The sequence below is a fragment of the Dendrobates tinctorius genome, unplaced genomic scaffold (genome assembly GCF_039654945.1).
Source record: "Dendrobates tinctorius isolate UK_male_01 unplaced genomic scaffold, ASM3965494v1 ptg000503c, whole genome shotgun sequence".
In the NCBI taxonomy this organism is placed as follows: Eukaryota; Metazoa; Chordata; class Amphibia; order Anura; family Dendrobatidae; genus Dendrobates; species Dendrobates tinctorius.
In genome coordinates, this window is record NW_027362162.1 from 14,233 (window position 1) to 1,065,197 (window position 1,050,965).

General features: G+C 44.7%; 2 long non-coding RNA genes and 1 pseudogene across 2 annotated transcripts; all 3 read left to right on the forward strand.

The window, feature by feature from the left end:
* Positions 1-8,188: 8,188 nt before the first annotated feature.
* LOC141078109 (uncharacterized) lies at positions 8,189-39,531 on the forward strand. The gene is made up of 3 exons (XR_012227655.1): positions 8,189-8,257; positions 8,385-8,447; positions 38,943-39,531. It is a non-coding gene; the product is annotated as an uncharacterized lncRNA (long non-coding RNA).
* Positions 39,532-186,505: 146,974 nt separating this feature from the next.
* On the forward strand, positions 186,506-952,934 carry LOC141078106 (uncharacterized; annotated as a pseudogene).
* On the forward strand, positions 914,508-916,171 carry LOC141078107 (uncharacterized). Its single transcript, XR_012227654.1, has 3 exons — positions 914,508-914,564; positions 914,648-914,726; positions 914,835-916,171. It is a non-coding gene; the product is annotated as an uncharacterized lncRNA (long non-coding RNA).
* Positions 952,935-1,050,965: the final 98,031 nt, after the last annotated feature.

Consider the following 1,050,965-nt stretch of genomic DNA (forward strand, 5'->3'; position numbering starts at 1 on the left):
GTGCAGTGAGATGGAAGATGGGGACGACAAGGAATCCAGAGAAGTACAGGGATTCCCTAGCGAGGAGACTTATTTGATTGTTTTCAATGTTGGGACAGCAATTTTTGGGGAGCACTATACTCTGGAGAATGATAGATGGGGCCCACCATACACTGGAACATTCCAAAGGTGTACATCAGACACTGGAGCAGCATTTACAGGGCCCATTATACACTAGAGCATTAGAAATGGGGCCCATTATGTTTGGAGCATTATTTGGGCCCATAAGACAGTGGAGCTTCATCCATGGGGACCAACATATACTGTAGCATTATGTGGAGCTCATCATATACTGTTTCAAACATTATATGGGACCAATGATTCTGTATGGAGAAATAGATGGGCCTCATCATGAGATGTAAAAAGTGAGGTATTTTTCATTGTACTATACTGCTATTTCTCTGCCGTATCGGAGCATGATGAGTTGTGGTATGTGTTAAAGGGGCGCTCTTTCGCCCAGGGCACATGAAAACCTGCAGCCAGCCCTCCCCCCCCACAACTTTAGCCAAATAACCCCCATTTTTCAGTGCGTAACTTGTATTATGAAGTTAATTAAGGTTGACAAGCTTAAGTAAGAAGAATTGATGCTTTTGGCATTCAAATGGGCACTGTAGGTGTGTTTCCTGTCCTCCTCTCACTGCCGACTTTTATTCCCCATTGACTTACATTGGGTTTCGTGTTTCGGGACGACCCCGACTTTTCCCTATAATCGGACGATCTTGCTCGACCCGACTTTTAGAAAAGTCGGGTTTCACGAAACGAAACGCGACCCTAAAAAATCAAAAGTCGCTCAACTCTACTAATGACATAGAATCGTCAAGACCAGAGGAAACAGGAAATCCCACCATAGTATCTTTTAAAGTCTCAGACAAACCCTTCCGAAAGAGAGCTGCCAATGCATTCCATGTAGTAAGGACCGCCCACCTTCAGAATTTCTGACAGTATAACTCTGCAGGATCCTGACCCTGGTTCAATGCCAATAGGGCTCTCTCAGCTTGATCAATAGCATTAGGTTCATTATATAACAACTCCAAGGCTTGAAAAAATGCATCCACATTAGTCAAAACAGGATCTTCAGGTGTCAAAGAAAACGCCCAATCCTGGGGATCGCCGCACAGCAAGGGGATGGTAATTTAACCTGCTGCGCAGAGCTCCCCGATGAGTTAGGCTTCAAGGCAAGAAATAATTTACAATTCTTAAAATTCAAAAATTTAGACCGATCCCCAGAAAACACATCAGGAGCAGGGATCCTTGGTTCAACAGCATGTGAATGAGTGAGAAAGGCGGAAATTCCCCGCACTTCAGCAGCGAGCTGCTCCACATGATCAGACAATTGCTTAATCTCCATCAAGGAGAAAAAGAAAAAAAAAAAGAATCCTCCTACGGCCCCAGGAAAAAAAAGAAAATATACATACAAAAAAAAAATTCTGACACTTTTTTTTTTTTTTTATTTACAATTCTCTCCTGCTTTTGAGTACCCTAGAATCTGCGGTATGGCTGGTGATTCTGTTATGAATGGGTCACCGAGGAGGAAAAAAACAAAAAGCAAGCTAAGCCCAGAAAACCAGAGAGGTTGGCAACTAGCAGTAGCCATGGAGCTTGCCTACGGAGGTCCTAGACGCCTCGTCACGGCCGGAGAACTAAATAAGCATAAAGGAAGAAAGGGGAAATCTAAACTACCCCAAAGCAATAGACAGCCCCCAACATGTATTGTCTGTGAAACAAGATGAAAACACAGACACAGATAGAAAGATAGGCTGAGCAAACCATGGGGCCCTCACTAACTAGAAAGGACAGGAAAGAAAAGCTGCTGTCTGCAATCACGCAAAAAACCCTGCCAAAAAAAATGTCCAACACGTCTGATAGAAAAAGGCCCTGAAGTCGCTAGACTTCAAATCACTATATCAGCACTCAGGTATATTCTGAAGACAGAGCAAAAGAGATCAACTGATCAGAGACAAAATGGGGATTCAGCCCAGTCCCAGCCAGGGCTGGCTGAACACAAAAACTAAGTAAACCAGACAAAATCTCATATGAACAATAGCAGAGAAAACTTAGCTTTAGGAAGGCAGGAACCAAACTGGAAACCAGAAGCCACAGTCAGGAAAAATCGCCAGCAAGAAACTAGGGAGTCGGCTGCCTTAAATCCAATCAGAAACTCCTGATGTCCAATCGCAGTCCTCTTCCTCAGGTGGCCAGTCTCTGCCATTTAGATCAGCTTCATTACCTCCCTTCACCAACAGAGGGAGTCCTGATAGAGAACTCACTACTCCTCTGTCACAGCCAGCTCCATAACCCTCACCAGAAGCCAGAGGCAAACCCGAAAATGAGCTCACAGCAGATTCCCTCCGGTCCATCATAGCATCCATGGAGTAGGGAGAATACCTTGCCTCCATAGACATACAAGACGCATATCTCCACATAACATTTGCTCCCGCCCATCAAAGGTTTCTCAGGTTCGCGGTCAACCAAGACCACTACCAGTTTGTCGCTCTCCCGTTCGGACTCACCACAGCTTCAAGAACGTTTACCAAGGTCATGGCAGCCACCATGGATTTTCTACACTCCAGAGGCATTCTAGTCGTTCCGTATCTAGACGACCTTCTCATCAAGTGTTCCACCTTCAAGGACTGCGAGGTCAGTGTCTCAATCACAATCGACACACTAAGTCGTCTGGGATGGTTAGTCAATTTACAAGAATCATCGACTACCCCGAGTCAGACTTTAACCTTCCTGGGAATGCTATTCGACACCTCCAGGGGTCTTGTGGTCCTTCCCAAGGACAAGACACTGGCCCTCCGTCTAGGAGTGCGCACACTCCTCCGCAAACCTCCCCGATCTCTCCGGTTTGCCATGAGAGTCCTCGGCAGGATGGCAGCAGCAATGGAGGCAGTGCCATTTGCCCAGTTTCACCTCAGTCCTCTTCAACTAGCCATCCTCAGGTCTTGGGACAAGAACCCCTTCTCCCTCGACAGGGAGTTCCGGTTGACATCGTCAACCAGGAGGTCCGTACATTGGTGGCTCAAGCCAACTTCGCTTACAAGAGGAAAACCCTTTCTTTCAGGTCAGTGGAAGGTCCTGACCACCGATGCAAGCCTGACAGGTTGGGGTGCGGTGCACCTACATCACAGGGCACAAGGCAAGTGGTCACCAATGGAAGCGACCTTGCCCATCAATATCCTGGAAATTCGGGCCATCTTCCTGGCACTGAGAACCTTTCATCACCTGCTGGCGGCCTCTCACATACGGAAACAGTCGGACAATGCCACGGCGGTGGCATATGTGAATCACCAAGGCGGGACCTGTAGTGTCCAGGCGATGAGAGAAGTAACACATATTCTCCACTGGGCGGAAGACACCAGGTCGGTACTCTCGGCGGTCCACATTCCAGGGGTGGAAAACTGGGAAGCAGAATTCCTCAGCAGGCAAGGAATCGACTCGGGGGAGTGGTCTCTCCACCCCGAAATTTTTTACCAGATCTGTCAACGCTCGGGAACCCCGGATGTGGACCTAATGGCATCCCATCTCAATGCCAAGGTCTCCAATTTCATGGCCAGGACACACGACCCGCGGTCGCTCGGAGCGGATGCCCTGGTTCAGGACTGGACCCATTTCCAGCTCCTGTACATCTTTCCACTCTCCTCCTGATCTCCAGAGTAGTGAGGAAGATCAAACAAGAGGGAGTTCCAACCATCCTGATCGCGCCGGACTGGCCCAGACGTACATTGTACGCCGACATCGTTCATCTTACAGCAGACGCCCCCTGGCGTCTCCCCGATCGTCACGACCTTCTGTCACAAGGTCCGTTCTACCATCAGAATTTAGGGGCTCTCAATTTGACGGCATGGCCCTTGAAACCCGGATTCTAACCCAGGCAGGGTTCACACCGGATGTCATTGCGACCATGATTAGGGCAAGGAAGCCAGCTTCTGCCAAGATTTATTATTGTACCTGGAGAACTTTCTTTTCCTGGTGCGAATCTCATGGACAGGTCCCACTCCCTTATTCTCCCGAAGGTACTAGGTTTCCTTCAGTCGGGCCTAGACGCCAAGCTATCCCTAGGCTCGCTTAAGGGTCAGGTGTCAGCGCTTTCAGTCCTTTTTCAAAGGCGCATTGCTACCAAACCGCAAGTAAGAACTTTTCTCCAGGGAGTTTCCCGATTGGTTCCTCCCTGCAGGCGTCCACTGGAAACGTGGGACCTCAACCTGGTCCTGACAGCATTGCAGGCACCACCCTTCGAACCCCTTAAAGAAGTTCCACTCTGTATTCTGTCACAGAAAGTGGTTTTCCTAGTGGCAATCACCTCGCTACGCAGGGTGTCGGAATTGTCAGCACTTTCCTGCAGACGGCCTTTCCTAGCTTTTCACCAGGACAAGGTGGTCCTCCGTACTGTACCATCCTTCCTTCCGAAGGTTGTGTCCACCTTTCACCTCAATGAGGAAATCTCACTGCCATCCCTTTGTCCGGTTCCGGCTCATAGAGTGCAGAAGGCTCTGCATACGCTTGACCTCATCAGAGCATTGCGGATTTATATGTCCAGGACTGCCCCCTTCCGGAAGTCTGATTCCCTCTTCATTCTTCCGGAAGGCGGTCGCAAGGGCCTGCCGGCCTCCAAGGCTACCCTTGCCAGGTGGATCAAGTCCACCATACATGAGGCTTACCGACTCAACAGTTCCTCTCTTCCGGCCGGTATCACGCCCCACTCTACTCGGGAAGTAGGGGCCTCCTGGGCCATTCGGCACCAGGTTTCGGCACAACAAGTGTGCAAGGCGGCCACTTGAACTAACCTACACACATTTACAAAACACTACAGTGTTCATACCCAGTCCTCAGCGGACGCGAGCCTGGGTAGACTGGTTCTGCAGGCGGCAGTGCCCCAAGTTTAGGGTCCTGCTAGCACAATATTCGTCCATTGCTTCCCACCCAGGGACTGCTTTGGGACGTCCCATGGTTCTGTGTCCCCCAATGAGGCGACAGAGTAAAGGAGATTTTTGTGTACTCACCATAAAGCCTCTTTCTCTTAGCCCCTAATTGGGGGACACAGTTCCCACCCTGTTGCCCTTAATTGGCGGCTGTTACGGTTGGGTTCTCATATTGTTCTTTGAGCTTGTACATAGTAGCCTTCTTACAGGCATGGTTATGTTTCTTCTGTTATGTTCCTCCTAATGCTTTTGCACAATACTGGAGAAGGCGGACGCCATCCAGGGGTGTATTCTGCAGAGGAGGAGCCATAGCTAACCTTTTTCAGATTATGCATAGTGTCGCCTCCTAGCGGACAGCAGCATAACACCCATGATTCTGTGTCCCCCAATTAGAGGCTAAGAGAAAGAGATTTTAAGGTGAGTACACAAAAATCTCCTTTTTACACTTCGCTGATCTGTCACATCACAGATCGCTGTGACAGATCAGCGATCTGTCACAGGTAGTGCTGCAGGCTTCCTCATGCCGGTGCTTTGCAGGCATGAGGAAGCCACCTCCCTGCAGGCCCCCAAAGGTCCCCACCGCCATTTTGGATTCGGGGACCTGCAGGGAAGGAGGCCCCCGCAACAGCGCTGCACATTGCTCTGCTACGGGGGTCTCAGGAAGCACGGAGGGAGCCCCCTCCCTGCCGATGATTCCCTAAACCCACGGTACACTGCGATCGTGTTTGATCGCAGTGTGCCAGGGATTAACATGTCAGGACGGTCCGTGACCGCCCCTGACATAGTGCCGGGTGTCAGCTGTGATAATCAGCTGACACCTGGCCGCGATCAGCGGCGCTCACTATGTGAGCGCCGCTGATCGCTATGACGTACTATCCCGTCCATGAGCATAGGGGCCCAGGTCCCATGGGCGGGATAGTACGTCAGATGGCAAAAGGGGTTAAATGGCATCTGTCTGTAGGAAAAACCCTCCTAAGCCGTCTATATGGGCATGTAGGTCATAAAAAGTTGGACAAAATGATACCCCAATATCTGCGATCTGATGTCTTATTCCAGAGAATTCAACATTCTATTCAATATGTAGATGAGCTGTTAAGATCTATGTGCTGGATGTAGATCTCCCTGAGAATCTGCCTCCACACATTATTTTACATGAAAGGAGCGTTACCAGTGTGAGACATGTAATGACTGGCAGTCTGCTCTCCTGATATACATGTCTCACACTGGTAACACTGCCTTTCATTTAACATAAGCTCTGTAGTTAGATCAGGGAGATCTACGTCCGGCCCATAGATCTTAACAGCTCATTTACATATTCTAGAGAAATCCATGCTTTTCTTAATAAGGCATCAGATCGCAGACATCATGATATCATTTTACACAACTTTATATGACCTACATGTCCATACAGATGGCTTAGGCCTGTTTCACACATCCGTTTTTTCACACTTTGGCGGACGTCAAAAAACGGATGTGTGAAACAGGCCTTAGGAGGGGTTGATCCTACTGATGTAGTCTTTAAAAAGAATACCTAAGCTATTTTTTATTTTTTTTTTTTATTTTGTCCAGAATGGAAAGTTATGAAACTTTCCAAATATCTTCATTAAGGAATTTGTTTTTATTGCTGTTTAACAAAACAAAAAAAAACACCTGTAAATGGCGGCTTTTCCTCAGTCTCTCTGCCTGCCTTCAGCTACATTGCTATCAGAACGTATTCCTTTGGAGTACAGATGATGGCAGTGATGAGTATTGCCTGACTCCTGAGTGTTCTGCTTATCAGAACGATCTCCTGCAGCAGCCTCAGGGACTGAACATATTTTTCGAGTACACCGATATCACTTGGTTAGCATCCGAGCATTCTAGGATATCACCTTATCCAAGCACGTTCGCTCATCACTAGTGCTGTCCCATCACTGCCATCATCTGTACTCCAAATGCGTGCACTCTGATATTAATGCAAATAGACTGGGCAAAATCCGGGGTTTAGAAGCAACTTGCATGTTTTTTTTTTTTTTTTTACTGGAATGAAGACAAATCCCATAATAAAATAATTTGCAAGGTTTTATAATTTTTTTGTTTTCTCCCCCAATGTGGACCTGTGCACTAGCACGTACACTAGTATTGGTCTATGTGCAGTCTGTTGCACAAACGAATCAAACATACATTTGTCTGAATTTAGGCTCGGGGTAAGTTCAGGCAATTATTTTTACAGTCTGTGTGCAGCCAGTATTATCCCATTATTATCTAAGGTCTGCATAATATAAAAACCTCCACCAAGAATGATGATGCATTTTAAAACCTTGACCAAGAACTTAGGCTACGTTCCCACGATGAGTTTTGGGTGAGTTTTTTTTAAATTTTTTTTATACAATGCTTCTTTTTGAAAAGAAGGCGCGTAATCTATTTTACTTAAAGGGAATCTGTCACCTCGTTTTTCCGCTATAAGCTGCGGCCACTGCCTTTCGGGGCTTATCTACAACATTCTATAATGCTGTAGATAAGCCCCTGATCTAACCTGGAAGATAAGGAAAACAAGTTTTATTATACTCACCCGGGGGCGGTCCAGTCCGATCCGATGGGTATCGCAGGTCCGGCGCCTTCCATCTTCTAGAGATGATGTCATCATCCTCCTTGCTTTGTGTCTTGGCTCCTGCGCAGGCGTACTGATCTGCCTTGTTGAGGGCAGATCAAAGTACTGCAGTGCGCAGGCACCGGGAAAGGTCAGAGAGGCTCAGCGCCTGCGCACTGCAGGAATATGCTCTGCCCTCAACAGGGCAGATCAGTATGCCTGCGCAGGAGCCGTGACACGAAACAAGGAGGATGATGACATTCACTGCATGAAGATGGAAGGCGCCGGACCTGCGACACCCATCGGATCGGACCAGACCGGTCCGCCCCCGGGTGAGTATAATAAAAGTTGTTTTCCTTATCTTCCAGGTTAGATCAGGGGCTTATCTACAGCATTATAGAATGTTGTAGATAATCCCCAAAAGGAAGTGGCCGCAGCTTATAGCGGAAAAATGAGGTGACAGGTTCCCTTTAATGGGTGCAGAAATAGCGCAGAAAATCTGCAATATCAAAAGCTCATCGTGGGAACGCGGCCTAACAGGTGTTTGCACGGACTTCTGTGAACACTTTCTTGGGTGCGTTTAGGAGAGTACACTTGCTCTGCTTCATTCTTGGATATATAATTACTAATTTTATTGTATTTTATTTTTTTTCAGCTCATTTTCATCATGTCATTGAACAGCTGAGGTTTCGGCAAGGTACCGTCCTGAGCATATTTCTGTCTGCTGGTATGTAATGTTCCATTTTCAGACTATGAGTAGAATTTTATTTTTATCATTTTGTCTTGTTTTTTTTTTTTTTGGTTTTTTTCTTTGCTTAATTTGCACAATTGAGGCCATTTTATTTTTCTTGTAGCTTTTCAGTTTTCATACACTGCAGTGTTTGGAGCATACACCGCTTTTATCTTCATAAGAACAGGTGAGAACGTGTGGCGTTTAGTCCTGATACAGACTTTGTTTCATTGCCATTTTTTTAAATATTATCCCACAAGTAGTAATGGATTAAAACAAAACAAACAAACAAATAGAAATGTAAAAACTTTCAGTTATACTTTTCTTTTAAGCTATGTTCACATAAGGTCAGGAAAAACCAAGATGGAAACTCTTGATTTGTCAGACATGCGCCACCGTATCAGCGCTGTTGACAGTAAGGTTATGAAATTAAAAACTTGCCGCGAGTTAGTTCATTTTATTTTTTATTTTTTTTTTTTTTCTCCTGTTTTTTTTCCTGGGGAACATGTTTTAAAATATTTGCATTTTGGGAAGAATTTCAGCAGTGTTAGTAAAGATTTTAGGCACAGAATCCATGTTTACTTCCTGACAATGTGAACATGCTCCTAGGCTTCTCATAACTTCTTAGAAAACTGCTCCATAGCGCAAAGTGTGAACTGAGCCTTTGAAAAAAAAAAGTGTTTTTTGTTTTCTTATTTCTTATTGTAGTTTAATGTTAATTTGAGATTTATCATGCCATGGCTCGTGTGTGGTTGTTGTGTGTTGTTTTTTTTTTTTTGTAAGCTGGGGAAAATGACTGATACACTTTGCATGATATATTTGAGTGATGGGCAATAGTCTTTGTCCACTTTCACCCGGGAGCATGACATGAAGACCACATCTAATAATTGTCATTCGGTCACTTTGCAGCTTGGAAAACGAGGCCGGAGTGGGTCACACCGTGGCTTTGGCCATGACACAGGTCATGTAGCTAAAGATCACTTTGTGCCACTTCTACATCCCCGCATAATGTGAATGTAATGGAGGTTGTATTGCAAACCGCAAGGTGCTGTGACCTTGACAAGCAAATCACAAAAATTCAGACCGTTGGATTTGTTTTTGTGTCTTTGTATTCTCACTGCAATGCAATCACATTCACTTGTATTACTCTGCAAAGTCGTAGCAGCATATTGCGATCTTTGGGCTTGCAACCAACATTGCAGCCAAAGCTGCTGCATAGCCATACCCCAATGGTATATGCACACAGTGGTGTTTTTTGAACAGAAATTGAGCAGAAACTCCCCAAATCCTTTTAACCCCTTTAACCTCCTAGGTGGTTTGCATGTTCATGACCGGGCCAATTTTTACAATTCTGACCACTGTCCCTTTATGAGGTAATAACTCTGGAACGCTTCCATGGATCCCAGTGATTCTGACTTTGTTTTCTCGTGACATATTGTACTTAATGTTAGTGGTAACATTCATTCATATAACTTGCGTTTATTTGTGGAAAAAAAAAAACGGAAGTTTGGGGAAAACTTTGAAAATTTCGCAATTTTCAAAGTTTGCATTTTCATGTCTTTAAAACAGTGAAATATGTCACACAAAATAGCTAATAAATAACATTTCCCACATGTTTACTTTACATCAGCACAATTTTGGAACCAAAATTTTTTTTTTTTATAGGAAGTTATAAGGGTTAAAAGTTGACCAGCGATTTCTCATTTTTACAACACTATTTTCTTTTACAGACCACATCACATTTGAAGTCACTTTGAGGGGTCTATATGATAGAAAATACCCAAAAGTGACATCATTCTAAAAAGTGCACCCCTGAAGGTGCTCAAAACCACATTCAAGAAGTTTATTAACCCTTCAGGTGCTTCACGGGAATTTTTGGAATGATTAAAAAAAATGAACATTTAACTTTTTTTTCACAAAAAATTTACTTCTGATCCAATTTGTTTTATTTTTACCAAGGGTAACAGGAGAAATTGGACCCCAAAAGTTGTTGTGCAATTTGTCCTGAGTACGCTGATACACCATATATGCATGTAAACCACTGTTTGGGCGCACGGCAGAGCTCAGAAGGGAAGGAGCGCCTTTGACTTTTTCAACGCAAAATTGGCTGATATTGAGATCGGACGCCATGTCACGTTTGGACGGCCCCTGATGTGCCTAAACCGTGGAACCCCCCCCAATTCTGACTCCAACTCTGACCCCAACACACACCTAATCCCAACCCTAACTTTAGCCCCAACCCTAACCCTAATGGGAAAATGGAAATAAATACACTGTTCAAAAAAATAAAGGGAACACTAAAATACCACATCCTAGACATCACTGAATGAAATATTCCAGTTGCAAATCTTTATTCATTACATAGTCGAATGCGTTGAGAACAATAAATCATAAAAATGATCAATGTAAATCCAAATTAATATCCCATGGAGGTCTGAATTTGGAATGCTGATCAAAATCAAAGTGGAAAATCAAATTACAGATTGATCCAACTTCAGTGGAAATGCCTCAAGACAAGGAAAAGATGCTTAGTATTGTGTGTGGCCTCCACGTCCCTCTCAGTATTGTGTGTGGCCTCCATGTACCTGTATGACCTCCCTACAATGCCTGGGCATGGTCCTGATGAGGCGGCAGATGTTCTCTTGAGGGATCTCCTCCCAGACCTGGCCTAAAGCATCCGCCAACTCCTGGACAGTCTGTGGTGCATTGTGACCTTGGTGGATGGAGTGAAACATGATGTTCCAGATGTGCTCAAGATGTGCTCAATCGGATTCAGGTCTGGGGAATGGGCGGGCCAGTCCATAGCTTCAATGCCTTCATCTTGCAGGAACTGCTGACACACTCCAGCCACATGAGGTCTGGCATTGTCCTGCATTAGGAGGAACCCAGGGCCAACCGCACCAGCATATGGTCTCACAAAGGGTCTGAGGATTTTATCTCGGTACCTAATGGCAGTCAGGCTACCTCTGGCGAGCACATGGAAGGCTGTGCGGCCCTCCAAAGAAATGCTACCCCACACCATTACTGACCCACTGCCAAACCGGTCATGCTGAAGAATGTTGCAGGCAGCAGATCGCTCTCCATGGCATCTCCAGACTGTCACATCTGTCACATGTGCTCAGTGTGAACCTGCTTTCATCTGTGAAGAGAACAGGGCGCCAGTGGCGAATTTGCCAATCCTGGTGTTCTGTTATAAATGCCAAGCGTCCTGCACGGTGTTGGTCTGTGAGCACAAGCCCCATCTGTGGATGTCAGGCACTCAGACCATCCTCATGGAGTCGGTTTCTTACCGTTTGTGCAGAGACATGCACATTTGTGGCCTGCTGGAGGTCATTTTGCAGGGCTCTGGCAGTGCTCCTCCTGTTCCTCCTTGCACAAAGGCGGAGGTAGCGGTCCTGCTGCTGGGTTGTTGCCCTCCTACAGCCCCTTCCACGTCTCCTGGTGTACTAGCCTGTCTCCTGGTAGCGCCTCCAGCCTCTGGACACTACGCTCACAGACACAGCAAACCTTCTTGCCACAGCTCGCATTGATGTGCCATCCTGGATGAGCTGCACTACCTGAGCCACTTGTGTGGGTTGTAGAATCCGTCTCATGCTACCACGAGTGTGAAAGCACAACCAACATTCATGAGTGACCGAAACATCAGCCAGAAAGCATTGGTACTGAGATGTGGTCTGAGGTCCCCACCTGCAGAACCACTCCTTTATTGAGGGTGTCTTGATAATTGACAATAATTTCCATCTGTTGTCTATTCCATTTGCACAGCAGCATGTGAAATTGATTGTCAATCAGTGTTGCTTCCTAAGTGGACAGTTTGATTTCACAGAAGTTTGATTTACTTGGAGTTATATTCTGTTGTTTAAGTGTTGCCTTTATTTTTTTTGAGCAGTGTACATTTTTTTATTTTATTTTTCTCTAACTAATGGGGTGGTAAAGGGGGGTTTGATTTACTATTTATGGTGGGTTTTTATGTTTGGCATCTGTCACGCTAAAAGACGCTTTTTATTGCAAAAAATTAGTTTTTGCATCACCACATTTTGAGAGCTATAATTTTTCCATATTTTGCTCAGTCATGTGAGGTCTTATTTTTTTGCGGGACGAGTTGACATTTTTATTGGTATCATGTTCGGGCACGTGACATCTTTTGATCGCTTTTTATTCAGATTTTAGGGGCGCAGAATGAACAAAAACCAGCAATTCATGAATTTCTTGGGGGGGTGTTTATACCGTTCCGCGTGTGGAAAAATTGATAAAGCGGTTTTACTCTTTGGGTCAGTACGATTACAGCGATACCTCATTTATATCATTTTTTAATGTTTTGGTGCTTTTATATAACAAAAACTTTTATATAAAAAATAATAATTTTTGCATCGCTTTATTCTGCGAGCTATAACTTTTTTTTATTTTTTCCCTGATGGCGGCTTGTTTTTTGCGGGACAAGATGACGTTTTCAGCGGTACCATGTTTATTTATATCCGTCGTTTTGATCGAGTGTTATTCCACTTTTTGTTCGGCGGTATGATGATAAAGCATTGGTTTTTTGGGCTTTTTTTTTTTTTAAATGGTTTTCACTAATGGGGTTAACTAGTGGTACATTATAGGTTGGGTCGTTACGGACGTGGGGATACCAATTATGTGTACTTATATGGTTAAGAGTTTTTTTGTATTCAAATACTGATTTATTGTTAAATAAATATATTTTTTTTTTTAAATATTTTTACTATTATTTTAAAAGATTTTTTTTATTTAATTCTGACTTTTACACTTTGTCCCACTATGGGACACTTATTTTGTTCAGGCTGCTCGCTTATCTGCATGCTATAGAAGCTGTCAGCACTGCAGCTTCTGCGCACTGACAACAGAGACTTCCTGACATGCGCTGTGCATGACTGGAAGTCTCTCAGGCCTGGAGACCTGGATGTCATCATGACGTCATCGGGTCTTCATGTCAGCTATTGGGACCCCGCAACATGCCGTGGGGTCTCCGATCCAAAGGCAGAGGTGCTGTCACAGCTGACAGCCCCTCTGCCTGCTCCTGAAACACTGCGATCATGTTTGATCACAGTGTGCCGGGGGTAAAAGTGCAGGGAGCGGTCCGTGACACCTGACACCTGGCTCCCACAGCTGATACCTGGCACTATCAGTAGCGCTCCCCCCCGTGAGCGCGGCTGATCAATGATGACGTACTATCCCGGGAATAGTACGTCATCTGGCAGAAAGGGGTTAAAAAAGAAAAAAAAATTGGAGGTTGTGCTCATTTTCTGAAAACTTTGCAAAAATACTGTCTGCACATAGCTTTAAGATGCATGTGAATTGTGAGTTGCCTATAGTCAGGCTGCAATTTAGTGGTGTGTTTTTATTTTGTTTGTTTTTTTCAGGCAATTCACAGCTTTAAAATATTATATATATTACTGTCAAATTTAATCTCTCTTTTCTAAAAGACAGGAGTTATCACTTTCAGTCAAAAGATTTTAGTCTTGATTAACGTTGGGAAGTTTTCCAGGGGTCAGACTTGGGTTCTCTTTTAAAATCCATGGCCCAGATGAAAATGGCCAAATGCAGTGCTTGTTTGTTTCCAGAATAGTCTTTGTAACTTTCCGGGCAACTGTACATATAAATCATAGAGGGTTTTAACCCCTTACATCAGACGTACTATTATGCCAATGTCAGTATCACCAGCTTTGATGAGGGCTCCGGCGGTGAGCCCACCTCAAAGACGGGACATGTCAGCTGTTTTAAACAGCTGACATGTTCTCGTAATAGCTGTAGGTGGAATTGCGATCCGCCCGCAGCTATTAACTAGTTAAATGCTGCTGTCACACTGACAGCGGCATTTAACAAGCGCATCCGGCCGGAAATACGCACACTGGATGACCTGCGTCACGTGATGGCGGGTCACCGATGTGTCGGCATAACAACCAAAAGTCTCCTTGAGACCTCTATGGTTGTTGATGCTGGATTACTGTGAGCACCACCATGTGGTCGGCGCTGATAGCAATGCAGTAAATCTGCTACCTATAGGCGATCTGATCATCACTTCTATGTAGCAGAGCCGATCAAGTTGTGGCAGCTTCTAGCCTCCCATGGAGACTATTGAAGCATGCCAATAGTTAAAGAAAAATGTTTTTAAAAATATGGAAAAAAATGCAAAATATATAAAAGTTCAATTCACCCCCCCTTTCGCCCCATTCAAAATAAAACTAAAATCAAACCTACAGATATTTGATATCGCCGCGTTTAGAATCGCACGATCTATCAATAAATAAAGGATTAACCTGATCGCTAAATGGCGTAGCGAGAAAAAAATCAAGCCGCAAGTATTAAGGTTTTTTGGTCGCTGCGACATTGCATTAAAACGCAATAACAAGCGATCAAAAGTTTGTATCTGCACCAAAATGGTATAATTAAAAACGTCAGCTCGGCGCGCAAAAAAAAAAGCCCTCGCTTGACCCGAGATCACGAACAATGGAGATGCTACGGGTCTCGGAAAATGGCGCAATTTTTATTTATTTTTTTAGCAAACTTTGGAATTTTTTTTAACCCATTAGGCCTGTTTCACATTTCAGTTTTTTTGACGTCAGTCAAAATCCGCCAGGTTGTGAAAAAACGGATCTGTCTCTATTGTGGTACAAACAGATGCCACCGGATCCATTTTTGGACTGATCCGCTTTAGCAGCTAGAGACTGAAATTTAAAGTCTGGGAATGAGAGAGAGAGAATATTTTGGGTTAAATTTCCGGCAAGGAAATTCTTCCGGGCATGCTCAATGTAAAAAAAACAAAACAAAAAAAAAGCATATCCGTTGCCAGATTCCGTCAAATAACGGTTGGCAACGGATCCGCCGCCCTATCCGCTGTTTTAACGCAGACAAAAAAAGTTTCATTGTCTGTCCACTCAAGACAGCGGACGTCAAAAATATGGCGGATCCGTCAAAAAACGGATCCAACGGATGACCATCCGTCAAAATCCGCCGCTAGTGCAAGTCAATGGGAAAAAAACGGATCTGTCAAAAAAAATGGCGGATCCTTTTTCAAAACGGCGGATCTTGACTGACGTCAAACAACTGAAGTGTGAAAGAGGCCTTAGATAAAAAATAACCTAGACATGTTTGGTATATATGAAATCATAATGACTTGAAGAATCCTAATGGTAGGTTAGATTTGCAAACAATCAACAAACAAAAGTGGCTACCTGAAAGAGTATACACACCAGAAATTCAAAAACACATACAAATACCATAATTCAATAAATATAAAATAAATCATTACGAAAATTCATGCCATTCGGGAATTTTGTATCACGTTTTAAAATTCAAAAAGCTTCCCCTTATATTCAGCAATTTTTGCCTGTCACCTCCCCGTTCAGGGTTATTAACCCTTTCTAAAGCATAAAATGCAAATGAGCTAATATCGCCCTGGTGTGTTCTGACAAAATGTTTTACCGCTCCAGAATAAGCTGCGTTTTTTAATTCAATGTTCCTTAAATGTTCTGCTATCCTTTTCGTTATTTTTTGCATGGTGCAACCAATATATTGAATTATGATTCTCCAGGTCATTACAAATTCATAGACAGCAAACATGTCTAGGTCCTCATTAACCCTCAGACACTTTCAGACTCACTACACTCATCACTATCCCCAATCTCCTCTTCTTCCTGTCCTAATCTGGCTGTTCATCACTACAATGACACTCTTAGAAGCACCCTTGACCAAGTAGCTCCCCTCACCCTCAGAACCTCCAAGCACAGAGTAAAACAGCCCTGGCTCACATTGCAAACTAAACTTCTCCAGCGATGCTCTAGGAGTGCTGAACTCCTATGGAGAAAAACCCGCACACCAGAAGACTTCATCCACTTCAAATTTATGTTAAGAGCCTATAACGCTGCCCTTCACCTCGCCAAACAGACCTACTTCACCACCCTGATCTCACTAGCCAACAACCTCAAGAAACTTTTTGACACTTTTCACTCCCTCCTCAGGCCAAAAGCACAAGCTCCTGTCACAGACATTTGTGCTGATGACCTGGCCTCCCACTTTACAGAAAAAATAGATAATATTCGTCAGGAAATCTGCTCCCAACCACCAAGTGATGTGACTCCCATCCCTTCCTGCATCTCCCCTGGCTCACTTTCCACATTTGATCCCATCACAGAAGAAGAAGTCTCCAGACTCCTCTCTTCTTCTCGTCCGACTACATGCACTACTGATCCCATTCCTTCACATCTCCTCCAGTCTCTCTCCAGTCGTCACAACCCACCTAACTACAATCTTTAATATCTCCCTCTCCTCGGACATTTTCCCATCCTCCTTCAAACACGCCATTGTTACTCCATTACTAAAGAAACCCGCTCTCGACCCATCCTGCACAAACTACAGACCAGTCTCCAATCTCCCCTTCATCTCTAAACTTTTGGAGCGCCTTGTCTACTCCCGCCTTACCCGTTACCTCTCCACTCTCTCCCTTCTAGACCCTTCACAGTCTGGCTTCCATCCCCTACATTCGAATGAAACTGCACTCATCAAAGTGACCAATGACCTTCTGACAGCAAAACGTAATGGTAACCACTCTCTGCTCATTCTTCTTGACCTATCTGCAGCTTTCGATACTGTTGACCACCATCTCCTACTCTCTAGGCTCCAGTCACTAGGCATTAAGGACACTGTTCTCTCCTGGTTCTCTTCCTATATCTCTGACCGCTCCTTCAGTGTTTTGTTCTCTGGCTCCACTTCATCTCCTCTTCCTCTTGCTGTCAGGGTGCCTCAGGGCTCAGTCCTTGGCCCCCTTCTCTTCTCTCTCTACACAGCCCCAATTGGACAGACCATCAGCAGATTTGGCTTTCAGTACCATCTTTATGCTGATGACACACAACTATACACGTCATTCCCCGACCTTACCCCCTCTGTACTACAGAACGCCAGTGACTGTCTGTCCGCAGTCTCCAATATCATGTCCACTCTCTATTTGAAACTCAATCTCTCCAAAACTGAACTACTTCTGCTTCCGCCGTCTACTAACCTCCCTAAATCTGACATTTCCCTCTCCGTGAGTGGCACCACAATAACACCCCGGCAGCAGGCGCGCTGTCTGGGTGTTATGTTTGACACCAATCTCTCCTTCACATCCCATATACAATCTCTTGCCCGCTCTTGCCGCTTACACCTAAAGAACATCTCTAGAATCTGCCCTTTTCTCACCATGGAAACGACAAAAACCCTCACTGTAGCATTGATCCACTCCCGGCTGGATTACTGCAACGCTCTATTAATTGGCCTCCCCGTCACTCAACTATCCCCTCTCCAGTCCATACTTTATGCAGCAGCCAGGGTTGTCCATCTGGATAATCGGTACTCGGACGTGTCCGCTCTTCGTCAGTCATTACACTGGCTGCCCATTCATTATAGGATCCAATTTAAACTACTTGTTCTCACCCACAAAGCTCTCCACGGTGCGGCACCCCCTACATCTCCTCCCTCATCTCTGTCTATCGGCCTAGCCGATCGCTGCGCTCTGCAAACGACTTTCGACTAACCTCTGCACTAATCCGTACCTCCCACTCACGACTCTAAGACTTCTCCCGTGCTGCTCCTATCCTCTGGAATACTCTACCCCAAGAAAGTAGGACTAAACAATTTGCACAGTTTTACGCGCTCCCTCAAAACACATTTGTTCAGAGCGGCTTATCACGTTCACTAATCAAAGTCATTCTATGTGTAAGGGTGCGTGTGTAGCCCATTCACTATCTCCATCCATCCTTCACTCCCTCTAGATGGCTGGACCATCATTGTAAATACACCATTGTAAATACACACCTGTACTCTGTATCTCCCTCACCTCATTGTAGATTGTAAGCTCTCACGAGCAGGGTCATCTTATTTTGTCTTATTTTGCTTTAATTATTGTATTGTTAACCTTGTTACTTATGACTTGTGTTTTAAAACTGTTAAACTGTAAAGCGCTGCGGAATATGTTGGCGCTATATAAATAAAGATTATTATAATTATTATGTAAGTGGTGAAAAAAAATTCCAAAGTTTCTAATAAAAATTGCGCCATCTTCCGAAACCCCTAGCGTCTCCATTTTTCGTGATCTGGGGTTGGGTGAGGGTTTATTTTTTGCGTGCCAAGAAGTTGTTTTTAATCATACAACTTATGTGCAGATAGACTCTTTTGATCGTCTGTTATTGCATTTTAATGCAATGTCGCAGCGACCAAAAAAGCGTAATTCTGGCGTTTTGATTTTTTTCCTCGCTACGCCGTTTAGCAGTCAGGTTAATTCTTTTTTTTATCGATAGATCGTGCGATTCTGAACGCGGCGATACCAAATATGTGTAATTTTTTTTTAAATGGGGAGAACGGGGTGTGATTTAAACTTTTATATATTTTTTTATTTTTTTCATATTTTTAAAAACTTTTTAAAATTTTTTTAGCATGCTTCACGGGAGGCAAGAAGCATCCACAACTCGATCGGCTCTGCTACATATAGAAGATAAGCAGATTGCCTCTATGTAGCAGAAATACTGCATTGCTATGAGCGCCGACTACCGGTTGATGCTCATAGCAATCAGGCAGCAAGAATCAGAGAGGTCTCTATGAGATCTCTGTTTGTTATGCCAACGCATTGCTGACCCCCGATCATGTGACGCACAGTGAATATTAAAAATGTAGAGTAGGACCCCCCACATGAGACTGCCTTGGCGGGGTGGCTCGATTTATTGATCAATATTTTGCTAAATGTCTCATTTTGAATACAGTTAGATGCTAATATGTGCATATGCACCTCATGTTATGCGTTCTGACCACCGGCAGCGCTGGCTTCTCTCTTTTTTTGGTATATGTGTATGTGTATACGGTGTATGTGTGTGTATACGGTATATGTATATATGTGTGTATGTATACAGTATGTGTATGTATATGGTGTGTGTTTTCTCCACACATACCACTTAGAAATAAAACTAAAAAGTTCTATCTTCGTCTCATCAGACCAGAGAAACTTATTTCTCATAGTCTGGGAGTCCTTCATGTGTTTTTTTTTGTTTTTTTTTTAGCAAACTCTATGCAGACTTTCATATGTCTTGCACTGAGGAGAGGCTTCCATCAGGCCATTCTGCCATAAAGGCAGGGGCGGACCTACCGCCTGTGCAGCCATTCATTGCAGGGCCCCAAGGGGACAGGGGGCCCCTCCAGCCTCCAGCACCGCATGGCTAATTATTCAATGCAAATTAGCCATGTGGAGCGCGAGCACTGCAGAGCCAGTAAGGAGAGGAGAGCAGCCCTGAGGGCTAAGGTGAGATCATCAGCCAGCAAGTGCGGACACTGTGACTGGAGAGTGGAGTGGACAGTGTGGATCCTCTTGGTCTGGGACTCTGGCCTGCCCTGCCTGCTCCAGGTAAGAGTACCAGAGCTGAGCAGAACTGAAGGACTGGGACCGAGGAGGCAGGCATGAATTTGGGGGGCTCCTGGGGTGGGGGAGAACTGAAGCATGGCAGGCATGATTTTAGGGGGCTCCGTCCTGGGGGAGAACTGAAGCATGATGGCCTGGCTGCGCATGAATGGGGGGGCCCCTGGCCTGGGGAAAATCATGGCCTTGGCTGCTCACGAATGGTGGGGCCCCTGGGGAGAAGCATGGCTGCTCATGAATGGGGGGGCCCCTGGTGGAGATGCTTGGCTGCTCATGAATGGGGGGCCCAATAGTGTGGTATTATCACCCCCATCATTCCTGCTTTGCACAATAGTGACGTATAATCATCACAGCCATCATTGCTGCTTTGCACAATAGTGCGGTATAATCATCACACCCATCATTGCTGCTTTGCACAATAGTGTGGTATAATCACCCCATCATTGCTGGTTTGCACAATAGTGCCGTATAATCATCACCCTGGTCATTGCTGGTTTGTACAATAGTGTGGTGTAATCATGACCACCATCATTGCTGCATGGCACAATAGTGCAGTAAAATCATCACACCCATCATTGCTGCTTTGCACAATAGTGTGTTATAATCATGACCCCCATCATTGCTGCATGGCACAATAGTGCAGTATTATCATCACCCCCATCATTGCTGCTTTGCACAATAGTGCGGTATAATCATGACCCCCATCATTACTGCATGGCACTATAGTGCGGTCTAATCATCACCCCCATCATTGCTGCTTTGCACAATAGCGCGTTATAATAATCACCCTCATCATTGCTGCTTTGCACAATAGTGCGGTATAATCATAACAGCCATCATTGCTGCTTTGCACAATAGTGCCGTATAATCATCACCCTGGTCATTGCTGGTTTGTACAATAGTGCGGTATAATCACAGCCATCATTGCTGCTTTGCACAATAGTGCGGTATAATCACAGCCATCATTGCTGCTTTGCACAATAGTGCGGTATAATCATGACCCCCATCATTACTGCATGGCACTATAGTGCGGTCTAATCATCACCCCCATCATTGCTGCTTTGCACAATAGCGCGTTATAATAATCACCCTCATCATTGCTGCTTTGCACAATAGTGCGGTATAATCATCACAGCCATCATTGCTGCTTTGCACAATAGTGCAGTATAATCATCACCCCCAGCTTTGCCACCTGGCACTACAGTGCCATGTAATCAAGACTCCCATCATTGCTGCATGGCACAATAGTGCGGTATAATCATCACCCCCATTATTGCTGCTTTGCACAATAGTGCGGTATAATCAGCACCCCCATCATTGCTGCTTTGCACAATAGTGAAGTACAATCATCACCCCCATCATTGCTGCTTTGCACAATTGCGCGGTCTAATCATCACCCCCAGCATTGCCACCTGGCATTATAGTGCTGTATTATCATCACCCCAAGCATTGCCGCCTGGTACTATAGTTCTGTATTATCATAACCCCTAGTATTGCCACCTGGCACTACAGTGCCATATTATCATCACCCCAAGCATTGCCGCCTGGCACTATAGTGCCGTATTATCATCACCCCCAGCATTGCCGCCTAGCACTACAGTGCCGTATTATCATTACCCCCAGCATTGGTGCCTGGCACTATAGTGCCGTATTATCATCACCCCCAGCATTGGTGCCTGGCACTATAGTGCCGTATTATCACCCCCAGCATTGCCGCCTGGCACTACAGTGCCATATTATCATCACCCCAAGCATTGCCGCCTGGCACTATAGTGCCGTATTATCATTACCCCCAGCATTGGTGCCTGGCACTATAGTGCCGTATTATCATCACCCCTAGCATTGCCACCTGGCACTACAGTGCCGTATTATCATCACCCCCAGCATTGGTGCCTGGCACTATAGTGCCGTATTATCATCACCCCTAGCATTGCCACCTGGCACTACAGTGCCGTATTATCATTACCCCCAGCATTGGTGCCTGGCACTATAGTGCCGTATTATCATCACCCCCAGCATTGCCACCTGGCACTACAGTGCCGTATTATCATCACCCCAAGCATTGGTGCCTGGCACTACAGTGCCGTATTATCATTACCCCCAGCATTGCCGCCTAGCACTATAGTGCCGTATAATCATCACCCCCAGCATTGCCACCTGGCACTACAGTGCCGTGCAATCATCACCCCCAGCATTGCCACCTGGCACTATAGTGCCATATTATCATCACCCCAAGCATTGCTGCCTGGCACTATAGTGCCATGCAATCATCACCCCAGCATTGCCATAGCCGCAAAGAACCAACATAGGCAGACCCACACACCAGCATTCAGCTTTAGGAGCTTTCAGAGGGGAGGATGCGATGCCACGTCAATAATAGAGGAACTGACGATTCCAACGCTGACAATGCAATGTAGGAATGAGGCGGAGGGATTTCCGGGAGGCGGAGAGCCGCAGATAACCACTGCGCATGCCCGAGAATCCCAGACCCGCAGTGTGAATAAATCATAAACGACTGCGGGGCGGGATCTCAGGCCCACGCGATATGAAGGCCGGGATGTTATCTGACAGCACGGGCACGTCAGGAAGCGCTGACTGTGCATGCCCACTAAACTACAGTACAGCGCAAGCGCTAGCATTTCAAAAGAAAACGGAGGAGGAGGCGCCAAATACGAAATCAGTGATGAATGCGAGGTGTCTGTCAGAGGGGAAAGACCTGCCCCCCTGTCAAAATTCAGGTATTTTTGAACAATTATATAAACGATTATTTCAGCGGTGTAATGGAAGCTAAGTAACAGAGACACCTTGACAGAATGCAGCATTAGTGCTGCACAAGGTGGCTCTTTTACTTAAAAACGCCTGCGTGGGGGTCACAGGTTCCCTTTAAAGCTATGCTGAACTTTATATATTAACTGGAGGCTGTGCTAGGCTGTATTATATATTACCTGGAGTCTGTGCTGGGCGCTGTATATATTACCTGAAGGCTGTTGCTGTACTGTATATATTAACTGGAGTCTGTGCTGGGCTGTATATATTAACTGGAGGCTGTGCTGGGCTGTATATATTACCTGGAGGCTGTCCTGGGCCGTATATATTACCTGGAGGCTGTGCTGGACTGTATATATTACCTGGAGGCTGTGGTGGGCTGTATATATTACCTGAAGGCTGTGCTGGGCTGTATATATTAACAACTAGAGGCAATGCTTGGCTAGTGGGCTATATATGTTATTTGGAGGCTGTGCTGGCCTGGACATTGTGCATGTCACATGTGTGTTTTTAATCCAGTTTTTTTTCGTGCTTATGCATGATTTGAGACTCCCCACCCCTCTCTTGTGTGACATGCACATAAGGAGTTGTCTTGCACCAAGTGCCCATACCAGAAAGCTCCTGTCTTAATCCTGCTCATCTAGACACTGTTCATATGTTCAGGTTTTAAATACATTAGATAGGAACTGCTTCAATTCGGGTTACCTTGACGTTGGTGAAGCAGCTTGGTATACATTTTTTTGCAAAAACACGTGTCGACTAAATACCCTGTGTTTGTTATTACCTTTTATCAGCACTTGCAGATTACTGTTATATGTCTAATTGCAAGGTATTTTTGCACATTTGTCATTCTGTGCTTTTTGTTTGTATTACCTGAAGGCTGTTGCTGCACTGTATATATTAACTAGAGTCTGTGCTGGGCTGTATATATTAACTGGAGTCAGTGCTGGGCTGTATATATTAACTGGAGGCTGTGCTGGGCTGTATATATTAACTGGAGGCTGTGATGGGCTGTATATATTACCTGGAGGCTGTGGTGGGCTGTATATATTACCTGAAGGCTGTGGTGGGCTATATATATTACCTGAAGGCTGTGCTGGGCTGTATATATTGCCTGAAGGCTGTGGTGGGCTGTATATATTAACTGGAGGCTGTGCTGGGCTGTATATATTACCTGAATGCTGTGCTGGGCTGTATATATTACCTGAAGGCTGTGCTGGGCTGTACATATTACCTGAAGGCTGTGCTGGGCTGTACATATTACCTGAAGGCTGTGCTGGGCTGTATATATTACCTGAAGGCTGTGCTGGGCTGTATATATTAACAACTAGAGGCAATGCTTGGCTAGTGGGCTATATATGTTATTTGGAGGCTGTGCTGGCCTGTATATATAATTTTGAGGCTGCAACTTGCAAATCTAATATATAAAGCTCAAAGTGTGTATGTATGTATGTATGTATGTATGTATGTGTGTGTATGTATGTGTGTATGTCCAGGATAAGCATCCGCACCGTCGCAGCTACAGCCACAAAATTTGGCACAGTCGCACGTCTGGACCACGAGAGCGTCCTAAGCTATGCTGTGAGGCGAAATTTTAACCCCGCGCGTTCCAATTCACCAAACAATTTTGCCTCTATCTACATACTGGGGGAAAAAGTGTGTGCGTATCAAGCCCTGCCCCTCATTATCTCATAATGGTTGCCATGGCGACGCTGATGTCATCATAGGTTGCAAGCCCCGCCGCTCATTATGATGTCATAATGGTTGACCATGGGATGGAGGATGTGTGATGGGTATATGGGCATGGGACTATGGGATGGAGGATGTGTGATGGGTATATGGGCACTGGACTATGGGATGGAGGATGTATGACAGGTATATGGGCACGGGACTATGGGATGGAGGATATGCATGATGGGTATATATGGGCACGGGACTATGGGATGGAGGATGTGTATGATGGATGTATGGGCACTCTACTATGGGATGGAGAATATGTATGATGGGTATATGGGCACGGGACTATGGGATGGAGGATATGTATGATGGGTATATGGGCACGGGACTATGGGATGGAGGATATGTATGATGGGTATATGGGCACGGGACTGTGGGATGGAGGATAATTATAATTTGTTGTAACTAACCACAGTTAGTTACTATGCCCGGGCAGCGCCGGGCTCTTCAGCTAGTAATAAATACAGCCCAGCAGCACCCTACAGATATTATATCCAGCCCTGCATAGCATCAATATCAGATATACAGTACATTTACGGTGGGAAAATCCGCAACAAAAATTGACATGGTGTAGATTTTCCCGCTCTAAAAAACGCAGCATATCCGCTGTTTATTTTAGTGGCACCATGTAACGCGGATCTAGCACAACTGCACTTGCCGCGGCCGGCCGCAAGCCCGATAGAGAATGAATGTGGCTTGCCGGATTGGTGGCAGAGGTGCAGAAGTCTGCCGCATCTGCTGCTAGTGTCGAAAAACGCCAGTGTGAAAGAATCCTTAAGGGCAAAAAGAAAAACCATATCAAGTCGGATGCAGTTTTCGCCTGATCTCATTGGATACAAAAAACTCGCCTATGTGAAGGCACCCTAACTTACTTTCCAGCCACAAACACTAGAGAGTCGTTCCAATGTCAGGTAGAGGGTCACAAACCTATTTGTCCCTATAGGGCCCTATATCTCTCTCCTACCTGACAGCGGAGGTTGGCACCCTCTTGATATGCAAATGGCGCCCCCGCTCCTCGGCGGCTCTCCCTAATCACCCTGTTGACTCCTATCTAAATGACATCAGCTTGGAGTACAACAGATGGCCGGGGACAAAAATATAATAGATAATAACCCCATGCTACAAACCACCAAGACAAAAATATAAGGAATAGTAACTGGAAAAAACTCTAATTTTTGGCAGATTTGTAAACATTTGCTTTGGGAGGAAAAGGGGTCTAAGTAACCCTATTTAGGTGTCTCCCTGCCTGACAGCGGAGCTTTTACACCCTACGTTACTCTGGTGCCCCCGCTCCACGTGGGCTGACCCTTACTGACCCCTACACTTCTCACCCAGAAAGAGGAAAGAGGGTGTCAGAACATATGGCCAAGGGAGACAGGGGTAATAACTTAGAATTATCCCTGAAAAAATCCCCCCCAAAGACAAAAAATGTTTTAATAATAATAATAAAAAAAAAATGTATCTGCAAACTGATGTATACAGTGTACGGGATAATAGTGCATTAGCAAAGGCAGTTGCAAGTAAAGGGGGTAAGATATCAATCAGAACAGATACACAATCATTTAAATGTTCTTAAGCAGCATTAATGTACATTTCTCACATCACAAAACGCTGCTATTGCCTCTAATCCCCAACAACACATTTTTCATATTGCATCATGCCCAAAACAATGAGCCATTGATCGCTCAGGCTCAAAATTGCACTGTCCCCAAAAAAAAAAAAATCAGCAAATTAACAAATATGTAAGAACTTAGCTCATGGCCACTGAAAAATCACCTCAATATATATAGTAGGCGGGGTGATAGTACTTTGACAAAGGCAGTTTCAAATAACGGGGGTAAGGTATCAATCAAAACAGATATACAACCATCTGAGTATTCTTAAACAGCATTAATAAACATTTCTCAAATCACCAACCGCTGCTATTACCTCTAATCCCCCATAACAGCATTTTTTCATATTGCTTCATGCCCAAAAACAATAAGCCATTGATCACCCGGCTCAAATTGCACTATCCCCAAGTATTAAATCAACAAAATTGACAAATATGTAAGAACTTAGCTCATGGCCAATGATAAATCGCCTCGACGCGTTTCCCTCCCGTAAAAGGAGTTCATCAGGAGGCCCATGATGTATTATGAATTATTTACCACTACATAATGGCGGCGTCAGATAGGAAGTAAATGAAAGGAGGTATTTTTGGGACCTAAAATCATGGCGCAGATGAACTATATGAAGTGGAGACATATAAGGATCATAAGTACTATGACCCCATTTTCCTCTATCACTTTGACTAGGTTGTAAGGTCACTATAAATGACCAGTGGTCACCACATACCCATTGATACCTGCAACCAGGCATGACATCTGATGCTCGGAGGGAGCATTCATAATACATCATGGGCCTCCTGATGAACTCCTTTTACGGGAGGGAAACGCGTCGAGGCGATTTTTCATTGGCCATGAGCTAAGTTCTTACATATTTGTCAATTTTGTTGATTTAATACTTGGGGATAGTGCAATTTGAGCCGGGTGATCAATGGCTTATTGTTTTTGGGCATGAAGCAATATGAAAATATGCTGTTATGGGGGATTAGAGGTAATAGCAGCGGTTGGTGATTTGAGAAATGTTTATTAATGCTGTTTAAGAATACTCAGATGGTTGTATATCTGTTTTGATTGATACCTTACCCCCGTTATTTGAAACTGCCTTTGTCAAAGTACTATCACCCCGCCTACTATATATATTGAGGTGATTTTTCAGTGGCCATGAGCTAAGTTCTTACATATTTGTTAATTTGCTGATTTTTTTTTTTTTTGGGACAGTGCAATTTTGAGCCTGAGCGATCAATGGCTCATTGTTTTGGGCATGATGCAATATGAAAAATGTGTTGTTGGGGATTAGAGGCAATAGCAGTGTTTTGTGATGTGAGAAATGTACATTAATGCTGCTTAAGAACATTTAAATGATTGTGTATCTGTTCTGATTGATATCTTACCCCCTTTACTTGCAACTGCCTTTGCTAATGCACTATTATCCCGTACACTGTATACATCAGTTTGCAGATACATTTTTTTTTTTATTATTATTAAAACATTTTTTGTCTTTGGGGGGGATTTTTTCAGGGATAATTCTAAGTTATTACCCCTGTCTCCCTTGGCCATATGTTCTGACACCCTCTTTCCTCTTTCTGGGTGAGAAGTGTAGGGGTCAGTAAGGGTCAGCCCACATGGAGCGGGGGCACCAGAGTAACGTAGGGTGTAAAAGCTCCGCTGTCAGGCAGGGAGACACCTAAATAGGGTTACTTAGACCCCTTTTCCTCCCAAAGCAAATGTTTACAAATCTGCCAAAAATTAGAGTTTTTTCCAGTTACTATTCCTTATATTTTTGTCTTGGTGGTTTGTAGCATGGGGTTATTATCTATTATATTTTTGTCCCCAGCCATCTGTTGTACTCCAAGCTGATGTCATTTAGATAGGAGTCAACAGGGTGATTAGGGAGAGCCGCCGAGGAGCGGGGGCGCCATTTGCATATCAAGAGGGTGCCAACCTCCGCTGTCAGGTAGGAGAGAGATATAGGGCCCTATAGGGACAAATAGGTTTGTGACCCTCTACCTGACATTGGAACGACTCTCTAGTGTTTGTGGCTGGATTTTGAAAATCAGCAATAAGCCTATTTTTTTTTGCCTGTTTTTTAAAGTTTTGAAAACTTTTTAATGATTGGTTAATAAAGTATCTTTTAAGGATTGATTTTTTTTGTATATGAGCCGTTGAATAATTAATCCAGAATTATATTTATTAAGAATTTTTGTCACCCTAACTTACTTGTTGCATATTTAATGAAAAATTAAACAACTTTACTATTTAGATTTGATAGTTGCGTTCTAAATAAATATTACAATGTATATGTTTACATAACTTTGTTGCCCTATGAAGGGCACGGGGGGGGCAGAAAAATTTCTTGCACAGAGGCCCACTACAGTCTGTGTCCGCCCCTGCCCGACTGGTGAAGGGCTGCAGTGATAGTTGACTGTGGAACTTTTTCCCATCTCCCTACTGCATCTGTGAAGCTCAGCCATAGTGATCTTGGGGTTCTCTTTACCTCTCTCACCAAGGCTCTTCTCCCACAATTGCTCAGATTGGCTGGACGGCCAGGTCTAGGAAGACTTCTGGTGGTCACAAACTTCTTCCATTTAAGGATTATGGAGGCCACTGTGCTCTTAGGAGCCTTGAGTACTGCAGAAATTCTTTTGTAACCTTGGCCAGATCTGTGCCTTGCCACAATTCTGTCTTTGAGCTCCTTGGCCAGTTCCTTTGACCTCATGATTTTCATTTGGTCAGACATGCACTGTGAGGTCTTATATAGACAGGTGTGCGTCTTTACAAATCAAGTCCTCTCAGTTTAATTAAACACAGCTGGACTCCAATGAAGGAGTAGAACCATCTCAAGGAGGATCACAAAGAGATGGACAGCATGTGACTTAAATATGAGTGTCTGAGCAAAGGGTCTGAATACTTATGACCATGTGATTTCAGTTTTTCTTTCTTCATAAATTTGCAAAAATTCCTACATTTGTTTTGTTCAGTGAAGATGGGTACAGATTGTGCATTAATGAGAAAAAAAATGACCTTTTTAATTTACCAAATGTTCGCAATGAACCAAAGAGAGACAAATTTAAAGGGGTCTAAATACTTTCCGTACCAACTGTAGACTAAGTTAATTGAACCCATAAATGCAGTAACATTAATAAAATGTACGGAGTTCAAGGTCAGTGTCGAGTTAGGTTATGTGCATACATCTTTTCCAGGAGGCTAACCCATTGAATTTTTTGAAGAGGAAGGTGATTCCAAAAATGCTGTTTTTTTCCTGAAGCATCTTTTTTTAGAGTTTTTTTTTTTAGCATCCCGATGCCATCCATTTACATGGACTGATCTGAGAAGCTGTTATAAAGACTGATGAAACTCAGTTCATTTTTCTTGCACGTGAAAATAAAATGGACATATGAATGAACCCTAAGGAAAAGAAAAACTTCTCTAAAGAAAGCGTTTCCTATTAAAGTGGTTGTTTGGGATTTTAACATTGTTGGCCCATTTCTAGGATAGGACATAAATGTATGACCCATTTGGGTGTGACACCTGGCACCCCGTTGATCAGCTTTTCCAGGTATTGGCCTGCAACTGCTCATATGCTGAGCAGCACAGCAACGTCTACAGAATAGTGGCCGTGGATGGAAACTGCACATCCACCCTCTGTTGATTTGAATAGGGCACTGATGTGCAGTACCCGGACTTGGCCACTCTGCAATCGACTGCGCTGTGCTGTGCAGCTGCGCAACTGGGCTGACAGCGGGAACAACTGATCCACGGGGGTGCAGAGTGTCGCACCCCCATCGATCAGACATTGATGACCTATTCTAAGGATAAGTCAATGTTAAAGTCCCAGACAACCCCTTTAAATGAATGAATTCACCTCTGCTATAACTGTAGCTTATGTACTAGAAAAGAGAACACCCTTTTGTTCGGACACACAGAACCTTGTGCTGCTTAAGTTGATGAAGAAAGCGGTGATGATGGGTTCATGATATAGTGCCTGACTAGACAAAGCCGCTTTACAAGACTTGATAATGAATGCAGACACTGACTATTTCTATCGTTAATAATACTGGGCGCAGGTTGTGCTCTTCTTGCTCATTGCTGAGATAACAGATGGGCCCGTCCATTCACGTCTCTTCCCACCACATTTTGGCAACCAATGAAAGCATTGATCATCCCCGGGACAATTGTTGGCTATGAGTCATCTCTATAAGCTCAGCATTTATTTATTAAGTGCTTGGATAATAATTGAAACAAAACAAGAGAAACTTTCTTTTATTAGAGTTTTGATTTATCTGGTGAAAACTGGTGGCATTGCAAAATGAACAAAACGAACTGCCTAATACTGGATAGATGTACGAACAGAGCATCACAAATAGGAAAGTGAATCAGTGTCATGTGGAAAGGGTAGGAGTAGCTCAGAATTAGGGCTCATTCCCACTTGCAATGAAATCGGACAAATGCAAATCTGATTAAAAATAAGATGCGTCAATTCTGGCACTTAGCCTCGCACTTCTCACATGCCCTGCAGCGGTGGCAAGTGTGGTGGTAGTTGGGGGGGTTGATGTCACCTTTGTATTGTCAGGTGACACCAAACCCGGAGGTTAGTAATGGAGAGGCGTCAATAAGACTCCCCTATTACTAAGCCCATTGTATGAAAACACACACACCCAGAATAAAGTCCTTTAATTGAAAGAAAGACACCGATTCCTTTAATACATCTGTGTATCTATCTATTCTATGTGTATTTACTGTATGTAATCCATCTATTCTACGATGTTGGCTCCTGCTGTGATTTTACACTTCATGGCTGCTGAATTGCCGGCTTTTATTCTATCTAATATATCACACACTCAGGAACAGGCACCGTATTCTGCTTTAACAGTGTAACTTTACGTGATAACAAACAATCCATGGCAATTTCAGTACAGCACAAGTTCATGTTTTCAGCCTGAGCTTTCCCTCTCAATGCTGGCTCCTCTAGCCTGTGAGATGCTCTTTCTGGCTCTGCAATCCCCATATTCCTGCACCCACTTTCCCGTACTGGTTCCCACTATGGCTCCCCTTCACTGGGAGATGAAAACGGTTCCTCTTTCCTGATTCGAGCCATAGGCCCGTATTCTTTATGGGACATCATTGTACCAAGTGGCGGCTGACAGCATTCTTCTTTCCTAAGCGTTCTGTGCCTTTCTGTACTGTGTGGCCCTCTGGCCTATTCTGCCTTCTCCTGAACCACTCTCCAACACTTTCTTAACTTTACACTAATTGTGGTCACTAAATCCTGTAAGGATAGATGCGCTACAATCCCTCCCCCATTATGTAGCAATGTCCCCCATTGTGGCTGCATCCTGGTTTATGAAACACCCCTTTAAGCCGCCTCCATGGAAAGGGTGTCCCGTAGTTCTCACCTCAATAAGGAAAACAGCCTCCAACCGAATCTGGCTGGGAGCTGTAGTGGGATGCAGGAGAGTCGTCTTCTGTTAATGGTTGACTTGGGAAACCCTTGTCCACACTCCATACACACTCATAGGAGATGAGGTTGGAACACTTAGCCATTTATTCCCCTCTATAAATAAATCTGTTAATGTTGTCAAGTAACAGCAAAATAAATAGTATTACACAATATACAAATACAGACACAAGATGGGGTTGGCAGTAAACTTGAATGTTAGGGATGGCGCTTCCCCTTTAAATCACATGCACAATAGCATCACTTAAACTACAAATGACTGCACCAATGGAAACACCACATTCTAATGTTGGTGCCCAGTTGCCACAGATGTTGGCACGCTTGCAGAAACAGTTGGTGCACTCAATACAATAAACAAAATTCCCTACATGGCTTGCCCTATTATAATTCCTCATGCATTGAACCACAAATCCCAGCAATGCTCCATTATAGCTAGCTTTAATACACTTCCCAACAGTGGATTCACAAGTCCTTGTAGTAGCTACTCCGTAATGTAGCAGTTCGGCCATCACACAAGCTTCCAGCCTATGAGTTCAGCTGTGTCATCATACTGACTATTAACTTCATTCAAGGTGTCAAAGATAAGAATACTCATTAATAGTTGGAATAATATTCAATTATTTATTTTTCAATTTCCTATCAGTATGTATTTGGAGTGTGGGAGGAAACCGGAGAACCCGGAGGAAACCCACGCGAACACGGGGAGAACACACAAACTCCTTGCAGTTTTCTTTGGTTGGGTTTGAACCCTAGCGCTGCAAAGCAACAGTGCTAACCACTGAGCCACCGTGTTGCCCAATAGTCTTCAATGTGGCTCTAATTATGATAGGCCTCATGACGAAGACATAAATTAATATAGAAGTCACTTCATCTGTGAACTCTTCTCAGCACAAAAAGTCTGGTAAATGTCGAGAACAGATTCCAAGCCCGGAATCTGCTTCTTTATGCAGCAGGAAACTCACATTATTCCGTGAGTATGTCTGACTGCGGAAAGTCCTATAAGTGATTATGTCCATAAGTGAGTACAGAGACCAAGCCCGGAATCTGCTTCTTTATGCAGCAGGAAACTCACATTATTCCGTGAGTATGTCTGACTGCGAAAAGTCCTATAAGTGATATGTTCATAAGTGAGTACAGAGCCCGAGCCCGGAATCTGCCTCTTTATGCAGCAGGAAACTCACATTATTCCGTGAGTATGTCTGACTGCGAAAAGTCCTATAAGTGATATGTCCATAAGAGTACAGAGACCGAGCCCGGAATCTGCCTCTTTATGCAGCAGGAAACTAGCATTATTCCGTGAGTACGTCTGACTGCGGAAAGTCCTATAAGTGACATGTCCATAAGTGAGTACAGAGCCCGAGCCCGGAATCTGTCTCTTTTTTTCTGACATGTTTTCGTCTTGTAGAAGAGTCGTCACATCTGGCTGGATTCTTTATTCATTGACGGATCACACTCAGGCCTCTCTCTGGAATAGTGATCTGCAGAAATAACAAATATGACTGAAGATGAAACAACTGGATATCATATATAAGTGGCATGCAATGTACTCCTGGTTACTGAATTATTGCCTTGCAAGAAAAGATTTAAGATAATTGATAGTTGCTCATTCTTGGGTTAGGACTATACCCTCTATTCATATAGAGATGGCTGTCAACAAACTTCAGAATGGAGATTAATTACTTTTTGGTGATTTTAACATTGATTCAAATGGTTACTTAGACTCGACTGCTCAGACAGGGTAACTATCCCAAATATTAGACTAATGGCTAAATAAAGAAGAACTACAAGATGTATGTCGGTGTCTAAACATCTCTTCAAGGCAGATCACACACTACTCCGAATCATTACTAGAATGAAATTTGGTTCTCACAATTATATTCTCTTTATCAAAAATGTAAAAAATGGCTACTGGTCAAAAGACACAATCTGACCATTCCCATCTTATCGTACCTTTAAGTTTTCCTCAGGTCCAGCCATAGAAAATTCCAATTTAAGGAGATGCAACTATTATCGCCTTCAGGAGACAATCTATAAAGAAAAAATAGAATCAGGATTATAAAATGATTTTATAAAATAATACAGAAGGCTTATCTATATATACAGTAGAGCATTAAACCTGACGTATTCTACCAGTACATGCGCTTCTCTCCATGAGACACACTATGACATTGTGTTACGGTGGTACTTTACTCCAGTGCAACTCCACAGAGTATTTCCTTCCCAATTTCCTCTATGCTCGAGAGACTGTGGGAAAATGGGGTAAACTTTACCCATATTTTGGATTTGTCCATTTTTAAAGGAATTGTGGAAAGAAACTTCGAACTTATTCCCATGAATTTCTAAATCCAATATTACTCCATAGTTAGTAGTATTACAGCAAGTTGTAGAAGACATTCCACCCGAATTTCAACATATCTCTTGTTACATCTTTTTGGTGATTAAACATTTAATTACAACAAAATTAAAGCAAATAATTCATCAATATCAGACGTAATGGAAGGCGCATCAACACACAATATTAGAAGTTCAACTTTGTACTTGGGTTTTAAAAAAACTTTTTTTACCTATATTGAGTTGGATGAATGTCATGATGTAAATGTGTTTTTTTTTTTTAACACATGCTAAATCCACAACTTAAAAACTAAAGGAGGTATATTACCAAAATATACCAGATATGTACCAAATTAAATGTTTGTAAATATTATGTGCAAAATGCAACATTATAATAGTCGGTTTATTCCTAATAATAATGAGCAGCCTTGACTTTACTTTCTATCCTGTAACTTCGCGTTGTTACCCCATTCTTCCCTTTTTATCGCTCCCCAGTTTATAGTCCTTGTTAACATTATTGTAAAATTTGAAAATGTTAAATAAACAATTGAACAAGATGACCGGACATTTAACTATTTTTTTCACCTGTGCCGTCATTCTCCTGAAACTATCATTGCTCGTCATTTTATTCCTGGGGTTCTCAATTCTCCCTTTATGTAAATCTAGTTTTTATTTTTTTTTAAGTGGGTATGACTTTCAAAATGTTTCTCTTTTTGAGAAATATCTTGATGATCATGCCTAGTTGGCTAAAATGCTTGATAAATATACAGGAAGACATATATCAGGAATGGGGAGATACGAGAGCCACAAACAACGCCAGAAAAAGAGCGGAATTTACACCAGGCTAAAATATCTGCATATTTAGTTATGGAGCTTTGTTACTCTCATGTTATGGAGCTTTGTTATGGAGATAGAGGTATTATACAGATGCTGGGGATTACAGTTACTGATTATGGAGCTAATGCTAATCCAAATTAATTCTGCAAGAGATATGAGTGGGTAATGAACATATTTCTGTATGTACCTTCAGACTCTGTCTCTGCCGTCTTGCGGTCTTTTTCAATAAAGTGGGCACATGCCAAGAAGAATCCTCCTCCAATAGCCACGGCAACGGGACAAAACATGAGGGCGTACTGTAAACGATGGAACCTCCATATAGCCGTGTCTGGATTAAGACTTTTGAAGGTGTTGGATATCTGAAAATATGACAAAATAAATAGTTATGTATGGTTAATGAAAGTAAAAAAAAAACATAATTGACTGGACACAGTTACACTGACAGCAGTCAATGGATAACAATGAAATCTGGTGATCATAGAACTAAAAGGTGCCTCACTGCAGATAGTGGAGGAGCTTCCATCCTCCAAACCATGAACAGCACTGGTACCAGTTTCCACAGCCCCATCACTACACATTGTCTAGAGACAGAATAGCACAATCTCAAACACAGATATCATAATCAGAATTCGGGATTTAAACAACCCGAATAAATATGGGCATCAACCCTGTGGAGCTCCCAAACAACATTCAAACACCAAAACATGGTGCAAATACACCACCAAAGGACAAAGGAATTTTTTAAATAGAATAAAATGTTATATTCTTTAATAGCATAATAAATAAAAAAGACAATGAATTAATAGTGTACCTAAACAGAGCTATCCGAATATGGCCACAGATGCCAAAATGTAAAACATGATGCTACAAACAAGACAAAAGGCTACTTTCACACTTGCGTTTTTTTGTGCTTCGCTGCGTGCGCAGTGCAAATGCGCATAAAAAATGCGTCATGCGTTTTTAATGCGTTTTCTTGTTTTTTGTGCAAGGTTTTTACAAAAAAGGCATGCGTTTATAAAAGCAGATGTGCGCATAATCATGCGCACGTCAGCGCTCCCATAGACTTTGATGTGTTTTTGGGTGAATTCCGTGCGCATGCGTTTTTTTGAGACAGGTCGGACGCACCAAAAATGCAACAGGTTGCATTTTGTGCGCCTGGGTGCACACTACGAAAAAATGCATGAGCATACAAATGCATACAAATGCATGGCAATGCGCATCCATGTTAAATATAGGAAAAACACATGCGCATATATGCGCAAAAACGCAGCGCAAAAAAAGTGTGAAATCAGCCAAATCAAGGGAAAAGGTAATACATTATTATTGACAGTATCCCCAATCAGAATATTAGTTCAAAATAAAGTGCCAGAGCATATTCTCCAAAGATATAGGGATGACCAAATCCTAAATGCATATAGGTAATACTACAATAGCATGGAGATTTCTCCTAGTTCTCTGGTCAGTGACCTATCACATAGAACTCACCACCTAGTAAGCTAAGGGGCCATAAATACTATAAATAGTTCTTACCCATATTGATGTCCATCTGTAGCCACAGGCCCCGACGTGCATTTCGCAATGGCTTCCTCGGCGGGCTGGGAAGGCCCCCCGAGGATCCCTATATCTTTGGAGAATATGCACTGGCACTTTATTTTGAACTGATATTCTGATTAGGGATACTGTTGATAATTATGTGTTACCTTTTCCCAAGATTTTGTCTCGTTTGTAGCATCATGTTTTACATCTTGGCATCTGTGGCCATATTCAGAGACCTCTGTTTATATACACTATTAATTCATTGATTGTCTTTTTTATTTATTATGCTATTAAAGAATATAACATTGTATTGTCTAGAGACAGGACTGATGTGACTTCCTCCTTCAGCAGATGATCTATGACAACTCCAGGACATCTTGTCTTTGGAGTTCTCCTGCCGTGCACACAAGGTAAGAATAGTTTGCTGGTGCATAGCTTCCATATATTGTCCTGCTGGTTAATGTATGTGTATGGATACTACTTGTATGTTCTGAATGTCTGCTGTCTGCAGAGGTAGAATTCGCAGAATAAATGATCATTAGGCCATGAACATTCATTTGCAGGACACAACGTTCCTAAAAGCGATTGTTCATTTTGCTAAATGTGACCACCTAATAAATTATCTAATTACTTAAAGTGGTTATGTAAAGAAAAGATCAATAATACACATGAAAATAAGCAACTTTGCAACAGATCTTATCTTGGACTTCAGAAAGGCGGATATTAATAGACACAGAAATAGGGTAGGAGAGGTCCAATGGTTGGATGTTCTAGAGGACAAATGTCCAAGAAGGATGGGAGATTTTGCTAAATTAAATTCTCACTGCACAATCTGTAACAATTCCGAAAAGAAGGAAGAATTGGAAGTATTTAAAGAGACCAAGATGGATGACCACAGAACTTAAACACTCGCTAAAAGGGAAAAAAATAAATATATATCAAATGGAAAGATGGGGCATATCTTAAGAATAATGTATTGCTGTTTGCAGGGAATGCAGGGCAAGCGTTAGAAGAGCTAAAGCCAGTAATGAAATTAAGCTTGCAAGGTGAGGACAAAAGCAGTAACAAAGGATTTTGGGGGTATGTGAAAAGCAAAAGAAAAGTCAAAAGACAGGATTTTTACAAAATGAAAAGAGTCAAGTGGTCAAAATTGATGTTGAGAAGGCCAAACTTTTAAATTCATATTTTGCCCCTGTGTTCTCTAAGAGAGCAAATGTAACATCAAATGATCATTGGTGTGCTATCGAAGGAATAAATTGATTCACACTATCCATAAACAGAAATATCGTGAGAGAACACTTAGACAATTTACATTAATTTTAATTTCCTGGTCCAGATGAATTACATCCTATGATTCTAAAAGATGTAGCAAAAGAAATTGCAGAGCCACTAGGAAAAAACCTGGAAGAACAGGAAAAGTCCCGTAAGATTAGAGAAGGGCAAATGTCCCTATGTGCAAACAAGGAAAGACATTAGAACCAGGAAATTACAGGCCAGTGAGCCTTACTTCTATACCAGGAAAGATCTTTGAACAAATTATTAAACAGCATGTATGTAAGTACTTGGATAAGATTACAAGTAACTAACAAGAGCCAGCATGGATTTGTAGCAAACAAGTCATGCCAGACTAATCTAATTTCCTTCTATGATGGAATCTCTAACTGGGTGGATCAGGGAAATGCGGTAGATATTGTATATTTTGACTTCAACAAAGCGTTTGATAAAGTATCTCATACAATTCTTATTGAAAAAATGACCAGGTATGGGATTGACAAGGCTACGGTTAGGTGGATTCATAAATGGCTCAATGATCGTTCTCAAAGAGTGGTAATAAATAACTATTTATTACCACTCTTTGAGTACGATTAGTAGCACATCCAATTGGAAGAGTGCTTCAAGTGGGGTACTACAAGGCTCTTTCCTGGCCACAGTGTTGTGCAACATTTTTATAAATGATCTAGATAAGGGAACTGAAGGTAAACTGATCAAATTTGCAGACAATGAAAAGCTAGGAATGAAGAGCTAACGATAGAGAAGATAGAGAAAGGACTCAGAAGGATCTAGATAAACTTGAATAATGGGCAGTGACTAATAGAATTATATTTAACATGGAGAAATGCAAGAATCTACATGTGGGCAAGAAAAACTAAAATTCCAATTACGGAATGGGAGGAATAGAACTAAGCAACAGTTTGTTTGAAAAAGACGGTATACTAGTAGATCACAGACTGCACATGAGATAACAGTGTGATACAGCAGCAGCAAAAAAAGGCAAATGCAGTTCTAGGATGTATTAAGAAAAGCAGAAAAGAGTCTAGATCACGTGAAGTAATTATCCCCCTCTACTCCTCTTTGGTCATACCTCATATGGAATACTGTGTCTAGTTCTGGGCACCACATTTTACAAAAGACATCGAAAAACTGGAGAAAGTTCAGAGAAGAGGTACCAGGATGGTGAGCGGACTGCAAAGTATGTTCTACGAGGAACGGTTAAAGGATCTGGGAATGTTTAGCTTGCAAAAAAAGCTAAGAGGAGACTTAATAGCTGTCTACAAATATCTGAAGGGCTGTCACAGTGTAGAGGGATCACCCTTATTCTCATTTGCACATGGAAACATGAGAAACAATGGAATGAAACTGAAAGGGAGAAGATACAGATTAGATAATAGCAAAATGTTTTTGAAAATGAGGGTAACCAATGAGTGAAACAGGCTACCACGAGAGGTGGGAGTTCTCCTTCAATGGAAGTCTTCAAACAGAGGCTTGCCAGACATCTGAGATGGTTTAGTGAATCCTGCATTGAGCAGGAGGTTGGACACGATGACCCTGGAGGTCCCTGCCAACTTTAACATTCTATGTTTCTAGGATGTTCAAATGGAAAAAGATGTATGAATGTAGCTTTAAAGTGATGTGAAAATATGTAAAAGTTATTTACCAGCCTGATGACATAGGAGCTTCCGACAGTCCCCAGCTCGGACGCTATCATAAATATGGCTTGTGCTGTTGATCGTCTTGCAGGAGATACTACATACTGAAACAAGAGAATATTCTGAGTGAGCAGAAGTAAGTCACGGGACGCAGCAAGACAAGAGAACATTGGCAAAGTGAACATATGTGAAACAGAAGTAAAGAGCACAGTCAGCCAGGATTGAAAAAAAAGCCCAGAAGCCCGTTATGTACTGAGATTTTATTAAAGAAGTTTTTAATCTTCTTGGGCCAAGTCTATTTTGGAGTTTAGTTGGGAATTATCCAACAAATGCTTGGATACAGCCAGGATTAAGGGGCCTTGATGGGTGAAACAGAACATACAGGCTGACTACATAAATATAATTTTAGCTTTGCTAAGTTTAGCGCTTTTCTCCACTCACCTGGCGAATATCAGCCGAAACGGAGCAGTTCAGATTCAGACACATGATTCCGATGGACATAAACACCTGCAGAGATAAGGAACAATACATATACACATTATAGAATGTAGTAGATAAGCCCCGAAAGGCAGTGGCCGCAGCTTGTAGCGGAAAAGCGAGGTGACCGGTTCCCTTTAATCCATTCATCCCCAGTTTCCATACATTCCTAGACAGCCCCCGCCATAGTCTATGATTTCTACCGCTCATTACATCCGTCCTATTTCCGAGACTCAGTAAGGTTATAAAGCAATCTACACATCAGGTACTTACATATGTGGCCACGATACTGATGTTTCCCATAAATAGAGCCACGGCCAAGAAAACGATGCAGCCGAGCAGGCCCGAAGCACAAACCATCGGGTCGGCACGAGGGTTCTTCCTATATATCTTGGCTATCTTCGCACCTGTTACAACTCCCAAGATGCCAGAGATGCATGAAATTAACCCAAAGATCAGACTGCAAAGGAAAGTGGTAAAGAGATTAGTGAAGGAGCTCGAATGAATGAAATATAAATAATTTGATACAATAATCATTTAAAATATAATTTTTTTTTAAAGAGAAAACTGGGGTAGAGGGAATATTAAATTCCCAACAGTGATTGTCAAATCAAAGTTTGGTAAACTTGTACCTGTGATAGTCACCGCCGACTTCAGTCTGATTTTGTGCGCTCTCTTGTATGATGTCCCGGGCACGGTGCAGGAAGATAAGACCGTAGGAGCTGATGGCACCGGCAGCAAACTTTACAGCCGTCATGCCAAGAGTGCAAAACATAAAGCTTGGGCTGCAGAAAGGGGAAAGGGGAAAAAAACATGTAAATAATGTAGAAGTCACGGGGTAGATCAGTGACATCAATCAGTGCACAGAAAATACCTACTTTTTAATGAGATTTTTTACATCATAAATCCATGCTCTGAAGCTCAGCGGTTTGCTGTTATTTCCCTCTGCAGCTCTTCTGGTCGGCTCTTTTACAATCACACTCATGAACAGGAGTCCTATCATGCCCAGAACAGGGGAGAACTGTGTAGATGAAGGAGACATCACATATTACAAATACAGAGGTGTCATCAGAAGAAAAGACTAAAGGGAATTAAAGGGAATCTATCGCCAGGTGTTTTCTGCAAATATGTGAGCAACATAATATAGGGACAGAGACCCCTAATCCAGCGATATGTCACTTGTTGCTCTGCTTGGTGTAGTTTTGATAAAATCTCTGTTTTTTCTGATGCAGATCTTGCAGAGCTTCTGAATGCTGAGCCCATTATAACCCCGCCCACACCAGCTTTTTCTGTGTACAATGTATATAGGCATAAAGCTACCAATCAGTGGGGGAAGGGGTTACACAGAGCAGGAGGACTATGTGGCATGAGACAACTAGTCCCCTCCTCATAATTTCCTGCTGATAAAACAGTGATTTTTTTTTTCTAAACAACTATAAAGAGCAGTAAGTGACACATCGCAGGAATCAGGTCCTCTGCCCCTACAGAGGCCTTGCTCTCAGATTAAATGATAAAAATATACTGGCAGATTCCCTTTAAAACCATATAGGAGTTATAATTAAGATTCACAGTTTGTCCACAAGATCCCTCAGACCTATTACTTACCAGAAAGGCTATTCGCCAGTCGCCAGAGAATGCCCTTGTAACTTCAGAGCCAATGATGTAACCAAGACCACTGTAATAAACAAAAACAAAGTTGTCATCATTTCTGCACACACAAACATATAAATGTGCGAGTGTCTTTCTCCGGCTCCTCCTTTCTGATTAAGGATTCCTCATTACTTGCGGGGGGGGTTGTAAGATGCCATCCATATGTCTTGTACATGCATGCATCTGCAGAGCACAATCTGGGCGGCCGGAGAAAGTCCACAACAAGTCCGCCTTGTCGGAATTCCTCTAATCAATAAATAGGTCCACACTCACCGGCCAATAAATCCTGCCACGTAATAGCAGGAAAGTGCGCGGCTGCGCCGGTCTCCCACATACAGGTCGGCAATGATTGAGGGAGCAGTAATTCTAAAGCTTGCCTGTGCTGCTCCCAGCAGTCCAGTGGTCAACAGAAAAACTGGAAAATACTGTGAAAACACAAAAAGATATTCAGTGACTATTCAAGAAACGTTTCTTAGACATCTAAAGAAATACCATAATAGAAAGATTTGTAACTTTCCCTAATTTTGAGCCGCTCCTGCTTGTGGTTACAAATACTAATGCAAAATACTGATCTAGATACAAACAGGTGAGAGGCTTTACAGCTCCTGCAGACGTCTGTGGATCATGGTCCGATCACTGACTACAATGCACAGACCGCGTGATGGTGATGATCGGGTCGGAAGACCCGCGGCCTGTCCGTGCATTGCGCTCCATGATGGCATCGAGATCCACAGATGCTTCCTGACATCAGAGGCGCGTGACCGGAAGCCATCTTCTGAGCTTCCGGCCATGACTTAGGTGTTCCGTTCTCCAGCTTCAATGGTGCAGTGCGCATGGCCGTCAGTTCAAACTATGGCTCAAGGTCATGGGCAGTGCACGTCTGAAGCCAGGTAGCGTACACCCAGCTGCAGAGGTGCAGTGACGATGCCGAAATGTGCAGCGCGCGTGTGCGGGATGTGCAGGAGCTGGCGATGACAAAAGCTCCGGAAAATTATGTTATCACTCCCACAGGGGCGTGATAACATGAAAAGGGCTGACTAGTCTGGGGCAACTAACGACCCAACAACTAGTCAGCGCCTCCATTAGCACAGGAAATGGGGACAATATGAAGGCTTTATTAACCTCATTTTTACAGATAAATATTCTACAGGGCTGGTGAGGCAGGAATTTACTCCTAGATAAGTGAGTGCTGCTGGTTGGAGGGCGTGGAGGACCTGACAGGTTCAATTTATGCTCAGTTTACCTCATTGGGAACGAAGATCCTGCCGATACTTATGGCTGCCCAGACGGCCATGCATGTACACGCAATGCGTTTCCTGCTCCAGCGGTCTCCCAGGTATCCAAAGACTAGACCAAACACCACATTGCAGACTGTGAATGCTAGAATGGGAAGGGAAAAAACAGGTCAAGAAAAACATTTCTATATTATTGCAATTTTTAAATTTGAGGATTATTTAGACTGTTGCACTTAAACACTTCTCCCGTCCTCGTCACTTTAGAATAAGATTTTATATTGAAATTTTACCTAATTTTAGAAAGCTGGATCCATTGTCATCCATTTTAAAGGCGGCTTTCAGGTAAGGCATCGCTCCTGCCAGAACAAAAAGAGGAACACAAGTGATTATTGTAATCAGAGAAGTGCAGGAAGAGACGTCACAGCAACTAACGAGCCTTCTCGTTGGCCATGAAGATTTCTTTCCTTTTATGTTGCAGTTAGGGGCTTTCTACACCCTGCCCCACCGACATAACCCACTGTGCCCCTACCTACCTACAACAATGAAGAAAGCCATGGTGTTAACTATATTGATGCAGGATAGAATGACTACAGTGCTGATGGAACGTTTGCTGGAAACTCCCGTCCGCTCGTGCAGGTCCTGTGTTTCTCCGTTTTCATCCTTCTCTTTACAGTCAATGTCTATTTTCACATCATCAGCTAAAATTGGCACTTTGGTGAGATCACTGAGAGATGTCATGTTCACAGAGCCCTGCAAACACTGGAGAAAAACACAGAAGATGGTACAAATATTACATTAGTCTCAGTCTGTGGTGCTCAGTGATAATGCAGTGTATGGTATAATAAGCAAAGAATAATAAGTTAAAGTCCCGTAGGGGAACTAAAAAATAAGGTAAGAATCAATAATTCTAGAGGGAAATCTATATCTGTCCCTCTATAATCAATTGCAGGTTGTGTCTCCCCCTGGGAAAGACTTCTGTAACTCTTTAGGCTAAGTTCAGACTTACCTTTCTCTCTCTCCAACGGAAGGCGCTGATAATAATAAATAATTAAGGCTTTCTATAACAAGTTTTGCAACACACAAATTGTGACTGCAACGCACAATAGAAAGTGACTGGGGTCAGGCCGTCGCCCATAGGGATACACAGGGACCGCCAATTGTGACATCATCAGCCTGTCACATAGGGTTCTAAGTCATTGTGATGTCATCATGCAGTCCATAGGTATACGCAGGGACCGCCAATTGTGACATCATAAGACTGTCACTGGGGGTTCTAAGCCATTGTGATGTCATCATATGCAACATTCCTAACTGGAGGTATTTGCTAATATTTTTACACCTACTGCATATTGAGATAGGATCGTGGAGATGGGAATACCCCTTTTATATAATAAAAGAGGAAACTATGCAATTAAACGCCATCTCTTATTACATAGCATCCTCTAGTTATATATATGGCATTGTCCCTAATTATATAGCATCCTCTAGTTATATATGGCGCCGTCCCTTATTATGTAGCATCCTCTCTAGCTATGTATGGCGCCGTCTATTATGTAGCATCTTCTCTAGCTATGTATGACACTGTCCCTTATTATATAGTGTTCTCTGTAATGTTCAGTGCTATCCCATTATTACTTAGTATCATGACTTATTATAAATAGCACCGTCCTTTACATAGCGTATTCTCATTATTTTTGTTAGTCTCAGCGCCTTCTCTCTAGCACATAGTCCTCTCTTATTAGATATAAAATGACTGCTGATGGGGCAGCATCTGACTAGAAGACCAGTCCATCAGCTCCTCCATCAGAATAGAAGCTTTCCCATGCTCCATCACCCATCACTGCATTACATTATCTAACAAGCGAGGACGGTATATAATAAAACAGAAAATAACAAAGATAACAAGAGAATTTGACATGTAAAGTACAAGAACTTTGTTGTAAAAAAAGGAGGGAGGCCCAGACATATTTCTTGAACAGGGGTCCCAAGCTGTCAGTGTTCACCCCTGGGTACAATCATGTATATATATGTATATACACATATACTCTCATACTGACCTATATGTATACAAACGTACTTTCACAACTATAGCGGCACAAACATACTGTATATACTCGTGTATAAGCCGAGATTTTCAGCACTTTTTTTGTGCTTTTCAGCGTGTTTTCACACCCCTCTTGGCTTATACATGAGTCATTGCTGGTGGGGGAGGGGGTATGGGGGAGCAGAAGACATCATACTCACCCTCCTGGCCTCATCGCTGCATATCAGTCCCTGCATCTCAGTCCGGGCTCCAGCATCTCTCTTCCTGTCTTCCTTCCAGTGCTGAGTGGTAACTTGGTACCGCTCATTAAAGTAATGAATATGCACGTGTCTCCACTCCCATAGGTGTGAAGCGCATATTTATTTCTTTAATGAGCATTACCACGTGACTACTCAGCATCAGAAGACAGGAAGAGAGATGCCGGCGCCTGGGCGGAGATGCAGGGACTGAGATGTAGCAGTGTCTGGATGGTGAATAGGACTGGGGGGAGTGTGAGCCATGCAATATTCACCTGTCCCCATCAGGGAATATTTTAATATGGAGCATCTTATGGGGCCATCATTAACCTTTGTGCAGCATTATATGGGGAATATTTTAATATGGAGCATTTTATGGGGCCATCATTAACCATTGTGTAGCATTATATGGGGCATATTTTGATATGGAGCATCTTATGGGGCCATCATTAACTATTGTGCATGATTATATGGGGCATATTTTTCTATGGAGCATCTTATGGGGCCATCATTAACCTTTGTGCAGCATTACATGGGGCATATTTTTGTATGGAGCATCTTATGGGGCCCATCATGAACTTTATGGAGCATTATATGGGGCGTATTTTGTATGGAGCATCTTATGGGGCCATCATGAACTGTATTGCGCATTATATGGGGTGTGTTTTGTATGGAGCATCTTATGGGGCCATCATGAACTGTATGGAGCATTATATGGGATTCCTGTTTAAATATGGATATTTAAAAACATTTAACCTACCGATGTCTCAATTAATTTCACTATTATTGGTATCTATTTTTATTTATGAAATTTACCAGTAGCTTCTGCATTTCCCACCCTAGGCTTACACTCGAGTCAATAAGTTTTTTGTGACAAAATTAGGGGCCTCGGCTTATACTCGAGTATATACGGTACTAAAATAAGATAATAGCTTTATCAGTGGTGAAGCACTACAAATCCCTTATCTATCTATCTATCTTTCTTTCTATCTATCTATCTATCTATCTATCTATCATTAATGTATCAATCCATAAGGAGGAACATTAATTTCAATATATACTGCAATACTGTGTTATTGTAGTATATAGTATAAACAATCAAACAATTATAGGTTTACATCCCCTAGTGGGACTAAAAACATAAGGTAAAAATCAACAAAAAGGTGAAGAAAAAAAAAAACAAATAATAAAACATAAAAATTTAAATCATCTCCTGTTCCTAATTAAAACATAAAGAGATAAAAACATACATATTTTGCATGAATGTGTCCACAAAAGCAAGCATTTTTTTTTCAAAAGTAAAATGAATGGTGTTCTTCAAAACAACAACTCATCTCGCAAAAAAACAAGCTTTCACCTGACTGTGAGATCAGAGAAATGAAGAAGAGGAAATATTGACCTTTTCCTGAAACAGTTAATGCCGATTACAAGAATGTGTCTCTCCTGTTATTGGCGATGATTCTATAGGGAAATCTATATCTGTCCCTCTATAATTATCTGAAGGTCGTGTCTCCCCCTGGGAAAGACTCCCATAACTCATTAGATTAAGTTCAAACTTACCTTTCTCTCTCTTCTCTCTCTTCCTTCTCCTCTCTCTCTTCTCTCTCTTCTTCTCCTCCTCTCTCTTCTCCTCCTCTCTCCTCCTCCTCTCTCCTCTCTTCTCCTCCTCTCTAGCGCTGATAATAAATATCGCTTGATAATAATAAATATCGCTTTCTATATCAGACTTTGCAACACACAACTCGTGACTGCAACGCACAATAGAAAATAACTGGGATCAGACCGTCGCACATAGTTTTACACTGGGGTCAATTGTGACATCATCAGTGTGTCTCAGAGGGTTCTATTGTGTGATGTCATCAGCGTGGCACCGAGTGTTCTAAGTCATTGTGAATCAGCGAGTCACAGAGAGTTCTGTTGTGATGTCATCATGCAGTGCATGTGCAGTACATACAATCATGGCCAAACATTTTAGCATCCTTGAAATTGTTCCAGAAAATGAAGTATTTCTCCCGGAATATTATAGCCATTACACATGTTTCGTTATACACACGTTTATTTCCTTTGTGTGTATTGGAACAACATAAAAAAAATCAGAGAAAAAAAAACAAATTGGACATAATTTCATACAAAACCCCCAAAATGGGCTGGACAAAATTGTTGGCGCCCTCAAATTAATATTTGGTTGCACACCTTTCGGAGTAAATAACTGCAACCATCCACAAGCTTCTTACATCTCTCAACTGGAATTTTAGCATTAAACCAGGAGGATTTGTGGTTATCATCCACGCTGCTGTACAAATAACGGTCCAGACGCGTAGAAGCTGAAGAATGGCGTTTTACTCTCTCAACACGTTTCGAAGTCTACAGGACTCCTTCATCAGGAGCTGCTATAATCCTACAATATGACCTCATACTGTTAAAATAGATTCCACATTCAAATCTGGCGCCAAAGGGAATCACATGTCCAGCAGTGTCAAAGCTCATGACTCTGACACTTAGCACAGCACATGACAGTTCAGGTTGCAACATTCAACACAATAAAAAGGAATAAAATAGATTCTAGAGATTTATAGATTTATTTAAAAGAAAAAATAAAAAGAAATAAGAACGAAAAGGAGCAACTGCAGGCAAGAAATTGCTCCAAAAAATTACGTATGGACCGAGTTTTGCAGACCCATCTAATGAATGAGCCACAACTCGAGATCGGAAAACTAGTTAAAATTAATAATTGATGATTTTGAATAAAAAATTAGTGATTTGAAATAAAAAAATGTATTTAAAAGGTTGAGATTACCACCATCAGGAATAATGGAGCAGAAGAAAAGGTCACAAAAGGAAAGAGCAAAGAGGACAGGAGATCAATCCCCAGCAGCGCACCAGGCAAAAACAACAACTAAAAAACAGTCCGCACCTCACACATTACACCAGGAACCCCTTGTTCAAATGTTTACAATATCATTATTTACAAGCAATTCATTTAGAAGAACCATTTACATTGAAAGTCGTAGTTTGAAGTGGTACTAACAATGGTAGATCCATTGTATCAGATCAGTATATGAACATGATATAATATCATTGACAAATCCATATAAAATCATTTACAATCTCTTATAGAAGTCACAGATGCATACACAGCACTGATTAAAAGAAATAATAAATATTATTCGTTACAAGGGATGAGAATTGTTATAAAAAAAACCCTCTGTAATTTCATTTAGACCATGCGGTTTTATGGTATTAAGTTTGTATATCCAGTATATTTCTTTCCTATGTAATTTCTGTACTCTATTAGGGGTATCTCTGGGGATATGATCAGTTGGTTTTGAGTCGCCCTCGCTTCACCCAGGGCAGTGGGGTACTCGGTACCGGGCCGGTGTCAGGGTGATGATGTGTCACAGCAGCGGTGACCCGGTCCATGACTCAGGGCCTCAATATCAATGGCGGTGGTGTTTGGTTGTAATGTAAAGTTCGTGACGCCACCTGTGGTGTTCGGCAAATATGATGTTAGGCCGACGCTGCATGCAGATCCTCTGGGACTGATGGTGTGTGCAGCATAGATGGTAAAGCTCTCCACAGGCAGAGCTGTAGACCCAAGGCAGTGTATATGCTGTAATGGCGGGGAGACGAAGATGGTGTAGGTACAGGTACTCAGGTGTAGCGGTGCGGAATAACTGGAGGACACCAGGGCGTGCGGTTCCAAAGCTTTACTCACTGTTTGCAGTTCACACACATGCCAGCCTCCGCGCTGTGTTCTCCAGGTCAGGGTTCAAGCCAACCTCCAGGCAAGATAGGTTCTCCTCTCCAGCACTCCGCCAACGTGTACCTGACTGAACGACTCTTCCAAGGCGCCTTTAGGGGCGAAGCACTCCAGTACTTAGTGACCCTGGAATGCCTCTCTCTAGGTGTTCCTAGTCTCTACTTGTATGACAGACAGCTGTAGCCTGCTTCGGGGGACTCTCACTCCAGAGTCCCGGCTCACTAATAAGGTGCTGTTGTGTCCCAAGCCTATGATGGGAGTAAGGCGTTAGCGGCTCACTACTCCACCGGTGTCTGCTGCTGGACATAAAAGATCCAATCAACCTCGGGGACTGGGCCCCGGCCTTTGCGCTCTGCACTGGAAGGGTTCTTTCTCTTACTCAACCCGCTTCCCACCGTCCTTCTCTTCTCCTTCGTTCCGATCTGTTCTGTCTCTCTTCTGGAAGGTTAGGTCATCAATCTTATCAGTCTCTTTCTATGTCTTTCCCGTGCCAGCAGCCCAGATCACTGGGACCTGCTGCAGCACGTCCCTCAGACATCCATCTTCTCTCTCACTCTCCTCCAACCCACTAACTAACTACTTAACTCTTGACCTCACTCTTTCCACTCTCTTGTATCATCTTGCTCCATCCACCTCCCAGCACATCTCGTGTTACGAAGCAGGGTTCCACGAGGGGTGCTCTGCTAACCCCCCAGTCTGAAGCTGTTAGGTGGCCCCACTGAACTATCCTGTGTGTGGAATGCAGGTGTGGAGTCTGGAAAGGAGTTCCCACCCTACCTGGATGGTGGGGCACTACACCTTAGGAGAAGGTGCAGTACCTCTGTGGCGACTGAAGCCTCAGGGGCGCCAAATACCCCCCGTTAAACACAGCACGTCTGCGGGCTGCAAGACATAAAATTAACAGTACAGGAACACACAAAAAATTTTAAATGCCAATTAAAAAAATCTATCTAATCTTCCCAACATAAGAGGCACATCTCTTAAACGTTACAAACAGACTAACTTCCTATCTCAATATCAAAAAATTTTACTTAAGTGCAATTCTTAATTCAAAGTGCTATACTCAACACATTTTCTTTATTACATTTCTTTCTATTATTCTTCCTTCAGTTACTCTCTTTTCACTGGACGCAAGACACTGACCATCTACTCTTGGCCTGTCACCTGTCGCGTTCAATTCTCATATTCTTTATTCAAGTTTCACATTCTATCTCAAAACTTTCCTAATTCTCTGTATCAAATATTCAGTAAAAGACATTTACTTTTCATAAGACACAACATTATCAAGTACTTTATCATAAAACATTCTAAATTCTTGTAAGGTGCTGAACACTGCTCCCAGCTGGGATTCTTGCAGTGTCCGTTGAGGTAGACATCATTCTTCGAAGAGTGTCCATTCAAAAACATAATCTTCACAAAGTGTCTATATATAAAGGGTATCTTCGCAAAGACTTCCATATGTAAAACCAAGAGAGAGCACCCAAAGGGGTGCAAACTATTTACAATAAAAGTTTTGGACCAATCAGCGTCTATGATCTCCACAGTTCAATTTCAAAAATAACGCTGCCAATTAAAAACTAGGCAACATGATGCAAAAAGTAGAAAAAGGCACAACCGGTGCAACTGACCCTCCTGGGTAACGAGATTTGTATATTTTTCTTTCTTTTCTTTACTGGTGATCCCCTCCTGGGTTTCTGGAACAGGTACTGGAACCAAGGTAATCATTAGCCATTTTTAAGTAGGCTTCCTCCCACGGTGTCAAGCCAGAGATCCTCTGAGGTTGCCGGGTTGGAGTCAACTTTGTAGTATCTGCAGACCTGGTAGCAGGTACCTGGGTGGTTTGGATGGCTGTTGTACGTGGAGGGGCATTGACGGGTTCCGATGGCAGGTACCTCTCAACAAATTCTGCTGGGATTCGGCGTACATTCAGGGCGTACCATCCCCTGAGCTCCTCATGGCGGGTAAACGTCACATACTTCCCAAGCTGCAGGTTCCTGTCGGGGTGTCCCTTCTGCAGGTGGGGTTCGACGTCCCTCCTGTTGAAAAATAAATCACTTATCCTCTTGGGGTCGGCAATGAATTCAAACCCCCGTTCTTGATTGACATTGAGGACCTGCCCCATCCAGCAGCTTCCTGGGAACTGTAACGTCCAGCACGGGCCCTCTCCTTCCTCCTCAAATCGGGGCCTACTACAGCCAGTCTCCGCTGTTCCCTCTCCCGATACTCAGCTGCCAGCTTCTTGATAGTAGCTCGGCGATGGGCCTCACTCTCTTCTGCCTCCTCCCGGGATCTACCGCTGCCGGTTGGAACCTGCGGTACCACTGTTGAGGGTTCCGGTGTCTCCCCCGGGGACTGGCTTCCCGGTCCCACACCAGGTCTAGCACAACCTGACCAGCCGCTGCAGCTACGGGGCAACCCCGGGCCTTCCCGGGTGAAGGGGCGTCAGATGTACCTGAGGCCTCCCGGCGGTGCGGTCCGGGTGTTGGTGGTGGTGTAGCCGGTGGCGGCTCCGGATCCGCGGGGGCCTCAGTCAGGACCTGCGCAGCCGCAACAGGTCCGGGCGGGAGCACCATCTCAGCTCCCGGGCCCTCCGGTGACTTCTTCGGGCGAGCGGCACTCAGCTGCACAGACAGCGTGAAAACCAACGCTGCCGGAGGACAGTCTAGTGCAGCGGTGGCAGGTACCGGTGGAGAGGGTGCCGCCGGTGTAGGCTCCTCCGGGGCGTGCTGCCATCTCAGCTTCTCCAGAGCTTCTCTCTTCAGCTGCAGATTTGTGGTCAATGCTATTATGTCATCTTGCAATCGCTGGCATATTGCTCCGGACTCAGGGTTGGAGCCTTCAGCCATGGCGTCGGGGGTTTGCGCTTCCCCACACTCCGCAGGCCTCCTTCCCTTGCTTCCCAAGATGGCGTTCTGGCGTTCTCCTTGCTCCGCCCTTCTGCTCGCCTCTGGCTTCCTCTGCCCATCCTTCTGGGGGCGGCGTCTTCTTCCAGCGCCTCCATACCAAGCCAGTATACGAACCCCTCAGGGGGTGGGCCATACATCTGTCACATAGTAATTCAGGCGGGGAAGGCCCAATACTCTTCGCGGTCTTTTCTCAGGACCTCCCATCTCCTCACGCCCTTCTTCTCCGCGCCAGCGGCCATCTTTAGGACTCATATCACAGTCTATCAAATTTGGTCTTCTGCACATTTTCAAAAGTCAAAGTTCAACAAGCCACAGGCACACAGAACCCAATAGTGTCAGGTCTCATCATCCTGTTTGTGACGCCAAAAATTGAGTTGCCCTCGCTTCACCCAGGGCAGTGGAGTACTTGGTACCGGGCCGGTGTCAGGGGGATGATGTGTCACAGCAGCGGTGACCCGGTCCCTGGCCCTGAGCCTCAATATCAATGGCGGTGGTGATTGGTTGTAATGTAAAGTTCGTGACGCCACCTGTGGTGTTCGGCAAATATGATGTTAGGCCGACGCTGCATGCAGATCCTCTGGGACTGATGGTGTGTGCAGCATAGATGGTAAAGCTCCCCACAGGTGGAGCTGTAGTCCCAGGGCAGTGTATATGCTGTAATGGCGGGGAGGCGTAGATGGTGTAGGTACAGGTACTCAGGTGTAGCGGTGCGGAATAACTGGAGGACACCAGGGCGTGCGGTTCCAAAGCTTTACTCACTGTTTGCAGTTCACACACATGCCAGCCTCCGCGCTGTGTTCTCCAGGTCAGGGCTCCAGCCAACCTCCAGGCAAGATAGGTTCTCCTCTCCAGCACTCCGCCAACGTGTGCCTGACTGAACGACTCCTCCAAAGCGCCTTTAGAGGCGAAGCACTCCAGTACTTAGTTACCCTGGAATGCCTCTCTCTAGGTGTTCCTAGTCTCTACTTGTATGACAGACAGCTGTAGCCTGCTTCGGGGGACTCTCGCTCCAGAGTCCCGGCTCACTGATGAGGTGCTGTTGTGTCCCAAGTCTATGATGGGAGTAAGGCGTTAGCATCTCACTACTCCACCGGTGTCTGTTGCTGGACATAAAAAATCCAATCAACCTCGGGGACCGGGCCCCGGCCTTTGCACTCTGGACTGGAAGGATTCTTTCTCTTACTCAACCCGCTTCCCACCGTCCTTCTCTTCTCCTTCGTTTCGATCTGTTCTGTCTCTCTTCTGGAAGGTTAGGTCATCAATCTTATCAGTCTCTTTCTATGTCTTTCCCGTGCCAGCAGCCCAGATCACTGCTGCAGCACGTCCCTCAGACATCCATCTTCTCTCTCTCTCTCTCCTCCAACCCACTAACTAACTACTTAACTCTTGACCTCACTCTTCCCACTCTCTTGTATCATCTTGCTCCACCCGCCTCCCAGCACATCTCGTGTTACGAAGCAGGGTTCCACAAGGGGTGCTCTGCTAACCCCCCAGCCTGAAGCTGTTAGGTGGCCCCACTGAACTGGAGTCTGGAAAGGAGTTCCCACCCTACCTGGATGGTGGGGCACTACACCTTAGGAGAAGGTGCAGTACCTCTGTGGCGACTGAAGCCTCAGGGGTGCCACAGATTTATTTTTAATTCTTTAAAATCTTTATTGTGCACAATAGTGAAATGCCTAGATCGTCCATATAATAAAAGAACCCTCCCTGCGTGATGCCCCTCTAGGTTGCTGTCACTACTGACAGTGGCATCAGTGGTTACATGCCCACAATTGGTCCTAGCCCCGATCGTGGGCATTGCTGCAGGGTGTCAGCTGTCACATACAGCTGACACCTGCACCCGATCACCGGAGTCCTCAGCGTGAGGCCGTGCGATCAGTGCGCCATACTAGTACTGCTGCTTGCAGGAAGGGGTTAAACAAGGCATAGGACCTTATGATACTGTATATTCTTGATCTTTAATAGGTTTTCTATTTTGACGATATCATGTCGTTATGCTCTGTGTTTTCACAGTAACCGTCTCAGAACAGATGGATTACCGCAAACAACGAAAAAACGCGGCTTACACGATTGGACAAGGTCTTTAGTGAGGGATCGGGTAGTTTTTTTATACTTGAAATCCAGGGAAACTACTGATTTAACTAATAAATACAAGGAATTACTCAACAAACGCACCCACCTATGGTGGAGAAAAGCATTCCTAGCGAGATATATTTAACCCCTTCCCTACATTTGCCGTACTAGTACTGCAAACCGCAGTACTAGTACGGAGCTGCTATTTACGGTCACCATGCTGCATTGTGCGGTGACCAGGTTAAGATGGCTGCTGTCACTGACAGCAAACATCCCTGCACCTCACCCTGGGGGTCTGTACCGTCCCCCCATATTGGCGACTGCTGTAATTGGCTGGTCAGTTCTGACCAGAGAATCACAGCAATGTGACAAAGTTAGTAAAGAAAAAAAAAAAAAGTGGCATGCTGTGATCGGTGTTGTGTGACACAACAAAAATCCCAGTGGTCACAATGGGTGGGTTGATTGCGATGTTACCTCACCTGATTAACCACTTTGGCATTGATTGGCCAGAAACTGTTATTCAGCCAAACAGCACCAAAAAGGTTAATCTAAAATCACCGCCCTGCACTCCATCTTTGTCTCAGATTTGGCATGCAGAGCGGGTGTATAGCATTTTTGCCTGTTTTAGCTTGAAATAAATCCCTGCAAATCTGGAATAAGAGTGTGCGGAGAACGTCATGCTCCTTTATGGCTCCCATACAGGCTCGGACTGGCCCATAGGGTAACAGGGGAATCCCCCATGTGCAAATCTATTCCCCCAACCTTACTGTATGGGCAGTATTGGTGGTCATAATTCACTTTATTCTCTCTGTACAGAAAAAAGCAGCATCTCATTTATTAACCAAACTACCCAGTTTATTATATAGAGACATGGGTAAATATGTGAACCAGGGCCTTGTAATATTTGTATACAGGTGAAAAGTGGGCCCCCATAGTCAATGTTACTGGTGGCCCCTTGGCACCCCAGTCCAACACTGCTCCCATACACATTAGATAGCTGTCGGCTGACAGATCTTTGGGCAGGAGCGTTCTCAACTGACGATGTGAGAGCCGCTGTCACCCTCCTCCTCTGGCAAAGGCTTATCCCAAGGAAAATAAAAGATTTGGCAATGAAATCCAAGGATAATTGTAGGATAATTAGGTAGGACACATATACATTTATTCTATTATATCAGTTCCACCTTCTGCAGACTGCACAGAAGAGTATCATTGGATGACTGATTGGTAATTGCCCATAGATGTGGCAGACTAACCTATGGTGTAACCAGAATCCGATGAGTCTTGGTAAAAAATTTGTACCTGGGGTCCCCTTCATGTTGGTCAGATGTAGCACTAACATATTCCGCAGCGCTTTACAGTTTGCACACATCATCATATATGTTCCCCATTCTGGTATATATGTCCCCCATCCTGGTATATATGTCCCCCATTGTGTTATATATGTCCCCCACCCTGTTCTATATGTCCCCCATCCTGGGCCCCATCATATTATCTATGTCCCCCATCAAGGCACATATATCCCCCATCCTGGTATATATGTCCCCCATCCTGGGACCCATCGTGTTATATAAGTCCCACATCCTGGTATATATATCCCCAGCATCCCCATCCTGTTATGCACACATGGTCAAAATTTTTGGTACCCCTCATTTAATGACAGAAAAACCCACAATTGTGACAGAAATAACTTGAATCTGACAAAAGTAATAATAAATAAAAAAATCTATGAAAATAAATAAATGAAAGTCAGACATTGCTTTTCATCCATGCTTCAACAGAATTTTAAAAAAAATTAAACTCATGGAATAGGCCTGGACAGAAATGATGGTACCACTGAAAATAATGTGACAAAAGGGACATGTTAAATCAAAGCGTGTCCACTAATTAGCATCACAGGTGTCTACAGTCTTGGAATCAGTGAGCGGCCTGTATAGAGGCTACAGATACTCACTGTGCTGTTTGGTGACACGGTATGTATCACTCTCAACATGGACCAGAGGAAGCGAAGGAAAGAGTTGTCTCAGGAGATCAGAAAGAAAATTATAGACAAACATGTTAAAGGTAAAAGTTATAAGACCATCTCCGAGCAGCTTTATGTTCCTGTGACTACAGCTGCACATATTATTCAGAAATTTAAGCTCCATGGGACTGTAGCCAACCTCTCTGGATGTGGCCGCAGGAGGAAAATTGATTGGAAATCAAAGAGATGGATAATACGAATGGTAACAAAAGAGCCCAGAAAAACTTCTAAACAGATTAAAGGTGAACTTCAATCTCAAGGAACATCATTGCCAGATTTCACCATCCATCGTTGTATGAGCCAAAGTGGACTTCATGGAACAAAAATCATAAAAATGCCAGACTGGAATTTGCCAAACTACATGTTGACAAGCCACAAAGCTTCTGGGAGAATGTCCTATGGACAGATGAGACAAAATGGAACTTTTGGCAAGGCACATCAATTCTATGTTCACAGACTGAAAAATGAAGCATATCAAGAAAAGAACACTGTCCCTACTGTGAAACATGGAGGAGGCTCTATTATGTTCTGGGTCTGCTTTGCTGCATCTGGCACAAGGTGTCTAGAATCTGTGCAGGGTACAATGAAATCTCAAGACTATCAAGGGATTCTAGAGAGAAATCTGCTGCCCAGTGTCAGAAAGCTTGATCTCAGTCGCAGGTCATGGGTCTTGCAACAGGATAAAGATCCAAAGCGCATAGCTAAAAACACCAAAGAAAGGCTAAGAGGAAAACATTGGACTATTCTGAAGTGGCCATATATGAGCCCTGACCTAAATCCTATTGAGCATCTTTGGAAAGAGCTGAAATATGCCATCTGGAAAAGGCAGCCTTCACACACGAGATAACTGGAGCAGTTTGCTCTTGAGGAGTGGCACAAAATACCTGTCGAGAGGTGCAGAAGTCTCATCGACAGTTACAGGCACCTTTTGATTGCAGTGATTGCCTAAAAAGGTTGTGCAACAAAATATTAAGCTAAGGGCACCATCAATTCTGTCCGGGCCTATTTCATAAGGTTTTTTTTAATATTTTTTAATTCTGTGGAAGCATGGTTGAAAAGCAATGTCTGACTTTCATTTTCATAGATTCATTATTTATTATGACTTTTGTCAGAGTCAAGTTATTTCTGTGGAAGACTAATTGGATATGGACCCTTAATACCGTCCAGCCGCATGGCCTCAATGATTACAATACTTTTGCACCCTTTTCTCTGACCACCATATCTACTATTTTTTATCCTTTATGTCTAACATGTATTTTACTATTTTATTTTGTGGTTTTAGTGTCCTTTTTATGTTATTAGTTATTTATTTATCTCTTACAGGTTTTCTACATGTACATGTATATACAGTGCCTTGCGAAAGTATTCGTCCCCCTGGAACTTTTCAACCTTTTCCCACATATCATGCTTCAAACATAAAGATACCAAATGTAAATTTTTGGTGAAAAATCAACAACAAGTGGGACACAATTGTGAAGCTGAACGAAATTTATTGGTTTTTTAAAATTTATGTGGAAATTCAAAAACTGAAAAGTGGGGCTTGCAATATTATTCGGCCCCTTTAACTTAATACTTTGTTGTGCCACCTTTTGCTGCAATTATAGCTGCAAGTCGCTTGGGGTATGTCTCTATCAGTTTTGTACATCGAGAGACTGAAATTCTTGCCCATTCTTCCTTGGCAAACAGCTCGAGCTCAGTGAGGTTGGATGGAGATCGTTTGTGAACAGCAGTTTTCAGCTCTTTCCACAGATTCTCGATTCGATTCAGATCTGGAATTTGACTTGGCCATTCTAACACCTAGATACATTTATTTGTGAACCATTCCATTGTAGATTTTGCTTTATGTTTGGGATCATTGTCTAGTTGGAAGACAAATCTCCGTCCCAGTCTCAGGTGTTTTGCAGACTCCAACAGGTTTTCTTCAAGAATGGTCCTGTATTTGGCTCCATCCATCTTCCCATCAATTTTAACCATCTTCTCTGTCCCTGCTGAAGTAAAGTAGGCCCAAACCATGATGCTGCTACCACCATGTTTGACAGTGGGTTGGTGTGTTCAGGGTGATGAGCTGTGTTGCCTTTACGCCAAACATATCGTTTGTCATTGTTGCCAAAAAGTTCAATTTTGGTTTCATCTGACCAGAGCACCTTCTTCCACATGTTTGGTATGTCTCCCAGGTGGCTTGTTGCAAATTTTAACCCTCCGTCAGGAACAATATTCGCACTAACTCGTAATGGAACAATGTGCCTGTCAAGCACAGGCTAGAAAAATGCCTAGAATATCTAATTTTCTCAATTTCAGTGATCAAAAAAGTGATCAGAGACCTTCATAGGGATGTAATAAAAGAGACTACACATTATCAGGTGCAAAACAAACCCATTTACTCAACATAAAAGTAATAACTTTGATATACACAAATTTCAAAACTCCCACCAAATAGCCCCCAATGATATCAAGTAACGGTTATTAAAAAGAGAAAAGTTTGGCACAAAAACATTTTCTAGGCACCTAGAATAATATTACACACAGAATTAATCTGAATTAGATCCTGAAGGTTCCCCAGAAAAAACACATTTGCAAAGCAAAGAGCAAGAATTGCAATACATTTTTGCATGTGTCAGGCAGATTGCATGATGACATTTGAGACATTCATAATTAGAAAGCCTTCTGTTCCCGCTTTCCATGGTGCAGGTGGTGCATCTCCTTCTTTTGGGAGGTAGTACAGGTGTTGGATTTTCAGTATCAATATCTGGGCGGAATCTTTTGAGCCTAACTTGAAGGCCAGAGGGGATACCGATGGTTTTCATACTTCTCCTGCGTAGCTCTCCAAGCATTAGTTCATGGGCCAATTTTTTCAGGTACAATCGTCTGCGGAGTGGTTCAAGCTGGTTTTCAAGGTAAATGATTTGTGAATTTATACCACCCAAATTTAGCATAGCGAAAAATATGACCATTGGCCAGCGCTTGGTGTTTCTGCTGACGCTGAAAGTTGAGCACATCTGATCAGCTGTATCAACACCCCCTTTGGTTTCATTATAAAATGTAATAATCTCTGGTTTTTGTTGTGCTTCAGATTTAGGATCGATGGCATCATCATTATGAAGCGTTGAGAGAAGAAGTACATTTTTTTTTTCGCGTAGTACATAGGAAACTAAAACCTTTCCATCATGGAATGCAAACATACTGCTGTACTGTTTTCTCCCTGTCACAGTAACAAGCTATGGCGGCAATTCTTTTTTATTTTTTCTTACAGTTCCGACATATGAAAGCTTCTGCGTTTTTAGATAATCAATAAGATCACAATTTGAAAACCAATTATCAGCAGTTATATTGCGACCTGATCCAAATAAGGGCTCAGACATTCTTTTCACAACATCAGTGGGTTTGTTGCTGACACAGTAAGGACCATCTGGCTGTTTTCCAGCATAAATTTCAATGTTGCATGTGTAGGTCTTACTGGCATCAACAAGGGCATACATTTTTATTCCGTATTTGCTAGGTTTTGATGGTATGTATTGACGAAATGCGCATCTGCCGCGAAAACCAGGGAGCATTTCGTCAATTGTGACATTTGCCCCAGGGCGATAGTTTATCTTACAGTTTTCCACAAATTTTTGGAATACATCGCGAATTGGAGCAAGCCGGTCATATGTTTTACGTTCGGTTCGGGTAGTTCTGTCATCAAACCGAACGAATAAGAATCTTGAATCTTTTTAGAGACATAACAAGGCTAAATTTTTCAATTCCATCACTTTCTATACCCCAAAGTTCCTCCAAACTTTGCCGATTTGCCCTATAAGCTCCTGCAAGGTATAATAATCCCAAAAATGCACGCAGTTCGATTTCATCCGTGGGCTTCAGGATTCTGTCACAGATGAACTTGTGCTTTATACTGTCTATATATTGATTAGTGTATATGACAATAGAGTCCAGAATGTCATCTGTGAAAAAAGTATTCCAGCATTCAGCTGCATTTTTTTGCATTACGTGCTGTTCCCATAACTGCAGGAAGGTGAGTGATAATGTTATGAGGTTCCATACGTTTTTTTATGGGTGGATTCTTGTTCCATTTGATTTTTTTATCTTTTCCCATATAATAAGATTCTATATCTTCTTCCTCCTCATCACTGTCACCATCTTGCTCTGTTTCAGAATTTAGTTCACAGACTTCCACCTCATCATGAGAATCAATCTCACTTTCTTCAAAATCCTCATTCATTGTGGGGTCTGCATCATCATCATCATCATCATCTAACAGCATGTTTCCCACTTCCTCAACCTGATGGGGTTTTGAAAGATCATACATTTTCTTCTCCATTTCAGAAGATAATACGTTGGTATACACGTAATGTGGATCCTCTTCTTTTTTAGTCATTGCACTGCACTTTATTTATAAATCACATTATTATGATAGTATGGCAGCACCATAATAATGTACAATTGATTTTTTTATTTGTGCACTGCACTTTATATTACTGCTTACATTATTAGGCTAGCATGGCAGTATTATATCTTTGCAATGTTTTATTTTGATTTCTATACGGCTTCCTCTTTATTATTATCCCATATCCTAGTGTGCGTCCTTGTCTGAGTTTTTATTATTATATATTATTCTTTTACCCAGCTGTTACCATTCACTATTACTTGTGTACAGTAAAGATTACTTTTATATCATTACATTGGGATGTTTATTGGTCGGTTTTTCCTTTCTTCCCCCCTTTTTTATCATATTTTAGTACCAACTGTCCCTTGCTCCTAATTTAGTCTGGTCTGCTTGGTCATATAATTTATATTACTGATTCATTATGATTTATTATAATTAATTGATTTATGACCTAGTTACACTACTGTTCAAAAGTTTGGGGTCACCCAGACAATTTTGTGTTTTCCATGAAAACTCATACTTTTATTAATCAAATGAGTTGCCAAATTAATTTAAAATCTAGTCCAGACATTTCCAAGGTTCGAAAAAGAGATTTTTATTTGAAATAATAATTTTCTCCTTTAAACTTTGCTTTCATCAAAGAATGCTCCCTTTGCAGCAATTCCAGCATTGCAGACCTTTGGCATTCTAGCAGTTAATTTGCTGAGGTAATCAGGAGAAATTTCAGCCCATGCTTCCAGATGCCCCTCCCACAAGTTGGTTTGGCTTGATGGGCACTTTTTACGTACCATACGGTCAAGCTGCTTCCAAAACAGCTCAATGGGGTTGAGATCTGGTGACTGCGCTGGCCACTCCATTACAAATAGAATACCAGCTGCCTGCTTCTTCCCTAAATAGTTCTTGCATAATTTGGAGGTGTGCTTTTTGTCATTGTCCTGTTGTAGGATGAAATTGGCTCCAATCAAGCGCTGTCCACAGGGTATGGCATGGCGTTGCAAAATGGAGTGATAGCCTTCCTTATTCAAAGTCCCATTTACCTTGTACAAATCTCCCACTTTACCAGCACCAAAGCAACCCCAGACCATCACATTACCTCCACCATGCTTGACAGATGGCATCAGGCACTCTTCCAGCGTCTTTCCAGTTGTTCTGTGTCTCACAAATGTTCTTCTGTGTGATCCAAACACCACAAACTTGGATTCGTCTGTCCATAACACTTTTTTCCAATCCTCTGTCCAATGTCTGTGTTCTTTTACCCATATTAATCTTTTCCTTTTATTATCCAGTCTCAGATATGGCTTTTTCTTTGCCACTCTGCCCTGAAGGCCAGCAGGCCGGAGTCGTCTCTTCACTGTAGACGGTGACACTGGCGTTTTGCGTGTACTATTTAATGAAGCTGCCAGTTGAGGACCTGTGAGGCGTCGATTTCTCCAACTATAAACTCTAATGCACTTGCCTTGTTGCTCAGTTGTGTCCCACTTCTCTTTCTACTCTGGTTAGAGTCTATTTGTGCTCTTCTCTGAAGGGAGTAGTACATACCATTGTAGGAAATTTTCAGTTTCTTGGCAATTTCTCGCATGGAATAGCCTTCATTTCTAAGAACAAGAATAGGCTGTCGAGTTTCACATGAAAGTTGTTTTTTTCTGGCCATTTTGAGAGTATAATGGAACTAACAAATGTAATGCTCCACATTCTCAACTAGCTCAAAGGAAGGTCAAGTTTATAGCTTCTCTAATCAGCCAAGCTGTTTTCAGCTGTGCTAACATTCTTGCACAAGGATTTTCAAGGGTTTTCTAACTATCCATTAGCCTTCTTACACAGTTAGCAAACAAAAAGTACCATAAGAACACTGGAGTGATGGTTGTTGGAAATTGGCCTCTATACACCTATGAAGACGTTTGCAGCTAGAATAGACATTTACCACATTAACAATGTACAGAGTGTATTTTTTAATCATTTAATGTTAACTTCATTGGAAAAACCTTTAGTGTCGCAGATCCTGTTCTGGGAACTTTCCCTGCAGTTTCGGACCCCGGGCCCTCCTGTAGTCTGGGTGAGTGACCCTGTTCAGCCACGGCAGTCCGCCAGTGCTGACAGGATCCTGATAGGTATAGGTCTATACAGAAGAGAGAGTATTATTATGTGTATCATTATCATTTTAGCTAGTACTTAATAAAGTGATTTTTTAATAAAAGTTTTGTTTCTTAGTAAGTTAGTTGTATAGAGGCCCATTTCCAACAACCATCACTCCAGAGTTCTTTTGGTACTTTGTATTTGCTAACGGTGTAAGAAGGCTAATGGATGGTTAGAATACCCTTGAAAACCCTTGTGCAAGTGTGTTAGCACAGCTGAAAACAGTTTGGCTGATTAGAGAAGCTATAAACCTGACCTTCCTTTGAGCTAGTTGAGATTCTAGAGCATTACATTTGTTGGTCTAGTTGAGATTCTAGAGCATCACATTTGTTGGTTCCATTAAACTCTCAAAATGGTCAGAAAAAAAGAACTTTAATTTGAAACGTGACAGTCTATTCTTGCTGTTAGAAATTAAGGCTATTCCATGCGAGAAATTGCAAAAGAAACTGAAGATTTCCTACAGCGGTGTGTACCACTCCCTTCAGAGGAGAGCACAAACAGGCTCTAACCAGAGTAGAAAGAGAAGTGGGAGGCCCCGCTGCACAACTGAGCAACAAGACACTTACATTAGAGTCTGTAGTTTGAGAAATCGACGCCTCACAGGTCCTCAAGTGGCAGCTTCATTAAATAGTACACACAAAACGCCAGTGTCAACGTCTACAGCGAAGAGGCGACTCCGGGATGCTGGCCTTCAGGGCAGAGTGGCAAAGAAAAAGCCATATTTGAGACTGGCTAATAAAAGGAAAAGATTAATATTGACAAAAGAACACAAACACTTGACAGAGGAAGATTGGAAAAAAGTGTTATGGACAGACGAATCTAAGTTTGAGGTGTTTGGATCACACAGAAGAACATTTGTGAGGCGTAGAACAACTGAAAAGATGCTGGAAGAGTGCCTGACACCATCTGTCAAGCATGGTGGAGGTAATGTGATGGTCTGGGGTTGCTTTAGTGCTAGTAAAGTGGGAGATTTGTACAAGGTAAATGGGATTTTGAATAAGGAAGGCTATCACTCCATTTTGCAATGCCATGGCATACCCTGTGGACAGCGCTTGATTGGAGCCAATTTCATCCTACAACAGGACAATGACCCAAAGCACACCTCCAAATTATGCAAGAACTATTTAGGGAAGACGCAGGCAGCTGGTATTCTATCTGTAATGGAGTGACCAGCGCAGTCACCAGATCTCAACCTGTTATGAATAGGTCACCGAGGAGGATAGCCGGGGAATAAGCTATGCAACCGGAAAACCAGAAAGGTTGGTAACTAAGTGGATTGCAGACCCCTAAAACTAACAACACAACTAGAATTAGCCATGGGACGTACCTACGATGCCCTAGACGCCTTGGCACAGCCAAAGAGTTAACTAAGCCTAAAGGAAGAAAGGGGTAAGCAAAACTGCCCTGGAGTAGAACCCCAAAGGAATAGATAGCCCCCAAACATATATTGCCGGTGAGACAAGATGTGGCACATACACAGGCAGAAAATAGAGTAAGCAAATGATGGGGCCCAAACTGTGTAGATAGAACAGGACAGGAAAGATACTGTCTGCAATCACGCAAAAAACCCTAAGAAAAATCCAACATGTCTGATATGCAAAAGCACTGAGGCCACACGACCTCTCCCCTAGTAGATCAGCATTCTGGTGTGAACAGGAAGCAAAGCAAAAGATACTGATATAACAGGGGACTAGTAATACTGAACAGACTGACATAAGCTGTGGCATATGGAATGGAGTCCAGCACTGGTCCCAGCAGGGAACAATGCTGAACCCACACAGAAAAGCAGAAAGCAGAGAAAGGCAAAAACTGGATCAAATGCAAAAAGATTCCAGCAAACAAATAACTTATCTCAACGATGCAGGACCAAGCAGGGGGCAAGCGGACTTCAAAATGCATAGGAAGAAAACCAAATCACCAGCAACAACTGAGGGAAGCTTGCTGACTTAAATCTTCCCAGGCTATAACACCTGACCTCCAATCATCCTCTTTAGGTGATTGACTAGTGTCAACCTGACCAGCTCCATTGCTCACAGCAACCACCAGTGGGAGAAATTTCTCCAGATTTGCTCAGCAAATTAACTGCTAGAATGCCAAAGGTCTGCAATGCTGGAATTGCTGCAAAGGGAGCATTCTTTGACGAAAGCAAAGTTTGAAGGAGAAAATTATTATTTCAAATAAAAATCTTTTTTCCAAACCTTGTCAATGTCTGGACTAGATTTTAACTTCATTTTGGCAACTCATTTGATTAATAAAAGTATGAGTTTTCATGGAAAGCACAAAATTGTCTGGGTGACCCCAAACTTCTGAATGGTAGTGTATATAGTGAAATTTGTTAGACATTTCAGAAACTTTAGGGGATATCAACGGGTTTGGTATATTTTTAACATATTTTTATATTTTATATTTTTTACATTTTATTGTTTAATTTTTTTTGCTTTTTCAACATTATTGCTTTGCAAGTATTTTTTTGTTTATATACCTACCTATATCCCACTTTTTCTTTTTTATTTGAGGGAGGTAGTGTTTTATCTGTTGCGATTGTTTGCAAAAAAAAATTTTTGCGCAAGAGTTGGGATATTTTGGAGTAATTTTGCTGTCATTTGGTTCTTAAACGTGTGTGTGTGCGAGTCTTGGACATGTCTTATAAATCTAGGGCAGTGTGCCATCTTGTGCAATTCTGACAGTACTTATTGTACATGTATGACACTTGGGGTGGGGGATATGACCATTGTTAATAATGACCATTTTCGGTCCACTTTGATTGGAAATCTTTCATCTTCGTCAAAAAAAAAGTCTTTATAAAAAGTAGAACTTGTTTGGTGGCTTCCATTGGTGGAAGTCTTAGGCTGGGGTCACACTAACCGACGCAAAATACGGTCCGTAGTTTACAGGCATAATACGGATGAATGACCCCTAAATAGTGCTCTGTATGTCATCCGTAAGCAAGGTGTGGTCGCGTATTTTGCGCATGTAAGCATCCGTATGTAATCCGTATGTAATCCGTATGCTGAGATTTTCTCGCCGGCTTGCAAAATGGACATATAATGGAGCCCTATGACAGGTTTTATAACACAAATGAAAGAATAGATATAGACACATAGAATATATATATATATACATGTCATTGAGACACATATATATATTGTAAAAAAATGTGTGGGCTCCCGCTGTAATTTGTCAATGCGGGAGCCCACACATTTTTTTAACAATTAATTAACCCCTTAAATTAACACCTACACCTCCCAAATTTTAAACATCAACCCTCATCTAATTACTAATGAAAGACGTACAAAAAAAACATGAAATGAAATGGTTTACTGTATGTAAACCATGTGTCATTTCATGTCGGGTTGGGGAATGATTTGACAAAAGCCAGCAATTGAATTAGGCCTCTTTCACACATCAGGTTTTCGCCGTCAGGCGCGATCCGGCGCTTTTGACAAAAACCGGATCCGGCGAAATGCAATGCCGGATCCGGTTTCCCCCCCATTGACTTGCATTTGCGCCGGATCGCGCCGGATGGCCATGTGTTTCATCCGGTTTTCGCCGGATCCGGCATTGTGTCTCAATCCGGCGTCTGGAAAAAACGGCTACTGTAACGTTTTTTGTCTCCGGCGAAAAAGCCGGACACGCCGGATATGGCGCGTCCGGCTTTTTCACACAATGAAAGCCTATGAGCGCCGCAATGCGCCGGATCCGGTATTTTTGGTCTGAGCATGCTCAGTAGCTCTGCCCACAAGACACATATATAAAAGCAAGACAGTGGGACCCTCAGCCACACCCAACATGGCACCCAAGACAGCAACCAGGCGCAGGACAAGGCAGGAGACATCTGCAGCAGCACCATCAGCACCACCACCACCCCAAATGGAGCAGCATGCTGAACAACGGGAGGGGAGTCCAGCAGCAGATGAGAGATGGTAATTATCAAATCCCCCATTCCTCCAAACTAGGGCCATGGAATATCAAGATATTCATTGCCCCTTTGTTTCTCTTTATTCAACAGCCGCCCAAGAGATGCAGCAGCAGCAGCAGCACTGGAAGCACTGGCAGCAGCAGTACCACCACCCACAGGCATGGAGTCTGGCCAGCAGGAAGACAGCACATCTTCTTCTGGGAGCCCTCCCTCGCATCGTCAGCGTTTGATGGTAAGTTTTTATTTCCAAAATCCATCATCTCTGTAATATATGTCTATTCATTGCCTTTTATTTCAAAACAGGAATCACAAGATGAAGAGGAGCTCCCAGAAGAAGAAGGAAGGGGTGGACAGACACCTGGAGTGGGCTCACAATTGGTAAGTTTTTGGCATCAAACACAGAAACACAACATCACACTACACACAACACATAGAAAACAATGTTCTGCAGACCACACACAGCAAACAAATGCCTACATCCAAAGACATAACATTTTTTGTTTTCTTCTCTAGTCTTCCCAATCTGGTGCTCGGCCAAGAGGTCCTCGCAGTGCCTCCCAGGGTCGTCGGCGACAGCAACGCGGCGGTCACCAGCGTGTAAGTATAAATATTTTTGCTTTGCTTTTTTGCACTTTTTATTTCATTTCTTTTGTGGAGGCTAATTATGTTATTTTTGTCTTTTTCTTTAACAGCCTTCACAGCGTGCTCCCGACTCTGACAGTGAGGATGGAGGAATCATAGAATCATAGAATCATAGAATCATAGAATCGTAGAGTTGGAAGGGACCTCCTGGGCCATCTGGTCCAACCCCCTGCTCAAAGCAGGATTCGCTAAATCATCCCAGTCAGATGTCTGTCCAGCCTCTGTTTGAAGACTTCCATTGAAGGAGAACTCACCACTTCTCGTGGCAGCCTGTTCCACTCATTGATCACTCTAACTGTCAAAAAGTTTTTTCTAATATCTAATCTGTGTCTCTTCCCATTCAGTTTCATCCCATTGCTTCTAGTCTTTCCTTGTGCAAATGAGAATAAAGTTGATCCTTCTACAATGTGACAGCCCTTTAGATATTTGTAGACAGCTATTAAGTCTCCTCTCAGTCTTCTCTTTTGCAAACTAAACATTCCCAAATCCTGCAACCTTTCCTCATAAGACAGGGTTTGCAGACCGGTCACCATTCTGGTCGCTCTTTTCTGAACTTGCTCCAGTTTGTTGATGTCTTTTTTAAAATGTGGTGCCCAAAACTGGACACAATATTCCAGATGAGGTCTGACCAAAGAGTAGAGGGAAATAATGACTTCACGTGATCTAGACTGTATGCTTCTGTTAATACATCCTAGAATTGCATTTGCCTTTTTTGCTGCTGCACCACACTGTTGACTCATATTCAGTCTGTGATCTATTAGTATACCCAAGTCTTTTTCACATGTGCTGTCACTTAGCCCTATTCCTCCCATTCTATATATGCTTTTTTCATTTTTATTGCCCAGATGTAGTACTTTGCATTTCTCCCTGTTAAAAACCATTCTGTTAGTTGCTGCCCACTTCTCCAGTTTATTTAAATCTTTTTGAATCCTCTCTCTCTCTTCTCTAGTATTAGCTATCCCTCCTAGCTTTGTGTCATCAGCAAATTTAATCAGTTTACCCTCAATTCCTTCATCTAAATCATTGATAAAGATGTTGAACAATACAGGGCCCAGGACAGAGCCCTGTGGTACCCCACTTGAGACATTCTTCCAACTGGATGTGCAGCCATTTACGACCACTCTTTGGGTCCGATCACTAAGCCAGTTATGAATCCACCTAACAGTTGCCTTGTCCATTCCATACTTAGTCATTTTTTCAATAAGGATTGTATGAGAGACTTTGTCAAATGCTTTGCTGAAGTCAAGATATACTATATCTACAGCATTTCCTTGATCCACCCAATCAGTGATACCGTCATAGAAGGAAATTAAGTTAGTCTGACATGACTTATTAGTTAGAAACCCATGCTGACTCTGTTTAATCACTTCATTCTTATCCAGGTATTGACATACATGTTGTTTAATAATTTGTTCAAAGATCTTTCCTGGTATAGAAGTCAGACTCACCGGCCTATAGTTGCCTGGGTCCACCTTCTTCCCCTTTTTGAAGATAGGAACAACATTTGCTCTTCTCCAGTCTTCTGGCACTTCTCCTGTTCTCCAAGAATTTTCAAAGATTATGGAGAGGGGTTCAAAAATTTCTTCTGCTATCTCCTTCAGTACTCTGGGGTGTAATTCATCTGGACCTGGAGACTTGAATTCATTTAGGTTAGCTAAGTGTTTCCTCACTATCTTTCTGTTTATAGATATCCTGGATTCTTCTATTCCCTTAATAGGACAGTGAATAACAGTTGATGTTGCATTTCCTTTCTGAGAGAAAACAGATGCAAAATAGGAATTTAAAAGTTCAGCCTTCTCAACATCCTGTCTTACCATTTCATCATTTTCATCCTGTAAAAATCCTATAGCATCTTTGACTTTTCTTTTACTTTTGACATATCCCCAAAATCCTTTATTATTGCTTTTGACATCTCTTGCAAGCGTCAGTTCATTTTCAGCTTTAGCTAATCTGATTTGTGCCCTGCAGGTTCTGCAGACAGCATTATATTCTTCTTTAGATATGCCTCCCTCTTTCCATTTTATAAACATTTTTTTCTTCCTTTTTAGCATGTGCTTAAGTTCTGTGTTCATCCATCCTGGTTTCCTTAAATGCTTCCTATTCTTCCCTCTTTTCGGAATTGTTAACAACTGTGCTTTGAGAATTTCATTTTTCAAGATTTCCCATCCTTCCTGGACATTTTTGTCTTTAAGGATATCCAGCCATTGGATCCCTCCAATTCTCTTTCTGAATCCCTTAAAATCTGCCTTTCTGAAATCTAACCTTGACGTCTGAGTCTTCACAGGTCTTCCACCTCTAGTTATCCAAAATTCTAAAATAGCATGGTCGCTACCTCCTAGGGTCCCAGCCACTTTTACCTCCTCAACCATTTCCTCCCTGTTTATAAGGATTAGATCCAAGGTAGCAGTTCCCCTTGTTTTCTCCCTTACCTTTTGGAAGATAAAGTTGTCAGCAAGAGAGGATAAGAATTTCCTTGACCTGTTAGTTTTGCCTGAGAGAGATTCCCAACAAATGTCTGGATAGTTGAAATCTCCCATGACAACTATGTCATATTTTTTGGAGAACTTGGCCATCTGATGCATAAAGAGTTCATCTATATCTTCGGCTTGCACAGGCGGCCTGTAGTAAATGCCTACAATGGTGTCCTTTCCATTGTTCTGTCCTTGTATTCTTACCCAAACAGTTTCCACAGAACTCCCAGTCTCTGAAGCTTCAATCTCTGTGCAGATATACGCGTTTCGAACATACAATGCGACACCCCCTCCTCGTTTATCAAGTCTGTTTCTTGCAAATAAGTTGTATCCTTCTAGTCTTGTATTCCAATCATGTGTATTGTCCCACCAAGTTTCAGTGATTCCAATTACATCATATTTCTTTTCCTGTGTTACTAGTTCCAATTCTCCTTGTTTGTTGCCCATGCTTTGTGCATTAGTATAGAAACATTTTAGTTTGTGATTGGTTTCTCTTTCTCCAATATTTTTATTAATTAGATTCTTTCGTCTTTGTTCTTCCTTTCCACTTCTAATAGCAGAGTTCTCAATAGCATTTGTCAGGTGTATGGCTTTTTCTGGTCTTTTGCTTCCCTTCCCATGTTGTTCTAGTTTAAAGCTCTCCTTACAAGTGTAGCAAGGCGACTTCCAAATACATGCTTTCCAGTCTTCGTAAGGTGCACCCCATCTCTAGCAAGTAGTCCATCGTATAAGTAGTTCACTCCGTGATCCAGAAATCCAAATCGTTGCTGACGGCACCATCGACGTAGCCAGTTGTTCACCTGCAGAATCTTATTCCACCTCCTTGTTCCATGGCCATCCACTGGGAGGATGGAAGAGAAGACCACCTGCGCTCCCAGTTCTTTCACTTTCTTGCCTAAGTCTTCAAAGTCTCTGCAGATGGTTTCCAGGTCGTTTCTTGCGGTGTCATTTGTCCCCACATGTAGTAGCAGGAATGGGTAGTCATCTGTAGGTCTGAAGAGTCCTGATATCCTGTCAGACACATCTTTAATTTTTGCACCTGGAAGACAGCACATTTCTCTTGTAGTTATATCCGGTCTGCAGATAGCGGCCTCTGTTCCTCTCAGCAGGGAATCCCCCATGACCACCACTCTCCGTTTCTTCTTCACAACATTTTTCTTTCTCCATCCAGGAGGACTCTGAGGGCGTACAAGCTTGCTGTTTGTTGGCAAAGTCTTATCCTGATGTATTTCTTCATCATTTTCCTGCGTGAGAGCCTGGTACTGGTTTCTGAGCAGTATGGGTGCTGACTGCCTCCTGATCCTCCTGCTTCTCTGGGTCACATGTCTCCATTCCTCTGTTTCTTCAGGTGCACTTCGAATTTCTTCTCTTTCTGTAACATGAAGAGATAATTCTGCTCTGTCCAAGAACTCTTCACCTTCCTTAATGATCTTCAACGTAGCTAACCTCTCTTCGAGATTTTGCAACTTTTCCTCCAACAGGGACACAAGCTTGCATTTGTGGCATGTGAAGTTTGGCTTTTCCACTGGTAAATCTGTGAACATGTAGCAAGAAATGCAGCTCACCAAATGGCTCCTGGCCTCTTCCATCTTGAGATTTCTTAAAAACGATGAAAGATGAGCCAAATTTTGCGCGCCGATAGGCGCGCGGTTTTTCCGATTTCCTCTTTTCAGCTGCAACGGCCAAAACCCAGTGATCGTTGAGCTCGCGGAGACTCTTCACTTATCCCAGAAGGCACTGGGAATATGCAAATGATCTCCTCAAGACTCTTCCCCTGGTTTTCCGATTTCCTCTTTTCAGCTGCAACGGCCAAAACCCAGTGATCGTTGAGCTCGCGGAGACTCTTCACTTATCCCAGAAGGCACTGGGAATATGCAAATGATCTCCTCAAGACTCTTCCCCTGGTTTTCCGATTTCCTCTTTTCAGCTGCAACGGCCAAAACCCAGTGATCGTTGAGCTCGCGGAGACTCTTCACTTATCCCAGAAGGCACTGGGAATATGCAAATGATCTCCTCAAGACTCTTCCCCTGGTTTTCCGATTTCCTCTTTTCAGCTGCAACGGCCAAAACCCAGTGATCGTTGAGCTCGCGGAGACTCTTCACTTACCCCAGAAGGCACTGGGAATATGCAAATGATCTCCTCAAGACTCTTCCCCTGGTTTGGACCACCTCATCGATCTCGTCAGAGAAAGGGAGCCGCTCTGGAATATGGCTGACCGCCGCCACGCTGACCTGATTGTTACCCGGCGACTCTGGGAGGAAATCTGTTCGCTCCTTGTGGACCGCTGGGAGGACCTCGATGCTCGGGCCCAGATTAAAGAGCGTAAGTATATACAGTACCAGTTGCTTGATGTAAACCAGTGTTTCCCGAACAACAGTCCTCGTGGTCCCCACGGATCATGTGTTCAGGATTTCTATTTACTATGGAAATCCTGAAAACATGACCCCTGGGGACCATGAGGACTGGAGTTTGGGAAACACTGATGTTGTATACTAACCACTCCTTTCTCATTTCAGGGGACAGAAGTGTGAAGCGGTGGCGGTCTGTGAGGGATCGTTTCAAGAAGGAGTTCAATAAAGAGATGCGGGCCCCGAGTGGATCTGGAGGACGCAGGAGCAAGTACAAGTACGCACAAGCCCTGTCGTTCCTCCGGGATACAATGGTCACCAGAAGGTAAATATTACACACCACATGTGAAAAAAAATGTTAGATGTAACTTTTTTTTTTCAGCCAGGGCCATACCATGTCACTATTTTAATTGTTTTTTTTTCTCTTTATTCCACAGCACGGTGAGCAGCACTCGGGAGCCTGCACGATTGGACCCTTCTGAGGCGATCCCTGAGGAGACCGGCACCGAGGGACACTTCGACCGCCCCGGTACATCTGCACCTTCCCAGCCTTCCCACACATTCGACCCATCTGTTCCATCCACCAGCACAGGAGCATCGTGGCCGCCTACATTACATGAAGCTGCTGGTGAGGAGATCGATTTCCCTTTACCCCACCCTTCTGCCCCTGCCACCTCTAGTACACCTGCGGGTACTGGGCGGCAGCGGCAGAGGGGTCAGAAAAAGACTTATGCGCCAGCGTTCTTGCATCTGAATGCATCTTTCCAGAACTGTCTAAAAGTCTTGTCAGAGCAAATCTCCGCAGGCTTTCAGCAGATCAACTCCAGCATTCTGGAGGTGAAGACACTTCTGCAAACCATGCATTCAGAAGCAAGATCTTCGCCAAACCACACCTTTTTCAGGTCTGTTGTGGAGCGCATGGAAACGCTATCTACTACACAGCAGATGCATGTAATGCATTCATGCCACGGTGCTCTCCAGCACGTTACCTCCCAACCTCCTCCTCCCACCACAGTAGTTCCTCCACCTGCACCCCCTCCAGCCACTTTCCATCCTCCCCCTCCTATTACATCTGCACCCCCTCCAGCCACTTTCCATCCTCCCCCTCCTATTACATACCATCCACCTCCCCAGTACCAGCAACCTCCCCAGTACCAGCAACCTCCCCAGTACCAGCAACCTCCCCAGTACCAGCAACCTCCCCAGTACCAGACATCTCCCCACTTCCAGCAACCTGCCCCGTACCAAACTCCTTCCCCGTACCAAACTCCTTCCCCATACAACTTGCCATCAACATCATCTGCTCCTACAGTCCCTGCCCAACCCTCCACTCCACCGGCCACCACATCTTCTGCCTCCCACATGTCCACCCATTCTGTTGCTTTTTCCACACCATCACCTCTAACTGTTCCTTCCCCACCACGATCCCAATCCTCTCTCCACACTCCCAGTGTTGAAGTGTCCCGCAGCCCTTCCAGCAGTATTTCCACCCCACACTACACAGATTTATGATGTGTTTTGTAATAAAAATGCCCAGTTGGTTTCAAACCTTTATTAAAAAAGTTTTTTTAACTTTAAAAACAGTTTACAAAAAAAAAATATTTTAAATAAAAGTTAAATTATTGTTTACACTGGTTGTCTGTCATTTCTTTCTGCGGCGAAATATGTTTAAAAAAAAAGGTTAAATACAGGGTATTTAAAAGGTAAAAAGGTATTCAAAACCAGGTATATAACTGTGGGTAAATTTTAGCTTTTTGCCACAGTTGTGTTCCTGGTTGTGTTTGAAGCAAAGTATTTCACCTAAAAAGTTGTGTTTATTATTGGTGATTTCCTAACAATGTACACAACTTTTGTTAAAAGATGAAATACTTTGCATAAAACACAACCAGGTACACACCTGTGGCCTAAAGCTAAAAATAGAGACCATGACAAGATAGCCAACTTTGGTTGGCAAAGGTATATACTGTTGGTACAGAAGGTACACAAGTTTGGTTAAGGGCACAAATCTTTCACAGTCTGTCATCCTGCCAGTGTACTCTGCCTTGAGGTGACATAAAGTATAGTGCAAAATTGTCCCTCATTACTGGAACCGTCACAGAACTTCTAGTGGTAATGTCATGGTAATCTTGCAAGGTGGTTTCTTCAGAGGTGTCCTCAATGGAAATGGGTTCCTTGCAGATAACAAAATTGTGGAGTACCACGCAAGCTTTGATCACCTCGTCCACAGTTTCTGTCTTGAGGTTGATCGCAGTCAATAGGACCCGCCATTTGACTGTCAGAATACCAAAGGTACATTCTACCATTCTTCTTGCTCTTGTGAGGCAGTAATTAAAAATGCGTTTTGTTCTTGTCAATCCTCTGCTAGAGTACGGTTTCAAAAGGTGTTCTGACAGCTGGAAGGCTTCATCCCCTACACAGACAAATGGCATAGGTGGACCAGATGTTTGCGGCAGCGGTCTAGGGGGTGGGAACTGGAAGGTGTTTCCATACAGTTTACGCCCCATGGCAGACAGTTTGAAAACTTGAGAGTCATTGGAGCGGCCATAGGCCCCAATATCAACAGCAATAAATTTGTATTCCGCGTCAGCGATGGCCATGAGGACAATTGAATAATATTTCTTGTAATTGAAATATTCCGATCCCGATCCGGCTGGCTTTACAATGCGGATATGTTTCCCGTCCACAGCGCCCAAGCAGTTGGGAAACTGACATATCTGTTGAAACTTTTCTGAAATTTCAATCCACCTCTCTGTTGGGGGCTCTGGTAAAAACTCTTCAGCTAAGGAGTCCCACAGTGCACGGCATGTGTACTTCACTATTCCAGATATGGTGGAAATCCCGAGTCTGTACTGGAAATGCAGTGACGAAAGGGATTCTCCAGTTGCAAGAAATCTGTGGGGAATTAAAAAACATTCAATTAGTTTAAAATCACAGCATTACATACCAAAACTCAGCTATAACACTTGGAGATACAAACTACCACCAACAAGATTGCAGTGAAAGTGTGCTCTGATGCGAGCACATCCAATAAATGTGGCTTACCTTAAAGTCACCATCAGACGCTCTGCGGGTGAAACAGAGAAGCGGCAATAGGTGTCCGCTTTTCTTATGAGGTGTGCAATGCGCTCCACCAAGTAATCAAAATTCTCCATTTTCATCCGAACATATCCAAAAAATGTATCCGGGTTTCGTCGAAGGTCCATGCAGAGTGTAGAATAGACCCCACGCGTCATTCTCTTGGCTGTGATGGGGTGGATCCACAAATGTCGTCTACGATGCCTGATGCGCTGCTGTCTCGCTCTCTCCTTCTCCAGAACAATCACCCTCAAACGATTCGCCTCCGCTGTAAAATCCGCCAAATTCTTCAAAATATTTCCAATGACAACATCCATCTTCGCCAGTAACTTGCTCTTCTCTCCAACCTGCACTTTCTCCTCTACAACCTGTCAAAGAAGGGCTGTAGGAACACGCTATATATAGTTTTCCAGTAGCCAATCCCGTTCGGAAGGCCACAAGGGGTGTTTTTAAAAACCGGATCCGGCGTAATCCGTCGAAAAACGGATAGAAAAACGGATGAACCGGATGAGATGGATCCGGTTTTGTCTGTCAAGAACAAGACGGATCCGGCAGAAAACCGGATCCGTCACATCCGGTTTTACAAAACATTTGCCGGATCCGGCGTTCTGGCACGACGCCGGATCGCGCCTGACGCCGAAAACCTGATGTGTGAAAGTAGCCTTAGCGGCTATTCTGCTATGAAGAACTGTGTGAAATATAAATATATATATGTGTCTCAATGACATGTGTGTATATGTATATATGTATTCTATGTGTCTAGATCTATTCTTTCGTTTCTTTATTAAACCTGTCAGTGTGAGTTTACTGTATAGCGCACTGAATTGGCGGTTTTCTAAAGGACACTGGGTGCGTATTTCTCGCAAGTCACATGTGTGGTCCATGTGTAATGCGTATTTTTAGCGCACCCATAGACTTGCATTGGCGTACTTCGGGCGTAGTACGCTGACAGTCGCAGCATGCTGCGATTGGCACGGACCGTAGAATACAGACGAGAAATATACGGCTGATGGGAGCTGCCCCATAGAGAATCATTGGTCCGTGTGTAATGCGTGCTTTTAACGTCTTTCACTCGTCCGTATTCCTCTCTAGTGTGACCTTAATCTCTTTTCCTACAGTGGTGGCCTCTGGTAACCTGAGCTGGCCTTGATGCCTCTGAGATACAACCTGCAGGCGGCTAAACAGATTCTGGTCTTGTTTTCTTCACCTTCTGCACATTTAGTTACTTTTTTTCTGGTCCCCCCCCAAAAATACCTTAGGGATAGGCAAGCTCTTCTTCTGAAGACCCATAGGATATTTTAGGAATTATTTTCTAAGTCTTTTTGTTTGGGTGTGCCAGGAAAAAAATACAACTTTGTCAAAACACAAAAAATTACCGTAATACATTAAAAACTAATTTTTTGTATTTTTTTGCAATATTTGTATTTTTTCCCCCTGTTACACCTATATAAAAATTGTTACCTAGGGTCATAGATTTTATTTATTTATTTATTTATTTATATATTATTTTTCTGGCTTGAGGATCAGGGAAAAAAATTGACATTGGGTTTTTAACTATATCAAAATTACTTAAACATTCTCAATTGATTTAATTTTTTCTCTTTCCATGCTTGAGGAAGGGGCTAGGACAAGGGGGGGGGGGGGCTAAACAGCAATATGTCAAACCTTGTAATATTTCTGCCTAGAAAAAAAATATTGGTAATAATGAAGAAAACAAATCTGACCAATGAATTAAAGGCAGCAATTTTTTTTTTTTGACGAGAAAAATCAACATAAAGAAATACCTCCATGTGACCAAACATTTGTGGGCACCATACACATGGACCAGGATCAGACACGTTCCTTTGTGTTGCATACCAGGATTCATTGCCTGTTACAAATCTCCACCTCAATAGGGGATTATACCCCCTACAATGTCTAAGTGGAAATGGTCGTTGTTTGCTCTGCTTTATGGATCTATTGTTCTTAATCTTTGCTAATCCCAAGGTCACTGATCCTAAAAAACTCCATTTACTGGAGGAATAGTCAATCGCTATGAACATGCAAAGCTGCAGGAATAGCTGATTTATTTACTAGGACCTGTCTCTTGCCATAAATGTATTTATTTTTTTCCTGATGTAAATGCTGCTGTTCTCCTGAATCCGGTATTGTTTTACTTTCGTTCCTACGCCTCTCCGTTCCTGAGAAACGGCCATTTCTTTTCTGTATAAAAATCTAGTCTTGTTAGACAAGTGGGAGTGGTCCTCCAACTCTTCTGTGTGTGTTCTTGAGGAGCACTCCTGGTTGGCTAAAAAACCCTAGATTTTTATACAGGGAAGAGGGAGCCGTATTTCCGGAATGGAGAGGAGTAGGAACAAAAGAGAAACATCGCCCGATTCAGGAGAACAGTGGCGTTTACAACATATAAAAATAATATTAATATTTCTAGTTTAATTCGCCCAACATAAATAAAATCTTTTTTGGAAATGAAGATCTACACAATAGAGAGGCAATTATAGGGTACATATTTTTCTGGACTTTTTCATTCTTTTAGGGAACACTACACTCAGCTTGACATCTGATCACTGGGAAGGATATCCCAGAGAAGGGGATGATGACCTGATTCATGTTTTGTGACCTTCTGCTTCATTAATGCTCTCTCTCTAAAGGGACACTGGTCATCCTAACCTGCCCTTCACGCCGGGTCACCTGTCAGATTTTAGGGGAAGTTGACTTGTCATTCTCCGATTATCAGAACCTGACCCTGAATGTAAGTTAGTACTCTTCAGTGCAATCCAACCATGACTTTCTCATTGGAGTGGCACTGGCGGTCTTCTCCAGCATCCTCATTGGGAGCAGTGTCATCCTGAAAAAGAAAGGTCTTCTTCATCTGTAAGAGCAAGGACAGACGCGTGCAGGTGTGGAAAATGGGGAGCTCCAGTCTATGTGGACTTGGGTTGGATAGACGAGAGGGAAATGTGACCATCCACAGGATAGGGTTAGTGGGGGACTGATCACTAGTTCTCGAAATATGTGGGGGTCCCTTGTGAAAATGGAGAGGTAGCTCACAAGTGTCACCTCTACTCCAGTCACGACTATGGGTGTGTGTCATCTGTGAAGTTGATTATTCATTTTGTCTAGGTGCTGGTGGACACGGATACCTGAAAGACTGGTTGTGGTGGTCTGGACTTCTTACAAGTAAGTTTAAAGGGGAAAACACACTTTTTTACATCCTAACTGCAACAGTTACGCCCTTTTCTAAATCACTTCACTAAATGATTTGTCCTTTTGCTTCTATAAAGTCTTTAAGGCCATGTGCACACACTGAGTATTTGGTGAGTTTTTTACCCCAGTATTTGTAAGCCAAAACCAGAAGTGGAACAGTCAGAGGAAAAGCATAATAGAAGTATTTGCACCACTTCTGCATTTTTCACCCACTCCTGGTTTTGGCTTACAAATACTGGGGTAAAAAACTCAAAAGTTACAAATCCGCCAGCGCTCTGGGTTCTGATAGCTCTCTCTGCTCCCTTCTCTCTGTGTTAAAAATAGCAGCAGGGAGGAGGTTGTACATGGATTTCTAGTGTGGCAAGGGAATAAAGCATGTGGTGTGAATTCTCTTGATCTGACTTCTGAGTCGGGGCTCCCTCTGGTGGCTATTACGGGTAGTGGAGCTGGCCAGGTTGACAGAAGTCTGCCACCTGATGACGATGATTGGAAATCAGGGGTTACTGACTGGGAGGATATAATTGAGCAGGCTTTCCTCAGTTGCTGCTGGTGATTGGTTCTTCCTGTGCATTTTGAAGATTGCTGTCTCCTGCCTGATCCTGCATTTTTCAGTTAAATGGAATCTGTCACCCCTTTTCTGAGATATCATATAATGATATCATTCACTTGTGTGTCACATAAGGATTCTCTTAGTACTTTTGCTTCCCCCTGACCCCGCACCTTTCATGCATAAATACCTTTTTTATATCAGTTCAGATGTATGTAAACTGCCACGGTCCGGTCCAATGGGCGGGGCTTATTCAACTGCTCCCCCCTCCCTGTCTTGCTCTACACAAGAAGAAATGCGTAGAGCAAGACAGGGAGGGGGAGAGCAGCTGAATAAGCCCTGCCCAGCGGACAGGACAGCAGCAGTTTACATACATCTGAACCGATATAAAAAAGGTATTTATGCATGAAAGGTGAAGGGTCAGGGGGAAGCAAAAGTACTAAGAGAATCCTTATGTGACACACAATTGAAAGATATCATTATATGATATCTCAAAAAAGGGTGACAGATTCCCTTTAAGTTGTTCATTTGCTAATCCGCCCCATATGTTACAGCTTGTGTCAGTTTGTTCAGTCCCCTGTTATATTAGTCTCTTTTGCTTTGCTGCCAGTTCATACTAGAATGCTGATATAGTAAGGGAGAGGTCGTGAGACCTCAGTGTTGTTTGTACATCAGACGTGTTGGATTTTTTAGGGTTTTTGCGTGATTGCAGACAGTGTCTTTCCTTTCTTATCCTATCTAGACAGTTTGGGCCCCATCATTTGCTCAGTCTACTTTCTTCCTGTGTTTGTGCCTCATCTTGTCTCACCAGCAATATATGTTTGGGGGCTATCTATTTCTTTGGGGTCCTACTCCGGGGCAGTTTTGTTTTCACTTTTCTTGCTTTAAGCTTAGTTAGTTCTCCGGCTGTGCTGAGGCGTCTAGGGCATTGTAGGTACGCCCCACAGCTGCTGTTAGTTGTGTTGTTAGGATTTGGGGTCTGCAATCCTCTAAGTTACCAACCTTTCTGGTTTCCTGGTGGCCTAGCTTATTCCTGCCATCCTCATCGGTGACCTATTCATAACAATGTGGTGTCTCAAGGATGGCAAAAAAAAAATAGGAAGAGGAAAGCATCAAGAATAAATCAATGCAGGTTAGAACCTGTGCTGCTATATCAACCTGGATACACCCATATACCTCTTTGTATACTTTTTTCCTGCCATGTAAACGGTATTCATAGTATTTCATTGATTGACATTGTAACACCCCATTTTTAAGTCATGTCTATACCCGCTCTGTTTTGATCTGCTTACAACATCTTGGAGAACTAACCTCAGATCTTATGTGGATGTCACTTTTGTAAATCCTTGTCTCTTCATGTAATCCCAGACATATGAATGATGTTGTGATGGGGTCTATGTGGAGGTCATTGTCATTATTTTGAGGACTCCTTGTTCTTCTCTACTTTGAAGAATGTTCTTAATGCCTTTGGGGTCGATGTACTGCTTTAGAATAAATTTGAAGTCAGACGTCTCCTTGATGGTATTATATGATGGATCAACGTCTGTATTCCTTAGCATTAATTACACCAAGAAATGGCAATCTTGAGGACTGTAGTTGCAGTCAGCAGCCAAGGAAACTTAGTGCAGCAGATGAAAGACACATGATGATTACTTCCCTTCGGGAGGTGTCCAGCAGTGCCATCAGTTTAGAATGGGACCCAGCTAAGCCCATCTACTGTTGAGAGAAGTATGGCCTTGAGTTGGAAGCATCATGGCCAAAAAACATCTGTAACATGGAAATGAGGCACGTGACTCTACTGTCCACGTAAACATAGGAACTAGGATGCAGAAAACTGGCAGCAGGTGATCTGGACTGAGGAGTCAAAATGTGAAATATTTGGCTGTAACAGAAGATTGTTTACTAAAGGGCTGGAGAGCGGTACACAGTGACTGCAGGAACAGTGAAGCATTGTGGAGGTTTCTACAAGTTTGGGATGCATTTCGGCAAAGGACCAATGGTGTCCTCATGGCAGAGTAATGCATCCAGATACTTATCCATAATGTAATACCATCAGGAGGCATCTGATCATCTCCAAATTTATTCTTCAACAGGACGACCCCAAACATACTGCCAATGTCACAAAGAGCCTGAGTCCTAGAAGTGATTATATGAGAACCACAGAGCCCTAATCTCAACAACATCCAGACTGCCTGGAATTACATGTAGAGACAGAACATCTGTTGTTACTTCTCTCAGATGTTTGGGAAAACTTCTCTTCCAAATTACTTCCCTCCCACTCTCCTTATACCTGACTAGATGGTGGCCCGATTCTAACGCATCGGGTATTCTAGAATATGTATGTAGTTTATTTATGAAGATTTAAAGGGAATCTGCCACCCTTTTTTTAGAATATGTCCTGCCGGCACCGCCATCAGGGGCTTATCTACAGCATTCTGTAATGCTGTAGATAAGCCCCCGATGTAACCTGAAAGATAAGAAGAGTTAGATTATACTCACCCCGGCGTCCGGTCCGGTCCGATGGGCATTGCTGTCCGGTCAGGCGCCTCCCATCTTCATACGATGCCGTCCTCTTCTTTTGTTCCTGTCGTGGCTCCGGCACAGGTGCACTGCTCTGTTGAGGGCAGAGCAAAATACTGCTGTGCTCAGTGCTGGACCTCTCTGACCTTTCCTGGTCTCATAAGAGGAAGATAGAACTTTTTGGTTATAATTTTAAGCAGTATGTGTGAAGAAAACCAGGCACTGCTCATCAGCTGCCCAATACAATCCCAACAGTGAAATATGGTGGTGGCAGCATCATGCTGTGGGGGTGTTTTTCAGCTGCAGGGACAGGATGACTGGTTGTAACTGAAGGAAACATGAATGCGGCCAAGTACAGAGATATCCTGGATGAAAACCTCTCCCAGAGTGCTCTGGACCTCAGACGTGGCCGAATGTTCATCTTCCAACAAGACGATGACCCTAAGCACACAGCTAAAATAAAAAAGGAGTGGCTTCAGAACAAATCTGTGACCATTCTTGACTGGCCCAGCTAGAGCCCTGACCTAAACCCAATTGAGAATCTCTGGAGAGACCTGAAAATGGCTGTTCCCCCACTTTTACCATCCAACCTGACAGAACTGGAGTGGATCTGCAAGGAAGAATGGCAGAGGATCCCCAAATCTAGGTGTGAAAAACTTGTTGCATCATTCCCAAGAAGACTCATGGCTATACTAGCTCAAAAGGGTGCTTCTACTCAATACTGAGCAAAGGGTTTGAATGCTTATGACCATGTGATATTATAGTTTGTTTTTTTAATAAATTTGCAAAAATGTCTACATTTCTGCTTTTTTCAGTCATGATGGGGTGCAGAGTGTACATTAATGAGAAAAAAAAAGAACTTTTTTGAATTTACCAAATGGCTGCACTGAAACAAAGAGTGAAGAATTTAAAGGGGTCTGAATACTTTCCGTACCCACTGTATTTATAAGAGTTGTGGAGCTGATGGTCTGCTCCCTGACACTCTAAAGGGTTAAATATATTTGATATTCATGTATGTTATAAAAAGGTAGCATTCACTGGGGCTGCAGTTACCTTAGGCAGGGGTAGCTGTAATAGCTGGCCTAGTTTGGGAGGGGGAACTGAGAGTCAGTGTGAGGATCACAAAGTTTGATGCAGCTGAGGGACAGTAGTGTGAAGTGGCAGCAGCAGTCTCATGAACTGGGCTGCTAGGGACAACATGGGCCTAATACTCTTGGTTGCCAAGAATGCCCTTCCATGTGATTCCGTCTACCGGCTTGGGGAACCTCGAGATGGACGTCAGGGCCTTTGGGCGCACTCAGCTTGTGAAGCTACAGTGAAAGATGGACTCAGACTACATGGGGCGGAAGGTACTGCAATCTGGATGCACTGCTAGTGGTGGAAAAGACTTCCTAGTGCTAGAGAATATAGCAAGAGGAACACTCTACCTATGTAGGAGGATGGACCGGGATAGGGCGGCTCCTTGCTTGCCTGGTCTGGAACTATCGGGGCTGTCACCAGTGTTACCAGGGGGAAGGATTTTCTGAAGAACTTTCTGACCATCGCAGACCTGTGAACCTGACTGAAGGGGGTAGGGTGGACATAAAAGGAGTGGAGCGCGTGAAAATAGGGCTGTTGGCGGGAAGACAGTGCACATACAAGGAGAAGGTTCACTCTGCCTTCGCTGCTCTACATCAGCCAGCAGGCCTACTCTGAAGCCTGTCCGCCCCAGCGCACGCAACCCGTGCACACCCAGAGCTGAGCATCTCGCAGACTCCTGTACCAGAAAACCCTGACTGGTCAGCACCCCTGACAATAACTGACAATCTACGCCGTTCCGACCATGTAGCACACGCTCATTCGGAAGGCCATGCTGTCGCCTCTACCCCGGGACTTTGTGTCACACATGCCGTGAACTCCAACCTCTGGTACAACACCGTGTTGCTGGACCGGGAGTTCACATCTGGAAAACGCAGGATACACCGTTTCGGTACAGAGACAGTGCTACAACTTCATCCGGTCTGCTTCAGAGATGTCTCGCGTCACCTGCGCCGCCATCGTGAGATCTTTCAACCTTGCCCGTCCAGGAGCTACAGACTGATAAGTTGAATCGTCTTTGTACTATCTGTTGTTAGCGTTGCATCTCCACCGTTTTTCTTCTTGCATTTGTATAATATCATTTTTCTGCAATCTCCCTGCGTGGAGTATTCGCTGATTAGATTTCTCTGCATAAAGTACCCGTTAACTCTTGCTTTGCCTCCTGCTCGTCACTGCATCCCGTCTTCCTGCTAGAATCTTACACCTATACCAAGAATTAGGGTGAAAGTTGTGTCCGGTACCTGTGGGAAAGACAACAACCCATTGGGCCTTATCCTGTAAGCTTGTTTGTAAAGTCTGCCATTCATTAAGTAAAAGTTGGACTGTTTTTACAAATCTTGTGTCCACTGAATTGATTGCTGCTGAGGTTCCAGAAGAGGAAAACTTTAAGCCAATGGAGGCCTGTAGGCTCAAAGTAAGTGTGATGCACCCCACACACAGCAGCCCACTGGGACGAGGACAAGTGTTATCTGTAGAGTGCCAGAGCCAGAGGAGCCACAGCTCGCCAGCACTACCTCGCATGGGCACTTTAGATATTCACTGTGGGACTTTAACTTATCATTATTTGCTTATTATACTACAGTTGTGCTCAAAAGTTTACATACCCCGGCAGAATTTTTGCTTTCTTAGCCTTTTTCCAGGAGGCTTCTTACGTGCAAGCTGCCTTTAAAATGGATGACAGTAGATCTGACCTTATAAACTTAGGTAAAATTTCAACATAAAATCCTATTCTATAGGTCACTTGTGAGAATGACAATTATTCCAGGCTGGAATCTCGTGACATCATAAGGCTTCACTTTGGTAGCATTCATACGATGGCCGCCTTCAAATTATTATAGTTACCAAAAATGCAAAAAGTGATGAGGACGAGAGAAGGGTTTAATGCAACAGTTTAAATAATAATAATAATTATAATCCCCATATTTAGAGATATATAATTTTTCCATATTTCAGCCCACAGAGTTATGTGACAGCTTGTTTTTTTGCGGACTAGTTGACGTTTTTATTGGTACCATTTTTAGTCACATGACTTTTTTGATCGCTTTCTATTCCGATTTTTGTAGAGGCAGAATGAACAAAAACCATCAATTCAGGAACTGACCCCCCCCATTTAGGGTGTGGTAAAATTGATAAGACAGCCATATTCTTCAGGTCAGAACGATTACAGCAATACCCCATTTATATATTTTTTTATGTTTTGGCGATTTTACACAATAAAATTTTTTATAGAAAAGAAAAAATTGTTTTTTATTCTGAGAGCTATAACTTTTTTTATTTTTCTGCTGATGTAGCTGTTTTTTGTGGGATAAGATCACGTTTTCATTTATATTTGTGTTTTTTTCATTGATATTTATTCCAGTTTTTCCAAGCGGTATGATGATAACGCATAATTTTCAAATTTTTTATTTTTTTTATTTTTAAGGCGTTCACTCAAGAGGTTAACTAGTGTGAGCTTTTATAGATCGGGTTCTTCTGGACGCAACGATACCAAATGTAAACTTTTTTATTTCATTTTTTACATAAAAATGTGTATTTGTTAGTGTAATTTTATTATTTTGTATTTTTTCATTTAATTTTCCTTTTTTAACTGTTTTCTTACTTTTTTACTTAGTCCCTTTATGGGACTTTCACTTTTTACTTTGATTGCCGGGATAACACATGGCAGTACACCAGCATTGCAGTGCATTACACCTATACTGAAAGCTTCTGACTCCAAGCTGTGAGTGTGGTGGGTCGCCCTCCCAGGGCTGTGGGGTACTCGGTACCGGGCCGGTGTCAGCGGGATGTGTCACAGCAGCAGTGACCCGGTCCGTGGCCCTGGGCGCCCAAGTAATAGGGGAGATTGAATGGTGGAATGTAGTTGGTTAAATTAATAGTTCGTGACGCCACCTGTGGTGTTGGGCAAGTGAGATGTTAAGCCGACGATGCATGCAGATCCTCTGGGACTGATGGTATGGTGCAGCGAAGATGTAAAAGCTCCCCACAGGTGAAGCTGTAGTCCCAGGGCAGTGTAAATGTGGTTGGCACGGGCATATAGCAGTGCCGGAAGGGTAGGAAGAAGACAAAGACACAACAGGGTGCAATTTCTGTACCTTTACTTGATAAATGCAGTCCAGGGTCCTGATTACAGATGGTACCGGAGCAGGCTAGCCTGGAAGCAGCTCAGGGATTCTCTCTCAGCAGATGGGCTGTGCAGTCTCCTTCCTAGCGCTTATTTGAGTGAAGTACTCCTAGTACTGAGTTACACTGAAGTTCCTCCTAATTCTCTTCTACTAGCACTCCTCGTATGGCAGACAGCTGTAGCCGCATTCCTCTCTTGGCTTACTCCGTGCTGTTGTGCCTCCGAGTCTTAGATGGGGTAGGGCATTTACAGCCTCCTACTCCTCTGGGTTCTGTTGCAGGACCATTAGTGTTATGATTGAGTCACCGTAGGAGGCAAAAGCAGAAATACAAGCTAAGTCCAGAAAACCAGAGAAGTTGGCAACTATCAGATTGCAGACCCCTGAACCTATCAACACAACTAGCAGTAGCCGTGGGGGGTTCCTACGATGCCCTAGACCCCTCGATCACAGCCGGAGAAATACATAGGTTTAAAGAAAGAAAGGGGAAATCTAAACTGCCCCAGAGCAGACCCCAAAGCAATAGGCAGCCCCCAACATATAATGACGGTGAAGCAAGATGAAAATACTAACACAGACAGAAAGATAGACTGAGCAAAGACGGGGCCCCAAAACTACCTAGATAGGAAAGGAAAGGAAGGCTGCTGTCTGCAATCTGCCAAAACCCTATCAAAAGACAAAAGCCAACCAGCTGATATGAAAAAGACCCTGAAGCAGCTAGGCTTCAAAAACTGAATCAGCACTCAGGTATTTTCAGAAGACAGAGCTAAATGAATTCAGCACACCCCAGCAGGGAATGGCAGAAATCCAGAAAAACAAAGCCAAAACAAAGTCAATGCACAAAAGCAAAAGGCCGAGCAGCAAACTTAGCTTTGGAGGAGCAGGAAGTCAGACTGGTCTCCAAGGATCCCACAGAGAAATCACCCGCAGGGCAGAAGGGCGTCGGCAGCATTATATCCAGTCCGTAACTCCACTCAGCCTGTCACAATCATCAGCCTCAGGTGTTTGACAATCAGGCTCACTACCTTCTTTTACCAGAAGAGGGAGTTCCTCGGGCCTCAGTAATGAAGGGGAAAATGAACTCACAACACATTAGTATCCGTACAACCGTGGAGACCAGGCTCCAGTTCATGCGCTCTCACTGGAGATGAGCCTTTCCTCTCCGCTCGATCTCCACGCTTCCTCCTCACGTCTGCACACTTCACCCTCCTCACACTAACTGACCACTCCTTTCTCTTGGCCCTCAGAGAGCACTCCTCCCCTCAATTCCGCTTCAAAGTCCCCCCTGCTGGCCTGGAGTGGAACTGTGTTGCATCTATAGGTTAACTGCGAGAGAGACCCTTCACTGCTTCCAAGCCTGGCATTACCCTCCCTGGAGGAAGGCAAAGCCACTGTGATGGCCATACTCTTGGGGGCGCCACATTCCCCCCTAGTGCAGTCAGCACTCCTGGGCTGAACAAAAGGTGTAAAACATATAAACAGTTAAACAAGGTGAACAGTTATAATTGTACAAGATTTAAAAAAAAAAAAAAAAGTTACAAAAACCAAGAGCTCCAAAAATAGTCTATGATGATAAGCCCAGCATCAATGTCCATGGTCCATTCCTGGGCAAATGGTGAACTAATTACAAAGAAAGTTTTTGACCACACACAGTCCTGTGGTTCAGTGTCCATAAAACAAGGTAAAAACTGGAAAATTCAGAGGAAACTCTTACAGATTACCTGTAGGCACAAAACTTGAAAACAGTTACATATACAGTGGGGCAAAAAAGTATTTAGTCAGTCAGCAATAGTGCAAGTTCCACCACTTAAAAAGATGAGAGGCGTCTGTAATTTACATCATAGGTAGACCTCAACTATGGGAGACAAACTGAGAAAAAAAAATCCAGAAAATCACATTGTCTGTTTTTTTTTCATTTTATTTGCATATTATGGTGGAAAATAAGTATTTGGTCAGAAACAAAATTTCATCTCAATACTTTGTGATATATCCTTTGTTGGCAATGACAGAGGTCAAACGTTTTCTGTAAGTCTTCACAAGGTTGCCACACACTGTTGTTGGTATGTTGGCCCATTCCTCCATGCAGATCTCCTCTAGAGCAGTGATGTTTTTGGCTTTTCGCTTGGCAACACGGACTTTCAACTCCCTCCAAAGGTTTTCTATAGGGTTGAGATGTGGAGACTGGCTAGGCCACTCCAGGACCTTGAAATGCTTCTTACGAAGCCACTCCTTCGTTGCCCTGGCGGTGTGCTTTGGATCATTGTCATGTTGAAAGACCCAGCCACGTTTCATCTTCAATGCCCTTGCTGATAGAAGGAGGTTTGCCCTCAAAATCTCACGATACATGGCCCCATTCATTCTTTCATGTACCCGGATCAGTCGTCCTGGCCCCTTTGCAGAGAAACAGCCCCAAAGCATGATGTTTCCACCACCATGCTTTACAGTAGGTATGGTGTTTGATGGATGCAACTCAGTATTCTTTTTCCTCCAAACACGACAAGTTGTGTTTCTACCAAACAGTTCCAGTTTGGTTTCATCAGACCATAGGACATTCTCCCAAAACTCCTCTGGATCATCCAAATGCTCTCTAGCAAACTTCAGACGGGCCCGGACATGTACAGGCTTAAGCAGTGGGACACGTCTGGCACTGCAGGATCTGAGTCCATGGTGGCGTAGTGTGTTACTTATGGTAGGCCTTGTTACATTGGTCCCAGCTCTCTGCAGTTCATTCACTAGGTCCCCCCGCGTGGTTCTGGGATTTTTGCTCACCGTTCTTGTGATCAATCTGACCCCACGGGGTGGGATTTTGCGTGGAGCACCAGATCGAGGGAGATTATCAGTGGTCTTGTATGTCTTCCATTTTCTAATTATTGCTCCCACAGTTGATTTCTTCACTCCAAGCTGGTTGGCTATTGCAGATTCAGTCTTCCCAGCCTGGTGCAGGGCTACAATTTTGTTTCTGGTGTCCTTTGACAGCTCTTTGGTGTTCACCATAGTGGAGTTTGGAGTCAGACTGTTTGAGGGTGTGCACAGGTGTCTTTTTATACTGATAACAAGTTTAAACAGGTGCCATTACTACAGGTAATGAGTGGAGGAAAGAGGAGACTCTTAAAGAAGAAGTTACAGGTCTGTGAGAGCCAGAAATCTTGATTGCTTGTTTCTGACCAAATACTTATTTTCCACCATAATATGCAAATAAAATGAAAAAAAAACAGACAATGTGATTTTCTGGATTTTTTTTTCTCAGTTTGTCTCCCATAGTTGAGGTCTACCTATGATGTAAATTACAGACGCCTCTCATCTTTTTAAGTGGTGGAACTTGCACTATTGCTGACTGACTAAATACTTTTTTGCCCCACTGTATATACAATTTCAACATTTACTTATCTATACATGATATCTGATGGGTGGTAATCTTTATTTTTTTTATAAATATAATCTTTATGTTTTATATAGCGCTAACATATTCCGCAGCGCTTTACAGTATGCACACTTACCTTGTATACCTTGTGTAGTACGGGTAGGCCTGCGTAACACTGGTGTCACTGGGAATCCTACTGGTTGTCTGGTGCTAACTACTGGTGTAGTGTGTAATGTACTGGATACACTACTGGTGGTTCTGCATGGCACAGGAATACTAGATTGTCTGCGAACTCTTAAGGCCCTTTTACATTTAGCGATGCACCAGCGATCCAACCAGCGATCCGACCCGGTCAGGATCGCTGGTGCATCGCTAAATGATCGCTAGTGAGCTTTCATACAGAAAGATCTCAGAGCAATGCAGCAGCGACGCAGCGCACGATACTTACCATTCACACACAGCGATCCAGACGTCCTCCCGCCCGCCTCCACGCGTCGCTGGACGTCACAGCAGGAAGCCCAGCAGGAAGCGTCCGACGAGAAATGGAGCCGGACATTCTCGCGCGATCAGCGATGGACAGCGGGGGAGCCGGTCGGAGGTAAGTATCACACATAGCGATATCGCTAGCGATATCACTATAACGTCACAAAACCAGTGACGTTTCAGCAATATTGCTAGCGATATTGCTTAGTGTAAAACCCCCTTTAGACTCACCATGGGTATAACAGATTCACCACTGGCAGGGCGAGGGTTCTCTGGCTCCACTGCTGGGGTGGCATCTGCTGCCTGATTTTCCTGATCTTCAGGATTTTCTGGAGTCACGTCTTCCTGTTCTATAAATTGGGGAAAGTCAACACTGTCACCTCTATAGCATCATTTACTTTAGTCCAATTTGCAGGGAATTCTCCAAGTATTGTGCTTACCTTCTCTTCTTCTTCTATGGGTTTGGATGTTATCTTGTTCTTCCATTCTTTCTTTTAACACGTCAGGACTAGAGTTGAGCGATACCAGCCGATACTTGAAAATATCGGATCGGAATGGATCGGCCGATCTTAAAAAAAAGTATCGGTATCGCCGATTCCGATACCGGGAACCAATGCAAGTCAATGGGGCCAAAATATCGGAATTAAAAAAAACCCTTTCTTTCCTTGTAGGTTAATTCTACATGAAGAAAAACAACTAAGAATAATGTAGAATGTATTGTGGGAGGTGGAGGAGACATTAAAGCCATAGAGGTTTAGCCCAATCAAATGGAATAGCAGGAATTAAACTTTTTTTTTAAAGATGTTAGGAGTTACAAAGATATTGACTATGTTAGCCTCATTTATATTTTGCCAGACATGTATGTCTTCTTCTTCTTCTTTCTTCTTTCTTCTTCTTCTTCTTCTACTTCCTTTTTTTACATTCTTCTTCTTCTTCTTCTACTTCCTTTTTTTACATTCTTCTTCTTCTTCTTCTACTTCCTTTTTTTACATTCTTCTTCTTCTTCTTCTACTTCCTTTTTTTACATTCTTCTTCTTCTTCTTCTACTTCCTTTTTTTACATTCTTCTTCTTATTCCTTTTTTTACATTCTTCTTCTTCTTCTACTTCCTTTTTTTACATTCTTCTTCTTCTTCTTCTTCTTCTTCTTCCTTTTCTTACATTCTTCATATTCTTCTTATTCAACAATTATTATTCTACATATTCAGCTTCTTCATCTTCTTCCTATTCTTCTTCATCATATTCTTGTTTGTGTCAGGCATTCCTGTAGTTGTTATCTAGAAAAGTTAGAAGTTTACACCTTCCGTTCTGCCTGTCACAAAAGATTTACAACAGGATTTGTCCGCGTTCAGTTTGGCCTGCAGCAGCAGGCCTTTTCCAGGGGCACCACGAGGAGGAACGGACTCACCCCCATACACTGCTTAGTCTTCTTCTGCTTATAAATAAGATAATATCATTTGCTCAGAGTATTAGTCTTATGCTTAATGTTCTTCTGCTTTGTTTTTTTTATGCTTCTTTGTCTTCTCTCTCTTGTTGTTCTGCATCTTGGTGGTTGTCTTCCTGTTCTTTGTCCTCTTGAACCAGCTGACGGTACTGGCACCCGGAGGGGCAGCAGAAGGAACAAGAGCCAATGGCACTACCGAGGACCAGCTGACGGTGCTGGAACCCGGTTACTAAGCAGGAGGTACCTGTGCTACAAAGCACTACCAAGGACCAGCAGACGTTGCCGGAACTCGGATACCGAGATGGAGGCACCTAGGCCAAAGGCTCTGACGAGAACCCGCTGACGGTGCTGGAACCCGGAGGGGTAGCATAAGCTGCAAGAGCAAATGGAAATAGCGAGGACCAGCTGACAGTGCTGGCACCCGGAGGGGCAGCAGAAGGAATAAGAGCCAATGGCACAACCGAGGACCAGCTGACGGTGCTGGAACCCGGTTACTAAGCAGGAGGTACCTGTGCTACAAAGCACTACCAAGGACCAGCAGACGTTGCCGGAACTCGGATACCGAGATGGAGGCACCTAGGCCAAAGGCTCTGACGAGAACCAGCTGACGGTGCTGGAACCCGGAGGGGTAGCATAAGCTGCAAGAGCAAATGGAAATAGCGAGGACCAGCTGACAGTGCTGGCACCCGGAGGGGCAGCAGAAGGAATAAGAGCCAATGGCACAACCGAGGACCAGCTGACGGTGCTGGAACCCGGTTACTAAGCAGGAGGTACCTGTGCTACAAAGCACTACCAAGGACCAGCAGACGTTGCCGGAACTCGGATACCGAGATGGAGGCACCTAGGCCAAAGGCTCTGATGAGAACCAGCTGACGGTGCTGGAACCCGGAGGGGTATCAGAAGTTACCCCTGAAAAGCAAAGTTGGCATGCCGCAAGCTGGCCGCAGTTACCGAATCACACAGTCCTACAGGGGGTGCTTGTCCTACTGGCACTATGGAACAAACCTTTCTTACCAGAACCCGCAGTCCACATAGGAAGCACCTAAACTGCTGGCACCCTAGCCTCGGCTAACCCAACCGCAACACGACATGGCAACTTGGGGTGGCAAACTGACATTGACACTTCCCGGAAACAGCAGGCAGGGCTGGAACCAAGCTGGGCAGGAGGGAGTACCCGTGCCAAAGTCAGTTATGAGCAGCAACTGGCGATGTTGGAGCCCAGGACAAGCACTTAGCAGGCTGAGGCCTGATGTGCTGTCAATTGGGAGGCAGCAGGACAGATTGCCATCAAAACAGCAGGGGAACAGCTGACGTTACTGAACCCCACAAACACAGGAGCTAGTGTTTTACTCTGTGAAGACGGCACTTCCGAGCAACAACTGGCTGTGTTGAAGCCCAGGGACAAGCACGGAGCAGGCTGAGGCTGCATTGAAGAAATTTTAAGATCAGTTGTAGACTACTAATTTGAACCAAGCTCCACTTAGGCCTGTGGCTTCACTGATTTTCGTATTTCCCCTGTCCTCCAACCCCGCCAGTTACAGCTCCGAAGTGGCGTCTGCACAATCCACACTTGTTCCTGTGTTACAGGTGTTCAGTCCGGTCAGTTAATCCCCTGATGTGTGTCCGGCAATGTCGCCTGCTCTGTCATGTGGACAGAGCAGGCGACATTGCCGGACACACATCAGGGGATTAACTGACCGGACTGAACACCTGTAACACAGGAACAAGTGTGGATTGTGCAGACGCCACTTCGGAGCTGTAACTGGCAGGGTTGGAGGACAGGGGAAATACGAGAGACAGTGGAGCCACAGGCCTAATTGGAGCACGGTTAAAAATCAGTAGTGGTACGACTGTGTAGGCAGAAGGAGACTTTGCCATCCACACAGCAGGGGATCAGCTGACATTACTGAACCCCACTGAGACACGGGAGCAAGTATCTCTTTCCGTGTGGACGGCACTTCCGAACTACAACTGGCTGTGTTGAAGCCCAGGAAATAGGAGGGTGTAGGCAGAGGCCTACTGTATTTTGAATGAGGTGACAGCAGGAGAGACTGCCATCCACACAGCAGGGGATCAGCTGACATTACTGAACCCCACTGAGACACGGGAGCAAGTATCTCTTTCCGTGTGGACGGCACTTCCGAACTACAACTGGCTGTGTTGAAGCCCAGGAAATAGGAGGGTGTAGGCAGAGGCCTACTGTATTTTGAATGAGGTGACAGCAGGAGAGACTGCCATCCACACAGCAGGGGATCAGCTGACGTTACTGAACCCCACTGAGACACGGGAGCAAGTATCTCTTTCCGTGTGGACGGCACTTCCGAACTACAACTGGCTGTGTTGAAGCCCAGGAAATAGGAGGGTGTAGGCAGAGGCCTACTGTATTTTGAATGAGTTTACAGCAGGAAAGACTGCCATCCACACAGCAGGGGATCAGCTGACGTTACTGAACCCCACTGAGACACGGGAGCAAGTATCTCTTTCCGTGTGGACGGCACTTCCGAACTACAACTGGCTGTGTTGAAGCCCAGGAAATAGGAGGGTGTAGGCAGAGGCCTACTGTATTTTGAATGAGGTGACAGCAGGAGAGACTGCCATCCACACAGCAGGGGATCAGCTGACGTTACTGAACCCCACTGAGACACGGGAGCAAGTATCTCTTTCCGTGTGGACGGCACTTCCGAACTACAACTGGCTGTGTTGAAGCCCAGGAAATAGGAGGGTGTAGGCAGAGGCCTACTGTATTTTGAATGAGGTGACAGCAGGAGAGACTGCCATCCACACAGCAGGGGATCAGCTGACGTTACTGAACCCCACTGAGACACGGGAGCAAGTATCTCTTTCCGTGTGGACGGCACTTCCGAACTACAACTGGCTGTGTTGAAGCCCAGGAAATAGGAGGGTGTAGGCAGAGGCCTACTGTATTTTGAATGAGGTGACAGCAGGAGAGACTGCCATCCACACAGCAGGGGATCAGCTGACGTTACTGAACCCCACTGAGACACGGGAGCAAGTATCTCTTTCCGTGTGGACGGCACTTCCGAACTACAACTGGCTGTGTTGAAGCCCAGGAAATAGGAGGGTGTAGGCAGAGGCCTACTGTATTTTGAATGAGGTGACAGCAGGAGAGACTGCCATCCACACAGCAGGGGATCAGCTGACATTACTGAACCCCACTGAGACACGGGAGCAAGTATCTCTTTCCGTGTGGACGGCACTTCCGAACTACAACTGGCTGTGTTGAAGCCCAGGAAATAGGAGGGTGTAGGCAGAGGCCTACTGTATTTTGAATGAGGTGACAGCAGGAGAGACTGCCATCCACACAGCAGGGGATCAGCTGACATTACTGAACCCCACTGAGACACGGGCGCAAGTATCTCTTTCCGTGTGGACGGCACTTCCGAACTACAACTGGCTGTGTTGAAGCCCAGGAAATAGGAGGGTGTAGGCAGAGGCCTACTGTATTTTGAATGAGGTGACAGCAGGAGAGACTGCCATCCACACAGCAGGGGATCAGCTGACATTACTGAACCCCACTGAGACACGGGAGCAAGTATCTCTTTCCGTGTGGACGGCACTTCCGAACTACAACTGGCTGTGTTGAAGCCCAGGAAATAGGAGGGTGTAGGCAGAGGCCTACTGTATTTTGAATGAGGTGACAGCAGGAGAGACTGCCATCCACACAGCAGGGGATCAGCTGACATTACTGAACCCCACTGAGACACGGGAGCAAGTATCTCTTTCCGTGTGGACGGCACTTCCGAACTACAACTGGCTGTGTTGAAGCCCAGGAAATAGGAGGGTGTAGGCAGAGGCCTACTGTATTTTGAATGAGGTGACAGCAGGAGAGACTGCCATCCACACAGCAGGGGATCAGCTGACGTTACTGAACCCCACTGAGACACGGGAGCAAGTATCTCTTTCCGTGTGGACGGCACTTCCGAACTACAACTGGCTGTGTTGAAGCCCAGGAAATAGGAGGGTGTAGGCAGAGGCCTACTGTATTTTGAATGAGGTGACAGCAGGAGAGACTGCCATCCACACAGCAGGGGATCAGCTGACATTACTGAACCCCACTGAGACACGGGAGCAAGTATCTCTTTCCGTGTGGACGGCACTTCCGAACTACAACTGGCTGTGTTGAAGCCCAGGAAATAGGAGGGTGTAGGCAGAGGCCTACTGTATTTTGAATGAGTTTACAGCAGGAGAGACTGCCATCCACACAGCAGGGGATCAGCTGACGTTACTGAACCCCACTGAGACACGGGAGCAAGTATCTCTTTCCGTGTGGACGGCACTTCCGAACTACAACTGGCTGTGTTGAAGCCCAGGAAATAGGAGGGTGTAGGCAGAGGCCTACTGTATTTTGAATGAGGTGACAGCAGGAGAGACTGCCATCCACACAGCAGGGGATCAGCTGACGTTACTGAACCCCACTGAGACACGGGAGCAAGTATCTCTTTCCGTGTGGACGGCACTTCCGAACTACAACTGGCTGTGTTGAAGCCCAGGAAATAGGAGGGTGTAGGCAGAGGCCTACTGTATTTTGAATGAGGTGACAGCAGGAGAGACTGCCATCCACACAGCAGGGGATCAGCTGACATTACTGAACCCCACTGAGACACGGGAGCAAGTATCTCTTTCCGTGTGAACGGCACTTCCGAACTACAACTGGCTGTGTTGAAGCCCAGGAAATAGGAGGGTGTAGGCAGAGGCCTACTGTATTTTGAATGAGGTGACAGCAGGAGAGACTGCCATCCACACAGCAGGGGATCAGCTGACGTTACTGAACCCCACTGAGACACGGGAGCAAGTATCTCTTTCCGTGTGGACGGCACTTCCGAACTACAACTGGCTGTGTTGAAGCCCAGGAAATAGGAGGGTGTAGGCAGAGGCCTACTGTATTTTGAATGAGTTTACAGCAGGAGAGACTGCCATCCACACAGCAGGGGATCAGCTGACGTTACTGAACCCCACTGAGACACGGGAGCAAGTATCTCTTTCCGTGTGGACGGCACTTCCGAACTACAACTGGCTGTGTTGAAGCCCAGGAAATAGGAGGGTGTAGGCAGAGGCCTACTGTATTTTGAATGAGGTGACAGCAGGAGAGACTGCCATCCACACAGCAGGGGATCAGCTGACGTTACTGAACCCCACTGAGACACGGGAGCAAGTATCTCTTTCCGTGTGGACGGCACTTCCGAACTACAACTGGCTGTGTTGAAGCCCAGGAAATAGGAGGGTATAGGCAGAGGCCTACTGTATTTTGAATGAGGTGACAGCAGAAGAGACTGCCATCCACACAGCAGGGGATCAGCTGACATTACTGAACCCCACTGAGACACGGGAGCAAGTATCTCTTTCCGTGTGGACGGCACTTCCGAACTACAACTGGCTGTGTTGAAGCCCAGGAAATAGGAGGGTGTAGGCAGAGGCCTACTGTCTTTGTAATGCGGAGACAGCAGGAGAGACTGCCATCTCCACAGCAGGGGATCAGCTGGCAATGATGAACCCCACTAACACTTGAACGAATGTGTTTGGCTCTGTGGAGACGACACTTCTGAACACCAACTTACGCTGTTGGAGCCCAGGATTAGGCGAGGAGCAGGCTGTGGCCTACTGGATTTTGGCAGGTGAAGGCAGCAGGAGACTTGCCATCTCCACAGCAGGGGAACAGCTGGCAGTGCTGAACCCCACTAACACTCTAACGAAGGTGTTTGGCTTTGTGGAGACGACACTTCTGAACACCAACTGACGCTGTTGGAGCCCAGGATTAGGCGAGGAGCAGGCTGGGGCCTACTGGATTTTGGCAGGTGAAGGCAGCAGGAGACTTGCCATCTCCACAGCAGGGGAACAGCTGGCAGTGCTGAACCCCACTAACACTCTAACGAATGTGTTTGGCTCTGTGGAGACGACACTTCTGAACACCAACTGACGCTGTTGGAGCCCAGGATTAGGCGAGGAGCAGGCTGTGGCCTACTGGATTATGGCAGGTGAAGGCAGCAGGAGACTTGCCATCTCCACAGCAGGGGAACAGCTGGCAGTGCTGAACCCCACTAACACTCTAACGAATGTGTTTGGCTCTGTGGAGACGACACTTCTGAACACCAACTGACGCTGTTGGAGCCCAGGATTAGGCGAGGAGCAGGCTGGGGCCTACTGGATTTTGGCAGGTGAAGGCAGCAGGAGACTTGCCATCTCCACAGCAGGGGAACAGCTGGCAGTGCTGAACCCCACTAACACTCTAACGAAGGTGTTTGGCTCTGTGGAGACGACACTTCTGAACACCAACTGACGCTGTTGGAGCCCAGGATTAGGCGAGGAGCAGGCTGGGGCCTACTGGATTTTGGCAGGTGAAGGCAGCAGGAGACTTGCCATCTCCACAGCAGGGGAACAGCTGGCAGTGCTGAACCCCACTAACACTCTAACGAAGGTGTTTGGCTCTGTGGAGACGACACTTCTGAACACCAACTGACGCTGTTGGAGCCCAGGATTAGGCGAGGAGCAGGCTGGGGCCTACTGGATTTTGGCAGGTGAAGGCAGCAGGAGACTTGCCATCTCCACAGCAGGGGAACAGCTGGCAGTGCTGAACCCCACTAACACTCTAACGAAGGTGTTTGGCTCTGTGGAGACGACACTTCTGAACACCAACTGACGCTGTTGGAGCCCAGGATTAGGCGAGGAGCAGGCTGGGGCCTACTGGATTTTGGCAGGTGAAGGCAGCAGGAGACTTGCCATCTCCACAGCAGGGGAACAGCTGGCAGTGCTGAACCCCACTAACACTCTAACGAATGTGTTTGGCTCTGTGGAGACGACACTTCTGAACACCAACTGACGCTGTTGGAGCCCAGGATTAGGCGAGGAGCAGGCTGTGGCCTACTGGATTTTGGCAGGTGAAGGCAGCAGGAGACTTGCCATCTCCACAGCAGGGGAACAGCTGGCAGTGCTGAACCCCACTAACACTCTAACGAATGTGTTTGGCTCTGTGGAGACGACACTTCTGAACACCAACTGAAGCTGTTGGAGCCCAGGATTACGCATGCCGCATGCAGAGGCCAATGGGCAGCGGTTTTTATGGAGGTTGTGGACTACTACTGATTCTAACCATGCTCCACTTAGGCCTCTGGCTCCACTGTCTCTACTATTTACCCTGGCCTCCAACCCCGCCAGCTACATCTCTGAAGTGGCGTCAGCACAATCTACACTTGTTCCTGTGTTACTGGTGCTCAGTCCCGTCAGTTGATCCCCTGATGTTTGTCCGGCAAGTTCGCCAGCTCTGTCCTCATTCCCACTACTGGTTATGGGAATGTGGACAGAGCAGAAGACCTTGCCGGACACACATCAGGGGATAAACTGATGGGACTGAGCCACAGGAACACAGGAACAAGTGTAGATTGTGCTGACGCCACTTCAGAGATGTAGATGGCGGGGTTGGAGGTCAGGGGAAATAGTAGAGACAGTGGAGCCAGAGACCTAAGTTGGGCACGGTTAAAAATCAGTAGTGGTTTGAATGTTGATGGAGCTGGTGACTTTGCCGTCCACACAGCAGGGGATCAGCTGGCATTACTGAACCCCACTAACACAGGAGCTAGTGTGTTTCTCTGTGCAGACGACACATCTGAGCGACAACTGGCTGTGTTGAAGCAAAGGGATTATAGTTCAGGTGGTAGAAAAATGAACACACCAGCAGACCTGGATACAGTTGCCAACCACTAATTTAGTCTGTAAGAGGAATGGCAAAGTCTTTGGAGATCCAGGCCTTGTTCATTTTCAGAAAAGTCAGCCGGTCAACATTATCGGAAGATAGTCGCGTGCGACGGTCTGTTAGTACACCACCTGCGGCACTAAAGACACGTTCCGATAATACACTGGCAGCAGGGCAAGCCAGCACCTCCAATGCATACTGGCTAAGCTCTGGCCATGTATCCAGCTTAGAGACCCAAAACTTGAAGGGGGAAGAGCCATCTGGGAGTACAGCGACAGGGCAAGACATGTAGTCTGACACCATCTGACGGAAGCGTTGCCTCCTGCTGACTCGAGGCGTCGCTGATGGTGTAGACAATTGTGGTGGACACACAAAACTTTGCCACATTTGGGCCATAGTGGTCTTGCCTTGTGCTGCGGCGCTGCCTCTGCTCCCTCTTTGTGCAGAGTTTCCTCCACTGCCTCGACGCACAGAGCTGCTTTGTAAAGCACTAGCAACAATGCTGTCGGGTGGAATGGAAAACATTATGGACTGCACCAGTGACTCTTCGTACTCCCGCATTTTACGCTCCCGGTTCAACGTTGGTATGAGCCTTTGTACGCTGTCCCGGTAGCGAGGATCTAGGAGGGTGTACACCCAATAATCAGCTGAGACGAGAATGTGGGCGATGCGGCGGTCGTTTCTCAGGCACTGCAGCATGAAATCAACCATGTGCTGCAGACTCCCAACTGCCAAAGAACCGCTGTCCCCTGTTTGAGGCGTGACCTCGGCCTGCTCTGCATCACCCCACCCTCGCTGTACATACTGAGTAGAGGTTTGTGTACCTCCCTCCTCTGGAGAGATGTCTTCCTCCTCCATCGACTCCTCCTCATCCTCCTCACAAAGTGTCCCCTGCCTAGGCCTTTGTGAGGAAACACGTAGCGCAGACTGTCCAGAAGCAGATGGCATTTGGGACTCCTCATCCTCCACCTCTTCTGAAACCTCATCCCTTAGTGCTTGCAGTGTTTGTTGAAGCAGGCAGATAAGGGGGACAGTCATGCTGACTAGTGCATCATCTGCACTCGCCATCCGCGTGGATTCATCGAAGGCACGCAAAACGAGGCAGATGTCCTTCATAGAGGCCCACTCAATGGCGCTGAAGTGTGAACGGCGCACAGTGCGACTTGTTTGCGCCTGATGCAGCTGGTACTCCATGACTGCTGCCTGCTGCTCACACAACCGCTCCAACATATGTAACGTTGAATTCCACCGGGTGGGTAGGTCACATATGATGCGATGTTCCGGAAGGCCAAATCGTCGCTGCAGAGCAGCGAGGTGCGATCTTGCCGTGCTGGAACGTCGCAAGTGAGCGCACTCTATGCGGACCTTGTGCAACAGTGCAGCAAGATCCGGATAGTCCCTCAGAAAGCTCTGCACGACCAAGTTAAGAACATGTGCCAGACATGGGATGTGTGTGAGGTTGCCTAGGCCAAGAGCTGCCACCAGATTTCGGCCATTGTCACACACTACCAAGCCCGGCTGGAGATTCGCTGGCCCAAACCACACATCGCTCTCCAGCTTGATAGCATTCCAGAGCTCCTGCGCTGTGTGGCTTCGATTCCCCAAAGAAATTAATTTGAGTACAGCCTGTTGACGTTTGGCCACGGCTGTGCTCATATCGGTCGTAACAGGCTCCTGCTCTGCTGTTTCTGAGGAACTTGAGTAGGAGGAGGAGTCTATGTGTACAGACTGGAGTCCTGCAATCCGTGGCGTTGGAAGAACACGTACAGCGCCACTCTCCAGATCCGTACCCGGCTCCACAACATTGACCCAGTGGGCAGTGAGGGAAAGGTATCGTCCCTGTCCATGGTTACTGGTCCACGCATCGGTGGTCAGGTGGACCTTGCTACTAACGGCGTTTAGTAGCGCATGTTTTATTTTGCCCTCAACATGTTTCTGCAGGGCAGGGACGGCTCGCCTGCTGAAATAAAAGCGGCTGGGCACGTTGTATTGGGGGACTGCCAATGCCATTAAGTCCCGGAAGGTGTCAGTGTCCACCAGCCTGAATGACAGCATTTCAACTGCCAGAAGTTTGGCAATGCCAGCATTCAGAGACTGTGCTCGGGGATGGTTTGCCGAGTAAGGGCGCCTTTTATCCCATGCCTGTGCTACCGATGGCTGTGATGGATGGGAACGTGCTGCTATGGGTGTAATCTGACAGGGTCTCCGGACAACAGTGGCAGAGGTTCTTCCTTGGCGATCCTGTGAGGAAGCCGAACTAGCAGTGTGTGAGCTGGAGGAAGAGGGCCCAACACGAACTGAAGAGGTGGTAGGTGGTGCTGTACGTTGGCCTACGTCTTCAGGGTGTCTCTGCAACTCCAACTCGTGCTTGGTGCGCACATGTTTCCACATATTTGTGGTATTGAGGTTGCTGACATTTCTCCCTCTTTTGACTCTCTGATGACACAGCTTGCATTTGACAAAGCAAATGTTATCTGCAACTGTGTCAAAAAAGGACCACGCACTGCAACTCTTGTGAGCGCCCGGTTTGCCTTTGGAAGGAGGAATGCTCCTAACGGGTGCCGAAGTGGAGGGTACAGGCAACCAAGTCTTCCCCCTCCCTCTGCCTCCTGTTTTGGCCGGTAGGGGAATCTCTTCCTCCGAGCTGCTCCCACCACCTTCCTGTTGCTCACGCCATGATGGGTCAAGGACCTCATCATCTTCCCTCCCCTCTTCAAACAGCTGCTTCTCCGGGGTTGTCTCGCCAGCACCGTACGCACCAGAAAGTGGCAACTGAGTCTCGTCATCATCTGATGCGTACTGAGGTGTGCTGACCATAGGCACTGGCCCACTCGCCTCTTCAGATTCAGAGGGACAAAGAAGTTGCGCATCACTGCATACTCCCTCTTCTTCACATTCAGGAATGCTGCTTGGCTGGCCCCCTCTTTCCAAGCCAACAGATTCCGAGAACAGAAGTAGAGACTGTGATGGCTCCTGTCCATGTCTCTCTGACTGCCTGGGCACTTTGGCAGGTGGCGAAGAGACAGATGGTTGCTCTTCGGTGCTCTGACCCTGAGAGGATGCGGAAGTAATTGAAGTCGATGCGTTAGCTGCCATCCATCCGACAACGGCTTCAATTTGTTCCTCCCGCAGCAGTGGGGTACGTTGAGGTCCTACAAAGCTGCGCATAAAGGACTGTTGCCTGCTAAAACTGGGGGATGCTGATCCACTGGTGCCCGCAGCAGGCCCAGAATCCCCACGTCCTCTACCTGTAGAATCCCCACGTCCTCTCCCTGCAGAATCCCCGCGTCCTCTCCCTGCTGAAACTCCACGCCCACGCCCACGCCCACGCGCCTTACTCCCTGCCTTCTTCATCTTGCAAGACTGCTTAAGATAGGCAAAAAAGTACAAAGGGGGGCCTTAGTGTGCTTATTCCTGAACAGCTGGTTACAGGTACAAGAAACACTAATTTTATGAAGTGTGTGTGTGTGTGGACTAGACTTTAATAGGAGCTGATGTGGCCTACACAAGTTCAAAATGTAGTGTTTGGTGAACTTTTTTTGTGGTTTCTTTGTTGGAAACAAACTCAAAGTATGTGAACAAAGAATTGAAACTGATAGTATCACCAACTTTTTGGAGCTATTACAATGCAGGCAGGTAACCTACAATGCAAAAGATGAGGCTCCAAAAAAATTGGGTAATACTAATCTGGCTGCGCCGGCAGGGCACAAGCCAGAAAAAAAGGCTCCTCTATCTACTCCTATATAGTGTTTGCAACCAACCAATGTTGATGGATACGGATGGATGCACACTAATAGGAGAAGAAAAAATGAGCTGCACTCAAAGACAAATATGTGTGAGGCAGTGACGCACGTTGAGCGTCCTACAACCAGACGTAGCTGCAGGACACTCTACTCAGCGTGAGCTGCACTCACACACAGTCAGAGGCCTCTCAGACAGCCGTCAACAGTGCAGCTAAGTGGGCACTGGCACTGACAGGCTGCAGAAAGGCTCCGCTGTGTACTCCTTTATAGTGTTTGCAACCACCGTAGATGGAGACGGATGGATGCACACTAATAGAAGAAAAAATGAGCTGCACTCAAATAAAAATATGTGTGAGGCACTGACGCACGCTGAGCGTCCTACAGCCAGACGTAGCTGCAGGACACACTACTCAGCGTGAGCTGCACTCACACACAGTCAGAGACCTCTCAGACAGCCGTGAACAGTGCAGCAAAGTGGACACTAGCACTGAAAGGCTGCAGAAAGGCTCTGCTGTCTACTACTAGTGTTTGCAACCAACGTATATGGATACGGATGGAAGCACACTAGATTGAAATTATGTAAAAAATGCAGCTCAAAAAATAAAAGATGTATGAGGCAGCAGTGATCACACTGGGTGGCCTACAGCCTGACGTGGCTGCAGGACCCACTCCACAGCGTGAGCTGCACTCACACAGCCCTTGCAGACAGCTGTGAACACTGCTGCTAGGGCAAAGAAGGCTACAGTGGTGGTTTATGTAGCCTGGGTAAAGCACTAGATGTTTGGTGGAATCGCTATTTCTAACTGTCCCTCACAGTCTTCTACAGCAGCCTGTCCCTAACTGAATTCACAGCAGAGTGACCAGAAATGGCGGCTGCGGTGGCTTTTATAGTGCATCATGACATCATTTCGGCAGCCAATCACAGCCATGCCAATAGTTAACATGCCTACATGCCTAACAGGATGTGCCCACACTTCGGAGGATTCCCATTGGCTTAATCAAAGCAAGCAGGCTCATAGCATGATGGGAACTTCCTATTCCGATTCCGATTCCGGAATCCGATATGACAAAAGTATAGGAACTAAGTATCGGAATTCCGATACCGCTAATATCGGCCGATACCCGATACTTGCGGTATCGGAATGCTCAACACTAGTCAGGACATAATTTCAAATGATCCCTTGATCTGGCTGCTGAGGTTTCTCCTCCATCTTTGCTAATAAGACACACCTTGGTATTGTCAAAGTTTGAGGGTAGAATGGTGTAAGGCTCAGCTTCCCATTGGTCATCCAATTTATGCAATCTTCTTTTCCACTTGATAACTTGCTCTCCTGGTGACAAGGGAACCGCAGGTGCATGCTGATTGTAGTTCCTTTCTTGTTTTTGTCTTGCCTGGGCTAAACTCTCCTCCACACACTCCTGTACTCTTCTGTACTGTTGTTGTCTTCCTATATCCCAGTCAGCATCTGGTGACGTTACTTCAGGCGTAAGGACTCCAATGTCCAAATCAATAGGCAGTTTACCAGGTCTTGCTCTCATTAGGTAGGCTGGGGTACAGTTGGTGGAATTCACCGGAATATGGTTGTAGAGGTCTACCAGATCTGGCAACTTTTCTGGCCACAGATTTCTCTCCTCCAAAGGCAATGTCTTCAGTAGGTCAATCACTACCTGGTTCATCTTCTCGCACATGCCATTGGTCTGTGGATGATAAGGGGTTGTCCTGATCTTCTTGCAACCATACAAGTTACAGAATTCCTGGAACACTTCTGCCTCGAAAGCCGGACCTTCATCAGTAAGTACTCTCTCAGGATATCCATGTGGTCTGCAAAAGTGCTGTTGGAAGGCTCTGGCTGCTGTCCTGGCTGTTTGATCTTTGACAGGCACAACTACCAGGAATCTTGAGTAGTGGTCCACGATGGTAAGAGCATAGATGTAGCTTGACCGGCTTGGAACCAGCTTCACATGGTCCAGGGCTACCAACTCAAGTGGTTGTTTGGTGATGATTGGCTGTAGAGGAGCTCTCTGGCTGTTTCGATCCTTTCTGTGCAAGTTACATTGTCCACACTCTCGGCACCACTTTTCAATGGCTTTTCTCATACCAGCCCAGTAGAATCTCTCCTGGAGCAATGCTTCCAACTTCTTCCATCCGAAGTGTCCAGCTCCATTGTGGTATGCTTCCAAGACCATTGATGCCTCTCTTTTTGGGACTACCACCTGCCAGACCAGCTCATGAGTGCGGGCATTGATACTCCTCCGACACAGCTTTCCTTCATAGATGAACAGCCGACCTCTTTCCTTCCACAACTGCTGGGTTTCTTTAGGAGCGTTCGACTCTGGGCATGAGTCAGCTTGTGACAGTAGCTCCTTCACCAGGCGGACCGCGGGGTCATTATCCTGAGTTTCTGTCCAGTCATGATGGGGCAATGGATTTAGGGTGACCTCTTTCAAGCCAGACCTTCTGTTTCTCACTCCCTGGGCACGTTGGGCCGCAAGGGGTCGGTGGAAGGGAGGCAACTCTATTTCTTAAAGTGCCTCAGGGTCTTCTCCTGCATCTGGCAGATTAGGCATTCTGGACAGGGCATCAGCATTGGCATCCTTGTGCCCTGTCCGGTACTTGATGGTAAACTCATAGTTAGACAGCCAAGCCATCCATCGCTGCTCCAGTGCACCTAGTTTTGCAGTGTCCAAGTGAGTCAACGGGTTGTTGTCCGTAAAAATGGTAAACTTGGCTGAAGCTAGGTAATGCTTGAATCTTTCAGTCACAGCCCAGACTATGGCGAGGAACTCCAGCTTGAAGGAACTGTAGTTATCTGGGTTCCTTTCAGTGGGACGAAGCTTCCTGCTGGCGTAGGAGATCACTGTTTCTTTGCCATTCTGTACCTGTGACAATACTGCTCCAAGTCCCACATTGCTGGCATCAGTATACAACACAAAGGGTTTGTCATAATCTGGGTAGGCCAGAACTTCATCTTCTGTGAGAGCCATCTTCAGTCTGGTGAAGGATCTCTCCAACTCCTCAGTCCATTCAAAGGTGGAACTTTTCTGTTTGGCCTTCTTGGACTGCCCCACCAGAAGATTTTGCATAGGGGTGGCTATCTCCGTGAAGCCTTTGACGAACCTTCAGTAGTAGCCTACCAACCCGAGGAATTGGCATACTTCATGGAGGTTGCTGGGCTTTGGCCAGTCCCGGATGACTGTGACTTTGTCAGGATCTGATGCCACACCTTCTGTACTCACTACATGACCGAGGTACTGTACCTTGGGCTTCAGGAGGTGGCATTTGGAAGGCTTCACCTTCAGGCCAAAGTTGGACAAGGCTTCAAACACCTCAGCCTGGTGATTTTGTGAGATTGTGTTCATTTGGGAAGGAAGCCTGGGTGAACATGGAGCTGAATAGGAGTCCTGCGCAGTCAGCCAGAGGGGACGAGTGGCAGCTAATGGTGTCTGCAAGAAAGGCTGGCATGGCCTGGTGGAGTCGCAGTTTATGGTGTCATCAGGAAGTGCGTGCATGGCTTGGTGGAGTGACGACTATGGAGAGAGTCGCACTCGGCATGCTCAACTTGGTTGCTGAGAGCTGGACTCAAGCATGCTTAAATTCTTGGCAGAGGCTGACTCATCTTTGGGACTCTGTTACTGGACTGCTGCAATTGGTGGTGGAGTCTGCTCCAAGGCTGCACTATGGTGAAAGATCCAAGATGGTGATGGATCGAGGTGGAGGAGAAGACGCACGCAGGTGGTGGGGCTCTGTTGCAGGAGCGTAAGCACAGAGCATAAAGATAAGTGGTGTCCCCCTGTATTGTCTTCTTTCCTCATGTGTGTTGTTAGTGCAGTGGTGGGATTAGTCTCCGCACCGACCAATTCCCTAGTGAGGGTTTAGGGTCAGGGCGAGCAAGGGTTTTGAGGTACGCGTGCGGCGCCCGGTGCGGAACTGGCATAGGGAATGTTAGGAGTGCAGGGACACAGGCTCAGGGGAGCGCAGGAGGTCTCCACTCCCCTATTCCCTATTGCAGGGCCCACCATTGTTAATGTTACCCAGGTCCCCCTTATTATTTAAATTCGCCTTACTGGAGGCGGGGTTTCCAGAATGTATGCATAACGTATAATTCCAAATTCGCCAGGTGGAGGCGGCGTATCCATCTGCACATTTTATTATTTAAATTCGCCCCACTGGAGGCGGTGTATCCAGGGTCACGTTGTCGTATGGGTTTGCCTTGCTGTACCCGCTGCGTCCAGAGACACGTGACCGTGACATTATCACCAGCCCAGATTTTTTTCTGGTGAGCTTTGGCCATGTGGAGACCTGTTGGTAATTGCTGCTGGGCCTCACTGAGGTGAGTGGGGAGCGGTATGGTGTAGTAGAGCCGCTGCAGCAGCAGTTATCAGGGTCTGGGGCCTCTGCTCAGGTAACCAGAAAATCAAAAATGGCGGCTGCGGTCTGGCTAAAGGCCCCTAGAGTCGCTGCTGGGGAGCGGGACTTGTTCATACAGGCGGACGTACCCAGACAGGTGGGTGGAGTTGGTGATCCCCATGGTGCTGCCTGGTATTCCCCGAGGTGAAGGGGTACGTCCCTGTAGTGAGCATATTGGTGTATAGTCTGCGGGGCTCATGCCAAATCTTCAATGCCGCCCCTCCTGGTCGTGTGGAGGCGACCAGCGAGTGTATATTTGCCTCCATATTTCTGTGGCTCTGGTACTAAAGCCCCCTAGAGTCGCTGCTGGGGAGCGGTACTGGTTCATGCAGGTGGGAGGAATTGTGCCCCATGGAGCTGCCTGGTATTCCCCGAGGTGAAGGGGTACGCCCCAGTGGTGAGCTCACTGGTGTATAGTCCGCGGGGCTCATGCCGAATCTTCAATGCCGCCCCTCCTGGTCGTGTGGAGGCGACCAGCGAGTGTATATTTTTTCCTCCATATTCCTGCGGCTCTGGTACTAAAGCCCCCTAGAGTCGCTGCTGGGGAGCGGGACTGGTTCATGCATGCGGGCGCAACCAGGCAGGTGGGAGGAATGGTGCCCCACGGAGCTGCCTGGTATTCCCCGAGGTGAAGGGGTATGCCCCTGTGGTGAGCTGACTGGTGTGATAGTCCGCGGGGTTTACGCCAAATCTTCAATACCATCGAAGAAGCCGCCCTCCTGGTCGTTTGGAGGCGACCAGCGAGTGTATATTTCCTCCATTTCCCGGTCCCCTTCTCCTCCTGGTGTGTGCAGCAGGTGTGCTGCGGGGGAGTATGGACAAATCTTAACCCTCGCCATTAACGAACCCTGGGAGGCGCAGACCTCATGGTGAAAGGGTTGGAGGGTGGTGTCCCTTGGTGAATAGCGGGGGTGTGAGTGTGATGACACAGGGGGACGCCTCTGTAGTCGAGTCCAGAAAGAGTTTACCAAAATATGACAAACGAATGTGTGCAATAAACATTCAGGTCCGGACCTGTGTGTGAACGAGCATGTATGGGTGGCCAACAAAAAACATCTTGTGGAAATGTGTTGTGGAGTCTGATCAGCTCTTAGCAAACATACACATACATAAACTCATTCCTCAGGTCGGCGCTGTGGAGATGAGTGGTGCCTCCAAAACGAACATTATTGCCAATTCCAGCGGTGCGTTTGTCATAAACCTGAAGTGTCAGGTAATGGTGGGGTGAACTCAGGATCTGGGCGTCCCCGCTGTAGGTGTTTCCCTAATGAGGAGTGGTCTTGAGGGTCCAGAGGCCCCTTATTAAGGAGGGGGTACTGTCATGATCCACTTTTGGATCTGACAGTTTAAATGGACAAAGTGAACTTTTTTCCTTTGGGTAGGTGCCAAAGTGACCGTGATTGCCCCCGGTGGCCATTAGCATTACTACACGTGGTGTTTCATTCTAAGTTGCCCGGTGGTGGGGAATGGTATCGCACCTTAGCTTTAGTTTTAAAGCACAATTATAAATCAGGTGTGACACCCTATAAAGGTGTGCTAGGTGTGTGCAATCACTGCTGGTGATTTTGTGAGATTGTGTTCATTTGGGAAGGAAGCCTGGGTGAACATGGAGCTGAATAGGAGTCCTGCGCAGTCAGCCAGAGGGTACGAGTGGCAGCTAATGGTGTCTGCAAGAAAGGCTGGCATTGCCTGGTGGAGTCGCAGTTTATGGTGTCAGCAGGAAGTGCGTGCATGGCTTGGTGGAGTGACGACTATGGAGAGAGTCGCACTCGGCATGCTCAACTTGGTTGCTGATATTTGAATTCAAGCATGCTTAAATTCTTGGCAGAGGCTGACTCATCTTTGGGACTCTGTTACTGGACTGCTGCAATTGGTGGTGGACTCTGCTCCAAGGCTGCACTATGGTGAAAGATCCAAGATGGTGATGGATCGAGGTGGAGGAGAAGACGCACGCAGGTGGTGGGGCTCTGTTGCAGGAGCGTAAGCACAGAGCATAAAGATAAGTGGTGTCCCCCTGTATTGTCTTCTTTCCTCATGTGTGTTGTTAGTGCAGTGGTGGGATTAGTCTACGCACCGACCAATTCCCTAGTGAGGGTTTAGGGTCAGGGCGAGCAAGGGTTTTGAGTAGAGTTGAGCGAAACGGGTCGAAAAATTTCAAAAGTCGCCGACTTTTGGCAAAGTCGGGTTTCATGAAACGAAACCCGACCCTAGGATGAAGTCGGCCACGAGGTCGGCGACTTACTCGCCAAAGTCGCGTTTCAAAAGTTTGTTTTGCGCTCTTTTTCAGCCAATCAGGATCCACGGACACTGTGGGCAACGTGATGACATAGGCAGGGGTCACCACCATCTTTCAGAAGGGCATGCAAGTGATTGGCTTGCTTTGGTGGGCGTCACAGGGGTTATAAAAGGGCGTGCACGCCGAACGCCATCTTATTTCTGCCGATCTTAGCATAGGGAGAGGTTGCTGATTCTGTAGGGAGAGAGTTAGGCAGGGAAGAAGAAAAAAAAACTGCTTCTGCTGCTAGCGATTTTGCCTGTGCAACACACCAGTCACTGTGTGTGCAGTGCAAGGGGAGGCTATATTGTGGTGGATCAGCGGTGTTGGTTGTTAGGCTGCCTTCTAAGGCTTCCTGACAGCTGCATTGCTGTTTCCCCACTGCTCTGCAAACTGCTTTTTTAAAAGCAATCCCAATTTTTTTTTTTTTGTCCTGCTGAGGTACTGAGCGTGCATTTTTTCACACCATACAGCGGTGTACGCTCCTCACACAGTACCGTGTAACGGCTGTTATCACAGCCACAGTGAAGCTATCTGTGTGTCACTGTGGAAGGATAAGTGGAGGACTTGTTCCGTTCTTACAGACCTACACTCTAGGGAGATTCCTATTCTGCCCAATTCTACATACATCTTGTAGTTTGTGATACACTAGCCAATTTCTGCCTGTGACATAGCGCTCTGATATTCAGTGGGCCTCACACAATCCAAAAGTGTCCAGTGTCCACAAGTGTCTGCAGAAATTCAAAATCTCCCTTATCCTGTAGTCACTTTTTTCACACCTGTGCCATCGAGCCTGTGACATAGCGCTCTGATATTCAGTGGGCCTCACACAATCCAAAAGTGTCCAGTGTCCACAAGTGTCTGCAGAAATTCAAAATCTCCCTTATCCTGTAGTCACTTTTTTCACACCTGTGCCATCGAGCCTGTGACATAGCACTCTGATATTCAGTGGGCCTCACACAATCCAAAAGTGTCCAGTGTCCACAAGTGTCTGCAGAAATTCAAAATCTCCCTTATCCTGTAGTCACTTTTTTCACACCTGTGCCATCGAGCCTGTGACATAGCGCTCTGATATTCAGTGGGCCTCACACAATCCAAGTGTCCAGTGTCCACTAGTGTCTGCAGAAATTCAAAATCTCCCTTATCCTGTAGTCACTTTTTTCACACCTGTTGCATCGAGCCTGTGACATAGCGCTCTGATATTCAGTGGGCCTTACACAATCCAAGTGTCCAGTGTCCACAAGTGTCTGCAGAAATTCAAAATCTCCCTTATCCTGTAGTCACTTTTTTCACACCTGTGCCATCGAGCCTGTGACATAGCGCTCTGATATTCAGTGGGCCTCACACAATCCAAGTGTCCAGTGTCCACAAGTGTCTGCAGAAATTCAAAATCTCCCTTATCCTGTAGTCACTTTTTTCACACCTGTTGCATCGAGCCTGTGACATAGTGCTATGACATTCAGTGGGCCTCACACAATCCAAGTGTCCAGTGTCCACAAGTGTCTGCAGAAATTCAAAATCTCCCTTAGCCTGTAGTCACTTTTTTCACACCTGTGCCATCGAGCCTGTGACATAGCGCTCTGATATTCAGTGGGCCTCACACAATCCAAAAGTGTCCAGTGTCCACTAGTGTGTGCAGAAAATCTAAATCTCCCCTGTCCTATAGACACCTTGTACCTTGTTTTACATTACTATATAGTTTGTTGGATTTTGTCTACATTTCTACCAAAAATGAGGAAGGCTGGTGGAAGAGGCCGTGGAATTGGGCGGGGGTTGGCAGCTGGTAATGATGGTGTTGGTGGTGGATCTGATGGTAGTGGCAAAAGCAAAATAGGACCGAATGCAGGAGGTGTTGCGCCTGCGTCATCGTCTGGCTCCATAAGGCTTTGAAGGCTTAGTTTTCTAGGAGTTGGCAAACCGCTTTTAAAGCCAGAGCATCAGGAAAAAGTTTTGTCTTGCATTGCTGACTCAGCCTCCAGCTCTATCGCCTCTTCTTCTGAAGTTGTAAAAAGTAAAAGCACTGAGTCGTCATTGGAGGCTCATGTTCATGAACCACACCTTTCCTTGTGTCCTTCGCCCCAACCAAGATTGAAGGATGACGCAGGCCATACTACTGATTACTCCATGGAGCTGTTTTCACATACCATGCCTGGATTATCAAGTGAAATGGTGAATTACCCAGGCCAAGATGAATCTGACATGGAGTGCACTGATGCACAGCCGCTGATAGATGATTCTGCTGGTACATTCACTCAGAGCACTACATTGTCCTCGCAGTGTACAGAGCCAGATTCTGACCCTGATGAGACTCAGGTGCCCCTTCCCGCACACTATACCACCATACACGGTGACACAGAGGAAGGTGCACATGACATTGAAGAGGAGGTGATGGATGACCCAGTTGTTGACCCAGATTGACATCCATTGGGGGAAGAGGGTGCTGCTTCCAATAGCTCAGATGAGGAGCATCCACAGCAGACATCGACATCGAAACAGCTGTTATCTGGCAGGCCCGGAGCACTCCAAAGACAGGTTCCAAAAATCAAAAGAGTTGCTGGACAGCTTGTCCAGAGGGTCAAAAGATCACAGCGTGCTAGGCCGCAAAATGTCTGCCAGTAGTAGGAAGTAAGAAGAGTGCAGTGTGGCACTTTTTTGAACAAAATCCTCATGATCAGGCCAAGGTTATCTGTAAGAAGTGCGCAAAGACCTTTAGCCGAGGGAAAAATCTGAAAAATTTGAATACCAGTTGCATGCATAGACATTTGACCAGCATCCACTTGCAAGCATGGACACAACACCAAACCTCAAGTGCCACATGTGCAACTGATCACAAAGAAGGTAGTCAGCAATGCTACATTGTTGCCCCCACTGTTAGCCCACCCGTTAGCACAGCAGCAAATGTTGAGGTGTCGTTGCAAGGCCACAGCAGTCAGGGAATCTCACTGTTATATCAACGAAATACTGAATCTAGGCCATCAGAAAGAACACCAACTCCATCACCATCATCAACCCTCTCTCAGTACGCCCTGTCCACTGCTACTTCCACCATATGCAGCTCTCAAGTCCAGCTCACCCTCCCAGACACTATGAGTAGGTCAATAAAGTACTCAGTCTCTCATCCGCGTACACTGGGTTTGAACGCCCACATTGCCAAACTAATCTCGTTTGAGATGATGCCCTATCGGTTGGTGGAAAGCACAGCTTTCCGCGAACTCATGGCCTATGCAGTACCACGCTATGAGCTACCCAGTCACCACTTCTTCTCTCGCAAAGCCATCCCAGCCCTCCACCATCATGTAAATGACCGCATTGTCCATGCACTCAAGCAGTCAGTGAGTGGAAAGGTGAACCTCACAACTGATGCATGGTCCAGTCGGCATGGCCAGGGCCGTTACGTGTCCATCACTGCGCACTGGGTTAATGTGGTGGATGCAGGGTCCACAGGGGACAGCGGTGGTGGGACAGTGCTGCCTAGCCCACGGTATAGGAAACAGTTGGCTGTAGGCGTTCGACCCTCCTCCTCCTCCTCCTCCTCCAGAAGCGAAAGCTCGTCCACAGAGCGCAGTCGTACGAGCACTCCATCTGCAGCTGCCACTGTTGCACACGAGGTGTCCCCCTATCGAGCAGCTAGTGGAAAGCGTCAGCAGGCTGTGTTGCAGATGATGTGTTTGGGCGACAGACACACCGCCGAGGTGCTGGCCGAGTACTTGAAGCGACAAACTGAGTCATGGCTGGGTAGTGTACATCTTGAAGCAGACAAGGTAGTTAGTGATAACGGCCGTAATTTTGTGGCAGCCATAGCCCTTTCAAAACTCAGCCACATACAGTGGGGAAAAAAAGTATTTAGTCAGTCAGCAATAGTGCAAGTTCCACCACTTAAAAAGATGAGAGGCGTCTGTAATTTACATCATAGGTAGACCTCAACTATGGGAGACAAACTGAGAAAAAAAAATCCAGAAAATCACATTGTCTGTTTTTTTTTCATTTTATTTGCATATTATGGTGGAAAATAAGTATTTGGTCAGAAACAAAATTTCATCTCAATACTTTGTGATATATCCTTTGTTGGCCATGACAGAGGTCAAACGTTTTCTGTAAGTCTTCACAAGGTTGCCACACACTGTTGTTGGTATGTTGGCCCATTCCTCCATGCAGATTTCCTCTAGAGCAGTGATGTTTTTGGCTTTTCGCTTGGCAACACGGACTTTCAACTCCCTCCAAAGGTTTTCTATAGGGTTGAGATCTGGAGACTGGCTAGGCCACTCCAGGACCTTCAAATGCTTCTTACGAAGCCACTCCTTCGTTGCCCTGGCGGTGTGCTTTGGATCATTGTCATGTTGAAAGACCCAGCCACGTTTCATCTTCAATGCCCTTGCTGATGGAAGGAGGTTTGCACTCAAAATCTCAAGATACATGGCCCCATTCATTCTTTCATGTACCCGGATCAGTCGTCCTGGCCCCTTTGCAGAGAAACAGCCCCAAAGCATGATGTTTCCACCACCATGCTTTACAGTAGGTATGGTGTTTGATGGATGCAACTCAGTATTCTTTTTCCTCCAAACACGACAAGTTGTGTTTCTACCAAACAGGTCCAGTTTGGTTTCATCAGACCATAGGACATTCTCCCAAAACTCCTCTGGATCATCCAAATGCTCTCTAGCAAACTTCAGACGGGCCCGGACATGTACAGGCTTAAGCAGTGGGACACGTCTGGCACTGCAGGATCTGAGTCCATGGTGGCGTAGTGTGTTACTTATGGTAGGCCTTGTTACATTGGTCCCAGCTCTCTGCAGTTCATTCACTAGGTCCCCCCGCGTGGTTCTGGGATTTTTGCTCACCGTTCTTGTGATCATTCTGACCCCACGGGGTGGGATTTTGCGTGGAGCACCAGATCGAGGGAGATTATCAGTGGTCTTGTATGTCTTCCATTTTCTAATTATTGCTCCCACAGTTGATTTCTTCACTGGAAGCTGGTTGGCTATTGCAGATTCAGTCTTCCCAGCCTGGTGCAGGGCTACAATTTTGTTTCTGGTGTCCTTTGACAGCTCTTTGGTCTTCACCATAGTGGAGTTTGGAGTCAGACTGTTTGAGGGTGTGCACAGGTGTCTTTTTATACTGATAACAAGTTTAAACAGGTGCCATTACTACAGGTAATGAGTGGAGGAAAGAGGAGACTCTTAAAGAAGAAGTTACAGGTCTGTGAGAGCCAGAAATCTTGATTGCTTGTTTCTGACCAAATACTTATTTTCCACCATAATATGCAAATAAAATGAAAAAAAAACAGACAATGTGATTTTCTGGATTTTTTTTTCTCAGTTTGTCTCCCATAGTTGAGGTCTACCTATGATGTAAATTACAGACGCCTCTCATCTTTTTAAGTGGTGGAACTTGCACTATTGCTGACTGACTAAATCCTTTTTTTCCCCACTGTACCTTGCTTGGCTCACACCTTGAACCTGGTGGTGCAGTGCTTCCTCAAAAATTATCCGGAGTTAACAGCCCTGCTCCAGAAGGTGCGAAGACTGTGCGCGCACATCCGCCGGTCGCCTGTACACTCCGTTCGTATGCAGAAGCTGCAGCGATTGCTCCACCTTCCCAACCACCGCCTCATTATCGACATTGCAACAAGGTGGAACTCCACCCTGCACATGGTGGAGCGGCTGTGCGAGCAGAGGCAGGCCATAATGCATTTGTGGGAGGATACACGGCCAGGCACTTTGAGAGCAGACATGGAGTTGACAGGTGTGAGTGGTCGAAGCTGAAAGACCTCTGTAAAGTCCTTCAGTGTTTTGAGGAATGCACACGGCTGGTAAGCGCAGATGACGCCATCCTAAGCATGAGCATCCCACTTATGCGTCTGCTCATGCAAACTTTGACGCACCTTAAGGAGCAGGCGTCTGCAGCCAATGTTGACGAGGAGGAAGAGGTGGAGGGAATCCTTGATGACATTCAGCCATTGTCTGCTCAGGGACCTCTCCTGGACGAGTTGGAGGAAGAAGAGGAGGAGGAGGATGATGATGGGGATGATTACTTAGGGGAGGAGGATGCATCTCGTGGGGCAAGTGAAAATGTTGGCGTGGCAAGGTCTGGTACAGGGTTTGTGCGTGACTGGAGGGATGTGGATTTGCCAGAAAGTGCTCCTCCAACCAGCACTCGCAGTGCATCATTGACACCGGGAACATTGGCCCACATGTCAGATTATGCCTTGCGGATCCTAAAAAGGGACCCCCGCATTGCCAAAATGATGAACGATGACGACTACTGGTTGGCCAGCATCCTGGATCCACGCTATAAAGGCAAATTACAAAACATCATGCCACAGGAGAACCTTGACCTAATATTGGCTAATAAACAAGCAACTCTGGTAAATCGGTTGCTTGAGGCATTCCCAGCACACAGCAGCGGTGATGGTTCTCACACGAGTCGTATGGGCCGGGGGCAGCTTGGCAGAGGTGTTCATGGTGCACACAGCAGAAGTGGCGTTGGAGACAGGGGTTTCATGACAATGTTGTGGACTGATTTTTCAAGTACCGCTCACACAACTGGTAATACAGCATCGATGGAAAGTGACAGGAGACAGCAGTTGTCAACTATGGTTACAAACTACTTTTCCTCCCATATCGATGTTCTCCCACACAGGTCATTCCCCTTTGACTATTGGGCCGATAAACTGGACACCTGGCCTGAATTGGCACAATATGCCTTACAGGAGCTCGCTTGCCCAGCTGCAAGTGTGCTATAGGAAAGAGTCTTCAGTGCAGCTGGATCAATCCTGACAGAAAAAAGGACCCGTCTGTCAACCCAAAATGTGGATGATCTAACCTTCATTAAAATGAACCATGCATGGGTTTCCAAGGATTTTGTCCCACCTTCCCCTGATGACACATAGGGTGACAGAAAAATGGCTTGCTTTGGTCCACCTCTTCCTGGGACTTGACCTATTTCGCCTTTTGCATCAGCTGAATGTCCAACATCAACATATGCCACTTTCTAAAACTCCCTAACTGTGCTGCCTCCCCCCCCATGGCCGGGGTCACCACCTAGCGCATGACACCGTGCGAGTGCCGTTGCCCTGGACAGGTGGGTAGGCCGACTCTTGGGCGCGGGCACTGGCACAGGGTCCCTCATAGTGCAATCAAGTGTCTCTGATGGTGGTGGTGCACACCCGCCGTCAGACACACCGCCGTACTATGAGGGGCCCAGTGCCAGTACCGACGCCCATGAGTGGGCCCCCCTTGCTTGGGCAGGGGCCCAGCATTTGCAATCTTTACCTCTCCCTGCTCCTCCGCTGTGTAGTCTGGGCCGTCAAATCCATACTGTGCCTGACACCGTCTGAGCCTGCCTCCTGATGTATAGACATATATTTTGAATGTGTACGCTATCCATACATGTTATCCGGGGATACGGTACCCTTTCTCACCTTTGTGCAATCACGTGCAAGCCATACTGGGCCTAACACCATCTGAGCCTGCCTCCTGATGTATAGACATATCTTTTGAATGTGTACGCTATCCATACATGTTATCCGGGGATACGGTACCCTTTCTCACCTTTGTGCAATCACGTGCAAGCCATACTGGGCCTAACACCGTCTGAGCCTGCCTCCTGATGTATAGACATATCTTTTGAATGTGTACGCTATCCATGCATGTTATCCGGGGATACGGTACCCTTTCTCACCTTTGTGCAATCACGTGCAAGCCATACTGGGCCTAACACCGTCTGAGTCTGCCTCCTGATGTATAGACATATCTTTTGAATGTGTACGCTATCCATACATGTTATCCGGGGATACGGTACCCTTTCTCACCTTTGTGCAATCCATACTGGGCCTGACACCGTCTGAGCCTGCCTCCTGATGTATAGACAGATATTTTGAATGTGTACGCTATCCATACATGTTATCCGGGGATACGGTACCCTTTCTCACCTTTGTGCAATCACGTGTAATCCATACTGGGCGTGAGAACGGCTGGCGAGCTGTTAAGCAAGCTACAGCACCTGTGGTTTGCACACGTAAGTTTTTCATTTTTTCAGGAGTGACGGTTAGGCCTAATTCCGGAACTGCGGTTGACCTGCACTTACTGGGAAATTATCGTTCGCGGGTAATAATTGTGATCAGTGATCCCCATCACTAACGTTGTTCAGCGGGTTATCTGCACCTGTAAGCGACAAATGCTGGCCTTTTCAGTGTAGCGCACATGCAGCCACGGACATGTAAGGGCATGACACACCAGTTATTGGCCAATCTCATGTGCCAGAGCCTCACGTGTCCCTCTAGTAAGCCGGACTCGGACCGCGGGGCATGACGGAGTCTCGTTCGTTAACGGAATTAAGCTTGCAATGTGTGCATCTGTTCTGTAGCTGGCATGGTTGAGGTTTCCCAGGTGGAGTCGAATTTAACCGTAGGCTCCACTCCTGGTGGTGCCCTTCTGGACATTCCTTTAAGGTTCAGCTTTGCAACCATACTGCCCACGTAAAACAAACACTTTGCCTTCATGAACGCTGTTTGGAGGGTCATGACTCGTGGGAATAACGCCGCCCAATCAGTTAACCTGCTAGAGAGATCCTTCGTTGCTCCCAAGCATGACATCACACTCCCTAGGAGGAAGGTAATGCCACTGTGGCGACCGTACTCCTGGGGGCGACACAAGTGCACTGATGCCCAGCCACTGCTCGATGAATCTGCTGGTACATTGACCCAGACCACTACATTCCCCTCGCACGCTACACGGCCTGAATCTGACCCTGATGAAACTCAGGTTACCCTTCCCATATACAGTTCCATCTTACACGGTGACAAAGAGGAAGCTGCAGATGAAAGTGCAGGTTCAGCCCACCCGCCATCAGACACACCACCGTACAAACAGGGGCCCTGTGCCAGTGCCGTCGCCAACGAGTGGGTCCCCCCTGCTTGCTCAGGATCACAGCACTTGCAAGGTTGAAATACTGTGCAGTGAGATGGAAGATGGGGACGACGAGGAGTCCAGACTAGTACAGGGATTCCCTAGCGAGGAGACTTATTTGATTGTTTTCAATGTTGGGACAGCAATTTTTGGGGAGCACTATACTCCGGAGAATGATAGATGGGGCCCACCATACACTGGAACATTCCAAAGGTGGACATCAGACACTGGAGCAGCATTTACAGGGCCCATTATACACTAGAGCATTAGAAATGGGGCCCATTATGTTTGGAGCATTATTTGGGCCCATAAGACAGTGGAGCTTCATCCATGGGGACCAACATATACTGTAGCATTATGTGGAGCTCATCATATACTGTTTCAAACATTATATGGGACCAATGATTCTGTATGGAGAAATAGATGGGCCTCGTCATGAGATGTAAAAAGTGAAGTATTTTTCATTGTACTATACCGCTATTTCTCTGCCGTATCAGAGCATGATGAGTTGTGGTATGTGTTAAAGGGGCGCTCTTTCGCCCAGGGCACATGAAAACCTGGAGCCAGCCATACCCCCCCACAACTTTAGCCAAATAACCCCCATTTTTCAGTGCTTAACTTGTATTATGAAGTTAATTAAGGTTGACAAGCTTAAGTAAGAAGAATTGATGCTTTTGGCATTCAAATGAGCACTGTAGGTGTGTTTCCTGTCCTCCTCTCACTGCCGACTTTTATTCCCCATTGACTTACATTGGGTTTCGTGTTTCGGGACGACCCCGACTTTTCCCTATAATCGGCCGATCTTGCTCGACCCGACTTTTGGAAAAGTCGGGTTTCACGAAACGAAACTCGACCCTAAAAAAACAAAAGTCGCTCAACTCTAGTTTTGAGGTACGCGTGCGGCGCCCGATGCGGAACTGGCATAGGGAATGTTAGGAGTGCAGGGACACTGGCTCAGGGGAGCGCAGGAGGTCTCCACTTCCCTATTCCCTATTGCAGGGCCCACCATTGTTAATGTTACCCAGGTCCCCCCTTATTATTTAAATTCGCCTTACTGGAGGCGGGGTTTCCAGAATGTATGCATAACGTGTAATTCCAAATTCGCCTGGTGGAGGCGGCGTATGTATCTGCACGTTTTATTATTTAAATTCGCCCCACTGGAGGCGGTGTATCCAGGGTCACGTTGTCGTATGGGTTCGCCTTGCGGTACCCGCTGCGTCCAGAGACACGTGACCGTGACATCAACTACCCCTCTGGCTGTCAGGACAGTGGGCCTGCTATCAGAGTATACTGGCTCTACCAATGCCTGGTAATCCTTTCCTCTGAGACCTATAGCTGCCCGACACCAAATCAACATTTCACATCTGGGGGGTATTGCAATGGGGAAAGCATCACTCACTCTGATGCTCCCAATTTCTCCGCCAGAGAGTTCTACCTGTTGTCTTTGCATCAGGGCCTTGATCTCCTTCTGCAGGACTCGTTGTTCACTGGAACCAGCAGTCTCAGCCACCTGTTGCAACAAGACAATAACCTCGGAAAGACAATTTTCAATTACATTTGTACTAAGAGTCATCATGGGATTACATTCACGTTGATCAATATCCACAACTATCAGACCTTGAGATTTTATCTCCACCCTCCCCACTTTAACAGTAATTTCAACCTCTCCAAAACTGAACTTCTTCTGCTCCCGCCGTCTACTAACCTCCCTAAATCTGACATTTCCCTCTCCGTGGGTGGTACCACAATAACACCCCGGCAGCAGGCGCACTGTCTGGGTGTTATGTTTGACACCAATCTCTCCTTCACATCCCATATACAATCCCTTGCCCGCTCTTGCCGCTTACACCTAAAGAACATCTCTAGAATCCGCCCTTTTCTCACTATGGAAACAACAAAAACCCTCACTGTTGCATTGATCCACTCTCGCCTGGATTACTGCAACGCTCTATTAATTGGCCTCCCCGTCACTCGACTATCCCCTCTCCAGTCCATACTTAATGCAGCGGCCAGGATCGTCCATCTGGGTAATCGGTACTCGGACGCGTCCGCTCTTCGCCAGTCCTTACATTGGCTGCCCATTCATTATAGGATCCAATTCAAAGTACTTGTTCTCACCCACAAAACTCTCCACAGTGCGGCACCCCCTTACATCTCTTCTCTCATTTCTGTCTATCGGCCTAGCCGATCGCTGCGCTCTGCAAACGACTTTCGACTAACCTCTGCACTAATCCGTACCTCCCACTCCCGACTCCAAGACTTCTCCCGTGCTGCTCCTATCCTCTGGAATGCTCTACCCCAAGAAATCAGGACTATCCACAATTTGCATAGTTTTAGGCACTCCCTCAAAACACACCTGTTCAGAGCGGCCTATCACATTCACTAATCAAAGTCATTCTCTGTGTAAGTGTGCGTGTGTAGCCCATTCACTATCTCCATCCATCCTTCACTCCCTCAAGATGGCTGGACCTTCATTGTAAATACACCATTGTAAATACACACCTGTACTCTGTATCTCCCTCACCTCATTGTAGATTGTAAGCTCTCACGAGCAGGGTCGTCTTATTTCGTCTTATTTTGCTTTAATTATTGTATTGTTAGCTTTGTTACTTATGACTTGTGTTTTGAAACTGTTAAACTGTAAAGCGCTGCGGAATATGTTGGCGCTATATAAATAAAGATTATTATTATTATTATTATTATTATTATTAATTTCTTTACATCCCACTTGTGGTAAAGACTGACCATTACTGGCAACTACTGTTAGTTCATCAGTTGGGCCACGGGTGAGTTCAGAGTCAGCCCAATACCGCTTGTAGAGGATATAGGGCATAGTGGTCACCTGGGAGCCAGTGTCCAGCAAAGCGTTCATGGGGATGCCGTCAATCACAACTGGAAGGATCGGTCTCCCTCCAACATACTTGGCTCACCAGTTCCTTGGGCCTTGTGATCCTACTCCTGGGGGTTGGCCCTCTGCCCCAGGGGTTGCTTGTTTAAAGGACAGAATCTTGCAAGATGACCTGCCTTGTAGCAGCGACGACAGATAGGACGTCCGTCCTGGTCATAGCGATCGTTGTTCCTCCCTCGTAGTGGCGGGGTTCTCCTCTTCCGGAGCCACGGGACATCCTCTGGACTGGAGGCAAGCTGGATCTTCTCCTTGGAGGACACTTGCAGGGCCTGCACAGTTTTAGTAAGTGCAGCCATTCCTTTGGTCAACTCCTGGACTTGAAGACGCAGCTCTTCAGTTGGACCTTTATCCAGAGTCTGTGCATCAGCCTCCACAGGGATGGAAGGGAAAGATGTTGCTTCCTGGTGGTAGGTGATCGCTGGGCGCCTCTGGGGCGCTGGACGGCTGTCAGTCGGCTCCTGCAGTACCTGAATAGCCCTGTCCTTGAAATCAGCAAAGTCCAGATCAGGGTTTTGCAGGGTTATGATGCGCAACTGTCCTCTGTGGGTACTGGATAGGAGTCCTTCAATGAACTGCTCCTTTAACAGTTTATCTTTCTCCTTCACACTGTCAGGATCAACTTGCTTAACTGCTCGCAGCGCCTCCTGCAGGTTAAGAGCATAGTCCCTTATACTGTCCTGCACTTTCTGTTTACATACAAAGAACCTCATCTTGATTTCAGCTGCAGAGCGGGTGTCAAAGGTGCTTCTCAGCTTGGCTAGAATCTTTTCTTTTTAACAGTCTCTTTGTCGGTGTCCTGCCAGGGTTTCACTTCTCTCTGTGCTGCACCTGTTAGCTGCCCAATAAGGATGTTCACCTTCTGGCTTTCCGATAGAGGATACACCTCAAACAAACTGCACAGTCTCTCTTTAAATTCACTCAGGGTATGTGACTCAACCGAGTACTGCGGTAGCCAGGCCGCTCCCAGAAGGTAGGGCATAGACAGTGGCATAATGGGGACCGCTGCGGCGGGCGCTACTCCTTGCGGCGCTATGGGGTTGGCGGCGGCGTCCGCCGCTGCTTTGCTGCGTGGCACAGACATCCTCTTCCCCCCTTAGTTAATGTTAGCCAGGGCCGGGGGTTGAGTGAACTTACCGGCGGCCGCTTCACAGGCCCGATGCTCCAGGCTGTAGGCCTCAGCTCCTCCCACTTCTTGCGCGCTGTCCTCTCTTCCCGCACGGCACTTCACTTCTTCGCGCTCTGCGGCAGGCTCCACCCACAAAGGCCCGCCTCTTTTGTTTCCCGCGCGCGCCAAGCAGTGCGGCAATGGCGGCAATTGGCGCCAACACAGTCTTTTCACAAACACAGTGTATGGCACATAGGACCCGGGGGTACCGGGCTCCATAATCCTGTTCGTGATGCCAAGTTTGGGTCCCCATCCCAGGGCTGTGGGTACTGGGTACCGGGCCGGTGTCAGCGGGATGTGTCACAGCAGCAGTGACCCGGTCCGTGGCCCTGGGCGCCCAAGTAATAGGGGAGATTGAATGGTGGAATGTAGTTGGTTAAATGAATAGTTCGTGACACCACCTGTGGTGTTCGGCAAGTGAGATGTTAAGCCGACGCAGCATGCAGATCCTCTGGGACTGATGGTATGGTGCAGCGAAGATGTAAAAGCTCTCCACAGGTGAAGCTGTAGTCCCAGGGCAGTGTAAATGTGGTTGGCACAGGGATGTAGCAGTGCCGGAAGGGTAGGAAGCAGACCTTTACTTGATAAATGCAGTCCAGGGTCCTGATTACAGATGGTACCGGAGCAGGCTAGCCTGGAAGCAGCTCAGGGATTCTCTCTCAGCAGATGGGCTGTGCAGTCTCCTTCCCTAGTGCTTATTTGAGTGAAGTACTCCTAGTACTGAGTTACACTGAAGTTCCTCCTAATTCTCTTCTACTAGCACTCCTCTAATGGCAGACAGCTGTGGCCGCTATTCCTCTCTTGGCTCACTCCGTGCTGTTGTGCCTCCGAGTCTCAGATGAGGGTAGGGCATGTACAGCCTTCTACTCCTCTGGTGTCTGTTGAAGGACCATTAGTACCATACAACCATGGAGACCAGGCTCCAGTTCATGCGCTCTCACTGGAGATGAGCCTTTCCTCTCCGCTCGATCTCCGCGCTTCCTCCTCACGTCTGCACTCTTCACCCTCCTCACACTAACTGACCACTCCTTCCTCTTGGCCCTCAGAGAGCACTCCTCCCCTCAATTCCGGTTCAGAGTCCCCCCTGCTGGCCTGGAGTGGAACTGTGTTGCATGTATAGGTTAACTGCGAGAGAGACCCTTCACTGCTTCCAAGCATCGCATTACCCTCCCTGGAGGAAGGCAAGGCCACTGTGGCGGCCATAGTCCTGGGGGCGCCACAGTGGTCTTAGAAGCATTCTGCAGCTTGGTGTCCCGGCGGTCATCAGTATCACCCCTAATCACCATGACAACGATCAAGGCCCTATGATGACGTTGCGGGGGCACCAATCTGAAGGCAGAGGGAGCTCCCATCACTCTGCTTTCCTCCTGAATGTTGCGATCACACTTGATTGCAGCATTTAGGGGGTTTGGAGCCAGGGGCGGCCACTGGCAGCGCTGAGCCGCTGCACTGATCGGGCAGGAGGTGTTGATATTTCATGCTGTGATCGGTCAGTCAGAACTGACACCCAGCCATGAAGGGCCTATGTCCATCACTGGACGTTAAAGGGTTGAGGAAAAGGTCTTTGGCCTTTTAAGCAATATAAGTAATGTTTTATAAGATGCAGAAAATGCAGCCAGGAGTCCAGCAGCCTGTAGGATGAGCTGGAGGGGCTGTGTCAGGTGAGGGGGCTCCCTCTCAGGTAGGACGGGGGAGCTGTCAGGAGTAGAGTTGAGCGACTTTTGCTTTTTTAGGGTCGCGTTTCGTTTCGTGAAACCCAACTTTTCCAAAAGTCGGGTCGAGCAAGATCGTCCGATTATAGGGAAAAGTCGGGGTCGTCCCGAAACACGAAACCCAATGTAAGTCAATGGGGAATAAAAGTCAGCAGTGAGAGGAGGACAGGAAACACACCTACAGTGCCCATTTGAATGCCAAAAGCATCAATTCTTCTTTCTTAAGCTTGTCAACCTTAATTAACTTCATAATACAAGTTACGCACTGAAAAATGGGGGTTATTTGGCTACAAACTGTGGGGGGGGAGGGCTGGCTCCAGGTTTTCATGTGCCCTGGGCGAAAGAGCACCCCTTTAACACATACCACAACTCATCATGCTCCGATATGGCAGAGAAATAGCGGTATAGTACAATGAAAAATACCTCACTTTTTACATCTCATGACGAGGCCCATCTATTTCTCCATACAAAATCATTGGTCCCATATAATGTTTGAAACAGTATATGATGAGCTCCATATAATGCTACAGTATATGTTGGTCCCCATGGATGAAGCTCCACTGTCTTATGGGCCCAAATAATGCTCCAAACATAATGGGCCCCATTTCTAATGCTCTAGTGTATAATGGGCCCTGTAAATGCTGCTCCAGTGTCTGATGTCCACCTTTGGAATGTTCCAGTGTATGGTGGGCCCCATCTATCATTCTCCAGAGTATAGTGCTCCCCAAAAATTGCTGTCCCAACATAGAAAACAATCAAATAAGTCTCCTCGCTAGGGAATCCCTGTACTTGTCTGGACAGGTGCTGTAGCTTGCTTAACAGCTCGCCAGCCGTTCTCACGCCCAGTATGGATTGCACGTGATTGCACAAAGGTTAGAAAGGGTACCGTATCCCTGGATAACATGTATGGATAGCGTACACATTCAAAATATATGTCTATACAGCATGAGGCAGGCTCAGACGGTGTTAGGCCCAGTATGGATTGCACGTGATTGCACAAAGGTTAGAAGGGGTACCGTATCCCCGAATAACATGTATGGATAGCGTACACATTCAAAATATATGTCTATACAGCATGAGGCAGGCTCAGACGGTGTTAGGCCCAGTATGGATTGCACGTCATTGCACAAAGGTTAGAAGGGGTACCGTATCCCCGGATAACATGTATGGATAGCGTACACATTCAAAATATATGTCTATACAGCATGAGGCAGGCTCAGACGGTGTTAGGCCCAGTATGGATTGCACGTCATTGCACAAAGGTTAGAAAGGGTACCGTATCCCCGGATAACATGTATGGATAGCGTACACATTCAAAATATATGTCTATACAGCATGAGGCAGGCTCAGACGGTGTTAGGCCCAGTATGGATTGCACGTCATTGCACAAAGGTTAGAAAGGGTACCGTATCCCCGGATAACATGTATGGATAGCGTACACATTCAAAATATATGTCTATACAGCATGAGGCAGGCTCAGACGGTGTTAGGCCCAGTATGGATTGCACGTCATTGCACAAAGGTTAGAAGGGGTACCGTATCCCCGGATAACATGTATGGATAGCGTACACATTCAAAATATATGTCTATACAGCATGAGTCAGGCTCAGACGGTGTTAGGCCCAGTATGGATTGCACGTAATTGCACAAAGGTTAGAAAGGGTACCGTATCCCTGGATAACATGTATGGATAGCGTACACATTCAAAATATATGTCTATACAGCATGAGGCAGGCTCAGACGGTGTTAGGCCCAGTATGGATTGCACGTCATTGCACAAAGGTTAGAAAGGGTACCGTATCCCTGGATAACATGTATGGATAGCGTACACATTCAAAATATATATCTATACAGCATGAGGCAGGCTCAGACGGTGTTAGGCCCAGTATGGATTGCACGTCATTGCACAAAGTTTAGAAGGGGTAACGTATCCCCGGATAACATGTATGGATAGCGTACACATTCAAAATATATGTCTATACATCAGGAGGCAGGCTCAGACGGTGTCAGGCACAGTATGGATTTGACGGCCCAGATTACATAGCGGAGGAGCAGGGAGAGGTAGAGATTGCAAATGCTGGGGCCCTGGCCAAGCAAGGGGGGCCCACTCGTGGGCGTCGGTACTGGCACTGGGCCCCTCATAGTACAGCGGTGTGTCTGACGGCGGGTGTGCACCACCACCGTCAGAGACACTTGATTGCACTATGAGGGACCCTGTGCCAGTGCCCGCGCCCAAGAGTCGGCCTACCCACCTGTCCAGGGCAACGGCACTCGCACGGTGTCGTGCGTTAGGTGGTGACCCTGGCCATGGGGGGGGAGGCAGCACAGTTTGGGAGTTTTAGAAAGTGGCATATGTTGATGTTGGACATTCAACTGATGCAAAAGGCGAAATAGGTGAAGTACCAGGAAGAGGTGGACCAAAGCAAGCCATTTTTCTGTCACCCTATGTGTCATCAGGGGAAGGTGGGACAAAATCCTTGGAAACCCATGCGTGGTTCATTTTAATGAAGGTTAGATCATCCACATTTTGGGTTGACAGACGGGTCCTTTTTTCTGTCAGGATTGATCCAGCTGCACTGAAGACTCTTTCCGATAGCACACTTGCAGCTGGGCAAGTGAGCTCCTGTAAGGCATATTGGGCCAATTCAGGCCAGGTGTCCAGTTTAGCGGCCCAATAGTCAAAGGGGAATGACCTGTGTGGGAGAACATCGATATGGGAGGAAAAGTAGTTTGTAACCATAGTTGACAACTGCTGTCTCCTGTCACTTTCCATCGATGCAGTATTACCAGTTGTGTGAGCGGTATTTGAAAAATCAGTCCACAACATTGTCATGAAACCCCTGTCTCCAACGCCACTTTTGCTGTGTGCACCATGAACACCTCTGCCAAGCTGCCCCCGGCCCGTACGGCTCGTGTGAGAACCATCACCGCTGCTGTGTGCTGGGAATGCCTCAAGCAACCGATTTACCAGAGTTGCTTGTTTATTAGCCAATATTAGGTCAAGGTTCTCCTGTGGCATGATGTTTTGTAATTTGCCTTTATAGCGTGGATCCAGGATGCTGGCCAACCAGTAGTCGTCATCGTTCATCATTTTGGCAATGCGGGGGTCCCTTTTTAGGATCCGCAAGGCATAATCTGACATGTGGGCCAATGTTCCCGGTGTCAATGATGCACTGCGAGTGCTGGGTGGAGGAGCACTTTCTGGCAAATCCACATCCCTCCAGTCACGCACAAACCCTGTACCAGACCTTGCCACGCCAACATTTTCACTTGCCCCACGAGATGCATCCTCCTCCCCTAAGTAATCATCCCCATCATCCTCCTCCTCCTCCTCCTCTTCTTCCTCCACCTCGTCCAGGAGAGGTCCCTGAGCAGACAATGGCTGAAAGTCATCAAGGATTCCCTCCTCCTCTTCCTCCTCATCAACATTGGCTGCAGACGCCTGCTCCTTAAGGTGCGTCAAAGTTTGCATGAGCAGACGCATAAGTGGGATGCTCATGCTTAGGATGGCGTCGTCTGCGCTTACCAGCCGTGTGCATTCCTCAAAACACTGAAGGACTTTACAAAGGTCTTTCAGCTTCGACCACTGCACGCCTGTCAACTCCATGTCTGCTCTCAAAGTGCCTGGCCGTGTATCCTCCCACAAATGCATTATGGCCTGCCTCTGCTCGCACAGTCGCTCCACCATGTGCAGGGTGGAGTTCCACCTTGTTGCAATGTCAATAATGAGGCGGTGGTTGGGAAGGTGGAGCAATCGCTGCAGCTTCTGCATACGAACGGAGTGTACAGGCGACCGGCGGATGTGCGCGCACAGTCTTCGCACCTTCTGGAGCAGGGCTGTTAACTCCGGATAATTTTTGAGGAAGCACTGCACCACCAGGTTCAAGGTGTGAGCCAAGCAAGGTATGTGGCTGAGTTTTGAAAGGGCTATGGCTGCCACAAAATTACGGCCGTTATCACTAACTACCTTGCCTGCCTCAAGATGTACACTGCCCAGCCATGACTCAGTTTGTCGCTTCAAGTACTCGGCCAGCACCTCGGCGGTGTGTCTGTCGCCCAAACACATCATCTGCAACACAGCCTGCTGACGCTTTCCACTAGCTGCTCGATAGGGGGACACATCGTGTGCAACAGTGGCAGCTGCAGATGGAGTGCTCGTACGACTGCGCTCTGTGGACGAGCTGTCGCTTCTGGAGGAGGAGGAGGAGGGTCGAACGCCTACAGCCAACTGTTTCCTATACCGTGGGCTAGGCAGCACTGTCCCACCACCGCTGTCCCCTGTGGACCCTGCATCCACCACATTAACCCAGTGCGCAGTGATGGACACGTAACGGCCCTGGCCATGCCGACTGGACCATGCATCAGTTGTGAGGTGCACCTTTCCGCTCACTGACTGCTTGAGTGCATGGACAATGCGGTCTTTCACATGATGGTGGAGGGCTGGGATGGCTTTGCGAGAGAAGAAGTGGCGACTGGGTAGGTCATAGCGTGGTACTGCATAGGCCATGAGTTCGCGGAAAGCTGTGCTTTCCACCAACCGAAAGGGCATCATCTCAAACGAGATTAGTTTGGCAATGTGGGCGTTCAAACCCAGTGTACGCGGATGAGAGACTGAGTACTTTCTTGACCTACTCATAGTGTCTGGGAGGGTGAGCTGGACTTGAGAGCTGCATATGGTGGAAGTAACGGTGGACAGGGCGGACTGAGAGAGGGTTGATGATGGTGATGGAGTTGGTGTTCTTTCTGATGGCCTAGAATCAGTCTTTCGTTGATATAACAGTGGGATTCCCTGACTGCTGTGGCCTTGCAACGACACCTCAACATTTGCTGCTGTGCTAACCGGTGTGCTTACAGTGGGGGAAACAATGTAGCGTTGCTGACTACCTTCGTTGTGATCAGTTGCACATGTGGCACTTGAGGTTTGGTGTTGTGTCCACGCTTGCAAGTGCATGCTGGTTGAATGTCTAAGCATGCAACTGGTATTCAAATTTTTCAGATTTTTCCCTCGGATAAAGGTCTTTGCGCACTTCTTACAGATAACCTTGGCCTGATCATGAGGATTTTGTTCAAAAAAGTGCCACACTGCACTCTTCCTACTTTGGCAGACATTTTGCGGCCTAGCACGCTGTGATCTTTTGACCCTCTGGACAAGCTGTCCAGCAACTCTTTTGATGTTTGGAACCTGTCTTTGGAGTGCTCCGGGCCTGCCAGATAACAGCTGTTGCGATGTCGATGTCTGCTGTGGATGCTCCTCATCTGAGCTATTGGAAGCAGCACCCTCTTCCCCCAATGGATGCCAATCTGGGTCAACAACTGGGTCATCCATCACCTCCTCTTCTATGTCATGTGCACCTTTCTCTGTGTCACCATGTATGGTGGTATAGTGTGCGGGAAGGGGCACCTGAGTCTCATCAGGGTCAAAATCTGGCTCTGTACACTGCGAGGACAATGTAGTGCTCTGAGTGAATGTACCAGCAGAATCATCCATCAGCGGCTGTGCATCAGTGCACTCCATGTCAGATTCATCTTGGCCTGGGTAATTCACCATTTGACTTGATAATCCAGGCATGGTATGTGAAAACAGCTCCATGGAGTAATCAGTAGTATGGCCTGCGTCATCCTTCAATCTTGGTTGGGGTGAAGGACACAAGGAAAGGTGTGGTTCATGAACATGAGCCTCCAATGACGACTCAGTGCTTTTACTTTTTACAACTGAAGAAGAGGAGGCGATAGAGCTGGAGGCTGAGTCAGCAATGTAAGACAAAACTTTTTCCTGATGCTCTGCCTTTAAAAGCGGTTTGCCAACTCCTAGAAAACTAAGCGTTCGAGGCCTTATGTAGACAGACGATGACGCAGGGTCAGCACCTCCTGCATTTGGTCCTATTTTGCTCTTGCCACTACCATCAGATCCACCACCAACACCATCATTACCAGCTGCCAACCCCCGCCCAATTCCACGGCCTCTTCCACCAGCCTTCCTCATTTTTGGTAGAAATGTAGACAAAATCCAACAAACTATATAGTAATGTAAAACAAGGTACAAGGTCTCTATAGGACAGGGGAGTTTTAGAATTTCTGCACACACTTGTGGACAGTGGACACTTGTGGATTGTGTGCGGCCCACTGATATCTGAGCGCTATGTGACACGCTCGATGGCACAGCTGCCTGTGACCAAAGTGACGAGAGGATAATGGAGATTTTGAATCTCTGCGTACACTTGTGGACAGTGGACACTTGTGGATTGTGTGCGGCCCACTGATATCTGAGCGCTATGTGACACGCTCGATGGCACAGCTGCCTGTGACCAAAGCGACGAGAGGATAATGGAGATTTTGAATCTCTGCGTACACGTGTGGACAGTGGACACTTGTGGATTGTGTGCGGCCCACTGATATCTGAGCGCTATGTGACACGCTCGATGGCACAGCTGCCTGTGACCAAAGTGACGAGAGGATAATGGAGATTTTGAATCTCTGCGTACACTTGTGGACAGTGGACACTTGTGGATTGTGTGCGGCCCACTGATATCTGAGCGCTATGTGACATGCTCGATGGCACAGCTGCCTGTGACCAAAGTGACGAGAGGATAATGGAGATTTTGAATCTCTGCGTACACTTTTGGACAGTGGACACTTGTGGATTGTGTGCGGCCCACTGATATCTGAGCGCTATGTGACACGCTCGATGGCACAGCTGCCTGTGACCAAAGTGACGAGAGGATAATGGAGATTTTGAATCTCTGCGTACACTTTTGGACAGTGGACACTTGTGGATTGTGTGCGGCCCACTGATATCTGAGCGTTATGTGACACGCTCGATGGCACAGCTGCCTGTGACCAAAGTGACGAGAGGATAATGGAGATTTTGAATCTCTGCGTACACTTTTGGACACTGGACACTTGTGGATTGTGTGTGGCCCACTGATATCTGAGCGCTATGTGACACGCTCGATGGCACAGCTGCCTGTGACCAAAGTGACGAGAGGATAAGGGAGATTGGATTGCTTTTAAAAAAGCAGTTTGCGGAGCAGTGGGTAAACAGCAATGCCAGCGTGTCAGGAAGCCTTAGAAGGCAGCCCAACAACCAACACCACTGATACACCACAATATAGCCTCCCCTTGCACTGCACACACAGTGACTTGTGTGTTGTGCAGGCCAAATCGCTAGCAGCAGAAGCAGTTTTTTTGTCTTCTTCCCTGCCTAACGCTCTCCCTACAGAATCAGCAGCAACCTCTCCCTATACTAAGATCGGCAGAAGTAAGATGGCGGTCGGCGTGCACGCCCTTTTATACCCCCTGTGACGCCCACCAAAGCAAGCCAATCACTTGCATGCCCTTCTGAAAGATGGTGGTGACCCGTGCCTATGTCATCACGTTGCCCACAGTGTCCGTGGATCCTGATTGGCTGAAAAAGAGCGCAAAACAAACTTTTGAAACGCGACTTTGGCGCGTAAGTCGCCGACCTCGTGGCCGACCTCATCCTAGGGTCGGGTTTCGTTTCATGAAACCCGACTTTGCCAAAAGTCGGCGACTTTTGAATTTTTTCGACTCGTTTCGCTCAACTCTAGTCAGGAGTGATATCTACACAGGCAGTGCAGGTCTCAGCCTGTGACAGAGCGGAGTCTGCTCAGGTACAAAATGGAGCTGAGGGGAATTACCCCGCTGTGGGTCATAATTGTTTTCTAGTTCAGGCTGAGAGATTTCACACAGGACAGGATCCGATCTCAGAACTGACAAGTTCTCTTTCAGCAGCAGGAGCGGCCTCTCTGCACTGTTACACTGGGAACATGGAGCGAGGAACACAAGATGTCCATTTTTATTTGAACAGGGACAAGTGACATTGGCAGCCAATCACAGAAGACCTTGTGTCATGGCGTTGTGGATGGTTTCTGTGTCCTGATTGGCTGCCGGAATCTACACACGTTATTACAGAAAAAAAAATGAAAAAAACAAAACAAAACAAAACACTGCTTCTCTGACCTAGACAGATGCTCTCCCTCCCCTCACAAAACATGTCCTCCGCTCATCATCCAGCACCACTGTCCTAGACAAAATCAAGACAAAAGCACTAGTGGAAACGCGATCATTTACGATCTGTGACTGAATTTTGACGACTTTGAGCAAAAATGCTCGGGAAACCGAACACGAATCCGGATGTGCTATAGTCATGCCGGATTGGAGATTGGCGAACGTTTTCTTAGCAAGTTCCCTCATCTCTAATGGTGACTAGAGTTGAGCGAAACGGGTCGAAAAAATTCAAAAGTCGCCGACTTTTGGCAAAGTCGGGTTTCATGAAACGAAACCCGACCCTAGGATGAGGTCGGCCACGAGGTCGGCGACTTACGCGCCAAAGTCGCGTTTCAAAAGTTTGTTTTGCGCTCTTTTTCAGCCAATCAGGATCCACGGACACTGTGGGCAACGTGATGACATAGGCACGGGTCACCACCATCTTTCAGAAGGGTATGCAAGTGATTGGCTTGCTTTGGTGGGCGTCACAGGGGGTATAAAAGGGCGTGCACGCCGACCGCCATCTTACTTCTGCCGATCTTAGTATAGGGAGAGGTTGCTGCTGATTCTGTAGGGAGAGCGTTAGGCAGGGAAGAAGACAAAAAAATTGCTTCTGCTGCTAGCGATTTGGCCTGCACAACACACAAGTCACTGTGTGTGCAGTGCAAGGGGAGGCTATATTGTGGTGTATCAGTGGTGTTGGTTGTTGGGCTGCCTTTTAAGGCTTCCTGACACGCTGGCATTGCTGTTTACCCACTGCTCCGCAAACTGCTTTTTTAAAAGCAATCCAATCTCCCTTATCCTCTCGTCACTTTGGTCACAGGCAGCTGTGCCATCGAGCGTGTCACATAGCGCTCAGATATCAGTGGGCCGCACACAATCCACAAGTGTCCACTGTCCACAAGTGTACGCAGAGATTCAAAATCTCCATTATCCTCTCGTCACTTTGGTCACAGGCAGCTGTGCCATCGAGCGTGTCACATAGCGCTCAGAAATCAGTGGGCCGCACACAATCCACAAGTGTCCAGTGTCCAAAAGTGTACGCAGAGATTCAAAATTTCCATTATCCTCTCGTCACTTTGGTCACAGGCAGCTGTGCCATCGAGTGTGTCACATAGCGCTCAGATAACAGTGGGCCGCACACAATCCACAAGTGTCCACTGTCCACAAGTGTACGCAGAGATTCAAAATCTCCATTATCCTCTCGTCACTTTGGTCACAGGCAGCTGTGCCATCGAGCGTGTCACATAGCGCTCAGATATCAGTGGGCCGCACACAATCCACAAGTGTCCAGTGTCCAAAAGTGTACGCAGAGATTCAAAATCTCCATTATCCTCTCGTCACTTTGGTCACAGGCAGCTGTGCCATCGAGCGTGTCACATAGCGCTCAGATATCAGTGGGCCGCACACAATCCACAAGTGTCCAGTGTCCAAAAGTGTACGCAGAGATTCAAAATCTCCATTATCCTCTCGTCACTTTGGTCACAGGCAGCTGTGCCATCGAGCGTGTCACATAGCGCTCAGATATCAGTGGGCCGCACACAATCCACAAGTGTCCAGTGTCCAAAAGTGTACGCAGAGATTCAAAATCTCCATTATCCTCTCGTCACTTTGGTCACAGGCAGCTGTGCCATCGAGCGTGTCACATAGCGCTCAGATATCAGTGGGCCGCACACAATCCACAAGTGTCCACTGTCCACAAGTGTACGCAGAGATTCAAAATCTCCATTATCCTCTCGCCACTTTGGTCACAGGCAGCTGTGCCATCGAGCGTGTCACATAGCGCTCAGATATCAGTGGGCCGCACACAATCCACAAGTGTCCACTGTCCACAAGTGTACGCAGAGATTCAAAATCTCCATTATCCTTTCGTCACTTTGGTCACAGGCAGCTGTGCCATCGAGCGTGTCACATAGCGCTCAGATATCAGTGGGCCGCACACAATCCACAAGTGTCCAGTGTCCAAAAGTGTACGCAGAGATTCAAAATCTCCATTATCCTCTCGTCACTTTGGTCACAGGCAGCTGTGCCATCGAGCGTGTCACATAGCGCTCAGATATCAGTGGGCCGCACACAATCCATAAGTGTCCACTGTCCACAAGTGTACGCAGAGATTCAAAATCTCCATTATCCTCTCGTCACTTTGGTCACAGGCAGCTGTGCCATCGAGCGTGTCACATAGCGCTCAGATATCAGTGGGCCGCACACAATCCACAAGTGTCCAGTGTCCAAAAGTGTACGCAGAGATTCAAAATCTCCATTATCCTCTCGTCACTTTGGTCACAGGCAGCTGTGCCATCGAGCGTGTCACATAGCGCTCAGATATCAGTGGGCCGCACACAATCCACAAGTGTCCAGTGTCCAAAAGTGTACGCAGAGATTCAAAATCTCCATTATCCTCTCGTCACTTTGGTCACAGGCAGCTGTGCCATCGAGCGTGTCACATAGCGCTCAGATATCAGTGGGCAGCACACAATCCACAAGTGTCCAGTGTCCAAAAGTGTACGCAGAGATTCAAAATCTCCATTATCCTCTCGTCACTTTGGTCACAGGCAGCTGTGCCATCGAGCGTGTCACATAGCGCTCAGATATCAGTGGGCCGCACACAATCCACAAGTGTCCACTGTCCACAAGTGTACGCAGAGATTCAAAATCTCCATTATCCTCTCGTCACTTTGGTCACAGGCAGCTGTGCCATCGAGCGTGTCACATAGCGCTCAGATATCAGTGGGCCGCACACAATCCACAAGTGTCCACTGTCCACAAGTGTACGCAGAGATTCAAAATCTCCATTATCCTCTCGTCACTTTGGTCACAGGCAGCTGTGCCATCGAGCGTGTCACATAGCGCTCAGATATCAGTGGGCCGCACACAATCCACAAGTGTCCAGTGTCCAAAAGTGTACGCAGAGATTCAAAATCTCCATTATCCTCTCGTCACTTTGGTCACAGGCAGCTGTGCCATCGAGCGTGTCACATAGCGCTCAGATATCAGTGGGCCGCACACAATCCACAAGTGTCCACTGTCCACAAGTGTACGCAGAGATTCAAAATCTCCATTATCCTCTCGTCACTTTGGTCACAGGCAGCTGTGCCATCGAGCGTGTCACATAGCGCTCAGATATCAGTGGGCCGCACACAATCCACAAGTGTCCAGTGTCCAAAAGTGTACGCAGAGATTCAAAATCTCCATTATCCTCTCGTCACTGGTCACAGGCAGCTGTGCCATCGAGCGTGTCACATAGCGCTCAGATATCAGTGGGCCGCACACAATCCACAAGTGTCCACTGTCCACAAGTGTACGCAGAGATTCAAAATCTCCATTATCCTCTCGTCACTTTGGTCACAGGCAGCTGTGCCATCGAGCGTGTCACATAGCGCTCAGATATCAGTGGGCCGCACACAATCCACAAGTGTCCACTGTCCACAAGTGTACGCAGAGATTCAAAATCTCCATTATCCTCTCGTCACTTTGGTCACAGGCAGCTGTGCCATCGAGCGTGTCACATAGCGCTCAGATATCAGTGGGCCGCACACAATCCACAAGTGTCCACTGTCCACAAGTGTACGCAGAGATTCAAAATCTCCATTATCCTCTCGTCACTTTGGTCACAGGCAGCTGTGCCATCGAGCGTGTCACATAGCGCTCAGATATCAGTGGGCCGCACACAATCCACAAGTGTCCAGTGTCCAAAAGTGTACGCAGAGATTCAAAATCTCCATTATCCTCTCGTCACTTTGGTCACAGGCAGCTGTGCCATCGAGCGTGTCACATAGCGCTCAGATATCAGTGGGCCGCACACAATCCACAAGTGTCCACTGTCCACAAGTGTACGCAGAGATTCAAAATCTCCATTATCCTCTCGTCACTTTGGTCACAGGCAGCTGTGCCATCGAGCGTGTCACATAGCGCTCAGATATCAGTGGGCCGCACACAATCCACAAGTGTCCACTGTCCACAAGTGTACGCAGAGATTCAAAATCTCCATTATCCTCTCGTCACTTTGGTCACAGGCAGCTGTGCCATCGAGCGTGTCACATAGCGCTCAGATATCAGTGGGCCGCACACAATCCACAAGTGTCCACTGCCCACAAGTGTACGCAGAGATTCAAAATCTCCATTATCCTCTCGTCACTTTGGTCACAGGCAGCTGTGCCATCGAGGGTGTCACATAGCGCTCAGATATCAGTGGGCAGCACAACAATCCACAAGTGTCCACTGTCCACAAGTGTACGCAGAGATTCAAAATCTCCATTATCCTCTCGTCACTTTGGTCACAGGCAGCTGTGCCATCGAGCGTGTCACATAGCGCTCAGATATCAGTGGGCCGCACACAATCCACAAGTGTCCACTGTCCACAAGTGTACGCAGAGATTCAAAATCTCCATTATCCTCTCGTCACTTTGGTCACAGGCAGCTGTGCCATCGAACGTGTCACATAGCGCTCAGATATCAGTGGGCCGCACACAATCCACAAGTGTCCACTGTCCACAAGTGTACGCAGAGATTCAAAATCTCCATTATCCTCTCGTCACTTTGGTCACAGGCAGCTGTGCCATCGAGCGTGTCACATAGCGCTCAGATATCAGTGGGCCGCACACAATCCACAAGTGTCCACTGTCCAAAAGTGTGTGCAGAAATTCTAAAACTCCCCTGTCCTATAGACACCTTGTACCTTGTTTTACATTACTATATAGTTTGTTGGATTTTGTCTACATTTCTACCAAAAATGAGGAAGGCTGGTGGAAGAGGCCGTGGAATTGGGCGGGGGTTGGCAGCTGGTAATGATGGTGTTGGTGGTGGATCTGATGGTAGTGGCAAGAGCAAAATAGGACCGAATGCAGGAGGTGCTGACCCTGCGTCATCGTCTGGCTACATAAGGCCTCGAACGCTTAGTTTTCTAGGAGTTGGCAAACCGCTTTTAAAGGCAGAGCATCAGGAAAAAGTTTTGTCTTACATTGCTGACTCAGCCTCCAGCTCTATCGCCTCCTCTTCTTCATTTGTAAAAAGTAAAAGCACTGAGTCGTCATTGGAGGCTCATGTTCATGAACCACACCTTTCCTTGTGTCCTTCACCCCAACCAAGATTGAAGGATGACGCAGGCCATACTACTGATTACTCCATGGAGCTGTTTTCACATACCATGCCTGGATTATCAAGTCAAATGGTGAATTACCCAGGCCAAGATGAATCTGACATGGAGTGCACTGATGCACAGCCGCTGATGGATGATTCTGCTGGTACATTCACTCAGAGCACTACATTGTCCTCGCAGTGTACAGAGCCAGATTTTGACCCTGATAAGACTCAGGTGCCCCTTCCCGCACACTATACCACCATACACGGTGACACAGAGAAAGGTGCACATGACATAGAAGAGGAGGTGATGGATGACCCAGTTGTTGACCCAGATTGGCATCCATTGGGGGAAGAGGGTGCTGCTTCCAATAGCTCAGATGAGGAGCATCCACAGCAGACATCGACATCGCAACAGCTGTTATCTGGCAGGCCCGGAGCACTCCAAAGACAGGTTCCAAACATCAAAAGAGTTGCTGGACAGCTTGTCCAGAGGGTCAAAAGATCACAGCGTGCTAGGCCGCAAAATGTCTGCCAAAGTAGGAAGAGTGCAGTGTGGCACTTTTTTGAACAAAATCCTCATGATCAGGCCAAGGTTATCTGTAAGAAGTGCGCAAAGACCTTTAGCCGAGGGAAAAATCTGAAAAATTTGAATACCAGTTGCATGCTTAGACATTTAACCAGCATGCACTTGCAAGCGTGGACACAACACCAAACCTCAAGTGCCACATGTGCAACTGATCACAACGAAGGTAGTCAGCAACGCTACATTGTTTCCCCCACTGTAAGCACACCGGTTAGCACAGCAGCAAATGTTGAGGTGTCGTTGCAAGGCCACAGCAGTCAGGGAATCCCACTGTTATATCAACGAAAGACTGATTCTAGGCCATCAGAAAGAACACCAACTCCATCACCATCATCAACCCTCTCTCAGTCTGCCCTGTCCACCGCTACTTCCACCATATGCAGCTCTCAAGTCCAGCTCACCCTCCCAGACACTATGAGTAGGTCAAGAAAGTACTCAGTCTCTCATACGCGTACACTGGGTTTGAACGCCCACATTGCCCAACTAATCTCGTTTGAGATGATGCCCTTTCGGTTGGTGGAAAGCACAGCTTTCCGCGAACTCATGGCCTATGCAGTACCACGCTATGACCTACCCAGTCGCCACTTCTCTCGCAAAGCCATCCCAGCCCTCCACCATCATGTGAAAGACCGCATTGTCCATGCACTCAAGCAGTCAGTGAGCGGAAAGGTGCACCTCACAACTGATGCATGGTCCAGTCGGCATGGCCAGGGCCGTTACGTGTCCATCACTGCGCACTGGGTTAATGTGGTGGATGCAGGGTCCACAGGGGACAGCGGTGGTGGGACAGTGCTGCCTAGCCCATGGTATAGGAAACAGTTGGCTGTAGGCGTTCGACCCTCCTCCTCCTCCTCCAGAAGCGACAGCTCGTCCACAGAGCGCAGTCGTACGAGCACTCCATCTGCAGCTGCCACTGTTGCACACGATGTGTCCCCCTATCGAGCAGCTAGTGGAAAGCGTCAGCAGGCTGTGTTGCAGATGATGTGTTTGGGCGACAGACACACCGCCGAGGTGCTGGCCGAGTACTTGAAGCGACAAACTGAGTCATGGCTGGGCAGTGTACATCTTGAGGCAGGCAAGGTAGTTAGTGATAACGGCCGTAATTTTGTGGCAGCCATAGCCCTTTCAAAACTCAGCCACATACCTTGCTTGGCTCACACCTTGAACCTGGTGGTGCAGTGCTTCCTCAAAAATTATCCGGAGTTAACAGCCCTGCTCCAGAAGGTGCGAAGACTGTGCGCGCACATCCGCCGGTCGCCTGTACACTCCGTTCGTATGCAGAAGCTGCAGCGATTGCTCCACCTTCCCAACCACCGCCTCATTATCGACATTGCAACAAGGTGGAACTCCACCCTGCACATGGTGGAGCGGCTGTGCGAGCAGAGGCAGGCCATAATGCATTTGTGGGAGGATACACGGCCAGGCACTTTGAGAGCAGACATGGAGTTGACAGGCGTGCAGTGGTCGAAGCTGAAAGACCTTTGTAAAGTCCTTCAGTGTTTTGAGGAATGCACACGGCTGGTAAGCGCAGACGACGCCATCCTAAGCATGAGCATCCCACTTATGCGTCTGCTCATGCAAACTTTGACGCACCTTAAGGAGCAGGCGTCTGCAGCCAATGTTGATGAGGAGGAAGAGGAGGAGGGAATCCTTGATGACATTCAGCCATTGTCTGCTCAGGGACCTCTCCTGGACGAGGTGGAGGAAGAAGAGGAGGAGGAGGATGATGGGGATGATTACTTAGGGGAGGAGGATGCATCTCGTGGGGCAAGTGAAAATGTTGGCGTGGCAAGGTCTGGTACAGGGTTTGTGCGTGACTGGAGGGATGTGGATTTGCCTGAAAGTGCTCCTCCACCCAGCACTCGCAATGCATCATTGACACCGGGAACATTGGCCCACATGTCAGATTATGCCTTGCGGATCCTAAAAAGGGACCCCCGCATTGCCAAAATGATGAACGATGACGACTACTGGTTGGCCAGCATCCTGGATCCACGCTATAAAGGCAAATTACAAAACATCATGCCACAGGAGAACCTTGACCTAATATTGGCTAATAAACAAGCAACTCTGGTAAATCGGTTGCTTGAGGCATTCCCAGCACACAGCAGCGGTGATGGTTCTCACACGAGCCGTACGGGCCGGGGGCAGCTTGGCAGAGGTGTTCGTGGTGCACACAGCAGAAGTGGCGTTGGAGACAGGGGTTTCATGACAATGTTGTGGACTGATTTTTCAAATACCGCTCACACAACTGGTAATACTGCATCGATGGAAAGTGACAGGAGACAGCAGTTGTCAACTATGGTTACAAACTACTTTTCCTCCCATATCGATGTTCTCCCACACAGGTCATTCCCCTTTGACTATTGGGCCGCTAAACTGGACACCTGGCCTGAATTGGCCCAATATGCCTCACAGGAGCTCGCTTGCCCAGCTGCAAGTGTGCTATCGGAAAGAGTCTTCAGTGCAGCTGGATCAATCCTGACAGAAAAAAGGACCCGTCTGTCAACCCAAAATGTGGATGATCTAACCTTCATTAAAATGAACCATGCATGGGTTTCCAAGGATTTTGTCCCACCTTCCCCTGATGACACATAGGGTGACAGAAAAATGGCTTGCTTTCGTCCACCTCTTCCTGGTACTTCACCTATTTCGCCTTTTGCATCAGTTGAATGTCCAACATGAACATATGCCACTTTCTAAAACTCCCTAACTGTGCTGCCTCCCCCCCCATGGCCGGGGTCACCACCTAGCGCACGACACCGTGCGAGTGCCGTTGCCCTGGACAGGTGGGTAGACCGACTCTTGGGCGCGGGCACTGGCACAGGGTCCCTCATAGTGCAATCAAGTGTCTCTGTCGGTGGTGGTGCACACCCGCCGTCAGACACACCGCTGTACTATGAGGGGCCCAGTGCCAGTACCGACGCCCACGAGTGGGCCCCCCTTGCTTGGCCAGGGCCCCAGCATTTGCAATCTTTACCTCTCCCTGCTCCTCCGCTGTGTAATCTGGGCCGTCAAATCCATACTGTGCCTGACACCGTCTGAGCCTGCCTCTTGAGACATATATTTTGAATGTGTACGCTATCCATACATGTTATCCGGGGATACGGTACTCTTTCTAACCTTTGTGCAATGACGTGCAATCCATACTGGGCCTAACACTGTCTGAGCCTGCCTCATGCTGTATAGACATATATTTTGAATGTGTACGCTATCCATACATGTTATCCGGGGATACGGTACCCCTTCTAACCTTTGTGCAATGACGTGCAATCCATACTGGGCCTAACACCGTCTGAGCCTGCCTCATGCTGTATAGACATATATTTTGAATGTGTACACTATCCATACATGTTATCCGGGGATACAGTACCCCTTCTAACCTTTGTGCAATGACGTGCAATCCATACTGGGCCTAACACCGTCTGAGCCTGCCTCATGCTGTATAGACATATATTTTGAATGTGTACGCTATCCATACATGTTATCTGGGGATACGGTACCCCTTCTAACCTTTGTGCAATGACGTGCAATCCATACTGGGCCTAACACCGTCTGAGCCTGCCTCATGCTGTATAGACATATATTTTGAATGTGTACGCTATCCATACATGTTATCCAGGGATACGGTACCCCTTCTAACCTTTGTGCAATGACGTGCAATCCATACTGGGCCTAACACCGTCTGAGCCTGCCTCATGCTGTATAGACATATATTTTGAATGTGTACGCTATCCATACTTGTTATCCAGGGATACGGTACCCTTTCTAACCTTTGTGCAATCACGTGCAATCCATACTGGGCCTAACACCGTCTGAGCCTGCCTCATGCTGTATAGACATATATTTTGAATGTGTACGCTATCCATACATGTTATCCGGGGATACGGTACCCCTTCTAACCTTTGTGCAATGACGTGCAATCCATACTGGGCCTAACACCGTCTGAGCCTGCCTCATGCTGTATAGACATATATTTTGAATGTGTACGCTATCCATACATGTTATCCGGGGATACGGTACCCCTTCTAACCTTTGTGCAATGACGTGCAATCCATACTGGGCCTAACACCGTCTGAGCCTGCCTCATGCTGTATAGACATATATTTTGAATGTGTACGCTATCCATACATGTTATCCAGGGATATGGTACCCTTTCTAACCTTTGTGCAATGACGTGCAATCCATACTGGGCCTAACACCGTCTGAGCCTGCCTCATGCTGTATAGACATATATTTTGAATGTGTACGCTATCCATACATGTTATCCAGGGATACGGTACCCTTTCTAACCTTTGTGCAATGACGTGCAATCCATACTGGGCCTAACACCGTCTGAGCCTGCCTCATGCTGTATAGACATATATTTTGAATGTGTACGCTATCCATACATGTTATCCGGGGATACGGTACCCCTTCTAACCTTTGTGCAATGACGTGCAATCCATACTGGGCCTAACACCGTCTGAGCCTGCCTCATGCTGTATAGACATATATTTTGAATGTGTACGCTATTCATACATGTTATCCGGGGATACGGTACCCCTTCTAACATTTGTGCAATGACGTGCAATCCATACTGGGCCTAACACCGTCTGAGCCTGCCTCATGCTGTATAGACATATATTTTGAATGTGTACACTATCCATACATGTTATCCGGGGATACGGTACCCCTTCTAACCTTTGTGCAATGACGTGCAATCCATACTGGGCCTAACACCGTCTGAGCCTGCCTCATGCTGTATAGACATATATTTTGAATGTGTACGCTATCCATACATGTTATCCGGGGATACGGTACCCCTTCTAACCTTTGTGCAATGACGTGCAATCCATACTGGGCCTAACACCGTCTGAGCCTGCCTCATGCTGTATAGACATATATTTTGAATGTGTACGCTATCCATACATGTTATCCAGGGATACGGTACCCTTTCTAACCTTTGTGCAATGACGTGCAATCCATACTGGGCCTAACACCGTCTGAGCCTGCCTCATGCTGTATAGACATATATTTTGAATGTGTACGCTATCCATACATGTTATCCGGGGATACGGTACCCCTTCTAACCTTTGTGCAATGACGTGCAATCCATACTGGGCCTAACACCGTCTGAGCCTGCCTCATGCTGTATAGACATCTATTTTGAATGTGTACGCTATCCATACATGTTATCCAGGGATACGGTACCCTTTCTAACCTTTGTGCAATCACGTGCAATCCATACTGGGCGTGAGAACGGCTGGCGAGCTGTTAAGCAAGCTACAGCACCTGTCCAGACAAGTACAGGGATTCCCAAGCGAGGAGACTTATTTGATTGTTTTCTATGTTGGGACAGCAATTTTTGGGGAGCACTATACTCTGGAGAATGATAGATGGGGCCCACCATACACTGGAACATTCCAAAGGTGGACATCAGACACTGGAGCAGCATTTACAGGGCCCATTATACACTAGAGCAGTAGAAATGGGGCCCATTATGTTTGGAGCATTATTTGGGCCCATAAGACAGTGGAGCTTCATCCATGGGGACCAACATATACTGTAGCATTATGTGGAGCTCATCATATACTGTTTCAAACATTATATGGGACCAATGATTTTGTATGGAGAAATAGATGGGCCTCGTCATGAGATGTAAAAAGTGAGGTATTTTTCAATGTACTATACCACTATTTCTCTGCCGTATCGGAGCATGATGAGTTGTGGTATGTGTTAAAGGGGCGCTCTTTCGCCCAGGGCACATGAAAACCTGCAGCCAGCCCTCCCCCCCCACAAATTTAGCCAAATAACCCCCATTTTTCAGTGCGTAACTTGTATTATGAAGTTAATTAAGGTTGACAAGCTTAAGTAAGAAGAATTGATGCTTTTGGCATTCAAATGGGCACTGTAGGTGTGTTTCCTGTCCTCCTCTCACTGCCGACTTTTATTCCCCATTGACTTACATTGGGTTTCGTGTTTCGGGACGACCCCGACTTTTCCCTATAATCGGACGATCTTGCTCGACCCGACTTTTGGAAAAGTCGGGTTTCACGAAACGAAACGCGACCCTAAAAAAGCAAAAGTCGCTCAACTCTAATGGTGACGCATAAAAAAGTTATAATGAAATACAAATAAACTCTAGACACAGTATTTGGTATTGCTGCGCTTGTAACAATCCCAAACGAAAAAATCAGTGTGCTCTTTATCCTGCTCAGTGATCACGATAAAAAAAACAAAGCCAGAATTGTTGTTAATAATCTCATTGCATCAAAAAAATTAATAAAAAGTGATAACAAAGTCACCTGTACTTCAAATATTATTAATCAAAGCTACATCTTCTACTGCAATAAACAAGCTCCCATACATTCCCACTGACAAAAGAAATAAAAAAAGTTCTGGCTCTATATAACAATAAAAAATATATTTTTATATATTTTTTTTAAATATGGGATTTTAATGTGCAAAAGTAATAAATCATAAAAAAGACGTCATTAATATCACAGCGTCCACAGCAATCTGAACCATAATTTTATCATATTATTTATCCCACCTGGTGAAAGCTGGAAGATAAAAAATAAAAACCACTGTTATAATTATGTTGTTTTTTGTTGTTGAACCCCTTCACCACCTTGGGTTTTTCTGAATTTGAGTGACCGTTTTTTGCTCCCCTTTTCCCAGAGCCATCATTTTTTGTTTTTCTGTCAATTTGGCCATGTGCGGGTTCTTTGCAGGACCAGTTGCACTTTTGAACAACACCATTAGTTTTGCCATGTATTGTACTGGAAACCAAGAAAATATATTCAAAAGGTGGTGAAATTGCAAAAAATTCCACAATTGTTTTTTGTTTTGCTATTTTACCATGTTCACTAAATGCTAAAACTGACCTGCTGCTAAGATTCTCCAGGTCATTACGAGCTCGTAAATATCAAACGTGTCTCGGTTCTTTATTTAGACGGTTAAAAAAAAAAATCCAAAGTTTCTTTAAAAAAGTCAACATTTTCTGAGACGTATAGTGTCTCCATTTTCTATGGTCTCCGGTTGGGTGAGGGCTTATTTTTTTCTCACCAAGCTGATCTTTTTATTGATACCATTTTGGTATAGATACATTCTTTTGATTGCCCGTTATTGCATTTTAATCTAATGTTGCGGCAACTATAAAAACTAAGTTCTGGCATTTTGGCTTTTTTCTTGCTACGCCTTTTACCGATCAGATTAATTATTTTTATATATTGATAGATCGGGCGATTCTGAACGCGGGGATACCAGATATGTGTATTTTTTTATTGTTTTATTTTGAATGGGGCAAATGGAGGGTGATTTGAACTTTACATATATATATATATATATATATATACATTTACATTTTTAAAACTTTTTTCTTTTTACTTGCTTTTACTTGCTTCAGTAGTCTCCATGGGAGACTAGAAGCTGCGATCTTCCGATCGCTTGTGTTACACAAATCAGGTCTTCAGCACTGCTCCATATAGCTAAAATGCTCACTTGCTATGAGCACCGACACGTGCGCCGATGGGCGGGATTACTGACACGCTTCCGCGAGCGTGTTACATGCTGCTGTCAGAGATTGACAGTGGCATTTAACATGTTAATAGCCAAGGGTTGATCACAATTCCACCCACTGCTGTTAGAGGCACATGTCAGCTGTTGAAATCAGCTGTCATGTGCCGGAAAATTTGCGGGCTCATCGCTGGATCTCGCAGCAAACAGGGGGAGCACACCTTAGACATATCTATACGTCTAAGGTGGTAAAGGGGTTAATATTGTTATAAAACTAATAGAAATAGCAAAATATTCTTCAAAATTAAAGCAATTTAGCTATATCTTGTCTTACAAAAAACAAGTTCTTACATAGCTATGAAAAAAGAATATGTTGACACATAAAAAGAAATCATTTGGTTAAAAGACAAAAGCAGAGTTTAATTTAAAAAAATTCAATTTAACCCCTTCACAACCAAGGGTGGTTTGCACGTTAACTCCTGGGCCAATTTTTACAATTCTGACCACTGTCCTTTTATGACGCCATAACTCTGGAACGCTTCCATGGATCCCGGTGATTCTGACAATGTTTTCTTGTGACATATTGTACTTCATGTTAGTGGTAAAATTTCATTCATATAACTTGCGTTTATTTGTGAAAAAAATGGAAATTTGGCAAAAATGTTGAAAATTTTGCAATTTTCTAACTTTGAATTTTTATGCACTTAAATCACAGAGATATGGCACACAAAAAACTTAATAAGTAACATTTCCCACATGTTTACTTTACATCAGCACAATTTTGAAACCAAAATTTTTTTTTGTTAGGAAGTTATAAGGGTTAAAAGTTGACCAGCGATTTCTCATTTTTGCAACACCATTTTATTTTTACGGACTACATCACATTTGAAGTCACTTTGAAGGGTCTATATGATAGAAAATACCCAAAAGGGACACCATTCTAAAAACTGCACCCCTTAAGGTGCTCAAAACCACATTCAAGGAGTTTATTAACCCTTCAGGTGCTTCACAGGAATTTTTTGAATATTTAAAAAAAAAATGAACATTTAACTTTTTTTCACAAAAAAAAATAAATCAGGTTCAATTTTTTTATTTTACCAAGGGTAACAGGAGAAATTGGACTGCAAAAATTATTGTGCAATTTGTCCTGAGTACGCTGATACCTGATATGTGGGGCGGAACCACTCTTTCGGCGCATGGCAGAGCTCAGAAGGGAAGGAGCGCCGTTTGACTTTTACAATGCAAAATTGGCTGGAATTCAGGTCGGACGTCATGTCACGTTTGGAGAGCCCCTGATGTACCTAAACAGTGGAAACCCCCCACAAGTGACCCGATTTTGGAAACTAGACCCCCCAAGGAACTTATTTAGATATGTGGTGAGAACTTTGAACCCACAAGGGCTTCACATAAGTTTATAACATACAGCGGTACAATTAAAAAATCATATTTTTTCCACAAAATGATCTTTTCACCCCCAATTTTTATTTTCCCAAGGGTAACAGGACCCTAAGTTATTGTGCAATTTGTCCTGAGTACACTGATACCCCATGTGTGGGTGTAAACGACTATTTGGGCGCATGGCAGAGCTCGGAAGGGAAGCAGCGCCATTTGAAATTTTTGGCTGGAATTGAGATCGGACACCATGTCGCGTTTGGAAAGCCCCTGATGTACCAAAACAGTGGAATCCCCCCACAAATGACACCATTTTGGAAACTAGAACCCCCAAGGAACTTATCTAGATGTGTGGTGAGAACTTTGAACCCCCAAGTGTTTCACAGAAGTTTATAACGCCCAGGCGTGAAAATAAAAAAATCATATTTTTTTCCACAAAAATGATATTTTTGCCCCCAATTTTTTATTTTCCTAATGGCAACAGGAGAAATAGGACCCCAAAAGTTGTTTTGCAAATTGTCCTGAGTAGGCTGATACCCCATATGAGGGGGTAAACCACTGTTTGGGTGCATGGCAGAGCTTGGAAGGGAAGGAGCACCATTTGACTTTTTCAACGCAGAATTGGCTGGAATTGAGATCAGACGCCATGTTGCGTTTGGAGAGCACCTGATGTGCCCAAACAGTGGAAACCCCCAATTCTAACTCCAACCCTAACCCCAACACACCCCTAGCCCTAACACTAAACCTAGCCCTAACCCTAGCCCTAATGGGAAAATGGAAATAAATACATTTTTTAAATTTTATTATTTTTCCCTAACTAAGGGGGTGATAACGGGGGGTTTGATTTACTATTTATGGCGGTTTTTATATTTGGCAGCTGTCGCACGCTAAAAGACGCTTTTTATTGTAAAAATAGTTTTTGCATCACCACATATTGAGAGCTATAATTTTTCCATATTTTAACCCACCGAGTCATGTGAGGTCTTATTTTTTGCAGGACGAGTTGACATTTTTATTGGTACCATATTCGGGCACGTGACATTTTTTGATCGCCTTTTATTTTGTTTTTTGGGAAGCAGAATTTACAAAAACCAGAGTTTCATGAATTTCTTTTGGGTGGTGCGTTTACGTCGTTCCGTGTGCGATAAAATTGATAAAGCGGTTTTCTTCTTCGGGTCAGTACGGTTACAGCGATACCTCATTTAGGTCGTTTTTTTATGTTTTGGCGCTTTTATGCAATGAAAACAATTTTATATAAAAAATAATTATTTTTGCATCGCTTTATTCTGCGAGCTATAACTTTTTTATTTTTTCTCTTATGATGCTGTATGATGGCTCGTTTTTTGCGGGACAAGATGATGTTTTCAGCTGTACCATGGATATTTATATGTGTCTTTTGCATCGCACGTTATTGCATTGTTCGGCGGTATGATTATAAATCATTATTTTTTGCTTCGTTTTTTATTTTTTAAGGGGTTCACTTAAGGGGTTAACTAATGGAACAGTTTTATAGGGCGGGTCATTACGGACACGGCGATACCAAATATGTGTACTTTTATTGTTTGTTGTTTTTTTTATTTCCAAAAAATGAATTTATTGGGGAATATTTTTTTTTTTTATTTATTTAGCGATTTTTTTTTTTAAAATTATTTTTACACTTTTTTTTTTTTTTTACTTTATTACAATGTCCCAGGGGGGACATAACTGTCATGTGACAGATCGCTGATCTGTCACATCACAGATCGCTGTGACAGATCAGCGATCTGTCACAGGCACTGCTGCAGGCTTCCTCATGCCTGCGCTCTGCGGGCAGTGAGGAAGCCAGCTTCCTGCAGGCCCCCGGAGGTCCCCGCCGCCATATTGGATCCAGGGACCTGCAGGAAAGGAGCCCCCCGCAGCAGCGCTGCACATTGCGCTGCCGTGGGGGGCTCAGGGAAGCACGGAGGGAGCCCCCTCCCTGCCGATGCTTCCCTTTAACACCCGGTACACCGCAATCGTGTTTGATCGCGGTGTACAAGGGGTTAACGTGTCGGGGGCGGTCCGTGACCGCCCCTGACACATTGTGCCGGGTGTCAGCTATGATAATTAGCTGATACCCGGCGGCGATAAGCGGCGCTCACCACATGGGCGCCGCTTATCGCTATGACGTAATATTCCGTCCATGGTAATTAGGGCCCAGGGCACATGGACGGAATATTACATCCAATGAAGGAAAGGGGTTAAAGAACGAACACATTTGATTTCATCGCGTCTGTAACGACACAATCAATCTACAAATGAGCATTCTATGTATCCCACCGAAAGAACACAACAAAAAAAACAGACATGCTGTTTTGGGGTCACAGTGCTTAATTTTTTTTTCCTAAAAATCAATAAAAGTCATAGAAACCTCAAAATCATAAGAATAAAATCTACAGCTTAGAAAAAAATTGACCAGACTATTCGAACAAAATAGATCAAGTGTGAACAGGGGCAAGTTTCTATGACTGCTTAATATGCAAACATAAGGACCAGCCACCTCTGAAAGCACTAAGATTTATGCAAACATCGAATCTGCCTGACTGAAATGAAGTGGTTTTGTTGTGAAGTGGAAGTATCTACTAGGAACATCCGCTCTTCCACAAAGAGGTAGACCATGCAAGATCACAGAGTGGAGTTGTTGACGGCTGACTTTGTCTTTAGGATAAGCCATAAATATTAATCATTGATGGTCTCACTTTCAGAACACCTTCGGTTCAGCTGTTTGGAGACACTAAACCTCCCGTGTGAGCGTCACAGCTTCTTCCATCTTTAGATGTATGTCTTGTTTCATTCTCCTCAAAACAGCTGATCCCTAGGGTTGTCGATAGTCGGACCCCACCAGGTAAAGATGTAATCTAAGTGTTGCCTGTTCCTGTAGGCAATATATCATCAGCCAAATCACAATTATCCATAGTTTTAATACACTTGAGCTGGATTCACATTCCTTGATTCTGCATTTCAGAACTGCATTCACTAAGGGGCTTTGCTTCCTCTCAGACAGAGCTTAAACTGTAGTGGACAACCCCTTTACAGTTTTCACATGTACTGGAGACACTAATACATGTAGATCCATTCAAGTGAATGGGTCTGTGCACATGTCAGTGTGTTTCCACGGAGCGTGTGTCCATGGGCAAAATATGCTGAAAAGTCCGGTTTTTTTTAACAGCAGCACAGGCCGCAAAACGTCCAGCATACTGATGATGTGGCGCCCCTGAGGGTTCAGTCGCCACAGAGGTACTGCACCTCCTCCTGAGGTGTAGTGCCCCACTATCCAGGTAAGGTGGAGTCACCTGACCACACTCCAACACCTGCATCCCACACAACATAGTAGTGTAGCAAAGCACCCTTTGGTGGCTCCCTGCTTGGAACATGAAGCGTGCTGGGAGGTGGGTGGAGTTTAGTTTGCACTAAAAGAGCGGGAAGAGGATAGGATTTAGTCAGTTAGTCACAGGAGTCTGACGAGGTCAGTCTGTGAAAGGAGATCCCCTGAGTGGGATGGATGAAGGAAGTGCTGCAGCCGACCTCAGTGATCTGGGTCCGCTGGCACAAGAAAGGAACATCGATAGAAAGCCTGACTCTCCATAAGAAAGAAAGGATTGATACGGAATGTGAGGAGAATAAGAGAACAAGGACCAGGGTTAGAGGAGAACCCTTCCCAAGTTCTAAGCGCAAGGCCGGGGTCCGGTCCCCGATGTTGTATGGATACTAATGGTCCTGCAGCAGACACTCGAGGAATAGAAGTAGTGACCACTTCATTCCCACACCAGACTTGGGGGCACAACAGCAACGTGTGTGAGCCGGGACTAGGTAGAAGGAGTCCCCGAAGCAGGCTACAGCTGTCTGCCATACAGGTAGAATTCTTAGGAACATCTGACAGGAGGAACTCCAGTATAACTCAGTACTGTATGTACTTCACTAAAAGGCGCTAAGAGGGAGACGTTCAGAAAAGGCACATGTCATGATCTGAAGTGATCTGACAGTTTTAAATCACTGGGTGAACTTTTTTTACTTTGGAAAGTTCCAAGGTGTCTTGACTGTCCCCGGTGGTGGTTTTGATATTGCACTTTAGGTTTTGTGCACTTAATCATGTATCAGGTGTTACACCCTATAAAGGTGTGCTAGAGGTGTGCAATCACTGCCTGTGATATTGTGAGTTTGTGTTCACTCTGTTTTTGGAGAGCCTGGAGGAAGGATGGAGCTGGTGAGGAGTCCTGCGCAGCTTAGCCAGGGGGGATGTGTTTCAGCTATGGTGTCTGGACGAAGGGCTGGCATGGCGTAGTGGAGTCGCAGTGATGGTGTCAGCGGGAAGTGTCTGCATGGGCTGGTGGAGTGGCGACTATGGAGAGTGGCACTCACCATGTGGGACTTGGCCGCTGAGCTGGACTCAAGCATGCTCGACTTCGTGTCAGCAGCTGAACTCATCCTTGGGACTCTGGTTCTAAGCAGCTGCAACTGGTGTTGGACTCTGCTCCAAGGCTGCACTAAGGTGAAGGGTCCTGTTATGGTGATGGATCCAGGTGGAGGAGAAGATGCACTCAGGTGGAGGGCTCTGTTGCTAGGAGCGCACGCAACAGAGCAAAGCTAAGTGGTGTTTCCCCTGTATTGTCTCTTTCCTCATGTGTGTTATTAGTGCAGTGGTGGGATTAGTTTCCACACCGACCTATTCCCTAGTGAGGGTTTAGGGTCAGGGCGAGCTAGGGCGTTGAGGTACGCGTGCGGCGCCCGGTGCGAAACCGGCATAGGGAACGTTAGGAGTGCAGGGACACTGGCTCAGGGGAGTACAGGAGGTCTCCAATTCCCTTTTCCCTATTGCAGGGCCGACCATTGTTAAAGTTACCCAGGTTCCCCCCTTTATTATTTAAATGCGCCTTACTGGAGGCGGTATTTCCAGATATTGTATGTATAACGTGTAATACCTAAATTCGCCAGGTGGAGGCGGCGTATCCACCTGCACGTTTTTATTATTTAAATGCGCCCCACTGGAGGCGGTGTATCCAGGGTCACGTGTGTTATGGGTTCGCCTTGCGGCATCATCTGCGTCCTGACACACGTGATCATGACAGCACATATGTTGGAGGAGTGTTGGAAAGGAGTACTTCATCTTGCCTGGAAGTTGGCTGATCTCCTGACCCAGAGGACACGGCACAGAGGCGGGCACCTGTACCACAACAGACTGTGAGCAAAGCTTTGGAACTACATGCCCTGGTGTCCTCCACTTATTCCTGTGCCAACTTGCTCGACACTGCTCCATCCCTCCTGCGCCCAACACTACACCATCTAAGTGTCACTTCACCTACACTGCCCTGGGACTACAGCCCTGCCTGTGGAGGGCTATAACATCATTGCTGCACCACACCATCTGTCCCAGAGGATCTGTCTGCAGCGTTGGCTTAACATCTTCCTTGCCGAACACCACAGGTGGCGTCACGAATCACTTATAAACTTTCACCACCATAAGCACACTGAAACTCCCCCTTTTGCAATGGAGCCCCAGGGCCATGGACCGGGTCACTGCTGCCGTGACAACTCCCGTTGAGAAGATCAACCGGCCCGGTAACGAGTACCCCATGGCCCTGGCGAGTGAGGGCGCTCCAATTACACATGGATGACTTCTGTGTGTCATCAGTGTGACACATACCGGCTCCTGGGAAGCAGCGGTACTGATAGTGCTGTGCCCTGGTGCCGAGTGCTGAAGACAGCTCACATCATTCTCCCCGACTCTGCCAGTGATCAGCATGAGCAGGGGAGAATGTTGAGTGTTATATTCAACTGATAACTGTGAGAGCAGGTGTAAGGGGGTGAAGAGGAAAAAGAGCCAGAAGTAGTTTACCTCTCCTGCTCCGTGTCCGGAACCACATAGCTGGGCAGCAGGGTTGCCAGGGAGAAGACTTGCTGATCTGGACTGACTGCACCATGTGACTCTAAGGGGCAGTGGGGGAAGAGAAGGGGCGGTGGACGGGAAGCAGAGCAGGCTAAGGGCGCAAAAGCAGAGTGCGCCAGAGACACAGGAGCACGCATCATGTACAGAGCAGGCTACAGGAGAGAGAGAACTCCCCGTCAGATGACTGGGACTGAAGGATGGGTGATAGAAAGAGCTGTCTGTGAGTATGTGGACTCGGTAGCCGCTGTGACCGGAGGAGGCTTTCTCCCCGACAGTGCAAAGACAGTGATCCGAGCGCGCAGCCCCGATGCTCGCGGTGACAGGCCAGAGCCCCGGAGCGTGACAGAGAGACTTTGCAGTGTACGCAGCATCGTTCCTGTGGAGAAACTGTTAGTGTCTCACACAGAAACTTAGAGCAGGGGAGACTCAGTTCCACAGCGTCTCCCTGCTTTAACCCTGCAGTTCCCATTTCCACACAGAGGAGAGACTACAGAGACTTCAAGCGCCGCTGTTGGCGGTGCCAATGTGGGAGAAAGATACTCTGCAATCAAGCTTTCATCGGACTGATAGGTTACAAGAATTCCTGTTTAACTATTTCAACTCTGCTAAAATGGATGCCTATGGGCGACGGATCTGTCGCCGTCTGTCACATGGCGGATCCAGTGACGGATTCCGTTTTTTTAAACTGAGCATGCCCAAAAGAATTTCCATTCCTTAAATTTAACCCCAAAATTCATTCTGGCACAGATTCTCATTTTCTCTCTCCAGAGTTCTGTTCCTTTAAATTTCACACATTGACTGCTGCAACAGATCCGTAAAAAAAACCGGATCCAGTGCATCAGCTTTTTGCAATCTGCACTGGATCCATTTTTTTCACACTTTGACGGCTTTTGACTGAAGCAAAAAGACTGAAGTGTGAAACAGGCCTAATGCTAAAACCAGTGACCTTAAGTAGACTGGTGAACATAAGAAAAGCCTGCTAGCAATAGGTATCTGGATGTAATGTGAGCTTTTTTTTTTGAATGAAGGTGTCTATTAGGCAGGTGATCTGGTATCAGGGGTAAATGCTGTGGGAAATAGGGTAGTAATGAAAAGGGTGAAGTCCTGAATATGTCATATTACAGTATAGATAGGCACTTACCTGGACACAGTGGGGCAGTTTTATGCAGAGGGAGGAATAATCAGCGCGTCTGTGTAGGCAAGAAACTTGCAATAGGGATAGCACTGTAAGTGAAATAAAGGGTAGCTGAAGTCAATCAAGTTGCAGGAGTACGGCTAGAAAGCCTTGTCTCCTGTAGTTACCTTGGTGCCCCGGTCCGTGATGCAGGGATACCGCCGTTCAGGGAGGACGCTGTGTGGCTACAGTGCTTCCGGGTTTAAATGCCGACTCGGAGTGCGTTACCACTGAGTCATAGCTGTCACATAATCGCTGATGTGTTGGACGCGCATGCGCAGTGGACATTAACGTTGTAGAGATAGTGTCATGGTTTGAACAGGGTTCTTGCCCTGCACTCACAGGGTTAAGTGTTCGTGGCCTCTTTCTGGATCTGGAAGGGGTATTTATACTCACTCTTTACTAGGGGTCTCTGTCAGCTATACTGTTGTTCTGGTGTGTCTGACCCCTGGTGTGCGTGTATTCTGCGTTGCTTGTTTGATTCCCGTGTATGACCCGGCCTGTTCCCTCACTCTGTACTCCATCTCCTGCTTTGGTACTATTGTCTTCTCCGGTTCTGACCTCCTGGCTTGGCTATCGTTACTCCATTACAGTTTGTCCCTATTGTACCGTCTATTGCCCGTTCTGGTTTTCTGACCTTTTGCTACGTCCTGACTATCCATTCTGTCTAACCCTTTGGTACTGTATTGCTATCTTGTGCTTTGACCCTGGCTTCATCTGGTTTCTGTCTATGTCTATGCCCCTTGGTAACATTGTCCTGTAGTTACCTTTCTAGGTGTTTCCCTGCAGCTCCTAGATCTGTGGAGCTTAGGCCACGCCCCCAGCAGTCATGTGCTTCAGGTCCTGATACTCTGAAGCACGCGTCGTCACCGCTGCTGCCCTGCTCCACAGGTATCTTTGAGCACTGTTTTTGTACTCAGGACACCCGCACTGGCTCAGTGAGCAAGTGCAGTGCGGGGCTCCTGACATTATAGCTGACCATTTCAGTTTTTTTTTCCTCTGAAGAAAAAAAAAAAAGAAAAAAAAGTGTTATCCTCATGGATCCCATACAAGCTTTGGCTGATCAGGTCAAGTACCTGACCCAAATGTTCCACAAACTTAATGTGGAACAGCGCATGATGGCCAAGACCCAGCAACAGTTGGTGGATACTGTGCAGGGGGCTGTCGCTGCAGGGGCTCCTAGTGCTGGGGATAGAGATGTGTCATTGGCATTCCCCGAATCTCCGGTCAAATTGCCTGACCTTTTCTCAGAGGATAAAAAGGAGTTCAGGTCTTTCAGAGAAGGATGCAAGCTTTTTTTTTTCTCTGAGGTCCTGCTCCTCTGGGGATGAGTTCCAGAGGGTGGGGGTCATCATTTCCCTACTTCGGGGGGCTCCACAGGCATGGGCTTTCTCTCTCTCTTCCTCTGCTCCTGAACGTATGTCTGTGAATTTGTTCTTTGAGGCTCTGGGGCACATTTATGATGAGCCTGATAGAGTGCGTCTGGCAGAGGATATGGTGATGAGTGTGACACAGGGGAGGCACTCTGCTGAATGGTTCTGCTCTGAGTTCAGACGCTGGGCAGCGGAGGTGTCCTGGGATGATGCTGCCCTCCGGGGTTTGTTCTGTAGAGGCCTGTCTGAACGTTTGAAAGATGCCCTAGCCCTTCAACCTCCACTGGATTCTTTGGAGGACGCTATGATCCAGGCTGTTCGCATGGACCGTAGGCTGCGGGCAAGAGGGGTCATGCTGCAGGAGACCCCTTTATTCTCCAATCTGAGAGACTCTGCATCTAGTCCTGAGCCCATGGAGGTTGGTGCCACGTCATTGGAGGAAAAAGAGAGGAGACACCGAAGAAACAACCAATTGTGCTTTTACTGTGGATCCGCTGGACATTGGAGAAGGAACTGTCCTTCTTGCCCTTCTTCAGTGAAGCCATCAGGAAAACGACTGAGTCTGGGTAACAATCGAGGAGGTTGCCCAGACTCCCAGGTACCCTTTTCCTCACTTACTAAAATTCTGCTTCCGGTGGAACTGGAACTTACAGGCGGTCCGGTTGGGACTACCGCCTTTGTTAATTGTGGTTCTTCTATTAATCTGATCGATGCCAAAGTTGTGACTTTTCATAAGATAGGGACAGTCAGGTTAAAAGATCCTGTTAAAATCGTGGCAATTGATTCTTCTATCACCCAGGAGGGAATTTGTTTCATGACTGATACCTTTTCTCTGAAAGTGGGTTCCACTCACGTGGAAAAATTAAGGAGTTTTGTTATAAATAATCTGCCGGCTGGACTGGTACTGGGTATTGTTATGAGTTCATTTTCTCCTTCACCTCCGATGTCTGAGGAACTCCCTCTGCTGGTGAAAGGAGGTGGTGAAAGTGATCTGGATGGGAGGAACCTATCATCAGATCAGATAGTGTGATTGGACATCCGGATTTTCTGAGTGGATATAAGTCAGCCGACGCCCTGCTGGGCTGCTGGTGATCCTTTCTGCTCTGAGCTCTGGTGTCCAGTTCAGTTTGTCTACTAAAAGCTAAGTGTTGCTCTGTTATTTTTCCTTGAGATTTTGTCTGCTTACTTAGTGTTTGTTTTCAGCCTGCTCTGATTGGGACGGGCTGAACTCCATTTTTGTCACTGATCAGTAGATCTCTTTGCTCTGTCTTCAGAATATCCTGAGTGCTGATATAGTGATTTTGAAGTCTAGTGACTTCAGGGACTTATTCTTATCAGACGTGTTGGACATTGTTGATTGGGTTTTTCGCGGATTGCAGCCAGCATCTTTTCTGTCCTATCTAGTTAGATGGGCCCCGTCGTTTGCTCAGCCTGTCTTTCTGTCTGTGTTTGTGTTTTCATCTGTTTTCACTGACAATACATGTTGGAGGCTGTCTATTGCTTTGGGGTCTGCTCTGGGGCAGTTTAGATTTCCCCTTTCTTTCTTTAGGCCTATATAGTCCTCCGGCTGTGAACGAGGGGTCTAGGGCATCGTAGGAACCCCCCACGGCTACTGTTAGTTGTGGTGAATAGGATTAGGGGTCTGCAATCCGCTAGTTACCAACCTCTCTGGTTTTCTGGACTTAGCCTTTGTTTTTGTTATTTCCTCCTCCGGTGACTCAATCATAACAGGGTATGCCTTGGCTTCAACGTCACAATCCTACTATTGACTGGGTCACGGGGGAGATTATTCAGTCGAGTTGTATGGCTAACGGTCTATGTTGTAACTTGACAACTCTTGTCACCCCAGTAAAATCTGTGTCAGTGTCTTATGTCGATCTGGAAGGTATTCCGGAGTACCTGAAAGATTTTGAAGACGTATTTTCTGAAAGTGAGCCTTAGGTGCTACCATCACATAGATCCTTTGATTGTGCCATTAATATAGTCCCTGGAGCCAAGTTGCCAAGGCTCGCCTGTTCAATTTGTCCGGGCCCGAACGTCTAGCCATGAAGGAGTACATTACCGAGAGTCTCTGCAAAGGGCATATTAGGCCTTCTGTTTCACCTGTAGCAGCGGGCTTCTTTTTTGTTAAGAAAAAAAGATGGTGGTTTGCGGCCGTGCCTGGACTTTCGGGAATTAAACAAAATTACTGTGAAAAATACATACCCTCTCCCCCTAATTCCTGATCTATGTAACCAACTCACAGGGGCCAAGTGGTTCTCTAAACTGGATTTACGTGGGGCATATAACCTTATAAGAGTCCAGGAAGGGGACGAATGGAAAACAGCATTCCTGACAACTGAAGGGCTGTTCAAAAACTTGGTTATGCCCTTTGGTCTCACCAACGCTCCTGCTGTTTTTCAGAATTTTATTAATGCAATTTTCTCTGATTTAATTGGTCATTTTGTGGTTATCTATTTGGATGACATTCTGGTGTACTCAGTGGACAGTCAATCTAACTTGCACCATTTGCGGATGGTTCTCATGAGACTGAGGGAGAATCATTTGTATGCCAAGTTGAAAAAATGCTCATTTTTCATGCAAGAAGTATCCTTTCTGGGGTTGATTGTGGCAGGGGGGGGGTTCCGCATGTATCCTAAGAAGGTCCAGGCTGTTACGGAGTGGGTGCTGCCTCATGACTTGAAAGGGTTGCAGCGATTTTTGGGCTTTGCCAACTTTTATAGAAAATTTATTAAGGGCTTCTCGCAGGTGGTAAAGCCTCTAACGGACCTCACTCTCAAGGGAGCTGATGTAAAAAATTGGTCTGTAGCTGCAAAAAATTCTTTCATGACATAAAAAAGTGCTTTTCTTCAGCCCCTGTATTGGTACAACCCGACCGGTCAAGACCTTTTGTCGTGGAGGTTGACGCCTCGGGAGTAGGGGTGGGGGCAGTTTTGTCTCAGGGCCCTCCTACCCTTACTAATCTGAGGCCTTGCGCCTTTTTCTCTAAAAAAAATTTTCCGCTGCCGAGAGAAATTACAATGTCGGCAATAGAGAGTTGTTGGCGGTAAAATTGGCTTTTGAAGAATGGAGGCATTTCCTGCAGGGGGCTGTTCATCCCATTACAGTCATCAGTGATCACAAAAATTTGGCCTATATCGAGTCTGCCAAAAGATTGACCCCCAGACAGGCTCGGTGGGCGCTTTTTTTTTTTTTCTCGATTTCAGTTTACCATCACATTCCGCCCGGAATCTAAAAACATCAAGGCTGATGCCTTATCCCGAAGCTTTGATTCGGTGTCCCCTCCAGAATCTCCCTCCTCCATTCTTCAGCCAGGAGTAGTGGTGGCCGAAATCTCATCTGAGTTACAGAGAGGGATTTTGGAGGCCCAGGCTCGGGCTCCTGGTGGTAAACCCCCGGGTAAATTGTTTGTACCGGAACGTTTCCGTCTCGGACTTATGCAGAAATTTCACGATTCTGTGTTGAGTGCTCATCCTGGGATTGCAGCTACCCGGGGGGCAATTGCGAGGGATTTCTGGTGGCCCTCTATGGTAACAGATATTAAAAAGTTTGTGACTGCATGTGGGGTGTGCGCTCGTTCTAAAAGTTCTCGTGTCCAACCGGCCGGGGAATTGGTGCCTTTGCTAATTCCGGATAGACCATGGACACATTTGTCCATGGATTTTATCACAAATCTTCCTCCTTCCAGGGGCAACTCGGTGATATGGGTGGTGGTGGATAGGTTTTCAAAACAAGCCCACTTTGTACCTCTCCCCGCGTTACCATCTGCTGAAACTCTGGCCCGCTTATTTATGCAGCATATAATTAGGTTGCATGGAGTGCCTATGAATGTGGTGTCAGACAGAGGGGTACAGTTTGTAGCCAGGTTCTGGAGGGCTTTTTGCAAGAAGCTGGGGATTTCGCTGTCCTTCTCCTCTGCCTACCACCCAGAGTCTAAAGGACAGACGGAGCGCACGAACCAATCGTTGGAGCAGATTCTGAGATGCTTGGCCTCTTCCAGGCAGGAGGACTGGTGTGAGGTATTGCCCATGGCAGAGTTTGCATTCAACGGTCGTGTGAGTCAATCTACTGGGAAGTCTCCCTTTCAGGTCAACTATGGGTTTAACCCACATTTTGGAGAGTTTTCCTGCATGGATTCAGGTTGTCCTGGAGCTGAGGGTGCGACACAACGTCTTAGAATTCTTTGGAGGGAGGTTCAGAGGAATATTTTCAAGGCCCAGGAACTCGAGAAGCGGTTTGCTGACAGGTCTGACAGGAGGAGGGGGCCAGGTCCAGCATTTCCATTTATAAAGCTGGGCCCCAAGTTTATTGGCCCATACAAAGTTGTGGAGGTTGTTAACCCAGTAGCCTACCGACAGTAGCTGTCCACCTCCTTTAAAATTTCTGATGTCTTCCACAGTTCCCTGTTAAAGCCTGTGGGGACGGTGAGAGAGGATCCCTCATCAAATGCTCCACCAGTGCTGGTAGAGGGGCAGCTGGAGTATGAAGTAGGGTGCATTGTTGACTCCCGGTGGGTGCCCCGGAGACTCCAGTATCTGATACACTGGAAGGGGTACTCTCTGGAGGATTGGTCATGGGTTCCGGCCAGTTCGGTGCATGCCGATCGTCTGGTCCAATGGCCCCCCGTTAAGAGGGGGGTACTGTCATGGTTTGAGCAGGGTTCTTGCCCTGCCCTCACAGGGTTAAGTGTTCGTGGCCTCTTTCTGGATCTGGGAGGGGTATTTATACTCACTCTTTACCAGGGTTCTCTGTCAGCTATACTGTTGTTCTGGTGTGTCTGACCCCTGGTATGCGTGTATTCTGCGTTGCTTGTTTGATTCCCATGTATGACCCAGCCTGTTCCCTCACTCTGTACTCTGTCTCTTGCTTTGGTACTATTGTCTTCTCCAGTTCTGACCTCCTGGCTTGGCTATCGTTACTCAGTTACAGTTCGTCCCTATTGTACCGTCTATTGCCCGTTCTGGTTTTCTGACCTTTTGCTACGTCCTGACTATCCATTCTGTCTAACCCTTTGGTACTGTATTGCTATCTTGTGCTTTGACCCTGGCTTCATCTGGTTTCTGTCTATGTCTATGCCCCTTGGTAACATTTTCCTGTAGTTACCTTTCTAGGTGTTTCCCTGCAGCTCCTAGATCTGTGGAGCTTAGGCCACACCCCCAGCAGTCATGTGCTTCAGGTCCTGATACTCTGAAGCACGCATCGTCACCGCTGCTGCCCTGCTCCACAGGTATCTTTGAGCACTGTTTTTGTACTCAGGACACCCGCACTGGCTCAGTGAGCAAGTGCAGTGCGGGGCTTCTGACAGATAGTAACTGTAATACTAGTAGGGATTTACACAGAGTGACACAATGCCGTTAAGGCAGGGGATGGCCATATGCATAACACATAATATAACACATAATGGACGGGGTGAGGTTAGGGCTTAGTGTACACTACACGTTGCTGCGGTTCCCTGCACTGGTCTCCAGGTCACACACGCTACATGTATATCAGCTCCAGTCCCTCCCACTCACGACCCTCACACTAGTGATGTGTCATTCGTGAACGATCTGAGACGAAGAGCCGGCTCCTTGATGTGAAGGACGGGAGCCGCTCACCACTGGGAACAGAGCCAATTTTTTTTTTCCCTGCTGTTTGCTTAGCTTCTTCCCGCCTGACTAGGGGCTGAGAGGAGCTGAGGAGGAGACTTCCAGCAGCGTTTAAAAGTGGGGAAGGCTTGACTTGCTATGCATCCTTTCTTAAAGGGACCGCAGATATTAGCTGGTACACAGAAACCAATAAAGAAATGGCACTTCCACAATACCAATACACCTATAAACAAACGGAAGCAAATGCCAAGTAAATTTAAAAAGAAAATAGTCTTTATTTAACACTTATTTACACACAATTTTAAAAGAATTTTTGCTTTTAGTGGGTGAACACAAAATGGACCTGCAAGCACAGGGGTAGTTATACCCAAATAATGAGCAACAAATCAAATTTCCTTATAGGAGTAATATATATAGAGCATAAAAGAAGGAAAATCCACAAAAGAAATTTTTAATCCTTTTGAAGCACAACTATTAGTACAATTGGTGCTTATAAGTTTCAACGTATGCAAAAAGGTATTCATAAGATTCTCAGTAATATTGAGTCCAAATATAGTTAGACTGATTGCTCATTAAAGTCAAAATAATATAAAGCTTTTAAATCATATAGCAATCCTTTTAAAGATAAGTTGGCCCACAATGCTTAGTAATAGTCTAAGAAGACAAAAATGTTCGTATTAACTTTTCAATACTGAGAACTAGAATTCTCAATCAAACTCAATTTAAGTACAACTATTGCATAAAACCAGGGGAAGAGTCTTAAAGAGATCATTTGCATATTCCCAGTGCCTTCTGGGATAAGTGAAGAGTCTCCGCGAGCTCAACGATCACTGGGTTTTGGCCATTGCAGCTGAAAAGAGGAAATCGGAAAACCGCGCGCCGATCGACACGCGAATTTTGGCTCATCTTTCACCGTTTTTAAGAAATCTCAATATGGAAGAGGCCAGGAGCCATTTGGTGAGCTGCATTTCTTGCTACATGTTCACAGATTTACCAGTGGAAAAGCCAAACTTCACATGCCACAAATGCAAGCTTGTGTCCCTGTTGGAGGAAAAGTTGCAAAATCTCGAAGAGAGGTTAGCTACGTTGAAGATCATTAAGGAAGGTGAAGAGTTCTTAGACAGAGCAGAATTATCTCTTCATGTTACAGAAAGAGAAGAAATTCGAAGTGCACCTGAAGAAACAGAGGAATGGAGACATGTGACCCAGAGAAGCAGGAGGATCAGGAGGCAGTCAGCACCCATACTGCTCAGGAACCAGTACCAGGCTCTCACGCAGGATATCGATGAAGAAATACATCAGGATAAGACTTTACCCACAAACAGCAACCTTGTACGCCTTCAGAGTCCTCCTGGATGGAGAAAGAAAAATGTTGTGAAGAAGAAACGGAGAGTGGTGGTCATGGGGGATTCCCTGTTGAGAGGAACAGAGGCCGCTATCTGCAGACCGGATATAACTTCAAGAGAAATGTGCTGTCTTCCAGGTGCAAAAATTAAAGATGTGTCTGACAGGATATCAGGACTCTTCAGACCTACAGATGACTACCCATTCCTGCTACTACATGTGGGGACAAATGACACCGCAAGAAACGACCTGGAAACCATCTGCAGAGACTTTGAAGACTTAGGCAAGAAAGTGAAAGAACTGGGAGCGCAGGTGGTCTTCTCTTCCATCCTCCCAGTGGATGGCCATGGAACAAGGAGGTGGAATAAGATTCTGCAGGTGAACAACTGGCTACGTCGATGGTGCCGTCAGCAACGATTTGGATTTATGGATCACAAGTGAATTACCTTTACGATGGACTACTTGCTAGAGATGGGGTGCACCTTACGAAGACTGGAAAGCATGTATTTGGAAGTCGCCTTGCTACACTTGTAAGGAGAGCTTTAAACTAGAACAACATGGGAAGGGAAGCAAAAGACCAGAAAAAGCCATACACCTGACAAATGCTATTGAGAACTCTGCTATTAGAAGTGGAAAGGAAGAACAAAGACAAAAGAATCTAATTAATAAAAATATTGGAGAAAGAGAAACCAATCACAAACTAAAATGTTTCTATACTAATACACAAAGCATGGGCAACAAACAAGGAGAATTGGAACTACTAACACAGGAAAAGAAATATGATGTCAGTGGAATCACTGAAACTTGGTGGGACAATACACATGATTGGAATACAAGACTAGAAGGATACAACTTATTTGCAAGAAACAGACTTGATAAACGAGGAGGAGGTGTCGCATTGTATGTTAGAAACGCGTATTTCTGCACAGAGATTGAAGCCTCAGAGACTGGGAGTTCTGTGGAAACTGTTTGGGTAAGAATACAAGGACAGAACAATGGAAAGGACACCATTGTAGGCATTTACTACAGGCCGCCTGTGCAAGCTGAAGATATGGATGAACTCTTTATTCATCAAATGGCCAAGTTCTCCAAAAAATATGACATAGTTGTCATGGGAGATTTCAACTATCCAGACATTTGTTGGGAATCTCTCTCAGGCAAAACTAACAGGTCAAGGAAATTCTTATCCTCTCTTGCTGACAACTTTATCTTCCAAAAGGTAGGGGAGAAAACAAGGGGAACTGCTACCTTGGATCTAATCCTTATAAACAGGGAGGAAATGGTTGAGGAGGTAAAAGTGGCTGGGACCCTAGGAGGTAGCGACCATGCTATTTTAGAATTTTGGATAACTAGAGGAGGAAGACCTGTGAAGACTCAGACATCAAGGTTAGATTTCAGAAAGGCAGATTTTAAGGGATTCAGAAAGAGAATTGGAGGGATCCAATGGCTGGATATCCTTAAAGACAAAAATGTCCAGGAAGGATGGGAAATCTTGAAAAATGAAATTCTCAAAGCACAATTGTTAACAATTCCGAAAAGAGGGAAGAATAGGAAGCATTTAAGGAAGCCAGGATGGATAAACACAGAACTTAAGCACATGCTAAAAAGGAAGAAAAAAATGTTTATAAAATGGAAAGAGGGAGACATATCTAAAGAAGAATATAATGCTGTCTGCAGAACCTGCAGGGCACAAATCAGATTATCTAAAGCTGACAATGAATTGAGGCTTGCAAGAGATGTCAAAAGCAATAATAAAGGATTTTGGGGATATGTCAAAAGTAAAAGAAAAGTCAGAGATGCTATAGGATTTTTACAGGATGAAAATGATGAAATGGTAAGACAGGATGTTGAGAAGGCCGAACTTTTAAATTCCTATTTTGCATCTGTTTTCTCTCAGAAAGGAAATGTAACATCAACTGTTCTTCACTGTCCTATTAAGGGAATAGAAGAATCCAGGATATCTATAAACAGAAAGATAGTGAGGAAACACTTAGCTAACCTAAATGAATTCAAGTCTCCAGGTCCAGATGAATTACACCCCAGAGTACTGAAGGAGATAGCAGAAGAAATTTTTGAACCCCTCTCCATAATCTTTGAAAATTCTTGGAGAACAGGAGATGTCCCAGAAGACTGGAGAAGAGCAAATGTTGTTCCTATCTTCAAAAAGGGGAAGAAGGTGGACCCGGGCAACTATAGGCTGGTGAGTCTGACTTCTATACCAGGAAAGATCTTTGAACAAATTATTAAACAACATGTATGTCAGTACCTGGATAAGAATGAAGTGATTAAACAGAGTGAGCATGGGTTTGTAACTAATAAGTCATGTCAGACTAACTTAATTTCCTTCTATGACGGAATCACTGATTGGGTGGATCAAGGAAATGCTGTAGATATAGTATATCTTGACTTCAGCAAAGCATTTGACAAAGTATCTCATACAATCCTTATTGAAAAAATGACTAAGTATGGAATGGACAAGGCAACTGTTAGGTGGATTCATAACTGGATTAGTGATCGGACCCAAAGAGTGGTCGTAAATGGCTGCACATCCAGTTGGAAGAATGTCTCAAGTGGGGTACCCACAGGGCTCTGTCCTGGGCCCTGTATTGTTCAACATCTTTATCAACGATTTAGATGAAGGAATTGAGGGTAAACTGATTAAATTTGCTGATGACACAAAGCTAGGAGGGATAGCTAATACTAGAGAAGGTAGAGAGAGGATTCAAAAAGATATAAATAAACTGGAGAAGTGGGCAGCAACTAACAGAATGGTTTTTAACAGGGAAAAATGCAAAGTACTACATCTGGGCAATAAAAATGAAAAAAGCATATACAGAATGGGAGGAATAGGGCTAAGCGACAGCACATGTGAAAAAGACTTGGGTACACTAATAGATCACAGACTGAATATGAGTCAACAGTGTGATGCAGCAGCAAAAAAGGCAAATGCAATTCTAGGATGTATTAACAGAAGCATACAGTCTAGATCACGTGAAGTCATTATTTCCCTCTACTCCTCTTTGGTCAGACCTCATCTGGAATATTGTGTCCAGTTTTGGGCACCACATTTTAAAAAAGACATCAACAAACTGGAGCAAGTTCAGAAAAGAGCGACCAGAATGGTGACCGGTCTGCAAACGCTGTCTTATGAGGAAAGGTTGCAGGATTTGGGAATGTTTAGTTTGCAAAAGAGAAGACTGAGAGGAGACTTAATAGCTGTCTACAAATATCTAAAGGGCTGTCACATTGTAGAAGGATCAACTTTATTCTCATTTGCACAAGGAAAGACTAGAAGCAATGGGATGAAACTGAATGGGAGGAGACACAGATTAGATATTAGAAAAAACTTTTTGACAGAGTGATTAATGAGTGGAACAAGCTGCCAAGAGAAGTGGTGAGTTCTCCTTCAATGGAAGTCTTCAAACAGAGGCTGGACAGACATCTGACTGGGATGATTTAGTGAATCCTGCTTTGAGCAGGGGGTTGGACCAGATGGCCCAGGAGGTCCCTTCCAACTCTACAATTCTATGATAAATTAGTACAAAAAAACAAACTGCTTCTCACAAAAATAATACATATTGGTATTTTATATCTCCACATACAGTGCCTTGCGAAAGTATTCGGCCCCCTGGAACTTTTCAACCTTTTCCCACATACCATGCTTCAAACATAAAGATACCAAATGTAAATTTTTGGTGAAGAATCAACAACTAATGGGACACAATTGTGAAGTTGAACGAAATTTATTGGTTATTTTACATTTTTGTGGAAACACAAAAACTGAAAAGTGGGGCGTGCAATATTATTCGGCCTCTTTACTTTCAGTGCAGTAAACTCACTCCAGAAGTTCATTGTGGATCTCTGAATGATCCAATGTTGTCCTAACTGACTAATGATGATAAATTGTTGTGAATACACTTTCTGGTCTACCTCTGGTTGCTGGTGGAGCTGGTTGTATTGACAGAGGAGTCGTGAGTTCTCTTTCCGGGCTCCCTCTGGTGGGTCCAGGAGGTAATGAAGCTGATCTAATTAGCGGAGGCCTGACACCTGATAATGAGGACGATGATTGGACATCTGGAGTCTCTGACTGGATTTAAGCCAGCCGACTCCCTCTATCCCTGCTGGTGATTTTTCCTGCCTCCTGAGGTCTTCGTTTCCAGTTCAGTCCCTGCATTCTCAAGCTAAGTGTTCTTTGCTATTGTTCACATTTGATTTGGTTTTGTCTGTTCAGTTTTTTGTGGTCAGCCAGCCCTGGCTGGGGCTGTGCTGAATTTCCATCCTTATGTTACTGTTTGTGCCAGTTTGCTTTTTGTCCCTTATTAGATTGGCCTGTTTTTGCTCTGTCTTCAGAATATGCCAGAGTGCTGATATAGTGGGTGAAGTCTAGTGGTTTTTTTTGCTATCAGAAGTGTTGGACATTTTTGCAGGGGTTTTTTGGCGTGATTGCAGACAGTATCTTTCCTTTCCTGTCCTTTCTAGTTAGTGTGGGCCCCATCGTTTGCTCAGCCTGTTTTCCTGCCTGTGTTTGTGTTTTCATCTTGTCTCACCGACAATATATGTTTGGGGGCTATCTATTCCTTTGGGGTCTGCTTTGGGGCAGTTTAGTTTTCCCCTTTTCTTGCTTTAGGCTTATTTAGTCCTCCAGCTGTGTCGAGGCATCTAGAATCATCGTAGGTACGCTCCACGGCTACTGCTAGTTGTGTGGATAGGATCAGGGGTGTTATGAGCTCATTTTCTGCTCCACCAGCTGGGAGTTCTCCTTCCGTTCTCCCTCTGGTGGTGACGGGAGGTAGTGAGGTTGGTTTAATTGGTAATGGTCTGCCACCTGACGAGGAGGTTAGTGATTGGATGTCTGGAGTATCAGACTGGATATAAGACTACCGACGCCCTATCCTGTTGCTGGTGATTCAGTCTGCTTCTCAGGTCTTGGACTTCAGCTCTGCTCCAGTCTTCTCAAGTTAAGTTTGTTTTTGCTAATGTTCACACTTGCTCTTTGGTCTACTCAGTTTTTGTGTGGTCAGCCAGCCCTGCTGGGCTGTGCTGAATTTCCACTCTTATTTATCTGTATTTGCCAATTTGCCTTTTTGTTCTTTATTAGATTGGCCTCTTTTTTGCTCTGTCTCAGAATATTTCAGAGTGCTAATATAGTGGGAGAAGTCTAGTGACTTCAGGGTTAATTTTGTTATCAGAAGTGTTGGACATTATTTTGGGTAGGGTTTTTTGGCAGATTGCAGACAGTATCTTTCCTTTCCTGTCCTTTCTAGTTAGTCGGACCCCATCGTTTGCTCAGCCTATTTTTCTACCTTTGTTTGTGTTTTCATCTTGCTTCACCGTCAATACATGTGGGGGGCTGTCTTTCCTTTGGGGTCTGCTCTGGGGCAGTTAGTTTTCCTCTTTTCTTACTTTAGGCTTATTTAGCTCTCTGGTTGTGACGAAGCGTCTAGGAACATCGTAGGTACGCTCCACGACTGCTGCTAGTTGTGTGTTAAGATCAGGGATCTGCAATCTGCATAGTTACCAACCTCTCTGGTTTTCTGAGACTTTGCTTGTGTTGCTTTTTTTTCTCCTCGGTGACCCATTCATAACAGAATCACCAGCCATACCGCAGATTCTAGGTTACTCAAAAGCAGGAGGAAATTGTTTAAAAAAAGAAAAAAAAGAGAGAAAAAAAAAGTGTCGGAATTTTTTTTTTATATATATTTTTAACTCTTTTTCTCTGGATTTTTTTTTTTTTCTCTCCTAATGGAGATTAAGCAACTGTCTGATCGTGTGGAGCAACTTGCTGCTGAAGTACAGGGAATTTCTACCTACCTCATTCAGTCACATGTTGCTGAACCCAAGATTCCTACTCCTGATGTGTTTTCTGGGGACCGGTCTAAATTTCTGAATTTTAAGAATAATTGTAAATTATTTCTTGCCTTGAAGCCTAACTCATCGGGGAGCTCTGTGCAGCAGGTTAAAATTGTCATCCCCTTGCTGCGCGACGATCCCCAGGATTGGGCTTTTTCTCTGACACCTGAAAATCCTATTCTGACTAATGTGGATGCATTTTTTCTGGCCTTGGGGTTGTTATATGATGAACCTAATGCCATTGATCAAGCTGAGAGAACCCTGTTGGCATTAAACCAGGGTCAGGATCCTGCAGAGTTATACTGTCAAAAATTCCGAAAGTGGGCGGTCCTTACTACATGGAATGATAGTGCACTGGCAGCTCTCTTTCGGAAAGGTTTATCAGAGACCGTAAAAGATGTTATGGTGGGATTTCCTGTTCCCTCTGGTCTGGATGGCTCTATGTCATTAGCCATTCAAGTTGATCGGCGTTTACTTGAACGTAAAACTACACAGGAGGCGCCGCCACCTTCTGAACAAATGTCTGAACCTATGCAATGTGATGGGGTGTTGTCTAGGGCGCAACGTCAGGAGTTTAGAAGGCGTAATAAGCTGTGTTTTTTCTGTGGAGACGCCTCTCATACTATTTCTGTCTGCCCTAAACGAGAGAAACGTTTTGCACACACATTTGCTGTGGGCAGTGTACAACCTAAGTTCTTTTGGCAATTACTTTGATCTGCTCCTTGTCTACGTTTTCCACTAAGGCTTTCGTGGATTCAGGAGCAGCTCCAAATCTGATGGATTTGGACTTTGCTAAAAGTTGTGGTTTGTCCTTGACGCCTCTGCTGACGCCTATTCCTTTGAGGGGTATTGATGCCACTCCTTTGGCAGAGAATAAACCTCAGTTTTGGACCCAGGTGATAATGCGAGTTGCCCCAGACCACCAAGAAAATTGTAAATTTTTGGTGCTGCATAATTTGCATGATACTATTGTTCTGGGTTTCCCCTGGTTGCAAACTCATAACCCAGCTTTGGATTGGAAATCTGTGTCTGTGGGGAGTTGGGGTTGTCAGTATGTTCTTAGGGACGCTCCTGTTTTCTCCACCTCTCCCCAGTCTCATGATATTCCTGATTATCTGGCTGATTTCTCTGATGTATTTAGTGAGAGTAAGTCTGCGTCTTTGCCTCCTCATAGGAGTTATGACTGTGCAATTGAGTTGATGCCTGGGTGTAAATTTCCCAAGGGTCGGCTTTTCAACTTATCTGTACCTGAACATGATGCTATGCGATCCTATATTAAGGAGTCGTTGGAGAAGGGTCATATTAGACCATCCTCGTCACCTTTAGGTGCTGTTTTTTTTTTTGTGGCCAAGAAAGATGGTTCATTAACCCCTTCACCCCCAAGGGTGGTTTGCACGTTCATGACCGGGCTAATTTTTACAATTCTGACCACTGTCCCTTTATGAGGTCATAACTCTGGAACGCTTCCATGGATCCTGGTGATTCTGACATTGTTTTCTCGTGACATATTGTACTTCATGATAGTGGTAAAATTTCATTCAAATAACTTGCGTTTATTTGTGAAAAAAATGGAAAATTGGCGAAAATCTTGAATATTTTGCAATTTTCCAACTTTGAATTTTTATGCCCTTAAATCACAGAGGTATGGCTCACAAAAAACTTGATAAGTAACATTTCCCACATGTTTACTCTAGATCAGCACAATTTTGGAACCAAAATTTTTTTTTGTTAGGAAGTTATACGGGTTAAAAATTGACCAGCGATTTCTCATTTTTCAAACACCATTTTATTTGTAGGGACCACATCACATTTGAAGCCACTTTGAGGGGTCTATATGATAGAAAATACCCAAAAGTGACACCATTCTAAAAACTGCACCCCTTAAGGTGCTCAAAACCACATTCAAAAAGTTTATTAACCCTTTAGGTGCATCACATGAATTTTTTGAATATTTAAAATAAAAATGAACATCTAACTTTTTTTCACAAAAAAAATACTTCAGGTTCAATTTTTTTTATTTTACCAAGGGTAACAGGAGAAATTGGACTGCAAAAGTTATTGTGCAATTTGTCCTGAGTACGCTGATACCTGATATGTGGGGGGGAACCACTGTTTCGGCGCATGGCACAGCTCAGAAGGGAAGGAGCGCCGTTTGACTTTTTCAATGCAAAATTGGCTGGAATTCAGATCGGACGCCATGTCACGTTTGGAGAGCCCCTGATGTGCCTAAACAGTGGAAACCCCCCCACAAGTGACCCCATTTTGGAAACTAGACCCCCCCAAGGAACTTATCTAGATATGTGGTGAGAACTTTGAACCCACAAGGGCTTCACAGAAGTTTATAACGTACAGCGGTACAATTAAAAAATCATATTTTTTCCACAAAAATGATCTTTTCACCCCCAATTTTTATTTTCCCAACGGTAACAGGACCATAAAAGTTATTGTGCAATTTGTCCTGAGTACGTTGATACCCCACATGTGGGGGTAAACTACTATTTGGGCGCATGGCAGAGCTCGGAAGGGAAGCAGCGCCATTTGACGTTTTTGGCTGGAATTGAGATCGGACACCATGTCACGATTGGAAAACCCCTAATGTACCAAAACAGTGGAAACCCCCCACAAATGACACCATTTTGGAAACTAGACCCCCTAAGGAACTTATCTAGATATGTGGTGAGAACTTTGAACCCACAAGGGCTTCACAGAAGTTTATAATGTACAGCGGTACAATTAAAAAATCATATTTTTCCCTCAAAAATGATATTTTCACCCCCAATTTTTATTTTCCCAAGGGTAACAGGACCCTAAAAGTTATTGTGCAATTTGTCCTGAGTACGCTGATACCCCACATGTGGGGGTAAACCACTATTTGGGCGCATGGCAGAGCTCGGAAGGGAAACAGCGCCATTTGACGTTTTTGGCTGGAATTGAGATCGGACACCATGTCGCGATTGGAAAACCCCTGATGTACCAAAACAGTAGAAACCCCCCACAAATGACACCATTTTGGAAACTAGACCCCCCAAGGAACTTATCTAGATGTGTGGTGAGCACTTTGACCCCTCCAGTGCTTCACAGAAGTTTATAACGCCCGGGCGTGAAAATAAAAAAATTGTATTTTTTTCCACAAACATGATCTTTTAGTCACCAATTTTTTTATTTTGCCAAGGGTAACAGGAGAAATTGGACCCCAAAAGTTGTTTTCCGATTTGTCCTGAGTACGCTGACACCCCATATGTGGGAGAAAACTACTGTATGGGCACACGTCGGGGCTCGAAAGGGAAGTAGTGACGTCTTGGAATGCAGACTTTGATGGAATGGTCTGCGGGTGTCATGTTGCCTTTGGAGAACCCCTAATGTACCTAAACAGTGGAAACACCCCACAAATGACACCATTTTGGAAACTAGACCCCCTAAGGAACTTATCTAGATGTGTGGTGAGCACTTTGAACCCCCAAGGGCTTCACAGAAGTTTATAATGCCCGGGCATGAAAATAAAAAAATCATATTTTTTCCACAAACATGATCAATTAGTCCCCAATTTTTTTATTTTCCCAAGGGTAACAAGAGAAATTGGACCCTAAAAGTTGTTGTCCAATTTGTCCTTAGTACACTGATGCTCCATATGTGGGAGAAAACTATTGTATGGGCACACGTCGGGGCTCGGAAGGGAAGTAGTGACGTTTTGGAATGCAGACTTTGATGGAATGGTCTGCGTGTGTCATGTGCGTTTGGAGAGCCCCTGATGTACCTAAACTATTGATACTCCCCACAAGTGTCCCCATTTTGGACACTAGACCCCCCACGGAACTTATCTAGATGTGTGGTGAGCACTTTGAACCCCCAAGTGCTTCACAGAAGTTTATAACGCCCGGACGTGAAAATAAAAAAATCATTTTTTTTCCCACAAAAATGATATTTTTGCCCTCAATTTTTTATTTTCCTAAGGCCTCTTTCACACTTCAGTTTTTTACAATCAGTCACAATCCACCAGGTTTTGAAAAAAAACGGATCCTCAATTTTCTTTTGAGGATCCTTTTTTTTTCCCATTGACTTCCATTACTGGAGGATTGTGACGGATTGCCGTCCGTTGCATCCGTTTTTTTGCGGATCCGCCAAAAGTTCCTGTCCGTTACCATCCTCAAAGATTTCAAAACGGAGCTTGCAACGCTTTTTTTCTGTGGCGGATCCTCCAGACACTCATTTAACCCAAAATTCTTTCTGGGTGCCGGACAAAAAAAAAAATTCTCTCTCTCTCCTTTTCCAGGCTGCGATTCCTTTAAAATTGTTCATTTGTCGGATCCGTCAAAAAAACGGACGGGTGCCATCCGTTGTCATCAGTACTAAAACGGATCTGCCATCCGTCCTTTTGGCGGATTATGACTGATGCAAAAAACTGAAGTGTGAAAGAGGCCTAAGGGTAACAGGAGAAATTGGACCCCAAAAGTTGTTTTGCAATTTGTCCTGAGGAGGCTGATACCCTACATGTGGGGGTAAAACACTGTTTTGGCGTATGGAAGAGCTTGGAAGGGAAGGAGCACCATTTGACTTTTTCAACTCAGAATTGGCTGGAATTGAGATCAGACGCCATGTTGCATTTGGAGAGCACCTGATGTGCCCAAACAGTGGAAACCCCCAATTCTAACTCCAGTCATAACCCCAACACACCCCTAGCCCTAACCCTAGCCCTAACCCTAGCCCTAACCCTAGCCTAACCCTAACCCTAGCCCTAATGGGAAAATGGAAATAAATACATTTTCTTTTAATTTTATTTTTCCCTAACTAAGGGGGTGATAACGGGGGGTTTGATTTACTGTTTATGGCGGGTTTTTATTTTTGGCAGCTGTCACACGCTAAAAGACGCTTTTTATTGTAAAAATAGTTTTTGCATCACCACATATTGAGAACTATAATTTTTCCGTATTTTGACCCAAAGAGTCATGTGAGGTCTTATTCTTTGCGGGACGAGTTGATGTTTTTATTGGTACCATTTTTGGGCACGTGACATTTTTTGATCGCTTTTTATTCCGATTTTTGGAATGCAGAATGAACAAAAACCAGCGTTTCATGAATTTCTTTTGGAGGGGTGCGTTTACACCGTTCCGCGTGCGGTAAAATTGATAAAGCGGTTTTATTCTTCGGGTCAGTACGGTTACAGCGATACCTCATTTAGGTCGCTTTTTTATGTTTTATCGGTTTTATGCAATGAAAACTATTTTATATAAAAAATAATTATTTTTGCATCGCTTCATTCTGCGAGCTATAACTTTATTTTTTCGCTGATGATGCTATATGGCAGCTCGTTTTTTGCGGGACAAGATGATGTTTTCAGGGGTACCATGGATATTTATATGCGTCTTTTTGATCGCGCGTTATTGCACTTTGTTTGGCGGTATGATAATAAATCATTACTTTTTGCTTCGTTTTTTATTTTAATTTTTTAAGGGGTTTGCTAAAGGGGTTAACTAATGGGACAGTTTTATAGGGCAGGTCGGTACGGACGTGGCGATACCTAATATGTGTACTTTTATTGTTTGGGGTTTTTTTATTTCCAAAAAATGGATTTATTGGGGAAATTTTTTTTTTTTTTTTTAAATTATTTTAACACTTTTTTTTTTTTTTACTTTATTAGGTTGTCCCAGGTGGGACATCACTGTCCTGTGACAGATCGCTGATCTGTCACATCACAGATCACTGTGACAGATCAGCAATCTGTCACAGGCAGTACACAGGCCTCCTCCTTGCCTGCGCTTTGCAGGTACTGAGGAAGCCAGCTCCCTGCAGGCCCCCGAAGGTCCCCGTCTCCATCTTGGATTCGGGGGCCTGCAGGGAAGGAGCCCCCCGCAGCAGCGCTGCACATTGCGCTGCCGTGAGGGGTTCAGGGAAGCACGGAGGGAGCCCCCTCCCTGCGATGCTTCCCTTTAACCCCCGGTACACCGCGATCATGTTTGATCGCGGTGTGCAAGGGGTTAACGTGTCGGGGGCGGTCTGTGACCGCCCCTGACACATTGTGCCGGGTGTCAGCTGTGATAATCAGCTGACACCTGGCCGCGATCAGCGGCGCTCACCACGTGGGCGCCGCTGATCGCGCAGACGTACTATCCCGTCCATGGGCATAGGGGCCCGGGCCCCATGGACGGGATAGTACGTCGGATGTCAGGAAGGGGTTAAGACCGTGTATTGATTATCGTTCCCTTAACAAGATGACTGTTAAATATCAGTACCCGTTACCTCTGATGTCTGATTTATTCTCCAGAGTTAAGAGTGTCTGCTGGTTTACTAAGCTTGACCTCAGGGGGGCGTATAATCTTATTCGCATCAAGCACGGGGATGAATGGAAGACGGCGTTTAATACTCCGGAGGGACATTTTGAGTACCTGGTGATGCCTTTTGGGCTCTCTAATGCCCCTTCTGTCTTCCAGTCCTTTATGAATGATATTTTTCGAGACTTTGTAGATAAGTTTTTGATCATCTATCTGGATGATATTTTGATCTTTTCTAGTGATTGGGATTCCCATGTGGAACATGTCCGGACTGTGTTCCGGATTTTAAGGGAGAATTCCCTGTTTGTTAAGGGATCGAAACGCCTCTTTGGTGTACAGAGGATTTCATTTTTGGGATTTATCTTGTCTCCATCGACTATTGAAATGGACCCGGCCAAGGTACAGGCCATTTATGATTGGGTTCAGCCTACTTCTTTGAAGGCTCTCCAGAAGTTTTTGGGTTTTGCTAATTTCTATCATAAAATTTATAGGTAATTTTTCTAGTATTGTCAAACCACTGACTGATCTGACCAAGAAGGGAGCTGATGTGCTGAATTGGTCTCCTGAGGCTGTCTCAGCATTTCAGGAGCTTAAGCGGAGATTTACTTCAGCTCCAGTTCTACGGCAACCTGATGTCTCACTTCCATTTCAAGTGGAGGTAGATGCTTCTGAGATTGGTGCAGGAGCTGTTTTGTCCCAAAAAGACCCTGTGACTTCTAAGATGAATCCCTGTGCCTTCTTTTCTCGAAAGTTCTCCCCATCTGAACGCAACTATGACGTGGGGAATCGGGAATTGTTGACCATGAAATAGGCATTTGAGGAGTGGAGACATTGGCTGGAGGGAGCTAGACATCAATTTGTGGTCCTCACCGATCACAAGAACCTGATTTATCTGGAGTCGGCTAAACGCTTGAATCCTAGACAGGCTAGATGGGCCTTGTTTTTCACGTGTTTTAATTCTGTGGTCTCTTTTCTTCTGGGCACTAAGAATGTTAAGGCAGACGCCCTTTCTAGGAGTTTCTTTGCTGATTCTCTTAATGTGACTGAGCCTACTACTATCCTAGGTGAGGGGGTAGTTCTTTCTGCCATTTCACCCGATTTAAGACGTGCCCTGGAGGAATTTCAGGAGGATAAACCGGAGCGTTGCCCTATGGGAAGATTGTATGTTCCTGACCAGTGGAGAAAGAGAGTGATGTCTGAAGTCCATTGCTCCGCATTGGCTGGTCATCCAGGTATTTTTGGCACCACAGATTTGGTGAGTCGGTCGTTTTGGTGGCCTGCCTTATCTCGTGATGTCAGGAATTTTGTACAGTCCTGTGGGACTTGTTCTCGGTCTAATCCCTGTTCTCGTTCTAGTGGGTTGCTGATGCCCCTCCCGGTGCCCAAGAGGCCATGGACCCATATCTCAATGGATTTTATTTTTGATCTTCCTGTCTCTCAGAGAATGACTGTTATCTGGGTGATCTGTGATAGATTCACGAAGATGGTCCATCTTGTACCACTCACAAAGTTGCCATCTTCCGCTGAGTTGGTACCCTTGTTTTTACAACAGGTGGTTCGGTTACACGGGATTCCTGAGAACATTGTGTCCGATAGAGGGGTGCAGTTTGTTTCCAGATTTTGGAAAGCCTTTTGTTCCAATCTGGGAATTCAGTTATCCTTCTCCTCCGTGTTTCATCCCCAGACCAATGGGCAGACTGAGAGAACAAACCAGACCCTGGAGTCTTATTTAAGATGTTTTATATCTGCTGATCAAGATGATTGGGTCTCATTTTTGTCCTTGGCCGAATTTGCGCTGAACAATAGAGCTAGTTCTGCCACTTTGATGTCACCCTTTTTCTGTAATTTTGGGTTTCATCCTCGATTCTCTTCAGGACAAGTGGAATCTTCGTCCTGCCCAGGTGTGGACACTGTGGTTGTGAGAATGCAGCAGATATGGGACCAAGTGGTGGATAAGTTGTCACTCTCTCAGGAAAAGGCCCAGCGTTTTTCCAACCATCATAGGACCATTGGTCCCCGGTTTAAAGTGGGTGATATGGTTTGGTTGTCGTCTAAGAATATTTCTATGAGGGTTGCATCTCCAAAATTTAAGCCAAGATTTATTGGACCTTATAAGATTTTGGAGATTCTTAATCCTGTTTCTTTTCGATTGGCTCTTCCAGTTACGTTCAAAATCCATAACGTATTTCACAAATCACTGTTGAAGCGGTTTTTTGAGCTAGTATTTCCTGTGGCGGCACCTCCTGACCCTGTTTTGGTTAAAGGCAATGTGAAATATGAGGTAGAGAAAATATTGGATTCTCGTTTGGTCAGACGGAGACTCCAGTATTTGGTCAAATGGAAGGGTTATGGCCAGGAGGATAATTCTTGGGTCTCTGCCTCGGATATTCATGCCAATAAATTGGTTCGTGCTTTTCACCGGGCCCATCCTGATCGGCCTGGTGGCGTGGATGAGGGTTCGGTGACCCCTCCTCAAGGGGGGGTACTGTTATGAGCTCATTTTCTGCTCCACCAGCTGGGAGTTCTCCTTCCGTTCTCTCTCTGGTGGTGATGGGAGGTAGAGAGGTTGGTTTAATTGCTAATGGTCTGCCACCTGACGAGGAGGATAGTGATTGGATGTCTGGAGTATCAGACTGGATATAAGACAGCCGACGCCCTATCCTGTTGCTGGTGATTCAGTCTGCTTCTCAGGTCTTGGACTTCAGCTCTGCTCCAGTCTTCTCAAGTTAAGTTTGTTTTTGCTAATGCTCACACTTGCTCTTTGGTCTACTCAGTTTTTGTGTGGTCAGCCAGCCCTGCTGGGCTGTGCTGAATTTCCACTCTTATTTATCTGTATTTGCCAATTTGCCTTTTTGTCCTTTATTAGATTGGCCTTTTTGCTCTGTCTCAGAATATTTCAGAGTGCTTATATAGTGGGAGAAGTCTAGTGACTTCAGGGTTAATTTTGTTATCGGAAGTGTTGGACATTATTTTGGGTAGGGTTTTTTGGCAGATTGCAGACAGTATCTTTCCTTTCCTGTCCTTTCTAGCTAGTTGGGCCCCATCGTTTGCTCAGCCTATTTTTCTGCCTTTGTTTGTGTTTTCATCTTGCTTCACCGTCAATACATGTGGGGGGCTGTCTTTCCTTTGGGGTCTGCTCTGGGGCAGTTAGTTTTCCTCTTTTCTTACTTTAGGCTTATTTAGCTCTCTGGTTGTGACGAAGCGTCTAGGAACATCGTAGATACGCTCCACGACTGCTGCTAGTTGTGTGTTAAGATCAGGGATCTGCAATCTGCATAGTTACCAACCTCTCTGGTTTTCTGAGACTTTGCTTGTGTTGCTTTTTTTCTCCTCGGGGACACATTCATAACACAGGGGTCTGCAATCCGCTTAGTTACCAACCTCTTTGGTTTTCTGTAGCTTAGCTTGGTCTTGTTTTCCTCCTCGGTGACCCAATCATAACATAAATATAATCCACCTATATGTAATCAAGTCTCCGTATAAATGCACCTGCTCTGTGATAGTCTCAGGGTTCTGTTTGAAGCACAGAGAGCATCATGAAGACCAAGGAACACAACAGGCAGGTCCGTGATACTGTTGTGGAGAAGTTTAAAGCTGGATTTGGATACAAAATGATTTCCAAAACTTTAAACATCGCAAGGAGCACTGTGCAAGCGATCATATTGAAATCAAAGAAGTATCATACCACTGCAAATCTACCAAGACCCAGCCATCCCTCTATACTTTCATCTCAAACAAGGAGAAGACTGATCAGAGATGCAGCCAAGAGGCCCATGATGACTCTGGATTAACTGCAGAGATCTACAGCTGAGGTGGGACAGTCTGTCCATAGGACAACAATCAGTCGCACACTGCACAAATCTAGCCTTTATGGAAGAATGGCAAGAAGAAAGCCATTTCTCAAAGATTTCCATAAAAAGTGTTTAAAGTTTGCAACAAGCCACCTGGGAGACACACCAAACATGTGGAAGAAGGCGCTCTGGTCAGATGAAACCAAAATTGAACTTTTTGGCAACAATGCCAACCGATATGTTTAGCGTAAAGGCATCACAGCTCATCACCCTGAACACACCATCCCCACTGTCAAACATGGTGGCGGCAGCATCATGGTTTCGGGCTGCTTTTCTTCAGCAGAGACAAAGAAGATGGTTAAAATTGATGAGAAGATGGATGGAACCAAATACAGGACCATTCTTGAAGAAAACCTGTTGGAGTCTGCAAAAGACCTGAGACAGGGACAGAGATTTGTCTTCCAACAAGACAATGATTCCAAACATAAAGCTAAATCTACAATGGAATGGTTCACAAATAAATGTATCCAGGTGCTAGAATGGCCAGTCAAAGTCCAGACCTGAATCCAATCGAGAATCTGTGGAAAGAGCTGAAAACTGCTGTTCACAAATGATCTCCATCCAACCTCTCTGAGCTCGAGCTGTTTGCCAAGGAAGAATGGGCAAGAATTTCAGTCTCTCGATGTACAAAACTGATAGAGACATACCCCAAGCGACTTGCAGCTGTAATCGCAGCAAAAAGCGCAACAAAGTACTTTATTAAGTTAAAGGGGCCAAATAATATTGCACACCCCACTTTTCAGTTTTTGAATTTCCACAAAAATTTAAAATAACCAATAAATTTCGTTCAACTTCACAATTGTGTCCCACTTGTTATTGATTCTTCACCAAAAATTTACATTTGGTATCCTTATATTTGAAGCATGATATGTGGGAAAAGGTTGAAAATTTCCAGGGGGCCAAATACTTTCGCAAGGCACTGTAGTTAAGACATAATTATCAGTGCTCATTAATTCTGAATGCAATTACTGGCAATTAATTAATGCCTAGAGTAAATCCCATAACATCAATGGAGTATATAGTGTTTAAAGTGCAAGAGCGCTACTAGATTATTCAGCAATTAAATACATAGGTGACAGAGAGGTTGAAAGTGCTTAAATTTGAAAGGTATACATGACCTGGTTGCACAAGGCGGCAACAGTCATCACATAATATCATGTAATTGTTACGGGCTGGTGGAACGCACCAAATAATAAAGGTGGTAAAAGGTGCGTTCGCAGCCCGGGGTCCACCGTGCAGAGATGGAAGCCTGCTGCTCAGTAATGGCGGAGACTATACGGCAAATAATAAATGAACACATGCGGGTTAGCGTCACCCGGTGTGTACAGGAGCGAGTTGTGTTGATACATGGAACCGTGGTGCTGCACAATGTAAATGCAGAAGCCTGTTAAACTCACAGGTGTTAGGAGTCAGATTCCAGCCATTGCTAGGCAGGAATCTAGACCCTCACATGCTGCGGTCTCCTGCTCTGTGTTTAATGCAAAGGAGATTGCAGAGGAGATTGCAGAGGAGATTGCTTTACAGCAACTCTCCCCGGAGGCCAAGTCCTTCATCCCTTCTTCTGAGCATGCTCGTGGGATAACCTCCCATTGGAGCTCAGGAGTCAGGTGCTCAGGTCCTGCTCCTGATTCCCTTGGTTCATCCCAGGGCTCTGGAAATTTCCGGAAGGTACCGTTCACTATAAAAAGTGCGCATGGCTGTTCCGCCATGCGCTAGTAGTTCGGACTTGCTGCTGTGTGTATGGTGATGGATGCTTGGACTGGTGACTGACTTATTAAGAAACCCCTTCCCTCTGATTATACGATTGTGTGAGTGTTTGGGTTCAGCCAGTAGCAGCGCTTGCGCCAGCGCGCTTACTCTCCATCTACCTCAGCAGCTAGCGTCCTGCGTCGCGCTTGCGATATAGCGGTGCCATCTCTGCGGCACAGGTTTTGCCGTGCTGCGCTTGCAGTCTTGTCGGGCGTTCGCAGTTGCGTTGTCACGCACCTTATTTTATGGTAGGTCTAGAAGGAGTAGTCCTGTTGTTTAAGGCTACTTCTGTGACTTTTAATACCGTGTGTTCATCGCTGATAGTCTGTGACCTTGAACAGACTCAGCGTTTAATTTATGCCTGCAGCTCTGTGAATTTAACCAAGCTTGCTTTGGTGCACTGGGTAAAGTTAAACCCTTGTGCACATTACTGCCGTAGTGTTTTGCCTCTCTTAGCAGCGGTTTTTCCATCCACCGCACAGTGGACCCCGAGTGGCGAAGGCACTTTATTTACTTTTTATTTAGTGTCTTCCGCCACTCATAACATAATACTAGCGCCAGAGTCTGGCTAGAGATGGCAGACCAGCAGCAATTAGTGCAGTATGTGTGTCAGCTCGAGGCTCACTTGGTTACCCTTGAGAGGGCTCTCGCAGCTGCGCAGGCCACGGATGCTGCTGTTCAAGCACTCACAGATGCGGTAGGGCGTATGTCCATGTCCGCCCTTGCGCCGACAGTTACCTGCCTCCCGTTGCCCGAAAAATACTGTGGGGATGGCGCCTCCTGCAGTGGTTTCATCAGCCAGTGCTCAATACACCTGGAGCTGCTGGCTGCGCAATTCCCTACAGAACGGGCCCAGGTGGCTTTCATTATCTCGCTACTGTCGGGCAAGGTGTTGGAGTGGGCTACGCCACTGTGGGAGCGCGGGGACCCCGAGATTCGGACTGCTGCTCACTTGCTTACTGCCATCAGGCAAGTTTTTCTTGGTCCACGGGTCACCCATGATACCTCTCTCCAATTGCTCGCCTTGTCTCAGGGATCACTCTCAGCTAGTCAATACGCCGTCCGTTTTCGGACACTGGCGTCCGAGTTGGAGTGGTCTGACAAGGCGTTGATCCCCGTTTTTTGGAGAGGATTAGCGGAGCACGTTAAGAATGCTCTCTCCACTAGAGAGATCCCTACCACGTTGGAGGAGCTAATCTCCTTCTCCTCCTGTATCAACCTCCATTTTTCGGAGCGTGGTATGGAGCGTGCTCACGCCAAACGGAGAGGTACTCCGGCTCCTAACTTTTTTGAGCCTCTAGACCTGCCCGAGCCAGAAGTTCTACCTCCCGAGCCCCTGGAGGTGTCTCGTGCCATATCAGAGACACGCCCGACTCAAAAGTCCATATGCGGTTGTCACCATCTACCCGCTGCTTCCCAGGAAGACAGCGCCCCGCAATGGTCTGACTGTGAGTCGGTCGGCGAGACTTTTGTCCCTCCTTGCCAGCGGCCTAAAATTCTCGCGTGGGCACACGCTTCCAATGCGGATGGCCACTGTGGCTATATGTGGCGCCCCTGAGGCTAAGTCGCCAGAGAGGTACTGCACCCTCTCCTAAGGTGTAGTGCCCCACCATCCAGGTAAGGTGGGAACTCCTTGCCACACTCCAACACCTGCATCCCACACACAGGATAGTTCAGCAGGACCACATTGCAGCTTTAGCCTCAGGGTGTAGCAGAGCACCTTTCGTGGAACCCTGCTTCGAAACACGAGATGTGCTGGGAGGTGGGTGGAGTTAGTATAAAAGAAGGGGAAAGAGAGGATCTAGGGGGGAGTCTGGAGTCAGTCTGACAGGAGTCAGTCTGGGGTGAGTCCCAGAGGAGAGGAGAGAAAGAGATCACTCAGATAGGAGTGAGGATCCCTGGAAGAAGGGATGGAGGAAGGAGTGCTGCAGCTGCCTCAGTGACCTGAGCCAGCTGGCACGGGAAAGGAAGGAGAAGGAAAGACGTAGAACTGTAACCTGCATTTCCATAAGAGAGAGAAAGACAAGTACGGAACGAAGAGGAGAGAGAACAGAGAGGAGGAGTGGGTTGGATAGGAACCCTGCCTATAGGTTCTCAGCGCAAGGCCGGGGACCGGTCCCCGAGGTTGTATGGACACTTATGGTTCTGCAGCAGACACCGGTGGAGTAGTTGGCTGTAAATGCATTACTCCCATTCAAGACTTGGGACAAAACAGCAAACTAATAGAGAGCCGGGATTCAGGAGAAGGGAGTCCCCGAAGCAGGCTACAGCGTCTGTCATACAAGTGAGAGTTGTTAGGAACATATGATAGGAGGAACTTCAGAGAACCACGGTACTGGAGCTCTTCACACTACAAGGCGCAATAGAGGAGTCGTTCAGGAAGGTACATGTTGGCGGGGGTGCTGGCAGGGAGAGTCCTATCTCGTCTGGAGGTTGACTGGGCCTCTGCCCCAGAGGACACGGTACTGAAGCAGGCACCTGTGTGCACTACGAACTGTGAGTAAAGCTTTGAAACTGCAAGCTCTGGTGTTCTCCATTCATTCCTGCTTCAGCACCGCTACATCTGGGTATCCGCATCTACACCATCCTGTGCCTCTCTTCATCCATTGCACCTACACTGCCCTGGGACTACAGCTCCACCTGTGGGGAGCTACACCATCTTTGCTGCATCACACCATCAGTCCAGTGGATCTGCAAGCAGCGTTGGCTTACCATCTTACTTGCCAAACACCAAGGGTGGCGTCACAAACTATTATTACATTAAACCATAAAAACAACCACCATTGATATATTGGGCGCCCAGGGCCACCGACCGGGTCACCGCCACCACTGTGACACGACCCCCTGACACCGGCCCGGTACCGAGTACCCCACAGCCCTGGGTGAAGCCAGCGAGGGCGACCCATATATGCAGACCACGAAGTCCCTGGCCGGTTCATATTGGTGGCCGCACAGGGCTCGGGATGTGAAGAGGTTCATTCGGGCATGCACCTGTTGTGCTCGGGTTAATCTACCCAGGCGGGGTGTGCTGACGGCCCTCGACACACGGCAGCGTGTCCTTGAAACGCCTGCTCCCATTGTCTCTCGGGTGTCCCTCCTCAAACCCGGTGATCTCGCCTCCGCTAATGCCTGTTGTGTACCTCGGTTTACTGTTTCACCTATCGGGACATCAGGTTCCCCTTTTGGTGAGTCTGAGGTCTGTGCCAGTTGGGCACAGGCGGGCGGATCGGAGGGTTCAGGGAGGGGGGGGCCCTAGGAGGGGGGGTAATGTTAGGAGTCAGATTCCGGCCATTGCTAGGCAGGAATCTAGACCCTCACATGCTGCGGTCTCCTGCTCTGTGTTTAATGCAAAGGAGATTGCAGAGGAGATTGCTTTACAGCAACTCTCCCCAGAGGCTGTCCTTCGTCCCTTCTTCTGAGCATGCTCGTGGGATAACCTCCCATTGGAGTTCAGGAGTCAGGTGCTCAGGTCCTGCTCCTGATTCCATTGGTTCATCCCAGGGCTCTGGAAATTTCCGGAAGGTACCGTTCACTATAAAAAGTGCGCATGGCTGTTCCGCCATGCGCTAGTAGTTCGTACTTGCTGCTGTGTGTATGGTGATGGATGCTTGGACTGGTGACTGACTTATTAAGAAACCCCTTCCCTCTGATAATACGATTGTGTGAGCGTTTGGGTTCAGCCAGTAGCAGCGCTTGCGCCAGCGTGCTTACTCTCCATCTATCTCAGCAGCTAGCGTCCTGCGTCGCGCTTGCGATATAGCGGTGCCATCTCTGCGGCACAGGTTTTGCCGTGCTGCGCTTGCAGTCTTGTCGGGCGTTCGCAGTTGCGACGTCACGCACCTTATTTTACGGTAGGTCTAGAAGGAGTAGTCCTGTTTAAGGCTACTTCTGTGACTTCTAATACCGTGTGTTCATCGCTGATAGTCTGTGACCTTGAACAAACTCAGCGTTTAATTTATGCCTGCAGCTCTGTGAATTTGGTGCACTGGGTACAGTTAGGCTGTGTGCACATGATGCGGATATGCAGCGGATTTTTCTGCACAGAAACGCTGCATATCCGCATTGTGATGTACAGTAGCCTTAAAATCAATTAAAAAAAAAAACCGCTGTGCAGACGCTGCAGATTATTCCGCGCGGTTTTCCTGCGGTACAAAATCCGCAGCATGTTACTTCTTTTGTGCGGTTTTCCACCTCCCCTGTCTCCAAATCCACAGGGGGGAATCCACAGTGGAAAACCGCACAAAAACCGCAGGAAAAATGGAAGAAATCCGCAGGAAAAATGCAGGTCATTTGTCTTGCGGATTTCTTCCATTCTGCATGGAAAAATCCACAGGGCTCAAAAGTCCATCTGCACTCAGCCTTAAACCCTTGTGCACATTACCGCCGTAGTGTTCTGCCTCTCTTAGCAGCGTTTTTTCCATCCACCGCACGGTGGACTCCGAGTGGCGAAGGCACTTTATTTATTTTTTATTTAGTGTCTTCCGCCACTCCTAACAACAGGGCTCGGCCGGATGAGCGCTAGTATACAGACACAGGACTCCACCCCAAGGACATGGGGTTAGAGTCCCTCTAGTCCACTAGCGCTCGGCGCCGCTGCAGCAGAGCCAGCAAGAGAGAAACAAAGAAGTACCGCACTAGTGTGCACTGCACCGCTCTGGCGGAAGCCACTAACCTCCCAGACTAAAGAGGAATGCGGTAGACCTGTGCATGGTGCTGCGCTGGTGGATGCAGCCACTAGGTGCCTTGTGCTGGATGGCACAATATGCGCTGAGAGAGGTGCTGTGACTAGGAAGCACTGTGGCACTACGCTTAGCCACTACAAGGCGCTGACTTACACTAAGATAACCCTACATCATGCATATCAAAGGGAAGGGGTTTCATAATAAGTCATTCACCAGCTCCATGCATCCATCATCACACACACAAGTTTTAACAACTGTCTATACTAGCGCATGGTCAGGCGGCCATGCGAACCTTTTATAGCAGCGTCCTTCCGGGACCTTCCTGATGGTCCAATCCAAGCTGGAGAAGGACCTGAGCATGTGACCTCTGATCTCAAATGAGAGATCTTCCCATGGGCATGCTCAGTGTACCGAAAGGAGGACTTAGTCCCTGGAGTAGCTTGCTGCTGACCAGCATGCGTTGCTATAGCTGGACCTGATGTGGCAGAAGCAAGAAAACCCACAGTGCTAGTCTGAGCAGAGCGCCGGGACTAACGAGTCTGCTGAGCAGCCTCCTCTGCAGCCGGAGAGGAATGGGAGACCGCCGAAGGCAAGGCTTGGGATTCCTGCTGTGCAGCGACAGGAACCTGACACCTAACAGTAATAATGGTATAAACACCAGTGACACTGAGAAATCTTCACTGGTCAGAGCGCACCCATAAGAAGTCAGGGAGTACACATAATACCAGAGCGCCCTCATAAGCAGTCAGGGTGTACACATAATACCAGAGCGCCCCCCATAAGCAGTCAGGGAGTACATGAGTCGCCCTCGCTTCACCCAGGGCTGTGGGGTACTCGGGACCGGGCAGGTGTCAGGGGGATGATGTGTCACAGCAGCGGTGACCCGGTCTGTGGCCCTGGGCCTCAATATCAATGGCGGTGGTGTTTGGTTGTAATGTAAAGTTTGTGACGCCACCTGTGGTGTTCGGCAAATATGATGTTAGGCCGATGCTGCATGCAGATCCGCTGGGACTGATGGTGTGTGCAGCATAGATGGTAAAGCTCCCCACAGGCGGAGCTGTAGACCCAAGGCAGTGTATATGCTGTAATGGCGGGGAGGCGTAGATGGTGTAGGTACAGGTACTCAGGTGTAGCGGTGTGGAATAACTGGAGGACACCAGGGCGTGCGGTTCCAAAGCTTTACTCACTGTTTGCAGTTCACACACATGCCAGCCTCCGCGCTGTGTTCTCCAGGTCAGGGCTCCAGGCAAAATAGGTTCTCCTCTCCAGCACTCCGCCAACGTGTACCTGACTGAACGACTCCTCCAAGGCGAAGCACTCCAGTACTTAGTTACCCTGGAATGCCTCTCTCTAGGTGTTCCTAGTCTCTACTTGTATGACAGACAGCTGTAGCCTGCTTCGGGGAACTCTCGCTCCAGAGTCCCGGCTCACTAATAAGGTGCTGTTGTGTCCCAAGTCTATGATGGGAGTAAGGTGTTAGTGGCTCACTACTCCACCGGTGTCTGTTGCTGGACATAAAAGATCCGATCAACCTCGGGGACCGGGCCCCGGCCTTTGCGCTCTGGACTGGAAGGGTTCTTTCTCTTACTCAACCCGCTTCCCACTGTCCTATTCTCCTTCGTTCCGATCTGTTCTGTCTCTCTTCTGGAAGGTTAGGTTATCAGTCTCTTTCTATGTCTTTCCCGTGCCAGCAGCCCAGATCACTGGGACCTGCTGCAGCACATCCCTCAGACATCCATCTTCTCTTCGTCTCTCTCTCTCCATCTATCTTCCCCTTGACCTCACTCTTCCCACTCTCTTGTATCATCTTGCTTCACCCGCCTCCCAGCACATCTCGTGTTACGAAGCAGGGTTCCACGAGGGGTGCTCTGCTAACCCCCCAGCCTGAAGCTGTTAGGTGGCCCCACTGAACTATCCCGTGTGTGGAATGCAGGTGTGGAGTGTGGTCAGGAGTTCCCACCTTACCTGGATGGTGGGGCACTACACCTTAGGAGAAGGTGCAGTACCTCTGTGGCGACTGAAGCCTCAGGGGCGCCACATACACATAATAGCAGAGCGCCTCCACATGCAGTCAGGGAGTACACATAATACCAGAGCGCCCCCACAAGCAGTCAGGGAGTACACATAATACCAGAGCGCCCCCATAAGCAGTCAGGGAGTACACATAATACCAGAGCACCCCCACAAGCAGTCAGGGAGTACACATAATACCAGAGAGCCCCCACAAGCAGTCAGGGAGTACACATAATACCAGAGCGCCCCCACAAACAGTCAGGGAGTACACATAATACCAGAGCGCCCCCATAAGCAGTCAGGGAGTGCACATAATACCAGAGCGCCCCCCCAAGCAGTCAGGGAGTACACATAATACCAGAGCGCCCCCACAAGCAGTCAGGGAGTACACATAATACCAGAGCGCCCCCACAAGCAGTCAGGGAGTACACATACACTGCACTAATGTAGAATCCACACTACAAATATCAGACATTAGGGAATAACACAAGTCACAATACAGACAGAGGTCCGTCACCGCCTCTGCCGTCTGCCCCGCCGGAGGTCCGTCACCGCCTCTGCCGTCTGCCCCGCCAGAGGTCCGGCACCGCCTCTGCCGTCTGCCCCGCCGGAGGTCCGGCACCGCCTCTGCCGTCTGCCCCGCCGGAGGTCCGTCACCTCCTCTGCCGTCTTTCCTGCCGGAGCGCCTCCTCTGCCGTCTTCCCTGCCGCAGCGCCTCCTCTGCCGTCTTCCCTGCCGCAGCGCCTCCTCTGCCGTCTGCCCTGCCGCAGCGCCTCTTCTGCCGTCTGCCCTGCCGGAGCGCCTCCTCTGCCGTCTGCCCTGCCGGAGCGCCTCCTCTGCCGTCTGCCCCGCCGGTGCGCCTCCTCTGCCGTCTGCCCCGCCGGAGCGCCTCCTCTGCCGTCTGCCCCGCCGGAGCGCCTCCTCTGCTGCCTTTCCCCGCCCGAGCGCCTCCTCTGCCGCCTTTCCCCGCCGGAGCGCCTCCTCTGCCGCCTTTCCCCGCCGGAGCGCCTCCTCTGCCGCCTTTCCCCGCCGGAGCGCCTCCTCTGCCGCCTTTCCCCGCCGGAACGCCTCCTCTGCCGCCTGTCCCCGCCGGAGCGCCTCCTCTGCTGCCTTTCCCCCCCGGAACGCCTGCCAGTAACACTTCTCTTGTCTGTCATGCTGCAGCGCGCCGTCACCCCCTTGACGGTCTATTCTGCTCAAGTGCAGAAGTATAAAGATTGCAGACACTGTATGTTTGCAGCAACAGCCTTTTGTCTGTGATATTTCATCTTCCTACAGGGTTTTTTCTTCTTTTGCAACTATTTTGGGTTTTTTTTTTTTTTTTTTTTTGCCCCTTCCAAGAAATTGCTCCACTTTCTCCTACATTAGAAACTCAGCGTGTGCAATTCTGTGTTCTCTCTAGACAGAGGCAGCCATACTTTCTCTCATGGGTTTCCGCTTAGACGGGATCTTCACAGCAACCTTGTTACCGCTGCTCCTTACCATGGTAAGACGGGACGTCACGGCACTGGCAGCCTCACGCTTCATTTTCATGTTGCATTTATCACCTTTTCTTGTCTTCAAATGCAGATTTTGTTCCTTGGCCCTCTGGTCCAGCTGTCTCTGGATTGCCCGTGGGGTTTTCTTGATGGCTTGAAAGTTGCTTTTGGTAAGTATTTCTCTCTGAGTGCGACCATGGCACTAATGTAGGGACACTCTGTATGGCACTTTCATCCTGGGTCTTTTTTTTTTCTTGTCCTTGCTTGCAACCTGCAGATCCCTGTTTCTGGATGCTCTGTTTCACTGACATGCGATATGGCTTCGTAACCAGGTGATTGTGCCTCTTACAGAGGAGTTGGTCTTTAGAGCCTGCATGTTGCCCATGTTGGTACCATGTACTAGTCCAGGCACAGCTATTTTTACGTGTCCACTATTTTTTGGCATTGGTAAGTATAGAATTATATAAATGTAGTTCCATTTACATATCTTTTCTGTTGCAAATTTTCAGATTTGTCCCACAACACACACGTTACATTGATTAACCCCTTACCCCCAAGGGTGGTTTGCACGTTCATGACCGGGCCCTTTATGAGGTAATAACTCTGAAACGCTTCCATGGATCCCGGTGATTCTGACATTGTTTTCTCATGACATATTGTACTTCATGTTAGTGGTAAAATTTCATTCAAATAACTTGCATTTATTTGTGAAAAAAACGGAAATTTGGCGAAAATTTTGAAAATTTCGCAGTTTTCCAACTCTGAATTTTTATGCCCTTAAATCACAGAGGTATGGCACACAAAAAACTTAATAAGTAACATTTCCCACATGTTTACATCAGCACAATTTTGGAACCAAAATTTTTTTTTTTTGTTAGGAGGTCATAAGGGTTAAAAGTTGACCAGCGATTTCTCATTTTTCCAGCACCATTTTATTTTTACGGACCACATCACATTTGAAATCACTTTGAGGGGTCTATATCAGGGGTCCCCAACCGCCGGTCCGCAGCCCAGCACCGGGCCGCTGCAGTGCCCTTGCCAGTCCGCGGACACAAGGGGAGCCAGGGGCGGTCAGTGGCGTAGCGGGGGCTGGGGCTGCGCGCAGCAGTTCTTAGCGGCGTGTGTAGCGGCGGCCAGGGAGCGATCCAAGCAGCTCCGCTGCCTGCAAGAGGGAATAGCAGGAGCGGAGCTGCAAGGACCCGTCCACTGCGTCCAGCTTCCTGCCCGCCGCCCGCGCTTCCTGTCTGACTGACAAAGAGAGGAGCGCGCCGCTGCTGTGTCAGAGCGAGGAAGCGCGGGCGGCGGGCAGGTGAGAGGAGAGATGTGGTGTCTGTGTGTATGTATAATGTGTGTGTGTGTATGTATGTCTGTCTGTGTGTGTACATGTATGTCTGTGTGTGTGTGTTTGTCTGTGTTTGTGTAGCCTGGCCCTGCAGGAGATGGGGACATGAGGAGAAGACCTTGATGGGGAGAGAAGGCCATGAGGGGGTAATGGGAGAAGGCCATGATGGGAGTGATGGAGAGACGGCAGTGATGGGGTGAAGGCAATGATGGAGAGACGGCAGTGATGGGGTGAAGGCAATGATGGGGAGAAGGGAGTGATGGGGTGGTGGCAATGATGGGGAAAAGGGAGTGATGGGGTGAAGGCAATGATGGGGAGAAGGGGTGATGGGAAGAAGGGGTGATGGGGTGAAGGCAATGATGTGGAGAAGGGATTGATGGGGTGAAGGCAATGATGCGGAGAAGGGAGTGATGGGGTGAAGGCAATGATGGGGAGAAGGGGGTGATGGGGTGGTGGCAATGATGGGGAGAAGGGAGTGATGGGGTGGTGGCAATGATGGGGAGAAGGGAGTGATGGGGTGAAGGCAATGATGGGGAGAAGGGGGTGATGGGGTGAAGGCAATGATGGGGAGAAGGGAGTGATGGGGTGAAGGTAATGATGGGGAGAAGGGAGTGATGGGGTGAAGGCAATGATGGGGAGAAGGGGGTGATGGGGTGAAGGCAATGATGGGGAGAAGGGAGTGATGGGGTGGTGGCAATGATGGGGAGAAGGGAGTGATGGGGTGAAGGCAATGATGGGGGTGATGGAGCACTCATTCAAAACCTATGGTGAGTTGAGTCACATTATAAATGTTATTTAATTATAAGTATGCACTGCTACACTACAACCGTGTCCATAGCCCCGCCCCCTTATGACCAAAGCCCCGCCCCTGCCACACCTCCATCCCCGCCCTGCCGGGCCATGGAAGAATGGTCTTGCTTGAAACCGGTCCCTGGTGCAAAAAAGGTTGGGGACCACTGGTCTATATGATAGAAAATACCCAAAAGTGACACCATTCTGAAAACTGCACCCCTTAAGGTGCTCAAAACAACATTCAAGAAGTTTATTAACCCTTCAGGTGCTTCACAGGAATTTTTTGAATGTTTAAAAAAAAAAAAATGAACATTTAACTTTTTTCACAAAAAAATTACTTCAGGTCCAATTTTTTTTTTATTTTACCAAGGGTAACAGGAGAAATTGGACTGCAAAAGTTATTGTGCAATTTGTCCTGAGTACGCTGATACCTGATATGTGAGGGAAATCACTGTTTCGGCGCATGGCAGAGCTCAGAAGGGAAGGAGCGCCATTTGACTTTTTCAATGCAAAATTGGCTGGAATTCAGATGGGATGCCATGTCACGTTTGGAGAGCCCCTGATGTTCCTAAACAGTGGAAACCCCCCACAAGTGACCCCATTTTGGAAACTAGACCCCTTAAGGAACTTATCTAGATGTGTGGTGAGCACTTTGAACCACCAAGGGCTTCACAGAAGTTAATAACGCCCGGGCGTGAAAATCATATTTTTTTCCACAAAAATGATGTTTGCCCCCAATTTTTTATTTTCCTAAGGGTAACAGGAGAAATTGGACCCCAAAAGTTGTTTTGCAATTTGTCCTGAGTATGCTGATACCCCATATGTGGGGATAATTTTATTATTTTTCCCTAACTAACGGGGTGATAACGGGGGGTTTGATTTACTATTTATGGCGGTTTTTATGTTTGGCAGCTGTCATATGCTAAATAAAAGACGCTTTTTATTGTAAAAATAGTTTTTGCATCACCACATTTTGAGAGCAATAATTTTTCCATATTTGACCCACCGAGTCATGTGAGGTCTTATTTTTTGAGGGACGAGTTGACATTTTTTATTGGTACCATTTTCGGGCATGTGACATTTTTTGATCGCTTTTTATTCTGTTTTTTTGGACTCAGAATGAACAAAAACCAGCATTTCATGAATTTCTTTTGGGGGGTGCGTTTACACTGTTCCGCGTGTGGTAATATTGATAAAGCGGTTTTATTCTTCGGGTCAGTACGGTTACGGCGATACCTCATTTAGGTCTTTTTTTATGTTTTGGCGCTTTTATGCAATAAAAACAATTTTATATAAAAAATAATTATTTTTGCATCGCTTTATTCTGCAAGCTATAACTTTTTTATTTTTTCGCTGATGATGCTGTGTGGCAGCTCGTTTTTTGCGGGACAAGATGACGTTTTCAGTGATGCCATGGTTTTTATATCAGTCTTTTTGATCGCGCGTTATTGCACTTTTTGTTCGGCGGTATGATAATAAAGCGTTATTTTTTTGCTTTGATTTTTTAATTTTTATTTTTTAAGGGGTTTCGCTAAAGAGGTTAACAAATGGGACAGTTTTATAGGGCGGGTCGTTATGGACGCGGCAATACTAAATATGTGTACTTTTATTGTTTTGGGGTTTTTTTTTATTTCTAAAAAATGAATTTAATAGGGTTTTTTTTTTTTATAAATTTACTCTGTCGCCTCATTGGGGGACACAGAACCATGGGTGTTATGCTGCTGTCCACTAGGAGGCGACACTATGCATAATCTGAACAAGATTAACTATGGCTCCTCCTCTGCAGTATACACCCCTGGACGGCGTCCGCCTTCTCCAGTTTTTGCTTAGTGTCGCAAGGAGGCACACCTTTTTTCCGTTTTTCTTTTTCGTCCGGATACAGATTTTTAGGGGTGCTCAGTTGAAGTGGAGATGGCTATTCCCCATGTCGCTCCTTCCACAGTCCCTCGGGTACTGGTCCGAAGTTGAGACCCCTCTCCTTCCCCAACCCCTTTGGGGTCTGGGTTGAGGTCGAGGCGAGGATGAAGACCCCCTGACGGTGACAGACGCACCCTCCCTAATGCCCCTCAGGGGGCATTAGGTTGAGACACCTCAGGTAGAGTCGGTGAATAGGTAGCAGTCTGCACCAGGGACCCCAGACCAGCTGTGGGATCCTGCTGGGGCCGGGGGAGGGTGCAGGCAGACATGGAACAGCAGAGACAGGGCTCCCTGCGCCCCATCTCTGCAGCAGCAGCGGCCTCATAGCGCCTCACAGGGACCCCTAATCAGGAACCGCTACCCCTGCTGCCCCCACCGCGAGCCAGTCGCCCATTCCGGGGGGGTCTGGTGCAGATCCGACCCCCTCCCGGACTACCGCGCCGCCCTGGAGCCCTTCTGGGCATCAGATCTCTACTTGAGACCGCGGCTTCGGCCTAGCTGAAGCCGCCGCCTTTTCTCCGCCCGCCCCCGGATGACTAAAATGATACTCTATAGTGTCAGAGGAGGGGTGGATCGAGGCAGAAAGGGCGCGTTTTTACATAGCCCAGCACGCCCTTTTCAGCTCTCCGCCCCAGCTCTCCGCCCCCTCCTTTCTCTCCTCAGCGTCCCGGTGGCCATTTTTTGGCTGCAGGCCATATCCCACAACGGACGCATGCAGCAAGTAGGAGAACCACAGCAGTCTCCGGGGGGCACAGAACTGTAAATTGGCGCTGGACCTAGGCGCACACTGGTGGGGTAAGATCACAGCTGGGTTCTCTTTACTCAGCTGTGAATCCATATTACCTATACGGCTCTCTGTGAGTTCCTCTGCGTAGCCACCCCTGTAGCATCCCTGAGAGCCATCGTCTGTGCACTATGCCAGGCTCAAGAAAGAGAACCAGGCAGGACTGTTTCTATGCATTCTGCACAGCCTGCAAAACCACTCTCCCCAGTGGCAGCACGTAGCCACACTGCCGGGATTGCATCCAGAACTCTGGGTCAGAACCCCAGGGAGTCCCTACCAATGCTTCAGTATCAGATACCATGCCGGAATGGGCTACTCAGATGTCACAGCCTATGACAGTCCATAGATAACTTAACCGCTACATTGCTGCAAGCTCTGCAGGGTTGTGGCTCTGCTGTGAACGTTACCCAGCAAACGGACAACTTGTCTCAGGAACATGCTGTTTCCGACTCTCACAGACGTAAACGGACCCACAGGTCGCGATCACCTGCGTCGTCCTATAGCACATGGTCAGCCCCCCCAGGGAGAGGCACCGTCATTCCAGGTCACCTAGGCAGTCCCCTATCAGTGACAGACAATGCAGTTCTCCACAGAGATCCCCTACCACAGAGGACCTCCGCCCCACATCGCCCACCAGGGAACGTCTTAGCGATACACAGGATTCGGAAGGCATCTGTGACTCCGACTCAGACAACGAAACGGAGAGGTCTGTGGTACCTTGTCCCCCTAGCAATACAGCGCTAGTTGAGGACATAATTTCTGCCATCCATCAGGTGCTGGAAATTTCAGATCCAGCCTCGGAAGCCCCAGGACATAAGATTTGCTTTGAAAGTGTTCTGAAACCGCCTAAGGTCTTCCTTAATCACCATGAGTTTCAAATGATACTTACTAAGCAGTTTTCGCAGCCCGAGAAAAAATTTGCCAATTGCAAATATCTGGAAGTGAAGTAACCCTTCTCTCAGAAGGACACCAAAGTGTGGACAGATCCCCCCCCCACGGTATCTAGACTAGCAGCACAGACCATACTCTCACTGCCAGATGGCTCAACCCTCAGGGACGCAGCAGACCGCCAAGTAGAACGCACGGCTTGTTCCATTTTCGAAGTGGCAGGGGCCTCCCTAGCCCCTGCGTTTGCTTCAGTTTGGGCGGCCAAGGCCATCCTGGCTTGGGCCAAAAAACTTCAGGAGGGGCTTCAAGCTTCAAGTCCCGGGCTCTCGGACCCAGCGGTTCAAATAGCAGTAGTAGCAGTCTACATGCTTCATGCAGCCCTAGACTCAGCAAGAGGTCTAGCGGGGATAGCGGCAAACGCCATTACGATTCGGCGTATCCTCTGGCTGCTGGAATGGAAAGCGGATGCGGCCTCAGAGAAGTCCCTCACCCATCTTCCGTACCTCAGTGGAAGGCTTTTCGGCGAAAAGTTGGACACAATGATATCCAATGCCACTGGGGGTAAGAGTACTTCTCTGCCTCAACTGAAACCTAAACGCACGTTTAAACGGCGAAACCAAACAAGATTCCGATCTTTTCGGAATTCTTTGGTCTGGTCCGTCTCACGCCCAGCGCAAAATTGTAACCGCTCTCCATGCAGGGACAACTCACGGACGGCGCCGAGACCGGACAGTATTTGGCAGTCAAAAGCAGGCCAAGCGAAACCCAAGGGAGGAAAACCTCAGAACTTCGCTTCATCATGACTCACGAACTCCGGAAGACATCCCACCAGTAGGCGGGCGACTTCTACTCTTTCAGCAAGTCTGGCTGCCTACTACAGAAGACAGGTGGGTCAGGGAAATAGTGTCTTCCGGATACAAGATAGAGTTCACTTCCACTCCACCAAACCGGTTCTTCCTCTCTACTCCACCAACACCACCAGACTAGGCCCGTGCCTTTCACCAAGTGGTCTCCTCTCTCCTTCAAGCATGAGTCGTAGTACCAGTACCCGCGAACGAAAGATTCCGAGGGTTCTACTCCAATCTATTTGTAGTTCCCAAGAAAAGAGGCAGTGTCAGGCCAATACTAGACCTAAAACAGCTCAACAAATATGTACGGGTCCGTCATTTTCGCATGGAGTCCTGTTTTGAATGAGTCACCGAGGAGGAAAAAACAAAAAGCAAGCTAAGCCCAGAAAACTGGAGAGGTTGGTAACTAGCGGATTGCAGACCCCTGATCCTATCCACAACAACTAGCAGTAGCCGTGGAGTGTGACTACGGAGGTCCTAGACGCCTCGTCACGGCCGGAGAACTAAATAAGCCTAAAGGAAGAAAGGGGAAATCTAAACTGCCCCAGAGCAGACCCCAAAGCAGTAGACAGCCCCCAACATGTATTGTCGGTGAAACAAGAAGAAAACACAGACACAGATAGAAAGATAGGCTGAGCAAACGATGGGGCCCTCACTAACTAGAAAGGACAGGAAAGAAAAGCTGCTGTCTGCAATCACGCAAAAACCCTGCCAAAAAAAATGTCCAACACGTCTGATAGAAAAAGGCCCTGAAGTCGCTAGACTTCAAATCACTATATCAGCACTCAGGTATATTCTGAAGACAGAGCAAAAGAGATCAGCTGATCAGAGACAAAATGCGGATTCAGCCCAATCCCAGCCAGGGCTGGCTGAACACAAAAACTAAGTAAACCAAACAAAAACTCATATGAACAATAGCAGAGAAAACTTAGCTTTCAGAAGGCAGGAACCAAACTGGAAGCCAGAAGCCACAGTCAGGAAAAATCACCAGCAAGAAACTAGGGAGTTGGCTGCCTTAAATCCAATCAGAAACTCCTGATGTCCAATCGCAGTCCTCTTCCTCAGGTGGCCGGTCTCTGCCATTTAGATCAGCTTCATTACCTCCCTTCACCAACAGAGGGAGTCCAGATAGAGAACTCACTACTCCTCTGTCAGCACAGCCAGCTCCATAACCCTCACCAGAAGCCAGAGGCAAACCCGAAAATGAGCTCACAACAGCACCTGCCCCCTTGAGGAGGGGTCACCGAACCCTCATCCACGCCACCGGGCCGATCAGGATGGGCCCGATGAAAAGCACAAACCAATCTATCGGCATGAATATCAGAGGCAGAGACCCAAGAATTGTCCTCCTGGCCATAACCCTTCCACTTGACCAAATACTGGAGTCTCTGTCTAGCCAGACGAGAATCCAGTATTTTCTCTACCTCATATTCCACATTACCTTCAACCAATACAGGGTCAGGAGGTGCAGCCATAGAATCATAGAATCATAGAATCGTAGAGTTGGAAGGGACCTCCTGGGCCATCTGGTCCAACCCCCTGCTCAAAGCAGGATTCGCTAAATCATCCCAGTCAGATGTCTGTCCAGCCTCTGTTTGAAGACTTCCATTGAAGGAGAACTCACCACTTCTCGTGGCAGCCTGTTCCACTCATTGATCACTCTAACTGTCAAAAAGTTTTTTCTAATATCTAATCTGTGTCTCCTCCCATTCAGTTTCATCCCATTGCTTCTAGTCTTTCCTTGTGCAAATGAGAATAAAGTTGAGCCTTCTACAATGTGACAGCCCTTTAGATATGTAGTATAGAAACTACTGGCTCAACATATCCCTTCAACAGCGACTTATGAAACACGTTATGGATCTTAAACGTAACAGGAAGAGCCAATCGAAAAGAAACCGGATTAAGAATCTCCAAAATCTTGTAAGGTCCAATAAATCTTGGCATGAACTTTGGAGAAGCCACCTTCATAGAGATATTCTTTGACAACCAAACCATATAACCCACTTTAAACCGGTGACCAATGGTCCTATGCCGGTTAGAAAACCGCTGGGCCTTTTCCTGGGAGAGAAACAACTTATCCACTACTTGGTCCTAAATCTGCTGCATTCTCTGTACCACAGTGTCAACACCTGGGCAGGCTGAAGATTCCACTTGCCCTGAAGAAAATCGAGGATGAAACCCAAAGTTACAGAAAAAGGGCGACATCAAGGTGGCAGAACTAGCTCTATTATTTAAAGCGAATTCGGCCAAGGGCAAAAATGAAACCCAATCATCCTGATCAGATATAAAACATCTCAAATAGGACTCCAAAGTCTGGTTTGTTCTCTCCGTCTGCCCATTGGTCTGAGGGTGAAACGCAGAGGAGAAGGACAACTGAATTCCCAGCTTGGAACAAAAGTCTTTCCAGAATCTGGAAACAAACTGAACTCCTCTGTCCGATACAATGTTCTGAGGAATCCCATTCAACCGAACCACCTGTTGTAAAAACAAGGGTACCAACTCTGAGGAAGATGGCAACTTTGGTAGTGGTACAAGATGGACCATCTTAGAGAATCTATCACAAATCACCCAGATAAGTCATTCTCTGAGAGACAGGAAGATCAGAAATAAAATCCATTGAAATATGGGTCCATGGCCTCTTAGGCACCGGCAAGGGCATCAACAACCCACTAGAGCGAGAACAGGGTTTAGACCGGGAACAAGTTCCACAGGACTGCACAAAATTCCTGACATCACGAGAAGGCGGGCCACCAAAAAGACCGACTCACCAAATCTCTGGTGCCAAAAATACCTGGATGACCAGCCAATGCGGAGCAATGAACTTCAGACATCACTCTCTTCCTCCACTGGTCAGGAACATACAATTTTCCCATAGGACAACGCTCAGGTTTGTCCTCCTGGAATTCTTCCAGAGCACGTCTCAAATCGGGCGAGATGGCAGAAAGAACTACCCCCTCACCTAGGATGGTAGTAGGCTTGGTCACAATAGGAGAATCAGCAAAGAAACTCGTAGAAAGGGCGTCTGCCTTAACATTCTTAGTGCCTGGAAGAAAGGAGACCACAAAATCAAAACGTGTAAAAAACAAGGCCCACCTAGCCTGTGTAGGATTCAAGCGTTTGGCCGACTCAAGGTAAATCAAATTCTTGTGGTCAGTGAGGACCACAACTTGATGTCTAGCTCCCTCCAACCAATGTCTCCACTCCTCAAATGCCCATTTCATGGCTAACAATTCCCGATTCCCCACATCATAGTTGCGTTCAGATGGGGAGAACTTTCGGGAAAAGAAGGCACAGGGATTCATTTTAGACGTCACCGGATCTTTTTGGGACAAAACAGCTCCTGCACCAATCTCTGAAGCATCTACCTCCACCTGAAAAGGAAGTGAGACATCAGGTTGCCGCAAAACCGGAGCAGAAGTGAACCTCCGCTTTAGCTCCTGAAAGGCCGAAACAGCCTCTGAAGACCAATTCAGCACATCAGCACCCTTCTTAGTTAAATCAGTCAGTGGTTTAGCAATACCAGAAAAATTGGCTATAAATTTACGATAAAAATTAGCAAAACCCTAAAACTTCTGGAGAGCCTTCAAAGAAGTGGGCTGCAGCCAATCATAAATGGCCTGTACCTTGGCCGGGTCCATTTCAATAGTTGACGGAGACAAAATAAATCCCAAAAATGAAATCCTCTGTACACCAAAAAGGCACTTCGATACCTTAACATACAAGGAATTCTCCCTCAAAATCCGGAACACAGTCCGAACATGTTCCACATGAGAATCCCAATCCCTGGAAAAGATCAAAATATCATCCAGATAGATGATCAAAAACTTATCCACAAAGTCCTGGAAAATATAATTCATGAAGGATTAGAAGACAGAAGGGGCATTAGTGAGCTCAAAAGGCATCACCAGGTACTCAAAATGTCTCTCCGGAGTATTAAACGCCCTCTTCCATTCATCCCCATGCTTGATGCGAATAAGATTATACGCCCCCCTGAGGTCAAGCTTAGTAAACCAGCAAGCACCTTTGACTCTGGAGAAGAAATCAGGGGTAACGGATACTCAAATTTAACCGTAATTTTGTTGAGGGAACGATAGCCAATACAAGGCCTTAATGAACCATCTTTCTTGGCCACGAAAAAAAAAACAGCACCTAAGGGCGAAGAGGATGGTCTAATATGACCCTTCTCCAACGACTCCTTAATATGAGATCGCATAGCCTCGTGTTCGGATATAGATACATTGAAAAGTCGACCCTTGGGAAATTTACACCCAGGTCTCAACTCAATTGCACAGTCATAACTCCTATGAGGAGGCAAAGACGCAGACTTGCTCTCACTAAATACATCATAAAAATCAGCCAAATAGTCAGGAACATCATGCGACTGGGGAGAGGTGGAGAAAACAGGAGTGTCGCCAAGAGCACACCGACAACCCCAACTCACCACAGACACAGATTTCCAATCCAAAACTGGATTATGGATTTGCAACCAGGGAAAACCCAGAACAATGGTATCATATAAACTATGCAACACCAAAAATCTGCCATTTTCTTCGTGGTCTGGGGCGACCCGCATTATCACCTGGGTCCAAAACTGAGGTTTATTCTTCGCCAAAGGAGTAGCATCAATACCCCTCAAAGGAATAGGTGTCCGCAGAGGTGTCATAGGAAAACCACAACGTTTAGCAAAATCCAAGTCCATTAGATTCAAGGCCGCTCCTGAATCCACAAAAGCCTTCGCGGAAAATGTGGATAAGGAGCAGATCAGAGTAATTGCCAAAAGAAACTTAGGTTGTACACCACCCACAGCAAATGTGTGTGCAAAACGTTTCTCTCGTTTAGGGCAGACAGAAATAACATGAGAGGCATCTCCACAGAAAAAACACAGCTTATTACGCCTTCTAAACTCCTGACGTTGCGCCCTAGACAAAACTCCATCACATTGCATAGGTTCAGACATTTGTTTAAAATGTGGCAGCGCCTCCCGTGTAGTCTTGCGTTCACGTAAACGCCGATCAACTTGAATGGCTAATGACTAGAGTTGAGCGAAACAGGTCGAAAAATTTCAAAAGTCGCCGACTTTTGGCAAAGTCGGGTTTCATGAAACGAAACCCGACCCTAGGATGAGGTCGGCCACGAGGTCGGCGACTTACGCGCCAAAGTCGCGTTTCAAAAGTTTGTTTTGCGCTCTTTTACAGCCAATCAGGATCCACGGACACTGTGGGCAACGTGGTGACATAGGCAGGGGTCCCCAAAATCTTTCAGAAGGGCATGCAAGTGATTGGCTTGCTTTGGTGGGCGTCACAGGGGGTATAAAAGGGTGTGCACGCCGACCGCCATCTTACTTCTGCCGATCTCAGTATAGGGAGAGGTTGCTGCTGATTCTGTAGGGAGAGCGTTAGGCAGGGAAGAAGACAAAAAAACTGCTTCTGCTGCTAGCAATTTGGCCTGCACAACACACAAGTCACTGTGTGTGCAGTGCAAGGGGAGGCTATATTGTGGTGTATCAGTGGTGTTGGTTGTTGGGCTGCCTTTTAAGGCTTCCTGACAGGCTGGCATTGCTGTTTACCCACTGCTCCGCAAACTGCTTTTTTAAAAGCAATCCAATCTCCCTTATCCTGTAGTCACTTTGGTCACAGCTGTGCCATCGAGCCTGTCACATAGCGCTCAGATATTCATTGGGCCTCACACAATCCACAAGTGTCCAGTGTCCAAAAGTGTGCGCAGAGATTCAAAATCTCCCTTATCCTCTCGTCACTTTGGTCACAGCTGTGCCATCGAGCCTGTCACATAGTGCTCAGATATTCATTGGGCCTCACACAATCCACAAGTGTCCAGTGTCCAAAAGTGTGCGCAGAGATTCAAAATCTCCCTTATCCTCTCGTCACTTTGGTCACAGCTATGCCATCGAGCCTGTCACATAGCGCTCAGATATTCATTGGGCCTCACACAATCCACAAGTGTCCAGTGTCCAAAAGTGTGCGCAGAGATTCAAAATCTCCCTTATCCTCTCGTCACTTTGGTCACAGCTGTGCCATCGAGCCTGTCACATAGCGCTCAGATATTCATTGGGCCTCACACAATCCACAAGTGTCCAGTGTCCAAAAGTGTGCGCAGAGATTCAAAATCTCCCTTATCCTCTCGTCACTTTGGTCACAGCTGTGCCATCGAGCCTGTCACATAGCGCTCAGATATTCATTGGGCCTCACACAATCCACAAGTGTCCAGTGTCCAAAAGTGTGCGCAGAGATTCAAAATCTCCCTTATCCTCTCGTCACTTTGGTCACAGCTGTGCCATCGAGCCTGTCACATAGCGCTCAGATATTCATTGGGCCTCACACAATCCACAAGTGTCCAGTGTCCAAAAGTGTGTGCAGAGATTCAAAATCTCCCTTATCCTTTCGTCACTTTGGTCACAGCTGTGCCATCGAGCCTGTCACATAGCGCTCAGATATTCATTGGGCCTCACACAATCCACAAGTGTCCAGTGTCCAAAAGTGTGCGCAGAGATTCAAAATCTCCCTTATCCTCTCGTCACTTTGTTCACAGCTGTGCCATCGAGCCTGTCACATAGCGCTCAGATATTCATTGGGCCTCACACAATCCACAAGTGTCCAGTGTCCAAAAGTGTGCGCAGAGATTCAAAATCTCCCTTATCCTCTCGTCACTTTGGTCACAGCTGTGCCATCGAGCCTGTCACATAGCGCTCAGATATTCATTGGGCCTCACACAATCCACAAGTGTCCAGTGTCCAAAAGTGTGCGCAGAGATTCAAAATCTCCCTTATCCTCTCGTCACTTTGGTCACAGCTGTGCCATTGAGCCTGTCACATAGCGCTCAGATATTCATTGGGCCTCACACAATCCACAAGTGTCCAGTGTCCAAAAGTGTGCGCAGAGATTCAAAATCTCCCTTATCCTCTCGTCACTTTGGTCACAGCTGTGCCATCGAGCCTGTCACATAGCGCTCAGATATTCATTGGGCCTCACACAATCCACAAGTGTCCAGTGTCCAAAAGTGTGTGCAGAGATTCAAAATCTCCCTTATCCTCTCGTCACTTTGTTCACAGCTGTGCCATCGAGCCTGTCACATAGCGCTCAGATATTCATTGGGCCTCACACAATCCACAAGTGTCCAAAAGTGTGCGCAGAGATTCAAAATCTCCCTTATCCTCTCGTCACTTTGGTCACAGCTGTGCCATCGAGCCTGTCACATAGCGCTCAGATATTCATTGGGCCTCACACAATCCACAAGTGTCCAGTGTCCAAAAGTGTGCGCAGAGATTCAAAATCTCCCTTATCCTCTCGTCACTTTGGTCACAGCTGTGCCATTGAGCCTGTCACATAGCGCTCAGATATTCATTGGGCCTCACACAATCCACAAGTGTCCAGTGTCCAAAAGTGTGCGCCGAGATTCAAAATCTCCCTTATCCTTTCGTCACTTTGGTCACAGCTGTGCCATCGAGCCTGTCACATAGCGCTCAGATATTCATTGGGCCTCACACAATCCACAAGTGTCCAGTGTCCAAAAGTGTGTGCAGAGATTCAAAATCACCCTTATCCTCTCGTCACTTTGGTCACAGCTGTGCCATCGAGCCTGTCACATAGCGCTCAGATATTCATTGGGCCTCACACAATCCACAAGTGTCCAGTGTCCAAAAGTGTGCGCAGAGATTCAAAATCTCCCTTATCCTCTCGTCACTTTGGTCACAGCTGTGCCATCGAGCCTGTCACATAGCGCTCAGATATTCATTGGGCCTCACACAATCCACAAGTGTCCAGTGTCCAAAAGTGTGTGCAGAGATTCAAAATCTCCCTTATCCTCTCGTCACTTTGGTCACAGCTGTGCCATCGAGCCTGTCACATAGCGCTCAGATATTCATTGGGCCTCACACAATCCACAAGTGTCCAGTGTCCAAAAGTGTGTGCAGAGATTCAAAATCTCCCTTATCCTCTCGTCACTTTGGTCACAGCTGTGCCATCGAGCCTGTCACATAGCGCTCAGATATTCATTGGGCCTCACACAATCCACAAGTGTCCAGTGTCCAAAAGTGTGTGCAGAGATTCAAAATCTCCCTTATCCTCTCGTCACTTTGGTCACAGCTGTGCCATCGAGCCTGTCACATAGCGCTCAGATATTCATTGGGCCTCACACAATCCACAAGTGTCCAGTGTCCACAAGTGTCTGCAGAAATTCAAAATCTCCCCTGTCCTATAGACACCTTGTACCTTGTTTTACATTACTACATAGTTTGTTGGATTTTGTCTACATTTCTACCAAAAATGAGGAAGGCTGGTGGAAGAGGCCGTGGAATTGGGCGGGGGTTGGCAGCTGGTAATGATGGTGTTGGTGGTGGATCTGATGGTAGTGGCAAGAGCAAAATAGGACCGAATGCAGGAGGTGTTGAGCCTGCATCATCGTCTGGCTACATAAGGCCTCGAACGCTTAGTTTTCTAGGAGTTGGCAAACCGCTTTTAAAGCCAGAGCATCAGGAAAAAGTTTGGTCTTACATTGCTGACTCAGCCTCCAGCTCTATCGCCTCCTCTTCTTCAGTTGTAAAAAGTAAAAGCACTGAGTCGTCATTGGAGGCTCATGTTCATGAACCACACCTTTCCTTGTGTCCTTCACCCCAACCAAGATTGAAGGATGACGCAGGCCATACTACTGATTACTCCATGGAGCTGTTTTCACATACCATGCCTGGATTATCAAGTCAAATGGTGAATTACCCAGGCCAAGATGAATCTGACATGGAGTGCACTGATGCACAGCCGCTGATGGATGATTCTGCTGGTACATTCACTCAGAGCACTACATTGTCCTCGCAGTGTACAGAGCCAGATTCTGACCCTGATGAGACTCAGGTGCCCCTTCCCGCACACTATACCACCATACACGGTGACACAGAGGAAGGTGCACATGACATAGAAGAGGAGGTGATGGATGACCCAGTTGTTGACCCAGATTGGCATCCATTGGGGGAAGAGGGTGCTGCTTCCAATAGCTCAGATGAGGAGCATCCACAGCAGACATCGACATCGCAACAGCTGTTATCTGGCAGGCCCATAGCACTCCAAAGACAGGTTCCAAACATAAAAAGAGTTGCTAGACAGCTTGTCCAGAGGGTCAAAAGATCACAGCGTGCTAGGCCGCAAAATGCCAAAGTAGGAAGAGTGCAGTGTGGCACTTTTTTGAACAAAATCCTCATGATCAGGCCAAGGTTATCTGTAAGAAGTGCGCAAAGACCTTTAGCCGAGGGAAAAATCTGAAAAATTTGAATACCAGTTGCATGCTTAGACATTTAACCAGCATGCACTTGCAAGCGTGGACACAACACCAAACCTCAAGTGCCACATGTGCAACTGATCACAACGAAGGTAGTCAGCAACGCTACATTGTTTCCCCCACTGTAAGCCCACCGGTTAGCACAGCAGCAAATGTTGAGGTGTCGTTGCAAGGCCACAGCAGTCAGGGAATCCCACTGTTATATCAACGAAAGACTGATTCTAGGCCATCAGAAAGAACACCAACTCCATCACCATCATCAACCCTCTCTCAGTCCTCCCTGTCCACCGCTACTTCCACCATATGCAGCTCTCAAGTCCAGCTCACCCTCACAGACACTATGAGTAGGTCAAGAAAGTACTCAGTCTCTCATCCGCGTACACTGGGTTTGAACGCCCACATTGCCAAACTAATCTCGTTTGAGATGATGCCCTTTCGGTTGGTGGAAAGCACAGCTTTCTGCGAACTCATGGCCTATGCAGTACCACGCTATGACCTACCCAGTCGCCACTTCTTCTCTCGCAAAGCCATCCCAGCCCTCCACCATCATGTGAAAGACCGCATTGTCCATGCACTCAAGCAGTCAGTGAGAGGAAAGGTGCACCTCACAACTGATGCATGGTCCAGTCGGCATGGCCAGGGCCGTTACGTGTCCATCACTGCGCACTGGGTTAATGTGGTGGATGCAGGGTCCACAGGGGACAGCGGTGGTGGGACAGTGCTGCCTAGCCCACGGTATAGGAAACAGTTGGCTGTAGGCGTTCGACCCTCCTCCTCCTCCTCCAGAAGCGAAAGCTCGTCCACAGAGCGCATTCATACGAGCACTCCATCTGCAGCTGCCACTGTTGCACACGATGTGTCCCCCTATCGAGCAGCTAGTGGAAAGCGTCAGCAGGCTGTGTTGCAGATGATGTGTTTGGGCGACAGACACACCGCCGAGGTGCTGGCCGAGTACTTGAAGCGACAAACTGAGTCATGGCTGGGCAGTGTACATCTTGAGGCAGGCAAGGTAGTTAGTGATAACGGCCGTAATTTTGTGGCAGCCATAGCCCTTTCAAAACTCAGCCACATACCTTGCTTGGCTCACACCTTGAACCTGGTGGTGCAGTGCTTCCTCAAAAATTATCCGGAGTTAACAGCCCTGCTCCAGAAGGTGCGAAGACTGTGCGCGCACATCCGCCGGTCGCCTGTACACTCCGTTCGTATGCAGAAGTTGAAGCGATTGCTCCACCTTCCCAACCACCGCCTCATTATCGACATTGCAACAAGGTGCAACTCCACCCTGCACATGGTGGAGCGGCTGTGCGAGCAGAGGCAGGCCATAATGCATTTGTGGGAGGATACACGGCCAGGCACTTTGAGAGCAGACATGGAGTTGACAGGTGTGCAGTGGTCGAAGCTGAAAGACCTCTGTAAAGTCCTTCAGTGTTTTGAGGAATGCACACGGCTGGTAAGCGCAGACGACGCCATCCTAAGCATGAGCATCCCACTTATGCGTCTGCTCATGCAAACTTTGACGCACCTTAAGGAGCAGGCGTCTGCAGCCAATGTTGATGAGGAGGAAGAGGAGGAGGGAATCCTTAATGACATTCAGCCATTGTCTGCTCAGGGACCTCTCCTGGACGAGGTGGAGGAAGAAGAGGAGGAGGAGGATGATGATGGAGATGATTACTTAGGGGAGGAGGATGCATCTCGTGGGGCAAGTGAAAATGTTGGCATGGCAAGGTCTGGTACAGGGTTTGTGCATGACTGGAGGGATGTGGATTTGCCAGAAAGTGCTCCTCCACCCAGCACTCGCAGTGCATCATTGACACCAGGAACATTGGCCCACATGTCAGATTATGCCTTGCAGATCCTAAAAAGGGACCCCCGCATTGCCAAAATGATGAACGATGACGACTACTGGTTGGCCAGCATCCTGGATCCACGCTATAAAGGCAAATTACAAAACATCATGCCACAGGAGAACCTTGACCTAATATTGGCTAATAAACAAGCAACTCTGGTAAATCGGTTGCTTGAGGCATTCCCAGCACACAGCAGCGGTGATGGTTCTCACACGAGCCGTACGGGCCAGGGGCAGCTTGGCAGAGGTGTTCGTGGTGCACACAGCAGAAGTGGCGTTGGAGACAGGGGTTTCATGACAATGTTGTGGACTGATTTTTCAAATACCGCTCACACAACTGGTAATACTGCATTGATGGAAAGTGACAGGAGACAGCAGTTGTCAACTATGGTTACAAACTACTTTTCCTCCCATATCGATGTTCTCCCACACAGGTCATTCCCCTTTGACTATTGGGCCGCTAAACTGGACACCTGGCCTGAATTGGCCCAATATGCCTTACAGGAGCTCGCTTGCCCAGCTGCAAGTGTGCTATCGGAAAGAGTCTTCAGTGCAGCTGGATCAATCCTGACAGAAAAAAGGACCCGTCTGTCAACCCAAAATGTGGATGATCTAACTTTCATTAAAATGAACCATGCATGGGTTTCCAAGGATTTTGTCCCACCTTCCCCTGATGACACATAGGGTGACAGAAAAATGGCTTGCTTTGGTCCACCTCTTCCTGGGACTTCACCTATTTCGCCTTTTGCATCAGCTGAATGTCCAACATCAACATATGCCACTTTCTAAAACTCCCTAACTGTGCTGCCTCCACCCCCATGGCCGGGGTCACCACCTAGCGCACGACACCGTGCGAGTGCCGTTGCCCTGGACAGGTGGGTAGGCCGACTCTTGGGCGCGGGCACTGGCACAGGGTCCCTCATAGTGCAATCAAGTGTCTCTGACGGTGGTGGTGCACACCCGCCGTCAGACACACCGCTGTACTATGAGGGGCCCAGTGCCAGTACCGACGCCCACGAGTGGGCCCCCCTTGCTTGGGCAGGGCCCCAGCAGTTGCAATCTTTACCTCTCCCTGCTCCTCCGCTGTGTAATCTGGGCTGTCAAATCCATACTCTGCCTGACACCGTCTGAGCCTGCCTCCTGAGACATATATTTTGAATGTGTACGCTATCCATACATGTTATCTGGGGATACGGTACCCTTTCTAACCTTTGTGCAATCACGTGCAATCCATACTGGGCCTAACACCGTCTGAGCCTGCCTCCTGAGACATATATTTTGAATGTGTACGCTATCCATACATGTTATCCGGGGATACGGTACCCTTTCTAACCTTTGTGCAATCACGTGCAATCCATACTGGGCCTAACACCGTCTGAGCCTGCCTCCTGAGACATATATTTTGAATGTGTACGCTATCCATACATGTTATCCGGGGATACGTTACCCTTTCTAACCTTTGTGCAATCACGTGCAATCCATACTGGGCCTGACACCGTCTGAGCCTGCCTCCTGAGACATATATTTTGAATGTGTACGCTATCCATACATGTTATCCGGGGATACGGTACCCTTTCTAACCTTTGTGCAATCACGTGCAATCCATACTGGGCCTGACACCGTCTGAGCCTGCCTCCTGATGTATAGACATATATTTTGAATGTGTACGCTATCCATACATGTTATCTGGGGATACGGTACCCTTTCTAACCTTTGTGCAATCACGTGCAATCCATACTGGGCCTAACACCGTCTGAGCCTGCCTCCTGAGACATATATTTTGAATGTGTACGCTATCCATACATGTTATCCGGGGATACGGTACCCTTTCTAACCTTTGTGCAATCACGTGCAATCCATACTGGGCCTGACACCGTCTGAGCCTGCCTCCTGAGACATATATTTTGAATGTGTACGCTATCCATACATGTTATCCGGGGATACGGTACCCTTTCTAACCTTTGTGCAATCACGTGCAATCCATACTGGGCCTGACACCGTCTGAGCCTGCCTCCTGAGACATATATTTTGAATGTGTACGCTATCCATACATGTTATCCGGGGATACGGTACCCTTTCTAACCTTTGTGCAATCACGTGCAATCCATACTGGGCCTAACACCGTCTGAGCCTGCCTCCTGAGACATATATTTTGAATGTGTACGCTATCCATACATGTTATCCGGGGATACGGTACCCTTTCTAACCTTTGTGCAATCACGTGCAATCCATACTGGGCCTGACACCGTCTGAGCCTGCCTCCTGAGACATATATTTTGAATGTGTACGCTATCCATACATGTTATCCGGGGATACGGTACCCTTTCTAACCTTTGTGCAATCACGTGCAATCCATACTGGGCCTAACACCGTCTGAGCCTGCCTCCTGAGACATATATTTTGAATGTGTACGCTATCCATACATGTTATCCGGGGATACGGTACACTTTCTAACCTTTGTGCAATCACGTGCAATCCATACTGGGCCTGACACCGTCTGAGCCTGCCTCCTGAGACATATATTTTGAATGTGTACGCTATCCATACATGTTATCCGGGGATACGGTACCCTTTCTAACCTTTGTGCAATCACGTGCAATCCATACTGGGCCTAACACCGTCTGAGCCTGCCTCCTGATGTATAGACATATATTTTGAATTTGTACGCTATCCATACATGTTATCCGGGGATACGGTACCCTTTCTAACCTTTGTGCAATCACGTGTAATCCATACTGGGCCTAACACCGTCTGAGCCTGCCTCCTGATGTATAGACATATATTTTGAATGTGTACGCTATCCATACATGTTATCTGGGGATACGGTACCCTTTCTCACCTTTGTTCAATCACGTGTAATCCATACTGGGCGTGAGAACGGCTGGCGAGCTGTTAAGCAAGCTACAGCACCTGTGGTTTGCACACGTAAGTTTTTAATTTTTTCAGGAATGACGGTTAGGCCTAATTCCGGAACTGCGGTTGACCTGCACTTACTGGGAAATCATCGTTCGCGGGTAATAATTGTAATCAGTGATCCCCATCACTAACGTTGTTCAGCGGGTTATCTGCACCCGTAAGCGACAAACGCTGGCCTTTTCAGTGTAGCGCACATGCAGCCACGGACATGTAAGGGCATGACACACCAGTTATTGGCCAATCTCATGTGCCAGAGCCTCACGTGTCCCTCTAGTAAGCCGGACTCGGACCGCGGGGCATGACGGAGTCTCGTTCGTTAACGGAATTAAGCTTGCAATGTATGCATCTGTTCTGTATCTGGCATGGTTGAGGTTTCCCAGGTGGAGTCGAATTTAACCGTAGGCTCCACTCCTGGTGGTGCCCTTCTGGACATTCCTTTAAGGTTCAGCTTTACAACCATACTGCCCACGTAAAACAAACACTTTGCCTTCATGAACGCTGTTTGGAGGGTCATGACTCGTGGGAATAATGCCGCCCAATCAGTTAACCTGCTAGAGAGATCCTTCGTTGCTCCCAAGCATGACATCACACTCCCTAGGAAGAAGGTAATGCCACTGTGGCGACCGTACTCCTGGGGGCGACACAAGTGCACTGATGCCCAGCCACTGCTCGATGAATCTGCTGGTACATTGACCCAGACCACTACATTCCCCTCGCATGCTACATGACCTGAATCTGACCCTGATGAAACTCAGGTTACCCTTCCCATATACAGTTCCATCTTACACGGTGACAAAGAGGAAGCTGCAGATGAAAGTGCAGGTTCGGCCCACCCGCCATCAGACACACCACCGTACTATCATGGGCCCTGTGCCAGTGCCGTCGCCAATGAGTGGACCCCCCCTGCTTGCCCAGGATCACAGCACTTGCAAAGTTGAAATACTGTGCAGTGAGATGGAAGATGGGGACGACGAGGAATCCAGAGAAGTACAGGGATTCCCTAGCGAGGAGACTTATTTGATTGTTTTCAATGTTGGGACAGCAATTTTTGGGGAGCACTATACTCTGGAGAATGATAGATGGGGCCCACCATACACTGGAACATTCCAAAGGTGTACATCAGACACTGGAGCAGCATTTACAGGGCCCATTATACACTAGAGCATTAGAAATGGGGCCCATTATGTTTGGAGCATTATTTGGGCCCATAAGACAGTGGAGCTTCATCCATGATGACCAACATATACTGTACCATTATGTGGAGCTCATCATATACTGTTTCAAACATTATATGGGACCAATGATTCTGTATGGAGAAATAGATGGGCCTCGTCATGAGATGTAAAAAGTGAGGTATTTTTCATTGTACTATACTGCTATTTCTCTGCCGTATCGGAGCATGATGAGTTGTGGTATGTGTTAAAGGGGCGCTCTTTCGCCCAGGGCACATGAAAACCTGCAGCCAGCCCTCCCCCCCCACAACTTTAGCCAAATAACCCCCATTTTTCAGTGCGTAACTTGTATTATGAAGTTAATTAAGGTTGACAAGCTTAAGTAAGAAGAATTGATGCTTTTGGCATTCAAATGGGCACTGTAGGTGTGTTTCCTGTCCTCCTCTCACTGCCGACTTTTATTCCCCATTGACTTACATTGGGTTTCGTGTTTCGGGACGACCCCGACTTTTCCCTATAATCGGACGATCTTGCTCGATCCGACTTTTAGAAAAGTCGGGTTTCACGAAACGAAACGCGACCCTAAAAAATCAAAAGTCGCTCAACTCTACTAATGACATAGAATCGTCAAGACCAGAGGAAACAGGAAATCCCACCATAGTATCTTTTAAAGTCTCAGACAAACCCTTCCGAAAGAGAGCTGCCAATGCATTCCATGTAGTAAGGACCGCCCACCTTCAGAATTTCTGACAGTATAACTCTGCAGGATCCTGACCCTGGTTCAATGCCAATAGGGCTCTCTCAGCTTGATCAATAGCATTAGGTTCATTATATAACAACTCCAAGGCTTGAAAAAATGCATCCACATTAGTCAAAACAGGATCTTCAGGTGTCAAAGAAAACACCCAATCCTGGGGATCGCCGCGCAGCAAGGGGATGGTAATTTAACCTGCTGCGCAGAGCTCCCCGATGAGTTAGGCTTCAAGGCAAGAAATAATTTACAATTCTTAAAATTCAAAAATTTAGACCGATCCCCAGAAAACACATCAGGAGCAGGGATCCTTGGTTCAACAGCATGTGAATGAGTGAGAAAGGCGGAAATTCCCTGCACTTCAGCAGCGAGCTGCTCCACATGATCAGACAATTGCTTAATCTCCATCAAGGAGAAAAAGAAAAAAAAAAAGAATCCTCCTACGGCCCCAGGAAAAAAAAAGAAAATATACATACAAAAAAAAAATTCTGACACTTTTTTTTTTTTTTTTACAATTCTCTCCTGCTTTTGAGTACCCTAGAATCTGCGGTATGGCTGGTGATTCTGTTATGAATGGGTCACCGAGGAGGAAAAAAACAAAAAGCAAGCTAAGCCCAGAAAACCAGAGAGGTTGGCAACTAGCAGTAGCCATGGAGCTTGCCTACGGAGGTCCTAGACGCCTCGTCACGGCCGGAGAACTAAATAAGCATAAAGGAAGAAAGGGGAAATCTAAACTACCCCAAAGCAATAGACAGCCCCCAACATGTATTGTCTGTGAAACAAGATGAAAACACAGACACAGATAGAAAGATAGGCTGAGCAAACGATGGGGCCCTCACTAACTAGAAAGGACAGGAAAGAAAAGCTGCTGTCTGCAATCACGCAAAAAACCCTGCCAAAAAAAATGTCCAACACGTCTGATAGAAAAAGGCCCTGAAGTCGCTAGACTTCAAATCACTATATCAGCACTCAGGTATATTCTGAAGACAGAGCAAAAGAGATCAACTGATCAGAGACAAAATGGGGATTCAGCCCAGTCCCAGCCAGGGCTGGCTGAACACAAAAACTAAGTAAACCAGACAAAATCTCATATGAACAATAGCAGAGAAAACTTAGCTTTAGGAAGGCAGGAACCAAACTGGAAACCAGAAGCCACAGTCAGGAAAAATCGCCAGCAAGAAACTAGGGAGTCGGCTGCCTTAAATCCAATCAGAAACTCCTGATGTCCAATCGCAGTCCTCTTCCTCAGGTGGCCGGTCTCTGCCATTTAGATCAGCTTCATTACCTCCCTTTACCAACAGAGGGAGTCCTGATAGAGAACTCACTACTCCTCTGTCACAGCCAGCTCCATAACCCTCACCAGAAGCCAGAGGCAAACCCGAAAATGAGCTCACAGCAGAGTCCCTCCAGTCCATCATAGCATCCATGGAGTAGGGAGAATATCTTGCCTCCATAGACATACAAGACGCATATCTCCACATAACATTTGCTCCCGCCCATCAAAGGTTTTTCAGGTTCGCGGTCAACCAAGACCACTACCAGTTTGTCGCTCTCCCGTTCGGACTCGCCACAGCTCCAAGAACGTTTACCAAGGTCATGGCAACCACCATGGATGTTCTACACTCCAGAGGCATTCTAGTCGTTCCGTATCTAGACGACCTTCTCATCAAGTGTTCCACCTTCAAGGACTGCGAGGTCAGTGTCTCAATCACAATCGACACACTAAGTCGTCTGGGATGGTTAGTCAATTTACAAGAATCATCGACTACCCCGAGTCAGACTTTAACCTTCCTGGGAATGCTATTCGACACCTCCAGGGGTCTTGTGGTCCTTCCCAAGGACAAGACACTGGCCCTCCGTCTAGGAGTGCGCACACTCCTCCGCAAACCTCCCCGATCTCTCCGGTTTGCCATGAGAGTCCTCGGCAGGATGGCAGCAGCAATGGAGGCAGTGCCATTTGCCCAGTTTCACCTCAGTCCTCTTCAACTAGCCATCCTCAGGTCTTGGGACAAGAACCCCTTCTCCCTCGACAGGGAGTTCCGGTTGACATCGTCAGCCAGGAGGTCCGTACATTGGTGGCTCAAGCCAACTTCGCTTACAAGAGGAAAACCCTTTCTTTCAGGTCAGTGGAAGGTCCTGACCACCGATGCAAGCCTGACAGGTTGGGGTGCGGTGCACCTACATCACAGGGCACAAGGCAAGTGGTCACCAATGGAAGCGACCTTGCCCATCAATATCCTGGAAATTCGGGCCATCTTCCTGGCACTGAGAACCTTTCATCACCTGCTGGCGGCCTCTCACATACGGAAACAGTCGGACAATGCCACGGCGGTGGCATATGTGAATCACCAAGGCGGGACCTGTAGTGTCCAGGCGATGAGAGAAGTAACACATATTCTCCACTGGGCGGAAGACATCAGGTCGGTACTCTCGGCGGTCCACATTCCAGGGGTGGAAAACTGGGAAGCAGACTTCCTCAGCAGGCAAGGAATCGACTCGGGGGAGTGGTCTCTCCACCCCGAAATTTTTTACCAGATCTGTCAACGCTGGGGAACCCCGGATGTGGACCTAATGGCATCCCATTTCAATGCCAAGGTCTCCAATTTCATGGCCAGGACACACGACCCGCGGTTGCTCGGAGCGGATGCCCTGGTTCAGGACTGGACCCATTTCCAGCTCCTGTACATCTTTCCACTCTCCTCCTGATCTCCAGAGTAGTGAGGAAGATCAAACAAGAGGGAGTTCCAACCATCCTGATCGCGCCGGACTGGCCCAGACGTACATTGTACGCCGACATCGTTCATCTTACAGCAGACGCCCCCTGGCGTCTCCCCGATCGTCACGACCTTCTGTCACAAGGTCCGTTCTACCATCAGAATTTAGGGGCTCTCAATTTGACGGCATGGCCCTTGAAACCCGGATTCTAACCCAGGCAGGGTTCACACCGGATGTCATTGCGACCATGATTAGGGCAAGGAAGCCAGCTTCCGCCAAGATTTATTATTGTACCTGGAGAACTTTCTTTTCCTGGTGCGAATCTCATGGACAGGTCCCACTCCCTTATTCTCCCGAAGGTACTAGGTTTCCTTCAGTCGGGCCTAGACGCCAAGCTATCCCTAGGCTCGCTTAAGGGTCAGGTGTCAGCGCTTTCAGTCCTTTTTCAAAGGCGCATTGCTACCAAACCGCAAGTAAGAACTTTTCTCCAGGGAGTTTCCCGATTGGTTCCTCCCTGCAGGCGTCCACTGGAAACGTGGGACCTCAACCTGGTCCTGACAGCATTGCAGGCACCACCCTTCGAACCCCTTAAAGAAGTTCTACTCTGTATTCTGTCACAGAAAGTGGTTTTCCTAGTGGCAATCACCTCGCTACGCAGGGTGTCAGAATTGTCAGCACTTTCCTGCAGACGGCCTTTCCTAGCTTTTCACCAGGACAAGGTGGTCCTCCGTACTGTACCATCCTTCCTTCCGAAGGTTGTGTCCACCTTTCACCTCAATGAGGAAATCTCACTGCCATCCCTTTGTCCGGTTCCGGCTCATAGAGTGCAGAAGGCTCTGCATACGCTTGACCTCATCAGAGCATTGCGGATTTACATGTCCAGGACTGCCCCCTTCCGGAAGTCTGATTCCCTCTTCATTCTTCCGGAAGGCGGTCGCAAGGGCCTGCCGGCCTCCAAGGCTACCCTTGCCAGGTGGATCAAGTCCACCATACATGAGGCTTACCGACTCAACAGTTCCTCTCTTCCGGCCGGTATCATGCCACACTCTACTCGGGAAGTAGGGGCCTCCTGGGCCATTCGGCACCAGGTTTCGGCACAACAAGTGTGCAAGGCGGCCACTTGAACTAACCTACACACATTTACAAAACACTACAGTGTTCATACCCAGTCCTCAGCGGACGCGAGCCTGGGTAGACTGGTTCTGCAGGCGGCAGTGCCCCAAGTTTAGGGTCCTGCTAGCACAATATTCGTCCATTGCTTCCCACCCAGGGACTGCTTTGGGACGTCCCATGGTTCTGTGTCCCCCAATGAGGCGACAGAGTAAAGGAGATTTTTGTGTACTCACCATAAAGCCTCTTTCTCTTAGCCCCTAATTGGGGGACACAGTTCCCACCCTGTTGCCCTTAATTGGCGGCTGTTATGGTTGGGTTCTCATATTGTTCTTTGAGCTTGTACATAGTAGCCTTCTTACAGGCATGGTTATGTTTCTTCTGTTATGTTCCTCCTAATGCTTTTGCACAATACTGGAGAAGGCGGACGCCATCCAGGGGTGTATTCTGCAGAGGAGGAGCCATAGCTAACCTTTTTCAGATTATGCATAGTGTCGCCTCCTAGCGGACAGCAGCATAACACCCATGATTCTGTGTCCCCCAATTAGAGGCTAAGAGAAAGAGATTTTAAGGTGAGTACACAAAAATCTCCTTTTTACACTTCGCTGATCTGTCACATCACAGATCGCTGTGACAGATCAGCGATCTGTCACAGGTAGTGCTGCAGGCTTCCTCATGCCGGTGCTTTGCAGGCATGAGGAAGCCGCCTCCCTGCAGGCCCCCAAAGGTCCCCACCGCCATTTTGGATTCGGGGACCTGCAGGGAAGGAGGCCCCCGCAACAGCGCTGCACATTGCTCTGCTACGGGGGTCTCAGGAAGCACGGAGGGAGCCCCCTCCCTGCCGATGCTTCCCTAAACCCACGGTACACTGCGATCGTGTTTGATCGCAGTGTGCCAGGGATTAACATGTCAGGGCGGTCCGTGACCGCCCCTGACATAGTGCCGGGTGTCAGCTGTGATAATCAGCTGACACCTGGCCGCGATCAGCGGCGCTCACCATGTGAGCGCCGCTGATCGCGATGACGTACTATCCCGTCCATGAGCATAGGGGCCCAAGTCCCATGGACGGGATAGTACGTCAGATGGCAAAAGGGGTTAAATGGCATCTGTCTGTAGGAAAAACCCTCCTAAGCCGTCTATATGGGCATGTAGGTCATAAAAAGTTGGACAAAATGATACCCCAATATCTGCGATCTGATGTCTTATTCCAGAGAATTCAACATTCTATTCAATATGTAGATGAGCTGTTAAGATCTATGTGCTGGATGTAGATCTCCCTGAGAATCTGCCTCCACACATTATTTTACATGAAAGGAGCGTTACCAGTGTGAGACATGTAATGACTGGCAGTCTGCTCTCCTGATATACATGTCTCACACTGGTAACACTGCCTTTCATTTAACATAAGCTCTGTAGTTAGATCAGGGAGATCTACGTCCGGCCCATAGATCTTAACAGCTCATTTACATATTCTAGAGAAATCCATGCTTTTCTTAATAAGGCATCAGATCGCAGACATCATGATATCATTTTACACAACTTTATATGACCTACATGTCCATACAGATGGCTTAGGCCTGTTTCACACATCCGTTTTTTCACACTTTGGTGGACGTCAAAAAACGGATGTGTGAAACAGGCCTTAGGAGGGGTTGATCCTACTGATGTAGTATTTAAAAAGAATACCTAAGCTATTTTTTTTTTTTTTTTTTTTTTTTATTTTGTCCAGAATGGAAAGTTATGAAACTTTCCAAATATCTTCATTAAGGAATTTGTTTTTATTGCTGTTTAACAAAACAAAAAAAAACACCTGTAAATGGCGGCTTTTCCTCAGTCTCTCTGCCTGCCTTCAGCTACATTGCTATCAGAACGTATTCCTTTGGAGTACAGATGATGGCAGTGATGAGTATTGCCTGACTCCTGAGTGTTCTGCTTATCAGAACGATCTCCTGCAGCAGCCTCAGGGACTGAACATATTTTTCGAGTACACCGATATCACTTGGTTAGCATCCGAGCATTCTAGGATATCACCTTATCCAAGCACGTTCGCTCATCACTAGTGCTGTCCCATCACTGCCATCATCTGTACTCCAAATGCGTGCACTCTGATATTAATGCAAATAGACTGGGCAAAATCCGGGGTTTAGAAGCAACTTGCATGTTTTTTTTTTTTTTTTTTACTGGAATGAAGACAAATCCCCTAATAAAATAATTTGCAAGGTTTTATAATTTTTTTTGTTTTCTCCCCCAATGTGGACCTGTGCACTAGCACGTACACTAGTATTGGTCTATGTGCAGTCTGTTGCACAAACGAATCAAACATACATTTGTCTGAATTTAGGCTCGGGGTAAGTTCAGGCAATTATTTTTACAGTCTGTGTGCAGCCAGTATTATCCCATTATTATCTAAGGTCTGCATAATATAAAAACCTCCACCAAGAATGATGATGCATTTTAAAACCTTGACCAAGAACTTAGGCTACGTTCCCACGATGAGTTTTGGGTGAGTTTTTTTTTAATTTTTTTTATACAATGCTTCTTTTTGAAAAGAAGGCGCGTAATCTATTTTACCTAAAGGGAATCTGTCACCTCGTTTTTCCGCTATAAGCTGCGGCCACTGCCTTTCGGGGCTTATCTACAACATTCTATAATGCTGTAGATAAGCCCCTGATCTAACCTGGAAGATAAGGAAAACAAGTTTTATTATACTCACCCGGGGGCGGTCCAGTCCGATCCGATGGGTATCGCAGGTCCGGCGCCTTCCATCTTCTAGAGATGATGTCATCATCCTCCTTGCTTTGTGTCTTGGCTCCTGCGCAGGCGTACTGATCTGCCTTGTTGAGGGCAGATCAAAGTACTGCAGTGCGCAGGCACCGGGAAAGGTCAGAGAGGCTCAGCGCCTGCGCACTGCAGGAATATGCTCTGCCCTCAACAGGGCAGATCAGTATGCCTGCGCAGGAGCCGTGACACGAAACAAGGAGGATGATGACATTCACTGCATGAAGATGGAAGGCGCCGGACCTGCGACACCCATCGGATCGGACCAGACCGGTCCGCCCCCGGGTGAGTATAATAAAAGTTGTTTTCCTTATCTTCCAGGTTAGATCAGGGGCTTATCTACAGCATTATAGAATGTTGTAGATAATCCCCAAAAGGAAGTGGCCGCAGCTTATAGCGGAAAAACGAGGTGACAGGTTCCCTTTAATGGGTGCAGAAATAGCGCAGAAAATCTGCAATATCAAAAGCTCATCGTGGGAACGCGGCCTAACAGGTGTTTGCACGGACTTCTGTGAACACTTTCTTGGGTGCGTTTAGGAGAGTACACTTGCTCTGCTTCATTCTTGGATATATAATTACTAATTTTATTGTATTTTATTTTTTTTCAGCTCATTTTCATCATGTCATTGAACAGCTGAGGTTTCGGCAAGGTACCGTCCTGAGCATATTTCTGTCTGCTGGTATGTAATGTTCCATTTTCAGACTATGAATAGAATTTTATTTTTATCATTTTGTCTTGTTGTTTTTTTTTTGTTTTTTTTCTTTGCTTAATTTGCACAATTGAGGCCATTTTATTTTTCTTGTAGCTTTTCAGTTTTCATACACTGCAGTGTTTGGAGCATACACCGCTTTTATCTTCATAAGAACAGGTGAGAACGTGTGGCGTTTAGTCCTGATACAGACATTGTTTCATTGCCATTTTTTTAAATATTATCCCACAAGTAGTAATGGATTAAAACAAAACAAACAAACAAATAGAAATGTAAAAACTTTCAGTTATACTTTTCTTTTAAGCTATGTTCACATAAGGTCAGGAAAAACCAAGATGGAAACTCTTGATTTGTCAGACATGCGCCACCGTATCAGCGCTGTTGACAGTAAGGTTATGAAATTAAAAACTTGCCGCGAGTTAGTTCATTTTATTTTTTTAATTTTTTTTTTTTTCTCCTGTTTTTTTTCCTGGGGAACATGTTTTAAAATATTTGCATTTTGGGAAGAATTTCAGCAGTGTTAGTAAAGATTTTAGGCACAGAGTCCATGTTTACTTCCTGACAATGTGAACATGCTCCTAGGCTTCTCATAACTTCTTAGAAAACTGCTCCATAGCGCAAAGTGTGAACTGAGCCTTTGAAAAAAAAAAAGTGTTTTTTGTTTTCTTATTTCTTATTGTAGTTTAATGTTAATTTGAGATTTATCATGCCATGGCTCGTGTGTGGTTGTTGTGTGTTGTTTTTTTTTTTTTGTAAGCTGGGGAAAATGACTGATACACTTTGCATGATATATTTGAGTGATGGGCAATAGTCTTTGTCCACTTTCACCCGGGAGCATGACATGAAGACCACATCTAATAATAGTCATTCGGTCACTTTGCAGCTTGGAAAACGAGGCCGGAGTGGGTCACACCGTGGCTTTGGCCATGACACAGGTCATGTAGCTAAAGATCACTTTGTGCCACTTCTACATCCCCGCATAATGTGAATGTAATGGAGGTTGTATTGCAAACCGCAAGGTGCTGTGACCTTGACAAGCAAATCACAAAAATTCAGACCGTTGGATTTGTTTTTGTGTCTTTGTACTCTCACTGCAATGCAATCACATTCACTTGTATTACTCTGCAAAGTCGTAGCAGCATATTGCGATCTTTGGGCTTGCAACCAACATTGCAGCCAAAGCTGCTGCATAGCCATACCCCAATGGTATATGCACACAGTGGTGTTTTTTGAACAGAAATTGAGCAGAAACTCCCCAAATCCTTTTAACCCCTTTAACCTCCTAGGTGGTTTGCATGTTCATGACCGGGCCAATTTTTACAATTCTGACCACTGTCCCTTTATGAGGTAATAACTCTGGAACGCTTCCATGGATCCCAGTGATTCTGACTTTGTTTTCTCGTGACATATTGTACTTAATGTTAGTGGTAACATTCATTCATATAACTTGCGTTTATTTGTGGAAAAAAAAAAACGGAAGTTTGGGGAAAACTTTGAAAATTTCGCAATTTTCAAAGTTTGCATTTTCATGTCTTTAAAACAGTGAAATATGTCACACAAAATAGCTAATAAATAACATTTCCCACATGTTTACTTTACATCAGCACAATTTTGGAACCAAAAATTTTTTTTTTTATAGGAAGTTATAAGGGTTAAAAGTTGACCAGCGATTTCTCATTTTTACAACACTATTTTCTTTTACAGACCACATCACATTTGAAGTCACTTTGAGGGGTCTATATGATAGAAAATACCCAAAAGTGACATCATTCTAAAAAGTGCACCCCTGAAGGTGCTCAAAACCACATTCAAGAAGTTTATTAACCCTTCAGGTGCTTCACGGGAATTTTTGGAATGATTAAAAAAAATGAACATTTAACTTTTTTTTCACAAAAAATTTACTTCTGATCCAATTTGTTTTATTTTTACCAAGGGTAACAGGAGAAATTGGACCCCAAAAGTTGTTGTGCAATTTGTCCTGAGTACGCTGATACACCATATATGCATGTAAACCACTGTTTGGGCGCACGGCAGAGCTCAGAAGGGAAGGAGCGCCTTTGACTTTTTCAACGCAAAATTGGCTGATATTGAGATCGGACGCCATGTCACGTTTGGACGGCCCCTGATGTGCCTAAACCGTGGAACCCCCCCCAATTCTGACTCCAACTCTGACCCCAACACACCCCTAATCCCAACCCTAACTTTAGCCCCAACCCTAACCCTAATGGGAAAATGGAAATAAATACACTGTTCAAAAAAATAAAGGGAACACTAAAATACCACATCCTAGACATCACTGAATGAAATATTCCAGTTGCAAATCTTTATTCATTACATAGTCGAATGCGTTGAGAACAATAAATCATAAAAATGATCAATGTAAATCCAAATTAATATCCCATGGAGGTCTGAATTTGGAATGCTAATCAAAATCAAAGTGGAAAATCAAATTACAGATTGATCCAACTTCAGTGGAAATGCCTCAAGACAAGGAAAAGATGCTTAGTATTGTGTGTGGCCTCCACGTCCCTCTCAGTATTGTGTGTGGCCTCCATGTACCTGTATGACCTCCCTACAATGCCTGGGCATGATCCTGATGAGGCGGCAGATGTTCTCTTGAGGGATCTCCTCCCAGACCTGGCCTAAAGCATCCGCCAACTCCTGGACAGTCTGTGGTGCATTGTGACCTTGGTGGATGGAGTGAAACATGATGTTCCAGATGTGCTCAAGATGTGCTCAATCGGATTCAGGTCTGGGGAATGGGCGGGCCAGTCCATAGCTTCAATGCCTTCATCTTGCAGGAACTGCTGACACACTCCAGCCACATGAGGTCTGGCATTGTCCTGCATTAGGAGGAACCCAGGGCCAACCGCACCAGCATATGGTCTCACAAAGGGTCTGAGGATTTTATCTCGGTACCTAATGGCAGTCAGGCTACCTCTGGCGAGCACATGGAAGGCTGTGCAGCCCTCCAAAGAAATGCTACCCCACACCATTACTGACCCACTGCCAAACCGGTCATGCTGAAGAATGTTGCAGGCAGCAGATCGCTCTCCATGGCATCTCCAGACTGTCACATCTGTCACATGTGCTCAGTGTGAACCTGCTTTCATCTGTGAAGAGAACAGGGCGCCAGTGGCGAATTTGCCAATCCTGGTGTTCTGTTATAAATGCCAAGCGTCCTGCACGGTGTTGGTCTGTGAGCACAAGCCCCATCTGTGGACGTCAGGCACTCAGACCATCCTCATGGAGTCGGTTTCTTACCGTTTGTGCAGAGACATGCACATTTGTGGCCTGCTGGAGGTCATTTTGCAGGGCTCTGGCAGTGCTCCTCCTGTTCCTCCTTGCACAAAGGCGGAGGTAGCGGTCCTGCTGCTGGGTTGTTGCCCTCCTACAGCCCCTTCCACGTCTCCTGGTGTACTAGCCTGTCTCCTGGTAGCGCCTCCAGCCTCTGGACACTACGCTCACAGACACAGCAAACCTTCTTGCCACAGCTCGCATTGATGTGCCATCCTGGATGAGCTGCACTACCTGAGCCACTTGTGTGGGTTGTAGAATCCGTCTCATGCTACCACGAGTGTGAAAGCACAACCAACATTCATGAGTGACCGAAACATCAGCCAGAAAGCATTGGTACTGAGATGTGGTCTGAGGTCCCCACCTGCAGAACCACTCCTTTATTGAGGGTGTCTTGATAATTGACAATAATTTCCATCTGTTGTCTATTCCATTTGCACAGCAGCATGTGAAATTGATTGTCAATCAGTGTTGCTTCCTAAGTGGACAGTTTGATTTCACAGAAGTTTGATTTACTTGGAGTTATATTCTGTTGTTTAAGTGTTGCCTTTATTTTTTTTGAGCAGTGTACATTTTTTTATTTTATTTTTCTCTAACTAATGGGGTGGTAAAGGGGGGTTTGATTTACTATTTATGGCGGGTTTTTATGTTTGGCATCTGTCACGCTAAAAGACGCTTTTTATTGCAAAAAATTAGTTTTTGCATCACCACATTTTGAGAGCTATAATTTTTCCATATTTTGCTCAGTCATGTGAGGTCTTATTTTTTTGCGGGACGAGTTGACATTTTTATTGGTATCATGTTCGGGCACGTGACATCTTTTGATCGCTTTTTATTCAGATTTTAGGGGCGCAGAATGAACAAAAACCAGCAATTCATGAATTTCTTGGGGGGGGGGTGTTTATACCGTTCCGCGTGTGGAAAAATTGATAAAGCGGTTTTACTCTTTGGGTCAGTACGATTACAGCGATACCTCATTTATATCATTTTTTAATGTTTTGGTGCTTTTATATAACAAAAACTTTTATATAAAAAATAATAATTTTTGCATCGCTTTATTCTGCGAGCTATAACTTTTTTTTATTTTTTCCCTGATGGCGGCTTGTTTTTTGCGGGACAAGATGACGTTTTCAGCGGTACCATGTTTATTTATATCCGTCGTTTTGATCGAGTGTTATTCCACTTTTTGTTCGGCGGTATGATGATAAAGCATTGGTTTTTTGGGCTTTTTTTTTTTTTAAATGGTTTTCACTAATGGGGTTAACTAGTGGTACATTATAGGTTGGGTCGTTACGGACGTGGGGATACCAATTATGTGTACTTATATGGTTAAGAGTTTTTTTGTATTCAAATACTGATTTATTGTTAAATAAATATATATTTTTTTTTAAATATTTTTACTATTATTTTAAAAGATTTTTTTTATTTAATTCTGACTTTTACACTTTGTCCCACTATGGGACACTTATTTTGTTCAGGCTGCTCGCTTATCTGCATGCTATAGAAGCTGTCAGCACTGCAGCTTCTGCGCACTGACAACAGAGACTTCCTGACATGCGCTGTGCATGACTGGAAGTCTCTCAGGCCTGGAGACCTGGATGTCATCATGACGTCATCGGGTCTTCATGTCAGCTATTGGGACCCCGCAACATGCCGTGGGGTCTCCGATCCAAAGGCAGAGGTGCTGTCACAGCTGACAGCCCCTCTGCCTGCTCCTGAAATACTGCGATCATGTTTGATCACAGTGTGCCGGGGGTAAAAGTGCAGGGAGCGGTCCGTGACACCTGACACCTGGCTCCCACAGCTGATACCTGGCACTATCAGTAGCGCTCCCCCCCGTGAGCGCGGCTGATCAATGATGACGTACTATCCCGGGAATAGTACGTCATCTGGCAGAAAGGGGTTAAAAAAGAAAAAAAAATTGGAGGTTGTGCTCATTTTCTGAAAACTTTGCAAAAATACTGTCTGCACATAGCTTTAAGATGCATGTGAATTGTGAGTTGCCTATAGTCAGGCTGCAATTTAGTGGTGTGTTTTTATTTTGTTTGTTTTTTTCAGGCAATTCACAGCTTTAAAATATTATATATATTACTGTCAAATTTAATCTCTCTTTTCTAAAAGACAGGAGTTATCACTTTCAGTCAAAAGATTTTAGTCTTGATTAACGTTGGGAAGTTTTCCAGGGGTCAGACTTGGGTTCTCTTTTAAAATCCATGGCCCAGATGAAAATGGCCAAATGCAGTGCTTGTTTGTTTCCAGAATAGTCTTTGTAACTTTCCGGGCAACTGTACATATAAATCATAGAGGGTTTTAACCCCTTACATCAGACGTACTATTATGCCAATGTCAGTATCACCAGCTTTGATGAGGGCTCCGGCGGTGAGCCCACCTCAAAGACGGGACATGTCAGCTGTTTTAAACAGCTGACATGTTCTCGTAATAGCTGTAGGTGGAATTGCGATCCGCCCGCAGCTATTAACTAGTTAAATGCTGCTGTCACACTGACAGCGGCATTTAACAAGCGCATCCGGCCGGAAATACGCACACTGGATGACCTGCGTCACGTGATGGCGGGTCACCGATGTGTCGGCATAACAACCAAAAGTCTCCTTGAGACCTCTATGGTTGTTGATGCTGGATTACTGTGAGCACCACCATGTGGTCGGCGCTGATAGCAATGCAGTAAATCTGCTACCTATAGGCGATCTGAGCATCACTTCTATGTAGCAGAGCCGATCAAGTTGTGGCAGCTTCTAGCCTCCCATGGAGACTATTGAAGCATGCCAATAGTTAAAGAAAAATGTTTTTAAAAATATGGAAAAAAATGCAAAATATATAAAAGTTCAATTCACCCCCCCTTTCGCCCCATTCAAAATAAAACTAAAATCAAACCTACAGATATTTGATATCGCCGCGTTTAGAATCGCACGATCTATCAATAAATAAAGGATTAACCTGATCGCTAAATGGCGTAGCGAGAAAAAAATCAAGCCGCAAGTATTAAGGTTTTTTGGTCGCTGCGACATTGCATTAAAACGCAATAACAAGCGATCAAAAGTTTGTATCTGCACCAAAATGGTATAATTAAAAACGTCAGCTCGGCGCGCAAAAAAAAAAGCCCTCGCTTGACCCGAGATCACGAACAATGGAGATGCTACGGGTCTCGGAAAATGGCGCAATTTTTATTTATTTTTTTAGCAAACTTTGGAATTTTTTTTAACCCATTAGGCCTGTTTCACATTTCAGTTTTTTTGACGTCAGTCAAAATCCGCCAGGTTGTGAAAAAACGGATCTGTCTCTATTGTGGTACAAACAGATGCCACCGGATCCATTTTTGGACTGATCCGCTTTAGCAGCTAGAGACTGAAATTTAAAGTCTGGGAATGAGAGAGAGAGAATATTTTGGGTTAAATTTCCGGCAAGGAAATTCTTCCGGGCATGCTCAATGTAAAAAAAACAAAACAAAAAAAAAGCATATCCGTTGCCAGATTCCGTCAAATAACGGTTGGCAACGGATCCGCCGCCCTATCCGCTGTTTTAACGCAGACAAAAAAAGTTTCATTGTCTGTCCACTCAAGACAGCGGACGTCAAAAATATGGCGGATCCGTCAAAAAACGGATCCAACGGATGACCATCCGTCAAAATCCGCCGCTAGTGCAAGTCAATGGGAAAAAAACGGATCTGTCAAAAAAAATGGCGGATCCTTTTTCAAAACGGCGGATCTTGACTGACGTCAAACAACTGAAGTGTGAAAGAGGCCTTAGATAAAAAATAACCTAGACATGTTTGGTATATATGAAATCATAATGACTTGAAGAATCCTAATGGCAGGTTAGATTTGCAAACAATCAACAAACAAAAGTGGCTACCTGAAAGAGTATACACACCAGAAATTCAAAAACACATACAAATACCATAATTCAATAAATATAAAATAAATCATTACGAAAATTCATGCCATTCGGGAATTTTGTATCACGTTTTAAAATTCAAAAAGCTTCCCCTTATATTCAGCAATTTTTGCCTGTCACCTCCCCGTTCAGGGTTATTAACCCTTTCTAAAGCATAAAATGCAAATGAGCTAATATCGCCCTGGTGTGTTCTGACAAAATGTTTTACGGCTCCAGAATAAGCTGCGTTTTTTAATTCAATGTTCCTTAAATGTTCTGCTATCCTTTTCGTTATTTTTTGCATGGTGCAACCAATATATTGAATTATGATTCTCCAGGTCATTACAAATTCATAGACAGCAAACATGTCTAGGTCCTCATTAACCCTCAGACACTTTCAGACTCACTACACTCATCACTATCCCCAATCTCCTCTTCTTCCTGTCCTAATCTGGCTGTTCATCACTACAATGACACTCTTAGAAGCACCCTTGACCAAGTAGCTCCCCTCACCCTCAGAACCTCCAAGCACAGAGTAAAACAGCCCTGGCTCACATTGCAAACTAAACTTCTCCAGCGATGCTCTAGGAGTGCTGAACTCCTATGGAGAAAAACCCGCACACCAGAAGACTTCATCCACTTCAAATTTATGTTAAGAGCCTATAACGCTGCCCTTCACCTCGCCAAACAGACCTACTTCACCACCCTGATCTCACTAGCCAACAACCTCAAGAAACTTTTTGACACTTTTCACTCCCTCCTCAGGCCAAAAGCACAAGCTCCTGTCACAGACATTTGTGCTGATGACCTGGCCTCCCACTTTACAGAAAAAATAGATAATATTCGTCAGGAAATCTGCTCCCAACCACCAAGTGATGTGACTCCCATCCCTTCCTGCATCTCCCCTGGCTCACTTTCCACATTTGATCCCATCACAGAAGAAGAAGTCTCCAGACTCCTCTCTTCTTCTCGTCCGACTACATGCACTACTGATCCCATTCCTTCACATCTCCTCCAGTCTCTCTCCAGTCGTCACAACCCACCTAACTACAATCTTTAATATCTCCCTCTCCTCGGACATTTTCCCATCCTCCTTCAAACACGCCATTGTTACTCCATTACTAAAGAAACCCGCTCTCGACCCATCCTGCACAAACTACAGACCAGTCTCCAATCTCCCCTTCATCTCTAAACTTTTGGAGCGCCTTGTCTACTCCCGCCTTACCCGTTACCTCTCCACTCTCTCCCTTCTAGACCCTTCACAGTCTGGCTTCCGTCCCCTACATTCGAATGAAACTGCACTCATCAAAGTGACCAATGACCTTCTGACAGCAAAACGTAATGGTAACCACTCTCTGCTCATTCTTCTTGACCTATCTGCAGCTTTCGATACTGTTGACCACCATCTCCTACTCTCTAGGCTCCAGTCACTAGGCATTAAGGACACTGTTCTCTCCTGGTTCTCTTCCTATATCTCTGACCGCTCCTTCAGTGTTTTGTTCTCTGGCTCCACTTCATCTCCTCTTCCTCTTGCTGTCAGGGTGCCTCAGGGCTCAGTCCTTGGCCCCCTTCTCTTCTCTCTCTACACAGCCCCAATTGGACAGACCATCAGCAGATTTGGCTTTCAGTACCATCTTTATGCTGATGACACACAACTATACACGTCATTCCCCGACCTTACCCCCTCTGTACTACAGAACGCCAGTGACTGTCTGTCCGCAGTCTCCAATATCATGTCCACTCTCTATTTGAAACTCAATCTCTCCAAAACTGAACTACTTCTGCTTCCGCCGTCTACTAACCTCCCTAAATCTGACATTTCCCTCTCCGTGAGTGGCACCACAATAACACCCCGGCAGCAGGCGCGCTGTCTGGGTGTTATGTTTGACACCAATCTCTCCTTCACATCCCATATACAATCTCTTGCCCGCTCTTGCCGCTTACACCTAAAGAACATCTCTAGAATCTGCCCTTTTCTCACCATGGAAACGACAAAAACCCTCACTGTAGCATTGATCCACTCCCGGCTGGATTACTGCAACGCTCTATTAATTGGCCTCCCCGTCACTCAACTATCCCCTCTCCAGTCCATACTTAATGCAGCAGCCAGGGTTGTCCATCTGGATAATCGGTACTCGGACGTGTCCGCTCTTCGTCAGTCATTACACTGGCTGCCCATTCATTATAGGATCCAATTTAAACTACTTGTTCTCACCCACAAAGCTCTCCACGGTGCGGCACCCCCTACATCTCCTCCCTCATCTCTGTCTATCGGCCTAGCCGATCGCTGCGCTCTGCAAACGACTTTCGACTAACCTCTGCACTAATCCGTACCTCCCACTCACGACTCTAAGACTTCTCCCGTGCTGCTCCTATCCTCTGGAATACTCTACCCCAAGAAAGTAGGACTAAACAATTTGCACAGTTTTACGCGCTCCCTCAAAACACATTTGTTCAGAGCGGCTTATCACGTTCACTAATCAAAGTCATTCTATGTGTAAGGGTGCGTGTGTAGCCCATTCACTATCTCCATCCATCCTTCACTCCCTCTAGATGGCTGGACCATCATTGTAAATACACCATTGTAAATACACACCTGTACTCTGTATCTCCCTCACCTCATTGTAGATTGTAAGCTCTCACGAGCAGGGTCATCTTATTTTGTCTTATTTTGCTTTAATTATTGTATTGTTAACCTTGTTACTTATGACTTGTGTTTTAAAACTGTTAAACTGTAAAGCGCTGCGGAATATGTTGGCGCTATATAAATAAAGATTATTATAATTATTATGTAAGTGGTGAAAAAAAATTCCAAAGTTTCTAATAAAAATTGCGCCATCTTCCGAAACCCCTAGCGTCTCCATTTTTCGTGATCTGGGGTTGGGTGAGGGTTTATTTTTTGCGTGCCAAGAAGTTGTTTTTAATCATACAACTTATGTGCAGATAGACTCTTTTGATCGTCTGTTATTGCATTTTAATGCAATGTCGCAGCGACCAAAAAAGCGTAATTCTGGCGTTTTGATTTTTTTCCTCGCTACGCCGTTTAGCAGTCAGGTTAATTCTTTTTTTTATCGATAGATCATGCGATTCTGAACGCGGCGATACCAAATATGTGTAATTTTTTTTTAAATGGGGAGAACGGGGTGTGATTTAAACTTTTATATATTTTTTTATTTTTTTCATATTTTTAAAAACTTTTTAAAAATTTTTTAGCATGCTTCACGGGAGGCAAGAAGCATCCACAACTCGATCGGCTCTGCTACATATAGAAGATAAGCAGATTGCCTCTATGTAGCAGAAATACTGCATTGCTATGAGCGCCGACTACCGGTTGATGCTCATAGCAATCAGGCAGCAAGAATCAGAGAGGTCTCTATGAGATCTCTGGTTGTTATGCCAACGCATTGCTGACCCCCGATCATGTGACGCACAGTGAATATTAAAAATGTAGAGTAGGACCCCCCACATGAGACTGCCTTGGCGGGGTGGCTCGATTTATTGATCAATATTTTGCTAAATGTCTCATTTTGAATACAGTTAGATGCTAATATGTGCATATGCACCTCATGTTATGCGTTCTGACCACCGGCAGCGCTGGCTTCTCTCTTTTTTTGGTATATGTGTATGTGTATACGGTGTATGTGTGTGTATACGGTATATGTATATATGTGTGTATGTATACAGTATGTGTATGTATATGGTGTGTGTTTTCTCCACACATACCACTTAGAAATAAAACTAAAAAGTTCTATCTTCGTCTCATCAGACCAGAGAAACTTATTTCTCATAGTCTGGGAGTCCTTCATGTGTTTTTTTTTTTTTTTTTTTTTTTAGCAAACTCTATGCAGACTTTCATATGTCTTGCACTGAGGAGAGGCTTCCATCAGGCCATTCTGCCATAAAGGCAGGGGCGGACCTACCGCCTGTGCAGCCGTTCATTGCAGGGCCCCAAGGGGACAGGGGGCCCCTCCAGCCTCCAGCACCGCATGGCTAATTATTCAATGCAAATTAGCCATGTGGAGCGCGAGCACTGCAGAGCCAGTAAGGAGAGGAGAGCAGCCCTGAGGGCTAAGGTGAGATCATCAGCCAGCAAGTGCGGACACTGTGACTGGAGAGTGGAGTGGACAGTGTGGATCCTCTTGGTCTGGGACTCTGGCCTGCCCTGCCTGCTCCAGGTAAGAGTACCAGAGCTGAGCAGAACTGAAGGACTGGGACCGAGGAGGCAGGCATGAATTTGGGGGGCTCCTGGGGTGGGGGAGAACTGAAGCATGGCAGGCATGATTTTAGGGGGCTCCGTCCTGGGGGAGAACTGAAGCATGATGGCCTGGCTGCGCATGAATGGGGGGGCCCCTGGCCTGGGGAAAATCATGGCCTTGGCTGCTCACGAATGGTGGGGCCCCTGGGGAGAAGCATGGCTGCTCATGAATGGGGGGGCCCCTGGTGGAGATGCTTGGCTGCTCATGAATGGGGGGCCCAATAGTGTGGTATTATCACCCCCATCATTCCTGCTTTGCACAATAGTGACGTATAATCATCACAGCCATCATTGCTGCTTTGCACAATAGTGCGGTATAATCATCACACCCATCATTGCTGCTTTGCACAATAGTGTGGTATAATCACCCCATCATTGCTGGTTTGCACAATAGTGCCGTATAATCATCACCCTGGTCATTGCTGGTTTGTACAATAGTGTGGTGTAATCATGACCACCATCATTGCTGCATGGCACAATAGTGCAGTAAAATCATCACACCCATCATTGCTGCTTTGCACAATAGTGTGTTATAATCATGACCCCCATCATTGCTGCATGGCACAATAGTGCAGTATTATCATCACCCCCATCATTGCTGCTTTGCACAATAGTGCGGTATAATCATGACCCCCATCATTACTGCATGGCACTATAGTGCGGTCTAATCATCACCCCCATCATTGCTGCTTTGCACAATAGCGCGTTATAATAATCACCCTCATCATTGCTGCTTTGCACAATAGTGCGGTATAATCATCACAGCCATCATTGCTGCTTTGCACAATAGTGCCGTATAATCATCACCCTGGTCATTGCTGGTTTGTACAATAGTGTGGTGTAATCATGACCACCATCATTGCTGCATGGCACAATAGTGCAGTAAAATCATCACACCCATCATTGCTGCTTTGCACAATAGTGCGGTATAATCACAGCCATCATTGCTGCTTTGCACAATAGTGCGGTATAATCATGACCCCCATCATTACTGCATGGCACTATAGTGCGGTCTAATCATCACCCCCATCATTGCTGCTTTGCACAATAGCGCGTTATAATAATCACCCTCATCATTGCTGCTTTGCACAATAGTGCGGTATAATCATCACAGCCATCATTGCTGCTTTGCACAATAGTGCAGTATAATCATCACCCCCAGCTTTGCCACCTGGCACTACAGTGCCATGTAATCAAGACTCCCATCATTGCTGCATGGCACAATAGTGCGGTATAATCATCACCCCCATTATTGCTGCTTTGCACAATAGTGCGGTATAATCAGCACCCCCATCATTGCTGCTTTGCACAATAGTGAAGTACAATCATCACCCCCATCATTGCTGCTTTGCACAATTGCGCGGTCTAATCATCACCCCCAGCATTGCCACCTGGCATTATAGTGCTGTATTATCATCACCCCAAGCATTGCCGCCTGGTACTATAGTTCCGTATTATCATAACCCCTAGTATTGCCACCTGGCACTACAGTGCCATATTATCATCACCCCAAGCATTGCCGCCTGGCACTATAGTGCCGTATTATCATCACCCCCAGCATTGCCGCCTAGCACTACAGTGCCGTATTATCATTACCCCCAGCATTGGTGCCTGGCACTATAGTGCCGTATTATCATCACCCCCAGCATTGGTGCCTGGCACTATAGTGCCGTATTATCACCCCCAGCATTGCCGCCTGGCACTACAGTGCCATATTATCATCACCCCAAGCATTGCCGCCTGGCACTATAGTGCCGTATTATCATTACCCCCAGCATTGGTGCCTGGCACTATAGTGCCGTATTATCATCACCCCTAGCATTGCCACCTGGCACTACAGTGCCGTATTATCATCACCCCCAGCATTGGTGCCTGGCACTATAGTGCCGTATTATCATCACCCCTAGCATTGCCACCTGGCACTACAGTGCCGTATTATCATTACCCCCAGCATTGGTGCCTGGCACTATAGTGCCGTATTATCATCACCCCCAGCATTGCCACCTGGCACTACAGTGCCGTATTATCATCACCCCAAGCATTGGTGCCTGGCACTACAGTGCCGTATTATCATTACCCCCAGCATTGCCGCCTAGCACTATAGTGCCGTATAATCATCACCCCCAGCATTGCCACCTGGCACTACAGTGCCGTGCAATCATCACCCCCAGCATTGCCACCTGGCACTATAGTGCCATATTATCATCACCCCAAGCATTGCTGCCTGGCACTATAGTGCCATGCAATCATCACCCCAGCATTGCCATAGCCGCAAAGAACCAACATAGGCAGACCCACACACCAGCATTCAGCTTTAGGAGCTTTCAGAGGGGAGGATGCGATGCCACGTCAATAATAGAGGAACTGACGATTCCAACGCTGACAATGCAATGTAGGAATGAGGCGGAGGGATTTCCGGGAGGCGGAGAGCCGCAGATAACCACTGCGCATGCCCGAGAATCCCAGACCCGCAGTGTGAATAAATCATAAACGACTGCGGGGCGGGATCTCAGGCCCACGCGATATGAAGGCCGGGATGTTATCTGACAGCACGGGCACGTCAGGAAGCGCTGACTGTGCATGCCCACTAAACTACAGTACAGCGCAAGCGCTAGCATTTCAAAAGAAAACGGAGGAGGAGGCGCCAAATACGAAATCAGTGATGAATGCGAGGTGTCTGTCAGAGGGGAAAGACCTGCCCCCCTGTCAAAATTCAGGTATTTTTGAACAATTATATAAACGATTATTTCAGCGGTGTAATGGAAGCTAAGTAACAGAGACACCTTGACAGAATGCAGCATTAGTGCTGCACAAGGTGGCTCTTTTACTTAAAAACGCCTGCGTGGGGGTCACAGGTTCCCTTTAAAGCTATGCTGAACTTTATATATTAACTGGAGGCTGTGCTAGGCTGTATTATATATTACCTGGAGTCTGTGCTGGGCGCTGTATATATTACCTGAAGGCTGTTGCTGTACTGTATATATTAACTGGAGTCTGTGCTGGGCTGTATATATTAACTGGAGGCTGTGCTGGGCTGTATATATTACCTGGAGGCTGTCCTGGGCCGTATATATTACCTGGAGGCTGTGCTGGACTGTATATATTACCTGGAGGCTGTGGTGGGCTGTATATATTACCTGAAGGCTGTGCTGGGCTGTATATATTAACAACTAGAGGCAATGCTTGGCTAGTGGGCTATATATGTTATTTGGAGGCTGTGCTGGCCTGGACATTGTGCATGTCACATGTGTGTTTTTAATCCAGTTTTTTTTCGTGCTTATGCATGATTTGAGACTCCCCACCCCTCTCTTGTGTGACATGCACATAAGGAGTTGTCTTGCACCAAGTGCCCATACCAGAAAGCTCTTGTCTTAATCCTGCTCATCTAGACACTGTTCATATGTTCAGGTTTTAAATACATTAGATAGGAACTGCTTCAATTCGGGTTACCTTGACGTTGGTGAAGCAGCTTGGTATACATTTTTTTGCAAAAACACGTGTCGACTAAATACCCTGTGTTTGTTATTACCTTTTATCAGCACTTGCAGATTACTGTTATATGTCTAATTGCAAGGTATTTTTGCACATTTGTCATTCTGTGCTTTTTGTTTGTATTACCTGAAGGCTGTTGCTGTACTGTATATATTAACTAGAGTCTGTGCTGGGCTGTATATATTAACTGGAGTCAGTGCTGGGCTGTATATATTAACTGGAGGCTGTGCTGGGCTGTATATATTAACTGGAGGCTGTGATGGGCTGTATATATTACCTGGAGGCTGTGGTGGGCTGTATATATTACCTGAAGGCTGTGGTGGGCTATATATATTACCTGAAGGCTGTGCTGGGCTGTATATATTGCCTGAAGGCTGTGGTGGGCTGTATATATTAACTGGAGGCTGTGCTGGGCTGTATATATTACCTGAATGCTGTGCTGGGCTGTATATATTACCTGAAGGCTGTGCTGGGCTGTACATATTACCTGAAGGCTGTGCTGGGCTGTACATATTACCTGAAGGCTGTGCTGGGCTGTATATATTACCTGAAGGCTGTGCTGGGCTGTATATATTAACAACTAGAGGCAATGCTTGGCTAGTGGGCTATATACAGTATGTTATTTGGAGGCTGTGCTGGCCTGTATATATAATTTTGAGGCTGCAACTTGCAAATCTAATATATAAAGCTCAAAGTGTGTATGTATGTATGTATGTATGTATGTATGTGTGTGTATGTATGTGTGTATGTCCAGGATAAGCATCCGCACCGTCGCAGCTACAACCACAAAATTTGGCACAGTCGCACGTCTGGACCACGAGAGCGTCCTAAGCTATGCTGTGAGGCGAAATTTTAACCCGCGTTCCAATTCACCAAACAATTTTGCCTCTATCTACATACTGGGGGAAAAAGTGTGTGCGTATCAAGCCCTGCCCCTCATTATCTCATAATGGTTGCCATGGCGACGCTGATGTCATCATAGGTTGCAAGCCCCGCCGCTCATTATGATGTCATAATGGTTGACCATGGGATGGAGGATGTGTGATGGGTATATGGGCATGGGACTATGGGATGGAGGATGTGTGATGGGTATATGGGCACTGGACTATGGGATGGAGGATGTATGACAGGTATATGGGCACGGGACTATGGGATGGAGGATATGCATGATGGGTATATATGGGCACGGGACTATGGGATGGAGGATGTGTATGATGGATGTATGGGCACTCTACTATGGGATGGAGAATATGTATGATGGGTATATGGGCACGGGACTATGGGATGGAGGATATGTATGATGGGTATATGGGCACGGGACTATGGGATGGAGGATATGTATGATGGGTATATGGGCACGGGACTGTGGGATGGAGGATAATTATAATTTGTTGTAACTAACCACAGTTAGTTACTATGCCCGGGCAGCGCCGGGCTCTTCAGCTAGTAATAAATACAGCCCAGCAGCACCCTACAGATATTATATCCAGCCCTGCATAGCATCAATATCAGATATACAGTACATTTACGGTGGGAAAATCCGCAACAAAAATTGACATGGTGTAGATTTTCCCGCTCTAAAAAACGCAGCATATCCGCTGTTTATTTTAGTGGCACCATGTAACGCGGATCTAGCACAACTGCACTTGCCGCGGCCGGCCGCAAGCCCGATAGAGAATGAATGTGGCTTGCCGGATTGGTGGCAGAGGTGCAGAAGTCTGCCGCATCTGCTGCTAGTGTCGAAAAACGCCAGTGTGAAAGAATCCTTAAGGGCAAAAAGAAAAACCATATCAAGTCGGATGCAGTTTTCGCCTGATCTCATTGGATACAAAAAACTCGCCTATGTGAAGGCACCCTAACTTACTTTCCAGCCACAAACACTAGAGAGTCGTTCCAATGTCAGGTAGAGGGTCACAAACCTATTTGTCCCTATAGGGCCCTATATCTCTCTCCTACCTGACAGCGGAGGTTGGCACCCTCTTGATATGCAAATGGCGCCCCCGCTCCTCGGCGGCTCTCCCTAATCACCCTGTTGACTCCTATCTAAATGACATCAGCTTGGAGTACAACAGATGGCCGGGGACAAAAATATAATAGATAATAACCCCATGCTACAAACCACCAAGACAAAAATATAAGGAATAGTAACTGGAAAAAACTCTAATTTTTGGCAGATTTGTAAACATTTGCTTTGGGAGGAAAAGGGGTCTAAGTAACCCTATTTAGGTGTCTCCCTGCCTGACAGCGGAGCTTTTACACCCTACGTTACTCTGGTGCCCCCGCTCCACGTGGGCTGACCCTTACTGACCCCTACACTTCTCACCCAGAAAGAGGAAAGAGGGTGTCAGAACATATGGCCAAGGGAGACAGGGGTAATAACTTAGAATTATCCCTGAAAAAATCCCCCCCAAAGACAAAAAATGTTTTAATAATAATAATAAAAAAAAAATGTATCTGCAAACTGATGTATACAGTGTACGGGATAATAGTGCATTAGCAAAGGCAGTTGCAAGTAAAGGGGGTAAGATATCAATCAGAACAGATACACAATCATTTAAATGTTCTTAAGCAGCATTAATGTACATTTCTCACATCACAAAACGCTGCTATTGCCTCTAATCCCCAACAACACATTTTTCATATTGCATCATGCCCAAAACAATGAGCCATTGATCGCTCAGGCTCAAAATTGCACTGTCCCAAAAAAAAAAAAAATCAGCAAATTAACAAATATGTAAGAACTTAGCTCATGGCCACTGAAAAATCACCTCAATATATATAGTAGGCGGGGTGATAGTACTTTGACAAAGGCAGTTTCAAATAACGGGGGTAAGGTATCAATCAAAACAGATATACAACCATCTGAGTATTCTTAAACAGCATTAATAAACATTTCTCAAATCACCAACCGCTGCTATTACCTCTAATCCCCCATAACAGCATATTTTCATATTGCTTCATGCCCAAAAACAATAAGCCATTGATCACCCGGCTCAAATTGCACTATCCCCAAGTATTAAATCAACAAAATTGACAAATATGTAAGAACTTAGCTCATGGCCAATGATAAATCGCCTCGACGCGTTTCCCTCCCGTAAAAGGAGTTCATCAGGAGGCCCATGATGTATTATGAATTATTTACCACTACATAATGGCGGCGTCAGATAGGAAGTAAATGAAAGGAGGTATTTTTGGGACCTAAAATCATGGCGCAGATGAACTATATGAAGTGGAGACATATAAGGATCATAAGTACTATGACCCCATTTTCCTCTATCACTTTGACTAGGTTGTAAGGTCACTATAAATGACCAGTGGTCACCACATACCCATTGATACCTGCAACCAGGCATGACATCTGATGCTCGGAGGGAGCATTCATAATACATCATGGGCCTCCTGATGAACTCCTTTTACGGGAGGGAAACGCGTCGAGGCGATTTTTCATTGGCCATGAGCTAAGTTCTTACATATTTGTCAATTTTGTTGATTTAATACTTGGGGATAGTGCAATTTGAGCCGGGTGATCAATGGCTTATTGTTTTTGGGCATGAAGCAATATGAAAATATGCTGTTATGGGGGATTAGAGGTAATAGCAGCGGTTGGTGATTTGAGAAATGTTTATTAATGCTGTTTAAGAATACTCAGATGGTTGTATATCTGTTTTGATTGATACCTTACCCCCGTTATTTGAAACTGCCTTTGTCAAAGTACTATCACCCCGCCTACTATATATATTGAGGTGATTTTTCAGTGGCCATGAGCTAAGTTCTTACATATTTGTTAATTTGCTGATTTTTTTTTTTTTTTTTTTGGGACAGTGCAATTTTGAGCCTGAGCGATCAATGGCTCATTGTTTTGGGCATGATGCAATATGAAAAATGTGTTGTTGGGGATTAGAGGCAATAGCAGCGTTTTGTGATGTGAGAAATGTACATTAATGCTGCTTAAGAACATTTAAATTATTGTGTATCTGTTCTGATTGATATCTTACCCCCTTTACTTGCAACTGCCTTTGCTAATGCACTATTATCCCGTACACTGTATACATCAGTTTGCAGATACATTTTTTTTTTTATTATTATTAAAACATTTTTTGTCTTTGGGGGGGATTTTTTCAGGGATAATTCTAAGTTATTACCCCTGTCTCCCTTGGCCATATGTTCTGACACCCTCTTTCCTCTTTCTGGGTGAGAAGTGTAGGGGTCAGTAAGGGTCAGCCCACATGGAGCGGGGGCACCAGAGTAACGTAGGGTGTAAAAGCTCCGCTGTCAGGCAGGGAGACACCTAAATAGGGTTACTTAGACCCCTTTTCCTCCCAAAGCAAATGTTTACAAATCTGCCAAAAATTAGAGTTTTTTCCAGTTACTATTCCTTATATTTTTGTCTTGGTGGTTTGTAGCATGGGGTTATTATCTATTATATTTTTGTCCCCGGCCATCTGTTGTACTCCAAGCTGATGTCATTTAGATAGGAGTCAACAGGGTGATTAGGGAGAGCCGCCGAGGAGCGGGGGCGCCATTTGCATATCAAGAGGGTGCCAACCTCCGCTGTCAGGTAGGAGAGAGATATAGGGCCCTATAGGGACAAATAGGTTTGTGACCCTCTACCTGACATTGGAACGACTCTCTAGTGTTTGTGGCTGGATTTTGAAAATCAGCAATAAGCCTATTTTTTTTTGCCTGTTTTTTAAAGTTTTGAAAACTTTTTAATGATTGGTTAATAAAGTATCTTTTAAGGATTGATTTTTTTTGTATATGAGCCGTTGAATAATTAATCCAGAATTATATTTATTAAGAATTTTTGTCACCCTAACTTACTTGTTGCATATTTAATGAAAAATTAAACAACTTTACTATTTAGATTTGATAGTTGCGTTCTAAATAAATATTACAATGTATATGTTTACATAACTTTGTTGCCCTATGAAGGGCACGGGGGGGGCCAGAAAAATTTCTTGCACAGAGGCCCACTACAGTCTGTGTCCGCCCCTGCCCGACTGGTGAAGGGCTGCAGTGATAGTTGACTGTGGAACTTTTTCCCATCTCCCTACTGCATCTGTGGAGCTCAGCCATAGTGATCTTGGGGTTCTCTTTACCTCTCTCACCAAGGCTCTTCTCCCACAATTGCTCAGATTGGCTGGACGGCCAGGTCTAGGAAGACTTCTGGTGGTCACAAACTTCTTCCATTTAAGGATTATGGAGGCCACTGTGCTCTTAGGAGCCTTGAGTACTGCAGAAATTCTTTTGTAACCTTGGCCAGATCTGTGCCTTGCCACAATTCTGTCTTTGAGCTCCTTGGCCAGTTCCTTTGACCTCATGATTTTCATTTGGTCAGACATGCACTGTGAGGTCTTATATAGACAGGTGTGCGTCTTTACAAATCAAGTCCTCTCAGTTTAATTAAACACAGCTGGACTCCAATGAAGGAGTAGAACCATCTCAAGGAGGATCACAAAGAGATGGACAGCATGTGACTTAAATATGAGTGTCTGAGCAAAGGGTCTGAATACTTATGACCATGTGATTTCAGTTTTTCTTTCTTCATAAATTTGCAAAAATTCCTACATTTGTTTTGTTCAGTGAAGATGGGTACAGATTGTGCATTAATGAGAAAAAAAATGACCTTTTTAATTTACCAAATGTTCGCAATGAACCAAAGAGAGACAAATTTAAAGGGGTCTAAATACTTTCCGTACCAACTGTAGACTAAGTTAATTGAACCCATAAATGCAGTAACATTAATAAAATGTACGGAGTTCAAGGTCAGTGTCGAGTTAGGTTATGTGCATACATCTTTTCCAGGAGGCTAACCCATTGAATTTTTTGAAGAGGAAGGTGATTCCAAAAATGCTGTTTTTTTCCTGAAGCATCTTTTTTTAGAGTTTTTTTTTTTAGCATCCCGATGCCATCCATTTACATGGACTGATCTGAGAAGCTGTTATAAAGACTGATGAAACTCAGTTCATATTTCTTGCACGTGAAAATAAAATGGACATATGAATGAACCCTAAGGAAAAGAAAAACTTCTCTAAAGAAAGCGTTTCCTATTAAAGTGGTTGTTTGGGATTTTAACATTGTTGGCCCATTTCTAGGATAGGACATAAATGTATGACCCATTTGGGTGTGACACCTGGCACCCCGTTGATCAGCTTTTCCAGGTATTGGCCTGCAACTGCTCATATGCTGAGCAGCACAGCAACGTCTACAGAATAGTGGCCGTGGATGGAAACTGCACATCCACCCTCTGTTGATTTGAATAGGGCACTGATGTGCAGTACCCGGACTTGGCCACTCTGCAATCGACTGCGCTGTGCTGTGCAGCTGCGCAACTGGGCTGACAGCGGGAACAACTGATCCACGGGGGTGCAGAGTGTCGCACCCCCATCGATCAGACATTGATGACCTATTCTAAGGATAAGTCAATGTTAAAGTCCCAGACAACCCCTTTAAATGAATGAATTCACCTCTGCTATAGCTGTAGCTTATGTACTAGAAAAGAGAACACCCTTTTGTTCGGACACACAGAACCTTGTGCTGCTTAAGTTGATGAAGAAAGCGGTGATGATGGGTTCATGATATAGTGCCTGACTAGACAAAGCCGCTTTACAAGACTTGATAATGAATGCAGACACTGACTATTTCTATCGTTAATAATACTGGGCGCAGGTTGTGCTCTTCTTGCTCATTGCTGAGATAACAGATGGGCCCGTCCATTCACGTCTCTTCCCACCACATTTTGGCAACCAATGAAAGCATTGATCATCCCCGGGACAATTGTTGGCTATGAGTCATCTCTATAAGCTCAGCATTTATTTATTAAGTGCTTGGATAATAATTGAAACAAAACAAGAGAAACTTTCTTTTATTAGAGTTTTGATTTATCTGGTGAAAACTGGTGGCATTGCAAAATGAACAAAACGAACTGCCTAATACTGGATAGATGTAGGAACAGAGCATCACAAATAGGAAAGTGAATCAGTGTCATGTGGAAAGGGTAGGAGTAGCTCAGAATTAGGGCTCATTCCCACTTGCAATGAAATCGGACAAATGCAAATCTGATTAAAAATAAGATGCGTCAATTCTGGCACTTAGCCTCGCACTTCTCACATGCCCTGCAGCGGTGGCAAGTGTGGTGGTAGTTGGGGGGGTTGATGTCACCTTTGTATTGTCAGGTGACACCAAACCCGGAGGTTAGTAATGGAGAGGCGTCAATAAGACTCCCCTATTACTAAGCCCATTGTATGAAAACACACACACCCAGAATAAAGTCCTTTAATTGAAAGAAAGACACCGATTCCTTTAATACATCTGTGTATCTATCTATTCTATGTGTATTTACTGTATGTAATCCATCTATTCTACGATGTCGGCTCCTGCTGTGATTTTACACTTCATGGCTGCTGAATTGCCGGCTTTTATTCTATCTAATATATCACACACTCAGGAACAGGCACCGTATTCTGCTTTAACAGTGTAACTTTACGTGATAACAAACAATCCATGGCAATTTCAGTACAGCACAAGTTCATGTTTTCAGCCTGAGCTTTCCCTCTCAATGCTGGCTCCTCTAGCCTGTGAGATGCTCTTTCTGGCTCTGCAATCCCCATATTCCTGCACCCACTTTCCCGTACTGGTTCCCACTATGGCTCCCCTTCACTGGGAGATGAAAACGGTTCCTCTTTCCTGATTCGAGCCATAGGCCCGTATTCTTTATGGGACATCATTGTACCAAGTGGCGGCTGACAGCATTCTTCTTTCCTAAGCGTTCTGTGCCTTTCTGTACTGTGTGGCCCTCTGGCCTATTCTGCCTTCTCCTGAACCACTCTCCAACACTTTCTTAACTTTACACTAATTGTGGTCACTAAATCCTGTAAGGATAGATGCGCTACAATCCCTCCCCCATTATGTAGCAATGTCCCCCATTGTGGGTGCATCCTGGTTTATGAAACACCCCTTTAAGCCGCCTCCATGGAAAGGGTGTCCCGTAGTTCTCACCTCAATAAGGAAAACAGCCTCCAACCGAATCTGGCTGGGAGCTGTAGTGGGATGCAGGAGAGTCGTCTTCTGTTAATGGTTGACTTGGGAAACCCTTGTCCACACTCCATACACACTCATAGGAGATGAGGTTGGAACACTTAGCCATTTATTCCCCTCTATAAATAAATCTGTTAATGTTGTCAAGTAACAGCAAAATAAATAGTATTACACAATATACAAATACAGACACAAGATGGGGTTGGCAGTAAACTTGAATGTTAGGGATGGCGCTTCCCCTTTAAATCACATGCACAATAGCATCACTTAAACTACAAATGACTGCACCAATGGAAACACCACATTCTAATGTTGGTGCCCAGTTGCCACAGATGTTGGCACGCTTGCAGAAACAGTTGGTGCACTCAATACAATAAACAAAATTCCCTACATGGCTTGCCCTATTATAATTCCTCATGCATTGAACCACAAATCCCAGCAATGCTCCATTATAGCTAGCTTTAATACACTTCCCAACAGTGGATTCACAAGTCCTTGTAGTAGCTACTCCGTAATGTAGCAGTTCGGCCATCACACAAGCTTCCAGCCTATGAGTTCAGCTGTGTCATCATACTGACTATTAACTTCATTCAAGGTGTCAAAGATAAGAATACTCATTAATAGTTGGAATAATATTCAATTATTTATTTTTCAATTTCCTATCAGTATGTATTTGGAGTGTGGGAGGAAACCGGAGAACCCGGAGGAAACCCACGCGAACACGGGGAGAACACACAAACTCCTTGCAGTTTTCTTTGGTTGGGTTTGAACCCTAGCGCTGCAAAGCAACAGTGCTAACCACTGAGCCACCGTGTTGCCCAATAGTCTTCAATGTGGCTCTAATTATGATAGGCCTCATGACGAAGACATAAATTAATATAGAAGTCACTTCATCTGTGAACTCTTCTCAGCACAAAAAGTCTGGTAAATGTCGAGAACAGATTCCAAGCCCGGAATCTGCTTCTTTATGCAGCAGGAAACTCACATTATTCCGTGAGTATGTCTGACTGCGGAAAGTCCTATAAGTGATTATGTCCATAAGTGAGTACAGAGACCGAGCCCGGAATCTGCTTCTTTATGCAGCAGGAAACTCACATTATTCCGTGAGTATGTCTGACTGCGAAAAGTCCTATAAGTGATATGTTCATAAGTGAGTACAGAGCCCGAGCCCGGAATCTGCCTCTTTATGCAGCAGGAAACTCACATTATTCCGTGAGTATGTCTGACTGCGAAAAGTCCTATAAGTGATATGTCCATAAGAGTACAGAGACCGAGCCCGGAATCTGCCTCTTTATGCAGCAGGAAACTAGCATTATTCCGTGAGTACGTCTGACTGCGGAAAGTCCTATAAGTGACATGTCCATAAGTGAGTACAGAGCCCGAGCCCGGAATCTGTCTCTTTTTTTCTGACATGTTTTCGTCTTGTAGAAGAGTCGTCACATCTGGCTGGATTCTTTATTCATTGACGGATCACACTCAGGCCTCTCTCTGGAATAGTGATCTGCAGAAATAACAAATATGACTGAAGATGAAACAACTGGATATCATATATAAGTGGCATGCAATGTACTCCTGGTTACTGAATTATTGCCTTGCAAGAAAAGATTTAAGATAATTGATAGTTGCTCATTCTTGGGTTAGGACTATACCCTCTATTCATATAGAGATGGCTGTCAACAAACTTCAGAATGGAGATTAATTACTTTTTGGTGATTTTAACATTGATTCAAATGGTTACTTAGACTCGACTGCTCAGACAGGGTAACTATCCCAAATATTAGACTAATGGCTAAATAAAGAAGAACTACAAGATGTATGTCGGTGTCTAAACATCTCTTCAAGGCAGATCACACACTACTCCGAATCATTACTAGAATGAAATTTGGTTCTCACAATTATATTCTCTTTATCAAAAATGTAAAAAATGGCTACTGGTCAAAAGACACAATCTGACCATTCCCATCTTATCGTACCTTTAAGTTTTCCTCAGGTCCAGCCATAAAAAATTCCAATTTAAGGAGATGCAACTATTATCGCCTTCAGGAGACAATCTATAAAGAAAAAATAGAATCAGGATTATAAAATGATTTTATAAAATAATACAGAAGGCTTATCTATATATACAGTAGAGCATTAAACCTGACGTATTCTACCAGTACATGCGCTTCTCTCCATGAGACACACTATGACATTGTGTTACGGTGGTACTTTACTCCAGTGCAACTCCACAGAGTATTTCCTTCCCAATTTCCTCTATGCTCGAGAGACTGTGGGAAAATGGGGTAAACTTTACCCATATTTTGGATTTGTCCATTTTTAAAGGAATTGTGGAAAGAAACTTCGAACTTATTCCCATGAATTTCTAAATCCAATATTACTCCATAGTTAGTAGTATTACAGCAAGTTGTAGAAGACATTCCACCCGAATTTCAACATATCTCTTGTTACATCTTTTTGGTGATTAAACATTTAATTACAACAAAATTAAAGCAAATAATTCATCAATATCAGACGTAATGGAAGGCGCATCAACACACAATATTAGAAGTTCAACTTTGTACTTGGGTTTTAAAAAAACTTTTTTTACCTATATTGAGTTGGATGAATGTCATGATGTAAATGTGTTTTTTTTTTTTAACACATGCTAAATCCACAACTTAAAAACTAAAGGAGGTGTATTACCAAAATATACCAGATATGTACCAAATTAAATGTTTGTAAATATTATGTGCAAAATGCAACATTATAATAGTCGGTTTATTCCTAATAATAATGAGCAGCCTTGACTTTACTTTCTATCCTGTAACTTCGCGTTGTTACCCCATTCTTCCCTTTTTATCGCTCCCCAGTTTATAGTCCTTGTTAACATTATTGTAAAATTTGAAAATGTTAAATAAACAATTGAACAAGATGACCGGACATTTAACTTTTTTTCACCTGTGCCGTCATTCTCCTGAAACTATCATTGCTCGTCATTTTATTCCTGGGGTTCTCAATTCTCCCTTTATGTAAATCTAGTTTTTATTTTTTTTTAAGTGGGTATGACTTTCAAAATGTTTCTCTTTTTGAGAAATATCTTGATGATCATGCCTAGTTGGCTAAAATGCTTGATAAATATACAGGAAGACATATATCAGGAATGGGGAGATACGAGAGCCACAAACAACGCCAGAAAAAGAGCGGAATTTACACCAGGCTAAAATATCTGCATATTTAGTTATGGAGCTTTGTTACTCTCATGTTATGGAGCTTTGTTATGGAGATAGAGGTATTATACAGATGCTGGGGATTACAGTTACTGATTATGGAGCTAATGCTAATCCAAATTAATTCTGCAAGAGATATGAGTGGGTAATGAACATATTTCTGTATGTACCTTCAGACTCTGTCTCTGCCGTCTTGCGGTCTTTTTCAATAAAGTGGGCACATGCCAAGAAGAATCCTCCTCCAATAGCCACGGCAACGGGACAAAACATGAGGGCGTACTGTAAACGGTGGAACCTCCATATAGCCGTGTCTGGATTAAGACTTTTGAAGGTGTTGGATATCTGAAAATATGACAAAATAAATAGTTATGTATGGTTAATGAAAGTAAAAAAAAAACATAATTGACTGGACACAGTTACACTGACAGCAGTCAATGGATAACAATGAAATCTGGTGATCATAGAACTAAAAGGTGCCTCACTGCAGATAGTGGAGGAGCTTCCATCCTCCAAACCATGAACAGCACCGGTACCAGTTTCCACAGCCCCATCACTACACATTGTCTAGAGACAGAATAGCACAATCTCAAACACAGATATCATAATCAGAATTCGGGATTTAAACAACCCGAATAAATATGGGTATCAACCCTGTGGAGCTCCCAAACAACATTCAAACACCAAAACATGGTGCAAATACACCACCAAAGGACAAAGGAATTTTTTAAATAGAATAAAATGTTATATTCTTTAATAGCATAATAAATAAAAAAGACAATGAATTAATAGTGTACCTAAACAGAGCTATCCGAATATGGCCACAGATGCCAAAATGTAAAACATGATGCTACAAACAAGACAAAAGGCTACTTTCACACTTGCGTTTTTTTGTGCTTCGCTGCGTGCGCAGTGCAAATGCGCATAAAAAATGCGTCATGCGTTTTTAATGCGTTTTCTTGTTTTTTGTGCAAGGTTTTTACAAAAAACGCATGCATTTATAAAAGCAGATGTGCGCATAATCATGCGCACGTCAGCGCTCCCATAGACTTTGATGTGTTTTTGGGTGAATTCCGTGCGCATGCGTTTTTTTGAGACAGGTCGGACGCACCAAAAATGCAACAGGTTGCATTTTGTGCGCCTGGGTGCACACTACGAAAAAATGCATGAGCATACAAATGCATACAAACGCATGGCAATGCGCATCCATGTTAAATATAGGAAAAACACATGCGCATATATGCGCAAAAACGCAGCGCAAAAAAAGTGTGAAATCAGCCAAATCAAGGGAAAAGGTAATACATTATTATTGACAGTATCCCCAATCAGAATATTAGTTCAAAATAAAGTGCCAGAGCATATTCTCCAAAGATATAGGGATGACCAAATCCTAAATGCATATAGGTAATACTACAATAGCATGGAGATTTCTCCTAGTTCTCTGGTCAGTGACCTATCACATAGAACTCACCACCTAGTAAGCTAAGGGGCCATAAATACTATAAATAGTTCTTACCCATATTGATGTCCATCTGTAGCCACAGGCCCCGACGTGCATTTCGCAATGGCTTCCTCGGCGGGCTGGGAAGGCCCCCCGAGGATCCCTATTTCTTTGGAGAATATGCACTGGCACTTTATTTTGAACTGATATTCTGATTAGGGATACTGTTGATAATTATGTGTTACCTTTTCCCAAGATTTTGTCTCGTTTGTAGCATCATGTTTTACATCTTGGCATCTGTGGCCATATTCAGAGACCTCTGTTTATATACACTATTAATTCATTGATTGTCTTTTTTATTTATTATGCTATTAAAGAATATAACATTGTATTGTCTAGAGACAGGACTGATGTGACTTCCTCCTTCAGCAGATGATCTATGACAACTCCAGGACATCTTGTCTTTGGAGTTCTCCTGCCATGCACACAAGGTAAGAATAGTTTGCTGGTGCATAGCTTCCATATATTGTCCTGCTGGTTAATGTATGTGTATGGATACTACTTGTATGTTCTGAATGTCTGCTGTCTGCAGAGGTAGAATTCGCAGAATAAATGATCATTAGGCCATGAACATTCATTTGCAGGACACAACGTTCCTAAAAGCGATTGTTCATTTTGCTAAATGTGACCACCTAATAAATTATCTAATTACTTAAAGTGGTTATGTAAAGAAAAGATCAATAATACACATGAAAATAAGCAACTTTGCAACAGATCTTATCTTGGACTTCAGAAAGGCGGATATTAATAGACACAGAAATAGGGTAGGAGAGGTCCAATGGTTGGATGTTCTAGAGGACAAATGTCCAAGAAGGATGGGAGATTTTGCTAAATTAAATTCTCACTGCACAATCTGTAACAATTCCGAAAAGAAGGAAGAATTGGAAGTATTTAAAGAGACCAAGATGGATGACCACAGAACTTAAACACTCGCTAAAAGGGAAAAAAATAAATATATATCAAATGGAAAGATGGGGCATATCTTAAGAATAATGTATTGCTGTTTGCAGGGAATGCAGGGCAAGCGTTAGAAGAGCTAAAGCCAGTAATGAAATTAAGCTTGCAAGGTGAGGACAAAAGCAGTAACAAAGGATTTTGGGGGTATGTGAAAAGCAAAAGAAAAGTCAAAAGACAGGATTTTTACAAAATGAAAAGAGTCAAGTGGTCAAAATTGATGTTGAGAAGGCCAAACTTTTAAATTCATATTTTGCCCCTGTGTTCTCTAAGAGAGCAAATGTAACATCAAATGATCATTGGTGTGCTATCGAAGGAATAAATTGATTCACACTATCCATAAACAGAAATATCGTGAGAGAACACTTAGACAATTTACATTAATTTTAATTTCCTGGTCCAGATGAATTACATCCTATGATTCTAAAAGATGTAGCAAAAGAAATTGCAGAGCCACTAGGAAAAAACCTGGAAGAACAGGAAAAGTCCCGTAAGATTAGAGAAGGGCAAATGTCCCTATGTGCAAACAAGGAAAGACGTTAGAACCAGGAAATTACAGGCCAGTGAGCCTTACTTCTATACCAGGAAAGATCTTTGAACAAATTATTAAACAGCATGTATGTAAGTACTTGGATAAGATTACAAGTAACTAACAAGAGCCAGCATGGATTTGTAGCAAACAAGTCATGCCAGACTAATCTAATTTCCTTCTATGATGGAATCTCTAACTGGGTGGATCAGGGAAATGCGGTAGATATTGTATATTTTGACTTCAACAAAGCGTTTGATAAAGTATCTCATACAATCCTTATTGAAAAAATGACCAGGTATGGGATTGACAAGGCTACGGTTAGGTGGATTCATAAATGGCTCAATGATCGTTCTCAAAGAGTGGTAATAAATAACTATTTATTACCACTCTTTGAGTACGATTAGTAGCACATCCAATTGGAAGAGTGCTTCAAGTGGGGTACTACAAGGCTCTTTCCTGGCCACAGTGTTGTGCAACATTTTTATAAATGATCTAGATAAGGGAACTGAAGGTAAACTGATCAAATTTGCAGACAATGAAAAGCTAGGAATGAAGAGCTAACGATAGAGAAGATAGAGAAAGGACTCAGAAGGATCTAGATAAACTTGAATAATGGGCAGTGACTAATAGAATTATATTTAACATGGAGAAATGCAAGAATCTACATGTGGGCAAGAAAAACTAAAATTCCAATTACGGAATGGGAGGAATAGAACTAAGCAACAGTTTGTTTGAAAAAGACGGTATACTAGTAGATCACAGACTGCACATGAGATAACAGTGTGATACAGCAGCAGCAAAAAAAGGCAAATGCAGTTCTAGGATGTATTAAGAAAAGCAGAAAAGAGTCTAGATCACGTGAAGTAATTATCCCCCTCTACTCCTCTTTGGTCATACCTCATATGGAATACTGTGTCTAGTTCTGGGCACCACATTTTACAAAAGACATCGAAAAACTGGAGAAAGTTCAGAGAAGAGGTACCAGGATGGTGAGCGGACTGCAAAGTATGTTCTACGAGGAACGGTTAAAGGATCTGGGAATGTTTAGCTTGCAAAAAAAGCTAAGAGAAGACTTAATAGCTGTCTACAAATATCTGAAGGGCTGTCACAGTGTAGAGGGATCACCCTTATTCTCATTTGCACATGGAAACATGAGAAACAATGGAATGAAACTGAAAGGGAGAAGATACAGATTAGATAATAGCAAAATGTTTTTGAAAATGAGGGTAACCAATGAGTGAAACAGGCTACCACGAGAGGTGGGAGTTCTCCTTCAATGGAAGTCTTCAAACAGAGGCTTGCCAGACATCTGAGATGGTTTAGTGAATCCTGCATTGAGCAGGAGGTTGGACACGATGACCCTGGAGGTCCCTGCCAACTTTAACATTCTATGTTTCTAGGATGTTCAAATGGAAAAAGATGTATGAATGTAGCTTTAAAGTGATGTGAAAATATGTAAAAGTTATTTACCAGCCTGATGACATAGGAGCTTCCGACAGTCCCCAGCTCGGACACTATCATAAATATGGCTTGTGCTGTTGATCGTCTTGCAGGAGATACTACATACTGAAACAAGAGAATATTCTGAGTGAGCAGAAGTAAGTCACGGGATGCAGCAAGACAAGAGAACATTGGCAAAGTGAACATATGTGAAACAGAAGTAAAGAGCACAGTCAGCCAGGATTGAAAAAAAAGCCCAGAAGCCCGTTATGTACTGAGATTTTATTAAAGAAGTTTTTAATCTTCTTGGGCCAAGTCTATTTTGGAGTTTAGTTGGGAATTATCCAACAAATGCTTGGATACAGCCAGGATTAAGGGGCCTTGATGGGTGAAACAGAACATACAGGCTGACTACATAAATATAATTTTAGCTTTGCTAAGTTTAGCGCTTTTCTCCACTCACCTGGCGAATATCAGCCGAAACGGAGCAGTTCAGATTCAGACACATGATTCCGATGGACATAAACACCTGCAGAGATAAGGAACAATACATATACACATTATAGAATGTAGTAGATAAGCCCCGAAAGGCAGTGGCCGCAGCTTGTAGCGGAAAAGCGAGGTGACCGGTTCCCTTTAATCCATTCATCCCCAGTTTCCATACATTCCTAGACAGCCCCCGCCATAGTCTATGATTTCTACCGCTCATTACATCCGTCCTATTTCCGAGACCCAGTAAGGTTATAAAGCAATCTACACATCAGGTACTTACATATGTGGCCACGATACTGATGTTTCCCATAAATAGAGCCACGGCCAAGAAAACGATGCAGCCGAGCAGGCCCGAAGCACAAACCATCGGGTCGGCACGAGGGTTCTTCCTATATATCTTGGCTATCTTCGCACCTGTTACAACTCCCAAGATGCCAGAGATGCATGAAATTAACCCAAAGATCAGACTGCAAAGGAAAGTGGTAAAGAGATTAGTGAAGGAGCTCGAATGAATGAAATATAAATAATTTGATACAATAATCATTTAAAATATAATTTTTTTTTAAAGAGAAAACTGGGGTAGAGGGAATATTAAATTCCCAACAGTGATTGTCAAATCAAAGTTTGGTAAACTTGTACCTGTGATAGTCACCGCCGACTTCAGTCTGATTTTGTGCGCTCTCTTGTATGATGTCCCGGGCACGGTGCAGGAAGATAAGACCGTAGGAGCTGATGGCACCGGCAGCAAACTTTACAGCCGTCATGCCAAGAGTGCAAAACATAAAGCTTGGGCTGCAGAAAGGGGAAAGGGGAAAAAAACATGTAAATAATGTAGAAGTCACGGGGTAGATCAGTGACATCAATCAGTGCACAGAAAATACCTACTTTTTAATGAGATTTTTTACATCATAAATCCATGCTCTGAAGCTCAGCGGTTTGCTGTTATTTCCCTCTGCAGCTCTTCTGGTCGGCTCTTTTACAATCACACTCATGAACAGGAGTCCTATCATGCCCAGAACAGGGGAGAGCTGTGTAGATGAAGGAGACATCACATATTACAAATACAGAGGTGTCATCAGAAGAAAAGACTAAAGGGAATTAAAGGGCATCTATCGCCAGGTGTTTTCTGCAAATATGTGAGCAACATAATATAGGGACAGAGACCCCTAATCCAGCGATATGTCACTTGTTGCTCTGCTTGGTGTAGTTTTGATAAAATCTCTGTTTTTTCTGATGCAGATCTTGCAGAGCTTCTGAATGCTGAGCCCATTATAACCCCGCCCACACCAGCTTTTTCTGTGTACAATGTATATAGGCATAAAGCTACCAATCAGTGGGGGAAGGGGTTACACAGAGCAGGAGGACTATGTGGCATGAGACAACTAGTCCCCTCCTCATAATTTCCTGCTGATAAAACAGTGATTTTTTTTTTCTAAACAACTATAAAGAGCAGTAAGTGACACATCGCAGGAATCAGGTCCTCTGCCCCTACAGAGGCCTTGCTCTCAGATTAAATGATAAAAATATACTGGCAGATTCCCTTTAAAACCATATAGGAGTTATAATTAAGATTCACAGTTTGTCCACAAGATCCCTCAGACCTATTACTTACCAGAAAGGCTATTCGCCAGTCGCCAGAGAATGCCCTTGTAACTTCAGAGCCAATGATGTAACCAAGACCACTGTAATAAACAAAAACAAAGTTGTCATCATTTCTGCACACACAAACATATAAATGTGCGAGTGTCTTTCTCCGGCTCCTCCTTTCTGATTAAGGATTCCTCATTACTTGCGGGGGGGGTTGTAAGATGCCATCCATATGTCTTGTACATGCATGCATCTGCAGAGCACAATCTGGGCGGCCGGAGAAAGTCCACAACAAGTCCGCCTTGTCGGAATTCCTCTAATCAATAAATAGGTCCACACTCACCGGCCAATAAATCCTGCCACGTAATAGCAGGAAAGTGCGCGGCTGCGCCGGTCTCCCACATACAGGTCGGCAATGATTGAGGGAGCAGTAATTCTAAAGCTTGCCTGTGCTGCTCCCAGCAGTCCAGTGGTCAACAGAAAAACTGGAAAATACTGTGAAAACACAAAAAGATATTCAGTGACTATTCAAGAAACGTTTCTTAGACATCTAAAGAAATACCATAATAGAAAGATTTGTAACTTTCCCTAATTTTGAGCCACTCCTGCTTGTGGTTACAAATACTAATGCAAAATACTGATCTAGATACAAACAGGTGAGAGGCTTTACAGCTCCTGCAGACGTCTGTGGATCATGGTCCGATCACTGACTACAATGCACAGACCGCGTGATGGTGATGATCGGGTCGGAAGACCCGCGGCCTGTCCGTGCATTGCGCTCCATGATGGCATCGAGATCCACAGATGCTTCCTGGCATCAGAGGCGCGTGACCGGAAGCCATCTTCTGAGCTTCCGGCCATGACTTAGGTGTTCCGTTCTCCAGCTTCAATGGTGCAGTGCGCATGGCCGTCAGTTCAAACTATGGCTCAAGGTCATGGGCAGTGCACGTCTGAAGCCAGGTAGCGTACACCCAGCTGCAGAGGTGCAGTGACGATGCCGAAATGTGCAGCGCGCGTGTGCGGGATGTGCAGGAGCTGGCGATGACAAAAGCTCCGGAAAATTATGTTATCACTCCCACAGGGGCGTGATAACATGAAAAGGGCTGACTAGTCTGGGGCAACTAACGACCCAACAACTAGTCAGTGCCTCCATTAGCACAGGAAATGGGGACAATATGAAGGCTTTATTAACCTCATTTTTACAGATAAATATTCTACAGGGCTGGTGAGGCAGGAATTTACTCCTAGATAAGTGAGTGCTGCTGGTTGGAGGGCGTGGAAGACCTGACAGGTTCAATTCATGTTCAGTTTACCTCATTGGGAACGAAGATCCTGCCGATACTTATGGCTGCCCAGACGGCCATGCATGTACACGCAATGCGTTTCCTGCTCCAGCGGTCTCCCAGGTATCCAAAGACTAGACCAAACACCACATTGCTGACTGTGAATGCTAGAATGGGAAGGGAAAAAACAGGTCAAGAAAAACATTTCTATATTATTGCAATTTTTAAATTTGAGGATTATTTAGACTGTTGCACTTAAACACTTCTCCCGTCCTCGTCACTTTAGAATAAGATTTTATATTGAAATTTTACCTAATTTTAGAAAGCTGGATCTATTGTCATCCATTTTAAAGGCGGCTTTCAGGTAAGGCATCGCTCCTGCCAGAACAAAAAGAGGAACACAAGTGATTATTGTAATCAGAGAAGTGCAGGAAGAGACGTCACAGCAACTAACGAGCCTTCTCGTTGGCCATGAAGATTTCTTTCCTTTTATGTTGCAGTTAGGGGCTTTCTACACCCTGCCCCACCGACATAACCCACTGTGCCCCTACCTACCTACAACAATGAAGAAAGCCATGGTGTTAACTATATTGATGCAGGATAGAATGACTACAGTGCTGATGGAACGTTTGCTGGAAACTCCCGTCCGCTCGTGCAGGTCCTGTGTTTCTCCGTTTTCATCCTTCTCTTTACAGTCAATGTCTATTTTCACATCATCAGCTAAAATTGGCACTTTGGTGAGATCACTGAGAGATGTCATGTTCACAGAGCCCTGCAAACACTGGAGAAAAACACAGAAGATGGTACAAATATTACATTAGTCTCAGTCTGTGGTGCTCAGTGATAATGCAGTGTATGGTATAATAAGCAAAGAATAATAAGTTAAAGTCCCGTAGGGGAACTAAAAAATAAGGTAAGAATCAATAATTCTAGAGGGAAATCTATATCTGTCCCTCTATAATCAATTGCAGGTTGTGTCTCCCCCTGGGAAAGACTTCTGTAACTCTTTAGGCTAAGTTCAGACTTACCTTTCTCTCTCTCCAACGGAAGGCGCTGATAATAATAAATAATTAAGGCTTTCTATAACCAGTTTTGCAACACACAAATTGTGACTGCAACGCACAATAGAAAGTGACTGGGGTCAGGCCGTCGCCCATAGGGATACACAGGGACCGCCAATTGTGACATCATCAGCCTGTCACATAGGGTTCTAAGTCATTGTGATGTCATCATGCAGTCCATAGGTATACGTAGGGACCGCCAATTGTGACATCATAAGACTGTCACTGGGGGTTCTAAGCCATTGTGATGTCATCATATGCAACATTCCTAACTGGAGGTATTTGCTAATATTTTTACACCTACTGCATATTGAGATAGGATCGTGGAGATGGGAATACCCCTTTTATATAATAAAAGAGGAAACTATGCAATTAAACGCCATCTCTTATTACATAGCATCCTCTAGTTATATATATGGCATTGTCCCTAATTATATAGCATCCTCTAGTTATATATGGCGCCGTCCCTTATTATGTAGCATCCTCTCTAGCTATGTATGGCGCCGTCTATTATGTAGCATCTTCTCTAGCTATGTATGACACTGTCCCTTTTTATATAGTGTTCTCTGTAATGTTCAGTGCTATCCCATTATTACTTAGTATCATGACTTATTATAAATAGCACCGTCCTTTACATAGCGTATTCTCATTATTTTTGTTAGTCTCAGCGCCTTCTCTCTAGCACATAGTCCTCTCTTATTAGATATAAAATCACTGCTGATGGGGCAGCATCTGACTAGAAGACCAGTCCATCAGCTCCTCCATCAGAATAGAAGCTTTCCCATGCTCCATCACCCATCACTGCATTACATTATCTAACAAGCGAGGACGGTATATAATAAAACAGAAAATAACAAAGATAACAGGAGAATTTGACATGTAAAGTACAAGAACTTTGTTGTAAAAAAAGGAGGGAGGCCCAGACATATTTCTTGAACAGGGGTCCCAAGCTGTCAGTGTTCACCCCTGGGTACAATCATGTATATATATGTATATACACATATACTCTCATACTGACCTATATGTATACAAACGTACTTTCACAACTATAGCGGCACAAACATACTGTATATACTCGTGTATAAGCCGAGATTTTCAGCACTTTTTTTGTGCTTTTCAGCGTGTTTTCACACCCCTCTTGGCTTATACATGAGTCATTGCTGGTGGGGGAGGGGGTATGGGGGAGCAGAAGACATCATACTCACCCTCCTGGCCTCATCGCTGCATATCAGTCCCTGCATCTCAGTCCGGGCTCCAGCATCTCTCTTCCTGTCTTCCTTCCAGTGCTGAGTGGTAACTTGGTACCGCTCATTAAAGTAATGAATATGCACGTGTCTCCACTCCCATAGGTGTGAAGCGCATATTTATTTCTTTAATGAGCATTACCACGTGACTACTCAGCATCAGAAGACAGGAAGAGAGATGCCGGCGCCTGGGCGGAGATGCAGGGACTGAGATGTAGCAGTGTCTGGATGGTGAATAGGACTGGGGGGAGTGTGAGCCATGCAATATTCACCTGTCCCCATCAGGGAATATTTTAATATGGAGCATCTTATGGGGCCATCATTAACCTTTGTGCAGCATTATATGGGGAATATTTTAATATGGAGCATTTTATGGGGCCATCATTAACCATTGTGTAGCATTATATGGGGCATATTTTGATATGGAGCATCTTATGGGGCCATCATTAACTATTGTGAATGATTATATGGGGCATATTTTTCTATGGAGCATCTTATGGGGCCATCATTAACCTTTGTGCAGCATTACATGGGGCATATTTTTGTATGGAGCATCTTATGGGGCCCATCATGAACTTTATGGAGCATTATATGGGGCGTATTTTGTATGGAGCATCTTATGGGGCCATCATGAACTGTATTGCGCATTATATGGGGTGTGTTTTGTATGGAGCATCTTATGGGGCCATCATGAACTGTATGGAGCATTATATGGGACTCCTGTTTAAATATGGATATTTAAAAACATTTAACCTACCGATGTCTCAATTAATTTCACTATTATTGGTATCTATTTTTATTTATGAAATTTACCAGTAGCTTCTGCATTTCCCACCCTAGGCTTACACTCGAGTCAATAAGTTTTTTGTGACAAAATTAGGGGCCTCGGCTTATACTCGAGTATATACGGTACTAAAATAAGATAATAGCTTTATCAGTGGTGAAGCACTACAAATCCCTTATCTATCTATCTATCTATCATTAATGTATCAATCCATAAGGAGGAACATTAATTTCAATATATACTGCAATACTGTGTTATTGTAGTATATAGTATAAACAATCAAACAATTATAGGTTTACATCCCCTAGTGGGACTAAAAACATAAGGTAAAAATCAACAAAAAGGTGAAGAAAAAAAAAAACAAATAATAAAACATAAAAATTTAAATCATCTCCTGTTCCGAATTAAAACATAAAGAGATAAAAACATACATATTTTGCATGAATGTGTCCACAAAAGCAAGCATTTTTTTTTCAAAAGTAAAATGAATGGTGTTCTTCAAAACAACAACTCATCTCGCAAAAAAACAAGCTTTCACCTGACTGTGAGATCAGAGAAATGAAGAAGAGGAAATATTGACCTTTTCCTGAAACAGTTAATGCCGATTACAAGAATGTGTCTCTCCTGTTATTGGCGATGATTCTATAGGGAAATCTATATCTGTCCCTCTATAATTATCTGAAGGTCGTGTCTCCCCCTGGGAAAGACTCCCATAACTCATTAGATTAAGTTCAAACTTACCTTTCTCTCTCTTCTCTCTCTTCCTTCTCCTCTCTCTCTTCTCTCTCTTCTTCTCCTCCTCTCTCTTCTCCTCCTCTCTCCTCCTCCTCTCTCCTCTCTTCTCCTCCTCTCTAGCGCTGATAATAAATATCGCTTGATAATAATAAATATCGCTTTCTATATCAGACTTTGCAACACACAACTCGTGACTGCAACGCACAATAGAAAATAACTGGGATCAGACCGTCGCACATAGTTTTACACTGGGGTCAATTGTGACATCATCAGTGTGTCTCAGAGGGTTCTATTGTGTGATGTCATCAGCGTGGCACCGAGTGTTCTAAGTCATTGTGAATCAGCGAGTCACAGAGAGTTCTGTTGTGATGTCATCATGCAGTGCATGTGCAGTACATACAATCATGGCCAAACATTTTAGCATCCTTGAAATTGTTCCAGAAAATGAAGTATTTCTCCCGGAATATTATAGCCATTACACATGTTTCGTTATACACACGTTTATTTCCTTTGTGTGTATTGGAACAACATAAAAAAAATCAGAGAAAAAAAAACAAATTGGACATAATTTCATACAAAACCCCCAAAATGGGCTGGACAAAATTGTTGGCGCCCTCAAATTAATATTTGGTTGCACACCTTTCGGAGTAAATAACTGCAACCATCCACAAGCTTCTTACATCTCTCAACTGGAATTTTAGCATTAAACCAGGAGGATTTGTGGTTATCATCCGCGCTGCTGTACAAATAACGGTCCAGACGCGTAGAAGCTGAAGAATGGCGTTTTACTCTCTCAACACGTTTCGAAGTCTACAGGACTCCTTCATCAGGAGCTGCTATAATCCTACAATATGACCTCATACTGTTAAAATAGATTCCACATTCAAATCTGGCGCCAAAGGGAATCACATGTCCAGCAGTGTCAAAGCTCATGACTCTGACACTTAGCACAGCACATGACAGTTCAGGTTGTAACATTCAACACAATAAAAAGGAATAAAATAGATTCTAGAGATTTATAGATTTATTTAAAAGAAAAAATAAAAAGAAATAAGAACGAAAAGGAGCAACTGCAGGCAAGAACTTGCTCCAAAAAATTACGTATGGACCGAGTTTTGCAGACCCATCTAATGAATGAGCCACAACTCGAGATCGGAAAACTAGTTAAAATTAATAATTGATGATTTTGAATAAAAAATTAGTGATTTGAAATAAAAAAATGTATTTAAAAGGTTGAGATTACCACCATCAGGAATAATGGAGCAGAAGAAAAGGTCACAAAGGGAAAGAGCAAAGAGGACAGGAGATCAATCCCCAGCAGCGCACCAGGCAAAAACAACAACTAAAAAACAGTCCGCACCTCACACATTACACCAGGAACCCCTTGTTCAAATGTTTACAATATCATTATTTACAAGCAATTCATTTAGAAGAACCATTTACATTGAAAGTTGTAGTTTGAAGTGGTACTAACAATGGTAGATCCATTGTATCAGATCAGTATATGAACATGATATAATATCATTGACAAATAGTGTTGAGCATTCCGATACCGCAAGTATCGGGTATCGGCCGATACTTGCTGTATCGGAATTCCGATACCGACTTCCGATATTTTTTCAATATCGGAATTCGGCATCGGAATCGGAAGTTCAGTTGATTGACGGCCTGACGTCATCATGATGCGCGGTGTGTGCGCATCATGATGCGCCGTCATTTCGGGCCTTCCGGGGGTCTCTGCCGGCCTGCCGGGGGGCTGTGCCGGCCTGCCGGGGGGCTGTGTGGACTGCCCGGGGTCTGTACCGGCCTGCCGGGGGGCTGTGCCGGCCTGCCGGTGGTCTGTGCACCCTGTGGGGGTCTGTACCGGCCTGCCGGGGGGCTGTGCCGGCCTGCCGGGGGGCTGTGCTGATGTCCGGGGGTCTGTGCAAGCATCGTCCGATGGGACTACAAGTCCCATCGGGCGATGCCTGCTACCATGACAGTGATTGACACATTAGCCAATGATGGGACAGTAGTAGTCCCATCATCCGGCTAATGTGTTAAATGTTAAAAAAAAAAAAAAAAAAAAAAAATACTACATGCATGCTACATACATACTACATACATACTACATACATGCTACATACATACTGCATGCTACATACATACTACATACATACTACATACATACTACATACATACTACATATATACTACATACATACTACATACATGCTACATACATACTGCATGCTACATACATACTACATACATACATACTACATACATACTACATACATGCTACATACTGCATGCTACATACATACTACATACATACTACATGCATGCTACATACATACTACATATATACTACATACATACTACATACATGCTACATACATACATACTACATACATACTACATGCATACTACATATATACTACATACATGCTGCATGCTACATATATACTACATGCTACATACATACTACATGCATGCTACATACTACATGCATGCTACATACATACTACATATATACTACATGCATGCTACATACATACTACATACTACATATATACTACATACATACTACATATATACTACATACATACTGCATGCTACATACATGCTACATACATACTACATACATACTACATACATACTACATGCATGCTACATGCATGCTACATGCATGCTACATACATACTACATGCATGCTACATACATACCACATACATACTACATGCTACATACATACCACATATATACTACATACATACAATACATTCATACAATACATACATAGACATACAGTACATATAACATAGAGTAACATACTTACCAATACTTGTCACATTGTTCCCCGAAGCCATTGTCTATTCCGGGATAAATATTAACATAACAAACCACAAAAATACTCACCCACGATCCGAAGCAGTCCACGAGTGTGTCCCACGACGATCTTGGGTAGAGAACTGCAGCATCAGATGATGCTGCCGTTCTCTACGGGCTGCAGGAATCCATTGCTGTGTGGGAATTTCCCACACAGCAATGGCATAAAGTGAGACTAGGGACTTTTTTTTTTTTAAGTGGCGGAGGAATACAGTGCGGAAGGATACCTACCTTCCGTCATTGGATTCCTGCAGCCCGTAGAGAACGGCAGCATCATCTGATGCTGCAGTTCTCTACCCAAGATCGTCGTGGGACACACTCGTGGACTGCTTCGGATCGTGGGTGAGTATTTTTGTGGTTTGTTATGTTAATATTTATCCCGGAATAGACAATGGCTTCGGGGAACAATGTGACAAGTATTGGTAAGTATGTTACTCTATGTTATATGTACTGTATGTCTATGTATGTATTGTATGAATGTATTGTATGTATGTAGTATATATGTGGTATGTATGTAGCATGTAGTATGTATGTGGTATGTATGTAGCATGCATGTAGTATGTATGTAGCATGCATGTAGTATGTATGTAGTATGTATGTAGTATATATGTAGTATGTAGTATGAATGTAGTATATATGTAGTATGTATGTAGCATGTAGTATGTAGCATGCATGTAGTATATATGTAGTATGTATGTAGTATGTATGTAGCATGCATGTAGTATATATGTAGTATGTAGCATGTAGTATGTATGTAGCATGCATGTAGTATGTAGCATGTAGTATGTATGTAGCATGCATGTAGTATATATGTAGTATGTATGTAGTATGTATGTAGCATGCATGTAGTATGTATGTAGCATGTAGTATGTAGCATGCATGTAGTATATATGTAGTATGTAGCATGTAGTATGTATGTAGCATGCATGTAGTATATATGTGTTATGTATGTAGCATGTAGCATGCATGTAGTATGTATGTAGTATATATGTGGTATGTATGTAGCATGCAGTATGTATGTAGCATGCATGTAGTATATATGTAGTATGTATGTTGCATGTAGTATTTATGTAGTATGAATGTAGCATGTATGTAGTATGTATGTAGTATGCATGTTGTATGTATGTAGCATGTAATTTTTTTTTTTTTTTTTTTTTACATTTAACACATTAGCCGGATGATGGGACTACTACTGTCCCATCATTGGCTAATGTGTCAATCACTGTCATGGTAGCAGGCATCGCCCGATGGGACTTGTAGTCCCATCGGACGATGCCTGCACAGACCCCCGGAGCCTGCACAGACCACCGGCAGGCCGGCACAGCCCCCCGGCAGGCCGGCACAGCCCCCCGGAGCCTGCACAGCCCCCCGGCAGGCCGGCACAGCCCCCCGGCAGGCCGGCACAGCCCCCCGGAGCCTGCACAGACCACCGGCAGGCCGGCACAGACCACCGGAGCCTGCACAGACCCCCTGGCAGGCCGGCACAGCCCCCCGAAAGGCCCGTACAGACCCCAGAGAGGCTGTACAAGGGCAGGAAAGGGTTTTTCTTATTCCGATACCGGAAGTCCCATAGACTTGAATGGGACTTCCGGTATCGGAATCGGCGATACCGATACTTTTTTTAAAGATCGGCCGATACCATCCGATACGATACTTTGAAGTATCGGACGGTATCGCTCAACTCTATTGACAAATCCATATAAAATCATTTACAATCTCTTATAGAAGTCACAGATGCATACACAGCACTGATTAAAAGAAATAATAAATATTATTCGTTACAAGGGATGAGAATTGTTATAAAAAAACCCTCTGTAATTTCATTTAGACCATGCGGTTTTATGGTATTAAGTTTGTATATCCAGTATATTTCTTTCCTATGTAATTTCTGTACTCTATTAGGGGTATCTCTGGGGATATGATCAGTTGGTTTTGAGTCGCCCTCGCTTCACCCAGGGCAGTGGGGTACTCGGTACCGGGCCGGTGTCAGGGGGATGATGTGTCACAGCAGCGGTGACCCGGTCCATGACTCAGGGCCTCAATATCAATGGCGGTGGTGTTTGGTTGTAATGTAAAGTTCGTGACGCCACCTGTGGTGTTCGGCAAATATGATGTTAGGCCGACGCTGCATGCAGATCCTCTGGGACTGATGGTGTGTGCAGCATAGATGGTAAAGCTCTCCACAGGCAGAGCTGTAGACCCAAGGCAGTGTATATGCTGTAATGGCGGGGAGACGAAGATGGTGTAGGTACAGGTACTCAGGTGTAGCGGTGCGGAATAACTGGAGGACACCAGGGCGTGCGGTTCCAAAGCTTTACTCACTGTTTGCAGTTCACACACATGCCAGCCTCCGCGCTGTGTTCTCCAGGTCAGGGTTCAAGCCAACCTCCAGGCAAGATAGGTTCTCCTCTCCAGCACTCCGCCAACGTGTACCTGACTGAACGACTCTTCCAAGGCGCCTTTAGGGGCGAAGCACTCCAGTACTTAGTGACCCTGGAATGCCTCTCTCTAGGTGTTCCTAGTCTCTACTTGTATGACAGACAGCTGTAGCCTGCTTCGGGGGACTCTCGCTCCAGAGTCCCGGCTCACTAATAAGGTGCTGTTGTGTCCCAAGCCTATGATGGGAGTAAGGCGTTAGCGGCTCACTACTCCACCGGTGTCTGCTGCTGGACATAAAAGATCCAATCAACCTCGGGGACTGGGCCCCGGCCTTTGCGCTCTGGACTGGAAGGGTTCTTTCTCTTACTCAACCCGCTTCCCACCGTCCTTCTCTTCTCCTTCGTTCCGATCTGTTCTGTCTCTCTTCTGGAAGGTTAGGTCATCAATCTTATCAGTCTCTTTCTATGTCTTTCCCGTGCCAGCAGCCCAGATCACTGGGACCTGCTGCAGCACGTCCCTCAGACATCCATCTTCTCTCTCACTCTCCTCCAACCCACTAACTAACTACTTAACTCTTGACCTCACTCTTTCCACTCTCTTGTATCATCTTGCTCCATCCGCCTCCCAGCACATCTCGTGTTACGAAGCAGGGTTCCACGAGGGGTGCTCTGCTAACCCCCCAGCCTGAAGCTGTTAGGTGGCCCCACTGAACTATCCTGTGTGTGGAATGCAGGTGTGGAGTCTGGAAAGGAGTTCCCACCCTACCTGGATGGTGGGGCACTACACCTTAGGAGAAGGTGCAGTACCTCTGTGGCGACTGAAGCCTCAGGGGCGCCAAATACCCCCCGTTAAACACAGCACGTCTGCGGGCTGCAAGACATAAAATTAACAGTACAGGAACACACAAAAATTTTTAAATGCCAATTAAGAAAACCTATCTAATCTTCCTAACATAAGAGGCACATCTCTTAAACGTTATAAACAGACTAACTTCCTATCTCAATATCAAAAATTTTTACTTAAGTGCAATTCTTAATTCAAAGTGCTATACTCAACACATTTTCTTTATTACATTTCTTTCTATTATTCTTCCTTCAGTTACTCTCTTTTCACTGGACGCAAGACACTGACCATCTACTCTTGGCCTATCACCTGTCGCGTTCAATTCTCATATTCTTTATTCAAGTTTCACATTCTATCTCAAAACTTTCCTAATTCTCTGTATCAAATATTCAGTAAAAGACATTTACTTTTCATAAGACACAACATTATCAAGTACTTTATCATAAAACATTCTAAATTCTTGTAAAGTGCTGAACACTGCTCCCAGCCAGGATTCTTGCAGTGTCCGTTGAGGTAGACATCATTCTTCGAAGAGTGTCCATTCAAAAACATAATCTTCACAAAGTGTCTATATATAAAGGGTATCTTCGCAAAGACTTCCATATGTAAAACCAAGAGAGAGCACCCAAAGGGGTGCAAACTATTTACAATAAAAGTTTTGGACCAATCAGCGTCTATGATCTCCACAGTTCAATTTCAAAAATAACGCTGCCAATTAAAAACTAGGCAACATGATGCAAAAAGTAGAAAAAGGCACAACCGGTCCAACTGACCCTCCTGGGTAACGAGATTTGTATATTTTTCTTTCTTTTCTTTACTGGTGATCCCCTCCTGGGTTTCTGGAACAGGTACTGGAACCAAGGTAATCATTAGCCATTTTTAAGTAGGCTTCCTCCCACGGTATCAAGCCAGAGATCCTCTGAGGTTGCCGGGTTGGAGTCAACTTTGTAGTATCTGCAGACCTGGTAGCAGGTACCTGGGTGGTTTGGATGGCTGTTGTACGTGGAGGGGCATTGACGGGTTCCGATGGCAGGTACCTCTCAACAAATTCAGCTGGGATTCGGCGTACATTCAGGGCGTACCATCCCCTGAGCTCCTCATGGCGGGTAAACGTCACATACTTCCCAAGCTGCAGGTTCCTGTCGGGGTGTCCCTTCTGCAGGTGGGGTTCGACGTCCCTCCTGTTGAAAAATAAATCACTTATCCTCTTGGGGTCGGCAATGAATTCAAACCCCCGTTCTTGATTGACATTGAGGACCTGCCCCATCCAGCAGCGTCCTGGGAACTGTAACGTCCAGTACGGGCCCTCTCCTTCCTCCTCAAATCGGGGCCTACTACAGCCAGTCTCCGCTGTTCCCTCTCCCGATACTCAGCTGCTAGCTTCTTGATAGTAGCTCGGCGATGGGCCTCACTCTCTTCTGCCTCCTCCCGGGATCTACCGCTGCCGGTTGGAACCTGCGGTACCACCGTTGAGGGTTCCGGTGTCTCCCCCTGGGGACTGGCTTCCCGGTCCCACACCAGGTCTAGCACAACCTGACCAGCCGCTGCAGCTACGGGGCAACCCCGGGCCTTCCCGGGTGAAGGGGCGTCAGATGTACCTGAGGCCTCCCGGCGGTGCGGTCCAGGTGTTGGTGGTGGTGTAGCCGGTGGCGGCTCCGGATCCGCGGGGGCCTCAGTCAGGACCTGCGCAGCCGCAACAGGTCCGGGCGGGAGCACCATCTCAGCTCCCGGGCCCTCCGGTGACTTCTTCGGGCGAGCGGCACTCAGCTGCACAGACAGCGTGGAAGTGAAAACCAACGCTGCCGGAGGACAGTCTAGTGCAGCGGTGGCAGGTACCGGTGGAGAGGGTGCCGCCGGTGTAGGCTCCTCCGGGGCGTGCTGCCATCTCAGCTTCTCCAGAGCTTCTCTCTTCAGCTGCAGATTTGTGGTCAATGCTATTATGTCATCTTGCAATCGCTGGCATATTGCTCCGGACTCAGGGTTGGAGCCTTCAGCCATGGCGTCGGGGGTTTGCACTTCCCCACACTCCGCAGGCCTCCTTCCCTTGCTTCCCAAGATGGCGTTCTGGCGTTCTCCTTGCTCCGCCCTTCTGCTCGCCTCTGGCTTCCTCTGCCCATCCTTCTGGGGGCGGCGTCTTCTTCCAGCGCCTCCATACCAAGCCAGTATACGAACCCCTCAGGGGGTGGGCCATACATCTGTCACATAGTAATTCAGGCGGGGAAGGCACAATACTCTTTGCGGTCTTTTCTCAGGACCTCCCATCTCCTCACGCCCTTCTTCTCCGTGCCAGCGGCCATCTTTAGGACTCATATCACAGTCTATCAAATTTGGTCTTCTGCACATTTTCAAAAGTCAAAGTTCAACAAGCCACAGGCACACAGAACCCGATAGTGTCGGGTCTCGTCATCCTGTTTGTGACGCCAAAAATTGAGTCGCCCTCGCTTCACCCAGGGCAGTGGAGTACTTGGTACCGGGCCGGTGTCAGGGGGATGATGTGTCACAGCAGCGGTGACCCGGTCCCTGGCCCTGAGCCTCAATATCAATGGCGGTGGTGATTGGTTGTAATGTAAAGTTCGTGACGCCACCTGTGGTGTTCGGCAAATATGATGTTAGGCCGACGCTGCATGCAGATCCTCTGGGACTGATGGTGTGTGCAGCATAGATGGTAAAGCTCCCCACAGGTGGAGCTGTAGTCCCAGGGCAGTGTATATGCTGTAATGGCGGGGAGGCGTAGATGGTGTAGGTACAGGTACTCACGTGTAGCGGTGCGGAATAACTGGAGGACACCAGGGCGTGCGGTTCCAAAGCTTTACTCACTGTTTGCAGTTCACATACATGCCAGCCTCCGCGCTGTGTTCTCCAGGTCAGGGCTCCAGCCAACCTCCAGGCAAGATAGGTTCTCCTCTCCAGCACTCCGCCAACGTGTACCTGACTGAACGACTCCTCCAAAGCGCCTTTAGAGGCGAAGCACTCCAGTACTTAGTTACCCTGGAATGCCTCTCTCTAGGTGTTCCTAGTCTCTACTTGTATGACAGACAGCTGTAGCCTGCTTCGGGGGACTCTCGCTCCAGAGTCCCGGCTCACTGATGAGGTGCTGTTGTGTCCCAAGTCTATGATGGGAGTAAGGCGTTAGCGTCTCACTACTCCACCGGTGTCTGTTGCTGGACATAAAAAATCCGATCAACCTCGGGGACCGGGCCCCGGCCTTTGCGCTCTGGACTGGAAGGATTCTTTCTCTTACTCAACCCGCTTCCCACCGTCCTTCTCTTCTCCTTCGTTTCGATCTGTTCTGTCTCTCTTCTGGAAGGTTAGGTCATCAATCTTATCAGTCTCTTTCTATGTCTTTCCCGTGCCAGCAGCCCAGATCACTGGGACCTGCTGCAGCACGTCCCTCAGACATCCATCTTCTCTCTCTCTCTCCTCCAACCCACTAACTAACTACTTAACTCTTGACCTCACTCTTCCCACTCTCTTGTATCATCTTGCTCCACCCGCCTCCCAGCACATCTCGTGTTACGAAGCAGGGTTCCACAAGGGGTGCTCTGCTAACCCCCCAGCCTGAAGCTGTTAGGTGGCCCCACTGAACTGGAGTCTGGAAAGGAGTTCCCACCCTACCTGGATGGTGGGGCACTACACCTTAGGAGAAGGTGCAGTACCTCTGTGGCGACTGAAGCCTCAGGGGTGCCACAGATTTATTTTTAATTCTTTAAAATCTTTATTGTGCACAATAGTGAAATGCCTAGATCGTCCATATAATAAAAGAACCCTCCCTGCGTGATGCCCCTCTAGGTTGCTGTCACTACTGACAGTGGCATCAGTGGTTACATGCCCACAATTGGTCCTAGCACCGATCGTGGGCATTGCTGCAGGGTGTCAGCTGTCACATACAGCTGACACCTGCACCCGATCACCGGAGTCCTCAGCGTGAGGCCGTGCGATCAGTGCGCCATACTAGTACTGCTGCTTGCAGGAAGGGGTTAAACAAGGCATAGGACCTTATGATACTGTATATTCTTGATCTTTAATAGGTTTTCTATTTTGACGATATCATGTCGTTATGCTCTGTGTTTTCACAGTAACCGTCTCAGAACAGATGGATTACCACAAACAACGAAAAAGCGCGGCTTACACGATTGGACAAGGTCTTTAGTGAGGGATCGGGTAGTTTTTTTATACTTGAAATCCAGGGAAACTACTGATTTAACTAATAAATACAAGGAATTACTCAACAAATGCACCCACCTATGGTGGAGAAAAGCATTCCTAGCGAGATATATTTAACCCCTTCCCTACATTTGCCGTACTAGTACTGCAAACCGCAGTACTAGTACGGAGCTGCTATTTACGGTCACCATGCTGCATCGTGTGGTGACCAGGTTAAGATGGCTGCTGTCACTGACAGCAAACATCCCTGCACCTCACCCTGGGGGTCTGTACCGTCCCCCCATATTGGCGACTGCTGTGATTGGCTGGTCAGTTCTGACCAGTGAATCACAGCAATGTGACAAAGTTAGTAAAGAAAAAAAAAAAAAAAGTGGCATGCTGTGATCGGTGTTGTGTGACACAACAAAAATCCCAGTGGTCATAATGGGTGGGTTGATTGCGATGTTACCTCACCTGATTAACCCCTTTGGCATTGATTGGCCAGAAACTGTTATTCAGCCAAACAGCACCAAAAAGGTTAATCTAAAATGGTGATCACCGCCCTGCACTCCATCTTTGTCTCAGATTTGGCATGCAGAGCGGGTGTATAGCATTTTTGCCTGTTTTAGCTTGAAATAAATCCCTGCAAATCTGGAATAAGAGTGTGCGGAGAACGTCATGCTCCTTTATGGCTCCCATACAGGCTCGGACTGGCCCATAGGGTAACAGGGGAATCCCCCATGTGCAAATCTATTCCCCCAACCTTACTGTATGGGCAGTATTGGTGGTCATAATTCACTTTATTCTCTCTGTACAGAAAAAAGCAGCATCTCATTTATTAACCAAACTACCCAGTTTATTATATAGAGACATGGGTAAATATGTGAACCAGGGCCTTGTAATATTTGTATACAGGTGAAAAGTGGGCCCCCATAGTCAATGTTACTGGTGGCCCCTTGGCACCCCAGTCCAACACTGCTCCCATACACATTAGATAGCTGTCGGCTGACAGATCTTTGGGCAGGAGCGTTCTCAACTGACGATGTGAGAGCCGCTGTCACCCTCCTCCTCTGGCAAAGGCTTATCCCAAGGAAAATAAAAGATTTGGCAATGAAATCCAAGGATAATTGTAGGATGATTAGGTAGGACACATATACATTTATTCTATTATATCAGTTCCACCTTCTGCAGACTGCACAGAAGAGTATCATTGGATGACTGATTGGTAATTGCCCATAGATGTGGCAGACTAACCTATGGTGTAACCAGAATCTGATGAGTCTTGGTAAAAAATTTGTACCTGGGGTCCCCTTCATGTTGGTCAGATGTATTAGCCCTTGTAGCTTACTAAATCCTATAAGAACATACGTGTTACCACCCCTCTCTCATTATGTAGTAATGTCCCCCATTTTGAGTCCATCCTGATATATATGTCCCCCATCCTGGGATATATGTCCATTTTTTTGCATATGTCCCACATCTTGGCATATACTGCATGTCTCCCATCCTGGGCCCCATCCTGGTATATATGTCTCCCATCCTGGGCCCCATCATGTTATATATGCCCCCCATCCTGGTATATATGTCTCCCATACTGGGCCCCATCCTGGTATATATGTCTCCCATCCTGGTATATATGTCTCCCATCCTAATATATATGTTATAAATAAAATAAATAATCTTTATTTTTATATAGCACTAACATATTCCGCAGCGCTTTACAGTTTGCACACATCATCATATATGTTCCCCATTCTGGTATATATGTCCCCCATCCTGGTATATATGTCCCCCATTGTGTTATATATGTCCCCCACCCTGTTCTATATGTCCCCCATCCTGGGCCCCATCATATTATCTATGTCCCCCATCAAGGCACATATATCCCCCATCCTGGTATATATGTCCCCCATCCTGGGACCCATCGTGTTATATAAGTCCCACATCCTGGTATATATATCCCCCATCCTGTTATGCACACATGGTCAAAATTTTTGGTACCCCTCATTTAATGACAGAAAAACCCAGAATTGTGACAGAAATAACTTGAATCTGACAAAAGTAATAATAAATAAAAAAATCTATGAAAATAAATAAATGAAAGTCAGACATTGCTTTTCAGCCATGCTTCAACAGAATTTTAAAAAAAATTAAACTCATGGAATAGGCCTGGACAGAAATGATGGTACCCCTGAAAATAATGTGACAAAAGGGACATGTTAAATCAAAGCGTGTCCACTAATTAGCATCACAGGTGTCTACAGTCTTGGAATCAGTGAGCGGCCTGTATAGAGGCTACAGATACTCACTGTGCTGTTTGGTGACACGGTATGTATCACTCTCAACATGGACCAGAGGAAGCGAAGGAAAGAGTTGTCTCAGGAGATCAGAAAGAAAATTATAGACAAACATGTTAAAGGTAAAAGTTATAAGACCATCTCCGAGCAGCTTTATGTTCCTGTGACTACAGCTGCACATATTATTCAGAAATTTAAGCTCCATGGGACTGTAGCCAACCTCTCTGGATGTGGCCGCAGGAGGAAAATTGATTGGAAATCAAAGAGATGGATAATACGAATGGTAACAAAAGAGCCCAGAAAAACTTCTAAACAGATTAAAGGTGAACTTCAATCTCAAGGAACATCAGTGCCAGATTTCACCATCCATCGTTGTATGAGCCAAAGTGGACTTCATGGAACAAAAATCATAAAAATGCCAGACTGGAATTTGCCAAACTACATGTTGACAAGCCACAAAGCTTCTGGGAGAATGTCCTATGGACAGATGAGACAAAATGGAACTTTTGGCAAGGCACATCAATTCTATGTTCACAGACTGAAAAATGAAGCATATCAAGAAAAGAACACTGTCCCTACTGTGAAACATGGAGGAGGCTCTATTATGTTCTGGGTCTGCTTTGCTGCATCTGGCACAAGGTGTCTAGAATCTGTGCAGGGTACAATGAAATCTCAAGACTATCAAGGGATTCTAGAGAGAAATCTGCTGCCCAGTGTCAGAAAGCTTGATCTCAGTCGCAGGTCATGGGTCTTGCAACAGGATAAAGATCCAAAGCGCATAGCTAAAAACACCAAAGAAAGGCTAAGAGGAAAACATTGGACTATTCTGAAGTGGCCATATATGAGCCCTGACCTAAATCCTATTGAGCATCTTTGGAAAGAGCTGAAATATGCCATCTGGAAAAGGCAGCCTTCACACCCGAGATAACTGAAGCAGTTTGCTCTTGAGGAGTGGCACAAAATACCTGTCGAGAGGTGCAGAAGTCTCATCGACAGTTACAGGCACCTTTTGATTGCAGTGATTGCCTAAAAAGGTTGTGCAACAAAATATTAAGCTAAGGGCACCATCAATTCTGTCCAGGCCTATTTCATAAGGTTTTTTTTAATATTTTTTAATTCTGTGGAAGCATGGTTGAAAAGCAATGTCTGACTTTCATTTTCATAGATTCATTATTTATTATGACTTTTGTCAGAGTCAAGTTATTTCTGTGGAAGACTAATTGGATATGGACCCTTAATACCGTCCAGCCGCATGGCCTCAATGATTACAATACTTTTGCACCCTTTTCTCTGACCACCATATCTACTATTTTTTATCCTTTATGTCTAACATGTATTTTACTATTTTATTTTGTGGTTTTAGTGTCCTTTTTATGTTATTAGTTATTTATTTATCTCTTACAGGTTTTCTACATGTACATGTATATACAGTGCCTTGCGAAAGTATTCGTCCCCCTGGAACTTTTCAACCTTTTCCCACATATCATGCTTCAAACATAAAGATACCAAATGTAAATTTTTGGTGAAAAATCAACAACAAGTGGGACACAATTGTGAAGCTGAACGAAATTTATTGGTTTTTTAAAATTTATGTGGAAATTCAAAAACTGAAAAGTGGGGCTTGCAATATTATTCGGCCCCTTTAACTTAATACTTTGTTGTGCCACCTTTTGCTGCAATTATAGCTGCAAGTCGCTTGGGGTATGTCTCTATCAGTTTTGTACATCGAGAGACTGAAATTCTTGCCCATTCTTCCTTGGCAAACAGCTCGAGCTCAGTGAGGTTGGATGGAGATCGTTTGTGAACAGCAGTTTTCAGCTCTTTCCACAGATTCTCGATTCGATTCAGATCTGGAATTTGACTTGGCCATTCTAACACCTAGATACTTTTATTTGTGAACCATTCCATTGTAGATTTTGCTTTATGTTTGGGATCATTGTCTAGTTGGAAGACAAATCTCCGTCCCAGTCTCAGGTGTTTTGCAGACTCCAACAGGTTTTCTTCAAGAATGGTACTGTATTTGGCTCCATCCATCTTCCCATCAATTTTAACCATCTTCTCTGTCCCTGCTGAAGTAAAGTAGGCCCAAACCATGATGCTGCTACCACCATGTTTGACAGTGGGTTGGTGTGTTCAGGGTGATGAGCTGTGTTGCCTTTACGCCAAACATCGTTTGTCATTGTTGCCAAAAAGTTCAATTTTGGTTTCATCTGACCAGAGCACCTTCTTCCACATGTTTGGTGTGTCTCCCAGGTGGCTTGTTGCAAATTTTAACCCTCCGTCAGGAACAATATTCGCACTAACTCGTAATGGAACAATGTGCCTGTCAAGCACAGGCTAGAAAAATGCCTAGAATATCTAATTTTCTCAATTTCAGTGATCAAAAAAGTGATCAGAGACCTTCATAGGGATGTAATAAAAGAGACTACACATTATCAGGTGCAAAACAAACCCATTTACTCAACATAAAAGTAATAACTTTGATATACACAAATTTCAAAACTCCCACCAAATAGCCCCCAATGATATCAAGTAACTGTTATTAAAAAGAGAAAAGTTTGGCACAAAAACATTTTCTAGGCACCTAGAATAATATTACACACAGAATTAATCTGAATTAGATCCTGAAGGTTCCCCAGAAAAAACACATTTGCAAAGCAAAGAGCAAGAATTGCAATACATTTTTGCATGTGTCAGGCAGATTGCATGATGACATTTGAGACATTCATAATTAGAAAGCCTTCTGTTCCCGCTTTCCATGGTGCAGGTGGTGCATCTCCTTCTTTTGGGAGGTAGTACAGGTGTTGGATTTTCAGTATCAATATCTGGGCGGAATCTTTTGAGCCTAACTTGAAGGCCAGAGGGGATACCGATGGTTTTCATACTTCTCCTGCGTAGCTCTCCAAGCATTAGTTCATGGGCCAATTGTTTCAGGTACAATCGTCTGCGGAGTGGTTCAAGCTGGTTTTCAAGGTAAATGATTTGTGAATTTATACCACCCAAATTTAGCATAGCGAAAAATATGACCATTGGCCAGCGCTTGGTGTTTCTGCTGACGCTGAAAGTTGAGCACATCTGATCAGCTGTATCAACACCCCCTTTGGTTTCATTATAAAATGTAATAATCTCTGGTTTTTGTTGTGCTTCAGATTTAGGATCGATGGCATCATCATTATGAAGCGTTGAGAGAAGAAGTACATTTTTTTTCGCGTGGTACATAGGAAACTAAAACCTTTCCATCATGGAATGCAAACATACTGCTGTACTGTTTTCTCCCTGTCACAGTAACAAGCTATGGCGGCAATTCTTTTTTATTTTTTCTTACAGTTCCGACATATGAAAGCTTCTGCGTTTTTAGATAATCAGTAAGATCACAATTTGAAAACCAATTATCAGCAGTTATATTGCGACCTGATCCAAATAAGGGCTCAGACATTCTTTTCACAACATCAGTGGGTTTGTTGCTGACACAGTAAGGACCATCTGGCTGTTTTCCAGCATAAATTTCAATGTTGCATGTGTAGGTCTTACTGGCATCAACAAGGGCATACATTTTTATTCCGTATTTGCTAGGTTTTGATGGTATGTATTGACGAAATGCGCATCTGCCACGAAAACCAGGGAGCATTTCGTCAATTGTGACATTTGCCCCAGGGCGATAGTTTATCTTACAGTTTTCCACAAATTTTTGGAATACATCGCGAATTGGAGCAAGCCGGTCATATGTTTTACGTTCGGTTCGGGTAGTTCTGTCATCAAACCGAACGAATAAGAATCTTGAATCTTTTTAGAGACATAACAAGGCTAAATTTTTCAATTCCATCACTTTCTATACCCCAAAGTTCCTCCAAACTTTGCCGATTTGCCCTATAAGCTCCTGCAAGGTATAATAATCCCAAAAATGCACGCAGTTCGATTTCATCCGTGGGCTTCAGGATTCTGTCACAGATGAACTTGTGCTTTATACTGTCTATATATTGATTAGTGTATATGACAATAGAGTCCAGAATGTCATCTGTGAAAAAAGTATTCCAGCATTCAGCTGCATTTTTTTGCATTACGTGCTGTTCCCATAACTGCAGGAAGGTGAGTGATAATGTTATGAGGTTCCATACGTTTTTTTATGGGTGGATTCTTGTTCCATTTGATTTTTTTATCTTTTCCCATATAATAAGATTCTATATCTTCTTCCTCCTCATCACTGTCACCATCTTGCTCTGTTTCAGAATTTAGTTCACAGACTTCCACCTCATCATGAGAATCAATCTCACTTTCTTCAAAATCCTCATTCATTGTGGGGTCTGCATCATCATCATCATCATCATCTAACAGCATGTTTCCCACTTCCTCAACCTGATGGGGTTTTGAAAGATCATACATTTTCTTCTCCATTTCAGAAGATAATACGTTGGTATACACGTAATGTGGATCCTCTTCTTTTTTAGTCATTGCACTGCACTTTATTTATAAATCACATTATTATGATAGTATGGCAGCACCATAATAATGTACAATTGATTTTTTTTATTTGTGCACTGCACTTTATATTACTGCTTACATTATTAGGCTAGCATGGCAGTATTATATCTTTGCAATGTTTTATTTTGATTTCTATACGGCTTCCTCTTTATTATTATCCCATATCCTAGTGTGCGTCCTTGTCTGAGTTTTTATTATTATATATTATTCTTTTACCCAGCTGTTACCATTCACTATTACTTGTGTACAGTAAAGATTACTTTTATATCATTACATTGGGATGTTTATTGGTCGGTTTTTCCTTTCTTCCCCCCTTTTTTATCATATTTTAGTACCAACTGTCCCTTGCTCCTAATTTAGTCTGGTCTGCTTGGTCATATAATTTATATTACTGATTCATTATGATTTATTATAATTAATTGATTTATGACCTAGTTACACTACTGTTCAAAAGTTTGGGGTCACCCAGACAGTTTTGTGCTTTCCATGAAAACTCATACTTTTATTAATCAAATGAGTTGCCAAATTAATTTAAAATCTAGTCCAGACATTTCCAAGGTTCGAAAAAGAGATTTTTATTTGAAATAATAATTTTCTCCTTCAAACTTTGCTTTCATCAAAGAATGCTCCCTTTGCAGCAATTCCAGCATTGCAGACCTTTGGGATTCTAGCAGTTAATTTGCTGAGGTAATCAGGAGAAATTTCAGCCCATGCTTCCAGATGCCCCTCCCACAAGTTGGTTTGGCTTGATGGGCACTTTTTACGTACCATACGGTCAAGCTGCTTCCAAAACAGCTCAATGGGGTTGAGATCTGGTGACTGCGCTGGCCACTCCATTACAGATAGAATACCAGCTGCCTGCTTCTTCCCTAAATAGTTCTTGCATAATTTGGAGGCGTGCTTTGGGTCATTGTCCTGTTGTAGGATGAAATTGGCTCCAATCAAGCGCTGTCCACAGGGTATGGCATGGCGTTGCAAAATGGAGTGATAGCCTTCCTTATTCAAAGTCCCATTTACCTTGTACAAATCTCCCACTTTACCAGCACCAAAGCAACCCCAGACCATAACATTACCTCCACCATGCTTGACAGATGGCATCAGGCACTCTTCCAGCGTCTTTTCAGTTGTTCTGTGTCTCACAAATGTTCTTCTGTGTGATCCAAACACCACAAACTTGGATTCGTCTGTCCATAACACTTTTTTCCAGTCCTCTGTCCAATGTCTGTGTTCTTTTACCCATATTAATCTTTTCCTTTTATTATCCAGTCTCAGATATGGCTTTTTCTTTGCCACTCTGCCCTGAAGGCCAGCAGGCCGGAGTCGTCTCTTCACTGTAGACGGTGACACTGGCGTTTTGCGTGTACTATTTAATGAAGCTGCCAGTTGAGGACCTGTGAGGCGTCGATTTCTCCAACTATAAACTCTAATTCACTTGCCTTGTTGCTCAGTTGTGTCCCACTTCTCTTTCTACTCTGGTTAGAGTCTATTTGTGCTCTTCTCTGAAGGGAGTAGTACATACCATTGTAGGAAATTTTCAGTTTCTTGGCAATTTCTCGCATGGAATAGCCTTCATTTCTAAGAACAAGAATAGGCTGTCGAGTTTCACATGAAAGTTCTTTATTTCTGGCCATTTTGAGAGTATAATGGAACTAACAAATGTAATGCTCCACATTCTCAACTAGCTCAAAGGAAGGTCAAGTTTATAGTTTCTCTAATCAGCCAAGCTGTTTTCAGCTGTGCTAACATTCTTGCACAAGGATTTTCAAGGGTTTTCTTACTATCCATTAGCCTTCTTACACAGTTAGCAAACAAAAAGTACCATAAGAACACTGGAGTGATGGTTGTTGGAAATTGGCCTCTATACACCTATGAAGACGTTTGCAGCTAGAATAGACATTTACCACATTAACAATGTACAGAGTGTATTTTTTAATCATTTAATGTTAGCTTCATTGGAAAAACCTGTGCTTTTCTTTCAAAAATAAGGAAATCTATACGTGACCCTAAACTTTTGAACGGTAGTTTATAAACTCTCTGTTTCCCTTGCTACTCACCCATATACCCATCATACATAGCCGCCATCCCTTAGTCCTGTGCCCATATACCCATCATACATATCCTCCATCCTATAGTCCCGTGCCTATATACCTATCATACATATCATCCATCCCACAGTCCAGTGCCCTTATACAACAAAATCTGCATGTAACAAGTGGGGATTTTGATGAAGAACATTGGAAATGCTGCAGGTAGCTGGGGATAATCAGCAGAAAATCCACATCATATCCACTATTTATACTAGATATATACAAGGTTCTTGAACTTATTCAAGCATAGATCATCGTAGGACACTCATTATTAACCTCTCAATGACTGAAGCTTTTTCGATTTTGCGTTTTCGTTTTTCGCTCCGCTTCTTCCCAGAGCCATAACTCTTTTATTTTTCTGTCAATATGGCCATGAGAGGGCTTATTTTTTGTGGGATGGGTTGTACTTTTGAAATACATCATTGGTTTTAGCATGTCGCGTACTCAAAAATGGGAAAAAAATTCCAAGTGCGGTGAGATTGAAAAAGAAAGTGCAATTTCACACATGTTTTTTGTTTGGCTTTTTTGCTAGGTTCCCTAAATGCTAAAATTGACCCTGCCATTATGATTCTCCAGGTCATTATGAGTTCATAGACACCAAACATGTCTATGTTCTTTTTTTATCTAAGTGATGAATAAAATTCCAAAGCTTGCTAAAAGAAAGAAAAAACAAATTGCGCCATTTTCCGATACCCGTAGTGTCTCAATTTTTGATGATCTGGGGTTGGGGCTTATTTTTATGCTTGCTGAGCTGACATTTTTAACCCCTTAGTGAAGGAGCCAATTTGCAGCTTAATGACCAGGCCAATTTTTATAATTCTGACCACTGTCACTTTATGAAGTTATAACTCTGGAACACTTTAGCGGATCCCGCTGATTCTGAGAATGTTTTTTTCGTGACATATTGTACTTCATGTTAGTGGTAAAATTTCTTCGATATGACTTGTGTTTATTTATGAAAAAAATGGAAATATGGCGAAAGTTTAAAAAACCATTTTCAAACTTTTAATTTTTATGCCCTTAAATCAGAGAGATGTGCTTTACAGAAGTTTATAACATAGAGCCGTGAAAATAAAAAAATCATATTTTTTTCCACAAAAATGATCTTTTCGCACCCAAATTTTTATTTTTACAAGGCTAACAGGAGAAATTAGACAACCAAAGTTGTTGTGCAATTTGTCATGAGTAGGCCGATACCCCATATGTAGAGGTAAACTACTGTTTAGGCGCATGGCAGGGCTTGGAATGGAAGGAGCGCCGTTTGACTTTTTCAATGCAGAATTGGCTGGAATTGAGATCGGATGCCATGTCACATTTGGAGAGCCCTGTGTGAGCAATTTAAGAGGAGGAGGCTTATACCAGATCCTGATTACCAACTCACCTCACTAATCAGGAGAGAGGAGCCAGGTATTAACTAACTTTGAACTTGTGTCCTGGCCTAGAACGACATCGCAGCGCCAGCCGACCACAACTGCGCCAGCTGTGAATGCAAAGTGCAGCTGATCCTCAGTATCGTGTGTATGATTAGTGCAAACTCTGTGCTACTTATTATCCTTATTATATACACTACCGTTCAAAAGTTTAGGGCCAATTAGAAATGTCCTTATTTTTTGAAAGAAAAGCAGTTTTTTTTCCAATAAAGCTAACATTAAATGATTCAGAAATACACTCTACAGTATACATTGTTAATGTGGTAAATGACTATTCTAGCTGCAAACGTCTGGTTTGTAATGAAATATCTTCATAGCTGTATTTTTTGCCATTGATGAGGCTTTTTCTAGTGTTAGCACCTCTGTAGTATCCATCTTGAGTGGAGGTGTTTTCTCCGACTAGTTATTTATGCTGGTAATTACAACTGGCTGGATATTTTTTAATGATAAGATTTTTTCTGTTTTGCTAGTATTATCAGCTCGCTATTGTGAGGTATTGTCATGATCTGCTTAGTTCATGGGATTAGGTAGTTCAGAGGTTAATCTGGACGGCCTCACTCTGAGATTCTGGGAGGCTTTTTATAGCCTCATTGTGGGCTCATTCCTCATTGCTTATACTCAGATCCTTGGCTGAGTGTTTGTGACCCTGGTGTGCTTTGTGACTGTGATACTTTATGCTTGTTTGGTTTTGATCTGGTCTTGTCCCTGTTACGAGTTCTGCCTGTTCCCTTTGTACTGCGTTGCTATCTCTGTGTATGACTCATTGCTTACGTTCTGACTATTCTCTGCTTGCCCCTCTGGTACTATGCCGCCCTCTCTGTGTATGACCCCCAGCTTGTCTGACCTGAGTTTCCCTAATCTTTACTCCAGGATTCCTGTAATAGAATCCTACAGTCATCTACTGCAACAGGACGCTAAGCCACGCCCCCTGTGGTCACATGATCGTAGGTCCTTGTACTCTTTACTACCTTTAGTGTCGCAGATCCTGTTCTGGGAACTTTCCCTGCAGTTTCGGACCCCGGGCCCTCCTGTAGTCTGGGTGAGTGACCCTGTTCAGCCACGGCAGTCCGCCAGCGCTGACAGGATCCTGATAGGTATAGGTCTATACAGAAGAGAGAGTATTATTATGTGTATCATTATCATTTTAGCTGGTACTTAATAAAGTGATTTTTTAATAAAAGTTTTGTTTCTTAGTAAGTTAGTTGTATAGAGGCCCATTTCCAACAACCATCACTCCAGAGTTCTTATGGTACTTTGTATTTGCTAACGGTGTAAGAAGGCTAATGGATGGTTAGAATACCCTTGAAAACCCTTGTGCAAGTGTGTTAGCACAGCTGAAAACAGTTTGGCTGATTAGAGAAGCTATAAACCTGACCTTCCTTTCAGCTAGTTGAGATTCTAGAGCATTACATTTGTTGGTCTAGTTGAGATTCTAGAGCATCACATTTGTTGGTTCCATGAAACTCTCAAAATGGTCAGAAAAAAAGAACTTTAATTTGAAACGTGACAGTCTATTCTTGCTCTTAGAAATTAAGGCTATTCCATGCGAGAAATTGCAAAAGAAACTGAAGATTTCCTACAGCGGTGTGTACCACTCCCTTCAGAGGAGAGCACAAACAGGCTCTAACCAGAGTAGAAAGAGAAGTGGGAGGCCCCGCTGCACAACTGAGCAACAAGACACTTACATTAGAGTCTGTAGTTTGAGAAATCGACGCCTCACAGGTCCTCAAGTGGCAGCTTCATTAAATAGTACACACAAAACGCCAGTGTCAACGTCTACAGCGAAGAGGCGACTCTGGGATGCTGGCCTTCAGGGCAGAGTGGCAAAGAAAAAGCCATATTTGAGACTGGCTAATAAAAGGAAAAGATTAATATTGACAAAAGAACACAAACACTTGACAGAGGAAGATTGGAAAAAAGTGTTATGGACAGACGAATCTAAGTTTGAGGTGTTTGGATCACACAGAAGAACATTTTGAGGCGTAGAACAACTGAAAAGATGCTGGAAGAGTGCCTGACACCATCTGTCAAGCATGGTGGAGGTAATGTGATGGTCTGGGGTTGCTTTAGTGCTAGTAAAGTGGGAGATTTGTACAAGGTAAATGGGATTTTGAATAAGGAAGGCTATCACTCCATTTTGCAATGCCATGGCATACCCTGTGGACAGCGCTTGATTGGAGCCAATTTCATCCTACAACAGGACAATGACCCAAAGCACACCTCCAAATTATGCAAGAACTATTTAGGGAAGACGCAGGCAGCTGGTATTCTATCTGTAATGGAGTGACCAGCGCAGTCACCAGATCTCAACCTGTTATGAATAGGTCACCGAGGAGGATAGCCGGGGAATAAGCTATGCAACCGGAAAACCAGAAAGGTTGGTAACTAAGTGGATTGCAGACCCCTAAAACTAACAACACAACTAGAATTAGCCATGGGACGTACCTACGATGCCCTAGACGCCTTGGCACAGCCAAAGAGTTAACTAAGCCTAAAGGAAGAAAGGGGTAAGCAAAACTGCCCTGGAGTAGAACCCCAAAGGAATAGATAGCCCCCAAACATATATTGCCGGTGAGACAAGATGAGGCACATACACAGGCAGAAAATAGAGTAAGCAAATGATGGGGCCCAAACTGTGTAGATAGAACAGGACAGGAAAGATACTGTCTGCAATCACGCAAAAAACCCTAAGAAAAATCCAACATGTCTGATATGCAAAAGTACTGAGGCCACACGACCTCTCCCCTAGTAGATCAGCATTCTGGTGTGAACAGGAAGCAAAGCAAAAGATACTGATATAACAGGGGACTAGTAATACTGAACAGACTGACATAAGCTGTGGCATATGGAACGGAGTCCAGCACTGGTCCCAGCAGGGAACAATGCTGAACCCACACAGAAAAGCAGAAAGCAGAGAAAGGCAAAAACTGGATCAAATGCAAAAAGATTCCAGCAAACAAATAACTTATCTCAACGATGCAGGACCAAGCAGGGGGCAAGCGGACTTCAAAATGCACAGGAAGAAAACCAAATCACCAGCAACAACTGAGGGAAGCTTGCTGACTTAAATCTTCCCAGTCTATAACACCTGACCTCCAATCATCCTCTTTAGGTGATTGACTAGTGTCAACCTGACCAGCTCCATTACTCGCAGCAACCACCAGTGGGAGAAATTTCTCCAGATTTGCTCAGCAAATTAACTGCTAGAATGCCAAAGGTCTGCAATGCTGGAATTGCTGCAAAGGGAGCATTCTTTGACGAAAGCAAAGTTTGAAGGAGAAAATTATTATTTCAAATAAAAATCTTTTTTCCAAACCTTGTCAATGTCTGGACTAGATTTTAACTTCATTTTGGCAACTCATTTGATTAATAAAAGTATGAGTTTTCATGGAAAGCACAAAATTGTCTGGGTGACCCCAAACTTCTGAATGGTAGTGTATATAGTGAAATTTGTTAGACATTTCAGAAACTTTAGGGGATATCAACGGGTTTGGTATATTTTTAACTCATTTTTATATTTTATATTTTTTAGATTTTATTGTTTAATTTTTTTTGCTTTTTCAACATTATTGCTTTGCAAGTATTTTTTTGTTTATATACCTACCTATATCCCACTTTTTCTTTTTTATTTGAGGGAGGTAGTGTTTTATCTGTTGCGATTGTTTGCAAAAAAAAATTTTTGCGCAAGAGTTGGGATATTTTGGAGTAATTTTGCTGTCATTTGGTTCTTAAACGTGTGTGTGTGCGAGTCTTGGACATGTCTTATAAATCTAGGGCAGTGTGCCATCTTGTGCAATTCTGACAGTACTTATTGTACATGTATGACACTTGGGGTGGGGGATATGACCATTGTTAATAATGACCATTTTCGGTCCACTTTGATTGGAAATCTTTCATCTTCGTCAAAAAAAAAGTCTTTATAAAAAGTAGAACTTGTTTGGTGGCTTCCATTGGTGGAAGTCTTAGGCTGGGGTCACACTAACCGACGCAAAATACGGTCCGTAGTTTACAGGCATAATACGGATGAATGACCCCTAAATAGTGCTCTGTATGTCATCCGTAAGCAAGGTGTGGTCGCGTATTTTGCGCATGTAAGCATCCGTATGTAATCCGTATGTAATCCGTATGCTGAGATTTTCTCGCCGGCTTGCAAAATGGACATATAATGGAGCCCTATGACAGGTTTTATAACACAAATGAAAGAATAGATATAGACACATAGAATATATATATATATATACATGTCATTGAGACACATATATATATTGTAAAAAAATGTGTGGGCTCCCGCTGTAATTTGTCAATGCGGGAGCCCACACATTTTTTTAACAATTAATTAACCCCTTAAATTAACACCTACACCTCCCAAATTTTAAACATCAACCCTCATCTAATTACTAATGAAAGACGTACAAAAAAAACATGAAATGAAATGGTTTACTGTATGTAAACCATGTGTCATTTCATGTCGGGTTGGGGAATGATTTGACAAAAGCCAGCAATTGAATTAGGCCTCTTTCACACATCAGGTTTTCGCCGTCAGGCGCGATCCGGCGCTTTTGACAAAAACCGGATCCGGCGAAATGCAATGCCGGATCCGGTTTCCCCCCCATTGACTTGCATTTGCGCCGGATCGCGCCGGATGGCCATGTGTTTCATCCGGTTTTCGCCGGATCCGGCATTGTGTCTCAATCCGGCGTCTGGAAAAAACGGCTACTGTAACGTTTTTTGTCTCCGGCGAAAAAGCCGGACACGCCGGATCCGGCGCGTCCGGCTTTTTCACACAATGAAAGCCTATGAGCGCCGCAATGCGCCGGATCCGGTATTTTTGGTCTGAGCATGCTCAGTAGCTCTGCCCACAAGACACATATATAAAAGCAAGACAGTGGGACCCTCAGCCACACCCAACATGGCACCCAAGACAGCAACCAGGCGCAGGACAAGGCAGGAGACATCTGCAGCAGCACCATCAGCACCACCACCACCCCAAATGGAGCAGCATGCTGAACAACGGGAGGGGAGTCCAGCAGCAGATGAGAGACGGTAATTATCAAATCCCCCATTCCTCCAAACTAGGGCCATGGAATATCAAGATATTCATTGCCCCTTTGTTTCTCTTTATTCAACAGCCGCCCAAGAGATGCAGCAGCAGCAGCAGCACTGGAAGCACTGGCAGCAGCAGTACCACCACCCACAGGCATGGAGTCTGGCCAGCAGGAAGACAGCACATCTTCTTCTGGGAGCCCTCCCTCGCATCGTCAGCGTTTGACGGGAAGTTTTTATTTCCAAAATCCATCATCTCTGTAATATATGTCTATTCATTGCCTTTTATTTCAAAACAGGAATCACAAGATGAAGAGGAGCTCCCAGAAGAAGAAGGAAGGGGTGGACAGACACCTGGAATGGGCTCACAATTGGTAAGTTTTTGGCATCAAACGCAGAAACACAACATCACACTACACACAACACATAGAAAACAATGTTCTGCAGACCACACACAGCAAACAAATGCCTACATCCAAAGACATAACATTTTTTGTTTTCTTCTCTAGTCTTCCCAATCTGGTGCTCGGCCAAGAGGTCCTCGCAGTGCCTCCCAGGGTCGTCGGCGACAGCAACGCGGCGGTCACCAGCGTGTAAGTATAAATATTTTTGCTTTGCTTTTTTGCACTTTTTATTTCATTTCTTTTGTGGAGGCTAATTATGTTATTTTTGTCTTTTTCTTTAACAGCCTTCACAGCGTGCTCCCGACTCTGACAGTGAGGATGGAGGAATCGATGTGGACCACCTCATCGATCTCGTCAGAGAAAGGGAGCCGCTCTGGAATATGGCTGACCGCCGCCACGCTGACCTGATTGTTACCCGGCGACTCTGGGAGGAAATCTGTTCGCTCCTTGTGGACCGCTGGGAGGACCTCGATGCTCGGGCCCAGATTAAAGAGCGTAAGTATATACAGTACCGGTTGCTTGATGTAAACCAGTGTTTCCCGAACAACAGTCCTCGTGGTCCCCACGGATCATGTGTTCAGGATTTCTATTTACTATGGAAATCCTGAAAACATGACCCCTGGGGACCATGAGGACTGGAGTTTGGGAAACACTGATGTTGTATACTAACCACTCCTTTCTCATTTCAGGGGACAGAAGTGTGAAGCGGTGGCGGTCTGTGAGGGATCGTTTCAAGAAGGAGTTCAATAAAGAGATGCGGGCCCCGAGTGGATCTGGAGGACGCAGGAGCAAGTACAAGTACGCACAAGCCCTGTCGTTCCTCCGGGATACAATGGTCACCAGAAGGTAAATATTACACACCACATGTGAAAAAAAATGTTAGATGTAACTTTTTTTTTTCAGCCAGGGCCATACCATGTCACTATTTTAATTGTTTTTTTTTCTCTTTATTCCACAGCACGGTGAGCAGCACTCGGGAGCCTGCACGATTGGACCCTTCTGAGGCGATCCCTGAGGAGACCGGCACCGAGGGACACTTCGACCGCCCCGGTACATCTGCACCTTCCCAGCCTTCCCACACATTCGACCCATCTGTCCCATCCACCAGCACAGGAGCATCGTGGCCGCCTACATTACATGAAGCTGCTGGTGAGGAGATCAATTTCCCTTTACCCCACCCTTCTGCCCCTGCCACCTCTAGTACACCTGCGGGTACTGGGCGGCAGCGGCAGAGGGGTCAGAAAAAGACTTATGCGCCAGAGTTCTTGCATCTGAATGCATCTTTCCAGAACTGTCTAAAAGTCTTGTCAGAGCAAATCTCCGCAGGCTTTCAGCAGATCAACTCCAGCATTCTGGAGGTGAAGACACTTCTGCAAACCATGCATTCAGAAGCAAGATCTTCGCCAAACCACACCTTTTTCAGGTCTGTTGTGGAGCGCATGGAAACGCTATCTACTACACAGCAGATGCATGTAATGCATTCATGCCACGGTGCTCTCCAGCACGTTACCTCCCAACCTCCTCCTCCCACCACAGTAGTTCCTCCACCTGCACCCCCTCCAGCCACTTTCCATCCTCCCCCTCCTATTACATCTGCACCCCCTCCAGCCACTTTCCATCCTCCCCCTCCTATTACATACCATCCACCTCCCCAGTACCAGCAACCTCCCCAGTACCAGCAACCTCCCCAGTACCAGCAACCTCCCCAGTACCAGCAACCTCCCCAGTACCAGACATCTCCCCACTTCCAGCAACCTGCCCCGTACCAAACTCCTTCCCCGTACCAAACTCCTTCCCCATACAACTTGCCATCAACATCATCTGCTCCTACAGTCCCTGCCCAACCCTCCACTCCACCGGCCACCACATCTTCTGCCTCCCACATGTCCACCCATTCTGTTGCTTTTTCCACACCATCACCTCTAACTGTTCCTTCCCCACCACGATCCCAATCCTCTCTCCACACTCCCAGTGTTGAAGTGTCCCGCAGCCCTTCCAGCAGTATTTCCACCCCACACTACACAGATTTATGATGTGTTTTGTAATAAAAATGCCCAGTTGGTTTCAAACCTTTATTAAAAAAGTTTTTTTAACTTTAAAAACAGTTTGCAAAAAAAAAATATTTTAAATAAAAGTTAAATTATTGTTTACACTGGTTGTCTGTCATTTCTTTCTGCGGCGAAATATGTTTAAAAAAAAAGGTTAAATACAGGGTATTTAAAAGGTAAAAAGGTATTCAAAACCAGGTATATAACTGTGGGTAAATTTTAGCTTTTTGCCACAGTTGTGTTCCTGGTTGTGTTTGAAGCAAAGTATTTCACCTAAAAAGTTGTGTTTATTGTTGGTGATTTCCTAACAATGTACACAACTTTTGTTAAAAGGTGAAATACTTTGCATAAAACACAACCAGGTACACACCTGTGGCCTAAAGCTAAAAATAGAGACCATGACAAGATAGCCAACTTTGGTTGGCAAAGGTATATACTGTTGGTACAGAAGGTACACAAATTTGGTTAAGGGCACAAATCTTTCACAGTCTGTCATCCTGCCAGTGTACTCTGCCTTGAGGTGACATAAAGTATAGTGCAAAATTGTCCCTCATTACTGAAACCGTCACAGAACTTCTAGTGGTAATGTCATGGTAATCTTGCAAGGTGGTTTCTTCAGAGGTGTCCTCAATGGAAATGGGTTCCTTGCAGATAACAAAATTGTGGAGTACCACGCAAGCTTTGATCACCTCGTCCACAGTTTCTGTCTTGAGGTTGATCGCAGTCAATAGGACCCGCCATTTGGCTGTCAGAATACCAAAGGTACATTCTACCATTCTTCTTGCTCTTATGAGGCGGTAATTAAAAATGCGTTTTGTTCTTGTCAATCCTCTGCTAGAGTACGGTTTCAAAAGGTGTTCTGACAGCTGGAAGGCTTCATCCCCTACACAGACAAATGGCATAGGTGGACCAGATGTTTGCGGCAGCGGTCTAGGGGGTGGGAACTGGAAGGTGTTTCCATACAGTTTACGCCCCATGGCAGACAGTTTGAAAACTTGAGAGTCATTGGAGCGGCCATAGGCCCCAATATCAACAGCAATAAATTTGTATTCCGCGTCAGCGATGGCCATGAGGACAATTGAAAAATATTTCTTGTAATTGAAATATTCCGATCCCGATCCGGCTGGCTTTACAATGCGGATATGTTTTCCGTCCACAGCGCCCAAGCAGTTGGGAAACTGACATATCTGTTGAAACTTTTCTGAAATTTCAATCCACCTCTCTGTTGGGGGCTCTGGTAAAAACTCTTCAGCTAAGGAGTCCCACAGTGCACGGCATGTGTACTTCACTATTCCAGATATGGTGGAAATCCCGAGTCTGTACTGGAAATGCAGTGACGAAAGGGATTCTCCAGTTGCAAGAAATCTGTGGGGAATTAAAAAACATTCAATTAGTTTAAAATCACAGCATTACATACCAAAACTCAGCTATAACACTTGGAGATACAAACTACCACCAACAAGATTGCAGTGAAAGTGTGCTCTGATGCGAGCACATCCAATAAATGTGGCTTACCTTAAAGTCACCATCAGACGCTCTGCGGGTGAAACAGAGAAGCGGCAATAGGTGTCCGCTTTTCTTATGAGGTGTGCAATGCGCTCCACCAAGTAATCAAAATTCTCCATTTTCATCCGAACATATCCAAAAAATGTATCCGGGTTTCGTCGAAGGTCCATGCAGAGTGTAGAATAGACCCCACGCGTCATTCTCTTGGCTGTGATGGGGTGGATCCACAAACGTCGTCTACGATGCCTGATGCGCTGCTGTCTCGCTCTCTCCTTCTCCAGAACAATCACCCTCAAACGATTCGCCTCCGCTGTAAAATCCGCCAAATTCTTCAAAATATTTCCAATGACAACATCCATCTTCGCCAGTAACTTGCTCTTCTCTCCAACCTGCACTTTCTCCTCTACAACCTGTCAAAGAAGGGCTGTAGGAACACGCTATATATAGTTTTCCAGTAGCCAATCCCGTTCGGAAGGCCACAAGGGGTGTTTTTAAAAACCGGATCCGGCGTAATCCGTCGAAAAACGGATAGAAAAACGGATGAACCGGATGAGACGGATCCGGTTTTGTCTGTCAAGAACAAGACGGATCCGGCAGAAAACCGGATCCGTCACATCCGGTTTTACAAAACATTTGCCGGATCCGGCGTTCCGGCACGACGCCGGATCGCGCCTGACGCCGAAAACCTGATGTGTGAAAGTAGCCTTAGCGGCTATTCTGCTATGAAGAACTCTGTGAAATATAAATATATATATGTGTCTCAATGACATGTGTGTATATGTATATATGTATTCTATGTGTCTAGATCTATTCTTTCGTTTCTTTATTAAACCTGTCAGTGTGAGTTTACTGTATAGCGCACTGAATTGGCGGTTTTCTAAAGGACACTGGGTGCGTATTTCTCGCAAGTCACATGTGTGGTCCATGTGTAATGCATATTTTTAGCGCACCCATAGACTTGCATTGGCGTACTTCGGGCGTAGTACGCTGACAGTCGCAGCATGCTGCGATTGGCACGGACCGTAGAATACAGACGAGAAATATACGGCTGATGGGAGCTGCCCCATAGAGAATCATTGGTCCGTGTGTAATGCGTGCTTTTAACGTCTTTCACTCGTCCGTATTCCTCTCTAGTGTGACCTTAATCTCTTTTCCTACAGTGGTGGCCTCTGGTAACCTGAGCTGGCCTTGATGCCTCTGAGATACAACCTGCAGGCGGCTAAACAGATTCTGGTCTTGTTTTCTTCACCTTCTGCACATTTAGTTACTTTTTTTCTGGTCCCCCCCCAAAAATACCTTAGGGATAGGCAAGCTCTTCTTCTGAAGACCCATAGGATATTTTAGGAATTATTTTCTAAGTCTTTTTGTTTGGGTGTGCCAGGAAAAAAATACAACTTTGTCAAAACACAAAAAATTACCGTAATACATTAAAAACTAATTTTTTGTATTTTTTGCAATATTTGTATTTTTTCCCCCTGTTACACCTATATAAAAATTGTTACCTAGGGTCATAGATTTTATTTATTTATTTATTTATTTATATATTATTTTTCTGGCTTGAGGATCAGGGAAAAAAATTGACATTGGGTTTTTAACTATATCAAAATTACTTAAACATTCTCAATTGATTTAATTTTTTCTCTTTCCATGCTTGAGGAAGGGGCTAGGACAAGGGGGGGGGGGGCTAAACAGCAATATGTCAAACCTTGTAATATTTCTGCCTAGAAAAAAAATATTGGTAATAATGAAGAAAACAAATCTGACCAATGAATTAAAGGCAGCAATTTTTTTTTTTTGACGAGAAAAATCAACATAAAGAAATACCTCCATGTGACCAAACATTTGTGGGCACCATACACATGGACCAGGATCAGACACGTTCCTTTGTGTTGCATACCAGGATTCATTGCCTGTTACAAATCTCCACCTCAATAGGGGATTATACCCCCTACAATGTCTAAGTGGAAATGGTCGTTGTTTGCTCTGCTTTATGGATCTATTGTTCTTAATCTTTGCTAATCCCAAGGTCACTGATCCTAAAAAACTCCATTTACTGGAGGAATAGTCAATCGCTATGAACATGCAAAGCTGCAGGAATAGCTGATTTATTTACTAGGACCTGTCTCTTGCCATAAATGTATTTATTTTTTTCCTGATGTAAATGCTGCTGTTCTCCTGAATCCGGTATTGTTTTACTTTCGTTCCTACGCCTCTCCGTTCCTGAGAAACGGCCATTTCTTTTCTGTATAAAAATCTAGTCTTGTTAGACAAGTGGGAGTGGTCCTCCAACTCTTCTGTGTGTGTTCTTGAGGAGCACTCCTGGTTGGCTAAAAAACCCTAGATTTTTATACAGGGAAGAGGGAGCCGTATTTCCGGAATGGAGAGGAGTAGGAACAAAAGAGAAACATTGCCCGATTCAGGAGAACAGTGGCGTTTACAACATATAAAAATAATATTAATATTTCTAGTTTAATTCGCCCAACATAAATAAAATCTTTTTTGGAAATGAAGATCTACACAATAGAGAGGCAATTATAGGGTACATATTTTTCTGGACTTTTTCATTCTTTTAGGGAACACTACACTCAGCTTGACATCTGATCACTGGGAAGGATATCCCAGAGAAGGGGATGATGACCTGATTCATGTTTTGTGACCTTCTGCTTCATTAATGCTCTCTCTCTAAAGGGACACTGGTCATCCTAACCTGCCCTTCACGCCGGGTCACCTGTCAGATTTTAGGGGAAGTTGACTTGTCATTCTCCGATTATCAGAACCTGACCCTGAATGTAAGTTAGTACTCTTCAGTGCAATCCAACCATGACTTTCTCATTGGAGTGGCACTGGCGGTCTTCTCCAGCATCCTCATTGGGAGCAGTGTCATCCTGAAAAAGAAAGGTCTTCTTCATCTGTAAGAGCAAGGACAGACGCGTGCAGGTGTGGAAAATGGGGAGCTCCAGTCTATGTGGACTTGGGTTGGATAGACGAGAGGGAAATGTGACCATCCACAGGATAGGGTTAGTGGGGGACTGATCACTAGTTCTCGAAATATGTGGGGGTCCCTTGTGAAAATGGAGAGGTAGCTCACAAGTGTCACCTCTACTCCAGTCACGACTATGGGTGTGTGTCATCTGTGAAGTTGATTATTCATTTTGTCTAGGTGCTGGTGGACACGGATACCTGAAAGACTGGTTGTGGTGGTCTGGACTTCTTACAAGTAAGTTTAAAGGGGAAAACACACTTTTTTACATCCTAACTGCAACAGTTACGCCCTTTTCTAAATCACTTCACTAAATGATTTGTCCTTTTGCTTCTATAAAGTCTTTAAGGCCATGTGCACACACTGAGTATTTGGTGAGTTTTTTACCCCAGTATTTGTAAGCCAAAACCAGAAGTGGAACAGTCAGAGGAAAAGCATAATAGAAGTATTTGCACCACTTCTGCATTTTTCACCCACTCCTGGTTTTGGCTTACAAATACTGGGGTAAAAAACTCAAAAGTTACAAATCCGCCAGCGCTCTGGGTTCTGATAGCTCTCTCTGCTCCCTTCTCTCTGTGTTAAAAATAGCAGCAGGGAGGAGGTTGTACATGGATTTCTAGTGTGGCAAGGGAATAAAGCATGTGGTGTGAATTCTCTTGATCTGACTTCTGAGTCGGGGCTCCCTCTGGTGGCTATTACGGGTAGTGGAGCTGGCCAGGTTGACAGAAGTCTGCCACCTGATGACGATGATTGGAAATCAGGGGTTACTGACTGGGAGGATATAATTGAGCAGGCTTTCCTCAGTTGCTGCTGGTGATTGGTTCTTCCTGTGCATTTTGAAGATTGCTGTCTCCTGCCTGATCCTGCATTTTTCAGTTAAATGGAATCTGTCACCCCTTTTCTGAGATATCATATAATGATATCATTCACTTGTGTGTCACATAAGGATTCTCTTAGTACTTTTGCTTCTCCCTGACCCCGCACCTTTCATGCATAAATACCTTTTTTATATCAGTTCAGATGTATGTAAACTGCCACGGTCCGGTCCAATGGGCAGGGCTTATTCAACTGCTCCCCCTCCCTGTCTTGCTCTACACAAGAAGAAATGCGTAGAGCAAGACAGGGAGGGGGAGAGCAGCTGAATAAGCCCTGCCCAGCGGACAGGACAGCGGCAGTTTACATACATCTGAACTGATATAAAAAAGGTATATGCATGAAAGGTGCAGGGTCAGGGGGAAGCAAAAGTACTAAGAGAATCCTTATGTGACACACAATTGAAAGATATCATTATATGATATCTCAAAAAAGGGTGACAGATTCCCTTTAAGTTGTTCATTTGCTAATCCGCCCCATATGTTACAGCTTGTGTCAGTTTGTTCTGTCCCCTGTTATATTAGTCTCTTTTGCTTTGCTGCCAGTTCATACTAGAATGCTGATATAGTAAGGGAGAGGTCGTGAGACCTCAGTGTTGTTTGTACATCAGACGTGTTGGATTTTTTAGGGTTTTTGCGTGATTGCAGACAGTGTCTTTCCTTTCTTATCCTATCTAGACAGTTTGGGCCCCATCATTTGCTCAGTCTACTTTCTTCCTGTGTTTGTGCCTCATCTTGTCTCACCAGCAATATATGTTTGGGGGCTATCTATTTCTTTGGGGTCCTACTCCGGGGCAGTTTTGTTTTCACTTTTCTTGCTTTAAGCTTAGTTAGTTCTCCGGCTGTGCTGAGGCGTCTAGGGCATTGTAGGTACGCCCCACAGCTGCTGTTAGTTGTGTTGTTAGGATTTGGGGTCTGCAATCCTCTAAGTTACCAACCTTTCTGGTTTCCTGGTGGCCTAGCTTATTCCTGCCATCCTCATCGGTGACCTATTCATAACAATGTGGTGTCTCAAGGATGGCAAAAAAAAAATAGGAAGAGGAAAGCATCAAGAATAAATCAATGCAGGTTAGAACCTGTGTTGCTATATCAACCTGGATACACCCATATACCTCTTTGTATACTTTTTTCCTGCCATGTAAACGGTATTCATAGTATTTCATTGATTGACATTGTAACACCCCATTTTTAAGTCATGTCTATACCCGCTCTGTTTTGATCTGCTTACAACATAGAACTAACCTCAGATCTTCTGTGGATGTCACTTTTGTAAATCCTTGTCTCTTCATGTAATCCCAGACATATGAATGATGTTGTGATGGGGTCTATGTGGAGGTCATTGTCATTATTTTGAGGACTCCTTGTTCTTCTCTACTTTGAAGAATGTTCTTAATGCCTTTGGGGTCGATGTACTGCTTTAGAATAAATTTGAAGTCAGACGTCTCCTTGATGGTATTATATGATGGATCAACGTCTGTATTCCTTAGCATTAATTACACCAAGAAATGGCAATCTTGAGGACTGTAGTTGCAGTCAGCAGCCAAGGAAACTTAGTGCAGCAGATGAAAGACACATGATGATTACTTCCCTTCGGGAGGTGTCCAGCAGTGCCATCAGTTTAGAATGGGACACAGTTAAGCCCATCTACTGTTGAGAGAAGTATGGCCTTGAGTTGGAAGCATCATGGCCAAAAAACATCTGTAACATGGAAATGAGGCACGTGACTCTACTGTCCACGTAAACATAGGAACTAGGATGCAGAAAACTGGCAGCAGGTGATCTGGACTGAGGAGTCAAAATGTGAAATATTTGGCTGTAACAGAAGATTGTTTACTAAAGGGCTGGAGAGCGGTACACAGTGACTGCAGGAACAGTGAAGCATTGTGGAGGTTTCTACAAGTTTGGGATGCATTTCGGCAAAGGAATTGAGAATTTGGTCAGGACCAATGGTGTCCTCATGGCAGAGTAATGCATCCAGATACTTATCCATAATGTAATACCATCAGGAGGCATCTGATCATCTCCAAATTTATTCTTCAACAGGACGACCCCAAACATACTGCCAATGTCACAAAGAGCCTGAGTCCTAGAAGTGATTATATGAGAACCACAGAGCCCTAATCTCAACATCATCCAGACTGCCTGGAATTACATGTAGAGACAGAACATCTGTTGTTACTTCTCTCAGATGTTTGGGAAAACTCTTCCAAATTACTTCCCTCCCACTCTCCTTATACCTGACTAGATGGTGGCCCGATTCTAACGCATCGGGTATTCTAGAATATGTATGTAGTTTATTTATGAAGATTTAAAGGGAATCTGCCACCCTTTTTTTAGAATATGTCCTGCCGGCACCGCCATCAGGGGCTTATCTACAGCATTCTGTAATGCTGTAGATAAGCCCCCGATGTAACCTGAAAGATAAGAAAAGAAGAGTTAGATTATACTCACCCCGGCGTCCGGTCCGGTCCGATGGGCATTGCTGTCCGGTCAGGCGCCTCCCATCTTCATACGATGCCGTCCTCTTCTTTTGTTCCTGTCGTGGCTCCGGCACAGGTGCACTGCTCTGTTGAGGGCAGAGCAAAATACTGCTGTGCTCAGTGCTGGACCTCTCTGACCTTTCCTGGTCTCATAAGAGGAAGATAGAACTTTTTGGTTATAATTTTAAGCAGTATGTGTGAAGAAAACCAGGCACTGCTCATCAGCTGCCCAATAAAATCCCAACAGTGAAATATGGTGGTGGCAGCATCATGCTGTGGGGGTGTTTTTCAGCTGCAGGGACAGGATGACTGGTTGTAACTGAAGGAAACATGAATGCGGCCAAGTACAGAGATATCCTGGATGAAAACCTCTCCCAGAGTGCTCTGGACCTCAGACGTGGCCGAATGTTCATCTTCCAACAAGACGATGACCCTAAGCACACAGCTAAAATAAAAAAGGAGTGGCTTCAGAACAAATCTGTGACCATTCTTGACTGGCCCAGCTAGAGCCCTGACCTAAACCCAATTGAGAATCTCTGGAGAGACCTGAAAATGGCTGTTCCCCCACTTTTACCATCCAACCTGACAGAACTGGAGTGGATCTGCAAGGAAGAATGGCAGAGGATCCCCAAATCTAGGTGTGAAAAACTTGTTGCATCATTCCCAAGAAGACTCATGGCTATACTAGCTCAAAAGGGTGCTTCTACTCAATACTGAGCAAAGGGTTTGAATGCTTATGACCATGTGATATTATAGTTTTTTTTTTAATAAATTTGCAAAAATGTCTACATTTCTGCTTTTTTCAGTCACGATGGGGTGCAGAGTGTACATTAATGAGAAAAAAAAATAACTTTTTTGAATTTACCAAATGGCTGCACTGAAACAAAGAGTGAAGAATTTAAAGGGGTCTGAATACTTTCCGTACCCACTGTATTTATAGGAGTTGTGGAGCTGATGGTATGCTCCCTGACACTCTAAAGGGTTAAATATATTTGATATTCATGTATGTTATAAAAAGGTAGCATTCACTGGGGCTGCAGTTACCTTAGGCAGGGGTAGCTGTAATGGCTGGCCTAGTTTGGGAGGGGGAACTGAGAGTCAGTGTGAGGATCACAAAGTTTGAGGCAGCTGAGGGACAGTAGTGTGAAGTGGCAGCAGCAGTCTCATGAACTGGGCTGCTAGGGACAACATGGGCCTAATACTCTTGGTTGCCAAGAATGCCCTTCCATGTGATTCCGTCTACCGGCTTGGGGAACCTCGAGATGGACGTCAGGGCCTTTGGGCGCACTCAGCTTGTGAAGCTACAGTGAAAGATGGACTCAGACTACATGGGGCGGAAGGTACTGCAATCTGGATGCACTGCTAGTGGTGGAAAAGACTTCCTAGTGCTAGAGAATATAGCAAGAGGAACACTCTACCTATGTAGGAGGATGGACCGGGATAGGGCGGCTCCTTGCTTGCCTGGTCTGGAACTATCGGGGCTGTTACCAGGGGTAAGGATTTTCTGAAGAACTTTCTGACCATCGCAGACCTGTGCACCTGACTGAAGGGGGTGGGGTGGACATAAAAGGAGTGGAGCGCGTGAAAATAGGGCTGTTGGCGGGAAGACAGTGCACACACAAGGAGAAGGTTCACTCTGCCTTCGCTGCTCTACATCAGCCAGCAGGCCTACTCTGAAGCCTGTCCGCCCCAGCGCACGCAACCCGTGCACACCCAGAGCTGAGCATCTCGCAGACTCCTGTACCAGAGAACCCTGACTGGTCAGCACCCCTGACAATAACTGACAATCTACGCCGTTCCGACCATGTAGCACACGCTCATTCGGAAGGCCCTGCTGTCGCCTCTACCCCGGGACTTTGTGTCACACATGCCGTGAACTCCAACCTCTCGTACAACACCGTGTTGCTGGACCGGGAGTTCACATCTGGAAAACGCAGGATACACCGTTTCGGTACAGAGACAGTGCTACAACTTCATCCGGTCTGCTTCAGAGATGTCTCGCGTCACCTGCGCCGCCATCGTGAGATCTTTCAACCTTGCCCGTCCAGGAGCTACAGACTGATAAGTTGAATCGTCTTTGTACTATCTGTTGTTAGCGTTGCATCTCCACCGTTTTTCTTCTTGCATTTGTATAATATCATTTTTCTGCAATCTCCCTGCGTGGAGTATTCGCTGATTAGATTTCTCTGCATAAAGTACCCGTTAACTCTTGCTTTGCCTCCTGCTCGTCACTGCATCCCGTGTTCCTGCTAGAATCTTACACCTATACCAAGAATTAGGGTGAAAGTTGTGTCCGGTACCTGTGGGAAAGACGACAACCCATTGGGCCTTATCCTGTAAGCTTGTTTGTAAAGTCTGCCATTCATTAAGTAAAAGTTGGACTGTTTTTACAAATCTTGTGTCCACTGAATTGATTGCTGCTGAGGTTCCAGAAGAGGAAAACTTTAAGCCAATGGAGGCCTGTAGGCTCAAAGTAAGTGTGATGCACCCCACACACAGCAGCCCACTGGGATGAGGACAAATGTTATCTGTAGAGTGCCAGAGCCAGAGGAGCCACAGCTCGCCAGGACTACCTCGCATGGGCACTTTAGATATTCACTGTGGGACTTTAACTTATCATTATTTGCTTATTATACTACAGTTGTGCTCAAAAGTTTACATACCCCGGCAGAATTTTTGCTTTCTTAGCCTTTTTCCAGGAGGCTTCTTACGTGCAAGCTGCCTTTAAAATGGATGACAGTAGATCTGGCCTTATAAACTTAGGTAAAATTTCAACATAAAATCCTATTCTATAGGTCACTTGTGAGAATGACAATTATTCCAGGCTGGAATCTCGTGACATCATAAGGCTTCACTTTGGTAGCATTCATACGATGGCCGCCTTCAAATTATTATAGTTACCAAAAATGCAAAAAGTGATGAGGACGAGAGAAGGGTTTAATGCAACAGTTTAAATAATAATAATAATTATAATCCCCATATTTAGAGATATATAATTTTTCCATATTTCAGCCCACAGAGTTATGTGACAGCTTGTTTTTTTGCGGACTAGTTGACGTTTTTATTGGTACCATTTTTAGTCACATGACTTTTTTGATCGCTTTCTATTCCGATTTTTGTAGAGGCAGAATGAACAAAAACCATCAATTCAGGAACTGACCCCCCCCCATTTAGGGTGTGGTAAAATTGATAAGACAGCCATATTCTTCAGGTCAGAACGATTACAGCAATACCCCATTTATATATTTTTTTATGTTTTGGCGATTTTACACAATAAAATTTTTTATAGAAAAGAAAAAATTGTTTTTTATTCTGAGAGCTATAACTTTTTTTATTTTTCTGCTGATGTAGCTGTTTTTTGTGGGATAAGATCACGTTTTCATTTATATTTGTGTTTTTTTCATTGATATTTATTCCAGTTTTTCCAAGCGGTATGATGATAACGCATAATTTTCAAATTTTTTATTTTTTTTATTTTTAAGGCGTTCACTCAAGAGGTTAACTAGTGTGAGCTTTTATAGATCGGGTTCTTCTGGACGCAACGATACCAAATGTAAACTTTTTTATTTCATTTTTTACATAAAAATGTGTATTTGTTAGTGTAATTTTATTATTTTGTATTTTTTCATTTAATTTTCCTTTTTTAACTGTTTTCTTACTTTTTTACTTAGTCCCTTTATGGGACTTTCACTTTTTACTTTGATTGCCGGGATAACACATGGCAGTACACCAGCATTGCAGTGCATTACACCTATACTGAAAGCTTCTGACTCCAAGCTGTGAGTGTGGTGGGTCGCCCTCCCAGGGCTGTGGGGTACTCGGTACCGGGCCGGTGTCAGCGGGATGTGTCACAGCAGCAGTGACCCGGTCCGTGGCCCTGGGCGCCCAAGTAATAGGGGAGATTGAATGGTGGAATGTAGTTGGTTAAATTAATAGTTCGTGACGCCACCTGTGGTGTTGGGCAAGTGAGATGTTAAGCCGACGATGCATGCAGATCCTCTGGGACTGATGGTATGGTGCAGCGAAGATGTAAAAGCTCCCCACAGGTGAAGCTGTAGTCCCAGGGCAGTGTAAATGTGGTTGGCACGGGCATATAGCAGTGCCGGAAGGGTAGGAAGAAGACAAAGACACAACAGGGTGCAATTTCTGTACCTTTACTTGATAAATGCAGTCCAGGGTCCTGATTACAGATGGTACCGGAGCAGGCTAGCCTGGAAGCAGCTCAGGGATTCTCTCTCAGCAGATGGGCTGTGCAGTCTCCTTCCTAGCGCTTATTTGAGTGAAGTACTCCTAGTACTGAGTTACACTGAAGTTCCTCCTAATTCTCTTCTACTAGCACTCCTCGTATGGCAGACAGCTGTAGCCGCATTCCTCTCTTGGCTCACTCCGTGCTGTTGTGCCTCCGAGTCTTAGATGGGGTAGGGCATTTACAGCCTCCTACTCCTCTGGGTTCTGTTGCAGGACCATTAGTGTTATGATTGAGTCACCGTAGGAGGCAAAAGCAGAAATACAAGCTAAGTCCAGAAAACCAGAGAAGTTGGCAACTATCAGATTGCAGACCCCTGAACCTATCAACACAACTAGCAGTAGCCGTGGGGGGTTCCTACGATGCCCTAGACCCCTCGATCACAGCCGGAGAAATACATAGGTTTAAAGAAAGAAAGGGGAAATCTAAACTGCCCCAGAGCAGACCCCAAAGCAATAGGCAGCCCCCAACATATAATGACGGTGAAGCAAGATGAAAATACTAACACAGACAGAAAGATAGACTGAGCAAAGACGGGGCCCCAAAACTACCTAGATAGGAAAGGAAAGGAAGGCTGCTGTCTGCAATCTGCCAAAACCCTATCAAAGACAAAAGCCAACCAGCTGATATGAAAAGGACCCTGAAGCAGCTAGGCTTCAAAAACTGAATCAGCACTCAGGTATTTTCAGAAGACAGAGCTAAATGAATTCAGCACACCCCAGCAGGGAATGGCAGAAATCCAGAAAAACAAAGCCAAAACAAAGTCAATGCACAAAAGCAAAAGGCCGAGCAGCAAACTTAGCTTTGGAGGAGTAGGAAGTCAGACTGGTCTCCAAGGATCCCACAGAGAAATCACCCGCAGGGCAGAAGGGCGTCGGCAGCATTATATCCAGTCCGTAACTCCACTCAGCCTGTCACAATCATCAGCCTCAGGTGTTTGACAATCAGGCTCACTACCTTTCTTTACCAGAAGAGGGAGTTCCTCGGGCCTCAGTAATGAAGGGGAAAATGAACTCACAACAGTACCTCCCCCTTGAGGAGGGGTCACCGAACCCTCAACTATGCCACCAGGGCGATCAGGGTGAGCCCGATGAAAGGCACGCACCAATCGTTTGGCATGAATATCAGAGGCGGAGACCCATTAATTATCCTCCTGACCATAACCCTTCCACTTAACCAAATACTGGAGTCTCCGTCTAGCCAGACGGGAATCCAGTACTTTCTCTACCTCATACTCTATGTTACCTTCAACCAATACAGGGTCTGGAGGTGCCACCCCCGGAACAACAGGTTCAACAAACCTCTTCAACAAAGATTTATGGAACACATTATGGATTTTAAATGTGACAGGAAGAGCCAAACGAAAAGAGACCGGATTAATAATCTCCACAATCTTGTAAGGTCCAATAAATCTAGGCTTAAACTTAGGAGAAGCCACCTTTATAGCAATATTTTTTGATGATAACCACACCATATCACCAACCTTAAACTGGGGACCAATGGTCCTATGTCGGTTGGAAAACCGCTGGGCCTTCTCCTGGGAGAGAGATAACTTATCCACCACTTGGTCCCAGATCTGGTGCATTCTCTCCACCACAGTGTCAACACCTGGGCAGGCAGAGGGCTCCACCTGCCCCGAAGAAAATCGAGGATGAAACCCAAAGTTACAAAAAAAAGGTGACATCAAAGTGGCAGAACTAGCTCTATTATTCAAAGCAAATTCGGCCAAGGGCAAAAATGAAACCCAATCATCCTGATCAGCAGAAATAAAACATCTCAAATATGACTCCAAGGTCTGGTTTGTTCTCTCTGTCTGCCCATTGGTCTGAGGGTGAAAAGCAGAGGAGAAGGACAACTGAATTCCCAGCCTGGAACAGAAAGTTCTCCAAAATCTAGACACAAACTGCACTTCTCTGTCAGATACAATGTTCTCAGGAATCCCGTGCAAACGAACCACCTGTTGTAAAAACAGGGACACCAACTCAGAGGAAGACGGCAACTTAGGGAGTGGTACAAGATGAACCATCTTAGAGAGCCTATCACAAATCACCCAAATAACAGTCATCCTCTGAGAGACAGGCATATCAGAGATGAAATCCATTGAAATATGGGTCCATGGCCTCTTGGGGACAGGCAAAGGCATCAACAACCCACTAGAGCGAGAACACGATTTAGACCGGGAGCACGTCCCACAGGACTGCACAAAATTCCTGACATCACGAGACAAGGAGGGCCACCAAAAAAACCGACTCACCAGATCTCTAGTACCAAAAATACCTGGATGACCAGCCAAAGCAGAGCAATGAACTTCAGACATCACTCTCTTCTTCCACTGGTCAGGAACATACAACTTTCCACTGGGACAACGCTCAGGTTTGTCCTCCTGGAACTCTTCCAGAGCACGTCTCAAATCGGGCGAGATGGCAGAAAGAACTACCCCTTCGCCTAAGATGGTAGCAGGCTTGGTCACCACTGGAGAATCAGCAAGGAAGCTCCTAGAGAGGGCGTCTACCTTGACATTCTTTGTTCCAGGAAGAAAAGAAACCACAAAATCAAAACGTGTAAAAAACAAGGTCCACCTAGCCTGTCTAGGGTTCAAGCGCTTAGCCGACTCTAGGTAAATCAAATTCTTGTGGTCAGTGAGGACCACGACTTGATGCTTAGCTCCCTCCAACCAATGTCTCCACTCCTCAAATGCCCATTTCATGGCCAACAGTTCCCTATTCCCCACATCATAGTTACGTTCAGATGGAGAGAACTTTCGGGAAAAGAAAGCACAGGGATTCATTTTAGATGTTACAGGATCCTTTTGGGACAAAATAACTCCTGCACAATCTCAGAAGCATCCACCTCTACCTGGAATGGAAGTGAGACATCAGGTTGCCGCAAAACCGGGGCAGAGGTGAATCTTCGCTTCAACTCCTGAAAGGAAGAAACAGCCTCCGGAGACCAATTTAACACATCAGCACCCTTCTTAGTCAGATCAGTCAATGGCTTGGCAATACTAGAAAATTTTGCTATAAATTTCCGATAAAAATTAGCAAAACCCAAAAACTTCTGGAGTGCCTTCAAAGAAGTGGGCTGAACCCAATCGTGAATGGCCTGTACCTTGGCCGGGTCCATTTCAATAGTTGACGGGGACAAAATAAATCCCAAAAAAGAAATCCTCTGTACTCCAAAAAGGCATTTAGATCCCTTGACATACAGGGAATTCTCCCTCAAGATCCGGAACACAGTCCGAATATGTTCCACATGAGAATCCCAATCCTTGGAGAAGATCAAAATATTATCCAGATAGATAATCAAAAATTTATCGACAAAATCTCGGAAAATATCGTTCATGAAGCACTGGAAGACAGAAGGGGCATTAGTGAGCCCAAAAGGCATCACCAGGTACTCAAAATGTCCCTCCGGAGTATTAAACGCCGTCTTCCATTCATCCCCATGCTTAATGCGAATAAGATTATACACCCCCTGAGGTCAAGCTTGGTAAACCAGCAAGCACCTTTAACTCTGGAGAATAGATCAGAAATCAGGGGTAACGGATACTGATATTTAACAGTAATTTTGTTGAGGGCACGATAATCAATACAAGGTCTTAATGATCCATCCTTTTTGGCTACAAAAAAAAAACCGGCAACCAAGGGTGACGAGGATGGTCTAATATGACCCTTCTCCAACGCCTCCTTAATATAGGATCGCATAGCCTCGTGCTCGGGTACAGATAAATTGAAGAGCCGACCCTTGGGAAATTTACACCCCGGGCTCAGTTCAATTGCACAGTCATAACTCCTATGAGGAGGCAGAGACGCAGACTCATTCTCACTAAATACATCATAAAAGTCCGCCAAATAATCAGGAACATCATGCGACTAAGGAGAGGTGGAAAACACCGGTGCCTCACTAAAGGCACACCGACAACCCCAACTCACCACAGACACAGATTTCCAATCCAAAACTGGATTATGAATCTGTAACCAGGGAAACCCCAGAACAACAGTATCATGCAGATTATGCAATACCAGAAATCTGCAATTTTCTTGATGGTCTGGGGCGACCCGCATTACCACCTGGGTCCAAAACTGGGGTTTATTTTTAGTCAAAGGAGTAGCATCAATTCCCCTCAAAGGGATAGGCGTCTGCAGAGGTGTCATCGGAAATCCACAACGTTTAGCAAAATCCAAGTCCATTAGGTTTAGGGCTGCTCCCGAATCCACAAACGCCTTGGCGGAAAATGTGGACAGGGAGCAGATCAGAGTAATAGCCAGAAGAAACTTAGGTTGAACACCCCCAACAGAAAACGTGTGTGCAAAGCGTTTCTCTCGTTTGGGACAGACAGAAATAATATGCGAGGCATCTCCACAGAAAAAACACAACTTATTACGCCTTCTGAACTCCTGACGCTGCTCTCTGGAAAAAACTCTATCACATTGCATAGGTTCAGACATTTGTTCAACAGGTGGCAACACCTCTCGTGCAGCTTTGCGTTGGCGCAAACGCCGATCAACCTGAATGGCTAATGACATAGAATCGTCAAGATCAGAGGGAACAGGAAATCCCACCATAGTATCTTTTACGGCTTCTGACAACCCCTTCCGAAAGAGAGCAGCCAAGGCATTATCATTCCAGGTAGTAAGTACTGCCCACTTTCGGAATTTTTGACAGTACAATTCTGCAGAATCACGACCCTGGCTCAATGCCAGCAGGGTCTTTTCAGCCTGATCAATGGCATTAGGTTCGTCATACAACAACCCCAAAGCTTGAAAGAATGCGTTCACATTAGTCAGAATAGGATCATCTGGTTTCAAAGAAAACACCCAATCCTGGGGATCGCCACGCAGCAAAGAGATGACAATTTTAACCTGCTGCTGACGAGTTAGGCTTCAAGGCAAAAAATAATTTACAATTATTTTTGAAATTCAAAAATTTAGACCGATCCCCAAAAAATACATCAGGTGTAGGAATCTTTGGTTCAGCAGCATGTGAATGAGCAAGGTAGGCGGAAATTCCCCGCACTTCCGCAGCGAGCTGCTCCACACGATCAGACAATTGCTTTATCTCCATTGAGAGAAAAAAAAAAATTCCCCCTACGGCCTCAGAGATATAGAGGAAAAAATATACACTTTTTTTTTTTTTTTTACAATTCTTTCCTGCTATTGAGTACCCTAGAATCTGCGGTATCGCTGGTGATTCTGTTATGAATGAGTCACCGTAGGAGGCAAAAGCAGAAATACAAGCTAAGTCCAGAAAACCAGAGAAGTTGGCAACTATCAGATTGCAGACCCCTGAACCTATCAACACAACTAGCAGTAGCCGTGGGGGGTTCCTACGATGCCCTAGACCCCTCGATCACAGCCGGAGAAATACATAGGCCTAAAGAAAGAAAGGGGAAATCTAAACTGCCCCAGAGCAGACCCCAAAGCAATAGGCAGCCCCCAACATATAATGACGGTGAAGCAAGATGAAAATACTAACAAAGACAGAAAGACTGAGCAAAGACAGGGCCCCAAAACTACCTAGATAGGAAAGGAAAGGAAGGCTGCTGTCTGCAATCTGCCAAAACCCTATCAAAGACAAAAGCCAACCAGCTGATATGAAAAAGACCCTGAAGCAGCTAGGCTTCAAAAACTGAATCAGCACTCAGGTATTTTCAGAAGACAGAGCTAAATGAATTCAGCACACCCCAGCAGGGAATGGCAGAAATCCAGAAACACAAAGCAAAAACAAAGTCAATGCATAAAAGCAAAAGGCCGAGCAGCAAACTTAGCTTTGGAGGAGCAGGAATTCAGACTGGTCTCCAAGGATCCCACAGAGAAATCACCCGCAGGGCAGAAGGGCGTCGGCAGCATTATATCCAGTCCGTAACTCCACTCAGCCAGTCACAATCATCAGCCTCAGGTGTTTGACAATCAGGCTCACTACCTTCTTTTACCAGAAGAGGGAGTTCCTCGGGCCTCAGTAATGAAGGGGAAAATGAACTCACAACACATTAGTATCCGTACAACCGTGGAGACCAGGCTCCAGTTCATGCTCTCTCACTGGAGATGAGCCTTTCCTCTCCGCTCGATCTCCGCGCTTCCTCCTCACGTCTGCACACTTCACCCTCCTCACACTAACTGACCACTCCTTTCTCTTGGCCCTCAGAGAGCACTCCTACCCTCAATTCCGCTTCAAAGTCCCCCCTGCTGGCCTGGAGTGGAACTGTGTTGCATGTATAGGTTAACTGCGAGAGAGACCCTTCACTGCTTCCAAGCCTGGCATTACCCTCCCTGGAGGAAGGCAAAGCCACTGTGACGGCCATACTCTTGGGGGCGCCACATTCCCCCCTAGTGCAGTCAGCACTCCTGGGCTGAACAAAAGGTGTAAAACATATAAACAGTTAAACAAGGTGAACAGTTATAATTGTACAAGATTTAAAAAAAAAAAAAAAAAGTTACAAAAACCAAGAGCTCCAAAAATAGTCTATGATGATAAGCCCAGCATCAATGTCCATGGTCCATTCCTGGGCAAATGGTGAACTAATTACAAAGAAAGTTTTTGACCACACACAGTCCTGTGGTTCAGTGTCCATAAAACAAGGTAAAAACTGGAAAATTCAGAGGAAACTCTTACAGATTACCTGTAGGCACAAAACTTGAAAACAGTTACATATACAGTGGGGCAAAAAAGTATTTAGTCAGTCAGCAATAGTGCAAGTTCCACCACTTAAAAAGATGAGAGGCGACTGTAATTTACATCATAGGTAGACCTCAACTATGGGAGACAAACTGAGAAAAAAAAAATCCAGAAAATCACATTGTCTGTTTTTTTTTCATTTTATTTGCATATTATGGTGGAAAATAAGTATTTGGTCAGAAACAAAATTTCATCTCAATACTTTGTGATATATCCTTTGTTGGCAATGACAGAGGTCAAACGTTTTCTGTAAGTCTTCACAAGGTTGCCACACACTGTTGTTGGTATGTTGGCCCATTCCTCCATGCAGATCTCCTCTAGAGCAGTGATGTTTTTGGCTTTTCGCTTGGCAACACGGACTTTCAACTCCCTCCAAAGGTTTTCTATAGGGTTGAGATGTGGAGACTGGCTAGGCCACTCCAGGACCTTGAAATGCTTCTTACGAAGCCACTCCTTCATTGCCCTGGCGGTGTGCTTTGGATCATTGTCATGTTGAAAGACCCAGCCACGTTTCATCTTCAATGCCCTTGCTGATAGAAGGAGGTTTGCCCTCAAAATCTCACGATACATGGCCCCATTCATTCTTTCATGTACCCGGATCAGTCGTCCTGGCCCCTTTGCAGAGAAACAGCCCCAAAGCATGATGTTTCCACCACCATGCTTTACAATAGGTATGGTGTTTGATGGATGCAACTCAGTATTCTTTTTCCTCCAAACACGACAAGTTGTGTTTCTACCAAACAGTTCCAGTTTGGTTTCATTAGACCATAGGACATTCTCCCAAAACTCCTCTGGATCATCCAAATGCTCTCTAGCAAACTTCAGACGGGCCCGGACATGTACAGGCTTAAGCAGTGGGACACGTCTGGCACTGCAGGATCTGAGTCCATGGTGGCGTAGTGTGTTACTTATGGTAGGCCTTGTTACATTGGTCCCAGCTCTCTGCAGTTCATTCACTAGGTCCCCCCGCGTGGTTCTGGGATTTTTGCTCACCGTTCTTGTGATCATTCTGACCCCACGGGGTGGGATTTTGCGTGGAGCACCAGATCGAGGGAGATTATCAGTGGTCTTGTATGTCTTCCATTTTCTAATTATTGCTCCCACAGTTGATTTCTTCACTCCAAGCTGGTTGGCTATTGCAGATTCAGTCTTCCCAGCCTGGTGCAGGGCTACAATTTTGTTTCTGGTGTCCTTTGACAGCTCTTTGGTGTTCACCATAGTGGAGTTTGGAGTCAGACTGTTTGAGGGTGTGCACAGGTGTCTTTTTATACTGATAACAAGTTTAAACAGGTGCCATTACTACAGGTAATGAGTGGAGGAAAGAGGAGACTCTTAAAGAAGAAGTTACAGGTCTGTGAGAGCCAGAAATCTTGATTGCTTGTTTCTGACCAAATACTTATTTTCCACCATAATATGCAAATAAAATGAAAAAAAAACAGACAATGTGATTTTCTGGATTTTTTTTCTCAGTTTGTCTCCCATAGTTGAGGTCTACCTATGATGTAAATTACAGACGCCTCTCATCTTTTTAAGTGGTGGAACTTGCACTATTGCTGACTGACTAAATACTTTTTTGCCCCACTGTATATACAATTTCAACATTTACTTATCTATACATGATATCTGATGGGTGGTAATCTTTATTTTTTTTATAAATATAATCTTTATGTTTTATATAGCGCTAACATATTCCGCAGCGCTTTACAGTATGCACACTTACCTTGTATACCTTGTGTAGTACGGGTAGACCTGCGTGACACTGGTGTCACTGGGAATCCTACTGGTTGTCTGGTGCTAACTACTGGTGTAGTGTGTAATGTACTGGATACACTACTGGTGGTTCTGCATGGCACAGGAATACTAGATTGTCTGCGAACTCTTAAGGCCCTTTTACATTTAGCGATGCACCAGCGATCCAACCAGCGATCCGACCCGGTCAGGATCGCTGGTGCATCGCTAAATGATCGCTAGTGAGCTTTCATACAGAAAGATCTCACAGCGATGCAGCAGCGACGCAGCGCACGATACTTACCATTCACACACAGCGATCCAGACGTCCTCCCGCCCGCCTCCACGCGTCGCTGGACGTCACAGCAGGAAGCCCAGCAGGAAGCGTCCGACGAGAAATGGAGCCGGACATTCTCGCGCGATCAGCGATGGACAGCGGGGGAGCCGGTCGGAGGTAAGTATCACACATAGCGATATCGCTAGCGATATCACTATAACGTCACAAAACCAGTGACGTTTTAGCGATATTGCTAGCGATATTGCTTAGTGTAAAACCCCCTTTAGACTCACCATGGGTATAACAGATTCACCACTGGCAGGGCGAGGGTTCTCTGGCTCCACTGCTGGGGTGGCATCTGCTGCCTGATTTTCCTGATCTTCAGGATTTTCTGGAGTCACGTCTTCCTGTTCTATAAATTGGGGAAAGTCAACACTGTCACCTCTATAGCATCATTTACTTTAGTCCAATTTGCAGGGAATTCTCCAAGTATTGTGCTTACCTTCTCTTCTTCTTCTATGGGTTTGGATGTTATCTTGTTCTTCCATTCTTTCTTTTAACACGTCAGGACATAATTTCAAATGATCCCTTGATCTGGCTGCTGAGGTTTCTCCTCCATCTTTGCTAATAAGACACACCTTGGTATTGTCAAAGTTTGAGGGTAGAATGGTGTAAGGCTCAGCTTCCCATTGGTCATCCAATTTATGCAATCTTCTTTTCCACTTGATAACTTGCTCTCCTGGTGACAAGGGAACCGCAGGTGCATGCTGATTGTAGTTCCTTTCTTGTTTTTGTCTTGCCTGGGCTAAACTCTTCTCCACACACTCCTGTACTCTTCTGTACTGTTGTTGTCTTCCTATATCCCAGTCAGCATCTGGTGACGTTACTTCAGGCGTAAGGACTCCAATGTACAAATCAATAGGCAGTTTACCAGGTCTTGCTCTCATTAGGTAGGCTGGGGTACAGTTGGTGGAATTCACCGGAATATGGTTGTAGAGGTCTACCAGATCTGGCAACTTTTCTGGCCACAGATTTCTCTCCTCCAAAGGCAATGTCTTCAGTAGGTCAATCACTACCTGGTTCATCTTCTCGCACATGCCATTGGTCTGTGGATGATAAGGGGTTGTCCTGATCTTCTTGCAACCATACAAGTTACAGAATTCCTGGAACACTTCTGCCTCGAAAGCCGGACCTTCATCAGTAAGTACTCTCTCAGGATATCCATGTGGTCTGCAAAAGTGCTGTTGGAAGGCTCTGGCTGCTGTCCTGGCTGTTTGATCTTTGACAGGCACAACTACCAGGAATCTTGAGTAGTGGTCCACGATGGTAAGAGCATAGATGTAGCTTGACCGGCTTGGAACCAGCTTCACATGGTCCAGGGCTACCAACTCAAGTGGCTGTTTGGTGATGATTGGCTGTAGAGGAGCTCTCTGGCTGTTTCGATCCTTTCTGTGCAAGTTACATTGTCCACACTCTCGGCACCACTTTTCAATGGCTTTTCTCATACCAGCCCAGTAGAATCTCTCCCGGAGCAATGCTTCCAACTTCTTCCATCCGAAGTGTCCAGCTCCATTGTGGTATGCTTCCAAGACCATTGATGCCTCTCTCTTTGGGACTACCACCTGCCAGACCAGCTCATGAGTGCGGGCATTGATACTCCTCCGACACAGCTTTCCTTCATAGATGAACAGCCGACCTCTTTCCTTCCACAACTGCTGGGTTTCTTTAGGAACATTCGACTCTGGGCATGAGTCAGCTTGTGACAGTAGCTCCTTCACCAGGCGGACCGCGGGGTCATTATCCTGAGTTTCTGTCCAGTCATGATGGGGCAATGGATTTAGGGTGACCTCTTTCAAGCCAGACCTTCTGTTTCTCACTCCCTGTGCACGTTGGGCCGCAAGGGGTCGGTGGAAGGGAGGCAACTCTATTTCTTAAAGTGCCTCAGGGTCTTCTCCTGCATCTGGCAGATTAGGCATTCTGGACAGGGCATCAGCATTGGCATCCTTGTGCCCTGTCCGGTACTTGATGGTAAACTCATAGTTAGACAGCCAAGCCATCCATCGCTGCTCCAGTGCACCTAGTTTTGCAGTGTCCAAGTGAGTCAACGGGTTGTTGTCCGCAAAAATGGTAAACTTGGCTGAAGCTAGGTAATGCTTGAATCTTTCAGTCACAGCCCAGACTTTGGCGAGGAACTCCAGCTTGAAGGAACTGTAGTTATCTGGGTTCCTTTCAGTGGGACGAAGCTTCCTGCTGGCGTAGGAGATCACTGTTTCTTTGCCATTCTGTACCTGTGACAATACTGCTCCAAGTCCCACATTGCTGGCATCAGTATACAACACAAAGGGTTTGTCATAATCTGGGTAGGCCAGAACTTCATCTTCTGTGAGAGCCATCTTCAGTCTGGTGAAGGATCTCTCCAACTCCTCAGTCCATTCAAAGGTGGAACTTTTCTGTTTGGCCTTCTTGGACTGCCCCACCAGAAGATTTTGCATAGGGGTGGCTATCTCCGTGAAGCCTTTGACGAACCTTCAGTAGTAGCCTACCAACCCGAGGAATTGGCATACTTCATGGAGGTTGCTGGGCTTTGGCCAGTCCCGGATGACTGTGACTTTGTCAGGATCTGATGCCACACCTTCTGTACTCACTACATGACCGAGGTACTGTACCTTGGGCTTCAGGAGGTGGCATTTGGAAGGCTTCACCTTCAGGCCAAAGTTGGACAAGGCTTCAAACACCTCAGCCAGGTGCTCCAGATGGTCTTCATAAGTCTTGGAGAAAACAATGACATCATCAAGGTACAACAGGACTGTCTCAAAGTTCATGTGTCCCAGGCAGCACTCCATCAGCCATTGAAATGTTCCTGGGGCAGTGCAGAGCCTGAATGGCATATAGTTGAACTAAGAGAGACCCATTGGGGTGGTAAATGCTGTTTTCTCCTTGTCTGCCTCTGCCACGGGAACCTGCCAATACCCACTAGTGAGATCTAAGGTGGAAAAGTAGTTAGCAGTTTTAAGTGCAGCTAATGACTCTTCAATTCTGGGTAATGGGTAGGGATCTTTATGTGTAATGCTGTTAATTTTTCTGTAATCAACACACATTCTCATGGTACCATCCTTTTTCTTTACAAAAACTATTGGGGCTGCCCAGGGGCTACAACTGTCTCTGATGACCCCAGCTTCCTTCATCTCTCTCAACATACCTTTAGCACATTGGTATTGTGTGGGGGGCATAGGCCGGTACCTTTCTTTAATGGGTGGATGATTTCCAGTGGGGATATGGTGTTGAACCCCTTTTGCCTTCCCAAAATCTAGAGGGTGTTTACTAAATACCCGCTCATATTCCTGGGTCACCCTGTAAACCCCATTTATCTGGTATGAAGGTGTAGAGTCAGTCCCCACCTGCAGTTGCTGGCACCACTCCTCCAGCTGCTTTACAGAGCCGTTGTCCTCCACCTGGTTGGATGAGACCAAGGGCTCTGCTGCCTGCATTGCATTATTACTGATAGTGAGCAGCTTAGCAACTGTGGCATACTGAGGTATTGTGGCCTCCTCCTCCCCGCAATTCAAAAGGCGTACAGGTACTCTCCCCTTTTGTACATCAACTGTCATGATCCACTTTTGGATCTGACAGTTTAAATGGACAAAGTGAACTTTTTTTCCTTTGGGTAGGTGCAAAGTGACCGTGATTGCCCCCGGTGGCCATTAGAATTACTACACGTGGTGTTTCATTCTAAGTTGCCCGGTGGTGGAGAATGGTATCGCACCTTAGCTTTAGTTTTAAAGCACAATTATAAATCAGGTGTGACACCCTATAAAGGTGTGCTAGGTGTGTGCAATCACTGCTGGTGATATTGTGTTCATTTGGGAAGGAAGCCTGGGTGAACATGGAGCTGAATAGGAGTCCTGCGCAGTCAGCCAGAGGGTACGAGTGGCAGCTAATGGTGTCTGCAAGAAAGGCTGGCATGGCCTGGTGGAGTCGCAGTTTATGGTGTCAGCAGGAAGTGCGTGCATGGCTTGGTGGAGTGACGACTATGGAGAGAGTCGCACTCGGCATGCTCAACTTGGTTGCTGATAGTTGAATTCAAGCATGCTTAAATTCTTGGCAGAGGCTGACTCATCTTTGGGACTCTGTTACTGGACTGCTGCAATTGGTGGTGGACTCTGCTCCAAGGCTGCACTATGGTGAAAGATCCAAGATGGTGATGGACCGAGGTGGAGGAGAAGACGCACGCAGGTGGTGGGGCTCTGTTGCAGGAGCGTAAGCACAGAGCATAAAGATAAGTGGTGTCCCCTGTATTGTCTTCTTTCCTCATGTGTGTTGTTAGTGCAGTGGTGGGATTAGTCTACGCACCGACCAATTCCCTAGTGAGGGTTTAGGGTCAGGGCGAGCAAAGGTTTTGAGTAGAGTTGAGCGAAACGGGTCGAAAAATTTCAAAAGTCGCCGACCTTTGGCAAAGTCGGGTTTCATGAAACGAAACCCGACCCTAGGATGAGGTCGGCCACGAGGTCGGCGACTTACTCGCCAAAGTCGCGTTTCAAAAGTTTGTTTTGCGCTCTTTTTCAGCCAATCAGGATCCACGGACACTGTGGGCAACGTGATGACATAGGCAGGGGTCACCACCATCTTTCAGAAGGGCATGCAAGTGATTGGCTTGCTTTGGTGGGCGTCACAGGGGTTATAAAAGGGCGTGCACGCCGAACGCCATCTTACTTCTGCCGATCTTAGCATAGGGAGAGGTTGCTGATTCTGTAGGGAGAGAGTTAGGCAGGGAAGAAGAAAAAAAAACTGCTTCTGCTGCTAGCGATTTTGCCTGTGCAACCCACCAGTCACTGTGTGTGCAGTGCAAGGGGAGGCTATATTGTGGTGGATCAGCGGTGTTGGTTGTTAGGCTGCCTTCTAAGGCTTCCTGACAGCTGCATTGCTGTTTCCCCACTGCTCTGCAAACTGCTTTTTTAAAAGCAATCCCAATTTTTTTTTTTTGTCCTGCTGAGGTACTGAGCGTGCATTTTTTCACACCATACAGCGGTGTACGCTCCTCACACAGTACCGTGTAACGGCTGTTATCACAGCCACAGTGAAGCTATCTGTGTGTCACTGTGGAAGGATAAGTGGAGGACTTGTTCCGTTCTTACAGACCTACACTCTAGGGAGATTCCTATTCTGCCCAATTCTACATACATCTTGTAGTTTGTGATACACTAGCCAATTTCTGCCTGTGACATAGCGCTCTGATATTCAGTGGGCCTCACACAATCCAAAAGTGTCCAGTGTCCACAAGTGTCTGCAGAAATTCAAAATCTCCCTTATCCTGTAGTCACTTTTTTCACACCTGTGTCATCGAGCCTGTGACATAGCGCTCTGATATTCAGTGGGCCTCACACAATCCAAAAGTGTCCAGTGTCCACAAGTGTCTGCAGAAATTCAAAATCTCCCTTATCCTGTAGTCACTTTTTTCACACCTGTGCCATCGAGCCTGTGACATAGCGCTCTGATATTCAGTGGGCCTCACACAATCCAAAAGTGTCCAGTGTCCACAAGTGTCTGCAGAAATTCAAAATCTCCCTTATCCTGTAGTCACTTTTTTCACACCTGTGCCATCGAGCCTGTGACATAGCGCTCTGATATTCAGTGGGCCTCACACAATCCAAGTGTCCAGTGTCCACTAGTGTCTGCAGAAATTCAAAATCTCCCTTATCCTGTAGTCACTTTTTTCACACCTGTTGCATCGAGCCTGTGACATAGCGCTCTGATATTCAGTGGGCCTCACACAATCCAAGTGTCCAGTGTCCACTAGTGTCTGCAGAAATTCAAAATCTCCCTTATCCTGTAGTCACTTTTTTCACATTTGTTGCATCGAGCCTGTGACATAGTGCTATGATATTCAGTGGGCCTCACACAATCCAAGTGTCCAGTGTCCACAAGTGTCTGCAGAAATTCAAAATCTCCCTTAGCCTGTAGTCACTTTTTTCACACCTGTGCCATCGAGCCTGTGACATAGCGCTCTGATATTCAGTGGGCCTCACACAATCCAAAAGTGTCCAGTGTCCACTAGTGTGTGCAGAAAATCTAAATCTCCCCTGTCCTATAGACACCTTGTACCTTGTTTTACATTACTATATAGTTTGTTGGATTTTGTCTACATTTCTACCAAAAATGAGGAAGGCTGGTGGAAGAGGCCGTGGAATTGGGCGGGGGTTGGCAGCTGGTAATGATGGTGTTGGTGGTGGATCTGATGGTAGTGGCAAAAGCAAAATAGGACCGAATGCAGGAGGTGTTGCGCCTGCGTCATCGTCTGGCTCCATAAGGCTTTGAAGGCTTAGTTTTCTAGGAGTTGGCAAACCGCTTTTAAAGCCAGAGCATCAGGAAAAAGTTTTGTCTTACATTGCTGACTCAGCCTCCAGCTCTATCGCCTCTTCTTCTGAAGTTGTAAAAAGTAAAAGCACTGAGTCGTCATTGGAGGCTCATGTTCATGAACCACACCTTTCCTTGTGTCCTTCGCCCCAACCAAGATTGAAGGATGACGCAGGCCATACTACTGATTACTCCATGGAGCTGTTTTCACATACCATGCCTGGATTATCAAGTGAAATGGTGAATTACCCAGGCCAAGATGAATCTGACATGGAGTGCACTGATGCACAGCCGCTGATAGATGATTCTGCTGGTACAATCACTCAGAGCACTACATTGTCCTCGCAGTGTACAGAGCCAGATTCTGACCCTGATGAGACTCAGGTGCCCCTTCCCGCACACTATACCACCATACACGGTGACACAGAGGAAGGTGCACATGACATTGAAGAGGAGGTGATGGATGACCCAGTTGTTGACCCAGATTGACATCCATTGGGGGAAGAGGGTGCTGCTTCCAATAGCTCAGATGAGGAGCATCCACAGCAGACATCGACATCGCAACAGCTGTTATCTGGCAGGCCCGGAGCACTCCAAAGACAGGTTCCAAAAATCAAAAGAGTTGCTGGACAGCTTGTCCAGAGGGTCAAAAGATCACAGCGTGCTAGGCCGCAAAATGTCTGCCAGTAGTAGGAAGTAGGAAGAGTGCAGTGTGGCACTTTTTTGAACAAAATCCTCATGATCAGGCCAAGGTTATCTGTAAGAAGTGCGCAAAGACCTTTAGCCGAGGGAAAAATCTGAAAAATTTGAATACCAGTTGCATGCTTAGACATTTGACCAGCATCCACTTGCAAGCATGGACACAACACCAAACCTCAAGTGCCACATGTGCAACTGATCACAAAGAAGGTAGTCAGCAACGCTACATTGTTTCCCCCACTGTTAGCCCACCCGTTAGCACAGCAGCAAATGTTGAGGTGTCGTTGCAAGGCCACAGCAGTCAGGGAATCTCACTGTTATATCAACGAAATACTGAATCTAGGCCATCAGAAAGAACACCAACTCCATCACCATCATCAACCCTCTCTCAGTCCGCCCTGTCCACCATTACTTCCACCATATGCAGCTCTCAAGTCCAGCTCACCCTCCCAGACACTATGAGTAGGTCAATAAAGTACTCAGTCTCTCATCCGCGTACACTGGGTTTGAAAGCCCACATTGCCAAACTAATCTCGTTTGAGATGATGCCCTATCGGTTGGTGGAAAGCGCAGCTTTCCGCGAACTCATGGCCTATGCAGTACCACGCTATGAGCTACCCAGTCGCCACTTCTTCTCTCGCAAAGCCATCCCAGCCCTCCACCATCATGTAAAAGACCGCATTGCCCATGCACTCAAGCAGTCAGTGAGTGGAAAGGTGCACCTCACAACTGATGCATGGTCCAGTCGGCATGGCCAGGGCCATTACGTGTCCATCACTGCGCACTGGGTTAATGTGGTGGATGCAGGGTCCACAGGGGACAGCGGTGGTGGGACAGTGCTGCCTAGCCCACGGTATAGGAAACAGTTGGCTGTAGGCGTTCGACCCTCCTCCTCCTCCTCCTCCAGAAGCGAAAGCTCGTCCACAGAGCGCAGTCGTACGAGCACTCCATCTGCAGCTGCCACTGTTGCACACGAGGTGTCCCCCTATCGAGCAGCTAGTGGAAAGCGTCAGCAGGCTGTGTTGCAGATGATGTGTTTGGGCGACAGACACACCGCCGAGGTGCTGGCCGAGTACTTGAAGCGACAAACTGAGTCATGGCTGGGTAGTGTACATCTTGAAGCAGGCAAGGTAGTTAGTGATAACGGCCGTAATTTTGTGGCAGCCATAGCCCTTTCAAAACTCAGCCACATACAGTGGGGAAAAAAAGTATTTAGTCAGTCAGCAATAGTGCAAGTTCCACCACTTAAAAAGATGAGAGGCGTCTGTAATTTACATCATAGGTAGACCTCAACTATGGGAGACAAACTGAGAAAAAAAAATCCAGAAAATCACATTGTCTGTTTTTTTTTCATTTTATTTGCATATTATGGTGGAAAATAAGTATTTGGTCAGAAACAAAATTTCATCTCAATACTTTGTGATATATCCTTTGTTGGCAATGACAGAGGTCAAACGTTTTCTGTAAGTCTTCACAAGGTTGCCACACACTGTTGTTGGTATGTTGGCCCATTCCTCCATGCAGATTTCCTCTAGAGCAGTGATGTTTTTGGCTTTTCGCTTGGCAACACGGACTTTCAACTCCCTCCAAAGGTTTTCTATAGGGTTGAGATGTGGAGACTGGCTAGGCCACTCCAGGACCTTGAAATGCTTCTTACGAAGCCACTCCTTCGTTGCCCTGGCGGTGTGCTTTGGATCATTGTCATGTTGAAAGACCCAGCCACGTTTCATCTTCAATGCCCTTGCTGATGGAAGGAGGTTTGCACGCAAAATCTCACGATACATGGCCCCATTCATTCTTTCATGTACCCGGATCAATCGTCCTGGCCCCTTTGCAGAGAAACAGCCCCAAAGCATGATGTTTCCACCACCATGCTTTACAGTAGGTATGGTGTTTGATGGATGCAACTCAGTATTCTTTTTCCTCCAAACACGACAAGTTGTGTTTCTACCAAACAGTTCCAGTTTGGTTTCATCAGACCATAGGACATTCTCCCAAAACTCCTCTGGATCATCCAAATGCTCTCTAGCAAACGTCAGACGGGCCCGGACATGTACAGGCTTAAGCAGTGGGACACGTCTGGCACTGCAGGATCTGAGTCCATGGTGGCGTAGTGTGTTACTTATGGTAGGCCTTGTTACATTGGTCCCAGCTCTCTGCAGTTCATTCACTAGGTCCCCCTGCGTGGTTCTGGGACTTTTGCTCACCGTTCTTGTGATCATTCTGACCCCACGGGGTGGGATTTTGCGTGGAGCACCAGATCGAGGGAGATTATCAGTGGTCTTGTATGTCTTCCATTTTCTAATTATTGCTCCCACAGTTGATTTCTTCACTGGAAGCTGGTTGGCTATTGCAGATTCAGTCTTCCCAGCCTGGTGCAGGGCTACAATTTTGTTTCTGGTGTCCTTTGACAGCTCTTTGGTCTTCACCATAGTGGAGTTTGGAGTCAGACTGTTTGAGGGTGTGCACAGGTGTCTTTTTATACTGATAACAAGTTTAAACAGGTGCCATTACTACAGGTAATGAGTGGAGGAAAGAGGAGACTCTTAAAGAAGAAGTTACAGGTCTGTGAGAGCCAGAAATCTTGATTGCTTGTTTCTGACCAAATACTTATTTTCCACCATAATATGCAAATAAAATGAAAAAAAAACAGACAATGTGATTTTCTGGATTTTTTTTTCTCAGTTTGTCTCCCATAGTTGAGGTCTACCTATGATGTAAATTACAGACGCCTCTCATCTTTTTAAGTGGTGGAACTTGCACTATTGCTGACTGACTAAATCCTTTTTTTCCCCACTGTACCTTGCTTGGCTCACACCTTGAACCTGGTGGTGCAGTGCTTCCTCAAAAATTATCCGGAGTTAACAGCCCTGCTCCAGAAGGTGCGAAGACTGTGCGCGCACATCCGCCGGTCGCCTGTACACTCCGTTTGTATGCAGAAGCTGCAGCGATTGCTCCACCTTCCCAACCACCGCCTCATTATCGACATTGCAACAAGGTGGAACTCCACCCTGCACATGGTGGAGCGGCTGTGCGAGCAGAGGCAGGCCATAATGCATTTGTGGGAGGATACACGGCCAGGCACTTTGAGAGCAGACATGGAGTTGACAGGTGTGAGTGGTCGAAGCTGAAAGACCTCTGTAAAGTCCTTCAGTGTTTTGAGGAATGCACACGGCTGGTAAGCGCAGATGACGCCATCCTAAGCATGAGCATCCCACTTATGCGTCTGCTCATGCAAACTTTGACGCACCTTAAGGAGCAGGCGTCTGCAGCCAATGTTGACGAGGAGGAAGAGGTGGAGGGAATCCTTGATGACATTCAGCCATTGTCTCCTCAGGGACCTCTCCTGGACGAGTTGGAGGAAGAAGAGGAGGAGGAGGATGATGATGGGGATGATTACTTAGGGGAGGAGGATGCATCTCGTGGGGCAAGTGAAAATGTTGGCGTGGCAAGGTCTGGTACAGGGTTTGTGCGTGACTGGAGGGATGTGGATTTGCCAGAAAGTGCTCCTCCAACCAGCACTCGCAGTGCATCATTGACACCGGGAACATTGGCCCACATGTCAGATTATGCCTTGCGGATCCTAAAAAGGGACCCCCGCATTGCCAAAATGATGAACGATGACGACTACTGGTTGGCCAGCATCCTGGATCCACGCTATAAAGGCAAATTACAAAACATCATGCCACAGGAGAACCTTGACCTAATATTGGCTAATAAACAAGCAACTCTGGTAAATCGGTTGCTTGAGGCATTCCCAGCACACAGCAGCAGTGATGGTTCTCACACGAGCCGTACGGGCCGGGGGCAGCTTGGCAGAGGTGTTCATGGTGCACACAGCAGAAGTGGCGTTGGAGACAGGGGTTTCATGACAATGTTGTGGACTGATTTTTCAAGTACCGCTCACACAACTGGTAATACAGCATCGATGGAAAGTGACAGGAGACAGCAGTTGTCAACTATGGTTACAAACTACTTTTCCTCCCATATCGATGTTCTCCCACACAGGTCATTCCCCTTTGACTATTGGGCCGCTAAACTGGACACCTGGCCTGAATTGGCCCAATATGCCTTACAGGAGCTCGCTTGCCCAGCTGCAAGTGTGCTATCGGAAAGAGTCTTCAGTGCAGCTGGATCAATCCTGACAGAAAAAAGGACCCGTCTGTCAACCCAAAATGTGGATGATCTAACCTTCATTAAAATGAACCATGCATGGGTTTCCAAGGATTTTGTCCCACCTTCCCCTGATGACACATAGGGTGACAGAAAAATGGCTTGCTTTGGTCCACCTCTTCCTGGGACTTCACCTATTTCGCCTTTTGCATCAGCTGAATGTCCAACATCAACATATGCCACTTTCTAAAACTCCCTAACTGTGCTGCCTCCCCCCCCATGGCCGGGGTCACCACCTAGCGCACGACACCGTGCGAGTGCCGTTGCCCTGGACAGGTGGGTAGGCCGACTCTTGGGCGCGGGCACTGGCACAGGGTCCCTCATAGTGCAATCAAGTGTCTCTGACGGTGGTGGTGCACACCCGCCGTCAGACACACCGCTGTACTATGAGGGGCCCAGTGCCAGTACCGACGCCCACGAGTGGGCCCCCCTTGCTTGGGCAGGACCCCAGCAGTTGCAATCTTTACCTCTCCCTGCTCCTCCGCTGTGTAATCTGGGCCGTCAAATCCATACTGTGCCTGACACCGTCTGAGCCTGCCTCCTGAGACATATATTTTGAATGTGTACGCTATCCATACATGTTATCTGGGGATACGGTACCCTTTCTAACCTTTGTGCAATCACGTGCAATCCATACTGGGCCTAACACCGTCTGAGCCTGCCTCCTGAGACATATATTTTGAATGTGTACGCTATCCATACATGTTATCCGGGGAAATGGTACCCTTTCTAACCTTTGTGCAATCATGTGCAATCCATACTGGGCCTAACACCGTCTGAGCCTGCCTCCTGAGACATATATTTTGAATGTGTACGCTATCCATACATGTTATCCGGGGATACGTTACCCTTTCTAACCTTTGTGCAATCACGTGCAATCCATACTGGGCCTGACACCGTCTGAGCCTGCCTCCTGAGACATATATTTTGAATGTGTACGCTATCCATACATGTTATCCGGGGATACGGTACCCTTTCTAACCTTTGTGCAATCACGTGCAATCCATACTGGGCCTGACACCGTCTGAGCCTGCCTCCTGATGTATAGACATATATTTTGAATGTGTACGCTATCCATACATGTTATCCGGGGATACGGTACCCTTTCTAACCTTTGTGCAATCACGTGCAATCCATACTGGGCCTGACACTGTCTGAGCCTGCCTCCTGAGACATATATTTTGAATGTGTACGCTATCCATACATGTTATCCGGGGATTCGGTACCCTTTCTAACCTTTGTGCAATCACGTGCAATCCATACTGGGCCTAACACCGTCTGAGCCTGCCTCCTGAGACATATATTTTGAATGTGTACGCTATCCATACATGTTATCCAGGGATACGGTACCCTTTCTAACCTTTGTGCAATCACGTGCAATCCATACTGGGCCTGACACCGTCTGAGCCTGCCTCCTGAGACATATATTTTGAATGTGTACGCTATCCATACATGTTATCCGGGGATATGGTACCCTTTCTAACCTTTGTGCAATCACGTGCAATCCATACTGGGCCTGACACCGTCTGAGCCTGCCTCCTGATGTATAGACATATATTTTGAATGTGTACGCTATCCATACATGTTATCTGGGGATACGGTACCCTTTCTAACCTTTGTGCAATCACGTGCAATCCATACTGGGCCTAACACCGTCTGAGCCTGCCTCCTGAGACATATATTTTGAATGTGTACGCTATCCATACATGTTATCCGGGGATACGGTACCCTTTCTAACCTTTGTGCAATCACGTGCAATCCATACTGGGCCTGACACCGTCTGAGCCTGCCTCCTGAGACATATATTTTGAATGTGTACGCTATCCATACATGTTATCCGGGGATACGGTACCCTTTCTAACCTTTGTGCAATCACGTGCAATCCATACTGGGCCTAACACCGTCTGAGCCTGCCTCCTGATGTATAGACATATATTTTGAATGTGTACGCTATCCATACATGTTATCTGGGGATACGGTACCCTTTCTCACCTTTGTGCAATCACGTGTAATCCATACTGGGCGTGAGAACGGCTGGCGAGCTGTTAAGCAAGCTACAGCACCTGTGGTTTGCACACGTAAGTTTTTAATTTTTTCAGGAATGACGGTTAGGCCTAATTCCGGAACTGCGGTTGACCTGCACTTACTGGGAAATCATCGTTCGCGGGTAATAATTGTAATCAGTGATCCCCATCACTAACGTTGTTCAGCGGGTTTTCTGCACCCGTAAGCGACAAACGCTGGCCTTTTCAGTGTAGCGCACATGCAGCCACGGACATGTAAGGGCATGACACACCAGTTATTGGCCAATCTCATGTGCCAGAGCCTCACGTGTCCCTCTAGTAAGCCGGACTCGGACCGCGGGGCATGACGGAGTCTCGTTTGTTAACAGAATTAAGCTTGCAATGTGTGCATCTGTTCTGTAGCTGGCATGGTTGAGGTTTCCCAGGTGGAGTCGAATTTAACCGTAGGCTCCACTCCTGGTGGTGCCCTTCTGGACATTCCTTTAAGGTTCAGCTTTACAACCATACTGCCCACGTAAAACAAACACTTTGCCTTCATGAACGCTGTTTGGAGGGTCATGACTCGTGGGAATAATGCCGCCCAATCAGTTAACCTGCTAGAGAGATCCTTCGTTGCTCCCAAGCATGACATCACACTCCCTAGGAAGAAGGTAATGCCACTGTGGCGACCGTACTCCTGGGGGCGACACAAGTGCACTGATGCCCAGCCACTGCTCGATGAATCTGCTGGTACATTGACCCAGACCACTACATTCCCCTCGCATGCTACATGACCTGAATCTGACCCTGATGAAACTCAGGTTACCCTTCCCATATACAGTTCCATCTTACACGGTGACAAAGAGGAAGCTGCAGATGAAAGTGCAGGTTCGGCCCACCCGCCATCAGACACACCACCGTACTATCATGGGCCCTGTGCCAGTGCCGTCGCCAACGAGTGGGCCCCCCCTGCTTGCCCAGGATCACAGCACTTGCAAAGTTGAAATACTGTGCAGTGAGATGGAAGATGGGGACGACAAGGAATCCAGAGAAGTACAGGGATTCCCTAGCGAGGAGACTTATTTGATTGTTTTCAATGTTGGGACAGCAATTTTTGGGGAGCACTATACTCTGGAGAATGATAGATGGGGCCCACCATACACTGGAACATTCCAAAGGTGTACATCAGACACTGGAGCAGCATTTACAGGGCCCATTATACACTAGAGCATTAGAAATGGGGCCCATTATGTTTGGAGCATTATTTGGGCCCATAAGACAGTGGAGCTTCATCCATGGGGACCAACATATACTGTAGCATTATGTGGAGCTCATCATATACTGTTTCAAACATTATATGGGACCAATGATTCTGTATGGAGAAATAGATGGGCCTCATCATGAGATGTAAAAAGTGAGGTATTTTTCATTGTACTATACTGCTATTTCTCTGCCGTATCGGAGCATGATGAGTTGTGGTATGTGTTAAAGGGGCGCTCTTTCGCCCAGGGCACATGAAAACCTGCAGCCAGCCCTCCCCCCCACAACTTTAGCCAAATAACCCCCATTTTTCAGTGCGTAACTTGTATTATGAAGTTAATTAAGGTTGACAAGCTTAAGTAAGAAGAATTGATGCTTTTGGCATTCAAATGGGCACTGTAGGTGTGTTTCCTGTCCTCCTCTCACTGCCGACTTTTATTCCCCATTGACTTACATTGGGTTTCGTGTTTCGGGACGACCCCGACTTTTCCCTATAATCGGACGATCTTGCTCGACCCGACTTTTAGAAAAGTCGGGTTTCACGAAACGAAACGCGACCCTAAAAAATCAAAAGTCGCTCAACTCTACTAATGACATAGAATCGTCAAGACCAGAGGAAACAGGAAATCCCACCATAGTATCTTTTAAAGTCTCAGACAAACCCTTCCGAAAGAGAGCTGCCAATGCATTCCATGTAGTAAGGACCGCCCACCTTCAGAATTTCTGACAGTATAACTCTGCAGGATCCTGACCCTGGTTCAATGCCAATAGGGCTCTCTCAGCTTGATCAATAGCATTAGGTGCATTATATAACAACTCCAAGGCTTGAAAAAATGCATCCACATTAGTCAAAACAGGATCTTCAGGTGTCAAAGAAAACGCCCAATCCTGGGGATCGCCGCGCAGCAAGGGGATGGTAATTTAACCTGCTGCGCAGAGCTCCCCGATGAGTTAGGCTTCAAGGCAAGAAATAATTTACAATTCTTAAAATTCAAAAATTTAGACCGATCCCCAGAAAACACATCAGGAGCAGGGATCCTTGGTTCAACAGCATGTGAATGAGTGAGAAAGGCGGAAATTCCCCGCACTTCAGCAGCGAGCTGCTCCACATGATCAGACAATTGCTTAATCTCCATCAAGGAGAAAAAGAAAAAAAAAAAGAATCCTCCTACGGCCCCAGGAAAAAAAAGAAAATATACATACAAAAAAAAAATTCTGACACTTTTTTTTTTTTTATTTACAATTCTCTCCTGCTTTTGAGTACCCTAGAATCTGCGGTATGGCTGGTGATTCTGTTATGAATGGGTCACCGAGGAGGAAAAAAACAAAAAGCAAGCTAAGCCCAGAAAACCAGAGAGGTTGGCAACTAGCAGTAGCCATGGAGCTTGCCTACGGAGGTCCTAGACGCCTCGTCACGGCCGGAGAACTAAATAAGCATAAAGGAAGAAAGGGGAAATCTAAACTACCCCAAAGCAATAGACAGCCCCCAACATGTATTGTCTGTGAAACAAGATGAAAACACAGACACAGATAGAAAGATAGGCTGAGCAAACCATGGGGCCCTCACTAACTAGAAAGGACAGGAAAGAAAAGCTGCTGTCTGCAATCACGCAAAAAACCCTGCCAAAAAAAATGTCCAACACGTCTGATAGAAAAAGGCCCTGAAGTCGCTAGACTTCAAATCACTATATCAGCACTCAGGTATATTCTGAAGACAGAGCAAAAGAGATCAACTGATCAGAGACAAAATGGGGATTCAGCCCAGTCCCAGCCAGGGCTGGCTGAACACAAAAACTAAGTAAACCAGACAAAATCTCATATGAACAATAGCAGAGAAAACTTAGCTTTAGGAAGGCAGGAACCAAACTGGAAACCAGAAGCCACAGTCAGGAAAAATCGCCAGCAAGAAACTAGGGAGTCGGCTGCCTTAAATCCAATCAGAAACTCCTGATGTCCAATCGCAGTCCTCTTCCTCAGGTGGCCAGTCTCTGCCATTTAGATCAGCTTCATTACCTCCCTTCACCAACAGAGGGAGTCCTGATAGAGAACTCACTACTCCTCTGTCACAGCCAGCTCCATAACCCTCACCAGAAGCCAGAGGCAAACCCGAAAATGAGCTCACAGCAGATTCCCTCCGGTCCATCATAGCATCCATGGAGTAGGGAGAATACCTTGCCTCCATAGACATACAAGACGCATATCTCCACATAACATTTGCTCCCGCCCATCAAAGGTTTCTCAGGTTCGCGGTCAACCAAGACCACTACCAGTTTGTCGCTCTCCCGTTCGGACTCACCACAGCTTCAAGAACGTTTACCAAGGTCATGGCAGCCACCATGGATTTTCTACACTCCAGAGGCATTCTAGTCGTTCCGTATCTAGACGACCTTCTCATCAAGTGTTCCACCTTCAAGGACTGCGAGGTCAGTGTCTCAATCACAATCGACACACTAAGTCGTCTGGGATGGTTAGTCAATTTACAAGAATCATCGACTACCCCGAGTCAGACTTTAACCTTCCTGGGAATGCTATTCGACACCTCCAGGGGTCTTGTGGTCCTTCCCAAGGACAAGACACTGGCCCTCCGTCTAGGAGTGCGCACACTCCTCCGCAAACCTCCCCGATCTCTCCGGTTTGCCATGAGAGTCCTCGGCAGGATGGCAGCAGCAATGGAGGCAGTGCCATTTGCCCAGTTTCACCTCAGTCCTCTTCAACTAGCCATCCTCAGGTCTTGGGACAAGAACCCCTTCTCCCTCGACAGGGAGTTCCGGTTGACATCGTCAACCAGGAGGTCCGTACATTGGTGGCTCAAGCCAACTTCGCTTACAAGAGGAAAACCCTTTCTTTCAGGTCAGTGGAAGGTCCTGACCACCGATGCAAGCCTGACAGGTTGGGGTGCGGTGCACCTACATCACAGGGCACAAGGCAAGTGGTCACCAATGGAAGCGACCTTGCCCATCAATATCCTGGAAATTCGGGCCATCTTCCTGGCACTGAGAACCTTTCATCACCTGCTGGCGGCCTCTCACATACGGAAACAGTCGGACAATGCCACGGCGGTGGCATATGTGAATCACCAAGGCGGGACCTGTAGTGTCCAGGCGATGAGAGAAGTAACACATATTCTCCACTGGGCGGAAGACACCAGGTCGGTACTCTCGGCGGTCCACATTCCAGGGGTGGAAAACTGGGAAGCAGAATTCCTCAGCAGGCAAGGAATCGACTCGGGGGAGTGGTCTCTCCACCCCGAAATTTTTTACCAGATCTGTCAACGCTGGGGAACCCCGGATGTGGACCTAATGGCATCCCATCTCAATGCCAAGGTCTCCAATTTCATGGCCAGGACACACGACCCGCGGTCGCTCGGAGCGGATGCCCTGGTTCAGGACTGGACCCATTTCCAGCTCCTGTACATCTTTCCACTCTCCTCCTGATCTCCAGAGTAGTGAGGAAGATCAAACAAGAGGGAGTTCCAACCATCCTGATCGCGCCGGACTGGCCCAGACGTACATTGTACGCCGACATCGTTCATCTTACAGCAGACGCCCCCTGGCGTCTCCCCGATCGTCACGACCTTCTGTCACAAGGTCCGTTCTACCATCAGAATTTAGGGGCTCTCAATTTGACGGCATGGCCCTTGAAACCCGGATTCTAACCCAGGCAGGGTTCACACCGGATGTCATTGCGACCATGATTAGGGCAAGGAAGCCAGCTTCTGCCAAGATTTATTATTGTACCTGGAGAACTTTCTTTTCCTGGTGCGAATCTCATGGACAGGTCCCACTCCCTTATTCTCCCGAAGGTACTAGGTTTCCTTCAGTCGGGCCTAGATGCCAAGCTATCCCTAGGCTCGCTTAAGGGTCAGGTGTCAGCGCTTTCAGTCCTTTTTCAAAGGCGCATTGCTACCAAACCGCAAGTAAGAACTTTTCTCCAGGGAGTTTCCCGATTGGTTCCTCCCTGCAGGCGTCCACTGGAAACGTGGGACCTCAACCTGGTCCTGACAGCATTGCAGGCACCACCCTTCGAACCCCTTAAAGAAGTTCCACTCTGTATTCTGTCACAGAAAGTGGTTTTCCTAGTGGCAATCACCTCGCTACGCAGGGTGTCGGAATTGTCAGCACTTTCCTGCAGACGGCCTTTCCTAGCTTTTCACCAGGACAAGGTGGTCCTCCGTACTGTACCATCCTTCCTTCCGAAGGTTGTGTCCACCTTTCACCTCAATGAGGAAATCTCACTGCCATCCCTTTGTCCGGTTCCGGCTCATAGAGTGCAGAAGGCTCTGCATACGCTTGACCTCATCAGAGCATTGCGGATTTATATGTCCAGGACTGCCCCCTTCCGGAAGTCTGATTCCCTCTTCATTCTTCCGGAAGGCGGTCGCAAGGGCCTGCCGGCCTCCAAGGCTACCCTTGCCAGGTGGATCAAGTCCACCATACATGAGGCTTACCGACTCAACAGTTCCTCTCTTCCGGCCGGTATCACGCCCCACTCTACTCGGGAAGTAGGGGCCTCCTGGGCCATTCGGCACCAGGTTTCGGCACAACAAGTGTGCAAGGCGGCCACTTGAACTAACCTACACACATTTACAAAACACTACAGTGTTCATACCCAGTCCTCAGCGGACGCGAGCCTGGGTAGACTGGTTCTGCAGGCGGCAGTGCCCCAAGTTTAGGGTCCTGCTAGCACAATATTCGTCCATTGCTTCCCACCCAGGGACTGCTTTGGGACGTCCCATGGTTCTGTGTCCCCCAATGAGGCGACAGAGTAAAGGAGATTTTTGTGTACTCACCATAAAGCCTCTTTCTCTTAGCCCCTAATTGGGGGACACAGTTCCCACCCTGTTGCCCTTAATTGGCGGCTGTTACGGTTGGGTTCTCATATTGTTCTTTGAGCTTGTACATAGTAGCCTTCTTACAGGCATGGTTATGTTTCTTCTGTTATGTTCCTCCTAATGCTTTTGCACAATACTGGAGAAGGCGGACGCCATCCAGGGGTGTATTCTGCAGAGGAGGAGCCATAGCTAACCTTTTTCAGATTATGCATAGTGTCGCCTCCTAGCGGACAGCAGCATAACACCCATGATTCTGTGTCCCCCAATTAGAGGCTAAGAGAAAGAGATTTTAAGGTGAGTACACAAAAATCTCCTTTTTACACTTCGCTGATCTGTCACATCACAGATCGCTGTGACAGATCAGCGATCTGTCACAGGTAGTGCTGCAGGCTTCCTCATGCCGGTGCTTTGCAGGCATGAGGAAGCCACCTCCCTGCAGGCCCCCAAAGGTCCCCACCGCCATTTTGGATTCGGGGACCTGCAGGGAAGGAGGCCCCCGCAACAGCGCTGCACATTGCTCTGCTACGGGGGTCTCAGGAAGCACGGAGGGAGCCCCCTCCCTGCCGATGATTCCCTAAACCCACGGTACACTGCGATCGTGTTTGATCGCAGTGTGCCAGGGATTAACATGTCAGGACGGTCCGTGACCGCCCCTGACATAGTGCCGGGTGTCAGCTGTGATAATCAGCTGACACCTGGCCGCGATCAGCGGCGCTCACCATGTGAGCGCCGCTGATCGCTATGACGTACTATCCCGTCCATGAGCATAGGGGCCCAGGTCCCATGGGCGGGATAGTACGTCAGATGGCAAAAGGGGTTAAATGGCATCTGTCTGTAGGAAAAACCCTCCTAAGCCGTCTATATGGGCATGTAGGTCATAAAAAGTTGGACAAAATGATACCCCAATATCTGCGATCTGATGTCTTATTCCAGAGAATTCAACATTCTATTCAATATGTAGATGAGCTGTTAAGATCTATGTGCTGGATGTAGATCTCCCTGAGAATCTGCCTCCACACATTATTTTACATGAAAGGAGCGTTACCAGTGTGAGACATGTAATGACTGGCAGTCTGCTCTCCTGATATACATGTCTCACACTGGTAACACTGCCTTTCATTTAACATAAGCTCTGTAGTTAGATCAGGGAGATCTACGTCCGGCCCATAGATCTTAACAGCTCATTTACATATTCTAGAGAAATCCATGCTTTTCTTAATAAGGCATCAGATCGCAGACATCATGATATCATTTTACACAACTTTATATGACCTACATGTCCATACAGATGGCTTAGGCCTGTTTCACACATCCGTTTTTTCACACTTTGGCGGACGTCAAAAAACGGATGTGTGAAACAGGCCTTAGGAGGGGTTGATCCTACTGATGTAGTCTTTAAAAAGAATACCTAAGCTATTTTTTATTTATTTTTTTTATTTTGTCCAGAATGGAAAGTTATGAAACTTTCCAAATATCTTCATTAAGGAATTTGTTTTTATTGCTGTTTAACAAAACAAAAAAAACACCTGTAAATGGCGGCTTTTCCTCAGTCTCTCTGCCTGCCTTCAGCTACATTGCTATCAGAACGTATTCCTTTGGAGTACAGATGATGGCAGTGATGAGTATTGCCTGACTCCTGAGTGTTCTGCTTATCAGAACGATCTCCTGCAGCAGCCTCAGGGACTGAACATATTTTTCGAGTACACCGATATCACTTGGTTAGCATCCGAGCATTCTGGGATATCACCTTATCCAAGCACGTTCGCTCATCACTAGTGCTGTCCCATCACTGCCATCATCTGTACTCCAAATGCGTGCACTCTGATATTAATGCAAATAGACTGGGCAAAATCCGGGGTTTAGAAGCAACTTGCATGTTTTTTTTTTTTTTTTACTGGAATGAAGACAAATCCCATAATAAAATAATTTGCAAGGTTTTATAATTTTTTTTGTTTTCTCCCCCAATGTGGACCTGTGCACTAGCACGTACACTAGTATTGGTCTATGTGCAGTCTGTTGCACAAACGAATCAAACATACATTTGTCTGAATTTAGGCTCGGGGTAAGTTCAGGCAATTATTTTTACAGTCTGTGTGCAGCCAGTATTATCCCATTATTATCTAAGGTCTGCATAATATAAAAACCTCCACCGAGAATGATGATGCATTTTAAAACCTTGACCAAGAACTTAGGCTACGTTCCCACGATGAGTTTTGGGTGAGTTTTTTTAAAATTTTTTTTATACAATGCTTCTTTTTGAAAAGAAGGCGCGTAATCTATTTTACTTAAAGGGAATCTGTCACCTCGTTTTTCCGCTATAAGCTGCGGCCACTGCCTTTCGGGGCTTATCTACAACATTCTATAATGCTGTAGATAAGCCCCTGATCTAACCTGGAAGATAAGGAAAACAAGTTTTATTATACTCACCCGGGGGCGGTCCAGTCCGATCCGATGGGTATCGCAGGTCCGGCGCCTTCCATCTTCTAGAGATGATGTCATCATCCTCCTTGCTTTGTGTCTTGGCTCCTGCGCAGGCGTACTGATCTGCCTTGTTGAGGGCAGATCAAAGTACTGCAGTGCGCAGGCACCGGGAAAGGTCAGAGAGGCTCAGCGCCTGCGCACTGCAGGAATATGCTCTGCCCTCAACAGGGCAGATCAGTATGCCTGCGCAGGAGCCGTGACACGAAACAAGGAGGATGATGACATTCACTGCATGAAGATGGAAGGCGCCGGACCTGCGACACCCATCGGATCGGACCAGACCGGTCCGCCCCCGGGTGAGTATAATAAAAGTTGTTTTCCTTATCTTCCAGGTTAGATCAGGGGCTTATCTACAGCATTATAGAATGTTGTAGATAATCCCCAAAAGGAAGTGGCCGCAGCTTATAGCGGAAAAATGAGGTGACAGGTTCCCTTTAATGGGTGCAGAAATAGCGCAGAAAATCTGCAATATCAAAAGCTCATCGTGGGAACGCGGCCTAACAGGTGTTTGCACGGACTTCTGTGAACACTTTCTTGGGTGCGTTTAGGAGAGTACACTTGCTCTGCTTCATTCTTGGATATATAATTACTAATTTTATTGTATTTTATTTTTTTTCAGCTCATTTTCATCATGTCATTGAACAGCTGAGGTTTCGGCAAGGTACCGTCCTGAGCATATTTCTGTCTGCTGGTATGTAATGTTCCATTTTCAGACTATGAATAGAATTTTATTTTTATCATTTTGTCTTGTTTTTTTTTTTTTTGGTTTTTTTCTTTGCTTAATTTGCACAATTGAGGCCATTTTATTTTTCTTGTAGCTTTTCAGTTTTCATACACTGCAGTGTTTGGAGCATACACCGCTTTTATCTTCATAAGAACAGGTGAGAACGTGTGGCGTTTAGTCCTGATACAGACTTTGTTTCATTGCCATTTTTTTAAATATTATCCCACAAGTAGTAATGGATTAAAACAAAACAAACAAACAAATAGAAATGTAAAAACTTTCAGTTATACTTTTCTTTTAAGCTATGTTCACATAAGGTCAGGAAAAACCAAGATGGAAACTCTTGATTTGTCAGACATGCGCCACCGTATCAGCGCTGTTGACAGTAAGGTTATGAAATTAAAAACTTGCCGCGAGTTAGTTCATTTTATTTATTTTTTTTTTTTTTTTTCTCCTGTTTTTTTTCCTGGGGAACATGTTTTAAAATATTTGCATTTTGGGAAGAATTTCAGCAGTGTTAGTAAAGATTTTAGGCACAGAATCCATGTTTACTTCCTGACAATGTGAACATGCTCCTAGGCTTCTCATAACTTCTTAGAAAACTGCTCCATAGCGCAAAGTGTGAACTGAGCCTTTGAAAAAAAAAAGTGTTTTTTGTTTTCTTATTTCTTATTGTAGTTTAATGTTAATTTGAGATTTATCATGCCATGGCTCGTGTGTGGTTGTTGTGTGTTGTTTTTTTTTTTTTTATAAGCTGGGGAAAATGACTGATACACTTTGCATGATATATTTGAGTGATGGGCAATAGTCTTTGTCCACTTTCACCCGGGAGCATGACATGAAGACCACATCTAATAATTGTCATTCGGTCACTTTGCAGCTTGGAAAACGAGGCCGGAGTGGGTCACACCGTGGCTTTGGCCATGACACAGGTCATGTAGCTAAAGATCACTTTGTGCCACTTCTACATCCCCGCATAATGTGAATGTAATGGAGGTTGTATTGCAAACCGCAAGGTGCTGTGACCTTGACAAGCAAATCACAAAAATTCAGACCGTTGGATTTGTTTTTGTGTCTTTGTATTCTCACTGCAATGCAATCACATTCACTTGTATTACTCTGCAAAGTCGTAGCAGCATATTGCGATCTTTGGGCTTGCAACCAACATTGCAGCCAAAGCTGCTGCATAGCCATACCCCAATGGTATATGCACACAGTGGTGTTTTTTGAACAGAAATTGAGCAGAAACTCCCCAAATCCTTTTAACCCCTTTAACCTCCTAGGTGGTTTGCATGTTCATGACCGGGCCAATTTTTACAATTCTGACCACTGTCCCTTTATGAGGTAATAACTCTGGAACGCTTCCATGGATCCCAGTGATTCTGACTTTGTTTTCTCGTGACATATTGTACTTCATGTTAGTGGTAACATTCATTCATATAACTTGCGTTTATTTGTGGAAAAAAAAAAACGGAAGTTTGGGGAAAACTTTGAAAATTTCGCAATTTTCAAAGTTTGCATTTTCATGTCTTTAAAACAGTGAAATATGTCACACAAAATAGCTAATAAATAACATTTCCCACATGTTTACTTTACATCAGCACAATTTTGGAACCAAAATTTTTTTTTTTATAGGAAGTTATAAGGGTTAAAAGTTGACCAGCGATTTCTCATTTTTACAACACTATTTTCTTTTACAGACCACATCACATTTGAAGTCACTTTGAGGGGTCTATATGATAGAAAATACCCAAAAGTGACATCATTCTAAAAAGTGCACCCCTGAAGGTGCTCAAAGCCACATTCAAGAAGTTTATTAACCCTTCAGGTGCTTCACGGGAATTTTTGGAATGATTAAAAAAAATGAACATTTAACTTTTTTTTCACAAAAAATTTACTTCTGATCCAATTTGTTTTATTTTTACCAAGGGTAACAGGAGAAATTGGACCCCAAAAGTTGTTGTGCAATTTGTCCTGAGTACGCTGATACACCATATATGCATGTAAACCACTGTTTGGGCGCACGGCAGAGCTCAGAAGGGAAGGAGCGCCTTTGACTTTTTCAACGCAAAATTGGCTGATATTGAGATCGGACGCCATGTCACGTTTGGACGGCCCCTGATGTGCCTAAACCGTGGAACCCCCCCAATTCTGACTCCAACTCTGACCCCAACACACCCCTAATCCCAACCCTAACTTTAGCCCCAACCCTAACCCTAATGGGAAAATGGAAATAAATACACTGTTCAAAAAAATAAAGGGAACACTAAAATACCACATCCTAGACATCACTGAATGAAATATTCCAGTTGCAAATCTTTATTCATTACATAGTCGAATGCGTTGAGAACAATAAATCATAAAAATGATCAATGTAAATCCAAATTAATATCCCATGGAGGTCTGAATTTGGAATGCTAATCAAAATCAAAGTGGAAAATCAAATTACAGATTGATCCAACTTCAGTGGAAATGCCTCAAGACAAGGAAAAGATGCTTAGTATTGTGTGTGGCCTCCACGTCCCTCTCAGTATTGTGTGTGGCCTCCATGTACCTGTATGACCTCCCTACAATGCCTGGGCATGGTCCTGATGAGGCGGCAGATGTTCTCTTGAGGGATCTCCTCCCAGACCTGGCCTAAAGCATCCGCCAACTCCTGGACAGTCTGTGGTGCATTGTGACCTTGGTGGATGGAGTGAAACATGATGTTCCAGATGTGCTCAAGATGTGCTCAATCGGATTCAGGTCTGGGGAATGGGCGGGCCAGTCCATAGCTTCAATGCCTTCATCTTGCAGGAACTGCTGACACACTCCAGCCACATGAGGTCTGGCATTGTCCTGCATTAGGAGGAACCCAGGGCCAACCGCACCAGCATATGGTCTCACAAAGCGTCTGAGGATTTTATCTCGGTACCTAATGGCAGTCAGGCTACCTCTGGCGAGCACATGGAAGGCTGTGCGGCCCTCCAAAGAAATGCTACCCCACACCATTACTGACCCACTGCCAAACCGGTCATGCTGAAGAATGTTGCAGGCAGCAGATCGCTCTCCATGGCATCTCCAGACTGTCACATCTGTCACATGTGCTCAGTGTGAACCTGCTTTCATCTGTGAAGAGAACAGGGCGCCAGTGGCGAATTTGCCAATCCTGGTGTTCTGTTATAAATGCCAAGCGTCCTGCACGGTGTTGGTCTGTGAGCACAAGCCCCATCTGTGGACGTCAGGCACTCAGACCATCCTCATGGAGTCGGTTTCTTACCGTTTGTGCAGAGACATGCACATTTGTGGCCTGCTGGAGGTCATTTTGCAGGGCTCTGGCAGTGCTCCTCCTGTTCCTCCTTGCACAAAGGCGGAGGTAGCGGTCCTGCTGCTGGGTTGTTGCCCTCCTACAGCCCCTTCCACGTCTCCTGGTGTACTAGCCTGTCTCCTGGTAGCGCCTCCAGCCTCTGGACACTACGCTCACAGACACAGCAAACCTTCTTGCCACAGCTCGCATTGATGTGCCATCCTGGATGAGCTGCACTACCTGAGCCACTTGTGTGGGTTGTAGAATCCGTCTCATGCTACCACGAGTGTGAAAGCACAACCAACATTCATGAGTGACCGAAACATCAGCCAGAAAGCATTGGTACTGAGATGTGGTCTGAGGTCCCCACCTGCAGAACCACTCCTTTATTGAGGGTGTCTTGATAATTGACAATAATTTCCATCTGTTGTCTATTCCATTTGCACAGCAGCATGTGAAATTGATTGTCAATCAGTGTTGCTTCCTAAGTGGACAGTTTGATTTCACAGAAGTTTGATTTACTTGGAGTTATATTCTGTTGTTTAAGTGTTGCCTTTATTTTTTTTGAGCAGTGTACATTTTTTTATTTTATTTTTCTCTAACTAATGGGGTGGTAAAGGGGGGTTTGATTTACTATTTATGGCGGGTTTTTATGTTTGGCATCTGTCACGCTAAAAGACGCTTTTTATTGCAAAAAATTAGTTTTTGCATCACCACATTTTGAGAGCTATAATTTTTCCATATTTTGCTCAGTCATGTGAGGTCTTATTTTTTTGCGGGACGAGTTGACATTTTTATTGGTATCATGTTCGGGCACGTGACATCTTTTGATCGCTTTTTATTCAGATTTTAGGGGAGCAGAATGAACAAAAACCAGCAATTCATGAATTTCTTGGGGGGGGGGTGTTTATACCGTTCCGCGTGTGGAAAAATTGATAAAGCGGTTTTACTCTTTGGGTCAGTACGATTACAGCGATACCTCATTTATATCATTTTTTAATGTTTTGGTGCTTTTATATAACAAAAACTTTTATATAAAAAATAATAATTTTTGCATCGCTTTATTCTGCGAGCTATAACTTTTTTTTATTTTTTCCCTGATGGCGGCTTGTTTTTTGCGGGACAAGATGACGTTTTCAGCGGTACCATGTTTATTTATATCCGTCGTTTTGATCGAGTGTTATTCCACTTTTTGTTCGGCGGTATGATGATAAAGCATTGGTTTTTTGGGCTTTTTTTTTTTAAATGGTTTTCACTAATGGGGTTAACTAGTGGTACATTATAGGTTGGGTCGTTACGGACGTGGGGATACCAATTATGTGTACTTATATGGTTAAGAGTTTTTTTGTATTCAAATACTGATTTATTGTTAAATAAATATATATTTTTTTTTAAATATTTTTACTATTATTTTAAAAGATTTTTTTTATTTAATTCTGACTTTTACACTTTGTCCCACTATGGGACACTTATTTTGTTCAGGCTGCTCGCTTATCTGCATGCTATAGAAGCTGTCAGCACTGCAGCTTCTGCGCACTGACAACAGAGACTTCCTGACATGCGCTGTGCATGACTGGAAGTCTCTCAGGCCTGGAGACCTGGATGTCATCATGACGTCATCGGGTCTTCATGTCAGCTATTGGGACCCCGCAACATGCCGTGGGGTCTCCGATCCAAAGGCAGAGGTGCTGTCACAGCTGACAGCCCCTCTGCCTGCTCCTGAAACACTGCGATCATGTTTGATCACAGTGTGCCGGGGGTAAAAGTGCAGGGAGCGGTCCGTGACACCTGACACCTGGCTCCCACAGCTGATACCTGGCACTATCAGTAGCGCTCCCCCCCGTGAGCGCGGCTGATCAATGATGACGTACTATCCCGGGAATAGTACGTCATCTGGCAGAAAGGGGTTAAAAAAGAAAAAAAAATTGGAGGTTGTGCTCATTTTCTGAAAACTTTGCAAAAATACTGTCTGCACATAGCTTTAAGATGCATGTGAATTGTGAGTTGCCTATAGTCAGGCTGCAATTTAGTGGTGTGTTTTTATTTTGTTTGTTTTTTTCAGGCAATTCACAGCTTTAAAATATTATATATATTACTGTCAAATTTAATCTCTCTTTTCTAAAAGACAGGAGTTATCACTTTCAGTCAAAAGATTTTAGTCTTGATTAACGTTGGGAAGTTTTCCAGGGGTCAGACTTGGGTTCTCTTTTAAAATCCATGGCCCAGATGAAAATGGCCAAATGCAGTGCTTGTTTGTTTCCAGAATAGTCTTTGTAACTTTCCGGGCAACTGTACATATAAATCATAGAGGGTTTTAACCCCTTACATCAGACGTACTATTATGCCAATGTCAGTATCACCAGCTTTGATGAGGGCTCCGGCGGTGAGCCCACCTCAAAGACGGGACATGTCAGCTGTTTTAAACAGCTGACATGTTCTCGTAATAGCTGTAGGTGGAATTGCAATCCGCCCGCAGCTATTAACTAGTTAAATGCTGCTGTCACACTGACAGCGGCATTTAACAAGCGCATCCGGCCGGAAATACGCACACTGGATGACCTGCGTCACGTGATGGCGGGTCACCGATGTGTCGGCATAACAACCAAAAGTCTCCTTGAGACCTCTATGGTTGTTGATGCTGAATTACTGTGAGCACCACCATGTGGTCGGCGCTGATAGCAATGCAGTAAATCTGCTACCTATAGGCGATCTGAGCATCACTTCTATGTAGCAGAGCCGATCAAGTTGTGGCAGCTTCTAGCCTCCCATGGAGACTATTGAAGCATGCCAATAGTTAAAGAAAAATGTTTTTAAAAATATGGAAAAAAATGCAAAATATATAAAAGTTCAATTCACCCCCCCTTTCGCCCCATTCAAAATAAAACTAAAATCAAACCTACAGATATTTGATATCGCCGCGTTTAGAATCGCACGATCTATCAATAAATAAAGGATTAACCTGATCGCTAAATGGCGTAGCGAGAAAAAAATCAAGCCGCAAGTATTAAGGTTTTTTGGTCGCTGCGACATTGCATTAAAACGCAATAACAAGCGATCAAAAGTTTGTATCTGCACCAAAATGGTATAATTAAAAACGTCAGCTCGGCGCGCAAAAAAAAAAGCCCTCGCTTGACCCGAGATCACGAACAATGGAGATGCTACGGGTCTCGGAAAATGGCGCAATTTTTATTTATTTTTTTAGCAAACTTTGGAATTTTTTTTAACCCATTAGGCCTGTTTCACATTTCAGTTTTTTTGACGTCAGTCAAAATCCGCCAGGTTGTGAAAAAACGGATCTGTCTCTATTGTGGTACAAACAGATGCCACCGGATCCATTTTTGGACTGATCCGCTTTAGCAGCTAGAGACTGAAATTTAAAGTCTGGGAATGAGAGAGAGAGAATATTTTGGGTTAAATTTCCGGCAAGGAAATTCTTCCGGGCATGCTCAATGTAAAAAAAACAAAACAAAAAAAAAGCATATCCGTTGCCAGATTCCGTCAAATAACGGTTGGCAACGGATCCGCCGCCCTATCCGCTGTTTTAACGCAGACAAAAAAAGTTTCATTGTCTGTCCACTCAAGACAGCGGACGTCAAAAATATGGCGGATCCGTCAAAAAACGGATCCAACGGATGACCATCCGTCAAAATCCGCCGCTAGTGCAAGTCAATGGGAAAAAAACGGATCTGTCAAAAAAAATGGCGGATCCTTTTTCAAAACGGCGGATCTTGACTGACGTCAAACAACTGAAGTGTGAAAGAGGCCTTAGATAAAAAATAACCTAGACATGTTTGGTATATATGAAATCATAATGACTTGAAGAATCCTAATGGCAGGTTAGATTTGCAAACAATCAACAAACAAAAGTGGCTACCTGAAAGAGTATACACACCAGAAATTCAAAAACACATACAAATACCATAATTCAATAAATATAAAATAAATCATTACGAAAATTCATGCCATTCGGGAATTTTGTATCACGTTTTAAAATTCAAAAAGCTTCCCCTTATATTCAGCAATTTTTGCCTGTCACCTCCCCGTTCAGGGTTATTAACCCTTTCTAAAGCATAAAATGCAAATGAGCTAATATCGCCCTGGTGTGTTCTGACAAAATGTTTTACCGCTCCAGAATAAGCTGCGTTTTTTAATTCAATGTTCCTTAAATGTTCTGCTATCCTTTTCGTTATTTTTTGCATGGTGCAACCAATATATTGAATTATGATTCTCCAGGTCATTACAAATTCATAGACAGCAAACATGTCTAGGTCCTCATTAACCCTCAGACACTTTCAGACTCACTACACTCATCACTATCCCCAATCTCCTCTTCTTCCTGTCCTAATCTGGCTGTTCATCACTACAATGACACTCTTAGAAGCACCCTTGACCAAGTTGCTCCCCTCACCCTCAGAACCTCCAAGCACAGAGTAAAACAGCCCTGGCTCACATTGCAAACTAAACTTCTCCAGCGATGCTCTAGGAGTGCTGAACTCCTATGGAGAAAAACCCGCACACCAGAAGACTTCATCCACTTCAAATTTATGTTAAGAGCCTATAACGCTGCCCTTCACCTCGCCAAACAGACCTACTTCACCACCCTGATCTCACTAGCCAACAACCTCAAGAATCTTTTTGACACTTTTCACTCCCTCCTCAGGCCAAAAGCACAAGCTCCTGTCACAGACATTTGTGCTGATGACCTGGCCTCCCACTTTACAGAAAAAATCGATAATATTCGTCAGGAAATCTGCTCCCAACCACCAAGTGATGTGACTCCCATCCCTTCCTGCATCTCCCCTGGCTCACTTTCCACATTTGATCCCATCACAGAAGAAGAAGTCTCCAGACTCCTCTCTTCTTCTCGTCCGACTACATGCACTACTGATCCCATTCCTTCACATCTCCTCCAGTCTCTCTCCAGTCGTCACAACCCACCTAACTACAATCTTTAATATCTCCCTCTCCTCGGACATTTTCCCATCCTCCTTCAAACACGCCATTGTTACTCCATTACTAAAGAAACCCGCTCTCGACCCATCCTGCACAAACTACAGACCAGTCTCCAATCTCCCCTTCATCTCTAAACTTTTGGAGCGCCTTGTCTACTCCCGCCTTACCCGTTACCTCTCCACTCTCTCCCTTCTAGACCCTTCACAGTCTGGCTTCCGTCCCCTACATTCGAATGAAACTGCACTCATCAAAGTGACCAATGACCTTCTGACAGCAAAACGTAATGGTAACCACTCTCTGCTCATTCTTCTTGACCTATCTGCAGCTTTCGATACTGTTGACCACCATCTCCTACTCTCTAGGCTCCAGTCACTAGGCATTAAGGACACTGTTCTCTCCTGGTTCTCTTCCTATATCTCTGACCGCTCCTTCAGTGTTTTGTTCTCTGGCTCCACTTCATCTCCTCTTCCTCTTGCTGTCAGGGTGCCTCAGGGCTCAGTCCTTGGCCCCCTTCTCTTCTCTCTCTACACAGCCCCAATTGGACAGACCATCAGCAGATTTGGCTTTCAGTACCATCTTTATGCTGATGACACACAACTATACACGTCATTCCCCGACCTTACCCCCTCTGTACTACAGAACGCCAGTGACTGTCTGTCCGCAGTCTCCAATATCATGTCCACTCTCTATTTGAAACTCAATCTCTCCAAAACTGAACTACTTCTGCTTCCGCCGTCTACTAACCTCCCTAAATCTGACATTTCCCTCTCCGTGAGTGGCACCACAATAACACCCCGGCAGCAGGCGCGCTGTCTGGGTGTTATGTTTGACACCAATCTCTCCTTCACATCCCATATACAATCTCTTGCCCGCTCTTGCCGCTTACACCTAAAGAACATCTCTAGAATCTGCCCTTTTCTCACCATGGAAACGACAAAAACCCTCACTGTAGCATTGATCCACTCCCGGCTGGATTACTGCAACGCTCTATTAATTGGCCTCCCCGTCACTCAACTATCCCCTCTCCAGTCCATACTTAATGCAGCAGCCAGGGTTGTCCATCTGGATAATCGGTACTCGGACGTGTCCGCTCTTCGTCAGTCATTACACTGGCTGCCCATTCATTATAGGATCCAATTTAAACTACTTGTTCTCACCCACAAAGCTCTCCACGGTGCGGCACCCCCTACATCTCCTCCCTCATCTCTGTCTATCGGCCTAGCCGATCGCTGCGCTCTGCAAACGACTTTCGACTAACCTCTGCACTAATCCGTACCTCCCACTCACGACTCTAAGACTTCTCCCGTGCTGCTCCTATCCTCTGGAATACTCTACCCCAAGAAAGTAGGACTAAACAATTTGCACAGTTTTACGCGCTCCCTCAAAACACATTTGTTCAGAGCGGCTTATCACGTTCACTAATCAAAGTCATTCTATGTGTAAGGGTGCGTGTGTAGCCCATTCACTATCTCCATCCATCCTTCACTCCCTCTAGATGGCTGGACCATCATTGTAAATACACCATTGTAAATACACACCTGTACTCTGTATCTCCCTCACCTCATTGTAGATTGTAAGCTCTCACGAGCAGGGTCATCTTATTTTGTCTTATTTTGCTTTAATTATTGTATTGTTAACCTTGTTACTTATGACTTGTGTTTTAAAACTGTTAAACTGTAAAGCGCTGCGGAATATGTTGGCGCTATATAAATAAAGATTATTATAATTATTATGTAAGTGGTGAAAAAAAATTCCAAAGTTTCTAATAAAAATTGCGCCATCTTCCGAAACCCCTAGCGTCTCCATTTTTCATGATCTGGGGTTGGGTGAGGGTTTATTTTTTGCGTGCCAAGAAGTTGTTTTTAATCATACAACTTATGTGCAGATAGACTCTTTTGATCGTCTGTTATTGCATTTTAATGCAATGTCGCAGCGACCAAAAAAGCGTAATTCTGGCGTTTTGATTTTTTTCCTCGCTACGCCGTTTAGCAGTCAGGTTAATTCTTTTTTTTATCGATAGATCGTGCGATTCTGAACGCGGCGATACCAAATATGTGTAATTTTTTTTTAAATGGGGAGAACGGGGTGTGATTTAAACTTTTATATATTTTTTTATTTTTTTCATATTTTTAAAAACTTTTTAAAATTTTTTTAGCATGCTTCACGGGAGGCAAGAAGCATCCACAACTCGATCGGCTCTGCTACATATAGAAGATAAGCAGATTGCCTCTATGTAGCAGAAATACTGCATTGCTATGAGCGCCGACTACCGGTTGATGCTCATAGCAATCAGGCAGCAAGAATCAGAGAGGTCTCTATGAGATCTCTGGTTGTTATGCCAACGCATTGCTGACCCCCGATCATGTGACGCACAGTGAATATTAAAAATGTAGAGTAGGACCCCCCACATGAGACTGCCTTGGCGGGGTGGCTCGATTTATTGATCAATATTTTGCTAAATGTCTCATTTTGAATACAGTTAGATGCTAATATGTGCATATGCACCTCATGTTATGCGTTCTGACCACCGGCAGCGCTGGCTTCTCTCTTTTTTTGGTATATGTGTATGTGTATACGGTGTATGTGTGTGTATACGGTATATGTATATATGTGTGTATGTATACAGTATGTGTATGTATATGGTGTGTGTTTTCTCCACACATACCACTTAGCAATAAAACTAAAAAGTTCTATCTTCGTCTCATCAGACCAGAGAAACTTATTTCTCATAGTCTGGGAGTCCTTCATGTGTTTTTTTTTTTTTTTTTTTTTAGCAAACTCTATGCAGACTTTCATATGTCTTGCACTGAGGAGAGGCTTCCATCAGGCCATTCTGCCATAAAGGCAGGGTCGGACCTACCGCCTGTGCAGCCGTTCATTGCAGGGCCCCAAGGGGACAGGGGGCCCCTCCAGCCTCCAGCACCGCATGGCTAATTATTCAATGCAAATTAGCCATGTGGAGCGCGAGCACTGCAGAGCCAGTAAGGAGAGGAGAGCAGCCCTGAGGGCTAAGGTGAGATCATCAGCCAGCAAGTGCGGACACTGTGACTGGAGAGTGGAGTGGACAGTGTGGATCCTCTTGGTCTGGGACTCTGGCCTGCCCTGCCTGCTCCAGGTAAGAGTACCAGAGCTGAGCAGAACTGAAGGACTGGGACCGAGGAGGCAGGCATGAATTTGGGGGGCTCCTGGGGTGGGGGAGAACTGAAGCATGGCAGGCATGATTTTAGGGGGCTCCGTCCTGGGGGAGAACTGAAGCATGATGGCCTGGCTGCGCATGAATGGGGGGGCCCCTGGCCTGGGGAAAATCATGGCCTTGGCTGCTCACGAATGGTGGGGCCCCTGGGGAGAAGCATGGCTGCTCATGAATGGGGGGGCCCCTGGTGGAGATGCTTGGCTGCTCATGAATGGGGGGCCCAATAGTGTGGTATTATCACCCCCATCATTCCTGCTTTGCACAATAGTGACGTATAATCATCACAGCCATCATTGCTGCTTTGCACAATAGTGCGGTATAATCATCACACCCATCATTGCTGCTTTGCACAATAGTGTGGTATAATCACGCCATCATTGCTGGTTTGCACAATAGTGCCGTATAATCATCACCCTGGTCATTGCTGGTTTGTACAATAGTGTGGTGTAATCATGACCACCATCATTGCTGCATGGCACAATAGTGCAGTAAAATCATCACACCCATCATTGCTGCTTTGCACAATAGTGTGTTATAATCATGACCCCCATCATTGCTGCATGGCACAATAGTGCAGTATTATCATCACCCCCATCATTGCTGCTTTGCACAATAGTGCGGTATAATCATGACCCCCATCATTACTGCATGGCACTATAGTGCGGTCTAATCATCACCCCCATCATTGCTGCTTTGCACAATAGCGCGTTATAATAATCACCCTCATCATTGCTGCTTTGCACAATAGTGCGGTATAATCATCACAGCCATCATTGCTGCTTTGCACAATAGTGCCGTATAATCATCACCCTGGTCATTGCTGGTTTGTACAATAGTGTGGTGTAATCATGACCACCATCATTGCTGCATGGCACAATAGTGCAGTAAAATCATCACACCCATCATTGCTGCTTTGCACAATAGTGCGGTATAATCACAGCCATCATTGCTGCTTTGCACAATAGTGCGGTATAATCATGACCCCCATCATTACTGCATGGCACTATAGTGCGGTCTAATCATCACCCCCATCATTGCTGCTTTGCACAATAGCGCGTTATAATAATCACCCTCATCATTGCTGCTTTGCACAATAGTGCGGTATAATCATCACAGCCATCATTGCTGCTTTGCACAATAGTGCAGTATAATCATCACCCCCAGCTTTGCCACCTGGCATTACAGTGCCATGTAATCAAGACTCCCATCATTGCTGCATGGCACAATAGTGCGGTATAATCATCACCCCCATTATTGCTGCTTTGCACAATAGTGCGGTATAATCAGCACCCCCATCATTGCTGCTTTGCACAATAGTGAAGTACAATCATCACCCCCATCATTGCTGCTTTGCACAATTGCGCGGTCTAATCATCACCCCCAGCATTGCCACCTGGCATTATAGTGCTGTATTATCATCACCCCAAGCATTGCCGCCTGGTACTATAGTTCCGTATTATCATAACCCCTAGTATTGCCACCTGGCACTACAGTGCCATATTATCATCACCCCAAGCATTGCCGCCTGGCACTATAGTGCCGTATTATCATCACCCCCAGCATTGCCGCCTAGCACTACAGTGCCGTATTATCATTACCCCCAGCATTGGTGCCTGGCACTATAGTGCCGTATTATCATCACCCCCAGCATTGGTGCCTGGCACTATAGTGCCGTATTATCACCCCCAGCATTGCCGCCTGGCACTACAGTGCCATATTATCATCACCCCAAGCATTGCCGCCTGGCACTATAGTGCCGTATTATCATTACCCCCAGCATTGGTGCCTGGCACTATAGTGCCGTATTATCATCACCCCTAGCATTGCCACCTGGCACTACAGTGCCGTATTATCATCACCCCCAGCATTGGTGCCTGGCACTATAGTGCCGTATTATCATCACCCCTAGCATTGCCACCTGGCACTACAGTGCCGTATTATCATTACCCCCAGCATTGGTGCCTGGCACTATAGTGCCGTATTATCATCACCCCCAGCATTGCCACCTGGCACTACAGTGCCGTATTATCATCACCCCAAGCATTGGTGCCTGGCACTACAGTGCCGTATTATCATTAACCCCAGCATTGCCGCCTAGCACTATAGTGCCGTATAATCATCACCCCCAGCATTGCCACCTGGCACTACAGTGCCGTGCAATCATCACCCCCAGCATTGCCACCTGGCACTATAGTGCCATATTATCATCACCCCAAGCATTGCTGCCTGGCACTATAGTGCCATGCAATCATCACCCCAGCATTGCCATAGCCGCAAAGAACCAACATAGGCAGACCCACACACCAGCATTCAGCTTTAGGAGCTTTCAGAGGGGAGGATGCGATGCCACGTCAATAATAGAGGAACTGACGATTCCAACGCTGACAATGCAATGTAGGAATGAGGCGGAGGGATTTCCGGGAGGCGGAGAGCCGCAGATAACCACTGCGCATGCCCGAGAATCCCAGACCCGCAGTGTGAATAAATCATAAACGACTGCGGGGCGGGATCTCAGGCCCACGCGATATGAAGGCCGGGATGTTATCTGACAGCACGGGCACGTCAGGAAGCGCTGACTGTGCATGCCCACTAAACTACAGTACAGCGCAAGAGCTAGCATTTCAAAAGAAAACGGAGGAGGAGGCGCCAAATACGAAATCAGTGATGAATGCGAGGTGTCTGTCAGAGGGGAAAGACCTGCCCCCCTGTCAAAATTCAGGTATTTTTGAACAATTATATAAACGATTATTTCAGCGGTGTAATGGAAGCTAAGTAACAGAGACACCTTGACAGAATGCAGCATTAGTGCTGCACAAGGTGGCTCTTTTACTTAAAAACGCCTGCGTGGGGGTCACAGGTTCCCTTTAAAGCTATGCTGAACTTTATATATTAACTGGAGGCTGTGCTAGGCTGTATTATATATTACCTGGAGTCTGTGCTGGGCGCTGTATATATTACCTGAAGGCTGTTGCTGTACTGTATATATTAACTGGAGTCTGTGCTGGGCTGTATATATTAACTGGAGGCTGTGCTGGGCTGTATATATTACCTGGAGGCTGTCCTGGGCCGTATATATTACCTGGAGGCTGTGCTGGACTGTATATATTACCTGGAGGCTGTGGTGGGCTGTATATATTACCTGAAGGCTGTGCTGGGCTGTATATATTAACAACTAGAGGCAATGCTTGGCTAGTGGGCTATATATGTTATTTGGAGGCTGTGCTGGCCTGGACATTGTGCATGTCACATGTGTGTTTTTAATCCAGTTTTTTTTCGTGCTTATGCATGATTTGAGACTCCCCACCCCTCTCTTGTGTGACATGCACATAAGGAGTTGTCTTGCACCAAGTGCCCATACCAGAAAGCTCCTGTCTTAATCCTGCTCATCTAGACACTGTTCATATGTTCAGGTTTTAAATACATTAGATAGGAACTGCTTCAATTCGGGTTACCTTGACGTTGGTGAAGCAGCTTGGTATACATTTTTTTGCAAAAACACGTGTCGACTAAATACCCTGTGTTTGTTATTACCTTTTATCAGCACTTGCAGATTACTGTTATATGTCTAATTGCAAGGTATTTTTGCACATTTGTCATTCTGTGCTTTTTGTTTGTATTACCTGAAGGCTGTTGCTGTACTGTATATATTAACTAGAGTCTGTGCTGGGCTGTATATATTAACTGGAGTCAGTGCTGGGCTGTATATATTAACTGGAGGCTGTGCTGGGCTGTATATATTAACTGGAGGCTGTGATGGGCTGTATATATTACCTGGAGGCTGTGGTGGGCTGTATATATTACCTGAAGGCTGTGGTGGGCTATATATATTACCTGAAGGCTGTGCTGGGCTGTATATATTGCCTGAAGGCTGTGGTGGGCTGTATATATTAACTGGAGGCTGTGCTGGGCTGTATATATTACCTGAATGCTGTGCTGGGCTGTATATATTACCTGAAGGCTGTGCTGGGCTGTACATATTACCTGAAGGCTGTGCTGGGCTGTACATATTACCTGAAGGCTGTGCTGGGCTGTATATATTACCTGAAGGCTGTGCTGGGCTGTATATATTAACAACTAGAGGCAATGCTTGGCTAGTGGGCTATATATGTTATTTGGAGGCTGTGCTGGCCTGTATATATAATTTTGAGGCTGCAACTTGCAAATCTAATATATAAAGCTCAAAGTGTGTATGTATGTATGTATGTATGTATGTATGTGTGTGTATGTATGTGTGTATGTCCAGGATAAGCATCCGCACCGTCGCAGCTACAGCCACAAAATTTGGCACAGTCGCACGTCTGGACCACGAGAGCGTCCTAAGCTATGCTGTGAGGCGAAATTTTAACCCCGCGCGTTCCAATTCACCAAACAATTTTGCCTCTATCTACATACTGGGGGAAAAAGTGTGTGCGTATCAAGCCCTGCCCCTCATTATCTCATAATGGTTGCCATGGCGACGCTGATGTCATCATAGGTTGCAAGCCCCGCCGCTCATTATGATGTCATAATGGTTGACCATGGGATGGAGGATGTGTGATGGGTATATGGGCATGGGACTATGGGATGGAGGATGTGTGATGGGTATATGGGCACTGGACTATGGGATGGAGGATGTATGACAGGTATATGGGCACGGGACTATGGGATGGAGGATATGCATGATGGGTATATATGGGCACGGGACTATGGGATGGAGGATGTGTATGATGGATGTATGGGCACTCTACTATGGGATGGAGAATATGTATGATGGGTATATGGGCACGGGACTATGGGATGGAGGATATGTATGATGGGTATATGGGCACGGGACTATGGGATGGAGGATATGTATGATGGGTATATGGGCACGGGACTGTGGGATGGAGGATAATTATAATTTGTTGTAACTAACCACAGTTAGTTACTATGCCCGGGCAGCGCCGGGCTCTTCAGCTAGTAATAAATACAGCCCAGCAGCACCCTACAGATATTATATCCAGCCCTGCATAGCATCAATATCAGATATACAGTACATTTACGGTGGGAAAATCCGCAACAAAAATTGACATGGTGTAGATTTTCCCGCTCTAAAAAACGCAGCATATCCGCTGTTTATTTTAGTGGCACCATGTAACGCGGATCTAGCACAACTGCACTTGCCGCGGCCGGCCGCAAGCCCGATAGAGAATGAATGTGGCTTGCCGGATTGGTGGCAGAGGTGCAGAAGTCTGCCGCATCTGCTGCTAGTGTCGAAAAACGCCAGTGTGAAAGAATCCTTAAGGGCAAAAAGAAAAACCATATCAAGTCGGATGCAGTTTTCGCCTGATCTCATTGGATACAAAAAACTCGCCTATGTGAAGGCACCCTAACTTACTTTCCAGCCACAAACACTAGAGAGTCGTTCCAATGTCAGGTAGAGGGTCACAAACCTATTTGTCCCTATAGGGCCCTATATCTCTCTCCTACCTGACAGCGGAGGTTGGCACCCTCTTGATATGCAAATGGCGCCCCCGCTCCTCGGCGGCTCTCCCTAATCACCCTGTTGACTCCTATCTAAATGACATCAGCTTGGAGTACAACAGATGGCCGGGGACAAAAATATAATAGATAATAACCCCATGCTACAAACCACCAAGACAAAAATATAAGGAATAGTAACTGGAAAAAACTCTAATTTTTGGCAGATTTGTAAACATTTGCTTTGGGAGGAAAAGGGGTCTAAGTAACCCTATTTAGGTGTCTCCCTGCCTGACAGCGGAGCTTTTACACCCTACGTTACTCTGGTGCCCCCGCTCCACGTGGGCTGACCCTTACTGACCCCTACACTTCTCACCCAGAAAGAGGAAAGAGGGTGTCAGAACATATGGCCAAGGGAGACAGGGGTAATAACTTAGAATTATCCCTGAAAAAATCCCCCCCAAAGACAAAAAATGTTTTAATAATAATAATAAAAAAAAATGTATCTGCAAACTGATGTATACAGTGTACGGGATAATAGTGCATTAGCAAAGGCAGTTGCAAGTAAAGGGGGTAAGATATCAATCAGAACAGATACACAATCATTTAAATGTTCTTAAGCAGCATTAATGTACATTTCTCACATCACAAAACGCTGCTATTGCCTCTAATCCCCAACAACACATTTTTCATATTGCATCATGCCCAAAACAATGAGCCATTGATCGCTCAGGCTCAAAATTGCACTGTCCCAAAAAAAAAAAAAATCAGCAAATTAACAAATATGTAAGAACTTAGCTCATGGCCACTGAAAAATCACCTCAATATATATAGTAGGCGGGGTGATAGTACTTTGACAAAGGCAGTTTCAAATAACGGGGGTAAGGTATCAATCAAAACAGATATACAACCATCTGAGTATTCTTAAACAGCATTAATAAACATTTCTCAAATCACCAACCGCTGCTATTACCTCTAATCCCCCATAACAGTATTTTTTCATATTGCTTCATGCCCAAAAACAATAAGCCATTGATCACCCGGCTCAAATTGCACTATCCCCAAGTATTAAATCAACAAAATTGACAAATATGTAAGAACTTAGCTCATGGCCAATGATAAATCGCCTCGACGCGTTTCCCTCCCGTAAAAGGAGTTCATCAGGAGGCCCATGATGTATTATGAATTATTTACCACTACATAATGGCGGCGTCAGGTAGGAAGTAAATGAAAGGAGGTATTTTTGGGACCTAAAATCATGGCGCAGATGAACTATATGAAGTGGAGACATATAAGGATCATAAGTACTATGACCCCATTTTCCTCTATCACTTTGACTAGGTTGTAAGGTCACTATAAATGACCAGTGGTCACCACATACCCATTGATACCTGCAACCAGGCATGACATCTGATGCTCGGAGGGAGCATTCATAATACATCATGGGCCTCCTGATGAACTCCTTTTACGGGAGGGAAACGCGTCGAGGCGATTTTTCATTGGCCATGAGCTAAGTTCTTACATATTTGTCAATTTTGTTGATTTAATACTTGGGGATAGTGCAATTTGAGCCGGGTGATCAATGGCTTATTGTTTTTGGGCATGAAGCAATATGAAAATATGCTGTTATGGGGGATTAGAGGTAATAGCAGCGGTTGGTGATTTGAGAAATGTTTATTAATGCTGTTTAAGAATACTCAGATGGTTGTATATCTGTTTTGATTGATACCTTACCCCCGTTATTTGAAACTGCCTTTGTCAAAGTACTATCACCCCGCCTACTATATATATTGAGGTGATTTTTCAGTGGCCATGAGCTAAGTTCTTACATATTTGTTAATTTGCTGATTTTTTTTTTTTTTTTTTTTTGGGACAGTGCAATTTTGAGCCTGAGCGATCAATGGCTCATTGTTTTGGGCATGATGCAATATGAAAAATGTGTTGTTGGGGATTAGAGGCAATAGCAGCGTTTTGTGATGTGAGAAATGTACATTAATGCTGCTTAAGAACATTTAAATGATTGTGTATCTGTTCTGATTGATATCTTACCCCCTTTACTTGCAACTGCCTTTGCTAATGCACTATTATCCCGTACACTGTATACATCAGTTTGCAGATACATTTTTTTTTTATTATTATTAAAACATTTTTTGTCTTTGGGGGGGATTTTTTCAGGGATAATTCTAAGTTATTACCCCTGTCTCCCTTGGCCATATGTTCTGACACCCTCTTTCCTCTTTCTGGGTGAGAAGTGTAGGGGTCAGTAAGGGTCAGCCCACGTGGAGCGGGGGCACCAGAGTAACGTAGGGTGTAAAAGCTCCGCTGTCAGGCAGGGAGACACCTAAATAGGGTTACTTAGACCCCTTTTCCTCCCAAAGCAAATGTTTACAAATCTGCCAAAAATTAGAGTTTTTTCCAGTTACTATTCCTTATATTTTTGTCTTGGTGGTTTGTAGCATGGGGTTATTATCTATTATATTTTTGTCCCCGGCCATCTGTTGTACTCCAAGCTGATGTCATTTAGATAGGAGTCAACAGGGTGATTAGGGAGAGCCGCCGAGGAGCGGGGGCGCCATTTGCATATCAAGAGGGTGCCAACCTCCGCTGTCAGGTAGGAGAGAGATATAGGGCCCTATAGGGACAAATAGGTTTGTGACCCTCTACCTGACATTGGAACGACTCTCTAGTGTTTGTGGCTGGATTTTGAAAATCAGCAATAAGCCTATTTTTTTTTGCCTGTTTTTTAAAGTTTTGAAAACTTTTTAATGATTGGTTAATAAAGTATCTTTTAAGGATTGATTTTTTTTGTATATGAGCCGTTGAATAATTAATCCAGAATTATATTTATTAAGAATTTTTGTCACCCTAACTTACTTGTTGCATATTTAATGAAAAATTAAACAACTTTACTATTTAGATTTGATAGTTGCGTTCTAAATAAATATTACAATGTATATGTTTACATAACTTTGTTGCCCTATGAAGGGCACGGGGGGGGCCAGAAAAATTTCTTGCACAGAGGCCCACTACAGTCTGTGTCCGCCCCTGCCCGACTGGTGAAGGGCTGCAGTGATAGTTGACTGTGGAACTTTTTCCCATCTCCCTACTGCATCTGTGAAGCTCAGCCATAGTGATCTTGGGGTTCTCTTTACCTCTCTCACCAAGGCTCTTCTCCCACAATTGCTCAGATTGGCTGGACGGCCAGGTCTAGGAAGACTTCTGGTGGTCACAAACTTCTTCCATTTAAGGATTATGGAGGCCACTGTGCTCTTAGGAGCCTTGAGTACTGCAGAAATTCTTTTGTAACCTTGGCCAGATCTGTGCCTTGCCACAATTCTGTCTTTGAGCTCCTTGGCCAGTTCCTTTGACCTCATGATTTTCATTTGGTCAGACATGCACTGTGAGGTCTTATATAGACAGGTGTGCGTCTTTACAAATCAAGTCCTCTCAGTTTAATTAAACACAGCTGGACTCCAATGAAGGAGTAGAACCATCTCAAGGAGGATCACAAAGAGATGGACAGCATGTGACTTAAATATGAGTGTCTGAGCAAAGGGTCTGAATACTTATGACCATGTGATTTCAGTTTTTCTTTCTTCATAAATTTGCAAAAATTCCTACATTTGTTTTGTTCAGTGAAGATGGGTACAGATTGTGCATTAATGAGAAAAAAAATGACCTTTTTAATTTACCAAATGTTCGCAATGAACCAAAGAGAGACAAATTTAAAGGGGTCTAAATACTTTCCGTACCAACTGTAGACTAAGTTAATTGAACCCATAAATGCAGTAACATTAATAAAATGTACGGAGTTCAAGGTCAGTGTCGAGTTAGGTTATGTGCATACATCTTTTCCAGGAGGCTAACCCATTGAATTTTTTGAAGAGGAAGGTGATTCCAAAAATGCTGTTTTTTTCCTGAAGCATCTTTTTTTAGAGTTTTTTTTTTTAGCATCCCGATGCCATCCATTTACATGGACTGATCTGAGAAGCTGTTATAAAGACTGATGAAACTCAGTTCATTTTTCTTGCACGTGAAAATAAAATGGACATATGAATGAACCCTAAGGAAAAGAAAAACTTCTCTAAAGAAAGCGTTTCCTATTAAAGTGGTTGTTTGGGATTTTAACATTGTTGGCCCATTTCTAGGATAGGACATAAATGTATGACCCATTTGGGTGTGACACCTGGCACCCCGTTGATCAGCTTTTCCAGGTATTGGCCTGCAACTGCTCATATGCTGAGCAGCACAGCAACGTCTACAGAATAGTGGCCGTGGATGGAAACTGCACATCCACCCTCTGTTGATTTGAATAGGGCACTGATGTGCAGTACCCGGACTTGGCCACTCTGCAATCGACTGCGCTGTGCTGTGCAGCTGCGCAACTGGGCTGACAGCGGGAACAACTGATCCACGGGGGTGCAGAGTGTCGCACCCCCATCGATCAGACATTGATGACCTATTCTAAGGATAAGTCAATGTTAAAGTCCCAGACAACCCCTTTAAATGAATGAATTCACCTCTGCTATAACTGTAGCTTATGTACTAGAAAAGAGAACACCCTTTTGTTCGGACACACAGAACCTTGTGCTGCTTAAGTTGATGAAGAAAGCGGTGATGATGGGTTCATGATATAGTGCCTGACTAGACAAAGCCGCTTTACAAGACTTGATAATGAATGCAGACACTGACTATTTCTATCGTTAATAATACTGGGCGCAGGTTGTGCTCTTCTTGCTCATTGCTGAGATAACAGATGGGCCCGTCCATTCACGTCTCTTCCCACCACATTTTGGCAACCAATGAAAGCATTGATCATCCCCGGGACAATTGTTGGCTATGAGTCATCTCTATAAGCTCAGCATTTATTTATTAAGTGCTTGGATAATAATTGAAACAAAACAAGAGAAACTTTCTTTTATTAGAGTTTTGATTTATCTGGTGAAAACTGGTGGCATTGCAAAATGAACAAAACGAACTGCCTAATACTGGATAGATGTACGAACAGAGCATCACAAATAGGAAAGTGAATCAGTGTCATGTGGAAAGGGTAGGAGTAGCTCAGAATTAGGGCTCATTCCCACTTGCAATGAAATCGGACAAATGCAAATCTGATTAAAAATAAGATGCGTCAATTCTGGCACTTAGCCTCGCACTTCTCACATGCCCTGCAGCGGTGGCAAGTGTGGTGGTAGTTGGGGGGGTTGATGTCACCTTTGTATTGTCAGGTGACACCAAACCCGGAGGTTAGTAATGGAGAGGCGTCAATAAGACTCCCCTATTACTAAGCCCATTGTATGAAAACACACACACCCAGAATAAAGTCCTTTAATTGAAAGAAAGACACCGATTCCTTTAATACATCTGTGTATCTATCTATTCTATGTGTATTTACTGTATGTAATCCATCTATTCTACGATGTCGGCTCCTGCTGTGATTTTACACTTCATGGCTGCTGAATTGCCGGCTTTTATTCTATCTAATATATCACACACTCAGGAACAGGCACCGTATTCTGCTTTAACAGTGTAACTTTACGTGATAACAAACAATCCATGGCAATTTCAGTACAGCACAAGTTCATGTTTTCAGCCTGAGCTTTCCCTCTCAATGCTGGCTCCTCTAGCCTGTGAGATGCTCTTTCTGGCTCTGCAATCCCCATATTCCTGCACCCACTTTCCCGTACTGGTTCCCACTATGGCTCCCCTTCACTGGGAGATGAAAACGGTTCCTCTTTCCTGATTCGAGCCATAGGCCCGTATTCTTTATGGGACATCATTGTACCAAGTGGCGGCTGACAGCATTCTTCTTTCCTAAGCGTTCTGTGCCTTTCTGTACTGTGTGGCCCTCTGGCCTATTCTGCCTTCTCCTGAACCACTCTCCAACACTTTCTTAACTTTACACTAATTGTGGTCACTAAATCCTGTAAGGATAGATGCGCTACAATCCCTCCCCCATTATGTAGCAATGTCCCCCATTGTGGCTGCATCCTGGTTTATGAAACACCCCTTTAAGCCGCCTCCATGGAAAGGGTGTCCCGTAGTTCTCACCTCAATAAGGAAAACAGCCTCCAACCGAATCTGGCTGGGAGCTGTAGTGGGATGCAGGAGAGTCGTCTTCTGTTAATGGTTGACTTGGGAAACCCTTGTCCACACTCCATACACACTCATAAGAGATGAGGTTGGAACACTTAGCCATTTATTCCCCTCTATAAATAAATCTGTTAATGTTGTCAAGTAACAGCAAAATAAAAATAGTATTACACAATATACAAATACAGACACAAGATGGGGTTGGCAGTAAACTTGAATGTTAGGGATGGCGCTTCCCCTTTAAATCACATGCACAATAGCATCACTTAAACTACAAATGACTGCACCAATGGAAACACCACATTCTAATGTTGGTGCCCAGTTGCCACAGATGTTGGCACGCTTGCAGAAACAGTTGGTGCACTCAATACAATAAACAAAATTCCCTACATGGCTTGCCCTATTATAATTCCTCATGCATTGAACCACAAATCCCAGCAATGCTCCATTATAGCTAGCTTTAATACACTTCCCAACAGTGGATTCACAAGTCCTTGTAGTAGCTACTCCGTAATGTAGCAGTTCGGCCATCACACAAGCTTCCAGCCTATGAGTTCAGCTGTGTCATCATACTGACTATTAACTTCATTCAAGGTGTCAAAGATAAGAATACTCATTAATAGTTGGAATAATATTCAATTATTTATTTTTCAATTTCCTATCAGTATGTATTTGGAGTGTGGGAGGAAACCGGAGAACCCGGAGGAAACCCACGCGAACACGGGGAGAACACACAAACTCCTTGCAGTTTTCTTTGGTTGGGTTTGAACCCTAGCGCTGCAAAGCAACAGTGCTAACCACTGAGCCACCGTGTTGCCCAATAGTCTTCAATGTGGCTCTAATTATGATAGGCCTCATGACGAAGACATAAATTAATATAGAAGTCACTTCATCTGTGAACTCTTCTCAGCACAAAAAGTCTGGTAAATGTCGAGAACAGATTCCAAGCCCGGAATCTGCTTCTTTATGCAGCAGGAAACTCACATTATTCCGTGAGTATGTCTGACTGCGAAAAGTCCTATAAGTGATATGTTCATAAGTGAGTACAGAGCCCGAGCCCGGAATCTGCCTCTTTATGCAGCAGGAAACTCACATTATTCCGTGAGTATGTCTGACTGCGAAAAGTCCTATAAGTGATATGTCCATAAGAGTACAGAGACCGAGCCCGGAATCTGCCTCTTTATGCAGCAGGAAACTAGCATTATTCCGTGAGTACGTCTGACTGCGGAAAGTCCTATAAGTGACATGTCCATAAGTGAGTACAGAGCCCGAGCCCGGAATCTGTCTCTTTTTTTCTGACATGTTTTCGTCTTGTAGAAGAGTCGTCACATCTGGCTGGATTCTTTATTCATTGACGGATCACACTCAGGCCTCTCTCTGGAATAGTGATCTGCAGAAATAACAAATATGACTGAAGATGAAACAACTGGATATCATATATAAGTGGCATGCAATGTACTCCTGGTTACTGAATTATTGCCTTGCAAGAAAAGATTTAAGATAATTGATAGTTGCTCATTCTTGGGTTAGGACTATACCCTCTATTCATATAGAGATGGCTGTCAACAAACTTCAGAATGGAGATTAATTACTTTTTGGTGATTTTAACATTGATTCAAATGGTTACTTAGACTCGACTGCTCAGACAGGGTAACTATCCCAAATATTAGACTAATGGCTAAATAAAGAAGAACTACAAGATGTATGTCGGTGTCTAAACATCTCTTCAAGGCAGATCACACACTACTCCGAATCATTACTAGAATGAAATTTGGTTCTCACAATTATATTCTCTTTATCAAAAATGTAAAAAATGGCTACTGGTCAAAAGACACAATCTGACCATTCCCATCTTATCGTACCTTTAAGTTTTCCTCAGGTCCAGCCATAAAAAATTCCAATTTAAGGAGATGCAACTATTATCGCCTTCAGGAGACAATCTATAAAGAAAAAATAGAATCAGGATTATAAAATGATTTTATAAAATAATACAGAAGGCTTATCTATATATACAGTAGAGCATTAAACCTGACGTATTCTACCAGTACATGCGCTTCTCTCCATGAGACACACTATGACATTGTGTTACGGTGGTACTTTACTCCAGTGCAACTCCACAGAGTATTTCCTTCCCAATTTCCTCTATGCTCGAGAGACTGTGGGAAAATGGGGTAAACTTTACCCATATTTTGGATTTGTCCATTTTTAAAGGAATTGTGGAAAGAAACTTCGAACTTATTCCCATGAATTTCTAAATCCAATATTACTCCATAGTTAGTAGTATTACAGCAAGTTGTAGAAGACATTCCACCCGAATTTCAACATATCTCTTGTTACATCTTTTTGGTGATTAAACATTTAATTACAACAAAATTAAAGCAAATAATTCATCAATATCAGACGTAATGGAAGGCGCATCAACACACAATATTAGAAGTTCAACTTTGTACTTGGGTTTTAAAAAAACTTTTTTTACCTATATTGAGTTGGATGAATGTCATGATGTAAATGTGTTTTTTTTTTTTAACACATGCTAAATCCACAACTTAAAAACTAAAGGAGGTGTATTACCAAAATATACCAGATATGTACCAAATTAAATGTTTGTAAATATTATGTGCAAAATGCAACATTATAATAGTCGGTTTATTCCTAATAATAATGAGCAGCCTTGACTTTACTTTCTATCCTGTAACTTCGCGTTGTTACCCCATTCTTCCCTTTTTATCGCTCCCCAGTTTATAGTCCTTGTTAACATTATTGTAAAATTTGAAAATGTTAAATAAACAATTGAACAAGATGACCGGACATTTAACTATTTTTTTCACCTGTGCCGTCATTCTCCTGAAACTATCATTGCTCGTCATTTTATTCCTGGGGTTCTCAATTCTCCCTTTATGTAAATCTAGTTTTTATTTTTTTTTAAGTGGGTATGACTTTCAAAATGTTTCTCTTTTTGAGAAATATCTTGATGATCATGCCTAGTTGGCTAAAATGCTTGATAAATATACAGGAAGACATATATCAGGAATGGGGAGATACGAGAGCCACAAACGCCAGAAAAAGAGCGGAATTTACACCAGGCTAAAATATCTGCATATTTAGTTATGGAGCTTTGTTACTCTCATGTTATGGAGCTTTGTTATGGAGATAGAGGTATTATACAGATGCTGGGGATTACAGTTACTGATTATGGAGCTAATGCTAATCCAAATTAATTCTGCAAGAGATATGAGTGGGTAATGAACATATTTCTGTATGTACCTTCAGACTCTGTCTCTGCCGTCTTGCGGTCTTTTTCAATAAAGTGGGCACATGCCAAGAAGAATCCTCCTCCAATAGCCACGGCAACGGGACAAAACATGAGGGCGTACTGTAAACGGTGGAACCTCCATATAGCCGTGTCTGGATTAAGACTTTTGAAGGTGTTGGATATCTGAAAATATGACAAAATAAATAGTTATGTATGGTTAATGAAAGTAAAAAAAAAACATAATTGACTGGACACAGTTACACTGACAGCAGTCAATGGATAACAATGAAATCTGGTGATCATAGAACTAAAAGGTGCCTCACTGCAGATAGTGGAGGAGCTTCCATCCTCCAAACCATGAACAGCACCGGTACCAGTTTCCACAGCCCCATCACTACACATTGTCTAGAGACAGAATAGCACAGTCTCAAACACAGATATCATAATCAGAATTCGGGATTTAAACAACCCGAATAAATATGGGTATCAACCCTGTGGAGCTCCCAAACAACATTCAAACACCAAAACATGGTGCAAATACACCACCAAAGGACAAAGGAATTTTTTAAATAGAATAAAATGTTATATTCTTTAATAGCATAATAAATAAAAAAGACAATGAATTAATAGTGTACCTAAACAGAGCTATCCGAATATGGCCACAGATGCCAAAATGTAAAACATGATGCTACAAACAAGACAAAAGGCTACTTTCACACTTGCGTTTTTTTGTGCTTCGCTGCGTGCGCAGTGCAAATGCGCATAAAAAATGCGTCATGCGTTTTTAATGCGTTTTCTTGTTTTTTGTGCAAGGTTTTTACAAAAAACGCATGCGTTTATAAAAGCAGATGTGCGCATAATCATGCGCACGTCAGCGCTCCCATAGACTTTGATGTGTTTTTGGGTGAATTCCGTGCGCATGCGTTTTTTTGAGACAGGTCGGACGCACCAAAAATGCAACAGGTTGCATTTTGTGCGCCTGGGTGCACACTACGAAAAAATGCATGAGCATACAAATGCATACAAACGCATGGCAATGCGCATCCATGTTAAATATAGGAAAAACACATGCGCATATATGCGCAAAAACGCAGCGCAAAAAAAGTGTGAAATCAGCCAAATCAAGGGAAAAGGTAATACATTATTATTGACAGTATCCCCAATCAGAATATTAGTTCAAAATAAAGTGCCAGAGCATATTCTCCAAAGATATAGGGATGACCAAATCCTAAATGCATATAGGTAATACTACAATAGCATGGAGATTTCTCCTAGTTCTCTGGTCAGTGACCTATCACATAGAACTCACCACCTAGTAAGCTAAGGGGCCATAAATACTATAAATAGTTCTTACCCATATTGATGTCCATCTGTAGCCACAGGCCCCGACGTGCATTTCGCAATGGCTTCCTCGGCGGGCTGGGAAGGCCCCCCGAGGATCCCTATTTCTTTGGAGAATATGCACTGGCACTTTATTTTGAACTGATATTCTGATTAGGGATACTGTTGATAATTATGTGTTACCTTTTCCCAAGATTTTGTCTCGTTTGTAGCATCATGTTTTACATCTTGGCATCTGTGGCCATATTCAGAGACCTCTGTTTATATACACTATTAATTCATTGATTGTCTTTTTTATTTATTATGCTATTAAAGAATATAACATTGTATTGTCTAGAGACAGGACTGATGTGACTTCCTCCTTCAGCAGATGATCTATGACAACTCCAGGACATCTTGTCTTTGGAGTTCTCCTGCCGTGCACACAAGGTAAGAATAGTTTGCTGGTGCATAGCTTCCATATATTGTCCTGCTGGTTAATGTATGTGTATGGATACTACTTGTATGTTCTGAATGTCTGCTGTCTGCAGAGGTAGAATTCGCAGAATAAATGATCATTAGGCCATGAACATTCATTTGCAGGACACAACGTTCCTAAAAGCGATTGTTCATTTTGCTAAATGTGACCACCTAATAAATTATCTAATTACTTAAAGTGGTTATGTAAAGAAAAGATCAATAATACACATGAAAATAAGCAACTTTGCAACAGATCTTATCTTGGACTTCAGAAAGGCGGATATTAATAGACACAGAAATAGGGTAGGAGAGGTCCAATGGTTGGATGTTCTAGAGGACAAATGTCCAAGAAGGATGGGAGATTTTGCTAAATTAAATTCTCACTGCACAATCTGTAACAATTCCGAAAAGAAGGAAGAATTGGAAGTATTTAAAGAGACCAAGATGGATGACCACAGAACTTAAACACTCGCTAAAAGGGAAAAAAATAAATATATATCAAATGGAAAGATGGGGCATATCTTAAGAATAATGTATTGCTGTTTGCAGGGAATGCAGGGCAAGCGTTAGAAGAGCTAAAGCCAGTAATGAAATTAAGCTTGCAAGGTGAGGACAAAAGCAGTAACAAAGGATTTTGGGGGTATGTGAAAAGCAAAAGAAAAGTCAAAAGACAGGATTTTTACAAAATGAAAAGAGTCAAGTGGTCAAAATTGATGTTGAGAAGGCCAAACTTTTAAATTCATATTTTGCCCCTGTGTTCTCTAAGAGAGCAAATGTAACATCAAATGATCATTGGTGTGCTATCGAAGGAATAAATTGATTCACACTATCCATAAACAGAAATATCGTGAGAGAACACTTAGACAATTTACATTAATTTTAATTTCCTGGTCCAGATGAATTACATCCTATGATTCTAAAAGATGTAGCAAAAGAAATTGCAGAGCCACTAGGAAAAAACCTGGAAGAACAGGAAAAGTCCCGTAAGATTAGAGAAGGGCAAATGTCCCTATGTGCAAACAAGGAAAGACGTTAGAACCAGGAAATTACAGGCCAGTGAGCCTTACTTCTATACCAGGAAAGATCTTTGAACAAATTATTAAACAGCATGTATGTAAGTACTTGGATAAGATTACAAGTAACTAACAAGAGCCAGCATGGATTTGTAGCAAACAAGTCATGCCAGACTAATCTAATTTCCTTCTATGATGGAATCTCTAACTGGGTGGATCAGGGAAATGCGGTAGATATTGTATATTTTGACTTCAACAAAGCGTTTGATAAAGTATCTCATACAATCCTTATTGAAAAAATGACCAGGTATGGGATTGACAAGGCTACGGTTAGGTGGATTCATAAATGGCTCAATGATCGTTCTCAAAGAGTGGTAATAAATAACTATTTATTACCACTCTTTGAGTACGATTAGTAGCACATCCAATTGGAAGAGTGCTTCAAGTGGGGTACTACAAGGCTCTTTCCTGGCCACAGTGTTGTGCAACATTTTTATAAATGATCTAGATAAGGGAACTGAAGGTAAACTGATCAAATTTGCAGACAATGAAAAGCTAGGAATGAAGAGCTAACGATAGAGAAGATAGAGAAAGGACTCAGAAGGATCTAGATAAACTTGAATAATGGGCAGTGACTAATAGAATTATATTTAACATGGAGAAATGCAAGAATCTACATGTGGGCAAGAAAAACTAAAATTCCAATTACGGAATGGGAGGAATAGAACTAAGCAACAGTTTGTTTGAAAAAGACGGTATACTAGTAGATCACAGACTGCACATGAGATAACAGTGTGATACAGCAGCAGCAAAAAAAGGCAAATGCAGTTCTAGGATGTATTAAGAAAAGCAGAAAAGAGTCTAGATCACGTGAAGTAATTATCCCCCTCTACTCCTCTTTGGTCATACCTCATATGGAATACTGTGTCTAGTTCTGGGCACCACATTTTACAAAAGACATCGAAAAACTGGAGAAAGTTCAGAGAAGAGGTACCAGGATGGTGAGCGGACTGCAAAGTATGTTCTACGAGGAACGGTTAAAGGATCTGGGAATGTTTAGCTTGCAAAAAAAGCTAAGAGGAGACTTAATAGCTGTCTACAAATATCTGAAGGGCTGTCACAGTGTAGAGGGATCACCCTTATTCTCATTTGCACATGGAAACATGAGAAACAATGGAATGAAACTGAAAGGGAGAAGATACAGATTAGATAATAGCAAAATGTTTTTGAAAATGAGGGTAACCAATGAGTGAAACAGGCTACCACGAGAGGTGGGAGTTCTCCTTCAATGGAAGTCTTCAAACAGAGGCTTGCCAGACATCTGAGATGGTTTAGTGAATCCTGCATTGAGCAGGAGGTTGGACACGATGACCCTGGAGGTCCCTGCCAACTTTAACATTCTATGTTTCTAGGATGTTCAAATGGAAAAAGATGTATGAATGTAGCTTTAAAGTGATGTGAAAATATGTAAAAGTTATTTACCAGCCTGATGACATAGGAGCTTCCGACAGTCCCCAGCTCGGACGCTATCATAAATATGGCTTGTGCTGTTGATCGTCTTGCAGGAGATACTACATACTGAAACAAGAGAATATTCTGAGTGAGCAGAAGTAAGTCACGGGACGCAGCAAGACAAGAGAACATTGGCAAAGTGAACATATGTGAAACAGAAGTAAAGAGCACAGTCAGCCAGGATTGAAAAAAAAGCCCAGAAGCCCGTTATGTACTGAGATTTTATTAAAGAAGTTTTTAATCTTCTTGGGCCAAGTCTATTTTGGAGTTTAGTTGGGAATTATCCAACAAATGCTTGGATACAGCCAGGATTAAGGGGCCTTGATGGGTGAAACAGAACATACAGGCTGACTACATAAATATAATTTTAGCTTTGCTAAGTTTAGCGCTTTTCTCCACTCACCTGGCGAATATCAGCCGAAACGGAGCAGTTCAGATTCAGACACATGATTCCGATGGACATAAACACCTGCAGAGATAAGGAACAATACATATACACATTATAGAATGTAGTAGATAAGCCCCGAAAGGCAGTGGCCGCAGCTTGTAGCGGAAAAGCGAGGTGACCGGTTCCCTTTAATCCATTCATCCCCAGTTTCCATACATTCCTAGACAGCCCCCGCCATAGTCTATGATTTCTACCGCTCATTACATCCGTCCTATTTCCGAGACCCAGTAAGGTTATAAAGCAATCTACACATCAGGTACTTACATATGTGGCCACGATACTGATGTTTCCCATAAATAGAGCCACGGCCAAGAAAACGATGCAGCCGAGCAGGCCCGAAGCACAAACCATCGGGTCGGCACGAGGGTTCTTCCTATATATCTTGGCTATCTTCGCACCTGTTACAACTCCCAAGATGCCAGAGATGCATGAAATTAACCCAAAGATCAGACTGCAAAGGAAAGTGGTAAAGAGATTAGTGAAGGAGCTCGAATGAATGAAATATAAATAATTTGATACAATAATCATTTAAAATATAATTTTTTTTTAAAGAGAAAACTGGGGTAGAGGGAATATTAAATTCCCAACAGTGATTGTCAAATCAAAGTTTGGTAAACTTGTACCTGTGATAGTCACCGCCGACTTCAGTCTGATTTTGTGCGCTCTCTTGTTTGATGTCCCGGGCACGGTGCAGGAAGATAAGACCGTAGGAGCTGATGGCACCGGCAGCAAACTTTACAGCCGTCATGCCAAGAGTGCAAAACATAAAGCTTGGGCTGCAGAAAGGGGAAAGGGGAAAAAAACATGTAAATAATGTAGAAGTCACGGGGTAGATCAGTGACATCAATCAGTGCACAGAAAATACCTACTTTTTAATGAGATTTTTTACATCATAAATCCATGCTCTGAAGCTCAGCGGTTTGCTGTTATTTCCCTCTGCAGCTCTTCTGGTCGGCTCTTTTACAATCACACTCATGAACAGGAGTCCTATCATGCCCAGAACAGGGGAGAGCTGTGTAGATGAAGGAGACATCACATATTACAAATACAGAGGTGTCATCAGAAGAAAAGACTAAAGGGAATTAAAGGGAATCTATCGCCAGGTGTTTTCTGCAAATATGTGAGCAACATAATATAGGGACAGAGACCCCTAATCCAGCGATATGTCACTTGTTGCTCTGCTTGGTGTAGTTTTGATAAAATCTCTGTTTTTTCTGATGCAGATCTTGCAGAGCTTCTGAATGCTGAGCCCATTATAACCCCGCCCACACCAGCTTTTTCTGTGTACAATGTATATAGGCATAAAGCTACCAATCAGTGGGGGAAGGGGTTACACAGAGCAGGAGGACTATGTGGCATGAGACAACTAGTCCCCGCCTCATAATTTCCTGCTGATAAAACAGTGATTTTTTTTTTCTAAACAACTATAAAGAGCAGTAAGTGACACATCGCAGGAATCAGGTCCTCTGCCCCTACAGAAGCCTTGCTCTCAGATTAAATGATAAAAATATACTGGCAGATTCCCTTTAAAACCATATAGGAGTTATAATTAAGATTCACAGTTTGTCCACAAGATCCCTCAGACCTATTACTTACCAGAAAGGCTATTCGCCAGTCGCCAGAGAATGCCCTTGTAACTTCAGAGCCAATGATGTAACCAAGACCACTGTAATAAACAAAAACAAAGTTGTCATCATTTCTGCACACACAAACATATAAATGTGCGAGTGTCTTTCTCCGGCTCCTCCTTTCTGATTAAGGATTCCTCATTACTTGCGGGGGGGTTGTAAGATGCCATCCATATGTCTTGTACATGCATGCATCTGCAGAGCACAATCTGGGCGGCCGGAGAAAGTCCACAACAAGTCCGCCTTGTCGGAATTCCTCTAATCAATAAATAGGTCCACACTCACCGGCCAATAAATCCTGCCACGTAATAGCAGGAAAGTGCGCGGCTGCGCCGGTCTCCCACATACAGGTCGGCAATGATTGAGGGAGCAGTAATTCTAAAGCTTGCCTGTGCTGCTCCCAGCAGTCCAGTGGTCAACAGAAAAACTGGAAAATACTGTGAAAACACAAAAAGATATTCAGTGACTATTCAAAAAACGTTTCTTAGACATCTAAAGAAATACCATAATAGAAAGATTTGTAACTTTCCCTAATTTTGAGCCGCTCCTGCTTGTGGTTACAAATACTAATGCAAAATACTGATCTAGATACAAACAGGTGAGAGGCTTTACAGCTCCTGCAGACGTCTGTGGATCATGGTCCGATCACTGACTACAATGCACAGACCGCGTGATGGTGATGATCGGGTCGGAAGACCCGCGGCCTGTCCGTGCATTGCGCTCCATGATGGCATCGAGATCCACAGATGCTTCCTGGCATCAGAGGCGCGTGACCGGAAGCCATCTTCTGAGCTTCCGGCCATGACTTAGGTGTTCCGTTCTCCAGCTTCAATGGTGCAGTGCGCATGGCCGTCAGTTCAAACTATGGCTCAAGGTCATGGGCAGTGCACGTCTGAAGCCAGGTAGCGTACACCCAGCTGCAGAGGTGCAGTGACGATGCCGAAATGTGCAGCGCGCGTGTGCGGGATGTGCAGGAGCTGGCGATGACAAAAGCTCCGGAAAATTATGTTATCACTCCCACAGGGGCGTGATAACATGAAAAGGGCTGACTAGTCTGGGGCAACTAACGACCCAACACCTAGTCAGCGCCTCCATTAGCACAGGAAATGGGGACAATATGAAGGCTTTATTAACCTCATTTTTACAGATAAATATTCTACAGGGCTGGTGAGGCAGGAATTTACTCCTAGATAAGTGAGTGCTGCTGGTTGGAGGGCGTGGAAGACCTGACAGGTTCAATTCATGTTCAGTTTACCTCATTGGGAACGAAGATCCTGCCGATACTTATGGCTGCCCAGACGGCCATGCATGTACACGCAATGCGTTTCCTGCTCCAGCGGTCTCCCAGGTATCCAAAGACTAGACCAAACACCACATTGCTGACTGTGAATGCTAGAATGGGAAGGGAAAAAACAGGTCAAGAAAAACATTTCTATATTATTGCAATTTTTAAATTTGAGGATTATTTAGACTGTTGCACTTAAACACTTCTCCCGTCCTCGTCACTTTAGAATAAGATTTTATATTGAAATTTTACCTAATTTTAGAAAGCTGGATCCATTGTCATCCATTTTAAAGGCGGCTTTCAGGTAAGGCATCGCTCCTGCCAGAACAAAAAGAGGAACACAAGTGATTATTGTAATCAGAGAAGTGCAGGAAGAGACGTCACAGCAACTAACGAGCCTTCTCGTTGGCCATGAAGATTTCTTTCCTTTTATGTTGCAGTTAGGGGCTTTCTACACCCTGCCCCACCGACATAACCCGCTGTACCCCTACCTACCTACAACAATGAAGAAAGCCATGGTGTTAACTATATTGATGCAGGATAGAATGACTACAGTGCTGATGGAACGTTTGCTGGAAACTCCCGTCCGCTCGTGCAGGTCCTGTGTTTCTCCGTTTTCATCCTTCTCTTTACAGTCAATGTCTATTTTCACATCATCAGCTAAAATTGGCACTTTGGTGAGATCACTGAGAGATGTCATGTTCACAGAGCCCTGCAAACACTGGAGAAAAACACAGAAGATGGTACAAATATTACATTAGTCTCAGTCTGTGGTGCTCAGTGATAATGCAGTGTATGGTATAATAAGCAAAGAATAATAAGTTAAAGTCCCGTAGGGGAACTAAAAAATAAGGTAAGAATCAATAATTCTAGAGGGAAATCTATATCTGGCCCTCTATAATCTATTGCAGGTTGTGTTTCCCCCTGGGAAAGACTTCTGTAACTCTTTAGGCTAAGTTCAGACTTACCTTTCTCTCTCTCCAACGGAAGGCGCTGATAATAATAAATAATTAAGGCTTTCTATAACAAGTTTTGCAACACACAAATTGTGACTGCAACGCACAATAGAAAGTGACTGGGGTCAGGCCGTCGCCCATAGGGATACACAGGGACCGCCAATTGTGACATCATCAGCCTGTCACATAGGGTTCTAAGTCATTGTGATGTCATCATGCAGTCCATAGGTATACGCAGGGACCGCCAATTGTGACATCATAAGACTGTCACTGGGGGTTCTAAGCCATTGTGATGTCATCATATGCAACATTCCTAACTGGAGGTATTTGCTAATATTTTTACACCTACTGCATATTGAGATAGGATCGTGGAGATGGGAATACCCCTTTTATATAATAAAAGAGGAAACTATGCAATTAAACGCCATCTCTTATTACATAGCATCCTCTAGTTATATATATGGCATTGTCCCTAATTATATAGCATCCTCTAGTTATATATGGCGCCGTCCCTTATTATGTAGCATCCTCTCTAGCTATGTATGGCGCCGTCTATTATGTAGCATCTTCTCTAGCTATGTATGACACTGTCCCTTATTATATAGTGTTCTCTGTAATGTTCATTGCTATCCCATTATTACTTAGTATCATGACTTATTATAAATAGCACCGTCCTTTACATAGCGTATTCTCATTATTTTTGTTAGTCTCAGCGCCTTCTCTCTAGCACATAGTCCTCTCTTATTAGATATAAAATGACTGCTGATGGGGCAGCATCTGACTAGAAGACCAGTCCATCAGCTCCTCCATCAGAATAGAAGCTTTCCCATGCTCCATCATCCATCACTGCATTACATTATCTAACAAGCGAGGACGGTATATAATAAAACAGAAAATAACAAAGATAACAGGAGAATTTGACATGTAAAGTACAAGAACTTTGTTGTAAAAAAAGGAGGGAGGCCCAGACATATTTCTTGAACAGGGGTCCCAAGCTGTCAGTGTTCACCCCTGGGTACAATCATGTATATATATGTATATACACATATACTCTCATACTGACCTATATGTATACAAACGTACTTTCACAACTATAGCGGCACAAACATACTGTATATACTCGTGTATAAGCCGAGATTTTCAGCACTTTTTTTGTGCTTTTCAGCGTGTTTTCACACCCCTCTTGGCTTATACATGAGTCATTGCTGGTGGGGGAGGGGGTATGGGGGAGCAGAAGACATCATACTCACCCTCCTGGCCTCATCGCTGCATATCAGTCCCTGCATCTCAGTCCGGGCTCCAGCATCTCTCTTCCTGTCTTCCTTCCAGTGCTGAGTGGTAACTTGGTACCGCTCATTAAAGTAATGAATATGCACGTGTCTCCACTCCCATAGGTGTGAAGCGCATATTTATTTCTTTAATGAGCATTACCACGTGACTACTCAGCATCAGAAGACAGGAAGAGAGATGCCGGCGCCTGGGCGGAGATGCAGGGACTGAGATGTAGCAGTGTCTGGATGGTGAATAGGACTGGGGGGAGTGTGAGCCATGCAATATTCACCTGTCCCCATCAGGGAATATTTTAATATGGAGCATCTTATGGGGCCATCATTAACCTTTGTGCAGCATTATATGGGGAATATTTTAATATGGAGCATTTTATGGGGCCATCATTAACCATTGTGTAGCATTATATGGGGCATATTTTGATATGGAGCATCTTATGGGGCCATCATTAACTATTGTGCATGATTATATGGGGCATATTTTTCTATGGAGCATCTTATGGGGCCATCATTAACCTTTGTGCAGCATTACATGGGGCATATTTTTGTATGGAGCATCTTATGGGGCCCATCATGAACTTTATGGAGCATTATATGGGGCGTATTTTGTATGGAGCATCTTATGGGGCCATCATGAACTGTATTGCGCATTATATGGGGTGTGTTTTGTATGGAGCATCTTATGGGGCCATCATGAACTGTATGGAGCATTATATGGGACTCCTGTTTAAATATGGATATTTAAAAACATTTAACCTACCGATGTCTCAATTAATTTCACTATTATTGGTATCTATTTTTATTTATGAAATTTACCAGTAGCTTCTGCATTTCCCACCCTAGGCTTACACTCGAGTCAATAAGTTTTTTGTGACAAAATTAGGGGCCTCGGCTTATACTCGAGTATATACGGTACTAAAATAAGATAATAGCTTTATCAGTGGTGAAGCACTACAAATCCCTTATCTATCTATCTATCTATCTATCTATCTATCATTAATGTATCAATCCATAAGGAGGAACATTAATTTCAATATATACTGCAATACTGTGTTATTGTAGTATATAGTATAAACAATCAAACAATTATAGGTTTACATCCCCTAGTGGGACTAAAAACATAAGGTAAAAATCAACAAAAAGGTGAAGAAAAAAAAAAACAAATAATAAAACATAAAAATTTAAATCATCTCCTGTTCCGAATTAAAACATAAAGAGATAAAAACATACATATTTTGCATGAATGTGTCCACAAAAGCAAGCATTTTTTTTTCAAAAGTAAAATGAATGGTGTTCTTCAAAACAACAACTCATCTCGCAAAAAAACAAGCTTTCACCTGACTGTGAGATCAGAGAAATGAAGAAGAGGAAATATTGACCTTTTCCTGAAACAGTTAATGCCGATTACAAGAATGTGTCTCTCCTGTTATTGGCGATGATTCTATAGGGAAATCTATATCTGTCCCTCTATAATTATCTGAAGGTCGTGTCTCCCCCTGGGAAAGACTCCCATAACTCATTAGATTAAGTTCAAACTTACCTTTCTCTCTCTTCTCTCTCTTCCTTCTCCTCTCTCTCTTCTCTCTCTTCTTCTCCTCCTCTCTCTTCTCCTCCTCTCTCCTCCTCCTCTCTCCTCTCTTCTCCTCCTCTCTAGCGCTGATAATAAATATCGCTTGATAATAATAAATATCGCTTTCTATATCAGACTTTGCAACACACAACTCGTGACTGCAACGCACAATAGAAAATAACTGGGATCAGACCGTCGCACATAGTTTTACACTGGGGTCAATTGTGACATCATCAGTGTGTCTCAGAGGGTTCTATTGTGTGATGTCATCAGCGTGGCACCGAGTGTTCTAAGTCATTGTGAATCAGCGAGTCACAGAGAGTTCTGTTGTGATGTCATCATGCAGTGCATGTGCAGTACATACAATCATGGCCAAACATTTTAGCATCCTTGAAATTGTTCCAGAAAATGAAGTATTTCTCCCGGAATATTATAGCCATTACACATGTTTCGTTATACACACGTTTATTTCCTTTGTGTGTATTGGAACAACATAAAAAAAATCAGAGAAAAAAAAACAAATTGGACATAATTTCATACAAAACCCCCAAAATGGGCTGGACAAAATTGTTGGCGCCCTCAAATTAATATTTGGTTGCACACCTTTCGGAGTAAATAACTGCAACCATCCACAAGCTTCTTACATCTCTCAACTGGAATTTTAGCATTAAACCAGGAGGATTTGTGGTTATCATCCGCGCTGCTGTACAAATAACGGTCCAGACGAGTAGAAGCTGAAGAATGGCGTTTTACTCTCTCAACACGTTTCGAAGTCTACAGGACTCCTTCATCAGGAGCTGCTATAATCCTACAATATGACCTCATACTGTTAAAATAGATTCCACATTCAAATCTGGCGCCAAAGGGAATCACATGTCCAGCAGTGTCAAAGCTCATGACTCTGACACTTAGCACAGCACATGACAGTTCAGGTTGTAACATTTAACACAATAAAAAGGAATAAAATAGATTCTAGAGATTTATAGATGTATTTAAAAGAAAAAATAAAAAGAAATAAGAACGAAAAGGAGCAACTGCAGGCAAGAACTTGCTCCAAAAAATTACGTATGGACCGAGTTTTGCAGACCCATCTAATGAATGAGCCACAACTCGAGATCGGAAAACTAGTTAAAATTAATAATTGATGATTTTGAATAAAAAATTAGTGATTTGAAATAAAAAAATGTATTTAAAAGGTTGAGATTACCACCATCAGGAATAATGGAGCAGAAGAAAAGGTCACAAAAGGAAAGAGCAAAGAGGACAGGAGATCAATCCCCAGCAGCGCACCAGGCAAAAACAACAACTAAAAAACAGTCCGCACCTCACACATTACACCAGGAACCCCTTGTTCAAATGTTTACAATATCATTATTTACAAGCAATTCATTTAGAAGAACCATTTACATTGAAGTCGTAGTTTGAAGTGGTACTAACAATGGTAGATCCATTGTATCAGATCAGTATATGAACATGATATAATATCATTGACAAATCCATATAAAATCATTTACAATCTCTTATAGAAGTCACAGATGCATACACAGCACTGATTAAAAGAAATAATAAATATTATTCGTTACAAGGGATGAGAATTGTTATAAAAAAACCCTCTGTAATTTCATTTAGACCATGCGGTTTTATGGTATTAAGTTTGTATATCCAGTATATTTCTTTCCTATGTAATTTCTGTACTCTATTAGGGGTATCTCTGGGGATATGATCAGTTGGTTTTGAGTCGCCCTCGCTTCACCCAGGGCAGTGGGGTACTCGGTACCGGGCCGGTGTCAGGGGGATGATGTGTCACAGCAGCGGTGACCCGGTCCATGACTCAGGGCCTCAATATCAATGGCGGTGGTGTTTGGTTGTAATGTAAAGTTCGTGACGCCACCTGTGGTGTTCGGCAAATATGATGTTAGGCCGACGCTGCATGCAGATCCTCTGGGACTGATGGTGTGTGCAGCATAGATGGTAAAGCTCTCCACAGGCAGAGCTGTAGACCCAAGGCAGTGTATATGCTGTAATGGCGGGGAGACGAAGATGGTGTAGGTACAGGTACTCAGGTGTAGCGGTGCGGAATAACTGGAGGACACCAGGGCGTGCGGTTCCAAAGCTTTACTCACTGTTTGCAGTTCACACACATGCCAGCCTCCGCGCTGTGTTCTCCAGGTCAGGGTTCAAGCCAACCTCCAGGCAAGATAGGTTCTCCTCTCCAGCACTCCGCCAACGTGTACCTGACTGAACGACTCTTCCAAGGCGCCTTTAGGGGCGAAGCACTCCAGTACTTAGTGACCCTGGAATGCCTCTCTCTAGGTGTTCCTAGTCTCTACTTGTATGACAGACAGCTGTAGCCTGCTTCGGGGGACTCTCGCTCCAGAGTCCCGGCTCACTAATAAGGTGCTGTTGTGTCCCAAGCCTATGATGGGAGTAAGGCGTTAGCGGCTCACTACTCCACCGGTGTCTGCTGCTGGACATAAAAGATCCAATCAACCTCGGGGACTGGGCCCCGGCCTTTGCGCTCTGGACTGGAAGGGTTCTTTCTCTTACTCAACCCGCTTCCCACCGTCCTTCTCTTCTCCTTCGTTCCGATCTGTTCTGTCTCTCTTCTGGAAGGTTAGGTCATCAATCTTATCAGTCTCTTTCTATGTCTTTCCCGTGCCAGCAGCCCAGATCACTGGGACCTGCTGCAGCACGTCCCTCAGACATCCATCTTCTCTCTCACTCTCCTCCAACCCACTAACTAACTACTTAACTCTTGACCTCACTCTTTCCACTCTCTTGTATCATCTTGCTCCATCCGCCTCCCAGCACATCTCGTGTTACGAAGCAGGGTTCCACGAGGGGTGCTCTGCTAACCCCCCAGCCTGAAGCTGTTAGGTGGCCCCACTGAACTATCCTGTGTGTGGAATGCAGGTGTGGAGTCTGGAAAGGAGTTCCCACCCTACCTGGATGGTGGGGCACTACACCTTAGGAGAAGGTGCAGTACCTCTGTGGCGACTGAAGCCTCAGGGGCACCAAATACCCCCCGTTAAACACAGCACGTCTGCGGGCTGCAAGACATAAAATTAACAGTACAGGAACACACAAAAAATTTTAAATGCCAATTAAGAAAACCTATCTAATCTTCCTAACATAAGAGGCACATCTCTTAAACGTTATAAACAGACTAACTTCCTATCTCAATATCAAAAATTTTTACTTAAGTGCAATTCTTAATTCAAAGTGCTATACTCAACACATTTTCTTTATTACATTTCTTTCTATTATTCTTCCTTCAGTTACTCTCTTTTCACTGGACGCAAGACACTGACCATCTACTCTTGGCCTATCACCTGTCGCGTTCAATTCTCATATTCTTTATTCAAGTTTCACATTCTATCTCAAAACTTTCCTAATTCTCTGTATCAAATATTCAGTAAAAGACATTTACTTTTCATAAGACACAACATTATCAAGTACTTTATCATAAAACATTCTAAATTCTTGTAAAGTGCTGAACACTGCTCCCAGCCAGGATTCTTGCAGTGTCCGTTGAGGTAGACATCATTCTTCGAAGAGTGTCCATTCAAAAACATAATCTTCACAAAGTGTCTATATATAAAGGGTATCTTCGCAAAGACTTCCATATGTAAAACCAAGAGAGAGCACCCAAAGGGGTGCAAACTATTTACAATAAAAGTTTTGGACCAATCAGCGTCTATGATCTCCACAGTTCAATTTCAAAAATAATGCTGCCAATTAAAAACTAGGCAACATGATGCAAAAAGTAGAAAAAGGCACAACCGGTCCAACTGACCCTCCTGGGTAACGAGATTTGTATATTTTTCTTTCTTTTCTTTACTGGTGATCCCCTCCTGGGTTTCTGGAACAGGTACTGGAACCAAGGTAATCATTAGCCATTTTTAAGTAGGCTTCCTCCCACGGTGTCAAGCCAGAGATCCTCTGAGGTTGCCGGGTTGGAGTCAACTTTGTAGTATCTGCAGACCTGGTAGCAGGTACCTGGGTGGTTTGGATGGCTGTTGTACGTGGAGGGGCATTGACGGGTTCCGATGGCAGGTACCTCTCAACAAATTCAGCTGGGATTCGGCGTACATTCAGGGCGTACCATCCCCTGAGCTCCTCATGGCGGGTAAACGTCACATACTTCCCAAGCTGCAGGTTCCTGTCGGGGTGTCCCTTCTGCAGGTGGGGTTCGACGTCCCTCCTGTTGAAAAATAAATCACTTATCCTCTTGGGGTCGGCAATGAATTCAAACCCCCGTTCTTGATTGACATTGAGGACCTGCCCCATCCAGCAGCGTCCTGGGAACTGTAACGTCCAGTACGGGCCCTCTCCTTCCTCCTCAAATCGGGGCCTACTACAGCCAGTCTCCGCTGTTCCCTCTCCCGATACTCAGCTGCTAGCTTCTTGATAGTAGCTCGGCGATGGGCCTCACTCTCTTCTGCCTCCTCCCGGGATCTACCGCTGCCGGTTGGAACCTGCGGTACCACCGTTGAGGGTTCCGGTGTCTCCCCCTGGGGACTGGCTTCCCGGTCCCACACCAGGTCTAGCACAACCTGACCAGCCGCTGCAGCTACGGGGCAACCCCGGGCCTTCCCGGGTGAAGGGGCGTCAGATGTACCTGAGGCCTCCCGGCGGTGCGGTCCAGGTGTTGGTGGTGGTGTAGCCGGTGGCGGCTCCGGATCCGCGGGGGCCTCAGTCAGGACCTGCGCAGCCGCAACAGGTCCGGGCGGGAGCACCATCTCAGCTCCCGGGCCCTCCGGTGACTTCTTCGGGCGAGCGGCACTCAGCTGCACAGACAGCGTGGAAGTGAAAACCAACGCTGCCGGAGGACAGTCTAGTGCAGCGGTGGCAGGTACCGGTGGAGAGGGTGCCGCCGGTGTAGGCTCCTCCGGGGCGTGCTGCCATCTCAGCTTCTCCAGAGCTTCTCTCTTCAGCTGCAGATTTGTGGTCAATGCTATTATGTCATCTTGCAATCGCTGGCATATTGCTCCGGACTCAGGGTTGGAGCCTTCAGCCATGGCGTCGGGGGTTTGCACTTCCCCACACTCCGCAGGCCTCCTTCCCTTGCTTCCCAAGATGGCGTTCTGGCGTTCTCCTTGCTCCGCCCTTCTGCTCGCCTCTGGCTTCCTCTGCCCATCCTTCTGGGGGCGGCGTCTTCTTCCAGCGCCTCCATACCAAGCCAGTATACGAACCCCTCAGGGGGTGGGCCATACATCTGTCACATAGTAATTCAGGCGGGGAAGGCACAATACTCTTCGCGGTCTTTTCTCAGGACCTCCCATCTCCTCACGCCCTTCTTCTCCGCGCCAGCGGCCATCTTTAGGACTCATATCACAGTCTATCAAATTTGGTCTTCTGCACATTTTCAAAAGTCAAAGTTCAACAAGCCACAGGCACACAGAACCCGATAGTGTCGGGTCTCGTCATCCTGTTTGTGACGCCAAAAATTGAGTCGCCCTCGCTTCACCCAGGGCAGTGGAGTACTTGGTACCGGGCCGGTGTCAGGGGGATGATGTGTCACAGCAGCGGTGACCCGGTCCCTGGCCCTGAGCCTCAATATCAATGGCGGTGGTGATTGGTTGTAATGTAAAGTTCGTGACGCCACCTGTGGTGTTCGGCAAATATGATGTTAGGCCGACGCTGCATGCAGATCCTCTGGGACTGATGGTGTGTGCAGCATAGATGGTAAAGCTCCCCACAGGTGGAGCTGTAGTCCCAGGGCAGTGTATATGCTGTAATGGCGGGGAGGCGTAGATGGTGTAGGTACAGGTACTCACGTGTAGCGGTGCGGAATAACTGGAGGACACCAGGGCGTGCGGTTCCAAAGCTTTACTCACTGTTTGCAGTTCACATACATGCCAGCCTCCGCGCTGTGTTCTCCAGGTCAGGGCTCCAGCCAACCTCCAGGCAAGATAGGTTCTCCTCTCCAGCACTCCGCCAACGTGTACCTGACTGAACGACTCCTCCAAAGCGCCTTTAGAGGCGAAGCACTCCAGTACTTAGTTACCCTGGAATGCCTCTCTCTAGGTGTTCCTAGTCTCTACTTGTATGACAGACAGCTGTAGCCTGCTTCGGGGGACTCTCGCTCCAGAGTCCCGGCTCACTGATGAGGTGCTGTTGTGTCCCAAGTCTATGATGGGAGTAAGGCGTTAGCATCTCACTACTCCACCGGTGTCTGTTGCTGGACATAAAAAATCCGATCAACCTCAGGGACCGGGCCCCGGCCTTTGCGCTCTGGACTGGAAGGATTCTTTCTCTTACTCAACCCGCTTCCCACCGTCCTTCTCTTCTCCTTCGTTTCGATCTGTTCTGTCTCTCTTCTGGAAGGTTAGGTCATCAATCTTATCAGTCTCTTTCTATGTCTTTCCCGTGCCAGCAGCCCAGATCACTGGGACCTGCTGCAGCACGTCCCTCAGACATCCATCTTCTCTCTCTCTCTCCTCCAACCCACTAACTAACTACTTAACTCTTGACCTCACTCTTCCCACTCTCTTGTATCATCTTGCTCCATCCGCCTCCCAGCACATCTCGTGTTACGAAGCAGGGTTCCACAAGGGGTGCTCTGCTAACCCCCCAGCCTGAAGCTGTTAGGTGGCCCCACTGAACTGGAGTCTGGAAAGGAGTTCCCACCCTACCTGGATGGTGGGGCACTACACCTTAGGAGAAGGTGCAGTACCTCTGTGGCGACTGAAGCCTCAGGGGTGCCACAGATTTATTTTTAATTCTTTAAAATCTTTATTGTGCACAATAGTGAAATGCCTAGATCGTCCATATAATAAAAGAACCCTCCCTGCGTGATGCCCCTCTAGGTTGCTGTCACTACTGACAGTGGCATCAGTGGTTACATGCCCACAATTGGTCCTAGCACCGATCGTGGGCATTGCTGCAGGGTGTCAGCTGTCACATACAGCTGACACCTGCACCCGATCACCGGAGTCCTCAGAGTGAGGCCGTGCGATCAGTGCGCCATACTAGTACTGCTGCTTGCAGGAAGGGGTTAAACAAGGCATAGGACCTTATGATACTGTATATTCTTGATCTTTAATAGGTTTTCTATTTTGACGATATCATGTCGTTATGCTCTGTGTTTTCACAGTAACCGTCTCAGAACAGATGGATTACCGCAAACAACGAAAAAGCGCGGCTTACACGATTGGACAAGGTCTTTAGTGAGGGATCGGGTAGTTTTTTTATACTTGAAATCCAGGGAAACTACTGATTTAACTAATAAATACAAGGAATTACTCAACAAATGCACCCACCTATGGTGGAGAAAAGCATTCCTAGCGAGATATATTTAACCCCTTCCCTACATTTGCCGTACTAGTACTGCAAACCGCAGTACTAGTACGGAGCTGCTATTTACGGTCACCATGCTGCATCGTGTGGTGACCAGGTTAAGATGGCTGCTGTCACTGACAGCAAACATCCCTGCACCTCACCCTGGGGGTCTGTACCGTCCCCCCATATTGGCGACTGCTGTGATTGGCTGGTCAGTTCTGACCAGAGAATCACAGCAATGTGACAAAGTTAGTAAAGAAAAAAAAAAAAAAAGTGGCATGCTGTGATCGGTGTTGTGTGACACAACAAAAATCCCAGTGGTCATAATGGGTGGGTTGATTGCGATGTTACCTCACCTGATTAACCCCTTTGGCATTGATTGGCCAGAAACTGTTATTCAGCCAAACAGCACCAAAAAGGTTAATCTAAAATGGTGATCACCGCCCTGCACTCCATCTTTGTCTCAGATTTGGCATGCAGAGCGGGTGTATAGCATTTTTGCCTGTTTTAGCTTGAAATAAATCCCTGCAAATCTGGAATAAGAGTGTGCGGAGAACGTCATGCTCCTTTATGGCTCCCATACAGGCTCGGACTGGCCCATAGGGTAACAGGGGAATCCCCCATGTGCAAATCTATTCCCCCAACCTTACTGTATGGGCAGTATTGGTGGTCATAATTCACTTTATTCTCTCTGTACAGAAAAAAGCAGCATCTCATTTATTAACCAAACTACCCAGTTTATTATATAGAGACATGGGTAAATATGTGAACCAGGGCCTTGTAATATTTGTATACAGGTGAAAAGTGGGCCCCCATAGTCAATGTTACTGGTGGCCCCTTGGCACCCCAGTCCAACACTGCTCCCATACACATTAGATAGCTGTCGGCTGACAGATCTTTGGGCAGGAGCGTTCTCAACTGACGATGTGAGAGCCGCTGTCACCCTCCTCCTCTGGCAAAGGCTTATCCCAAGGAAAATAAAAGATTTGGCAATGAAATCCAAGGATAATTGTAGGATAATTAGGTAGGACACATATACATTTATTCTATTATATCAGTTCCACCTTCTGCAGACTGCACAGAAGAGTATCATTGGATGACTGATTGGTAATTGCCCATAGATGTGGCAGACTAACCTATGGTGTAACCAGAATCCGATGAGTCTTGGTAAAAAATTTGTACCTGGGGTCCCCTTCATGTTGGTCAGATGTATTAGCCCTTGTAGCTTACTAAATCCTATAAGAACATACGTGTTACCACCCCTCTCTCATTATGTAGTAATGTCCCCCATTTTGAGTCCATCCTGATATATATGTCCCCCATCCTGGGATATATGTCCATTTTTTTGCATATGTCCCACATCTTGGCATATACTGCATGTCTCCCATCCTGGGCCCCATCCTGGTATATATGTCTCCCATCCTGGGCCCCATCATGTTATATATGCCCCCCATCCTGGTATATATGTCTCCCATACTGGGCCCCATCCTGGTATATATGTCTCCCATCCTGGTATATATGTCTCCCATCCTAATATATATGTTATAAATAAAATAAATAATCTTTATTTTTATATAGCACTAACATATTCCGCAGCGCTTTACAGTTTGCACACATCATCATATATGTTCCCCATTCTGGTATATATGTCCCCCATCCTGGTATATATGTCCCCCATTGTGTTATATATGTCCCCCACCCTGTTCTATATGTCCCCCATCCTGGGCCCCATCATATTATCTATGTCCCCCATCAAGGCACATATATCCCCCATCCTGGTATATATGTCCCCCATCCTGGGACCCATCGTGTTATATAAGTCCCACATCCTGGTATATATATCCCCCATCCTGTTATGCACACATGGTCAAAATTTTTGGTACCCCTCATTTAATGACAGAAAAACCCAGAATTGTGACAGAAATAACTTGAATCTGACAAAAGTAATAATAAATAAAAAAATCTATGAAAATAAATAAATGAAAGTCAGACATTGCTTTTCAGCCATGCTTCAACAGAATTTTAAAAAAAATTAAACTCATGGAATAGGCCTGGACAGAAATGATGGTACCCCTGAAAATAATGTGACAAAAGGGACATGTTAAATCAAAGCGTGTCCACTAATTAGCATCACAGGTGTCTACAGTCTTGGAATCAGTGAGCGGCCTGTATAGAGGCTACAGATACTCACTGTGCTGTTTGGTGACACGGTATGTATCACTCTCAACATGGACCAGAGGAAGCGAAGGAAAGAGTTGTCTCAGGAGATCAGAAAGAAAATTATAGACAAACATGTTAAAGGTAAAAGTTATAAGACCATCTCCGAGCAGCTTTATCTTCCTGTGACTACAGCTGCACATATTATTCAGAAATTTAAGCTCCATGGGACTGTAGCCAACCTCTCTGGATGTGGCCGCAGGAGGAAAATTGATTGGAAATCAAAGAGATGGATAATACGAATGGTAACAAAAGAGCCCAGAAAAACTTCTAAACAGATTAAAGGTGAACTTCAATCTCAAGGAACATCAGTGCCAGATTTCACCATCCATCGTTGTATGAGCCAAAGTGGACTTCATGGAACAAAAATCATAAAAATGCCAGACTGGAATTTGCCAAACTACATGTTGACAAGCCACAAAGCTTCTGGGAGAATGTCCTATGGACAGATGAGACAAAATGGAACTTTTGGCAAGGCACATCAATTCTATGTTCACAGACTGAAAAATGAAGCATATCAAGAAAAGAACACTGTCCCTACTGTGAAACATGGAGGAGGCTCTATTATGTTCTGGGTCTGCTTTGCTGCATCTGGCACAAGGTGTCTAGAATCTGTGCAGGGTACAATGAAATCTCAAGACTATCAAGGGATTCTAGAGAGAAATCTGCTGCCCAGTGTCAGAAAGCTTGATCTCAGTCGCAGGTCATGGGTCTTGCAACAGGATAAAGATCCAAAGCGCATAGCTAAAAACACCAAAGAAAGGCTAAGAGGAAAACATTGGACTATTCTGAAGTGGCCATATATGAGCCCTGACCTAAATCCTATTGAGCATCTTTGGAAAGAGCTGAAATATGCCATCTGGAAAAGGCAGCCTTCACACACGAGATAACTGAAGCAGTTTGCTCTTGAGGAGTGGCACAAAATACCTGTCGAGAGGTGCAGAAGTCTCATCGACAGTTACAGGCACCTTTTGATTGCAGTGATTGCCTAAAAAGGTTGTGCAACAAAATATTAAGCTAAGGGCACCATCAATTCTGTCCAGGCCTATTTCATAAGGTTTTTTTTAATATTTTTTAATTCTGTGGAAGCATGGTTGAAAAGCAATGTCTGACTTTCATTTTCATAGATTCATTATTTATTATGACTTTTGTCAGAGTCAAGTTATTTCTGTGGAAGACTAATTGGATATGGACCCTTAATACCGTCCAGCCGCATGGCCTCAATGATTACAATACTTTTGCACCCTTTTCTCTGACCACCATATCTACTATTTTTTATCCTTTATGTCTAACATGTATTTTACTATTTTATTTTGTGGTTTTAGTGTCCTTTTTATGTTATTAGTTATTTATTTATCTCTTACAGGTTTTCTACATGTACATGTATATACAGTGCCTTGCGAAAGTATTCGTCCCCCTGGAACTTTTCAACCTTTTCCCACATATCATGCTTCAAACATAAAGATACCAAATGTAAATTTTTGGTGAAAAATCAACAACAAGTGGGACACAATTGTGAAGCTGAACGAAATTTATTGTTTTTTTAAAATTTATGTGGAAATTCAAAAACTGAAAAGTGGGGCTTGCAATATTATTCGGCCCCTTTAACTTAATACTTTGTTGTGCCACCTTTTGCTGCAATTATAGCTGCAAGTCGCTTGGGGTATGTCTCTATCAGTTTTGTACATCGAGAGACTGAAATTCTTGCCCATTCTTCCTTGGCAAACAGCTCGAGCTCAGTGAGGTTGGATGGAGATCGTTTGTGAACAGCAGTTTTCAGCTCTTTCCACAGATTCTCGATTCGATTCAGATCTGGAATTTGACTTGGCCATTCTAACACCTAGATACTTTTATTTGTGAACCATTCCATTGTAGATTTTGCTTTATGTTTGGGATCATTGTCTAGTTGGAAGACAAATCTCCGTCCCAGTCTCAGGTGTTTTGCAGACTCCAACAGGTTTTCTTCAAGAATGGTACTGTATTTGGCTCCATCCATCTTCCCATCAATTTTAACCATCTTCTCTGTCCCTGCTGAAGTAAAGTAGGCCCAAACCATGATGCTGCTACCACCATGTTTGACAGTGGGTTGGTGTGTTCAGGGTGATGAGCTGTGTTGCCTTTACGCCAAACATCGTTTGTCATTGTTGCCAAAAAGTTCAATTTTGGTTTCATCTGACCAGAGCACCTTCTTCCACATGTTTGGTGTGTCTCCCAGGTGGCTTGTTGCAAATTTTAACCCTCCGTCAGGAACAATATTCGCACTAACTCGTAATGGAACAATGTGCCTGTCAAGCACAGGCTAGAAAAATGCCTAGAATATCTAATTTTCTCAATTTCAGTGATCAAAAAAGTGATCAGAGACCTTCATAGGGATGTAATAAAAGAGACTACACATTATCAGGTGCAAAACAAACCCATTTACTCAACATAAAAGTAATAACTTTGATATACACAAATTTCAAAACTCCCACCAAATAGCCCCCAATGATATCAAGTAACTGTTATTAAAAAGAGAAAAGTTTGGCACAAAAACATTTTCTAGGCACCTAGAATAATATTACACACAGAATTAATCTGAATTAGATCCTGAAGGTTCCCCAGAAAAAACACATTTGCAAAGCAAAGAGCAAGAATTGCAATACATTTTTGCATGTGTCAGGCAGATTGCATGATGACATTTGAGACATTCATAATTAGAAAGCCTTCTGTTCCCGCTTTCCATGGTGCAGGTGGTGCATCTCCTTCTTTTGGGAGGTAGTACAGGTGTTGGATTTTCAGTATCAATATCTGGGCGGAATCTTTTGAGCCTAACTTGAAGGCCAGAGGGGATACCGATGGTTTTCATACTTCTCCTGCGTAGCTCTCCAAGCATTAGTTCATGGGCCAATTGTTTCAGGTACAATCGTCTGCGGAGTGGTTCAAGCTGGTTTTCAAGGTAAATGATTTGTGAATTTATACCACCCAAATTTAGCATAGCGAAAAATATGACCATTGGCCAGCGCTTGGTGTTTCTGCTGACGCTGAAAGTTGAGCACATCTGATCAGCTGTATCAACACCCCCTTTGGTTTCATTATAAAATGTAATAATCTCTGGTTTTTGTTGTGCTTCAGATTTAGGATCGATGGCATCATCATTATGAAGCGTTGAGAGAAGAAGTACATTTTTTTTCGCGTGGTACATAGGAAACTAAAACCTTTCCATCATGGAATGCAAACATACTGCTGTACTGTTTTCTCCCTGTCACAGTAACAAGCTATGGCGGCAATTCTTTTTTATTTTTTCTTACAGTTCCGACATATGAAAGCTTCTGCGTTTTTAGATAATCAGTAAGATCACAATTTGAAAACCAATTATCAGCAGTTATATTGCGACCTGATCCAAATAAGGGCTCAGACATTCTTTTCACAACATCAGTGGGTTTGTTGCTGACACAGTAAGGACCATCTGGCTGTTTTCCAGCATAAATTTCAATGTTGCATGTGTAGGTCTTACTGGCATCAACAAGGGCATACATTTTTATTCCGTATTTGCTAGGTTTTGATGGTATGTATTGACGAAATGCGCATCTGCCACGAAAACCAGGGAGCATTTCGTCAATTGTGACATTTGCCCCAGGGCGATAGTTTATCTTACAGTTTTCCACAAATTTTTGGAATACATCGCGAATTGGAGCAAGCCGGTCATATGTTTTACGTTCGGTTCGGGTAGTTCTGTCATCAAACCGAACGAATAAGAATCTTGAATCTTTTTAGAGACATAACAAGGCTAAATTTTTCAATTCCATCACTTTCTATACCCCAAAGTTCCTCCAAACTTTGCCGATTTGCCCTATAAGCTCCTGCAAGGTATAATAATCCCAAAAATGCACGCAGTTCGATTTCATCCGTGGGCTTCAGGATTCTGTCACAGATGAACTTGTGCTTTATACTGTCTATATATTGATTAGTGTATATGACAATAGAGTCCAGAATGTCATCTGTGAAAAAAGTATTCCAGCATTCAGCTGCATTTTTTTGCATTACGTGCTGTTCCCATAACTGCAGGAAGGTGAGTGATAATGTTATGAGGTTCCATACGTTTTTTTATGGGTGGATTCTTGTTCCATTTGATTTTTTTATCTTTTCCCATATAATAAGATTCTATATCTTCTTCCTCCTCATCACTGTCACCATCTTGCTCTGTTTCAGAATTTAGTTCACAGACTTCCACCTCATCATGAGAATCAATCTCACTTTCTTCAAAATCCTCATTCATTGTGGGGTCTGCATCATCATCATCATCATCATCATCTAACAGCATGTTTCCCACTTCCTCAACCTGATGGGGTTTTGAAAGATCATACATTTTCTTCTCCATTTCAGAAGATAATACGTTGGTATACACGTAATGTGGATCCTCTTCTTTTTTAGTCATTGCACTGCACTTTATTTATAAATCACATTATTATGATAGTATGGCAGCACCATAATAATGTACAATTGATTTTTTTTATTTGTGCACTGCACTTTATATTACTGCTTACATTATTAGGCTAGCATGGCAGTATTATATCTTTGCAATGTTTTATTTTGATTTCTATACGGCTTCCTCTTTATTATTATCCCATATCCTAGTGTGCGTCCTTGTCTGAGTTTTTATTATTATATATTATTCTTTTACCCAGCTGTTACCATTCACTATTACTTGTGTACAGTAAAGATTACTTTTATATCATTACATTGGGATGTTTATTGGTCGGTTTTTCCTTTCTTCCCCCCTTTTTTATCATATTTTAGTACCAACTGTCCCTTGCTCCTAATTTAGTCTGGTCTGCTTGGTCATATAATTTATATTACTGATTCATTATGATTTATTATAATTAATTGATTTATGACCTAGTTACACTACTGTTCAAAAGTTTGGGGTCACCCAGACAGTTTTGTGCTTTCCATGAAAACTCATACTTTTATTAATCAAATGAGTTGCCAAATTAATTTAAAATCTAGTCCAGACATTTCCAAGGTTCGAAAAAGAGATTTTTATTTGAAATAATAATTTTCTCCTTCAAACTTTGCTTTCATCAAAGAATGCTCCCTTTGCAGCAATTCCAGCATTGCAGACCTTTGGGATTCTAGTAGTTAATTTGCTGAGGTAATCAGGAGAAATTTCAGCCCATGCTTCCAGATGCCCCTCCCACAAGTTGGTTTGGCTTGATGGGCACTTTTTACGTACCATACGGTCAAGCTGCTTCCAAAACAGCTCAATGGGGTTGAGATCTGGTGACTGCGCTGGCCACTCCATTACAGATAGAATACCAGCTGCCTGCTTCTTCCCTAAATAGTTCTTGCATAATTTGGAGGCGTGCTTTGGGTCATTGTCCTGTTGTAGGATGAAATTGGCTCCAATCAAGCGCTGTCCACAGGGTATGGCATGGCGTTGCAAAATGGAGTGATAGCCTTCCTTATTCAAAGTCCCATTTACCTTGTACAAATCTCCCACTTTACCAGCACCAAAGCAACCCCAGACCATAACATTACCTCCACCATGCTTGACAGATGGCATCAGGCACTCTTCCAGCGTCTTTTCAGTTGTTCTGTGTCTCACAAATGTTCTTCTGTGTGATCCAAACACCACAAACTTGGATTCGTCTGTCCATAACACTTTTTTCCAGTCCTCTGTCCAATGTCTGTGTTCTTTTACCCATATTAATCTTTTCCTTTTATTATCCAGTCTCAGATATGGCTTTTTCTTTGCCACTCTGCCCTGAAGGCCAGCAGGCCGGAGTCGTCTCTTCACTGTAGACGGTGACACTGGCGTTTTGCATGTACTATTTAATGAAGCTGCCAGTTGAGGACCTGTGAGGCGTCGATTTCTCCAACTATAAACTCTAATTCACTTGCCTTGTTGCTCAGTTGTGTCCCACTTCTCTTTCTACTCTGGTTAGAGTCTATTTGTGCTCTTCTCTGAAGGGAGTAGTACATACCATTGTAGGAAATTTTCAGTTTCTTGGCAATTTCTCGCATGGAATAGCCTTCATTTCTAAGAACAAGAATAGGCTGTCGAGTTTCACATGAAAGTTCTTTTTTTCTGGCCATTTTGAGAGTATAATGGAACTAACAAATGTAATGCTCCACATTCTCAACTAGCTCAAAGGAAGGTCAAGTTTATAGCTTCTCTAATCAGCCAAGCTGTTTTCAGCTGTGCTAACATTCTTGCACAAGGATTTTCAAGGGTTTTCTTACTATCCATTAGCCTTCTTACACAGTTAGCAAACAAAAAGTACCATAAGAACACTGGAGTGATGGTTGTTGGAAATTGGCCTCTATACACCTATGAAGACGTTTGCAGCTAGAATAGACATTTACCACATTAACAATGTACAGAGTGTATTTTTTAATCATTTAATGTTAGCTTCATTGGAAAAACCTGTGCTTTTCTTTCAAAAATAAGGAAATCTATACGTGACCCTAAACTTTTGAACGGTAGTTTATAAACTCTCTGTTTCCCTTGCTACTCACCCATATACCCATCATACATAGCCGCCATCCCTTAGTCCTGTGCCCATATACCCATCATACATATCCTCCATCCTATAGTCCCGTGCCTATATACCTATCATACATATCATCCATCCCACAGTCCAGTGCCCTTATACAACAAAATCTGCATGTAACAAGTGGGGATTTTGATGAAGAACATTGGAAATGCTGCAGGTAGCTGGGGATAATCAGCAGAAAATCCACATCATATCCACTATTTATACTAGATATATACAAGGTTCTTGAACTTATTCAAGCATAGATCATCGTAGGACACTCATTATTAACCTCTCAATGACTGAAGCTTTTTCGATTTTGCGTTTTCGTTTTTCGCTCCGCTTCTTCCCAGAGCCATAACTCTTTTATTTTTCTGTCAATATGGCCATGAGAGGGCTTATTTTTTGTGGGATGGGTTGTACTTTTGAAATACATCATTGGTTTTAGCATGTCGCGTACTCAAAAATGGGAAAAAAATTCCAAGTGCGGTGAGATTGAAAAAGAAAGTGCAATTTCACACATGTTTTTTGTTTGGCTTTTTTGCTAGGTTCCCTAAATGCTAAAATTGACCCTGCCATTATGATTCTCCAGGTCATTATGAGTTCATAGACACCAAACATGTCTATGTTCTTTTTTTATCTAAGTGATGAATAAAATTCCAAAGCTTGCTAAAAGAAAGAAAAAACAAATTGCGCCATTTTCCGATACCCGTAGTGTCTCAATTTTTGATGATCTGGGGTTGGGGCTTATTTTTATGCTTGCTGAGCTGACATTTTTAACCCCTTAGTGAAGGAGCCAATTTGCAGCTTAATGACCAGGCCAATTTTTATAATTCTGACCACTGTCACTTTATGAAGTTATAACTCTGGAACACTTTAGCGGATCCCGCTGATTCTGAGAATGTTTTTTTCGTGACATATTGTACTTCATGTTAGTGGTAAAATTTCTTCGATATGACTTGTGTTTATTTATGAAAAAAATGGAAATATGGCGAAAGTTTAAAAAACCATTTTCAAACTTTTAATTTTTATGCCCTTAAATCAGAGAGATGTGCTTTACAGAAGTTTATAACATAGAGCCGTGAAAATAAAAAAATCATATTTTTTTCCACAAAAATGATCTTTTCGCACCCAAATTTTTATTTTTACAAGGCTAACAGGAGAAATTAGACAACCAAAGTTGTTGTGCAATTTGTCATGAGTAGGCCGATACCCCATATGTAGAGGTAAACTACTGTTTAGGCGCATGGCAGGGCTTGGAATGGAAGGAGCGCCGTTTGACTTTTTCAATGCAGAATTGGCTGGAATTGAGATCGGATGCCATGTCACATTTGGAGAGCCCTGTGTGAGCAATTTAAGAGGAGGAGGCTTATACCAGATCCTGATTACCAACTCACCTCACTAATCAGGAGAGAGGAGCCAGGTATTAACTAACTTTGAACTTGTGTCCTGGCCTAGAACGACATCGCAGCGCCAGCCGACCACAACTGCGCCAGCTGTGAATGCAAAGTGCAGCTGATCCTCAGTATCGTGTGTATGATTAGTGCAAACTCTGTGCTACTTATTATCCTTATTATATACACTACCGTTCAAAAGTTTAGGGCCAATTAGAAATGTCCTTATTTTTTTAAAGAAAAGCAGTTTTTTTCCAATAAAGCTAACATTAAATGATTCAGAAATACACTCTACAGTATACATTGTTAATGTGGTAAATGACTATTCTAGCTGCAAACGTCTGGTTTGTAATGAAATATCTTCATAGCTGTATTTTTTGCCATTGATGAGGCTTTTTCTAGTGTTAGCACCTCTGTAGTATCCATCTTGAGTGGAGGTGTTTTCTCCGACTAGTTATTTATGCTGGTAATTACAACTGGCTGGATATTTTTTAATGATAAGATTTTTTCTGTTTTGCTAGTATTATCAGCTCGCTATTGTGAGGTATTGTCATGATCTGCTTAGTTCATGGGATTAGGTAGTTCAGAGGTTAATCTGGACGGCCTCACTCTGAGATTCTGGGAGGCTTTTTATAGCCTCATTGTGGGCTCATTCCTCGTTGCTTATACTCAGATCCTTGGCTGAGTGTTTGTGACCCTGGTGTGCTTTGTGACTGTGATACTTTATGCTTGTTTGGTTTTGATCTGGTCTTGTCCCTGTTACGAGTTCTGCCTGTTCCCTTTGTACTGCGTTGCTATCTCTGTGTATGACTCATTGCTTACGTTCTGACTATTCTCTGCTTGCCCCTCTGGTACTATGCCGCCCTCTCTGTGTATGACCCCCAGCTTGTCTGACCTGAGTTTCCCTAATCTTTACTCCAGGATTCCTGTAATAGAATCCTACAGTCATCTACTGCAACAGGACGCTAAGCCACGCCCCCTGTGGTCACATGATCGTAGGTCCTTGTACTCTTTACTACCTTTAGTGTCGCAGATCCTGTTCTGGGAACTTTCCCTGCAGTTTCGGACCCCGGGCCCTCCTGTAGTCTGGGTGAGTGACCCTGTTCAGCCACGGCAGTCCGCCAGCGCTGACAGGATCCTGATAGGTATAGGTCTATACAGAAGAGAGAGTATTATTATGTGTATCATTATCATTTTAGCTGGTACTTAATAAAGTGATTTTTTAATAAAAGTTTTGTTTCTTAGTAAGTTAGTTGTATAGAGGCCCATTTCCAACAACCATCACTCCAGAGTTCTTATGGTACTTTGTATTTGCTAACGGTGTAAGAAGGCTAATGGATGGTTAGAATACCCTTGAAAACCCTTGTGCAAGTGTGTTAGCACAGCTGAAAACAGTTTGGCTGATTAGAGAAGCTATAAACCTGACCTTCCTTTCAGCTAGTTGAGATTCTAGAGCATTACATTTGTTGGTCTAGTTGAGATTCTAGAGCATCACATTTGTTGGTTCCATGAAACTCTCAAAATGGTCAGAAAAAAAGAACTTTAATTTGAAACGTGACAGTCTATTCTTGCTCTTAGAAATTAAGGCTATTCCATGCGAGAAATTGCAAAAGAAACTGAAGATTTCCTACAGCGGTGTGTACCACTCCCTTCAGAGGAGAGCACAAACAGGCTCTAACCAGAGCAGAAAGAGAAGTGGGAGGCCCCGCTGCACAACTGAGCAACAAGACACTTACATTAGAGTCTGTAGTTTGAGAAATCGACGCCTCACAGGTCCTCAAGTGGCAGCTTCATTAAATAGTACACACAAAACGCCAGTGTCAACGTCTACAGCGAAGAGGCGACTCCGGGATGCTGGCCTTCAGGGCAGAGTGGCAAAGAAAAAGCCATATTTGAGACTGGCTAATAAAAGGAAAAGATTAATATTGACAAAAGAACACAAACACTTGACAGAGGAAGATTGGAAAAAAGTGTTATGGACAGACGAATCTAAGTTTGAGGTGTTTGGATCACACAGAAGAACATTTTGAGGCGTAGAACAACTGAAAAGATGCTGGAAGAGTGCCTGACACCATCTGTCAAGCATGGTGGAGGTAATGTGATGGTCTGGGGTTGCTTTAGTGCTAGTAAAGTGGGAGATTTGTACAAGGTAAATGGGATTTTGAATAAGGAAGGCTATCACTCCATTTTGCAATGCCATGGCATACCCTGTGGACAGCGCTTGATTGGAGCCAATTTCATCCTACAACAGGACAATGACCCAAAGCACACCTCCAAATTATGCAAGAACTATTTAGGGAAGACGCAGGCAGCTGGTATTCTATCTGTAATGGAGTGACCAGCGCAGTCACCAGATCTCAACCTGTTATGAATAGGTCACCGAGGAGGATAGCCGGGGAATAAGCTATACAACCGGAAAACCAGAAAGGTTGGTAACTAAGTGGATTGCAGACCCCTAAAACTAACAACACAACTAGAATTAGCCATGGGACGTACCTACGATGCCCTAGACGCCTTGGCACAGCCAAAGAGTTAACTAAGCCTAAAGGAAGAAAGGGGTAAGCAAAACTGCCCTGGAGTAGAACCCCAAAGGAATAGATAGCCCCCAAACATATATTGCCGGTGAGACAAGATGAGGCACATACACAGGCAGAAAATAGAGTAAGCAAATGATGGGGCCCAAACTGTGTAGATAGAACAGGACAGGAAAGATACTGTCTGCAATCACGCAAAAAACCCTAAGAAAAATCCAACATGTCTGATATGCAAAAGTACTGAGGCCACACGACCTCTCCCCTAGTAGATCAGCATTCTGGTGTGAACAGGAAGCAAAGCAAAAGATACTGATATAACAGGGGACTAGTAATACTGAACAGACTGACATAAGCTGTGGCATATGGAACGGAGTCCAGCACTGGTCCCAGCAGGGAACAATGCTGAACCCACACAGAAAAGCAGAAAGCAGAGAAAGGCAAAAACTGGATCAAATGCAAAAAGATTCCAGCAAACAAATAACTTATCTCAACGATGCAGGACCAAGCAGGGGGCAAGCGGACTTCAAAATGCACAGGAAGAAAACCAAATCACCAGCAACAACTGAGGGAAGCTTGCTGACTTAAATCTTCCCAGTCTATAACACCTGACCTCCAATCATCCTCTTTAGGTGATTGACTAGTGTCAACCTGACCAGCTCCATTACTCGCAGCAACCACCAGTGGGAGAAATTTCTCCAGATTTGCTCAGCAAATTAACTGCTAGAATGCCAAAGGTCTGCAATGCTGGAATTGCTGCAAAGGGAGCATTCTTTGACGAAAGCAAAGTTTGAAGGAGAAAATTATTATTTCAAATAAAAATCTTTTTTCCAAACCTTGTCAATGTCTGGACTAGATTTTAACTTCATTTTGGCAACTCATTTGATTAATAAAAGTATGAGTTTTCATGGAAAGCACAAAATTGTCTGGGTGACCCCAAACTTCTGAATGGTAGTGTATATAGTGAAATTTGTTAGACATTTCAGAAACTTTAGGGGATATCAACGGGTTTGGTATATTTTTAACTCATTTTTATATTTTATATTTTTTAGATTTTATTGTTTAATTTTTTTTGCTTTTTCAACATTATTGCTTTGCAAGTATTTTTTTGTTTATATACCTACCTATATCCCACTTTTTCTTTTTTATTTGAGGGAGGTAGTGTTTTATCTGTTGCGATTGTTTGCAAAAAAAAATTTTTGCGCAAGAGTTGGGATATTTTGGAGTAATTTTGCTGTCATTTGGTTCTTAAACGTGTGTGTGTGCGAGTCTTGGACATGTCTTATAAATCTAGGGCAGTGTGCCATCTTGTGCAATTCTGACAGTACTTATTGTACATGTATGACACTTGGGGTGGGGGATATGACCATTGTTAATAATGACCATTTTCGGTCCACTTTGATTGGAAATCTTTCATCTTCGTCAAAAAAAAAGTCTTTATAAAAAGTAGAACTTGTTTGGTGGCTTCCATTGGTGGAAGTCTTAGGCTGGGGTCACACTAACCGACGCAAAATACGGTCCGTAGTTTACAGGCATAATACGGATGAATGACCCCTAAATAGTGCTCTGTATGTCATCCGTAAGCAAGGTGTGGTCGCGTATTTTGCGCATGTAAGCATCCGTATGTAATCCGTATGTAATCCGTATGCTGAGATTTTCTCGCCGGCTTGCAAAATGGACATATAATGGAGCCCTATGACAGGTTTTATAACACAAATGAAAGAATAGATATAGACACATAGAATATATATATATATATATATACATGTCATTGAGACACATATATATATTGTAAAAAAATGTGTGGGCTCCCGCTGTAATTTGTCAATGCGGGAGCCCACACATTTTTTTAACAATTAATTAACCCCTTAAATTAACACCTACACCTCCCAAATTTTAAACATCAACCCTCATCTAATTACTAATGAAAGACGTACAAAAAAAACATGAAATGAAATGGTTTACTGTATGTAAACCATGTGTCATTTCATGTCGGGTTGGGGAATGATTTGACAAAAGCCAGCAATTGAATTAGGCCTCTTTCACACATCAGGTTTTCGCCGTCAGGCGCGATCCGGCGCTTTTGACAAAAACCGGATCCGGCGAAATGCAATGCCGGATCCGGTTTCCCCCCCATTGACTTGCATTTGCGCCGGATCGCGCCGGATGGCCATGTGTTTCATCCGGTTTTCGCCGGATCCGGCATTGTGTCTCAATCCGGCGTCTGGAAAAAACGGCTACTGTAACGTTTTTTGTCTCCGGCGAAAAAGCCGGACACGCCGGATCCGGCGCGTCCGGCTTTTTCACACAATGAAAGCCTATGAGCGCCGCAATGCGCCGGATCCGGTATTTTTGGTCTGAGCATGCTCAGTAGCTCTGCCCACAAGACACATATATAAAAGCAAGACAGTGGGACCCTCAGCCACACCCAACATGGCACCCAAGACAGCAACCAGGCGCAGGACAAGGCAGGAGACATCTGCAGCAGCACCATCAGCACCACCACCACCCCAAATGGAGCAGCATGCTGAACAACGGGAGGGGAGTCCAGCAGCAGATGAGAGACGGTAATTATCAAATCCCCCATTCCTCCAAACTAGGGCCATGGAATATCAAGATATTCATTGCCCCTTTGTTTCTCTTTATTCAACAGCCGCCCAAGAGATGCAGCAGCAGCAGCAGCACTGGAAGCACTGGCAGCAGCAGTACCACCACCCACAGGCATGGAGTCTGGCCAGCAGGAAGACAGCACATCTTCTTCTGGGAGCCCTCCCTCGCATCGTCAGCGTTTGACGGGAAGTTTTTATTTCCAAAATCCATCATCTCTGTAATATATGTCTATTCATTGCCTTTTATTTCAAAACAGGAATCACAAGATGAAGAGGAGCTCCCAGAAGAAGAAGGAAGGGGTGGACAGACACCTGGAATGGGCTCACAATTGGTAAGTTTTTGGCATCAAACGCAGAAACACAACATCACACTACACACAACACATAGAAAACAATGTTCTGCAGACCACACACAGCAAACAAATGCCTACATCCAAAGACATAACATTTTTTGTTTTCTTCTCTAGTCTTCCCAATCTGGTGCTCGGCCAAGAGGTCCTCGCAGTGCCTCCCAGGGTCGTCGGCGACAGCAACGCGGCGGTCACCAGCGTGTAAGTATAAATATTTTTGCTTTGCTCTTTTGCACTTTTTATTTCATTTCTTTTGTGGAGGCTAATTATGTTATTTTTGTCTTTTTCTTTAACAGCCTTCACAGCGTGCTCCCGACTCTGACAGTGAGGATGGAGGAATCGATGTGGACCACCTCATCGATCTCGTCAGAGAAAGGGAGCCACTCTGGAATATGGCTGACCGCCGCCACGCTGACCTGATTGTTACCCGGCGACTCTGGGAGGAAATCTGTTCGCTCCTTGTGGACCGCTGGGAGGACCTCGATGCTCGGGCCCAGATTAAAGAGCGTAAGTATATACAGTACCGGTTGCTTGATGTAAACCAGTGTTTCCCGAACAACAGTCCTCGTGGTCCCCACGGATCATGTGTTCAGGATTTCTATTTACTATGGAAATCCTGAAAACATGACCCCTGGGGACCATGAGGACTGGAGTTTGGGAAACACTGATGTTGTATACTAACCACTCCTTTCTCATTTCAGGGGACAGAAGTGTGAAGCGGTGGCGGTCTGTGAGGGATCGTTTCAAGAAGGAGTTCAATAAAGAGATGCGGGCCCCGAGTGGATCTGGAGGACGCAGGAGCAAGTACAAGTACGCACAAGCCCTGTCGTTCCTCCGGGATACAATGGTCACCAGAAGGTAAATATTACACACCACATGTGAAAAAAAATGTTAGATGTAACTTTTTTTTTTCAGCCAGGGCCATACCATGTCACTATTTTAATTGTTTTTTTTTCTCTTTATTCCACAGCACGGTGAGCAGCACTCGGGAGCCTGCACGATTGGACCCTTCTGAGGCGATCCCTGAGGAGACCGGCACCGAGGGACACTTCGACCGCCCCGGTACATCTGCACCTTCCCAGCCTTCCCACACATTCGACCCATCTGTCCCATCCACCAGCACAGGAGCATCGTGGCCGCCTACATTACATGAAGCTGCTGGTGAGGAGATCGATTTCCCTTTACCCCACCCTTCTGCCCCTGCCACCTCTAGTACACCTGCGGGTACTGGGCGGCAGCGGCAGAGGGGTCAGAAAAAGACTTATGCGCCAGAGTTCTTGCATCTGAATGCATCTTTCCAGAACTGTCTAAAAGTCTTGTCAGAGCAAATCTCCGCAGGCTTTCAGCAGATCAACTCCAGCATTCTGGAGGTGAAGACACTTCTGCAAACCATGCATTCAGAAGCAAGATCTTCGCCAAACCACACCTTTTTCAGGTCTGTTGTGGAGCGCATGGAAACGCTATCTACTACACAGCAGATGCATGTAATGCATTCATGCCACGGTGCTCTCCAGCACGTTACCTCCCAACCTCCTCCTCCCACCACAGTAGTTCCTCCACCTGCACCCCCTCCAGCCACTTTCCATCCTCCCCCTCCTATTACATCTGCACCCCCTCCAGCCACTTTCCATCCTCCCCCTCCTATTACATACCATCCACCTCCCCAGTACCAGCAACCTCCCCAGTACCAGCAACCTCCCCAGTACCAGCAACCTCCCCAGTACCAGCAACCTCCCCAGTACCAGACATCTCCCCACTTCCAGCAACCTGCCCCGTACCAAACTCCTTCCCCGTACCAAACTCCTTCCCCATACAACTTGCCATCAACATCATCTGCTCCTACAGTCCCTGCCCAACCCTCCACTCCACCGGCCACCACATCTTCTGCCTCCCACATGTCCACCCATTCTGTTGCTTTTTCCACACCATCACCTCTAACTGTTCCTTCCCCACCACGATCCCAGTCCTCTCTCCACACACCCAGTGTCGAAGTGTCCCGCAGCCCTTCCAGCAGTATTTCCACCCCACACTACACAGATTTATGATGTGTTTTGTAATAAAAATGCCCAGTTGGTTTCAAACCTTTATTAAAAAAGTTTTTTTAACTTTAAAAACAGTTTGCAAAAAAAAAATATTTTAAATAAAAGTTAAATTATTGTTTACACTGGTTGTCTGTCATTTCTTTCTGCGGCAAAATATGTTTAAAAAAAAAGGTTAAATACAGGGTATTTAAAAGGTAAAAAGGTATTCAAAACCAGGTATATAACTGTGGGTAAATTTTAGCTTTTTGCCACAGTTGTGTTCCTGGTTGTGTTTGAAGCAAAGTATTTCACCTAAAAAGTTGTGTTTATTGTTGGTGATTTCCTAACAATGTACACAACTTTTGTTAAAAGGTGAAATACTTTGCATAAAACACAACCAGGTACACACCTGTGGCCTAAAGCTAAAAATAGAGACCATGACAAGATAGCCAACTTTGGTTGGCAAAGGTATATACTGTTGGTACAGAAGGTACACAAGTTTGGTTAAGGGCACAAATCTTTCACAGTCTGTCATCCTGCCAGTGTACTCTGCCTTGAGGTGACATAAAGTATAGTGCAAAATTGTCCCTCATTACTGAAACCGTCACAGAACTTCTAGTGGTAATGTCATGGTAATCTTGCAAGGTGGTTTCTTCAGAGGTGTCCTCAATGGAAATGGGTTCCTTGCAGATAACAAAATTGTGGAGTACCACGCAAGCTTTGATCACCTCGTCCACAGTTTCTGTCTTGAGGTTGATCGCAGTCAATAGGACCCGCCATTTGGCTGTCAGAATACCAAAGGTACATTCTACCATTCTTCTTGCTCTTGTGAGGCGGTAATTAAAAATGCGTTTTGTTCTTGTCAATCCTCTGCTAGAGTACGGTTTCAAAAGGTGTTCTGACAGCTGGAAGGCTTCATCCCCTACACAGACAAATGGCATAGGTGGACCAGATGTTTGCGGCAGCGGTCTAGGGGGTGGGAACTGGAAGGTGTTTCCATACAGTTTACGCCCCATGGCAGACAGTTTGAAAACTTGAGAGTCATTGGAGCGGCCATAGGCCCCAATATCAACAGCAATAAATTTGTATTCCGCGTCAGCGATGGCCATGAGGACAATTGAAAAATATTTCTTGTAATTGAAATATTCCGATCCCGATCCGGCTGGCTTTACAATGCGGATATGTTTCCCGTCCACAGCGCCCAAGCAGTTGGGAAACTGACATATCTGTTGAAACTTTTCTGAAATTTCAATCCACCTCTCTGTTGGGGGCTCTGGTAAAAACTCTTCAGCTAAGGAGTCCCACAGTGCACGGCATGTGTACTTCACTATTCCAGATATGGTGGAAATCCCGAGTCTGTACTGGAAATGCAGTGACGAAAGGGATTCTCCAGTTGCAAGAAATCTGTGGGGAATTAAAAAACATTCAATTAGTTTAAAATCACAGCATTACATACCAAAACTCAGCTATAACACTTGGAGATACAAACTACCACCAACAAGATTGCAGTGAAAGTGTGCTCTGATGCGAGCACATCCAATAAATGTGGCTTACCTTAAAGTCACCATCAGACGCTCTGCGGGTGAAACAGAGAAGCGGCAATAGGTGTCCGCTTTTCTTATGAGGTGTGCAATGCGCTCCACCAAGTAATCAAAATTCTCCATTTTCATCCGAACATATCCAAAAAATGTATCCGGGTTTCGTCGAAGGTCCATGCAGAGTGTAGAATAGACCCCACGCGTCATTCTCTTGGCTGTGATGGGGTGGATCCACAAACGTCGTCTACGATGCCTGATGCGCTGCTGTCTCGCTCTCTCCTTCTCCAGAACAATCACCCTCAAACGATTCGCCTCCGCTGTAAAATCCGCCAAATTCTTCAAAATATTTCCAATGACAACATCCATCTTCGCCAGTAACTTGCTCTTCTCTCCAACCTGCACTTTCTCCTCTACAACCTGTCAAAGAAGGGCTGTAGGAACACGCTATATATAGTTTTCCAGTAGCCAATCCCGTTCGGAAGGCCACAAGGGGTGTTTTTAAAAACCGGATCCGGCGTAATCCGTCGAAAAACGGATAGAAAAACGGATGAACCGGATGAGACGGATCCGGTTTTGTCTGTCAAGAACAAGACGGATCCGGCAGAAAACCGGATCCGTCACATCCGGTTTTACAAAACATTTGCCGGATCCGGCGTTCCGGCACGACGCCGGATCGCGCCTGACGCCGAAAACCTGATGTGTGAAAGTAGCCTTAGCGGCTATTCTGCTATGAAGAACTCTGTGAAATATAAATATATATATGTGTCTCAATGACATGTGTGTATATGTATATATGTATTCTATGTGTCTAGATCTATTCTTTCGTTTCTTTATTAAACCTGTCAGTGTGAGTTTACTGTATAGCGCACTGAATTGGCGGTTTTCTAAAGGACACTGGGTGCGTATTTCTCGCAAGTCACATGTGTGGTCCATGTGTAATGCGTATTTTTAGCGCACCCCATAGACTTGCATTGGCGTACTTCGGGCGTAGTACGCTGACAGTCGCAGCATGCTGCGATTGGCACGGACCGTAGAATACAGACGAGAAATATACGGCTGATGGGAGCTGCCCCATAGAGAATCATTGGTCCGTGTGTAATGCGTGCTTTTAACGTCTTTCACTCGTCCGTATTCCTCTCTAGTGTGACCTTAATCTCTTTTCCTACAGTGGTGGCCTCTGGTAACCTGAGCTGGCCTTGATGCCTCTGAGATACAACCTGCAGGCGGCTAAACAGATTCTGGTCTTGTTTTCTTCACCTTCTGCACATTTAGTTACTTTTTTTCTGGTCCCCCCCCCAAAAATACCTTAGGGATAGGCAAGCTCTTCTTCTGAAGACCCATAGGATATTTTAGGAATTATTTTCTAAGTCTTTTTGTTTGGGTGTGCCAGGAAAAAAATACAACTTTGTCAAAACACAAAAAATTACCGTAATACATTAAAAACTAATTTTTTGTATTTTTTGCAATATTTGTATTTTTTCCCCCTGTTACACCTATATAAAAATTGTTACCTAGGGTCATAGATTTTATTTATTTATTTATTTATATATTATTTTTCTGGCTTGAGGATCAGGGAAAAAAATTGACATTGGGTTTTTAACTATATCAAAATTACTTAAACATTCTCAATTGATTTAATTTTTTCTCTTTCCATGCTTGAGGAAGGGGCTAGGACAAGGGGGGGGGGGGCTAAACAGCAATATGTCAAACCTTGTAATATTTCTGCCTAGAAAAAAAATATTGGTAATAATGAAGAAAACAAATCTGACCAATGAATTAAAGGCAGCAATTTTTTTTTTTTGACGAGAAAAATCAACATAAAGAAATACCTCCATGTGACCAAACATTTGTGGGCACCATACACATGGACCAGGATCAGACACGTTCCTTTGTGTTGCATACCAGGATTCATTGCCTGTTACAAATCTCCACCTCAATAGGGGATTATACCCCCTACAATGTCTAAGTGGAAATGGTCGTTGTTTGCTCTGCTTTATGGATCTATTGTTCTTAATCTTTGCTAATCCCAAGGTCACTGATCCTAAAAAACTCCATTTACTGGAGGAATAGTCAATCGCTATGAACATGCAAAGCTGCAGGAATAGCTGATTTATTTACTAGGACCTGTCTCTTGCCATAAATGTATTTATTTTTTTCCTGATGTAAATGCTGCTGTTCTCCTGAATCCGGTATTGTTTTACTTTCGTTCCTACGCCTCTCCGTTCCTGAGAAACGGCCATTTCTTTTCTGTATAAAAATCTAGTCTTGTTAGACAAGTGGGAGTGGTCCTCCAACTCTTCTGTGTGTGTTCTTGAGGAGCACTCCTGGTTGGCTAAAAAACCCTAGATTTTTATACAGGGAAGAGGGAGCCGTATTTCCGGAATGGAGAGGAGTAGGAACAAAAGAGAAACATTGCCCGATTCAGGAGAACAGTGGCGTTTACAACATATAAAAATAATATTAATATTTCTAGTTTAATTCGCCCAACATAAATAAAATCTTTTTTGGAAATGAAGATCTACACAATAGAGAGGCAATTATAGGGTACATATTTTTCTGGACTTTTTCATTCTTTTAGGGAACACTACACTCAGCTTGACATCTGATCACTGGGAAGGATATCCCAGAGAAGGGGATGATGACCTGATTCATGTTTTGTGACCTTCTGCTTCATTAATGCTCTCTCTCTAAAGGGACACTGGTCATCCTAACCTGCCCTTCACGCCGGGTCACCTGTCAGATTTTAGGGGAAGTTGACTTGTCATTCTCCGATTATCAGAACCTGACCCTGAATGTAAGTTAGTACTCTTCAGTGCAATCCAACCATGACTTTCTCATTGGAGTGGCACTGGCGGTCTTCTCCAGCATCCTCATTGGGAGCAGTGTCATCCTGAAAAAGAAAGGTCTTCTTCATCTGTAAGAGCAAGGACAGACGCGTGCAGGTGTGGAAAATGGGGAGCTCCAGTCTATGTGGACTTGGGTTGGATAGACGAGAGGGAAATGTGACCATCCACAGGATAGGGTTAGTGGGGGACTGATCACTAGTTCTCGAAATATGTGGGGGTCCCTTGTGAAAATGGAGAGGTAGCTCACAAGTGTCACCTCTACTCCAGTCACGACTATGGGTGTGTGTCATCTGTGAAGTTGATTATTCATTTTGTCTAGGTGCTGGTGGACACGGATACCTGAAAGACTGGTTGTGGTGGTCTGGACTTCTTACAAGTAAGTTTAAAGGGGAAAACACACTTTTTTACATCCTAACTGCAACAGTTACGCCCTTTTCTAAATCACTTCACTAAATGATTTGTCCTTTTGCTTCTATAAAGTCTTTAAGGCCATGTGCACACACTGAGTATTTGGTGAGTTTTTTACCCCAGTATTTGTAAGCCAAAACCAGAAGTGGAACAGTCAGAGGAAAAGCATAATAGAAGTATTTGCACCACTTCTGCATTTTTCACCCACTCCTGGTTTTGGCTTACAAATACTGGGGTAAAAAACTCAAAAGTTACAAATCCGCCAGCGCTCTGGGTTCTGATAGCTCTCTCTGCTCCCTTCTCTCTGTGTTAAAAATAGCAGCAGGGAGGAGGTTGTACATGGATTTCTAGTGTGGCAAGGGAATAAAGCATGTGGTGTGAATTCTCTTGATCTGACTTCTGAGTCGGGGCTCCCTCTGGTGGCTATTACGGGTAGTGGAGCTGGCCAGGTTGACAGAAGTCTGCCACCTGATGACGATGATTGGAAATCAGGGGTTACTGACTGGGAGGATATAATTGAGCAGGCTTTCCTCAGTTGCTGCTGGTGATTGGTTCTTCCTGTGCATTTTGAAGATTGCTGTCTCCTGCCTGATCCTGCATTTTTCAGTTAAATGGAATCTGTCACCCCTTTTCTGAGATATCATATAATGATATCATTCACTTGTGTGTCACATAAGGATTCTCTTAGTACTTTTGCTTCCCCCTGACCCCGCACCTTTCATGCATAAATACCTTTTTTATATCAGTTCAGATGTATGTAAACTGCCACGGTCCGGTCCAATGGGCAGGGCTTATTCAACTGCTCCCCCCTCCCTGTCTTGCTCTACACAAGAAGAAATGCGTAGAGCAAGACAGGGAGGGGGAGAGCAGCTGAATAAGCCCTGCCCAGCGGACAGGACAGCGGCAGTTTACATACATCTGAACTGATATAAAAAAGGTATATGCATGAAAGGTGCAGGGTCAGGGGGAAGCAAAAGTACTAAGAGAATCCTTATGTGACACACAATTGAAAGATATCATTATATGATATCTCAAAAAAGGGTGACAGATTCCCTTTAAGTTGTTCATTTGCTAATCCGCCCCATATGTTACAGCTTGTGTCAGTTTGTTCTGTCCCCTGTTATATTAGTCTCTTTTGCTTTGCTGCCAGTTCATACTAGAATGCTGATATAGTAAGGGAGAGGTCGTGAGACCTCAGTGTTGTTTGTACATCAGACGTGTTGGATTTTTTAGGGTTTTTGCGTGATTGCAGACAGTGTCTTTCCTTTCTTATCCTATCTAGACAGTTTGGGCCCCATCATTTGCTCAGTCTACTTTCTTCCTGTGTTTGTGCCTCATCTTGTCTCACCAGCAATATATGTTTGGGGGCTATCTATTTCTTTGGGGTCCTACTCCGGGGCAGTTTTGTTTTCACTTTTCTTGCTTTAAGCTTAGTTAGTTCTCCGGCTGTGCTGAGGCGTCTAGGGCATTGTAGGTACGCCCCACAGCTGCTGTTAGTTGTGTTGTTAGGATTTGGGGTCTGCAATCCTCTAAGTTACCAACCTTTCTGGTTTCCTGGTGGCCTAGCTTATTCCTGCCATCCTCATCGGTGACCTATTCATAACAATGTGGTGTCTCAAGGATGGCAAAAAAAAAATAGGAAGAGGAAAGCATCAAGAATAAATCAATGCAGGTTAGAACCTGTGTTGCTATATCAACCTGGATACACCCATATACCTCTTTGTATACTTTTTTCCTGCCATGTAAACGGTATTCATAGTATTTCATTGATTGACATTGTAACACCCCATTTTTAAGTCATGTCTATACCCGCTCTGTTTTGATCTGCTTACAACATAGAACTAACCTCAGATCTTCTGTGGATGTCACTTTTGTAAATCCTTGTCTCTTCATGTAATCCCAGACATATGAATGATGTTGTGATGGGGTCTATGTGGAGGTCATTGTCATTATTTTGAGGACTCCTTGTTCTTCTCTACTTTGAAGAATGTTCTTAATGCCTTTGGGGTCGATGTACTGCTTTAGAATAAATTTGAAGTCAGACGTCTCCTTGATGGTATTATATGATGGATCAACGTCTGTATTCCTTAGCATTAATTACACCAAGAAATGGCAATCTTGAGGACTGTAGTTGCAGTCAGCAGCCAAGGAAACTTAGTGCAGCAGATGAAAGACACATGATGATTACTTCCCTTCGGGAGGTGTCCAGCAGTGCCATCAGTTTAGAATGGGACACAGTTAAGCCCATCTACTGTTGAGAGAAGTATGGCCTTGAGTTGGAAGCATCATGGCCAAAAAACATCTGTAACATGGAAATGAGGCACGTGACTCTACTGTCCACGTAAACATAGGAACTAGGATGCAGAAAACTGGCAGCAGGTGATCTGGACTGAGGAGTCAAAATGTGAAATATTTGGCTGTAACAGAAGATTGTTTACTAAAGGGCTGGAGAGCGGTACACAGTGACTGCAGGAACAGTGAAGCATTGTGGAGGTTTCTACAAGTTTGGGATGCATTTCGGCAAAGGAATTGAGAATTTGGTCAGGACCAATGGTGTCCTCATGGCAGAGTAATGCATCCAGATACTTATCCATAATGTAATACCATCAGGAGGCATCTGATCATCTCCAAATTTATTCTTCAACAGGACGACCCCAAACATACTGCCAATGTCACAAAGAGCCTGAGTCCTAGAAGTGATTATATGAGAACCACAGAGCCCTAATCTCAACATCATCCAGACTGCCTGGAATTACATGTAGAGACAGAACATCTGTTGTTACTTCTCTCAGATGTTTGGGAAAACTTCTCTTCCAAATTACTTCCCTCCCACTCTCCTTATACCTGACTAGATGGTGGCCCGATTCTAACGCATCGGGTATTCTAGAATATGTATGTAGTTTATTTATGAAGATTTAAAGGGAATCTGCCACCCTTTTTTTAGAATATGTCCTGCCGGCACCGCCATCAGGGGCTTATCTACAGCATTCTGTAATGCTGTAGATAAGCCCCCGATGTAACCTGAAAGATAAGAAAAGAAGAGTTAGATTATACTCACCCCGGCGTCCGGTCCGGTCCGATGGGCATTGCTGTCCGGTCAGGCGCCTCCCATCTTCATACGATGCCGTCCTCTTCTTTTGTTCCTGTCGTGGCTCCGGCACAGGTGCACTGCTCTGTTGAGGGCAGAGCAAAATACTGCTGTGCTCAGTGCTGGACCTCTCTGACCTTTCCTGGTCTCATAAGAGGAAGATAGAACTTTTTGGTTATAATTTTAAGCAGTATGTGTGAAGAAAACCAGGCACTGCTCATCAGCTGCCCAATAAAATCCCAACAGTGAAATATGGTGGTGGCAGCATCATGCTGTGGGGGTGTTTTTCAGCTGCAGGGACAGGATGATTGGTTGTAACTGAAGGAAACATGAATGCGGCCAAGTACAGAGATATCCTGGATGAAAACCTCTCCCAGAGTGCTCTGGACCTCAGACGTGGCCGAATGTTCATCTTCCAACAAGACGATGACCCTAAGCACACAGCTAAAATAAAAAAGGAGTGGCTTCAGAACAAATCTGTGACCATTCTTGACTGGCCCAGCTAGAGCCCTGACCTAAACCCAATTGAGAATCTCTGGAGAGACCTGAAAATGGCTGTTCCCCCACTTTTACCATCCAACCTGACAGAACTGGAGTGGATCTGCAAGGAAGAATGGCAGAGGATCCCCAAATCTAGGTGTGAAAAACTTGTTGCATCATTCCCAAGAAGACTCATGGCTATACTAGCTCAAAAGGGTGCTTCTACTCAATACTGAGCAAAGGGTTTGAATGCTTATGACCATGTGATATTATAGTTTTTTTTTTTAATAAATTTGCAAAAATGTCTACATTTCTGCTTTTTTCAGTCACGATGGGGTGCAGAGTGTACATTAATGAGAAAAAAAAATAACTTTTTTGAATTTACCAAATGGCTGCACTGAAACAAAGAGTGAAGAATTTAAAGGGGTCTGAATACTTTCCGTACCCACTGTATTTATAGGAGTTGTGGAGCTGATGGTATGCTCCCTGACACTCTAAAGGGTTAAATATATTTGATATTCATGTATGTTATAAAAAGGTAGCATTCACTGGGGCTGCAGTTACCTTAGGCAGGGGTAGCTGTAATGGCTGGCCTAGTTTGGGAGGGGGAACTGAGAGTCAGTGTGAGGATCACAAAGTTTGAGGCAGCTGAGGGACAGTAGTGTGAAGTGGCAGCAGCAGTCTCATGAACTGGGCTGCTAGGGACAACATGGGCCTAATACTCTTGGTTGCCAAGAATGCCCTTCCATGTGATTCCGTCTACCGGCTTGGGGAACCTCGAGATGGACGTCAGGGCCTTTGGGCGCACTCAGCTTGTGAAGCTACAGTGAAAGATGGACTTAGACTACATGGGGCGGAAGGTACTGCAATCTGGATGCACTGCTAGTGGTGGAAAAGACTTCCTAGTGCTAGAGAATATAGCAAGAGGAACACTCTACCTATGTAGGAGGATGGACCGGGATAGGGCGGCTCCTTGCTTGCCTGGTCTGGAACTATCGGGGCTGTTACCAGGGGTAAGGATTTTCTGAAGAACTTTCTGACCATCGCAGACCTGTGCACCTGACTGAAGGGGGTGGGGTGGACATAAAAGGAGTGGAGCGCGTGAAAATAGGGCTGTTGGCGGGAAGACAGTGCACACACAAGGAGAAGGTTCACTCTGCCTTCGCTGCTCTACATCAGCCAGCAGGCCTACTCTGAAGCCTGTCCGCCCCAGCGCACGCAACCCGTGCACACCCAGAGCTGAGCATCTCGCAGACTCCTGTACCAGAGAACCCTGACTGGTCAGCACCCCTGACAATAACTGACAATCTACGCCGTTCCGACCATGTAGCACACGCTCATTCGGAAGGCCCTGCTGTCGCCTCTACCCCGGGACTTTGTGTCACACATGCCGTGAACTCCAACCTCTCGTACAACACCGTGTTGCTGGACCGGGAGTTCACATCTGGAAAACGCAGGATACACCGTTTCGGTACAGAGACAGTGCTACAACTTCATCCGGTCTGCTTCAGAGATGTCTCGCGTCACCTGCGCCGCCATCGTGAGATCTTTCAACCTTGCCCATCCAGGAGCTACAGACTGATAAGTTGAATCGTCTTTGTACTATCTGTTGTTAGCGTTGCATCTCCACCGTTTTTCTTCTTGCATTTGTATAATATCATTTTTCTGCAATCTCCCTGCGTGGAGTATTCGCTGATTAGATTTCTCTGCATAAAGTACCCGTTAACTCTTGCTTTGCCTCCTGCTCGTCACTGCATCCCGTGTTCCTGCTAGAATCTTACACCTATACCAAGAATTAGGGTGAAAGTTGTGTCCGGTACCTGTGGGAAAGACGACAACCCATTGGGCCTTATCCTGTAAGCTTGTTTGTAAAGTCTGCCATTCATTAAGTAAAAGTTGGACTGTTTTTACAAATCTTGTGTCCACTGAATTGATTGCTGCTGAGGTTCCAGAAGAGGAAAACTTTAAGCCAATGGAGGCCTGTAGGCTCAAAGTAAGTGTGATGCACCCCACACACAGCAGCCCACTGGGATGAGGACAAATGTTATCTGTAGAGTGCCAGAGCCAGAGGAGCCACAGCTCGCCAGGACTACCTCGCATGGGCACTTTAGATATTCACTGTGGGACTTTAACTTATCATTATTTGCTTATTATACTACAGTTGTGCTCAAAAGTTTACATACCCCGGCAGAATTTTTGCTTTCTTAGCCTTTTTCCAGGAGGCTTCTTACGTGCAAGCTGCCTTTAAAATGGATGACAGTAGATCTGGCCTTATAAACTTAGGTAAAATTTCAACATAAAATCCTATTCTATAGGTCACTTGTGAGAATGACAATTATTCCAGGCTGGAATCTCGTGACATCATAAGGCTTCACTTTGGTAGCATTCATACGATGGCCGCCTTCAAATTATTATAGTTACCAAAAATGCAAAAAGTGATGAGGACGAGAGAAGGGTTTAATGCAACAGTTTAAATAATAATAATAATTATAATCCCCATATTTAGAGATATATAATTTTTCCATATTTCAGCCCACAGAGTTATGTGACAGCTTGTTTTTTTGCGGACTAGTTGACGTTTTTATTGGTACCATTTTTAGTCACATGACTTTTTTGATCGCTTTCTATTCCGATTTTTGTAGAGGCAGAATGAACAAAAACCATCAATTCAGGAACTGACCCCCCCCCATTTAGGGTGTGGTAAAATTGATAAGACAGCCATATTCTTCAGGTCAGAACGATTACAGCAATACCCCATTTATATTTTTTTTATGTTTTGGCGATTTTACACAATAAAATTTTTTATAGAAAAGAAAAAATTGTTTTTTATTCTGAGAGCTATAACTTTTTTTATTTTTCTGCTGATGTAGCTGTTTTTTGTGGGATAAGATCACGTTTTCATTTATATTTGTGTTTTTTTCATTGATATTTATTCCAGTTTTTCCAAGCGGTATGATGATAACGCATAATTTTCAAATTTTTTATTTTTTTTATTTTTAAGGCGTTCACTCAAGAGGTTAACTAGTGTGAGCTTTTATAGATCGGGTTCTTCTGGACGCAACGATACCAAATGTAAACTTTTTTATTTCATTTTTTACATAAAAATGTGTATTTGTTAGTGTAATTTTATTATTTTGTATTTTTTCATTTAATTTTCCTTTTTTAACTGTTTTCTTACTTTTTTACTTAGTCCCTTTATGGGACTTTCACTTTTTACTTTGATTGCCGGGATAACACATGGCAGTACACCAGCATTGCAGTGCATTACACCTATACTGAAAGCTTCTGACTCCAAGCTGTGAGTGTGGTGGGTCGCCCTCCCAGGGCTGTGGGGTACTCGGTACCGGGCCGGTGTCAGCGGGATGTGTCACAGCAGCAGTGACCCGGTCCGTGGCCCTGGGCGCCCAAGTAATAGGGGAGATTGAATGGTGGAATGTAGTTGGTTAAATTAATAGTTCGTGACGCCACCTGTGGTGTTGGGCAAGTGAGATGTTAAGCCGACGATGCATGCAGATCCTCTGGGACTGATGGTATGGTGCAGCGAAGATGTAAAAGCTCCCCACAGGTGAAGCTGTAGTCCCAGGGCAGTGTAAATGTGGTTGGCACGGGCATATAGCAGTGCCGGAAGGGTAGGAAGAAGACAAAGACACAACAGGGTGCAATTTCTGTACCTTTACTTGATAAATGCAGTCCAGGGTCCTGATTACAGATGGTACCGGAGCAGGCTAGCCTGGAAGCAGCTCAGGGATTCTCTCTCAGCAGATGGGCTGTGCAGTCTCCTTCCTAGCGCTTATTTGAGTGAAGTACTCCTAGTACTGAGTTACACTGAAGTTCCTCCTAATTCTCTTCTACTAGCACTCCTCGTATGGCAGACAGCTGTAGCCGCATTCCTCTCTTGGCTCACTCCGTGCTGTTGTGCCTCCGAGTCTTAGATGGGGTAGGGCATTTACAGCCTCCTACTCCTCTGGGTTCTGTTGCAGGACCATTAGTGCTATGATTGAGTCACCGTAGGAGGCAAAAGCAGAAATACAAGCTAAGTCCAGAAAACCAGAGAAGTTGGCAACTATCAGATTGCAGACCCCTGAACCTATCAACACAACTAGCAGTAGCCGTGGGGGGTTCCTACGATGCCCTAGACCCCTCGATCACAGCCGGAGAAATACATAGGTTTAAAGAAAGAAAGGGGAAATCTAAACTGCCCCAGAGCAGACCCCAAAGCAATAGGCAGCCCCCAACATATAATGACGGTGAAGCAAGATGAAAATACTAACACAGACAGAAAGATAGACTGAGCAAAGACGGGGCCCCAAAACTACCTAGATAGGAAAGGAAAGGAAGGCTGCTGTCTGCAATCTGCCAAAACCCTATCAAAGACAAAAGCCAACCAGCTGATATGAAAAAGACCCTGAAGCAGCTAGGCTTCAAAAACTGAATCAGCACTCAGGTATTTTCAGAAGACAGAGCTAAATGAATTCAGCACACCCCAGCAGGGAATGGCAGAAATCCAGAAAAACAAAGCCAAAACAAAGTCAATGCACAAAAGCAAAAGGCCGAGCAGCAAACTTAGCTTTGGAGGAGTAGGAAGTCAGACTGGTCTCCAAGGATCCCACAGAGAAATCACCCGCAGGGCAGAAGGGCGTCGGCAGCATTATATCCAGTCCGTAACTCCACTCAGCCTGTCACAATCATCAGCCTCAGGTGTTTGACAATCAGGCTCACTACCTTTCTTTACCAGAAGAGGGAGTTCCTCGGGCCTCAGTAATGAAGGGGAAAATGAACTCACAACAGTACCTCCCCCTTGAGGAGGGGTCACCGAACCCTCAACTATGCCACCAGGGCGATCAGGGTGAGCCCGATGAAAGGCACGCACCAATCGTTTGGCATGAATATCAGAGGCGGAGACCCATTAATTATCCTCCTGACCATAACCCTTCCACTTAACCAAATACTGGAGTCTCCGTCTAGCCAGACGGGAATCCAGTACTTTCTCTACCTCATACTCTATGTTACCTTCAACCAATACAGGGTCTGGAGGTGCCACCCCCGGAACAACAGGTTCAACAAACCTCTTCAACAAAGATTTATGGAACACATTATGGATTTTAAATGTGACAGGAAGAGCCAAACGAAAAGAGACCGGATTAATAATCTCCACAATCTTGTAAGGTCCAATAAATCTAGGCTTAAACTTAGGAGAAGCCACCTTTATAGCAATATTTTTTGATGATAACCACACCATATCACCAACCTTAAACTGGGGACCAATGGTCCTATGTCGGTTGGAAAACCGCTGGGCCTTCTCCTGGGAGAGAGATAACTTATCCACCACTTGGTCCCAGATCTGGTGCATTCTCTCCACCACAGTGTCAACACCTGGGCAGGCAGAGGGCTCCACCTGCCCCGAAGAAAATCGAGGATGAAACCCAAAGTTACAAAAAAAAGGTGACATCAAAGTGGCAGAACTAGCTCTATTATTCAAAGCAAATTCGGCCAAGGGCAAAAATGAAACCCAATCATCCTGATCAGCAGAAATAAAACATCTCAAATATGACTCCAAGGTCTGGTTTGTTCTCTCTGTCTGCCCATTGGTCTGAGGGTGAAAAGCAGAGGAGAAGGACAACTGAATTCCCAGCCTGGAACAGAAAGTTCTCCAAAATCTAGACACAAACTGCACTTCTCTGTCAGATACAATGTTCTCAGGAATCCCGTGCAAACGAACCACCTGTTGTAAAAACAGGGACACCAACTCAGAGGAAGACGGCAACTTAGGGAGTGGTACAAGATGAACCATCTTAGAGAGCCTATCACAAATCACCCAAATAACAGTCATCCTCTGAGAGACAGGCATATCAGAGATGAAATCCATTGAAATATGGGTCCATGGCCTCTTGGGGACAGGCAAAGGCATCAACAACCCACTAGAGCGAGAACACGATTTAGACCGGGAGCACGTCCCACAGGACTGCACAAAATTCCTGACATCACGAGACAAGGAGGGCCACCAAAAAAACCGACTCACCAGATCTCTAGTACCAAAAATACCTGGATGACCAGCCAAAGCAGAGCAATGAACTTCAGACATCACTCTCTTCTTCCACTGGTCAGGAACATACAACTTTCCACTGGGACAACGCTCAGGTTTGTCCTCCTGGAACTCTTCCAGAGCACGTCTCAAATCGGGCGAGATGGCAGAAAGAACTACCCCTTCGCCTAAGATGGTAGCAGGCTTGGTCACCACTGGAGAATCAGCAAGGAAGCTCCTAGAGAGGGCGTCTACCTTGACATTCTTTGTTCCAGGAAGAAAAGAAACCACAAAATCAAAACGTGTAAAAAACAAGGTCCACCTAGCCTGTCTAGGGTTCAAGCGCTTAGCCGACTCTAGGTAAATCAAATTCTTGTGGTCAGTGAGGACCACGACTTGATGCTTAGCTCCCTCCAACCAATGTCTCCACTCCTCAAATGCCCATTTCATGGCCAACAGTTCCCTATTCCCCACATCATAGTTACGTTCAGATGGAGAGAACTTTCGGGAAAAGAAAGCACAGGGATTCATTTTAGATGTTACAGGATCCTTTTGGGACAAAATAACTCCTGCACAATCTCAGAAGCATCCACCTCTACCTGGAATGGAAGTGAGACATCAGGTTGCCGCAAAACCGGGGCAGAGGTGAATCTTCGCTTCAACTCCTGAAAGGAAGAAACAGCCTCCGGAGACCAATTTAACACATCAGCACCCTTCTTAGTCAGATCAGTCAATGGCTTGGCAATACTAGAAAATTTTGCTATAAATTTCCGATAAAAATTAGCAAAACCCAAAAACTTCTGGAGTGCCTTCAAAGAAGTGGGCTGAACCCAATCGTGAATGGCCTGTACCTTGGCCGGGTCCATTTCAATAGTTGACGGGGACAAAATAAATCCCAAAAAAGAAATCCTCTGTACTCCAAAAAGGCATTTAGATCCCTTGACATACAGGGAATTCTCCCTCAAGATCCGGAACACAGTCCGAATATGTTCCACATGAGAATCCCAATCCTTGGAGAAGATGAAAATATTATCCAGATAGATAATCAAAAATTTATCGACAAAATCTCGGAAAATATCGTTCATGAAGCACTGGAAGACAGAAGGGGCATTAGTGAGCCCAAAAGGCATCACCAGGTACTCAAAATGTCCCTCCGGAGTATTAAACGCCGTCTTCCATTCATCCCCATGCTTAATGCGAATAAGATTATACACCCCCTGAGGTCAAGCTTGGTAAACCAGCAAGCACCTTTAACTCTGGAGAATAGATCAGAAATCAGGGGTAACGGATACTGATATTTAACAGTAATTTTGTTGAGGGCACGATAATCAATACAAGGTCTTAATGATCCATCCTTTTTGGCTACAAAAAAAAAACCGGCAACCAAGGGTGACGAGGATGGTCTAATATGACCCTTCTCCAATGCCTCCTTAATATAGGATCGCATAGCCTCGTGCTCGGGTACAGATAAATTGAAGAGCCGACCCTTGGGAAATTTACACCCCGGGCTCAGTTCAATTGCACAGTCATAACTCCTATGAGGAGGCAGAGACGCAGACTCATTCTCACTAAATACATCATAAAAGTCCGCCAAATAATCAGGAACATCATGCGACTAAGGAGAGGTGGAAAACACCGGTGCCTCACTAAAGGCACACCGACAACCCCAACTCACCACAGACACAGATTTCCAATCCAAAACTGGATTATGAATCTGTAACCAGGGAAACCCCAGAACAACAGTATCATGCAGATTATGCAATACCAGAAATCTGCAATTTTCTTGATGGTCTGGGGCGACCCGCATTACCACCTGGGTCCAAAACTGGGGTTTATTTTTAGTCAAAGGAGTAGCATCAATTCCCCTCAAAGGGATAGGCGTCTGCAGAGGTGTCATCGGAAATCCACAACGTTTAGCAAAATCCAAGTCCATTAGGTTTAGGGCTGCTCCCGAATCCACAAACGCCTTGGCGGAAAATGTGGACAGGGAGCAGATCAGAGTAATAGCCAGAAGAAACTTAGGTTGAACACCCCCAACAGAAAACGTGTGTGCAAAGCGTTTCTCTCATTTGGGACAGACAGAAATAATATGCGAGGCATCTCCACAGAAAAAACACAACTTATTACGCCTTCTGAACTCCTGACGCTGCTCTCTGGAAAAAACTCTATCACATTGCATAGGTTCAGACATTTGTTCAACAGGTGGCAACACCTCTCGTGCAGCTTTGCGTTGGCGCAAACGCCGATCAACCTGAATGGCTAATGACATAGAATCGTCAAGATCAGAGGGAACAGGAAATCCCACCATAGTATCTTTTACGGCTTCTGACAACCCCTTCCGAAAGAGAGCAGCCAAGGCATTATCATTCCAGGTAGTAAGTACTGCCCACTTTCGGAATTTTTGACAGTACAATTCTGCAGAATCACGACCCTGGCTCAATGCCAGCAGGGTCTTTTCAGCCTGATCAATGGCATTAGGTTCGTCATACAACAACCCCAAAGCTTGAAAGAATGCGTTCACATTAGTCAGAATAGGATCATCTGGTTTCAAAGAAAACACCCAATCCTGGGGATCGCCACGCAGCAAAGAGATGACAATTTTAACCTGCTGCTGACGAGTTAGGCTTCAAGGCAAAAAATAATTTACAATTATTTTTGAAATTCAAAAATTTAGACCGATCCCCAAAAAATACATCAGGTGTAGGAATCTTTGGTTCAGCAGCATGTGAATGAGCAAGGTAGGCGGAAATTCCCCGCACTTCCGCAGCGAGCTGCTCCACACGATCAGACAATTGCTTTATCTCCATTGAGAGAAAAAAAAAAATTCCCCCTACGGCCTCAGAGATATAGAGGAAAAAATATACACTTTTTTTTTTTTTTTTACAATTCTTTCCTGCTATTGAGTACCCTAGAATCTGCGGTATCGCTGGTGATTCTGTTATGAATGAGTCACCGTAGGAGGCAAAAGCAGAAATACAAGCTAAGTCCAGAAAACCAGAGAAGTTGGCAACTATCAGATTGCAGACCCCTGAACCTATCAACACAACTAGCAGTAGCCGTGGGGGGTTCCTACGATGCCCTAGACCCCTCGATCACAGCCGGAGAAATACATAGGCCTAAAGAAAGAAAGGGGAAATCTAAACTGCCCCAGAGCAGACCCCAAAGCAATAGGCAGCCCCCAACATATAATGACGGTGAAGCAAGATGAAAATACTAACAAAGACAGAAAGATAGACTGAGCAAAGACAGGGCCCCAAAACTACCTAGATAGGAAAGGAAAGGAAGGCTGCTGTCTGCAATCTGCCAAAACCCTATCAAAGACAAAAGCCAACCAGCTGATATGAAAAAGACCCTGAAGCAGCTAGGCTTCAAAAACTGAATCAGCACTCAGGTATTTTCAGAAGACAGAGCTAAATGAATTCAGCACACCCCAGCAGGGAATGGCAGAAATCCAGAAACACAAAGCAAAAACAAAGTCAATGCATAAAAGCAAAAGGCCGAGCAGCAAACTTAGCTTTGGAGGAGCAGGAATTCAGACTGGTCTCCAAGGATCCCACAGAGAAATCACCCGCAGGGCAGAAGGGCGTCGGCAGCATTATATCCAGTCCGTAACTCCACTCAGCCAGTCACAATCATCAGCCTCAGGTGTTTGACAATCAGGCTCACTACCTTCTTTTACCAGAAGAGGGAGTTCCTCGGGCCTCAGTAATGAAGGGGAAAATGAACTCACAACACATTAGTATCCGTACAACCGTGGAGACCAGGCTCCAGTTCATGCTCTCTCACTGGAGATGAGCCTTTCCTCTCCGCTCGATCTCCGCGCTTCCTCCTCACGTCTGCACACTTCACCCTCCTCACACTAACTGACCACTCCTTTCTCTTGGCCCTCAGAGAGCACTCCTACCCTCAATTCCGCTTCAAAGTCCCCCCTGCTGGCCTGGAGTGGAACTGTGTTGCATGTATAGGTTAACTGCGAGAGAGACCCTTCACTGCTTCCAAGCCTGGCATTACCCTCCCTGGAGGAAGGCAAAGCCACTGTGACGGCCATACTCTTGGGGGCACCACATTCCCCCCTAGTGCAGTCAGCACTCCTGGGCTGAACAAAAGGTGTAAAACATATAAACAGTTAAACAAGGTGAACAGTTATAATTGTACAAGATTTAAAAAAAAAAAAAAAAAAGTTACAAAAACCAAGAGCTCCAAAAATAGTCTATGATGATAAGCCCAGCATCAATGTCCATGGTCCATTCCTGGGCAAATGGTGAACTAATTACAAAGAAAGTTTTTGACCACACACAGTCCTGTGGTTCAGTGTCCATAAAACAAGGTAAAAACTGGAAAATTCAGAGGAAACTCTTACAGATTACCTGTAGGCACAAAACTTGAAAACAGTTACATATACAGTGGGGCAAAAAAGTATTTAGTCAGTCAGCAATAGTGCAAGTTCCACCACTTAAAAAGATGAGAGGCGTCTGTAATTTACATCATAGGTAGACCTCAACTATGGGAGACAAACTGAGAAAAAAAAATCCAGAAAATCACATTGTCTGTTTTTTTTTCACTTTATTTGCATATTATGGTGGAAAATAAGTATTTGGTCAGAAACAAAATTTCATCTCAATACTTTGTGATATATCCTTTGTTGGCAATGACAGAGGTCAAACGTTTTCTGTAAGTCTTCACAAGGTTGCCACACACTGTTGTTGGTATGTTGGCCCATTCCTCCATGCAGATCTCCTCTAGAGCAGTGATGTTTTTGGCTTTTCGCTTGGCAACACGGACTTTCAACTCCCTCCAAAGGTTTTCTATAGGGTTGAGATGTGGAGACTGGCTAGGCCACTCCAGGACCTTGAAATGCTTCTTACGAAGCCACTCCTTCGTTGCCCTGGCGGTGTGCTTTGGATCATTGTCATGTTGAAAGACCCAGCCACGTTTCATCTTCAATGCCCTTGCTGATAGAAGGAGGTTTGCCCTCAAAATCTCACGATACATGGCCCCATTCATTCTTTCATGTACCCGGATCAGTCGTCCTGGCCCCTTTGCAGAGAAACAGCCCCAAAGCATGATGTTTCCACCACCATGCTTTACAGTAGGTATGGTGTTTGATGGATGCAACTCAGTATTCTTTTTCCTCCAAACACGACAAGTTGTGTTTCTACCAAACAGTTCCAGTTTGGTTTCATCAGACCATAGGACATTCTCCCAAAACTCCTCTGGATCATCCAAATGCTCTCTAGCAAACTTCAGACGGGCCCGGACATGTACAGGCTTAAGCAGTGGGACACGTCTGGCACTGCAGGATCTGAGTCCATGGTGGCGTAGTTTGTTACTTATGGTAGGCCTTGTTACATTGGTCCCAGCTCTCTGCAGTTCATTCACTAGGTCCCCCCGCGTGGTTCTGGGATTTTTGCTCACCGTTCTTGTGATCATTCTGACCCCACGGGGTGGGATTTTGCGTGGAGCACCAGATCGAGGGAGATTATCAGTGGTCTTGTATGTCTTCCATTTTCTAATTATTGCTCCCACAGTTGATTTCTTCACTCCAAGCTGGTTGGCTATTGCAGATTCAGTCTTCCCAGCCTGGTGCAGGGCTACAATTTTGTTTCTGGTGTCCTTTGACAGCTCTTTGGTGTTCACCATAGTGGAGTTTGGAGTCAGACTGTTTGAGGGTGTGCACAGGTGTCTTTTTATACTGATAACAAGTTTAAACAGGTGCCATTACTACAGGTAATGAGTGGAGGAAAGAGGAGACTCTTAAAGAAGAAGTTACAGGTCTGTGAGAGCCAGAAATCTTGATTGCTTGTTTCTGACCAAATACTTATTTTCCACCATAATATGCAAATAAAATGAAAAAAAAACAGACAATGTGATTTTCTGGATTTTTTTTCTCAGTTTGTCTCCCATAGTTGAGGTCTACCTATGATGTAAATTACAGACGCCTCTCATCTTTTTAAGTGGTGGAACTTGCACTATTGCTGACTGACTAAATACTTTTTTGCCCCACTGTATATACAATTTCAACATTTACTTATCTATACATGATATCTGATGGGTGGTAATCTTTATTTTTTTTATAAATATAATCTTTATGTTTTATATAGCGCTAACATATTCCGCAGCGCTTTACAGTATGCACACTTACCTTGTATACCTTGTGTAGTACGGGTAGACCTGCGTGACACTGGTGTCACTGGGAATCCTACTGGTTGTCTGGTGCTAACTACTGGTGTAGTGTGTAATGTACTGGATACACTACTGGTGGTTCTGCATGGCACAGGAATACTAGATTGTCTGCGAACTCTTAAGGCCCTTTTACATTTAGCGATGCACCAGCGATCCAACCAGCGATCCGACCCGGTCAGGATCGCTGGTGCATCGCTAAATGATCGCTAGTGAGCTTTCATACAGAAAGATCTCACAGCGATGCAGCAGTGACGCAGCGCACGATACTTACCATTCACACACAGCGATCCAGACGTCCTCCCGCCCGCCTCCACGCGTCGCTGGACGTCACAGCAGGAAGCCCAGCAGGAAGCGTCCGACGAGAAATGGAGCCGGACATTCTCGCGCGATCAGCGATGGACAGCGGGGGAGCCGGTCGGAGGTAAGTATCACACATAGCGATATCGCTAGCGATATCACTATAACGTCACAAAACCAGTGACGTTTTAGCGATATTGCTAGCGATATTGCTTAGTGTAAAACCCCCTTTAGACTCACCATGGGTATAACAGATTCACCACTGGCAGGGCGAGGGTTCTCTGGCTCCACTGCTGGGGTGGCATCTGCTGCCTGATTTTCCTGATCTTCAGGATTTTCTGGAGTCACGTCTTCCTGTTCTATAAATTGGGGAAAGTCAACACTGTCACCTCTATAGCATCATTTACTTTAGTCCAATTTGCAGGGAATTCTCCAAGTATTGTGCTTACCTTCTCTTCTTCTTCTATGGGTTTGGATGTTATCTTGTTCTTCCATTCTTTCTTTTAACACGTCAGGACATAATTTCAAATGATCCCTTGATCTGGCTGCTGAGGTTTCTCCTCCATCTTTGCTAATAAGACACACCTTGGTATTGTCAAAGTTTGAGGGTAGAATGGTGTAAGGCTCAGCTTCCCATTGGTCATCCAATTTATGCAATCTTCTTTTCCACTTGATAACTTGCTCTCCTGGTGACAAGGGAACCGCAGGTGCATGCTGATTGTAGTTCCTTTCTTGTTTTTGTCTTGCCTGGGCTAAACTCTTCTCCACACACTCCTGTACTCTTCTGTACTGTTGTTGTCTTCATATATCCCAGTCAGCATCTGGTGACGTTACTTCAGGCGTAAGGACTCCAATGTACAAATCAATAGGCAGTTTACCAGGTCTTGCTCTCATTAGGTAGGCTGGGGTACAGTTGGTGGAATTCACCGGAATATGGTTGTAGAGGTCTACCAGATCTGGCAACTTTTCTGGCCACAGATTTCTCTCCTCCAAAGGCAATGTCTTCAGTAGGTCAATCACTACCTGGTTCATCTTCTCGCACATGCCATTGGTCTGTGGATGATAAGGGGTTGTCCTGATCTTCTTGCAACCATACAAGTTACAGAATTCCTGGAACACTTCTGCCTCGAAAGCCGGACCTTCATCAGTAAGTACTCTCTCAGGATATCCATGTGGTCTGCAAAAGTGCTGTTGGAAGGCTCTGGCTGCTGTCCTGGCTGTTTGATCTTTGACAGGCACAACTACCAGGAATCTTGAGTAGTGGTCCACGATGGTAAGAGCATAGATGTAGCTTGACCGGCTTGGAACCAGCTTCACATGGTCCAGGGCTACCAACTCAAGTGGCTGTTTGGTGATGATTGGCTGTAGAGGAGCTCTCTGGCTGTTTCGATCCTTTCTGTGCAAGTTACATTGTCCACACTCTCGGCACCACTTTTCAATGGCTTTTCTCATACCAGCCCAGTAGAATCTCTCCCGGAGCAATGCTTCCAACTTCTTCCATCCGAAGTGTCCAGCTCCATTGTGGTATGCTTCCAAGACCATTGATGCCTCTCTCTTTGGGACTACCACCTGCCAGACCAGCTCATGAGTGCGGGCATTGATACTCCTCCGACACAGCTTTCCTTCATAGATGAACAGCCGACCTCTTTCCTTCCACAACTGCTGGGTTTCTTTAGGAACATTCGACTCTGGGCATGAGTCAGCTTGTGACAGTAGCTCCTTCACCAGGCGGACCGCGGGGTCATTATCCTGAGTTTCTGTCCAGTCATGATGGGGCAATGGATTTAGGGTGACCTCTTTCAAGCCAGACCTTCTGTTTCTCACTCCCTGTGCACGTTGGGCCGCAAGGGGTCGGTGGAAGGGAGGCAACTCTATTTCTTAAAGTGCCTCAGGGTCTTCTCCTGCATCTGGCAGATTAGGCATTCTGGACAGGGCATCAGCATTGGCATCCTTGTGCCCTGTCCGGTACTTGATGGTAAACTCATAGTTAGACAGCCAAGCCATCCATCGCTGCTCCAGTGCACCTAGTTTTGCAGTGTCCAAGTGAGTCAACGGGTTGTTGTCCGCAAAAATGGTAAACTTGGCTGAAGCTAGGTAATGCTTGAATCTTTCAGTCACAGCCCAGACTTTGGCGAGGAACTCCAGCTTGAAGGAACTGTAGTTATCTGGGTTCCTTTCAGTGGGACGAAGCTTCCTGCTGGCGTAGGAGATCACTGTTTCTTTGCCATTCTGTACCTGTGACAATACTGCTCCAAGTCCCACATTGCTGGCATCAGTATACAACACAAAGGGTTTGTCATAATCTGGGTAGGCCAGAACTTCATCTTCTGTGAGAGCCATCTTCAGTCTGGTGAAGGATCTCTCCAACTCCTCAGTCCATTCAAAGGTGGAACTTTTCTGTTTGGCCTTCTTGGACTGCCCCACCAGAAGATTTTGCATAGGGGTGGCTATCTCCGTGAAGCCTTTGACGAACCTTCAGTAGTAGCCTACCAACCCGAGGAATTGGCATACTTCATGGAGGTTGCTGGGCTTTGGCCAGTCCCGGATGACTGTGACTTTGTCAGGATCTGATGCCACACCTTCTGTACTCACTACATGACCGAGGTACTGTACCTTGGGCTTCAGGAGGTGGCATTTGGAAGGCTTCACCTTCAGGCCAAAGTTGGACAAGGCTTCAAACACCTCAGCCAGGTGCTCCAGATGGTCTTCATAAGTCTTGGAGAAAACAATGACATCATCAAGGTACAACAGGACTGTCTCAAAGTTCATGTGTCCCAGGCAGCACTCCATCAGCCATTGAAATGTTCCTGGGGCAGTGCAGAGCCTGAATGGCATATAGTTGAACTAAGAGAGACCCATTGGGGTGGTAAATGCTGTTTTCTCCTTGTCTGCCTCTGCCACGGGAACCTGCCAATACCCACTAGTGAGATCTAAGGTGGAAAAGTAGTTAGCAGTTTTAAGTGCAGCTAATGACTCTTCAATTCTGGGTAATGGGTAGGGATCTTTATGTGTAATGCTGTTAATTTTTCTGTAATCAACACACATTCTCATGGTACCATCCTTTTTCTTTACAAAAACTATTGGGGCTGCCCAGGGGCTACAACTGTCTCTGATGACCCCAGCTTCCTTCATCTCTCTCAACATACCTTTAGCACATTGGTATTGTGTGGGGGGCATAGGCCGGTACCTTTCTTTAATGGGTGGATGATTTCCAGTGGGGATATGGTGTTGAACCCCTTTTGCCTTCCCAAAATCTAGAGGGTGTTTACTAAATACCCGCTCATATTCCTGGGTCACCCTGTAAACCCCATTTATCTGGTATGAAGGTGTAGAGTCAGTCCCCACCTGCAGTTGCTGGCACCACTCCTCCAGCTGCTTTACAGAGCCGTTGTCCTCCACCTGGTCGGATGAGACCAAGGGCTCTGCTGCCTGCATTGCATTATTACTGATAGTGAGCAGCTTAGCAACTGTGGCATACCGAGGTATTGTGGCCTCCTCCTCCCCGCAATTCAAAAGGCGTACAGGTACTCTCCCCTTTTGTACATCAACTGTCATGATCCACTTTTGGATCTGACAGTTTAAATGGACAAAGTGAACTTTTTTTCCTTTGGGTAGGTGCAAAGTGACCGTGATTGCCCCCGGTGGCCATTAGAATTACTACACGTGGTGTTTCATTCTAAGTTGCCCGGTGGTGGAGAATGGTATCGCACCTTAGCTTTAGTTTTAAAGCACAATTATAAATCAGGTGTGACACCCTATAAAGGTGTGCTAGGTGTGTGCAATCACTGCTGGTGATATTGTGTTCATTTGGGAAGGAAGCCTGGGTGAACATGGAGCTGAATAGGAGTCCTGCGCAGTCAGCCAGAGGGTACGAGTGGCAGCTAATGGTGTCTGCAAGAAAGGCTGGCATGGCCTGGTGGAGTCGCAGTTTATGGTGTCAGCAGGAAGTGCGTGCATGGCTTGGTGGAGTGACGACTATGGAGAGAGTCGCACTCGGCATGCTCAACTTGGTTGCTGATAGTTGAATTCAAGCATGCTTAAATTCTTGGCAGAGGCTGACTCATCTTTGGGACTCTGTTACTGGACTGCTGCAATTGGTGGTGGACTCTGCTCCAAGGCTGCACTATGGTGAAAGATCCAAGATGGTGATGGACCGAGGTGGAGGAGAAGACGCACGCAGGTGGTGGGGCTCTGTTGCAGGAGCGTAAGCACAGAGCATAAAGATAAGTGGTGTCCCCTGTATTGTCTTCTTTCCTCATGTGTGTTGTTAGTGCAGTGGTGGGATTAGTCTACGCACCGACCAATTCCCTAGTGAGGGTTTAGGGTCAGGGCGAGCAAGGGTTTTGAGTAGAGTTGAGCGAAACGGGTCGAAAAATTTCAAAAGTCGCCGACCTTTGGCAAAGTCGGGTTTCATGAAACGAAACCCGACCCTAGGATGAGGTCGGCCACGAGGTCGGCGACTTACTCGCCAAAGTCGCGTTTCAAAAGTTTGTTTTGCGCTCTTTTTCAGCCAATCAGGATCCACGGACACTGTGGGCAACGTGATGACATAGGCAGGGGTCACCACCATCTTTCAGAAGGGCATGCAAGTGATTGGCTTGCTTTGGTGGGCGTCACATGGGTTATAAAAGGGCGTGCACGCCGAACGCCATCTTACTTCTGCCGATCTTAGCATAGGGAGAGGTTGCTGATTCTGTAGGGAGAGAGTTAGGCAGGGAAGAAGAAAAAAAAACTGCTTCTGCTGCTAGCGATTTTGCCTGTGCAACCCACCAGTCACTGTGTGTGCAGTGCAAGGGGAGGCTATATTGTGGTGGATCAGCGGTGTTGGTTGTTAGGCTGCCTTCTAAGGCTTCCTGACAGCTGCATTGCTGTTTCCCCACTGCTCTGCAAACTGCTTTTTTAAAAGCAATCACAATTTTTTTTTTTTGTCCTGCTGAGGTACTGAGCGTGCATTTTTTCACACCATACAGCGGTGTACGCTCCTCACACAGTACCGTGTAACGGCTGTTATCACAGCCACAGTGAAGCTATCTGTGTGTCACTGTGGAAGGATAAGTGGAGGACTTGTTCCGTTCTTACAGACCTACACTCTAGGGAGATTCCTATTCTGCCCAATTCTACATACATCTTGTAGTTTGTGATACACTAGCCAATTTCTGCCTGTGACATAGCGCTCTGATATTCAGTGGGCCTCACACAATCCAAAAGTGTCCAGTGTCCACAAGTGTCTGCAGAAATTCAAAATCTCCCTTATCCTGTAGTCACTTTTTTCACACCTGTGTCATCGAGCCTGTGACATAGCGCTCTGATATTCAGTGGGCCTCACACAATCCAAAAGTGTCCAGTGTCCACAAGTGTCTGCAGAAATTCAAAATCTCCCTTATCCTGTAGTCACTTTTTTCACACCTGTGCCATCGAGCCTGTGACATAGCGCTCTGATATTCAGTGGGCCTCACACAATCCAAAAGTGTCCAGTGTCCACAAGTGTCTGCAGAAATTCAAAATCTCCCTTATCCTGTAGTCACTTTTTTCACACCTGTGCCATCGAGCCTGTGACATAGCGCTCTGATATTCAGTGGGCCTCACACAATCCAAGTGTCCAGTGTCCACTAGTGTCTGCAGAAATTCAAAATCTCCCTTATCCTGTAGTCACTTTTTTCACACCTGTTGCATCGAGCCTGTGACATAGCGCTCTGATATTCAGTGGGCCTCACACAATCCAAGTGTCCAGTGTCCACTAGTGTCTGCAGAAATTCAAAATCTCCCTTATCCTGTAGTCACTTTTTTCACACTTGTTGCATCGAGCCTGTGACATAGTGCTATGATATTCAGTGGGCCTCACACAATCCAAGTGTCCAGTGTCCACAAGTGTCTGCAGAAATTCAAAATCTCCCTTAGCCTGTAGTCACTTTTTTCACACCTGTGCCATCGAGCCTGTGACATAGCGCTCTGATATTCAGTGGGCCTCACACAATCCAAAAGTGTCCAGTGTCCACTAGTGTGTGCAGAAAATCTAAATCTCCCCTGTCCTATAGACACCTTGTACCTTGTTTTACATTACTATATAGTTTGTTGGATTTTGTCTACATTTCTACCAAAAATGAGGAAGGCTGGTGGAAGAGGTCGTGGAATTGGGCGGGGGTTGGCAGCTGGTAATGATGGTGTTGGTGGTGGATCTGATGGTAGTGGCAAAAGCAAAATAGGACCGAATGCAGGAGGTGTTGCGCCTGCGTCATCGTCTGGCTCCATAAGGCTTTGAAGGCTTAGTTTTCTAGGAGTTGGCAAACCGCTTTTAAAGCCAGAGCATCAGGAAAAAGTTTTGTCTTACATTGCTGACTCAGCCTCCAGCTCTATCGCCTCTTCTTCTGAAGTTGTAAAAAGTAAAAGCACTGAGTCGTCATTGGAGGCTCATGTTCATGAACCACACCTTTCCTTGTGTCCTTCGCCCCAACCAAGATTGAAGGATGACGCAGGCCATACTACTGATTACTCCATGGAGCTGTTTTCACATACCATGCCTGGATTATCAAGTGAAATGGTGAATTACCCAGGCCAAGATGAATCTGACATGGAGTGCACTGATGCACAGCCGCTGATAGTTGATTCTGCTGGTACAATCACTCAGAGCACTACATTGTCCTCGCAGTGTACAGAGCCAGATTCTGACCCTGATGAGACTCAGGTGCCCCTTCCCGCACACTATACCACCATACACGGTGACACAGAGGAAGGTGCACATGACATTGAAGAGGAGGTGATGGATGACCCAGTTGTTGACCCAGATTGACATCCATTGGGGGAAGAGGGTGCTGCTTCCAATAGCTCAGATGAGGAGCATCCACAGCAGACATCGACATCGCAACAGCTGTTATCTGGCAGGCCCGGAGCACTCCAAAGACAGGTTCCAAAAATCAAAAGAGTTGCTGGACAGCTTGTCCAGAGGGTCAAAAGATCACAGCGTGCTAGGCCGCAAAATGTCTGCCAGTAGTAGGAAGTAGGAAGAGTGCAGTGTGGCACTTTTTTGAACAAAATCCTCATGATCAGGCCAAGGTTATCTGTAAGAAGTGCGCAAAGACCTTTAGCCGAGGGAAAAATCTGAAAAATTTGAATACCAGTTGCATGCTTAGACATTTGACCAGCATCCACTTGCAAGCATGGACACAACACCAAACCTCAAGTGCCACATGTGCAACTGATCACAAAGAAGGTAGTCAGCAACGCTACATTGTTTCCCCCACTGTTAGCCCACCCGTTAGCACAGCAGCAAATGTTGAGGTGTCGTTGCAAGGCCACAGCAGTCAGGGAATCTCACTGTTATATCAACGAAATACTGAATCTAGGCCATCAGAAAGAACACCAACTCCATCACCATCATCAACCCTCTCTCAGTCCGCCCTGTCCACCATTACTTCCACCATATGCAGCTCTCAAGTCCAGCTCACCCTCCCAGACACTATGAGTAGGTCAATAAAGTACTCAGTCTCTCATCCGCGTACACTGGGTTTGAAAGCCCACATTGCCAAACTAATCTCGTTTGAGATGATGCCCTATCGGTTGGTGGAAAGCGCAGCTTTCCGCGAACTCATGGCCTATGCAGTACCACGCTATGAGCTACCCAGTCGCCACTTCTTCTCTCGCAAAGCCATCCCAGCCCTCCACCATCATGTAAAAGACCGCATTGTCCATGCACTCAAGCAGTCAGTGAGTGGAAAGGTGCACCTCACAACTGATGCATGGTCCAGTCGGCATGGCCAGGGCCATTACGTGTCCATCACTGCGCACTGGGTTAATGTGGTGGATGCAGGGTCCACAGGGGACAGCGGTGGTGGGACAGTGCTGCCTAGCCCACGGTATAGGAAACAGTTGGCTGTAGGCGTTCGACCCTCCTCCTCCTCCTCCTCCAGAAGCGAAAGCTCGTCCACAGAGCGCAGTCGTACGAGCACTCCATCTGCAGCTGCCACTGTTGCACACGAGGTGTCCCCCTATCGAGCAGCTAGTGGAAAGCGTCAGCAGGCTGTGTTGCAGATGATGTGTTTTGGCGACAGACACACCGCCGAGGTGCTGGCCGAGTACTTGAAGCGACAAACTGAGTCATGGCTGGGTAGTGTACATCTTGAAGCAGGCAAGGTAGTTAGTGATAACGGCCGTAATTTTGTGGCAGCCATAGCCCTTTCAAAACTCAGCCACATACAGTGGGGAAAAAAAGTATTTAGTCAGTCAGCAATAGTGCAAGTTCCACCACTTAAAAAGATGAGAGGCGTCTGTAATTTACATCATAGGTAGACCTCAACTATGGGAGACAAACTGAGAAAAAAAAATCCAGAAAATCACATTGTCTGTTTTTTTTTCATTTTATTTGCATATTATGGTGGAAAATAAGTATTTGGTCAGAAACAAAATTTCATCTCAATACTTTGTGATATATCCTTTGTTGGCAATGACAGAGGTCAAACGTTTTCTGTAAGTCTTCACAAGGTTGCCACACACTGTTGTTGGTATGTTGGCCCATTCCTCCATGCAGATTTCCTCTAGAGCAGTGATGTTTTTGGCTTTTCGCTTGGCAACACGGACTTTCAACTCCCTCCAAAGGTTTTCTATAGGGTTGAGATGTGGAGACTGGCTAGGCCACTCCAGGACCTTGAAATGCTTCTTACGAAGCCACTCCTTCGTTGCCCTGGCGGTGTGCTTTGGATCATTGTCATGTTGAAAGACCCAGCCACGTTTCATCTTCAATGCCCTTGCTGATGGAAGGAGGTTTGCACGCAAAATCTCACGATACATGGCCCCATTCATTCTTTCATGTACCCGGATCAATCGTCCTGGCCCCTTTGCAGAGAAACAGCCCCAAAGCATGATGTTTCCACCACCATGCTTTACAGTAGGTATGGTGTTTGATGGATGCAACTCAGTATTCTTTTTCCTCCAAACACGACAAGTTGTGTTTCTACCAAACAGTTCCAGTTTGGTTTCATCAGACCATAGGACATTCTCCCAAAACTCCTCTGGATCATCCAAATGCTCTCTAGCAAACGTCAGACGGGCCCGGACATGTACAGGCTTAAGCAGTGGGACACGTCTGGCACTGCAGGATCTGAGTCCATGGTGGCGTAGTGTGTTACTTATGGTAGGCCTTGTTACATTGGTCCCAGCTCTCTGCAGTTCATTCACTAGGTCCCCCTGCGTGGTTCTGGGACTTTTGCTCACCGTTCTTGTGATCATTCTGACCCCACGGGGTGGGATTTTGCGTGGAGCACCAGATCGAGGGAGATTATCAGTGGTCTTGTATGTCTTCCATTTTCTAATTATTGCTCCCACAGTTGATTTCTTCACTGGAAGCTGGTTGGCTATTGCAGATTCAGTCTTCCCAGCCTGGTGCAGGGCTACAATTTTGTTTCTGGTGTCCTTTGACAGCTCTTTGGTCTTCACCATAGTGGAGTTTGGAGTCAGACTGTTTGAGGGTGTGCACAGGTGTCTTTTTATACTGATAACAAGTTTAAACAGGTGCCATTACTACAGGTAATGAGTGGAGGAAAGAGGAGACTCTTAAAGAAGAAGTTACAGGTCTGTGAGAGCCAGAAATCTTGATTGCTTGTTTCTGACCAAATACTTATTTTCCACCATAATATGCAAATAAAATGAAAAAAAAACAGACAATGTGATTTTCTGGATTTTTTTTTCTCAGTTTGTCTCCCATAGTTGAGGTCTACCTATGATGTAAATTACAGACGCCTCTCATCTTTTTAAGTGGTGGAACTTGCACTATTGCTGACTGACTAAATCCTTTTTTTCCCCACTGTACCTTGCTTGGCTCACACCTTGAACCTGGTGGTGCAGTGCTTCCTCAAAAATTATCCGGAGTTAACAGCCCTGCTCCAGAAGGTGCGAAGACTGTGCGCGCACATCCGCCGGTCGCCTGTACACTCCGTTCGTATGCAGAAGCTGCAGCGATTGCTCCACCTTCCCAACCACCGCCTCATTATCGACATTGCAACAAGGTGGAACTCCACCCTGCACATGGTGGAGCGGCTGTGCGAGCAGAGGCAGGCCATAATGCATTTGTGGGAGGATACACGGCCAGGCACTTTGAGAGCAGACATGGAGTTGACAGGTGTGAGTGGTCGAAGCTGAAAGACCTCTGTAAAGTCCTTCAGTGTTTTGAGGAATGCACACGGCTGGTAAGCGCAGATGACGCCATCCTAAGCATGAGCATCCCACTTATGCGTCTGCTCATGCAAACTTTGACGCACCTTAAGGAGCAGGCGTCTGCAGCCAATGTTGACGAGGAGGAAGAGGTGGAGGGAATCCTTGATGACATTCAGCCATTGTCTCCTCAGGGACCTCTCCTGGACGAGTTGGAGGAAGAAGAGGAGGAGGAGGATGATGATGGGGATGATTACTTAGGGGAGGAGGATGCATCTCGTGGGGCAAGTGAAAATGTTGGCGTGGCAAGGTCTGGTACAGGGTTTGTGCGTGACTGGAGGGATGTGGATTTGCCAGAAAGTGCTCCTCCAACCAGCACTCGCAGTGCATCATTGACACCGGGAACATTGGCCCACATGTCAGATTATGCCTTGCGGATCCTAAAAAGGGACCCCCGCATTGCCAAAATGATGAACGATGACGACTACTGGTTGGCCAGCATCCTGGATCCACGCTATAAAGGCAAATTACAAAACATCATGCCACAGGAGAACCTTGACCTAATATTGGCTAATAAACAAGCAACTCTGGTAAATCGGTTGCTTGAGGCATTCCCAGCACACAGCAGCAGTGATGGTTCTCACACGAGCCGTACGGGCCGGGGGCAGCTTGGCAGAGGTGTTCATGGTGCACACAGCAGAAGTGGCGTTGGAGACAGGGGTTTCATGACAATGTTGTGGACTGATTTTTCAAGTACCGCTCACACAACTGGTAATACAGCATCGATGGAAAGTGACAGGAGACAGCAGTTGTCAACTATGGTTACAAACTATTTTTCCTCCCATATCGATGTTCTCCCACACAGGTCATTCCCCTTTGACTATTGGGCCGCTAAACTGGACACCTGGCCTGAATTGGCCCAATATGCCTTACAGGAGCTCGCTTGCCCAGCTGCAAGTGTGCTATCGGAAAGAGTCTTCAGTGCAGCTGGATCAATCCTGACAGAAAAAAGGACCCGTCTGTCAACCCAAAATGTGGATGATCTAACCTTCATTAAAATGAACCATGCATGGGTTTCCAAGGATTTTGTCCCACCTTCCCCTGATGACACATAGGGTGACAGAAAAATGGCTTGCTTTGGTCCACCTCTTCCTGGGACTTCACCTATTTCGCCTTTTGCATCAGCTGAATGTCCAACATCAACATATGCCACTTTCTAAAACTCCCTAACTGTGCTGCCTCCCCCCCCATGGCCGGGGTCACCACCTAGCGCACGACACCGTGCGAGTGCCGTTGCCCTGGACAGGTGGGTAGGCCGACTCTTGGGCGCGGGCACTGGCACAGGGTCCCTCATAGTGCAATCAAGTGTCTCTGACGGTGGTGGTGCACACCCGCCGTCAGACACACCGCTGTACTATGAGGGGCCCAGTGCCAGTACCGACGCCCACGAGTGGGCCCCCCTTGCTTGGGCAGGACCCCAGCAGTTGCAATCTTTACCTCTCCCTGCTCCTCCGCTGTGTAATCTGGGCCGTCAAATCCATACTGTGCCTGACACCGTCTGAGCCTGCCTCCTGAGACATATATTTTGAATGTGTACGCTATCCATACATGTTATCTGGGGATACGGTACCCTTTCTAACCTTTGTGCAATCACGTGCAATCCATACTGGGCCTAACACCGTCTGAGCCTGCCTCCTGAGACATATATTTTGAATGTGTACGCTATCCATACATGTTATCCGGGGAAATGGTACCCTTTCTAACCTTTGTGCAATCATGTGCAATCCATACTGGGCCTAACACCGTCTGAGCCTGCCTCCTGAGACATATATTTTGAATGTGTACGCTATCCATACATGTTATCCGGGGATACGTTACCCTTTCTAACCTTTGTGCAATCACGTGCAATCCATACTGGGCCTGACACCGTCTGAGCCTGCCTCCTGAGACATATATTTTGAATGTGTACGCTATCCATACATGTTATCCGGGGATACGGTACCCTTTCTAACCTTTGTGCAATCACGTGCAATCCATACTGGGCCTGACACCGTCTGAGCCTGCCTCCTGATGTATAGACATATATTTTGAATGTGTACGCTATCCATACATGTTATCCGGGGATACGGTACCCTTTCTAACCTTTGTGCAATCACGTGCAATCCATACTGGGCCTGACACTGTCTGAGCCTGCCTCCTGAGACATATATTTTGAATGTGTACGCTATCCATAGATGTTATCCGGGGATTCGGTACCCTTTCTAACCTTTGTGCAATCACGTGCAATCCATACTGGGCCTAACACCGTCTGAGCCTGCCTCCTGAGACATATATTTTGAATGTGTACGCTATCCATACATGTTATCCAGGGATACGGTACCCTTTCTAACCTTTGTGCAATCACGTGCAATCCATACTGGGCCTGACACCGTCTGAGCCTGCCTCCTGAGACATATATTTTGAATGTGTACGCTATCCATACATGTTATCCGGGGATATGGTACCCTTTCTAACCTTTGTGCAATCACGTGCAATCCATACTGGGCCTGACACCGTCTGAGCCTGCCTCCTGATGTATAGACATATATTTTGAATGTGTACGCTATCCATACATGTTATCTGGGGATACGGTACCCTTTCTAACCTTTGTGCAATCACGTGCAATCCATACTGGGCCTAACACCGTCTGAGCCTGCCTCCTGAGACATATATTTTGAATGTGTACGCTATCCATACATGTTATCCGGGGATACGGTACCCTTTCTAACCTTTGTGCAATCACGTGCAATCCATACTGGGCCTGACACCGTCTGAGCCTGCCTCCTGAGACATATATTTTGAATGTGTACGCTATCCATACATGTTATCCGGGGATACGGTACCCTTTCTAACCTTTGTGCAATCACGTGCAATCCATACTGGGCCTAACACCGTCTGAGCCTGCCTCCTGATGTATAGACATATATTTTGAATGTGTACGCTATCCATACATGTTATCTGGGGATACGGTACCCTTTCTCACCTTTGTGCAATCACGTGTAATCCATACTGGGCGTGAGAACGGCTGGTGAGCTGTTAAGCAAGCTACAGCACCTGTGGTTTGCACACGTAAGTTTTTAATTTTTTCAGGAATGACGGTTAGGCCTAATTCCGGAACTGCGGTTGACCTGCACTTACTGGGAAATCATCGTTCGCGGGTAATAATTGTAATCAGTGATCCCCATCACTAACGTTGTTCAGCGGGTTTTCTGCACCCGTAAGCGACAAACGCTGGCCTTTTCAGTGTAGCGCACATGCAGCCACGGACATGTAAGGGCATGACACACCAGTTATTGGCCAATCTCATGTGCCAGAGCCTCACGTGTCCCTCTAGTAAGCCGGACTCGGACCGCGGGGCATGACGGAGTCTCGTTTGTTAACAGAATTAAGCTTGCAATGTGTGCATCTGTTCTGTAGCTGGCATGGTTGAGGTTTCCCAGGTGGAGTCGAATTTAACCGTAGGCTCCACTCCTGGTGGTGCCCTTCTGGACATTCCTTTAAGGTTCAGCTTTACAACCATACTGCCCACGTAAAACAAACACTTTGCCTTCATGAACGCTGTTTGGAGGGTCATGACTCGTGGGAATAATGCCGCCCAATCAGTTAACCTGCTAGAGAGATCCTTCGTTGCTCCCAAGCATGACATCACACTCCCTAGGAAGAAGGTAATGCCACTGTGGCGACCGTACTCCTGGGGGCGACACAAGTGCACTGATGCCCAGCCACTGCTCGATGAATCTGCTGGTACATTGACCCAGACCACTACATTCCCCTCGCATGCTACATGACCTGAATCTGACCCTGATGAAACTCAGGTTACCCTTCCCATATACAGTTCCATCTTACACGGTGACAAAGAGGAAGCTGCAGATGAAAGTGCAGGTTCGGCCCACCCGCCATCAGACACACCACCGTACTATCATGGGCCCTGTGCCAGTGCCGTCGCCAACGAGTGGGCCCCCCCTGCTTGCCCAGGATCACAGCACTTGCAAAGTTGAAATACTGTGCAGTGAGATGGAAGATGGGGACGACAAGGAATCCAGAGAAGTACAGGGATTCCCTAGCGAGGAGACTTATTTGATTGTTTTCAATGTTGGGACAGCAATTTTTGGGGAGCACTATACTCTGGAGAATGATAGATGGGGCCCACCATACACTGGAACATTCCAAAGGTGTACATCAGACACTGGAGCAGCATTTACAGGGCCCATTATACACTAGAGCATTAGAAATGGGGCCCATTATGTTTGGAGCATTATTTGGGCCCATAAGACAGTGGAGCTTCATCCATGGGGACCAACATATACTGTAGCATTATGTGGAGCTCATCATATACTGTTTCAAACATTATATGGGACCAATGATTCTGTATGGAGAAATAGATGGGCCTCATCATGAGATGTAAAAAGTGAGGTATTTTTCATTGTACTATACTGCTATTTCTCTGCCGTGTCGGAGCATGATGAGTTGTGGTATGTGTTAAAGGGGCGCTCTTTCGCCCAGGGCACATGAAAACCTGCAGCCAGCCCTCCCCCCCACAACTTTAGCCAAATAACCCCCATTTTTCAGTGCGTAACTTGTATTATGAAGTTAATTAAGGTTGACAAGCTTAAGTAAGAAGAATTGATGCTTTTGGCATTCAAATGGGCACTGTAGGTGTGTTTCCTGTCCTCCTCTCACTGCCGACTTTTATTCCCCATTGACTTACATTGGGTTTCGTGTTTCGGGACGACCCCGACTTTTCCCTATAATCGGACGATCTTGCTCGACCCGACTTTTAGAAAAGTCGGGTTTCACGAAACGAAACGCGACCCTAAAAAATCAAAAGTCGCTCAACTCTACTAATGACATAGAATCGTCAAGACCAGAGGAAACAGGAAATCCCACCATAGTATCTTTTAAAGTCTCAGACAAACCCTTCCGAAAGAGAGCTGCCAATGCATTCCATGTAGTAAGGACCGCCCACCTTCAGAATTTCTGACAGTATAACTCTGCAGGATCCTGACCCTGGTTCAATGCCAATAGGGCTCTCTCAGCTTGATCAATAGCATTAGGTTCATTATATAACAACTCCAAGGCTTGAAAAAATGCATCCACATTAGTCAAAACAGGATCTTCAGGTGTCAAAGAAAACGCCCAATCCTGGGGATCGCCGCGCAGCAAGGGGATGGTAATTTAACCTGCTGCGCAGAGCTCCCCGATGAGTTAGGCTTCAAGGCAACAAAATAATTTACAATTCTTAAAATTCAAAAATTTAGACCGATCCCCAGAAAACACATCAGGAGCAGGGATCCTTGGTTCAACAGCATGTGAATGAGTGAGAAAGGCGGAAATTCCCCGCACTTCAGCAGCGAGCTGCTCCACATGATCAGACAATTGCTTAATCTCCATCAAGGAGAAAAAGAAAAAAAAAAAGAATCCTCCTACGGCCCCAGGAAAAAAAAGAAAATATACATACAAAAAAAAAATTCTGACACTTTTTTTTTTTTTATTTACAATTCTCTCCTGCTTTTGAGTACCCTAGAATCTGCGGTATGGCTGGTGATTCTGTTATGAATGGGTCACCGAGGAGGAAAAAAACAAAAAGCAAGCTAAGCCCAGAAAACCAGAGAGGTTGGCAACTAGCAGTAGCCATGGAGCTTGCCTACGGAGGTCCTAGACGCCTCGTCACGGCCGGAGAACTAAATAAGCATAAAGGAAGAAAGGGGAAATCTAAACTACCCCAAAGCAATAGACAGCCCCCAACATGTATTGTCTGTGAAACAAGATGAAAACACAGACACAGATAGAAAGATAGGCTGAGCAAACCATGGGGCCCTCACTAACTAGAAAGGACAGGAAAGAAAAGCTGCTGTCTGCAATCACGCAAAAAACCCTGCCAAAAAAAATGTCCAACACGTCTGATAGAAAAAGGCCCTGAAGTCGCTAGACTTCAAATCACTATATCAGCACTCAGGTATATTCTGAAGACAGAGCAAAAGAGATCAACTGATCAGAGACAAAATGGGGATTCAGCCCAGTCCCAGCCAGGGCTGGCTGAACACAAAAACTAAGTAAACCAGACAAAATCTCATATGAACAATAGCAGAGAAAACTTAGCTTTAGGAAGGCAGGAACCAAACTGGAAACCAGAAGCCACAGTCAGGAAAAATCGCCAGCAAGAAACTAGGGAGTCGGCTGCCTTAAATCCAATCAGAAACTCCTGATGTCCAATCGCAGTCCTCTTCCTCAGGTGGCCAGTCTCTGCCATTTAGATCAGCTTCATTACCTCCCTTCACCAACAGAGGGAGTCCTGATAGAGAACTCACTACTCCTCTGTCACAGCCAGCTCCATAACCCTCACCAGAAGCCAGAGGCAAACCCGAAAATGAGCTCACAGCAGATTCCCTCCGGTCCATCATAGCATCCATGGAGTAGGGAGAATACCTTGCCTCCATAGACATACAAGACGCATATCTCCACATAACATTTGCTCCCGCCCATCAAAGGTTTCTCAGGTTCGCGGTCAACCAAGACCACTACCAGTTTGTCGCTCTCCCGTTCGGACTCACCACAGCTTCAAGAACGTTTACCAAGGTCATGGCAGCCACCATGGATTTTCTACACTCCAGAGGCATTCTAGTCGTTCCGTATCTAGACGACCTTCTCATCAAGTGTTCCACCTTCAAGGACTGCGAGGTCAGTGTCTCAATCACAATCGACACACTAAGTCGTCTGGGATGGTTAGTCAATTTACAAGAATCATCGACTACCCCGAGTCAGACTTTAACCTTCCTGGGAATGCTATTCGACACCTCCAGGGGTCTTGTGGTCCTTCCCAAGGACAAGACACTGGCCCTCCGTCTAGGAGTGCGCACACTCCTCCGCAAACCTCCCTGATCTCTCCGGTTTGCCATGAGAGTCCTCGGCAGGATGGCAGCAGCAATGGAGGCAGTGCCATTTGCCCAGTTTCACCTCAGTCCTCTTCAACTAGCCATCCTCAGGTCTTGGGACAAGAACCCCTTCTCCCTCGACAGGGAGTTCCGGTTGACATCGTCAACCAGGAGGTCCGTACATTGGTGGCTCAAGCCAACTTCGCTTACAAGAGGAAAACCCTTTCTTTCAGGTCAGTGGAAGGTCCTGACCACCGATGCAAGCCTGACAGGTTGGGGTGCGGTGCACCTACATCACAGGGCACAAGGCAAGTGGTCACCAATGGAAGCGACCTTGCCCATCAATATCCTGGAAATTCGGGCCATCTTCCTGGCACTGAGAACCTTTCATCACCTGCTGGCGGCCTCTCACATACGGAAACAGTCGGACAATGCCACGGCGGTGGCATATGTGAATCACCAAGGCGGGACCTGTAGTGTCCAGGCGATGAGAGAAGTAACACATATTCTCCACTGGGCGGAAGACACCAGGTCGGTACTCTCGGCGGTCCACATTCCAGGGGTGGAAAACTGGGAAGCAGAATTCCTCAGCAGGCAAGGAATCGACTCGGGGGAGTGGTCTCTCCACCCCGAAATTTTTTACCAGATCTGTCAACGCTGGGGAACCCCGGATGTGGACCTAATGGCATCCCATCTCAATGCCAAGGTCTCCAATTTCATGGCCAGGACACACGACCCGCGGTCGCTCGGAGCGGATGCCCTGGTTCAGGACTGGACCCATTTCCAGCTCCTGTACATCTTTCCACTCTCCTCCTGATCTCCAGAGTAGTGAGGAAGATCAAACAAGAGGGAGTTCCAACCATCCTGATCGCGCCGGACTGGCCCAGACATACATTGTACGCCGACATCGTTCATCTTACAGCAGACGCCCCCTGGCGTCTCCCCGATCGTCACGACCTTCTGTCACAAGGTCCGTTCTACCATCAGAATTTAGGGGCTCTCAATTTGACGGCATGGCCCTTGAAACCCGGATTCTAACCCAGGCAGGGTTCACACCGGATGTCATTGCGACCATGATTAGGGCAAGGAAGCCAGCTTCTGCCAAGATTTATTATTGTACCTGGAGAACTTTCTTTTCCTGGTGCGAATCTCATGGACAGGTCCCACTCCACCCTACTAGGTTTCCTTCAGTCGGGCCTAGACGCCAAGCTATCCCTAGGCTCGCTTAAGGGTCAGGTGTCAGCGCTTTCAGTCCTTTTTCAAAGGCGCATTGCTACCAAACCGCAAGTAAGAACTTTTCTCCAGGGAGTTTCCCGATTGGTTCCTCCCTGCAGGCGTCCACTGGAAACGTGGGACCTCAACCTGGTCCTGACAGCATTGCAGGCACCACCCTTCGAACCCCTTAAAGAAGTTCCACTCTGTATTCTGTCACAGAAAGTGGTTTTCCTAGTGGCAATCACCTCGCTACGCAGGGTGTCGGAATTGTCAGCACTTTCCTGCAGACGGCCTTTCCTAGCTTTTCACCAGGACAAGGTGGTCCTCCGTACTGTACCATCCTTCCTTCCGAAGGTTGTGTCCACCTTTCACCTCAATGAGGAAATCTCACTGCCATCCCTTTGTCCGGTTCCGGCTCATAGAGTGCAGAAGGCTCTGCATACGCTTGACCTCATCAGAGCATTGCGGATTTATATGTCCAGGACTGCCCCCTTCCGGAAGTCTGATTCCCTCTTCATTCTTCCGGAAGGCGGTCGCAAGGGCCTGCCGGCCTCCAAGGCTACCCTTGCCAGGTGGATCAAGTCCACCATACATGAGGCTTACCGACTCAACAGTTCCTCTCTTCCGGCCGGTATCACGCCCCACTCTACTCGGGAAGTAGGGGCCTCCTGGGCCATTCGGCACCAGGTTTCGGCACAACAAGTGTGCAAGGCGGCCACTTGAACTAACCTACACACATTTACAAAACACTACAGTGTTCATACCCAGTCCTCAGCGGACGCGAGCCTGGGTAGACTGGTTCTGCAGGCGGCAGTGCCCCAAGTTTAGGGTCCTGCTAGCACAATATTCGTCCATTGCTTCCCACCCAGGGACTGCTTTGGGACGTCCCATGGTTCTGTGTCCCCCAATGAGGCGACAGAGTAAAGGAGATTTTTGTGTACTCACCATAAAGCCTCTTTCTCTTAGCCCCTAATTGGGGGACACAGTTCCCACCCTGTTGCCCTTAATTGGCGGCTGTTACGGTTGGGTTCTCATATTGTTCTTTGAGCTTGTACATAGTAGCCTTCTTACAGGCATGGTTATGTTTCTTCTGTTATGTTCCTCCTAATGCTTTTGCACAATACTGGAGAAGGCGGACGCCATCCAGGGGTGTATTCTGCAGAGGAGGAGCCATAGCTAACCTTTTTCAGATTATGCATAGTGTCGCCTCCTAGCGGACAGCAGCATAACACCCATGATTCTGTGTCCCCCAATTAGAGGCTAAGAGAAAGAGATTTTAAGGTGAGTACACAAAAATCTCCTTTTTACACTTCGCTGATCTGTCACATCACAGATCGCTGTGACAGATCAGCGATCTGTCACAGGTAGTGCTGCAGGCTTCCTCATGCCGGTGCTTTGCAGGCATGAGGAAGCCACCTCCCTGCAGGCCCCCAAAGGTCCCCACCGCCATTTTGGATTCGGGGACCTGCAGGGAAGGAGGCCCCCGCAACAGCGCTGCACATTGCTCTGCTACGGGGGTCTCAGGAAGCACGGAGGGAGCCCCCTCCCTGCCGATGATTCCCTAAACCCACGGTACACTGCGATCGTGTTTGATCGCAGTGTGCCAGGGATTAACATGTCAGGACGGTCCGTGACCGCCCCTGACATAGTGCCGGGTGTCAGCTGTGATAATCAGCTGACACCTGGCCGCGATCAGCGGCGCTCACCATGTGAGCGCCGCTGATCGCTATGACGTACTATCCCGTCCATGAGCATAGGGGCCCAGGTCCCATGGGCGGGATAGTACGTCAGATGGCAAAAGGGGTTAAATGGCATCTGTCTGTAGGAAAAACCCTCCTAAGCCGTCTATATGGGCATGTAGGTCATAAAAAGTTGGACAAAATGATACCCCAATATCTGCGATCTGATGTCTTATTCCAGAGAATTCAACATTCTATTCAATATGTAGATGAGCTGTTAAGATCTATGTGCTGGATGTAGATCTCCCTGAGAATCTGCCTCCACACATTATTTTACATGAAAGGAGCGTTACCAGTGTGAGACATGTAATGACTGGCAGTCTGCTCTCCTGATATACATGTCTCACACTGGTAACACTGCCTTTCATTTAACATAAGCTCTGTAGTTAGATCAGGGAGATCTACGTCCGGCCCATAGATCTTAACAGCTCATTTACATATTCTAGAGAAATCCATGCTTTTCTTAATAAGGCATCAGATCGCAGACATCATGATATCATTTTACACAACTTTATATGACCTACATGTCCATACAGATGGCTTAGGCCTGTTTCACACATCCGTTTTTTCACACTTTGGCGGACGTCAAAAAACGGATGTGTGAAACAGGCCTTAGGAGGGGTTGATCCTACTGATGTAGTCTTTAAAAAGAATACCTAAGCTATTTTTTATTTTTTTTTTTTATTTTGTCCAGAATGGAAAGTTATGAAACTTTCCAAATATCTTCATTAAGGAATTTGTTTTTATTGCTGTTTAACAAAACAAAAAAAAACACCTGTAAATGGCGGCTTTTCCTCAGTCTCTCTGCCTGCCTTCAGCTACATTGCTATCAGAACGTATTCCTTTGGAGTACAGATGATGGCAGTGATGAGTATTGCCTGACTCCTGAGTGTTCTGCTTATCAGAACGATCTCCTGCAGCAGCCTCAGGGACTGAACATATTTTTCGAGTACACCGATATCACTTGGTTAGCATCCGAGCATTCTAGGATATCACCTTATCCAAGCACGTTCGCTCATCACTAGTGCTGTCCCATCACTGCCATCATCTGTACTCCAAATGCGTGCACTCTGATATTAATGCAAATAGACTGGGCAAAATCCGGGGTTTAGAAGCAACTTGCATGTTTTTTTTTTTTTTTTACTGGAATGAAGACAAATCCCATAATAAAATAATTTGCAAGGTTTTATAATTTTTTTTGTTTTCTCCCCCAATGTGGACCTGTGCACTAGCACGTACACTAGTATTGGTCTATGTGCAGTCTGTTGCACAAACGAATCAAACATACATTTGTCTGAATTTAGGCTCGGGGTAAGTTCAGGCAATTATTTTTACAGTCTGTGTGCAGCCAGTATTATCCCATTATTATCTAAGGTCTGCATAATATAAAAACCTCCACCGAGAATGATGATGCATTTTAAAACCTTGACCAAGAACTTAGGCTACGTTCCCACGATGAGTTTTGGGTGAGTTTTTTTTAAATTTTTTTTATACAATGCTTCTTTTTGAAAAGAAGGCGCGTAATCTATTTTACTTAAAGGGAATCTGTCACCTCGTTTTTCCGCTATAAGCTGCGGCCACTGCCTTTCGGGGCTTATCTACAACATTCTATAATGCTGTAGATAAGCCCCTGATCTAACCTGGAAGATAAGGAAAACAAGTTTTATTATACTCACCCGGGGGCGGTCCAGTCCGATCCGATGGGTATCGCAGGTCCGGCGCCTTCCATCTTCTAGAGATGATGTCATCATCCTCCTTGCTTTGTGTCTTGGCTCCTGCGCAGGCGTACTGATCTGCCTTGTTGAGGGCAGATCAAAGTACTGCAGTGCGCAGGCACCGGGAAAGGTCAGAGAGGCTCAGCGCCTGCGCACTGCAGGAATATGCTCTGCCCTCAACAGGGCAGATCAGTATGCCTGCGCAGGAGCCGTGACACGAAACAAGGAGGATGATGACATTCACTGCATGAAGATGGAAGGCGCCGGACCTGCGACACCCATCGGATCGGACCAGACCGGTCCGCCCCCGGGTGAGTATAATAAAAGTTGTTTTCCTTATCTTCCAGGTTAGATCAGGGGCTTATCTACAGCATTATAGAATGTTGTAGATAATCCCCAAAAGGAAGTGGCCGCAGCTTATAGCGGAAAAATGAGGTGACAGGTTCCCTTTAATGGGTGCAGAAATAGCGCAGAAAATCTGCAATATCAAAAGCTCATCGTGGGAACGCGGCCTAACAGGTGTTTGCACGGACTTCTGTGAACACTTTCTTGGGTGCGTTTAGGAGAGTACACTTGCTCTGCTTCATTCTTGGATATATAATTACTAATTTTATTGTATTTTATTTTTTTTCAGCTCATTTTCATCATGTCATTGAACAGCTGAGGTTTCGGCAAGGTACCGTCCTGAGCATATTTCTGTCTGCTGGTATGTAATGTTCCATTTTCAGACTATGAATAGAATTTTATTTTTATCATTTTGTCTTGTTTTTTTTTTTTTTGGTTTTTTTCTTTGCTTAATTTGCACAATTGAGGCCATTTTATTTTTCTTGTAGCTTTTCAGTTTTCATACACTGCAGTGTTTGGAGCATACACCGCTTTTATCTTCATAAGAACAGGTGAGAACGTGTGGCGTTTAGTCCTGATACAGACTTTGTTTCATTGCCATTTTTTTAAATATTATCCCACAAGTAGTAATGGATTAAAACAAAACAAACAAACAAATAGAAATGTAAAAACTTTCAGTTATACTTTTCTTTTAAGCTATGTTCACATAAGGTCAGGAAAAACCAAGATGGAAACTCTTGATTTGTCAGACATGCGCCACCGTATCAGCGCTGTTGACAGTAAGGTTATGAAATTAAAAACTTGCCGCGAGTTAGTTCATTTTATTTTTTATTTTTTTTTTTTTCTCCTGTTTTTTTTCCTGGGGAACATGTTTTAAAATATTTGCATTTTGGGAAGAATTTCAGCAGTGTTAGTAAAGATTTTAGGCACAGAATCCATGTTTACTTCCTGACAATGTGAACATGCTCCTAGGCTTCTCATAACTTCTTAGAAAACTGCTCCATAGCGCAAAGTGTGAACTGAGCCTTTGAAAAAAAAAAGTGTTTTTTGTTTTCTTATTTCTTATTGTAGTTTAATGTTAATTTGAGATTTATCATGCCATGGCTCGTGTGTGGTTGTTGTGTGTTGTTTTTTTTTTTTTTATAAGCTGGGGAAAATGACTGATACACTTTGCATGATATATTTGAGTGATGGGCAATAGTCTTTGTCCACTTTCACCCGGGAGCATGACATGAAGACCACATCTAATAATTGTCATTCGGTCACTTTGCAGCTTGGAAAACGAGGCCGGAGTGGGTCACACCGTGGCTTTGGCCATGACACAGGTCATGTAGCTAAAGATCACTTTGTGCCACTTCTACATCCCCGCATAATGTGAATGTAATGGAGGTTGTATTGCAAACCGCAAGGTGCTGTGACCTTGACAAGCAAATCACAAAAATTCAGACCGTTGGATTTGTTTTTGTGTCTTTGTATTCTCACTGCAATGCAATCACATTCACTTGTATTACTCTGCAAAGTCGTAGCAGCATATTGCGATCTTTGGGCTTGCAACCAACATTGCAGCCAAAGCTGCTGCATAGCCATACCCCAATGGTATATGCACACAGTGGTGTTTTTTGAACAGAAATTGAGCAGAAACTCCCCAAATCCTTTTAACCCCTTTAACCTCCTAGGTGGTTTGCATGTTCATGACCGGGCCAATTTTTACAATTCTGACCACTGTCCCTTTATGAGGTAATAACTCTGGAACGCTTCCATGGATCCCAGTGATTCTGACTTTGTTTTCTCGTGACATATTGTACTTAATGTTAGTGGTAACATTCATTCATATAACTTGCGTTTATTTGTGGAAAAAAAAAAACGGAAGTTTGGGGAAAACTTTGAAAATTTCGCAATTTTCAAAGTTTGCATTTTCATGTCTTTAAAACAGTGAAATATGTCACACAAAATAGCTAATAAATAACATTTCCCACATGTTTACTTTACATCAGCACAATTTTGGAACCAAAATTTTTTTTTTTTATAGGAAGTTATAAGGGTTAAAAGTTGACCAGCGATTTCTCATTTTTACAACACTATTTTCTTTTACAGACCACATCACATTTGAAGTCACTTTGAGGGGTCTATATGATAGAAAATACCCAAAAGTGACATCATTCTAAAAAGTGCACCCCTGAAGGTGCTCAAAACCACATTCAAGAAGTTTATTAACCCTTCAGGTGCTTCACGGGAATTTTTGGAATGATTAAAAAAAATGAACATTTAACTTTTTTTTCACAAAAAATTTACTTCTGATCCAATTTGTTTTATTTTTACCAAGGGTAACAGGAGAAATTGGACCCCAAAAGTTGTTGTGCAATTTGTCCTGAGTACGCTGATACACCATATATGCATGTAAACCACTGTTTGGGCGCACGGCAGAGCTCAGAAGGGAAGGAGCGCCTTTGACTTTTTCAACGCAAAATTGGCTGATATTGAGATCGGACGCCATGTCACGTTTGGACGGCCCCTGATGTGCCTAAACCGTGGAACCCCCCCAATTCTGACTCCAACTCTGACCCCAACACACCCCTAATCCCAACCCTAACTTTAGCCCCAACCCTAACCCTAATGGGAAAATGGAAATAAATACACTGTTCAAAAAAATAAAGGGAACACTAAAATACCACATCCTAGACATCACTGAATGAAATATTCCAGTTGCAAATCTTTATTCATTACATAGTCGAATGCGTTGAGAACAATAAATCATAAAAATGATCAATGTAAATCCAAATTAATATCCCATGGAGGTCTGAATTTGGAATGCTAATCAAAATCAAAGTGGAAAATCAAATTACAGATTGATCCAACTTCAGTGGAAATGCCTCAAGACAAGGAAAAGATGCTTAGTATTGTGTGTGGCCTCCACGTCCCTCTCAGTATTGTGTGTGGCCTCCATGTACCTGTATGACCTCCCTACAATGCCTGGGCATGGTCCTGATGAGGCGGCAGATGTTCTCTTGAGGGATCTCCTCCCAGACCTGGCCTAAAGCATCCGCCAACTCCTGGACAGTCTGTGGTGCATTGTGACCTTGGTGGATGGAGTGAAACATGATGTTCCAGATGTGCTCAAGATGTGCTCAATCGGATTCAGGTCTGGGGAATGGGCGGGCCAGTCCATAGCTTCAATGCCTTCATCTTGCAGGAACTGCTGACACACTCCAGCCACATGAGGTCTGGCATTGTCCTGCATTAGGAGGAACCCAGGGCCAACCGCACCAGCATATGGTCTCACAAAGGGTCTGAGGATTTTATCTCGGTACCTAATGGCAGTCAGGCTACCTCTGGCGAGCACATGGAAGGCTGTGCGGCCCTCCAAAGAAATGCTACCCCACACCATTACTGACCCACTGCCAAACCGGTCATGCTGAAGAATGTTGCAGGCAGCAGATCGCTCTCCATGGCATCTCCAGACTGTCACATCTGTCACATGTGCTCAGTGTGAACCTGCTTTCATCTGTGAAGAGAACAGGGCGCCAGTGGCGAATTTGCCAATCCTGGTGTTCTGTTATAAATGCCAAGCGTCCTGCACGGTGTTGGTCTGTGAGCACAAGCCCCATCTGTGGACGTCAGGCACTCAGACCATCCTCATGGAGTCGGTTTCTTACCGTTTGTGCAGAGACATGCACATTTGTGGCCTGCTGGAGGTCATTTTGCAGGGCTCTGGCAGTGCTCCTCCTGTTCCTCCTTGCACAAAGGCGGAGGTAGCGGTCCTGCTGCTGGGTTGTTGCCCTCCTACAGCCCCTTCCACGTCTCCTGGTGTACTAGCCTGTCTCCTGGTAGCGCCTCCAGCCTCTGGACACTACGCTCACAGACACAGCAAACCTTCTTGCCACAGCTCGCATTGATGTGCCATCCTGGATGAGCTGCACTACCTGAGCCACTTGTGTGGGTTGTAGAATCCGTCTCATGCTACCACGAGTGTGAAAGCACAACCAACATTCATGAGTGACCGAAACATCAGCCAGAAAGCATTGGTACTGAGATGTGGTCTGAGGTCCCCACCTGCAGAACCACTCCTTTATTGAGGGTGTCTTGATAATTGACAATAATTTCCATCTGTTGTCTATTCCATTTGCACAGCAGCATGTGAAATTGATTGTCAATCAGTGTTGCTTCCTAAGTGGACAGTTTGATTTCACAGAAGTTTGATTTACTTGGAGTTATATTCTGTTGTTTAAGTGTTGCCTTTATTTTTTTTGAGCAGTGTACATTTTTTTATTTTATTTTTCTCTAACTAATGGGGTGGTAAAGGGGGGTTTGATTTACTATTTATGGCGGGTTTTTATGTTTGGCATCTGTCACGCTAAAAGACGCTTTTTATTGCAAAAAATTAGTTTTTGCATCACCACATTTTGAGAGCTATAATTTTTCCATATTTTGCTCAGTCATGTGAGGTCTTATTTTTTTGCGGGACGAGTTGACATTTTTATTGGTATCATGTTCGGGCACGTGACATCTTTTGATCGCTTTTTATTCAGATTTTAGGGGAGCAGAATGAACAAAAACCAGCAATTCATGAATTTCTTGGGGGGGGGGTGTTTATACCGTTCCGCGTGTGGAAAAATTGATAAAGCGGTTTTACTCTTTGGGTCAGTACGATTACAGCGATACCTCATTTATATCATTTTTTAATGTTTTAGTGCTTTTATATAACAAAAACTTTTATATAAAAAATAATAATTTTTGCATCGCTTTATTCTGCGAGCTATAACTTTTTTTTATTTTTTCCCTGATGGCGGCTTGTTTTTTGCGGGACAAGATGACGTTTTCAGCGGTACCATGTTTATTTATATCCGTCGTTTTGATCGAGTGTTATTCCACTTTTTGTTCGGCGGTATGATGATAAAGCATTGGTTTTTTGGGCTTTTTTTTTTTTAAATGGTTTTCACTAATGGGGTTAACTAGTGGTACATTATAGGTTGGGTCGTTACGGACGTGGGGATACCAATTATGTGTACTTATATGGTTAAGAGTTTTTTTGTATTCAAATACTGATTTATTGTTAAATAAATATATATTTTTTTTTAAATATTTTTACTATTATTTTAAAAGATTTTTTTTATTTAATTCTGACTTTTACACTTTGTCCCACTATGGGACACTTATTTTGTTCAGGCTGCTCGCTTATCTGCATGCTATAGAAGCTGTCAGCACTGCAGCTTCTGCGCACTGACAACAGAGACTTCCTGACATGCGCTGTGCATGACTGGAAGTCTCTCAGGCCTGGAGACCTGGATGTCATCATGACGTCATCGGGTCTTCATGTCAGCTATTGGGACCCCGCAACATGCCGTGGGGTCTCCGATCCAAAGGCAGAGGTGCTGTCACAGCTGACAGCCCCTCTGCCTGCTCCTGAAACACTGCGATCATGTTTGATCACAGTGTGCCGGGGGTAAAAGTGCAGGGAGCGGTCCGTGACACCTGACACCTGGCTCCCACAGCTGATACCTGGCACTATCAGTAGCGCTCCCCCCCGTGAGCGCGGCTGATCAATGATGACGTACTATCCCGGGAATAGTACGTCATCTGGCAGAAAGGGGTTAAAAAAGAAAAAAAAATTGGAGGTTGTGCTCATTTTCTGAAAACTTTGCAAAAATACTGTCTGCACATAGCTTTAAGATGCATGTGAATTGTGAGTTGCCTATAGTCAGGCTGCAATTTAGTGGTGTGTTTTTATTTTGTTTGTTTTTTTCAGGCAATTCACAGCTTTAAAATATTATATATATTACTGTCAAATTTAATCTCTCTTTTCTAAAAGACAGGAGTTATCACTTTCAGTCAAAAGATTTTAGTCTTGATTAACGTTGGGAAGTTTTCCAGGGGTCAGACTTGGGTTCTCTTTTAAAATCCATGGCCCAGATGAAAATGGCCAAATGCAGTGCTTGTTTGTTTCCAGAATAGTCTTTGTAACTTTCCGGGCAACTGTACATATAAATCATAGAGGGTTTTAACCCCTTACATCAGACGTACTATTATGCCAATGTCAGTATCACCAGCTTTGATGAGGGCTCCGGCGGTGAGCCCACCTCAAAGACGGGACATGTCAGCTGTTTTAAACAGCTGACATGTTCTCGTAATAGCTGTAGGTGGAATTGCAATCCGCCCGCAGCTATTAACTAGTTAAATGCTGCTGTCACACTGACAGCGGCATTTAACAAGCGCATCCGGCCGGAAATACGCACACTGGATGACCTGCGTCACGTGATGGCGGGTCACCGATGTGTCGGCATAACAACCAAAAGTCTCCTTGAGACCTCTATGGTTGTTGATGCTGAATTACTGTGAGCACCACCATGTGGTCGGCGCTGATAGCAATGCAGTAAATCTGCTACCTATAGGCGATCTGAGCATCACTTCTATGTAGCAGAGCCGATCAAGTTGTGGCAGCTTCTAGCCTCCCATGGAGACTATTGAAGCATGCCAATAGTTAAAGAAAAATGTTTTTAAAAATATGGAAAAAAATGCAAAATATATAAAAGTTCAATTCACCCCCCCTTTCGCCCCATTCAAAATAAAACTAAAATCAAACCTACAGATATTTGATATCGCCGCGTTTAGAATCGCACGATCTATCAATAAATAAAGGATTAACCTGATCGCTAAATGGCGTAGCGAGAAAAAAATCAAGCCGCAAGTATTAAGGTTTTTTGGTCGCTGCGACATTGCATTAAAACGCAATAACAAGCGATCAAAAGTTTGTATCTGCACCAAAATGGTATAATTAAAAACGTCAGCTCGGCGCGCAAAAAAAAAAGCCCTCGCTTGACCCGAGATCACGAACAATGGAGATGCTACGGGTCTCGGAAAATGGCGCAATTTTTATTTATTTTTTTAGCAAACTTTGGAATTTTTTTTAACCCATTAGGCCTGTTTCACATTTCAGTTTTTTTGACGTCAGTCAAAATCCGCCAGGTTGTGAAAAAACGGATCTGTCTCTATTGTGGTACAAACAGATGCCACCGGATCCATTTTTGGACTGATCCGCTTTAGCAGCTAGAGACTGAAATTTAAAGTCTGGGAATGAGAGAGAGAGAATATTTTGGGTTAAATTTCCGGCAAGGAAATTCTTCCGGGCATGCTCAATGTAAAAAAAACAAAACAAAAAAAAAGCATATCCGTTGCCAGATTCCGTCAAATAACGGTTGGCAACGGATCCGCCGCCCTATCCGCTGTTTTAACGCAGACAAAAAAAGTTTCATTGTCTGTCCACTCAAGACAGCGGACGTCAAAAATATGGCGGATCCGTCAAAAAACGGATCCAACGGATGACCATCCGTCAAAATCCGCCGCTAGTGCAAGTCAATGGGAAAAAAACGGATCTGTCAAAAAAAATGGCGGATCCTTTTTCAAAACGGCGGATCTTGACTGACGTCAAACAACTGAAGTGTGAAAGAGGCCTTAGATAAAAAATAACCTAGACATGTTTGGTATATATGAAATCATAATGACTTGAAGAATCCTAATGGCAGGTTAGATTTGCAAACAATCAACAAACAAAAGTGGCTACCTGAAAGAGTATACACACCAGAAATTCAAAAACACATACAAATACCATAATTCAATAAATATAAAATAAATCATTACGAAAATTCATGCCATTCGGGAATTTTGTATCACGTTTTAAAATTCAAAAAGCTTCCCCTTATATTCAGCAATTTTTGCCTGTCACCTCCCCGTTCAGGGTTATTAACCCTTTCTAAAGCATAAAATGCAAATGAGCTAATATCGCCCTGGTGTGTTCTGACAAAATGTTTTACCGCTCCAGAATAAGCTGCGTTTTTTAATTCAATGTTCCTTAAATGTTCTGCTATCCTTTTCGTTATTTTTTGCATGGTGCAACCAATATATTGAATTATGATTCTCCAGGTCATTACAAATTCATAGACAGCAAACATGTCTAGGTCCTCATTAACCCTCAGACACTTTCAGACTCACTACACTCATCACTATCCCCAATCTCCTCTTCTTCCTGTCCTAATCTGGCTGTTCATCACTACAATGACACTCTTAGAAGCACCCTTGACCAAGTTGCTCCCCTCACCCTCAGAACCTCCAAGCACAGAGTAAAACAGCCCTGGCTCACATTGCAAACTAAACTTCTCCAGCGATGCTCTAGGAGTGCTGAACTCCTATGGAGAAAAACCCGCACACCAGAAGACTTCATCCACTTCAAATTTATGTTAAGAGCCTATAACGCTGCCCTTCACCTCGCCAAACAGACCTACTTCACCACCCTGATCTCACTAGCCAACAACCTCAAGAATCTTTTTGACACTTTTCACTCCCTCCTCAGGCCAAAAGCACAAGCTCCTGTCACAGACATTTGTGCTGATGACCTGGCCTCCCACTTTACAGAAAAAATCGATAATATTCGTCAGGAAATCTGCTCCCAACCACCAAGTGATGTGACTCCCATCCCTTCCTGCATCTCCCCTGGCTCACTTTCCACATTTGATCCCATCACAGAAGAAGAAGTCTCCAGACTCCTCTCTTCTTCTCGTCCGACTACATGCACTACTGATCCCATTCCTTCACATCTCCTCCAGTCTCTCTCCAGTCGTCACAACCCACCTAACTACAATCTTTAATATCTCCCTCTCCTCGGACATTTTCCCATCCTCCTTCAAACACGCCATTGTTACTCCATTACTAAAGAAACCCGCTCTCGACCCATCCTGCACAAACTACAGACCAGTCTCCAATCTCCCCTTCATCTCTAAACTTTTGGAGCGCCTTGTCTACTCCCGCCTTACCCGTTACCTCTCCACTCTCTCCCTTCTAGACCCTTCACAGTCTGGCTTCCGTCCCCTACATTCGAATGAAACTGCACTCATCAAAGTGACCAATGACCTTCTGACAGCAAAACGTAATGGTAACCACTCTCTGCTCATTCTTCTTGACCTATCTGCAGCTTTCGATACTGTTGACCACCATCTCCTACTCTCTAGGCTCCAGTCACTAGGCATTAAGGACACTGTTCTCTCCTGGTTCTCTTCCTATATCTCTGACCGCTCCTTCAGTGTTTTGTTCTCTGGCTCCACTTCATCTCCTCTTCCTCTTGCTGTCAGGGTGCCTCAGGGCTCAGTCCTTGGCCCCCTTCTCTTCTCTCTCTACACAGCCCCAATTGGACAGACCATCAGCAGATTTGGCTTTCAGTACCATCTTTATGCTGATGACACACAACTATACACGTCATTCCCCGACCTTACCCCCTCTGTACTACAGAACGCCAGTGACTGTCTGTCCGCAGTCTCCAATATCATGTCCACTCTCTATTTGAAACTCAATCTCTCCAAAACTGAACTACTTCTGCTTCCGCCGTCTACTAACCTCCCTAAATCTGACATTTCCCTCTCCGTGAGTGGCACCACAATAACACCCCGGCAGCAGGCGCGCTGTCTGGGTGTTATGTTTGACACCAATCTCTCCTTCACATCCCATATACAATCTCTTGCCCGCTCTTGCCGCTTACACCTAAAGAACATCTCTAGAATCTGCCCTTTTCTCACCATGGAAACGACAAAAACCCTCACTGTAGCATTGATCCACTCCCGGCTGGATTACTGCAACGCTCTATTAATTGGCCTCCCCGTCACTCAACTATCCCCTCTCCAGTCCATACTTAATGCAGCAGCCAGGGTTGTCCATCTGGATAATCGGTACTCGGACGTGTCCGCTCTTCGTCAGTCATTACACTGGCTGCCCATTCATTATAGGATCCAATTTAAACTACTTGTTCTCACCCACAAAGCTCTCCACGGTGCGGCACCCCCTACATCTCCTCCCTCATCTCTGTCTATCGGCCTAGCCGATCGCTGCGCTCTGCAAACGACTTTCGACTAACCTCTGCACTAATCCGTACCTCCCACTCACGACTCTAAGACTTCTCCCGTGCTGCTCCTATCCTCTGGAATACTCTACCCCAAGAAAGTAGGACTAAACAATTTGCACAGTTTTACGCGCTCCCTCAAAACACATTTGTTCAGAGCGGCTTATCACGTTCACTAATCAAAGTCATTCTATGTGTAAGGGTGCGTGTGTAGCCCATTCACTATCTCCATCCATCCTTCACTCCCTCTAGATGGCTGGACCATCATTGTAAATACACCATTGTAAATACACACCTGTACTCTGTATCTCCCTCACCTCATTGTAGATTGTAAGCTCTCACGAGCAGGGTCATCTTATTTTGTCTTATTTTGCTTTAATTATTGTATTGTTAACCTTGTTACTTATGACTTGTGTTTTAAAACTGTTAAACTGTAAAGCGCTGCGGAATATGTTGGCGCTATATAAATAAAGATTATTATAATTATTATGTAAGTGGTGAAAAAAAATTCCAAAGTTTCTAATAAAAATTGCGCCATCTTCCGAAACCCCTAGCGTCTCCATTTTTCATGATCTGGGGTTGGGTGAGGGTTTATTTTTTGCGTGCCAAGAAGTTGTTTTTAATCATACAACTTATGTGCAGATAGACTCTTTTGATCGTCTGTTATTGCATTTTAATGCAATGTCGCAGCGACCAAAAAAGCGTAATTCTGGCGTTTTGATTTTTTTCCTCGCTACGCCGTTTAGCAGTCAGGTTAATTCTTTTTTTTATCGATAGATCGTGCGATTCTGAACGCGGCGATACCAAATATGTGTAATTTTTTTTTAAATGGGGAGAACGGGGTGTGATTTAAACTTTTATATATTTTTTTATTTTTTTCATATTTTTAAAAACTTTTTAAAATTTTTTTAGCATGCTTCACGGGAGGCAAGAAGCATCCACAACTCGATCGGCTCTGCTACATATAGAAGATAAGCAGATTGCCTCTATGTAGCAGAAATACTGCATTGCTATGAGCGCCGACTACCGGTTGATGCTCATAGCAATCAGGCAGCAAGAATCAGAGAGGTCTCTATGAGATCTCTGGTTGTTATGCCAACGCATTGCTGACCCCCGATCATGTGACGCACAGTGAATATTAAAAATGTAGAGTAGGACCCCCCACATGAGACTGCCTTGGCGGGGTGGCTCGATTTATTGATCAATATTTTGCTAAATGTCTCATTTTGAATACAGTTAGATGCTAATATGTGCATATGCACCTCATGTTATGCGTTCTGACCACCGGCAGCGCTGGCTTCTCTCTTTTTTTGGTATATGTGTATGTGTATACGGTGTATGTGTGTGTATACGGTATATGTATATATGTGTGTATGTATACAGTATGTGTATGTATATGGTGTGTGTTTTCTCCACACATACCACTTAGAAATAAAACTAAAAAGTTCTATCTTCGTCTCATCAGACCAGAGAAACTTATTTCTCATAGTCTGGGAGTCCTTCATGTGTTTTTTTTTTTTTTTTTTTTTTAGCAAACTCTATGCAGACTTTCATATGTCTTGCACTGAGGAGAGGCTTCCATCAGGCCATTCTGCCATAAAGGCAGGGTCGGACCTACCGCCTGTGCAGCCGTTCATTGCAGGGCCCCAAGGGGACAGGGGGCCCCTCCAGCCTCCAGCACCGCATGGCTAATTATTCAATGCAAATTAGCCATGTGGAGCGCGAGCACTGCAGAGCCAGTAAGGAGAGGAGAGCAGCCCTGAGGGCTAAGGTGAGATCATCAGCCAGCAAGTGCGGACACTGTGACTGGAGAGTGGAGTGGACAGTGTGGATCCTCTTGGTCTGGGACTCTGGCCTGCCCTGCCTGCTCCAGGTAAGAGTACCAGAGCTGAGCAGAACTGAAGGACTGGGACCGAGGAGGCAGGCATGAATTTGGGGGGCTCCTGGGGTGGGGGAGAACTGAAGCATGGCAGGCATGATTTTAGGGGGCTCCGTCCTGGGGGAGAACTGAAGCATGATGGCCTGGCTGCGCATGAATGGGGGGGCCCCTGGCCTGGGGAAAATCATGGCCTTGGCTGCTCACGAATGGTGGGGCCCCTGGGGAGAAGCATGGCTGCTCATGAATGGGGGGGCCCCTGGTGGAGATGCTTGGCTGCTCATGAATGGGGGGCCCAATAGTGTGGTATTATCACCCCCATCATTCCTGCTTTGCACAATAGTGACGTATAATCATCACAGCCATCATTGCTGCTTTGCACAATAGTGCGGTATAATCATCACACCCATCATTGCTGCTTTGCACAATAGTGTGGTATAATCACCCCATCATTGCTGGTTTGCACAATAGTGCCGTATAATCATCACCCTGGTCATTGCTGGTTTGTACAATAGTGTGGTGTAATCATGACCACCATCATTGCTGCATGGCACAATAGTGCAGTAAAATCATCACACCCATCATTGCTGCTTTGCACAATAGTGTGTTATAATCATGACCCCCATCATTGCTGCATGGCACAATAGTGCAGTATTATCATCACCCCCATCATTGCTGCTTTGCACAATAGTGCGGTATAATCATGACCCCCATCATTACTGCATGGCACTATAGTGCGGTCTAATCATCACCCCCATCATTGCTGCTTTGCACAATAGCGCGTTATAATAATCACCCTCATCATTGCTGCTTTGCACAATAGTGCGGTATAATCATCACAGCCATCATTGCTGCTTTGCACAATAGTGCCGTATAATCATCACCCTGGTCATTGCTGGTTTGTACAATAGTGTGGTGTAATCATGACCACCATCATTGCTGCATGGCACAATAGTGCAGTAAAATCATCACACCCATCATTGCTGCTTTGCACAATAGTGCGGTATAATCACAGCCATCATTGCTGCTTTGCACAATAGTGCGGTATAATCATGACCCCCATCATTACTGCATGGCACTATAGTGCGGTCTAATCATCACCCCCATCATTGCTGCTTTGCACAATAGCGCGTTATAATAATCACCCTCATCATTGCTGCTTTGCACAATAGTGCGGTATAATCATCACAGCCATCATTGCTGCTTTGCACAATAGTGCAGTATAATCATCACCCCCAGCTTTGCCACCTGGCATTACAGTGCCATGTAATCAAGACTCCCATCATTGCTGCATGGCACAATAGTGCGGTATAATCATCACCCCCATTATTGCTGCTTTGCACAATAGTGCGGTATAATCAGCACCCCCATCATTGCTGCTTTGCACAATAGTGAAGTACAATCATCACCCCCATCATTGCTGCTTTGCACAATTGCGCGGTCTAATCATCACCCCCAGCATTGCCACCTGGCATTATAGTGCTGTATTATCATCACCCCAAGCATTGCCGCCTGGTACTATAGTTCCGTATTATCATAACCCCTAGTATTGCCACCTGGCACTACAGTGCCATATTATCATCACCCCAAGCATTGCCGCCTGGCACTATAGTGCCGTATTATCATCACCCCCAGCATTGCCGCCTAGCACTACAGTGCCGTATTATCATTACCCCCAGCATTGGTGCCTGGCACTATAGTGCCGTATTATCATCACCCCCAGCATTGGTGCCTGGCACTATAGTGCCGTATTATCACCCCCAGCATTGCCGCCTGGCACTACAGTGCCATATTATCATCACCCCAAGCATTGCCGCCTGGCACTATAGTGCCGTATTATCATTACCCCCAGCATTGGTGCCTGGCACTATAGTGCCGTATTATCATCACCCCTAGCATTGCCACCTGGCACTACAGTGCCGTATTATCATCACCCCCAGCATTGGTGCCTGGCACTATAGTGCCGTATTATCATCACCCCTAGCATTGCCACCTGGCACTACAGTGCCGTATTATCATTACCCCCAGCATTGGTGCCTGGCACTATAGTGCCGTATTATCATCACCCCCAGCATTGCCACCTGGCACTACAGTGCCGTATTATCATCACCCCAAGCATTGGTGCCTGGCACTACAGTGCCGTATTATCATTAACCCCAGCATTGCCGCCTAGCACTATAGTGCCGTATAATCATCACCCCCAGCATTGCCACCTGGCACTACAGTGCCGTGCAATCATCACCCCCAGCATTGCCACCTGGCACTATAGTGCCATATTATCATCACCCCAAGCATTGCTGCCTGGCACTATAGTGCCATGCAATCATCACCCCAGCATTGCCATAGCCGCAAAGAACCAACATAGGCAGACCCACACACCAGCATTCAGCTTTAGGAGCTTTCAGAGGGGAGGATGCGATGCCACGTCAATAATAGAGGAACTGACGATTCCAATGCTGACAATGCAATGTAGGAATGAGGCGGAGGGATTTCCGGGAGGCGGAGAGCCGCAGATAACCACTGCGCATGCCCGAGAATCCCAGACCCGCAGTGTGAATAAATCATAAACGACTGCGGGGCGGGATCTCAGGCCCACGCGATATGAAGGCCGGGATGTTATCTGACAGCACGGGCACGTCAGGAAGCGCTGACTGTGCATGCCCACTAAACTACAGTACAGCGCAAGCGCTAGCATTTCAAAAGAAAACGGAGGAGGAGGCGCCAAATACGAAATCAGTGATGAATGCGAGGTGTCTGTCAGAGGGGAAAGACCTGCCCCCCTGTCAAAATTCAGGTATTTTTGAACAATTATATAAACGATTATTTCAGCGGTGTAATGGAAGCTAAGTAACAGAGACACCTTGACAGAATGCAGCATTAGTGCTGCACAAGGTGGCTCTTTTACTTAAAAACGCCTGCGTGGGGGTCACAGGTTCCCTTTAAAGCTATGCTGAACTTTATATATTAACTGGAGGCTGTGCTAGGCTGTATTATACACTCACTGGCCACTTTATTAGGTACACCATGCTAGTAACGGGTTGGACCCCCTTTTGCCTTCAGAACTGCCTCAATTCTTCGTGGCAGAGATTCAACAAGGTGCTGGAAGCATTCCTCAGAGATTTTGGACCATATTGACATGATGGCATCACACAGTTGGCGCAGATTTGTCGGCTGCACATCCCTGATGCGAATCTCCCGTTCCACCACATCCCAAAGATGCTCTATTGGATTGAGATCTGGTGACTGAGGAGGCCATTTGAGTACAGTGAACTCATTGTCATGTTCAAGAAACCAATCTGAGATGATTCGAGCTTTATGACATGGCGCATTATCCTGCTGAAAGTAGCCATCAGATGTTGGGTACATTGTGGTCATAAAGGGATGGACATGGTCAGCAACAATACTCAGGTAGGCTGTGGCGTTGCAACGATGCTCAATTGGTACCAAGGGGCCCAAAGAGTGCCAAGAAAAAATTCCCCACACCATGACACCACCACCACCAGCCTGAACCGTTGATACAAGGCAGGATGGATCCATGCTTTCATGTTGTTTACGCCAAATTCTGACCCTACCATCCGAATGTCGCAGCAGAAATCGAGACTCATCAGACCAGGCAAAGTTTTTCCAATCTTCTACTGTCCAATTTCGATGAGCTTGTGCAAATTGTAGCCTCAGTTTCCTGTTCTTAGCTGAGAGGAGTGGTACCCAGTGTGGTCTTCTGCTGCTGTAGCCCATCTGCCTCAAAGTTCGACGCACTGTGCGTTCAGAGATGCTCTTCTGCCTACCTTGGTTGTAACGGGTGGCAATTTGAGTCACTGTTGCCTTTCTATCAGCTCGAACCAGTCTGCCCATTCTCCTCTGACCTCTGGCATCAACAAGGCATTTCCGGCCACAGAACTGCCGCTCACTGGATTTTTTTTCTTTTTCGGACCATTCTCTGTAAACCCTAGAGATGGTTGTGCGTGAAAATCCCAGTAGATCAGCAGTTTCTGAAATACTCAGACCAGCCCTTCTGGCACCAACAATCATGCCACGTTCAAAGGCACTCAAATCACCTTTCTTCCCCATACTGATGCTCGGTTTGAACTGCAGGAGATTGTCTTGACCATGTCTACATGCCTAAATGCACTGAGTTGCCGCCATGTGATTGGCTGATTAGAAATTAAGTCTTAACACACAGTTGGACAGGTGTACCTAATAAAGTGGCCAGTGAGTGTATATTACCTGGAGTCTGTGCTGGGCGCTGTATATATTACCTGAAGGCTGTTGCTGTACTGTATATATTAACTGGAGTCTGTGCTGGGCTGTATATATTAACTGGAGGCTGTGCTGGGCTGTATATATTACCTGGAGGCTGTCCTGGGCCGTATATATTACCTGGAGGCTGTGCTGGACTGTATATATTACCTGGAGGCTGTGGTGGGCTGTATATATTACCTGAAGGCTGTGCTGGGCTGTATATATTAACAACTAGAGGCAATGCTTGGCTAGTGGGCTATATATGTTATTTGGAGGCTGTGCTGGCCTGGACATTGTGCATGTCACATGTGTGTTTTTAATCCAGTTTTTTTTCGTGCTTATGCATGATTTGAGACTCCCCACCCCTCTCTTGTGTGACATGCACATAAGGAGTTGTCTTGCACCAAGTGCCCATACCAGAAAGCTCCTGTCTTAATCCTGCTCATCTAGACACTGTTCATATGTTCAGGTTTTAAATACATTAGATAGGAACTGCTTCAATTCGGGTTACCTTGACGTTGGTGAAGCAGCTTGGTATACATTTTTTTGCAAAAACACGTGTCGACTAAATACCCTGTGTTTGTTATTACCTTTTATCAGCACTTGCAGATTACTGTTATATGTCTAATTGCAAGGTATTTTTGCACATTTGTCATTCTGTGCTTTTTGTTTGTATTACCTGAAGGCTGTTGCTGTACTGTATATATTAACTAGAGTCTGTGCTGGGCTGTATATATTAACTGGAGTCAGTGCTGGGCTGTATATATTAACTGGAGGCTGTGCTGGGCTGTATATATTAACTGGAGGCTGTGATGGGCTGTATATATTACCTGGAGGCTGTGGTGGGCTGTATATATTACCTGAAGGCTGTGGTGGGCTATATATATTACCTGAAGGCTGTGCTGGGCTGTATATATTGCCTGAAGGCTGTGGTGGGCTGTATATATTAACTGGAGGCTGTGCTGGGCTGTATATATTACCTGAATGCTGTGCTGGGCTGTATATATTACCTGAAGGCTGTGCTGGGCTGTACATATTACCTGAAGGCTGTGCTGGGCTGTACATATTACCTGAAGGCTGTGCTGGGCTGTATATATTACCTGAAGGCTGTGCTGGGCTGTATATATTAACAACTAGAGGCAATGCTTGGCTAGTGGGCTATATATGTTATTTGGAGGCTGTGCTGGCCTGTATATATAATTTTGAGGCTGCAACTTGCAAATCTAATATATAAAGCTCAAAGTGTGTATGTATGTATGTATGTATGTATGTATGTGTGTGTATGTATGTGTGTATGTCCAGGATAAGCATCCGCACCGTCGCAGCTACAGCCACAAAATTTGGCACAGTCGCACGTCTGGACCACGAGAGCGTCCTAAGCTATGCTGTGAGGCGAAATTTTAACCCCACGCGTTCCAATTCACCAAACAATTTTGCCTCTATCTACATACTGGGGGAAAAAGTGTGTGCGTATCAAGCCCTGCCCCTCATTATCTCATAATGGTTGCCATGGCGACGCTGATGTCATCATAGGTTGCAAGCCCCGCCGCTCATTATGATGTCATAATGGTTGACCATGGGATGGAGGATGTGTGATGGGTATATGGGCATGGGACTATGGGATGGAGGATGTGTGATGGGTATATGGGCACTGGACTATGGGATGGAGGATGTATGACAGGTATATGGGCACGGGACTATGGGATGGAGGATATGCATGATGGGTATATATGGGCACGGGACTATGGGATGGAGGATGTGTATGATGGATGTATGGGCACTCTACTATGGGATGGAGAATATGTATGATGGGTATATGGGCACGGGACTATGGGATGGAGGATATGTATGATGTGTATATGGGCACGGGACTATGGGATGGAGGATATGTATGATGGGTATATGGGCACGGGACTGTGGGATGGAGGATAATTATAATTTGTTGTAACTAACCACAGTTAGTTACTATGCCCGGGCAGCGCCGGGCTCTTCAGCTAGTAATAAATACAGCCCAGCAGCACCCTACAGATATTATATCCAGCCCTGCATAGCATCAATATCAGATATACAGTACATTTACGGTGGGAAAATCCGCAACAAAAATTGACATGGTGTAGATTTTCCCGCTCTAAAAAACGCAGCATATCCGCTGTTTATTTTAGTGGCACCATGTAACGCGGATCTAGCACAACTGCACTTGCCGCGGCCGGCCGCAAGCCCGATAGAGAATGAATGTGGCTTGCCGGATTGGTGGCAGAGGTGCAGAAGTCTGCCGCATCTGCTGCTAGTGTCGAAAAACGCCAGTGTGAAAGAATCCTTAAGGGCAAAAAGAAAAACCATATCAAGTCGGATGCAGTTTTCGCCTGATCTCATTGGATACAAAAAACTCGCCTATGTGAAGGCACCCTAACTTACTTTCCAGCCACAAACACTAGAGAGTCGTTCCAATGTCAGGTAGAGGGTCACAAACCTATTTGTCCCTATAGGGCCCTATATCTCTCTCCTACCTGACAGCGGAGGTTGGCACCCTCTTGATATGCAAATGGCGCCCCCGCTCCTCGGCGGCTCTCCCTAATCACCCTGTTGACTCCTATCTAAATGACATCAGCTTGGAGTACAACAGATGGCCGGGGACAAAAATATAATAGATAATAACCCCATGCTACAAACCACCAAGACAAAAATATAAGGAATAGTAACTGGAAAAAACTCTAATTTTTGGCAGATTTGTAAACATTTGCTTTGGGAGGAAAAGGGGTCTAAGTAACCCTATTTAGGTGTCTCCCTGCCTGACAGCGGAGCTTTTACACCCTACGTTACTCTGGTGCCCCCGCTCCACGTGGGCTGACCCTTACTGACCCCTACACTTCTCACCCAGAAAGAGGAAAGAGGGTGTCAGAACATATGGCCAAGGGAGACAGGGGTAATAACTTAGAATTATCCCTGAAAAAATCCCCCCCAAAGACAAAAAATGTTTTAATAATAATAATAAAAAAAAATGTATCTGCAAACTGATGTATACAGTGTACGGGATAATAGTGCATTAGCAAAGGCAGTTGCAAGTAAAGGGGGTAAGATATCAATCAGAACAGATACACAATCATTTAAATGTTCTTAAGCAGCATTAATGTACATTTCTCACATCACAAAACGCTGCTATTGCCTCTAATCCCCAACAACACATTTTTCATATTGCATCATGCCCAAAACAATGAGCCATTGATCGCTCAGGCTCAAAATTGCACTGTCCCAAAAAAAAAAAAAATCAGCAAATTAACAAATATGTAAGAACTTAGCTCATGGCCACTGAAAAATCACCTCAATATATATAGTAGGCGGGGTGATAGTACTTTGACAAAGGCAGTTTCAAATAACGGGGGTAAGGTATCAATCAAAACAGATATACAACCATCTGAGTATTCTTAAACAGCATTAATAAACATTTCTCAAATCACCAACCGCTGCTATTACCTCTAATCCCCCATAACAGTATTTTTTCATATTGCTTCATGCCCAAAAACAATAAGCCATTGATCACCCGGCTCAAATTGCACTATCCCCAAGTATTAAATCAACAAAATTGACAAATATGTAAGAACTTAGCTCATGGCCAATGATAAATCGCCTCGACGCGTTTCCCTCCCGTAAAAGGAGTTCATCAGGAGGCCCATGATGTATTATGAATTATTTACCACTACATAATGGCGGCGTCAGGTAGGAAGTAAATGAAAGGAGGTATTTTTGGGACCTAAAATCATGGCGCAGATGAACTATATGAAGTGGAGACATATAAGGATCATAAGTACTATGACCCCATTTTCCTCTATCACTTTGACTAGGTTGTAAGGTCACTATAAATGACCAGTGGTCACCACATACCCATTGATACCTGCAACCAGGCATGACATCTGATGCTCGGAGGGAGCATTCATAATACATCATGGGCCTCCTGATGAACTCCTTTTACGGGAGGGAAACGCGTCGAGGCGATTTTTCATTGGCCATGAGCTAAGTTCTTACATATTTGTCAATTTTGTTGATTTAATACTTGGGGATAGTGCAATTTGAGCCGGGTGATCAATGGCTTATTGTTTTTGGGCATGAAGCAATATGAAAATATGCTGTTATGGGGGATTAGAGGTAATAGCAGCGGTTGGTGATTTGAGAAATGTTTATTAATGCTGTTTAAGAATACTCAGATGGTTGTATATCTGTTTTGATTGATACCTTACCCCCGTTATTTGAAACTGCCTTTGTCAAAGTACTATCACCCCGCCTACTATATATATTGAGGTGATTTTTCAGTGGCCATGAGCTAAGTTCTTACATATTTGTTAATTTGCTGATTTTTTTTTTTTTTTTTTTTGGGACAGTGCAATTTTGAGCCTGAGCGATCAATGGCTCATTGTTTTGGGCATGATGCAATATGAAAAATGTGTTGTTGGGGATTAGAGGCAATAGCAGTGTTTTGTGATGTGAGAAATGTACATTAATGCTGCTTAAGAACATTTAAATGATTGTGTATCTGTTCTGATTGATATCTTACCCCCTTTACTTGCAACTGCCTTTGCTAATGCACTATTATCCCGTACACTGTATACATCAGTTTGCAGATACATTTTTTTTTTATTATTATTAAAACATTTTTTGTCTTTGGGGGGGATTTTTTCAGGGATAATTCTAAGTTATTACCCCTGTCTCCCTTGGCCATATGTTCTGACACCCTCTTTCCTCTTTCTGGGTGAGAAGTGTAGGGGTCAGTAAGGGTCAGCCCACATGGAGCGGGGGCACCAGAGTAACGTAGGGTGTAAAAGCTCCGCTGTCAGGCAGGGAGACACCTAAATAGGGTTACTTAGACCCCTTTTCCTCCCAAAGCAAATGTTTACAAATCTGCCAAAAATTAGAGTTTTTTCCAGTTACTATTCCTTATATTTTTGTCTTGGTGGTTTGTAGCATGGGGTTATTATCTATTATATTTTTGTCCCCGGCCATCTGTTGTACTCCAAGCTGATGTCATTTAGATAGGAGTCAACAGGGTGATTAGGGAGAGCCGCCGAGGAGCGGGGGCGCCATTTGCATATCAAGAGGGTGCCAACCTCCGCTGTCAGGTAGGAGAGAGATATAGGGCCCTATAGGGACAAATAGGTTTGTGACCCTCTACCTGACATTGGAACGACTCTCTAGTGTTTGTGGCTGGATTTTGAAAATCAGCAATAAGCCTATTTTTTTTTGCCTGTTTTTTAAAGTTTTGAAAACTTTTTAATGATTGGTTAATAAAGTATCTTTTAAGGATTGATTTTTTTTGTATATGAGCCGTTGAATAATTAATCCAGAATTATATTTATTAAGAATTTTTGTCACCCTAACTTACTTGTTGCATATTTAATGAAAAATTAAACAACTTTACTATTTAGATTTGATAGTTGCGTTCTAAATAAATATTACAATGTATATGTTTACATAACTTTGTTGCCCTATGAAGGGCACGGGGGGGGCCAGAAAAATTTCTTGCACAGAGGCCCACTACAGTCTGTGTCCGCCCCTGCCCGACTGGTGAAGGGCTGCAGTGATAGTTGACTGTGGAACTTTTTCCCATCTCCCTACTGCATCTGTGAAGCTCAGCCATAGTGATCTTGGGGTTCTCTTTACCTCTCTCACCAAGGCTCTTCTCCCACAATTGCTCAGATTGGCTGGACGGCCAGGTCTAGGAAGACTTCTGGTGGTCACAAACTTCTTCCATTTAAGGATTATGGAGGCCACTGTGCTCTTAGGAGCCTTGAGTACTGCAGAAATTCTTTTGTAACCTTGGCCAGATCTGTGCCTTGCCACAATTCTGTCTTTGAGCTCCTTGGCCAGTTCCTTTGACCTCATGATTTTCATTTGGTCAGACATGCACTGTGAGGTCTTATATAGACAGGTGTGCGTCTTTACAAATCAAGTCCTCTCAGTTTAATTAAACACAGCTGGACTCCAATGAAGGAGTAGAACCATCTCAAGGAGGATCACAAAGAGATGGACAGCATGTGACTTAAATATGAGTGTCTGAGCAAAGGGTCTGAATACTTATGACCATGTGATTTCAGTTTTTCTTTCTTCATAAATTTGCAAAAATTCCTACATTTGTTTTGTTCAGTGAAGATGGGTACAGATTGTGCATTAATGAGAAAAAAAATGACCTTTTTAATTTACCAAATGTTCGCAATGAACCAAAGAGAGACAAATTTAAAGGGGTCTAAATACTTTCCGTACCAACTGTAGACTAAGTTAATTGAACCCATAAATGCAGTAACATTAATAAAATGTACGGAGTTCAAGGTCAGTGTCGAGTTAGGTTATGTGCATACATCTTTTCCAGGAGGCTAACCCATTGAATTTTTTGAAGAGGAAGGTGATTCCAAAAATGCTGTTTTTTTCCTGAAGCATCTTTTTTTAGAGTTTTTTTTTTTAGCATCCCGATGCCATCCATTTACATGGACTGATCTGAGAAGCTGTTATAAAGACTGATGAAACTCAGTTCATTTTTCTTGCACGTGAAAATAAAATGGACATATGAATGAACCCTAAGGAAAAGAAAAACTTCTCTAAAGAAAGCGTTTCCTATTAAAGTGGTTGTTTGGGATTTTAACATTGTTGGCCCATTTCTAGGATAGGACATAAATGTATGACCCATTTGGGTGTGACACCTGGCACCCCGTTGATCAGCTTTTCCAGGTATTGGCCTGCAACTGCTCATATGCTGAGCAGCACAGCAACGTCTACAGAATAGTGGCCGTGGATGGAAACTGCACATCCACCCTCTGTTGATTTGAATAGGGCACTGATGTGCAGTACCCGGACTTGGCCACTCTGCAATCGACTGCGCTGTGCTGTGCAGCTGCGCAACTGGGCTGACAGCGGGAACAACTGATCCACGGGGGTGCAGAGTGTCGCACCCCCATCGATCAGACATTGATGACCTATTCTAAGGATAAGTCAATGTTAAAGTCCCAGACAACCCCTTTAAATGAATGAATTCACCTCTGCTATAACTGTAGCTTATGTACTAGAAAAGAGAACACCCTTTTGTTCGGACACACAGAACCTTGTGCTGCTTAAGTTGATGAAGAAAGCGGTGATGATGGGTTCATGATATAGTGCCTGACTAGACAAAGCCGCTTTACAAGACTTGATAATGAATGCAGACACTGACTATTTCTATCGTTAATAATACTGGGCGCAGGTTGTGCTCTTCTTGCTCATTGCTGAGATAACAGATGGGCCCGTCCATTCACGTCTCTTCCCACCACATTTTGGCAACCAATGAAAGCATTGATCATCCCCGGGACAATTGTTGGCTATGAGTCATCTCTATAAGCTCAGCATTTATTTATTAAGTGCTTGGATAATAATTGAAACAAAACAAGAGAAACTTTCTTTTATTAGAGTTTTGATTTATCTGGTGAAAACTGGTGGCATTGCAAAATGAACAAAACGAACTGCCTAATACTGGATAGATGTACGAACAGAGCATCACAAATAGGAAAGTGAATCAGTGTCATGTGGAAAGGGTAGGAGTAGCTCAGAATTAGGGCTCATTCCCACTTGCAATGAAATCGGACAAATGCAAATCTGATTAAAAATAAGATGCGTCAATTCTGGCACTTAGCCTCGCACTTCTCACATGCCCTGCAGCGGTGGCAAGTGTGGTGGTAGTTGGGGGGGTTGATGTCACCTTTGTATTGTCAGGTGACACCAAACCCGGAGGTTAGTAATGGAGAGGCGTCAATAAGACTCCCCTATTACTAAGCCCATTGTATGAAAACACACACACCCAGAATAAAGTCCTTTAATTGAAAGAAAGACACCGATTCCTTTAATACATCTGTGTATCTATCTATTCTATGTGTATTTACTGTATGTAATCCATCTATTCTACGATGTCGGCTCCTGCTGTGATTTTACACTTCATGGCTGCTGAATTGCCGGCTTTTATTCTATCTAATATATCACACACTCAGGAACAGGCACCGTATTCTGCTTTAACAGTGTAACTTTACGTGATAACAAACAATCCATGGCAATTTCAGTACAGCACAAGTTCATGTTTTCAGCCTGAGCTTTCCCTCTCAATGCTGGCTCCTCTAGCCTGTGAGATGCTCTTTCTGGCTCTGCAATCCCCATATTCCTGCACCCACTTTCCCGTACTGGTTCCCACTATGGCTCCCCTTCACTGGGAGATGAAAACGGTTCCTCTTTCCTGATTCGAGCCATAGGCCCGTATTCTTTATGGGACATCATTGTACCAAGTGGCGGCTGACAGCATTCTTCTTTCCTAAGCGTTCTGTGCCTTTCTGTACTGTGTGGCCCTCTGGCCTATTCTGCCTTCTCCTGAACCACTCTCCAACACTTTCTTAACTTTACACTAATTGTGGTCACTAAATCCTGTAAGGATAGATGCGCTACAATCCCTCCCCCATTATGTAGCAATGTCCCCCATTGTGGCTGCATCCTGGTTTATGAAACACCCCTTTAAGCCGCCTCCATGGAAAGGGTGTCCCGTAGTTCTCACCTCAATAAGGAAAACAGCCTCCAACCGAATCTGGCTGGGAGCTGTAGTGGGATGCAGGAGAGTCGTCTTCTGTTAATGGTTGACTTGGGAAACCCTTGTCCACACTCCATACACACTCATAAGAGATGAGGTTGGAACACTTAGCCATTTATTCCCCTCTATAAATAAATCTGTTAATGTTGTCAAGTAACAGCAAAATAAAAATAGTATTACACAATATACAAATACAGACACAAGATGGGGTTGGCAGTAAACTTGAATGTTAGGGATGGCGCTTCCCCTTTAAATCACATGCACAATAGCATCACTTAAACTACAAATGACTGCACCAATGGAAACACCACATTCTAATGTTGGTGCCCAGTTGCCACAGATGTTGGCACGCTTGCAGAAACAGTTGGTGCACTCAATACAATAAACAAAATTCCCTACATGGCTTGCCCTATTATAATTCCTCATGCATTGAACCACAAATCCCAGCAATGCTCCATTATAGCTAGCTTTAATACACTTCCCAACAGTGGATTCACAAGTCCTTGTAGTAGCTACTCCGTAATGTAGCAGTTCGGCCATCACACAAGCTTCCAGCCTATGAGTTCAGCTGTGTCATCATACTGACTATTAACTTCATTCAAGGTGTCAAAGATAAGAATACTCATTAATAGTTGGAATAATATTCAATTATTTATTTTTCAATTTCCTATCAGTATGTATTTGGAGTGTGGGAGGAAACCGGAGAACCCGGAGGAAACCCACGCGAACACGGGGAGAACACACAAACTCCTTGCAGTTTTCTTTGGTTGGGTTTGAACCCTAGCGCTGCAAAGCAACAGTGCTAACCACTGAGCCACCGTGTTGCCCAATAGTCTTCAATGTGGCTCTAATTATGATAGGCCTCATGACGAAGACATAAATTAATATAGAAGTCACTTCATCTGTGAACTCTTCTCAGCACAAAAAGTCTGGTAAATGTCGAGAACAGATTCCAAGCCCGGAATCTGCTTCTTTATGCAGCAGGAAACTCACATTATTCCGTGAGTATGTCTGACTGCGAAAAGTCCTATAAGTGATATGTTCATAAGTGAGTACAGAGCCCGAGCCCGGAATCTGCCTCTTTATGCAGCAGGAAACTCACATTATTCCGTGAGTATGTCTGACTGCGAAAAGTCCTATAAGTGATATGTCCATAAGAGTACAGAGACCGAGCCCGGAATCTGCCTCTTTATGCAGCAGGAAACTAGCATTATTCCGTGAGTACGTCTGACTGCGGAAAGTCCTATAAGTGACATGTCCATAAGTGAGTACAGAGCCCGAGCCCGGAATCTGTCTCTTTTTTTCTGACATGTTTTCGTCTTGTAGAAGAGTCGTCACATCTGGCTGGATTCTTTATTCATTGACGGATCACACTCAGGCCTCTCTCTGGAATAGTGATCTGCAGAAATAACAAATATGACTGAAGATGAAACAACTGGATATCATATATAAGTGGCATGCAATGTACTCCTGGTTACTGAATTATTGCCTTGCAAGAAAAGATTTAAGATAATTGATAGTTGCTCATTCTTGGGTTAGGACTATACCCTCTATTCATATAGAGATGGCTGTCAACAAACTTCAGAATGGAGATTAATTACTTTTTGGTGATTTTAACATTGATTCAAATGGTTACTTAGACTCGACTGCTCAGACAGGGTAACTATCCCAAATATTAGACTAATGGCTAAATAAAGAAGAACTACAAGATGTATGTCGGTGTCTAAACATCTCTTCAAGGCAGATCACACACTACTCCGAATCATTACTAGAATGAAATTTGGTTCTCACAATTATATTCTCTTTATCAAAAATGTAAAAAATGGCTACTGGTCAAAAGACACAATCTGACCATTCCCATCTTATCGTACCTTTAAGTTTTCCTCAGGTCCAGCCATAAAAAATTCCAATTTAAGGAGATGCAACTATTATCGCCTTCAGGAGACAATCTATAAAGAAAAAATAGAATCAGGATTATAAAATGATTTTATAAAATAATACAGAAGGCTTATCTATATATACAGTAGAGCATTAAACCTGACGTATTCTACCAGTACATGCGCTTCTCTCCATGAGACACACTATGACATTGTGTTACGGTGGTACTTTACTCCAGTGCAACTCCACAGAGTATTTCCTTCCCAATTTCCTCTATGCTCGAGAGACTGTGGGAAAATGGGGTAAACTTTACCCATATTTTGGATTTGTCCATTTTTAAAGGAATTGTGGAAAGAAACTTCGAACTTATTCCCATGAATTTCTAAATCCAATATTACTCCATAGTTAGTAGTATTACAGCAAGTTGTAGAAGACATTCCACCCGAATTTCAACATATCTCTTGTTACATCTTTTTGGTGATTAAACATTTAATTACAACAAAATTAAAGCAAATAATTCATCAATATCAGACGTAATGGAAGGCGCATCAACACACAATATTAGAAGTTCAACTTTGTACTTGGGTTTTAAAAAAACTTTTTTTACCTATATTGAGTTGGATGAATGTCATGATGTAAATGTGTTTTTTTTTTTTAACACATGCTAAATCCACAACTTAAAAACTAAAGGAGGTGTATTACCAAAATATACCAGATATGTACCAAATTAAATGTTTGTAAATATTATGTGCAAAATGCAACATTATAATAGTCGGTTTATTCCTAATAATAATGAGCAGCCTTGACTTTACTTTCTATCCTGTAACTTCGCGTTGTTACCCCATTCTTCCCTTTTTATCGCTCCCCAGTTTATAGTCCTTGTTAACATTATTGTAAAATTTGAAAATGTTAAATAAACAATTGAACAAGATGACCGGACATTTAACTATTTTTTTCACCTGTGCCGTCATTCTCCTGAAACTATCATTGCTCGTCATTTTATTCCTGGGGTTCTCAATTCTCCCTTTATGTAAATCTAGTTTTTATTTTTTTTTAAGTGGGTATGACTTTCAAAATGTTTCTCTTTTTGAGAAATATCTTGATGATCATGCCTAGTTGGCTAAAATGCTTGATAAATATACAGGAAGACATATATCAGGAATGGGGAGATACGAGAGCCACAAACAACGCCAGAAAAAGAGCGGAATTTACACCAGGCTAAAATATCTGCATATTTAGTTATGGAGCTTTGTTACTCTCATGTTATGGAGCTTTGTTATGGAGATAGAGGTATTATACAGATGCTGGGGATTACAGTTACTGATTATGGAGCTAATGCTAATCCAAATTAATTCTGCAAGAGATATGAGTGGGTAATGAACATATTTCTGTATGTACCTTCAGACTCTGTCTCTGCCGTCTTGCGGTCTTTTTCAATAAAGTGGGCACATGCCAAGAAGAATCCTCCTCCAATAGCCACGGCAACGGGACAAAACATGAGGGCGTACTGTAAACGGTGGAACCTCCATATAGCCGTGTCTGGATTAAGACTTTTGAAGGTGTTGGATATCTGAAAATATGACAAAATAAATAGTTATGTATGGTTAATGAAAGTAAAAAAAAAACATAATTGACTGGACACAGTTACACTGACAGCAGTCAATGGATAACAATGAAATCTGGTGATCATAGAACTAAAAGGTGCCTCACTGCAGATAGTGGAGGAGCTTCCATCCTCCAAACCATGAACAGCACCGGTACCAGTTTCCACAGCCCCATCACTACACATTGTCTAGAGACAGAATAGCACAATCTCAAACACAGATATCATAATCAGAATTCGGGATTTAAACAACCCGAATAAATATGGGTATCAACCCTGTGGAGCTCCCAAACAACATTCAAACACCAAAACATGGTGCAAATACACCACCAAAGGACAAAGGAATTTTTTAAATAGAATAAAATGTTATATTCTTTAATAGCATAATAAATAAAAAAGACAATGAATTAATAGTGTACCTAAACAGAGCTATCCGAATATGGCCACAGATGCCAAAATGTAAAACATGATGCTACAAACAAGACAAAAGGCTACTTTCACACTTGCGTTTTTTTGTGCTTCGCTGCGTGCGCAGTGCAAATGCGCATAAAAAATGCGTCATGCGTTTTTAATGCGTTTTCTTGTTTTTTGTGCAAGGTTTTTACAAAAAACGCATGCGTTTATAAAAGCAGATGTGCGCATAATCATGCGCACGTCAGCGCTCCCATAGACTTTGATGTGTTTTTGGGTGAATTCCGTGCGCATGCGTTTTTTTGAGACAGGTCGGACGCACCAAAAATGCAACAGGTTGCATTTTGTGCGCCTGGGTGCACACTACGAAAAAATGCATGAGCATACAAATGCATACAAACGCATGGCAATGCGCATCCATGTTAAATATAGGAAAAACACATGCGCATATATGCGCAAAAACGCAGCGCAAAAAAAGTGTGAAATCAGCCAAATCAAGGGAAAAGGTAATACATTATTATTGACAGTATCCCCAATCAGAATATTAGTTCAAAATAAAGTGCCAGAGCATATTCTCCAAAGATATAGGGATGACCAAATCCTAAATGCATATAGGTAATACTACAATAGCATGGAGATTTCTCCTAGTTCTCTGGTCAGTGACCTATCACATAGAACTCACCACCTAGTAAGCTAAGGGGCCATAAATACTATAAATAGTTCTTACCCATATTGATGTCCATCTGTAGCCACAGGCCCCGACGTGCATTTCGCAATGGCTTCCTCGGCGGGCTGGGAAGGCCCCCCGAGGATCCCTATTTCTTTGGAGAATATGCACTGGCACTTTATTTTGAACTGATATTCTGATTAGGGATACTGTTGATAATTATGTGTTACCTTTTCCCAAGATTTTGTCTCGTTTGTAGCATCATGTTTTACATCTTGGCATCTGTGGCCATATTCAGAGACCTCTGTTTATATACACTATTAATTCATTGATTGTCTTTTTTATTTATTATGCTATTAAAGAATATAACATTGTATTGTCTAGAGACAGGACTGATGTGACTTCCTCCTTCAGCAGATGATCTATGACAACTCCAGGACATCTTGTCTTTGGAGTTCTCCTGCCGTGCACACAAGGTAAGAATAGTTTGCTGGTGCATAGCTTCCATATATTGTCCTGCTGGTTAATGTATGTGTATGGATACTACTTGTATGTTCTGAATGTCTGCTGTCTGCAGAGGTAGAATTCGCAGAATAAATGATCATTAGGCCATGAACATTCATTTGCAGGACACAACGTTCCTAAAAGCGATTGTTCATTTTGCTAAATGTGACCACCTAATAAATTATCTAATTACTTAAAGTGGTTATGTAAAGAAAAGATCAATAATACACATGAAAATAAGCAACTTTGCAACAGATCTTATCTTGGACTTCAGAAAGGCGGATATTAATAGACACAGAAATAGGGTAGGAGAGGTCCAATGGTTGGATGTTCTAGAGGACAAATGTCCAAGAAGGATGGGAGATTTTGCTAAATTAAATTCTCACTGCACAATCTGTAACAATTCCGAAAAGAAGGAAGAATTGGAAGTATTTAAAGAGACCAAGATGGATGACCACAGAACTTAAACACTCGCTAAAAGGGAAAAAAATAAATATATATCAAATGGAAAGATGGGGCATATCTTAAGAATAATGTATTGCTGTTTGCAGGGAATGCAGGGCAAGCGTTAGAAGAGCTAAAGCCAGTAATGAAATTAAGCTTGCAAGGTGAGGACAAAAGCAGTAACAAAGGATTTTGGGGGTATGTGAAAAGCAAAAGAAAAGTCAAAAGACAGGATTTTTACAAAATGAAAAGAGTCAAGTGGTCAAAATTGATGTTGAGAAGGCCAAACTTTTAAATTCATATTTTGCCCCTGTGTTCTCTAAGAGAGCAAATGTAACATCAAATGATCATTGGTGTGCTATCGAAGGAATAAATTGATTCACACTATCCATAAACAGAAATATCGTGAGAGAACACTTAGACAATTTACATTAATTTTAATTTCCTGGTCCAGATGAATTACATCCTATGATTCTAAAAGATGTAGCAAAAGAAATTGCAGAGCCACTAGGAAAAAACCTGGAAGAACAGGAAAAGTCCCGTAAGATTAGAGAAGGGCAAATGTCCCTATGTGCAAACAAGGAAAGACGTTAGAACCAGGAAATTACAGGCCAGTGAGCCTTACTTCTATACCAGGAAAGATCTTTGAACAAATTATTAAACAGCATGTATGTAAGTACTTGGATAAGATTACAAGTAACTAACAAGAGCCAGCATGGATTTGTAGCAAACAAGTCATGCCAGACTAATCTAATTTCCTTCTATGATGGAATCTCTAACTGGGTGGATCAGGGAAATGCGGTAGATATTGTATATTTTGACTTCAACAAAGCGTTTGATAAAGTATCTCATACAATCCTTATTGAAAAAATGACCAGGTATGGGATTGACAAGGCTACGGTTAGGTGGATTCATAAATGGCTCAATGATCGTTCTCAAAGAGTGGTAATAAATAACTATTTATTACCACTCTTTGAGTACGATTAGTAGCACATCCAATTGGAAGAGTGCTTCAAGTGGGGTACTACAAGGCTCTTTCCTGGCCACAGTGTTGTGCAACATTTTTATAAATGATCTAGATAAGGGAACTGAAGGTAAACTGATCAAATTTGCAGACAATGAAAAGCTAGGAATGAAGAGCTAACGATAGAGAAGATAGAGAAAGGACTCAGAAGGATCTAGATAAACTTGAATAATGGGCAGTGACTAATAGAATTATATTTAACATGGAGAAATGCAAGAATCTACATGTGGGCAAGAAAAACTAAAATTCCAATTACGGAATGGGAGGAATAGAACTAAGCAACAGTTTGTTTGAAAAAGACGGTATACTAGTAGATCACAGACTGCACATGAGATAACAGTGTGATACAGCAGCAGCAAAAAAAGGCAAATGCAGTTCTAGGATGTATTAAGAAAAGCAGAAAAGAGTCTAGATCACGTGAAGTAATTATCCCCCTCTACTCCTCTTTGGTCATACCTCATATGGAATACTGTGTCTAGTTCTGGGCACCACATTTTACAAAAGACATCGAAAAACTGGAGAAAGTTCAGAGAAGAGGTACCAGGATGGTGAGCGGACTGCAAAGTATGTTCTACGAGGAACGGTTAAAGGATCTGGGAATGTTTAGCTTGCAAAAAAAGCTAAGAGGAGACTTAATAGCTGTCTACAAATATCTGAAGGGCTGTCACAGTGTAGAGGGATCACCCTTATTCTCATTTGCACATGGAAACATGAGAAACAATGGAATGAAACTGAAAGGGAGAAGATACAGATTAGATAATAGCAAAATGTTTTTGAAAATGAGGGTAACCAATGAGTGAAACAGGCTACCATGAGAGGTGGGAGTTCTCCTTCAATGGAAGTCTTCAAACAGAGGCTTGCCAGACATCTGAGATGGTTTAGTGAATCCTGCATTGAGCAGGAGGTTGGACACGATGACCCTGGAGGTCCCTGCCAACTTTAACATTCTATGTTTCTAGGATGTTCAAATGGAAAAAGATGTATGAATGTAGCTTTAAAGTGATGTGAAAATATGTAAAAGTTACTTACCAGCCTGATGACATAGGAGCTTCCGACAGTCCCCAGCTCGGACACTATCATAAATATGGCTTGTGCTGTTGATCGTCTTGCAGGAGATACTACATACTGAAACAAGAGAATATTCTGAGTGAGCAGAAGTAAGTCACGGGACGCAGCAAGATAAGAGAACATTGGCAAAGTGAACATATGTGAAACAGAAGTAAAGAGCACAGTCAGCCAGGATTGAAAAAAAAGCCCAGAAGTCCGTTATGTACTGAGATTTTATTAAAGAAGTTTTTAATCTTCTTGGGCCGTCTATTTTGGAGTTTAGTTGGGAATTATCCAACAAATGCTTGGATACAGCCAGGATTAAGGGGCCTTGATGGGTGAAACAGAACATACAGGCTGACTACATAAATAGAATTTTAGCTTTGCTAAGTTTAGCGCTTTTCTCCACTCACCTGGCGAATATCAGCCGAAACGGAGCAGTTCAGATTCAGACACATGATTCCGATGGACATAAACACCTGCAGAGATAAGGAACAATACATATACACATTATAGAATGTAGTAGATAAGCCCCGAAAGGCAGTGGCCGCAGCTTGTAGCGGAAAAGCGAGGTGACCGGTTCCCTTTAATCCATTCATCCCCAGTTTCCATACATTCCTAGACAGCCCCCGCCATAGTCTATGATTTCTACCGCTCATTACATCCGTCCTATTTCCGAGACCCAGTAAGGTTATAAAGCAATCTACACATCAGGTACTTACATATGTGGCCACGATACTGATGTTTCCCATAAATAGAGCCACGGCCAAGAAAACGATGCAGCCGAGCAGGCCCGAAGCACAAACCATCGGGTCGGCACGAGGGTTCTTCCTATATATCTTGGCTATCTTCGCACCTGTTACAACTCCCAAGATGCCAGAGATGCATGAAATTAACCCAAAGATCAGACTGCAAAGGAAAGTGGTAAAGAGATTAGTGAAGGAGCTCGAATGAATGAAATATAAATAATTTGATACAATAATCATTTAAAATATAATTTTTTTTTAAAGAGAAAACTGGGGTAGAGGGAATATTAAATTCCCAACAGTGATTGTCAAATCAAAGTTTGGTAAACTTGTACCTGTGATAGTCACCGCCGACTTCAGTCTGATTTTGTGCGCTCTCTTGTTTGATGTCCCGGGCACGGTGCAGGAAGATAAGACCGTAGGAGCTGATGGCACCGGCAGCAAACTTTACAGCCGTCATGCCAAGAGTGCAAAACATAAAGCTTGGGCTGCAGAAAGGGGAAAGGGGAAAAAAACATGTAAATAATGTAGAAGTCACGGGGTAGATCAGTGACATCAATCAGTGCACAGAAAATACCTACTTTTTAATGAGATTTTTTACATCATAAATCCATGCTCTGAAGCTCAGCGGTTTGCTGTTATTTCCCTCTGCAGCTCTTCTGGTCGGCTCTTTTACAATCACACTCATGAACAGGAGTCCTATCATGCCCAGAACAGGGGAGAGCTGTGTAGATGAAGGAGACATCACATATTACAAATACAGAGGTGTCATCAGAAGAAAAGACTAAAGGGAATTAAAGGGAATCTATCGCCAGGTGTTTTCTGCAAATATGTGAGCAACATAATATAGGGACAGAGACCCCTAATCCAGCGATATGTCACTTGTTGCTCTGCTTGGTGTAGTTTTGATAAAATCTCTGTTTTTTCTGATGCAGATCTTGCAGAGCTTCTGAATGCTGAGCCCATTATAACCCCGCCCACACCAGCTTTTTCTGTGTACAATGTATATAGGCATAAAGCTACCAATCAGTGGGGGAAGGGGTTACACAGAGCAGGAGGACTATGTGGCATGAGACAACTAGTCCCCTCCTCATAATTTCCTGCTGATAAAACAGTGATTTTTTTTTTCTAAACAACTATAAAGAGCAGTAAGTGACACATCGCAGGAATCAGGTCCTCTGCCCCTACAGAGGCCTTGCTCTCAGATTAAATGATAAAAATATACTGGCAGATTCCCTTTAAAACCATATAGGAGTTATAATTAAGATTCACAGTTTGTCCACAAGATCCCTCAGACCTATTACTTACCAGAAAGGCTATTCGCCAGTCGCCAGAGAATGCCCTTGTAACTTCAGAGCCAATGATGTAACCAAGACCACTGTAATAAACAAAAACAAAGTTGTCATCATTTCTGCACACACAAACATATAAATGTGCGAGTGTCTTTCTCCGGCTCCTCCTTTCTGATTAAGGATTCCTCATTACTTGCGGGGGGTTTTGTAAGATGCCATCCATATGTCTTGTACATGCATGCATCTGCAGAGCACAATCTGGGCGGCCGGAGAAAGTCCACAACAAGTCCGCCTTGTCGGAATTCCTCTAATCAATAAATAGGTCCACACTCACCGGCCAATAAATCCTGCCACGTAATAGCAGGAAAGTGCGCGGCTGCGCCGGTCTCCCACATACAGGTCGGCAATGATTGAGGGAGCAGTAATTCTAAAGCTTGCCTGTGCTGCTCCCAGCAGTCCAGTGGTCAACAGAAAAACTGGAAAATACTGTGAAAACACAAAAAGATATTCAGTGACTATTCAAGAAACGTTTCTTAGACATCTAAAGAAATACCATAATAGAAAGATTTGTAACTTTCCCTAATTTTGAGCCGCTCCTGCTTGTGGTTACAAATACTAATGCAAAATACTGATCTAGATACAAACAGGTGAGAGGCTTTACAGCTCCTGCAGACGTCTGTGGATCATGGTCCGATCACTGACTACAATGCACAGACCGCGTGATGGTGATGATCGGGTCGGAAGACCCGCGGCCTGTCCGTGCATTGCGCTCCATGATGGCATCGAGATCCACAGATGCTTCCTGACATCAGAGGCGCGTGACCGGAAGCCATCTTCTGAGCTTCCGGCCATGACTTAGGTGTTCCGTTCTCCAGCTTCAATGGTGCAGTGCGCATGGCCGTCAGTTCAAACTATGGCTCCCGGTCATGGGCAGTGCACGTCTGAAGCCAGGTAGCGTACACCCAGCTGCAGAGGTGCAGTGACGATGCCGAAATGTGCAGCGCCCGTGTGCGGGATGTGCAGGAGCTGGCGATGACAAAAGCTCCGGAAAATTATGTTATCACTCCCACAGGGGCGTGATAACATGAAAAGGGCTGACTAGTCTGGGGCAACTAACGACCCAACAACTAGTCAGCGCCTCCATTAGCACAGGAAATGGGGACAATATGAAGGCTTTATTAACCTCATTTTTACAGATAAATATTCTACAGGGCTGGTGAGGCAGGAATTTACTCCTAGATAAGTGAGTGCTGCTGGTTGGAGGGCGTGGAAGACCTGACAGGTTCAATTTATGCTCAGTTTACCTCATTGGGAACGAAGATCCTGCCGATACTTATGGCTGCCCAGACGGCCATGCATGTACACGCAATGCGTTTCCTGCTCCAGCGGTCTCCCAGGTATCCAAAGACTAGACCAAACACCACATTGCAGACTGTGAATGCTAGAATGGGAAGGGAAAAAACAGGTCAAGAAAAACATTTCTATATTATTGCAATTTTTAAATTTGAGGATTATTTAGACTGTTGCACTTAAACACTTCTCCCGTCCTCGTCACTTTAGAATAAGATTTTATATTGAAATTTTACCTAATTTTAGAAAGCTGGATCCATTGTCATCCATTTTAAAGGCGGCTTTCAGGTAAGGCATCGCTCCTGCCAGAACAAAAAGAGGAACACAAGTGATTATTGTAATCAGAGAAGTGCAGGAAGAGACGTCACAGCAACTAACGAGCCTTCTCGTTGGCCATGAAGATTTCTTTCCTTTTATGTTGCAGTTAGGGACTTTCTACACCCTGCCCCACCGACATAACCCACTGTGCCCCTACCTACCTACAACAATGAAGAAAGCCATGGTGTTAACTATATTGATGCAGGATAGAATGACTACAGTGCTGATGGAACGTTTGCTGGAAACTCCCGTCCGCTCGTGCAGGTCCTGTGTTTCGCCGTTTTCATCCTTCTCTTTACAGTCAATGTCTATTTTCACATCATCAGCTAAAATTGGCACTTTGGTGAGATCACTGAGAGATGTCATGTTCACAGAGCCCTGCAAACACTGGAGAAAAACACAGAAGATGGTACAAATATTACATTAGTCTCAGTCTGTGGTGCTCAGTGATAATGCAGTGTATGGTATAATAAGCAAAGAATAATAAGTTAAAGTCCCGTAGGGGAACTAAAAAATAAGGTAAGAATCAATAATTCTAGAGGGAAATCTATATCTGTCCCTCTATAATCAATTGCAGGTTGTGTCTCCCCCTGGGAAAGACTTCTGTAACTCTTTAGGCTAAGTTCAGACTTACCTTTCTCTCTCTCCAACGGAAGGCGCTGATAATAATAAATAATTAAGGCTTTCTATAACAAGTTTTGCAACACACAAATTGTGACTGCAACGCACAATAGAAAGTGACTGGGGTCAGGCCGTCGCCCATAGGTATACACAGGGACCGCCAATTGTGACATCATCAGCCTGTCACATAGGGTTCTAAGTCATTGTGATGTCATCATGCAGTCCATAGGTATACGCAGGGACCGCCAATTGTGACATCATAAGACTGTCACTGGGGGTTCTAAGCCATTGTGATGTCATCATATGCAACATTCCTAACTGGAGGTATTTGCTAATATTTTTACACCTACTGCATATTGAGATAGGATCGTGGAGATGGGAATACCCCTTTTATATAATAAAAGAGGAAACTATGCAATTAAACGCCATCTCTTATTACATAGCATCCTCTAGTTATATATATGGCATTGTCCCTAATTATATAGCATCCTCTAGTTATATATGGCGCCGTCCCTTATTATGTAGCATCCTCTCTAGCTATGTATGGCGCCGTCTATTATGTAGCATCTTCTCTAGCTATGTATGACACTGTCCCTTATTATATAGTGTTCTCTGTAATGTTCAGTGCTATCCCATTATTACTTAGTATCATGACTTATTATAAATAGCACCGTCCTTTACATAGCGTATTCTCATTATTTTTGTTAGTCACAGCGCCTTCTCTCTAGCACATAGTCCTCTCTTATTAGATATAAAATGACTGCTGATGGGGCAGCATCTGACTAGAAGACCAGTCCATCAGCTCCTCCATCAGAATAGAAGCTTTCCCATGCTCCATCACCCATCATTGCATTACATTATCTAACAAGCGAGGACGGTATATAATAAAGCAGAAAATAACAAAGATAACAAGAGAATTTGACATGTAAAGTACAAGTACTTTGTTGTAAAAAAAGGAGGGAGGCCCAGACATATTTCTTGAACAGGGGTCCCAAGCTGTCAGTGTTCACCCCTGGGTACAATCATGTATATATATGTATATACACATATACTCTCATACTGACCTATATGTATACAAACGTACTTTCACAACTATAGCGGCACAAACATACTGTATATACTCGTGTATAAGCCGAGATTTTCAGCACTTTTTTTGTGCTTTTCAGCGTGTTTTCACACCCCTCTTGGCTTATACATGAGTCATTGCTGGTGGGGGAGGGGGTATGGGGGAGCAGAAGACATCATACTCACCCTCCTGGCCTCATCGCTGCATATCAGTCCCTGCATCTCAGTCCGGGCTCCAGCATCTCTCTTCCTGTCTTCCTTCCAGTGCTGAGTGGTAACTTGGTACCGCTCATTAAAGTAATGAATATGCACGTGTCTCCACTCCCATAGGTGTGAAGCGCATATTTATTTCTTTAATGAGCATTACCACGTGACTACTCAGCATCAGAAGACAGGAAGAGAGATGCTGGCGCCTGGGCGGAGATGCAGGGACTGAGATGTAGCAGTGTCTGGATGGTGAATAGGACTGGGGGGAGTGTGAGCCATGCAATATTCACCTGTCCCCATCAGGGAATATTTTAATATGGAGCATCTTATGGGGCCATCATTAACCTTTGTGCAGCATTATATGGGGAATATTTTAATATGGAGCATTTTATGGGGCCATCATTAACCATTGTGTAGCATTATATGGGGCATATTTTGATATGGAGCATCTTATGGGGCCATCATTAACTATTGTGCATGATTATATGGGGCATATTTTTCTATGGAGCATCTTATGGGGCCATCATTAACCTTTGTGCAGCATTACATGGGGCATATTTTTGTATGGAGCATCTTATGGGGCCCATCATGAACTTTATGGAGCATTATATGGGGCGTATTTTGTATGGAGCATCTTATGGGGCCATCATGAACTGTATTGCGCATTATATGGGGTGTGTTTTGTATGGAGCATCTTATGGGGCCATCATGAACTGTATGGAGCATTATATGGGATTCCTGTTTAAATATGGATATTTAAAAACATTTAACCTACCGATGTCTCAATTAATTTCACTATTATTGGTATCTATTTTTATTTATGAAATTTACCAGTAGCTTCTGCATTTCCCACCCTAGGCTTACACTCGAGTCAATAAGTTTTTTGTGACAAAATTAGGGACCTCGGCTTATACTCGAGTATATACGGTACTAAAATAAGATAATAGCTTTATCAGTGGTGAAGCACTACAAATCCCTTATCTATCTATCTATCTATCTATCTTTCTTTCTATCTATCTATCTATCTATCTATCTATCTATCTATCTATCATTAATGTATCAATCCATAAGGAGGAACATTAATTTCAATATATACTGCAATACTGTGTTATTGTAGTATATAGTATAAACAATCAAACAATTATAGGTTTACATCCCCTAGTGGGACTAAAAACATAAGGTAAAAATCAACAAAAAGGTGAAGAAAAAAAAAAACAAATAATAAAACATAAAAATTTAAATCATCTCCTGTTCCTAATTAAAACATAAAGAGATAAAAACATACATATTTTGCATGAATGTGTCCACAAAAGCAAGCATTTTTTTTTCAAAAGTAAAATGAATGGTGTTCTTCAAAACAACAACTCATCTCGCAAAAAAACAAGCTTTCACCTGACTGTGAGATCAGAGAAATGAAGAAGAGGAAATATTGACCTTTTCCTGAAACAGTTAATGCCGATTACAAGAATGTGTCTCTCCTGTTATTGGCGATGATTCTATAGGGAAATCTATATCTGTCCCTCTATAATTATCTGAAGGTCGTGTCTCCCCCTGGGAAAGACTCCCATAACTCATTAGATTAAGTTCAAACTTACCTTTCTCTCTCTTCTCTTCCTTCTCCTCTCTCTCTTCTCTCTCTTCTTCTCCTCCTCTCTCTTCTCCTCCTCTCTCCTCCTCCTCTCTCCTCTCTTCTCCTCCTCTCTAGCGCTGATAATAAATATCGCTTGATAATAATAAATATCGCTTTCTATATCAGACTTTGCAACACACAACTCGTGACTGCAACGCACAATAGAAAATAACTGGGATCAGACCGTCGCACATAGTTTTACACTGGGGTCAATTGTGACATCATCAGTGTGTCTCAGAGGGTTCTATTGTGTGATGTCATCAGCGTGGCACCGAGTGTTCTAAGTCATTGTGAATCAGCGAGTCACAGAGAGTTCTGTTGTGATGTCATCATGCAGTGCATGTGCAGTACATACAATCATGGCCAAACATTTTAGCATCCTTGAAATTGTTCCAGAAAATGAAGTATTTCTCCCGGAATATTATAGCCATTACACATGTTTCGTTATACACACGTTTATTTCCTTTGTGTGTATTGGAACAACATAAAAAAAATCAGAGAAAAAAAAACAAATTGGACATAATTTCATACAAAACCCCCAAAATGGTCTGGACAAAATTGTTGGCGCCCTCAAATTAATATTTGGTTGCACACCTTTCGGAGTAAATAACTGCAACCATCCACAAGCTTCTTACATCTCTCAACTGGAATTTTAGCATTAAACCAGGAGGATTTGTGGTTATCATCCGCGCTGCTGTACAAATAACGGTCCAGACGCGTAGAAGCTGAAGAATGGCGTTTTACTCTCTCAACACGTTTCGAAGTCTACAGGACTCCTTCATCAGGAGCTGCTATAATCCTACAATATGACCTCATACTGTTAAAATAGATTCCACATTCAAATCTGGCGCCAAAGGGAATCACATGTCCAGCAGTGTCAAAGCTCATGACTCTGACACTTAGCACAGCACATGACAGTTCAGGTTGCAACATTCAACACAATAAAAAGGAATAAAATAGATTCTAGAGATTTATAGATTTATTTAAAAGAAAAAATAAAAAGAAATAAGAACGAAAAGGAGCAACTGCAGGCAAGAAATTGCTCCAAAAAATTACGTATGGACCGAGTTTTGCAGACCCATCTAATGAATGAGCCACAACTCGAGATCGGAAAACTAGTTAAAATTAATAATGATGATGATTAATGATGATGATTTTGAATAAAAAATTAGTGACTTGAAATAAAAAAATGTATTTAAAAGGTTGAGATTACCACCATCAGGAATAATGGAGCAGAAGAAAAGGTCACAAAAGGAAAGAGCAAAGAGGACAGGAGATCAATCCCCAGCAGCGCACCAGGCAAAAACAACAACTAAAAAACAGTCCGCACCTCACGCATTACACCAGGAACCCCTTGTTCAAATGTTTACAATATCATTATTTACAAGCAATTCATTTAGAAGAACCATTTACATTGAAAGTCGTAGTTTGAAGTGGTACTAACAATGGTAGATCCATTGTATCAGATCAGTATATGAACATGATATAATATCATTGACAAATCCATATAAAATCATTTACAATCTCTTATAGAAGTCACAGATGCATACACAGCACTGATTAAAAGAAATAATAAATATTATTCGTTACAAGGGATGAGAATTGTTATAAAAAAACCCTCTGTAATTTCATTTAGACCATGCGGTTTTATGGTATTAAGTTTGTATATCCAGTATATTTCTTTCCTATGTAATTTCTGTACTCTATTAGGGGTATCTCTGGGGATATGATCAGTTGGTTTTGAGTCGCCCTCGCTTCACCCAGGGCAGTGGGGTACTCGGTACCGGGCCGGTGTCAGGGTGATGATGTGTCACAGCAGCGGTGACCCGGTCCATGACTCAGGGCCTCAATATCAATGGCGGTGGTGTTTGGTTGTAATGTAAAGTTCGTGACGCCACCTGTGGTGTTCGGCAAATATGATGTTAGGCCGACGATGCATGCAGATCCTCTGGGACTGATGGTGTGTGCAGCATAGATGGTAAAGCTCTCCACAGGCAGAGCTGTAGACCCAAGGCAGTGTATATGCTGTAATGGCGGGGAGACGAAGATGGTGTAGGTACAGGTACTCAGGTGTAGCGGTGCGGAATAACTGGAGGACACCAGGGCGTGCGGTTCCAAAGCTTTACTCACTGTTTGCAGTTCACACACATGCCAGCCTCCGCGCTGTGTTCTCCAGGTCAGGGTTCAAGCCAACCTCCAGGCAAGATAGGTTCTCCTCTCCAGCACTCCGCCAACGTGTACCTGACTGAACGACTCTTCCAAGGCGCCTTTAGGGGCGAAGCACTCCAGTACTTAGTGACCCTGGAATGCCTCTCTCTAGGTGTTCCTAGTCTCTACTTGTATGACAGACAGCTGTAGCCTGCTTCGGGGGACTCTCACTCCAGAGTCCCGGCTCACTAATAAGGTGCTGTTGTGTCCCAAGTCTATGATGGGAGTAAGGCGTTAGCGGCTCACTACTCCACCGGTGTCTGCTGCTGGACATAAAAGATCCAATCAACCTCGGGGACTGGGCCCCGGCCTTTGCGCTCTGCACTGGAAGGGTTCTTTCTCTTACTCAACCCGCTTCCCACCGTCCTTCTCTTCTCCTTCGTTCCGATCTGTTCTGTCTCTCTTCTGGAAGGTTAGGTCATCAATCTTATCAGTCTCTTTCTATGTCTTTCCCGTGCCAGCATCCCAGATCACTGGGACCTGCTGCAGCACGTCCCTCAGACATCCATCTTCTCTCTCACTCTCCTCCAACCCACTAACTAACTACTTAACTCTTGACCTCACTCTTTCCACTCTCTTGTATCATCTTGCTCCATCCACCTCCCAGCACATCTCGTGTTACGAAGCAGGGTTCCACGAGGGGTGCTCTGCTAACCCCCCAGTCTGAAGCTGTTAGGTGGCCCCACTGAACTATCCTGTGTGTGGAATGCAGGTGTGGAGTCTGGAAAGGAGTTCCCACCCTACCTGGATGGTGGGGCACTACACCTTAGGAGAAGGTGCAGTACCTCTGTGGCGACTGAAGCCTCAGGGGCGCCAAATACCCCCCGTTAAACACAGCACGTCTGCGGGCTGCAAGACATAAAATTAACAGTACAGGAACACACAAAAAATTTTAAATGCCAATTAAAAAAATCTATCTAATCTTCCCAACATAAGAGGCACATCTCTTAAACGTTACAAACAGACTAACTTCCTATCTCAATATCAAAAAATTTTACTTAAGTGCAATTCTTAATTCAAAGTGCTATACTCAACACATTTTCTTTATTACATTTCTTTCTATTATTCTTCCTTCAGTTACTCTCTTTTCACTGGACGCAAGACACTGACCATCTACTCTTGGCCTGTCACCTGTCGCGTTCAATTCTCATATTCTTTATTCAAATTTCACATTCTATCTCAAAACTTTCCTAATTCTCTGTATCAAATATTCAGTAAAAGACATTTACTTTTCATAAGACACAACATTATCAAGTACTTTATCATAAAACATTCTAAATTCTTGTAAGGTGCTGAACACTGCTCCCAGCCGGGATTCTTGCAGTGTCCGTTGAGGTAGACATCATTCTTCGAAGAGTGTCCATTCAAAAACATAATCTTCACAAAGTGTCTATATATAAAGGGTATCTTCGCAAAGACTTCCATATGTAAAACCAAGAGAGAGCACCCAAAGGGGTGCAAACTATTTACAATAAAAGTTTTGGACCAATCAGCGTCTATGATCTCCACAGTTCAATTTCAAAAATAACGCTGCCAATTAAAAACTAGGCAACATGATGCAAAAAGTAGAAAAAGGCACAACCGGTGCAACTGACCCTCCTGGGTAACGAGATTTGTATATTTTTCTTTCTTTTCTTTACTGGTGATCCCCTCCTGGGTTTCTGGAACAGGTACTGGAACCAAGGTAATCATTAGCCATTTTTAAGTAGGCTTCCTCCCACGGTGTCAAGCCAGAGATCCTCTGAGGTTGCCGGGTTGGAGTCAACTTTGTAGTATCTGCAGACCTGGTAGCAGGTACCTGGGTGGTTTGGATGGCTGTTGTACGTGGAGGGGCATTGACGGGTTCCGATGGCAGGTACCTCTCAACAAATTCTGCTGGGATTCGGCGTACATTCAGGGCGTACCATCCCCTGAGCTCCTCATGGCGGGTAAACGTCACATACTTCCCAAGCTGCAGGTTCCTGTCGGGGTGTCCCTTCTGCAGGTGGGGTTCGACGTCCCTCCTGTTGAAAAATAAATCACTTATCCTCTTGGGGTCGGCAATGAATTCAAACCCCCGTTCTTGATTGACATTGAGGACCTGCCCCATCCAGCAGCGTCCTGGGAACTGTAACGTCCAGCACGGGCCCTCTCCTTCCTCCTCAAATCGGGGCCTACTACAGCCAGTCTCCGCTGTTCCCTCTCCCGATACTCAGCTGCCAGCTTCTTGATAGTAGCTCGGCGATGGGCCTCACTCTCTTCTGCCTCCTCCCGGGATCTACCGCTGCCGGTTGGAACCTGCGGTACCACTGTTGAGGGTTCCGGTGTCTCCCCCGGGGACTGGCTTCCCGGTCCCACACCAGGTCTAGCACAAGCTGACCAGCCGCTGCAGCTACGGGGCAACCCCGGGCCTTCCCGGGTGAAGGGGCGTCAGATGTACCTGAGGCCTCCCGGCGGTGCGGTCCGGGTGTTGGTGGTGGTGTAGCCGGTGGCGGCTCCGGATCCGCGGGGGCCTCAGTCAGGACCTGCGCAGCCGCAACAGGTCCGGGCGGGAGCACCATCTCAGCTCCCGGGCCCTCCGGTGACTTCTTCGGGCGAGCGGCACTCAGCTGCACAGACAGCGTGAAAACCAACGCTGCCGGAGGACAGTCTAGTGCAGCGGTGGCAGGTACCGGTGGAGAGGGTGCCGCCGGTGTAGGCTCCTCCGGGGCGTGCTGCCATCTCAGCTTCTCCAGAGCTTCTCTCTTCAGCTACAGATTTGTGGTCAATGCTATTATGTCATCTTGCAATCGCTGGCATATTGCTCCGGACTCAGGGTTGGAGCCTTCAGCCATGGTGTCGGGGGTTTGCGCTTCCCCACACTCCGCAGGCCTCCTTCCCTTGCTTCCCAAGATGGCGTTCTGGCGTTCTCCTTGCTCCGCCCTTCTGCTCGCCTCTGGCTTCCTCTGCCCATCCTTCTGGGGGCGGCGTCTTCTTCCAGCGCCTCCATACCAAGCCAGTATACGAACCCCTCAGGGGGTGGGCCATACATCTGTCACATAGTAATTCAGGCGGGGAAGGCCCAATACTCTTCGCGGTCTTTTCTCAGGACCTCCCATCTCCTCACGCCCTTCTTCTCCGCGCCAGCGGCCATCTTTAGGACTCATATCACAGTCTATCAAATTTGGTCTTCTGCACATTTTCAAAAGTCAAAGTTCAACAAGCCACAGGCACACAGAACCCGATAGTGTCGGGTCTCATCATCCTGTTTGTGACGCCAAAAATTGAGTTGCCCTCGCTTCACCCAGGGCAGTGGAGTACTTGGTACCGGGCCGGTGTCAGGGGGATGATGTGTCACAGCAGCGGTGACCCGGTCCCTGGCCCTGAGCCTCAATATCAATGGCGGTGGTGATTGGTTGTAATGTAAAGTTCGTGACGCCACCTGTGGTGTTCGGCAAATATGATGTTAGGCCGACGCTGCATGCAGATCCTCTGGGACTGATGGTGTGTGCAGCATAGATGGTAAAGCTCCCCACAGGTGGAGCTGTAGTCCCAGGGCAGTGTATATGCTGTAATGGCGGGGAGGCGTAGATGGTGTAGGTACAGGTACTCAGGTGTAGCGGTGCGGAATAACTGGAGGACACCAGGGCGTGCGGTTCCAAAGCTTTACTCACTGTTTGCAGTTCACATACATGCCAGCCTCCGCGCTGTGTTCTCCAGGTCAGGGCTCCAGCCAACCTCCAGGCAAGATAGGTTCTCCTCTCCAGCACTCCGCCAACGTGTGCCTGACTGAACGACTCCTCCAAAGCGCCTTTAGAGGCGAAGCACTCCAGTACTTAGTTACCCTGGAATGCCTCTCTCTAGGTGTTCCTAGTCTCTACTTGTATGACAGACAGCTGTAGCCTGCTTCGGGGGACTCTCGCTCCAGAGTCCCGGCTCACTGATGAGGTGCTGTTGTGTCCCAAGTCTATGATGGGAGTAAGGCGTTAGCATCTCACTACTCCACCGGTGTCTGTTGCTGGACATAAAAAATCCAATCAACCTCGGGGACCGGGCCCCGGCCTTTGCACTCTGGACTGGAAGGATTCTTTCTCTTACTCAACCCGCTTCCCACCGTCCTTCTCTTCTCCTTCGTTTCGATCTGTTCTGTCTCTCTTCTGGAAGGTTAGGTCATCAATCTTATCAGTCTCTTTCTATGTCTTTCCCGTGCCAGCAGCCCAGATCACTGCTGCAGCACGTCCCTCAGACATCCATCTTCTCTCTCTCTCTCTCCTCCAACCCACTAACTAACTACTTAACTCTTGACCTCACTCTTCCCACTCTCTTGTATCATCTTGCTCCACCCGCCTCCCAGCACATCTCGTGTTACGAAGCAGGGTTCCACAAGGGGTGCTCTGCTAACCCCCCAGCCTGAAGCTGCTAGGTGGCCCCACTGAACTGGAGTCTGGAAAGGAGTTCCCACCCTACCTGGATGGTGGGGCACTACACCTTAGGAGAAGGTGCAGTACCTCTGTGGCGACTGAAGCCTCAGGGGTGCCACAGATTTATTTTTAATTCTTTAATTAAAGAGCTGCTATTTACGGTCACCATGCTGCATCGTGCGGTGACCAGGTTAAGATGGCTGCTGTCACTGACAGCAAACATCCCTGCACCTCACCCTGGGGGTCTGTACCGTCCCCCCATATTGGCGACTGCTGTAATTGGCTGGTCAGTTCTGACCAGAGAATCACAGCAATGTGACAAAGTTAGTAAAGAAAAAAAAAAAAAGTGGCATGCTGTGATCGGGGTTGTGTGACACAACAAAAATCCCAGTGGTCACAATGGGTGGGTTGATTGCGATGTTACCTCACCTGATTAACCACTTTGGCATTGATTGGCCAGAAACTGTTATTCAGCCAAACAGCACCAAAAAGGTTAATCTAAAATCACCGCCCTGCACTCCATCTTTGTCTCAGATTTGGCATGCAGAGCGGGTGTATAGCATTTTTGCCTGTTTTAGCTTGAAATAAATCCCTGCAAATCTGGAATAAGAGTGTGCGGAGAACGTCATGCTCCTTTATGGCTCCCATACAGGCTCGGACTGGCCCATAGGGTAACAGGGGAATCCCCCATGTGCAAATCTATTCCCCCAACCTTACTGTATGGGCAGTATTGGTGGTCATAATTCACTTTATTCTCTCTGTACAGAAAAAAGCAGCATCTCATTTATTAACCAAACTACCCAGTTTATTATATAGAGACATGGGTAAATATGTGAACCAGGGCCTTGTAATATTTGTATACAGGTGAAAAGTGGGCCCCCATAGTCAATGTTACTGGTGGCCCCTTGGCACCCCAGTCCAACACTGCTCCCATACACATTAGATAGCTGTCGGCTGACAGATCTTTGGGCAGGAGCGTTCTCAACTGACGATGTGAGAGCCGCTGTCACCCTCCTCCTCTGGCAAAGGCTTATCCCAAGGAAAATAAAAGATTTGGCAATGAAATCCAAGGATAATTGTAGGATAATTAGGTAGGACACATATACATTTATTCTATTATATCAGTTCCACCTTCTGCAGACTGCACAGAAGAGTATCATTGGATGACTGATTGGTAATTGCCCATAGATGTGGCAGACTAACCTATGGTGTAACCAGAATCCGATGAGTCTTGGTAAAAAATTTGTACCTGGGGTCCCCTTCATGTTGGTCAGATGTGGCACTAACATATTCCGCAGCGCTTTACAGTTTGCACACATCATCATATATGTTCCCCATTCTGGTATATATGTCCCCCATCCTGGTATATATGTCCCCCATTGTGTTATATATGTCCCCCACCCTGTTCTATATGTCCCCCATCCTGGGCCCCATCATATTATCTATGTCCCCCATCAAGGCACATATATCCCCCATCCTGGTATATATGTCCCCCATCCTGGGACCCATCGTGTTATATAAGTCCCACATCCTGGTATATATATCCCCAGCATCCCCATCCTGTTATGCACACATGGTCAAAATTTTTGGTACCCCTCATTTAATGACAGAAAAACCCACAATTGTGACAGAAATAACTTGAATCTGACAAAAGTAATAATAAATAAAAAAATCTATGAAAATAAATAAATGAAAGTCAGACATTGCTTTTCATCCATGCTTCAACAGAATTTTTAAAAAAATTAAACTCATGGAATAGGCCTGGACAGAAATGATGGTACCACTGAAAATAATGTGACAAAAGGGACATGTTACATCAAAGCGTGTCCACTAATTAGCATCACAGGTGTCTACAGTCTTGGAATCAGTGAGCGGCCTGTATAGAGGCTACAGATACTCACTGTGCTGTTTGGTGACACGGTATGTATCACTCTCAACATGGACCAGAGGAAGCGAAGGAAAGAGTTGTCTCAGGAGATCAGAAAGAAAATTATAGACAAACATGTTAAAGGTAAAAGTTATAAGACCATCTCCGAGCAGCTTTATGTTCCTGTGACTACAGCTGCACATATTATTCAGAAATTTAAGCTCCATGGGACTGTAGCCAACCTCTCTGGATGTGGCCGCAGGAGGAAAATTGATTGGAAATCAAAGAGATGGATAATACGAATGGTAACAAAAGAGCCCAGAAAAACTTCTAAACAGATTAAAGGTGAACTTCAATCTCAAGGAACATCATTGCCAGATTTCACCATCCATCGTTGTATGAGCCAAAGTGGACTTCATGGAACAAAAATCATAAAAATGCCAGACTGGAATTTGCCAAACTACATGTTGACAAGCCACAAAGCTTCTGGGAGAATGTCCTATGGACAGATGAGACAAAATGGAACTTTTGGCAAGGCACATCAATTCTATGTTCACAGACTGAAAAATGAAGCATATCAAGAAAAGAACACTGTCCCTACTGTGAAACATGGAGGAGGCTCTATTATGTTCTGGGTCTGCTTTGCTGCATCTGGCACAAGGTGTCTAGAATCTGTGCAGGGTACAATGAAATCTCAAGACTATCAAGGGATTCTAGAGAGAAATCTGCTGCCCAGTGTCAGAAAGCTTGATCTCAGTCGCAGGTCATGGGTCTTGCAACAGGATAAAGATCCAAAGCGCATAGCTAAAAACTCCAAAGAAAGGCTAAGAGGAAAACATTGGACTATTCTGAAGTGGCCATATATGAGCCCTGACCTAAATCCTATTGAGCATCTTTGGAAAGAGCTGAAATATGCCATCTGGAAAAGGCAGCCTTCACACACGAGATAACTGGAGCAGTTTGCTCTTGAGGAGTGGCACAAAATACCTGTTGAGAGGTGCAGAAGTCTCATCGACAGTTACAGGCACCTTTTGATTGCAGTGATTGCCTAAAAAGGTTGTGCAACAAAATATTAAGCTAAGGGCACCATCAATTCTGTCCGGGCCTATTTCATAAGGTTTTTTTTAATATTTTTTAATTCTGTGGAAGCATGGTTGAAAAGCAATGTCTGACTTTCATTTTCATAGATTCATTATTTATTATGACTTTTGTCAGAGTCAAGTTATTTCTGTGGAAGACTAATTGGATATGGACCCTTAATACCGTCCAGCCGCATGGCCTCAATGATTACAATACTTTTGCACCCTTTTCTCTGACCACCATATCTACTATTTTTTATCCTTTATGTCTAACATGTATTTTACTATTTTATTTTGTGGTTTTAGTGTCCTTTTTATGTTATTAGTTATTTATTTATCTCTTACAGGTTTTCTACATGTACATGTATATACAGTGCCTTGCGAAAGTATTCGTCCCCCTGGAACTTTTCAACCTTTTCCCACATATCATGCTTCAAACATAAAGATACCAAATGTAAATTTTTGGTGAAAAATCAACAACAAGTGGGACACAATTGTGAAGCTGAACGAAATTTATTGGTTTTTTAAAATTTATGTGGAAATTCAAAAACTGAAAAGTGGGGCTTGCAATATTATTCGGCCCCTTTAACTTAATACTTTGTTGTGCCACCTTTTGCTGCAATTATAGCTGCAAGTCGCTTGGGGTATGTCTCTATCAGTTTTGTACATCGAGAGACTGAAATTCTTGCCCATTCTTCCTTGGCAAACAGCTCGAGCTCAGTGAGGTTGGATGGAGATCGTTTGTGAACAGCAGTTTTCAGCTCTTTCCACAGATTCTCGATTCGATTCAGATCTGGAATTTGACTTGGCCATTCTAACACCTAGATACTTTTATTTGTGAACCATTCCATTGTAGATTTTGCTTTATGTTTGGGATCATTGTCTAGTTGGAAGACAAATCTCCGTCCCAGTCTCAGGTGTTTTGCAGACTCCAACAGGTTTTCTTCAAGAATGGTCCTGTATTTGGCTCCATCCATCTTCCCATCAATTTTAACCATCTTCTCTGTCCCTGCTGAAGTAAAGTAGGCCCAAACCATGATGCTGCTACCACCATGTTTGACAGTGGGTTGGTGTGTTCAGGGTGATGAGCTGTGTTGCCTTTACGCCAAACATATCGTTTGTCATTGTTGCCAAAAAGTTCAATTTTGGTTTCATCTGACCAGAGCACCTTCTTCCACATGTTTGGTATGTCTCCCAGGTGGCTTGTTGCAAATTTTAACCCTCCGTCAGGAACAATATTCGCACTAACTCGTAATGGAACAATGTGCCTGTCAAGCATAGGCTAGAAAAATGCCTAGAATATCTAATTTTCTCAATTTCAGTGATCAAAAAAGTGATCAGAGACCTTCATAGGGATGTAATAAAAGAGACTACACATTATCAGGTGCAAAACAAACCCATTTACTCAACATAAAAGTAATAACTTTGATATACACAAATTTCAAAACTCCCACCAAATAGCCCCCAATGATATCAAGTAACGGTTATTAAAAAGAGAAAAGTTTGGCACAAAAACATTTTCTAGGCACCTAGAATAATATTACACACAGAATTAATCTGAATTAGATCCTGAAGGTTCCCCAGAAAAAACACATTTGCAAAGCAAAGAGCAAGAATTGCAATACATTTTTGCATGTGTCAGGCAGATTGCATGATGACATTTGAGACATTCATAATTAGAAAGCCTTCTGTTCCCGCTTTCCATGGTGCAGGTGGTGCATCTCCTTCTTTTGGGAGGTAGTACAGGTGTTGGATTTTCAGTATCAATATCTGGGCGGAATCTTTTGAGCCTAACTTGAAGGCCAGAGGGGATACCGATGGTTTTCATACTTCTCCTGCGTAGCTCTCCAAGCATTAGTTCATGGGCCAATTTTTTCAGGTACAATCGTCTGCGGAGTGGTTCAAGCTGGCTTTCAAGGTAAATGATTTGTGAATTTATACCACCCAAATTTAGCATAGCGAAAAATATGACCATTGGCCAGCGCTTGGTGTTTCTGCTGACGCTGAAAGTTGAGCACATCTGATCAGCTGTATCAACACCCCCTTTGGTTTCATTATAAAATGTAATAATCTCTGGTTTTTGTTGTGCTTCAGATTTAGGATCGATGGCATCATCATTATGAAGCGTTGAGAGAAGAAGTACATTTTTTTTTTCGCGTAGTACATAGGAAACTAAAACCTTTCCATCATGGAATGCAAACATACTGCTGTACTGTTTTCTCCCTGTCACAGTAACAAGCTATGGCGGCAATTCTTTTTTATTTTTTCTTACAGTTCCGACATATGAAAGCTTCTGCGTTTTTAGATAATCAATAAGATCACAATTTGAAAACCAATTATCAGCAGTTATATTGCGACCTGATCCAAATAAGGGCTCAGACATTCTTTTCACAACATCAGTGGGTTTGTTGCTGACACAGTAAGGACCATCTGGCTGTTTTCCAGCATAAATTTCAATGTTGCATGTGTAGGTCTTACTGGCATCAACAAGGGCATACATTTTTATTCCGTATTTGCTAGGTTTTGATGGTATGTATTGACGAAATGCGCATCTGCCGCGAAAACCAGGGAGCATTTCGTCAATTGTGACATTTGCCCCAGGGCGATAGTTTATCTTACAGTTTTCCACAAATTTTTGGAATACATCGCGAATTGGAGCAAGCCGGTCATATGTTTTACGTTCGGTTCGGGTAGTTCTGTCATCAAACCGAACGAATAAGAATCTTGAATCTTTTTAGAGACATAACAAGGCTAAATTTTTCAATTCCATCACTTTCTATACCCCAAAGTTCCTCCAAACTTTGCCGATTTGCCCTATAAGCTCCTGCAAGGTATAATAATCCCAAAAATGCACGCAGTTCGATTTCATCCGTGGGCTTCAGGATTCTGTCACAGATGAACTTGTGCTTTATACTGTCTATATATTGATTAGTGTATATGACAATAGAGTCCAGAATGTCATCTGTGAAAAAAGTATTCCAGCATTCAGCTGCATTTTTTTGCATTACGTGCTGTTCCCATAACTGCAGGAAGGTGAGTGATAATGTTATGAGGTTCCATACGTTTTTTTATGGGTGGATTCTTGTTCCATTTGATTTTTTTATCTTTTCCCATATAATAAGATTCTATATCTTCTTCCTCCTCATCACTGTCACCATCTTGCTCTGTTTCAGAATTTAGTTCACAGACTTCCACCTCATCATGAGAATCAATCTCACTTTCTTCAAAATCCTCATTCATTGTGGGGTCTGCATCATCATCATCATCATCATCTAACAGCATGTTTCCCACTTCCTCAACCTGATGGGGTTTTGAAAGATCATACATTTTCTTCTCCATTTCAGAAGATAATACGTTGGTATACACGTAATGTGGATCCTCTTCTTTTTTAGTCATTGCACTGCACTTTATTTATAAATCACATTATTATGATAGTATGGCAGCACCATAATAATGTACAATTGATTTTTTTTATTTGTGCACTGCACTTTATATTACTGCTTACATTATTAGGCTAGCATGGCAGTATTATATCTTTGCAATGTTTTATTTTGATTTCTATACGGCTTCCTCTTTATTATTATCCCATATCCTAGTGTGCGTCCTTGTCTGAGTTTTTATTATTATATATTATTCTTTTACCCAGCTGTTACCATTCACTATTACTTGTGTACAGTAAAGATTACTTTTATATCATTACATTGGGATGTTTATTGGTCGGTTTTTCCTTTCTTCCCCCCTTTTTTATCATATTTTAGTACCAACTGTCCCTTGCTCCTAATTTAGTCTGGTCTGCTTGGTCATATAATTTATATTACTGATTCATTATGATTTATTATAATTAATTGATTTATGACCTAGTTACACTACTGTTCAAAAGTTTGGGGTCACCCAGACAGTTTTGTGCTTTCCACGAAAACTCATACTTTTATTAATCAAATGAGTTGCCAAATTAATTTAAAATCTAGTCCAGACATTTCCAAGGTTCGAAAAAGAGATTTTTATTTGAAATAATAATTTTCTCCTTCAAACTTTGCTTTCATCAAAGAATGCTCCCTTTGCAGCAATTCCAGCATTGCAGACCTTTGGGATTCTAGCAGTTAATTTGCTGAGGTAATCAGGAGAAATTTCAGCCCATGCTTCCAGATGCCCCTCCCACAAGTTGGTTTGGCTTGATGGGCACTTTTTACGTACCATACGGTCAAGCTGCTTCCAAAACAGCTCAATGGGGTTGAGATCTGGTGACTGCGCTGGCCACTCCATTACAGATAGAATACCAGCTGCCTGCTTCTTCCCTAAATAGTTCTTGCATAATTTGGAGGCGTGCTTTGGGTCATTGTCCTGTTGTAGGATGAAATTGGCTCCAATCAAGCGCTGTCCACAGGGTATGGCATGGCGTTGCAAAATGGAGTGATAGCCTTCCTTATTCAAAGTCCCATTTACCTTGTACAAATCTCCCACTTTACCAGCACCAAAGCAACCCCAGACCATAACATTACCTCCACCATGCTTGACAGATGGCATCAGGCACTCTTCCAGCGTCTTTTCAGTTGTTCTGTGTCTCACAAATGTTCTTCTGTGTGATCCAAACACCACAAACTTGGATTCGTCTGTCCATAACACTTTTTTCCAGTCCTCTGTCCAATGTCTGTGTTCTTTTACCCATATTAATCTTTTCCTTTTATTATCCAGTCTCAGATATGGCTTTTTCTTTGCCACTCTGCCCTGAAGGCCAGCAGGCCGGAGTCGTCTCTTCACTGTAGACGGTGACACTGGCGTTTTGCGTGTACTATTTAATGAAGCTGCCAGTTGAGGACCTGTGAGGCGTCGATTTCTCCAACTATAAACTCTAATTCACTTGCCTTGTTGCTCAGTTGTGTCCCACTTCTCTTTCTACTCTGGTTAGAGTCTATTTGTGCTCTTCTCTGAAGGGAGTAGTACATACCATTGTAGGAAATTTTCAGTTTCTTGGCAATTTCTCGCATGGAATAGCCTTCATTTCTAAGAACAAGAATAGGCTGTCGAGTTTCACATGAAAGTTCTTTTTTTCTGGCCATTTTGAGAGTATAATGGAACTAACAAATGTAATGCTCCACATTCTCAACTAGCTCAAAGGAAGGTCAAGTTTATAGCTTCTCTAATCAGCCAAGCTGTTTTCAGCTGTGCTAACATTCTTGCACAAGGATTTTCAAGGGTTTCCTTACTATCCATTAGCCTTCTTACACAGTTAGCAAACAAAAAGTACCATAAGAACACTGGAGTGATGGTTGTTGGAAATTGGCCTCTATACACCTATGAAGACGTTTGCAGCTAGAATAGACATTTACCACATTAACAATGTACAGAGTGTATTTTTTAATCATTTAATGTTAGCTTCATTGGAAAAACCTGTGCTTTTCTTTCAAAAATAAGGAAATCTATACGTGACCCTAAACTTTTGAACGGTAGTTTATAAACTCTCTGTTTCCCTTGCTACTCACCCATATACCCATCATACATAGCCGCCATCCCTTAGTCCTGTGCCCATATACCCATCATACATATCCTCCATCCTATAGTCCCGTGCCTATATACCTATCATACATATCATCCATCCCACAGTCCAGTGCCCTTATACAACAAAATCTGCATGTAACAAGTGGGGATTTTGATGAAGAACATTGGAAATGCTGCAGGTAGCTGGGGATAATCAGCAGAAAATCCACATCATATCCACTATTTATACTAGATATATACAAGGTTCTTGAACTTATTCAAGCATAGATCATCGTAGGACACTCATTATTAACCTCTCAATGACTGAAGCTTTTTCGATTTTGCGTTTTCGTTTTTCGCTCCGCTTCTTCCCAGAGCCATAACTCTTTTATTTTTCTGTCAATATGGCCATGAGAGGGCTTATTTTTTGTGGGATGGGTTGTACTTTTGAAATACATCATTGGTTTTAGCATGTCGCGTACTCAAAAATGGGAAAAAAATTCCAAGTGCGGTGAGATTGAAAAAGAAAGTGCAATTTCACACATGTTTTTTGTTTGGCTTTTTTGCTAGGTTCCCTAAATGCTAAAATTGACCCTGCCATTATGATTCTCCAGGTCATTATGAGTTCATAGACACCAAACATGTCTATGTTCTTTTTTTATCTAAGTGATGAATAAAATTCCAAAGCTTGCTAAAAGAAAGAAAAAACAAATTGCGCCATTTTCCGATACCCGTAGTGTCTCAATTTTTGATGATCTGGGGTTGGGGCTTATTTTTATGCTTGCTGAGCTGACATTTTTAACCCCTTAGTGAAGGAGCCAATTTGCAGCTTAATGACCAGGCCAATTTTTATAATTCTGACCACTGTCACTTTATGAAGTTATAACTCTGGAACACTTTAGCGGATCCCGCTGATTCTGAGAATGTTTTTTTCGTGACATATTGTACTTCATGTTAGTGGTAAAATTTCTTCGATATGACTTGTGTTTATTTATGAAAAAAATGGAAATATGGCGAAAGTTTAAAAAAACATTTTCAAACTTTTAATTTTTATGCCCTTAAATCAGAGAGATGTGCTTTACAGAAGTTTATAACATAGAGCCGTGAAAATAAAAAAATCATATTTTTTTCCACAAAAATGATCTTTTCGCACCCAAATTTTTATTTTTACAAGGCTAACAGGAGAAATTAGACAACCAAAGTTGTTGTGCAATTTGTCATGAGTAGGCCGATACCCCATATGTAGAGGTAAACTACTGTTTAGGCGCATGGCAGGGCTTGGAATGGAAGGAGCGCCGTTTGACTTTTTCAATGCAGAATTGGCTGGAATTGAGATCGGATGCCATGTCACATTTGGAGAGCCCTGTGTGAGCAATTTAAGAGGAGGAGGCTTATACCAGATCCTGATTACCAACTCACCTCACTAATCAGGAGAGAGGAGCCAGGTATTAACTAACTTTGAACTTGTGTCCTGGCCTAGAACGACATCGCAGCGCCAGCCGACCACAACTGCGCCAGCTGTGAATGCAAAGTGCAGCTGATCCTCAGTATCGTGTGTATGATTAGTGCAAACTCTGTGCTACTTATTATCCTTATTATATACACTACCGTTCAAAAGTTTAGGGCCAATTAGAAATGTCCTTATTTTTTTAAAGAAAAGCAGTTTTTTTTCCAATAAAGCTAACATTAAATGATTCAGAAATACACTCTACAGTATACATTGTTAATGTGGTAAATGACTATTCTAGCTGCAAACGTCTGGTTTGTAATGAAATATCTTCATAGCTGTATTTTTTGCCATTGATGAGGCTTTTTCTAGTGTTAGCACCTCTGTAGTATCCATCTTGAGTGGAGGTGTTTTCTCCGACTAGTTATTTATGCTGGTAATTACAACTGGCTGGATATTTTTTAATGATAAGATTTTTTCTGTTTTGCTAGTATTATCAGCTCGCTATTGTGAGGTATTGTCATGATCTGCTTAGTTCATGGGATTAGGTAGTTCAGAGGTTAATCTGGACGGCCTCACTCTGAGATTCTGGGAGGCTTTTTATAGCCTCATTGTGGGCTCATTCCTCGTTGCTTATACTCAGATCCTTGGCTGAGTGTTTGTGACCCTGGTGTGCTTTGTGACTGTGATACTTTATGCTTGTTTGGTTTTGATCTGGTCTTGTCCCTGTTACGAGTTCTGCCTGTTCCCTTTGTACTGCGTTGCTATCTCTGTGTATGACTCATTGCTTACGTTCTGACTATTCTCTGCTTGCCCCTCTGGTACTATGCCGCCCTCTCTGTGTATGACCCCCAGCTTGTCTGACCTGAGTTTCCCTAATCTTTACTCCAGGATTCCTGTAATAGAATCCTACAGTCATCTACTGCAACAGGACGCTAAGCCACGCCCCCTGTGGTCACATGATCGTAGGTCCTTGTACTCTTTACTACCTTTAGTGTCGCAGATCCTGTTCTGGGAACTTTCCCTGCAGTTTCGGACCCCGGGCCCTCCTGTAGTCTGGGTGAGTGACCCTGTTCAGCCACGGCAGTCCGCCAGCGCTGACAGGATCCTGATAGGTATAGGTCTATACAGAAGAGAGAGTATTATTATGTGTATCATTATCATTTTAGCTGGTACTTAATAAAGTGATTTTTTAATAAAAGTTTTGTTTCTTAGTAAGTTAGTTGTATAGAGGCCCATTTCCAACAACCATCACTCCAGAGTTCTTATGGTACTTTGTATTTGCTAACGGTGTAAGAAGGCTAATGGATGGTTAGAATACCCTTGAAAACCCTTGTGCAAGTGTGTTAGCACAGCTGAAAACAGTTTGGCTGATTAGAGAAGCTATAAACCTGACCTTCCTTTCAGCTAGTTGAGATTCTAGAGCATTACATTTGTTGGTCTAGTTGAGATTCTAGAGCATCACATTTGTTGGTTCCATGAAACTCTCAAAATGGTCAGAAAAAAAGAACTTTAATTTGAAACGTGACAGTCTATTCTTGCTCTTAGAAATTAAGGCTATTCCATGCGAGAAATTGCAAAAGAAACTGAAGATTTCCTACAGCGGTGTGTACCACTCCCTTCAGAGGAGAGCACAAACAGGCTCTAACCAGAGTAGAAAGAGAAGTGGGAGGCCCCGCTGCACAACTGAGCAACAAGACACTTACATTAGAGTCTGTAGTTTGAGAAATCGACGCCTCACAGGTCCTCAAGTGGCAGCTTCATTAAATAGTACACACAAAACGCCAGTGTCAACGTCTACAGCGAAGAGGCGACTCCGGGATGCTGGCCTTCAGGGCAGAGTGGCAAAGAAAAAGCCATATTTGAGACTGGCTAATAAAAGGAAAAGATTAATATTGACAAAAGAACACAAACACTTGACAGAGGAAGATTGGAAAAAAGTGTTATGGACAGACGAATCTAAGTTTGAGGTGTTTGGATCACACAGAAGAACATTTTGAGGCATAGAACAACTGAAAAGATGCTGGAAGAGTGCCTGACACCATCTGTCAAGCATGGTGGAGGTAATGTGATGGTCTGGGGTTGCTTTAGTGCTAGTAAAGTGGGAGATTTGTACAAGGTAAATGGGATTTTGAATAAGGAAGGCTATCACTCCATTTTGCAATGCCATGGCATACCCTGTGGACAGCGCTTGATTGGAGCCAATTTCATCCTACAACAGGACAATGACCCAAAGCACACCTCCAAATTATGCAAGAACTATTTAGGGAAGACGCAGGCAGCTGGTATTCTATCTGTAATGGAGTGACCAGCGCAGTCACCAGATCTCAACCTGTTATGAATAGGTCACCGAGGAGGATAGCCGGGGAATAAGCTATGCAACCGGAAAACCAGAAAGGTTGGTAACTAAGTGGATTGCAGACCCCTAAAACTAACAACACAACTAGAATTAGCCATGGGACGTACCTACGATGCCCTAGACGCCTTGGCACAGCCAAAGAGTTAACTAAGCCTAAAGGAAGAAAGGGGTAAGCAAAACTGCCCTGGAGTAGAACCCCAAAGGAATAGATAGCCCCCAAACATATATTGCCGGTGAGACAAGATGAGGCACATACACAGGCAGAAAATAGAGTAAGCAAATGATGGGGCCCAAACTGTGTAGATAGAACAGGACAGGAAAGATACTGTCTGCAATCACGCAAAAAACCCTAAGAAAAATCCAACATGTCTGATATGCAAAAGTACTGAGGCCACACGACCTCTCCCCTAGTAGATCAGCATTCTGGTGTGAACAGGAAGCAAAGCAAAAGATACTGATATAACAGGGGACTAGTAATACTGAACAGACTGACATAAGCTGTGGCATATGGAACGGAGTCCAGCACTGGTCCCAGCAGGGAACAATGCTGAACCCACACAGAAAAGCAGAAAGCAGAGAAAGACAAAAACTGGATCAAATGCAAAAAGATTCCAGCAAACAAATAACTTATCTCAACGATGCAGGACCAAGCAGGGGGCAAGCGGACTTCAAAATGCACAGGAAGAAAACCAAATCACCAGCAACAACTGAGGGAAGCTTGCTGACTTAAATCTTCCCAGTCTATAACACCTGACCTCCAATCATCCTCTTTAGGTGATTGACCAGTGTCAACCTGACCAGCTCCATTACTCGCAGCAACCACCAGTGGGAGAAATTTCTCCAGATTTGCTCAGCAAATTAACTGCTAGAATGCCAAAGGTCTGCAATGCTGGAATTGCTGCAAAGGGAGCATTCTTTGACGAAAGCAAAGTTTGAAGGAGAAAATTATTATTTCAAATAAAAATCTTTTTTCCAAACCTTGTCAATGTCTGGACTAGATTTTAACTTCATTTTGGCAACTCATTTGATTAATAAAAGTATGAGTTTTCATGGAAAGCACAAAATTGTCTGGGTGACCCCAAACTTCTGAATGGTAGTGTATATAGTGAAATTTGTTAGACATTTCAGAAACTTTAGGGGATATCAACGGGTTTGGTATATTTTTAACTCATTTTTATATTTTATATTTTTTAGATTTTATTGTTTAATTTTTTTTGCTTTTTCAACATTATTGCTTTGCAAGTATTTTTTTGTTTATATACCTACCTATATCCCACTTTTTCTTTTTTATTTGAGGGAGGTAGTGTTTTATCTGTTGCGATTGTTTGCAAAAAAAAATTTTTGCGCAAGAGTTGGGATATTTTGGAGTAATTTTGCTGTCATTTGGTTCTTAAACGTGTGTGTGTGCGAGTCTTGGACATGTCTTATAAATCTAGGGCAGTGTGCCATCTTGTGCAATTCTGACAGTACTTATTGTACATGTATGACACTTGGGGTGGGGGATATGACCATTGTTAATAATGACCATTTTCGGTCCACTTTGATTGGAAATCTTTCATCTTCGTCAAAAAAAAAGTCTTTATAAAAAGTAGAACTTGTTTGGTGGCTTCCATTGGTGGAAGTCTTAGGCTGGGGTCACACTAACCGACGCAAAATACGGTCCGTAGTTTACAGGCATAATACGGATGAATGACCCCTAAATAGTGCTCTGTATGTCATCCGTAAGCAAGGTGTGGTCGCGTATTTTGCGCATGTAAGCATCCGTATGTAATCCGTATGCTGAGATTTTCTCGCCGGCTTGCAAAATGGACATATAATGGAGCCCTATGACAGGTTTTATAACACAAATGAAAGAATAGATATAGACACATAGAATATATATATATATATACATGTCATTGAGACACATATATATATTGTAAAAAAATGTGTGGGCTCCCGCTGTAATTTGTCAATGCGGGAGCCCACACATTTTTTTAACAATTAATTAACCCCTTAAATTAACACCTACACCTCCCAAATTTTAAACATCAACCCTCATCTAATTACTAATGAAAGACGTACAAAAAAAACATGAAATGAAATGGTTTACTGTATGTAAACCATGTGTCATTTCATGTCGGGTTGGGGAATGATTTGACAAAAGCCAGCAATTGAATTAGGCCTCTTTCACACATCAGGTTTTCGCCGTCAGGCGCGATCCGGCGCTTTTGACAAAAACCGGATCCGGCGAAATGCAATGCCGGATCCGGTTTCCCCCCCATTGACTTGCATTTGCGCCGGATCGCGCCGGATGGCCATGTGTTTCATCCGGTTTTCGCCGGATCCGGCATTGTGTCTCAATCCGGCGTCTGGAAAAAACGGCTACTGTAACGTTTTTTGTCTCCGGCGAAAAAGCCGGACACGCCGGATCCGGCGCGTCCGGCTTTTTCACACAATGAAAGCCTATGAGCGCCGCAATGCGCCGGATCCGGTATTTTTGGTCTGAGCATGCTCAGTAGCTCTGCCCACAAGACACATATATAAAAGCAAGACAGTGGGACCCTCAGCCACACCCAACATGGCACCCAAGACAGCAACCAGGCGCAGGACAAGGCAGGAGACATCTGCAGCAGCACCATCAGCACCACCACCACCCCAAATGGAGCAGCATGCTGAACAACGGGAGGGGAGTCCAGCAGCAGATGAGAGACGGTAATTATCAAATCCCCCATTCCTCCAAACTAGGGCCATGGAATATCAAGATATTCATTGCCCCTTTGTTTCTCTTTATTCAACAGCCGCCCAAGAGATGCAGCAGCAGCAGCAGCACTGGAAGCACTGGCAGCAGCAGTACCACCACCCACAGGCATGGAGTCTGGCCAGCAGGAAGACAGCACATCTTCTTCTGGGAGCCCTCCCTCGCATCGTCAGCGTTTGACGGGAAGTTTTTATTTCCAAAATCCATCATCTCTGTAATATATGTCTATTCATTGCCTTTTATTTCAAAACAGGAATCACAAGATGAAGAGGAGCTCCCAGAAGAAGAAGGAAGGGGTGGACAGACACCTGGAATGGGCTCACAATTGGTAAGTTTTTGGCATCAAACGCAGAAACACAACATCACACTACACACAACACATAGAAAACAATGTTCTGCAGACCACACACAGCAAACAAATGCCTACATCCAAAGACATAACATTTTTTGTTTTCTTCTCTAGTCTTCCCAATCTGGTGCTCGGCCAAGAGGTCCTCGCAGTGCCTCCCAGGGTCGTCGGCGACAGCAACGCGGCGGTCACCAGCGTGTAAGTATAAATATTTTTGCTTTGCTTTTTTGCACTTTTTATTTCATTTCTTTTGTGGAGGCTAATTATGTTATTTTTGTCTTTTTCTTTAACAGCCTTCACAGCGTGCTCCCGACTCTGACAGTGAGGATGGAGGAATCGATGTGGACCACCTCATCGATCTCGTCAGAGAAAGGGAGCCGCTCTGGAATATGGCTGACCGCCGCCACGCTGACCTGATTGTTACCCGGCGACTCTGGGAGGAAATCTGTTCGCTCCTTGTGGACCGCTGGGAGGACCTCGATGCTCGGGCCCAGATTAAAGAGCGTAAGTATATACAGTACCGGTTGCTTGATGTAAACCAGTGTTTCCCGAACAACAGTCCTCGTGGTCCCCACGGATCATGTGTTCAGGATTTCTATTTACTATGGAAATCCTGAAAACATGACCCCTGGGGACCATGAGGACTGGAGTTTGGGAAACACTGATGTTGTATACTAACCACTCCTTTCTCATTTCAGGGGACAGAAGTGTGAAGCGGTGGCGGTCTGTGAGGGATCGTTTCAAGAAGGAGTTCAATAAAGAGATGCGGGCCCCGAGTGGATCTGGAGGACGCAGGAGCAAGTACAAGTACGCACAAGCCCTGTCGTTCCTCCGGGATACAATGGTCACCAGAAGGTAAATATTACACACCACATGTGAAAAAAAATGTTAGATGTAACTTTTTTTTTTCAGCCAGGGCCATACCATGTCACTATTTTAATTGTTTTTTTTTCTCTTTATTCCACAGCACGGTGAGCAGCACTCGGGAGCCTGCACGATTGGACCCTTCTGAGGCGATCCCTGAGGAGACCGGCACCGAGGGACACTTCGACCGCCCCGGTACATCTGCACCTTCCCAGCCTTCCCACACATTCGACCCATCTGTCCCATCCACCAGCACAGGAGCATCGTGGCCGCCTACATTACATGAAGCTGCTGGTGAGGAGATCGATTTCCCTTTACCCCACCCTTCTGCCCCTGCCACCTCTAGTACACCTGCGGGTACTGGGCGGCAGCGGCAGAGGGGTCAGAAAAAGACTTATGCGCCAGAGTTCTTGCATCTGAATGCATCTTTCCAGAACTGTCTAAAAGTCTTGTCAGAGCAAATCTCCGCAGGCTTTCAGCAGATCAACTCCAGCATTCTGGAGGTGAAGACACTTCTGCAAACCATGCATTCAGAAGCAAGATCTTCGCCAAACCACACCTTTTTCAGGTCTGTTGTGGAGCGCATGGAAACGCTATCTACTACACAGCAGATGCATGTAATGCATTCATGCCACGGTGCTCTCCAGCACGTTACCTCCCAACCTCCTCCTCCCACCACAGTAGTTCCTCCACCTGCACCCCCTCCAGCCACTTTCCATCCTCCCCCTCCTATTACATCTGCACCCCCTCCAGCCACTTTCCATCCTCCCCCTCCTATTACATACCATCCACCTCCCCAGTACCAGCAACCTCCCCAGTACCAGCAACCTCCCCAGTACCAGCAACCTCCCCAGTACCAGACATCTCCCCACTTCCAGCAACCTGCCCCGTACCAAACTCCTTCCCCGTACCAAACTCCTTCCCCATACAACTTGCCATCAACATCATCTGCTCCTACAGTCCCTGCCCAACCCTCCACTCCACCGGCCACCACATCTTCTGCCTCCCACATGTCCACCCATTCTGTTGCTTTTTCCACACCATCACCTCTAACTGTTCCTTCCCCACCACGATCCCAATCCTCTCTCCACACTCCCAGTGTTGAAGTGTCCCGCAGCCCTTCCAGCAGTATTTCCACCCCACACTACACAGATTTATGATGTGTTTTGTAATAAAAATGCCCAGTTGGTTTCAAACCTTTATTAAAAAAGTTTTTTTAACTTTAAAAACAGTTTGCAAAAAAAAAATATTTTAAATAAAAGTTAAATTATTGTTTACACTGGTTGTCTGTCATTTCTTTCTGCGGCGAAATATGTTTAAAAAAAAAGGTTAAATACAGGGTATTTAAAAGGTAAAAAGGTATTCAAAACCAGGTATATAACTGTGGGTAAATTTTAGCTTTTTGCCACAGTTGTGTTCCTGGTTGTGTTTGAAGCAAAGTATTTCACCTAAAAAGTTGTGTTTATTGTTGGTGATTTCCTAACAATGTACACAACTTTTGTTAAAAGGTGAAATACTTTGCATAAAACACAACCAGGTACACACCTGTGGCCTAAAGCTAAAAATAGAGACCATGACAAGATAGCCAACTTTGGTTGGCAAAGGTATATACTGTTGGTACAGAAGGTACACAAGTTTGGTTAAGGGCACAAATCTTTCACAGTCTGTCATCCTGCCAGTGTACTCTGCCTTGAGGTGACATAAAGTATAGTGCAAAATTGTCCCTCATTACTGAAACCGTCACAGAACTTCTAGTGGTAATGTCATGGTAATCTTGCAAGGTGGTTTCTTCAGAGGTGTCCTCAATGGAAATGGGTTCCTTGCAGATAACAAAATTGTGGAGTACCACGCAAGCTTTGATCACCTCGTCCACAGTTTCTGTCTTGAGGTTGATCGCAGTCAATAGGACCCGCCATTTGGCTGTCAGAATACCAAAGGTACATTCTACCATTCTTCTTGCTCTTGTGAGGCGGTAATTAAAAATGCGTTTTGTTCTTGTCAATCCTCTGCTAGAGTACGGTTTCAAAAGGTGTTCTGACAGCTGGAAGGCTTCATCCCCTACACAGACAAATGGCATAGGTGGACCAGATGTTTGCGGCAGCGGTCTAGGGGGTGGGAACTGGAAGGTGTTTCCATACAGTTTACGCCCCATGGCAGACAGTTTGAAAACTTGAGAGTCATTGGAGCGGCCATAGGCCCCAATATCAACAGCAATAAATTTGTATTCCGCGTCAGCGATGGCCATGAGGACAATTGAAAAATATTTCTTGTAATTGAAATATTCCGATCCCGATCCGGCTGGCTTTACAATGCGGATATGTTTCCCGTCCACAGCGCCCAAGCAGTTGGGAAACTGACATATCTGTTGAAACTTTTCTGAAATTTCAATCCACCTCTCTGTTGGGGGCTCTGGTAAAAACTCTTCAGCTAAGGAGTCCCACAGTGCACGGCATGTGTACTTCACTATTCCAGATATGGTGGAAATCCCGAGTCTGTACTGGAAATGCAGTGACGAAAGGGATTCTCCAGTTGCAAGAAATCTGTGGGGAATTAAAAAACATTCAATTAGTTTAAAATCACAGCATTACATACCAAAACTCAGCTATAACACTTGGAGATACAAACTACCACCAACAAGATTGCAGTGAAAGTGTGCTCTGATGCGAGCACATCCAATAAATGTGGCTTACCTTAAAGTCACCATCAGACGCTCTGCGGGTGAAACAGAGAAGCGGCAATAGGTGTCCGCTTTTCTTATGAGGTGTGCAATGCGCTCCACCAAGTAATCAAAATTCTCCATTTTCATCCGAACATATCCAAAAAATGTATCCGGGTTTCGTCGAAGGTCCATGCAGAGTGTAGAATAGACCCCACGCGTCATTCTCTTGGCTGTGATGGGGTGGATCCACAAACGTCGTCTACGATGCCTGATGCGCTGCTGTCTCGCTCTCTCCTTCTCCAGAACAATCACCCTCAAACGATTCGCCTCCGCTGTAAAATCCGCCAAATTCTTCAAAATATTTCCAATGACAACATCCATCTTCGCCAGTAACTTGCTCTTCTCTCCAACCTGCACTTTCTCCTCTACAACCTGTCAAAGAAGGGCTGTAGGAACACGCTATATATAGTTTTCCAGTAGCCAATCCCGTTCGGAAGGCCACAAGGGGTGTTTTTAAAAACCGGATCCGGCGTAATCCGTCGAAAAACGGATAGAAAAACGGATGAACCGGATGAGACGGATCCGGTTTTGTCTGTCAAGAACAAGACGGATCCGGCAGAAAACCGGATCCGTCACATCCGGTTTTACAAAACATTTGCCGGATCCGGCGTTCCGGCACGACGCCGGATCGCGCCTGACGCCGAAAACCTGATGTGTGAAAGTAGCCTTAGCGGCTATTCTGCTATGAAGAACTCTGTGAAATATAAATATATATATGTGTCTCAATGACATGTGTGTATATGTATATATGTATTCTATGTGTCTAGATCTATTCTTTCGTTTCTTTATTAAACCTGTCAGTGTGAGTTTACTGTATAGCGCACTGAATTGGCGGTTTTCTAAAGGACACTGGGTGCGTATTTCTCGCAAGTCACATGTGTGGTCCATGTGTAATGCATATTTTTAGCGCACCCATAGACTTGCATTGGCGTACTTCGGGCGTAGTACGCTGACAGTCGCAGCATGCTGCGATTGGCACGGACCGTAGAATACAGACGAGAAATATACGGCTGATGGGAGCTGCCCCATAGAGAATCATTGGTCCGTGTGTAATGCGTGCTTTTAACGTCTTTCACTCGTCCGTATTCCTCTCTAGTGTGACCTTAATCTCTTTTCCTACAGTGGTGGCCTCTGGTAACCTGAGCTGGCCTTGATGCCTCTGAGATACAACCTGCAGGCGGCTAAACAGATTCTGGTCTTGTTTTCTTCACCTTCTGCACATTTAGTTACTTTTTTTCTGGTCCCCCCCCAAAAATACCTTAGGGATAGGCAAGCTCTTCTTCTGAAGACCCATAGGATATTTTAGGAATTATTTTCTAAGTCTTTTTGTTTGGGTGTGCCAGGAAAAAAATACAACTTTGTCAAAACACAAAAAATTACCGTAATACATTAAAAACTAATTTTTTGTATTTTTTGCAATATTTGTATTTTTTCCCCCTGTTACACCTATATAAAAATTGTTACCTAGGGTCATAGATTTTATTTATTTATTTATTTATTTATATATTATTTTTCTGGCTTGAGGATCAGGGAAAAAAATTGACATTGGGTTTTTAACTATATCAAAATTACTTAAACATTCTCAATTGATTTAATTTTTTCTCTTTCCATGCTTGAGGAAGGGGCTAGGACAAGGGGGGGGGGGGCTAAACAGCAATATGTCAAACCTTGTAATATTTCTGCCTAGAAAAAAAATATTGGTAATAATGAAGAAAACAAATCTGACCAATGAATTAAAGGCAGCAATTTTTTTTTTTTGACGAGAAAAATCAACATAAAGAAATACCTCCATGTGACCAAACATTTGTGGGCACCATACACATGGACCAGGATCAGACACGTTCCTTTGTGTTGCATACCAGGATTCATTGCCTGTTACAAATCTCCACCTCAATAGGGGATTATACCCCCTACAATGTCTAAGTGGAAATGGTCGTTGTTTGCTCTGCTTTATGGATCTATTGTTCTTAATCTTTGCTAATCCCAAGGTCACTGATCCTAAAAAACTCCATTTACTGGAGGAATAGTCAATCGCTATGAACATGCAAAGCTGCAGGAATAGCTGATTTATTTACTAGGACCTGTCTCTTGCCATAAATGTATTTATTTTTTTCCTGATGTAAATGCTGCTGTTCTCCTGAATCCGGTATTGTTTTACTTTCGTTCCTACGCCTCTCCGTTCCTGAGAAACGGCCATTTCTTTTCTGTATAAAAATCTAGTCTTGTTAGACAAGTGGGAGTGGTCCTCCAACTCTTCTGTGTGTGTTCTTGAGGAGCACTCCTGGTTGGCTAAAAAACCCTAGATTTTTATACAGGGAAGAGGGAGCCGTATTTCCGGAATGGAGAGGAGTAGGAACAAAAGAGAAACATTGCCCGATTCAGGAGAACAGTGGCGTTTACAACATATAAAAATAATATTAATATTTCTAGTTTAATTCGCCCAACATAAATAAAATCTTTTTTGGAAATGAAGATCTACACAATAGAGAGGCAATTATAGGGTACATATTTTTCTGGACTTTTTCATTCTTTTAGGGAACACTACACTCAGCTTGACATCTGATCACTGGGAAGGATATCCCAGAGAAGGGGATGATGACCTGATTCATGTTTTGTGACCTTCTGCTTCATTAATGCTCTCTCTCTAAAGGGACACTGGTCATCCTAACCTGCCCTTCACGCCGGGTCACCTGTCAGATTTTAGGGGAAGTTGACTTGTCATTCTCCGATTATCAGAACCTGACCCTGAATGTAAGTTAGTACTCTTCAGTGCAATCCAACCATGACTTTCTCATTGGAGTGGCACTGGCGGTCTTCTCCAGCATCCTCATTGGGAGCAGTGTCATCCTGAAAAAGAAAGGTCTTCTTCATCTGTAAGAGCAAGGACAGACGCGTGCAGGTGTGGAAAATGGGGAGCTCCAGTCTATGTGGACTTGGGTTGGATAGACGAGAGGGAAATGTGACCATCCACAGGATAGGGTTAGTGGGGGACTGATCACTAGTTCTCGAAATATGTGGGGGTCCCTTGTGAAAATGGAGAGGTAGCTCACAAGTGTCACCTCTACTCCAGTCACGACTATGGGTGTGTGTCATCTGTGAAGTTGATTATTCATTTTGTCTAGGTGCTGGTGGACACGGATACCTGAAAGACTGGTTGTGGTGGTCTGGACTTCTTACAAGTAAGTTTAAAGGGGAAAACACACTTTTTTACATCCTAACTGCAACAGTTACGCCCTTTTCTAAATCACTTCACTAAATGATTTGTCCTTTTGCTTCTATAAAGTCTTTAAGGCCATGTGCACACACTGAGTATTTGGTGAGTTTTTTACCCCAGTATTTGTAAGCCAAAACCAGAAGTGGAACAGTCAGAGGAAAAGCATAATAGAAGTATTTGCACCACTTCTGCATTTTTCACCCACTCCTGGTTTTGGCTTACAAATACTGGGGTAAAAAACTCAAAAGTTACAAATCCGCCAGCGCTCTGGGTTCTGATAGCTCTCTCTGCTCCCTTCTCTCTGTGTTAAAAATAGCAGCAGGGAGGAGGTTGTACATGGATTTCTAGTGTGGCAAGGGAATAAAGCATGTGGTGTGAATTCTCTTGATCTGACTTCTGAGTCGGGGCTCCCTCTGGTGGCTATTACGGGTAGTGGAGCTGGCCAGGTTGACAGAAGTCTGCCACCTGATGACGATGATTGGAAATCAGGGGTTACTGACTGGGAGGATATAATTGAGCAGGCTTTCCTCAGTTGCTGCTGGTGATTGGTTCTTCCTGTGCATTTTGAAGATTGCTGTCTCCTGCCTGATCCTGCATTTTTCAGTTAAATGGAATCTGTCACCCCTTTTCTGAGATATCATATAATGATATCATTCACTTGTGTGTCACATAAGGATTCTCTTAGTACTTTTGCTTCTCCCTGACCCCGCACCTTTCATGCATAAATACCTTTTTTATATCAGTTCAGATGTATGTAAACTGCCACGGTCCGGTCCAATGGGCAGGGCTTATTCAACTGCTCCCCCTCCCTGTCTTGCTCTACACAAGAAGAAATGCGTAGAGCAAGACAGGGAGGGGGAGAGCAGCTGAATAAGCCCTGCCCAGCGGACAGGACAGCGGCAGTTTACATACATCTGAACTGATATAAAAAAGGTATATGCATGAAAGGTGCAGGGTCAGGGGGAAGCAAAAGTACTAAGAGAATCCTTATGTGACACACAATTGAAAGATATCATTATATGATATCTCAAAAAAGGGTGACAGATTCCCTTTAAGTTGTTCATTTGCTAATCCGCCCCATATGTTACAGCTTGTGTCAGTTTGTTCTGTCCCCTGTTATATTAGTCTCTTTTGCTTTGCTGCCAGTTCATACTAGAATGCTGATATAGTAAGGGAGAGGTCGTGAGACCTCAGTGTTGTTTGTACATCAGACGTGTTGGATTTTTTAGGGTTTTTGCGTGATTGCAGACAGTGTCTTTCCTTTCTTATCCTATCTAGACAGTTTGGGCCCCATCATTTGCTCAGTCTACTTTCTTCCTGTGTTTGTGCCTCATCTTGTCTCACCAGCAATATATGTTTGGGGGCTATCTATTTCTTTGGGGTCCTACTCCGGGGCAGTTTTGTTTTCACTTTTCTTGCTTTAAGCTTAGTTAGTTCTCCGGCTGTGCTGAGGCGTCTAGGGCATTGTAGGTACGCCCCACAGCTGCTGTTAGTTGTGTTGTTAGGATTTGGGGTCTGCAATCCTCTAAGTTACCAACCTTTCTGGTTTCCTGGTGGCCTAGCTTATTCCTGCCATCCTCATCGGTGACCTATTCATAACAATGTGGTGTCTCAAGGATGGCAAAAAAAAAATAGGAAGAGGAAAGCATCAAGAATAAATCAATGCAGGTTAGAACCTGTGTTGCTATATCAACCTGGATACACCCATATACCTCTTTGTATACTTTTTTCCTGCCATGTAAACGGTATTCATAGTATTTCATTGATTGACATTGTAACACCCCATTTTTAAGTCATGTCTATACCCGCTCTGTTTTGATCTGCTTACAACATAGAACTAACCTCAGATCTTCTGTGGATGTCACTTTTGTAAATCCTTGTCTCTTCATGTAATCCCAGACATATGAATGATGTTGTGATGGGGTCTATGTGGAGGTCATTGTCATTATTTTGAGGACTCCTTGTTCTTCTCTACTTTGAAGAATGTTCTTAATGCCTTTGGGGTCGATGTACTGCTTTAGAATAAATTTGAAGTCAGACGTCTCCTTGATGGTATTATATGATGGATCAACGTCTGTATTCCTTAGCATTAATTACACCAAGAAATGGCAATCTTGAGGACTGTAGTTGCAGTCAGCAGCCAAGGAAACTTAGTGCAGCAGATGAAAGACACATGATGATTACTTCCCTTCGGGAGGTGTCCAGCAGTGCCATCAGTTTAGAATGGGACACAGTTAAGCCCATCTACTGTTGAGAGAAGTATGGCCTTGAGTTGGAAGCATCATGGCCAAAAAACATCTGTAACATGGAAATGAGGCACGTGACTCTACTGTCCACGTAAACATAGGAACTAGGATGCAGAAAACTGGCAGCAGGTGATCTGGACTGAGGAGTCAAAATGTGAAATATTTGGCTGTAACAGAAGATTGTTTACTAAAGGGCTGGAGAGCGGTACACAGTGACTGCAGGAACAGTGAAGCATTGTGGAGGTTTCTACAAGTTTGGGATGCATTTCGGCAAAGGAATTGAGAATTTGGTCAGGACCAATGGTGTCCTCATGGCAGAGTAATGCATCCAGATACTTATCCATAATGTAATACCATCAGGAGGCATCTGATCATCTCCAAATTTATTCTTCAACAGGACGACCCCAAACATACTGCCAATGTCACAAAGAGCCTGAGTCCTAGAAGTGATTATATGAGAACCACAGAGCCCTAATCTCAACATCATCCAGACTGCCTGGAATTACATGTAGAGACAGAACATCTGTTGTTACTTCTCTCAGATGTTTGGGAAAACTTCTCTTCCAAATTACTTCCCTCCCACTCTCCTTATACCTGACTAGATGGTGGCCCGATTCTAACGCATCGGGTATTCTAGAATATGTATGTAGTTTATTTATGAAGATTTAAAGGGAATCTGCCACCCTTTTTTTAGAATATGTCCTGCCGGCACCGCCATCAGGGGCTTATCTACAGCATTCTGTAATGCTGTAGATAAGCCCCCGATGTAACCTGAAAGATAAGAAAAGAAGAGTTAGATTATACTCACCCCGGCGTCCGGTCCGGTCCGATGGGCATTGCTGTCCGGTCAGGCGCCTCCCATCTTCATACGATGCCGTCCTCTTCTTTTGTTCCTGTCGTGGCTCCGGCACAGGTGCACTGCTCTGTTGAGGGCAGAGCAAAATACTGCTGTGCTCAGTGCTGGACCTCTCTGACCTTTCCTGGTCTCATAAGAGGAAGATAGAACTTTTTGGTTATAATTTTAAGCAGTATGTGTGAAGAAAACCAGGCACTGCTCATCAGCTGCCCAATAAAATCCCAACAGTGAAATATGGTGGTGGCAGCATCATGCTGTGGGGGTGTTTTTCAGCTGCAGGGACAGGATGACTGGTTGTAACTGAAGGAAACATGAATGCGGCCAAGTACAGAGATATCCTGGATGAAAACCTCTCCCAGAGTGCTCTGGACCTCAGACGTGGCCGAATGTTCATCTTCCAACAAGACGATGACCCTAAGCACACAGCTAAAATAAAAAAGGAGTGGCTTCAGAACAAATCTGTGACCATTCTTGACTGGCCCAGCTAGAGCCCTGACCTAAACCCAATTGAGAATCTCTGGAGAGACCTGAAAATGGCTGTTCCCCCACTTTTACCATCCAACCTGACAGAACTGGAGTGGATCTGCAAGGAAGAATGGCAGAGGATCCCCAAATCTAGGTGTGAAAAACTTGTTGCATCATTCCCAAGAAGACTCATGGCTATACTAGCTCAAAAGGGTGCTTCTACTCAATACTGAGCAAAGGGTTTGAATGCTTATGACCATGTGATATTATAGTTTGTTTTTTTAATAAATTTGCAAAAATGTCTACATTTCTGCTTTTTTCAGTCACGATGGGGTGCAGAGTGTACATTAATGAGAAAAAAAAATAACTTTTTTGAATTTACCAAATGGCTGCACTGAAACAAAGAGTGAAGAATTTAAAGGGGTCTGAATACTTTCCGTACCCACTGTATTTATAGGAGTTGTGGAGCTGATGGTATGCTCCCTGACACTCTAAAGGGTTAAATATATTTGATATTCATGTATGTTATAAAAAGGTAGCATTCACTGGGGCTGCAGTTACCTTAGGCAGGGGTAGCTGTAATGGCTGGCCTAGTTTGGGAGGGGGAACTGAGAGTCAGTGTGAGGATCACAAAGTTTGAGGCAGCTGAGGGACAGTAGTGTGAAGTGGCAGCAGCAGTCTCATGAACTGGGCTGCTAGGGACAACATGGGCCTAATACTCTTGGTTGCCAAGAATGCCCTTCCATGTGATTCCGTCTACCGGCTTGGGGAACCTCGAGATGGACGTCAGGGCCTTTGGGCGCACTCAGCTTGTGAAGCTACAGTGAAAGATGGACTCAGACTACATGGGGAGGAAGGTACTGCAATCTGGATGCACTGCTAGTGGTGGAAAAGACTTCCTAGTGCTAGAGAATATAGCAAGAGGAACACTCTACCTATGTAGGAGGATGGACCGGGATAGGGCGGCTCCTTGCTTGCCTGGTCTGGAACTATCGGGGCTGTTACCAGGGGTAAGGATTTTCTGAAGAACTTTCTGACCATCGCAGACCTGTGCACCTGACTGAAGGGGGTGGGGTGGACATAAAAGGAGTGGAGCGCGTGAAAATAGGGCTGTTGGCGGGAAGACAGTGCACACACAAGGAGAAGGTTCACTCTGCCTTCGCTGCTCTACATCAGCCAGCAGGCCTACTCTGAAGCCTGTCCGCCCCAGCGCACGCAACCCGTGCACACCCAGAGCTGAGCATCTCGCAGACTCCTGTACCAGAGAACCCTGACTGGTCAGCACCCCTGACAATAACTGACAATCTACGCCGTTCCGACCATGTAGCACACGCTCATTCGGAAGGCCCTGCTGTCGCCTCTACCCCGGGACTTTGTGTCACACATGCCGTGAACTCCAACCTCTCGTACAACACCGTGTTGCTGGACCGGGAGTTCACATCTGGAAAACGCAGGATACACCGTTTCGGTACAGAGACAGTGCTACAACTTCATCCGGTCTGCTTCAGAGATGTCTCGCGTCACCTGCGCCGCCATCGTGAGATCTTTCAACCTTGCCCGTCCAGGAGCTACAGACTGATAAGTTGAATCGTCTTTGTACTATCTGTTGTTAGCGTTGCATCTCCACCGTTTTTCTTCTTGCATTTGTATAATATCATTTTTCTGCAATCTCCCTGCGTGGAGTATTCGCTGATTAGATTTCTCTGCATAAAGTACCCGTTAACTCTTGCTTTGCCTCCTGCTCGTCACTGCATCCCGTGTTCCTGCTAGAATCTTACACCTATACCAAGAATTAGGGTGAAAGTTGTGTCCGGTACCTGTGGGAAAGACGACAACCCATTGGGCCTTATCCTGTAAGCTTGTTTGTAAAGTCTGCCATTCATTAAGTAAAAGTTGGACTGTTTTTACAAATCTTGTGTCCACTGAATTGATTGCTGCTGAGGTTCCAGAAGAGGAAAACTTTAAGCCAATGGAGGGCTGTAGGCTCAAAGTAAGTGTGATGCACCCCACACACAGCAGCCCACTGGGATGAGGACAAATGTTATCTGTAGAGTGCCAGAGCCAGAGGAGCCACAGCTCGCCAGGACTACCTCGCATGGGCACTTTAGATATTCACTGTGGGACTTTAACTTATCATTATTTGCTTATTATACTACAGTTGTGCTCAAAAGTTTACATACCCCGGCAGAATTTTTGCTTTCTTAGCCTTTTTCCAGGAGGCTTCTTACGTGCAAGCTGCCTTTAAAATGGATGACAGTAGATCTGGCCTTATAAACTTAGGTAAAATTTCAACATAAAATCCTATTCTATAGGTCACTTGTGAGAATGACAATTATTCCAGGCTGGAATCTCGTGACATCATAAGGCTTCACTTTGGTAGCATTCATACGATGGCCGCCTTCAAATTATTATAGTTACCAAAAATGCAAAAAGTGATGAGGACGAGAGAAGGGTTTAATGCAACAGTTTAAATAATAATAATAATTATAATCCCCATATTTAGAGATATATAATTTTTCCATATTTCAGCCCACAGAGTTATGTGACAGCTTGTTTTTTTGCGGACTAGTTGACGTTTTTATTGGTACCATTTTTAGTCACATGACTTTTTTGATCGCTTTCTATTCCGATTTTTGTAGAGGCAGAATGAACAAAAACCATCAATTCAGGAACTGACCCCCCCCCATTTAGGGTGTGGTAAAATTGATAAGACAGCCATATTCTTCAGGTCAGAACGATTACAGCAATACCCCATTTATATATTTTTTTATGTTTTGGCGATTTTACACAATAAAATTTTTTATAGAAAAGAAAAAATTGTTTTTTATTCTGAGAGCTATAACTTTTTTTATTTTTCTGCTGATGTAGCTGTTTTTTGTGGGATAAGATCACGTTTTCATTTATATTTGTGTTTTTTTCATTGATATTTATTCCAGTTTTTCCAAGCGGTATGATGATAACGCATAATTTTCAAATTTTTTATTTTTTTTATTTTTAAGGCGTTCACTCAAGAGGTTAACTAGTGTGAGCTTTTATAGATCGGGTTCTTCTGGACGCAACGATACCAAATGTAAACTTTTTTATTTCATTTTTTACATAAAAATGTGTATTTGTTAGTGTAATTTTATTATTTTGTATTTTTTCATTTAATTTTCCTTTTTTAACTGTTTTCTTACTTTTTTACTTAGTCCCTTTATGGGACTTTCACTTTTTACTTTGATTGCCGGGATAACACATGGCAGTACACCAGCATTGCAGTGCATTACACCTATACTGAAAGCTTCTGACTCCAAGCTGTGAGTGTGGTGGGTCGCCCTCCCAGGGCTGTGGGGTACTCGGTACCGGGCCGGTGTCAGCGGGATGTGTCACAGCAGCAGTGACCCGGTCCGTGGCCCTGGGCGCCCAAGTAATAGGGGAGATTGAATGGTGGAATGTAGTTGGTTAAATTAATAGTTCGTGACGCCACCTGTGGTGTTGGGCAAGTGAGATGTTAAGCCGACGATGCATGCAGATCCTCTGGGACTGATGGTATGGTGCAGCGAAGATGTAAAAGCTCCCCACAGGTGAAGCTGTAGTCCCAGGGCAGTGTAAATGTGGTTGGCACGGGCATATAGCAGTGCCGGAAGGGTAGGAAGAAGACAAAGACACAACAGGGTGCAATTTCTGTACCTTTACTTGATAAATGCAGTCCAGGGTCCTGATTACAGATGGTACCGGAGCAGGCTAGCCTGGAAGCAGCTCAGGGATTCTCTCTCAGCAGATGGGCTGTGCAGTCTCCTTCCTAGCGCTTATTTGAGTGAAGTACTCCTAGTACTGAGTTACACTGAAGTTCCTCCTAATTCTCTTCTACTAGCACTCCTCGTATGGCAGACAGCTGTAGCCGCATTCCTCTCTTGGCTCACTCCGTGCTGTTGTGCCTCCGAGTCTTAGATGGGGTAGGGCATTTACAGCCTCCTACTCCTCTGGGTTCTGTTGCAGGACCATTAGTGTTATGATTGAGTCACCGTAGGAGGCAAAAGCAGAAATACAAGCTAAGTCCAGAAAACCAGAGAAGTTGGCAACTATCAGATTGCAGACCCCTGAACCTATCAACACAACTAGCAGTAGCCGTGGGGGGTTCCTACGATGCCCTAGACCCCTCGATCACAGCCGGAGAAATACATAGGTTTAAAGAAAGAAAGGGGAAATCTAAACTGCCCCAGAGCAGACCCCAAAGCAATAGGCAGCCCCCAACATATAATGACGGTGAAGCAAGATGAAAATACTAACACAGACAGAAAGATAGACTGAGCAAAGACGGGGCCCCAAAACTACCTAGATAGGAAAGGAAAGGAAGGCTGCTGTCTGCAATCTGCCAAAACCCTATCAAAGACAAAAGCCAACCAGCTGATATGAAAAAGACCCTGAAGCAGCTAGGCTTCAAAAACTGAATCAGCACTCAGGTATTTTCAGAAGACAGAGCTAAATGAATTCAGCACACCCCAGCAGGGAATGGCAGAAATCCAGAAAAACAAAGCCAAAACAAAGTCAATGCACAAAAGCAAAAGGCCGAGCAGCAAACTTAGCTTTGGAGGAGTAGGAAGTCAGACTGGTCTCCAAGGATCCCACAGAGAAATCACCCGCAGGGCAGAAGGGCGTCGGCAGCATTATATCCAGTCCGTAACTCCACTCAGCCTGTCACAATCATCAGCCTCAGGTGTTTGACAATCAGGCTCACTACCTTTCTTTACCAGAAGAGGGAGTTCCTCGGGCCTCAGTAATGAAGGGGAAAATGAACTCACAACAGTACCTCCCCCTTGAGGAGGGGTCACCGAACCCTCAACTATGCCACCAGGGCGATCAGGGTGAGCCCGATGAAAGGCACGCACCAATCGTTTGGCATGAATATCAGAGGCGGAGACCCATTAATTATCCTCCTGACCATAACCCTTCCACTTAACCAAATACTGGAGTCTCCGTCTAGCCAGACGGGAATCCAGTACTTTCTCTACCTCATACTCTATGTTACCTTCAACCAATACAGGGTCTGGAGGTGCCACCCCCGGAACAACAGGTTCAACAAACCTCTTCAACAAAGATTTATGGAACACATTATGGATTTTAAATGTGACAGGAAGAGCCAAACGAAAAGAGACCGGATTAATAATCTCCACAATCTTGTAAGGTCCAATAAATCTAGGCTTAAACTTAGGAGAAGCCACCTTTATAGCAATATTTTTTGATGATAACCACACCATATCACCAACCTTAAACTGGGGACCAATGGTCCTATGTCGGTTGGAAAACCGCTGGGCCTTCTCCTGGGAGAGAGATAACTTATCCACCACTTGGTCCCAGATCTGGTGCATTCTCTCCACCACAGTGTCAACACCTGGGCAGGCAGAGGGCTCCACCTGCCCCGAAGAAAATCGAGGATGAAACCCAAAGTTACAAAAAAAAGGTGACATCAAAGTGGCAGAACTAGCTCTATTATTCAAAGCAAATTCGGCCAAGGGCAAAAATGAAACCCAATCATCCTGATCAGCAGAAATAAAACATCTCAAATATGACTCCAAGGTCTGGTTTGTTCTCTCTGTCTGCCCATTGGTCTGAGGGTGAAAAGCAGAGGAGAAGGACAACTGAATTCCCAGCCTGGAACAGAAAGTTCTCCAAAATCTAGACACAAACTGCACTTCTCTGTCAGATACAATGTTCTCAGGAATCCCGTGCAAACGAACCACCTGTTGTAAAAACAGGGACACCAACTCAGAGGAAGACGGCAACTTAGGGAGTGGTACAAGATGAACCATCTTAGAGAGCCTATCACAAATCACCCAAATAACAGTCATCCTCTGAGAGACAGGCATATCAGAGATGAAATCCATTGAAATATGGGTCCATGGCCTCTTGGGGACAGGCAAAGGCATCAACAACCCACTAGAGCGAGAACACGATTTAGACCGGGAGCACGTCCCACAGGACTGCACAAAATTCCTGACATCACGAGACAAGGAGGGCCACCAAAAAAACCGACTCACCAGATCTCTAGTACCAAAAATACCTGGATGACCAGCCAAAGCAGAGCAATGAACTTCAGACATCACTCTCTTCTTCCACTGGTCAGGAACATACAACTTTCCACTGGGACAACGCTCAGGTTTGTCCTCCTGGAACTCTTCCAGAGCACGTCTCAAATCGGGCGAGATGGCAGAAAGAACTACCCCTTCGCCTAAGATGGTAGCAGGCTTGGTCACCACTGGAGAATCAGCAAGGAAGCTCCTAGAGAGGGCGTCTACCTTGACATTCTTTGTTCCAGGAAGAAAAGAAACCACAAAATCAAAACGTGTAAAAAACAAGGTCCACCTAGCCTGTCTAGGGTTCAAGCGCTTAGCCGACTCTAGGTAAATCAAATTCTTGTGGTCAGTGAGGACCACGACTTGATGCTTAGCTCCCTCCAACCAATGTCTCCACTCCTCAAATGCCCATTTCATGGCCAACAGTTCCCTATTCCCCACATCATAGTTACGTTCAGATGGAGAGAACTTTCGGGAAAAGAAAGCACAGGGATTCATTTTAGATGTTACAGGATCCTTTTGGGACAAAATAACTCCTGCACAATCTCAGAAGCATCCACCTCTACCTGGAATGGAAGTGAGACATCAGGTTGCCGCAAAACCGGGGCAGAGGTGAATCTTCGCTTCAACTCCTGAAAGGAAGAAACAGCCTCCGGAGACCAATTTAACACATCAGCACCCTTCTTAGTCAGATCAGTCAATGGCTTGGCAATACTAGAAAATTTTGCTATAAATTTCCGATAAAAATTAGCAAAACCCAAAAACTTCTGGAGTGCCTTCAAAGAAGTGGGCTGAACCCAATCGTGAATGGCCTGTACCTTGGCCGGGTCCATTTCAATAGTTGACGGGGACAAAATAAATCCCAAAAAAGAAATCCTCTGTACTCCAAAAAGGCATTTAGATCCCTTGACATACAGGGAATTCTCCCTCAAGATCCGGAACACAGTCCGAATATGTTCCACATGAGAATCCCAATCCTTGGAGAAGATCAAAATATTATCCAGATAGATAATCAAAAATTTATCGACAAAATCTCGGAAAATATCGTTCATGAAGCACTGGAAGACAGAAGGGGCATTAGTGAGCCCAAAAGGCATCACCAGGTACTCAAAATGTCCCTCCGGAGTATTAAACGCCGTCTTCCATTCATCCCCATGCTTAATGCGAATAAGATTATACACCCCCTGAGGTCAAGCTTGGTAAACCAGCAAGCACCTTTAACTCTGGAGAATAGATCAGAAATCAGGGGTAACGGATACTGATATTTAACAGTAATTTTGTTGAGGGCACGATAATCAATACAAGGTCTTAATGATCCATCCTTTTTGGCTACAAAAAAAAAACCGGCAACCAAGGGTGACGAGGATGGTCTAATATGACCCTTCTCCAACGCCTCCTTAATATAGGATCGCATAGCCTCGTGCTCGGGTACAGATAAATTGAAGAGCCGACCCTTGGGAAATTTACACCCCGGGCTCAGTTCAATTGCACAGTCATAACTCCTATGAGGAGGCAGAGACGCAGACTCATTCTCACTAAATACATCATAAAAGTCCGCCAAATAATCAGGAACATCATGCGACTAAGGAGAGGTGGAAAACACCGGTGCCTCACTAAAGGCACACCGACAACCCCAACTCACCACAGACACAGATTTGCAATCCAAAACTGGATTATGAATCTGTAACCAGGGAAACCCCAGAACAACAGTATCATGCAGATTATGCAATACCAGAAATCTGCAATTTTCTTGATGGTCTGGGGCGACCCGCATTACCACCTGGGTCCAAAACTGGGGTTTATTTTTAGTCAAAGGAGTAGCATCAATTCCCCTCAAAGGGATAGGCGTCTGCAGAGGTGTCATCGGAAATCCACAACGTTTAGCAAAATCCAAGTCCATTAGGTTTAGGGCTGCTCCCGAATCCACAAACGCCTTGGCGGAAAATGTGGACAGGAAGCAGATCAGAGTAATAGCCAGAAGAAACTTAGGTTGAACACCCCCAACAGAAAACGTGTGTGCAAAGCGTTTCTCTCGTTTGGGACAGACAGAAATAATATGCGAGGCATCTCCACAGAAAAAACACAACTTATTACGCCTTCTGAACTCCTGACGCTGCTCTCTGGAAAAAACTCTATCACATTGCATAGGTTCAGACATTTGTTCAACAGGTGGCAACACCTCTCGTGCAGCTTTGCGTTGGCGCAAACGCCGATCAACCTGAATGGCTAATGACATAGAATCGTCAAGATCAGAGGGAACAGGAAATCCCACCATAGTATCTTTTACGGCTTCTGACAACCCCTTCCGAAAGAGAGCAGCCAAGGCATTATCATTCCAGGTAGTAAGTACTGCCCACTTTCGGAATTTTTGACAGTACAATTCTGCAGAATCACGACCCTGGCTCAATGCCAGCAGGGTCTTTTCAGCCTGATCAATGGCATTAGGTTCGTCATACAACAACCCCAAAGCTTGAAAGAATGCGTTCACATTAGTCAGAATAGGATCATCTGGTTTCAAAGAAAACACCCAATCCTGGGGATCGCCACGCAGCAAAGAGATGACAATTTTAACCTGCTGCTGACGAGTTAGGCTTCAAGGCAAAAAATAATTTACAATTATTTTTGAAATTCAAAAATTTAGACCGATCCCCAAAAAATACATCAGGTGTAGGAATCTTTGGTTCAGCAGCATGTGAATGAGCAAGGTAGGCGGAAATTCCCCGCACTTCCGCAGCGAGCTGCTCCACACGATCAGACAATTGCTTTATCTCCATTGAGAGAAAAAAAAAAATTCCCCCTACGGCCTCAGAGATATAGAGGAAAAAATATACACTTTTTTTTTTTTTTTTTACAATTCTTTCCTGCTATTGAGTACCCTAGAATCTGCGGTATCGCTGGTGATTCTGTTATGAATGAGTCACCGTAGGAGGCAAAAGCAGAAATACAAGCTAAGTCCAGAAAACCAGAGAAGTTGGCAACTATCAGATTGCAGACCCCTGAACCTATCAACACAACTAGCAGTAGCCGTGGGGGGTTCCTACGATGCCCTAGACCCCTCGATCACAGCCGGAGAAATACATAGGTTTAAAGAAAGAAAGGGGAAATCTAAACTGCCCCAGAGCAGACCCCAAAGCAATAGGCAGCCCCCAACATATAATGACGGTGAAGCAAGATGAAAATACTAACAAAGACAGAAAGATAGACTGAGCAAAGACAGGGCCCCAAAACTACCTAGATAGGAAAGGAAAGGAAGGCTGCTGTCTGCAATCTGCCAAAACCCTATCAAAGACAAAAGCCAACCAGCTGATATGAAAAAGACCCTGAAGCAGCTAGGCTTCAAAAACTGAATCAGCACTCAGGTATTTTCAGAAGACAGAGCTAAATGAATTCAGCACACCCCAGCAGGGAATGGCAGAAATCCAGAAACACAAAGCAAAAACAAAGTCAATGCATAAAAGCAAAAGGCCGAGCAGCAAACTTAGCTTTGGAGGAGCAGGAATTCAGACTGGTCTCCAAGGATCCCACAGAGAAATCACCCGCAGGGCAGAAGGGCGTCGGCAGCATTATATCCAGTCCGTAACTCCACTCAGCCAGTCACAATCATCAGCCTCAGGTGTTTGACAATCAGGCTCACTACCTTCTTTTACCAGAAGAGGGAGTTCCTCGGGCCTCAGTAATGAAGGGGAAAATGAACTCACAACACATTAGTATCCGTACAACCGTGGAGACCAGGCTCCAGTTCATGCTCTCTCACTGGAGATGAGCCTTTCCTCTCCGCTCGATCTCCGCGCTTCCTCCCCACGTCTGCACACTTCACCCTCCTCACACTAACTGACCACTCCTTTCTCTTGGCCCTCAGAGAGCACTCCTACCCTCAATTCCGCTTCAAAGTCCCCCCTGCTGGCCTGGAGTGGAACTGTGTTGCATGTATAGGTTAACTGCGAGAGAGACCCTTCACTGCTTCCAAGCCTGGCATTACCCTCCCTGGAGGAAGGCAAAGCCACTGTGACGGCCATACTCTTGGGGGCGCCACATTCCCCCCTAGTGCAGTCAGCACTCCTGGGCTGAACAAAAGGTGTAAAACATATAAACAGTTAAACAAGGTGAACAGTTATAATTGTACAAGATTTAAAAAAAAAAAAAAAAAAGTTACAAAAACCAAGAGCTCCAAAAATAGTCTATGATGATAAGCCCAGCATCAATGTCCATGGTCCATTCCTGGGCAAATGGTGAACTAATTACAAAGAAAGTTTTTGACCACACACAGTCCTGTGGTTCAGTGTCCATAAAACAAGGTAAAAACTGGAAAATTCAGAGGAAACTCTTACAGATTACCTGTAGGCACAAAACTTGAAAACAGTTACATATACAGTGGGGCAAAAAAGTATTTAGTCAGTCAGCAATAGTGCAAGTTCCACCACTTAAAAAGATGAGAGGCGTCTGTAATTTACATCATAGGTAGACCTCAACTATGGGAGACAAACTGAGAAAAAAAAATCCAGAAAATCACATTGTCTGTTTTTTTTTCATTTTATTTGCATATTATGGTGGAAAATAAGTATTTGGTCAGAAACAAAATTTCATCTCAATACTTTGTGATATATCCTTTGTTGGCAATGACAGAGGTCAAACGTTTTCTGTAAGTCTTCACAAGGTTGCCACACACTGTTGTTGGTATGTTGGCCCATTCCTCCATGCAGATCTCCTCTAGAGCAGTGATGTTTTTGGCTTTTCGCTTGGCAACACGGACTTTCAACTCCCTCCAAAGGTTTTCTATAGGGTTGAGATGTGGAGACTGGCTAGGCCACTCCAGGACCTTGAAATGCTTCTTACGAAGCCACTCCTTCGTTGCCCTGGCGGTGTGCTTTGGATCATTGTCATGTTGAAAGACCCAGCCACGTTTCATCTTCAATGCCCTTGCTGATAGAAGGAGGTTTGCCCTCAAAATCTCACGATACATGGCCCCATTCATTCTTTCATGTACCCGGATCAGTCGTCCTGGCCCCTTTGCAGAGAAACAGCCCCAAAGCATGATGTTTCCACCACCATGCTTTATAGTAGGTATGGTGTTTGATGGATGCAACTCAGTATTCTTTTTCCTCCAAACACGACAAGTTGTGTTTCTACCAAACAGTTCCAGTTTGGTTTCATCAGACCATAGGACATTCTCCCAAAACTCCTCTGGATCATCCAAATGCTCTCTAGCAAACTTCAGACGGGCCCGGACATGTACAGGCTTAAGCAGTGGGACACGTCTGGCACTGCAGGATCTGAGTCCATGGTGGCGTAGTGTGTTACTTATGGTAGGCCTTGTTACATTGGTCCCAGCTCTCTGCAGTTCATTCACTAGGTCCCCCCGCGTGGTTCTGGGATTTTTGCTCACCGTTCTTGTGATCATTCTGACCCCACGGGGTGGGATTTTGCGTGGAGCACCAGATCGAGGGAGATTATCAGTGGTCTTGTATGTCTTCCATTTTCTAATTATTGCTCCCACAGTTGATTTCTTCACTCCAAGCTGGTTGGCTATTGCAGATTCAGTCTTCCCAGCCTGGTGCAGGGCTACAATTTTGTTTCTGGTGTCCTTTGACAGCTCTTTGGTGTTCACCATAGTGGAGTTTGGAGTCAGACTGTTTGAGGGTGTGCACAGGTGTCTTTTTATACTGATAACAAGTTTAAACAGGTGCCATTACTACAGGTAATGAGTGGAGGAAAGAGGAGACTCTTAAAGAAGAAGTTACAGGTCTGTGAGAGCCAGAAATCTTGATTGCTTGTTTCTGACCAAATACTTATTTTCCACCATAATATGCAAATAAAATGAAAAAAAAACAGACAATGTGATTTTCTGGATTTTTTTTCTCAGTTTGTCTCCCATAGTTGAGGTCTACCTATGATGTAAATTACAGACGCCTCTCATCTTTTTAAGTGGTGGAACTTGCACTATTGCTGACTGACTTAATACTTTTTTGCCCCACTGTATATACAATTTCAACATTTACTTATCTATACATGATATCTGATGGGTGGTAATCTTTATTTTTTTTATAAATATAATCTTTATGTTTTATATAGCGCTAACATATTCCGCAGCGCTTTACAGTATGCACACTTACCTTGTATACCTTGTGTAGTACGGGTAGACCTGCGTGACACTGGTGTCACTGGGAATCCTACTGGTTGTCTGGTGCTAACTACTGGTGTAGTGTGTAATGTACTGGATACACTACTGGTGGTTCTGCATGGCACAGGAATACTAGATTGTCTGCGAACTCTTAAGGCCCTTTTACATTTAGCGATGCACCAGCGATCCAACCAGCGATCCGACCCGGTCAGGATCGCTGGTGCATCGCTAAATGATCGCTAGTGAGCTTTCATACAGAAAGATCTCACAGCGATGCAGCAGCGACGCAGCGCACGATACTTACCATTCACACACAGCGATCCAGACGTCCTCCCGCCCGCCTCCACGCGTCGCTGGACGTCACAGCAGGAAGCCCAGCAGGAAGCGTCCGACGAGAAATGGAGCCGGACATTCTCGCGCGATCAGCGATGGACAGCGGGGGAGCCGGTCGGAGGTAAGTATCACACATAGCGATATCGCTAGCGATATCACTATAACGTCACAAAACCAGTGACGTTTTAGCGATATTGCTAGCGATATTGCTTAGTGTAAAACCCCCTTTAGACTCACCATGGGTATAACAGATTCACCACTGGCAGGGCGAGGGTTCTCTGGCTCCACTGCTGGGGTGGCATCTGCTGCCTGATTTTCCTGATCTTCAGGATTTTCTGGAGTCACGTCTTCCTGTTCTATAAATTGGGGAAAGTCAACACTGTCACCTCTATAGCATCATTTACTTTAGTCCAATTTGCAGGGAATTCTCCAAGTATTGTGCTTACCTTCTCTTCTTCTTCTATGGGTTTGGATGTTATCTTGTTCTTCCATTCTTTCTTTTAACACGTCAGGACATAATTTCAAATGATCCCTTGATCTGGCTGCTGAGGTTTCTCCTCCATCTTTGCTAATAAGACACACCTTGGTATTGTCAAAGTTTGAGGGTAGAATGGTGTAAGGCTCAGCTTCCCATTGGTCATCCAATTTATGCAATCTTCTTTTCCACTTGATAACTTGCTCTCCTGGTGACAAGGGAACCGCAGGTGCATGCTGATTGTAGTTCCTTTCTTGTTTTTGTCTTGCCTGGGCTAAACTCTTCTCCACACACTCCTGTACTCTTCTGTACTGTTGTTGTCTTCCTATATCCCAGTCAGCATCTGGTGACGTTACTTCAGGCGTAAGGACTCCAATGTACAAATCAATAGGCAGTTTACCAGGTCTTGCTCTCATTAGGTAGGCTGGGGTACAGTTGGTGGAATTCACCGGAATATGGTTGTAGAGGTCTACCAGATCTGGCAACTTTTCTGGCCACAGATTTCTCTCCTCCAAAGGCAATGTCTTCAGTAGGTCAATCACTACCTGGTTCATCTTCTCGCACATGCCATTGGTCTGTGGATGATAAGGGGTTGTCCTGATCTTCTTGCAACCATACAAGTTACAGAATTCCTGGAACACTTCTGCCTCGAAAGCCGGACCTTCATCAGTAAGTACTCTCTCAGGATATCCATGTGGTCTGCAAAAGTGCTGTTGGAAGGCTCTGGCTGCTGTCCTGGCTGTTTGATCTTTGACAGGCACAACTACCAGGAATCTTGAGTAGTGGTCCACGATGGTAAGAGCATAGATGTAGCTTGACCGGCTTGGAACCAGCTTCACATGGTCCAGGGCTACCAACTCAAGTGGCTGTTTGGTGATGATTGGCTGTAGAGGAGCTCTCTGGCTGTTTCGATCCTTTCTGTGCAAGTTACATTGTCCACACTCTCGGCACCACTTTTCAATGGCTTTTCTCATACCAGCCCAGTAGAATCTCTCCCGGAGCAATGCTTCCAACTTCTTCCATCCGAAGTGTCCAGCTCCATTGTGGTATGCTTCCAAGACCATTGATGCCTCTCTCTTTGGGACTACCACCTGCCAGACCAGCTCATGAGTGCGGGCATTGATACTCCTCCGACACAGCTTTCCTTCATAGATGAACAGCCGACCTCTTTCCTTCCACAACTGCTGGGTTTCTTTAGGAACATTCGACTCTGGGCATGAGTCAGCTTGTGACAGTAGCTCCTTCACCAGGCGGACCGCGGGGTCATTATCCTGAGTTTCTGTCCAGTCATGATGGGGCAATGGATTTAGGGTGACCTCTTTCAAGCCAGACCTTCTGTTTCTCACTCCCTGTGCACGTTGGGCCGCAAGGGGTCGGTGGAAGGGAGGCAACTCTATTTCTTAAAGTGCCTCAGGGTCTTCTCCTGCATCTGGCAGATTAGGCATTCTGGACAGGGCATCAGCATTGGCATCCTTGTGCCCTGTCCGGTACTTGATGGTAAACTCATAGTTAGACAGCCAAGCCATCCATCGCTGCTCCAGTGCACCTAGTTTTGCAGTGTCCAAGTGAGTCAACGGGTTGTTGTCCGCAAAAATGGTAAACTTGGCTGAAGCTAGGTAATGCTTGAATCTTTCAGTCACAGCCCAGACTTTGGCGAGGAACTCCAGCTTGAAGGAACTGTAGTTATCTGGGTTCCTTTCAGTGGGACGAAGCTTCCTGCTGGCGTAGGAGATCACTGTTTCTTTGCCATTCTGTACCTGTGACAATACTGCTCCAAGTCCCACATTGCTGGCATCAGTATACAACACAAAGGGTTTGTCATAATCTGGGTAGGCCAGAACTTCATCTTCTGTGAGAGCCATCTTCAGTCTGGTGAAGGATCTCTCCAACTCCTCAGTCCATTCAAAGGTGGAACTTTTCTGTTTGGCCTTCTTGGACTGCCCCACCAGAAGATTTTGCATAGGGGTGGCTATCTCCGTGAAGCCTTTGACGAACCTTCAGTAGTAGCCTACCAACCCGAGGAATTGGCATACTTCATGGAGGTTGCTGGGCTTTGGCCAGTCCCGGATGACTGTGACTTTGTCAGGATCTGATGCCACACCTTCTGTACTCACTACATGACCGAGGTACTGTACCTTGGGCTTCAGGAGGTGGCATTTGGAAGGCTTCACCTTCAGGCCAAAGTTGGACAAGGCTTCAAACACCTCAGCCAGGTGCTCCAGATGGTCTTCATAAGTCTTGGAGAAAACAATGACATCATCAAGGTATAACAGGACTGTCTCAAAGTTCATGTGTCCCAGGCAGCACTCCATCAGCCATTGAAATGTTCCTGGGGCAGTGCAGAGCCTGAATGGCATATAGTTGAACTAAGAGAGACCCATTGGGGTGGTAAATGCTGTTTTCTCCTTGTCTGCCTCTGCCACGGGAACCTGCCAATACCCACTAGTGAGATCTAAGGTGGAAAAGTAGTTAGCAGTTTTAAGTGCAGCTAATGACTCTTCAATTCTGGGTAATGGGTAGGGATCTTTATGTGTAATGCTGTTAATTTTTCTGTAATCAACACACATTCTCATGGTACCATCCTTTTTCTTTACAAAAACTATTGGGGCTGCCCAGGGGCTACAACTGTCTCTGATGACCCCAGCTTCCTTCATCTCTCTCAACATACCTTTAGCACATTGGTATTGTGTGGGGGGCATAGGCCGGTACCTTTCTTTAATGGGTGGATGATTTCCAGTGGGGATATGGTGTTGAACCCCTTTTGCCTTCCCAAAATCTAGAGGGTGTTTACTAAATACCCGCTCATATTCCTGGGTCACCCTGTAAACCCCATTTATCTGGTATGAAGGTGTAGAGTCAGTCCCCACCTGCAGTTGCTGGCACCACTCCTCCAGCTGCTTTACAGAGCCGTTGTCCTCCACCTGGTCGGATGAGACCAAGGGCTCTGCTGCCTGCATTGCATTATTACTGATAGTGAGCAGCTTAGCAACTGTGGCATACCGAGGTATTGTGGCCTCCTCCTCCCCGCAATTCAAAAGGCGTACAGGTACTCTCCCCTTTTGTACATCAACTGTCATGATCCACTTTTGGATCTGACAGTTTAAATGGACAAAGTGAACTTTTTTTCCTTTGGGTAGGTGCAAAGTGACCGTGATTGCCCCCGGTGGCCATTAGAATTACTACACGTGGTGTTTCATTCTAAGTTGCCCGGTGGTGGAGAATGGTATCGCACCTTAGCTTTAGTTTTAAAGCACAATTATAAATCAGGTGTGACACCCTATAAAGGTGTGCTAGGTGTGTGCAATCACTGCTGGTGATATTGTGTTCATTTGGGAAGGAAGCCTGGGTGAACATGGAGCTGAATAGGAGTCCTGCGCAGTCAGCCAGAGGGTACGAGTGGCAGCTAATGGTGTCTGCAAGAAAGGCTGGCATGGCCTGGTGGAGTCGCAGTTTATGGTGTCAGCAGGAAGTGCGTGCATGGCTTGGTGGAGTGACGACTATGGAGAGAGTCGCACTCGGCATGCTCAACTTGGTTGCTGATAGTTGAATTCAAGCATGCTTAAATTCTTGGCAGAGGCTGACTCATCTTTGGGACTCTGTTACTGGACTGCTGCAATTGGTGGTGGACTCTGCTCCAAGGCTGCACTATGGTGAAAGATCCAAGATGGTGATGGACCGAGGTGGAGGAGAAGACGCACGCAGGTGGTGGGGCTCTGTTGCAGGAGCGTAAGCACAGAGCATAAAGATAAGTGGTGTCCCCTGTATTGTCTTCTTTCCTCATGTGTGTTGTTAGTGCAGTGGTGGGATTAGTCTACGCACCGACCAATTCCCTAGTGAGGGTTTAGGGTCAGGGCGAGCAAGGGTTTTGAGTAGAGTTGAGCGAAACGGGTCGAAAAATTTCAAAAGTCGCCGACCTTTGGCAAAGTCGGGTTTCATGAAACGAAACCCGACCCTAGGATGAGGTCGGCCACGAGGTCGGCGACTTACTCGCCAAAGTCGCGTTTCAAAAGTTTGTTTTGCGCTCTTTTTCAGCCAATCAGGATCCACGGACACTGTGGGCAACGTGATGACATAGGCAGGGGTCACCACCATCTTTCAGAAGGGCATGCAAGTGATTGGCTTGCTTTGGTGGGCATCACAGGGGTTATAAAAGGGCGTGCACGCCGAACGCCATCTTACTTCTGCCGATCTTAGCATAGGGAGAGGTTGCTGATTCTGTAGGGAGAGAGTTAGGCAGGGAAGAAGAAAAAAAAACTGCTTCTGCTGCTAGCGATTTTGCCTGTGCAACCCACCAGTCACTGTGTGTGCAGTGCAAGGGGAGGCTATATTGTGGTGGATCAGCGGTGTTGGTTGTTAGGCTGCCTTCTAAGGCTTCCTGACAGCTGCATTGCTGTTTCCCCACTGCTCTGCAAACTGCTTTTTTAAAAGCAATCCCAATTTTTTTTTTTTGTCCTGCTGAGGTACTGAGCGTGCATTTTTTCACATCATACAGCGGTGTACGCTCCTCACACAGTACCGTGTAACGGCTGTTATCACAGCCACAGTGAAGCTATCTGTGTGTCACTGTGGAAGGATAAGTGGAGGACTTGTTCCGTTCTTACAGACCTACACTCTAGGGAGATTCCTATTCTGCCCAATTCTACATACATCTTGTAGTTTGTGATACACTAGCCAATTTCTGCCTGTGACATAGCGCTCTGATATTCAGTGGGCCTCACACAATCCAAAAGTGTCCAGTGTCCACAAGTGTCTGCAGAAATTCAAAATCTCCCTTATCCTGTAGTCACTTTTTTCACACCTGTGTCATCGAGCCTGTGACATAGCGCTCTGATATTCAGTGGGCCTCACACAATCCAAAAGTGTCCAGTGTCCACAAGTGTCTGCAGAAATTCAAAATCTCCCTTATCCTGTAGTCACTTTTTTCACACCTGTGCCATCGAGCCTGTGACATAGCGCTCTGATATTCAGTGGGCCTCACACAATCCAAAAGTGTCCAGTGTCCACAAGTGTCTGCAGAAATTCAAAATCTCCCTTATCCTGTTGTCACTTTTTTCACACCTGTGCCATCGAGCCTGTGACATAGCGCTCTGATATTCAGTGGGCCTCACACAATCCAAGTGTCCAGTGTCCACTAGTGTCTGCAGAAATTCAAAATCTCCCTTATCCTGTAGTCACTTTTTTCACACCTGTTGCATCGAGCCTGTGACATAGCGCTCTGATATTCAGTGGGCCTCACACAATCCAAGTGTCCAGTGTCCACTAGTGTCTGCAGAAATTCAAAATCTCCCTTATCCTGTAGTCACTTTTTTCACACTTGTTGCATCGAGCCTGTGACATAGTGCTATGATATTCAGTGGGCCTCACACAATCCAAGTGTCCAGTGTCCACAAGTGTCTGCAGAAATTCAAAATCTCCCTTAGCCTGTAGTCACTTTTTTCACACCTGTGCCATCGAGCCTGTGACATAGCGCTCTGATATTCAGTGGGCCTCACACAATCCAAAAGTGTCCAGTGTCCACTAGTGTGTGCAGAAAATCTAAATCTCCCCTGTCCTATAGACACCTTGTACCTTGTTTTACATTACTATATAGTTTGTTGGATTTTGTCTACATTTCTACCAAAAATGAGGAAGGCTGGTGGAAGAGGCCGTGGAATTGGGCGGGGGTTGGCAGCTGGTAATGATGGTGTTGGTGGTGGATCTGATGGTAGTGGCAAAAGCAAAATAGGACCGAATGCAGGAGGTGTTGCGCCTGCGTCATCGTCTGGCTCCATAAGACTTTGAAGGCTTAGTTTTCTAGGAGTTGGCAAACCGCTTTTAAAGCCAGAGCATCAGGAAAAAGTTTTGTCTTACATTGCTGACTCAGCCTCCAGCTCTATCGCCTCTTCTTCTGAAGTTGTAAAAAGTAAAAGCACTGAGTCGTCATTGGAGGCTCATGTTCATGAACCACACCTTTCCTTGTGTCCTTCGCCCCAACCAAGATTGAAGGATGACGCAGGCCATACTACTGATTACTCCATGGAGCTGTTTTCACATACCATGCCTGGATTATCAAGTGAAATGGTGAATTACCCAGGCCAAGATGAATCTGACATGGAGTGCACTGATGCACAGCCGCTGATAGATGATTCTGCTGGTACAATCACTCAGAGCACTACATTGTCCTCGCAGTGTAAAGAGCCAGATTCTGACCCTGATGAGACTCAGGTGCCCCTTCCCGCACACTATACCACCATACACGGTGACACAGAGGAAGGTGCACATGACATTGAAGAGGAGGTGATGGATGACCCAGTTGTTGACCCAGATTGACATCCATTGGGGGAAGAGGGTGCTGCTTCCAATAGCTCAGATGAGGAGCATCCACAGCAGACATCGACATCGCAACAGCTGTTATCTGGCAGGCCCGGAGCACTCCAAAGACAGGTTCCAAAAATCAAAAGAGTTGCTGGACAGCTTGTCCAGAGGGTCAAAAGATCACAGCGTGCTAGGCCGCAAAATGTCTGCCAGTAGTAGGAAGTAGGAAGAGTGCAGTGTGGCACTTTTTTGAACAAAATCCTCATGATCAGGCCAAGGTTATCTGTAAGAAGTGCGCAAAGACCTTTAGCCGAGGGAAAAATCTGAAAAATTTGAATACCAGTTGCATGCTTAGACATTTGACCAGCATCCACTTGCAAGCATGGACACAACACCAAACCTCAAGTGCCACATGTGCAACTGATCACAAAGAAGGTAGTCAGCAACGCTACATTGTTTCCCCCACTGTTAGCCCACCCGTTAGCACAGCAGCAAATGTTGAGGTGTCGTTGCAAGGCCACAGCAGTCAGGGAATCTCACTGTTATATCAACGAAATACTGAATCTAGGCCATCAGAAAGAACACCAACTCCATCACCATCATCAACCCTCTCTCAGTCCGCCCTGTCCACCATTACTTCCACCATATGCAGCTCTCAAGTCCAGCTCACCCTCCCAGACACTATGAGTAGGTCAATAAAGTACTCAGTCTCTCATCCGCGTACACTGGGTTTGAAAGCCCACATTGCCAAACTAATCTCGTTTGAGATGATGCCCTATCGGTTGGTGGAAAGCGCAGCTTTCCGCGAACTCATGGCCTATGCAGTACCACGCTATGAGCTACCCAGTCGCCACTTCTTCTCTCGCAAAGCCATCCCAGCCCTCCACCATCATGTAAAAGACCGCATTGTCCATGCACTCAAGCAGTCAGTGAGTGGAAAGGTGCACCTCACAACTGATGCATGGTCCAGTCGGCATGGCCAGGGCCATTACGTGTCCATCACTGCGCACTGGGTTAATGTGGTGGATGCAGGGTCCACAGGGGACAGCGGTGGTGGGACAGTGCTGCCTAGCCCACGGTATAGGAAACAGTTGGCTGTAGGCGTTCGACCCTCCTCCTCCTCCTCCTCCAGAAGCGAAAGCTCGTCCACAGAGCGCAGTCGTACGAGCACTCCATCTGCAGCTGCCACTGTTGCACACGAGGTGTCCCCCTATCGAGCAGCTAGTGGAAAGCGTCAGCAGGCTGTGTTGCAGATGATGTGTTTGGGCGACAGACACACCGCCGAGGTGCTGGCCGAGTACTTGAAGCGACAAACTGAGTCATGGCTGGGTAGTGTACATCTTGAAGCAGGCAAGGTAGTTAGTGATAACGGCCGTAATTTTGTGGCAGCCATAGCCCTTTCAAAACTCAGCCACATACAGTGGGGAAAAAAAGTATTTAGTCAGTCAGCAATAGTGCAAGTTCCACCACTTAAAAAGATGAGAGGCGTCTGTAATTTACATCATAGGTAGACCTCAACTATGGGAGACAAACTGAGCAAAAAAAATCCAGAAAATCACATTGTCTGTTTTTTTTTCATTTTATTTGCATATTATGGTGGAAAATAAGTATTTGGTCAGAAACAAAATTTCATCTCAATACTTTGTGATATATCCTTTGTTGGCAATGACAGAGGTCAAACGTTTTCTGTAAGTCTTCACAAGGTTGCCACACACTGTTGTTGGTATGTTGGCCCATTCCTCCATGCAGATTTCCTCTAGAGCAGTGATGTTTTTGGCTTTTCGCTTGGCAACACGGACTTTCAACTCCCTCCAAAGGTTTTCTATAGGGTTGAGATGTGGAGACTGGCTAGGCCACTCCAGGACCTTGAAATGCTTCTTACGAAGCCACTCCTTCGTTGCCCTGGCGGTGTGCTTTGGATCATTGTCATGTTGAAAGACCCAGCCACGTTTCATCTTCAATGCCCTTGCTGATGGAAGGAGGTTTGCACGCAAAATCTCACGATACATGGCCCCATTCATTCTTTCATGTACCCGGATCAATCGTCCTGGCCCCTTTGCAGAGAAACAGCCCCAAAGCATGATGTTTCCACCACCATGCTTTACAGTAGGTATGGTGTTTGATGGATGCAACTCAGTATTCTTTTTCCTCCAAACACGACAAGTTGTGTTTCTACCAAACAGTTCCAGTTTGGTTTCATCAGACCATAGGACATTCTCCCAAAACTCCTCTGGATCATCCAAATGCTCTCTAGCAAACGTCAGACGGGCCCGGACATGTACAGGCTTAAGCAGTGGGACACGTCTGGCACTGCAGGATCTGAGTCCATGGTGGCGTAGTGTGTTACTTATGGTAGGCCTTGTTACATTGGTCCCAGCTCTCTGCAGTTCATTCACTAGGTCCCCCTGCGTGGTTCTGGGATTTTTGCTCACCGTTCTTGTGATCATTCTGACCCCACGGGGTGGGATTTTGCGTGGAGCACCAGATCGAGGGAGATTATCAGTGGTCTTGTATGTCTTCCATTTTCTAATTATTGCTCCCACAGTTGATTTCTTCACTGGAAGCTGGTTGGCTATTGCAGATTCAGTCTTCCCAGCCTGGTGCAGGGCTACAATTTTGTTTCTGGTGTCCTTTGACAGCTCTTTGGTCTTCACCATAGTGGAGTTTGGAGTCAGACTGTTTGAGGGTGTGCACAGGTGTCTTTTTATACTGATAACAAGTTTAAACAGGTGCCATTACTACAGGTAATGAATGGAGGAAAGAGGAGACTCTTAAAGAAGAAGTTACAGGTCTGTGAGAGCCAGAAATCTTGATTGCTTGTTTCTGACCAAATACTTATTTTCCACCATAATATGCAAATAAAATGAAAAAAAAACAGACAATGTGATTTTCTGGATTTTTTTTTCTCAGTTTGTCTCCCATAGTTGAGGTCTACCTATGATGTAAATTACAGACGCCTCTCATCTTTTTAAGTGGTGGAACTTGCACTATTGCTGACTGACTAAATCCTTTTTTTCCCCACTGTACCTTGCTTGGCTCACACCTTGAACCTGGTGGTGCAGTGCTTCCTCAAAAATTATCCGGAGTTAACAGCCCTGCTCCAGAAGGTGCGAAGACTGTGCGCGCACATCCGCCGGTCGCCTGTACACTCCGTTCGTATGCAGAAGCTGCAGCGATTGCTCCACCTTCCCAACCACCGCCTCATTATCGACATTGCAACAAGGTGGAACTCCACCCTGCACATGGTGGAGCGGCTGTGCGAGCAGAGGCAGGCCATAATGCATTTGTGGGAGGATACACGGCCAGGCACTTTGAGAGCAGACATGGAGTTGACAGGTGTGAGTGGTCGAAGCTGAAAGACCTCTGTAAAGTCCTTCAGTGTTTTGAGGAATGCACACGGCTGGTAAGCGCAGATGACGCCATCCTAAGCATGAGCATCCCACTTATGCGTCTGCTCATGCAAACTTTGACGCACCTTAAGGAGCAGGCGTCTGCAGCCAATGTTGACGAGGAGGAAGAGGTGGAGGGAATCCTTGATGACATTCAGCCATTGTCTCCTCAGGGACCTCTCCTGGACGAGTTGGAGGAAGAAGAGGAGGAGGAGGATGATGATGGGGATGATTACTTAGGGGAGGAGGATGCATCTCGTGGGGCAAGTGAAAATGTTGGCGTGGCAAGGTCTGGTACAGGGTTTGTGCGTGACTGGAGGGATGTGGATTTGCCAGAAAGTGCTCCTCCAACCAGCACTCGCAGTGCATCATTGACACCGGGAACATTGGCCCACATGTCAGATTATGCCTTGCGGATCCTAAAAAGGGACCCCCGCATTGCCAAAATGATGAACGATGACGACTACTGGTTGGCCAGCATCCTGGATCCACGCTATAAAGGCAAATTACAAAACATCATGCCACAGGAGAACCTTGACCTAATATTGGCTAATAAACAAGCAACTCTGGTAAATCGGTTGCTTGAGGCATTCCCAGCACACAGCAGCAGTGATGGTTCTCACACGAGCCGTACGGGCCGGGGGCAGCTTGGCAGAGGTGTTCATGGTGCACACAGCAGAAGTGGCGTTGGAGACAGGGGTTTCATGACAATGTTGTGGACTGATTTTTCAAGTACCGCTCACACAACTGGTAATACAGCATCGATGGAAAGTGACAGGAGACAGCAGTTGTCAACTATGGTTACAAACTATTTTTCCTCCCATATCGATGTTCTCCCACACAGGTCATTCCCCTTTGACTATTGGGCCGCTAAACTGGACACCTGGCCTGAATTGGCCCAATATGCCTTACAGGAGCTCGCTTGCCCAGCTGCAAGTGTGCTATCGGAAAGAGTCTTCAGTGCAGCTGGATCAATCCTGACAGAAAAAAGGACCCGTCTGTCAACCCAAAATGTGGATGATCTAACCTTCATTAAAATGAACCATGCATGGGTTTCCAAGGATTTTGTCCCACCTTCCCCTGATGACACATAGGGTGACAGAAAAATGGCTTGCTTTGGTCCACCTCTTCCTGGGACTTCACCTATTTCGCCTTTTGCATCAGCTGAATGTCCAACATCAACATATGCCACTTTCTAAAACTCCCTAACTGTGCTGCCTCCCCCCCCATGGCCGGGGTCACCACCTAGCGCACGACACCGTGCGAGTGCCGTTGCCCTGGACAGGTGGGTAGGCCGACTCTTGGGCGCGGGCACTGGCACAGGGTCCCTCATAGTGCAATCAAGTGTCTCTGACGGTGGTGGTGCACACCCGCCGTCAGACACACCGCTGTACTATGAGGGGCCCAGTGCCAGTACCGACGCCCACGAGTGGGCCCCCCTTGCTTGGGCAGGACCCCAGCAGTTGCAATCTTTACCTCTCCCTGCTCCTCCGCTGTGTAATCTGGGCCGTCAAATCCATACTGTGCCTGACACCGTCTGAGCCTGCCTCCTGAGACATATATTTTGAATGTGTACGCTATCCATACATGTTATCTGGGGATACGGTACCCTTTCTAACCTTTGTGCAATCACGTGCAATCCATACTGGGCCTAACACCGTCTGAGCCTGCCTCCTGAGACATATATTTTGAATGTGTACGCTATCCATACATGTTATCCGGGGAAATGGTACCCTTTCTAACCTTTGTGCAATCATGTGCAATCCATACTGGGCCTAACACCGTCTGAGCCTGCCTCCTGAGACATATATTTTGAATGTGTACGCTATCCATACATGTTATCCGGGGATACGTTACCCTTTCTAACCTTTGTGCAATCACGTGCAATCCATACTGGGCCTGACACCGTCTGAGCCTGCCTCCTGAGACATATATTTTGAATGTGTACGCTATCCATACATGTTATCCGGGGATACGGTACCCTTTCTAACCTTTGTGCAATCACGTGCAATCCATACTGGGCCTGACACCGTCTGAGCCTGCCTCCTGATGTATAGACATATATTTTGAATGTGTACGCTATCCATACATGTTATCCGGGGATACGGTACCCTTTCTAACCTTTGTGCAATCACGTGCAATCCATACTGGGCCTGACACCGTCTGAGCCTGCCTCCTGAGACATATATTTTGAATGTGTACGCTATCCATACATGTTATCCGGGGATACGGTACCCTTTCTAACCTTTGTGCAATCACGTGCAATCCATACTGGGCCTAACACCGTCTGAGCCTGCCTCCTGAGACATATATTTTGAATGTGTACGCTATCCATACATGTTATCCGGGGATACGGTACCCTTTCTAACCTTTGTGCAATCACGTGCAATCCATACTGGGCCTGACACCGTCTGAGCCTGCCTCCTGAGACATATATTTTGAATGTGTACGCTATCCATACATGTTATCCGGGGATATGGTACCCTTTCTAACCTTTGTGCAATCACGTGCAATCCATACTGGGCCTGACACCGTCTGAGCCTGCCTCCTGATGTATAGACATATATTTTGAATGTGTACGCTATCCATACATGTTATCTGGGGATACGGTACCCTTTCTAACCTTTGTGCAATCACGTGCAATCCATACTGGGCCTAACACCGTCTGAGCCTGCCTCCTGAGACATATATTTTGAATGTGTACGCTATCCATACATGTTATCCGGGGATACGGTACCCTTTCTAACCTTTGTGCAATCACGTGCAATCCATACTGGGCCTGACACCGTCTGAGCCTGCCTCCTGAGACATATATTTTGAATGTGTACGCTATCCATACATGTTATCCGGGGATACGGTACCCTTTCTAACCTTTGTGCAATCACGTGCAATCCATACTGGGCCTAACACCGTCTGAGCCTGCCTCCTGATGTATAGACATATATTTTGAATGTGTACGCTATCCATACATGTTATCTGGGGATACGGTACCCTTTCTCACCTTTGTGCAATCACGTGTAATCCATACTGGGCGTGAGAACGGCTGGCGAGCTGTTAAGCAAGCTACAGCACCTGTGGTTTGCACACGTAAGTTTTTAATTTTTTCAGGAATGACGGTTAGGCCTAATTCCGGAACTGCGGTTGACCTGCACTTACTGGGAAATCATCGTTCGCGGGTAATAATTGTAATCAGTGATCCCCATCACTAACGTTGTTCAGCGGGTTTTCTGCACCCGTAAGCGACAAACGCTGGCCTTTTCAGTGTAGCGCACATGCAGCCACGGACATGTAAGGGCATGACACACCAGTTATTGGCCAATCTCATGTGCCAGAGCCTCACGTGTCCCTCTAGTAAGCCGGACTCGGACCGCGGGGCATGACGGAGTCTCGTTCGTTAACAGAATTAAGCTTGCAATGTGTGCATCTGTTCTGTAGCTGGCATGGTTGAGGTTTCCCAGGTGGAGTCGAATTTAACCGTAGGCTCCACTCCTGGTGGTGCCCTTCTGGACATTCCTTTAAGGTTCAGCTTTACAACCATACTGCCCACGTAAAACAAACACTTTGCCTTCATGAACGCTGTTTGGAGGGTCATGACTCGTGGGAATAATGCCGCCCAATCAGTTAACCTGCTAGAGAGATCCTTCATTGCTCCCAAGCATGACATCACACTCCCTAGGAAGAAGGTAATGCCACTGTGGCGACCGTACTCCTGGGGGCGACACAAGTGCACTGATGCCCAGCCACTGCTCGATGAATCTGCTGGTACATTGACCCAGACCACTACATTCCCCACGCATGCTACATGACCTGAATCTGACCCTGATGAAACTCAGGTTACCCTTCCCATATACAGTTCCATCTTACACGGTGACAAAGAGGAAGCTGCAGATGAAAGTGCAGGTTCGGCCCACCCGCCATCAGACACACCACCGTACTATCATGGGCCCTGTGCCAGTGCCGTCGCCAACGAGTGGGCCCCCCCTGCTTGCCCAGGATCACAGCACTTGCAAAGTTGAAATACTGTGCAGTGAGATGGAAGATGGGGACGACAAGGAATCCAGAGAAGTACAGGGATTCCCTAGCGAGGAGACTTATTTGATTGTTTTCAATGTTGGGACAGCAATTTTTGGGGAGCACTATACTCTGAAGAATGATAGATGGGGCCCACCATACACTGGAACATTCCAAAGGTGTACATCAGACACTGGAGCAGCATTTACAGGGCCCATTATACACTAGAGCATTAGAAATGGGGCCCATTATGTTTGGAGCATTATTTGGGCCCATAAGACAGTGGAGCTTCATCCATGGGGACCAACATATACTGTAGCATTATGTGGAGCTCATCATATACTGTTTCAAACATTATATGGGACCAATGATTCTGTATGGAGAAATAGATGGGCCTCATCATGAGATGTAAAAAGTGAGGTATTTTTCATTGTACTATACTGCTATTTCTCTGCCGTATCGGAGCATGATGAGTTGTGGTATGTGTTAAAGGGGCGCTCTTTCGCCCAGGGCACATGAAAACCTGCAGCCAGCCCTCCCCCCCCACAACTTTAGCCAAATAACCCCCATTTTTCAGTGCGTAACTTGTATTATGAAGTTAATTAAGGTTGACAAGCTTAAGTAAGAAGAATTGATGCTTTTGGCATTCAAATGGGCACTGTAGGTGTGTTTCCTGTCCTCCTCTCACTGCCGACTTTTATTCCCCATTGACTTACATTGGGTTTCATGTTTCGGGACGACCCCGACTTTTCCCTATAATCGGACGATCTTGCTCGACCCGACTTTTAGAAAAGTCGGGTTTCACGAAACGAAACGCGACCCTAAAAAATCAAAAGTCGCTCAACTCTACTAATGACATAGAATCGTCAAGACCAGAGGAAACAGGAAATCCCACCATAGTATCTTTTAAAGTCTCAGACAAACCCTTCCGAAAGAGAGCTGCCAATGCATTCCATGTAGTAAGGACCGCCCACCTTCAGAATTTCTGACAGTATAACTCTGCAGGATCCTGACCCTGGTTCAATGCCAATAGGGCTCTCTCAGCTTGATCAATAGCATTAGGTTCATTATATAACAACTCCAAGGCTTGAAAAAATGCATCCACATTAGTCAAAACAGGATCTTCAGGTGTCAAAGAAAACGCCCAATCCTGGGGATCGCCGCGCAGCAAGGGGATGGTAATTTAACCTGCTGCGCAGAGCTCCCCGATGAGTTAGGCTTCAAGGCAAGAAATAATTTACAATTCTTAAAATTCAAAAATTTAGACCGATCCCCAGAAAACACATCAGGAGCAGGGATCCTTGGTTCAACAGCATGTGAATGAGTGAGAAAGGCGGAAATTCCCCGCACTTCAGCAGCGAGCTGCTCCACATGATCAGACAATTGCTTAATCTCCATCAAGGAGAAAAAGAAAAAAAAAAAGAATCCTCCTACGGCCCCAGGAAAAAAAAGAAAATATACATACAAAAAAAAAATTCTGACACTTTTTTTTTTTTTTTTTTATTTACAATTCTCTCCTGCTTTTGAGTACCCTAGAATCTGCGGTATGGCTGGTGATTCTGTTATGAATGGGTCACCGAGGAGGAAAAAAACAAAAAGCAAGCTAAGCCCAGAAAACCAGAGAGGTTGGCAACTAGCAGTAGCCATGGAGCTTGCCTACGGAGGTCCTAGACGCCTCGTCACGGCCGGAGAACTAAATAAGCATAAAGGAAGAAAGGGGAAATCTAAACTACCCCAAAGCAATAGACAGCCCCCAACATGTATTGTCTGTGAAACAAGATGAAAACACAGACACAGATAGAAAGATAGGCTGAGCAAACCATGGGGCCCTCACTAACTAGAAAGGACAGGAAAGAAAAGCTGCTGTCTGCAATCACGCAAAAAACCCTGCCAAAAAAAATGTCCAACACGTCTGATAGAAAAAGGCCCTGAAGTCGCTAGACTTCAAATCACTATATCAGCACTCAGGTATATTCTGAAGACAGAGCAAAAGAGATCAACTGATCAGAGACAAAATGGGGATTCAGCCCAGTCCCAGCCAGGGCTGGCTGAACACAAAAACTAAGTAAACCAGACAAAATCTCATATGAACAATAGCAGAGAAAACTTAGCTTTAGGAAGGCAGGAACCAAACTGGAAACCAGAAGCCACAGTCAGGAAAAATCGCCAGCAAGAAACTAGGGAGTCGGCTGCCTTAAATCCAATCAGAAACTCCTGATGTCCAATCGCAGTCCTCTTCCTCAGGTGGCCAGTCTCTGCCATTTAGATCAGCTTCATTACCTCCCTTCACCAACAGAGGGAGTCCTGATAGAGAACTCACTACTCCTCTGTCACAGCCAGCTCCATAACCCTCACCAGAAGCCAGAGGCAAACCCGAAAATGAGCTCACAGCAGATTCCCTCCGGTCCATCATAGCATCCATGGAGTAGGGAGAATACCTTGCCTCCATAGACATACAAGACGCATATCTCCACATAACATTTGCTTCCGCCCATCAAAGGTTTCTCAGGTTCGCGGTCAACCAAGACCACTACCAGTTTGTCGCTCTCCCGTTCGGACTCACCACAGCTTCAAGAACGTTTACCAAGGTCATGGCAGCCACCATGGATTTTCTACACTCCAGAGGCATTCTAGTCGTTCCGTATCTAGACGACCTTCTCATCAAGTGTTCCACCTTCAAGGACTGCGAGGTCAGTGTCTCAATCACAATCGACACACTAAGTCGTCTGGGATGGTTAGTCAATTTACAAGAATCATCGACTACCCCGAGTCAGACTTTAACCTTCCTGGGAATGCTATTCGACACCTCCAGGGGTCTTGTGGTCCTTCCCAAGGACAAGACACTGGCCCTCCGTCTAGGAGTGCGCACACTCCTCCGCAAACCTCCCCGATCTCTCCGGTTTGCCATGAGAGTCCTCGGCAGGATGGCAGCAGCAATGGAGGCAGTGCCATTTGCCCAGTTTCACCTCAGTCCTCTTCAACTAGCCATCCTCAGGTCTTGGGACAAGAACCCCTTCTCCCTCGACAGGGAGTTCCGGTTGACATCGTCAACCAGGAGGTCCGTACATTGGTGGCTCAAGCCAACTTCGCTTACAAGAGGAAAACCCTTTCTTTCAGGTCAGTGGAAGGTCCTGACCACCGATGCAAGCCTGACAGGTTGGGGTGCGGTGCACCTACATCACAGGGCACAAGGCAAGTGGTCACCAATGGAAGCGACCTTGCCCATCAATATCCTGGAAATTCGGGCCATCTTCCTGGCACTGAGAACCTTTCATCACCTGCTGGCGGCCTCTCACATACGGAAACAGTCGGACAATGCCACGGCGGTGGCATATGTGAATCACCAAGGCGGGACCTGTAGTCACTGTGTGTGCAGTGCAAGGGGAGGCTATATTGTGGTGGATCAGCGGTGTTGGTTGTTAGGCTGCCTTCTAAGGCTTCCTGACAGCTGCATTGCTGTTTCCCCACTGCTCTGCAAACTGCTTTTTTAAAAGCAATCCCAATTTTTTTTTTTTGTCCTGCTGAGGTACTGAGCGTGCATTTTTTCACACCATACAGCGGTGTACGCTCCTCACACAGTACCGTGTAACGGCTGTTATCACAGCCACAGTGAAGCTATCTGTGTGTCACTGTGGAAGGATAAGTGGAGGACTTGTTCCGTTCTTACAGACCTACACTCTAGGGAGATTCCTATTCTGCCCAATTCTACATACATCTTGTAGTTTGTGATACACTAGCCAATTTCTGCCTGTGACATAGCGCTCTGATATTCAGTGGGCCTCACACAATCCAAAAGTGTCCAGTGTCCACAAGTGTCTGCAGAAATTCAAAATCTCCCTTATCCTGTAGTCACTTTTTTCACACCTGTGTCATCGAGCCTGTGACATAGCGCTCTGATATTCAGTGGGCCTCACACAATCCAAAAGTGTCCAGTGTCCACAAGTGTCTGCAGAAATTCAAAATCTCCCTTATCCTGTAGTCACTTTTTTCACACCTGTGCCATCGAGCCTGTGACATAGCGCTCTGATATTCAGTGGGCCTCACACAATCCAAAAGTGTCCAGTGTCCACAAGTGTCTGCAGAAATTCAAAATCTCCCTTATCCTGTAGTCACTTTTTTCACACCTGTGCCATCGAGCCTGTGACATAGCGCTCTGATATTCAGTGGGCCTCACACAATCCAAGTGTCCAGTGTCCACTAGTGTCTGCAGAAATTCAAAATCTCCCTTATCCTGTAGTCACTTTTTTCACACCTGTTGCATCGAGCCTGTGACATAGCGCTCTGATATTCAGTGGGCCTCACACAATCCAAGTGTCCAGTGTCCACTAGTGTCTGCAGAAATTCAAAATCTCCCTTATCCTGTAGTCACTTTTTTCACACTTGTTGCATCGAGCCTGTGACATAGTGCTATGATATTCAGTGGGCCTCACACAATCCAAGTGTCCAGTGTCCACAAGTGTCTGCAGAAATTCAAAATCTCCCTTAGCCTGTAGTCACTTTTTTCACACCTGTGCCATCGAGCCTGTGACATAGCGCTCTGATATTCAGTGGGCCTCACACAATCCAAAAGTGTCCAGTGTCCACTAGTGTGTGCAGAAAATCTAAATCTCCCCTGTCCTATAGACACCTTGTACCTTGTTTTACATTACTATATAGTTTGTTGGATTTTGTCTACATTTCTACCAAAAATGAGGAAGGCTGGTGGAAGAGGCCGTGGAATTGGGCGGGGGTTGGCAGCTGGTAATGATGGTGTTGGTGGTGGATCTGATGGTAGTGGCAAAAGCAAAATAGGACCGAATGCAGGAGGTGTTGCGCCTGCGTCATCGTCTGGCTCCATAAGGCTTTGAAGGCTTAGTTTTCTAGGAGTTGGCAAACCGCTTTTAAAGCCAGAGCATCAGGAAAAAGTTTTGTCTTACATTGCTGACTCAGCCTCCAGCTCTATCGCCTCTTCTTCTGAAGTTGTAAAAAGTAAAAGCACTGAGTCGTCATTGGAGGCTCATGTTCATGAACCACACCTTTCCTTGTGTCCTTCGCCCCAACCAAGATTGAAGGATGACGCAGGCCATACTACTGATTACTCCATGGAGCTGTTTTCACATACCATGCCTGGATTATCAAGTGAAATGGTGAATTACCCAGGCCAAGATGAATCTGACATGGAGTGCACTGATGCACAGCCGCTGATAGATGATTCTGCTGGTACAATCACTCAGAGCACTACATTGTCCTCGCAGTGTACAGAGCAGGATTCTGACCCTGATGAGACTCAGGTGCCCCTTCCCGCACACTATACCACCATACACGGTGACACAGAGGAAGGTGCACATGACATTGAAGAGGAGGTGATGGATGACCCAGTTGTTGACCCAGATTGACATCCATTGGGGGAAGAGGGTGCTGCTTCCAATAGCTCAGATGAGGAGCATCCACAGCAGACATCGACATCGCAACAGCTGTTATCTGGCAGGCCCGGAGCACTCCAAAGACAGGTTCCAAAAATCAAAAGAGTTGCTGGACAGCTTGTCCAGAGGGTCAAAAGATCACAGCGTGCTAGGCCGCAAAATGTCTGCCAGTAGTAGGAAGTAGGAAGAGTGCAGTGTGGCACTTTTTTGAACAAAATCCTCATGATCAGGCCAAGGTTATCTGTAAGAAGTGCGCAAAGACCTTTAGCCGAGGGAAAAATCTGAAAAATTTGAATACCAGTTGCATGCTTAGACATTTGACCAGCATCCACTTGCAAGCATGGACACAACACCAAACCTCAAGTGCCACATGTGCAACTGATCACAAAGAAGGTAGTCAGCAACGCTACATTGTTTCCCCCACTGTTAGCCCACCCGTTAGCACAGCAGCAAATGTTGAGGTGTCGTTGCAAGGCCACAGCAGTCAGGGAATCTCACTGTTATATCAACGAAATACTGAATCTAGGCCATCAGAAAGAACACCAACTCCATCACCATCATCAACCCTCTCTCAGTCCGCCCTGTCCACCATTACTTCCACCATATGCAGCTCTCAAGTCCAGCTCACCCTCCCAGACACTATGAGTAGGTCAATAAAGTACTCAGTCTCTCATCCGCGTACACTGGGTTTGAAAGCCCACATTGCCAAACTAATCTCGTTTGAGATGATGCCCTATCGGTTGGTGGAAAGCGCAGCTTTCCGCGAACTCATGGCCTATGCAGTACCACGCTATGAGCTACCCAGTCGCCACTTCTTCTCTCGCAAAGCCATCCCAGCCCTCCACCATCATGTAAAAGACCGCATTGTCCATGCACTCAAGCAGTCAGTGAGTGGAAAGGTGCACCTCACAACTGATGCATGGTCCAGTCGGCATGGCCAGGGCCATTACGTGTCCATCACTGCGCACTGGGTTAATGTGGTGGATGCAGGGTCCACAGGGGACAGCGGTGGTGGGACAGTGCTGCCTAGCCCACGGTATAGGAAACAGTTGGCTGTAGGCGTTCGACCCTCCTCCTCCTCCTCCTCCAGAAGCGAAAGCTCGTCCACAGAGCGCAGTCGTACGAGCACTCCATCTGCAGCTGCCACTGTTGCACACGAGGTGTCCCCCTATCGAGCAGCTAGTGGAAAGCGTCAGCAGGCTGTGTTGCAGATGATGTGTTTGGGCGACAGACACACCGCCGAGGTGCTGGCCGAGTACTTGAAGCGACAAACTGAGTCATGGCTGGGTAGTGTACATCTTGAAGCAGGCAAGGTAGTTAGTGATAACGGCCGTAATTTTGTGGCAGCCATAGCCCTTTCAAAACTCAGCCACATACAGTGGGGAAAAAAAGTATTTAGTCAGCAATAGTGCAAGTTCCAAACGTTTGACCTCTGTCATTGCCAACAAAGGATATATCACAAAGTATTGAGATGAAATTTTGTTTCTGACCAAATACTTATTTTCCACCATAATATGCAAATAAAATGAAAAAAAAACAGACAATGTGATTTTCTGGATTTTTTTTTCTCAGTTTGTCTCCCATAGTTGAGGTCTACCTATGATGTAAATTACAGACGCCTCTCATCTTTTTAAGTGGTGGAACTTGCACTATTGCTGACTGACTAAATCCTTTTTTTCCCCACTGTACCTTGCTTGGCTCACACCTTGAACCTGGTGGTGCAGTGCTTCCTCAAAAATTATCCGGAGTTAACAGCCCTGCTCCAGAAGGTGCGAAGACTGTGCGCGCACATCCGCCGGTCGCCTGTACAGTCCGTTCGTATGCAGAAGCTGCAGCGATTGCTCCACCTTCCCAACCACCGCCTCATTATCGACATTGCAACAAGGTGGAACTCCACCCTGCACATGGTGGAGCGGCTGTGCGAGCAGAGGCAGGCCATAATGCATTTGTGGGAGGATACACGGCCAGGCACTTTGAGAGCAGACATGGAGTTGACAGGTGTGAGTGGTCGAAGCTGAAAGACCTCTGTAAAGTCCTTCAGTGTTTTGAGGAATGCACACGGCTGGTAAGCGCAGATGACGCCATCCTAAGCATGAGCATCCCACTTATGCGTCTGCTCATGCAAACTTTGACGCACCTTAAGGAGCAGGCGTCTGCAGCCAATGTTGACGAGGAGGAAGAGGTGGAGGGAATCCTTGATGACATTCAGCCATTGTCTCCTCAGGGACCTCTCCTGGACGAGTTGGAGGAAGAAGAGGAGGAGGAGGATGATGATGGGGATGATTACTTAGGGGAGGAGGATGCATCTCGTGGGGCAAGTGAAAATGTTGGCGTGGCAAGGTCTGGTACAGGGTTTGTGCATGACTGGAGGGATGTGGATTTGCCAGAAAGTGCTCCTCCAACCAGCACTCGCAGTGCATCATTGACACCGGGAACATTGGCCCACATGTCAGATTATGCCTTGCGGATCCTAAAAAGGGACCCCCGCATTGCCAAAATGATGAACGATGACGACTACTGGTTGGCCAGCATCCTGGATCCACGCTATAAAGGCAAATTACAAAACATCATGCCACAGGAGAACCTTGACCTAATATTGGCTAATAAACAAGCAACTCTGGTAAATCGGTTGCTTGAGGCATTCCCAGCACACAGCAGCAGTGATGGTTCTCACACGAGCCGTACGGGCCAGGGGCAGCTTGGCAGAGGTGTTCATGGTGCACACAGCAGAAGTGGCGTTGGAGACAGGGGTTTCATGACAATGTTGTGGACTGATTTTTCAAGTACCGCTCACACAACTGGTAATACAGCATCGATGGAAAGTGACAGGAGACAGCAGTTGTCAACTATGGTTACAAACTATTTTTCCTCCCATATCGATGTTCTCCCACACAGGTCATTCCCCTTTGACTATTGGGCCGCTAAACTGGACACCTGGCCTGAATTGGCCCAATATGCCTTACAGGAGCTCGCTTGCCCAGCTGCAAGTGTGCTATCGGAAAGAGTCTTCAGTGCAGCTGGATCAATCCTGACAGAAAAAAGGACCCGTCTGTCAACCCAAAATGTGGATGATCTAACCTTCATTAAAATGAACCATGCATGGGTTTCCAAGGATTTTGTCCCACCTTCCCCTGATGACACATAGGGTGACAGAAAAATGGCTTGCTTTGGTCCACCTCTTCCTGGGACTTCACCTATTTCGCCTTTTGCATCAGCTGAATGTCCAACTTCAACATATGCCACTTTCTAAAACTCCCTAACTGTGCTGCCTCCCCCCCCATGGCCGGGGTCACCACCTAGCGCACGACACCGTGCGAGTGCCGTTGCCCTGGACAGGTGGGTAGGCCGACTCTTGGGCGCGGGCACTGGCACAGGGTCCCTCATAGTGCAATCAAGTGTCTCTGACGGTGGTGGTGCACACCCGCCGTCAGACACACCGCTGTACTATGAGGGGCCCAGTGCCAGTACCGACGCCCACGAGTGGGCCCCCCTTGCTTGGGCAGGACCCCAGCAGTTGCAATCTTTACCTCTCCCTGCTCCTCCGCTGTGTAATCTGGGCCGTCAAATCCATACTGTGCCTGACACCGTCTGAGCCTGCCTCCTGAGACATATATTTTGAATGTGTACGCTATCCATACATGTTATCTGGGGATACGGTACCCTTTCTAACCTTTGTGCAATCACGTGCAATCCATACTGGGCCTAACACCGTCTGAGCCTGCCTCCTGAGACATATATTTTGAATGTGTACGCTATCCATACATGTTATCCGGGGAAATGGTACCCTTTCTAACCTTTGTGCAATCATGTGCAATCCATACTGGGCCTAACACCGTCTGAGCCTGCCTCCTGAGACATATATTTTGAATGTGTACGCTATCCATACATGTTATCCGGGGATACGTTACCCTTTCTAACCTTTGTGCAATCACGTGCAATCCATACTGGGCCTGACACCGTCTGAGCCTGCCTCCTGAGACATATATTTTGAATGTGTACGCTATCCATACATGTTATCCGGGGATACGGTACCCTTTCTAACCTTTGTGCAATCACGTGCAATCCATACTGGGCCTGACACCGTCTGAGCCTGCCTCCTGATGTATAGACATATATTTTGAATGTGTACGCTATCCATACATGTTATCCGGGGATACGGTACCCTTTCTAACCTTTGTGCAATCACGTGCAATCCATACTGGGCCTGACACCGTCTGAGCCTGCCTCCTGAGACATATATTTTGAATGTGTACGCTATCCATACATGTTATCCGGGGATACGGTACCCTTTCTAACCTTTGTGCAATCACGTGCAATCCATACTGGGCCTAACACCGTCTGAGCCTGCCTCCTGAGACATATATTTTGAATGTGTACGCTATCCATACATGTTATCTGGGGATACGGTACCCTTTCTAACCTTTGTGCAATCACGTGCAATCCATACTGGGCCTAACACCGTCTGAGCCTGCCTCCTGAGACATATATTTTGAATGTGTACGCTATCCATACATGTTATCCGGGGAAATGGTACCCTTTCTAACCTTTGTGCAATCATGTGCAATCCATACTGGGCCTAACACCGTCTGAGCCTGCCTCCTGAGACATATATTTTGAATGTGTACGCTATCCATACATGTTATCCGGGGATACGTTACCCTTTCTAACCTTTGTGCAATCACGTGCAATCCATACTGGGCCTGACACCGTCTGAGCCTGCCTCCTGAGACATATATTTTGAATGTGTACGCTATCCATACATGTTATCCGGGGATACGGTACCCTTTCTAACCTTTGTGCAATCACGTGCAATCCATACTGGGCCTGACACCGTCTGAGCCTGCCTCCTGATGTATAGACATATATTTTGAATGTGTACGCTATCCATACATGTTATCCGGGGATACGGTACCCTTTCTAACCTTTGTGCAATCACGTGCAATCCATACTGGGCCTGACACCGTCTGAGCCTGCCTCCTGAGACATATATTTTGAATGTGTACGCTATCCATACATGTTATCCGGGGATACGGTACCCTTTCTAACCTTTGTGCAATCACGTGCAATCCATACTGGGCCTAACACCGTCTGAGCCTGCCTCCTGAGACATATATTTTGAATGTGTACGCTATCCATACATGTTATCCGGGGATACGGTACCCTTTCTAACCTTTGTGCAATCACGTGCAATCCATACTGGGCCTGACACCGTCTGAGCCTGCCTCCTGAGACATATATTTTGAATGTGTACGCTATCCATACATGTTATCCGGGGATATGGTACCCTTTCTAACCTTTGTGCAATCACGTGCAATCCATACTGGGCCTGACACCGTCTGAGCCTGCCTCCTGATGTATAGACATATATTTTGAATGTGTACGCTATCCATACATGTTATCTGGGGATACGGTACCCTTTCTAACCTTTGTGCAATCACGTGCAATCCATACTGGGCCTAACACCGTCTGAGCCTGCCTCCTGAGACATATATTTTGAATGTGTACGCTATCCATACATGTTATCCGGGGATACGGTACCCTTTCTAACCTTTGTGCAATCACGTGCAATCCATACTGGGCCTGACACCGTCTGAGCCTGCCTCCTGAGACATATATTTTGAATGTGTACGCTATCCATACATGTTATCCGGGGATACGGTACCCTTTCTAACCTTTGTGCAATCACGTGCAATCCATACTGGGCCTAACACCGTCTGAGCCTGCCTCCTGATGTATAGACATATATTTTGAATGTGTACGCTATCCATACATGTTATCTGGGGATACGGTACCCTTTCTCACCTTTGTGCAATCACGTGTAATCCATACTGGGCGTGAGAACGGCTGGCGAGCTGTTAAGCAAGCTACAGCACCTGTGGTTTGCACACGTAAGTTTTTAATTTTTTCAGGAATGACGGTTAGGCCTAATTCCGGAACTGCGGTTGACCTGCACTTACTGGGAAATCATCGTTCGCGGGTAATAATTGTAATCAGTGATCCCCATCACTAACGTTGTTCAGCGGGTTTTCTGCACCCGTAAGCGACAAACGCTGGCCTTTTCAGTGTAGCGCACATGCAGCCACGGACATGTAAGGGCATGACACACCAGTTATTGGCCAATCTCATGTGCCAGAGCCTCACGTGTCCCTCTAGTAAGCCGGACTCGGACCGCGGGGCATGACGGAGTCTCGTTCGTTAACAGAATTAAGCTTGCAATGTGTGCATCTGTTCTGTAGCTGGCATGGTTGAGGTTTCCCAGGTGGAGTCGAATTTAACCGTAGGCTCCACTCCTGGTGGTGCCCTTCTGGACATTCCTTTAAGGTTCAGCTTTACAACCATACTGCCCACGTAAAACAAACACTTTGCCTTCATGAACGCTGTTTGGAGGGTCATGACTCGTGGGAATAATGCCGCCCAATCAGTTAACCTGCTAGAGAGATCCTTCGTTGCTCCCAAGCATGACATCACACTCCCTAGGAAGAAGGTAATGCCACTGTGGCGACCGTACTCCTGGGGGCGACACAAGTGCACTGATGCCCAGCCACTGCTCGATGAATCTGCTGGTACATTGACCCAGACCACTACATTCCCCACGCATGCTACATGACCTGAATCTGACCCTGATGAAACTCAGGTTACCCTTCCCATATACAGTTCCATCTTACACGGTGACAAAGAGGAAGCTGCAGATGAAAGTGCAGGTTCGGCCCACCCGCCATCAGACACACCACCGTACTATCATGGGCCCTGTGCCAGTGCCGTCGCCAATGAGTGGGCCCCCCCTGCTTGCCCAGGATCACAGCACTTGCAAAGTTGAAATACTGTGCAGTGAGATGGAAGATGGGGACGACAAGGAATCCAGAGAAGTACAGGGATTCCCTAGCGAGGAGACTTATTTGATTGTTTTCAATGTTGGGACAGCAATTTTTGGGGAGCACTATACTCTGGAGAATGATAGATGGGGCCCACCATACACTGGAACATTCCAAAGGTGTACATCAGACACTGGAGCAGCATTTACAGGGCCCATTATACACTAGAGCATTAGAAATGGGGCCCATTATGTTTGGAGCATTATTTGGGCCCATAAGACAGTGGAGCTTCATCCATGGGGACCAACATATACTGTAGCATTATGTGGAGCTCATCATATACTGTTTCAAACATTATATGGGACCAATGATTCTGTATGGAGAAATAGATGGGCCTCATCATGAGATGTAAAAAGTGAGGTATTTTTCATTGTACTATACTGCTATTTCTCTGCCGTATCGGAGCATGATGAGTTGTGGTATGTGTTAAAGGGGCGCTCTTTCGCCCAGGGCACATGAAAACCTGCAGCCAGCCCTCCCCCCCCACAACTTTAGCCAAATAACCCCCATTTTTCAGTGCGTAACTTGTATTATGAAGTTAATTAAGGTTGACAAGCTTAAGTAAGAAGAATTGATGCTTTTGGCATTCAAATGGGCACTGTAGGTGTGTTTCCTGTCCTCCTCTCACTGCCGACTTTTATTCCCCATTGACTTACATTGGGTTTCGTGTTTCGGGACGACCCCGACTTTTCCCTATAATCGGACGATCTTGCTCGACCCGACTTTTAGAAAAGTCGGGTTTCACGAAACGAAACGCGACCCTAAAAAATCAAAAGTCGCTCAACTCTACTAATGACATAGAATCGTCAAGACCAGAGGAAACAGGAAATCCCACCATAGTATCTTTTAAAGTCTCAGACAAACCCTTCCGAAAGAGAGCTGCCAATGCATTCCATGTAGTAAGGACCGCCCACCTTCAGAATTTCTGACAGTATAACTCTGCAGGATCCTGACCCTGGTTCAATGCCAATAGGGCTCTCTCAGCTTGATCAATAGCATTAGGTTCATTATATAACAACTCCAAGGCTTGAAAAAATGCATCCACATTAGTCAAAACAGGATCTTCAGGTGTCAAAGAAAACGCCCAATCCTGGGGATCGCCGCGCAGCAAGGGGATGGTAATTTAACCTGCTGCGCAGAGCTCCCCGATGAGTTAGGCTTCAAGGCAAGAAATAATTTACAATTCTTAAAATTCAAAAATTTAGACCGATCCCCAGAAAACACATCAGGAGCAGGGATCCTTGGTTCAACAGCATGTGAATGAGTGAGAAAGGCGGAAATTCCCCGCACTTCAGCAGCGAGCTGCTCCACATGATCAGACAATTGCTTAATCTCCATCAAGGAGAAAAAGAAAAAAAAAAAGAATCCTCCTACGGCCCCAGGAAAAAAAAGAAAATATACATACAAAAAAAAAATTCTGACACTTTTTTTTTTTTTTTTTTTTTTTTTATTTACAATTCTCTCCTGCTTTTGAGTACCCTAGAATCTGCGGTATGGCTGGTGATTCTGTTATGAATGGGTCACCGAGGAGGAAAAAAACAAAAAGCAAGCTAAGCCCAGAAAACCAGAGAGGTTGGCAACTAGCAGTAGCCATGGAGCTTGCCTACGGAGGTCCTAGACGCCTCGTCACGGCCGGAGAACTAAATAAGCATAAAGGAAGAAAGGGGAAATCTAAACTACCCCAAAGCAATAGACAGCCCCCAACATGTATTGTCTGTGAAACAAGATGAAAACACAGACACAGATAGAAAGATAGGCTGAGCAAACCATGGGGCCCTCACTAACTAGAAAGGACAGGAAAGAAAAGCTGCTGTCTGCAATCACGCAAAAAACCCTGCCAAAAAAAATGTCCAACACGTCTGATAGAAAAAGGCCCTGAAGTCGCTAGACTTCAAATCACTATATCAGCACTCAGGTATATTCTGAAGACAGAGCAAAAGAGATCAACTGATCAGAGACAAAATGGGGATTCAGCCCAGTCCCAGCCAGGGCTGGCTGAACACAAAAACTAAGTAAACCAGACAAAATCTCATATGAACAATAGCAGAGAAAACTTAGCTTTAGGAAGGCAGGAACCAAACTGGAAACCAGAAGCCACAGTCAGGAAAAATCGCCAGCAAGAAACTAGGGAGTCGGCTGCCTTAAATCCAATCAGAAACTCCTGATGTCCAATCGCAGTCCTCTTCCTCAGGTGGCCAGTCTCTGCCATTTAGATCAGCTTCATTACCTCCCTTCACCAACAGAGGGAGTCCTGATAGAGAACTCACTACTCCTCTGTCACAGCCAGCTCCATAACCCTCACCAGAAGCCAGAGGCAAACCCGAAAATGAGCTCACAGCAGATTCCCTCCGGTCCATCATAGCATCCATGGAGTAGGGAGAATACCTTGCCTCCATAGACATACAAGACGCATATCTCCACATAACATTTGCTCCCGCCCATCAAAGGTTTCTCAGGTTCGCGGTCAACCAAGACCACTACCAGTTTGTCGCTCTCCCGTTCGGACTCACCACAGCTTCAAGAACGTTTACCAAGGTCATGGCAGCCACCATGGATTTTCTACACTCCAGAGGCATTCTAGTCGTTCCGTATCTAGACGACCTTCTCATCAAGTGTTCCACCTTCAAGGACTGCGAGGTCAGTGTCTCAATCACAATCGACACACTAAGTCGTCTGGGATGGTTAGTCAATTTACAAGAATCATCGACTACCCCGAGTCAGACTTTAACCTTCCTGGGAATGCTATTCGACACCTCCAGGGGTCTTGTGGTCCTTCCCAAGGACAAGACACTGGCCCTCCGTCTAGGAGTGCGCACACTCCTCCGCAAACCTCCCCGATCTCTCCGGTTTGCCATGAGAGTCCTCGGCAGGATGGCAGCAGCAATGGAGGCAGTGCCATTTGCCCAGTTTCACCTCAGTCCTCTTCAACTAGCCATCCTCAGGTCTTGGGACAAGAACCCCTTCTCCCTCGACAGGGAGTTCCGGTTGACATCGTCAACCAGGAGGTCCGTACATTGGTGGCTCAAGCCAACTTCGCTTACAAGAGGAAAACCCTTTCTTTCAGGTCAGTGGAAGGTCCTGACCACCGATGCAAGCCTGACAGGTTGGGGTGCGGTGCACCTACATCACAGGGCACAAGGCAAGTGGTCACCAATGGAAGCGACCTTGCCCATCAATATCCTGGAAATTCGGGCCATCTTCCTGGCACTGAGAACCTTTCATCACCTGCTGGCGGCCTCTCACATACGGAAACAGTCGGACAATGCCACGGCGGTGGCATATGTGAATCACCAAGGCGGGACCTGTAGTGTCCAGGCGATGAGAGAAGTAACACATATTCTCCACTGGGCGGAAGACACCAGGTCGGTACTCTCGGCGGTCCACATTCCAGGGGTGGAAAACTGGGAAGCAGAATTCCTCAGCAGGCAAGGAATCGACTCGGGGGAGTGGTCTCTCCACCCCGAAATTTTTTACCAGATCTGTCAACGCTGGGGAACCCCGGATGTGGACCTAATGGCATCCCATCTCAATGCCAAGGTCTCCAATTTCATGGCCAGGACACACGACCCGCGGTCGCTCGGAGCGGATGCCCTGGTTCAGGACTGGACCCATTTCCAGCTCCTGTACATCTTTCCACTCTCCTCCTGATCTCCAGAGTAGTGAGGAAGATCAAACAAGAGGGAGTTCCAACCATCCTGATCGCGCCGGACTGGCCCAGACGTACATTGTACGCCGACATCGTTCATCTTACAGCAGACGCCCCCTGGCGTCTCCCCGATCGTCACGACCTTCTGTCACAAGGTCCGTTCTACCATCAGAATTTAGGGGCTCTCAATTTGACGGCATGGCCCTTGAAACCCGGATTCTAACCCAGGCAGGGTTCACACCGGATGTCATTGCGACCATGATTAGGGCAAGGAAGCCAGCTTCTGCCAAGATTTATTATTGTACCTGGAGAACTTTCTTTTCCTGGTGCGAATCTCATGGACAGGTCCCACTCCCTTATTCTCCCGAAGGTACTAGGTTTCCTTCAGTCGGGCCTAGACGCCAAGCTATCCCTAGGCTCGCTTAAGGGTCAGGTGTCAGCGCTTTCAGTCCTTTTTCAAAGGCGCATTGCTACCAAACCGCAAGTAAGAACTTTTCTCCAGGGAGTTTCCCGATTGGTTCCTCCCTGCAGGCGTCCACTGGAAACGTGGGACCTCAACCTGGTCCTGACAGCATTGCAGGCACCACCCTTCGAACCCCTTAAAGAAGTTCCACTCTGTATTCTGTCACAGAAAGTGGTTTTCCTAGTGGCAATCACCTCGCTACGCAGGGTGTCGGAATTGTCAGCACTTTCCTGCAGACGGCCTTTCCTAGCTTTTCACCAGGACAAGGTGGTCCTCCGTACTGTACCATCCTTCCTTCCGAAGGTTGTGTCCACCTTTCACCTCAATGAGGAAATCTCACTGCCATCCCTTTGTCCGGTTCCGGCTCATAGAGTGCAGAAGGCTCTGCATACGCTTGACCTCATCAGAGCATTGCGGATTTATATGTCCAGGACTGCCCCCTTCCGGAAGTCTGATTCCCTCTTCATTCTTCCGGAAGGCGGTCGCAAGGGCCTGCCGGCCTCCAAGGCTACCCTTGCCAGGTGGATCAAGTCCACCATACATGAGGCTTACCGACTCAACAGTTCCTCTCTTCCGGCCGGTATCACGCCCCACTCTACTCGGGAAGTAGGGGCCTCCTGGGCCATTCGGCACCAGGTTTCGGCACAACAAGTGTGCAAGGCGGCCACTTGAACTAACCTACACACATTTACAAAACACTACAGTGTTCATACCCAGTCCTCAGCGGACGCGAGCCTGGGTAGACTGGTTCTGCAGGCGGCAGTGCCCCAAGTTTAGGGTCCTGCTAGCACAATATTCGTCCATTGCTTCCCACCCAGGGACTGCTTTGGGACGTCCCATGGTTCTGTGTCCCCCAATGAGGCGACAGAGTAAAGGAGATTTTTGTGTACTCACCATAAAGCCTCTTTCTCTTAGCCCCTAATTGGGGGACACAGTTCCCACCCTGTTGCCCTTAATTGGCGGCTGTTACGGTTGGGTTCTCATATTGTTCTTTGAGCTTGTACATAGTAGCCTTCTTACAGGCATGGTTATGTTTCTTCTGTTATGTTCCTCCTAATGCTTTTGCACAATACTGGAGAAGGCGGACGCCATCCAGGGGTGTATTCTGCAGAGGAGGAGCCATAGCTAACCTTTTTCAGATTATGCATAGTGTCGCCTCCTAGCGGACAGCAGCATAACACCCATGATTCTGTGTCCCCCAATTAGAGGCTAAGAGAAAGAGATTTTAAGGTGAGTACACAAAAATCTCCTTTTTACACTTCGCTGATCTGTCACATCACAGATCGCTGTGACAGATCAGCGATCTGTCACAGGTAGTGCTGCAGGCTTCCTCATGCCGGTGCTTTGCAGGCATGAGGAAGCCACCTCCCTGCAGGCCCCCAAAGGTCCCCACCGCCATTTTGGATTCGGGGACCTGCAGGGAAGGAGGCCCCCGCAACAGCGCTGCACATTGCTCTGCTACGGGGGTCTCAGGAAGCAGGGAGGGAGCCCCCTCCCTGCCGATGATTCCCTAAACCCACGGTACACTGCGATCGTGTTTGATCGCAGTGTGCCAGGGATTAACATGTCAGGACGGTCCGTGACCGCCCCTGACATAGTGCCGGGTGTCAGCTGTGATAATCAGCTGACACCTGGCCGCGATCAGCGGCGCTCACCATGTGAGCGCCGCTGATCGCTATGACGTACTATCCCGTCCATGAGCATAGGGGCCCAGGTCCCATGGGCGGGATAGTACGTCAGATGGCAAAAGGGGTTAAATGGCATCTGTCTGTAGGAAAAACCCTCCTAAGCCGTCTATATGGGCATGTAGGTCATAAAAAGTTGGACAAAATGATACCCCAATATCTGCGATCTGATGTCTTATTCCAGAGAATTCAACATTCTATTCAATATGTAGATGAGCTGTTAAGATCTATGTGCTGGATGTAGATCTCCCTGAGAATCTGCCTCCACACATTATTTTACATGAAAGGAGCGTTACCAGTGTGAGACATGTAATGACTGGCAGTCTGCTCTCCTGATATACATGTCTCACACTGGTAACACTGCCTTTCATTTAACATAAGCTCTGTAGTTAGATCAGGGAGATCTACGTCCGGCCCATAGATCTTAACAGCTCATTTACATATTCTAGAGAAATCCATGCTTTTCTTAATAAGGCATCAGATCGCAGACATCATGATATCATTTTACACAACTTTATATGACCTACATGTCCATACAGATGGCTTAGGCCTGTTTCACACATCCGTTTTTTCACACTTTGGCGGACGTCAAAAAACGGATGTGTGAAACAGGCCTTAGGAGGGGTTGATCCTACTGATGTAGTCTTTAAAAAGAATACCTAAGCTATTTTTTATTTTTTTTTTTTATTTTGTCCAGAATGGAAAGTTATGAAACTTTCCAAATATCTTCATTAAGGAATTTGTTTTTATTGCTGTTTAACAAAACAAAAAAAAACACCTGTAAATGGCGGCTTTTCCTCAGTCTCTCTGCCTGCCTTCAGCTACATTGCTATCAGAACGTATTCCTTTGGAGTACAGATGATGGCAGTGATGAGTATTGCCTGACTCCTGAGTGTTCTGCTTATCAGAACGATCTCCTGCAGCAGCCTCAGGGACTGAACATATTTTTCGAGTACACCGATATCACTTGGTTAGCATCCGAGCATTCTAGGATATCACCTTATCCAAGCACGTTCGCTCATCACTAGTGCTGTCCCATCACTGCCATCATCTGTACTCCAAATGCGTGCACTCTGATATTAATGCAAATAGACTGGGCAAAATCCGGGGTTTAGAAGCAACTTGCATGTTTTTTTTTTTTTTTTTACTGGAATGAAGACAAATCCCATAATAAAATAATTTGCAAGGTTTTATAATTTTTTTTGTTTTCTCCCCCAATGTGGACCTGTGCACTAGCACGTACACTAGTATTGGTCTATGTGCAGTCTGTTGCACAAACGAATCAAACATACATTTGTCTGAATTTAGGCTCGGGGTAAGTTCAGGCAATTATTTTTACAGTCTGTGTGCAGCCAGTATTATCCCATTATTATCTAAGGTCTGCATAATATGAAAACCTCCACCAAGAATGATGATGCATTTTAAAACCTTGACCAAGAACTTAGGCTACGTTCCCACGATGAGTTTTGGGTGAGTTTTTTTTAAAATTTTTTTATACAATGCTTCTTTTTGAAAAGAAGGCGCGTAATCTATTTTACTTAAAGGGAATCTGTCACCTCGTTTTTCCGCTATAAGCTGCGGCCACTGCCTTTCGGGGCTTATCTACAACATTCTATAATGCTGTAGATAAGCCCCTGATCTAACCTGGAAGATAAGGAAAACAAGTTTTATTATACTCACCCGGGGGCGGTCCAGTCCGATCCGATGGGTATCGCAGGTCCGGCGCCTTCCATCTTCTAGAGATGATGTCATCATCCTCCTTGCTTTGTGTCTTGGCTCCTGCGCAGGCGTACTGATCTGCCTTGTTGAGGGCAGATCAAAGTACTGCAGTGCGCAGGCACCGGGAAAGGTCAGAGAGGCTCAGCGCCTGCGCACTGCAGGAATATGCTCTGCCCTCAACAGGGCAGATCAGTATGCCTGCGCAGGAGCCGTGACACGAAACAAGGAGGATGATGACATTCACTGCATGAAGATGGAAGGCGCCAGACCTGCGACACCCATCGGATCGGACCAGACCGGTCCGCCCCCGGGTGAGTATAATAAAAGTTGTTTTCCTTATCTTCCAGGTTAGATCAGGGGCTTATCTACAGCATTATAGAATGTTGTAGATAATCCCCAAAAGGAAGTGGCCGCAGCTTATAGCGGAAAAATGAGGTGACAGGTTCCCTTTAATGGGTGCAGAAATAGCGCAGAAAATCTGCAATATCAAAAGCTCATCGTGGGAACGCGGCCTAACAGGTGTTTGCACGGACTTCTGTGAACACTTTCTTGGGTGCGTTTAGGAGAGTACACTTGCTCTGCTTCATTCTTGGATATATAATTACTAATTTTATTGTATTTTATTTTTTTTCAGCTCATTTTCATCATGTCATTGAACAGCTGAGGTTTCGGCAAGGTACCGTCCTGAGCATATTTCTGTCTGCTGGTATGTAATGTTCCATTTTCAGACTATGAATAGAATTTTATTTTTATCATTTTGTCTTGTTTTTTTTTTTTTTGGTTTTTTTCTTTGCTTAATTTGCACAATTGAGGCCATTTTATTTTTCTTGTAGCTTTTCAGTTTTCATACACTGCAGTGTTTGGAGCATACACCGCTTTTATCTTCATAAGAACAGGTGAGAACGTGTGGCGTTTAGTCCTGATACAGACTTTGTTTCATTGCCATTTTTTAAAATATTATCCCACAAGTAGTAATGGATTAAAACAAAACAAACAAACAAATAGAAATGTAAAAACTTTCAGTTATACTTTTCTTTTAAGCTATGTTCACATAAGGTCAGGAAAAACCAAGATGGAAACTCTTGATTTGTCAGACATGCGCCACCGTATCAGCGCTGTTGACAGTAAGGTTATGAAATTAAAAACTTGCCGCGAGTTAGTTCATTTTATTTTTATTTTTTTATTTTTTTCTCCTGTTTTTTTTCCTGGGGAACATGTTTTAAAATATTTGCATTTTGGGAAGAATTTCAGCAGTGTTAGTAAAGATTTTAGGCACAGAATCCATGTTTACTTCCTGACAATGTGAACATGCTCCTAGGCTTCTCATAACTTCTTAGAAAACTGCTCCATAGCGCAAAGTGTGAACTGAGCCTTTGAAAAAAAAAAAGTGTTTTTTGTTTTCTTATTTCTTATTGTAGTTTAATGTTAATTTGAGATTTATCATGCCATGGCTCGTGTGTGGTTGTTGTGTGTTGTTTTTTTTTTTTTGTAAGCTGGGGAAAATGACTGATACACTTTGCATGATATATTTGAGTGATGGGCAATAGTCTTTGTCCACTTTCACCCGGGAGCATGACATGAAGACCACATCTAATAATTGTCATTCGGTCACTTTGCAGCTTGGAAAACGAGGCCGGAGTGGGTCACACCGTGGCTTTGGCCATGACACAGGTCATGTAGCTAAAGATCACTTTGTGCCACTTCTACATCCCCGCATAATGTGAATGTAATGGAGGTTGTATTGCAAACCGCAAGGTGCTGTGACCTTGACAAGCAAATCACAAAAATTCAGACCGTTGGATTTGTTTTTGTGTCTTTGTATTCTCACTGCAATGCAATCACATTCACTTGTATTACTCTGCAAAGTCGTAGCAGCATATTGCGATCTTTGGGCTTGCAACCAACATTGCAGCCAAAGCTGCTGCATAGCCATACCCCAATGGTATATGCACACAGTGGTGTTTTTTGAACAGAAATTGAGCAGAAACTCCCCAAATCCTTTTAACCCCTTTAACCTCCTAGGTGGTTTGCATGTTCATGACCGGGCCAATTTTTACAATTCTGACCACTGTCCCTTTATGAGGTAATAACTCTGGAACGCTTCCATGGATCCCAGTGATTCTGACTTTGTTTTCTCGTGACATATTGTACTTCATGTTAGTGGTAACATTCATTCATATAACTTGCGTTTATTTGTGGAAAAAAAAAAACGGAAGTTTGGGGAAAACTTTGAAAATTTCGCAATTTTCAAAGTTTGCATTTTCATGTCTTTAAAACAGTGAAATATGTCACACAAAATAGCTAATAAATAACATTTCCCACATGTTTACTTTACATCAGCACAATTTTGGAACCAAAATTTTTTTTTTTTATAGGAAGTTATAAGGGTTAAAAGTTGACCAGCGATTTCTCATTTTTACAACACTATTTTCTTTTACAGACCACATCACATTTGAAGTCACTTTGAGGGGTCTATATGATAGAAAATACCCAAAAGTGACATCATTCTAAAAAGTGCACCCCTGAAGGTGCTCAAAACCACATTCAAGAAGTTTATTAACCCTTCAGGTGCTTCACGGGAATTTTTGGAATGATTAAAAAAAATGAACATTTAACTTTTTTTTCACAAAAAATTTACTTCTGATCCAATTTGTTTTATTTTTACCAAGGGTAACAGGAGAAATTGGACCCCAAAAGTTGTTGTGCAATTTGTCCTGAGTACGCTGATACACCATATATGCATGTAAACCACTGTTTGGGCGCACGGCAGAGCTCAGAAGGGAAGGAGCGCCTTTGACTTTTTCAACGCAAAATTGGCTGATATTGAGATCGGACGCCATGTCACGTTTGGACGGCCCCTGATGTGCCTAAACCGTGGAACCCCCCCCAATTCTGACTCCAACTCTGACCCCAACACACCCCTAATCCCAACCCTAACTTTAGCCCCAACCCTAACCCTAATGGGAAAATGGAAATAAATACACTGTTCAAAAAAATAAAGGGAACACTAAAATACCACATCCTAGACATCACTGAATGAAATATTCCAGTTGCAAATCTTTATTCATTACATAGTCGAATGCGTTGAGAACAATAAATCATAAAAATGATCAATGTAAATCCAAATTAATATCCCATGGAGGTCTGAATTTGGAATGCTAATCAAAATCAAAGTGGAAAATCAAATTACAGATTGATCCAACTTCAGTGGAAATGCCTCAAGACAAGGAAAAGATGCTTAGTATTGTGTGTGGCCTCCACGTCCCTCTCAGTATTGTGTGTGGCCTCCATGTACCTGTATGACCTCCCTACAATGCCTGGGCATGGTCCTGATGAGGCGGCAGATGTTCTCTTGAGGGATCTCCTCCCAGACCTGGCCTAAAGCATCCGCCAACTCCTGGACAGTCTGTGGTGCATTGTGACCTTGGTGGATGGAGTGAAACATGATGTTCCAGATGTGCTCAAGATGTGCTCAATCGGATTCAGGTCTGGGGAATGGGCGGGCCAGTCCATAGCTTCAATGCCTTCATCTTGCAGGAACTGCTGACACACTCCAGCCACATGAGGTCTGGCATTGTCCTGCATTAGGAGGAACCCAGGGCCAACCGCACCAGCATATGGTCTCACAAAGGGTCTGAGGATTTTATCTCGGTACCTAATGGCAGTCAGGCTACCTCTGGCGAGCACATGGAAGGCTGTGCGGCCCTCCAAAGAAATGCTACCCCACACCATTACTGACCCACTGCCAAACCGGTCATGCTGAAGAATGTTGCAGGCAGCAGATCGCTCTCCATGGCATCTCCAGACTGTCACATCTGTCACATGTGCTCAGTGTGAACCTGCTTTCATCTGTGAAGAGAACAGGGCGCCAGTGGCGAATTTGCCAATCCTGGTGTTCTGTTATAAATGCCAAGCGTCCTGCACGGTGTTGGTCTGTGAGCACAAGCCCCATCTGTGGACGTCAGGCACTCAGACCATCCTCATGGAGTCGGTTTCTTACCGTTTGTGCAGAGACATGCACATTTGTGGCCTGCTGGAGGTCATTTTGCAGGGCTCTGGCAGTGCTCCTCCTGTTCCTCCTTGCACAAAGGCGGAGGTAGCGGTCCTGCTGCTGGGTTGTTGCCCTCCTACAGCCCCTTCCACGTCTCCTGGTGTACTAGCCTGTCTCCTGGTAGCGCCTCCAGCCTCTGGACACTACGCTCACAGACACAGCAAACCTTCTTGCCACAGCTCGCATTGATGTGCCATCCTGGATGAGCTGCACTACCTGAGCCACTTGTGTGGGTTGTAGAATCCGTCTCATGCTACCACGAGTGTGAAAGCACAACCAACATTCATGAGTGACCGAAACATCAGCCAGAAAGCATTGGTACTGAGATGTGGTCTGAGGTCCCCACCTGCAGAACCACTCCTTTATTGAGGGTGTCTTGATAATTGACAATAATTTCCATCTGTTGTCTATTCCATTTGCACAGCAGCATGTGAAATTGATTGTCAATCAGTGTTGCTTCCTAAGTGGACAGTTTGATTTCACAGAAGTTTGATTTACTTGGAGTTATATTCTGTTGTTTAAGTGTTGCCTTTATTTTTTTTGAGCAGTGTACATTTTTTTATTTTATTTTTCTCTAACTAATGGGGTGGTAAAGGGGGGTTTGATTTACTATTTATGGCGGGTTTTTATGTTTGGCATCTGTCACGCTAAAAGACGCTTTTTATTGCAAAAAATTAGTTTTTGCATCACCACATTTTGAGAGCTATAATTTTTCCATATTTTGCTCAGTCATGTGAGGTCTTATTTTTTTGCGGGACGAGTTGACATTTTTATTGGTATCATGTTCGGGCACGTGACATCTTTTGATCGCTTTTTATTCAGATTTTAGGGGCGCAGAATGAACAAAAACCAGCAATTCATGAATTTCTTGGGGGGGGGGTGTTTATACCGTTCCGCGTGTGGAAAAATTGATAAAGCGGTTTTACTCTTTGGGTCAGTACGATTACAGCGATACCTCATTTATATCATTTTTTAATGTTTTGGTGCTTTTATATAACAAAAACTTTTATATAAAAAATAATAATTTTTGCATCGCTTTATTCTGCGAGCTATAACTTTTTTTTATTTTTTCCCTGATGGCGGCTTGTTTTTTGCGGGACAAGATGACGTTTTCAGCGGTACCATGTTTATTTATATCCGTCGTTTTGATCGAGTGTTATTCCACTTTTTGTTCGGCGGTATGATGATAAAGCATTGGTTTTTTGGGCTTTTTTTTTTTTTAAATGGTTTTCACTAATGGGGTTAACTAGTGGTACATTATAGGTTGGGTCGTTACGGACGTGGGGATACCAATTATGTGTACTTATATGGTTAAGAGTTTTTTTGTATTCAAATACTGATTTATTGTTAAATAAATATATTTTTTTTTTTAAATATTTTTACTATTATTTTAAAAGATTTTTTTTATTTAATTCTGACTTTTACACTTTGTCCCACTATGGGACACTTATTTTGTTCAGGCTGCTCGCTTATCTGCATGCTATAGAAGCTGTCAGCACTGCAGCTTCTGCGCACTGACAACAGAGACTTCCTGACATGCGCTGTGCATGACTGGAAGTCTCTCAGGCCTGGAGACCTGGATGTCATCATGACGTCATCGGGTCTTCATGTCAGCTATTGGGACCCCGCAACATGCCGTGGGGTCTCCGATCCAAAGGCAGAGGTGCTGTCACAGCTGACAGCCCCTCTGCCTGCTCCTGAAACACTGCGATCATGTTTGATCACAGTGTGCCGGGGGTAAAAGTGCAGGGAGCGGTCCGTGACACCTGACACCTGGCTCCCACAGCTGATACCTGGCACTATCAGTAGCGCTCCCCCCCGTGAGCGCGGCTGATCAATGATGACGTACTATCCCGGGAATAGTACGTCATCTGGCAGAAAGGGGTTAAAAAAGAAAAAAAAATTGGAGGTTGTGCTCATTTTCTGAAAACTTTGCAAAAATACTGTCTGCACATAGCTTTAAGATGCATGTGAATTGTGAGTTGCCTATAGTCAGGCTGCAATTTAGTGGTGTGTTTTTATTTTGTTTGTTTTTTTCAGGCAATTCACAGCTTTAAAATATTATATATATTACTGTCAAATTTAATCTCTCTTTTCTAAAAGACAGGAGTTATCACTTTCAGTCAAAAGATTTTAGTCTTGATTAACGTTGGGAAGTTTTCCAGGGGTCAGACTTGGGTTCTCTTTTAAAATCCATGGCCCAGATGAAAATGGCCAAATGCAGTGCTTGTTTGTTTCCAGAATAGTCTTTGTAACTTTCCGGGCAACTGTACATATAAATCATAGAGGGTTTTAACCCCTTACATCAGACGTACTATTATGCCAATGTCAGTATCACCAGCTTTGATGAGGGCTCCGGCGGTGAGCCCACCTCAAAGACGGGACATGTCAGCTGTTTTAAACAGCTGACATGTTCTCGTAATAGCTGTAGGTGGAATTGCGATCCGCCCGCAGCTATTAACTAGTTAAATGCTGCTGTCACACTGACAGCGGCATTTAACAAGCGCATCCGGCCGGAAATACGCACACTGGATGACCTGCGTCACGTGATGGCGGGTCACCGATGTGTCGGCATAACAACCAAAAGTCTCCTTGAGACCTCTATGGTTGTTGATGCTGGATTACTGTGAGCACCACCATGTGGTCGGCGCTGATAGCAATGCAGTAAATCTGCTACCTATAGGCGATCTGAGCATCACTTCTATGTAGCAGAGCCGATCAAGTTGTGGCAGCTTCTAGCCTCCCATGGAGACTATTGAAGCATGCCAATAGTTAAAGACAAATGTTTTTAAAAATATGGAAAAAAATGCAAAATATATAAAAGTTCAATTCACCCCCCCTTTCGCCCCATTCAAAATAAAACTAAAATCAAACCTACAGATATTTGATATCGCCGCGTTTAGAATCGCACGATCTATCAATAAATAAAGGATTAACCTGATCGCTAAATGGCGTAGCGAGAAAAAAATCAAGCCGCAAGTATTAAGGTTTTTTGGTCGCTGCGACATTGCATTAAAACGCAATAACAAGCGATCAAAAGTTTGTATCTGCACCAAAATGGTATAATTAAAAACGTCAGCTCGGCGCGCAAAAAAAAAAGCCCTCGCTTGACCCGAGATCACGAACAATGGAGATGCTACGGGTCTCGGAAAATGGCGCAATTTTTATTTATTTTTTTAGCAAACTTTGGAATTTTTTTTAACCCATTAGGCCTGTTTCACATTTCAGTTTTTTTGACGTCAGTCAAAATCCGCCAGGTTGTGAAAAAACGGATCTGTCTCTATTGTGGTACAAACAGATGCCACCGGATCCATTTTTGGACTGATCCGCTTTAGCAGCTAGAGACTGAAATTTAAAGTCTGGGAATGAGAGAGAGAGAATATTTTGGGTTAAATTTCCGGCAAGGAAATTCTTCCGGGCATGCTCAATGTAAAAAAAACAAAACAAAAAAAAAGCATATCCGTTGCCAGATTCCGTCAAATAACGGTTGGCAACGGATCCGCCGCCCTATCCGCTGTTTTAACGCAGACAAAAAAAGTTTCATTGTCTGTCCACTCAAGACAGCGGACGTCAAAAATATGGCGGATCCGTCAAAAAACGGATCCAACGGATGACCATCCGTCAAAATCCGCCGCTAGTGCAAGTCAATGGGAAAAAAACGGATCTGTCAAAAAAAATGGCGGATCCTTTTTCAAAACGGCGGATCTTGACTGACGTCAAACAACTGAAGTGTGAAAGAGGCCTTAGATAAAAAATAACCTAGACATGTTTGGTATATATGAAATCATAATGACTTGAAGAATCCTAATGGCAGGTTAGATTTGCAAACAATCAACAAACAAAAGTGGCTACCTGAAAGAGTATACACACCAGAAATTCAAAAACACATACAAATACCATAATTCAATAAATATAAAATAAATCATTACGAAAATTCATGCCATTCGGGAATTTTGTATCACGTTTTAAAATTCAAAAAGCTTCCCCTTATATTCAGCAATTTTTGCCTGTCACCTCCCCGTTCAGGGTTATTAACCCTTTCTAAAGCATAAAATGCAAATGAGCTAATATCGCCCTGGTGTGTTCTGACAAAATGTTTTACCGCTCCAGAATAAGCTGCGTTTTTTAATTCAATGTTCCTTAAATGTTCTGCTATCCTTTTCGTTATTTTTTGCATGGTGCAACCAATATATTGAATTATGATTCTCCAGGTCATTACAAATTCATAGACAGCAAACATGTCTAGGTCCTCATTAACCCTCAGACACTTTCAGACTCACTACACTCATCACTATCCCCAATCTCCTCTTCTTCCTGTCCTAATCTGGCTGTTCATCACTACAATGACACTCTTAGAAGCACCCTTGACCAAGTAGCTCCCCTCACCCTCAGAACCTCCAAGCACAGAGTAAAACAGCCCTGGCTCACATTGCAAACTAAACTTCTCCAGCGATGCTCTAGGAGTGCTGAACTCCTATGGAGAAAAACCCGCACACCAGAAGACTTCATCCACTTCAAATTTATGTTAAGAGCCTATAACGCTGCCCTTCACCTCGCCAAACAGACCTACTTCACCACCCTGATCTCACTAGCCAACAACCTCAAGAAACTTTTTGACACTTTTCACTCCCTCCTCAGGCCAAAAGCACAAGCTCCTGTCACAGACATTTGTGCTGATGACCTGGCCTCCCACTTTACAGAAAAAATAGATAATATTCGTCAGGAAATCTGCTCCCAACCACCAAGTGATGTGACTCCCATCCCTTCCTGCATCTCCCCTGGCTCACTTTCCACATTTGATCCCATCACAGAAGAAGAAGTCTCCAGACTCCTCTCTTCTTCTCGTCCGACTACATGCACTACTGATCCCATTCCTTCACATCTCCTCCAGTCTCTCTCCAGTCGTCACAACCCACCTAACTACAATCTTTAATATCTCCCTCTCCTCGGACATTTTCCCATCCTCCTTCAAACACGCCATTGTTACTCCATTACTAAAGAAACCCGCTCTCGACCCATCCTGCACAAACTACAGACCAGTCTCCAATCTCCCCTTCATCTCTAAACTTTTGGAGCGCCTTGTCTACTCCCACCTTACCCGTTACCTCTCCACTCTCTCCCTTCTAGACCCTTCACAGTCTGGCTTCCGTCCCCTACATTCGAATGAAACTGCACTCATCAAAGTGACCAATGACCTTCTGACAGCAAAACGTAATGGTAACCACTCTCTGCTCATTCTTCTTGACCTATCTGCAGCTTTCGATACTGTTGACCACCATCTCCTACTCTCTAGGCTCCAGTCACTAGGCATTAAGGACACTGTTCTCTCCTGGTTCTCTTCCTATATCTCTGACCGCTCCTTCAGTGTTTTGTTCTCTGGCTCCACTTCATCTCCTCTTCCTCTTGCTGTCAGGGTGCCTCAGGGCTCAGTCCTTGGCCCCCTTCTCTTCTCTCTCTACACAGCCCCAATTGGACAGACCATCAGCAGATTTGGCTTTCAGTACCATCTTTATGCTGATGACACACAACTATACACGTCATTCCCCGACCTTACCCCCTCTGTACTACAGAACGCCAGTGACTGTCTGTCCGCAGTCTCCAATATCATGTCCACTCTCTATTTGAAACTCAATCTCTCCAAAACTGAACTACTTCTGCTTCCGCCGTCTACTAACCTCCCTAAATCTGACATTTCCCTCTCCGTGAGTGGCACCACAATAACACCCCGGCAGCAGGCGCGCTGTCTGGGTGTTATGTTTGACACCAATCTCTCCTTCACATCCCATATACAATCTCTTGCCCGCTCTTGCCGCTTACACCTAAAGAACATCTCTAGAATCTGCCCTTTTCTCACCATGGAAACGACAAAAACCCTCACTGTAGCATTGATCCACTCCCGGCTGGATTACTGCAACGCTCTATTAATTGGCCTCCCCGTCACTCAACTATCCCCTCTCCAGTCCATACTTAATGCAGCAGCCAGGGTTGTCCATCTGGATAATCGGTACTCGGACGTGTCCGCTCTTCGTCAGTCATTACACTGGCTGCCCATTCATTATAGGATCCAATTTAAACTACTTGTTCTCACCCACAAAGCTCTCCACGGTGCGGCACCCCCTACATCTCCTCCCTCATCTCTGTCTATCGGCCTAGCCGATCGCTGCGCTCTGCAAACGACTTTCGACTAACCTCTGCACTAATCCGTACCTCCCACTCACGACTCTAAGACTTCTCCCGTGCTGCTCCTATCCTCTGGAATACTCTACCCCAAGAAAGTAGGACTAAACAATTTGCACAGTTTTACGCGCTCCCTCAAAACACATTTGTTCAGAGCGGCTTATCACGTTCACTAATCAAAGTCATTCTATGTGTAAGGGTGCGTGTGTAGCCCATTCACTATCTCCATCCATCCTTCACTCCCTCTAGATGGCTGGACCATCATTGTAAATACACCATTGTAAATACACACCTGTACTCTGTATCTCCCTCACCTCATTGTAGATTGTAAGCTCTCACGAGCAGGGTCATCTTATTTTGTCTTATTTTGCTTTAATTATTGTATTGTTAACCTTGTTACTTATGACTTGTGTTTTAAAACTGTTAAACTGTAAAGCGCTGCGGAATATGTTGGCGCTATATAAATAAAGATTATTATAATTATTATGTAAGTGGTGAAAAAAAATTCCAAAGTTTCTAATAAAAATTGCTCCATCTTCCGAAACCCCTAGCGTCTCCATTTTTCGTGATCTGGGGTTGGGTGAGGGTTTATTTTTTGCGTGCCAAGAAGTTGTTTTTAATCATACAACTTATGTGCAGATAGACTCTTTTGATCGTCTGTTATTGCATTTTAATGCAATGTCGCAGCGACCAAAAAAGCGTAATTCTGGCGTTTTGATTTTTTTCCTCGCTACGCCGTTTAGCAGTCAGGTTAATTCTTTTTTTTATCGATAGATCGTGCGATTCTGAACGCGGCGATACCAAATATGTGTAATTTTTTTTTAAATGGGGAGAACGGGGTGTGATTTAAACTTTTATATATTTTTTTATTTTTTTCATATTTTTAAAAACTTTTTAAAATTTTTTTAGCATGCTTCACGGGAGGCAAGAAGCATCCACAACTCGATCGGCTCTGCTACATATAGAAGATAAGCAGATTGCCTCTATGTAGCAGAAATACTGCATTGCTATGAGCGCCGACTACCGGTTGATGCTCATAGCAATCAGGCAGCAAGAATCAGAGAGGTCTCTATGAGATCTCTGGTTGTTATGCCAACGCATTGCTGACCCCCGATCATGTGACGCACAGTGAATATTAAAAATGTAGAGTAGGACCCCCCACATGAGACTGCCTTGGCGGGGTGGCTCGATTTATTGATCAATATTTTGCTAAATGTCTCATTTTGAATACAGTTAGATGCTAATATGTGCATATGCACCTCATGTTATGCGTTCTGACCACCGGCAGCGCTGGCTTCTCTCTTTTTTTGGTATATGTGTATGTGTATACGGTGTATGTGTGTGTATACGGTATATGTATATATGTGTGTATGTATACAGTATGTGTATGTATATGGTGTGTGTTTTCTCCACACATACCACTTAGAAATAAAACTAAAAAGTTCTATCTTCGTCTCATCAGACCAGAGAAACTTATTTCTCATAGTCTGGGAGTCCTTCATGTGTTTTTTTTTTTTTTTTTTTTTTTAGCAAACTCTATGCAGACTTTCATATGTCTTGCACTGAGGAGAGGCTTCCATCAGGCCATTCTGCCATAAAGGCAGGGGCGGACCTACCGCCTGTGCAGCCGTTCATTGCAGGGCCCCAAGGGGACAGGGGGCCCCTCCAGCCTCCAGCACCGCATGGCTAATTATTCAATGCAAATTAGCCATGTGGAGCGCGAGCACTGCAGAGCCAGTAAGGAGAGGAGAGCAGCCCTGAGGGCTAAGGTGAGATCATCAGCCAGCAAGTGCGGACACTGTGACTGGAGAGTGGAGTGGACAGTGTGGATCCTCTTGGTCTGGGACTCTGGCCTGCCCTGCCTGCTCCAGGTAAGAGTACCAGAGCTGAGCAGAACTGAAGGACTGGGACCGAGGAGGCAGGCATGAATTTGGGGGGCTCCTGGGGTGGGGGAGAACTGAAGCATGGCAGGCATGATTTTAGGGGGCTCCGTCCTGGGGGAGAACTGAAGCATGATGGCCTGGCTGCGCATGAATGGGGGGGCCCCTGGCCTGGGGAAAATCATGGCCTTGGCTGCTCACGAATGGTGGGGCCCCTGGGGAGAAGCATGGCTGCTCATGAATGGGGGGGCCCCTGGTGGAGATGCTTGGCTGCTCATGAATGGGGGGCCCAATAGTGTGGTATTATCACCCCCATCATTCCTGCTTTGCACAATAGTGACGTATAATCATCACAGCCATCATTGCTGCTTTGCACAATAGTGCGGTATAATCATCACACCCATCATTGCTGCTTTGCACAATAGTGTGGTATAATCACCCCATCATTGCTGGTTTGCACAATAGTGCCGTATAATCATCACCCTGGTCATTGCTGGTTTGTACAATAGTGTGGTGTAATCATGACCACCATCATTGCTGCATGGCACAATAGTGCAGTAAAATCATCACACCCATCATTGCTGCTTTGCACAATAGTGTGTTATAATCATGACCCCCATCATTGCTGCATGGCACAATAGTGCAGTATTATCATCACCCCCATCATTGCTGCTTTGCACAATAGTGCGGTATAATCATGACCCCCATCATTACTGCATGGCACTATAGTGCGGTCTAATCATCACCCCCATCATTGCTGCTTTGCACAATAGCGCGTTATAATAATCACCCTCATCATTGCTGCTTTGCACAATAGTGCGGTATAATCATCACAGCCATCATTGCTGCTTTGCACAATAGTGCCGTATAATCATCACCCTGGTCATTGCTGGTTTGTACAATAGTGTGGTGTAATCATGACCACCATCATTGCTGCATGGCACAATAGTGCAGTAAAATCATCACACCCATCATTGCTGCTTTGCACAATAGTGCGGTATAATCACAGCCATCATTGCTGCTTTGCACAATAGTGCGGTATAATCATGACCCCCATCATTACTGCATGGCACTATAGTGCGGTCTAATCATCACCCCCATCATTGCTGCTTTGCACAATAGCGCGTTATAATAATCACCCTCATCATTGCTGCTTTGCACAATAGTGCGGTATAATCATCACAGCCATCATTGCTGCTTTGCACAATAGTGCAGTATAATCATCACCCCCAGCTTTGCCACCTGGCACTACAGTGCCATGTAATCAAGACTCCCATCATTGCTGCATGGCACAATAGTGCGGTATAATCATCACCCCCATTATTGCTGCTTTGCACAATAGTGCGGTATAATCAGCACCCCCATCATTGCTGCTTTGCACAATAGTGAAGTACAATCATCACCCCCATCATTGCTGCTTTGCACAATTGCGCGGTCTAATCATCACCCCCAGCATTGCCACCTGGCATTATAGTGCTGTATTATCATCACCCCAAGCATTGCCGCCTGGTACTATAGTTCCGTATTATCATAACCCCTAGTATTGCCACCTGGCACTACAGTGCCAAATTATCATCACCCCAAGCATTGCCGCCTGGCACTATAGTGCCGTATTATCATCACCCCCAGCATTGCCGCCTAGCACTACAGTGCCGTATTATCATTACCCCCAGCATTGGTGCCTGGCACTATAGTGCCGTATTATCATCACCCCCAGCATTGGTGCCTGGCACTATAGTGCCGTATTATCACCCCCAGCATTGCCGCCTGGCACTACAGTGCCATATTATCATCACCCCAAGCATTGCCGCCTGGCACTATAGTGCCGTATTATCATTACCCCCAGCATTGGTGCCTGGCACTATAGTGCCGTATTATCATCACCCCTAGCATTGCCACCTGGCACTACAGTGCCGTATTATCATCACCCCCAGCATTGGTGCCTGGCACTATAGTGCCGTATTATCATCACCCCTAGCATTGCCACCTGGCACTACAGTGCCGTATTATCATTACCCCCAGCATTGGTGCCTGGCACTATAGTGCCGTATTATCATCACCCCCAGCATTGCCACCTGGCACTACAGTGCCGTATTATCATCACCCCAAGCATTGGTGCCTGGCACTACAGTGCCGTATTATCATTACCCCCAGCATTGCCGCCTAGCACTATAGTGCCGTATAATCATCACCCCCAGCATTGCCACCTGGCACTACAGTGCCGTGCAATCATCACCCCCAGCATTGCCACCTGGCACTATAGTGCCATATTATCATCACCCCAAGCATTGCTGCCTGGCACTATAGTGCCATGCAATCATCACCCCAGCATTGCCATAGCCGCAAAGAACCAACATAGGCAGACCCACACACCAGCATTCAGCTTTAGGAGCTTTCAGAGGGGAGGATGCGATGCCACGTCAATAATAGAGGAACTGACGATTCCAACGCTGACAATGCAATGTAGGAATGAGGCGGAGGGATTTCCGGGAGGCGGAGAGCCGCAGATAACCACTGCGCATGCCCGAGAATCCCAGACCCGCAGTGTGAATAAATCATAAACGACTGCGGGGCGGGATCTCAGGCCCACGCGATATGAAGGCCGGGATGTTATCTGACAGCACGGGCACGTCAGGAAGCGCTGACTGTGCATGCCCACTAAACTACAGTACAGCGCAAGCGCTAGCATTTCAAAAGAAAACGGAGGAGGAGGCGCCAAATACGAAATCAGTGATGAATGCGAGGTGTCTGTCAGAGGGGAAAGACCTGCCCCCCTGTCAAAATTCAGGTATTTTTGAACAATTATATAAACGATTATTTCAGCGGTGTAATGGAAGCTAAGTAACAGAGACACCTTGACAGAATGCAGCATTAGTGCTGCACAAGGTGGCTCTTTTACTTAAAAACGCCTGCGTGGGGGTCACAGGTTCCCTTTAAAGCTATGCTGAACTTTATATATTAACTGGAGGCTGTGCTAGGCTGTATTATATATTACCTGGAGTCTGTGCTGGGCGCTGTATATATTACCTGAAGGCTGTTGCTGTACTGTATATATTAACTGGAGTCTGTGCTGGGCTGTATATATTAACTGGAGGCTGTGCTGGGCTGTATATATTACCTGGAGGCTGTCCTGGGCCGTATATATTACCTGGAGGCTGTGGTGGGCTGTATATATTACCTGAAGGCTGTGCTGGGCTGTATATATTAACAACTAGAGGCAATGCTTGGCTAGTGGGCTATATATGTTATTTGGAGGCTGTGCTGGCCTGGACATTGTGCATGTCACATGTGTGTTTTTAATCCAGTTTTTTTTCGTGCTTATGCATGATTTGAGACTCCCCACCCCTCTCTTGTGTGACATGCACATAAGGAGTTGTCTTGCACCAAGTGCCCATACCAGAAAGCTCCTGTCTTAATCCTGCTCATCTAGACACTGTTCATATGTTCAGGTTTTAAATACATTAGATAGGAACTGCTTCAATTCGGGTTACCTTGACGTTGGTGAAGCAGCTTGGTATACATTTTTTTGCAAAAACACGTGTCGACTAAATACCCTGTGTTTGTTATTACCTTTTATCAGCACTTGCAGATTACTGTTATATGTCTAATTGCAAGGTATTTTTGCACATTTGTCATTCTGTGCTTTTTGTTTGTATTACCTGAAGGCTGTTGCTGTACTGTATATATTAACTAGAGTCTGTGCTGGGCTGTATATATTAACTGGAGTCAGTGCTGGGCTGTATATATTAACTGGAGGCTGTGCTGGGCTGTATATATTAACTGGAGGCTGTGATGGGCTGTATATATTACCTGAAGGCTGTGGTGGGCTGTATATATTGCCTGAAGGCTGTGGTGGGCTGTATATATTAACTGGAGGCTGTGCTGGGCTGTATATATTACCTGAATGCTGTGCTGGGCTGTATATATTACCTGAAGGCTGTGCTGGGCTGTACATATTACCTGAAGGCTGTGCTGGGCTGTACATATTACCTGAAGGCTGTGCTGGGCTGTATATATTACCTGAAGGCTGTGCTGGGCTGTATATATTAACAACTAGAGGCAATGCTTGGCTAGTGGGCTATATATGTTATTTGGAGGCTGTGCTGGCCTGTATATATAATTTTGAGGCTGCAACTTGCAAATCTAATATATAAAGCTCAAAGTGTGTATGTATGTATGTATGTATGTATGTATGTATGTGTGTGTATGTATGTGTGTATGTCCAGGATAAGCATCCGCACCGTCGCAGCTACAGCCACAAAATTTGGCACAGTCGCACGTCTGGACCACGAGAGCGTCCTAAGCTATGCTGTGAGGCGAAATTTTAACCCCGCGCGTTCCAATTCACCAAACAATTTTGCCTCTATCTACATACTGGGGGAAAAAGTGTGTGCGTATCAAGCCCTGCCCCTCATTATCTCATAATGGTTGCCATGGCGACGCTGATGTCATCATAGGTTGCAAGCCCCGCCGCTCATTATGATGTCATAATGGTTGACCATGGGATGGAGGATGTGTGATGGGTATATGGGCATGGGACTATGGGATGGAGGATGTGTGATGGGTATATGGGCACTGGACTATGGGATGGAGGATGTATGACAGGTATATGGGCACGGGACTATGGGATGGAGGATATGCATGATGGGTATATATGGGCACGGGACTATGGGATGGAGGATGTGTATGATGGATGTATGGGCACTCTACTATGGGATGGAGAATATGTATGATGGGTATATGGGCACGGGACTATGGGATGGAGGATATGTATGATGGGTATATGGGCACGGGACTATGGGATGGAGGATATGTATGATGGGTATATGGGCACGGGACTGTGGGATGGAGGATAATTATAATTTGTTGTAACTAACCACAGTTAGTTACTATGCCCGGGCAGCGCCGGGCTCTTCAGCTAGTAATAAATACAGCCCAGCAGCACCCTACAGATATTATATCCAGCCCTGCATAGCATCAATATCAGATATACAGTACATTTACGGTGGGAAAATCCGCAACAAAAATTGACATGGTGTAGATTTTCCCGCTCTAAAAAACGCAGCATATCCGCTGTTTATTTTAGTGGCACCATGTAACGCGGATCTAGCACAACTGCACTTGCCGCGGCCGGCCGCAAGCCCGATAGAGAATGAATGTGGCTTGCCGGATTGGTGGCAGAGGTGCAGAAGTCTGCCGCATCTGCTGCTAGTGTCGAAAAACGCCAGTGTGAAAGAATCCTTAAGGGCAAAAAGAAAAACCATATCAAGTCGGATGCAGTTTTCGCCTGATCTCATTGGATACAAAAAACTCGCCTATGTGAAGGCACCCTAACTTACTTTCCAGCCACAAACACTAGAGAGTCGTTCCAATGTCAGGTAGAGGGTCACAAACCTATTTGTCCCTATAGGGCCCTATATCTCTCTCCTACCTGACAGCGGAGGTTGGCACCCTCTTGATATGCAAATGGCGCCCCCGCTCCTCGGCGGCTCTCCCTAATCACCCTGTTGACTCCTATCTAAATGACATCAGCTTGGAGTACAACAGATGGCCGGGGACAAAAATATAATAGATAATAACCCCATGCTACAAACCACCAAGACAAAAATATAAGGAATAGTAACTGGAAAAAACTCTAATTTTTGGCAGATTTGTAAACATTTGCTTTGGGAGGAAAAGGGGTCTAAGTAACCCTATTTAGGTGTCTCCCTGCCTGACAGCGGAGCTTTTACACCCTACGTTACTCTGGTGCCCCCGCTCCACGTGGGCTGACCCTTACTGACCCCTACACTTCTCACCCAGAAAGAGGAAAGAGGGTGTCAGAACATATGGCCAAGGGAGACAGGGGTAATAACTTAGAATTATCCCTGAAAAAATCCCCCCCAAAGACAAAAAATGTTTTAATAATAATAATAAAAAAAAAATGTATCTGCAAACTGATGTATACAGTGTACGGGATAATAGTGCATTAGCAAAGGCAGTTGCAAGTAAAGGGGGTAAGATATCAATCAGAACAGATACACAATCATTTAAATGTTCTTAAGCAGCATTAATGTACATTTCTCACATCACAAAACGCTGCTATTGCCTCTAATCCCCAACAACACATTTTTCATATTGCATCATGCCCAAAACAATGAGCCATTGATCGCTCAGGCTCAAAATTGCACTGTCCCAAAAAAAAAAAAAATCAGCAAATTAACAAATATGTAAGAACTTAGCTCATGGCCACTGAAAAATCACCTCAATATATATAGTAGGCGGGGTGATAGTACTTTGACAAAGGCAGTTTCAAATAACGGGGGTAAGGTATCAATCAAAACAGATATACAACCATCTGAGTATTCTTAAACAGCATTAATAAACATTTCTCAAATCACCAACCGCTGCTATTACCTCTAATCCCCCATAACAGCATTTTTTCATATTGCTTCATGCCCAAAAACAATAAGCCATTGATCACCCGGCTCAAATTGCACTATCCCCAAGTATTAAATCAACAAAATTGACAAATATGTAAGAACTTAGCTCATGGCCAATGATAAATCGCCTCGACGCGTTTCCCTCCCGTAAAAGGAGTTCATCAGGAGGCCCATGATGTATTATGAATTATTTACCACTACATAATGGCGGCGTCAGATAGGAAGTAAATGAAAGGAGGTATTTTTGGGACCTAAAATCATGGCGCAGATGAACTATATGAAGTGGAGACATATAAGGATCATAAGTACTATGACCCCATTTTCCTCTATCACTTTGACTAGGTTGTAAGGTCACTATAAATGACCAGTGGTCACCACATACCCATTGATACCTGCAACCAGGCATGACATCTGATGCTCGGAGGGAGCATTCATAATACATCATGGGCCTCCTGATGAACTCCTTTTACGGGAGGGAAACGCGTCGAGGCGATTTTTCATTGGCCATGAGCTAAGTTCTTACATATTTGTCAATTTTGTTGATTTAATACTTGGGGATAGTGCAATTTGAGCCGGGTGATCAATGGCTTATTGTTTTTGGGCATGAAGCAATATGAAAATATGCTGTTATGGGGGATTAGAGGTAATAGCAGCGGTTGGTGATTTGAGAAATGTTTATTAATGCTGTTTAAGAATACTCAGATGGTTGTATATCTGTTTTGATTGATACCTTACCCCCGTTATTTGAAACTGCCTTTGTCAAAGTACTATCACCCCGCCTACTATATATATTGAGGTGATTTTTCAGTGGCCATGAGCTAAGTTCTTACATATTTGTTAATTTGCTGATTTTTTTTTTTTTTTTTTTTTGGGACAGTGCAATTTTGAGCCTGAGCGATCAATGGCTCATTGTTTTGGGCATGATGCAATATGAAAAATGTGTTGTTGGGGATTAGAGGCAATAGCAGTGTTTTGTGATGTGAGAAATGTACATTAATGCTGCTTAAGAACATTTAAATGATTGTGTATCTGTTCTGATTGATATCTTACCCCCTTTACTTGCAACTGCCTTTGCTAATGCACTATTATCCCGTACACTGTATACATCAGTTTGCAGATACATTTTTTTTTTATTATTATTATTAAAACATTTTTTGTCTTTGGGGGGGATTTTTTCAGGGATAATTCTAAGTTATTACCCCTGTCTCCCTTGGCCATATGTTCTGACACCCTCTTTCCTCTTTCTGGGTGAGAAGTGTAGGGGTCAGTAAGGGTCAGCCCACATGGAGCGGGGGCACCAGAGTAACGTAGGGTGTAAAAGCTCCGCTGTCAGGCAGGGAGACACCTAAATAGGGTTACTTAGACCCCTTTTCCTCCCAAAGCAAATGTTTACAAATCTGCCAAAAATTAGAGTTTTTTCCAGTTACTATTCCTTATATTTTTGTCTTGGTGGTTTGTAGCATGGGGTTATTATCTATTATATTTTTGTCCCCAGCCATCTGTTGTACTCCAAGCTGATGTCATTTAGATAGGAGTCAACAGGGTGATTAGGGAGAGCCGCCGAGGAGCGGGGGCGCCATTTGCATATCAAGAGGGTGCCAACCTCCGCTGTCAGGTAGGAGAGAGATATAGGGCCCTATAGGGACAAATAGGTTTGTGACCCTCTACCTGACATTGGAACGACTCTCTAGTGTTTGTGGCTGGATTTTGAAAATCAGCAATAAGCCTATTTTTTTTTGCCTGTTTTTTAAAGTTTTGAAAACTTTTTAATGATTGGTTAATAAAGTATCTTTTAAGGATTGATTTTTTTTGTATATGAGCCGTTGAATAATTAATCCAGAATTATATTTATTAAGAATTTTTGTCACCCTAACTTACTTGTTGCATATTTAATGAAAAATTAAACAACTTTACTATTTAGATTTGATAGTTGCGTTCTAAATAAATATTACAATGTATATGTTTACATAACTTTGTTGCCCTATGAAGGGCACGGGGGGGGCCAGAAAAATTTCTTGCACAGAGGCCCACTACAGTCTGTGTCCGCCCCTGCCCGACTGGTGAAGGGCTGCAGTGATAGTTGACTGTGGAACTTTTTCCCATCTCCCTACTGCATCTGTGAAGCTCAGCCATAGTGATCTTGGGGTTCTCTTTACCTCTCTCACCAAGGCTCTTCTCCCACAATTGCTCAGATTGGCTGGACGGCCAGGTCTAGGAAGACTTCTGGTGGTCACAAACTTCTTCCATTTAAGGATTATGGAGGCCACTGTGCTCTTAGGAGCCTTGAGTACTGCAGAAATTCTTTTGTAGCCTTGGCCAGATCTGTGCCTTGCCACAATTCTGTCTTTGAGCTCCTTGGCCAGTTCCTTTGACCTCATGATTTTCATTTGGTCAGACATGCACTGTGAGGTCTTATATAGACAGGTGTGCGTCTTTACAAATCAAGTCCTCTCAGTTTAATTAAACACAGCTGGACTCCAATGAAGGAGTAGAACCATCTCAAGGAGGATCACAAAGAGATGGACAGCATGTGACTTAAATATGAGTGTCTGAGCAAAGGGTCTGAATACTTATGACCATGTGATTTCAGTTTTTCTTTCTTCATAAATTTGCAAAAATTACTACATTTGTTTTGTACAGTGAAGATGGGTACAGATTGTGCATTAATGAGAAAAAAAATGACCTTTTTAATTTACCAAATGTTCGCAATGAACCAAAGAGAGACAAATTTAAAGGGGTCTAAATACTTTCCGTACCAACTGTAGACTAAGTTAATTGAACCCATAAATGCAGTAACATTAATAAAATGTACGGAGTTCAAGGTCAGTGTCGAGTTAGGTTATGTGCATACATCTTTTCCAGGAGGCTAACCCATTGAATTTTTTGAAGAGGAAGGTGATTCCAAAAATGCTGTTTTTTTCCTGAAGCATCTTTTTTTAGAGTTTTTTTTTTAGCATCCCGATGCCATCCATTTACATGGACTGATCTGAGAAGCTGTTATAAAGACTGATGAAACTCAGTTCATTTTTCTTGCACGTGAAAATAAAATGGACATATGAATGAACCCTAAGGAAAAGAAAAACTTCTCTAAAGAAAGCGTTTCCTATTAAAGTGGTTGTTTGGGATTTTAACATTGTTGGCCCATTTCTAGGATAGGACATAAATGTATGACCCATTTGGGTGTGACACCTGGCACCCCGTTGATCAGCTTTTCCAGGTATTGGCCTGCAACTGCTCATATGCTGAGCAGCACAGCAACGTCTACAGAATAGTGGCCGTGGATGGAAACTGCACATCCACCCTCTGTTGATTTGAATAGGGCACTGATGTGCAGTACCCGGACTTGGCCACTCTGCAATCGACTGCGCTGTGCTGTGCAGCTGCGCAACTGGGCTGACAGCGGGAACAACTGATCCACGGGGGTGCAGAGTGTCGCACCCCCATCGATCAGACATTGATGACCTATTCTAAGGATAAGTCAATGTTAAAGTCCCAGACAACCCCTTTAAATGAATGAATTCACCTCTGCTATAACTGTAGCTTATGTACTAGAAAAGAGAACACCCTTTTGTTCGGACACACAGAACCTTGTGCTGCTTAAGTTGATGAAGAAAGCGGTGATGATGGGTTCATGATATAGTGCCTGACTAGACAAAGCCGCTTTACAAGACTTGATAATGAATGCAGACACTGACTATTTCTATCATTAATAATACTGGGCGCAGGTTGTGCTCTTCTTGCTCATTGCTGAGATAACAGATGGGCCCGTCCATTCACGTCTCTTCCCACCACATTTTGGCAACCAATGAAAGCATTGATCATCCCCGGGACAATTGTTGGCTATGAGTCATCTCTATAAGCTCAGCATTTATTTATTAAGTGCTTGGATAATAATTGAAACAAAACAAGAGAAACTTTCTTTTATTAGAGTTTTGATTTATCTGGTGAAAACTGGTGGCATTGCAAAATGAACAAAAAGAACTGCCTAATACTGGATAGATGTACGAACAGAGCATCACAAATAGGAAAGTGAATCAGTGTCATGTGGAAAGGGTAGGAGTAGCTCAGAATTAGGGCTCATTCCCACTTGCAATGAAATCGGACAAATGCAAATCTGATTAAAAATAAGATGCGTCAATTCTGGCACTTAGCCTCGCACTTCTCACATGCCCTGCAGGGGTGGCAAGTGTGGTGGTAGTTGGGGGGGTTGATGTCACCTTTGTATTGTCAGGTGACACCAAACCCGGAGGTTAGTAATGGAGAGGCGTCAATAAGACTCCCCTATTACTAAGCCCATTGTATGAAAACACACACACCCAGAATAAAGTCCTTTAATTGAAAGAAAGACACCGATTCCTTTAATACATCTGTGTATCTATCTATTCTATGTGTATTTACTGTATGTAATCCATCTATTCTACGATGTCGGCTCCTGCTGTGATTTTACACTTCATGGCTGCTGAATTGCCGGCTTTTATTCTATCTAATATATCACACACTCAGGAACAGGCACCGTATTCTGCTTTAACAGTGTAACTTTACGTGATAACAAACAATCCATGGCAATTTCAGTACAGCACAAGTTCATGTTTTCAGCCTGAGCTTTCCCTCTCAATGCTGGCTCCTCTAGCCTGTGAGATGCTCTTTCTGGCTCTGCAATCCCCATATTCCTGCACCCACTTTCCCGTACTGGTTCCCACTATGGCTCCCCTTCACTGGGAGATGAAAACGGTTCCTCTTTCCTGATTCGAGCCATAGGCCCGTATTCTTTATGGGACATCATTGTACCAAGTGGCGGCTGACAGCATTCTTCTTTCCTAAGCGTTCTGTGCCTTTCTGTACTGTGTGGCCCTCTGGCCTATTCTGCCTTCTCCTGAACCACTCTCCAACACTTTCTTAACTTTACACTAATTGTGGTCACTAAATCCTGTAAGGATAGATGCGCTACAATCCCTCCCCCATTATGTAGCAATGTCCCCCATTGTGGCTGCATCCTGGTTTATGAAACACCCCTTTAAGCCGCCTCCATGGAAAGGGTGTCCCGTAGTTCTCACCTCAATAAGGAAAACAGCCTCCAACCGAATCTGGCTGGGAGCTGTAGTGGGATGCAGGAGAGTCGTCTTCTGTTAATGGTTGACTTGGGAAACCCTTGTCCACACTCCATACACACTCATAGGAGATGAGGTTGGAACACTTAGCCATTTATTCCCCTCTATAAATAAATCTGTTAATGTTGTCAAGTAACAGCAAAATAAATAGTATTACACAATATACAAATACAGACACAAGATGGGGTTGGCAGTAAACTTGAATGTTAGGGATGGCGCTTCCCCTTTAAATCACATGCACAATAGCATCACTTAAACTACAAATGACTGCACCAATGGAAACACCACATTCTAATGTTGGTGCCCAGTTGCCACAGATGTTGGCACGCTTGCAGAAACAGTTGGTGCACTCAATACAATAAACAAAATTCCCTACATGGCTTGCCCTATTATAATTCCTCATGCATTGAACCACAAATCCCAGCAATGCTCCATTATAGCTAGCTTTAATACACTTCCCAACAGTGGATTCACAAGTCCTTGTAGTAGCTACTCCGTAATGTAGCAGTTCGGCCATCACACAAGCTTCCAGCCTATGAGTTCAGCTGTGTCATCATACTGACTATTAACTTCATTCAAGGTGTCAAAGATAAGAATACTCATTAATAGTTGGAATAATATTCAATTATTTATTTTTCAATTTCCTATCAGTATGTATTTGGAGTGTGGGAGGAAACCGGAGAACCCGGAGGAAACCCACGCGAACACGGGGAGAACACACAAACTCCTTGCAGTTTTCTTTGGTTGGGTTTGAACCCTAGCGCTGCAAAGCAACAGTGCTAACCACTGAGCCACCGTGTTGCCCAATAGTCTTCAATGTGGCTCTAATTATGATAGGCCTCATGACGAAGACATAAATTAATATAGAAGTCACTTCATCTGTGAACTCTTCTCAGCACAAAAAGTCTGGTAAATGTCGAGAACAGATTCCAAGCCCGGAATCTGCTTCTTTATGCAGCAGGAAACTCACATTATTCCGTGAGTATGTCTGACTGCGGAAAGTCCTATAAGTGATTATGTCCATAAGTGAGTACAGAGACCGAGCCCGGAATCTGCTTCTTTATGCAGCAGGAAACTCACATTATTCCGTGAGTATGTCTGACTGCGAAAAGTCCTATAAGTGATATGTTCATAAGTGAGTACAGAGCCCGAGCCCGGAATCTGCCTCTTTATGCAGCAGGAAACTCACATTATTCCGTGAGTATGTCTGACTGCGAAAAGTCCTATAAGTGATATGTCCATAAGAGTACAGAGACCGAGCCCGGAATCTGCCTCTTTATGCAGCAGGAAACTAGCATTATTCCGTGAGTACGTCTGACTGCGGAAAGTCCTATAAGTGACATGTCCATAAGTGAGTACAGAGCCCGAGCCCGGAATCTGTCTCTTTTTTTCTGACATGTTTTCGTCTTGTAGAAGAGTCGTCACATCTGGCTGGATTCTTTATTCATTGACGGATCACACTCAGGCCTCTCTCTGGAATAGTGATCTGCAGAAATAACAAATATGACTGAAGATGAAACAACTGGATATCATATATAAGTGGCATGCAATGTACTCCTGGTTACTGAATTATTGCCTTGCAAGAAAAGATTTAAGATAATTGATAGTTGCTCATTCTTGGGTTAGGACTATACCCTCTATTCATATAGAGATGGCTGTCAACAAACTTCAGAATGGAGATTAATTACTTTTTGGTGATTTTAACATTGATTCAAATGGTTACTTAGACTCGACTGCTCAGACAGGGTAACTATCCCAAATATTAGACTAATGGCTAAATAAAGAAGAACTACAAGATGTATGTCGGTGTCTAAACATCTCTTCAAGGCAGATCACACACTACTCCGAATCATTACTAGAATGAAATTTGGTTCTCACAATTATATTCTCTTTATCAAAAATGTAAAAAATGGCTACTGGTCAAAAGACACAATCTGACCATTCCCATCTTATCGTACCTTTAAGTTTTCCTCAGGTCCAGCCATAAAAAATTCCAATTTAAGGAGATGCAACTATTATCGCCTTCAGGAGACAATCTATAAAGAAAAAATAGAATCAGGATTATAAAATGATTTTATAAAATAATACAGAAGGCTTATCTATATATACAGTAGAGCATTAAACCTGACGTATTCTACCAGTACATGCGCTTCTCTCCATGAGACACACTATGACATTGTGTTACGGTGGTACTTTACTCCAGTGCAACTCCACAGAGTATTTCCTTCCCAATTTCCTCTATGCTCGAGAGACTGTGGGAAAATGGGGTAAACTTTACCCATATTTTGGATTTGTCCATTTTTAAAGGAATTGTGGAAAGAAACTTCGAACTTATTCCCATGAATTTCTAAATCCAATATTACTCCATAGTTAGTAGTATTACAGCAAGTTGTAGAAGACATTCCACCCGAATTTCAACATATCTCTTGTTACATCTTTTTGGTGATTAAACATTTAATTACAACAAAATTAAAGCAAATAATTCATCAATATCAGACGTAATGGAAGGCGCATCAACACACAATATTAGAAGTTCAACTTTGTACTTGGGTTTTAAAAAAACTTTTTTTACCTATATTGAGTTGGATGAATGTCATGATGTAAATGTGTTTTTTTTTTTAACACATGCTAAATCCACAACTTAAAAACTAAAGGAGGTGTATTACCAAAATATACCAGATATGTACCAAATTAAATGTTTGTAAATATTATGTGCAAAATGCAACATTATAATAGTCGGTTTATTCCTAATAATAATGAGCAGCCTTGACTTTACTTTCTATCCTGTAACTTCGCGTTGTTACCCCATTCTTCCCTTTTTATCGCTCCCCAGTTTATAGTCCTTGTTAACATTATTGTAAAATTTGAAAATGTTAAATAAACAATTGAACAAGATGACCGGACATTTAACTATTTTTTTCACCTGTGCCGTCATTCTCCTGAAACTATCATTGCTCGTCATTTTATTCCTGGGGTTCTCAATTCTCCCTTTATGTAAATCTAGTTTTTATTTTTTTTTAAGTGGGTATGACTTTCAAAATGTTTCTCTTTTTGAGAAATATCTTGATGATCATGCCTAGTTGGCTAAAATGCTTGATAAATATACAGGAAGACATATATCAGGAATGGGGAGATACGAGAGCCACAAACAACGCCAGAAAAAGAGCGGAATTTACACCAGGCTAAAATATCTGCATATTTAGTTATGGAGCTTTGTTACTCTCATGTTATGGAGCTTTGTTATGGAGATAGAGGTATTATACAGATGCTGGGGATTACAGTTACTGATTATGGAGCTAATGCTAATCCAAATTAATTCTGCAAGAGATATGAGTGGGTAATGAACATATTTCTGTATGTACCTTCAGACTCTGTCTCTGCCGTCTTGCGGTCTTTTTCAATAAAGTGGGCACATGCCAAGAAGAATCCTCCTCCAATAGCCACGGCAACGGGACAAAACATGAGGGCGTACTGTAAACGGTGGAACCTCCATATAGCCGTGTCTGGATTAAGACTTTTGAAGGTGTTGGATATCTGAAAATATGACAAAATAAATAGTTATGTATGGTTAATGAAAGTAAAAAAAAAACATAATTGACTGGACACAGTTACACTGACAGCAGTCAATGGATAACAATGAAATCTGGTGATCATAGAACTAAAAGGTGCCTCACTGCAGATAGTGGAGGAGCTTCCATCCTCCAAACCATGAACAGCACTGGTACCAGTTTCCACAGCCCCATCACTACACATTGTCTAGAGACAGAATAGCACAATCTCAAACACAGATATCATAATCAGAATTCGGGATTTAAACAACCCGAATAAATATGGGTATCAACCCTGTGGAGCTCCCAAACAACATTCAAACACCAAAACATGGTGCAAATACACCACCAAAGGACAAAGGAATTTTTTAAATAGAATAAAATGTTATATTCTTTAATAGCATAATAAATAAAAAAGACAATGAATTAATAGTGTACCTAAACAGAGCTATCCGAATATGGCCACAGATGCCAAAATGTAAAACATGATGCTACAAACAAGAAAAAAGGCTACTTTCACACTTGCGTTTTTTTGTGCTTCGCTGCGTGCGCAGTGCAAATGCGCATAAAAAACGCGTCATGCGTTTTTAATGCGTTTTCTTGTTTTTAGTGCAAGGTTTTTACAAAAAACGCATGCGTTTATAAAAGCAGATGTGCGCATAATCATGCGCACGTCAGCGCTCCCATAGACTTTGATGTGTTTTTGGGTGAATTCCGTGCGCATGCGTTTTTTTGAGACAGGTCGGACGCACCAAAAATGCAACAGGTTGCATTTTGTGCGCCTGGGTGCACACTACGAAAAAATGCATGAGCATACAAATGCATACAAACGCATGGCAATGCGCATCCATGTTAAATATAGGAAAAACACATGCGCATATATGCGCAAAAACGCAGCGCAAAAAAAGTGTGAAATCAGCCAAATCAAGGGAAAAGGTAATACATTATTATTGACAGTATCCCCAATCAGAATATTAGTTCAAAATAAAGTGCCAGAGCATATTCTCCAAAGATATAGGGATGACCAAATCCTAAATGCATATAGGTAATACTACAATAGCATGGAGATTTCTCCTAGTTCTCTGGTCAGTGACCTATCACATAGAACTCACCACCTAGTAAGCTAAGGGGCCATAAATACTATAAATAGTTCTTACCCATATTGATGTCCATCTGTAGCCACAGGCCCCGACGTGCATTTCGCAATGGCTTCCTCGGCGGGCTGGGAAGGCCCCCCGAGGATCCCTATTTCTTTGGAGAATATGCACTGGCACTTTATTTTGAACTGATATTCTGATTAGGGATACTGTTGATAATTATGTGTTACCTTTTCCCAAGATTTTGTCTCGTTTGTAGCATCATGTTTTACATCTTGGCATCTGTGGCCATATTCAGAGACCTCTGTTTATATACACTATTAATTCATTGATTGTCTTTTTTATTTATTATGCTATTAAAGAATATAACATTGTATTGTCTAGAGACAGGACTGATGTGACTTCCTCCTTCAGCAGATGATCTATGACAACTCCAGGACATCTTGTCTTTGGAGTTCTCCTGCCGTGCACACAAGGTAAGAATAGTTTGCTGGTGCATAGCTTCCATATATTGTCCTGCTGGTTAATGTATGTGTATGGATACTACTTGTATGTTCTGAATGTCTGCTGTCTGCAGAGGTAGAATTCGCAGAATAAATGATCATTAGGCCATGAACATTCATTTGCAGGACACAACGTTCCTAAAAGCGATTGTTCATTTTGCTAAATGTGACCACCTAATAAATTATCTAATTACTTAAAGTGGTTATGTAAAGAAAAGATCAATAATACACATGAAAATAAGCAACTTTGCAACAGATCTTATCTTGGACTTCAGAAAGGCGGATATTAATAGACACAGAAATAGGGTAGGAGAGGTCCAATGGTTGGATGTTCTAGAGGACAAATGTCCAAGAAGGATGGGAGATTTTGCTAAATTAAATTCTCACTGCACAATCTGTAACAATTCCGAAAAGAAGGAAGAATTGGAAGTATTTAAAGAGACCAAGATGGATGACCACAGAACTTAAACACTCGCTAAAAGGGAAAAAAATAAATATATATCAAATGGAAAGATGGGGCATATCTTAAGAATAATGTATTGCTGTTTGCAGGGAATGCAGGGCAAGCGTTAGAAGAGCTAAAGCCAGTAATGAAATTAAGCTTGCAAGGTGAGGACAAAAGCAGTAACAAAGGATTTTGGGGGTATGTGAAAAGCAAAAGAAAAGTCAAAAGACAGGATTTTTACAAAATGAAAAGAGTCAAGTGGTCAAAATTGATGTTGAGAAGGCCAAACTTTTAAATTCATATTTTGCCCCTGTGTTCTCTAAGAGAGCAAATGTAACATCAAATGATCATTGGTGTGCTATCGAAGGAATAAATTGATTCACACTATCCATAAACAGAAATATCGTGAGAGAACACTTAGACAATTTACATTAATTTTAATTTCCTGGTCCAGATGAATTACATCCTATGATTCTAAAAGATGTAGCAAAAGAAATTGCAGAGCCACTAGGAAAAAACCTGGAAGAACAGGAAAAGTCCCGTAAGATTAGAGAAGGGCAAATGTCCCTATGTGCAAACAAGGAAAGACATTAGAACCAGGAAATTACAGGCCAGTGAGCCTTACTTCTATACCAGGAAAGATCTTTGAACAAATTATTAAACAGCATGTATGTAAGTACTTGGATAAGATTACAAGTAACTAACAAGAGCCAGCATGGATTTGTAGCAAACAAGTCATGCCAGACTAATCTAATTTCCTTCTATGATGGAATCTCTAACTGGGTGGATCAGGGAAATGCGGTAGATATTGTATATTTTGACTTCAACAAAGCGTTTGATAAAGTATCTCATACAATCCTTATTGAAAAAATGACCAGGTATGGGATTGACAAGGCTACGGTTAGGTGGATTCATAAATGGCTCAATGATCGTTCTCAAAGAGTGGTAATAAATAACTATTTATTACCACTCTTTGAGTACGATTAGTAGCACATCCAATTGGAAGAGTGCTTCAAGTGGGGTACTACAAGGCTCTTTCCTGGCCACAGTGTTGTGCAACATTTTTATAAATGATCTAGATAAGGGAACTGAAGGTAAACTGATCAAATTTGCAGACGATGAAAAGCTAGGAATGAAGAGCTAACGATAGAGAAGATAGAGAAAGGACTCAGAAGGATCTAGATAAACTTGAATAATGGGCAGTGACTAATAGAATTATATTTAACATGGAGAAATGCAAGAATCTACATGTGGGCAAGAAAAACTAAAATTCCAATTACGGAATGGGAGGAATAGAACTAAGCAACAGTTTGTTTGAAAAAGACGGTATACTAGTAGATCACAGACTGCACATGAGATAACAGTGTGATACAGCAGCAGCAAAAAAAGGCAAATGCAGTTCTAGGATGTATTAAGAAAAGCAGAAAAGAGTCTAGATCACGTGAAGTAATTATCCCCCTCTACTCCTCTTTGGTCATACCTCATATGGAATACTGTGTCTAGTTCTGGGCACCACATTTTACAAAAGACATCGAAAAACTGGAGAAAGTTCAGAGAAGAGGTACCAGGATGGTGAGCGGACTGCAAAGTATGTTCTACGAGGAACGGTTAAAGGATCTGGGAATGTTTAGCTTGCAAAAAAAGCTAAGAGGAGACTTAATAGCTGTCTACAAATATCTGAAGGGCTGTCACAGTGTAGAGGGATCACCCTTATTCTCATTTGCACATGGAAACATGAGAAACAATGGAATGAAACTGAAAGGGAGAAGATACAGATTAGATAATAGCAAAATGTTTTTGAAAATGAGGGTAACCAATGAGTGAAACAGGCTACCACGAGAGGTGGGAGTTCTCCTTCAATGGAAGTCTTCAAACAGAGGCTTGCCAGACATCTGAGATGGTTTAGTGAATCCTGCATTGAGCAGGAGGTTGGACACGATGACCCTGGAGGTCCCTGCCAACTTTAACATTCTATGTTTCTAGGATGTTCAAATGGAAAAAGATGTATGAATGTAGCTTTAAAGTGATGTGAAAATATGTAAAAGTTATTTACCAGCCTGATGACATAGGAGCTTCCGACAGTCCCCAGCTCGGACACTATCATAAATATGGCTTGTGCTGTTGATCGTCTTGCAGGAGATACTACATACTGAAACAAGAGAATATTCTGAGTGAGCAGAAGTAAGTCACGGGACGCAGCAAGACAAGAGAACATTGGCAAAGTGAACATATGTGAAACAGAAGTAAAGAGCACAGTCAGCCAGGATTGAAAAAAAAGCCCAGAAGCCCGTTATGTACTGAGATTTTATTAAAGAAGTTTTTAATCTTCTTGGGCCAAGTCTATTTTGGAGTTTAGTTGGGAATTATCCAACAAATGCTTGGATACAGCCAGGATTAAGGGGCCTTGATGGGTGAAACAGAACATACAGGCTGACTACATAAATATAATTTTAGCTTTGCTAAGTTTAGCGCTTTTCTCCACTCACCTGGCGAATATCAGCCGAAACGGAGCAGTTCAGATTCAGACACATGATTCCGATGGACATAAACACCTGCAGAGATAAGGAACAATACATATACACATTATAGAATGTAGTAGATAAGCCCCGAAAGGCAGTGGCCGCAGCTTGTAGCGGAAAAGCGAGGTGACCGGTTCCCTTTAATCCATTCATCCCCAGTTTCCATACATTCCTAGACAGCCCCCGCCATAGTCTATGATTTCTACCGCTCATTACATCCGTCCTATTTCCGAGACCCAGTAAGGTTATAAAGCAATCTACACATCAGGTACTTACATATGTGGCCACGATACTGATGTTTCCCATAAATAGAGCCACGGCCAAGAAAACGATGCAGCCGAGCAGGCCCGAAGCACAAACCATCGGGTCGGCACGAGGGTTCTTCCTATATATCTTGGCTATCTTCGCACCTGTTACAACTCCCAAGATGCCAGAGATGCATGAAATTAACCCAAAGATCAGACTGCAAAGGAAAGTGGTAAAGAGATTAGTGAAGGAGCTCGAATGAATGAAATATAAATAATTTGATACAATAATCATTTAAAATATAATTTTTTTTTAAAGAGAAAACTGGGGTAGAGGGAATATTAAATTCCCAACAGTGATTGTCAAATCAAAGTTTGGTAAACTTGTACCTGTGATAGTCACCGCCGACTTCAGTCTGATTTTGTGCGCTCTCTTGTATGATGTCCCGGGCACGGTGCAGGAAGATAAGACCGTAGGAGCTGATGGCACCGGCAGCAAACTTTACAGCCGTCATGCCAAGAGTGCAAAACATAAAGCTTGGGCTGCAGAAAGGGGAAAGGGGAAAAAAACATGTAAATAATGTAGAAGTCACGGGGTAGATCAGTGACATCAATCAGTGCACAGAAAATACCTACTTTTTAATGAGATTTTTTACATCATAAATCCATGCTCTGAAGCTCAGCGGTTTGCTGTTATTTCCCTCTGCAGCTCTTCTGGTCGGCTCTTTTACAATCACACTCATGAACAGGAGTCCTATCATGCCCAGAACAGGGGAGAGCTGTGTAGATGAAGGAGACATCACATATTACAAATACAGAGGTGTCATCAGAAGAAAAGACTAAAGGGAATTAAAGGGAATCTATCGCCAGGTGTTTTCTGCAAATATGTGAGCAACATAATATAGGGACAGAGACCCCTAATCCAGCGATATGTCACTTGTTGCTCTGCTTGGTGTAGTTTTGATAAAATCTCTGTTTTTTCTGATGCAGATCTTGCAGAGCTTCTGAATGCTGAGCCCATTATAACCCCGCCCACACCAGCTTTTTCTGTGTACAATGTATATAGGCATAAAGCTACCAATCAGTGGGGGAAGGGGTTACACAGAGCAGGAGGACTATGTGGCATGAGACAACTAGTCCCCTCCTCATAATTTCCTGCTGATAAAACAGTGATTTTTTTTTTCTAAACAACTATAAAGAGCAGTAAGTGACACATTGCAGGAATCAGGTCCTCTGCCCCTACAGAAGCCTTGCTCTCAGATTAAATGATAAAAATATACTGGCAGATTCCCTTTAAAACCATATAGGAGTTATAATTAAGATTCACAGTTTGTCCACAAGATCCCTCAGACCTATTACTTACCAGAAAGGCTATTCGCCAGTCGCCAGAGAATGCCCTTGTAACTTCAGAGCCAATGATGTAACCAAGACCACTGTAATAAACAAAAACAAAGTTGTCATCATTTCTGCACACACAAACATATAAATGTGCGAGTGTCTTTCTCCGGCTCCTCCTTTCTGATTAAGGATTCCTCATTACTTGCGGGGGGGGTTGTAAGATGCCATCCATATGTCTTGTACATGCATGCATCTGCAGAGCACAATCTGGGCGGCCGGAGAAAGTCCACAACAAGTCCGCCTTGTCGGAATTCCTCTAATCAATAAATAGGTCCACACTCACCGGCCAATAAATCCTGCCACGTAATAGCAGGAAAGTGCGCGGCTGCGCCGGTCTCCCACATACAGGTCGGCAATGATTGAGGGAGCAGTAATTCTAAAGCTTGCCTGTGCTGCTCCCAGCAGTCCAGTGGTCAACAGAAAAACTGGAAAATACTGTGAAAACACAAAAAGATATTCAGTGACTATTCAAGAAACTTTTCTTAGACATCTAAAGAAATACCATAATAGAAAGATTTGTAACTTTCCCTAATTTTGAGCCGCTCCTGCTTGTGGTTACAAATACTAATGCAAAATACTGATCTAGATACAAACAGGTGAGAGGCTTTACAGCTCCTGCAGATGTCTGTGGATCATGGTCCGATCACTGACTACAATGCACAGACCGCGTGATGGTGATGATCGGGTCGGAAGACCCGCGGCCTGTCCGTGCATTGCGCTCCATGATGGCATCGAGATCCACAGATGCTTCCTGGCATCAGAGGCGCGTGACCGGAAGCCATCTTCTGAGCTTCCGGCCATGACTTAGGTGTTCCGTTCTCCAGCTTCAATGGTGCAGTGCGCATGGCCGTCAGTTCAAACTATGGCTCAAGGTCATGGGCAGTGCACGTCTGAAGCCAGGTAGCGTACACCCAGCTGCAGAGGTGCAGTGACGATGCCGAAATGTGCAGCGCGCGTGTGCGGGATGTGCAGGAGCTGGCGATGACAAAAGCTCCGGAAAATTATGTTATCACTCCCACAGGGGCGTGATAACATGAAAAGGGCTGACTAGTCTGGGGCAACTAACAACCCAACAACTAGTCAGCGCCTCCATTAGCACAGGAAATGGGGACAATATGAAGGCTTTATTAACCTCATTTTTACAGATAAATATTCTACAGGGCTGGTGAGGCAGGAATTTACTCCTAGATAAGTGAGTGCTGCTGGTTGGAGGGCGTGGAAGACCTGACAGGTTCAATTCATGTTCAGTTTACCTCATTGGGAACGAAGATCCTGCCGATACTTATGGCTGCCCAGACGGCCATGCATGTACACGCAATGCGTTTCCTGCTCCAGCGGTCTCCCAGGTATCCAAAGACTAGACCAAACACCACATTGCAGACTGTGAATGCTAGAATGGGAAGGGAAAAAACAGGTCAAGAAAAACATTTCTATATTATTGCAATTTTTAAATTTGAGGATTATTTAGACTGTTGCACTTAAACACTTCTCCCGTCCTCGTCACTTTAGAATAAGATTTTATATTGAAATTTTACCTAATTTTAGAAAGCTGGATCCATTGTCATCCATTTTAAAGGCGGCTTTCAGGTAAGGCATCGCTCCTGCCAGAACAAAAAGAGGAACACAAGTGATTATTGTAATCAGAGAAGTGCAGGAAGAGACGTCACAGCAACTAACGAGCCTTCTCGTTGGCCATGAAGATTTCTTTCCTTTTATGTTGCAGTTAGGGGCTTTCTACACCCTGCCCCACCGACATAACCCACTGTGCCCCTACCTACCTACAACAATGAAGAAAGCCATGGTGTTAACTATATTGATGCAGGATAGAATGACTACAGTGCTGATGGAACGTTTGCTGGAAACTCCCGTCCGCTCGTGCAGGTCCTGTGTTTCGCCGTTTTCATCCTTCTCTTTACAGTCAATGTCTATTTTCACATCATCAGCTAAAATTGGCACTTTGGTGAGATCACTGAGAGATGTCATGTTCACAGAGCCCTGCAAACACTGGAGAAAAACACAGAAGATGGTACAAATATTACATTAGTCTCAGTCTGTGGTGCTCAGTGATAATGCAGTGTATGGTATAATAAGCAAAGAATAATAAGTTAAAGTCCCGTAGGGGAACTAAAAAATAAGGTAAGAATCAATAATTCTAGAGGGAAATCTATATCTGTCCCTCTATAATCAATTGCAGGTTGTGTCTCCCCCTGGGAAAGACTTCTGTAACTCTTTAGGCTAAGTTCAGACTTACCTTTCTCTCTCTCCAACGGAAGGCGCTGATAATAATAAATAATTAAGGCTTTCTATAACAAGTTTTGCAACACACAAATTGTGACTGCAACGCACAATAGAAAGTGACTGGGGTCAGGCCGTCGCCCATAGGGATACACAGGGACCGCCAATTGTGACATCATCAGCCTGTCACATAGGGTTCTAAGTCATTGTGATGTCATCATGCAGTCCATAGGTATACGCAGGGACCGCCAATTGTGACATCATAAGACTGTCACTGGGGGTTCTAAGCCATTGTGATGTCATCATATGCAACATTCCTAACTGGAGGTATTTGCTAATATTTTTACACCTACTGCATATTGAGATAGGATCGTGGAGATGGGAATACCCCTTTTATATAATAAAAGAGGAAACTATGCAATTAAACGCCATCTCTTATTACATAGCATCCTCTAGTTATATATATGGCATTGTCCCTAATTATATAGCATCCTCTAGTTATATATGGCGCCGTCCCTTATTATGTAGCATCCTCTCTAGCTATGTATGGCGCCGTCTATTATGTAGCATCTTCTCTAGCTATGTATGACACTGTCCCTTTTTATATAGTGTTCTCTGTAATGTTCAGTGCTATCCCATTATTACTTAGTATCATGACTTATTATAAATAGCACCGTCCTTTACATAGCGTATTCTCATTATTTTTGTTAGTCTCAGCGCCTTCTCTCTAGCACATAGTCCTCTCTTATTAGATATAAAATGACTGCTGATGGGGCAGCATCTGACTAGAAGACCAGTCCATCAGCTCCTCCATCAGAATAGAAGCTTTCCCATGCTCCATCACCCATCACTGCATTACATTATCTAACAAGCGAGGACGGTATATAATAAAACAGAAAATAACAAAGATAACAGGAGAATTTGACATGTAAAGTACAAGAACTTTGTTGTAAAAAAAGGAGGGAGGCCCAGACATATTTCTTGAACAGGGGCCCCAAGCTGTCAGTGTTCACCCCTGGGTACAATCATGTATATATATGTATATACACATATACTCTCATACTGACCTATATGTATACAAACGTACTTTCACAACTATAGCGGCACAAACATACTGTATATACTCGTGTATAAGCCGAGATTTTCAGCACTTTTTTTGTGCTTTTCAGCGTGTTTTCACACCCCTCTTGGCTTATACATGAGTCATTGCTGGTGGGGGAGGGGGTATGGGGGAGCAGAAGACATCATACTCACCCTCCTGGCCTCATCGCTGCATATCAGTCCCTGCATCTCAGTCCGGGCTCCAGCATCTCTCTTCCTGTCTTCCTTCCAGTGCTGAGTGGTAACTTGGTACCGCTCATTAAAGTAATGAATATGCACGTGTCTCCACTCCCATAGGTGTGAAGCGCATATTTATTTCTTTAATGAGCATTACCACGTGACTACTCAGCATCAGAAGACAGGAAGAGAGATGTCGGCGCCTGGGCGGAGATGCAGGGACTGAGATGTAGCAGTGTCTGGATGGTGAATAGGACTGGGGGGAGTGTGAGCCATGCAATATTCACCTGTCCCCATCAGGGAATATTTTAATATGGAGCATCTTATGGGGCCATCATTAACCTTTGTGCAGCATTATATGGGGAATATTTTAATATGGAGCATTTTATGGGGCCATCATTAACCATTGTGTAGCATTATATGGGGCATATTTTGATATGGAGCATCTTATGGGGCCATCATTAACTATTGTGCATGATTATATGGGGCATATTTTTCTATGGAGCATCTTATGGGGCCATCATTAACCTTTGTGCAGCATTACATGGGGCATATTTTTGTATGGAGCATCTTATGGGGCCCATCATGAACTTTATGGAGCATTATATGGGGCGTATTTTGTATGGAGCATCTTATGGGGCCATCATGAACTGTATTGCGCATTATATGGGGTGTGTTTTGTATGGAGCATCTTATGGGGCCATCATGAACTGTATGGAGCATTATATGGGACTCCTGTTTAAATATGGATATTTAAAAACATTTAACCTACCGATGTCTCAATTAATTTCACTATTATTGGTATCTATTTTTATTTATGAAATTTACCAGTAGCTTCTGCATTTCCCACCCTAGGCTTACACTCGAGTCAATAAGTTTTTTGTGACAAAATTAGGGGCCTCGGCTTATACTCGAGTATATACGGTACTAAAATAAGATAATAGCTTTATCAGTGGTGAAGCACTACAAATCCCTTATCTATCTATCTATCTATCTATCTATCTATCTATCATTAATGTATCAATCCATAAGGAGGAACATTAATTTCAATATATACTGCAATACTGTGTTATTGTAGTATATAGTATAAACAATCAAACAATTATAGGTTTACATCCCCTAGTGGGACTAAAAACATAAGGTAAAAATCAACAAAAAGGTGAAGAAAAAAAAAACCAAATAATAAAACATAAAAATTTAAATCATCTCCTGTTCCGAATTAAAACATAAAGAGATAAAAACATACATATTTTGCATGAATGTGTCCACAAAAGCAAGCATTTTTTTTTCAAAAGTAAAATGAATGGTGTTCTTCAAAACAACAACTCATCTCGCAAAAAAACAAGCTTTCACCTGACTGTGAGATCAGAGAAATGAAGAAGAGGAAATATTGACCTTTTCCTGAAACAGTTAATGCCGATTACAAGAATGTGTCTCTCCTGTTATTGGCGATGATTCTATAGGGAAATCTATATCTGTCCCTCTATAATTATCTGAAGGTCGTGTCTCCCCCTGGGAAAGACTCCCATAACTCATTAGATTAAGTTCAAACTTACCTTTCTCTCTCTTCTCTCTCTTCCTTCTCCTCTCTCTCTTCTCTCTCTTCTTCTCCTCCTCTCTCTTCTCCTCCTCTCTCCTCCTCCTCTCTCCTCTCTTCTCCTCCTCTCTAGCGCTGATAATAAATATCGCTTGATAATAATAAATATCGCTTTCTATATCAGACTTTGCAACACACAACTCGTGACTGCAACGCACAATAGAAAATAACTGGGATCAGACCGTCGCACATAGTTTTACACTGGGGTCAATTGTGACATCATCAGTGTGTCTCAGAGGGTTCTATTGTGTGATGTCATCAGCGTGGCACCGAGTGTTCTAAGTCATTGTGAATCACCGAGTCACAGAGAGTTCTGTTGTGATGTCATCATGCAGTGCATGTGCAGTACATACAATCATGGCCAAACATTTTAGCATCCTTGAAATTGTTCCAGAAAATGAAGTATTTCTCCCGGAATATTATAGCCATTACACATGTTTCGTTATACACACGTTTATTTCCTTTGTGTGTATTGGAACAACATAAAAAAAATCAGAGAAAAAAAAACAAATTGGACATAATTTCATACAAAACCCCCAAAATGGGCTGGACAAAATTGTTGGCGCCCTCAAATTAATATTTGGTTGCACACCTTTCGGAGTAAATAACTGCAACCATCCACAAGCTTCTTACATCTCTCAACTGGAATTTTAGCATTAAACCAGGAGGATTTGTGGTTATCATCCGCGCTGCTGTACAAATAACGGTCCAGACGCGTAGAAGCTGAAGAATGGCGTTTTACTCTCTCAACACGTTTCGAAGTCTACAGGACTCCTTCATCAGGAGCTGCTATAATCCTACAATATGACCTCATACTGTTAAAATAGATTCCACATTCAAATCTGGCGCCAAAGGGAATCACATGTCCAGCAGTGTCAAAGCTCATGACTCTGACACTTAGCACAGCACATGACAGTTCAGGTTGTAACATTCAACACAATAAAAAGGAATAAAATAGATTCTAGAGATTTATAGATTTATTTAAAAGAAAAAATAAAAAGAAATAAGAACGAAAAGGAGCAACTGCAGGCAAGAACTTGCTCCAAAAAATTACGTATGGACCGAGTTTTGCAGACCCATCTAATGAATGAGCCACAACTCGAGATCGGAAAACTAGTTAAAATTAATAATTGATGATTTTGAATAAAAAATTAGTGATTTGAAATAAAAAAATGTATTTAAAAGGTTGAGATTACCACCATCAGGAATAATGGAGCAGAAGAAAAGGTCACAAAAGGAAAGAGCAAAGAGGACAGGAGATCAATCCCCAGCAGCGCACCAGGCAAAAACAACAACTAAAAAACAGTCCGCACCTCACACATTACACCAGGAACCCCTTGTTCAAATGTTTACAATATCATTATTTACAAGCAATTCATTTAGAAGAACCATTTACATTGAAAGTCATAGTTTGAAGTGGTACTAACAATGGTAGATCCATTGTATCAGATCAGTATATGAACATGATATAATATCATTGACAAATCCATATAAAATCATTTACAATCTCTTATAGAAGTCACAGATGCATACACAGCACTGATTAAAAGAAATAATAAATATTATTCGTTACAAGGGATGAGAATTGTTATAAAAAAACCCTCTGTAATTTCATTTAGACCATGCGGTTTTATGGTATTAAGTTTGTATATCCAGTATATTTCTTTCCTATGTAATTTCTGTACTCTATTAGGGGTATCTCTGGGGATATGATCAGTTGGTTTTGAGTCGCCCTCGCTTCACCCAGGGCAGTGGGGTACTCGGTACCGGGCCGGTGTCAGGGGGATGATGTGTCACAGCAGCGGTGACCCGGTCCATGACTCAGGGCCTCAATATCAATGGCGGTGGTGTTTGGTTGTAATGTAAAGTTCGTGACGCCACCTGTGGTGTTCGGCAAATATGATGTTAGGCCGACGCTGCATGCAGATCCTCTGGGACTGATGGTGTGTGCAGCATAGATGGTAAAGCTCTCCACAGGCAGAGCTGTAGACCCAAGGCAGTGTATATGCTGTAATGGCGGGGAGACGAAGATGGTGTAGGTACAGGTACTCAGGTGTAGCGGTGCGGAATAACTGGAGGACACCAGGGCGTGCGGTTCCAAAGCTTTACTCACTGTTTGCAGTTCACACACATGCCAGCCTCCGCGCTGTGTTCTCCAGGTCAGGGTTCAAGCCAACCTCCAGGCAAGATAGGTTCTCCTCTCCAGCACTCCGCCAACGTGTACCTGACTGAACGACTCTTCCAAGGCGCCTTTAGGGGCGAAGCACTCCAGTACTTAGTGACCCTGGAATGCCTCTCTCTAGGTGTTCCTAGTCTCTACTTGTATGACAGACAGCTGTAGCCTGCTTCGGGGGACTCTCGCTCCAGAGTCCCGGCTCACTAATAAGGTGCGTTAGCGGCTCACTACTCCACCGGTGTCTGCTGCTGGACATAAAAGATCCAATCAACCTCGGGGACTGGGCCCCGGCCTTTGCGCTCTGGACTGGAAGGGTTCTTTCTCTTACTCAACCCGCTTCCCACCGTCCTTCTCTTCTCCTTCGTTCCGATCTGTTCTGTCTCTCTTCTGGAAGGTTAGGTCATCAATCTTATCAGTCTCTTTCTATGTCTTTCCCGTGCCAGCAGCCCAGATCACTGGGACCTGCTGCAGCACGTCCCTCAGACATCCATCTTCTCTCTCACTCTCCTCCAACCCACTAACTAACTACTTAACTCTTGACCTCACTCTTTCCACTCTCTTGTATCATCTTGCTCCATCCGCCTCCCAGCACATCTCGTGTTACGAAGCAGGGTTCCACGAGGGGTGCTCTGCTAACCCCCCAGCCTGAAGCTGTTAGGTGGCCCCACTGAACTATCCTGTGTGTGGAATGCAGGTGTGGAGTCTGGAAAGGAGTTCCCACCCTACCTGGATGGTGGGGCACTACACCTTAGGAGAAGGTGCAGTACCTCTGTGGCGACTGAAGCCTCAGGGGCGCCAAATACCCCCCGTTAAACACAGCACGTCTGCGGGCTGCAAGACATAAAATTAACAGTACAGGAACACACAAAAAATTTTAAATGCCAATTAAGAAAACCTATCTAATCTTCCTAACATAAGAGGCACATCTCTTAAACGTTATAAACAGACTAACTTCCTATCTCAATATCAAAAATTTTTACTTAAGTGCAATTCTTAATTCAAAGTGCTATACTCAACACATTTTCTTTATTACATTTCTTTCTATTATTCTTCCTTCAGTTACTCTCTTTTCACTGGACGCAAGACACTGACCATCTACTCTTGGCCTATCACCTGTCGCGTTCAATTCTCATATTCTTTATTCAAGTTTCACATTCTATCTCAAAACTTTCCTAATTCTCTGTATCAAATATTCAGTAAAAGACATTTACTTTTCATAAGACACAACATTATCAAGTACTTTATCATAAAACATTCTAAATTCTTGTAAAGTGCTGAACACTGCTCCCAGCCAGGATTCTTGCAGTGTCCGTTGAGGTAGACATCATTCTTCGAAGAGTGTCCATTCAAAAACATAATCTTCACAAAGTGTCTATATATAAAGGGTATCTTCGCAAAGACTTCCATATGTAAAACCAAGAGAGAGCACCCAAAGGGGTGCAAACTATTTACAATAAAAGTTTTGGACCAATCAGCGTCTATGATCTCCACAGTTCAATTTCAAAAATAACGCTGCCAATTAAAAACTAGGCAACATGATGCAAAAAGTAGAAAAAGGCACAACCGGTCCAACTGACCCTCCTGGGTAACGAGATTTGTATATTTTTCTTTCTTTTCTTTACTGGTGATCCCCTCCTGGGTTTCTGGAACAGGTACTGGAACCAAGGTAATCATTAGCCATTTTTAAGTAGGCTTCCTCCCACGGTGTCAAGCCAGAGATCCTCTGAGGTTGCCGGGTTGGAGTCAACTTTGTAGTATCTGCAGACCTGGTAGCAGGTACCTGGGTGGTTTGGATGGCTGTTGTACGTGGAGGGGCATTGACGGGTTCCGATGGCAGGTACCTCTCAACAAATTCAGCTGGGATTCGGCGTACATTCAGGGCGTACCATCCCCTGAGCTCCTCATGGCGGGTAAACGTCACATACTTCCCAAGCTGCAGGTTCCTGTCGGGGTGTCCCTTCTGCAGGTGGGGTTCGACGTCCCTCCTGTTGAAAAATAAATCACTTATCCTCTTGGGGTCGGCAATGAATTCAAACCCCCGTTCTTGATTGACATTGAGGACCTGCCCCATCCAGCAGCGTCCTGGGAACTGTAACGTCCAGTACGGGCCCTCTCCTTCCTCCTCAAATCGGGGCCTACTACAGCCAGTCTCCGCTGTTCCCTCTCCCGATACTCAGCTGCTAGCTTCTTGATAGTAGCTCGGCGATGGGCCTCACTCTCTTCTGCCTCCTCCCGGGATCTACCGCTGCCGGTTGGAACCTGCGGTACCACCGTTGAGGGTTCCGGTGTCTCCCCCTGGGGACTGGCTTCCCGGTCCCACACCAGGTCTAGCACAACCTGACCAGCCGCTGCAGCTACGGGGCAACCCCGGGCCTTCCCGGGTGAAGGGGCGTCAGATGTACCTGAGGCCTCCCGGCGGTGCGGTCCAGGTGTTGGTGGTGGTGTAGCCGGTGGCGGCTCCGGATCCGCGGGGGCCTCAGTCAGGACCTGCGCAGCCGCAACAGGTCCGGGCGGGAGCACCATCTCAGCTCCCGGGCCCTCCGGTGACTTCTTCGGGCGAGCGGCACTCAGCTGCACAGACAGCGTGGAAGTGAAAACCAACGCTGCCGGAGGACAGTCTAGTGCAGCGGTGGCAGGTACCGGTGGAGAGGGTGCCGCCGGTGTAGGCTCCTCCGGGGCGTGCTGCCATCTCAGCTTCTCCAGAGCTTCTCTCTTCAGCTGCAGATTTGTGGTCAATGCTATTATGTCATCTTGCAATCGCTGGCATATTGCTCCGGACTCAGGGTTGGAGCCTTCAGCCATGGCGTCGGGGGTTTGCACTTCCCCACACTCCGCAGGCCTCCTTCCCTTGCTTCCCAAGATGGCGTTCTGGCGTTCTCCTTGCTCCGCCCTTCTGCTCGCCTCTGGCTTCCTCTGCCCATCCTTCTGGGGGCGGCGTCTTCTTCCAGCGCCTCCATACCAAGCCAGTATACGAACCCCTCAGGGGGTGGGCCATACATCTGTCACATAGTAATTCAGGCGGGGAAGGCACAATACTCTTCGCGGTCTTTTCTCAGGACCTCCCATCTCCTCACGCCCTTCTTCTCCGCGCCAGCGGCCATCTTTAGGACTCATATCACAGTCTATCAAATTTGGTCTTCTGCACATTTTCAAAAGTCAAAGTTCAACAAGCCACAGGCACACAGAACCCGATAGTGTCGGGTCTCGTCATCCTGTTTGTGACGCCAAAAATTGAGTCGCCCTCGCTTCACCCAGGGCAGTGGAGTACTTGGTACCGGGCCGGTGTCAGGGGGATGATGTGTCACAGCAGCGGTGACCCGGTCCCTGGCCCTGAGCCTCAATATCAATGGCGGTGGTGATTGGTTGTAATGTAAAGTTCGTGACGCCACCTGTGGTGTTCGGCAAATATGATGTTAGGCCGACGCTGCATGCAGATCCTCTGGGACTGATGGTGTGTGCAGCATAGATGGTAAAGCTCCCCACAGGTGGAGCTGTAGTCCCAGGGCAGTGTATATGCTGTAATGGCGGGGAGGCGTAGATGGTGTAGGTACAGGTACTCACGTGTAGCGGTGCGGAATAACTGGAGGACACCAGGGCGTGCGGTTCCAAAGCTTTACTCACTGTTTGCAGTTCACATACATGCCAGCCTCCGCGCTGTGTTCTCCAGGTCAGGGCTCCAGCCAACCTCCAGGCAAGATAGGTTCTCCTCTCCAGCACTCCGCCAACGTGTACCTGACTGAACGACTCCTCCAAAGCGCCTTTAGAGGCGAAGCACTCCAGTACTTAGTTACCCTGGAATGCCTCTCTCTAGGTGTTCCTAGTCTCTACTTGTATGACAGACAGCTGTAGCCTGCTTCGGGGGACTCTCGCTCCAGAGTCCCGGCTCACTGATGAGGTGCTGTTGTGTCCCAAGTCTATGATGGGAGTAAGGCGTTAGCGTCTCACTACTCCACCGGTGTCTGTTGCTGGACATAAAAAATCCGATCATCCTCGGGGACCGGGCCCCGGCCTTTGCGCTCTGGACTGGAAGGATTCTTTCTCTTACTCAACCCGCTTCCCACCGTCCTTCTCTTCTCCTTCATTTCGATCTGTTCTGTCTCTCTTCTGGAAGGTTAGGTCATCAATCTTATCAGTCTCTTTCTATGTCTTTCCCGTGCCAGCAGCCCAGATCACTGGGACCTGCTGCAGCACGTCCCTCAGACATCCATCTTCTCTCTCTCTCTCCTCCAACCCACTAACTAACTACTTAACTCTTGACCTCACTCTTCCCACTCTCTTGTATCATCTTGCTCCACCCGCCTCCCAGCACATCTCGTGTTACGAAGCAGGGTTCCACAAGGGGTGCTCTGCTAACCCCCCAGCCTGAAGCTGTTAGGTGGCCCCACTGAACTGGAGTCTGGAAAGGAGTTCCCACCCTACCTGGATGGTGGGGCACTACACCTTAGGAGAAGGTGCAGTACCTCTGTGGCGACTGAAGCCTCAGGGGTGCCACAGATTTATTTTTAATTCTTTAAAATCTTTATTGTGCACAATAGTGAAATGCCTAGATCGTCCATATAATAAAAGAACCCTCCCTGCGTGATGCCCCTCTAGGTTGCTGTCACTACTGACAGTGGCATCAGTGGTTACATGCCCACAATTGGTCCTAGCACCGATCGTGGGCATTGCTGCAGGGTGTCAGCTGTCACATACAGCTGACACCTGCACCCGATCACCGGAGTCCTCAGCGTGAGGCCGTGCGATCAGTGCGCCATACTAGTACTGCTGCTTGCAGGAAGGGGTTAAACAAGGCATAGGACCTTATGATACTGTATATTCTTGATCTTTAATAGGTTTTCTATTTTGACGATATCATGTCGTTATGCTCTGTGTTTTCACAGTAACCGTCTCAGAACAGATGGATTACCGCAAACAACGAAAAAGCGCGGCTTACACGATTGGACAAGGTCTTTAGTGAGGGATCGGGTAGTTTTTTTATACTAGAAATCCAGGGAAACTACTGATTTAACTAATAAATACAAGGAATTACTCAACAAATGCACCCACCTATGGTGGAGAAAAGCATTCCTAGCGAGATATATTTAACCCCTTCCCTACATTTGCCGTACTAGTACTGCAAACCGCAGTACTAGTACGGAGCTGCTATTTACGGTCACCATGCTGCATCGTGCGGTGACCAGGTTAAGATGGCTGCTGTCACTGACAGCAAACATCCCTGCACCTCACCCTGGGGGTCTGTACCGTCCCCCCATATTGGCGACTGCTGTGATTGGCTGGTCAGTTCTGACCAGAGAATCACAGCAATGTGACAAAGTTAGTAAAGAAAAAAAAAAAAAGTGGCATGCTGTGATCGGTGTTGTGTGACACAACAAAAATCCCAGTGGTCATAATGGGTGGGTTGATTGCGATGTTACCTCACCTGATTAACCCCTTTGGCATTGATTGGCCAGAAACTGTTATTCAGCCAAACAGCACCAAAAAGGTTAATCTAAAATGGTGATCACCGCCCTGCACTCCATCTTTGTCTCAGATTTGGCATGCAGAGCGGGTGTATAGCATTTTTGCCTGTTTTAGCTTGAAATAAATCCCTGCAAATCTGGAATAAGAGTGTGCGGAGAACGTCATGCTCCTTTATGGCTCCCATACAGGCTCGGACTGGCCCATAGGGTAACAGGGGAATCCCCCATGTGCAAATCTATTCCCCCAACCTTACTGTATGGGCAGTATTGGTGGTCATAATTCACTTTATTCTCTCTGTACAGAAAAAAGCAGCATCTCATTTATTAACCAAACTACCCAGTTTATTATATGGAGACATGGGTAAATATGTGAACCAGGGCCTTGTAATATTTGTATACAGGTGAAAAGTGGGCCCCCATAGTCAATGTTACTGGTGGCCCCTTGGCACCCCAGTCCAACACTGCTCCCATACACATTAGATAGCTGTCGGCTGACAGATCTTTGGGCAGGAGCGTTCTCAACTGACGATGTGAGAGCCGCTGTCACCCTCCTCCTCTGGCAAAGGCTTATCCCAAGGAAAATAAAAGATTTGGCAATGAAATCCAAGGATAATTGTAGGATAATTAGGTAGGACACATATACATTTATTCTATTATATCAGTTCCACCTTCTGCAGACTGCACAGAAGAGTATCATTGGATGACTGATTGGTAATTGCCCATAGATGTGGCAGACTAACCTATGGTGTAACCAGAATCCGATGAGTCTTGGTAAAAAATTTGTACCTGGGGTCCCCTTCATGTTGGTCAGATGTATTAGCCCTTGTAGCTTACTAAATCCTATAAGAACATACGTGTTACCACCCCTCTCTCATTATGTAGTAATGTCCCCCATTTTGAGTCCATCCTGATATATATGTCCCCCATCCTGGGATATATGTCCATTTTTTTGCATATGTCCCACATCTTGGCATATACTGCATGTCTCCCATCCTGGGCCCCATCCTGGTATATATGTCTCCCATCCTGGGCCCCATCATGTTATATATGCCCCCCATCCTGGTATATATGTCTCCCATACTGGGCCCCATCCTGGTATATATGTCTCCCATCCTGGTATATATGTCTCCCATCCTAATATATATGTTATAAATAAAATAAATAATCTTTATTTTTATATAGCACTAACATATTCCGCAGCGCTTTACAGTTTGCACACATCATCATATATGTTCCCCATTCTGGTATATATGTCCCCCATCCTGGTATATATGTCCCCCATTGTGTTATATATGTCCCCCACCCTGTTCTATATGTCCCCCATCCTGGGCCCCATCATATTATCTATGTCCCCCATCAAGGCACATATATCCCCCATCCTGGTATATATGTCCCCCATCCTGGGACCCATCGTGTTATATAAGTCCCACATCCTGGTATATATATCCCCCATCCTGTTATGCACACATGGTCAAAATTTTTGGTACCCCTCATTTAATGACAGAAAAACCCAGAATTGTGACAGAAATAACTTGAATCTGACAAAAGTAATAATAAATAAAAAAATCTATGAAAATAAATAAATGAAAGTCAGACATTGCTTTTCAGCCATGCTTCAACAGAATTTTAAAAAAAATTAAACTCATGGAATAGGCCTGGACAGAAATGATGGTACCCCTGAAAATAATGTGACAAAAGGGACATGTTAAATCAAAGCGTGTCCACTAATTAGCATCACAGGTGTCTACAGTCTTGGAATCAGTGAGCGGCCTGTATAGAGGCTACAGATACTCACTGTGCTGTTTGGTGACACGGTATGTATCACTCTCAACATGGACCAGAGGAAGCAAAGGAAAGAGTTGTCTCAGGAGATCAGAAAGAAAATTATAGACAAACATGTTAAAGGTAAAAGTTATAAGACCATCTCCGAGCAGCTTTATGTTCCTGTGACTACAGCTGCACATATTATTCAGAAATTTAAGCTCCATGGGACTGTAGCCAACCTCTCTGGATGTGGCCGCAGGAGGAAAATTGATTGGAAATCAAAGAGATGGATAATACGAATGGTAACAAAAGAGCCCAGAAAAACTTCTAAACAGATTAAAGGTGAACTTCAATCTCAAGGAACATCAGTGCCAGATTTCACCATCCATCGTTGTATGAGCCAAAGTGGACTTCATGGAACAAAAATCATAAAAATGCCAGACTGGAATTTGCCAAACTACATGTTGACAAGCCACAAAGCTTCTGGGAGAATGTCCTATGGACAGATGAGACAAAATGGAACTTTTGGCAAGGCACATCAATTCTATGTTCACAGACTGAAAAATGAAGCATATCAAGAAAAGAACACTGTCCCTACTGTGAAACATGGAGGAGGCTCTATTATGTTCTGGGTCTGCTTTGCTGCATCTGGCACAAGGTGTCTAGAATCTGTGCAGGGTACAATGAAATCTCAAGACTATCAAGGGATTCTAGAGAGAAATCTGCTGCCCAGTGTCAGAAAGCTTGATCTCAGTCGCAGGTCATGGGTCTTGCAACAGGATAAAGATCCAAAGCGCATAGCTAAAAACACCAAAGAAAGGCTAAGAGGAAAACATTGGACTATTCTGAAGTGGCCATATATGAGCCCTGACCTAAATCCTATTGAGCATCTTTGGAAAGAGCTGAAATATGCCATCTGGAAAAGGCAGCCTTCACACACGAGATAACTGAAGCAGTTTGCTCTTGAGGAGTGGCACAAAATACCTGTCGAGAGGTGCAGAAGTCTCATCGACAGTTACAGGCACCTTTTGATTGCAGTGATTGCCTAAAAAGGTTGTGCAACAAAATATTAAGCTAAGGGCACCATCAATTCTGTCCAGGCCTATTTCATAAGGTTTTTTTTAATATTTTTTAATTCTGTGGAAGCATGGTTGAAAAGCAATGTCTGACTTTCATTTTCATAGATTCATTATTTATTATGACTTTTGTCAGAGTCAAGTTATTTCTGTGGAAGACTAATTGGATATGGACCCTTAATACCGTCCAGCCGCATGGCCTCAATGATTACAATACTTTTGCACCCTTTTCTCTGACCACCATATCTACTATTTTTTATCCTTTATGTCTAACATGTATTTTACTATTTTATTTTGTGGTTTTAGTGTCCTTTTTATGTTATTAGTTATTTATTTATCTCTTACAGGTTTTCTACATGTACATGTATATACAGTGCCTTGCGAAAGTATTCGTCCCCCTGGAACTTTTCAACCTTTTCCCACATATCATGCTTCAAACATAAAGATACCAAATGTAAATTTTTGGTGAAAAATCAACAACAAGTGGGACACAATTGTGAAGCTGAACGAAATTTATTGGTTTTTTAAAATTTATGTGGAAATTCAAAAACTGAAAAGTGGGGCTTGCAATATTATTCGGCCCCTTTAACTTAATACTTTGTTGTGCCACCTTTTGCTGCAATTATAGCTGCAAGTCGCTTGGGGTATGTCTCTATCAGTTTTGTACATCGAGAGACTGAAATTCTTGCCCATTCTTCCTTGGCAAACAGCTCGAGCTCAGTGAGGTTGGATGGAGATCGTTTGTGAACAGCAGTTTTCAGCTCTTTCCACAGATTCTCGATTCGATTCAGATCTGGAATTTGACTTGGCCATTCTAACACCTAGATACTTTTATTTGTGAACCATTCCATTGTAGATTTTGCTTTATGTTTGGGATCATTGTCTAGTTGGAAGACAAATCTCCGTCCCAGTCTCAGGTGTTTTGCAGACTCCAACAGGTTTTCTTCAAGAATGGTACTGTATTTGGCTCCATCCATCTTCCCATCAATTTTAACCATCTTCTCTGTCCCTGCTGAAGTAAAGTAGGCCCAAACCATGATGCTGCTACCACCATGTTTGACAGTGGGTTGGTGTGTTCAGGGTGATGAGCTGTGTTGCCTTTACGCCAAACATCGTTTGTCATTGTTGCCAAAAAGTTCAATTTTGGTTTCATCTGACCAGAGCACCTTCTTCCACATGTTTGGTGTGTCTCCCAGGTGGCTTGTTGCAAATTTTAACCCTCCGTCAGGAACAATATTCGCACTAACTCGTAATGGAACAATGTGCCTGTCAAGCACAGGCTAGAAAAATGCCTAGAATATCTAATTTTCTCAATTTCAGTGATCAAAAAAGTGATCAGAGACCTTCATAGGGATGTAATAAAAGAGACTACACATTATCAGGTGCAAAACAAACCCATTTACTCAACATAAAAGTAATAACTTTGATATACACAAATTTCAAAACTCCCACCAAATAGCCCCCAATGATATCAAGTAACGGTTATTAAAAAGAGAAAAGTTTGGCACAAAAACATTTTCTAGGCACCTAGAATAATATTACACACAGAATTAATCTGAATTAGATCCTGAAGGTTCCCCAGAAAAAACACATTTTCAAAGCAAAGAGCAAGAATTGCAATACATTTTTGCATGTGTCAGGCAGATTGCATGATGACATTTGAGACATTCATAATTAGAAAGCCTTCTGTTCCCGCTTTCCATGGTGCAGGTGGTGCATCTCCTTCTTTTGGGAGGTAGTACAGGTGTTGGATTTTCAGTATCAATATCTGGGTGGAATCTTTTGAGCCTAACTTGAAGGCCAGAGGGGATACCGATGGTTTTCATACTTCTCCTGCGTAGCTCTCCAAGCATTAGTTCATGGGCCAATTGTTTCAGGTACAATCGTCTGCGGAGTGGTTCAAGCTGGTTTTCAAGGTAAATGATTTGTGAATTTATACCACCCAAATTTAGCATAGCGAAAAATATGACCATTGGCCAGCGCTTGGTGTTTCTGCTGACGCTGAAAGTTGAGCACATCTGATCAGCTGTATCAACACCCCCTTTGGTTTCATTATAAAATGTAATAATCTCTGGTTTTTGTTGTGCTTCAGATTTAGGATCGATGACATCATCATTATGAAGCGTTGAGAGAAGAAGTACATTTTTTTTCGCGTGGTACATAGGAAACTAAAACCTTTCCATCATGGAATGCAAACATACTGCTGTACTGTTTTCTCCCTGTCACAGTAACAAGCTATGGCGGCAATTCTTTTTTATTTTTTCTTACAGTTCCGACATATGAAAGCTTCTGCGTTTTTAGATAATCAGTAAGATCACAATTTGAAAACCAATTATCAGCAGTTATATTGCGACCTGATCCAAATAAGGGCTCAGACATTCTTTTCACAACATCAGTGGGTTTGTTGCTGACACAGTAAGGACCATCTGGCTGTTTTCCAGCATAAATTTCAATGTTGCATGTGTAGGTCTTACTGGCATCAACAAGGGCATACATTTTTATTCCGTATTTGCTAGGTTTTGATGGTATGTATTGACGAAATGCGCATCTGCCACGAAAACCAGGGAGCATTTCGTCAATTGTGACATTTGCCCCAGGGCGATAGTTTATCTTACAGTTTTCCACAAATTTTTGGAATACATCGCGAATTGGAGCAAGCCGGTCATATGTTTTACGTTCGGTTCGGGTAGTTCTGTCATCAAACCGAACGAATAAGAATCTTGAATCTTTTTAGAGACATAACAAGGCTAAATTTTTCAATTCCATCACTTTCTATACCCCAAAGTTCCTCCAAACTTTGCCGATTTGCCCTATAAGCTCCTGCAAGGTATAATAATCCCAAAAATGCACGCAGTTCGATTTCATCCGTGGGCTTCAGGATTCTGTCACAGATGAACTTGTGCTTTATACTGTCTATATATTGATTAGTGTATATGACAATAGAGTCCAGAATGTCATCTGTGAAAAAAGTATTCCAGCATTCAGCTGCATTTTTTTGCATTACGTGCTGTTCCCATAACTGCAGGAAGGTGAGTGATAATGTTATGAGGTTCCATACGTTTTTTTATGGGTGGATTCTTGTTCCATTTGATTTTTTTATCTTTTCCCATATAATAAGATTCTATATCTTCTTCCTCCTCATCACTGTCACCATCTTGCTCTGTTTCAGATTTTAGTTCACAGACTTCCACCTCATCATGAGAATCAATCTCACTTTCTTCAAAATCCTCATTCATTGTGGGGTCTGCATCATCATCATCATCATCATCTAACAGCATGTTTCCCACTTCCTCAACCTGATGGGGTTTTGAAAGATCATACATTTTCTTCTCCATTTCAGAAGATAATACGTTGGTATACACGTAATGTGGATCCTCTTCTTTTTTAGTCATTGCACTGCACTTTATTTATAAATCACATTATTATGATAGTATGGCAGCACCATAATAATGTACAATTGATTTTTTTTATTTGTGCACTGCACTTTATATTACTGCTTACATTATTAGGCTAGCATGGCAGTATTATATCTTTGCAATGTTTTATTTTGATTTCTATACGGCTTCCTCTTTATTATTATCCCATATCCTAGTGTGCGTCCTTGTCTGAGTTTTTATTATTATATATTATTCTTTTACCCAGCTGTTACCATTCACTATTACTTGTGTACAGTAAAGATTACTTTTATATCATTACATTGGGATGTTTATTGGTCGGTTTTTCCTTTCTTCCCCCCTTTTTTATCATATTTTAGTACCAACTGTCCCTTGCTCCTAATTTAGTCTGGTCTGCTTGGTCATATAATTTATATTACTGATTCATTATGATTTATTATAATTAATTGATTTATGACCTAGTTACACTACTGTTCAAAAGTTTGGGGTCACCCAGACAGTTTTGTGCTTTCCACGAAAACTCATACTTTTATTAATCAAATGAGTTGCCAAATTAATTTAAAATCTAGTCCAGACATTTCCAAGGTTCGAAAAAGAGATTTTTATTTGAAATAATAATTTTCTCCTTCAAACTTTGCTTTCATCAAAGAATGCTCCCTTTGCAGCAATTCCAGCATTGCAGACCTTTGGGATTCTAGCAGTTAATTTGCTGAGGTAATCAGGAGAAATTTCAGCCCATGCTTCCAGATGCCCCTCCCACAAGTTGGTTTGGCTTGATGGGCACTTTTTACGTACCATACGGTCAAGCTGCTTCCAAAACAGCTCAATGGGGTTGAGATCTGGTGACTGCGCTGGCCACTCCATTACAGATAGAATACCAGCTGCCTGCTTCTTCCCTAAATAGTTCTTGCATAATTTGGAGGCGTGCTTTGGGTCATTGTCCTGTTGTAGGATGAAATTGGCTCCAATCAAGCGCTGTCCACAGGGTATGGCATGGCGTTGCAAAATGGAGTGATAGCCTTCCTTATTCAAAGTCCCATTTACCTTGTACAAATCTCCCACTTTACCAGCACCAAAGCAACCCCAGACCATAACATTACCTCCACCATGCTTGACAGATGGCATCAGGCACTCTTCCAGCGTCTTTTCAGTTGTTCTGTGTCTCACAAATGTTCTTCTGTGTGATCCAAACACCACAAACTTGGATTCGTCTGTCCATAACACTTTTTTCCAGTCCTCTGTCCAATGTCTGTGTTCTTTTACCCATATTAATCTTTTCCTTTTATTATCCAGTCTCAGATATGGCTTTTTCTTTGCCACTCTGCCCTGAAGGCCAGCAGGCCGGAGTCGTCTCTTCACTGTAGACGGTGACACTGGCGTTTTGCGTGTACTATTTAATGAAGCTGCCAGTTGAGGACCTGTGAGGCGTCGATTTCTCCAACTATAAACTCTAATTCACTTGCCTTGTTGCTCAGTTGTGTCCCACTTCTCTTTCTACTCTGGTTAGAGTCTATTTGTGCTCTTCTCTGAAGGGAGTAGTACATACCATTGTAGGAAATTTTCAGTTTCTTGGCAATTTCTCACATGGAATAGCCTTCATTTCTAAGAACAAGAATAGGCTGTCGAGTTTCACATGAAAGTTCTTTTTTTCTGGCCATTTTGAGAGTATAATGGAACTAACAAATGTAATGCTCCACATTCTCAACTAGCTCAAAGGAAGGTCAAGTTTATAGCTTCTCTAATCAGCCAAGCTGTTTTCAGCTGTGCTAACATTCTTGCACAAGGATTTTCAAGGGTTTTCTTACTATCCATTAGCCTTCTTACACAGTTAGCAAACAAAAAGTACCATAAGAACACTGGAGTGATGGTTGTTGGAAATTGGCCTCTATACACCTATGAAGACGTTTGCAGCTAGAATAGACATTTACCACATTAACAATGTACAGAGTGTATTTTTTAATCATTTAATGTTAGCTTCATTGGAAAAACCTGTGCTTTTCTTTCAAAAATAAGGAAATCTATACGTGACCCTAAACTTTTGAACGGTAGTTTATAAACTCTCTGTTTCCCTTGCTACTCACCCATATACCCATCATACATAGCCGCCATCCCTTAGTCCTGTGCCCATATACCCATCATACATATCCTCCATCCTATAGTCCCGTGCCTATATACCTATCATACATATCATCCATCCCACAGTCCAGTGCCCTTATACAACAAAATCTGCATGTAACAAGTGGGGATTTTGATGAAGAACATTGGAAATGCTGCAGGTAGCTGGGGATAATCAGCAGAAAATCCACATCATATCCACTATTTATACTAGATATATACAAGGTTCTTGAACTTATTCAAGCATAGATCATCGTAGGACACTCATTATTAACCTCTCAATGACTGAAGCTTTTTCGATTTTGCGTTTTCGTTTTTCGCTCCGCTTCTTCCCAGAGCCATAACTCTTTTATTTTTCTGTCAATATGGCCATGAGAGGGCTTATTTTTTGTGGGATGGGTTGTACTTTTGAAATACATCATTGGTTTTAGCATGTCGCGTACTCAAAAATGGGAAAAAAATTCCAAGTGCGGTGAGATTGAAAAAGAAAGTGCAATTTCACACATGTTTTTTGTTTGGCTTTTTTGCTAGGTTCCCTAAATGCTAAAATTGACCCTGCCATTATGATTCTCCAGGTCATTATGAGTTCATAGACACCAAACATGTCTATGTTCTTTTTTTATCTAAGTGATGAATAAAATTCCAAAGCTTGCTAAAAGAAAGAAAAAACAAATTGCGCCATTTTCCGATACCCGTAGTGTCTCAATTTTTGATGATCTGGGGTTGGGGCTTATTTTTATGCTTGCTGAGCTGACATTTTTAACCCCTTAGTGAAGGAGCCAATTTGCAGCTTAATGACCAGGCCAATTTTTATAATTCTGACCACTGTCACTTTATGAAGTTATAACTCTGGAACACTTTAGCGGATCCCGCTGATTCTGAGAATGTTTTTTTCGTGACATATTGTACTTCATGTTAGTGGTAAAATTTCTTCGATATGACTTGTGTTTATTTATGAAAAAAATGGAAATATGGCGAAAGTTTAAAAAACCATTTTCAAACTTTTAATTTTTATGCCCTTAAATCAGAGAGATGTGCTTTACAGAAGTTTATAACATAGAGCCGTGAAAATAAAAAAATCATATTTTTTTCCACAAAAATGATCTTTTCGCACCCAAATTTTTATTTTTACAAGGCTAACAGGAGAAATTAGACAACCAAAGTTGTTGTGCAATTTGTCATGAGTAGGCCGATACCCCATATGTAGAGGTAAACTACTGTTTAGGCGCATGGCAGGGCTTGGAATGGAAGGAGCGCCGTTTGACTTTTTCAATGCAGAATTGGCTGGAATTGAGATCGGATGCCATGTCACATTTGGAGAGCCCTGTGTGAGCAATTTAAGAGGAGGAGGCTTATACCAGATCCTGATTACCAACTCACCTCACTAATCAGGAGAGAGGAGCCAGGTATTAACTAACTTTGAACTTGTGTCCTGGCCTAGAATGACATCGCAGCGCCAGCCGACCACAACTGCGCCAGCTGTGAATGCAAAGTGCAGCTGATCCTCAGTATCGTGTGTATGATTAGTGCAAACTCTGTGCTACTTATTATCCTTATTATATACACTACCGTTCAAAAGTTTAGGGCCAATTAGAAATGTCCTTATTTTTTTAAAGAAAAGCAGTTTTTTTTCCAATAAAGCTAACATTAAATGATTCAGAAATACACTCTACAGTATACATTGTTAATGTGGTAAATGACTATTCTAGCTGCAAACGTCTGGTTTGTAATGAAATATCTTCATAGCTGTATTTTTTGCCATTGATGAGGCTTTTTCTAGTGTTAGCACCTCTGTAGTATCCATCTTGAGTGGAGGTGTTTTCTCCGACTAGTTATTTATGCTGGTAATTACAACTGGCTGGATATTTTTTAATGATAAGATTTTTTCTGTTTTGCTAGTATTATCAGCTCGCTATTGTGAGGTATCTGCTTAGTTCATGGGATTAGGTAGTTCAGAGGTTAATCTGGACGGCCTCACTCTGAGATTCTGGGAGGCTTTTTATAGCCTCATTGTGGGCTCATTCCTCGTTGCTTATACTCAGATCCTTGGCTGAGTGTTTGTGACCCTGGTGTGCTTTGTGACTGTGATACTTTATGCTTGTTTGGTTTTGATCTGGTCTTGTCCCTGTTACGAGTTCTGCCTGTTCCCTTTGTACTGCGTTGCTATCTCTGTGTATGACTCATTGCTTACGTTCTGACTATTCTCTGCTTGCCCCTCTGGTACTATGCCGCCCTCTCTGTGTATGACCCCCAGCTTGTCTGACCTGAGTTTCCCTAATCTTTACTCCAGGATTCCTGTAATAGAATCCTACAGTCATCTACTGCAACAGGACGCTAAGCCACGCCCCCTGTGGTCACATGATCGTAGGTCCTTGTACTCTTTACTACCTTTAGTGTCGCAGATCCTGTTCTGGGAACTTTCCCTGCAGTTTCGGACCCCGGGCCCTCCTGTAGTCTGGGTGAGTGACCCTGTTCAGCCACGGCAGTCCGCCAGCGCTGACAGGATCCTGATAGGTATAGGTCTATACAGAAGAGAGAGTATTATTATGTGTATCATTATCATTTTAGCTGGTACTTAATAAAGTGATTTTTTAATAAAAGTTTTGTTTCTTAGTAAGTTAGTTGTATAGAGGCCCATTTCCAACAACCATCACTCCAGAGTTCTTATGGTACTTTGTATTTGCTAACGGTGTAAGAAGGCTAATGGATGGTTAGAATACCCTTGAAAACCCTTGTGCAAGTGTGTTAGCACAGCTGAAAACAGTTTGGCTGATTAGAGAAGCTATAAACCTGACCTTCCTTTCAGCTAGTTGAGATTCTAGAGCATTACATTTGTTGGTCTAGTTGAGATTCTAGAGCATCACATTTGTTGGTTCCATGAAACTCTCAAAATGGTCAGAAAAAAAGAACTTTAATTTGAAACGTGACAGTCTATTCTTGCTCTTAGAAATTAAGGCTATTCCATGCGAGAAATTGCAAAAGAAACTGAAGATTTCCTACAGCGGTGTGTACCACTCCCTTCAGAGGAGAGCACAAACAGGCTCTAACCAGAGTAGAAAGAGAAGTGGGAGGCCCCGCTGCACAACTGAGCAACAAGACACTTACATTAGAGTCTGTAGTTTGAGAAATCGACGCCTCACAGGTCCTCAAGTGGCAGCTTCATTAAATAGTACACACAAAACGCCAGTGTCAACGTCTACAGCGAAGAGGCGACTCCGGGATGCTGGCCTTCAGGGCAGAGTGGCAAAGAAAAAGCCATATTTGAGACTGGCTAATAAAAGGAAAAGATTAATATTGACAAAAGAACACAAACACTTGACAGAGGAAGATTGGAAAAAAGTGTTATGGACAGACGAATCTAAGTTTGAGGTGTTTGGATCACACAGAAGAACATTTGTGAGGCGTAGAACAACTGAAAAGATGCTGGAAGAGTGCCTGACACCATCTGTCAAGCATGGTGGAGGTAATGTGATGGTCTGGGGTTGCTTTAGTGCTAGTAAAGTGGGAGATTTGTACAAGGTAAATGGGATTTTGAATAAGGAAGGCTATCACTCCATTTTGCAATGCCATGGCATACCCTGTGGACAGCGCTTGATTGGAGCCAATTTCATCCTACAACAGGACAATGACCCAAAGCACACCTCCAAATTATGCAAGAACTATTTAGGGAAGACGCAGGCAGCTGGTATTCTATCTGTAATGGAGTGACCAGCGCAGTCACCAGATCTCAACCTGTTATGAATAGGTCACCGAGGAGGATAGCCGGGGAATAAGCTATGCAACCGGAAAACCAGAAAGGTTGGTAACTAAGTGGATTGCAGACCCCTAAAACTAACAACACAACTAGAATTAGCCATGGGACGTACCTACGATGCCCTAGACGCCTTGGCACAGCCAAAGAGTTAACTAAGCCTAAAGGAAGAAAGGGGTAAGCAAAACTGCCCTGGAGTAGAACCCCAAAGGAATAGATAGCCCCCAAACATATATTGCCGGTGAGACAAGATGAGGCACATACACAGGCAGAAAATAGAGTAAGCAAATGATGGGGCCCAAACTGTGTAGATAGAACAGGACAGGAAAGATACTGTCTGCAATCACGCAAAAAACCCTAAGAAAAATCCAACATGTCTGATATGCAAAAGTACTGAGGCCGCACGACCTCTCCCCTAGTAGATCAGCATTCTGGTGTGAACAGGAAGCAAAGCAAAAGATACTGATATAACAGGGGACTAGTAATACTGAACAGACTGACATAAGCTGTGGCATATGGAACGGAGTCCAGCACTGGTCCCAGCAGGGAACAATGCTGAACCCACACAGAAAAGCAGAAAGCAGAGAAAGGCAAAAACTGGATCAAATGCAAAAAGATTCCAGCAAACAAATAACTTATCTCAACGATGCAGGACCAAGCAGGGGGCAAGTGGACTTCAAAATGCACAGGAAGAAAACCAAATCACCAGCAACAACTGAGGGAAGCTTGCTGACTTAAATCTTCCAAGTCTATAACACCTGACCTCCAATCATCCTCTTTAGGTGATTGACTAGTGTCAACCTGACCAGCTCCATTACTCGCAGCAACCACCAGTGGGAGAAATTTCTCCAGATTTGCTCAGCAAATTAACTGCTAGAATGCCAAAGGTCTGCAATGCTGGAATTGCTGCAAAGGGAGCATTCTTTGACGAAAGCAAAGTTTGAAGGAGAAAATTATTATTTCAAATAAAAATCTTTTTTCCAAACCTTGTCAATGTCTGGACTAGATTTTAACTTCATTTTGGCAACTCATTTGATTAATAAAAGTATGAGTTTTCATGGAAAGCACAAAATTGTCTGGGTGACCCCAAACTTCTGAATGGTAGTGTATATAGTGAAATTTGTTAGACATTTCAGAAACTTTAGGGGATATCAACGGGTTTGGTATATTTTTAACTCATTTTTATATTTTATATTTTTTAGATTTTATTGTTTAATTTTTTTTGCTTTTTCAACATTATTGCTTTGCAAGTATTTTTTTGTTTATATACCTACCTATATCCCACTTTTTCTTTTTTATTTGAGGGAGGTAGTGTTTTATCTGTTGCGATTGTTTGCAAAAAAAAATTTTTGCGCAAGAGTTGGGATATTTTGGAGTAATTTTGCTGTCATTTGGTTCTTAAACGTGTGTGTGTGCGAGTCTTGGACATGTCTTATAAATCTAGGGCAGTGTGCCATCTTGTGCAATTCTGACAGTACTTATTGTACATGTATGACACTTGGGGTGGGGGATATGACCATTGTTAATAATGACCATTTTCGGTCCACTTTGATTGGAAATCTTTCATCTTCGTCAAAAAAAAAGTCTTTATAAAAAGTAGAACTTGTTTGGTGGCTTCCATTGGTGGAAGTCTTAGGCTGGGGTCACACTAACCGACGCAAAATACGGTCCGTAGTTTACAGGCATAATACGGATGAATGACCCCTAAATAGTGCTCTGTATGTCATCCGTAAGCAAGGTGTGGTCGCGTATTTTGCGCATGTAAGCATCCGTATGTAATCCGTATGTAATCCGTATGCTGAGATTTTCTCGCCGGCTTGCAAAATGGACATATAATGGAGCCCTATGACAGGTTTTATAACACAAATGAAAGAATAGATATAGACACATAGAATATATATATATATATACATGTCATTGATACACATATATATATTGTAAAAAAATGTGTGGGCTCCCGCTGTAATTTGTCAATGCGGGAGCCCACACATTTTTTTAACAATTAATTAACCCCTTAAATTAACACCTACACCTCCCAAATTTTAAACATCAACCCTCATCTAATTACTAATGAAAGACGTACAAAAAAAACATGAAATGAAATGGTTTACTGTATGTAAACCATGTGTCATTTCATGTCGGGTTGGGGAATGATTTGACAAAAGCCAGCAATTGAATTAGGCCTCTTTCACACATCAGGTTTTCGCCGTCAGGCGCGATCCGGCGCTTTTGACAAAAACCGGATCCGGCGAAATGCAATGCCGGATCCGGTTTCCCCCCCATTGACTTGCATTTGCGCCGGATCGCGCCGGATGGCCATGTGTTTCATCCGGTTTTCGCCGGATCCGGCATTGTGTCTCAATCCGGCGTCTGGAAAAAACGGCTACTGTAACGTTTTTTGTCTCCGGCGAAAAAGCCGGACACGCCGGATCCGGCGCGTCCGGCTTTTTCACACAATGAAAGCCTATGAGCGCCGCAATGCGCCGGATCCGGTATTTTTGGTCTGAGCATGCTCAGTAGCTCTGCCCACAAGACACATATATAAAAGCAAGACAGTGGGACCCTCAGCCACACCCAACATGGCACCCAAGACAGCAACCAGGCGCTGGACAAGGCAGGAGACATCTGCAGCAGCACCATCAGCACCACCACCACCCCAAATGGAGCAGCATGCTGAACAACGGGAGGGGAGTCCAGCAGCAGATGAGAGACGGTAATTATCAAATCCCCCATTCCTCCAAACTAGGGCCATGGAATATCAAGATATTCATTGCCCCTTTGTTTCTCTTTATTCAACAGCCGCCCAAGAGATGCAGCAGCAGCAGCAGCACTGGAAGCACTGGCAGCAGCAGTACCACCACCCACAGGCATGGAGTCTGGCCAGCAGGAAGACAGCACATCTTCTTCTGGGAGCCCTCCCTCGCATCGTCAGCGTTTGACGGGAAGTTTTTATTTCCAAAATCCATCATCTCTGTAATATATGTCTATTCATTGCCTTTTATTTCAAAACAGGAATCACAAGATGAAGAGGAGCTCCCAGAAGAAGAAGGAAGGGGTGGACAGACACCTGGAATGGGCTCACAATTGGTAAGTTTTTGGCATCAAACGCAGAAACACAACATCACACTACACACAACACATAGAAAACAATGTTCTGCAGACCACACACAGCAAACAAATGCCTACATCCAAAGACATAACATTTTTTGTTTTCTTCTCTAGTCTTCCCAATCTGGTGCTCGGCCAAGAGGTCCTCGCAGTGCCTCCCAGGGTCGTCGGCGACAGCAACGCGGCGGTCACCAGCGTGTAAGTATAAATATTTTTGCTTTGCTTTTTTGCACTTTTTATTTCATTTCTTTTGTGGAGGCTAATTATGTTATTTTTGTCTTTTTCTTTAACAGCCTTCACAGCGTGCTCCCGACTCTGACAGTGAGGATGGAGGAATCGATGTGGACCACCTCATCGATCTCGTCAGAGAAAGGGAGCCGCTCTGGAATATGGCTGACCGCCGCCACGCTGACCTGATTGTTACCCGGCGACTCTGGGAGGAAATCTGTTCGCTCCTTGTGGACCGCTGGGAGGACCTCGATGCTCGGGCCCAGATTAAAGAGCGTAAGTATATACAGTACCGGTTGCTTGATGTAAACCAGTGTTTCCCGAACAACAGTCCTCGTGGTCCCCACGGATCATGTGTTCAGGATTTCTATTTACTATGGAAATCCTGAAAACATGACCCCTGGGGACCATGAGGACTGGAGTTTGGGAAACACTGATGTTGTATACTAACCACTCCTTTCTCATTTCAGGGGACAGAAGTGTGAAGCGGTGGCGGTCTGTGAGGGATCGTTTCAAGAAGGAGTTCAATAAAGAGATGCGGGCCCCGAGTGGATCTGGAGGACGCAGGAGCAAGTACAAGTACGCACAAGCCCTGTCGTTCCTCCGGGATACAATGGTCACCAGAAGGTAAATATTACACACCACATGTGAAAAAAAATGTTAGATGTAACTTTTTTTTTTCAGCCAGGGCCATACCATGTCACTATTTTAATTGTTTTTTTTTCTCTTTATTCCACAGCACGGTGAGCAGCACTCGGGAGCCTGCACGATTGGACCCTTCTGAGGCGATCCCTGAGGAGACCGGCACCGAGGGACACTTCGACCGCCCCGGTACATCTGCACCTTCCCAGCCTTCCCACACATTCGACCCATCTGTCCCATCCACCAGCACAGGAGCATCGTGGCCGCCTACATTACATGAAGCTGCTGGTGAGGAGATCGATTTCCCTTTACCCCACCCTTCTGCCCCTGCCACCTCTAGTACACCTGCGGGTACTGGGCGGCAGCGGCAGAGGGGTCAGAAAAAGACTTATGCGCCAGAGTTCTTGCATCTGAATGCATCTTTCCAGAACTGTCTAAAAGTCTTGTCAGAGCAAATCTCCGCAGGCTTTCAGCAGATCAACTCCAGCATTCTGGAGGTGAAGACACTTCTGCAAACCATGCATTCAGAAGCAAGATCTTCGCCAAACCACACCTTTTTCAGGTCTGTTGTGGAGCGCATGGAAACGCTATCTACTACACAGCAGATGCATGTAATGCATTCATGCCACGGTGCTCTCCAGCACGTTACCTCCCAACCTCCTCCTCCCACCACAGTAGTTCCTCCACCTGCACCCCCTCCAGCCACTTTCCATCCTCCCCCTCCTATTACATCTGCACCCCCTCCAGCCACTTTCCATCCTCCCCCTCCTATTACATACCATCCACCTCCCCAGTACCAGCAACCTCCCCAGTACCAGCAACCTCCCCAGTACCAGCAACCTCCCCAGTACCAGACATCTCCCCACTTCCAGCAACCTGCCCCGTACCAAACTCCTTCCCCGTACCAAACTCCTTCCCCATACAACTTGCCATCAACATCATCTGCTCCTACAGTCCCTGCCCAACCCTCCACTCCACCGGCCACCACATCTTCTGCCTCCCACATGTCCACCCATTCTGTTGCTTTTTCCACACCATCACCTCTAACTGTTCCTTCCCCACCACGATCCCAGTCCTCTCTCCACACACCCAGTGTCGAAGTGTCCCGCAGCCCTTCCAGCAGTATTTCCACCCCACACTACACAGATTTATGATGTGTTTTGTAATAAAAATGCCCAGTTGGTTTCAAACCTTTATTAAAAAAGTTTTTTTAACTTTAAAAACAGTTTGCAAAAAAAAAATATTTTAAATAAAAGTTAAATTATTGTTTACACTGGTTGTCTGTCATTTCTTTCTGCGGCGAAATATGTTTAAAAAAAAAGGTTAAATACAGGGTATTTAAAAGGTAAAAAGGTATTCAAAACCAGGTATATAACTGTGGGTAAATTTTAGCTTTTTGCCACAGTTGTGTTCCTGGTTGTGTTTGAAGCAAAGTATTTCACCTAAAAAGTTGTGTTTATTGTTGGTGATTTCCTAACAATGTACACAACTTTTGTTAAAAGGTGAAATACTTTGCATAAAACACAACCAGGTACACACCTGTGGCCTAAAGCTAAAAATAGAGACCATGACAAGATAGCCAACTTTGGTTGGCAAAGGTATATACTGTTGGTACAGAAGGTACACAAGTTTGGTTAAGGGCACAAATCTTTCACAGTCTGTCATCCTGCCAGTGTACTCTGCCTTGAGGTGACATAAAGTATAGTGCAAAATTGTCCCTCATTACTGAAACCGTCACAGAACTTCTAGTGGTAATGTCATGGTAATCTTGCAAGGTGGTTTCTTCAGAGGTGTCCTCAATGGAAATGGGTTCCTTGCAGATAACAAAATTGTGGAGTACCACGCAAGCTTTGATCACCTCGTCCACAGTTTCTGTCTTGAGGTTGATCGCAGTCAATAGGACCCGCCATTTGGCTGTCAGAATACCAAAGGTACATTCTACCATTCTTCTTGCTCTTGTGAGGCGGTAATTAAAAATGCGTTTTGTTCTTGTCAATCCTCTGCTAGAGTACGGTTTCAAAAGGTGTTCTGACAGCTGGAAGGCTTCATCCCCTACACAGACAAATGGCATAGGTGGACCAGATGTTTGCGGCAGCGGTCTAGGGGGTGGGAACTGGAAGGTGTTTCCATACAGTTTACGCCCCATGGCAGACAGTTTGAAAACTTGAGAGTCATTGGAGCGGCCATAGGCCCCAATATCAACAGCAATAAATTTGTATTCCGCGTCAGCGATGGCCATGAGGACAATTGAAAAATATTTCTTGTAATTGAAATATTCCGATCCCGATCCGGCTGGCTTTACAATGCGGATATGTTTCCCGTCCACAGCGCCCAAGCAGTTGGGAAACTGACATATCTGTTGAAACTTTTCTGAAATTTCAATCCACCTCTCTGTTGGGGGCTCTGGTAAAAACTCTTCAGCTAAGGAGTCCCACAGTGCACGGCATGTGTACTTCACTATTCCAGATATGGTGGAAATCCCGAGTCTGTACTGGAAATGCAGTGACGAAAGGGATTCTCCAGTTGCAAGAAATCTGTGGGGAATTAAAAAACATTCAATTAGTTTAAAATCACAGCATTACATACCAAAACTCAGCTATAACACTTGGAGATACAAACTACCACCAACAAGATTGCAGTGAAAGTGTGCTCTGATGCGAGCACATCCAATAAATGTGGCTTACCTTAAAGTCACCATCAGACGCTCTGCGGGTGAAACAGAGAAGCGGCAATAGGTGTCCGCTTTTCTTATGAGGTGTGCAATGCGCTCCACCAAGTAATCAAAATTCTCCATTTTCATCCGAACATATCCAAAAAATGTATCCGGGTTTCGTCGAAGGTCCATGCAGAGTGTAGAATAGACCCCACGCGTCATTCTCTTGGCTGTGATGGGGTGGATCCACAAACGTCGTCTACGATGCCTGATGCGCTGCTGTCTCGCTCTCTCCTTCTCCAGAACAATCACCCTCAAACGATTCGCCTCCGCTGTAAAATCCGCCAAATTCTTCAAAATATTTCCAATGACAACATCCATCTTCGCCAGTAACTTGCTCTTCTCTCCAACCTGCACTTTCTCCTCTACAACCTGTCAAAGAAGGGCTGTAGGAACACGCTATATATAGTTTTCCAGTAGCCAATCCCGTTCGGAAGGCCACAAGGGGTGTTTTTAAAAACCGGATCCGGCGTAATCCGTCGAAAAACGGATAGAAAAACGGATGAACCGGATGAGACGGATCCGGTTTTGTCTGTCAAGAACAAGACGGATCCGGCAGAAAACCGGATCCGTCACATCCGGTTTTACAAAACATTTGCCGGATCCGGCGTTCCGGCACGACGCCGGATCGCGCCTGACGCCGAAAACCTGATGTGTGAAAGTAGCCTTAGCGGCTATTCTGCTATGAAGAACTCTGTGAAATATAAATATATATATGTGTCTCAATGACATGTGTGTATATGTATATATGTATTCTATGTGTCTAGATCTATTCTTTCGTTTCTTTATTAAACCTGTCAGTGTGAGTTTACTGTATAGCGCACTGAATTGGCGGTTTTCTAAAGGACACTGGGTGCGTATTTCTCGCAAGTCACATGTGTGGTCCATGTGTAATGCGTATTTTTAGCGCACCCATAGACTTGCATTGGCGTACTTCGGGCGTAGTACGCTGACAGTCGCAGCATGCTGCGATTGGCACGGACCGTAGAATACAGACGAGAAATATACGGCTGATGGGAGCTGCCCCATAGAGAATCATTGGTCCGTGTGTAATGCGTGCTTTTAACGTCTTTCACTCGTCCGTATTCCTCTCTAGTGTGACCTTAATCTCTTTTCCTACAGTGGTGGCCTCTGGTAACCTGAGCTGGCCTTGATGCCTCTGAGATACAACCTGCAGGCGGCTAAACAGATTCTGGTCTTGTTTTCTTCACCTTCTGCACATTTAGTTACTTTTTTTCTGGTCCCCCCCCAAAAATACCTTAGGGATAGGCAAGCTCTTCTTCTGAAGACCCATAGGATATTTTAGGAATTATTTTCTAAGTCTTTTTGTTTGGGTGTGCCAGGAAAAAAATACAACTTTGTCAAAACACAAAAAATTACCGTAATACATTAAAAACTAATTTTTTGTATTTTTTGCAATATTTGTATTTTTTCCCCCTGTTACACCTATATAAAAATTGTTACCTAGGGTCATAGATTTTATTTATTTATTTATTTATTTATATATTATTTTTCTGGCTTGAGGATCAGGGAAAAAAATTGACATTGGGTTTTTAACTATATCAAAATTACTTAAACATTCTCAATTGATTTAATTTTTTCTCTTTCCATGCTTGAGGAAGGGGCTAGGACAAGGGGGGGGGGGGGGGGCTAAACAGCAATATGTCAAACCTTGTAATATTTCTGCCTAGAAAAAAAATATTGGTAATAATGAAGAAAACAAATCTGACCAATGAATTAAAGGCAGCAATTTTTTTTTTTGACGAGAAAAATCAACATAAAGAAATACCTCCATGTGACCAAACATTTGTGGGCACCATACACATGGACCAGGATCAGACACGTTCCTTTGTGTTGCATACCAGGATTCATTGCCTGTTACAAATCTCCACCTCAATAGGGGATTATACCCCCTACAATGTCTAAGTGGAAATGGTCGTTGTTTGCTCTGCTTTATGGATCTATTGTTCTTAATCTTTGCTAATCCCAAGGTCACTGATCCTAAAAAACTCCATTTACTGGAGGAATAGTCAATCGCTATGAACATGCAAAGCTGCAGGAATAGCTGATTTATTTACTAGGACCTGTCTCTTGCCATAAATGTATTTATTTTTTTCCTGATGTAAATGCTGCTGTTCTCCTGAATCCGGTATTGTTTTACTTTCGTTCCTACGCCTCTCCGTTCCTGAGAAACGGCCATTTCTTTTCTGTATAAAAATCTAGTCTTGTTAGACAAGTGGGAGTGGTCCTCCAACTCTTCTGTGTGTGTTCTTGAGGAGCACTCCTGGTTGGCTAAAAAACCCTAGATTTTTATACAGGGAAGAGGGAGCCGTATTTCCGGAATGGAGAGGAGTAGGAACAAAAGAGAAACATTGCCCGATTCAGGAGAACAGTGGCGTTTACAACATATAAAAATAATATTAATATTTCTAGTTTAATTCGCCCAACATAAATAAAATCTTTTTTGGAAATGAAGATCTACACAATAGAGAGGCAATTATAGGGTACATATTTTTCTGGACTTTTTCATTCTTTTAGGGAACACTACACTCAGCTTGACATCTGATCACTGGGAAGGATATCCCAGAGAAGGGGATGATGACCTGATTCATGTTTTGTGACCTTCTGCTTCATTAATGCTCTCTCTCTAAAGGGACACTGGTCATCCTAACCTGCCCTTCACGCCGGGTCACCTGTCAGATTTTAGGGGAAGTTGACTTGTCATTCTCCGATTATCAGAACCTGACCCTGAATGTAAGTTAGTACTCTTCAGTGCAATCCAACCATGACTTTCTCATTGGAGTGGCACTGGCGGTCTTCTCCAGCATCCTCATTGGGAGCAGTGTCATCCTGAAAAAGAAAGGTCTTCTTCATCTGTAAGAGCAAGGACAGACGCGTGCAGGTGTGGAAAATGGGGAGCTCCAGTCTATGTGGACTTGGGTTGGATAGACGAGAGGGAAATGTGACCATCCACAGGATAGGGTTAGTGGGGGACTGATCACTAGTTCTCGAAATATGTGGGGGTCCCTTGTGAAAATGGAGAGGTAGCTCACAAGTGTCACCTCTACTCCAGTCACGACTATGGGTGTGTGTCATCTGTGAAGTTGATTATTCATTTTGTCTAGGTGCTGGTGGACACGGATACCTGAAAGACTGGTTGTGGTGGTCTGGACTTCTTACAAGTAAGTTTAAAGGGGAAAACACACTTTTTTACATCCTAACTGCAACAGTTACGCCCTTTTCTAAATCACTTCACTAAATGATTTGTCCTTTTGCTTCTATAAAGTCTTTAAGGCCATGTGCACACACTGAGTATTTGGTGAGTTTTTTACCCCAGTATTTGTAAGCCAAAACCAGAAGTGGAACAGTCAGAGGAAAAGCATAATAGAAGTATTTGCACCACTTCTGCATTTTTCACCCACTCCTGGTTTTGGCTTACAAATACTGGGGTAAAAAACTCAAAAGTTACAAATCCGCCAGCGCTCTGGGTTCTGATAGCTCTCTCTGCTCCCTTCTCTCTGTGTTAAAAATAGCAGCAGGGAGGAGGTTGTACATGGATTTCTAGTGTGGCAAGGGAATAAAGCATGTGGTGTGAATTCTCTTGATCTGACTTCTGAGTCGGGGCTCCCTCTGGTGGCTATTACGGGTAGTGGAGCTGGCCAGGTTGACAGAAGTCTGCCACCTGATGACGATGATTGGAAATCAGGGGTTACTGACTGGGAGGATATAATTGAGCAGGCTTTCCTCAGTTGCTGCTGGTGATTGGTTCTTCCTGTGCATTTTGAAGATTGCTGTCTCCTGCCTGATCCTGCATTTTTCAGTTAAATGGAATCTGTCACCCCTTTTCTGAGATATCATATAATGATATCATTCACTTGTGTGTCACATAAGGATTCTCTTAGTACTTTTGCTTCCCCCTGACCCCGCACCTTTCATGCATAAATACCTTTTTTATATCAGTTCAGATGTATGTAAACTGCCACGGTCCGGTCCAATGGGCAGGGCTTATTCAACTGCTCCCCCCTCCCTGTCTTGCTCTACACAAGAAGAAATGCGTAGAGCAAGACAGGGAGGGGGAGAGCAGCTGAATAAGCCCTGCCCAGCGGACAGGACAGCGGCAGTTTACATACATCTGAACTGATATAAAAAAGGTATATGCATGAAAGGTGCAGGGTCAGGGGGAAGCAAAAGTACTAAGAGAATCCTTATGTGACACACAATTGAAAGATATCATTATATGATATCTCAAAAAAGGGTGACAGATTCCCTTTAAGTTGTTCATTTGCTAATCCGCCCCATATGTTACAGCTTGTGTCAGTTTGTTCTGTCCCCTGTTATATTAGTCTCTTTTGCTTTGCTGCCAGTTCATACTAGAATGCTGATATAGTAAGGGAGAGGTCGTGAGACCTCAGTGTTGTTTGTACATCAGACGTGTTGGATTTTTTAGGGTTTTTGCGTGATTGCAGACAGTGTCTTTCCTTTCTTATCCTATCTAGACAGTTTGGGCCCCATCATTTGCTCAGTCTACTTTCTTCCTGTGTTTGTGCCTCATCTTGTCTCACCAGCAATATATGTTTGGGGGCTATCTATTTCTTTGGGGTCCTACTCCGGGGCAGTTTTGTTTTCACTTTTCTTGCTTTAAGCTTAGTTAGTTCTCCGGCTGTGCTGAGGCGTCTAGGGCATTGTAGGTACGCCCCACAGCTGCTGTTAGTTGTGTTGTTAGGATTTGGGGTCTGCAATCCTCTAAGTTACCAACCTTTCTGGTTTCCTGGTGGCCTAGCTTATTCCTGCCATCCTCATCGGTGACCTATTCATAACAATGTGGTGTCTCAAGGATGGCAAAAAAAAAATAGGAAGAGGAAAGCATCAAGAATAAATCAATGCAGGTTAGAACCTGTGTTGCTATATCAACCTGGATACACCCATATACCTCTTTGTATACTTTTTTCCTGCCATGTAAACGGTATTCATAGTATTTCATTGATTGACATTGTAACACCCCATTTTTAAGTCATGTCTATACCCGCTCTGTTTTGATCTGCTTACAACATAGAACTAACCTCAGATCTTCTGTGGATGTCACTTTTGTAAATCCTTGTCTCTTCATGTAATCCCAGACATATGAATGATGTTGTGATGGGGTCTATGTGGAGGTCATTGTCATTATTTTGAGGACTCCTTGTTCTTCTCTACTTTGAAGAATGTTCTTAATGCCTTTGGGGTCGATGTACTGCTTTAGAATAAATTTGAAGTCAGACGTCTCCTTGATGGTATTATATGATGGATCAACGTCTGTATTCCTTAGCATTAATTACACCAAGAAATGGCAATCTTGAGGACTGTAGTTGCAGTCAGCAGCCAAGGAAACTTAGTGCAGCAGATGAAAGACACATGATGATTACTTCCCTTCGGGAGGTGTCCAGCAGTGCCATCAGTTTAGAATGGGACACAGTTAAGCCCATCTACTGTTGAGAGAAGTATGGCCTTGAGTTGGAAGCATCATGGCCAAAAAACATCTGTAACATGGAAATGAGGCACGTGACTCTACTGTCCACGTAAACATAGGAACTAGGATGCAGAAAACTGGCAGCAGGTGATCTGGACTGAGGAGTCAAAATGTGAAATATTTGGCTGTAACAGAAGATTGTTTACTAAAGGGCTGGAGAGCGGTACACAGTGACTGCAGGAACAGTGAAGCATTGTGGAGGTTTCTACAAGTTTGGGATGCATTTCGGCAAAGGAATTGAGAATTTGGTCAGGACCAATGGTGTCCTCATGGCAGAGTAATGCATCCAGATACTTATCCATAATGTAATACCATCAGGAGGCATCTGATCATCTCCAAATTTATTCTTCAACAGGACGACCCCAAACATACTGCCAATGTCACAAAGAGCCTGAGTCCTAGAAGTGATTATATGAGAACCACAGAGCCCTAATCTCAACATCATCCAGACTGCCTGGAATTACATGTAGAGACAGAACATCTGTTGTTACTTCTCTCAGATGTTTGGGAAAACTTCTCTTCCAAATTACTTCCCTCCCACTCTCCTTATACCTGACTAGATGGTGGCCCGATTCTAACGCATCGGGTATTCTAGAATATGTATGTAGTTTATTTATGAAGATTTAAAGGGAATCTGCCACCCTTTTTTTAGAATATGTCCTGCCGGCACCGCCATCAGGGGCTTATCTACAGCATTCTGTAATGCTGTAGATAAGCCCCCGATGTAACCTGAAAGATAAGAAAAGAAGAGTTAGATTATACTCACCCCGGCGTCCGGTCCGGTCCGATGGGCATTGCTGTCCGGTCAGGCGCCTCCCATCTTCATACGATGCCGTCCTCTTCTTTTGTTCCTGTCGTGGCTCCGGCACAGGTGCACTGCTCTGTTGAGGGCAGAGCAAAATACTGCTGTGCTCAGTGCTGGACCTCTCTGACCTTTCCTGGTCTCATAAGAGGAAGATAGAACTTTTTGGTTATAATTTTAAGCAGTATGTGTGAAGAAAACCAGGCACTGCTCATCAGCTGCCCAATAAAATCCCAACAGTGAAATATGGTGGTGGCAGCATCATGCTGTGGGGGTGTTTTTCAGCTGCAGGGACAGGATGACTGGTTGTAACTGAAGGAAACATGAATGCGGCCAAGTACAGAGATATCCTGGATGAAAACCTCTCCCAGAGTGCTCTGGACCTCAGACGTGGCCGAATGTTCATCTTCCAACAAGACGATGACCCTAAGCACACAGCTAAAATAAAAAAGGAGTGGCTTCAGAACAAATCTGTGACCATTCTTGACTGGCCCAGCTAGAGCCCTGACCTAAACCCAATTGAGAATCTCTGGAGAGACCTGAAAATGGCTGTTCCCCCACTTTTACCATCCAACCTGACAGAACTGGAGTGGATCTGCAAGGAAGAATGGCAGAGGATCCCCAAATCTAGGTGTGAAAAACTTGTTGCATCATTCCCAAGAAGACTCATGGCTATACTAGCTCAAAAGGGTGCTTCTACTCAATACTGAGCAAAGGGTTTGAATGCTTATGACCATGTGATATTATAGTTTTTTTTTTTAATAAATTTGCAAAAATGTCTACATTTCTGCTTTTTTCAGTCACGATGGGGTGCAGAGTGTACATTAATGAGAAAAAAAAATAACTTTTTTGAATTTACCAAATGGCTGCACTGAAACAAAGAGTGAAGAATTTAAAGGGGTCTGAATACTTTCCGTACCCACTGTATTTATAGGAGTTGTGGAGCTGATGGTATGCTCCCTGACACTCTAAAGGGTTAAATATATTTGATATTCATGTATGTTATAAAAAGGTAGCATTCACTGGGGCTGCAGTTACCTTAGGCAGGGGTAGCTGTAATGGCTGGCCTAGTTTGGGAGGGGGAACTGAGAGTCAGTGTGAGGATCACAAAGTTTGAGGCAGCTGAGGGACAGTAGTGTGAAGTGGCAGCAGCAGTCTCATGAACTGGGCTGCTAGGGACAACATGGGCCTAATACTCTTGGTTGCCAAGAATGCCCTTCCATGTGATTCCGTCTACCGGCTTGGGGAACCTCGAGATGGACGTCAGGGCCTTTGGGCGCACTCAGCTTGTGAAGCTACAGTGAAAGATGGACTCAGACTACATGGGGCGGAAGGTACTGCAATCTGGATGCACTGCTAGTGGTGGAAAAGACTTCCTAGTGCTAGAGAATATAGCAAGAGGAACACTCTACCTATGTAGGAGGATGGACCGGGATAGGGCGGCTCCTTGCTTGCCTGGTCTGGAACTATCGGGGCTGTTACCAGGGGTAAGGATTTTCTGAAGAACTTTCTGACCATCGCAGACCTGTGCACCTGACTGAAGGGGGTGGGGTGGACATAAAAGGAGTGGAGCGCGTGAAAATAGGGCTGTTGGCGGGAAGACAGTGCACACACAAGGAGAAGGTTCACTCTGCCTTCGCTGCTCTACATCAGCCAGCAGGCCTACTCTGAAGCCTGTCCGCCCCAGCGCACGCAACCCGTGCACACCCAGAGCTGAGCATCTCGCAGACTCCTGTACCAGAGAACCCTGACTGGTCAGCACCCCTGACAATAACTGACAATCTACGCCGTTCCGACCATGTAGCACACGCTCATTCGGAAGGCCCTGCTGTCGCCTCTACCCCGGGACTTTGTGTCACACATGCCGTGAACTCCAACCTCTCGTACAACACCGTGTTGCTGGACCGGGAGTTCACATCTGGAAAACGCAGGATACACCGTTTCGGTACAGAGACAGTGCTACAACTTCATCCGGTCTGCTTCAGAGATGTCTCGCGTCACCTGCGCCGCCATCGTGAGATCTTTCAACCTTGCCCGTCCAGGAGCTACAGACTGATAAGTTGAATCGTCTTTGTACTATCTGTTGTTAGCGTTGCATCTCCACCGTTTTTCTTCTTGCATTTGTATAATATCATTTTTCTGCAATCTCCCTGCGTGGAGTATTCGCTGATTAGATTTCTCTGCATAAAGTACCCGTTAACTCTTGCTTTGCCTCCTGCTCGTCACTGCATCCCGTGTTCCTGCTAGAATCTTACACCTATACCAAGAATTAGGGTGAAAGTTGTGTCCGGTACCTGTGGGAAAGACGACAACCCATTGGGCCTTATCCTGTAAGCTTGTTTGTAAAGTCTGCCATTCATTAAGTAAAAGTTGGACTGTTTTTACAAATCTTGTGTCCACTGAATTGATTGCTGCTGAGGTTCCAGAAGAGGAAAACTTTAAGCCAATGGAGGCCTGTAGGCTCAAAGTAAGTGTGATGCACCCCACACACAGCAGCCCACTGGGATGAGGACAAATGTTATCTGTAGAGTGCCAGAGCCAGAGGAGCCACAGCTCGCCAGGACTACCTCGCATGGGCACTTTAGATATTCACTGTGGGACTTTAACTTATCATTATTTGCTTATTATACTACAGTTGTGCTCAAAAGTTTACATACCCCGGCAGAATTTTTGCTTTCTTAGCCTTTTTCCAGGAGGCTTCTTACGTGCAAGCTGCCTTTAAAATGGATGACAGTAGATCTGGCCTTATAAACTTAGGTAAAATTTCAACATAAAATCCTATTCTATAGGTCACTTGTGAGAATGACAATTATTCCAGGCTGGAATCTCGTGACATCATAAGGCTTCACTTTGGTAGCATTCATACGATGGCCGCCTTCAAATTATTATAGTTACCAAAAATGCAAAAAGTGATGAGGACGAGAGAAGGGTTTAATGCAACAGTTTAAATAATAATAATAATTATAATCCCCATATTTAGAGATATATAATTTTTCCATATTTCAGCCCACAGAGTTATGTGACAGCTTGTTTTTTTGCGGACTAGTTGACGTTTTTATTGGTACCATTTTTAGTCACATGACTTTTTTGATCGCTTTCTATTCCGATTTTTGTAGAGGCAGAATGAACAAAAACCATCAATTCAGGAACTGACCCCCCCCCATTTAGGGTGTGGTAAAATTGATAAGACAGCCATATTCTTCAGGTCAGAACGATTACAGCAATACCCCATTTATATATTTTTTTATGTTTTGGCGATTTTACACAATAAAATTTTTTATAGAAAAGAAAAAATTGTTTTTTATTCTGAGAGCTATAACTTTTTTTATTTTTCTGCTGATGTAGCTGTTTTTTGTGGGATAAGATCACGTTTTCATTTATATTTGTGTTTTTTTCATTGATATTTATTCCAGTTTTTCCAAGCGGTATGATGATAACGCATAATTTTCAAATTTTTTATTTTTTTTATTTTTAAGGCGTTCACTCAAGAGGTTAACTAGTGTGAGCTTTTATAGATCGGGTTCTTCTGGACGCAACGATACCAAATGTAAACTTTTTTATTTCATTTTTTACATAAAAATGTGTATTTGTTAGTGTAATTTTATTATTTTGTATTTTTTCATTTAATTTTCCTTTTTTAACTGTTTTCTTACTTTTTTACTTAGTCCCTTTATGGGACTTTCACTTTTTACTTTGATTGCCGGGATAACACATGGCAGTACACCAGCATTGCAGTGCATTACACCTATACTGAAAGCTTCTGACTCCAAGCTGTGAGTGTGGTGGGTCGCCCTCCCAGGGCTGTGGGGTACTCGGTACCGGGCCGGTGTCAGCGGGATGTGTCACAGCAGCAGTGACCCGGTCCGTGGCCCTGGGCGCCCAAGTAATAGGGGAGATTGAATGGTGGAATGTAGTTGGTTAAATTAATAGTTCGTGACGCCACCTGTGGTGTTGGGCAAGTGAGATGTTAAGCCGACGATGCATGCAGATCCTCTGGGACTGATGGTATGGTGCAGCGAAGATGTAAAAGCTCCCCACAGGTGAAGCTGTAGTCCCAGGGCAGTGTAAATGTGGTTGGCACGGGCATATAGCAGTGCCGGAAGGGTAGGAAGAAGACAAAGACACAACAGGGTGCAATTTCTGTACCTTTACTTGATAAATGCAGTCCAGGGTCCTGATTACAGATGGTACCGGAGCAGGCTAGCCTGGAAGCAGCTCAGGGATTCTCTCTCAGCAGATGGGCTGTGCAGTCTCCTTCCTAGCGCTTATTTGAGTGAAGTACTCCTAGTACTGAGTTACACTGAAGTTCCTCCTAATTCTCTTCTACTAGCACTCCTCGTATGGCAGACAGCTGTAGCCGCATTCCTCTCTTGGCTCACTCCGTGCTGTTGTGCCTCCGAGTCTTAGATGGGGTAGGGCATTTACAGCCTCCTACTCCTCTGGGTTCTGTTGCAGGACCATTAGTGTTATGATTGAGTCACCGTAGGAGGCAAAAGCAGAAATACAAGCTAAGTCCAGAAAACCAGAGAAGTTGGCAACTATCAGATTGCAGACCCCTGAACCTATCAACACAACTAGCAGTAGCCGTGGGGGGTTCCTACGATGCCCTAGACCCCTCGATCACAGCCGGAGAAATACATAGGTTTAAAGAAAGAAAGGGGAAATCTAAACTGCCCCAGAGCAGACCCCAAAGCAATAGGCAGCCCCCAACATATAATGACGGTGAAGCAAGATGAAAATACTAACACAGACAGAAAGATAGACTGAGCAAAGACGGGGCCCCAAAACTACCTAGATAGGAAAGGAAAGGAAGGCTGCTGTCTGCAATCTGCCAAAACCCTATCAAAGACAAAAGCCAACCAGCTGATATGAAAAAGACCCTGAAGCAGCTAGGCTTCAAAAACTGAATCAGCACTCAGGTATTTTCAGAAGACAGAGCTAAATGAATTCAGCACACCCCAGCAGGGAATGGCAGAAATCCAGAAAAACAAAGCCAAAACAAAGTCAATGCACAAAAGCAAAAGGCCGAGCAGCAAACTTAGCTTTGGAGGAGTAGGAAGTCAGACTGGTCTCCAAGGATCCCACAGAGAAATCACCCGCAGGGCAGAAGGGCGTCGGCAGCATTATATCCAGTCCGTAACTCCACTCAGCCTGTCACAATCATCAGCCTCAGGTGTTTGACAATCAGGCTCACTACCTTTCTTTACCAGAAGAGGGAGTTCCTCGGGCCTCAGTAATGAAGGGGAAAATGAACTCACAACAGTACCTCCCCCTTGAGGAGGGGTCACCGAACCCTCAACTATGCCACCAGGGCGATCAGGGTGAGCCCGATGAAAGGCACGCACCAATCGTTTGGCATGAATATCAGAGGCGGAGACCCATTAATTATCCTCCTGACCATAACCCTTCCACTTAACCAAATACTGGAGTCTCTGTCTAGCCAGACGGGAATCCAGTACTTTCTCTACCTCATACTCTATGTTACCTTCAACCAATACAGGGTCTGGAGGTGCCACCCCCGGAACAACAGGTTCAACAAACCTCTTCAACAAAGATTTATGGAACACATTATGGATTTTAAATGTGACAGGAAGAGCCAAACGAAAAGAGACCGGATTAATAATCTCCACAATCTTGTAAGGTCCAATAAATCTAGGCTTAAACTTAGGAGAAGCCACCTTTATAGCAATATTTTTTGATGATAACCACACCATATCACCAACCTTAAACTGGGGACCAATGGTCCTATGTCGGTTGGAAAACCGCTGGGCCTTCTCCTGGGAGAGAGATAACTTATCCACCACTTGGTCCCAGATCTGGTGCATTCTCTCCACCACAGTGTCAACACCTGGGCAGGCAGAGGGCTCCACCTGCCCCGAAGAAAATCGAGGATGAAACCCAAAGTTACAAAAAAAAGGTGACATCAAAGTGGCAGAACTAGCTCTATTATTCAAAGCAAATTCGGCCAAGGGCAAAAATGAAACCCAATCATCCTGATCAGCAGAAATAAAACATCTCAAATATGACTCCAAGGTCTGGTTTGTTCTCTCTGTCTGCCCATTGGTCTGAGGGTGAAAAGCAGAGGAGAAGGACAACTGAATTCCCAGCCTGGAACAGAAAGTTCTCCAAAATCTAGACACAAACTGCACTTCTCTGTCAGATACAATGTTCTCAGGAATCCCGTGCAAACGAACCACCTGTTGTAAAAACAGGGACACCAACTCAGAGGAAGACGGCAACTTAGGGAGTGGTACAAGATGAACCATCTTAGAGAGCCTATCACAAATCACCCAAATAACAGTCATCCTCTGAGAGACAGGCATATCAGAGATGAAATCCATTGAAATATGGGTCCATGGCCTCTTGGGGACAGGCAAAGGCATCAACAACCCACTAGAGCGAGAACACGATTTAGACCGAGAGCACGTCCCACAGGACTGCACAAAATTCCTGACATCACGAGACAAGGAGGGCCACCAAAAAAACCGACTCACCAGATCTCTAGTACCAAAAATACCTGGATGACCAGCCAAAGCAGAGCAATGAACTTCAGACATCACTCTCTTCTTCCACTGGTCAGGAACATACAACTTTCCACTGGGACAACGCTCAGGTTTGTCCTCCTGGAACTCTTCCAGAGCACGTCTCAAATCGGGCGAGATGGCAGAAAGAACTACCCCTTCACCTAAGATGGTAGCAGGCTTGGTCACCACTGGAGAATCAGCAAGGAAGCTCCTAGAGAGGGCGTCTACCTTGACATTCTTTGTTCCAGGAAGAAAAGAAACCACAAAATCAAAACGTGTAAAAAACAAGGTCCACCTAGCCTGTCTAGGGTTCAAGCGCTTAGCTGACTCTAGGTAAATCAAATTCTTGTGGTCAGTGAGGACCACGACTTGATGCTTAGCTCCCTCCAACCAATGTCTCCACTCCTCAAATGCCCATTTCATGGCCAACAGTTCCCTATTCCCCACATCATAGTTACGTTCAGATGGAGAGAACTTTCGGGAAAAGAAAGCACAGGGATTCATTTTAGATGTTACAGGATCCTTTTGGGACAAAATAACTCCTGCACAATCTCAGAAGCATCCACCTCTACCTGGAATGGAAGTGAGACATCAGGTTGCCGCAAAACCGGGGCAGAGGTGAATCTTCGCTTCAACTCCTGAAAGGAAGAAACAGCCTCCGGAGACCAATTTAACACATCAGCACCCTTCTTAGTCAGATCAGTCAATGGCTTGGCAATACTAGAAAATTTTGCTATAAATTTCCGATAAAAATTAGCAAAACCCAAAAACTTCTGGAGTGCCTTCAAAGAAGTGGGCTGAACCCAATCGTGAATGGCCTGTACCTTGGCCGGGTCCATTTCAATAGTTGACGGGGACAAAATAAATCCCAAAAAAGAAATCCTCTGTACTCCAAAAAGGCATTTAGATCCCTTGACATACAGGGAATTCTCCCTCAAGATCCGGAACACAGTCCGAATATGTTCCACATGAGAATCCCAATCCTTGGAGAAGATCAAAATATTATCCAGATAGATAATCAAAAATTTATCGACAAAATCTCGGAAAATATCGTTCATGAAGCACTGGAAGACAGAAGGGGCATTAGTGAGCCCAAAAGGCATCACCAGGTACTCAAAATGTCCCTCCGGAGTATTAAACGCCGTCTTCCATTCATCCCCATGCTTAATGCGAATAAGATTATACACCCCCTGAGGTCAAGCTTGGTAAACCAGCAAGCACCTTTAACTCTGGAGAATAGATCAGAAATCAGGGGTAACGGATACTGATATTTAACAGTAATTTTGTTGAGGGCACGATAATCAATACAAGGTCTTAATGATCCATCCTTTTTGGCTACAAAAAAAAAACCGGCAACCAAGGGTGACGAGGATGGTCTAATATGACCCTTCTCCAACGCCTCCTTAATATAGGATCGCATAGCCTCGTGCTCGGGTACAGATAAATTGAAGAGCCGACCCTTGGGAAATTTACACCCCGGGCTCAGTTCAATTGCACAGTCATAACTCCTATGAGGAGGCAGAGACGCAGACTCATTCTCACTAAATACATCATAAAAGTCCGCCAAATAATCAGGAACATCATGCGACTAAGGAGAGGTGGAAAACACCGGTGCCTCACTAAAGGCACACCGACAACCCCAACTCACCACAGACACAGATTTCCAATCCAAAACTGGATTATGAATCTGTAACCAGGGAAACCCCAGAACAACAGTATCATGCAGATTATGCAATACCAGAAATCTGCAATTTTCTTGATGGTCTGGGGCGACCCGCATTACCACCTGGGTCCAAAACTGGGGTTTATTTTTAGTCAAAGGAGTAGCATCAATTCCCCTCAAAGGGATAGGCGTCTGCAGAGGTGTCATCGGAAATCCACAACGTTTAGCAAAATCCAAGTCCATTAGGTTTAGGGCTGCTCCCGAATCCACAAACGCCTTGGCGGAAAATGTGGACAGGGAGCAGATCAGAGTAATAGCCAGAAGAAACTTAGGTTGAACACCCCCAACAGAAAACGTGTGTGCAAAGCGTTTCTCTCGTTTGGGACAGACAGAAATAATATGCGAGGCATCTCCACAGAAAAAACACAACTTATTACGCCTTCTGAACTCCTGACGCTGCTCTCTGGAAAAAACTCTATCACATTGCATAGGTTCAGACATTTGTTCAACAGGTGGCAACACCTCTCGTGCAGCTTTGCGTTGGCGCAAACGCCGATCAACCTGAATGGCTAATGACATAGAATCGTCAAGATCAGAGGGAACAGGAAATCCCACCATAGTATCTTTTACGGCTTCTGACAACCCCTTCCGAAAGAGAGCAGCCAAGGCATTATCATTCCAGGTAGTAAGTACTGCCCACTTTCGGAATTTTTGACAGTACAATTCTGCAGAATCACGACCCTGGCTCAATGCCAGCAGGGTCTTTTCAGCCTGATCAATGGCATTAGGTTCGTCATACAACAACCCCAAAGCTTGAAAGAATGCGTTCACATTAGTCAGAATAGGATCATCTGGTTTCAAAGAAAACACCCAATCCTGGGGATCGCCACGCAGCAAAGAGATGACAATTTTAACCTGCTGCTGACGAGTTAGGCTTCAAGGCAAAAAATAATTTACAATTATTTTTGAAATTCAAAAATTTAGACCGATCCCCAAAAAATACATCAGGTGTAGGAATCTTTGGTTCAGCAGCATGTGAATGAGCAAGGTAGGCGGAAATTCCCCGCACTTCCACAGCGAGCTGCTCCACACGATCAGACAATTGCTTTATCTCCATTGAGAGAAAAAAAAAAATTCCCCCTACGGCCTCAGAGATATAGAGGAAAAAATATACACTTTTTTTTTTTTTTTTACAATTCTTTCCTGCTATTGAGTACCCTAGAATCTGCGGTATCGCTGGTGATTCTGTTATGAATGAGTCACCGTAGGAGGCAAAAGCAGAAATACAAGCTAAGTCCAGAAAACCAGAGAAGTTGGCAACTATCAGATTGCAGACCCCTGAACCTATCAACACAACTAGCAGTAGCCGTGGGGGGTTCCTACGATGCCCTAGACCCCTCGATCACAGCCGGAGAAATACATAGGCCTAAAGAAAGAAAGGGGAAATCTAAACTGCCCCAGAGCAGACCCCAAAGCAATAGGCAGCCCCCAACATATAATGACGGTGAAGCAAGATGAAAATACTAACAAAGACAGAAAGATAGACTGAGCAAAGACAGGGCCCCAAAACTACCTAGATAGGAAAGGAAAGGAAGGCTGCTGTCTGCAATCTGCCAAAACCCTATCAAAGACAAAAGCCAACCAGCTGATATGAAAAAGACCCTGAAGCAGCTAGGCTTCAAAAACTGAATCAGCACTCAGGTATTTTCAGAAGACAGAGCTAAATGAATTCAGCACACCCCAGCAGGGAATGGCAGAAATCCAGAAACACAAAGCAAAAACAAAGTCAATGCATAAAAGCAAAAGGCCGAGCAGCAAACTTAGCTTTGGAGGAGCAGGAATTCAGACTGGTCTCCAAGGATCCCACAGAGAAATCACCCGCAGGGCAGAAGGGCGTCGGCAGCATTATATCCAGTCCGTAACTCCACTCAGCCAGTCACAATCATCAGCCTCAGGTGTTTGACAATCAGGCTCACTACCTTCTTTTACCAGAAGAGGGAGTTCCTCGGGCCTCAGTAATGAAGGGGAAAATGAACTCACAACACATTAGTATCCGTACAACCGTGGAGACCAGGCTCCAGTTCATGCTCTCTCACTGGAGATGAGCCTTTCCTCTCCGCTCGATCTCCGCGCTTCCTCCTCACGTCTGCACACTTCACCCTCCTCACACTAACTGACCACTCCTTTCTCTTGGCCCTCAGAGAGCACTCCTACCCTCAATTCTGCTTCAAAGTCCCCCCTGCTGGCCTGGAGTGGAACTGTGTTGCATGTATAGGTTAACTGCGAGAGAGACCCTTCACTGCTTCCAAGCCTGGCATTACCCTCCCTGGAGGAAGGCAAAGCCACTGTGACGGCCATACTCTTGGGGGCGCCACATTCCCCCCTAGTGCAGTCAGCACTCCTGGGCTGAACAAAAGGTGTAAAACATATAAACAGTTAAACAAGGTGAACAGTTATAATTGTACAAGATTTAAAAAAAAAAAAAAAAAAGTTACAAAAACCAAGAGCTCCAAAAATAGTCTATGATGATAAGCCCAGCATCAATGTCCATGGTCCATTCCTGGGCAAATGGTGAACTAATTACAAAGAAAGTTTTTGACCACACACAGTCCTGTGGTTCAGTGTCCATAAAACAAGGTAAAAACTGGAAAATTCAGAGGAAACTCTTACAGATTACCTGTAGGCACAAAACTTGAAAACAGTTACATATACAGTGGGGCAAAAAAGTATTTAGTCAGTCAGCAATAGTGCAAGTTCCACCACTTAAAAAGATGAGAGGCGTCTGTAATTTACATCATAGGTAGACCTCAACTATGGGAGACAAACTGAGAAAAAAAAATCCAGAAAATCACATTGTCTGGTTTTTTTTCATTTTATTTGCATATTATGGTGGAAAATAAGTATTTGGTCAGAAACAAAATTTCATCTCAATACTTTGTGATATATCCTTTGTTGGCAATGACAGAGGTCAAACGTTTTCTGTAAGTCTTCACAAGGTTGCCACACACTGTTGTTGGTATGTTGGCCCATTCCTCCATGCAGATCTCCTCTAGAGCAGTGATGTTTTTGGCTTTTCGCTTGGCAACACGGACTTTCAACTCCCTCCAAAGGTTTTCTATAGGGTTGAGATGTGGAGACTGGCTAGGCCACTCCAGGACCTTGAAATGCTTCTTACGAAGCCACTCCTTCGTTGCCCTGGCGGTGTGCTTTGGATCATTGTCATGTTGAAAGACCCAGCCACGTTTCATCTTCAATGCCCTTGCTGATAGAAGGAGGTTTGCCCTCAAAATCTCACGATACATGGCCCCATTCATTCTTTCATGTACCCGGATCAGTCGTCCTGGCCCCTTTGCAGAGAAACAGCCCCAAAGCATGATGTTTCCACCACCATGCTTTACAGTAGGTATGGTGTTTGATGGATGCAACTCAGTATTCTTTTTCCTCCAAACACGACAAGTTGTGTTTCTACCAAACAGTTCCAGTTTGGTTTCATCAGACCATAGGACATTCTCCCAAAACTCCTCTGGATCATCCAAATGCTCTCTAGCAAACTTCAGACGGGCCCGGACATGTACAGGCTTAAGCAGTGGGACACGTCTGGCACTGCAGGATCTGAGTCCATGGTGGCGTAGTGTGTTACTTATGGTAGGCCTTGTTACATTGGTCCCAGCTCTCTGCAGTTCATTCACTAGGTCCCCCCGCGTGGTTCTGGGATTTTTGCTCACCGTTCTTGTGATCATTCTGACCCCACGGGGTGGGATTTTGCGTGGAGCACCAGATCGAGGGAGATTATCAGTGGTCTTGTATGTCTTCCATTTTCTAATTATTGCTCCCACAGTTGATTTCTTCACTCCAAGCTGGTTGGCTATTGCAGATTCAGTCTTCCCAGCCTGGTGCAGGGCTACAATTTTGTTTCTGGTGTCCTTTGACAGCTCTTTGGTGTTCACCATAGTGGAGTTTGGAGTCAGACTGTTTGAGGGTGTGCACAGGTGTCTTTTTATACTGATAACAAGTTTAAACAGGTGCCATTACTACAGGTAATGAGTGGAGGAAAGAGGAGACTCTTAAAGAAGAAGTTACAGGTCTGTGAGAGCCAGAAATCTTGATTGCTTGTTTCTGACCAAATACTTATTTTCCACCATAATATGCAAATAAAATGAAAAAAAAACAGACAATGTGATTTTCTGGATTTTTTTTCTCAGTTTGTCTCCCATAGTTGAGGTCTACCTATGATGTAAATTACAGACGCCTCTCATCTTTTTAAGTGGTGGAACTTGCACTATTGCTGACTGACTAAATACTTTTTTGCCCCACTGTATATACAATTTCAACATTTACTTATCTATACATGATATCTGATGGGTGGTAATCTTTATTTTTTTAATAAATATAATCTTTATGTTTTATATAGCGCTAACATATTCCGCAGCGCTTTACAGTATGCACACTTACCTTGTATACCTTGTGTAGTACGGGTAGACCTGCGTGACACTGGTGTCACTGGGAATCCTACTGGTTGTCTGGTGCTAACTACTGGTGTAGTGTGTAATGTACTGGATACACTACTGGTGGTTCTGCATGGCACAGGAATACTAGATTGTCTGCGAACTCTTAAGGCCCTTTTACATTTAGCGATGCACCAGCGATCCAACCAGCGATCCGACCCGGTCAGGATCGCTGGTGCATCGCTAAATGATCGCTAGTGAGCTTTCATACAGAAAGATCTCACAGCGATGCAGCAGCGACGCAGCGCACGATACTTACCATTCACACACAGCGATCCAGACGTCCTCCCGCCCGCCTCCACGCGTCGCTGGACGTCACAGCAGGAAGCCCAGCAGGAAGCGTCCGACGAGAAATGGAGCCGGACATTCTCGCGCGATCAGCGATGGACAGCGGGGGAGCCGGTCGGAGGTAAGTATCACACATAGCGATATCGCTAGCGATATCACTATAACGTCACAAAACCAGTGACGTTTTAGCGATATTGCTTAGTGTAAAACCCCCTTTAGACTCACCATGGGTATAACAGATTCACCACTGGCAGGGCGAGGGTTCTCTGGCTCCACTGCTGGGGTGGCATCTGCTGCCTGATTTTCCTGATCTTCAGGATTTTCTGGAGTCACGTCTTCCTGTTCTATAAATTGGGGAAAGTCAACACTGTCACCTCTATAGCATCATTTACTTTAGTCCAATTTGCAGGGAATTCTCCAAGTATTGTGCTTACCTTCTCTTCTTCTTCTATGGGTTTGGATGTTATCTTGTTCTTCCATTCTTTCTTTTAACACGTCAGGACATAATTTCAAATGATCCCTTGATCTGGCTGCTGAGGTTTCTCCTCCATCTTTGCTAATAAGACACACCTTGGTATTGTCAAAGTTTGAGGGTAGAATGGTGTAAGGCTCAGCTTCCCATTGGTCATCCAATTTATGCAATCTTCTTTTCCACTTGATAACTTGCTCTCCTGGTGACAAGGGAACCGCAGGTGCATGCTGATTGTAGTTCCTTTCTTGTTTTTGTCTTGCCTGGGCTAAACTCTTCTCCACACACTCCTGTACTCTTCTGTACTGTTGTTGTCTTCCTATATCCCAGTCAGCATCTGGTGACGTTACTTCAGGCGTAAGGACTCCAATGTACAAATCAATAGGCAGTTTACCAGGTCTTGCTCTCATTAGGTAGGCTGGGGTACAGTTGGTGGAATTCACCGGAATATGGTTGTAGAGGTCTACCAGATCTGGCAACTTTTCTGGCCACAGATTTCTCTCCTCCAAAGGCAATGTCTTCAGTAGGTCAATCACTACCTGGTTCATCTTCTCGCACATGCCATTGGTCTGTGGATGATAAGGGGTTGTCCTGATCTTCTTGCAACCATACAAGTTACAGAATTCCTGGAACACTTCTGCCTCGAAAGCTGGACCTTCATCAGTAAGTACTCTCTCAGGATATCCATGTGGTCTGCAAAAGTGCTGTTGGAAGGCTCTGGCTGCTGTCCTGGCTGTTTGATCTTTGACAGGCACAACTACCAGGAATCTTGAGTAGTGGTCCACGATGGTAAGAGCATAGATGTAGCTTGACCGGCTTGGAACCAGCTTCACATGGTCCAGGGCTACCAACTCAAGTGGCTGTTTGGTGATGATTGGCTGTAGAGGAGCTCTCTGGCTGTTTCGATCCTTTCTGTGCAAGTTACATTGTCCACACTCTCGGCACCACTTTTCAATGGCTTTTCTCATACCAGCCCAGTAGAATCTCTCCCGGAGCAATGCTTCCAACTTCTTCCATCCGAAGTGTCCAGCTCCATTGTGGTATGCTTCCAAGACCATTGATGCCTCTCTCTTTGGGACTACCACCTGCCAGACCAGCTCATGAGTGCGGGCATTGATACTCCTCCGACACAGCTTTCCTTCATAGATGAACAGCCGACCTCTTTCCTTCCACAACTGCTGGGTTTCTTTAGGAACATTCGACTCTGGGCATGAGTCAGCTTGTGACAGTAGCTCCTTCACCAGGTGGACCGCGGGGTCATTATCCTGAGTTTCTGTCCAGTCATGATGGGGCAATGGATTTAGGGTGACCTCTTTCAAGCCAGACCTTCTGTTTCTCACTCCCTGTGCACGTTGGGCCGCAAGGGGTCGGTGGAAGGGAGGCAACTCTATTTCTTAAAGTGCCTCAGGGTCTTCTCCTGCATCTGGCAGATTAGGCATTCTGGACAGGGCATCAGCATTGGCATCCTTGTGCCCTGTCCGGTACTTGATGGTAAACTCATAGTTAGACAGCCAAGCCATCCATCGCTGCTCCAGTGCACCTAGTTTTGCAGTGTCCAAGTGAGTCAACGGGTTGTTGTCCGCAAAAATGGTAAACTTGGCTGAAGCTAGGTAATGCTTGAATCTTTCAGTCACAGCCCAGACTTTGGCGAGGAACTCCAGCTTGAAGGAACTGTAGTTATCTGGGTTCCTTTCAGTGGGACGAAGCTTCCTGCTGGCGTAGGAGATCACTGTTTCTTTGCCATTCTGTACCTGTGACAATACTGCTCCAAGTCCCACATTGCTGGCATCAGTATACAACACAAAGGGTTTGTCATAATCTGGGTAGGCCAGAACTTCATCTTCTGTGAGAGCCATCTTCAGTCTGGTGAAGGATCTCTCCAACTCCTCAGTCCATTCAAAGGTGGAACTTTTCTGTTTGGCCTTCTTGGACTGCCCCACCAGAAGATTTTGCATAGGGGTGGCTATCTCCGTGAAGCCTTTGATGAACCTTCAGTAGTAGCCTACCAACCCGAGGAATTGGCATACTTCATGGAGGTTGCTGGGCTTTGGCCAGTCCCGGATGACTGTGACTTTGTCAGGATCTGATGCCACACCTTCTGTACTCACTACATGACCGAGGTACTGTACCTTGGGCTTCAGGAGGTGGCATTTGGAAGGCTTCACCTTCAGGCCAAAGTTGGACAAGGCTTCAAACACCTCAGCCAGGTGCTCCAGATGGTCTTCATAAGTCTTGGAGAAAACAATGACATCATCAAGGTACAACAGGACTGTCTCAAAGTTCATGTGTCCCAGGCAGCACTCCATCAGCCATTGAAATGTTCCTGGGGCAGTGCAGAGCCTGAATGGCATATAGTTGAACTAAGAGAGACCCATTGGGGTGGTAAATGCTGTTTTCTCCTTGTCTGCCTCTGCCACGGGAACCTGCCAATACCCACTAGTGAGATCTAAGGTGGAAAAGTAGTTAGCAGTTTTAAGTGCAGCTAATGACTCTTCAATTCTGGGTAATGGGTAGGGATCTTTATGTGTAATGCTGTTAATTTTTTGTAATCAACACACATTCTCATGGTACCATCCTTTTTCTTTACAAAAACTATTGGGGCTGCCCAGGGGCTACAACTGTCTCTGATGACCCCAGCTTCCTTCATCTCTCTCAACATACCTTTAGCACATTGGTATTGTGTGGGGGGCATAGGCCGGTACCTTTCTTTAATGGGTGGATGATTTCCAGTGGGGATATGGTGTTGAACCCCTTTTGCCTTCCCAAAATCTAGAGGGTGTTTACTAAATACCCGCTCATATTCCTGGGTCACCCTGTAAACCCCATTTATCTGGTATGAAGGTGTAGAGTCAGTCCCCACCTGCAGTTGCTGGCACCACTCCTCCAGCTGCTTTACAGAGCCGTTGTCCTCCACCTGGTCGGATGAGACCAAGGGCTCTGCTGCCTGCATTGCATTATTACTGATAGTGAGCAGCTTAGCAACTGTGGCATACCGAGGTATTGTGGCCTCCTCCTCCCCGCAATTCAAAAGGCGTACAGGTACTCTCCCCTTTTGTACATCAACTGTCATGATCCACTTTTGGATCTGACAGTTTAAATGGACAAAGTGAACTTTTTTTCCTTTGGGTAGGTGCAAAGTGACCGTGATTGCCCCCGGTGGCCATTAGAATTACTACACGTGGTGTTTCATTCTAAGTTGCCCGGTGGTGGAGAATGGTATCGCACCTTAGCTTTAGTTTTAAAGCACAATTATAAATCAGGTGTGACACCCTATAAAGGTGTGCTAGGTGTGTGCAATCACTGCTGGTGATATTGTGTTCATTTGGGAAGGAAGCCTGGGTGAACATGGAGCTGAATAGGAGTCCTGCGCAGTCAGCCAGAGGGTACGAGTGGCAGCTAATGGTGTCTGCAAGAAAGGCTGGCATGGCCTGGTGGAGTCGCAGTTTATGGTGTCAGCAGGAAGTGCGTGCATGGCTTGGTGGAGTGACGACTATGGAGAGAGTCGCACTCGGCATGCTCAACTTGGTTGCTGATAGTTGAATTCAAGCATGCTTAAATTCTTGGCAGAGGCTGACTCATCTTTGGGACTCTGTTACTGGACTGCTGCAATTGGTGGTGGACTCTGCTCCAAGGCTGCACTATGGTGAAAGATCCAAGATGGTGATGGACCGAGGTGGAGGAGAAGACGCACGCAGGTGGTGGGGCTCTGTTGCAGGAGCGTAAGCACAGAGCATAAAGATAAGTGGTGTCCCCTGTATTGTCTTCTTTCCTCATGTGTGTTGTTAGTGCAGTGGTGGGATTAGTCTACGCACTGACCAATTCCCTAGTGAGGGTTTAGGGTCAGGGCGAGCAAGGGTTTTGAGTAGAGTTGAGCGAAACGGGTCGAAAAATTTCAAAAGTCGCCGACCTTTGGCAAAGTCGGGTTTCATGAAACGAAACCCGACCCTAGGATGAGGTCGGCCACGAGGTCGGCGACTTACTCGCCAAAGTCGCGTTTCAAAAGTTTGTTTTGCGCTCTTTTTCAGCCAATCAGGATCCACGGACACTGTGGGCAACGTGATGACATAGGCAGGGGTCACCACCATCTTTCAGAAGGGCATGCAAGTGATTGGCTTGCTTTGGTGGGCGTCACAGGGGTTATAAAAGGGCGTGCACGCCGAACGCCATCTTACTTCTGCCGATCTTAGCATAGGGAGAGGTTGCTGATTCTGTAGGGAGAGAGTTAGGCAGGGAAGAAGAAAAAAAAACTGCTTCTGCTGCTAGCGATTTTGCCTGTGCAACCCACCAGTCACTGTGTGTGCAGTGCAAGGGGAGGCTATATTGTGGTGGATCAGCGGTGTTGGTTGTTAGGCTGCCTTCTAAGGCTTCCTGACAGCTGCATTGCTGTTTCCCCACTGCTCTGCAAACTGCTTTTTTAAAAGCAATCCCAATTTTTTTTTTTTGTCCTGCTGAGGTACTGAGCGTGCATTTTTTCACACCATACAGCGGTGTACGCTCCTCACACAGTACCGTGTAACGGCTGTTATCACAGCCACAGTGAAGCTATCTGTGTGTCACTGTGGAAGGATAAGTGGAGGACTTGTTCCGTTCTTACAGACCTACACTCTAGGGAGATTCCTATTCTGCCCAATTCTACATACATCTTGTAGTTTGTGATACACTAGCCAATTTCTGCCTGTGACATAGCGCTCTGATATTCAGTGGGCCTCACACAATCCAAAAGTGTCCAGTGTCCACAAGTGTCTGCAGAAATTCAAAATCTCCCTTATCCTGTAGTCACTTTTTTCACACCTGTGTCATCGAGCCTGTGACATAGCGCTCTGATATTCAGTGGGCCTCACACAATCCAAAAGTGTCCAGTGTCCACAAGTGTCTGCAGAAATTCAAAATCTCCCTTATCCTGTAGTCACTTTTTTCACACCTGTGCCATCGAGCCTGTGACATAGCGCTCTGATATTCAGTGGGCCTCACACAATCCAAAAGTGTCCAGTGTCCACAAGTGTCTGCAGAAATTCAAAATCTCCCTTATCCTGTAGTCACTTTTTTCACACCTGTGCCATCGAGCCTGTGACATAGCGCTCTGATATTCAGTGGGCCTCACACAATCCAAGTGTCCAGTGTCCACTAGTGTCTGCAGAAATTCAAAATCTCCCTTATCCTGTAGTCACTTTTTTCACACCTGTTGCATCGAGCCTGTGACATAGCGCTCTGATATTCAGTGGGCCTCACACAATCCAAGTGTCCAGTGTCCACTAGTGTCTGCAGAAATTCAAAATCTCCCTTATCCTGTAGTCACTTTTTTCACACTTGTTGCATCGAGCCTGTGACATAGTGCTATGATATTCAGTGGGCCTCACACAATCCAAGTGTCCAGTGTCCACAAGTGTCTGCAGAAATTCAAAATCTCCCTTAGCCTGTAGTCACTTTTTTCACACCTGTGCCATCGAGCCTGTGACATAGCGCTCTGATATTCAGTGGGCCTCACACAATCCAAAAGTGTCCAGTGTCCACTAGTGTGTGCAGAAAATCTAAATCTCCCCTGTCCTATAGACACCTTGTACCTTGTTTTACATTACTATATAGTTTGTTGGATTTTGTCTACATTTCTACCAAAAATGAGGAAGGCTGGTGGAAGAGGCCGTGGAATTGGGCGGGGGTTGGCAGCTGGTAATGATGGTGTTGGTGGTGGATCTGATGGTAGTGGCAAAAGCAAAATAGGACCGAATGCAGGAGGTGTTGCGCCTGCGTCATCGTCTGGCTCCATAAGGCTTTGAAGGCTTAGTTTTCTAGGAGTTGGCAAACCGCTTTTAAAGCCAGAGCATCAGGAAAAAGTTTTGTCTTACATTGCTGACTCAGCCTCCAGCTCTATCGCCTCTTCTTCTGAAGTTGTAAAAAGTAAAAGCACTGAGTCGTCATTGGAGGCTCATGTTCATGAACCACACCTTTCCTTGTGTCCTTCGCCCCAACCAAGATTGAAGGATGACGCAGGCCATACTACTGATTACTCCATGGAGCTGTTTTCACATACCATGCCTGGATTATCAAGTGAAATGGTGAATTACCCAGGCCAAGATGAATCTGACATGGAGTGCACTGATGCACAGCCGCTGATAGATGATTCTGCTGGTACAATCACTCAGAGCACTACATTGTCCTCGCAGTGTACAGAGCCAGATTCTGACCCTGATGAGACTCAGGTGCCCCTTCCCGCACACTATACCACCATACACGGTGACACAGAGGAAGGTGCACATGACATTGAAGAGGAGGTGATGGATGACCCAGTTGTTGACCCAGATTGACATCCATTGGGGGAAGAGGGTGCTGCTTCCAATAGCTCAGATGAGGAGCATCCACAGCAGACATCGACATCGCAACAGCTGTTATCTGGCAGGCCCGGAGCACTCCAAAGACAGGTTCCAAAAATCAAAAGAGTTGCTGGACAGCTTGTCCAGAGGGTCAAAAGATCACAGCGTGCTAGGCCGCAAAATGTCTGCCAGTAGTAGGAAGTAGGAAGAGTGCAGTGTGGCACTTTTTTGAACAAAATCCTCATGATCAGGCCAAGGTTATCTGTAAGAAGTGCGCAAAGACCTTTAGCCGAGGGAAAAATCTGAAAAATTTGAATACCAGTTGCATGCTTAGACATTTGACCAGCATCCACTTGCAAGCATGGACACAACACCAAACCTCAAGTGCCACATGTGCAACTGATCACAAAGAAGGTAGTCAGCAACGCTACATTGTTTCCCCCACTGTTAGCCCACCCGTTAGCACAGCAGCAAATGTTGAGGTGTCGTTGCAAGGCCACAGCAGTCAGGGAATCTCACTGTTATATCAACGAAATACTGAATCTAGGCCATCAGAAAGAACACCAACTCCATCACCATCATCAACCCTCTCTCAGTCCGCCCTGTCCACCATTACTTCCACCATATGCAGCTCTCAAGTCCAGCTCACCCTCCCAGACACTATGAGTAGGTCAATAAAGTACTCAGTCTCTCATCCGCGTACACTGGGTTTGAAAGCCCACATTGCCAAACTAATCTCGTTTGAGATGATGCCCTATCGGTTGGTGGAAAGCGCAGCTTTCCGCGAACTCATGGCCTATGCAGTACCACGCTATGAGCTACCCAGTCGCCACTTCTTCTCTCGCAAAGCCATCCCAGCCCTCCACCATCATGTAAAAGACCGCATTGTCCATGCACTCAAGCAGTCAGTGAGTGGAAAGGTGCACCTCACAACTGATGCATGGTCCAGTCGGCATGGCCAGGGCCATTACGTGTCCATCACTGCGCACTGGGTTAATGTGGTGGATGCAGGGTCCACAGGGGACAGCGGTGGTGGGACAGTGCTGCCTAGCCCACGGTATAGGAAACAGTTGGCTGTAGGCGTTCGACCCTCCTCCTCCTCCTCCTCCAGAAGCGAAAGCTCGTCCACAGAGCGCAGTCGTACGAGCACTCCATCTGCAGCTGCCACTGTTGCACACGAGGTGTCCCCCTATCGAGCAGCTAGTGGAAAGCGTCAGCAGGCTGTGTTGCAGATGATGTGTTTGGGCGACAGACACACCGCCGAGGTGCTGGCCGAGTACTTGAAGCGACAAACTGAGTCATGGCTGGGTAGTGTACATCTTGAAGCAGGCAAGGTAGTTAGTGATAACGGCCGTAATTTTGTGGCAGCCATAGCCCTTTCAAAACTCAGCCACATACAGTGGGGAAAAAAAGTATTTAGTCAGTCAGCAATAGTGCAAGTTCCACCACTTAAAAAGATGAGAGGCGTCTGTAATTTACATCATAGGTAGACCTCAACTATGGGAGACAAACTGAGAAAAAAAAATCCAGAAAATCACATTGTCTGTTTTTTTTTCATTTTATTTGCATATTATGGTGGAAAATAAGTATTTGGTCAGAAACAAAATTTCATCTCAATACTTTGTGATATATCCTTTGTTGGCAATGACAGAGGTCAAACGTTTTCTGTAAGTCTTCACAAGGTTGCCACACACTGTTGTTGGTATGTTGGCCCATTCCTCCATGCAGATTTCCTCTAGAGCAGTGATGTTTTTGGCTTTTCGCTTGGCAACACGGACTTTCAACTCCCTCCAAAGGTTTTCTATAGGGTTGAGATGTGGAGACTGGCTAGGCCACTCCAGGACCTTGAAATGCTTCTTACGAAGCCACTCCTTCGTTGCCCTGGCGGTGTGCTTTGGATCATTGTCATGTTGAAAGACCCAGCCACGTTTCATCTTCAATGCCCTTGCTGATGGAAGGAGGTTTGCACGCAAAATCTCACGATACATGGCCCCATTCATTCTTTCATGTACCCGGATCAATCGTCCTGGCCCCTTTGCAGAGAAACAGCCCCAAAGCATGATGTTTCCACCACCATGCTTTACAGTAGGTATGGTGTTTGATGGATGCAACTCAGTATTCTTTTTCCTCCAAACACGACAAGTTGTGTTTCTACCAAACAGTTCCAGTTTGGTTTCATCAGACCATAGGACATTCTCCCAAAACTCCTCTGGATCATCCAAATGCTCTCTAGCAAACGTCAGACGGGCCCGGACATGTACAGGCTTAAGCAGTGGGACACGTCTGGCACTGCAGGATCTGAGTCCATGGTGGCGTAGTGTGTTACTTATGGTAGGCCTTGTTACATTGGTCCCAGCTCTCTGCAGTTCATTCACTAGGTCCCCCTGCGTGGTTCTGGGATTTTTGCTCACCGTTCTTGTGATCATTCTGACCCCACGGGGTGGGATTTTGCGTGGAGCACCAGATCGAGGGAGATTATCAGTGGTCTTGTATGTCTTCCATTTTCTAATTATTGCTCCCACAGTTGATTTCTTCACTGGAAGCTGGTTGGCTATTGCAGATTCAGTCTTCCCAGCCTGGTGCAGGGCTACAATTTTGTTTCTGGTGTCCTTTGACAGCTCTTTGGTCTTCACCATAGTGGAGTTTGGAGTCAGACTGTTTGAGGGTGTGCACAGGTGTCTTTTTATACTGATAACAAGTTTAAACAGGTGCCATTACTACAGGTAATGAGTGGAGGAAAGAGGAGACTCTTAAAGAAGAAGTTACAGGTCTGTGAGAGCCAGAAATCTTGATTGCTTGTTTCTGACCAAATACTTATTTTCCACCATAATATGCAAATAAAATGAAAAAAAAACAGACAATGTGATTTTCTGGATTTTTTTTTCTCAGTTTGTCTCCCATAGTTGAGGTCTACCTATGATGTAAATTACAGACGCCTCTCATCTTTTTAAGTGGTGGAACTTGCACTATTGCTGACTGACTAAATCCTTTTTTTCCCCACTGTACCTTGCTTGGCTCACACCTTGAACCTGGTGGTGCAGTGCTTCCTCAAAAATTATCCGGAGTTAACAGCCCTGCTCCAGAAGGTGCGAAGACTGTGCGCGCACATCCGCCGGTCGCCTGTACACTCCGTTCGTATGCAGAAGCTGCAGCGATTGCTCCACCTTCCCAACCACCGCCTCATTATCGACATTGCAACAAGGTGGAACTCCACCCTGCACATGGTGGAGCGGCTGTGCGAGCAGAGGCAGGCCATAATGCATTTGTGGGAGGATACACGGCCAGGCACTTTGAGAGCAGACATGGAGTTGACAGGTGTGAGTGGTCGAAGCTGAAAGACCTCTGTAAAGTCCTTCAGTGTTTTGAGGAATGCACACGGCTGGTAAGCGCAGATGACGCCATCCTAAGCATGAGCATCCCACTTATGCGTCTGCTCATGCAAACTTTGACGCACCTTAAGGAGCAGGCGTCTGCAGCCAATGTTGACGAGGAGGAAGAGGTGGAGGGAATCCTTGATGACATTCAGCCATTGTCTCCTCAGGGACCTCTCCTGGACGAGTTGGAGGAAGAAGAGGAGGAGGAGGATGATGATGGGGATGATTACTTAGGGGAGGAGGATGCATCTCGTGGGGCAAGTGAAAATGTTGGCGTGGCAAGGTCTGGTACAGGGTTTGTGCGTGACTGGAGGGATGTGGATTTGCCAGAAAGTGCTCCTCCAACCAGCACTCGCAGTGCATCATTGACACCGGGAACATTGGCCCACATGTCAGATTATGCCTTGCGGATCCTAAAAAGGGACCCCCGCATTGCCAAAATGATGAACGATGACGACTACTGGTTGGCCAGCATCCTGGATCCACGCTATAAAGGCAAATTACAAAACATCATGCCACAGGAGAACCTTGACCTAATATTGGCTAATAAACAAGCAACTCTGGTAAATCGGTTGCTTGAGGCATTCCCAGCACACAGCAGCAGTGATGGTTCTCACACGAGCCGTACGGGCCGGGGGCAGCTTGGCAGAGGTGTTCATGGTGCACACAGCAGAAGTGGCGTTGGAGACAGGGGTTTCATGACAATGTTGTGGACTGATTTTTCAAGTACCGCTCACACAACTGGTAATACAGCATCGATGGAAAGTGACAGGAGACAGCAGTTGTCAACTATGGTTACAAACTATTTTTCCTCCCATATCGATGTTCTCCCACACAGGTCATTCCCCTTTGACTATTGGGCCGCTAAACTGGACACCTGGCCTGAATTGGCCCAATATGCCTTACAGGAGCTCGCTTGCCCAGCTGCAAGTGTGCTATCGGAAAGAGTCTTCAGTGCAGCTGGATCAATCCTGACAGAAAAAAGGACCCGTCTGTCAACCCAAAATGTGGATGATCTAACCTTCATTAAAATGAACCATGCATGGGTTTCCAAGGATTTTGTCCCACCTTCCCCTGATGACACATAGGGTGACAGAAAAATGGCTTGCTTTGGTCCACCTCTTCCTGGGACTTCACCTATTTCGCCTTTTGCATCAGCTGAATGTCCAACATCAACATATGCCACTTTCTATAACTCCCTAACTGTGCTGCCTCCCCCCCCATGGCCGGGGTCACCACCTAGCGCACGACACCGTGCGAGTGCCGTTGCCCTGGACAGGTGGGTAGGTCGACTCTTGGGCGCGGGCACTGGCACAGGGTCCCTCATAGTGCAATCAAGTGTCTCTGACGGTGGTGGTGCACACCCGCCGTCAGACACACCGCTGTACTATGAGGGGCCCAGTGCCAGTACCGACGCCCACGAGTGGGCCCCCCTTGCTTGGGCAGGACCCCAGCAGTTGCAATCTTTACCTCTCCCTGCTCCTCCGCTGTGTAATCTGGGCCGTCAAATCCATACTGTGCCTGACACCGTCTGAGCCTGCCTCCTGAGACATATATTTTGAATGTGTACGCTATCCATACATGTTATCTGGGGATACGGTACCCTTTCTAACCTTTGTGCAATCACGTGCAATCCATACTGGGCCTAACACCGTCTGAGCCTGCCTCCTGAGACATATATTTTGAATGTGTACGCTATCCATACATGTTATCCGGGGAAATGGTACCCTTTCTAACCTTTGTGCAATCATGTGCAATCCATACTGGGCCTAACACCGTCTGAGCCTGCCTCCTGAGACATATATTTTGAATGTGTACGCTATCCATACATGTTATCCGGGGATACGTTACCCTTTCTAACCTTTGTGCAATCACGTGCAATCCATACTGGGCCTGACACCGTCTGAGCCTGCCTCCTGAGACATATATTTTGAATGTGTACGCTATCCATACATGTTATCCGGGGATACGGTACCCTTTCTAACCTTTGTGCAATCACGTGCAATCCATACTGGGCCTGACACCGTCTGAGCCTGCCTCCTGATGTATAGACATATATTTTGAATGTGTACGCTATCCATACATGTTATCCGGGGATACGGTACCCTTTCTAACCTTTGTGCAATCACGTGCAATCCATACTGGGCCTGACACCGTCTGAGCCTGCCTCCTGAGACATATATTTTGAATGTGTACGCTATCCATACATGTTATCCGGGGATACGGTACCCTTTCTAACCTTTGTGCAATCACGTGCAATCCATACTGGGCCTAACACCGTCTGAGCCTGCCTCCTGAGACATATATTTTGAATGTGTACGCTATCCATACATGTTATCCGGGGATACGGTACCCTTTCTAACCTTTGTGCAATCACGTGCAATCCATACTGGGCCTGACACCGTCTGAGCCTGCCTCCTGAGACATATATTTTGAATGTGTACGCTATCCATACATGTTATCCGGGGATATGGTACCCTTTCTAACCTTTGTGCAATCACGTGCAATCCATACTGGGCCTGACACCGTCTGAGCCTGCCTCCTGATGTATAGACATATATTTTGAATGTGTACGCTATCCATACATGTTATCTGGGGATACGGTACCCTTTCTAACCTTTGTGCAATCACGTGCAATCCATACTGGGCCTAACACCGTCTGAGCCTGCCTCCTGAGACATATATTTTGAATGTGTACGCTATCCATACATGTTATCCGGGGATACGGTACCCTTTCTAACCTTTGTGCAATCACGTGCAATCCATACTGGGCCTGACACCGTCTGAGCCTGCCTCCTGAGACATATATTTTGAATGTGTACGCTATCCATACATGTTATCCGGGGATACGGTACCCTTTCTAACCTTTGTGCAATCACGTGCAATCCATACTGGGCCTAACACCGTCTGAGCCTGCCTCCTGATGTATAGACATATATTTTGAATGTGTACGCTATCCATACATGTTATCTGGGGATACGGTACCCTTTCTCACCTTTGTGCAATCACGTGTAATCCATACTGGGCGTGAGAACGGCTGGCGAGCTGTTAAGCAAGCTACAGCACCTGTGGTTTGCACACGTAAGTTTTTAATTTTTTCAGGAATGACGGTTAGGCCTAATTCCGGAACTGCGGTTGACCTGCACTTACTGGGAAATCATCGTTCGCGGGTAATAATTGTAATCAGTGATCCCCATCACTAGCGTTGTTCAGCGGGTTTTCTGCACCCGTAAGCGACAAACGCTGGCCTTTTCAGTGTAGCGCACATGCAGCCACGGACATGTAAGGGCATGACACACCAGTTATTGGCCAATCTCATGTGCCAGAGCCTCACGTGTCCCTCTAGTAAGCCGGACTCGGACCGCGGGGCATGACGGAGTCTCGTTCGTTAACAGAATTAAGCTTGCAATGTGTGCATCTGTTCTGTAGCTGGCATGGTTGAGGTTTCCCAGGTGGAGTCGAATTTAACCGTAGGCTCCACTCCTGGTGGTGCCCTTCTGGACATTCCTTTAAGGTTCAGCTTTACAACCATACTGCCCACGTAAAACAAACACTTTGCCTTCATGAACGCTGTTTGGAGGGTCATGACTCGTGGGAATAATGCCGCCCAATCAGTTAACCTGCTAGAGAGATCCTTCGTTGCTCCCAAGCATGACATCACACTCCCTAGGAAGAAGGTAATGCCACTGTGGCGACCGTACTCCTGGGGGCGACACAAGTGCACTGATGCCCAGCCACTGCTCGATGAATCTGCTGGTACATTGACCCAGACCACTACATTCCCCTCGCATGCTACATGACCTGAATCTGACCCTGATGAAACTCAGGTTACCCTTCCCATATACAGTTCCATCTTACACGGTGACAAAGAGGAAGCTGCAGATGAAAGTGCAGGTTCGGCCCACCCGCCATCAGACACACCACCGTACTATCATGGGCCCTGTGCCAGTGCCGTCGCCAACGAGTGGGCCCCCCCTGCTTGCCCAGGATCACAGCACTTGCAAAGTTGAAATACTGTGCAGTGAGATGGAAGATGGGGACGACAAGGAATCCAGAGAAGTACAGGGATTCCCTAGCGAGGAGACTTATTTGATTGTTTTCAATGTTGGGACAGCAATTTTTGGGGAGCACTATACTCTGGAGAATGATAGATGGGGCCAACCATACACTGGAACATTCCAAAGGTGTACATCAGACACTGGAGCAGCATTTACAGGGCCCATTATACACTAGAGCATTAGAAATGGGGCCCATTATGTTTGGAGCATTATTTGGGCCCATAAGACAGTGGAGCTTCATCCATGGGGACCAACATATACTGTAGCATTATGTGGAGCTCATCATATACTGTTTCAAACATTATATGGGACCAATGATTCTGTATGGAGAAATAGATGGGCCTCATCATGAGATGTAAAAAGTGAGGTATTTTTCATTGTACTATACTGCTATTTCTCTGCCGTATCGGAGCATGATGAGTTGTGGTATGTGTTAAAGGGGCGCTCTTTCGCCCAGGGCACATGAAAACCTGCAGCCAGCCCTCCCCCCCCACAACTTTAGCCAAATAACCCCCATTTTTCAGTGCGTAACTTGTATTATGAAGTTAATTAAGGTTGACAAGCTTAAGTAAGAAGAATTGATGCTTTTGGCATTCAAATGGGCACTGTAGGTGTGTTTCCTGTCCTCCTCTCACTGCCGACTTTTATTCCCCATTGACTTACATTGGGTTTCGTGTTTCGGGACGACCCCGACTTTTCCCTATAATCGGACGATCTTGCTCGACCCGACTTTTAGAAAAGTCGGGTTTCACGAAACGAAACGCGACCCTAAAAAATCAAAAGTCGCTCAACTCTACTAATGACATAGAATCGTCAAGACCAGAGGAAACAGGAAATCCCACCATAGTATCTTTTAAAGTCTCAGACAAACCCTTCTGAAAGAGAGCTGCCAATGCATTCCATGTAGTAAGGACCGCCCACCTTCAGAATTTCTGACAGTATAACTCTGCAGGATCCTGACCCTGGTTCAATGCCAATAGGGCTCTCTCAGCTTGATCAATAGCATTAGGTTCATTATATAACAACTCCAAGGCTTGAAAAAATGCATCCACATTAGTCAAAACAGGATCTTCAGGTGTCAAAGAAAACGCCCAATCCTGGGGATCGCCGCGCAGCAAGGGGATGGTAATTTAACCTGCTGCGCAGAGCTCCCCGATGAGTTAGGCTTCAAGGCAAGAAATAATTTACAATTCTTAAAATTCAAAAATTTAGACCGATCCCCAGAAAACACATCAGGAGCAGGGATCCTTGGTTCAACAGCATGTGAATGAGTGAGAAAGGCGGAAATTCCCCGCACTTCAGCAGCGAGCTGCTCCACATGATCAGACAATTGCTTAATCTCCATCAAGGAGAAAAAGAAAAAAAAAAAGAATCCTCCTACGGCCCCAGGAAAAAAAAGAAAATATACATACAAAAAAAAAATTCTGACACTTTTTTTTTTTTTTTTTTATTTACAATTCTCTCCTGCTTTTGAGTACCCTAGAATCTGCGGTATGGCTGGTGATTCTGTTATGAATGGGTCACCGAGGAGGAAAAAAACAAAAAGCATGCTAAGCCCAGAAAACCAGAGAGGTTGGCAACTAGCAGTAGCCATGGAGCTTGCCTACGGAGGTCCTAGACGCCTCGTCACGGCCGGAGAACTAAATAAGCATAAAGGAAGAAAGGGGAAATCTAAACTACCCCAAAGCAATAGACAGCCCCCAACATGTATTGTCTGTGAAACAAGATGAAAACACAGACACAGATAGAAAGATAGGCTGATCAAACCATGGGGCCCTCACTAACTAGAAAGGACAGGAAAGAAAAGCTGCTGTCTGCAATCACGCAAAAAACCCTGCCAAAAAAAATGTCCAACACGTCTGATAGAAAAAGGCCCTGAAGTCGCTAGACTTCAAATCACTATATCAGCACTCAGGTATATTCTGAAGACAGAGCAAAAGAGATCAACTGATCACAGACAAAATGGGGATTCAGCCCAGTCCCAGCCAGGGCTGGCTGAACACAAAAACTAAGTAAACCAGACAAAATCTCATATGAACAATAGCAGAGAAAACTTAGCTTTAGGAAGGCAGGAACCAAACTGGAAACCAGAAGCCACAGTCAGGAAAAATCGCCAGCAAGAAACTAGGGAGTCGGCTGCCTTAAATCCAATCAGAAACTCCTGATGTCCAATCGCAGTCCTCTTCCTCAGGTGGCCAGTCTCTGCCATTTAGATCAGCTTCATTACCTCCCTTCACCAGCAGAGGGAGTCCTGATAGAGAACTCACTACTCCTCTGTCACAGCCAGCTCCATAACCCTCACCAGAAGCCAGAGGCAAACCCGAAAATGAGCTCACAGCAGATTCCCTCCGGTCCATCATAGCATCCATGGAGTAGGGAGAATACCTTGCCTCCATAGACATACAAGACGCATATCTCCACATAACATTTGCTCCCGCCCATCAAAGGTTTCTCAGGTTCGCGGTCAACCAAGACCACTACCAGTTTGTCGCTCTCCCGTTCGGACTCACCACAGCTTCAAGAACGTTTACCAAGGTCATGGCAGCCACCATGGATTTTCTACACTCCAGAGGCATTCTAGTCGTTCCGTATCTAGACGACCTTCTCATCAAGTGTTCCACCTTCAAGGACTGCGAGGTCAGTGTCTCAATCACAATCGACACACTAAGTCGTCTGGGATGGTTAGTCAATTTACAAGAATCATCGACTACCCCGAGTCAGACTTTAACCTTCCTGGGAATGCTATTCGACACCTCCAGGGGTCTTGTGGTCCTTCCCAAGGACAAGACACTGGCCCTCCGTCTAGGAGTGCGCACACTCCTCCGCAAACCTCCCCGATCTCTCCGGTTTGCCATGAGAGTCCTCGGCAGGATGGCAGCAGCAATGGAGGCAGTGCCATTTGCCCAGTTTCACCTCAGTCCTCTTCAACTAGCCATCCTCAGGTCTTGGGACAAGAACCCCTTCTCCCTCGACAGGGAGTTCCGGTTGACATCGTCAACCAGGAGGTCCGTACATTGGTGGCTCAAGCCAACTTCGCTTACAAGAGGAAAACCCTTTCTTTCAGGTCAGTGGAAGGTCCTGACCACCGATGCAAGCCTGACAGGTTGGGGTGCGGTGCACCTACATCACAGGGCACAAGGCAAGTGGTCACCAATGGAAGCGACCTTGCCCATCAATATCCTGGAAATTCGGGCCATCTTCCTGGCACTGAGAACCTTTCATCACCTGCTGGCGGCCTCTCACATATGGAAACAGTCGGACAATGCCACGGCGGTGGCATATGTGAATCACCAAGGCGGGACCTGTAGTGTCCAGGCGATGAGAGAAGTAACACATATTCTCCACTGGGCGGAAGACACCAGGTCGGTACTCTCGGCGGTCCACATTCCAGGGGTGGAAAACTGGGAAGCAGACTTCCTCAGCAGGCAAGGAATCGACTCGGGGGAGTGGTCTCTCCACCCCGAAATTTTTTACCAGATCTGTCAACGCTGGGGAACCCCGGATGTGGACCTAATGGCATCCCATCTCAATGCCAAGGTCTCCAATTTCATGGCCAGGACACACGACCCGCGGTCGCTCGGAGCGGATGCCCTGGTTCAGGACTGGACCCATTTCCAGCTCCTGTACATCTTTCCACTCTCCTCCTGATCTCCAGAGTAGTGAGGAAGATCAAACAAGAGGGAGTTCCAACCATCCTGATCGCGCCGGACTGGCCCAGACGTACATTGTACGCCGACATCGTTCATCTTACAGCAGACGCCCCCTGGCGTCTCCCCGATCGTCACGACCTTCTGTCACAAGGTCCGTTCTACCATCAGAATTTAGGGGCTCTCAATTTGACGGCATGGCCCTTGAAACCCGGATTCTAACCCAGGCAGGGTTCACACCAGATGTCATTGCGACCATGATTAGGGCAAGGAAGCCAGCTTCTGCCAAGATTTATTATTGTACCTGGAGAACTTTCTTTTCCTGGGGCGAATCTCATGGACAGGTTCCACTCCCTTATTCTCCCGAAGGTACTAGGTTTCCTTCAGTCGGGCCTAGACGCCAAGCTATCCCTAGGCTCGCTTAAGGGTCAGGTGTCAGCGCTTTCAGTCCTTTTTCAAAGGCGCATTGCTACCAAACCGCAAGTAAGAACTTTTCTCCAGGGAGTTTCCCGATTGGTTCCTCCCTGCAGGCGTCCACTGGAAACGTGGGACCTCAACCTGGTCCTGACAGCATTGCAGGCACCACCCTTCGAACCCCTTAAAGAAGTTCCACTCTGTATTCTGTCACAGAAAGTGGTTTTCCTAGTGGCAATCACCTCGCTACGCAGGGTGTCGGAATTGTCAGCACTTTCCTGCAGACGGCCTTTCCTAGCTTTTCACCAGGACAAGGTGGTCCTCCGTACTGTACCATCCTTCCTTCCGAAGGTTGTGTCCACCTTTCACCTCAATGAGGAAATCTCACTGCCATCCCTTTGTCCGGTTCCGGCTCATAGAGTGCAGAAGGCTCTGCATACGCTTGACCTCATCAGAGCATTGCGGATTTATATGTCCAGGACTGCCCCCTTCCGGAAGTCTGATTCCCTCTTCATTCTTCCGGAAGGCGGTCGCAAGGGCCTGCCGGCCTCCAAGGCTACCCTTGCCAGGTGGATCAAGTCCACCATACATGAGGCTTACCGACTCAACAGTTCCTCTCTTCCGGCCGGTATCACGCCCCACTCTACTCGGGAAGTAGGGGCCTCCTGGGCCATTCGGCACCAGGTTTCGGCACAACAAGTGTGCAAGGCGGCCACTTGAACTAACCTACACACATTTACAAAACACTACAGTGTTCATACCCAGTCCTCAGCGGACGCGAACCTGGGTAGACTGGTTCTGCAGGCGGCAGTGCCCCAAGTTTAGGGTCCTGCTAGCACAATATTCGTCCATTGCTTCCCACCCAGGGACTGCTTTGGGACGTTCCATGGTTCTGTGTCCCCCAATGAGGCGACAGAGTAAAGGAGATTTTTGTGTACTCACCATAAAGCCTCTTTCTCTTAGCCCCTAATTGGGGGACACAGTTCCCACCCTGTTGCCCTTAATTGGTGGCTGTTACGGTTGGGTTCTCATATTGTTCTTTGAGCTTGTACATAGTAGCCTTCTTACAGGCATGGTTATGTTTCTTCCGTTATGTTCCTCCTAATGCTTTTGCACAATACTGGAGAAGGCGGACGCCATCCAGGGGTGTATTCTGCAGAGGAGGAGCCATAGCTAACCTTTTTCAGATTATGCATAGTGTCGCCTCCTAGCGGACAGCAGCATAACACCCATGATTCTGTGTCCCCCAATTAGAGGCTAAGAGAAAGAGATTTTAAGGTGAGTACACAAAAATCTCCTTTTTACACTTCGCTGATCTGTCACATCACAGATCACTGTGACAGATCAGCGATCTGTCACAGGTAGTGCTGCAGGCTTCCTCATGCCGGTGCTTTGCAGGCATGAGGAAGCCACCTCCCTGCAGGCCCCCAAAGGTCCCCACCGCCATTTTGGATTCGGGGACCTGCAGGGAAGGAGGCCCCCGCAACAGCGCTGCACATTGCTCTGCTACGGGGGTCTCAGGAAGCACGGAGGGAGCCCTCTCCCTGCCGATGCTTCCCTAAACCCACGGTACACTGCGATCGTGTTTGATCGCAGTGTGCCAGGGATTAACATGTCAGGACGGTCCGTGACCACCCCTGACATAGTGCCGGGTGTCAGCTGTGATAATCAGCTGACACCTGGCCGCGATCAGCGGCGCTCACCATGTGAGCGCCGCTGATCGCTATGACGTACTATCCCGTCCATGAGCATAGGGGCCCAGGTCCCATGGACGGGATAGTACGTCAGATGGCAAAAGGGGTTAAATGGCATCTGTCTGTAGGAAAAACCCTCCTAAGCCGTCTATATGGGCATGTAGGTCATAAAAAGTTGGACAAAATGATACCCCAATATCTGCGATCTGATGTCTTATGCCAGAGAATTCAACATTCTATTCAATATGTAGATGAGCTGTTAAGATCTATGTGCTGGATGTAGATCTCCCTGAGAATCTGCCTCCACACATTATTTTACATGAAAGGAGCGTTACCAGTGTGAGACATGTAATGACTGGCAGTCTGCTCTCCTGATATACATGTCTCACACTGGTAACACTGCCTTTCATTTAACATAAGCTCTGTAGCTAGATCAGGGAGATCTACGTCCGGCCCATAGATCTTAACAGCTCATTTACATATTCTAGAGAAATCCATGCTTTTCTTAATAAGGCATCAGATCGCAGACATCATGATATCATTTTACACAACTTTATATGACCTACATGTCCATACAGATGGCTTAGGCCTGTTTCACACATCCGTTTTTTCACACTTTGGCGGACGTCAAAAAACGGATGTGTGAAACAGGCCTTAGGAGGAGTTGATCCTACTGATGTAGTCTTTAAAAAGAATACCTAAGCTATTTTTTATTTTTTTTTTTTATTTTGTCCAGAATGGAAAGTTATGAAACTTTCCAAATATCTTCATTAAGGAATTTGTTTTTATTGCTGTTTAACAAAACAAAAAAAAACACCTGTAAATGGCGGCTTTTCCTCAGTCTCTCTGCCTGCCTTCAGCTACATTGCTATCAGAACGTATTCCTTTGGAGTACAGATGATGGCAGTGATGAGTATTGCCTGACTCCTGAGTGTTCTGCTTATCAGAACGATCTCCTGCAGCAGCCTCAGGGACTGAACATATTTTTCGAGTACACCGATATCACTTGGTTAGCATCCGAGCATTCTAGGATATCACCTTATCCAAGCACGTTCTCTCATCACTAGTGCTGTCCCATCACTGCCATCATCTGTACTCCAAATGCGTGCACTCTGATATTAATGCAAATAGACTGGGCAAAATCCGGGGTTTAGAAGCAACTTGCATGTTTTTTTTTTTTTTTTTACTGGAATGAAGACAAATCCCATAATAAAATAATTTGCAAGGTTTTATAATTTTTTTTGTTTTCTCCCCCAATGTGGACCTGTGCACTAGCACGTACACTAGTATTGGTCTATGTGCAGTCTGTTGCACAAACGAATCAAACATACATTTGTCTGAATTTAGGCTCGGGGTAAGTTCAGGCAATTTTTTTTACAGTCTGTGTGCAGCCAGTATTATCCCATTATTATCTAAGGTCTGCATAATATAAAAACCTCCACCAAGAATGATGATGCATTTTAAAACCTTGACCAAGAACTTAGGCTACGTTCCCACGATGAGTTTTGGGTGAGTTTTTTTTAAATTTTTTTTATACAATGCTTCTTTTTGAAAAGAAGGCGCGTAATCTATTTTACTTAAAGGGAATCTGTCACCTCGTTTTTCCGCTATAAGCTGCGGCCACTGCCTTTCGGGGCTTATCTACAACATTCTATAATGCTGTAGATAAGCCCCTGATCTAACCTGGAAGATAAGGAAAACAAGTTTTATTATACTCACCCGGGGGCGGTCCAGTCCGATCTGATGGGTATCGCAGGTCCGGCGCCTTCCATCTTCTAGAGATGATGTCATCATCCTCCTTGCTTTGTGTCTTGGCTCCTGCGCAGGCGTACTGATCTGCCTTGTTGAGGGCAGATCAAAGTACTGCAGTGCGCAGGCACCGGGAAAGGTCAGAGAGGCTCAGCGCCTGCGCACTGCAGGAATATGCTCTGCCCTCAACAGGGCAGATCAGTATGCCTGCGCAGGAGCCGTGACACGAAACAAGGAGGATGATGACATTCACTGCATGAAGATGGAAGGCGCCGGACCTGCGACACCCATCGGATCGGACCAGACCGGTCCGCCCCCGGGTGAGTATAATAAAAGTTGTTTTCCTTATCTTCCAGGTCAGATCAGGGGCTTATCTACAGCATTATAGAATGTTGTAGATAATCCCCAAAAGGAAGTGGCCGCAGCTTATAGCGGAAAAATGAGGTGACAGGTTCCCTTTAATGGGTGCAGAAATAGCGCAGAAAATCTGCAATATCAAAAGCTCATCGTGGGAACGCGGCCTAACAGGTGTTTGCACGGACTTCTGTGAACACTTTCTTGGGTGCGTTTAGGAGAGTACACTTGCTCTGCTTCATTCTTGGATATATAATTTCTAATTTTATTGTATTTTATTTTTTTTCAGCTCATTTTCATCATGTCATTGAACAGCTGAGGTTTCGGCAAGGTACCGTCCTGAGCATATTTCTGTCTGCTGGTATGTAATGTTCCATTTTCAGACTATGAATAGAATTTTATTTTTATCATTTTGTCTTGTGTTTTTTTTTTTTGGTTTTTTTCTTTGCTTAATTTGCACAATTGAGGCCATTTTATTTTTCTTGTAGCTTTTCAGTTTTCATACACTGCAGTGTTTGGAGCATACACCGCTTTTATCTTCATAAGAACAGGTGAGAACGTGTGGCGTTTAGTCCTGATACAGACTTTGTTTCATTGCCATTTTTTTAAATATTATCCCACAAGTAGTAATGGATTAAAACAAACAAACAAATAGAAATGTAAAAACTTTCAGTTATACTTTTCTTTTAAGCTATGTTCACATAAGGTCAGGAAAAACCAAGATGGAAACTCTTGATTTGTCAGACATGCGCCACCGTATCAGCGCTGTTGACAGTAAGGTTATGAAATTAAAAACTTGCCGCGAGTTAGTTCATTTTATTTTTTATTTTTTTTTTTTTTCTCCTGTTTTTTTTCCTGGGGAACATGTTTTAAAATATTTGCATTTTGGGAAGAATTTCAGCAGTGTTAGTAAAGATTTTAGGCACAGAATCCATGTTTACTTCCTGACAATGTGAACATGCTCCTAGGCTTCTCATAACTTCTTAGAAAACTGCTCCATAGCGCAAAGTGTGAACTGAGCCTTTGAAAAAAAAAAGTGTTTTTTGTTTTCTTATTTCTTATTGTAGTTTAATGTTAATTTGAGATTTATCATGCCATGGCTCGTGTGTGGTTGTTGTGTGTTGTTTTTTTTTTTTTGTAAGCTGGGGAAAATGACTGATACACTTTGCATGATATATTTGAGTGATGGGCAATAGTCTTTGTCCACTTTCACCCGGGAGCATGACATGAAGACCACATCTAATAATTGTCATTCGGTCACTTTGCAGCTTGGAAAACGAGGCCGGAGTGGGTCACACCGTGGCTTTGGCCATGACACAGGTCATGTAGCTAAAGATCACTTTGTGCCACTTCTACATCCCCGCATAATGTGAATGTAATGGAGGTTGTATTGCAAACCGCAAGGTGCTGTGACCTTGACAAGCAAATCACAAAAATTCAGACCGTTGGATTTGTTTTTGTGTCTTTGTATTCTCACTGCAATGCAATCACATTCACTTGTATTACTCTGCAAAGTCGTAGCAGCATATTGCGATCTTTGGGCTTGCAACCAACATTGCAGCCAAAGCTGCTGCATAGCCATACCCCAATGGTATATGCACACAGTGGTGTTTTTTGAACAGAAATTGAGCAGAAACTCCCCAAATCCTTTTAACCCCTTTAACCTCCTAGGTGGTTTGCACGTTCATGACCGGGCCAATTTTTACAATTCTGACCACTGTCCCTTTATGAGGTAATAACTCTGGAACGCTTCCATGGATCCCAGTGATTCTGACTTTGTTTTCTCGTGACATATTGTACTTAATGTTAGTGGTAACATTCATTCATATAACTTGCGTTTATTTGTGGAAAAAAAAAAACGGAAGTTTGGGGAAAACTTTGAAAATTTCGCAATTTTCAAAGTTTGCATTTTCATGTCTTTAAAACAGTGAAATATGTCACACAAAATAGCTAATAAATAACATTTCCCACATGTTTACTTTACATCAGCACAATTTTGGAACCAAAATTTTTTTTTTTTATAGGAAGTTATAAGGGTTAAAAGTTGACCAGCGATTTCTCATTTTTACAACACTATTTTCTTTTACAGACCACATCACATTTGAAGTCACTTTGAGGGGTCTATATGATAGAAAATACCCAAAAGTGACATCATTCTAAAAAGTGCACCCCTGAAGGTGCTCAAAACCACATTCAAGAAGTTTATTAACCCTTCAGGTGCTTCACGGGAATTTTTGGAATGATTAAAAAAAATGAACATTTAACTTTTTTTTCACAAAAAATTTACTTCTGATCCAATTTGTTTTATTTTTACCAAGGGTAACAGGAGAAATTGGACCCCAAAAGTTGTTGTGCAATTTGTCCTGAGTACGCTGATACACCATATATGCATGTAAACCACTGTTTGGGCGCACGGCAGAGCTCAGAAGGGAAGGAGCGCCTTTGACTTTTTCAACGCAAAATTGGCTGATATTGAGATCGGACGCCATGTCACGTTTGGACGGCCCCTGATGTGCCTAAACCGTGGAACCCCCCCCAATTCTGACTCCAACTCTGACCCCAACACACCCCTAATCCCAACCCTAACTTTAGCCCCAACCCTAACCCTAATGGGAAAATGGAAATAAATACACTGTTCAAAAAAATAAAGGGAACACTAAAATACCACATCCTAGACATCACTGAATGAAATATTCCAGTTGCAAATCTTTATTCATTACATAGTCGAATGCGTTGAGAACAATAAATCATAAAAATGATCAATGTAAATCCAAATTAATATCCCATGGAGGTCTGAATTTAGAATGCTAATCAAAATCAAAGTGGAAAATCAAATTACAGATTGATCCAACTTCAGTGGAAATGCCTCAAGACAAGGAAAAGATGCTTAGTATTGTGTGTGGCCTCCACGTCCCTCTCAGTATTGTGTGTGGCCTCCATGTACCTGTATGACCTCCCTACAATGCCTGGGCATGGTCCTGATGAGGCGGCAGATGTTCTCTTGAGGGATCTCCTCCCAGACCTGGCCTAAAGCATCCGCCAACTCCTGGACAGTCTGTGGTGCATTGTGACCTTGGTGGATGGAGTGAAACATGATGTTCCAGATGTGCTCAAGATGTGCTCAATCGGATTCAGGTCTGGGGAATGGGCGGGCCAGTCCATAGCTTCAATGCCTTCATCTTGCAGGAACTGCTGACACACTCCAGCCACATGAGGTCTGGCATTGTCCTGCATTAGGAGGAACCCAGGGCCAACCGCACCAGCATATGGTCTCACAAAGGGTCTGAGGATTTTATCTCGGTACCTAATGGCAGTCAGGCTACCTCTGGCGAGCACATGGAAGGCTGTGCGGCCCTCCAAAGAAATGCTACCCCACACCATTACTGACCCACTGCCAAACCGGTCATGCTGAAGAATGTTGCAGGCAGCAGATCGCTCTCCATGGCATCTCCAGACTGTCACATCTGTCACATGTGCTCAGTGTGAACCTGCTTTCATCTGTGAAGAGAACAGGGCGCCAGTGGCGAATTTGCCAATCCTGGTGTTCTGTTATAAATGCCAAGCGTCCTGCACGGTGTTGGTCTGTGAGCACAAGCCCCATCTGTGGACGTCAGGCACTCAGACCATCCTCATGGAGTCGGTTTCTTACCGTTTGTGCAGAGACATGCACATTTGTGGCCTGCTGGAGGTCATTTTGCAGGGCTCTGGCAGTGCTCCTCCTGTTCCTCCTTGCACAAAGGCGGAGGTAGCGGTCCTGCTGCTGGGTTGTTGCCCTCCTACAGCCCCTTCCACGTCTCCTGGTGTACTAGCCTGTCTCCTGGTAGCGCCTCCAGCCTCTGGACACTACGCTCACAGACACAGCAAACCTTCTTGCCACAGCTCGCATTGATGTGCCATCCTGGATGAGCTGCACTACCTGAGCCACTTGTGTGGGTTGTAGAATCCGTCTCATGCTACCACGAGTGTGAAAGCACAACCAACATTCATGAGTGACCGAAACATCAGCCAGAAAGCATTGGTACTGAGATGTGGTCTGAGGTCCCCACCTGCAGAACCACTCCTTTATTGAGGGTGTCTTGATAATTGACAATAATTTCCATCTGTTGTCTATTCCATTTGCACAGCAGCATGTGAAATTGATTGTCAATCAGTGTTGCTTCCTAAGTGGACAGTTTGATTTCACAGAAGTTTGATTTACTTGGAGTTATATTCTGTTGTTTAAGTGTTGCCTTTATTTTTTTTGAGCAGTGTACATTTTTTTATTTTATTTTTCTCTAACTAATGGGGTGGTAAAGGGGGGTTTGATTTACTATTTATGGCGGGTTTTTATGTTTGGCATCTGTCACGCTAAAAGACGCTTTTTATTGCAAAAAATTAGTTTTTGCATCACCACATTTTGAGAGCTATAATTTTTCCATATTTTGCTCAGTCATGTGAGGTCTTATTTTTTTGCGGGACGAGTTGACATTTTTATTGGTATCATGTTCGGGCACGTGACATCTTTTGATCGCTTTTTATTCAGATTTTAGGGGCGCAGAATGAACAAAAACCAGCAATTCATGAATTTCTTGGGGGGGGTGTTTATACCGTTCCGCGTGTGGAAAAATTGATAAAGCGGTTTTACTCTTTGGGTCAGTACGATTACAGCGATACCTCATTTATATCATTTTTTAATGTTTTGGTGCTTTTATATAACAAAAACTTTTATATAAAAAATAATAATTTTTGCATCGCTTTATTCTGCGAGCTATAACTTTTTTTTATTTTTTCCCTGATGGCGGCTTGTTTTTTGCGGGACAAGATGACGTTTTCAGCGGTACCATGTTTATTTATATCCGTCGTTTTGATCGAGTGTTATTCCACTTTTTGTTCGGCGGTATGATGATAAAGCATTGGTTTTTTGGGCTTTTTTTTTTTTTAAATGGTTTTCACTAATGGGGTTAACTAGTGGTACATTATAGGTTGGGTCGTTACGGACGTGGGGATACCAATTATGTGTACTTATATGGTTAAGAGTTTTTTTGTATTCAAATACTGATTTATTGTTAAATAAATATATTTTTTTTTTTAAATATTTTTACTATTATTTTAAAAGATTTTTTTTATTTAATTCTGACTTTTACACTTTGTCCCACTATGGGACACTTATTTTGTTCAGGCTGCTCGCTTATCTGCATGCTATAGAAGCTGTCAGCACTGCAGCTTCTACGCACTGACAACAGAGACTTCCTGACATGCGCTGTGCATGACTGGAAGTCTCTCAGGCCTGGAGACCTGGATGTCATCATGACGTCATCGGGTCTTCATGTCAGCTATTGGGACCCCGCAACATGCCGTGGGGTCTCCGATCCAAAGGCAGAGGTGCTGTCACAGCTGACAGCCCCTCTGCCTGCTCCTGAAACACTGCGATCATGTTTGATCACAGTGTGCCGGGGGTAAAAGTGCAGGGAGCGGTCCGTGACACCTGACACCTGGCTCCCACAGCTGATACCTGGCACTATCAGTAGCGCTCCCCCCCGTGAGCGCGGCTGATCAATGATGACGTACTATCCCGGGAATAGTACGTCATCTGGCAGAAAGGGGTTAAAAAAGAAAAAAAAATTGGAGGTTGTGCTCATTTTCTGAAAACTTTGCAAAAATACTGTCTGCACATAGCTTTAAGATGCATGTGAATTGTGAGTTGCCTATAGTCAGGCTGCAATTTAGTGGTGTGTTTTTATTTTGTTTGTTTTTTTCAGGCAATTCACAGCTTTAAAATATTATATATATTACTGTCAAATTTAATCTCTCTTTTCTAAAAGACAGGAGTTATCACTTTCAGTCAAAAGATTTTAGTCTTGATTAACGTTGGGAAGTTTTCCAGGGGTCAGACTTGGGTTCTCTTTTAAAATCCATGGCCCAGATGAAAATGGCCAAATGCAGTGCTTGTTTGTTTCCAGAATAGTCTTTGTAACTTTCCGGGCAACTGTACATATAAATCATAGAGGGTTTTAACCCCTTACATCAGACGTACTATTATGCCAATGTCAGTATCACCAGCTTTGATGAGGGCTCCGGCGGTGAGCCCACCTCAAAGACGGGACATGTCAGCTGTTTTAAACAGCTGACATGTTCTCGTAATAGCTGTAGGTGGAATTGCGATCCGCCCGCAGCTATTAACTAGTTAAATGCTGCTGTCACACTGACAGCGGCATTTAACAAGCGCATCCGGCCGGAAATACGCACACTGGATGACCTGCGTCACGTGATGGCGGGTCACCGATGTGTCGGCATAACAACCAAAAGTCTCCTTGAGACCTCTATGGTTGTTGATGCTGGATTACTGTGAGCACCACCATGTGGTCGGCGCTGATAGCAATGCAGTAAATCTGCTACCTATAGGCGATCTGAGCATCACTTCTATGTAGCAGAGCCGATCAAGTTGTGGCAGCTTCTAGCCTCCCATGGAGACTATTGAAGCATGCCAATAGTTAAAGAAAAATGTTTTTAAAAATATGGAAAAAAATGCAAAATATATAAAAGTTCAATTCACCCCCCCTTTCGCCCCATTCAAAATAAAACTAAAATCAAACCTACAGATATTTGATATCGCCGCGTTTAGAATCGCACGATCTATCAATAAATAAAGGATTAACCTGAAAAAATCAAGCCGCAAGTATTAAGGTTTTTTGGTCGCTGCGACATTGCATTAAAACGCAATAACAAGCGATCAAAAGTTTGTATCTGCACCAAAATGGTATAATTAAAAACGTCAGCTCGGCGCGCAAAAAAAAAAGCCCTCGCTTGACCCGAGATCACGAACAATGGAGATGCTACGGGTCTCGGAAAATGGCGCAATTTTTATTTATTTTTTTAGCAAACTTTGGAATTTTTTTTAACCCATTAGGCCTGTTTCACATTTCAGTTTTTTTGACGTCAGTCAAAATCCGCCAGGTTGTGAAAAAACGGATCTGTCTCTATTGTGGTACAAACAGATGCCACCGGATCCATTTTTGGACTGATCCGCTTTAGCAGCTAGAGACTGAAATTTAAAGTCTGGGAATGAGAGAGAGAGAATATTTTGGGTTAAATTTCCGGCAAGGAAATTCTTCCGGGCATGCTCAATGTAAAAAAAACAAAACAAAAAAAAAGCATATCCGTTGCCAGATTCCATCAAATAACGGTTGGCAACGGATCCGCCGCCCTATCCGCTGTTTTAACGCAGACAAAAAAAGTTTCATTGTCTGTCCACTCAAGACAGCGGACGTCAAAAATATGGCGGATCCGTCAAAAAACGGATCCAACGGATGACCATCCGTCAAAATCCGCCGCTAGTGCAAGTCAATGGGAAAAAAACGGATCTGTCAAAAAAAATGGCGGATCCTTTTTCAAAACGGCGGATCTTGACTGACGTCAAACAACTGAAGTGTGAAAGAGGCCTTAGATAAAAAATAACCTAGACATGTTTGGTATATATGAAATCATAATGACTTGAAGAATCCTAATGGCAGGTTAGATTTGCAAACAATCAACAAACAAAAGTGGCTACCTGAAAGAGTATACACACCAGAAATTCAAAAACACATACAAATACCATAATTCAATAAATATAAAATAAATCATTACGAAAATTCATGCCATTCGGGAATTTTGTATCACGTTTTAAAATTCAAAAAGCTTCCCCTTATATTCAGCAATTTTTGCCTGTCACCTCCCCGTTCAGGGTTATTAACCCTTTCTAAAGCATAAAATGCAAATGAGCTAATATCGCCCTGGTGTGTTCTGACAAAATGTTTTACCGCTCCAGAATAAGCTGCGTTTTTTAATTCAATGTTCCTTAAATGTTCTGCTATCCTTTTCGTTATTTTTTGCATGGTGCAACCAATATATTGAATTATGATTCTCCAGGTCATTACAAATTCATAGACAGCAAACATGTCTAGGTCCTCATTAACCCTCAGACACTTTCAGACTCACTACACTCATCACTATCCCCAATCTCCTCTTCTTCCTGTCCTAATCTGGCTGTTCATCACTACAATGACACTCTTAGAAGCACCCTTGACCAAGTAGCTCCCCTCACCCTCAGAACCTCCAAGCACAGAGTAAAACAGCCCTGGCTCACATTGCAAACTAAACTTCTCCAGCGATGCTCTAGGAGTGCTGAACTCCTATGGAGAAAAACCCGCACACCAGAAGACTTCATCCACTTCAAATTTATGTTAAGAGCCTATAACGCTGCCCTTCACCTCGCCAAACAGACCTACTTCACCACCCTGATCTCACTAGCCAACAACCTCAAGAAACTTTTTGACACTTTTCACTCCCTCCTCAGGCCAAAAGCACAAGCTCCTGTCACAGACATTTGTGCTGATGACCTGGCCTCCCACTTTACAGAAAAAATAGATAATATTCGTCAGGAAATCTGCTCCCAACCACCAAGTGATGTGACTCCCATCCCTTCCTGCATCTCCCCTGGCTCACTTTCCACATTTGATCCCATCACAGAAGAAGAAGTCTCCAGACTCCTCTCTTCTTCTCGTCCGACTACATGCACTACTGATCCCATTCCTTCACATCTCCTCCAGTCTCTCTCCAGTCGTCACAACCCACCTAACTACAATCTTTAATATCTCCCTCTCCTCGGACATTTTCCCATCCTCCTTCAAACACGCCATTGTTACTCCATTACTAAAGAAACCCGCTCTCGACCCATCCTGCACAAACTACAGACCAGTCTCCAATCTCCCCTTCATCTCTAAACTTTTGGAGCGCCTTGTCTACTCCCGCCTTACCCGTTACCTCTCCACTCTCTCCCTTCTAGACCCTTCACAGTCTGGCTTCCGTCCCCTACATTCGAATGAAACTGCACTCATCAAAGTGACCAATGACCTTCTGACAGCAAAACGTAATGGTAACCACTCTCTGCTCATTCTTCTTGACCTATCTGCAGCTTTCGATACTGTTGACCACCATCTCCTACTCTCTAGGCTCCAGTCACTAGGCATTAAGGACACTGTTCTCTCCTGGTTCTCTTCCTATATCTCTGACCGCTCCTTCAGTGTTTTGTTCTCTGGCTCCACTTCATCTCCTCTTCCTCTTGCTGTCAGGGTGCCTCAGGGCTCAGTCCTTGGCCCCCTTCTCTTCTCTCTCTACACAGCCCCAATTGGACAGACCATCAGCAGATTTGGCTTTCAGTACCATCTTTATGCTGATGACACACAACTATACACATCATTCCCCGACCTTACCCCCTCTGTACTACAGAACGCCAGTGACTGTCTGTCCGCAGTCTCCAATATCATGTCCACTCTCTATTTGAAACTCAATCTCTCCAAAACTGAACTACTTCTGCTTCCGCCGTCTACTAACCTCCCTAAATCTGACATTTCCCTCTCCGTGAGTGGCACCACAATAACACCCCGGCAGCAGGCGCGCTGTCTGGGTTTTATGTTTGTCACCAATCTCTCCTTCACATCCCATATACAATCTCTTGCCCGCTCTTGCCGCTTACACCTAAAGAACATCTCTAGAATCTGCCCTTTTCTCACCATGGAAACGACAAAAACCCTCACTGTAGCATTGATCCACTCCCGGCTGGATTACTGCAACGCTCTATTAATTGGCCTCCCCGTCACTCAACTATCCCCTCTCCAGTCCATACTTAATGCAGCAGCCAGGGTTGTCCATCTGGATAATCGGTACTCGGACGTGTCCGCTCTTCGTCAGTCATTACACTGGCTGCCCATTCATTATAGGATCCAATTTAAACTACTTGTTCTCACCCACAAAGCTCTCCACGGTGCGGCACCCCCTACATCTCCTCCCTCATCTCTGTCTATCGGCCTAGCCGATCGCTGCGCTCTGCAAACGACTTTCGACTAACCTCTGCACTAATCCGTACCTCCCACTCACGACTCTAAGACTTCTCCCGTGCTGCTCCTATCCTCTGGAATACTCTACCCCAAGAAAGTAGGACTAAACAATTTGCACAGTTTTACGCGCTCCCTCAAAACACATTTGTTCAGAGCGGCTTATCACGTTCACTAATCAAAGTCATTCTATGTGTAAGGGTGCGTGTGTAGCCCATTCACTATCTCCATCCATCCTTCACTCCCTCTAGATGGCTGGACCATCATTGTAAATACACCATTGTAAATACACACCTGTACTCTGTATCTCCCTCACCTCATTGTAGATTGTAAGCTCTCACGAGCAGGGTCATCTTATTTTGTCTTATTTTGCTTTAATTATTGTATTGTTAACCTTGTTACTTATGACTTGTGTTTTAAAACTGTTAAACTGTAAAGCGCTGCGGAATATGTTGGCGCTATATAAATAAAGATTATTATAATTATTATGTAAGTGGTGAAAAAAAATTCCAAAGTTTCTAATAAAAATTGCGCCATCTTCCGAAACCCCTAGCGTCTCCATTTTTCGTGATCTGGGGTTGGGTGAGGGTTTATTTTTTGCGTGCCAAGAAGTTGTTTTTAATCATACAACTTATGTGCAGATAGACTCTTTTGATCGTCTGTTATTGCATTTTAATGCAATGTCGCAGCGACCAAAAAAGCGTAATTCTGGCGTTTTGATTTTTTTCCTCGCTACGCCGTTTAGCAGTCAGGTTAATTCTTTTTTTTATCGATAGATCGTGCGATTCTGAACGCGGCGATACCAAATATGTGTAATTTTTTTTTAAATGGGGAGAACGGGGTGTGATTTAAACTTTTATATATTTTTTTATTTTTTTCATATTTTTAAAAACTTTTGAAAATTTTTTTAGCATGCTTCACGGGAGGCAAGAAGCATCCACAACTCGATCGGCTCTGCTACATATAGAAGATAAGCAGATTGCCTCTATGTAGCAGAAATACTGCATTGCTATGAGCGCCGACTACCGGTTGATGCTCATAGCAATCAGGCAGCAAGAATCAGAGAGGTCTCTATGAGATCTCTGGTTGTTATGCCAACGCATTGCTGACCCCCGATCATGTGACGCACAGTGAATATTAAAAATGTAGAGTAGGACCCCCCACATGAGACTGCCTTGGCGGGGTGGCTCGATTTATTGATCAATATTTTGCTAAATGTCTCATTTTGAATACAGTTAGATGCTAATATGTGCATATGCACCTCATGTTATGCGTTCTGACCACCGGCAGCGCTGGCTTCTCTCTTTTTTTGGTATATGTGTATGTGTATACGGTGTATGTGTGTGTATACGGTATATGTATATATGTGTGTATGTATACAGTATGTGTATGTATATGGTGTGTGTTTTCTCCACACATACCACTTAGAAATAAAACTAAAAAGTTCTATCTTCGTCTCATCAGACCAGAGAAACTTATTTCTCATAGTCTGGGAGTCCTTCATGTGTTTTTTTTTTTTTTTAGCAAACTCTATGCAGACTTTCATATGTCTTGCACTGAGGAGAGGCTTCCATCAGGCCATTCTGCCATAAAGGCAGGGGCGGACCTACCGCCTGTGCAGCCGTTCATTGCAGGGCCCCAAGGGGACAGGGGGCCCCTCCAGCCTCCAGCACCGCATGGCTAATTATTCAATGCAAATTAGCCATGTGGAGCGCGAGCACTGCAGAGCCAGTAAGGAGAGGAGAGCAGCCCTGAGGGCTAAGGTGAGATCATCAGCCAGCAAGTGCGGACACTGTGACTGGAGAGTGGAGTGGACAGTGTGGATCCTCTTGGTCTGGGACTCTGGCCTGCCCTGCCTGCTCCAGGTAAGAGTACCAGAGCTGAGCAGAACTGAAGGACTGGGACCGAGGAGGCAGGCATGAATTTGGGGGGCTCCTGGGGTGGGGGAGAACTGAAGCATGGCAGGCATGATTTTAGGGGGCTCCGTCCTGGGGGAGAACTGAAGCATGATGGCCTGGCTGCGCATGAATGGGGGGGCCCCTGGCCTGGGGAAAATCATGGCCTTGGCTGCTCACGAATGGTGGGGCCCCTGGGGAGAAGCATGGCTGCTCATGAATGGGGGGGCCCCTGGTGGAGATGCTTGGCTGCTCATGAATGGGGGGCCCAATAGTGTGGTATTATCACCCCCATCATTCCTGCTTTGCACAATAGTGACGTATAATCATCACAGCCATCATTGCTGCTTTGCACAATAGTGCGGTATAATCATCACACCCATCATTGCTGCTTTGCACAATAGTGTGGTATAATCACCCCATCATTGCTGGTTTGCACAATAGTGCCGTATAATCATCACCCTGGTCATTGCTGGTTTGTACAATAGTGTGGTGTAATCATGACCACCATCATTGCTGCATGGCACAATAGTGCAGTAAAATCATCACACCCATCATTGCTGCTTTGCACAATAGTGTGTTATAATCATGACCCCCATCATTGCTGCATGGCACAATAGTGCAGTATTATCATCACCCCCATCATTGCTGCTTTGCACAATAGTGCGGTATAATCATGACCCCCATCATTACTGCATGGCACTATAGTGCGGTCTAATCATCACCCCCATCATTGCTGCTTTGCACAATAGCGCGTTATAATAATCACCCTCATCATTGCTGCTTTGCACAATAGTGCGGTATAATCATCACAGCCATCATTGCTGCTTTGCACAATAGTGCCGTATAATCATCACCCTGGTCATTGCTGGTTTGTACAATAGTGTGGTGTAATCATGACCACCATCATTGCTACATGGCACAATAGTGCAGTAAAATCATCACACCCATCATTGCTGCTTTGCACAATAGTGCGGTATAATCACAGCCATCATTGCTGCTTTGCACAATAGTGCGGTATAATCATGACCCCCATCATTACTGCATGGCACTATAGTGCGGTCTAATCATCACCCCCATCATTGCTGCTTTGCACAATAGCGCGTTATAATAATCACCCTCATCATTGCTGCTTTGCACAATAGTGCGGTATAATCATCACAGCCATCATTGCTGCTTTGCACAATAGTGCAGTATAATCATCACCCCCAGCTTTGCCACCTGGCACTACAGTGCCATGTAATCAAGACTCCCATCATTGCTGCATGGCACAATAGTGCGGTATAATCATCACCCCCATTATTGCTGCTTTGCACAATAGTGCGGTATAATCAGCACCCCCATCATTGCTGCTTTGCACAATAGTGAAGTACAATCATCACCCCCATCATTGCTGCTTTGCACAATTGCGCGGTCTAATCATCACCCCCAGCATTGCCACCTGGCATTATAGTGCTGTATTATCATCACCCCAAGCATTGCCGCCTGGTACTATAGTTCCGTATTATCATAACCCCTAGTATTGCCACCTGGCACTACAGTGCCATATTATCATCACCCCAAGCATTGCCGCCTGGCACTATAGTGCCGTATTATCATCACCCCCAGCATTGCCGCCTAGCACTACAGTGCCGTATTATCATTACCCCCAGCATTGGTGCCTGGCACTATAGTGCCGTATTATCATCACCCCCAGCATTGGTGCCTGGCACTATAGTGCCGTATTATCACCCCCAGCATTGCCGCCTGGCACTACAGTGCCATATTATCATCACCCCAAGCATTGCCGCCTGGCACTATAGTGCCGTATTATCATTACCCCCAGCATTGGTGCCTGGCACTATAGTGCCGTATTATCATCACCCCTAGCATTGCCACCTGGCACTACAGTGCCGTATTATCATCACCCCCAGCATTGGTGCCTGGCACTATAGTGCCGTATTATCATCACCCCTAGCATTGCCACCTGGCACTACAGTGCCGTATTATCATTACCCCCAGCATTGGTGCCTGGCACTATAGTGCCGTATTATCATCACCCACAGCATTGCCACCTGGCACTACAGTGCCGTATTATCATCACCCCAAGCATTGGTGCCTGGCACTACAGTGCCGTATTATCATTACCCCCAGCATTGCCGCCTAGCACTATAGTGCCGTATAATCATCACCCCCAGCATTGCCACCTGGCACTACAGTGCCATGCAATCATCACCCCCAGCATTGCCACCTGGCACTATAGTGCCATATTATCATCACCCCAAGCATTGCTGCCTGGCACTATAGTGCCATGCAATCATCACCCCAGCATTGCCATAGCCGCAAAGAACCAACATAGGCAGACCCACACACCAGCATTCAGCTTTAGGAGCTTTCAGAGGGGAGGATGCGATGCCACGTCAATAATAGAGGACCTGACGATTCCAACGCTGACAATGCAATGTAGGAATGAGGCGGAGGGATTTCCGGGAGGCGGAGAGCCGCAGATAACCACTGCGCATGCCCGAGAATCCCAGACCCGCAGTGTGAATAAATCATAAACGACTGCGGGGCGGGATCTCAGGCCCACGCGATATGAAGGCCGGGATGTTATCTGACAGCACGGGCACGTCAGGAAGCGCTGACTGTGCATGCCCACTAAACTACAGTACAGCGCAAGCGCTAGCATTTCAAAAGAAAACGGAGGAGGAGGCGCCAAATACGAAATCAGTGATGAATGCGAGGTGTCTGTCAGAGGGGAAAGACCTGCCCCCCTGTCAAAATTCAGGTATTTTTGAACAATTATATAAACGATTATTTCAGCGGTGTAATGGAAGCTAAGTAACAGAGACACCTTGACAGAATGCAGCATTAGTGCTGCACAAGGTGGCTCTTTTACTTAAAAACGCCTGCGTGGGGGTCACAGGTTCCCTTTAAAGCTATGCTGAACTTTATATATTAACTGGAGGCTGTGCTAGGCTGTATTATATATTACCTGGAGTCTGTGCTGGGCGCTGTATATATTACCTGAAGGCTGTTGCTGTACTGTATATATTAACTGGAGTCTGTGCTGGGCTGTATATATTAACTGGAGGCTGTGCTGGGCTGTATATATTACCTGGAGGCTGTCCTGGGCCGTATATATTACCTGGAGGCTGTGCTGGACTGTATATATTACCTGGAGGCTGTGGTGGGCTGTATATATTACCTGAAGGCTGTGCTGGGCTGTATATATTAACAACTAGAGGCAATGCTTGGCTAGTGGGCTATATATGTTATTTGGAGGCTGTGCTGGCCTGGACATTGTGCATGTCACATGTGTGTTTTTAATCCAGTTTTTTTTCGTGCTTATGCATGATTTGAGACTCCCCACCCCTCTCTTGTGTGACATGCACATAAGGAGTTGTCTTGCACCAAGTGCCCATACCAGAAAGCTCCTGTCTTAATCCTGCTCATCTAGACACTGTTCATATGTTCAGGTTTTAAATACATTAGATAGGAACTGCTTCAATTCGGGTTACCTTGACGTTGGTGAAGCAGCTTGGTATACATTTTTTTGCAAAAACACGTGTCGACTAAATACCCTGTGTTTGTTATTACCTTTTATCAGCACTTGCAGATTACTGTTATATGTCTAATTGCAAGGTATTTTTGCACATTTGTCATTCTGTGCTTTTTGTTTGTATTACCTGAAGGCTGTTGCTGTACTGTATATATTAACTAGAGTCTGTGCTGGGCTGTATATATTAACTGGAGTCAGTGCTGGGCTGTATATATTAACTGGAGGCTGTGCTGGGCTGTATATATTAACTGGAGGCTGTGATGGGCTGTATATATTACCTGGAGGCTGTGGTGGGCTGTATATATTACCTGAAGGCTGTGGTGGGCTATATATATTACCTGAAGGCTGTGCTGGGCTGTATATATTGCCTGAAGGCTGTGGTGGGCTGTATATATTAACTGGAGGCTGTGCTGGGCTGTATATATTACCTGAATGCTGTGCTGGGCTGTATATATTACCTGAAGGCTGTGCTGGGCTGTACATATTACCTGAAGGCTGTGCTGGGCTGTACATATTACCTGAAGGCTGTGCTGGGCTGTATATATTACCTGAAGGCTGTGCTGGGCTGTATATATTAACAACTAGAGGCAATGCTTGGCTAGTGGGCTATATATGTTATTTGGAGGCTGTGCTGGCCTGTATATATAATTTTGAGGCTGCAACTTGCAAATCTAATATATAAAGCTCAAAGTGTGTATGTATGTATGTATGTATGTATGTATGTGTGTGTATGTATGTGTGTATGTCCAGGATAAGCATCCGCACCGTCGCAGCTACAGCCACAAAATTTGGCACAGTCGCACGTCTGGACCACGAGAGCGTCCTAAGCTATGCTGTGAGGCGAAATTTTAACCCCGCGCGTTCCAATTCACCAAACAATTTTGCCTCTATCTACATACTGGGGGAAAAAGTGTGTGCGTATCAAGCCCTGCCCCTCATTATCTCATAATGGTTGCCATGGCGACGCTGATGTCATCATAGGTTGCAAGCCCCGCCGCTCATTATGATGTCATAATGGTTGACCATGGGATGGAGGATGTGTGATGGGTATATGGGCATGGGACTATGGGATGGAGGATGTGTGATGGGTATATGGGCACTGGACTATGGGATGGAGGATGTATGACAGGTATATGGGCACGAGACTATGGGATGGAGGATATGCATGATGGGTATATATGGGCACGGGACTATGGGATGGAGGATGTGTATGATGGATGTATGGGCACTCTACTATGGGATGGAGAATATGTATGATGGGTATATGGGCACGGGACTATGGGATGGAGGATATGTATGATGGGTATATGGGCACGGGACTATGGGATGGAGGATATGTATGATGGGTATATGGGCACGGGACTGTGGGATGGAGGATAATTATAATTTGTTGTAACTAACCACAGTTAGTTACTATGCCCGGGCAGCGCCGGGCTCTTCAGCTAGTAATAAATACAGCCCAGCAGCACCCTACAGATATTATATCCAGCCCTGCATAGCATCAATATCAGATATACAGTACATTTACGGTGGGAAAATCCGCAACAAAAATTGACATGGTGTAGATTTTCCCGCTCTAAAAAACGCAGCATATCCGCTGTTTATTTTAGTGGCACCATGTAACGCGGATCTAGCACAACTGCACTTGCCGCGGCCGGCCGCAAGCCCGATAGAGAATGAATGTGGCTTGCCGGATTGGTGGCAGAGGTGCAGAAGTCTGCCGCATCTGCTGCTAGTGTCGAAAAACGCCAGTGTGAAAGAATCCTTAAGGGCAAAAAGAAAAACCATATCAAGTCGGATGCAGTTTTCGCCTGATCTCATTGGATACAAAAAACTCGCCTATGTGAAGGCACCCTAACTTACTTTCCAGCCACAAACACTAGAGAGTCGTTCCAATGTCAGGTAGAGGGTCACAAACCTATTTGTCCCTATAGGGCCCTATATCTCTCTCCTACCTGATAGCGGAGGTTGGCACCCTCTTGATATGCAAATGGCGCCCCCGCTCCTCGGCGGCTCTCCCTAATCACCCTGTTGACTCCTATCTAAATGACATCAGCTTGGAGTACAACAGATGGCCGGGGACAAAAATATAATAGATAATAACCCCATGCTACAAACCACCAAGACAAAAATATAAGGAATAGTAACTGGAAAAAACTCTAATTTTTGGCAGATTTGTAAACATTTGCTTTGGGAGGAAAAGGGGTCTAAGTAACCCTATTTAGGTGTCTCCCTGCCTGACAGCGGAGCTTTTACACCCTACGTTACTCTGGTGCCCCCGCTCCACATGGGCTGACCCTTACTGACCCCTACACTTCTCACCCAGAAAGAGGAAAGAGGGTGTCAGAACATATGGCCAAGGGAGACAGGGGTAATAACTTAGAATTATCCCTGAAAAAATCCCCCCCAAAGACAAAAAATGTTTTAATAATAATAATAAAAAAAAAATGTATCTGCAAACTGATGTATACAGTGTACAGGATAATAGTGCATTAGCAAAGGCAGTTGCAAGTAAAGGGGGTAAGATATCAATCAGAACAGATACACAATCATTTAAATGTTCTTAAGCAGCATTAATGTACATTTCTCACATCACAAAACGCTGCTATTGCCTCTAATCCCCAACAACACATTTTTCATATTGCATCATGCCCAAAACAATGAGCCATTGATCGCTCAGACTCAAAATTGCACTGTCCCAAAAAAAAAAAAAATCAGCAAATTAACAAATATGTAAGAACTTAGCTCATGGCCACTGAAAAATCACCTCAATATATATAGTAGGCGGGGTGATAGTACTTTGACAAAGGCAGTTTCAAATAACGGGGGTAAGGTATCAATCAAAACAGATATACAACCATCTGAGTATTCTTAAACAGCATTAATAAACATTTCTCAAATCACCAACCGCTGCTATTACCTCTAATCCCCCATAACAGCATTTTTTCATATTGCTTCATGCCCAAAAACAATAAGCCATTGATCACCCGGCTCAAATTGCACTATCCCCAAGTATTAAATCAACAAAATTGACAAATATGTAAGAACTTAGCTCATGGCCAATGAAAAATCGCCTCGACGCGTTTCCCTCCCGTAAAAGGAGTTCATCAGGAGGCCCATGATGTATTATGAATTATTTACCACTACATAATGGCGGCGTCAGATAGGAAGTAAATGAAAGGAGGTATTTTTGGGACCTAAAATCATGGCGCAGATGAACTATATGAAGTGGAGACATATAAGGATCATAAGTACTATGACCCCATTTTCCTCTATCACTTTGACTAGGTTGTAAGGTCACTATAAATGACCAGTGGTCACCACATACCCATTGATACCTGCAACCAGGCATGACATCTGATGCTCGGAGGGAGCATTCATAATACATCATGGGCCTCCTGATGAACTCCTTTTACGGGAGGGAAACGCGTCGAGGCGATTTTTCATTGGCCATGAGCTAAGTTCTTACATATTTGTCAATTTTGTTGATTTAATACTTGGGGATAGTGCAATTTGAGCCGGGTGATCAATGGCTTATTGTTTTTGGGCATGAAGCAATATGAAAATATGCTGTTATGGGGGATTAGAGGTAATAGCAGCGGTTGGTGATTTGAGAAATGTTTATTAATGCTGTTTAAGAATACTCAGATGGTTGTATATCTGTTTTGATTGATACCTTACCCCCGTTATTTGAAACTGCCTTTGTCAAAGTACTATCACCCCGCCTACTATATATATTGAGGTGATTTTTCAGTGGCCATGAGCTAAGTTCTTACATATTTGTTAATTTGCTGATTTTTTTTTTTTTTTTTTTTTTTGGGACAGTGCAATTTTGAGCCTGAGCGATCAATGGCTCATTGTTTTGGGCATGATGCAATATGAAAAATGTGTTGTTGGGGATTAGAGGCAATAGCAGTGTTTTGTGATGTGAGAAATGTACATTAATGCTGCTTAAGAACATTTAAATGATTGTGTATCTGTTCTGATTGATATCTTACCCCCTTTACTTGCAACTGCCTTTGCTAATGCACTATTATCCCGTACACTGTATACATCAGTTTGCAGATACATTTTTTTTTTTATTATTATTAAAACATTTTTTGTCTTTGGGGGGGATTTTTTCAGGGATAATTCTAAGTTATTACCCCTGTCTCCCTTGGCCATATGTTCTGACACCCTCTTTCCTCTTTCTGGGTGAGAAGTGTAGGGGTCAGTAAGGGTCAGCCCACATGGAGCGGGGGCACCAGAGTAACGTAGGGTGTAAAAGCTCCGCTGTCAGGCAGGGAGACACCTAAATAGGGTTACTTAGACCCCTTTTCCTCCCAAAGCAAATGTTTACAAATCTGCCAAAAATTAGAGTTTTTTCCAGTTACTATTCCTTATATTTTTGTCTTGGTGGTTTGTAGCATGGGGTTATTATCTATTATATTTTTGTCCCCAGCCATCTGTTGTACTCCAAGCTGATGTCATTTAGATAGGAGTCAACAGGGTGATTAGGGAGAGCCGCCGAGGAGCGGGGGCGCCATTTGCATATCAAGAGGGTGCCAACCTCCGCTGTCAGGTAGGAGAGAGATATAGGGCCCTATAGGGACAAATAGGTTTGTGACCCTCTACCTGACATTGGAACGACTCTCTAGTGTTTGTGGCTGGATTTTGAAAATCAGCAATAAGCCTATTTTTTTTTGCCTGTTTTTTAAAGTTTTGAAAACTTTTTAATGATTGGTTAATAAAGTATCTTTTAAGGATTGATTTTTTTTGTATATGAGCCGTTGAATAATTAATCCAGAATTATATTTATTAAGAATTTTTGTCACCCTAACTTACTTGTTGCATATTTAATGAAAAATTAAACAACTTTACTATTTAGATTTGATAGTTGCGTTCTAAATAAATATTACAATGTATATGTTTACATAACTTTGTTGCCCTATGAAGGGCACGGGGGGGGCCAGAAAAATTTCTTGCACAGAGGCCCACTACAGTCTGTGTCCGCCCCTGCCCGACTGGTGAAGGGCTGCAGTGATAGTTGACTGTGGAACTTTTTCCCATCTCCCTACTGCATCTGTGAAGCTCAGCCATAGTGATCTTGGGGTTCTCTTTACCTCTCTCACCAAGGCTCTTCTCCCACAATTGCTCAGATTGGCTGGACGGCCAGGTCTAGGAAGACTTCTGGTGGTCACAAACTTCTTCCATTTAAGGATTATGGAGGCCACTGTGCTCTTAGGAGCCTTGAGTACTGCAGAAATTCTTTTGTAACCTTGGCCAGATCTGTGCCTTGCCACAATTCTGTCTTTGAGCTCCTTGGCCAGTTCCTTTGACCTCATGATTTTCATTTGGTCAGACATGCACTGTGAGGTCTTATATAGACAGGTGTGCGTCTTTACAAATCAAGTCCTCTCAGTTTAATTAAACACAGCTGGACTCCAATGAAGGAGTAGAACCATCTCAAGGAGGATCACAAAGAGATGGACAGCATGTGACTTAAATATGAGTGTCTGAGCAAAGGGTCTGAATACTTATGACCATGTGATTTCAGTTTTTCTTTCTTCATAAATTTGCAAAAATTCCTACATTTGTTTTGTTCAGTGAAGATGGGTACAGATTGTGCATTAATGAGAAAAAAAATGACCTTTTTAATTTACCAAATGTTCGCAATGAACCAAAGAGAGACAAATTTAAAGGGGTCTAAATACTTCCCGTACCAACTGTAGACTAAGTTAATTGAACCCATAAATGCAGTAACATTAATAAAATGTACGGAGTTCAAGGTCAGTGTCGAGTTAGGTTATGTGCATACATCTTTTCCAGGAGGCTAACCCATTGAATTTTTTGAAGAGGAAGGTGATTCCAAAAATGCTGTTTTTTTCCTGAAGCATCTTTTTTTAGAGTTTTTTTTTTTAGCATCTCGATGCCATCCATTTACATGGACTGATCTGAGAAGCTGTTATAAAGACTGATGAAACTCAGTTCATTTTTCTTGCACGTGAAAATAAAATGGACATATGAATGAACCCTAAGGAAAAGAAAAACTTCTCTAAAGAAAGCGTTTCCTATTAAAGTGGTTGTTTGGGATTTTAACATTGTTGGCCCATTTCTAGGATAGGACATAAATGTATGACCCATTTGGGTGTGACACCTGGCACCCCGTTGATCAGCTTTTCCAGGTATTGGCCTGCAACTGCTCATATGCTGAGCAGCACAGCAACGTCTACAGAATAGTGGCCGTGGATGGAAACTGCACATCCACCCTCTGTTGATTTGAATAGGGCACTGATGTGCAGTACCCGGACTTGGCCACTCTGCAATCGACTGCGCTGTGCTGTGCAGCTGCGCAACTGGGCTGACAGCGGGAACAACTGATCCACGGGGGTGCAGAGTGTCGCACCCCCATCGATCAGACATTGATGACCTATTCTAAGGATAAGTCAATGTTAAAGTCCCAGACAACCCCTTTAAATGAATGAATTCACCTCTGCTATAACTGTAGCTTATGTACTAGAAAAGAGAACACCCTTTTGTTCGGACACACAGAACCTTGTGCTGCTTAAGTTGATGAAGAAAGCGGTGATGATGGGTTCATGATATAGTGCCTGACTAGACAAAGCCGCTTTACAAGACTTGATAATGAATGCAGACACTGACTATTTCTATCATTAATAATACTGGGCGCAGGTTGTGCTCTTCTTGCTCATTGCTGAGATAACAGATGGGCCCGTCCATTCACGTCTCTTCCCACCACATTTTGGCAACCAATGAAAGCATTGATCATCCCCGGGACAATTGTTGGCTATGAGTCATCTCTATAAGCTCAGCATTTATTTATTAAGTGCTTGGATAATAATTGAAACAAAACAAGAGAAACTTTCTTTTATTAGAGTTTTGATTTATCTGGTGAAAACTGGTGGCATTGCAAAATGAACAAAACGAACTGCCTAATACTGGATAGATGTACGAACAGAGCATCACAAATAGGAAAGTGAATCAGTGTCATGTGGAAAGGGTAGGAGTAGCTCAGAATTAGGGCTCATTCCCACTTGCAATGAAATCGGACAAATGCAAATCTGATTAAAAATAAGATGCGTCAATTCTGGCACTTAGCCTCGCACTTCTCACATGCCCTGCAGCGGTGGCAAGTGTGGTGGTAGTTGGGGGGGTTGATGTCACCTTTGTATTGTCAGGTGACACCAAACCCGGAGGTTAGTAATGGAGAGGCGTCAATAAGACTCCCCTATTACTAAGCCCATTGTATGAAAACACACACACCCAGAATAAAGTCCTTTAATTGAAAGAAAGACACCGATTCCTTTAATACATCTGTGTATCTATCTATTCTATGTGTATTTACTGTATGTAATCCATCTATTCTACGATGTCGGCTCCTGCTGTGATTTTACACTTCATGGCTGCTGAATTGCCGGCTTTTATTCTATCTAATATATCACACACTCAGGAACAGGCACCGTATTCTGCTTTAACAGTGTAACTTTACGTGATAACAAACAATCCATGGCAATTTCAGTACAGCACAAGTTCATGTTTTCAGCCTGAGCTTTCCCTCTCAATGCTGGCTCCTCTAGCCTGTGAGATGCTCTTTCTGGCTCTGCAATCCCCATATTCCTGCACCCACTTTCCCGTACTGGTTCCCACTATGGCTCCCCTTCACTGGGAGATGAAAACGGTTCCTCTTTCCTGATTCGAGCCATAGGCCCGTATTCTTTATGGGACATCATTGTACCAAGTGGCGGCTGACAGCATTCTTCTTTCCTAAGCGTTCTGTGCCTTTCTGTACTGTGTGGCCCTCTGGCCTATTCTGCCTTCTCCTGAACCACTCTCCAACACTTTCTTAACTTTACACTAATTGTGGTCACTAAATCCTGTAAGGATAGATGCGCTACAATCCCTCCCCCATTATGTAGCAATGTCCCCCATTGTGGCTGCATCCTGGTTTATGAAACACCCCTTTAAGCCGCCTCCATGGAAAGGGTGTCCCGTAGTTCTCACCTCAATAAGGAAAACAGCCTCCAACCGAATCTGGCTGGGAGCTGTAGTGGGATGCAGGAGAGTCGTCTTCTGTTAATGGTTGACTTGGGAAACCCTTGTCCACACTCCATACACACTCATAGGAGATGAGGTTGGAACACTTAGCCATTTATTCCCCTCTATAAATAAATCTGTTAATGTTGTCAAGTAACAGCAAAATAAATAGTATTAAACAATATACAAATACAGACACAAGATGGGGTTGGCAGTAAACTTGAATGTTAGGGATGGCGCTTCCCCTTTAAATCACATGCACAATAGCATCACTTAAACTACAAATGACTGCACCAATGGAAACACCACATTCTAATGTTGGTGCCCAGTTGCCACAGATGTTGGCACGCTTGCAGAAACAGTTGGTGCACTCAATACAATAAACAAAATTCCCTACATGGCTTGCCCTATTATAATTCCTCATGCATTGAACCACAAATCCCAGCAATGCTCCATTATAGCTAGCTTTAATACACTTCCCAACAGTGGATTCACAAGTCCTTGTAGTAGCTACTCCGTAATGTAGCAGTTCGGCCATCACACAAGCTTCCAGCCTATGAGTTCAGCTGTGTCATCATACTGACTATTAACTTCATTCAAGGTGTCAAAGATAAGAATACTCATTAATAGTTGGAATAATATTCAATTATTTATTTTTCAATTTCCTATCAGTATGTATTTGGAGTGTGGGAGGAAACCGGAGAACCCGGAGGAAACCCACGCGAACACGGGGAGAACACACAAACTCCTTGCAGTTTTCTTTGGTTGGGTTTGAACCCTAGCGCTGCAAAGCAACAGTGCTAACCACTGAGCCACCGTGTTGCCCAATAGTCTTCAATGTGGCTCTAATTATGATAGGCCTCATGACGAAGACATAAATTAATATAGAAGTCACTTCATCTGTGAACTCTTCTCAGCACAAAAAGTCTGGTAAATGTCGAGAACAGATTCCAAGCCCGGAATCTGCTTCTTTATGCAGCAGGAAACTCACATTATTCCGTGAGTATGTCTGACTGCGGAAAGTCCTATAAGTGATTATGTCCATAAGTGAGTACAGAGACCGAGCCCGGAATCTGCTTCTTTATGCAGCAGGAAACTCACATTATTCCGTGAGTATGTCTGACTGCGAAAAGTCCTATAAGTGATATGTTCATAAGTGAGTACAGAGCCCGAGCCCGGAATCTGCCTCTTTATGCAGCAGGAAACTCACATTATTCCGTGAGTATGTCTGACTGCGAAAAGTCCTATAAGTGATATGTCCATAAGAGTACAGAGACCGAGCCCGGAATCTGCCTCTTTATGCAGCAGGAAACTAGCATTATTCCGTGAGTACGTCTGACTGCGGAAAGTCCTATAAGTGACATGTCCATAAGTGAGTACAGAGCCCGAGCCCGGAATCTGTCTCTTTTTTTCTGACATGTTTTCGTCTTGTAGAAGAGTCGTCACATCTGGCTGGATTCTTTATTCATTGACGGATCACACTCAGGCCTCTCTCTGGAATAGTGATCTGCAGAAATAACAAATATGACTGAAGATGAAACAACTGGATATCATATATAAGTGGCATGCAATGTACTCCTGGTTACTGAATTATTGCCTTGCAAGAAAAGATTTAAGATAATTGATAGTTGCTCATTCTTGGGTTAGGACTATACCCTCTATTCATATAGAGATGGCTGTCAACAAACTTCAGAATGGAGATTAATTACTTTTTGGTGATTTTAACATTGATTCAAATGGTTACTTAGACTCGACTGCTCAGACAGGGTAACTATCCCAAATATTAGACTAATGGCTAAATAAAGAAGAACTACAAGATGTATGTCGGTGTCTAAACATCTCTTCAAGGCAGATCACACACTACTCCGAATCATTACTAGAATGAAATTTGGTTCTCACAATTATATTCTCTTTATCAAAAATGTAAAAAATGGCTACTGGTCAAAAGACACAATCTGACCATTCCCATCTTATCGTACCTTTAAGTTTTCCTCAGGTCCAGCCATAAAAAATTCCAATTTAAGGAGATGCAACTATTATCGCCTTCAGGAGACAATCTATAAAGAAAAAATAGAATCAGGATTATAAAATGATTTTATAAAATAATACAGAAGGCTTATCTATATATACAGTAGAGCATTAAACCTGACGTATTCTACCAGTACATGCGCTTCTCTCCATGAGACACACTATGACATTGTGTTACGGTGGTACTTTACTCCAGTGCAACTCCACAGAGTATTTCCTTCCCAATTTCCTCTATGCTCGAGAGACTGTGGGAAAATGGGGTAAACTTTACCCATATTTTGGATTTGTCCATTTTTAAAGGAATTGTGGAAAGAAACTTCGAACTTATTCCCATGAATTTCTAAATCCAATATTACTCCATAGTTAGTAGTATTACAGCAAGTTGTAGAAGACATTCCACCCGAATTTCAACATATCTCTTGTTACATCTTTTTGGTGATTAAACATTTAATTACAACAAAATTAAAGCAAATAATTCATCAATATCAGACGTAATGGAAGGCGCATCAACACACAATATTAGAAGTTCAACTTTGTACTTGGGTTTTAAAAAAACTTTTTTTACCTATATTGAGTTGGATGAATGTCATGATGTAAATGTGTTTTTTTTTTTTAACACATGCTAAATCCACAACTTAAAAACTAAAGGAGGTGTATTACCAAAATATACCAGATATGTACCAAATTAAATGTTTGTAAATATTATGTGCAAAATGCAACATTATAATAGTCGGTTTATTCCTAATAATAATGAGCAGCCTTGACTTTACTTTCTATCCTGTAACTTCGCGTTGTTACCCCATTCTTCCCTTTTTATCGCTCCCCAGTTTATAGTCCTTGTTAACATTATTGTAAAATTTGAAAATGTTAAATAAACAATTGAACAAGATGACCGGACATTTAACTATTTTTTTCACCTGTGCCGTCATTCTCCTGAAACTATCATTGCTCGTCATTTTATTCCTGGGGTTCTCAATTCTCCCTTTATGTAAATCTAGTTTTTATTTTTTTTTAAGTGGGTATGACTTTCAAAATGTTTCTCTTTTTGAGAAATATCTTGATGATCATGCCTAGTTGGCTAAAATGCTTGATAAATATACAGGAAGACATATATCAGGAATGGGGAGATACGAGAGCCACAAACAACGCCAGAAAAAGAGCGGAATTTACACCAGGCTAAAATATCAGCATATTTAGTTATGGAGCTTTGTTACTCTCATGTTATGGAGCTTTGTTATGGAGATAGAGGTATTATACAGATGCTGGGGATTACAGTTACTGATTATGGAGCTAATGCTAATCCAAATTAATTCTGCAAGAGATATGAGTGGGTAATGAACATATTTCTGTATGTACCTTCAGACTCTGTCTCTGCCGTCTTGCGGTCTTTTTCAATAAAGTGGGCACATGCCAAGAAGAATCCTCCTCCAATAGCCACGGCAACGGGACAAAACATGAGGGCGTACTGTAAACGGTGGAACCTCCATATAGCCGTGTCTGGATTAAGACTTTTGAAGGTGTTGGATATCTGAAAATATGACAAAATAAATAGTTATGTATGGTTAATGAAAGTAAAAAAAAAACATAATTGACTGGACACAGTTACACTGACAGCAGTCAATGGATAACAATGAAATCTGGTGATCATAGAACTAAAAGGTGCCTCACTGCAGATAGTGGAGGAGCTTCCATCCTCCAAACCATGAACAGCACCGGTACCAGTTTCCACAGCCCCATCACTACACATTGTCTAGAGACAGAATAGCACAATCTCAAACACAGATATCATAATCAGAATTCGGGATTTAAACAACCCGAATAAATATGGGTATCAACCCTGTGGAGCTCCCAAACAACATTCAAACACCAAAACATGGTGCAAATACACCACCAAAGGACAAAGGAATTTTTTAAATAGAATAAAATGTTATATTCTTTAATAGCATAATAAATAAAAAAGACAATGAATTAATAGTGTACCTAAACAGAGCTATCCGAATATGGCCACAGATGCCAAAATGTAAAACATGATGCTACAAACAAGACAAAAGGCTACTTTCACACTTGCGTTTTTTTGTGCTTCGCTGCGTGCACAGTGCAAATGCGCATAAAAAATGCGTCATGCGTTTTTAATGCGTTTTCTTGTTTTTTGTGCAAGGTTTTTACAAAAAACGCATGCGTTTATAAAAGCAGATGTGCGCATAATCATGCGCACGTCAGCGCTCCCATAGACTTTGATGTGTTTTTGGGTGAATTCCGTGCGCATGCGTTTTTTTGAGACAGGTCGGACGCACCAAAAATGCAACAGGTTGCATTTTGTGCGCCTGGGTGCACACTACGAAAAAATGCATGAGCATACAAATGCATACAAACGCATGGCAATGCGCATCCATGTTAAATATAGGAAAAACACATGCGCATATATGCGCAAAAACGCAGCGCAAAAAAAGTGTGAAATCAGCCAAATCAAGGGAAAAGGTAATACATTATTATTGACAGTATCCCCAATCAGAATATTAGTTCAAAATAAAGTGCCAGAGCATATTCTCCAAAGATATAGGGATGACCAAATCCTAAATGCATATAGGTAATACTACAATAGCATGGAGATTTCTCCTAGTTCTCTGGTCAGTGACCTATCACATAGAACTCACCACCTAGTAAGCTAAGGGGCCATAAATACTATAAATAGTTCTTACCCATATTGATGTCCATCTGTAGCCACAGGCCCCGACGTGCATTTCGCAATGGCTTCCTCGGCGGGCTGGGAAGGCCCCCCGAGGATCCCTATTTCTTTGGAGAATATGCACTGGCACTTTATTTTGAACTGATATTCTGATTAGGGATACTGTTGATAATTATGTGTTACCTTTTCCCAAGATTTTGTCTCGTTTGTAGCATCATGTTTTACATCTTGGCATCTGTGGCCATATTCAGAGACCTCTGTTTATATACACTATTAATTCATTGATTGTCTTTTTTATTTATTATGCTATTAAAGAATATAACATTGTATTGTCTAGAGACAGGACTGATGTGACTTCCTCCTTCAGCAGATGATCTATGACAACTCCAGGACATCTTGTCTTTGGAGTTCTCCTGCCGTGCACACAAGGTAAGAATAGTTTGCTGGTGCATAGCTTCCATATATTGTCCTGCTGGTTAATGTATGTGTATGGATACTACTTGTATGTTCTGAATGTCTGCTGTCTGCAGAGGTAGAATTCGCAGAATAAATGATCATTAGGCCATGAACATTCATTTGCAGGACACAACGTTCCTAAAAGCGATTGTTCATTTTGCTAAATGTGACCACCTAATAAATTATCTAATTACTTAAAGTGGTTATGTAAAGAAAAGATCAATAATACACATGAAAATAAGCAACTTTGCAACAGATCTTATCTTGGACTTCAGAAAGGCGGATATTAATAGACACAGAAATAGGGTAGGAGAGGTCCAATGGTTGGATGTTCTAGAGGACAAATGTCCAAGAAGGATGGGAGATTTTGCTAAATTAAATTCTCACTGCACAATCTGTAACAATTCCGAAAAGAAGGAAGAATTGGAAGTATTTAAAGAGACCAAGATGGATGACCACAGAACTTAAACACTCGCTAAAAGGGAAAAAAATAAATATATATCAAATGGAAAGATGGGGCATATCTTAAGAATAATGTATTGCTGTTTGCAGGGAATGCAGGGCAAGCGTTAGAAGAGCTAAAGCCAGTAATGAAATTAAGCTTGCAAGGTGAGGACAAAAGCAGTAACAAAGGATTTTGGGGGTATGTGAAAAGCAAAAGAAAAGTCAAAAGACAGGATTTTTACAAAATGAAAAGAGTCAAGTGGTCAAAATTGATGTTGAGAAGGCCAAACTTTTAAATTCATATTTTGCCCCTGTGTTCTCTAAGAGAGCAAATGTAACATCAAATGATCATTGGTGTGCTATCGAAGGAATAAATTGATTCACACTATCCATAAACAGAAATATCGTGAGAGAACACTTAGACAATTTACATTAATTTTAATTTCCTGGTCCAGATGAATTACATCCTATGATTCTAAAAGATGTAGCAAAAGAAATTGCAGAGCCACTAGGAAAAAACCTGGAAGAACAGGAAAAGTCCCGTAAGATTAGAGAAGGGCAAATGTCCCTATGTGCAAACAAGGAAAGACGTTAGAACCAGGAAATTACAGGCCAGTGAGCCTTACTTCTATACCAGGAAAGATCTTTGAACAAATTATTAAACAGCATGTATGTAAGTACTTGGATAAGATTACAAGTAACTAACAAGAGCCAGCATGGATTTGTAGCAAACAAGTCATGCCAGACTAATCTAATTTCCTTCTATGATGGAATCTCTAACTGGGTGGATCAGGGAAATGCGGTAGATATTGTATATTTTGACTTCAACAAAGCGTTTGATAAAGTATCTCATACAATCCTTATTGAAAAAATGACCAGGTATGGGATTGACAAGGCTACGGTTAGGTGGATTCATAAATGGCTCAATGATCGTTCTCAAAGAGTGGTAATAAATAACTATTTATTACCACTCTTTGAGTACGATTAGTAGCACATCCAATTGGAAGAGTGCTTCAAGTGGGGTACTACAAGGCTCTTTCCTGGCCACAGTGTTGTGCAACATTTTTATAAATGATCTAGATAAGGGAACTGAAGGTAAACTGATCAAATTTGCAGACAATGAAAAGCTAGGAATGAAGAGCTAACGATAGAGAAGATAGAGAAAGGACTCAGAAGGATCTAGATAAACTTGAATAATGGGCAGTGACTAATAGAATTATATTTAACATGGAGAAATGCAAGAATCTACATGTGGGCAAGAAAAACTAAAATTCCAATTACAGAATGGGAGGAATAGAACTAAGCAACAGTTTGTTTGAAAAAGACGGTATACTAGTAGATCACAGACTGCACATGAGATAACAGTGTGATACAGCAGCAGCAAAAAAAGGCAAATGCAGTTCTAGGATGTATTAAGAAAAGCAGAAAAGAGTCTAGATCACGTGAAGTAATTATCCCCCTCTACTCCTCTTTGGTCATACCTCATATGGAATACTGTGTCTAGTTCTGGGCACCACATTTTACAAAAGACATCGAAAAACTGGAGAAAGTTCAGAGAAGAGGTACCAGGATGGTGAGCGGACTGCAAAGTATGTTCTACGAGGAACGGTTAAAGGATCTGGGAATGTTTAGCTTGCAAAAAAAGCTAAGAGGAGACTTAATAGCTGTCTACAAATATCTGAAGGGCTGTCACAGTGTAGAGGGATCACCCTTATTCTCATTTGCACATGGAAACATGAGAAACAATGGAATGAAACTGAAAGGGAGAAGATACAGATTAGATAATAGCAAAATGTTTTTGAAAATGAGGGTAACCAATGAGTGAAACAGGCTACCACGAGAGGTGGGAGTTCTCCTTCAATGGAAGTCTTCAAACAGAGGCTTGCCAGACATCTGAGATGGTTTAGTGAATCCTGCATTGAGCAGGAGGTTGGACACGATGACCCTGGAGGTCCCTGCCAACTTTAACATTCTATGTTTCTAGGATGTTCAAATGGAAAAAGATGTATGAATGTAGCTTTAAAGTGATGTGAAAATATGTAAAAGTTATTTACCAGCCTGATGACATAGGAGCTTCCGACAGTCCCCAGCTCGGACCCTATCATAAATATGGCTTGTGCTGTTGATCGTCTTGCAGGAGATACTACATACTGAAACAAGAGAATATTCTGAGTGAGCAGAAGTAAGTCACGGGACGCAGCAAGACAAGAGAACATTGGCAAAGTGAACATATGTGAAACAGAAGTAAAGAGCACAGTCAGCCAGGATTGAAAAAAAAGCCCAGAAGCCCGTTATGTACTGAGATTTTATTAAAGAAGTTTTTAATCTTCTTGGGCCAAGTCTATTTTGGAGTTTAGTTGGGAATTATCCAACAAATGCTTGGATACAGCCAGGATTAAGGGGCCTTGATGGGTGAAACAGAACATACAGGCTGACTACATAAATATAATTTTAGCTTTGCTAAGTTTAGCGCTTTTCTCCACTCACCTGGCGAATATCAGCCGAAACGGAGCAGTTCAGATTCAGACACATGATTCCGATGGACATAAACACCTGCAGAGATAAGGAACAATACATATACACATTATAGAATGTAGTAGATAAGCCCCGAAAGGCAGTGGCCGCAGCTTGTAGCGGAAAAGCGAGGTGACCGGTTCCCTTTAATCCATTCATCCCCAGTTTCCATACATTCCTAGACAGCCCCCGCCATAGTCTATGATTTCTACCGCTCATTACATCCGTCCTATTTCCGAGACCCAGTAAGGTTATAAAGCAATCTACACATCAGGTACTTACATATGTGGCCACGATACTGATGTTTCCCATAAATAGAGCCACGGCCAAGAAAACGATGCAGCCGAGCAGGCCCGAAGCACAAACCATCGGGTCGGCACGAGGGTTCTTCCTATATATCTTGGCTATCTTCGCACCTGTTACAACTCCCAAGATGCCAGAGATGCATGAAATTAACCCAAAGATCAGACTGCAAAGGAAAGTGGTAAAGAGATTAGTGAAGGAGCTCGAATGAATGAAATATAAATAATTTGATACAATAATCATTTAAAATATAATTTTTTTTTAAAGAGAAAACTGGGGTAGAGGGAATATTAAATTCCCAACAGTGATTGTCAAATCAAAGTTTGGTAAACTTGTACCTGTGATAGTCACCGCCGACTTCAGTCTGATTTTGTGCGCTCTCTTGTTTGATGTCCCGGGCACGGTGCAGGAAGATAAGACCGTAGGAGCTGATGGCACCGGCAGCAAACTTTACAGCCGTCATGCCAAGAGTGCAAAACATAAAGCTTGGGCTGCAGAAAGGGGAAAGGGGAAAAAAACATGTAAATAATGTAGAAGTCACGGGGTAGATCAGTGACATCAATCAGTGCACAGAAAATACCTACTTTTTAATGAGATTTTTTACATCATAAATCCATGCTCTGAAGCTCAGCGGTTTGCTGTTATTTCCCTCTGCAGCTCTTCTGGTCGGCTCTTTTACAATCACACTCATGAACAGGAGTCCTATCATGCCCAGAACAGGGGAGAGCTGTGTAGATGAAGGAGACATCACATATTACAAATACAGAGGTGTCATCAGAAGAAAAGACTAAAGGGAATTAAAGGGAATCTATCGCCAGGTGTTTTCTGCAAATATGTGAGCAACATAATATAGGGACAGAGACCCCTAATCCAGCGATATGTCACTTGTTGCTCTGCTTGGTGTAGTTTTGATAAAATCTCTGTTTTTTCTGATGCAGATCTTGCAGAGCTTCTGAATGCTGAGCCCATTATAACCCCGCCCACACCAGCTTTTTCTGTGTACAATGTATATAGGCATAAAGCTACCAATCAGTGGGGGAAGGGGTTACACAGAGCAGGAGGACTATGTGGCATGAGACAACTAGTCCCCGCCTCATAATTTCCTGCTGATAAAACAGTGATTTTTTTTTTCTAAACAACTATAAAGAGCAGTAAGTGACACATCGCAGGAATCAGGTCCTCTGCCCCTACAGAAGCCTTGCTCTCAGATTAAATGATAAAAATATACTGGCAGATTCCCTTTAAAACCATATAGGAGTTATAATTAAGATTCACAGTTTGTCCACAAGATCCCTCAGACCTATTACTTACCAGAAAGGCTATTCGCCAGTCGCCAGAGAATGCCCTTGTAACTTCAGAGCCAATGATGTAACCAAGACCACTGTAATAAACAAAAACAAAGTTGTCATCATTTCTGCACACACAAACATATAAATGTGCGAGTGTCTTTCTCCGGCTCCTCCTTTCTGATTAAGGATTCCTCATTACTTGCGGGGGGGTTGTAAGATGCCATCCATATGTCTTGTACATGCATGCATCTGCAGAGCACAATCTGGGCGGCCGGAGAAAGTCCACAACAAGTCCGCCTTGTCGGAATTCCTCTAATCAATAAATAGGTCCACACTCACCGGCCAATAAATCCTGCCACGTAATAGCAGGAAAGTGCGCGGCTGCGCCGGTCTCCCACATACAGGTCGGCAATGATTGAGGGAGCAGTAATTCTAAAGCTTGCCTGTGCTGCTCCCAGCAGTCCAGTGGTCAACAGAAAAACTGGAAAATACTGTGAAAACACAAAAAGATATTCAGTGACTATTCAAAAAACGTTTCTTAGACATCTAAAGAAATACCATAATAGAAAGATTTGTAACTTTCCCTAATTTTGAGCCGCTCCTGCTTGTGGTTACAAATACTAATGCAAAATACTGATCTAGATACAAACAGGTGAGAGGCTTTACAGCTCCTGCAGACGTCTGTGGATCATGGTCCGATCACTGACTACAATGCACAGACCGCGTGATGGTGATGATCGGGTCGGAAGACCCGCGGCCTGTCCGTGCATTGCGCTCCATGATGGCATCGAGATCCACAGATGCTTCCTGGCATCAGAGGCGCGTGACCGGAAGCCATCTTCTGAGCTTCCGGCCATGACTTAGGTGTTCCGTTCTCCAGCTTCAATGGTGCAGTGCGCATGGCCGTCAGTTCAAACTATGGCTCAAGGTCATGGGCAGTGCACGTCTGAAGCCAGGTAGCGTACACCCAGCTGCAGAGGTGCAGTGACGATGCCGAAATGTGCAGCGCGCGTGTGCGGGATGTGCAGGAGCTGGCGATGACAAAAGCTCCGGAAAATTATGTTATCACTCCCACAGGGGCGTGATAACATGAAAAGGGCTGACTAGTCTGGGGCAACTAACGACCCAACAACTAGTCAGCGCCTCCATTAGCACAGGAAATGGGGACAATATGAAGGCTTTATTAACCTCATTTTTACAGATAAATATTCTACAGGGCTGGTGAGGCAGGAATTTACTCCTAGATAAGTGAGTGCTGCTGGTTGGAGGGCGTGGAAGACCTGACAGGTTCAATTCATGTTCAGTTTACCTCATTGGGAACGAAGATCCTGCCGATACTTATTGCAGACCGGACGGCCATGCATGTACACGCAATGCGTTTCCTGCTCCAGCGGTCTCCCAGGTATCCAAAGACTAGACCAAACACCACATTGCAGACTGTGAATGCTAGAATGGGAAGGGAAAAAACAGGTCAAGAAAAACATTTCTATATTATTGCAATTTTTAAATTTGAGGATTATTTAGACTGTTGCACTTAAACACTTCTCCCGTCCTCGTCACTTTAGAATAAGATTTTATATTGAAATTTTACCTAATTTTAGAAAGCTGGATCCATTGTCATCCATTTTAAAGGCGGCTTTCAGGTAAGGCATCGCTCCTGCCAGAACAAAAAGAGGAACACAAGTGATTATTGTAATCAGAGAAGTGCAGGAAGAGACGTCACAGCAACTAACGAGCCTTCTCGTTGGCCATGAAGATTTCTTTCCTTTTATGTTGCAGTTAGGGGCTTTCTACACCCTGCCCCACCGACATAACCCACTGTGCCCCTACCTACCTACAACAATGAAGAAAGCCATGGTGTTAACTATATTGATGCAGGATAGAATGACTACAGTGCTGATGGAACGTTTGCTGGAAACTCCTGTCCGCTCGTGCAGGTCCTGTGTTTCGCCGTTTTCATCCTTCTCTTTACAGTCAATGTCTATTTTCACATCATCAGCTAAAATTGGCACTTTGGTGAGATCACTGAGAGATGTCATGTTCACAGAGCCCTGCAAACACTGGAGAAAAACACAGAAGATGGTACAAATATTACATTAGTCTCAGTCTGTGGTGCTCAGTGATAATGCAGTGTATGGTATAATAAGCAAAGAATAATAAGTTAAAGTCCCGTAGGGGAACTAAAAAATAAGGTAAGAATCAATAATTCTAGAGGGAAATCTATATCTGTCCCTCTATAATCAATTGCAGGTTGTGTCTCCCCCTGGGAAAGACTTCTGTAACTCTTTAGGCTAAGTTCAGACTTACCTTTCTCTCTCTCCAACGGAAGGCGCTGATAATAATAAATAATTAACGCTTTCTATAACAAGTTTTGCAACACACAAATTGTGACTGCAACGCACAATAGAAAGTGACTGGGGTCAGGCCGTCGCCCATAGGGATACACAGGGACCGCCAATTGTGACATCATCAGCCTGTCACATAGGGTTCTAAGTCATTGTGATGTCATCATGCAGTCCATAGGTATACGCAGGGACCGCCAATTGTGACATCATAAGACTGTCACTGGGGGTTCTAAGCCATTGTGATGTCATCATATGCAACATTCCTAACTGGAGGTATTTGCTAATATTTTTACACCTACTGCATATTGAGATAGGATCGTGGAGATGGGAATACCCCTTTTATATAATAAAAGAGGAAACTATGCAATTAAACGCCATCTCTTATTACATAGCATCCTCTAGTTATATATATGGCATTGTCCCTAATTATATAGCATCCTCTAGTTATATATGGCGCCGTCCCTTATTATGTAGCATCCTCTCTAGCTATGTATGGCGCCGTCTATTATGTAGCATCTTCTCTAGCTATGTATGACACTGTCCCTTTTTATATAGTGTTCTCTGTAATGTTCAGTGCTATCCCATTATTACTTAGTATCATGACTTATTATAAATAGCACCGTCCTTTACATAGCGTATTCTCATTATTTTTGTTAGTCACAGCGCCTTCTCTCTAGCACATAGTCCTCTCTTATTAGATATAAAATGACTGCTGATGGGGCAGCATCTGACTAGAAGACCAGTCCATCAGCTCCTCCATCAGAATAGAAGCTTTCCCAAGCTCCATCACTGCATTACATTATCTAACAAGCGAGGACGGTATATAATAAAACAGAAAATAACAAAGATAACAGGAGAATTTGACATGTAAAGTACAAGAACTTTGTTGTAAAAAAAGGAGGGAGGCCCAGACATATTTCTTGAACAGGGGTCCCAAGCTGTCAGTGTTCACCCCTGGGTACAATCATGTATATATATGTATATACACATATACTCTCATACTGACCTATATGTATACAAACGTACTTTCACAACTATAGCGGCACAAACATACTGTATATACTCGTGTATAAGCCGAGATTTTCAGCACTTTTTTTGTGCTTTTCAGCGTGTTTTCACACCCCTCTTGGCTTATACATGAGTCATTGCTGGTGGGGGAGGGGGTATGGGGGAGCAGAAGACATCATACTCACCCTCCTGGCCTCATCGCTGCATATCAGTCCCTGCATCTCAGTCCGGGCTCCAGCATCTCTCTTCCTGTCTTCCTTCCAGTGCTGAGTGGTAACTTGGTACCGCTCATTAAAGTAATGAATATGCACGTGTCTCCACTCCCATAGGTGTGAAGCGCATATTTATTTCTTTAATGAGCATTACCACGTGACTACTCAGCATCAGAAGACAGGAAGAGAGATGCCGGCGCCTGGGCGGAGATGCAGGGACTGAGATGTAGCAGTGTCTGGATGGTGAATAGGACTGGGGGGAGTGTGAGCCATGCAATATTCACCTGTCCCCATCAGGGAATATTTTAATATGGAGCATCTTATGGGGCCATCATTAACCTTTGTGCAGCATTATATGGGGAATATTTTAATATGGAGCATTTTATGGGGCCATCATTAACCATTGTGTAGCATTATATGGGGCATATTTTGATATGGAGCATCTTATGGGGCCATCATTAACTATTGTGCATGATTATATGGGGCATATTTTTCTATGGAGCATCTTATGGGGCCATCATTAACCTTTGTGCAGCATTACATGGGGCATATTTTTGTATGGAGCATCTTATGGGGCCCATCATGAACTTTATGGAGCATTATATGGGGCGTATTTTGTATGGAGCATCTTATGGGGCCATCATGAACTGTATTGCGCATTATATGGGGTGTGTTTTGTATGGAGCATCTTATGGGGCCATCATGAACTGTATGGAGCATTATATGGGACTCCTGTTTAAATATGGATATTTAAAAACATTTAACCTACCGATGTCTCAATTAATTTCACTATTATTGGTATCTATTTTTATTTATGAAATTTACCAGTAGCTTCTGCATTTCCCACCCTAGGCTTACACTCGAGTCAATAAGTTTTTTGTGACAAAATTAGGGGCCTCGGCTTATACTCGAGTATATACGGTACTAAAATAAGATAATAGCTTTATCAGTGGTGAAGCACTACAAATCCCTTATCTATCTATCTATCTATCTATCATTAATGTATCAATCCATAAGGAGGAACATTAATTTCAATATATACTGCAATACTGTGTTATTGTAGTATATAGTATAAACAATCAAACAATTATAGGTTTACATCCCCTAGTGGGACTAAAAACATAAGGTAAAAATCAACAAAAAGGTGAAGAAAAAAAAAAACAAATAATAAAACATAAAAATTTAAATCATCTCCTGTTCCGAATTAAAACATAAAGAGATAAAAACATACATATTTTGCATGAATGTGTCCACAAAAGCAAGCATTTTTTTTTCAAAAGTAAAATGAATGGTGTTCTTCAAAACAACAACTCATCTCGCAAAAAAACAAGCTTTCACCTGACTGTGAGATCAGAGAAATGAAGAAGAGGAAATATTGACCTTTTCCTGAAACAGTTAATGCCGATTACAAGAATGTGTCTCTCCTGTTATTGGCGATGATTCTATAGGGAAATCTATATCTGTCCCTCTATAATTATCTGAAGGTCGTGTCTCCCCCTGGGAAAGACTCCCATAACTCATTAGATTAAGTTCAAACTTACCTTTCTCTCTCTTCTCTCTCTTCCTTCTCCTCTCTCTCTTCTCTCTCTTCTTCTCCTCCTCTCTCTTCTCCTCCTCTCTCCTCCTCCTCTCTCCTCTCTTCTCCTCCTCTCTAGCGCTGATAATAAATATCGCTTGATAATAATAAATATCGCTTTCTATATCAGACTTTGCAACACACAACTCGTGACTGCAACGCACAATAGAAAATAACTGGGATCAGACCGTCGCACATAGTTTTACACTGGGGTCAATTGTGACATCATCAGTGTGTCTCAGAGGGTTCTATTGTGTGATGTCATCAGCGTGGCACCGAGTGTTCTAAGTCATTGTGAATCAGCGAGTCACAGAGAGTTCTGTTGTGATGTCATCATGCAGTGCATGTGCAGTACATACAATCATGGCCAAACATTTTAGCATCCTTGAAATTGTTCCAGAAAATGAAGTATTTCTCCCGGAATATTATAGCCATTACACATGTTTCGTTATACACACGTTTATTTCCTTTGTGTGTATTGGAACAACATAAAAAAAATCAGAGAAAAAAAAACAAATTGGACATAATTTCATACAAAACCCCCAAAATGGGCTGGACAAAATTGTTGGCGCCCTCAAATTAATATTTGGTTGCACACCTTTCGGAGTAAATAACTGCAACCATCCACAAGCTTCTTACATCTCTCAACTGGAATTTTAGCATTAAACCAGGAGGATTTGTGGTTATCATCCGCGCTGCTGTACAAATAACGGTCCAGACGAGTAGAAGCTGAAGAATGGCGTTTTACTCTCTCAACACGTTTCGAAGTCTACAGGACTCCTTCATCAGGAGCTGCTATAATCCTACAATATGACCTCATACTGTTAAAATAGATTCCACATTCAAATCTGGCGCCAAAGGGAATCACATGTCCAGCAGTGTCAAAGCTCATGACTCTGACACTTAGCACAGCACATGACAGTTCAGGTTGTAACATTCAACACAATAAAAAGGAATAAAATAGATTCTAGAGATTTATAGATTTATTTAAAAGAAAAAATAAAAAGAAATAAGAACGAAAAGGAGCAACTGCAGGCAAGAACTTGCTCCAAAAAATTACGTATGGACCGAGTTTTGCAGACCCATCTAATGAATGAGCCACAACTCGAGATCGGAAAACTAGTTAAAATTAATAATTGATGATTTTGAATAAAAAATTAGTGATTTGAAATAAAAAAATGTATTTAAAAGGTTGAGATTACCACCATCAGGAATAATGGAGCAGAAGAAAAGGTCACAAAAGGAAAGAGCAAAGAGGACAGGAGATCAATCCCCAGCAGCGCACCAGGCAAAAACAACAACTAAAAAACAGTCCGCACCTCACACATTACACCAGGAACCCCTTGTTCAAATGTTTACAATATCATTATTTACAAGCAATTCATTTAGAAGAACCATTTACATTGAAAGTCGTAGTTTGAAGTGGTACTAACAATGGTAGATCCATTGTATCAGATCAGTATATGAACATGATATAATATCATTGACAAATCCATATAAAATCATTTACAATCTCTTATAGAAGTCACAGATGCATACACAGCACTGATTAAAAGAAATAATAAATATTATTCGTTACAAGGGATGAGAATTGTTATAAAAAAACCCTCTGTAATTTCATTTAGACCATGCGGTTTTATGGTATTAAGTTTGTATATCCAGTATATTTCTTTCCTATGTAATTTCTGTACTCTATTAGGGGTATCTCTGGGGATATGATCAGTTGGTTTTGAGTCGCCCTCGCTTCACCCAGGGCAGTGGGGTACTCGGTACCGGGCCGGTGTCAGGGGGATGATGTGTCACAGCAGCGGTGACCCGGTCCATGACTCAGGGCCTCAATATCAATGGCGGTGGTGTTTGGTTGTAATGTAAAGTTCGTGACGCCACCTGTGGTGTTCGGCAAATATGATGTTAGGCCGACGCTGCATGCAGATCCTCTGGGACTGATGGTGTGTGCAGCATAGATGGTAAAGCTCTCCACAGGCAGAGCTGTAGACCCAAGGCAGTGTATATGCTGTAATGGCGGGGAGACGAAGATGGTGTAGGTACAGGTACTCAGGTGTAGCGGTGCGGAATAACTGGAGGACACCAGGGCGTGCGGTTCCAAAGCTTTACTCACTGTTTGCAGTTCACACACATGCCAGCCTCCGCGCTGTGTTCTCCAGGTCAGGGTTCAAGCCAACCTCCAGGCAAGATAGGTTCTCCTCTCCAGCACTCCGCCAACGTGTACCTGACTGAACGACTCTTCCAAGGCGCCTTTAGGGGCGAAGCACTCCAGTACTTAGTGACCCTGGAATGCCTCTCTCTAGGTGTTCCTAGTCTCTACTTGTATGACAGACAGCTGTAGCCTGCTTCGGGGGACTCTCGCTCCAGAGTCCCGGCTCACTAATAAGGTGCTGTTGTGTCCCAAGCCTATGATGGGAGTAAGGCGTTAGCGGCTCACTACTCCACTGGTGTCTGCTGCTGGACATAAAAGATCCAATCAACCTCGGGGACTGGGCCCCGGCCTTTGCGCTCTGGACTGGAAGGGTTCTTTCTCTTACTCAACCCGCTTCCCACCGTCCTTCTCTTCTCCTTCGTTCCGATCTGTTCTGTCTCTCTTCTGGAAGGTTAGGTCATCAATCTTATCAGTCTCTTTCTATGTCTTTCCCGTGCCAGCAGCCCAGATCACTGGGACCTGCTGCAGCACGTCCCTCAGACATCCATCTTCTCTCTCACTCTCCTCCAACCCACTAACTAACTACTTAACTCTTGACCTCACTCTTTCCACTCTCTTGTATCATCTTGCTCCATCCGCCTCCCAGCACATCTCGTGTTACGAAGCAGGGTTCCACGAGGGGTGCTCTGCTAACCCCCCAGCCTGAAGCTGTTAGGTGGCCCCACTGAACTATCCTGTGTGTGGAATGCAGGTGTGGAGTCTGGAAAGGAGTTCCCACCCTACCTGGATGGTGGGGCACTACACCTTAGGAGAAGGTGCAGTACCTCTGTGGCGACTGAAGCCTCAGGGGCGCCAAATACCCCCCGTTAAACACAGCACGTCTGCGGGCTGCAAGACATAAAATTAACAGTACAGGAACACACAAAAAATTTTAAATGCCAATTAAGAAAACCTATCTAATCTTCCTAACATAAGAGGCACATCTCTTAAACGTTATAAACAGACTAACTTCCTATCTCAATATCAAAAATTTTTACTTAAGTGCAATTCTTAATTCAAAGTGCTATACTCAACACATTTTCTTTATTACATTTCTTTCTATTATTCTTCCTTCAGTTACTCTCTTTTCACTGGACGCAAGACACTGACCATCTACTCTTGGCCTATCACCTGTCGCGTTCAATTCTCATATTCTTTATTCAAGTTTCACATTCTATCTCAAAACTTTCCTAATTCTCTGTATCAAATATTCAGTAAAAGACATTTACTTTTCATAAGACACAACATTATCAAGTACTTTATCATAAAACATTCTAAATTCTTGTAAAGTGCTGAACACTGCTCCCAGCCAGGATTCTTGCAGTGTCCGTTGAGGTAGACATCATTCTTCGAAGAGTGTCCATTCAAAAACATAATCTTCACAAAGTGTCTATATATAAAGGGTATCTTCGCAAAGACTTCCATATGTAAAACCAAGAGAGAGCACCCAAAGGGGTGCAAACTATTTACAATAAAAGTTTTGGACCAATCAGCGTCTATGATCTCCACAGTTCAATTTCAAAAATAACGCTGCCAATTAAAAACTAGGCAACATGATGCAAAAAGTAGAAAAAGGCACAACCGGTCCAACTGACCCTCCTGGGTAACGAGATTTGTATATTTTTCTTTCTTTTCTTTACTGGTGATCCCCTCCTGGGTTTCTGGAACAGGTACTGGAACCAAGGTAATCATTAGCCATTTTTAAGTAGGCTTCCTCCCACGGTGTCAAGCCAGAGATCCTCTGAGGTTGCCGGGTTGGAGTCAACTTTGTAGTATCTGCAGACCTGGTAGCAGGTACCTGGGTGGTTTGGATGGCTGTTGTACGTGGAGGGGCATTGACGGGTTCCGATGGCAGGTACCTCTCAACAAATTCAGCTGGGATTCGGCGTACATTCAGGGCGTACCATCCCCTGAGCTCCTCATGGCGGGTAAACGTCACATACTTCCCAAGCTGCAGGTTCCTGTCGGGGTGTCCCTTCTGCAGGTGGGGTTCGACGTCCCTCCTGTTGAAAAATAAATCACTTATCCTCTTGGGGTCGGCAATGAATTCAAACCCCCGTTCTTGATTGACATTGAGGACCTGCCCCATCCAGCAGCGTCCTGGGAACTGTAACATCCAGTACGGGCCCTCTCCTTCCTCCTCAAATCGGGGCCTACTACAGCCAGTCTCCGCTGTTCCCTCTCCCGATACTCAGCTGCTAGCTTCTTGATAGTAGCTCGGCGATGGGCCTCACTCTCTTCTGCCTCCTCCCGGGATCTACCGCTGCCGGTTGGAACCTGCGGTACCACCGTTGAGGGTTCCGGTGTCTCCCCCTGGGGACTGGCTTCCCGGTCCCACACCAGGTCTAGCACAACCTGACCAGCCGCTGCAGCTACGGGGCAACCCCGGGCCTTCCCGGGTGAAGGGGCGTCAGATGTACCTGAGGCCTCCCGGCGGTGCGGTCCAGGTGTTGGTGGTGGTGTAGCCGGTGGCGGCTCCGGATCCGCGGGGGCCTCAGTCAGGACCTGCGCAGCCGCAACAGGTCCGGGCGGGAGCACCATCTCAGCTCCCGGGCCCTCCGGTGACTTCTTCGGGCGAGCGGCACTCAGCTGCACAGACAGCGTGGAAGTGAAAACCAACGCTGCCGGAGGACAGTCTAGTGCAGCGGTGGCAGGTACCGGTGGAGAGGGTGCCACCGGTGTAGGCTCCTCCGGGGCGTGCTGCCATCTCAGCTTCTCCAGAGCTTCTCTCTTCAGCTGCAGATTTGTGGTCAATGCTATTATGTCATCTTGCAATCGCTGGCATATTGCTCCGGACTCAGGGTTGGAGCCTTCAGCCATGGCGTCGGGGGTTTGCACTTCCCCACACTCCGCAGGCCTCCTTCCCTTGCTTCCCAAGATGGCGTTGTGGCGTTCTCCTTGCTCCGCCCTTCTGCTCGCCTCTGGCTTCCTCTGCCCATCCTTCTGGGGGCGGCGTCTTCTTCCAGCGCCTCCATACCAAGCCAGTATACGAACCCCTCAGGGGGTGGGCCATACATCTGTCACATAGTAATTCAGGCGGGGAAGGCACAATACTCTTCGCGGTCTTTTCTCAGGACCTCCCATCTCCTCACGCCCTTCTTCTCCGCGCCAGCGGCCATCTTTAGGACTCATATCACAGTCTATCAAATTTGGTCTTCTGCACATTTTCAAAAGTCAAAGTTCAACAAGCCACAGGCACACAGAACCCGATAGTGTCGGGTCTCGTCATCCTGTTTGTGACGCCAAAAATTGAGTCGCCCTCGCTTCACCCAGGGCAGTGGAGTACTTGGTACCGGGCCGGTGTCAGGGGGATGATGTGTCACAGCAGCGGTGACCCGGTCCCTGGCCCTGAGCCTCAATATCAATGGCGGTGGTGATTGGTTGTAATGTAAAGTTCGTGACGCCACCTGTGGTGTTCGGCAAATATGATGTTAGGCCGACGCTGCATGCAGATCCTCTGGGACTGATGGTGTGTGCAGCATAGATGGTAAAGCTCCCCACAGGTGGAGCTGTAGTCCCAGGGCAGTGTATATGCTGTAATGGCGGGGAGGCGTAGATGGTGTAGGTACAGGTACTCACGTGTAGCGGTGCGGAATAACTGGAGGACACCAGGGCGTGCGGTTCCAAAGCTTTACTCACTGTTTGCAGTTCACATACATGCCAGCCTCCGCGCTGTGTTCTCCAGGTCAGGGCTCCAGCCAACCTCCAGGCAAGATAGGTTCTCCTCTCCAGCACTCCGCCAACGTGTACCTGACTGAACGACTCCTCCAAAGCGCCTTTAGAGGTGAAGCACTCCAGTACTTAGTTACCCTGGAATGCCTCTCTCTAGGTGTTCCTAGTCTCTACTTGTATGACAGACAGCTGTAGCCTGCTTCGGGGGACTCTCGCTCCAGAGTCCCGGCTCACTGATGAGGTGCTGTTGTGTCCCAAGTCTATGATGGGAGTAAGGCGTTAGCGTCTCACTACTCCACCGGTGTCTGTTGCTGGACATAAAAAATCCGATCAACCTCGGGGACCGGGCCCCGGCCTTTGCGCTCTGGACTGGAAGGATTCTTTCTCTTACTCAACCCGCTTCCCACCGTCCTTCTCTTCTCCTTCGTTTCGATCTGTTCTGTCTCTCTTCTGGAAGGTTAGGTCATCAATCTTATCAGTCTCTTTCTATGTCTTTCCCGTGCCAGCAGCCCAGATCACTGGGACCTGCTGCAGCACGTCCCTCAGACATCCATCTTCTCTCTCTCTCCTCCAACCCACTAACTAACTACTTAACTCTTGACCTCACTCTTCCCACTCTCTTGTATCATCTTGCTCCACCCGCCTCCCAGCACATCTCGTGTTACGAAGCAGGGTTCCACAAGGGGTGCTCTGCTAACCCCCCAGCCTGAAGCTGTTAGGTGGCCCCACTGAACTGGAGTCTGGAAAGGAGTTCCCACCCTACCTGGATGGTGGGGCACTACACCTTAGGAGAAGGTGCAGTACCTCTGTGGCGACTGAAGCCTCAGGGGTGCCACAGATTTATTTTTAATTCTTTAAAATCTTTATTGTGCACAATAGTGAAATGCCTAGATCGTCCATATAATAAAAGAACCCTCCCTGCGTGATGCCCCTCTAGGTTGCTGTCACTACTGACAGTGGCATCAGTGGTTACATGCCCACAATTGGTCCTAGCACCGATCGTGGGCATTGCTGCAGGGTGTCAGCTGTCACATACAGCTGACACCTGCACCCGATCACCGGAGTCCTCAGCGTGAGGCCGTGCGATCAGTGCGCCATACTAGTACTGCTGCTTGCAGGAAGGGGTTAAACAAGGCATAGGACCTTATGATACTGTATATTCTTGATCTTTAATAGGTTTTCTATTTTGACGATATCATGTCGTTATGCTCTGTGTTTTCACAGTAACCGTCTCAGAACAGATGGATTACCGCAAACAACGAAAAAGCGCGGCTTACACGATTGGACAAGGTCTTTAGTGAGGGATCGGGTAGTTTTTTTATACTTGAAATCCAGGGAAACTACTGATTTAACTAATAAATACAAGGAATTACTCAACAAATGCACCCACCTATGGTGGAGAAAAGCATTCCTAGCGAGATATATTTAACCCCTTCCCTACATTTGCCGTACTAGTACTGCAAACCGCAGTACTAGTACGGAGCTGCTATTTACGGTCACCATGCTGCATCGTGTGGTGACCAGGTTAAGATGGCTGCTGTCACTGACAGCAAACATCCCTGCACCTCACCCTGGGGGTCTGTACCGTCCCCCCATATTGGCGACTGCTGTGATTGGCTGGTCAGTTCTGACCAGAGAATCACAGCAATGTGACAAAGTTAGTAAAGAAAAAAAAAAAAAAAGTGGCATGCTGTGATCGGTGTTGTGTGACACAACAAAAATCCCAGTGGTCATAATGGGTGGGTTGATTGCGATGTTACCTCACCTGATTAACCCCTTTGGCATTGATTGGCCAGAAACTGTTATTCAGCCAAACAGCACCAAAAAGGTTAATCTAAAATGGTGATCACCGCCCTGCACTCCATCTTTGTCTCAGATTTGGCATGCAGAGCGGGTGTATAGCATTTTTGCCTGTTTTAGCTTGAAATAAATCCCTGCAAATCTGGAATAAGAGTGTGCGGAGAACGTCATGCTCCTTTATGGCTCCCATACAGGCTCGGACTGGCCCATAGGGTAACAGGGGAATCCCCCATGTGCAAATCTATTCCCCCAACCTTACTGTATGGGCAGTATCGGTGGTCATAATTCACTTTATTCTCTCTGTACAGAAAAAAGCAGCATCTCATTTATTAACCAAACTACCCAGTTTATTATATAGAGACATGGGTAAATATGTGAACCAGGGCCTTGTAATATTTGTATACAGGTGAAAAGTGGGCCCCCATAGTCAATGTTACTGGTGGCCCCTTGGCACCCCAGTCCAACACTGCTCCCATACACATTAGATAGCTGTCGGCTGACAGATCTTTGGGCAGGAGCGTTCTCAACTGACGATGTGAGAGCCGCTGTCACCCTCCTCCTCTGGCAAAGGCTTATCCCAAGGAAAATAAAAGATTTGGCAATGAAATCCAAGGATAATTGTAGGATAATTAGGTAGGACACATATACATTTATTCTATTATATCAGTTCCACCTTCTGCAGACTGCACAGAAGAGTATCATTGGATGACTGATTGGTAATTGCCCATAGATGTGGCAGACTAACCTATGGTGTAACCAGAATCCGATGAGTCTTGGTAAAAAATTTGTACCTGGGGTCCCCTTCATGTTGGTCAGATGTATTAGCCCTTGTAGCTTACTAAATCCTATAAGAACATACGTGTTACCACCCCTCTCTCATTATGTAGTAATGTCCCCCATTTTGAGTCCATCCTGATATATATGTCCCCCATCCTGGGATATATGTCCATTTTTTTGCATATGTCCCACATCTTGGCATATACTGCATGTCTCCCATCCTGGGCCCCATCCTGGTATATATGTCTCCCATCCTGGGCCCCATCATGTTATATATGCCCCCCATCCTGGTATATATGTCTCCCATACTGGGCCCCATCCTGGTATATATGTCTCCCATCCTGGTATATATGTCTCCCATCCTAATATATATGTTATAAATAAAATAAATAATCTTTATTTTTATATAGCACTAACATATTCCGCAGCGCTTTACAGTTTGCACACATCATCATATATGTTCCCCATTCTGGTATATATGTCCCCCATCCTGGTATATATGTCCCCCATTGTGTTATATATGTCCCCCACCCTGTTCTATATGTCCCCCATCCTGGGCCCCATCATATTATCTATGTCCCCCATCAAGGCACATATATCCCCCATCCTGGTATATATGTCCCCCATCCTGGGACCCATCGTGTTATATAAGTCCCACATCCTGGTATATATATCCCCCATCCTGTTATGCACACATGGTCAAAATTTTTGGTACCCCTCATTTAATGACAGAAAAACCCAGAATTGTGACAGAAATAACTTGAATCTGACAAAAGTAATAATAAATAAAAAAATCTATGAAAATAAATAAATGAAAGTCAGACATTGCTTTTCAGCCATGCTTCAACAGAATTTTAAAAAAATTAAACTCATGGAATAGGCCTGGACAGAAATGATGGTACCCCTGAAAATAATGTGACAAAAGGGACATGTTAAATCAAAGCGTGTCCACTAATTAGCATCACAGGTGTCTACAGTCTTGGAATCAGTGAGCGGCCTGTATAGAGGCTACAGATACTCACTGTGCTGTTTGGTGACACGGTATGTATCACTCTCAACATGGACCAGAGGAAGCGAAGGAAAGAGTTGTCTCAGGAGATCAGAAAGAAAATTATAGACAAACATGTTAAAGGTAAAAGTTATAAGACCATCTCCGAGCAGCTTTATGTTCCTGTGACTACAGCTGCACATATTATTCAGAAATTTAAGCTCCATGGGACTGTAGCCAACCTCTCTGGATGTGGCCGCAGGAGGAAAATTGATTGGAAATCAAAGAGATGGATAATACGAATGGTAACAAAAGAGCCCAGAAAAACTTCTAAACAGATTAAAGGTGAACTTCAATCTCAAGGAACATCAGTGCCAGATTTCACCATCCATCGTTGTATGAGCCAAAGTGGACTTCATGGAACAAAAATCATAAAAATGCCAGACTGGAATTTGCCAAACTACATGTTGACAAGCCACAAAGCTTCTGGGAGAATGTCCTATGGACAGATGAGACAAAATGGAACTTTTGGCAAGGCACATCAATTCTATGTTCACAGACTGAAAAATGAAGCATATCAAGAAAAGAACACTGTCCCTACTGTGAAACATGGAGGAGGCTCTATTATGTTCTGGGTCTGCTTTGCTGCATCTGGCACAAGGTGTCTAGAATCTGTGCAGGGTACAATGAAATCTCAAGACTATCAAGGGATTCTAGAGAGAAATCTGCTGCCCAGTGTCAGAAAGCTTGATCTCAGTCGCAGGTCATGGGTCTTGCAACAGGATAAAGATCCAAAGCGCATAGCTAAAAACACCAAAGAAAGGCTAAGAGGAAAACATTGGACTATTCTGAAGTGGCCATATATGAGCCCTGACCTAAATCCTATTGAGCATCTTTGGAAAGAGCTGAAATATGCCATCTGGAAAAGGCAGCCTTCACACACGAGATAACTGAAGCAGTTTGCTCTTGAGGAGTGGCACAAAATACCTGTCGAGAGGTGCAGAAGTCTCATCGACAGTTACAGGCACCTTTTGATTGCAGTGATTGCCTAAAAAGGTTGTGCAACAAAATATTAAGCTAAGGGCACCATCAATTCTGTCCAGGCCTATTTCATAAGGTTTTTTTTAATATTTTTTAATTCTGTGGAAGCATGGTTGAAAAGCAATGTCTGACTTTCATTTTCATAGATTCATTATTTATTATGACTTTTGTCAGAGTCAAGTTATTTCTGTGGAAGACTAATTGGATATGGACCCTTAATACCGTCCAGCCGCATGGCCTCAATGATTACAATACTTTTGCACCCTTTTCTCTGACCACCATATCTACTATTTTTTATCCTTTATGTCTAACATGTATTTTACTATTTTATTTTGTGGTTTTAGTGTCCTTTTTATGTTATTAGTTATTTATTTATCTCTTACAGGTTTTCTACATGTACATGTATATACAGTGCCTTGCGAAAGTATTCGTCCCCCTGGAACTTTTCAACCTTTTCCCACATATCATGCTTCAAACATAAAGATACCAAATGTAAATTTTTGGTGAAAAATCAACAACAAGTGGGACACAATTGTGAAGCTGAACGAAATTTATTGGTTTTTTAAAATTTATGTGGAAATTCAAAAACTGAAAAGTGGGGCTTGCAATATTATTCGGCCCCTTTAACTTAATACTTTGTTGTGCCACCTTTTGCTGCAATTATAGCTGCAAGTCGCTTGGGGTATGTCTCTATCAGTTTTGTACATCGAGAGACTGAAATTCTTGCCCATTCTTCCTTGGCAAACAGCTCGAGCTCAGTGAGGTTGGATGGAGATCGTTTGTGAACAGCAGTTTTCAGCTCTTTCCACAGATTCTCGATTCGATTCAGATCTGGAATTTGACTTGGCCATTCTAACACCTAGATACTTTTATTTGTGAACCATTCCATTGTAGATTTTGCTTTATGTTTGGGATCATTGTCTAGTTGGAAGACAAATCTCCGTCCCAGTCTCAGGTGTTTTGCAGACTCCAACAGGTTTTCTTCAAGAATGGTACTGTATTTGGCTCCATCCATCTTCCCATCAATTTTAACCATCTTCTCTGTCCCTGCTGAAGTAAAGTAGGCCCAAACCATGATGCTGCTACCACCATGTTTGACAGTGGGTTGGTGTGTTCAGGGTGATGAGCTGTGTTGCCTTTACGCCAAACATCGTTTGTCATTGTTGCCAAAAAGTTCAATTTTGGTTTCATCTGACCAGAGCACCTTCTTCCACATGTTTGGTGTGTCTCCCAGGTGGCTTGTTGCAAATTTTAACCCTCCGTCAGGAACAATATTCGCACTAACTCGTAATGGAACAATGTGCCTGTCAAGCACAGGCTAGAAAAATGCCTAGAATATCTAATTTTCTCAATTTCAGTGATCAAAAAAGTGATCAGAGACCTTCATAGGGATGTAATAAAAGAGACTACACATTATCAGGTGCAAAACAAACCCATTTACTCAACATAAAAGTAATAACTTTGATATACACAAATTTCAAAACTCCCACCAAATAGCCCCCAATGATATCAAGTAACTGTTATTAAAAAGAGAAAAGTTTGGCACAAAAACATTTTCTAGGCACCTAGAATAATATTACACACAGAATTAATCTGAATTAGATCCTGAAGGTTCCCCAGAAAAAACACATTTGCAAAGCAAAGAGCAAGAATTGCAATACATTTTTGCATGTGTCAGGCAGATTGCATGATGACATTTGAGACATTCATAATTAGAAAGCCTTCTGTTCCCGCTTTCCATGGTGCAGGTGGTGCATCTCCTTCTTTTGGGAGGTAGTACAGGTGTTGGATTTTCAGTATCAATATCTGGGCGGAATCTTTTGAGCCTAACTTGAAGGCCAGAGGGGATACCGATGGTTTTCATACTTCTCCTGCGTAGCTCTCCAAGCATTAGTTCATGGGCCAATTGTTTCAGGTACAATCGTCTGCGGAGTGGTTCAAGCTGGTTTTCAAGGTAAATGATTTGTGAATTTATACCACCCAAATTTAGCATAGCGAAAAATATGACCATTGGCCAGCGCTTGGTGTTTCTGCTGACGCTGAAAGTTGAGCACATCTGATCAGCTGTATCAACACCCCCTTTGGTTTCATTATAAAATGTAATAATCTCTGGTTTTTGTTGTGCTTCAGATTTAGGATCGATGGCATCATCATTATGAAGCGTTGAGAGAAGAAGTACATTTTTTTTCGCGTGGTACATAGGAAACTAAAACCTTTCCATCATGGAATGCAAACATACTGCTGTACTGTTTTCTCCCTGTCACAGTAACAAGCTATGGCGGCAATTCTTTTTTATTTTTTCTTACAGTTCCGACATATGAAAGCTTCTGCGTTTTTAGATAATCAGTAAGATCACAATTTGAAAACCAATTATCAGCAGTTATATTGCGACCTGATCCAAATAAGGGCTCAGACATTCTTTTCACAACATCAGTGGGTTTGTTGCTGACACAGTAAGGACCATCTGGCTGTTTTCCAGCATAAATTTCAATGTTGAATGTGTAGGTCTTACTGGCATCAACAAGGGCATACATTTTTATTCCGTATTTGCTAGGTTTTGATGGTATGTATTGACGAAATGCGCATCTGCCACGAAAACCAGGGAGCATTTCGTCAATTGTGACATTTGCCCCAGGGCGATAGTTTATCTTACAGTTTTCCACAAATTTTTGGAATACATCGCGAATTGGAGCAAGCCGGTCATATGTTTTACGTTCGGTTCGGGTAGTTCTGTCATCAAACCGAACGAATAAGAATCTTGAATCTTTTTAGAGACATAACAAGGCTAAATTTTTCAATTCCATCACTTTCTATACCCCAAAGTTCCTCCAAACTTTGCCGATTTGCCCTATAAGCTCCTGCAAGGTATAATAATCCCAAAAATGCACGCAGTTCGATTTCATCCGTGGGCTTCAGGATTCTGTCACAGATGAACTTGTGCTTTATACTGTCTATATATTGATTAGTGTATATGACAATAGAGTCCAGAATGTCATCTGTGAAAAAAGTATTCCAGCATTCAGCTGCATTTTTTTGCATTACGTGCTGTTCCCATAACTGCAGGAAGGTGAGTGATAATGTTATGAGGTTCCATACGTTTTTTTATGGGTGGATTCTTGTTCCATTTGATTTTTTTATCTTTTCCCATATAATAAGATTCTATATCTTCTTCCTCCTCATCACTGTCACCATCTTGCTCTGTTTCAGAATTTAGTTCACAGACTTCCACCTCATCATGAGAATCAATCTCACTTTCTTCAAAATCCTCATTCATTGTGGGGTCTGCATCATCATCATCATCATCATCTAACAGCATGTTTCCCACTTCCTCAACCTGATGGGGTTTTGAAAGATCATACATTTTCTTCTCCATTTCAGAAGATAATACGTTGGTATACACGTAATGTGGATCCTCTTCTTTTTTAGTCATTGCACTGCACTTTATTTATAAATCACATTATTATGATAGTATGGCAGCACCATAATAATGTACAATTGATTTTTTTTATTTGTGCACTGCACTTTATATTACTGCTTACATTATTAGGCTAGCATGGCAGTATTATATCTTTGCAATGTTTTATTTTGATTTCTATACGGCTTCCTCTTTATTATTATCCCATATCCTAGTGTGCGTCCTTGTCTGAGTTTTTATTATTATATATTATTCTTTTACCCAGCTGTTACCATTCACTATTACTTGTGTACAGTAAAGATTACTTTTATATCATTACATTGGGATGTTTATTGGTCGGTTTTTCCTTTCTTCCCCCCTTTTTTATCATATTTTAGTACCAACTGTCCCTTGCTCCTAATTTAGTCTGGTCTGCTTGGTCATATAATTTATATTACTGATTCATTATGATTTATTATAATTAATTGATTTATGACCTAGTTACACTACTGTTCAAAAGTTTGGGGTCACCCAGACAGTTTTGTGCTTTCCATGAAAACTCATACTTTTATTAATCAAATGAGTTGCCAAATTAATTTAAAATCTAGTCCAGACATTTCCAAGGTTCGAAAAAGAGATTTTTATTTGAAATAATAATTTTCTCCTTCAAACTTTGCTTTCATCAAAGAATGCTCCCTTTGCAGCAATTCCAGCATTGCAGACCTTTGGGATTCTAGCAGTTAATTTGCTGAGGTAATCAGGAGAAATTTCAGCCCATGCTTCCAGATGCCCCTCCCACAAGTTGGTTTGGCTTGATGGGCACTTTTTACGTACCATACGGTCAAGCTGCTTCCAAAACAGCTCAATGGGGTTGAGATCTGGTGACTGCGCTGGCCACTCCATTACAGATAGAATACCAGCTGCCTGCTTCTTCCCTAAATAGTTCTTGCATAATTTGGAGGCGTGCTTTGGGTCATTGTCCTGTTGTAGGATGAAATTGGCTCCAATCAAGCGCTGTCCACAGGGTATGGCATGGCGTTGCAAAATGGAGTGATAGCCTTCCTTATTCAAAGTCCCATTTACCTTGTACAAATCTCCCACTTTACCAGCACCAAAGCAACCCCAGACCATCACATTACCTCCACCATGCTTGACAGATGGCATCAGGCACTCTTCCAGCGTCTTTTCAGTTGTTCTGTGTCTCACAAATGTTCTTCTGTGTGATCCAAACACCACAAACTTGGATTCGTCTGTCCATAACACTTTTTTCCAGTCCTCTGTCCAATGTCTGTGTTCTTTTACCCATATTAATCTTTTCCTTTTATTATCCAGTCTCAGATATGGCTTTTTCTTTGCCACTCTGCCCTGAAGGCCAGCAGGCCGGAGTCGTCTCTTCACTGTAGACGGTGACACTGGCGTTTTGCGTGTACTATTTAATGAAGCTGCCAGTTGAGGACCTGTGAGGCGTCGATTTCTCCAACTATAAACTCTAATTCACTTGCCTTGTTGCTCAGTTGTGTCCCACTTCTCTTTCTACTCTGGTTAGAGTCTATTTGTGCTCTTCTCTGAAGGGAGTAGTACATACCATTGTAGGAAATTTTCAGTTTCTTGGCAATTTCTCGCATGGAATAGCCTTCATTTCTAAGAACAAGAATAGGCTGTCGAGTTTCACATGAAAGTTCTTTTTTTCTGGCCATTTTGAGAGTATAATGGAACTAACAAATGTAATGCTCCACATTCTCAACTAGCTCAAAGGAAGGTCAAGTTTATAGCTTCGCTAATCAGCCAAGCTGTTTTCAGCTGTGCTAACATTCTTGCACAAGGATTTTCAAGGGTTTTCTTACTATCCATTAGCCTTCTTACACAGTTAGCAAACAAAAAGTACCATAAGAACACTGGAGTGATGGTTGTTGGAAATTGGCCTCTATACACCTATGAAGACGTTTGCAGCTAGAATAGACATTTACCACATTAACAATGTACAGAGTGTATTTTTTAATCATTTAATGTTAGCTTCATTGGAAAAACCTGTGCTTTTCTTTCAAAAATAAGGAAATCTATATGTGACCCTAAACTTTTGAACGGTAGTTTATAAACTCTCTGTTTCCCTTGCTACTCACCCATATACCCATCATACATAGCCGCCATCCCTTAGTCCTGTGCCCATATACCCATCATACATATCCTCCATCCTATAGTCCCGTGCCTATATACCTATCATACATATCATCCATCCCACAGTCCAGTGCCCTTATACAACAAAATCTGCATGTAACAAGTGGGGATTTTGATGAAGAACATTGGAAATGCTGCAGGTAGCTGGGGATAATCAGCAGAAAATCCACATCATATCCACTATTTATACTAGATATATACAAGGTTCTTGAACTTATTCAAGCATAGATCATCGTAGGACACTCATTATTAACCTCTCAATGACTGAAGCTTTTTCGATTTTGCGTTTTCGTTTTTCGCTCCGCTTCTTCCCAGAGCCATAACTCTTTTATTTTTCTGTCAATATGGCCATGAGAGGGCTTATTTTTTGTGGGATGGGTTGTACTTTTGAAATACATCATTGGTTTTAGCATGTCGCGTACTCAAAAATGGGAAAAAAATTCCAAGTGCGGTGAGATTGAAAAAGAAAGTGCAATTTCACACATGTTTTTTGTTTGGCTTTTTTGCTAGGTTCCCTAAATGCTAAAATTGACCCTGCCATTATGATTCTCCAGGTCATTATGAGTTCATAGACACCAAACATGTCTATGTTCTTTTTTTATCTAAGTGATGAATAAAATTCCAAAGCTTGCTAAAAGAAAGAAAAAACAAATTGCGCCATTTTCCGATACCCGTAGTGTCTCAATTTTTGATGATCTGGGGTTGGGGCTTATTTTTATGCTTGCTGAGCTGACATTTTTAACCCCTTAGTGAAGGAGCCAATTTGCAGCTTAATGACCAGGCCAATTTTTATAATTCTGACCACTGTCACTTTATGAAGTTATAACTCTGGAACACTTTAGCGGATCCCGCTGATTCTGAGAATGTTTTTTTCGTGACATATTGTACTTCATGTTAGTGGTAAAATTTCTTCGATATGACTTGTGTTTATTTATGAAAAAAATGGAAATATGGCGAAAGTTTAAAAAACCATTTTCAAACTTTTAATTTTTATGCCCTTAAATCAGAGAGATGTGCTTTACAGAAGTTTATAACATAGAGCCGTGAAAATAAAAAAATCATATTTTTTTCCACAAAAATGATCTTTTCGCACCCAAATTTTTATTTTTGCAAGGCTAACAGGAGAAATTAGACAACCAAAGTTGTTGTGCAATTTGTCATGAGTAGGCCGATACCCCATATGTAGAGGTAAACTACTGTTTAGGCGCATGGCAGGGCTTGGAATGGAAGGAGCGCCGTTTGACTTTTTCAATGCAGAATTGGCTGGAATTGAGATCGGATGCCATGTCACATTTGGAGAGCCCTGTGTGAGCAATTTAAGAGGAGGAGGCTTATACCAGATCCTGATTACCAACTCACCTCACTAATCAGGAGAGAGGAGCCAGGTATTAACTAACTTTGAACTTGTGTCCTGGCCTAGAACGACATCGCAGCGCCAGCCGACCACAACTGCGCCAGCTGTGAATGCAAAGTGCAGCTGATCCTCAGTATCGTGTGTATGATTAGTGCAAACTCTGTGCTACTTATTATCCTTATTATATACACTACCGTTCAAAAGTTTAGGGCCAATTAGAAATGTCCTTATTTTTTTAAAGAAAAGCAGTTTTTTTTCCAATAAAGCTAACATTAAATGATTCAGAAATACACTCTACAGTATACATTGTTAATGTGGTAAATGACTATTCTAGCTGCAAACGTCTGGTTTGTAATGAAATATCTTCATAGCTGTATTTTTTGCCATTGATGAGGCTTTTTCTAGTGTTAGCACCTCTGTAGTATCCATCTTGAGTGGAGGTGTTTTCTCCGACTAGTTATTTATGCTGGTAATTACAACTGGCTGGATATTTTTTAATGATAAGATTTTTTCTGTTTTGCTAGTATTATCAGCTCGCTATTGTGAGGTATTGTCATGATCTGCTTAGTTCATGGGATTAGGTAGTTCAGAGGTTAATCTGGACGGCCTCACTCTGAGATTCTGGGAGGCTTTTTATAGCCTCATTGTGGGCTCATTCCTCGTTGCTTATACTCAGATCCTTGGCTGAGTGTTTGTGACCCTGGTGTGCTTTGTGACTGTGATACTTTATGCTTGTTTGGTTTTGATCTGGTCTTGTCCCTGTTACGAGTTCTGCCTGTTCCCTTTGTACTGCGTTGCTATCTCTGTGTATGACTCATTGCTTACGTTCTGACTATTCTCTGCTTGCCCCTCTGGTACTATGCCGCCCTCTCTGTGTATGACCCCCAGCTTGTCTGACCTGAGTTTCCCTAATCTTTACTCCAGGATTCCTGTAATAGAATCCTACAGTCATCTACTGCAACAGGACGCTAAGCCACGCCCCCTGTGGTCACATGATCGTAGGTCCTTGTACTCTTTACTACCTTTAGTGTCGCAGATCCTGTTCTGGGAACTTTCCCTGCAGTTTCGGACCCCGGGCCCTCCTGTAGTCTGGGTGAGTGACCCTGTTCAGCCACTGCAGTCCGCCAGCGCTGACAGGATCCTGATAGGTATAGGTCTATACAGAAGAGAGAGTATTATTATGTGTATCATTATCATTTTAGCTGGTACTTAATAAAGTGATTTTTTAATAAAAGTTTTGTTTCTTAGTAAGTTAGTTGTATAGAGGCCCATTTCCAACAACCATCACTCCAGAGTTCTTATGGTACTTTGTATTTGCTAACGGTGTAAGAAGGCTAATGGATGGTTAGAATACCCTTGAAAACCCTTGTGCAAGTGTGTTAGCACAGCTGAAAACAGTTTGGCTGATTAGAGAAGCTATAAACCTGACCTTCCTTTCAGCTAGTTGAGATTCTAGAGCATTACATTTGTTGGTCTAGTTGAGATTCTAGAGCATCACATTTGTTGGTTCCATGAAACTCTCAAAATGGTCAGAAAAAAAGAACTTTAATTTGAAACGTGACAGTCTATTCTTGCTCTTAGAAATTAAGGCTATTCCATGCGAGAAATTGCAAAAGAAACTGAAGATTTCCTACAGCGGTGTGTACCACTCCCTTCAGAGGAGAGCACAAACAGGCTCTAACCAGAGTAGAAAGAGAAGTGGGAGGCCCCGCTGCACAACTGAGCAACAAGACACTTACATTAGAGTCTGTAGTTTGAGAAATCGACGCCTCACAGGTCCTCAAGTGGCAGCTTCATTAAATAGTACACACAAAACGCCAGTGTCAACGTCTACAGCGAAGAGGCGACTCCGGGATGCTGGCCTTCAGGGCAGAGTGGCAAAGAAAAAGCCATATTTGAGACTGGCTAATAAAAGGAAAAGATTAATATTGACAAAAGAACACAAACACTTGACAGAGGAAGATTGGAAAAAAGTGTTATGGACAGACGAATCTAAGTTTGAGGTGTTTGGATCACACAGAAGAACATTTTGAGGCGTAGAACAACTGAAAAGATGCTGGAAGAGTGCCTGACACCATCTGTCAAGCATGGTGGAGGTAATGTGATGGTCTGGGGTTGCTTTAGTGCTAGTAAAGTGGGAGATTTGTACAAGGTAAATGGGATTTTGAATAAGGAAGGCTATCACTCCATTTTGCAATGCCATGGCATACCCTGTGGACAGCGCTTGATTGGAGCCAATTTCATCCTACAACAGGACAATGACCCAAAGCACACCTCCAAATTATGCAAGAACTATTTAGGGAAGACGCAGGCAGCTGGTATTCTATCTGTAATGGAGTGACCAGCGCAGTCACCAGATCTCAACCTGTTATGAATAGGTCACCGAGGAGGATAGCCGGGGAATAAGCTATGCAACCGGAAAACCAGAAAGGTTGGTAACTAAGTGGATTGCAGACCCCTAAAACTAACAACACAACTAGAATTAGCCATGGGACGTACCTACGATGCCCTAGACGCCTTGGCACAGCCAAAGAGTTAACTAAGCCTAAAGGAAGAAAGGGGTAAGCAAAACTGCCCTGGAGTAGAACCCCAAAGGAATAGATAGCCCCCAAACATATATTGCCGGTGAGACAAGATGAGGCACATACACAGGCAGAAAATAGAGTAAGCAAATGATGGGGCCCAAACTGTGTAGATAGAACAGGACAGGAAAGATACTGTCTGCAATCACGCAAAAAACCCTAAGAAAAATCCAACATGTCTGATATGCAAAAGTACTGAGGCCACACGACCTCTCCCCTAGTAGATCAGCATTCTGGTGTGAACAGGAAGCAAAGCAAAAGATACTGATATAACAGGGGACTAGTAATACTGAACAGACTGACATAAGCTGTGGCATATGGAACGGAGTCCAGCACTGGTCCCAGCAGGGAACAATGCTGAACCCACACAGAAAAGCAGAAAGCAGAGAAAGGCAAAAACTGGATCAAATGCAAAAAGATTCCAGCAAACAAATAACTTATCTCAACGATGCAGGACCAAGCAGGGGGCAAGCGGACTTCAAAATGCACAGGAAGAAAACCAAATCACCAGCAACAACTGAGGGAAGCTTGCTGACTTAAATCTTCCCAGTCTATAACACCTGACCTCCAATCATCCTCTTTAGGTGATTGACTAGTGTCAACCTGACCAGCTCCATTACTCGCAGCAACCACCAGTGGGAGAAATTTCTCCAGATTTGCTCAGCAAATTAACTGCTAGAATGCCAAAGGTCTGCAATGCTGGAATTGCTGCAAAGGGAGCATTCTTTGACGAAAGCAAAGTTTGAAGGAGAAAATTATTATTTCAAATAAAAATCTTTTTTCCAAACCTTGTCAATGTCTGGACTAGATTTTAACTTCATTTTGGCAACTCATTTGATTAATAAAAGTATGAGTTTTCATGGAAAGCACAAAATTGTCTGGGTGACCCCAAACTTCTGAATGGTAGTGTATATAGTGAAATTTGTTAGACATTTCAGAAACTTTAGGGGATATCAACGGGTTTGGTATATTTTTAACTCATTTTTATATTTTATATTTTTTAGATTTTATTGTTTAATTTTTTTTGCTTTTTCAACATTATTGCTTTGCAAGTATTTTTTTGTTTATATACCTACCTATATCCCACTTTTTCTTTTTTATTTGAGGGAGGTAGTGTTTTATCTGTTGCGATTGTTTGCAAAAAAAAATTTTTGCGCAAGAGTTGGGATATTTTGGAGTAATTTTGCTGTCATTTGGTTCTTAAACGTGTGTGTGTGCGAGTCTTGGACATGTCTTATAAATCTAGGGCAGTGTGCCATCTTGTGCAATTCTGACAGTACTTATTGTACATGTATGACACTTGGGGTGGGGGATATGACCATTGTTAATAATGACCATTTTCGGTCCACTTTGATTGGAAATCTTTCATCTTCGTCAAAAAAAAAGTCTTTATAAAAAGTAGAACTTGTTTGGTGGCTTCCATTGGTGGAAGTCTTAGGCTGGGGTCACACTAACCGACGCAAAATACGGTCCGTAGTTTACAGGCATAATACGGATGAATGACCCCTAAATAGTGCTCTGTATGTCATCCGTAAGCAAGGTGTGGTCGCGTATTTTGCGCATGTAAGCATCCGTATGTAATCCGTATGTAATCCGTATGCTGAGATTTTCTCGCCGGCTTGCAAAATGGACATATAATGGAGCCCTATGACAGGTTTTATAACACAAATGAAAGAATAGATATAGACACATAGAATATATATATATATATACATGTCATTGAGACACATATATATATTGTAAAAAAATGTGTGGGCTCCCGCTGTAATTTGTCAATGCGGGAGCCCACACATTTTTTTAACAATTAATTAACCCCTTAAATTAACACCTACACCTCCCAAATTTTAAACATCAACCCTCATCTAATTACTAATGAAAGACGTACAAAAAAAACATGAAATGAAATGGTTTACTGTATGTAAACCATGTGTCATTTCATGTCGGGTTGGGGAATGATTTGACAAAAGCCAGCAATTGAATTAGGCCTCTTTCACACATCAGGTTTTCGCCGTCAGGCACGATCCGGCGCTTTTGACAAAAACCGGATCCGGCGAAATGCAATGCCGGATCCGGTTTCCCCCCCATTGACTTGCATTTGCGCCGGATCGCGCCGGATGGCCATGTGTTTCATCCGGTTTTCGCCGGATCCGGCATTGTGTCTCAATCCGGCGTCTGGAAAAAACGGCTACTGTAACGTTTTTTGTCTCCAGCGAAAAAGCCGGACACGCCGGATCCGGCGCGTCCGGCTTTTTCACACAATGAAAGCCTATGAGCGCCGCAATGCGCCGGATCCGGTATTTTTGGTCTGAGCATGCTCAGTAGCTCTGCCCACAAGACACATATATAAAAGCAAGACAGTGGGACCCTCAGCCACACCCAACATGGCACCCAAGACAGCAACCAGGCGCAGGACAAGGCAGGAGACATCTGCAGCAGCACCATCAGCACCACCACCACCCCAAATGGAGCAGCATGCTGAACAACGGGAGGGGAGTCCAGCAGCAGATGAGAGACGGTAATTATCAAATCCCCCATTCCTCCAAACTAGGGCCATGGAATATCAAGATATTCATTGCCCCTTTGTTTCTCTTTATTCAACAGCCGCCCAAGAGATGCAGCAGCAGCAGCAGCACTGGAAGCACTGGCAGCAGCAGTACCACCACCCACAGGCATGGAGTCTGGCCAGCAGGAAGACAGCACATCTTCTTCTGGGAGCCCTCCCTCGCATCGTCAGCGTTTGACGGGAAGTTTTTATTTCCAAAATCCATCATCTCTGTAATATATGTCTATTCATTGCCTTTTATTTCAAAACAGGAATCACAAGATGAAGAGGAGCTCCCAGAAGAAGAAGGAAGGGGTGGACAGACACCTGGAATGGGCTCACAATTGGTAAGTTTTTGGCATCAAACGCAGAAACACAACATCACACTACACACAACACATAGAAAACAATGTTCTGCAGACCACACACAGCAAACAAATGCCTACATCCAAAGACATAACATTTTTTGTTTTCTTCTCTAGTCTTCCCAATCTGGTGCTCGGCCAAGAGGTCCTCGCAGTGCCTCCCAGGGTCGTCGGCGACAGCAACGCGGCGGTCACCAGCGTGTAAGTATAAATATTTTTGCTTTGCTTTTTTGCACTTTTTATTTCATTTCTTTTGTGGAGGCTAATTATGTTATTTTTGTCTTTTTCTTTAACAGCCTTCACAGCGTGCTCCCGACTCTGACAGTGAGGATGGAGGAATCGATGTGGACCACCTCATCGATCTCGTCAGAGAAAGGGAGCCGCTCTGGAATATGGCTGACCGCCGCCACGCTGACCTGATTGTTACCCGGCGACTCTGGGAGGAAATCTGTTCGCTCCTTGTGGACCGCTGGGAGGACCTCGATGCTCGGGCCCAGATTAAAGAGCGTAAGTATATACAGTACCGGTTGCTTGATGTAAACCAGTGTTTCCCGAACAACAGTCTTCGTGGTCCCCACGGATCATGTGTTCAGGATTTCTATTTACTATGGAAATCCTGAAAACATGACCCCTCGGGACCATGAGGACTGGAGTTTGGGAAACACTGATGTTGTATACTAACCACTCCTTTCTCATTTCAGGGGACAGAAGTGTGAAGCGGTGGCGGTCTGTGAGGGATCGTTTCAAGAAGGAGTTCAATAAAGAGATGCGGGCCCCGAGTGGATCTGGAGGACGCAGGAGCAAGTACAAGTACGCACAAGCCCTGTCGTTCCTCCGGGATACAATGGTCACCAGAAGGTAAATATTACACACCACATGTGAAAAAAAATGTTAGATGTAACTTTTTTTTTTCAGCCAGGGCCATACCATGTCACTATTTTAATTGTTTTTTTTTCTCTTTATTCCACAGCACGGTGAGCAGCACTCGGGAGCCTGCACGATTGGACCCTTCTGAGGCGATCCCTGAGGAGACCGGCATCGAGGGACACTTCGACCGCCCCGGTACATCTGCACCTTCCCAGCCTTCCCACACATTCGACCCATCTGTCCCATCCACCAGCACAGGAGCATCGTGGCCGCCTACATTACATGAAGCTGCTGGTGAGGAGATCGATTTCCCTTTACCCCACCCTTCTGCCCCTGCCACCTCTAGTACACCTGCGGGTACTGGGCGGCAGCGGCAGAGGGGTCAGAAAAAGACTTATGCGCCAGAGTTCTTGCATCTGAATGCATCTTTCCAGAACTGTCTAAAAGTCTTGTCAGAGCAAATCTCCGCAGGCTTTCAGCAGATCAACTCCAGCATTCTGGAGGTGAAGACACTTCTGCAAACCATGCATTCAGAAGCAAGATCTTCGCCAAACCACACCTTTTTCAGGTCTGTTGTGGAGCGCATGGAAACGCTATCTACTACACAGCAGATGCATGTAATGCATTCATGCCACGGTGCTCTCCAGCACGTTACCTCCCAACCTCCTCCTCCCACCACAGTAGTTCCTCCACCTGCACCCCCTCCAGCCACTTTCCATCCTCCCCCTCCTATTACATCTGCACCCCCTCCAGCCACTTTCCATCCTCCCCCTCCTATTACATACCATCCACCTCCCCAGTACCAGCAACCTCCCCAGTACCAGCAACCTCCCCAGTACCAGCAACCTCCCCAGTACCAGCAACCTCCCCAGTACCAGACATCTCCCCACTTCCAGCAACCTGCCCCGTACCAAACTCCTTCCCCGTACCAAACTCCTTCCCCATACAACTTGCCATCAACATCATCTGCTCCTACAGTCCCTGCCCAACCCTCCACTCCACCGGCCACCACATCTTCTGCCTCCCACATGTCCACCCATTCTGTTGCTTTTTCCACACCATCACCTCTAACTGTTCCTTCCCCACCACGATCCCAGTCCTCTCTCCACACACCCAGTGTCGAAGTGTCCCGCAGCCCCTCCAGCAGTATTTCCACCCCACACTACACAGATTTATGATGTGTTTTGTAATAAAAATGCCCAGTTGGTTTCAAACCTTTATTAAAAAAGTTTTTTTAACTTTAAAAACAGTTTGCAAAAAAAAAATATTTTAAATAAAAGTTAAATTATTGTTTACACTGGTTGTCTGTCATTTCTTTCTGCGGCGAAATATGTTTAAAAAAAAAGGTTAAATACAGGGTATTTAAAAGGTAAAAAGGTATTCAAAACCAGGTATATAACTGTGGGTAAATTTTAGCTTTTTGCCACAGTTGTGTTCCTGGTTGTGTTTGAAGCAAAGTATTTCACCTAAAAAGTTGTGTTTATTGTTGGTGATTTCCTAACAATGTACACAACTTTTGTTAAAAGGTGAAATACTTTGCATAAAACACAACCAGGTACACACCTGTGGCCTAAAGCTAAAAATAGAGACCATGACAAGATAGCCAACTTTGGTTGGCAAAGGTATATACTGTTGGTACAGAAGGTACACAAGTTTGGTTAAGGGCACAAATCTTTCACAGTCTGTCATCCTGCCAGTGTACTCTGCCTTGAGGTGACATAAAGTATAGTGCAAAATTGTCCCTCATTACTGAAACCGTCACAGAACTTCTAGTGGTAATGTCATGGTAATCTTGCAAGGTGGTTTCTTCAGAGGTGTCCTCAATGGAAATGGGTTCCTTGCAGATAACAAAATTGTGGAGTACCACGCAAGCTTTGATCACCTCGTCCACAGTTTCTGTCTTGAGGTTGATCGCAGTCAATAGGACCCGCCATTTGGCTGTCAGAATACCAAAGGTACATTCTACCATTCTTCTTGCTCTTGTGAGGCGGTAATTAAAAATGCGTTTTGTTCTTGTCAATCCTCTGCTAGAGTACGGTTTCAAAAGGTGTTCTGACAGCTGGAAGGCTTCATCCCCTACACAGACAAATGGCATAGGTGGACCAGATGTTTGCGGCAGCGGTCTAGGGGGTGGGAACTGGAAGGTGTTTCCATACAGTTTACGCCCCATGGCAGACAGTTTGAAAACTTGAGAGTCATTGGAGCGGCCATAGGCCCCAATATCAACAGCAATAAATTTGTATTCCGCGTCAGCGATGGCCATGAGGACAATTGAAAAATATTTCTTGTAATTGAAATATTCCGATCCCGATCCGGCTGGCTTTACAATGCGGATATGTTTCCCGTCCACAGCGCCCAAGCAGTTGGGAAACTGACATATCTGTTGAAACTTTTCTGAAATTTCAATCCACCTCTCTGTTGGGGGCTCTGGTAAAAACTCTTCAGCTAAGGAGTCCCACAGTGCACGGCATGTGTACTTCACTATTCCAGATATGGTGGAAATCCCGAGTCTGTACTGGAAATGCAGTGACGAAAGGGATTCTCCAGTTGCAAGAAATCTGTGGGGAATTAAAAAACATTCAATTAGTTTAAAATCACAGCATTACATACCAAAACTCAGCTATAACACTTGGAGATACAAACTACCACCAACAAGATTGCAGTGAAAGTGTGCTCTGATGCGAGCACATCCAATAAATGTGGCTTACCTTAAAGTCACCATCAGACGCTCTGCGGGTGAAACAGAGAAGCGGCAATAGGTGTCCGCTTTTCTTATGAGGTGTGCAATGCGCTCCACCAAGTAATCAAAATTCTCCATTTTCATCCGAACATATCCAAAAAATGTATCCGGGTTTCGTCGAAGGTCCATGCAGAGTGTAGAATAGACCCCACGCGTCATTCTCTTGGCTGTGATGGGGTGGATCCACAAACGTCGTCTACGATGCCTGATGCGCTGCTGTCTCGCTCTCTCCTTCTCCAGAACAATCACCCTCAAACGATTCGCCTCCGCTGTAAAATCCGCCAAATTCTTCAAAATATTTCCAATGACAACATCCATCTTCGCCAGTAACTTGCTCTTCTCTCCAACCTGCACTTTCTCCTCTACAACCTGTCAAAGAAGGGCTGTAGGAACACGCTATATATAGTTTTCCAGTAGCCAATCCCGTTCGGAAGGCCACAAGGGGTGTTTTTAAAAACCGGATCCGGCGTAATCCGTCGAAAAACGGATAGAAAAACGGATGAACCGGATGAGACGGATCCGGTTTTGTCTGTCAAGAACAAGACGGATCCGGCAGAAAACCGGATCCGTCACATCCGGTTTTACAAAACATTTGCCGGATCCGGCGTTCCGGCACGACGCCGGATCGCGCCTGACGCCGAAAACCTGATGTGTGAAAGTAGCCTTAGCGGCTATTCTGCTATGAAGAACTCTGTGAAATATAAATATATATATGTGTCTCAATGACATGTGTGTATATGTATATATGTATTCTATGTGTCTAGATCTATTCTTTCGTTTCTTTATTAAACCTGTCAGTGTGAGTTTACTGTATAGCGCACTGAATTGGCGGTTTTCTAAAGGACACTGGGTGCGTATTTCTCGCAAGTCACATGTGTGGTCCATGTGTAATGCGTATTTTTAGCGCACCCATAGACTTGCATTGGCGTACTTCGGGCGTAGTACGCTGACAGTCGCAGCATGCTGCGATTGGCACGGACCGTAGAATACAGACGAGAAATATACGGCTGATGGGAGCTGCCCCATAGAGAATCATTGGTCCGTGTGTAATGCGTGCTTTTAACGTCTTTCACTCGTCCGTATTCCTCTCTAGTGTGACCTTAATCTCTTTTCCTACAGTGGTGGCCTCTGGTAACCTGAGCTGGCCTTGATGCCTCTGAGATACAACCTGCAGGCGGCTAAACAGATTCTGGTCTTGTTTTCTTCACCTTCTGCACATTTAGTTACTTTTTTTCTGGTCCCCCCCCCAAAAATACCTTAGGGATAGGCAAGCTCTTCTTCTGAAGACCCATAGGATATTTTAGGAATTATTTTCTAAGTCTTTTTGTTTGGGTGTGCCAGGAAAAAAATACAACTTTGTCAAAACACAAAAAATTACCGTAATACATTAAAAACTAATTTTTTGTATTTTTTGCAATATTTGTATTTTTTCCCCCTGTTACACCTATATAAAAATTGTTACCTAGGGTCATAGATTTTATTTATTTATTTATTTATATATTATTTTTCTGGCTTGAGGATCAGGGAAAAAAATTGACATTGGGTTTTTAACTATATCAAAATTACTTAAACATTCTCAATTGATTTAATTTTTTCTCTTTCCATGCTTGAGGAAGGGGCTAGGACAAGGGGGGGGGGGGGCTAAACAGCAATATGTCAAACCTTGTAATATTTCTGCCTAGAAAAAAAATATTGGTAATAATGAAGAAAACAAATCTGACCAATGAATTAAAGGCAGCAATTTTTTTTTTTTGACGAGAAAAATCAACATAAAGAAATACCTCCATGTGACCAAACATTTGTGGGCACCATACACATGGACCAGGATCAGACACGTTCCTTTGTGTTGCATACCAGGATTCATTGCCTGTTACAAATCTCCACCTCAATAGGGGATTATACCCCCTACAATGTCTAAGTGGAAATGGTCGTTGTTTGCTCTGCTTTATGGATCTATTGTTCTTAATCTTTGCTAATCCCAAGGTCACTGATCCTAAAAAACTCCATTTACTGGAGGAATAGTCAATCGCTATGAACATGCAAAGCTGCAGGAATAGCTGATTTATTTACTAGGACCTGTCTCTTGCCATAAATGTATTTATTTTTTTCCTGATGTAAATGCTGCTGTTCTCCTGAATCCGGTATTGTTTTACTTTCGTTCCTACGCCTCTCCGTTCCTGAGAAACGGCCATTTCTTTTCTGTATAAAAATCTAGTCTTGTTAGACAAGTGGGAGTGGTCCTCCAACTCTTCTGTGTGTGTTCTTGAGGAGCACTCCTGGTTGGCTAAAAAACCCTAGATTTTTATACAGGGAAGAGGGAGCCGTATTTCCGGAATGGAGAGGAGTAGGAACAAAAGAGAAACATTGCCCGATTCAGGAGAACAGTGGCGTTTACAACATATAAAAATAATATTAATATTTCTAGTTTAATTCGCCCAACATAAATAAAATCTTTTTTGGAAATGAAGATCTACACAATAGAGAGGCAATTATAGGGTACATATTTTTCTGGACTTTTTCATTCTTTTAGGGAACACTACACTCAGCTTGACATCTGATCACTGGGAAGGATATCCCAGAGAAGGGGATGATGACCTGATTCATGTTTTGTGACCTTCTGCTTCATTAATGCTCTCTCTCTAAAGGGACACTGGTCATCCTAACCTGCCCTTCACGCCGGGTCACCTGTCAGATTTTAGGGGAAGTTGACTTGTCATTCTCCGATTATCAGAACCTGACCCTGAATGTAAGTTAGTACTCTTCAGTGCAATCCAACCATGACTTTCTCATTGGAGTGGCACTGGCGGTCTTCTCCAGCATCCTCATTGGGAGCAGTGTCATCCTGAAAAAGAAAGGTCTTCTTCATCTGTAAGAGCAAGGACAGACGCGTGCAGGTGTGGAAAATGGGGAGCTCCAGTCTATGTGGACTTGGGTTGGATAGACGAGAGGGAAATGTGACCATCCACAGGATAGGGTTAGTGGGGGACTGATCACTAGTTCTCGAAATATGTGGGGGTCCCTTGTGAAAATGGAGAGGTAGCTCACAAGTGTCACCTCTACTCCAGTCACGACTATGGGTGTGTGTCATCTGTGAAGTTGATTATTCATTTTGTCTAGGTGCTGGTGGACACGGATACCTGAAAGACTGGTTGTGGTGGTCTGGACTTCTTACAAGTAAGTTTAAAGGGGAAAACACACTTTTTTACATCCTAACTGCAACAGTTACGCCCTTTTCTAAATCACTTCACTAAATGATTTGTCCTTTTGCTTCTATAAAGTCTTTAAGGCCATGTGCACACACTGAGTATTTGGTGAGTTTTTTACCCCAGTATTTGTAAGCCAAAACCAGAAGTGGAACAGTCAGAGGAAAAGCATAATAGAAGTATTTGCACCACTTCTGCATTTTTCACCCACTCCTGGTTTTGGCTTACAAATACTGGGGTAAAAAACTCAAAAGTTACAAATCCGCCAGCGCTCTGGGTTCTGATAGCTCTCTCTGCTCCCTTCTCTCTGTGTTAAAAATAGCAGCAGGGAGGAGGTTGTACATGGATTTCTAGTGTGGCAAGGGAATAAAGCATGTGGTATGAATTCTCTTGATCTGACTTCTGAGTCGGGGCTCCCTCTGGTGGCTATTACGGGTAGTGGAGCTGGCCAGGTTGACAGAAGTCTGCCACCTGATGACGATGATTGGAAATCAGGGGTTACTGACTGGGAGGATATAATTGAGCAGGCTTTCCTCAGTTGCTGCTGGTGATTGGTTCTTCCTGTGCATTTTGAAGATTGCTGTCTCCTGCCTGATCCTGCATTTTTCAGTTAAATGGAATCTGTCACCCCTTTTCTGAGATATCATATAATGATATCATTCACTTGTGTGTCACATAAGGATTCTCTTAGTACTTTTGCTTCCCCCTGACCCCGCACCTTTCATGCATAAATACCTTTTTTATATCAGTTCAGATGTATGTAAACTGCCACGGTCCGGTCCAATGGGCAGGGCTTATTCAACTGCTCCCCCCTCCCTGTCTTGCTCTACACAAGAAGAAATGCGTAGAGCAAGACAGGGAGGGGGAGAGCAGCTGAATAAGCCCTGCCCAGCGGACAGGACAGCGGCAGTTTACATACATCTGAACTGATATAAAAAAGGTATATGCATGAAAGGTGCAGGGTCAGGGGGAAGCAAAAGTACTAAGAGAATCCTTATGTGACACACAATTGAAAGATATCATTATATGATATCTCAAAAAAGGGTGACAGATTCCCTTTAAGTTGTTCATTTGCTAATCCGCCCCATATGTTACAGCTTGTGTCAGTTTGTTCTGTCCCCTGTTATATTAGTCTCTTTTGCTTTGCTGCCAGTTCATACTAGAATGCTGATATAGTAAGGGAGAGGTCGTGAGACCTCAGTGTTGTTTGTACATCAGACGTGTTGGATTTTTTAGGGTTTTTGCGTGATTGCAGACAGTGTCTTTCCTTTCTTATCCTATCTAGACAGTTTGGGCCCCATCATTTGCTCAGTCTACTTTCTTCCTGTGTTTGTGCCTCATCTTGTCTCACCAGCAATATATGTTTGGGGGCTATCTATTTCTTTGGGGTCCTACTCCGGGGCAGTTTTGTTTTCACTTTTCTTGCTTTAAGCTTAGTTAGTTCTCCGGCTGTGCTGAGGCGTCTAGGGCATTGTAGGTACGCCCCACAGCTGCTGTTAGTTGTGTTGTTAGGATTTGGGGTCTGCAATCCTCTAAGTTACCAACCTTTCTGGTTTCCTGGTGGCCTAGCTTATTCCTGCCATCCTCATCGGTGACCTATTCATAACAATGTGGTGTCTCAAGGATGGCAAAAAAAAAATAGGAAGAGGAAAGCATCAAGAATAAATCAATGCAGGTTAGAACCTGTGTTGCTATATCAACCTGGATACACCCATATACCTCTTTGTATACTTTTTTCCTGCCATGTAAACGGTATTCATAGTATTTCATTGATTGACATTGTAACACCCCATTTTTAAGTCATGTCTATACCCGCTCTGTTTTGATCTGCTTACAACATAGAACTAACCTCAGATCTTCTGTGGATGTCACTTTTGTAAATCCTTGTCTCTTCATGTAATCCCAGACATATGAATGATGTTGTGATGGGGTCTATGTGGAGGTCATTGTCATTATTTTGAGGACTCCTTGTTCTTCTCTACTTTGAAGAATGTTCTTAATGCCTTTGGGGTCGATGTACTGCTTTAGAATAAATTTGAAGTCAGACGTCTCCTTGATGGTATTATATGATGGATCAACGTCTGTATTCCTTAGCATTAATTACACCAAGAAATGGCAATCTTGAGGACTGTAGTTGCAGTCAGCAGCCAAGGAAACTTAGTGCAGCAGATGAAAGACACATGATGATTACTTCCCTTCGGGAGGTGTCCAGCAGTGCCATCAGTTTAGAATGGGACACAGTTAAGCCCATCTACTGTTGAGAGAAGTATGGCCTTGAGTTGGAAGCATCATGGCCAAAAAACATCTGTAACATGGAAATGAGGCACGTGACTCTACTGTCCACGTAAACATAGGAACTAGGATGCAGAAAACTGGCAGCAGGTGATCTGGACTGAGGAGTCAAAATGTGAAATATTTGGCTGTAACAGAAGATTGTTTACTAAAGGGCTGGAGAGCGGTACACAGTGACTGCAGGAACAGTGAAGCATTGTGGAGGTTTCTACAAGTTTGGGATGCATTTCGGCAAAGGAATTGAGAATTTGGTCAGGACCAATGGTGTCCTCATGGCAGAGTAATGCATCCAGATACTTATCCATAATGTAATACCATCAGGAGGCATCTGATCATCTCCAAATTTATTCTTCAACAGGACGACCCCAAACATACTGCCAATGTCACAAAGAGCCTGAGTCCTAGAAGTGATTATATGAGAACCACAGAGCCCTAATCTCAACATCATCCAGACTGCCTGGAATTACATGTAGAGACAGAACATCTGTTGTTACTTCTCTCAGATGTTTGGGAAAACTTCTCTTCCAAATTACTTCCCTCCCACTCTCCTTATACCTGACTAGATGGTGGCCCGATTCTAACGCATCGGGTATTCTAGAATATGTATGTAGTTTATTTATGAAGATTTAAAGGGAATCTGCCACCCTTTTTTTAGAATATGTCCTGCCGGCACCGCCATCAGGGGCTTATCTACAGCATTCTGTAATGCTGTAGATAAGCCCCCGATGTAACCTGAAAGATAAGAAAAGAAGAGTTAGATTATACTCACCCCGGCGTCCGGTCCGGTCCGATGGGCATTGCTGTCCGGTCAGGCGCCTCCCATCTTCATACGATGCCGTCCTCTTCTTTTGTTCCTGTCGTGGCTCCGGCACAGGTGCACTGCTCTGTTGAGGGCAGAGCAAAATACTGCTGTGCTCAGTGCTGGACCTCTCTGACCTTTCCTGGTCTCATAAGAGGAAGATAGAACTTTTTGGTTATAATTTTAAGCAGTATGTGTGAAGAAAACCAGGCACTGCTCATCAGCTGCCCAATAAAATCCCAACAGTGAAATATGGTGGTGGCAGCATCATGCTGTGGGGGTGTTTTTCAGCTGCAGGGACAGGATGACTGGTTGTAACTGAAGGAAACATGAATGCGGCCAAGTACAGAGATATCCTGGATGAAAACCTCTCCCAGAGTGCTCTGGACCTCAGACGTGGCCGAATGTTCATCTTCCAACAAGACGATGACCCTAAGCACACAGCTAAAATAAAAAAGGAGTGGCTTCAGAACAAATCTGTGACCATTCTTGACTGGCCCAGCTAGAGCCCTGACCTAAACCCAATTGAGAATCTCTGGAGAGACCTGAAAATGGCTGTTCCCCCACTTTTACCATCCAACCTGACAGAACTGGAGTGGATCTGCAAGGAAGAATGGCAGAGGATCCCCAAATCTAGGTGTGAAAAACTTGTTGCATCATTCCCAAGAAGACTCATGGCTATACTAGCTCAAAAGGGTGCTTCTACTCAATACTGAGCAAAGGGTTTGAATGCTTATGACCATGTGATATTATAGTTTTTTTTTTTAATAAATTTGCAAAAATGTCTACATTTCTGCTTTTTTCAGTCACGATGGGGTGCAGAGTGTACATTAATGAGAAAAAAAAATAACTTTTTTGAATTTACCAAATGGCTGCACTGAAACAAAGAGTGAAGAATTTAAAGGGGTCTGAATACTTTCCGTACCCACTGTATTTATAGGAGTTGTGGAGCTGATGGTATGCTCCCTGACACTCTAAAGGGTTAAATATATTTGATATTCATGTATGTTATAAAAAGGTAGCATTCACTGGGGCTGCAGTTACCTTAGGCAGGGGTAGCTGTAATGGCTGGCCTAGTTTGGGAGGGGGAACTGAGAGTCAGTGTGAGGATCACAAAGTTTGAGGCAGCTGAGGGACAGTAGTGTGAAGTGGCAGCAGCAGTCTCATGAACTGGGCTGCTAGGGACAACATGGGCCTAATACTCTTGGTTGCCAAGAATGCCCTTCCATGTGATTCCGTCTACCGGCTTGGGGAACCTCGAGATGGACGTCAGGGCCTTTGGGCGCACTCAGCTTGTGAAGCTACAGTGAAAGATGGACTCAGACTACATGGGGCGGAAGGTACTGCAATCTGGATGCACTGCTAGTGGTGGAAAAGACTTCCTAGTGCTAGAGAATATAGCAAGAGGAACACTCTACCTATGTAGGAGGATGGACCGGGATAGGGCGGCTCCTTGCTTGCCTGGTCTGGAACTATCGGGGCTGTTACCAGGGGTAAGGATTTTCTGAAGAACTTTCTGACCATCGCAGACCTGTGCACCTGACTGAAGGGGGTGGGGTGGACATAAAAGGAGTGGAGCGCGTGAAAATAGGGCTGTTGGCGGGAAGACAGTGCACACACAAGGAGAAGGTTCACTCTGCCTTCGCTGCTCTACATCAGCCAGCAGGCCTACTCTGAAGCCTGTCCGCCCCAGCGCACGCAACCCGTGCACACCCAGAGCTGAGCATCTCGCAGACTCCTGTACCAGAGAACCCTGACTGGTCAGCACCCCTGACAATAACTGACAATCTACGCCGTTCCGACCATGTAGCACACGCTCATTCGGAAGGCCCTGCTGTCGCCTCTACCCCGGGACTTTGTGTCACACATGCCGTGAACTCCAACCTCTCGTACAACACCGTGTTGCTGGACCGGGAGTTCACATCTGGAAAACGCAGGATACACCGTTTCGGTACAGAGACAGTGCTACAACTTCATCCGGTCTGCTTCAGAGATGTCTCGCGTCACCTGCGCCGCCATCGTGAGATCTTTCAACCTTGCCCATCCAGGAGCTACAGACTGATAAGTTGAATCGTCTTTGTACTATCTGTTGTTAGCGTTGCATCTCCACCGTTTTTCTTCTTGCATTTGTATAATATCATTTTTCTGCAATCTCCCTGCGTGGAGTATTCGCTGATTAGATTTCTCTGCATAAAGTACCCGTTAACTCTTGCTTTGCCTCCTGCTCGTCACTGCATCCCGTGTTCCTGCTAGAATCTTACACCTATACCAAGAATTAGGGTGAAAGTTGTGTCCGGTACCTGTGGGAAAGACGACAACCCATTGGGCCTTATCCTGTAAGCTTGTTTGTAAAGTCTGCCATTCATTAAGTAAAAGTTGGACTGTTTTTACAAATCTTGTGTCCACTGAATTGATTGCTGCTGAGGTTCCAGAAGAGGAAAACTTTAAGCCAATGGAGGCCTGTAGGCTCAAAGTAAGTGTGATGCACCCCACACACAGCAGCCCACTGGGATGAGGACAAATGTTATCTGTAGAGTGCCAGAGCCAGAGGAGCCACAGCTCGCCAGGACTACCTCGCATGGGCACTTTAGATATTCACTGTGGGACTTTAACTTATCATTATTTGCTTATTATACTACAGTTGTGCTCAAAAGTTTACATACCCCGGCAGAATTTTTGCTTTCTTAGCCTTTTTCCAGGAGGCTTCTTACGTGCAAGCTGCCTTTAAAATGGATGACAGTAGATCTGGCCTTATAAACTTAGGTAAAATTTCAACATAAAATCCTATTCTATAGGTCACTTGTGAGAATGACAATTATTCCAGGCTGGAATCTCGTGACATCATAAGGCTTCACTTTGGTAGCATTCATACGATGGCCGCCTTCAAATTATTATAGTTACCAAAAATGCAAAAAGTGATGAGGACGAGAGAAGGGTTTAATGCAACAGTTTAAATAATAATAATAATTATAATCCCCATATTTAGAGATATATAATTTTTCCATATTTCAGCCCACAGAGTTATGTGACAGCTTGTTTTTTTGCGGACTAGTTGACGTTTTTATTGGTACCATTTTTAGTCACATGACTTTTTTGATCGCTTTCTATTCCGATTTTTGTAGAGGCAGAATGAACAAAAACCATCATTTCAGGAACTGACCCCCCCCCATTTAGGGTGTGGTAAAATTGATAAGACAGCCATATTCTTCAGGTCAGAACGATTACAGCAATACCCCATTTATATATTTTTTTATGTTTTGGCGATTTTACACAATAAAATTTTTTATAGAAAAGAAAAAATTGTTTTTTATTCTGAGAGCTATAACTTTTTTTATTTTTCTGCTGATGTAGCTGTTTTTTGTGGGATAAGATCACGTTTTCATTTATATTTGTGTTTTTTTCATTGATATTTATTCCAGTTTTTCCAAGCGGTATGATGATAACGCATAATTTTCAAATTTTTTATTTTTTTTATTTTTAAGGCGTTCACTCAAGAGGTTAACTAGTGTGAGCTTTTATAGATCGGGTTCTTCTGGACGCAACGATACCAAATGTAAACTTTTTTATTTCATTTTTTACATAAAAATGTGTATTTGTTAGTGTAATTTTATTATTTTGTATTTTTTCATTTAATTTTCCTTTTTTAACTGTTTTCTTACTTTTTTACTTAGTCCCTTTATGGGACTTTCACTTTTTACTTTGATTGCCGGGATAACACATGGCAGTACACCAGCATTGCAGTGCATTACACCTATACTGAAAGCTTCTGACTCCAAGCTGTGAGTGTGGTGGGTCGCCCTCCCAGGGCTGTGGGGTACTCGGTACCGGGCCGGTGTCAGCGGGATGTGTCACAGCAGCAGTGACCCGGTCCGTGGCCCTGGGCGCCCAAGTAATAGGGGAGATTGAATGGTGGAATGTAGTTGGTTAAATTAATAGTTCGTGACGCCACCTGTGGTGTTGGGCAAGTGAGATGTTAAGCCGACGATGCATGCAGATCCTCTGGGACTGATGGTATGGTGCAGCGAAGATGTAAAAGCTCCCCACAGGTGAAGCTGTAGTCCCAGGGCAGTGTAAATGTGGTTGGCACGGGCATATAGCAGTGCCGGAAGGGTAGGAAGAAGACAAAGACACAACAGGGTGCAATTTCTGTACCTTTACTTGATAAATGCAGTCCAGGGTCCTGATTACAGATGGTACCGGAGCAGGCTAGCCTGGAAGCAGCTCAGGGATTCTCTCTCAGCAGATGGGCTGTGCAGTCTCCTTCCTAGCGCTTATTTGAGTGAAGTACTCCTAGTACTGAGTTACACTGAAGTTCCTCCTAATTCTCTTCTACTAGCACTCCTCGTATGGCAGACAGCTGTAGCCGCATTCCTCTCTTGGCTCACTCCGTGCTGTTGTGCCTCCGAGTCTTAGATGGGGTAGGGCATTTACAGCCTCCTACTCCTCTGGGTTCTGTTGCAGGACCATTAGTGCTATGATTGAGTCACCGTAGGAGGCAAAAGCAGAAATACAAGCTAAGTCCAGAAAACCAGAGAAGTTGGCAACTATCAGATTGCAGACCCCTGAACCTATCAACACAACTAGCAGTAGCCGTGGGGGGTTCCTACGATGCCCTAGACCCCTCGATCACAGCCGGAGAAATACATAGGTTTAAAGAAAGAAAGGGGAAATCTAAACTGCCCCAGAGCAGACCCCAAAGCAATAGGCAGCCCCCAACATATAATGACGGTGAAGCAAGATGAAAATACTAACACAGACAGAAAGATAGACTGAGCAAAGACGGGGCCCCAAAACTACCTAGATAGGAAAGGAAAGGAAGGCTGCTGTCTGCAATCTGCCAAAACCCTATCAAAGACAAAAGCCAACCAGCTGATATGAAAAAGACCCTGAAGCAGCTAGGCTTCAAAAACTGAATCAGCACTCAGGTATTTTCAGAAGACAGAGCTAAATGAATTCAGCACACCCCAGCAGGGAATGGCAGAAATCCAGAAAAACAAAGCCAAAACAAAGTCAATGCACAAAAGCAAAAGGCCGAGCAGCAAACTTAGCTTTGGAGGAGTAGGAAGTCAGACTGGTCTCCAAGGATCCCACAGAGAAATCACCCGCAGGGCAGAAGGGCGTCGGCAGCATTATATCCAGTCCGTAACTCCACTCAGCCTGTCACAATCATCAGCCTCAGGTGTTTGACAATCAGGCTCACTACCTTTCTTTACCAGAAGAGGGAGTTCCTCGGGCCTCAGTAATGAAGGGGAAAATGAACTCACAACAGTACCTCCCCCTTGAGGAGGGGTCACCGAACCCTCAACTATGCCACCAGGGCGATCAGGGTGAGCCCGATGAAAGGCACGCACCAATCGTTTGGCATGAATATCAGAGGCGGAGACCCATTAATTATCCTCCTGACCATAACCCTTCCACTTAACCAAATACTGGAGTCTCCGTCTAGCCAGACGGGAATCCAGTACTTTCTCTACCTCATACTCTATGTTACCTTCAACCAATACAGGGTCTGGAGGTGCCACCCCCGGAACAACAGGTTCAACAAACCTCTTCAACAAAGATTTATGGAACACATTATGGATTTTAAATGTGACAGGAAGAGCCAAACGAAAAGAGACCGGATTAATAATCTCCACAATCTTGTAAGGTCCAATAAATCTAGGCTTAAACTTAGGAGAAGCCACCTTTATAGCAATATTTTTTGATGATAACCACACCATATCACCAACCTTAAACTGGGGACCAATGGTCCTATGTCGGTTGGAAAACCGCTGGGCCTTCTCCTGGGAGAGAGATAACTTATCCACCACTTGGTCCCAGATCTGGTGCATTCTCTCCACCACAGTGTCAACACCTGGGCAGGCAGAGGGCTCCACCTGCCCCGAAGAAAATCGAGGATGAAACCCAAAGTTACAAAAAAAAGGTGACATCAAAGTGGCAGAACTAGCTCTATTATTCAAAGCAAATTCGGCCAAGGGCAAAAATGAAACCCAATCATCCTGATCAGCAGAAATAAAACATCTCAAATATGACTCCAAGGTCTGGTTTGTTCTCTCTGTCTGCCCATTGGTCTGAGGGTGAAAAGCAGAGGAGAAGGACAACTGAATTCCCAGCCTGGAACAGAAAGTTCTCCAAAATCTAGACACAAACTGCACTTCTCTGTCAGATACAATGTTCTCAGGAATCCCGTGCAAACGAACCACCTGTTGTAAAAACAGGGACACCAACTCAGAGGAAGACGGCAACTTAGGGAGTGGTACAAGATGAACCATCTTAGAGAGCCTATCACAAATCACCCAAATAACAGTCATCCTCTGAGAGACAGGCATATCAGAGATGAAATCCATTGAAATATGGGTCCATGGCCTCTTGGGGACAGGCAAAGGCATCAACAACCCACTAGAGCGAGAACACGATTTAGACCGGGAGCACGTCCCACAGGACTGCACAAAATTCCTGACATCACGAGACAAGGAGGGCCACCAAAAAAACCGACTCACCAGATCTCTAGTACCAAAAATACCTGGATGACCAGCCAAAGCAGAGCAATGAACTTCAGACATCACTCTCTTCTTCCACTGGTCAGGAACATACAACTTTCCACTGGGACAACGCTCAGGTTTGTCCTCCTGGAACTCTTCCAGAGCACGTCTCAAATCGGGCGAGATGGCAGAAAGAACTACCCCTTCGCCTAAGATGGTAGCAGGCTTGGTCACCACTGGAGAATCAGCAAGGAAGCTCCTAGAGAGGGCGTCTACCTTGACATTCTTTGTTCCAGGAAGAAAAGAAACCACAAAATCAAAACGTGTAAAAAACAAGGTCCACCTAGCCTGTCTAGGGTTCAAGCGCTTAGCCGACTCTAGGTAAATCAAATTCTTGTGGTCAGTGAGGACCACGACTTGATGCTTAGCTCCCTCCAACCAATGTCTCCACTCCTCAAATGCCCATTTCATGGCCAACAGTTCCCTATTCCCCACATCATAGTTACGTTCAGATGGAGAGAACTTTCGGGAAAAGAAAGCACAGGGATTCATTTTAGATGTTACAGGATCCTTTTGGGACAAAATAACTCCTGCACAATCTCAGAAGCATCCACCTCTACCTGGAATGGAAGTGAGACATCAGGTTGCCGCAAAACCGGGGCAGAGGTGAATCTTCGCTTCAACTCCTGAAAGGAAGAAACAGCCTCCGGAGACCAATTTAACACATCAGCACCCTTCTTAGTCAGATCAGTCAATGGCTTGGCAATACTAGAAAATTTTGCTATAAATTTCCGATAAAAATTAGCAAAACCCAAAAACTTCTGGAGTGCCTTCAAAGAAGTGGGCTGAACCCAATCGTGAATGGCCTGTACCTTGGCCGGGTCCATTTCAATAGTTGACGGGGACAAAATAAATCCCAAAAAAGAAATCCTCTGTACTCCAAAAAGGCATTTAGATCCCTTGACATACAGGGAATTCTCCCTCAAGATCCGGAACACAGTCCGAATATGTTCCACATGAGAATCCCAATCCTTGGGGAAGATGAAAATATTATCCAGATAGATAATCAAAAATTTATCGACAAAATCTCGGAAAATATCGTTCATGAAGCACTGGAAGACAGAAGGGGCATTAGTGAGCCCAAAAGGCATCACCAGGTACTCAAAATGTCCCTCCGGAGTATTAAACGCCGTCTTCCATTCATCCCCATGCTTAATGCGAATAAGATTATACACCCCCTGAGGTCAAGCTTGGTAAACCAGCAATCACCTTTAACTCTGGAGAATAGATCAGAAATCAGGGGTAACGGATACTGATATTTAACAGTAATTTTGTTGAGGGCACGATAATCAATACAAGGTCTTAATGATCCATCCTTTTTGGCTACAAAAAAAAAACCGGCAACCAAGGGTGACGAGGATGGTCTAATATGACCCTTCTCCAACGCCTCCTTAATATAGGATCGCATAGCCTCGTGCTCGGGTACAGATAAATTGAAGAGCCGACCCTTGGGAAATTTACACCCCGGGCTCAGTTCAATTGCACAGTCATAACTCCTATGAGGAGGCAGAGACGCAGACTCATTCTCACTAAATACATCATAAAAGTCCGCCAAATAATCAGGAACATCATGCGACTAAGGAGAGGTGGAAAACACCGGTGCCTCACTAAAGGCACACCGACAACCCCAACTCACCACAGACACAGATTTCCAATCCAAAACTGGATTATGAATCTGTAACCAGGGAAACCCCAGAACAACAGTATCATGCAGATTATGCAATACCAGAAATCTGCAATTTTCTTGATGGTCTGGGGCGACCCGCATTACCACCTGGGTCCAAAACTGGGGTTTATTTTTAGTCAAAGGAGTAGCATCAATTCCCCTCAAAGGGATAGGCGTCTGCAGAGGTGTCATCGGAAATCCACAACGTTTAGCAAAATCCAAGTCCATTAGGTTTAGGGCTGCTCCCGAATCCACAAACGCCTTGGCGGAAAATGTGGACAGGGAGCAGATCAGAGTAATAGCCAGAAGAAACTTAGGTTGAACACCCCCAACAGAAAACGTGTGTGCAAAGCGTTTCTCTCATTTGGGACAGACAGAAATAATATGCGAGGCATCTCCACAGAAAAAACACAACTTATTACGCCTTCTGAACTCCTGACGCTGCTCTCTGGAAAAAACTCTATCACATTGCATAGGTTCAGACATTTGTTCAACAGGTGGCAACACCTCTCGTGCAGCTTTGCGTTGGCGCAAACGCCGATCAACCTGAATGGCTAATGACATAGAATCGTCAAGATCAGAGGGAACAGGAAATCCCACCATAGTATCTTTTACGGCTTCTGACAACCCCTTCCGAAAGAGAGCAGCCAAGGCATTATCATTCCAGGTAGTAAGTACTGCCCACTTTCGGAATTTTTGACAGTACAATTCTGCAGAATCACGACCCTGGCTCAATGCCAGCAGGGTCTTTTCAGCCTGATCAATGGCATTAGGTTCGTCATACAACAACCCCAAAGCTTGAAAGAATGCGTTCACATTAGTCAGAATAGGATCATCTGGTTTCAAAGAAAACACCCAATCCTGGGGATCGCCACGCAGCAAAGAGATGACAATTTTAACCTGCTGCTGACGAGTTAGGCTTCAAGGCAAAAAATAATTTACAATTATTTTTGAAATTCAAAAATTTAGACCGATCCCCAAAAAATACATCAGGTGTAGGAATCTTTGGTTCAGCAGCATGTGAATGAGCAAGGTAGGCGGAAATTCCCCGCACTTCCGCAGCGAGCTGCTCCACATGATCAGACAATTGCTTTATCTCCATTGAGAGAAAAAAAAAAATTCCCCCTACGGCCTCAGAGATATAGAGGAAAAAATATACACTTTTTTTTTTTTTACAATTCTTTCCTGCTATTGAGTACCCTAGAATCTGCGGTATCGCTGGTGATTCTGTTATGAATGAGTCACCGTAGGAGGCAAAAGCAGAAATACAAGCTAAGTCCAGAAAACCAGAGAAGTTGGCAACTATCAGATTGCAGACCCCTGAACCTATCAACACAACTAGCAGTAGCCGTGGGGGGTTCCTACGATGCCCTAGACCCCTCGATCACAGCCGGAGAAATACATAGGCCTAAAGAAAGAAAGGGGAAATCTAAACTGCCCCAGAGCAGACCCCAAAGCAATAGGCAGCCCCCAACATATAATGACGGTGAAGCAAGATGAAAATACTAACAAAGACAGAAAGATAGACTGAGCAAAGACAGGGCCCCAAAACTACCTAGATAGGAAAGGAAAGGAAGGCTGCTGTCTGCAATCTGCCAAAACCCTATCAAAGACAAAAGCCAACCAGCTGATATGAAAAAGACCCTGAAGCAGCTAGGCTTCAAAAACTGAATCAGCACTCAGGTATTTTCAGAAGACAGAGCTAAATGAATTCAGCACACCCCAGCAGGGAATGGCAGAAATCCAGAAACACAAAGCAAAAACAAAGTCAATGCATAAAAGCAAAAGGCCGAGCAGCAAACTTAGCTTTGGAGGAGCAGGAATTCAGACTGGTCTCCAAGGATCCCACAGAGAAATCACCCGCAGGGCAGAAGGGCGTCGGCAGCATTATATCCAGTCCGTAACTCCACTCAGCCAGTCACAATCATCAGCCTCAGGTGTTTGACAATCAGGCTCACTACCTTCTTTTACCAGAAGAGGGAGTTCCTCGGGCCTCAGTAATGAAGGGGAAAATGAACTCACAACACATTAGTATCCGTACAACCGTGGAGACCAGGCTCCAGTTCATGCTCTCTCACTGGAGATGAGCCTTTCCTCTCCGCTCGATCTCCGCGCTTCCTCCTCACGTCTGCACACTTCACCCTCCTCACACTAACTGACCACTCCTTTCTCTTGGCCCTCAGAGAGCACTCCTACCCTCAATTCCGCTTCAAAGTCCCCCCTGCTGGCCTGGAGTGGAACTGTGTTGCATGTATAGGTTAACTGCGAGAGAGACCCTTCACTGCTTCCAAGCCTGGCATTACCCTCCCTGGAGGAAGGCAAAGCCACTGTGACGGCCATACTCTTGGGGGCACCACATTCCCCCCTAGTGCAGTCAGCACTCCTGGGCTGAACAAAAGGTGTAAAACATATAAACAGTTAAACAAGGTGAACAGTTATAATTGTACAAGATTTAAAAAAAAAAAAAAAAAGTTACAAAAACCAAGAGCTCCAAAAATAGTCTATGATGATAAGCCCAGCATCAATGTCCATGGTCCATTCCTGGGCAAATGGTGAACTAATTACAAAGAAAGTTTTTGACCACACACAGTCCTGTGGTTCAGTGTCCATAAAACAAGGTAAAAACTGGAAAATTCAGAGGAAACTCTTACAGATTACCTGTAGGCACAAAACTTGAAAACAGTTACATATACAGTGGGGCAAAAAAGTATTTAGTCAGTCAGCAATAGTGCAAGTTCCACCACTTAAAAAGATGAGAGGCGTCTGTAATTTACATCATAGGTAGACCTCAACTATGGGAGACAAACTGAGAAAAAAAAATCCAGAAAATCACATTGTCTGTTTTTTTTTCACTTTATTTGCATATTATGGTGGAAAATAAGTATTTGGTCAGAAACAAAATTTCATCTCAATACTTTGTGATATATCCTTTGTTGGCAATGACAGAGGTCAAACGTTTTCTGTAAGTCTTCACAAGGTTGCCACACACTGTTGTTGGTATGTTGGCCCATTCCTCCATGCAGATCTCCTCTAGAGCAGTGATGTTTTTGGCTTTTCGCTTGGCAACACGGACTTTCAACTCCCTCCAAAGGTTTTCTATAGGGTTGAGATGTGGAGACTGGCTAGGCCACTCCAGGACCTTGAAATGCTTCTTACGAAGCCACTCCTTCGTTGCCCTGGCGGTGTGCTTTGGATCATTGTCATGTTGAAAGACCCAGCCACGTTTCATCTTCAATGCCCTTGCTGATAGAAGGAGGTTTGCCCTCAAAATCTCACGATACATGGCCCCATTCATTCTTTCATGTACCCGGATCAGTCGTCCTGGCCCCTTTGCAGAGAAACAGCCCCAAAGCATGATGTTTCCACCACCATGCTTTACAGTAGGTATGGTGTTTGATGGATGCAACTCAGTATTCTTTTTCCTCCAAACACGACAAGTTGTGTTTCTACCAAACAGTTCCAGTTTGGTTTCATCAGACCATAGGACATTCTCCCAAAACTCCTCTGGATCATCCAAATGCTCTCTAGCAAACTTCAGACGGGCCCGGACATGTACAGGCTTAAGCAGTGGGACACGTCTGGCACTGCAGGATCTGAGTCCATGGTGGCGTAGTGTGTTACTTATGGTAGGCCTTGTTACATTGGTCCCAGCTCTCTGCAGTTCATTCACTAGGTCCCCCCGCGTGGTTCTGGGATTTTTGCTCACCGTTCTTGTGATCATTCTGACCCCACGGGGTGGGATTTTGCGTGGAGCACCAGATCGAGGGAGATTATCAGTGGTCTTGTATGTCTTCCATTTTCTAATTATTGCTCCCACAGTTGATTTCTTCACTCCAAGCTGGTTGGCTATTGCAGATTCAGTCTTCCCAGCCTGGTGCAGGGCTACAATTTTGTTTCTGGTGTCCTTTGACAGCTCTTTGGTGTTCACCATAGTGGAGTTTGGAGTCAGACTGTTTGAGGGTGTGCACAGGTGTCTTTTTATACTGATAACAAGTTTAAACAGGTGCCATTACTACAGGTAATGAGTGGAGGAAAGAGGAGACTCTTAAAGAAGAAGTTACAGGTCTGTGAGAGCCAGAAATCTTGATTGCTTGTTTCTGACCAAATACTTATTTTCCACCATAATATGCAAATAAAATGAAAAAAAAACAGACAATGTGATTTTCTGGATTTTTTTTCTCAGTTTGTCTCCCATAGTTGAGGTCTACCTATGATGTAAATTACAGACGCCTCTCATCTTTTTAAGTGGTGGAACTTGCACTATTGCTGACTGACTAAATACTTTTTTGCCCCACTGTATATACAATTTCAACATTTACTTATCTATACATGATATCTGATGGGTGGTAATCTTTATTTTTTTTATAAATATAATCTTTATGTTTTATATAGCGCTAACATATTCCGCAGCGCTTTACAGTATGCACACTTACCTTGTATACCTTGTGTAGTACGGGTAGACCTGCGTGACACTGGTGTCACTGGGAATCCTACTGGTTGTCTGGTGCTAACTACTGGTGTAGTGTGTAATGTACTGGATACACTACTGGTGGTTCTGCATGGCACAGGAATACTAGATTGTCTGCGAACTCTTAAGGCCCTTTTACATTTAGCGATGCACCAGCGATCCAACCAGCGATCCGACCCGGTCAGGATCGCTGGTGCATCGCTAAATGATCGCTAGTGAGCTTTCATACAGAAAGATCTCACAGCGATGCAGCAGCGACGCAGCGCACGATACTTACCATTCACACACAGCGATCCAGACGTCCTCCCGCCCGCCTCCACGCGTCGCTGGACGTCACAGCAGGAAGCCCAGCAGGAAGCGTCCGACGAGAAATGGAGCCGGACATTCTCGCGCGATCAGCGATGGACAGCGGGGGAGCCGGTCGGAGGTAAGTATCACACATAGCGATATCGCTAGCGATATCACTATAACGTCACAAAACCAGTGACGTTTTAGCGATATTGCTAGCGATATTGCTTAGTGTAAAACCCCCTTTAGACTCACCATGGGTATAACAGATTCACCACTGGCAGGGCGAGGGTTCTCTGGCTCCACTGCTGGGGTGGCATCTGCTGCCTGATTTTCCTGATCTTCAGGATTTTCTGGAGTCACGTCTTCCTGTTCTATAAATTGGGGAAAGTCAACACTGTCACCTCTATAGCATCATTTACTTTAGTCCAATTTGCAGGGAATTCTCCAAGTATTGTGCTTACCTTCTCTTCTTCTTCTATGGGTTTGGATGTTATCTTGTTCTTCCATTCTTTCTTTTAACACGTCAGGACATAATTTCAAATGATCCCTTGATCTGGCTGCTGAGGTTTCTCCTCCATCTTTGCTAATAAGACACACCTTGGTATTGTCAAAGTTTGAGGGTAGAATGGTGTAAGGCTCAGCTTCCCATTGGTCATCCAATTTATGCAATCTTCTTTTCCACTTGATAACTTGCTCTCCTGGTGACAAGGGAACCGCAGGTGCATGCTGATTGTAGTTCCTTTCTTGTTTTTGTCTTGCCTGGGCTAAACTCTTCTCCACACACTCCTGTACTCTTCTGTACTGTTGTTGTCTTCATATATCCCAGTCAGCATCTGGTGACGTTACTTCAGGCGTAAGGACTCCAATGTACAAATCAATAGGCAGTTTACCAGGTCTTGCTCTCATTAGGTAGGCTGGGGTACAGTTGGTGGAATTCACCGGAATATGGTTGTAGAGGTCTACCAGATCTGGCAACTTTTCTGGCCACAGATTTCTCTCCTCCAAAGGCAATGTCTTCAGTAGGTCAATCACTACCTGGTTCATCTTCTCGCACATGCCATTGGTCTGTGGATGATAAGGGGTTGTCCTGATCTTCTTGCAACCATACAAGTTACAGAATTCCTGGAACACTTCTGCCTCGAAAGCCGGACCTTCATCAGTAAGTACTCTCTCAGGATATCCATGTGGTCTGCAAAAGTGCTGTTGGAAGGCTCTGGCTGCTGTCCTGGCTGTTTGATCTTTGACAGGCACAACTACCAGGAATCTTGAGTAGTGGTCCACGATGGTAAGAGCATAGATGTAGCTTGACCGGCTTGGAACCAGCTTCACATGGTCCAGGGCTACCAACTCAAGTGGCTGTTTGGTGATGATTGGCTGTAGAGGAGCTCTCTGGCTGTTTCGATCCTTTCTGTGCAAGTTACATTGTCCACACTCTCGGCACCACTTTTCAATGGCTTTTCTCATACCAGCCCAGTAGAATCTCTCCCGGAGCAATGCTTCCAACTTCTTCCATCCGAAGTGTCCAGCTCCATTGTGGTATGCTTCCAAGACCATTGATGCCTCTCTCTTTGGGACTACCACCTGCCAGACCAGCTCATGAGTGCGGGCATTGATACTCCTCCGACACAGCTTTCCTTCATAGATGAACAGCCGACCTCTTTCCTTCCACAACTGCTGGGTTTCTTTAGGAACATTCGACTCTGGGCATGAGTCAGCTTGTGACAGTAGCTCCTTCACCAGGCGGACCGCGGGGTCATTATCCTGAGTTTCTGTCCAGTCATGATGGGGCAATGGATTTAGGGTGACCTCTTTCAAGCCAGACCTTCTGTTTCTCACTCCCTGTGCACGTTGGGCCGCAAGGGGTCGGTGGAAGGGAGGCAACTCTATTTCTTAAAGTGCCTCAGGGTCTTCTCCTGCATCTGGCAGATTAGGCATTCTGGACAGGGCATCAGCATTGGCATCCTTGTGCCCTGTCCGGTACTTGATGGTAAACTCATAGTTAGACAGCCAAGCCATCCATCGCTGCTCCAGTGCACCTAGTTTTGCAGTGTCCAAGTGAGTCAACGGGTTGTTGTCCGCAAAAATGGTAAACTTGGCTGAAGCTAGGTAATGCTTGAATCTTTCAGTCACAGCCCAGACTTTGGCGAGGAACTCCAGCTTGAAGGAACTGTAGTTATCTGGGTTCCTTTCAGTGGGACGAAGCTTCCTGCTGGCGTAGGAGATCACTGTTTCTTTGCCATTCTGTACCTGTGACAATACTGCTCCAAGTCCCACATTGCTGGCATCAGTATACAACACAAAGGGTTTGTCATAATCTGGGTAGGCCAGAACTTCATCTTCTGTGAGAGCCATCTTCAGTCTGGTGAAGGATCTCTCCAACTCCTCAGTCCATTCAAAGGTGGAACTTTTCTGTTTGGCCTTCTTGGACTGCCCCACCAGAAGATTTTGCATAGGGGTGGCTATCTCCGTGAAGCCTTTGACGAACCTTCAGTAGTAGCCTACCAACCCGAGGAATTGGCATACTTCATGGAGGTTGCTGGGCTTTGGCCAGTCCCGGATGACTGTGACTTTGTCAGGATCTGATGCCACACCTTCTGTACTCACTACATGACCGAGGTACTGTACCTTGGGCTTCAGGAGGTGGCATTTGGAAGGCTTCACCTTCAGGCCAAAGTTGGACAAGGCTTCAAACACCTCAGCCAGGTGCTCCAGATGGTCTTCATAAGTCTTGGAGAAAACAATGACATCATCAAGGTACAACAGGACTGTCTCAAAGTTCATGTGTCCCAGGCAGCACTCCATCAGCCATTGAAATGTTCCTGGGGCAGTGCAGAGCCTGAATGGCATATAGTTGAACTAAGAGAGACCCATTGGGGTGGTAAATGCTGTTTTCTCCTTGTCTGCCTCTGCCACGGGAACCTGCCAATACCCACTAGTGAGATCTAAGGTGGAAAAGTAGTTAGCAGTTTTAAGTGCAGCTAATGACTCTTCAATTCTGGGTAATGGGTAGGGATCTTTATGTGTAATGCTGTTAATTTTTCTGTAATCAACACACATTCTCATGGTACCATCCTTTTTCTTTACAAAAACTATTGGGGCTGCCCAGGGGCTACAACTGTCTCTGATGACCCCAGCTTCCTTCATCTCTCTCAACATACCTTTAGCACATTGGTATTGTGTGGGGGGCATAGGCCGGTACCTTTCTTTAATGGGTGGATGATTTCCAGTGGGGATATGGTGTTGAACCCCTTTTGCCTTCCCAAAATCTAGAGGGTGTTTACTAAATACCCGCTCATATTCCTGGGTCACCCTGTAAACCCCATTTATCTGGTATGAAGGTGTAGAGTCAGTCCCCACCTGCAGTTGCTGGCACCACTCCTCCAGCTGCTTTACAGAGCCGTTGTCCTCCACCTGGTCGGATGAGACCAAGGGCTCTGCTGCCTGCATTGCATTATTACTGATAGTGAGCAGCTTAGCAACTGTGGCATACCGAGGTATTGTGGCCTCCTCCTCCCCGCAATTCAAAAGGCGTACAGGTACTCTCCCCTTTTGTACATCAACTGTCATGATCCACTTTTGGATCTGACAGTTTAAATGGACAAAGTGAACTTTTTTTCCTTTGGGTAGGTGCAAAGTGACCGTGATTGCCCCCGGTGGCCATTAGAATTACTACACGTGGTGTTTCATTCTAAGTTGCCCGGTGGTGGAGAATGGTATCGCACCTTAGCTTTAGTTTTAAAGCACAATTATAAATCAGGTGTGACACCCTATAAAGGTGTGCTAGGTGTGTGCAATCACTGCTGGTGATATTGTGTTCATTTGGGAAGGAAGCCTGGGTGAACATGGAGCTGAATAGGAGTCCTGCGCAGTCAGCCAGAGGGTACGAGTGGCAGCTAATGGTGTCTGCAAGAAAGGCTGGCATGGCCTGGTGGAGTCGCAGTTTATGGTGTCAGCAGGAAGTGCGTGCATGGCTTGGTGGAGTGACGACTATGGAGAGAGTCGCACTCGGCATGCTCAACTTGGTTGCTGATAGTTGAATTCAAGCATGCTTAAATTCTTGGCAGAGGCTGACTCATCTTTGGGACTCTGTTACTGGACTGCTGCAATTGGTGGTGGACTCTGCTCCAAGGCTGCACTATGGTGAAAGATCCAAGATGGTGATGGACCGAGGTGGAGGAGAAGACGCACGCAGGTGGTGGGGCTCTGTTGCAGGAGCGTAAGCACAGAGCATAAAGATAAGTGGTGTCCCCTGTATTGTCTTCTTTCCTCATGTGTGTTGTTAGTGCAGTGGTGGGATTAGTCTACGCACTGACCAATTCCCTAGTGAGGGTTTAGGGTCAGGGCGAGCAAGGGTTTTGAGTAGAGTTGAGCGAAACGGGTCGAAAAATTTCAAAAGTCGCCGACCTTTGGCAAAGTCGGGTTTCATGAAACGAAACCCGACCCTAGGATGAGGTCGGCCACGAGGTCGGCGACTTACTCGCCAAAGTCGCGTTTCAAAAGTTTGTTTTGCGCTCTTTTTCAGCCAATCAGGATCCACGGACACTGTGGGCAACGTGATGACATAGGCAGGGGTCACCACCATCTTTCAGAAGGGCATGCAAGTGATTGGCTTGCTTTGGTGGGCGTCACAGGGGTTATAAAAGGGCGTGCACGCCGAACGCCATCTTACTTCTGCCGATCTTAGCATAGGGAGAGGTTGCTGATTCTGTAGGGAGAGAGTTAGGCAGGGAAGAAGAAAAAAAAACTGCTTCTGCTGCTAGCGATTTTGCCTGTGCAACCCACCAGTCACTGTGTGTGCAGTGCAAGGGGAGGCTATATTGTGGTGGATCAGCGGTGTTGGTTGTTAGGCTGCCTTCTAAGGCTTCCTGACAGCTGCATTGCTGTTTCCCCACTGCTCTGCAAACTGCTTTTTTAAAAGCAATCCCAATTTTTTTTTTTTGTCCTGCTGAGGTACTGAGCGTGCATTTTTTCACACCATACAGCGGTGTACGCTCCTCACACAGTACCGTGTAACGGCTGTTATCACAGCCACAGTGAAGCTATCTGTGTGTCACTGTGGAAGGATAAGTGGAGGACTTGTTCCGTTCTTACAGACCTACACTCTAGGGAGATTCCTATTCTGCCCAATTCTACATACATCTTGTAGTTTGTGATACACTAGCCAATTTCTGCCTGTGACATAGCGCTCTGATATTCAGTGGGCCTCACACAATCCAAAAGTGTCCAGTGTCCACAAGTGTCTGCAGAAATTCAAAATCTCCCTTATCCTGTAGTCACTTTTTTCACACCTGTGTCATCGAGCCTGTGACATAGCGCTCTGATATTCAGTGGGCCTCACACAATCCAAAAGTGTCCAGTGTCCACAAGTGTCTGCAGAAATTCAAAATCTCCCTTATCCTGTAGTCACTTTTTTCACACCTGTGCCATCGAGCCTGTGACATAGCGCTCTGATATTCAGTGGGCCTCACACAATCCAAAAGTGTCCAGTGTCCACAAGTGTCTGCAGAAATTCAAAATCTCCCTTATCCTGTAGTCACTTTTTTCACACCTGTGCCATCGAGCCTGTGACATAGCGCTCTGATATTCAGTGGGCCTCACACAATCCAAGTGTCCAGTGTCCACTAGTGTCTGCAGAAATTCAAAATCTCCCTTATCCTGTAGTCACTTTTTTCACACCTGTTGCATCGAGCCTGTGACATAGCGCTCTGATATTCAGTGGGCCTCACACAATCCAAGTGTCCAGTGTCCACTAGTGTCTGCAGAAATTCAAAATCTCCCTTATCCTGTAGTCACTTTTTTCACACTTGTTGCATCGAGCCTGTGACATAGTGCTATGATATTCAGTGGGCCTCACACAATCCAAGTGTCCAGTGTCCACAAGTGTCTGCAGAAATTCAAAATCTCCCTTAGCCTGTAGTCACTTTTTTCACACCTGTGCCATCGAGCCTGTGACATAGCGCTCTGATATTCAGTGGGCCTCACACAATCCAAAAGTGTCCAGTGTCCACTAGTGTGTGCAGAAAATCTAAATCTCCCCTGTCCTATAGACACCTTGTACCTTGTTTTACATTACTATATAGTTTGTTGGATTTTGTCTACATTTCTACCAAAAATGAGGAAGGCTGGTGGAAGAGGTCGTGGAATTGGGCGGGGGTTGGCAGCTGGTAATGATGGTGTTGGTGGTGGATCTGATGGTAGTGGCAAAAGCAAAATAGGACCGAATGCAGGAGGTGTTGCGCCTGCGTCATCGTCTGGCTCCATAAGGCTTTGAAGGCTTAGTTTTCTAGGAGTTGGCAAACCGCTTTTAAAGCCAGAGCATCAGGAAAAAGTTTTGTCTTACATTGCTGACTCAGCCTCCAGCTCTATCGCCTCTTCTTCTGAAGTTGTAAAAAGTAAAAGCACTGAGTCGTCATTGGAGGCTCATGTTCATGAACCACACCTTTCCTTGTGTCCTTCGCCCCAACCAAGATTGAAGGATGACGCAGGCCATACTACTGATTACTCCATGGAGCTGTTTTCACATACCATGCCTGGATTATCAAGTGAAATGGTGAATTACCCAGGCCAAGATGAATCTGACATGGAGTGCACTGATGCACAGCCGCTGATAGTTGATTCTGCTGGTACAATCACTCAGAGCACTACATTGTCCTCGCAGTGTACAGAGCCAGATTCTGACCCTGATGAGACTCAGGTGCCCCTTCCCGCACACTATACCACCATACACGGTGACACAGAGGAAGGTGCACATGACATTGAAGAGGAGGTGATGGATGACCCAGTTGTTGACCCAGATTGACATCCATTGGGGGAAGAGGGTGCTGCTTCCAATAGCTCAGATGAGGAGCATCCACAGCAGACATCGACATCGCAACAGCTGTTATCTGGCAGGCCCGGAGCACTCCAAAGACAGGTTCCAAAAATCAAAAGAGTTGCTGGACAGCTTGTCCAGAGGGTCAAAAGATCACAGCGTGCTAGGCCGCAAAATGTCTGCCAGTAGTAGGAAGTAGGAAGAGTGCAGTGTGGCACTTTTTTGAACAAAATCCTCATGATCAGGCCAAGGTTATCTGTAAGAAGTGCGCAAAGACCTTTAGCCGAGGGAAAAATCTGAAAAATTTGAATACCAGTTGCATGCTTAGACATTTGACCAGCATCCACTTGCAAGCATGGACACAACACCAAACCTCAAGTGCCACATGTGCAACTGATCACAAAGAAGGTAGTCAGCAACGCTACATTGTTTCCCCCACTGTTAGCCCACCCGTTAGCACAGCAGCAAATGTTGAGGTGTCGTTGCAAGGCCACAGCAGTCAGGGAATCTCACTGTTATATCAACGAAATACTGAATCTAGGCCATCAGAAAGAACACCAACTCCATCACCATCATCAACCCTCTCTCAGTCCGCCCTGTCCACCATTACTTCCACCATATGCAGCTCTCAAGTCCAGCTCACCCTCCCAGACACTATGAGTAGGTCAATAAAGTACTCAGTCTCTCATCCGCGTACACTGGGTTTGAAAGCCCACATTGCCAAACTAATCTCGTTTGAGATGATGCCCTATCGGTTGGTGGAAAGCGCAGCTTTCCGCGAACTCATGGCCTATGCAGTACCACGCTATGAGCTACCCAGTCGCCACTTCTTCTCTCGCAAAGCCATCCCAGCCCTCCACCATCATGTAAAAGACCGCATTGTCCATGCACTCAAGCAGTCAGTGAGTGGAAAGGTGCACCTCACAACTGATGCATGGTCCAGTCGGCATGGCCAGGGCCATTACGTGTCCATCACTGCGCACTGGGTTAATGTGGTGGATGCAGGGTCCACAGGGGACAGCGGTGGTGGGACAGTGCTGCCTAGCCCACGGTATAGGAAACAGTTGGCTGTAGGCGTTCGACCCTCCTCCTCCTCCTCCTCCAGAAGCGAAAGCTCGTCCACAGAGCGCAGTCGTACGAGCACTCCATCTGCAGCTGCCACTGTTGCACACGAGGTGTCCCCCTATCGAGCAGCTAGTGGAAAGCGTCAGCAGGCTGTGTTGCAGATGATGTGTTTGGGCGACAGACACACCGCCGAGGTGCTGGCCGAGTACTTGAAGCGACAAACTGAGTCATGGCTGGGTAGTGTACATCTTGAAGCAGGCAAGGTAGTTAGTGATAACGGCCGTAATTTTGTGGCAGCCATAGCCCTTTCAAAACTCAGCCACATACAGTGGGGAAAAAAAGTATTTAGTCAGTCAGCAATAGTGCAAGTTCCACCACTTAAAAAGATGAGAGGCGTCTGTAATTTACATCATAGGTAGACCTCAACTATGGGAGACAAACTGAGAAAAAAAAATCCAGAAAATCACATTGTCTGGTTTTTTTTCATTTTATTTGCATATTATGGTGGAAAATAAGTATTTGGTCAGAAACAAAATTTCATCTCAATACTTTGTGATATATCCTTTGTTGGCAATGACAGAGGTCAAACGTTTTCTGTAAGTCTTCACAAGGTTGCCACACACTGTTGTTGGTATGTTGGCCCATTCCTCCATGCAGATTTCCTCTAGAGCAGTGATGTTTTTGGCTTTTCGCTTGGCAACACGGACTTTCAACTCCCTCCAAAGGTTTTCTATAGGGTTGAGATGTGGAGACTGGCTAGGCCACTCCAGGACCTTGAAATGCTTCTTACGAAGCCACTCCTTCGTTGCCCTGGCGGTGTGCTTTGGATCATTGTCATGTTGAAAGACCCAGCCACGTTTCATCTTCAATGCCCTTGCTGATGGAAGGAGGTTTGCACGCAAAATCTCACGATACATGGCCCCATTCATTCTTTCATGTACCCGGATCAATCGTCCTGGCCCCTTTGCAGAGAAACAGCCCCAAAGCATGATGTTTCCACCACCATGCTTTACAGTAGGTATGGTGTTTGATGGATGCAACTCAGTATTCTTTTTCCTCCAAACACGACAAGTTGTGTTTCTACCAAACAGTTCCAGTTTGGTTTCATCAGACCATAGGACATTCTCCCAAAACTCCTCTGGATCATCCAAATGCTCTCTAGCAAACGTCAGACGGGCCCGGACATGTACAGGCTTAAGCAGTGGGACACGTCTGGCACTGCAGGATCTGAGTCCATGGTGGCGTAGTGTGTTACTTATGGTAGGCCTTGTTACATTGGTCCCAGCTCTCTGCAGTTCATTCACTAGGTCCCCCTGCGTGGTTCTGGGATTTTTGCTCACCGTTCTTGTGATCATTCTGACCCCACGGGGTGGGATTTTGCGTGGAGCACCAGATCGAGGGAGATTATCAGTGGTCTTGTATGTCTTCCATTTTCTAATTATTGCTCCCACAGTTGATTTCTTCACTGGAAGCTGGTTGGCTATTGCAGATTCAGTCTTCCCAGCCTGGTGCAGGGCTACAATTTTGTTTCTGGTGTCCTTTGACAGCTCTTTGGTCTTCACCATAGTGGAGTTTGGAGTCAGACTGTTTGAGGGTGTGCACAGGTGTCTTTTTATACTGATAACAAGTTTAAACAGGTGCCATTACTACAGGTAATGAGTGGAGGAAAGAGGAGACTCTTAAAGAAGAAGTTACAGGTCTGTGAGAGCCAGAAATCTTGATTGCTTGTTTCTGACCAAATACTTATTTTCCACCATAATATGCAAATAAAATGAAAAAAAAACAGACAATGTGATTTTCTGGATTTTTTTTTCTCAGTTTGTCTCCCATAGTTGAGGTCTACCTATGATGTAAATTACAGACGCCTCTCATCTTTTTAAGTGGTGGAACTTGCACTATTGCTGACTGACTAAATCCTTTTTTTCCCCACTGTACCTTGCTTGGCTCACACCTTGAACCTGGTGGTGCAGTGCTTCCTCAAAAATTATCCGGAGTTAACAGCCCTGCTCCAGAAGGTGCGAAGACTGTGCGCGCACATCCGCCGGTCGCCTGTACACTCCGTTCGTATGCAGAAGCTGCAGCGATTGCTCCACCTTCCCAACCACCGCCTCATTATCGACATTGCAACAAGGTGGAACTCCACCCTGCACATGGTGGAGCGGCTGTGCGAGCAGAGGCAGGCCATAATGCATTTGTGGGAGGATACACGGCCAGGCACTTTGAGAGCAGACATGGAGTTGACAGGTGTGAGTGGTCGAAGCTGAAAGACCTCTGTAAAGTCCTTCAGTGTTTTGAGGAATGCACACGGCTGGTAAGCGCAGATGACGCCATCCTAAGCATGAGCATCCCACTTATGCGTCTGCTCATGCAAACTTTGACGCACCTTAAGGAGCAGGCGTCTGCAGCCAATGTTGACGAGGAGGAAGAGGTGGAGGGAATCCTTGATGACATTCAGCCATTGTCTCCTCAGGGACCTCTCCTGGACGAGTTGGAGGAAGAAGAGGAGGAGGAGGATGATGATGGGGATGATTACTTAGGGGAGGAGGATGCATCTCGTGGGGCAAGTGAAAATGTTGGCGTGGCAAGGTCTGGTACAGGGTTTGTGCATGACTGGAGGGATGTGGATTTGCCAGAAAGTGCTCCTCCAACCAGCACTCGCAGTGCATCATTGACACCGGGAACATTGGCCCACATGTCAGATTATGCCTTGCGGATCCTAAAAAGGGACCCCCGCATTGCCAAAATGATGAACGATGACGACTACTGGTTGGCCAGCATCCTGGATCCACGCTATAAAGGCAAATTACAAAACATCATGCCACAGGAGAACCTTGACCTAATATTGGCTAATAAACAAGCAACTCTGGTAAATCGGTTGCTTGAGGCATTCCCAGCACACAGCAGCAGTGATGGTTCTCACACGAGCCGTACGGGCCGGGGGCAGCTTGGCAGAGGTGTTCATGGTGCACACAGCAGAAGTGGCGTTGGAGACAGGGGTTTCATGACAATGTTGTGGACTGATTTTTCAAGTACCGCTCACACAACTGGTAATACAGCATCGATGGAAAGTGACAGGAGACAGCAGTTGTCAACTATGGTTACAAACTATTTTTCCTCCCATATCGATGTTCTCCCACACAGGTCATTCCCCTTTGACTATTGGGCCGCTAAACTGGACACCTGGCCTGAATTGGCCCAATATGCCTTACAGGAGCTCGCTTGCCCAGCTGCAAGTGTGCTATCGGAAAGAGTCTTCAGTGCAGCTGGATCAATCCTGACAGAAAAAAGGACCCGTCTGTCAACCCAAAATGTGGATGATCTAACCTTCATTAAAATGAACCATGCATGGGTTTCCAAGGATTTTGTCCCACCTTCCCCTGATGACACATAGGGTGACAGAAAAATGGCTTGCTTTGGTCCACCTCTTCCTGGGACTTCACCTATTTCGCCTTTTGCATCAGCTGAATGTCCAACATCAACATATGCCACTTTCTAAAACTCCCTAACTGTGCTGCCTCCCCCCCCATGGCCGGGGTCACCACCTAGCGCACGACACCGTGCGAGTGCCGTTGCCCTGGACAGGTGGGTAGGCCGACTCTTGGGCGCGGGCACTGGCACAGGGTCCCTCATAGTGCAATCAAGTGTCTCTGACGGTGGTGGTGCACACCCGCCGTCAGACACACCGCTGTACTATGAGGGGCCCAGTGCCAGTACCGACGCCCACGAGTGGGCCCCCCTTGCTTGGGCAGGACCCCAGCAGTTGCAATCTTTACCTCTCCCTGCTCCTCCGCTGTGTAATCTGGGCCGTCAAATCCATACTGTGCCTGACACCGTCTGAGCCTGCCTCCTGAGACATATATTTTGAATGTGTACGCTATCCATACATGTTATCTGGGGATACGGTACCCTTTCTAACCTTTGTGCAATCACGTGCAATCCATACTGGGCCTAACACCGTCTGAGCCTGCCTCCTGAGACATATATTTTGAATGTGCACGCTATCCATACATGTTATCCGGGGAAATGGTACCCTTTCTAACCTTTGTGCAATCATGTGCAATCCATACTGGGCCTAACACCGTCTGAGCCTGCCTCCTGAGACATATATTTTGAATGTGTACGCTATCCATACATGTTATCCGGGGATACGTTACCCTTTCTAACCTTTGTGCAATCACGTGCAATCCATACTGGGCCTGACACCGTCTGAGCCTGCCTCCTGAGACATATATTTTGAATGTGTACGCTATCCATACATGTTATCCGGGGATACGGTACCCTTTCTAACCTTTGTGCAATCACGTGCAATCCATACTGGGCCTGACACCGTCTGAGCCTGCCTCCTGATGTATAGACATATATTTTGAATGTGTACGCTATCCATACATGTTATCCGGGGATACGGTACCCTTTCTAACCTTTGTGCAATCACGTGCAATCCATACTGGGCCTGACACCGTCTGAGCCTGCCTCCTGAGACATATATTTTGAATGTGTACGCTATCCATACATGTTATCCGGGGATACGGTACCCTTTCTAACCTTTGTGCAATCACGTGCAATCCATACTGGGCCTAACACCGTCTGAGCCTGCCTCCTGAGACATATATTTTGAATGTGTACGCTATCCATACATGTTATCCGGGGATACGGTACCCTTTCTAACCTTTGTGCAATCACGTGCAATCCATACTGGGCCTGACACCGTCTGAGCCTGCCTCCTGAGACATATATTTTGAATGTGTACGCTATCCATACATGTTATCCGGGGATATGGTACCCTTTCTAACCTTTGTGCAATCACGTGCAATCCATACTGGGCCTGACACCATCTGAGCCTGCCTCCTGATGTATAGACATATATTTTGAATGTGTACGCTATCCATACATGTTATCTGGGGATACGGTACCCTTTCTAACCTTTGTGCAATCACGTGCAATCCATACTGGGCCTAACACCGTCTGAGCCTGCCTCCTGAGACATATATTTTGAATGTGTACGCTATCCATACATGTTATCCGGGGATACGGTACCCTTTCTAACCTTTGTGCAATCACGTGCAATCCATACTGGGCCTGACACCGTCTGAGCCTGCCTCCTGAGACATATATTTTGAATGTGTACGCTATCCATACATGTTATCCGGGGATACGGTACCCTTTCTAACCTTTGTGCAATCACGTGCAATCCATACTGGGCCTAACACCGTCTGAGCCTGCCTCCTGATGTATAGACATATATTTTGAATGTGTACGCTATCCATACATGTTATCTGGGGATACGGTACCCTTTCTCACCTTTGTGCAATCACGTGTAATCCATACTGGGCGTGAGAACGGCTGGCGAGCTGTTAAGCAAGCTACAGCACCTGTGGTTTGCACACGTAAGTTTTTAATTTTTTCAGGAATGACGGTTAGGCCTAATTCCGGAACTGCGGTTGACCTGCACTTACTGGGAAATCATCGTTCGCGGGTAATAATTGTAATCAGTGATCCCCATCACTAACGTTGTTCAGCGGGTTTTCTGCACCCGTAAGCGACAAACGCTGGCCTTTTCAGTGTAGCGCACATGCAGCCACGGACATGTAAGGGCATGACACACCAGTTATTGGCCAATCTCATGTGCCAGAGCCTCACGTGTCCCTCTAGTAAGCCGGACTCGGACCGCGGGGCATGACGGAGTCTCGTTCGTTAACAGAATTAAGCTTGCAATGTGTGCATCTGTTCTGTAGCTGGCATGGTTGAGGTTTCCCAGGTGGAGTCGAATTTAACCGTAGGCTCCACTCCTGGTGGTGCCCTTCTGGACATTCCTTTAAGGTTCAGCTTTACAACCATACTGCCCACGTAAAACAAACACTTTGCCTTCATGAACGCTGTTTGGAGGGTCATGACTCGTGGGAATAATGCCGCCCAATCAGTTAACCTGCTAGAGAGATCCTTCGTTGCTCCCAAGCATGACATCACACTCCCTAGGAAGAAGGTAATGCCACTGTGGCGACCGTACTCCTGGGGGCGACACAAGTGCACTGATGCCCAGCCACTGCTCGATGAATCTGCTGGTACATTGACCCAGACCACTACATTCCCCTCGCATGCTACATGACCTGAATCTGACCCTGATGAAACTCAGGTTACCCTTCCCATATACAGTTCCATCTTACACGGTGACAAAGAGGAAGCTGCAGATGAAAGTGCAGGTTCGGCCCACCCGCCATCAGACACACCACCGTACTATCATGGGCCCTGTGCCAGTGCCGTCGCCAACGAGTGGGCCCCCCCTGCTTGCCCAGGATCACAGCACTTGCAAAGTTGAAATACTGTGCAGTGAGATGGAAGATGGGGACGACAAGGAATCCAGAGAAGTACAGGGATTCCCTAGCGAGGAGACTTATTTGATTGTTTTCAATGTTGGGACAGCAATTTTTGGGGAGCACTATACTCTGGAGAATGATAGATGGGGCCCACCATACACTGGAACATTCCAAAGGTGTACATCAGACACTGGAGCAGCATTTACAGGGCCCATTATACACTAGAGCATTAGAAATGGGGCCCATTATGTTTGGAGCATTATTTGGGCCCATAAGACAGTGGAGCTTCATCCATGGGGACCAACATATACTGTAGCATTATGTGGAGCTCATCATATACTGTTTCAAACATTATATGGGACCAATGATTCTGTATGGAGAAATAGATGGGCCTCATCATGAGATGTAAAAAGTGAGGTATTTTTCATTGTACTATACTGCTATTTCTCTGCCGTATCGGAGCATGATGAGTTGTGGTATGTGTTAAAGGGGCGCTCTTTCGCCCAGGGCACATGAAAACCTGCAGCCAGCCCTCCCCCCCCACAACTTTAGCCAAATAACCCCCATTTTTCAGTGCGTAACTTGTATTATGAAGTTAATTAAGGTTGACAAGCTTAAGTAAGAAGAATTGATGCTTTTGGCATTCAAATGGGCACTGTAGGTGCGTTTCCTGTCCTCCTCTCACTGCCGACTTTTATTCCCCATTGACTTACATTGGGTTTCGTGTTTCGGGACGACCCCGACTTTTCCCTATAATCGGACGATCTTGCTCGACCCGACTTTTAGAAAAGTCGGGTTTCACGAAACGAAACGCGACCCTAAAAAATCAAAAGTCGCTCAACTCTACTAATGACATAGAATCGTCAAGACCAGAGGAAACAGGAAATCCCACCATAGTATCTTTTAAAGTCTCAGACAAACCCTTCCGAAAGAGAGCTGCCAATGCATTCCATGTAGTAAGGACCGCCCACCTTCAGAATTTCTGACAGTATAACTCTGCAGGATCCTGACCCTGGTTCAATGCCAATAGGGCTCTCTCAGCTTGATCAATAGCATTAGGTTCATTATATAACAACTCCAAGGCTTGAAAAAATGCATCCACATTAGTCAAAACAGGATCTTCAGGTGTCAAAGAAAACGCCCAATCCTGGGGATCGCCGCACAGCAAGGGGATGGTAATTTAACCTGCTGCGCAGAGCTCCCCGATGAGTTAGGCTTCAAGGCAAGAAATAATTTACAATTCTTAAAATTCAAAAATTTAGACCGATCCCCAGAAAACACATCAGGAGCAGGGATCCTTGGTTCAACAGCATGTGAATGAGTGAGAAAGGCGGAAATTCCCCGCACTTCAGCAGCGAGCTGCTCCACATGATCAGACAATTGCTTAATCTCCATCAAGGAGAAAAAGAAAAAAAAAAAGAATCCTCCTACGGCCCCAGGAAAAAAAAGAAAATATACATACAAAAAAAAAATTCTGACACTTTTTTTTTTTTTTTTTTTTTTTATTTACAATTCTCTCCTGCTTTTGAGTACCCTAGAATCTGCGGTATGGCTGGTGATTCTGTTATGAATGGGTCACCGAGGAGGAAAAAAACAAAAAGCAAGCTAAGCCCAGAAAACCAGAGAGGTTGGCAACTAGCAGTAGCCATGGAGCTTGCCTACGGAGGTCCTAGATGCCTCGTCACGGCCGGAGAACTAAATAAGCATAAAGGAAGAAAGGGGAAATCTAAACTACCCCAAAGCAATAGACAGCCCCCAACATGTATTGTCTGTGAAACAAGATGAAAACACAGACACAGATAGAAAGATAGGCTGAGCAAACCATGGGGCCCTCACTAACTAGAAAGGACAGGAAAGAAAAGCTGCTGTCTGCAATCACGCAAAAAACCCTGCCAAAAAAAATGTCCAACACGTCTGATAGAAAAAGGCCCTGAAGTCGCTAGACTTCAAATCACTATATCAGCACTCAGGTATATTCTGAAGACAGAGCAAAAGAGATCAACTGATCAGAGACAAAATGGGGATTCAGCCCAGTCCCAGCCAGGGCTGGCTGAACACAAAAACTAAGTAAACCAGACAAAATCTCATATGAACAATAGCAGAGAAAACTTAGCTTTAGGAAGGCAGGAACCAAACTGGAAACCAGAAGCCACAGTCAGGAAAAATCGCCAGCAAGAAACTAGGGAGTCGGCTGCCTTAAATCCAATCAGAAACTCCTGATGTCCAATCGCAGTCCTCTTCCTCAGGTGGCCAGTCTCTGCCATTTAGATCAGCTTCATTACCTCCCTTCACCAACAGAGGGAGTCCTGATAGAGAACTCACTACTCCTCTGTCACAGCCAGCTCCATAACCCTCACCAGAAGCCAGAGGCAAACCCGAAAATGAGCTCACAGCAGATTCCCTCCGGTCCATCATAGCATCCATGGAGTAGGGAGAATACCTTGCCTCCATAGACATACAAGACGCATATCTCCACATAACATTTGCTCCCGCCCATCAAAGGTTTCTCAGGTTCGCGGTCAACCAAGACCACTACCAGTTTGTCGCTCTCCCGTTCGGACTCACCACAGCTTCAAGAACGTTTACCAAGGTCATGGCAGCCACCATGGATTTTCTACACTCCAGAGGCATTCTAGTCGTTCCGTATCTAGACGACCTTCTCATCAAGTGTTCCACCTTCAAGGACTGCGAGGTCAGTGTCTCAATCACAATCGACACACTAAGTCGTCTGGGATGGTTAGTCAATTTACAAGAATCATCGACTACCCCGAGTCAGACTTTAACCTTCCTGGGAATGCTATTCGACACCTCCAGGGGTCTTGTGGTCCTTCCCAAGGACAAGACACTGGCCCTCCGTCTAGGAGTGCGCACACTCCTCCGCAAACCTCCCCGATCTCTCCGGTTTGCCATGAGAGTCCTCGGCAGGATGGCAGCAGCAATGGAGGCAGTGCCATTTGCCCAGTTTCACCTCAGTCCTCTTCAACTAGCCATCCTCAGGTCTTGGGACAAGAACCCCTTCTCCCTCGACAGGGAGTTCCGGTTGACATCGTCAACCAGGAGGTCCGTACATTGGTGGCTCAAGCCAACTTCGCTTACAAGAGGAAAACCCTTTCTTTCAGGTCAGTGGAAGGTCCTGACCACCGATGCAAGCCTGACAGGTTGGGGTGTGGTGCACCTACATCACAGGGCACAAGGCAAGTGGTCACCAATGGAAGCGACCTTGCCCATCAATATCCTGGAAATTCGGGCCATCTTCCTGGCACTGAGAACCTTTCATCACCTGCTGGCGGCCTCTCACATACGGAAACAGTCGGACAATGCCACGGCGGTGGCATATGTGAATCACCAAGGCGGGACCTGTAGTGTCCAGGCGATGAGAGAAGTAACACATATTCTCCACTGGGCGGAAGACACCAGGTCGGTACTCTCGGCGGTCCACATTCCAGGGGTGGAAAACTGGGAAGCAGAATTCCTCAGCAGGCAAGGATTCGACTCGGGGGAGTGGTCTCTCCACCCCGAAATTTTTTACCAGATCTGTCAACGCTGGGGAACCCCGGATGTGGACCTAATGGCATCCCATCTCAATGCCAAGGTCTCCAATTTCATGGCCAGGACACACGACCCGCGGTCGCTCGGAGCGGATGCCCTGGTTCAGGACTGGACCCATTTCCAGCTCCTGTACATCTTTCCACTCTCCTCCTGATCTCCAGAGTAGTGAGGAAGATCAAACAAGAGGGAGTTCCAACCATCCTGATCGCGCCGGACTGGCCCAGACGTACATTGTACGCCGACATCGTTCATCTTACAGCAGACGCCCCCTGGCGTCTCCCCGATCGTCACGACCTTCTGTCACAAGGTCCGTTCTACCATCAGAATTTAGGGGCTCTCAATTTGACGGCATGGCCCTTGAAACCCGGATTCTAACCCAGGCAGGGTTCACACCGGATGTCATTGCGACCATGATTAGGGCAAGGAAGCCAGCTTCTGCCAAGATTTATTATTGTACCTGGAGAACTTTCTTTTCCTGGTGCGAATCTCATGGACAGGTCCCACTCCCTTATTCTCCCGAAGGTACTAGGTTTCCTTCAGTCGGGCCTAGACGCCAAGCTATCCCTAGGCTCGCTTAAGGGTCAGGTGTCAGCGCTTTCAGTCCTTTTTCAAAGGCGCATTGCTACCAAACCGCAAGTAAGAACTTTTCTCCAGGGAGTTTCCCGATTGGTTCCTCCCTGCAGGCGTCCACTGGAAACGTGGGACCTCAACCTGGTCCTGACAGCATTGCAGGCACCACCCTTCGAACCCCTTAAAGAAGTTCCACTCTGTATTCTGTCACAGAAAGTGGTTTTCCTAGTGGCAATCACCTCGCTACGCAGGGTGTCGGAATTGTCAGCACTTTCCTGCAGACGGCCTTTCCTAGCTTTTCACCAGGACAAGGTGGTCCTCCGTACTGTACCATCCTTCCTTCCGAAGGTTGTGTCCACCTTTCACCTCAATGAGGAAATCTCACTGCCATCCCTTTGTCCGGTTCCGGCTCATAGAGTGCAGAAGGCTCTGCATACGCTTGACCTCATCAGAGCATTGCGGATTTATATGTCCAGGACTGCCCCCTTCCGGAAGTCTGATTCCCTCTTCATTCTTCCGGAAGGCGGTCGCAAGGGCCTGCCGGCCTCCAAGGCTACCCTTGCCAGGTGGATCAAGTCCACCATACATGAGGCTTACCGACTCAACAGTTCCTCTCTTCCGGCCGGTATCACGCCCCACTCTACTCGGGAAGTAGGGGCCTCCTGGGCCATTCGGCACCAGGTTTCGGCACAACAAGTGTGCAAGGCGGCCACTTGAACTAACCTACACACATTTACAAAACACTACAGTGTTCATACCCAGTCCTCAGCGGACGCGAGCCTGGGTAGACTGGTTCTGCAGGCGGCAGTGCCCCAAGTTTAGGGTCCTGCTAGCACAATATTCGTCCATTGCTTCCCACCCAGGGACTGCTTTGGGACGTCCCATGGTTCTGTGTCCCCCAATGAGGCGACAGAGTAAAGGAGATTTTTGTGTACTCACCATAAAGCCTCTTTCTCTTAGCCCCTAATTGGGGGACACAGTTCCCACCCTGTTGCCCTTAATTGGCGGCTGTTACGGTTGGGTTCTCATATTGTTCTTTGAGCTTGTACATAGTAGCCTTCTTACAGGCATGGTTATGTTTCTTCTGTTATGTTCCTCCTAATGCTTTTGCACAATACTGGAGAAGGCGGACGCCATCCAGGGGTGTATTCTGCAGAGGAGGAGCCATAGCTAACCTTTTTCAGATTATGCATAGTGTCGCCTCCTAGCGGACAGCAGCATAACACCCATGATTCTGTGTCCCCCAATTAGAGGCTAAGAGAAAGAGATTTTAAGGTGAGTACACAAAAATCTCCTTTTTACACTTCGCTGATCTGTCACATCACAGATCGCTGTGACAGATCAGCGATCTGTCACAGGTAGTGCTGCAGGCTTCCTCATGCCGGTGCTTTGCAGGCATGAGGAAGCCACCTCCCTGCAGGCCCCCAAAGGTCCCCACCGCCATTTTGGATTCGGGGACCTGCAGGGAAGGAGGCCCCCGCAACAGCGCTGCACATTGCTCTGCTACGGGGGTCTCAGGAAGCACGGAGGGAGCCCCCTCCCTGCCGATGATTCCCTAAACCCACGGTACACTGCGATCGTGTTTGATCGCAGTGTGCCAGGGATTAACATGTCAGGACGGTCCGTGACCGCCCCTGACATAGTGCCGGGTGTCAGCTGTGATAATCAGCTGACACCTGGCCGCGATCAGCGGCGCTCACCATGTGAGCGCCGCTGATCGCTATGACGTACTATCCCGTCCATGAGCATAGGGGCCCAGGTCCCATGGGCGGGATAGTACGTCAGATGGCAAAAGGGGTTAAATGGCATCTGTCTGTAGGAAAAACCCTCCTAAGCCGTCTATATGGGCATGTAGGTCATAAAAAGTTGGACAAAATGATACCCCAATATCTGCGATCTGATGTCTTATTCCAGAGAATTCAACATTCTATTCAATATGTAGATGAGCTGTTAAGATCTATGTGCTGGATGTAGATCTCCCTGAGAATCTGCCTCCACACATTATTTTACATGAAAGGAGCGTTACCAGTGTGAGACATGTAATGACTGGCAGTCTGCTCTCCTGATATACATGTCTCACACTGGTAACACTGCCTTTCATTTAACATAAGCTCTGTAGTTAGATCAGGGAGATCTACGTCCGGCCCATAGATCTTAACAGCTCATTTACATATTCTAGAGAAATCCATGCTTTTCTTAATAAGGCATCAGATCGCAGACATCATGATATCATTTTACACAACTTTATATGACCTACATGTCCATACAGATGGCTTAGGCCTGTTTCACACATCCGTTTTTTCACACTTTGGCGGACGTCAAAAAACGGATGTGTGAAACAGGCCTTAGGAGGGGTTGATCCTACTGATGTAGTCTTTAAAAAGAATACCTAAGCTATTTTTTATTTTTTTTTTTTATTTTGTCCAGAATGGAAAGTTATGAAACTTTCCAAATATCTTCATTAAGGAATTTGTTTTTATTGCTGTTTAACAAAACAAAAAAAAACACCTGTAAATGGCGGCTTTTCCTCAGTCTCTCTGCCTGCCTTCAGCTACATTGCTATCAGAACGTATTCCTTTGGAGTACAGATGATGGCAGTGATGAGTATTGCCTGACTCCTGAGTGTTCTGCTTATCAGAACGATCTCCTGCAGCAGCCTCAGGGACTGAACATATTTTTCGAGTACACCGATATCACTTGGTTAGCATCCGAGCATTCTAGGATATCACCTTATCCAAGCACGTTCGCTCATCACTAGTGCTGTCCCATCACTGCCATCATCTGTACTCCAAATGCGTGCACTCTGATATTAATGCAAATAGACTGGGCAAAATCCGGGGTTTAGAAGCAACTTGCATGTTTTTTTTTTTTTTTTTACTGGAATGAAGACAAATCCCATAATAAAATAATTTGCAAGGTTTTATAATTTTTTTGTTTTCTCCCCCAATGTGGACCTGTGCACTAGCACGTACACTAGTATTGGTCTATGTGCAGTCTGTTGCACAAACGAATCAAACATACATTTGTCTGAATTTAGGCTCGGGGTAAGTTCAGGCAATTATTTTTACAGTCTGTGTGCAGCCAGTATTATCCCATTATTATCTAAGGTCTGCATAATATAAAAACCTCCACCAAGAATGATGATGCATTTTAAAACCTTGACCAAGAACTTAGGCTACGTTCCCACGATGAGTTTTGGGTGAGTTTTTTTTAAATTTTTTTTATACAATGCTTCTTTTTGAAAAGAAGGCGCGTAATCTATTTTACTTAAAGGGAATCTGTCACCTCGTTTTTCCGCTATAAGCTGCGGCCACTGCCTTTCGGGGCTTATCTACAACATTCTATAATGCTGTAGATAAGCCCCTGATCTAACCTGGAAGATAAGGAAAACAAGTTTTATTATACTCACCCGGGGGCGGTCCAGTCCGATCCGATGGGTATCGCAGGTCCGGCGCCTTCCATCTTCTAGAGATGATGTCATCATCCTCCTTGCTTTGTGTCTTGGCTCCTGCGCAGGCGTACTGATCTGCCTTGTTGAGGGCAGATCAAAGTACTGCAGTGCGCAGGCACCGGGAAAGGTCAGAGAGGCTCAGCGCCTGCGCACTGCAGGAATATGCTCTGCCCTCAACAGGGCAGATCAGTATGCCTGCGCAGGAGCCGTGACACGAAACAAGGAGGATGATGACATTCACTGCATGAAGATGGAAGGCGCCGGACCTGCGACACCCATCGGATCGGACCAGACCGGTCCGCCCCCGGGTGAGTATAATAAAAGTTGTTTTCCTTATCTTCCAGGTTAGATCAGGGGCTTATCTACAGCATTATAGAATGTTGTAGATAATCCCCAAAAGGAAGTGGCCGCAGCTTATAGCGGAAAAATGAGGTGACAGGTTCCCTTTAATGGGTGCAGAAATAGCGCAGAAAATCTGCAATATCAAAAGCTCATCGTGGGAACGCGGCCTAACAGGTGTTTGCACGGACTTCTGTGAACACTTTCTTGGGTGCGTTTAGGAGAGTACACTTGCTCTGCTTCATTCTTGGATATATAATTACTAATTTTATTGTATTTTATTTTTTTTCAGCTCATTTTCATCATGTCATTGAACAGCTGAGGTTTCGGCAAGGTACCGTCCTGAGCATATTTCTGTCTGCTGGTATGTAATGTTCCATTTTCAGACTATGAATAGAATTTTATTTTTATCATTTTGTCTTGTTTTTTTTTTTTTTGGTTTTTTTCTTTGCTTAATTTGCACAATTGAGGCCATTTTATTTTTCTTGTAGCTTTTCAGTTTTCATACACTGCAGTGTTTGGAGCATACACCGCTTTTATCTTCATAAGAACAGGTGAGAACATGTGGCGTTTAGTCCTGATACAGACTTTGTTTCATTGCCATTTTTTTAAATATTATCCCACAAGTAGTAATGGATTAAAACAAAACAAACAAACAAATAGAAATGTAAAAACTTTCAGTTATACTTTTCTTTTAAGCTATGTTCACATAAGGTCAGGAAAAACCAAGATGGAAACTCTTGATTTGTCAGACATGCGCCACCGTATCAGCGCTGTTGACAGTAAGGTTATGAAATTAAAAACTTGCCGCGAGTTAGTTCATTTTATTTTTTATTTTTTTTTTTTTTCTCCTGTTTTTTTTCCTGGGGAACATGTTTTAAAATATTTGCATTTTGGGAAGAATTTCAGCAGTGTTAGTAAAGATTTTAGGCACAGAATCCATGTTTACTTCCTGACAATGTGAACATGCTCCTAGGCTTCTCATAACTTCTTAGAAAACTGCTCCATAGCGCAAAGTGTGAACTGAGCCTTTGAAAAAAAAAAGTGTTTTTTGTTTTCTTATTTCTTATTGTAGTTTAATGTTAATTTGAGATTTATCATGCCATGGCTCGTGTGTGGTTGTTGTGTGTTGTTTTTTTTTTTTTGTAAGCTGGGGAAAATGACTGATACACTTTGCATGATATATTTGAGTGATGGGCAATAGTCTTTGTCCACTTTCACCCGGGAGCATGACATGAAGACCACATCTAATAATTGTCATTCGGTCACTTTGCAGCTTGGAAAACGAGGCCGGAGTGGGTCACACCGTGGCTTTGGCCATGACACAGGTCATGTAGCTAAAGATCACTTTGTGCCACTTCTACATCCCCGCATAATGTGAATGTAATGGAGGTTGTATTGCAAACCGCAAGGTGCTGTGACCTTGACAAGCAAATCACAAAAATTCAGACCGTTGGATTTGTTTTTGTGTCTTTGTATTCTCACTGCAATGCAATCACATTCACTTGTATTACTCTGCAAAGTCGTAGCAGCATATTGCGATCTTTGGGCTTGCAACCAACATTGCAGCCAAAGCTGCTGCATAGCCATACCCCAATGGTATATGCACACAGTGGTGTTTTTTGAACAGAAATTGAGCAGAAACTCCCCAAATCCTTTTAACCCCTTTAACCTCCTAGGTGGTTTGCATGTTCATGACCGGGCCAATTTTTACAATTCTGACCACTGTCCCTTTATGAGGTAATAACTCTGGAACGCTTCCATGGATCCCAGTGATTCTGACTTTGTTTTCTCGTGACATATTGTACTTAATGTTAGTGGTAACATTCATTCATATAACTTGCGTTTATTTGTGGAAAAAAAAAAACGGAAGTTTGGGGAAAACTTTGAAAATTTCGCAATTTTCAAAGTTTGCATTTTCATGTCTTTAAAACAGTGAAATATGTCACACAAAATAGCTAATAAATAACATTTCCCACATGTTTACTTTACATCAGCACAATTTTGGAACCAAAATTTTTTTTTTTTATAGGAAGTTATAAGGGTTAAAAGTTGACCAGCGATTTCTCATTTTTACAACACTATTTTCTTTTACAGACCACATCACATTTGAAGTCACTTTGAGGGGTCTATATGATAGAAAATACCCAAAAGTGACATCATTCTAAAAAGTGCACCCCTGAAGGTGCTCAAAACCACATTCAAGAAGTTTATTAACCCTTCAGGTGCTTCACGGGAATTTTTGGAATGATTAAAAAAAATGAACATTTAACTTTTTTTTCACAAAAAATTTACTTCTGATCCAATTTGTTTTATTTTTACCAAGGGTAACAGGAGAAATTGGACCCCAAAAGTTGTTGTGCAATTTGTCCTGAGTACGCTGATACACCATATATGCATGTAAACCACTGTTTGGGCGCACGGCAGAGCTCAGAAGGGAAGGAGCGCCTTTGACTTTTTCAACGCAAAATTGGCTGATATTGAGATCGGACGCCATGTCACATTTGGACGGCCCCTGATGTGCCTAAACCGTGGAACCCCCCCCAATTCTGACTCCAACTCTGACCCCAACACACCCCTAATCCCAACCCTAACTTTAGCCCCAACCCTAACCCTAATGGGAAAATGGAAATAAATACACTGTTCAAAAAAATAAAGGGAACACTAAAATACCACATCCTAGACATCACTGAATGAAATATTCCAGTTGCAAATCTTTATTCATTACATAGTCGAATGCGTTGAGAACAATAAATCATAAAAATGATCAATGTAAATCCAAATTAATATCCCATGGAGGTCTGAATTTGGAATGCTGATCAAAATCAAAGTGGAAAATCAAATTACAGATTGATCCAACTTCAGTGGAAATGCCTCAAGACAAGGAAAAGATGCTTAGTATTGTGTGTGGCCTCCACGTCCCTCTCAGTATTGTGTGTGGCCTCCATGTACCTGTATGACCTCCCTACAATGCCTGGGCATGGTCCTGATGAGGCGGCAGATGTTCTCTTGAGGGATCTCCTCCCAGACCTGGCCTAAAGCATCCGCCAACTCCTGGACAGTCTGTGGTGCATTGTGACCTTGGTGGATGGAGTGAAACATGATGTTCCAGATGTGCTCAAGATGTGCTCAATCGGATTCAGGTCTGGGGAATGGGCGGGCCAGTCCATAGCTTCAATGCCTTCATCTTGCAGGAACTGCTGACACACTCCAGCCACATGAGGTCTGGCATTGTCCTGCATTAGGAGGAACCCAGGGCCAACCGCACCAGCATATGGTCTCACAAAGGGTCTGAGGATTTTATCTCGGTACCTAATGGCAGTCAGGCTACCTCTGGCGAGCACATGGAAGGCTGTGCGGCCCTCCAAAGAAATGCTACCCCACACCATTACTGACCCACTGCCAAACCGGTCATGCTGAAGAATGTTGCAGGCAGCAGATCGCTCTCCATGGCATCTCCAGACTGTCACATCTGTCACATGTGCTCAGTGTGAACCTGCTTTCATCTGTGAAGAGAACAGGGCGCCAGTGGCGAATTTGCCAATCCTGGTGTTCTGTTATAAATGCCAAGCGTCCTGCACGGTGTTGGTCTGTGAGCACAAGCCCCATCTGTGGACGTCAGGCACTCAGACCATCCTCATGGAGTCGGTTTCTTACCGTTTGTGCAGAGACATGCACATTTGTGGCCTGCTGGAGGTCATTTTGCAGGGCTCTGGCAGTGCTCCTCCTGTTCCTCCTTGCACAAAGGCGGAGGTAGCGGTCCTGCTGCTGGGTTGTTGCCCTCCTACAGCCCCTTCCACGTCTCCTGGTGTACTAGCCTGTCTCCTGGTAGCGCCTCCAGCCTCTGGACACTACGCTCACAGACACAGCAAACCTTCTTGCCACAGCTCGCATTGATGTGCCATCCTGGATGAGCTGCACTACCTGAGCCACTTGTGTGGGTTGTAGAATCCGTCTCATGCTACCACGAGTGTGAAAGCACAACCAACATTCATGAGTGACCGAAACATCAGCCAGAAAGCATTGGTACTGAGATGTGGTCTGAGGTCCCCACCTGCAGAACCACTCCTTTATTGAGGGTGTCTTGATAATTGACAATAATTTCCATCTGTTGTCTATTCCATTTGCACAGCAGCATGTGAAATTGATTGTCAATCAGTGTTGCTTCCTAAGTGGACAGTTTGATTTCACAGAAGTTTGATTTACTTGGAGTTATATTCTGTTGTTTAAGTGTTGCCTTTATTTTTTTTGAGCAGTGTACATTTTTTTATTTTATTTTTCTCTAACTAATGGGGTGGTAAAGGGGGGTTTGATTTACTATTTATGGCGGGTTTTTATGTTTGGCATCTGTCACGCTAAAAGACGCTTTTTATTGCAAAAAATTAGTTTTTGCATCACCACATTTTGAGAGCTATAATTTTTCCATATTTTGCTCAGTCATGTGAGGTCTTATTTTTTTGCGGGACGAGTTGACATTTTTATTGGTATCATGTTCGGGCACGTGACATCTTTTGATCGCTTTTTATTCAGATTTTAGGGGCGCAGAATGAACAAAAACCAGCAATTCATGAATTTCTTGGGGGGGGTGTTTATACCGTTCCGCGTGTGGAAAAATTGATAAAGCGGTTTTACTCTTTGGGTCAGTACGATTACAGCGATACCTCATTTATATCATTTTTTAATGTTTTGGTGCTTTTATATAACAAAAACTTTTATATAAAAAATAATAATTTTTGCATCGCTTTATTCTGCGAGCTATAACTTTTTTTTATTTTTTCCCTGATGGCGGCTTGTTTTTTGCGGGACAAGATGACGTTTTCAGCGGTACCATGTTTATTTATATCCGTCGTTTTGATCGAGTGTTATTCCACTTTTTGTTCGGCGGTATGATGATAAAGCATTGGTTTTTTGGGCTTTTTTTTTTTTTAAATGGTTTTCACTAATGGGGTTAACTAGTGGTACATTATAGGTTGGGTCGTTACGGACGTGGGGATACCAATTATGTGTACTTATATGGTTAAGAGTTTTTTTGTATTCAAATACTGATTTATTGTTAAATAAATATATATTTTTTTTTAAATATTTTTACTATTATTTTAAAAGATTTTTTTTATTTAATTCTGACTTTTACACTTTGTCCCACTATGGGACACTTATTTTGTTCAGGCTGCTCGCTTATCTGCATGCTATAGAAGCTGTCAGCACTGCAGCTTCTGCGCACTGACAACAGAGACTTCCTGACATGCGCTGTGCATGACTGGAAGTCTCTCAGGCCTGGAGACCTGGATGTCATCATGACGTCATCGGGTCTTCATGTCAGCTATTGGGACCCCGCAACATGCCGTGGGGTCTCCGATCCAAAGGCAGAGGTGCTGTCACAGCTGACAGCCCCTCTGCCTGCTCCTGAAACACTGCGATCATGTTTGATCACAGTGTGCCGGGGGTAAAAGTGCAGGGAGCGGTCCGTGACACCTGACACCTGGCTCCCACAGCTGATACCTGGCACTATCAGTAGCGCTCCCCCCCGTGAGCGCGGCTGATCAATGATGACGTACTATCCCGGGAATAGTACGTCATCTGGCAGAAAGGGGTTAAAAAAGAAAAAAAAATTGGAGGTTGTGCTCATTTTCTGAAAACTTTGCAAAAATACTGTCTGCACATAGCTTTAAGATGCATGTGAATTGTGAGTTGCCTATAGTCAGGCTGCAATTTAGTGGTGTGTTTTTATTTTGTTTGTTTTTTTCAGGCAATTCACAGCTTTAAAATATTATATATATTACTGTCAAATTTAATCTCTCTTTTCTAAAAGACAGGAGTTATCACTTTCAGTCAAAAGATTTTAGTCTTGATTAACGTTGGGAAGTTTTCCAGGGGTCAGACTTGGGTTCTCTTTTAAAATCCATGGCCCAGATGAAAATGGCCAAATGCAGTGCTTGTTTGTTTCCAGAATAGTCTTTGTAACTTTCCGGGCAACTGTACATATAAATCATAGAGGGTTTTAACCCCTTACATCAGACGTACTATTATGCCAATGTCAGTATCACCAGCTTTGATGAGGGCTCCGGCGGTGAGCCCACCTCAAAGACGGGACATGTCAGCTGTTTTAAACAGCTGACATGTTCTCGTAATAGCTGTAGGTGGAATTGCGATCCGCCCGCAGCTATTAACTAGTTAAATGCTGCTGTCACACTGACAGCGGCATTTAACAAGCGCATCCGGCCGGAAATACGCACACTGGATGACCTGCGTCACGTGATGGCGGGTCACCGATGTGTCGGCATAACAACCAAAAGTCTCCTTGAGACCTCTATGGTTGTTGATGCTGGATTACTGTGAGCACCACCATGTGGTCGGCGCTGATAGCAATGCAGTAAATCTGCTACCTATAGGCGATCTGATCATCACTTCTATGTAGCAGAGCCGATCAAGTTGTGGCAGCTTCTAGCCTCCCATGGAGACTATTGAAGCATGCCAATAGTTAAAGAAAAATGTTTTTAAAAATATGGAAAAAAATGCAAAATATATAAAAGTTCAATTCACCCCCCCTTTCGCCCCATTCAAAATAAAACTAAAATCAAACCTACAGATATTTGATATCGCCGCGTTTAGAATCGCACGATCTATCAATAAATAAAGGATTAACCTGATCGCTAAATGGCGTAGCGAGAAAAAAATCAAGCCGCAAGTATTAAGGTTTTTTGGTCGCTGCGACATTGCATTAAAACGCAATAACAAGCGATCAAAAGTTTGTATCTGCACCAAAATGGTATAATTAAAAACGTCAGCTCGGCGCGCAAAAAAAAAAGCCCTCGCTTGACCCGAGATCACGAACAATGGAGATGCTACGGGTCTCGGAAAATGGCGCAATTTTTATTTATTTTTTTAGCAAACTTTGGAATTTTTTTTAACCCATTAGGCCTGTTTCACATTTCAGTTTTTTTGACGTCAGTCAAAATCCGCCAGGTTGTGAAAAAACGGATCTGTCTCTATTGTGGTACAAACAGATGCCACCGGATCCATTTTTGGACTGATCCGCTTTAGCAGCTAGAGACTGAAATTTAAAGTCTGGGAATGAGAGAGAGAGAATATTTTGGGTTAAATTTCCGGCAAGGAAATTCTTCCGGGCATGCTCAATGTAAAAAAAACAAAACAAAAAAAAAGCATATCCGTTGCCAGATTCCGTCAAATAACGGTTGGCAACGGATCCGCCGCCCTATCCGCTGTTTTAACGCAGACAAAAAAAGTTTCATTGTCTGTCCACTCAAGACAGCGGACGTCAAAAATATGGCGGATCCGTCAAAAAACGGATCCAACGGATGACCATCCGTCAAAATCCGCCGCTAGTGCAAGTCAATGGGAAAAAAACGGATCTGTCAAAAAAAATGGCGGATCCTTTTTCAAAACGGCGGATCTTGACTGACGTCAAACAACTGAAGTGTGAAAGAGGCCTTAGATAAAAAATAACCTAGACATGTTTGGTATATATGAAATCATAATGACTTGAAGAATCCTAATGGCAGGTTAGATTTGCAAACAATCAACAAACAAAAGTGGCTACCTGAAAGAGTATACACACCAGAAATTCAAAAACACATACAAATACCATAATTCAATAAATATAAAATAAATCATTACGAAAATTCATGCCATTCGGGAATTTTGTATCACGTTTTAAAATTCAAAAAGCTTCCCCTTATATTCAGCAATTTTTGCCTGTCACCTCCCCGTTCAGGGTTATTAACCCTTTCTAAAGCATAAAATGCAAATGAGCTAATATCGCCCTGGTGTGTTCTGACAAAATGTTTTACCGCTCCAGAATAAGCTGCGTTTTTTAATTCAATGTTCCTTAAATGTTCTGCTATCCTTTTCGTTATTTTTTGCATGGTGCAACCAATATATTGAATTATGATTCTCCAGGTCATTACAAATTCATAGACAGCAAACATGTCTAGGTCCTCATTAACCCTCAGACACTTTCAGACTCACTACACTCATCACTATCCCCAATCTCCTCTTCTTCCTGTCCTAATCTGGCTGTTCATCACTACAATGACACTCTTAGAAGCACCCTTGACCAAGTAGCTCCCCTCACCCTCAGAACCTCCAAGCACAGAGTAAAACAGCCCTGGCTCACATTGCAAACTAAACTTCTCCAGCGATGCTCTAGGAGTGCTGAACTCCTATGGAGAAAAACCCGCACACCAGAAGACTTCATCCACTTCAAATTTATGTTAAGAGCCTATAACGCTGCCCTTCACCTCGCCAAACAGACCTACTTCACCACCCTGATCTCACTAGCCAACAACCTCAAGAAACTTTTTGACACTTTTCACTCCCTCCTCAGGCCAAAAGCACAAGCTCCTGTCACAGACATTTGTGCTGATGACCTGGCCTCCCACTTTACAGAAAAAATAGATAATATTCGTCAGGAAATCTGCTCCCAACCACCAAGTGATGTGACTCCCATCCCTTCCTGCATCTCCCCTGGCTCACTTTCCACATTTGATCCCATCACAGAAGAAGAAGTCTCCAGACTCCTCTCTTCTTCTCGTCCGACTACATGCACTACTGATCCCATTCCTTCACATCTCCTCCAGTCTCTCTCCAGTCGTCACAACCCACCTAACTACAATCTTTAATATCTCCCTCTCCTCGGACATTTTCCCATCCTCCTTCAAACACGCCATTGTTACTCCATTACTAAAGAAACCCGCTCTCGACCCATCCTGCACAAACTACAGACCAGTCTCCAATCTCCCCTTCATCTCTAAACTTTTGGAGCGCCTTGTCTACTCCCGCCTTACCCGTTACCTCTCCACTCTCTCCCTTCTAGACCCTTCACAGTCTGGCTTCCATCCCCTACATTCGAATGAAACTGCACTCATCAAAGTGACCAATGACCTTCTGACAGCAAAACGTAATGGTAACCACTCTCTGCTCATTCTTCTTGACCTATCTGCAGCTTTCGATACTGTTGACCACCATCTCCTACTCTCTAGGCTCCAGTCACTAGGCATTAAGGACACTGTTCTCTCCTGGTTCTCTTCCTATATCTCTGACCGCTCCTTCAGTGTTTTGTTCTCTGGCTCCACTTCATCTCCTCTTCCTCTTGCTGTCAGGGTGCCTCAGGGCTCAGTCCTTGGCCCCCTTCTCTTCTCTCTCTACACAGCCCCAATTGGACAGACCATCAGCAGATTTGGCTTTCAGTACCATCTTTATGCTGATGACACACAACTATACACGTCATTCCCCGACCTTACCCCCTCTGTACTACAGAACGCCAGTGACTGTCTGTCCGCAGTCTCCAATATCATGTCCACTCTCTATTTGAAACTCAATCTCTCCAAAACTGAACTACTTCTGCTTCCGCCGTCTACTAACCTCCCTAAATCTGACATTTCCCTCTCCGTGAGTGGCACCACAATAACACCCCGGCAGCAGGCGCGCTGTCTGGGTGTTATGTTTGACACCAATCTCTCCTTCACATCCCATATACAATCTCTTGCCCGCTCTTGCCGCTTACACCTAAAGAACATCTCTAGAATCTGCCCTTTTCTCACCATGGAAACGACAAAAACCCTCACTGTAGCATTGATCCACTCCCGGCTGGATTACTGCAACGCTCTATTAATTGGCCTCCCCGTCACTCAACTATCCCCTCTCCAGTCCATACTTTATGCAGCAGCCAGGGTTGTCCATCTGGATAATCGGTACTCGGACGTGTCCGCTCTTCGTCAGTCATTACACTGGCTGCCCATTCATTATAGGATCCAATTTAAACTACTTGTTCTCACCCACAAAGCTCTCCACGGTGCGGCACCCCCTACATCTCCTCCCTCATCTCTGTCTATCGGCCTAGCCGATCGCTGCGCTCTGCAAACGACTTTCGACTAACCTCTGCACTAATCCGTACCTCCCACTCACGACTCTAAGACTTCTCCCGTGCTGCTCCTATCCTCTGGAATACTCTACCCCAAGAAAGTAGGACTAAACAATTTGCACAGTTTTACGCGCTCCCTCAAAACACATTTGTTCAGAGCGGCTTATCACGTTCACTAATCAAAGTCATTCTATGTGTAAGGGTGCGTGTGTAGCCCATTCACTATCTCCATCCATCCTTCACTCCCTCTAGATGGCTGGACCATCATTGTAAATACACCATTGTAAATACACACCTGTACTCTGTATCTCCCTCACCTCATTGTAGATTGTAAGCTCTCACGAGCAGGGTCATCTTATTTTGTCTTATTTTGCTTTAATTATTGTATTGTTAACCTTGTTACTTATGACTTGTGTTTTAAAACTGTTAAACTGTAAAGCGCTGCGGAATATGTTGGCGCTATATAAATAAAGATTATTATAATTATTATGTAAGTGGTGAAAAAAAATTCCAAAGTTTCTAATAAAAATTGCGCCATCTTCCGAAACCCCTAGCGTCTCCATTTTTCGTGATCTGGGGTTGGGTGAGGGTTTATTTTTTGCGTGCCAAGAAGTTGTTTTTAATCATACAACTTATGTGCAGATAGACTCTTTTGATCGTCTGTTATTGCATTTTAATGCAATGTCGCAGCGACCAAAAAAGCGTAATTCTGGCGTTTTGATTTTTTTCCTCGCTACGCCGTTTAGCAGTCAGGTTAATTCTTTTTTTTATCGATAGATCGTGCGATTCTGAACGCGGCGATACCAAATATGTGTAATTTTTTTTTAAATGGGGAGAACGGGGTGTGATTTAAACTTTTATATATTTTTTTATTTTTTTCATATTTTTAAAAACTTTTTAAAATTTTTTTAGCATGCTTCACGGGAGGCAAGAAGCATCCACAACTCGATCGGCTCTGCTACATATAGAAGATAAGCAGATTGCCTCTATGTAGCAGAAATACTGCATTGCTATGAGCGCCGACTACCGGTTGATGCTCATAGCAATCAGGCAGCAAGAATCAGAGAGGTCTCTATGAGATCTCTGTTTGTTATGCCAACGCATTGCTGACCCCCGATCATGTGACGCACAGTGAATATTAAAAATGTAGAGTAGGACCCCCCACATGAGACTGCCTTGGCGGGGTGGCTCGATTTATTGATCAATATTTTGCTAAATGTCTCATTTTGAATACAGTTAGATGCTAATATGTGCATATGCACCTCATGTTATGCGTTCTGACCACCGGCAGCGCTGGCTTCTCTCTTTTTTTGGTATATGTGTATGTGTATACGGTGTATGTGTGTGTATACGGTATATGTATATATGTGTGTATGTATACAGTATGTGTATGTATATGGTGTGTGTTTTCTCCACACATACCACTTAGAAATAAAACTAAAAAGTTCTATCTTCGTCTCATCAGACCAGAGAAACTTATTTCTCATAGTCTGGGAGTCCTTCATGTGTTTTTTTTTTTTTTTTTTTTAGCAAACTCTATGCAGACTTTCATATGTCTTGCACTGAGGAGAGGCTTCCATCAGGCCATTCTGCCATAAAGGCAGGGGCGGACCTACCGCCTGTGCAGCCATTCATTGCAGGGCCCCAAGGGGACAGGGGGCCCCTCCAGCCTCCAGCACCGCATGGCTAATTATTCAATGCAAATTAGCCATGTGGAGCGCGAGCACTGCAGAGCCAGTAAGGAGAGGAGAGCAGCCCTGAGGGCTAAGGTGAGATCATCAGCCAGCAAGTGCGGACACTGTGACTGGAGAGTGGAGTGGACAGTGTGGATCCTCTTGGTCTGGGACTCTGGCCTGCCCTGCCTGCTCCAGGTAAGAGTACCAGAGCTGAGCAGAACTGAAGGACTGGGACCGAGGAGGCAGGCATGAATTTGGGGGGCTCCTGGGGTGGGGGAGAACTGAAGCATGGCAGGCATGATTTTAGGGGGCTCCGTCCTGGGGGAGAACTGAAGCATGATGGCCTGGCTGCGCATGAATGGGGGGGCCCCTGGCCTGGGGAAAATCATGGCCTTGGCTGCTCACGAATGGTGGGGCCCCTGGGGAGAAGCATGGCTGCTCATGAATGGGGGGGCCCCTGGTGGAGATGCTTGGCTGCTCATGAATGGGGGGCCCAATAGTGTGGTATTATCACCCCCATCATTCCTGCTTTGCACAATAGTGACGTATAATCATCACAGCCATCATTGCTGCTTTGCACAATAGTGCGGTATAATCATCACACCCATCATTGCTGCTTTGCACAATAGTGTGGTATAATCACCCCATCATTGCTGGTTTGCACAATAGTGCCGTATAATCATCACCCTGGTCATTGCTGGTTTGTACAATAGTGTGGTGTAATCATGACCACCATCATTGCTGCATGGCACAATAGTGCAGTAAAATCATCACACCCATCATTGCTGCTTTGCACAATAGTGTGTTATAATCATGACCCCCATCATTGCTGCATGGCACAATAGTGCAGTATTATCATCACCCCCATCATTGCTGCTTTGCACAATAGTGCGGTATAATCATGACCCCCATCATTACTGCATGGCACTATAGTGCGGTCTAATCATCACCCCCATCATTGCTGCTTTGCACAATAGCGCGTTATAATAATCACCCTCATCATTGCTGCTTTGCACAATAGTGCGGTATAATCATCACAGCCATCATTGCTGCTTTGCACAATAGTGCCGTATAATCATCACCCTGGTCATTGCTGGTTTGTACAATAGTGCGGTATAATCACAGCCATCATTGCTGCTTTGCACAATAGTGCGGTATAATCACAGCCATCATTGCTGCTTTGCACAATAGTGCGGTGTAATCATGACCCCCATCATTACTGCATGGCACTATAGTGCGGTCTAATCATCACCCCCATCATTGCTGCTTTGCACAATAGCGCGTTATAATAATCACCCTCATCATTGCTGCTTTGCACAATAGTGCGGTATAATCATCACAGCCATCATTGCTGCTTTGCACAATAGTGCAGTATAATCATCACCCCCAGCTTTGCCACCTGGCACTACAGTGCCATGTAATCAAGACTCCCATCATTGCTGCATGGCACAATAGTGCGGTATAATCATCACCCCCATTATTGCTGCTTTGCACAATAGTGCGGTATAATCAGCACCCCCATCATTGCTGCTTTGCACAATAGTGAAGTACAATCATCACCCCCATCATTGCTGCTTTGCACAATTGCGCGGTCTAATCATCACCCCCAGCATTGCCACCTGGCATTATAGTGCTGTATTATCATCACCCCAAGCATTGCCGCCTGGTACTATAGTTCTGTATTATCATAACCCCTAGTATTGCCACCTGGCACTACAGTGCCATATTATCATCACCCCAAGCATTGCCGCCTGGCACTATAGTGCCGTATTATCATCACCCCCAGCATTGCCGCCTAGCACTACAGTGCCGTATTATCATTACCCCCAGCATTGGTGCCTGGCACTATAGTGCCGTATTATCATCACCCCCAGCATTGGTGCCTGGCACTATAGTGCCGTATTATCACCCCCAGCATTGCCGCCTGGCACTACAGTGCCATATTATCATCACCCCAAGCATTGCCGCCTGGCACTATAGTGCCGTATTATCATTACCCCCAGCATTGGTGCCTGGCACTATAGTGCCGTATTATCATCACCCCTAGCATTGCCACCTGGCACTACAGTGCCGTATTATCATCACCCCCAGCATTGGTGCCTGGCACTATAGTGCCGTATTATCATCACCCCTAGCATTGCCACCTGGCACTACAGTGCCGTATTATCATTACCCCCAGCATTGGTGCCTGGCACTATAGTGCCGTATTATCATCACCCCCAGCATTGCCACCTGGCACTACAGTGCCGTATTATCATCACCCCAAGCATTGGTGCCTGGCACTACAGTGCCGTATTATCATTACCCCCAGCATTGCCGCCTAGCACTATAGTGCCGTATAATCATCACCCCCAGCATTGCCACCTGGCACTACAGTGCCGTGCAATCATCACCCCCAGCATTGCCACCTGGCACTATAGTGCCATATTATCATCACCCCAAGCATTGCTGCCTGGCACTATAGTGCCATGCAATCATCACCCCAGCATTGCCATAGCCGCAAAGAACCAACATAGGCAGACCCACACACCAGCATTCAGCTTTAGGAGCTTTCAGAGGGGAGGATGCGATGCCACGTCAATAATAGAGGAACTGACGATTCCAACGCTGACAATGCAATGTAGGAATGAGGCGGAGGGATTTCCGGGAGGCGGAGAGCCGCAGATAACCACTGCGCATGCCCGAGAATCCCAGACCCGCAGTGTGAATAAATCATAAACGACTGCGGGGCGGGATCTCAGGCCCACGCGATATGAAGGCCGGGATGTTATCTGACAGCACGGGCACGTCAGGAAGCGCTGACTGTGCATGCCCACTAAACTACAGTACAGCGCAAGCGCTAGCATTTCAAAAGAAAACGGAGGAGGAGGCGCCAAATACGAAATCAGTGATGAATGCGAGGTGTCTGTCAGAGGGGAAAGACCTGCCCCCCTGTCAAAATTCAGGTATTTTTGAACAATTATATAAACGATTATTTCAGCGGTGTAATGGAAGCTAAGTAACAGAGACACCTTGACAGAATGCAGCATTAGTGCTGCACAAGGTGGCTCTTTTACTTAAAAACGCCTGCGTGGGGGTCACAGGTTCCCTTTAAAGCTATGCTGAACTTTATATATTAACTGGAGGCTGTGCTAGGCTGTATTATATATTACCTGGAGTCTGTGCTGGGCGCTGTATATATTACCTGAAGGCTGTTGCTGTACTGTATATATTAACTGGAGTCTGTGCTGGGCTGTATATATTAACTGGAGGCTGTGCTGGGCTGTATATATTACCTGGAGGCTGTCCTGGGCCGTATATATTACCTGGAGGCTGTGCTGGACTGTATATATTACCTGGAGGCTGTGGTGGGCTGTATATATTACCTGAAGGCTGTGCTGAGCTGTATATATTAACAACTAGAGGCAATGCTTGGCTAGTGGGCTATATATGTTATTTGGAGGCTGTGCTGGCCTGGACATTGTGCATGTCACATGTGTGTTTTTAATCCAGTTTTTTTTCGTGCTTATGCATGATTTGAGACTCCCCACCCCTCTCTTGTGTGACATGCACATAAGGAGTTGTCTTGCACCAAGTGCCCATACCAGAAAGCTCCTGTCTTAATCCTGCTCATCTAGACACTGTTCATATGTTCAGGTTTTAAATACATTAGATAGGAACTGCTTCAATTCGGGTTACCTTGACGTTGGTGAAGCAGCTTGGTATACATTTTTTTGCAAAAACACGTGTCGACTAAATACCCTGTGTTTGTTATTACCTTTTATCAGCACTTGCAGATTACTGTTATATGTCTAATTGCAAGGTATTTTTGCACATTTGTCATTCTGTGCTTTTTGTTTGTATTACCTGAAGGCTGTTGCTGTACTGTATATATTAACTAGAGTCTGTGCTGGGCTGTATATATTAACTGGAGTCAGTGCTGGGCTGTATATATTAACTGGAGGCTGTGCTGGGCTGTATATATTAACTGGAGGCTGTGATGGGCTGTATATATTACCTGGAGGCTGTGGTGGGCTGTATATATTACCTGAAGGCTGTGGTGGGCTATATATATTACCTGAAGGCTGTGCTGGGCTGTATATATTGCCTGAAGGCTGTGGTGGGCTGTATATATTAACTGGAGGCTGTGCTGGGCTGTATATATTACCTGAATGCTGTGCTGGGCTGTATATATTACCTGAAGGCTGTGCTGGGCTGTACATATTACCTGAAGGCTGTGCTGGGCTGTACATATTACCTGAAGGCTGTGCTGGGCTGTATATATTACCTGAAGGCTGTGCTGGGCTGTATATATTAACAACTAGAGGCAATGCTTGGCTAGTGGGCTATATATGTTATTTGGAGGCTGTGCTGGCCTGTATATATAATTTTGAGGCTGCAACTTGCAAATCTAATATATAAAGCTCAAAGTGTGTATGTATGTATGTATGTATGTATGTATGTGTGTGTATGTATGTGTGTATGTCCAGGATAAGCATCCGCACCGTCGCAGCTACAGCCACAAAATTTGGCACAGTCGCACGTCTGGACCACGAGAGCGTCCTAAGCTATGCTGTGAGGCGAAATTTTAACCCCGCGCGTTCCAATTCACCAAACAATTTTGCCTCTATCTACATACTGGGGGAAAAAGTGTGTGCGTATCAAGCCCTGCCCCTCATTATCTCATAATGGTTGCCATGGCGACGCTGATGTCATCATAGGTTGCAAGCCCCGCCGCTCATTATGATGTCATAATGGTTGACCATGGGATGGAGGATGTGTGATGGGTATATGGGCATGGGACTATGGGATGGAGGATGTGTGATGGGTATATGGGCACTGGACTATGGGATGGAGGATGTATGACAGGTATATGGGCACGGGACTATGGGATGGAGGATATGCATGATGGGTATATATGGGCACGGGACTATGGGATGGAGGATGTGTATGATGGATGTATGGGCACTCTACTATGGGATGGAGAATATGTATGATGGGTATATGGGCACGGGACTATGGGATGGAGGATATGTATGATGGGTATATGGGCACGGGACTATGGGATGGAGGATATGTATGATGGGTATATGGGCACGGGACTGTGGGATGGAGGATAATTATAATTTGTTGTAACTAACCACAGTTAGTTACTATGCCCGGGCAGCGCCGGGCTCTTCAGCTAGTAATAAATACAGCCCAGCAGCACCCTACAGATATTATATCCAGCCCTGCATAGCATCAATATCAGATATACAGTACATTTACGGTGGGAAAATCCGCAACAAAAATTGACATGGTGTAGATTTTCCCGCTCTAAAAAACGCAGCATATCCGCTGTTTATTTTAGTGGCACCATGTAACGCGGATCTAGCACAACTGCACTTGCCGCGGCCGGCCGCAAGCCCGATAGAGAATGAATGTGGCTTGCCGGATTGGTGGCAGAGGTGCAGAAGTCTGCCGCATCTGCTGCTAGTGTCGAAAAACGCCAGTGTGAAAGAATCCTTAAGGGCAAAAAGAAAAACCATATCAAGTCGGATGCAGTTTTCGCCTGATCTCATTGGATACAAAAAACTCGCCTATGTGAAGGCACCCTAACTTACTTTCCAGCCACAAACACTAGAGAGTCGTTCCAATGTCAGGTAGAGGGTCACAAACCTATTTGTCCCTATAGGGCCCTATATCTCTCTCCTACCTGACAGCGGAGGTTGGCACCCTCTTGATATGCAAATGGCGCCCCCGCTCCTCGGCGGCTCTCCCTAATCACCCTGTTGACTCCTATCTAAATGACATCAGCTTGGAGTACAACAGATGGCCGGGGACAAAAATATAATAGATAATAACCCCATGCTACAAACCACCAAGACAAAAATATAAGGAATAGTAACTGGAAAAAACTCTAATTTTTGGCAGATTTGTAAACATTTGCTTTGGGAGGAAAAGGGGTCTAAGTAACCCTATTTAGGTGTCTCCCTGCCTGACAGCGGAGCTTTTACACCCTACGTTACTCTGGTGCCCCCGCTCCACGTGGGCTGACCCTTACTGACCCCTACACTTCTCACCCAGAAAGAGGAAAGAGGGTGTCAGAACATATGGCCAAGGGAGACAGGGGTAATAACTTAGAATTATCCCTGAAAAAATCCCCCCAAAGACAAAAAATGTTTTAATAATAATAATAAAAAAAAAATGTATCTGCAAACTGATGTATACAGTGTACGGGATAATAGTGCATTAGCAAAGGCAGTTGCAAGTAAAGGGGGTAAGATATCAATCAGAACAGATACACAATCATTTAAATGTTCTTAAGCAGCATTAATGTACATTTCTCACATCACAAAACGCTGCTATTGCCTCTAATCCCCAACAACACATTTTTCATATTGCATCATGCCCAAAACAATGAGCCATTGATCGCTCAGGCTCAAAATTGCACTGTCCCCAAAAAAAAAAAAAATCAGCAAATTAACAAATATGTAAGAACTTAGCTCATGGCCACTGAAAAATCACCTCAATATATATAGTAGGCGGGGTGATAGTACTTTGACAAAGGCAGTTTCAAATAACGGGGGTAAGGTATCAATCAAAACAGATATACAACCATCTGAGTATTCTTAAACAGCATTAATAAACATTTCTCAAATCACCAACCGCTGCTATTACCTCTAATCCCCCATAACAGCATTTTTTCATATTGCTTCATGCCCAAAAACAATAAGCCATTGATCACCCGGCTCAAATTGCACTATCCCCAAGTATTAAATCAACAAAATTGACAAATATGTAAGAACTTAGCTCATGGCCAATGATAAATCGCCTCGACGCGTTTCCCTCCCGTAAAAGGAGTTCATCAGGAGGCCCATGATGTATTATGAATTATTTACCACTACATAATGGCGGCGTCAGATAGGAAGTAAATGAAAGGAGGTATTTTTGGGACCTAAAATCATGGCGCAGATGAACTATATGAAGTGGAGACATATAAGGATCATAAGTACTATGACCCCATTTTCCTCTATCACTTTGACTAGGTTGTAAGGTCACTATAAATGACCAGTGGTCACCACATACCCATTGATACCTGCAACCAGGCATGACATCTGATGCTCGGAGGGAGCATTCATAATACATCATGGGCCTCCTGATGAACTCCTTTTACGGGAGGGAAACGCGTCGAGGCGATTTTTCATTGGCCATGAGCTAAGTTCTTACATATTTGTCAATTTTGTTGATTTAATACTTGGGGATAGTGCAATTTGAGCCGGGTGATCAATGGCTTATTGTTTTTGGGCATGAAGCAATATGAAAATATGCTGTTATGGGGGATTAGAGGTAATAGCAGCGGTTGGTGATTTGAGAAATGTTTATTAATGCTGTTTAAGAATACTCAGATGGTTGTATATCTGTTTTGATTGATACCTTACCCCCGTTATTTGAAACTGCCTTTGTCAAAGTACTATCACCCCGCCTACTATATATATTGAGGTGATTTTTCAGTGGCCATGAGCTAAGTTCTTACATATTTGTTAATTTGCTGATTTTTTTTTTTTTTTTGGGACAGTGCAATTTTGAGCCTGAGCGATCAATGGCTCATTGTTTTGGGCATGATGCAATATGAAAAATGTGTTGTTGGGGATTAGAGGCAATAGCAGTGTTTTGTGATGTGAGAAATGTACATTAATGCTGCTTAAGAACATTTAAATGATTGTGTATCTGTTCTGATTGATATCTTACCCCCTTTACTTGCAACTGCCTTTGCTAATGCACTATTATCCCGTACACTGTATACATCAGTTTGCAGATACATTTTTTTTTTTATTATTATTAAAACATTTTTTGTCTTTGGGGGGGATTTTTTCAGGGATAATTCTAAGTTATTACCCCTGTCTCCCTTGGCCATATGTTCTGACACCCTCTTTCCTCTTTCTGGGTGAGAAGTGTAGGGGTCAGTAAGGGTCAGCCCACATGGAGCGGGGGCACCAGAGTAACGTAGGGTGTAAAAGCTCCGCTGTCAGGCAGGGAGACACCTAAATAGGGTTACTTAGACCCCTTTTCCTCCCAAAGCAAATGTTTACAAATCTGCCAAAAATTAGAGTTTTTTCCAGTTACTATTCCTTATATTTTTGTCTTGGTGGTTTGTAGCATGGGGTTATTATCTATTATATTTTTGTCCCCGGCCATCTGTTGTACTCCAAGCTGATGTCATTTAGATAGGAGTCAACAGGGTGATTAGGGAGAGCCGCCGAGGAGCGGGGGCGCCATTTGCATATCAAGAGGGTGCCAACCTCCGCTGTCAGGTAGGAGAGAGATATAGGGCCCTATAGGGACAAATAGGTTTGTGACCCTCTACCTGACATTGGAACGACTCTCTAGTGTTTGTGGCTGGATTTTGAAAATCAGCAATAAGCCTATTTTTTTTTGCCTGTTTTTTAAAGTTTTGAAAACTTTTTAATGATTGGTTAATAAAGTATCTTTTAAGGATTGATTTTTTTTGTATATGAGCCGTTGAATAATTAATCCAGAATTATATTTATTAAGAATTTTTGTCACCCTAACTTACTTGTTGCATATTTAATGAAAAATTAAACAACTTTACTATTTAGATTTGATAGTTGCGTTCTAAATAAATATTACAATGTATATGTTTACATAACTTTGTTGCCCTATGAAGGGCACGGGGGGGCCAGAAAAATTTCTTGCACAGAGGCCCACTACAGTCTGTGTCCGCCCCTGCCCGACTGGTGAAGGGCTGCAGTGATAGTTGACTGTGGAACTTTTTCCCATCTCCCTACTGCATCTGTGAAGCTCAGCCATAGTGATCTTGGGGTTCTCTTTACCTCTCTCACCAAGGCTCTTCTCCCACAATTGCTCAGATTGGCTGGACGGCCAGGTCTAGGAAGACTTCTGGTGGTCACAAACTTCTTCCATTTAAGGATTATGGAGGCCACTGTGCTCTTAGGAGGCTTGAGTACTGCAGAAATTCTTTTGTAGCCTTGGCCAGATCTGTGCCTTGCCACAATTCTGTCTTTGAGCTCCTTGGCCAGTTCCTTTGACCTCATGATTTTCATTTGGTCAGACATGCACTGTGAGGTCTTATATAGACAGGTGTGCGTCTTTACAAATCAAGTCCTCTCAGTTTAATTAAACACAGCTGGACTCCAATGAAGGAGTAGAACCATCTCAAGGAGGATCACAAAGAGATGGACAGCATGTGACTTAAATATGAGTGTCTGAGCAAAGGGTCTGAATACTTATGACCATGTGATTTCAGTTTTTCTTTCTTCATAAATTTGCAAAAATTCCTACATTTGTTTTGTTCAGTGAAGATGGGTACAGATTGTGCATTAATGAGAAAAAAAATGACCTTTTTAATTTACCAAATGTTCGCAATGAACCAAAGAGAGACAAATTTAAAGGGGTCTAAATACTTTCCGTACCAACTGTAGACTAAGTTAATTGAACCCATAAATGCAGTAACATTAATAAAATGTACGGAGTTCAAGGTCAGTGTCGAGTTAGGTTATGTGCATACATCTTTTCCAGGAGGCTAACCCATTGAATTTTTTGAAGAGGAAGGTGATTCCAAAAATGCTGTTTTTTTCCTGAAGCATCTTTTTTTAGAGTTTTTTTTTTTAGCATCCCGATGCCATCCATTTACATGGACTGATCTGAGAAGCTGTTATAAAGACTGATGAAACTCAGTTCATTTTTCTTGCACGTGAAAATAAAATGGACATATGAATGAACCCTAAGGAAAAGAAAAACTTCTCTAAAGAAAGCGTTTCCTATTAAAGTGGTTGTTTGGGATTTTAACATTGTTGGCCCATTTCTAGGATAGGACATAAATGTATGACCCATTTGGGTGTGACACCTGGCACCCCGTTGATCAGATTTTCCAGGTATTGGCCTGCAACTGCTCATATGCTGAGCAGCACAGCAACGTCTACAGAATAGTGGCCGTGGATGGAAACTGCACATCCACCCTCTGTTGATTTGAATAGGGCACTGATGTGCAGTACCCGGACTTGGCCACTCTGCAATCGACTGCGCTGTGCTGTGCAGCTGCGCAACTGGGCTGACAGCGGGAACAACTGATCCACGGGGGTGCAGAGTGTCGCACCCCCATCGATCAGACATTGATGACCTATTCTAAGGATAAGTCAATGTTAAAGTCCCAGACAACCCCTTTAAATGAATGAATTCACCTCTGCTATAACTGTAGCTTATGTACTAGAAATGAGAACACCCTTTTGTTCGGACACACAGAACCTTGTGCTGCTTAAGTTGATGAAGAAAGCGGTGATGATGGGTTCATGATATAGTGCCTGACTAGACAAAGCCGCTTTACAAGACTTGATAATGAATGCAGACACTGACTATTTCTATCGTTAATAATACTGGGCGCAGGTTGTGCTCTTCTTGCTCATTGCTGAGATAACAGATGGGCCCGTCCATTCACGTCTCTTCCCACCACATTTTGGCAACCAATGAAAGCATTGATCATCCCCGGGACAATTGTTGGCTATGAGTCATCTCTATAAGCTCAGCATTTATTTATTAAGTGCTTGGATAATAATTGAAACAAAACAAGAGAAACTTTCTTTTATTAGAGTTTTGATTTATCTGGTGAAAACTGGTGGCATTGCAAAATGAACAAAACGAACTGCCTAATGCTGGATAGATGTACGAACAGAGCATCACAAATAGGAAAGTGAATCAGTGTCATGTGGAAAGGGTAGGAGTAGCTCAGAATTAGGGCTCATTCCCACTTGCAATGAAATTGGACAAATGCAAATCTGATTAAAAATAAGATGCGTCAATTCTGGCACTTAGCCTCGCACTTCTCACATGCCCTGCAGCTGTGGCAAGTGTGGTGGTAGTTGGGGGGGTTGATGTCACCTTTGTATTGTCAGGTGATACCAAACCCGGAGGTTAGTAATGGAGAGGCGTCAATAAGACTCCCCTATTACTAAGCCCATTGTATGAAAACACACACACCCAGAATAAAGTCCTTTAATTGAAAGAAAGACACCGATTCCTTTAATGCATCTGTGTATCTATCTATTCTATGTGTATTTACTGTATGTAATCCATCTATTCTACGATGTCGGCTCCTGCTGTGATTTTACACTTCATGGCTGCTGAATTGCCGGCTTTTATTCTATCTAATATATCACACACTCAGGAACAGGCACCGTATTCTGCTTTAACAGTGTAACTTTACGTGATAACAAACAATCCATGGCAATTTCAGTACAGCACAAGTTCATGTTTTCAGCCTGAGCTTTCCCTCTCAATGCTGGCTCCTCTAGCCTGTGAGATGCTCTTTCTGGCTCTGCAATCCCCATATTCCTGCACCCACTTTCCCGTACTGGTTCCCACTATGGCTCCCCTTCACTGGGAGATGAAAACGGTTCCTCTTTCCTGATTCGAGCCATAGGCCCGTATTCTTTATGGGACATCATTGTACCAAGTGGCGGCTGACAGCATTCTTCTTTCCTAAGCGTTCTGTGCCTTTCTGTACTGTGTGGCCCTCTGGCCTATTCTGCCTTCTCCTGAACCACTCTCCAACACTTTCTTAACTTTACACTAATTGTGGTCACTAAATCCTGTAAGGATAGATGCGCTACAATCCCTCCCCCATTATGTAGCAATGTCCCCCATTGTGGCTGCATCCTGGTTTATGAAACACCCCTTTAAGCCGCCTCCATGGAAAGGGTGTCCCGTAGTTCTCACCTCAATAAGGAAAACAGCCTCCAACCGAATCTGGCTGGGAGCTGTAGTGGGATGCAGGAGAGTCGTCTTCTGTTAATGGTTGACTTGGGAAACCCTTGTCCACACTCCATACACACTCATAGGAGATGAGGTTGGAACACTTAGCCATTTATTCCCCTCTATAAATAAATCTGTTAATGTTGTCAAGTAACAGCAAAATAAATAGTATTACACAATATACAAATACAGACACAAGATGGGGTTGGCAGTAAACTTGAATGTTAGGGATGGCGCTTCCCCTTTAAATCACATGCACAATAGCATCACTTAAACTACAAATGACTGCACCAATGGAAACACCACATTCTAATGTTGGTGCCCAGTTGCCACAGATGTTGGCACGCTTGCAGAAACAGTTGGTGCACTCAATACAATAAACAAAATTCCCTACATGGCTTGCCCTATTATAATTCCTCATGCATTGAACCACAAATCCCAGCAATGCTCCATTATAGCTAGCTTTAATACACTTCCCAACAGTGGATTCACAAGTCCTTGTAGTAGCTACTCCGTAATGTAGCAGTTCGGCCATCACACAAGCTTCCAGCCTATGAGTTCAGCTGTGTCATCATACTGACTATTAACTTCATTCAAGGTGTCAAAGATAAGAATACTCATTAATAGTTGGAATAATATTCAATTATTTATTTTTCAATTTCCTATCAGTATGTATTTGGAGTGTGGGAGGAAACCGGAGAACCCGGAGGAAACCCACGCGAACACGGGGAGAACACACAAACTCCTTGCAGTTTTCTTTGGTTGGGTTTGAACCCTAGCGCTGCAAAGCAACAGTGCTAACCACTGAGCCACCGTGTTGCCCAATAGTCTTCAATGTGGCTCTAATTATGATAGGCCTCATGACGAAGACATAAATTAATATAGAAGTCACTTCATCTGTGAACTCTTCTCAGCACAAAAAGTCTGGTAAATGTCGAGAACAGATTCCAAGCCCGGAATCTGCTTCTTTATGCAGCAGGAAACTCACATTATTCCGTGAGTATGTCTGACTGCGGAAAGTCCTATAAGTGATTATGTCCATAAGTGAGTACAGAGACCGAGCCCGGAATCTGCTTCTTTATGCAGCAGGAAACTCACATTATTCCGTGAGTATGTCTGACTGCGAAAAGTCCTATAAGTGATATGTTCATAAGTGAGTACAGAGCCCGAGCCCGGAATCTGCCTCTTTATGCAGCAGGAAACTCACATTATTCCGTGAGTATGTCTGACTGCGAAAAGTCCTATAAGTGATATGTCCATAAGAGTACAGAGACCGAGCCCGGAATCTGCCTCTTTATGCAGCAGGAAACCAGCATTATTCCGTGAGTACGTCTGACTGCGGAAAGTCCTATAAGTGACATGTCCATAAGTGAGTACAGAGCCCGAGCCCGGAATCTGTCTCTTTTTTTCTGACATGTTTTCGTCTTGTAGAAGAGTCGTCACATCTGGCTGGATTCTTTATTCATTGACGGATCACACTCAGGCCTCTCTCTGGAATAGTGATCTGCAGAAATAACAAATATGACTGAAGATGAAACAACTGGATATCATATATAAGTGGCATGCAATGTACTCCTGGTTACTGAATTATTGCCTTGCAAGAAAAGATTTAAGATAATTGATAGTTGCTCATTCTTGGGTTAGGACTATACCCTCTATTCATATAGAGATGGCTGTCAACAAACTTCAGAATGGAGATTAATTACTTTTTGGTGATTTTAACATTGATTCAAATGGTTACTTAGACTCGACTGCTCAGACAGGGTAACTATCCCAAATATTAGACTAATGGCTAAATAAAGAAGAACTACAAGATGTATGTCGGTGTCTAAACATCTCTTCAAGGCAGATCACACACTACTCCGAATCATTACTAGAATGAAATTTGGTTCTCACAATTATATTCTCTTTATCAAAAATGTAAAAAATGGCTACTGGTCAAAAGACACAATCTGACCATTCCCATCTTATCGTACCTTTAAGTTTTCCTCAGGTCCAGCCATAAAAAATTCCAATTTAAGGAGATGCAACTATTATCGCCTTCAGGAGACAATCTATAAAGAAAAAATAGAATCAGGATTATAAAATGATTTTATAAAATAATACAGAAGGCTTATCTATATATACAGTAGAGCATTAAACCTGACGTATTCTACCAGTACATGCGCTTCTCTCCATGAGACACACTATGACATTGTGTTACGGTGGTACTTTACTCCAGTGCAACTCCACAGAGTATTTCCTTCCCAATTTCCTCTATGCTCGAGAGACTGTGGGAAAATGGGGTAAACTTTACCCATATTTTGGATTTGTCCATTTTTAAAGGAATTGTGGAAAGAAACTTCGAACTTATTCCCATGAATTTCTAAATCCAATATTACTCCATAGTTAGTAGTATTACAGCAAGTTGTAGAAGACATTCCACCCGAATTTCAACATATCTCTTGTTACATCTTTTTGGTGATTAAACATTTAATTACAACAAAATTAAAGCAAATAATTCATCAATATCAGACGTAATGGAAGGCGCATCAACACACAATATTAGAAGTTCAACTTTGTACTTGGGTTTTAAAAAAACTTTTTTTACCTATATTGAGTTGGATGAATGTCATGATGTAAATGTGTTTTTTTTTTTTAACACATGCTAAATCCACAACTTAAAAACTAAAGGAGGTGTATTACCAAAATATACCAGATATGTACCAAATTAAATGTTTGTAAATATTATGTGCAAAATGCAACATTATAATAGTCGGTTTATTCCTAATAATAATGAGCAGCCTTGACTTTACTTTCTATCCTGTAACTTCGCGTTGTTACTCCATTCTTCCCTTTTTATCGCTCCCCAGTTTATAGTCCTTGTTAACATTATTGTAAAATTTGAAAATGTTAAATAAACAATTGAACAAGATGACCGGACATTTAACTATTTTTTTCACCTGTGCCGTCATTCTCCTGAAACTATCATTGCTCGTCATTTTATTCCTGGGGTTCTCAATTCTCCCTTTATGTAAATCTAGTTTTTATTTTTTTTAAGTGGGTATGACTTTCAAAATGTTTCTCTTTTTGAGAAATATCTTGATGATCATGCCTAGTTGGCTAAAATGCTTGATAAATATACAGGAAGACATATATCAGGAATGGGGAGATACGAGAGCCACAAACAACGCCAGAAAAAGAGCGGAATTTACACCAGGCTAAAATATCTGCATATTTAGTTATGGAGCTTTGTTACTCTCATGTTATGGAGCTTTGTTATGGAGATAGAGGTATTATACAGATGCTGGGGATTACAGTTACTGATTATGGAGCTAATGCTAATCCAAATTAATTCTGCAAGAGATATGAGTGGGTAATGAACATATTTCTGTATGTACCTTCAGACTCTGTCTCTGCCGTCTTGCGGTCTTTTTCAATAAAGTGGGCACATGCCAAGAAGAATCCTCCTCCAATAGCCACGGCAACGGGACAAAACATGAGGGCGTACTGTAAACGGTGGAACCTCCATATAGCCGTGTCTGGATTAAGACTTTTGAAGGTGTTGGATATCTGAAAATATGACAAAATAAATAGTTATGTATGGTTAATGAAAGTAAAAAAAAACATAATTGACTGGACACAGTTACACTGACAGCAGTCAATGGATAACAATGAAATCTGGTGATCATAGAACTAAAAGGTGCCTCACTGCAGATAGTGGAGGAGCTTCCATCCTCCAAACCATGAACAGCACCGGTACCAGTTTCCACAGCCCCATCACTACACATTGTCTAGAGACAGAATAGCACAATCTCAAACACAGATATCATAATCAGAATTCGGGATTTAAACAACCCGAATAAATATGGGTATCAACCCTGTGGAGCTCCCAAACAACATTCAAACACCAAAACATGGTGCAAATACACCACCAAAGGACAAAGGAATTTTTTAAATAGAATAAAATGTTATATTCTTTAATAGCATAATAAATAAAAAAGACAATGAATTAATAGTGTACCTAAACAGAGCTATCCGAATATGGCCACAGATGCCAAAATGTAAAACATGATGCTACAAACAAGACAAAAGGCTACTTTCACACTTGCGTTTTTTTGTGCTTCGCTGCGTGCGCAGTGCAAATGCGCATAAAAAATGCGTCATGCGTTTTTAATGCGTTTTCTTGTTTTTTGTGCAAGGTTTTTACAAAAAACGCATGCATTTATAAAAGCAGATGTGCGCATAATCATGCGCACGTCAGCGCTCCCATAGACTTTGATGTGTTTTTGGGTGAATTCTGTGCGCATGCGTTTTTTTGAGACAGGTCGGACGCACCAAAAATGCAACAGGTTGCATTTTGTGCGCCTGGGTGCACACTACGAAAAAATGCATGAGCATACAAATGCATACAAACGCATGGCAATGCGCATCCATGTTAAATATAGGAAAAACACATGCGCATATATGCGCAAAAACGCAGCGCAAAAAAAGTGTGAAATCAGCCAAATCAAGGGAAAAGGTAATACATTATTATTGACAGTATCCCCAATCAGAATATTAGTTCAAAATAAAGTGCCAGAGCATATTCTCCAAAGATATAGGGATGACCAAATCCTAAATGCATATAGGTAATACTACAATAGCATGGAGATTTCTCCTAGTTCTCTGGTCAGTGACCTATCACATAGAACTCACCACCTAGTAAGCTAAGGGGCCATAAATACTATAAATAGTTCTTACCCATATTGATGTCCATCTGTAGCCACAGGCCCCGACGTGCATTTCGCAATGGCTTCCTCGGCGGGCTGGGAAGGCCCCCCGAGGATCCCTATTTCTTTGGAGAATATGCACTGGCACTTTATTTTGAACTGATATTCTGATTAGGGATACTGTTGATAATTATGTGTTACCTTTTCCCAAGATTTTGTCTCGTTTGTAGCATCATGTTTTACATCTTGGCATCTGTGGCCATATTCAGAGACCTCTGTTTATATACACTATTAATTCATTGATTGTCTTTTTTATTTATTATGCTATTAAAGAATATAACATTGTATTGTCTAGAGACAGGACTGATGTGACTTCCTCCTTCAGCAGATGATCTATGACAACTCCAGGACATCTTGTCTTTGGAGTTCTCCTGCCGTGCACACAAGGTAAGAATAGTTTGCTGGTGCATAGCTTCCATATATTGTCCTGCTGGTTAATGTATGTGTATGGATACTACTTGTATGTTCTGAATGTCTGCTGTCTGCAGAGGTAGAATTCGCAGAATAAATGATCATTAGGCCATGAACATTCATTTGCAGGACACAACGTTCCTAAAAGCGATTGTTCATTTTGCTAAATGTGACCACCTAATAAATTATCTAATTACTTAAAGTGGTTATGTAAAGAAAAGATCAATAATACACATGAAAATAAGCAACTTTGCAACAGATCTTATCTTGGACTTCAGAAAGGCGGATATTAATAGACACAGAAATAGGGTAGGAGAGGTCCAATGGTTGGATGTTCTAGAGGACAAATGTCCAAGAAGGATGGGAGATTTTGCTAAATTAAATTCTCACTGCACAATCTGTAACAATTCCGAAAAGAAGGAAGAATTGGAAGTATTTAAAGAGACCAAGATGGATGACCACAGAACTTAAACACTCGCTAAAAGGGAAAAAAATAAATATATATCAAATGGAAAGATGGGGCATATCTTAAGAATAATGTATTGCTGTCTGCAGGGAATGCAGGGCAAGCGTTAGAAGAGCTAAAGCCAGTAATGAAATTAAGCTTGCAAGGTGAGGACAAAAGCAGTAACAAAGGATTTTGGGGGTATGTGAAAAGCAAAAGAAAAGTCAAAAGACAGGATTTTTACAAAATGAAAAGAGTCAAGTGGTCAAAATTGATGTTGAGAAGGCCAAACTTTTAAATTCATATTTTGCCCCTGTGTTCTCTAAGAGAGCAAATGTAACATCAAATGATCATTGGTGTGCTATCGAAGGAATAAATTGATTCACACTATCCATAAACAGAAATATCGTGAGAGAACACTTAGACAATTTACATTAATTTTAATTTCCTGGTCCAGATGAATTACATCCTATGATTCTAAAAGATGTAGCAAAAGAAATTGCAGAGCCACTAGGAAAAAACCTGGAAGAACAGGAAAAGTCCCGTAAGATTAGAGAAGGGCAAATGTCCCTATGTGCAAACAAGGAAAGACGTTAGAACCAGGAAATTACAGGCCAGTGAGCCTTACTTCTATACCAGGAAAGATCTTTGAACAAATTATTAAACAGCATGTATGTAAGTACTTGGATAAGATTACAAGTAACTAACAAGAGCCAGCATGGATTTGTAGCAAACAAGTCATGCCAGACTAATCTAATTTCCTTCTATGATGGAATCTCTAACTGGGTGGATCAGGGAAATGCGGTAGATATTGTATATTTTGACTTCAACAAAGCGTTTGATAAAGTATCTCATACAATCCTTATTGAAAAAATGACCAGGTATGGGATTGACAAGGCTACGGTTAGGTGGATTCATAAATGGCTCAATGATCGTTCTCAAAGAGTGGTAATAAATAACTATTTATTACCACTCTTTGAGTACGATTAGTAGCACATCCAATTGGAAGAGTGCTTCAAGTGGGGTACTACAAGGCTCTTTCCTGGCCACAGTGTTGTGCAACATTTTTATAAATGATCTAGATAAGGGAACTGAAGGTAAACTGATCAAATTTGCAGACAATGAAAAGCTAGGAATGAAGAGCTAACGATAGAGAAGATAGAGAAAGGACTCAGAAGGATCTAGATAAACTTGAATAATGGGCAGTGACTAATAGAATTATATTTAACATGGAGAAATGCAAGAATCTACATGTGGGCAAGAAAAACTAAAATTCCAATTACGGAATGGGAGGAATAGAACTAAGCAACAGTTTGTTTGAAAAAGACGGTATACTAGTAGATCACAGACTGCACATGAGATAACAGTGTGATACAGCAGCAGCAAAAAAAGGCAAATGCAGTTCTAGGATGTATTAAGAAAAGCAGAAAAGAGTCTAGATCACGTGAAGTAATTATCCCCCTCTACTCCTCTTTGGTCATACCTCATATGGAATACTGTGTCTAGTTCTGGGCACCACATTTTACAAAAGACATCGAAAAACTGGAGAAAGTTCAGAGAAGAGGTACCAGGATGGTGAGCGGACTGCAAAGTATGTTCTACGAGGAACGGTTAAAGGATCTGGGAATGTTTAGCTTGCAAAAAAAGCTAAGAGGAGACTTAATAGCTGTCTACAAATATCTGAAGGGCTGTCACAGTGTAGAGGGATCACCCTTATTCTCATTTGCACATGGAAACATGAGAAACAATGGAATGAAACTGAAAGGGAGAAGATACAGATTAGATAATAGCAAAATGTTTTTGAAAATGAGGGTAACCAATGAGTGAAACAGGCTACCACGAGAGGTGGGAGTTCTCCTTCAATGGAAGTCTTCAAACAGAGGCTTGCCAGACATCTGAGATGGTTTAGTGAATCCTGCATTGAGCAGGAGGTTGGACACGATGACCCTGGAGGTCCCTGCCAACTTTAACATTCTATGTTTCTAGGATGTTCAAATGGAAAAAGATGTATGAATGTAGCTTTAAAGTGATGTGAAAATATGTAAAAGTTATTTACCAGCCTGATGACATAGGAGCTTCCGACAGTCCCCAGCTCGGACACTATCATAAATATGGCTTGTGCTGTTGATCGTCTTGCAGGAGATACTACATACTGAAACAAGAGAATATTCTGAGTGAGCAGAAGTAAGTCACGGGACGCAGCAAGACAAGAGAACATTGGCAAAGTGAACATATGTGAAACAGAAGTAAAGAGCACAGTCAGCCAGGATTGAAAAAAAAGCCCAGAAGCCCGTTATGTACTGAGATTTTATTAAAGAAGTTTTTAATCTTCTTGGGCCAAGTCTATTTTGGAGTTTAGTTGGGAATTATCCAACAAATGCTTGGATACAGCCAGGATTAAGGGGCCTTGATGGGTGAAACAGAACATACAGGCTGACTACATAAATATAATTTTAGCTTTGCTAAGTTTAGCGCTTTTCTCCACTCACCTGGCGAATATCAGCCGAAACGGAGCAGTTCAGATTCAGACACATGATTCCGATGGACATAAACACCTGCAGAGATAAGGAACAATACATATACACATTATAGAATGTAGTAGATAAGCCCCGAAAGGCAGTGGCCGCAGCTTGTAGCGGAAAAGCGAGGTGACCGGTTCCCTTTAATCCATTCATCCCCAGTTTCCATACATTCCTAGACAGCCCCCGCCATAGTCTATGATTTCTACCGCTCATTACATCCGTCCTATTTCCAAGACCCAGTAAGGTTATAAAGCAATCTACACATCAGGTACTTACATATGTGGCCACGATACTGATGTTTCCCATAAATAGAGCCACGGCCAAGAAAACGATGCAGCCGAGCAGGCCCGAAGCACAAACCATCGGGTCGGCACGAGGGTTCTTCCTATATATCTTGGCTATCTTCGCACCTGTTACAACTCCCAAGATGCCAGAGATGCATGAAATTAACCCAAAGATCAGACTGCAAAGGAAAGTGGTAAAGAGATTAGTGAAGGAGCTCGAATGAATGAAATATAAATAATTTGATACAATAATCATTTAAAATATAATTTTTTTTTAAAGAGAAAACTGGGGTAGAGGGAATATTAAATTCCCAACAGTGATTGTCAAATCAAAGTTTGGTAAACTTGTACCTGTGATAGTCACCGCCGACTTCAGTCTGATTTTGTGCGCTCTCTTGTTTGATGTCCCGGGCACGGTGCAGGAAGATAAGACCGTAGGAGCTGATGGCACCGGCAGCAAACTTTACAGCCGTCATGCCAAGAGTGCAAAACATAAAGCTTGGGCTGCAGAAAGGGGAAAGGGGAAAAAAACATGTAAATAATGTAGAAGTCACGGGGTAGATCAGTGACATCAATCAGTGCACAGAAAATACCTACTTTTTAATGAGATTTTTTACATCATAAATCCATGCTCTGAAGCTCAGCGGTTTGCTGTTATTTCCCTCTGCAGCTCTTCTGGTCGGCTCTTTTACAATCACACTCATGAACAGGAGTCCTATCATGCCCAGAACAGGGGAGAGCTGTGTAGATGAAGGAGACATCACATATTACAAATACAGAGGTGTCATCAGAAGAAAAGACTAAAGGGAATTAAAGGGAATCTATCGCCAGGTGTTTTCTGCAAATATGTGAGCAACATAATATAGGGACAGAGACCCCTAATCCAGCGATATGTCACTTGTTGCTCTGCTTGGTGTAGTTTTGATAAAATCTCTGTTTTTTCTGATGCAGATCTTGCAGAGCTTCTGAATGCTGAGCCCATTATAACCCCGCCCACACCAGCTTTTTCTGTGTACAATGTATATAGGCATAAAGCTACCAATCAGTGGGGGAAGGGGTTACACAGAGCAGGAGGACTATGTGGCATGAGACAACTAGTCCCCTCCTCATAATTTCCTGCTGATAAAACAGTGATTTTTTTTTTTCTAAACAACTAAACAGAGCAGTAAGTGACACATCGCAGGAATCAGGTCCTCTGCCCCTACAGAGGCCTTGCTCTCAGATTAAATGATAAAAATATACTGGCAGATTCCCTTTAAAACCATATAGGAGTTATAATTAAGATTCACAGTTTGTCCACAAGATCCCTCAGACCTATTACTTACCAGAAAGGCTATTCGCCAGTCGCCAGAGAATGCCCTTGTAACTTCAGAGCCAATGATGTAACCAAGACCACTGTAATAAACAAAAACAAAGTTGTCATCATTTCTGCACACACAAACATATAAATGTGCGAGTGTCTTTCTCCGGCTCCTCCTTTCTGATTAAGGATTCCTCATTACTTGCGGGGGGGGGTTGTAAGATGCCATCCATATGTCTTGTACATGCATGCATCTGCAGAGCACAATCTGGGCGGCCGGAGAAAGTCCACAACAAGTCCGCCTTGTCGGAATTCCTCTAATCAATAAATAGGTCCACACTCACCGGCCAATAAATCCTGCCACGTAATAGCAGGAAAGTGCGCGGCTGCGCCGGTCTCCCACATACAGGTCGGCAATGATTGAGGGAGCAGTAATTCTAAAGCTTGCCTGTGCTGCTCCCAGCAGTCCAGTGGTCAACAGAAAAACTGGAAAATACTGTGAAAACACAAAAAGATATTCAGTGACTATTCAAGAAACGTTTCTTAGACATCTAAAGAAATACCATAATAGAAAGATTTGTAACTTTCCCTAATTTTGAGCCGCTCCTGCTTGTGGTTACAAATACTAATGCAAAATACTGATCTAGATACAAACAGGTGAGAGGCTTTACAGCTCCTGCAGACGTCTGTGGATCATGGTCCGATCACTGACTACAATGCACAGACCGCGTGATGGTGATGATCGGGTCGGAAGACCCGCGGCCTGTCCGTGCATTGCGCTCCATGATGGCATCGAGATCCACAGATGCTTCCTGACATCAGAGGCGCGTGACCGGAAGCCATCTTCTGAGCTTCCGGCCATGACTTAGGTGTTCCGTTCTCCAGCTTCAATGGTGCAGTGCGCATGGCCGTCAGTTCAAACTATGGCTCCCGGTCATGGGCAGTGCACGTCTGAAGCCAGGTAGCGTACACCCAGCTGCAGAGGTGCAGTGACGATGCCGAAATGTGCAGCGCGCGTGTGCGGGATGTGCAGGAGCTGGCGATGACAAAAGCTCCGGAAAATTATGTTATCACTCCCACAGGGGCGTGATAACATGAAAAGGGCTGACTAGTCTGGGGCAACTAACGACCCAACAACTAGTCAGCGCCTCCATTAGCACAGGAAATGGGGACAATATGAAGGCTTTATTAACCTCATTTTTACAGATAAATATTCTACAGGGCTGGTGAGGCAGGAATTTACTCCTAGATAAGTGAGTGCTGCTGGTTGGAGGGCGTGGAAGACCTGACAGGTTCAATTCATGTTCAGTTTACCTCATTGGGAACGAAGATCCTGCCGATACTTATGGCTGCCCAGACGGCCATGCATGTACACGCAATGCGTTTCCTGCTCCAGCGGTCTCCCAGGTATCCAAAGACTAGACCAAACACCACATTGCAGACTGTGAATGCTAGAATGGGAAGGGAAAAAACAGGTCAAGAAAAACATTTCTATATTATTGCAATTTTTAAATTTGAGGATTATTTAGACTGTTGCACTTAAACACTTCTCCCGTCCTCGTCACTTTAGAATAAGATTTTATATTGAAATTTTACCTAATTTTAGAAAGCTGGATCCATTGTCATCCATTTTAAAGGCGGCTTTCAGGTAAGGCATCGCTCCTGCCAGAACAAAAAGAGGAACACAAGTGATTATTGTAATCAGAGAAGTGCAGGAAGAGACGTCACAGCAACTAACGAGCCTTCTCGTTGGCCATGAAGATTTCTTTCCTTTTATGTTGCAGTTAGGGGCTTTCTACACCCTGCCCCACCGACATAACCCACTGTGCCCCTACCTACCTACAACAATGAAGAAAGCCATGGTGTTAACTATATTGATGCAGGATAGAATGACTACAGTGCTGATGGAACGTTTGCTGGAAACTCCCGTCCGCTCGTGCAGGTCCTGTGTTTCTCCGTTTTCATCCTTCTCTTTACAGTCAATGTCTATTTTCACATCATCAGCTAAAATTGGCACTTTGGTGAGATCACTGAGAGATGTCATGTTCACAGAGCCCTGCAAACACTGGAGAAAAACACAGAAGATGGTACAAATATTACATTAGTCTCAGTCTGTGGTGCTCAGTGATAATGCAGTGTATGGTATAATAAGCAAAGAATAATAAGTTAAAGTCCCGTAGGGGAACTAAAAAATAAGGTAAGAATCAATAATTCTAGAGGGAAATCTATATCTGTCCCTCTATAATCAATTGCAGGTTGTGTCTCCCCCTGGGAAAGACTTCTGTAACTCTTTAGGCTAAGTTCAGACTTACCTTTCTCTCTCTCCAACGGAAGGCGCTGATAATAATAAATAATTAAGGCTTTCTATAACAAGTTTTGCAACACACAAATTGTGACTGCAACGCACAATAGAAAGTGACTGGGGTCAGGCCGTCGCCCATAGGGATACACAGGGACCGCCAATTGTGACATCATCAGCCTGTCACATAGGGTTCTAAGTCATTGTGATGTCATCATGCAGTCCATAGGTATACGCAGGGACCGCCAATTGTGACATCATAAGACTGTCACTGGGGGTTCTAAGCCATTGTGATGTCATCATATGCAACATTCCTAACTGGAGGTATTTGCTAATATTTTTACACCTACTGCATATTGAGATAGGATCGTGGAGATGGGAATACCCCTTTTATATAATAAAAGAGGAAACTATGCAATTAAACGCCATCTCTTATTACATAGCATCCTCTAGTTATATATATGGCATTGTCCCTAATTATATAGCATCCTCTAGTTATATATGGCGCCGTCCCTTATTATGTAGCATCCTCTCTAGCTATGTATGGCGCCGTCTATTATGTAGCATCTTCTCTAGCTATGTATGACACTGTCCCTTTTTATATAGTGTTCTCTGTAATGTTCAGTGCTATCCCATTATTACTTAGTATCATGACTTATTATAAATAGCACCGTCCTTTACATAGCGTATTCTCATTATTTTTGTTAGTCTCAGCGCCTTCTCTCTAGCACATAGTCCTCTCTTATTAGATATAAAATGACTGCTGATGGGGCAGCATCTGACTAGAAGACCAGTCCATCAGCTCCTCCATCAGAATAGAAGCTTTCCCATGCTCCATCACCCATCACTGCATTACATTATCTAACAAGCGAGGACGGTATATAATAAAACAGAAAATAACAAAGATAACAGGAGAATTTGACATGTAAAGTACAAGAACTTTGTTGTAAAAAAAGGAGGGAGGCCCAGACATATTTCTTGAACAGGGGTCCCAAGCTGTCAGTGTTCACCCCTGGGTACAATCATGTATATATATGTATATACACATATACTCTCATACTGACCTATATGTATACAAACGTACTTTCACAACTATAGCGGCACAAACATACTGTATATACTCGTGTATAAGCCGAGATTTTCAGCACTTTTTTTGTGCTTTTCAGCGTGTTTTCACACCCCTCTTGGCTTATACATGAGTCATTGCTGGTGGGGGAGGGGGTATGGGGGAGCAGAAGACATCATACTCACCCTCCTGGCCTCATCGCTGCATATCAGTCCCTGCATCTCAGTCCGGGCTCCAGCATCTCTCTTCCTGTCTTCCTTCCAGTGCTGAGTGGTAACTTGGTACCGCTCATTAAAGTAATGAATATGCACGTGTCTCCACTCCCATAGGTGTGAAGCGCATATTTATTTCTTTAATGAGCATTACCACGTGACTACTCAGCATCAGAAGACAGGAAGAGAGATGCCGGCGCCTGGGCGGAGATGCAGGGACTGAGATGTAGCAGTGTCTGGATGGTGAATAGGACTGGGGGGAGTGTGAGCCATGCAATATTCACCTGTCCCCATCAGGGAATATTTTAATATGGAGCATCTTATGGGGCCATCATTAACCTTTGTGCAGCATTATATGGGGAATATTTTAATATGGAGCATTTTATGGGGCCATCATTAACCATTGTGTAGCATTATATGGGGCATATTTTGATATGGAGCATCTTATGGGGCCATCATTAACTATTGTGCATGATTATATGGGGCATATTTTTCTATGGAGCATCTTATGGGGCCATCATTAACATTTGTGCAGCATTACATGGGGCATATTTTTGTATGGAGCATCTTATGGGGCCCATCATGAACTTTATGGAGCATTATATGGGGCGTATTTTGTATGGAGCATCTTATGGGGCCATCATGAACTGTATTGCGCATTATATGGGGTGTGTTTTGTATGGAGCATCTTATGGGGCCATCATGAACTGTATGGAGCATTATATGGGACTCCTGTTTAAATATGGATATTTAAAAACATTTAACCTACCGATGTCTCAATTAATTTCACTATTATTGGTATCTATTTTTATTTATGAAATTTACCAGTAGCTTCTGCATTTCCCACCCTAGGCTTACACTCGAGTCAATAAGTTTTTTGTGACAAAATTAGGGGCCTCGGCTTATACTCGAGTATATACGGTACTAAAATAAGATAATAGCTTTATCAGTGGTGAAGCACTACAAATCCCTTATCTATCTATCTATCTATCATTAATGTATCAATCCATAAGGAGGAACATTAATTTCAATATATACTGCAATACTGTGTTATTGTAGTATATAGTATAAACAATCAAACAATTATAGGTTTACATCCCCTAGTGGGACTAAAAACATAAGGTAAAAATCAACAAAAAGGTGAAGAAAAAAAAAAACAAATAATAAAACATAAAAATTTAAATCATCTCCTGTTCCGAATTAAAACATAAAGAGATAAAAACATACATATTTTGCATGAATGTGTCCACAAAAGCAAGCATTTTTTTTTCAAAAGTAAAATGAATGGTGTTCTTCAAAACAACAACTCATCTCGCAAAAAAACAAGCTTTCACCTGACTGTGAGATCAGAGAAATGAAGAAGAGGAAATATTGACCTTTTCCTGAAACAGTTAATGCCGATTACAAGAATGTGTCTCTCCTGTTATTGGCGATGATTCTATAGGGAAATCTATATCTGTCCCTCTATAATTATCTGAAGGTCGTGTCTCCCCCTGGGAAAGACTCCCATAACTCATTAGATTAAGTTCAAACTTACCTTTCTCTCTCTTCTCTCTCTTCCTTCTCCTCTCTCTCTTCTCTCTCTTCTTCTCCTCCTCTCTCTTCTCCTCCTCTCTCCTCCTCCTCTCTCCTCTCTTCTCCTCCTCTCTAGCGCTGATAATAAATATCGCTTGATAATAATAAATATCGCTTTCTATATCAGACTTTGCAACACACAACTCGTGACTGCAACGCACAATAGAAAATAACTGGGATCAGACCGTCGCACATAGTTTTACACTGGGGTCAATTGTGACATCATCAGTGTGTCTCAGAGGGTTCTATTGTGTGATGTCATCAGCGTGGCACCGAGTGTTCTAAGTCATTGTGAATCACCGAGTCACAGAGAGTTCTGTTGTGATGTCATCATGCAGTGCATGTGCAGTACATACAATCATGGCCAAACATTTTAGCATCCTTGAAATTGTTCCAGAAAATGAAGTATTTCTCCCGGAATATTATAGCCATTACACATGTTTCGTTATACACACGTTTATTTCCTTTGTGTGTATTGGAACAACATAAAAAAAATCAGAGAAAAAAAAACAAATTGGACATAATTTCATACAAAACCCCCAAAATGGGCTGGACAAAATTGTTGGCGCCCTCAAATTAATATTTGGTTGCACACCTTTCGGAGTAAATAACTGCAACCATCCACAAGCTTCTTACATCTCTCAACTGGAATTTTAGCATTAAACCAGGAGGATTTGTGGTTATCATCCGCGCTGCTGTACAAATAACGGTCCAGACGAGTAGAAGCTGAAGAATGGCGTTTTACTCTCTCAACACGTTTCGAAGTCTACAGGACTCCTTCATCAGGAGCTGCTATAATCCTACAATATGACCTCATACTGTTAAAATAGATTCCACATTCAAATCTGGCGCCAAAGGGAATCACATGTCCAGCAGTGTCAAAGCTCATGACTCTGACACTTAGCACAGCACATGACAGTTCAGGTTGTAACATTCAACACAATAAAAAGGAATAAAATAGATTCTAGAGATTTATAGATTTATTTAAAAGAAAAAATAAAAAGAAATAAGAACGAAAAGGAGCAACTGCAGGCAAGAACTTGCTCCAAAAAATTACGTATGGACCGAGTTTTGCAGACCCATCTAATGAATGAGCCACAACTCGAGATCGGAAAACTAGTTAAAATTAATAATTGATGATTTTGAATAAAAAATTAGTGATTTGAAATAAAAAAATGTATTTAAAAGGTTGAGATTACCACCATCAGGAATAATGGAGCAGAAGAAAAGGTCACAAAAGGAAAGAGCAAAGAGGACAGGAGATCAATCCCCAGCAGCGCACCAGGCAAAAACAACAACTAAAAAACAGTCCGCACCTCACACATTACACCAGGAACCCCTTGTTCAAATGTTTACAATATCATTATTTACAAGCAATTCATTTAGAAGAACCATTTACATTGAAAGTCGTAGTTTGAAGTGGTACTAACAATGGTAGATCCATTGTATCAGATCAGTATATGAACATGATATAATATCATTGACAAATCCATATAAAATCATTTACAATCTCTTATAGAAGTCACAGATGCATACACAGCACTGATTAAAAGAAATAATAAATATTATTCGTTACAAGGGATGAGAATTGTTATAAAAAACCCCTCTGTAATTTCATTTAGACCATGCGGTTTTATGGTATTAAGTTTGTATATCCAGTATATTTCTTTCCTATGTAATTTCTGTACTCTATTAGGGGTATCTCTGGGGATATGATCAGTTGGTTTTGAGTCGCCCTCGCTTCACCCAGGGCAGTGGGGTACTCGGTACCGGGCCGGTGTCAGGGGGATGATGTGTCACAGCAGCGGTGACCCGGTCCATGACTCAGGGCCTCAATATCAATGGCGGTGGTGTTTGGTTGTAATGTAAAGTTCGTGACGCCACCTGTGGTGTTCGGCAAATATGATGTTAGGCCGACGCTGCATGCAGATCCTCTGGGACTGATGGTGTGTGCAGCATAGATGGTAAAGCTCTCCACAGGCAGAGCTGTAGACCCAAGGCAGTGTATATGCTGTAATGGCGGGGAGACGAAGATGGTGTAGGTACAGGTACTCAGGTGTAGCGGTGCGGAATAACTGGAGGACACCAGGGCGTGCGGTTCCAAAGCTTTACTCACTGTTTGCAGTTCACACACATGCCAGCCTCCGCGCTGTGTTCTCCAGGTCAGGGTTCAAGCCAACCTCCAGGCAAGATAGGTTCTCCTCTCCAGCACTCCGCCAACGTGTACCTGACTGAACGACTCTTCCAAGGCGCCTTTAGGGGCGAAGCACTCCAGTACTTAGTGACCCTGGAATGCCTCTCTCTAGGTGTTCCTAGTCTCTACTTGTATGACAGACAGCTGTAGCCTGCTTCGGGGGACTCTCGCTCCAGAGTCCCGGCTCACTAATAAGGTGCTGTTGTGTCCCAAGTCTATGATGGGAGTAAGGCGTTAGCGGCTCACTACTCCACCGGTGTCTGCTGCTGGACATAAAAGATCCAATCAACCTCGGGGACTGGGCCCCGGCCTTTGCGCTCTGGACTGGAAGGGTTCTTTCTCTTACTCAACCCGCTTCCCACCGTCCTTCTCTTCTCCTTCGTTCCGATCTGTTCTGTCTCTCCTCTGGAAGGTTAGGTCATCAATCTTATCAGTCTCTTTCTATGTCTTTCCCGTGCCAGCAGCCCAGATCACTGGGACCTGCTGCAGCACGTCCCTCAGACATCCATCTTCTCTCTCACTCTCCTCCAACCCACTAACTAACTACTTAACTCTTGACCTCACTCTTTCCACTCTCTTGTATCATCTTGCTCCATCCGCCTCCCAGCACATCTCGTGTTACGAAGCAGGGTTCCACAAGGGGTGCTCTGCTAACCCCCCAGCCTGAAGCTGTTAGGTGGCCCCACTGAACTATCCTGTGTGTGGAATGCAGGTGTGGAGTCTGGAAAGGAGTTCCCACCCTACCTGGATGGTGGGGCACTACACCTTAGGAGAAGGTGCAGTACCTCTGTGGCGACTGAAGCCTCAGGGGCGCCAAATACCCCCCGTTAAACACAGCACGTCTGCGGGCTGCAAGACATAAAATTAACAGTACAGGAACACACAAAAAATTTTAAATGCCAATTAAAAAAACCTATCTAATCTTCCTAACATAAGAGGCACATCTCTTAAACGTTACAAACAGACTAACTTCCTATCTCAATATCAAAAAATTTTACTTAAGTGCAATTCTTAATTCAAAGTGCTATACTCAACACATTTTCTTTATTGCAATACTTTCTATTGTTCTTCCTTCAGTTACTCTCTTTTCACTGGACGCAAGACACTGACCATCTACTCTTGGCCTGTCACCTGTCGCGTTCAATTCTCATATTCTTTATTCAAGTTTCACATTCTATCTCAAAACTTTCCTAATTCTCTGTATCAAATATTCAGTAAAAGACATTTACTTTTCATAAGACACAACATTATCAAGTACTTTATCATAAAACATTCTAAATTCTTGAAAGGTGCTGAACACTGCTCCCAGACGGGATTCTTGCAGTGTCCGTTGAGGTAGACATCATTCTTCGAAGAGTGTCCATTCAAAAACATAATATTCACAAAGTGTCTATATATAAAGGGTATCTTCGCAAAGACTTCCATATGTAAAACCAAGAGAGAGCACCCAAAGGGGTGCAAACTATTTACAATAAAAGTTTTGGACCAATCAGCGTCTATGATCTCCACAGTTCAATTTCAAAAATAACGCTGCCAATTAAAAACTAGGCAACATGATGCAAAAAGTAGAAAAAGGCACAACCGGTGCAACTGACCCTCCTGGGTAACGAGATTTGTATATTTTTCTTTCTTTTCTTTACTGGTGATCCCCTCCTGGGTTTCTGGAACAGGTACTGGAACCAAGGTAATCATTAGCCATTTTTAAGTAGGCTTCCTCCCACGGTGTCAAGCCAGAGATCCTCTGAGATTGCCGGGTTGGAGTCAACTTTGTAGTATCTGCAGACCTGGTAGCAGGTACCTGGGTGGTTTGGATGGCTGTTGTACGTGGAGGGGCATTGACGGGTTCCGATGGCAGGTACCTCTCAACAAATTCAGCTGGGATTCGGCGTACATTCAGGGCGTACCATCCCCTGAGCTCCTCATGGCGGGTAAACGTCACATACTTCCCAAGCTGCAGGTTCCTGTCGGGGTGTCCCTTCTGCAGGTGGGGTTCGACGTCCCTCCTGTTGAAAAATAAATCACTTATCCTCTTGGGGTCGGCAATGAATTCAAACCCCCGTTCTTGATTGACATTGAGGACCTGCCCCATCCAGCAGCGTCCTGGGAACTGTAACGTCCAGCACGGGCCCTCTCCTTCCTCCTCAAATCGGGGCCTACTACAGCCAGTCTCCGCTGTTCCCTCTCCCGATACTCAGCTGCCAGCTTCTTGATAGTAGCTCGGCGATGGGCCTCACTCTCTTCTGCCTCCTCCCGGGATCTACCGCTGCCGGTTGGAACCTGCGGTACCACCGTTGAGGGTTCCGGTGTCTCCCCCCGGGGACTGGCTTCCCGGTCCCACACCAGGTCTAGCACAACCTGACCAGCCGCTGCAGCTACGGGGCAACCCCGGGCCTTCCCGGGTGAAGGGGCGTCAGATGTACCTGAGGCCTCCCGGCGGTGCGGTCCGGGTGTTGGTGGTGGTGTAGCCGGTGGCGGCTCCGGATCCGCGGGGGCCTCAGTCAGGACCTGCGCAGCCGCAACAGGTCCGGGCGGGAGCACCATCTCAGCTCGCGGGCCCTCCGGTGACTTCTTCGGGCGAGCGGCACTCAGCTGCACAGACAGCGTGGAAGTGAAAACCAACGCTGCCGGAGGACAGTCTAGTGCAGCGGTGGCAGGTACCGGTGGAGAGGGTGCCGCCGGTGTAGGCTCCTCCGGGGCGTGCTGCCATCTCAGCTTCTCCAGAGCTTCTCCCTTCAGCTGCAGATTTGTGGTCAATGCTATTATGTCATCTTGCAATCGCTGGCATATTGCTCCGGACTCAGGGTTGGAGCCTTCAGCCATGGCGTCGGGGGTTTGCACTTCCCCACACTCTGCAGGCCTCCTTCCCTTGCTTCCCAAGATGGCGTTCTGGCGTTCTCCTTGCTCCGCCCTTCTGCTCGCCTCTGGCTTCCTCTGCCCATCCTTCTGGGGGCGGCGTCTTCTTCCAGCGCCTCCATACCAAGCCAGTATACGAACCCCTCAGGGGGTGGGCCATACATCTGTCACATAGTAATTCAGGCGGGGAAGGCCCAATACTCTTCGCGGTCTTTTCTCAGGACCTCCCATCTCCTCACGCCCTTCTTCTCCGCGCCAGCGGCCATCTTTAGGACTCATATCACAGTCTATCAAATTTGGTCTTCTGCACATTTTCAAAAGTCAAAGTTCAACAAGCCACAGGCACACAGAACCCGATAGTGTCGGGTCTCGTCATCCTGTTTGTGACGCCAAAAATTGAGTCGCCCTCGCTTCACCCAGGGCAGTGGAGTACTTGGTACCGGGCCGGTGTCAGGGGGATGATGTGTCACAGCAGCGGTGACCCGGTCCCTGGCCCTGAGCCTCAATATCAATGGCGGTGGTGATTGGTTGTAATGTAAAGTTCGTGACGCCACCTGTGGTGTTCGGCAAATATGATGTTAGGCCGACGCTGCATGCAGATCCTCTAGGACTGATGGTGTGTGCAGCATAGATGGTAAAGCTCCCCACAGATGGAGCTGTAGTCCCAGGGCAGTGTATATGCTGTAATGGCGGGGAGGCGTAGATGGTGTAGGTACAGGTACTCAGGTGTAGCGGTGCGGAATAACTGGAGGACACCAGGGCGTGCGGTTCCAAAGCTTTACTCACTGTTTGCAGTTCACACACATGCCAGCCTCCGCGCTGTGTTCTCCAGGTCAGGGCTCCAGCCAACCTCCAGGCAAGATAGGTTCTCCTCTCCAGCACTCCGCCAACGTGTACCTGACTGAACGACTCTTCCAAGGCGCCTTTAGGGGCGAAGCACTCCAGTACTTAGTGACCCTGGAATGCCTCTCTCTAGGTGTTCCTAGTCTCTACTTGTATGACAGACAGCTGTAGCCTGCTTCGGGGGACTCTCGCTCCAGAGTCCCGGCTCACTAATAAGGTGCTGTTGTGTCCCAAGTCTATGATGGGAGTAAGGCGTTAGCGGCTCACTACTCCACCGGTGTCTGCTGCTGGACATAAAAGATCCAATCAACCTCGGGGACTGGGCCCCGGCCTTTGCGCTCTGGACTGGAAGGGTTCTTTCTCTTACTCAACCCGCTTCCCACCGTCCTTCTCTTCTCCTTCGTTCCGATCTGTTCTGTCTCTCCTCTGGAAGGTTAGGTCATCAATCTTATCAGTCTCTTTCTATGTCTTTCCCGTGCCAGCAGCCCAGATCACTGGGACCTGCTGCAGCACGTCCCTCAGACATCCATCTTCTCTCTCACTCTCCTCCAACCCACTAACTAACTACTTAACTCTTGACCTCACTCTTTCCACTCTCTTGTATCATCTTGCTCCATCCGCCTCCCAGCACATCTCGTGTTACGAAGCAGGGTTCCACAAGGGGTGCTCTGCTAACCCCCCAGCCTGAAGCTGTTAGGTGGCCCCACTGAACTATCCTGTGTGTGGAATGCAGGTGTGGAGTCTGGAAAGGAGTTCCCACCCTACCTGGATGGTGGGGCACTACACCTTAGGAGAAGGTGCAGTACCTCTGTGGCGACTGAAGCCTCAGGGGCGCCAAATACCCCCCGTTAAACACAGCACGTCTGCGGGCTGCAAGACATAAAATTAACAGTACAGGAACACACAAAAAATTTTAAATGCCAATTAAAAAAACCTATCTAATCTTCCTAACATAAGAGGCACATCTCTTAAACGTTACAAACAGACTAACTTCCTATCTCAATATCAAAAAATTTTACTTAAGTGCAATTCTTAATTCAAAGTGCTATACTCAACACATTTTCTTTATTGCAATACTTTCTATTGTTCTTCCTTCAGTTACTCTCTTTTCACTGGACGCAAGACACTGACCATCTACTCTTGGCCTGTCACCTGTCGCGTTCAATTCTCATATTCTTTATTCAAGTTTCACATTCTATCTCAAAACTTTCCTAATTCTCTGTATCAAATATTCAGTAAAAGACATTTACTTTTCATAAGACACAACATTATCAAGTACTTTATCATAAAACATTCTAAATTCTTGAAAGGTGCTGAACACTGCTCCCAGACGGGATTCTTGCAGTGTCCGTTGAGGTAGACATCATTCTTCGAAGAGTGTCCATTCAAAAACATAATATTCACAAAGTGTCTATATATAAAGGGTATCTTCGCAAAGACTTCCATATGTAAAACCAAGAGAGAGCACCCAAAGGGGTGCAAACTATTTACAATAAAAGTTTTGGACCAATCAGCGTCTATGATCTCCACAGTTCAATTTCAAAAATAACGCTGCCAATTAAAAACTAGGCAACATGATGCAAAAAGTAGAAAAAGGCACAACCGGTGCAACTGACCCTCCTGGGTAACGAGATTTGTATATTTTTCTTTCTTTTCTTTACTGGTGATCCCCTCCTGGGTTTCTGGAACAGGTACTGGAACCAAGGTAATCATTAGCCATTTTTAAGTAGGCTTCCTCCCACGGTGTCAAGCCAGAGATCCTCTGAGATTGCCGGGTTGGAGTCAACTTTGTAGTATCTGCAGACCTGGTAGCAGGTACCTGGGTGGTTTGGATGGCTGTTGTACGTGGAGGGGCATTGACGGGTTCCGATGGCAGGTACCTCTCAACAAATTCAGCTGGGATTCGGCGTACATTCAGGGCGTACCATCCCCTGAGCTCCTCATGGCGGGTAAACGTCACATACTTCCCAAGCTGCAGGTTCCTGTCGGGGTGTCCCTTCTGCAGGTGGGGTTCGACGTCCCTCCTGTTGAAAAATAAATCACTTATCCTCTTGGGGTCGGCAATGAATTCAAACCCCCGTTCTTGATTGACATTGAGGACCTGCCCCATCCAGCAGCGTCCTGGGAACTGTAACGTCCAGCACGGGCCCTCTCCTTCCTCCTCAAATCGGGGCCTACTACAGCCAGTCTCCGCTGTTCCCTCTCCCGATACTCAGCTGCCAGCTTCTTGATAGTAGCTCGGCGATGGGCCTCACTCTCTTCTGCCTCCTCCCGGGATCTACCGCTGCCGGTTGGAACCTGCGGTACCACCGTTGAGGGTTCCGGTGTCTCCCCCCGGGGACTGGCTTCCCGGTCCCACACCAGGTCTAGCACAACCTGACCAGCCGCTGCAGCTACGGGGCAACCCCGGGCCTTCCCGGGTGAAGGGGCGTCAGATGTACCTGAGGCCTCCCGGCGGTGCGGTCCGGGTGTTGGTGGTGGTGTAGCCGGTGGCGGCTCCGGATCCGCGGGGGCCTCAGTCAGGACCTGCGCAGCCGCAACAGGTCCGGGCGGGAGCACCATCTCAGCTCGCGGGCCCTCCGGTGACTTCTTCGGGCGAGCGGCACTCAGCTGCACAGACAGCGTGGAAGTGAAAACCAACGCTGCCGGAGGACAGTCTAGTGCAGCGGTGGCAGGTACCGGTGGAGAGGGTGCCGCCGGTGTAGGCTCCTCCGGGGCGTGCTGCCATCTCAGCTTCTCCAGAGCTTCTCCCTTCAGCTGCAGATTTGTGGTCAATGCTATTATGTCATCTTGCAATCGCTGGCATATTGCTCCGGACTCAGGGTTGGAGCCTTCAGCCATGGCGTCGGGGGTTTGCACTTCCCCACACTCTGCAGGCCTCCTTCCCTTGCTTCCCAAGATGGCGTTCTGGCGTTCTCCTTGCTCCGCCCTTCTGCTCGCCTCTGGCTTCCTCTGCCCATCCTTCTGGGGGCGGCGTCTTCTTCCAGCGCCTCCATACCAAGCCAGTATACGAACCCCTCAGGGGGTGGGCCATACATCTGTCACATAGTAATTCAGGCGGGGAAGGCCCAATACTCTTCGCGGTCTTTTCTCAGGACCTCCCATCTCCTCACGCCCTTCTTCTCCGCGCCAGCGGCCATCTTTAGGACTCATATCACAGTCTATCAAATTTGGTCTTCTGCACATTTTCAAAAGTCAAAGTTCAACAAGCCACAGGCACACAGAACCCGATAGTGTCGGGTCTCGTCATCCTGTTTGTGACGCCAAAAATTGAGTCGCCCTCGCTTCACCCAGGGCAGTGGAGTACTTGGTACCGGGCCGGTGTCAGGGGGATGATGTGTCACAGCAGCGGTGACCCGGTCCCTGGCCCTGAGCCTCAATATCAATGGCGGTGGTGATTGGTTGTAATGTAAAGTTCGTGACGCCACCTGTGGTGTTCGGCAAATATGATGTTAGGCCGACGCTGCATGCAGATCCTCTAGGACTGATGGTGTGTGCAGCATAGATGGTAAAGCTCCCCACAGATGGAGCTGTAGTCCCAGGGCAGTGTATATGCTGTAATGGCGGGGAGGCGTAGATGGTGTAGGTACAGGTACTCAGGTGTAGCGGTGCGGAATAACTGGAGGACACCAGGGCGTGCGGTTCCAAAGCTTTACTCACTGTTTGCAGTTCACACACATGCCAGCCTCCGCGCTGTGTTCTCCAGGTCAGGGCTCCAGCCAACCTCCAGGCAAGATAGGTTCTCCTCTCCAGCACTCCGCCAACGTGTACCTGACTGAACGACTCCTCCAAAGCGCCTTTAGAGGCGAAGCACTCCAGTACTTAGTTACCCTGGAGTGCCTCTCTCTAGGTGTTCCTAGTCTCTACTTGTATGACAGACAGCTGTAGCCTGCTTCGGGGGACTCTCGCTCCAGAGTCCCGGCTCACTGATGAGGTGCTGTTGTGTCCCAAGTCTATGATGGGAGTAAGGCGTTAGCGTCTCACTACTCCACCGGTGTCTGTTGCTGGACATAAAAAATCCGATCAACCTCGGGGACCGGGCCCCGGCCTTTGCGCTCTGGACTGGAAGGATTCTTTCTCTTACTCAACCCGCTTCCCACCGTCCTTCTCTTCTCCTTCGTTTCGATCTGTTCTGTCTCTCTTCTGGAAGGTTAGGTCATCAATCTTATCAGTCTCTTTCTATGTCTTTCCCGTGCCAGCAGCCCAGATAACTGGGACCTGCTGCAGCACGTCCCTCAGACATCCATCTTCTCTCTCTCTCTCCTCCAACCCACTAACTAACTACTTAACTCTTGACCTCACTCTTCCCACTCTCTTGTATCATCTTGCTCCACCCGCCTCCCAGCACATCTCGTGTTACGAAGCAGGGTTCCACAAGGGGTGCTCTGCTAACCCCCCAGCCTGAAGCTGTTAGGTGGCCCCACTGAACTGGAGTCTGGAAAGGAGTTCCCACCCTACCTGGATGGTGGGGCACTACACCTTAGGAGAAGGTGCAGTACCTCTGTGGCGACTGAAGCCTCAGGGGTGCCACAGATTTATTTTTAATTCTTTAAAATCTTTATTGTGCACAATAGTGAAATGCCTAGATCGTCCATATAATAAAAGAACCCTCCCTGCGTGATGCCCCTCTAGGTTGCTGTCACTACTGACAGTGGCATCAGTGGTTACATGCCCACAATTGGTCCTAGCACCGATCGTGGGCATTGCTGCAGGGTGTCAGCTGTCACATACAGCTGACACCTGCACCCGATCACCGGAGTCCTCAGCGTGAGTCCGTGCGATCAGTGCGCCATACTAGTACTGCTGCTTGCAGGAAGGGGTTAAACAAGGCATAGGACCTTATGATACTGTATATTCTTGATCTTTAATAGGTTTTCTATTTTGACGATATCATGTCGTTATGCTCTGTGTTTTCACAGTAACCGTCTCAGAACAGATGGATTACCGCAAACAACGAAAAAGCGCGGCTTACACGATTGGACAAGGTCTTTAGTGAGGGATCGGGTAGTTTTTTTATACTTGAAATCCAGGGAAACTACTGATTTAACTAATAAATACAAGGAATTACTCAACAAACGCACCCACCTATGGTGGAGAAAAGTATTCCTAGCAAGATATATTTAACCCCTTCCCTACATTTGCCGTACTAGTACTGCAAACCGCAGTACTAGTACGGAGCTGCTATTTACGGTCACCATGCTGCATCGTGCGGTGACCAGGTTAAGATGGCTGCTGTCACTGACAGCAAACATCCCTGCACCTCACCCTGGGGGTCTGTACCGTCCCCCCATATTGGCGACTGCTGTGATTGGCTGGTCAGTTCTGACCAGAGAATCACAGCAATGTGACAAAGTTAGTAAAGAAGAAAAAAAAAAGTGGCATGCTGTGATCGGTGTTGTGTGACACAACAAAAATCCCAGTGGTCACAATGGGTGGGTTGATTGCGTTGTTACCTCACCTGATTAACCCCTTTGGCATTGATTGGCCAGAAACTGTTATTCAGCCAAACAGCACCAAAAAGGTTAATCTAAAATGGTGATCACCGCCCTGCACTCCATCTTTGTCTCAGATTTGGCATGCAGAGCGGGTGTATAGCATTTTTGCCTGTTTTAGCTTGAAATAAATCCCTGCAAATCTGGAATAAGAGTGTGCGGAGAACGTCATGCTCCTTTATGGCTCCCATACAGGCTCGGACTGGCCCATAGGGTAACAGGGGAATCCCCCATGTGCAAATCTATTCCCCCAACCTTACAGTATGGGCAGTATTGGTGGTCATAATTCACTTTATTCTCTCTGTACAGAAAAAAGCAGCATCTCATTTATTAACCAAACTACCCAGTTTATTATATAGAGACATGGGTAAATATGTGAACCAGGGCCTTGTAATATTTGTATACAGGTGAAAAGTGGGCCCCCATAGTCAATGTTACTGGTGGCCCCTTGGCACCCCAGTCCAACACTGCTCCCATACACATTAGATAGCTGTCGGCTGACAGATCTTTGGGCAGGAGCGTTCTCAACTGACGATGTGAGAGCCGCTGTCACCCTCCTCCTCTGGCAAAGGCTTATCCCAAGGAAAATAAAAGATTTGGCAATGAAATCCAAGGATAATTGTAGGATAATTAGGTAGGACACATATACATTTATTCTATTATATCAGTTCCACCTTCTGCAGACTGCACAGAAGAGTATCATTGGATGACTGATTGGTAATTGCCCATAGATGTGGCAGACTAACCTATGGTGTAACCAGAATCCGATGAGTCTTGGTAAAAAATTTGTACCTGGGGTCCCCTTCATGTTGGTCAGATGTATTAGCCCTTGTAGCTTACTAAATCCTATAAGAACATACGTGTTACCACCCCTCTCTCATTATGTAGTAATGTCCCCCATTTTGAGTCCATCCTGATATATATGTCCCCCATCCTGGGATATATGTCCATTTTTTTGCATATGTCCCACATCTTGGCATATACTGCATGTCTCCCATCCTGGGCCCCATCCTGGTATATATGTCTCCCATCCTGGGCCCCATCATGTTATATATGCCCCCCATCCTGGTATATATGTCTCCCATACTGGGCCCCATCCTGGTATATATGTCTCCCATCCTGGTATATATGTCTCCCATCCTAATATATATGTTATAAATAAAATAAATAATCTTTATTTTTATATAGCACTAACATATTCCGCAGCGCTTTACAGTTTGCACACATCATCATATATGTTCCCCATTCTGGTATATATGTCCCCCATCCTGGTATATATGTCCCCCATTGTGTTATATATGTCCCCCACCCTGTTCTATATGTCCCCCATCCTGGGCCCCATCATATTATCTATGTCCCCCATCAAGGCACATATATCCCCCATCCTGGTATATATGTCCCCCATCCTGGGACCCATCGTGTTATATAAGTCCCACATCCTGGTATATATATCCCCCATCCTGTTATGCACACATGGTCAAAATTTTTGGTACCCCTCATTTAATGACAGAAAAACCCACAATTGTGACAGAAATAACTTGAATCTGACAAAAGTAATAATAAATAAAAAAATCTATGAAAATAAATAAATGAAAGTCAGACATTGCTTTTCAGCCATGCTTCAACAGAATTTTAAAAAAAATTAAACTCATGGAATAGGCCTGGACAGAAATGATGGTACCCCTGAAAATAATGTGACAAAAGGGACATGTTAAATCAAAGCGTGTCCACTAATTAGCATCACAGGTGTCTACAGTCTTGGAATCAGTGAGCGGCCTGTATAGAGGCTACAGATACTCACTGTGCTGTTTGGTGACACGGTATGTATCACTCTCAACATGGACCAGAGGAAGCGAAGGAAAGAGTTGTCTCAGGAGATCAGAAAGAAAATTATAGACAAACATGTTAAAGGTAAAAGTTATAAGACCATCTCCGAGCAGCTTTATGTTCCTGTGACTACAGCTGCACATATTATTCAGAAATTTAAGCTCCATGGGACTGTAGCCAACCTCTCTGGATGTGGCCGCAGGAGGAAAATTGATTGGAAATCAAAGAGATGGATAATACGAATGGTAACAAAAGAGCCCAGAAAAACTTCTAAACAGATTAAAGGTGAACTTCAATCTCAAGGAACATCAGTGCCAGATTTCACCATCCATCGTTGTATGAGCCAAAGTGGACTTCATGGAACAAAAATCATAAAAATGCCAGACTGGAATTTGCCAAACTACATGTTGACAAGCCACAAAGCTTCTGGGAGAATGTCCTATGGACAGATGAGACAAAATGGAACTTTTGGCAAGGCACATCAATTCTATGTTCACAGACTGAAAAATGAAGCATATCAAGAAAAGAACACTGTCCCTACTGTGAAACATGGAGGAGGCTCTATTATGTTCTGGGTCTGCTTTGCTGCATCTGGCACAAGGTGTCTAGAATCTGTGCAGGGTACAATGAAATCTCAAGACTATCAAGGGATTCTAGAGAGAAATCTGCTGCCCAGTGTCAGAAAGCTTGATCTCAGTCGCAGGTCATGGGTCTTGCAACAGGATAAAGATCCAAAGCGCATAGCTAAAAACACCAAAGAAAGGCTAAGAGGAAAACATTGGACTATTCTGAAGTGGCCATATATGAGCCCTGACCTAAATCCTATTGAGCATCTTTGGAAAGAGCTGAAATATGCCATCTGGAAAAGGCAGCCTTCACACACGAGATAACTGGAGCAGTTTGCTCTTGAGGAGTGGCACAAAATACCTGTCGAGAGGTGCAGAAGTCTCATCGACAGTTACAGGCACCTTTTGATTGCAGTGATTGCCTAAAAAGGTTGTGCAACAAAATATTAAGCTAAGGGCACCATCAATTCTGTCCGGGCCTATTTCGTAAGTTTTTTTTTAATATTTTTTAATTCTGTGGAAGCATGGTTGAAAAGCAATGTCTGACTTTCATTTTCAGAGATTCATTATTTATTATGACTTTTGTCAGAGTCAAGTTATTTCTGTGGAAGACTAATTGGATATGGACCCTTAATACCGTCCAGCCGCATGGCCTCAATGATTACAATACTTTTGCACCCTTTTCTCTGACCACCATATCTACTATTTTTTATCCTTTATGTCTAACATGTATTTTACTATTTTATTTTATGGTTTTAGTGTCCTTTTTATGTTATTAGTTATTTATTTATCTCTTACAGGTTTTCTACATGTACATGTATATACAGTGCCTTGCGAAAGTATTCGTCCCCCTGGAACTTTTCAACCTTTTCCCACATATCATGCTTCAAACATAAAGATACCAAATGTAAATTTTTGGTGAAAAATCAACAACAAGTGGGACACAATTGTGAAGCTGAACGAAATTTATTGGTTTTTTAAAATTTATGTGGAAATTCAAAATCTGAAAAGTGGGGCTTGCAATATTATTCGGCCCCTTTAACTTAATACTTTGTTGTGCCACCTTTTGCTGCAATTATAGCTGCAAGTCGCTTGGGGTATGTCCCTATCAGTTTTGTACATCGAGAGACTGAAATTCTTGCCCATTCTTCCTTGGCAAACAGCTCGAGCTCAGTGAGGTTGGATGGAGATCGTTTGTGAACAGCAGTTTTCAGCTCTTTCCACAGATTCTCGATTCGATTCAGATCTGGAATTTGACTTGGCCATTCTAACACCTAGATACTTTTATTTGTGAACCATTCCATTGTAGATTTTGCTTTATGTTTGGGATCATTGTCTAGTTGGAAGACAAATCTCCGTCCCAGTCTCAGGTGTTTTGCAGACTCCAACAGGTTTTCTTCAAGAATGGTCCTGTATTTGACTCCATCCATCTTCCCATCAATTTTAACCATCTTCTCTGTCCCTGCTGAAGTAAAGTAGGCCCAAACCATGATGCTGCTACCACCATGTTTGACAGTGGGTTGGTGTGTTCAGGGTGATGAGCTGTGTTGCCTTTACGCCAAACATATCGTTTGTCATTGTTGCCAAAAAGTTCAATTTTGGTTTCATCTGACCAGAGCACCTTCTTCCACATGTTTGGTGTGTCTCCCAGGTGGCTTGTTGCAAATTTTAACCCTCCGTCAGGAACAATATTCGCACTAACTCGTAATGGAACAATGTGCCTGTCAAGCACAGGCTAGAAAAATGCCTAGAATATCTAATTTTCTCAATTTCAGTGATCAAAAAAGTGATCAGAGACCTTCATAGGGATGTAATAAAAGAGACTACACATTATCAGGTGCAAAACAAACCCATTTACTTAACATAAAAGTAATAACTTTGATATACACAAATTTCAAAACTCCCACCAAATAGCCCCCAATGATATCAAGTAACGGTTATTAAAAAGAGAAAAGTTTGGCACAAAAACATTTTCTAGGCACCTAGAATAATATTACACACAGAATTAATCTGAATTAGATCCTGAAGGTTCCCCAGAAAAAACACATTTTCAAAGCAAAGAGCAAGAATTGCAATACATTTTTGCATGTGTCAGGCAGATTGCATGATGACATTTGAGACATTCATAATTAGAAAGCCTTCTGTTCCCGCTTTCCATGGTGCAGGTGGTGCATCTCCTTCTTTTGGGAGGTAGTACAGGTGTTGGATTTTCAGTATCAATATCTGGGCGGAATCTTTTGAGCCTAACTTGAAGGCCAGAGGGGATACCGATGGTTTTCATACTTCTCCTGCGTAGCTCTCCAAGCATTAGTTCATGGGCCAATTGTTTCAGGTACAATCGTCTGCGGAGTGGTTCAAGCTGGTTTTCAAGGTAAATGATTTGTGAATTTATACCACCCAAATTTAGCATAGCGAAAAATATGACCATTGGCCAGCGCTTGGTGTTTCTGCTGACGCTGAAAGTTGAGCACATCTGATCAGCTGTATCAACACCCCCTTTGGTTTCATTATAAAATGTAATAATCTCTGGTTTTTGTTGTGCTTCAGATTTAGGATCGATGACATCATCATTATGAAGCGTTGAGAGAAGAAGTACATTTTTTTTCGCGTGGTACATAGGAAACTAAAACCTTTCCATCATGGAATGCAAACATACTGCTGTACTGTTTTCTCCCTGTCACAGTAACAAGCTATGGCGGCAATTCTTTTTTATTTTTTCTTACAGTTCCGACATATGAAAGCTTCTGCGTTTTTAGATAATCAGTAAGATCACAATTTGAAAACCAATTATCAGCAGTTATATTGCGACCTGATCCAAATAAGGGCTCAGACATTCTTTTCACAACATCAGTGGGTTTGTTGCTGACACAGTAAGGACCATCTGGCTGTTTTCCAGCATAAATTTCAATGTTGCATGTGTAGGTCTTACTGGCATCAACAAGGGCATACATTTTTATTCCGTATTTGCTAGGTTTTGATGGTATGTATTGACGAAATGCGCATCTGCCACGAAAACCAGGGAGCATTTCGTCAATTGTGACATTTGCCCCAGGGCGATAGTTTATCTTACAGTTTTCCACAAATTTTTGGAATACATCGCGAATTGGAGCAAGCCGGTCATATGTTTTACGTTCGGTTCGGGTAGTTCTGTCATCAAACCGAACGAATAAGAATCTTGAATCTTTTTAGAGACATAACAAGGCTAAATTTTTCAATTCCATCACTTTCTATACCCCAAAGTTCCTCCAAACTTTGCCGATTTGCCCTATAAGCTCCTGCAAGGTATAATAATCCCAAAAATGCACGCAGTTCGATTTCATCCGTGGGCTTCAGGATTCTGTCACAGATGAACTTGTGCTTTATACTGTCTATATATTGATTAGTGTATATGACAATAGAGTCCAGAATGTCATCTGTGAAAAAAGTATTCCAGCATTCAGCTGCATTTTTTTGCATTACGTGCTGTTCCCATAACTGCAGGAAGGTGAGTGATAATGTTATGAGGTTCCATACGTTTTTTTATGGGTGGATTCTTGTTCCATTTGATTTTTTTATCTTTTCCCATATAATAAGATTCTATATCTTCTTCCTCCTCATCACTGTCACCATCTTGCTCTGTTTCGGAATTTAGTTCACAGACTTCCACCTCATCATGAGAATCAATCTCACTTTCTTCAAAATCCTCATTCATTGTGGGGTCTGCATCATCATCATCATCATCATCATCTAACAGCATGTTTCCCACTTCCTCAACCTGATGGGGTTTTGAAAGATCATACATTTTCTTCTCCATTTCAGAAGATAATACGTTGGTATTCACGTAATGTGGATCCTCTTCTTTTTTAGTCATTGCACTGCACTTTATTTATAAATCACATTATTATGATAGTATGGCAGCACCATAATAATGTACAATTGATTTTTTTATTTGTGCACTGCACTTTATATTACTGCTTACATTATTAGGCTAGCATGGCAGTATTATATCTTTGCAATGTTTTATTTTGATTTCTATACGGCTTCCTCTTTATTATTATCCCATATCCTAGTGTGCGTCCTTGTCTGAGTTTTTATTATTATATATTATTCTTTTACCCAGCTGTTACCATTCACTATTACTTGTGTACAGTAAAGATTACTTTTATATCATTACATTGGGATGTTTATTGGTCGGTTTTTCCTTTCTTCCCCCCTTTTTTATCATATTTTAGTACCAACTGTCCTTTGCTCCTAATTTAGTCTGGTCTGCTTGGTCATATAATTTATATTACTGATTCATTATGATTTATTATAATTAATTGATTTATGACCTAGTTACACTACTGTTCAAAAGTTTGGGGTCACCCAGACAATTTTGTGCTTTCCATGAAAACTCATACTTTTATTAATCAAATGAGTTGCCAAATTAATTTAAAATCTAGTCCAGACATTTCCAAGGTTCGAAAAAGAGATTTTTATTTGAAATAATAATTTTCTCCTTCAAACTTTGCTTTCATCAAAGAATGCTCCCTTTGCAGCAATTCCAGCATTGCAGACCTTTGGGATTCTAGCAGTTAATTTGCTGAGGTAGTCAGGAGAAATTTCAGCCCATGCTTCCAGATGCCCCTCCCACAAGTTGGTTTGGCTTGATGGGCACTTTTTACGTACCATACGGTCAAGCTGCTTCCAAAACAGCTCAATGGGGTTGAGATCTGATGACTGCGCTGGCCACTCCATTACAGATAGAATACCAGCTGCCTGCTTCTTCCCTAAATAGTTCTTGCATAATTTGGAGGTGTGCTTTGGGTCATTGTCCTGTTGTAGGATGAAATTGGCTCCAATCAAGCGCTGTCCACAGGGTATGGCATGGCGTTGCAAAATGGAGTGATAGCCTTCCTTATTCAAAGTCCCATTTACCTTGTACAAATCTCCCACTTTACCAGCACCAAAGCAACCCCAGACAATCACATTACCTCCACCATGCTTGACAGATGGCATCAGGCACTCTTCCAGCGTCTTTTCAGTTGTTCTGCGTCTCACAAATGTTCTTCTGTGTGATCCAAACACCGCAAACTTGGATTCGTCTGTCCATAACACTTTTTTCCAATCATCCTTTGTCCAATGTCTGTGTTCTTTTACCCATATTAATCTTTTCCTTTTATTAGCCAGTCTCAGATATGGCTTTTTCTTTGCCACTCTTCCCTGAAGGCCAGCAGGCCGGAGTCGTCTCTTCACTGTAGACGTTGACGCTGGCGTTTTGCGTGTACTATTTAATGAAGCTGCCAGTTGAGGACCTGTGAGGCGTCGATTTCTCCAACTATAAACTCTAATGCACTTGCCTTGTTGCTCAGTTGTGTCCCACTTCTCTTTCTACTCTGGTTAGAGTCTATTTGTGCTCTTCTCTGAAGGGAGTAGTACATACCATTGTAGGAAATTTTCAGTTTCTTGGCAATTTCTCGCATGGAATAGCCTTCATTTCTAAGAACAAGAATAGACTGTCGAGTTTCACATGAAAGTTCTTTTTTTCTGGCCATTTTGAGAGTATAATGGAACTAACAAATGTAATGCTCCAAATTCTCAACTAGCTCAAAGGAAGGTCAAATTTATAGCTTCTCTAATCAGCCAAGCTGTTTTCAGCTGTGCTAACGTTCTTGCACAAGGATTTTCAAGGGTTTTCTAACTATCCATTAGCCTTCTTACACAGTTAGCAAACAAAAAGTACCATAAGAACACTGGAGTGATGGTTGTTGGAAATTGGCCTCTATACACCTATGAAGACGTTTGCAGCTAGAATAGACATTTACCGCATTAACAATGTACAGAGTGTATTTTTTAATCATTTAATGTTAACTTCATTGGAAAAACCTGTGCTTTTCTTTAAAAATAAGGAAATCTATACGTGACCCTAAACTTTTGAACGGTAGTTTATAAACTCTCTGTTTCCCTTGCTACTCACCCATATACCCATCATACATAGCCGCCATCCCTTAGTCCTGTGCCCATATACCCATCATACATATCCTCCATCCTATAGTCCCGTGCCTATATACCTATCATACATATCATCCATCCCACAGTCCAGTGCCCTTATACAACAAAATCTGCATGTAACAATTCGGGATTTTGATGAAGAACATTGGAAATGCTGCAGGTAGCTGGGGATAATCAGCAGAAAATCCACATCATATCCACTATTTATACTAGATATATACAAGGTTCTTGAACTTATTCAAGCATAGATCATCGTAGGACACTCATTATTAACCTCTCAATGACTGAAGCTTGTTCGATTTTGCGTTTTCGTTTTTCGCTCCGCTTCTTCCCAGAGCCATAACTCTTTTATTTTTCTGTCAATATGGCCATGAGAGGGCTTATTTTTTGTGGGATGGGTTGTACTTTTGAAATACATCATTGGTTTTAGCATGTCGCGTACTCAAAAATGGGAAAAAAATTCCAAGTGCGGTGAGATTGAAAAAGAAAGTGCAATTTCACACATGTTTTTTGTTTGGCTTTTTTGCTAGGTTCCCTAAATGCTAAAATTGACCCTGCTGTTATGATTCTCCAGGTCATTATGAGTTCATAGACACCAAACATGTCTAGGTTCTTTTTTTATCTAAGTGATGAATAAAATTCCAAAGCTTGCTAAAAGAAAAAAAAAACAAATTGCGCCATTTTCCGATACCCGTAGTGTCTCAATTTTTGATGATCTGGGGTTGGGGCTTATTTTTATGCTTGCTGAGCTGACATTTTTAACCCCTTAGTGAAGGAGCCAATTTGCAGCTTAATGACCAGGCCAATTTTTATAATTCTGACCACTGTCACTTTATGAAGTTATAACTCTGGAACACTTTAGGGGATCACGCTGATTCTGAGAATGTTTTTTTCGTGACATATTGTACTTCATGTTAGTGGTAAAATTTCTTCGATATGACTTTTTGACTGTTTATTTATGAAAAAAATGGAAATATGGTGAAAGTTTAAAAAAACATTTTCAAACTTTTAATTTTTATGCCCTTAAATCAGAGAGATATGTCACACAAAATACTTAATAAATAACATTTCACACATGTCTAATTTATATCAGCATAATTTTAGAAACAAATTTTTTTTTGTTAGGAAGTTATAAGGGTTAGAAGTTGACCAGCGGTTTCTCATTTTTACAAAACCTTTTTTAGGGACACATCACATTTGAAGTCACTTTGAGGGGTCAATGACAGAAAATACCAAAAAGTGACACCATTCTAAAAACCACCCCTCAAGGTGCTCAAAACCACAAAAACCACAAAAAGAGAAAATGAACCACAAAATTTGTTGTGCAATTTCTCCTGAATATGCCGATACACCATATGTGGGGATAAACTACTGTTTGGCGCATGGCAGGGCTTGGAACGGAAGGAGCGCCATTTGACTTTTTCAATGCAGAATTGGCTGCAATTGAGATCGGATGCCATGTAGTGTTTGGAGAGCCCTTGATGTGCCTAAACAGTGGAAACCCCCCCCACAAGTGACACCATTTTGGAAACTAGACCTCTTAAGAAACTTATCTAGATGTGTGGTGAGCACTTTGAACCTCCAAGTGCTTCACAGAAGTTTATAACATAGAGCCGTGAAAATAAAAAAATCATATTTTTTTCCACAAAAATGATCTTTTCGCACCCAAATTTTTATTTTTACAAGGCTAACAGGAGAAATTAGACAACCAAAGTTGTTGTGCAATTTGTCTTGAGTAGGCCGATACCCCATATGTAGAGGTAAACTACTGTTTGGGCGCATGGCAGGGCTTGGAATGGAAGGAGCGCCGTTTGACTTTTTCAATGCAGAATTGGCTGGAATTGAGATCGGATGCCATGTCACATTTGGAGAGCCCTGTGTGAGCAATTTAAGAGGAGGAGGCTTATACCAGATCCTGATTACCAGCTCACCTCACTAATCAGGAGAGAGGAGCCAGGTATTAACTATCTTTGAACTTGTGTCCTGGCCTAGAACGACATCGCAGCACCAGCCGACCACAACTGCGCCAGCTGTGAATGCAAAGTGCAGCTGATCCTCAGTATCGTGTGTATGATTAGTGCAAACTCTGTGCTACTTATTATCCTTATTATATACACTACCGTTCAAAAGTTTAGGGCCACTTAGAAATGTCCTTATTTTTAAAAGAAAAGCAGTTTTTTTTCCAATAAAGCTAACATTAAATGATTCAGAAATACACTCTACAGTATACATTGTTAATGTGGTAAATGACTATTCTAGCTGCAAACGTCTGGTTTGTAATGAAATATCTTCATAGCTGTATTTTTTGCCATTGATGAGGCTTTTTCTAGTGTTAGCACCTTTGTAGTATCCATCTTGAGTGGAGGTGTTTTCTCCGACTAGTTATTTATGCTGGTAACTACAACTGGCTGGATATTTTTTAATGATAAGTTTTTTCTGTTTTGCTAGTATTATCAGCTCGCTATTGTGAGGTATTGTCATGATCTGCTTAGTTCATGGGATTAGGTAGTTCAGAGGTTAATCTGGACAGCCTCACTCTGAGATTCTGGGAGGCTTTTTATAGCCTCATTGTGGGCTCATTCCTCGTTGCTTATACTCAGATCCTTGGCTGAGTGTTTGTGACCCTGGTATGCTTTGTGACTGTGATACTTTATGCTTGTTTGGTTTTGATCTGGTCTTGTCCCTGTTACGAGTTCTGCCTGTTCCCTTTGTACTACGTTGCTATCTCTGTGTATGACTCATTGCTTACATTCTGACTATTCTCTGCTTGCCCCTCTGGTACTATGCCGCCCTCTTTGTGTATGACCCCCCGCTTGTCTGACCTGAGTTTCCCTAATCTTTACTCCAGGATTCCTGTAATAGAATCCTACAGTCATCTACTGCAACAGGACGCTAAGCCACGCCCCCTGTGGTCACATGATCGTAGGTCCTTGTACTCTTTACTACCTTTAGTGTCGCAGATCCTGTTCTGGGAACTTTCCCTGCAGTTTCGGACCCCGGGCCCTCCTGTAGTCTGGGTGAGTGACCCTGTTCAGCCACGGCAGTCCGCCAGTGCTGACAGGATCCTGATAGGTATAGGTCTATACAGAAGAGAGAGTATTATTATGTGTATCATTATCATTTTAGCTAGTACTTAATAAAGTGATTTTTTAATAAAAGTTTTGTTTCTTAGTAAGTTAGTTGTATAGAGGCCCATTTCCAACAACCATCACTCCAGAGTTCTTTTGGTACTTTGTATTTGCTAACGGTGTAAGAAGGCTAATGGATGGTTAGAATACCCTTGAAAACCCTTGTGCAAGTGTGTTAGCACAGCTGAAAACAGTTTGGCTGATTAGAGAAGCTATAAACCTGACCTTCCTTTGAGCTAGTTGAGATTCTAGAGCATTACATTTGTTGGTCTAGTTGAGATTCTAGAGCATCACATTTGTTGGTTCCATTAAACTCTCAAAATGGTCAGAAAAAAAGAACTTTAATTTGAAACGTGACAGTCTATTCTTGCTGTTAGAAATTAAGGCTATTCCATGCGAGAAATTGCAAAAGAAACTGAAGATTTCCTACAGCGGTGTGTACCACTCCCTTCAGAGGAGAGCACAAACAGGCTCTAACCAGAGTAGAAAGAGAAGTGGGAGGCCCCGCTGCACAACTGAGCAACAAGACACTTACATTAGAGTCTATAGTTTGAGAAATCGACGCCTCACAGGTCCTCAAGTGGCAGCTTCATTAAATAGTACACGCAAAACGCCAGTGTCAACGTCTACAGCGAAGAGGCGACTCCGGGATGCTGGCCTTCAGGGCAGAGTGGCAAAGAAAAAGCCATATTTGAGACTGGCTAATAAAAGGAAAAGATTAATATTGACAAAAGAACACAGACACTTGACAGAGGAAGATTGGAAAAAAGTGTTATGGACAGACGAATCTAAGTTTGAGGTGTTTGGATCACACAGAAGAACATTTGTGAGGCATAGAACAACTGAAAAGATACTGGAAGAGTGCCTGACACCATCTGTCAAGCATGGTGGAGGTAATGTGATGGTCTGGGGTTGCTTTAGTGCTGGTAAAGTGGGAGATTTGTACAAGGTAAATGGGATTTTGAATAAGGAAGGCTATCACTCCATTTTGCAATGCCATGGCATACCCTGTGGACAGCGCTTGATTGGAGCCAATTTCATCCTACAACAGGACAATGACCCAAAGCACACCTCCAAATTATGCAAGAACTATTTAGGGAAGAAGCAGGCAGCTGGTATTCTATCTGTAATGGAGTGACCAGCGCAGTCACCAGATCTCAACCTGTTATGAATAGGTCACCGAGGAGGATAGCCGGGGAATAAGCTATGCAACCGGAAAACCAGAAAGGTTGGTAACTAAGCGGATTGCAGACCCCTAAAACTAACAACACAACTAGAATTAGCCATGGGACGTACCTACGATGCCCTAGACGCCTTGGCACAGCCAAAGAGTTAACTAAGCCTAAAGGAAGAAAGGGGTAAGCAAAACTGCCCTGGAGTAGAACCCCAAAGGAATAGATAGCCCCCAAACATATATTGCCAGTGAGACAAGATGAGGCACATACACAGGCAGAAAATAGAGTAAGCAAATGATGGGGCCCAAACTGTGTAGATAGAACAGGACAGGAAAGATACTGTCTGCAATCACGCAAAAAACCCTAAGAAAAATGCAACACGTCTGATATGCAAAAGTACTGAGGCCACACGACCTCTCCCCTAGTAGATCAGCATTCTGGTGTGAACAGGAAGCAAAGCAAAAGATACTGATATAACAGGGGACTAGTAATACTGAACAGACTGACATAAGCTGTGGCATATGGAACGGAGTCCAGCACTGGTCCCAGCAGGGAACAATGCTGAACCCACACAGAAAAGCAGAAAGCAGAGAAAGGCAAAAACTGGATCAAATGCAAAAAGATTCCAGCAAACAAATAACTTATCTCAAAGATGCTGGACCAAGCAGGGGGCAAGCGGACTTCAAAATGCACAGGAAGAAAACCAAATCACCAGCAACAACTGAGGGAAGCTTGCTGACTTAAATCTTCCCAGTCTATAACACCTGACCTCCAATCATCCTCTTTAGGTGATTGACTAGTGTCAACCTGACCAGCTCCATTACTCGCAGCAACCACCAGTGGGAGAAATTTCTCCAGATTTGCTCAGCAAATTAACTGCTAGAATGCCAAAGGTCTGCAATGCTGGAATTGCTGCAAAGGGAGCATTCTTTGACGAAAGCAAAGTTTGAAGGAGAAAATTATTATTTCAAATAAAAATCTTTTTTCCAAACCTTGTCAATGTCTGGACTAGATTTTAACTTCATTTTGGCAACTCATTTGATTAATAAAAGTATGAGTTTTCATAGAAAGCACAAAATTGTCTGGGTGACCCCAAACTTCTGAATGGTAGTGTATATAGTGAAATTTGTTAGACATTTCAGACACTTTAGGGGATATCAACGGGTTTGGCATATTTTTAACTCATTTTTATATTTTATATTTTTTAGATTTTATTGCTTAATTTTTTTTGCTTTTTCAACATTATTGCTTTGCAAGTATTTTTTTGTTTATATACCTACCTATATCCCACTTTTTCTTTTTTATTTGAGGGAGGTAGTGTTTTATCTGTTGCGATTGTTTGCAAAAAAAAATTTTTGCGCAAGAGTTGGGATATTTTGGAGTAATTTTGCTGTCATTTGGTTCTTAAACGTGTGTGTGTGCGAGTCTTGGACATGTCTTATAAATCTAGGGCAGTGTGCCATCTTGTGCAATTCTGACAGTACTTATTGTACATGTATGACACTTGGGGTGGGGGATATGACCATTGTTAATAATGACCATTTTCGGTCCACTTTGATTGGAAATCTTTCATCTTCCTCAAAAAAAAAGTCTTTATAAAAAGTAGAACTTGTTTGGTGGCTTCCATTGGTGGAAGTCTTAGGCTGGGGTCACACTAACCGACGCAAAATACGGTCCGTAGTTTACAGGCATAATACGGATGAATGACCCCTAAACAGTGCTCTGTATGTCATCTGTAAGCAAGGTGTGGTCGCGTATTTTGCGCATGTAAGCATCCGTATGTAATCCGTATGTAATCCGTATGCTGAGATTTTCTCGCCGGCTTGCAAAATGGACATATAATGGAGCCCTATGACAGGTTTTATAACACAAATGAAAGAATAGATATAGACACATAGAATATATATATATATATATATATATATATATATATACACATGTCATTGAGACACATATATATTGTAAAAAAATGTGTGGGCTCCCGCGGTAATTTGTCAATGCGGGAGCCCACACATTTTTTTAACAATTAATTAACCCCTTAAATTAACACCTACACCTCCCAAATTTTAAACATCAACCCTCATCTAATTACTAATGAAAGACGTACAAACAAAACATGAAATGAAATGGTTTACTGAATGTAAACCATGTGTCATTTCATGTCGGGTTGGGGAATGATTTGACAAAAGCCAGCAAATGAATTAGCGGCTATTCTGCTATGAAGAACTCTGTGAAATATAAATATATATATGTGTCTCAATGACATGTGTGTATATGTATATATGTATTCTATGTGTCTAGATCTATTCTTTCGTTTCTTTATTAAACCTGTCAGTGTGAGTTTACTGTATAGCGCACTGAATTGGCGGTTTTCTAAAGGACACTGGGTGCGTATTTCTCGCAAGTCACATGTGTGGTCCGTGTGTAATGCGTATTTTTAGCGCACCCATAGACTTGCATTGGCGTACTTCGGGCATAGTACGCTGACAATCTCAGCATGCTGCGATTGGCACGGACCATAGAATACAGACGAGAAATATACGGCTGATGGGAGCTGCCCCATAGAGAATCATTGGTCCGTGTGTAATGCGTGCTTTTAACGTCTTTCACTCGTCCGTATTCCTCTCTAGTGTGACCCCGGCCTTAATCTCTTTTCCTAATGTGGTGGCCTCTGGTAACCTGAGCTGGCCTTGATGCCTCTGAGATACAACCTGCAGGCGGCTAAACAGATTCTGGTCTTGTTTTCTTCACCTTCTGCACGTTTAGTTACTTTTTTTTCTGGTCCCCCCCCCAAAAATACCTTAGGGATAGGCAAGCTCTTCTTCTGAAGGCCCATAGGATATTTTAGGAATTATTTTCTAAGTCTTTTTGTTTGGGTGTGCCAGGAAAAAAATACAACTTTGTCAAAACACAAAAAATTACCGTAATACATTAAAAACTAATTTTTTGTATTTTTTGCAATATTTGTATTTTTTCCCCCTGTTAGGGTGGTTTCACATTAGCGCTTTTTAAGCGCACGCACGGCCGGGGGTAGCTCCGCCCCCGAGCCGCCTCTCTGCGTGGTGTGCCCGCCCCTTGCTTGTAGCGCCGCCTCCTAGCGCACAGCGGCGCCTGCGATCGGCGCACCCTATCTTTAGCATAGGGTGCGCAGATCGTGCGCAGGACGTGCGCTAGTTGCGCTTTGACCTGCGCTGCGCATTTTTGACGGTGCGCCGTGCGCGCCAAAATCCGAAAAGTTTGATTTTGGCGCGCACGGCGCACCGTCAAAAGTGCGCAGCGCAGGTCAAAGCGCAACTAGCGCACGGCCTGCGCACGATCTGCGCACCCTATGCTAAAGATAGGGTGCGCCGATCGCAGGCGCCGCTGTGCGCTAGGAGGCGGCGCTACAAGCAAGGGGCGGGCACGCCGGGCAGAGAGCCGGCTCGGGGGCGGAGCTACCCCCGGCCGTGCGTGCGCTTAAAAAGCGCTAATGTGAAACCACCCTTACACCTATATAAAAATTGTTACCTAGGGTCATAGATTTTATTTATTTATTTATTTATATATTATTTTTCTGGCTTGAGGATCAGGGAAAAAAATTGACATTGGGTTTTTAACTATATCAAAATTACTTAAACATTCTCAATTGATTTAATTTTTTCTCTTTCCATGCTTGAGGAAGGGGCTAGGACAAGGGGGGGGGGGGGCTAAACAGCAATATGTCAAACCTTGTAATATTTCTGCCTAGAAAAAAATATTGGTAATAATGAAGAAAACAAATCTGACCAATGAATTAAAGGCAGCAATTTTTTTTTTTTGACGAGAAAAATCAACATAAAGAAATACCTCCATGTGACCAAACATTTGTGGGCACCATACACATGGACCAGGATCAGACACGTTCCTTTGTGTTGCATACCAGGATTCATTGCCTGTTACAAATCTCCACCTCAATAGGGGATTATACCCCCTACAATGTCTAAGTGGAAATGGTCGTTGTTTGCTCTGCTTTATGGATCTATTGTTCTTAATCTTTGCTAATCCCAAGGTCACTGATCCTAAAAAACTCCATTTACTGGAGGAATAGTCAATCGCTATGAACATGCAAAGCTGCAGGAATAGCTGATTTATTTACTAGGACCTGTCTCTTGCCATAAATGTATTTATTTTTTTGCTGATGTAAATGCTGCTGTTCTCCTGAATCCGGTATTGTTTTACTTTCGTTCCTACGCCTCTCCGTTCCTGAGAAACGGCCATTTCTTTTCTGTATAAAAATCTAGTCTTGTTAGACAAGTGGGAGTGGTCCTCCAACTCTTCTGTGTGTGTTCTTGAGGAGCACTCCTGGTTGGCTAAAAAACCCTAGATTTTTATACAGGGAAGAGGGAGCCGTATTTCCGGAATGGAGAGGAGTAGGAACAAAAGAGAAACATCGCCCGATTCAGGAGAACAGTGGCGTTTACAACATATAAAAATAATATTAATATTTCTAGTTTAATTCGCCCAACATAAATAAAATCTTTTTTGGAAATGAAGATCTACACAATAGAGAGGCAATTATAGGGTACATATTTTTCTGGACTTTTTCATTCTTTTAGGGTACACTACACTCAGCTTGACATCTGATCACTGGGAAGGATATCCCAGAGAAGGGGATGATGACCTGATTCATGTTTTGTGACCTTCTGCTTCATTAATGCTCTCTCTCTAAAGGGACACTGGTCATCCTAACCTGCCCTTCACGCCGGGTCACCTGTCAGATTTTAGGGGAAGTTGACTTGTCATTCTCCGATTATCAGAACCTGACCCTGAATGTAAGTTGGTACTCTTCAGTGCAATCCAACCATGACTTTCTCATTGGAGTGGCACTGGCGGTCTTCTCCAGCATCCTCATTGGGAGCAGTGTCATCCTGAAAAAGAAAGGTCTTCTTCATCTGTAAGAGCAAGGACAGACGCGTGCAGGTGTGGAAAATGGGGAGCTCCAGTCTATGTGGACTTGGGTTGGATAGACGAGAGGGAAATGTGACCATCCACAGGATAGGGTTAGTGGGGGACTGATCACTAGTTCTCGAAATCTGTGGGGGTCCCTTGTGAAAATGGAGAGGTAGCTCACAAGTGTCACCACTACTCCAGTCACGACTATGGGTGGGTGTCATCTGTGAAGTTGATTATTCATTTTGTCTAGGTGCTGGTGGACACGGATACCTGAAAGACTGGTTGTGGTGGTCTGGACTTCTTACAAGTAAGTTTAAAGGGGAAAACACACTTTTTTACATCCTAACTGCAACAGTTACGCCCTTTTCTAAATCACTTCACTAAATGATTTGTCCTTTTGCTTCTATAAAGTCTTTAAGGCCATGTGCACACACTGAGTATTTGGTGAGTTTTTTACCCCAGTATTTGTAAGCCAAAACCAGAAGTGGAACAGTCAGAGGAAAAGCATAATAGAAGTATTTGCACCACTTCTGCATTTTTCACCCACTCCTGGTTTTGGCTTACAAATACTGGGGTAAAAAACTCAAAAGTTACAAATCCGCCAGCGCTCTGGGTTCTGATAGCTCTCTCTGCTCCCTTCTCTCTGTGTTAAAAATAGCAGCAGGGAGGAGGTTGTACATGGATTTCTAGTGTGGCAAGGGAATAAAGCATGTGGTGTGAATTCTCTTGATCTGACTTCTGAGTCGGGGCTCCCTCTGGTGGCTACTACGGGTAGTGGAGCTGGCCAGGTTGACAGAAGTCTGCCACCTGATGACGATGATTGGAAATCAGGGGTTACTGACTGGGAGGATATAATTGAGCAGGCTTTCCTCAGTTGCTGCTGGTGATTGGTTCTTCCTGTGCATTTTGAAGATTGCTGTCTCCTGCTGATCCTGCATTTTTCAGTTAAATGGAATCTGTCACCCCTTTTCTGAGATATCATATAATGATATCATTCACTTGTGTGTCACATAAGGATTCTCTTAGTACTTTTGCTTCCCCCTGACCCCGCACCTTTCATGCATAAATACCTTTTTTATATCAGTTCAGATGTATGTAAACTGCCACGGTCCGGTCCAATGGGCGGGGCTTATTCAACTGCTCCCCCCTCCCTGTCTTGCTCTACACAAGAAGAAATGCGTAGAGCAAGACAGGGAGGGGGAGAGCAGCTGAATAAGCCCTGCCCAGCGGACTGGACAGTGGCAGTTTACATACATCTGAACCGATATTAAAAAAGGTATTTATGCATGAAAGGTGCAGGGTCAGGGGGAAGCAAAAGTACTAAGAGAATCCTTATGTGACACACAATTGAAAGATATCATTATATGATATCTCAAAAAAGGGTGACAGATTCCCTTTAAGTTGTTCATTTGCTAATCCGCCCCATATGTTACAGCTTGTGTCAGTTTGTTCAGTCCCCTGTTATATTAGTCTCTTTTGCTTTGCTGCCAGTTCATGCTAGAATGCTGATATAGTAAGGGAGAGGTCGTGAGACCTCAGTGTTGTTTGTACATCAGACGTGTTGGATTTTTTAGGGTTTTTGCGTGATTGCAGACAGTGTCTTTCCTTTCTTATCCTATCTAGACAGTTTGGGCCCCATCATTTGCTCAGTCTACTTTCTTCCTGTGTTTGTGCCTCATCTTGTCTCACCAGCAATATATGTTTGGGGGCTATCTATTTCTTTGGGGTCCTACTCCGGGGCAGTTTTGTTTTCACTTTTCTTGCTTTAAGCTTAGTTAGTTCTCAGGCTGTGCTGAGGCGTCTAGGGCATTGTAGGTAGGCCCCACAGCTGCTGTTAGTTGTGTTGTTAGGATTTGGGGTCTGCAATCCTCTAAGTTACCAACCTTTCTGGTTTCCTGGTGGCCTAGCTTATTCCTGCCATCCTCCTCGGTGACCTATTCATAACAATGTGGTGTCTCAAGGATGGCAAAAAAAAAATAGGCAGAGGAAAGCATCAAGAATAAATCAATGCAGGTTAGAACCTGTGTTGCTATATCAACCTGGATACACCCATATACCTCTTTGTATACTTTTTTCCTGCCATGTAAACGGTATTCATAGTATTTCATTGATTGACATTGTAACACCCCATTTTTAAGTCATGTCTATACCCGCTCTGTTTTGATCTGCTTACAACATCTTGGAGAACTAACCTCAGATCTTCTGTGGATGTCACTTTTGTAAATCCTTGTCTCTTCATGTAATCCCAGACATATGAATGATGTTGTGATGGGGTCTATGTGGAGGTCATTGTCATTATTTTGAGGACTCCTTGTTCTTCTCTACTTTGAAGAATGTTCTTAATGCCTTTGGGGTCGATGTACTGCTTTAGAATAAATTTGAAGTCAGACGTCTCCCTGATGGTATTATATGATGGATCAACGTCTGTATTCCTTAGCATTAATTACACCAAGAAATGGCAATCTTGAGGACTGTAGTTGCAGTCAGCAGCCAAGGAAACTTAGTGCAGCAGATGAAAGACACATGATGATTACTTCCCTTCGGGAGGTGTCCAGCAGTGCCATCAGTTTAGAATGGGACCCAGCTAAGCCCATCTACTGTTGAGAGAAGTATGGCCTTGAGTTGGAAGCATCATGGCCAAAAAACATCTGTAACATGGAAATGAGGCACGTGACTCTACTGTCCACGTAAACATAAGAACTAGGATGCAGAAAACTGGCAGCAGGTGATCTGGACTGAGGAGTCAAAATGTGAAATATTTGGCTGTAACAGAAGATTGTTTACTAAAGAGCTGGAGAGCGGTACACAGTGACTGCAGGAACAGTGAAGCATTGTGGAGGTTTCTACAAGTTTGGGATGCATTTCGGCAAAGGAATTGAGAATTTGGTCAGGACCAATGGTGTCCTCATGGCAGAGTAATGCATCCAGATACTTATCCATAATGTAATACCATCAGGAGGCATCTGATCATCTCCAAATTTATTCTTCAACAGGACGACCCCAAACATACTGCCAATGTCACAAAGAGCCTGAGTCCTAGAAGTGATTATATGAGAACCACAGAGCCCTAATCTCAACATCATCCAGACTGCCTGGAATTACATGTAGAGACAGAACATCTGTTGTTACTTCTCTCAGATGTTTGGGAAAACTTCTCTTCCAAATTACTTCCCTCCCACTCTCCTTATACCTGACTAGATGGTGGCCCGATTCTAACGCATCGGGTATTCTAGAATATGTATGTAGTTTATTTATGAAGATTTAAAGGGAATCTGTCACCCTTTTTTTAGAATATGTCCTGCCGGCACCGCCATCAGGGGCTTATCTACAGCATTCTGTAATGCTGTAGATAAGCCCCCGATGTAACCTGAAAGATAAGAAAAGAAGAGTTAGATTATACTCACCCCGGCGTCCGGTCCGGTCCGATGGGCATTGCTGTCCGGTCAGGCGCCTCCCATCTTCATACGATGCCGTCCCCTTTTTTGTTCCTGTCGTGGCTCTGGCACAGGCGCACTGCTCTGTTGAGGGCAGAGCAAAATACTGCTGTGCACAGTGCTGGACCTCTCTGACCTTTCCTGGTCTCATAAGAGGAAGATAGAACTTTTTGGTTATAATTTTAAGCAGTATGTGTGAAGAAAACCAGGCACTGCTCATCAGCTGCCCAATACAATCCCAACAGTGAAATATGGTGGTGGCAGCATCATGCTGTGGGGGTGTTTTTCAGCTGCAGGGACAGGATGACTGGTTGTAACTGAAGGAAACATGAATGCGGCCAAGTACAGAGATATCCTGGATGAAAACCTCTCCCAGAGTGCTCTGGACCTCAGACGTGGCCGAATGTTCATCTTCCAACAAGACGATGACCCTAAGCACACAGCTAAAATAAAAAAGGAGTGGCTTCAGAACAAATCTGTGACCATTCTTGACTGGCCCAGCTAGAGCCCTGACCTAAACCCAATTGAGAATCTCTGGAGAGACCTGAAAATGGCTGTTCCCCCACTTTTACCATCCAACCTGACAGAACTGGAGTGGATCTGCAAGGAAGAATGGCAGAGGATCCCCAAATCTAGGTGTGAAAAACTTGTTGCATCATTCCCAAGAAGACTCATGGCTGTACTAGCTCAAAAGGGTGCTTCTACTCAATACTGAGCAAAGGGTTTGAATGCTTATGACCATGTGATATTATAGTTTTTCTTTTTTAATAAATATGCAAAAATGTCTACATTTCTGCTTTTTTCAGTCAAGATGGGATGCAGAGTGTACATTAATGAGAAAAAAAAGAACTTTTTTGAATTTACCAAATGGCTGCACTGAAACAAAGAGTGAAAAATTTAAAGGGGTCTGAATACTTTCCGTACCCACTGTATTTATAGGAGTTGTGGAGCTGATGGTCTGCTCCATGACACTCTAAAGGGTTAAATATATTTGATATTCATGTATGTTATAAAAAGGTAGCATTCACTGGGGCTGCAGTTACCTTAGGCAGGGGTAGCTGTAATGGCTGGCCTAGTTTGGGAGGGGGAACTGAGAGTCAGTGTGAGGATCACAAAGTTTGAGGCAGCTGAGGGACAGTAGTGTGAAGTGGCAGCAGCAGTCTCATGAACTGGGCTGCTAGGGACAACATGGGCCTAATACTCTTGGTTGCCAAGAATGCCCTTCCATGTGATTCCGTATACCGGCTTGGGGAACCTCGAGATGGACGTCAGGGCCTTTGGGCGCACTCAGCTTGTGAAGCTACAGTGAAAGATGGACTCAGACTACATGGGGCGGAAGGTACTGCAATCTGGATGCACTGCTAGTGGTGGAAAAGACTTCCTAGTGCTAGAGAATATAGCAAGAGGAACACTCTACCTATGTAGGAGGATGGACCGGGACAGGGCGGCTCCTTGCTTGCCTGGTCTGGAACTATCGGGGCTGTCACCAGTGTTACCAGGGGGAAGGATTTTCTGAAGAACTTTCTGACCATCGCAGACCTGTGCACCTGACTGAAGGGGGTGGGGTGGACATAAAAGGAGTGGAGCGCGTGAAAATAGGGCTGTTGGCGGGAAGACAGTGCACACACAAGGAGAAGGTTCACTCTGCCTTCGCTGCTCTACATCAGCCAGCAGGCCTACTCTGAAGCCTGTCCGCCCCAGCGCACGCAACCCGTGCACACCCAGAGCTGAGCATCTCGCAGACTCCTGTACCAGAGAACCCTGACTGGTCAGCACCCCTGACAATAACTGACAATCTACGCCGTTCCGACCATGTAGCACACGCTCATTCGGAAGGCCCTGCTGTCGCCTCTACCCCGGGACTTTGTGTCACACATGCCGTGAACTCCAACCTCTCGTACAACACCATGTTGCTGGACCGGGAGTTCACATCTGGAAAACGCAGGATACACCGTTTCGGTACAGAGACAGTGCTACAACTTCATCCGGTCTGATTCAGAGATGTCTCGCGTCACCTGCGCCGCCATCGTGAGATCTTTCAACCTTGCCCGTCCAGGAGCTACATAAGTTGAATCGTCTGCATTTGTATAATATCATTTTTCTGCAATCTCCCTGCGTGGAGTATTCGCTGATTAGATTTCTCTGCATAAAGTACCTGTTAACTCTTGTTTTGCCTCCTGCTCGTCACTGCATCCCGTGTTCCTGCTAGAATCTTACACCTATACCAAGAATTAGGGTGAAAGTTGTGTCCGGTACCTGTGGGAAAGACGACAACCCATTGGGCCTTATCCTGTAAGCTTGTTTGTAAAGTCTACCATTCATTAAGTAAAAGTTGGACTGTTTTTACAAATCTTGTGTCCACTGAATTGATTGCTGCTGAGGTTCCAGAAGAGGAAAACTTTAAGCCAATGGAGGCCTGTAGGCTCAAAGTAAGTGTGATGCACCCCACACACAGCAGCCCACTGGGATGAGGACAAATGTTATCTGTAGAGTGCCAGAGCCAGAGGAGCCACAGCTCGCCAGGACTACCTCGCATGGGCACTTTAGATATTCACTGTGGGACTTTAACTTATCATTATTTGCTTATTATACTACAGTTGAGCTCAAAAGTTTACATACCCCGGCAGAATTTTTGCTTTCTTAGCCTTTTTCCAGGAGGCTTCTTACGTGCAAGCTGCCTTTAAAATGGATGACAGTAGATCTGGCCTTATAAACTTAGGTAAAATTTCAACATAAAATCCTATTCTATAGGTCACTTGTGAGAATGACAATTATTCCAGGCTGGAATCTCGTGACATCATAAGGCTTCACTTTGGTAGCATTCATACGATGTCTGCCTTCAAATTATTATAGTTACCAAAAATGCAAAAAGTGATGAGGACGAGAGAAGGGTTTAATGCAACAGTTTAAATAATAATAATAATTATAATCCCCATATTTAGAGATATATAATTTTTCCATATTTCAGCCCACAGAGTTATGTGACAGCTTGTTTTTTTGCGGACTAGTTGACGTTTTTATTGGTACCATTTTTAGTCACATGACTTTTTTGATCGCTTTCTATTCCGATTTTTGTAGAGGCAGAATGAACAAAAACCATCAATTCAGGAATTGTCCCCCCCCCCCATTCTGGGTGTGGTAAAATTGATAAGACAGCCATATTCTTCAGGTCAGAACGATTACAGCAATACCCCATTTATATATTTTTTTATGTTTTGGCGATTTTACACAATAAAATTTTTTATAGAAAAGAAAAAATTGTTTTTTATTCTGAGAGCTATAACTTTTTTTATTTTTCTGCTGATGTAGCTGTTTTTTTGTGGGATAAGATCACGTTTTCATTTATATTTGTGTTTTTTTCATTGATATTTATTCCAGTTTTTCCAAGCGGTATGATGATAACGCATAGTTTTCAAATTTTTTATTTTTTTTATTTTTAACCCCTTCACTACCAAGGGTGGTTTGCACGTTAACTACCGGGCCAATTTTTACAATTCTGACCACTGTACCTTTATGAGGTCATAACTCTGGAACGCTTTCATGGATCCCGGTGATTCTGACATTGTTTTCTCGTGACATATTGTACTTCACGTTAGTGGTAAAATTGCATTCAAATAACTTGCGTTTATTTGTGAAAAAAACGGAAATTTGGCGAAAATTTTGAAAATTTCGCAATTTTCCAACTTTGAATTTTTATGCCCTTAAATCACAGCGATACGGCACACAAAAAACTTAATACATAACATTTCCCACATGTTTACTTTACATCAGCACAATTTTGGAACCAAAATTTTTTTTTGTTAGGAAGTTATAAGGGTTAAAAATTGACCAGCGATTTCTCATTTTTGCAACACCATTTTATTTTTAGGGACCACTTCACATTTGAAGCCACTTTGAGGGGTCTATATGATAGAAAATACCCAAAAGTGACACCATTCTAAAAACTGCACCCCTTAAGGTGCTTAAAACCACATTCAAGAAGTTTATTAACCCTTTAGGTGCGTCACAGGAATTTTTTGAATATTAAAAAAAATATGAACATTTAACTTTTTTTCACAAAAAAAATACTTCAGGTTCAATTTTCTTTATTTTACCAAGGGTAACAGGAGAAATTGGACTTCAAAAGTTATTGTGCAATTTGTCCTGAGTACGCTGATACCTGATATGTGGGGGGGAACCACTGTTTCGGCGCATGGCAGAGCTCAGAATGGAAGGAGCGCCGTTTGACTTTTTCAATGCAAAATTGGCTGGAATTCAGATCGGACGCCATGTCACGTTTGGCGAGCCCCTGATGTACCTAAACAGTGGAAACCCCCTACAAGTGACCCCATTTTGGAAACTAGACCCCCCAAGGAACTTATCTAGATGTGTGGTGAGAACTTTGAACCCACAAGGGTTTCACAGAAGTTTATAACGTACAGCGGTACAATTAAAAAATCATTTTTTTTCCACAAAAATGATCTTTTCACCCCCAATTTTTATTTTTCCAAGGGTAACAGGACCCTAAAAGTTATTGTGCAATTTGTCCTGAGTACGCTGATACCCCATATGTGGGTGTAAATGACTATTTGGGCGCATAGCAGAGCTCGGAAGGGAAGCAGCGCCATTTGATGTTTTTGGCTAGAATTGAGATCGGACACCATGTCGCGATTGGAAAACCCCTGATGTACCAAAACAGTGGAAACCCCCCACAAATGACACCATTTTGGAATCTAGACCCCCCAAGGAACTTATCTAGATGTGTGGTGAGAACTTTGAACCCCCAAGGGCTTCACAGAAGTTTATAACGTACAGCAGTACAATTAAAAAATCATATTTTTTCCACAAAAATGATCTTTTCACCCTCAATTCTTATTTTTCCAAAAGTAACAGGACCCTAAAAGATATTGTGCAATTTATCCTGAGTACGCTGATACCCCACATGTGGGTGTAAACCACTATTTGGGCGTATGGCAGAGCTCGGAAGGGAAGCAGCGCCATTTGACGTTTTTGGCTGGAATTGAGATCGGACACCATGTCGCGTTAGGAAAGCCCCTGATGTACCAAAACAGTAGAAACCCCCCACAAATGACACCATTTTGGAAACTAGACCCCCCAAGGAACTTATCTAGATGTGTGGTGAGCACTTTGAACCCCCCAGTGCTTCACTGAAGTTTATAACGTCCGGGCGTGAAAATAAAAAAATCGTATTTTTTCCACAAACATGATCTTTTAGTCCCCATTTTTTTATTTTCCCAAGGGTAACAGGAGAAATTGGACCCCAAAAGTTATTGTGCAATTTGTCCTGAGTACGCTGATACCTCATATGTGGGAGAAAACTACTGTATGGGCACACGTCGGGGCTCGGAAGGGAAGTAGTGACGTTTTGGAATGCAGACTTTGATGGAATGGTCTGCGGGTGTCATGTTGCGTTTGGAGAGCCCCTGATGTACCTAAACAATGGAAACCCCCCACAAGTGACCCCAGTTTGGAAACTAGACCCCCTAATGAACTTATCTAGATGTGTGGTGAGCACTTTGAACCCCCCAGTGCTTCACAGAAGTTTATAACGACCGGGCGTGAAAATAAAAATATCGTATTTTTTCAACAAACATCATCTTTTAGTCCCCATTTTTTTTATTTTCCCAAGGGTAACAGGAGAAATTGGACCCCAAAAGTTGTTGTCCAATTTGTCCTGAGTACGCTGATACCTCATATGTGGGAGAAAACTACTGTATGGGCACACGTCGGGGCTCGGAAGGGAAGTAGTGACGTTTTGGAATGCAGACTTTGATGGATTGGTATGCGGGTGTCATGTGCGTTTGGAGAGCCCCTGATGTACCTAAACTATTGAAACTCCCCACAAGTGACCCCATTTTGGAAACTAGACCCCCCACGGAGCTTATCTAGATGTGTGGAGAGCACTTTGAACCCCCAAGTGCTTCACAGAAGTTTATAACGGCTGGGCGTGAAAATAAAAAAAACATTTTTTTCCGCAAAATTATATTTTTGCCCCCAATTTTTTATTTTCCTAAGGGTAACAGGAGAAATTGGACCCCAAAAGTTGTTTTGTAATTTGTCCTGAGTAGGCTGATACCCTACATGTGGGGGTAAAACACTGTTTGGGCACATGGCAGAGCTTGGAAGGGAAGGAGCACCATTTGACTTTTTCAACGCAGAATTGGCTGGAATTGAGATCAGACGCCATGTTGCCTTTGGAGAGCACCTGATGTGCCCAAACAGTGGAAACCCCCAATTATAACTCCAACCCTAACCTCAACACACCCCTAACCCTAATCTGAGCCCTAGCCCTAACCCTAGCCCTAGCCCTAACCCTAGCCCTAACCCTAACCCTAGCCCTAACCCTAGCCCTAACCCTAGCCCTAACCCTAACCCTAGCCCTAACCCTACCCTAACCCTAACCCTAACGTGAAAATGGAAATAAATACATTTTCTTTTAGTTTTATTATTTTTCCCTAACTAAGGGGGTGATAACGGAGGGGTTTGATTTACGATTTATGGCGGTTTTTATGTTTGGCGGCTGTCGCACGCTAAAAGACGCTTTTTATTGTAAAAATAGTTTTTGCATCACCACATATTGTGAGCTATAATTTTTCCGTATTTTGACCCACCGAGTCATGTGAGGTCTTATTTTTTGCGGGACGAGTTGACGTTTTTATTGGTACCATTTTCGGGCACGTGACATTTTTTGATCGCTTTTTATTCCAATTTTTGGGACGCAGAATGAACAAAAACCAGCGTTTCATGAATTTCTTTTGGGGGGTGCGTTTACACCGTTCCGCGTGCGGTAAAATTGATAACGCGTTTTTATTCTTCGGGTCAGTACGGTTACAGCGATACCTCATTTAGGTCTTTATTTATGTTTTGTCGGTTTTTTGCAATGAAAACAATTTTATATAAAAAATAATTATTTTTGTATCGCTTTATTCTGCGAGCTATAACTTTTTTATTTTTTTGCGGATGATGCTGTGTGGCAGCTCGTTTTTTGCAGGACAAGATGACGTTTTCAGCGGTACCATGCATATTTATATGCGTCTTTTTGATCGCGCGTTATTGCACTTTTTGTTCGGTGGTATGATAATAAATCATTATTTTTTGCTTCGTTTTTTAATTTTTTTTTTTAAGGGGTTCGCTAAAGGGGTTAACTAATGGGACAGTTTTATAGGGCAGGTCATTACGGACGCGGCGATACCAAATATGTGTACTTTTATTGTTTTTGTTTTTTTTATTTTGAAAAAATGGATTTATTGGGGAATATTTTTTTTTTTTTTTACTAATTTATTTAGCGATTTTTTTAAAATTATTTTTAACACTTTTTTTTTTTACTTTATTACCTTGTCCCAGGTGGGACATCACTGTCCTGTGACAGATCGCTGATCTGTCACATCACAGATCACTGTGACAGATCAGCGATCTGTCACAGGCACTGCTGCAGACTTCCTCATGCCTGCGCTTTGCAGGCAGTGAGGAAGTCAGCTCTCTACAGGCCCCCGAAGGCCCCCGTTGCCATCTTGGATCCGGGGGCCTGTAGGGAAAGAGCCCCCCGCAGCAGCGCTGCACATTGCGCTGCCGTGGGGGGCTCAGGGAAGCACGGAGGGAGCCCCCTCCCTGCCGATGCTTCCCTTTAACCCCCGGTACACCGCGATCACGTTTGATCGCGGTGTGCAAGGGGTTAACGTGTCGGGGGCGGTGATAATGACATGATAATTAGCTGACACTCGGCCGCGATCAGCGGCGCTCACCACGTGGGCGCCGCTGATCGCGATGACGTAATATTCCGTCCATGGTAATTAGGTCCATGGTCACATGGACGGAATATTACGTCAATTGTAGGTAAGGGGTTAAGGCGTTCACTCAAGAGGTTAACTAGTGTGAGCTTTTATAGATCGGGTTCTTCTGGACGCAACGATACCAAATGTAAACTTTTTTATTTAATTTTTTTACATAAAAATGTGTAATTGTTAGTGTAATTTTATTATTTTGTATTTTTTCACTTAATTTTCCTTTTTAAACTGTTTTCTTACTTTTTTACTTAGTCCCTTTATGGGACTTTCACTTTTTACTTTGATTGCTGGGATAACACATGGCAGTACACCAGCATTGCAGTGCATTACACCTATACTGAAAGCTTCTGACTCCAAGCTGTGAGTGTGGTGGGTCGCCCTCCCAGGGCTGTGGGGTACTCGGTACCGGGCCGGTGTCAGCGGGATGTGTCACAGCAGCAGTGACCCGGTCCGTGGCCCTGGGCGCCCAAGTAATAGGGGAGATTGAATGGTGGAATGTAGTTGGTTAAATTAATAGTTCGTGACGCCACCTGTGGTGTTGGGCAAGTGAGATGTTAAGCCGACGATGCATGCAGATCCTCTGGGACTGATGGTATGGTGCAGCGAAGATGTAAAAGCTCCCCACAGGTGAAGCTGTAGTCCCAGGGCAGTGTAAATGTGGTTGGCACGGGCATATAGCAGTGCCGGAAGGGTAGGAAGAAGACAAAGACACAGCAGGGTGCAATTTCTGTACCTTTACTTGATAAATGCAGTCCAGGGTCCTGATTACAGATGGTATCGGAGCAGGCTAGCCTGGAAGCAGCTCAGGGATTCTCTCTCAGCAGATGGGCTGTGCAGTCTCCTTCCTAGCGCTTATTTGAGTGAAGTACTCCTAGTACTGAGTTACACTGAAGTTCCTCCTAATTCTCTTCTACTAGCACTCCTCGTATGGCAGACAGCTGTAGCCGCATTCCTCTCTTGGCTCACTCCATGCTGTTGTGCCTCCGAGTCTTAGATGGGGTAGGGCATTTACAGCCTCCTACTCCTCTGGGTTCTGTTGCAGGACCATTAGTGTTATGAATGAGTCACCGTAGGAGGCAAAAGCAGAAATACAAGCTAAGTCCAGAAAACCAGAGAAGTTGGCAACTATCAGATTGCAGACCCCTGAACCTATCAACACAACTAGCAGTAGCCGTGGGGGGTTCCTACGATGCCCTAGACCTCTCGATCACAGCCGGAGAAATACATAGGTTTAAAGAAAGAAAGGGGAAATCTAAACTGCCCCAGAGCAGACCCCAAAGCAATAGGCAGCCCCCAACATATAATGACGGTGAAGCAAGATGAAAATACTAACACAGACAGAAAGATAGACTGAGCAAAGACGGGGCCCCAAAACTACCTAGATAGGAAAGGAAAGGAAGGCTGCTGTCTGCAATCTGCCAAAACCCTATCAAAGACAAAAGCCAACCAGCTGATATGAAAAAGACCCTGAAGCAGCTAGGCTTCAAAAACTGAATCAGCACTCAGGTATTTTCAGAAGACAGAGCTAAATGAATTCAGCACACCCCAGCAGGGAATGGCAGAAATCCAGAAAAACAAAGCAAAAACAAAGTCAATGCAAAAAAGCAAAAGGCCGAGCAGCAAACTTAGCTTTGGAGGAGCAGGAATTCAGACTGGTCTCCAAGGATCCCACAGAGAAATCACCCGCAGGGCAGAAGGGCGTCGGCAGCATTATATCCAGTCCGTAACTCCACTCAGCCAGTCACAATCATCAGCCTCAGGTGTTTGACAATCAGGCTCACTACCTTCTTTTACCAGAAGAGGGAGTTCCTCGGGCCTCAGTAATGAAGGGGAAAATGAACTCACAACAGTACCTCCCCCTTGAGGAGGGGTCACTGAACCCTCAACTATGCCACCAGGGCGATCAGGGTGAGCCCGATGAAAGGCACGCACCAATCGTTTGGCATGAATATCAGAGGCGGAGACCCAGGAATTATCCTCCTGACCATAACCCTTCCACTTAACCAAATACTGGAGTCTCCGTCTAGCCAGACGGGAATCCAGTACTTTCTCTACCTCATACTCTATGTTACCTTCAACCAATACAGGGTCTGGAGGTGCCACCCCCGGAACAACAGGTTCAACAAACCTCTTCAACAAAGATTTATGGAACACATTATGGATTTTAAATGTGACAGGAAGAGCCAAACGAAAAGAGACCGGATTAATGATCTCCACAATCTTGTAAGGTCCAATAAATCTAGGCTTAAACTTAGGAGAAGCCACCTTCATAGCAATATTTTTTGATGATAACCACACCATATCACCAACCTTAAACTGGGGACCAATGGTCCTATGTCGGTTGGAAAACCACTGGGCCTTCTCCTGGGAGAGAGATAACTTATCCACCACTTGGTCCCAGATCTGGTGCATTCTCTCCACCACAGTGTCAACACCTGGGCAGGCAGAGGGCTCCACCTGCCCCGAAGAAAATCGAGGATGAAACCCAAAGTTACAAAAAAAAGGTGACATCAAAGTGGCAGAACTAGCTCTATTATTCAAAGCAAATTCGGCCAAGGGCAAAAATGAAACCCAATCATCCTGATCAGCAGAAATAAAACATCTCAAATATGACTCCAAGGTCTGGTTTGTTCTCTCTGTCTGCCCATTGGTCTGAGGGTGAAAAACAGAGGAGAAGGACAACTGAATTCCCAGCCTGGAACAGAAAGTTCTCCAAAATCTAGACACAAACTGCACTCCTCTGTCAGATACAATGTTCTCAGGAATCCCGTGCAAACGAACCACCTGTTGTAAAAACAGGGACACCAACTCAGAGGAAGACGGCAACTTAGGGAGTGGTACAAGATGAACCATCTTAGAGAGCCTATCACAAATCACCCAAATAACAGTCATCCTCTGAGAGACAGGCATATCAGAGATGAAATCCATTGAAATATGGGTCCATGGCCTCTTGGGGACAGGCAAAGGCATCAACAACCCACTAGAGCGAGAACACGATTTAGACCGGGAGCACGTCCCACAGGACTGCACAAAATTCCTGACATCACGAGACAAGGAGGGCCACCAAAAAAACTGACTCACCAGATCTCTAGTACCAAAAATACCTGGATGACCAGCCAAAGCAGAGCAATGAACTTCAGACATCACTCTCTTCTTCCACTGGTCAGGAACATACAACTTTCCACTGGGACAACGCTCAGGTTTGTCCTCCTGGAACTCTTCCAGAGCACGTTTCAAATCGGGCGAGATGGCAGAAAGAACTACCCCTTCGCCTAAGATGGTAGCAGGCTTGGTCACCACAGGAGAATCAGCAAGGAAGCTCCTAGAGAGGGCGTCTACCTTGACATTCTTTGTTCCTGGAAGAAAAGAAACCACAAAATCAAAACGTGTAAAAAACAAGGTCCACCTAGCCTGTCTAGGGTTCAAGCGCTTAGCCGACTCTAGGTAAATCAAATTCTTGTGGTCAGTGAGGACCACGACTTGATGCTTAGCTCCATCCAACCAATGTCTCCACTCCTCAAATGCCCATTTCATGGCCAACAGTTCCCTATTCCCCACATCATAGTTACGTTCACATGGAGAGAACTTTCGGGAAAAGAAAGCACAGGGATTCATCTTAGATGTTACAGGATCCTTTTGGGACAAAATAACTCCTGCACCAATCTCAGAAGCATCCACCTCTACCTGGAATGGAAGTGAGACATCAGGTTGCCGCAAAACCGGGGCGGAGGTGAATCTTCGCTTCAACTCCTGAAAGGAAGAAACAGCCTCCGGAGACCAATTTAACACATCAGCACCCTTTTCAGTCAAATCAGTCAATGGCTTGGCAATACTAGAAAATTTTGCTATAAATTTCCAATAAAAATTAGCAAAACCCAAAAACTTCTGGAGTGCCTTCAAAAAAGTGGGCTGAACCCAATCGTGCATGGCCTGTACCTTGGCCGGGTCCATTTCAATAGTTGACGGGGACAAAATAAATCCCAAAAAAGAAATCCTCTGTACTCCAAAAAGGCATTTAGATCCCTTGACATACAGGGAATTCTCCCTCAAGATCCGGAACACAGTCCGAATATGTTCCACATGAGAATCCCAATCCTTGGAGAAGATCAACATATCATCCAGATAGATAATCAAAAATTTATCGACAAAATCTCGGAAAATATCGTTCATGAAGCACTGGAAGACAGAAGGGGCATTAGTGAGCCCAAAAGGCATCACCAGGTACTCAAAATGTCCCTCCGGAGTATTAAACGCTGTCTTCCATTCATCCCCATGCTTAATGCGAATAAGATTATACGCCCCCCTGAGGTCAAGCTTGGTAAACCAGCAAGCACCTTTAACTCTGGAGAATAGATCAGAAATCAGGGGTAACGGATACTGATATTTAACAGTAATTTTGTTGAGGGCACGATAATCAATACAAGGTCTTAATGATCCATCCTTTTTGGCTACAAAAAAAAAATCGGCACCCAAGGGTGACGAGGATGGTCTAATATGACCCTTCTCCAACGCCTCCTTAATATAGGATCACATAGCCTCGTGCTCAGGTACAGATAAATTGAAGAGCCGACCCTTGGGAAATTTACACCCCGGGCTCAGTTCAATTGCACAGTCATAACTCCTATGAGGAGGCAGAGACGCAGACTCATTCTCACTAAATACATCATAAAAGTCCGCCAAATAATCAGGAACATCATGCGACTGAGGAGAGGTGGAAAACACCGGAGCCTCACTAAAGGCACACCGACAACCCCAACTCACCACAGACACAGATTTCCAATCCAAAACTGGATTATGAATCTGTAACCAGGGAAACCCCAGAACAACAGTATCATGCAGATTATGCAATACCAGAAATCTGCAATTTTCTTGATGGTCTGGGGCGACCCGCATTACCACCTGGGTCCAAAACTGGGGTTTATTTTTAGTCAAAGGAGTAGCATCAATTCCCCTCAAAGGGATAGGCGTCTGCAGAGGTGTCATCGGAAATCCACAACGTTTAGCAAAATCCAAGTCCATTAGGTTTAGGGCTGCTCCCGAATCCACAAACGCCTTGGCGGAAAATGTGGACAGGGAGCAGATCAGAGTAATAGCCAGAAGAAACTTAGGTTGAACACCCCCAACAGAAAACGTGTGTGCAAAGCGTTTCTCTCGTTTGGGACAGACAGAAATAATATGCGAGGCATCTCCACAGAAAAAACACAACTTATTACGCCTTCTGAACTCCTGACGCTGCTCTCTGGAAAAAACTCTATCACATTGCATAGGTTCAGACATTTGTTCAACAGGTGGCAACACCTCTCGTGCAGCTTTGCGTTCGCGCAAACGCCGATCAACCTGAATGGCTAATGACATAGAATCGTCAAGACCAGAGGGAACAGGAAATCCCACCATAGTATCTTTTACGGCTTCTGACAACCCCTTCCGAAAGAGAGCAGCCAAGGCATTATCATTCCAGGTAGTAAGTACTGCCCACTTTTGGAATTTTTGACAGTACAATTCTGCAGAATCACGACCCTGGCTCAATGCCAGCAGGGTCTTTTCAGCCTGATCAATGGCATTAGGTTCGTCATACAACAACCCCAAAGCTTGAAAGAATGCGTTCACATTAGTCAGAATAGGATCATCTGGTTTCAAAGAAAACGCCCAATCCTGGGGATCGCCACGCAGCAAAGAGATGACAATTTTAACCTGCTGCTGACGAGTTAGGCTTCAAGGCAAAAAATAATTTACAATTATTTTTGAAATTCAAAAATTTAGACCGATCCCCAAAAAATACATCAGGTGTAGGAATCTTTGGTTCAGCAGCATGTGAATGAGCAAGGTAGGCGGAAATTCCCCGCACTTCCGCAGCGAGCTGCTCCACACGATCAGACAATTGCTTTATCTCCATTGAGAGAAAAAAAAAAAATTCCCCCTACAGCCTCAGAGATATAGAGGAAAAAATATACACTTTTTTTTTTTTTTACAATTCTTTCCTGCTATTGAGTACCCTAGAATCTGCGGTATCGCGGGTGATTCTGTTATGAATGAGTCACCATAGGAGGCAAAAGCAGAAATACAAGCTAAGTCCAGAAAACCAGAGAAGTTGGCAACTATCAGATTGCAGACCCCTGAACCTATCAACACAACTAGCAGTAGCCGTGGGGGGTTCCTACGATGCCCTAGACCCCTCGATCACAGCCGGAGAAATACATAGGCCTAAAGAAAGAAAGGGGAAATCTAAACTGCCCCAGAGCAGACCCCAAAGCAATAGGCAGCCCCCAACATATAATGACGGTGAAGCAAGATGAAAATACTAACAAAGACAGAAAGATAGACTGAGCAAAGACGGGGCCTCAAAACTACCTAGATAGGAAAGGAAAGGAAGGCTGCTGTCTGCAATCTGCCAAAACCCTATCAAAGACAAAAGCCAACCAGCTGATATGAAAAAGACCCTGAAGCAGCTAGGCTTCAAAAACTGAATCAGCACTCAGGTATTTTCAGAAGACAGAGCTAAATGAATTCAGCACATCCCAGCAGGGAATGGCAGAAATCCAGAAAAACAAAGCAAAAACAAAGTCAATGCACAAAAGCAAAAGGCCGAGCAGCAAACTTAGCTTTGGAGGAGCAGGAATTCAGACTGGTCTCCAAGGATCCCACAGAGAAATCACCCGCAGGGCAGAAGGGCGTCGGCAGCATTATATCCAGTCCGTAACTCCACTCAGCCAGTCACAATCATCAGCCTCAGGTGTTTGACAATCAGGCTCACTACCTTCTTTTACCAGAAGAGGGAGTTCCTCGGGCCTCAGTAATGAAGGGGAAAATGAACTCACAACACATTAGTATCCGTACAACCGTGGAGACCAGGCTCCAGTTCATGCGCTCTCACTGGAGATGAGCCTTTCCTCTCCGCTCGATCTCCACGCTTCCTCCTCACGTCTGCACACTTCACCCTCCTCACACTAAGTGACCACTCCTTTCTCTTGGCCCTCAGAGAGCACTCCTCCCCTCAATTCCGGTTCAAAGTCCCCCCTGCTGGCCTGGAGTGGAACTGTGTTGCATGTATAGGTTAACTGCGAGAGAGACCCTTCACTGCTTCCAAGCCTGGCATTACCCTCCCCGGAGGAAGGCAAAGCCACTGTGATGGCCATACTCCTGGGGGCGCCACATTCCCCCCTAGTGCAGTCAGCACTCCTGGGCTGAACAAAAGGTGTAAAACATATAAACAGTTAAACAAGGTGAACAGTTATAATTGTACAAGATTTAAAAAAAAAAAAAAGTTACAAAAACCAAGAGCTCCAAAAATAGTCTATGATGATAAGCCCAGCATCAATGTCCATGATCCATTCCTGGGCAAATGGTGAACTAATTACAAAGAAAGTTTTTGACCACACACAGTCCTGTGGTTCAGTGTCCATAAAACAAGGTAAAAACTGGAAAATTCAGAGGAAACTCTTACAGATTACCTGTAGGCACAAAACTTGAAAACAGTTACATATATATACAGTGGGGCAAAAAAGTATTTAGTCAGTCAGCAATAGTGCAAGTTCCACCACTTAAAAAGATGAGAGGCGTCTGTAATTTACATAGGTAGACCTCAACTATGGGAGACAAACTGAGAAAAAAAAATCCAGAAAATCACATTGTCTGTTTTTTTTTCATTTTATTTGCATATTATGGTGGAAAATAAGTATTTGGTCAGAAACAAGCAATCAAGATTTCTGGCTCTCACAGACCTGTAACTTCTTCTTTAAGAGTCTCCTCTTTCCACCACTCATTACCTGTAGTAATGGCACCTGTTTAAACTTGTTATCAGTATAAAAAGACACCTGTGCACACCCTCAAACAGTCTGACTCCAAACTCCACTATGGTGAAGACCAAAGAGCTGTCAAAGGACACCAGAAACAAAATTGTAGCCCTGCACCAGGCTGGGAAGACTGAATCTGCAATAGCCAACCAGCTTGGAGTGAAGAAATCAACTGTGGGAGCAATAATTAGAAAATGGAAGACATACAAGACCACTGATAATCTCCCTCGATCTGGTGCTCCATGCAAAATCCCACCCCGTGGGGTCAGAATGATCACAAGAACGGTGAGCAAAAATCCCAGAACCACGCGGGGGGACCTAGTGAATGAACTGCAGAGAGCTGGGACCAATGTAACAAGGCCTACCATAAGTAACACACTACGCCACCATGGACTCAGATCCTGCGGTGCCAGACGTGTCCCACTGCTTAAGCCTGTACATGTCCGGGCCCGTCTGAAGTTTGCTAGAGAGCATTTGGATGATCCAGAGGAGTTTTGGGAGAATGTCCTATGGTCTGATGAAACCAAACTGGAACTGTTTGGTAGAAACACAACTTGTCGTGTTTGGAGGAAAAAGAATACTGAGTTGCATCCATCAAACACCATACCTACTGTAAAGCATGGTGGTGGAAACATCATGCTTTGGGGCTGTTTCTCTGAAGATGAAACGTGGCTGGGTCTTTCAACATGACAATGATCCAAAGCACACCGCCAGGGCAACGAAGGAGTGGCTTCGTAAGAAGCATTTCAAGGTCCTGGAGTGACCTAGCCAGTCTCCAGATCTCAACCCTATAGAAAACCTTTGGAGGGAGTTGAAAGTCCGTGTTGCCAAGCGAAAAGCCAAAAACATCACTGCTCTAGAGGAGATCTGCATGGACGAATGGGCCAACATACCAACAACAGTGTGTGGCAACCTTGTGAAGACTTACAGAAAACGTTTGACCTCTGTCATTGCCAACAAAGGATATATCACAAAGTATTGAGATGAAATTTTGTTTCTGACCAAATACTTATTTTCCACCATAATATGCAAATAAAATGAAAAAAAAAACAGACAATGTGATTTTCTGGATTTTTTTTTCTCAGTTTGTCTCCCATAGTTGAGGTCTACCTATGATGTAAATTACAGACGCCTCTCATCTTTTTAAGTGGTGGAACTTGCACTATTGCTGACTGACTAAATACTTTTTTGCCCCACTGTATATACAATTTCAACATTTACTTATCTATACATGATATCTGATGGGTGGTAATCTTTATTTTTTTATAAATATAATCTTTATTTTTTATATAGCGCTAACATATTCCGCAGCGCTTTACAGTATGCACACTTACCTTGTATACCTTGTATAGTACGGGTAGACCTGTGTAACACTGGTGTCACTGGGAATCCTACTGGTTGTCTGGTGCTAACTACTGGTGTAGTGTGTAATGTACTGGATACACTACTGGTGGTTCTGCATGGCACAGGGATACTAGATTGTCTGCGAACTCTTAGACTCACCATGGGTATAACAGATTCACCACTGGCAGGGCGAGGGTTCTCTGGCTCCACTGCTGGGGTGGCATCTGCTGCCTGATTTTCCTGATCTTCAGGATTTTCTGGAGTCACGTCTTCCTGTTCTACAAATTGGGGAAAGTCAACACTGTCACCTCTATAGCATCATTTACTTTAGTCCAATTTGCAGGGAATTCTCCAAGTATTGTGCTTACCTTCTCTTCTTCTTCTATGGGTTTGGATGTTATCTTGTTCTTCCATTCTTTCTTTTAACACGTCAGGACATAATTTCAAATGATCCCTTGATCTGGCTGCTGAGGTTTCTCCTCCATCTTTGCTAATAAGACACACCTTGGTATTGTCAAAGTTTGAGGGTAGAATGGTGTAAGGCTCAGCTTCCCATTGGTCATCCAATTTATGCAATCTTCTTTTCCACTTGATAACTTGCTCTCCTGGTGACAAGGGAACCGCAGGTGCATGTTGATTGTAGTTCCTTTCTTGTTTTTGTCTTGCCTGGGCTAAACTCTTCTCCACACACTCCTGTACTCTTCTGTACTGTTGTTGTCTTCCTATATCCCAGTCAGCATCTGGTGACGTTACTTCAGGCGTAAGGACTCCAATGTCCAAATCAATAGGCAGTTTACCAGGTCTTGCTCTCATTAGGTAGGCTGGGGTACAGTTGGTGGAATTCACCGGAATATGGTTGTAGAGGTCTACCAGATCTGGCAACTTTTCTGGCCACAGATTTCTCTCCTCCAAAGGCAATGTCTTCAGTAGGTCAATCACTACCTGGTTCATCTTCTCGCACATGCCATTGGTCTGTGGATGATAAGAGGTTGTCCTGATCTTCTTGCAACCATACAAGTTACAGAATTCCTGGAACACTTCTGCCTCGAAAGCCGGACCTTCATCAGTAAGTACTCTCTCAGGATATCCATGTGGTCTGCAAAAGTGCTGTTGGAAGGCTCTGGCTGCTGTCCTGGCTGTTTGATCTATGACAGGCACAACTACCAGGAATCTTGAGTAGTGGTCCACGATGGTAAGAGCATAGATGTAGCTTGACCGGCTTGGAACCAGCTTCACATGGTCCAGGGCTACCAACTCAAGTGGCTGTTTGGTGATGATTGGCTGTAGAGGAGCTCTCTGGCTGTTTCGATCCTTTCTGTGCAGGTTACATTGTCCACACTCTCGGCACCACTTTTCAATGGCTTTTCTCATACCAGCCCAGTAGAATCTCTCCTGGAGCAATGCTTCCAACTTCTTCCATCCGAAGTGTCCAGCTCCATTGTGGTATGCTTCCAAGACCATTGATGCCTCTCTCTTTGGGACTACCACCTGCCAGACCAGCTCATGAGTGCGGGCATTGATACTCCTCCGACACAGCTTTCCTTCATAGATGAACAGCCGACCTCTTTCCTTCCACAACTGCTGGGTTTCTTCAGGAGCGTTCGACTCTGGGCACGAGTCAGCTTGTGACAGTAGCTCCTTCACCAGGCGGACCGTGGGGTCATTATCCTGAGTTTCTGTCCAGTCATGATGGGGCAATGGATTTAGGGTGACCTCTTTCAAGCCAGACCTTCTGTTTCTCACTCCCTGGACACGTTGGGCCGCAAGGGGTCGGTGGAAGGGAGGCAACTCTATTTCTTAAAGTGCCTCAGGGTCTTCTCCTGCATCTGGCAGATTAGGCATTCTGGACAGGGCATCAGCATTGGCATTCTTGTGCCCTGTCCGGTACTTGATGGTAAACTCATAGTTAGACAGCCAAGCCATCCATCGCTGCTCCAGTGCACCTAGTTTTGCAGTGTCCAAGTGAGTCAACGGGTTGTTGTCCGTAAAAATGGTAAACTTGGCTGAAGCTAGGTAATGCTTGAATCTTTCAGTCACAGCCCAGTCTATGGCGAGGAACTCCAGCTTGAAGGAACTGTAGTTATCTGGGTTCCTTTCAGTGGGACGAAGCTTCCTGCTGGCGTAGGAGATCACTGTTTCTTTGCCATTCTGTACCTGTGACAATACTGCTCCAAGTCCCACATTGCTGGCATCAGTATACAACACAAAGGGTTTGTCATAATCTGGGTAGGCCAGAACTTCATCTTCTGTGAGAGACATCTTCAGTCTGGTGAAGGATCTCTCCAACTCCTCAGTCCATTCAAAGGTGGAACTTTTCTGTTTGGCCTTCTTGGACTGCCCCACCAGAAGATTTTGCATAGGGGTGGCTATCTCCATGAAGCCTTTGACGAACCTTCAGTAGTAGCCTACCAACCCGAGGAATTGGCATACTTCATGGAGGTTGCTGGGCTTTGGCCAGTCCCGGATGACTGTGACTTTGTCAGGATCTGATGCCACACCTTCTGTACTCACTACATGACCGAGGTACTGTACCTTGGGCTTCAGGAGGTGGCATTTGGAAGGCTTCACCTTCAGGCCAAAGTTGGACAAGGCTTCAAACACCTCAGCCAGGTGCTCTAGATGGTCTTCATAAGTCTTGGAGAAAACAATGACATCATCAAGGTACAACAGGACTGTCTCAAAGTTCATGTGTCCCAGGCAGCACTCCATCAGCCATTGAAATGTTCCTGGGGCAGTGCAGAGCCCGAATGGCATATAGTTGAACTAAGAGAGACCCATTGGGGTGGTAAATGCTGTTTTCTCCTTGTCTGCCTTTGCCACGGGAACCTGCCAATACCCACTAGTGAGATCTAAGGTGGAAAAGTAGTTAGCAGTTTTAAGTGCAGCTAATGACTCTTCAATTCTGGGTAATGGGTAGGGATCTTTATGTGTAATGCTGTTAATTTTTCTGTAATCAACACACATTCTCATGGTACCATCCTTTTTCTTTACAAAAACTATTGGGGCTGCCCAGGGGCTACAACTGTCTCTGATGACCCCAGCTTCCTTCATCTCTCTCAACATACCTTTAGCACATTGGTATTGTGTGGGGGGCATAGGACGGTACCTTTCTTTAATGGGTGGATGATTTCCAGTGGGGATATGGTGTTGAACCCCTTTTGCCTTCCCAAAATCTAGAGGGTGTTTACTAAATACCCGCTCATATTCCTGGGTCACCCCGTAAACCCCATTTATCTGGTATGAAGGTGTAGAGTCAGTCCCCACCTGCAGTTGCTGGCACCACTCCTCCAGCTGCTTTACAGAGCCGTTGTCCTCCACCTGGTCGGATGAGACCAAGGGCTCTGCTGCCTGCATTGCATTATTACTGATAGTGAGCAGCTTAGCAACTGTGGCATACCGAGGTATTGTGGCCTCCTCCTCCCCGCATTTCAAAAGGCGTACAGGTACTCTCCCCTTTCGTACATCAACTGTCATGATCCACTTTTGGATCTGACAGTTTAAATGGACAAAGTGAACTTTTTTTCATTTGGGTAGGTGCCAAAGTGACCGTGATTGCCCCCGGTGGCCATTAGAATTACTACACATGGTGTTTCATTCTAAGTTGCCCGGTGGTGGGGAATGGTATCGCACCTTAGCTTTAGTTTTAAAGCACAATTATAAATCAGGTGTGACACCCTATAAAGGTGTGCTAGGTGTGTGCAATCACTGCTGGTGATATTGTGAGATTGTGTTCATTTGGGAAGGAAGCCTGGGTGAACATGGAGCTGAATAGGAGTCCTGCGCAGTCAGCCAGAGGGTATGAGTGGCAGCTAATGGTGTCTGCAAGAAAGGCTGGCATTGCCTGGTGGAGTCGCAGTTTATGGTGTCAGCAGGAAGTGCGTGCATGGCTTGGTGGAGTGACGACTATGGAGAGAGTCGCACTCGGCATGCTCAACTTGGTTGCTGACAGTTGAATTCAAGCATGCTTAAATTCTTGGCAGAGGCTGACTCATCTTTGGGACTCTGTTACTAGACTGCTGCAATTGGTGGTGGACTCTGCTCCAAGGCTGCACTATGGTGAAAGATCCAAGATGGTGATGGATCGAGGTGGAGGAGAAGACGCACGCAGGTGGTGGGGCTCTGTTGCAGGAGCGTAAGCACAGAGCATAAAGATAAGTGGTGTCCCCCTGTATTGTCTTCTTTCCTCATGTGTGTTGTTAGTGCAGTGGTGGGATTAGTCTACGCACCGACCAATTCCCTAGTGAGGGTTTAGGGTCATGGCGAGCAAGGGTTTTGAGTAGAGTTGAGCGAAACGGGTCGAAAAATTTCAAAAGTCGCCGACTTTTGGCAAAGTCGGGTTTCATGAAACGAAACCCGACCCTAGGATGAGGTCGGCCATGAGGTCGGCGACTTACTCGCCAAAGTCGCGTTTCAAAAGTTTGTTTTGCGCTCTTTTTCAGCCAATCAGGATCCACGGACACTGTGGGCAACGTGATGACATAGGCAGGGGTCACCACCATCTTTCAGAAGGGCATGCAAGTGATTGGCTTGCTTTGGTGGGCGTCACAGGGGTTATAAAAGGGCGTGCACGCCGAACGCCATCTTACTTCTGCCGATCTTAGCATAGGGAGAGGTTGCTGATTCTGTAGGGAGAGCGTTAGGCAGGGAAGAAGAAAAAAAAACTGCTTCTGCTGCTAGCGATTTTGCCTGTGCAACACACCAGTCACTGTGTGTGCAGTGCAAGGGGAGGCTATATTGTGGTGGATCAGCGGTGTTGGTTGTTAGGCTGCCTTCTAAGGCTTCCTGACAGCTGCATTGCTGTTTCCCCACTGCTCTGCAAACTGCTTTTTTAAAAGCAATCCCAATTTTTTTTTTTTGTTCTGCTGAGGTACTGAGCGTGCATTTTTTCACACCATACAGCGGTGTACGCTCCTCACACAGTACCGTGTAACGGCTGTTATCACAGCCACAGTGAAGCTATCTGTGTGTCACTGTGGAAGGATAAGTGGAGGACTTGTTCCGTTCTTACAGACCTACACTCTAGGGAGATTCCTATTCTGCCCAATTCTACATACATCTTGTAGTTTGTGATACACTAGCCAATTTCTGCCTGTGACATAGCGCTCTGATATTCAGTGGGCCTCACACAATCCAAAAGTGTCCAGTGTCCACAAGTGTCTGCAGAAATTCAAAATCTCCCTTATCCTGTAGTCACTTTTTTCACACCTGTGCCATCGAGCCTGTGACATAGCGCTCTGATATTCAGTGGGCCTCACACAATCCAAGTGTCCAGTGTCCACTAGTGTCTGCAGAAATTCAAAATCTCCCTTATCCTGTAGTCACTTTTTTCACACCTGTTGCATCGAGCCTGTGACATAGCGCTCTGATATTCAGTGGGCCTCACACAATCCAAGTGTCCAGTGTCCACAAGTGTCTGCAGAAATTCAAAATCTCCCTTATCCTGTAGTCACTTTTTTCACACCTGTGCCATCGAGCCTGTGACATAGCGCTCTGATATTCAGTGGGCCTCACACAATCCAAGTGTCCAGTGTCCACAAGTGTCTGCAGAAATTCAAAATCTCCCTTATCCTGTAGTCACTTTTTTCACACCTGTTGCATCGAGCCTGTGACATAGTGCTATGATATTCAGTGGGCCTCACACAATCCAAGTGTCCAGTGTTCACAAGTGTCTGCAGAAATTCAAAATCTCCCTTAGCCTGTAGTCACTTTTTTCACACCTGTGCCATCGAGCCTGTGACATAGCGCTCTGATATTCAGTGGGCCTCACACAATCCAAAAGTGTCCAGTGTCCACTAGTGTGTGCAGAAAATCTAAATCTCCCCTGTCCTATAGACACCTTGTACCTTGTTTTACATTACTATATAGTTTGTTGGATTTTGTCTACATTTCTACCAAAAATGAGGAAGGCTGGTGGAAGAGGCCGTGGAATTGGGCGGGGGTTGGCAGCTGGTAATGATGGTGTTGGTGGTGGATCTGATGGTAGTGGCAAAAGCCAAATAGGACCGAATGCAGGAGGTGTTGAGCCTGCGTCATCGTCTGGCTCCATAAGGCTTTGAAGGCTTAGTTTTCTAGGAGTTGGCAAACCGCTTTTAAAGCCAGAGCATCAGGAAAAAGTTTTGTCTTACATTGCTGACTCAGCCTCCAGCTCTATCGCCTCCTCTTCTGAAGTTGTAAAAAGTAAAAGCACTGAGTCGTCATTGGAGGCTCATGTTCATGAACCACACCTTTCCTTGTGTCCTTCGCCCCAACCAAGATTGAAGGATGACGCAGGCCATACTACTGATTACTCCATGGAGCTGTTTTCACATACCATGCCTGGATTATCAAGTGAAATGGTGAATTACCCAGGCCAAGATGAATCTGACATGGAGTGCACTGATGCACAGCCGCTGATAGATGATTCTGCTGGTACATTCACTCAGAGCACTACATTGTCCTCGCAGTGTACAGAGCCAGATTCTGACCCTGATGAGACTCAGGTGCCCCTTCCCGCACACTATACCACCATACACGGTGACACAGAGGAAGGTGCACATGACATTGAAGAGGAGGTGATGGATGACCCAGTTGTTGACCCAGATTGGCATCCATTGTGGGAAGAGGGTGCTGCTTCCAATAGCTCAGATGAGGAGCATCCACAGCAGACATCGACATCGCAACAGCTGTTATCTGGCAGGCCCGGAGCACTCCAAAGACAGGTTCCAAAAATCAAAAGAGTTGCTGGACAGCTTGTCCAGAGGGTCAAAAGATCACAGCGTGCTAGGCCGCAAAATGTCTGCCAAAGTAGGAAGAGTGCAGTGTGGCACTTTTTTGAACAAAATCCTCATGATCAGGCCAAGGTTATTGTAAGAAGTGCGCAAAGACCTTTAGCCGAGGGAAAAATCTGAAAAATTTGAATACCAGTTGCATGCTTAGACATTTGACCAGCATGCACTTGCAAGCATGGACACAACACCAAACCTCAAGTGCCACATGTGCAACTGATCACAAAGAAGGTAGTCAGCAACGCTACATTGTTTCCCCCACTGTTAGCCCACCGGTTAGCACAGCAGCAAATGTTGAGGTGTTGTTGCAAGGCCACAGCAGTCAGGGAATCCCACTGTTATATCAACGAAATACTGAATCTATGCCATCAGAAAGAACACCATCTCCATCACCATCATCAACCCTCTCTCAGTCCGCCCTGTCCACCGCTACTTCCACCATATGCAGCTCTCAAGTCCAGCTCACCCTCCCAGACACTATGAGTAGGTCAAGAAAGTACTCAGTCTCTCATCCGCGTACACTGGGTTTGAACGCCCACATTGCCAAACTAATCTCGTTTGAGATGATGCCCTATCGGTTGGTGGAAAGCGCAGCTTTCCGCGAACTCATGGCCTATGCAGTACCACGCTATGACCTACCCAGTCGCCACTTCTTCTCTCGCAAAGCCATCCCAGCCCTCCACCATCATGTAAAAGACTGCATTGTCCATGCACTCAAGCAGTCAGTGAGTGGAAAGGTGCACCTCACAACTGATGCATGGTCCAGTCGGCATGGCCAGGGCCGTTACGTGTCCATCACTGCGCACTGGGTTAATGTGGTGGATGCAGGGTCCACAGGGGACAGCGGTGGTGGGACAGTGCTGCCTAGCCCACGGTATAGGAAACAGTTGGCTGTAGGCGTTCGACCCTCCTCCTCCTCCTCCTCCAGAAGCGAAAGCTTGTCCACAGAGCGCAGTCGTACGAGCACTCCATCTGCAGCTGCCACTGTTGCACACGAGGTGTCCCCCTATCGAGCAGCTAGTGGAAAGCGTCAGCAGGCTGTGTTGCAGATGATGTGTTTGGGCGACAGACACACCGCCGAGGTGCTGGCCGAGTACTTGAAGCGACAAACTGAGTCATGGCTGGGCAGTGTACATCTTCAAGCAGGCAAGGTAGTTAGTGATAACGGTCGTAATTTTGTGGCAGCCATAGCCCTTTCAAAACTCAGCCACATACCTTGCTTGGCTCACACCTTGAACCTGGTGGTGCAGTGCTTCCTCAAAAATTATCCGGAATTAACAGCCCTGCTCCAGAAGGTGCGAAGACTGTGCGCGCACATCCGCCGGTCGCCTGTACACTCCGTTCGTATGCAGAAGCTGCAGCGATTGCTCCACCTTCCCAACCACCGCCTCATTATCGACATTGCAACAAGGTAGAACTCCACCCTGCACATGGTGGAGCGGCTGTGAGAGCAGAGGCAGGCCATAATGCATTTGTGGGAGGATACAGGGCCAGGCACTTTGAGAGCAGACATGGAGTTGACAGGTGTGCAGTGGTCGAAGCTGAAAGACCTCTGTAAAGTCCTTCAGTGTTTTGAGGAATGCACACGGCTGGTAAGCGCAGACGACGCCATCCTAAGCATGAGCATCCCACTTATGCGTCTGCTCATGCAAACTTTGACGCACCTTAAGGAGCAGGCGTCTGCAGCCAATGTTGACGAGGAGGAAGAGGTGGAGGGAATCCTTGATGACATTCAGCCATTGTCTGCTCAGGGACCTCTCCTGGACGAGTTGGAGGAAGAAGAGGAGGAGGAGGATGATGATGGGGATGATTACTTAGGGGAGGAGGATGCATCTCGTGGGGCAAGTGAAAATGTTGGCGTGGCAAGGTCTGGTACAGGGTTTGTGCGTGACTGGAGGGATGTGGATTTGCCAGAAAGTGCTCCTCCACCCAGCACTCGCAGTGCATCATTGACACCGGGAACATTGGCCCACATGTCAGATTATGCCTTGCGGATCCTAAAAAGGGACCCCCGCATTGCCAAAATGATGAACGATGACGACTACTGGTTGGCCAGCATCCTGGATCCACGCTATAAAGGCAAATTACAAAACATCATGCCACAGGAGAACCTTGACCTAATATTGGCTAATAAACAAGCAACTCTGGTAAATCGGTTGCTTGAGGCATTCCCAGCACACAGCAGCGGTGATGGTTCTCACACGAGCCGTACGGGCCGGGGGCAGCTTGGCAGAGGTGTTCATGGTGCACACAGCAGAAGTGGCGTTGGAGACAGGGGTTTCATGACAATGTTGTGGACTGATTTTTCAAGTACCGCTCACACAACTGGTAATACAGCATCGATGGAAAGTGACAGGAGACAGCAGTTGTCAACTATGGTTACAAACTACTTTTCCTCCCATATCGATGTTCTCCCACACAGGTCATTCCCCTTTGACTATTGGGCCGCTAAACTGGACACCTGGCCTGAATTGGCCCAATATGCCTTACAGGAGCTCGCTTGCCCAGCTGCAAGTGTGCTATCGGAAAGAGTCTTCAGTGCAGCTGGATCAATCCTGACAGAAAAAAGGACCCGTCTGTCAACCCAAAATGTGGATGATCTAACCTTCATTAAAATGAACCATGCATGGGTTTCCAAGGATTTTGTCCCACCTTCCCCTGATGACACATAGGGTGACAGAAAAATGGCTTGCTTTGGTCCACCTCTTCCTGGGACTTGACCTATTTCGCCTTTTGCATCAGCTGAATGTCCAACATCAACATATGCCACTTTCTAAAACTCCCTAACTGTGCTGCCTCCCCCCCCCATGGCCGGGGTCACCACCTAGCGCACGACACCGTGCGAGTGCCGTTGCCCTGGACAGGTGGGTAGGCCGACTCTTGGGCGCGGGCACTGGCACAGGGTCCCTCATAGTGCAATCAAGTGTCTCTGACGGTGGTGGTGCACACACGCCGTCAGACACACCGCCGTACTATGAGGGGCCCAGTGCCAGTACCGACGCCCATGAGTGGGCCCCCCTTGCTTGGGCAGGGCCCCAGCATTTGCAGTCTTTACCTCTCCCAGCTCCTCCGCTGTGTAGTCTGGGCCGTCAAATCCATACTGTGCCTGACACCGTCTGAGCCTGCCTCCTGATGTATAGACATATATTTTGAATGTGTATGCTATCCATACATGTTATCCGGGGATACGGTACCCTTTCTCACCTTTGTGCAATCACGTGCAAGCCATACTGGGCCTAACACCGTCTGAGCCTGCCTCCTGATGTATAGACATATCTTTTGAATGTGTACGCTATCCATACATGTTATCCGGGGATACGGTACCCTTTCTCACCTTTGTGCAATCACGTGCAAGCCATACTGGGCCTAACACCGTCTGAGCCTGCCTCCTGATGTATAGACATATCTTTTGAATGTGTACGCTATCCATACATGTTATCCGGGGATACGGTACCCTTTCTCACCTTTGTGCAATCCATACTGGGCCTGACACCGTCTGAGCCTGCCTCCTGATGTATAGACAGATATTTTGAATGTGTACGCTATCCATACATGTTATCCGGGGATACGGTACCCTTTCTCACCTTTGTGCAATCACGTGTAATCCATACTGGGCGTGAGAACGGCTGGCGAGCTGTTAAGCAAGCTACAGCACCTGTGGTTTGCACACGTAAGTTTTTCATTTTTTCAGGAGTGATGGTTAGGCCTAATTCCGGAACTGCGGTTGACCTGCACTTACTGGGAAATCATCATTCGCGGGTAATAATTGTGATCAGTGATCCCCATCACTAACGTTGTTCAGCGGGTTATCTGCACCTGTAAGCGACAAACGCTGGCCTTTTCAGTGTAGCGCACATGCAGCCACGGACATGTAAGGGCATGACACACCAGTTATTGGCCAATCTCATGTGCCAGAGCCTCACGTGTCCCTCTAGTAAGCCGGACTCGGACCGCGGGGCATGACGGAGTCTCGTTCGTTAACGGAATTAAGCTTGCAATGTGTGCATCTGTTCTGTAGCTGGCATGGTTGAGGTTTCCCAGGTGGAGTCGAATTTAACCGTAGGCTCCACTCCTGGTGGTGCCCTTCTGGACATTCCTTTAAGGTTCAGCTTTGCAACCATACTGCCCACGTAAAACAAACACTTTGCCTTCATGAACGCTGTTTGGAGGGTCATGACTCGTGGGAATAACGCCGCCCAATCAGTTAACCTGCTAGAGAGATCCTTCGTTGCTCCCAAGCATGACATCACACTCCCTAGGAGGAAGGTAATGCCACTGTGGCGACCGTACTCCTGGGGGCGACACAAGTGCACTGATGCCCAGCCACTGCTCGATGAATCTGCTGGTACATTGACCCAGACCACTATATTCCCCTCGCACGCTACACGGCCTGAATCTGACCCTGATGAAACTCAGGTTACCCTTCCCATATACAGTTCCATCTTACACGGTGACAAAGAGGAAGCTGCAGATGAAAGTGCAGGTTCAGCCCACCCGCCATCAGACACACCACCGTACTATCAGGGGCCCTGTGCCAGTGCCGTCGCCAACGAGTGGGTCCCCCCTGCTTGCTCAGGATCACAGCACTTGCAAGGTTGAAATACTGTGCAGTGAGATGGAAGATGGGGACGACGAGGAGTCCAGACTAGTACAGGGATTCCCTAGCGAGGAGACTTATTTGATTGTTTTCAATGTTGGGACAGCAATTTTTGGGGAGCACTATACTCCGGAGAATGATAGATGGGGCCCACCATACACTGGAACATTCCAAAGGTGGACATCAGACACTGGAGCAGCATTTACAGGGCCCATTATACACTAGAGCATTAGAAATGGGGCCCATTATGTTTGGAGCATTATTTGGGCCAATAAGACAGTGGAGCTTCATCCATGGGGACCAACATATACTGTAGCATTATGTGGAGCTCATCATATACTGTTTCAAACATTATATGGGACCAATGATTCTGTATGGAGAAATAGATGGGCCTCGTCATGAGATGTAAAAAGTGAAGTATTTTTCATTGTACTATACCGCTATTTCTCTGCCGTATCAGAGCATGATGAGTTGTGGTATGTGTTAAAGGGGCGCTCTTTCGCCCAGGGCACATGAAAACCTGGAGCCAGCCCTACCCCCCCACAACTTTAGCCAAATAACCCCCATTTTTCAGTGCTTAACTTGTATTATGAAGTTAATTAAGGTTGACAAGCTTAAGTAAGAAGAATTGATGCTTTTGGCATTCAAATGAGCACTGTAGGTGTGTTTCCTGTCCTCCTCTCACTGCCGACTTTTATTCCCCATTGACTTACATTGGGTTTCGTGTTTCGGGACGACCCCGACTTTTCCCTATAATCGGCCGATCTTGCTCGACCCGACTTTTGGAAAAGTCGGGTTTCACGAAACGAAACTCGACCCTAAAAAAACAAAAGTCGCTCAACTCTAGTTTTGAGGTACGCGTGCGGCGCCCGATGCGGAACTGGCATAGGGAATGTTAGGAGTGCAGGGACACTGGCTCAGGGGAGCGCAGGAGGTCTCCACTTCCCTATTCCCTATTGCAGGGCCCACCATTGTTAATGTTACCCAGGTCCCCCCTTATTATTTAAATTCGCCTTACTGGAGGCGGGGTTTCCAGAATGTATGCATAACGTGTAATTCCAAATTCGCCTGGTGGAGGCGGCGTATGTATCTGCACGTTTTATTATTTAAATTCGCCCCACTGGAGGCGGTGTATCCAGGGTCACGTTGTCGTATGGGTTCGCCTTGCGGTACCCGCTGCGTCCAGAGACACGTGACCGTGACATCAACTACCCCTCTGGCTGTCAGGACAGTGGGCCTGCTATCAGAGTATACTGGCTCTACCAATGCCTGGTAATCCTTTCCTCTGATACCTATAGCTGCCCGACACCAAATCAACATTTCACATCTGGGGGGTATTGCAATGGGGAAAGCATCACTCACTCTGACGCTCCCAATTTCTCCGCCAGAGAGTTCTACCTGTTGTCTTTGCATCAGGGCCTTGATCTCCTTCTGCAGGACTCGTTGTTCACTGGAACCAGCAGTCTCAGCCACCTGTTGCAACAAGACAATAACCTCGGAAAGACAATTTTCAATTACATTTGTACTAAGAGTCATCATGGGATTACATTCACGTCGATCAATATCCACAACTATCAGACCTTGAGATTTTATCTCCACCCTCCCCACTTTAACAGTAATTTCAACCTCTCCAAAACTGAACTTCTTCTGCTCCCGCCGTCTACTAACCTCCCTAAATCTGACATTTCCCTCTCCGTGGGTGGTACCACAATAACACCCCGGCAGCAGGCGCGCTGTCTGGGTGTTATGTTTGACACCAATCTCTCCTTCACATCCCATATACAATCCCTTGCCCGCTCTTGCCGCTTACACCTAAAGAACATCTCTAGAATCCGCCCTTTTCTCACTATGGAAACAACAAAAACCCTCACTGTTGCATTGATCCACTCTCGCCTGGATTACTGCAACGCTCTATTAATTGGCCTCCCCGTCACTCGACTATCCCCTCTCCAGTCCATACTTAATGCAGCGGCCAGGATCGTCCATCTGGGTAATCGGTACTCGGACGCGTCCGCTCTTCGCCAGTCCTTACATTGGCTGCCCATTCATTATAGGATCCAATTCAAAGTACTTGTTCTCACCCACAAAGCTCTCCACAGTGCGGCACCCCCTTACATCTCTTCTCTCATTTCTGTCTATCGGCCTAGCCGATCGCTGCGCTCTGCAAACGACTTTCGACTAACCTCTGCACTAATCCGTACCTCCCACTCCCGACTCCAAGACTTCTCCCGTGCTGCTCCTATCCTCTGGAATGCTCTACCCCAAGAAATCAGGACTATCCACAATTTGCATAGTTTTAGGCGCTCCCTCAAAACACACCTGTTCAGAGCGGCCTATCACATTCACTAATCAAAGTCATTCTCTGTGTAAGTGTGCGTGTGTAGCCCATTCACTATCTCCATCCATCCTTCACTCCCTCAAGATGGCTGGACCTTCATTGTAAATACACCATTGTAAATACACACCTGTACTCTGTATCTCCCTCACCTCATTGTAGATTGTAAGCTCTCACGAGCAGGGTCGTCTTATTTCGTCTTATTTTGCTTTAATTATTGTATTGTTAGCGTTGTTACTTATGACTTGTGTTTTGAAACTGTTAAACTGTAAAGCGCTGCGGAATATGTTGGCGCTATATAAATAAAGATTATTATTATTATTATTATTATTATTAATTTCTTTACATCCCACTTGTGGTAAAGACTGACCATTACTGGCAACTACTGTTAGTTCATCAGTTGGGCCACGGGTGAGTTCAGAGTCAGCCCAATACCGCTTGTAGAGGATATAGGGCATAGTGGTCACCTGGGAGCCAGTGTCCAGCAAAGCGTTCATGGGGATGCCGTCAATCACAACTGGAAGGATCGGTCTCCCTCCAACATACTTGGCTCACCAGTTCCTTGGGCCTTGTGATCCTACTCCTGGGGGTTGGCCCTCTGCCCCAGGGGTTGCTTGTTTAAAGGACAGAATCTTGCAAGATGACCTGCCTTGTAGCAGCGACGACAGATAGGACGTCCGTCCTGGTCATAGCGATCGTTGTTCCTCCCTCGTAGTGGCGGGGTTCTCCTCTTCCGGAGCCACGGGACATCCTCTGGACTGGAGGCAAGCTGGATCTTCTCCTTGGAGGACACCTGCAGGGCCTGCACAGTTTTAGTAAGTGCAGCCATTCCTTTGGTCAACTCCTGGACTTGAAGACGCAGCTCTTCAGTTGGACCTTTATCCAGAGTCTGTGCATCAGCCTCCACAGGGATGGAAGGGAAAGATGTTGCTTCCTGGTGGTAGGTGATCGCTGGGCGCCTCTGGGGCGCTGGACGGCTGTCAGTCGGCTCCTGCAGTACCTGAATAGCCCTGTCCTTGAAATCAGCAAAGTCCAGATCAGGGTTTTGCAGGGTTATGATGCGCAACTGTCCTCTGTGGGTACTGGATAGGAGTCCTTCAATGAACTGCTCCTTTAACAGTTTATCTTTCTCCTTCACACTGTCAGGATCAACTTGCTTAACTGCTCGCAGCGCCTCCTGCAGGTTAAGAGCATAGTCCCTTATACTGTCCTGCACTTTCTGTTTACATACAAAGAACCTCATCTTGATTTCAGCTGCAGAGCGGGTGTCAAAGGTGCTTCTCAGCTTGGCTAGAATCTTTTCTTTTTAACAGTCTCTTTGTCGGTGTCCTGCCAGGGTTTCACTTCTCTCTGTGCTGCACCTGTTAGCTGCCCAATAAGGATGTTCACCTTCTGGCTTTCCGATAGAGGATACACCTCAAACAAACTGCACAGTCTCTCTTTAAATTCACTCAGGGTATGTGACTCAACCGAGTACTGCGGTAGCCAGGCCGCTCCCAGAAGGTAGGGCATAGACAGTGGAATAATGGGGACCGCTGCGGCGGGCGCTACTCCTTGCGGCGCTGAGGGGTTGGCGGCGGCGTCCGCCGCTGCTTTGCTGCATGGCACAGACATCCTCTTCCCCCCTTAGTTAATGTTAGCCAGGGCCGGGGGTTGAGTGAACTTACCGGCGGCCGCTTCACAGGCCCGATGCTCCAGGCTGTAGGCCTCAGCTCCTCCCACTTCTCGCGCGCTGTCCTCTCTTCCCGCACGGCACTTCACTTCTTCGCGCTCTGCGGCAGGCTCCGCCCACAAAGGCCCGCCTCTTTTGTTTCCCGCGCGCGCCAAGCAGTGCGGCAATGGCGGCAATTGGCGCCAACACAGTCTTTTCACAAACACAGTGTATGGCACATAGGACCCGGGGGTACCGAGCTCCATAATCCTGTTCGTGATGCCAAGTTTGGGTCCCCCTCCCAGGGCTGTGGGGTACTCGGTACCGGGCCGGTGTCAGCGGGATGTGTCACAGCAGCAGTGACCCGGTCCGTGGCCCTGGGCGCCCAAGTAATAGGGGAGATTGAATGGTGGAATGTAGTTGGTTAAATGAATAGTTCGTGACACCACCTGTGGTGTTCGGCAAGTGAGATGTTAAGCCGACGCTGCATGCAGATCCTCTGGGACTGATGGTATGGTGCAGCGAAGATGTAAAAGCTCTCCACAGGTGAAGCTGTAGTCCCAGGGCAGTGTAAATGTGGTTGGCACAGGGATGTAGCAGTGCCGGAAGGGTAGGAAGCAGACCTTTACTTGATAAATGCAGTCCAGGGTCCTGATTACAGATGGTACCGGAGCAGGCTAGCCTGGAAGCAGCTCAGGGATTCTCTCTCAGCAGATGGGCTGTGCAGTCTTCTTCCCTAGTGCTTATTTGAGTGAAGTACTCCTAGTACTGAGTTACACTGAAGTTCCTCCTAATTATCTTCTACTAGCACTCCTCTAATGGCAGACAGCTGTGGCCGCTATTCCTTCCTTGGCTCACTCCGTGCTGTTGTGCCTCCGAGTCTCAGATGAGGGTAGGGCATTTACAGCCTTCTACTCCTCTGGTGTCTGTTGCAGGACCATTAGTATCCGTACAACCATGGAGATCAGGCTCCAGTTCATGCGCTCTCACTGGAGATGAGCCTTTCCTCTCCGCTCGATCTCCGCGCTTCCTCCTCACGTCTGCACTCTTCACCCTCCTCACACTAACTGACCACTCCTTCCTCTTGGCCCTCAGAGAGCATTCCTCCCCTCAGTTCCGGTTCAGAGTCCCCCCTGCTGGCCTGGAGTGGAACTGTGTTGCATGTATAGGTTAACTTTGAGAGAGACCCTTCACTGCTTCCCAGCATTGCATTACCCTCCCTGGAGGAAGGCAAGGCCACTGTGGCGGCCATAGTCCTGGGGGCGCCACAGTGGTCTTAGAAGCATTCCGCAGCTTGGTGTCCCGGGGGTCATCAGTATCACCCCTAATCACCATGACAACGATCAAGGCCCTATGATGACGTCGCGGGGCACCAATCTGAAGGCAGTGGAAGCTCCCATCACTCTGCTTTCCTCCTGAATGTTGTGATCACACTTGATTGCAGCATTTAGGGGGTTTGGAGCCAGGGGCGGCCACTGGCAGCGCTGAGCCGCTGCACTGATCGGGCAGGAGGTGTTGATATTTCATGCTGTGATCGGTCAGTCAGAACTGACACCCAGCCATGAAGGGCCTATGTCCATCACTGGACGTTAAAGGGTTGAGGAAAAGGTCTTTGGCCTTTTAAGCAATATAAGTAATGTGTTATAAGATGCAGAAAATGCAGCCAGGAGTCCAGCAGCCTGTAGGATGAGCTGGAGGGGCTGTGTCAGGTGAGGGGGCTCCCTCTCAGGTAGGACGGGGGAGCTGTCAGGAGTGATATCTACACAGGCAGTGCAGGTCTCAGCCTGTGACAGAGCGGAGTCTGCTCAGGTACAAAATGGAGCTGAGGGGAATCTCCCCCGCTGTGGGTCATAATTGTTTTCTAGTTCAGGCTGAGAGATTTCACACAGGACAGGATCCGATCTCAGAACTGACAAGTTCTCTTTCAGCAGCAGGAGCGGCCTCTCTGCACTGTTACACTGGGAACATGGAGCGAGGAACACAAGATGTCCATTTTTATTTGAACAGGGACAAGTGACATTGGCAGCCAATCACAGAAGACCTTGTGTCATGGCGTTGTGGATGGTTTCTGTGTCCTGATTGGCTGCCGGAATCTACACACGTTATTACAGAAAAAAAAATGAAAAAAACAAAACAAAACAAAACACTGCTTCTCTGACCTAGACAGACGCTCTCCCTCCCCTCACAAAACATGTCCTCCGCTCATCATCCAGCACCACTGTCCTAGACAAAATCAAGACAAAAGCACTAGTGGACACGCGATCATTTACGATCTGTGACTGAATTTTGACGACTTTGAGCAAAAATGCTCGGGAAACCGAACACGAATCCGGATGTGCTATAGTCATGCCGGATTGGAGATTGGGGAACGTTTTCTCAACAAGTTCACTCATCTCTAATGGTGACGCATAAAGAAAGTTATAATGAAATACAAATAAACTCTAGACACAGTATTTGGTATTGCTGCGCTCGTAACAATCCCAAACGAAGAAATCAGTGTGCTCTTTATCCTGCTCAGTGATCACGATAAAAAAAACAAAGCCAGAATTGTTGTTAATAATCTCATTGCATCAAAAAAATTAATAAAAAGTGATAACAAAGTCACCTGTACTTCAAATATTATTAATCAAAGCTACATCTTCTACTGCAATAAACAAGCTCCCATACATTCCCACTGACAAAAGAAATAAAAAAAGTTCTGGCTCTATATAACAATAAAAAATATATTTGTATATATTTTTTTTAAATATGGGATTTTAATGTGCAAAAGTAATAAATCATAAAAAAGACGTCATTAATATCACAGCGTCTGCAACAATCTGAACCATAATTTTATTATATTATTTATCCCACCTGGTGAAAGCTGAAAGATAAAAAATAAAAACCACTGTTATAATTATGTTGTTTTTTTTTGTTGAACCCCTTCACCACCTTGGGTTTTTCCGAATTTGAGTGACCGTTTTTTGCTCCCCTTTTCCCAGAGCCATCATTTTTTGTTTTTCTGTCAATTTGGCCATGTGCGGGTTCTTTGCGGGACCAGTTGCACTTTTGAACAACACCATTAGTTTTGCCATGTATTGTACTGGAAACCAAGAAAATATATTCAAAAGGTGGTGAAATTGCGAAAAATTCCACAATTGTTTTTTGTTTTGCTATTTTACCATGTTCACTAAATGCTAAAACTGACCTGCTGCTAAGATTCTCCAGGTCATTACGAGCTCGTAAATATCAAACGTGTCTCGGTTCTTTATTTAGACGGTTAAAAAAAAAAATCCAAAGTTTCTTTAAAAAAGTCAACATTTTCTGAGACGTATAGTGTCTCCATTTTCTATGGTCTCCGGTTGGGTGAGGGCTTATTTTTTTCTCACCAAGCTGATCTTTTTATTGATACCATTTTGGTATAGATACATTCTTTTGATTGCCCGTTATTGCATTTTAATCTAATGTTGCGGCAACTATAAAAACTAAGTTCTGGCATTTTGGCTTTTTTCTTGCTACGCCTTTTACCGATCAGATTAATTCTTTTTATATATTGATAGATCGGGCGATTCTGAACGCGGGGATACCAGATATGTGTATTTTTTTATTGTTTTATTTTGAATGGGGCAAATGGAGGGTGATTTGAACTTTATATATATATATATATATATATATATATATATATATATATATACATTTACATTTTTAAAACTTTTTTCTTTTTACTTGCTTTTACTTGCTTCAATAGTCTCCATGGGAGACTAGAAGCTGCGATCTTCCGATCGCTTGTGTTACACAAATCAGGTCTTCAGCACTGCTCCATATAGCTAAAATGCTCACTTGCTATGAGCACCGACACGTGCGCCGATGGGCGGGATTACTGACACGCTTCCGCGAGCGTGTTACATGCTGCTGTCAGAGATTGACAGTGGCATTTAACATGTTAATAGCCAAGGGTTGATCACAATTCCACCCACTGCTGTTAGAGGCACATGTCAGCTGTTGAAATCAGCTGTCATGTGCCGGAAAATTTGCGGGCTCATCGCTGGATCTCGCAGCAAACAGGGGGAGCACACCTTAGACATATCTATACGTCTAAGGTGGTAAAGGGGTTAATAATGTTATAAAACTAATAGAAATAGCAAAATATTCTTCAAAATTAAAGCAATTTAGCTATATCTTGTCTTACAAAAAACAAGTTCTTACATAGCTATGAAAAAAGAATATGTTGACACATAAAAAGAAATCATTTGGTTAAAAGACAAAAGCAGAGTTTAATTAAAAAAAAATTCAATTTAACCCCTTCACTACCAAGGGTGGTTTGCACGTTAACTCCCGGGCCAATTTTTACAATTCTGACCACTGTCCTTTTATGATGCCATAACTCTGGAACGCTTCCATGGATCCCGGTGATTCTGACAATGTTTTCTTGTGACATATTGTACTTCATGTTAGTGGTAAAATTTCATTCATATAACTTGCGTTTATTTGTGAAAAAAATGGAAATTTGGCAAAAATGTTGAAAATTTTGCAATTTTCTAACTTTGAATTTTTATGCACATAAATCACAGAGATATGGCACACAAAAAACTTAATAAGTAACATTTCCCACATGTTTACTTTACATCAGCACAATTTTGAAACCAAAATTTTTTTTTGTTAGGAAGTTATAAGGGTTAAAAGTTGACCAGCGATTTCTCATTTTTGCAACACCATTTTATTTTTACGGACCACATCACATTTGAAGTCACTTTGAAGGGTCTATATGATAGAAAATACCCAAAAGTGACACCATTCTAAAAACTGCACCCCTTAAGGTGCTCAAAACCACATTCAAGGAGTTTATTAACCCTTCAGGTGCTTCAGAGGAATTTTTTGAATATTTAAAAAAAAAAATGAACATTTAACTTTTTTTCACAAAAAAAAATACTACAGGTTCAATTTTTTTTATTTTACCAAGGGTAACAGGAGAAATTGGACTGCAAGAATTATTGTGCAATTTGTCCTGAGTACGCTGATACCTGATATGTGGGGGGGAACCACTGTTTCGGCGCATGGCAGAGCTCAGAAGGGAAGGAGCGCCGTTTGACTTTTACAATGCAAAATTGGCTGGAATTCAGGTCGGACGTCATGTCACTTTTGGAGAGCCCCTGATGTATCTAAACAGTGGAAACCCCCCACAAGTGACCCGATTTTGGAAACTAGACCCCCCAAGGAACTTATCTAGATATGTGGTGAGAACTTTGAACCCACAAGGGCTTCACAGAAGTTTATAACATACAGCGGTACAATTAAAAAATCATATTTTTTCCACAAAAATGATCTTTTCACCCCCAATTTTTATTTTCCCAAGGGTAACAGGACCCTAAGTTATTGTGCAATTTGTCCTGAGTACACTGATACCCCATGTGTGGATGTAAACGACTATTTGGGCGCATGGCAGTGCTCGGAAGGGAAGCAGCGCCATTTGACATTTTTGGCTGGAATTGAGATCGGAAACCATGTCGTGTTTGGAAAGCCCCTGATGTACCAAAACAGTGGAATCCCCCCACAAATGACACCATTTTGGAAACTAGAACCCCCAAGGAACTTATCTAGATGTGTGGTGAGAACTTTGAACCCCCAAGTGTTTCACAGAAGTTTATAACGCCCAGGCGTGAAAATAAAAAAATCATATTTTTTTCCACAAAAATGATATTTTTGCCCCCAATTTTTTATTTTCCTAAGGGCAACAGGAGAAATAGGACCCCAAAAGTTGTTTTTCAACTTGTCCTGAGTAGGCTGATACCCCATATGAGGGGGTAAACCACTGTTTGAGTGCATGGCAGAGCTTGGAAGGGAAGGAGCACCATTTGACTTTTTCAACGCAGAATTGGCTGGAATTGAGATCAGACGCCATGTTGCGTTTGGAGAGCACCTGATGTGCGCAAATAGTGGAAACCCCCAATTCTAACTCCAACCCTAACCCCACACACCCCTAGCCCTAACCCTAAACCTAGCCCTAACCCTAAACCTAGCCCTAACCCTAGCCCTAATGGGAAAATGGAAATAAATACTTTTTTTAATTTTATTATTTTTCCCTAACTAAGGGGGTGATAACGGGGGGTTTGATTTACGATTTATGGCGGTTTTTATATTTGGCAGCTGTCACACGCTAAAAGACGCTTTTTATTGTAAAAATAGTTTTTGCATCACCACATATTGAGAGCTATAATTTTTCCATATTTTGACCCACCGAGTCATGTGAGGTCTTATTTTTTGCAGGACGAGTTGACATTTTTATTGGTACCTTATTCGGGCACTTGACATTTTTTGATCGCCTTTTATTTCGTTTTTTGGGACGCAGGATTTACAAAAACCAGCGTTTCATGAATTTCTTTTGGGTGGTGCGTTTACGCCGTTCCGCGTGCGATAAAATTGATAAAGCGGTTTTCTTCTTCGGGTCAGTACGGTTACAGCGATACCTGATTTAGGTCGTTTTTTTATGTTTTGGCGTTTTTATGCAATGAAAACAATTTTATATAAAAAATAATTATTTTTGCATCGCTTTATTCTGCGAGCTATAACTTTTTTATTTTTTCGCTGATGATGCTGTATGATGGCTCGTTTTTTGCGGGACAAGATGTTTTCAGCTGTACCATGGATATTTATATGCGTCTTTTGCATCGCACGTTATTGCACTTTTTGTTCGGCGGTATGATTATAAATCATTATTTTTTACTTCGTTTTTTATTTTTTAAGGGGATTCACTTAAGGGGTTAACTAATGGGACAGTTTTATAGGGCGGGTCATTACAGACACGGCGATACCAAATATGTGTACTTTTATTGTTTGGGGTTTTTATTTCCAAAAAATGAATTTATTGGGGAATATTTTTTTTTTTTAATTTTTTTTTTAATTTATTTAGCGATTTTTTTTTTTTTTAAATTATTTTTACACTTTTTTTTTTTTTTACTTTATTACAATGTCCCAGGGGGGACATAACTGTTATGTGACAGATCGCTGTGACAGATCAGTGATCTGTCACAGGCACTGCTGCAGGCTTCCTCATGCCTGCGCTCTGCGGGCAGTGAGGAAGCCAGCTTCCTGCAGGCCCCCGGAGGTCTCCGCCGCCATATTGGATCCAGGGACCTGCAGGAAAGGAGCCCCCCGCAGCAGCGCTGCACATTGCGCTGCCGTGGGGGGCTCAGGGAAGCACGGAGGGAGCCCCCTCCCTGCCGATGCTTCCCTTTAACACCCGGTACACGCAATCGTATTTGATCGCGGTGTACAAGGGGTTAACGTGTCGGGGGCGGTCCGTGACCGCCCCTGACACATTGTGCCGGGTGTCAGCTATGATAATTAGCTGATACCCGGCGGCGATAAGCGGCGCTCACCACGTGGGCGCCGCTTATCGCTATGACGTAATATTCCGTCCATGGTAATTAGGGCCCAGGGCACATGGACGGAATATTACATCCAATGAAGGAAAGGGGTTAAAGAACGAACACATTTGATTTCATCGCGTCTGTAACGACACAATCAATCTACAAATGAGCATTCTATGTATCCCACCGAAAGAACACAACAAAAAAAACAGACATGCTGTTTTGGGGTCACAGTGCTTAATTTTTTTTTCCTAAAAATCAATAAAAGTCATAGAAACCTCAAAATCATAAGAATAAAATCTACAGCTTAGAAAAAAATTGACCAGACTATTCGAACAAAATAGATCAAGTGTGAACAGGGGCAAGTTTCTATGACTGCTTAATATGCAAACATAAGGACCAGCCACCTCTGAAAGCACTAAGATTTATGCAAACATCGAATCTGCCTGACTGAAATGAAGTGGTTTTGTTGTGAAGTGGAAGTATCTACTAGGAACATCCGCTCTTCCACAAAGACGTAGACCATGCAAGATCACAGAGTGGAGTTGTTGACGGCTGACTTTGTCTTTAGGATAAGCCATAAATATTAATCATTGACGGTCTCACTTTCGGAACCCCTTCGGTTCAGCTGTTTGGAGACACTAAACCTCCCGTGTGAGCGTCACAGCTTCTTCCATCTTTAGATGTATGTCTTGTTCCATTCTCCTCAAAACAGCTGATCCCTAGGGTTGTCGATAGTCGGACCCCACCAGGTAAAGATGTAATCTAAGTGTTGCCTGTTCCTGTAGGCAATATATCATCAGCCAAATCACAATTATCCATAGTTTTAATACACTTGAGCTGGATTCACATTCCTTGATTCTGCATTTCAGAACTGCATTCACTAAGGGGCTTTGCTTCCTCTCAGACAGAGCTTAAACTGTAGTGGACAACCCCTTTACAGTTTTCACATGTACTGGAGACACTAATACATGTAGATCCATTCAAGTGAATGGGTCTGTGCACATGTCAGTGTGTTTCCACGGACCGTGTGTCCATGGGCAAAATATGCTGAAAAGTCCGGTTTTTTTTAACAGCAGCACAGGCCGCAAAACGTCCAGCATACTGATGATGTGGCGCCCCTGAGGGTTCAGTCGCCACAGAGGTACTGCACCTCCTCCTGAGGTGTAGTGCCCCACTATCCAGGTAAGGTGGAGTCACCTGACCACACTCCAACACCTGCATCCCACACAACATAGTAGTGTAGCAAAGCACCCTTTGGTGGCTCCCTGCTTGGAACATGAAGCGTGCTGGGAGGCGGGTGGAGTTTAGTTTGCACTAAAAGAGCGGGAAGAGGATAGGATTTAGTCAGTTAGTCACAGGAGTCTGACGAGGTCAGTCTGTGAAAGGAGATCCCCTGAGTGGGATGGATGAAGGAAGTGCTGCAGCCGACCTCAGTGATCTGGGTCCGCTGGCACAAGAAAGGAACATCGATAGAAAGCCTGACTCTCCATAAGAAAGAAAGGATTGATACGGAACGTGAGGAGAATAAGAGAACAAGGACCAGGGTTAGAGGAGAACCCTTCCCAAGTTCTAAGCGCAAGGCCGGGGTCCGGTCCCCGATGTTGTATGGATACTAATGGTCCTGCAGCAGACACCGGAGGAATAGAAGTAGTGACCACTTCATTCCCACACCAGACTTGGGGGCACAACAGCAACGTGTGTGAGCCGGGACTAGGTAGAAGGAGTCCCCAAAGCAGGCTACAGCTGTCTGCCATACAGGTAGAATTCTTAGGAACATCTGACAGGAGGAACTCCAGTGTAACTCAGTACTGTATGTACTTCACTAAAAGGCGCTAAGAGGGAGACGTTCAGAAAAGGCACATGTCATGATCTGAAGTGATCTGACAGTTTTAAATCACTGGGTGAACTTTTTTTACTTTGGAAAGTTCCAAGGTGTCTTGACTGTCCCCGGTGGTGGTTTTGATATTGCACTTTAGGTTTTGTGCACTTAATCATGTATCAGGTGTTACACCCTATAAAGGTGTGCTAGAGGTGTGCAATCACTGCCTGTGATATTGTGAGTTTGTGTTCACTCTGTTTTTGGAGAGCCTGGAGGAAGGATGGAGCTGGTGAGGAGTCCTGCGCAGCTTAGCCAGGGGGGATGTGTTTCAGCTATGGTGTCTGGACGAAGGGCTGGCATGGCGTGGTGGAGTCGCAGTGATGGTGTCAGCGGGAAGTGTCTGCATGGGCTGGTGGAGTGGCGACTATGGAGAGTGGCACTCACCATGTGGGACTTGGCCGCTGAGCTGGACTCAAGCATGCTCGACTTCGTGTCAGCAGCTGAACTCATCCTTGGGACTCTGGTTCTAAGCAGCTGCAACTGGTGTTGGACTCTGCTCCAAGGCTGCACTAAGGTGAAGGGTCCTGTTATGGTGATAGATCCAGGTGGAGGAGAAGATGCACTCAGGTGGAGGGCTCTGTTGCTAGGAGCGCACGCAACAGAGCAAAGCTAAGTGGTGTTTCCCCTGTATTGTCTCTTTCCTCATGTGTGTTATTAGTGCAGTGGTGGGATTAGTTTCCGCACCGACCTATTCCCTAGTGAGGGTTTAGGGTCAGGGCGAGCTAGGGCGTTGAGGTACGCGTGCGGCGCCCGGTGCGAAACCGGCATAGGGAACGTTAGGAGTGCAGGGACACTGGCTCAGGGGAGTACAGGAGGTCTCCAATTCCCTTTTCCCTATTGCAGGGCCCACCATTGTTAAAGTTACCCAGGTTCCCCCTTTATTATTTAAATGCGCCTTACTGGAGGCGGTATTTCCAGATATTGTATGTATAACGTGTAATACCTAAATTCGCCAGGTGGAGGCGGCGTATCCACCTGCACGTTTTTATTATTTAAATGCGCCCCACTGGAGGCGGAGTATCCAGGGTCACGTGTGTTATGGGTTCGCCTTGCGGCATCATCTGCGTCCTGACACACGTGATCATGACATTATCACAGGCCATACAGTTTTTTTTTTTCTGGTGAGCTTTGGCCATGTGGAGACCGCTGAGTAATTGCTGCCGGGCCTCACTGATGTGAGTGGGGAGCGGCAAGGTGTTTAGAGCCGCTGCAGCAGCAGTTATCACGGTCTGGGGCCTCTGGTCAGATAACCAGAGGGGAAAAAAAAATGGCGGCTGCGGTCTGGCAAAAGCCCCTAGAGTCGCTGCTGGGGAGCGGGACTTGCTCTCTCACGGGGAGGTACCCAGGCAGGTGGGAGGAATGGTGCCCCACGGAGCTGCCTGGTATTCCCCGATGTGAAGGGGTACATCCCTGTGGTGAGCAGACTAGGTGTGTAGTCGCTGCTGGGGAGCGGGACTTGCTCTTACAGGGGACGCACCCAGGCAGGTGGGAGGAATGGTGCCCCACGGAGCTGCCTGGTATTCCCCGAGGTGAAGGGGTACGTCCCTGTAGTGAGCAGATTGGTGTATAGTCCGCGGGGCTCATGCCAAATCTTCAATGCCGCCCCCTCCTGGTCGTGTGGAGGTGACCAGCGAGTATATATATTTTCCTCCATATTCCTGCGGCTATGGTACTAAAACCCCCTAGAGTCGCTGCTGGGGAGCGGGTCTGGTTCATGCAGGTGGGCACACCCAGGCAGGTGGGAGGAATGGTGCCCCATGGAGCTGCCTGGTATTCCCCGAGGTGAAGGGGTACGCCCCTGTGGTGAGCTGACTGGTGTGATAGTCCGCGGGGTTTACGCCATATCTTCTATGCCATCGAAGAAGCCGCCCTCCTGGTCGTGTGGAGGTGACCAGCGAGAGTATATTTCCTCCATTTCCCGGTCCCCTTCTCCTCCTGGTGTGTGCAGCAGGTGTGCTGCGGGGGAGTAGGGACAAATCTCTACCCTCGCCATTAACCAACCCTAGGAGGCGCAGTCCTCATGGTGAAAGGGTTGGAGGGTGGTGTCCCTTGGTGAATAGTGGGGGTGTGAGTGTGGTGACACAGGGGGACGCCTCTGTTGTCAAGTCCAGAGGGAGTTCACCAAAAAATGACAAACAAATGTGTGTAATAAACGTTCAGGTCCGGACCTGTGTGTGAACGAGCGTGTATGTGTGCCACCAAAAAACATCTTGGAAATGTGTTGTGGAGTCTGATCAGCTCTTAGCATACATACACATACATAATCTCGTTCCCCAGGTCGGCGCTGTGGAGATGAGTGGTGCCTCCAAAATGAACTTTATTGCCAATACCAGCGGTGCATTTGTCATAAACCTTAAGTGTCAGGTAATGGTGGGGTGAACTCAGGGTCTGGGCGTCCCCGCTGTAGGTGTTTCCCTAATGAGGGGTGGTCTTGAGGGTCCAGAGGCCCCTCATTAAGGAGGGGGTACTGTCATGATCTGAAGTGATCTGACAGTTTTAAATCACTGGGTGAACTTTTTTTACTTTGGAAAGTTCCAAGGTGTCTTGACTGTCCCCGGTGGTGGTTTTGATATTGCACTTTAGGTTTTGTGCACTTAATCATGTATCAGGTGTTACACCCTATAAAGGTGTGCTAGAGGTGTGCAATCACTGCCTGTGATATTGTGAGTTTGTGTTCACTCTGTTTTTGGAGAGCCTGGAGGAAGGATGGAGCTGGTGAGGAGTCCTGCGCAGCTTAGCCAGGGGGGATGTGTTTCAGCTATGGTGTCTGGACGAAGGGCTGGCATGGCGTGGTGGAGTCGCAGTGATGGTGTCAGCGGGAAGTGTCTGCATGGGCTGGTGGAGTGGCGACTATGGAGAGTGGCACTCACCATGTGGGACTTGGCCGCTGAGCTGGACTCAAGCATGCTCGACTTCGTGTCAGCAGCTGAACTCATCCTTGGGACTCTGGTTCTAAGCAGCTGCAACTGGTGTTGGACTCTGCTCCAAGGCTGCACTAAGGTGAAGGGTCCTGTTATGGTGATGGATCCAGGTGGAGGAGAAGATGCACTCAGGTGGAGGGCTCTGTTGCTAGGAGCGCACGCAACAGAGCAAAGCTAAGTGGTGTTTCCCCTGTATTGTCTCTTTCCTCATGTGTGTTATTAGTGCAGTGGTGGGATTAGTTTCCGCACCGACCTATTCCCTAGTGAGGGTTTAGGGTCAGGGCGAGCTAGGGCGTTGAGGTACGCGTGCGGCGCCCGGTGCGAAACCGGCATAGGGAACGTTAGGAGTGCAGGGACACTGGCTCAGGGGAGTACAGGAGGTCTCCAATTCCCTTTTCCCTATTGCAGGGCCGACCATTGTTAAAGTTACCGAGGTTCCCCCCTTTATTATTTAAATGCGCCTTACTGGAGGCGGTATTTCCAGATATTGTATGTATAACGTGTAATACCTAAATTCGCCAGGTGGAGGCGGCGTATCCACCTGCACGTTTTTATTATTTAAATGCGCCCCACTGGAGGCGGTGTATCCAGGGTCACGTGTGTTATGGGTTCGCCTTGCGGCATCATCTGCGTCCTGACACACGTGATCATGACAGCACATATGTTGGAGGAGTGTTGGAAAGGAGTACTTCATCTTGCCTGGAAGTTGGCAGATCTCCTGACCCAGAGGACACGGCACGGAGGCGGGCACCTGTACCACAACAGACTGTGAGCAAAGCTTTGGAACTACATGCCCTGGTGTCCTCCACTTATTCCTGTGCCAACTTGCTCGACACTGCTCCATCCCTCCTGCGCCCAACACTACACCATCTAAGTGTCACTTCACCTACACTGCCCTGGGACTACAGCCCTGCCTGTGGAGGGCTATAACATCATTGCTGCACCACACCATCTGTCCCAGAGGATCTGTCTGCAGCGTTGGCTTAACATCTTCATTGCCGAACACCACAGGTGGCGTCACGAATCACTTATAAACTTTCACCACCATAAGCACACTGAAACTCCCCCTTTTGCAATGGAGCCCCAGGGCCACGGACCGGGTCACTGCTGCCGTGACAACTCCCGTTGAGAAGATCAACCGGCCCGGTAACGAGTACCCCATGGCCCTGGCGAGTGAGGGCGCTCCAATTACACATGGATGACTTATGTGTGTCATCAGTGTGACACATACCGGCTCCTGGGAAGCAGCGGTACTGATAGTGCTGTGCCCTGGTGCCGAGTGCTGAAGACAGCTCACATCATTCTCCCCGACTCTGCCAGTGATCAGCATGAGCAGGGGAGAATGTTGAGTGTTATATTCAACTGATAACTGTGAGAGCAGGTGTAAGGGGGTGAAGAGGAAAAAGAGCCAGAAGTAGTTTACCTCTCCTGCTCCGTGTCCGGAACCACATAGCTGGGCAGCAGGGTTGCCAGGGAGAAGACTTGCTGATCTGGACTGACTGCACCATGTGACTCTAAGGGGCAGTGGGGGAAGAGAAGGGGCGGTGGACGGGAAGCAGAGCAGGCTAAGGGCGCAAAAGCAGAGTGTGCCAGAGACACAGGAGCACGCATCACGTACAGAGCAGGCTACAGGAGAGAGAGAACTCCCCGTCAGATGACTGGGACTGAAGGATGGGTGATAGAAAGAGCTGTCTGTGAGTATGTGGACTCGGTAGCCGCTGTGACCGGAGGAGGCTTTCCCCCCGACAGTGCAAAGACAGTGATCCGAGCGTGCAGCCCCGATGCTCGCGGTGACAGGCCAGAGCCCCGGAGCGTGACAGAGAGACTTTGCAGTGTACGCAGCATCGTTCCTGTGGAGAAACTGTTAGCGTCTCACACAGAAACTTAGAGCAGGGGAGACTCAGTTCCACAGCGTCTCCCAGCTTTAACCCTGCAGTTCCCATTTCCACACAGAGGAGAGACTACAGAGACTTCAAGCGCCGCTGTTGGCGGTGCCAATGTGGGAGAAAGATACTCTGCAATCAAGCTTTCATCGGACTGATAGGTTACAAGAATTCCTGTTTAACTATTTCAACTCTGCTAAAATGGATGCCTATGGGCGACGGATCTGTCGCCGTCTGTCACATGGCGGATCCAGTGACGGATTCCGTTTTTTTAAACTGAGCATGCCCAAAAGAATTTCCATTCCTTAAATTTAACCCCAAAATTCATTCTGGCACAGATTCTCATTTTCTCTCTCCAGAGCTCTGTTCCTTTAAATTTCACACATTGGCTGCTGCAACAGATCCGTAAAAAAAAACGGATCCAGTGCATCAGCTTTTTGCAATCTGCACTGGATCCATTTTTTTCACACTTTGACGGCTTGTGACTGAAGCAAAAAGACTGAAGTGTGAAACAGGCCTAATGCTAAAACCAGTGACCTTAAGTAGACTGGTGAACATAAGAAAAGCCTGCTAGCAATAGGTATCTGGATGTAATGTGAGCTTTTTTTTTTTGAATGAAGGTGTCTATTAGGCAGGTGATCTGGTATCAGGGGTAAATGCTGTGGGAAATAGGGTAGTAATGAAAAGGGTGAAGTCCTGAATATGTCATATTACAGTATAGATAGGCACTTACCTGGACACAGTGGGGCAGTTTTATGCAGAGGGAGGAATAATCAGCGCATCTGTGTAGGCAAGAAACTTGCAATAGGGATAGCACTGTAAGTGAAATAAAGGGTAGCTGAAGTCAATCAAGTTGCAGGAGTACGGCTAGAAAGCCTTGTCTCCTGTAGTTACCTTGGTGCCCCGGTCCGTGATGCAGGGATACCGCCGTTCAGGGAGGACGCTGTGTGGCTACAGTGCTTCCGGGTTTAAATGCCGACTCGGAGTGCGTTACCACTGAGTCATAGCTGTCACATAATCGCTGATGTGTTGGACGCGCATGCGCAGTGGACATTAACGTTGTAGAGATAGTGTCATGGTTTGAACAGGGTTCTTGCCCTGCACTCACAGGGTTAAGTGTTCGTGGCCTCTTTCTGGATCTGGAAGGGGTATTTATACTCACTCTTTACTAGGGGTCTCTGTCAGCTATACTGTTGTTCTGGTGTGTCTGACCCCTGGTGTGCGTGTATTCTGCGTTGCTTGTTTGATTCCCGTGTATGACCCGGCCTGTTCCCTCACTCTGTACTCCATCTCTTGCTTTGGTACTATTGTCTTCTCCGGTTCTGACCTCCTGGCTTGGCTATCGTTACTCCATTACAGTTTGTCCCTATTGTACCGTCTATTGCCCGTTCTGGTTTTCTGACCTTTTGCTACGTCCTGACTATCCATTCTGTCTAACCCTTTGGTACTGTATTGCTATCTTGTGCTTTGACCCTGGCTTCATCTGGTTTCTGTCTATGTCTATGCCCCTTGGTAACATTGTCCTGTAGTTACCTTTCTAGGTGTTTCCCTGCAGCTCCTAGATCTGTGGAGCTTAGGCCATGCCCCCAGCAGTCATGTGCTTCAGGTCCTGATACTCTGAAGCACGCGTCGTCACCGCTGCTGCCCTGCTCCACAGGTATCTTTGAGCACTGTTTTTGTACTCAGGACACCCGCACTGGCTCAGTGAGCAAGTGCAGTGCGGGGCTCCTGACATTATAGCTGACCATTTCAGTTTTTTTTTCCTCTGAAGAAAAAAAAAAAAAAAAAAAAGAAAGTGTTATCCTCATGGATCCCATACAAGCTTTGGCTGATCAGGTCAAGCACCTGACCCAAATGTTCCACAAACTTAATGTGGAACAGCGCATGATGGCCCAGACCCAGCAACAGTTGGTGGATACTGTGCAGGGGGCTGTCGCTGCAGGGGCTCCTAGTGCTGGGGATAGAGATGTGTCATTGGCATTCCCCGAATCTCCGGTCAAATTGCCTGACCTTTTCTCAGAGGATAAAAAGGAGTTCAGGTCTTTCAGAGAAGGATGCAAGCTTTTTTTTTTTCTCTGAGGTCCTGCTCCTCTGGGGATGAGTTCCAGAGGGTTGGGGTCATCATTTCCCTACTTCGGGGGCTCCACAGGCATGGGCTTTCTCTCTCTCTTCCTCTGCTCCTGAACGTATGTCTGTGAATTTGTTCTTTGAGGCTCTGGGGCACATTTATGATGAGCCTGATAGAGTGCGTCTGGCAGAGGATATGGTGATGAGTGTGACACAGGGGAGGCACTCTGCTGAATGGTTCTGCTCTGAGTTCAGACGCTGGGCAGCGGAGGTGTCCTGGGATGATGCTGCCCTCCGGGGTTTGTTCTGTAGAGGCCTGTCTGAACGTTTGAAAGATGCCCTAGCCCTTCAACCTCCACCGGATTCTTTGGAGGACGCTATGATCCAGGCTGTTCGCATGGACCGTAGGCTGCGGGCAAGAGGGGTCATGCTGCAGGAGACCCCTTTATTCTCCAATCTGAGAGACTCTGCATCTAGTCCTGAGTCCATGGAGGTTGGTGCCATGTCATTGGAGGAAAAAGAGAGGAGACACCGAAGAAACAACCAATTGTGCTTTTACTGTGGATCCGCTGGACATTGGAGAAGGAACTGTCCTTCTTGCCCTTCTTCAGTGAAGCCATCAGGAAAACGACTGAGTCTGGGTAACAATCGAGGAGGTTGCCCAGACTCCCAGGTACCCTTTTCCTCACTTACTAAAATTCTGCTTCCGGTGGAACTGGAACTTACAGGCGGTCCGGTTGGGACTACCGCCTTTGTTAATTGTGGTTCTTCTATTAATCTGATCGATGCCAAAGTTGTGACTTTTCATAAGATAGGGACAGTCAGGTTAAAAGATCCTGTTAAAATCGTGGCAATTGATTCTTCTATCACCCAGGAGGGAATTTGTTTCATGACTGATACCTTTTCTCTGAAAGTGGGTTCCACTCACGTGGAAAAATTAAGGAGTTTTGTTATAAATAATCTGCCGGCTGGACTGGTACTGGGTATTGTTATGAGTTCATTTTCTCCTTCACCTCCGATGTCTGAGGAACTCCCTCTGCTGGTGAAAGGAGGTGGTGAAAGTGATCTGGATGGGAGGAACCTATCATCAGATCAGATAGTGTGATTGGACATCCGGATTTTCTGAGTGGATATAAGTCAGCCGACGCCCTGCTGGGCTGCTGGTGATCCTTTCTGCTCTGAGCTCTGGTGTCCAGTTCAGTTTGTCTACTAAAAGCTAAGTGTTGCTCTGTTATTTTTCCTTGAGATTTTGTCTGCTTACTTAGTGTTTGTTTTCAGCCTGCTCTGATTGGGACGGGCTGAACTCCATTTTTGTCACTGATCAGTAGATCTCTTTGCTCTGTCTTCAGAATATCCTGAGTGCTGATATAGTGATTTTGAAGTCTAGTGACTTCAGGGACTTATTCTTATCAGACGTGTTGGACATTGTTGATTGGGTTTTTCGCGGATTGCAGCCAGCATCTTTTCTGTCCTATCTAGTTAGATGGGCCCCGTCGTTTGCTCAGCCTGTCTTTCTGTCTGTGTTTGTGTTTTCATCTGTTTTCACTGACAATACATGTTGGAGGCTGTCTATTGCTTTGGGGTCTGCTCTGGGGCAGTTTAGATTTCCCCTTTCTTTCTTTAGGCCTATATAGTCCTCCGGCTGTGAACGAGGGGTCTAGGGCATCGTAGGAACCCCCCACGGCTACTGTTAGTTGTGGTGAATAGGATTAGGGGTCTGCAATCCGCTAGTTACCAACCTCTCTGGTTTTCTGGACTTAGCCTTTGTTTTTGTTATTTCCTCCTCCGGTGACTCAATCATAACAGGGTATGCCTTGGCTTCAACGTCACAATCCTACTATTGACTGGGTCACGGGGGAGATTATTCAGTCGAGTTGTATGGCTAACGGTCTATGTTGTAACTTGACAACTCTTGTCACCCCAGTAAAATCTGTGTCAGTGTCTTATGTCGATCTGGAAGGTATTCCGGAGTACCTGAAAGATTTTGAAGACGTATTTTCTGAAAGTGAGCCTTAGGTGCTACCATCACATAGATCCTTTGATTGTGCCATTAATATAGTCCCTGGAGCCAAGTTGCCAAGGCTCGCCTGTTCAATTTGTCCGGGCCCGAACGTCTAGCCATGAAGGAGTACATTACCGAGAGTCTCTGCAAAGGGCATATTAGGCCTTCTGTTTCACCTGTAGCAGCGGGCTTCTGTTTTGTTAAGAAAAAAAGATGGTGGTTTGCGGCCGTGCCTGGACTTTCGGGAATTAAACAAAATTACTGTGAAAAATACATACCCTCTCCCCCTAATTCCTGATCTATGTAACCAACTCACAGGGGCCAAGTGGTTCTCTAAACTGGATTTACGTGGGGCATATAACCTTATAAGAGTCCAGGAAGGGGACGAATGGAAAACAGCATTCCTGACGACTGAAGGGCTGTTCAAAAACTTGGTTATGCCCTTTGGTCTCACCAACGCTCCTGCTGTTTTTCAGAATTTTATTAATGCAATTTTCTCTGATTTAATTGGTCATTTTGTGGTTATCTATTTGGATGACATTCTGGTGTACTCAGTGGACAGTCAATCTAACTTGCACCATTTGCGGATGGTTCTCATGAGACTGAGGGAGAATCATTTGTATGCCAAGTTGAAAAAATGCTCATTTTTCATGCAAGAAGTATCCTTTCTGGGGTTGATTGTGGCGGGGGGGGGGTTCCGCATGTATCCTAAGAAGGTCCAGGCTGTTACGGAGTGGGTGCTGCCTCATGACTTGAAAGGGTTGCAGCGATTTTTGGGCTTTGACAACTTTTATAGAAAATTTATTAAGGGCTTCTCGCAGGTGGTAAAGCCTCTAACGGACCTCACTCTCAAGGGAGCTGATGTAAAAAATTGGTCTGTAGCTGCAAAAAATTCTTTCATGACATAAAAAAGTGCTTTTCTTCAGTCCCTGTATTGGTACAACCCGACCGGTCAAGACCTTTTGTCGTGGAGGTTGACGCCTCGGGAGTAGGGGTGGGGGCAGTTTTGTCTCAGGGCCCTCCTACCCTTACTAATCTGAGGCCTTGCGCCTTTTTCTCTAAAAAAAAATTTCCGCTGCCGAGAGAAATTACAATGTCGGCAATAGAGGAGTTGTTGGCGGTAAAATTGGCTTTTGAAGAATGGAGGCATTTCCTGCATGGGGCTGTTCATCCCATTAAAGTCATCAGTGATCACAAAAATTTGGCCTATATCGAGTCTGCCAAAAGATTGACCCCCAGACAGGCTCGGTGGGCGCTTTTTTTTTTTTCTCGATTTCAGTTTACCATCACATTCCGCCCGGAATCTAAAAACATCAAGGCTGATGCCTTATCCCGAAGCTTTGATTCGGTGTCCCCTCCAGAATCTCCCTCCTCCATTCTTCAGCCAGGAGTAGTGGTGGCCGAAATGTCATCTGAGTTACAGAGAGGGATTTTGGAGGCCCAGGCTCGGGCTCCTGGTGGTAAACCCCCGGGTAAATTGTTTGTACCGGAACGTTTCCGTCTCGGACTTATGCAGAAATTTCACGATTCTGTGTTGAGTGCTCATCCTGGGATTGCAGCTACCCGGGGGGCAATTGCGAGGGATTTCTGGTGGCCCTCTATGGTAACAGATATTAAAAAGTTTGTGACTGCATGTGGGGTGTGCGCTCGTTCTAAAAGTTCTCAGGTCCAACCGGCCGGGGAATTGGTGCCTTTGCTAATTCCGGATAGACCATGGACACATTTGTCCATGGATTTTATCACAAATCTTCCTCCTTCCAGGGGCAACTCGGTGATATGGGTGGTGGTGGATAGGTTTTCAAAACAAGCCCACTTTGTACCTCTCCCCGCGTTACCATCTGCTGAAACTCTGGCCCGCTTATTTATGCAGCATATAATTAGGTTGCATGGAGTGCCTATGAATGTGGTGTCAGACAGAGGGGTACAGTTTGTAGCCAGGTTCTGGAGGGCTTTTTGCAAGAAGCTGGGGATTTCGCTGTCCTTCTCCTCTGCCTACCACCCAGAGTCTAAAGGACAGACGGAGCGCACGAACCAATCGTTGGAGCAGATTCTGAGATGCTTGGCCTCTTCCAGGCAGGAGGACTGGTGTGAGGTATTGCCCATGGCAGAGTTTGCATTCAACGGTCGTGTGAGTCAATCTACTGGGAAGTCTCCCTTTCAGGTCAACTATGGGTTTAACCCACATTTTGGAGAGTTTTCCCGCATGGATTCAGGTTGTCCTGGAGCTGAGGGTGCGACACAACGTCTTAGAATTCTTTGGAGGGAGGTTCAGAGGAATATTTTCAAGGCCCAGGAACTCGAGAAGCGGTTTGCTGACAGGTCTGACAGGAGGAGGGGGCCAGGTCCAGCATTTCCATTTATAAAGCTGGGCCCCAAGTTTATTGGCCCATACAAAGTTGTGGAGGTTGTTAACCCAGTAGCCTACCGACTGCAGCTGTCCACCTCCTTTAAAATTTCTAATGTCTTCCACAGTTCCCTGTTAAAGCCTGTGGGGACGGTGAGCGAGGATCCCTCATCAAATGCTCCGCCAGTGCTGGTAGAGGGGCAGCTGGAGTATGAAGTAGGGTGCATTGTTGACTCCCGGTGGGTGCCCCGGAGACTCCAGTATCTGATACACTGGAAGGGGTACTCTCTGGAGGATTGGTCATGGGTTCCGGCCAGTTCGGTGCATGCCGATCGTCTGGTGCAGGCTTTCCACCCCAGATACCCAGACAAGCCTGGGGGTCCAATGGCCCCCCGTTAAGAGGGGGGTACTGTCATGGTTTGAGCAGGGTTCTTGCCCTGCCCTCACAGGGTTAAGTGTTCGTGGCCTCTTTCTGGATCTGGGAGGGGTATTTATACTCACTCTTTACCAGGGTTCTCTGTCAGCTATACTGTTGTTCTGGTGTGTCTGACCCCTGGTATGCGTGTATTCTGCGTTGCTTGTTTGATTCCCGTGTATGACCCAGCCTGTTCCCTCACTCTGTACTCTGTCTCTTGCTTTGGTACTATTGTCTTCTCCGGTTCTGACCTCCTGGCTTGGCTATCGTTACTCAGTTACAGTTTGTCCCTATTGTACCGTCTATTGCCCGTTCTGGTTTTCTGACCTTTTGCTACATCCTGACTATCCATTCTGTCTAACCCTTTGGTACTGTATTGCTATCTTGTGCTTTGACCCTGGCTTCATCTGGTTTCTGTCTATGTCTATGCCCCTTGGTAACATTTTCCTGTAGTTACCTTTCTAGGTGTTTCCCTGCAGCTCCTAGATCTGTGGAGCTTAGGCCACACCCCCAGCAGTCATGTGCTTCAGGTCCTGATACTCTGAAGCACGCATCGTCACCGCTGCTGCCCTGCTCCACAGGTATCTTTGAGCACTGTTTTTGTACTCAGGACACCCGCACTGGCTCAGTGAGCAAGTGCAGTGCGGGGCTTCTGACAGATAGTAACTGTAATACTAGTAGGGATCTACACAGAGTGACACAATGCCGTTAAGGCAGGGGATGGCCATATGCATAACACATAATATAACACATAATGGACGGGGTGAGGTTAGGGCTTAGTGTACACTACACGTTGCTGCGGTTCCCTGCACTGGTCTCCAGGTCACACAGCGCTACATGTATATCAGCTCCAGTCCCTCCCGCTCACGACCCTCACACTAGTGATGTGTCATTCGTGAACGATCTGAGACGAAGAGCCGGCTCCTTGATGTGAAGGACGGGAGCGGCTCACCACTGGGAACAGAGCCAATTTTTTTTTTCCCTGCTGTTTGCTTAGCTTCTTCCCGCCTGACTAGGGGCTGAGAGGAGCTGAGGAGGAGACTTCCAGCAGCGTTTAAAAGTGGGGAAGGCTTGACTTGCTATGCATCCTTTCTTAAAGGGACCGCAGATATTAGCTGGTACACAGAAACCAATAAAGAAATGGCACTTCCACAATACCAATACACCTATAAACAAACGGCAGCAAATGCCAAGTAAATTTAAAAAGAAAATAGTCTTTATTTAACACTTATTTACACACAATTTTAAAAGAATTTTTGCTTTTAGTGGGTGAACACAAAATGGACCTGCAAACACAGGGGTAGTTATACCCAAATAATGAGCAACAAATCAAATTTCCTTATAGGAGTAATATATATAGAGCATAAAAGAAGGAAAATCCACAAAAGAAATTTTTAATCCTTTTGAAGCACAACTATTAGTACAATTGGTGCTTATAAGTTTCAACGTATGCAAAAAGGTATTCATAAGATTCTCAGTAATATTGAGTCCAAATATAGTTAGACTGATTGCTCATTAAAGTCAAAATAATATAAAGCTTTTAAATCATATAGCAATCCTTTTAAAGATAAGTTGGCCCACAATGCTTAGTAATAGTCTAAGAAGACAAAAATGCTCGTATTAACTTTTCAATACTGAGAACTAGAATTCTCAATCAAACTCAATTTAAGTACAACTATTGCATAAAACCAGGGGAAGAGTCTTGAGGAGATCATTTGCATATTCCCAGTGCCTTCTGGGATAAGTGAAGAGTCTCCGCGAGCTCAACGATCACTGGGTTTTGGCCGTTGCAGCTGAAAAGAGGAAATCGGAAAACCGCGCGCCGATCGGCACGCAAATTTTAGTGCATCTTTCACCGTTTTTAAGAAATCTCAATATGGAAGAAGCCAGGAGCCATTTGGTGAGCTGCATTTCTTGCTACATGTTCACAGACTTACCAGTGGAAAAGCCAAACTTCACATGCCACAAATGCAAGCTTGTGTCCCTGTTGGAGGAAAAGTTGCAAAATCTCGAAGAGAGGTTAGCTACGTTGAAGATCATTAAGGAAGTTGAAGAGTTCTTGGACAGAGCAGAATTATCTCTTCATGTTACAGAAAGAGAAGAAATTCGAAGTGCACCTGAAGAAACAGAGGAATGGAGACATGTGACCCAGAGAAGCAGGAGGATCAGGAGGCAGTCAGCACCCATACTGCTCAGGAACCAGTACCAGGCTCTCACGCAGGAAAACGATGAAGAAATACATCAGGATAAGACTTTACCCACAAACAGCAACCTTGTACGCCTTCAGAGTTCTCCTGGATGGAGAAAGAAAAATGTTGTGAAGAAGAAACGGAGAGTGGTGGTCATGGGGGATTCCCTGTTGAGAGGAACAGAGGCCGCTATCTGCAGACCGGATATAACTTCAAGAGAAATGTGCTGTCTTCCAGGTGCAAAAATTAAAGATGTGTCTGACAGGATATCAGGACTCTTCAGACCTACAGATGACTACTCATTCCTGCTACTACATGTGGGGACAAATGACACCGCAAGAAACGACCTGGAAACCATCTGCAGAGACTTTGAAGACTTAGGCAAGAAAGTGAAAGAACTGGGAGCGCAGGTGGTCTTCTCTTCCATCCTCCCAGTAGATGGCCATGGAACAAGGAGGTGGAATAAGATTCTGCAGGTGAACAACTGGCTACGTCGATGGTGCCGTCAGCAACGATTTGGATTTATGGATCACAAGTGAATTACCTTTACGATGGACTACTTGCTAGAGATGGGCTGCACCTTACGAAGACTGGAAAGCATGTATTTGGAAGTCGCCTTGCTACACTTGTAGGGAGAGCTTTAAACTAGAACAATATGGGAAGGGAAGCAAAAGACCAGAAAAAGCCATACACCTGACAAATGCTATTGAGAACTCTGCTATTAGAAGTGGAAAGGAAGAACAAAGACAAAAGAATCTAATTAATAAAAATATTGGAGAAAGAGAAACCAATCACAAACTAAAATGTTTCTATACTAATGCACAAAGCATGGGCAACAAACAAGGAGAATTGGAACTACTAACACAGGAAAAGAAATATGATGTCAGTGGAATCACTGAAACTTGGTGGGACAATACACATGATTGGAATACAAGACTAGAAGAATACAACTTATTTGCAAGAAACAGACTTGATAAACGAGGAGGAGGTGTTGCATTGTATGTTAGAAACGCGTATATCTGCACAGAGATTGAAGCCTCAGAGACTGGGAGTTCTGTGGAAACTGTTTGGGTAAGAATACAAGGACAGAACAATGGAAAGGACACCATTGTAGGCATTTACTACAGGCCGCCTGTGCAAGCTGAAGATATGGATGAACTCTTTGTTCATCAAATGGCCAAGTTCTCCAAAAAATATGACATAGTTGTCATGGGAGATTTCAACTATCCAGACATTTGTTGGGAATCTCTCTCAGGCAAAACTAACAGGTCAAGGAAATTCTTATCCTCTCTTGCTGACAACTTTATCTTCCAAAAGGTAGGGGAGAAAACAAGGGGAACTGCTACCTTGGATCTAATCCTTATAAACAGGGAGGAAATGGTTGAGGAGGTAAAAGTGGCTGGGACCCTAGGAGGTAGCGACCATGCTATTTTAGAATTTTGGATAACTAGAGGAGGAAGACCTGTGAAGACTCAGACATCAAGGTTAGATTTCAGAAAGGCAGATTTTAAGGGATTCAGAAAGAGAATTGGAGGGATCCAATGGCTGGATATCCTTAAAGACAAAAATGTCCAGGAAGGATGGGAAATCTTGAAAAATGAAATTCTCAAAGCACAATTGTTAACAATTCCGAAAAGAGGGAAGAATAGGAAGCATTTAAGGAAGCCAGGATGGATAAACACAGAACTTAAGCACATGCTAAAAAGGAAGAAAAAAATGTTTATAAAATTGAAAGAGGGAGACATATCTAAAGAAGAATATAATGCTGTCTGCAGGACCTGCAGGGCACAAATCAGATTATCTAAAGCTGACAATGAATTGAGGCTTGCAAGAGACGTCAAAAGCAATAATAAAGGATTTTGGGGATATGTCAAAAGTAAAAGAAAAGTCAGAGATGCTATAGGATTTTTACAGGATGAAAATGATGAAATGGTAAGACAGGATGTTGAGAAGGCCGAACTTTTAAATTCCTATTTTGCATCTGTTTTCTCTCAGAAAGGAAATGTAACATCAACTGTTCTTCACTGTCCTATTAAGGGAATAGAAGAATCCAGGATATCTATAAACAGAAAGATAGTGAGGAAACACTTAGCTAACCTAAATGAATTCAAGTCTCCAGGTCCAGATGAATTACACCCCAGAGTACTGAAGGAGATAGCAGAAGAAATTTTTGAACCCCTCTCCATAATCTTTGAAAATTCTTGGAGAACAGGAGATGTCCCAGAAGACTGGAGAAGAGCAAATGTTGTTCCTATCTTCAAAAAGGGGAAGAAGGTGGACCCGGGCAACTATAGGCTGGTGAGTCTGACTTCTATACCAGGAAAGATCTTTGAACAAATTATTAAACAACATGTATGTCAGTACCTGGATAAGAATGAAGTGATTAAACAGAGTGAGCATGGGTTTGTAACTAATAAGTCATGTCAGACTAACTTAATTTCCTTCTATGACGGAAAACTGATTGGGTGGATCAAGGAAATGCTGTAGATATAGTATATCTTGACTTCAGCAAAGCATTTGACAAAGTATCTCATACAATCCTTATTGAAAAAATGACTAAGTATGGAATGGACAAGGCAACTGTTAGGTGGATTCATAACTGGATTAGTGATCGGACCCAAAGAGTGGTCGTAAATGGCTGCACATCCAGTTGGAAGAATGTCTCAAGTGGGGTACCCACAGGGCTCTGTCCTGGGCCCTGTATTGTTCAACATCTTTATCAACGATTTAGATGAAGGAATTGAGGGTAAACTGATTAAATTTGCTGATGACACAAAGCTAGGAGGGATATCTAATACTAGAGAAGATAGAGAGAGGATTCAAAAAGATATAAATAAACTGGAGAAGTGGGCAGCAACTAACAGAATGGTTTTTAACAGGGAAAAATGCAAAGTACTACATCTGGGCAATAAAAATGAAAAAAGCATATACAGAATGGGAGGAATAGGGCTAAGCGACAGCACATGTGAAAAAGACTTGGGTACACTAATAGATCACAGAATGAATATGAGTCAACAGTGTGATGCAGCAGCAAAAAAGGCAAATGCAATTCTAGGATGTATTAACAGAAGCATACAGTCTAGATCACGTGAAGTCATTATTTCCCTCTACTCCTCTTTGGTCAGACCTCATCTGGAATATTGTGTCCAGTTTTGGGCACCACATTTTAAAAAAGACATCAACAAACTGGAGCAAGTTCAGAAAAGAGCGACCAGAATGGTGACCGGTCTGCAAACGCTGTCTTATGAGGAAAGGTTGCAGGATTTGGGAATGTTTAGTTTGCAAAAGAGAAGACTGAGAGGAGACTTAATAGCTGTCTACAAATATCTAAAGGGCTGTCACATTGTAGAAGGATCAACTTTATTCTCATTTGCACAAGGAAAGACTAGAAGCAATGGGATGAAACTGAATGGGAGGAGACACAGATTAGATATTAGAAAAAACTTTTTGACAGAGTGATTAATGAGTGGAACAAGCTGCCAAGAGAAGTGGTGAGTTCTCCTTCAATGGAAGTCTTCAAACAGAGGCTGGACAGACATCTGACTGGGATGATTTAGTGAATCCTGCTTTGAGCAGGGGGTTGGACCAGATGGCCCAGGAGGTCCCTTCCAACTCTACGATTCTATGATAAATTAGTACAAAAAAACAAACTGCTTCTCACAAAAATAATACATATTGGTATTTTATATCTCCACATACAGTGCCTTGCGAAAGTATTCGGCCCCCTGGAACTTTTCAACCTTTTCCCACATACCATGCTTCAAACATAAAGATACCAAATGTAAATTTTTGGTGAAGAATCAACAACTAATGGGACACAATTGTGAAGTTGAACGAAATTTATTGGTTATTTTACATTTTTGTGGAAACACAAAAACTGAAAAGTGGGGCGTGCAATATTATTCGGCCTCTTTACTTTCAGTGCAGTAAACTCACTCCAGAAGTTCATTGTGGATCTCTGAATGATCCAATGTTGTCCTAACTGACTAATGATGATAAATTGTTGTGAATACACTTTCTGGTCTACCTCTGGTTGCTGGTGGAGCTGGTTGTATTGACAGAGGAGTCGTGAGTTCTCTTTCCGGGCTCCCTCTGGTGGGTCCAGGAGGTAATGAAGCTGATCTAATTAGCGGAGACCTGACACCTGATAATGAGGACGATGATTGAACATCTGGAGTCTCTGACTGGATTTAAGCCAGCCGACTCCCTCTATCCCTGCTGGTGATTTTTCCTGCCTCCTGAGGTCTTTGTTTCCAGTTCAGTCCCTGCATTCTCAAGCTAAGTGTTCTTTGCTATTGTTCACATTTGATTTGGTTTTGTCTGTTCAGTTTTTTGTAGTCAGCCAGCCCTGGCTGGGGCTGTGCTGAATTTCCATCCTTATGTTACTGTTTGTGCCAGTTTGCTTTTTGTCCCTTATTAGATTGGCCTGTTTTTGCTCTGTCTTCAGAATATGCCAGAGTGCTGATATAGTGGGTGAAGTCTAGTGACTTCAGGGTTTTTTTTGCTATCAGAAGTGTTGGACATTTTTGCAGGGGTTTTTTGGCGTGATTGCAGACAGTATCTTTCCTTTCCTGTCCTTTCTAGTTAGTGTGGGCCCCATCGTTTGCTCAGCCTGTTTTCCTGCCTGTGTTTGTGTTTTCATCTTGTCTCACCGACAATATATGTTTGGGGGCTATCTATTCCTTTGGGGTCTGCTTTGGGGCAGTTTAGTTTTCCCCTTTTCTTGCTTTAGACTTATTTAGTCCTCCAGCTGTGTCGAGGCATCTAGAATCATCGTAGGTACGCTCCACGGCTACTGCTAGTTGTGTGGATAGGATCAGGGGTGTTATGAGCTCATTTTCTGCTCCACCAGCTGGGAGTTCTCCTTCCGTTCTCCCTCTGGTGGTGACGGGAGGTAGTGAGGTTGGTTTAATTGGTAATGGTCTGCCACCTGACGAGGAGGTTAGTGATTGGATGTCTGGAGTATCAGACTGGATATAAGACAACCGACGCCCTATCCTGTTGCTGGTGATTCAGTCTGCTTCTCAGGTCTTGGACTTCAGCTCTGCTCCAGTCTTCTCAAGTTAAGTTTGTTTTTGCTAATGTTCACACTTGCTCTTTGGTCTACTCAGTTTTTGTGTGGTCAGCCAGCCCTGCTGGGCTGTGCTGAATTTCCACTCTTATTTATCTGTATTTGCCAATTTGCCTTTTTGTCCTTTATTAGATTGGCCTCTTTTTTGCTCTGTCTCAGAATATTTCAGAGTGCTAATATAGTGGGAGAAGTCTAGTGACTTCAGGGTTAATTTTGTTATCAGAAGTGTTGGACATTATTTTGGGTAGGGTTTTTTGGCAGATTGCAGACAGTATCTTTCCTTTCCTGTCCTTTCTAGTTAGTCGGACCCCATCGTTTGCTCAGCCTATTTTTCTACCTTTGTTTGTGTTTTCATCTTGCTTCACCGTCAATACATGTGGGGGGCTGTCTTTCCTTTGGGGTCTGCTCTGGGGCAGTTAGTTTTCCTCTTTTCTTACTTTAGGCTTATTTAGCTCTCTGGTTGTGACGAAGCGTCTAGGAACATCGTAGGTACGCTCCACGACTGCTGCTAGTTGTGTGTTAAGATCAGGGATCTGCAATCTGCATAGTTACCAACCTCTCTGGTTTTCTGAGACTTTGCTTGTGTTGCTTTTTTTTTCTCCTCGGTGACCCATTCATAACAGAATCACCAGCCATACCGCAGATTCTAGGTTACTCAAAAGCAGGAGGAAATTGTTTAAAAAAAGAAAAAAAAGAGAGAAAAAAAAGTGTCAGAATTTTTTTTTTATATATATTTTTAACTCTTTTTCTCTGGATTTTTTTTTTTCTCTCCTAATGGAGATTAAGCAACTGTCTGATCGTGTGGAGCAACTTGCTGCTGAAGTACAGGGAATTTCTACCTACCTCATTCAGTCACATGTTGCTGAACCCAAGATTCCTACTCCTGATGTGTTTTCTGGGGACCGGTCTAAATTTCTGAATTTTAAGAATAATTGTAAATTATTTCTTGCCTTGAAGCCTAACTCATCGGGGAGCTCTGTGCAGCAGATTAAAATTGTCATCCCCTTGCTGCGCGACGATCCCCAGGATTGGGCTTTTTCTCTGACACCTGAAAATCCTATTCTGACTAATGTGGATGCATTTTTTCTGGCCTTGGGGTTGTTGTATGATGAACCTAATGCCATTGATCAAGCTGAGAGAACCCTGTTGGCATTAAACCAGGGTCAGGATCCTGCAGAGTTATACTGTCAAAAATTCCGAAAGTGGGCGGTCCTTACTACATGGAATGATAGTGCACTGGCAGCTCTATTTCGGAAAGGTTTATCAGAGACCGTAAAAGATGTTATGGTGGGATTTCCTGTTCCCTCTGGTCTGGATGGCTCTATGTCATTAGCCATTCAAGTTGATCGGCGTTTACTTGAATGTAAAACTACACAGGAGGCGCCGCCACCTTCTGAACAAATGTCTGAACCTATGCAATGTGATGGGGTGTTGTCTAGGGCGCAACGTCAGGAGTTTAGAAGGCGTAATAAGCTGTGTTTTTTCTGTGGAGACGCCTCTCATACTATTTCTGTCTGCCCTAAACGAGAGAAACGTTTTGCACACACATTTGCTGTGGGCAGTGTACAACCTAAGTTCTTTTGGCAATTACTTTGATCTGCTCCTTGTCTACGTTTTCCACTAAGGCTTTCGTGGATTCAGGAGCAGCTCCAAATCTGATGGATTTGGACTTTGCTAAAAGTTGTGGTTTGTCCTTGACGCCTCTGCTGACGCCTATTCCTTTGAGGGGTATTGATGCCACTCCTTTGGCAGAGAATAAACCTCAGTTTTGGACCCAGGTGATAATGCGAGTTGCCCCAGACCACCAAGAAAATTGTAAATTTTTGGTGCTGCATAATTTGCATGATACTATTGTTCTGGGTTTCCCCTGGTTGCAAACTCATAACCCAGCTTTGGATTGGAAATCTGTGTCTGTGGGGAGTTGGGGTTGTCAGTATGTTCTTAGGGACGCTCCTGTTTTCTCCACCTCTCCCCAGTCTCATGATATTCCTGATTATCTGGCTGATTTCTCTGATGTATTTAGTGAGAGTAAGTCTGCGTCTTTGCCTCCTCATAGGAGTTATGACTGTGCAATTGAGTTGATGCCTGGGTGTAAATTTCCCAAGGGTCGGCTTTCCAACTTATCTGTACCTGAACATGATGCTATGCGATCCTATATTAAGGAGTCGTTGGAGAAGGGTCATATTAGACCATCCTCGTCACCTTTAGGTGCTGTTTTTTTTTTTGTGGCCAAGAAAGATGGTTCATTAACCCCTTCACCCCCAAGGGTGGTTTGCACGTTCATGACCGGGCTAATTTTTACAATTCTGACCACTGTCTCTTTATGAGGTCATAACTCTGGAACGCTTCCATGGATCCCTGTGATTCTGACATTGTTTTCTCGTGACATATTGTACTTCATGATAGTGGTAAAATTTCATTCAAATAACTTGCGTTTATTTGTGAAAAAAATGGAAAATTGGCGAAAATTTTGAATATTTTGCAATTTTCCAACTTTGAATTTTTATGCCCTTAAATCACAGAGGTATGGCACACAAAAAACTTGATAAGTAACATTTCCCACATGTTTACTCTACATCAGCACAATTTTGGAACCAAAATTTTTTTTTGTTAGGAAGTTATACGGGTTAAAAATTGACCAGCGATTTCTCATTTTTCAAACACCATTTTATTTTTAGGGACCACATCACATTTGAAGCCACTTTGAGGGGTCTATATGATAGAAAATACCCAAAAGTGACACCATTCTAAAAACTGCACCTCTTAAGGTGCTCAAAACCACATTCAAGAAGTTTATTAACCCTTTAGGTGCATCACATGAATTTTTTGAATATTTAAAATAAAAATGAACATCTAACTTTTTTTCACAAAAAAAATACTTCAGGTTCAATTTTTTTTATTTTACCAAGGGTAACAGGAGAAATTGGACTGCAAAAGTTATTGTGCAATTTGTCCTGAGTACGCTGATACCTGATATGTGGGGGGGAACCACTGTTTCGGCGCATGGCACAGCTCAGAAGGGAAGGAGCGCCGTTTGACTTTTTCAATGCAAAATTGGCTGGAATTCAGATCGGACGCCATGTCACGTTTGGAGAGCCCCTGATGTGCCTAAACAGTGGAAACCCCCCACAAGTGACCCCATTTTGGAAACTAGACCCCCCAAGGAACTTATCTAGATATGTGGTGAGAACTTTGAACCCACAAGGGCTTCACAGAAGTTTATAACGTACAGCGGTACAATTAAAAAATCATATTTTTTCCACAAAAATGATCTTTTCACCCCCAATTTTTATTTTCCCAATGGTAACAGGACCCTAAAAGTTATTGTGCAATTTGTCCTGAGTACGTTGATACCCCACATGTGGGGGTAAACTACTATTTGGGCGCATGGCAGAGCTCGGAAGGGAAGCAGCGCCATTTGACGTTTTTGGCTGGAATTGAGATCGGACACCATGTCACGATTGGAAAACCCCTAATGTACCAAAACAGTGGAAACCCCCCACAAATGACACCATTTTGGAAACTAGACCCCCTAAGGAACTTATCTAGATATGTGGTGAGAACTTTGAACCCACAAGGGCTTCACAGAAGTTTATAATGTACAGCGGTACAATTAAAAAATCATATTTTTCCCTCAAAAATGATATTTTCACCCCCAATTTTTATTTTCCCAAGGGTAACAGGACCCTAAAAGTTATTGTGCAATTTGTCCTGAGTACGCTGATACCCCACATGTGGGGGTAAACCACTATTTGGGCGCATGGCAGAGCTCGGAAGGGAAACAGCGCCATTTGACGTTTTTGGCTGGAATTGAGATCGGACACCATGTCGCGATTGGAAAACCCCTGATGTACCAAAACAGTAGAAACCCCCCACAAATGACACCATTTTGGAAACTAGACCCCCCAAGGAACTTATCTAGATGTGTGGTGAGCACTTTGACCCCTCCAGTGCTTCACAGAAGTTTATAACGCCCGGGCGTGAAAATAAAAAAATTGTATTTTTTCCACAAACATGATCTTTTAGTCACCAATTTTTTTATTTTGCCAAGGGTAACAGGAGAAATTGGACCCCAAAAGTTGTTTTCCGATTTGTCCTGAGTACGCTGACACCCCATATGTGGGAGAAAACTACTGTATGGGCACACGTCGGGGCTCGAAAGGGAAGTAGTGACGTCTTGGAATGCAGACTTTGATGGAATGGTCTGCGGGTGTCATGTTGCCTTTGGAGAACCCCTAATGTACCTAAACAGTGGAAACACCCCACAAATGACACCATTTTGGAAACTAGACCCCCTAAGGAACTTATCTAGATGTGTGGTGAGCACTTTGAACCCCCAAGGGCTTCACAGAAGTTTATAACGCCCGGGCATGAAAATAAAAAAATCATATTTTTTCCACAAACATGATCAATTAGTCCCCAATTTTTTTATTTTCCCAAGGGTAACAAGAGAAATTGGACCCTAAAAGTTGTTGTCCAATTTGTCCTGAGTACACTGATGCTCCATATGTGGGAGAAAACTATTGTATGGGCACACGTCGGGGCTCGGAAGGGAAGTAGTGACGTTTTGGAATGCAGACTTTGATGGAATGGTCTGCCGGTGTCATGTGCGTTTGGAGAGCCCCTGATGTACCTAAACTATTGATACTCCCCACAAGTGTCCCCATTTTGGACACTAGACCCCCCACAGAACTTATCTAGATGTGTGGTGAGCACTTTGAACCCCCAAGTGCTTCACAGAAGTTTATAACGCCCGGACGTGAAAATAAAAAAATAATTTTTTTTCCCACAAAAATGATATTTTTGCCCTCAATTTTTTATTTTCCTAAGGCCTCTTTCACACTTCAGTTTTTTACAATCAGTCACAATCCACCAGGTTTTGAAAAAAAACGGATCCTCAATTTTCTTTTGAGGATCCTTTTTTTTTCCCATTGACTTCCATTACTGGAGGATTGTGACGGATTGCCGTCCGTTGCATCCGTTTTTTTGCGGATCCGCCAAAAGTTCCTGTCCGTTACCATCCTCAAAGATTTCAAAACGGAGCTTGCAACGCTTTTTTTCTGTGGCGGATCCTCCAGACACTCATTTAACCCAAAATTCTCTCTCTCTCCTTTTCCAGGCTGCGATTCCTTTAAAATTGTTCATTTGTCGGATCCGTCAAAAAAACGGACGGGTGCCATCCGTTGTCATCAGTACTAAAACGGATCCGCCATCCGTCCTTTTGGCGGATTATGACTGATGCAAAAAACTGAAGTGTGAAAGAGGCCTAAGGGTAACAGGAGAAATTGGACCCCAAAAGTTGTTTTGCAATTTGTCCTGAGGAGGCTGATACCCTACATGTGGGGGTAAAACACTGTTTTGGCGTATGGAAGAGCTTGGAAGGGAAGGAGCACCATTTGACTTTTTCAACTCAGAATTGGCTGGAATTGAGATCAGACGCCATGTTGCATTTGGAGAGCACCTGATGTGCCCAAACAGTGGAAACCCCCAATTCTAACTCCAGTCATAACCCCAACACACCCCTAGCCCTAACCCTAGCCCTAACCCTAGCCTAACCCTAACCCTAGCCCTAATGGGAAAATGGAAATAAATACATTTTCTTTTAATTTTATTTTTCCCTAACTAAGGGGGTGATAACGGGGGGTTTGATTTACTGTTTATGGCGGGTTTTTATTTTTGGCAGCTGTCACACGCTAAAAGACGCTTTTTATTGTAAAAATAGTTTTTGCATCACCACATATTGAGAACTATAATTTTTCCGTATTTTGACCCAAAGAGTCATGTGAGGTCTTATTCTTTGCGGGACGAGTTGACGTTTTTATTGGTACCATTTTTGGGCACGTGACATTTTTTGATCGCTTTTTATTCCGATTTTTGGAATGCAGAATGAACAAAAACCAGCGTTTCATGAATTTCTTTTGGAGGGGTGCGTTTACACCGTTCCGCGTGCGGTAAAATTGATAAAGCGGTTTTATTCTTCGGGTCAGTACGGTTACAGCGATACCTCATTTAGGTCGCTTTTTTATGTTTTATCGGTTTTATGCAATGAAAACTATTTTATATAAAAAATAATTATTTTTGCATCGCTTCATTCTGCGAGCTATAACTTTATTTTTTCGCTGATGATGCTATATGGCAGCTCGTTTTTTGCGGGACAAGATGACGTTTTCAGGGGTACCATGGATATTTATATGCGTCTTTTTGATCGCGCGTTATTGCACTTTGTTTGGCGGTATGATAATAAATCATTACTTTTTGCTTCGTTTTTTATTTTAATTTTTTAAGGGGTTTGCTAAAGGGGTTAACTAATGGGACAGTTTTATAGGGCAGGTCGGTACGGATGTGGCGATACCTAATATGTGTACTTTTATTGTTTGGGTTTTTTTTATTTCCAAAAAATGGATTTATTGGGGAAATTTTTTTATTTTTTTTTTTAATTATTTTAACACTTTTTTTTTTTTTACTTTATTAGGTTGTCCCAGGTGGGACATCACTGTCCTGTGACAGATCGCTGATCTGTCACATCACAGATCACTGTGACAGATCAGCAATCTGTCACAGGCAGTACACAGGCCTCCTCCTTGCCTGCGCTTTGCAGGCACTGAGGAAGCCAGCTCCCTGCAGGCCCCCGAAGGTCCCCGTCTCCATCTTGGATTCGGGGGCCTGCAGGGAAGGAGCCCCCCGCAGCAGCGCTGCACATTGCGCTGCCGTGAGGGGTTCAGGGAAGCACGGAGGGAGCCCCCTCCCTGCGATGCTTCCCTTTAACCCCCGGTACACCGCAATCATGTTTGATCGCGGTGTGCAAGGGGTTAACGTGTCGGGGGCGGTCAGTGACCGCCCCTGACACATTGTGCCGGGTGTCAGCTGTGATAATCAGCTGACACCTGGCCGCGATCAGCGGCGCTCACCACGTGAGCGCCGCTGATCGCGCAGACGTACTATCCCGTCCATGGGCATAGGGGCCCGGGCCCCATGGACGGGATAGTACTTCGGATGTCAGGAAGGGGTTAAGACCGTGTATTGATTATCGTTCCCTTAACAAGATGACTGTTAAATATCAGTACCCGTTACCTCTGATGTCTGATTTATTCTCCAGAGTTAAGAGTGTCTGCTGGTTTACTAAGCTTGACCTCAGGGGGGCGTATAATCTTATTCGCATCAAGCACGGGGATGAATGGAAGACGGCGTTTAATACTCCGGAGGGACATTTTGAGTACCTGGTGATGCCTTTTGGGCTCTCTAATGCCCCTTCTGTCTTCCAGTCCTTTATGAATGATATTTTTCGAGACTTTGTAGATAAGTTTTTGATCATCTATCTGGATGATATTTTGATCTTTTCTAGTGATTGGGATTCCCATGTGGAACATGTCCGGACTGTGTTCCGGATTTTAAGGGAGAATTCCCTGTTTGTTAAGGGATCGAAACGCCTCTTTGGTGTACAGAGGATTTCATTTTTGGGATTTATCTTGTCTCCATCGACTATTGAAATGGACCCGGCCAAGGTACAGGCCATTTATGATTGGGTTCAGCCTACTTCTTTGAAGGCTCTCCAGAAGTTTTTGGGTTTTGCTAATTTCTATCGTAAAATTTATAGGTAATTTTTCTAGTATTGTCAAACCACTGACTGATCAGACCAAGAAGGGAGCTGATGTGCTGAATTGGTCTCCTGAGGCTGTCTCAGCATTTCAGGAGCTTAAGCGGAGATTTACTTCAGCTCCAGTTCTACGGCAACCTGATGTCTCACTTCCATTTCAAGTGGAGGTAGATGCTTCTGAGATTGGTGCAGGAGCTGTTTTGTCCCAAAAAGACCCTGTGACTTCTAAGATGAATCCCTGTGCCTTCTTTTCTCGAAAGTTCTCCCCATCTGAACGCAACTATGACGTGGGGAATCGGGAATTGTTGACCATGAAATAGGCATTTGAGGAGTGGAGACATTGGCTGGAGGGAGCTAGACATCAATTTGTGGTCCTCACCGATCACAAGAACCTGATTTATCTGGAGTCGGCTAAACGCTTGAATCCTAGACAGGCTAGATGGGCCTTGTTTTTCACGCGTTTTAATTTTGTGGTCTCTTTTCTTCTGGGCACTAAGAATGTTAAGGCAGACGCCCTTTCTGGGAGTTTCTTTGCTGATTCTCTTAATGTGACTGAGCCTACTACTATTCTAGGTGAGGGGGTAGTTCTTTCTGCCATTTCACCCGATTTAAGACGTGCCCTGGAGGAATTTCAGGAGGATAAACCGGAGCGTTGCCCTATGGGAAGATTGTATGTTCCTGACCAGTGGAGAAAGAGAGTGATGTCTGAAGTCCATTGCTCCGCATTGGCTGGTCATCCAGGTATTTTTGGCACCACAGATTTGGTGAGTCGGTCGTTTTGGTGGCCTGCCTTATCTCGTGATGTCAGGAATTTTGTACAGTCCTGTGGGACTTGTTCTCGGTCTAAACCCTGTTCTCGTTCTAGTGGGTTGCTGATGCCCCTCCCAGTGCCCAAGAGGCCATGGACCCATATCTCAATGGATTTTATTTTTGATCTTCCTGTCTCTCAGAGAATGACTGTTATCTGGGTGATCTGTGATAGATTCACGAAGATGGTCCATCTTGTACCACTCACAAAGTTGCCATCTTCCGCTGAGTTGGTACCCTTGTTTTTACAACAGGTGGTTCGGTTACACGGGATTCCTGAGAACATTGTGTCCGATAGAGGGGTGCAGTTTGTTTCCAGATTTTGGAAAGCCTTTTGTTCCAATCTGGGAATTCAGTTATCCTTCTCCTCCGTGTTTCATCCCCAGACCAATGGGCAGACTGAGAGAACAAACCAGACCCTGGAGTCTTATTTAAGATGTTTTATATCTGCTGATCAAGATGATTGGGTCTCATTTTTGTCCTTGGCCGAATTTGCGCTGAACAATAGAGCTAGTTCTGCCACTTTGATGTCACCCTTTTTCTGTAATTTTGGGTTTCATCCTCGATTCTCTTCAGGACAAGTGGAATCTTCGTCCTGCCCAGGTGTGGACACTGTGGTTGTGAGAATGCAGCAGATATGGGACCAAGTGGTGGATAAGTTGTCACTCTCTCAGGAAAAGGCCCAGCGTTTTTCCAACCATCATAGGACCATTGGTCCCCGGTTTAAAGTGGGTGATATGGTTTGGTTGTCGTCTAAGAATATTTCTATGAGGGTTGCATCTCCAAAATTTAAGCCAAGATTTATTGGACCTTATAAGATTTTGGAGATTCTTAATCCTGTTTCTTTTCGATTGGCTCTTCCAGTTACGTTCAAAATCCATAACGTATTTCACAAATCACTGTTGAAGCGGTTTTTTGAGCTAGTATTTCCTGTGGCGGCACCTCCTGACCCTGTTTTGGTTAAAGGCAATGTGAAATATGAGGTAGAGAAAATATTGGATTCTCGTTTGGTCAGACGGAGACTCCAGTATTTGGTCAAATGGAAGGGTTATGGCCAGGAGGATAATTCTTGGGTCTCTGCCTCGGATATTCATGCCAATAAATTGGTTCGTGCTTTTCACCGGGCCCATCCTGATCGGCCTGGTGGCGTGGATGAGGGTTCGGTGACCCCTCCTCAAGGGGGGGTACTGTTATGAGCTCATTTTCTGCTCCACCAGCTGGGAGTTCTCCTTCCGTTCTCCCTCTGGTGGTGATGGGAGGTAGAGAGGTTGGTTTAATTGCTAATGGTCTGCCATCTGACGAGGAGGATAGTGATTGGATGTCTGGAGTATCAGACTGGATATAAGACAGCCGACGCCCTATCCTGTTGCTGGTGATTCAGTCTGCTTCTCAGGTCTTGGACTTCAGCTCTGCTCCAGTCTTCTCAAGTTAAGTTTGTTTTTGCTAATGCTCACACTTGCTCTTTGGTCTACTCAGTTTTTGTGTGGTCAGCCAGCCCTGCTGGGCTGTGCTGAATTTCCACTCTTATTTATCTGTATTTGCCAATTTGCCTTTTTGTCCTTTATTAGATTGGCCTTTTTGCTCTGTCTCAGAATATTTCAGAGTGCTTATATAGTGGGAGAAGTCTAGTGACTTCAGGGTTAATTTTGTTATCGGAAGTGTTGGACATTATTTTGGGTAGGGTTTTTTGGCAGATTGCAGACAGTATCTTTCCTTTCCTGTCCTTTCTAGCTAGTTGGGCCCCATCGTTTGCTCAGCCTATTTTTCTGCCTTTGTTTGTGTTTTCATCTTGCTTCACCGTCAATACATGTGGGGGGCTGTCTTTCCTTTGGGGTCTGCTCTGGGGCAGTTAGTTTTCCTCTTTTCTTACTTTAGGCTTATTTAGCTCTCTGGTTGTGACGAAGCGTCTAGGAACATCGTAGGTACGCTCCACGACTGCTGCTAGTTGTGTGTTAAGATCAGGGATCTGCAATCTGCATAGTTACCAACCTCTCTGGTTTTCTGAGACTTTGCTTGTGTTGCTTTTTTTCTCCTCGGGGACACATTCATAACACAGGGGTCTGCAATCCGCTTAGTTACCAACCTCTTTTTTTTCTGTGGCTTAGCTTGGTCTTGTTTTCCTCCTCGGTGACCCAATCATAACATAAATATAATCCACCTATATGTAATCAAGTCTCCGTATAAATGCACCTGCTCTGTGATAGTCTCAGGGTTCTGTTTGAAGCACAGAGAGCATCATGAAGACCAAGGAACACAACAGGCAGGTCCGTGATACTGTTGTGGAGAAGTTTAAAGCTGGATTTGGATACAAAATGATTTCCAAAACTTTAAACATCGCAAGGAGCACTGTGCAAGCGATCATATTGAAATCGAAGAAGTATCATACCACTGCAAATCTACCAAGACCCAGCCATCCCTCTATACTTTCATCTCAAACAAGGAGAAGACTGATCAGAGATGCAGCCAAGAGGCCCATGATGACTCTGGATTAACTACAGAGATCTACAGCTGAGGTGGGACAGTCTGTCCATAGGACAACAATCAGTCGCACACTGCACAAATCTAGCCTTTATGGAAGAATGGCAAGAAGAAAGCCATTTCTCAAAGATATCCATAAAAAGTGTTTAAAGTTTGCAACAAGCCACCTGGGAGACACACCAAACATGTGGAAGAAGGCGCTCTGGTCAGATGAAACCAAAATTGAACTTTTTGGCAACAATGCCAACCGATATGTTTAGCGTAAAGGCATCACAGCTCATCACCCTGAACACACCATCCCCACTGTCAAACATGGTGGCGGCAGCATCATGGTTTCGGGCTGCTTTTCTTCAGCAGAGACAAAGAAGATGGTTAAAATTGATGAGAAGATGGATGGAACCAAATACAGGACCATTCTTGAAGAAAACCTGTTGGAGTCTGCAAAAGACCTGAGACAGGGACAGAGATTTGTCTTCCAACAAGACAATGATCCCAAACATAAAGCTAAATCTACAATGGAATGGTTCACAAATAAATGTATCCAGGTGCTAGAATGGCCAAGTCAAAGTCCAGACCTGAATCCAATCGAGAATCTGTGGAAAGAGCTGAAAACTGCTGTTCACAAACGATCTCCATCCAACCTCACTGAGCTCGAGCTGTTTGCCAAGGAAGAATGGGCAAGAATTTCAGTCTCTCGATGTACAAAACTGATAGAGACATACCCCAAGCGACTTGCAGCTGTAATCGCAGCAAAAGGCGCAACAAAGTACTTTATTAAGTTAAAGGGGCCAAATAATATTGCACACCCCACTTTTCAGTTTTTGAATTTCCACAAAAATTTAAAATAACCAATAAATTTCGTTCAACTTCACAATTGTGTCCCACTTGTTATTGATTCTTCACCAAAAATTTACATTTGGTATCCTTATATTTGAAGCATGATATGTGGGAAAAGGTTGAAAATTTCCAGGGGGCCAAATACTTTCACAAGGCACTGTAGTTAAAACATAATTATCAGTGCTCATTAATTCTGAATGCAATTACTGGCAATTAATTAATGTCTAGAGTAAATCCCATAACATCAATGGAGTATATAGTGTTTAAAGTGCAAGAGCGCTACTAGATTATTCAGCAATTAAATACATAGGTGACAGAGAGGTTGAAAGAGCTTAAATTTGAAAGGTATACATGACCTGGTTGCACAAGGCGGCAACAGTCATCACATAATATCATGTAATTGTTACGGGCTGGTGGAACGCACCAAATAATAAAGGTGGTAAAAGGTGCGTTCGCAGCCCGGGGTCCACCGTGCAGAGATGGAAGCCTGCTGCTCAGTAATGTCAGAGACTATACGGCAAATAATAAATGAACACATGCGGGTTAGCGTCACCCGGTGTGTACAGGAGCGAGTTGTGTTGATACATGGAACCGCGGTGCTGCACAATGTAAATGCAGAAGCCTGTTAAACTCACAGGTGTTAGGAGTCAGATTCCGGCCATTGCTAGGCAGGAATCTAGACCCTCACATGCTGCGGTCTCCTGCTCTGTGTTTAATGCAAAGGAGATTGCAGAGGAGATTGCTTTACAGCAACTCTCCCCGGAGGCCAAGTCCTTCATCCCTTCTTCTGAGCATGCTCGTGGGATAACCTCCCATTGGAGCTCAGGAGTCAGGTGCTCAGGTCCTGCTCCTGATTCCATAGGTTCATCCCAGGGCTCTGGAAATTTCCGGAAGGTACCGTTCACTATAAAAAGTGCGCATGGCTGTTCCGCCATGCGCTAGTAGTTCGGACTTGCTGCTGTGTGTATGGTGATGGATGCTTGGACTGGTGACTGACTTATTAAGAAACCCCTTCCCTCTGATTATACGATTGTGTGAGCGTTTGGGTTCAGCCAGTAGCAGCGCTTGCGCCAGCGCGCTTACTCTCCATCTACCTCAGCAGCTAGCGTCCTGCGTCGCGCTTGCGATATAGCGGTGCCATCTCTGCGGCACAGGTTTTGCCGTGCTGCGCTTGCAGTCTTGTCGGGCGTTCGCAGTTGCGATGTCACGCACCTTATTTTATGGTAGGTCTAGAAGGAGTAGTCCTGTTGTTTAAGGCTACTTCTGTGACTTTTAATACCGTGTGTTCATCGCTGATAGTCTGTGACCTTGAACAGACTCAGCGTTTAATTTATGCCTGCAGCTCTGTGAATTTAACCAAGCTTGCTTTGGTGCACTGGGTAAAGTTAAACCCTTGTGCACATTACTGCCGTAGTGTTCTGCCTCTCTTAGCAGCGGTTTTTCCATCCACCGCACGGTGGACCCCGAGTGGCGAAGGCACTTTATTTACTTTTTATTTAGTGTCTTCCGCCACTCCTAACATAATACTAGCGCCAGAGTCTGGCTAGAGATGGCAGACCAGCAGCAATTAGTGCAGTATGTGTGTCAGCTCGAGGCTCGCTTGGTTACCCTTGAGAGGGCTCTCGCAGCTGCGCAGGCCATGGATGCTGCTGTTCAAGCACTCACAGGGCGTATGTCCTTGTCCGCCCTTGCGCCAACAGTTACCTGCCTCCCGTTGCCCGAAAAATACTGTGGGGATGGCGCCTCCTGCAGTGGTTTCATCAGCCAGTGCTCAATACACCTGGAGCTGCTGGCTGCGCAATTCCCTACAGAACGGGCCCAGGTGGCTTTCATTATCTCGCTACTGTCGGGCAAGGCGTTGGAGTGGGCTACGCCACTGTGGGAGCGCGGGGACCCCGAGATTCGGACTGCTGCTCACTTGCTTACTGCCATCAGGCAAGTTTTTCTTGGTCCACGGGTCACCCATGATACCTCTCTCCAATTGCTCGCCTTGTCTCAGGGATCACTCTCAGCTAGTCAATACGCCGTCCGTTTTCGGACACTGGCGTCCCAGTTGGAGTGGTCTGACAAGGCGTTGATCCCCGTTTTTTGGAGAGGATTAGCGGAGCACGTTAAGAATGCTCTCTCCACTAGAGAGATTCCTACCACGTTGGAGGAGCTAATCTCCATCTCCTCCTGTATCAACCTCCATTTTTCGGAGCGTGGTATGGAGCGTGCTCACGCCAAACGGAGAGGTACTCCGGCTCCTAACTTTTTTGAGCCTCTAGACCTGCCCGAGCCAGAAGTTCTACCTCCCGAGCCCCTGGAGGTGTCTCGTGCCATATCAGAGACACGCCCGACTCAAAAGTCCATATGCGGTTGTCACCATCTACCCGCTGCTTCCCAGGAAGACAGCGCCCCGCAATGGTCTGACTGTGAGTCGGTCGGCGAGACTTTTGTCCCTCCTTGCCAGCGGCCTAAAATTCTCGCGTGGGCACACGCTTCCAATGCGGATGGCCACTGTGACTATATGTGGCGCCCCTGAGGCTAAGTCGCCACAGAGGTACTGTACCTTCTCCTAAGGTGTAGTGCCCCACCATCCAGGTAAGGTGGGAACTCCTTGCCACACTCCAACACCTGCATCCCACACACAGGATAGTTCAGCAGGACCACATTCCAGCTTTAGCCTCAGGGTGTAGCAGAGCACCTTTCGTGGAACCCTGCTTCGAAACACGAGATGTGCTGGGAGGTGGGTGGAGTTAGTATAAAAGAAGGGGAAAGAGAGGATCTAGGGGGAGTCTGGAGTCAGTCTGACAAGAGTCAGTCTGGGGTGAGTCCCAGAGGAGAGGAGAGAAAGATCACTCAGATAGGAGTGAGGATCCCTGGAAGAAGGGATGGAGGAAGGAGTGCTGCAGCTGCCTCAGTGACCTGAGCCAGCTGGCACGGGAAAGGAAGGAGAAGGAAAGACGTAGAACTGTAACCTGCATTTCCATAAGAGAGAGAAAGACAAGTACGGAACGAAGAGGAGAGAGAACAGAGAGGAGGAGTGGGTTGGATAGGAACCCTGCCTATAGGTTCTCAGCGCAAGGCCGGGGACCGGTCCCCGAGGTTGTGTGGACACTTATGGTTCTGCAGCAGACACCGGTGGAGTAGTTGGCTGTAAATGCATTACTCCCATTCAAGACATGGGACAAAACAGCAAACTGATAGAGAGCTGGGATTCAGGAGAAGGGAGTCCCCGAAGCAGGCTACAGCGTCTGTCATACAAGTGAGAGTTGTTAGGAACATCTGATAGGAGGAACTTCAGAGAACCACGGTACTGGAGCTCTTCACACTACAAGGCGCAATAGAGGAGTCGTTCAGGAAGGTACATGTTGGCGGGGGTGCTGGCAGGGAGAGTCCTATCTCGTCTGGAGGTTGACTGGGCCTCTGCCCCAGAGGACACGGTACTGAAGCAGGCACCTGTGTGCACTACGAACTGTGAGTAAAGCTTTGAAACTGCAAGCTCTGGTGTTCTCCATTCATTCCCGCATCAGCACCGCTACATCTGGGTATCCGCATCTACACCATCCTGTGCCTCTCTTCATCCATTGCACCTACACTGCCCTGGGACTACAGCTCCACCTGTGGGGAGCTACACCATCTTTGCTGCATCACACCATCAGTCCCAGTGGATCTGCAAGCAGTGTTGGCTTACCATCTTACTTGCCAAACACCAAGGGTGGTGTCACGAACTATTATTACATTAAACCATAAAAACAACCACCATTGATATATTGGGCGCCCAGGGCCACCGACCGGGTCACCGCCACCGGTGTGACACGACCCCCTGACACCGGCCCGGTACCGAGTACCCCACAGCCCTGGGTGAAGCCAGCGAGGGCGACCCATATATGCAGACCACGAAGTCCCTGGCCGGTTCGTATTGGTGGCCGCACAGGGCTCGGGATGTGAAGAGGTTCATTCGGGCATGCACCTGTTGTGCTCGGGTTAATCTACCCAGGCGGGGTGTGCCGACGGCCGTCGACACACGGCAGCGTGTCCTTGAAACGCCTGCTCCCATTGTCTCTCGGGTGTCCCTCCTCAAACCCGGTGATCTCGCCTCCGCTAATGCTTGTTGTGTACCTCGGTTTACTGTTTCACCTATCGGGACATCAGGTTCGCCTTTTGGCAAGTCTGAGGTCTGTGCCACTGTTGGGCACAGGCGGGCGGATCAGAGGGTTCAGGGAGGGGGGGGCCCTAGGAGGGGGGGTAATGTTAGGAGTCAGATCCCGGCCATTGCTAGGCAGGAATCTAGACCCTCACATGCTGCGGTCTCCTGCTCTGTGTTTAATGCAAAGGAGATTGCAGAGGAGATTGCAGAGGAGATTGCTTTACAGCAACTCTCCCCGGAGGCCAAGTCCTTCATCCCTTCTTCTGAGCATGCTCGTGGGATAACCTCCCATTGGAGTTCAGGAGTCAGGTGCTCAGGTCCTGCTCCTGATTCCATTGGTTCATCCCAGGGCTCTGGAAATTTCCGGAAGGTACCGTTCACTATAAAAAGTGCGCATGGCTGTTCCGCCATGCGCTAGTAGTTCGTCCTTGCTGCTGTGTGTATGGTGATGGATGCTTGGACTGGTGACTGACTTATTAAGAAACCCCTTCCCTCTGATAATACGATTGTGTGAGCGTTTGGGTTCAGCCAGTAGCAGAACTTGCGCCAGTGCGCTTACTCTCCATCTACCTCAGCAGCTAGCGTCCTGCGTCGCGCTTGCGATATAGCGGTGCCATCTCTGCGGCACAGGTTTTGCCGTGCTGCGCTTGCAGTCTTGTCGGGCGTTCGCAGTTGCGACGTCACGCACCTTATTTTACGGTAGGTCTAGAAGGAGTAGTCCTGTTGTTTAAGGCTACTTCTGTGACTTCTAATACCGTGTGTTCATCGCTGATAGTCTGTGACCTTGAACAGACTCAGCGTTTAATTTACGCCTGCAGCTCTGTGAATTTGGTGCACTGGGTACAGTTAGGCTGTGTGCACATGATGCGGATATGCAGCGGATTTTTCTGCACAGAAACGCTGCATATCCGCATTGTGATGTACAGTAGCCTTAAAATCAATTAAAAAAAAAAACCGCTGTGCAGACGCTGCAGATTATTCCACGCGGTTTTCCTGCGGTACAAAATCCGCAGCATGTTACTTCTTTTGTGCGGTTTTCCACCTCCCCTGTCTCCAAATCCACAGGGGGGAATCCACAGTGGAAAACCACACAAAAACCGCAGGAAAAATGGAAGAAATCCGCAGGATTCAGGTCATTTGTCTTGCGGATTTCTTCCATTCTGCATGGAAAAATCCACAGGGCTCAAAAGTCCATCTGCACTCAGCCTTAAACCCTTGTGCACATTACCGCCGTAGTGTTCTGCCTCTCTTGGCAGCGTTTTTTCCATCCACCGCACGGTGGACTCCGAGTGGTGAAGGCACTTTATTTTTTATTTAGTGTCTTCCGCCACTCCTAACAACAGGGCTCGGCCGGATGAGCGCTAGTATACAGACACAGGACTCCACCCCAAGGACACGGGGTTAGAGTCCCTCTAGTCCACTAGCGCTCGGCGCCGCTGCAGCAGAGCCAGCAAGAGAGAAACAAATAAGTACCGCACTAGTGTGCACTGCACCGCTCTGGCGGAAGCCACTAACCTCCCAGACTAAAGAGGAACGCGGTAGACCTGTGCATGGCGCTGCGCTGGTGGATGCAGCCACTAGGTGCCTTGTGCTGGATGGCACAATATGGCGCTGAGAGAGGTGCTGTGACTAGGAAGCACTGTGGCACTACGCTTAGCCACTACAAGGCGCTGACTTACACTAAGATAACCCTACATCATGCATATCAAAGGGAAGGGGTTTCATAATAAGTCATTCACCAGCTCCATGCATCCATCATCACACACACAAGTTTTAACAACTGTCTATACTAGCGCATGGTCAGGCGGCCATGCGATCCTTTTATAGCAGCGTCCTTCCGGGACCTTCCTGATGGTCCAATCCAAGCTGGAGAAGGACCTGAGCACGTGACCTCCGATCTCAAATGAGAGATCTTCCCATGGGCATGCTCAGTGTACCGAAAGGAGGACTTAGTCCCTGGAGTAGCTTGCTGCTGACCAGCATGCGTTGCTATAGCTGGACCTGATGTGGCAGAAGCAAGAAAACCCACAGTGCTAGTCTGAGCAGAGCGCCGGGACCAACGAGTCTGCTGAGCAGCCTCCTCTGCAGCCGGAGAGGAATGGGAGACCGCCGAAGGCAAGGCTTGGGATTCCTGCTGTGCAGCGACAGGAACCTGACACCTAACAGTAATAATGGTATAAACACCAGTGACACTGAGAAATCTTCACTGGTCAGAGCGCCCCCACAAGCAGTCAGGGAGTACACATAATACCAGAGTGCCCTCATAAGCAGTCAGGGTGTACACATAATACCACAGCGCCCCCCATAAGCAGTCAGGGAGTACATGAGTCGCCCTCGCTTCACCCAGGGCTGTGGGGTACTCGGTACCGGGCGGGTGTCAGGGGGATGATGTGTCACAGCAGCGGAGACCCGGTCCGTGGCCCTGGGCCTCAATATCAATGGCGGTGGTGTTTGGTTGTAATGTAAAGTTTGTGACGCCACCTGTGGTGTTCGGCAAATATGATGTTAGGCCGACGCTGCATGCAGATCCGCTGGGACTGATGGTGTGTGCAGCATAGATGGTAAAGCTCTCCACAGGCGGAGCTGTAGACCCAAGGCAGTGTATATGCTGTAATGGCGGGGAGGCGTAGATGGTGTAGGTACAGGTACTCAGGTGTAGCGGTGCGGAATAACTGGAGGACACCAGGGCGTGCGGTTCCAAAGCTTTACTCACTGTTTGCAGTTCACACACATGCCAGCCTCCGCGCTGTGTTCTCCAGGTCAGGGCTCCAGGCAAAATAGGTTCTCCTCTCCAGCACTCCGCCAACGTGTACCTGACTGAACGACTCCTCCAAGGCGAAGCACTCCAGTACTTAGTTACCCTGGAATGCCTCTCTCTAGGTGTTCCTAGTCTCTACTTGTATGACAGACAGCTGTAGCCTGCTTCGGGGAACTCTCGCTCCAGAGTCCCGGCTCACTAATAAGGTGCTGTTGTGTCCCAAGTCTATGATGGGAGTAAGGTGTTAGCGGCTCACTACTCCACCGGTGTCTGTTGCTGGACATAAAAGATCCGATCAACCTCGGGGACCGGGCCCCGGCCTTTGCGCTCTGGACTGGAAGGGTTCTTTCTCTTACTCAACCCGCTTCCCACTGTCCTATTCTCCTTCGTTCCGATCTGTTCTGTCTCTCTTCTGGAAGGTTAGGTCATCAATCTTATCAGTCTCTTTCTATGTCTTTCCCGTGCCAGCAGCCCAGATCACTGGGACCTGCTGCAGCACATCCCTCAGACATCCATCTTCTCTTCGTCTCACTCTCTACATCTATCTCCCCCTTGACCTCACTCTTCCCACTCTCTTGTATCATCTTGCTCATCAATCATGATATCATGATATCATCTTGTATCATCAGGGAGTACACATAATACCAGAGCGCCCCCACAAGCAGTCAGGGAGTACACATAATACCAGAGCGCCCCCACAAGCAGTCAGGGAGTGCACATAATACCAGAGCGCCCCCACAAGCAGTCAGGGAGTACACATAATACCAGAGCGCCCCCACAAGCAGTCAGGGAGTACACATAATACCAGAGCGCCCCCACAAGCAGTCAGGGAGTACACATAATACCAGAGCGCCCCCACAAGCAGTCAGGGAGTACACATAATACCAGAGCGCCCCCATAAGCAGTCAGGGAGTACACATAATACCAGAGCGCCCCCACAAGCAGTCAGGGAGTACACATAATACCAGAGCGCCCCCACAAGCAGTCAGGGAGTGCACATAATACCAGAGCGCCCCCACAAGCAGTCAGGGAGTACACATAATACCAGAGCGCCCCCACAAGCAGTCAGGGAGTACACATAATACCAGAGCGCCCCCACAAGCAGTCAGGGAGTACACATAATACCAGAGCGCCCCCACAAGCAGTCAGGGAGTACACATAATACCAGAGCGCCCCCACAAGCAGTCAGGGAGTACACATAATACCAGAGCGCCCCCACAAGCAGTCAGGGAGTACACATAATACCAGAGCGCCCCCATAAGCAGTCAGGGAGTACACATAATACCAGAGCGCCCCCACAAGCAGTCAGGGAGTACATATAATACCAGAGCGCCCCCACAAGCAGTCAGGGAGTACACATAATACCAGAGCGCCCCCACAAGCAGTCAGGGAGTACACATACCAGAGCGCCCCCACAAGCAGTCAGGGAGTACACATAATACCAGAGCGCCCCCACAAGCAGTCAGGGAGTACACATAATACCAGAGCGCCCCCACAAGCAGTCAGGGAGTACACATAATACCAGAGCGCCCCCATAAGCAGTCAGGGAGTACACATAATACCAGAGCGCCCCCACAAGCAGTCAGGGAGTACATATAATACCAGAGCGCCCCCACAAGCAGTCAGGGAGTGCACATAATACCAGAGCGCCCCCACAAGCAGTCAGGGAGTACACATAATACCAGAGCGCCCCCACAAGCAGTCAGGGAGTACACATAATACCAGAGCGCCCCCATAAGCAGTCAGGGAGTACACATAATACCAGAGCGCCCCCACAAGCAGTCAGGGAGTACACATAATACCAGAGCGCCCCCACAAGCAGTCAGGGAGTACACATACACTGCACTAATGTAGAATCCACACTACAAATATCAGACATTAGGGAATAACACAAGTCACAATACAGACAGGAGTGAGGTCTTGACCCCAGGAGCTACAGGCTGAGAACATGGCTAAAGAGCCGTCACTAGACCCCTGTACACCTGTATACTGTGGCCCAGACTTTTTAGTGAAGGGACTGGAGTGATAACAGTGGGGAAAGCAGCGCTCTGTGTGTAGAGCCGGACTGCCCCCATCACTACAGTAGGACTACAGAGCCTGGCTCCTTCCTCACACGTGACTGGTCACATGGTCATGACATCATCACAGGTCCTTTCCCCCTTCCACCTGCCATGTCTGAGGCTCACGCTGCAGTGTCCGCCTCGGGGCTGTGCGCGGTGTCCCTGCTCTGCTGCCTCACCCTGGCGTGTTCTTACGTGGGCAGCTTGTATGTGTGGAAGAGCGAGCTGTCCAGGTAGAGTAGCGGGTCCGGCGGAGGGAGCCGCATCCCCGGCTGCAGCACCTGCTGTGTGTGACACCTGTCTGTTTCCTGTCCCCAGAGATCACCCTGCGGTCATTAAGAGGAGGTTCACCAGTGTGCTCATCGTGTCCTCCCTGTCCCCTCTGTTTCTATGGGTTTGGAAAGAGTTAACAAGCTTCAAGGTAAATACAATAGTGTGTGGTGACCACCTCTGCCGTCTGCCCCGCCGGAGGTCCGTCACCGCCTCTGCCGTCTGCCCCGCCGGAGGTCCGGCACCTCCTCTGCCGTCTGCCCCGCCGGAGGTCCGGCACCGCCTCTGCCGTCTGCCCCGCCGGAGGTCCGGCACCGCCTCTGCCGTCTGCCCCGCCGGAGGTCCGGCACCGCCTCTGCCGTCTGCCCCGCCGGAGGTCCGGCACCTCCTCTGCCATCTTTCCTGCCGGAGCGCCTCCTCTGCCGTCTTCCCTGCCGCAGCGCCTCCTCTGCCGTCTTCCCTGCCGCAGCGCCTCCTCTGCCGTCTTCCCTGCCGCAGCGCCTCCTCTGCCGTCTGCCCCGCCGGAGCGCCTCCTCTGCCGTCTTCCCTGCCGCAGCGCCTCCTCTGCCGTCTGCCCCGCCGGAGCGCCTCCTCTGCTGCCTTTCCCCGCCGGAGCGCCTCCTCTGCTGCCTTTCCCCGCCGGAGCGCCTCCTCTGCCGCCTTTCCCCGCCGGAGCGCCTCCTCTGCTGCCTTTCCCCGCCGGAACGCCTCCTCTGCTGCCTTTCCCCGCCGGAGCGCCTCCTCTGCCGCCTTTCCCCGCCGGAACGCCTGCCGGTAACACTTCTCTTGTCTGTCATGCTGCAGCGCGCCGTCACCCCCTTGACGGTCTATTCTGCTCAAGTGCAGAAGTATAAAGATTGCAGACACTGTATGTTTGCAGCAACAGCCTTTTGTCTGTGATATTTCATCTTCCTACAGGGTTTTTTCTTTTGCAACTATTTTGTTTTTTTGTTTTTTTTTGCCCCTTCCAAGAAATTGCTCCACTTTCTCCTACATTAGAAACTCAGCGTGTGCAATTCTGTGTTCTCTCTAGACAGAGGCAGCCATACTTTCTCTCATGGGTTTCCGCTTAGACGGGATCTTCACAGCAACCTTGTTACCGCTGCTCCTTACCATGGTAAGACGGGACGTCACGGCACTGGCAGCCTCACGCTTCATTTTCATGTTGCATTTATCACCTTTTCTTGTCTTCAAATGCAGATTTTGTTCCTTGGCCCTCTGGTCCAGCTGTCTCTGGATTGCCCGTGGGGTTTTCTTGATGGCTTGAAAGTTGCTTTTGGTAAGTATTTCTCTCTGAGTGCGACCATGGCACTAATGTAGGGACACTCTGTATGGCACTTTCATCCTGGGTCTTTTTTTTTTTCTTGTCCTTGCTTGCAACCTGCAGATCCCTGTTTCTGGATGCTCTGTTTCACTGACATGCGATATGGCTTCGTAACCAGGTGATTGTGCCTCTTACAGAGGAGTTGGTCTTTAGAGCCTGCATGTTGCCCATGTTGGTACCATGTACTAGTCCAGGCACAGCTATTTTTACGTGTCCACTATTTTTTGGCATTGGTAAGTATAGAATTATATAAATGTAGTTCCATTTACATATCTTTTCTGTTGCAAATTTTCAGATTTGTCCCACAACACACACGTTACATTGATTAACCCCTTACCCCCAAGGGTGGTTTGCACGTTCATGACCGGGCCCTTTATGAGGTGGTAACTCTGAAACGCTTCCATGGATCCCGGTGATTCTGACATTGTTTTCTCATGACATATTGTACTTCATGTTAGTGGTAAAATTTCATTCAAATAACTTGCATTTATTTGTGAAAAAAACGGAAATTTGGCGAAAATTTTGAAAATTTCGCAGTTTTCCAACTCTGAATTTTTATGCCCTTAAATCACAGAGGTATGGCACACAAAAAACTTAATAAGTAACATTTCCCACATGTTTACATCAGCACAATTTTGGAACCAAAATTTTTTTTTTGTTAGGAGGTCATAAGGGTTAAAAGTTGACCAGCGATTTCTCATTTTTCCAGCACCATTTTATTTTTACGGACCACATCACATTTGAAATCACTTTGAGGGGTCTATATCAGGGGTCCCCAACCGCCGGTCCGCGGCCCAGCACCGGGCCGCTGCAGTGCCCTTGCCGGTCCGCGGACACAAGGGGAGCCAGGGGCGGTCAGTGGCGTAGCGGGGGCTGGGGCTGCGCGCAGCAGTTCTTAGCGGCGTGTGTAGCGGCGGCCAGGGAGCGATCCAAGCAGCTCCGCTGCCTGCAAGAGGGAATAGCAGGAGCGGAGCTGCAAGGACCCGTCCACTGCGTCCAGCTTCCTGCCCGCCGCCCGCGCTTCCTGTCTGACTGACAAAGAGAGGAGCGCGCCGCTGCTGTGTCAGAGCGAGGAAGCGCGGGCGGCGGGCAGGTGAGAGGAGAGACGTGGTGTCTGTGTGTATGTATAATGTGTGTGTGTGTGTGTATGTATGTCTGTCTGTGTGTGTACATGTATGTCTGTGTGTGTGTGTTTGTCTGTGTTTGTGTAGCCTGGCCCTGCAGGAGATGGGGACATGAGGAGAAGACCGTGATGGGGAGAGAAGGCCATGAGGGGGTAATGGGAGAAGGCCATGATGGGAGTGATGGAGAGACGGCAGTGATGGGGTGAAGGCAATGATGGAGAGACGGCAGTGATGGGGTGAAGGCAATGATGGGGAGAAGGGAGTGATGGGGTGGTGGCAATGATGGGGAGAAGGGAGTGATGGGGTGAAGGCAATGATGGGGAGAAGGGGTGATGGGGAGAAGGGAGTGATGGGGTGAAGGCAATGATGGGGAGAAGGGAGTGATGGGGTGAAGGCAATGATGGGGAGAAGGGGGTGATGGGGTGAAGGCAATGATGGGGAGAAGGGGGTGATGGGGTGGTGGCAATGATGGGGAGAAAGGAGTGATGGGGTGGTGGCAATGATGGGGAGAAGGGGGTGATGGGGTGAAGGCAATGATAGGGAGAAGGGAGTGATGGGGTGAAGGTAATGATGGGGAGAAGGGAGTGATGGGGTGAAGGCAATGATGGGGAGAAGGGGGTGATGGGGTGAAGGCAATGATGGGGAGAAGGGGTGATGGGGAGAAGGGAGTGATGGGGTGAAGGCAATGATGGGGAGAAGGGAGTGATGGGGTGGTGGCAATGATGGGGAGAAGGGAGTGATGGGGTGAAGGCAATGATGGGGAGAAGGGGTGATGGGGAGAAGGGAGTGATGGGGTGAAGGCAATGATGGGGAGAAGGGAGTGATGGGGTGAAGGCAATGATGGGGAGAAGGGGGTGATGGGGTGGTGGCAATGATGGGGAGAAGGGAGTGATGGGGTGGTGGCAATGATGGGGTGAAGGCAATGATGGGGAGAAGGGGGTGATGGGGTGAAGGCAATGATGGGGAGAAGGGAGTGATGGGGTGAAGGTAATGATGGGGAGAAGGGAGTGATGGGGTGAAGGCAATGATGGGGAGAAGGGGTGATGGGGAGAAGGGAGTGATGGGGTGAAGGCAATGATGGGGAGAAGGGAGTGATGGGGTGAAGGCAATGATGGGGAGAAGGGGGTGATGGGGTGGTGGCAATGATGGGGAGAAGGGAGTGATGGGGTGGTGGCAATGATGGGGTGAAGGCAATGATGGGGAGAAGGGAGTGATGGGGTGAAGGTAATGATGGGGAGAAGGGAGTGATGGAGTGAAGGTAATGATGGGGAGAAGGGAGTGATGGGGTGAAGGCAATGATGGGGAGAAGGGAGTGATGGGGTGGTGGCAATGATGGGGTGAAGGCAATGATGGGGAGAAGGGAGTGATGGGGAGAAGGGGGTGATGGGGTGAAGGCAATGATGGGGAGAAGGGAGTGATGGGGTGAAGGCAATGATGGGGAGAAGGGGGTGATGGGGTGAAGGGAGTGATGGGGTGGTGGCAATGATGGGGAGAAGGGAGTGATGGGGTGAAGGCAATGATGGGGGTGATGGAGCACTCATTCAAAACCTATGGTGAGTTGAGTCACATTATAAATGTTATTTAATTATAAGTATGCACTGCTACACTACAACCGTGTACATAGCCCCGCTCCCTTATGACCAAAGCCCCGCCCCTGCCACACCTCCATCCCCGCCCTGCCGCGCCATGGAAGAATGGTCTTGCTTGAAACCGGTCCCTGGTGCAAAAAAGGTTGGGGACCACTGGTCTATATGATAGAAAATACCCAAAAGTGACACCATTCTGAAAACGGCACCCCGTAAGGTGCTCAAAACAACATTCAAGAAGTTTATTAACCCTTCAGGTGCTTCACAGGAATTTTTTGAATGTTTAAAAAAAAAAAAAAATGAACATTTAACTTTTTTCACAAAAAAATTACTTCAGGTCCAATTTTTTTTTTATTTTACCAAGGGTAACAGGAGAAATTGGACTGCAAAAGTTATTGTGCAATTTGTCCTGAGTACGCTGATACCTGATATGTGGGGGAAACCACTGTTTCGGCGCATGGCAGAGCTCAGAAGGGAAGGAGCGCCATTTGACTTTTTCAATGCAAAATTGGCTGGAATTCAGATGGGATGCCATGTCACGTTTGGAGAGCCCCTGATGTGCCTAAACAGTGGAAACCCCCCCACAAGTGACCCCATTTTGGAAACTAGACCCCTTAAGGAACTTATCTAGATGTGTGGTGAGCACTTTGAACCACCAAGGGCTTCACAGAAGTTAATAACGCCCGGGCGTGAAAATCATATTTTTTTCCACAAAAATGATGTTTGCCCCCAATTTTTTATTTTCCTAAGGGTAACAGGAGAAATTGGACCCCAAAAGTTGTTTTGCAATTTGTCCTGAGTATGCTGATACCCCATATGTGGGGATAATTTTATTATTTTTCCCTAACTAACGGGGTGATAACGGGGGGTTTGATTTACTATTTATGGCGGTTTTTATGTTTGGCAGCTGTCATATGCTAAATAAAAGACGCTTTTTATTGTAAAAATAGTTTTTGCATCACCACATTTTGAGAGCAATAATTTTTCCATATTTGACCCACCGAGTCATGTGAGGTCTTATTTTTTGAGGGACGAGTTGACATTTTTTATTGGTACCATTTTCGGGCATGTGACATTTTTTGATCGCTTTTTATTCTGTTTTTTTGGACGCAGAATGAACAAAAACCAGCATTTCATGAATTTCTTTTGGGGGGTGCGTTTACACTGTTCCGCGTGTGGTAATATTGATAAAGCGGTTTTATTCTTCGGGTCAGTACGGTTACGGCGATACCTCATTTAGGTCTTTTTTTATGTTTTGGCGCTTTTATGCAATAAAAACAATTTTATATAAAAAATAATTATGTTTGCATCGCTTTATTCTGCAAGCTATAACTTTTTTATTTTTTCGCTGATGACGCTGTGTGGCAGCTCGTTTTTTGCGGGACAAGATGACGTTTTCAGTGAAGCCATGGTTTTTATATCAGTCTTTTTGATCGCGCGTTATTGCACTTTTTGTTCGGCGGTATGATAATAAAGCGTTATTTTTTTGCTTTGTTTTTTTATTTTTTAAGGGGTTTCGCTAAAGAGGTTAACAAATGGGACAGTTTTATAGGGCGGGTCGTTATGGACGCGGCAATACTAAATATGTGTACTTTTATTGTTTTGGGTTTTTTTTTTATTTCTAAAAAATGAATTTATTAGGGTTTTTTTTTTTTATAAATTTACTCTGTCGCCTCATTGGGGGACACAAAACCATGGGTGTTATGCTGCTGTCCACTAGGAGGCGACACTATGCATAATCTGAACAAGATTAACTATGGCTCCTCCTCTGCAGTATACACCCCTGGACGGCGTCCGCCTTCTCCAGTTTTTGCTTAGTGTCGCAAGGAGGCACACCTTTTTTCCGTTTTTCTTTTTCGTCCGGATACAGATTTTTAGGGGTGCCCAGTTGAAGTGGAGATGGCTATTCCCCATGTCGCTCCTTCCACAGTCCCTCGGGTACTGGTCCGAAGTTGAGACCCCTCTCCTTCCCCAACCCCTTTGGGGTCTGGGTTGAGGTCGAGGCGAGGATGAAGACCCCCTGACGGTGACAGACGCACCCTCCCTAATGCCCCTCAGGGGGCATTAGGTTGAGACACCTCAGGTAGAGTCGGTGAATAGGTAGCAGTCTGCACCAGGGACCCCAGACCAGCTGTGGGATCCTGCTGGGGCCGGGGGAGGGTGCAGGCAGACATGGAACAGCAGAGACAGGGCTCCCTGCGCCCCGTCTCTGCAGCAGCGGCCTCATAGCGCCTCACAGGGACCCCTAATCAGGAACCGCTACCCCTGCTGCCCCCACCGCGAGCCAGTCGCCCATTCCGGGGGGGTCTGGTGCAGATCCGACCCCCTCCCGGACTACCGCGCCGCCCTGGAGCCCTTCTGGGCATCAGATCTCTACTTGAGACCGCGGCTTCGGCCTAGCTGAAGCCGCCGCCTTTTCTCCGCCCGCCCCCCGGATGACTAAAATGATACTCTATAGTGTCAGAGGAGGGGTGGATCGAGGCAGAAAGGGCGCGTTTTTACATAGCCCAGCACGCCCTTTTCAGCTCTCCGCCCCAGCTCTCCGCCCCCTCCTTTCTCTCCTCAGCGTCCCGGTGGCCATTTTTTGGCTGCAGGCCATATCCCACAACGGACGCATGCAGCAAGCAGGAGAACCACAGCAGTCTCCGGGGGGCACAGAACTGTAAATTGGCGCTGGACCTAGGAGCACACTGGTGGGGTAAGATCACAGCTGGGTTCTCTTTACTCAGCTGTGAATCCATATTACCTATACGGCTCTCTGTGAGTTCCTCTGCGTAGCCACACCTGTAGCATCCCTGAGAGCCAGCGTCTGTGCACTATGCCAGGCTCAAGAAACTGGCAGGACTGTTTCTATGCATTCTGCACAGCCTGCAAAACCACTCTCCCCAGTGGCAGCACGTAGCCGCACTGCCGGGATTGCATCCAGAACTCTGGGTCAGAACCCCAGGGAGTCCCTACCAATGCTTCAGTATCAGATACCATGCCGGAATGGGCTACTCAGATGTCACAGTCTATGACACAGTCCATAGATAACTTAACCGCTACATTGCTGCAAGCTCTGCAGGGTTGTGGCTCTGCTGTGAACATTACCCAGCAAACGGACAACTTGTCTCAGGAACATGCTGTTTCCGACTCTCACAGACGTAAACGGACCCACAGGTCGCGATCACCTGCGTCGTCCTATAGCACACGGTCAGCCCCCCCAGGGAGAGGCACCGTCATTCCAGGTCACCTAGGCAGTCCCCTATCAGTGACAGACAATACAGTTCTCCACAGAGATCCCCTACCACAGAGGACCTCCGCCCCACATCGCCCACCAGGGAACGTCTTAGCGATACACAGGATTCGGAAGGCATCTGTGACTCCGACTCAGACAACGAAACGGAGAGGTCTGTGGTACCTAGAATCATAGAATCATAGAATCATAGAATTGTAGAGTTGGAAGGGACCTCCTGGGCCATCTGGTCCAACCCCCTGCTCAAAGCAGGATTCGCTAAATCATCCCAGTCAGATGTCTGTCCAGCCTCTGTTTGAAGACTTCCATTGAAGGAGAACTCACCACTTCTCGTGGCAGCCTGTTCCACTCATTGATCACTCTAACTGTCAAAAAGTTTTTTCTAATATCTAATCTGTGTCTCTTCCCATTCAGTTTCATCCCATTGCTTCTAGTCTTTCCTTGTGCAAATGAGAATAAAGTTGATCCTTCTACAATGTGACAGCCCTTTAGATATTTGTAGACAGCTATTAAGTCTCCTCTCAGTCTTCTCTTTTGCAAACTAAACATTCCCAAATCCTGCAACCTTTCCTCATAAGACAGGGTTTGCAGACCGGTCACCATTCTGGTCGCTCTTTTCTGAACTTGCTCCAGTTTGTTGATGTCTTTTTTAAAATGTGGTGCCCAAAACTGGACACAATATTCCAGATGAGGTCTGACCAAAGAGGAGTAGAGGGAAATAATGACTTCACGTGATCTAGACTGTATGCTTCTGTTAATACATCCTAGAATTGCATTTGCCTTTTTTGCTGCTGCATCACACTGTTGACTCATATTCAGTCTGTGATCTATTAGTATACCCAAGTCTTTTTCACATGTGCTGTCACTTAGCCCTATTCCTCCCATTCTATATATGCTTTTTTCATTTTTATTGCCCAGATGTAGTACTTTGCATTTCTCCCTGTTAAAAACCATTCTGTTAGTTGCTGCCCACTTCTCCAGTTTATTTAAATCTTTTTGAATCCTCTCTCTCTCTTCTCTAGTATTAGCTATCCCTCCTAGCTTTGTGTCATCAGCAAATTTAATCAGTTTACCCTCAATTCCTTCATCTAAATCGTTGATAAAGATGTTGAACAATACAGGGCCCAGGACAGAGCCCTGTGGTACCCCACTTGAGACATTCTTCCAACTGGATGTGCAGCTATTTACGACCACTCTTTGGGTCCGATCACTAAGCCAGTTATGAATCCACCTAACAGTTGCCTTGTCCATTCCATACTTAGTCATTTTTTCAATAAGGATTGTATGAGAGACTTTGTCAAATGCTTTGCTGAAGTCAAGATATACTATATCTACAGCATTTCCTTGATCCACCCAATCAGTGATACCGTCATAGAAGGAAATTAAGTTAGTCTGACATGACTTATTAGTTAGAAACCCATGCTGACTCTGTTTAATCACTTCATTCTTATCCAGGTATTGACATACATGTTGTTTAATAATTTGTTCAAAGATCTTTCCTGGTATAGAAGTCAGACTCACCGGCCTATAGTTGCCTGGGTCCACCTTCTTCCCCTTTTTGAAGATAGGAACAACATTTGCTCTTCTCCAGTCTTCTGGCACTTCTCCTGTTCTCCAAGAATTTTCAAAGATTATGGAGAGGGGTTCAAAAATTTCTTCTGCTATCTCCTTCAGTACTCTGGGGTGTAATTCATCTGGACCTGGAGACTTGAATTCATTTAGGTTAGCTAAGTGTTTCCTCACTATCTTTCTGTTTATAGATATCCTGGATTCTTCTATTCCCTTAATAGGACAGTGAATAACAGTTGATGTTGCATTTCCTTTCTGAGAGAAAACAGATGCAAAATAGGAATTTAAAAGTTCAGCCTTCTCAACATCCTGTCTTACCATTTCATCATTTTCATCCTGTAAAAATCCTATAGCATCTTTGACTTTTCTTTTACTTTTGACATATCCCCAAAATCCTTTATTATTGCTTTTGACATCTCTTGCAAGCCTCAGTTCATTTTCAGCTTTAGATAATCTGATTTGTGCCCTGCAGGTTCTGCAGACAGCATTATATTCTTCTTTAGATATGCCTCCCTCTTTCCATTTTATAAACATTTTTTTCTTCCTTTTTAGCATGTGCTTAAGTTCTGTGTTCATCCATCCTGGTTTCCTTAAATGCTTCCTATTCTTCCCTCTTTTCGGAATTGTTAACAACTGTGCTTTGAGAATTTCATTTTTCAAGATTTCCCATCCTTCCTGGACATTTTTGTCTTTAAGGATATCCAGCCATTGGATCCCTCCAATTCTCTTTCTGAATCCCTTAAAATCTGCCTTTCTGAAATCTAACCTTGACGTCTGAGTCTTCACAGGTCTTCCACCTCTAGTTATCCAAAATTCTAAAATAGCATGGTCGCTACCTCCTAGGGTCCCAGCCACTTTTACCTCCTCAACCATTTCCTCCCTGTTTATAAGGATTAGATCCAAGGTAGCAGTTCCCCTTGTTTTCTCCCCTACCTTTTGGAAGATAAAGTTGTCAGCAAGAGAGGATAAGAATTTCCTTGACCTGTTAGTTTTGCCTGAGAGAGATTCCCAACAAATGTCTGGATAGTTGAAATCTCCCATGACAACTATGTCATATTTTTTGGAGAACTTGGCCATCTGATGCATAAAGAGTTCATCTATATCTTCGGCTTGCACAGGCGGCCTGTAGTAAATGCCTACAATGGTGTCCTTTCCATTGTTCTGTCCTTGTATTCTTACCCAAACAGTTTCCACAGAACTCCCAGTCTCTGAAGCTTCAATCTCTGTGCAGATATACGCGTTTCGAACATACAATGCGACACCCCCTCCTCGTTTATCAAGTCTGTTTCTTGCAAATAAGTTGTATCCTTCTAGTCTTGTATTCCAATCATGTGTATTGTCCCACCAAGTTTCAGTGATTCCAATTACATCATATTTCTTTTCCTGTGTTAGTAGTTCCAATTCTCCTTGTTTGTTGCCCATGCTTTGTGCATTAGTATAGAAACATTTTAGTTTGTGATTGGTTTCTCTTTCTCCAATATTTTTATTAATTAGATTCTTTCGTCTTTGTTCTTCCTTTCCACTTCTAATAGCAGAGTTCTCAATAGCATTTGTCAGGTGTATGGCTTTTTCTGGTCTTTTGCTTCCCTTCCCATGTTGTTCTAGTTTAAAGCTCTCCTTACAAGTGTAGCAAGGCGACTTCCAAATACATGCTTTCCAGTCTTCGTAAGGTGCACCCCATCTCTAGCAAGTAGTCCATCGTATAAGTAGTTCACTCCGTGATCCAGAAATCCAAATCGTTGCTGACGGCACCATCGACGTAGCCAGTTGTTCACCTGCAGAATCTTATTCCACCTCCTTGTTCCATGGCCATCCACTGGGAGGATGGAAGAGAAGACCACCTGCGCTCCCAGTTCTTTCACTTTCTTGCCTAAGTCTTCAAAGTCTCTGCAGATGGTTTCCAGGTCGTTTCTTGCGGTGTCATTTGTCCCCACATGTAGTAGCAGGAATGGGTAGTCATCTGTAGGTCTGAAGAGTCCTGATATCCTGTCAGACACATCTTTAATGTCCCCCTAGCAATACAGCGCTAGTTGAGGACATAATTTCTGCCATCCATCAGGTGCTGGAAATTTCAGATCCAGCCTCGGAAGCCCCAGGACATAAGATTTGCTTTGAAAGTGTTCTGAAACCGCCTAAGGTCTTCCTTAATCACCATGAGTTTCAAATGATACTTACTAAGCAGTTTTCGCAGCCCGAGAAAAAATTTGCCAATTGCAAATATCTGGAAGTGAAGTAACCCTTCTCTCAGAAGGACACCAAAGTGTGGACAGATCCCCCCCCCCCCCACGGTATCTAGACTAGCAGCACAGACCATACTCTCACTGCCAGATGGCTCAACCCTCAGGGACGCAGCAGACCGCCAAGTAGAACGCACGGCTTGTTCCATTTTCGAAGCGGCAGGGGCCTCCCTAGCCCCTGCTTTTGCTTCAGTTTGGGCGGCCAAGGCCATCCTGGCTTGGGCCAAAAAACTTCAGGAGGGGCTTCAAGCTTCAAGTCCCGGGCTCTCGGACCCAGCGGTAGTAGCAGTCTACATGCTTCATGCAGCCCTAGACTCAGCAAGAGGTCTAGCGGGGATAGCGGCAAACGCCATTACGATTTGGCGTATCCTCTGGCTGCTGGAATGGAAAGCGGATGCGGCCTCAGAGAAGTCCCTCACCCATCTTCCGTACCTCAGTAGAAGGCTTTTCGGCGAAAAGTTGGACACAATGATATCCAATGCCACTGGGGGTAAGAGTACTTCTCTGCCTCAACTGAAACCTAAACGCACGTTTAAACGGCGAAACCAAACAAGATTCCGATCTTTTCGGAATTCTTTGGTCTGGTCCGTCTCACGCCCAGCGCAAAATTGTAACCGCTCTCCACGCAGGGACAACTCACGGCGGCGCCGAGACCGGACAGGATTTGGCAGTCAAAAGCAGGCCAAGCGAAACCCAAGGGAGGAAAACCTCAGAACTTCGCTTCATCATGACTCACGAACTCCGGAAGACATCCCACCAGTAGGCGGGCGACTTCTACTCTTTCAGCAAGTCTGGCTGCCTATTACAGAAGACAGGTGGGTCAGGGAAATAGTGTCTTCCGGATACAAGATAGAGTTCACTTCCACTCCACCAAACCGGTTCTTCCTCTCTACTCCACCAGACTAGGCCCGTGCCTTTCACCAAGTGGTCTCCTCTCTCCTTCAAGCATGAGTCGTAGTACCAGTACCCGCGAACGAAAGATTCCGAGGGTTCTACTCCAATCTATTTGTAGTTCCCAAGAAAAGAGGCAGCGTCAGGCCCATACTAGACCTAAAACAGCTCAACAAATATGTACGGGTCCGTCATTTTCGCATGGAGTCCTGTTTTGAATGAGTCACCGAGGAGGAAAAAACAAAAAGCAAGCTAAGCCCAGAAAACTGGAGAGGTTGGTAACTAGCGGATTGCAGACCCCTGATCCTGTCCACAACAACTAGCAGTAGCCGTGGAGTGTGACTACGGAGGTCCTAGACGCCTCGTCACGGCCGGAGAACTAAATAAGCCTAAAGAAAGAAAGGGGAAATCTAAACTGCCCCAGAGCAGACCCCAAAGCAGTAGACAGCCCCCAACATGTATTGTCGGTGAAACAAGAAGAAAACACAGACACAGATAGAAAGATAGGCTGAGCAAACGATGGGGCCCTCACTAACTAGAAAGGACAGGAAAGAAAAGCTGCTGTCTGCAATCACGCAAAAAACCCTGCCAAAAAAAATGTCCAACACGTCTGATAGAAAAAGGCCCTGAAGTCGCTAGACTTCAAATCACTATATCAGCACTCAGGTATATTCTGAAGACAGAGCAAAAGAGATCAGCTGATCAGAGACAAAATGCGGATTCAGCCCAATCCCAGCCAGGGCTGGCTGAACACAAAAACTAAGTAAACCAAACAAAAACTCATATGAACAATAGCAGAGAAAACTTAGCTTTCAGAAGGCAGGAACCAAACTGGAAGCCAGAAGCCACAGTCAGGAAAAATCACCAGCAAGAAACTAGGGAGTTGGCTGCCTTAAATCCAATCAGAAACTCCTGATGTCCAATCACAGTCCTCTTCCTCAGGTGGCCGGTCTCTGCCATTTAGATCAGCTTCATTACCTCCCTTCACCAACAGAGGGAGTCCAGATAGAGAACTCACTACTCCTCTGTCAGCACAGCCAGCTCCATAACCCTCACCAGAAGCCAGAGGCAAACCCGAAAATGAGCTCACAACAGCACCCACCCCCTTGAGGAGGGGTCACCGAACCCTCATCCACGCCACCGGGCCGATCAGGATGGGCCCGATGAAAAGCACAAACCAATCTATCGGCATGAATATCAGAGGCAGAGACCCAAGAATTGTCCTCCTGGCCATAACCCTTCCACTTGACCAAATACTGGAGTCTCTGTCTAGCCAGACGAGAATCCAGTATTTTCTCTACCTCATTTTCCACATTACCTTCAACCAATACAGGGTCAGGAGGTGCAGCCATAGAAACTACTGGCTCAACATATCCCTTCAACAGCGACTTATGAAACACGTTATGGATCTTAAACGTAACAGGAAGAGCCAATCGAAAAGAAACCGGATTAAGAATCTCCAAAATCTTGTAAGGTCCAATAAATCTTGGCATGAACTTTGGAGAAGCCACCTTCATAGAGATATTCTTTGACAACCAAACCACATAACCCACTTTAAACCGGTGACCAATGGTCCTATGCCGGTTAGAAAACCGCTGGGCCTTTTCCTGGGAGAGAGACAACTTATCCACTACTTGGTCCTAAATCTGCTGCATTCTCTGTACCACAGTGTCAACACCTGGGCAGGCTGAAGATTCCACTTGCCCTGAAGAAAATCGAGGATGAAACCCAAAGTTACAGAAAAAGGGCGACATCAAGGTGGCAGAACTAGCTCTATTATTTAAAGCGAATTCGGCCAAGGGCAAAAATGAAACCCAATCATCCTGATCAGATATAAAACATCTCAAATAGGACTCCAAAGTCTGGTTTGTTCTCTCCGTCTGCCCATTGGTCTGAGGGTGAAACGCAGAGGAGAAGGACAACTGAATTCCCAGCTTGGAACAAAAGTCTTTCCAGAATCTGGAAACAAACTGAACTCCTCTGTCCGATACAATGTTCTGAGGAATCCCATTCAACCGAACCACCTGTTGTAAAAACAAGGGTACCAACTCTGAGGAAGATGGCAACTTTGGTAGTGGTACAAGATGGACCATCTTAGAGAATCTATCACAAATCACCCAGATAAGTCATTCTCTGAGAGACAGGAAGATCAGAAATAAAATCCATTGAAATATGGGTCCATGGCCTCTTAGGCACCGGCAAGGGCATCAACAACCCACTAGAGCGAGAACAGGGTTTAGACCGGGAACAAGTTCCACAGGACTGCACAAAATTCCTGACATCACGAGAAGGCGGGCCACCAAAAAGACCGACTCACCAAATCTCTGGTGCCAAAAATACCTGGATGACCAGCCAATGCGGAGCAATGAACTTCAGACATCACTCTCTTCCTCCACTGGTCAGGAACATACAATTTTCCCATAGGACAACGCTCAGGTTTGTCCTCCTGGAATTCTTCCAGAGCACGTCTCAAATCGGGCGAGATGGCAGAAAGAACTACCCCCTCACCTAGGATGGTAGTAGGCTTGGTCACAATAGGAGAATCAGCAAAGAAACTCGTAGAAAGGGCGTCTGCCTTAACATTCTTAGTGCCTGGAAGAAAGGAGACCACAAAATCAAAACGTGTAAAAAAACAAGGCCCACCTAGCCTGTGTAGGATTCAAGCGTTTGGCCGACTCAAGGTAAATCAAATTCTTGTGGTCAGTGAGGACCACAACTTGATGTCTAGCTCCCTCCAACCAATGTCTCCACTCCTCAAATGCCCATTTCATGGCTAAGAATTCCCGATTCCCCACATCATAGTTGCGTTCAGATGGGGAGAACTTTCGGGAAAAGAAGGCACAGGGATTCATTTTAGACGTCACCGGATCTTTTTGGGACAAAACAGCTCCTGCACCAATCTCTGAAGCATCTACCTCCACCTGAAAAGGAAGTGAGACATCAGGTTGCCGCAAAACCGGAGCAGAAGTGAACCTCCGCTTCAGCTCCTGAAAGGCCGAAACAGCCTCTGAAGACCAATTCAGCACATCAGCACCCTTCTTAGTTAAATCAGTCAGTGGTTTAGCAATACCAGAAAAATTGGCTATAAATTTACAATAAAAATTAGCAAAACCCTAAAACTTCTGGAGAGCCTTCAAAGAAGTGGGCTGCAGCCAATCATAAATGGCCTGTACCTTGGCCGGGTCCATTTCAATAGTTGACAGAGACAAAATAAATCCCAAAAATGAAATCCTCTGTACACCAAAAAGGCACTTTGATCCCTTAACATACAAGGAATTCTCCCTCAAAATCCGGAACACAGTCCGAACATGTTCCACATGAGAATCCCAATCCCTGGAAAAGATCAAAATATCATCCAGATAGATGATCAAAAACTTATCCACAAAGTCCTGGAAAATATAATTCATGAAGGATTAGAAGACAGAAGGGGCATTAGTGAGCTCAAAAGGCATCACCAGGTACTCAAAATGTCTCTCCGGAGTATTAAACGCCGTCTTCCATTCATCCCCATGCTTGATGCGAATAAGATTATACGCCCCCCTGAGGTCAAGCTTAGTAAACCAGCAAGCACCTTTGACTCTGGAGAAGAAATCAGGGGTAACGGATACTCAAATTTAACCGTAATTTTGTTGAGGGAACGATAGCCAATACAAGGCCTTAATGAACCATCTTTCTTGGCCACGAAAAAAAACCCAGCACCTAAGGGCGAAGAGGATGGTCTAATATGACCCTTCTCCAACGACTCCTTAATATGAGATCGCATAGCCTCGTGTTCGGGTATAGATAAATTGAAAAGTCGACCCTTGGGAAATTTACACCCAGGTCTCAACTCAATTGCACAGTCATAACTCCTATGAGGAGGCAAAGACGCAGACTTGCTCTCACTAAATACATCATAAAAATCAGCCAAATAGTCAGGAACATCATGCGACTGGGGAGAGGTGGAGAAAACAGGAGTGTCACTAAGAGCACACCGACAACCCCAACTCACCACAGACACAGATTTCCAATCCAAAACCGGATTATGGATTTGCAACCAGGGAAAACCCAGAACAATGGTATCATATAAATTATGCAACACCAAAAATCTGCCATTTTCTTCGTGGTCTGGGGCGACCCGCATTATCACCTGGGTCCAAAACTGAGGTTTATTCTTCGCCAAAGGAGTAGCATCAATACCCCTCAAAGGAATAGGTGTCCGCAGAGGTGTCATAGGAAAACCACAACGTTTAGCAAAATCCAAGTCCATTAGATTCAAGGCCGCTCCTGAATCCACAAAAGCCTTCACGGAAAATGTGGATAAGGAGCAGATCAGAGTAATTGCCAAAAGAAACTTAGGTTGTACACCACCCACAGCAAATGTGTGTGCAAAACATTTCTCTCGTTTAGGGCAGACAGAAATAACATGAGAGGCATCTCCACAGAAAAAACACAGCTTATTACGCCTTCTAAACTCCTGACGTTGCGCCCTAGACAAAACTCCATCACATTGCATAGGTTCAGACATTTGTTTAAAATGTGGCAGCGCCTCCCGTGTAGTCTTGCGTTCACGTAAACGCCGATCAACTTGAATGGCTAATGACTAGAGTTGAGCGAAACAGGTCGAAAAATTTCAAAAGTCGCCGACTTTTGGCAAAGTCGGGTTTCATGAAACGAAACCCGACCCTAGGATGAGATCGGCCACGAGGTCGGCGACTTACGCGCCAAAGTCGCGTTTCAAAAGTTTGTTTTGCGCTCTTTTACAGCCAATCAGGATCCACGGACACTGTGGGCAACGTGGTGACATAGGCAAGGGTCCCCAAAATCTTTCAGAAGGGCATGCAAGTGATTGGCTTGCTTTGGTGGGCGTCACAGGGGGTATAAAAGGGTGTGCACGCCGACCGCCATCTTACTTCTGCCGATCTCAGTATAGGGAGAGGTTGCTGCTGATTCTGTAGGGAGAGCGTTAGGCAGGGAAGAAGACAAAAAAACTGCTTCTGCTGCTAGCAATTTGGCCTGCACAACACACAAGTCACTGTGTGTGCAGTGCAAGGGGAGGCTATATTGTGGTGTATCAGTGGTGTTGGTTGTTGGGCTGCCTTTTAAGGCTTCCTGACAGGCTGGCATTGCTGTTTACCCACTGCTCCGCAAACTGCTTTTTTAAAAGCAATCCAATCTCCCTTATCCTGTAGTCACTGGTCACAGCTGTGCCATCGAGCCTGTCACATAGCGCTCAGATATTCATTGGGCCTCACACAATCCACAAGTGTCCAGTGTCCAAAAGTGTGCGCAGAGATTCAAAATCTCCCTTATCCTCTCGTCACTTTGGTCACAGCTGTGCCATCGAGCCTGTCACATAGCGCTCAGATATTCATTGGGCCTCACACAATCCACAAGTGTCCAGTGTCCAAAAGTGTGCGCAGAGATTCAAAATCTCCCTTATCCTCTCGTCACTTTGGTCACAGCTGTGCCATCGAGCCTGTCACATAGCGCTCAGATATTCATTGGGCCTCACACATTCCACAAGTGTCCAGTGTCCAAAAGTGTGCGCAGAGATTCAAAATCTCCCTTATCCTCTCGTCACTTTGGTCACAGCTGTGCCATCGAGCCTGTCACATAGCGCTCAGATATTCATTGGGCCTCACACAATCCACAAGTGTCCAGTGTCCAAAAGTGTGCGCAGAGATTCAAAATCTCCCTTATCCTCTCGTCACTTTGGTCACAGCTGTGCCATCGAGCCTGTCACATAGCGCTCAGATATTCATTGGGCCTCACACAATCCACAAGTGTCCAGTGTCCAAAAGTGTGTGCAGAGATTCAAAATCTCCCTTATCCTCTCGTCACTTTGGTCACAGCTGTGCCATCGAGCCTGTCACATAGCGCTCAGATATTCATTGGGCCTCACACAATCCACAAGTGTCCAGTGTCCACAAGTGTCTGCAGAAATTCAAAATCTCCCCTGTCCTATAGACACCTTGTACCTTGTTTTACATTATTATATAGTTTGTTGGATTTTGTCTACATTTCTACCAAAAATGAGGAAGGCTGGTGGAAGAGGCCGTGGAATTGGGCGGGGGTTGGCAGCTGGTAATGATGGTGTTGGTGGTGGATCTGATGGTAGTGGCAAGAGCAAAATAGGACCGAATGCAGGAGGTGTTGAGCCTGCGTCATCGTCTGGCTACATAAGGCCTCGAACGCTTAGTTTTCTAGGAGTTGGCAAACCGCTTTTAAAGCCAGAGCATCAGGAAAAAGTTTTGTCTTACATTGCTGACTCAGCCTCCAGCTCTATCGCCTCCTCTTCTTCAGTTGTAAAAAGTAAAAGCACTGAGTCGTCATTGGAGGCTCATGTTCATGAACCACACCTTTCCTTGTGTCCTTCACCCCAACCAAGATTGAAGGATGACGCAGGCCATACTACTGATTACTCCATGGAGCTGTTTTCACATACCATGCCTGGATTATCAAGTCAAATGGTGAATTACCCAGGCCAAGATGAATCTGACATGGAGTGCACTGATGCACAGCCGCTGATGGATGATTCTGCTGGTACATTCACTCAGAGCACTACATTGTCCTCGCAGTGTACAGAGCCAGATTCTGACCCTGATGAGACTCGGGTGCCCCTTCCCGCACACTATACCACCATACACGGTGACACAGAGGAAGGTGCACATGACATAGAAGAGGAGGTGATGGATGACCCAGTTGTTGACCCAGATTGGCATCCATTGGGGGAAGAGGGTGCTGCTTCCAATAGCTCAGATGAGGAGCATCCACAGCAGACATCGACATCGCAACAGCTGTTATCTGGCAGGCCCATAGCACTCCAAAGACAGGTTCCAAACATGAAAAGAGTTGCTGGACAGCTTGTCCAGAGGGTCAAAAGATCACAGCGTGCTAGGCCGCAAAATGTCTGCCAAAGTAGGAAGAGTGCAGTGTGGCACTTTTTTGAACAAAATCCTCATGATCAGGCCAAGGTTATCTGTAAGAAGTGCGCAAAGACCTTTAGCCGAGGGAAAAATCTGAAAAATTTGAATACCAGTTGCATGCTTAGACATTTAACCAGCATGCACTTGCAAGCGTGGACACAACACCAAACCTCAAGTGCCACATGTGCAACTGATCACAACGAAGGTAGTCAGCAACGCTACATTGTTTCCTCCACTGTTAGCCCACCGGTTAGCACAGCAGCAAATGTTGAGGTGTCGTTGCAAGGCCACAGCAGTCAGGGAATCCCACTGTTATATCAACGAAAGACTGATTCTAGGCCATCAGAAAGAACACCAACTCCATCACCATCATCAACCCTCTCTCAGTCCGCCCTGTCCACCGCTACTTCCACCATATGCAGCTCTCAAGTCCAGCTCACCCTCCCAGACACTATGAGTAGGTCAAGAAAGTACTCAGTCTCTCATCCGCGTACACTGGGTTTGAACGCCCACATTGCCAAACTAATCTCGTTTGAGATGATGCCCTTTCGGTTGGTGGAAAGCACAGCTTTCCGCGAACTCATGGCCTATGCAGTACCACGCTATGACCTACCCAGTCGCCACTTCTTCTCTCGCAAAGCCATCCCAGCCCTCCACCATCATGTGAAAGACCGCATTGTCCATGCACTCAAGCAGTCAGTGAGCGGAAAGGTGCACCTCACAACTGATGCATGGTCCAGTCGGCATGGCCAGGGCCGTTACGTGTCCATCACTGCGCACTGGGTTAATGTGGTGGATGCAGGGTCCACAGGGGACAGCGGTGGTGGGACAGTGCTGCCTAGCCCACGGTATAGGAAACAGTTGGCTGTAGGCGTTCGACCCTCCTCCTCCAGAAGCGAAAGCTCGTCCACAGAGCGCATTCGTACGAGCACTCCATCTGCAGCTGCCACTGTTGCACACGATGTGTCCCCCTATCGAGCAGCTAGTGGAAAGCGTCAGCAGGCTGTGTTGCAGATGATGTGTTTGGGCGACAGACACACCGCCGAGGTGCTGGCCGAGTACTTGAAGCGACGAACTGAGTCATGGCTGGGCAGTGTACATCTTGAGGCAGGCAAGGTAGTTAGTGATAATGGCCGTAATTTTGTGGCAGCCATAGCCCTTTCAAAACTCAGCCACATACCTTGCTTGGCTCACACCTTGAACCTGGTGGTGCAGTGCTTCCTCAAAAATTATCCGGAGTTAACAGCCCTGCTCCAGAAGGTGCGAAGACTGTGCGCGCACATCCGCCGGTCGCCTGTACACTCCGTTCGTATGCAGAAGCTGCAGCGATTGCTCCACCTTCCCAACCACCGCCTCATTATCGACATTGCAACAAGGTGGAACTCCACCCTGCACATGGTGGAGCGGCTGTGCGAGCAGAGGCAGGCCATAATGCATTTGTGGGAGGATACACGGCCAGGCACTTTGAGAGCAGACATGGAGTTGACAGGTGTGCAGTGGTCAAAGCTGAAAGACCTCTGTAAAGTCCTTCAGTGTTTTGAGGAATGCACACGGCTGGTAAGCGCAGACGCCATCCTAAGCATGAGCATCCCACTTATGCGTCTGCTCATGCAAACTTTGACGCACCTTAAGGAGCAGGCGTCTGCAGCCAATGTTGATGAGGAGGAAGAGGAGGAGGGAATCCTTGATGACATTCAGCCATTGTCTGCTCAGGGACCTCTCCTGGACGAGGTGGAGGAAGAAGAGGAGGAGGAGGATGATGATGGGGATGATTACTTAGGGGAGGAGGATGCATCTCGTGGGGCAAGTGAAAATGTTGGCGTGGCAAGGTCTGGTACAGGGTTTGTGCATGACTGGAGGGATGTGGATTTGCCAGAAAGTGCTCCTCCACCCAGCACTCGCAGTGCATCATTGACACCGGGAACATTGGCCCACATGTCAGATTATGCCTTGCAGATCCTAAAAAGGGACCCCCGCATTGCCAAAATGATGAACGATGACGACTACTGGTTGGCCAGCATCCTGGATCCACGCTATAAAGGCAAATTACAAAACATCATGCCACAGGAGAACCTTGACCTAATATTGGCTAATAAACAAGCAGCTCTGGTAAATCGGTTGCTTGAGGCATTCCCAGCACACAGCAGCGGTGATGGTTCTCACACGAGCCATACGGGCCGGGGGCAGCTTGGCAGAGGTGTTCGTGGTGCACACAGCAGAAGTGGCGTTGGAGACGGGTTTCATGACAATGTTGTGGACTGATTTTTCAAATACCGCTCACACAACTGATAATACTGCATCGATGGAAAGTGACAGGAGACAGCAGTTGTCAACTATGGTTACAAACTACTTTTCCTCCCATATCGATGTTCTCCCACACAGGTCATTCCCCTTTGACTATTGGGCCGCTAAACTGGACACCTGGCCTGAATTGGCCCAATATGCCTTACAGGAGCTCGCTTGCCCAGCTGCAAGTGTGCTATCGGAAAGAGTCTTTAGTGCAGCTGGATCAATCCTGACAGAAAAAAGGACCCGTCTGTCAACCCAAAATGTGGATGATCTAACCTTCATTAAAATGAACCATGCATGGGTTTCCAAGGATTTTGTCCCACCTTCCCCTGATGACACATAGGGTGACAGAAAAATGGCTTGCTTTGGTCCACCTCTTCCTGGGACTTCACCTATTTCGCCTTTTGCATCAGCTGAATGTCCAACATCAACATATGCCACTTTCTAAAACTCCCTAACTGTGCTGCCTCCCCCCCATGGCCGGGGTCACCACCTAGCGCACGACACCGTGCGAGTGCCGTTGCCCTGGACAGGTGGGTAGGCCGACTCTTGGGCGCGGGCACTGGCACAGGGTCCCTCATAGTGCAATCAAGTGTCTCTGACGGTGGTGGTGCACACCCGCCGTCAGACACACCGCTGTACTATGAGGGGCCCAGTGCCAGTACCGACGCCCACGAGTGGGCCCCCCTTGCTTGGGCAGGGCCCCAGCAGTTGCAATCTTTACCTCTCCCTGCTCCTCCGCTGTGTAATCTGGGCCGTCAAATCCATACTGTGCCTGACACCGTCTGAGCCTGCCTCCTGAGACATATATTTTGAATGTGTACGCTATCCATACATGTTATCTGGGGATACGGTACCCTTTCTAACCTTTGTGCAATCACGTGCAATCCATACTGGGCCTAACACCGTCTGAGCCTGCCTCCTGAGACATATATTTTGAATGTGTACGCTATCCATACATGTTATCCGGGGAAACGGTACCCTTTCTAACCTTTGTGCAATCACGTGCAATCCATACTGAGCCTAACACCGTCTGAGCCTGCCTCCTGAGACATATATTTTGAATGTGTACGCTATCCATACATGTTATCCGGGGATACGTTACCCTTTCTAACCTTTGTGCAATCACGTGCAATCCATACTGGGCCTAACACCTTCTGAGCCTGCCTCCTGAGACATATATTTTGAATGTTTACGCTATCCATACATGTTATCCTGGGAAACGGTACCCTTTCTAACCTTTGTGCAATCACGTGCAATCCATACTGGGCCTGACACGGTCTGAGCCTGCCTCCTGATGTATAGACATATATTTTGAATGTGTACGCTATCCATACATGTTATCTGGGGATACGGTACCCTTTCTAACCTTTGTGCAATCACGTGCAATACATACTGGGCCTAACACCGTCTGAGCCTGCCTCCTGAGACATATATTTTGAATGTGTACGCTATCCATACATGTTATCCGGGGATACGGTACCCTTTCTAACCTTTGTGCAATCACGTGCAATCCATACTGGGCCTGACACCGTCTGAGCCTGCCTCCTGAGACATATATTTTGAATGTGTACGCTATCCATACATGTTATCCGGGGATACGGTACCCTTTCTAACCTTTGTGCAATCACGTGCAATCCATACTGGGCCTAACACCGTCTGAGCCTGCCTCCTGAGACATATATTTTGAATGTGTACGCTATCCATACATGTTATCCGGGGATACGGTACCTTTTCTAACCTTTGTGCAATCACGTGCAATCCATACTGGGCCTGACACCGTCTGAGCCTGCCTCCTGAGACATATATTTTGAATGTGTACGCTATCCATACATGTTATCCGGGGAAACGGTACCCTTTCTAACCTTTGTGCAATCACGTGCAATCCATACTGGGCCTAACACCGTCTGAGCCTGCCTCCTGATGTATAGACATATATTTTGAATGTGTACGCTATCCATACATGTTATCTGGGGATACGGTACCCTTTCTAACCTTTGTGCAATCACGTGCAATCCATACTGGGCCTAACACCGTCTGAGCCTGCCTCCTGAGACATATATTTTGAATGTGTACGCTATCCATACATGTTATCCGGGGATACGTTACCCTTTCTAACCTTTGTGAAATCACGTGCAATCCATACTGGGCCTGACACCGTCTGAGCCTGCCTCCTGAGACATATATTTTGAATGTGTACGCTATCCATACATGTTATCCGGGGATACGGTACCCTTTCTAACCTTTGTGCAATCCATACTGGGCCTAACACCGTCTGAGCCTGCCTCCTGATGTATAGACATATATTTTGAATTTGTACGCTATCCATACATGTTATCCGGGGATACGGTACCCTTTCTAACCTTTGTGCAATCACGTGTAATCCATACTGGGCCTAACACCGTCTGAGCCTGCCTCCTGATGTATAGACATATATTTTGAATGTGTACGCTATCCATACATGTTATCTGGGGATACGGTACCCTTTCTCACCTTTGTGCAATCACGTGTAATCCATACTGGGCGTGAGAACGGCTGGCGAGCTGTTAAGCAAGCTACAGCACCTGTGGTTTGCACACGTAAGTTTTTAATTTTTTCAGGAATGACGGTTAGGCCTAATTCCGGAACTGCGGTTGACCTGCACTTACTGGGAAATCATCGTTCGCGGGTAATAATTGTAATCAGTGATCCCCATCACTAACGTTGTTCAGCGGGTTATCTGCACCTGTAAGCGACAAACGCTGGCCTTTTCAGTGTAGCGCATATGCAGCCACGGACATGTAAGGGCATGACACACCAGTTATTGGCCAATCTCATGTGCCAGAGCCTCACGTGTCCCTCTAGTAAGCCGGACTCGGACCGCGGGGCATGACGGAGTCTCGTTCGTTAACGGAATTAAGCTTGCAATGTGTGCATCTGTTCTGTAGCTGGCATGGTTGAGGTTTCCCAGGTGGAGTCGAATTTAACCGTAGGCTCCAGTCCTGGTGGTGCCCTTCTGGACATTCCTTTAAGGTTCAGCTTTACAACCATACTGCCCACGTAAAACAAACACTTTGCCTTCATGAACGCTGTTTGGAGGGTCATGACTCGTGGGAATAATGCCGCCCAATCAGTTAACCTGCTAGAGAGATCCTTCGTTGCTCCCAAGCATGACATCACACTCCCTAGGAAGAAGGTAATGCCACTGTGGCGACCGTACTCCTGGGGGCGACACAAGTGCACTGATGCCCAGCCACTGCTCGATGAATCTGCTGGTACATTGACCCAGACCACTACATTCCCCTCGCATGCTACATGACCTGAATCTGACCCTGATGAAACTCAGGTTACCCTTCCCATATACAGTTCCATCTTACACGGTGACAAAGAGGAAGCTGCAGATGAAAGTGCAGGTTCGGCCCACCCGCCATCAGACACACCACCGTACTATCATGGGCCCTGTGCCAGTGCCGTCGCCAACGAGTGGGCCCCCCCTGCTTGCCCAGGATCACAGCACTTGCAAGGTTGAAATACTGTGCAGTGAGATGGAAGATGGGGACGACGAGGAATCCAGAGAAGTACAGGGATTCCCTAGCGAGGAGACTTATTTGATTGTTTTCAATGTTTGGACAGCAATTTTTGGGGAGCACTATACTCTGGAGAATGATAGATGGGGCCCACCATACACTGGAACATTCCAAAGGTGTACATCAGACACTGGAGCAGCATTTACAGGGCCCATTATACACTAGAGCATTAGAAATGGGGCCCATTATGTTTGGAGCATTATTTGGGCCCATAAGACAGTGGAGCTTCATCCATGGGGACCAACATATACTGTAGCATTATGTGGAGCTCATCATATACTGTTTCAAACATTATATGGGACCAATGATTCTGTATGGAGAAATAGATGGGCCTCGTCATGAGATGTAAAAAGTGAGGTATTTTTCATTGTACTATACTGCTATTTCTCTGCCGTATCGGAGCATGATGAGTTGTGGTATGTGTTAAAGGGGCGCTCTTTCGCCCAGGGCACATGAAAACCTGCAGCCAGCCCTCCCCCCCCCCACAACTTTAGCCAAATAACCCCCATTTTTCAGTGCGTAACTTGTATTATGAAGTTAATTAAGGTTGACAAGCTTAAGTAAGAAGAATTGATGCTTTTGGCATTCAAATGGGCACTGTAGGTGTGTTTCCTGTCCTCCTCTCACTGCCGACTTTTATTCCCCATTGACTTACATTGGGTTTCGTGTTTCGGGACGACCCCGACTTTTCCCTATAATTGGACGATCTTGCTCGACCCGACTTTTAGAAAAGTCGGGTTTCACGAAACGAAACGCGACCCTAAAAAATCAAAAGTCGCTCAACTCTACTAATGACATAGAATCGTCAAGACCAGAGGAAACAGGAAATCCCACCATAGTATCTTTTAAAGTCTCAGACAAACCCTTCCGAAAGAGAGCTGCCAATGCATTCCATGTAGTAAGGACCACCCACCTTCAGAATTTCTGACAGTATAACTCTGCAGGATCCTGACCCTGGTTCAATGCCAATAGGGCTCTCTCAGCTTGATCAATAGCATTAGGTTCATTATATAACAACTCAAAGGCTTGAAAAAATGCATCCACATTAGTCAAAACACCATCTTCAGGTGTCAAAGAAAACGCCCAATCCTGGGGATCGCCGCGCAGCAAGGGGATGGTAATTTAACCTGCTGCGCAGAGCTCCCCGATGAGTTAGGCTTCAAGGCAAGAAATAATTTACAATTCTTAAAATTCAAAAATTTAGACCGATCCCCAGAAAACACATCAGGAGCAGGGATCCTTGGTTCAACAGCATGTGAATGAGTGAGAAAGGCGGAAATTCCCCGCACTTCAGCAGCGAGCTGCTCCACATGATCAGACAATTGTTTAATCTCCATCAAGGAGAAAAAGAAAAAAAAAAAAGAATCCTCCTACGGCCCCAGGAAAAAAAAAGAAAATATACATACAAAAAAAAAATTCTGACCCTTTTTTTTTTTTTTTACAATTCTCTCCTGCTTTTGAGTACCCTAGAATCTGCGGTATGGCTGGTGATTCTGTTATGAATGGGTCACCGAGGAGGAAAAAAACAAAAAGCAAGCTAAGACCAGAAAACCAGAGAGGTTGGCAACTAGCAGTAGCCATGGAGCTTGCCTACGGAGGTCCTAGACGCCTCGTCACGGCCGGAGAACTAAATAAGCATAAAGGAAGAAAGGGGAAATCTAAACTACCCCAAAGCAATAGACAGCCCCCAACATGTATTGTCTGTGAAACAAGATGTAAACACAGACACAGATAGAAAGATAGGCTGAGCAAACGATGGGGCCCTCACTAACTAGAAAGGACAGGAAAGAAAAGCTGCTGTCTACAACCAAGACCACTACCAGTTTGTCGCTCTCCCGTTCGGACTCGCCACAGCTCCAAGAACGTTTACCAAGGTCATGGCAGCCACCATGGATGTTCTACACTCCAGAGGCATTCTAGTCGTTCCGTATCTAGACGACCTTCTCATCAAGTGTTCCACCTTCAAGGACTGCGAGGTCAGTGTCTCAATCACAATCGACACACTAAGTCGTCTGGGATGGTTAGTCAATTTACAAGAATCATCGACTACCCCGAGTCAGACTGTAACCTTCCTGGGAATGCTATTCGACACCTCCAGAGGTCTTGTGGTCCTTCCCAAGGACAAGACACTGGCCCTCCGTCTAGGAGTGCGCACACTCCTCCGCAAACCTCCCCGATCTCTCCGGTTTGCCATGAGAGTCCTCGGCAGGATGGCAGCAGCAATGGAGGCAGTGCCATTTGCCCAGTTTCACCTCAGTCCTCTTCAACTAGCCATCCTCAGGTCTTGGGACAAGAACCCCTTCTCCCTCGACAGGGAGTTCCGGTTGACATCGTCAACCAGGAGGTCCGTACATTGGTGGCTCAAGCCAACTTCGCTTACAAGAGGAAAACCCTTTCTTTCAGGTCAGTGGAAGGTCCTGACCACCGATGCAAGCCTGACAGGTTGGGGTGCGGTGCACCTACATCACAGGGCACAAGGCAAGTGGTCACCAATGGAAGCGACCTTGCCCATCAATATCCTGGAAATTCGGGCCATCTTCCTGGCACTGAGAACCTTTCATCACCTGCTGGCGGCCTCTCACATACGGAAACAGTCGGACAATGCCACGGCGGTGGCATATGTGAATCACCAAGGCGGGACCTGTAGTGTCCAGGCGATGAGAGAAGTAACACATATTCTCCACTGGGCGGAAGACACCAGGTCGGTACTCTCGGCGGTCCACATTCCAGGGGTGGAAAACTGGGAAGCAGACTTCCTCAGCAGGCAAGGAATCGACTCGGGGGAGTGGTTTCTCCACCCCGAAATTTTTTACCAGATCTGTCAACGCTGGGGAACCCCGGATGTGGACCTAATGGCATCCCATCTCAATGCCAAGGTCTCCAATTTCATGGCCAGGACACACGACCCGCGGTCGCTCGGAGCGGATGCCCTGGTTCAGGACTGGACCCATTTCCAGCTCCTGTACATCTTTCCACTCTCCTCCTGATCTCCAGAGTAGTGAGGAAGATCAAACAAGAGGGAGTTCCAACCATCCTGATCGCGCCGGACTGGCCCAGACGTACATTGTACGCCGACATCGTTCATCTTACAGCAGACGCCCCCTGGCGTCTCCCCGATCGTCACGACCTTCTGTCACAAGGTCCGTTCTACCATCAGAATTTAGGGGCTCTCAATTTGACGGCATGGCCCTTGAAACCCGGATTCTAACCCAGGCAGGGTTCACACCGGATGTCATTGCGACCATGATTAGGGCAAGGAAGCCAGCTTCTGCCAAGATTTATTATTGTACCTGGAGAACTTTCTTTTCCTGGTGCGAATCTCATGGACAGGTCCCACTCCCTTATTCTCCCGAAGGTACTAGGTTTCCTTCAGTCGGGCCTAGACGCCAAGCTATCCCTAGGCTCGCTTAAGGGTCAGGTGTCAGCGCTTTCAGTCCTTTTTCAAAGGCGCATTGCTACCAAACCGCAAGTAAGAACTTTTCTCCAGGGAGTTTCCCGATTGGTTCCTCCCTGCAGGCGTCCACTGGAAACGTGGGACCTCAACCTGGTCCTGACAGCATTGCAGGCACCACCCTTCGAACCCCTTAAAGAAGTTCCACTCTGTATTCTGTCACAGAAAGTGGTTTTCCTAGTGGCAATCACCTCGCTACGCAGGGTGTCGGAATTGTCAGCACTTTCCTGCAGACGGCCTTTCCTAGCTTTTCACCAGGACAAGGTGGTCCTCCGTACTGTACCATCCTTCCTTCCGAAGGTTGTGTCCACCTTTCACCTCAATGAGGAAATCTCACTGCCATCCCTTTGTCCGTTTCTGGCTCATAGAGTGCAGAAGGCTCTGCATACGCTTGACCTCATCAGAGCATTGCGGATTTACATGTCCAGGACTGCCCCCTTCCGGAAGTCTGATTCCCTCTTCATTCTTCCGGAAGGCGGTCGCAAGGGCCTGCCGGCCTCCAAGGCTACCGTTGCCAGGTGGATCAAGTCCACCATACATGAGGCTTACTGACTCAACAGTTCCTCTCTTCCGGCCGGTATCACGCCACACTCTACTCGGGAAGTAGGGGCCTCCTGGGCCATTCGGCACCAGGTTTCGGCACAACAAGTGTGCAAGGCGGCCAATTGAACTAACCTACACACATTTACAAAACACTACAGTGTTCATACCCAGTCTTCAGCGGACGCGAGCCTGGGTAGACTGGTTCTGCAGGCGGCAGTGCCCCAAGTTTAGGGTCCTGCTAGCACAATATTCGTCCATTGCTTCCCACCCAGGGACTGCTTTGGGACGTCCCATGGTTCTGTGTCCCCCAATGAGGCGACAGAGTAAAGGAGATTTTTGTGTACTCACCATAAAGCCTCTTTCTCTTAGCCCCTAATTGGGGGACACAGTTCCCACCCTGTTGCCCTTAATTGGCGGCTGTTACGGTTGGGTTCTCATATTGTTCTTTGAGCTTGTACATAGTAGCCTTCTTACAGGCATGGTTATGTTTCTTCTGTTATGTTCCTCCTAATGCTTTTGCACAATACTGGAGAAGGCGGACGCCATCCAGGGGTGTATTCTGCAGAGGAGGAGCCATAGCTAACCTTTTTCAGATTATGCATAGTGTCGCCTCCTAGCGGACAGCAGCATAACACCCATGATTCTGTGTCCCCCAATTAGAGGCTAAGAGAAAGAGATTTTAAGGTGAGTACACAAAAATCTCCTTTTTACACTTCGCTGATCTGTCACATCACAGATCGCTGTGACAGATCAGCGATCTGTCACAGGTAGTGCTGCAGGCTTCCTCATGCCGGTGCTTTGCAGGCATGAGGAAGCCGCCTCCCTGCAGGCCCCCAAAGGTCCCCACCGCCATTTTGGATTCGGGGACCTGCAGGGAAGGAGGCCCCCGCAACAGCGCTGCACATTGCTCTGCTACGGGGGTCTCAGGAAGCACGGAGGGAGCCCCCTCCCTGCCGATGCTTCCCTAAACCCACGGTACACTGCGATCGTGTTTGATCGCATTGTGCCAGGGATTAACATGTCAGGGCGGTCCGTGACCGCCCCTGACATAGTGCCGGGTGTCAGCTGTGATAATCAGCTGACACCTGGCCGCGATCGCTGATCGCTATGACGTACTATCCCGTCCATGAGCATAGGGGCCCAAGTCCCATGGACGGGATAGTACGTCAGATGGCAAAAGGGGTTAAATGGCATCTGTCTGTAGGAAAAACCCTCCTAAGCCGTCTATATGGGCATGTAGGTCATAAAAAGTTGGACAAAATGATACCCCAATATCTGCGATCTGATGTCTTATTCCAGAGAATTCAACATTCTATTCAATATGTAGATGAGCTGTTAAGATCTATGTGCTGGATGTAGATCTCCCTGAGAATCTGCCTCCACACATTATTTTACATGAAAGGAGCGTTACCAGTGTGAGACATGTAATGACTGGCAGTCTGCTCTCCTGATATACATGTCTCACACTGGTAACACTGCCTTTCATTTAACATAAGCTCTGTAGTTAGATCAGGGAGATCTACGTCCGGCCCATAGATCTTAACAGCTCATTTACATATTCTAGAGAAATCCATGCTTTTCTTAATAAGGCATCAGATCGCAGACATCATGATATCATTTTACACAACTTTATATGACCTACATGTCCATACAGATGGCTTAGGCCTGTTTCACACATCCGTTTTTTCACACTTTGGCGGACGTCAAAAAACGGATGTGTGAAACAGGCCTTAGGAGGGGTTGATCCTACTGATGTAGTCTTTAAAAAGAATACCTAAGCTATTTTTTTTTTTTTTTTTTTTTTATTTTGTCCAGAATGGAAAGTTATGAAACTTTCCAAATATCTTCATTAAGGAATTTGTTTTTATTGCTGTTTAACAAAACAAAAAAAAACACCTGTAAATGGCGGCTTTTCCTCAGTCTCTCTGCCTGCCTTCAGCTACATTGCTATCAGAACGTATTCCTTTGGAGTACAGATGATGGCAGTGATGAGTATTGCCTGACTCCTGAGTGTTCTGCTTATCAGAACGATCTCCTGCAGCAGCCTCAGGGACTGAACATATTTTTCGAGTACACCGATATCACTTGGTTAGCATCCGAGCATTCTAGGATATCACCTTATCCAAGCACGTTCGCTCATCACTAGTGCTGTCCCATCACTGCCATCATCTGTACTCCAAATGCGTGCACTCTGATATTAATGCAAATAGACTGGGCAAAATCCGGGGTTTAGAAGCAACTTGCATGTTTTTTGTTTTTTTTTTACTGGAATGAAGACAAATCCCCTAATAAAATAATTTGCAAGGTTTTATAATTTTTTTTGTTTTCTCCCCCAATGTGGACCTGTGCACTAGCACGTACACTAGTATTGGTCTATGTGCAGTCTGTTGCACAAACGAATCAAACATACATTTGTCTGAATTTAGGCTCGGGGTAAGTTCAGGCAATTATTTTTACAGTCTGTGTGCAGCCAGTATTATCCCATTATTATCTAAGGTCTGCATAATATAAAAACCTCCACCAAGAATGATGATGCATTTTAAAACCTTGACCAAGAACTTAGGCTACGTTCCCACGATGAGTTTTGGGTGAGTTTTTTTTAAATTTTTTTTATACAATGCTTCTTTTTGAAAAGAAGGCGCGTAATCTATTTTACTTAAAGGGAATCTGTCACCTCGTTTTTCCGCTATAAGCTGCGGCCACTGCCTTTCGGGGCTTATCTACAACATTCTATAATGCTGTAGATAAGCCCCTGATCTAACCTGGAAGATAAGGAAAACAAGTTTTATTATACTCACCCGGGGGCGGTCCAGTCCGATCCGATGGGTATCGCAGGTCCGGCGCCTTCCATCTTCTAGAGATGATGTCATCATCCTCCTTGCTTTGTGTCTTGGCTCCTGCGCAGGCGTACTGATCTGCCTTGTTGAGGGCAGATCAAAGTACTGCAGTGCGCAGGCACCGGGAAAGGTCAGAGAGGCTCAGCGCCTGCGCACTGCAGGAATATGCTCTGCCCTCAACAGGGCAGATCAGTATGCCTGCGCAGGAGCCGTGACACGAAACAAGGAGGATGATGACATTCACTGCATGAAGATGGAAGGCGCCGGACCTGCGACACCCATCGGATCGGACCAGACCGGTCCGCCCCCGGGTGAGTATAATAAAAGTTGTTTTCCTTATCTTCCAGGTTAGATCAGGGGCTTATCTACAGCATTATAGAATGTTGTAGATAATCCCCAAAAGGAAGTGGCCGCAGCTTATAGCGGAAAAATGAGGTGACAGGTTCCCTTTAATGGGTGCAGAAATAGCGCAGAAAATCTGCAATATCAAAAGCTCATCGTGGGAACGCGGCCTAACAGGTGTTTGCACGGACTTCTGTGAACACTTTCTTGGGTGCGTTTAGGAGAGTACACTTGCTCTGCTTCATTCTTGGATATATAATTACTAATTTTATTGTATTTTATTTTTTTTCAGCTCATTTTCATCATGTCATTGAACAGCTGAGGTTTCGGCAAGGTACCGTCCTGAGCATATTTCTGTCTGCTGGTATGTAATGTTCCATTTTCAGACTATGAATAGAATTTTATTTTTATCATTTTGTCTTGTTTTTTTTTTTTTGTATTTTTTCTTTGCTTAATTTGCACAATTGAGGCCATTTTATTTTTCTTGTAGCTTTTCAGTTTTCATACACTGCAGTGTTTGGAGCATACACCGCTTTTATCTTCATAAGAACAGGTGAGAACGTGTGGCGTTTAGTCCTGATACAGACTTTGTTTCATTGCCATTTTTTTAAATATTATCCCACAAGTAGTAATGGATTAAAACAAAACAAACAAACAAATAGAAATGTAAAAACTTTCAGTTATACTTTTCTTTTAAGCTATGTTCACATAAGGTCAGGAAAAACCAAGATGGAAACTCTCGATTTGTCAGACATGCGCCACCGTATCAGCGCTGTTGACAGTAAGGTTATGAAATTAAAAACTTGCCGCGAGTTAGTTCATTTTATTTTATTTTTTTTTTTTTTCTCCTGTTTTTTTTCCTGGGGAACATGTTTTAAAATATTTGCATTTTGGGAAGAATTTCAGCAGTGTTAGTAAAGATTTTAGGCACAGAATCCATGTTTACTTCCTGACAATGTGAACATGCTCCTAGGCTTCTCATAACTTCTTAGAAAACTGCTCCATAGCGCAAAGTGTGAACTGAGCCTTTGAAAAAAAAAAAGTGTTTTTTGTTTTCTTATTTCTTATTGTAGTTTAATGTTAATTTGAGATTTATCATGCCATGGCTCGTGTGTGGTTGTTGTGTGTTGTTTTTTTTTTTTTGTAAGCTGGGGAAAATGACTGATACACTTTGCATGATATATTTGAGTGATGGGCAATAGTCTTTGTCCACTTTCACCCGGGAGCATGACATGAAGACCACATCTAATAATTGTCATTCGGTCACTTTGCAGCTTGGAAAACGAGGCCGGAGTGGGTCACACCGTGGCTTTGGCCATGACACAGGTCATGTAGCTAAAGATCACTTTGTGCCACTTCTACATCCCCGCATAATGTGAATGTAATGGAGGTTGTATTGCAAACCGCAAGGTGCTGTGACCTTGACAAGCAAATCACAAAAATTCAGACCGTTGGATTTGTTTTTGTGTCTTTGTATTCTCACTGCAATGCAATCACATTCACTTGTATTACTCTGCAAAGTCGTAGCAGCATATTGCGATCTTTGGGCTTGCAACCAACATTGCAGCCAAAGCTGCTGCATAGCCATACCCCAATGGTATATGCACACAGTGGTGTTTTTTGAACAGAAATTGAGCAGAAACTCCCCAAATCCTTTTAACCCCTTTAACCTCCTAGGTGGTTTGCACGTTCATGACCGGGCCAATTTTTACAATTCTGACCACTGTCCCTTTATGAGGTAATAACTCTGGAACGCTTCCATGGATCCCAGTGATTCTGACTTTGTTTTCTCGTGACATATTGTACTTCATGTTAGTGGTAACATTCATTCATATAACTTGCGTTTATTTGTGGAAAAAAAAAAACGGAAGTTTGGGGAAAACTTTGAAAATTTCGCAATTTTCAAAGTTTGCATTTTCATGTCTTTAAAACAGTGAAATATGTCACACAAAATAGCTAATAAATAACATTTCCCACATGTTTACTTTACATCAGCACAATTTTGGAACCAAAATTTTTTTTTTTTATAGGAAGTTATAAGGGTTAAAAGTTGACCAGCGATTTCTCATTTTTACAACACTATTTTCTTTTACAGACCACATCACATTTGAAGTCACTTTGAGGGATTTATATGATAGAAAATACCCAAAAGTGACATCATTCTAAAAAGTGCACCCCTGAAGGTGCTCAAAACCACATTCAAGAAGTTTATTAACCCTTCAGGTGCTTCACGGGAATTTTTGGAATGATTAAAAAAAATGAACATTTAACTTTTTTTTTCACAAAAAATTTACATCTGATCCAATTTGTTTTATTTTTACCAAGGGTAACAGGAGAAATTGGACCCCAAAAGTTGTTGTGCAATTTGTCCTGAGTACGCTGATACACCATATATGCATGTAAACCACTGTTTGGGCGCACGGCAGAGCTCAGAAGGGAAGGAGCGCCTTTGACTTTTTCAACGCAAAATTGGCTGATATTGAGATCGGACGCCATGTCACGTTTGGACGGCCCCTGATGTGCCTAAACCGTGGAACCCCCCCCCAATTCTGACTCCAACTCTGACCCCAACACACCCCTAATCCCAACCCTAACTTTAGCCCCAACCCTAACCCTAATGGGAAAATGGAAATAAATACACTGTTCAAAAAAATAAAGGGAACACTAAAATACCACATCCTAGACATCACTGAATGAAATATTCCAGTTGCAAATCTTTATTCATTACATAGTCGAATGCGTTGAGAACAATAAATCATAAAAATGATCAATGTAAATCCAAATTAATATCCCATGGAGGTCTGAATTTGGAATGCTAATCAAAATCAAAGTGGAAAATCAAATTACAGATTGATCCAACTTCAGTGGAAATGCCTCAAGACAAGGAAAAGATGCTTAGTATTGTGTGTGGCCTCCACGTCCCTCTCAGTATTGTGTGTGGCCTCCATGTACCTGTATGACCTCCCTACAATGCCTGGGCATGGTCCTGATGAGGCGGCAGATGTTCTCTTGAGGGATCTCCTCCCAGACCTGGCCTAAAGCATCCGCCAACTCCTGGACAGTCTGTGGTGCATTGTGACCTTGGTGGATGGAGTGAAACATGATGTTCCAGATGTGCTCAAGATGTGCTCAATCGGATTCAGGTCTGGGGAATGGGCGGGCCAGTCCATAGCTTCAATGCCTTCATCTTGCAGGAACTGCTGACACACTCCAGCCACATGAGGTCTGGCATTGTCCTGCATTAGGAGGAACCCAGGGCCAACCGCACCAGCATATGGTCTCACAAAGGGTCTGAGGATTTTATCTCGGTACCTAATGGCAGTCAGGCTACCTCTGGCGAGCACATGGAAGGCTGTGCGGCCCTCCAAAGAAATGCTACCCCACACCATTACTGACCCACTGCCAAACCGGTCATGCTGAAGAATGTTGCAGGCAGCAGATCGCTCTCCATGGCATCTCCAGACTGTCACATCTGTCACATGTGCTCAGTGTGAACCTGCTTTCATCTGTGAAGAGAACAGGGCGCCAGTGGCGAATTTGCCAATCCTGGTGTTCTGTTATAAATGCCAAGCGTCCTGCACGGTGTTGGTCTGGGAGCACAAGCCCCATCTGTGGACATCAGGCACTCAGACCATCCTCATGGAGTCGGTTTCTTACCGTTTGTGCAGAGACATGCACATTTGTGGCCTGCTGGAGGTCATTTTGCAGGGCTCTGGCAGTGCTATTCCTGTTCCTCCTTGCACAAAGGCGGAGGTAGCGGTCCTGCTGCTGGGTTGTTGCCCTCCTACAGCCCCTTCCACGTCTCCTGGTGTACTAGCCTGTCTCCTGGTAGCGCCTCCAGCCTCTGGACACTACGCTCACAGACACAGCAAACCTTCTTGCCACAGCTAGCATTGATGTGCCATCCTGGATGAGCTGCACTACCTGAGCCACTTGTGTGGGTTGTAGAATCCGTCTCATGCTACCACGAGTGTGAAAGCACAACCAACATTCATGAGTGACCGAAACATCAGCCAGAAAGCATTGGTACTGAGATGTGGTCTGAGGTCCCCCCCTGCAGAACCACTCCTTTATTGAGGGTGTCTTGATAATTGACAATAATTTCCATCTGTTGTCTATTCCATTTGCACAGCAGCATGTGAAATTGATTGTCAATCAGTGTTGCTTCCTAAGTGGACAGTTTGATTTCACAGAAGTTTGATTTACTTGGAGTTATATTCTGTTGTTTAAGTGTTGCCTTTATTTTTTTTGAGCAGTGTACATTTTTTTATTTTATTTTTCTCTAACTAATGGGGTGGTAAAGGGGGGTTTGATTTACTATTTATGGCGGGTTTTTATGTTTGGCATCTGTCATGCTAAAAGACGCTTTTTATTGCAAAAAATTAGTTTTTGCATCACCACATTTAGAGAGCTATAATTTTTCCATATTTTGCTCAGTCATGTGAGGTCTTATTTTTTTGCGGGACGAGTTGACATTTTTATTGGTATCATGTTCGGGCACGTGACATCTTTTGATCGCTTTTTATTCAGATTTTAGGGGCGCAGAATGAACAAAAACCAGCAATTCATGAATTTCTTGGGGGGGGGGGTGTTTATACCGTTCCGCGTGTGGAAAAATTGATAAAGCGGTTTTACTCTTTTGGTCAGTACGATTACAGCGATACCTCATTTATATCATTTTTTAATGTTTTGGTGCTTTTATATAACAAAAACTTTTATATAAAAAATAATAATTTTTGCATCGCTTTATTCTGCGAGCTATAACTTTTTTTTATTTTTTCCCTGATGGCGGCTTGTTTTTTGCGGGACAAGATGACGTTTTCAGCGGTACCATGTTTATTTATATCCGTCGTTTTGATCGAGTGTTATTCCACTTTTTGTTCGGCGGTATGATGATAAAGCATTGGTTTTTTGGGCTTTTTTTTTTTTTAAATGGTTTTCACTAATGGGGTTAACTAGTGGTACATTATAGGTTGGGTCGTTACGGACGTGGGGATACCAATTATGTGTACTTATATGGTTAAGAGTTTTTTTGTATTCAAATACTGATTTATTGTTAAATAAATATATTTTTTTTTTTAAATATTTTTACTATTATTTTAAAAGATTTTTTTTATTTAATTCTGACTTTTACACTTTGTCCCACTATGGGACACTTATTTTGTTCAGGCTGCTCGCTTATCTGCATGCTATAGAAGCTGTCAGCACTGCAGCTTCTGCGCACTGACAACAGAGACTTCCTGACATGCGCTGTGCATGACTGGAAGTCTCTCAGGCCTGGAGACCTGGATGTCATCATGACGTCATCGGGTCTTCATGTCAGCTATTGGGACCCCGCAACATGCCGTGGGGTCTCCGATCCAAAGGCAGAGGTGCTGTCACAGCTGACAGCCCCTCTGCCTGCTCCTGAAACACTGCGATCATGTTTGATCACAGTGTGCCGGGGGTAAAAGTGCAGGGAGCGGTCCGTGACACCTGACACCTGGCTCCCACAGCTGATACCTGGCACTATCAGTAGCGCTCCCCCCCGTGAGCGCGGCTGATCAATGATGACGTACTATCCCGGGAATAGTACGTCATCTGGCAGAAAGGGGTTAAAAAAGAAAAAAAAATTGGAGGTTGTGCTCATTTTCTGAAAACTTTGCAAAAATACTGTCTGCACATAGCTTTAAGATGCATGTGAATTGTGAGTTGCCTATAGTCAGGCTGCAATTTAGTGGTGTGTTTTTATTTTGTTTGTTTTTTTCAGGCAATTCACAGCTTTAAAATATTATATATATTACTGTCAAATTTAATCTCTCTTTTCTAAAAGACAGGAGTTATCACTTTCAGTCAAAAGATTTTAGTCTTGATTAACGTTGGGAAGTTTTCCAGGGGTCAGACTTGGGTTCTCTTTTAAAATCCATGGCCCAGATGAAAATGGCCAAATGCAGTGCTTGTTTGTTTCCAGAATAGTCTTTGTAACTTTCCGGGCAACTGTACATATAAATCATAGAGGGTTTTAACCCCTTACATCAGACATACTATTATGCCAATGTCAGTATCACCAGCTTTGATGAGGGCTCCGGCGGTGAGCCCACCTCAAAGACGGGACATGTCAGCTGTTTTAAACAGCTGACATGTTCTCGTAATAGCTGTAGGTGGAATTGCGATCCGCCCGCAGCTATTAACTAGTTAAATGCTGCTGTCACACTGACAGCGGCATTTAACAAGCGCATCCGGCCGGAAATACGCACACTGGATGACCTGCGTCACGTGATGGCGGGTCACCGATGTGTCGGCATAACAACCAAAAGTCTCCTTGAGACCTCTATGGTTGTTGATGCTGGATTACTGTGAGCACCACCATGTGGTCGGCGCTGATAGCAATGCAGTAAATCTGCTACCTATAGGCGATCTGAGCATCACTTCTATGTAGCAGAGCCGATCAAGTTGTGGCAGCTTCTAGCCTCCCATGGAGACTATTGAAGCATGCCAATAGTTAAAGAAAAATGTTTTTAAAAATATGGAAAAAAATGCAAAATATATAAAAGTTCAATTCACCCCCCCTTTCGCCCCATTCAAAATAAAACTAAAATCAAACCTACAGATATTTGATATCGCCGCGTTTAGAATCGCACGATCTATCAATAAATAAAGGATTAACCTGATCGCTAAATGGCGTAGCGAGAAAAAAATCAAGCCGCAAGTATTAAGGTTTTTTGGTCGCTGCGACATTGCATTAAAACGCAATAACAAGCGATCAAAAGTTTGTATCTGCACCAAAATGGTATAATTAAAAACGTCAGCTCGGCGCGCAAAAAAAAAAGCCCTCGCTTGACCCGAGATCACGAACAATGGAGATGCTACGGGTCTCGGAAAATGGCGCAATTTTTATTTATTTTTTTAGCAAACTTTGGAATTTTTTTTAACCCATTAGGCCTGTTTCACATTTCAGTTTTTTTGACGTCAGTCAAAATCCGCCAGGTTGTGAAAAAACGGATCTGTCTCTATTGTGGTACAAACAGATGCCACCGGATCCATTTTTGGACTGATCCGCTTTAGCAGCTAGAGACTGAAATTTAAAGTCTGGGAATGAGAGAGAGAGAATATTTTGGGTTAAATTTCCGGCAAGGAAATTCTTCCGGGCATGCTCAATGTAAAAAAAACAAAACAAAAAAAAAGCATATCCGTTGCCAGATTCCGTCAAATAACGGTTGGCAACGGATCCGCCGCCCTATCCGCTGTTTTAACGCAGACAAAAAAAGTTTCATTGTCTGTCCACTCAAGACAGCGGACGTCAAAAATATGGCGGATCCGTCAAAAAACGGATCCAACGGATGACCATCCGTCAAAATCCGCCGCTAGTGCAAGTCAATGGGAAAAAAACGGATCTGTCAAAAAAAATGGCGGATCCTTTTTCAAAACGGCGGATCTTGACTGACGTCAAACAACTGAAGTGTGAAAGAGGCCTTAGATAAAAAATAACCTAGACATGTTTGGTATATATGAAATCATAATGACTTGAAGAATCCTAATGGCAGGTTAGATTTGCAAACAATCAACAAACAAAAGTGGCTACCTGAAAGAGTATACACACCAGAAATTCAAAAACACATACAAATACCATAATTCAATAAATATAAAATAAATCATTACGAAAATTCATGCCATTCGGGAATTTTGTATCACGTTTTAAAATTCAAAAAGCTTCCCCTTATATTCAGCAATTTTTGCCTGTCACCTCCCCGTTCAGGGTTATTAACCCTTTCTAAAGCATAAAATGCAAATGAGCTAATATCGCCCTGGTGTGTTCTGACAAAATGTTTTACCGCTCCAGAATAAGCTGCGTTTTTTAATTCAATGTTCCTTAAATGTTCTGCTATCCTTTTCGTTATTTTTTGCATGGTGCAACCAATATATTGAATTATGATTCTCCAGGTCATTACAAATTCATAGACAGCAAACATGTCTAGGTCCTCATTAACCCTCAGACACTTTCAGACTCACTACACTCATCACTATCCCCAATCTCCTCTTCTTCCTGTCCTAATCTGGCTGTTCATCACTACAATGACACTCTTAGAAGCACCCTTGACCAAGTAGCTCCCCTCACCCTCAGAACCTCCAAGCACAGAGTAAAACAGCCCTGGCTCACATTGCAAACTAAACTTCTCCAGCGATGCTCTAGGAGTGCTGAACTCCTATGGAGAAAAACCCGCACACCAGAAGACTTCATCCACTTCAAATTTATGTTAAGAGCCTATAACGCTGCCCTTCACCTCGCCAAACAGACCTACTTCACCACCCTGATCTCACTAGCCAACAACCTCAAGAAACTTTTTGACACTTTTCACTCCCTCCTCAGGCCAAAAGCACAAGCTCCTGTCACAGACATTTGTGCTGATGACCTGGCCTCCCACTTTACAGAAAAAATAGATAATATTCGTCTGGAAATCTGCTCCCAACCACCAAGTGATGTGACTCCCATCCCTTCCTGCATCTCCCCTGGCTCACTTTCCACATTTGATCCCATCACAGAAGAAGAAGTCTCCAGACTCCTCTCTTCTTCTCGTCCGACTACATGCACTACTGATCCCATTCCTTCACATCTCCTCCAGTCTCTCTCCAGTCGTCACAACCCACCTAACTACAATCTTTAATATCTCCCTCTCCTCGGACATTTTCCCATCCTCCTTCAAACACGCCATTGTTACTCCATTACTAAAGAAACCCGCTCTCGACCCATCCTGCACAAACTACAGACCAGTCTCCAATCTCCCCTTCATCTCTAAACTTTTGGAGCGCCTTGTCTACTCCCGCCTTACCCGTTACCTCTCCACTCTCTCCCTTCTAGACCCTTCACAGTCTGGCTTCCGTCCCCTACATTCGAATGAAACTGCACTCATCAAAGTGACCAATGACCTTCTGACAGCAAAACGTAATGGTAACCACTCTCTGCTCATTCTTCTTGACCTATCTGCAGCTTTCGATACTGTTGACCACCATCTCCTACTCTCTAGGCTCCAGTCACTAGGCATTAAGGACACTGTTCTCTCCTGGTTCTCCTCCTATATCTCTGACCGCTCCTTCAGTGTTTTGTTCTCTGGCTCCACTTCATCTCCTCTTCCTCTTGCTGTCAGGGTGCCTCAGGGCTCAGTCCTTGGCCCCCTTCTCTTCTCTCTCTACACAGCCCCAATTGGACAGACCATCAGCAGATTTGGCTTTCAGTACCATCTTTATGCTGATGACACACAACTATACACGTCATTCCCCGACCTTACCCCCTCTGTACTACAGAACGCCAGTGACTGTCTGTCCGCAGTCTCCAATATCATGTCCACTCTCTATTTGAAACTCAATCTCTCCAAAACTGAACTACTTCTGCTTCCGCCGTCTACTAACCTCCCTAAATCTGACATTTCCCTCTCCGTGAGTGGCACCACAATAACACCCCGGCAGCAGGCGCGCTGTCTGGGTGTTATGTTTGACACCAATCTCTCCTTCACATCCCATATACAATCTCTTGCCCGCTCTTGCCGCTTACACCTAAAGAACATCTCTAGAATCTGCCCTTTTCTCACCATGGAAACGACAAAAACCCTCACTGTAGCATTGATCCACTCCCGGCTGGATTACTGCAACGCTCTATTAATTGGCCTCCCCGTCACTCAACTATCCCCTCTCCAGTCCATACTTAATGCAGCAGCCAGGGTTGTCCATCTGGATAATCGGTACTCGGACGTGTCCGCTCTTCGTCAGTCATTACACTGGCTGCCCATTCATTATAGGATCCAATTTAAACTACTTGTTCTCACCCACAAAGCTCTCCACGGTGCGGCACCCCCTACATCTCCTCCCTCATCTCTGTCTATCGGCCTAGCCGATCGCTGCGCTCTGCAAACGACTTTCGACTAACCTCTGCACTAATCCGTACCTCCCACTCACGACTCTAAGACTTCTCCCGTGCTGCTCCTATCCTCTGGAATACTCTACCCCAAGAAAGTAGGACTAAACAATTTGCACAGTTTTACGCGCTCCCTCAAAACACATTTGTTCAGAGCGGCTTATCACGTTCACTAATCAAAGTCATTCTATGTGTAAGGGTGCGTGTGTAGCCCATTCACTATCTCCATCCATCCTTCACTCCCTCTAGATGGCTGGACCATCATTGTAAATACACCATTGTAAATACACACCTGTACTCTGTATCTCCCTCACCTCATTGTAGATTGTAAGCTCTCACGAGCAGGGTCATCTTATTTTGTCTTATTTTGCTTTAATTATTGTATTGTTAACCTTGTTACTTATGACTTGTGTTTTAAAACTGTTAAACTGTAAAGCGCTGCGGAATATGTTGGCGCTATATAAATAAAGATTATTATAATTATTATGTAAGTGGTGAAAAAAAATTCCAAAGTTTCTAATAAAAATTGCGCCATCTTCCGAAACCCCTAGCGTCTCCATTTTTCGTGATCTGGGGTTGGGTGAGGGTTTATTTTTTGCGTGCCAAGAAGTTGTTTTTAATCATACAACTTATGTGCAGATAGACTCTTTTGATCGTCTGTTATTGCATTTTAATGCAATGTCGCAGCGACCAAAAAAGCGTAATTCTGGCGTTTTGATTTTTTTCCTCGCTACGCCGTTTACCAGTCAGGTTAATTCTTTTTTTTATCGATAGATCGTGCGATTCTGAACGCGGCGATACCAAATATGTGTAATTTTTTTTTAAATGGGGAGAACGGGGTGTGATTTAAACTTTTATATATTTTTTTATTTTTTTCATATTTTTAAAAACTTTTTAAAATTTTTTTAGCATGCTTCACGGGAGGCAAGAAGCATCCACAACTCGATCGGCTCTGCTACATATAGAAGATAAGCAGATTGCCTCTATGTAGCAGAAATACTGCATTGCTATGAGCGCCGACTACCGGTTGATGCTCATAGCAATCAGGCAGCAAGAATCAGAGAGGTCTCTATGAGATCTCTGGTTGTTATGCCAACGCATTGCTGACCCCCGATCATGTGACGCACAGTGAATATTAAAAATGTAGAGTAGGACCCCCCACATGAGACTGCCTTGGCGGGGTGGCTCGATTTATTGATCAATATTTTGCTAAATGTCTCATTTTGAATACAGTTAGATGCTAATATGTGCATATGCACCTCATGTTATGCGTTCTGACCACCGGCAGCGCTGGCTTCTCTCTTTTTTTGGTATATGTGTATGTGTATACGGTGTATGTGTGTGTATACGGTATATGTATATATGTGTGTATGTATACAGTATGTGTATGTATATGGTGTGTGTTTTCTCCACACATACCACTTAGAAATAAAACTAAAAAGTTCTATCTTCGTCTCATCAGACCAGAGAAACTTATTTCTCATAGTCTGGGAGTCCTTCATGTGTTTTTTTTTTTTGTCTTTTTTTTTAGCAAACTCTATGCAGACTTTCATATGTCTTGCACTGAGGAGAGGCTTCCATCAGGCCATTCTGCCATAAAGGCAGGGGCGGACCTACCGCCTGTGCAGCCGTTCATTGCAGGGCCCCAAGGGGACAGGGGGCCCCTCCAGCCTCCAGCACCGCATGGCTAATTATTCAATGCAAATTAGCCATGTGGAGCGCGAGCACTGCAGAGCCAGTAAGGAGAGGAGAGCAGCCCTGAGGGCTAAGGTGAGATCATCAGCCAGCAAGTGCGGACACTGTGACTGGAGAGTGGAGTGGACAGTGTGGATCCTCTTGGTCTGGGACTCTGGCCTGCCCTGCCTGCTCCAGGTAAGAGTACCAGAGCTGAGCAGAACTGAAGGACTGGGACCGAGGAGGCAGGCATGAATTTGGGGGGCTCCTGGGGTGGGGGAGAACTGAAGCATGGCAGGCATGATTTTAGGGGGCTCCGTCCTGGGGGAGAACTGAAGCATGATGGCCTGGCTGCGCATGAATGGGGGGGCCCCTGGCCTGGGGAAAATCATGGCCTTGGCTGCTCACGAATGGTGGGGCCCCTGGGGAGAAGCATGGCTGCTCATGAATGGGGGGGCCCCTGGTGGAGATGCTTGGCTGCTCATGAATGGGGGGCCCAATAGTGTGGTATTATCACCCCCATCATTCCTGCTTTGCACAATAGTGACGTATAATCATCACAGCCATCATTGCTGCTTTGCACAATAGTGCGGTATAATCATCACACCCATCATTGCTGCTTTGCACAATAGTGTGGTATAATCACCCCATCATTGCTGGTTTGCACAATAGTGCCGTATAATCATCACCCTGGTCATTGCTGGTTTGTACAATAGTGTGGTGTAATCATGACCACCATCATTGCTGCATGGCACAATAGTGCAGTAAAATCATCACACCCATCATTGCTGCTTTGCACAATAGTGTGTTATAATCATGACCCCCATCATTGCTGCATGGCACAATAGTGCAGTATTATCATCACCCCCATCATTGCTGCTTTGCACAATAGTGCGGTATAATCATGACCCCCATCATTACTGCATGGCACTATAGTGCGGTCTAATCATCACCCCCATCATTGCTGCTTTGCACAATAGCGCGTTATAATAATCACCCTCATCATTGCTGCTTTGCACAATAGTGCGGTATAATCATCACAGCCATCATTGCTGCTTTGCACAATAGTGCAGTATAATCATCACCCCCAGCTTTGCCACCTGGCACTACAGTGCCATGTAATCAAGACTCCCATCATTGCTGCATGGCACAATAGTGCGGTATAATCATCACCCCCATTATTGCTGCTTTACACAATAGTGCGGTATAATCAGCACCCCCATCATTGCTGCTTTGCACAATAGTGAAGTACAATCATCACCCCCATCATTGCTGCTTTGCACAATTGCGCGGTCTAATCATCACCCCCAGCATTGCCACCTGGCATTATAGTGCTGTATTATCATCACCCCAAGCATTGCCGCCTGGTACTATAGTTCCGTATTATCATAACCCCTAGTATTGCCACCTGGCACTACAGTGCCATATTATCATCACCCCAAGCATTGCCGCCTGGCACTATAGTGCCGTATTATCATCACCCCCAGCATTGCCGCCTAGCACTACAGTGCCGTATTATCATTACCCCCAGCATTGGTGCCTGGCACTATAGTGCCGTATTATCATCACCCCCAGCATTGGTGCCTGGCACTATAGTGCCGTATTATCACCCCCAGCATTGCCGCCTGGCACTACAGTGCCATATTATCATCACCCCAAGCATTGCCGCCTGGCACTATAGTGCCGTATTATCATTACCCCCAGCATTGGTGCCTGGCACTATAGTGCCGTATTATCATCACCCCTAGCATTGCCACCTGGCACTACAGTGCCGTATTATCATCACCCCCAGCATTGGTGCCTGGCACTATAGTGCCGTATTATCATCACCCCTAGCATTGCCACCTGGCACTACAGTGCCGTATTATCATTACCCCCAGCATTGGTGCCTGGCACTATAGTGCCGTATTATCATCACCCCCAGCATTGCCACCTGGCACTACAGTGCCGTATTATCATCACCCCAAGCATTGGTGCCTGGCACTACAGTGCCGTATTATCATTACCCCCAGCATTGCCGCCTAGCACTATAGTGCCGTATAATCATCACCCCCAGCATTGCCACCTGGCACTACAGTGCCGTGCAATCATCACCCCCAGCATTGCCACCTGGCACTATAGTGCCATATTATCATCACCCCAAGCATTGCTGCCTGGCACTATAGTGCCATGCAATCATCACCCCAGCATTGCCATAGCCGCAAAGAACCAACATAGGCAGACCCACACACCAGCATTCAGCTTTAGGAGCTTTCAGAGGGGAGGATGCGATGCCACGTCAATAATAGAGGAACTGACGATTCCAACGCTGACAATGCAATGTAGGAATGAGGCGGAGGGATTTCCGGGAGGCGGAGAGCCGCAGATAACCACTGCGCATGCCCGAGAATCCCAGACCCGCAGTGTGAATAAATCATAAACGACTGCGGGGCGGGATCTCAGGCCCACGCGATATGAAGGCCGGGATGTTATCTGACAGCACGGGCACGTCAGGAAGCGCTGACTGTGCATGCCCACTAAACTACAGTACAGCGCAAGCACTAGCATTTCAAAAGAAAACGGAGGAGGAGGCGCCAAATACGAAATCAGTGATGAATGCGAGGTGTCTGTCAGAGGGGAAAGACCTGCCCCCCTGTCAAAATTCAGGTATTTTTGAACAATTATATAAACGATTATTTCAGCGGTGTAATGGAAGCTAAGTAACAGAGACACCTTGACAGAATGCAGCATTAGTGCTGCACAAGGTGGCTCTTTTACTTAAAAACGCCTGCGTGGGGGTCACAGGTTCCCTTTAAAGCTATGCTGAACTTTATATATTAACTGGAGGCTGTGCTAGGCTGTATTATATATTACCTGGAGTCTGTGCTGGGCGCTGTATATATTACCTGAAGGCTGTTGCTGTACTGTATATATTAACTGGAGTCTGTGCTGGGCTGTATATATTAACTGGAGGCTGTGCTGGGCTGTATATATTACCTGGAGGCTGTCCTGGGCCGTATATATTACCTGGAGGCTGTGCTGGACTGTATATATTACCTGGAGGCTGTGGTGGGCTGTATATATTACCTGAAGGCTGTGCTGGGCTGTATATATTAACAACTAGAGGCAATGCTTGGCTAGTGGGCTATATATGTTATTTGGAGGCTGTGCTGGCCTGGACATTGTGCATGTCACATGTGTGTTTTTAATCCAGTTTTTTTTCGTGCTTATGCATGATTTGAGACTCCCCACCCCTCTCTTGTGTGACATGCACATAAGGAGTTGTCTTGCACCAAGTGCCCATACCAGAAAGCTCCTGTCTTAATCCTGCTCATCTAGACACTGTTCATATGTTCAGGTTTTAAATACATTAGATAGGAACTGCTTCAATTCGGGTTACCTTGACGTTGGTGAAGCAGCTTGGTATACATTTTTTTGCAAAAACACGTGTCGACTAAATACCCTGTGTTTGTTATTACCTTTTATCAGCACTTGCAGATTACTGTTATATGTCTAATTGCAAGGTATTTTTGCACATTTGTCATTCTGTGCTTTTTGTTTGTATTACCTGAAGGCTGTTGCTGTACTGTATATATTAACTAGAGTCTGTGCTGGGCTGTATATATTAACTGGAGTCAGTGCTGGGCTGTATATATTAACTGGAGGCTGTGCTGGGCTGTATATATTAACTGGAGGCTGTGATGGGCTGTATATATTACCTGGAGGCTGTGGTGGGCTGTATATATTACCTGAAGGCTGTGGTGGGCTATATATATTACCTGAAGGCTGTGCTGGGCTGTATATATTGCCTGAAGGCTGTGGTGGGCTGTATATATTAACTGGAGGCTGTGCTGGGCTGTATATATTACCTGAATGCTGTGCTGGGCTGTATATATTACCTGAAGGCTGTGCTGGGCTGTACATATTACCTGAAGGCTGTGCTGGGCTGTACATATTACCTGAAGGCTGTGCTGGGCTGTATATATTACCTGAAGGCTGTGCTGGGCTGTATATATTAACAACTAGAGGCAATGCTTGGCTAGTGGGCTATATATGTTATTTGGAGGCTGTGCTGGCCTGTATATATAATTTTGAGGCTGCAACTTGCAAATCTAATATATAAAGCTCAAAGTGTGTATGTATGTATGTATGTATGTATGTATGTGTGTGTATGTATGTGTGTATGTCCAGGATAAGCATCCGCACCGTCGCAGCTACAGCCACAAAATTTGGCACAGTCGCACGTCTGGACCACGAGAGCGTCCTAAGCTATGCTGAGGGGCGAAATTTTAACCCCGCGCGTTCCAATTCACCAAACAATTTTGCCTCTATCTACATACTGGGGGAAAAAGTGTGTGCGTATCAAGCCCTGCCCCTCATTATCTCATAATGGTTGCCATGGCGACGCTGATGTCATCATAGGTTGCAAGCCCCGCCGCTCATTATGATGTCATAATGGTTGACCATGGGATGGAGGATGTGTGATGGGTATATGGGCATGGGACTATGGGATGGAGGATGTGTGATGGGTATATGGGCACTGGACTATGGGATGGAGGATGTATGACAGGTATATGGGCACGGGACTATGGGATGGAGGATATGCATGATGGGTATATATGGGCACGGGACTATGGGATGGAGGATGTGTATGATGGATGTATGGGCACTCTACTATGGGATGGAGAATATGTATGATGGGTATATGGGCACGGGACTATGGGATGGAGGATATGTATGATGGGTATATGGGCACGGGACTATGGGATGGAGGATATGTATGATGGGTATATGGGCACGGGACTGTGGGATGGAGGATAATTATAATTTGTTGTAACTAACCACAGTTAGTTACTATGCCCGGGCAGCGCCGGGCTCTTCAGCTAGTAATAAATACAGCCCAGCAGCACCCTACAGATATTATATCCAGCCCTGCATAGCATCAATATCAGATATACAGTACATTTACGGTGGGAAAATCCGCAACAAAAATTGACATGGTGTAGATTTTCCCGCTCTAAAAAACGCAGCATATCCGCTGTTTATTTTAGTGGCACCATGTAACGCGGATCTAGCACAACTGCACTTGCCGCGGCCGGCCGCAAGCCCGATAGAGAATGAATGTGGCTTGCCGGATTGGTGGCAGAGGTGCAGAAGTCTGCCGCATCTGCTGCTAGTGTCGAAAAACGCCAGTGTGAAAGAATCCTTAAGGGCAAAAAGAAAAACCATATCAAGTCGGATGCAGTTTTCGCCTGATCTCATTGGATACAAAAAACTCGCCTATGTGAAGGCACCCTAACTTACTTTCCAGCCACAAACACTAGAGAGTCGTTCCAATGTCAGGTAGAGGGTCACAAACCTATTTGTCCCTATAGGGCCCTATATCTCTCTCCTACCTGACAGCGGAGGTTGGCACCCTCTTGATATGCAAATGGCGCCCCCGCTCCTCGGCGGCTCTCCCTAATCACCCTGTTGACTCCTATCTAAATGACATCAGCTTGGAGTACAACAGATGGCCGGGGACAAAAATATAATAGATAATAACCCCATGCTACAAACCACCAAGACAAAAATATAAGGAATAGTAACTGGAAAAAACTCTAATTTTTGGCAGATTTGTAAACATTTGCTTTGGGAGGAAAAGGGGTCTAAGTAACCCTATTTAGGTGTCTCCCTGCCTGACAGCGGAGCTTTTACACCCTACGTTACTCTGGTGCCCCCGCTCCACGTGGGCTGACCCTTACTGACCCCTACACTTCTCACCCAGAAAGAGGAAAGAGGGTGTCAGAACATATGGCCAAGGGAGACAGGGGTAATAACTTAGAATTATCCCTGAAAAAATCCCCCCCAAAGACAAAAAATGTTTTAATAATAATAATAAAAAAAAAATGTATCTGCAAACTGATGTATACAGTGTACGGGATAATAGTGCATTAGCAAAGGCAGTTGCAAGTAAAGGGGGTAAGATATCAATCAGAACAGATACACAATCATTTAAATGTTCTTAAGCAGCATTAATGTACATTTCTCACATCACAAAACGCTGCTATTGCCTCTAATCCCCAACAACACATTTTTCATATTGCATCATGCCCAAAACAATGAGCCATTGATCGCTCAGGCTCAAAATTGCACTGTCCCCAAAAAAAAAAAAATCAGCAAATTAACAAATATGTAAGAACTTAGCTCATGGCCACTGAAAAATCACCTCAATATATATAGTAGGCGGGGTGATAGTACTTTGACAAAGGCAGTTTCAAATAACGGGGGTAAGGTATCAATCAAAACAGATATACAACCATCTGAGTATTCTTAAACAGCATTAATAAACATTTCTCAAATCACCAACCGCTGCTATTACCTCTAATCCCCCATAACAGCATTTTTTCATATTGCTTCATGCCCAAAAACAATAAGCCATTGATCACCCGGCTCAAATTGCACTATCCCCAAGTATTAAATCAACAAAATTGACAAATATGTAAGAACTTAGCTCATGGCCAATGATAAATCGCCTCGACGCGTTTCCCTCCCGTAAAAGGAGTTCATCAGGAGGCCCATGATGTATTATGAATTATTTACCACTACATAATGGCGGCGTCAGATAGGAAGTAAATGAAAGGAGGTATTTTTGGGACCTAAAATCATGGCGCAGATGAACTATATGAAGTGGAGACATATAAGGATCATAAGTACTATGACCCCATTTTCCTCTATCACTTTGACTAGGTTGTAAGGTCACTATAAATGACCAGTGGTCACCACATACCCATTGATACCTGCAACCAGGCATGACATCTGATGCTCGGAGGGAGCATTCATAATACATCATGGGCCTCCTGATGAACTCCTTTTACGGGAGGGAAACGCGTCGAGGCGATTTTTCATTGGCCATGAGCTAAGTTCTTACATATTTGTCAATTTTGTTGATTTAATACTTGGGGATAGTGCAATTTGAGCCGGGTGATCAATGGCTTATTGTTTTTGGGCATGAAGCAATATGAAAATATGCTGTTATGGGGGATTAGAGGTAATAGCAGCGGTTGGTGATTTGAGAAATGTTTATTAATGCTGTTTAAGAATACTCAGATGGTTGTATATCTGTTTTGATTGATACCTTACCCCCGTTATTTGAAACTGCCTTTGTCAAAGTACTATCACCCCGCCTACTATATATATTGAGGTGATTTTTCAGTGGCCATGAGCTAAGTTCTTACATATTTGTTAATTTGCTGATTTTTTTTTTTTTTTTTGGGACAGTGCAATTTTGAGCCTGAGCGATCAATGGCTCATTGTTTTGGGCATGATGCAATATGAAAAATGTGTTGTTGGGGATTAGAGGCAATAGCAGCGTTTTGTGATGTGAGAAATGTACATTAATGCTGCTTAAGAACATTTAAATGATTGTGTATCTGTTCTGATTGATATCTTACCCCCTTTACTTGCAACTGCCTTTGCTAATGCACTATTATCCCGTACACTGTATACATCAGTTTGCAGATACATTTTTTTTTTATTATTATTATTAAAACATTTTTTGTCTTTGGGGGGGATTTTTTCAGGGATAATTCTAAGTTATTACCCCTGTCTCCCTTGGCCATATGTTCTGACACCCTCTTTCCTCTTTCTGGGTGAGAAGTGTAGGGGTCAGTAAGGGTCAGCCCACATGGAGCGGGGGCACCAGAGTAACGTAGGGTGTAAAAGCTCCGCTGTCAGGCAGGGAGACACCTAAATAGGGTTACTTAGACCCCTTTTCCTCCCAAAGCAAATGTTTACAAATCTGCCAAAAATTAGAGTTTTTTCCAGTTACTATTCCTTATATTTTTGTCTTGGTGGTTTGTAGCATGGGGTTATTATCTATTATATTTTTGTCCCCGGCCATCTGTTGTACTCCAAGCTGATGTCATTTAGATAGGAGTCAACAGGGTGATTAGGGAGAGCCGCCGAGGAGCGGGGGCGCCATTTGCATATCAAGAGGGTGCCAACCTCCGCTGTCAGGTAGGAGAGAGATATAGGGCCCTATAGGGACAAATAGGTTTGTGACCCTCTACCTGACATTGGAACGACTCTCTAGTGTTTGTGGCTGGATTTTGAAAATCAGCAATAAGCCTATTTTTTTTTGCCTGTTTTTTAAAGTTTTGAAAACTTTTTAATGATTGGTTAATAAAGTATCTTTTAAGGATTGATTTTTTTTGTATATGAGCCGTTGAATAATTAATCCAGAATTATATTTATTAAGAATTTTTGTCACCCTAACTTACTTGTTGCATATTTAATGAAAAATTAAACAACTTTACTATTTAGATTTGATAGTTGCGTTCTAAATAAATATTACAATGTATATGTTTACATAACTTTGTTGCCCTATGAAGGGCACGGGGGGGGCCAGAAAAATTTCTTGCACAGAGGCCCACTACAGTCTGTGTCCACCCCTGCCCGACTGGTGAAGGGCTGCAGTGATAGTTGACTGTGGAACTTTTTCCCATCTCCCTACTGCATCTGTGAAGCTCAGCCATAGTGATCTTGGGGTTCTCTTTACCTCTCTCACCAAGGCTCTTCTCCCACAATTGCTCAGATTGGCTGGACGGCCAGGTCTAGGAAGACTTCTGGTGGTCACAAACTTCTTCCATTTAAGGATTATGGAGGCCACTGTGCTCTTAGGAGCCTTGAGTACTGCAGAAATTCTTTTGTAACCTTGGCCAGATCTGTGCCTTGCCACAATTCTGTCTTTGAGCTCCTTGGCCAGTTCCTTTGACCTCATGATTTTCATTTGGTCAGACATGCACTGTGAGGTCTTATATAGACAGGTGTGCATCTTTACAAATCAAGTCCTCTCAGTTTAATTAAACACAGCTGGACTCCAATGAAGGAGTAGAACCATCTCAAGGAGGATCACAAAGAGATGGACAGCATGTGACTTAAATATGAGTGTCTGAGCAAAGGGTCTGAATACTTATGACCATGTGATTTCAGTTTTTCTTTCTTCATAAATTTGCAAAAATTCCTACATTTGTTTTGTTCAGTGAAGATGGGTACAGATTGTGCATTAATGAGAAAAAAAATGACCTTTTTAATTTACCAAATGTTCGCAATGAACCAAAGAGAGACAAATTTAAAGGGGTCTAAATACTTTCCGTACCAACTGTAGACTAAGTTAATTGAACCCATAAATGCAGTAACATTAATAAAATGTACGGAGTTCAAGGTCAGTGTCGAGTTAGGTTATGTGCATACATCTTTTCCAGGAGGCTAACCCATTGAATTTTTTGAAGAGGAAGGTGATTCCAAAAATGCTGTTTTTTTCCTGAAGCATCTTTTTTTAGAGTTTTTTTTTTTAGCATCCCGATGCCATCCATTTACATGGACTGATCTGAGAAGCTGTTATAAAGACTGATGAAACTCAGTTCATTTTTCTTGCACGTGAAAATAAAATGGACATATGAATGAACCCTAAGGAAAAGAAAAACTTCTCTAAAGAAAGCGTTTCCTATTAAAGTGGTTGTTTGGGATTTTAACATTGTTGGCCCATTTCTAGGATAGGACATAAATGTATGACCCATTTGGGTGTGACACCTGGCACCCCATTGATCAGCTTTTCCAGGTATTTTGCCTGCAACTGCTCATATGCTGAGCAGCACAGCAACGTCTACAGAATAGTGGCCGTGGATGGAAACTGCACATCCACCCTCTGTTGATTTGAATAGGGCACTGATGTGCAGTACCCGGACTTGGCCACTCTGCAATCGACTGCGCTGTGCTGTGCAGCTGCGCAACTGGGCTGACAGCGGGAACAACTGATCCACGGGGGTGCAGAGTGTCGCACCCCCATCGATCAGACATTGATGACCTATTCTAAGGATAAGTCAATGTTAAAGTCCCAGACAACCCCTTTAAATGAATGAATTCACCTCTGCTATAACTGTAGCTTATGTACTAGAAAAGAGAACACCCTTTTGTTCGGACACACAGAACCTTGTGCTGCTTAAGTTGATGAAGAAAGCGGTGATGATGGGTTCATGATATAGTGCCTGACTAGACAAAGCCGCTTTACAAGACTTGATAATGAATGCAGACACTGACTATTTCTATCGTTAATAATACTGGGCGCAGGTTGTGCTCTTCTTGCTCATTGCTGAGATAACAGATGGGCCCGTCCATTCACGTCTCTTCCCACCACATTTTGGCAACCAATGAAAGCATTGATCATCCCCGGGACAATTGTTGGCTATGAGTCATCTCTATAAGCTCAGCATTTATTTATTAAGTGCTTGGATAATAATTGAAACAAAACAAGAGAAACTTTCTTTTATTAGAGTTTTGATTTATCTGGTGAAAACTGGTGGCATTGCAAAATGAACAAAACGAACTGCCTAATACTGGATAGATGTACGAACAGAGCATCACAAATAGGAAAGTGAATCAGTGTCATGTGGAAAGGGTAGGAGTAGCTCAGAATTAGGGCTCATTCCCACTTGCAATGAAATCGGACAAATGCAAATCTGATTAAAAATAAGATGCGTCAATTCTGGCACTTAGCCTCGCACTTCTCACATGCCCTGCAGCGGTGGCAAGTGTGGTGGTAGTTGGGGGGGTTGATGTCACCTTTGTATTGTCAGGTGACACCAAACCCGGAGGTTAGTAATGGAGAGGCGTCAATAAGACTCCCCTATTACTAAGCCCATTGTATGAAAACACACACACCCAGAATAAAGTCCTTTAATTGAAAGAAAGACACCGATTCCTTTAATACATCTGTGTATCTATCTATTCTATGTGTATTTACTGTATGTAATCCATCTATTCTACGATGTCGGCTCCTGCTGTGATTTTACACTTCATGGCTGCTGAATTGCCGGCTTTTATTCTATCTAATATATCACACACTCAGGAACAGGCACCGTATTCTGCTTTAACAGTGTAACTTTACGTGATAACAAACAATCCATGGCAATTTCAGTACAGCACAAGTTCATGTTTTCAGCCTGAGCTTTCCCTCTCAATGCTGGCTCCTCTAGCCTGTGAGATGCTCTTTCTGGCTCTGCAATCCCCATATTCCTGCACCCACTTTCCCGTACTGGTTCCCACTATGGCTCCCCTTCACTGGGAGATGAAAACGGTTCCTCTTTCCTGATTCGAGCCATAGGCCCGTATTCTTTATGGGACATCATTGTACCAAGTGGCGGCTGACAGCATTCTTCTTTCCTAAGCGTTCTGTGCCTTTCTGTACTGTGTGGCCCTCTGGCCTATTCTGCCTTCTCCTGAACCACTCTCCAACACTTTCTTAACTTTACACTAATTGTGGTCACTAAATCCTGTAAGGATAGATGCGCTACAATCCCTCCCCCATTATGTAGCAATGTCCCCCATTGTGGCTGCATCCTGGTTTATGAAACACCCCTTTAAGCCGCCTCCATGGAAAGGGTGTCCCGTAGTTCTCACCTCAATAAGGAAAACAGCCTCCAACCGAATCTGGCTGGGAGCTGTAGTGGGATGCAGGAGAGTCGTCTTCTGTTAATGGTTGACTTGGGAAACCCTTGTCCACACTCCATACACACTCATAGGAGATGAGGTTGGAACACTTAGCCATTTATTCCCCTCTATAAATAAATCTGTTAATGTTGTCAAGTAACAGCAAAATAAATAGTATTACACAATATACAAATACAGACACAAGATGGGGTTGGCAGTAAACTTGAATGTTAGGGATGGCGCTTCCCCTTTAAATCACATGCACAATAGCATCACTTAAACTACAAATGACTGCACCAATGGAAACACCACATTCTAATGTTGGTGCCCAGTTGCCACAGATGTTGGCACGCTTGCAGAAACAGTTGGTGCACTCAATACAATAAACAAAATTCCCTACATGGCTTGCCCTATTATAATTCCTCATGCATTGAACCACAAATCCCAGCAATGCTCCATTATAGCTAGCTTTAATACACTTCCCAACAGTGGATTCACAAGTCCTTGTAGTAGCTACTCCGTAATGTAGCAGTTCGGCCATCACACAAGCTTCCAGCCTATGAGTTCAGCTGTGTCATCATACTGACTATTAACTTCATTCAAGGTGTCAAAGATAAGAATACTCATTAATAGTTGGAATAATATTCAATTATTTATTTTTCAATTTCCTATCAGTATGTATTTGGAGTGTGGGAGGAAACCGGAGAACCCGGAGGAAACCCACGCGAACACGGGGAGAACACACAAACTCCTTGCAGTTTTCTTTGGTTGGGTTTGAACCCTAGCGCTGCAAAGCAACAGTGCTAACCACTGAGCCACCGTGTTGCCCAATAGTCTTCAATGTGGCTCTAATTATGATAGGCCTCATGACGAAGACATAAATTAATATAGAAGTCACTTCATCTGTGAACTCTTCTCAGCACAAAAAGTCTGGTAAATGTCGAGAACAGATTCCAAGCCCGGAATCTGCTTCTTTATGCAGCAGGAAACTCACATTATTCCGTGAGTATGTCTGACTGCGGAAAGTCCTATAAGTGATTATGTCCATAAGTGAGTACAGAGACCGAGCCCAGAATCTGCTTCTTTATGCAGCAGGAAACTCACATTATTCCGTGAGTATGTCTGACTGCGAAAAGTCCTATAAGTGATATGTTCATAAGTGAGTACAGAGCCCGAGCCCGGAATCTGCCTCTTTATGCAGCAGGAAACTCACATTATTCCGTGAGTATGTCTGACTGCGAAAAGTCCTATAAGTGATATGTCCATAAGAGTACAGAGACCGAGCCCGGAATCTGCCTCTTTATGCAGCAGGAAACTAGCATTATTCCGTGAGTACGTCTGACTGCGGAAAGTCCTATAAGTGACATGTCCATAAGTGAGTACAGAGCCCGAGCCCGGAATCTGTCTCTTTTTTTCTGACATGTTTTCGTCTTGTAGAAGAGTCGTCACATCTGGCTGGATTCTTTATTCATTGACGGATCACACTCAGGCCTCTCTCTGGAATAGTGATCTGCAGAAATAACAAATATGACTGAAGATGAAACAACTGGATATCATATATAAGTGGCATGCAATGTACTCCTGGTTACTGAATTATTGCCTTGCAAGAAAAGATTTAAGATAATTGATAGTTGCTCATTCTTGGGTTAGGACTATACCCTCTATTCATATAGAGATGGCTGTCAACAAACTTCAGAATGGAGATTAATTACTTTTTGGTGATTTTAACATTGATTCAAATGGTTACTTAGACTCGACTGCTCAGACAGGGTAACTATCCCAAATATTAGACTAATGGCTAAATAAAGAAGAACTACAAGATGTATGTCGGTGTCTAAACATCTCTTCAAGGCAGATCACACACTACTCCGAATCATTACTAGAATGAAATTTGGTTCTCACAATTATATTCTCTTTATCAAAAATGTAAAAAATGGCTACTGGTCAAAAGACACAATCTGACCATTCCCATCTTATCGTACCTTTAAGTTTTCCTCAGGTCCAGCCATAAAAAATTCCAATTTAAGGAGATGCAACTATTACCGCCTTCAGGAGACAATCTATAAAGAAAAAATAGAATCAGGATTATAAAATGATTTTATAAAATAATACAGAAGGCTTATCTATATATACAGTAGAGCATTAAACCTGACGTATTCTACCAGTACATGCGCTTCTCTCCATGAGACACACTATGACATTGTGTTACGGTGGTACTTTACTCCAGTGCAACTCCACAGAGTATTTCCTTCCCAATTTCCTCTATGCTCGAGAGACTGTGGGAAAATGGGGTAAACTTTACCCATATTTTGGATTTGTCCATTTTTAAAGGAATTGTGGAAAGAAACTTCGAACTTATTCCCATGAATTTCTAAATCCAATATTACTCCATAGTTAGTAGTATTACAGCAAGTTGTAGAAGACATTCCACCCGAATTTCAACATATCTCTTGTTACATCTTTTTGGTGATTAAACATTTAATTACAACAAAATTAAAGCAAATAATTCATCAATATCAGACGTAATGGAAGGCGCATCAACACACAATATTAGAAGTTCAACTTTGTACTTGGGTTTTAAAAAAACTTTTTTTTACCTATATTGAGTTGGATGAATGTCATGATGTAAATGTGTTTTTTTTTTAACACATGCTAAATCCACAACTTAAAAACTAAAGGAGGTGTATTACCAAAATATACCAGATATGTACCAAATTAAATGTTTGTAAATATTATGTGCAAAATGCAACATTATAATAGTCGGTTTATTCCTAATAATAATGAGCAGCCTTGACTTTACTTTCTATCCTGTAACTTCGCGTTGTTACCCCATTCTTCCCTTTTTATCGCTCCCCAGTTTATAGTCCTTGTAAACATTATTGTAAAATTTGAAAATGTTAAATAAACAATTGAACAAGATGACCGGACATTTAACTTTTTTTCACCTGTGCCGTCATTCTCCTGAAACTATCATTGCTCGTCATTTTATTCCTGGGGTTCTCAATTCTCCCTTTATGTAAATCTAGTTTTTATTTTTTTTTAAGTGGGTATGACTTTCAAAATGTTTCTCTTTTTGAGAAATATCTTGATGATCATGCCTAGTTGGCTAAAATGCTTGATAAATATACAGGAAGACATATATCAGGAATGGGGAGATACGAGAGCCACAAACAACGCCAGAAAAAGAGCGGAATTTACACCAGGCTAAAATATCTGCATATTTAGTTATGGAGCTTTGTTACTCTCATGTTATGGAGCTTTGTTATGGAGATAGAGGTATTATACAGATGCTGGGGATTACAGTTACTGATTATGGAGCTAATGCTAATCCAAATTAATTCTGCAAGAGATATGAGTGGGTAATGAACATATTTCTGTATGTACCTTCAGACTCTGTCTCTGCCGTCTTGCGGTCTTTTTCAATAAAGTGGGCACATGCCAAGAAGAATCCTCCTCCAATAGCCACGGCAATGGGACAAAACATGAGGGCGTACTGTAAACGGTGGAACCTCCATATAGCCGTGTCTGGATTAAGACTTTTGAAGGTGTTGGATATCTGAAAATATGACAAAATAAATAGTTATGTATGGTTAATGAAAGTAAAAAAAAAACATAATTGACTGGACACAGTTACACTGACAGCAGTCAATGGATAACAATGAAATCTGGTGATCATAGAACTAAAAGGTGCCTCACTGCAGATAGTGGAGGAGCTTCCATCCTCCAAACCATGAACAGCACCGGTACCAGTTTCCACAGCCCCATCACTACACATTGTCTAGAGACAGAATAGCACAATCTCAAACACAGATATCATAATCAGAATTCGGGATTTAAACAACCCGAATAAATATGGGTATCAACCCTGTGGAGCTCCCAAACAACATTCAAACACCAAAACATGGTGCAAATACACCACCAAAGGACAAAGGAATTTTTTAAATAGAATAAAATGTTATATTCTTTAATAGCATAATAAATAAAAAAGACAATGAATTAATAGTGTACCTAAACAGAGCTATCCGAATATGGCCACAGATGCCAAAATGTAAAACATGATGCTACAAACAAGACAAAAGGCTACTTTCACACTTGCGTTTTTTTGTGCTTCGCTGCGTGCGCAGTGCAAATGCGCATAAAAAATGCGTCATGCGTTTTTAATGCGTTTTCTTGTTTTTTGTGCAAGGTTTTTACAAAAAACGCATGCGTTTATAAAAGCAGATGTGCGCATAATCATGCGCACGTCAGCGCTCCCATAGACTTTGATGTGTTTTTGGGTGAATTCCGTGCGCATGCGTTTTTTTGAGACAGGTCGGACGCACCAAAAATGCAACAGGTTGCATTTTGTGCGCCTGGGTGCACACTACGAAAAAATGCATGAGCATACAAATGCATACAAACGCATGGCAATGCGCATCCATGTTAAATATAGGAAAAACACATGCGCATATATGCGCAAAAACGCAGCGCAAAAAAAGTGTGAAATCAGCCAAATCAAGGGAAAAGGTAATACATTATTATTGACAGTATCCCCAATCAGAATATTAGTTCAAAATAAAGTGCCAGAGCATATTCTCCAAAGATATAGGGATGACCAAATCCTAAATGCATATAGGTAATACTACAATAGCATGGAGATTTCTCCTAGTTCTCTGGTCAGTGACCTATCACATAGAACTCACCACCTAGTAAGCTAAGGGGCCATAAATACTATAAATAGTTCTTACCCATATTGATGTCCATCTGTAGCCACAGGCCCCGACGTGCATTTCGCAATGGCTTCCTCGGCGGGCTGGGAAGGCCCCCCGAGGATCCCTATTTCTTTGGAGAATATGCACTGGCACTTTATTTTGAACTGATATTCTGATTAGGGATACTGTTGATAATTATGTGTTACCTTTTCCCAAGATTTTGTCTCGTTTGTAGCATCATGTTTTACATCTTGGCATCTGTGGCCATATTCAGAGACCTCTGTTTATATACACTATTAATTCATTGATTGTCTTTTTTATTTATTATGCTATTAAAGAATATAACATTGTATTGTCTAGAGACAGGACTGATGTGACTTCCTCCTTCAGCAGATGATCTATGACAACTCCAGGACATCTTGTCTTTGGAGTTCTCCTGCCGTGCACACAAGGTAAGAATAGTTTGCTGGTGCATAGCTTCCATATATTGTCCTGCTGGTTAATGTATGTGTATGGATACTACTTGTATGTTCTGAATGTCTGCTGTCTGCAGAGGTAGAATTCGCAGAATAAATGATCATTAGGCCATGAACATTCATTTGCAGGACACAACGTTCCTAAAAGCGATTGTTCATTTTGCTAAATGTGACCACCTAATAAATTATCTAATTACTTAAAGTGGTTATGTAAAGAAAAGATCAATAATACACATGAAAATAAGCAACTTTGCAACAGATCTTATCTTGGACTTCAGAAAGGCGGATATTAATAGACACAGAAATAGGGTAGGAGAGGTCCAATGGTTGGATGTTCTAGAGGACAAATGTCCAAGAAGGATGGGAGATTTTGCTAAATTAAATTCTCACTGCACAATCTGTAACAATTCCGAAAAGAAGGAAGAATTGGAAGTATTTAAAGAGACCAAGATGGATGACCACAGAACTTAAACACTCGCTAAAAGGGAAAAAAATAAATATATATCAAATGGAAAGATGGGGCATATCTTAAGAATAATGTATTGCTGTTTGCAGGGAATGCAGGGCAAGCGTTAGAAGAGCTAAAGCCAGTAATGAAATTAAGCTTGCAAGGTGAGGACAAAAGCAGTAACAAAGGATTTTGGGGGTATGTGAAAAGCAAAAGAAAAGTCAAAAGACAGGATTTTTACAAAATGAAAAGAGTCAAGTGGTCAAAATTGATGTTGAGAAGGCCAAACTTTTAAATTCATATTTTGCCCCTGTGTTCTCTAAGAGAGCAAATGTAACATCAAATGATCATTGGTGTGCTATCGAAGGAATAAATTGATTCACACTATCCATAAACAGAAATATCGTGAGAGAACACTTAGACAATTTACATTAATTTTAATTTCCTGGTCCAGATGAATTACATCCTATGATTCTAAAAGATGTAGCAAAAGAAATTGCAGAGCCACTAGGAAAAAACCTGGAAGAACAGGAAAAGTCCCGTAAGATTAGAGAAGGGCAAATGTCCCTATGTGCAAACAAGGAAAGACGTTAGAACCAGGAAATTACAGGCCAGTGAGCCTTACTTCTATACCAGGAAAGATCTTTGAACAAATTATTAAACAGCATGTATGTAAGTACTTGGATAAGATTACAAGTAACTAACAAGAGCCAGCATGGATTTGTAGCAAACAAGTCATGCCAGACTAATCTAATTTCCTTCTATGATGGAATCTCTAACTGGGTGGATCAGGGAAATGCGGTAGATATTGTATATTTTGACTTCAACAAAGCGTTTGATAAAGTATCTCATACAATCCTTATTGAAAAAATGACCAGGTATGGGATTGACAAGGCTACGGTTAGGTGGATTCATAAATGGCTCAATGATCGTTCTCAAAGAGTGGTAATAAATAACTATTTATTACCACTCTTTGAGTACGATTAGTAGCACATCCAATTGGAAGAGTGCTTCAAGTGGGGTACTACAAGGCTCTTTCCTGGCCACAGTGTTGTGCAACATTTTTATAAATGATCTAGATAAGGGAACTGAAGGTAAACTGATCAAATTTGCAGACAATGAAAAGCTAGGAATGAAGAGCTAACGATAGAGAAGATAGAGAAAGGACTCAGAAGGATCTAGATAAACTTGAATAATGGGCAGTGACTAATAGAATTATATTTAACATGGAGAAATGCAAGAATCTACATGTGGGCAAGAAAAACTAAAATTCCAATTACGGAATGGGAGGAATAGAACTAAGCAACAGTTTGTTTGAAAAAGACGGTATACTAGTAGATCACAGACTGCACATGAGATAACAGTGTGATACAGCAGCAGCAAAAAAAGGCAAATGCAGTTCTAGGATGTATTAAGAAAAGCAGAAAAGAGTCTAGATCACGTGAAGTAATTATCCCCCTCTACTCCTCTTTGGTCATACCTCATATGGAATACTGTGTCTAGTTCTGGGCACCACATTTTACAAAAGACATCGAAAAACTGGAGAAAGTTCAGAGAAGAGGTACCAGGATGGTGAGCGGACTGCAAAGTATGTTCTACGAGGAACGGTTAAAGGATCTGGGAATGTTTAGCTTGCAAAAAAAGCTAAGAGAAGACTTAATAGCTGTCTACAAATATCTGAAGGGCTGTCACAGTGTAGAGGGATCACCCTTATTCTCATTTGCACATGGAAACATGAGAAACAATGGAATGAAACTGAAAGGGAGAAGATACAGATTAGATAATAGCAAAATGTTTTTGAAAATGAGGGTAACCAATGAGTGAAACAGGCTACCACGAGAGGTGGGAGTTCTCCTTCAATGGAAGTCTTCAAACAGAGGCTTGCCAGACATCTGAGATGGTTTAGTGAATCCTGCATTGAGCAGGAGGTTGGACACGATGACCCTGGAGGTCCCTGCCAACTTTAACATTCTATGTTTCTAGGATGTTCAAATGGAAAAAGATGTATGAATGTAGCTTTAAAGTGATGTGAAAATATGTAAAAGTTATTTACCAGCCTGATGACATAGGAGCTTCCGACAGTCCCCAGCTCGGACACTATCATAAATATGGCTTGTGCTGTTGATCGTCTTGCAGGAGATACTACATACTGAAACAAGAGAATATTCTGAGTGAGCAGAAGTAAGTCACGGGACGCAGCAAGACAAGAGGACATTGGCAAAGTGAACATATGTGAAACAGAAGTAAAGAGCACAGTCAGCCAGGATTGAAAAAAAAGCCCAGAAGCCCGTTATGTACTGAGATTTTATTAAAGAAGTTTTTAATCTTCTTGGGCCAAGTCTATTTTGGAGTTTAGTTGGGAATTATCCAACAAATGCTTGGATACAGCCAGGATTAAGGGGCCTTGATGGGTGAAACAGAACATACAGGCTGACTACATAAATAGAATTTTAGCTTTGCTAAGTTTAGCGCTTTTCTCCACTCACCTGGCGAATATCAGCCGAAACGGAGCAGTTCAGATTCAGACACATGATTCCGATGGACATAAACACCTGCAGAGATAAGGAACAATACATATACACATTATAGAATGTAGTAGATAAGCCCCGAAAGGCAGTGGCCGCAGCTTGTAGCGGAAAAGCGAGGTGACCGGTTCCCTTTAATCCATTCATCCCCAGTTTCCATACATTCCTAGACAGCCCCCGCCATAGTCTATGATTTCTACCGCTCATTACATCCGTCCTATTTCCGAGACCCAGTAAGGTTATAAAGCAATCTACACATCAGGTACTTACATATGTGGCCACGATACTGATGTTTCCCATAAATAGAGCCACGGCCAAGAAAACGATGCAGCCGAGCAGGCCCGAAGCACAAACCATCGGGTCGGCACGAGGGTTCTTCCTATATATCTTGGCTATCTTCGCACCTGTTACAACTCCCAAGATGCCAGAGATGCATGAAATTAACCCAAAGATCAGACTGCAAAGGAAAGTGGTAAAGAGATTAGTGAAGGAGCTCGAATGAATGAAATATAAATAATTTGATACAATAATCATTTAAAATATAATTTTTTTTTAAAGAGAAAACTGGGGTAGAGGGAATATTAAATTCCCAACAGTGATTGTCAAATCAAAGTTTGGTAAACTTGTACCTGTGATAGTCACCGCCGACTTCAGTCTGATTTTGTGCGCTCTCTTGTATGATGTCCCGGGCACGGTGCAGGAAGATAAGACCGTAGGAGCTGATGGCACCGGCAGCAAACTTTACAGCCGTCATGCCAAGAGTGCAAAACATAAAGCTTGGGCTGCAGAAAGGGAAAAGGGGAAAAAACATGTAAATAATGTAGAAGTCACGGGGTAGATCAGTGACATCAATCAGTGCACAGAAAATACCTACTTTTTAATGAGATTTTTTACATCATAAATCCATGCTCTGAAGCTCAGCGGTTTGCTGTTATTTCCCTCTGCAGCTCTTCTGGTCGGCTCTTTTACAATCACACTCATGAACAGGAGTCCTATCATGCCCAGAACAGGGGAGAGCTGTGTAGATGAAGGAGACATCACATATTACAAATACAGAGGTGTCATCAGAAGAAAAGACTAAAGGGAATTAAAGGGAATCTATTGCCAGGTGTTTTCTGCAAATATGTGAGCAACATAATATAGGGACAGAGACCCCTAATCCAGCGATATGTCACTTGTTGCTCTGCTTGGTGTAGTTTTGATAAAATCTCTGTTTTTTCTGATGCAGATCTTGCAGAGCTTCTGAATGCTGAGCCCTTTATAACCCCGCCCACACCAGCTTTTTCTGTGTACAATGTATATAGGCATAAAGCTACCAATCAGTGGGGGAAGGGGTTACACAGAGCAGGAGGACTATGTGGCATGAGACAACTAGTCCCCTCCTCATAATTTCCTGCTGATAAAACAGTGATTTTTTTTTTCTAAACAACTATAAAGAGCAGTAAGTGACACATCGCAGGAATCAGGTCCTCTGCCCCTACAGAGGCCTTGCTCTCAGATTAAATGATAAAAATATACTGGCAGATTCCCTTTAAAACCATATAGGAGTTATAATTAAGATTCACAGTTTGTCCACAAGATCCCTCAGACCTATTACTTACCAGAAAGGCTATTCGCCAGTCGCCAGAGAATGCCCTTGTAACTTCAGAGCCAATGATGTAACCAAGACCACTGTAATAAACAAAAACAAAGTTGTCATCATTTCTGCACACACAAACATATAAATGTGCGAATGTCTTTCTCCGGCTCCTCCTTTCTGATTAAGGATTCCTCATTACTTGCGGGGGGGGTTGTAAGATGCCATCCATATGTCTTGTACATGCATGCATCTGCAGAGCACAATCTGGGCGGCCGGAGAAAGTCCACAACAAGTCCGCCTTGTCGGAATTCCTCTAATCAATAAATAGGTCCACACTCACCGGCCAATAAATCCTGCCACGTAATAGCAGGAAAGTGCGCGGCTGCGCCGGTCTCCCACATACAGGTCGGCAATGATTGAGGGAGCAGTAATTCTAAAGCTTGCCTGTGCTGCTCCCAGCAGTCCAGTGGTCAACAGAAAAACTGGAAAATACTGTGAAAACACAAAAAGATATTCAGTGACTATTCAAGAAACGTTTCTTAGACATCTAAAGAAATACCATAATAGAAAGATTTGTAACTTTCCCTAATTTTGAGCCGCTCCTGCTTGTGGTTACAAATACTAATGCAAAATACTGATCTAGATACAAACAGGTGAGAGGCTTTACAGCTCCTGCAGACGTCTGTGGATCATGGTCCGATCACTGACTACAATGCACAGACCGCGTGATGGTGATGATCGGGTCGGAAGACCCGCGGCCTGTCCGTGCATTGCGCTCCATGATGGCATCGAGATCCACAGATGCTTCCTGACATCAGAGGCGCGTGACCGGAAGCCATCTTCTGAGCTTCCGGCCATGACTTAGGTGTTCCGTTCTCCAGCTTCAATGGTGCAGTGCGCATGGCCGTCAGTTCAAACTATGGCTCAAGGTCATGGGCAGTGCACGTCTGAAGCCAGGTAGCGTACACCCAGCTGCAGAGGTGCAGTGACGATGCCGAAATGTGCAGCGCGCGTGTGCGGGATGTGCAGGAGCTGGCGATGACAAAAGCTCCGGAAAATTATGTTATCACTCCCACAGGGGCGTGATAACATGAAAAGGGCTGACTAGTCTGGGGCAACTAACGACCCAACAACTAGTCAGCGCCTCCATTAGCACAGGAAATGGGGACAATATGAAGGCTTTATTAACCTCATTTTTACAGATAAATATTCTACAGGGCTGGTGAGGCAGGAATTTACTCCTAGATAAGTGAGTGCTGCTGGTTGGAGGGCGTGGAGGACCTAACAGGTTCAATTTATGTTCAGTTTACCTCATTGGGAACGAAGATCCTGCCGATACTTATGGCTGCCCAGACGGCCATGCATGTACACGCAATGCGTTTCCTGCTCCAGCGGTCTCCCAGGTATCCAAAGACTAGACCAAACACCACATTGCTGACTGTGAATGCTAGAATGGGAAGGGAAGAAACAGGTCAAGAAAAACATTTCTATATTATTGCAATTTTTAAATTTGAGGATTATTTAGACTGTTGCATTTAAACACTTCTCCCGTCCTCGTCACTTTAGAATAAGATTTTATATTGAAATTTTACCTAATTTTAGAAAGCTGGATCCATTGTCATCCATTTTAAAGGCGGCTTTCAGGTAAGGCATCGCTCCTGCCAGAACAAAAAGAGGAACACAAGTGATTATTGTAATCAGAGAAGTGCAGGAAGAGACGTCACAGCAACTAACGAGCCTTCTCGTTGGCCATGAAGATTTCTTTCCTTTTATGTTGCAGTTAGGGGCTTTCTACACCCTGCCCCACCGACATAACCCGCTGTACCCCTACCTACCTACAACAATGAAGAAAGCCATGGTGTTAACTATATTGATGCAGGATAGAATGACTACAGTGCTGATGGAACGTTTGCTGGAAACTCCCGTCCGCTCGTGCAGGTCCTGTGTTTCGCCGTTTTCATCCTTCTCTTTACAGTCAATGTCTATTTTCACATCATCAGCTAAAATTGGCACTTTGGTGAGATCACTGAGAGATGTCATGTTCACAGAGCCCTGCAAACACTGGAGAAAAACACAGAAGATGGTACAAATATTACATTAGTCTCAGTCTGTGGTGCTCAGTGATAATGCAGTGTATGGTATAATAAGCAAAGAATAATAAGTTAAAGTCCCGTAGGGGAACTAAAAAATAAGGTAAGAATCAATAATTCTAGAGGGAAATCTATATCTGTCCCTCTATAATCAATTGCAGGTTGTGTCTCCCCCTGGGAAAGACTTCTGTAACTCTTTAGGCTAAGTTCAGACTTACCTTTCTCTCTCTCCAACGGAAGGCGCTGATAATAATAAATAATTAAGGCTTTCTATAACAAGTTTTGCAACACACAAATTGTGACTGCAACGCACAATAGAAAGTGACTGGGGTCAGGCCGTCGCCCATAGGGATACACAGGGACCGCCAATTGTGACATCATCAGCCTGTCACATAGGGTTCTAAGTCATTGTGATGTCATCATGCAGTCCATAGGTATACGCAGGGACCGCCAATTGTGACATCATAAGACTGTCACTGGGGGTTCTAAGCCATTGTGATGTCATCATATGCAACATTCCTAACTGGAGGTATTTGCTAATATTTTTACACCTACTGCATATTGAGATAGGATCGTGGAGATGGGAATACCCCTTTTATATAATAAAAGAGGAAACTATGCAATTAAACGCCATCTCTTATTACATAGCATCCTCTAGTTATATATATGGCATTGTCCCTAATTATATAGCATCCTCTAGTTATATATGGCGCCGTCCCTTATTATGTAGCATCCTCTCTAGCTATGTATGGCGCCGTCTATTATGTAGCATCTTCTCTAGCTATGTATGACACTGTCCCTTTTTATATAGTGTTCTCTGTAATGTTCAGTGCTATCCCATTATTACTTAGTATCATGACTTATTATAAATAGCACCGTCCTTTACATAGCGTATTCTCATTATTTTTGTTAGTCTCAGCGCCTTCTCTCTAGCACATAGTCCTCTCTTATTAGATATAAAATGACTGCTGATGGGGCAGCATCTGACTAGAAGACCAGTCCATCAGCTCCTCCATCAGAATAGAAGCTTTCCCATGCTCCATCACCCATCACTGCATTACATTATCTAACAAGCGAGGACGGTATATAATAAAACAGAAAATAACAAAGATAACAGGAGAATTTGACATGTAAAGTACAAGAACTTTGTTGTAAAAAAAGGAGGGAGGCCCAGACATATTTCTTGAACAGGGGCCCCAAGCTGTCAGTGTTCACCCCTGGGTACAATCATGTATATATATGTATATACACATATACTCTCATACTGACCTATATGTATACAAACGTACTTTCACAACTATAGCGGCACAAACATACTGTATATACTCGTGTATAAGCCGAGATTTTCAGCACTTTTTTTGTGCTTTTCAGCGTGTTTTCACACCCCTCTTGGCTTATACATGAGTCATTGCTGGTGGGGGAGGGGGTATGGGGGAGCAGAAGACATCATACTCACCCTCCTGGCCTCATCGCTGCATATCAGTCCCTGCATCTCAGTCCGGGCTCCAGCATCTCTCTTCCTGTCTTCCTTCCAGTGCTGAGTGGTAACTTGGTACCGCTCATTAAAGTAATGAATATGCACGTGTCTCCACTCCCATAGGTGTGAAGCGCATATTTATTTCTTTAATGAGCATTACCACGTGACTACTCAGCATCAGAAGACAGGAAGAGAGATGCCGGCGCCTGGGCGGAGATGCAGGGACTGAGATGTAGCAGTGTCTGGATGGTGAATAGGACTGGGGGGAGTGTGAGCCATGCAATATTCACCTGTCCCCATCAGGGAATATTTTAATATGGAGCATCTTATGGGGCCATCATTAACCTTTGTGCAGCATTATATGGGGAATATTTTAATATGGAGCATTTTATGGGGCCATCATTAACCATTGTGTAGCATTATATGGGGCATATTTTGATATGGAGCATCTTATGGGGCCATCATTAACTATTGTGCATGATTATATGGGGCATATTTTTCTATGGAGCATCTTATGGGGCCATCATTAACCTTTGTGCAGCATTACATGGGGCATATTTTTGTATGGAGCATCTTATGGGGCCCATCATGAACTTTATGGAGCATTATATGGGGCGTATTTTGTATGGAGCATCTTATGGGGCCATCATGAACTGTATTGCGCATTATATGGGGTGTGTTTTGTATGGAGCATCTTATGGGGCCATCATGAACTGTATGGAGCATTATATGGGACTCCTGTTTAAATATGGATATTTAAAAACATTTAACCTACCGATGTCTCAATTAATTTCACTATTATTGGTATCTATTTTTATTTATGAAATTTACCAGTAGCTTCTGCATTTCCCACCCTAGGCTTACACTCGAGTCAATAAGTTTTTTGTGACAAAATTAGGGGCCTCGGCTTATACTCGAGTATATACGGTACTAAAATAAGATAATAGCTTTATCAGTGGTGAAGCACTACAAATCCCTTATCTATCTATCTATCTATCTATCTATCTATCATTAATGTATCAATCCATAAGGAGGAACATTAATTTCAATATATACTGCAATACTGTGTTATTGTAGTATATAGTATAAACAATCAAACAATTATAGGTTTACATCCCCTAGTGGGACTAAAAACATAAGGTAAAAATCAACAAAAAGGTGAAGAAAAAAAAAAACAAATAATAAAACATAAAAATTTAAATCATCTCCTGTTCCGAATTAAAACATAAAGAGATAAAAACATACATATTTTGCATGAATGTGTCCACAAAAGCAAGCATTTTTTTTTCAAAAGTAAAATGAATGGTGTTCTTCAAAACAACAACTCATCTCGCAAAAAAACAAGCTTTCACCTGACTGTGAGATCAGAGAAATGAAGAAGAGGAAATATTGACCTTTTCCTGAAACAGTTAATGCCGATTACAAGAATGTGTCTCTCCTGTTATTGGCGATGATTCTATAGGGAAATCTATATCTGTCCCTCTATAATTATCTGAAGGTCGTGTCTCCCCCTGGGAAAGACTCCCATAACTCATTAGATTAAGTTCAAACTTACCTTTCTCTCTCTTCTCTCTCTTCCTTCTCCTCTCTCTCTTCTCTCTCTTCTTCTCCTCCTCTCTCTTCTCCTCCTCTCTCCTCCTCCTCTCTCCTCTCTTCTCCTCCTCTCTAGCGCTGATAATAAATATCGCTTGATAATAATAAATATCGCTTTCTATATCAGACTTTGCAACACACAACTCGTGACTGCAACGCACAATAGAAAATAACTGGGATCAGACCGTCGCACATAGTTTTACACTGGGGTCAATTGTGACATCATCAGTGTGTCTCAGAGGGTGTCTCAACACGTTTCGAAGTCTACAGGACTCCTTCATCAGGAGCTGCTATAATCCTACAATATGACCTCATACTGTTAAAATAGATTCCACATTCAAATCTGGCGCCAAAGGGAATCACATGTCCAGCAGTGTCAAAGCTCATGACTCTGACACTTAGCACAGCACATGACAGTTCAGGTTGTAACATTCAACACAATAAAAAGGAATAAAATAGATTCTAGAGATTTATAGATTTATTTAAAAGAAAAAATAAAAAGAAATAAGAACGAAAAGGAGCAACTGCAGGCAAGAACTTGCTCCAAAAAATTACGTATGGACCGAGTTTTGCAGACCCATCTAATGAATGAGCCACAACTCGAGATCGGAAAACTAGTTAAAATTAATAATTGATGATTTTGAATAAAAAATTAGTGATTTGAAATAAAAAAATGTATTTAAAAGGTTGAGATTACCACCATCAGGAATAATGGAGCAGAAGAAAAGGTCACAAAAGGAAAGAGCAAAGAGGACAGGAGATCAATCCCCAGCAGCGCACCAGGCAAAAACAACAACTAAAAAACAGTCCGCACCTCACACATTACACCAGGAACCCCTTGTTCAAATGTTTACAATATCATTATTTACAAGCAATTCATTTAGAAGAACCATTTACATTGAAAGTCGTAGTTTGAAGTGGTACTAACAATGGTAGATCCATTGTATCAGATCAGTATATGAACATGATATAATATCATTGACAAATCCATATAAAATCATTTACAATCTCTTATAGAAGTCACAGATGCATACACAGCACTGATTAAAAGAAATAATAAATATTATTCGTTACAAGGGATGAGAATTGTTATAAAAAACCCCTCTGTAATTTCATTTAGACCATGCGGTTTTATGGTATTAAGTTTGTATATCCAGTATATTTCTTTCCTATGTAATTTCTGTACTCTATTAGGGGTATCTCTGGGGATATGATCAGTTGGTTTTGAGTCGCCCTCGCTTCACCCAGGGCAGTGGGGTACTCGGTACCGGGCCGGTGTCAGGGGGATGATGTGTCACAGCAGCGGTGACCCGGTCCATGACTCAGGGCCTCAATATCAATGGCGGTGGTGTTTGGTTGTAATGTAAAGTTCGTGACGCCACCTGTGGTGTTCGGCAAATATGATGTTAGGCCGACGCTGCATGCAGATCCTCTGGGACTGATGGTGTGTGCAGCATAGATGGTAAAGCTCTCCACAGGCAGAGCTGTAGACCCAAGGCAGTGTATATGCTGTAATGGCGGGGAGACGAAGATGGTGTAGGTACAGGTACTCAGGTGTAGCGGTGCGGAATAACTGGAGGACACCAGGGCATGCGGTTCCAAAGCTTTACTCACTGTTTGCAGTTCACACACATGCCAGCCTCCGCGCTGTGTTCTCCAGGTCAGGGTTCAAGCCAACCTCCAGGCAAGATAGGTTCTCCTCTCCAGCACTCCGCCAACGTGTACCTGACTGAACGACTCTTCCAAGGCGCCTTTAGGGGCGAAGCACTCCAGTACTTAGTGACCCTGGAATGCCTCTCTCTAGGTGTTCCTAGTCTCTACTTGTATGACAGACAGCTGTAGCCTGCTTCGGGGACTCTCGCTCCAGAGTCCCGGCTCACTAATAAGGTGCTGTTGTGTCCCAAGCCTATGATGGGAGTAAGGCGTTAGCGGCTCACTACTCCACCGGTGTCTGCTGCTGGACATAAAAGATCCAATCAACCTCGGGGACTGGGCCCCGGCCTTTGCGCTCTGGACTGGAAGGGTTCTTTCTCTTACTCAACCCGCTTCCCACCGTCCTTCTCTTCTCCTTCGTTCCGATCTGTTCTGTCTCTCTTCTGGAAGGTTAGGTCATCAATCTTATCAGTCTCTTTCTATGTCTTTCCCGTGCCAGCAGCCCAGATCACTGGGACCTGCTGCAGCACGTCCCTCAGACATCCATCTTCTCTCTCACTCTCCTCCAACCCACTAACTAACTACTTAACTCTTGACCTCACTCTTTCCACTCTCTTGTATCATCTTGCTCCATCCGCCTCCCAGCACATCTCGTGTTACGAAGCAGGGTTCCACGAGGGGTGCTCTGCTAACCCCCCAGCCTGAAGCTGTTAGGTGGCCCCACTGAACTATCCTGTGTGTGGAATGCAGGTGTGGAGTCTGGAAAGGAGTTCCCACCCTACCTGGATGGTGGGGCACTACACCTTAGGAGAAGGTGCAGTACCTCTGTGGCGACTGAAGCCTCAGGGGCGCCAAATACCCCCCGTTAAACACAGCACGTCTGCGGGCTGCAAGACATAAAATTAACAGTACAGGAACACACAAAAAATTTTAAATGCCAATTAAGAAAACCTATCTAATCTTCCTAACATAAGAGGCACATCTCTTAAACGTTATAAACAGACTAACTTCCTATCTCAATATCAAAAATTTTTACTTAAGTGCAATTCTTAATTCAAAGTGCTATACTCAACACATTTTCTTTATTACATTTCTTTCTATTATTCTTCCTTCAGTTACTCTCTTTTCACTGGACGCAAGACACTGACCATCTACTCTTGGCCTATCACCTGTCGCGTTCAATTCTCATATTCTTTATTCAAGTTTCACATTCTATCTCAAAACTTTCCTAATTCTCTGTATCAAATATTCAGTAAAAGACATTTACTTTTCATAAGACACAACATTATCAAGTACTTTATCATAAAACATTCTAAATTCTTGTAAAGTGCTGAACACTGCTCCCAGCCAGGATTCTTGCAGTGTCCGTTGAGGTAGACATCATTCTTCGAAGAGTGTCCATTCAAAAACATAATCTTCACAAAGTGTCTATATATAAAGGGTATCTTCGCAAAGACTTCCATATGTAAAACCAAGAGAGAGCACCCAAAGGGGTGCAAACTATTTACAATAAAAGTTTTGGACCAATCAGCGTCTATGATCTCCACAGTTCAATTTCAAAAATAACGCTGCCAATTAAAAACTAGGCAACATGATGCAAAAAGTAGAAAAAGGCACAACCGGTCCAACTGACCCTCCTGGGTAACGAGATTTGTATATTTTTCTTTCTTTTCTTTACTGGTGATCCCCTCCTGGGTTTCTGGAACAGGTACTGGAACCAAGGTAATCATTAGCCATTTTTAAGTAGGCTTCCTCCCACGGTGTCAAGCCAGAGATCCTCTGAGGTTGCCGGGTTGGAGTCAACTTTGTAGTATCTGCAGACCTGGTAGCAGGTACCTGGGTGGTTTGGATGGCTGTTGTACGTGGAGGGGCATTGACGGGTTCCGATGGCAGGTACCTCTCAACAAATTCAGCTGGGATTCGGCGTACATTCAGGGCGTACCATCCCCTGAGCTCCTCATGGCGGGTAAACGTCACATACTTCCCAAGCTGCAGGTTCCTGTCGGGGTGTCCCTTCTGCAGGTGGGGTTCGACGTCCCTCCTGTTGAAAAATAAATCACTTATCCTCTTGGGGTCGGCAATGAATTCAAACCCCCGTTCTTGATTGACATTGAGGACCTGCCCCATCCAGCAGCGTCCTGGGAACTGTAACGTCCAGTACGGGCCCTCTCCTTCCTCCTCAAATCGGGGCCTACTACAGCCAGTCTCCGCTGTTCCCTCTCCCGATACTCAGCTGCTAGCTTCTTGATAGTAGCTCGGCGATGGGCCTCACTCTCTTCTGCCTCCTCCCGGGATCTACCGCTGCCGGTTGGAACCTGCGGTACCACCGTTGAGGGTTCCGGTGTCTCCCCCTGGGGACTGGCTTCCCGGTCCCACACCAGGTCTAGCACAACCTGACCAGCCGCTGCAGCTACGGGGCAACCCCGGGCCTTCCCGGGTGAAGGGGCGTCAGATGTACCTGAGGCCTCCCGGCGGTGCGGTCCAGGTGTTGGTGGTGGTGTAGCCGGTGGCGGCTCCGGATCCGCGGGGGCCTCAGTCAGGACCTGCGCAGCCGCAACAGGTCCGGGCGGGAGCACCATCTCAGCTCCCGGGCCCTCCGGTGACTTCTTCGGGCGAGCGGCACTCAGCTGCACAGACAGCGTGGAAGTGAAAACCAACGCTGCCGGAGGACAGTCTAGTGCAGCGGTGGCCCACTACAGTCTGTGTCCGCCCCTGCCCGACTGGTGAAGGGCTGCAGTAATAGTTGACTGTGGAACTTTTTCCCATCTCCCTACTGCATCTGTGGAGCTCAGCCATAGTGATCTTGGGGTTCTCTTTACCTCTCTCACCAAGGCTCTTCTCCCACAATTGCTCAGTTTGGCTGGACGGCCAGGTCTAGGAAGACTTCTGGTGGTCACAAACTTCTTCCATTTAAGGATTATGGAGGCCACTGTGCTCTTAGGAGCCTTGAGTACTGCAGAAATTCTTTTGTAGCCTTGGCCAGATCTGTGCCTTGCCACAATTCTGTCTTTGAGCTCCTTGGCCAGTTCCTTTGACCTCATGATTTTCATTTGGTCAGACATGCACTGTGAGGTCTTATATAGACAGGTGTGCGTCTTTACAAATCAAGTCCTCTCAGTTTAATTAAACACAGCTGGACTCCAATGAAGGAGTAGAACCATCTCAAGGAGGATCACAAAGAGATGGACAGCATGTGACTTAAATATGAGTGTCTGAGCAAAGGGTCTGAATACTTATGACCATGTGATTTCAGTTTTTCTTTCTTCATAAATTTGCAAAAATTCCTACATTTGTTTTGTTCAGTGAAGATGGGTACAGATTGTGCATTAATGAGAAAAAAAATGACCTTTTTAATTTACCAAATGTTCGTAATGAACCAAAGAGAGACAAATTTAAAGGGGTCTAAATACTTCCCGTACCAACTGTAGACTAAGTTAATTGAACCCATAAATGCAGTAACATTAATAAAATGTACGGAGTTCAAGGTCAGTGTCGAGTAAGGTTATGTGCATACATCTTTTCCAGGAGGCTAACCCATTGAATTTTTTGAAGAGGAAGGTGATTCCAAAAATGCTGTTTTTTTCCTGAAGCATCTTTTTTTAGAGTTTTTTTTTTAGCATCCAGATGCCATCCATTTACATGGACTGATCTGAGAAGCTGTTATAAAGACTGATGAAACTCAGTTCATTTTTCTTGCACGTGAAAATAAAATGGACATATGAATGAACCCTAAGGAAAAGAAAAACTCCTCTAAAGAAAGCGTTTCCTATTAAAGTGGTTGTTTGGGATTTTAACATTGTTGGCCCATTTCTAGGATAGGACATAAATGTATGACCCATTTGGGTGTGACACCTGGCACCCCGTTGATCAGCTTTTCCAGGTATTGGCCTGCAACTGCTCATATGCTGAGCAGCACAGCAACGTCTACAGAATAGTGGCCGTGGATGGAAACTGCACATCCACCCTCTGTTGATTTGAATAGGGCACTGATGTGCAGTACCCGGACTTGGCCACTCTGCAATCAACTGCGCTGTGCTGTGCAGCTCCGCAACTGGGCTGACAGCGGGAACAACTGATCCACGGGGGTGCAGAGTGTCGCACCCCCATCGATCAGACATTGATGACCTATTCTAAGGATAAGTCAATGTTAAAGTCCCAGACAACCCCTTTAAATGAATGAATTCACCTCTGCTATACCTGTAGCTTATGTACTAGAAAAGAGAACACCCTTTTGTTCGGACACACAGAACCTTGTGCTGCTTAAGTTGATGAAGAAGGCGATGATGATGGGTTCATGATATAGTGCCTGACTAGACAAAGCCGCTTTACAAGACTTGATAATGAATGCAGACACTGACTATTTCTATCATTAATAATACTGGGCGCAGGTTGTGCTCTTCTTGCTCATTGCTGAGATAACAGATGGGCCTGTCCATTCACGTCTCTTCCCACCACATTTTGGCAACCAATGAAAGCATTGATCATCCCCGGGACAATTGTTGGCTATGAGTCATCTCTATAAGCTCAGCATTTATTTATTAAGTGCTTGGATAATAATTGAAACAAAACAAGAGAAACTTTCTTTTATTAGAGTTTTGATTTATCTGGTGAAAACTGGTGGCATTGCAAAATGAACAAAACGAACTGCCTAATACTGGATAGATGTACGAACAGAGCATCACAAATAGGAAAGTGAATCAGTGTCATGTGGAAAGGGTAGGAGTAGCTCAGAATTAGGGCTCATTCCCACTTGCAATGAAATCGGACAAATGCAAATCCGATTAAAAATAAGATGCGTCAATTCTGGCACTTAGCCTCGCACTTCTCACATGCCCTGCAGCGGTGGCAAGTGTGGTGGTAGTTGGGGGGGTTGATGTCACCTTTGTATTGTCAGGTGACACCAAACCCCGAGGTTAGTAATGGAGAGGCGTCAATAAGACTCCCCTATTACTAAGCCCATTGTATGAAAACACACACACCCAGAATAAAGTCCTTTAATTGAAAGAAAGACACAGATTCCTTTAATACATCTGTGCATCTATCCTATGTGTATTTACTGTATGTAATCCATCTATTCTACGATGTCGGCTCCTGCTGTGATTTTACACTTCATAGCTGCTGAATTGCCGGCTTTTATTCTATCTAATATATCACACACTCAGGAACAGGCACCGTATTCTGCTTTAACAGTGTAACTTTACGTGATAACAAACAATCCATGGCAATTTCAGTACAGCACAAGTTCATGTTTTCAGCCTGAGCTTTCCCTCTCAATGCTGGCTCCTCTAGCCTGTGAGATGCTCTTTCTGGCTCTGCAATCCCCATATTCCTGCACCCACTTTCCCGTACTGGTTCCCACTATGGCTCCCCTTCACTGGGAGATGAAAGCGGTTCCTCTTTCCTGATTCGAGCCATAGGCTCGTATTCTTTATGGGACATCATTGTACCAAGTGGCGGCTGACAGCATTCTTCTTTCCTAAGCGTTCTGTGCCTTTCTGTACTGTGTGGCCCTCTGGCCTATTCTGCCTTCTCCTGAACCACTCTCCAACACTTTCTTAACTTTACACTCATTGTGGTCACTAAATCCTATAAGGATAGAAGCGCTACAATCCCTCCCCCATTATGTAGCAATGTCCCCCATTGTGGGTGCATCCTGGTTTATGAAACACCCCTTTAAGCCGCCTCCATGGAAAGGGTGTCCCGTAGTTCTCACCTCAATAAGGAAAACAGCCTCCAACCGAATCTGGCTGGGAGCTGTAGTGGGATGCAGGAGAGTCGTCTTCTGTTAATGGTTGACTTGGGAAACCCTTGTCCACACTCCATACACACTCATAGGAGATGAGGTTGGAACACTTAGCCATTTATTCCCCTCTATAAATAAATCTGTTAATGTTGTCAAGTAACAGCAAAATAAATAGTATTACACAATATACAAATACAGACACAAGATGGGGTTGGCAGTAAACTTGAATGTTAGGGATGGCGCTTCCCCTTTAAATCACATGCACAATAGCATCACTTAAACTACAAATGACTGCACCAATGGAAACACCACATTCTAATGTTGGTGCCCAGTTGCCACAGATGTTGGCACGCTTGCAGAAACAGTTGGTGCACTCAATATAATAAACAAAATTCCCTACATGGCTTGCCCTATTATAATTCCTCATGCATTGAACCACAAATCCCAGCAATGCTCCATTATAGCTAGCTTTAATACACTTCCCAACAGTGGATTCACAAGTCCTTGTAGTAGCTACTCCGTAATGTAGCAGTTCGGCCATCACACAAGCTTCCAGCCTATGAGTTCAGCTGTGTCATCATACTGACTATTAACTTCATTCAAGGTGTCAAAGATAAGAATACTCATTAATAGTTGGAATAATATTCAATTATTTATTTTTCAATTTCCTATCAGTATGTATTTGGAGTGTGGGAGGAAACCGGAGAACCCGGAGGAAACCCACGCGAACACGGGTAGAACACACAAACTCCTTGCAGTTTTCTTTGGTTGGGTTTGAACCCTAGCGCTGCAAAGCAACAGTGCTAACCACTGAGCCACCGTGTTGCCCAATAGTCTTCAATGTGGCTCTAATTATGATAGGCCTCATGACGAAGACATAAATTAATATAGAAGTCACTTCATCTGTGAACTCTTCTCAGCACAAAAAGTCTGGTAAATGTCGAGAACAGATTCCAAGCCCGGAATCTGCTTCTTTATGCAGCAGGAAACTCACATTATTCCGTGAGTATGTCTGACTGCGGAAAGTCCTATAAGTGATATGTCCATAAGTGAGTACAGAGACCGAGCCCAGAATCTGCTTCTTTATGCAGCAGGAAACTCACATTATTCCGTGAGTATGTCTGACTGCGAAAAGTCCTATAAGTGATATGTTCATAAGTGAGTACAGAGCCCGAGCCCGGAATCTGCCTCTTTATGCAGCAGGAAACTCACATTATTCCGTGAGTATGTCTGACTGCGAAAAGTCCTATAAGTGATATGTCCATAAGAGTACAGAGACCGAGCCCGGAATCTGCCTCTTTATGCAGCAGGAAACTAGCATTATTCCGTGAGTACGTCTGACTGCGGAAAGTCCTATAAGTGACATGTCCATAAGTGAGTACAGAGCCCGAGCCCGGAATCTGTCTCTTTTTTCTGACATGTTTTCGTCTTGTAGAAGAGTCGTCACATCTGGCTGGATTCTTTATTCTTTGACGGATCACACTCAGGCCTCTCTCTGGAATAGTGATCTGCAGAAATAACAAATATGACTGATTATGACTGAAGATGAAACAACTGGATATCATATATAAGTGGCATGCAATGTACTCCTGGTTACTGAATTATTGCCTTGCAAGAAAAGATTTAAGATAATTGATATTTGCTCATTCTTGGGTTAGGACTATACCCTCTATTCATATAGAGATGGCTGTCAACAAACTTCAGAATGGAGATTAATTACTTTTTGGTGATTTTAACATTGATTCAAATGGTTACTTAGACTCGACTGCTCAGACAGGGTAACTATCCCAAATATTAGACTAATGGCTAAATAAAGAAGAACTACAAGATGTATGTCGGTGTCTAAACATCTCTTCAAGGCAGATCACACACTACTCCGAATCATTACTAGAATGAAATTTGGTTCTCACAATTATATTCTCTTTATCAAAAATGTAAAAAATGGCTACTGGTCAAAAGACACAATCTGACCATTCCCATCTTATCGTACCTTTAAGTTTTCCTCAGGTCCAGCCATAAAAAATTCCAATTTAAGGAGATGCAACTATTATCGCCTTCAGGAGACAATCTATAAAGAAAAAATAGAATCAGGATTATAAAATGATTTTATAAAATAATACAGAAGGCTTATCTATATATACAGTAGAGCATTAAACCTGACGTATTCTACCAGTACATGCGCTTCTCTCCATGAGACACACTATGACATTGTGTTACGGTGGTACTTTACTCCAGTGCAACTCCACAGAGTATTTCCTTCCCAATTTCCTCTATGCTCGAGAGACTGTGGGAAAATGGGGTAAACTTTACCCATATTTTGGATTTGTCCATTTTTAAAGGAATTGTGGAAAGAAACTTCGAACTTATTCCCATGAATTTCTAAATCCAATATTACTCCATAGTTAGTAGTATTACAGCAAGTTGTAGAAGACATTCCACCCGAATTTCAACATATCTCTTGTTACATCTTTTTGGTGATTAAACATTTAATTACAACAAAATTAAAGCAAATAATTCATCAATATCAGACGTAATGGAAGGCGCATCAACACACAATATTAGAAGTTCAACTTTGTACTTGGGTTTTAAAAAAACTTTTTTTTACCTATATTGAGTTGGATGAATGTCATGATGTAAATGTGTTTTTTTTTTAACACATGCTAAATCCACAACTTAAAAACTAAAGGAGGTGTATTACCAAAATATACCAGATATGTACCAAATTAAATGTTTGTAAATATTATGTGCAAAATGCAACATTATAATAGTCGGTTTATTCCTAATAATAATGAGCAGCCTTGACTTTACTTTCTATCCTGTAACTTCGCGTTGTTACCCCATTCTTCCCTTTTTATCGCTCCCCAGTTTATAGTCCTTGTAAACATTATTGTAAAATTTGAAAATGTTAAATAAACAATTGAACAAGATGACCGGACATTTAACTTTTTTTCACCTGTGCCGTCATTCTCCTGAAACTATCATTGCTCGTCATTTTATTCCTGGGGTTCTCAATTCTCCCTTTATGTAAATCTAGTTTTTATTTTTTTTTAAGTGGGTATGACTTTCAAAATGTTTCTCTTTTTGAGAAATATCTTGATGATCATGCCTAGTTGGCTAAAATGCTTGATAAATATACAGGAAGACATATATCAGGAATGGGGAGATACGAGAGCCACAAACAACGCCAGAAAAAGAGCGGAATTTACACCAGGCTAAAATATCTGCATATTTAGTTATGGAGCTTTGTTACTCTCATGTTATGGAGCTTTGTTATGGAGATAGAGGTATTATACAGATGCTGGGGATTACAGTTACTGATTATGGAGCTAATGCTAATCCAAATTAATTCTGCAAGAGATATGAGTGGGTAATGAACATATTTCTGTATGTACCTTCAGACTCTGTCTCTGCCGTCTTGCGGTCTTTTTCAATAAAGTGGGCACATGCCAAGAAGAATCCTCCTCCAATAGCCACGGCAATGGGACAAAACATGAGGGCGTACTGTAAACGGTGGAACCTCCATATAGCCGTGTCTGGATTAAGACTTTTGAAGGTGTTGGATATCTGAAAATATGACAAAATAAATAGTTATGTATGGTTAATGAAAGTAAAAAAAAAACATAATTGACTGGACACAGTTACACTGACAGCAGTCAATGGATAACAATGAAATCTGGTGATCATAGAACTAAAAGGTGCCTCACTGCAGATAGTGGAGGAGCTTCCATCCTCCAAACCATGAACAGCACCGGTACCAGTTTCCACAGCCCCATCACTACACATTGTCTAGAGACAGAATAGCACAATCTCAAACACAGATATCATAATCAGAATTCGGGATTTAAACAACCCGAATAAATATGGGTATCAACCCTGTGGAGCTCCCAAACAACATTCAAACACCAAAACATGGTGCAAATACACCACCAAAGGACAAAGGAATTTTTTAAATAGAATAAAATGTTATATTCTTTAATAGCATAATAAATAAAAAAGACAATGAATTAATAGTGTACCTAAACAGAGCTATCCGAATATGGCCACAGATGCCAAAATGTAAAACATGATGCTACAAACAAGACAAAAGGCTACTTTCACACTTGCGTTTTTTTGTGCTTCGCTGCGTGCGCAGTGCAAATGCGCATAAAAAATGCGTCATGCGTTTTTAATGCGTTTTCTTGTTTTTTGTGCAAGGTTTTTACAAAAAACGCATGCGTTTATAAAAGCAGATGTGCGCATAATCATGCGCACGTCAGCGCTCCCATAGACTTTGATGTGTTTTTGGGTGAATTCCGTGCGCATGCGTTTTTTTGAGACAGGTCGGACGCACCAAAAATGCAACAGGTTGCATTTTGTGCGCCTGGGTGCACACTACGAAAAAATGCATGAGCATACAAATGCATACAAACGCATGGCAATGCGCATCCATGTTAAATATAGGAAAAACACATGCGCATAAAAACGCAGCGCAAAAAAAGTGTGAAATCAGCCAAATCAAGGGAAAAGGTAATACATTATTATTGACAGTATCCCCAATCAGAATATTAGTTCAAAATAAAGTGCCAGAGCATATTCTCCAAAGATATAGGGATGACCAAATCCTAAATGCATATAGGTAATACTACAATAGCATGGAGATTTCTCCTAGTTCTCTGGTCAGTGACCTATCACATAGAACTCACCACCTAGTAAGCTAAGGGGCCATAAATACTATAAATAGTTCTTACCCATATTGATGTCCATCTGTAGCCACAGGCCCCGACGTGCATTTCGCAATGGCTTCCTCGGCGGGCTGGGAAGGCCCCCCGAGGATCCCTATTTCTTTGGAGAATATGCACTGGCACTTTATTTTGAACTGATATTCTGATTAGGGATACTGTTGATAATTATGTGTTACCTTTTCCCAAGATTTTGTCTCGTTTGTAGCATCATGTTTTACATCTTGGCATCTGTGGCCATATTCAGAGACCTCTGTTTATATACACTATTAATTCATTGATTGTCTTTTTTATTTATTATGCTATTAAAGAATATAACATTGTATTGTCTAGAGACAGGACTGATGTGACTTCCTCCTTCAGCAGATGATCTATGACAACTCCAGGACATCTTGTCTTTGGAGTTCTCCTGCCGTGCACACAAGGTAAGAATAGTTTGCTGGTGCATAGCTTCCATATATTGTCCTGCTGGTTAATGTATGTGTATGGATACTACTTGTATGTTCTGAATGTCTGCTGTCTGCAGAGGTAGAATTCGCAGAATAAATGATCATTAGGCCATGAACATTCATTTGCAGGACACAACGTTCCTAAAAGCGATTGTTCATTTTGCTAAATGTGACCACCTAATAAATTATCTAATTACTTAAAGTGGTTATGTAAAGAAAAGATCAATAATACACATGAAAATAAGCAACTTTGCAACAGATCTTATCTTGGACTTCAGAAAGGCGGATATTAATAGACACAGAAATAGGGTAGGAGAGGTCCAATGGTTGGATGTTCTAGAGGACAAATGTCCAAGAAGGATGGGAGATTTTGCTAAATTAAATTCTCACTGCACAATCTGTAACAATTCCGAAAAGAAGGAAGAATTGGAAGTATTTAAAGAGACCAAGATGGATGACCACAGAACTTAAACACTCGCTAAAAGGGAAAAAAATAAATATATATCAAATGGAAAGATGGGGCATATCTTAAGAATAATGTATTGCTGTTTGCAGGGAATGCAGGGCAAGCGTTAGAAGAGCTAAAGCCAGTAATGAAATTAAGCTTGCAAGGTGAGGACAAAAGCAGTAACAAAGGATTTTGGGGGTATGTGAAAAGCAAAAGAAAAGTCAAAAGACAGGATTTTTACAAAATGAAAAGAGTCAAGTGGTCAAAATTGATGTTGAGAAGGCCAAACTTTTAAATTCATATTTTGCCCCTGTGTTCTCTAAGAGAGCAAATGTAACATCAAATGATCATTGGTGTGCTATCGAAGGAATAAATTGATTCACACTATCCATAAACAGAAATATCGTGAGAGAACACTTAGACAATTTACATTAATTTTAATTTCCTGGTCCAGATGAATTACATCCTATGATTCTAAAAGATGTAGCAAAAGAAATTGCAGAGCCACTAGGAAAAAACCTGGAAGAACAGGAAAAGTCCCGTAAGATTAGAGAAGGGCAAATGTCCCTATGTGCAAACAAGGAAAGACGTTAGAACCAGGAAATTACAGGCCAGTGAGCCTTACTTCTATACCAGGAAAGATCTTTGAACAAATTATTAAACAGCATGTATGTAAGTACTTGGATAAGATTACAAGTAACTAACAAGAGCCAGCATGGATTTGTAGCAAACAAGTCATGCCAGACTAATCTAATTTCCTTCTATGATGGAATCTCTAACTGGGTGGATCAGGGAAATGCGGTAGATATTGTATATTTTGACTTCAACAAAGCGTTTGATAAAGTATCTCATACAATCCTTATTGAAAAAATGACCAGGTATGGGATTGACAAGGCTACGGTTAGGTGGATTCATAAATGGCTCAATGATCGTTCTCAAAGAGTGGTAATAAATAACTATTTATTACCACTCTTTGAGTACGATTAGTAGCACATCCAATTGGAAGAGTGCTTCAAGTGGGGTACTACAAGGCTCTTTCCTGGCCACAGTGTTGTGCAACATTTTTATAAATGATCTAGATAAGGGAACTGAAGGTAAACTGATCAAATTTGCAGACAATGAAAAGCTAGGAATGAAGAGCTAACGATAGAGAAGATAGAGAAAGGACTCAGAAGGATCTAGATAAACTTGAATAATGGGCAGTGACTAATAGAATTATATTTAACATGGAGAAATGCAAGAATCTACATGTGGGCAAGAAAAACTAAAATTCCAATTACGGAATGGGAGGAATAGAACTAAGCAACAGTTTGTTTGAAAAAGACGGTATACTAGTAGATCACAGACTGCACATGAGATAACAGTGTGATACAGCAGCAGCAAAAAAAGGCAAATGCAGTTCTAGGATGTATTAAGAAAAGCAGAAAAGAGTCTAGATCACGTGAAGTAATTATCCCCCTCTACTCCTCTTTGGTCATACCTCATATGGAATACTGTGTCTAGTTCTGGGCACCACATTTTACAAAAGACATCGAAAAACTGGAGAAAGTTCAGAGAAGAGGTACCAGGATGGTGAGCGGACTGCAAAGTATGTTCTACGAGGAACGGTTAAAGGATCTGGGAATGTTTAGCTTGCAAAAAAAGCTAAGAGGAGACTTAATAGCTGTCTACAAATATCTGAAGGGCTGTCACAGTGTAGAGGGATCACCCTTATTCTCATTTGCACATGGAAACATGAGAAACAATGGAATGAAACTGAAAGGGAGAAGATACAGATTAGATAATAGCAAAATGTTTTTGAAAATGAGGGTAACCAATGAGTGAAACAGGCTACCACGAGAGGTGGGAGTTCTCCTTCAATGGAAGTCTTCAAACAGAGGCTTGCCAGACATCTGAGATGGTTTAGTGAATCCTGCATTGAGCAGGAGGTTGGACACGATGACCCTGGAGGTCCCTGCCAACTTTAACATTCTATGTTTCTAGGATGTTCAAATGGAAAAAGATGTATGAATGTAGCTTTAAAGTGATGTGAAAATATGTAAAAGTTATTTACCAGCCTGATGACATAGGAGCTTCCGACAGTCCCCAGCTCGGACGCTATCATAAATATGGCTTGTGCTGTTGATCGTCTTGCAGGAGATACTACATACTGAAACAAGAGAATATTCTGAGTGAGCAGAAGTAAGTCACGGGACGCAGCAAGACAAGAGAACATTGGCAAAGTGAACATATGTGAAACAGAAGTAAAGAGCACAGTCAGCCAGGATTGAAAAAAAAGCCCAGAAGCCCGTTATGTACTGAGATTTTATTAAAGAAGTTTTTAATCTTCTTGGGCCAAGTCTATTTTGGAGTTTAGTTGGGAATTATCCAACAAATGCTTGGATACAGCCAGGATTAAGGGGCCTTGATGGGTGAAACAGAACATACAGGCTGACTACATAAATAAAATTTTAGCTTTGCTAAGTTTAGCGCTTTTCTCCACTCACCTGGCGAATATCAGCCGAAACGGAGCAGTTCAGATTCAGACACATGATTCCGATGGACATAAACACCTGCAGAGATAAGGAACAATACATATACACATTATAGAATGTAGTAGATAAGCCCCGAAAGGCAGTGGCCGCAGCTTGTAGCGGAAAAGCGAGGTGACCGGTTCCCTTTAATCCATTCATCCCCAGTTTCCATACATTCCTAGACAGCCCCCGCCATAGTCTATGATTTCTACCGCTCATTACATCCGTCCTATTTCCGAGACCCAGTAAGGTTATAAAGCAATCTACACATCAGGTACTTACATATGTGGCCACGATACTGATGTTTCCCATAAATAGAGCCACGGCCAAGAAAACGATGCAGCCGAGCAGGCCCGAAGCACAAACCATCGGGTCGGCACGAGGGTTCTTCCTATATATCTTGGCTATCTTCGCACCTGTTACAACTCCCAAGATGCCAGAGATGCATGAAATTAACCCAAAGATCAGACTGCAAAGGAAAGTGGTAAAGAGATTAGTGAAGGAGCTCGAATGAATGAAATATAAATAATTTGATACAATAATCATTTAAAATATAATTTTTTTTTAAAGAGAAAACTGGGGTAGAGGGAATATTAAATTCCCAACAGTGATTGTCAAATCAAAGTTTGGTAAACTTGTACCTGTGATAGTCACCGCCGACTTCAGTCTGATTTTGTGCGCTCTCTTGTTTGATGTCCCGGGCACGGTGCAGGAAGATAAGACCGTAGGAGCTGATGGCACCGGCAGCAAACTTTACAGCCGTCATGCCAAGAGTGCAAAACATAAAGCTTGGGCTGCAGAAAGGGGAAAGGGGAAAAAAACATGTAAATAATGTAGAAGTCACGGGGTAGATCAGTGACATCAATCAGTGCACAGAAAATACCTACTTTTTAATGAGATTTTTTACATCATAAATCCATGCTCTGAAGCTCAGCGGTTTGCTGTTATTTCCCTCTGCAGCTCTTCTGGTCGGCTCTTTTACAATCACACTCATGAACAGGAGTCCTATCATGCCCAGAACAGGGGAGAGCTGTGTAGATGAAGGAGACATCACATATTACAAATACAGAGGTGTCATCAGAAGAAAAGACTAAAGGGAATTAAAGGGAATCTATCGCCAGGTGTTTTCTGCAAATATGTGAGCAACATAATATAGGGACAGAGACCCCTAATCCAGCGATATGTCACTTGTTGCTCTGCTTGGTGTAGTTTTGATAAAATCTCTGTTTTTTCTGATGCAGATCTTGCAGAGCTTCTGAATGCTGAGCCCATTATAACCCCGCCCACACCAGCTTTTTCTGTGTACAATGTATATAGGCATAAAGCTACCAATCAGTGGGGGAAGGGGTTACACAGAGCAGGAGGACTATGTGGCATGAGACAACTAGTCCCCTCCTCATAATTTCCTGCTGATAAAACAGTGATTTTTTTTTTCTAAACAACTATAAAGAGCAGTAAGTGACACATCGCAGGAATCAGGTCCTCTGCCCCTACAGAAGCCTTGCTCTCAGATTAAATGATAAAAATATACTGGCAGATTCCCTTTAAAACCATATAGGAGTTATAATTAAGATTCACAGTTTGTCCACAAGATCCCTCAGACCTATTACTTACCAGAAAGGCTATTCGCCAGTCGCCAGAGAATGCCCTTGTAACTTCAGAGCCAATGATGTAACCAAGACCACTGTAATAAACAAAAACAAAGTTGTCATCATTTCTGCACACACAAACATATAAATGTGCGAGTGTCTTTCTCCGGCTCCTCCTTTCTGATTAAGGATTCCTCATTACTTGCGGGGGGGGTTGTAAGATGCCATCCATATGTCTTGTACATGCATGCATCTGCAGAGCACAATCTGGGCGGCCAGAGAAAGTCCACAACAAGTCCGCCTTGTCGGAATTCCTCTAATCAATAAATAGGTCCACACTCACCGGCCAATAAATCCTGCCACGTAATAGCAGGAAAGTGCGCGGCTGCGCCGGTCTCCCACATACAGGTCGGCAATGATTGAGGGAGCAGTAATTCTAAAGCTTGCCTGTGCTGCTCCCAGCAGTCCAGTGGTCAACAGAAAAACTGGAAAATACTGTGAAAACACAAAAAGATATTCAGTGACTATTCAAGAAACGTTTCTTAGACATCTAAAGAAATACCATAATAGAAAGATTTGTAACTTTCCCTAATTTTGAGCCGCTCCTGCTTGTGGTTACAAATACTAATGCAAAATACTGATCTAGATACAAACAGGTGAGAGGCTTTACAGCTCCTGCAGACGTCTGTGGATCATGGTCCGATCACTGACTACAATGCACAGACAGCGTGATGGTGATGATCGGGTCGGAAGACCTGCGGCCTGTCCGTGCATTGCGCTCCATGATGGCATCGAGATCCACAGATGCTTCCTGGCATCAGAGGCGCGTGACCGGAAGCCATCTTCTGAGCTTCCGGCCATGACTTAGGTGTTCCGTTCTCCAGCTTCAATGGTGCAGTGCGCATGGCCGTCAGTTCAAACTATGGCTCAAGGTCATGGGCAGTGCACGTCTGAAGCCAGGTAGCGTACACCCAGCTGCAGAGGTGCAGTGACGATGCCGAAATGTGCAGCGCCCGTGTGCGGGATGTGCAGGAGCTGGCGATGACAAAAGCTCCGGAAAATTATGTTATCACTCCCACAGGGGCGTGATAACATGAAAAGGGCTGACTAGTCTGGGGCAACTAACGACCCAACAACTAGTCAGCGCCTCCATTAGCACAGGAAATGGGGACAATATGAAGGCTTTATTAACCTCATTTTTACAGATAAATATTCTACAGGGCTGGTGAGGCAGGAATTTACTCCTAGATAAGTGAGTGCTGCTGGTTGGAGGGCGTGGAAGACCTGACAGGTTCAATTCATGTTCAGTTTACCTCATTGGGAACGAAGATCCTGCCGATACTTATGGCTGCCCAGACGGCCATGCATGTACACGCAATGCGTTTCCTGCTCCAGCGGTCTCCCAGGTATCCAAAGACTAGACCAAACACCACATTGCAGACTGTGAATGCTAGAATGGGAAGGGAAAAAACAGGTCAAGAAAAACATTTCTATATTATTGCAATTTTTAAATTTGAGGATTATTTAGACTGTTGCACTTAAACACTTCTCCCGTCCTCGTCACTTTAGAATAAGATTTTATATTGAAATTTTACCTAATTTTAGAAAGCTGGATCCATTGTCATCCATTTTAAAGGCGGCTTTCAGGTAAGGCATCGCTCCTGCCAGAACAAAAAGAGGAACACAAGTGATTATTGTAATCAGAGAAGTGCAGGAAGAGACGTCACAGCAACTAACGAGCCTTCTCGTTGGCCATGAAGATTTCTTTCCTTTTATGTTGCAGTTAGGGGCTTTCTACACCCTGCCCCACCGACATAACCCACTGTGCCCCTACCTACCTACAACAATGAAGAAAGCCATGGTGTTAACTATATTGATGCAGGATAGAATGACTACAGTGCTGATGGAACGTTTGCTGGAAACTCCTGTCCGCTCGTGCAGGTCCTGTGTTTCGCCGTTTTCATCCTTCTCTTTACAGTCAATGTCTATTTTCACATCATCAGCTAAAATTGGCACTTTGGTGAGATCACTGAGAGATGTCATGTTCACAGAGCCCTGCAAACACTGGAGAAAAACACAGAAGATGGTACAAATATTACATTAGTCTCAGTCTGTGGTGCTCAGTGATAATGCAGTGTATGGTATAATAAGCAAAGAATAATAAGTTAAAGTCCCGTAGGGGAACTAAAAAATAAGGTAAGAATCAATAATTCTAGAGGGAAATCTATATCTGTCCCTCTATAATCAATTGCAGGTTGTGTCTCCCCCTGGGAAAGACTTCTGTAACTCTTTAGGCTAAGTTCAGACTTACCTTTCTCTCTCTCCAACGGAAGGCGCTGATAATAATAAATAATTAACGCTTTCTATAACAAGTTTTGCAACACACAAATTGTGACTGCAACGCACAATAGAAAGTGACTGGGGTCAGGCCGTCGCCCATAGGGATACACAGGGACCGCCAATTGTGACATCATCAGCCTGTCACATAGGGTTCTAAGTCATTGTGATGTCATCATGCAGTCCATAGGTATACGCAGGGACCGCCAATTGTGACATCATAAGACTGTCACTGGGGGTTCTAAGCCATTGTGATGTCATCATATGCAACATTCCTAACTGGAGGTATTTGCTAATATTTTTACACCTACTGCATATTGAGATAGGATCGTGGAGATGGGAATACCCCTTTTATATAATAAAAGAGGAAACTATGCAATTAAACGCCATCTCTTATTACATAGCATCCTCTAGTTATATATATGGCATTGTCCCTAATTATATAGCATCCTCTAGTTATATATGGCGCCGTCCCTTATTATGTAGCATCCTCTCTAGCTATGTATGGCGCCGTCTATTATGTAGCATCTTCTCTAGCTATGTATGACACTGTCCCTTTTTATATAGTGTTCTCTGTAATGTTCAGTGCTATCCCATTATTACTTAGTATCATGACTTATTATAAATAGCACCGTCCTTTACATAGCGTATTCTCATTATTTTTGTTAGTCACAGCGCCTTCTCTCTAGCACATAGTCCTCTCTTATTAGATATAAAATGACTGCTGATGGGGCAGCATCTGACTAGAAGACCAGTCCATCAGCTCCTCCATCAGAATAGAAGCTTTCCCAAGCTCCATCACCCATCACTGCATTACATTATCTAACAAGCGAGGACGGTATATAATAAAACAGAAAATAACAAAGATAACAGGAGAATTTGACATGTAAAGTACAAGAACTTTGTTGTAAAAAAAGGAGGGAGGCCCAGACATATTTCTTGAACAGGGGTCCCAAGCTGTCAGTGTTCACCCCTGGGTACAATCATGTATATATATGTATATACACATATACTCTCATACTGACCTATATGTATACAAACGTACTTTCACAACTATAGCGGCACAAACATACTGTATATACTCGTGTATAAGCCGAGATTTTCAGCACTTTTTTTGTGCTTTTCAGCGTGTTTTCACACCCCTCTTGGCTTATACATGAGTCATTGCTGGTGGGGGAGGGGGTATGGGGGAGCAGAAGACATCATACTCACCCTCCTGGCCTCATCGCTGCATATCAGTCCCTGCATCTCAGTCCGGGCTCCAGCATCTCTCTTCCTGTCTTCCTTCCAGTGCTGAGTGGTAACTTGGTACCGCTCATTAAAGTAATGAATATGCACGTGTCTCCACTCCCATAGGTGTGAAGCGCATATTTATTTCTTTAATGAGCATTACCACGTGACTACTCAGCATCAGAAGACAGGAAGAGAGATGCCGGCGCCTGGGCGGAGATGCAGGGACTGAGATGTAGCAGTGTCTGGATGGTGAATAGGACTGGGGGGAGTGTGAGCCATGCAATATTCACCTGTCCCCATCAGGGAATATTTTAATATGGAGCATCTTATGGGGCCATCATTAACCTTTGTGCAGCATTATATGGGGAATATTTTAATATGGAGCATTTTATGGGGCCATCATTAACCATTGTGTAGCATTATATGGGGCATATTTTGATATGGAGCATCTTATGGGGCCATCATTAACTATTGTGCATGATTATATGGGGCATATTTTTCTATGGAGCATCTTATGGGGCCATCATTAACCTTTGTGCAGCATTACATGGGGCATATTTTTGTATGGAGCATCTTATGGGGCCCATCATGAACTTTATGGAGCATTATATGGGGCGTATTTTGTATGGAGCATCTTATGGGGCCATCATGAACTGTATTGCGCATTATATGGGGTGTGTTTTGTATGGAGCATCTTATGGGGCCATCATGAACTGTATGGAGCATTATATGGGACTCCTGTTTAAATATGGATATTTAAAAACATTTAACCTACCGATGTCTCAATTAATTTCACTATTATTGGTATCTATTTTTATTTATGAAATTTACCAGTAGCTTCTGCATTTCCCACCCTAGGCTTACACTCGAGTCAATAAGTTTTTTGTGACAAAATTAGGGGCCTCGGCTTATACTCGAGTATATACGGTACTAAAATAAGATAATAGCTTTATCAGTGGTGAAGCACTACAAATCCCTTATCTATCTATCTATCTATCATTAATGTATCAATCCATAAGGAGGAACATTAATTTCAATATATACTGCAATACTGTGTTATTGTAGTATATAGTATAAACAATCAAACAATTATAGGTTTACATCCCCTAGTGGGACTAAAAACATAAGGTAAAAATCAACAAAAAGGTGAAGAAAAAAAAAAACAAATAATAAAACATAAAAATTTAAATCATCTCCTGTTCCGAATTAAAACATAAAGAGATAAAAACATACATATTTTGCATGAATGTGTCCACAAAAGCAAGCATTTTTTTTTCAAAAGTAAAATGAATGGTGTTCTTCAAAACAACAACTCATCTCGCAAAAAAACAAGCTTTCACCTGACTGTGAGATCAGAGAAATGAAGAAGAGGAAATATTGACCTTTTCCTGAAACAGTTAATGCCGATTACAAGAATGTGTCTCTCCTGTTATTGGCGATGATTCTATAGGGAAATCTATATCTGTCCCTCTATAATTATCTGAAGGTCGTGTCTCCCCCTGGGAAAGACTCCCATAACTCATTAGATTAAGTTCAAACTTACCTTTCTCTCTCTTCTCTCTCTTCCTTCTCCTCTCTCTCTTCTCTCTCTTCTTCTCCTCCTCTCTCTTCTCCTCCTCTCTCCTCCTCCTCTCTCCTCTCTTCTCCTCCTCTCTAGCGCTGATAATAAATATCGCTTGATAATAATAAATATCGCTTTCTATATCAGACTTTGCAACACACAACTCGTGACTGCAACGCACAATAGAAAATAACTGGGATCAGACCGTCGCACATAGTTTTACACTGGGGTCAATTGTGACATCATCAGTGTGTCTCAGAGGGTTCTATTGTGTGATGTCATCAGCGTGGCACCGAGTGTTCTAAGTCATTGTGAATCAGCGAGTCACAGAGAGTTCTGTTGTGATGTCATCATGCAGTGCATGTGCAGTACATACAATCATGGCCAAACATTTTAGCATCCTTGAAATTGTTCCAGAAAATGAAGTATTTCTCCCGGAATATTATAGCCATTACACATGTTTCGTTATACACACGTTTATTTCCTTTGTGTGTATTGGAACAACATAAAAAAAATCAGAGAAAAAAAAACAAATTGGACATAATTTCATACAAAACCCCCAAAATGGGCTGGACAAAATTGTTGGCGCCCTCAAATTAATATTTGGTTGCACACCTTTCGGAGTAAATAACTGCAACCATCCACAAGCTTCTTACATCTCTCAACTGGAATTTTAGCATTAAACCAGGAGGATTTGTGGTTATCATCCGCGCTGCTGTACAAATAACGGTCCAGACGAGTAGAAGCTGAAGAATGGCGTTTTACTCTCTCAACACGTTTCGAAGTCTACAGGACTCCTTCATCAGGAGCTGCTATAATCCTACAATATGACCTCATACTGTTAAAATAGATTCCACATTCAAATCTGGCGCCAAAGGGAATCACATGTCCAGCAGTGTCAAAGCTCATGACTCTGACACTTAGCACAGCACATGACAGTTCAGGTTGTAACATTCAACACAATAAAAAGGAATAAAATAGATTCTAGAGATTTATAGATTTATTTAAAAGAAAAAATAAAAAGAAATAAGAACGAAAAGGAGCAACTGCAGGCAAGAACTTGCTCCAAAAAATTACGTATGGACCGAGTTTTGCAGACCCATCTAATGAATGAGCCACAACTCGAGATCGGAAAACTAGTTAAAATTAATAATTGATGATTTTGAATAAAAAATTAGTGATTTGAAATAAAAAAATGTATTTAAAAGGTTGAGATTACCACCATCAGGAATAATGGAGCAGAAGAAAAGGTCACAAAAGGAAAGAGCAAAGAGGACAGGAGATCAATCCCCAGCAGCGCACCAGGCAAAAACAACAACTAAAAAACAGTCCGCACCTCACACATTACACCAGGAACCCCTTGTTCAAATGTTTACAATATCATTATTTACAAGCAATTCATTTAGAAGAACCATTTACATTGAAAGTCGTAGTTTGAAGTGGTACTAACAATGGTAGATCCATTGTATCAGATCAGTATATGAACATGATATAATATCATTGACAAATCCATATAAAATCATTTACAATCTCTTATAGAAGTCACAGATGCATACACAGCACTGATTAAAAGAAATAATAAATATTATTCGTTACAAGGGATGAGAATTGTTATAAAAAAACCCTCTGTAATTTCATTTAGACCATGCGGTTTTATGGTATTAAGTTTGTATATCCAGTATATTTCTTTCCTATGTAATTTCTGTACTCTATTAGGGGTATCTCTGGGGATATGATCAGTTGGTTTTGAGTCGCCCTCGCTTCACCCAGGGCAGTGGGGTACTCGGTACCGGGCCGGTGTCAGGGGGATGATGTGTCACAGCAGCGGTGACCCGGTCCATGACTCAGGGCCTCAATATCAATGGCGGTGGTGTTTGGTTGTAATGTAAAGTTCGTGACGCCACCTGTGGTGTTCGGCAAATATGATGTTAGGCCGACGCTGCATGCAGATCCTCTGGGACTGATGGTGTGTGCAGCATAGATGGTAAAGCTCTCCACAGGCAGAGCTGTAGACCCAAGGCAGTGTATATGCTGTAATGGCGGGGAGACGAAGATGGTGTAGGTACAGGTACTCAGGTGTAGCGGTGCGGAATAACTGGAGGACACCAGGGCGTGCGGTTCCAAAGCTTTACTCACTGTTTGCAGTTCACACACATGCCAGCCTCCGCGCTGTGTTCTCCAGGTCAGGGTTCAAGCCAACCTCCAGGCAAGATAGGTTCTCCTCTCCAGCACTCCGCCAACGTGTACCTGACTGAACGACTCTTCCAAGGCGCCTTTAGGGGCGAAGCACTCCAGTACTTAGTGACCCTGGAATGCCTCTCTCTAGGTGTTCCTAGTCTCTACTTGTATGACAGACAGCTGTAGCCTGCTTCGGGGGACTCTCGCTCCAGAGTCCCGGCTCACTAATAAGGTGCTGTTGTGTCCCAAGCCTATGATGGGAGTAAGGCGTTAGCGGCTCACTACTCCACTGGTGTCTGCTGCTGGACATAAAAGATCCAATCAACCTCGGGGACTGGGCCCCGGCCTTTGCGCTCTGGACTGGAAGGGTTCTTTCTCTTACTCAACCCACTTCCCACCGTCCTTCTCTTCTCCTTCGTTCCGATCTGTTCTGTCTCTCTTCTGGAAGGTTAGGTCATCAATCTTATCAGTCTCTTTCTATGTCTTTCCCGTGCCAGCAGCCCAGATCACTGGGACCTGCTGCAGCACGTCCCTCAGACATCCATCTTCTCTCTCACTCTCCTCCAACCCACTAACTAACTACTTAACTCTTGACCTCACTCTTTCCACTCTCTTGTATCATCTTGCTCCATCCGCCTCCCAGCACATCTCGTGTTACGAAGCAGGGTTCCACGAGGGGTGCTCTGCTAACCCCCCAGCCTGAAGCTGTTAGGTGGCCCCACTGAACTATCCTGTGTGTGGAATGCAGGTGTGGAGTCTGGAAAGGAGTTCCCACCCTACCTGGATGGTGGGGCACTACACCTTAGGAGAAGGTGCAGTACCTCTGTGGCGACTGAAGCCTCAGGGGCGCCAAATACCCCCCGTTAAACACAGCACGTCTGCGGGCTGCAAGACATAAAATTAACAGTACAGGAACACACAAAAAATTTTAAATGCCAATTAAGAAAACCTATCTAATCTTCCTAACATAAGAGGCACATCTCTTAAACGTTATAAACAGACTAACTTCCTATCTCAATATCAAAAATTTTTACTTAAGTGCAATTCTTAATTCAAAGTGCTATACTCAACACATTTTCTTTATTACATTTCTTTCTATTATTCTTCCTTCAGTTACTCTCTTTTCACTGGACGCAAGACACTGACCATCTACTCTTGGCCTATCACCTGTCGCGTTCAATTCTCATATTCTTTATTCAAGTTTCACATTCTATCTCAAAACTTTCCTAATTCTCTGTATCAAATATTCAGTAAAAGACATTTACTTTTCATAAGACACAACATTATCAAGTACTTTATCATAAAACATTCTAAATTCTTGTAAAGTGCTGAACACTGCTCCCAGCCAGGATTCTTGCAGTGTCCGTTGAGGTAGACATCATTCTTCGAAGAGTGTCCATTCAAAAACATAATCTTCACAAAGTGTCTATATATAAAGGGTATCTTCGCAAAGACTTCCATATGTAAAACCAAGAGAGAGCACCCAAAGGGGTGCAAACTATTTACAATAAAAGTTTTGGACCAATCAGCGTCTATGATCTCCACAGTTCAATTTCAAAAATAACGCTGCCAATTAAAAACTAGGCAACATGATGCAAAAAGTAGAAAAAGGCACAACCGGTCCAACTGACCCTCCTGGGTAACGAGATTTGTATATTTTTCTTTCTTTTCTTTACTGGTGATCCCCTCCTGGGTTTCTGGAACAGGTACTGGAACCAAGGTAATCATTAGCCATTTTTAAGTAGGCTTCCTCCCACGGTGTCAAGCCAGAGATCCTCTGAGGTTGCCGGGTTGGAGTCAACTTTGTAGTATCTGCAGACCTGGTAGCAGGTACCTGGGTGGTTTGGATGGCTGTTGTACGTGGAGGGGCATTGACGGGTTCCGATGGCAGGTACCTCTCAACAAATTCAGCTGGGATTCGGCGTACATTCAGGGCGTACCATCCCCTGAGCTCCTCATGGCGGGTAAACGTCACATACTTCCCAAGCTGCAGGTTCCTGTCGGGGTGTCCCTTCTGCAGGTGGGGTTCGACGTCCCTCCTGTTGAAAAATAAATCACTTATCCTCTTGGGGTCGGCAATGAATTCAAACCCCCGTTCTTGATTGACATTGAGGACCTGCCCCATCCAGCAGCGTCCTGGGAACTGTAACATCCAGTACGGGCCCTCTCCTTCCTCCTCAAATCGGGGCCTACTACAGCCAGTCTCCGCTGTTCCCTCTCCCGATACTCAGCTGCTAGCTTCTTGATAGTAGCTCGGCGATGGGCCTCACTCTCTTCTGCCTCCTCCCGGGATCTACCGCTGCCGGTTGGAACCTGCGGTACCACCGTTGAGGGTTCCGGTGTCTCCCCCTGGGGACTGGCTTCCCGGTCCCACACCAGGTCTAGCACAACCTGACCAGCCGCTGCAGCTACGGGGCAACCCCGGGCCTTCCCGGGTGAAGGGGCGTCAGATGTACCTGAGGCCTCCCGGCGGTGCGGTCCAGGTGTTGGTGGTGGTGTAGCCGGTGGCGGCTCCGGATCCGCGGGGGCCTCAGTCAGGACCTGCGCAGCCGCAACAGGTCCGGGCGGGAGCACCATCTCAGCTCCCGGGCCCTCCGGTGACTTCTTCGGGCGAGCGGCACTCAGCTGCACAGACAGCGTGGAAGTGAAAACCAACGCTGCCGGAGGACAGTCTAGTGCAGCGGTGGCAGGTACCGGTGGAGAGGGTGCCGCCGGTGTAGGCTCCTCCGGGGCGTGCTGCCATCTCAGCTTCTCCAGAGCTTCTCTCTTCAGCTGCAGATTTGTGGTCAATGCTATTATGTCATCTTGCAATCGCTGGCATATTGCTCCGGACTCAGGGTTGGAGCCTTCAGCCATGGCGTCGGGGGTTTGCACTTCCCCACACTCCGCAGGCCTCCTTCCCTTGCTTCCCAAGATGGCGTTGTGGCGTTCTCCTTGCTCCGCCCTTCTGCTCGCCTCTGGCTTCCTCTGCCCATCCTTCTGGGGGCGGCGTCTTCTTCCAGCGCCTCCATACCAAGCCAGTATACGAACCCCTCAGGGGGTGGGCCATACATCTGTCACATAGTAATTCAGGCGGGGAAGGCACAATACTCTTCGCGGTCTTTTCTCAGGACCTCCCATCTCCTCACGCCCTTCTTCTCCGCGCCAGCGGCCATCTTTAGGACTCATATCACAGTCTATCAAATTTGGTCTTCTGCACATTTTCAAAAGTCAAAGTTCAACAAGCCACAGGCACACAGAACCCGATAGTGTCGGGTCTTGTCATCCTGTTTGTGACGCCAAAAATTGAGTCGCCCTCGCTTCACCCAGGGCAGTGGAGTACTTGGTACCAGGCCGGTGTCAGGGGGATGATGTGTCACAGCAGCGGTGACCCGGTCCCTGGCCCTGAGCCTCAATATCAATGGCGGTGGTGATTGGTTGTAATGTAAAGTTCGTGACGCCACCTGTGGTGTTCGGCAAATATGATGTTAGGCCGACGCTGCATGCAGATCCTCTGGGACTGATGGTGTGTGCAGCATAGATGGTAAAGCTCCCCACAGGTGGAGCTGTAGTCCCAGGGCAGTGTATATGCTGTAATGGCGGGGAGGCGTAGATGGTGTAGGTACAGGTACTCACGTGTAGCGGTGCGGAATAACTGGAGGACACCAGGGCGTGCGGTTCCAAAGCTTTACTCACTGTTTGCAGTTCACATACATGCCAGCCTCCGCGCTGTGTTCTCCAGGTCAGGGCTCCAGCCAACCTCCAGGCAAGATAGGTTCTCCTCTCCAGCACTCCGCCAACGTGTACCTGACTGAACGACTCCTCCAAAGCGCCTTTAGAGGTGAAGCACTCCAGTACTTAGTTACCCTGGAATGCCTCTCTCTAGGTGTTCCTAGTCTCTACTTGTATGACAGACAGCTGTAGCCTGCTTCGGGGGACTCTCGCTCCAGAGTCCCGGCTCACTGATGAGGTGCTGTTGTGTCCCAAGTCTATGATGGGAGTAAGGCGTTAGCGTCTCACTACTCCACCGGTGTCTGTTGCTGGACATAAAAAATCCGATCAACCTCGGGGACCGGGCCCCGGCCTTTGCGCTCTGGACTGGAAGGATTCTTTCTCTTACTCAACCCGCTTCCCACCGTCCTTCTCTTCTCCTTCGTTTCGATCTGTTCTGTCTCTCTTCTGGAAGGTTAGGTCATCAATCTTATCAGTCTCTTTCTATGTCTTTCCCGTGCCAGCAGCCCAGATCACTGGGACCTGCTGCAGCACGTCCCTCAGACATCCATCTTCTCTCTCTCTCTCCTCCAACCCACTAACTAACTACTTAACTCTTGACCTCACTCTTCCCACTCTCTTGTATCATCTTGCTCCACCCGCCTCCCAGCACATCTCGTGTTACGAAGCAGGGTTCCACAAGGGGTGCTCTGCTAACCCCCCAGCCTGAAGCTGTTAGGTGGCCCCACTGAACTGGAGTCTGGAAAGGAGTTCCCACCCTACCTGGATGGTGGGGCACTACACCTTAGGAGAAGGTGCAGTACCTCTGTGGCGACTGAAGCCTCAGGGGTGCCACAGATTTATTTTTAATTCTTTAAAATCTTTATTGTGCACAATAGTGAAATGCCTAGATCGTCCATATAATAAAAGAACCCTCCCTGCGTGATGCCCCTCTAGGTTGCTGTCACTACTGACAGTGGCATCAGTGGTTACATGCCCACAATTGGTCCTAGCACTGATCGTGGGCATTGCTGCAGGGTGTCAGCTGTCACATACAGCTGACACCTGCACCCGATCACCGGAGTCCTCAGCGTGAGGCCGTGCGATCAGTGCGCCATACTAGTACTGCTGCTTGCAGGAAGGGGTTAAACAAGGCATAGGACCTTATGATACTGTATATTCTTGATCTTTAATAGGTTTTCTATTTTGACGATATCATGTCGTTATGCTCTGTGTTTTCACAGTAACCGTCTCAGAACAGATGGATTACCGCAAACAACGAAAAAGCGCGGCTTACACGATTGGACAAGGTCTTTAGTGAGGGATCGGGTAGTTTTTTTATACTTGAAATCCAGGGAAACTACTGATTTAACTAATAAATACAAGGAATTACTCAACAAATGCACCCACCTATGGTGGAGAAAAGCATTCCTAGCGAGATATATTTAACCCCTTCCCTACATTTGCCGTACTAGTACTGCAAACCGCAGTACTAGTACGGAGCTGCTATTTACGGTCACCATGCTGCATCGTGTGGTGACCAGGTTAAGATGGCTGCTGTCACTGACAGCAAACATCCCTGCACCTCACCCTGGGGGTCTGTACCGTCCCCCCATATTGGCGACTGCTGTGATTGGCTGGTCAGTTCTGACCAGAGAATCACAGCAATGTGACAAAGTTAGTAAAGAAAAAAAAAAAAAAAGTGGCATGCTGTGATCGGTGTTGTGTGACACAACAAAAATCCCAGTGGTCATAATGGGTGGGTTGATTGCGATGTTACCTCACCTGATTAACCCCTTTGGCATTGATTGGCCAGAAACTGTTATTCAGCCAAACAGCACCAAAAAGGTTAATCTAAAATGGTGATCACCGCCCTGCACTCCATCTTTGTCTCAGATTTGGCATGCAGAGCGGGTGTATAGCATTTTTGCCTGTTTTAGCTTGAAATAAATCCCTGCAAATCTGGAATAAGAGTGTGCGGAGAACGTCATGCTCCTTTATGGCTCCCATACAGGCTCGGACTGGCCCATAGGGTAACAGGGGAATCCCCCATGTGCAAATCTATTCCCCCAACCTTACTGTATGGGCAGTATCGGTGGTCATAATTCACTTTATTCTCTCTGTACAGAAAAAAGCAGCATCTCATTTATTAACCAAACTACCCAGTTTATTATATAGAGACATGGGTAAATATGTGAACCAGGGCCTTGTAATATTTGTATACAGGTGAAAAGTGGGCCCCCATAGTCAATGTTACTGGTGGCCCCTTGGCACCCCAGTCCAACACTGCTCCCATACACATTAGATAGCTGTCGGCTGACAGATCTTTGGGCAGGAGCGTTCTCAACTGACGATGTGAGAGCCGCTGTCACCCTCCTCCTCTGGCAAAGGCTTATCCCAAGGAAAATAAAAGATTTGGCAATGAAATCCAAGGATAATTGTAGGATAATTAGGTAGGACACATATACATTTATTCTATTATATCAGTTCCACCTTCTGCAGACTGCACAGAAGAGTATCATTGGATGACTGATTGGTAATTGCCCATAGATGTGGCAGACTAACCTATGGTGTAACCAGAATCCGATGAGTCTTGGTAAAAAATTTGTACCTGGGGTCCCCTTCATGTTGGTCAGATGTATTAGCCCTTGTAGCTTACTAAATCCTATAAGAACATACGTGTTACCACCCCTCTCTCATTATGTAGTAATGTCCCCCATTTTGAGTCCATCCTGATATATATGTCCCCCATCCTGGGATATATGTCCATTTTTTTGCATATGTCCCACATCTTGGCATATACTGCATGTCTCCCATCCTGGGCCCCATCCTGGTATATATGTCTCCCATCCTGGGCCCCATCATGTTATATATGCCCCCCATCCTGGTATATATGTCTCCCATACTGGGCCCCATCCTGGTATATATGTCTCCCATCCTGGTATATATGTCTCCCATCCTAATATATATGTTATAAATAAAATAAATAATCTTTATTTTTATATAGCACTAACATATTCCGCAGCGCTTTACAGTTTGCACACATCATCATATATGTTCCCCATTCTGGTATATATGTCCCCCATCCTGGTATATATGTCCCCCATTGTGTTATATATGTCCCCCACCCTGTTCTATATGTCCCCCATCCTGGGCCCCATCATATTATCTATGTCCCCCATCAAGGCACATATATCCCCCATCCTGGTATATATGTCCCCCATCCTGGGACCCATCGTGTTATATAAGTCCCACATCCTGGTATATATATCCCCCATCCTGTTATGCACACATGGTCAAAATTTTTGGTACCCCTCATTTAATGACAGAAAAACCCAGAATTGTGACAGAAATAACTTGAATCTGACAAAAGTAATAATAAATAAAAAAATCTATGAAAATAAATAAATGAAAGTCAGACATTGCTTTTCAGCCATGCTTCAACAGAATTTTAAAAAAATTAAACTCATGGAATAGGCCTGGACAGAAATGATGGTACCCCTGAAAATAATGTGACAAAAGGGACATGTTAAATCAAAGCGTGTCCACTAATTAGCATCACAGGTGTCTACAGTCTTGGAATCAGTGAGCGGCCTGTATAGAGGCTACAGATACTCACTGTGCTGTTTGGTGACACGGTATGTATCACTCTCAACATGGACCAGAGGAAGCGAAGGAAAGAGTTGTCTCAGGAGATCAGAAAGAAAATTATAGACAAACATGTTAAAGGTAAAAGTTATAAGACCATCTCCGAGCAGCTTTATGTTCCTGTGACTACAGCTGCACATATTATTCAGAAATTTAAGCTCCATGGGACTGTAGCCAACCTCTCTGGATGTGGCCGCAGGAGGAAAATTGATTGGAAATCAAAGAGATGGATAATACGAATGGTAACAAAAGAGCCCAGAAAAACTTCTAAACAGATTAAAGGTGAACTTCAATCTCAAGGAACATCAGTGCCAGATTTCACCATCCATCGTTGTATGAGCCAAAGTGGACTTCATGGAACAAAAATCATAAAAATGCCAGACTGGAATTTGCCAAACTACATGTTGACAAGCCACAAAGCTTCTGGGAGAATGTCCTATGGACAGATGAGACAAAATGGAACTTTTGGCAAGGCACATCAATTCTATGTTCACAGACTGAAAAATGAAGCATATCAAGAAAAGAACACTGTCCCTACTGTGAAACATGGAGGAGGCTCTATTATGTTCTGGGTCTGCTTTGCTGCATCTGGCACAAGGTGTCTAGAATCTGTGCAGGGTACAATGAAATCTCAAGACTATCAAGGGATTCTAGAGAGAAATCTGCTGCCCAGTGTCAGAAAGCTTGATCTCAGTCGCAGGTCATGGGTCTTGCAACAGGATAAAGATCCAAAGCGCATAGCTAAAAACACCAAAGAAAGGCTAAGAGGAAAACATTGGACTATTCTGAAGTGGCCATATATGAGCCCTGACCTAAATCCTATTGAGCATCTTTGGAAAGAGCTGAAATATGCCATCTGGAAAAGGCAGCCTTCACACACGAGATAACTGAAGCAGTTTGCTCTTGAGGAGTGGCACAAAATACCTGTCGAGAGGTGCAGAAGTCTCATCGACAGTTACAGGCACCTTTTGATTGCAGTGATTGCCTAAAAAGGTTGTGCAACAAAATATTAAGCTAAGGGCACCATCAATTCTGTCCAGGCCTATTTCATAAGGTTTTTTTTAATATTTTTTAATTCTGTGGAAGCATGGTTGAAAAGCAATGTCTGACTTTCATTTTCATAGATTCATTATTTATTATGACTTTTGTCAGAGTCAAGTTATTTCTGTGGAAGACTAATTGGATATGGACCCTTAATACCGTCCAGCCGCATGGCCTCAATGATTACAATACTTTTGCACCCTTTTCTCTGACCACCATATCTACTATTTTTTATCCTTTATGTCTAACATGTATTTTACTATTTTATTTTGTGGTTTTAGTGTCCTTTTTATGTTATTAGTTATTTATTTATCTCTTACAGGTTTTCTACATGTACATGTATATACAGTGCCTTGCGAAAGTATTCGTCCCCCTGGAACTTTTCAACCTTTTCCCACATATCATGCTTCAAACATAAAGATACCAAATGTAAATTTTTGGTGAAAAATCAACAACAAGTGGGACACAATTGTGAAGCTGAACGAAATTTATTGGTTTTTTAAAATTTATGTGGAAATTCAAAAACTGAAAAGTGGGGCTTGCAATATTATTCGGCCCCTTTAACTTAATACTTTGTTGTGCCACCTTTTGCTGCAATTATAGCTGCAAGTCGCTTGGGGTATGTCTCTATCAGTTTTGTACATCGAGAGACTGAAATTCTTGCCCATTCTTCCTTGGCAAACAGCTCGAGCTCAGTGAGGTTGGATGGAGATCGTTTGTGAACAGCAGTTTTCAGCTCTTTCCACAGATTCTCGATTCGATTCAGATCTGGAATTTGACTTGGCCATTCTAACACCTAGATACTTTTATTTGTGAACCATTCCATTGTAGATTTTGCTTTATGTTTGGGATCATTGTCTAGTTGGAAGACAAATCTCCGTCCCAGTCTCAGGTGTTTTGCAGACTCCAACAGGTTTTCTTCAAGAATGGTACTGTATTTGGCTCCATCCATCTTCCCATCAATTTTAACCATCTTCTCTGTCCCTGCTGAAGTAAAGTAGGCCCAAACCATGATGCTGCTACCACCATGTTTGACAGTGGGTTGGTGTGTTCAGGGTGATGAGCTGTGTTGCCTTTACGCCAAACATCGTTTGTCATTGTTGCCAAAAAGTTCAATTTTGGTTTCATCTGACCAGAGCACCTTCTTCCACATGTTTGGTATGTCTCCCAGGTGGCTTGTTGCAAATTTTAACCCTCCGTCAGGAACAATATTCGCACTAACTCGTAATGGAACAATGTGCCTGTCAAGCACAGGCTAGAAAAATGCCTAGAATATCTAATTTTCTCAATTTCAGTGATCAAAAAAGTGATCAGAGACCTTCATAGGGATGTAATAAAAGAGACTACACATTATCAGGTGCAAAACAAACCCATTTACTCAACATAAAAGTAATAACTTTGATATACACAAATTTCAAAACTCCCACCAAATAGCCCCCAATGATATCAAGTAACTGTTATTAAAAAGAGAAAAGTTTGGCACAAAAACATTTTCTAGGCACCTAGAATAATATTACACACAGAATTAATCTGAATTAGATCCTGAAGGTTCCCCAGAAAAAACACATTTGCAAAGCAAAGAGCAAGAATTGCAATACATTTTTGCATGTGTCAGGCAGATTGCATGATGACATTTGAGACATTCATAATTAGAAAGCCTTCTGTTCCCGCTTTCCATGGTGCAGGTGGTGCATCTCCTTCTTTTGGGAGGTAGTACAGGTGTTGGATTTTCAGTATCAATATCTGGGCGGAATCTTTTGAGCCTAACTTGAAGGCCAGAGGGGATACCGATGGTTTTCATACTTCTCCTGCGTAGCTCTCCAAGCATTAGTTCATGGGCCAATTGTTTCAGGTACAATCGTCTGCGGAGTGGTTCAAGCTGGTTTTCAAGGTAAATGATTTGTGAATTTATACCACCCAAATTTAGCATAGCGAAAAATATGACCATTGGCCAGCGCTTGGTGTTTCTGCTGACGCTGAAAGTTGAGCACATCTGATCAGCTGTATCAACACCCCCTTTGGTTTCATTATAAAATGTAATAATCTCTGGTTTTTGTTGTGCTTCAGATTTAGGATCGATGGCATCATCATTATGAAGCGTTGAGAGAAGAAGTACATTTTTTTTCGCGTGGTACATAGGAAACTAAAACCTTTCCATCATGGAATGCAAACATACTGCTGTACTGTTTTCTCCCTGTCACAGTAACAAGCTATGGCGGCAATTCTTTTTTATTTTTTCTTACAGTTCCGACATATGAAAGCTTCTGCGTTTTTAGATAATCAGTAAGATCACAATTTGAAAACCAATTATCAGCAGTTATATTGCGACCTGATCCAAATAAGGGCTCAGACATTCTTTTCACAACATCAGTGGGTTTGTTGCTGACACAGTAAGGACCATCTGGCTGTTTTCCAGCATAAATTTCAATGTTGCATGTGTAGGTCTTACTGGCATCAACAAGGGCATACATTTTTATTCCGTATTTGCTAGGTTTTGATGGTATGTATTGACGAAATGCGCATCTGCCACGAAAACCAGGGAGCATTTCGTCAATTGTGACATTTGCCCCAGGGCGATAGTTTATCTTACAGTTTTCCACAAATTTTTGGAATACATCGCGAATTGGAGCAAGCCGGTCATATGTTTTACGTTCGGTTCGGGTAGTTCTGTCATCAAACCGAACGAATAAGAATCTTGAATCTTTTTAGAGACATAACAAGGCTAAATTTTTCAATTCCATCACTTTCTATACCCCAAAGTTCCTCCAAACTTTGCCGATTTGCCCTATAAGCTCCTGCAAGGTATAATAATCCCAAAAATGCACGCAGTTCGATTTCATCCGTGGGCTTCAGGATTCTGTCACAGATGAACTTGTGCTTTATACTGTCTATATATTGATTAGTGTATATGACAATAGAGTCCAGAATGTCATCTGTGAAAAAAGTATTCCAGCATTCAGCTGCATTTTTTTGCATTACGTGCTGTTCCCATAACTGCAGGAAGGTGAGTGATAATGTTATGAGGTTCCATACGTTTTTTTATGGGTGGATTCTTGTTCCATTTGATTTTTTTATCTTTTCCCATATAATAAGATTCTATATCTTCTTCCTCCTCATCACTGTCACCATCTTGCTCTGTTTCAGAATTTAGTTCACAGACTTCCACCTCATCATGAGAATCAATCTCACTTTCTTCAAAATCCTCATTCATTGTGGGGTCTGCATCATCATCATCATCATCATCTAACAGCATGTTTCCCACTTCCTCAACCTGATGGGGTTTTGAAAGATCATACATTTTCTTCTCCATTTCAGAAGATAATACGTTGGTATACACGTAATGTGGATCCTCTTCTTTTTTAGTCATTGCACTGCACTTTATTTATAAATCACATTATTATGATAGTATGGCAGCACCATAATAATGTACAATTGATTTTTTTTATTTGTGCACTGCACTTTATATTACTGCTTACATTATTAGGCTAGCATGGCAGTATTATATCTTTGCAATGTTTTATTTTGATTTCTATACGGCTTCCTCTTTATTATTATCCCATATCCTAGTGTGCGTCCTTGTCTGAGTTTTTATTATTATATATTATTCTTTTACCCAGCTGTTACCATTCACTATTACTTGTGTACAATAAAGATTACTTTTATATCATTACATTGGGATGTTTATTGGTCGGTTTTTCCTTTCTTCCCCCCTTTTTTATCATATTTTAGTACCAACTGTCCCTTGCTCCTAATTTAGTCTGGTCTGCTTGGTCATATAATTTATATTACTGATTCATTATGATTTATTATAATTAATTGATTTATGACCTAGTTACACTACTGTTCAAAAGTTTGGGGTCACCCAGACAGTTTTGTGCTTTCCATGAAAACTCATACTTTTATTAATCAAATGAGTTGCCAAATTAATTTAAAATCTAGTCCAGACATTTCCAAGGTTCGAAAAAGAGATTTTTATTTGAAATAATAATTTTCTCCTTCAAACTTTGCTTTCATCAAAGAATGCTCCCTTTGCAGCAATTCCAGCATTGCAGACCTTTGGGATTCTAGCAGTTAATTTGCTGAGGTAATCAGGAGAAATTTCAGCCCATGCTTCCAGATGCCCCTCCCACAAGTTGGTTTGGCTTGATGGGCACTTTTTACGTACCATACGGTCAAGCTGCTTCCAAAACAGCTCAATGGGGTTGAGATCTGGTGACTGCGCTGGCCACTCCATTACAGATAGAATACCAGCTGCCTGCTTCTTCCCTAAATAGTTCTTGCATAATTTGGAGGCGTGCTTTGGGTCATTGTCCTGTTGTAGGATGAAATTGGCTCCAATCAAGCGCTGTCCACAGGGTATGGCATGGCGTTGCAAAATGGAGTGATAGCCTTCCTTATTCAAAGTCCCATTTACCTTGTACAAATCTCCCACTTTACCAGCACCAAAGCAACCCCAGACCATCACATTACCTCCACCATGCTTGACAGATGGCATCAGGCACTCTTCCAGCGTCTTTTCAGTTGTTCTGTGTCTCACAAATGTTCTTCTGTGTGATCCAAACACCACAAACTTGGATTCGTCTGTCCATAACACTTTTTTCCAGTCCTCTGTCCAATGTCTGTGTTCTTTTACCCATATTAATCTTTTCCTTTTATTATCCAGTCTCAGATATGGCTTTTTCTTTGCCACTCTGCCCTGAAGGCCAGCAGGCCGGAGTCGTCTCTTCACTGTAGACGGTGACACTGGCGTTTTGCGTGTACTATTTAATGAAGCTGCCAGTTGAGGACCTGTGAGGCGTCGATTTCTCCAACTATAAACTCTAATTCACTTGCCTTGTTGCTCAGTTGTGTCCCACTTCTCTTTCTACTCTGGTTAGAGTCTATTTGTGCTCTTCTCTGAAGGGAGTAGTACATACCATTGTAGGAAATTTTCAGTTTCTTGGCAATTTCTCGCATGGAATAGCCTTCATTTCTAAGAACAAGAATAGGCTGTCGAGTTTCACATGAAAGTTCTTTTTTTCTGGCCATTTTGAGAGTATAATGGAACTAACAAATGTAATGCTCCACATTCTCAACTAGCTCAAAGGAAGGTCAAGTTTATAGCTTCGCTAATCAGCCAAGCTGTTTTCAGCTGTGCTAACATTCTTGCACAAGGATTTTCAAGGGTTTTCTTACTATCCATTAGCCTTCTTACACAGTTAGCAAACAAAAAGTACCATAAGAACACTGGAGTGATGGTTGTTGGAAATTGGCCTCTATACACCTATGAAGACGTTTGCAGCTAGAATAGACATTTACCACATTAACAATGTACAGAGTGTATTTTTTAATCATTTAATGTTAGCTTCATTGGAAAAACCTGTGCTTTTCTTTCAAAAATAAGGAAATCTATACGTGACCCTAAACTTTTGAACGGTAGTTTATAAACTCTCTGTTTCCCTTGCTACTCACCCATATACCCATCATACATAGCCGCCATCCCTTAGTCCTGTGCCCATATACCCATCATACATATCCTCCATCCTATAGTCCCGTGCCTATATACCTATCATACATATCATCCATCCCACAGTCCAGTGCCCTTATACAACAAAATCTGCATGTAACAAGTGGGGATTTTGATGAAGAACATTGGAAATGCTGCAGGTAGCTGGGGATAATCAGCAGAAAATCCACATCATATCCACTATTTATACTAGATATATACAAGGTTCTTGAACTTATTCAAGCATAGATCATCGTAGGACACTCATTATTAACCTCTCAATGACTGAAGCTTTTTCGATTTTGCGTTTTCGTTTTTCGCTCCGCTTCTTCCCAGAGCCATAACTCTTTTATTTTTCTGTCAATATGGCCATGAGAGGGCTTATTTTTTGTGGGATGGGTTGTACTTTTGAAATACATCATTGGTTTTAGCATGTCGCGTACTCAAAAATGGGAAAAAAATTCCAAGTGCGGTGAGATTGAAAAAGAAAGTGCAATTTCACACATGTTTTTTGTTTGGCTTTTTTGCTAGGTTCCCTAAATGCTAAAATTGACCCTGCCATTATGATTCTCCAGGTCATTATGAGTTCATAGACACCAAACATGTCTATGTTCTTTTTTTATCTAAGTGATGAATAAAATTCCAAAGCTTGCTAAAAGAAAGAAAAAACAAATTGCGCCATTTTCCGATACCCGTAGTGTCTCAATTTTTGATGATCTGGGGTTGGGGCTTATTTTTATGCTTGCTGAGCTGACATTTTTAACCCCTTAGTGAAGGAGCCAATTTGCAGCTTAATGACCAGGCCAATTTTTATAATTCTGACCACTGTCACTTTATGAAGTTATAACTCTGGAACACTTTAGCGGATCCCGCTGATTCTGAGAATGTTTTTTTCGTGACATATTGTACTTCATGTTAGTGGTAAAATTTCTTCGATATGACTTGTGTTTATTTATGAAAAAAATGGAAATATGGCGAAAGTTTAAAAAACCATTTTCAAACTTTTAATTTTTATGCCCTTAAATCAGAGAGATGTGCTTTACAGAAGTTTATAACATAGAGCCGTGAAAATAAAAAAATCATATTTTTTTCCACAAAAATGATCTTTTCGCACCCAAATTTTTATTTTTGCAAGGCTAACAGGAGAAATTAGACAACCAAAGTTGTTGTGCAATTTGTCATGAGTAGGCCGATACCCCATATGTAGAGGTAAACTACTGTTTAGGCGCATGGCAGGGCTTGGAATGGAAGGAGCGCCGTTTGACTTTTTCAATGCAGAATTGGCTGGAATTGAGATCGGATGCCATGTCACATTTGGAGAGCCCTGTGTGAGCAATTTAAGAGGAGGAGGCTTATACCAGATCCTGATTACCAACTCACCTCACTAATCAGGAGAGAGGAGCCAGGTATTAACTAACTTTGAACTTGTGTCCTGGCCTAGAACGACATCGCAGCGCCAGCCGACCACAACTGCGCCAGCTGTGAATGCAAAGTGCAGCTGATCCTCAGTATCGTGTGTATGATTAGTGCAAACTCTGTGCTACTTATTATCCTTATTATATACACTACCGTTCAAAAGTTTAGGGCCAATTAGAAATGTCCTTATTTTTTTAAAGAAAAGCAGTTTTTTTTCCAATAAAGCTAACATTAAATGATTCAGAAATACACTCTACAGTATACATTGTTAATGTGGTAAATGACTATTCTAGCTGCAAACGTCTGGTTTGTAATGAAATATCTTCATAGCTGTATTTTTTGCCATTGATGAGGCTTTTTCTAGTGTTAGCACCTCTGTAGTATCCATCTTGAGTGGAGGTGTTTTCTCCGACTAGTTATTTATGCTGGTAATTACAACTGGCTGGATATTTTTTAATGATAAGATTTTTTCTGTTTTGCTAGTATTATCAGCTCGCTATTGTGAGGTATTGTCATGATCTGCTTAGTTCATGGGATTAGGTAGTTCAGAGGTTAATCTGGACGGCCTCACTCTGAGATTCTGGGAGGCTTTTTATAGCCTCATTGTGGGCTCATTCCTCGTTGCTTATACTCAGATCCTTGGCTGAGTGTTTGTGACCCTGGTGTGCTTTGTGACTGTGATACTTTATGCTTGTTTGGTTTTGATCTGGTCTTGTCCCTGTTACGAGTTCTGCCTGTTCCCTTTGTACTGCGTTGCTATCTCTGTGTATGACTCATTGCTTACGTTCTGACTATTCTCTGCTTGCCCCTCTGGTACTATGCCGCCCTCTCTGTGTATGACCCCCAGCTTGTCTGACCTGAGTTTCCCTAATCTTTACTCCAGGATTCCTGTAATAGAATCCTACAGTCATCTACTGCAACAGGACGCTAAGCCACGCCCCCTGTGGTCACATGATCGTAGGTCCTTGTACTCTTTACTACCTTTAGTGTCGCAGATCCTGTTCTGGGAACTTTCCCTGCAGTTTCGGACCCCGGGCCCTCCTGTAGTCTGGGTGAGTGACCCTGTTCAGCCACTGCAGTCCGCCAGCGCTGACAGGATCCTGATAGGTATAGGTCTATACAGAAGAGAGAGTATTATTATGTGTATCATTATCATTTTAGCTGGTACTTAATAAAGTGATTTTTTAATAAAAGTTTTGTTTCTTAGTAAGTTAGTTGTATAGAGGCCCATTTCCAACAACCATCACTCCAGAGTTCTTATGGTACTTTGTATTTGCTAACGGTGTAAGAAGGCTAATGGATGGTTAGAATACCCTTGAAAACCCTTGTGCAAGTGTGTTAGCACAGCTGAAAACAGTTTGGCTGATTAGAGAAGCTATAAACCTGACCTTCCTTTCAGCTAGTTGAGATTCTAGAGCATTACATTTGTTGGTCTAGTTGAGATTCTAGAGCATCACATTTGTTGGTTCCATGAAACTCTCAAAATGGTCAGAAAAAAAGAACTTTAATTTGAAACGTGACAGTCTATTCTTGCTCTTAGAAATTAAGGCTATTCCATGCGAGAAATTGCAAAAGAAACTGAAGATTTCCTACAGCGGTGTGTACCACTCCCTTCAGAGGAGAGCACAAACAGGCTCTAACCAGAGTAGAAAGAGAAGTGGGAGGCCCCGCTGCACAACTGAGCAACAAGACACTTACATTAGAGTCTGTAGTTTGAGAAATCGACGCCTCACAGGTCCTCAAGTGGCAGCTTCATTAAATAGTACACACAAAACGCCAGTGTCAACGTCTACAGCGAAGAGGCGACTCCGGGATGCTGGCCTTCAGGGCAGAGTGGCAAAGAAAAAGCCATATTTGAGACTGGCTAATAAAAGGAAAAGATTAATATTGACAAAAGAACACAAACACTTGACAGAGGAAGATTGGAAAAAAGTGTTATGGACAGACGAATCTAAGTTTGAGGTGTTTGGATCACACAGAAGAACATTTTGAGGCGTAGAACAACTGAAAAGATGCTGGAAGAGTGCCTGACACCATCTGTCAAGCATGGTGGAGGTAATGTGATGGTCTGGGGTTGCTTTAGTGCTAGTAAAGTGGGAGATTTGTACAAGGTAAATGGGATTTTGAATAAGGAAGGCTATCACTCCATTTTGCAATGCCATGGCATACCCTGTGGACAGCGCTTGATTGGAGCCAATTTCATCCTACAACAGGACAATGACCCAAAGCACACCTCCAAATTATGCAAGAACTATTTAGGGAAGACGCAGGCAGCTGGTATTCTATCTGTAATGGAGTGACCAGCGCAGTCACCAGATCTCAACCTGTTATGAATAGGTCACCGAGGAGGATAGCCGGGGAATAAGCTATGCAACCGGAAAACCAGAAAGGTTGGTAACTAAGTGGATTGCAGACCCCTAAAACTAACAACACAACTAGAATTAGCCATGGGACGTACCTACGATGCCCTAGACGCCTTGGCACAGCCAAAGAGTTAACTAAGCCTAAAGGAAGAAAGGGGTAAGCAAAACTGCCCTGGAGTAGAACCCCAAAGGAATAGATAGCCCCCAAACATATATTGCCGGTGAGACAAGATGAGGCACATACACAGGCAGAAAATAGAGTAAGCAAATGATGGGGCCCAAACTGTGTAGATAGAACAGGACAGGAAAGATACTGTCTGCAATCACGCAAAAAACCCTAAGAAAAATCCAACATGTCTGATATGCAAAAGTACTGAGGCCACACGACCTCTCCCCTAGTAGATCAGCATTCTGGTGTGAACAGGAAGCAAAGCAAAAGATACTGATATAACAGGGGACTAGTAATACTGAACAGACTGACATAAGCTGTGGCATATGGAACGGAGTCCAGCACTGGTCCCAGCAGGGAACAATGCTGAACCCACACAGAAAAGCAGAAAGCAGAGAAAGGCAAAAACTGGATCAAATGCAAAAAGATTCCAGCAAACAAATAACTTATCTCAACGATGCAGGACCAAGCAGGGGGCAAGCGGACTTCAAAATGCACAGGAAGAAAACCAAATCACCAGCAACAACTGAGGGAAGCTTGCTGACTTAAATCTTCCCAGTCTATAACACCTGACCTCCAATCATCCTCTTTAGGTGATTGACTAGTGTCAACCTGACCAGCTCCATTACTCGCAGCAACCACCAGTGGGAGAAATTTCTCCAGATTTGCTCAGCAAATTAACTGCTAGAATGCCAAAGGTCTGCAATGCTGGAATTGCTGCAAAGGGAGCATTCTTTGACGAAAGCAAAGTTTGAAGGAGAAAATTATTATTTCAAATAAAAATCTTTTTTCCAAACCTTGTCAATGTCTGGACTAGATTTTAACTTCATTTTGGCAACTCATTTGATTAATAAAAGTATGAGTTTTCATGGAAAGCACAAAATTGTCTGGGTGACCCCAAACTTCTGAATGGTAGTGTATATAGTGAAATTTGTTAGACATTTCAGAAACTTTAGGGGATATCAACGGGTTTGGTATATTTTTAACTCATTTTTATATTTTATATTTTTTAGATTTTATTGTTTAATTTTTTTTGCTTTTTCAACATTATTGCTTTGCAAGTATTTTTTTGTTTATATACCTACCTATATCCCACTTTTTCTTTTTTATTTGAGGGAGGTAGTGTTTTATCTGTTGCGATTGTTTGCAAAAAAAAATTTTTGCGCAAGAGTTGGGATATTTTGGAGTAATTTTGCTGTCATTTGGTTCTTAAACGTGTGTGTGTGCGAGTCTTGGACATGTCTTATAAATCTAGGGCAGTGTGCCATCTTGTGCAATTCTGACAGTACTTATTGTACATGTATGACACTTGGGGTGGGGGATATGACCATTGTTAATAATGACCATTTTCGGTCCACTTTGATTGGAAATCTTTCATCTTCGTCAAAAAAAAAGTCTTTATAAAAAGTAGAACTTGTTTGGTGGCTTCCATTGGTGGAAGTCTTAGGCTGGGGTCACACTAACCGACGCAAAATACGGTCCGTAGTTTACAGGCATAATACGGATGAATGACCCCTAAATAGTGCTCTGTATGTCATCCGTAAGCAAGGTGTGGTCGCGTATTTTGCGCATGTAAGCATCCGTATGTAATCCGTATGTAATCCGTATGCTGAGATTTTCTCGCCGGCTTGCAAAATGGACATATAATGGAGCCCTATGACAGGTTTTATAACACAAATGAAAGAATAGATATAGACACATAGAATATATATATATATATACATGTCATTGAGACACATATATATATTGTAAAAAAATGTGTGGGCTCCCGCTGTAATTTGTCAATGCGGGAGCCCACACATTTTTTTAACAATTAATTAACCCCTTAAATTAACACCTACACCTCCCAAATTTTAAACATCAACCCTCATCTAATTACTAATGAAAGACGTACAAAAAAAACATGAAATGAAATGGTTTACTGTATGTAAACCATGTGTCATTTCATGTCGGGTTGGGGAATGATTTGACAAAAGCCAGCAATTGAATTAGGCCTCTTTCACACATCAGGTTTTCGCCGTCAGGCACGATCCGGCGCTTTTGACAAAAACCGGATCCGGCGAAATGCAATGCCGGATCCGGTTTCCCCCCCATTGACTTGCATTTGCGCCGGATCGCGCCGGATGGCCATGTGTTTCATCCGGTTTTCGCCGGATCCGGCATTGTGTCTCAATCCGGCGTCTGGAAAAAACGGCTACTGTAACGTTTTTTGTCTCCGGCGAAAAAGCCGGACACGCCGGATCCGGCGCGTCCGGCTTTTTCACACAATGAAAGCCTATGAGCGCCGCAATGCGCCGGATCCGGTATTTTTGGTCTGAGCATGCTCAGTAGCTCTGCCCACAAGACACATATATAAAAGCAAGACAGTGGGACCCTCAGCCACACCCAACATGGCACCCAAGACAGCAACCAGGCGCAGGACAAGGCAGGAGACATCTGCAGCAGCACCATCAGCACCACCACCACCCCAAATGGAGCAGCATGCTGAACAACGGGAGGGGAGTCCAGCAGCAGATGAGAGACGGTAATTATCAAATCCCCCATTCCTCCAAACTAGGGCCATGGAATATCAAGATATTCATTGCCCCTTTGTTTCTCTTTATTCAACAGCCGCCCAAGAGATGCAGCAGCAGCAGCAGCACTGGAAGCACTGGCAGCAGCAGTACCACCACCCACAGGCATGGAGTCTGGCCAGCAGGAAGACAGCACATCTTCTTCTGGGAGCCCTCCCTCGCATCGTCAGCGTTTGACGGGAAGTTTTTATTTCCAAAATCCATCATCTCTGTAATATATGTCTATTCATTGCCTTTTATTTCAAAACAGGAATCACAAGATGAAGAGGAGCTCCCAGAAGAAGAAGGAAGGGGTGGACAGACACCTGGAATGGGCTCACAATTGGTAAGTTTTTGGCATCAAACGCAGAAACACAACATCACACTACACACAACACATAGAAAACAATGTTCTGCAGACCACACACAGCAAACAAATGCCTACATCCAAAGACATAACATTTTTTGTTTTCTTCTCTAGTCTTCCCAATCTGGTGCTCGGCCAAGAGGTCCTCGCAGTGCCTCCCAGGGTCGTCGGCGACAGCAACGCGGCGGTCACCAGCGTGTAAGTATAAATATTTTTGCTTTGCTTTTTTGCACTTTTTATTTCATTTCTTTTGTGGAGGCTAATTATGTTATTTTTGTCTTTTTCTTTAACAGCCTTCACAGCGTGCTCCCGACTCTGACAGTGAGGATGGAGGAATCGATGTGGACCACCTCATCGATCTCGTCAGAGAAAGGGAGCCGCTCTGGAATATGGCTGACCGCCGCCACGCTGACCTGATTGTTACCCGGCGACTCTGGGAGGAAATCTGTTCGCTCCTTGTGGACCGCTGGGAGGACCTCGATGCTCGGGCCCAGATTAAAGAGCGTAAGTATATACAGTACCGGTTGCTTGATGTAAACCAGTGTTTCCCGAACAACAGTCCTCGTGGTCCCCACGGATCATGTGTTCAGGATTTCTATTTACTATGGAAATCCTGAAAACATGACCCCTCGGGACCATGAGGACTGGAGTTTGGGAAACACTGATGTTGTATACTAACCACTCCTTTCTCATTTCAGGGGACAGAAGTGTGAAGCGGTGGCGGTCTGTGAGGGATCGTTTCAAGAAGGAGTTCAATAAAGAGATGCGGGCCCCGAGTGGATCTGGAGGACGCAGGAGCAAGTACAAGTACGCACAAGCCCTGTCGTTCCTCCGGGATACAATGGTCACCAGAAGGTAAATATTACACACCACATGTGAAAAAAAATGTTAGATGTAACTTTTTTTTTTCAGCCAGGGCCATACCATGTCACTATTTTAATTGTTTTTTTTTCTCTTTATTCCACAGCACGGTGAGCAGCACTCGGGAGCCTGCACGATTGGACCCTTCTGAGGCGATCCCTGAGGAGACCGGCATCGAGGGACACTTCGACCGCCCCGGTACATCTGCACCTTCCCAGCCTTCCCACACATTCGACCCATCTGTCCCATCCACCAGCACAGGAGCATCGTGGCCGCCTACATTACATGAAGCTGCTGGTGAGGAGATCGATTTCCCTTTACCCCACCCTTCTGCCCCTGCCACCTCTAGTACACCTGCGGGTACTGGGCGGCAGCGGCAGAGGGGTCAGAAAAAGACTTATGCGCCAGAGTTCTTGCATCTGAATGCATCTTTCCAGAACTGTCTAAAAGTCTTGTCAGAGCAAATCTCCGCAGGCTTTCAGCAGATCAACTCCAGCATTCTGGAGGTGAAGACACTTCTGCAAACCATGCATTCAGAAGCAAGATCTTCGCCAAACCACACCTTTTTCAGGTCTGTTGTGGAGCGCATGGAAACGCTATCTACTACACAGCAGATGCATGTAATGCATTCATGCCACGGTGCTCTCCAGCACGTTACCTCCCAACCTCCTCCTCCCACCACAGTAGTTCCTCCACCTGCACCCCCTCCAGCCACTTTCCATCCTCCCCCTCCTATTACATCTGCACCCCCTCCAGCCACTTTCCATCCTCCCCCTCCTATTACATACCATCCACCTCCCCAGTACCAGCAACCTCCCCAGTACCAGCAACCTCCCCAGTACCAGCAACCTCCCCAGTACCAGCAACCTCCCCAGTACCAGACATCTCCCCACTTCCAGCAACCTGCCCCGTACCAAACTCCTTCCCCGTACCAAACTCCTTCCCCATACAACTTGCCATCAACATCATCTGCTCCTACAGTCCCTGCCCAACCCTCCACTCCACCGGCCACCACATCTTCTGCCTCCCACATGTCCACCCATTCTGTTGCTTTTTCCACACCATCACCTCTAACTGTTCCTTCCCCACCACGATCCCAGTCCTCTCTCCACACACCCAGTGTCGAAGTGTCCCGCAGCCCCTCCAGCAGTATTTCCACCCCACACTACACAGATTTATGATGTGTTTTGTAATAAAAATGCCCAGTTGGTTTCAAACCTTTATTAAAAAAGTTTTTTTAACTTTAAAAACAGTTTGCAAAAAAAAAATATTTTAAATAAAAGTTAAATTATTGTTTACACTGGTTGTCTGTCATTTCTTTCTGCGGCGAAATATGTTTAAAAAAAAAGGTTAAATACAGGGTATTTAAAAGGTAAAAAGGTATTCAAAACCAGGTATATAACTGTGGGTAAATTTTAGCTTTTTGCCACAGTTGTGTTCCTGGTTGTGTTTGAAGCAAAGTATTTCACCTAAAAAGTTGTGTATCTTGTTGGTGATTTCCTAACAATGTACACAACTTTTGTTAAAAGGTGAAATACTTTGCATAAAACACAACCAGGTACACACCTGTGGCCTAAAGCTAAAAATAGAGACCATGACAAGATAGCCAACTTTGGTTGGCAAAGGTATATACTGTTGGTACAGAAGGTACACAAGTTTGGTTAAGGGCACAAATCTTTCACAGTCTGTCATCCTGCCAGTGTACTCTGCCTTGAGGTGACATAAAGTATAGTGCAAAATTGTCCCTCATTACTGAAACCGTCACAGAACTTCTAGTGGTAATGTCATGGTAATCTTGCAAGGTGGTTTCTTCAGAGGTGTCCTCAATGGAAATGGGTTCCTTGCAGATAACAAAATTGTGGAGTACCACGCAAGCTTTGATCACCTCGTCCACAGTTTCTGTCTTGAGGTTGATCGCAGTCAATAGGACCCGCCATTTGGCTGTCAGAATACCAAAGGTACATTCTACCATTCTTCTTGCTCTTGTGAGGCGGTAATTAAAAATGCGTTTTGTTCTTGTCAATCCTCTGCTAGAGTACGGTTTCAAAAGGTGTTCTGACAGCTGGAAGGCTTCATCCCCTACACAGACAAATGGCATAGGTGGACCAGATGTTTGCGGCAGCGGTCTAGGGGGTGGGAACTGGAAGGTGTTTCCATACAGTTTACGCCCCATGGCAGACAGTTTGAAAACTTGAGAGTCATTGGAGCGGCCATAGGCCCCAATATCAACAGCAATAAATTTGTATTCCGCGTCAGCGATGGCCATGAGGACAATTGAAAAATATTTCTTGTAATTGAAATATTCCGATCCCGATCCGGCTGGCTTTACAATGCGGATATGTTTCCCATCCACAGCGCCCAAGCAGTTGGGAAACTGACATATCTGTTGAAACTTTTCTGAAATTTCAATCCACCTCTCTGTTGGGGGCTCTGGTAAAAACTCTTCAGCTAAGGAGTCCCACAGTGCACGGCATGTGTACTTCACTATTCCAGATATGGTGGAAATCCCGAGTCTGTACTGGAAATGCAGTGACGAAAGGGATTCTCCAGTTGCAAGAAATCTGTGGGGAATTAAAAAACATTCAATTAGTTTAAAATCACAGCATTACATACCAAAACTCAGCTATAACACTTGGAGATACAAACTACCACCAACAAGATTGCAGTGAAAGTGTGCTCTGATGCGAGCACATCCAATAAATGTGGCTTACCTTAAAGTCACCATCAGACGCTCTGCGGGTGAAACAGAGAAGCGGCAATAGGTGTCCGCTTTTCTTATGAGGTGTGCAATGCGCTCCACCAAGTAATCAAAATTCTCCATTTTCATCCGAACATATCCAAAAAATGTATCCGGGTTTCGTCGAAGGTCCATGCAGAGTGTAGAATAGACCCCACGCGTCATTCTCTTGGCTGTGATGGGGTGGATCCACAAACGTCGTCTACGATGCCTGATGCGCTGCTGTCTCGCTCTCTCCTTCTCCAGAACAATCACCCTCAAACGATTCGCCTCCGCTGTAAAATCCGCCAAATTCTTCAAAATATTTCCAATGACAACATCCATCTTCGCCAGTAACTTGCTCTTCTCTCCAACCTGCACTTTCTCCTCTACAACCTGTCAAAGAAGGGCTGTAGGAACACGCTATATATAGTTTTCCAGTAGCCAATCCCGTTCGGAAGGCCACAAGGGGTGTTTTTAAAAACCGGATCCGGCGTAATCCGTCGAAAAACGGATAGAAAAACGGATGAACCGGATGAGACGGATCCGGTTTTGTCTGTCAAGAACAAGACGGATCCGGCAGAAAACCGGATCCGTCACATCCGGTTTTACAAAACATTTGCCGGATCCGGCGTTCCGGCACGACGCCGGATCGCGCCTGACGCCGAAAACCTGATGTGTGAAAGTAGCCTTAGCGGCTATTCTGCTATGAAGAACTCTGTGAAATATAAATATATATATGTGTCTCAATGACATGTGTGTATATGTATATATGTATTCTATGTGTCTAGATCTATTCTTTCGTTTCTTTATTAAACCTGTCAGTGTGAGTTTACTGTATAGCGCACTGAATTGGCGGTTTTCTAAAGGACACTGGGTGCGTATTTCTCGCAAGTCACATGTGTGGTCCATGTGTAATGCGTATTTTTAGCGCACCCATAGACTTGCATTGGCGTACTTCGGGCGTAGTACGCTGACAGTCGCAGCATGCTGCGATTGGCACGGACCGTAGAATACAGACAAGAAATATACGGCTGATGGGAGCTGCCCCATAGAGAATCATTGGTCCGTGTGTAATGCGTGCTTTTAACGTCTTTCACTCGTCCGTATTCCTCTCTAGTGTGACCTTAATCTCTTTTCCTACAGTGGTGGCCTCTGGTAACCTGAGCTGGCCTTGATGCCTCTGAGATACAACCTGCAGGCGGCTAAACAGATTCTGGTCTTGTTTTCTTCACCTTCTGCACATTTAGTTACTTTTTTTCTGGTCCCCCCCCCAAAAATACCTTAGGGATAGGCAAGCTCTTCTTCTGAAGACCCATAGGATATTTTAGGAATTATTTTCTAAGTCTTTTTGTTTGGGTGTGCCAGGAAAAAAATACAACTTTGTCAAAACACAAAAAATTACCGTAATACATTAAAAACTAATTTTTTGTATTTTTTGCAATATTTGTATTTTTTCCCCCTGTTACACCTATATAAAAATTGTTACCTAGGGTCATAGATTTTATTTATTTATTTATTTATATATTATTTTTCTGGCTTGAGGATCAGGGAAAAAAATTGACATTGGGTTTTTAACTATATCAAAATTACTTAAACATTCTCAATTGATTTAATTTTTTCTCTTTCCATGCTTGAGGAAGGGGCTAGGACAAGGGGGGGGGGGCTAAACAGCAATATGTCAAACCTTGTAATATTTCTGCCTAGAAAAAAAATATTGGTAATAATGAAGAAAACAAATCTGACCAATGAATTAAAGGCAGCAATTTTTTTTTTTTGACGAGAAAAATCAACATAAAGAAATACCTCCATGTGACCAAACATTTGTGGGCACCATACACATGGACCAGGATCAGACACGTTCCTTTGTGTTGCATACCAGGATTCATTGCCTGTTACAAATCTCCACCTCAATAGGGGATTATACCCCCTACAATGTCTAAGTGGAAATGGTCGTTGTTTGCTCTGCTTTATGGATCTATTGTTCTTAATCTTTGCTAATCCCAAGGTCACTGATCCTAAAAAACTCCATTTACTGGAGGAATAGTCAATCGCTATGAACATGCAAAGCTGCAGGAATAGCTGATTTATTTACTAGGACCTGTCTCTTGCCATAAATGTATTTATTTTTTTCCTGATGTAAATGCTGCTGTTCTCCTGAATCCGGTATTGTTTTACTTTCGTTCCTACGCCTCTCCGTTCCTGAGAAACGGCCATTTCTTTTCTGTATAAAAATCTAGTCTTGTTAGACAAGTGGGAGTGGTCCTCCAACTCTTCTGTGTGTGTTCTTGAGGAGCACTCCTGGTTGGCTAAAAAACCCTAGATTTTTATACAGGGAAGAGGGAGCCGTATTTCCGGAATGGAGAGGAGTAGGAACAAAAGAGAAACATTGCCCGATTCAGGAGAACAGTGGCGTTTACAACATATAAAAATAATATTAATATTTCTAGTTTAATTCGCCCAACATAAATAAAATCTTTTTTGGAAATGAAGATCTACACAATAGAGAGGCAATTATAGGGTACATATTTTTCTGGACTTTTTCATTCTTTTAGGGAACACTACACTCAGCTTGACATCTGATCACTGGGAAGGATATCCCAGAGAAGGGGATGATGACCTGATTCATGTTTTGTGACCTTCTGCTTCATTAATGCTCTCTCTCTAAAGGGACACTGGTCATCCTAACCTGCCCTTCACGCCGGGTCACCTGTCAGATTTTAGGGGAAGTTGACTTGTCATTCTCCGATTATCAGAACCTGACCCTGAATGTAAGTTAGTACTCTTCAGTGCAATCCAACCATGACTTTCTCATTGGAGTGGCACTGGCGGTCTTCTCCAGCATCCTCATTGGGAGCAGTGTCATCCTGAAAAAGAAAGGTCTTCTTCATCTGTAAGAGCAAGGACAGACGCGTGCAGGTGTGGAAAATGGGGAGCTCCAGTCTATGTGGACTTGGGTTGGATAGACGAGAGGGAAATGTGACCATCCACAGGATAGGGTTAGTGGGGGACTGATCACTAGTTCTCGAAATATGTGGGGGTCCCTTGTGAAAATGGAGAGGTAGCTCACAAGTGTCACCTCTACTCCAGTCACGACTATGGGTGTGTGTCATCTGTGAAGTTGATTATTCATTTTGTCTAGGTGCTGGTGGACACGGATACCTGAAAGACTGGTTGTGGTGGTCTGGACTTCTTACAAGTAAGTTTAAAGGGGAAAACACACTTTTTTACATCCTAACTGCAACAGTTACGCCCTTTTCTAAATCACTTCACTAAATGATTTGTCCTTTTGCTTCTATAAAGTCTTTAAGGCCATGTGCACACACTGAGTATTTGGTGAGTTTTTTACCCCAGTATTTGTAAGCCAAAACCAGAAGTGGAACAGTCAGAGGAAAAGCATAATAGAAGTATTTGCACCACTTCTGCATTTTTCACCCACTCCTGGTTTTGGCTTACAAATACTGGGGTAAAAAACTCAAAAGTTACAAATCCGCCAGCGCTCTGGGTTCTGATAGCTCTCTCTGCTCCCTTCTCTCTGTGTTAAAAATAGCAGCAGGGAGGAGGTTGTACATGGATTTCTAGTGTGGCAAGGGAATAAAGCATGTGGTGTGAATTCTCTTGATCTGACTTCTGAGTCGGGGCTCCCTCTGGTGGCTATTACGGGTAGTGGAGCTGGCCAGGTTGACAGAAGTCTGCCACCTGATGACGATGATTGGAAATCAGGGGTTACTGACTGGGAGGATATAATTGAGCAGGCTTTCCTCAGTTGCTGCTGGTGATTGGTTCTTCCTGTGCATTTTGAAGATTGCTGTCTCCTGCCTGATCCTGCATTTTTCAGTTAAATGGAATCTGTCACCCCTTTTCTGAGATATCATATAATGATATCATTCACTTGTGTGTCACATAAGGATTCTCTTAGTACTTTTGCTTCCCCCTGACCCCGCACCTTTCATGCATAAATACCTTTTTTATATCAGTTCAGATGTATGTAAACTGCCACGGTCCGGTCCAATGGGCAGGGCTTATTCAACTGCTCCCCCCTCCCTGTCTTGCTCTACACAAGAAGAAATGCGTAGAGCAAGACAGGGAGGGGGAGAGCAGCTGAATAAGCCCTGCCCAGCGGACAGGACAGCGGCAGTTTACATACATCTGAACTGATATAAAAAAGGTATATGCATGAAAGGTGCAGGGTCAGGGGGAAGCAAAAGTACTAAGAGAATCCTTATGTGACACACAATTGAAAGATATCATTATATGATATCTCAAAAAAGGGTGACAGATTCCCTTTAAGTTGTTCATTTGCTAATCCGCCCCATATGTTACAGCTTGTGTCAGTTTGTTCTGTCCCCTGTTATATTAGTCTCTTTTGCTTTGCTGCCAGTTCATACTAGAATGCTGATATAGTAAGGGAGAGGTCGTGAGACCTCAGTGTTGTTTGTACATCAGACGTGTTGGATTTTTTAGGGTTTTTGCGTGATTGCAGACAGTGTCTTTCCTTTCTTATCCTATCTAGACAGTTTGGGCCCCATCATTTGCTCAGTCTACTTTCTTCCTGTGTTTGTGCCTCATCTTGTCTCACCAGCAATATATGTTTGGGGGCTATCTATTTCTTTGGGGTCCTACTCCGGGGCAGTTTTGTTTTCACTTTTCTTGCTTTAAGCTTAGTTAGTTCTCCGGCTGTGCTGAGGCGTCTAGGGCATTGTAGGTACGCCCCACAGCTGCTGTTAGTTGTGTTGTTAGGATTTGGGGTCTGCAATCCTCTAAGTTACCAACCTTTCTGGTTTCCTGGTGGCCTAGCTTATTCCTGCCATCCTCATCGGTGACCTATTCATAACAATGTGGTGTCTCAAGGATGGCAAAAAAAAAATAGGAAGAGGAAAGCATCAAGAATAAATCAATGCAGGTTAGAACCTGTGTTGCTATATCAACCTGGATACACCCATATACCTCTTTGTATACTTTTTTCCTGCCATGTAAACGGTATTCATAGTATTTCATTGATTGACATTGTAACACCCCATTTTTAAGTCATGTCTATACCCGCTCTGTTTTGATCTGCTTACAACATAGAACTAACCTCAGATCTTCTGTGGATGTCACTTTTGTAAATCCTTGTCTCTTCATGTAATCCCAGACATATGAATGATGTTGTGATGGGGTCTATGTGGAGGTCATTGTCATTATTTTGAGGACTCCTTGTTCTTCTCTACTTTGAAGAATGTTCTTAATGCCTTTGGGGTCGATGTACTGCTTTAGAATAAATTTGAAGTCAGACGTCTCCTTGATGGTATTATATGATGGATCAACGTCTGTATTCCTTAGCATTAATTACACCAAGAAATGGCAATCTTGAGGACTGTAGTTGCAGTCAGCAGCCAAGGAAACTTAGTGCAGCAGATGAAAGACACATGATGATTACTTCCCTTCGGGAGGTGTCCAGCAGTGCCATCAGTTTAGAATGGGACACAGTTAAGCCCATCTACTGTTGAGAGAAGTATGGCCTTGAGTTGGAAGCATCATGGCCAAAAAACATCTGTAACATGGAAATGAGGCACGTGACTCTACTGTCCACGTAAACATAGGAACTAGGATGCAGAAAACTGGCAGCAGGTGATCTGGACTGAGGAGTCAAAATGTGAAATATTTGGCTGTAACAGAAGATTGTTTACTAAAGGGCTGGAGAGCGGTACACAGTGACTGCAGGAACAGTGAAGCATTGTGGAGGTTTCTACAAGTTTGGGATGCATTTCGGCAAAGGAATTGAGAATTTGGTCAGGACCAATGGTGTCCTCATGGCAGAGTAATGCATCCAGATACTTATCCATAATGTAATACCATCAGGAGGCATCTGATCATCTCCAAATTTATTCTTCAACAGGACGACCCCAAACATACTGCCAATGTCACAAAGAGCCTGAGTCCTAGAAGTGATTATATGAGAACCACAGAGCCCTAATCTCAACATCATCCAGACTGCCTGGAATTACATGTAGAGACAGAACATCTGTTGTTACTTCTCTCAGATGTTTGGGAAAACTTCTCTTCCAAATTACTTCCCTCCCACTCTCCTTATACCTGACTAGATGGTGGCCCGATTCTAACGCATCGGGTATTCTAGAATATGTATGTAGTTTATTTATGAAGATTTAAAGGGAATCTGCCACCCTTTTTTTAGAATATGTCCTGCCGGCACCGCCATCAGGGGCTTATCTACAGCATTCTGTAATGCTGTAGATAAGCCCCCGATGTAACCTGAAAGATAAGAAAAGAAGAGTTAGATTATACTCACCCCGGCGTCCGGTCCGGTCCGATGGGCATTGCTGTCCGGTCAGGCGCCTCCCATCTTCATACGATGCCGTCCTCTTCTTTTGTTCCTGTCGTGGCTCCGGCACAGGTGCACTGCTCTGTTGAGGGCAGAGCAAAATACTGCTGTGCTCAGTGCTGGACCTCTCTGACCTTTCCTGGTCTCATAAGAGGAAGATAGAACTTTTTGGTTATAATTTTAAGCAGTATGTGTGAAGAAAACCAGGCACTGCTCATCAGCTGCCCAATAAAATCCCACAAGTGAAATATGGTGGTGGCAGCATCATGCTGTGGGGGTGTTTTTCAGCTGCAGGGACAGGATGACTGGTTGTAACTGAAGGAAACATGAATGCGGCCAAGTACAGAGATATCCTGGATGAAAACCTCTCCCAGAGTGCTCTGGACCTCAGACGTGGCCGAATGTTCATCTTCCAACAAGACGATGACCCTAAGCACACAGCTAAAATAAAAAAGGAGTGGCTTCAGAACAAATCTGTGACCATTCTTGACTGGCCCAGCTAGAGCCCTGACCTAAACCCAATTGAGAATCTCTGGAGAGACCTGAAAATGGCTGTTCCCCCACTTTTACCATCCAACCTGACAGAACTGGAGTGGATCTGCAAGGAAGAATGGCAGAGGATCCCCAAATCTAGGTGTGAAAAACTTGTTGCATCATTCCCAAGAAGACTCATGGCTATACTAGCTCAAAAGGGTGCTTCTACTCAATACTGAGCAAAGGGTTTGAATGCTTATGACCATGTGATATTATAGTTTTTTTTTTTAATAAATTTGCAAAAATGTCTACATTTCTGCTTTTTTCAGTCACGATGGGGTGCAGAGTGTACATTAATGAGAAAAAAAAATAACTTTTTTGAATTTACCAAATGGCTGCACTGAAACAAAGAGTGAAGAATTTAAAGGGGTCTGAATACTTTCCGTACCCACTGTATTTATAGGAGTTGTGGAGCTGATGGTATGCTCCCTGACACTCTAAAGGGTTAAATATATTTGATATTCATGTATGTTATAAAAAGGTAGCATTCACTGGGGCTGCAGTTACCTTAGGCAGGGGTAGCTGTAATGGCTGGCCTAGTTTGGGAGGGGGAACTGAGAGTCAGTGTGAGGATCACAAAGTTTGAGGCAGCTGAGGGACAGTAGTGTGAAGTGGCAGCAGCAGTCTCATGAACTGGGCTGCTAGGGACAACATGGGCCTAATACTCTTGGTTGCCAAGAATGCCCTTCCATGTGATTCCGTCTACCGGCTTGGGGAACCTCGAGATGGACGTCAGGGCCTTTGGGCGCACTCAGCTTGTGAAGCTACAGTGAAAGATGGACTCAGACTACATGGGGCGGAAGGTACTGCAATCTGGATGCACTGCTAGTGGTGGAAAAGACTTCCTAGTGCTAGAGAATATAGCAAGAGGAACACTCTACCTATGTAGGAGGATGGACCGGGATAGGGCGGCTCCTTGCTTGCCTGGTCTGGAACTATCGGGGCTGTTACCAGGGGTAAGGATTTTCTGAAGAACTTTCTGACCATCGCAGACCTGTGCACCTGACTGAAGGGGGTGGGGTGGACATAAAAGGAGTGGAGCGCGTGAAAATAGGGCTGTTGGCGGGAAGACAGTGCACACACAAGGAGAAGGTTCACTCTGCCTTCGCTGCTCTACATCAGCCAGCAGGCCTACTCTGAAGCCTGTCCGCCCCAGCGCACGCAACCCGTGCACACCCAGAGCTGAGCATCTCGCAGACTCCTGTACCAGAGAACCCTGACTGGTCAGCACCCCTGACAATAACTGACAATCTACGCCGTTCCGACCATGTAGCACACGCTCATTCGGAAGGCCCTGCTGTCGCCTCTACCCCGGGACTTTGTGTCACACATGCCGTGAACTCCAACCTCTCGTACAACACCGTGTTGCTGGACCGGGAGTTCACATCTGGAAAACGCAGGATACACCGTTTCGGTACAGAGACAGTGCTACAACTTCATCCGGTCTGCTTCAGAGATGTCTCGCGTCACCTGCGCCGCCATCGTGAGATCTTTCAACCTTGCCCATCCAGGAGCTACAGACTGATAAGTTGAATCGTCTTTGTACTATCTGTTGTTAGCGTTGCATCTCCACCGTTTTTCTTCTTGCATTTGTATAATATCATTTTTCTGCAATCTCCCTGCGTGGAGTATTCGCTGATTAGATTTCTCTGCATAAAGTACCCGTTAACTCTTGCTTTGCCTCCTGCTCGTCACTGCATCCCGTGTTCCTGCTAGAATCTTACACCTATACCAAGAATTAGGGTGAAAGTTGTGTCCGGTACCTGTGGGAAAGACGACAACCCATTGGGCCTTATCCTGTAAGCTTGTTTGTAAAGTCTGCCATTCATTAAGTAAAAGTTGGACTGTTTTTACAAATCTTGTGTCCACTGAATTGATTGCTGCTGAGGTTCCAGAAGAGGAAAACTTTAAGCCAATGGAGGCCTGTAGGCTCAAAGTAAGTGTGATGCACCCCACACACAGCAGCCCACTGGGATGAGGACAAATGTTATCTGTAGAGTGCCAGAGCCAGAGGAGCCACAGCTCGCCAGGACTACCTCGCATGGGCACTTTAGATATTCACTGTGGGACTTTAACTTATCATTATTTGCTTATTATACTACAGTTGTGCTCAAAAGTTTACATACCCCGGCAGAATTTTTGCTTTCTTAGCCTTTTTCCAGGAGGCTTCTTACGTGCAAGCTGCCTTTAAAATGGATGACAGTAGATCTGGCCTTATAAACTTAGGTAAAATTTCAACATAAAATCCTATTCTATAGGTCACTTGTGAGAATGACAATTATTCCAGGCTGGAATCTCGTGACATCATAAGGCTTCACTTTGGTAGCATTCATACGATGGCCGCCTTCAAATTATTATAGTTACCAAAAATGCAAAAAGTGATGAGGACGAGAGAAGGGTTTAATGCAACAGTTTAAATAATAATAATAATTATAATCCCCATATTTAGAGATATATAATTTTTCCATATTTCAGCCCACAGAGTTATGTGACAGCTTGTTTTTTTGCGGACTAGTTGACGTTTTTATTGGTACCATTTTTAGTCACATGACTTTTTTGATCGCTTTCTATTCCGATTTTTGTAGAGGCAGAATGAACAAAAACCATCAATTCAGGAACTGACCCCCCCCCATTTAGGGTGTGGTAAAATTGATAAGACAGCCATATTCTTCAGGTCAGAACGATTACAGCAATACCCCATTTATATATTTTTTTATGTTTTGGCGATTTTACACAATAAAATTTTTTATAGAAAAGAAAAAATTGTTTTTTATTCTGAGAGCTATAACTTTTTTTATTTTTCTGCTGATGTAGCTGTTTTTTGTGGGATAAGATCACGTTTTCATTTATATTTGTGTTTTTTTCATTGATATTTATTCCAGTTTTTCCAAGCGGTATGATGATAACGCATAATTTTCAAATTTTTTATTTTTTTTATTTTTAAGGCGTTCACTCAAGAGGTTAACTAGTGTGAGCTTTTATAGATCGGGTTCTTCTGGACGCAACGATACCAAATGTAAACTTTTTTATTTCATTTTTTACATAAAAATGTGTATTTGTTAGTGTAATTTTATTATTTTGTATTTTTTCATTTAATTTTCCTTTTTTAACTGTTTTCTTACTTTTTTACTTAGTCCCTTTATGGGACTTTCACTTTTTACTTTGATTGCCGGGATAACACATGGCAGTACACCAGCATTGCAGTGCATTACACCTATACTGAAAGCTTCTGACTCCAAGCTGTGAGTGTGGTGGGTCGCCCTCCCAGGGCTGTGGGGTACTCGGTACCGGGCCGGTGTCAGCGGGATGTGTCACAGCAGCAGTGACCCGGTCCGTGGCCCTGGGCGCCCAAGTAATAGGGGAGATTGAATGGTGGAATGTAGTTGGTTAAATTAATAGTTCGTGACGCCACCTGTGGTGTTGGGCAAGTGAGATGTTAAGCCGACGATGCATGCAGATCCTCTGGGACTGATGGTATGGTGCAGCGAAGATGTAAAAGCTCCCCACAGGTGAAGCTGTAGTCCCAGGGCAGTGTAAATGTGGTTGGCACGGGCATATAGCAGTGCCGGAAGGGTAGGAAGAAGACAAAGACACAACAGGGTGCAATTTCTGTACCTTTACTTGATAAATGCAGTCCAGGGTCCTGATTACAGATGGTACCGGAGCAGGCTAGCCTGGAAGCAGCTCAGGGATTCTCTCTCAGCAGATGGGCTGTGCAGTCTCCTTCCTAGCGCTTATTTGAGTGAAGTACTCCTAGTACTGAGTTACACTGAAGTTCCTCCTAATTCTCTTCTACTAGCACTCCTCGTATGGCAGACAGCTGTAGCCGCATTCCTCTCTTGGCTCACTCCGTGCTGTTGTGCCTCCGAGTCTTAGATGGGGTAGGGCATTTACAGCCTCCTACTCCTCTGGGTTCTGTTGCAGGACCATTAGTGCTATGATTGAGTCACCGTAGGAGGCAAAAGCAGAAATACAAGCTAAGTCCAGAAAACCAGAGAAGTTGGCAACTATCAGATTGCAGACCCCTGAACCTATCAACACAACTAGCAGTAGCCGTGGGGGGTTCCTACGATGCCCTAGACCCCTCGATCACAGCCGGAGAAATACATAGGTTTAAAGAAAGAAAGGGGAAATCTAAACTGCCCCAGAGCAGACCCCAAAGCAATAGGCAGCCCCCAACATATAATGACGGTGAAGCAAGATGAAAATACTAACACAGACAGAAAGATAGACTGAGCAAAGACGGGGCCCCAAAACTACCTAGATAGGAAAGGAAAGGAAGGCTGCTGTCTGCAATCTGCCAAAACCCTATCAAAGACAAAAGCCAACCAGCTGATATGAAAAAGACCCTGAAGCAGCTAGGCTTCAAAAACTGAATCAGCACTCAGGTATTTTCAGAAGACAGAGCTAAATGAATTCAGCACACCCCAGCAGGGAATGGCAGAAATCCAGAAAAACAAAGCCAAAACAAAGTCAATGCACAAAAGCAAAAGGCCGAGCAGCAAACTTAGCTTTGGAGGAGTAGGAAGTCAGACTGGTCTCCAAGGATCCCACAGAGAAATCACCCGCAGGGCAGAAGGGCGTCGGCAGCATTATATCCAGTCCGTAACTCCACTCAGCCTGTCACAATCATCAGCCTCAGGTGTTTGACAATCAGGCTCACTACCTTTCTTTACCAGAAGAGGGAGTTCCTCGGGCCTCAGTAATGAAGGGGAAAATGAACTCACAACAGTACCTCCCCCTTGAGGAGGGGTCACCGAACCCTCAACTATGCCACCAGGGCGATCAGGGTGAGCCCGATGAAAGGCACGCACCAATCGTTTGGCATGAATATCAGAGGCGGAGACCCATTAATTATCCTCCTGACCATAACCCTTCCACTTAACCAAATACTGGAGTCTCCGTCTAGCCAGACGGGAATCCAGTACTTTCTCTACCTCATACTCTATGTTACCTTCAACCAATACAGGGTCTGGAGGTGCCACCCCCGGAACAACAGGTTCAACAAACCTCTTCAACAAAGATTTATGGAACACATTATGGATTTTAAATGTGACAGGAAGAGCCAAACGAAAAGAGACCGGATTAATAATCTCCACAATCTTGTAAGGTCCAATAAATCTAGGCTTAAACTTAGGAGAAGCCACCTTTATAGCAATATTTTTTGATGATAACCACACCATATCACCAACCTTAAACTGGGGACCAATGGTCCTATGTCGGTTGGAAAACCGCTGGGCCTTCTCCTGGGAGAGAGATAACTTATCCACCACTTGGTCCCAGATCTGGTGCATTCTCTCCACCACAGTGTCAACACCTGGGCAGGCAGAGGGCTCCACCTGCCCCGAAGAAAATCGAGGATGAAACCCAAAGTTACAAAAAAAAGGTGACATCAAAGTGGCAGAACTAGCTCTATTATTCAAAGCAAATTCGGCCAAGGGCAAAAATGAAACCCAATCATCCTGATCAGCAGAAATAAAACATCTCAAATATGACTCCAAGGTCTGGTTTGTTCTCTCTGTCTGCCCATTGGTCTGAGGGTGAAAAGCAGAGGAGAAGGACAACTGAATTCCCAGCCTGGAACAGAAAGTTCTCCAAAATCTAGACACAAACTGCACTTCTCTGTCAGATACAATGTTCTCAGGAATCCCGTGCAAACGAACCACCTGTTGTAAAAACAGGGACACCAACTCAGAGGAAGACGGCAACTTAGGGAGTGGTACAAGATGAACCATCTTAGAGAGCCTATCACAAATCACCCAAATAACAGTCATCCTCTGAGAGACAGGCATATCAGAGATGAAATCCATTGAAATATGGGTCCATGGCCTCTTGGGGACAGGCAAAGGCATCAACAACCCACTAGAGCGAGAACACGATTTAGACCGGGAGCACGTCCCACAGGACTGCACAAAATTCCTGACATCACGAGACAAGGAGGGCCACCAAAAAAACCGACTCACCAGATCTCTAGTACCAAAAATACCTGGATGACCAGCCAAAGCAGAGCAATGAACTTCAGACATCACTCTCTTCTTCCACTGGTCAGGAACATACAACTTTCCACTGGGACAACGCTCAGGTTTGTCCTCCTGGAACTCTTCCAGAGCACGTCTCAAATCGGGCGAGATGGCAGAAAGAACTACCCCTTCGCCTAAGATGGTAGCAGGCTTGGTCACCACTGGAGAATCAGCAAGGAAGCTCCTAGAGAGGGCGTCTACCTTGACATTCTTTGTTCCAGGAAGAAAAGAAACCACAAAATCAAAACGTGTAAAAAACAAGGTCCACCTAGCCTGTCTAGGGTTCAAGCGCTTAGCCGACTCTAGGTAAATCAAATTCTTGTGGTCAGTGAGGACCACGACTTGATGCTTAGCTCCCTCCAACCAATGTCTCCACTCCTCAAATGCCCATTTCATGGCCAACAGTTCCCTATTCCCCACATCATAGTTACGTTCAGATGGAGAGAACTTTCGGGAAAAGAAAGCACAGGGATTCATTTTAGATGTTACAGGATCCTTTTGGGACAAAATAACTCCTGCACAATCTCAGAAGCATCCACCTCTACCTGGAATGGAAGTGAGACATCAGGTTGCCGCAAAACCGGGGCAGAGGTGAATCTTCGCTTCAACTCCTGAAAGGAAGAAACAGCCTCCGGAGACCAATTTAACACATCAGCACCCTTCTTAGTCAGATCAGTCAATGGCTTGGCAATACTAGAAAATTTTGCTATAAATTTCCGATAAAAATTAGCAAAACCCAAAAACTTCTGGAGTGCCTTCAAAGAAGTGGGCTGAACCCAATCGTGAATGGCCTGTACCTTGGCCGGGTCCATTTCAATAGTTGACGGGGACAAAATAAATCCCAAAAAAGAAATCCTCTGTACTCCAAAAAGGCATTTAGATCCCTTGACATACAGGGAATTCTCCCTCAAGATCCGGAACACAGTCCGAATATGTTCCACATGAGAATCCCAATCCTTGGAGAAGATGAAAATATTATCCAGATAGATAATCAAAAATTTATCGACAAAATCTCGGAAAATATCGTTCATGAAGCACTGGAAGACAGAAGGGGCATTAGTGAGCCCAAAAGGCATCACCAGGTACTCAAAATGTCCCTCCGGAGTATTAAACGCCGTCTTCCATTCATCCCCATGCTTAATGCGAATAAGATTATACACCCCCTGAGGTCAAGCTTGGTAAACCAGCAAGCACCTTTAACTCTGGAGAATAGATCAGAAATCAGGGGTAACGGATACTGATATTTAACAGTAATTTTGTTGAGGGCACGATAATCAATACAAGGTCTTAATGATCCATCCTTTTTGGCTACAAAAAAAAAACCGGCAACCAAGGGTGACGAGGATGGTCTAATATGACCCTTCTCCAACGCCTCCTTAATATAGGATCGCATAGCCTCGTGCTCGGGTACAGATAAATTGAAGAGCCGACCCTTGGGAAATTTACACCCCGGGCTCAGTTCAATTGCACAGTCATAACTCCTATGAGGAGGCAGAGACGCAGACTCATTCTCACTAAATACATCATAAAAGTCCGCCAAATAATCAGGAACATCATGCGACTAAGGAGAGGTGGAAAACACCGGTGCCTCACTAAAGGCACACCGACAACCCCAACTCACCACAGACACAGATTTCCAATCCAAAACTGGATTATGAATCTGTAACCAGGGAAACCCCAGAACAACAGTATCATGCAGATTATGCAATACCAGAAATCTGCAATTTTCTTGATGGTCTGGGGCGACCCGCATTACCACCTGGGTCCAAAACTGGGGTTTATTTTTAGTCAAAGGAGTAGCATCAATTCCCCTCAAAGGGATAGGCGTCTGCAGAGGTGTCATCGGAAATCCACAACGTTTAGCAAAATCCAAGTCCATTAGGTTTAGGGCTGCTCCCGAATCCACAAACGCCTTGGCGGAAAATGTGGACAGGGAGCAGATCAGAGTAATAGCCAGAAGAAACTTAGGTTGAACACCCCCAACAGAAAACGTGTGTGCAAAGCGTTTCTCTCATTTGGGACAGACAGAAATAATATGCGAGGCATCTCCACAGAAAAAACACAACTTATTACGCCTTCTGAACTCCTGACGCTGCTCTCTGGAAAAAACTCTATCACATTGCATAGGTTCAGACATTTGTTCAACAGGTGGCAACACCTCTCGTGCAGCTTTGCGTTGGCGCAAACGCCGATCAACCTGAATGGCTAATGACATAGAATCGTCAAGATCAGAGGGAACAGGAAATCCCACCATAGTATCTTTTACGGCTTCTGACAACCCCTTCCGAAAGAGAGCAGCCAAGGCATTATCATTCCAGGTAGTAAGTACTGCCCACTTTCGGAATTTTTGACAGTACAATTCTGCAGAATCACGACCCTGGCTCAATGCCAGCAGGGTCTTTTCAGCCTGATCAATGGCATTAGGTTCGTCATACAACAACCCCAAAGCTTGAAAGAATGCGTTCACATTAGTCAGAATAGGATCATCTGGTTTCAAAGAAAACACCCAATCCTGGGGATCGCCACGCAGCAAAGAGATGACAATTTTAACCTGCTGCTGACGAGTTAGGCTTCAAGGCAAAAAATAATTTACAATTATTTTTGAAATTCAAAAATTTAGACCGATCCCCAAAAAATACATCAGGTGTAGGAATCTTTGGTTCAGCAGCATGTGAATGAGCAAGGTAGGCGGAAATTCCCCGCACTTCCGCAGCGAGCTGCTCCACACGATCAGACAATTGCTTTATCTCCATTGAGAGAAAAAAAAAAATTCCCCCTACGGCCTCAGAGATATAGAGGAAAAAATATACACTTTTTTTTTTTTTTTTACAATTCTTTCCTGCTATTGAGTACCCTAGAATCTGCGGTATCGCTGGTGATTCTGTTATGAATGAGTCACCGTAGGAGGCAAAAGCAGAAATACAAGCTAAGTCCAGAAAACCAGAGAAGTTGGCAACTATCAGATTGCAGACCCCTGAACCTATCAACACAACTAGCAGTAGCCGTGGGGGGTTCCTACGATGCCCTAGACCCCTCGATCACAGCCGGAGAAATACATAGGCCTAAAGAAAGAAAGGGGAAATCTAAACTGCCCCAGAGCAGACCCCAAAGCAATAGGCAGCCCCCAACATATAATGACGGTGAAGCAAGATGAAAATACTAACAAAGACAGAAAGATAGACTGAGCAAAGACAGGGCCCCAAAACTACCTAGATAGGAAAGGAAAGGAAGGCTGCTGTCTGCAATCTGCCAAAACCCTATCAAAGACAAAAGCCAACCAGCTGATATGAAAAAGACCCTGAAGCAGCTAGGCTTCAAAAACTGAATCAGCACTCAGGTATTTTCAGAAGACAGAGCTAAATGAATTCAGCACACCCCAGCAGGGAATGGCAGAAATCCAGAAACACAAAGCAAAAACAAAGTCAATGCATAAAAGCAAAAGGCCGAGCAGCAAACTTAGCTTTGGAGGAGCAGGAATTCAGACTGGTCTCCAAGGATCCCACAGAGAAATCACCCGCAGGGCAGAAGGGCGTCGGCAGCATTATATCCAGTCCGTAACTCCACTCAGCCAGTCACAATCATCAGCCTCAGGTGTTTGACAATCAGGCTCACTACCTTCTTTTACCAGAAGAGGGAGTTCCTCGGGCCTCAGTAATGAAGGGGAAAATGAACTCACAACACATTAGTATCCGTACAACCGTGGAGACCAGGCTCCAGTTCATGCTCTCTCACTGGAGATGAGCCTTTCCTCTCCGCTCGATCTCCGCGCTTCCTCCTCACGTCTGCACACTTCACCCTCCTCACACTAACTGACCACTCCTTTCTCTTGGCCCTCAGAGAGCACTCCTACCCTCAATTCCGCTTCAAAGTCCCCCCTGCTGGCCTGGAGTGGAACTGTGTTGCATGTATAGGTTAACTGCGAGAGAGACCCTTCACTGCTTCCAAGCCTGGCATTACCCTCCCTGGAGGAAGGCAAAGCCACTGTGACGGCCATACTCTTGGGGGCACCACATTCCCCCCTAGTGCAGTCAGCACTCCTGGGCTGAACAAAAGGTGTAAAACATATAAACAGTTAAACAAGGTGAACAGTTATAATTGTACAAGATTTAAAAAAAAAAAAAAAAAAGTTACAAAAACCAAGAGCTCCAAAAATAGTCTATGATGATAAGCCCAGCATCAATGTCCATGGTCCATTCCTGGGCAAATGGTGAACTAATTACAAAGAAAGTTTTTGACCACACACAGTCCTGTGGTTCAGTGTCCATAAAACAAGGTAAAAACTGGAAAATTCAGAGGAAACTCTTACAGATTACCTGTAGGCACAAAACTTGAAAACAGTTACATATACAGTGGGGCAAAAAAGTATTTAGTCAGTCAGCAATAGTGCAAGTTCCACCACTTAAAAAGATGAGAGGCGTCTGTAATTTACATCATAGGTAGACCTCAACTATGGGAGACAAACTGAGAAAAAAAAATCCAGAAAATCACATTGTCTGTTTTTTTTTCACTTTATTTGCATATTATGGTGGAAAATAAGTATTTGGTCAGAAACAAAATTTCATCTCAATACTTTGTGATATATCCTTTGTTGGCAATGACAGAGGTCAAACGTTTTCTGTAAGTCTTCACAAGGTTGCCACACACTGTTGTTGGTATGTTGGCCCATTCCTCCATGCAGATCTCCTCTAGAGCAGTGATGTTTTTGGCTTTTCGCTTGGCAACACGGACTTTCAACTCCCTCCAAAGGTTTTCTATAGGGTTGAGATGTGGAGACTGGCTAGGCCACTCCAGGACCTTGAAATGCTTCTTACGAAGCCACTCCTTCATTGCCCTGGCGGTGTGCTTTGGATCATTGTCATGTTGAAAGACCCAGCCACGTTTCATCTTCAATGCCCTTGCTGATAGAAGGAGGTTTGCCCTCAAAATCTCACGATACATGGCCCCATTCATTCTTTCATGTACCCGGATCAGTCGTCCTGGCCCCTTTGCAGAGAAACAGCCCCAAAGCATGATGTTTCCACCACCATGCTTTACAGTAGGTATGGTGTTTGATGGATGCAACTCAGTATTCTTTTTCCTCCAAACACGACAAGTTGTGTTTCTACCAAACAGTTCCAGTTTGGTTTCATCAGACCATAGGACATTCTCCCAAAACTCCTCTGGATCATCCAAATGCTCTCTAGCAAACTTCAGACGGGCCCGGACATGTACAGGCTTAAGCAGTGGGACACGTCTGGCACTGCAGGATCTGAGTCCATGGTGGCGTAGTGTGTTACTTATGGTAGGCCTTGTTACATTGGTCCCAGCTCTCTGCAGTTCATTCACTAGGTCCCCCCGCGTGGTTCTGGGATTTTTGCTCACCGTTCTTGTGATCATTCTGACCCCACGGGGTGGGATTTTGCGTGGAGCACCAGATCGAGGGAGATTATCAGTGGTCTTGTATGTCTTCCATTTTCTAATTATTGCTCCCACAGTTGATTTCTTCACTCCAAGCTGGTTGGCTATTGCAGATTCAGTCTTCCCAGCCTGGTGCAGGGCTACAATTTTGTTTCTGGTGTCCTTTGACAGCTCTTTGGTGTTCACCATAGTGGAGTTTGGAGTCAGACTGTTTGAGGGTGTGCACAGGTGTCTTTTTATACTGATAACAAGTTTAAACAGGTGCCATTACTACAGGTAATGAGTGGAGGAAAGAGGAGACTCTTAAAGAAGAAGTTACAGGTCTGTGAGAGCCAGAAATCTTGATTGCTTGTTTCTGACCAAATACTTATTTTCCACCATAATATGCAAATAAAATGAAAAAAAAACAGACAATGTGATTTTCTGGATTTTTTTTCTCAGTTTGTCTCCCATAGTTGAGGTCTACCTATGATGTAAATTACAGACGCCTCTCATCTTTTTAAGTGGTGGAACTTGCACTATTGCTGACTGACTAAATACTTTTTTGCCCCACTGTATATACAATTTCAACATTTACTTATCTATACATGATATCTGATGGGTGGTAATCTTTATTTTTTTTATAAATATAATCTTTATGTTTTATATAGCGCTAACATATTCCGCAGCGCTTTACAGTATGCACACTTACCTTGTATACCTTGTGTAGTACGGGTAGACCTGCGT